General features: G+C 40.8%; 8 protein-coding genes and 3 long non-coding RNA genes across 17 annotated transcripts; 8 read left to right on the plus strand and 3 right to left on the minus strand.

The window, feature by feature from the left end:
- Positions 1-9324: 9324 nt before the first annotated feature.
- Positions 9325-63754, plus strand: MOCS1 (molybdenum cofactor synthesis 1). 2 transcript variants are annotated; one of them, XM_072991456.2, is made up of 11 exons: positions 9325-9620; positions 34431-34563; positions 35294-35461; positions 37649-37813; positions 42028-42089; positions 43248-43359; positions 47288-47403; positions 47948-48058; positions 49164-49284; positions 52064-52111; positions 56627-63754. In XM_072991456.2, the coding sequence occupies exons 1-11, from the start codon at positions 9444-9446 to the stop codon at positions 57508-57510; spliced, it is 2097 nt and encodes a 698-aa protein (XP_072847557.2). In that variant the 5' UTR covers positions 9325-9443; the 3' UTR covers positions 57511-63754. The 2 variants fall into 2 exon arrangements, with proteins under 2 accessions (XP_072847557.2, XP_072847561.1); XM_072991460.2 differs by having other exon boundaries at positions 9327-9620; positions 52064-52126; positions 56627-57269.
- A 5495-nt stretch (positions 63755-69249) lies between these two features.
- DAAM2 (dishevelled associated activator of morphogenesis 2) lies at positions 69250-345517 on the minus strand. Of its 4 annotated transcripts, XM_078383030.1 has the most exons (27): positions 303393-303959; positions 302927-303146; positions 242159-242363; positions 202258-202347; positions 185567-185641; positions 178937-179031; positions 168727-169060; positions 160567-160677; positions 159383-159486; positions 158207-158273; positions 154186-154303; positions 151029-151167; positions 150211-150269; positions 147022-147206; positions 145269-145592; positions 131790-131897; positions 129175-129210; positions 127723-127829; positions 109427-109511; positions 108119-108225; positions 106723-106811; positions 105479-105647; positions 104065-104172; positions 101044-101104; positions 94364-94495; positions 79165-79335; positions 69250-77164 (listed from the first exon to the last, which is right to left on the minus strand). In XM_078383030.1, the coding sequence occupies exons 3-27, from the start codon at positions 242330-242332 to the stop codon at positions 76946-76948; spliced, it is 3267 nt and encodes a 1088-aa protein (XP_078239156.1). In that variant the 5' UTR covers positions 242333-242363; positions 302927-303146; positions 303393-303959; the 3' UTR covers positions 69250-76945. The 4 variants fall into 4 exon arrangements, with proteins under 4 accessions (XP_078239156.1, XP_020640715.3, XP_020640712.3 ...); XM_020785056.3 differs by lacking the exons at positions 302927-303146; positions 303393-303959 and adding an exon at positions 345393-345517; XM_020785053.3 differs by lacking the exon at positions 302927-303146.
- On the plus strand, positions 281892-875699 carry LOC144586395 (uncharacterized). The gene is made up of 2 exons (XM_078384669.1): positions 281892-282075; positions 872238-875699. Exon 2 carries the CDS (start codon positions 872733-872735, stop codon positions 875697-875699), a length of 2967 nt encoding a protein of 988 aa, XP_078240795.1. The 5' UTR covers positions 281892-282075; positions 872238-872732.
- Positions 365067-600760, plus strand: KIF6 (kinesin family member 6). Of its 2 annotated transcripts, XM_072991469.2 has the most exons (22): positions 365067-366432; positions 367959-368068; positions 371838-371912; positions 392052-392199; positions 394024-394133; positions 401636-401765; positions 421497-421703; positions 427772-427915; positions 434432-434518; positions 438784-438887; positions 450158-450263; positions 451802-451943; positions 454302-454481; positions 488087-488195; positions 524924-524979; positions 558668-558718; positions 567760-567841; positions 568561-568696; positions 569745-569839; positions 574482-574571; positions 578596-578702; positions 594692-600760. In XM_072991469.2, the coding sequence occupies exons 1-22, from the start codon at positions 366367-366369 to the stop codon at positions 594706-594708; spliced, it is 2352 nt and encodes a 783-aa protein (XP_072847570.2). In that variant the 5' UTR covers positions 365067-366366; the 3' UTR covers positions 594709-600760. The 2 variants fall into 2 exon arrangements, with proteins under 2 accessions (XP_072847570.2, XP_078239158.1); XM_078383032.1 differs by lacking the exons at positions 524924-524979; positions 567760-567841; positions 568561-568696; ... (2 more) ...; positions 578596-578702; positions 594692-600760 and adding an exon at positions 559018-560673.
- On the minus strand, positions 531498-536349 carry LOC144585831 (uncharacterized). The gene is made up of 2 exons (XM_078383031.1): positions 533637-536349; positions 531498-532898 (listed from the first exon to the last, which is right to left on the minus strand). The coding sequence occupies exons 1-2, from the start codon at positions 535356-535358 to the stop codon at positions 531567-531569; spliced, it is 3054 nt and encodes a 1017-aa protein (XP_078239157.1). The 5' UTR covers positions 535359-536349; the 3' UTR covers positions 531498-531566.
- KCNK16 (potassium two pore domain channel subfamily K member 16) lies at positions 604913-616435 on the plus strand. The gene is made up of 5 exons (XM_020785074.3): positions 604913-605125; positions 610114-610228; positions 610727-610893; positions 612824-612989; positions 615763-616435. Exons 1-5 carry the CDS (start codon positions 604913-604915, stop codon positions 615984-615986), a joined length of 885 nt encoding a protein of 294 aa, XP_020640733.2. The 3' UTR covers positions 615987-616435.
- Positions 623531-677149, plus strand: KCNK17 (potassium two pore domain channel subfamily K member 17). The gene is made up of 5 exons (XM_072991482.2): positions 623531-625544; positions 643828-643939; positions 657740-657906; positions 659837-660005; positions 670100-677149. Exons 1-5 carry the CDS (start codon positions 625284-625286, stop codon positions 670360-670362), a joined length of 972 nt encoding a protein of 323 aa, XP_072847583.2. The 5' UTR covers positions 623531-625283; the 3' UTR covers positions 670363-677149.
- Positions 791772-844047, plus strand: KCNK5 (potassium two pore domain channel subfamily K member 5). 2 transcript variants are annotated; one of them, XM_020785066.3, is made up of 5 exons: positions 791772-792877; positions 833804-833915; positions 835455-835621; positions 837875-838043; positions 839176-844047. In XM_020785066.3, exons 1-5 carry the CDS (start codon positions 792692-792694, stop codon positions 839982-839984), a joined length of 1443 nt encoding a protein of 480 aa, XP_020640725.1. In that variant the 5' UTR covers positions 791772-792691; the 3' UTR covers positions 839985-844047. The 2 variants fall into 2 exon arrangements, with proteins under 2 accessions (XP_020640725.1, XP_078239160.1); XM_078383034.1 differs by lacking the exon at positions 791772-792877 and adding an exon at positions 794421-794540.
- A 34623-nt stretch (positions 875700-910322) lies between the features above and the next one.
- LOC110074678 (uncharacterized) lies at positions 910323-945547 on the plus strand. The gene is made up of 3 exons (XR_013540399.1): positions 910323-913477; positions 938169-938326; positions 942940-945547. It is a non-coding gene; the product is annotated as an uncharacterized LOC110074678 (long non-coding RNA).
- Positions 918204-929426, plus strand: LOC144585834 (uncharacterized). Its single transcript, XR_013540400.1, has 2 exons — positions 918204-927768; positions 927882-929426. It is a non-coding gene; the product is annotated as an uncharacterized LOC144585834 (long non-coding RNA).
- On the minus strand, positions 935818-941554 carry LOC144585835 (uncharacterized). The gene is made up of 2 exons (XR_013540401.1): positions 938790-941554; positions 935818-938667 (listed from the first exon to the last, which is right to left on the minus strand). It is a non-coding gene; the product is annotated as an uncharacterized LOC144585835 (long non-coding RNA).
- Positions 945548-961479: the final 15932 nt, after the last annotated feature.

Below are 961479 nucleotides of genomic sequence, written 5' to 3' on the forward strand. Positions count from 1 at the left end.
GTGGCAAGAATACACAGAGGAATTATACCAGAACGATTTGGATACCCCGGACAATCCAGATAATGTGGTTGCTGACCTTGAGCCAGACATCCTGGAGAGTGAAGTCGAGTGGGCCTTAGAAAGCTTGGCTAACAACAAGGCCAGTGGAGATGATGGCATTCCAGTTGAACTATTTAAAATCTTAAAAGATGACGCTGTTAAGGTGCTACATTAAATATGCCAGCAAGTTTGGAAAACTCAACAGTGGCCAGAGAGAATTAGTGCAGGGAAATCGCCCCCGAGGGAGACCACAGCTTCGATACAAGGATACCTGCAAGCGGGATCTGAAGGCCTTAGGAAAGAAGGCCTTGGAAAAGATCAGTCTACATCCCAATCCCAAAGAAGGGCAGTGCCAAAGAATGCTCCAACTACCATACAATTGCACTCATTTCCCCTGCTAGACGTGGGATAGGAAGCAACAGTTAGAACTGGATATGGAACAACTGATTGGTTCAAAATTGGGAAAGGAGTACGACAAGGCGGTATATTGTCCCCCTGCTTATTCAACTTATATGCAGAATATATCATGTGAAAGGTTGGACTGGAGGAATCCCAAGCCAGAATTAAGATTGCCGGAAGAAATATCAACAACCTCAAATATGCACTCTCCTCTTTCACCCTCATTACAAGGTTCCTTAATTCCTCCTCACTTTCTGCCACCAGCGTGGTATCATCTGCATATTTTGTCGGAGGGAGAATACTATGTCAGTGGTGGATCTATTAGCTCAAAATCCACACTGTGATTCTGGATAGACTCTCTCTGCAAGCACCTGGAGCCTCTTCAGCACAACACGGGCAAGCAGCTTCCCTACAACACTAAGAAGAGAGATGCCACGGTAGTTATTGCAGTTGCCCCTGTCTCCTTTGTTCTTGTACAATGTGACGATGTTTGCATCCTTCATGTCCTGTGGTACTCCACCTTCCCTCCAGCAGAGACAAAAGACTTCATACAGTTTGATGATGATGATCTCCTCACAGCATTTCAGCACTTCAACAGGGATGTTGTCCCTTCCAGGTGCCTTGCCGGAGGCGAGGGAATCCAAGGGCACTCTTATTTCTGCTAAGGTAGGTTCGCTGTCCAGCTCTTCCAAGACAGGCAGGCACTCAATGTTATTTGATGCTTCTTCAGTTACTACATTCTCTCTGGAATATAGCTCGGAGTAGTGCTGTACCCAGAGTTCCATCTGCTGCACTCAGTCCTGGATGATCACACCAGTAGCAGACTTCAAGGGAGCAGATTTCTTCTGCATTGGACCTAAGGCCTGATTGATACCGTCATACATTCCTTTGATGTTACCTGTGTCCGCTGCTATCTGCATCTGACAGCAGAGCCGAAGCCAATAATCATTGGAGCATCTCCTGGCAGCCTGTTGGACTTGGCTACGAGCAGCTCGAAGAGCTTGCAAGTTGTACTCGCTAGGACAGGCATTGTATGCTGCTAGAGCTCTTCTCTTATCCTCAATGGCTGGCATCAACTCCTCCAAATGGGCTTCGAACCAGTCGGCCATTTTTTTTTGTCTTCTTGCTAAAGGTGGACAAGGTGGTGTTGTACACAGCTTTCTTGAAATGTTCCCATCGTTCAGGTGCATTTACATTAGCCGGACCTGGAAGGGTTTCCTTAAATACTTGGGTAAATTCCTTCACTTTTCTTTGATTGTGAGTCTTGCTGATGTCAATACGTGGTCTTCCTTCCTTTTTGTGTAATACAATCTCTTTGTTCGCAGTTTTACTCTACTACAGCCCAGGGAGTGATCAGTATCGCAATCAGCACTCTGATAACTGTGTGTGATCGTAATACTAGGAACGCTAGAATGTCTAGTGAGGATCAAATCAAGCTGATGCCAATGCTTGGATCTTGGATGCCTCCAGGAAACTCTGTGTTGAAGCTTCGTATTAAAGAATGTGTTGCTGACACAAAGACCATAATAACAGCAAAACTCCAGCAAGCGTTGGCCATTTTCGTTCATCTTTCCAATGCCAAAACAGTCTAGACAAGTGGGCCAAGAATTGTGATCAGCACCAACTCTAGCATTAAAGTCTCCAAGAATGAACAGTGCCTCTCTTTCAGGGACTTTTTTGATAGTAGCTGCCAAATCATCATAGAATTTGTCTTTCACTTCTGTAGTGGATGACAGTGTTGGTGCATATGCACTAATGAGGGTTACTGGTCCTGCTGATGAGTGGAGCTGCAGAGACAGGATTCTTTCACTTCCTGCAGAAGGTGGAACAATGCAATAGAAGGGGAAGATATGCAGGCAGTGACAGATTTAATTTCTTGGGCTCCATGATCACTGCAGATGGAGACAGCAGCCACAAAATTAAAAGATGTGCTGTGCAAACTTAATAGGATTCTGGCTGTATTTGACCCTACTAATGCACTTAATGCAGTAGAGTGAACTTATTCAGTCACATACAATAGATTTACTCCACCTTAAAAAAAAAAAAGCTCTCAGGGCAGTTTCTATAATAAAAACAGGGCTATGGAAACATGCTAAAATGTGTTGTTAATATAAAACAGCTATTATATATGTTAATAGCTTTCCTACATCATTCAATTTATGCTGTTCTTTTGGCAGTTTAAAAAATAGAAGTAAAACCATGAGTTATGAAAGTGATTTAGACATAACAATGATCAGCGTTCAAGCAGCACACACGATGGTTAAAGCTGTGAAGATAAGTACTGCCCCAGTACCTCTTTTTTCATTCCTGCTGTGTGCTGCGTATTATAGTCATGGCAGGCCTTGTGGAAAGAACAGAAGGAAATGCAGTAGAAGGAGTGAATTTAGCACTGTAGCAGAAGCAGCTGGGTCCCATCTTACCTATTTAGAGATCAGCAATATCCTGGGCCTATTCAGTTATGCCTTAAGTTTCCTAAAGTTCTATGTTGTCCAAGAGATTGTAATAAATGACTTGTTAATTGAAATAATCAAAAACTTGATGTAAGCACTCACTGTTGGAGTTAAATAACATAGCGCTGATCTTGCTGTGTGTCATTGCTTTGCTCATGTGATAAACAACAGTCTTGAAGAAGGTTTTGACCGAAATTAGAGTAGGTCCATTGAATCAAGAGGGTTTTGGTGAATCAGCTCCCCTGTAAGTTCTGTTAATTCAGATGGGCCTATTTTAACTGCAGTGTACTATGCTAAAGTCAATTGCAGTTAATATAAGCCCATTTGAATCAATCAATCTTATGAAGGAGTTGACTCACTAATTCCCCATTGACTCAATGGCCTACTTTGTTTACTACATTACTACTTAATGACAGGGTTGGCAACTCCTATATGGTTGTCTTTCAAAACCGTTGCTGAATCATTGTTAACAGGTGTGTACATTGCAAGCAAAACACCAGAAACAAATTCAGTTTTGTGGCAGGTATTTTTGTCCCACCGTGCCATGCCAAATAATGACCACTGAGCTATTCAGTAGTTCTATATGGCATAAATTATGGAGCCGTGGTTTGATTTCAGAACTTTTTAGGGGTGGTGCATTTTCACCGATTTCCATGAAACATCATGTAATGCTGAAAGATTGCTACAGTAACTTACCCCCACATAAGACTGATGGTATCATCTGCAGGGATAATTTTTCAGATATTACCTATTTTCTACTTCTGTCCCAAGACTCCCATGGGTCCCACGTAATTAATTTCTTTAGTTAATTATTTCTTTAATAAATTAAATAATTCTTTAATTTCTTTAATTACTTAAAATCACTGCTGACAGGAAGAGGAAGATTTTAAGTACGAAAAATTGCCACCGCCAATAAGGAATTACCCTTCCTGTCCCATGGCTTTCCAATAACGCATTTTATGACCCAGGAGTCTCAGGAGCAATTGGGGAGAAATTGGAAATGTTCTTCTAGAAAACCAACCTGAGTGTTGATGCCTTCAATCACATGTGGCATAACTTTCACCACAGGATTTCATCCATATTGTGGTGGAAATCCTATATTTAAGGCTCTACATGCATACTGGAATTTATTCCATTTCCCCCCTAAATGGCCAGTTTGAGATTAGGGACAGAGTATCCTGGTAGGTTGAAGTCTTCTTAAAGTGGCTTTTGTGGGTGCATTTCCCTTTGTCTCTACCTTGGGAGCATGGGCCAGAGGAACAAGTGGGAAACCTGCAATGGAAATGGGACAATTGTGTCTCATCCAGAAAGAGTATTTTCAAAAGTGTATTTCACATCCTCATGTTAGGTCTCCAAGACAGGAATAGGATGTCAGATGAATACTTCAAATGCTCCATCAAACAACTGGTGCTCACCTGCGCTGTCATTGCATATTCTCATTCTCCTGTCTCCATCCTTTGCATTTGCAGGGTTTAGTGTGTGAGCAAGTGTAACCTAGTACAAGTAAAGGGGGAAATATCTCTTTGTCCCTCTGTCCAGCATGAACTCTGTGAGGATTTGTTTCGTTTAGTCATTTCCGACTCTTCGTGACCCCATGGACCAGAGCACACCAGGCCCTCCTATCTTCCACTGCCTCCTAGAGTTGTGTCAAATTCATTCTGGTAGCTTCGATGACACTGTCCAACCATCTCGTCCTCTGTCATCCACTTCTCCTCTTGCCTTCACACTTTCCCAACATCAGGGGCTTTTCCAGGGAGTTTTCTCTTCTCATGAGATGGCCAAAGTATTGGCGCCTCAGCTTCAGGATCTGTCCTTCCAGTGAGTACTCAGGCTTGATTTCCTTTAGAATTGATAGGTTTGTTCTCCTTGCAGTCCAGGGAACTCTCAAGAGTCTCCTCCAGCACCACAATTCAAAAGCATCAATTCTTCAACGGTCAGCTTTCTTTATGGTCCAGCTCTCACTTCCATACCTTACTACAGGAAAAACCATAGCTTTGACTATGCGGACTTTTGTTGGCAAAATGATGCCTCTGCTTTTTAAAATGCTGTCTAGGTTTGTCATCGCTTTCTTCCCAAGAAGCAGGTGTCTTTTAATTTTGTGGCTGCTGTCTCCATCTGCAGTGATCATGGAGCCCAAGAAAGTAAAATCTGCCACTGCCTCCATCTCTTCCCCTTCTATTTGCCAGGAGGTGATGGGACCAGTGGCCATGATATTAGCTGAGCATAGCCTAAGCCAGAAATTTCACAGCAGCACCTTTGCCCTAATGGACCAGTCACCAAGAACAACACATTGTAACACCCCTGATTAAGATTAAAAGTAAGCAAAAGCTAACCAGTGATTAAGACCTCAAAGCAGAAGTTCTGACTTGTTGGCATCCTTGGTGTGTGGCTGGATTATACTAACAGCTGATCCAAGAACAAAATCAATACCACTCACTCCAACCAGTGTTCTATTTTTATCTCCTTCCTTTCCTGCTTCAAACTACATATCAGCAGCACTCTGAAGCTGTTCAGTGCCATGTGAAAAACACATGATTAAAGGGAAATTTAGTGTGACAACCCTATGGCTAACAAAACACTGAAGAGCTCCTTCAAGAGCAAGGACACTTTGTGCTTCCGAATAACACACTTCTGTTTTTTTCAGCTGACTGATTGAAAAAAAAAAAGAAAATACAGCACCCTTTCCCTCTTCACAGCTGTAAAAAATAAAACATTTGAATGTCATTTATGTAAAATTCTTACATTTGACAAGGTGCTGTATTCATAGCATTAATTTATTGTGCTTTTATTTTTGCTGTTATGTCTCATTCTTCTCTACTTATGGCGACACCCCTGAATGAGCAATCTTCAAAATGTCCTGTTCTCAACTGCCCTGTTCATCTCTTACAAATTCAAGCCTGCGGGTAAATTTAGGGAGTCAATCAATCTCGTGTTTGGTCTTCCTGTTTTCCTGCTGCTTTCAACCTTTCTCCACATTATTGTCTTTTCCAGAGAATCCTGATTTCTCATGATGTTCCCAAAGTAGGGCAGCCTCAGTTTCAACATTTTTGCCTCCAGTTCAGGTTTGATTTGATCTAAGATCCACTTGTTCATCTTTCTGGCAGTCCAGGGTATCTATAAAGTTCTCCTCCAGCACTACATCTCAAAGGATTTTTTTTTCTTGTCCAGCTTTCACACCTATACAAACAAACTAAAAATTGCAAAGGAACTGTTAACTCATTATTTTTTTAAAGGTTCTCATTTTCTTGTTTTTAAGTATTGCAGAGTGTGAGCTCTGGAATTGCTCCAGTGAGGCTAAGTAGGAATAAGAAGGTATAAGACCCTTGTCCAGCAGGCAGGGGGAAAGCAGTCACAAAAGCAACAAAATCAGGAAGCGGGACAGGGGACAGATTGCATTTGTCTTCAGTGTGAAAGGGTTTGTCACTCTTGTATTAGCATTCTCAGCCACACTAGATGCTGTTCTAAGTCCTCCATCCAGAGCACGTTACCATATTTATTTATTTATTTATTTGATTTTTACCCCGCCCCTCTAGACCACGTCTACTCTTTCAAGACTGAAGGATGCCTAACTAAAAAGAATTTAGTCTAAATTGTTTTTACACAGAAGTGGACAATTTTTTTTCATTCTATATAACATTCACATTTTTTTTTCAAAAGCACATTTGTTCCCTACAGATGTTTTCTTGCATTGTTCCACACACAAACAAAATTGCACACATTTTGCAACCAAATTGCACACGTTCTCCAACCCAACCCTGATCCATGCCCAGATTGTACCTTTTTGTTCCAGAAGTTGATCTACAACTTTTGCAGTCAGGCTGGAGTGAATCTCCAACAGATGGAAAGTTGCTTTAAGGAAGAAGGCTCCAGGCAAAGCAACCCTTTCCAGTATGGTCAGATGTGTACCTTTCTTGCTGTCTGATTGCACCCTGAGTGTCTAGCTCTTAAAGAAGTGGAGATTCAAGGCAAATGGAGTCAGCGTTTTTAGCTCCTGGGTTTAGTTGGGTTGGAGTTTTCCTACAGTAATGTGAGTCTTTTGAAAAGAGTTTTCCTTCAATTTTAAATAACTTCCCTAATGTAAGGAAATTTTTTGCAAGTTTCCCCCCTTTCCCTAATATATCCTTATACACTATCCCTAACATATCTATTTTTGTATGCATTTTTTCTGGAGAATTGTGTTTAAATTCATAAACATACAAAAATCTTAAAAATAATTCTGTTCACACTCACATATTAAAGCAAGAAGTGTAAATTAGGGTTTGCTGCTTTATCATAAGAGCCAGATGAATTTCATCACACCTCTTTCACATTACTTGAGAGGACTGAAATGATAGTAGCAGCTCTTTCTGTGCTTTGCCCAGTGGCTGTTTTGATGCATTTCATACACTATAAAAAAGCCATGTGGTCCTTGTACAGTATCCAGAAACACCATGTCCAACATTATGCTCAGTGCCGAATTTGCAATTCAGACAATTATCCAGCTTGTTTTTACTGCTAGCAAAGGCAAGCACACTGTCTCCCCAGGCAGTCTTTCCCCCTGCGGATCTACAGGTAAAATGTACATTTCTCCTGCCCATTTGCCATTGGCAGCTTCATTGCGTTCTCTGCTAACTGGGTCTAGATCTGGTCCTGTCCTCTCTAGATCAACGTACAAGTAACCACTTTTAACAACCTATACTTTCCACAAAATAAATGCCACAAATCTATTACTACCTGAATTAAGGATCACTGAATAATCAGATGAAATGCTGCAACATAGCAAGCTGGGGCCAATATTTTTTTTAAAAAAAAAAGCTTTGAAGACCAGTTGTGCATTGTAAAAAAAACATTTGACAAAGGTCTGAAGTACAAGTAATCGTTGAACAGTTTTAAAATTCAATTCTTCAAAAAATAAACAAAAAACCCAGCTTTTGTGAATGTGGTATATTGTGCTTCTGTATCCACAATTCAAAATGCTACAGGAATGATACTTCTGCACAATATCTTGGCCACATTGGCAGCAGGAAAAAGGATGCCAAGTTTTACATAGCAAACTTGCCAGCATCCTGACAAAATTGCCTCCCCGGTTCTCTGGGCATTAGCCACTGAACAGTTAAGATTGAGCAAAGAGGTTTCTGTGTTTTTTACCACTAAGGAAAATGACAGAGATTGTACTTTTCCTCTTTTCATCCACCTTTTTATTATTTATGCAGTTTATTTCATTGTATGGGTATACTGTGTATATACTTACAATGACAATAAATTATATTATTATTTGGCATAAGTCTTCACGAACTACAGCCTTTTTGCAATGGTATATAGCCACACAATTGCCAAAAGGATGACAGTTTAAATGACAGCAATTAAAATGCAATTAATAGTTGTTAAAAATAATTTGAAGTCTCCTGTGTGGTTATGGACAACATGAGGGAATAGGATTCAGGAGACCCTGGTACAAACAAACCCGTTTGGTCATGTAAAATCACTGGGGGTTGCAGGATGTGTGGGGCAATGATAAAACAAGTCTTAAAAATCTCACTTTAGGGTCGCTGTGAGTCAGATGCAACTTGACATCATAGCATGAGATAGATATGTTCCAGAAGGCTTTTAATTGAAATAACATCAACTGTGGGTCCTGATGGCAATTTTAATTGTATTTTAATCATTTTATCTTTTATTGTATTTTAATTGAATTTTAATTCTTGTAAGCCGCCCAGAGACCTTTGGGTAGAGTGGGTGGTATATAAGTTAAATAAAATAAAATAAAATAATAAATAAATAAATAGACAGGTTCATTAGGAGGTGGTGAGATCATGGTAGTTATTGCTTATCACCAGGAATGGGCCTTTAGACTTTGAAAAACGAACAAAAACAAACTCAAGTGGGCAAACAAACCAGAGACTTTAAAGATAACGATAAATGATCTGAGGACATGCACAGGCGATTCCATGCTTAGACCACTTAAAACCACAAACATAAGCTAGCTTGCAAACCCATAATAGATCTTTATCAAGCTGGATACGACAAAACTGGGCGGGTGGAGGGCAGAAAAAACACAGAAATTCCAAAAGTCGTGGCTGATCACGGACGCCACACTGCTTAAAAGCAACGGCCAAAACGGGAGTTGCAAACCGGATCAGAGGTGGCAATTCTCCGATTTCACCTCTGAGGGCATACATGAGGGAAGGCCCCTCCCAATCTTGTTAGGACAAGAACTGCCAGTCATCTATAACGCCCCTTTCCCAGAAAACGCAAGTTAACTGTTAACCCAGTTCTCCCTTCCCAAGAGTCATACATTAACCCCGGGCTTCATCATCCCCCCCCCCTAAGCCAGCGCAAGGCGTCCGAGACAAGCAAACAGGTCAGCCTCAGATCTGGCGGGAGTGCTCTTGGCTGACTACAACTCCCGGCATGCCGAGCGGTGGGGCCTGCCGGTGCTGGAACTCTATTGGCTCCTGCTTCGCCGCCCTCTCGGTTCATGTTCCTCTGGAGAGTCCTGGTGGTGTTTGCTTGGCGGCCGAGGCGGTCGAAAGTGGCGGCGAGAAGCGGCCGGCGCGGCTCCCCTTCTCCGGTCTCATGGCAGCCGTGGGCTCCGCTATCACCGCGGCTTGGCGCGGGCGCCGGGGTTTGCTCCTGAGAGGGGCCTTCCGAGCCCCGCCTGGCAGGGGTTGTCGCTCCGGGGGGCCGGCGAGGCAGCAGCAGCAGCCGCTGTCGCAGCCCCAGCTGCCCGCGCTTGAAGTTCCCTCGGCGCAGGTGAGGCGAAGGGGGAAAGAAGGACCCCGGGGGGGTTCAGCGGTGGGCTCTCTAGGGCAGGCGGGCGGGCTAGGACTACCAAGGGAGCAAGTTTGCAGGACTTCGCGGGAGAGGGCAACCTCCCAGAGGTTCCTGAGATTTGCTTGGGAGTCAGCCGTGCCCAGGATCGGGCGGCAGACTGTCGTGCAAGCGAGCGTGTTTGGGACAGTTTAAGTGTGCAGGGCAACGGAGTGAACAGCTTCTGATCACGGAGGGTCATTGTGGGAGGTACCCTAGGATTCAAGTTTTATTCTTATTTACCGTGGCATAGCAGAATGCAGCATGGTTGGGTAGGACTTGGCAAAGACCATGCAAAATACTGTATGTATAAAATGCAAAATTCCAGGAAATTTAAAACAACACACCATAGGAATAGTGAGTAACTAGTGAAATAAATTCTGTATGAGCGGTTGCTAGAGCGACTAAACCTAAGGCCTGGATTTGAAATCATTTCACCATTGAATGGCAGTGCCCTCAAGATGGTGTAATTCTTTCAGGGAGCCAGGGAACCTTATAAGGGGGGGGGGGGCAACTCCATCGCTCTGTGATGTAAAATTTGTGGGATTTACCTACAGTCACAATTATGATTGAAGTGGATCTAGCAGATCTGGGAAGAGGTGGAAAAAATAGCCGTTTGATCTATCTGTATGAACCTAATTCTGGGCTAGATAATACTTTTATTGAATTACTCAAAAGTTTTACAAACAAGGCCAGCTTTCTAGTGCTCCAGAAGTATTAGTTAAGTGTCCTTATTCTTGTTCCACTCATGTATTTTGCACATAGTCAGGGGTGCTTTCTCCTTAATTCTGCCTGAGTAGCTAATCCTTCACATTTAGAGTAGATTTAGAGAATGGCCAGACTCAAGACTCTTCTTGGGTTAGCTGTCCTGGTTGAGAGTAGATGGAAAGATTAAAAAGAAGTATTCAAGGCAACCAGCTGCTTGTCATGTTATTGACAAAATAACCCTTTTTTTAGTCTGTTTCAGTATGTGGCATTTTAAAGACTTTATTTAAGTGTGAGCTTCTGTGGGTTGGAGTTCAGTTCCTTAAGTAGAACTCAGAGAAAATGGATTGTTCAAAAAGACTTCCTTAGATCCCACTGGCCATTCTAATGTTCTCTTCTTGGGCAAGGGGATAGAGCAGGCCATGGCTTCTCAGCTCCAGGGGTTCCTGCATGACACAGACAATCTTCTAGATCCATTTCAATCACTTGTGGGACACAGACTGCTTTGGTGGGACGACCTACACCGGGAACTGGTCAGGGGGGAATGTTTTCCTGTTGGTTCTGCTGGACCTCTCAGTGGCTTTCAGTGCCATCAGCCTTTGTATCTTTCTGGGCCATCTCTCTGGGATGGGACTTGGAAACACTGTGTTAGTGTTTCCTTGGGCAGAATTCAGAGAAAATAAATTGTAATCCACAGACACTCAAACTGAATCTGATCTCTTAGTTTTAAAGTCAGTTGAGATGCTGTCAGTATATACATATGGAAGATTTTCAAAAATGTTGGCTAGTTTCACTAAATGAAATTGGAGTGTGTTATAATTGTTTAGCTCACATTTCTGTGTGAGGATACAGATATTCAAGGCTGAGGTAGAGCTCTTTGTGTTTTGGGGACACTAAGGGCAGTTTATTACTTTTTCTAACTATGAGAAGTTCTAGGATAGATACTGCAGTTTGTCACAGTTGAAGTAAAGCAAGGAACAAAGCATAGCGATAGTTGTAATATATTGTAAGGTAACCTTTGTTCACACATACCAACATCTTGTTTTTCAACTTACATTTTGGCCTGGATCTTCTTTTTGAAGTGAAGCTTGTTGACAGGACTGCTGTTGCCCAGCTTCTAATCTTTCCAGAATTGTGCTATTGAAACATTAATTGCACAAGGAATAAAGCTATCGGGGATATATATTTCATCTATATAATATCATATTATAGAAATATAATATTTCTAGCCCACCTTTGTCCCTAAGAAGGACCCAAAGTGTCTTACATCATTAAAAGACAATATCTAAAGCTAAAAATAGTAAGTATACGAATAACAAAAGGAATCAAACAAAAATTGCACTACAAATGGTGACCAAAAGCAACACCAAAGATGTAGTCAAACCAGGAAGGTACATCAATCTATTTAAAAACTCAGTTCAGGCAGCCAGTCACTAAACGAAAGTTTGCTTGAAGAGAAAGGCATTTGCTTGTGAAGAATAGCCAGGATGGGACCAGCCTGGCATCCTGTAGGAGGGAGTTCCAAAGTCTGGGAACAACAGTAGAGAAGGCCCTCTCCTGTGTCACCATCAAACACACCTGTGAAGGTGGTGGGACCAAGAGAAAAGCCTCCCCTGATGATTTTAACACCTGAGCAAGCTCATAAAGGGAGGTGTGATCCTTGATATAGCTTGGAGCCAAGCAGTTTAAGGCTTTATAGGCTATATACCAGCACTTTGAATTGTGCCAGAAAATGGATCATCAGCCAGTGGAACTGCTATGATGGAATGTTATGTCATCACTGTGAACAGCCCCAGTTAGCAATTTGGCTGCTGCATTTTTGACCCACTCAAGTTTTTGGACACTTTCCAAAGGCAGCCACACATAGAATATGTTACAGTAATCCAGCCAGGATTTAACTAAGACATGTGTCACTGTGGCCAAATCAGACCTCTCTATGAATGGGTACAGCTGGCACATTAATTTTAATTGTACAAATGCACTCCTGGCCACTGGCCAAATCCGGGGCATTCAGGCTCAGAGACATATCTAGGAGCACCTCCAAGCTATGCACCTGTGTTTTCAGAGGGAGTGTAACTCCATCTAACACAGGCTGCATCCCTATTCCTTGATCTGCCTTTCAACTTCCTAGGAGTACCTGTCTTGTCTGCATTATATTTCATTTTATGCAGCCTCATAGCCGTCCTACTCAACCAAGCATGGGTCCCATATTATTCTGTGGCTGGGGAACACCGTAAGATATTTATCCCATAAGATTACCTTTATAATTTAGAAGTTGCAAGACACTGGAGGGCTTTTATTCTGGCCTGTTTCAATGCTCTACATTCAGGCATATCAGAGAGAAGATCTTCGTGTATCCCTTATGACCATTGTTTTTGCCCCTCCCAGTCTGGCATGGTGGAAACTGTGGAACATGGCCTGTTGTATAGCACATTTTATAAAAATTCACACAATCTACTTATTTCCCCAATAAATTTTGTATCTCTTTTCTTCTCTGTGATTCCTCAAGTGAAATTACAGCTAAAGTTGTAAAATTATGTGCAGTGGCTTGTACAATAAGAGAACAGATGACTCAGTTATTCCAGTAATCAGATTAGGAACTCACACTTAATTGTAATCTGAATTTTAGTCTGCTTTGTATCGATTGCAAATGCTATATGCTTTATTATTGTATAGCTAACATGCCTGAACAATGGCTGTAATAATAAAAAAGTTACAGTTTTTCTGTAAAAAAGAGATTTCCTTCTTTATAGCATATCTGACATATAAACAAGAATTGCAATCTTCCCTGCCATGTTTGCCCCCTTTGTATTGGTAATGTCAATGCAGACAAAGTGCAACATATACAGATAGAATTTTGCAGGCTTAATGTTGTCAGTCTACTGGTTTAAAACTAACCGCGTGAAAGTCTGGGAATGATCCTTACTGATATGCAGTGGGACTGATTGGTGGATATCCTCCCCACTGTAAACAAGTGCTACATACGTGGAGGAGGCCTCTCTAAAAGTCCTGTTCCAGTGACATTTGATCCCACACAAGTTGTGTCATATCAGTCATTCCAGATCAGTGTTTCAGCCTAATCCTCGTGCTGGAAAGAACTGCAGCCAGTGGGAGTCTGGGGTATATGACTAGATTTTCCAGTTGTTGCTGATTTCTGGGTACAGATTTATTTAAAATATTTTTAACCTGTCTTTTGCCTTAAAAAAAGACCCGAGGCAGCTTACAACAATTAAAAAATAGTATTTATACTAAAAGGATCAATGGATACAAAATATACCAAAAAAATATAAGCAACACCAAACCACATTGAATTCAGTAAGGTACCAGCAATCCATTTTAAAAACTCCAGTCTGCAGCCATTTGTTCAGGGAAAGCCTGCCTGAGAAGAAAGGTCTTCGCCTGCTTGTGGAAGGACAGTAAAGGTGCAGCCAGACTAGCCTCCTGTGGCAGGGAGTTTCAGAATCTGGGAGCAGCAACAGAGAAGGCCCTCTCTTGTTTCCCCTCCAAACGCACCCGTGGCCAACTATAAATATTATCACAAAGTACTGTAGCTAATGAAGGAATATGAGATGGCTGTATTTTCTGGTGTTCTGGGTGGGAATGGACACTTGCCTCACAGGGAGCTAATTATTTTTTTGGTAGGTGCAGTGTTACTTAGTACCCCATTGGAAATCCCCTGATGAGTCCGTAAGAAGACAACTTGGTAGAGAAGGGAAAACTGTGCTGTCTGAGAAATTAATATGTAATCTGAGACTAGCAAGCGGTGTAGAGAATTAGGATATTTTTTTGCTAATTTTAGTCTTGCTTTATTATATTTGCAACTTGCAGGTAATAACTCTTCAGCATAGCCTAAAGGTAAAGGTTCCCCTTGGCATTTTTAATCCAGTCATGTCCGACTCTAGGGGGCTGTGCTCATCCCATTTTCAAGCCGTAGAGCCAGTGCTTGTCCGAAGAGTTTCCGTTGTCACATGGCCAGCATGACTAGGGAATGCCTTTTTACCTTCCCACCGAGATGGTACCTATTTATCTATTCACATTTGCCTGCTTTCGAACTGCTAGGTTGGCAAGGAGCTGGGACAAAGCGATGGGAGCTCACTCTGTCGCATGGATCCAATCTTATGACTGCTGGTCTTCTGACCTTGCAGCACAGGCTTCTGCGGTTTAGCCCGCAGCGCCACCACGTCCCTTTTCAGCATATCCTAGCTGAGGAATTTTTCAAGTTCTGGAAAACTCCTTTTTGGCATCAGGCATAGTAAGAGTAGTTGGGATGCACATATTTAGCTGCTAATTCCCTGTTTGGAAATCATTTTGAATAAGCTTTTGTTCCATCCTCCCGCCATCCCTTAGTACTCCTCATGTAACTTGACTCATTATTCTTTTTCCTTATTCTTCTGTTCCATTACAGGTGTTTTATTTTTAATGGGGGGAAACTTTTTTAATGTAAGCATTAACTGCTGTATATTCTTTTTAAGGCAAGAGGTGTAAAATTTGTAAAATACTTTCTTGCAGCAAGTTGAAAGGCACAATGTTATATCTTCTTGCAACAAATTAAAGATACTGTGCTACCTTTTGCACAGAAAGTGGAGTCCCTTTTGCTTGTTCTAACAGTCTGACTTTCTGTAGTTACTGCTGGACACCATGCTGGAAACAAACAGCTCTAAACAACAACAGTTTAAATGTATATGAAACAAGAGGGGTTGTTTAATGTTCTTTACCTCTGTGCATCTACATACATATGTGCATGAACACATATACGTGCATGTACACATAAATACTGACTGGCTTCATAAATTCTTTGTTCTAGCAGAGGGCAGTAATACCTATAGCTTGATGCCCTCATGGGGACTAGTCTCTTCTTGACTTGTAGACCTTGAGCTGCTTTTAAATCAGTGTTGATTTGTAAAAATCCTTCTGCCTTTTTTATTTTGTAAGCCAATCTTTATTACCATATAGATATTTGGCCTTCAAAATCAATTAGTAGGCTACTGAATCAGTAGCCAAAGCCAAGCTCTAATTGCTCAAATGGAAAGAGAATATCTTGAACTGCTGAATGTGCTGTCATGAAAGTGACCCCTGAATTTGGACTTTGCTCCTTCGCCCTTGGACACAGAAAAGTTATGGACACAGAAAAGTTTTTGCTAATGTAATCTGGATCTCATCCAGAAAAAAAAAGATTTCCAGTGTAGTTCTCTAGCATGATCAGCAAAAAATCAAGTCTTTGCAAGTTAAAGACGGTAAGATTGTGCAAATAGGATGTGGCTTAATTTCAAATGTCTGCCGCATTGTTTGAAAAACAACAAAGTAAACTAACTGCAGTAAGCATGACAGTTGGTGTGAGTACAAAAGCTGCTCCTTTTGTTCACCTGTACTGGGGCTACCAGAATCAGAAGACAAGAGTTGCCGCCTTTCAGCATTTGCTATAAGATGTACAACCAGTTGCTTTTATTCACTCCTTGGGCAGCATTGTCAGTGGAATGGTAGTGGAACCATATCTAAAAAGGTAGTCTCATTGTACAGAGGGGCAATACAGAGATCCATTGTGCTGCCTTTCACTCTTCACATGGGGACCAGTTGGGGTTTCATAGATATGCTGCTCGTTGGCAAGTGAGTCTCACATGAGTTACTACGGACAAATGGGGTTTAAAAAGCTGCAAGCTTCTGGACACAATCCTGAGTTAGGAAAGTATTGAGATGAATAGAGACCACAAATTTTCAGTCTTGATAGTCAACTTGTATTTGGAGTTCGGAGACTGTCAGACAATACTGTATATTATATAGGCTTTCTCTCAGTAGGCATTTTCCTGGTTTTGCATAAATGTCTGTATATCATTGTTGCCTCAAAACTGTTTTAGAAGATCAGATTACAGCTAATCTATCTGAAAGGGGGGAAAAGGCTCCTGGGATAATTACAGTGCCAGAATGTGGGATAATTACAGTGCCAGAATGTGGAACCAGCAGATGTTCAGAGATAGAAGAGAATAATTTCTGTTTGTTTTTCATTGGTTTCTCTTGCATCCTTACCATTCTGATGATACGGTGTTTTCTTGACCTCTCGGTAAATCTGCAAAGCTAGGGCCTGGTGCTCTATATCTTTTCCCTACAATTGAGTATCTTGTTGATGACACAACAGATAAGTAAAATGTGATTTTTAAAAACACTTCTTATTGGAAGGCTTCATTGTCCAAGGTGGGGGAACACTTTATCGGAAAATGGTGACTTACCCTCTACCCCTACTTGTTCCACAAGCCACTGACAACTGTCACGAATTAAAACAGTATTGTTAAACAGGTTATGTGCTTAAACAGGTTAAGGTGTTGCTTAAGATGCCAGTATCACAAGTGTTCCTTGTAGTGGCAGAGGTGTGTCCACAAGTCTCCTCCAGAGTAAATTGACAAAAGGAAGGCAGGAATTTTTCTTCTTCCACTTTTTTCCATTATTCTTTTCTAATTGACATTCAGCTAGAGAACACTGAACATGCTCGGGCTTTGCAAGGCTGAGAGGTTTAGAGTTTGGTTCCTCCCCACACACTTTCTTTTGGGTCTTTTAATTTGTTTTGCTTTCATTAATATGCTAGAGTTCACCCAAGGGCACTGAAAGCCACATGATTGTTTTACACTGACCTCATTTGGCTCCAGTTCTGTTGATTCACAACCATTTGAGTTTGCTATTAATGAGTAAGAATTTAGATTTTTTTCAAAGTGGAACCTAGGTATTAAGATTACACTGATGAAGAGTGGAAAAACCAGTATGTTTGGAAGAGAAAGCACACAGAAAAACATAATAAACAGGTATATGGTGGGATCCCCCATATTTGTGGAGGATTGGTTCCAGCCCCCCCTGCAGATGCCAGAAACTATGGATACTGTAATAGTGAACCATATATGTAGCATGATCTCTGGCTCCCTCTAGTGAGCACTTCTGGAGATTATACCATGGATATGTATATTTCCAGATTTTTTCTTTTAATATTTTTAATGTTTTCGGACCATGATAAGTGAAACCGAGGATATTGGTCCTGCAGATACAGGGGTTCTACTGTAGTTTAGACTGCCTGTTTAGGGAAAAGTAAAATATATCTATAAACATTTGAGTCTTATTACTGCAAAGGTGAATAAAAGCAAAGGTGAATAACATTCAGGTTTGAATGGCTTTAAAATTGTAGCAGTTATCTGAATGATGATGCAACAGATTTTCTCATTTTTATTAAGAAAATTGTTTTAACAGATCCTTATGAGTCATTTTGGATTTGTTTCAGTCATTAAATATCAACAGATTTCATTTTGAGTTACAATTACAATTGTAGATTGCAAAAGCTTAATTATCTGGGAGTGTTAACATTTATAAAAATGTAATTATGTGCCTAGATGATACATATGTTTCTCAATACTTTGTTGCAGTTTCACTTTGAAGAATGTATATGGATCTTAAAATGATGTGTGAAGCTGTTTCTAATCTTTTAGAGAATTCTTCAGTTTTTTAGTTGGGTTTTCCAATGTTTTGTGTTTATGCATCAGAATCATGTTCATTAATTTATATATTTATGGATGAGTGAGAATCCTTTAAACAGGCCATTTTATTCAATTATTCATTTACTCATTGCCCTTATAGTTCACTTTTTATCCTACAAGCTTAGGGTTCTTCTCCTCCCTAGTTTATCATCACAATGTGGTAGGTCAGGCTGAGAGAGTATGGCTTGCCCCATAGCCACTCAGTGAATTTTTGGTTTTGTTGACTTGAACTCAGCTATTTCAAAGCCACATCTTATGCTCTAACTACTATACACTCCCCAATTAATTACAAAGCTTGCTTTTTAAAACTCCCTAGAACAAAATCCTATTGCTTAGTGTAGTAAATGGCAGTAGAGTAGGCTCATTGAGTCAACTCCTTCATAAGTTCAGTTGCTTCAAATTGGCCTACTTTACTATCCTAAAAACATCAACATAAAAAAAAACAACTAAGATCATAGCCACTGGTCCCACCACCTCCTAGCAAATAGAAGGGGAAGATATGGAGGCAGTGACTGATTTTACTTTCTTGGGCTCCATGATCACTGCAGATGGAGACAGCAGCCACGAAATTAAAAGATGCCTGCTTCTTGGGAGGAAAGTGATGACAAACCTAGACAGCATCTTGCCGACAAAGGTCCACTTAGTCAAAGCTATGGTTTTCCCAGTAGCAATGTGTGGAAGTGAGAAGGCTGACCGCCAAAGAATTGATGCTTTTGAACTGTGGTGCTGGAGGAGACTCTTGAGAGTCCCCTGGACTGCAAAGAGAACAAACCCATCCATTTTGAAGGAAATCAACCCTGAGTGCTCACTGGAAGGACAGATCCTGAAGCTGAGGCTCCAATACTTTGGCCATTTCAAGAGAAGAGAAGACTCCCTGGAAAAGACCCTGTTGTTAGGAAAGTGTGAAAGCAGGAGGAGAAGGGGACGAGAGAGGACAAGATGGTTGGACAGTGTCATCGAAGCGACCAACATGATTTCGACCCAACTCCGGGAGGCAGTGGAATACAGGAGGGCCTGGCATGGTCTGGTCCATGGGGTCACAAAGAGTCGGACATGACTTAACAACTAAATAACAACAACTGTCCTAAAGCTTCTAAGCATAGTCAACTAAACCGGAGTAGGGCCATTTGAACCAGTGGAATTTATGGACAAGTCAACTGCTCTGTAAATTCCATTCCAAATCCCCTATTCTAGCACAGTTTACTGTGCTAAACAACAAGATTTTGGCCATTGCATCTATCATACAGTCTAATTAAACATCTTAGAAATAACTTCCTTTCCTCATGGGCCTTACTGAGAAACAGAGTTGACACTTTTTTGGAGCTATTACTTTCTGTAAAAATAGAAATTTACATGTGGAATATTCCTAGCTGACACAAAATATAGTCATTGCATCACATCTCATATGTCTTTGTATATAGGTAGAAAACAGGTCTTGGTTCTAGTACTTAATTTGTATAGATTTGTGATAGACAGTCTTTATACGCAGTCATTTATGTCCATGACAACTATCTTAACTGGAATGTCTGAATTTACTTTACTTTTATTGGATTTTTACCCCGCCCCCTAGACAAAGTCTACTCGTGGTGGCTTACATACATAAAACATAGCAAAACAACATCCTAAAAACATTTAAAACATCATTTTTTTAACTATTATATAAATTCTTGCCAAGATGGAATGATTAAAAGAAAAAGTAAAGGTCAGTTTAATTGACTGGAGGGAAGGCCTGCCTGAAAAGCCATGTTTTTGAATGGCTTTTAAAAACACCCAGTGAGGGTGCCAGACGAATTTCTGTTGGGAGGCGGTTCCAGAGGCGAGTCGCCACTGCTGAGAAGGCCTGGTTTCTTGTTCTTTCTTTCTGGGCCTCTCTTGGTGTTAGGTCTCTCAGCCGTCCCTGCTGGCTATGTCGGGTGATTCGGGTAGAACTAGGTGGGAGAAGATGCTCTGTCAGATAGCGAGGTCCCAAACAGTTTAGGGCTTTATACGTCATCATTAGTACTTTGAAGTACTTTGCGGAAACGAATGGGCAGCCAATGCAGAGCAGCCAGGGGAGATATGCTGATATTTCCTCACCCCACTAAGGAGCCTAGCTGCCGCATTCTGAACTATTTGAACTTTCCTCATCAACCTCAAAGGCAGCCCCACGTAGAGTGGTGAGGGCTCCCCCATCAAGATGCGGTCGCAGCTGGGCAATCCGCCATAGATGGAAGTACGCGGAGTGGGCCACGGACGCCACCTGGGTTTCCATGGTAAGCACCGAGTCCAGATGTATCCCCAAGCTGCGAACTTCACTCTTTGTGGCAAGGGTCATCCCTCCAAAGGAGAGGGAATCACCTAAACCGCTGATGGAGGAACCACCCACCCTCAAGACCTCCGTCGTGTCCGGGTTCAGCCTCAACCCATTCAGCTGCATCCATTGCAGTACAGTCTCCAGGCAGTGCTGGATGGACAGAACGGCATCCACTGAAATAGGTGAAAAGGAGATGTAAAGCTGCGTGTCATCAGCGTACTGGTGGCACGAAGCCCCACACCCCCTGATGACCCCTCCCAGCGGGCCTCATATAGATATTAAACAGCATTGAGGAGATGATCGACCCCTGCGGAACCCCACAATTGAGGCTCCACGGGGCCGAAACACTCTCCCCAAGCTGCACTCTCTGGGGACGGTCCTCCAAGAAGGATCGGAACCAGGCAAGCACCAGGCCACCAATTCCCAACTCGGAGAGCCTCCTCAGGAGGATACTGTGGTTGATGGTATCGAAGGCGGCTGAGATATCGAGGAGGACCAACAAGGACACATTGCCCCCGTCAGCCTCCCTCAGCAGGTCATCCAGCAGTGCAGTCAGTGGCGTCTCTGTGCCGTAGCGCGGCCTGAAGCCCGACTGAAATGGATCCAGGGCATTGGTTTCGTCCAAAAGCGTCTGAAGTTGGTCTGCCACCACGCTCTCCACCACTTTGCTCAAGAAAGAAACATTGGTGGCGGGCCTATAATTTCCAATATCATCCTCCGCCAAATTTGGTTTCTTCCTAATGGGCCTAATGGAGAGACCCATTAATTATTATTTATTATTTATTTAATTTATATGCCGCCCACTCTACCCAAAGGTCCCTGGGCGGCTCACAACAATTAAAATTCAATGCAATAAAATAAAATAATTAAAATACAGTTAAAATACAATTAAAATACAATTAAAAATACAATTAAAATTGCCATCATTAAGACCCACAGTTATTGTTATTTCAATTAAAAGCCTTCTGGAACAGGAAGGTTTTGACCTGGCGTCGAAATATCATCAGTGTCGGCGCCAGGCGAATTTCAGTTGGGAGGGCGTTCCATAGTCTGGGGGCAGCTGCCGAGAAGGCCCTTTGTCTACAAGCCATCCCTCTTACCTCCTTGAGGGATGGCTCTTTCAAAAGGGCCCCCTGGCTAGATCTTAACAGCCGGGTAGGCTCATATGGAAGGAGGCGGTCCTTCAAGTATCCAGGGCCCAAGCCGTTTAGGGCTTTATATGTCAAAACAAGCACTTTGAATTGGGCCCGGACAGCAACTGGTAACCAGTGTAAATTATACAGAATCGGCTTGATGTGCTCTCTGGCGGCCCCACCACTCACCAGCCGCGCAGCTCGATTCTGGACCAGTTGCAGTCGCCGGACCGTCTTCAAAGGCAGCCCCACGTAGAGCGCATTGCAATAATCAATACGAGATGTTACCAGTGCATGTGTAACTGTCATGAGACTCCGCTCGTCCAGGTAGGGCCGTAGCTGGTATAGTTTCCGCAGCTGGAGGAAGGCGCCCCTGGCCACCGAGTCCACCTGGGCTTCCAGTGTTAGACTGGGGTCCAGGAGCACCCCCAAGCTGCGGACCCTGTCCCTTAGGGGGAGTGTAACCCCATTCAGGACAGGGAAGTGGCCCTCCAACCTGTCCGGCGAAGCACCCACTAACAGCACTTCCGTCTTGTCTGGATTGAGTTTCAATTTATTAACCCTCATCCAGTCCATTATCAGGTCCAGACACGAGTTCAGCACAGAAACCGCCTCACCTGGATTGGTGGAAAACGAGAGGTAGAGCTGAGTGTCGTCAGCATATTGCTGACTCCTCAGCCCAAACCTCCTGATGACCTCTCCCAGCGGTTTCATGTAGATGTTAAACAGCATGGGGGACAGTATCGAGCCCTGAGGAACCCCATGACATAACTGCCATGGGGCAGAGCAACTGTCCCCCAGCACCACCCTCTGGATACGGTCAGCTAGGAAGGAGCGGAACCACCGTAAAACAGTGCCCCCAACTCCTAACCCAGCCAGCCTATCCAGAAGGACACCATGGTCGATGGTGTCGAAAGCCGCTGAGAGGTCCAGGAGTATCAACAGGGTCACACTCCCCCTGTCTCTCTCCCGGCAAAGGTCATCATACAGGGCGACCAAGGCTGTCTCTGTACTAAAACCCGGCCTGAAACCCGATTGAAATGGATCCAGAAAATCCGTTTCATCCAGCAGCGCCTGGAGTTGCCCGGCCACAACCCGCTCCAACACCTTGGCCAAATAAGGGAGGTTCGCCACTGGTCGGTAGTTAATCACCAGCCTTGGATCCAGGTTAGGCTTTTTAAGGAGTGGTCGAATTACCGCCTCTTTCAAGGCGGTAGGGACCACTCCCTCTCTCAGAGAGGCGTTCACGGCCTCCTGGACCCAAGTGCGAACCCCCCTGGCAGATCTTCCAATTAGCCAAGATGGGCAAGGGTCGAGCGGCGTGGTGGTAGAACGGACAGATCCAAGTACCCTGTCCACATCCTCGGGTCTCAACAATTGAAACTCATCCATTAAAGTTTGACCTAAGCATGGCCCACTGGACACATCTTCCGATTTTGCAGTAACAGTGGAGTCCAGCCCACTGCGAATCTGAGCGATTTTTTCCTCAAAATGAATAGCAAACTCATCACAGCGAGCTGATGAGCAGTCCGGGACCTCCACCGGGTTTCCCGGTTGAAGAAGATCCCGGACCACCCGAAACAGCTCTGCTGGACGACATTCTGAGGAAGCAATACGGCTGGAGAAATATTGCCGTTTCGCCAGCCATATTGCCACGAAATAGGCCCGATAATGGGCTCTAAGTCGTGTTCGATCGGATTCCCAGCGGGACTTCCTCCACCTGCGCTCCAGCCGTCTCCCCTCTTGCTTCATCGCCCGCAGTTCAGAAGTATACCAGGGAGCTGTCTGGGCTCGGCGAGCAGGGAGAGGGCGCTTAGGCGCAATCGTGTCAACCGCCCGGGTCATCTCCCTATTCCATAGGGTGACCTGAGCTTCGACAGGAGCGCCAACCATATCAGACGGATACTCCCCCAGAGCATTCAGGAAACCATCCGGATCCATTAGTCTCCGGGGGCGGATCATCTTAATCGATCCCCCACCCTTGCAGAGGGAAGAAGAAGCTAATAGACTAAATTTGACCAGGAAGTGGTCTGACCATGACAATGGGGTCACGACCAGCCCCTCCACATCCAAACCACCACCTTCCAGTCCCGTTGTGAAAACCAGGTCCAAGGTGTGGCCCTTCTCATGTGTCGGGCCGATGACACATTGAGACAGCCCCATGGTTGTCATGGCGGCCATGAAGTCCTGAGCTGCCCCAGTCAAGGCAGCCTCAGCATGGATGTTGAGGTCCCCCAGCACCAGCAGCCTGGGAGTCCTCAACACCAGGTCCGAGACTGCCTCCGTCAGCTCAGGTAGGGAGACTGTTGGTACGCAGCAGGGTGGGCGGTACACCAACAGAATCCCTAATCTGTCTCGTGAGCCCAACACACAATACAGGCCCTCAAGACCTCCTCTCAAAGGGATAGGAAGCCTGGTCAAGGAGATAGAACTCCTATAGACTATAGCAACTCCCCCTCCCCGACCCTCTGAGCGACACTGGTGCTGGACTGAGTACCCAGGAGGACACAGCTGGGAGAGGGGGACACCACCTTCCTCTCCCACCCAGGTCTCAGTAATGCACGCCAGGTCAGCCCCCTCATCCAGAATTACATCATGGATGAGGGCAGTTTTGTTTTGTACTGACCTGGCGTTCATCAGCAGCACTGTGTGGCTCGAGGGTTTGCTGATATTTATTGCATGGCCCACTCCATTGTTAGAGGCCTGGCTGCTTTGATTAGCCAGGCCGGGCAATGGTCAAGGGAGATCTTAACTAGAATGTCTGAGTTTGTGTTACTGTTTCTCATTACATCCAAACTCTGGGAATGTGGTTAGTTGAAAAGGTACTTTGTTAAAACAATTCAGAATCAACCTGAAGTTTTAGATCTAGGCTTGACCTAAAGCCACCAGAAACTTAAGAAGAGCACAGGTTTTTTTTAATTTCAAACATAAAAGGGAAGTATAGTTTATTTAAAAGCTGAAGTGAAGGCTTCCAATCTCCTTTCTGCTGCCAGTGGAGAGGAGAGCATACAAAAGGATGAATGTACCAAGGTTTCATGTCAAACCTAAACTGCATGTGTTACTGATTTTTTTAAAACACCCCCTCCCTTTTCATGACATACTGAGGCTCCTAGGTGTTTCTGAAAAGTGTTTTGATGGATATCTGCAGCATTGCTATTTTGTGGTTTGAGGTTGAAACTAGACTGAAGTGTTGACCTTTCAGCTCTCCAGTTAAAAAGATTTCCTTTGTTAACTGCCTTTGGCAAGCTGATTGCTGTCCTGTTGTCAAAGTGAAGAACCACCAGAGCCCAAGGTGAAAGATTATATCTGTGTGAACTCTCAGAATCTCCAGATAATCCGGTTTAGAAAGCCGGTTCACCAGCCATGAGCATTTCTGGGGACTTACTCCTTCTCGTGGTGCAGTGGTTAAAATTGCTGTACTGCAGCCAAAACTGTGCTCACAACCTTGGGTTCAATCCCAGGTAGCCGGCTCAAGGTTGACTCAGCCTTCTGCCCTTCTGAGCTCAGTAAAATGAGTACCCAGCTTGCTGGGGTGTGTGTGCAATGTGTAGCCTGCATAATTTTTTAAAGATGATCTTAGTGTTTACAACCATGACCCTCAAATTTTGCAAACAGCTGTTAATAGGAGAGAAAAATAGAAAATAATACTTTTTCTTAAGCTTCATTTATTCAGAAGTAGAATAAATTGAAGGCTTCAATGGTGAATCCTTAGAGCAAGATTTTTTTCCCCAAGTATGACTGTTAAATAACATGGTTTTGTTATGGAGGGTAGTTCCTTGCCAGTCGATTCTGCTAGGTGAGCAAAAGAAGTAAAAGCTGACTTCTTACAGAATTGCAGTATTATATTTTAACCTAATAGAACATGTTATGGCTAGAGATGGGCGTATTCATATTCGTATAACGTGTCCACTCACAGTTGCACTGCTGCCGCTGGCTCCACAGAAGCTTCCTATCGCACCGTTCTCCACAATGGATTAGTCACTCTCAGAGGCTTGTCATCCCGCCTCCTGCCAGGAGTGGGTAATCGATTATGGACAACGCAACACAAATACCTCCATCTCTAGTTATGGCTTAATCAAATGCATGAAACTACTGATTAGGTATATGATCATCAATAATTATTCTGGAACATTTATGGTATTAGTTGTACATACCATCTTTGGGTAGAGTAGGCAGCATATAAGTTAAACAAACAAACAAACAAACAAACAAACATATCTATGACTGTTTCTTGTAGGGATGGGCAACCTGTGACCATCCAAATGCTTTTGAGCTCCAGCTCGCATCAACCCCAGCATGGGTTGGTCCATGGTCACAGATGGATTATAATTAAGTAGTAGGATACATATTTTGCATGCAGTAATTTCTGGTTCATTGCCTGGCATCTCTTGTTAAAAGGATCTGGTAGCAGGTGATGGGAGAGCTTGAACCAGTCTGAATTCTAGACTAGCCTGCTAGAGGGTACTACCATGGGAATCGTAATCCAGGAATATTAGGTGGGCCAGAGGTTTTCTGCATCTGGGCTAGAAAGTACCATGGGAAATTGATAAAGAGACAAAGCTGTGCAGCCTGCCCCATCTCTCTCAGAATATTTTTTTAATCAGAGCAATGTTACTTTTGATGTCAGAAATGGATTACTTCCCCTGTGTTCAGTTTGGATTGGCTTGAAAAATCATTTACAGAACACTCAGAAATAGCCGAGTCCCAACCGGTCCCTCATTATTTTCCCTTTAAACCCTGCTTTAAGAGAGTCTTTGACAGCAAGCAGGCATAAAGAGCTGGTTAAGGAATGGGTATTTTCCTTCCAGCAACCTCTTTCCCTTTACAGTGGTGCCTCGCTAGACGATGATAATCCATTCCACTGAAATAGCTGTTTAGCAAAATTATTGTCTAGCGAAAAGCATTTCCCCATTGGAATGCATTGAAACCTGTTTAATGCGTTCCAATGGGGAAGAGTCATTGTCTAGCGAAGATCGGCCATAGGAAAGCCACTTTGTGAACCGCCGATCAGCTGTTTAAATCTCTGTCTTGCAAAGCTTAGGTCCCGAAAACACCTGTTTTGCGAGCGCAGCTATCAAAATCATCGTCTTTTGCGAGCGCAGCTGTCAAAATTGTCGTCTAGCGAAAATCGGTTTGCGAAGCAGGGACCAAACATTGTCCAGCGAAATTCCCCCATAGGAATCACTGTTTTGCAAATCACTATAGCGATCGCAAAAAGTCAATGTCTAGCAAAAAAACTGTCATGCGGGGTAACTGTCTAGCGAGGCACCACTGTACAGTCCATTGAAGGCTTGGCCAGCGTTTTGTTTTCTGTGTGAACTGTACTTAAGTATAGCAATTCATCTCATTTGCCTCTTAGTGATCAAACCAAATATGTGTAGTAATATGGAAGAATCCATAAAATTGTATTATTTGGAGAAATAGGTGTAATAACATTAAAAATAGATCTTCAATCAACTAATCAACTGTTTGGAAGTAATGACCTTTCAGCAGGCCCTTTTCTTGTGACATATCTTAACTTCTTTTGCTGTATCCAGTGGCATCACATGAAGGACCTGGCTAATAAATCAGCAACAGGTCACTTTGCTAGTTCACTTTGACCTTTGGTGTTCTCCATCAATTTTAATATGTAACTGAACAAATATTTCCCATAGTAACATGTACACTATCACGCTAGATTTATTGGCCAACTTAGTAGCAAATAAATGGTAGCCTTTCTCATAGCAAGAACTGGTTGGAACAGTAATATGAGAATTCTTACATTTTAGAGAGCAAACACCTTGATGGAATGAGTATGACACCTGTCGCTTAAGGTGACTAAAGTAGGTATAGATATTCTAAAATAATGATAATGATACTGTAGTCACTGAAAAACTTCTAGTTGTAGATTCATTGTCTTTGGCTTGATCCTCACTACTAAGAGAAGTTGATTGATTACATTAAAATAGCAGGGACTTTGGGCTGAAGTAATTATGTCACATGGAAATTCAATGAGTTAGACTCAGGAAAGAAATTTGTAGTCATATGTTTGAAGGGTTGTCGCAGAGAAGAGAGCAAAGACTTATTGTAGACTGCTTCAGTGGACAGGGGCAGATTTAATGGCATGTTGGAATAGCTGTATCTGAGCTGAACTTGGTAGATGTCTTGATAATAAAGGTGATTGATGATTTAGCAAATTACCTAGAAGGGTGGTAGACTTTCCCTTTCAGGCAATCATCAAGCAGAGATAAGAAAGCCATCTGTGGAAGATACTATAGTTATGGCTTTCCTGCACTAAGTAGGAGATTAAACAAAATTGCATACATGTAAGGGAAAGTTCAGTTTACATTTTAATAACACAGCTAATTTTGCACTTTCCAAATAGATATGCAAACAAGGTAGCCTTTGAACTTTTCAGAAAATTTAACTAAAGAACTGTGCAAACAGCATTATATTAAGGTAAATGGCTTGTCCAAACATGTGCATTAGGGAAACTGTGTGTGTGTGTGTGTGTGTGTGTGTGTGTGTATGAAATATATATACCAGTTTTCAGGTGGAGTTTTGCAAATTTCTGGAGACATTGAATGGGATAAAGTAGGATGGTGAGACTGAGAAGCTGAAACTGACAGATCTATCCGTCCTACTTATAAGTACCTACATTATTTCATTATTACTTTCTGTCATGTCCCTTTTTTTCCTTTAATCTGTATTTCTAATTTATTTTCTGCTTTCCAGGGGAAAGTTGATCTGACAATAGAAATAAGCTTGCCTGTTCTTTCTTGAGCCACATTCCCGTGCAGACCTAAATGGAAGAGACAGGCCTGACTTGAAGGCTGCATCCGTGCTTGAAAAGCTATCACACGTTTCTCCTGTCTTTGGCGAAAGTAACCCATTGTTTTAAGTTGGGGGTTTGCACATATTTGAGCACATAGATTGGCAGTTCATAGTGCTCCACGATGGCAGCTTCCATCAGCCCTCATTCAACCCTCCAACAGCTAGGCTACCACTGATGGTTATTGCAGTTAAGCAACATATGGAGAGTCATAAGTTACTTTCCCTGCTGTTCAACCTTAGTGCTAAATAAGTGCCTCATATTGCAATACTTTTAAATGTGGAGTTGACAATAGCCTCAGTTGTTCACATTCAGATCTTCCTTTAAGAATGCCCGTAGCTATAATTACCATGGTATAGGTATAGCCAATATCAGTGCAAAGTTAGCTAAAAGCAAAAATTCACAAAAGCTTATTTGCAACACATCCTTAAAGTTGTAGGCACAAGATGGGCAGAAGTTAGATAGAGATCTACAAGTAGACTCTGGCATGTTTTGAAATGGATGAACAAGAAATTCTGATTCCAGTTCTTTAAGAGTGGAAATTGCAAGTGACTCCCGCTCAGTCAGCTCTGCTGCTGAAATGAAGAAAGCTGCGTTGAATGAGAGAGCAAACAGGAGCAGATTTTCATGCAGAAAAATGAGTTCACTTTGAATCCTCAAATAAACTCCTTGGCTCAGACTTCTTCAATTCAAAGTGTTCTTGGCTGTGGCCTCTTGGCAAAACAAAACAAAACAAAAGTAGAAGCTGCAAGCTTGAAAGCTGCTTCCTCCTGATGACTAACTGTTCACTTCCAAGTTTCCTTATGTTAAGACCCAACATCGCCAGATAAAAGGCATTGCTTAGAAAAGTTGGTTTTTGAAACAGCAAGATACAGAATCGCCTAGTCAGTGTAACTATTAGTCAACCATTTACCTGAGCTTAGAAACATTACTTTTTGGGCCACAACTCTGGGGTTTCCCCATGTTGATTGGGGGAATTTGGGGAGTTGAAGTCTTAAAGGGGAAATTTTCCAACTTTCGTGAAAGCTTTTCTGTTGTATGACTGGGGAAGGGTCTCTCCCTGAGACTGGAGAGCCATCTCCAGGCTGTAGAGAGACAATGCCGGGCTTCATTAACCAGTATTCATGAACAGTAAGCTTACTTAAACCAGCACACAATCTTGAAGATATTTAAGCTGTAGACTTACCCAACCGTATGTTTATTTCATGTTTTGATTCTAGCACTTGTTCAATTAATTTTAAATGCTGTTTAAAAGAGTGTTGCTGTGTAAATGCTTCGTTTCTCTGGAATTTGTTTGTCTGAAGTAGCCTGTACTAGAGAAAAGGTAAAACTATTGCACAGTAATCCAAAAGGAGTTTATATAAAGATTAATGCAGGATTTTAATTGCTTTTCTAAGCATGTTGCAGTACGTCAGTCAGTGCCATCAAATCAAAATGGCCACATTCATTAACACCCCACGATTCCCTTTTGCTCTTCATGGTCTGACAGCTGATGTGTTTCCTTTTTTGAATACTGATGCCCTTTGGAGAAGAGATGAATCTTCTTACAGTTCAGGGGGAATACATAAAAAGATCTAGCAAATGACTGAGAATATTGCTGAAGTCGGATGTTTCTGGTCAAACATGGTCTAATTCTCTCCTAACATTTTAATTCATTTTTTAATTTTTCTTGTATTTTATGCATGTCCATAATTTTAAATTGTGCAGTGCTCAGATACAAAGAAAGAAAGAATATTAATTTGTTGAAATGTCTTTGCTTTTATCTAGGAATCTGAAATATTTCAAGTATTTCTAAATACAGCACTGTGGAATGTCTAAACAATCAAGTGATTAATCACGCTTGCTGGTATCAGTTGTGAGAACTGGAACCTGTAAGAAAGTTTTGCAGTGTAGCATACTCCAGCATTCCAGAGAAGTAGAAAAACAAGGGAAGACAGCAGTCTCATAATAGCAGAGGACCAAAATATTTAAAGTATTTAATTGTAATAAGGAGAAAATGTATGCAAACCCAGCTTGTAGAGGACTTTCTCACAGTTCAATGCAACATTTTGGGATTTATACTGAGCATGTCTCCATATTATACTCTTAGTAATTTTACATTTTGATAAAGCCTTTTGCTTCTGGACTTGAACAAAGTGTCTACTTTTATATTAATCTGCTATAACTGCACTTCAAATACAATCAAATAAATTTATTGTCATTGTAAGTGTATACAGTGGTGCCTCGCATAACGATTTTAATTGGTTCCAAAAAAAAACGTTATGTGAAACATCGTTATGCGAAACACCATTTTCCATAGGAATGCATTGGAAACCGGTTAATCCGTTCCAATAGGCACGGATTGCCGTCCTTAAGCGAAAAAACCCATAGGAAACATCGTTAAACGATACAATGTTTCATCCATTGGAATGTATTGTAGCTGACTCAATACATTTCAATGGCTTTGCGAAGTCAATTTTTGCAAAATTAAGTGTGTCATAAAAGGGTCAAAAATGGTTTAAAATGCTTGGATTAGCTTCTGCACCCTCTAAAACGGATGCAAAAGTTAATTTGGCTTTGATCTGACTTTTCGTTAATTAATGGTGATTTTTTTTCCCCCAACTTTTGACAGCTGTCAAAATCTGACAGCACCATTATTTCCTATGGGGGAAGAAAAAATTCACAAAAAATTAATGAAGACTCAGCAACTGTTCTAAATTCTTGGGTTTGTTAGAGGACCCCCTAAGTCGTGTGCAAACCTGATTTGGCTTTGATCTGAACTTTCGTTAATTTATGGCGAATTGTTTTCTCCCCCATAGGAAAGCATGGAGCTGTCAGATTTTGACAGGTCCATTGGTTCCTATGGGCCGGAAAAAAAAATTAACCATAAATTAACTAAAAGTCAGATCAAAGCCAAATCAGGTTTGCACATGACTTAGGGGGTCCTCTAACGAATCCAAGCATTTAGAACCGTTTTTGACCCTTCTAAGACACTTTTTTAATTGAAAAAAAAACATCGTTAAGTGAAGCAGGGGACCTAAAATCGCATTCGTTATGCGAAGCATGGTCCCAAACTTCGCTAAGCGAAAATCGCCCATAGGAAACATCGTTATACGGTGCATATTATTTTCTAAAAAAAACACATCGTTATGCGAATTAATCGCTAAACGAGCCAATCGTTAAGCGAGGCACCACTGTACATAGTTTACCCATACAACAAAATTCCAGAGACCAGACCCACATGCACACACATTCTGCTTTGTAAGTCTTTTCACCTTTAATAGAGTTGTCTTATAGTAATTTGGTTCTTTTTTCAGTAAGATATTCCATTTCATTTTCCATCCTCTCTTGTCCCTATCCCACTGGAAATGCATATTCTTACCATTTTAGAGGTGAAGTTTGCCACATGTCAGTTGGACCCTTGCCCTTCCTGGCTCATAAAAGCTGCCATAAAGGGACTGCCCAAATGGGTAGAAGGAGTGATGACTGCCTTGTTGTAGCAGGACAGGATCACTGCATGTTTAAAGGAGTCAGAAGTAAGAACATGGTATTGAATAATTACTGGCCATTCTAATGTTCTGTTCTTGAGCAAGAGGATAGAGTGGGTCATGGCTTCTCAGCTCCAGGGGTTCCTTCATGACACAGACAATCTAGATACTTTTTAATCTGGTGCCAGGGTCTGGTTGTGAGACAGAGACTGCTTTGGTTGCGTTGGTGGGAGGACCTACACCACGAACTGGTCAGGGGGAGTGTGTTCCTTTTGGTTTTGCTGGACCTCTCAGTGGCTTTCAGTGCCATCAACCACTGCATCTTTCTGGGCCATCTCTCTGGGATGGGATTCGGAAACACTGTGTTAGTGTTTCCTCGGACAGAACTCAGAGAAAATAAATTGTAATCCACAGGCGCTCAAACTGAAACAGATCTCTTAGTTTTAAAGCCAATTGAGTTGCTGTCATCCCAGAGGGACATGGTGGTGCTGGAGGTTAAACCGCAGAAGTCTCTGTGCTGCAGATCGAATCCATGTGACAGAGTGAGCTCCCCTTGCTTGTCCCAGCTCCTGCCAACCTAGCAGTTCGAAAGCATGCAAATGTGAATAGAAAAATAGGTACCACCTTGGTGGGAAGGTAGCGGTGTTCTGTGTCTAGTTGCGCTGGCCCCGTGACCACGTAAGCTGTCTTCGGACAAATGCTGGCTCTACGGCTTGGAAATGGGGATGAGCACTGCCCCGTAGAGCCAGACAAGACTGGACTAAATGTCAAGGGGAACCTTTACCTTACCTTAAGAGATGCTGTCAGTATATTTGTATGGATGATTGTTGAAAATGTTTGTCATTTTCACTAAGTGAAATTGTTTAGCTCACATTTCTGTGTAAGGAGATAGACATTCAAGGCTGAGCTAGAGCTCTCTCTGTTTTTTGGACACTGAGTACAGTTTATTAATTTTTCTAACTACTGATGAGAAGACTCAGCGAAACCTGCTCAGCATTTTTCATCTAGTGTGCCAGCTGTGCCCATTCCTGGAGGGGTCCAATCCGGCCTTGGTTACACATGCCTTAGTTACATCCTGGCTGGATTAGTGTAACACATTCTATGCGGGCCAGCCTCTGGTAAGTGTCTGGAAACTTATATTGCTAACTGGGACTGGCCCTGGACATCACATAATGTGTAACTATGGCCCCTGTTTATCCTTTGTTGATGGAAGAGTTTCAGTTTCAGCAACCTGATGATATGGACAGAACCCTTGGAGAGATGAAAGCTATCGCATGTCTGTTGGACCCTTGCCCTTCCTGGCTTCTAAAAGCTACCAGAAAGGGACTGGTTGAATGGGTAAGAGGAGTGGTGAAAGCTTCATTGGAGGAGAGAACTCTGAAGGTGGTGCTGGGGGAATCCTGTTCAACACCCTGGTCACCGGCCTCTAGATGGAACCACTGGAAGAAGTTGTCTGGACTTTGGTGGTTCACTGCCACCAGTATGCAGATGACTCACAAGTCTTTCTCTCCTTTCCATCTAAATCTGAGGATGTTGTTTTGGCTCTAGGTTAATGTTTGGTGTCATTTAATACACTGGGTGAAGGCAAATAAAACTCCCTCTGAAAACACAGGTGAGCAGCTTGGGGGTACATCCTGATTAATCTCTGGGCATGGATGCCCAGGTTTTGGCGACCGTGAGAAATGCCTTTGCGCAGTTTAAATCAGTGTGCCACATGTCTTCGTTACATCCCAGCTGGATTACTGTAACATGCTATACATGAGGTTGCCTCTGGAAAGCATTTTGAAACTTCAGCGGATCCAAAATGCCACAGCCAGATTGCTAACTGGGGTTGGTCACAGCAGCTCCACTGACTGCTGATCCATTCGTAGGAAAAATCCAAAGTACTGGTTTTAACCTGTTCTTGTTTAGTTGCTTAATCGTGTCCAACTCTTTGTGACCATAGACTAGAGCACACCAGGCCCTTCTATCTACCACTGCCTCCCGTAGTTGTGTCAATTTCATGTTGGTTGCTTCTTTATGGTCCAGCTCTCACTTCCATACATCACTACAGGAAAACCATAGCTTTAACTATTCCGACTTTTGTTGGCAAGGTGATGTGTCTGCTTTTTAAGATGCTGTCAAGGTTTGTCATTGCTTTCCTCCCAAGAAGCAGGTGTCTTTTAATTTCGTTGCTGCTGTCACCATCTGCAGTGATCATGGAGCCCAAGAAAGTAAAATCTGTCACTGCCTCCATCTCTTCCCGTTCTATTTGCCAGGAGGTGATGGGACCAGTGGGCATGATCTTAGTTTTTTTGATGTTGAGCTTCAGACCATTTTTTGCACTCTCCTCTATCACCCTCATTACGAGGTTCTTTAATTCCTCCTCACTTTCTGCCATCAGAGTGGTATCATCTGCATATCTGAGGTTGTTGATATTTCTTCCGGCAATCTTAATTCCAGTTTGGGATTCCTTCAGTCCGGGCTTTCGCATGATGTATTCTGCATATAAGTTAAATAAGACGGGGGACAATATACAACCTAGAAAGCCCTAAACGGCTTGTGTCCAAGCTATTTTAAGGACCATATCTCCCTTTCTGAGCCTACCCACATGTTAAGATAATCAGGGTAGGCCTTTGACCACCTACCCACAGAGATCTCATTGTTGCCAGATTCTGGAACTCTCTCCCACAAGAGGCTAGTATTGTATAGAGTGTCCTGATTCTGAAAAGTGCCAGGGGCAAACTTCAGCATTAGAAAAATCTAAGCTAAAAATTGCCTGATTTTACTTCTGTTTTTCACCCAAATGAAATCCTACCCCATTATACTTAAGATTGAAAATGTTTTTGTAATGCAGGAGATTACAAACCCAAGAAGAAGAGGATTCCTGGCTGAACACGCTGCTCCTTTCTCTGCCTTCTTAACGGATAGCTTTGGTCGCCAGCATAACTACTTGAGGATCTCCCTGACTGAGAAGTGCAACCTCAGATGTAAGTCAGTTTTGAATAGGATCATGTTAGTAAAGCCCAAAGATGTGTTCTTGTGCTGTATCATTACTGGATGCCTTAAACATAGCGTAACTCTTCTGAGGCCTGATTGATACATTGCTATAGCAATGTGGCTGCCACATCAAAAGTGGTTTAGTTTGATCAGAGACCAGTTACAGTAGTTGATACATGGAAGGGACAATTGGAGTGAACAGTGAGGCCAAAGCTGTTCCAGTGCTGCCCTTCCTGTGGGTTTTTCCAATCATAGAACATATATCTGTGTGTGATACACTATAAAGTAGAGAGCTGGTCCCCTAAATGTGTATGGCTATTCTGTATGACTTGCTTTTGTGTGGAAATGATTTTTCATTAGTAGGCACATCAGTATAGTAACTCATAAACGGTAGGGTCAAGGATTGGGATATTAAATTGAGAAGGAAGGCAAGTTGAACTGCTTTCTGTGATTCATTGGTTTTCCTTTGTTTACATACTCTCTAGGAAACAAATTTGTGGTAACTCAAAATCATTTCCCCCTTCTTGAAAGATACTGTATTAATGGAAATAACATAAAACTTCATTGTACAAAATATTTCTATGGTAATTTTATATACAATAAAATAACCTTATTTTAGTAAGCAAATTATGTATTCAGATTTATTTTGTAACAAACTATTCTGAAGAAAGATGTGGATCACTGAGGTCATGTTGTAATCATATTTATTGCATCTTTCAGGTCAGTACTGTATGCCAGAGGAAGGGGTTCAGCTAACTCCCAAATCTGAACTGCTGACTACACAGGAGGTCATCACTCTTGCCAAGCTCTTTGTACAGGAGGGTGTGGACAAGATACGACTGACTGGGGGAGAGCCTCTCATCCGTCCTGATGTAGTGGATATCATAGGTATTCTCCTCTTATATGCTTATGATAGCCATGTTGGTTACATCATCTAGCAGAGTGGTCCCCAACCTTGGGCCTCCAGATGTTCTTGGACTTCAACTCCCAGAAATCCAGGCCAGCAGAGGTGTTGCTGAAGGATTCTGGGAATTGTAGTCCAAGAACATCTGGAGGCCCATGGTTGGGGACCACTGCGCGGCTAGCATACAAAGCTTATTATGCAGCAGCGTGGCGTGTTGAAGCAGGCTGCCTATGATAATTTGAGAATTCAGACAATGTTGCACGTGTGCTTGTGACACGTCCTCAGTGATAATATAAGTGAAACAATGTACTGACCCTGGTGATTAAAGATTTCATGTTTTTTTATCTTTTCTCTGCTGTTATATCTTAATAATACTGATGTTAATGTAATGCTTAAACTAATGCTGATAAAGTATTTCTAGCCCCTTTGGTTCTGGTTGCGACGGAACCCTGCGTGATGGGGTGGAGTTGCACACATGAGGGGTGGGGCTAAAATTAAAGGGGACGTTGCTGATACCTTTCAAATTTTTTGCATTTGCATATTTCATGCACAGTACGTTAGCATTTGATGGACCTTATTATACCTAATTAGCTCTCGCACAACATTTCTACTCTAACAGATTACTACACTTCAGTAACTTTTATATATGCTATATTTCACATTGTGTCCCACGTTCTTTCATAGGTATAATGTCTGTTTAGGAAGGAGTATATAACCAAGATGTTCTTTAAGTGGCCATCTATGGATTCACCCAACCTCCCCTCTGACTGTCATGCTATTCACAGTTGTCTTTTCTGGCAGCGGAGAGAGGGAACTGAGGAGCAACTGTTGGGTGGATGAACATATTGGCTAAGGGGAAGGGTCAAGCTCTAGAATGTCCCCGAGAGTGTTTGCACTGATGCGGAAGTACCCGTGTGTGTGAACTCACAGATGACTAGTTGAAGAACCACAGCTACAAGTTAAAAAAAATCAGGAAAGGTTGTGTCGTTCCCCCCTCCCCCACGAAAAAAAAATACAGATGCAAGAGCAGGTGATCCCTTTATTGGACTGCTTGGCAGTTCTTTGTTTAAAGAGTTGGGAGATAAATTCCCAACTGCTGCCTGGCATGGAGTTTGAAACCACCACCACCCACAAACCATTTGCAAATTGCCTCTGAACTCACCTTAAGAAAAGTCACTTGGGATGAGCAACAGCCATGCAATTTTGGGGCTCTAATATATAATTTTCTAAATGACCTACGTGATCTCGGTGCACAGCTTGATGACAATGAGTTGTCACTGAAAGCTAGCTGCCTGCTTGATTAAGTAAACTATCCTTTTTCAGTGGCTGCTTACCCTTTGTATTGGCAGCTTGTGAAACATAAAGCCGTGTTTTACACAAGACCTTGTTTGTGCTCTTTTCTACACAGGTATAGCTGTAAAAAGTGTGAAAGCAATGTGTTTGATATTGGCAGGGATTACAGCTTAGTACCAGGGCACGCAGAAAGTCCCATTTTCATGGCATTTCCAGCTAAAAGGATCAGGTACAGGTTCAGAGAAAAACACCTGCCTGAAATCCTAAAGGACCCAGTTATAATGGATATTTTCTAAGTACACAAATAGTTTGACTTAGTAAATACGGTGCTCCCTTCCCCCCAATGAATTACAGTGCCTAAGTGTCAGTTTGAACCATGTTCCTGGGGTCCTAGTCCACTACACCACACTGGCTTTCCACTTGGTATAAGGAGCACCCTAGGTTTTCTTCCAAGGTTGGTCAATAAGAGGGAATGGTTTTCAATCTTTAGTCCTAAATTTTGTATTTTTGTTATGAGAATTCCTTACCATTGACTGGGGCATCTGAGAACTAAAATCTATAGCACCTGGAGAAGCAAATGTTGGGAGTCCCAGATTTTGAGGAAGGAAAGGTTTGAAGAAGATAGTGGTGTTTTGGGGGAAGCCTCATTAGAACCTTAGAGGCTCATTTAAGATCATGCTGTCTGAAGGGCTTACATAGTGCTTTACATATGTGTTATGTTGAATTTATGTAATTTAAACACATGTCCATTTTCACCCATCCCTCAGCTGCTGCTTTTGTCTTCCGATTCATTCGCTGTTTTTATTGGTTAATCTTAATCCCCTTTAAGATTTAGACATTTCTGTTAATATCCTTTTCTCTCCATTGTTTTTCCCCAGCTGAGATGCGCGAACTAAAAGGGTTGCAAACCATTGCTGTCACTACTAATGGCATCAACTTAGCTAGACTGTTGCCCCGGCTGAAGGAGGCAGGCCTAAATGCCATTAACATCAGCTTGGACACATTGGTTCCAGCGAAATTTGAATTCATCGTCCGTCGTAAAGGTACAGCTGGACGTGTGGCTTATTTTTTTTAATTATGTATTTAGAGTTTTCATTATTCTATGGAGACCAGTGCTGATTTAGAAGTCTGTATGCATCATCCATAATTGAGCCTATTATTTCTTTATCTTTCAATAGTAGAATTCTTTTTAATTACAGATTTCTATACAGTATGTACAGAAGAATAAGGATGACTTAAACCTAGGAGCACTCTGTATTTTTGTGATGGTGTAATTATTGATAAATTGTTTAACATGTGAAGCATGCTGATCTGTGAAGCCTTACCATTTATAAAACACAACCCGGCAAATGTGAAGGCAAAGAAAAGACGTTTGCAAAGACATAAGCTTTACTCAGTTCTGTAGTCTGGAATAATAAGTATGGTTACAGAGGAAAAGGTAGCACTTTGTTCACATGGTCAGCATTGTGCCTGAAGGCTCCTCATATGTAGACTCTGCATATGAGCAACCCAAATTTTCCAGAATTCTTGCTCAGAACTTTGACAGAAGCAACAACCTCTCCATTTCAGTCTTGTCACTGCTTCCACAAGCAAAGTGACAAGGAAGGGATGTTGCTGCCTTCTCCCCTGTAGCCATATTGATGATTCCTGATTTCCGAATCACTGACTGGTGCTTTAGTAAAGAATGAACTGTGGGAGATCAGATTCACAGTGTGTGTGGTGTAGGAAACTGACCATTATGAAAAGCTTTCCTGAAAACGACTTAATTTTTTTTTCTTTTAAAAAGGGAAATCTATGGGAGTTAGTGTGACAAAGAGAGCCAGAGATACTTCTGCTTAAGAGGGCCTGTAGGCTGAGGAAAGAAGGGCAAGAAAGATTCACAAGGAGCTCAGAATTAATGAACTCCCACTGTGAAGAGAATAGTAGCAGAACAGGAGACACATAGAGATTGAAAGGGAGGAACTCTGTAGTGATAATCACAAAAATCACTGAATTGATGTAAAATCAAGGGCCTGATTTTAAATTCTGTTTTAATAATGATAGATATTCTAAACTCTTTTAAATAACGAAGGAAGCCCATATGGTTGGATCATTTGGATTATTTTCAATGTCCAAGAGCAGTTTTGCAGAAAATGTAATTATTGTTCTTAGAAATACATTATAGCCTCCAAAATCTAGTTTTTCTCATATGAATGATTTTCAGACACTAGTGAAATAAAAGCAGATAGATTGTTACTACCACAGGAAGTATTCATGTTTCAGTTCCTAAAAATATTGAGGGAAATATCTGCAAAGGTATTCTGGAATCCAAAAGAGCTTTTAAAGATCTCCCCCTCACACACACACACACACCCTGAAATGTCTGCAGATCAGTGAACCATTGAATGACTCCATATGATCTGAAGTTGTCATTTCTGTTCTGCAGTTTTTAGACTATGTACAATCTATTTTCCCCACCAGTTCTCCAGAATTTCAAATATCTCAAAATTCCTTCAAATATTTCAAATTTTCTGATGAATACTAAGCATTAGTAGCACAGAATCCTATTGGAGATTTATGGCTGCAGAGGTGTAATTGTATAAACCACAGCAGTGAATCACTGCTAATTAGCAAAATACTGCTCATATTCCTTGTCACATTCCAGCCATATGACTTGACAAATGACCAGGAATGCAAGTAGAAGCAATAATTTGTCACTCTGATTCATGCAGTTACACTGGTTTAAGTAGGATTCTGACATATGGTTTAACTAGCATGCCTATATGAGGTTTAATTTGAACTGTTATTTTCAGATGAGAATCAAGAGAAGAATGTGTTGTATTTTTTTTTAAAAAAAAACACTAAATAATCCAATTCAAATTTAAAAAAAATGATTTAAAAAATTACTATTATTTTTTAAGATAATCTTCCCAATTCTGTTTTGGCCAGAACAATTGCTGAATCCTATTGGATATTGGTGGAACATAAAGCAACTCCGGCCTGCTAGCATGGGATCTCACACTTGTACAAGTGGTGTTTTGACATACACAGAGGCGGCTTTTGTTGCTTACAACCCAGTTCTTTATATGCCTGACAAAGTGGACTATAGTCCCAAAAGGATTGTGCCAAATGAAACAAGTTAGACTTTCAGGTGCTGCAAAATTCTTTGTTGTTTTTAAATATATAGAGATTGTTGAAAATGCCTCCTAACCACACACACTTTTGCTGGGGGTGGGGGAGCAGCCTTGCAGAAGCAGGGTAGAAGTATTCAGCTTCACACTAGTCTACATGGTGCATACACTTTCCTGTGCTAATTTAATGGGGATTTTTAATAAGAGTTTACTGATACAGGTATAAAAGTTTTTTTTCTTGCATGTTGCTTTTGGTAGCAAAGATCAAATGATGATTTTAAAGTTTTAGGCTGCATAACAGGTGGCATGAAAACAATTAATATTGCTTAAAATAGAAAACGGTACATGTCTTGGAAGTTGAAACTGTATTTTTGGAAGCAAGCTGGGCTTCATTTTGAGGAAATGCCCATCTGTAGGCACTAGATGGTGCCAGAGTATCTGAAATCAAATACATGTTTGGAGAGGGGCAAAAACAGCCAATAAAAAAGTCTTGTACTGTAATCAGTTCAAGATGTTTGCACATTTCCTTTGTTATATTTAGTTGTTTCTAAATATGGATTGTGTTCTGTATGGGAATCTCTAATCAGACAGAGAGACCAGTCCTTTTCAGAGGGACTACATTTGGATAAGGCATCACATTTTGAAGAAGCTATTGTGTTCACATATAGACCTGGTACAACTAATGTAATTTTCTGTAGCTCCACAGTAATACAATCAATCCAGTTTAGTATCCTGGAAGTTCAGTATAATGCTTCACTGGACATATGACCAACTTTGGGGTCAATTCATCATGATCTGATCAGTTAGATTCAGTTCTGCTAGAATTAAGTAGATAAGACCCCATATTTTCTCTATTAAGCTTTTTCTATTACAGACAAACCGCACCCACAGTTACAAGGTGTGGTCATGGCCACAAGCACAGATGGCTTTGAAAAGGTTTAAATAAATGAATTCCCATGGCTACTGTCCTGCTGGCTGGAAGATTCTGGGAGCTATGGATCATACTGTTCTTATTTATATACTATAGTTCTTACTCTTTTTGCTCTGAGCAAGAGTGTTGTCTTGGAAGGCCAATTAAGGCTTGGATTTATTTTCTGCAGAGATACGAGCAGTGTTGCAGAGATAAATTTGGAAAGTGCTGGTGCTTATAATATCAGTTCTTATAGTTAGCCCTCTCCCCAGAAGCAGAGTGTAAAAATACAGGCAGGTGGGTCAATCCATATCAGTAAAAGAGCAGCAGATCCATTGAAAGGTAATGACTATTAATTAGCTATCGAGAACATTCCTTCCCTAGATACTTTGCGTTACAACAGGGATACTTCCATAAATGGCAGATCCATTTCTCTTCCAGTTTCTATGAAGGTTGCTGCTGAGCTCAGAGGGAACAGGGGAACCGAGTTATGGTCATAATTTATGCTACTTGTGGCTTCAGTCTTGTGACTCTACTCCACTGCAGAGTATGATCCATCCAAGCTGAATGCAACCTCTATGCAAATCTTCCATAAATTACTATTAAGAGAACAATCTGATTCAAATGTTGTATGCACATTTGTGAGCCCCAGTATGTTTGACCTAGGCCCATTCTTGCATTTTAATTGCTATTTTCTCAGTTTTATCGTCAGTCTTTTCTTTTGGACCTTCCAGGCCTTTCCATGCATATCTGCATATCTGTTTTGGAGTGTTTGCTGTTTTAGAGTATTTATCAACATATGCTATACTCTCAGTTGCCATGTTTAGTCTGCAAGCACAGTTTTCCAGAGTAAACCTTGCAGTTGACATCAGAGGTTTTCAGAGGAACAGGATAAAAAAGTAACAAGTGACATCAAGCACTTGTTGTGGCATTTCAAGTAATTTCTTTGAACCACATACAGTGGTGCCTCGCTTGACGATGTTAATCCATTCCAGCTAAATTGCTGTTAAACAAAATCATCGCTTTACGATGTTTTCGCTTAACAGCGATTTTCCTAGAACGGATTATCGTCGTTAAGCGAGGCACCACTGTACATCTACTCAGACATAAGCCGTGCAGAAAGTTAATGTATATATCAAGTTCTGTTCAAGCTTTTTTAAAAAAGAAACCCTTCTTACATTTTAAAGCTCAGTTTTTATTCATTGTGTGTTACATTTGATCACTGTTTATATTTTAGGTTTTCACAAGGTAATGGAAGGGATTCACAAGGCCCTGGAACTTGGATATGACCCGGTTAAGGTGAGAGTGTTCCATGTTGCAAACTGTGAGCCACAGATTATTTACCAAAGATGCTAAATACATAATTGTCGATCTAGAATTCTTATATTATAAAGCTTTTCTTTTCTTTAACTTCGTCACCATTTCTGAAGCAAAAATAGAAAATAGATGTGAGTATAGAGCAGTGCTTTCTAGCTCGGCTGTCTTGGCCATGAGACTTGAAAAAGATGTCACACACACCCCAAGCTCTTCTGTTTGTTTGTTTTCCCTAACAGACAGATTTGTCTTTGGGCATGACTGTTCCTTTTCTCCCTAATTACGCTGCCACCAGAGGATTTCTTCCTCAATTACCAATTATGAACACAGAATCACTGATGTCAAATCTAATGGTGATGTTTATTTAAAGATTAACAGGTGAAACACACAAAGAAAATCATGGATGGTATTCTAGTTGTAATTCATTAAACTTCTTTTGATTTACACATATGTTGGTTCATTTATATTCAGTTATAAATGGAAATAAACAGTTTATATGTAACTGTTTATTTAATGCTTATAACTTTTACTTCTTTCAGTTCTCTCATACATTAACTTTCCAAGTGTTCTCTTTTAAATCCTATCTTCCTCGTCTATCTATCCCTCTCTATGTATCCTTCTTCTCTCTAACTCTTCCCCATCCTAACTTTTCCTAACTGTCCACCCTAACTGATCTCAACTGTCTTCCTTTTTCCCCCTCTTTCTTGGTTCCACCCTCCTGTCCTATCATTGGCTCCCGCATCAGGGTTCTAACGTAATGGACAGGCGTGACATTTGGACTGTCCATCACAGATGTGTGCAGAGCCTCTGTCTTGATAAATGAATCTGCAATACATTACCAGTGTCCAGGTATTTTATTGCTCTTTAAAGCAGGGATGGGGTATGTGTGGTCCTCCAAATTTTGTTGGGCTATAGGTCCCATCAAACTCAGTCAGCATTGTTAGTGACATGATAGACATTGCAGTCTAGCAGCATATGGAGGGTTGTACATTCCCCATCACTGTTTTAAAGGAAAGTATTTAGGAAAGGACTATCTCAGTGATATACTGCAGCCTTTATCCAGATGTCAAATTGTCCTGTCATGCTGGTGATGTTGCCGTACGCATATTGGCTTCAACCAGCTTCCCTTTGTTCCTCTCTTAGGTAAACTGCGTAGTTATGAGAGGCCTCAATGAGGACGAGCTGGTAGATTTTGTAGCTCTTACAGAGAAGCACCCCCTGGATGTACGCTTCATAGAATACATGCCCTTTGACGGTGAGTAGAAAGTGGTAGTGGGATTTCAGAGATCACATATATGGGAGATACTTTTGATATTCCTGTTTGGAGAGGGACTGGTGAATCTCAGGGGCATTGCCATCACTGGTTCCTGGAAAGTGCTCCATGTATCTCTTAATGATGTCACAGATTTATAGTAGCAAAAATGTAAAGCATATCAAATTTAATTCAACCGAAATTATTCTGTAAATAATTTTTATTCACTTTGCTACTAACCTTATGATTACAAAATAGTTTTTCTTTTGTTTTACAAGCTCTTTCTTCCTTAGTTCTGGGTCTGGGCTGTCTCATTCCCCAGCTGAGACAAGCAAATTGAAAGTGCATACTGTTCATTATGTACAGTGGCCTTGGCATAGGGCTGAAGAGCTCCCACACCTGCAATTTGCATTGAAGAGAAAATGCAGCAGTGGGAATCCCCACTCATGCATATCTCAGATTCATTAGAATCTGAGTTCAGTCCAGGGGTTGCATTCTGTCATGAGGTACATGGAGAGGTATTTGCCTTTTGTAGGCAGAGCCAAGCAATGCATGCAGGTGAGTGGCCTCAATGTCAGTGGTTTGGGGAACTCCTTCTCTTTTGGAAGAGGTGGCTTACCATGAAGAATTTGGTTCACAGTCTGGGGGTCCATCTTGACTCATTGCTTACCATGGAGACCCAGGTAGCGTCCATGGTTTGGTCTGCCCACTTATATCTTTGGCGGATCGCCCGGCTGCATCTCTATCTAGACACGGGGGCGCTCACCACGCTGGTCCATGGACTTGTAGTCTCAAGAAAAGACTACTGTAAAACTCTCTATGTGGGGCTACCTTTGAGACTGATGGGGAAGCTTCACATGGTCTAGAACATGGCAGCCAGGCTATTAACAGGGATATCACCATATTTCCACCACCTTGGCTGCCTTACTCTGGTTACCTATCTGCTTCCGCATTGATTTCAAGGTGTTAACCATTACATATAAAGCCCTTAACGGTTTAGGACCTCGATACCTGGCCGAGCATCTTCTTTTGCCCAGTTCTACCCGTATCACCCGCTCCAGTCAGGCCAGGTAGCTGAGGGGCCTAATGCCAAGAGAGGCCCAGTGGGGAAAAAACTAGAAATCGGGCCCTTCGCCTCTGGAACAACTTACCTGTAGAGATCCACTTGGCTCCCTCGCTGAGGGCCTTCAAGAATAACTTGAAGACATGGCTAATCAGGCAGGCCTTCCCTACAGCCCTTACCTTGCCTGTCTCCCCTTTTGTTTTCTTTTTATCTCCTTCTTTTTCTTCTTTTTTTCCTTTCCCATCTTTGACTAATCTGGATTTTATCTTAGTTTATTTTTATATTATATGTAAACCACCCAGAGTAGACAAGTTCTAGATGGGCAATATATAAATCTAATAAATAACTATCAAATGGACAGGGCCCCTTTATTTTTCCTCTTACACAATTCACAGGCATCTGAACATAAATTCTGTATGAGTAACTTAGTTACTCTTCTGCTTATATCAGAGGTTGAGAATTTTGTGGTCCTGAAGGTGTTGCTGACAGCTCCCATCATTCTTTGCCATTTCCCAAGATGGCTAGATCCTGTGAGAACTGGAGTCTGAGAACAACTGGTGGGTCACAGATTCTGCAGACCTGCATTATATTTTATTAGTAGACACAGCAGTAGAAACATGTTGCATATAAGGGTTGTGCTCACTAGGAACCTTGAGTGGAAAATATTGAAAAATAGAAGATAAAAGGTTGTTTTTCTGTTGGCCTGGTCGTGTTTGGTTTGTAAGTGCCTTGCACTGATTTTAGAATATTCACTAGTTGGATTTGAAATACCCTGATGAATACCCATTCCAACAGAAGTATAAATAGACAAAACTTCATTACAGATCCAGAGTTGGTAACTAGAATGTGTTAAATATTTTATTTGAGAACATTACAGAATTTAATAGTATGGTGGTTGTGACTGCATAATTTGGAATATTCTTTGTGTCTGCATTAGCAGCAGTGAGATTATATATAATTTATCTCGTAGTAGGAGGTAAGTGAATGGGTGACAAAGCTAGTGGCATAGCTAAATGAACCAATACTACTTATAGTTGACTCTCCTGCACTCTAGTTATATTATGTAAGCTAAGTAATTATAGCTTCTACTTGATTTCTTCCTGTGTACTATGTGAATTTAAAAAGCTAAGCTAATTTTCACAAGGCATGTCTCCACTCTCCAGTTAATTAGCTAAATTTAGAGAATAAATTATAGAATTGAAATTCATTAATCAAAATGATTCAAAAATTCCTAAATCAAAAAGGTTTGTTTTGTATTCATTAATACCAAAATGATTAATTCAATGCTAAAACCAAACTTCACATATTAGATCAGTTCTTGATCCTTAAACACAGATGTGAAAGGCAGTTAAAGTATTCAATTTTTGTATTTGCGAAGGCTTTCACGGCTGGGATCTAATGGGCTCTTTGGCCGTGTTCTGAAGGTTGTTCTTCCTACTGTTTTGCCAGTCTCTGTGGCCGGCATCTTCAGAAGACAGCACTCTGTGCTCTGAAGATGACGGGCACAGAGACTGGTGAAACGTTAGGAAGAGCAACCTTCAGAACACGGCCAAAGAGCCCGAAAAACCCACAATAACCACTATTCAGGTTTTTTTCACTCATATTTGAGATTTTAAAGTGGATTTTGACTCCTGTCTTCAGACAAAATCCAATCTTAAAAAAACCTCAAATCCAGAAAATATTCTAACTTCACCAGACAAATGATTAACATTTGGTGCAAAAAGGGTTTGTTAGCCAAATATCAAAGCCATCCAAAGCTACCTGGATTCTTAGCTCCAGAGACTGGGAGGAAAAGAAATAAAGATAAAGCAAAGATATAGGGAACAGATCTCATTAGCTTTTCTACCTTGTCTTCAGTCTGTTCAGAGGTGAGGGTTACAAAGGACAACCCACCCGTCTGAAGTGTCGACCTGTCCTCCGCATCACGTGATTGAGAATATCTCCTTGTACAGCCTTTGCTGTGGCTTTTTTCCCCTTTGTCCTTCCAAAGCTCTCCTACTTTGCATATCTTATCATGGTAACACTTTCCTCATTGCATCATCTTAATCTCAAGGACTCGTCAACTTTCTTCCAGCCATTCTCCATATTACTGTTATGATGTCTCGGTCAGTATGTGTGAAGGAGAAATACTGGCTATCTCTGTATCATTAAAGATGCAGGCCATGAACTACTCGCTCTTGTCTGTGAATACAGGGAAGATCTTTTCTTCTTTAAAGGAAAATATGCTATGCTTCTTAAACACAAGTTCTTGCCCAACTTCGACAGCATTTAGTTCTAAGATGCAAAAGTTTCTGGATGAATATTAGAACATTGAGAAGAACATTTATTTCTGAGGGGCTTTGGCTTCCCTTGTCTCCCAGCCAGCATGACTAGTGAATTCTGGAAATCTATTTCCCCCACATTTTGTGGAGAAGGGATAATGTCAGATGTTGAAATTCTGGGATCTTCCATATGCATCTGCTCAACACTTCATCCCAGATTAGATTAGCTGGTCCGGATAAGCATTTTGTGGCTGCTTTGGGAACAGACCAGCAATGTTTAACTCGTTCAGTACCAGACTGATGTACTATAAGCTCAATTCTTATGTAATTAGGATGGAACATTCATAAGGTACGTTCCTTAGTATTTTACCTGCTGGCTCACAGTGGTTTTAATCTGTTATTTTTCCGTAATATCCTTTGCTCCTTGCAATGCTATTTCTGATACAAATGCCAATTTTGGAGAGGGGACAGATGTTGCTCTGCTAGTATAATTTAATCAGATCACAAAAACATGCCATTGTTGATTGTTAAATTTCTACATTAATCTCATCAGCACCATTGCTGTTAGACTCATTGATCACTAGTACTGGTTTCCCTCTCATTCTAGGCAATAAGTGGAACTTCAAGAAAATGGTGAGCTATAAAGAAATGCTGGATACAATCAAGCAACGATGGCCAGAACTAGAAAAATTACCATGTGAAGAGGCTTCTAGCACAGCAAAGGTAGTTAATAGCGTACTTTACAAACTCCCAAGCCCTGACATATTTATTAGCCTACTGAACCAATGTACAGAAATTACTTTTTTCGGGTGGGTGGGTGGGAATCGAAGCAGTTATAGTTGTTATGGTAGATACGTATACTTGGGTTGCCCACACAAGAGAAATTGTTAAGGGACTTTACATTTTGTGTATACTGCAGAGTTGCATGGCAACTTCTGCAAGGAGCTATTACCATGAAGGCAAGAAGTATTGTGATTCTGATGGCAATCTTTGATTAAGCATAGTGAAAGAGTAATGCAACTATACGAAAGGAACTGTTCATTTTCAGTGTTTTGTATATGCTTACAATGGGTGTTTTTTCATCTCATTTTAACATTTTCCCTGTTTGATACAGGCTGCACATATGGTCTTGACTATTATCTGTTTCCCCTCTTCTAACCCATTTCATTCATTGGGGGAGGCCAAGACTGTTGAAGAATGCCACATATGGATGATAATGTGTTTCTGTCTCACACTACTTTTTCTTTCTTGTTCTATGTCTTGACAGGCATATAAGGTGCCCCATTTTCAGGGAAAAGTCAGCTTCATCACCTCAATGTCTGAGCATTTCTGTGGATCCTGCAATCGACTGAGGATCACAGCAGATGGGAACTTGAAGGTAGTAGCATTGCATTATTCACCAATGGTTGGAGTTTGCTAACGTTTGGTTATATGAGCTGCAGTCAGAGTTGGCTGTGTACCCTGAACAGGTCTAGAAATCACAGGGTGAATGCTATCGGAGCCTGAGCCTTAAATCAAATGACATTATAGCATCCTATGTCTTTTTTCCACTTTTTCTGCTGCTTGAAGGAAAAACTTTGGCTCTTTGCTTGATTTTTGCTATCCCACACAGGTTGCCTTTCCTTCACCTGTCCTTGTCTTTATATATATATATATATAATGCACCTTATTTGGCCTTTGAAAGTAAATTGATGTGAAGCCTGTGAAGATATACATGTAGCTGAGTACTTAGGGATTTGTCAAATCAGGCTTGGGTTGCACAGGTCAAGAAAGTGGTGGCAAGAAGTCGTGGAAGGACGGCAGGTTCTGAAATAGAATGATCACTGCGTGTTTCCTGTGTATTTGAAACCAGTTTCAGTTCAGTATTGACCTTTGTGTTGTAAGCTGCCCAGTGGTGGAAGAAAATATTGTATTGTCCACTGATGCCACATCAGAATGAATGCAGTTGAAGCCTCCCAGCTTATGAAGGGGAAGAAGGTGCTATCTTTTCAAATAAATTCTAGTATGAGCAATCAAACCTCTACATGTTTACCTTCAGAGTTGGTCCATCTTTGTTTTAGGATAACGGAGTGGGATGGAAGAGATGGTGTTGCCTCAGATGTTCTCTCCACACACACCAAAGGTTTTTGGTGCCTAATTGTGCTTTTTGGGGACCATTGCAGTTTTGGAATTTAGAACCTTCCATCCCTAAAGATGAAGTAGGGATTTTTAAAAGGAAATGGGTTTTGGTCCGTAGCAGGTCCTTTGGGGCTGCTTTTGTAAACAGAAGTGAATGGCTGGAAGCAAGCAGCTTGTCAGATTATTATTTGGATTGCAAATTCCATCAGCCTTCTTCATCATAACAAGTTTTAAGGTGGTGGTGGCAATCAGGATCCAGTAAGGTCTGGAGGGCCATATACGTCCCATCCATGATCTGCTACTACTTTGACTGAAACATCTAAGTTAGTAATTCTCTCCTCTGTTTTTCTAAATGTTTGCTTCAGGTGTGCCTTTTTGGAAACTCAGAAGTGTCCTTGAGAGATCATTTAAGGTCTAAAGCCACAGAAGAAGAATTAGTTCAAATAATTGGCAAAGCTGTCGGCAGGAAAAAGAAACAACATGCAGGTATTCTGTTTTGAAGCAATTCAAGTTATCTTGTATGTATCATGCAGTGCCCTGTTCTTTTATTATTATTACAGTGGTGCCCCGCATGACGACGATAATAGCTGTTTAGCGAAATCGTCATCATGCGAAATCAGTTTCCCCATTGGAATGCATTGAAACCCATTTAATGTGTTCCAATGGGGAAAATACCTCGTCGTCCAGCAAAGATCGCTCATAGGGAAGCCATTTTGTGAAGCCCCAATCAGCTGTAAAAATGGCTGCCCTCGCAGCATAGGTCTGGAAAAGACAGGGCAGCCATTTTGCGGAGCCGGAAAAATCGTCATCTTGTGAACAAACGGTTCGTGAAGCACGGACCTAATCGACATCAAGCGAAAATCCCCCATTGGAATAACTGTTTTGCAAATCGCTATAGCAATCTCAAAAGTCATTGTAATGCGGATTCGTCGTTCAGCGGGGTCGTCGTCTTGCGAGTTACCACTGTATTATTTTATTTTTTATTCTTAAAAACTAGGGGAAAGGTAAGGAGTACGAAAGGTAGAGGAGGATATGGGGGGAAAGAGGGGGAAGGAGAACACAAAATGTACTGTCATCCAATCTGTTTGTTCATGTTGCGATATCAAGTCCACTTTTTGCCTTTCTGCAATCCGATTGCCATCCAGGTTTCAACTTACAGTTACATCTTAGTTTAATTCTGTTATTCAAGCACTACCTGGTGATTTAAGTCATTTATATGATAAATCCCATTGTTCAGTTGCCTTTTGTATTGACAGTCTTTCGACACTTCTGATAGAATATTCATTTCTGTCACTTTCCATATCGTCTCAATAAGTTCATATTGTTTTGGTATCTCCTATTTCTTCCAGTTCTTAGCATTAAGAATTCTGGCTGCAGTGACTATATATATAACTAGGTAGTTCTTTATCTTATCTGTAATATCTGGTATAATGCTCAGTAAAAACAGTTCTGGGGTTAGTGGAACATCACAAAGCATTATTTTTTTGTAACAGAGTATGTACTGCTATCCAATACTGTTTCACTACTCTACAAGTACACCACATATGGTAAAAGCTTCCCTCTTGTGCTTCACATTTCCAACAAACATTGGACCCCCTGTATAAATCGTTGACAATTTTTCCAGAGTCATATGCTACCTATAATACGTGTTATATATGTTCTTCCTTGAAATTTACTGATTTTGTGAGCTTTATGTTATTTTTCCATATTGGCAACCATTGATCAATATCAATATTATGTCCTATATTTTTTGCCCACCTAATCATACATTCTTTTACCATCTCATCTTGCATTTTAGTTTCAAGGAAATAATCATACATTTTCTTAATTACTTTATCATTTGAGCCCAGTAGAAGTTTATTGAATATTGTTTGTTCTGCGTAAAACTCCTCTGTTACGACCTAGTTTCCTGTGAGGGAGAACATGGTCGGTCGGACAGAGAATAATTGGAAATCTGAGCACCCCTATGCAGCTGGGTGAGTCCTGGTAACCTCAACCAGGGCGTACAACAAACTTCTTCTTACAAGTCTGCCCTAAAAAGAGACTTGCTGACCTTTAAGAAAGCTCAGCAGGAAGTTACACATGAGCTTTGTAGTCCTAAGATCTACCTGGCTCAGTAATGTAGGACTCAGTAGCTTAATGTGGCTTTGCTTCCCCCTCAGGGTATAGCTAAGACAGCTTCACTGTTCAAGAGACCAACAGATTTTATAATTGATATTTTTATTGAAAAAATATAGATTTACAGAATAACGTCAGTTTGATGCAAAAGCATAGCAAATACACATTTTCAAGGTTTGTTACAAATTACAATTAAGGCAACTAATTCTCTTTTAGTTACAATAGCTCAAGAAACATATAAAAATCTCTAAAAGCTTTCTTAGGGTAGGCAAAAGGCTTAAAGCCCCCCTTCTCTTCTTCCTTAACTCCCTACATCTTCCCAGTCCTTTCCCTGCATGGGGCAGCAGGTAAAAAGACCTAGAAAAATCTATGGTTCCATCCAAAAGGAAAAAATTCTCCCACCCAGATCTACCCAAATTACTCGGCATAGCCAAGAGGGACGGTTGAGGGGCTTAACGCTGAGAGAGTCCCGGAAAGAAAGAACAAGAAACCGGGCCTTCTTGGCAGTGGCCCCTCGACTATGGAAGAGATCTGCCTGGCTCCCTCGCTGGGTGTTTTCAAGAGCCATTTAAAGACTTGGTTCTTCAGGCAGGCCTTCCCTCCTGTCAATTCTTGAATTCTATCTTTTTGTTCTATTGTTCCCCATCTTGATCATACTAAATTATTGTTTAAATGTTTTATGATTGTGATGTTTTTATTGTATTTTAATGATATTTTATGACATTTGTAAGCCGCCCCGAGTGCTGTACACTAGGGGGACGGTATAGAAATACAAACAAACAAACCTTAGAACTGCGGAGCCAGAAGGGACCCTGAGGATCATCAGGTCCAGTCCCTGTCAAGGAGGCACAGTGGACAATCAAAGTCCCAACCTCAGGCTGTGCAACCAGATGCCTAAACCACTGAGCTGTCCAGCAGTTTCTGAGTGTTAAAGTGTTCTAGCATCAAAGCAGGCGTATTAATCAGAAAGAAGGCTGAACCATGATTATGTGATTTAAAAGAAGACCAGTATTTTCTAATATTTTGTTCTGACCAAGGTTCACTCCCTAGATGTTTGGGATGCACACTTTTCTAACATGATTTCTAGATGCTTATGTATCTAGAATGAAGACCCCTAATTTTTGTCTGTTCATTATTTTATTTCCAGGCATGTTCAGCATTTCCCAGATGAAGAACAGGCCAATGATCCTCATTGGTGGGTGACCAATCAGTACGTAATAAACTCTATCGTGATGCTATATTTACAATTGCCCCTCAGGCAAGCATTGAGTTTGAATTATGCAGAGGTGTTTATAGACACTGACAGAAAGCTAAATATTTTTATTCACTAAACGTATTTGCACTTCTAAAGAGGAACAACAGCTACTTCTTTTACAGGCCAGAATCCTGTTTGGGTTTGCACAGTATAAAGCCAAAATTGTGCAACTGGTGTGCACAATTGTTCTAGCTATCTGTTGCACATTCAACCCTATTCATGTTATGTTCTTGGCTGCACTCTTGGCAACACAACAAATAACAGCAAAAACTACATGTAATTTTGCTTAGGCACACAGTATTTTGCGATAGGATTCTGGCCATATATTTTTGAGTGACTGTTTTCCTTTTGGTTTGTTCACATTAGCCTTTCAGTGAATGCACAGTTTACCTGTCCACTCTTATTGAAGCTTATAAGCCACTTTCCTAAGACTAGAAGCTCCCAATCAAAAAGTACAGTACCTTTGTTCTTGCCAACTGGTGCAAAATTGGATGTGTTTGCAGCATTGCTTAGCTAGCATATGAATAATTTGGGAAACAGGGACAATTAACTACCATTGCTTCCACACTATGGAAGAACTATGTTGTAAGCCCGTAACTCTCTCAGTGGCATGCTGTTTAAATAATTAGATACATTTGGGGTTTGCTGGTAATGAAACAAGAGCGGAGGAAGCTAGATGCAAACATGGGATCCCTCCAGACTGGTTACCTGCAGCCTGCTACGTTGCTAAGAACCAGATCAGGTCTGACCAGCAGGCATTCTGTGTCTTGGGAAAACTTACCACTAGCATTCTCTCTACAAACAGTATAGCCTCTGTGACCGATGTTGAGCCAGAAGCCAGCTTGATTATGATACACAGACTAGCATGGATGTATGGAGAGCAGCTTCCTAATTTGGGCTGATTGCATTATTCTAGTCTAGCCAGCTGGCATGTGAACAGGCAGAAAGAAATGGGTGGAGAACCAAGTAGGGATTGAGAGAATGAAGCCTTGATAGCATACTGAATTTGCAATGAATTAGTTGTACAATTCTGCTGTCATAGCATATTGCCATGCTTCGTTTCATTGCTTTCATTTAACAGAGGTTCTCTTTAAATATAGTCTGATCTCAGTGTTTCCTTTGACATGTCCTTTCTGTGTCACTGTGGGAAGCTTGGCAAGATGCAAAAACCTATGTTCTACAATCCAACACCATCAGTTCACAGCATTTTTTGAAAAAAAAATTGCTGTGAACTGGTGGTGTTGAGTTATAGAACATAGGCTCCCACTTAAGATCATTTGTTGAAAAACATTGGCTGTGGACTTGTAGTGTTGGATTATAGAATATAGGCTCCCACTTTGGAATCATAGTCTGACCACTGATAGTGACTTAACTTGTATCCTGTGCTTCTTCCTTTGTCTCTGTTCGTGCAACGTAAGTCATGGAGGTGCCCTCCCCTGCCCATCACAAACTCTAGTTATAAAAAGTACCCATGTCTTAATTCTGTTTTCCTTCCTCACTGCTGACATGTTGATTATATGCAAACAAATCCTGCCCAGGATAACCCTACCACTATATTATATGTTGTGAGCAACTCAAAGAGACTTGCCAGAAGGGGACAGCAGTGGCACACATTGAACTAGAATGTATTGTCCAATGTGTGGCAAAGAGTCCAGTCTAGGTGAGAGGGCTTAATCTGCTCCATGTTTTAACTAAAGTTTAATTCCAGAACTAAAGAGTAAGACAGTTGTTGCCACTTGACAAATTCACTTGGTACTTGGACATAGGTCCTTTCCCTGTGGGAATGTGCAGTGATCCATTGGTGTGTAAGGGGAGGATCTCTAGAAGTTAGGAGTCACACATGTACCCTGTTTTCTCAAAAATAAGACTTAACCTGGAAATAAGCACTAGTATGATTTTTCAGGATGCTTGTAATATAAGCCCTATCCCAAAAATAAGCCCCAGTTAAGTTAAACCCTGCCCTCCACCATTATGAGCAACCAGAAGAAGATGACGTGAGTGTATTTGAATAAATGTAGATTGCAGTACATGAAAAAAATAAAACATCCCCTGAAAATAAGCCCTAATATATTTTTGGAGCAAAAAATTAATAGAAGATTCTGTCTTATTTTCGGGGAAACATGGTGCATCCTTGTAGTTACGAGCCAACCTCTCTCTCTCATTCCCTCCCTCCCTCCCTCTCACCCTCTCTCACTCTCTCTGAAGTTTTAACTGAAGAAGTCTCTATCTGTGGCTTAATGGCCAAAATATGTATTGAAATAAAAAAGTAAACAAAAAAGGGGGGATAGTAGGGACCCTGGTGTGCTAGCAGCCCTCAACACGTAGCAAAATTCTGCCTAGGCTCCGTAGAGCACACAAGGTGAATCCTGAGCCAATTTGTTTTTTCAGAAAGATATTTGAGCCAATGACGGCTGTGTCCACCCAACAGGTCACATGTTGACTGCCCCTGATGAAAGGGAAGGGGACAGGCGCCAGTCACTGAGCTTTGGGTTGAGAACTGTTCTCCTCCCTGCACCTCGCCCCACTTTGTAAGCTCCCCTCCCTTCTGCCTGTGCTGTACCTTCCCTATGGATGTGGCTGAGCCTTGCACAGGTCTGTGTAGACCAGATGAACATGTAAAGGTGTGAGATGCAGTACAGAGGGACAGTTTTTTGGGGGAAGCTGTTCCTAAACAGGGCCCTGCTTGAGGTGCACTTCTTGTCATTTCCATCTCCTGGTGTAGAAATTCAACTGTGTTACATTGAAAATTCACAGAATGTAAAGATCCTCATATACTGGTCTCAGTTGATTTTGTGATTTTGTGAGTCTGTTAAGATCAGAGGAGACTGAGGTGTTTGTGCCTCAATTATAGGAGCTGAAACCAGTGGGGGTCACATTTATGAGAGAGTGCTTCTGTGTCTTCAAAGAAGAGACACTTTCTCCTGTGTTGGAGGTGGGCAAAGTGTGGCCTTCCAGATGTGGTTGGGCTTCAGTTTTCAGGAGGGCCTACCATGCTATGGTCCATGGGGTCACAAAGAGTTGGTCACAACGAAATGACTAAACAACAACAACAAGCTGGGATAGCTAGTATTGACGAACAGTGGGAGTTGAAACCCAACAAATTTGGAGAGGTGCACTTTGCTCATCCAATCCTAAAAGATGAACACATATTGAACCCTTGTAAGAAACCCTCCTAAATTTAGAGCTGGTGAGTGTCTTGAGCTGCATCAGGCTTCACCTCATCTCCTAGCTGCTGGAAATAAAACAGATGGTTCGCTTGGAAGCCCTGAAAAGCGCACAGGGAAACGTCTTAAAGGTACACATCATTAAAGAGAGACTTGGCTACCCCTTTACGTCGTCCTCCCCTTTTCCCTCCCTGGTTCCTAAAGAGAATAGCTTCCATTATGTTTTAACAGTCTCCTTTTGACTTGGTCCTTGGCACTGAACTCTAGAATTGCCACAGCCGAGGGATTAATGAGAAGGGCAGAGAGGTCCTGTTCCCAGTGGACTTGGAGCTTAAGCTGGCAAAGCTCCCAGCCAGAGCAAAGGTAATGCATGTCAGCGAGGCAATCTGAGCTCGGAGCAGCAGCAAAAGCTCCATGCCTGACGTGTCTTGTTGTGAACACAGCAAGAGCTGGCAACAGCAACCAGCAGCTTTTTTGTAGTCACTTAAAGCCGCTGCCTGTTCTTCGTCCAGCTTCTGTGAATAGAAAAATAAATTATTCCCACTTAAAAGCTTTGGCTGTGGTTCCAAATGAGGATGTCAGTGGTGTGGGTACTATAAAGGATTAAGATGGTAATGAAAGTTATTAATACTTATTATTGCATTTACAGCCTAGTTTAATGGGACAGCTCTTTGAAAGACAGTGGAACAGTGCTTTGACAGATGGAGCTTGATGCTGTGGTTATTCCCTTCCTGTACCTTTGAGCATGTCAGGGATGAAGTTCTCAGCACTCCTCTTGGAGCCAGGGCATCGTTCCATATTTCAAGATTTCAGTTAGGATAAAGTACTTCCATTTTATGATAGCCTTAAGATCCATAATGTCATCAGTAGATGAATTGCAATAATGTTTATAGCATTATTCTTCCTGGTTGCTTATAGAACTTGCTTTTCTGGATTGATCTGGGTTTTGAGTCACAGATGCTTAGTCTGCTGTCGGCCTTTGCAAACCTATTGTGAATTCTTCCCCCTGCCCCTTGTCATCTAAGATGGAGAGGTGTGGTTTGAAAAATAATAACAGGGTCCTGTCAGCCAAGTGAATAAGGGCTGAAGGTTCCATAGATCTGAGCAGCTAATGACTGATGAGAGCCAAGTCAAATTTAGAAGTTTTCATTATCCAGAAAGCTGTTGATCTGTTTTGTCCTGCCCCCTTACTTCATATGACTTTATATAGCTCTGAATAAACTCGGTAGTAGCTTTTCTCTTCCAACAAGCTAAACATTTACTTTGGTGTTGTTGTTTTTTGTTCCCCCAGAAACAGCACCAAGGTCATTCCCACTGCTCCAAAATGCCCTGCAGGATCGAGCACATTTAAAGGCTTGGGGCCCTAGACCTGGCCACTGGCTGACTCCGAGAACAAGTTTATCCAAACAGATGGCGAAAACATTTAAGAAAAATGTGTTTACAGGACATCTTGCCTTGCCAGGATTTTGTTCAGCCCGACAGCTTGCAGCAGGAATCCCACAAGCTCAGCTCAGTAGCAGTTGCATTCTCCAAAAGAATTTGAATTCCAGTTTGGAAGCAAAGTGCCTTTGGATAGGAACCCTTTTCTCCAAACAGATTTCGCACAAGATGAGGGGCATTTGCTGTGAGGCGACTGGAAATAAAGCAAAAAGAAGCCCTCTGTCTCTTCCCACCACCAGATTTCTTTGTGCCTCCTCCTCAGATAATCTAACCCACATTGATGAGAAGGGCCGTGCATTGATGGTGGATGTGGGCAGGAAGCCAGACTCTGAACGGACTGCTGTGGCTAGTGCTGTGGTTCGTCTGGGGAAGAAGGCATTTGACTTGGTACAACAGAACCAAATGAAAAAGGGAGATGTGCTGGCCGTTGCCCAGATCGCTGGCATTCAGGGAGCTAAACTGACCAGTCAGCTGATCCCACTGTGCCACAACATCCCATTGAGTCTGGTGGATGTCACTCTGACACTGGATGAGAGGAGACACGCAGTAGTGATCCAGGCTCTGTGCCGCACCCTTGGGAAAACAGGGGTGGAGATGGAAGCCTTGACAGCTGCCAGCCTGGCTGCCTTGACTGTGTATGACATGTGCAAAGCAGTCACTCATGACCTGGTCATCGAAGAGGTGAAACTGCTCAGCAAGGAAGGAGGGCAAAGAGGAACCTTCCGGCGAGGCTAACACAGATCTGAAGGTTTTGATCAACGGATCACCTACACAAAAGTGTCGAAGGCATCTTTGGCCCATGTTTGGGATCAGAGGTGTGGAAAACATCACTAAATTTCTCATTCTTGTTCAGGCAGTTTATTGAGTTTGTTGACCCCTACAGAATTTCTTGTATCTAATGTGAAAGTCTTTTTCAAAACAAGGTTTCTGCAATTATCAGAAAATGTGACTGTGCAAAACTAATGGCCTTTCATTTTGTGAAGTATACACACACAGCAAGAAGACTGACTTTATTTTTAAACTTACAAACAAGCTTCAGTTTTAAATGTCCATTCCACCAGACAGCAGCTCATCTTATTTTGCACCATTTATGCCAAAAATATTTTTGCAAATGCATCCACTGTAATTGACACTAGCTGTCTTGCACAAATGGAGAAAATTCTTGTAGTTTCTCATACACCCTCATGGGAATGATGCAAGTAAGCCTTTATGTCTTTACTTAGAACTGGGGTTCCAACCACTGACAATTACAAGTCCTTTTTCTATTGGGTTGACAACTGTTTAAATAACTTTTCAAACCTGTGTGATGTAGACACGGTGTGAATCATCTCATTTGGCTGCTTGCTGATAGTTTCAAATTCTTACCTTGATAAGGTTCCTCAGGCTTACTGAGCATAGCTGTAATGAGCACTTTAAGTATTCTGGTTTTGTATAGATCTGCCATCTGAATTGTTCACAAACACCTATCTCTTTTCACGGGCATTGAAAGAACCTGCACAACAGAATCCACTGGTTAATTCTGAGATTAAGATGGCAATAATTTCAGTGTGATATGTGAGCTGAACACTGGAAAATATAAACCATGAACTGTTTGACCAATTCCATGACCTCTTGGCCAAATACAATTAAGTGAGAATAGGCTCATTTTTTCCCTTGAAGATGGAAAACAGATGTTTCTCCTTCATGGCCTCTGTGAATGCACACTAATGGGTTAATCTGCGCCTCAGCAGAGCATCTTGGAAGCTTCTATAGCTTTAAGCACTTGGTACCGGGACCTCCCACCTATGCTATATCCCTGCCCCTGTCACCCAGTGCCTCAGTTTCATTTCCTGCCACTGCTGTAGCAACATTGTTTGGAGCTTCTCGTTCCCTACCACTGCAGTCATTCACCATGCCAGGTTGAAGATGCGGTTCCTCCAAGCATGGTACCTGGCACTCTTCAGACCTCTCACTGACCTACCTTCCAAAACTCTTACAATTTCGTAGGAATTGGTGGAGCAACTAACTTGGTGGTCCCTCTGCTCGAATCTTCTTGTGGGCAGGCCCTTCCGCCCTCTTCAGCCATTGATCCAGCTCTGTCCGAGACCTGCTCGGGAAATGTGTGGGTGCTGTAAAATAATCACTCATGGACACAAGAAAAACTTTTGCTTAAGTTCTTTGTTAGTTCTTTCCAGCATGGCCAGGGAAAAGACTGTCTTTCTGTCTCAGCGTCTCTCATCATCTCTGTGTCTCAGCAGCTCTTTTAGTTAGCTAGGAAAAAGACTGTGTCTGACTCTTAGCTTCTCTTTGCAGCGTCTCCTTTGTTCTCTCTCGCTGCATTCCTTCCAGCTCCCCCCAGCCAGCCGTCAGAGATTTATTGCCTCCATAAAACGCCTCTCCTCCAGATTACAGCCTGTTACATAGCTTCTAGGCATACATATACACACCTACTAACCTACATCACACAATACAAGAGGAAATGAGGAAATGTGCTTCTTCCTGTTGCCTCTTCGCTTACAGAGCAGGCTCACATGGCACATAGATATATGGAAAGTACATAGACTAAGGAAAAATACTAGACTAACTAAATATATGCTATCTGTTTTTAGCAGAACCATATCCCAACACAGCTCACCACAGATGCCAGCATGACTGGCTGGGGAGCACACATCTTGGATGTGACAGCAAATGGTCACTGGACTCCAGAAGAAGCCGGCCTTCACATCAGCTTTCTGGAACTCTTGGCAGTCTTCAAGGCTCTTTGGGCGTTCGAGCGTTTTCTCACGGGAAAGGTGGTGCAGCTGGCAACCGACAACACCACGGTGGTGTAATACCTCAACAAGCAAGGGGGCACACACTCCCAATGACTTCTGTATCTCACAGTCCAGGTTTGGGAATGGTGCTATGAACGCCACCTCTTACTGATTGCAGTTCATGTAGCTTCCACCGTCAACCTCCAGGCAGATTGTCGGAGTCGGTCCCAACACTGCACCCACGAGTGGTCTCTGGACGATGCAGTCTTCCACTCCCTTTGCAAGAGGTGGGGCATGCCGTGCATGGATGTGTTTGCTTCTGCCATGAACACCAAATGTGACAGGTACTGCTCCCAGGCAGGAGCAGGGGGCCACTCAGAAGGGGATGCGTTCATGGTCCCTTGGACAGAAGGTCTACTGTACATGTTTCCTCCCATCCCTCTGATCCAGAAGGCAATCATCAAGATCTGGCAGGACCAGACAAATGCCATTCTCATCGCTCCCTGGTGGTCCCATCAGCCCTGGTTTGCCCCTCTACATCAGATGGCCATTGATCATTTTCGATTCCAATTCTTCTTCATTTTCTCTCCCTCCACAATGGCAAGACGCTCCATCTGGATCTGGATTCCCTGCATCTCACAGCTTGGAGGCTGGACCCTTGATAAAGGAGGTCGTTAGCCAGGCTTGTAGACCCTCCACTTTGGCTACCTACACGAGGAAGTGGAAATCTTTCTGCAACTTTGCTGCTGAGCACAATTTACCTGTGTGCCCTACATCACTGGACACTCTCCTGAGGTTTCTCCTCCTCTTTCAGCATGGGTTGTCTCACTCTATGCTTAAAGTCTACATTTCTGCAGTTGTAGCGTACCAGCCCCCTCTTTTGGATGCAGCCAAGTTGTTTCAACATCCAACGCTGAAGCAGTTCCTGAAGGGTCTCTGCAATATGCGCCGAGTCTACAAGCCTCCCATGCCACAGTGGTCTCCCCAGCTTGTCCTCTGTAAGTTGATGTCTCCACCGTTTGAACCTCTGGCTTCCACGTCATTGAGACTACTTACCTTCAAGACGGCCTTCCTCCTCACTGTCACTTCAGCAAGGCATGCGAGTGAACTGATAGTGCTGCGGGCAGACCCACCATTTATTCAGTTTCATCCTGACAAAGTCACTCTGTTTCCAGATGTCTCCTTTCTCCCAAAAATAGCAACATCTTTCCACCTCAATCAGCGGGTGGTCTTGCCTACCTTTTTTTCCCTAATCCTATGACAAATTTGGAAAAATCACTGCGTTCCCTAGATGTCAAGAGAGCCCTGGCCTACTATATCTCCAGGACTCAGTCTTTTTGTTCTTCTCAAAGACTGTGTCATTTCAAGGGCATTCTAAGGGGTCCCTGGTTTCACCTCAGACCTTTTCCAGATGGGTGGGTGGTTACTACAATCAAGCTGGCATATGAGATTTCTCACAAGCGTTTGCCAGCCACTGTTCGGGCTCACTCAACCAGAGCAGTTGCTTCCTCCATGGCGTTCCTCCAAGGAGTTGGTTGACGTCTGCAAAACTGCAACGTGGTCCACATCATTCACCTTTGCAGTGCACTATCACCTCAATGTCTGGGCCAAGGTGAAGGCTGCTATGAGTAGAGCTGTGCTAGCTTCTGTCCTGTTGCGACACCCACCTCCTGGTAGGTCAGCTTGCTAGTCACCAATTAGTGTGCATTCACAGAGGCCACAAAGGAGAAAGAGAAGTTACTTACCTGTAACTCTGATTCTTCGAGTGGCCCTCTGTAAAGTCATACATCTTGCCCTCCTCCCCGCCGTACGTCACGTCTACCTGTTTGATATAGTGTACAGCGGCGGACAGTTCCATGGAACTGAGGCACTGGGTGCCAGGGGCAGGGATATAGCCTAGGTGGGAGGTCCCGGCACCAAGTGCTTAAAGCTATAGTAGCTTCCAAGCTGCTCTGTTCAGGCACAGATTAACCCATTAGTGTGCATTCACAGAAGACCACTCGAAGAACCAGATTTACAGGTAAGTAACTTCTCTTTGTCCGTGGAGCAGACTGATGCTAGATACTGAGAACCCAGTCCTAACTACATGCTGCTTGAGATTCCCAGCAGTGTTGTCTGTGGGACACAATAATTTGCGCAAATAATTGGTGTCAAAATTGTCTGTAGCAAAACTATTTCTCATTCAAGTCTGCCACTTTTCTAGAAAAACAGTCTTCATTTGTCCTTTTGAAACTTAATTTTCGAAAGTGCTAGGCTCATTTCTCCTTTGCAGAATCACTGGATTAGTCTACACACTCCTTTTACTGAAATCACTCCCTTGGAGTACTTTTCAGTCATTACTCCCAAGTCTCTCCAGTCTTAATCTAGTGTGTCTTGAATGTCCTATGTCTGCCATGTGCTTCATACTAGTTTTCATACTGGTAAAGACTCTGTGTAATAAGTGTACTAGAAGAGAAACACAGGGAAACAAAATTACAGTATCTTCAATTTTAATTTTCTTGCAAAATTATGAATTATTCTCATCCTTTTAAAAAAATTTTACAATATACTTGTTGGCTGTTAGGAGCTTTCAGACCATCAGTTAGAGTATTTAAATATGGCCACATTATTTCTTATTGCCTTAAAATTCATTAAGACTACAGGTTAAGGAGGATCTTTCCCTTCTTTGCTACATCTGTTGTGTCTCAAGATTCCCTATGGCCATCCTTTCCCTACCGTCCATCCCCTCTTAATGCATGATGGAAAGAATAATCAGTTTGGTTTCCTTTAGAGGTCTTCTTAAATGTTCAAACTCAAAAGTCAGATTTTACCATCAAAATGTGAGAAATTGCCTTTTTAATTTTTAATGCTGCTTTTACAGGAATTGTCTCTTTGCTTTCATCTCTAATATATGTAGTTCAACCCACAGTTCTTCTGGTTCACAATCAGTTGATTGCAGTAATGCAAATCTGTCCTTTATGTGGACTTTAAATTCATCAGAAAAGTTGTTTAAGTTATATTTTGGCACTAGGATTCTTTTAGTACCCTTCTCCAGCTTTATTCTCATATTGGATATTAACAGTCAGTTGATATATTATGGAGATGTTACTTCTGTGTAGGAAAAAAATAATAATCTCTGAACCAGCATATAGACATAAGATAACTTCATTTGTGTTTCTTGCTCTAGTACCACAATCCCAATGTTGGTGTGCCAAAAAACAAATGTATTAGATAAGGCTTTGTAACATTAGAAATATGATTCTCTATAGTAAAAAGGGTCTGTGTTGCTGCTGTGCAGGAAGGTGGGACTGGCCTTGGGATATCAGGATGGTGCTCAAATCTTCTTAAAGACAGTAATAAAAGAGACATTTCATTGTGGGTTGGATTGCTTGCCTTTTTTGCCATGAGCAGTACTTAGTTTTCAAGTTCAGGTAGATAGTACAGGAAATTTGAGTGTTAACCTTAAGAATCATAATGATCATAGTTCCTGCTTACCAGATATAAATAATAATAACAATAATTGTGTACTGTCAAATTAATTCTGAGTTTCAGTGACTCTTTTGGGCTTTTCTAGGTAGACAGTACTGAGAAGTGGTCTACCATTACCTTCTTCTAAGGGTGCCCTGGGACTGTGAAGCTTGCCCAAGTAGATACAGGCTGGCTCTTCTCCCAGGAAGCAAATTGGGGAATTGAATTTCCAACCTCTGGCTCCGTAGCCAGATGCCTAACTCACTCCTTCTACAAAGGAGTTCCATTAAAGAAACCTATAAAAATGTCTCTCTGGGGCATTTCGTTTCCTTTGTAACTGCACTGACATGATTTCTTTTTAAAGGGCTTAGAAATTACCTCTCTTGCAAAAAAAAGGGGGGGGGGATTAGTAAAGAGGTAGACTCTGAATATGTTGTGTAAATTTCTGAAAAAAATCTTTCTAATAAGTGATTACAGGGTATCTATGTATGAAGCTCTTTGAAAATGAAATTGCTCTTAAGCTTGCACGAAGGTGTATTGGTTGGGCTTCATCTCTACAGGTTTGGTAAATTGCCTTTTGACCTGGGTTTTCTTTCGGGGGGCGGGGAGGGAGTTATTAAAACTGAGCACAATGTAAACAACTCTTAGAACTATGCACATGTTTTCTAGATAATGGCAGAGTTGGGAGAGTATATTGTACACACAGATTTACAGAGATGGCAAATTGAGATCGGCCTGTATTTATACTTGTGTGTGCATGCTCTTCTGTACTTTTAAAAATAAAGAAAAATTGTACCCGGTGTAAATATATTTGGGCTTATTTATTAAAATGGACATTCAGACCTGTCTAGCTTTTTTACAGAAGAAGAACTGACTACATGAGAGGGAAAAAATTGGCAGGTTTCTCTTGAGTGAAATTTCGTTTAGATATTCATCTGTCTGCCTCTGTCTTCAGTTTTGCACTTGCAATCACCATGAATCCAAGTGTAGCTACATATTTGTCTTTAGGGACTGGAGGAGATACACTGGGAGTGAAAGAAAATTTGTTCATCTTGATGGATCAAGTAGTTGCTTGAAGCAACAGTGTAGTAGCAGCATAAGCAGGAACAGAAAGAATGGCTTTTTTCCAGTTAGCAATTATATATTTACATGCCTACCGCTTAGAAACTTCTTTATTGAATTATGTTTATGGAAACATTGAGTGTGTTGGCTGTGAACTTGTGTTTTATTAATTAGAGCAAGAGATGCAGACAAACAAGCTAATGTGTTAAAGCTTAATGTTGAAGCTTAAATCCCAGTGTTCTAATGCTAATGATCATGACTTTTGCTTGTCTCCCTGGTAGTTTCTTATGTACCTTACAGAGTAATATGTTTTCTATGTCTGATGTTTCCTATAATGTGAATATGCCACCAATTCTATTTTAGCAACATGGGGATGGATTCTTGCCATCAAGCAAAACACCAGGAATGTTGGCAAGACTTTGGGTCTGAATCCCAAGTTCAAGTCCTTGGTACCAAGTCCTGTGTCCAAGTTTTTAGTATCAAACCCCAGGTCCCCAGAAAAAAAGGAGGGTGTAGGTGGGTTCCAAGTGGCAAGTCAAGTCTGAGTTATTGGGGGGGGGGGGACATGAGCCAAGTTACTGGTGCAACGAGTCCGGCTTGACATTCCCATGACTTGAGTCTCCATCCCTGCAAAACCCTCCTAGCATATGCCCACATTTGGATTATCCGCAGATACTATAAACACCCTGGTCCAAATCCTGTTGCTTACCATGATAAATTTCACTAGACTAGACCCATTGAATCCATGGGGAATTAGTGAGTCAACTCTTCTGTAAATTCCATGGATTGAATTTGGTCTGTTCACCATGCTAAACATCTGATACCATTAGAGTAAGGCCATTTGAACCAATGGAACTTACAGAGGGGTTAACTCATCAAACCCCCATTGATTCAAAGAGTCAATTTTAAACTAATTTATGGAATTCTAGATTAATCATTAGAATTTAGGAACACCTTTTACAGTAGTTTAAATTACCAAACAATGTGGACATATTGTTGACCCAAACCAGTTTGAATATGCAGTTGAATGCTGCTTTTTGCATGGTTGCCACCTTTTAAAATCATGGACATGCTTAAAGTTCCTTGGAAAGTGTTCCTTCGTTTCCTTTTCTCCAGACTCATATCCTGTATTTTAGGAAAGCAAATTCCCGCTCCTCTTTTTTTAATATATCAAAATGTAAGCTTCACTATTCTGTGTCTCTGCAAGCCAAGGCATGGTACTGAACAGAAATGTTAAAAGTTATTGTAACTGTGTGTGGCATTGGTTGCTGGCAAAGATGGGTTCTGGACAGGAAAGGGGAGGAGAGAGGAGGGGAGGGGAGGGCATCGAAAGGATCCAAGCAATAAACAACTGAGGGAGAGGTGATAACTCTTTCTACCCACAAAGATTCACGTCTCCTATGTTGGCTGACAATTTGAGAGGCTCCATTCTGCTCAACTTTTAGTCCCAAATGTGGTCAATGGAAAAGGCAAATTGCTGCCAGAGCCTCCATATTTCTGGGTTCATAAAAAATTCAGACGAATCTTGATTAGTTCTGCTGGCGGCAAAGGCCTGGGCAAACCTCACAATGGTTTACAAATGTTCTTGATACACACTGAAATGTCTCATTGAGTGATTCCTAGCACATTGTGAACATTGAGAAGAATCTCTGGAACAGATTAAAGGTCTGTGTTGTCCAGGCTTATCCTCCCCATCCTGTTTCTCACACCCAGTGACTTCATAGATGATTTTGTGAGTCTGCAAACCAGACATAAGGTGACATTTTAAATAGCAGGTAGAGGAAGGCAACTGCTGCAGCTGTTTCTTAGAGCACAGGAACAAGAGCTCATAAAGAAGCTGGCATCCTGCTGTGGAGAGACCACTGTACAAGGTGCAGCGGGTTCTGTGGTTTCTAAACTTTCATTCATCCTGACCTAATCTCTGTCGAAGCACTTCTAAGGATCTCCTGGCCTGGTGCTTGCAGCACATTGTACGATGATGGGTGATTCTGATAGGAACACGTGATAGGAAAAGAAAAATGCTTGGGATGAGGTCACGATCAAATTCCTTCTAAGCCTAGCAGTCTGTGGGTCTGTCTCTTCACCATGGGATCCCCATTTGTCTGTCTATAAAATATCTTTTTCTGGGGTGCTAATAGCCATATTGTTTATTTTTAAATGTTGAAAGCAGTCTTGGTATTATCACAGGTTTGGTACCTACAGAGTACACAGAGCAAAAAATTAGCATCTTAAGGACAGATTTTATTTGGCATCAGCTTTCATGAACTTTAGCCCACTTTTTCTGGTGCTTAACATGCACCAGAAGTTATAAACAGGAGTACATATTTTAGATGGATCTCCTTTATTCTTATCTTAATAGCGCTGGACTATGTTCACCATATATATATATACACATTTCATCTGGCATTTTCCCTTTAAGACAACCTTGGTCCATTTTGCTTTTATTTGATTCCCCCACCCCTATGGTTTTCAATTCCCTGTCTGTAGTGTGCCTCATAGACATTTGTTTCCAACGCAAACCTCAAACTAGTTTAAATGGCTGTAATGCCTGACTGAGTTCTCCAGTATCTCCTCCTACATTCCCTACTCAAACCAATCTTGGGAGCAGAGTGTGCTATAATGGAGAACAGATAGGAGCTGGCAATATGCACACATCTTTGTGAATCCAATTAAGGTTAAAAGCTTGGATTTTCTTTCTCCCTTCAGCAATGCTGAGACCACCACTATTGTGGTTGGTGTAAAGTGGCTGAACTCGCTATGGGGGATGTAACTGGCCATGGCTAAAACCCCCGCCTGTTCCATTTGCAGAGCAGCACATCTGGTGAACTAGAAGTCATCCTGAGTGCCATCGTTCTCTTTACTAGCATGCATGTTGGTTGGGAATAGGGAGTGGACCGAAAGCTATTGCTGTCTGCCATTAAAATGAAATTATTCCCTTATAAGAAATTGTGTTACTTTTGCAGTTGCTTAGAATGTTAATCTGTGCATGAATGTCACATTCCTTTTCAAAGTGAAGAAGGTCATACTATATTACAGGAGAAAGGCACATCGGGGAGGGGGGAGAGTAAAACCAAATCCATAGGTAGTTCCAGATTTAACGTTTGGTTTATTTTATTAAATCTGATTAAATTTAACAACTGTCTCATTACAGAATATGAATCTCTGCCTACATCATTGTGGTGATCCAACGTTATGCAATAGATGAAGAACAGAAGCTTCATTTTTTAAGAGTATTCTTATGTCATTCATTGATGAACAGCATTTGTACATCATTCAGTTACTTAATGCTTTCTATTTTGGTTAACAGAAGTTATTGCAAATGTGTTTAAATATAGTGACGTGAAGGCCCAGATAAAAAAACTGGCAACCTCTTATTTTTTTCAGGCCTTTTTTTTTCAGGGCCTTCGCACCTCTCCTTAAGCATTCCAAGCACCAGGACCAGTTTAGTGGATGTAAGGTCTGCTTTGGAGATTGGCACAAGCCACTGGCCTTTGAACAAACAGGTGTTTGGGACTTCCCAGCCCCGCCTCCTCCAGTGGCACCCACTCAAAAATTGCGACCAGAGGAAACAGGGTAGGCAAGCACTGAGCACGGTCTCAGAGTGGGTGCTTGCTGAAGGAGGCGGGTCTGGGAACCGTCAAACACCTGTTCACCCCATGGACGAACCTGCACAAACTGGCAGCTCGTGTCCCTTTCTAGTCTGCTTTCTTAAATTATCCTGAATGACTTGGATGTGTGCTGAATTCATACAAAGGGGTCAGGTTAAAATATCATTTATAGGACTTCAGAAAAGTCATTTTCTGTCCTTCAACCACTATATTTTTTTCCAGCCATGTGAAATACTTTTTTAAGGGAGGTAGCCAGATCTGTGCAAACCATTTCAAACATGGCCACATGAGCATTTTTATGGATGGGAGGTCACCTTAACGGTTTTGAGCTGAAGTGGCACATTATTTTTTAAAAATTCTTGAGTTAAAGGCCTATCCAGTTTGTGGATACTACCAATTCTTCTTGGCCATTATATTTTCCACAGTAAATGGTGAAATGCTGGGGCAAAAAACCCAGAAAGCATTGCCTCAGGGAAAGCTCACTAAAAGGAACCCTTTCAGCTAAAGCCAAAGATATTTATTTTAGTGTGTTCCCCTTAAATAGCCAATCAGATAACTTTCAGAAGTTGCAACCAGGTAATGCTCCCTCCTGACATGTATAAAGGATCAATACTACATTGTCATTAAGCAATGTACTACCTTTGAACTCAGAGGTTTCGTAATGTCATTGTGACTAGCAACTTCCAAAATGGGAAGGTAGAATTGACAACCTCATTTTTTCTCTGGAAAATGCAGCAAGTATTCTACATTATGGAGCCTACCAATCCTGTGTTATTAACTTTCTAGAGTAGTAGGTCAGTGTCATCAAAAGGATTGTTATCCTACCCATTGATTAAGTGGACCTATCCTGCATTTTTCAAATACAAAAACAGCTCTCCAAATATAGGCTTATTTACATATAATGTTGATGCAAATTCAGATAATGGACTAGAATAGTGGTTCCCAAACCTAGGTGTTCTTGGACTGCAACTCCCAGAAGCCTTCTCCACTAACTGGGCTACTTGGGGATTCTGGACATTGTAGCTGAAAAACACACCAGTTACCCAAAGTTGGGAACCACTGGACTAGAATCTTGTCTGGTAGGCTGTGAGTTGCTTTGCCTGGACAGCAGTGGCCATTCAGTGTTCTAATAGTGAACCAACACTATTTCTGTCTTGTTTTATAAACTACCAGTCAATTAATACAACATGCTAAACAGAAAGATTTTTTTGTTAAGGGTTCACTCCAGCTCCAAAATGTGGTGAAATTGCCATGTCAAGGACCACACCTTCACCAGTTATTTAAATAATATTTAAGCTGGCTGTGACAGGGTGAGAGAATGAACTTCTCAGATTTTCATTGCAGTGGAGTACTTGTAAAGGTAGCTTTAGCTGAACAGATTCTCAAGTGGTAACTAATACCATCCATATAGGATAACAGAGCAGGAAGGCATGCTGGGATGTTATCCAAAAGGGAGCTGAAGGTAAAAAAAGGTGAGCATGTATAAAATGGCATCTTCCCACCTTCCCTTGTTTTGAAGTTAGTAACACAAGAGTAACACAGACTTCAGTATGGCAGACAGGAAATGCTCAACTCTTGTCCTAAGCATGAAGGTGCTCTCAGGCAGAATGAAGAATAAAACAATCTGCTAGTAAATAATGGATTTTATTGCTTAAATACACAATGGGTCCCCTAAAAAGAACTGCCTGGGACAAAATAGGGGCAATATATCTTTAATTTGTTTTAGTATTACATTATATTCTTATAAAAAGGTGCAGATAAAAAGGATGCTACACATTTTGTACATTTAATTCATTTATAGTTTTAAACTGACCAACAAATGAGGAGACACCAAAGCATTAGAGGAGCAAGACGGGATTCCCACCCCATTCTTTTGTAGTGGCTGTGGGCAGGGACGTTCCCCAGGCTTTTATACAAGACTATGTGAAGGAGATCAGTTGCCTTTTTAAAAGGGTGGGAAGTTCTTCATTGTAAAAATCTATACTAATGAGAAGAGTAATGACTTATGTTACTGATTTTGAGCACAAGGGATTAGTTAAGCCCAAATAACTTAGCTGGAATTCTAATGTGGCCATAGGCGTGCATTTCAAAGGCCTATTCCGATACTACATTCCTGCATAGAACATGGAGGAAAAACAGAAAATGTAATTCACTACACACACACACACACACACACACACACACAACAACAACAACAACAACAACAACTCACTCTCTCTGGGGTGTTGTTTTATGGTTGGGGAGGAAATATCTTCCACTCAAAATTACTGATGACTCCAAGGCACTGAGAAGTTGCATATATCCTACAAAGTGTGCTAGACTGCCACAGTCTCATGCTTTGGACTCAGATTGTGGCAGAGGTGCCTGAAAGTTCAGCTGACATTGGTAGAAAACATTCGGGGGGAGGGGGATAGAGCCCTTCTGAGCAGGCTAGTATATCCTTCAAGGGAAGCATGGCCCACTCACTGTGTGAAAAAAGAGTAAAAGCAAATATGCCCGAATTTCACTTAGCCTGTCCCAGCAGCTCCAACCACAGCACTCGGCTTGCTCATAATGCCTGGGTGAAGTCTCAATAGTCATGGCTGCAATGCGGTGTATACACAAAAATTAGCAAACTAACATAAGGCAAAATAAATAGAGGTGTGGCATTTACAGGTTTCCCCTAAAACATTCCTAAAACTGTATACTTTTCATTATTAAAACATTTCCTTAAGAAAAAAAAAAAACAACTGCACACATCATGTACATAACAACTGTACAACTGATCTCCTTTTCCCTTCATGAAAATATATCAAGGTATAAACCTTCGGCTATGACTGGACTGCCACTTGGAAAGGAGGACTATCCCAAGAGATGGCCAAGGATGGAGGTTCATGCCAGTTCCCAATGGCACACTCCTCCCCTGCCTGTGCTCCCTGCTCTCGGACACTGGGCACATGAGTGAAGTAGTTCAGCAGGACCTGCAAAAAACAACAACTTCCTAATAAGAAATAGGGCTGGTCACCCTGCTCCAGCTTGGGAAAGGGGTCGGCTCGACTTTCAGAAATTGGAATGCCTTATTCTCGGAAAATGCGCCACTGGTGGGAAGTGGATGCATAATAGAGATCTAACAAAACTGAAGGAGACTTATCAGTCTGACCTAGTCATGTACTGCTACAAGCCAGTGTTAATAGTTATGCATCTAGCAGCACCAAATGTCTGTAATCGTTTATCTATACTGCACAAATTCTTTGTTATTTGCACACTTTGAATAGCTATACCACAATTTTTTTTTCAAAATATTTGGTTCTTGGTTGCAGTTTGTGTATCCACATTAAATAATTGTTGTGCTTCATAACTGTAACGAGAAGTCTGGGTGTTGCATTTGAAAAGATCCACAATCTTGTTACTGTCACTAGAGTAGGTTGAGATGGTTGTGCTTGGGACGGCCAAGGGCAAGCTTAAAAAGATTTGGGTGAAAATAATAAGGGCCACTGTGAAAACCTCAAGGGTGGATTGGTCTGTTTTTGTACAGACAAATTTGCCAATAGAAAACAGAAATGGAAAAGACAGCAACAAAACCAAAGGAGGATGCAGCCTGACATTTTGGAAAGAGAAATTTGTTATTTCAAGAATAACGCTCCTTGGGATTAAAGAAGCTTCCATTTCTTTTAACATTGTGCCAATTTAAGTTCATCCAAACTCACATTCAGTTTTCAAGTACTCGTCTGAGATTTTTATCCCTTTTTAGTGACTCCACTGAAACAGAGAGGGATCATCAACTGCCCTGTCATAATTGAAATTCCTGTTGTCATCTGTCACTGGTTCCTACTGGTGTTCCTGCAAGATGTATAAGAGAGAAGCACAGCTGGTATTTCTCAAATGTAATTTCTCTCTCTCTCTCCTTCAGGCACAAACAAGACTATCTGGGTCTCTCAGCCTGTTCTCAATTTCTCACTCTCAGTACCATGCTAATATTCTGTAGAATGTTTTGCCTTACCTTTCCTGAGAGAGAGAGAAAATAAACTGAGCATAGCATGTTTCAGTCTGTGCCAGTATTGAGGCAGAAATGATGGGCCAATTGTTTCTGAATTTAGGCTGGAAGACATTTGGCATACAGCTTCTCTATTTTAAATGGCACCTGGACAAGTGGGCATGCTCATGCACACTAATGATTTCACCTCTGGCCAGCAACAAGTTGCGGATCATGATCTATTCCAGCCCCTGTGGCATCTACATTTACTAGCACGAACCACTGCTGATGCCTTCCACCACTATAGCTCAAAAAGTGGCATGCATACTCAACAGATTAAGTCAGAGACTAAGCGGGGAATCTGCTCCAAGACTGCGCCCAATGTACACGTTAAGAAGAGACGAGATGCAGCCTTCCTGCAGATTGGGGGAATCACATTTTTGATAGAGATACTTCAGAAATAAGCAGACATTTCAAGAGTTAGACCAGATAGTGCAGATGAGGACAAAGAGCTGTGTGTCAATGTCTTTTGGGGATAATACAAAGAACCCAGTGCTTTAAAAGCTGGGTTGCAAAGAACTCAGTTAAAATATCAGTTTTCCAGAAAGACAGATAAAAGAGCACTTTAGAGTCTGGCTTAACCTAGGAGAAGGGACGTGGTGGTGCTGTGGGTTAAATCGCAGAAGCCTCTGTGCTACAAGGTCAGAAGACCAGCAGTCGTAAGATCGAATCGCTTGTCCCAGCTCCTGCCAACCTAGCAGTTCGAAAGCATGCAAAATGCAAGTAGATAAATAGGTACCACCTCGGTGGGAAGGTAACAGCGTTCTGTGTCTAGTCACGCTGGCCACGTGGCCATGGAAACTGTCTTCGGACAAATGCTGGCTCTAGATCTTGGAGATGGGGATAAGCCCTAGAGTCGAACACTACTGGACTAAATGTCAAGGGGAACCTTTACCTTACAACCTAGGAGACTGTTGGTAGGATTTAATCTGTTTCAGTTCTGTTCCATTTATTTTTAGTTTAATGACTTGTTTTCAAGATTTCTATTCTTTTCTTTCAGTCCACAAGCTTATGTAACTTATGTACACAAATCATACATATCAACAACAATGCCCCAGTGTAATGGGAGAAGTACTAAAAGAAGTTGCCTCAGGAAATGTGTGGACCATGTCAAGATAACTGCAGCCAATTCCATTGTGCTTGTGACTTAATAAGGGAAGGAGAGCTTGCAAATCTTTGCCATATTTACTTGGAAGTTATATTGAAATCAGAGGAAGTCTACCCTTTCTGAAACATGGAGCTCAGATACAACTATTTCCATGGCCTCTGATGGTGTAAAAAAATCCATTATAAATCATGGGAAGTTGATGCTGTTTGTGCAAGTTGGTATTATTTTCCAAATCAAGAAGTGAATCCAATGTGGCCTGTCTTTATTAAGAAAAGAATGACTCCTACCATAAATGTACTTACTTTTTATGCATAACGGCGCAGAACCCATAAAAAACTGACTTTAGGTATAGTATGATGAAAACGAAATAAAAACAACATTGAGTTGTTCCTTCGGAAATAAAATACAAGGGAAGCCACAGAAGAGCCACATAAAATCTTGGAAGACACATTAAGTAGATCTTCAGATTTTTGCACCAATTTGACCGAGATTAAGGGATTATACACTTTGCATACAATTGACAGTACCAAAACTGTGAGGCTTTATTTAGGAGGGATGGGTGGAGAAAATGTAACTTTAGTAGCAGCGTACGCTGATCACATGTCCCTTCCTCCTTTCACCTCATTACAAAGAAAATGTGTCTGAGGCAAGTTTCATTGAATATGAAATCTTTCCAGTGCCTGCCCTAATTCTTTCAACCGCACTTTGCAACCATCTCACATTCCTGTGAGGCCCACCAGTGCTAATGCATGACACAGGGTGAATGATGAGTGGCTTGGGGCCACCATTGTGAATCCCCACAATACAGTGGTGCCTCGCTTAACGATTACCTTGTTAAATGACAAATCCGCTTTACAATGAGGTTTTTGCGATGTTTAGATAGGAAAATTTTGCTTGACGATTATCGGTTCCCTGCTTTGGGAACCAATTTTTTGCTAGACGATGATTCTAAAACAGCTGATCGACGGCTCTAAAATGGCCGCCCGCTGTGCAAAATGGCTCCCCGCTGTGCTTTAGGAAGGATTCCTCGCTTTACAGGCACCGAAAATGGCCGCTCCTATGGAGGATCTTCGCTGGACACTGAGGTATTTAGCCCATTGGAACACATTGAAACGGTTTTCAATGCATTTCAATGGGCTTTTCCGTTTCGCTTGACCAGGATTTCGCTTAACAGCGATTTCAACGGAACGAATTATCCTCGTCAAGCGAGGCACCACTGTAATGTCCTGGTGGCTGACTCTAGGAAAATGAGTAAACTAAGATTTACATTGAGCATATCACAAGGAAACAAGACTCACAAATGGAAACGGGCAATAATGTGTGATAAAGGTAAAAAGCAGCAGAAAAAGGGAAGACCAAACAATAGATTAACTTAATAAAGAAAACCACAATGTTTAGTTTGCAAACCTGGGCAGAGCTGTTAATGATAGGACCATAATTCAGAAGTGATTTGACAAATTACAGAACAGCAACAACCTCCTAGGAAACTTGCTGCAGCAGCAGGCCCCCCAAGGTACTCTGTGGATGCCATCCATGACTTTTGCATGCCATCAAGGCAATTGGCCTATCAGCTAGAATGTGGTCCGCCCCCCCCCCCCAGATACTCTTATGTTGAAGGTCCTATTGAACCTGACGAGAATTCTGCGCTCTCATAACTGGGGTTAAGTTTGCAGTATCAGCAAGAAATGACAGCATGGTTACATCAACATCAATAAGGTGGTTCTCTGTTTTCTCCAAACTGTGAGAAAGAAGATCACAGATGAATTCAAGCCCTTGAATTTTGGGATATCTCTGTATGCAGTCACTTCTTGGGAAATAAGCAAAGGAGTAAGGAAAGGGGGAAACACGTATCTTCTGAAAAAATGATAATGTTGGGATTAGGGGTTTGCAGCTAATTATACTTGCTTGCTTCCCACTATGGCACATATTGCTTCAGTTTAATATGGCTTCTGCAGTGCAACATATATGGCATAATACTACATCTCTACTACAGGGAACAGCGCAGAACTAGAACCAGCATTTACACATTGTTTTAAAAATCTATCATCATCTTGGGGCACAAAACGACACCGGAAATACACATTTGTAAACTTTTAAAAAAAGTTTTAGCAATAAAAATCTTTTTTAAAAAAAACACACAACAAAAACACTTGTCTTTGTTCTCAGGGGGTAGTCTTTGAAATGAGACCTGTGAAGAAAGGAAGTTGTCCTAAGAGGCCGCCCATCCAAGCTCTTACAAGACCAGATCTTCACTGGTCTTCACACAGCAAAACTGCTGGATTCTGGAATGTCAGGAACCTGGCTATTCAAAACTTGGAAACTCAAAATAATGGATACAAAGCTTTGATGTATTTCTCCCCCTTAACCACCAACTAATATCTCAAGTTGCCAGCATTTTATTTAGTCTTCCTATTGTTTTTCTCAACACTGTCTCCTTGCTATAATTTTCTAGCATTGTTTATGCAGAAGACTGTATCCATCATGATCAAAGTGTAGGAATGTTTTTGCTCTATAGATGCAAGATTACGCCTAAAATTAAATAGTATTCTGAGTTCAAGAAAAATAAGCGATTGAAGTGACAACTTGAGCTCCTTCTGGACCCCATGGCATCTCATGGGCTTCCTTAATTGTGTAGAAGCTTCTTTCCCCCCAAATGAGTTTTGAATTATTTGTGCTTCATGCCTATGTCTACCCCTCATCTTTTTCCTGTGTTCTTCTGAGAGAAGATGCTGATCAACTGTTAACTATGGACAGAATTTTTAAAAAGCCCTACTCCATCCTTAGTCTACTGCTGTACTGCTGTAAGACGACAATGAATCAGGAAGGTATTAGTAGAATCCATGTCTGTATGTGTGCTTTTCGGCTGTAAGTGTTCGTTTTCATCACGCAGCAACAAGTTATTTCTAGATTAACCAACTATGATCTCTAGAGCTTTCTTCATGGTGCATTGGGGCAACCTACCCTCAGGTCCACCATACATTTCAGTGTCCTTTGTAGTCTCTCTCCATCACTATGCCCAGGTGGGAAAGTCCCAGCTACTTACTGATACAATGTTTTATTGCCATCATTAGTAATATTCTGCAGCACCTGCTGGGAATGGTTGGGCTTCTGGAAAGGCTGAACTGTTAAAGTGCACACTCCAGTTCATCCCAGCAGAGCTATTCTACCAATAAGTGACTTAATTCTCCCTTTCAGCCCCCAGATAAATGCTCTTTGTCCATTTTTTTTTCTTTAAAAAGTCCCACCTTTACTTGTGCCAACAACCACTTTATTGTGCTACCAAAACTGCACAAATTTATATTTGGAGTTATTTTTATACTGTCCATCCTTTTCTTACTGCACTGCCCAGCAATGACAACTGATCTGGCTTGGATCAATTGTAGTCCCTCTTATAGGGTGCTTCGTACTTTCTCATGACTTGGCACATCCCTGAAAAGTCAGCTCATCCCTGAAGACTCAAATGATTCCTGAAAAATAAAAAGTCAATACGTTTTGCAAACAGTTTATCCAGCTCTCAATCTGAGCAGCTCTATCTACTTCCTCTGACGCAACCTCACTTGCTTTACGTATTGCAGGCCACTAACTGTCCTTGGGATTTATAAAACAAACAAAAACACGTCTTCCCTCATTTCTCAGGCTCCAGTCAATGGCCTTTTGAAAATCTAGCAGAAGAAGAGAACTGCAACACAGTAGAACCGCTCCTTCACTGATGCCTGAAAGCCAAGTGAAACCACAAAGGGGTCAAGATGGAGGAACCAGCTTGAGATATCTTGCATTTTTCTCAGCGAGACAGAGATTCTTTTTATATATAAAATGTACACTTTGGCACAGAGTAAACCACATTCTCTCTCCATCCCTCCCCACCCTGCAGCTGGTCAGTAGAGAAGGCCCAGTGGTTTCCATTGCATCATTAGGACCTGACTGAACTTGCACAGAAAAGGCCAAGAAGCACACGCCAACGTCTTGGTGACAAATCCCTTTGGCTCTAGAGAGGCACTTAAGACAATCGTTCCAGATTACATAAAAAATGGAAGAGAGCAAGACGGGAGGGCATGTTCATCCTCAAACCTGTAAACAAAGCCATGGGCTAGGCAAATCTCTGGGAGAAAACACAACCTAGACTCCATCATCTCCTTTAACTCTTTGTTGTGGCAACAGTCTTTGTGCTGTCGTTTTCCATAAACTCCGCCGTCATCCCTCTTTAATAATTGAGTTTCGTCACTGCCCGTTCCCGGCTTGTCTCCAGATTTTGGTTCCCTGAACGCTTACGGTTTCGCTTAAGCTTCGATAAGTCTTTGTCAAAGACCTCGCCGGACCTCAGTGCTGACACAAGGTCATCAAACTCGCCACCTCCCTCCTCAGAGATGCTGCCAGCTTTCACTTTCTTCTGCCGTCGCTCCTTCTCTCTCTGTTCCTTTAGCTGTTGGGAAATAAATAAACATGCAGGGATTTATACTTAAGGGTAGCTGAAAAATACACTGCTTATGCTCCATTTGTGATACAATCAATCTTCAGTCTTTACAGAGTCACAGTCCTGTGGTGTTTTTGCTTGGACAGACTCCCCTTTAGGATACTGCAACTTGTAGAAGAACTACATACAAATCTCAGAATGCTAAATTTATCCCAATTTAATTTTCAGAGGAACTTTTTTTTAAGGGGCAGGGCAGAAGGAACAAGAAGGGAAGCCTCATGAATGATTTTGGAGCTTCAGGATAGTAAATATTTGAGGCTGGGAGATTTTTGGTAGCCTATCTGGAAAGAGAGAGTCCTTGAGCTTTTGTAAGAAGTCAGAAGTCTTTGATTCCAGCTCCTCTCCCTGTCTCTCTGATTAAGCCTAAACTATCTGAAACAGAGGTTGAGAATATAACATCTCAAGAAGGAGTCTTTTTAAGGTCTCTTGAGATTCTTGGAGGAAGTGCAGGATAATATTTTTAAAGGTATCAAAGACTGCAACTATATTGACCTATAATGCAGAAAATGTTATGAGAGTAGGACGATCTAATTTGCATTTTTTTCTGTTGATGACACAACATAAAAATAAATGTGAATGATTCCAGAGTTTGTCCCTCGTCCCACAACCCATCGTTTCCTATTCTGCTGCTGGGGCTTCATTTTTTAAAAAACTGATCCATTAATATCAGTTCAGATTGTGTGTCATTTGAACCAATACAGAAAAGTGTGATCCTACATGGACTTCGCTCTTCACCAGCCATCCTGCATAGACTTCACTCTTCAGCAGTCACTTACAGGTAGAATAATCCCTTTTCTTTTTTACTTTTTTAAAAACATGACCCCCCCCCCATAAAGAAAAAAGAGAAAATATGAAAGAGAAATAGAGAATGAGAGGAGGAAATGAGAAGCATCCTTCCTGTACGACTTTCCCCTTCTCCTGTGGAACTTCTTGGAAACAGGGCCCTTTTCTCCATCCCAAATCTTTCTGATTCTAAGCTGAGACAAACAGAGTGCTTTTCCAAACACAGGGCTTTTTATTTTAAAGGCAATTCTCATCCTTAGCAATGATTGAAGTGCCATAGCTGTTAGGGTTAAAGAGAAGACAACATAAAAGGAATCAACGGAATGCTGAGGAGCTGTTCTCATGCTTGGGAAAAGCATAAGGTTAAAAAGAGAGGTTAGTTCACATGAGCCCCTGGGGATCCAGGCATCAGAGCTCCAGTAGCAGAAGAAGCAGCAGCACGGGAAGTGAGTCGGATCACTAGAGTTAAAGTAATCGGCTCAACAGAGCCAAAAGGCAGCTTGCTGTGGCAGCATTATTGATGCCAACAATTAAGTAGTGCTGTTCAATAGCTTCACAGAAAGTGCTATCATACAGAAGGTTACAACAAAAAGTCTGTCCCAATGGTGTAGATGGAATCTATAGCTGGATCTTCCATATCTTGACATTTTGGTCTGCAAAAATCTGAAAGTGGTAGTTAAACAAAGAGGATCCAAATTAGCATCACAGGCTGGAGAGATAACAGCCCCCTTCCCTCTGCACCATTTTCTCCAGTGAAAAGTTCCATCTCTCTGCAACTAATATCGGTCAACGTTTAGAGGCAATAACATAAAATTGCTGCTCTGTCTAAAGGTGCCTTGTGGTGTAGTGGCTAACCTGCAGTACTGCAGCCAAAATTCTGCTCATGACCTGGATTCAATCCCAGGTAGCTGGCTTGAAGTTCACTCAGCCTTCCATCTTTCCAAGGTCAGTAAATTGAGTGCCCAGATTGCTGGGAGGAGTGGATGGGCAATGTATAGCATGAATAATTAAATGGTAAACCACCCAGAGAGTGCTTTGTTATAGGGCGGTATATAAGCAGCATGCTAGGTCTCTCTCTCTCTCTCTCTCTCTCTCTCTCTCTCTCGTGTGTGTGTGTGTGTGTGTGTGTGTGTGTGTGTTCTGTAACTGAAATCCCAAGTCCTCACCATAGCTTCCATGCGTGCTCTTCGCTCCTCCTCTTCCTTCTTCTTCCTCATGTTCTCCAGATCTTGTTTAGCTTCCGTAAAGGACTGCAGAAAGGTGTCAAAGATGGCAAAAAATTCATCTGGCTGCATCCGACCCTCACCCTCTCCAAAATGCTTCAGCGCCTTGGCATACTGTTAGGGAAAAGAAAAAAGGTCATTCATTCATTACTTTTGAACAAGGATGTAACTGGAAAGGAAAGGCCATAGATGTGTGTGAAGTGGACTATTAGTTTTCCATACACTGCTTTGGGAACTCATATCACATTCATGTAAGCAATTTATACTGGTTTATCGCTTGTTATCATATCAGTAAAATACAGTAAGAGAATTCAGTGCTCCCTTTCCTTAAGAAGCTTTATTACTGCTAGTAAAAAATCCTAGTCTATAGCACACAGATCAAGGGATTATTTAATGTCATTCCATTTGTCTCCATTTGGAAAAGCTTTTCTCAGATTTGGAGAACTCAGCTAACTATGTTTAGAACAGCTCGTAATTTAAGCACCAAGAGGCCTCCACTGAAATCCTTTCGTGATGAGGCCATTTTGAGCACACTGAACCAATTATATTACACTGGGACTAAATACCTCCCCCCCCCCAGTCCTCCAGTGCCTCTGCTGGATAACCTCTTAATGTAATGTACATGTCAGCCATAACCAGGAGCTACAGTATTTCCTCCTGTGCTAGGAGAAAAAGATCGAAGGGTTCCAAAAAGAATTTGAAATCGCCTTTTCATTTGTTTATAAGAAATCTGACACGAGGCATGAGCTATATGGTTCATTCTCTCTTTCTCCTGACTGCTTTTACACAAAATGATCACCCAGAACTCTGGAACTTCCTGCCTTACACTCAGACCATGTGCTTGAAGGGGGGGGGTGAGAGTGTCCTGCTCCCATGCTAAAAAGAGAGAGTGGAAGCATTAGACGTGGTGTTTATTTTACAAGGGGAATGTGCAGGCCAAAAGGAGCAAAACCACAGGCCTCACTCACAAAACAACCCTGATTTAAATCTGATAAAATGACAGCAATTACTGGCTTTTATTTCTCATCAGTCCTCAAAAACGGGCATATCTGCACCTATAAAATGCCTCTCACATTTTCCTTCTCACAGGCTCAGAACCAACTTTTTCCCTTGTGCAGTTTTAGATTTCTAAGCAAACATTCAGGTTTTGAGCCAAGACCATGTACCTAGTTGAAAACCTGTAAAGGATATTTGCTTTACCAAAGGCAGTGGCTGAATCCTTACAATTTGACCTTCCTGCAGCCCAGCAGAGTTCTAAAGCAGATACCACCCACCACTTGGCACAGCAAAATACAAAGCATATTAGTTCTACCTAACTACAGTAATTAGAGACGGGGGTATTCATATTTGTATACGATTACGAATATCCCCCCACAGGTGCAGATAACAAGAGTCCGCCCCCCTGGAGCCAGACCAACCGCTCACAATTCTGCCGCTGCCGGCGGACTCTGCACTCCCTTCTTATCACTCTGCAGCTCGCGATGGATTAGCCACTCTTCAACCTGGCAGAGAGGGTCATCCTCCCACCTTCTGCCAGGAATATACCAATACTCCCATCTCTAATAGTAATCATGCAGCTAGATCTTCCCTAGCTACTAACTCATCTTTTTCAATTCAATGCCTCCTTAAATGTGAAGCAGCATCTCATGCTGGATAGCAAGCAGAATCCACCTTTCTCTATTAAATAATAATTGCAGAACTTAAACTGTGTAAGAGGGTATGTCCCTTAACTATGTTTTGTAGAGGCCTGTACAATGAGAAACTTGGATTCTCCAGTCACCCAATGGGACCCAAAAGAAGGAAGGTATAAATAATGGCTAAAATCCAGTAGTAAGTCCCAGCTAGAGTAGGTTGACTGAATCAATGGGCATTTGCTGAGTCAACTCCTCTGTACATTCTACTGGTTCAATGGGCCTACTTTAGTTGGGACTTGCTACTGGAGTTCAGCCAATGTATTATTACAGTATATTACTAACAGAAATATCCAACTTTACAAAGTTTAGAATCCTATTAGTTCTCTCCTCCTGAAATTCTTGGTATCATCTCCCTGAGACGAAATATCACCAGGGGATATATAAATGAATGTCAAAAACAAAGCACACAAAAGTCACCTTTGTTTGGATGAAAAGTCTGAAGCATATCTACAGGCCATCCTACTGGCCATGGGGGTCTATGGAAAACTGTGTGTTGTGGTCCCCAAATATCTTCCAAGTGTTGTTTGTAATACTCCCAATGACATTTCACCAAAAGCAGGGCATGATTAGAAGTCTCAGTTTTACTGAATGTGATAATCTTGATAAATATTCCCTGCTGAACTGTTTGAAAGACTCTGATATTTTGGCTTTCAGTTCCTGGCTATCAAGGACATGGGTGTCATGTGGTAAACACCAACATGCTTGTCACAATTTCTTTATAGAAAACACTGTCCTTACAAGTGGCACACTAATCTTATTTGAGGTCATAAACAGTGCAGCTTGAACTGAAATCTCTTTTGCTTTCATGGGTTCCATGCTGCCCTCAGCTCATCCCTGAAATGTTAAGGATTGTGCTTAAGTGATATTGGCCTTAATGCTTAAGGCTCGAGTCCTCTCGTGTAAATGAGCATAGGAGAGTTTTAAACAAAAGAAACTGTTATAGAAGCCACACAGGAACATTACCGCCCATGAGACATCATAATGACTGGGCATGAGCATTCTTGGGGACTGGGTAATATCTGACAAAGTTACACAAAAATAGTAAGAACTTCTCCACTGAGATGTGTAGAACCAGCCACAGCTTACCTTCCTAGAATTTTTGTCCCACAATAGGCTTTACCAACGATAATTTTTAAAGTAGATATAAACCTGAATTTGCATGCTATGTTGAGATATTAATAACTGAATCAATCACCTCACATGTCCTTTCCTTTTCATTTGCATTGGTATATCTTTGATTTTTTTGGCAGCAAGATAGATCTCCAAATATAGAGAAGAGGAAAATTATGGGAAAGAGCACAGTAAGACAATGACAATTATATTCTCCTGCTGCTCAGGATCTGATAAGATGTATTTTAAGAGCGCTGTAAAAGGAAGTGATTCTTCCTTAAGCCTGTCAGTGTTTAAAGGTGGGTTAGATGTAATATAATATCATTCCACTTTGGTTCCAGAAGATCTATGATCACACTATTTCTTTTAAGGCCAATGTAAGTGGACCTAGATGAATTCAATTTCCTAACTTCATGGAAGTTCAATAAATGTTTAAAAATTAAACCTTAGTTTGTGGATTATATCCTCTCTGCAGCCAGTAACTTGAATACTGAGCCATCCACTTTTGGAAGGAAGACTGCTGAACAAATGAATACTCAATGCACACATGAATATTAAACTGCAAAGATATTTGGGTGTTGTTTAGATTTTCCCCCTTGTTTGCATGTGATACTATCTCTTGATGAAGAATGGGATCAGAACCATCATCCCGTAACATTTTTCCAGTATGATATATACTCAAGATCTATGGGAAGCCATCACTTTATACTGGGAACACTAGGATTGGTGGTCATCTCCCTTACCACAAGACTGTGCATCTTAAAGATCTATTGGGAGTTCTTCTTAGGGCACAGTGGTTAAACTGCTGTACTGCAGCCAAAACTGTGCTCGCAACCTGGGATTCAATCCCAGCTAGCCAACAGAGTAGAACTCTGCTGGGCTGCAGGAAGGTCAAATTGTAAGGATTCAGCCACTGCCTTTGGTAAAGCAAATATCCTTTACAGGTTTTCAACTAGGTACGTGGTCTTCGCTCAAAACCTGAATGTTTGCTTAGAAATCTGAAACTGCACAAGGGAAAAATTTGGTGTGGGCCTGTGAGAAGGAAAATGTGAGAGGCATTTTATAGGTGCAGATATGCCCGTTTTTGAGGACTGATGAGAAATAAAAGCCAGTAATTGCTGTCATTTTATCAGATTTAAATCAGGGTTGTTTTGTGAGTGAGGCCTGTGGTTTTGTTCCTTTTGGCCTGCACATTCCCCTTGTAAAATAAACACAACGTCCAATGTTTCTACTCTCTCTTTTTAGCATGGGAGCAGGACACTCTCACCCCCCCCCCTTCAAGCACATGGTCTGAGTGTAAGGCAGGAAGTTCCAGAGTTCTGGGTGATCATTTTGTGTGAAAGCAGTCAGGAGAAAGAGGGAATGAACCATATAGCTCATGCCTCATGTCAGATTTCTTATAAACAAATGAAAAGGCCTTTCCAAATTCTTTTTGGAACCCTTCGATCTTTTTCTCCTAGCACAGGAGGAAATACTGTAGCTCCTGGTTATGGCTGACATGTACATTACATTAAGAGGTTATCCAGCAGAGGCACTGGAGGACTGGGGGGGGGAGGTATTTAGTCCCATTGACAGATTTTACTTTCTTGGGCTCCATGATCACTGCAGATGGAGACAGTAGCCACAAAATTAAAAGATGCCTGCTTCTTGGGAGGAAAGCGATGACAAACCTTGACAGCATCCTAAAAAGCAGAGACATCACCTTGCCAACAAAAGTCCGAATAGTCAAAGCTATGGTTTTTCCTGTTGCGATGTATGGAAGTGAGAGCTGGACCATAAAGAAAGCTGACTGCCGAAGAACTGATGCCTTTGAATTGTGGTGCTGGAGGAGGCTCTTGAGAGTCCCCTGGACTGCAAGGAGAACAAACCTATCAATTCTAAAGGAAATCAAACCAGAGTGCTCACTGGATGGACAGATTCTGAAGTTGAGGCTCCAGTATTTTGGTCATCTCATGAGAAGAGAAGACTCCTTGGAAAAGACCTTGATGCCGGGAAAGTGTGACGGCAAGAGGAGAAGGGGACGACAGAGGATGAGATGGATGGACAGTGTCATCGAAGCAACCAAGATGAATTTGACACAACTACAGGAGGCAGTGGAAGACAGGAGGGCCTGGCATGCTCTGGTCCATGGGGTCACGAAGAGTCAGACACGACTAAACAACTAGACGACAACGAGCCAACTCAAAGTTAATTCAGCCTTCTATCCTTCTGAGGTTGGTGGCATACATTGACTAATTAACATGTAAATTACCCAGCGAGTCCTTTAAGTGCTATGGGGTGGTATATAAGAAGCACACTTTGCTTTGCTTTCTCTCCTTGTTGGCTTCAGCTGAACCTAGCTGTCCAAGTCATCCATCCGTCCATTCATTCATTCATTCATTCATTCATTCATTCATTCATTCATTCATTCATTCATTCATTCATTCATTCATTTATTTAAAAATATTTTTGCCCCTCTTTTCTGTTTGCAATAACCCAAGGTGGCTCTTGCTGCTTTTGACTTAGTAATGAGCTTCTTCTGCACTTGTGGATCCTGGTTCCTATTCTTACAATTTTTCTTCCCTCTCTTACAACTCCTTTCCTTTTATTAGTTCTTTCATCCCAGCTATTCCAGTTCTCCAGCACCCGCAGAGATTCCTTTTCTTTCTGTAAAGATTCTGCCATCAGACTCTAACCCTATGACTCAAAGCACAGCACAGCAATATGGGACATGTCCTACTTTAAGTCTGTAAAACAGAATAGGCAATTATATAAATAAATTATTTTCCCCAACTTATTTCATTTCATCTTATGACATAATAGGCCTGTTTTATGTTCAGTGCCAGAATCCCTCCCACCCTCAGACTTTCCAATGAGTTCCTTTTTCAGCCAAAGCAAATAGTTCAGACAGTTGTTTATTTTGCAAAGTTGTTTCAACACGGATATGGAAAGTGGAACAGCAGCAGACGATCATCACTACTACTGCCAATGAAATTAAGGGGCTGTAGAGAGTCCATTAGCAATGGGGGAAAAAGTGAGGTGAAAGGTGGATATCCTCATTGGAACAAAAGAACAGCGATGGAAACAGCCCCACAATGCTGTTATTCTCTTAATTTCCCACCTCAAAATAATGTACATCATCATCTAAAAAACAAAACAAACATCTGAATATATTGTCATACCCTATTGTATTTGTTATTATTATTCAGGTTTCCTCACTACTGGGGAACAGATTTCAGATGAGATAACTGGGTGCAAGAAGGAGACCCTATAGTTCTACTTTGCACCAGTGGACTGAACCTCTGGATAGCTCGATAGTTTAGGATGCCAGAGGTTGGGAGTTCGATTTCCCACTGTACCTCCTTGACTGGGGCTGGATTTGATCCATAGGGTCCCTTACAGCTTTACAGTTCTAAGATTACGAGGGGTGCTGGTAAGTATTGAGCCTTTCCGCAAAAAAATTGAGCTAGGAAGCTATAAATTGCAGGGTGTATTGGCCAATTTGTCTGTATTCAATGGTGCAAAAATCAACTACCTATGATTTTAACTTATCTTTCATGTTCAGGTCCAAAGTGAACATGGCAGCATCTCCAAAAAAGTTCAATGTGGAAGACCCTAGGACCATAATCAAGTTCCTGTTTCTCCAAGGGAAAGCTGCAAAGCAGATCCATGATGAAATGTCACAAACTATGGCTGACAGTGGCCCTTCATATGCAACAGTTAAACGTTGGGTTGTCAATTTTAAATCTGGCCAAATCAGGCCAAATCCAGTGGAAGGCCTGTTTCTGTCTCTGTGCCTGCAAATGTGAAAGCCATCCATGATATGATCATGGAGGACCGCCGAATATCAGCCAAAAGTATTGCTGTATATCTGAGACTATCCCGTGAGAGAGTTGGTGCCATTATCCACAATGACTTGGAAATGAGAAATCTAGCAGCAAAGTGGATCCCCAAACTTTTGACAACTGAACAAAAGAGGAAATGTGTGGAGTCATTGGTGGCTGTTTTGGAACATTTTGCAAGAAATGAGTCAGATTTCCTGGGCAAACTGGTAACTGGTAATGAGACATGGATCTATTGTTATGATTCTGAGAAAGGAACAGTCTAAAGAATGGAGGCACAGTGGTTCCCCCAGGCCAAAGAAGTTCTGAGTGTAAAAGTTGGTGCAGAAGCAAATGGCAACAGTTTTTTGGGATAAGAAGGGAGTTCTGCTGGTGGACTATCTCCAACAGGGTTCAACCATCAATGCAAAATATTACTGTGCTTTATTGACGAAGTTGAGGCAAAACATCAAGGAAAAACGTCAAGGAAAGCTCTTCAAAGGTGTCATCCTGTTGCATGCCAATGCCTCACCACACAATGCAGCTGAAACAATGGCAAAACTGACCTCCTTATGCTTTCAAGTGATGCGCCATCACCCTATTCTCCCGACCTGGCTCCTTCTGACTATCATCTGTTCCCCAAACTCAAAAAAACATTTAAAGGGACAACAATTTGGGAGTGTTCTGGAGCCAATTAATGCTTCAAATGAGTGGTTACATCAACAGTTGCAAGAATTTTATTTGCAGGGACTTAAGGAGCTGCAGGACAGATGTCGCAAGTGCATTGACTTCCTGGGGGAATATGTAGAATAGTGTGGCAGTTACAGCTTCCTAGCTCAATTTTTTTCTGGGAAGGGCTCAGTACTTATCAGCACCCCCTCGTAAACCAGTTGCTAGGCTACCTTTGCTTGGAGTCTCATGCAGCAAGAAAAATGAATGATAGTTTATAAAAGCCGATTTCTTGTCCATGCAATCAGAGAGATGAGGCAGGCAAGATCTGAAATCTGACCACAATTACTTAAACCTCCTCAAGTAAGTAGCCACCAGAAGAAGGAAGTCACCGTAGACTGAAGGTCAGTTTATGTGAGCAAAGGGTGTTCTGAAATCAGCCTAGTTGCACGGACAGCGGAACTCTTGCCATTCCATGCAGAGAAGTGGTAAAAGCAGACTGGCATGTGATTGTCACTTCAACGCTGGCAATGGGATACAATCTGCACCAAAACTGTGGACTATTTCAAGGGATACAAAGCTGATTAATGCCAGCAGTTCTCTAGTAGCCAAACTTTTAAAAAAGAAGATCTATTTCAGCTTTGATACCATTATGTGTGGGTCTTGTTTCTAACATGCAGAAGAAATAGTTTCAATATATTCTAGCCTCAATCCCTATAGGCCACTTGCAAAATATTCTTGTGGCAGAGACAGCAGTCATGATGAAATGCACACAGAGGGCCTTTTATCTCCACACACTGGGGGTGGGGGAGAAGAAAAAAATGTCTTATAAATGTCACTGTTAGTCCAAAATATAGTAGACTCACTGACTCAATGGGAATTTACTGTTGTAAATTAACACTCATGTAAGTTCCATTAATTCAAAGAGTCTCCCTTATATGGAACCAATGACTGGATTTAGGCCAGGTCTACTTTGGTTGGAACTACCCATTGGATTTAGGCCAAAGAGAGCATGAGAAATAGCTTAAGAACAGAAAATTCCAGTTCCTTGCTCCAACAGGCAGATCACTGCTTGATGAGGAGTAAAAGCTACAAGTTCCTCCAGAAGCTAAAAAGAAATTTGTTCAGCAATAGTCGGTTGTGTCCCTATGAGTAAAGGATACAGAGCAAGATACTGATGGGACATGTTAAAATAATTAGTCATAAATATTTTTCTGGGCAAGAGTGTTCTGTTGGCAAATATGTGTGCAACTATTTTGAGAGATGTTTGGCTTCACTCTTCCAGACACAGGAACCTGGTCTTCCTTCTCATTAATTCTAACTTTGGTGAATGTAATGTCAGAAATAAATTGCATAATGTGATGGAATAGCTATGGCAATACAAAAGGTTGCCCTGTGCTGCACAAACAAAAGTAAATAGAAAGCTCTCATTTGTTGGACTAGATTAATTATCATAAGTCTCTTTATTATGGTGAATGACCAGTAAGTAGTAGGTAAATGTAATGTACAAGATATTGTCCAGACTAGTATAAAATGGCTGAAAAATTGGACAAAATACTATGAGAGCATAATTATTAATAGTTGTATCACTTTGAAGGTTCCAGTTGTGACAACCAATGTATAAACTACAGATTTGATAAAATGATTTCCTGGCAGATTCAGGCTCTCACAGCACAAGATTTTGAGATAAGATCTGAGATAAGGTAGTATACATCTGATTATCCAGGGAATTTTAATTATGAAAGATTCAATACTTTTTGTTTGTATATCATGATAAAAGATACAGATAACAGGAGACACAGGTAACATCAAGGGAATGTATGACGGTATCAAGCAGGCTTTAGGTCCAGTACAGAAGAAATCTGCTCCTTTGAAGACTGCTACAGGCGTGATCATTCAGGACCAAGCATCACAGATGGAACATTCCAGAGAGAATGTAGTAACTGAAGAGGCATTAAATAACATTGAGTCTTGGAAGAGTTGGACAGCAAACCAACTTTAGCAGAAATAAAAGCAAGGCACCTGGGAACGATAACATCCCTGCTGTAAAGAGACCATCACCACTGAGCTGTATGAAATCTTTGGTCTTTGCTGGAGGGAAGTTGGAGTACCACAGGACATGAAAGATGCATACATCATCAAATTGTACAAGAACAAAGGAGACAGGGGCGACTGCAATAACAACCATGGTATCTCTCTTCTCAGTGTTGTAGGGAAGCTGCTTGCCCATGTTGTGCTGAAGAGACTCCAGGTGCTTGCAAACAGAGTCTATCCAGAATCACAGTATGGGTTTCATGCTAATAGATCCACCAGTGACATGGTATTTTCCCTCAGACATTCACAGGAGAAATGTTGGGAATGACAGCCATTCTTTGCGGCCTTCATAGATCTTACAAAGGCCTTTGATTTGGTTTGCAGGGACGGCCTTTTTAAATAGTTCCCAAGATTGGATGTCCACCTCGACTCTTTAACATTATCAGGTCCTTTCATGAGGGAATGAAGGGCACTGTAGTTTTTGATGGCTCAACATCGGATCCCTTTGACATCCAAAGCAGAGTGAAACAGGGCTGTGTCCTTGCGCTGACCCTGTTTGGGATCTTTTTTGCTGTCATGCTGAAGCACACCTTTAGAACTGCAACAGAAGGTGTCCATCTTCGGACTAGATCAGATGGCAGGCTCTTTAATCTCTCTAGATTGAGAGTGAAGACCAAAGTACAGCTGAAATGCATGCAGGATTTCCTCTTCGGCAACAATGTTTTTGCCCATTCTGCTGAAGACCTCCAACAACTCATGAATCATTTTAGCAAGGCCTGCCAAGACTTTGGATTAACAATCAGCCTGAAGAAAACACAAGTCATGGCCCAGGGCGCGGACTAGCCTCCTTCTTTTACCATATCCACACAAGATATGTACAGTGGTGCCTCGCTTAATAATGATAATCCATTCCAGGAAAATCGCTGTTAAGCGAAAACATCGTAAAGTGAAATAAAAAACCCCACTGAAACGCATTGAACCCCATTCAATGCATTCCAATGGGGTTAAAAATTCACCGTCCAGCGAAGATCCTCCATACGGCCATTTTCGCTGCCTGTATAGCGAGGAATCTGTCCCTAAACACAGTGGGGAGCCATTTTAATTACCCGGTGGCCATTTTGAAACCGCCAATCAGCTGTTAGAAAAACAGCGTTTTGTGAAGAATTGGTTCCCGAAGCAGGGAACCGATCATCGCAAAGCAAAATTCCCCTATTTAGACCATCGTTTTGTGATCGCAATTGCGATCACAAAAAGATCGTCGTAAAGCAGATTCATTGTAATGTGGGGCAATTGTAAAGCGGGGCACCACTGTAGGTTGTTCATGACTTTGTGTACTTTGGTTTAACAATTTCTGATACTCTCGGTAGGAGAGGAAGCTGAACACGGTCCATATGCATTGTCTCTGACACCTTTTTGGTATCACCTGGCAGGACAAAGTTCCAAACAGAATAGTCCTAGAACGAGCTAGAATTTTTTTTAGCATGCATACATTACTGAAACAGTGGCATCTTTGTTGGCTCGGGCATGTCATGAGAATGGCTGATGGTCGGATTCCAAAAGATCTCCTGTATGGAAAATTAATGCAGGGAAAGTGCATTACATCACAGCTGTGATACAAGGGTATCTGCAAAAGGGATCTGGAGGCCTTAGGAATGGACCTCAAAAGATGGGAAACCTCAACATCTGAGCATTCAGGCTTTAGGCAGGCGGTGCATCATGGCCTCTCCCATTTTGAAGAGACCCTTGTCCAGCAGGCCAAGGCAATGAGGCAGTCCCAAAATCAGCCAAATCAGGGAGCTTGGGAACAGACTGTATTTGTCTTCAGTGTGGAAGGGATTGTCACTCTTGAATTGGCCTTCTCAGCCACATTAGATGCTATTCGAAGACCTCTATTCAGAGCATATTACAATGGTCTCTCGAGACTGAAGGATGCCTAATCTGATGATAAAAGAGACATAAGCTGTCAATTTTCCAGAATCATAGGGATGCTTGTGTGGAGGAAACTTTCCTTCCAAGAATAAAGGCTCTGTGGTGATGTGAAAAGGAAAGTATATAAAAGTAATTCACTAGTACAAAGTTTAAAAGTGGTCTATCAATTGCAGTGTTGTTTCAAATTGATCCTAAATCATGTTGATGTTCAACATTTAGGATTGTTGTTGTTTAATTGTTAAGTCATGTCCAACTCTTTGTGACCCCATGGACCAGAGCACGCCAGGCCCTCCTGTCTTCCACTGCCTCCTGGAGTTGGGTCACATTCATGTTGGTAGCTTTGGTGACACTGTCCAACCACCTCGTCCTCTGTTGTCCCCTTCTCCTCTTGCCTTCATACTTTCCCAACATCAGGGTCTTTTCCAGGGAGTCTTCTCTTCTCATGAAATGGCCAAAGTATTGGAGCTTCAGCTTCAGGATCTGACATTTAAGATATGCTGCCTTAAAGGTGATATGGCTATTTCCTATCCCAAAGAGATACGGTAACTTGTGGAAAATGCATACCACTGGAGTTTTGTGGACAAAGATTGCTTCCAGGCTGATAAGTAATAATCTTGTAAGGTTAAGGGAGCTAGGCCAGCTGGAAAAAACATGAGCTTCCGCCAGAGATTGAAGGTGGTTAACCAAAACCTATTTTCAACTGCCATGAATCCCATTTCTATTTAGAGAGTCATATTTGCAATGCAACAAGGTAACTGAGGGATAGCTTTGAGGAATGTCAACTGAACCTCTTGCAAGAAGAACAGATAGATTCCAAGATGAACACTATATTGAAGGTGGTTTGACTCCAAACAGCTGGCATATAAAAACACTCTCTGGAGCAAAATAAGTTTGTCAAAGTCACTTTGTAGTATTATATGGTCAACATGCTCCGCATGTGCCTGACAGCTGCCAGTCAGTTGGAAAATGGCATCTAAAAACTTGAAAGTACTCGTTTGATCTTGTGGTCATTTATGGATCACCTATATGGCTTCAGTCTTTTACTAAAGACAAAGACCTTAGTTTTACAGTAATCTGTTTGTAAGCGTTTGTCATGGTAGTAGCAGGAATATGTGCATGTTCAAAGATTCGTGTCAGCTTGTACACATGGCATCACAGGTGCTGTGTGTTCCCTTTCCCTGCCTCCCCGGCCAGTGCCCCACTCACTAGCCAGAGTGCACTCCTCTCCTCCTTGGCTGTTCAGCCAATCCCAGGCAGGAACAGGGGATGGCCTGTCCCACTTCCTAGTTTAAGTGGGTACTCAACCAAGGAGGTCAGCAGGGAAGCTCGTGCTCCTTCTGGGAACTGGCTGAACAGCCAAAGAGGAGGAGGAGAGGAGTGTGTGCTGGCTGGTGAGTTGGAGAATTCACATGGGGAGAAGGTGCCCTACTTACAAACCGTGCCCATCTCTACACTAAATCATCATGCTATATATGCTATAGATCAGGGTCTAAATCACCAATGTGAGGGCACAACCTGGGAGTTCTCTGGCCTGTTTTAAAGCCCGCAGTTAATCACAATATATTTTCTTTCTCATATTATAGAAGAACAGGGCCATGTTCTTAGGGATGAAGAAGAGATAAATTAAAGGAGCATCCATGAATCATCAAGAACTGAACATTCACAGTGCCTCCACTAATGAAGATTTTTAATCTGATTATTAATAGAAAGCAGTCTGCATTGCCATCTGTGATGCACAAAAGAAACAAATATGAGGCTTCAGACCACTGGTCAACCTAGAGCCCTAAGGCTCTTTAAATCTGGTTGTGGAGATTTCTATGTGAGGGATGATGAATTTCCCCCAGTTACCACAGAAAACAACTCAGTCAAGAGGTACCATTCCCACTATAACCAAGCCTTTTCAGAAGATTGTAAATGTTGGCTAACTTCACTTCTCCTTTTGCTTCTTGGTTATATATTTCACTCCCTCAGGCCACAGGGGCCAGACAGAAATAGAAGCAGAAAAACAACTCAAGAACAAAGATCCTGTTAATGAAGAGAAACCAAACAAAAAGTGAAAGGTCTGGGAAGCTACATATGCCACCAGTATCCAAGCCAATTCTGTTTTATCCCCCAGGTTCCAAGACAGACGTCTGATGGCTTGAAATAACAGGCTTGTTATTTTAAGATAAAAGTCATTAATTTTGAGTAAAGCCAGATAAAATACTATGTGTATTTCATTATTATAACATTTCCATTTCCCCATTTAAAAATTAAAATTCCCTTTTTTTCCAGTGACCTTATGGTTTTTATGCTAAGAAGAAAACCATTTTAGCCCTTAGAAACACACACATAAAGGAAAGATGGATATAGCTCTAAAGGTCAGAACTGAGTTGGGGCACAATATTTTCAAACAACCTGACACAGAACAGGAGACCCTGACAGGTGTCATGAAAAAGAGAGGAAGACTGGATTAAACAGTTAGCCTATGTGAAGGTTCAAACTCGGGCCCAAGTAATAGTGTATTTATCAGATAACACCAACAGGGATAAGAAATCTGTCCCACAAATGTCCTTTTAAAACTACCCACAGCTCAGAATAGGTTTTTTTTTCTTCGTCATCATCTCATGATAGAAGTCATTTTCCCACTGGTGTACAGTGAAAATTCAAAAGAATATCAACACAGAATATCCTAAATCCTGGAAGGAGAAAAGCTATCCATCACATCAAGGACAGCTCTTCCATTAGGCAAAGAAAGTCAATGGCCTCAGGCAGCAGATGCGTGAGGACAGTAATGGCAGTCTGCCAGCTGAACAGCTGAACTCTTCAGGTGTTCCCTACTGTTAACAAGCCATGTATAAACTGCAACAGGCATTGTGGTATCCCCTACCCTATTACAAATGCTGAAATAAATTTCACCAGCTCATCTAGCTGGCTTCTGTATACAAGATGTGGGGCTGGTGGGGGCATCGTATGTGGGATGGATGGTAAGGGATATGCCATTTTGCTCAAGGTTGATCCATACAACATCAGATGACACAGGACAAGATTAGCAGGACTGCTCCACATAATGTGTACAACAGTACAGTTTGAAGAAAGGAATCTTGCAGCATATGAATGAGAATCCTTTAGGTCTCTTGGATGTACACAGGCTTCCTCCATATGTTACACTGTCAGAAAAGAGTCACTTCTCTGGTTCTCAAGAGGATCACTGAGCAATGTGGAGTGCAATGTGACACATCCACCAGTGAAAGCATCAAGTCAAATATTTCTGTTACATATCCACAAATGGCCTGCATTCACAACCTCTGAAGTTCAGGACATCTAGCAACTCATATAATATACTATATCTTTTCAAGCTAAGCTACTGTCATAAAAGAGAAAAATGGTTCATGAGTAATATGTACGTGGTACTATTTCCTACACTTATCACGCTAGCAAAGCAGGGCAGATTTGTAATTGTTACACACCCTGTTTGCATTATGACTTCTTCTCTTAAAACCTTCTTATGGCTTCTTATCCTTTGCTTCTAGGTTCCTTCCCCGCCCTTGAGAATGCCGTCTCAGTGCCAACTTCTAGTCAGGAGCAAATAAAATGAGGGTCTACTCTGAAAGCTGATTTATGAATTACCTTTGTGAACATATGAGTTACCTTTGTGAACACAGTGTACAGGTCTTTTTGTGACATGAGTTATCAGCCACCAGGCCACAAAAAAGGGTCTGTTTTGTAGCTGACTTCAATGGCCCTACTTTAGTTGAGATTACTAACTGGATGTAGGCCAATGATATTTTGATCAAAAAAGAGGTCTTCTCAGTGTCCTGTACAGGCTTAAAGCTGTGGGACCCAACCATTCATTACTTTGTGTTATAAGCTACAGGATCACAAGAATACAAATCAGAAAAAAGACTCTTAAGTGTGTTTCCATACCTTATCCTTTGCATCATTCAGAAGATCTTCTAGCTCTGAAAAGCTAAAACTTGCTACAGTGATAAAGTCACTCATGACGGGGACAAACTTGTCCCCTGGTTCCCGTATACGTCTCTTCTGGTAGTCCAGCTCCTAAGAAAAAGAGAAAAATCAGAACAGAAGGCTTGTAGATAGCGGGGAAGTCTCTGGTAGTTTAGTACAGTGGTTCTTAACCTTTGTTACTTGGATGCTTTTGAACTGCAACTCCCAGAAACCCCAGTCAGGACAGCTGGTGGTGAAGGCTTCTGGGAGTTGCAGTCCAAAACTCCTGAGTAACCCAAGGTTAAGAACCAGTAGTTTAGTAAAATTGGTGCAGCCACTTTTGCTAAATTCAAACAACAATATATAGGATGGACAGGTTTGGAAATACCAAGAGTCTGTAATTAAAAACAGTCACTTCTTAAGCATTCCTAGTATCAATGAATGAACCCATTTTTATCTTGAATCTCAAAATAATTGCTGGTGTAAAGTTGGGGTGGGGTAGCTTCTCCACCAGGATCTTTTTTCTTGAACATTAAGAGAAGCTTTGATTTTGCCAAGTTTTAGGATCCTAGTTTTAGAAGTTTACCTACTTTTAGAAGTTTAAGTAGAAACATGTGATCAGTATTCCATTTGTGAACCATTAAACCTAAGAGCAGGAGCATTTGAGAAGATATGGCTGATGTTCCAAACCTTGAAAGTTCAATCTTTCAGTTTTTAAGAAGTTCGTGTACAATCCTCTGACCTGTGGCATGCCAAGGAAAACATGCTCAGTAACAAAGAAAAACTCCATTGTTACATTTTGGCCAGTTAATAGAAAGGTAATGAAATTACGGTGAAGCCAATGGGTATTTATTTTTGATGTTAATGATTTTCTAAAATGAGACTTTTGGGGGGAAAAAGAATCAGGTATCAAAGAAAGAAATGAAGTGTAGCCACTGTGAAGACCAACCACTATCAAAGTCCCTGAAGAGGGAGCATATATTTAACAATGCTTAACTATGCAAAAGGTCCCATGTTTAGTTCCAAATTGGAAGATCTTGTGCAGTGAGGTTAAAAAAACCTAACACAGAAAACAAAACTGGGCAGGGTAGGTCTATAAAACGGCAACATAAGCTCAGAGAGAGAGAGAGAGAGAGAGAGAGAAGGAAAACCAGGTTGCCCACTTGTTCAATCTGATCATGGAAAAGTTGTGTATGCATATTTAGAGAATATGTAAAAGGGCAAGATATCTGGGGCTTTAGAGATTGTGTTCGAATACAGACTGCTGGGCAGTCTGGTGGGTGCTGATGGGATTTGGAATTCCACAACATCTAGAAAAGTTGCAGCCCTAACTTACAGTGAATTAAACATCGGCAGTTCTCCAGGTCTGTCTTAAAGTGAAAGCAGAGAGTGGAGAGAGTGGGAGCTAAGAATGGCCTAGGGGCATACAGAAGCAAAGAGGTACATCAAAATAACCAAGAAATGGAGACACTATAGACCAGTGGTTCTTAACCATTGTTGCTCGGATGCTTTTGAACTGCAACTCCCAGAAACCCCAGTCAGGACAGCTGGTGGTGAAGGCTTCTGGGAGTTGTAGTCCAAAACTCCTGAGTAACCCAAGGTTAAGAACCAGTGCTATAGACAAAGCCCAACCGTAACAATGGCAGAACACAGCCATTATTAAGAAGCAGATCATTTCTCCTCTCTGCTATTCAAGATTACATCATCATCATCATCCCTTAGAACTGCAGAGAGACCCTATGGACCACCAAGTCCAGCCCTTGTCAAGAAAACACAGTGGAATTGAACTCCACAGCCATATGCCTAAACCACTGAACTATCCAGAAGTTCAAATGTTCATGTCCAATTGAACATTTATGTTTTACTTATGTGAAAGGTGGCACATGCAGGGTGACTCCCACCACATTAACATTCCAATCTAAAGTAAATTTCTTCCACTTTCATTTCAGATTTCAACAAAACTGGATAACCCTGTGCTGAGACCCACTGGGCAATGTGTAGCCCGCATAACTGAATTGAATTGTAAATAACTTCAAGCACTACGGGGTGGCATATAAGGAGCACACTTTGCTTTGCTAATGTGACCATTTCAATGCTTCTTTCTCAAGATGCTTGTCAGTGCTTTGAATGACCCCAGGAGGTCAGTCAAGGACAAGATCAAGGATTCCTTGACACCTACAGTACTTCTCTTCAATAAGCTTCACCATTGTTCCATAAGCAAGTCCAAGAATGGGTGCTGCATAGCTTTAACATTTGCTTTAGCCTCTAGATGTTCTGCCACCTTCACACAATTAGTTCACAACTCTGATTTTCTGCAGAGGAAATTAATATGAATATTAATCAGATTTTAGAAAGGCAATGTGAAGGGTGCAAATTTGGAACCTGCAAGTGCTGCCACTGTTTTGAATTTTCTCAATAGGAAGCACAAGCTGCTGTTGCAACTACCTAACAGCCCAGAGCCAGACCCTGAGATCTTCCTACTTATGTAAACATTTCTCGTGCCCTTTCTCTGCAAGATGCAAAGTGCATGTGCACACAACTCCAAAGAGAGAGAGAGAAAACACACACAGAAGAGGTGGCTGATAATTAAGACAGGCGTCAATAACCTGTCTGTCTATTGATTCAAATTAATAAATCAATTAGCAGTCACTCTCATTTGGAACAATTCACTTAGCTCATGTAGTTTGCGAATCGTGCAATTTTGGAAGGAAGGACAACCAGCAAATTGTTATTTTCACAGATGCACAAAAGCTTTACTGGAAGCCCTTGAAAACATCTAGTAATCCATGCTAGTGAGGTGAAGAATGTTGCAATCCCTCATCTTTGCCTGCCAGAAAAACAGCTTTAATTGTGTCAAGGTTTAGGTCAAGGTTGTCTGAAGGACCATAACCTCCTAAACTCTGAGATATTCAGAAGAGTACCTTGTCTCAATCCCAATAGGCATGTTTGGTGGAAAGGTGAAAGGTGGTCCTGGTGGCTTTCCCAGCCTGGGAGGCTCCTTTGAAGCATAGCTCAGTGGGCCTCCTTGTTATTGTCCTTTCCTAGCAGATAAGGTTGTGACACCTGAGAAGCTATGAGAAAGGGGCCTTCCATGAACTAATGTCCTATCAAAAAAGTAGATGGCTTTTAACATTGCTTTATTTAATTCAACCGTTGGCTTATCTAGCTGAATATTATCCAAATAGACTGGCTCTCCAGGCTTCCCAACAGGAGTCTTTTGCAGCCCTACACAAATAACCTCAATTTGGAACTGGAAACTTTTGAATGCTCTCCTACTACTGGGGCTCTTCCACAGGGTCACAATTTCATATCCGCGAATGCTCGTCGGGCATTTTCTTTCTCTTTAGCTTTCCACATTTAGAATGCAAGCTTCTTGGGGCAGCAAGTCCATCTTCTCCTCTGTTCATGTTCCATGTACTCTGGTGGCTTGCTTATACAGTAGGACCTCCGTATCTGCAAGATCAATATCTGCTGAGTCACTTATCTGCTGCTTGAAAATACTGTAACCCCAAAATCAACCTATCCAGGGTGTATTTATCTGCTGGCCACTAGAGACAGCCAGAGAACATGCAATGTATAGCGTTCAATACTTCCACATTTTCTGGCATCCACGGGGGGAGGGGGCTTGGAACCAATCCACTGAAGGTACCGTGATCTTACTGTAATAATGGCTAAAATATGCTTCTAGTTGTATACAATACTACAACTTGCACCAAGACTGTCTGTAATGTTCAGAGCTTAGCAAGAGTTCTTTTTTTAGGATAATGGGATCCAAAAGGAGAGTTTTAGTCTGAAAAAGGACCCTCCTCCCCCAGATCTTAGGCATTAGCCATTTTTCTTCAACCCAGGAAGAACATTCAGGATTAGATTTTTTGACTGCCAAAAAATAAAAATAAAAATAATAAAAAATAAAAATAAAAAATCTCCAGAGTCACCATTACAGATCTTCACAAACCTGAGGCCAATGCTGTTGGCCGGAAAGCAAGTGCCCTGGCAGCCGTTCTCACAAAGAGAAATGACCGTTTACAGCTTTTCCCATTTGATATCCTTTGCTTAGCCGCCTTTGCTCTGTGAAGGTTCTCAAAGCTGGCTTCTCGCGTCTTATTTTTTAAAGTCATGCTGCCAAGCTCTGGGAAGTGAAGGATTACAAGGTGCCTCTGTAAGCAGCTGACCGTGAAGCTATTTTTAGTCCTGTGTTTGTAATAAGGGGCCTTAGAGAACCCTCTCAACTGTCAGGACTGTGACGAGAACAGGCTGGAGCGCAGTCAAGAGTTACACCTTTCTCCCCCCCCCTCCTCTCTCCAGCCCTCCATCCTCCCTGCTCAACAACGATCTTCCATTGTTGCTACACTGCTGCACTTTTCCGTGCCAAAAAGAAAAAAAGAGAGGGAAATGAATGAACAAGATTGGGAGGTGGCGGCTGCCAAGGCTGAAAAAAATGCAATCCTAATAAAGTGAAGTAGAAGAGAGAAGGGCTGGTGTATGAATGAGAAAGAGATCTTACCCAAGAAATGGAAAGATAAGGTAGTGCAAGGACACTGGGCAAACAACCCGCAAGCTGAAACCAAACCAAACCAATGGTTTAGCATTTGACAGCTGCAACCATCTTGTAATTTCTTGCTTGCTGTGAAGCAGCCAAAATAGAGGCACTGGAGTACAGAAAGCTTTCCTGTCATGTGAAACACTGGGCTTGCTACAGAAAGTGGGTGGGGCACCTTGCAAAGGACTAAAGTTAGAACTGCCCGGACACCTCTGATGCCACAAGTTCGTCACTTCGTGGTTTAATATTCTCCAAAGAAAGAGGAAAAGATGCACAATCCTAATACATAACTTCTGCCTACAACCAAGGGCCACATCACACATTACAAGATCTGTAGAGTTTGATCACTGGTGCATTTTGAGTATCACCAAGCCCATATTTGTAACTTTTGATACATATAGTAAAGCTTGAAGTTAACACAATGCTTACTCACTCTCAAGAGCTCAAGGAGACCATGCAGTTCTAGTGTATGCAGAAAAGTAATTAAAATGGAGTAAGAAAAAAATTGAAATGAATGATAACATTTATGCAATGGTCTCACTTGTTGGAATAGTTTCATCTTGTGATGGTGTTTGATACCTTTACCCTAAGATATAATTGCAGCAGTTGTGAATGTCATAATATTGCCCTTCCAAATCACAGATGAGAGGTAACAATACCATGATTTATTAAAAGCCAGTGGCAGAGTCAGAATCAGAACGAGAAAGTGGGTGTGGCTGGCTCTAAACCCCACACTCATCTCTCTCTCACGCACACAAATACACACCAACATGACAAAGTCTTTCTGTTTTGCAAAACCCCATTGGCTCTATTCCTTATAGAATCCATGTGGTTCTGTTCCCATGACTCATTACGGTTCTTTAAAGAAATCAGAGCCCATAAAACAAAGCCTAAAATAGGAGATGTCTTCTACTTTTGAGCTACTCACTAAAAGGTAGGCCTGTAATTCTCTGAATGCTTATTTTCAACAACTAAATACAAAGTACCCTTTCCAATTATTTCATATGCATGGTCTACTAAGCTAGAACATGCTTAAAATGGAGAGGTCTGGAGGATGAGAGGACATCTCATTATGGAGAAGAAAATCTGCTTGCAGAAGAGAATGGAAAAGATCTACCTGAGATCTAACAGACAGTACGGGGCTACATGGCAAGTAGGCTACATGACATCAAGTCCAACCCACTGCTCAAAGCAGGAATCCAAACCAAAGGTGGTCTACTAGATGGTTTGATTTTCTCTTGAATAGCTCTAGAGTGGAGCGCTCGCCACCTCTCAAGGTAATTGATTCTACTGCCACACTGCTCTAACAGTAAATATGTTTTTACTGATAGTCAGCCTAAATCTGGCTTCTTGTCGCTTTAGCCCATTATTACGTGTCCTGCATTCTGGAATGGTCATGAACAGATCCAGTCCTCCCTCTGTACAATGACCTTTCAAGTATTTGAAAAGTGCTATCATATCTCCCATCAGTCTTATTTTCTCAAGGCTAAACATGCCCAGTTCTTTTCAGTTTACTAATGTACTACCCACCTTTCCTTTCCTTTCCTTCTTGTGGAAGTGTAAGTTTGTTTAACTTGTTGGGAAATGGTCTGCATGATGTTGTAAATCACACAATGTGCAAAGAAGCTTTCTGGAACAGTAATGCTCCTGACAGTTTCCGTGCAACTTCATTTTTAATGTTACGTAGTGGCGGGACCGTCCATTTCATGCCTGCCTGCCTGCCTGTTGTCCTTGGCAGCCGTTTTGGCAGGTAGTAAATGCCTTAATGCATCAACGTTACCCCACCTGTGTAGACCTGTCCACATCAAACACCTGCTCAGAAGCCAGATGTTTCATAAAGCATTCACATTTTATAAATGTGGTCAAAGGCCCATTTCCATACTTTCAGTAGCTGACCAAAGAAGATTCTTGTTAACGGGCTCCATCTGTTAATATTGTCAGTCCAACTTGCGCGGGAGACATTTTCAAGAAAAAAGACAGGATGTTTGTGTTTTTAAAGAAGCAAAGCCTTTTTAACAAAGGAAAAAAAGCTCCTTCTACCCTCATCAAAAACATGGCGCCCCAGATGCCAAGTGGACTTTTTAAAAAATGGAACATTTGGAAACCATGACATACTTACAGCTTCAACAGCTTTCAATCCAGCCTTTATATTGTTAACTTCCTTCTCCAGCTCCACCAGGCTGCAAGGAGACACACAGGGAGACACAGCCATTTGAAACAAAAAGGGCAGTGTTAACATGGGAATACAGGAACTGCTGAAACAAGGGGGAAAATTGCTGGTTCATCAAGTCTAAAATCCTACTTCTAGCCCTGGCCCCATACTAGATGCTCAGAACATCTAGGAAGAGGGGTCCATTCTGCTTTGTGCTGCTTTCTAGTAGGATGTTTCAGAGCCATGCCTGTGTGTACCCATATTAAAATATCTTACCATACCCGGAAGAGAACAAGCATTTTACCCTCAGGTATCTGCTGTGTGCAAGCAGGCTGGCAGCCCACTGAACACATTTTGGCATCAAATGCTAGCCATTATTGCCAGCTACTCGATATTTTCCCACTACTGACTGGTGCTGTCAGTCATATCTTATGAATGCTCTTCCCTTGTTTGTTTGTTTAGTCGTTAAGTTGTGTCCGATTCTTTGTGACCCCATGGACCAGAGCATGCCAGGTCCTCCTGTCTTCCACTGCCTCCCGGAATTTGGGTTACATTCCAGGTTCCTGTGCAGTATTTTTCTTTGCAGCATCGGACTTTCATTTCATTTCCACGCACGTCCGCAGCTGAGCGTCCTTTCGGCTTTGGCCCAACCACTTCATTAGCTCTGGAGCTACTTGTACAGTACTTGTCCTCCACTCTTCCTCAGAAGCATGTTGGATGCCTTCAGACCTGAGGGGCCCATCTTCCAGCGTCATATCTTTTAGTCTTTTGTTTCTATTCATGGGGTTTTCTTGGCAAAGATACTGGAATGGATTGCCAGTCCCTGCTCCAGGTGGATCGTGTTTAGTCAGAACTACTCTTCCCTACTGCCTCTGAATTGTTAAAATACTAGTTTTATTATTGTTGGCTGGCATGGGCATCAACTGTGAAATGATAGGGTATGCTACATTTAACTGATCAGCTAATAACTGCCTAGCTTGAAGATAAGAACACAGCAGCAGAATATCAATTTTAGTCAAGTCAGCCACAAACAAGATAGCACAAGATATGTCACTATCCTTGTGATTGTTTCCCATTACTGCAGTCATTTCTGAAAAAAACAACACTTTTTTCCCAACCTCTGGTGTTATCTGGACTATGATTTTTACGTTGTTCTGCTATGTTTCATCCATTTATTTAAAGTATTTCTCTACCTGTGTACAGATCTACACATATGTGTAAGTATACCTAGGAGCAGGTGTCCATGTTTTGTGTTCATGTGTATACTGCTTTGAACAGAGAAAGTACCTTTAGTCTAGTGGTGAGCAATTACATATTTTTCTGCATTCGTTCATTCATTAAGGCCTGCAAACCTACTCTTTAACATAAATCCATGCTTCCTCAGACATATTTCAGAACAAATACCCAATTTCATGCGCATTCTATAAACACACTGATGTGGGTATAAACATAGCTTTCAATTAAGTCGCTTATATTTTTTAAAATAAAAAGGCAAAATAGAATTTAAGAGTGCAATTCTCAGCATGTCTTCTCAGAAGCAAGTGTTACTGCAACCAATGGGATTAACTGCTGGTTAAGAGTGTAGAGGATTCCTGGCTGAGGAAAGTAATCCCCTTCTAAACAGACACAATGAATAAAGGCTAGCAGGAAGAAAACTTTCATAATGTGATAAATGAGCAATAAACAATTATTGGCCTTCCATGCAGTGTTACAGCAATCGAGAGGCCACATGAAATGAGTGCAATGTGACAGCTGGTGCTAGTTAATGCCTGGATGTGTGCATGAACAAAGCTGGAGGGTGCGGCATAAAGTTCAAGGATATGAAGTGTGTTTCCTAGAAGTATTTGTTGTGTAAATTAAGAAAAATCTTCAGACCACATTTTGAGCTTTTTACAGTTCTTTTCTTTTTGAACTCATCCTTGACTTCATACTTGGAGTATCCCTGATGATGAGCTGAGCACCATACAGAATAATTACATCAGCAGCTGCACTCAGGTTTGATGAATGGCCCATTTAACCTAATCTGTCTGTATTTTACAGTGACTAGAATTGAATATTCTAGGGGCCATGCTGAGATTTTTACTTCTTAAAAGATGACCCTCCTAGCAAGGTTTTGTCCACCTTAATCTTCTTCAGCAAAACACATCTCTTTTTTTCATCTTTCCATGTCCACTATTCTTTAAAGTTAGTTTTATTACTGGCTGCCACCCCACTGCCTTACAACTCCTTCCAACGTCGTGTGCTAATTTCACTGGGGACTGTCTAGATGCAGAAATGTGAAACTCTGTAGATGAAATGTCAAAGAAGCTTTCTCTGAGACAATACCAGAATGCATGGCTTAGATAGCCAAAGCTCTAGATGCAATCCTGGCATCTCCAGACAGAGCTGGGAAAGACCACCATTAGTCGGTGCAGACTTAAGAAAGCTCCTTTTGTTTCCTGTGTTCCCCTTATTCACCTGTGCTATTTTTGCCTTGTTTGACCATTTGATCTCTCCATTTCATACAAGGAACCTGGAATTTAGTCATAAAATTCCCTAAAACCTATGACCACAAAAGAAACCATACAAACGGCTATCATTGCATGACTTTTGAAATTTAATTACTGTAATTAATTGGAGAAGGAACATGTGCTATTTAAAATGTGGTGATAGCCAATATGAAGAAGAGAACTATGGGTGGGTGATACAGGTTGAATTAGTTAAGTACCGCTTTGCAGCAAATGTGCAGCCTATATAACCAAACTGTAAACCACCCAGAGGGTGCCTTAAGCACTATGGGGCAGTATATAATCAGCACACTTTGCTTGACTTTGCCTTACAGAAGCTGGACTACGTAACCTTTGGCCAGAATCTGCATGGCTCTTCTTTTGTTCTCTCACACACGTTTATAGCACACCATTCTCTCCACCTGCTATTCAAGAAGACAAATCCAAGTATTATGAATGAATCCCAGTACCATTTGAATTCCAAATTTCCCCTAAAACTTACTTGACTTTTGCTGCTTCTGGAAGATGCTGCAGTTCGGATTGCACCTCTAGGATCTCTAGGTAGTTCTTTTCAAAGATCATAATTAAGTAGTGTAACAGTGTAATGTTCCTAAAGGAAAGAGATAGGAAAGATGGAGAAAAACAAGATGCATCAGTCTGAATGCAGTAGTATATTTGGAGAGACTGGCATGACATCAGCCTATCCAGCTAAAAAAAGGCACATTTTTTCCTGCATAACAAAATAGTATTTCCCATAGCACGGTTTCTTCTCTAGAAGTTGAATAGCTATTTATCATCATCCAATGATCCAACAGCAGACACATCAGTGGACTGAGTACATTATAGTCCTCAGAGAGAAACAATTCAAATGCAGAAGTCACACTTTGGTGCAAGACAAAATCCTTTTCATGTGACCAAGCCATTTTAATGTATATTTCAGTGCTAGAATGAATGTGCCCATCTTTAAAACTTCACTGCCTGGTTCGAGTTCAGAAGGGACATTTTACATTTTTGTGTATGTTTGTTGAAACTTTTTTAAAAATGCATTTCAGAGGTATGGGGTATGTAAGTCTAATTTCCTTTTTCCCCTAAAAGTCATTTTCAGTGTTGTAGGAAAAGGGCAGCACCACCCACAGTGATGCTCAAGGTCTCATAGCACAACTACGAAAGGACACCACATCATGGCACAGCAGTTTTCCAAGTGTACTTCCTTCTGGAGGGAGTAGCACATGACTGCCCTCAAAAGCAGTGGGGTTGGCCAATCCTGTTCCACAAAATGCCCTGGAAGAAGACAATGTTGTGTAGCACCTTTCTGCAGAGATAATGTAGAGCAAATTGGCCCCAAACATTACTGGGGGTGGTGCTGCTTTCTTACTGTGACCAAAAAACAAAAATCAAAAACAAAGTAAAAGAAAAGAAAAAAGCCTCTGCTGTTTGCATTTGGGGTACATTCGCTGCTGCCTGCAAAAAATATATAGAGGTTTTTGTAGGTCTCTTGACTAGAAATGTGACAAATGCTTGCAAAAATATCTCATTTTTGGCAGTTTTCCACGTCTTGCCACACCAAGACTATTGCCTCGGAGTCCCCCTCCTGTCCCATTCCAGCAAGATTTCTTGATTTTCCCATGAGAATGAGGCTCTGGTTTCATTTTTCCTTTTACTTTGTGTTTGTGACCATTGTTCCGCATTGAAAACTGGCAATTTCTCCACAGCTTAACACCCTTTCCAGTAAATCCTTCGCAGGAAAAATGCCACTCTGTGGAAGGACTGTAATAATTCTGTGCCCATTTGTGAATTTTCTACCCTTGTCAAGGGAATCAGGAAAGACTGGTACTCATGTTTTCGTATTTCCTTTTGTGTGAACTGCACTAGGAATTTTTGTTAACTGAAAATAAAATGCTAATAAATAAAGTTACTTGTCTATGCTGGATTTGGTGTCTGCAATTTTGTTCAGGCTGGAGACCTTAAAGCCATATGCATTTCCTCTTTGGCCTTTGTTCATATAATTGCCGAAAGCTAACACAACCTCGAGAAGCTGCTTCAGGCGCTTACTACGGATGAGCTCTTTGGATGCCAAAAGAATAGCTGAAAGAAACAGATGAGAATTATCCTTAGATTCATGCACTGTTATCACTTTCATCAATGGGTGGTAGTGGGGACTATACATGTAAAATATTTATCACATAAGGATGAGCCTTGTGTGATAAATGAAGACGAAAAAACTTAAAATACCCTAAGTGCAAGATGCAGGGTCTCTCTCTCTCTCTCTCTCTCTCTCTCACACACACACACACACACACACACACACACACACACACACACAACTCCTGGAAAGATGTTCCTTGTGCATTTCCATAAAATGCAAAAGGCTGGAAAATGGGATAACTACTGCTTAGTTGCACAAACTAGAAATAGTAGTAGCATTTTTGGAATTGGTTGCTTCTTTCTTTGTTACAAATCAACTTATTCTTTAGTACTTGCTCTGCGGGTATGCTTGGCTTTGTAAAAAGAAGAGGGCATCAATTTTGTACAAACAGTAAAAGTCACAACAGAAAGAAAGCCCAGCTTGGTCCCTTTTGATGTGCCCTCTGACTGTGCCAAGATGACTTATCCTGACCAAAACTGTGGGGCCGTGGTGATCGCTTTCAGCATCCACGCCATGAATAGAAGTCTCATAATGTGCAGCATCCCTTCCCAGTGCCATGTGTCAGAACAAACAGCGTTTGCCTCTGGGGCACTAGGTATGAAAATACACAACCAAATATTTCAGTTTCCATTGTGGGAAGGTGTTCAAGCAAGACGACAGATTTATCGTCATCATAGAACTGTAGGGCTGGAAGGAACCCTACAGATCATCAATTCCAGCCCCTGTCAAGGAGGCGCAGTGGGGAATCAAACTCCCATCCTCTGGCTCCGCAGCCAGATACCTAAACCACCAAATTCTCTAGCAGTTCCTAAAAAGAGAGAGAAATATTTAAAATATAACAATATTTATGTTACATTACGTTAACAATATAATCTGCATTGTCACACATGTTCCTGTGCTTAACAAAGGATAATTGCCTTGAAATAAGGATTTGCTCCATATATTTTTTTTTATTTTTTATTTTTTTGGAGGTTGATAAAAGTGCTATGATCCCTATGAAGGTTTTAGACTTACCTTCCACTTTCGGCTTGGCTTCTGCAAGCCTCTCTGGAAACTTCTTCTTAAAGAATAATGCTTGAAGTCTTTGCTGATAGTGGTCAATCCTGAAGGAAAAGAAACAAAAAACTTTGATTATGTTTCAGTGAGAACCCCGGGAGTAAAAAGAGTTCATTTTTATTCCAAGCCCAAACCCAGAGCCTCATCCTACTCATCCTCAGTGACAGATGGCCTCAGCACGTTACTCTATTTGTTCTTCTGAAAAGTTAGCTTTGCTCTATCACTGCTCTGGCAAAGCTTCATGTAATGTGGACCTTATCCATTGCATACTGAGTTGTGTGACTCAGCTTGCAGCTGACCTCTGTAGTGATTTGTTAACTTGAGTCTATTTGTCTCTAAAAGCTACACTATTTGCATAGCTACACAAGAATATTTTGGCTAATGTTGTTAAGTTTCAGCCCTTGTCGAGCATTTTTAAACAAACACATAATGACTGGGGTGAAACTGTCCAAAAAAGTCTACTGTACATTATCACTGAGGTGCTTTCTTTGTCCCGGCTAATGGAACATATTAGCTCCAACCAAAGAAGTCAACAAAGACATGTTCTGGTTGTCAACAGATTAGCCCCATTCAGAAATGGGAATTCTCAGTATATTAAGGAAATACAAGAGAATAACCCTCAATACACTGTACTTCTCACTTAGTGAGTGAGAAAATACTCTATATTTCACTTGCTTTTTCCCCCCAAATCCTGGAAAGTGAGGGTTAATTTTCAAAGGAAAGTGCAACATCTTAAAAGAGAAATGCTATGTTATATACTGTCAAGTTGGAACCAATTTATAGGAATCCTAACAGGGCTTTCAAGGTAAGTGAGATATTTAAGTAGTGGTTTTACCAGTTCCGGGCTAGGGACGTGGTGGCGCTGCGGGCTAAACCGCAGAAGCCTGTGCTGCAGAGTCAGAAGACCAAGCAGTCATAAGATCAAATCCACGCGACAGAGTGAGCGCCCGTCGCTTGTCCCAGCTCCCGCCATTCTACTGGTTCGAAAGCATACAAATGCGAGTAGATAAATAGGGACCACCTCGGTGGGAAGGTAACAGCATTCCGTGTCTAAGTTGCACTGGCCATGTGACCATGGAAGATTGTCTTCGGACAAAAAAACGCTGGCTCTATGGCTTGGAAACGGGGATGAGCACCGCCCCCTAGAGTCGAACACGACTGGACAAAAATTGTCAAGGGGAACCTTTACCTTTACCTTTTACCAGTTCCACAACTCCAATAAGCTTTGATTGCTGAGTAGGGATTTAAACCCAGAACTCCTGAGTCCTAGTCTATCACTCTGTCCACTACACAGAAGTGTACCATTTCTTCATATTGTCTCTTTCACATGCACATGCACATATACAAACTTTACCTGCTCATTTCATAAAGGAAGCGATCAGCCCGAGCCATGCGGTCAATTTCATGCTTATGCTCTTCCAATAGGTCAATATCACTTTTCTCAGGAACAAACTTTAGGAGCTGAAATCACAGGTGCACAGAAAGCAATTTAAAAACACACAACACAGCATGAAAGAAACAAGGACAAGGAGGCAAGTAATAAAAATGCTACTGTTAAGAAAAAAGTAATGTTCTGAATTTTCCCCTAGGATTATACTGTAATTCCAGAGCAATGCAACTGTGGCTGAACAAGTGACCTTTCTGAAACATCTGGCTGCTTCTCTGCCGATCTTTTCCTCTCTGTGACTTCATTACATACTTTTGATTTCCATCTCGGATTTCCTATTTCTAATAATTATTGGTTGTTTATATGTTGTTGACATTCAGCAAAGAACTCTGTTAAATGCCAGAAGCCCTCCAGGGCATATTGGTACATATGAAGCAGTTCAGAAAACAGAGATAATTTCCTCCATCTTTCAAAAATGTCACAGTGAAAAATATCTGTGTTTTGATCATTCTTCTTCATGAGCTAAACTTAAAAGCCCCTGCATTGAGCAGATTCATTTCCTTCTCCCTCCATCCCTACAGATGTTTAAAACGGCCTAAATTCTGTCACATAGCTATACCTCTCAAAGGCAAATGATATAACTTCACAGCAGCTTCTTGCTCGCAATTAGCAAGACCTCACTTGGATTTTTGAGCATGTACCAACTCACTAGACTAGAATGCACTAAAAATCCATTAACTGCTAGCCACTTCAAGTTACAAAATTTGCCTCCTGCAGGCATAAATGAGCAATTACCTCTTGCAGGCACATTTTCCCCAAATCTAATCCTCCCCAACTTAATGTAATACCTTTCTCCCAGAAACCACAACTCTGTGCCTCCCCTCCATTGCTTCACCACTACTTTCACAATTTTGTCATCTTCATAATAGTTGTCTTGGAAGTTCTGCTTCTGGTGTTGAAAGTAGAGGACACCCCAAGGGCTCTAAGGAAGGTTCAGGTCGGGGCCAGGTGGCAATGTATGCTTGCACTATGCAAATCATGTCATTCACAGGTGTCTGATCACCACATTGTATAACCAAAACATTCATCACCCACAAGCAACATTCATTCTCTAATTAATCTAATCAGGGATTATTTTTTCCTGTGGTTAAAAGTTCAGTAACAGCACCTTGATTAAAGCGTGTTGGCACACCTTCCAAAGTAGCATTAACTCTAATGGCTACTAACTAAATTTGCACTATGATATAGTCAGCAGTTTAGTTTTCCTCCACTCACCTGTTCCAGCATATCTTTTGCCAGATCTTCTTCTTCATCCATTTTCAAGATTGCTTGTCGGATTTCTTCATTTGACAGTTTCAACCTTTAACGACATCAACATTGCTCCATTACTTTGCTGGCACAAATAACTTGAACAAAGCTAGATGTTCTGTCAATATTTTGTTGCAAAAATTAGCACCTCATTCACAGAAATGAACGCAAGTAAAAGCTTGCAGACAACGGCCCATATCCTGTTACTTAGTAAGTCAAAACTAGAGTAGGCCCATTTGAATCAATAGAACTTATAAAGGAGTCAGCTCTCCAAATCTCAATTGACTCTAGTTGCAACTTACTATGCAAAGCAACAGGATTTTGGTCAATATTTCTCCAAACTAAGGCAAAGGTCAGCAATAATGCTTAGAGTAGCAATTCCTCACAGCATTCAGCTTTATGAATGGTATGGCTGCACGCCAACCACATGACTTGCTGAAACCAGCCCAGTTGAGATTGGTCAAATTTAGAGGCAGAGTGATTTGCCACAAATCTGAATGTGATATAGAAATGCAAGCCATCATACCATTCAGCACAGACTACCACTGGAAATCAATAAACTCTGCTGTCATTGGATGGAAGTTACAAGCATAGTGACATTTTCAGAGAAGACTATCCTTGCCAAAGTGTGATGGGGGGGAAGAGGGAGTCTTCTACTGTAATTAAATTAAAATTAATTTTTTAAAAATATGAACTGCTGGTAAAGTTTCTGTATCATGGCAGAATGAAATGTAGTTTGCACAGATAGCTTTCCTTCCTCCAATAATCCGGCTAGCCAAATTTCAGAAGAACATGCACAGGGAGTTTAGTGCAAGGGTGGTTTTACAGTTTAAAGCCTTTCCAAAAAGAGATAATCTATTAATCTACCTTTTGCAAGGCAATTGCCTCAGAAAAGACAGAGAGAACAGAGGCAGTCCTATTTAAGTAACTTCAAAATTTTCTAAGGGAAAGGAGTACTTGTCTCAGTAGAAAGGAAATGATCAAACTTCCCAATGTGGGATTTGTTATCTTACCCTGTATCGATTTTTTTTTTTGTTAGGGCAATTTGCATGAAAGTGGCACATGTTGTACAGTTCCTCCAAGTAAGAAACCCCAGCAATTTAGAAGGTTAGGCGTTCGGGGCTGAGGAGTTTATTATGATTAATAATAAAGTCCTATTTTCATTTTCCATTTAACTGAGACCAAAGTCGCAGTATGTACAAAAGGATGATGAATGGTGCTTGTGAAGCACAGAGTGATATAGCCAGACGTTTCTGGACAGCCAGCTTTTTCCAAACAAGCATTTGACACTATATACCCTCTGATGTTCTGGTGATGCCTCATCAAAACCCTTTTAGCTTTCCTGCCCTTGGGAATGGAACCTGGCAAAAAACCCACCAAACTCAGTCCTGCACTAATATACTTTCACAACTATTCCGTAAAGCACTACGATCTGGAGCCCTGATAACGTCATTCGCTGTGATCAGAGTCTAGAGCAGCAGTCATACAAGCCACTCCATCTCCTTTCCCCCTCCACAAGTGATTTTCTCGTATGAAGAGCTTAGAGATAAATTATTAATTTTCAGTTTTCAGCTGCTTTTTCAGAGACACATGTGCCCCTCCAAATTCAGACTGTTTGTCTGGAAGTGTTCAGATTCTGGTCCACTTCACCGAAGATCCATTCTGGCCTTGTTCCCAAACCTGTCCAAATCAGGCTGATTACATTCTTAGCTGGGAATTTATCCAAATTCAAAGCCCGTTCTCACGGGCTCAAACATGAAGTCACTGGAAAAATGTATACATGGAAGATGAAATTCTCACTAATGGCTCTCCATGTGGAACAGCATTCACACAGTTGCGCTGACTGGATGTGAATTTGGCCAGCATTAGAAAACCTTCAATGGATTTAAACATGAATGCTAATTATGGGAACTTTTTTAAAAATGAAGGAAAAGAACAATTGCAATGTTTGCTGATATGACAGCCATAGAGAAATAACTGTGATGTCTGTATCCTTCTGTATGGTATCACCATTTTGGAATAGTCAGTAAATATATGTCAACCCCTTTCCAGGCAGCAAACAGTACTGCATCTGATATATTCAGTACTGCCCAATTTAATCAGTACCTGCCAATTAAAGTATGGAAATTCATGTTAAAAAAATAATCTTCTCAAATTATGTCCATTCCTTCTAGCTACTGAAAAATCTAAGAAGAAATCTGAGCATTCAACCCACTTCTTCTGAATAGAAAGGATGGATGCAAGGAATGAACTCAGAAGATGATGCATATCTGAGAACCTAAAGCTCCTCTGATTTGCTGTAGCTGCAACACTGAAACACAGGATCCAGCTGTTGGAGAGACTCCACTATTACTCTCATTTCCCTTCATCTAAATATAAATGCACACATTTCATATTGACTGTAAAATGGCTCTGCTTTGTGTATGGAAAAACATAACACTCACCCTTCCAGCTGGCACTAGTTTTAGCAGAGAAGCCAAAAGCGGAACAGACCATGGAGAATGAATTACCTTCTTATGTCTCAAGAGAGGTTCCCTCCAACTCAAATTTTAGAACTACTAAGCAAGACACTTGGAGAAATTTGCACTGCCCCTGGCTACAGGGATGAATCTGGTGGCCTCACACAGTTTTCAGCATCCAAGACCACAGTCTGGCATTTGGTTCCATTATTTTGAACATGATTTAGAATGCCCAAAGGATAAGCAGTAAAATCTACAAAGCTGAAATGTTTGTGTCTCTGAGCCCAGCAACTTAATGAGGAAACATCTGGTTCAAGTGACATGTCCTCCTCCTCCTCCTCCTCCTACAGGGAAGTCCAAGGCCCCATGCTAAGATACAGTCAAGATGGCTACAAGGAAGTCCACACGGAAACACATGAAGCCTGCAGGTATGTCTCAAACATCACTGCAGATCCTATCAGACTGCATTATGCACAGTTGCTGTCAACTCACAGGAACAGCTGAATAATAGGCTGTAAGTTACACCCCCACAGATGTGCTATTTACAGAGTTAGGACCTAGATGAGCAACTGGGTTCAAAGGGCTGTTAATCAAGTATTCTCATTGTGTGAGTGGTTTGCTTTCTTCCCAAGCTTCTGACTAACCATGAAGCAGATCTTAAAATAGCCAACAGTAACATAAAGCAGATGTGATGCTTTTTAAGCAAAAACAGGTGAATTTTGTTGAAGAGAAATCTTAAGCAGATCCCTAAAATTGTTCCACTGAGAGCTGAAGGAAGATGACTACTCAGAGAAGGCAAAGTGCTCATTGCAAGATAGATACCATGTTTAAAACTGATTGTGCCCAGAAGAGAGACACGAAAGTAGTGAAATCCTATTGTTGGATATGCATCACCAATGATTTTCCTACTAATAAAGCCAAATAAAGCCAAATATAGCTTTCTCCCTCTGGCATAACAACTTACAAACTCCAGACTATCTACATAATTCAAGCACCTTGTCTCTGTTTCATACTTGTTTGCAAAAAAAGAAAGAAAAAAGAAAACTTTAGAGTTAAAATGCTGGAGTTATAATGCACATTTCTTCTGATAACAACCAAGCCCAAATGATACAGGTAGATATTTATGGATACCTTCAGTAGAAAATTAGATTTTGGTAAGCCACAATATGCTCCCCAAATCCAAAGGTACCTTTAAGTGTACTTGATGGCAAATGCTGCTCCTTGATCACTTATTTGTTGATTTATGTTATTTATTTATACGTTGCCTCTCTCCCCATAGGGAAACCCAAGGCGGATCCCAGCGATTGAAACAGTACAAAAAGACCAAGTAAAACATACCACACAAAACTATATTAAAAACAATTAAACATTGGTTGAGATTTTAAAAACTTTAATTTTTAAAAAATATATATCTAAATTTCAAATATAGAATGTTACCTAAACCCCCACTCATTACTTAAACAATTGCCTGAAAAGGAATTCTCTGCCTGACAACCGAAGGACAAGAGGGAGGGGGTCCAACCTGACTTCTCAATGCATTCCAATGCCTGAGATGAGTCCCTGAGAAGGCCCTCTCTCATGTCCTCACCAAACAAGCTTGGGAAGGTGGTGGAGATGAGAGATGATCTTAAAAGATGAGTAGTCTCATATGGGGGTGATACAATATTTCAAATAGCCTGAACTCAAGTTGTATAGAACTTTGTGGGTAATAACAACAGTTTGAATTGAGTCCAAAATCAAAATGGGGGCCAATGAAGCTGCTGTAATAAGGGAGTTTACTTGCTCCCTGTAACCAGAGCCAGTCAGCAGTCTGGCTGCAGTGTTCTGAAACAACTGAAGTTTCCAAACATATTTCAAAGGCAATCCCACATAGAACACATCACAGTAATCCAGTTGAAATACAACTAACGCATGGCTCATAGCTAAACTTCAGTTAACTAATGTACTAGGACTCAGTGCCTGGCGGATTACCGTCTGGAGGCCACCAGACAAAGAAGGTATTCTGTAGCTGGTAAAGATAGTAGGTTTAAGAAAGGGGAGAGTAATGTTGTATATGTGCATGTGTGCATACATATGGCTTTGCACAGCTGACCTGCAAGAAGTGCATCTGCATCTGGTGTAGTGCTATTCTGCTGGAATAATTTACACCCCCAGATCTTAATTCTCCTCTCTTCAAGATTCCAGTATCAACTGCCATTGTGTGTCTGTTCACTGAGGCCCCACAGAGGGTTTTTATAGGCAAAGCACTAAATAAATCAACTCTTTCCTGATGTCTAACCTTGGCCAGGTAGATTCCTGAAGATCACAGATGAGAGAGATGGAAACAGTTCTCATTTCACTTCCCCAATGCAATGAACCATGAAGGGCGAACAGATCCAAACTGCCAAGTCAGACCGAAGTGATTCAGCTATTGGCCTGTGATATGAAGGGGCACAATTACCAACTTCATCCCCTTAGGACATATAAATGATCCCCATTGACTCTACAGACTAATTCATCACTAATCTTCTCCAGACACTTCACTGATTTAATGTCAGTAGACTAGACTTCAAGTGGCTTATTGTCTGGCCAAGTTACAGCAGTGGGGGAGTGGGACGGAAGCAGAATAGTGTGCGAGAGAGAGACTCTTAATCAAAATAGGTCTAGGATACATATTCTCTCTCTCTCTCTCTCTCTCTCTCTCTCTGTGTGTGTGTGTGTGTGTGTGTGTGTGTGTGTGTGTGTGTGTACATTCGCATCTATCTTCTTACAGACAGATTTCTCTTATTTTCCCCTTTAGAAATGGTTGCTAGCTTAGTTTATGCCAACACCCAGACACAGACCCAGGAGCTCATCCTTCATCCAACATCTCTCCCCAGAGAGAAGGAGCAACATGCTCCTCTGCTCTGCTGTTAAGGACTCCTAATCTTTCACATAAGAGGTGCTGTCAGGAATGCAGGACAATTTATCCCAAGCCCACATCTTTTGTCAAAACCATCAGGATATTCTCAGAACCACATCAAAGAAATACAGAGAGACAGGGCAATCAATTCTTTTTACCAGCAAAAATGATAGTCAGAATTTATCAGGGTTGAGTAGTCAGGTTGTGGGACTCACTGTCAAATTGGACTTAAGTGACTTGACCTGGAGTTGACTCATTTTTTAGGGGTGTGTGTGTTGTGTTCCAATGACTCGGACACAACTTGCAACTTTAAATCCATCCACCCTGCCTTTTTTCTGGGGGGGGGGAGGGACTTGTTTTCAATAGGAACTCAGACTTGGACTTGGGACTCAGACCCAAAGACTTGCCAGAATCCCCGGAATTCAAAGGACTGTGATCACATAAAATGCCAGTTTTCCAGAAATATTCCTCAATATGTATATATTGTAGGGGTACAGTATACATTAGAGAGAGAGAAAGCAAGGATTCTGAAATTGGCAAGGTGGCAATTAGTGCATGGATGAGGTTCTGCACATGGAAAAGCTTCCCCACTCCTCCTTCCCCCTAAACTTTGTGATGGGAAACTGCATACAAGTTTCTCCCCTGAAGACACAAAAGCACTCCCCTTCACCCTCAAAGGAGAGGAGTATCTTGACAAGTGTACAAGAATTCTGTCACAAAATTCCAAGGTGGGAGGAGGAGGTTTAATCACCATGATCTACTCAGTCTTCAGCCTCTTCTTACATAAAACAGCATAATGGGCCCATAACTGAGATACTGTATAAGAAATCAACAATTCATGTTGTTTCCAGGGATTCTATTCATATCATGGGGAAATGCCACAATTTGAATGCTCCTTCATGTTATATCTTACAAATCCAACACTGTTTAAAAAACAAACATTGTTCCAGAGAAAATGGCAGTGTGCTCCTGTGCTGTAATAGCATCAGATCCTCCCTTCCAAGTATTTTTTAAAAAATAATCTGAATTTTACATGTACATTGTTCTGCAGATGAGTGATAAGCAGTCCATGCACTTTGCAGCCATCCTACTCTAATGTTTCAACTAATTCTAGATTTTATAGGATTATTTATATTTACAATTTAATTAGCGTTTGGTTTCTGAATGTATATTTTTATTATCGGAGGTTTGAGGGTTGCTAATTTTAATTGTGCAAACCGCCCAGTGTAGTGCTTGAACTAATGGGTCAGTGTATAAGGCAGTGGTATATACTGTAAACTGAATGAATGAATAGATAAATAGAAGAAAGAGCCAGTCCTCAAAGCACAGACAAAAATGTGAAGGCTGTGGTTCTCTAAGGTGCAGATGTTTCATATGGTGATTCTTCATGGGAAATTTTAGTGGTGAATCCTGAAGAACATTAATTTAAAAAATATATATTTCTTTAAAAAGTTGTTAGTAATTTCATTTTTTATTTTCTTTGCAGTCATTTCTCTCCTTTGCAATAATTATACATAAAATAGCAATATGTTCAATGTCAGTTTGCTTATAGTACGACTTAGGCAGCATAACATCCATTCACTCCCACAGACTGCTTAAAAACTGTGAAGGAACAGAACAAAGGGCCCTAAATTGCCAATTTAATGCATTCCTAAAGTTCCCAATTTGACATAGTTTGTTTCAACTTAACAGAGAAAAGCAGTCCTGTGGACAAGAGTTTGACAGGCTACAGAACAAGGACCAAAGTGTCCATGGGGCAAGTATCACATGAATCATGCCACAACTATTCAACAAAAACTTCACTATCTCCATCTGTTGAACACTTCCTTGTTTCAGACCACTTATGGGTGACTAAGCAGAGGATCAGAAAGAAAAGATATAGGGTTTTTATAAAGACGACAAAAACATCACTGGAACATAAGTTACCTTGTCATTCCCCTGTTTGGTTTGTGCCTGTAAGAGACACTGAGTAAGAGGAAAACCTCTAGCACATTCCTGTCCTGATTAGTGAGACACCGTGAGCCATATTATTGGCTGCAAATAGGTGGTTACTTGATCTAGGAAACTAAGCACTATGTTATTGTGCTGTGCTGGGAAAGATAAATCTTCTGGAGGAGGAGAAGGGAAGTATCCATGGTTGCCAGTTTTAAGAAGGTATGTATGCTCTTAGGGCAGTGATTGGAAAACGCTCCTGCTGCTACAGTTCTCAAGCCAGCACAGAGAGTGAACATAGTAGTTGTGAGTTCTGGGAACTGTAATCCAAAACTAGAGAGGCCTTCCTCAGCACAGGAGAAACAGGGTACCTTATACACGTACACAGCTTAAATAGGTTATTTCATTATAGGTAGAGTGTAATGCAAGTGTGAATCCTACACTGGTCAGAATCCAAACAGCAACATATATGCTTGGAATAGGTGTCACTGTTTTGAACTATTTGGGCAGTGAAAAAAAAGCAAGATTTATCCAACACCTGCACAACTTCAGGCAAAGCCACTGGTTCAAAGCCTGAATGAAGCCCATGTACCTAATGCTACTGAGCAATCACTTGGAAATGTGACCTGAAACGTGTATGTGAAACCAGGAGTTAACACAAACTATGGACAAAAATACAGATGACATTGACTGCATGTAGATGCAAGGCATACACAGATTTTACTGCTTCTCTTCATAAAAGACCACAAATGTGAATATACAATGCACTAATCTGAAGATATAATGTTACATTGCTTTTTGACACCACAGTTCCCAGAATTTCCCAGCAGACTTCAGGGAGTTGCAGTGTAAGAGTGTAACTTAGTTGTAATATTTATTTATTTATTTATTTATTTATTTATTTATTTATTTATTTATTTATACTTACTTACTTACTTACTTACTTACTTACTTACTTACTTACTTACTTACTTATTGTATTTATACCCCGCTTATCTGGTCAAATGACCACTCTAGGCGGCTACCAACATATATAACCATATATAAAATGTAACAAAATTCTTAAACATTAATATTGGACCATAACAGGGAAAATATCATGTTATCACTCCTTAGGTGGAAGGAATAGGACGCAGCAGTGGCCAGACAACAGAAATCATATTCACTCACTATATATGAAAACACTATATGTATCAAAATAAAAATCTGTTCTTCATGGTTCATATACAAAAACTAGAAGCAACAAATGTGAAATAGGAAATATAAGATTTCTTATAGATTCTTTTGAAATGTGATTATTCCTACTATTATTTCATGAGTTTAAATGTTTAGAAAGAACCAACAATAGTTTCTGGACTTGCTAGAAACAAGTTCCTAGAAACAAAAGTAGCACACAGTTGACCTCAATTTACTGAGATCTGCAGCATACTTGATTAGCACTATCCAGATTTTAAATCTGTGTGCGTGAATAGCCACTTAAGTGCTGGGACTTTATGTAAGAGGTACTGTTATAAGTATGCATGTAGCTTGATAAGTTATTCCTTCCAGCACACACCTGCTATAGAATCCATTATGTTCCTTGAGAGGCTTGCTTCTCAGCTAGTCATTGCAAGGCAGTGCCTCATTTTCACTTATATTTTATTTTCCACTTTCTTTCTATCCTTTGGGTCTTTCTGTCTCCCTCTGACAAAAAACATGGCTTTGTGATATATGAAGAGTTAAGCACAGCACACAGCCTGCTGATAAAGATTTAAGTCAGGATAGCTCCACATGGCATGCTTGATTTAACTAGAGAGATTATTGCACACAGAACTGAAGGTAAAGCTATCCATCAAAAACTTTTTATAATTTATTTATTTAAAAAAAAAACTCTCTCTGCAGATGCCTGCTCCCTCAAGGAATAGAGTTCATGGCCTAGAGCTTTCCAGCGAGCACACATCTTGTATGCAGTGCTGATCTTCCTCAGCTTTTCCTTCTGGAAGAGAGGTTTGTTTGATAGCCTGAATTCTGGTAAAGAGAATAAACACAGGAAGAAAAATGTATCTGAAGTAAAGAAAAAACATTATTCCTGAAAGAAGACCAAAGAGGTAGTTTGGCTTGCTTCAGATTTAAAAGAAACCTCTTTTGGCATAATCACACTATTAACTCTCTTCTAGAGACTAGGCAGCTGAGTTTAGAAAGCATAGGATATTTGGTCTGTGAGGCACAATACAACCAGCCCTCTTGTCCTTGGAACCTGAGGTTGACCTTCACCTACAGTCAGTACCTGGAGTACACACTGTGTAGGTATGTAGTCCTCCCCACTATAGTGAGGAATGAGATGAAAAACTGGCAATACTTTTATTTATTTATTTATTTATTTATTTATTTATTTATTTATTTATTTATTTATTTATTTATTTATTTATTTATTTATTTATTTATTTATTTATTTATTTATTTATTTATTTATTTATTTATTTATTTATAACCTAACACAGCAATCACCCTGAATGTTGGCCAATTGTATTGACATCACTATCCATCTGCTGGGAGCAAGTGGGACTCTGGGGACCACTGTGGTGTGCACCATCCTAAAGAGAGTCTCCCACCCCTTGAGATGGCATGCTTTCAACTATTTCAGTTACATCCCTATTGACAGGTCATTCAAAAAGGGGAACAAAATCATCATGTAAATATATATTGGTAAAGGCTTTTCAAAGAGTCCACATGTACTAATGAAAGAAAAACACCTTCTCTGTTTGTGTCAGAAGCACCAGAGTACAATTAATAAATATATCCCATAATGTTTGCTCAGTAACAGGCAATATCAAGAGCATTGGGGGCAGCTACGATCAAGTCTTCCACAGAGCAAGCTGAGGGGCACAGAGTAGACTGCTGCTGTATGTAGATGGGAAGTTGCCTGTTCCTTGCTGCACTCCAAAAAAACTGTTTCAGCACAAAAGCCCCATTTTCTTAAGTTCGCTTTGCTTTTTGGCTCATTTGGCGAGGGGGATAATTTCGCTAAAGGGTAAAAACACAAAAATCCATGACGTGCAACATGGTGTCATTGTTAAGCTACTAGGAGAAACACAGTATGGAAAACAAGAAATGTAGCTCTAAAGGAAAGCTACAAATTCCGCTCAGCGGCAACACTGGCCAGCAAGTAATCCAATTTTCATCTGTTCTAGTTAATCCCTTCTCCTGTAGTCTCGTTAAAGGAATGGCAGAGAGAAACAGAGATGGTTATTTCCCGCTCCAGCTAGGTTTTGGCTTCTTCAGCCCTATGAAATATGAGCCCTGCCTGACCTTTTCTAAAACAGTGTTAGTAAAACAAAAACATTTCAAGTAGTTTGGGGAGGGGGGGGGAAACCTCTGTACAGCCATTTTATTTTAAAGGGCATGACAGGCCAGTGTAAACAGAGGAGGAATAAACTACAAGATATATGCAAAGTTACAGTCAATTGGAACCAGCTGCTGAGGGGTGAGGGGGGGTGGGACTGGGGCAATCTGAAGGTAAGGGTGGGATGCTCAAGAGTTCATGTGCTGCTCTCCTTTTACATATTTGTATTGTCACAAAGTTGAAGCGGGTGCTCACAATGCAAAGTGTGTTTTGAATGGGGTTTGGGGAAAAGGCAGGTATAAATAATATCCTTCCATTACTCTAGTCCTGAAGTCCTAGTGGCCAACTGAGGGAGGCAAATAAGGAGCAAGAGGAGCCTGGAGATGAGGGACAAAAGCCCCTTATATTATTGTCTGTGTACCATCTTCATTTTGAAGCTGCTTTTGACTGAAACATGGATGAAGGCATTGTCCAATCCCCTACTGCCCCATTTCCTGTATATGCAACTATCTGCTGCATGGATTGGGGGGAGGGGGCTTTACCAGAGCTTGTGCAAGATGACAACCAGCACTGTGCTTGCTTGTACAAGCATAAGGCCCCATTGAAAGAAACAGGTCAGTCTCAGGCTTGCAGAACCACAAACTGATTATAGGAGATGGCAGGAACTCCATGGGTGGAGTATTACACTCCATTCATGATTAACAGATATCGGCCAATGAGACTGAATGAGTGGGATGAGAAGGAACATGAATCTACAACTCACTTGTACTAAAGAACTTTTACCAAGGTGTCTTCTAGTTAGGATCCAGTTAAGTCACCCCAGTGATTTAGAATCTGAGTAGTAACTTTGGTAATCCAGGTCATTTTAAGGAAACCAGTGCATTCATATCACTGTAACATACTCTGTGTAAGGCTGATTTTGAAAAGTGTTCAGAAACTTAGGCTAGCCCGGAGAATGCAGTAAGATAATTGACCAGAGCAAATTACAGAGAACACAAAAGTCCCATGTTATAACAGCCCTGTTAGTTATCAGACCATTTCTAGACACAATTTAAAAAGCTGATTATGAACTATAACTTGCTACATGTCTTGGGTTCAGGCTACTTGAAAGACCCAGTTCTCCCATTAGAGTTTATAAGGGTTCTGAGATCTTCAGGGGAGGGTCTTCTCTCGGCCTTACTAACTCCAAGACAGAGTTTGGACAGACACAAGAGAAGCCTTCTCAGTGGTTGCAGATAGACCCTGAAAACATTCCCTTCAAAGGAAGCAAGGCAGGATTCCTCCCTGATGCCATTCTGCTGGCAGGCAAAGACCTTTCCATTCAAACAAGCATTTGGCAAATGACTGGATGATAGGAAAAGGTCTTCCAATGGCACTGCCTTATACTTTCCGGGTTCCCCTGATGTTTGTTGACTTGTGCTTAAATTAGAAGATTGTTTTTAAATATAATAATCCATTAATCGTATTTTAACTTTATAACATATTAGTTGGAATCCTGTTGCACAAATTCACACATGTAAAGCCATGGACTTTAATCTTTAATCTTTAAACCCAAGGCTTCCTAGGGTTCCCTTTTGACACAGAAGAGTCTTTCGGTGCCTTGGAACCAGGGAAGGGGAGTCTTTAATATCTAAAAATCACTGGTGCCAGTCCTGCACAATAACACATTATGTTAGATTACAAGTAGATATTTCACTGCAACTTAACTAGAGGAAGAAAGGGTCACCACACAGGCCCTCAAGCAGAATGGTTTTCATCATCCTAAGCATAACAGTCAAACCAGGCCACAGAAATGGTGTAGTGAGGGAGAGGTCTGATAAAGCTGAGGTAATGTATCACTTCAATTTAATATAAAAATACACAAATGAAAACTGCAACAAAATATTGCAAGGCACGCTGCAGCCTGTGTTCAGTCCTCATTAGACTGCTTTGTTTCCATCCCCAGGTCATCGTTAAGTCTTCTTTAAAATGATGCCATTGTTCTTCAAATGCTATTGACAGTTTCCTTCTTGGATATGAGTGGTGTCATTTTGGGTATCAAAGAATAAGTACATGGAGAATGAGTTCTCCTTTTGGCCCAAAAGGCAATGCCTCCTTATGCATTCTCCTTTCCCAGAAATAATAATAGGTTTCACCTCCAATCACAACAGACCCTTGCTACAACTGAAGTTAACTTTGTACGTCTGTAGTCCTTGGTCAGCTGCCATCTAAGGGAACTTTTCCACCAAGAAATCTTGAAATCCTAATAAAATTGCGAAGTTTATTCTGTGGCTCAACAATGCCAGAGATATCGGCACAAAATGTTGGTCACAATATTGACTTAGAATAGTGGGCACAAATTTGGCAGAATAATATTAAACTTACAAAATCAGTAAATTTTAAAGAAAAAATATACATGTTGTATAGATGGCATATGACTCCAACTAAATTGTCTAAAACAGTGGTCCCCAACCTTGGGCCTCCAGATGTTCTTGGACTTCAACTCCCAGAAATCCTGCCCAGCAGATGTGGTGTTGAAGGCTTCTGGGAGCTGTAGTCCAAGAACATCTGGAGGCCCAAGGTTGGGGATCACTGGTCTAAAATACACAAGAATACCTCCAACAAATGTTGGAAATGTAAATGCAGGACGGTACATTTTATCATATCTGGTGGACATGTAAGGAAGCAAAAAGTTATTGGAAATTAATACATGAAATGCTACAAAAAATCTTATGTGATACCATTTAAACGGGAACTGTTTTTATTCAAAGTTATGACTGAAATTATAGATAAAGAAATGATATATTTCATAATACATGTAATTATGGCAGAGAGAATACTATATGGAAAATATTGGAAGAAAGAAGGTACCATCTCTGGAGGAACTGATAGAAAAGATACTGGAAGTGGAGATGGATGTACTAACAGAAGCACTAAATGAAAGATCATCTCAAAAAGGACTTAAAAATGGAAACAAGTTTATAACTGGATCCGAAAAATGGACTGGAAAGCATACATAAAAGAAGTATAAGAAGGTCCAAGGAATGGAGAGAGTTGTAAAGATGGATAGTTTGGAAAATTTGTTAGATTGTTTATGTGATTTCCCTTTTCAGCATAACTAAGTAAGTGGATGTAAAAATGCTCTTTCACTCTCTGGAATTTTATCCTTTCCCCAACCTTAATCCTCCCTTCCTTATTCCCTTGTACCCTCACCCCAACCCTTACGCTTATTGAAAATGTATAAACACCATTAAAAAAACAACAATGCCAGAGATAGAGATTATTTAGTTTTTCACTAAACCCAATAAGAGTAAAGTATAAAACTGGCTTATTGCTCACAGTTGTGAGAAACATATTCAAAGTTCAAATATAACATATTATTTAGAGACAGCAGACTTTCTTTATAGACTATTGAAACATCTTTCTTACTCTTTGTGACATAACTATACTTCAGTTTTTCTTTCAGAAATCTGCACTCTATTTACCAGGGGAAATGGGGTAACAGACACCTAGTTGGAGCATGATTAAATTTTTTAAAAATGATTTAAAAAAAATTAAATTGTGATTTAAATAAATTTTATTTATTTATTTATTTATTTATTGGACTTATATACCGCCCGATAGCGCTACAAGCACTCTCCGGGCGGTTTACAATTTTAATTATACAGGCTACACATTGCCCCCCCAGCAAGCTGGGTACTCATTTTACCGACTTCGGAAGGATGGAAGGCTGAGTCAACCTTGAGCCGGCTACCTGGGATTTGAACCCCAGGTCGTGAGCACAGTTTTAGCTGCAGTACAGCGTTTTAACCACTGCGCCACGAGGCTCTGTAATTTTAATTTTTAATCATTGATTTTTATTGATCCTAAGTAGCTTGGCCGCATCTGTCCCCAGTGTTGTGTTGTTGTTCTCCATGTGCGCACATATGAAAAGGAGAACCTCTGTTATGGGAGAGGAACGTGGTCCACTTTCATCTCAAGTGGGAACAGAAGGAGGTGCCACTGATTCCATATGAACTGGGACCCTAGAAAAATCAGTATCCTATCTAGATATGGGCATGAACCACTGGTCTAGTCCTCTAGTCCTAATTCACATGGGGAGGCCCCAAAGATAGCAGAGACTCTCCTCCTTTTCACACTCTTCATGTGCCAGCACTGTACCTCTTTTAAGTTACACTGAGTTACTACTACAGCCATATACTACCTAGGAAATAAGCAGGCTTCTATGACATCTGGCTCTTGACCAGGCTGTTACAGCAAGCACACTTAAATTACTTGTAAAAAAAGAATGTTAATTTTCCATTTTAAGATAGTCACTGTTCTTTCTGGAGGCAGAAAAAAAAATTAGGTTTTAGGATAAGTGGGTACATTGTCCTTATGAGCCAGTTTGAACAAAAAGAGTAAGAAAAAGTTTTTAAACAAATATTGACCAAAATCCACTGAAGCTGTTCCACTAAAAGAAGCTGATTTCAATAACAAAAGGAGCAGAGCAAGGCCTCTGCTCCATTACAGTCTCCAGAGCAATCCCAGAACATGTGTCTGGGAGCTATAAAGCCCTCTGAAGTAGATTTTAGGGGCAGGAGAAGGCAGAGAGGAAACACAGAACCAGGACAGCCTACTCTTTTCTATTTTTTAGTGAACACAGTTGTGAATCAGAATGTACTATGCTGTCTGCCGGTGTTTCCCAACCGTGTGTGTGTGTGTGTGTGTGTGTGTGTGTGTGTGTGTGTGTGTGTGTGTGTGTGTGTGTGTGTGTGTGTGTGTGTGTGTGTGTGTGTGTGTGTGTGTGTGTGTGTGTGTGTGTGTGTGTGTGTGTGTGTGTGTGTGTGTGTGTGTGTGTGTGTGTGTGGGACCCCTCCTTGACCTTTGAGAGTGGAATATTAAAGTTACCATGTATGAGAAATAGGTTCTTTCTAGGAAGAAAGACGCCTTTACTCTCTGAGAAGGGATGACTGTAACCTATTAAAAATGCCTTTTTATGCAAATGTGGTAAGCAAGTTGCACGTTACTTGGCTATTATAAAAGGTAGTTGCAACTCGAAAAAAGTTGGGAACCACTACTGTGTACAAACATGCTTGAATGTTCATTCTCTTACAACTGCGGATAGCTCAGTGTTTAGGTATCTGGCTGCGAAATCAAAGATTGGGAGCCTGATTCCCTACTTTGCCTCTTTGACATGGGCTGGACTTGATGATCCTTTGCAGCTCTGCAGTCCTAAGATTAAAGTTTAGATTGCAGCTTGAAAGTATATTTGTCAGATTTCTGAAGTTTAATAAATTTGTGTTAACTCATAATGTGTTCCCCCCCCCTCAGTCTCTGCGTCCACTACCGTGTTTCTCCGATAAGACCTATCCCGAAAATAAGCCCTCCCCTTACTGTGTAACATTCCTCTAAAATAAGCCCTCCCCCGAAAATAAGCCCTATTGAGATTGATTTTTGCGCCACGCCATCCCATTACCGGGCAGCGAAAGCAGGGCAGGCGGGCGAGGGCAGGCGGGGCGGCGGTGGGCGCGGGCTTGACAAGAAAGGCGCGCCTGGGCGAGAGAAAGCATGGACCGCCGGGGCCAGCCTTCCAGCTCCCGGGAGCAGCAGCAACAGCAGCAGGAGCCGGACGGCTCCACAAGAGGAATTGCCGGCTTCCCATAGTGAACAGGGGCGGCAGGAGATTCCTTCCTCCCCCCCCGCCCACCTCACCCTCTGGTTGGCTTCCAAAGGACCAACAAGGGCGGCGGAGCCTCTTCGCCCCGCCGGTGGTGACCAGTGGGCGGAGAGAAAGGCCGCCGGCCAGTCGGGTGGGTGAAAGATGGGGCTTCCTTTTTGTGACATCACCCTCTCCCCCCTCAGGAAAGCTGCTCCACCCCCTCCCTCATTGCCGAGGTGCCCCCCAGAGTCCCTGGCCCGCAGCTCCCACCCTTCCAACCACCCTCCCGCCGGCGAGGCTGCTTCTGCCGCGGCCGCCCCAAACCGGCGCTTGCCGGCGATGGACTCACCACGAGGAGGCTAGAGACAAGGGTGACGCCTCGGGAGGCCCGGGGGAAGGCAGGCACGGCGGCGACGGCGGCCGGAGCCGCAGGAGCCTCCATGGCTGCCACTGGGGGCTGAGCAAAGGCGTCTCTGGGCAGCGGCAGCCGGAGGCCCCTACCGAGCCATGGGGACCGGGAGCCGAGAGGGGCGTGCCTGACCCACCACCGCCGGGGGAGGAGCTGCTGCCCATCTAGCAGCCCCGCCGTCCCATTGCCGGGCAGCGAAAGGAGGGCAGGCGGGGTGGCAGCAGGTGCAGGCTCGGCAAGAAAGGCGCGCCTGGGCGAGAGAAAGCGCGGACCGGCCGGGCCAGCCTTCCAGCTCCCGGGAGCAGCAGCAACAACAACAGCAGGAGCCGGCCGGCTCCGCAAGAGGAATTGCCGGCTTCCCATAGCGAGCAGGGGCGGCAGGAGATTCCTTCCTCCCCCCGCCCACCTCACCCTCCGGCCGGCTTCCGAAGGACCAACAAGGGCAAGATGAGTGCTGTCAATGTTCATTAAAATAAGCCCTCCCCTGAAAATAAGCCCTCTGGTGTTTTTCTTTCCCCAAAAAATAATAAGACAGTGTCTTATTATCGGAGAAACACGGTACATCTCTGCTAATTAGCCTCAAACATTCTAAAAATAGAGCAAATGGTGTAGCTACTGCATGCAGTTGGGTTCTGGGCCTCTCCTATTGCCAAGCAGCAAAGGGGCAGCTTACAAAACACATGCCAAAGATGCCAGGGCACCATCTGTTTCGAGCATACAGAATTTATGTGCAAATAAACCATTTACACATGATTATTCTTGTTCATTGCTGGAAAAATAATGAGGCAGGGATAAGGAAATTATATCACTCACTGAAATGCCTCTTGATAAAGAAGTAAATAAAGATTCTAATGCACATTTTTATCAGCCAGTTAAAAGGGTATTACAATTCCAGGGAGCACTTGCTTAGAACACAATTAATGCACACAAACCATAGTATCTCAGGACAGAGATTGGTGTAAAATAAAAGCAATGGAAGGAAAAATATCTGCTGCATCCTAACATTTCTAAGTTATCTTATTCAATCATTTTATATCCCCCAAGCAATTTACAATATAAAATGAAGGAAACAATAGAAACATGAAAACACTGCAAATTAAACTAAGCCAGGATCTACTGTAAACTCTTGAACAGAGACACAGGTTTGGCACATATGTGTCTGGTATTTGACAAGTTTCCCCAGTGTGCAATGAAGAGATTTACTGCACTTTAAGATTTCATATGCACATGCCAAATGTGTATTTTGTCATTAAAACCCAGCTTCGCAACCAAAGATTCACGCTGGGATCTGAAGCTATAACCTATAGATCAGTAGGTTGGTCTGAGCTCCCAAAGTTAGCACCCCAGTTACGAACTTCCTAAATAAATCACATTAAATTTCATTAAATAAATCCAAATTACAAAAATCATATCAATAACTATATCAAATTATCAAATAAGGTTCAGGTTGAACCTCCTGCTTTACACTCAAATGAATGAGTCAGTGACAAAAGCAGTGATACATACAAGCAACATGAGAACATTTTAGAGAGCTTCTTGACTAAAAATCCACAGCTTGGCAGCAGGTGAATGACAATTTTCCTTCATCATTTATTCCGAAACCTAATGCCTAAAGTCAAACCAGGTTGAAGCACACTTACTTGGAAAGGAGAATGACACAATTTTGGGCTCTTCGGCCATCAATCACAGAAAGCTCTTTGACTTTCCGACTGGACAGGTACAAATCTTCAGTTGATCCCATTTCCTTCTACAAAGAATTCAAGAAACAAACATCAAAATCAGTGCCATATCATTTTTTTCCCTCCATTTCCTATTTCTGAAAGAGACAGAAGGACGACTAGGTAGCTAGCAATCTGAACCCAAACTGTTGGGTTTGCAAGGAAATCCATCCAGGATGAATGGTTATTCAAGGCACAAAAGGCCAATGCTTAACAGAATATCACAGAAGCACAGAGTAAATGTTTCTTTACTTAGTCACTAATTAGCACAATGGCATATTTCCTTGCAGACAGTGGTGCAACTGCGCACACATCGAAAGTAGTATGCATTGATGAGTGTGTGTATGGTTCTCATCTTACTTCTACCACTATAAACAGGATTGTCAATATTAGCTGAATGGTAAAGGGGAGAGAGAGAGAGAGAGAGAATACCCTCATGCATCGTGGTGCACTTGAATAATTTGTAATTTAAAAGAATATTAATCATCCATTTTAAGATAACCACTTTTCTTTCTGGAGGCTGAAAAAAAATCATTGTGGGTTTTAGGATAGCTGGGTATATTGCCCAAATGAACCTAAAGGACTGAAAAAGTTCCCCAGACAGATATTGGCTGTAGATTCAATGTTGTGGATGCCAACTAGGGAATGAAATAATTTGGTAGCTCCTAACAGCTGAAATGAGTGGAATTTGGGAAATCAACACTCATGCAAATCCCATCCACTGAATGGCTCTATTCTGACTAGCTAGTGGATTTACCCCTAGGTTTCCATGGCAGAAAGAAGCCCTATTCATGCACACATGCGCACGCACACGTGTGCATGCACACACACAAAATTCCAGAATATTCCTGAGTTCTTGCAGGGTGTGCAGAGAGAGGAAATCACATAAATTCCCATCCTCCACTGCTCTGGAAAGACACTTCTGCTAGTGAAACCAAACTGAGAATTCTGAGCTATACAGATAAAATTACCATTCATGAATTACTATTCATGAGCGGCTTTGCAAAATGCCTTCCTTCCTGTCCCATGAGCAAGATGGGGAAATTTACTCTTTCGGACTATAAGCCTTACAATAGCCCAGCAGTTATGGCCACTGGAGTGTGAGGAAAAAGAACTTTTCCCATATCTGCCTTTCTCTTTGTTCCCCAGTGGATTCAGCTACACCAAAGGACAATGACTTTCAATGGCCTCTCCCTGATACAAGGGGACCCTTGTCATCTCCTCCCTGTCCCAGACAGCCCATAGAAATTCAGATTAACAGTCAGGCTTATTCATGCAGTAAACAATTTAGATCTGGATGCTGCTGCTGAGTCTTTGAAGACAAACATTAGAAAGAATGCTTTAAGTAAGATGGTGACAGAGAGTAGTACTCACCTGCTTACAGGAGGAAGGAGGGTTAGTTAGCAGGTCCTACTCAGGCAACAGTCGAAGGCAATAGAGAAGGAGACATGCCAATAGTTAGCCACAGCAGTAAAAAGGTACAGGTTTTATCCAAGCAACAGTATTTGGTTTCCTAAGTAATTAAAATGCTATGCTTGTTAACAAGCCCCTTGATTAAAAGAACCAAAGAGGAAATGCATCAAGGTCTGTTCTCCTCTTCCAGTCTGATAAACAGTCACCACCATCAATAGTGTGATAGGAAATAATGTGCATCTTTTGTGCAAAGATTCTACAGCCGACAATTAGCATTGCTAATGGACTGAAAAGTACATCTTACTGAGTTCAATGGCTGTCATGCATATCTCCTGACACCCTTCTGTACAACTATATAACTGTAACTTATCTCTTAAAGATAAGGAAATGCTATTTTTGAATATCCGTAAACTAATCTGATGTAAATTATATTCCAGGTTAATGACATTACTTCATCCTTACATAATTGCTAGGAAAAGGAGAACAGATGCTTTGTCTTTTCAAGGAAAAAAAGAAGCAATTGTAAGTAAAAGAAAGAGGAAAACAAAATATATTAATCCTATATTAATTCCAACAGGAGAAGGAAATGCTTCATTCATTCTCACTTGTACACACACACACACACACACACTCAAGTCCAAGAACAAAAGAGCAAGGACTTGTTTGGGCATTTGGATTTGGGTATACTTGGCACATTTAAATGTAGAAGTAAAAAAAAAATTCAAGGTATATAAAGAGTTGGCCAAAATATAAAGGTTTGGCTCATACAACTACATTTCAGTGCAATAAACAGAGATATGTACAGTACATGCTTTCCACTGGTACGCTCCTTGCTTCTCCTTCCTTACACACCATACTAAGCGTGCAAGTCTTCCCTGAATCTTAGTTTACCATTAACAACCACATCAGGAATCTATGATTACCAGCTTGAAACAAGCCAATGGCCAAAATCCTGTTGCTTAGTGTAATAAATTGCATTAGAGCAGACCCACTGAACCAAGTAATAGTTAGAGTTGGACCATCTGAATCAATGGAAAACTGAGACACCTAGGAAATATGAGACGAAGCGAGAAGTAGAGTTAATATGTTACTGAAAAAATGACCAAGCTAAATCTTCACTGTGCTTTTTCTGTGTATAAATATTTATGTGGTGTCTTGCCAAGATCAATCAAGTAATATGGTCTTATTCCAATGGGAACTGAGAGATTTTAGTCAGTTCAGTTCTGAATCCAAATGGTAAATGCTTTTGTTGACTCCATGCTGTGGCAGCTAGAATAGCACAAGATGGAAGAGGATTTAACATCAGCGATAGTTTTCATTGTACCCTGTATGCAATATAGGGCTAAAAGGGAAAAACAAGACATGACAGATTCTTCTTAAACTCGTTAAGAAAGGTTTAAGCTCCAGCTTTGGAATGTCGTCTAAATAGCAGAAGATTGCATTAAGACAACTTTGACAGACTATGTTTTCAGAGCACATTTCAGTGACTAGGAAAGTATCAGAAACCAGGGGTAAAGCTCCCTCAGCTTTCTTCCAGCTGAATTTCATTCATCAGAGGCAGACGAAATGCAGGTAATTTGCTTTCCAAGAAAACCAAGGGAAAAAATGTAATAAACAGCCACAGTTAAAATATATTGCTAGTGTTATAATCTGTAACTCGTTGGCTGGAATGAAAAGGCAAGAAAAAGAAAGCAGAGCAGAACAGAGCAAATGAAATGCTTAGCTAATCTAATCTCACTCATCAAAACTCTTCAACTGCTTGGAATATTTTATTCAGGAAAAGTAGGCATGCAGTGGTAAAAAAAATAAATTAAAAATTAACAGCAGTAAATGCAAAAATCAAGAATTTTAGAACTGAAACCAGACAGGTGTACTACCTACAGACACATTTTGTACAAATGGCAAACACAGCTGTAAAACAGACTTGATAGCACAGTTGTTCTGCTTCACTCTGATCTATCTTCACCCTCAGGACTAATGCTAACATCTGGTATGCTTGGGCAGCCACGGAGGCCCTATCACAACACTCGCCCTTTACATATTTTCCCCCGCTCTGGCTCTCTAAACATCAACTGACACATCATCCAGCCACCACTCTAACTTTTCACACAGTCCTGTAGTGATACTATGCCAGTGATGTTGTGGGAAATTAAAACAGAAACTACATCCAGACATCCAGTACTGCTGGGACTATCACACAGGGCTGCCAGATGCCATCAGCAACGGGTGAGAGAACCACCAGACGGCATCTTATCCAAGACCCTCACATCTATAGGACAACTTTGCTTACCTTCAAACTAACGAGATATGAAACAAGTTCCCGCTCCTCTTCCTCATTAGTGTGAATGCTGGCCAAAAGTAACTTATGCCATTAAGATAGGAAATTATACCATTAAGACTGTTAATGCAGGAGGTTAAATTAAAATCTCATAACGGAAGGGATCCTAAAGGAGGACTGGGAAAAAACTGTCAGGCCTGATGATGTCATCAACCTTACATAGGCTGACACTATTTCTGTAGAGAAGGACATGGAGCCCAGATTTCACAGCGATAGGGACAAAAAAGAAATTCCTTACCTGATGTCTTTGATACGCTGAGAACATTTTTTCGAAATCCTCCAAATCCAACATCTTGAAAGCCCTTAAATCATCTATTTCATGCCAGATTGTGCCATGTATCTTCTCCTACATCCCAAAGAGAGAGAGACATATTGTCATTAAGGGTCTTTATCACTGCGTTGAAATGGCAGGTGTACAGTATTTATCTGTGCTCCACCTTTGGCTTCCAAACGTACCTGAAGATCCATTGCTGTAAAAATGCATTTATTCCTAGAGAGCTTTGTTTCCTTCCCCTTTTTTACACTCTACACTCTGCTCTTCAGTGAATGTTCTTTTTAATGCAGCCTGGTTATTTTTACTGAAAGTGCTCCAGAAAGCTTTTTTTAAAGGTACTTGGTAAATATAATTACTGTTGTTGGTCATTTTATGCCAAATAAAGAGGAACTTTAAAATATTAAAAGGAACACTGCATGGGGGGGGGGGAGTTTAGGAAGGACTTACACTGGCAACAATATGAAGACCTTCACAGATTGTGGTGTCTTGTCCAGAAAAAAGGATTATTAAGTAGATGCCTTCAAGATCTGACGTTCCTCAAGTGCACTCATGCAGCAAGGTGTATTACCACCTCATTTCTAAACTAATTAGGAACAGCCCCCATTCCCCACTCACTGTCATTAAAAGGAGCAAGAGAAACTGTGTCATGCTGGAAAAAATAGCCAGAGAACAAGTGAATTGTCAGAGCGAAAAGCAGATCTGGTCTGCAGAGAGGGCAGGAAGAGAAGATTAAAGGAAGGGAAGAAAACTAGAAGAAATCCTGGACAAAAAGTGGAAAAACAGTTGCTCCTACAAAGGTTGCCTTAACTCTTTATGCGTTGGAAAACTATTTACACCTTGTTGGTGTTACATGCCTTCACCAACTTACAGAGACCCTAATAGGGTTTTCAAGGTAAGTTAGATATTTAAGGAGTGGTTTTACCAGTTCCACTCCCCCAGTGAGTTTCCATGGTTGTGTGGGCCTCCCAAATCCTAGTCCATTACTCTGTCCACTAGATTGGCATTTACACCTACTTCCCTTAACAGCGGCTCATTTGGGAAAATGTCATATTGCATCCACAGGATCACATACTGTAACTGAAAGCCACCTCCGCTAACACAATAATACTTTCTTGCACCTAGAAATTTGCCATAGGAGACAGCTTAGTCTTTTGTGTCCTATGCTCAATTCAGACATGCAAGAAACACATTTCAGAAGAACTGAGAACAATTCTACCACCTCACAGATGAGATCTTCTTGAGAAGGACCAAACTAGAGATGGAGGTATTCATATTTGAGAATCCCCACACAGCTGGAGTTAATGAGGGTCCAGCCCCTAGGGCTGGACCATCCACTCACACATCCAGTGGCACCGGTGGCCCCTCTCCTCCTTCCAATTGCTCTAGAGTGCCACTTTGCAGCCTTGCAGGGAGACTCATTCTCCCTTCCTCTCCCAGGAGTGGCTAGATGACTGGGAAGAAAATGGCACTCTGGAGCAATTGGAAGGACGAAGCGGGCCAGTGGCAGATGTGTGAGTGGATGGTCTAGCCCCAGGGGCCGGACCCTCGTTAACTCCATCTGCGTGGGGTTATTACTATTCATATACGAATACCCCCATCTCTAGACCAAACAATTGGAATACACTGTCCAAAACATTATTGTGTAGAAGGCTATGGCAGGGTTTATTTAAGTTCATTTGACCCTCATTATATTATGAAATACTTCAAACCAAAGCACAAATCTGCCACAAACAGTGACAATACTCAGAATTAAAACTAAAGCTCAGTTTAGCTCAATATGTATGAGCCAAAGCAAATCTTAGGCTCATATGGCTGCCCCTCTCTATTCCTTGGAAAAACCAAGAGGAGGACTTTGTAAGTTTACATTTTAGGCATCTTTTACATGTGGCTGTTCATTATATTAAAAACTGGGGAGTGTGATTTACCCTAACCATCATCAGTTTAAACAAGCTGGCCTTGGAAACCACAGTTTTTAAAGTATTTATTATTGTTTTTTCATTGTACATATATCTCACTTTCCCCCTAAAAACTAGTAAACTAGAACTTACCCCCTAAGAACTAGGCACGTATGAAACATTATTTAAACAGGTTGAAAGTAAATTAAACACAAAGTTAAAAATAGAATTAACAGTAACACCATTAAAATTGCAATAATCACAGCAATTCAAGTCATCAAAATAATCAGTAAACATGGTCTAAATGGAAAACATGAAGAGATGTTTGAAGAAGCACCAAAGGGGAGCAAGAATAAAAAGTCAAGCCAACACTGGTGGGAATTCATTGCACACAGGACAATCATCTTAAGTGTCTGGACTTCTAGTTTTACCTCTATACCACCAAATACAGGAGAAGGCTCTCTTTCCTGTGCATGTCAAGTGGGTTTCCACAGATAATGTTACTCCCAAGGACCACCTGTGATTATCTTAATGTGCAAATAGGATTATAATGAGACTTGCTTTGAAGTTGGCTTGTTTTGAAACCACAGTTAATATCAAACCACATTCCTGGCTTTGGATGTAACAATAAGCTGTGCATATGCAAAACCAAAACCATAAACTTCCAAAGCTTTCCTCCCAAGCTGAATGGAAAGAAAGGGTGTGGAATTCCCACGTGTCATGGTAAACGAATCATGGTACTCTTGCTCTGAGATGAGCTTAGAATGAGTAGCTTCCAGCTCCCCCAGACCTTGCCTGCATTGTAAATATTTGCAAAATAAGCTGCAACATATGTGCATTGATGCATACACAGCCACAATAAAAGATTCCCCCCCGCAAAAAAAACAAGAGCCTCCTATTCCTGACCTGATCCTTGAAAAAAAAACTGAAGGGCTCTAACAGACAGTTTCCACAACTGTGGACCAACCAACTTATTGCTCCTTGTCATCACTAAGGAAGACTGAGTATTCTGAAAGAAACAAAGATCTACCAAGTGTATTTGCAAAGACAAATGATTGCTTTAGCTCTATAAACATAGTTATGGTCCCTCATCAGCCATACATGTAAAAAAAAAAAAAAATTAAAACTTTCATGCTTTGTTAAAATGTAAGTTCTGAGTATCATTCACTCTCCTGCCCCCACTTAATGAGAGATTTTTGTTCCAAGTTAATTTTTCTCAAGCTAGTTATCTAGTTTTTCTGCTATGCAAAAGTTTCAGTCTATAACAAAAAAATCAGACCTGTGAACAATGTTTCCCAGGACTCCCCAGAGATTGCCAAAGACATAAAGGGCAGCACACATATTTGGAACGCACACATACAGACAGCCTGAGTACCTCTTTATAAGGAATTAAACTTTTCAAGGAACGTGACTCTTCTATGCACTGTATGATTCGATCACATGTGGATCATTTCCCACTTATACACTTGAAATTACAGTTTGTAAGAGTTCATCTTTTGGACTATAACTTTCAGAATGCCTCAGGCAATATGGCCATTTGGATTTGGAAATATGTTAAGTTTTAAAAAAAGGAGTGAGGGTTGGGATTTTCCAAACTCTACTTTAAATGAAATACAGGACACTGAGAAACAAAACAGGTATGTGAAATGCAAAAGAGTAGGAATTGACAGGATGCCCATTCCCTGGTGTTTATCTCAATGCCTTCTTGCTAATGTCAACCAAAACTAAAAACATGCTGTGCTCAGGGTCTTTACGTAAGAGCTTCACAACAATAACAAAAATCTGAATGAAGTTTGTAAATGTGACAAGGACTGTTATTTAGTCGCCCCCGATTTATATCAGCTTCCTTGGAAGAGGGTGGAGAAGAAACTCACTGCCAGATTTTTCCATTTCAGGATACAAATACTGTATTCTTCCGTGTGAAGAATGTGGAATGAGACAGCCATAGGAAACACAGTCAAATACCATGGACAATGACAGCAGCACCTGAAAGTCTCAAGGGACACATGTTCCCCCATCCTTCCTCTACATGCAAATAAAAAATTTGCATATTGTCTCAAACATCAACCTCTATTGCACTTTTTAAAGGAATGTCTGCTTGTTAAAGAATAAGCCTCTCTGGCTTTTAAGATCTTCTAAGGAGGCCCTTCTCTCATTCCCATCACCTCATTTGGTGAGGACAAAAGAGATACCCTTTTCCACAGTTGCTCCCAAGATGCAGAATGCACTCCTCCAGGAAGCCAGGTTGCCCCCCCCCACAACTTCTTGTCCTACTGACAGATGAAAACCTTCCTTTTTAGGCAGGCTTTTAGATGACTTTGACATCTAAAGGCCGTTATGGGATGTGGCCTATACTGAACTGATTTGGTATGCTTTTAAATGATGGTTTTATTATTCCTACTTCCTTAATTGTTTTTAACACTATACTTCATTGTGTTTTTAATCATGTTTATTATCTTGGTTCCCCTATGGAGAGAAAAATAGCATACTAAATAAATGAACAATGCTATTGGTGTTTGTGTAAGGTTTACAAAACTAGCCATGGCTGTTTTGGGGTAGCTTACAAGGTGCAAGCATACATCTTGGTAGTGCGCCAGGTTGCACATCCAATTGCACAACCAAGATATACCCTGATACCCTGTCAATTAGTTGTAGTTAGCCACATAAGCTTATGCATACCAGCAGGATTTTGATCAACCAACCAATCTAACCCATTCATTATATAAACCACACAAATTCAGAAACAGTTTCTAGGCACAATTTATTATCGTTTTCCTTCATAATTTCTCTCCATTCCTCACTGTGGCAACCTACTCTTTCCAAACAGCTATCTTCAAAATGTTATTCACATAAAGTTAAGATAGGAAACCTACAGCCCATAGCCTCATTCCATGCAAATTAGTTCAGAGTAATTTCATAGCTACTGGCAGAGAGAAAAATAAACAGTAACTATGTGGTCTTGAAAACACCAATCACATTTGCCTCCAGCTTTGTGGGTCAGTGGACTTTCATAGTTAATAGCCTCCTCAACACTGACCTGAAGGTTTCTATTCTTGTTTTGGAGTCCAATCACAGATGGACAAATACGGTCTTACACAGTTCTTGGATTGCACTTGGAGATATATGCATGCATGCATGCATACATACAAGGACTGAAATGTTCTTTTTACAACAAGGGAGACATTATTCGAGAATACTTAGGCATTTCACTTCTGTTTCTTAAAGTTCTAAAGAGCCACTGTGTGGCAGGTGGTAATTAAAGGCTGTTCAGTGCAATATTTATGCCTTCATGTGTTTAGCATCCCGTATGTCCTACAACTAAAAATAACAGAAGTTAAGTTAGTTGAAGGAAATCATTGGGCTGTTGCAGTTTTCTCAGTAAAAACAAGTACAGTCTCCTTGCAGTCTTTTTCCTTTCCTTCTTGAGTGGCCCCAGGGGGGCTAAGGAGATGTAAATCACATTGTCAACAAGAACTGGAAAATATTTCCGTATTTTTAAAAGGAACAATACAGCTGTGTTTTCCTTCTTTGCTCAGAGATGATTACAATAAGAATGCAATCTATATTTTTCCATGGTGAAAAACCAACTTGCCATTACAGTTCTGGGTGAAGTATGCTGCCAGTAGCAGGAAGCACTACGGTCTAATGCACCTCAGTTTATGCCCCGAGATCTCCAGTAACATGCACTGGGATAGATGGACCAAATATCTAACTCAGTGCAAATGATCAAAATTCAAATTAAAAAATCATGAAGGGCACATTACATCATACGTCTGAGAACTATACTTCTACTGTACTATATGGGACAGTAGATGAGAGTGCTAGATTAGAGATCAGAACATCTAAACTCAAATCTCCACTTGAAAACTTAACTCTCTCCGTGACCTTGAGCCAAACGTTCTCTCTCAGTTTCACCTCCCTCACATGACTGGTTGCAAAGATAATGCAAGAAGGAGGACAGCCACATATACCAAGCTGAGCTAATTTTAGGAAAGGTGCAATGTAAATATATTGCTCACAGCAATAAGACAAAAACAGATGTGATTTTTAAACCAAGGTGTTTTAGGTTGGAAATACAGAATTTTCCCTTCATAGAGAAAACAGCAGGTATATATATGTGTGTGTGTGTGTTTCTATACTGACCTACCTACCTACCTGTCCGTCCATCCATCTAGCTACTTATGTATCTACATGTTATCCACCTACCACCAATCTGTGGTACAAAGTGGGAAGGGAAAGCATCACAAAGAGAAAGATTATCTTGATCAAAGATCACTTCCCATATAGGCTTTCTTCTACGGGAATCAAGACATCATTCCCATAGCTGAAACTTCCCAACAAAAAGCAACAAATATTACTACAATCAAGTGCCTTAGAATTTTAAAAATAGAATCAAATCCACCACAAAGCAAGCAACTTGAAAGGCATAAGTGAAGGAAAGTACGACCACTCAAGAGAAAGTTTCTTTTGAGAACAAATTTAAAATGAGAATAAATTTAAAGAAGTCTAAAAAAAATAAACTTGGGCCAGATTCAAATTAATTAGTAAAGGGAGATATAAAGACATAGGTCTTTTAAGTCCATTTTAAAACATATAGACTAGAATCCCATTACTTAATATACATTGGTATAAATCAAGCTGTATAAATTGCAGCACTAAATTGACACTGGTCCAGTGGAAAGGCAAGAGCCAATACAACTGGTTCCAGCGACGCCGCAGGAGTTGCCAGAATGACACGAACTGCCTCCAGGACTCTGGCTCCGGATTTTTCCTCGAGGTTATCCCCTGAAGCCTTTTCCATAAGTGGATACAGCCACAAGGCAGTGGAGGTTTAAAATAGGAGTTTTCCTTCTCCTAGATAGGCTGCCTTCCAGGGCTGACGAGCCCCACCTATCTGGCCTGCTCTCTAATACTGTGGAAATATGATCTGACCTTTAAAAGTATACTCCCCCCCCCCCCCGGCGTATGCAATGTTAATTGGCTTTCCTATTTACCAAATTAGGGTAAAAATTTCAGCGACATGGAGAGGGGGGATTTGCTGCTTGGGTAACAGCCTATCCTCCATATTATTTTACCCAGGCTTCGTGCTCTGGACAGGACACTCCAGCTTCGCATACAGCGTCGAAACAACATGGGAAGTAGCAGTTACTGGTTATAGGTCTTTGCTCAACTGGCATAGAGCATGACACCAGGGGCTACTTCTGATGGTGGGAGAGGTCACTGCACCTCACTAGGTAGATACCGCCCAGCCAATAAGGTGCTACCTCGCCACTGTCTGTTAACTTCACGGTGTGCGTGGGGTTTAGGGTAAAACCCAACAAGCAGATCGATAACCGTGCACCATGCAACAATTGTAAGAAAACTTCTGCCCTAAAGCTGGGCACCTGGAATGTACGGACAATGACCCCTGGCTTTTCTGACTACGGCTTTCCCGACAACCTGCAAGAAATAGACGATGTGCGCAAGACAGCTATCATTGACATGGAACTGAGTAGACTGCAGATGGACATTGTTGCCCTGCAAGAGACAAGATTGCCAGACTCGGGATCTGTCAAAGAAAAAAACTTCTCATTCTTCTGGCAGGGAAAACCATTGAATGAGAGCAGGGAATATGGTGTTGGCGTTGCAGTCAGAAATACTCTTCTGAGATGCATTGTTCCACCTACTGTGGGCAGTGAAAGAATCTTGTCTCTGCAGCTCCACTCATCAGCAGGACCAGTAACCCTCATTAGTGCATATGCACCAAAACTGTCATCCACTACAGAAGTGAAAGATAAACTCTATGACGATCTGGCAGCTACTATCAAAAAAGTTCCTGAAAGAGAGGCACTGTTCATTCTTGGAGACTTTAATGCTAGAGTTGGTGCTGATCACAATTCTTGGCCCACTTGTCTAGGCCGTTTTGGCATTGGAAAGATGAACGAAAATGGCCAACGCTTGCAGGAGTTTTGCTGTTATTATGGTCTTTGTGTCAGCAACACATTCTTTAATATGAAGCTTCAACACAGAGTTTCCTGGAGGCATCCAAGATCCAAGCCTTGGCATCAGCTCGATTTGATCCTCACTAGACGTTCTAGCCTTCCTAGTATTACAATCACACACAGTTATCAGAGTGCTGACTGTGATACTGATCATTCCCTGGTGTGTAGTAGACTAAAACTGCGAACAAAGAGATTTTATCACACGAAAAAGGAAGGAAGACCACATATTGACATCAGCAAGACTTGCGATCAAAGAAAAGTGAAGGAATTTGCCCAAGCACTTGAGGAACCCTTCCAGGTCCGGCTAATGTAAATGCACCTGAACGATGGGAACATTTCAAGAACGCTGTGTACAACACCACCTCGTTCACCTTTGGCAAGAAGACCAGAAAGATGGCTGACTGGTTCGAAGCCCATTTGGAGGAGCTAATGCCAGCCATTGAGGATAAGAGAAGAGCTCTAGCAGCATACAAAGCCTGTCCTAGTGAGTACAACTTGCAAGCTCTTCGAGCTGCTCATAGCCAAGTCCAACAGGCTGCCAGGAGATGCTCCAATGATTATTGGTTCAGCTCTGCTCTCAGATCCAGATAGCAGTGGAGACAGGTAACATCAAAGAACTGTATGACGGTATCAAGCAGGCCTTAGGTCCAATACAGAAGAAATCTGCTCCCTTGAAGTCTGCTACAGGTGTGATCATCCAGGACCAAGCACAGCAGATGGAATGCTGGGTGCAGCACTACTCTGAGCTATATTCCAGAGAGAATGTAGTAACTGAAGAAGCATTAAATAAAATTGAGTGCCTGCCTGTCTTGGAAGAGCTGGACAGCGAACCAACTTTAGTAGAAATAAAAGCGGCCTTGGATTCCCTTGCCTCCAGCAAGGCACCTGGAAGGGACAACAGCCCTGTTGAATTGCTGAAATGCTGTAAGGAGATCATCACCACAGAACTGAAATCTTTTGTCTCTGCTGGAGGGAAGGTGGAGTACCACAGGACATGAAGGATGCAAACATTGTCACATTGTACAAGAACAAAGGAGACAGGGGTGACTGCAATAACTACCGTGGACGCTGCTTGCCCATGTTGTGCTGAAGAAGCTCCAGCTGCTTGCAGACAGAGTCTATCCAGAATCACAGTGTGGATTTCGAGCTAATAGATCCACCATCAACATGGTATTCTCCCTCCGACAGTTGCAGGAGAAATGCAGGGAACAACAACAGCCACTCTTAGTGGCCTTCATAGACCTGAAACAGGGCTGTGTCCTCGCACCAACCCTTTTTGGGATCTTTTTTGCTGTCATGCTGAAGCATGCCTTTGGAACTGCAACAGAAGGTGTCTATCTCCGGACTAGATCAGACGGAAAGCTCTTTAATCTCTCTAGATTGAGAGCAAAGACCAAAGTCCAACTGAAATGCATGCGGGACTTCCTCTTCGCAGATGATGCAGCCATTGTTGCCCACTCTGCTGAAGACCTCCAACAACTCATGAATCGTTTCAGCAAGGCCTGCCAAGACTTTGGACTAACAATCAGCCTGAAGAAAACACAAGTCATGGGCCAGGGTGTGGACTCACCTCCCTCTATTACCATCTCCACACAAGAATTGGAGGTTGTTCATGACTTTGTGTACCTTGGCTCAACCATCTCTGACACCCTCTCTCTAGATATCGAGCTGGATAAATACATTGGCAAAGCAGCTACCATGTTCTCTAGATTCACAAAGAGAATATGGCTCAATAAGAAGCTGACGACATATACCAAGATCCAGGTCTATAGAGCCTGTGTCCTGAGCACACTCCTGTACTGCAGTGAGTCCTGGACCCTTTGTGCATGGCAGGAGAGGAAGCTGAACACCTTCCATATGTGTTGCCTCCGATGGATTTTTGGTATCACCTGACAGGACAAAGCTCCAAATAGAGTAGTCCTAGAACGAGCTGGAATTTTCAGCATGCATACATTACTGAAACAGCGACATCTACATTAGCTTGGGCATGTCGTGAGAATGGCTGATGGTCGGATTCCAAAGGATCTCCTGTATGGAGAATTAGTGCAGGGAAATCGCCCCAAAGGGAGACCACAGCTGCGATACAAGGATATCTGCAAGCAGGATCTGAAGGCCTTAGGAATAGACCTCAACAGATGGGAAACTCTTACATCTGAGTGTTCAGCCTGCAGGTAGGCGTTGCATCACAGCCTCTCCCAATTTGAAGAGACCCTTGTCCAGCAGGCCGAAGCAAAGAGGAAGTCACAAAAGAAGCAAAACCAGGGAGGTGGACAGGGGACAGATTGGATTTGTCTTCAGTGTGGAAGAGATTGTCACTCTCGAATTGGCCTCCTCAGCCACACTAGACGCTGTTCCAAGTCCTCCATACAGAGCATGTTTTCAGATGTCTGGGTTACACACCTACGAAGAGCCACCCCAGGAAAGCTTTCCCCAGGCATCTTCCATAAATCTACTGCTAAAGGGCACTTTCCTGGAGAGATCCATTTTGTAAGTGTATAACTTGGATGTTTGAAACCCAAACTTCAGGACAGCACTCTGTGCTCTGGTCACTCCACTCCACCAGAGCACAGGTTGCTGTCCTCTGAAGATGCCGGCCACAGAGACTGGTGAAACATTAGGAAGAACAACCTTCAGAACATGGCCAAAGAGCCCGAAAAACCCACAACAACCAATAATAAATAAATTGATAGCAAAATATGAACTAGCCTACTCCAAATACGTAATCTAGCCACCTAGCGTGGTCGCAATGACCAGATAGGCGTGGTATAAATAAAATAAAATAAATAAATAGTCATTCCCGCATTTTTTAAACAATGTTGTCACACCCTAACCCTAAACCTAAACTCATTTGCTTTTCCAGCAATGCCTTCAAATGTCATTTTAAAACTTACACTACTTCCCTAGTTTTCACAGACAAAAGTCTGAACTGGAGCTGTATGTCACCTGTATGATCAATACCCCTTCTCCCAATACTGAGAAGCTCACAGCATGCAACAATAACAACAACAATCAACAACAACAAGGATAACAACAATAATAACCTTACAATTTCATTTTACTTTTAACTGATGAACCATCTTAGCAAATGGCAATGCTTTAGAAGCCAAAAACATTAACACAGAACAAATTTTATCACATCTTTCCTCTCAACCCCCAAATAACATATTTCATTTACCTCCTGAATTCCCACCTCACCCCCAGCTTTATTAGCACAGCTGCCTTCACTCTTAATTAGAATGAAGGATGAGACTGTGGCTGTCCTACACTAAACAGAAACACCTGTGTCTTCCTTTGCTTCACATCCTCCCCCCCCCACCTCTCTCTCTCTCTCTCTCTGTCTCTCTGTCTCTCTCTCTCTGTGTTACATCTTTGCTGTGAAGCACTCAGCCCTATGTTCTGAAATGAAAATAAATCCCTCGCTTACATTCTCTCCCACAACCCCACGTGGCTCTGACAGACAGGCACAGGCGGAGCTACAAATATTTCACTTCATCTTATTTTAAAAGAACAGGAGAATATGAGAGAGAGAGAGAGAGAGAGAGAGAGAGAGAGAGAGAGAGCATTCTTGTGGCATTCCAGAGGTCCCAGGACACTCATTCCAAATGCCTGCGCTGAGCCCTGAGTGACTTGGAGCCTAAAAAAGAACTTGGATTTCTAGGCAGTCACCCAAATCCAACACAGACACTACTCTATCTGTATTTTTTAAAAAAACGGGGAAAAAGAGGCCAAAAGAGAAATAGAGATGGTAGAGAATATTGGGTTGGGAGATGCTTGTAGAGTCGGGAGAGAACCAATCTGCTGCGCACCCCCCCCGCCTTATAAAAACCACAAAACAATCTAGATACTCTCCAGAAGAGCGTATTATGAGGATTTTAAGTGGGGGGAAAAGAGGGTACTTGTATTCATACATGATTATGCAATGAATACGATGTTCTCAGTGCTGTATCTCACTATCTGGCACTACTGTAGCCTGAAGGCTTGTGTCACACTCGTCTACATTTGACTACCACAAAAAAGTTCTTCCTCGTGGTATCAGCAACATCTGAAGTTTCTTTCAGATGTTTGACCAGATATGTGTGGATGTGTTTACATGCTAGCTGTAGCCTAGAGACATATCAGTATCATGGGATTTCCACCGAGGGAAGGTTTCGTCCCAGTTTCTTCATCCTATTTCCACAGCAGGGATTGCTTCTCTCTCAATCTTTGTAAAGCTTTTCATGAAAATTATTGCACATTTCTCCTAATGTACTTACTGTTTAGTACATACTTTTCTCTGACAAACACTTTTTGCAAGCAACATCCCCATACATTATGTGCTTTTATACATTATTTTCATCTTGTGTGCGTGCATTTTTGTATAGTATATGTATGCATTTCTGTATGCCCTTTTTAAAATTAATAGTTGATTTCCAAAAGTATAATTATGTTTTTATTTTTTATGTTCTAAATTCTTGTGCAGCAGAGCAAATCTAGTCTCGATGGTATGGTCAATAGGGAAGTAAAGGCAGATACAAATCCTGGCACAAAATGACATTTATTTTATTTAAAATACTTTTACCCTGCCTTTCTCCTTAAAAAGGACCAAAGGCAGCTTACAAAATTGAAAAACAGTATTTAAAGCTAACAACAGTGAGCATACAAATACTAAAAGGAAAAAATGTCCTACTAAAAAAACAGTAAACAAAATCAACACCAAAATGCATTCAAAGCAGTAAGGTACAACAAACCATTTAATAACCACACTCAAGCAGTCAGTCACTAAGGGAAAGTTTGCCTGCTTGTGGAAGGACAGTAAAGATATTCCTAAACAAGTCCAGATGCACCCAGCCTTTAAGGATGAGATTCCTCCACATTCAGAAATTTAAATCTGTTTGTGGGGACTGGTAGAAAGCCCATATTTTGTCCGGACCGGTGACAGAATTGGATTTCCAAATGTTTCCAATTTCCAAATTGATCAGCATCAGTATTAAAGTTGGAATCATCCTCAGACTTTCAACTTTAAAGGCATGTAAGTGTCATGGGACGTGGTGGCGCTGCGGGCTAAACCACAGAAGCCTGTGCTGCAGGGTCAGAAGACCAGCAGTCGTAAGATCGAATCCATGCGACGGAGTGAGCGCCCGTCGCTTGTCCCAGCTCCTGCCAACCTAGTGGTTCAAAAGCATGCAAATGCAAGTAGATCAATAGGGACCACCACACTGGGAAGGTAACAGCATTCCGTGTCTAAGTCGCACTGGCCATGTGACCACGGAAGATTGTCTACGGACAAAACGCTGGCTCTATGGCTTGGAAACGGGGATGAGCACCGACCCCTAGAGTCGAACATGACTGGACAAAAAAATTGTCAAGGGGAACCTTTACCTTTACCTTTTTAAGTGTCATATACATCAATATGTGGCTATGTGCATGCTCACTTACTCCATTTGTGTTATCCAGCCAGCAGGTTGTGGTGGGGTAACCATTCAACAGCAACAGCGATTGTCTTGGATCCAAATTTCACATAAATAACACACGGCACACAAAAAGTGACTCTCTAGCCTTTTGCCGCTGCTTCTAAATAAAAAGCTCACCTCACTCAGTTTGGACCAGTTGAAAGACTTCAGTGGATGGGATGGCTGGGGGATGGATTTCTTCTTAAGGCTGGTCCCACTGCTGCTGAAGGTGTTGATGCAGGAAAGAGGTGGCGGCGCAGTCATGCTGAAGCAGGGTGGTGCTCCAGGGGGAGGAGGAGGCCCTCCAGGTGGAGGGGGCGGAGCTGGCGGAGGGGGGCAGGTGGAGAATGGGAGAGGTGGTGGAGGCGGTGGCAAGGTTTCTGATGGCAGGGAAGAGGACAAGGCAAACGGGCCACCCGGTGGCAGCTGAGGAGGGGCTGTGAAGGAAATGGTGCCCCCTTGCTACAAAAAAGAGAAAAGAATGTTCTAATACTAGATGTATTTACTCCATTTATAAACTATATTACCATGAAAAAAAAAATAGATCTCATGGCAGCTCAGAATAAAATCACTTCCAAATGCCCCTGGTGTTCTTCCCAATAGTGCAATCTCATGGTCATCACAAGGTAGTTTGTAAAGTAGAAGGATTTTAAAAAGAAAAAGAAAAAAAGTGTTGGTGGCTGCTGTTTGTTCCAAGAGCAAAGGCACCCCATTTAGCTTCTGCATTTTTTTTAAACTCCCACTCCTAAAAATGTCTATCATTTTCAGTTCCTTCTCCAGAATTCCTCAAGGCTCTGTGCCAAATATCTATTTGCATATAATTTGTTATCCTTCCAGTATTAACTTCATGAAAGCCAATCTGGTGCAATGGGACAGAGTGTCAGGCTAAGAAAAAAAAACGTGCTGCTTATATACTGCCCAGATAGTGCTTAAAGCACTCTCTGGGCAGTTTACAATTTAATTATGCAGACTACACAGTGTCACAGCTCTCCCAGAAAGCTGGGTACTCAATTTATCAACCTTGGAAGGATGGAAGCTGAGTCAACCTCTAGCTGGTTACCTGGGACTGAACCAGTTAGGGCAACAGTAATCCGCTACTTGATCTTCTCACATACTTTAAAAGCCATGTTATGATCACCATATTCTGGAAGCAATTCAGGGACACTTAACAACAATAATTTGCCTTCTGCAATTTATGTAGGAAATCTTTATCCATTAAAACGTCCATTTGGAGTTGCTATTTACTGCTTGATTTTTACAAAATCAAATTTGATATTCATTGTTATCTTCTTGAAAAAACGGTATTTTGTATCATTTTCCAAATTGCTTCCGAGACTTAGGTTTAAAAGCAGCCTTGAAATATATACACAATATGCATACATGCATGTATATATGTCTGTTACACTTTGGACAGAATCCTGTTGGTTAGATATGCTGGTCTTTGGAGTAGGAGCTTCGTGGTGCAGTGGGTTAAACTGCTGTACTGCAGCCAAAGCTCTGCTCATGATCTGAGTTCAATCCCAGGAAGCTGGTTCAAAGTTGACTCAGCCTTTCATCCTTCTGAGGTTGGTAAAATGAGTACCCAACTTGCGGGGGGGGCAGTGCATAGCCTGCATAATTAATCTATAAAATGCCCAGAGAGTGCCTGAAGCACTACAGGGCATTATCTAAACAGAATAATTTGCTTTGCTTCATATAAAATGAAAACAGTGCAGAAGGGAGGGGAACGGAAGCACTAGGTATATAGCTACTACCTCTGAATTTATAGGATACTTTATGCAACTTCTGATAAGCTAATGGGCACCTACAAACATCTTTTCCTTTCCAAAATAAAGGGAAAGTGCACAGAATTAGAATCTCAGTGTATTTTTTAAGTGGGTTATTCTCCTACCGAGAATTCACTGAGTTGAGATACAAGATCGGTCATTTGGTCTCGAGTATGGCGCAGTTCCAGGGATTCTTTCTGCAACTTGTCCTTCATTTTGTTCAATGTCTTCATCATTTCATCTTTCTCCTGGGTCTTTATTTCGCATTCCCTTTCTTTTCTCTCTAGTCTACTCAACAGTTCAGCGTGTTCTGCAAACAAGAGTGAGGAAAAGACTGAAGTGTGATGGATGAGTGTGGCAATACAGACATCATTATCTCCAGAGGACATGATGGTGAAAACATGTAGGTGCAAAACTCTGAATACTGTAAACTGTATGGGTAGATTTGGAAGAGGTAACATTACAACAAGGACTGGTGAATTAGTATATATGAAAAGATAATCTAGATTAAGAATCAACAGAAATTTTCTGACAGTAAAGTTTCTCAAAATGGGCTGCTTTATGACAAGGCCTCTCAAAAAGATTAATTTAAATTCTAGTTCACTTAGAAGAGGGTAATTGGATCAAATACATATCCTATAGTGAGAATTTACAATGTATAACAGGGTGGGCAACATAACCCACAGCTACCCGGAAATCCCCAAAATTCTACCTCCCACCCAGATGTTAAAACTAAACAAGTCCTCTTTTGCCCTCTAGCAGGTGTATGGGAATTCTGCAAAGCTTTGGGAGCCCCTAGTACCCATGTACACCATCCACAGTTCATAAAATGTTAAAGCAAATATATTCCAGCAAGGGAGTACAAAAGGGTTTTCAAAACCCCCTTAAAAAAAAAAAGAAACAAATTTGGAAGATAGGTTTGTGGGATCAGGAGCAGGCATCCATTCTACATAGATGGCTGTGTGTGACCCCTGAGATTGCTCTCCCCAATTAACAAAATGGGAGTAAGAATGACTATAGAGCACTTCAATCCATGAATTTATGATTAGATCAATTTCTTCCCCTTCTTGGAAGCATTCATTAATAACTCTTATTCAAAACCCAATAAAGATTTAGCAGACCCAAGTTGGTATAGGCCTATTTCATTATCAAATCAAGATGCGAAGATATTCACTGTAATACTTGTGAATAGAATGAATACGTTTATTACAAAATATATTAAATAGGATCAGAATGGGTTTTTAAAGGGCAGACAAATGGAGAATTTAACTCGGAGGGTCTTGAATATTATATATAATATAGAAAAAGATAAATCAAAGGCAGGTATTTTATCACTAGACATATTCAAGGCATTTGATTGTGTAGACTGGCCAATATTAAAGATTTTGTTAAAGGGCTGGGGTTTTGGAAAGAAATTTAGGGGGATAATAGACCAATTATATGTGGTGAATAGCTCTGTAGTAATAGTGAATGATGGGATGACAGAACAGATAGCTCTATGCCAAGGCACCAGACAAAGTTGCCCTCTTTCTCCAGTTCTGTTTTGTTTGATTATTGAAATGTTAGCAAATGTAATAAGGAATGACTATTTAATTGAAGGTATGGGAGGAAATAATAAAATAAAGATTAATTTATTTGCTGATGATTCCTTATTAACAGTGAAAAACCCATTAGAAAGTATAGATAGAATTAAAATTCATTTGGAAAAAATTGGAAAAATAACTGGACTATGTGTAAATTGGCAAAAATCTGAAATATTGTTGTTTAATCATAATAAATGAGAACAAGAAAGGTTTGTTGACAAACTTTAAGATATGTAAATCAGTTAAATACTTAGGTATAGATTTAGTAAAAATATTCAAAAAATGAAGGAATATAATTATAATAAATTAAAGGAAGTAATTAAAAAGAAATTACAGGAATACAGTAACTTTAAACTTTCTTGGTTTGGAAGGATTGCATTGATAAAAATGAAAATTTAACAAAACATATTTTTTTTTATTTAGAATGTTACCAATACAGTTAAACAGAGGAAGATTTGAAATTTTGGCAAAGAATGATTAACAAGTGTTGTAATGAAGGGAAGAGACCTAGAATAAATAAAAAGTATTGGTATATAACAGCAAAAAAGAGTGATATAGGTTTACTAAATATAAAAATTTTTATGTGGCTAATCAGTTGAGGTTTATTGTAGAAATTATATACAACCCAGAAAGGTTAATTTGGTGGGAAATGGAATCATAAGAATTACAGGTATATACTGAAAAATATTTATTTGGTATGGTTAAGAAATGTTAATATGAAAATGTATGTGGAATTATTTAAAGAAAAAAGTGCTTCGATTGAAGATTGGTTGTATAAAATGAGATCGATAGATCAAATGAAACAATTCCTTCAGAATAAGAATATTTCATGTTTGAATTATATACAGTTAGAAAGATGGACTAATGAATGGGTAAAGAAATATAACAAAGGTAGAGAATACACAAAGTATGAACAATTCTTATTATCATATGAAGACATTCAGATGACTGATTCAGTAAAGGGTACAGTGAGTAAAATTTATGGACTTCTTGATTTAGAGGAAGAAAAAAGCAAGAAAAGACTGAAGATAGTGTGGGAACAAGACATTAGAAAAAGAATAAATGAGGAAGAATGGAGGAAGATATGGAAAATGAGGGTTTTAAGATTTATGTCAGTGAGAATAAGGGAAAACTTTTTTAAACTGGGTCTAAGTTTAAAAAGTCCAAAATTTTGGAAACAAAATTTTAAAGAATTAAACGACATATGTGAAAAAGATATAGAATGTAATTCTGAGATTGCTTTGTTATCAATATTTGAGAATGTGGGATATGATGACTAAATAATTGATAACCAATTTATTAACAGTGGCTAGACTGATAATAGCTAGGCAATGGAAATCAAAATCTGAATTTCAAATCAGTGAATGGTATAATAAAATATGCAATAGAGCTATAAATGATAAACTTGTAATTTAAAGGTTAAGAAAGGAGAGTTGAAAAAGAATAATTTTTATGAAATATGGGGCAGATTTTTGGAATATGTTTTAACAAGAGGAAAAGGGAAAGCTCCAAATCAAGAATCAATGCAGTTCTGGAGAAGAGGACAACAGAAGAAGAAGAAGAATATAGACGGAGGAAGAAAAAGATTACAACACCCTATGGTGTTGGGGAGCACGGTTAAATTGTATTTTGGTTTGTGTATTTTATGTTTATGTTTATGCTATATTTATTAAAAAAGGGTTAAAAAGATCAATTTCTTCCGCCTGTACAGAGTAGAAGATAGTTACATACCTTTTCGGAATTTCTCTGCCTGATCTCTCCACTGTTTCACTTCATTCTCATTTACCAACCTGAATGAAGATGAAACCATGTCACATGAGATCCATTCCAATGTAATTAAACACAAATACCCCTATGGGAACAAGAAAAGCCATTTTCTGGGAAATCTTTTTTATACTATTATTAGCCCACTGATGGGAAATTAACATCCTACTGTAAGATGTCACTCCTAATGCAAATTATGCTAGGTGGAAATTTGGCATCTTTTCTTATACTAAGGTTTAATTAATTAATTAATTAATTAATTTACACACACACACACACACACACACACACACACACACACACACACATACACACACACACACACACACAGTCCATCTGGCAGCCAAGGCCACTCTGGACAGTTTTTAACCACTAAATAGAATAACAAAATATAACAACATCAATAAATTAAAAGTGCAAAACAAAATACCATAAAATGCAGTAGGAGACATAGTGGAATACAATACAATACAATACAATACATTTAATAGCATAAAACCATGGTGGTATGTTAAATGTTACATTATCAGAAGCACTGTTGCATCAGGATGTTATTTGTTCTGGAAAGGTCTGTCTAAATAGCCAGGTTTTTAATAACTTTTTAGTGAGGGGGCCAGGTGGACTTTGGGTGTGACCACAGTTGTGGAGCTACTGCCAAGAAGGCCCAATTTCTAGTGGCTGTTTTCTGGTTATCTCCATCTTTATGAAATGTCATACGTAAAGGCAATTTCGTATTTGTCTTATTGCATAACAGGAAGTATACTGTTATTTATTGAATTTCTTACATCTTAATAATGTTCTTAACATTGAAGTTCTCCAAAGCAGCTATATCAGGATCATCCCCTCGCTCATCTTGAAGAACAATTTGCTGCAATATCCTGTCTAACAGCTGCCATTGTTGAAAAGTTCCCCCATTTCGTTTATCTGCAACAACAAATGGCAATAAGAAAAATTAGGGAGTGTCTATACAAAAGCTTTCTTAAAGAACTTACTAAATTCCTGGTACTTTTCTCTGAATGTTAACAATGGGCCCTATTTGACAATGCCATTGCTATTCAGGTTATTTCTTATGGATTTCTTGCCTCCTGTTTGTTTGTTTGTTGTGAGTTGTCAACCTTTTCCCATTCACCAACCATTGATTATTTGGTCAAATTCCCTTAGAACCATTTTGAATAGGATTGCAAGATGAGCATGTATGTTCTTACAAGCAACTAGCAATGAATAACGAGATTTTGGCCAATCAACCAGCCCTTCTGTTATATGCGTGCTTTGCTTCATAAAGGAGACATAGAGTAATTTAGGACAGAGCAGGTTTGCATAGCACAAATTGTGAAAATCTCTTTAAAAAAAGAAAACATTCACTTTCACGTTCTTATGCTGAAGGACAGAACTCTTGTGAAGGTTCAAAAACATTACATTTGATACTCTTTCAAAGTGTCAAAGTAACCTGCTTTGTCAAGAATTCATAATTCAGCATGGAAAAATCATGTCATAGAGGAGAATAAGGATGCAAATGAAGTGGCTCTTCTGCTCGTCCTCTCTACAGAGGATGCAGACCCTCTTGAAAAACATGACTCCATTTAGTTAAAGAACGTATACCAAGGAAAGTTCTGTATATTAGTTACAATTCCATGCTACTGTTCATCACTGATACCATCTTAGTATGCCCAGGGTTTAGGCAAAAGCTAAAAGATCATGTTATCTCTTCCATGCAGTTGGAACACCCAATCGTGCAAGTTCATTGGGGTGCACACTGCCCCCTTCCAGATTGCAAAGCTCTTGGGCAGAGTGGAACAGATGAGGACTGTGGTTTTGGGAGCAGGGGCCACATGAGCATCCTAATTTCTGAATGAGCAGGAGAGTACAAAAGGCTGACAAAGATCAGAACCAGTAGCTAGCATCCTGTCGGTGAGTAAACACTCATTTCTGTGCACAGTTTCTTCTTCCCTATCACTTGTGCAAGGGAAACCACTAACCCTTTCCACAAGCAGAGATCCTCATTGTCATCAATGGGACAATCTCTGGCTTGTATAGCTACAAGCCAGAAATTGCTAGGGCAACCATGAAGTGCTCTGCCAACAAAAACTTTAGCCCGAAAAACCCACAACAACCATTAGATCCCGGCCGTGAAAGCCTTCGCGAATACAAAAACTTTATGATCCTTATTTCCCAAAAGGATCCTAGCCATTTTATTTGGATTACAACTCCCATTGTCCCTTGGCCAGAATGGGAGGGGAATCCTAGTAGTTGTAGCACAAAAAGCAACCTCTCCAAGTTCTGAAGACTGAGAACCTTAGGTCTGTTGCTAAACCTTAATTCTGCCTCTGTGGAAAAGGTGAATGAAGGATATCCTTGCCTAGCACAAGTGATTGAAAGGAAATAATCTACAGATTATCAAATCAAATGGGTTAAAATCCCTGAATTTATATCACATGTCTTGAAGAGAAGCTGCTAATTGGATTTTCCAATTAGGCCTTGAGAGTCTTTATTTATTCATTCCCATGGGATGCCAAGAAAATTAAGTGCTTTATGTGAAATTTCCCCTTGGAGTTTCACTAACTAGTGGCTTAAAAAAACAACACCTTATTCTTCATCAGTTAAAGATGGCACCTGTTTCTCAAACACTGAGCATGTCTATTCTTAGTATCTTTTTCTTTTAATCTTGTAATTTAATCAAGAAGAACTTTGCTTCCAGATGGACAGCATCCATCTATTCTCTTTACATTGCCAGTAAAGAAAAAGAGGCTGTTGTATGTCCAAGGATTTTGAGTGGAAACCAAAAAGCATGTTACAAGAAACCAGCTGTTCAATGGCACAACTCTGTGGAGAGCTCTATGTCAGCTTCCTTGTGTTTGTGGGAAGTCAGTGACACTTCTGATAACTTTCAATACATGGAGAGTGTGCAGCCTTTATAGGCTCTCAGGTCCCTGGAAGGCTGAAACAATTATATGAACTTCTCTTTTAGTGCTGAACAGTAGAAAGGGAAGAACAGATTCTCTCTTTGCCACCTAACAAAGTCAGCTTACTGACTAATATCAGTATTTCAAATTTCCTGTGAGTCACTGGACTACAAGACACTAAGATATATCAAGGAAGTTTTAGGATGGGGACCTTAGCGATATGTCTAGCATACATTAATATAGCACATCAAAGACCAGTATGTATTAACTTATTATACCTTGATTGCTTTAGCATTTCAATTAACCATGCAAACATTTAATTTCTATTCATTTTTGAGCTTTTTAATTGGCTTAGTGCATCATTGGTGCTTTAGTGTGTAAATACTGCTTACTCAGCCAAAGCACTTAAAACCCAATGACAACAACAACAAAAAGTAGTAATTTTGCAGAATGTCAGAATTCTTTCATAATCGCACACAAATTCTTACCTACCAGTTCTAAACATGCTACAGATTTCCCTAGAATATGGAGCTCTGGAAATAGTACAAATTTTCATTTAACAATTAAGTACAGTAAATGAAAAAAAAAAGTCAGTCAAAGATATGTAGAGAGTCCAGCTGCAATTACGGTGTGATAAAACGCAAATGGGGCACTATTCTAATAAAAACGAACTCACATGGATGTGTCCACTGGATACAACCAATGAATATTTTCTTTAAAGATGCACGTAACTCAGACAAGAGCTACAGATAACTGAAAACTACTACTGCACATGACATCCATGTGACAAGTTCTCAAGTGGGAGCATCCTCTGTGCTTAATTTTGCACCAGGGAAGCTGAAATATTCAAGTATAAAATTATTCCCAAATAGCATGAGGGGAAAGGACAGAAAATCTGTGTGTATTGATCATGAGTCTTCATAGAAGAGTTCAAGTTTACAAAGCTGTAGAAAATACTTAAAACAAGTCATACTTCAGTGACCTATGGGGTTTCTCTTTGCTATCACAGTCTCCTAGGCCTCAGAAGGAGTGAAACACTCACAAGGCATTTGCAAGCAGTGCTGGAGAATGGATAGTAAATATGGGTAAGCATCTGTGTGCTTCAGCCTCTTCTTGACCATCTCAAACATCTGTGAGGCACTCTTTGTGTCAATGTGCACCTACAGAAAAATAAAAGAGGAAGAGAAACAACAGAATAAAATGGGATGAGGCATTTCCTAGCTAATAAGATCAGTTATCACACAAAACTTCATACAATTCAACTTGTGAAGGATTAGGCAAAAAAGGGGTAAGAGGAGATGAAGAGATGGATCCCACTGATAAGAATAATAATGTAACTGTCAACAGATGAAAATCTAGGCCTAGCTGGTTTAAAGGTCAAGAAATGTGGGGCTGGTATATATATATATACATACACTCATAACTTGTTGTCTGAAGCACCAAAATATATTTACCAGAGTAAACAAGACGTGACATATCAATCAAGATAGGCAGTATTTTTGTATCAATGGAAGACAACTGTCCAAAAGCCATTCTGCTAGGCCTGGAGTGACTTTACAATCATTTTTCAGTGACAAGATCCCATGTCACCATTCTTGGCTACTTTGAGGGTTGAGATTGCAGCCTTATGGAGGTTTCACTCATAATTGTCAAACAGGTATTAGAAGTGGACTCTTCTTAACTCAAACTTCCTCCATCCTACCTTTATCTGTATGACATAACTGCTTTGCAGCTAACAAAGAGGTAGAGGGCACACATGAAATATTTACAAATGACTTCTGTAATTAAAAACTGGCTATACATTCCAGAAACTGAAACACGGAAAGAACAAATAATGACAAGAATATCTGTACGGAAGAAGGTAGATGTAAAAACAATAATTAAACGGATTAAAGAATTAAAGAGATCTGTATGTATAGAAACATAGGTTGCCTCTTGCCTCCCTCCACAACAGATACTACTCATGTGGAAAGAAGCTATAGTCTTAGGTAAAATGAGTGGTTTTCTATATACAGTGCAGAGCCTGGAAATGTTACTTTTGGGGACTATCTCTCCCAGGATCCCCCAACTAACATGGCCCACTGGCTATGTTGCCTGGAGGATTCTGGAAACTGCAGTCTAAAAATCAAAATTTTCCAAGGTTTGCTTTGTTGTTATCAATTATTGGGCCAAATTCACCAGTGTAATGAAACTGATATAAAATCCTATTGGCAAATCGTCATAATTAAGAAGTCAGTATAATGATAATCATGCGATTTAGCACACAAAAGCAAACGCCTGTGCTCGCTTCTTAACTTGCAGAGGTTCATCAATTAGATTTACATCATTGATGTTGTTGTAAAAACTCAACAGGATTTAGGCTATTAATATTTACCACATTCCTACCCTACCCTTCTAGGTAAGGCTCAAGATAACTAACAATCATTATAAATTTTTTTTAAAAAAAACTCAAATACAAGCTCAGTGATAGGAGCATTAAAACCAAATAAAATGGAAACAATACTAAAAATGATTAAAAACTGTAGGGTTTATAAATAGTCAGATTCATCACAATGAATTAAATATCAATACAAGCTCAGATGAGCTCCTAGTCTCCCAGTAACTTTGTTTAGACTCTCTGTGTTTTCTTCTTAATGCTTTTATTTTAATCTCTGAACCTATCCCCAGATTACTATATTATTATGGATTTTTTTTTCAAATTTCATATTTAATTTAAATTTATTTAGTTATTAATTTTATTTAAAATATTTTATGCCTCCTTTCTCTGAAAGGATCCAAGGTGGCCTACAGTATTAAAAGAAACAAAGTTAAAAGCTAAACAATAACTTATTATGATATTATAAAAGCATTAAATAGATATATAAAACTCAGAAAAAGCGCAATATTAAAAACACAGGTCAAACAACAGAATAAAATAATCTCTTCAAAAAATTCTCCTTGTCAACCAGTCATTTAAAGGAAAGACTGCTGGAAGAGAAAGATCTTTGCTTGTGGAAGGGCAGCAAAGACGGTGGAACTGTGACAGACAAGGCTGTCTCCCATGTCCTCATAAAGGGAGAGATAGTCTTTTAGATAGCTTGGAACCAAGCTATTTAGGGCTTTATAAGTAAAAACTAGCACTTTGAATTGTGCCCAGGAATGGATTGGCAGTCAGTGGAACTGATCTAAAAGGGGAGTTATATGTTCCCTGTAACTAGCTCCATGGAACAGTCTCACTGTGGCATTTTGGAATGAATGAATGAATGAATGAATGAATGAATGAATGAATGAATGAATGAATGAATGAATGAATGAATGAATGAATGTGATCAGGGTGTTTTTTTGTCAGCAAAGGACAAAAGGTATCCCCTCACCACTGCAGGAGTATACCAGATGCCTTGCAGTTGTGGCCAGATATATATTTAATATATATTGTGCTGTATATACTCTCTCTCTCTCTCTCTCTCTGTGTGTGTGTGTGTGTGTGTGTGTGTGTGTGTGTGTGTGTGTGTGTATGTGTGTGTACAACACCAGCAATCATTATGTTAGATTACACAGGGAAGCCACTGAAATCCACAAACACCAGCCCAGCTTCAACAAAAAAAGAAAATCTAAAACTCAACATAGCCTGGCTCCCAGCACTGAGAAATACAGCCTGCAAAAAGCTCAGTGAACTCTACCCAGCCACATGGACCAGTGATCACTGCACACAAAAGACTAGCTAACAACACCCATCAATCACAATGACAGATAATCTCTCCCCTTATCACAACAATACACCCTTAACAAAAAACACCCTGATCACAATAATCACCCAATATCCTGAAAAGAACAAAGGCTGATCCCACAGCTATAAATACTCAACAATCCCACACACTACACCAGAACACAGAGTTCTAGCTCATTGATGTGTTTTATTATTTTGCTGTAAGTCAATCAGAATAGTGCTTTACACTAATGAGGCAGTATACAAATCCAATCCAATCCATCAATGTTTCAGCTGCTTCTGAAAGTAGCAATAAGGTTTATCAGATGAACAATTCTGGTAAGAGGTGGAACGATACAACTACAAGAGGGTATTAACTTTATGTCTTATTTGTTCAAAAGTTTGGACCTTTCAGGATTCTATCTAAAAAGGGCTCTATTGAAGCCTGAAGAGTTAAAAGGGGCAGGCGCTTTCCTCAAAGAACAAGGAGCTGTCCATTGGGACCCTAAAACTAATGGTGCTGAATTTAGCAGCTGCCCTAAAACCTCTCGCAGAGCTGGAATTTATACCATGGAGCCAAGCCAGCAAGAGATGGGAATGGTGCCATTCTAAACACCCAGGTTTAGGAACACCCATTTTTCCCCACAATAGACTGTCTTCCAATTGTGGGTGGACAAACAGCTCAATAAGAAAATGGGAAATAGAAAATAGGCTGATTGTGATGCTGGCAAGTGACAGGCGAACCAATATAGGATTATAAGGAATGGAGCATAGCAACAATCTCATGAGCCAAGCCAGTAATAAAATAAATAAATAAATAAAAAACCTGCCCACTTCAGTACTCTAAGAGTATAAACACCCAGATCAGCCAACTAAGCAACAAACAGATTTAGAGCTAACTAGACCAAGGCAGTCAACATTACATAAAAGTCTAGTGGAGACACCGAGATTCTCTCTATGCTACACAGTTATAGTGGTTTGATTTCACCTGAACTACTATGCCTCCATGGAAACTTGTCTGGCGAAGTTCTTAAAAATTCTCTTCTGTAGTTCAGAGAAGCTCCCTAGCAGAGAATTCTAAGTTCCTCACTAAATGGCAAACCTTAGTATTTTATAGGACAATTAAAATGGAATCAGCTCTCTATAACAGCATAGGGTACACACAATATCAAGATTTAAATGCACTCTATTACTACACTCCTTGCTAATCCTTTTTGTATTATTTGCTATGTAAATAAGAAAGAGAACACAGATTCACTTCTCTTGTGAGAAAACTAGGTCCTTACCTAGAAAAAGAAAATACATGAATCTCTCCTGCACAATCAAAGCACACAGGTTTTCCTTAACAAAAGAAATCTCTCTATAGAAAAATACTTACCACTTCAAACCTCTTTGCAAGTTCTAAGTCATCTTCATTTCTGACCATTTCAAAGAAGTCTAAGTGCCTAGAAGATAGTAAAACAAAAGAAACGCTCTTGTTCACAGAGGTGCAAGATGAATGGGCATTTGGAGTCTATTTTCCATTAAACAGTAAAGTAAAAGGAGGGAAGGCAATACTTTCTACTTAATCCAGCTTACTGATGAGTTTAGTTTAAGCTTCCATTTTCACAACATTTGCCTTCCCACAAAATGAAAATTTAAGTACTTGCTGGATTTAAACCCAACATAGACAATGTAGTATAGAGTGAAATGGTTATTTCAATTACATTAGTACCTTTATTTACTAATTTAATGGGTTCTACGGGACGTTACGTAAACCGAAAAATTCATAAACCGAAACATGGATTGCCATAGGAATGGGGGCGGTGCTATAAACCTCCAGGCACAATGCATCCTGGGGAAACCTTCTTCACAAACTGAAAAGAACGCACCCTCACCCTAATAAACCATGCCATTATTTTCAACGGATTTCCATTCGTAAACTGAAAATTACATTAACCGAGGTATTCGTAAACCAAGGTACTACTGTAGGTTGAAAGATCAACTGAGAAACCATTAGAAGATACAAGAGTTGGCATCAATGGATGATCATCTAAGGAAGAACATATAGATGGGTCAGTACACATAAATACTGCATAGGGCATTTTAGGGGCATTCAACTTGGTATCTTCAAGATGTATGGGACTATATTCTTTGGTAAGGCCATCTAACATAGACAATGGTCAGGGATGGTGCAGGAGTTAAGCTCGAAACATCTGGAAGGCATCAGGCTGCTTATCCTTGGTTATGGATTTCCCGCAATCACACCCAATTACATATGCATCCAAGTCTTGTAGGAGAAAATCTGCAGTTTTTCAACACACATTGATTCTAGCACCTATCAGTAGAGCTCATTGGTGCAGTATCAGAACTAGAATAGATTGTATTGGCTATATAGCCCTACATATGGATTCTCAATTGTGACACTTCTAAAAACCCTAAAACAACTGGACTGGAATAAAATTTGCTCAAATGTGCCTATAACTATTAACTTGTTTCCCAGTCAGGTTGCCTGCCTCTAGCCATCAGTTAAACAACAATCTCCTGCCACACGTTTCCCCAGCACACAGTTTACCTGTCCAGCGTTGCATTTTCATGTCCTCTGAGCTTGTCAATAACAGGCTGTATGCCCAGCATTAAAAATTCATATCGTAAGTGCAGTCGAAATTCCAAATTATCCTAAGAGAAAGAAAAACAGATTGAGCCAGTATGTTTCAAGGACTCCACACCACTGCAGATGAAATGAAAGAGAAGCTGCAGCACAGAGGTGTCACACAGAGCGAGGTCCAGTTCCTAACAATTCTAATTAAGGATTAAGGAGCAAAAGTAGCTGGGACTGAGGATAAAAAACACCATTAAAGACTAAAGGATTAAAGACTAATTGCCTATAAGAACATACCTGATATGTATACATTTATAATTTTGTAATTTTGTTCATTTTTAAGCTTCTGGTGAAGGCCCTGCCGAAGCACGTTAAGCTTTTCACCACGCAGTAAAGATACCATATATTGTTACCTATTCCAGACACCTTGTTTCTCTTTCTATCTTTTGGGTTTTATTGGATATTCGGCTGGCACACTCGCTGGGTGTTTTCAAAAGCCAGCTAAAACCTTGGCTATTCAAGCAGGCCTTCCCCCAAGTCAGTTAAGTGATTCTTATTTTTCTCCCGTTTTGAGCCATGCCATTTTGGTAATGTATTCTTCTAATTAACTGTTTTAATAGTAATTTTTGATTTTATATATTTTATATTGTTCTGTTTTATTTATGTAAACTGCCCTGAGTAGACATGGTCTAGAGGGGCGGTGTAAAAATCAAAGAAAGAAAGAAAGAAAGAAAGAAAGAAAGAAAGAAAGAAAGAAAGAAAGAAAGAAAGAAAGAAAGAAAGAAAGAAAGAAAGAAAGAAAGAAAGAAAGAAAGAAAGAAAGAAAGAAAGAAAGAAAGAAAGAAAGAAAGAAATATGCCAGTTCCCTACAATGCATTTCCTTTACAACTACCAGTGATAAAACTGTTGGGAACAGGGGACAATGAAGTTTAGAAGGATTTGTGGAAAAAAGTTTAACTATTGGGGTGGGCCGATGTATTCATCTTTAACTAGATAGACCTAGCTAGCAGAGTCATTGTTGAGGTATCAGTCCCACAACATCTGGGAAGCCACTGTTTTCCCACTCAGCACTACCTTGTTCATTATATTCCTGCCCTGTACATGAGGAAGGGAAAGAAGAGGCAACGCTGCTATGAGATTCCAAAACATCAACTCACCTCACCAGTACCTGCATTCAAAACAGCATTGATAAAGGACATGATGGCAGTTTTGAGATTCACTTCATCTCGATATCGCCCCATGCTTCGGTCTAGCTCATTGAGTAATGACTGTGAAGCAAAAGATATGAGAAAATAACACCTGCTATGATGTCAGCACTGTCTCTTCCTTATGAAACACATAATTTATTACCCTGAAATGCTTAGAAGAAACTACACAAAAGCAAACAGATAGGTTGGTGAAGTCCACTTTACCAACCCAGTTGTACAGCTCACATGTCTGGAAAATGAATAGGACAGAGGTGGTGCATTCAGTAAAATTCAGAAATATCCTCATTTACCCTTTAAAAACGGCTTTCAGCAATCCTGTATCTCATTATGGTAATCAATATAGCATTTGGTTGCTTGGTGATTCTCTACTTATAATGAGACTCTTTACTCATAAATAAGAAAGAGTTCAATATTCCTTAAATGCATTGTTTAATATATGGTATCAGTACACGAAAAGAGAAACAAAACATATTTTGAAGAAATCAATTGCCTTTAGAGTAGGTAAAAACAACAAATGAATTATGATATTCCATGTTTTAAAAAAAGTTTCTATAAAGCATTCTCAATGGTCTCATTCAGTCTATAAATAAGACTCAAGTCCTTTCTCCAGTCTGGTTACAATGAAACTCAGTTTTTATTTTTCTTTTTAAATTAGCATTATGTCCCAGACTGGACAAACCATGCTTAGTTTTAACTATGGTTTCCTGAAACATAATAACTGCAAATGGTGCCTCATGAAGCTGTCTTGTTTCACTTGGCTGGATCAGATGTAAGGCTAAATCATAGTTTGGCATTATGAAAATGACCTAGTGTTCTCCTTGGCCATCTCAGGCTCATGAATGTCTCTTTTCTCCTTTTCCCCTCGGTCCTGGTTGTGAGAGAAGTTCAGATAATTTCTGTTAAATGCACTGCAATTTGTGTTTCTGATCTTATCCCTGCTGAAAAACACAGCAAATGATCCTGGGGGAGGGTAAACGCGTAACGCTACATTAGAATACAGCTAATACTGTAGGTATTCATTGGTTTAGTTTCAGAGTGGACATGTAAAGGCAAACTATGACTAGTTGAAAATGGAACTGAAAGGAAGAGAATGAATAGCTCAGTGTTACATCTAAGCAAAGCTGATTAAGTTTGCACTTGAGCTAACATTTCAAGTAGAGCAGGGGTCTCAAACATGCAGCCCGGGGGCCATTTGCAGCCCCCCAGATGATAGTTTGTGGCCCTCACCTTGCCTGCCCCCCCAAAGCGCCCACACATCCTCTGCTGTCAAGAGTAAAAAAAAAGCCTTGCCTCGCTCGCCGGCTCTCTCCCAAGACAGCACCTCTTGCACCCTCCATCCAGAACTGCAGCCTGCCAGCCAGCCCACCTGTCTGTCGGCTAAGGAAACTCCTGGGCGGCTTCCTTGGGCTCTTGCTCTGCTTGGCGGAAAATCTGATGCGGCCCAGCCTCACCCAGATTCTGTCTCTAGCGGCCCCCAGGTAAATTGAGTTTAAAACCCCTGAAGTAGAGACTTCAAATTCATACCTCATACACTACATAGCAGACTTGTTTTTTTCCAACACTGAGTGAACAAACTAAGGAAATTTGTACTTGAGGCACAGTGGCCTGTGGCTAGGGATTAACAGTTCTCTCCCACACCAGCATTCTATTCCTTGATTCTTCTGAAAGTTTGCTCTGCACCATGTTGGATTTCTTCTTAAAAGTGATTTAATAAATCAGCTTAATTCTGGAACCAAATTGTGCCATAAGCTCAAGTATCTCACAAGGCTTATTCAGACATTCACCTGAATGAACATCATCTGACTAGGTATGAGGTAAGGGTATGGTCATGTACGTAAGCCCCACCCACATTGCTCCCAGACAGCCAGGAACATTACAGAAGCTGAGCACAAATTCTGATTCATCTACTGGCTAAATCAAGTATCAGTCACATCTAAAGTATACCCATTGAAAGCTATAAATTCCAGTTAGTAGCAACTAGGAAGTCCTACTTAATTTATTCAGGTCTACTCTAACTAGAAATAGGTTGGCTTTAGTCCAATACGTACAACCACATTAGCACTACTTTTTTGCAGTGTTTTACCAATGTGGGTGTAATGGTAATGATGCAATGACAACGTAAAGAAAAAAAATGGAAATGAAAATCCAAATAATGATTCCACTCTAAGAATCACACCAATTATTTGAAAATTCTAAAATATCATCATCATCGTCATCATCTTAGAACTGTGGAAGGGTCCCTATGGATTGTCAAGTACAGTCTCTATAAAGAGTTACAGAGGGCAATCAAACTCCCAGTCTTTGGCTCCACAGCCAGGTACCTAAACTACTGAGCTATCCAGCACTTCACACTAAACCCAAGATAGGCATTACACAAACAAGCCTGAGTATTAGGATCAGAGGCTGTTTTTTCCTGACACCTTTGCCTGCAACTTCTGCAAAGAGGAGACACTACTTTCTCTATGTAAACATGAACTAATAATAGAATTTAAATGCAGACAATTTGAAAAGCACACCTAGTAGCTATCGCATAAAGCAGCAGAGGTTCAAGACAAATTACAACTCTTGTTTGGCATGCCACTAGGTTAAGATTAACACACATCTCAACAAGTTCATTGACCAGCACTGAACTAGTATCTTTTTGAAATCAGACAGTGTTCAGTTGTTTTTGCACTCCAACACACTCCTTATGTTTACAATGAAGTACACTTCATCTCCATAGCAGATTTTCATCTCTAAGCCTGTTCCAAGAACTGTAAATGTTAAGTCCTCTATTCCTCAATAGGCAACCAAGAACAGGACTGAGTTTTGTGTTCCTTGCCATCTGAAACTGCCTCTGACCCAAGGCATTTGGACTACAACCAAATTCAATATTTTCGCACTTGCTACAACCATTTCTTCAAGTTATTATTCTTCCCCCCCCCTTCCCTTCAGGTTTTTTTAAAGGGAAAAAGCACTTCAAAATACAGCAATTTAGATAAAAACAACAGGAGGACTGCAAGTGCCAATTTGATTCCTAGTAACTTTGCAGGCACTGAAAATACAGAATATTTTGGTCTCCTTAAAATTACATGAGGAGAAAGAGGAGGTCTTCTATCTTCCCTCTTGTACTTCTTATTTTATTGAAATTATCAGAGAAACACATGCTTTTCTGTTCTTCCAGACACAATGTGATCTTATTATCTGTCAATGTTACATAAACCGAAACATGCATACTTTTCTTGTGAAAAGGACCAGAATGAAAACAGCTATTTAAAACATGAACATTAGCTTCAATATCATGGATGGGTAAGATCTGGAAAATCAAGACAGAAATTCAGTCAATACAAAGGACTGGGTAAAAAGAAATGGTTAAATATATGTAACTCACAGAATTTGAAGAAACTGCATTACAAAAAGAAAGTGCAGGAGAAGATAATGAAAGAGATAGTAAGAAAAAATTATAAAACGTTATTGGAAGAAGATCATGAGGATATCCTTGAAATATTTTACAAATTGTATGGAAATACAATTTGGGAGAAGAAATAAGTTCCGGAATTTGGGGGAAATATGTGGGATATAGGAATATTAAAATCTATGTCTGTTAAGGATAAAAGACATATAAGTTAGTTTGCAAAAGGTACTTAACTCTGATGAAATTAAATCAAATAGAGATTAATTCTTCCAAGCTCATCTGAAAAGGTAGTCTGAAAGTGGGTACTTATTTGCATATGTGGTGGGAATGTGAGAATATATTGAAATTCTGGCAACTGGTCTTTAAGGAAATAAATGAAGTAACTAAGTTAAATTTAGAGGTATATTGTAAAATAGCATTTTCCCCAATATTTGATCCGGAGAAATGTAATTGGACAACCAAAGAACTAATTTCTAATTTATTAAAAGCACAAAATTATTGTAGCAAAGGACTGGAAAACAACATAAGTTTGGGATATTGCAATTAATGAAAAGCTAATGTATAATATTAAACTTAAGAAGGGGTTCATTAGTAAGAATATATTTATAGATTATATGGGGAGAGTTCATTGATTATGCATTAATAAAGGAGAAGGAACAGACATCTTTCGAAGATGAAATTTTGCAATTTTGCCATTAGAATAAGGCTCCACAAGAGGAGAAAATAATGGTTATAATTCTCAAATGGTCCCATTGGGCTTTGCCTGTTGTTTAATTGTTAAGCCATGTTAGACTCTTCATGACCCCATAGACCAGAGCACTCCAAGCCCTCCTATCTTCCACTGCCTCCCGGAGTTTGGTCAAATTCATGTTGGTAGCTTCGGTGACACTGTCCAACCATCTCGTCCTCTGTCATCCCCTTTGCCTACTCCTGAACTAATGTCATTATTGATCAAGAAGCATGACTAATACTATTGCTAAGGGGTCACATGAGTTTGGAAATTAAATTCCTTGAACCTGAAAAGTACTGAGTTAATTAGCAGTGAGGTAACGGAATGCACAGATCTTCCCTATTTATTGATTTATTGATTTATTGATTTATTGATTTATTGATTTGCATTTTTTGGTCTTTCATTTTGACAGACTGAAACTAGCCATAGCCTCACAATAACTCTCAGAACATCTTAAACCCTCCTTTGTCACATTCACTCTGTTCATCCATAAAGGGAGAGCCCAAATGTTTCTTCTATGAAACCAACCCACAATTTCATCTTCAGTTATAAAAACCAAGACCAAAAGAATGTTCTACTCCACAGTGTCTACTTATCTCTGATATGTCAGCTGAGGCTTTTTAAAAAATAATGTTTACTATTCAGGAAAAAAATGTTAAAAACATTTTTGCTGTTAATGCTAAATATCCATTTGTAGAATCCTGGGCTGAGGGACAATATCCAGGGGGGAGATTAGGGAGGGAATGATGGGAAGACAAATCTGTTGATTAAAATCAGCTTAAATCAGCAAGTTTCAAACTCTGTGGAATATTCCATTCTCTGGCTGAATCTAAATGATATTGTTCAGATGACAGGAGGCATTTCCTCTAAGAACTGTAGCTGGGAATTGAAGGATTTCTATGGTATTTGCAAAGCCTCAGTTGTGCCCATCATATATAAATCTAAGGGTATGAAGTATACTAACTCAGCCACTCAGAAAAGATCCTCTCTCTCTGAATCAAGAATGATTCTAAAGAAGAGCCAAACATTCTCAGATTATTTTTTCTTTATCCTTGAGAAAATGTCCTCAATTTTAATTTTCCTCACTAATCCTCAGAAAAGCACTTTGCATCACTTTCTTTTGTTATCTCTAACATTATTGCTTTTCATAACACAGCTCCTGCCACAAATGCAGTGACCCAGAAAGCTGCTCAGTAGAGGGCATCGTGAAACAATCCCAGTCTTGGGCACACAACCCTTAATGGTCACCTTCCTCCAGTGCCTCTAAATTCTCACTGCCATTGGTCCAAAAACGACTTCTCCTCTTTTTTCCTATCAGTGCTATTACTTGATATTAAAAATTTCCAGAAATTTGGAAGACATGCAGAGAGAAAAACACAACACATTGCTTCAGGGGAAAATTGAGATTTGGGGCATAGTTGACATAAGCAGTACATTAGCAATACAAAATGCTTCAATCATAATTTAGGTAACATATGAAATAGTACTGTTTGGCATATTTATGGAATTTGAACATAAAAAAGCCTTTGTAAATGCAAAGTTGTAGAAGATATACGTATAGTCTTTCACAATGTGCTTTCACTGGAATTCCGAGTAAACAAAACCTTGCCTTAAACAGGGTGGTTTCACTCAATCCAAAAGCAAACATATTTTATCAAGTATTATCAGGCATTGGAGAGAGTGTTTGTGTGTCTATAAACTATCAGCCACCATTCTCTGCTTGCTCTGTGTGTGTGTGTGTGTGTGTGTGTGTGTGTGTGTGTGCCTGCCTGCCTGCCTGCCTGCCTGCCTGCCTGCCTGCCTGCCTGCCTGCCTGCCTGCCTGTCAGTCTGTCCATGCTTTGCTGCTCAAAAGGAATTGACACACCATTTGCATAGACATCTTGCAGAAGTTACGGAGACCTGATGAAAACCCTGTCTCACTCTTCTGCCTCAAACAGAAGAAATGGAGATTGCAAATTCTTCACCCAGGTGCTTCTTTGAGACAAACTAAACCATTCAGAAGGAAAAATCTGATGAGAATCGTTTCCCTATTGTTTTGCTCGACTGGTGAGACCCAGTGAGCAAGCAGGTGATGGCATACATCCTTCCTCTCACTCACTCCTTTCCACCATTCTTGCTTGGGACAGAGTGACAGCATAGTGAACCAGTAGGTTGCAATAGGGAAGAGGAAAAACAAATCCAGGAGGCTGTTTTCTGAGAACCCTTTCTGGGCTGTGGGCTCTTAACAACTGCCTGTCCACATCAACTACTGTCACCAGCCCTGTTGTGGGTGAGACAAAATGTTGGTCAAACCACTAATAGGGTTGGAGCAGCAGGAGGGGAAAGGGAAAGAAGGCTACTTTGCATCGTGTACTGCTGACTAAGTCACACCCCCTAAGAACCGATCCTCCACCAGAAAAATTAAGAGGAAGGATGGGCAAAGTGCCTCAATATACATAGATGTTTATCTACACATAAATCGGGTAGATAACTTTGAGAGGTCATTTGTGCATAGTCTGGTTATTCAGGACACTTTCAGAATCTGCAGGCAAATACAGTAAACACTGGTCAGGCAAACATAAGAGATTCACACAAATTGAAAACTTTCCTTTACAAAATTCTTAACTGCTGAAATCGAGGCCATGTTCCTTAATTTCTTCTGGATTCTCTCTTTCTCAAAACTGCTAGATTTTTAGATCTAAGCTATAATCAGAGCTTGGGGAAGTTGTTTGTTTAGACTACAACTCCCATAAACCTCCACGGGACATGTTAGTTGGGGCATTCTGGGAGTTGTAGCCTGACCAAGTAACCTTTCCAAGCTCTCACTCTCACAACAAACACTAGCATATACAGTTTTTATAATGAGAGAATCAGCCCAGACTGGAATAGTAGAATCTGAAACCTTACATCTGTTATGTCTAACATCAGCACTTCTCATGCCAGGAGTCAAAGACAGAAAGAAAGACTGGAGGCGTCCAAGTTACCTTGGATGAGTTTAACTTTAGCTTCTTGGAAGGAAAATTTTTGGAAATGACAATTCTGGCAGTCAGATGCGAACATCCAAACAGAGAGAGAGAGAGAGAGAAAACTGAAACAGGAGCAAGTCTTCATTGCTTCCAAGAAAGCAAGAAGGCAAAAATCCATATTTAATTCCCTTTTCCCCCCATCCAAAAATATTTGACAAGAGTAATTATTTGTGCATTCCACACATGCATGGATGTGATAGTAAGTTAGTTCCCTTGGGGCTCACAGAAGCTTCTGAAAAATATTAACGGCAACATATCAAAGGTCCAGCTGTATGCCGTATGAGTTGTCCTAGCCTATTTTGCTTCAGAAATTACTGATCATGGTACATACACACTTTCTCAACAACTTCCACCCAATTTTAGATACTGAGACAAACACACTCAGACAAATATAGAAGATAATGCGCACCCTGCGGTACAGACATCCAGAGGGGGCAAAGGTTTTGGATGAGACAACCTCTGTCCTGTTCTGAAATCATTCCTGGCCTTCAGAGTCATTAAGCATATCAAGACAGCAAATTGGGGACATGGGCATTAAAACAGGATGGAATTTTGTCAGGGGCAGGTGCTATCAAAAATCTTATCAAACACACAAGTTCATCCTGAGCCATCTTCACTCAAAACAAAGACAAGCTTCTAACCATCCTCCTCAGACATTACTATTGTGCACAAAGTGATGTGATTCAGTATGCAATAGGTACTGCCTATTAACTTATATCAATCCACCTCCAAACGTTGTACCTTTTGTATAACAGCACAGTAAGATTTCAGCCTACTGAACTGCAAGATAGAGAGGTGAGGAAAAGCAAATACCATTACAAACAAAATTCCCCTACCACTAAAAGACCATCTCTTGTAAATATGTACTAAATATACTGTATCTACCTTAGTCCAGTGTTGCTCATATGTAGAAGAAATAACTATAAGCCCATTCTAAAAATAACATCAGGAACTATTTGCTGGACCTGCCACTTTTACCTGGAATCGTGTTCTCTCTGCTGCGTAGACCTGGTAGTGTTGCATGGCCTGCAGAACTTTTTTGTGTCCTCCTGGCACTAAGCAAACAGCTCCAAGAATTTCAAGCACAGCAATCTTAGTTTTGATATTCTCAGTCCGTAAACTCTGAGAGATTATATTGATGCTTTCAGGATGGGCTAGGACATGCGCTCGTCCTTGAGAGTTATTCATCAGAGCCTTGATGCATCCTATAACGGATGTGTGTATGCGGCTCTCTGAGGTCTCATAGTCCATACTCTTCAGGAAGTTCAGCAAGCAGGTGAGGCCATCCAGCTCGATAAACCGTGTAACGAATCTGAACAGAAACAACAGAAGAAAATAGGATTAAGACAATTTCTACAAGAGGTGGCTGGTTATTTCACGGAACACCTGCTTTCTGGTGGTGTTCTGAAAAACCTGGAAGGACTAAGAAGCAATGAAAACAGCCAGTGATCTTTCCTAACATTTTACCAAAGCTGCGATGAATACATCCATTTTCAGAAGATATTCGTATGTTTCCTACACATCAGGTATGTATGACAGATTTATTGGATTTATGGATTTATTTTCAGAAGTTATTTCAAAGGTTACCTGAAGGACCAACTACATACTTAAGTTAGAAGAGAAGACTGCCTCATCTAGTATGTAAGCCAGAAAATTGCTGCTATTCTCTGGAGGCTCTTTATCAGGAGGTAGATAAATCTTATCTACTGGTGTAGGAGCCAGCAATGAAGGTTAATCAAAGCCTCAGTCATTAGAGGCCATTGCTTTGCATTAAAAATAGAATAATAACCAATGAAGCCTATAATGACCCTCATTTTATAGTTGTAACTCAGGAAAAATGATGCATTATTTCCCCCTGCCCTGACTCTTTCTGAATCATGGGATTCAGTGTACTGTTATATTATTCTATTGTATCTCATAGCACTTTGAATTTCTGATTAAACTACCTGTCTTCTCTGCACTCCAGGCTTCAAAACACAATCATTTTTGCCTTCTTAGATTTCCTTTGCAAAATCAAATATGACAGTCCTGTGGTGCATAACTGTGATTGAAGTACTGTATTATTCTCTACAATAGTTTTATTTCTCTTAGTTGCTTTACTCAGTTTACAACATTGGTCAATTTCAAATGGCTGCCTAACATCCCAAGCAGGGCTGACTAACACAACAATTTGAAGTTTGGTTGTTATGGGTTTTTCACGCTGTTTGGCTGTGTTCTGGAGGTTTTTCTTCCTAGCGTTTTGCCAGTCTCTGTGGCTGGGGTCTTCAAAGGATAGGAGCTAAAACTCTGTGTTCTGGTGTGTGGGATTGTGGAGTATTTGTAGTACTGGGATCAGGTTTTTGTTCTTTTCAGGAGACTGGGTGTTTCCTGTGATCAGGGTGTTTTTTGTTATGGGTGTTTTGTTGTCATAATGGGGCAGATGATCTGTCATTGACACTCATCAATCAAAGTGACAGATTATCTACCACTTATCACAACAAAACACCCATAACAAAAACACCCTGATCACAATAATCACTCAATCTCCTGAAAAGAACAAAAACCTGATCCCACAGCTACAAATATTCAGCAATCTTACACACTACACCAGAACACAGACAGAGTTCTAGCTCTTGGCCTCTGAAGATGCTGGCCACAGAGGCTGTTGATACATTAGGAAGAAAAAACCCAGAACATGGCCAAACAGCCAGAGAAACCCAACAACAACCATTGAATCCTGGCTGTGAAAGCCTTCGAGAACAAATTTGAAATTTATTAGTATACGAGTCTGAAACTGACAAGACTAACAAAAAGATACAGGAATCCTACAGATGATAATTTAGGTTCAAGGAACAGAAGTCTGTCAAACTTAATCTTCTGCGCAAAATTAATGAAAAGGACAAAAGAAAAAGCCTCCTGGGGTATTAAGATCACCATGAGAGGCCTTTCTCTTGGAACAGGTGCTTTTGGTGGGGACACGGCAGTGAGCCTTCTCTGTTGTTGCTCCCAGACTCTACAATTCCCTCCCACAAAGGCCAGGTTGGCTGTTCCTCCACAAGCAGGTGAAAACCTCTGTCTTAAGGCAAGCTTTCCCTGAGTGAATGGTTGCCAAGTGGGATTTTTTAAATGGACTGTTTTGCACTGGGTATTTTGGTTTTGCTTACCTTGGTTTTTTTTTGGGGGGGGGAATAATTCCCTGGTGGACAAAATGTCAAACATCACCAAGATTGAAAATATTGTCAGCTATTTATTATATCCCTAGTCTGCTTACAAGACATTAACATATCATATAGGAAAACTGATTATGGACAATACTACTTGAAGTTGGACAGTGTCATCAAGGCAACCAATATGAATTTGACACAACTCCGGGAGGCAGTGTAAGATAGGAGGGCCTGGCGTGCTCTGGTCCATGGGGTCATGAAGAGTCGGACACAACTGAATGACTAAATGACGACTTAAAGTTATGATTTCTCCGATTCTGATTATACAAGAACACTACTGATTTCTAACTTCCACCTGGTTAGTCCAGAAATAATTTCCCTGTTCATCCAGTCTGTCTTAGGGAAGAGTCACCAAAATGAACCGAACATGTTATCTGTGATTTTGGTGGGTCTACCTTAAAATAGAACAACTACTGCCCTTACTAAGTACAGTGTCCACACATTTTCAGCAAAATTGTTCCTCACGCTGTCATAGCATGTCTCTAGGGTTGCACTACATCTAATTCACATGCAGTTTTGAGAGTTGGCAGAAGCAAATCATAAAATCTTTCATTGCTCTGAACTGCCTTCTTAACATCAGACGTAAATAATATTATTTATAAGCCTTGCTTTAACTCCCAAAACGTAAACACTATATATACCAGAAATATGAAGGCTGCATGTGCTGGATATGGGCTACACATTCTTTATTTTTTTAAAAAAAAAACAATTTAAAACTTTTCTAGAACTTGGACTGGATACACTTATACTAACTCATCATCTCTCTCTTTTTAGGAACTTCGTTCCAATTGGTTTTGTCCAGAAACCAAGAAAAATCAAAACCTTATTGAGTAAAAGAAGGTTCAGTATGAGGTTTGGTGCTTGTTCAAGCTCAAACTTGTCCATGTGCTCAAGCCTTGGGAGTAAACACATAATGCCACAAATGGTTACATAGAAGTGCGTCAAACAGCAGTGATATGCTAATCACTCCTGAGAATAATAGGATTCCTTTCCAACATTAGCTGACGTAAGCAACCAAAGGAACATTAATTTTAAGGGGTTTGCTTTGTTTTTGGCCTTCCACTTCTAGTTATTTTATTTCTTTTCTTTGTGTAAGAATTAAATGCATCTCTGCAGTCTGATGCTGGTGTTCACCTGCATCTATACAGATGTCTATTAGAGACACATTTTCAAATGCCTCCCATGTTTCGGTGTATGGCTGACTATGGTGATCAGAAGTAGTGCTTGTTTACACTGTAACTTACAGATGGGGAATGCATGGTTCTTCAGCTACTCCTCAGCTTCAGCTTTCATCAGCCCTCATCACTGACCATGCTGGTTATGGGAACTATAGGCTGACAAAGTCGGGAGGACCACACATTTTCTAGCTGTTCTTCTGTAACAGTTCTTTATAGATTAAACAGTGTGGGGCCTAACTATGGCACACATGGAATTTGTGGTATGCCTAGGCAGAACAGGATGGAGCTGGACTCACCTATGCCACAGAGCAAGAGTGGGTGAATGTCAAATCTTCTGGTGAAATTCAGCTTTCCTGAGGCCTCAATCCAGCCACAGGAAGTCAAACCCTTTCTTCACAGTACCATCACTGCTGGTTTCTCCATGCCTATATGCATTTCCTCTCCTCACCATTCTAAAAAGCTGAAATGGCACTCAGACTCCATCTTGCAAGATCTAGTTACTGGTCACAAGTGTCTTATGCAGTTAATTTTTGGTCCTATTGCTGTTCTAGGACTGGAAACCCCCCATGAGTATCTCCAATACTGAATCTGGACCTGAAGCTGAAAGTTTCATCACTCTTGTTATGCAGTAGGAACAATATATTGGCTTTTCATGCTAATGCTGCACTGTCAGGATATTACCAGCTTAGGTCTTTGGAAGATAAAGAATATAAAACTTGTTTAGAGCTACACCACTTCAAGCTGAGTGTCAATTCCCAGGACTGTGTGTTTCTTCCTGCATTTTTAAAAATTCCCTCATAAAGAATAGTTTCAAGAGAAAGAGTTTTGGTCCTGTCCCACCACCCACCCACCCTGCCAGCATCTAAAGCAGGGAACGGAGAACTATTTTGTGTGGTGAAGCAGACTCACTTCAGTGGTGCCAGTGGCGGCCAAGTCCATGGGCTCCAGCTTGTGAGAATTACCAAGAACGTACCTTATTGCAACTGAGGAACCAACAGAAACACTGTTGGCTGTTGTGGATTTTCCAGGCTGTTTGGCCTTGTTCTTAAGGTTTTTCTTCCTAACGTTTCACCAGTCTCTGTGGCCGGCATCTTGACAGGACAGGAGTCAGAACTCTGTCTGTGCTCTGGTGCAGTTTGTGGGATACCTCTGAAGATGCCAGATGTGTGAAACGTTAGGAAGAAAACCCTTAATAACACAGCTTAACAGCTCAAAAAACCTACAACAACTGTCGGATCCCACCTGTGAAAGCCTTCGAGAATACATAGAAACACTGTTCTTAACTCCCTCTGGAAGTTTCTGGAAGGGTTGAGTTCCCTGCATTAACCCCCCAGGGTTAAGAGGGTGCCCTGTCAAAGCCACAGGGTGCCCTGAAACTGCTGGCCCCTGAGAGTGGGAAGGGAAGATGAGTCGAAGCCCTCGTCAGAGACTTTTCAAGGATACAGCTGGTGAGGGATACTCAGCTTCTTTTGGAGCCTCTTCTGTTTCTCACGCTGGCACTTTTGTCACTAGCACTACAGCTGGGTCAGAGTAAGAGCCACTAGTCATGCTGGACAATGCAAAGGTCATGCCGAAGGTGCAGTGGGCTCCTGGAGTCCTGCCCCTGAGGTCTCTTGTCCACTGCCCCTTACTCTACCCAATGGGTGGGACTCAGGGACTTCAGCCTGGGGCTCCTCTTCCCAGTAACTCTTAACCTCATCTGAGACACAGAATTGGGCAACTCAAGCCTCAGCAGCTTCTCCCTTCTCTTCCTCTGAAGTCTCCATCTTTCCCTTCATTTCCCTGAAGGAAGCACCAAGTCCTCCTAGTCTTCCTGCTTTAACCCACCCACTGCTTCACCCTCTCCATAGGTGTCCCTCATCAGCCAGTTCCCTTGCCAATACTGGTCCTCCCTCCCCCTTGCCTATTAAGGGCCTGAGAGTGATGGCCTCAGATGGCCTGCTCAGGACACCAACAGTGATCCTATCACACTTACTAAGAGAAGTGATACCACTAGTAAAGAAGGGAAGAGTTGTACAGAAAGTAGGATATCCCCGCCTTGTCTCACAGTCAAAGCAGGATTTCCCAGGGGAAATGAAGACCTTTGGATCAGAAGGCATGCGTACCATTAAAACATGCTGCTCTTCTCCTCCCCATGAAATAAGTTTCATCTACCAGCTACACCAGAGGTTACTGGAAACATGACAAAGCAAACTGGAGATATATTAAAGACTCACTTCCCTGTCCCTAAATATAAAGTCAGATGGAACTACTTCTTGGCAACAAGAAAAACAGCTTCCTTGACACCTTGCCATTTTCTTAAAGCTTTAACAAAAGTTCTCTTGACAGGCTTCTGTTTTGCCCCTTGCAAAGCTCTGCTTTTCCAAGATCTACTGATGACTACCAGGAACAGCAGTACAACTTTCCCATATGTTTCCAGCCCAGTATTTTTTACAGTCACCACTGTTTATGGTTAGAACTTGTAAGGAAAATTTTACTTCCTTCCAATCGTTTCCTTCATTTTATTGTGGGTTTGTCCCTAAGCACTGGGCCAGCTGTTACTACCGAACTCTGTCAAACTGAAGTGCGCTTCCAGATAAAGTGCATCCTATAAAAGATTACTTTGTCGGATCAGGCTGCTGTTCATTGAGGGACACATACAGTTGTTTTTCAGAAAGACACCTCCACATAATACAAGCCTTGATCTTTCATCTTGCCTTTTTTTAACATAAAGAAAATGTAACAAGAGTTTGAATCTTGGTGCATCTCAAACACACTCCATAATCACAGTTTGTCTCCAGTACAAGGGAAGGAGCAGGGCGATCAAGGTGAGCATGTGTCTTTTCACTGAGCACGTCACCTGCATGTGTTTGTTCAATTATATTTAGAAAATTATAAATTTGTAAGGGAAGGGAGGAGGGAGGAAGGAAGGAAACTGGAGTGGAGAGAGAGAAATCCACAGGATATGATTATGGGTGAAGGATATGGTTTAAGTTAATTATATGTCCATTTTTTAAAAAAATCTGATAGCAGTTGCCATTGGCAGAGTAGGTGTTTGCACGTGAGCAAAATCTTTTGACAGTCAAAATCAAGGATGGAGAGTATTTATCTTCCCCTCTCAACTATGAGTATTTTAGATAGAGCAGGCAAATTCCTGTTGGCACTGTTCCACCAGTGTAAGCAGCATTGGGAAGCTAGAAATAATGAATATAAATAAATGTAAAGCTTCTTATCCTCCCAACCCATTCCAGTATCTGAAGTTTCCTAGAGCTCCCTTTTGCCCTAGGGAAGTCTTTAGGATTCGGGACACAGAGATTTTATTAGTAAAAAATGATCACTGGATCATGCTTGATGATTTATTTATTTTATTTTATTACTATTAAAAGCAACACCTCTCATTCTGAAGCTCCCAAAAGCTTGCCCAGGGTGATAGGGAGGCCTAGGTAGCTGAAAGAATAGGAAGCTTTCAGTTAATGAAAATTAACTATTCCCAGTATCCCTATTTGGTTTATACTGGAGCAAATTTATGCAATAGGATTTTGCCCAGCATATGCACCCAGGATACGGGCAAATTCCTCACCAGTTAAGTTCCAAGTCACAGAAATATACTTTAAAAATACATAAGCATATAGAAATGCCAATGATGTTTCTAAATCAAAATGAATATACTGCAGTACATTCAGCCACCACTACACAAGCCCACATTGTCTGACACAAAAAGTACTACCCATATTACATTGCCAACATTAAACTGAAGTCGGCAATTTCTTTCACCTGAATTCATGTCCAAAATCCACCACAGTTGAGACATTCTTTCCGAAATAATGAATGAACAAGCCCCAAATGAACTGAGTGGTGATATTGAAAAATATGATCCTGAGAGGTGGTTTGAATGTGCACATGTGTTTGATCCGCTGTGATTATTCAAAGCCCACCATTTAGGTTTTCGCCGTGCAAAGTCTGTCTCTCTCCCTTCCCCACTTTTGGCAGAGTATGCACAGCCCCAACCATAATCAAGTCAGCAAGCCACATAAACTCTGCACAGTTATTGGCAATGAATAATAATTGGCCATTATTTTTCAAGGATTTATAGGTGAACACACTGTACACAGCTTATTTTATTTATTTATTTATTTATTTGATTTATACCCCGCCTATCTGGACCACTGGACCACTCTTTACAGCTGTAAATATATCCAGTTTAGAACAGACATTAATTGAACATGAGCCTCCTGTCTGCTAGGTGAACTTAAAGGCTTCTAAACCGGCATTATTGTTTAGGAATGGATGGACACGACACAATGTGCTTTCTCCTTCAGATGAGTTTTTTTGAAGACCTCTTTTAGACAGCTGCTCACGAAAAGGATTCAAGATCGCCACGGCCTCCCTGGCTCCGGCCTTTCCATTAAAGAAGGAATTGGCTCACTCATCAGGCATTGGCGTTTGGCCTACTTGGCAACTTCCAAATTGAGTCACTGGAAATTAGTTGAGACATGGGGACTTAACTCAAAATCTGGCTTGATGGTAGGAAAGGAGAAGAAAAAAAGCCCTTAGGGCTGAAGCCAGCGATTTAAGAGCAAAGACTTTATGTGACAGGTTGTGGATGCTGGTGCTGACACTCATTACGGCTGTTATAAACAGAGGAAATAAATGCCTGCTGTAAGGAGTATCTAGCCAAAGTAATGCAAGGCTTGTTTGGAAAAACCTCCCGTTCAGTGGAGATTTCCCATACTCCACTCCCGCAGGCTTCATAAGGAGAGCCTGTTGCATAAGAAAGGGACTTCGACAGGGTGATGCAAGACTGTGGCCACATGCTAACTACAATGGCCCAAGGGAATCAAGCCTGCAACTGGGAGGCATTTTTAATCTCAGACTATACAGCAACAGCAGAGAACAACAATATAAACTGATTAATTTGTATGTATGTATGTATGTATGTATGTATGTATGTATGTATGTATGTATGTATGTATGTATGTATGTATGTATGTATGTATGTATGTATGTATGTATGTATGTATGTATGTATGTATGTATGTATTTACTTACATTATACTGACTCTAATGAGCTCAAGGAGGCACACATTGCTTCCTTGTTCCTAATTTTATCCAGCAAGAATATGTGAATGAATATGGAAAATAAAACATATTGGGAAAATGTAATAAACCTTACAATCCAAAAGAAATGAGATGCCAAAGACCATAGCAGCTAAGAGACATTTTCATCACTTTCCCCTGGATGCAAAGTGATGTTCAAGATTTTGCAAGAAAGTCTTTTATTATATACTTTATTTATTTATTTATTTATTTATTTATTTATTTATTTATTTATTTATTTATTTATTTATTTATTTAGTCTACTCGGGGCGGCTTACATGGATAAAAACACAACAGTATTACATGTATAAAATCATTCGAAATACCGTTATAACAATTAGTTCCAAACAACACAGTACCAAGATGGCATGACTCAAAGAGAAAAGAAAATATATAGAGAGAGAGAAAGAGAGAGAGAGAAATCACTTAATTGACTGGAGGGAAGGCCTGCTTGAATAGCCAAGTTTTTAACTGGCTTTTGAAAACACCCAGCAAGCGTGCCAGCTGAATTTCAGTTGGGAGGGTGTTCCACAGCCGAGGGGCCACCACCGAGACAGCCCGGTTTCTTGTTTTTTTCCTTCTGGGCCTCCCTCGGCATCAGGCCCCTCAGCCGTCCCTGCTGGCTATGACGGGTGATTTGGGTAGATCTAGGTGGAAGAAGATGATCTGCCAAATATTGAGGTCCCAAACTGTTTAGGGCTTTGTATGCAATCATTAGCACTTTTGAAGTCAATGTGGAAATGGATGGGCAACCAGTGCAAGGCAGCCAGAGTGGGGGAGATATGCTGATATTTTCTCACCCCACTAAGAAACCTGGTTGACACATTCTGGACCACCTGAAGTTTCCGCATCAACCTCAAAGGCAGCCGCACGTAGAGTGCATTACAATGGTCTAATCTCGAGATTATGAGCGCGTGGACTAGAGTAGTGAGGGGCCCCCATTAAGATATGCTCGCAGCTCAGCAATCCGCCATAGATGAAAGTAGGTGGAACAGACCACGGACACCATCTGGGTTTCCATGGTAAGCGCCGGGTCCAGATGTATCCCCAAGCTGAGGACCTCACTCTTTGCAGCAAGGTCATCCCCCCCAAAAAGGGAGTCACCTATACAGCTAATGGAAAGACCACCTATCCTCAAGACCTCCATCTTGTCTGGGTTCAGCCTCAACCCATTCAGCTGCATCCATTGCAGTACAGTCTCCAGGCAGTGAGAAATACCAGGTGGTCAAGCAGACAAGAAAAGGTGGAAGCACTTGCAAATACACACTGGTGACCAAAGAACTTAACACCAAAGTGTTTTAAGATACATAAAAGAAACTATACTACCAGTAGAAAACAACAATGACTTGAAATGGCTACTGATGTACTTGAAGGAGGATAGGGTGAAAGTAGGATTACAGCTGTCCATTAAATAGAGAAAAAAATTCTGCAAAACCATCTGTGGTCTGGGTACCTCCCTGTCTTTTTTTGGGGGGGCACTCTTTCCCTAAAGGATGAGGTGAGGTGATTGGGCGTAGACCCAGCACTATCAATGGCATCACATGTAGCATCTGTGGTCTGATCCGTTTATTTCCACCGAAAGCAGATTGCCCAGCTGCATCCCTACCTTGGCACCGGCTCCCTCATCATGCTGGTTCATGAGTTGGTAGTCTCAAGATTAGACTTGGTCATTAATTCATAGGGTCACCATAACTTGTAAATAACTTGACAGAACATGACAACAACAATTACCTCATAGGCTGAGTCCGCAGAGCTGTTTTTAAGTCTTCCACTATTTTATTCCTCATTTCCGTTTCTTCTTCATCAAAAGCATACAAGGTCTGCATCTGTTCGGATGAGGAAAAGAAATAGCAGCAAATTCACTACGAGACAAAACATTAGGGAAATAATGAAGCCACTGAGCAACGCAGAACACATCAACAAGAATTGTATGCCAAACTAAATTAAAGATATATTCGTGCAGCCAGATATGCCTGGCTGCTCACCAGGAAAACAAAATCTCCAGTAACAAAACTGGACAGAAATTGTGTCGAATTAAAGCTGATATTCTAATTACACTTACTAGGTAGATCACCCCCAATGGACTCAACCAGATTTACTTCTGAGTAAACATGCTTAAATTTTCATTGCGAATCTTGGTTTTCACTTGGGGTTTGTTTTGAACGATTATTCCATGATGAAAGCAATGACAAGCTTACAGAAACAACAGTGCTCCATCATTCCAAAGCTCTTATAACAACATTGTAGAAACAACAAAGTCTTTCAGAGGAAATTTCTCTGCTGTGACTCTTTACCCCCACTCCCCCTTCCTCACAAGTACTTCTCTGTCACTTTTTGCCTGACACATGTCAAATCTTCAGGGTGGCCTACTGGCAAGCAGTTGAACCTTCATATGTTATGGCGCTGGCACAGAGAAATGGATTTAATTGCTGTGCGGTGAAATACACTCAGACAGGTACTGATGGAAAACAAGGAAATAATATTTTTTTAATATATTGGGCTATCATCCGCCAGTGGCCAGAAACATAAACTGACGCTCTCAAGCTCATATGATGTTTTCTAAAAGGCTTAAAGGGATTGATTTTGAAAATCTCAGAGGCATATTCCCCAGCATGTGAGATCAGCCCATCTTTCCTTCTCCAGTGGTCCATCAGCTCCTGCTTGTTTGTTCAAACATTGTCTCGGCAAAGCACAGTTATATTAGAATGCATTCAACCTTGACCTGCTTTAAAGGGCAATGGATGAGGGTATGGCTAAGGTAGGTGTGGCAAACGTTTGCCCCACCAGATCTTGATAAACTGTAGATCCCTTGACTTTCCAGCACTTGGGATCCTGGACGGGCTTTTGGGGCATTGTAAGTTGAAAATATCTCAAAGCTCGCAACTGCCCACCCCGTCCTAAGGGTTCTATTAAAACAGGAGGACTATGTACAAATGAAGCACATCCTGAATCCCTACCTTAACAATACAACGTTATAGGAACTGCTAAAATGACTATTAGAAATAGTGACAGGAGACACATTCACAAAACATCTTTATTTTTCAGCAGCTGAGAACCTCTTTTAAAAATAATCTACAACTCAACAAATGTCAAGCAAGAATAATGTTGGAAATGAGTCCATATCTGTCTAGGATAATCCTTCTCGTAAAATGAAAATGAGCCTTTTAAAAGCCACTAAATAATTACAAAAATTAAGTTAAACAGCACCAGCACCTTGTATCACACCCTTCTTTCCAAGATACTTCAGAGAACTAATACATTTTATTTTATCTTACTTATATGCTATATTTGTCTCAGAATTGGGACTATAGGGGTCTTACAAAACAGTTTAAAAACAGAAAAACAATGTCTAACAAAATTAATATGAAAATGTTTGATTCATCATTTTCTAATCATGTTACTGGTGTCTGGTGTCAATAGTGGACTAGATGAGGGTGAACAAACTGAAACTTAATCTAGCAAAGTATTCTTGATCAGTTGAAAGGCAGATTAGGGAATAAGGTTTCAGCCTCTGCCAGGTGAGGTTACAGTCTCCCTGAAAACACAGGTTTGCAGCTTAAGTGTGCTCCTGGATTTGTCCCTGAGCCCGGATGCTCAGATCTTAGCTGTGGCAAGGAATGCATTTGCACAGTTAAAACAACTGCTGCAGTTGTGTCCACTCCTAAAGATGTCCAGTTTGACCATGTTGACAAATGCCTTAGTTACACCTTGTTTGAGTTACTGTAATGTGCTCTACATAGGGTTGACTTTGGAAAGACAGTCCGAAGTGCTGCTGCTAGATTGGTAACCGGATCACATTACACTCTTGTTGCAACTGTTCTGCTGGCTGCAAAATTTGTTTCCAAGCACAATTCAAAGTACTGGTTTTGACCTATAAAGCCCTAAAAAAAGGGGGGGGAGCGTCAAACCTACCGTATTTTTCGCTCCATAAGACGCACCTTTCCATAAGACGCACCAATTTTTTAGGAGAAGAAAACATGAAAATATAATCTGTTTTCTTCGCTCCATAAGACGCACAGACTTTCCACCCCCGTTTTGTGGGGGGAAAGTGTGTCTTATAGTGTGAAAAATACGGTATCTGAAAGATTGCATCTTCCCTTAGGAGCAAATCGGACTTCTCCTTAATCATTTTATTTATTTATTTATTTATTTATAGGACATGAGGGTCTTCTTATTGCCTTCTTTGCTGTCCTTCCACAAGCAGAAAAAGAGCCTTCTCTCCCGCACGCTTTTTCTCAGTAACTGGGCTCCCTAAGACAGGGCTCTTAAAAACAGGGCCGTTTTGTTTTTATTAACTTTTTAAAATGTTCCTTTAGAACAGTTTTTAACTGATTTATCCACTAGTTTTTAATTTGATCTCTGTTTAATTTTTAATATTGGAATAATTCGTTGATTTTTAGTTTCTAATTTCTTTGTTTTAACACTGTAAGCTACCCTGGGCCCTCTTAAAGAGAAAGGTGGGATGTAGACATTTTAAACAAACAAACTGCAATTAAAATTAACACACTTTAAATGGCTTAGTTAAAAATATAATAGGAAGGAAGGAAGGAAGGAAGGAAGGAAGGAAGGAAGGAAGGAAGGAAGGAAGGAAGGAAGGAAGGAAGGAAGGAAGGAAGGAAGGAAGGAAGGAAGGAAGGAAGGAAGGAAGCCATACATTGGCTAAGATCTTATGATCTGAGACTCACAATCATAGGTAAATTCACAAGAACAAAAGAAGTTACCATAAACTGTTGTTCTATCTAGACCAGTAGGGCTGACTCTCACTAGTGGTGGCTCTCTCTGGGCTTTCAGGTGAAGTCTTTTCCTAGTCCTACTTGGAGATGCTGGGGATTGAACCTGGATCTTCTTTACAGAGAACACATGCTTTGCCACTGATTTGTAGTTCCTTCTAAAAGTCCTTTGCAAATAACACATGGAACAACTTTCCCAGCTCAACAGAAAGGGAATCATTTGTGGAAAATAGCGTCCAAGTGACAATGGCTAAACTTCTATCTCTATTAAACAGTGACATTCAGAGCCCAAGATAAGTCTCCTCGCTGTCTAATGTCCCATATATACATTTCTGTTCTGGGCCTTAGAGTACACTGCAGAGTCATCACTTGGATTTGTTGACACCCCATTTTCTTTTAATCTGCTTATATTTTAATATATTTTATCTTTTATCCCTGTGCTTTATAGGAAGAGTAAAGAAGCAAAAATCATTCAAGCAGAGTTCACATCCATCTGTGGGGTGTGTAGAAAGATGTATTTTCTTTTCTGCTCTATAAAGCTGTTGTGCTCCAAGTAAATTATTTCCAAACCACAAAAAAATAAATCTGTAACAGCTGTATTGATGACCTCTGACCCCCTCCCATGCCATACGTTCAAGAAAACCATGGTTCTAAAGAGCTGCTTCAATCACACGTTTGCGAACTCTTCTGTAGTGCAAACATATATCGGAGTGCAAATATTGATATGTTCCCAAAAGCAACATGGTGGGTGTAAAAGTAACTTTTCTTTTTGCTAGTAAAACAGGCAGCGGGTTTATTTTGATTGTTAAGCTTAGACTACCAGATACAAAACCAAGAATGCCTCAAGTGTTCATATGCTTACGTTCCAGGGGGAGAGAGAGAGAAAGAAGCAACAGTTAAGGGAATTATTTTTCATATGTGTATAGATACACCCCTGGTGCCCAGATCCATCCCCCTTGGGGTTATTATGCATGCAGTAGAGATGAGGGGGAAATCTGTTCAGATGAAAAATGTGCACTTCCTGAACCGCCTTTAGCACGTTTTTTAGCAGAAAAATTAGATCAATTAAGTAAAGAAATAAGTAGAGCAAATACATTAACTGATATGAGGCCGTATCTCATTTATCTGAATGTTATGATTCTGGAAGGATAGCTCCAGGAGTTAGGTATCTGGCTGCAGAGCCAGAGATTGGGAGTTTCAAATCCCCAGGCTACATCCCAAAAGAGTAAGCCTATGTGACCTTGGGCAAACTTCCTAGAAAGCCCTGAAAAGGGCCACCACAAGTCAAAATTGACTTCATGGGACACAGTCATTATTATTTATCATTTAGCTGCCCAAAAATGTATGTATGATTTTTGTGGGGGTTTTAATAATTGCAAACTGATGAAGAAACGTGATAAAACAAACCTGACATAAGAAACATGAAGGACAGAATGAAACTAATACATTTGTCCACCTCAAGATGTCCACCAGAAGATGGTTGGGTTCACCACAACTGCTCCTCTTGATTCCAGACCAGAAATGAGCTTCCTCGTTTATAGCTGATTTATGAGGGAATTCATGGAGAGGTGTTACACAAGTTCCCTCTACTGTTACCTTTCATTGTTGTTTTCAAGATTCACCTGATCCACACTATCACTAGTCATGGGAAGCATGAGTATTGATGGTTCAGCCACCAATTTTTCAAAGTGGAGTCAAAAGAGAAAGAAAATGGGTTGGTCTGTTTCGAAATTGCACTTTAGATCTTTCTTGCACCTCTCTCAGTCTCCAACAGTAAGTGGGAGGAGCAATTGAACACCGTCATGGTCACCATTATCAATGACATAAGGTAGTGGGTGTTCTCCTTCTCTTTCCCCCTGCCTGTTTCCAACTGAAACATCTCTGTTCCTACTTCTGGTCTCCATTGATATACCTTCCAATGGAGGTAGTAGTTGACATGATGAGATGTTAACATACTCTTTTCAAATGTTATAATGTTTCAATGTTAAAACATTTGAGTGAGATGAATTGGCCTGGTGTTCAGTAGCTCTACTATCTCCTGGTCAAAGCGAACAAGCCCCCACTGATACCCAGTAAATGCACTACTACAGGGAGAAAGTCTATTGAGGGCTTTACCTCTACCCCCACTGGAGTGTGAAAAACAAATGAGTGGGGAAAAGGGGATTTTTTTTGGTTACGGTATGAGGATCATCAAATGCACAAAGATGAGTAAGGTACCTGTGTATCAGGAGAAAAATAGCACACCATGCAGATGGATACTGTGACATCAGTTGCAAAAATCAATGATAATGAAAGGTGAAAGTGGTGAAAAGGGAAAACGGTAGGTGTGAATTTCCCCAGTGCGCTATCTCTATGCTGTTTTCAGTTACACTGGTGAGGGCACAGCCTTTATTTGTTCTACATTTGAAATGGGGAAAAGTTCAGGCCTTTTGAGGAGGGGGCAGGTTTATTGATACAGTTTAGGGGTGTGAATCTAGATGCTTCTCAGTCCTACAGCTTTCTATGGGATTTTCTGCTTTGTTTCTTCCCGTCCTGGGATTATTTGGCCAGCAAAATGTCTTTAGTCTCTTCCTGTGAAGTCCTTCAAACAATTCCTTGGACACTGCATAGGAATTGATGCAATTCTCTGCAGGATTCGTTGACAGCACCTAGACAAAGCATACCTATTTCTTCCTGCACAAGATTAAGTTTGAAGTACTGCACTTCTTGTGCCTTAAGTATTATCCTGTGCAGGATTTTTGTATCTCTTTGTTGCTTTGTAGCTCTTGCCTGTTTTAGGCTCTTAAACAAGTCTGTCCCAAAGGGCTTGTGTACCATCCCATACAGTGACTAACACAACCATTTAAAACTGAGCAATATTAAGAGTCCGAAACTGGCAACAGAAATAAAGAGACAGACACAGGCAGAACAAGGCTATTAATCTCACACAGGAAATTGGTGGAAATAATGGGATGGAGAGATACCAAAGAACCAGCACTCTGCAATTCCCACCCTCTGTTGCTCTGAAAAAATCTCCCAATCTCTGTGGAGGTCCCACATGAGTTTCCCATCAGGGCATATGATAAACATCACCAGGACTGGGGAGGAAAAAAAACCCTGCTAAGTACTCATTACATCCCTAGTTCAGTTTATAACACCACAAACAGTTTCATAGCCAGATAGACTGAAGTGAGTGGCCAGGAAGTAACCACACGACTGCCAGAACATTAATACATGCTGTGGAATAAAAATCATTTAATTGAATCAAGTATTAGGAAAACAAATGAAATGTATTCTATAGCTTGTCAATGATCCCAGGCCATTTGCCAGAATACCAGAAAGCAGAAACAAATTTTAATTTGCACTAAATTACTCGGTAGTATTGTCGTCATCTCAGAACTGTGGAGCTGGAAGGGACCCTATGAATCATTACATCCAGGCCCTGTCACAGAGGCACAGTGGACAATCCCAACTTCTGGCTCTGCATACTGCCTGCAAATATTTTATTACCTCCCCACTTGCAGAACAGCTCAGAGAATTCTCAAAATTTCAGCATTAATTTAAAAAGGAGTAAGGCTGCTTTATCCCCAACCCCATATCACACCATTTCTCAGGGAACTGGATTTTCTGCTCTGATAAAAGGGTTACATACCGCAGCCATGGAGTTGATGCGGTCTATGTAATAGTCCGGCCAACTGGTAGCAAGTTTATTAGGGTCTTCTTGCTCCTGAAAGAGAAAAATTGAGGAAAATTATATGAAAGAGGCACACCAACTCCAATGTGCCATATTACATGGCCAGAAAACACATAAAATTGCTTATCACAAAAGATTCAATAAGATACTATGCTGTGTGAAAATTGTGCATTGCATCAGTAGAGGGATGGGGTATGTGATGTACTTCAAATCTTGATGGACAACAAAACCCATCAGTCCTAGCACAGCTGACCAACTGGGATGGATGTTTCCTCCATGGAGACTTGGCCTTATAGGCCCCTTCCAACTCTCATTATTCTATACTCTTATAATGGGGCATGAAGCCCCAAAATATCTGCAGGACACAAATTCCCCAGCTTTGTAGCATCTGCAATATCCATTTTCTTCAGATTTATTGCTTCCAACACAAGACATGTCAGTATCAGCTAGCGTTGCGACTGACGAAAACAGACATTTAGGATCAATCCCAAAAGTTGATTTGATAGTTCTTTATTACGTGCAAGTTCTTCTTTTCTTCCACCATGGAATTCAAAGCATTATACAACTGGATTTCCAGGTGGTCTCTCATGAATCTGATCTAGACTCCCTGGTTGGAAGGCATCCTGCCAGTTACCAGCGAAGAGTAAAGGATGAGGAGGAATAATGATGTGAAGTTGTTTCTATGATCAGAGGCAAAAGGAGAGTCTGATCATGATACATATAACTGGAACATGGAATGTGAGAGGAATGGTTCGAGGAAAGCTCCAAATCAGAAAACAAAAACAGAAGATTTAAACATGGTAATAACTTGGGGAGATTTCTATTATAGAAAAAATGGTTTTCAATCTTTGTTCTAGTGCAAATCTAGTACAATAAAGTATTTCACGGAATGAACCTCCCCTATCTATCAGTCTCCTTCTTTCTAGCCTTTTTGTATCTCTGTTGCCTGTCACTCGTGGCAGTTCGAACATGGTAGGAAATAGGTACGGTACATAAGCGCTTTCAAAGGTCTTTACTACCTGCCCTACTTGGACATTATTTATGGTGTTTGAAAGGGACTTTGAAACCATCTAGTTCCATCCTCTTCCACTTGGATATGCACGGTAACAAGGTGAGGGAATTTTGATACTCAGGAGCCTGACTCTGACAGCAGGTCATTCAAGGAAGAATCATCAAAGTTGAAGAACCAGACTAAGATCATCCTTTTTATGAACTAACGGTCATACTAATAGAAGAGGATAGCTCCAATGGAGGATGATGACAGAACAATTCCTGAAAGGGATCTACTGGGCAGCAGCTGTAATGGAAGGGGACATTGGCAGAGGATTTTTCATAGACAAACAGCAGTACTTACTGATATTGTACCCCCAAAAAAGCAACAGTGAACCACTTCTTAATATCTGAATCTTGAAAACCATATGGTGAGATAACACAAAATGAACCAAAAGATAGCAGGGTTTTTTTCCTTTTAATGTTTTTAACATTTTCAGACTGAAGATAAGGGAAACCATGAATACTGATCCCATGCATACAGAAGCCCTTCTGTAATGAATTTAAAAATCTCTAGAAATTAAGGCCAGCAAGTTAATTTTTAATGAATTATTTTCAAGTTCTGGGAAAGCATTATGTTCAGGCAAATATATGTGTGTGGGAACTGAGATAACAAGACAGGTTGTTTAAATGTTCAAATGGACTATTCTGTTTCACTGGTTTTGAATCTTTCTTCCTCTAGATTTTTGGATTTTGGCTTCCAGAAGCCCCAGCCAATACAGCCAATGCTCAAGGACTGTGGGAATTCATGTCTGAAATATCTGCTGGACCAAAGGGTGAGAACTACTATTCTGCATCAACCAGATAATATTCATTTTTGCTACCAGTCATTCTCAAGAGACAAGAATTTCAGATGTACGTATCCGAGTTCCAACTATCCATACTGTATTTGCTATTTGAGACACCCTATTGTTTCTCCCAGCCAGCTGCTTGCTGAAACAATAACAAAATATCAGAATTTGCCTGGAGAGACCCACAAATTACTACTCCCTAGAGAAATGAAGCTCAAACACAAAACTGAGCATTTTTAATACAATTTTCGGAATCCTGATCAGCAAGGAAAATCTTAAGTCAGATGGCTGCAAGACAACTTAGTATGGGTGAAAAAATTCTTTTATGCTCCAGGAGATGTAGAAGGAACATAAGGGTCCTACTCTCCAAAGCCACATAGGCGTGAATATATGGAAACAATTACTCAATAGTATAAGCAGACCATTTATGAAGGAATATATTTAAAAACAGCCCATTTTCAACTCACATTGAATAGAGTAAATATCAAATTGAAAAACAGATGTCAATCTGCGGTATTTTCTAAAAAGCTATCACATTCTTCACCAGAGCAATAGCTCTATAACTACTACAAGAACTACATTCCAACTCTGTGCAACTGCAAGGTAGTCAACATTTGTCTTAGGTATGGAAGCTGACACCATTCCAGCATGGGAATGAAACTTTGAACTAGATTGCTTTGTCTAAAAATGAAGAGTCGACAGAGTCGCTCAAATATGAAGAAAAACCAAACCAACTTGTAAAAGAACAGAAAACAAAAAGTTTTCTTGTAGAATACCCAACCATTAATATACTCTCCATGACTGCTAAGAATAAAAACTTTACCTCATTTCTGCTTTTCTTGAGTGAATGATTAGGGTTAGCCAGATAAAAGTCAGTATCACAAATATGGTACTAAACCAAGCACAGATGGGCATAAGAGGCTCTGGGAGAGCTAACTCAGTGAAGGCTTCAAAAATACTCTCGCTGTTTGTCCCTATCTGTTCCATATTGTGAAAGAACAATAATTTAATATTTGATTGATTGACTGACTGACGAATTGAAGTTCTAGACCACCCGGCTTAGTGAGATATTACATGGGGAAGTTGACATAATTAAGCAAAACATACAAACTAAAGTAATAAAAGAATGCATAGATAATACCACAAAAGGAATAAGTGTTTGCAGCGCACTGCTTCCCACAATGTATGATAAGCACTTCCAAAAGACTATAATTGTGAAATGAGATGGTTCCTAGAGAGAAAAGTTTCCTAGATAGAAAAAGGCAACCAATTGGCTAACAACATTTAGTCTTTCCTTCTAGAAAAAGGGTTGAACGAAAATATTTCCCTAAATTCCATCAAATTTGGTGTCATGGAACAATTATCCACTCATTAAAAAAAAATCAATACCTTGATGGAAGGAGATAAATGATTTCCTCCAATGGAATGAACTGCCCTAACTGATTTTCAGGAGTCAGCAGTAAGGATTTGCACCAATTATTCAAGATAGCATCACATATTTCATTATTTTTGTCCTTGTGAACAATGGGAGAAACAGATCTTTCATAACATCGTTTCCCTTTTCTGTCTCACTTATGTATGTATATATGTCTCAAAATAAATGGACTTTTAACAAGCTCAACTATACCAGGAAGCTAACGTTTTTTGTAAACACATTTACTATTTAAAGTATAAAAACCCACTCTTCAGGCAATATTACAATATTTGTAATATTGAGACTTAAAGATCAATATAAAGCTGTTCAGAGGTCATCACACTAAGCAGAAACTATAGAAATACAGTTGTGCACAGCAGTTAGTTATGCATCAAAATTTCAAATGCAAATTTTTCTCAGTGATTAGGGCCTGCATTACAAATTACATAAGAAGGTGTGATCAAAACCAGTGCAAGCACAGTGAGTGATAATGAACTGCTGCAGCCATGATTGTAAGCTCCCGGCAGTAATAAATTGTAGAACTGCTAAGTGCTCTCTATTTCTACACCTGACCAGGAATCCTACTGGTGACTTTCACTTGTATAAGATAAAGGACAAAAGTCCTGGCAGCAAACTGCTGCTCATTAGTGAGGTGTTGCTTGCATTCCTAGTGGCATTTCCAATCATATGATCTGCACGTGTCAAGGACCACAGCCAGCACCTGGTTAACGAGTGGCACTTTGCCATTTCCTTTACTCAAGTGTAAAACACCCACTGATGCACATTTGTATTAGCTGCCAAACAACAGGGATGACCCTACTTCACATGAGTATCAGCCTTATCTACAAGCCATTGAACCAGTTTGAAAAAGTTACTTTTTGGAAATACGACCCTCAACATCCCCAACCAACATGACTAGGGACCCGAAGACTTGTGGTCCAAAAAAGAACTTTTTCAGGTTATGTAGTAAATTATTTCTAAATCCAGAAAGAGGGAGAAGATGAAATATGACTTTTTGTAGTATAGAGCTTTTCCACAGAAAGCCAAGACTGACTAGGCAGACTAAAAATTCCATCAGGCCACTTTCTGGGAGATCAGCTTTCTCCAAAATACAGTGGCAATATTTAAAATGCAACCCACAGTTATCTCAATTGCTCCTCAAAATTCTTCTTGTCACATTTTCCAAAGCATGTGGGTTGAGAGAAATACACATTCTTTCAACATTAGCCACATATATACTGTACATATGCACACACATCCATGCACGTATGCATAAATTCATTGAGGCCAATGCTTGCTTCACTGAAGAAATTCTGGTTGCTTCAATAGGCACCAAGAAAAAAACAATCTAAAGACATTTTTGCTTTGTTTTCCAGTCAGGGCTACCTAACAGCCAGCGAGGCATCAGAAGACCTGGATGGAGCTAACGTCTGGGTTCATTATATGAAATTTGAAGAGCAGGGTCATATTTTCTTAAACCCAAGCATTTACAGAGACCTCAGACTCTGATTTAAATAAACTGCATAATTGCAATGTTTAAAACAGGCTTAAACTTTACAATAACTGTATCTGGTACAGACCTCCTGTAGGTTTCTGGACCAAATCCCATTTTAGGAAAGTTTAAACTACTGCAAGACTAGAATATACATTTGGAATGTAAAACTTCTCTCATATTCCAGAAAAACCTATTTAAAATTCTTTAAAAGTTGGTTTGTCTTAAGACAGGTAAATACTTTACAAAGGAAACATAACTGCTGCATGTTATACTGGCATTACATTTATCTTCTGTAGCATATATGACGTAACATGCCATTTTCATGAATGTAATTTCATATATGTTTCTGAGAACACTGAACCATTTATAAACACTTCCAAATGGATACATAGTTCACACTGAATGCATATTCTCAGGGAAAACCTAGTACAGAGATAACATTAATGTGTTCCATGGAAAGTGTGGAACTGACCTTAGAGACCACCTCCTCTTACCAGCAGTATCAATCTTCACAATAAGATTCATTCATTAAATAGAAGTAGCGAAGTCAAAGAAAATGGTTATTGAAAACTGATTGTATCTCTGGAACTGATCCACTGGACTTCTCACAAAAGATGATGTTGGGACATTTTCTAGAAGTAATATAACTCTATAAAGAAACAGGAATTTAACCTATGAGAGAAAGGAATGTTTCACCTAAAGGAATGCAGTTTTTTAAAATCTGTTTCTTATTTCTTTTTTTATTGAATGTAAAGAATTGGAGAGCATTCTGAACTTGAGAGGAATGAACTGCTGGAGATGGAAATGTTTGCAAGATTTCTTCTAGTTTTGCGATGTATTTTTCACTATCAACCTTTTTTAAAAAAAATTACAGAATTGTCATTTCGAAGAGAAAGGTTTTTTTCTTATTTATTTATTTATTTATTTATTTATTTATTTATTTATTTATTTATTTATTTATTTATTTATTTATTTATTTATTTATTTATTTGTTTGTTTGTTTGTTTATTTATTTATTTATTTATTTATTTATTTATTTATTTATTTATTTATTTATTTATTTATTTATTTATTTACGCCCAACCTTTCTCTTAAAAAAAGACCCAAGGTGGCTTACATATCCTACCCATTCAAAACGTACATGATGGACAACAGGTTCCTAGATTAATCATCCGGCATAACAAAGAGAACCGTGGTATAGAACCTAGTCTTCTAGTTTTGTACATCGACTTTTTTACACTGGCAAATACTAAACCCACTTTATAAACTAACCACCATTATGGTAAATGAGTTCGCTGATAATCTGTAATGTTTTCCATCTTGGGCCTCATTAGACAAGATGTTGGTTTCATACAAAGATACAATGTACACTTAAAAGAAAATGACTGTTTAGTCTAATGGAAGCTTGCATTTGGCAAATTAGCTTGCTTTTGTTTTTTGTTCAGCTGGGTGACAGTATGGCTTTGTCTGCATATCTGAAACCTCCAACAAGCAGCTCAGAAAGATTTGCATAGCCTGTAGAGATAATGTTGTAAGAGGATGAAATATACATTTGCCTTAATGTAATCTGATCTATTTTTCAGATTGTGTCCAGATTTCTTGTCAAGGAGAGTTCATATATATTGAAAAGATTTTTGTTGTTCCCATCTCTAACAGCAACACCTTTTCTATAATTCTCTCCTCTGACAGACCCTAAGACTCTCCCTTCTTCTATACTACAATTTCTACCATGGTGATAAAGATTCTCCTAATTTCACATCTCCAACTGCCTCAAATATTTAAGTTCAGTTGACTTACTAACACTTCAATCAACTTGTCCAGAACCAGTCCAGACTTTAATTATTCTACTGTCTTTCATTACTAACTTCATTATTCATCTCAACTTTCAGTCCTACAGCCAAATGTGCAGTACCCTCTATAACCTTTGAAACATATGATTTCACTTTTCCACACCTACATGGATATACTTAGATGAAATATAATCTGAGCAATGAAAGACAACTTCCTGGTGAACCTATGTTCTCACTCACACTTAGCTATCAGGTACACCCCGTCTATTTTGCCTATTCAGAATCTGCCTTGTTTTTACTATCCTCCATTCAGTACGCCTAGAGTGGTCTGGTAGTCCAGATAGGCGGGATACAAATCAAATCAAATCAAATCAAATCAAATCAAATCAAATCAAATCAAATCAAATCAAATCAAATAATAAATAAATAAATAAATAAATAAATAAATAAATAAATAAATAAATAAATAAATAAATAAATAAATAAATCAATCAATCAATCAATCAATCAATCAATCAATCAATCAATCAATACATACATACATACATACATACATACATACATACATACATACATACATACATACATACATACATACATACACATGGAAAGGCTGGACAGCCAAGTTTCTACAAATAATTTATTCTCCAAATCTTCCAAACTTCTAGTTACCAATGTGACAAACTGTGGAATCAATCTGATACATGAGGCTGTAGAAGGTGGCAGATACCTGCTGATCATCCTGAAGAAAGATTGAGTAATGATCTGCCTAGCAGGATTACATTGTTATCTCTTTATTCTTGGTAACTACCACCGGAAACTACTGTGTGATTTACTTTAAGAGCCCATTCATACACCAAGGGACAGAACTAATTCTGAGCTTTTTCAGATAGAAACTGGACAAAGAAAATCAGAACAAGGTGTCTGAACATGGCTACTTCTCATGGCAGTATCATGCAGAGGAGCCAGCAAAGTTTAAGTAGAGAGGAACCACATCATCCATTCTAGCCATAAGAATTGCTTACTGCAAACATCACCACCAATGATGCAAGAGTAGCAGGTCTTTGTACCATTCATTAGCCAATCATTGACACAGAGGAGATGGTGCATTGGTCCATCCAGGTCTTCTGTCTGAGAGGGATGAGGTGGCACTGAGACACTGTGACTGGCTTGGACCCATTATTTCAAAAGTCTGGTCTGGATTATTCAGAGAAATTACTCCTGACTGCATATTTTCAGATAACAGAAGGGTTGTTGTTTTTTTAAGAAAAGAAAGAATAAGCGGAAAAACAAGAAATATTTTCTGCCTTTCCCATGGTAAAAAAAGAGAAATTGTTCGGGTTTAAAAAATAAATATATAATTTCAAAGGCCTGACCCCCAGCGACCTCCATTCTTAATATAAACAAATGAGCCAGTATTACATAACGGAAACTGTGAGTTAAGCTGAGAAAGTTAGAAAGTGCAAGACAAAAAACAGAACTCTCGTCTCTTCTGCTGTTCCCCAGAACAGGGCTGACATTTCAGAGCTTTATCTAAGAGTGGATATTCTCCAGTGGAATGTCAGCACTCTGATGGAATTCTGAGAAGGAGCAATCACTGTTCTCTTTATGTCAGCAAGTACAGAGTGAAAAACTGACGAAGGCTGCACCAGGAAAATATCTGTCATATTGTACCCCATTACAAGGGGTGGCCAGGATAAAAAAATCTTGCAAAAATATTGTCGCCTTGCTGGTTGGGATATCCTGGTAGTTATAGTCCAAAAAAAGTAACTTTCCAAACCTCTGGATCACAATGACATAACTTCTGCCTTTGGATCATGGAACAGAAGTACTGACAAGCATGGCAATTACATCTGTGGTCTACAGTACGGTAGCTTGAGAATCACTAACCCAAGCGTTAAAGAGTTTCAGCTTTTTCCAGAACTACCGTTTTGTTTTGTTTTTAACCACTGCCAGACAAATGTCAGATGTGGCAATCTCTGTAATGCTGTTGCCCCATTTTAGTGGATAGGTGTCTCAGTTACAGCCTTCTAAGGCCTAGGGATGGGCATGTGTGAATCACCCACCACTGCTCAAAATAGATGCCTCTTGTTATACTAACACTAGTTTTGTGTCCATTCCTAGATCTTATCCTCTCTAATATCCTGGCGTATCTGCTCCAGTTATTGTCCTGCTTCAATACTCTTAGCTGCCCCAGGACCTTTGGTACCTCAAATGCTTCTCTTCTTTCTCACTTATTGCCCCTTATGTCTACAGAGAAACAAGGAGGTTCGTTTCGCCTTTTGAAGCAGAAGGACCTGGTTTGCTTTCCCCAAGATAATACGGACGAATCAGAACCTAGTTAAGCTTCAGTTAAATTTACGGAAGTAGTAACAATTTTTTGTTTAAACACTGACCGCCTATACAAGGGATGTGAAGAATACTCACAGTTGGCTTGAACTGGCATTTTCATATCTGCAAGGATGCTTTTTGTGCAGGCAACACAGAGTGGGGCAACTTAAATTGAACCAATTCCTTGTCCTTGCTGATGAAGGCTGTCTTAATATGACAAGACACCTCAAAATGGAATTTTCAGAGTTCATGAAAGTTCCCATTCTCACCTCTATGTGGGCATTTTTAATGTAGGTTGCTGTAATTTGGGGAGTCTCTGCACAACATCAGTGTCCTTTGAGAAACATCGCAAACACAGACTGGCAAACAGATGGTTACCAATCACACAAACATCTCCCTGCGATGCTTCTAATCCTCCAGAGTCCCTGCCACAAAGCAGTAGCCACCGTTGATTTAATCTGCCGTTCCCTGTGCTACCTGCACCAAAATCATTCTTGCAAATACAAAACCACCAGTTACCTATGAAATCTCACCATCTGCAGGCAAGGAGGGAAGAATTTGCAATCCCTGTTCTGCACAAGGTGATTTAACAGATGACTTTAAAGTAAGTGAGTGTGCATATATGTGTGTATATATTATAAACACCTCGTATCAGCAGCCTAGAGTGGTTTGCATGTGGTTCCTGCCATATGCACTTTGAAAAAGAGCTATCAAAGTCTCCACTAGATATGACACATCATGACATGTTGATCTTTATGTGAAGGCTGTACAGAAAATAAAGTTAGCAGAACACTGTATGGGAGTGGGCAGATGGTTGCACTCCACAGGTACCAAGGGAGGTCTCTCCATAAGTTACTTTCCCTGGCACTTTTCGGCAAGGATTTTACTGCTCGGAAGAGTGTTAACAGGGAAGTTTGCAATGGCCTTGGATCAGTGGTTGATCACCATGAGATCTGTGCTAACAGGCCTGAGCTCTTTCAGATGGACGGAGTAGACCTCTCCAACAGAGATTTTGAGTTATTTTTGGCAGACCTTTGGGAGGGCCTGCTTCTGGAGCTCATGAGGTTCAATGGCAGGCATGGGCCTTAAGCATAGCTTGCCCCTATGCTGTGGTGAGTAGTGCAGAAAAAACAGGTTTCAGTGAGTCCCGTCACAGCCACAGGTAAGGTATAGCTCATCTGATCTCCTAGCACTGCGGATTGTGCGATTACAGTGCTTGGGTGGGGAGATCCACTGGGGCCGCTCCTGGACCAACAGTCAACAAGAAGGAGGGGACTGGAGGTCCAGGAGTGGTCAAATTTGGACCAGCCAGGTTCTCGCTGTCTTCACGACTGCAAGATCTTGTGGCTCGGGACTTGCCCATAGTTTAGTTAGGGGTCCATTGAGACCCCTCTGCAGAACCTGATTCGACACTACAGCAGGACCCCCCTTTTTTCATCTACACTGAAGATAATTTTGGATATTTAATAAAGTGTGGCCCATGTTTTATTCCATAACAGTTGTCTCGTGTCTTATTCCTGGGTAAGGGGATAATGAATCAATGTATGAAAACACAGATTGTGGAAAAACTACTCATAAAGAAGATCCTTTGACAAACTAGTTGAGAATACACAGGTCACTGTTTAATATATAAAATTAAGGCAGATGCAGGAGAAGTGCTATTTAGAGCAGGAGGAGTCAAACCCCCAATTTAGCATATCCTAAATTTAGCAAATCCACATTTACTCATTGCTGCATGAATATAGAGGAAGACATTGGTCTTCCCACAAGTGGACCACATTCCTAAAAAGACAATGCATTACAAAGTTTCAGGCACTGCCTCCCTCAAACCTCTGTAAACACATGCTGAGAGACCAGATGATGTGACCTTCATCCAATGCATTACATCTTTAAACAAGACCAGATGAAAATGAATGGAAGGTGTTTAAAAAAAACAACCATGGTAGCAGCATTTAAAGAAGGGATTTTAAAGAGGTTTTGGAGACAGTGATGTAGCTATTACTAACACACAAAGCACCAGAATCAGCCAAGATCCCAACATGGTCTCAAATCAAAGCAATACCACCAATCCTAGAAAGGCAGACAAAGATTCAAGATGATATCACTGATGCTTAGGCTTGAAGTCTCATCTATATTCTTAATCCAAAGGCCCTTGTTCCTGAAGGCAGTAATTCTGACACGTTAAATCAATTTATACAGAAGGCTCGAGCCCACAAGGTAAAAGAGACAAGCCACAGACTTGAGATGTCTTTCTTTTTCCCTCCACCAGACAGACACTTGTTAGCTTCAAAAGAAGAAGACACTTTGATGTGGGAGGGGGAGAGGAAAGCCTTAACTTTTAAAGCACTTAACTTTTAAAGATCTCTTCTCTAAATATGGAGGAGAATATTGTTTCTGTTCATTTTTATAAGAATTTACAAAATCCAGCTATTTCTCATATTTGTGATGGAAAGAACTTGAGGTTTAAAAAATTCAGATGGGGGGGGGACTTAACAGTCTTGTCCATCCAGGGCTAGGGTTTTAAACATTTAGCTCTCAGATGCAGAACTGGAACTCTACATGCTCAGCCATGTCAGAGAAAAGTTAGGGTTCCCATTGCTCTTTTTCTGAGACAATCCTAAACTTTAACAGCTATTGACCAGCAAAGGCAAGAAGATTCTCTTTAGGCTGGAAACAGCTGTATTTTAACAGTGTACATGGATATTTTTCTTTCCATCTGTTTTTAAATCATCTATCAATATTTCCACACCAGGATGAAATCTGGGCTTTTCAAAAATGCAAGTGTAAGAGAAAACAGGTGTTTCCATCCCTACATGCCACATGCGGAGCTGTCTTATTGCCACTACAAGGCAATAATAATAATAATAATAATAATAATAATAATAATAATAATAATAATAATAATAATAATAATAATAATAATAATAATAATATACTTTATTGTCATTGTAAGTATATACACAGTATACCATACAACGAAATTCACAGACACCCAGAGACCAGACACATGCACACACATAACATTCCCCAAACACTCCCCACCCACTAGAAGTCCCCCACTAAAAATACAAACATCTACACCTCAGGCCAAGTAACACAGTCCAACTAATTATTCACTACTGGTGGTCTTTAAGCTCATTATTAATTGCAATTATAGCTCTAGGATAAAAACTATTTAGAAAACGTGTGGTCCGAGTCTTAATTGTTCTATATCTTCTGCCAGACGGTAACAGTTCAAAAAAGTTATAAGCAGGATGGGAAGAGTCTCTCAGGATGCTGTGTGACTTCCTCAGACAGCGGGATGTGAAGATGTCATCCAGGGTTGGTAGCTGGAGCCCAATGATATTCTGGGCAATTTTAATGGTTCTCTGTAGAGCTTTTTTGTCCGCTACAGAGCTACTCCCAAACCATGCCAGAATGCCATAGGTTAGAACACTCTCAATGGTGCTACGACAGTATGACAGAAGTAAATGCTGAGATAAATTTAACTTGCCGAGCATTCTCAGGAAATACAGCCTCTTCTGTGCCTTCTTTATTAGCATGTTGGCATTTATAGTCCATGAGAGGTCCTCTGAGATGTAAGTACCCAGAAATTTAAAACTACCAACTCTCTCCACTTCCTCACCGTTTATGTACAGTGGTAAATGTACATTTCTCTTCCTCCTAAAATCAATTATGAGTTCTTTAGTTTTTTTGATGTTAAGTGTGAGATGATTTTCTTTACACCATAGTATCAATCTTTGTACTTCCTTTCTATAAGCAGACTCATTGTTCTTATTTATGAGTCCCACCACTGTCGTATCATCCGCAAATTTAATAACTGCATTGGTGTTAAGAATTCATTAGCATATTTGATAGCCAACTGGAAGGGCAGGACTGCTCGGATAAGGACAAGTTCAAACAGTCCCTAGATGTACATGGAAAAACACTTTCTGCAGCCTAATTTACTGCTTTTGGTTGCAGGTGATGGGGGAGGTTTTCAATATCCAAGTGCTTCTCTTTGGCATGGGAAGACTCTTTACAGAAACAAAAACAGCATATCAAGGAAAAATATGGGCAAAATGTCCCTAGCAAACAACGGTGTTCTTTTACAAAGGAAGTGGGGAACCATGGCTCTCTAGCTGCTTCTGGCCTTCAACTTCCAGCATCCTTATCCAGCCCACCATTTTCAGAGCAAAATATCTGGGGGCGGGGGCAGGGCATGATTGCCCGCCTCTGTTTCATACCATCTCAAGGCCTTCATTGTGGCGCTCAATGCCTAGAAGTTTTCTATCACCTGCCATTGACTTTCAGCTGTGGGAACCATGCTGAAACTTAGCCTCCATGAAGCTGAAATGGACTATTTGGCACAATATTGTGAAGACAGCTTTTAAAATACATTGATTGAGATCACTGATAACAGTACATGAGAAACTCAAAAGCACGACAGCATGAAAACAGTATCAACAGCCACAAAGCTACAGCTGAAAGTTGGCATGGATCCGTTCAAATCTCTAGCAATTATGGGCAGGAGGTGTTGAAATAGTCTTCCAGAGGCCAGTTGTCCCATTATGCCTAATTCTAACCAAGTGACATGCAGACACAGCCTAAATGAAGTCTCCTAAACTTTTTAAAATAAAGCAAAATTCTTAATACTATCTGCCATTATAAAAACAGCCACACCACACTGGTATTATTCATACCATATTATACAAACAGTCATACGATACCGCTATTCTTAGTGCCACTATATTACTAATAACCACATAGTAAGAATAATATACTACTGCTATTACTACAACCACAGCCCCTTCCCTGGTGACTAACAATAAAAGTATGCAGACAATAAGACAGAAGGGAATTCCAGTTTCCTGACTTGCTTCAAAAGAGTGTATGATACCAGCAAACATTTAATAGAGAGCATGCCACATACTTCCTCTGAAGATTATACTTACAAAATAAGAACTGGGCAAGTAAGATTCTGTTGAATCAAGCAAATCTGGGCTATGATCTCCTCCTTGCTTTGATGTACTTCCTTACTGATGAGTGAATGGTAAGCAAAACTGCATGATCTCAGAACTGTCCTCTCATAATCTGCTCGTTAACCTATTAATTTATTGAATGCCTGTAAGTCTTGAAGTGTAAGTTTCAGTTGGCCGATAAGTTTCATAGTATAGCCTAGAAGCCATTTTTGCCTTTAAATCTTGGTGGTTTTAATGTCCTTGGCCCTTCAGGACATTTAGGATATAAGAATACTCCTCCTCCTTTTAAACACTGCAGGGGAGGCAATACAATAAATCCTAGAGGCACATTGAAGAAGGAGCTGGGGTTTCCTATAAAATCTGGTTGACTGATGGAATGAATGCATCATTCTATGTAAATCATGAGTTTAGGTCAACCTATTCCAAGGAAAATGAAAAAATATCAGAGAAGCTTTTGTTTACCTAGGATCTGATCCCACAAGGAATGCCTAAGTAGAAATAGCATAAGCAGGCCCAGAAAATACCACCACCAGCACACAAAATGACAACTTGGAAAAGTTACTTGTTTGACCTGCCAGCAATCATGCTCACCAGGAGCTCTGAGACTTATAGTCCAAAATTAACTTTTATAAACTCTTGTTTTAAAAAAGCTGTAAGCACACATTCTTGCATTCACAAAGAATAAAGATACCACCACAAAGAACAAGAGGCCCACAGACAGTGTAGGTTAACACACTCAGATCAAGAATGACCTTTCCTAATTCCGAAATACTAGTACAACATTTATCATAATACATATAACACACTTTGTTGTCTGAGACCTGTGACCAAGTTAAAAAATCGTGTAAAACCTTACCGTATAAGCAACATTTATATATGACATGTATGAGTTCATGAACAATATGGGAAGCTAAAGCAGTAGTTCAGTTTGAAGAATTGAGCACTGAGGAGAAAGTGTCTATGACCTAGTTGGAAAGAGTGTCTGGAGCACAGTGGAACCTCTACTTACGAACGTCCCTAGCTATGAACAATCCAAGTTATGAACAGCACCGTTTGCAAAAGTTTGCCTCTACTTGCGAATGGAGCTTCAAGATACAAATGGGGGGAAAAAAACTGTGGTGGAGGTGGGGAAAGCACAAAATTTGAACTTTCAGTTGACCGTTGGCCAGCGAAGAGGGTGCTTGTCTGCTACCTCGCTCGTCGAAGAAGTTATCAAGTGGATAGGGAGAGAGTCTTCAGACAGCCTGGTATTGCTTGGTACTGTACTGTACGGACTGGGGTGGTTTTTTTGGCTTTTTTTAATTTTGGATTTTGGATTTTTGACTTTCTTTTTTTAAAAAAAACAGAGACACTGCCTGTTCTGGGTGAGTACACTGTATTTACCATACTGTACAGGGTTTTTTGCAGCTTGGTGAGGGGGTAGGGCTGGCTTGGCTTGGGTTAAAAGGTGCTTTCAAGGTGTTCAGTTTAGAAGCTGTTCCCTCCCTCCTTTCCTGTCCTTTTTTTATCTAGAAGGTGCTTGGCTTGGCTTGGTTTTGTTTAAAAGCTGCTTGTTTTTCAAGGTGTTCTGTTTAAAAGGTGTTCCCTCCCTCCCTCCTTTCCTAACCCCCCCCTTTTTTTTTTACCAAAAAGGTGCTTGGCTTGGCTTGGTTTTGTTTAAAAGCTGCTTGTTTTTTAAGGTGTTCTGTTTAGAAGGTGTTCCCCCCCCCTCCCTCTTTTCCTGCCCCTTTTTTTACCTAAGTTCATCTTAGGTTAAAAGAAGAAGAAAAAATCTCCCCCTAGTGGCAGAGTATGGATTAACCGGCTTTGCATTAGTTCCTATGGGAACTAATGCCTCTACTTGCGAACGGCGCCCTAGATAAGAACAAAAAACAGCTGGAACAGATTAAATGGTTTTCAATGCATTCCTATGGAAAATTTGCTTCTACTTACGAACGTTTCAACAAATGAACGTATTCTGGACAGATTAAGTTCATAAGTAGAGGTTCCACTGTACTGATGATTGTTACAGATAGTATTATAAAGGTGTCATCTATAGTAGTGGTCCCCAACCTTGGGCCTCCAGATGTTCTTGGACTTCGAACCTCAGAAATCCTAGCCAGCAGAGGTGGTAATAAAGGCTTCTGGGAGTTGTAGTCTAAGAACATCTGATCTATAGGGAATTCAGTATGGGTCCTAAATCATAGATGTCCTTGGAATTTTCAGAGACTAGAACAATAGAAAGAGATTTTTAACAGGCAAATTTATATTAGTATCCATGAACAACTGGAATAACAGGGGCCTGTAACCTTAAACTATTGACAGAGGAGGAAAAAAAGGATCATTCTGAGGTGCCACAGCTCCCATCACCCTCAACCAGTAATCATGTTGACTGAGGATGACAGAAGTCATAGTCAAAACCACGTGAAGCACACCATGTTGGGGAAGTTTGCCCTCTGATGACAGCTTGGCTAGGAATTCAGAAATACAATAGCAGTGTAGGCCAAGGAAGCCAAAAAACCTGGAACTGGTGAAAAGCAGGGGCAGGAAGCCCATAAACATCTTTTTGATGGACTGCCAAGAAGGCTTAAATGTTGTGGTTGTGGTTGGGTGTGTTTAAAGCATGAGAAACAAATGAGGAGCTGGGAACACACGTGTCTGTCCTTTCCATTAGATGACCAGTAAGAAAGGTCATGTGAGCCAACGCCTACCCTTTTGACTATGGAATTAAAATGCGGGGGGGGGAGTTCTTCTAGTGCTCAGATCACATGGTTGATTTTGCAAATCACACCTATATACAGAATTTATTACTTAATTCCATTAAACAAAATACAGTACCTTCTTCTTGCTACAGTAAATCTGCCATTTCTTCTCTGGGGGGAGTGCAAACATTGCCTCTCTGTTCTTATCTGTGAGATCCAGTTCATCCTGGAGATGAAAGTGAGAAATAAATAGATAAATAAAATATACAAGTTCATATGTATATACATACATAAAAATAGATAAGACAGACATATACATACATACATACATACATACACACACACACACACACACACACATATACACACACACACACACACACACACACACACACACACACACACACACACACACACACACACACACACTGGAAATAGCAATTCTTATAGAGGATTTTCAGAGTTTTCTTTATCCGTACACATCCCATTAAATAAAGTGAGGGCTTTTTAAAATCTCAAAAGCTTTGTCTTTGCAATGTTCCCAACAAATTCAGTGAAAATCCTGAAAATTGTCCTCTTCTGAGAAGTTCAGCCTACAGATCCTCTCCCCTGTCTCCTCCTTCTGTGTAGGGGAAAAAGTGTAAGTATGTCTCTCACAGTCGTCATGGACACAGGCAAAAGGCTATGACATTTGAAATCCAAATGTGAATTATCTAAGTCAAAAAGAAAGACTAGTCTTTCATTCCTAGTCTAAAAGAAAGGCTCCTGCAGACCTCTAAAAATGTTCTGGAAGAGTGTACATATATTACCTGGTCAATAAATCAGTTAAGTGCCTTATCAAAGAGCAAAATTTCCACCTTCTTTCTTGTAATCATGATGAAGCATACATTTAAATGCAAGGTAGGAAAAATCAAATATTTTAAAAAATCAAATTCATTTAAATCATGATTTAAATAAAAAATCTATATATTGTAATTTCAATTGTCAAAATAAAATCTGATAAAAATAAATAAATCAAGTCCACCCTGGTTAAGTGAGATCTGTGCCCAAGCTTTCCTACTTCTTTTCTACTACTTCTTTTCAGAAATATCTTTAAAGGAATTTAAAGAAATATTTTTTAAGAATCCCTCTTCCCAATTGTAGCTTCTCTCCTGGAACATTTATTTGTTTGTTTGAGTGCCACCTAAGATGCTCTCACCAGACTTCAAATGGGAAGTGCCAGTGCACTAAATCCCATCTGCAACAAAGCTAAACTAAAAATAAGCCATGCTTTAAGAAGGGACAAAAGGGTACAGAAAGTCTCAGAACAAGTCATGGTTCTTAGTGAGACAAGAGGAACATCACAAAGATGGCAGGAAAAATACCAATAATATCAGTGCTGAACTAAGTGCCATATTTTTCCGTGTATAAGATGCCCCCATGTATAAGATCCCACCCCCACTTTTCTAACCCAAAATTAAGAAATCTAACTGGGGCTTAGCAAGTGTAGGGGGAAAGGGATCAAAGTGCTGCAGGATCGCTTTGATCCCTGCTTTCTCCCTTTGTGCTAAGCCTCGTGGGGCTTAGCAAAAGGAGGGGCAAAGGGATCAAAGCAATCCTGCACCTGCATGATCATTTTGATCCCTTTGCCCCTTCTACAGCTAGAGGATTGCTTTGATTCTTTCCTCCCTCCTTTTGTTAAGCCCCATGGGACTCAGCAAGAAGAGGGGAAAGCAGGGATCAAAGCCCTGCAAGAACAATTTGATCCCTGCTTTTCCCTCCACTTGTTTTTGTACTCTCCTCAGCTTACTTCTGTGTATAAGACCCTCAATTTTTAGTTTAAAAATTGTAGACAAAATATAGTCTTATACACGGGAAAATACATCTAAATAAACACAGGCCTTCTCTGGAAGAGTCATTAGTTACTAATGTGCATATCAGCCTAGGTTCAAAAGATTCAAATTTTCAGATTTAGTATTTCAGAATGATATACCTAGATTTCAACTGGTGCTTTTGTTATACTCTATGATTTCTGAGCATATATCTTTACCCTAAGAAGATAACATCTGCATTTCTTTCTAGCCTAAGCAAGAAAGAAAGGCAGATGTTAGTATCTCCACAGAATTGCCAATCCAGAGAGCCAGGTCAAGAGGCAAATTTGTTTAGTGTTGCAGATGTCATATCACTCCTGTCATCTGGAACAGAACTTATCCAAACATCACATTTTTCTCTGAGACAACTGATACAGAAAGAGTCAATGGTTAAAATCCTATTACACATTTATGCCAGCATTAAACAATTGACATACTGTAAATCTCAAGCAGTGAACTGCTGTAAGTAAAGAAATCAGGGTAGGCATTTGCAGGCATGTTCAGAGTCATGCAATGGTGTATAAAAGAATTATACCGACTGTATTATGCTGGTGGGCATAACTAATAGAGTTTTGGCTAAGGCGTATACTGTAAGCCCTAATGGATTTTGTTCTCTCCATTCAAATATTCCCCATTAACTCACACATAGCCTTGTCGTTTTAGAATAAAAAGAAGGAACAATAAAAGTGTGACTCAGAATAACAATTGAGCGCAACACAAACTAAAATCTATAGGCAGTTTCACAGTTCCCTTTCAATCACTGGGCGTTCAACTAGAGAAAAATAAAAGAACTGTGTGGCTTTTATGAACTGTGCCAATGGCTATCCTGTGTAGAGGTTTGCATAAAGGTTCAACAAGGGCATTTCATAAAAACATTTTTTTTAAAGCAGAAGTGGCATAGACCCACCCTTCAATTTCCCAATTTCCTCCCAAATAGGTTTCTCACAAAAACATATAGTCAGATGCACTCCAGGCAAATTATATAGAGGATTTCATTGAGTTGTTTTTTAAAATGTCATTTGTTGAATGCTGCACTGTGTGCCAGTATATAGAGACCATTGCACTTTCTATAGCATTCTTGTTACAGAAAAATCCACTGCTTCCTGGATTGTTCCATTTTCCACCAGCTCAACTGAAATTAGGATGCTGAGGCTCTTTTTAGGAGAAGAGTCCAACAAGGCAGACCCTTGAAAACAGACCAGGAACCTAATATTTCAGTGACACTGTGAGGACTTCCTTGGTATTAAAATAAAGCTGTTCCCCAAAACAAGGACAGTGCCTCTTTAAGGCAGCCTTACAATGGTTCATTTGGAAAACTTTCTGCATCCAGAAAGTTGTGAAAACAGTGAGCTAAAATTGCATACTGAGCCTGGTAGCGGCTGCTGACAGATTTAAAGGCCCACAGAGATTTCAACCACAGAAAGGTACAAAAGAAACACAAACAGTAACAAGGCTAGGCCATTGGCAACAGCACAAGGCAAGAGAAGCCAGAGGACGTCGGGAGGAGACTTCTATATGTGTGTGCGCGCATGCATGTGCGCATGAAGCACTCGAACCATGTGGAAATGTTTAGAGTTTCTAAGCAAGAGGGCAACCAAGCAAAGAAGGCGTTTGATCCTTGCAGTGCAAAATTAGAAAAGTTGTGGCCAGGAACACATTCTTGGTGAAGTGTGTGTGTGTGTGTGTGTGTGTGTGTGTGTGTGTGTGTGTGTGTGTGTGTGTGTGTGTGTGTGTGTGTGTGTGAGAGAGAGAGAGAGAGAGAGAGAGAAGAGAGAGAGAGAGAGAGAGAGAGAGAGAGAGAGAGAGAGAGAGAGAGAGAGCAGAAGGAAGGAAGGAAGGAAGGACAGACGGACGGATGGAACTGCTTGAGGGAAATGCCAAGCCATTTGGTAAAGGCAAGGGGGTAAAACATCATCAGATTTTATTATGTGTACCATAAAAACCTGTAAGAACCTGGTTGGCAGTTACCTGAACAGGAACTTTGTTAGGAAATTCAATGTTACTACTGTCCATGTTTAGAGAGCTTTTATAAATGGCTACCTTTTGTGTAATGGAGAAGAAGCGAATATATCAGGTCAAGAATGAGCAAGTCAGAACTCACGTGTAAGTGCAATTGTCTTCAGCAGTTGAATATATGACCTGAAAATTAATGGTATATTAATCTAGCATCTTCCAAGACCTAAGAAGATGCATGTGATTCAGTTTGCTCAATCCTCTAAAGGCAGATAGTTTTTGACCATCTGATTATACAGTATAGCACTTTTGGAATGTCCTACATAGGAAAGGAGATAATAGAAATACTGAGGCATAAACATTTTTTTCTCTCTTCCATCAACACCTAATCCACCATCCAATCATGGCACACCATAATCATCTCTCAGGACCTATAAACCTACAATGACGGGGTGTACCTAATAGCATAGTCTTTGTTATGCTTCATGTTCTTCATGTTTGGAGTTTACACAACTGAAACCAGCTGGTGAGAATCTGAAAGAAGGCATTCCGCTCACTACTGTCAGGCAGTATAACGAAGAGAACTGGAGAAGCTTGGTGAGATTGCTTTGTACCCTAGGAAGAAACATGAGTAATTGCCAAACTCTCAGGAGGTCTACTTAGGATCTTCCAAATATTAAAGAAACATATATTTCTCATGATTAGCCTATTTCTCCTCCTTCAATGGGAATTCCTTATAAATTCTCTTAGGCATCCATCAGTCTTGAAAGACCATGGTAATGCACTCTGTATGAGTGTCCTCTCCAGAGCACAAAGCCTGGGTAGAATAATATTGAGGATACTCAAGCAGCAAATCCCCCCTCTCCACATTGCTGAAATAGTCCAATGGAAAGGCAAAGGCCAATACAACTGGTTCCAGCGACATCACAGGAACCTTAGAGATTAATACCACAGTAATTAGAGTTGCATGGTTCAAAATTGGGAAAGGAGTACAACAAGGCTGTATATTGTCCCCCTGCTTATTCACCTTATATGCAGAATACATCATGTGGAAGGCTGGACTGGAGGAATCCCAAACCGGAATCAAGATTGCCGGAAGAAATATCAACAACCTCCGATATGCAGATGATACCACTCTGATGGCAAAAAGTGAGGAGGAATTAAGGAACCTTGTAATGAGGCTGAAAGAGGAGAGTGCAAAAATGGTCTGAAGCTCAACATCAGAAAAACTAAGATCATGGCCACTGGTCCCATCACCTCCTGGGAAATTGAAGGGGAAGACATGGAGGCAGTGACAAATTTTACTTTCTTGGGCTCCATGATCACTGCAGATGGAGACAGCAGCCACGAAATTAAAAGACACTTGCTTCTTGGGAGGAAAGCGATGACAAACCTAGACAGCATCCTAAAAAGCAGAGACATCACCTTGCCAACGAACGTCCGCATAGTCAAAGCTATGGTTTTTCCTGTAGTGATGTATGGAAGTGAGAGCTGGACCATAAAGAAAGCTGACCGCCGAAGAATTGATGCTTTTGAATTGTGGTGTTGGAGGAGGCTCTTGAGAGTCCCCTGGACTGCAAGGAGAACAAACCTATCCATTCTAAAGGAAATCAACCCTGAGTGCTCATTGGAAGGACAGATCCTGAAGCTGAGGCTCCAGTACTTTGGCCATCTCATGAGAAGAGAAGACTCCTTGGAAAAGACCTTGATGTTAGGAAAGTGTGAAGGCAAGAGGAGAAGGGGACGACAGAGGATGGGATGGTTGGACAATGTCATCGAAGCTACCAGGATGAATTTGACACAACTCCGGGAGGCAGTGGAAGACAGGAGGGCCTGGCGTGCTCTCGTCCACGGGGTCTCGAAGAGTCGGACACGACTAAACGAAACGAACGAATTAGAGTTGCAGACTCAGCCTTCTAGCGACCAATCTGACCACAGGGCTAAAACAAGAGACACTATTTTCAGTATAGAGCACGTAGAAAAGAAAAATATATTTTGAAAACAGATATTTTTCATCACTTGAGGAAGCATCTCTTCTAAAACTGTACTTAGCATATTGTAGTTTGAATCCACTTTTCTCACACATCCTCCAATGCCTGCTGGACATTCCTGTCCAGGGACAACGTGCTCCATCTGCTGATTTCTGTTCACTGTATTTTCTTGTGTGTCTCCTTTCACTTTCCACAGACCATTCTCCAACAGAAACAGGGCCTATTGGATGAAATCTTGCTGCTTGGCATAGTAAATTGAAACTAGAGTAAGCCAACTGAATCGGTGTAGATTTGGTAAGCCAACATAAATTCTGCTGATTCATTGAGTCTACTTCAGTTGCCACTTATTATGCCCAGCAACAAGATTACAATCACTGTGTGCTGACAATTTTTTAAAAAGGCCAACCCCAACTCCAGCTTGCCATGAACAAGCACAAAAAAATGTGTCAGCACAAAAAAAGCCTAGAAAACTATCTGATTCTTCCATGATATAACTGAATCTAAAGAGCCAGGATGACAGATCTGGGTGGGAGAAGGCATTCTGTAATGATATGATTGCAGTTATCGGTTTAGGATATTTCAGACAAGGTGAAATACATAGAAGTAGAATATCAAGGATAAATCAATGAAGAAATCAGTCTTTATCTAAAGGTCTGATCCAGTTGAATCTAAACCAGATATTTGAAATTTGCTTGCTTAACCAGTACAATGATTTCACTTCACAGCTAAGGTTTTTTGCACGTACAGTGGTGCCTCGAATAGTGATGTTAATGCGTTCCGCAAAAAACATCGCTATTTGATTTCATCGCTATTCAAAACGCGGTTTCCCATTGAACTGCATTGAAAGCTGGCTAATCCGTTCCAATAGGAATGAATTGCCGTCGCTATTCAAAAATCTCCATGGGAAACATCGCTAATCAAAACGCGGTTCCCCACTGAAATGCACTGAAACCTATTCAATGCATCTCAATGGGGGGGAAAATCAACAATAAATTTAAGAAGAGTCAGAACAAAGCCAGCCAGCGAGGGAGCGAGGAAGGAGGAGAAAGCCAGCCAGCCAGCCAGCCCAGAAGGAGCGTTGCGCCCGGCGGGTCCCTTTGTTCTTCTCCTCCCTCGACCCCCAGCACCGCCAGGAGGAGCCGGAGCTGGAGGAGGCCCGGCCGGGGCACTGGGAGATGGGTGGCCGCCGCCGCCCCGGGAGGAGCAAGCTGGCCGAAGTGCCGCTCGCCGCCGGCCCGGGGATCAGCGCCTGCCGCCGCTGTCTTGGAGGAAGACGAGGAGGTGGAGCGGGAGATGGGGAGCCAGGCGCACGGCCGTGCCAGGGCTCTTTCCCTTCCCCCACCGCCACCGCCGCCCTGGGAGGAGCGAGCCGGCCAAAACGCCACTCGCCGCCGGCCTGGGGATGAGCGCCCGTCGCTGCCTCCTCGGAGGAAGAGGAGGAGGTGGAGCGGGAGCCAGGGAGCCAGGCGTACGGCTGTACCAGGGCCCTTTCCCTTCCCCCACCGCCCGTTGACAGGCCCCCTAGCACCACCAGCACTGGGCCCCCACTCGCCCGCCCTCCACAAGCTCTCGGCCCACAGCGACGGCTCCAAGGCCACCAGCCCTCAGCCCCCGGGGGCCGGTGAGTGCAAGAACATTTTTAAAATACTGTACTGTAGCGAACATGAGGCTGTTTAAACTATCACTAATCGAAAATCGCCCATAGGGACCATCGCTAATAGAAGCGCAAAAATGCCCTGAAAAACTAATCGCTATTCGATTTTATCGCTATTTGAGGCACCACTGTATTAAATTTGCTACACTTCTGTTGTGACAGTTTTTCAAGAAGGCAATCACTCTTCTGGATTTAAGACTTCAATCCAAAGACTTCTGCCAATGTGCAGTCTTCTACACACTAGAATTGGCTGCCTGGTTCTCAAGGAAGCTCTTCCAAGAGGCAAATACTACAACAATGTGCTGATTAAAAAGAAATTTGCCAGAATGGCCTCAGGGAGAAGTCTGCAAGAAAAAGTCCTCGAGTTAATGTTCTTAATATTCTGCCTCATTTTCAATTTCCTCATTTTATTTTTATTTTATTTACAGAAGGGAGGACATGGTAAGCAGAAAAATGCTTTCAATCTAACCCAGATTCCTGAAACAAAACGGGAAGGTGGTCTGGATTTAACATGGCTGAAAAAAAATCAGGAGATGAAAGTCAGAAGATGTAGAAATCTATTTATGGGACTTAAAGCTGCATTGTGCCCTTGTGCTCTGGGAAACATTAAACACAAAAGCTGGACTAGATATACTATCTAGCAGTCTCCCCAAACCTCCAGTTTTATATTACAGTTCCCAACATTCCCAGGCATCATGGCATCTATTTGGTGAAAGGTGCTCTTTGGCATGATTTTCTTAGTATGAACACATATGAAGTTTTTAAAAAGATTTCAAATTTAGCAGAATGGGGAAGAAAGTAGAAAATGTATACATCCAATTATGTGTTTTACTAAAGCACAGTGGCCACAGCTGGAACATCTGTCCATTCTTCTGGACCTGACTGGATGTAGAATGAACTGATTGGCTAATCCTGCTGTCAAAGGTTTAGGACCTCGATATCTAGCGGAATGCCTCCTCCCACCTAGATCTACCCGAATCACTTGTTCTAGCCAGGAAGGGTGGCTGAGGGGCCTAACGCCAAGGAAGGCCAGGAGAGAAAGAAACCTGGCCTTCTTGGCAGTGGCCCCTCGCCTTTGGAGCAGTCTGCCACCAGAGATCTGTCTGGCTCCCTCGCTGGGTGTTTTTAAGAGCCAACTTAAGACCTGGCTCTTTAGGCAGGCTTTCCCTCCTGTCATCACTTGATTATTTTTATTTTTCCCCCTCTTGAACCATATTACTATTGTTGCTTTTTTTATATATACACTGTTTTTATTCTACAGTGGAGCCTCGCAAGACAATTGCCACGCAGGACAATTAATCCGCAAGATGATGGATTTTTGCAATTGCTGTTGCGCTTTGCAAGATGGTTTTCACAAGATGGACGATTTCTGCAAGACGATGTTTGGGTCTATGCTTCGCAAGACTTTTTTTTTAGACCAATGCTTTGCAAGACGGGCTTTTTCCCCTCATTGGAACGCATTAAATACATTTAAATGCATTCCAATGGGGAATCGCATTTCGCAAGACGATGTTTTCGCAAGACAGCGATTTTCGCGGAACAAATTAAGATCATCTTGCGAGGCACCACTGTATTTTTATTGTTAGCCACCCAAAGTAGACTTGTGTCTAGATGGGCAGGGTATAGATTTAATAAATAAATAAACAAATCATATAGCAACTTTATCTCTACCTCTCGTCAAAGCTAGTTTGTGTAACACAGAGACCATTAGGGCCCTGTGACAGGTGGAAGCTATATCCCCTCCCCTCTCTGAGGCAGTTTCCAAAATAATAACAACACAGCATTCATGTCTTCATATTTATTTGACTTCTCTATATCAATAGCACAAAGCAGCACAATTAAATCAACTGGCTGATGAGAAAAGAAACTGGAAATGTGAATGATTGAGCTGTGTTGATGTAACAATGAACTTTTTAAAAAAGTTAAAGTGAACGATTTCAGTAGATATTAACTGTGCTCACAACCTGGGGTTCAACCCCAGGTAGCCAACTCAAAGTTGACGCAGCCTTTTATCCTTCTGAGGTCGGTAAAATTAGTACCCAGGTCGCTGTGGGGGAGGGGATGTGTAGCCTGCATAATTAACTTGTAAACCACCCAGAGAGTGCTTTAAGCTCTATGGGGCAGTAAACAAGCAGAAGGCTTTGCTTTTTGTTTTGCTTTTTTTTTTTTTTTGCTTTTTTATATTTTGTTAGCTTTTTATTACATTAACCACTGGTTTTAAATTATCAGAATCAATCAAGATTACTAAAAACGTCGATCCTCCATATTATCCTTTTAAATCCATGTAATACAAACCATTAATTATTAATGTTAAAATAATTTGCATATTGACTTTTAAAGATCCTGGATTAAAATGAAAACAAAGTATAGGTAACATATTATATCTTAGATAATTCTATGCCTGGTTCAAGCTCTCTGGGGTTGGTCTCACCACCTTCACAGATGTGTTTGGTGGGAACACAAGACAGGGCCTTCTCTGGTGCTACTCCTAGACTTTGGAACGCCCTCCCACAGGGAGGACTCATCTTTCTTGTCATTCTGTAAGCAGTCAAAGATTTTTCTCTTCAGGCAAGGTTTCCCTTCAGTGACTGGCTGCCTGAGTGGGATTTTTAAATGGATTTTTATGCCCTACTGCTTTTAATTCATTTTAAGTATTGCTTTTGTTTAGCATTTTTCCAAGAGGTATTTGTTTGATTCTTTTTAGTATTTATATACTTGTTGGTTTTAGTTTTTAATATTGTATTTTAATGACATGAGCCACCTTGGGTCCTTTTCAAGGACAAAGGCGGGGTAAATAAATAAATAAATATCAAATTCAGAAAGTCCACTTTTGCCAATTTATTCCCTGATACAGGGTAACAGTGTGGAATTTTATTCTAGGAATTTTATTAAAAGACAGAAAATGTATTAAAGGGGAGTAATGCATGCGCCACTGGCATTGTTCTTTGAAATGACTACTTTGACATGAATTAGATTGAACTGTGCTCTTCAACAAGGAAGCCAAGAAGAAATATACACCAACTGATGTACTTTCACATTTCTTCTAACAGAAAGCAATACTCTTTTCTACAAAGCAGGAGAGGATTTGTGCCATCTTTGCTTGAGGAACATTTAGGAAATTTTGAGAGACTTCAAGAAAAACATCTAGCACCATCCTTTTCAACACCACCAATAAAGCAAGCCATGGCAAGATCAGCTCCAGAGAGTGACAAGGTTTGTTATTTGCCAGTGTCTCAAAACCAGTAAACGATTCGACATCCAAAGATGCCAGTTTTCACTTTTCCAATGACACCCAGGGTCAAAAGGATGACCACATGGATATTGTCCCATATTTCTCAGATTAAGGCTATTTGTTTATTATTATTTTTTTACAATATGGCTATCTTACATAAAAGTTCTTCTAGGGCAGTTCATGTACAATCAATAAGGGGCAATCCCTTCCTACATTTTTTAAACCATCTAGAATGATATAAGGAAAGAAAAAGAGATTGAGAATTAAAATGAGATGGAGGGATAATACTTTACATCAGTGGTCGGAAACAGGGGTAAATTACCCCAAATTGGGTAAAAGTAAAAATCCTGGGGGTAATGAGCAGAGCGCTAACCCCCTCCCTCCCACCCCCACCCTCTGCAGCCAAACCTCAAATTGTAAGCCACCTCTCCCTGTTACTTCCTGGTTGCAGCAGGGCACTTCTAAATTCATGAGATCAGAGATAAGACTGCTTAATTGGCTACAGCCTCGGAATAGCCCTGAGCAATCAATCAATCCAGGGCTTTGAATGACTGCTTCCTCCGGAAATGAATGCAAGCAAGCAGGAGGCGGGAAACAAGGGGAAGGAAGGTGCGAGAGACCGAGGGCTTCATCAAGCTTATTTAAATGTATGGAGAAAATGGATGGATGGAGGGTGGGTGGACATGTGTGTGTGTGAGAGAGAGAGAGAGACTGACTCAAAACTATGAGAAAAGGAACAGGCAAGGCTTGATTTAAGGCAGGAAAAAAGGGGGAGGGAGGGAGGATGTGTATTTGTGTGTATGTGAGAGAGAGAGAGACTGACTCAAAACTATGAAAAGAACAGGCAAGGCTTGAATTAAGGCAGGAAAAAAGGGTGGTTTCATCAAATACTGTATCATTTCCTTCCTTTCAAATCAAGGGGGTAATGTCGGCTTATATATATATTTTTTGGGGGGGGGGGAAGGTTAAAAAGTTCCTGACCCCTGCTTTACATGAAGCTCCCAATAGTCTGGAGCAGAGATAGTCAATAAGTAAACCAATACTTCCTATATTAAAGATATTCAAGCCATCCTAATTATTTCCATTGTTTTAAGCTGAGAGCAAACCATGTTGTGCTCTTTATTTAGTGACTTGCTCAATTCTCTCCCAGATAACGTGGATTACAACTCCTAGCAGCCCATACAACATGACCAATAGGCACTGGTGATGGGAATTGCAGTCTGGAGACTGCAAGGTCGAGGAAACAAGTACCATATTGCTAATAGCCAACCTATTGTTCCCAACCTACAGCACATCTCCAATCAGCAGTCATGATATCTAAAATGTGTATCGTGGGCATAAGCCAGTGGAAAGGTCTGAGGTGCAAGCCTCTACAGAACAAGTAGAAAATGTGGGTTGTTTTCTTGCACAACTCTCATTAGTTTCAAGGGGGACTTCTCAAAACACTTTTCTGCCAGGTTGCAACCTTTAGTTTTAATTGTCCTTTAAAACTAGACTCCACTGTAGCCTGGTTGTTGTAGTTTCACCCTTGCAGCTTACAGTTACAGTGCTTAGTATTATAATATACCCAATATTCTAATTGAAGCCACATTTTTGTCATTCCTGTCTCCCCTCGGCCCCCCCAGCCAGAGTTATACAGTACTTCATTTTCAAGCCCATGTGAGCTTAAAGGGTGAGGGCTCAGAGGAAGTGTCTTGCATATGAATGTTTTCCATTTTTCCTTCAAAATAGCAACTCGTGTTGTATTTATGTCAACTGGGTGTTCCTGCTTATTCCTAGGTTTTGCTGTTTATAGGTGATTTTGACAAAGCACTTGCTAAAAGTAGCAGCTTACAGGGCCAGTTATTCTGCTTTTAATGAATGGTTTTTATAATTGCATGGTCATTTTCTGGAGCCTAGGTGGTGCTTTGCACAGAGGTTTTTGCACCAACATCCGCACTTTTATAGTCTGTCTCAAACCTGACTGGTTTCAGTTTGCATAGTTCCCCGGATCTTGCTCAAATCCCAACGGGCCACTCCAAAGGTAGAACTGTTATCATGTAGTCTGCATTGTGACTTCATGCGAAAAATATGAATTATATATTTTGTTATATTTGGGTTTTCTCCCTTCTCATGGCAAATTTAAACTTTCATCCTATCAGAAAATGCACACAAAGCATATGTATAACAAAAGCCAACACAGTCTCTTGTTGCATACAAAGAAGAGGTTACTTACCTGTAACCATAGTTCTTCGAGTAAAACTCTGTGAATTCACACGGAAAGGGTTAAGTTCGCGCCTGCGCCGGACTTCTCCGAACATTCTAGAGCTTAGGAGAAAGATTTGAATAATTAGGCGTTGCCCCTATAAAGCCAGCTCCGCCCGCCCAAAGCCTCAGTTCCATTTTATCCGCCAGAGGTAAGCTCGTACATACATAAGCCAATTAAGCAGTGACGGACAGAGGGGAGGCCGGGCGGGGCGTGTGAATTCACAGAGTTTTACTCGAAGAACTATGGTTACAGGTAAGTAACCTCTTCTTCTTCGTCGTAAACTCTGTGAATGCACACGGAAAGGGTGATTAGCAAGCTATCTTACCGGAGGAGGGCCGTCACTGAAGTAACGAGGAAAGGACAGCTCTTCCAAACCTGGCCTCTCGCTTGGCTCGGAGGTCAAGGCTGTAATGTTTTATAAACGTGGAGGCTCTGGACCACGTTGCAGCTCTGCAGATGTCTGTCAAGTCCACCCCCCTTAGTAACGCGGTAGAAGTGGACATCGCTCGAGTGGAGTGGCCCTTGATAGAAGAAGGAAGAATCTTGCCTGCAAGCTCATAGGCAAGGGTAATTGTGGAGACGAGCCAACGCGAAAGAGTCTGAGGCGAGGCGGCGCAACCCTTACGTGGACCGTGGAAACAAATAAAGAGTCTGTTGGACAGACGGAAGTCTTTAGTTCGTGAGGTATAAAAAGCCAATGCTCTTCTCACGTCCAGGCTATGAAGCAGTTTCTCGGCTGGAGTAGACGGGCTAGGAAAAAGCGACGGTAAGACCAGAGGCTGGCTTAAGTGAAACGTAGATGCTACCTTGGGCAGAAAGGTGGTGTCAAGGTACAGTACCACCTTGTCAAGGAAAAATTGAAGATAAGGCGGGTCTGCTCTCAGTGCCGCCAATTCGCCAGCTCGTCTGGCTGAGGTGATAGCGACAAGGAATAAGGTTTTAAACGATAAAAGTTTTAAGTCCGACGCTGCCATCGGCTCGAACGGCGGTCGTGCCAAAGCATGGAGAACGAGGTGAAGCGACCACTGAGGTAGTGGCGATCTAACTGTAGGACGAAGGTTGGAGAGTCCTTTGAGGAAGAGCTTTAGGGTGGGATGTGAGAAAAACCTGGCCGCATGGGACCCACGAGGTTGGTTTGCCACAATGGCCGATATGTAGACTTTAAGAGTAGAAACTGACAGGCCAAGGTCAAAAAGGTATTTCAAGTAATGAAGGAGGTTAGATAGGGAGACCGGAGAAGGTGGAAAGCCCTTGGAGGAAGCATAACTGCAGAAATTCTTCCATTTGTAAGCATACAAAATGTTAGTAGATTGTTTTCTGGCTTTCTCTAGGACGGTGTTGATTATGGAAGAATCCTCCAGGCTGTCAGATGGAGGGACTGGACATCTGGATGATGGAGATTGCCGTTCTCCTGGGTGAGTAGATGAGGGATATTCGGTAGCTCGAAATAGTCGGCTGCCATGCTCTTCAGTGTGGAGAACCACGCTTGGCGCGGCCAAAAAGGTGCGATGAGAATGACGTCCGCTGACATTTGGCGAATGCAGACTATAGTTCGCTGAACCAGAGGGAGTGGGGGAAATGCGTAGAGCAGTGTTTCTTCCCAAGGGACCATTAACGCATCCCCCAGTGAGCCGCGGCCGCGGCCTGCCCTGGAGCAGTATGCGGTGCACTTCGTGTTGGTATCGGTTGCGAACAGGTCGATTAATGGGTGTCCCCATTTGTGGCAGATTTGTAGAAATATTGAGTGGTCGAGCTCCCACTCGTGTGTCTGAGTAGCCCGGCGACTGAGAGCATCGGCCAGTTGGTTGTCGGTAGTCGGGATATAGACTGCCACTGGAAATATGTGATTGCTGTAACAGTATTCCCACAGAAGAATCGCCAGGTAAAGCAGCTGGAGGGACCGGGTGCCTCCCTGCTTGTTTATGTAATGCATCGTGGTCGTATTGTCGGTAACCACTTGAACTGCCTGACCGGAGAGAAACGGAAGAAAAACACGAAGGGCTTTGATGACCGCCCACATTTCCAGCTGGTTGATGTGAAGCTTCCGCTCTGTGCTGGACCAGAGGGCGTTGATCCTGTGGTTGCCGCAATGAGCTCCCCACCCCACGGGGCTGGCATCGGTTGTTATCTGCGCTGTAAGATGTAGCGGTCGAAATGGGCGACCGACGAGAAGGTGTGGGGCAAAAGTCCACCATTGAAGCTGTTGGCAAAGCTCCGGTGTGACCCTGAGGAGGGTGCGTGGGTTGTCGGATAGCGGGTTGAATAATGTGAGGTACCAGGCCTGTAAAGATCTCATTTTCAGTCGAGCATGCTGAAAAGCGGCGGTGGTGGAGGCCATGAGGCCGAGGAGATGTTGTGCATGACGGGCTGACACAGTCCTGTAGGGATGAAACCTGCGAATCGCTCGGCGAATCTTGGAGATGCGCTGAGACGGAAGCGCGATGCGCCCTGTGATGGAGTTGATCGAGGTGCCTATATACTCTATCACCTGTGATGGTTGGAGCTTGGATTTTGATCTGTTCACCTGGAGACCCAGGGACTGCAGGGTTTCTAGGACAAATGCGGTGCTGCGAGCTGAGCTTTCCGGGGAATCTGCCACGATAAGCCAATCGTCTATATAAGGGTAGACGTTGACGTTTTGCGTGCGAAGGTAAGCGGCGATCGGGGCCATGCATTTTGTAAATGTGCGGGGTGTGGTAGATAAACCGAAAGGGAGGGCGGAGAACTGATAGATGGTGTCTAGAAAACAAAAACGCAGAAACTTGCGATGCTGGGGATGAATAGAAATATGAAAATAAGCGTCTTGCAGGTCTATGATGGTGAACCAGTCTCCGCGACGAAGGAGGTGAAGGATGGTTTCCATGGTGACCATGCGGAACTTTCGCACAAGAAGATAACGGTTCAACTTTCGAAGGTCTAGGATGGGGCGAATGCCCCCACCTTTTTTGGGAATTGCGAAATATCTTGAAAAAAACCCGTTCGCGGCGTGGTCTTCGGGAACTGGTTCTATCGCGTGTTTCTGGAGTAAGTTGAAAATCTCCACCTGAAGTTCTGGGCTGAAGCTGGTATGCTTTACGCGACCGAGGGGGGGGAGCTCCAGTAATTCTAGGCGATAACCGGAGCGAACGATGTCCAGCACCCAATTGTCGGATGTGATGGTAGACCAGTTGTTGAGGAAGGGAGCCAGGCGGATGGAAGGAGGGGAACGAATTGGATGGATCGTGGAGTCAAAGATAATTTCTGTTCTTCCTGGCAGGGGGACGGTAAGACTGACGTCGCTGACCCTGAGTCTGAGGGCGGAAAGAGGAAGAGCCAGATGAAGTAGGAGGAACCCGGGACTGTGACTGCTGTTTGAATGAACGGTAAGTTTGTGAGGTGGCAGGTAAGTAGCTTTGAGAGGTATAAGGCTTGCGCCATTGATAAGACTGGACCTTTGGCTGCTGATGAATAGTATAGGATTTCGCTGTCTTTTTCATCTTGTGGAAGCTTTCCATAGATTCGTCAGTCTTTTCGTTGAATACCCCTGTGGCATCAAAGGGGAGGGCCTCGATCCGGTTCTTAGCATCATCACTGATGCCTGAAGAGCGCAGCCAGGCGTGGCGACGCAATGTAATAGCCGAAGTCATGGTTTTGGATGCAATGTCAGCCGAGTGCCTAGAGGCCAACAACTGGTGTTTAGCTACGTTAGTTGCCTCTTCAAATGTATTGAGTAACGGAGTTCTTAGGTCTTCTGGAATTTCGTGGAGGACTGGTAAAACTCTCTCCCAAAGCTGGTGCTGATATGCTGCCATGGCAGCCTGGTAATTAGCCACTCTAATAAGAAAAGATGTGAAGGAGTAGATTTTTCTGCCGAGAACATCCAATTTCCTACCCTCCCTATTGGAGGGAGTGATCTGCGCCGTTGAAGAAGTCCTAGACTGGTTCGATTGAACAATGATAGAGTTGGGCACTGGGTGTTTAGCCAGAAAGTTTGCTTCATCCCCATGTGTTTTATAATAGTTCTCGACTCTACGGGTAACTTGCGTAGAGGTAGCTGGGGTGGCCCAAGATTCCTTGATTGTGGCCAACAAAGATGGTATAAGAGCAATGCTGAGTGGAGGTGCCTTGTCCTTATCCACAATAGCAAACACTAGATCCTCAGTGGCAGGTGGTGACTTTTCAATATCAAGTTTCAAAGCCTTAGCCATTCGTGACACCATCTGAACGTAGGACGAAAAGTCCTCAGAAGATACCGGAGCCTGGATATCAGAGGCTCCAAATTCTGAAGGGGCGCCAGAGATAGACGCGTTGTCAGATTCATCAAAAGGAACGGAAGGAGGTGCTACCGAGGTCGGTGAGGATTCTCTGTCCCCTAGGAGAGACGGGGGGGGGGGCGAAGAAACACGTCTCTTTGCCTGAGTTGTGCTTTTCCCCGATATTAGTCCCGCTGTTGGGGCGGCTAAAGACTGCTTGGCTGATATGTCTACTTTGGCGGCATGTGCCTTGGAGTGGCAATCTTTAGTCTTGTGCATGTCCTTTAAGACCTTGGATCCCTTACGCCCCCGAAGCTTAGGGGGGGAAGGAGAAGGCGAGGAAGAGGACGCATAGACGTAACGCACTCTCTTATGAGAGTGGTAAAAGTCGTCGTCAGAAGGGGACTCCGAGTCAGTGTCCCTCGCCCGGCGCCGGCGATGGCGACTAAGATCAATAATGTAAGAGTCCTCCCGAAGAGCTCTGTCTCTGTGGTGTTTGGGTAGAATGACTATTTCCCTGTGGTGATGCTTGCTGCGGAGCGGAGAAATATGCTTTGTCTTAGCCGCCCGCTTCCGTGGTGGTGAGACTGGAGGAGGAGATTGCGACGCCACTGAGGAAGCCCGCCCGGTAAACACAGGGCTATGAAGGGCAGAACCGACGCTAGATATTGGTATGCCATCTAGCGGGTTGTAACGAGGCGAACGGCTGTGCGCTTGCGCCGTTGCCCGCGGTTGTCGGGGCGGTAGCGAGCCCCCGTCCTCTCCAGTCGAGTCATGGACGCTCTCAACCTCTTCCAAGATGGGGGAAGGGGGAGAGTGAGGGACAGTAGTAACAGGGCCCTGGAGACTCAGCGCCGCCCGAGGTTCGTCCCTCTTAGATTTACTGGTCGGGTTTTCTGCCTTTTTCTTACCAGGCTGTTTGGAAGACTTAGTGGACCTTGAAGAGGATTTAGCCTGGGTAACCTCTTTCACAGCCTTAGAAGTGGTAGCCGGCATATCGGCCGCTGGTAAGGCAACTTCAGACTGTGCGCGTCCCACTTTTCTGGCGGGTTTTCCCGGTTTAGGAGGTGGGGGAGGAGGTGGGTTGGTGGAATCACCCACTCCGGCCTCGGATAGATGGGAGGGAGTTACCTCCATTGCGGCAAACTGCAAACCAAGCCGGCGGCGGCCCACACGAGGCGACAGGACAGCAGTCGTCTCTCTCCTAGAAACGTGGGCGGGAGTTTACGTGCGCTTCACTCACTCGCAGCAACTGCGACTGACGCGAGCCGGGTAAAATATAAACCGCTGAGCGACCCAAACACGGCGACTTATGGTCCCACCAGACACAGCCAAATTAGGGGACCCAAGGGGAACAGAAACTGGGGCGTCTAGGCCAAACTCACGGTGTGGCGAACAAAGCAAAGCGAAAATCCAGGAGAGTAGTCAGAGAACAGTCCGAGGTCGAAAGACGAAGAAATGTCCGAGAGAGGGGCAACGCACAAGAGTAGTCGTATAGGAACGCTGTGGTCAAGCCAGGAAAGACATAAACTAGCAAGGAAACAGGAGCTCTAGTTGAGAAGTTCCGTACGCGAAGGCGATAAAATGGAACTGAGGCTTTAGGCGGGCGGAGCTGGCTTTATAGGGGCAACGCCTAATTATTCAAATCTTTCTCCTAAGCTCTAGAATGTTCGGAGAAGTCCGGCGCAGGCGCGAACTTAACCCTTTCCGTGTGCATTCACAGAGTTTACGACGAAGAATTATACTTTACAGGTTCAGCACACAATGGGACACTGGACAAGAAATTTTAAGAACACCGTTCCAATTCACACTGCTTCCATTCTGAAAACAAACTGGATCTGGCAGATTATGAGCTCTGGGCAGCTCTGGTTGAGTGCTAAAATCTAACACATGCAGTGTTCTTCTGCACATGGCGGCTGCCATATGCTACACACAATGGTCACATGACTTCTGCAGCCTGTAAAAAACTGGCAATCAGCCAGCAGTATGCAAGAGAGTAAAAGCTTTACATGCATGAGCTGACTCCTCACTACAATTAGCACCCCAGCTTCTGTTACCCTGGTTGAAATCCTGTTCACACAGCTACACCTCCAATGGCTTCCAAACAATGAAACAAATTACACCTGATATGCTGGACAAGAGGAAAAGTGGTAAAATTCTGAAAAATCACCCGTCGGTGACATCAGATTTATGTGGGCACAGTGGCGCAAACAAAATTTCAGCTTTTGTGCAGGAGGATTTCTGGAGACTGTTAGCAAACGTTGATTGTGATTTGGCTATCGTCACTGGTGTTACATTAAAAGGTAATGGTTATTTTTACTTCAAACTTAGCTAGCATCAATAGGTTTTTAAGGTATAAGATGTTTCAGGAGTGATTTATCACCAGCACCAGCAGCACTTCCATTCTGGCTTTCTATGACTGAACAAGGATTTGAATCCAGGTCTCCTGAGTCCTAGTTGGGTACACTATCTACCGCACTACACTAGCTCTCAAGTTACTCCTGGCCACAGCTAAGTCTACCTTCAGAATTCCTGGAACTTTCTCTGACTCTCTACATCCTTTTCCACATAGCTGTATTCATTCACTGCAGCCACCACAGAGAGAAGAGGTTTTTAAATAGGAAGGACTAATAGCAGAAAACTGTGCCAACTATCTGATAAGTAAGTGCAGTAGGCACTTGTGAGTTTACGTTTCTTTGTGTAAGGATTCCACCCTCCTTCTTATTTATTTATACAACTGTCTCCACTCCACCTTCACTGCAAACAAATGTTGGCATATGTTTTATACAAACACTGTTCCTTTGGTACATCTTACAATGAACTCAGCACACACAGCCTTCCACCTTGAAGTGAACCACTGGAAATGAAGAGATCATTCCCCAAGCACCCTTTTCTTTGAAGAAATTTATTGAACATGTAGGGAAGGATCACCAAGCATCAGATTATATGGGCTGAAGAACAGAGGCCTCACACTGACCGGCTACCAAGTATTTTAAAAGGTGTATGAATGGACCTTTGCACATGCAACCCAATCTTAATTCTAAGAGCAAGCAGGTCTCAAAAAGAAAAGCAGATGCCCAAACCGAGACCAAACAATTGCATTATATTTCCACTTGCATGGCCAAGTCTGGTGAAATCAACTTTGCAAACGTGTCTGTCATTCTATAAATGAAGAAAAACGGACCACAAAGAAACTCCTCAGTGGGATGGCAGAATGTTGGTTTATACTGATTTTTTTTTAAACTTTTTGGAACATGTCTCCTCTACAGCCTTTTGCATTGCAACTACAAAGATGGGTCTTGAACTCTTCTCACTTGTAATTTATGAGCATCCTTGGGATTAATGAATGCAGACTAAACCAAGTCCTGACATCTTTGGCCTTAGAGAAAGTATAGAACCATGGGGATACAGTGAAGATGATGATCAAGAAGCTTGCACTGTGGTCCTTTCCAAAATAGGGGCCAACCTGGCATAGCTATTATGGTGTTAACATATGGACTGAGTAAGACCACATGGCAAAATAAGCTATTTATACCTCCCTACTGGTCTTTGACCGTAATAAAGCTACTACTACTATTTATACTGCCTGGCAGATGCATTCTTGTATTAGTAACAGGCTTCGGAATATTTCTTTTAAAATGTTTTACACTCCCTACACCCCCCTCTGCAATGAATGCACTGAAGAGTTTATTTTGTGAGTGGACTTGCATCATCCTTGGCATAAAGGAGCGACAGGCACTGTGAATCAGAACTCCACATTGAAAAGAATGTTTTCTCTAATAACACGTAAGTGGTGGGTCTCTCCCCCCAACCCCATCCCACACAGTCAACAGTAAGTGAACCATTTGGAAAGGTGACTTCTGAATTAATTGCCATTAATATTTTAGAGCATATTTGCTCAACCTCTTCCAAATTAAACCACCCAACGTGTAATGAATCTTTTGTTGTTGATGTCATTCTCTCAACTCCCCACTGCAGGGTCTTGCAGTAGGAAGAGACTCAAAGTGAGACAGGAATGATCCATGCATCAGAGAACCTTCAGCAGCTTCTTCTGCACATTCCCTATCAGACAATGTGGGACAACCATCATCTTGGGAGTCATGGGGGGGGCACAAATAATGTCTCTGTCTCCCTGAACTTGCAGAAGCCAACAGCTACAGAAACCAGTGAGCAGCACTTGAGAAATACAGTCAGCTCCTCCAAGAAGGCACAGTTAGCCAACTTCAGGATTCAGTATACAGCTGTAACAACAATCTAGCATCACTGAGGAAAAATTCCCCTCTACCTTGACTTGCTTAGAGAGATTTTAACTAATTTGATCTGCCTTTGCCTTCATTGGACCCCGTCTGGCCCGACCCACTCAGAGAAAACACAGTCTGACTGCTTCCTCTTTCTTGGCATATTTCAAGCCCCAATAGAACAGGATGGTCACAAAGTCATATATAGCCACTGCTTGCTAGACAAGGGTTGGGCAACCATGAATCTGGAGATATGGCTGGATTGCAATTGACTCTTCAGCATTGGTTGCGCTACCTACAGTTAGTGAGAGTTGCACTCTCACATTATGCAGAAAGCCACAGTTGCCTACCCCTATGTTAGAAAATCATTGCATTTCTTTTAATGAGTGCTGTCTCGTTATCTGGGGGCTGTTACTTGGACAAAGCCTCATACAGCAGGTGCAACACAGTGGGGCAAGTTAAGTCTAACACTCTCACCATAATAAACTGAGCCTTCTCACCTTCCCCATTTTATCTCCCTTTCTTTCCCTGCATTTGAGCTTCAGTCATGGTTTGCTTAAAGCAATGGTCCCCTGTTTGGAGTCCCAAGGGGTGTTTTACAGTTCCCATACATAGCTGGATCACTGGTCATGCCAGTTGGGGGACATACTCCTATATCTATGAACCCAGAGTTGTGAACCACTGGTTTAAACCACATTTGCCTATTTAATCTGAACTGGAAAACGAGTTTTCAGTATTGGTTCATTAGCTTAGCTGTGACACCAAAGTCAACCACAGTTCAGAAACTGAGATTAAATCTTATTTACCCTATTTAAAAATTAATTGAGAACTGTGGTTTTAACAAAACATTAGTGAAACATGAAAACCAGTATATTAGGGAAGGAAGGACGGGAAGAAGCTCAGGCTCAATGTTTATTCCTGGTTTGATAAACATTTCAGCTGAATCAGGGGCTAAGACTGGATTAAAACCTTCTTGGGTTCAAACATCAACTCAGTCATAAAGTTACTTAGGTAGAACTGAAGAAGCCAGTATGTTTTCAGTCACAAATACACTGTCAGCATTATATATTGAGACAAAACTCTGTTACTGAACTACAGTACATATGATGCAGCCTAATACTTGCAGTAGACATTTTCATAGGGCATTTTTTAAAATCCGTATTCACACAGAAGCAAAATGTTTTGCTTTGGAATAATGTTCCAAAGATTCTTCACTGCAACAAACTTAAGGGTGCAGGTATTTTTTTAAGTGTGTTGGAAGTTGGCATTTTTAACAACACGTTCTTCACCATGAAAATAGATGCCTCCTAAAATCACTTCCTCCACACTTCATAAAGCCTGTCTGTTCATGTCTTCAAATTCCATGGGGTCTCGACTTATGAACTTAATCCGTATTGGAAGGTGGTTCTTAGGTCGAAAAGTTCTTAGGTCGAATCTGCATTTCCCATAGGAATGCATTGAAAACCATTTAATCTGTATCTGCTCTTTTCCGTCCATAGAAACTAATGGGAAGCTGCTATTCCGCCTTCTGCCACTAGAGGGGGATATTTTTTTCTTTTTTTCCCTTAGGTTCAGGAAAGGAGGAGGAAGGCAGGGAACAGTTTGCAAAGCACTTTAGAAATCTTTTTTTTCAACAAAGCCAATTTTAAATCATGTTTTAAAGCATGTTGTGCTGATTTTTTTCAGCACAAAGACACACAGGCAGGCTTTTTAGGTGCTGAGCAAGCCTCCCCAAGCCTCTTCAGAGCCAGCCCATCAGCTGATAGGCGGGGAGAGGAGGGTGCAGGAGGGGGGGAAATCACAAAATGGCTGCCAGGCTCCCTTCTGGGTGTCGGCTTTTAGCTGTTTCCTGCTCTTTTTCCTGCTGTTTGGGGGCTACCAAGGCCTGGTAAGTGACTTTCTTTTATTTATTTTTAAGTTTCTGACCCTTTTTCCCCCTCCAGAAGCCTCTAAGGGGAGGGCGGGGGCACTTTTTTTCCTGCACGTAACTCGAGGGAAGTTCCTATGTCGAGTCCTTATTTTCCCCTATAGGGCGGGTTCGTAAGTTGAATTGTTCGCAAGTAGGGTCGTTCGTAAGTCGAGACCCCACATTGCATGTGTAGGTTGGTTTTTAGATTCATGGTGATGGAACTGGAGATACTAAATTTCTCCAAAAAGAAAGAAAAGCATGTTTTCGGATGCACCTGCAGTTATAAAGAGCAGTAACAACATAAGATAATGCTTGAGATAATCTATAGATGTACCACTGATTAATTTTGTTTTCTATTGCATCATTGTACAATATCCATTTTCCGTCACCTCAATGGTATTAACCATCATCCAGTTCTCTGAGCAGATTCTCCTTGGCCAAGCCAATTGGAGACATGTCTCTCCCTCCTACTAATGCTGCCTCTCCTCTCCTTTTAGCAGCCTGGCCAAGGAGTATCTACATATGTTCAAGAAGATGACAAGATGATGCTCCTGCAATGTGATAAGCTAGGCTGACTGGTGGAAGGGAGTCAGGGACAAGTTATATCAATTTTTATCTTCTAAGTCAGGGGTCCCCAACCTTGGGCCTCCAGATGTTCTTGGACTTCAACTTCCAGAAACCGTGGTCAGCAGAAGTGTTGGTGAAAGCTTCTTGGAGTTGTAGTCCAAGAACATCTGGAGGCCCAAGGTTGGGGACCACTGTCATAAGTGACAGAAAGAAAGGAATTGCCCAAAATACATCTAAGGCAATCTTACATTTTGACATGGGAGTAGTACAGGGATATTGTAAGGGATGCAATTCTCTCAGCTTCTGAACCAGGGGAGCGAGGCACAGCACCACCTGACCTTGTTAGGTCCCACTCCTTGTCTGATAGGATTCCGAGCATAAGAAGCAGGACTATATTTCACATTCTCCTTCTGGCAGGGGGAGGAGGAGTAAGGTATGGGAAAGGCAACAGGGAGAGAACAACAGAGTGAGTTGTGTGGTCCTTTACACAATCCCAATGTAGAAGCGATACCCTTATTTGACCACAAGAAATCAAGAATTCAACACAAGCCTTTGCAAATAAAATTCACTTCCCAAGGACTAGGGCAAAGAAATTACAAATGAATGCTCCAAAATGGTCATGGCAGAGATCTGTCAGGCATGTTGCTTAATGAACCATCTACAGTTGAACTACTTTTAAGCTCCTCTATTTCAACTGCTGAGTGATGCTTTGGGAGGTTTTAAGTTAAAAACCAACAAGAAAAATATCACCAGAGACACTGTCATCATCAAAAATCATATTTGTGGGAGATATTAGCTCTGCAGAAATATATTGTGCTTTTCTGATACTCTGATAACAAATACTCAGGTTGAAAACTCTGTAGGCGGAGGGGAGAGGCAGCAACAAGTTTACAAACTGAGCTGTGCAGACATCAATTCAACCCCTGCAGTGTGCAAACCAGACCTGAATTCAACATAACCCAAGGTTTCACAATGTCTCAGCAACTCCTATACACTGTACTGTCAACCCTTCCAATGTCCATTCCCTGCAGACTAATGTGAATTCCAGGTTCAGGAAGGAAGAAGGAGAGACCCTGGCTGTATCTAACCTAAACTGACAATGGTGCAACCACCTTCAAGTCCCCAACAAGTCCCCAGATTCATGGGGAGGACTTTTCCAATACAGACACCCTTTCCTGTTCTACACAAATCCTTAGCTGGAGCACAACACACACGTGAATTTAGGTAATATGGAAAGCTGTGTCATGTACTTGACCCAACACAAGCTTCTGGACAACAATATAGCAAAAGAGCATCTGCTGGCTCAGCAGAAATCCCATCTTCCTGCATTTCATTTCCTTTTTCTTCACTTCTCCTCCCCTCACTTCCCTTCTCCCACCTCTTCTTTTTCTTTATTTTCTAAAGCCAGAGCCCTTTGAATGAGCCCCTAAGCAGGGAAGATAGGTGTGGGAAAGGTTATTAGGAAATAGCGGCTACTTTTCCCGCCTTCCCCACCCATGCTTCTTTCCTCTTCAGTCGGCCTGTTCTGTTCTTGTTAATGAGTTCAGAAAAGACTCCCAGCGAATCCACACTTTGGCAGCTCAGCCAAAGGACATCAGCAGGCACACACCTCTCGGATCACTTCCTGCTCAAAACAAAAGTTGGCAGGCTCACACGGGAGAGGGCCAGGGAGGGAGAAGAGAATTACTGCGCCCAAAAGTGAGGGCCCCGTGCCAGAAGCAAGCTGCATTTCCAGGGCAGGGCGTTGGTGTCGTCCTCTCACTTCCTCAGCAGCACAGTCGCTTGCCTGCCTCCTATTTACCAAATGACTTTGCTGAGCAAAAGCTCCGGCCGCAGGACGCAGCCTTGGCTAACCTTTAATTCGCTCTAACGATGTTATGTAAAAGCGCCAGAGGTCAAACTAGAGCCCTGCTAATGAGAATTATTGAAAGTGAATTTAGACAGCCAATCTACACGTGGCACTCCTGTTGCAACACAGCATTGCCAGATGATCCATACTATAAGTTAGGTTCAATATGATGTTTGAAATGCATAACACCTCTACCCTCCAGGGCCTCTGAGAACCAGGAGTTGCATTTTTTGAGCAAAATACACGTACAGTATACACAATGTAAAGAGAATCTGAAGGGGTGGCCAGCTAACATAATGAATTTGTCTCTTTCACCACCACTATGAAGTGGTCCCGTCCAGTTTTGTCACCTCATTCTGTGTTACAGAGGCTGTATATTCCAAGCAAATGTGATAAGGCAGGGATACAGAGAATGATAGGGACCTTTTCCTAGTGTTAAGAACTGTATTTGGCTACTTGTTTTTCTTTCACAATGGTTAAGGCAAAGAAGCCAGAGAAGGGACCCCTATAACCAACACTGGTACATTATTTTAAGGCTTAAAATTAAGTTGGGTGATCTGTAGCTGAATAAGATTCTCTGAAGCCAGGAGAAGAGAATCCCATCTGAATGAGGCAACCAAACCAGCAGGTGGATCCCACAGGATCTTTCTTTCCACAAGTGTGTCTATGAGAAAGAAGCAAGTACAGTGGTACCTCGCCTAACGGGCGCCCCGTTTAACGACAAATCCGCATAGCAAGGAAGATTTTGCGATCGCAAAAGTGATTGCATTGCGATGTTTTAGATAGGAAAAAATCACTTTGCGATGATCGGTACCCTGTTTCGCATACCGATCATCACATAGGGATGATTTTCCAACAGCTGATCGGCAGTTCCAAAATGGCCACCGGGTAAAAAAATGGCCGGCCGCTGCGTTTACACCAGGATTCCTCCCTTACCAGGCAGCGAAAATGGCCGCCATATGGAGGATTTTTGCTTAAAGGTGAGTTTTAAGCCCATAGGAACGCATTGAAGGGGTTTCAATGCATTCTATGGGATTTTAAAAACCGCATAGCAATGAAATTGCTTTGCAGCGATTTTTGCTGCATGCATTATCGTCGCTATACGGGGCACCACTGTAATCTGCTCCAACTATATAATTACATTACCCCAGCTTTGTCCTGAACTATGTATGATACAGCCAGTGGTTACCAAACAGCTACAGGTGCTTCCAAAAGGCACTCCATGGAATAAAATACTCAGAGATCCATCTAAGTACCATGGAAATGCCACCCAGATTCAGCCTTGTTTTAGGGTCAGGTTGCAAAGTGTTGCCTGGAAGATAAGGACAGAGGAGCTATTGTCAGGACAATAATTCACACTCCTCAATTACTAAGGTCTGCTTTAGCTAATGAGCCAATGGCTCTCTGCCAGTTATGTACTTTTCACATTGCAATTTGCTCAACAATTAGAGGAAGTCAGCTTATTGTTCAATAGCAAACAAGGGTGATTAATTGATTAAACAGAGATAACACCATACTCTCCCCCCTCCTCCTCCATCAACCAGTCACATGAGGCTTTTATCATGGGAAAGAATCATTTCCAACTAATTAAATACCTAACTCTTCATATGACAGGAGGGCACAAATCCATTAGATTCCAGCTTACTATAAGAATTGTTAAATAAATATGCAGATCCCTAGCTATGCAGCTCATTAGGCAATTACATGAACCAGAGAATATTTTAAGTTTTAATTCTAGATCAAGTTAAGCCTGAACTCTCTCTAGATGCTTAGCTTAAGCAACTCAACTGAGGCTACTATACCTTGGACATATAATGAAAAGAGAACAGTGGTAGGAAAATACAACAATAGTGAGAAAAGGTGAAGGCAGGAAGAAAAAAGAACTAGTGTCAGACAGACTGGCTCAATAAAGGAAGACACAGACTTTAGTTTGCAAGACCTGACAGCACCTTTTGAACAGCATTTATATGTGTGGTTACTTATGTCAGATGTGACTTGACAGCACATAATGACAATATCCAAATATAATACTGCAGGCTACAGTCAGATTTTAATCAACTACAATTCTAAAAACCATACTGCAGGCCCATGGCACCCATGCCAGATTTTAGGTGATTGTTGCTTGTGAGAATGGCAAGACTTCTATATGTAGTCTTTGAGCCACATAGTGGCTATTTCACACATGCTTCATATTAATATCTAGTAAAAAAAATCAATGCATATGTACCATATTTTTTGCTCCATAAGACGCACTCCCCCCCCCAAAAAAAAAGTGTGGAGGAAGTCTGTGTGTCTTATGGAGCAAAGGTGGCGATTTCGCCCCCACTGGCTCTGTGGGGGGGGGAGCCTCCCAAGGGTCCCAGTGAGCCTTTCAGGACCCTTGCGGGGCTCCACCCCCACCCCCCACGGGACCAGTGGGGGCGAAATCACCAGCTTCCAGGACCTTTTCTGAGCCTTTCAAGCCTCACAAAAGATCCTGGAAGCTGGCGATTTCGCCTGCGCTGGCCCCGTGGGGAGATGGGGGGAGCGTTGCAAGGGTCCGAGTGAGCCTTCCAGGACCCTTGTGATGCTTCCCCCAACCCCCACCCCACAGGGCCAGCGCGGGTGAAATCGCCACCTTCTGGGGCTCTTTTGAGGCTTGGGAAGCTTCAGAAGAATCCCAGAAGGTGGCGATTTCACCCCCTGTGACCCCGGGGGGGGCAGGGTGAGTCTCTAAAGGGTCCTGGGACACACCCTAGGACCCTTTGGAGGCTCACCCTGCCTAGGGTTGCCAGATACATGTGAACGAAAAGGAGGACATAGAAAGCCAAAAAGGAGGACAATGGAGGACATACTGGGGGGGATCTGTGCACGGGGTGGGTTGGGGTTGGGGGGCATGTCACTTTTGGAATAATAATAATAATAATAATAATAATAATAATAATAATAATAATAATAATAATAATAATAATAATAATAATAATAATAATAATAATAATTAAATAAATAAATAAATAAATAAATAAATAAATAAATAAATAAATAAATAAATAAATAAATAAATAAATAAATAATGTCCCATCAATTCAGTTCTGACTTACGGCAACCCTTTCCTGGGTTTCCTAGGTTGAGAATATATAGCAGTAGTGTACCATTTACTTCTGAGGGTAGGGTTGCCAGATACATGTGTACGAAAAGGAGGGCATAGGAAGCCAAAAAGGAGGACAAAGGAGGACATACTGTGGGGGATCTGTGCACGGGGTGGGTTGGGGGGCATGTCATTTTTGGACTTAGGTATTGGGGAGAATAGCTCTTTGATCATGGGGCAATACCATAACCATTCAACCTACTCAGTCTTGATAGGTCAAGACTGGGAAGTTACATTTTTTTGGACTACAAAACTCAGAATCCACTGGCCACTGTGTTTTCGTGTTTTAAAAAATGTTTAAAAATAAAAACAAAACAAAACAAATCTACATATAAACTTACTGGGCTCCCAGGACCAATGGAGACAATCTATTCCTTCCTTTAATGGAGATCCATCCCCCTTGTTTTATTTATTGATTTTTTTTATTTTAATAAAAGCATAATAAAGTGAAATAAAGTTTAAAAAGTTGTGTGACAGATTTGAAACACTTTATAAAAACCAGGAAAAAAAAACAGAAGGCGTGGATTTCTCTCAGCTTGAGAAAAGCAAAGGTGGAGAAAATGGATTTGCAGTCAGACAGATTCACACACAAAGCCATTTTCTCCACCCTTTGCAATTTCTCAAGCTGAGAGAAATCCGCTTGTGTATGTGTGTATGTTCCAGCTCCCACAAGCATAGAGGATAACTCTGCATATACTCCTGGACCTGGAAACACACTCTGCACATGCCCCAGGGTTGTGGGGATCAGGGCAGAAGGGGGAATAAAAGTGCCTCCTGTTCCCCGGCTTTAGGAGGAAGGAGGACCGGACTGGCCCCTATTTCCCTGGCTTTGAACCACCACCACCCCAAACCCCAGAACAGCCTCCCCTCCTGCAGGCAAGCCAGTGCACACTCACTTCACTCCTGTCCATTTCCATCCATCCATCTCTCTCGCTCCTTCCTGCCGTATTCAGCTTCAGGCAGAAGCAGCCATCCACAAGCCAGGGATTGATTGCTCGGGGCTGGAACAGCCCTAAACAATCAAGCCACCTTATCTCCCTCCAATCTCTGGAAGAATGGGAGGTTTTACAAGGGCCTCAACCAAGGAAGTAGCAGGGAGAGGTTTGGCTGCAGGGGGTGGGGGAGACGGAGGGGTGGGGTGAGATACAAAAGCCAGACATTTTGGAGTTTTTTAGTCTTGCCTGCCTGACGGAGGACATGCTCCTGAAAAGGAAGGCATGTCCTCCTTTTGCCGGACATCTGGCAACCCTAACCCTGCCCCCCCGCCAGGCCAGAGGGGGCGAAATCGCCACCTTCTGGGACTCTTTTGAGGCTTGGGAAGCTTCAGAAGAGTCCCAGAAGGTGGCGATTTCACCCCCTCTGACCCCCGGGAGGGCAGGGTGAGTCTCTAAAGGGTCCTAGAACACACCCTAGGACCCTTTGGAGGCTCACCCTGCCCCCCCCCGCCGGGCCAGAGGGGGCGAAATCGCCACCTTCTGTGACTCTTTTGAGGCTTGGAAACCTTCAGAAGAGTCCCTGAAGGTGGTGATTTCACCCCCTCTGGCCACACGGGGGGCAGGGTGACCCTCCAAGGGTCCTGGAACACACCCTAGGACCCTTTGGAGGCTCACCCCACCCCACCCCCCACGGGGCCAGAGGGGGCTAGGGTGTGTTCCATAAGATGGACCTCTCCATAAGGCTCACCAAATTTTTAGGAGAAGAAAACAGATTAATTTTTTCTTGTTTTCTTCTCCTAAAAATTTGGTGCGTCTTATGGAGAGGTGCATCTTATGGAGCGAAAAATATGGTAAATTTTCCCTGCAGAGGGTATACAATAAAATTAATAAAGGACGTGGACCAGCAAGTACATAAATCCTCAGATCCAGTTTGACACCTGGCTGTTAATGACTAGATTCTGCTGGGGCTTTATGACTCAGGAAAATCCACTGGCTCCTTTCCAAATAAGATTGTTGTTCCGCAGCTATACTAAAATCCCCTAGCCATGTCAGCAATAGAGGCTCATTGTTTAGCTCCTTTGCTAGCTAACCGTTACATAATGACACAAAGCTGAACTAGTATTAAGGAGATAGCATCAGTACCATTTTTATCCCCAGTCATCTCATCAGTACCATGAAAGAAAAGGCGTACCTTGGCTATAGATACTTCTTGTAATATCATTCATCTCATGATTACTTCCACATGTGCAGGCGACAGATATACCATGCTAAAATCCTTCTTTAAATGAATATAGTCTGTACACATGTACTGAAGGACAGGAAAAGCACATGAAAAAGGACAACACTATCAGATGCTCCCACAAATATATCTATGTGTCAACCCTCTGATCTTCTCAAGGAAACAGCTTCACAAATCTGTTCTGCTGTCTTGAATGTGCATATTCCTTCTGAAGCCAGGTTGAAGGCTTTCTATTTGTTCTGACATTTTAAATTTGTATTTGTTTGGGAGTTAGTGTTCTTGTTGATACAAATAACTGAAATAGCTCCAAGCCTCTCAGCCTAAATACAGTTCTATGTAGTTATTTGTTACACTTATATGTAATCCTTCCTCCAATGAGCTCAAGAGAAATCAGTCATATACACCTGTTTGCGAAACAGCCAGCTAAAAAGGTATAACAGGCTACCCAGTACATTTTATGCCCAAAGTCAAATGGATAAATAAGGATTTGAACCCAGTTTTCCTAAATCCTAGTCCAATACGATAATCCCTACAGTGTACTGGCTTTGCAGTGTAAGTCTTTTCATTATTTTAGTTTGTATTACCATATTTTACTGTATATACGACCCCCCCAATGTATAAAAGCCCCCCCTAATTTTGACCCTTGATGGAGGCAGAGGAGCAGTTAATGGGCAACTGCTCCTCCACCTCCTGCTGTGTCCACTGCCCGCCAGATTATCCCTCCAGTGCTACTGCTCACGTCCAGCTCACGTTGCTGCTTTGTCCCCTGCCCTAAGGAGATTGTGGGAGGAGGTGATCTGGTGGTGGCAGCAGGAAGAGGTGCCCGAGTACACACAAGTGCTTGTTTGGCTCCACTTCTGTCTCCTCCTGTCTCCACCACAGGAGGGGACAAGGCGGCGACATGAGCTGAGCCCGTCAGTCCCACTGGAGGTGGTGATCGGGTGGGCGGAGGAGGCAGCAACAAGAGGCCCAAGCGTGTGTGACTGCTCCTTCGCCTCCATCTCCTTCTGCTGCTGCCTCGGGGCCACCAGAGGGGACAAACTGTGATCTCTGGAAGAGGAAATTAGGCAGCGGCGGTGGCAAGAGGCACGTGTGCGCGATTGCTTCCTTCCATGTATAAAACGACACTTGATTTTCCCCCTAATTATTTTAGGCAGGCAGGGAGGAAGCAAATATGTACTGATATCCACCTCTGCTTAATCTTGACTAAGTTGATATTTTAGGATTTCCATGCCCACAGTATCAAGCTAAGTGGGGGAAAGTGAGAGGTTTGTTTGTTTTTGTTCTTTTCAAAATTTCCACAAAAAAAGGTGAGTAAAAGGTGAAATCTGCCTCTCTTTGGAACAAGGCTTTAACAGGCTTCCAAATTTCTTGTCCAAGTATGACTCAAAAGACCCTCGCAGGTACCCCTCAGTCTTTCAGTTTACTTCCTATTTTAGCCAATAGTCCCCTCTCACATCTTGAAGAGCTATGGCTTTGACTAATAGCTGGGGAAAGAGCTCCTAACAATTCTGAAATGGGCATATGGTAAGGAAGAAGACTTCCCAGGGTTATATGCTCAATAGGCTCACATTTGTTGTGTATTTTTTTATAAATATGGAAAATACCATATTTTTCTGTGTATAAAATGACACTTTTTCCTAAAATCCTTAGAGGAAAAATTGAGGATCATCTTATACATGTAAGGAGCGAAGAGGCGAAGGAGCAGTCATGCTTGGTCACCTCTTGCGGCTGCCCACTGACTGCCACCGCTGCCTCTACATCACCTCCTCCAGCACCACTTGCAGGCTCCCTTCAGGCAGACGACAAGGCGGTGACGTGAGCTGGAGGTGAGCCCCAGCACTGGTGCTGGAGGAGACGATCAGGCAGCAGCAGTCAATTGGCAGCTGTGAGAGGCGGCTGAGCACAATTGCCTCCACCTCTTGCGGTTGCTCATTGACTGCTGTTGCCGCCACCACCAGATCGCCTCTTCCAACGCCACTTGCGAGCTCCCTCTGGGCAGGGGACAAGGCAGCAATGTGAGATGGAGGTGAGCCCCAGCACTGGTGCTGGAGGCAGCGATGGGGGGGCGGCGGCAGTAGCTGGAGGTGGAGGCACAGCCTCACGGCTGCCCATTGACTTCCTCCGCCTCTGGCAAGGGTCAAAATTGGAGGTCATCTTATGCACTGAGGGGGTCTAACATGGAAAAATATGATAGATATTATTATTATTATTACATTGTATTTCTACTTTCATTTTTTGTATTTTATTTGGCATTTTGTGCGGACCTAGTCCAGAATGATGGCTTATGGGTATTCAGATAATAATAACAGAGGCAATAAAAACATTAAAATAATTGGAAGTATTAAAAGGTGAATGAATGGCATATTAAAACAGCAGGGCTGAGAAAGCTATGACTTTCTAGGTGCTGAAGTTTCAAATCTTAACAGCCCCTACTTGCTTCCAGAGGAGCCCCAGTTCTGATACAAAACAAGACTGGGCAACTTCAGCAAACACCATGACTAATTTGCTGAGGGACCTCCAGAAACCTAAAAGCGGGGATGCTCAGAAATCCATTTCAAGTTCTGGAAATAGGTATATTTTGGTATTAAATGATGCAAAGATATTCTGCAGCCTAGTTGAAAGACCAATCACTTCCTATTTACTGTACAACCAGAAGCAGGAACACTCATTTTAAGGCTGGCAATGAAGGGACTGGAGAGTATGGAGAATTTAGGGCTGCAAAAACATCTGGGGGGGGGCACCTGTACCCTTCTCAAGCCACCTTTTGCCCATCACTGCTACAGAAGACTATTGGGAAGAGCGAGTTCTTAACAATTTTTTAAAAGCATTTCCTTTTCACTGCTATGTATTTCCACTACCCTTTCCTCAGAAGAAACATGGATCTTTCCCTTGAATAGTATGAGATGACAAGAGCAAGTCAGCAAAGAATTGAATCTGAACACAGGCTGACTGGTTTCACTGTCATGATGCCCCTGTGATGTATGTGGATTGGGCAGGGTAAAAAGAGTTGGCATGTTCTCATAGATTCTTCAGCCATTAAATGTGACCTTTCAGGATTTACAATGAAAGTGGCATGTCCCTATGCTTCAGGAAGATGGAGCCAAGGAAAATATTCACAAAGAGTATAACATGGTAAAAACTGAAGCCAAAAACATCTAATTAGTAAAGAATGGGCAGAAGCGGAAAATTCTTCATTCTATCTATGAAGGTCTGCCGCCTTATTTTTAAGAAATCCCAGTCTGATATCATATAATTCTGAATCAACCCATTGAGTGAATCTTCATTAATAGGCCTTTGGAGCAAAATTCAATAGAAATATCTGTATGTTCTACTGTTAGATAGTTAATCATGTCAACAGCCACCAACTTAAAGGGGACATTCCACTCAGCCTTTTATAAGAATGGCCTTTTCCAGGGTTCAAATGGCAATTAAAATACCATCAGATGAAGGTCAGGTTATTTGGAAATATTATGTATACAGCCACCCCCATTACCTATTCTCTCCTTTTGATAGGAGATTACTTTTATTGGGACTTTTATTTCATGGTTCATCATTTTACTATCTGATAGATGGAGTTTCTGAGGCATCACAATACGGATTTAATTAACTGGTTAAATTTAAATCCTTCCTCTAAGGAGCTCACAGCATGATCTCAGTTTTTCCTTACATCAGTGTTGATAAGTTAGGCTGAGAGAGAGTGACAGGCTCATCTTCCCCAAATGAGTTTCATGTCTTGAGTGGGGAAACTCTGTCTCCTCAGTCCTAGTACAATGCTATAACATTTTTGGATGACAGCTCCTATAATCCTGTAATCTCTGACATAGGCCATGCTGCCTGAAGCTTGTGGAGGTTACAATCCAAGACATCTGAGCATCAGGTTGCTTAACCAGTGTACTCTGCCAGGGTTTGGGTTGGTTGGTTTCATCTGATTTTAGAGTAAAATCCTATGCACATTTATATGGGCACAAATTTCACTGTGGAAGTCACTTTGAAGTAAACGCACATACGATTATTCTCTGTCATTGCAGCCAACTTTTTCATGACCAGTGCCTCTGAACATTTTTTTTTCAAATAAATCAAATAATTAAAATTGTACCTCCTTCTCTACTGTAGTTTTTGCTGTGATTCTTTCACAAGACCCTTACTAACTCTAAGTAGAAACTGAAGTTGCTGGTAGTGGCTTTGACCCTTGGCACTCTTATACTCTTTAATTGTGTGCTGTTAAGTCAATTCTGACTTATAGTGACTATTTTCAGGGTTTTCTGAATAGAGAGTACTCATAGAATCACAGAATCGTTGTAGGGTTGGAAGGGACCTTGGAGGTCTTCTAGTCCAACCCCCTGCCCAAGGCAGGAGACCTCATACCATCCCAGACCCCATACCATCCCTGACAGATGACTGTCCAGTCTTTTCTTGAAAACCTCCAGCAATGGGGCACCCACTACATTGGGAGGTAACTGGTTCATCGTTCCCTTCTGGGGGGGGGGGCATTCTGGGACTGTGCAACTTGCCCAAGGCCACACAGACTGGCTCTCCTCAGATGCACAGTGGGGAACTGAATTCCTAACCTTTGAATCTGCAGCCAGATGCCTAACTCACTGAGCTATCCAGCCAACTTATAGTCTTATAAGGAGTTCTTTGTTTAGCAAGTACCCAGAAGGAAATCTTCCAGAGACAGACATTGAATTTATTCAGTGTTTCCAAACAGGCCAATGGAAGCGTGTGACACACAAATACACAAAGTATGACAAATTAATGAAATTCTGCACCTTCTATTTTTATCTATTAATGAACAACTTCATTACTTAATACTAATCCAAGCTGAAAGTTGAAGAACACAAATAAATAATAGTGGACTGGAGGATTCTAATAAAGTCTCAAGCATGACGTTATGCTGCACAAGAGGAAGAGGTAGTTGAAAAAGTACATGTTGCCTAATGTCCCACCCAAGGAAGTCAACTGTAAAAAGAAGGACCAGAAAGGGTGAACATTTACTTTCTAGGCCATGATAGGCTTTAGCTATAGTTCCAAAAATGCTGCTTGTGAAGGATCTAGTATGTATATCACACCAATCATCTATTTATTTTTATTACTCCTCTTTAAATTAAAAAAGGAGCCTACAACTGTAAAGAGAAAAGAACCGTAATGCCAGAAACCAGCAGGAGATAACATCTTAATCTCTCTTCATATTAAGCTTTAAAAGTAACTATTCTCTTGTTACCCATCCTCTCCACACAAGGCTCATGTTGCATTTCTGAGTTGATTGCTGGCTCAAAATGCTTGTTGTTTAATAGCTCGAATCTGTGGTAGATTTTTTATGGACTTTTCAGTCCACTCAGGCAGTAAAACGTGCAGTATCAAAAGAGGCAAAAAAAAAAAAAGCAAATTGTTGCCACAATGTATATATTTGAGCAACCCAGGAAAGAAACAAAAGACAGAACTCCACCCAACAATGGTCTGTTACAACATCTTCACTGGTGACCAAAGGGTCTGGGGATTGGGGGTACAACTCTTTCCCCTCCCTCCCTCCCTGGTGGCTGATGTTAAGAGTTCTTCCAGATTCTCCTCTGTTTCCTGTTCAGTCAATAAATCTGTGCAAAGAAAAACATGTGTTCTTACAATAGCCCTTGTTGCCAGCAGGCACTCAACCAGCTTGGCACATGCTGCACAGACCACCAACTGCAGCAGCACTTCATTACAAGCAATATGCACTGTGCCAGATGGGAACAGAAGAACGGCGAGGTTGCCAGGTCAGCCTGGAACGATGGCTTTGGGCCAGGTTCACCACTGATGGGGTGCAAAACTGCCATCCAGCATCCTCTGAAGTACAGGGAAACCTTCGTTCTTTGTTTCATGGAGTCAGGAGAGAGAGAAGACTTCACCATACCACACTGAACACACCCAATCTCTCTTGATTTCTGAAGCAAAACACTGTTGAGCCTGCTTAATACCTGGATGCGAGACTACCAGGGGATTTTATTTATTTATTTAATTTAATTTATATGCCGCCCACTCTATCCAGAGGGATACCACGGATTTGTAGATAGACAGAATAGGAAGAATCCCACTGAAATCCTGGAGAGCTGCTGGTGGTCACAGTTGACCATACTGGGCTATGGAAACCAAAGATCTGATATAGTATAAGACACCGTCTTGTGTCTGAGTACTTAAAGAGCTAGAGACACTGGCCAATTTATACTCAATCTTCAGAGCTTTCTTAGCAATCGCCAGAACTCTTTGTCGTGCAAAGGTAATACTTGTGGTTGACAACACAGAGACACAAACAGACAAGAAGTGATAAAGCAGGCTCGAATGAATATTTTGCCACATTTTATTCAAGAAACTAAGTCAGGCTACTGGGTGAGGTGGTGCTTGAAATTTAACCTCCCGGTCAAAAATGTATTCATCATCATAATAAATTACCTATCAAAAGTTGATTAAACGTGACTAGTGAGATGAGGGGAGTGGGGAAAACATTTAGTCAAGGCCAGAGTTACATAACCCCATGACACAGTGGTTAAAATGCAGTCAAGCCTAAATTTGTAACTTGAGTTCGAACCCAGCAGATTGAGGTAACTGGCTCAAAGTTGACTCAGCCTTCTATCCTTCTGAGGTCAATAAACTAAGTACCAGGTCTCTGGGGAGCAGTGTTGTCTGTATAATGATGTTGTAAGCCACCCAGAGTGTTGTAAACCATCCAATAGCACTATGAGGCGGTATATAAATTGAAGCAATTATAACAATAATAACAACCATCTGTCAACAAATCATATAAGAAGATACATATGATCAGACATCAATCAATGAGTCAGTAGCAAGAAGGTTGAAAAAAAGGGATAGGTAAGCTAAAGAACCAGGTGATCTAAGAAAATATATGTATCAAGGGCCAAAAAACAAACAAGGGAATAAAAACAAACATGAAACAGAGGATGCTAATCTGCAAAGAGGAACACAATCAGCTGAAAAATGTTGGTGCTGTTTAATCTCCATGATAAGATTACTGTAAATAAAAACTTCGGAATGGCCAACAAGATGTCTATGTGCTGCTGTTCTGTTTGCGATAAGTGAAGGAAAATACTCTGTCATGCAGGTAAGGCTAAAGAAATGAGCAGTTACACCGAAGGCATGGGAATCCATCAGAAGGCATGGGAATCTGTGCTGTGACCAAAAACAAATCTTGGAAAAGTTACCCTTGCAAACTATAGCACCCAGAATTCCACTCACTATGGAATTCTGTAAGCTAAAGTGCAGGGAGAAAAATCTTTCAAGTAAATTCAAGGAAACCATCCTTGTTGCTATCTGGGAATCTGATAAAGCAACCCGATTTTTCTAAGCTGCAAAAAAAAGCACAAAATCTTACAGCAGCACGCTTTCCATACAGAACAGCACTTTCAAAACACGTGCCAGAAATTTGGAGAGGATTAAAAAGATAAAATCAACAGAAGGGGAGGGGGAAGAGTTTCAGCTGGCTTAAAACCAACTATAGAAATAACCAAGATGTTCCCAAGAAAGCAGGTAAAACATCCAAGGGTAATGAATATTTACTGGGGTGATTAGTCTGGATTTCGTTACTGTTTCCCTTCCCTTTAAAAAAACAGATAAGAGCAGTGACACACATTTTAATGCTCAGCACAATGATACGCTCATGGTTTTTACAAACACAAATGCAGTCAAATGCATTATTATCTTTTTGACAAAACAGATGGCAAATACCAAAGGCCAAACTGTAACTGTTGGACATTCTTCACTGGGCCCAGCAACATATTTGTCTCACTGTGGGTTCTCCGTCTGCATCTCAAAAGACTCCTCTGTAAATGCAATAACTTTGTAAAGGTGCACCCACACAATATTAGGTTCCAGAGTAGAACTGCTAGTATACAATATTTGCCACTTGTCTTCAAACATTTCTAGGTCATTGATTTACACTGGGCAGTTTAGAGACTGAACCTTTCTAATTCAATTAACATCTCAGCTCAGTCAATCAATACCCATGCAGCCTGCTTTACTGTACTTTGCTATCTACAAAGTAGAAGTCACTGCAATGGGCAAGCCAAGCCCAGGAGGCAAATTCTGTTGCCTACAAGCCTGGCTTCCATTCCCAAATGCCACTGCCCATAAACACTCACAGCTTCTTTCCATTTGGATATTGCTCAGATTACAATAGTTTCCAAGAGACTCTTCACACTTGACTCTTTTCCCTACACAGAAAGCAGCACAGAAAAACCTGAAAACAAGAACTAATAAAAGCATCCCCTGAGAAGTGGGGCTAAAGTGTTTACTATTCCACAAATATACAGATCAGAAAGAATTTCCATACACAGCATGTGGATCTGAATCCTAACAATGTATGACAACAAAACTGACACAGTCAGTCTTCAATTAGACTTGGATTACTACCTATTTCTACTCCATGTCACATTCACATATTTTTTCCACCCACAAGGTTGTTTCACTCCATTTTCACATTAATCCATAAGTTTAAAAATATCATCTGAACTATTTAACTAACATCAGATGTGCTATTTCTTTAAGCACACATATCTGAAATGCACATTTTGATACATTTAAACTAGGAAGAATTGTCCTGCAACATGTGGAAAATCAGGAAAACTAACAGATAGCCAAGTATTAATCCACATATTAACCTGAAATATGTAGATCACGTGTTTTCATACCAGGATTCACAAAGATATATTTCCTGAACTTTCCCAGTTTTAAAAATCCCAGTTTTAAAGTTTCCTCAACTTTCTCTGTGAGTAAAGTTACGATAATCTGAGCTCAATCTAGCCAGAAAGATTCTGTGAGTAAAAATTTTAGAAGAGCTTGGGAAAGCGAAGGTATTCTAATTTCTTCAAGCTCTTGAGTTTTGCCCCTGAAAGGCCCCAAAATATTAAAAAGTGGAGTTTAAGATTTTAACACAGTAATGGAAGATCTCAAAACTAAGTCCAACAACCACTGAGACAGACATGTTTTAGCCACCACAAAGCAAGGGGGGGGAAGAGAACTCACCACAAGCTCAGAGAACCTTGCATTGAGTTCTTCTGCTGGTGGAATTGGCACAGAGAATTCCAAGAACTGCAGGGGGTTATTGTCCTTGAGGTTGATTTCAGGTAGGTCACTTCCCCCAAAGCAGCAAAGAAACCCCAAAGCATGACGATTCCTTTTTCGGGGAGCCATTGTCATTGTGATATTGCTGTTATCTAATTATCATGATCTGAAAAACAAAGTAGGAGAGAGAATATTTAAAATAAGACCAAGAAACCAAACAATATTTGCTGTGAATGATACAATTTAATAAAATAACAACTCTTAAACTATAGGAACTGAGCAATTTTTTTAAAAAAATTGATGTAGCACATAAGTATTCTATTAAAATGGACTGTGTCAAAGAGCTATTAACCTCTTGTTCAGGAAGCTTTTCCTTATATTTGATGGATCGTGTAAAAAAAAGAAGTACTGAGCATCATTTTATATTCCCAGAATCTGTTTTGTTTCTTTTAAGTACAATTTTAATCATCTTGATCAAAGAAATACTGTAACAAAACCCCATTTGTTAGAACCAATACATAACTAAAATGTGGTAATATTGGATACTTGTGAAAATAAATTTCTTTAAAAGACCAGAGAAGTCTTCTTGCAACAAGTTTGCACACTTTCATTTCTAACTATATACAGTACTTTACAAGGGGAATATGCATTTGCAGTGCTGATTTCAATTAACCACAATTTAGCATTGAATGTTTACACTAAAAAAACTGTAGTTAATCAGCTGAAACAAACTACTTCATAACTACATTTTCATGTTGGATTTCATCAAATAATCAGTCACAGTTAAGACTAATCACAGCCTGTCATGTTTCTATTGTAACACTTAATCATGGTTAGTCTAAAACAGAAGTGAAAGCTTCTGAACTTCCAGTTGCATACCAGGAGCAAGGACAAGAGGAGTACTCAAGCCCCAAGCTAACTATAGTTTGTTCCAATGAAGACAAACCATAAATTTTCATTATATCTGAATGAAATCTATGATTTGTACCACTGTCTTTGCTTAACAACCTGATCATGCTGGACAGCTAGGAAAACTCTAAAGACAGTGTGATGAAATGCATTCCAGCACTTCACTTGGACACAGACTTGTATCTCAGTTCAGACATGTATCAACTTTGGATGGGCTCAGTACAAATCACTCATTTAATATTACACTTGTTATATTGCAAATAGCTGGCTAGACAGCTCACTGGTTTAGGCATCTTGTTACAGAGGCAGAAGCTGGGAAATCAGAGAATCATAGAAAAGTGAAGTTGAAAGGGGCCTACAAGGCCATCAAGTCCAATCCCCTGCTCAATGCAGGAATACAATCGAAGCATATCTGCCAGGTGCTTATCCAAGTTTTTCTTGAATACCTCCAGTGTTGGAACAGTCACCAACTCCCGAGGCAACTGGTTCCACTGTCATACTGCTCTAACAGGAAGTATTTTCCTGGCATTCAACCAAAATCTGGCTTCCTTTAACTTGAGCCCATTATTGTGTGTCCTGCACTCTGGGATGATCGAGAACAGATCTTGCCCCTCTTCTGTATGATAGCCTTTCAAATACAGTATTTGAAAAGTGCTATCATATCACCTCTTAGTCTTCTTTTCTCAAGGCTAAACATGCCCAATTCTTTCAGCCTTTCCTCATAAGGCTTGGTTTCCAGCCCCCTGATCATCCTTGTCACCCTCCTCTGAACTTGTTTCAATTTGTTAGTACCCTTCTTGAAGTGTGGCATCCAGAACTGGACACAATACTCAAGATGAGGCCTAAACAGTGCTGCATAGAGTGGGAGTAGCATCTCATGGGATTTGGAAGCTATACTTCTATTAATGCAGCCTAAAACAGCATTTGCCTTTTTTTGTAGCCATATCACATTGTTGGCTCATATTTAGCTTGTGATCCATGACAATTCCAAGATCCTTCTCGCTTGTAGTTTTGCTGAGCCAGGTATACCCCACCTTGTAACTGTGCAATTGGTTTTTTTTCCCCGAGGTGCAGTACTTTGCACTTATCCCTGTTGAATTTCATTCTGTTGCTTTCGGCCCAGTGCTCCATCCTATCAAGCTTCATTTTGAATTTTGGCTCTGTCTTCTGGGGTATTAGCTATTCTGCCCAATTTGGTATCACCTGCAAATTTGACAAGCATTCCCTCATCTAACTCATTAATAAAGATATTGAAGAGCACCAGGCCCTGGACTGAGCCTTGGGGTACCCCACTTGTTACCTCCTCTCAGTTAGATAAGGACCCATTAATCATCATCCTCTGAGTACGATTCTGTAGCCAATTATGTATCCACCTGACACTTGATTTATCCAGCCCACACCTAGTTGGGGAGCAAGAGTGGAAATTCACTTCTCCACTGTGCCTCTTGTGTAGAGATGTAAAATTTCCGCAAATTCTGAAGCCATATATAACAGCTTTGGGGGAAAACTGGGGGGGGGGACCATCCCCAATATTCTGGGTTTTTTTCCAGGCCTTTTCATCTCTGCTCCAGGTAGAACAGTCAACCTGTGTGGCCGTGGGCAAGCTGCACAGTCCCAGGTCACCCTCAGTAAATGGTACACCACTGCTATATATTCTCAACCTAGGAAACCCAGGAAAGGATTGCCATAAGTCAGAACTGAATTGATGGGACATGATTGATTGATGATTGATGATGATGATTATTATTATTATTATTATTGTTATTATTATTGTTATTGTTATTGTTATTATTATTATTATTATTATACTGAAAATAGATAAGCTAACTTTCTTATTGAAAAACATGTGGCTGGGACAAAGAATATAAAGCACAAAAGATATTCAGAGTAAGTTGTAAGATGAGATTTCCATTTTTAACCCCTTCACCCTTTTTTTGATTTTTTAAAGCATGCTGCTGCATTTCCTATCAAGGAGGTAACCAAGTACTGTAGACTTTTTGCAGGCCTCCATACAAGTGCAGTGATTATCTGCACCCATTTAAGAGAGTAGGGGACCAGATGAGTAGCACTGCTTCCACATTAGCATACCGTATAAGAGTATGATGCAATATGTGAATTTTAGGCATATGAAAAACACCAGCTATATTTCTCACTCTTGTTGATTTAGGCAGGCTCAACATGATGAGACACATCAATTATGAATTTTCAAGTACTCCTGCACATGAGAGGCTAGGAATGTTAGAGGAGTAAGCTCTTTTTTATCATTAGATCATGAAATTTGCTGAAAACATATTTGTGTAAAATTTGTGTCCTCTCCTTTTCAAAAGCAAAACACACACAGGGAAAGCACAGGGGAGATGGGTGAGAAATGCAGACAACTTATCCAATCTTCCAATTCTTAAAAGCCTATGAAAGAAACTAGCAACTACCATAGTTTTGTTCATGGTTTTTCCACACTAGCATGAAGTCCAGATTATTCATTCTGCATTATTTGCATAAAAATTCTTCTCCGAAGTCCAAAACTTCTTATTGAGTGCATCAGACTATACTCCAGTCTTTTACAAATTAGTAGAGTTTCTTCTTGTCATGCAAAAGAAAAGGATAAGCAAGAATCTACATCTCTAAGGGAATTGCACCAGTAGCTAAACTTTACAAATGCACTGAAGTGACACTCTCTCATAAAAAGCATACCTCTATTATAGAAAAAGTCATTACATCCTCCTCTTTCTCCAGGTCAAAGAGTAATTCAAGCCAGAGAAGAGGTTCTATTGACTGATTCACTCAATGAGTGCTGGAGAGTAAGTACAGTGGTGTCTCGCTTAACAATTACCTCGTTAAATAATGAAACCGCTTGACGAAGTTTTTGCGATCGCAAAACGATATTTTAATGGTAAAATTCGTTTAACAATGATAGGTTCCCTGCTTCGGGAACCGATTTTTCGCTAAATGACGATTTTGAAACAGCTGATCGGTAGCTCTAAAATGGCCGCCCACAGTGCAAAATGGCTTCCTGCTGTGTTTTCAGGATGGATTCCTTGCTTTACAGGCACTGAAAATGGCCGCCCTATGGAGGATCTTCACTGGACGCTGAGGTATTTAGCCCATTGGAACGCATTGAGCCAGTTTCAATACATTTCAATGGGCTTTTTCGTTTTGCTTGACGAGGATTTCGCTTAACAGCGATTTCAACGGAATGAATTATCCTCGTCAAGCGAGGCACCACTGTACCACTGGCAGGCCCAGTGATCTTCCTATTCTCCTGGTGTTTGCATATTGATATAGCAGTGTCCCAAGCACCGGTGTTTTCTGCTTGTTGTTGTTGTTTAGTCGTTTAGTCGTGTCCGACTCTTGGTGACCCCATGGACCAGAGCATGCCAGGCTCTCCTGTCTTCCACTGCCTCCCAGAGTTTGGTTAAATTCATTTTGGCTGCTTCGATGACACTGTCCAACCATCTCATCCTCTGCCATCCCCTTCTCAAGGTGTTTGCTGCTACCAAATTCCAAACATCAAAGAAGGTGGGGAGGGATATGGGAAAACAGGAAGACCTCCCTTCCTTCAGATCACTACTGCTGAAACAGTCACAACAGCATAAACCAGGTAATGGAGATGGGGTAGATAATGTCCTGGTGGCACAATCAGGGACAAGATAGGCACAAATTAGATTCAGAATTGAGCAAGAAGTGCTCGTTTTCTCTGGGGGGATTTGGGGGGGGGGAATAGTTCACTTCATTTGCTGACCTGGAGTCCAAATTGAACTAGAACTCAGGTATTTTCCTCACACGTCACAAAAAATGAAAGGCAGCTCTAGTCAAATAAGCAACATGTAAACAAACACTCGAAAGACGCAATGCTACATAAATTAATGAAAAGAGCTTTCTTAGTTGCAGCACCTCAGTTGTGGAACACTTCCCTTGAAGAGGCCAGAGTGGTGCCGACACTGGTTTTGTTTCAGTGCCAAGTTAAACATGGCTCTCTGAGTGATAATTTCACAAGCTGGACTGCAGGCCACTTTTTTTTTCACTGAACTGTTTAAAATTGTTTAAACAATTCTAACCATAATAAAATAATAAAAATAATAAATTATATTTTTTTCCACAAAATGAATGATGCAAAATAAAAACTTATCACCTCAAGTTGCACCCAACAACTCCAGAACTGTCCATCAGTGTCACTGGTGTCACAAAAGGATGGTCCCCTGGAATCTAACATTAGTATGGAAAGTAATGATCTGAATTATTTATGCTAAGAAGTAAATCAGGTCGTATACCTACATCTGTTGACACACACACACACACACACACACAAATGCAAAGAGGTATCAAAACTTTCCTTCCTTGCAGTCTATCAGTGACCCAACTTCATTCACTCCTCATGAATCAATTGTATCAGCTTAATAAACAATTAGCATCCTTCTATCCACTCGGGTTCTGTCAGCTGCTTTTCAACCTCCTGCCTAAATAAATTCCAGGCACGCATTCTTAATGTAACCCAGTTTATTCAGAATCAACACCTTGCCAATTCCAAATAAGCTGTCACTGAGACACTACCTGGAATGCCTGTGTCCTTCATGTTCCCAGATTCCCCCTGCTACCCTGGGGTCTTCTGCTCAGAGACAGAAAAGTTATTTTTAAGATGATGCGCTGATGCCATCCATTACAAATCAATGGAAGAATGATGTTCTGGGACCCAGACCATCTTCCTACCACTGCTCAATTACTGATGGTTTCAGCCTGTCCTTACATTCATTCTTCTTAAAAGCAATTTCCTGGGCTCAGCTTTAGTCATACCATACATCTTGCTTCACATCAAGGTAACCCTGAGTCTCCACTTATAGCCATAAAGGAGGTCCCGTGCCATCTGTTGGTTGGTCATGGAAAACAGGCCACCAGTTACGGAAGCTTCTTCAGTACCTGAGGGTACAAAAAGCCCTGGGAGCCCCCTGTATAAGGTTGGACAGAGATCTTCACTATCAAACACATTATATTCAATCTGCAATTTAGTGTATAATTGAAAGGACTTGGAGAGAAAGAGGTTGGTCTACAGGCAGAGAAGGGACGAAGAGAAGGGAGGCCCTGAATCTCCGCACACGACATCAACAGTGAGCTGTACATCCAAACAGGAAGTCTCCTGCCAGGAGTTTGAAAGAAAGGATCTGTAGAGTCCACACAAAGCTGCATATTTTGCCCTTTTAAGGGACTTGTTGTTTGACAGCTTGGAGGTTTATTTGTATTATCCCCACCTCCACCAGGGCTTCATCCTTTTCCATTTAATTTGTAGAATAAACCATATTTTGAGAGTAAATAATTAAAGTGTTCTTTCAAAAGTTCTGGCTTCTCTGGGCACAAGGGACAAGGAGAGGGCAGGTGAACAGAGTCACTCAACGCCGCATCAACAGCAGCACAGCTGAGTTTTTTCAGGCAGGGTGCCGCTCTTGGTTCACCCTAACCTGCCCTGGGACACACTGTCTTGCTTATTCACCTGAACAAGGGCTGCCTTGTACTCTAGCAGGGGCCCAGCACATGGGCTAGAAAACATGGCTTCACCGTGGCAACAGCAGAACGAACATACCACACCGACTTAACTGCACCCCAGGGAAGACCAAGCATGCCACTCTAACTGCTAAACGCTGGGTACTTCATCAACCTGGCTCAGCTTCTCCAGACCATCGCTGCAACTCAACTCACTTCATGCTTCTTTTCCCTATGCATGATTTTGCAGTGGGCTGGAAAGAAAGAAAATGTAAGGGGCGCCCAGCTTTTCTGAATATTTCTATGAAATTGTAGTTAGTGTGCACAGATTTAACAGTGGCTTTCAAGACACATTCTTAGCAATGTAGGAACTGCAGTGCAAAAGGTCAGAAGCCAGTTTAGTGTGGGATCTTGCATCTCCAAGCAGCCCACACAGAAGCAAGCCATAATGCCTCTGTTATAGTCATGTAATTGTGTGAGATGTGTAAATTGGAGAGCAAGAGTGGAAATAAAGAATAATCTCTTGCCAGCTGAAGCTGGCAATGAGTTTTCTGCCATCCTACATTCTCACCAGACATTTTCAAAAAGGAATATATATATCCTGCACTTTTAAAACTTTTAGAAAACTGTGGAAATGGTCAGAACCAGAACCATCAGTCAGAACTGACATGACAGTTAAATCCAGGTTATATACTAGCTTTCCAAAACCTAATGCCCACCTAATGTTATGAACTTCAGTTCCCATCTCCCTGTAGACAATATGACCAATGTTCACGAGTCTTGGGATTTGTAATCCAAGATATGTTTTGTTCACTAAGTTGAGGAAGGTAGGTTTTTCTTTTAACTTAACACACTACCCATAAGAAAGCAACCTGCTAATGTTTTCAGACATTCAGTTTCAATGCAATTACAGTATGAATTAGTTCCAAGGTACAAATTGCAACTATGGAAAATGAATAAACATTTTCTTTGCTTCTTACTTCTGCCTTCCTGAAGGAACAACCATTCTTCCACTCACTTTGAGGCTTCCATTTGTGCAAGATAACAGAAGTTGTGGGGTGGGGAAATAAGATTGAATCTTGTTCTAAAAAACATAGATATTTCTATTTCTACTCTACCTTTAAGGATTAACATAGTACCCAAAGTGGGCAAGTTACATGTCACAATTTGCAAAACAGGGATTCTAGGTGGAAAAATAAAAATACATGGTTTTCAGACATTCTGATTTAACATAGATGCCAGATGGATGATGAATATGGATAACCCCAACTGTGAATTAGCAAACTTAGCAGTCTTTTGATCACACTGAGAAACCCTACATAAAATAACATTGGTTCTGTGCACAGAATGATATCTCACAAATCTTTGTTGCTCACGAACTGAGTGGGGTGGGATGCCTTACTCTGAAATCTAGGGGTGAACCAGGGCCACTGCCATCACTACCCAACTCACAAGTGGCCTTCGCCAGTTATGCAGTGCTTCTGGTAAAGCTTCCAAGAGTTACACCTGGTGATATGAAAAATCTCCAGGCAGATAATTGTTCCAAAGTACAGTTTCATCCAAATTGTGACATTAGTGCCACTGGGAAGCAAGAAAGCCAGTTTTCCACTCACTGTCCCAAGCAACTGCAAAACAAAGCTATATCTGGCCTGTATCTTACAGTGCCAGCCTCCTCTCCACTCTGTCTCCCCCCCCCCCAAAAAAAGCACCATCAATGGATAGCCTATTTCTTCCCAAATCAAACTGGCATTGCCAATCCTGAGATGGTGGAGATGACAGGTTGTTCAAGACTCAAACATAGACCTAAGCCCTCATTCCCTATTTGGTGGATTGGCGCATAACATTCTGTCAGCCCTATGAGGTTTCCCCAAGACATCCATGCCTAAATGAAGGAGCCATGGAAGCTACTAGGAAATCCTGCAGCCTTCCTTCAACTTAACTTCAGTGATTTTACGGCTAGCTGTTGGGGAAAGTCTACAGCGCTCACACAAGTAGCACGATTATCCCCAAAGTAAAGCAGTAAAATCTTTATAGTATCCTTCTCTGTTACATAATCTATATTTAGAAACACTAACATTTTCCAGCACCCAGCCCACCACCAATCAGTACTCACTATGAAGGGAAAACTCTAACCTCTTGGCTGTTGTAAAGTGTAGGAATATAAGTGTGTCTGGAGGTTTTAAAAATACAGACCACTGGAGAAATCACAGGGTAGAGTACGTTACTGAAAATTTATTGACTCAGACAAGATGTGTAGGATTGCAGAGCTCATAATACATAGTTCTTCCCACACTGCAATACAAGCACACTCATGTGAGCATGTGTTATGCACACACACACACACACACACACACACACCGACTGGCAAGTTATGATACAGATCATGAAAACATATGAATGAGTGCATAAACAGAGAGGAGAGCAGTAGACAATATAGGAGGTTGGAATGCAATACAGTTGTGTGTCCTAAAAATGTAAGTAGAAAAAGAAACCTTACTACATCTAATAACTTATTTATTTATTTAAAACTTTTATGTTGTTGTTGTTTAGTCGTATAAAACTTTTATAGTCCACCCTATATCACAGGATTTTGGCCTGGGTTACAGAGCTGTATAAATTTTAAAACACAAGGTACTTTAAAACAATTTAAAATCTAACAATTTAAAATACAAAATGAAACTATTCAAAACATTAAAACCAGATCACTAAAACCTGTGCAGGCCACAATCCTCAACCCCCAAGGGTTCTAATAAATATGTATGTCTTAACTTGATGCCAAAATGATGCAGATGTTGGTGCCAATCAAGTGACCAAAGGGAGAGCCTTCCATAGCTCAGGTGCTACACCAGAGGGGGGAAAAACCATAATGAACTGTTCTCAGTGGTGGGACACAGAGGAGGGCCTCCCCAGCAGCTCTTAGTGACTGGGCAGGTTTGTATAAGGAGAAGCATTCCTTCAAATATCAAAGTCTCAATCTGTTTATAGCTTTGTAAATCATCATCAACACATTGAATTCAGATCACATGCCTATTGGCAGTGAGTGCAGATCCTTCAGAACTGGTGTTATATGGATTATGAAAAATGTTCCAGTTAGCAGTCTAGCTGCTGTGTACTGCAATTGCTGCAATACCCATGTCATCTTCAAGAGTAGCGCTAGGTACAGTACACTGCAGTAGTCTTTACAAGGCATAGACTACTGTGATCAGGTTATCCCTGTCCAGGAATACAGTAGTTATAGCTGCCGGACCAACTGAACTTTGCCCTGGGAACTCCAAGCCACTGAATTAATATTAGCCTCCGGTTAAAAAAATGACACTAGGAGTACCCTCAGACTACGCATTTGCTCCTTCAGAGGGAGTACAACTGCATCCAAAACAAATCTTCTACACAATTCCCAGACCTGGGAATCACCAATGCAATTTTGCATGGCAATATTTTTAATAATTCTTGATTTTAATAAGGGGTTCTCTACTGTATAATTTGTTCAGATACATGATTGATCAGTTACATTTACAACCAATCTTTCCTCCAATGAGCTCAGTGTACTCAGCTCTCATCTTCCCCACTTTCTCCTCACAGCAACATACCATGAGACATTGCTTGATTCAGAGGGGATAAAAAATCCCAATTCCAACTGTTGTTCTAAACTGGCTTCCACCAGCTAGTGGGCTTATTTGCTGCCCCACAGCAAATCATTATTATGAATGATACCTAAAGCGCAGGACTCTGCCACTGGGTCCAAGCCACACCCTACTCTGAAGCCTGGACAATCAGCAAACACAATATAGTGAGCAATAATGAGTAGAAGTTGAAAAGGAGTGAGAGAGATAACTGATGTTTGCAGTAATCTAACCAAGAAGTTACCAGGTATGAAATCAGGAACTGTCTGCCTGCCCCTATGGGAAGAAAGTTTTCTAATAGAGTGGTGCCTCGCTTGACGAGGATAATCCGTTCCAGCGAAATCGCTGTAGAGTGAAATCCTTGTCAAGTGAAATAAAAAAGCCCATTGAAATGCACTGAAAACCGGTTCAATGCGTTCCAATGGGCTAAATACCTCAGCGTCCAGCGAAGACACTCCATAGGGCAGCCATTTTCCATGCCTATGCAGTGAAAAATTCCTTCCTGAGCACAGCGGGGAGCCATTTTGAGCAGCCGGTGGCCATTTTGAAAACCCGATGATCAGCTGTTTTGATCGTCATAATGCGAGGAATCGGTTCCCGAAGTAGGGAACTGATCCTCGTAAAGCAGTTTTAGCCCATTAAAACATGGTTTTGCAATCGCAAAAAATTCATCGTGAAGCCAATTCGTCATCAAGTGGGGTAAGCGTTAAGTGGGGCACCACTGTACCATGATACATTAATCCTATTACTAACCAACAACTACCCAAAATACTTGAACATAAACATCAAATCATCTTCTCTATTCTCTAAGGAGCAATGGGTTTTCAGCCAAACATGTTTCAACACTCTGATCCCCTTTCGCCCAAGTTTGCAAATAACGCATTACAAGAAAACAATATTTTCTGTAATACGTTATTTCGGGAGGTAAGATGAGCATACCAATATTCTTTTGCAACATAATGTACCAACTGCTAGTACAGTTCTTATCTCCATGTCCTTTGTTCATTATTTTCCCTTATTACATAACTAATCCCACCACTTAATTCTTCAGTCTAAATATTACAAATACAGTATTTTATGCACCCTAAACAAGAACTGCTTCTAGTTCTATTTTGGAAAGCCTTAGGGCCAGTTTTTTTGGCCACAGCATCCATTACAGAAAGTATCAGGCCCAGAAATAGCCAAAATGGCCAGGCAACCACCACCCCTGAAAATGGTTTTAGAGAGCATTTATGCCTTTCTGAGACTATTTTTGCACATTTATGTAAATGTGCCATTTAAGACTATGATAATTGGTATCTTGCTGCACGGCCTACTAATAGCAGGAGCACTGGGAACCTTGCTTGACTCTTTGTGACTAGTCAGCCGATATTTTGCCTTTGATTTGTGTGTGCTTAGTTTCACAAAGAAGAAGGGACACACTGGAGCGATTTTGTGCACGTTGCACAAACAAAACCTGTGTCTCAGTCTCATGCAAGAGGTAAGATTTCTTGAGGAGGCTTGAGAATCCTCAACAGGCTGCCTATCACAAGCACCAGTGAAATTTCTCCACATTCCTCTTGAAATAATTACCGTATTTTTCGCTCCATAAGACGCACCTTTCCATAAGACGCACCAATTTTTTAGGAGAAGAAAACAGGAAAATATAATCTGTTTTCTTCGCTCCATAAGACGCACAGACTTTCCACACCCGTGTTTTGTGGGAAAAAAGTGAGTCTTATGGTGCAAAAAATACAGTAATCGGCATGTCCTCCAGATACAGTTTATGTTACGCACAACCTTCTTCTGAAATGTTCTAGGCTTTACAGTCTTCATGTTTTTTTTTACAAGCATACAACAGTTCCCTGAACTGTCTTGAAGCAGTCATTCAAGATTTTCCACCCTTCCTTAGCCTGTTATTTCCCATTCAGTCAATGCAAAGGACTGGCTTAGGTCAGGCACTGAGGCCTGGATCTCTGCCCGAGATCTAATTATAACAATGTCCTCTTCCTCTGACAGAGAGTACGTGTTCATTTCTAATCCGCTTGGCCCAGTGACCAAGCACAGCTACCTTAATGCAGCTCCCCAAAGCCTCATCAGATGGTTTTAGCTACCTCCAGAGATTCACGCTGCACCCTCGCTGGGTACTTTTAAGAACCAACAAAAAACGTGGATGTATAGAGGCCTTCCCTTCCAGTTAATTCCTGTCCTCTTTCCTTTTTTATTTTTTATTTTTCTCTTTATTTGATTTAGTTTGTATTTTTCCCATCTTGCAGAACCATTTAATTAATTAATTGTTATAAATTTTTCTTGAACTTGTTATCCTTTATGTTGTAAGCCGCCTAGAGTGGTCGAAATGACTAGATAGGCGGGGTATCAATCAATCAATCAATCAATCAATCAATCAATCAATCAATCAAATGTCATCAATTCCTTGCCCACAAGAATAGGGAATTCTCCCCCCTAGGTATCTACAGAGTCAAGAAAGCAGAACTAGGTAACAAATATATGTTACCTTTTCCACAACGAATATTGTGTCCACTGGAGATCCTCTACTAAAACCTTTTGCAGTTCAGAGTACTTGAACCATTCAAACAGCACTTGTGCAAAAGTGGCTCATCACCATAGCTCTCTTTGGGGTTTACTCTCACTGCTGGAAGGGACATGAGACGTGCTCTAAATTTAAAGCTGAGTTAACATTAATCCTGTATTCTCAGGGCCCTTTTATATGAGAGAAGTAGATGGTACTGATCTCTAGCAGAATTATTTGCACAGCACAGCACCAAACTAACCTTCCCAGGATTCTTTAATACCAGGTAATTACAATTCAGATAGTACAGAGTTGGTAGAGCGTCACACAGAATTCCTCTGGAACTGTATTCTATTTGTCCATTAACCTTGGATGAGTGTATCCTGAAATCACTGGGTAAATACGACCTGTTGTCCTTAAGGTTAGAAAAAGGCTCAGGATACCTGCAAAAAATGAGTTTCTTAACTCAAAATAAGTGTGAAAAAATGAACTAGGTCATCTTGGGTATGTAGGGGAGTTTAAAAAGAGATTTAAAATGCATGCTTGAGAGGCACATCAAACTATTATTGATACCGAACATTTAAGGCTGCCAAAAGTTGGCCCACAAAGGAAAGCCAAAAGATCCACCCTCAGAACAGCAATAAACCCATATGATTCAGAGAGAGATGGCATTTAGATATACAAGAACACAAGAAGAGAAATACAAAGTAACTTAATTTAAAATTAGTAATTTTTAGTGAAGAAACCACGAGCTAAGACTCCTTCCAAAATTCTTTGATCAAATATCCTAATGGTTTAGGATTACATAAAGTAAATATACAGAATATTCTTCTTGTCCACCAACAAGGATGGCAAAGAACTTCCTGACACTCTCAAAATAACATTCTTATATCAGCAAGTACAAAAGTTTGCACAAAACTGCACTATTCATGCTACTGTCTTAATTGTACAAATTATGCAACTCCGGATGATTAGTGCTATCTTTAAGAATTTGGTTGTGATTCTTTATCTCCCACCTTTCTTAATTATCAGCCAGTACCTCTATGCATTCTGTATATGCATGCCCATATGTATATGTGCATGCTTTGCTTGTCAAACAGAAGTTTTGTGCACAGGCATTTTCTACAAATTACAAAAATATTTATTTAAAAAAAACTCTCCTTGCCTTGCTCTCTACTAAAGACTAAGGTATTCCACAGGGTTTTCAAATTTCTCATCAAGTTGTCTCATCATATTAAGTCCAGCCTAAATCAATAATTGGGCATTTAGAAAGCATTTGTCTCATTCCAACACAATACAAATGCTTTCTGGGCTTGCTTATGAACCCTTTTTCAGAATTCTTAATACAGGACAGAAAGCATAAGAAGGATGCATTTAATCAAACGTTCTGGATATAAGAGTAGGGGATACCTTTATCAGTCCACAAAAAAACCCCCCAACAAACAGCTATGTAGCTTTTGTGGATAAAATTAAACTTTTTCAGACTTATACACCAACATCTTTCAAGTAGTGCAGAAAAATTGTAAATAAGAGTCCAAACAATTCATGACGGATGTCTGTGCCACATTTGCTTGAGGTGAGTTCAAAAGAAGGTTGCAAACAAGCAAGCAAAATCCACAAAAGCTTACTGTTTTGTTTTGTTTTTTGTGGTCTAATAAAGGCATTTCCTACTGTTGCATTTGTGTAAACTTGAAGACCACACTAACTTTTCCTGATCTAGTCCATGAAGATTTTAAATTCAATTTATAGAAAATGCAAATACTTTGTGAAATAAATCTCTGCTCTCTTTAACTCCTCACATAAGATATATCTAGATGAAGAAAGAGGGTTCCACCCTATGATACACTATTTTGATCAACTCATAATACTCAACTTTTATAAAATGTAGGTTTTTAAAATTCTTTGGTACAAACTGGTTAAGTCAGATAATAAACCGGACATTCTTAAATCAGTCCTTCATATTTCTGCTGTTCCCAAAGATATAAACAGCACCAAGGTCTGAGAAGTTCACAAACCCTATAGTTTGTTCAGCAACCTTACAGTACAATTCTCTCCAGAATTAATGTTCAATGAGTTCAATGGGATTTACTCCAACATATGTGTATATGAGCGCAACCTGCACAAGATCCTGGTGTCACTCAAAGCTTCTAATCACAGATGCATGCATTGTAATCAAGCATCTTTCTGCCATCAAACTCCACACAATAGTGAACACTTCAAAGTTGGAAGCTTCTGTATAGGAACAAGTGAGGAATTAAGCCATCCCAAAGCATACATTATTCCATTAGGATAGGTTACATTTCTCATGGAGGCTCTACACAGCCCTTCTTTGCACACATGCATATACTGTACAGGATGCCAAGGAAAATACATAGGACTAAATGGTGTGACTATTTGGTTTTGTCATTTGCTGTTTTCCATGTTTGTTTTCAAATAGTGCCCTGAAGCTACAAACCAAAAGGAGGTATCCCCACCATATATACTTTGATTTTTCCCATTCAGTGAACAATGCCACATAAACTTAAAAGTGCTACATGATGTTGGTGATGGTGATGTTTTTAAAAGTTCAGCTGATCAAATACAGGCACCCAGACTGAAACTCAGCCAGGACAGTGGGCTCACACCCCAACAATGACGTGATTGTAAGAGACCTATATTAGCAGCATCCTCCACAAGTTCAACATAAAGTCAGTTTACATAAAGGTTGGAGGAAATGGGTGGCTTTATGCTTTCTGAAAGAAAGGAATTTATATGAGTGTTTTCACGGTCACATACACAGAGCTATTAATTTAGAGAGCAAGCGCCCATTGCAGGTGGATGCTTGTTCTCCTTGCAGGGCCTCTATGACCGAATGGGCAAAGGGAACAGAAAAACAAATAGAGGGAAGGAACCCCCTGCAGATTCTACAGAGGCTGTCTTCTGGCCAACCCAAACCTAAGCTGAAAGGTCTCAGCAGTCAAGACACTGTAGACATTCTCCGCAGAGTCAAATGGTCTTTGACAGGGAGCACCAAAACGATAGCTAGGGGTGGGGTGAGGAGAGACATAAATTGCAGCAGAGTTGACATAGAGATATAAAAAGCACTACAGATTAGTTAGTTACTAGCCATTCACTGTTTTGCCACTTGGGTAAAAGGTGCCATAAAGGTGCCACCGAATTATAAGAATGCTAGCAGTTAATATTGAGCAAGGACTCAGAAAATGGAGAGTCAGTTCTCCACATGGCCTTGAAATTCATCTTGAGCCCATCATGCTTTCCCAATCAGCCCCATCTCACATGGCTGTTGCAACAATAAGTATGAGGGGCAGCTGTATCATCTATGTCACCAGGAGCTAATTGAAGAAATGTGATATAGAAATGTTCCAAACAAATAAATATGCATGTATATGAGGGATGACAAGTACTCAAAATATTTCTTGTTCTCGTTTTTTGTCTGAATTGTCATCATGGCAAAACTCCCCACTGAGACTTCCCTTGCCTCGGGCAGAATTCCTGGCTTCTCACGAACATGAGGAAACAGTTTTGCTTTTATTTATTTTTGCCCATTCTGCGCAGGAAGCCGTCAAATTCTGTGCAGTTTAATGCCCTTTCTGGTGAGTCCTGCACAGAAAAGATGCCATTCTGTTCAAGAATTAAAACAATCCTACACAGTTTGTGAAACCAGCCTCCCAAGGAGCTGCATGCTTAAATTCTGAAGACCAATCGCCAAACAAAGCAAGCTAATGTATATAATCTCAGAAGTGAGAGAAGTTTGTCCTGTGAGACTTAAACACCCACATTAGTTAAGACAGGTTATATCTAGCAGCCATTTTTGGAGTAAGTTAACTATTTCTGGTAAGTTATGTATTAGTAATTATCAGCTCTGTTCCTCATGCTATAAAATCTCCCTTTCAACAGTATTACCACTGGCTGTTGTTGATACAGACAGAAATGTCAAAGATTTAATGTTGTGGGCAAGCTAGAAGAATTTTTTTAAAAAAAAAAATTCCAGATCTTATTTCTATATATCCAGCAGAAAAGAAACATCCCAGGTTTCAGCACAGCTTAATAACAGAGGAAACTGGCAACTTTCAGGACTCACAAACTGGAACCAACTTTGCATTCCCTTTGCAAATTGCACTATTAAGGAAAGGTTGAGCACAGTATTTCATTGTACTGTTTTTATTTTCATTCATCATTTTGAATGAGGGATCATCTGGGTCCAATGACCCTGAAACCTCAGTATTACGCAAACAAATGTGGACTTTGAGCCAGTGATTTGGTATAAATGTTTGAACTTTTAATCTAAATAGAATTGCTTGCTGGCAGGAGTCCTGCCCAACAGATTTGGGCTTTTTGGGTGTATGTATGTATATGAATCTGTTTCAAAGTCAAATCATATTATGTAACACAAATTTGCAAGGTGAAAACTTTTAGCTTGCTTTCATTTCAGGTTCTTTCAAATAAGCCCCTCTTTCTGTTATGGTCATTTCCATAAACCTGATAGTTTGGATTCTTATGCTTCAGTCTTCCTATTTTAGTTTCTGACACTAGTGTCAATTGGGTTGTACAGAACCCTCAAAAGTAGTCCAAAAAATCAGGGACAAGGCAACAGACAATAATCTACTGGAAAAGAAGACAACAACAGTATATGAGAACAAAAATCAATCATCCACAGAAGTATGGAGGCACTAAGAGTACTTTAAAGTTTACATTTATCATCACATCACCATTTCATGTTTAATGCAGGATAAATCATGCAAAAGGCAGGGCTGGATGAATCCCAAACTGGAATTAAGATTGCAGGAAGAAATATCAACAACCTCAGATATGCAGATGATACCACTCTGATGGCAGAAAGTGAGGGGGAATTAAAGAACCTCTTAATGAGGACGAAAGAGTGCAAAAATGATCTGAAGCTCAACATTAAAAAAACTAAGATCGTGGCCACTGGTCCCATCACCTCCTGGCAAACAGAAGGGGAAGATATGGAGGCAGTGACAGATTTTACCTTCTCGGGCTCCATGATCACTGCAGATGGTGACAGCAGCCAAAAAATTAAAAGTCACCTGCTTCTTGGGAAGGAAAGCAATGACAAACCTAGACAACATCTTAAAAAGCAGAGACATCACCTTGCCAACAAAAGTCCGAATAGTCAAAGCTATTGTTTTTCCAGTAGTGATGTATGGAAGTGAGAGCTGGACCACAAAGAAGGCTGACCGCCAAAGGATTGATGCTTTTGAATTGTGGTGCTGGAGGAGACTCTTGAGAGTCCCCTGGATTGCAAAGACAACGAACCTATCCATTTGGAAGGAAATCAGCCCTGAGTACTCACTGGAAGGACAGATCCTGAAGCTGAGGCTCCAATACTTTAGCCAACTAATGAGAAGAGAAGACTCCCTGGAAAAGACCCTGATGTTGGGAAAGTGTGAAGGCAAGAGGAGAAGGGGACGACAGAGAATGAGATGGTTGGACAGTGTCCCCAAAGCTACCAACATGAATTTGACCCAAGTGCAGGAGGCAGTGGAAGACAGGAGGGCCTGGCGTGCTCTGGTCCATGGGGTCACGAAGATTCAGACATGACTTAATGACTAAAAAACAACAACATAATACATACAAATTAAAGCAGTGGCTTTACTTCTGAATGCAGTCTTCTAGAACAATGGTTCCCAACCTTGGGTCCCCAGATGTTCTTGGTCTAATACTCCCATATGTCTTCACTGCTTGCTATTCTGCCAGAATCTCTTAGAGATGTAGTCCAAGAACATCTGGGGACCCAAGATTGGAAATCAAAGCACTAAAGTCATATCAAAAAATGATTCTCCAGACTAATTCTAAGATGTTCCATTAAAATGATGTGCAGCATAACCCCTAATGAACAGGATGAGGGGCCCAGATGGCTGCTGTAGTCTCTATTAATTAAAGAGTCCTGACTCTTCTCTTTAATTGGAGAAGAGCCAGCCTTGGTGACACTTGGCTGGCAATGACCTCTCTCCAACTCTTTAAACTATCTTCTTGCCCAAAGAAAGACATTTGTCCAAATCAGAACACATTGAAGGAATGGATGTTGAGCTCAAGTTACTAAATGTCTGAACATACCAAAGCCATTTATCATAGAGGATGGAGCAGAGGACAAGGAGGAAAATATCTGTTTTTTGACCAAAAATTTGTTGGTCTTGTTGTTAACCCTCCCTGGTCAGGAGAGAAACAGACGGTCAACTAGCTTATGGTACAAACCAGGAAATGGCCTTATGCCTTTGCAATCAAGATCTTCAAATATTTATTTAGGCTTAAGGAAGCCTCAGGGGAAATGTTCTTAATTTTCTTACCACTACACGAAAGGCCTTTAGGTTGATGATGACTGAAGAACATTTTTTCCCATAAGAAGTTAACGTCTGTAGGCAAAGTATAACAAAAGTATATGGGGCACCTCCCACACATAGCTCTTTCAGTTCCTGATTTTTCTGTTGAGTTTTTCCAGCCAATTTTTTTACAGTACATTCCTGGAGATTCTATGGCAAATTAGATCTGTTGTATATTTCCCTTGGAGTCAGCACGTTATAGTAGTTGCAGAACAAGAAACAAGGAGGGACAAGTTAGATACAATTGCTTTTAATCCTAAAAGAAACACCAGGACTAATGCAATATTTTTTTCATACAGTCACAGCAGTATATTGCCATACATTTGTTGGTGACTTGAAGCTTGAAGCACTGCAATGCACTCCATACAAAATTGCTGTTGTCAACAGCCCAGTCAGTGTGCAAAAGATAGCACACACCAACCCTCCTCCATTAAACATGAATTAGAAACGGATGCAGATATGACGTGCAAATAATCCTGCAATAATATATTGAAATAAGTTGTGAATGTTATATTTAGCAAGGCACACTGATTAGGGGATGGTGTTGTGTACAGTGGAATATCTCCTGCTCCTCATTTCTCACTTCAGCATCACATGGAATTTCCCACAACATCAATGCACAATGTGGCCTTCATTCAAATGCCACAAGCAGCTTACATGTGCATATTATCTAGACTACTTGCACCTTCAAATGCAATGGACTGTGTTGCTTCTGGCTATATGACTGAAAAAGCTCAGTGAGTTGGGTCTCAGGCTCTGGAGCCAGAGGCTGAGAGTTTGATTTCCCACTGTGCCTTTCATGAGAAGAGCTAGCCTGTGCTGCACTTGACAAGCTGCACAATCCCAGAATTCCACCAGAAGATGAAACAGGAAAAATTCTAGTACTGTACACCTAGAAAATCCTGGTAATGTCACCATAAGTCATAATCAAATTGAGGGCATGTAATTTTTAACTTATCACTTGAGTCATAATGATAGCTACAGAAAAAAATGGTTATGATAGTAGAAGAGTTACATAACATGGAAAAATAAAGCAACATTTCCATATAATAGCAGTATCTGGTGCGTTTTTCAAACCTTACTTTGTTAAGCAGAACTTCTCTAGTTAGTAAAGAATGAACTATGCTTCCCCATATTCAAACAATGGGTAAGTCAGTATAAGTGTAATACATCTCAGCAAAAACATCAGAAGCATATCTTACTGTCATTTGTAGGTGTGTGTTTCGGACACGTAATTAGGCATATATAAAAGATATCTCATGTAAGAGACGAAGCAACATTGTTGTGATAGATAATACTCATGCAACTGAAGCTGGTACACTTGCCTGTTGCAACATGAGAAAGGGTTTTAAAAGGCACTATGTTTACCAATTTTTGTATGTTTCTCACACAAATATTTTAGATTTTAGACATTCAAGTGTTCTTCATTACTAAGAAATTAGCAATAAATCACAGGGATGTGGACTGTTTCCAGGTTTTCTAGCCATCTAATCCAAGCTCATCTCAACTCAGTCATGAGAGTTTAAATGGGGTTAAGGGAAAAAGTTGTACAGGAAAAGGACACAGGAATGCCTCAAGAGAGTTGACAATAGTGTCTCCCAATCTGTGACCTCAGAACACTTTTCGGGTCCAGTATTTAGAAACCAGATGTATCCAATGTTGATGTGAAAAATGCAGTGACAGAAACAGGGAGGGTATCCACCCTTCCCAGCGTCCAAGCCTTGGCGACCAAAAACAGTGCTTTCTGCAGAGCTCTTAAAAAGCTTGCTGTACGAAAGACAAGGAATGGATTTCCTGTTTAGTGGCATTTACCTCGCTAAATATATAACAGTTTATGTAAAGCTGATTCCACAGGCATACTAGGCAAGAGGAAGCCACAACCAGTCCAATAAAGGACTTCTTTCTGTCTTTCCAAGAGGCTAAAGCTGTCTCCTAAAGACCATCCCATCACAAAGCTTGTTCTAATCCAGAGCAGAGGAAGATTCTATTAAAATCCTGACTAACAATATGGCTGCTAAAGGTGTTCTCAAAAGCAGATTAAGCACACACCTTCTAGCCTCTGGTTCTGTAGGCAGTCAAATTAGCACAAGTAAAATTGAGCAAATGCTTTCAAGGGTTCATGCACAGAAGTGCTTCAAACACCTGGACTCACCTCTGGCATTCAAAACCAGTAGATGGGACGCATTTAGCCTGAACTTAAGCAAGATGCTTTTTCCTCACCATTAAGCAGCAGCTCCAACTTGTTCAAAGGCATCTTGGGAGAAATGGCAACAGAGCAGTCAAGGCCTACCTTGCTATTCAGAAGGAGAGCTATGATGAAATGAGGCTAGTTAGACCACAGAAAGTCAGAATGGTTACATCTATCATACACTGTTTTCTGTATACCACATCAGAGGTGTTCTGATATGTCTTCAGCAGGCTACACGACCAGTCCTTTAAAAGCTAATATCTTGAGCATTATCAGTGGCACAAACATTCAAAATTCCTCGCCATTTCCTGTGCCTCAAAATTAGCATCCCAAAGATGTCCTGTTTACATTGTAGTGATATGATGGAAATAAACATCATGAAGCTGGGATATTCATCAACAAAACCTAAATACAGGATGTTGAATAAATTCCTTTTTTTCCCTTCTTATCTTCTTTTAAATCATATTTCTATATTTACAAAGTCTCACTAGCATGAGGCCAGTAACAGTGTACTTAAAACCTTACGTGATGAGGCTGGTTAAATTCGCTTCCTCGGTGAATTTACTTCCAAACATGGGGGGAAAAAACACAGTTGACCCAACTGGTTGTCAGTTTAAAAAGAAATCACAACCACCTGATTTCAGCTGTAATGAATCTAATCAACTGCACTTAGAAGGGTGGTAATTACAAACACTTTAGTATCAACTAGGAGAGGGCAACTTGTGGCAAACAACACTGATGATGGCAATATTTTGCATGCTTCAGTACTAGAACCACCTGAATACAAAAGCTGTCTAACTACAAGGTGCCATCTCAAGCCTTATTCTCGCATTTTTAAAGTGTGGCCAGGCATGCTGGGAGATTCAGGCAGGTGTAGTAAAGTAATGTTTGCAAAGCTAAATGGTAACACCAGCCATTCTGCCACATAATGTACCTAGAATCCAAGTTTTGAGGAAAGTACAGCAACTGCAACTTGCCACATTAGGCACACAAGTGTATTGATCATAACAGATATAACCATATGCAAAAATAGATGCAACGTTCATTTTAATCCATGCCTTTGTAATGAATGGTAGCATAGGAATTTCTGGCACATTGCCCATGTGCTAGGTTTTCTCTGCGTCTGTCAGTCAACAGCATGTCATTTAACAACACAGACTATATTAGGAGTAAGAAAGATACTGCAAAGCAAGTGTTCTTCTTCTGTAAGAAAGTGTCACACTTAACCTAAACCACATATAACAATACAGTACCTAGAAAGAAGTTCCTGCTGTCATGCCACAGATGTTTGTGATCAACGGAGGGCATGTATTTCAGATCTTACAGCCCATGCTGTGATTCACGCTACAGCTGGCAATAATCAACATCTGTCAAATGCCTTTAACAGAATGACTAGGAAAGCAAAGCCATGGAAAATGGGGTTCATCTTCTCTCAGCTTTAAAACAAAGCCTCCCTCCCAAGGAATCCTGGGAAGTGTAGTTTGGGGATCAGCTGGCTGGAAATTTAGGCAGAAATTGCTAAGGCCTAAGATCACAAAGACTCCTGGGAAGAAACCATGATGTGGGCCTAACTTTCAGTCATATGACACTAGGAAGATGTTGTTGCCAAAAACTGCACAACTGCTCTTCAGAGGGAGGAGGGCTTTCCAATCCAATGATTTTAAATTAATTCCTAATTATAACACTTACAGAGCTAAGGTTAAAATAATGGAGAATTGAGAGCTCTCATTTAGGAAGACAGCCAGTGCAAGTGCCATTTCTAGACATCCATGCAACTAACAAGCATTCATTTTTATAAAGTGACAGAAAACTGGATATGAAATAACTAGTTAACAGTTTTCCTGATTGCAAAATATTCTCCACAAAACATTTTGCTTCTGTTTTTTCATTTGCTTGCCTAATGGAAGGGGATTTGGTGGGGTTGAGAGAAAAATGGCCTAAATGGATCAAGCAGATACATAGCACTGAGGCACTAAAAATGCATGAGTCTTTCTTCTCAAGCTACTAAAGAAATGACAATTCAGCTGGTCCCTCAAATTCCACAAAGCCAATCAAGATAACTGCAGCACAGGTACCATGCTTTTAATCTGGTTTTGAATTGTATCTTTAAGTAAAATGTTACAATTGTTGGCTAACAAGAGAGCTATTTCTTGGTGGAATTACAGGCTGTAAAGGTAATAAACAAATACAGTGGTGCCTCGCATAACGTTTGCTTCGTTTAACGTTTTTTTCGCTTAACGTTTATTTTTTCAGAGTCAGATTGTGCTTCGTATAACGTTTTTCCCTATGGGCGATTTTCGCATAGCGTTTTTGGGACCATGCTTCGCTTAACGTTTTTTGTTTTAGGTCCCCTGCTTCACTTAACGATGTTCATTTTTTCAATTACAAAAGTGTCTTAACATGTTGAAAAACAGTTTTAAATGCTTGGAATCATTAGTGCACCTTCTAAAATGTGTGCATACTTAATTTGGCGTTGATCTGACTTTTCGTTATTTTTTTGTGAATTTTTTTTTTTGGCCCATAGGAACCAATGGACCTGTCAAAATCTGACAGCTCCATGCTTTCCTATGGGGGAGAAAACAATTTACAAAAAATTAACGAAAGTTCAGATCAACGCCAAATCAGGTTTGCACACAACTTAGGGGGTCCTCTAACGAACCCAAGAATTTAGAACAGTTGCTGAGTCTTCATTAATTTTTTGTGAATTTTTTCTTCCCCCATAGGAAATAATGGAGCTGTCAGATTTTGACAGCTGTCAAAAGTTGGGGGGAAAAAATTCACCATTAATTAACGAAAAGTCAGATCAAAGCCAAATTAACTTTTGCATCCGTTTTAGAGGGTGCAGAAGCTAATCCAAGCATTTAAAACCATTTTTGACCCTTTTATGACACACTTAATTTTGCAAAAATTGACTTCGCAAAGCCCTTGAAATGTATTGAGTCAGCTACAATACATTCCAATGGAGGATACATTGTATCGTTTAACGATGTTTCCTATGGGTTTTTTCGCTTAAGGACGGCAATCCGTGCCTATTGGAACGGATTAACCAGTTTCCAATGCATCTCTATGGGAAATGGTGTTTCGCATAAAGTTTTTTTCGCATAAGGTTTTTTTTTTTTTGGAACCAATTAAAAACGTTATGCGAGGCACCACTGTAAATATATTCATGGGCATTTCCAGAAAGAGCGGATTAGGCATTACATTTTATTAGGCATTACATTTAATAATAAAATACTTGACCTTACAGTTGACCTGGTTATTCTCTATTTGATTAATCCAAACAGAGAGGAAGAGAGTTGAAACTTGCAACCACAGAGCTTTGCCCAACTTCCAGCAGCTGCTGTAACCAAAAGCAATCTGTGTTCAAATCTTGACTTTGCCAGCATTTTGCCAGCAAAAAGTCAAATTAGCGTTTAGGATGGAACATTCTTTCATGGAAGAAGCAACAGTTCCAGTTCTGGCAATTGAGCCTCTGATAAATGGTTAATAAATGAAAATAATAATAATTAGCTTTGTTTGTGCCACACTGCAGAAAGAGAGCAGGAAAAGGTCATTATGATCTATGGTCTCCAAACATGGGTGGGGCAGCAGACTAATCTAGAGAAAATGTGGACATAATTTTATGCAAAAAAAATTGTATGTAAGAAAAGGCCTTGTACAAGCCCTCTGCCTAGAAATGAGAGCACAACTGAGTAAGTCTACCTCAGAAATGTCATGGCTTAAAAAAAAAAAGACCCAGCTCTCAAACACTAAAAATACGGTTTTTAGAAAACTGTATGTATTGTCCTACCATATACTGTATATCAACAAATCTGCCTTACTTGAAAAGTAGCACCACCATTGCGATTCAAGATCTCATGAATGAATGTAAGTCAAGCTAGATATTGCATGCAGACCCATGCTGCTTCCCCCATCCCCATTTTTTGGAAGGGAGAGGAAAGGAAAGGAAGAATTAAAAAGTCTTAGTGAATTGCTAACATGAGTTAAGAAAGGATGAGTGAGGAATGGCTGTTTTTCTCCTTCTCCTCCTTTTTGCATCTACTAGAATTGGCCTTCCCATGCTTGCCATACCTTTTCCCCTGCAGAAGGGAAAGTAGCTGGAGGGAGGGATTTTGTGCATCCAAATTGCAGGAAATGAATGAACTAAGGTAGAAATGAAGAACATGCAGTCCTCAAGATTCCAACTTCCATCATCCCTCACTACTGGTTATATGCAGGAAACACATGTATGTGGAAATGTGTTTCTGTTTTTCACCATACTATTGAAAAAAGCAAACAGAAAACAGAAATAAACCAAATGCATCACACACATTTTGAACATATGATGTTGTCTTTTACGTGGTTCTATCAGGTAGATTTCAGAGATATTCAACAAATGGCTTCCTTCAGACAAAGCATGGATTCTATCACTTAGCTGTGGCCAAATTGGACTCTGATCATGCTTTCATCTTCCTTTCTCAATAGATCCTACCTACCTCCAACAGTGCCATTAGAAAAACTCTAACTAGATTATGATCTGCTAAGAAGACCCATCTAGAACAATATGCTCCAGACCCAAGCTTTCAAAAGTGTTGTGGGTAGAATTTAATCCACTCTTCTCCATCTACACTTGTATTAACCAAGATATTAAGCTATCTTTTCTGTGCTGTTTTAAAATACCTCTAGTTGCTGAAATCAGAAAATAATTATTGTGTTTCTCAGGAGCAGAATAGCTCCAGAAACATTTTCAAGTTCTCCACCATACTAGGGCATGTGAAAAAATCCACTAGGGCTGAAATACAGTGTATTATGGCGACATTGAATGTCAGACACAAATCCTGCCCTCAGATGTCCTCTTTCATAAGGAAAACACAAATTAGAACCTAATTCTTCAGAGTCATGGATTTTTGCCTTATCAAGTTCTGGAAGAGTCCTGGTTTATCTCTATGTACAGAACAGAAGCATCTCTCCCAGCTGTCTCAATTCTTTATTTGTTTATGTGTTTATTTTGAACACATCATTTATACAGTTCACAGACAGCTGTCTCCATTGTTCACATTCTTTTTCTTGTTTTACTTGAGGATTAATTGCAGAAAAAAATCACTACCATGGTCCCTGGTGAATAGTATTAATATGGCACTTGCATAGCATCGATATGGAGTTATATATATATAACTATATATATAGTTACAAAAGAATAACAAAAAGAATACAAAAGCTCTACGTGGGGCTGCCTTTGAGGCTGATGCGGAAACTTCAGGTGGTGCAGAATGCGGCGGCCAGACTCCTTACTGGAGTGAGAAAATGCCAACACATTTCTCCAACTCTGGCCGCACTGCATTGGCTGCACATTCGTTTCCATGTCGACTTCAAAGTCTTAACGCTTACTTATAAGGCCCTAAACGGTTTAGGACCTTGATATTTGGCAGAACACCTGCTCCCACCAAGGTCTACCCGGATCACCCATGCGAGTCAGGAGGTGAGGCTGAGGAGCCTGATGCTGAGAGAGACCCGGAAGGAGAAGACACGAAACCGGGCCTTCTCGGCGGTGGCTCCTCACCTATGGAACAACCTCCCTCCGGAGATTCGCACAGCACCTACGCTGGGAATCTTTAAAACCCAATTAAAAACATGGTTATACATCCAGGCCTTCCCTCCAGTCAATACCTGATTTCTTTCTATTTTCCTTTATTTTTTTCTTCTACTTTATTACAATTGTTATGAACGACTATGCACATTCTTGAGTTTATTGTTTTATCCTACAGTTGTAAGCCGCCTAGAGTGGACGAGTAGTCCAGATAGGCAGGGTATAAATCCAATAAATAAATAAATAAATAAATAAATAATAAACTAATGCTTTGCTCATTCATATCACAATTTTGCAACCACTCCTGGAGAAAAGCAACCTATGTACAATCATTTTTAAGTTAAGATAATTTTTAATATTTAGCTGCTTTTAATTATTCAATTTTATTTTAATTAATGTAGTTCAATTCATATCACAATTTTGCAACCACTCTTGGAGAAAAGCAACCTATGTACAACCATATTTAAGTTAAGATAATTTTTAATATTTAACTGCTTTTAATTATTCAATTTTATTTTAATTAATGTCATTTAATTATTTATTATTAACGTTTAAATTCTACTCTTAATATTGTGAGCCACCTTGGGTCCCCTTATCTGAAGAAAGGCAGCTTATAAATAATACTAATACTAATCATCATCATCACTGAAGCATCTCACTTGTGGGTAACACACACTTCAGTGGTCCCCGTAGTCATTGGGTCTTTGGGAACAATATCAAGAAATTTCATGCGGTATTATAAGCAGTAGTAGATCTCAGAAATCACACCATGAGAGCTACAAAAACAGCAATATTAGGAACAGCATACATTCTGTGCCAATACTTAACAGATACTTAGGTTTGGGGGTAAGACTTCTTTCTATCTGTTATACAATACCAGTCAATGTTTTTATAATTTTCATTGACTGTGCCTGATATTTTTGTAATTATAATAACAATAACATTCTACAAAGACAAACAGTATTTCATATGTGCAGAGGTAAACTCAATCTCATCTCCTTTAACACACACATCAGCATGTTGTAAGAACAGAGTAGGAAGGTAAACAGTGCCTGAAAGTAGGCATGATATATGGCTTTGAAATAAATAGTGAATACACAGATGTTAACAATCTATTCATGAGTCCACTTGTTATTTTTGTTCCAAATTTTAAAAATCCTGAGTATACACTGAAAACTCCCCAAACCCCTGCACTGAATTATCTCCAGGCTTTATTTCCAACTGCTTTACATTTACAATTAACATATGTAATGAAGCCCCAATGGCTCTTTTATGAGAGTAACTTATTGTGAATCATTTTGGCACGCATGATTGCCTGTGTTGAAGTAAATTGTGTCTGTCAAGTTGGTCAAGTACTGGATGCCAGGATCATGGTTTCAGATTTCAGGATACCCAGCAATCTGAATTTTTAAAAAATCTACTGATCTGTAACTATGCCACTTTGAAATACATTAAAAAATTAAAGTAAATATTTAAAGATTGTATTTACAGAATCCTTCATATTCATAAATACACATGTGGAATCTCATGACTATTTTTTTAATAGATAGAGTGGAAAAATACAAATTAGCTGGCTTGACAGCTCAGTGGTTTAGACATTTGGCCGTGGAGCCAGAGATCAGCAGTTTGATTCTCATTGTGCCTTGTAAGGGAAGGGCCAGCCTGTGTAGCCATAAGCAAGCTGCACAGTCCCAGGGTGGTCTCAGAAGAAAGGAATGGTAAACAACGTCTGAGATTCCCTATCTAGAAAACTCTGGCAAGGCTCACCATACGTCAGAATTGACCTGACAGCATGTAATTGTGATGATGATGATCTAAGTTACACAATGTTAGATGGTAGCAAAGACAAGGTGTAATATTCAAACGATACATACATCTACTTCTACATGTATGTAGATGAAAAGTATCCAGGCATTTGGAGATCAAGTTATGGATCACAACTGCCACTAGGCCAGTTTGCCATTTCATAAATTGATTGCCACGTTGGCTGTGGCTAGTCAAAAAAACTTGTATTTCCTTGAAGACTAATGGAGGTAAAATAAATTTAACATGCCTAAGAGCTTAAACCCAAGGCATCAGCGATCTCTGTGCTTCAAAACACAGAATGTTTTGAATCAAGCTTTCAACTCCAGGATGCACTTCACAGAATGTAAACAGTTGAGGGCAAGTCTCTTGGCAAGAAACTGAATAGAAGGCAAAGGCAGGATCCAAAGGATTTGGAGGAAAGTATTGAATTCAAAATATTTTCTCTTGATTCATCTCCGATGGTTAATTGTCTCTACCGAGCAAATATGCCTTCAAGTAAGGAAACACCATTAACCTAACTGCCACGCACAGCCACACAAAGCAATTCTACTGGGCACACATCATAGCCCTATCAGTTGCATATTTCATATACTGTAATACTATCTGTGTTTAATCTGTCTTTAGCTTCTGCAGTTACTGGAATTCTTGATAACTTGGGACAGATCTGGTCTTTGTCCATATGTGGAAAAAGGCTGGTTGTGGCCAGCCATTGGTCATGCTGCTGAATTTGTTTGGAAAAGGTATTTCTGATGGAAGCAACTGTATCATCTTTTGTATCATTACAATCGCCAGTCAAAGTCTGCTCACCAACAATAAAAGTGCCTCTGTAGGATCATGTTCTTCTATCACTAAGAAACCGTGCTTGAACAGCATATCAGATGTACATTGACCCTAAATATACTCTCTCTCTGTGGCGCTTAGTTTCAACAGTTGCTTAGCTTGAAGGGATTAGTTTGCCTTTGAACCCAATCTCATCCATTGTAATCACATTACCATAGCAACACTTTCCTGCAATTGCCCAAACATGAACCACCCAAGGTGGGGCCACAATGAGCTTGCTCTGCATATATATAGACAAACAAACCTGTATTCATCATTGGCCATAAGTGCTCCATCTCTGTGGCAATGTGTTGTACATTGGTGCCTCAATTTACGACCATAATCTGTTCCAGAAGATGGGCGTAACTCGAAATGGTCATAAGTCGAAAGCACCATTTCACATAGGAATGCATTGAAATGCCATTAATCCGTTCCAGCAGGGGAAAAAAAACACTGCAAGCCCCATAAAAACGCGCTGGGGCTGAAAAATAAACACACCAAAACAAAAAACATAGCCAGCCCCAGCGGAATGCTACGGGTCTGGGGAAAAACACAAAAACACTCGCTGTAAAATTAAGTAAATGTACTTATTCAGGAGCAGAAAGCAGCTCCAGGCAGTCCGAAGCCTCCTCCGACGCACTCACTCTAACCATTGGGGCAAAAGATCTACAAAGAAGCAGCCTCTTTGCCTACCAATGGTTAGCAAATTTGAATCCCCCGCCTTTTTTCCCTGCCTTTTTCCTGTCGCAATTCGAAGCTCTGGCCGCAATTCGAAGCAAAATTTTGAGGCCGGAGCTGGTCACAACTCAAAATGGTTGTAAGTCGGGACGTTCATAAGTCAAGGCACCACTGTAATGTCAGCATTAAAAAGTGTAGCAACACACAATCAATACAAATGATACTCCCCTCACTGGGAGTCCAGCTCTGAAACCTAAGTAGTGGAAGGCATCCCATGTCAGGAAAATGTGTTATATCTCTTTACTGTTCAAACTGGTTCCTAGCAGACAGACTGAACTTCACTCTCCACTTATCCATCTCTCTGATTCTCGGGAGATGCCAATGGAAAACTGGAGAGAAAACAGTTCTCACAATGATTTTTTTGAAAGGAAAGATCTCTTGTCCAAAAATTCACACTTAACATAATTTTCACTTTTTTAAAACTGTCTTTAAATAAACTGTTTTGAAAAGTGACCACTGGACATTGCATGATATTCTTACCTACACTATAATAGTATGCACTTCTACAGATGGCACTACACCCCTGTAAAGCTGGCAAAAATGTCAGAGGGTAGCAGCAAGATTTGTTGGAAATGTAAAAAAAAGTAGGAACATTATCATATGTGGTGGACATGTGAAAAAGCCAAGGGTTATTGGTCACAGCTGTGGGAAATAATAAAAGGAGTCACTCAACGGAAATTAAATTTTAAACCTGAAATAGCACTACTAAATATTATGCCAGAAATTACTGATAAGAAAATTAAATATTGTTTAATGTATATATTTATAGCAGCTAGGTTACTCTGGGCCCAAAAATGGAAAAGTGAAGGCATACCTACGATGGAGGAGTTCCTGAAGAAGCTGTTGGATATTGCAGAACTAGATACACTCTCAGAAGCACTAGGAGAACAACCAAAGGAACTTAATATATGTTTGGGCCCAGGGATGGATCAAAGCTTAGGGTAAAATTATTTATGTGTTGTTTTTTTCCAATGCTCTCTGGAAACTTTGGAAATTTGGGACTTAATGAGGTTGGAATCTCTCTCCTCAAAAGGGGGAGGGAGACATTTTTTTTCTTAATTCTTTTTCTTTTATCTTATACTGTATTTTGTTTGTAGTTGGTAGATTTGTATGTTCAAAATAATAGTATCCATTTCTGTTACTTTGGAGTTAGAGGCTTAATCCAAATGCTAATCCTAACCGGAACACAGCCAATAAATGAATAGGACTTGTTAAATTAACACTTACGTAAGTCCTATTGACTCAACAGGTTTACACTAGTTCAGACAAACAAGTGGATTTAATCTTTAATGTTTTAAAACTTTTAATATAGCTGTGGTATTTTCATAATCCACACAATGTTTTTTGCCCTACTTTTATTAAAGGGATGATTTCTCTCTAACTTCTACACACATTTCCACCCTAATATTCCTTTGTAGCAAAACAGCCTAAGTACAGCATTTTGAAAAACAGTTAACAAACATATTTTTAAATGTGTTTGACAGTTTCACCACATTTTCTCACACGATTAAGACTTTTTAAATGCCTCAACCTGGTCAGCCAAGTACTAGCGCAAACAAGTTTTGCTCTGAAGGACCTCTCAATGTCATTTTAAATGTAAAAGCAGGAAAAGAAACATGTAACTCAAAATGTTGCTGCTGCTGTCATGAAAAACTAGGAGGCTATAATGTATTCTTTCTTTCTTGGTTGGGAACATCCCTAGCTTTGTGTCTTCAAGCGCATGATAATCATATGCACTTGAATTCTGAAGCCAATGTACAAAACAAACACCTTCACTTAATACTTCAGAAGGACCTCATGCCTGGTATATTTGAACAGTGCAAGCTCAACAAGATGGTAGATTAGTTTCCCCCTGTCACTCTTTTCGATCTCTCAGCAATGTTACACTGTCCTTGTTTGTCACTGTCAGATCATTGAGCTGCAGAGTTCATCAAATCCAATAAGACAGTGAGGGACACCCTTCTTCCACCTTAAGAGCCATTCATGGTCTCTGCTCTCGACAAGTTGAATCTGGACATTCTGCTTCTGCTGCAATCCCAAGAGAAACCCACTATACTTCCTACAGGACTGAGACAGCATCTTTCCTCAAGGGTGGAGGAGTATAAGTGGAAACAGCATCATAGTGACTGGATCAAAGATACAAAGGAAAGACACCATGGTGCAAGGTCTGAGAGTCATATTCCTCAATCACCACCTGCTACACCAGCCCTGATATAAAACCATAAAACAGGCATATAAGTGTGATGCATCACTGGTCCCTAAGGCTGTCATATGAACATATTTGCCATTCACCTGCCAGTATGTGGACCTGCAAAGCAAGTAAGAGCAGCAGGATCTAACATCCAATTACTTATTGCAGGAACTCCCTAATTCCTTTGCTGTTCCTTTCCACACTGGCTCAGGTCAGTCTGGAGACTGGTTATTACTTCCTATTGAGTGGCATTCTCAGTGCCTCATATTATCTTGGACTGGAAAATCAGGACAACACTGAGCTTCTTACATTATTGGAGCTACTCAACATTACCAAAGTTGGGTAGGACCAATCCACAGAAAAGCAGTATTTCATGCTTTCATGTTGCTTCAATGATAATGAATTCCACCCAAGAAAGAATTTGGAAAAGTTACTTTTTCAGACCACTCTTCCTGACATTTCTCAGCTGGGGTGGCTGGAGAAATCTGGAAAGCTGTAGTTCAAAAGGAGCTTTTAAAAGTTTTTCAAAGGTTGCATCATTAGCAAAAGCATGTGTAAGATGAGGCAAGTCTAGTGCCCAGAAGCTTCTACTTCAATCTGTACTGGGTTTTTTTCCCCTAGTAAAAATCTTCACATTACAGTGGGGTCTCTACTTAAGAACTTAATCCGTATTGGAAGGTGGTTCTCAAGTTGAAAAGTTCTTATGTTGAATCTGCATTTCACATAGGAATGCATTGAATACCATTTAATCCGTATCTGCTCTTTTCCGTCCATAGAAACTACAGTGGAACCTCTACTTAAGAACTTAATCCATTTTGGAATGGTGTTCTTCAGTTGAAACGTTCTTAAGTTGAAGCAAAATCTCCCATAGGAATGGACTGAAAACCAATTAATCCGTTCTGGCTGTTGTTTTTTTGTTGTTGTTGTTGTTGTTATGTAGAGGTGCGTTCGTACATTGAAGCATTAGTTCCCATAGGAACTAATGCAAAGCTGGTTAATACGTACTCTACCACTAGGGGGAGAATTTTTTTTAACCTAAGATGACCTTAAAAAAAGAGCAGGAAAGGTTTTTTTTCCTGTTCTTATCTTGGATTTCTGTTCTCAAGTAGAAGGGAAATTTAGCAAATGGAGCTGTTCTTAAGTTGGATTGTTCTTAAATAGAGACGTTCTTAAGTAGAGACCCCACTGTACAGGGCAGGAGATTTGCAGTCAATTCAGAAAAAGAAGTTGGGCAGGGATGAGACAGAAGATAATTACTTGGTGGGGGAAGGGGAAGGAGTCGCCTACTATGCTTTCTGTGGCAAGTTATGTGAATTGGTGTTTGTGGCTGAGGCCCCACCTTTCCATTTGGCCAAATACATTTATTTTGTACCTCATCACTGTGCCATCTGTGAAATGGAGCAGAAGACTTTTGGTTGTTTTCATTGTCGTCGTTGGTTTTGTTTTTTGCTCAGACCTCACGGACTTAAGATCCTGGATCTTTTTTTTTTCTGCCTCACTACTCAGCTCTCTAAGGAAATGAGTGTTTTCTGATTCATCACACTCAACATGGTAGCCTCTCCATGAATGGGGCAGCATCCCCTCTGTGGCACCCAATTTGTAACAGGGCCCCACAATGGCCCCTCTTGAAATTCCACATATGTTCACCATCCTCATAAGGTCGTTGACCTTTGGACAAAAGAGCTAATACATGATAGGTCCAAAAGAACAAATTTATGATGGATCCAAGCACAATGAAGGAAAATCCCCAGATTCATCCATATGGGCTCTCACATACAGAGGAATGGAAAAATAAATTTGTTGGATTTGACATTTCAACCAAAGTAGTTCAATCAAAGTAGTGCACCTTCTGAGACTCATTGTAAAAAGAAACACACTTCCACTCAAGCAGTCACACATCTGGGATGCTTAAGAAAGCATTTGCGTCAAATAAAGTGAACAAAAATATCTAGGCACATTTTAAAATGGCTAAAATACACATCACTGGGGATATACAGAGACCCGCACAAGCGAGGGAGAGGGGGATGTATAAAATGTGCAAAATGTGTCATTGTCGTCATTCTTTAGTCGTTTACTCGTGTCCGACTCTTCGTGACCCCATGGACCAGAGAACACCAGGCCCTCCTATCTTCCACTGCGTCCCAGAGTTGTGTCAAATTCATGTTGGTTGCTTCGATTACACTGCCCAACCATCTCGTCCTCTGTTGTCCCCTTCTCCTCTTGCCTTCACCCTTTCCAAACATCAGGGTCTTTTCCAGGGAGTCTTCTCTTCTCATGAGATGGCCAAAGTAATGGAGCCTCAGCTTCAGGATCTGTTCTTCCAGTGAGCACTCAGGGTTGATTTCCTTTAGGATTGATAGGTTTGTTCTCCTTGCAGTCCAGGGGACTCTCAAGAGCCTCCTCCAGCACCACAATTCAAAGGCATCAATTCTTCGGCGGCCAGCTTTCTTTATGGTCCGGCTCCCACTTCCATACATCACTACAGGAAAAACCATAGCTTTGACTATCCGGACTTTTGTTGGCAAGGTGATGTCTCTGCTTTTTAAGATGCTGTCAAGGTTTGTCATTGCTTTCCTCCCAAGAAGCAGGTGTCTTTTAATTTCGTGGCTGCTGTCTCCATCTGCAGTGATCATGGAGCCCAAGAAAATAAAATCTGTCACTGCCTCCATATCTTCCCCTTCTATTTCACAGGTGGTGATGGGACCAGTGGCCATGATCTTATTTTTTTTGATGTTGAGTTTCAGACTGTTTTTTGCACTCTCCTCTTTCACCCTCATTACAAGGTTCTTTAATTCCTCCTCACTTTCTGCCATCAGAGTGGTATCATCTGCATATCGGAAGTTGGTGATATTTCTTCCAGCAATCTTAATTCCGGCTTGGGATTCCTCCAGTCCAGCCTTTTGTATGATGTATTCTGGATATACGTTAAATAACCCGGGGGACAATATACAGCCTTGTCAAACTCCTTTCCCAATTTTGAACCAATCAGTTGTTCCATATCCAGTTCTAACTGTTGCTTCTTGCCCACATACAAATTTCTCATAAGATGGATAAGGTGGTCAGGCACTCCCATTTCTTTAAGGACTTGCCATAGTTTGCTGTGGTCCACACAGTCAAAGGCTTTTTGCATACTCAATGAAGGAGAAGTAGATGTTTTTATGGAACTCTCTGGCTTTCTCTATAATCCAGCGCATGTTAGCAATTTGGTCTGTAGTTCCTCTGCCCCTTCGAAATCCAGCAAAATGTGTAGGCTGGTGCAAACAAATGGGTACAAATTCAAATGCGGCAAATCTTCATTCTCTTGCAATCAGGTACAAAACAAGTATGAGAGGGAAGTTCAGATGGCATTCAAAGAGGCACGAGAAAAACAATATGGAGAGAATTTCATATCGCTCTGCATATATTACTAAAAGATTAGGGAAAGCTTTTCATAATTCAATGAAGGGGCAATTAATCTGCATTAAATGATGTTTTTTAAAAAGGAGCATCCTGATAGTATAAACCCTCTGTGCTGTAGATCACTGCTGTGCTCCCCATAGCATTCTTTGGTATTAAATACAGTATTGAAAACTCAGGAACAATATCAGATGCACCAATAAGTCAAATGTTTGTGGGTTAAGGGAGTGGAAAATTGAGAAAAAAAAATAAAAATTGGGCATTGGTGACAGGAAGCACCGCTGCTGCTTCAGAGCTCTGGCAGTGCAGGCATTACCCTAGCTTTGCCTCTGTAGCTTGGCCCTTGTTTCTGAGCCTCGTTTTTTGCAAGGCTCGCTCTTTAAATTGCCCCCAGACGCATAGCAATGCCAGGCCTGACCGCAGAAAGAAAAAGAAGAAAACTACAAATGGAAACCAGACAGGGGTTAAGGAAACCACAGGTAAGAACAATGTATTTGGCTGTACAAATAAGTAAAATACAACCTCTCCAGAAATGTTCCGGATTACCCAGTGTAATAAAGCTTCCCTCAGTGAGGAAAACAGAGCAGTCACTGCTAGTGAACCAGGAGCTTGCAGTTGCTGTGTTATTAACTCAGTGCAAATGCTAGGAAAACTCTGCTCTTCATAACCATATAAAGTCAAACCAAATTGTTCATGCAGCCAGGCATTTCAATATATGCATTTGCATGAGTTCACTTCATAAAACAGGATAGGAAATAGGAAGGAAAAAGAATAGAGTTAATTATACAGTACATACAGAGAGAGAAGCACACACATAACATTTTTAAAAACTACATTGGGTTTTGCACATCAATGCTCATTCTCTCTCAGTAAAACCAGGAAGGAGGGAGCATCAAGATTTTGAGCCATTTAATGAAAATATTGTTCTTGACCCATCCACAAAGCTGCATGAGCCTCTCATAGAATCAGGGTCCATAAAAAGTTGAAACATCTGGCAAAAGTTTCATCATACTGTCCTCAGCTTTATTTCTGCACCATGACAGTACTGTTTCTTTCTATTTCTTCCAGTCAAGGAAGGAGCATATTAAAGTTACAGTGCAGATAGAGATGTATAGTAACGGAAGAATATACAGATATATTTACAAGTGCATCCTAACTGTGTGTGTATGTATAGGTGGAGAGAACAGGGAGAGCCATTTACCATGCTAAATACATTTGTGTTGAATAGATCAAGAACACAGCTGGGCTTTTGAGCTTAACTGGGACACAAAAGAACTTTGAAACTCTGTGTGTAACTAGATGGTGACATTAGCAATAAGGTACCTAAAATATATTACCTCTACCCTCTACTTGGGAAATGAATACATAATTAATCCTTCCCTATCTTGAAAATAATTACATCATAGTAAATAAGTTATAGGGATGTGGTGGCGCTGTGGGTTAAACTGAAGAAGCTGCTGTGCTGCAAGGTCGGAAGACCAGCAGACGCAAGATCAAATCCACGCGACACAGTGAGCTCCCATCGCTTGTTCCAGCTCATGCCACCCTAGCAGTTCGAAAGAATGCAAATATGAGTAGATAAATAGGTACCACCATGGTGGGAAGGTAACAGCATTCTATGTCTAGTTGCGCTGGCCACATGACCACAGAAAGTGTCTTCGGACAAACACTGGCTCTATGGCTTGGAAACGGGGATGAGCACCCCCCCCCCAGAGTCAGACACGGCTGGACTAAATGTCAAGGGGAACCTTTACCTTTACCTAAATAAGTTATACATTTGCTATAGTCTATGAGCTCCCTAACATAGAGAGCAAGACTGAAAGAGAAATATTCCAATGGTCCACTGAAAAAGGAACTAAAATTCTTAAATCATTAGCACCTTTTCTCCCAATTGGAACTGAATGCAGAAAACAGGAATACGTAGTTAAGACGCAGGATATCAAAGTTTAGATTAATATCACATAATCCTATTGAGTTTTTAATGCTGGCATAACATTTCACTGCCAAGATATACAAGTGTAATTAATAATGGCTACTGTCCAGCAACATAAATTACTTTACTTTTTCTCAACTAGGAAAAAAGGCACAATACAAAAATGCCCATTTTCATATTTTACAATGACAGCCATTAACCTACACAGTATGCAACATGAGAGTATGTCATACAAGCAAATCATAAAATAAAATGCCCATTTAACAGAAAGTGGCAGTCAAAATATCTCCCATGATCAGCACACCTCATACATGAACATCAGTAAGCACAAGGACCATATTCACCCTTTTATATAATTGCTGTCATATTTTTTAAAGTAATGTGGCAGAGTATCGATGAAAATGCTTGCTTCTACCACACTTCCTGTGCACACCTCCTCTGTACTTTGTTTAATGTTTAAGTGTTATACACTGTGCAAAACAAACATTAAACAAAGTACAGAGAAGCATTTTCATCTGCATTCTGCCACATTACTTTTCTGTGACAGAATGAGGCACTTTAACATCTAGCAGAGTGAAGTCACAGCCATATAGCTGTCATGAGCTAGCCTTAATCATGGATTGTTGAACTTTCTGAATAAATCTCATGATAATTTGTCCCCATCAAGCTTATTGAGACCTATGCCCCTAACTCATGACCCTTGTGTGAATGTGGTTTCGAAGTACCAGAAAGTAGAAATCCTGGCTGAAATCCTGTTGCTAAACACAGTAAATCAAACTAGAGTAGGCCCATTAAATCAGTGGGGATTTGGTGAGGCAGTTCCTCCACAATAGGTAAAAGCAAAAAACAAATAAAAAGTAAAAAAGGACAAAAACATGGTGGCACCTTAAAGACTAAACTTTATCTTTTTTAAAAATATGAATTTTCACGGACAAGTCCATTTCATCAGATATAAGAGAAAGAGATTCAACATGGAAAATATTTATACATGGTATCAAAATATAGATATCAAATACAGAGACAGTAGTTGGCTGGTGGGAAAATCAGATGGTGTATAACATTGTGGTGACATCTTTAAAATATGCAGGTCTTTCATTGAAGCTTGTGCTGTAAAGAATGTGAGAACCTCTGTCATAAAATGACAAGGGTAGAGTAACATGAATCTTAATTAGATTGGCTATTTCCCCTACAAGCTTTCCTTTGTAATCAGTTGCAACAGTGTGTGAATTACCCTGGACAATGGGTGACCACAAGAGCAGAGTCAAGAATCTGTTTTACCTATGAAGTTCTACCGATGGATCTGTTAAACTTCCATTGATTTATATGGCTATATTCTACAATGCTAAAGTAAGTCTCAATGAGAGTAGGCTCATTTGAATCATAGGAACTTGCACAGGTGTTGGCTTACATTGGTGCAACTTATTATGCTAAGGAACAGGGTTTCAGCCGCTCTCTCACTGACAGAGGGCTGCAAGGAGGAGAAACATGGCATTGGGCAAGGAGTGCAGAACAGACTTTCCTTACAACATGGAGAAGAAAAGGAATGCTCTGACTCATCCTGGGGCTTTTTTGTCTTCAACTACGTACATTTCTCACTGTGGCATCTGAGCATCAACCTCACTTTTCTGATCTGCAAGTAGCAGCAGCCACAGCATAAAACCAAAAAGAAAATGATACGTTTTATGGTAATTAGACAGGCTGAAATGTAGACTCAAGCAAGTGAAAAATCACATATTTCCCCTTTGGTCATTGTTTAAACAAGAATGACAGAAGCACATAGGAATGCGAGTTATTGGATGGAACCAATAAAATAACTCCAGGTCACGTCTTCAAAGTTTACAGTTGGTCTCCCTGGAGTGCCCAGCTAGCAGTTGCTGTGAGAAGTGTTTTTTTGAACCATATATAAATACCTAATCAAAGAAAATCGGTAGGTTGCATCGTACACATTGGATCATATACTCGTGCTGACGGGATCAGAGACAAAACCCACAATTTCAGAAGCATTATGCTGATCTGAAAATCCATGTCCCAACAGCTTTAAAATATCACGACACTCAAGAGATCCTCGTGTCCTTGAAAAATATGTGTTTTCCTGACCTGTCTTTGCTGAGGGGAGACAAAAAGGAATATTGACAAGGCCAGATGAATTTTTGTTATATGCAAGTTCCACTTGGGATTAAGTCATCATAAGATTCAAAGTCCCACCTGTCACATACAGCACTGATGGTACCTGTCTGTCATGGGTTTGGAGGGAAAGTTCCATCCTATGGGGAGTGGAAGGCGGGACATCAGGGGGAGGAGCTGTACTGTATATATATTTGGAGCTTGTGTGGAGAAGTTAGGAGAAGCTGGAGTGGGAGTCTGTGTGTCAGACTGAGTACAACTGTGTGTCAGTTAGTACATACCTGATAGGTTCAGGTTTCTTTATAGGTAGCCAGAACTGATAGGTTCAGGGTCTGTGCTTTATTTTAAAGTGTTCTGTGGGAACTAATTTGTTGTATGTATATGGTTGGGACTATGCCACGTTACATTATCTTGTTTACCTGATCATTTTATTTACCCTGTTTGTCTTTTCAAATAAACCTTGTTCTTTTGGTTATTCAAATCCATTCCTGGTCTGTGTGACTCCTTATAGGGAATGGGTTGGTGGCAGCTTAATTAAAGTGTGATATACTCCAGTAGGTCTGGGGTTGTCACACCACCCTTCTATTTGTTTACACTGATTGGGAATATGAGATAATAAAGAAAAGCAGGCTACCACAGACAGTGTGATTTTTGCTGTGTGTGGAGTAATTATGACCTGTTGCTCTCATGACGCACATCTTAAGAGAGGAGGTCCCTAGTCTTTTCACACAATAGAAACCAATAGTAAAGACTGGAAGTGTCCCATAGTATTTTAGACTATAGGTGGGATGCCACGTTTTTGAATGTTCTAGTTTTATTTTGTTTTTAATTAGCAAAGTAGGAAAATGTCAAACATGAGTGGGTGTAACATCTGTGGGCATGGCCAGCCTCCGGCACTGTCGAGCTGGCTATGGCCGGGTTCTCTGGCACAAACTTCATGGGATCAATTTTAGGGTGTAAACATATAGGAGCTCTATTTAGAGTTGTACTACAGCTTTGCAGAATCCCTGCAGCCTTGGAGGAAGCAGGCTGAGGGACATACTCCAGTCCTTGGGCACCCTCTCCGTCAGTGAGATCTTCACTGAGGGTCTCCACAGTTCAGGTCCATCAATATGAGACTTTGCCCAGCTCAAAGAGGGTTCGCATTGTGCTTGATATGGATCCCAGCTGTCCAGCTATTCCATTCCACACACACACCCCGGTCCTTGCCTTTCCAGGGTGATGACTGGGGGAAGGCTCCGCCATCAGTCAGCAGTGGTTCTTTGGGTGAAGGAACATTATGTGGCCCTCCTGGCTCCCTTGGGCAGCAGCAGCTCCTCCCAGGCATCAAAGAGGCAGCCGATCCTCATTAGGCTGCTGCACCTTCCCCAAGCTGCCTGCTCTCCCTCTTTCCCTGTGCCTTAGCCTTTTCCCCTGGCTGAGCAATTTCAGCCACCTTAAAGGGGCCCAACAGCTTGCCATGAGCAAGACGGCTACCTGGCATGCTCAGCCCATCACAACATCTTGCACATGTTCCTCACTCCAGTTAAGATTTCCTTTCAAGACTGCAACTACGGTGGAAGAAGTACGCCTCTGCTCCAAAGTGATTCTCAGATTCTTCTGTATTTCCTCTGCCTATTCAAGCTTCCTCTACTAGGTACCAGGTGTTGGTGTCAGTCTGATTTCAATAAGATACTAGTTAAATGGGACTTTGTTTAAAGGACAGTTTAAGATTAGTTAAATGTCAACATAGAATTGTTTCTGTTCACATTTAGCTAGAGATCCTTTTAAGAGAGGAATACACTCTATTTTATTTTTCTGCATTTTTATCTTTATGCCTTGCTGAAAGTTAGGAACAGGGCAAAAATGAGACATGTCCTTCTTCCCAAGTAAGAACTAAAAAGCATACCTAGCAATATACTACTGCAGGATGAATGGCACTTCCAGATAAAGTCTGTCTCTTGTAGCTGAGATCAACTGGCTGTTTGTAGAGTCCATAACGAAGCAGAGCCCACAAACTCCCATCAGCCTTGGCCTGCAAAAGCATGATGGATATGTCAGGGACTGCACTCCAGCAACATCAGAAGGGCCAGACTTTACCCTTTTCTGACATACTAGTAGAAAACACCCATTGAAGCACTGGGAGTGACATTGCATTATTTAGAGTCTACCAGAACATTAAATAAAGCCTGCTGCATGATCATCCTCCTGTGTAAAACAGAGATGTAGAACTTCAGGTTTGCATTCCAAAGCTTCCACAAGCTCAGGGACATCCTATTCTCTTCTAGGACAGAAATGCTCTGGTCGCATACAAGTATATTTCCATCATGTACACAGCACGTCCCATAGCATGCACGGCACTGGAACTCCCAGATTGCAGCCCCAATGCGTAAGGAGCTACGTGAAAGAACAGAATGCACCAAACAACATTCTTAAGAAACAGAACAAGTAACAAGGCTTATCATCATATCTACATCATAAAAAACCCTACTCAGCTACCTCAAATGGCCCATAACAAAGAATGTTGTTCCTGGCAACCCTGTTCTGAATCTCCTGTTCACATACGTACTATGCACTGAGCAAATCCAAAGGAAATGACCAGATTTCACAGCTTTGCATGAAACATTAATGGCCACATTTCACAACAGATTGGAATGGCTAATTCAGTACAATCAAACGAAAAAGGGGGAGAGGACAGGCAGAATAAAAAAATACAGACTGATGCCCAACTTTAGAAACTTCATTTAATACAAAGTATGCTCCACATGGTATTTACTGAGCCATGGCAAGCAGGGATGCATTAGCCATGTCCCCCACACACACTCCTGCTGCAAGGAGGAGATGAGAAACACTACTTCCTCCGTACACATATTTGAACTAACAATAGTTTGTTGTTACCTCCATAACAGCAACTGTGGTGAATGTAAACCACAGCATACCGAAATTCATTAGGATCAGAAACTATGATTTTTCATGTTTGCTTCTTCCAGTAAATTACTTTTCAAGCTGCCCATGGCTTGTTGTCACATAACGCAACAAACTGTCGTCAATTTAAACTCAGGAACAAAAACTTCAAATATCCTTCCTGCAACCACAAAAGAGCCTGAGTGTTGTCCAAATGTGCACAAGCTTGATCCCAGCCTCATTTGTGTCAAGCAAAGTGATGGTTTCACATAGCAGCTGAAATCCTGTTGTGTAAATCTGTTGGTGTCATCGGTAATGGAGATATTTTGGAAAATTAATATTTTTGGTAATTAAAGAATTCCATCTCCCATCCTGCAACCCCCCCCCATTGACCCTCCAACAATGAAAGTGATTGTATGGGAGCCCCAGGACCTTTGGGGGAGAAAGCTAGAATGTTTAAGGTAAATGCTTAAAGTGACTTCATCTACAGTACCTTACATGGCAACAGGATTTCAGCCAGAGTCGAAAAACAGCTGAACCATTCCTACCTCTGTCATCTCAGTATCTACCAGGAACAGGGGCTGTAGGCTATACTTTCTCTCCAGAGACAAATACATAACAATATACTCTCCAGATATAGTTCTACATCCTCTACAGGCCAGGTGGCAGTAACAGCTTGATGCCTGGCTTCAACGGGTGTGCAAGTTCTGCCCCTCTTGAAGTAGGAAGATCTGGCTAAAATGATTCCTGGGTTATTGTAATGTGGCCTATAAGATGTAGAGTGCAAATAGTTTAGAAACTGCAGCTAGTGCAAAAATGCAATGACTAGACTTTGCCACCTCTTTCATGGTCCCATAATTTATTCTCATCAATAGAGAACTTGTTATATCCACCATCCTTTAGCTAGCAGCACCCTGATTATGAAAGCGCCTCCCAAATGTGACAACAATTTCTTTCTCCTTGGCCTTTAGTTGGGTATTGCAGATTTTTCTGTTCCTTCTGGCCTTTAATGCTTTAAAATATTTCAATTTTTTTTCAGTTTTAGAGCTGCTTTCAAATTTCGTTGTTGAGGGGGCACTTATGTTTTGTACTGACAAAACTTTCCATGAGCAGTTTTAATGATATTTGTGATATAAGTCTTCCCAGGTGTCTGGCAGAAAGAGAACAAAAGTTTTAAGATGTAAAAAATAAAGGAAACATGGCAACGAAGAGTAGGACATTGATAATTGCCATGACCAACAAAGAATGAGCAAAGGATGATGGAGTAAGAATCCAGGGAGGCTCAGTGGTCTATCAAGGAATATGGTTTTCCTATCAAGGAGTATGGAAAGTTTTGTAAGTCATTTCCTCTTTGGCTATTTCTTTTCACACAAATATTGGCACGTTGCAGCGGGATGCAGTCATAGGCCAATCCAGAACACAGCTTTTGATTCATTTTCTACAGTGGCAAGGCATCAAAAATATGCTTAGACCATAAAAAGCCAGGCACCCAGAGAGGAACATAAATGCCTAATGTGGGGTGAACATCCTCCAAGAGAAATCTTGGAAATCCATGGTCCCGTGAACTCCAACAGATCAAAACCACAATGAGGTAATTTGTTAACTGTGGAAGAAGACAGCTTTTGGCGGGCTTTCATCTCATTTGCCTCTGCTGTATTAATAACCTGGGACTTTTGAAATTCATAATGCAATCCAGTTGTTATCTGATAAAAACAGAAACAGATTATACACATTTCATTGTATATGACAGTATTAACTGAAGCTTTGAAGCAACGCTGTGGGTCTTGGATGGATCCCCTGTGTTCTTAAGCTACTGGCTGCACAGATTGGAAGCAAACACAGCCCCCTTCCCATGATAATACATCTTGTTTCACTGGCATAAATTATTTTCTGGAGTCTTCTAATAAAAATTAAGACTGTAGGGGCCATCTATTAAAATGAAGACTAAGTAACTACAGCCACAAATCCTCTGTTGGTTAAAAGCCACTTTCAATCATGTGCCTTAAAATAAATCTGAAATAATTACGAGCAATCCTCCCATCACCAGTGCATACACACTTATTTTTAAAATATGATACTTCAGAGGTTGTTCCCCCCTATTCTCTTTAGCTAAGTCAGAAATACATCCATGTCATGAGGTAAACCAGCTTGCTTTACTGGGCAGTCGATGAAATAGTTTGAAATACCTTTATGAGCCCAAACATTTGTTACCAGTCAATATCTGTTCTTTGCCCAACAGTAAATTAGTACTGTCACTCTAATTCTTAGTGGTCATAAAGTAACTTACGAAACAAAACAGATCAAAGCCACAATAACCTTAGCAGGTCCAGGCCTACATCCAATTTCTAGTCCCAATTGGAGTAAACCCATCAAATCAATTGCTGAAAGTCAATACATGTGTATCCCACTGATTCAATGGTCCACTCAAGTTGGGATAAGCAATTTGACCGCAATGGACCATCATGAGGAACATAACTGCATGTCAAAAGAACACAATTGTGGGCAATATTTGACAGTTCTTCATTTGAAGAGCTGGGAGGAAAATTCTAGGTAAATGCTATCTGGTGTGAAGTATGCCCCCCCCCCCAAAAAAAGCCATTTGTAGGCAGCATTTGAACTGACCTTAAGAAGCAGGCCTGGCACAGAAATCTGCCATGAATTTTTGCAACTATTGTATACTTTTTTTTCCTGCACTATCTACAAAATCTGATGCACAACCTGAAGATGAATCATCATAGAAAGCTAGCTGTTTGTTAATTTTTAGACGTCTTACAAATGTCTTGCTTGCTTTTGCATTTACAGTGGTGCCTTGACTTACGACTGTCCCGACTTACGACCAATTCGAGCTACGACCAGCTCCGGCTGCAAAATTTTGCTTTGACTTGTGACCGGATCTTTGAGTTACGATCAGAAAAAAAGGGAAGGAAAGGCAGGGAATTCAAATGTACTAACCGCTGGTCGGTGAAGAGGCTGCTTCATTGTAGCTCTTTCGCACCAACGGTTTGAGAGTGTGTGTTGGAGGAGGCTTCACACTGCCTGGTGCTGCTTTCTGCTTCTGAGTGAGTACGTACAGGGTTTTGCAGGGTGGGTTTGGGCTGGGGGAGTTATGTTTCTGTGCTGTGATTTTTTGTGTGTTTTTGGTGATTTTTTTTTTCCTGGCCCCAGCGGGTTCTGACGGGGCTTGCTGAGTTGTAGGTTATTTTGGTGGGGTTTTTTTCCGGCCCTAGTGCATTCCGACGGGGCTTGCCGAGTTGTGGTTTTTCTGTGGGGTTTTTTGGTGATTTTTTTTTCCAGCCCCAGTGTGTTCCGATGGGGCTTCCAGTGTTGTTTTGTTTTTTGGTGTGTGCTTTTTTCAGCCCCAGCATGTTACGATGGGGCTTGAAGTGTTGTTTTTTGGGTTTTGGTGTGGTTTTTCTCTCGGCCCGAATGCGTTCCAATGGGGCTTGCAGTGTTTTTGGGGTTTCAATTAATTCCTGTGGGAAAAGGTGCTTTAACTTGTGACCAATTCAAGTTACAACCATTTTCTGGAACGGATTAAATTTGTAAGTCAAGGCACCACTGTATATTATTTTAAGTACCATGTGGCTTTTTTATTTAGCAACTTATAAAAGCTCAGAGAACTCAAAGTCACATTTTGAAATTATGCTTGCTTTTCGGGAAGAAGAACTGATTCTTCTTTAAAAGACCATTCATTATCCATGTGCGCATCTACCATTACACTGCTCACTCCTCCTCCTCACCATTCCAGACTCAATCCCCTCCTGTCAACAGAATGCAAGATTACAAGTGATTTTTGCCACTCAAAAACATTCATGGAGGCAAATCCAGGGAGTCTCTATCTCCATCTTTCAAAACATTTAGAAAACATCCTTATGCTGAGGAGAATCATCTCTGCCCTATTCTTTCTTCATGCCTTGGTGGAACAAAGTCTCACTGAAAAGCAAGAGTGCAGATAAGAACACATGGACGAATTGGATGCTTTGGGAGCTGGGGAAGAAAAGCTGAGCAAAGATAACCAGAGCAGGATTGAACACTGACTCCAGGATGCAGGAGATTTTCATTCACTGGATACATTTGTGAAAAGGAACGATGCACACCCTCTGAAGGCCCATTGTTGAAATTCGGATCTTGGAAAACATTCAAGCTTGCCACCTTCTAGGATCAGCCTTGGCTAGAGTGCAAAGCTTCCCTGTGCCTCCTGAATTCTCAGTGATGTGCTTATTAATGTGCTTTGAAATGCACTGATTTGACTTTTACCAAAAAGTTGGAGATGTGATATTTTGGGGTTTGTGCATAAAACAACAGAAAAATGCACTCAACCCAAAGGAAGTGAATAATAAGGTTGAGTGCCTTGTTATTTTGCCATCTGTTGATTCAGTAAGTATTATAATAATTACAAAGAAACAGACATCTTCACACATTGTTAGTGGCTATTGCCATGATACAAATATTTTTGTGCATTGATTTAGCACTGTTGCTTTTCAAATGCTGGGATTAGTTAATTAATTAGCTAGTTTATTTATTTACCAACCCATATACCAAGCACTACACCAGGTGGTTTACACAAAATTAAAACATACAATACCCCACAATAACAAAAATATATTCAAAGAAAATGTAGCAACACAACAGATAATGATTATAACCATAAAAATTAATAACTCCATAAAAATTTAGAATTAATTTTTAAAAGTTTTTTGTTGACAGCATCCCAGTGATTCGGTTATTAAAGGCATCTTTAAATAATTCCACCCTTACCATCTTTCTGCACAAAAGAAGGGAAGGAGCATGTTGTGTCTCAGTCAGCATTTTATTCCAGAGACTAGGTGCCACAACTGAAAAAAGCACAATTCCTTGTGCTCACCTTTTTTGGCCTTCCTTGGTGTAGCAACTTTTAATAACTTCATAAATATTTAAATGCCTCATCATTATATAAATGTTTATATAGAAGGCAGCCCATCTAGGAGAAGGAAAACTCTGATTGCAAACCTCCACTGCCTTGTGGCTATATCCACTCATGGAAAAGGCTTCAGGAGATAACCTCGAGGCAAAATCCGGAGCTGGAGTCCTGAAGGCAGCTCGTGTCATTCTGCCAACTCCTGCGACATTGCTGGAACCAGTTGTATTGGCTCTTGCCTTTCCATTGGACCATTTCAGCAATGTGGAGAGGGGGGATCTGCTGCTTGGGTAACAGCTTATCCTCCATATTACTTTACCCGGGCTTCATGCTCTGGAGAGGACACTCCTCGATTCAGAGCATGTTACCATAGTCTCTAGACTGAAGGATGCCTATGCGATGATGTGACTACAAACTGGTTTAAAACCTTGGCAAAAGCCTAGAAAGGATCCAGGAATCCTTGCGTCCTTTCTGCTGAAGCCCATTTTTCTGCAGGCCCACCTACACCTATGTTCAGATTGTATAAGCAAATCAGTGGTGGCCAATCTGAAGGGTCACCTGGAAGCTGTAGTTCGTGCAGTCTATCTCTGCCAAATTCTATTACACATTTCCAGATTTTGGAAGCATGGATGCATGCTATCAGACTACAAGGCTGAATCCCTGGCTTTCTATGAGTCCTGCTGCACCTTATCTGAACTGACAGAGGAGCAGAATTTCCTTCTCTGTAAGCTTTTGGTGTGCAGTGCGTTATCCACTGGGACATCAACTGTGGAGCAAAAGATTCCACTTGCCTGGAACTCTGTTATTTCCTTTCGTTTGTGGCAGAGCCAGATTTAAATGAGCACATAATTTGATGAAAGGAAGCATCATTCCAGGCAACGTCAAGCTTCAAGCAAGATGGGGAGGAGAGTTCCACTTAAGTTTCCCTATTCCTTCTTTTTCAGAGCATGAAGAAAAGGAAGTCGAGAGACAGAAAAGGCAGAAGACCAAGAGCTACCCCAGAATGAAAGGAAAACACAGAAAGGCTTGTTCGACTTTGGCGGATTGAAAGTGCTACTCCTTTCCTTTTCAAGGCTCCCTTGTGCTCTCAGATACTTCTTGTGAATTGGAAAGCTTTGCGGGAGTTCCCACAAAAAGTAGACCAGTTCCCCATTCATCCAAATGAAGGGAAAAAAAAGCAAAACCCTGGCTTGCCAGGGAACACAGTGAGAAAAATATAAATATAACATAAATGTGGCAAAGAGCACTATATCCTCCAGTCCTATGCTGCCTTTGAGTCAATCAACAAGGGCAATATGCCTCCATTCAGAAATGGATCATCCTGGTAGCTATTCCTGATGCTGAGACCAGAATAAGAAATTACTGCTCCTTTTTCTCTGATCCTGACCCCTGCACAGAAGCCCACATTCGGTTCATAGGCAACCGTTGACTCTATGAGCCTGTCCACACTGGCATATAGTTATGGTATACAGTTCCCTGATAGCACTTTTTGGCCTAGGGGTACAAATACCTTGTGTCTCTACTTAAAACAATCCATACTTCCCCTTTAAGAGCTGGCCCATATCTTTCTGGTCCACAGCTCAGCCATTCAGTCTTTTTGGGATGATTCATTGAGATGCAAAACAGCTCTTTTTTCTGCCTTCACAGATAGGAAGAGTTAAAATAGATTGCACTGAAGATAAGGACCTGTTAAGCACTAGCCAGATTGCACCAAATTTCACAGTACAGACAGGCTACATGACTTGGGCTCAAGTGCAAAACAGAAGACACCAGGAACAGGGTCTCATATGACCTCTGGAGAATTACGAGAATACAATTCATTAATAGAACACAGATTTTTAAAAATTACTGGGAATAACTTCCCATAGTCAGCTCTGGCCTCATGATGGAACTTGCTCTAACTTCTGACTTTTCTATCCAAAGAATTTGAAGCCAACTAAAAGCTATTGGGTCTGAAAAAGTAAAACGACGACGACGACAACTCAGATACTCTTGGCTTACCCCTGCTTTCTTCCCAGCCCTTCTATGCCTGAGGCTATTTACAGCCTAATAAAATACAATAACAAAAGGTCTTAGTGATAATGAAGAGGAATGTGCTCACTGTCCTTTCCATTATTTGTTCCTTTCAGTTACAAGATCAGGAGTGTAGCTGTGAACAAATCATAGTGGGGAAAGTACAGAATACACATTCTGGAATCTCTTGTTCATGTAGACAGGGACATTGTCTCATCAAACATAAACTCTCTGAGTAATCTTGCAGATCTATAAGACTCTCTACCGTGGCATTTACAACCAGACTGTAGCTCATAGCAATATGCATACATTTGGCATCCAAAAGGTCTTCAGCTCAAAAGCCAGCATCTCCCAGCAAGTCTAGCAAAAATCCCTGTCTGAAATTTTAGATAGTACAAAAGCACCCTCAGACAACAAGAGAGACAGCACCTGAAATTAACACCTAATCTTTTTAAATTTAAATTCATCAGCAGCTCAAGAGGTAAACTTTAAGCCAGACACATCTATACTATCAACAGCTGTATTATTCCTAAATTGGACTTAGCACAAAATAAGTATGCCCATTGCAAACACTAGTTTGTTTATCAGGACAATGTTTACCCTGCATTTAAAAAAATCACTGCACATAGCTATAAATTAACTAAAGCACATAAAATATACAATGTAGTTTTAACTTTATAATCTGTTTCATATTAAATGCACAGATAGTTTGGGTGGATCTTGTTCATGACAATCATAACGTAAACTATCAAACAAAGGCCCACAATGGACACCTTTGGCCTCCAAGGTAATTTACAGATTCAAGTCAGAAGCAAAGTCTTGTCTTTATTAATTACAGGAGAGCCAATATATTCCGCAGAATCCAGAATAATGTGCTTTGCATTCAAAACAGAGTTGAGCACATTTGTGTTTTCATACTACAACTCTTAGAATTCCTTAAGCAGCATAGACAATGGCTATGCTGCCTGGGGAATTATGGGAGTTAGAGTCCAAAATCAACTACCTGCACATTCCTAACCCAAAATGCTATGGGTGCCCTCCCTTGCATCTCCAGGTGCAACAAAAGAAGACTGCCGCCTGAGACTTCCCATCACAAAGAAGCACCCAGGTCCTTAGTTTAAGGCAGAGTTGGGGCCTGGCAAAAGAGCCTTCTCCACCTTTTTGATCCTAAGGTTTATATAAAGCTAAAGCACTTTGCCCTTGACCAAATGTAAATTATTTCTTAGAAAGGATTCTGTTCAAACATGACTTTTGTAGGTTCTGTCTGAAAGCAGTACACTCTTTGACTTTCTCCCCAAACAAATAAAAGCATCAAAGCAGTTGAGATTAATAAGGAATAGGAAGAGAACTCAGTATAACAACACTGTAAACAGTTTATAAACATAAAATATAATGAAGACAGCAATTATCACCTTCCTTCTCTTGACTCAACTGTTCACCTTAAGTAACATTAATTCTCTCCCCCTCCCATCTCTTTTAAAGTTACCCCTGTCACCTATGAAGCCATACTTCCTCCCATTCCAGCTGGAGGACTGTTTTTTTTAATCTTATGGCATGCATTTCCCAGCACAACCCTAATTCTCACTCCAGGAGGCTATAAACTCTTGGAAGATCTGTCTTCCCCTCCTAACACATACACAGAAGTTTGGTTTTTCCCCTCAACTTACATCTTCAACATTTCACAATTTAACTTCTCTTCATCAAACTACTAAGTTCACACAAGTCTCCCTATCCTAGCAGTTTCCTCCTCACAAACTCTAAATATGAGGAGAGTGAGGAAGTGGTGGGTGATATTCTGAAAAGGAATCTCTTTCTCTAGCCATGGAAACTCCAGAAGCTGGATGAGAGCCTCCATGGAGAGAGGCAGTTCTTCTCTTCAGAGTGCTGTCCCTGGCAATCTGCTCCCTTGACTGGATACAATTACTCATATCCTGTGATGACCAGGCAAGTGTAAATTACGAAGCTGCACCATGGTAATGCCACAATGGTTGTGGAAACAGTTTATAGGCAGTGGGAAAGACAGTAGGTCTAGGGAAGATATTTAGAGATGGGGAAATTGCTGTGTTTGACCAACAAACATTTGAAAAACAGCTGTCCCCGAGACATGCTACTAAGAACTTAACACTGGAGCCTAGACATCATTACACAGGGTTGCAAACCATCAAAAAAGGAGAAAGCATAAGGCAAAAGAGAACAAAATATTCCTGAAGGATTTCAACCAGAGATCTTCTATATCTGCCAACTATGTAGGTACTGAAGCATAACAATCAAGAAATCAGGAAGGGTAAGGTGTCACAAAGAAGAAACCAGTTTGATCAGCCTTATTTTCCATTCTAATCAAAAATCTAGGATGACATCGTAAAACTCCATCTTTAAAAGTATAACCTGTCACTGCAGTTTTCATGCGTCAAAGATTAGAGCATCAATTTGTTTTCACTCTCTGTAGCACAAACATGAGGCTATCCCTTTTGCTGTGAATATACAGATCAGAAAGCTCCACACCTGTGTTACACATTTCCTTTTCACACACTTCAGTCAGCAACTTTCCTAAGAGATTGAGACCAGCCTGCTGTCTGATCTATCCTAGATCACAGCATATCAAACCAAACATTTTCAGATCCAAGGCAGACAAAAGCTCAGAAAGCTAAGTCTCTGCACTGTCATTTTCTACATGTACTATTTATCTGTACAAATAACACAACTCCATTAAAACTACAATATTCATATGCCTTGGATCTGAAAATATTGATTGTCTATGCAAGAATTATCCATCCAGTATCTTATAAACTATTTGGACCAATGTATTTTGGAAGGCTTTCACGGATGGGATCTAATAGTTGTTGTGGGTTTTTCGGGCTCTTTGGCCATGTTCTGAAGGTTGTTCTTCCTAACGTTTTGCCAGTCTCTGCGGCCGGCATCTTTAGAGGACAATCTGGCTGGTGCTTATAAAACACAAGAGTGCTGTCCTCTGAAGATGCCGGCCACAGAGACTGGCAAAACGTTAGGAAGAACAAACTTCGGAACACGGCCAAAGAGCCTGAAAAACCCACAACAACTATTTGGACCAGTGCTTTACTGCTACTCTCATCTAGACAGTAAACTACTGACTCAACTGCTAAATGATAAACCAACATGTATTTCAATTCCATTAAGCCAACGGCTGTACTCTAAGAAGGTCTAGCAATACAGTACTTCCTTTAGGGTCTCATAATCCCATGCTGCATTTCAGAATTTAGATTAAAATATATCCGGACTGAGGGCAGAAAATTCCCTCTATAATTGTTTTCTGATGTACTAATCCCATAAGCTATACAAGATTGCCATATTTACAACAGTAAATACAGTACAGTGGAAGAAAGAGGAAAATGAACCAGGTGGGTGCAGGAAGGATCACAGTAACTGTTGTTGGTTCACTGTATATGTTGTCTGGCATTTACACAGATGACTATTAGACCCAAAATTACCAGTGCTAACACTCTTTGTTAGAATACATGTTGGGCGAGGGGAAACAAATGATATAATAGCACAGATGTTTGGTGACAGATTGGAGAGAGGCTGAACAAATCAATGGTGCTGCCAAGCAATGAGTGCCAGCAATGAGCCAGGGACCCCAGGTTAAGAAGACCAATGGCTCCACTGCCTAGGACTTTCATGCCCCAAACCCATGAACCCAGACCAATGCAGGTGGCTCCTGAACACGTCTGGCACTGGGACAAGAGCTCCATCGTTGTCCAACAATGTACCCAGGATGAGCTCTTGGAGAGAGAGAAAGGAGTACCAAGCTTCACACCAACCTATCCCTTTAAGCCTTCCCACCATGTAGGAAGTGTGGAGCCAGAGGGGGAAACTTAGAAATATGAAAGCCTCAGCTGGTCTCAGCCTTTACCAAAACAGGGTATTTACTGTGCTTTCTTGCTTTACTGCAGTGCCACTTTGTCCCCAGGGGATCTTGCCTCCTGCCAAAACAGGACAAATGAATAAAATAGCAAACGTGCATAGATTTGCACACATTGCTGAAACATCTTGCATAAAGTGTGGCAATGATCAAGGCAGGCCATGCTCAACACTAATAGAGAAGATCTTCAGTACTCTGAATAGGAATGATCAAGAGCAAGAGAATATATTTTCTCCCTGTCGTTCAATTTACTCCCTGAAAGATGCCGGAACCGTGAATGAATTGACAATTACACTACGTAACAGAAGCAGTTTCACATAAACTGAGCATAAGGGCGCCATTTTATGGCCTTTTCAGAAACAAGGAAAAAGCCCTGCTTTCCATCTACATTTTGGGAACTGCTCTGCAATAGAGATTTGGTGCAGCTCATCAAATCCAATCTCAGTTTATTGGTCTTATCACATTGCTAAAAAAATGTTTTGCTTCCCTACTAGCAGATCAAACTGATCCTTTTAAATGTTTCCATCAAAATTCACTTACAGGCTAAGAGTTCATCCTCTGCCAGTTCATGCTCTTTGGGCACTTCTTAAGCTTTAAGTCAAACATATGCTTTAAAAACCTGGAGGAGAAACAACTTATTTTCCCCTTTCCCTCCCAGTTCTGTGTAAGATTCTGGCAGCAGATTTTCTCCAAGGGAGGGCAGCCAACAGAGATTTGATGCAAATATATACAGCATTTGTAAAACTGCCTCTATCAGGGATCTAGAGGTTTATTTTTTTAATTAACTGAAAATGATAACACAAGAGCATTTCCATTTAGTGAGTGCTCCAGCTTCATCAACTGCTGGAAAAATTCCATTCCAAGAGCCGTAGTTAACGTGCTTTCAGCAGATTTTTTAAAATAAACACAGCCATACGATCATGCTGCTAAGTAGCCAGTTCTAGGTAAAGTTACCAGCCGCAGAGTTATATACACTTAGGCACACCCGCTGAATTTTGCTACACGGTACCCACATTGTATATTTGTGAAGCCACAAAATGCTGGGTTCAAGCCGTGCCTCTGACACCAGCAGGGAAACCATCAAAACAAGGAGAAGTTTATTCCAGCCTGTTCTTTGCCCACCTTCCTCAGCATGGTTATTGCATTAGGCAGAACTAATTATAGCAGAAGACATCGTGCAGGGACTGGACAACCTTTCCACCACCTACACCTCTCAGGGCTGCCAAAGACCAAATGTGAGACACCAGAGGGAAAGGCCAGGAAGCATGAAAATGATGCATGATGAATGGCTTTGGCATGGATTTAATTTCCTATAAGCTCCCCTTTACAAGTCAGCAGTTCTGCTATAGCCACCTTCAATAATAAAAAACAGGCCATCAAGGCAGGAAGGTACATCTGAGCTGGAAATGTCAACGCTACTCCTCCCAAAGGGAGGCCAAAGGAGTCCATTAATAGAGCTGTCCTAAATCTATTGGCAAAATCTACAGATCTGGCTAAGACCTCTGAGCCCTCAGAGCATCCAGAACCCACTGAACTCATCTGATTTGGGAAGCTAAGTAGTGTTGGTCCTGATTAACACTTGGATGGAATGCCACCAGGGAAAACTGGGGAGGAGCCACAGTTCGATGATCAAGCATGGCCCAGATTCAAACTCCAGCAGTTTCAGGGAGGACTTGGAAGAAAATGATGCTTGAAATTCTAAACAGCTGCTGTGAGTCAGAATTGGCGTTACTGGGCTTGATGGATTAATACTCAAACGGTATGACCACTGTGACAAACCCAGACCTACTGGGATATGCCACAGTTTCACTAAGCTGCCACCAACCATTCCCTATAAGAAGTCACACAGACCAGGGATGGATTTTTAAACAAATAAAGGAATAAGGTTTATTTAAACAACACACAGGGAAAAATAAAAGGATCAAGTGAATAAGATACAGTAACGTGGCTTAGTCTCAATCATGCATACACACAGTTTGGTTCACACAGAACACTTAACTTGAAGCACAGACCCTGAACCTATCAGTTCTGGCTAACCATACAGACACCTGAACCTATCAGGTTGGTACTGACTGACACACAGTAGTACCCTGTCTGACACACAGACTCCCACTCAAGCTTCTTCTCTCAGCTCTTCTCTAGCTTCTCCTTCAGCTCTTCCTCAACTCTCCACACATATATACAGTACAGCCCCTCCTCCTGATGTCCCGCCTTCCACTCCCCATAGGATGGAACTTTCCCTCCAAACCCATGACAGACAGGTAACATCAGTGCTGTATGTAACAACCACCTTGTTCACTTTTTTGCTATGTGAATTTCTCTACAGGATCATATAATTAATATCTTGAATGCCCATGAGAATGTTTTGGTCAAAGAGCTATTCTGATGTCTTCTAGGGCCTGAATCATAAAACCAAAATAACTAAAGTTCTGGATGAGTATGAAAAAGCATGATGCTTATCGGTCACAGTAGAACTTCAGATGATTTTACAAGGGACACACTTCAGCCATTGTTTAAACTGCTTGTCTTCAAGGGATTACTCAACCACAGTAGACTTATTGATTGATTGATTGATTGATTGATTGATTGTATTTATACCCCACCTATCTAGTCATTTCGACCACTCTAGGCGGCTTACAACATAAAGGATAACAAGTTCAAGAAAAATGTATAACAATTAATTAATTAAATGGTTCTGCAAGATGGGAAAAATACAAAATATATCAAATAAAGAGAAAAATAATAAAAAAGGAAAGAGGACAGGAATTAACTGGAAGGGAAGGCCTGCCTATACATCCACGTTTTTAGTTGGTTCTTAAAAGTACCCAGTGAGGGTGCAGCGTGAATCTCCGGAGGTAGGTTATTCCAGAAGCGAGGAGCCACCGCCGAGAAGCCCAGTTTCTAGTTCTTTCCTTCCGGGCCTCCCTCGGCGTCAGGCTCCTCAGCCTCGCCTCCTGGCTCATGCGGGTGACACGGGTAGAACTAGTTGGGAGTAAGCATTCCACCAAGACTTGCATTATTTGCATTCATGACTAGTTTAATATTTTTATTGTATCAAATTCACATGTTTCTACAGCAAAGGAAAATCACATCTGTGCCTAGGAAAACACTTAAAAGTTATGCCAGTCTAGGACAAATATGGTTAGTGACTACTAATAACGTCTATATTTATTATGACAGTTGTTTACAGAACCAAAAACCTCTATCATGTACTCAAAGAAAATGAGAGATTCCCCCACGCTTACATGAATATCATGTAGTGAGGAAATTTTGAATCAATGTGCATCATGCTGAATCTGGAATAACTGGAGGAATATATTGCATTGTGGCCACAGCCTCAGTTTCCAATACTGCCACATGAAATGGCAGACTTTCCTTGCAAAATCTTACCTAGACCTCGTTTCTTCACTTGAGATCTTCTCCATACTCATCATTGATCATTAGAGTGTGATAATAGAGAGGGGCCCTTAGTTGTGATGTTTCTCAAATATACCTTTTCAGTACAAGCAGATATTTTGTTAATTTACATATTAGATTTGGCCAGGCATCCTAGCAAGTTTTATAGTTGGTTTGAGTGTTCTTTGCAGATTCTAATGGTTTTGCTTCTAGGTCTCCAACTAGAGGCTATTTTTAATTATTATTATTTTTATGCTGCACATGTTTCTGAAATTATATATCACACCTAGTATGGAAGACTAGTGTATGAAACTGACTAAATACACAAACATGGCATTTTGGAATGTTGCAGCAAGACTAGCCAACAGTAATCTATTATCAATTTCAGACTGGAAATTGGTGGCTTGCACCAGTGACTCCATAGAACTGAACAAATGCAAAATAATAATTTTTTAAAAAAAATCTACAAATCTACAAATGTAATACTAAAGTGCTGAACTTTTATTACATGGTCTGGAACATAGCCAATCAGGAAACAGAAGACTGCAGTCATTGTGTTTGCTAAGCTGAAAACAGTATTGAAGAACTAGGTTGTAATTTTGTACACATACCATACTAACCAGCATGCAAGGGCAGAAAACAGGTGGAGGGGTTTGAAAAGTAGGTCATTTGGAATGAGCCCTTCTCAAGGCAGAAGATCAACAACTTCTTATGTATACTCTGCAATGGACAAACAGTATCAGCAGGAGAGATGTTTCTTCAAAGATTTCTGAGGATTTGGTTTATGTTGTCAAAGAAACAGCACCAAGGAAAAATGCTGCTAGAAGCTGAGGAACATCGGGGGTGTGGGGGAATCCCAAACCAAAGCAGGAGACAATAATACACTTTTACTAAAGCAGATAAAGCTAGATTTCTTGTAGAGGAATAGCTCTCAGTCATTGGTTCCCCCAGATGTTTTGGACTTCTTCTCCCAGAAAGAAGCTCCAGCCAGCATGGCCAGTGATCAGAATTGTACTGTAAAGTTCCAAATACCTAGAAGATCAAAAGGTTGAGAGCCACTACTCTAGAGCTGAGCTACTGTGGCTTTCTAAGTACTGCTAGACTATAACTCCACCTGATCCTTCAGCTGCAGAGAACTCATATTTTTAAAGGTAGTACAGCTCACAGTAGGTCCTCCACTGCAAAATATACCAAGTCTTACAATCACAGTTCAGCTCATCAGCCACTGACATATTTACATTGCATCTTATGTTTTCAAGGAAGATACTGGAGCGGCCTTAGAATGATCAAGGAAGAAAGGGTTGCTATTGATACTTTGTCTCCCTGGTACTCACAGTCTCTAGAGAAACAAATTATAGGCAAGGGGTAGTGAAACCAGGGCTCACAGGGCATCACTCACCACTCCCTGAGACTTCTCTATTCACACTCTGAGTTTAGCTTCAGTCTTCACAGTAGATAGGAAAGAAAGAGATTCTCCCAGGAAAAGTCTATTGTTGTATGTTATCTCTGTTGCAATGCAAGTTAGAGAGTGGGTTGGTCTTGTATGAGCAATTAAGAAGCATTGACGTTATAAAACACAGGCAGCCAGTGTGATGTAGTGGATGGAACAACACAAGAGTAATCAGAAGACTTGGGTGGTTTAAGTCTCACACACCCTGGAAATTCAATCATTCCTTGAATATCTCACATACCTTCAAAACTCTATCAGGGGCATCATAAATCAATTGTGGCATGATGGCCCTTAACATCAGCAGCTTTAGAGAAGACCTGTTCCTCATTTGTCAAGTCTCCTTTTTTGCACTCTTTGGGAGGGGGCTGGAGAAGAGGATTGTCACATTGAGCACCTGCACTTCCACATTTATAACAATGCCACTTAATAAGAATAATAATCCAGGGCTCTTCATATTGCCACATCTAGAGGCAAAAAATAATTTACATTCTTCTTTTTTATAGAAGAATCATAAGAGCAAACATCTACCATAGACAGAGAAGAATCTCAAAGGAGCTAGCTGGAAAAGTACTAAATTGTAAATGCCATGGGACTGAACGAACACACAACATGGTGACAACCAGTTTTCAACCAGAATTAAAAGCAACCTACTCCATCTGTCATCAGTGGGACACCAAATCCTCTCCCAGCTTTGTAACATACAAGTTATAGAGATTGGTACACATAGGAAAAATTATTACTGCAAGCATCTACAACAGCCCAGCTGAACGTCTTCCAGAAATCTGAATTTCTATAGACTGTATCAAATCCTGATGATCTCTATGAGGTTTGTAACTCAGCTGTCCCTTTTCTGTAATGGATGAAGCAACTGCATTGATACTCCAGAGACACTTAACCTTGCTTCTTTCCCTTTGACAGCTCCAGTGAATTCCCACCTACAGTGATAGCAGATAGGTATTCCAGTTCTCAGTGGGACCCACAGCCATCTTCACCTGCTCACACTCAAGGCGATCGATTGTAAATATTACTATTCCTATATAAACAAAGCACAAACTCAAATAGAATGCTGCAGCATCAGTGAAAAAAAGGAAGACGGACAAAACTATCTTATTCTGCACTTGATGCATTTGGTACAAATAACTATCAAGACCATAGCTGCAAAAGAGGGTGTACCATGCATGCCTGACTCCCCATTCCAATCCTGTTTTCAAGATGTTACATTCACCTCCTAGAGTCTATCTTTGGGGATTCAACAACTTCTAGTTTTAGATTTGACAGCATAAGTTCCAATGCATTATGCATATGACAACACAAAATAGCTGCTTTTACTTGCTGTGTTTCTCCTCATGGGAGATAAAGTTCAATTCCCTGTAAATAAATATTTGGTGAAGTAATTTAAAAAATCCCCAGATTTAAAAACACCAACAATAATGTGCAGAGATCAAAGAACTATGAATCTACCAGGAAGGGTGGGAAATTGGGGGGGGGGGGGAGAGAATGGGATACTTCTAGATTTTTTTGTAACAGAACAACAACATAATAGTAATCAATAATCATGTGTCATCAAGTCAGTTTTGATTGGTGAAGACCCTTCTCAGATTTTCCAGGTAGATAATACTAAGAAATGGTTTTCCAGTCCCTTCTTCTTCTTCTGGGGTGCCTTGGGATCATGCAACTTGCCCAAGGCCACATAGACTAGCTCCACTCATGGGAGGCACAGTGGGGAATTGAACTCCCAACCTTGGGCTCCCAGAGACCTAAACCACTGAGCTAGCCAGACAACTTATAAAACAACACAGCATTTTGTACACCTTCTGGAAACAATTCCCCCCCCCCCCCGATTTATCAACAACCCATTCACAGACACAACACTATGCAGTCCAGAACAGAAAACAACATTTCACTTCACGTATTGATATGCCACTCTTTGATCTTCCCATAGTGCCTTTTAAAAGCTCCATAAATGGCTGCTTTTTAATTAATCAATTAAGTGATCAATTTCAGAGAGGTGACTCTCAAGTCTGTTTCAGCAGCAACAACAAAAATATTGTGGTATCACTAACACTCATAAACACATTTTACAGTGTGGCCTTTCCTAGATGTCAGGCTACTTCTTCAGATACATCAGCAAAATCTCCCAACCCCAAACATTCACATGACAAGGCTACCCATACGCTCAAGCTCATGAATGGGTTGCCTTCTCAATGGTGCTGGACTGCAGAACTTGCTGTGCTGCTGATGAATCACTCTCTGCTACCAGTTTATCACCACTGAACTACTGTACTGTATTCTCTTTTGAGTTCTACCAACTCCTCTGGCCGATTATCTCCAGGCGTCGCAACAGCGCCCTCTGTCGATAGATGCAGGGACCGCACCAAGCCAGTTTCCTGCCCCACGAGTGCCGCAGCTCCTCTACCTATTCTAATTGCAGTCACCGATTAATATTTAGATAATCTGAAGGTCACCGTAGTATCACCTTCAAAAATGCTCTTTTTAACGCTGGAAGTACAATTTCGCATTTAAGTGAAATCCCTTGAGGCAAGGTAATCACGTTTTGGTTGGCGATCCTAAATGCAGGCAACACACCTGGGGAGCACCTCGCCAAAAAGCTCCAGGAGACTTACTCCCGCGTAGAAATGCGCCAGACTGCAAGAAGCAACAAGTCTCCTTTCTAGCCCAGGATTTCCAAGACGCACGTAAAGGTTTCTTTTCTTTTCTTTTTTTCCCTCCCCCTCTCTTTTTTCCTTACCCGCTTCTCTGTGCTCGCTAAACCAACTCTTGGCTTGCTTGCGTTTCCTAGTTCCTTCTGCAAAGGGGGAAAGGAGAAAAGGGCTTTTTAACTAACTCAGGAAGGGGGGGTACCAAAAAAGAAAAAGAAAGAAAGAAAAAAGGGGAAAAAAGAGACTTCTCTCCGTTCTGTTTTCCCAGCTGTTCTGCTGAGGGAGTCCAAAACAAGAGAAGGGTCAGCCTGCAAAAAAAATGTTAAAAATAAAGAGCTTTAAAAACAGCCGCTCGAGGAGGAGGAGGAGGAGATGACTTTCGTTTGACTTACCAAAGCTCCTCCAGCAGTTTTTCCTCTCTCGCACGCTCTTTTTTTTCCCCTCTGTCTCTCTCTCCTTTCTCTCTTTTTATCTCCCGATTTCCTTTTTCCAATTGCTGAGCTCACCGGATAGGAACGGCCATCCCATGTTAGCCTGCCAGCCGCCCCCTTTCCCGCACGGTCGGTCGGACGGACGGACACGCGTGCGCGCACACACGGAGAGAGAGGGTGACCTCCACGCGGGAAGTGGGGGCGCAGCCGAGCCAAGTCGGGCGGCCGGCGGGACCGCGCTCCTGGGGGCAGGAGGAGCTCCGCCACTGCCTCCCTCGGCCCGGCAGCGGCCGGTTGACGAGGCGGCGAGGCTGGCCTCGGCTACTGCGCTACCCGACCTTAAAGGGACACGCGCCCTCCCGCCGAGCCGGAGCAGCCGGGCTCCCCCTGACTCGGGACGCCGCCACCCAGGAGGGCGAACGTGCTGGCTCTGCGCGGAGGATCGCACGACCCCTGGCTCCTTGCTTGCGAAATCGGCCTCCGGAGCTTGGGCGGCCGAGCCCCTTCGGCTGCAGCTTTATCACAGCCCCTCTCATAGACCGAGTGGTGAGGAGAGATATCATAAAGCTTGCATGGGGGGGGGGGGGAGGGCGGCAAAGCTCCAGGGGGAATCCAAAAATACACGCAACTTGCTTCCTTGATCCCTGTCCCCCAACCCATTCTAGCAATTCTTTCTCTCCACCACGAAAGTTTCAGGGGGTGAGGGATTTTGGGAGATATAGATTCCCTCCCCCTCTCCAAGCTCCGTTAATGAGATTTAATTGCCCGTTCGGAACCAATATTAATAACCACGTGTCTTCAAGTCAATTCTGACTTATGGCAATCCTTTTCTCAAGAGTTTTCCAGGCAGAGAAGACCCTGCCCTTACTGACCGTTCCCTCCTTCTGGGGGCATCCTGGGACTGTGCAGTTTGCCCAAGGTTACACGGGCTGGCTTTTCTTACAGAAGAAGGCACAGTGGGGAATTGCACTCCTCACCTTCAACCACTGAGCTTATCTAGCCAGCTCCCTTATTCCAAAATACTTGGCATAACATCAGGGCAAGGGCCGTGTTTTCTGGAGATCTGTGGAGGGACTGGCAGAAACGTCACCCACATTACCATAAGAATTGCAGCTAAGTTCAGAAGAATCAGGAAACTACTAGAAGGGGAGTGGCAGGTAACATCATGGTAATATACTCGATAACCAGGTTTCAGGGTCGGACTCTACCACACCACTAGATATGAAAAAAAAAGTTTTTAGGCTTTCAGTTTGGCATGGAGAAAATGAACAGAAAGAGGATTTTCCTCTGTTTTTTAATATTAAGATGAAAATCCAGTGGAGTTTAACTATAAGAAGTTCACAACAAAACAATGGAAGCACCTTTTCTTTCACGAAGTTAAACTCCAGAGTATTCTTCCACATGAATCATGCTGGCCACCAACTGAGATGGTTCAAAAAGAAAGAAAGAAACCCAGATTAGACAAATCCATGGAAGATAAAGACTCTAAGAAGCTACTAATCATGAAGGCAATCTATTACTTCCAGCATTAGAGGTGACATGCTGGTAGACAATAGGAAAAGAGGATGGATTGCCCACTTATCACACTTGTAAGCTGCATAAAAGCAACCAGTTGATCACTGTGGGAAATGCAGTTCTTTGGGCTTTGGGTCTGAACCAGCGGGGCTTGTCTCATAGCACAGAACACACCCTCCCAACAGCCCCTTGTCCTCTGGAGGACACATGGATCCAGAATGTCCTCTCTACAGTCCCAGGGCAACTGAGGGTCAAGACCTACATTAGCAAGAGCAAGACATTAGAACAGGCAGTTACTTAAGTGCTGAATGTTTTTGTTTGTCACAGGAAGAGATTTTCATACTTCCCCTGGTCTGCAAATTCGCTTGCCTTGTTTTGCCATTGGTCTTCTGAAGGTAAACATCTGCAAATTGTTTGTATCTCAGATACAAAGCAAGAAAATGTAGCTCTGCAATCCACATGAAAAGCAAAAGTCAGGGTTGAGTAATAACTTTGCTGCCATGTGCTGTCAAGTCAGACCAACATATACTGACCCTAATAGGGCTTTCAAGGTAAGTAAGATATTTAAGGGTTTACCAGTTCCATACCCCCAGGGAATTTCCATGGCTGAGAGGGATTTGAACCCAGGCCTCCTGAGTCCTAGCCCATCCACTACACACTGGGTACCACACTGCAGTAACATGATATGAACAAGGCAAGCTTTAGAGTTCCCCAAAACATATGGCCTGATGTTCTTTTCCTGAACTCCAAGATTGTATACCATCTCTGCCTGATGAAGAGTTCTGGAGAACTCAAAGCCCAACCTTGTCTGCACCTTTTAAGGGATCCAGTAAAATCTTTAATCCAGAAAGGAGAAAGGTCTCACAGAATCACACCTCTGGAACACGAATGTGATTTTAGCATTTCAATATGCGTCATTTGGAACATATACTTTGGTCCTAACAGTGGAAGCACTGTTATTTCTGGCAGAATTTGCAAAAATTCCTATTTTGTACTACAACTCCCTTATCTCCTCCCCAACAAGAGAAATAAACCTGCTTCAAGCTTTGGGGTGTGACAGGCAAGCTCCCTGCAACTGCTTCCTCCTTGCCTGAGATCAGGCCTCTTCAGCCCTTTGTTTTGATCGTTCTGGGACTCAAGTGCAGTTGGTCCTCTGGGCCAGGAGAAGGATGTGCTTTCCTGCCACTTCTGCAATCCCACACCAAGATGCTTTCTGCAAGTCTCTTCATGCATCACAATCTAAGCTTGTCCAGTCATTCTCTGTCAGGCCTTTAACAGCTGCATGCCAGTTAGAAAGATAATGCATTACGTTTCCCACAGTTTATTCTTACTCATTTGGACCACTGATGCCTGATTTTTCCCATAACAAATTCAGAGAAGCAGCCTTGGGTTTTCCCTTCCCCACTTTATACTTGTAAACAACCCTGTGAGGTGGGTTGGGCTGAGACCATGGATGTGGCCAAAGATCACCCAGTGAGTTTCACAGTCAAGGAGGAATTCAAACCCAGTCCTCTTGAGTCCACTCTAAACACTTACACCACACTGTCTCTTGTATGGAGTCTCTCTGAAGGAGAGGGTGCCCTCATTTTAACCTCTGCCTGCCACACCTAAGGCACGAGAGACTCTTCTCAAGACACAGAGAGCCCTGTCTCATACCTGACAGCCCTGTTTGTCTTGAGTCTTCCGTAACCAATATGTGGCTATCTCGCCGCTAGATGCTTGCAATATGTTTATAGGGAGGGAGATTGATTGATTGATTGATTGATAAATAGATAAATAGATAGGCGGACAGGCAGATAATCAAACTTCTAAATTGTTGTCCTCATGCATGTCAGGGTTTTGGACATCATTGTACAAGCTGGCTGTATTTGGAAGAGCGAGGGCAATATGCAGTAAAGTGGCATTAGAGTCAATTGGGGAAAAATTGGCCAGATTTGTTCATTTTGCTGTACATGATGTCATTCAGCCTGGGGAAAAGTGCCAAGCCAACCTATAGTCATAAATGTGCCTACGAACTGGGAGTCAAAGTGTTTATTAGAGATTAACATCGTGCCTTGTTCCTCTCATATAGAACTTAGTTATGATGCTGTGCAAATACATTTTTTAAAAAAATCCGCAGGTGTATCTGGAGGCCATAATTCAGGGCAGAAATCAATAGTGTTACTTTGTCGGCTACAGCTTCCAGAATCCCACAGTCAAGGTAGTCACTGACCACCGCCCACCCTGGCTGTGAGATTCTGGAAGTTTTAGTCCAAGACAAGCAAAGTTTCTCATCTCTGACTGGAAATGGAATTGCAAAAGCTATGAGAAGTGGAAGTGCATAGCGATGCAGCTAAGGTAATTATTTTTTTTCTTAGTGGGTGCTTCTGGGGCCATATTTCACTATGGAGGTAGTAAACATGCCGGCTGTTGGATTTCAGAAGTAGTAGTCTAAAAAATTAACTTCTCCCATATTTTCTTCCATAATAGCCCACATGTGTTTCATAGAGAGAGAGAAAAAAACTTTTAAATCTTCTGCTTCTGAAAAGGATATCAGCACATCAAGTAACAAGAGGTCAGCCTGAAAGCTGCCCCACTAGCCTTGAGCTGTGTGGACCGAAGTTCTGAGCTGGTATAAGACAACATCTTGCATTTTATATGGTCCTCTTTTTCTGTTTTTCTATCCCATCCCCTCCAGTACTTTCCAGAGACAACATTCTCCCACTTCCACCCAACATCTTTTCTTAATCCAGATTTTAATGTTAGAATGCCTAGAAGGCTTAAGGGTACTTCCAGATGGATGACTCTTAGTGCTACCAATTAAATCACATTGTGCAGCTATTCCATCTCTCCCTCCTTTTTTGTGGTAAGAGAGAAGATGCAAGAAGCACTGGGAAGACATGGGTGGGTTATATATGTAAGATAATGATGCCGTCTGCTTCCAAACCCCATAAAATTCTTCTAAGAGACAGTAAAAGCCATGCCTGAAAGCACCATTGGAGCAAGTTACAGCATTTTGGTACTAAAACGGTAACATACAGTCAATGACACAAGATGAAAAGTCCTGCCCTTCTTCCATGAACTCTGTTCAACAAGGAAAGAGCCCTGCTGAAGCAGATCAAAAGCCCGAACTAGCTCAAGGTTTTGTTCACTCTGCAACCAACCAGTTGCCCGTGGAAGTGTTTTCCAATCTTGGACCCCCAGATGTTCTTGGGCTAAAATTTCCAGAGACCTTCACCACTGGTTGTGCTGGACAGGATTTCTGGGAGCTATAGTTTAAGAACATCTAGGGACACAAGGCTGGGAACCACTGGCTTACAAGAAGCTCAGCTGCAGGACACAAGTGCAACCATGCTCCCAGCACACTCAGAGGAAGCCCAGGGAGGACTCCATACTTACCTCCAAAGTGTCTGCAACCCAAGGATCCAATCCAATGCAAAGGAATTTTGACAACTGCAGCTTCTCATCCAGCCCTCTAGGGAAAAAAATATTCCTCAGACAAGCTCTTGCTTCCCTTCTCACTCCTGAGTTCACAACTACACTCTTGTGCTGTTGCAACAAAGGAGAAGTTTCAGCACTCTCTGAAGTGCTCAACAAAAGATATATGGATACTAGAAGCTGAACCTGGTGAGTCATGAAGAATTTTCTTCTCACTTTCTGCAAACCCCAGCAGACAAACAGCTGAAGTAGCAGAATTCAAGCTTTTCCTGCTTTGAAAAAGGTAAAGGAAAGGCAAACTTTGACATTCTCAGAGCTTTTCCCATTTAGGAGAAAAAAAAAAGGTAGAAAAGTATCCTCTCATTACCCAGCAAGGTTTCTGCTGGCTCCTGAAGGGGAAAAGAAAGAGATATAGCGCCTGTCTTCCCACTCAACAGCTGCAGTTGTTTTCCTTGTTGCAGACGAAAAGGAAATAGTCAGCAGACTGGCACTGATGTGGTTGAAAACCACTGGCATAGATGGATGCCCAACTAACCACTGGAAAGGTGCATCTTGACAAAGTTAGTGGCAATGGTGCCAACCACAATATGAAGAACTGATGGTTCTTCTAAAGTACCATATTCTGCGTAACCACAGTAACTCAACATCATATTTCTCTACTCCCAGGCATGCCTACAAAGCTGCAGTACTAAAAACAAGGGCTCATCCCAAGGTTTCATGGGTGCTTCTTCCAGATATGAGCCTTCTGAGACCTGGGGGAGACATCTGTCACATGTGCGACTGCGTAGAGTTTCAAAAATTGCAAAGATCGCCAAACTCTTGGAAGATAGTTGTTGTAGGTTTTTCAGGCCCTTTGGCTGTGTTCTGAAGATGCCAGCCACAGAGACTGGTGAAACGTTAGGAAGAAAAACTTCCAGAACATGGCCAAGCAGCCTGAAAAACCTACAACAACCATCGGATCCCGGCCATGAAAGCCTTCAAGAGTAGACCTTTGGTCTAGATGGGAAGGGTAGAAATCCAATTAAATAGATATATAAATAATTAGGAGATACTCAGATGAGTGCTGTTCCAGTAAGGGATTAATTAATTGATTGAATTAATTGAGTAAATGTGTAAAACCTACTGTTTGAAAGCAACAGTAATCTTTTTGTTTTTAAATACCACATGTCTCAGCACAAAAAATTGTTGTGCAAGAAAACAGAGAGAGTGCCTTCTTAAAATATGAACTGATTTGCAGTTGTATGCTCTCAATAGAATTCCATCTTATGGCAACCCTTTCCAAGATTTTTTTTTTAGTTCTGAAATAGTATATGATTCATTTCTTCAGGGGGTGGTTTGGGATTGTGTGTCTTGCTCCAGGCTATATAGGTTGGCTCTTCTCCCTGGAGACACAGGGGGAATTAACCTCCAAACTCTGACTTGATAGCCAAATACCTAACTCACTGATCTATCCAACCAGCTGATTAATTCGAACACCCTTTTAATTAATCCACAGATTTCATATTAATTAATCAACATGTATACTTCTTGGGCATTTTCACCTTGTTTAAATTAGTAGTTATTTGAAAAATGCTTTTCTAAAGATTCAATTCTATGAGATTTTGCAAAATCTTAATGCACTATTCTATAATGATTAATTGCCACCTGCATTTTGGACCAGTTTTGACTGATGCATAGTGTCTGTCTTACAAGCTGGTTGATGACTAAGCTAATATGGGGCATTTTTTAACATCTAGGTATCAACTATGTGGACAAAGGTCTGCATAATCAGGTATGGTTTTTCCAGTAGCAATGTATGGAAGTGAGAGCTGGACCATAAAGAAGGGTGACCGCTGAAGAATTGATGCTTTTGAATTCTTGTGCTGGAGGAGACTCTTGAGAGTCCCTGGACTGCAAGGAGAACAAACGTATCAATTCTAAAGTAAATCAACCCTGAGTGCTCACTGGAAGGACAGAGAGTAAAGCTGAGGCTCCAGTACTTCATGAGAAGAGAAGACTCCCTGGAAAAGACCCTGATGTTTGGAAAGTGTGAAGGCAAGAGGAGAAGGGGACGACAGAGGCCAAGATGGTTGGACAGTGTCATTGAAGCTACCAAAATGAATTTGACAAAACTCCATGAGGCAGTGGAAGACAGGAGGGCCTGGCGTGCTCTGTTCCATGGAGCCACAAAGAGTGGGACATGACTTAATGACTAAACAACAACAAATCAGCTACAGATGCCTAAAGAAGCCACATCTATTGATGTCCCAATTTGGAAATATATACAAGGTGTTTAACTGTACTTAGATTTGTAGGACCATTCTCTGTACATAGAATTAAGTACTTATATACATCTCTGAACCAGCAGGGTATGTAAGAATTAAAGAATGCAAGACTAAGTTTCTTTTTTAAAAGCTTTTTAGCAATATACTTTATATGTAAACAATCTAAATTTCAGAGACTCTTAAATAGTTGCTTTGTGTTTCTCATTCCCTGCAATCTAAAATTCAGAGGGTTTTTTTTTTAAGGCAGTGCAATATTTTTTATGGAAGACAAGTTTCAAAAAAGAGATTGAAGTGAACTAGCTCCATAAAGTTACTGAGGAAATTTCGTGTCTCTATTTCAAAGGCAGGGGTGGGGGTGGAGAAACCCTAAGAGCAAAGCAGAACATTTGAAAAAGCAAGATTATGCCATAAAAGGGAATTGTTTTCTACATGAGTGTTCTGCGAAAGCTTCTGTATCAGCCTTTGGTAATCTAAATCATTTGTTAGATCAGTTGTCAAAACAAAGGAATGTGAGTATTGTTAAGCTGAGGACAAAGGTACCTATTGTGTATGGAGTTTCTGTGCCAGGCTGCCTGCTCCCTCTGACGAAGAAGTTAAACACCATGTTGTATGGAAGGGGACTGGGCTGTGAGCAACAGCAACTTTGTACTGAGGGGGTATGTGTGTCTTACATCTCATGTCCACATCTTCTCTTTAATCCCTGCTCTGATGTGACAAGCTGAAACCTTCACTTCACTGAAACCAGCTAAACTGGACCTCAGAACTGTGCCCAGCAAATCCTGGGATCTGGTACACATCATGCTGGGTTTTGATCTGGGTTCATCTCATATTAGTCATTGAGTTCACTTAAGGGCCCGTCAACACCGGGAAATTTGATCTGATCCGGTCCATGCTTAAAAGGTTCTTAAGTGTGATGTGTTTTAACTCTCACTTGAACAATCCATCTGGCTACACTGGAGATCATGCTACAGGTCCTCTTCTCCTCTCCTGTGCTACAGATCCATTCAAAGCAAGGTTTACCCAGTTTATTCACCAGCAAGAAGGCAGCCACAATAACAGCCAATGAGAGCTGCAGCATGAGGGAAGAACATTGGGGTGAAGATAGGGGAAACAGAAGAGAGGCAATCCCCACTTTTTCCAGCTTTTCTCCTCAGCTGGGGTTCTGCTAGGGTTGTGCTGCCTTATGAGGGTGGAGCCCAAGGAGTAAACATAGACCCCTTCCCTGCCTTTACTCTCAAACCTCACTTGGGGGACTGGAGGGGACTTCTTTTTTGTTTGTTTGTTTATTAAAAGAGTAAGTGGCATATCAAAATGGCAATGCATCAACCTGGCATGGTTTTGTTGCATGGCTCTGCATTGGTTAAAAGAAGGTTAATTTAGAGGAGGGGGTTTCTCCACCTTCCCTTTTAATGTTTTTGTTCAGTTGTCAAGTCGTGTCCAACTCTTCGTGACCCCATGGACATCTCGTCCTCTGTCGTCCACTTCTCCTTCTGCCTTCACACTTTCCCAACATCAGAGTCTTTTCCAAAGAGTCTTCTCTCCTCATGAGATGGCCAAAGTACTGGAGCCTCAGCTTCAGGATTTATCCTTCCAGTGAGCACTCAGGGCTGATTTCCTTCAGAACAGATAGGTTTGTTGTCCTTGCAGTCCAGGGTACTCTCAAGAGTCTCCTCCAGCACTGCAATTCAAAAGCATAACTTCTTCGGCCGTCAGCCTTCTTTATGGTCTAGCTCACACTTCCATACATCGCTACTGGAAAAACCATAGCTTTGACTAGTTGGGACTTTTGTTGGCAAGGTAATGTCTCTGCTTTTTAAGATGCTGTCTACATTTGTCACAGGCTTTCTCCATAATCCAGCGCATGTTAGCAATTTGGTCTCTAGTTCCTCTGCCCCTTCGAAATTCAGCTTGTACTTCTGGGAGTTCTCGGTCCACACACTGCTGAAGTCTACCTTGTAGGATTTTGAGCATAACCTTGCTAGTGGGTGAAATGAGTGTTAATGTTACAGCCCACATAATACATCACAGGCTTGTTTACTCAGTTACCACCACCCCCAGTGCTATTTTGATGTAAGTAACCACCTACAAAGGCTAAATAAAGAGCTATTTTTCATCTCAAAAAAACTTGCCAAAAAGTTTGCATGTTCTAGCTCTGTGCCAGTTTGGTGCGGGAGAGCTCTTAAAGGAGAAGGATAGCTCATTCTAAAAGAAACACAAGCAGACAAGATTTTTTTAATTGTGCCAAAGAATTCCATCAATGTTCCATATATCATAACAATATTTTACCTAACATATTGTTTTTATTTTAATAACAACCTCTCTCCCTCCTCTTCTATCAGAGGTTGGGAGTCATCATGGCTATCCTGATATTGGATGTGGCAGCTCTAAACCATGCACGCTGCAACTGTCATTTTTTGGTTGCTCACGTTTTTCCTGATTATCATGGATGTATGTCAATTCCTGAATAGGATCACAGTATTTTAGTACACATGTTGAAGCAGGACATATATTGAAGATAGTACACATGTTGAAACTGAGGCATACCTCAGTTTATGAAATTAATCTGTCATCTGGGACATTATGTAATGCAGAAATTACGTAAACTGGAACGCGAATTGCCATAGCAACAGGGTGGTGCTAGAAACATCCAGGTGTGATGCATCCTTTTCATACAGCAAAAAAAATCCGGTAAAAAAATGTAAACTGGGGCATTATTTCGTATGGATTTTGGATCGTAAAGTGACAATTACGTAAACTGAGGCGTACGTAAACCAAGGTACACCTGTAATCTGTTTTGTTCCTTACAATATTGATACTAGTGCTGCTTTGCGAGGATTCCCATATGTACTAATTAATTTGGATGTGGTGTTGGCAACTATATATTCCTTTTCACAAAACCGTATTATTCACTCTCCAAAATTCATTCCATTTACCTGAAAAATCTTCACAGGCTCCTTTCTCTGTCTTATCATTTAAATCTCCTATTATGAAATTGAGGTGTTTTATTATTGTAATATGTTTTACAATAGCTTTGACTTCTTCATAAAGTTTTTTTCTGTGCTTCCTTCATTTTTATCAGCAATTAGGGCACATAACTTGCATGTTGTTGATGTCTGTAGCACTTCTCTTTCATTAAAGTAGCATTACCCAGTCAGAATATGGAATGAGTTTGAAACAGCTGCAATTACATTTTTGTTGCAATTATTAGTGCACCATAATAATATTGCACATTATTACAACCCAAATAAAACACAGGATGCCTGGTATCTATTTGTACTCAGCTGGTTCCTGGCCAATAACTCTAAGTATCTGAATGATCATCCTTTTCATTTCTTTTATTTATTGTGGATTTTTGCTGCTTCAACGTATTTCGTACATTCCAGGTTTGTAAGCTAACTTTCAGCCCAAAGATTCTTAGCAACCTCTGGATATCTAAAGCCTTCCTGGGACTGAGGCCTTTTTACATTTCTGTCTACCCAATAAGAGTGCAGTTGGAAGATGTAATTTGGTGATTTCCCATTGCATTCTATACCTCAGTGCTATGGCCAGTTGCATTGACTACCAAAGGCCAGCCAGCATCATTTGCCTTTGACCTGGTACATACTCATGTTGATGTTATTCAAGGTCAGGTGGAATTTAGAAGCAATTTAGTTCCTCAGGGCTACACAGACCTGCCAGTCAAGCATTTCTGCCTTAAGCCACTAGCTTTTTCAGGGGTGAAATTAATTTGTTGTTGTTGTTGTTTAAGTCGTTAAGTTCTGTCCGACTCATCGTGACCCCATGGACCAAAGCACGCCAGACCCTCCTGTCTTCCACTGCCTCCAGAAGTTTGGTCAGAGAAATTAATTTTAGTAATGCATTATGTCACCTGTCAATTTTCCATTGCTTTTTGGATCCTTTAAAAAAACGCTGAAACAAAAGAACAGGTTAAGTGGAAAAGAATAACAATGTTATTAATTGCTACACTATTTGCAAAAGAACCATTAACTGTGCCTTTGTTACTTCACCCAGAAGTACAGACAACTTTGTTACTTGTGACAGGTCACTTCTAATTTCTAATCATGAATAACTAACTGCTTAAATGTTTTAGCACCGTCAATGTATTGCTGTACAAACCATAAAGAAATCTTTTGATTTCACTTCAAAAGGTTTTGTGAAACATTGTTAGAGTACCATCAGATAGACAGAGCAAAGTGGGAAAACTTGTTTCCTTTTTAGCTACCTTCCACAATGATGAACACTAGCAGTTCCTCAGTATAGAGAAAGGATAAAATTCAGCAGGGTCCACCTTTCTTCTTGGACTCATTATGGAAATGTGTAATTGAAGAACATTTCTTGTGATTATATAGTGATTATGTTCTGTCTTTCATATACATCACTATAGCAATAATGTCAACACAGAACAAACATGTATTTTAAACAAAGGAATTTGTGGGTTTGGCTTGCTCACAGAATATGCATGCTCAATTATTTTATTATAACAGGAGCTCTTAATATGTAGAATTACTGAGGTAGCCAGAAACACAAGTGTCCATAAATGTAACTCCTCAAAAAGTTCCGTGCTACATTTTGAGAACTGTTCCTCTACACCTATTATCCGTATTTATAATAAGTCTGGCTGCATAGCTCAGTGTTTTAAGCAACTGGCTGTGGAGCAGCAACAGCAGCAGCAGCAGCAGCAGCAGCAGCAGCACCACCACCACCACCACCACTACTACTACTACTACTAGTAGTAGTAGTAGTAGTAGTAGTAGTAATAGTAGTAGTCCGTTAGTCCGTTAGTTCGTTAGTTTTATTTGTATGCCACATTTCTCCAAACAAGGGGCCCAAAGTGGCTCACATGAAAATTTACACAATTAAAAAACACAGTAAGTTAAATATTAAAAGATAAATTAAACAATATATAATTTAAAATTAAATTAAAACATTAAAACATGGAAATATTAAAATTATTTGCTGAAATGGGGTTCAGGGATTCAGTTGTAATTGTTAAAAGCCTGCCTGAAGAGATGAGTCTTTAGCTTTTTTTCAGAAGGATAAAAAAGTAAGGGGCCATCCTGATCTCCTGAGGGAGAGTGTTCCTTAGCCTGGGAGCTACCACTGAGAAGGCCCTCTCTCATGTCTCCATCAGCTGTGCTTGTGCTGGCAATGGGACCGAGAGGAGGGCCTCCTCTGCTGATATTAATAGCCAAGAAGGAGCATATAGGGAGATACGGTCCTTCAAGTAGCCTGCACCCAAGCTGCATTGGGCTTTATAGGTAATGACCAGCACTTTAATTGGGTGTGGAAATGGACTGGTAGCCAGTGCAGTTCTTGTAACAGGTGCGTTATATGCTCCCTGTAGCTGGCTCCAGTCAGTAGTCATTTCTGCAGAGTTTTGCACCAGTTGAAGTTTCCGAACCATCTTCAAAGGCAGCCTTATATAGAGCGTGTTACAGCAATCCAAATGAGATGTAACTAAGTCATGTGTCACTGTAGCCAGATCTGACATCTCAAGAACTGGGGGCAGCTGGCTTACTAACTTTAGCTGTGCAAATGCATTCCTGGCCACCGCCGAGACCTGGGCACCCAAGCTTAGGGATGAATCCAGGAGTACACTCAAGCTGCGGACCTGAGTTTTCAGGGAGTGTAACCCCATCCAGCAGAGGTAGTTTCTTTATTCCCTCATCTGCCTTCCAACTAACCAGGAGCACTTCTGTCTCTTCTGGATTAAGTTTCAGTTTGTTTGCCCTCATTCAGCCAGGCCTGAAACCAGATTGAAATGGGGCTAGATAATCCACTTCCTCCAGGAATCCCTGGAGTGGAGAAACCACCACACACTCCAGTACCTTGCCCAGGAATGGGATGTTTGAGACTGGCCAGTAGTTATCCAGTACACTGGGATCCAGGATGGGCTTCTTCAATAGTGGTATTATAATTGCTTCCTTTAATCAAGCAGGGATCCTACACTGGTTCAAGGAAGCATTTATCACTCCCTGTACCCAATCAGCCATTCCTTCTCTCCCTGCTTTTATGAGCCAGGAAGGGTAAGGGTGCAGCACACTTGTGGTGGCATTCAGCTCTCCAAGAATCCTGTCCACATCATCAGGCTGCACCAACTGAAAAATATCAATTAGAACAGGACAAGCTGGGGCCAAAGTTATATCCACTGGGTCTGTATCAATTAACGCATCCAGGTCAGAGCCTTATCTGCAAAATGATGTGCAAATTCCTCATAGCAGGTTGTGGAGTGGTCAATATTTTGTTCTTTTGGTGGGGCTTGTACTAAGCCCCTGACCACTCAAAACAACTCCGCTGGATGACTTTGTGCAGATGCAATAACAGCAGCAGAGAACTTTTTCTTTGCTGCAGCCACTGCCACAAAGTAGGCCTTAAAATGGGCTTTAGCCCGTGTTCGGTTGGATTCACTCTGAGTTTTCCGCCATCACTGCTCTTTTCTCCATCCCACTCGTTTCATCACTGCCAGCTCCCTGGTGAACCAGGGGGGCTTACCTGGCTCTATTTTGTGGGAGAGGATGCTTAGGAGCAATTGTATCCACCACCCTGGCCATTTCCCCATTCCAGACATCAGCTAGAGCTTTGACAGGATCGTCTGCCAAAGCAACAGAAAACTCCCCAAGAGCTGTCAGAAAACCACTTGGATCCATCAGTCTCCTAGTGCAGACCATCCTAATAGGTCCTCCACCCCTGCAGAAATCAAGAGTTCCAGTACGTCTAAACCTCACCAGGTAGTGATCTGACCATGACAACAGAGAGCTCCTCCACACCTAGATCACCATCATCCTGCCCAGCATGAAAAGCAAGGTCCAGAGTGTGCCCTGCTGTATGTGTGGGGCCAGAAACCACTTGGGACAGACCCATGGTTGTTACAGAGGACAAGAAGTCCTGAGCTCTCCTAATGAGTTGGTCTCAGCGTGGACATTGAAGTCCCCCAATACTATCAGCCTAGAGGACTCTAGCACCTCCAACTCAGTCAGCTCAAGAAGGGAGACTGTTGAGCAGCAGGGTGGACGGTACACCAACAGAATCCCTATTCTGTCCTGGGTGCCCACCTTTAAGTATACACACTCGAACCCAGAAAGCTGGGGGACAAGACACCTGGTGAGGGGGATGGAAGCACAACAGGGCAGTTCAATTCCCCTCTGTGCCTCCTGAGAGTAGAGCCATCCAGTATAGCCATAGACAAGCTGCGCAGTCCCGGTAAAACCACTTCTGAGTATTCCCTGCCTGGTAAACCCTGAAAAGGGTTGCCAGAGAATATTCCTTCTCTCTCAGCAGTAAAAATATATAAATAACAAAGAAAGTAAACAGCAACACGCTCCTCTTCCATGACACCACAAATCTGCTACCCGAAGTGATTGCCCCATTCTGTCCAACAGAAGGGCCAGCTTACAACTAATGTTACCAGTCACTCAGTATTTCCAAGACAGGCTCAAAGCAGCATTTGTTTCCCTCACATAATGGTACCATGACGCCAAGGCCACCCGGTGAGCGTAATTATGACCAAGTGTGGATTTGAATCACATTCAAACCCAAATCCAGAGTCACCACAACAGTGGGAAACACTGTGGCTAGAGAGTGGATGAAAACACATGTCCCATTTCTAGAGCGCTTTGCTCTCTCACATCGCTGGATCACATCTGACAATTTTCTCTGTTTCCTTTGCTCTTCAATTTTTAAAGCAATCAGGCTTGTCTGTTCTTCTTCTTTAATGTCACTGGATGTTTCATTTTCCAGAGCCTTCCAGTACCACAGATCATTACAGAAGTAAAATACCATCACAGTGGAATATTCCTTATTACTGAAATCTGGATTAAGCAAGCAATTCCATGTCCAACCTGGCTCAGTATTGCTTCCTCTTCTTTAATCAGTTTACATTCATTTCCAGTGTATCTGTTCCCATTTAGTGAGTTATTCCCAAATCCTCTCATTTCTGAAGCTGACAACTGGAACTGAAGCAAAGACAGAAAAGAAGGACCCAACTCCAACATGAGGATGGAGAGACGTGTACACTCCTTTGGGTGCCATATCTGGCCATGAGACATTTTGTTACCTGATGCAGACTACAAAAGGCCTACCCCTGTAGGTTCAGATTCGCATGATACCACAGGCTCATCAGATTCTTTGGTAAATGATGATAGATAGATAGATAGATAGATAGATAGATAGATAGATAGATAGATAGATAGATAGACAGACAGACAGACAGACAGACAGACAGACAGACAGACAGACAGACAGACAGACAGACAGACAGACAGATAGATAGATAGATAGATAGATAGATAGATAGATAGATAGATAGATAGATAGATAGATAGATAGATAGATAGATAGATAGATAGATAGAAACCCAAAATATATTTTAAAAATTTATTTATCTCATTTACATTCCATCTTTCTTCCAATAGAGGAACCCTAGGTTACTTATTAAAATGTGTTTTTTTAAATAACAGATTTTTTAAAATTTTATGGTATTTCTTTCATTTCAATGTATGCTACCTTTCTGCCATTAGCATAAATAGCACAATATAAAATGCTACTATAGATTAAAAATAAAACATAAAATTCAATGAAACATATAATAAAAACCGTTAAAAGTAACAACAATAGAGCAGGCAGATACAAAATAAAAATAAAATATAAAGAAGGCAAAAACATTGTGTCATTTTAAAAATTAGCTGCTATATTTTAATGTGAGCTTTTGTGGACAAGTCCACTCGCTCAGACATAAGAGGAAGTGGACTTGCCCACAATATCTCACATTAAAATATAGCAGTTAGTCTTTAAGGTGCCACAATGTTTTTGGCCTTCTTTATTTTTTCATGCGTCTTTTGTTTTTACCCGATATGGCAGCACAGACTAACATGGCTACCTCTTCTAAAACTACTACAGTAATAGACCACTAACAAGGCAATTATAAAAAGCCTTTTAAAAAGTATGTTAACATTTAAAAGTGCAATATCCCCCATTAAATCTCCTTCATGAAAGGGCTGCCAGAAGACTTTTTGCAAATGGTGCTTATGGCATTACAATTCTGAAGCGTTAAGACAGGGTGTAGCAGCTCTTCCACCTTTTCCATTCTGCCACCAGACCTCTTTTCTCATTCACTGTAAAGCCATAGAATTTGGGAGAGGAGGAGCAAGTGCATCAAGACAGGCTGGGATACAAACAGGGGAAACCACCCAGAATAGTGTCCTGGCACTAATGGGACGGTATATAGATGAAATGAAATAAAATAAAGTATAAATAAAATAAAAATAAATAAGAAATAATGAATGAATGAAAGAAAGAAAGAACAATAGTTGCATCCCCTCCCTCCCCACTCTGCCATGTGCATTTAGAAGTACACACACATGTCTGAGGGAGAGGCTGGTGATAGTCTTAATCTTGGGTTCAGTGAACCAGGAAATTCTTCATTGAAATAAATGGCTGTTGCAGATGGTGGATGCCAATGAAGCATGGCTGCAATAGTTTTCTGATAGATCACATCATTTGTCAAGGCAGTTTTAGTGTACTGGGAACAGGCAATGCACTTCTTCAAAAAGACATTAAACGACTTATAGCGATAAATGCAGGACCTGCAACAAACTGTTGCAGTGTGGAATGCTTCTTTTCTGAGTTTCTGCAAGCTTGCCATTCCCTGCTTGAGACTACTTTGTTCTATTTTCCCACTTCAGAATTATGTTGGGCACAGAGTGTGCTGAGTCTCAGTAGATTGTTATATAAATAGAAATACTCCAGTGCCACCACTGCCACTGCCAGCACTCACCAGCTGACTTCTCTGTTGGCATATTCACATGGAACCTATAACAAAATGTTGATGTGCATCCACATCCCCAAGAGCGTTCCTATTCCAGGCTCCTGAATGGGTGGGAAAAGGGCTTGCAGGATCCTCAGGGTGGAGTGTTTAATATGGCGTAAGAAAAGAAAGGACAACATTTCTCTCCCTTGTTGTTGCCTTCGCTTGCTGTGCTATATAATACAGGGTGCCGGCAGCTCCAATATGTATATATCATAATGCTCCTCCTGTCCTGGTCCACAAGCTGCCTCTCCATCCTGTTAACTCACATAAGTACAGTGGTGCCTCGATTTAATACCATAATCCATTCCAGAAGATGGACGTAACTCGAAATGGTCGCAAATCAAAGTACCATGGAATACATTGGAGTGGGATTAAATCCTTTCCAGCAGCGGAAAAAAAAATCACACAACCCCCCCCCCGAGTCAGCCCCATCGCAATGCAAGAGGCTGAAAAACAAAGCAAAAAAGCACTCCAACACACACAGTCAGCTCCATCGGAAAACACACAAAAAAAAACCCACACGGCACAGAAACATAACCCCCTAAACCCAAACCCATGCTGCAAAACAAAGTAAATGTACTTACAAGCAGAAAGCAGCATCAGGCAGTCCCAATCCTCCTCCAATGCACACTCTCTAACCGTTGGGGTGAAAGAGCTACAAAGAAGCTCTTCCCCGATCAATGGTCAGCCATCTAATTTGAATTCCCTGCCTTTTTTCTTTGCCTCTTTTGATCGCAACGAGAAGCTCCAGCTGCAAGTCGAAGCAAAATTTTGCGGCCGGAGCTGGTTGCAACTCGAAATGGTCGTATGTCAGGACGGTTGTAAGTCGCTGAAATCCTGTTGTTTAACACAGAAAGTCATGCTAGTGTAGACTTACTGAATCAACATGGATTTGGTGAATCAACTCCTCCATAAGTTCAGTTGATTCAAATACGCCTGTTTTAATTCGACTTACTATGATACTGATTACTTGTAGATTTTCTGTTTGCCATCACCTGGTTTTCTTTGGTTTATTCAATGGTTGCTGTATTAATTATATGCTGTGTCTGTTTCTCACTATATTTTTGATTTTTTTAAACTTTATATTTACTCAGCTCTGGATACAAACTGCCCAGAATAGCGTTTGTTACTAATCGGTGTGGTATATAAGTAAAACAAACAAACAAACAAAAGGAAGCTGTAACTGGAGGAGGACTATTTGAATCAGTTCAATTTACGGAGGAGCTGGGTCACCCAATCCCCACTGATTCAGGACTTATTCTAGTGAATCTTACTACACTCTACAACAGGACTTCAGCCACTCTGTCTTAATTCTTCTAAGAATGGCTTAGTCTCAGGTTTCATGGACAAATGCACAGAAGGCCCATTCAGGCATTATTTTCCTCCACGTAATTAGAATCATATGAGTAAGCATGGAAACAAGTGCACTAGCTCCTATTTAATTGTATACAAGTGCAATTGTTTGAAGAGAAGAGCCTGTTCTACTCATCTAGACTTCTCACATTATTAAGAAGCTTGGGAAACCATCTCTTACTTATCAACATCTAAAAGGCCATTCTCAATGGGCCTTCCGGGTTCTGAGACTCCCTAGCAAAAAAAAAAAAGTTTGTGGTGAAGTGGCTAGACCAGGATTCAGAACACTTGGGTTCAAATCCCCACTTGGGTATGGAAACAGGAAGTGATAAATATCTCATTAACCTTGAAAGCCCTTTTCATGACACATTACGTGATATGTTCTGTCAAAGAAATACATATACATAGTACAGAAACAATATCTAATTCGTTCATTGCTGTCTCCGTGTTTTTCATGCCTATGTACCCATGGAATGGGGTGAATGGGACCCCACACAATAAAGGGAATTGCACAGAAGAGCAAGGTACATTTAAATGATCTTTGCTGGTAATACAAAATCATTTCAAGTGATTGGGGGGGATTATTAAGGAAGGATTATTAAGAGCTCCAAAACAATCTCTTAGAATGGGGGAATGGATTTTAAAATGGCAAATAAATTTCATTGTAAACAAATGTAAAGTAAAATATAGATAAGTCAAAGAATTATATAGTTATATACATAGTTACGGCAGCTAGAATTTTATATGCTAAAAATTGGAAAAGATCAACGGTACCGAAACAAGAAGATCTTATTGAAAAGATACGGGAAATAGCCGAAATGGACATTTTATCAGAAGTCATGAAGGACTATCCCTTGCAAAAGGCAACAGAAAGATGGGATCTATTTAACAAGTGGACAGAATCAACAGGCAGCTTGTGAACAGTACATATTGAAAGGAGAACTGAATCTAGAAGGCAGAAAAGAGTAAATAGAATAATTTAAAATCTTGATATGGCAATAGGTACAGAATGGATGAAAGTATGTTATTGTCTCCCCTCTTCCTCATCAATCCCAATTCCCTTTTCCTTTTTGTTATCCCTTATAAAAAATAAAAAATACAAAACCAAAAAAAAAAAAAATGTAAAGTGATACATGTTTTGGGGGGAAATTTCTAAACTTCTTAGCCTAATTAGCTCTGAACTGGCAGCAACTAACTAACCAAGAGGTCTTGGTCAATTACAATGTGATGCATAGTAGTTCAATAAAAGTTTCCATCAGGATAGTCATATTCTGAATGTCTAAGCTGCTTTCCACCTTTTTAAAAATTACAGTTACCCTCCATCACTACTATTGCTCCGCGTGTCTGGTCCTATTTGTTCTGATTCTTTGGATTCTGCTTTTCTTTGTGTCCTTTTCTAGCCCTCTTGAGCCTCCAGTTTTCCTATCTACTCATATTTACTGCTGTCCTTTCTCCCTCTCCCTCTCTTGACAGTCAGTCAACCTAATGAGACATCACGGGGCAGGTTTGCAGTGCAACCAATTTAGCTTCTTATATATGTATTCCCAGCATTTATCCTTTGTCTTTAAAACCAGGCCAGGATTGGATAGACTTTGAAAGGTAGAACATCTTCTCAAAGAGGATTATCCTCTGCCAGCTCTTCAGTATAACAGTGGTTCGCAACCTTAGGTCCCCAGATGTTCTTGGACTAAAACTCCCAGAAGCCTTAATCACTTCCTGTAGTGGCCGGGATTTCTGGGAGCTATAGTCCAGTAACATCTGGGGACCCAAGGTTGGGAACCACTAAGCTATAATAATAATAATAATAATAATAATAATAATAATAATAATAATAATAATAATAATAATAATAATAATAATAATAATAACAACAACAACAACAAAAACAAAAACAAAAACAAAAACACCACCATCACCACCACCACCACCACCACCACAACAACAACAACAACTGTGTGCTGTCAAGTCAGTTATGACTTATGGCAACCCTCTTCAGGGTTCTCCAGGCAGAGAATACTCAGGCGTCCCCTTCTTCTGGGGGTGGCCCTAGGACTGTGCAGTTTGTTCAAGGCCACACAGGCTGGCTCTACTCACAGGCATCCCAATGGGGAATCATCCAGATGTCTAACTTGCTCAGCTATAAGACTGCCATAGAAGAGGACATGTGGCCGTTACAACCTGCAGTCTAAAAGACCACGCTGTCCAAGGTTTCACCACACCGATAGAAAATTTGCCACTTCTGTTGCACATTAAAAACGTCTCGCTGGCCCTTTCTTTGCCGACAGAGGAAGAAGACAAAAAGGATGACAGATGGCAGGGGAACCAAGAAGAGGACTGTAGGAGAAGAGGGGCGTTGCCTGTTCATCTTGGATGACAATGAAAATAAAACCACCCATGAAATTGTTCACACATTGCCCTAATCCTGTTCAGATACTGCAGTAGTTCTTAACGTGGGCGATAATGCCCCCCAGGGGGCGATTTCATTTTTCAGGGGGGCGGTAGAATGAAAAGGGGCGCCGTGGGGGCGCTGGAGCAGAAGGGGGGCGGTAGGGGGCACTGGAGCAAGCCACACCTGTGAAGATGGCTGCAGCCTTTTTACAGTGTGCATGAATATATATTTTCCTCCAATTTTAATTTAGTTTCAGACTTTTTGTCTTAAAATTTTTAGTTCCAGCATTTGTTTTTATGCCCTTTTTATATTTCTTTTTGTGTCTTAAAATTCACTTGCAACTAAATCATTAAATGTTACTTTTTTGGGGGGGGCATTTCATTTTCTTGGAATTTAATTTTGTTTTCAGGGGTCATTGGATTTAAGTGTCTTAAATAAATAAATAAATAAATAAATAAATAAATAAATAAATAAATAAATAAATAAATAAATAAATAAATAAGATATCATCACCGCGGGGAGGGGGGCGATGAGAACTTCCTCAATGGCTCAAGAGGGCGTTTCTTTCAAAAAGGTTAAGAACCACTGAGATACTGTACTTGTCTAGTTATGCCGATATTCTGTTACCAGTTCTGAAATACAAAATTGCCCCATAACCCTTTGATGTACAGTCCTCGACAGCCTGCTCTAATGACATTTTTGATGCAGGCCTGCTACATTGTATTCCTTTGACAGTATTATTTTGGCTAGATTGTGTACATCTATTACTCCAGAATGACCCAGAATCAGTGCCGCAAATCATTTTTCTAGTGGAGAGCTATTTTTATTTTGAGAAGAAACCCAAACAACCCTGCTCTGAGACATTCCCCAATGAGATTGCTGTCCTTGGGGTGGGGGGAGCAAAACCACAAAACCCCACTAGGTGTTGTCTTCTTTCAAATATTTAAGTAAACTCTGGGAAAAGTCAAAAAGAATTTCTTTCTTTATGCATTTCTTCACATATTCCAAAAATAATCAGTTTATCATGAAACAAAGTGCCAGCTTTTCACAACAGTTCCACTTCCTTTTAAGCACTTAAATGAGCATCACATTTTCTAAAGCCTTCACTGCTCTGTCCAGCAAATATGATTTTCCATAGACCTGATATTTTTGGTAAATGGGTTCTCTATGAAAATCTGTCCAATAGAGCTTGATTCTTTCATCTTTAGCGTTTCCTGTCACTGCCAATAACTCGAAACTGCTTAAGACATGATAATGACCATATAATTTTTCAATCATCCTTATTTTGGAATGTTTTTGTTGTTATTCTTAATTTTTTCAAAAAAACTCCCAGCTCCATTATGAGAAATGCAAGTGATAGGGGAATATATCACTTGAAAAACAAGTAACAGAATTATTGTTCTAGACCCATGGTCTTTACACATGTAAAATCTGTTGTCAGAGATTTTTCTTTGGGCACAGCACTTCTCATTTACCACCCCAAAATCATTTTAAGTTGAAGGGAATGTGTGATAACTCTGTATGTATTTTTACATTTATTTTTGCAAGCACTATACATTTCTTTCTACATCAAGGTGGCATACTCAGCAAAATACTAATAGGGTATTTACATCTTCCCTCAACGTAGTGCCTTACTTGAGTGTTGGGCTATCCCTCCATGCATCCCCAGCCTGCGTGAATGCCTGGTGGATGCCACATGGGAGAGAGACTGATTTATGAGATATTCCAAATACATGGACGTCTGTGCAGAAACCCACTCTTCTCTTGGGCAGTAGCCAACTTCCGAGTAGTAGTATCTCCCAAGCAGTGATCGCTGCCAACAGTAACATAGTGCTTATGTGACATAGGATCAGTTAGCACACTGAAAGAGGAGAGGAGCCAGTAGTTAACTCACAGTTGTTCTTGTTGTTTTAATTCCAGGTGTAGGGAAATATCACATGAGACAAACAAAAGAATAATTTTGGCCGTTTCCTGTTCCTGTGGGAAATACAGGGAAGCAAGCAAGTGAAAGTCCTCTCCTTGATGCAGCCTGCTGCCGTCATCAGACATCATAGAGAACCCAACAATAATCTCAGTTTGTACAAGGTCCTGTAATAACCTGGAAAGCCATAACATTAGGAAGAAGTTTCTAATGGTGAGAATCATTTGACAATGGTATCACTGCCTGGGAGACTGATGGACTCTCTTTCACTGGAGATTTTTAAGTAGCGGTTAGATGGCCACCTGTCAGGAATTGTGGATTCCTCCTTTGCCAGGGAGTTGGACCCTTGAGGTCCCTTCCAGCTCTATGATTCTACAAACTTGGGTTCTTAAGCCAACAGCCAGCATGGAAGGAAATTATCTCTGGGATTGTGAAGCTTATCCAAGGCAGGTGCATAAACTTATCAGCTCTTTATGCTCCAGGTGATCTTGACTGACCTGTCCCCTGGGAAACACAGTGGCAATTTGAACTCCAAGCCCCTGGATCCACCCTCAGATGTACCACAGAGCTATACCAGTTTACTATACATTAGCACAGGGGCAGAAAAGTACCTCCATTTAACCAATTGTCGAAGTGTTGTATGGGAACCACTCAGATATATTATGAAGCCTCTGAGAAAGGTTTCCCTTGATTTTACCACAGGGAAAATGTATTGTCTAAAAGCACCTTCATGGCCAGTTTTACCAACTACTGGTTTAGCCCCAATAATAGAAGTGTAACCCTCCTTAAGTGTTGAGCTACAGCTCCCATCCGAATGTGGGCAAGGTTTATCAGAACAGTTTGGGGAAAAAACCAACAATCCCAGTGGCTATGTTGTCTGGGGAAATCTGGAATTTGTAGTTCATAAGGAAGTTTCTAAGCTCTGGGGATTCTGGGAAATACAGTACAGCATTTGAAGAAATATAGGTTCCCAACCCCTTCACTACAAACATTAGGTAAGTTAGATATAACAAAATAATGCTGTGCTTTAGTAAACAGGGGCCTTGGGATATGGTGGCGCTGTGGGCTAAACCGTAGAAGCCTGTGCTGCAGGGTCAGAAGACCAAGCAGTCGTAAGATCGAATCCACGCGATGGAGTGAGCGCCCGTCGCTTGTCCCAGCTCCCGCCAACCTAGCGGTTCGAAAGCATGCAAATGCAAGTAGATAAACAGGGACCACCTCGGTGGGAAGGTAACGGCGTTCCGTGTCTAAGTCGCACTGGCCATGTGACCACAGAAGATTGTCTTCGGACAAACGCTGGCTCTATGGCTTGGAAACGGGGATGAGCACTGCCCCCTAGAGTCGAACACGACTGGACAAAAATTGTCAAGGGGAACCTTTACTTTTACCTTAGTAAACAGTGAGGGAATAAAGCATAATAAAGCACTGCAAACATCTTTACTTGCCTAGCTGTAGAAGCTGATCTACCTGAGGTTGGAGTGGCTCATGAGTGCATTGTTTGAAACCACTGCAAACAATGAATTTAGAATATTTGCCAGAAGAAAAATATCAGTTTTCTCTGCTTAAAATAAATGTTTGCATGCTAGACACATTTTCATTTTTCTTTCTTACTTTGTTCCTTCCTTTCTTCCTTTCACATTTAAAAAGAGAGGATGAAAAGGAAGAAAACCTTTAAGGCAAATCAGGGGGAGGAAAATTATGAATTGTTTTCCATCCTTCTATGACAGCAGTGGCTTATTTATAGCTGAAAACCAGAGGACAGTCCTCACGTGGCTATTGAAAATGAAAACAGTATGTTGAATTTTGTTTTGTTTTGCCTTTGAGCTTTTTCAGTTAAAAATCTCACTCTGCATTCACTAAACCCTTGTTATTGTAAACAGAGCCACATTTCATGTTGCTAGAGTTGGGGTTATGTAAATTCCAAGCATTTTAAAGGAGAGGGCCTGTACACTTTGTGTCTGGCTTCAGAGAAGTTCACAAAAACAGTTATGGACAACTTCTTGAGGTGAAGGGAAGGTGGTCAAATAAACTAAAAACAGATGGGAGGCATGGCACAAAACTCAGCCTGAAGGAACCTTTTTGTTGCTTGGTGCTGAAGGAACACAAGGCTTGCTAACATTTGCCTCCACATTTCTCTTTATAATGCACTTTTCATCAAGAAAGCTAAATCTGAACTGGAACAAAACCCTTTTGAGATGTTCAGATAAATACATCCTTTCTATTATCATTTTGTTGTTCCCATTTATATACGGGAACACCTGAGGTGAGGTGGGGGAAGGTTACTTCCAAACCTGAAAATTCAAAAACTCTGGCCAGGGTCACATGAAGGGAATGTTCTCCAGTTATCTCCCAGTTAGTTCATTGCTCCCCCCCCTGTCACATGACACAGAGACAAGATCAAGACATTTTCCTAGCCAGCGGTATTTCCCCACTGTCAGGAAGATTGTGCTATTTTGTACCTTTGTTGTACCAGAGCCTTCCTTACCAGGGCTGCTTGTGTGCACGACCTGCCCCTGCTTCTTTTCAGAATCAAAACCAGGAAAGAGGCCCTCATTACTGAAGTGTACACATTATTATTTTTTTTTAATTCTGCCTGATACATCAATAAGTTGGTAAAAGTATGTCACGGGGGGGGGGGGCAGCACCATTACATTACTAGCAAGTAATATTTTTTAAAAAAATTCTATGGGAAGATACATTGAAATGTTGATATGCCAATGTCACTGGATGGGGTGTGTGATTGCCAGTACTGCAGCATGAATATACCATGTCCATTGCGTGCAATGCATTTCTGCAGGAGGAGCCAGTTTAGGGATTACGGATGAGATGTTTTTATTTCTTCTACTACTACAAACCTCTTAATTATCTATTCTGAGAGTTCTGCTTGGCAGACAGACATGGCTCCTAAATGCGGCTCACCTGGGAAAAAGGCCTCAACCGAAAGTCTTTGAGGCTTAGCCAGGCCTACTTCTGCCTAGCTTGGTGTTCGGAAAGAAAGCTCCCAGCTAGTACTAGGGAGGAACAGGAAGCTTAGGTGGAGCTAGGCCTAGCTTCCAGTTGAGGTTTTTCTCCCAGATAAGTTACATTTGTCTACTTTCTGTCAGACAGAACTCCCAAAATAGAGAATTATGGAATCTGTAGTCCAATAAATATATTAAAAATCTCATCCCTAATTAGGCCCATTCTACATGGAGCATGTGTTCCCATCCCCAACTTTCTGTGGCTTGGGGCTGAAGGAACAAGGGCTTGCTCAGATTTACCTCCAAATTTCATCTTATTATGCACTTTCCTTCAATAAAACAAATTTTCCTTTCTGCAGTCCCTATTATTTTTGAAAAATGAAAAGAGAAAATGTGGGGTGCAGTGGAGAAAGCTAATGTCATTAAAACATCTTTTAAAAGTAGTGTTAAAAAACCACTTCCTTACAGGATCTTCTCTATTAGAGACATTTTTTGAGTGTTAATTGAAAGCTTCCAACATGAACAGCAATCAAGAAGTGCTAAACTCCTCTCCTGGTACAAACTAGTATTAAAAATAAACCATGCTTTCAAAAGGAATAATCAGCAGTGGGAAATCATGGGGAAAAACACTGAATAAAGTGAGACAGAGAACACCATATGGTTGGCAGGAAAAATACTGATAATATCAGTGAGGAAGCCATAAATGATCTGTCTGGAACAATGCTCTTAGATTTTGTATCCTGATAGATTTTTGCAGGCCCAAACAAATATCATTGAACCGGCTCATAAACGGATAGAGAAAAAACTAGTTAGGAAGATGAACAGAGTGAATAATTAACTGAGTCAGAAATCAGCTCCACTGGCCAAAATTCTGTGCTTTATTTATGTCTGCAGAAGGGAAAACATGTATGTAAATTACTGAGGCTTCTTGCTGGTGACCAGTAAGTCCCTGCTTGGATTTTCGAAGCAGTCCAGTCAGTTGGCACAGGCCTAAAAATCCAAATGGGGACTTAGTGCCATGGAAAAGCTGCTGCAATTTCTCCTGTTTGCCTCTCATGGGATTTAGGTCATCGTTTAATTCTGTACTGAATCGGTATTGCTAATAATCCTGCTTCCAACTGATAGCAGACCATCTTGTAAACAACCGAGCAGGATTCAGGTTTCTTACTTGAATTTTGGTCCAATGAAATTATTGGGACATGTCAGTCCATCAGTTCATTATTCTTGTTTTTTAGCAGGTACTGAAATGAGTTGCTGAAAGCTATATCACTCACTTGAAAGAAAATAGAACTGAACTCAGTATGATTTATTAACCCATTATTTAAAAGATGTTTTACAATTTTAGGGATATTTTAAACAACATGTTGCCACTACAAATAAATCTGTATTGTACAAATATTTGTACCTTAACTCCTGTAGTCTAGAATTTTGATGTTGGGTTAATTCTGGTTCATCCCCCTTGCTTTACAAGATAATATAAATTAAAAAAACACAAAACATTGGTGCCCTGCTTTGACAGGATTAGAATCCATATGGAGCACGGCACCATATAGGACAAGGGACGAATAAGGTAAGGAAAGAGTAAAACCTAAGAAGCTCCCTTATATGCAGCTGTAGCTCTCCAGGGAGTGAGTCTGAGAACTCTGTTTTAGGTGGTGGAGTGTTTTTAGTACTGATTGTGTTTACCATTTTAAATAATAATAGTGCTTGTTTAATTATTTTTAAATATACTTACTTTTTAAGCTTTTAAATATTGTGTTTTTAATTATGTACTTTCAAGGAGAAAAGAAGGGTAAAATATTTTAGATATATAAACAAGTAAGTTGGAAGGAGTAGCCCCAATTTACTATTTCACTGTACAGTACTGTATCTCTCAGCCACCTGCTTCAGCATGGATGCAGCAATTCTACTACTTACCACCAATCTAGAGTCCTAACACTTAATCATTTAATACTTGGCCTTCCTGGCTATTAGTCAGGATCAATTTGGAAGTGCAGACACTCACCATGACAGTCCACACAGCCAGCATCCCTCATAAGGAGAGTCCAAAAATACAGGTAGCTGGATTAGTCCATAGCAACAAATGAAGAGTGTACCTATTGGTAAATTAACAGCTCTTAATTTGGGAGTCTGAGTAAGATGTTGGAGATAAGGATGGATTCGAAACTTATGTGTGTGTGCATGTGCGTGTGTGCGCACATGCTTATATATTTTGCATGTGGAAAGCAAACGGCACAAAATTCAGTTGTTTTTAGCTGGGAATTAATGAGTCCCTGCTGGGATTTTCAAGCACAGACGAAACCAGTGCGCACATATGCCCCTCTGAAGTATGTCACAGCAGTGACTTATTAATGTGACCATCCAGAAACAACTGAATGTTATGCTTTTTGCCCTTAAATGTGTGTGACAAAGCAACAGGGATTCAGTCACTGATTTTCTGCATACATTCCAAACTGAGCCCTGGCTTGTTGTTGCTGCTGTTTTCAACAGAAACAACCTACATCATCTTGATAAATATCTTAGGCAGTACAATAGGCAGGCAGAGTGCAAATGCTTTAACTCTGATGGTCTGTTGTACCATACATCACAGTGTCATTCTCCGCTCTCTTACTGGAATTCAATGGAAGCATGGTGTTATAATGCTTCTGATCTTTTCTATAGGGGACCTAGGTGGTAAGGCTGAAGGACTTCTGTTTTACCTTGTGTAATTGCTGGGGTAAGTTTGATTTAAAAGAGTTGTCAGCATGCACAGGGTACATGAGTATCTCTGCTCTTTGCCTGTCACAGAAACTGATACAGAAATAGGATGAAAGAAACATATGTTTGAGAAGACAGGAAGCTAAATAGAGATTCATCCATCACTAGCTAGGAGTGTTTTTCACTGCCTCAGGATGTCTCACCAGTAGAGAAGGGAGTGAACCAGGAAAATGACAGTTCGTGATGGCATGTCACCATTCAAGAACCATGAACTTTCACACATTTAGGATTTCTGGGAGCAGTAGAACAGCCCGCACACAAGTCAGAGATGTATTATCACAGTGAATCTAAAAAGTACTTTCCTGGGGATATACCTTGGATGTCCCAAATCCAATCACCAAATGAGGATGGGTAAGAAAGTCAGTTGAAGACTTGCTGAGAGTTTGGCATCTCTAACTACTGCTCCCAGAAGCCCCAAATTGCAGGAACCACAAAACATATGAATTGTCAACGCCAATAATAGTTCACTATTTTGTTTCTTTCTAGGCAGGCATGTTTCCACAAAGTACCTGAAATGAACCAAAAAATGGACCCAATTTGTGGTTTGGTTTGGTTTTTGCTTTGTGGTTCGCTTCATGCTCATCTCTACTCACCAGGTATGATAATATCTACAGACCTTACCTCAGTACCCTATCTGTTTGTCTGCAGACTAGACTTTTGTAACGTTTTATGCATCATCCCACATTTATCTGCTTTTAAATGTTTTTAGTCAAATCTGCTTTGTGCTGGGTCTGAGCAGTTGGGTAAAGTTCTAAACTGCTCCTCTTGTTAGTATTGTAACTGGATTGTTTTTCCCCCTTCATACTGATATATCTAACTTTGTTTATATTTTTAATCACGTTTTCTAAATGACAAGAGCTTTGCCCTGAAAGAAGGCATAATAAGTATAAGAATAAAGCAAAAACAAAACAAACCATGGGCGTAAGGAAACACAATTACATGTACTTTGGCCTTCCTTCAACTGTAGAATGAGAACTGAAGGGTTAAGCCCAAGGTTTTACAGCAAAGGTGTTTTTTGAGGTCATATTTGAAGGAAATATGTCCATAAAAATAGAACCATAAAATACACCAAGGACCATATTCTATTCGTGTAGGCTTGATGTCAAAGCCCTAGATGATCCTGTTCTGAAAAGCTAAGGTTAGGCTTTGAACTTCTCCCTTTAGTGTCACATTTCAGATCCTTTGCGTTGGAGCCAGGGAAATTCAGTATGTCTGACCTTAGGGCAGTAAAATATGGAAAAAGAGCAAAGAGGACATGATTGTATCTCAGCAGGAGAACACCCTACATTGGCAAGCCTCTAGAATAGTTATTACTTCCTCCATTCTTAACAGTACTGCAGTGAAGCAGAAGGGAATGAAAGCATATCCCAGTCAACTAGCATTTTTTTAGCAGTGCAGCTCACTTTTAATTGGCTCCAGCTGCAAGTGCTAACAGTTTTTTTCCCCTTGCTGTTGCTTTGAATGATGATGCACCTGATTTCAATAGAATAGGAAGACAAAGAGATGTTCCCTGTCTGGAGTGGAATTGTGTTTTGGACTGGCTGAATGCAAGCAAAGTATCCACTGTCTACCATGATTCATCAGCCTTGAATCAATGAGAAAGGAAGCAACGGTAACAGACAACACTGCATCCTGCACCTGGAATCCTTGAACAGGAGATTTCACATAGCACACAATTCACGTACGAAATGACAAAAGGAGAAAACAGCAATTACACCACCCACCATACATGGACTGAAATCCTCTTGTGCAAAATACAGTCATAATAGCTGATGACATAATCAATCATGGACATTAATCTTTAATGTAAAGTTTCATATTCTTCGCCACCACATTCAGATTCCAAGCATCTCTGGGGGTCTCTTTCAACCTTCAGAAGCCTTTGGGAGCCTCAGGACAATGGGGAGGTAGAGATTATAACATACAAAAATGGTTGCTAGCAGTGATTACAGGGGGGGATTCCAAAGTATCCTAAAGGTTTCCTCAGGTTAAAAGGGATCCTTAGGGAACCTCAGAACCTGGTCATGGAGTGGGAGAACAGGAATGTTTATATCATAGATTGGTTTAAGTCTCTGATAATATAATGAGCATTGACAAAAGGCTTTCAGCCATCATCTTTTTCAATAGCCATCTAGCAACAGAAATTATGCCAGGAAAGAACAGGACCGGCGTGAGTTGGCTTCCACTTCAACCTCAAACCTAACAGCCCAATACTAATGTTCACCCAAAGCTTACTAATTCCTGCCCCACACGGACATCTAAATCCATTGTCAATAACTCACCCCTTGATGGGAAAATCCCTGTAATCACTCGATGTATGCATAATTCAGGTCATGTCCGTTGACTACTACATGATGGGGAGGATAGTTTAATACACTGTATGTGAAACCATGGCGAGCAAAGTGTGGTCTTCCAGATGTCTTCATAGTGCAAGTCTCATGAATTTTAGCCAGCAAAGCCAGTAGTGATGCATAATGGAAGCCAGTATCCAGATGTCAGCATCTGGGAGACTAAATTTTGCTCACCCTTGATGGAATGTAAAGCAGGGAATAGTGAACTCTCCCCCCCCCCCGACTTCACTTCAGCCATTTTTCTCTTGGATTGATGGAAATGACTTCCATTCCCAAAGTCGCATGCAAAACAAAATTGCTGAAGAAGAAACATGTTTTGCTTGATGCAGAAGGGAGGAGGTTTCTAGCCTGCATTTTAAATACACACTCATTTACTTTAAATCTGACCCATCACATATAACTTGTCTCTACCCTGCTGCCCATAATGGTTTGCTAGGAAGTCACATTGCCTATGCTGGTTCACATCAGGTTTTTGAGAGTTGAATCTATCTCTTAGGTCCAAATCTATTGATACATAATTTAAATAATTCACCCTTTCCCTGTTTGATTATGTTTCATACATATATTTCGTCATGCTCAGCTGCTCCAATTTGGCTTCCTCATGATATTCATAAAAGAAAACAGCAGTCAGCACAAAGTGTACAGTATACCCATTCATCACAGATGTGTCCTCAGTGCAAGTCTTTAAAATAAAATTATCTGGCTACTGGCCTCAAAGAGGCTAAAGGATTTCTCATCAGACTTTGTATACATTTATCTGCTTAGGAACTTATAGACCATACAGGCAGTTTACAAACAACTAAAAGCATCTTCTCTCTTTGCAAACCAAGATAGGCAGCAGAGAACAGAAGAGGTATGATGGTGAAGGAAAACACACAGAGTTTACTATTAAAAATGAGATCTAAAAGGCAGTAAAATAATATAGGAAGCACTAGAAAAGATCTGACTAATAGCTATTTCAAACAGTCTTGGAAATGCTTCACTGACTCTGATACATGTCGCTTGCCTTTGAGTCATCTTGGGACACGGCTAGGAAAAAAGAAAAGAAGATGTTGAACAAAAACAAATGTCAACTTCAAAGCTGGTGTTGGCTTGCCGGCAGGATTATTACTTTAAGGCTAACAAATGGGGAAAGTAAGCAAGTAAGCAAAAGACTGCTTATGTGATGCCAGTGTGCAACAGAGATCCAGATACTGCTCTAGTCTTTATGCTCCCCCCTTTTCTTCCCCCTCAACATCCTGTTATACCCACTCTTTGATCATTCCTCTCATCTCAGGAAAAACCTCTTTTGCTTATTCTTTTTATCCCTAAAAAGCTTTGGAGAAAATTTTGGAGAAAACTAGGAGTCCTCTGAGATCTAAGTGCTTCTATTAAATCCCTCACCCCCAACCCAGGATCAGAAGATCATGGAGCGCCTTGTCTCTTTAACATCAAATATAAACAGAAGGGGTCAACAGATGTTCAGAGGCCTCAAGCAGTAAGACCCTGTTCTCATTTTACTTCTTGCTGCAGCAGAGTCACCCTGTAGGAATTTTACAATGATAGTTTCACTTCGGAATTGTTTGATTGTCAGGTACCCTCAAGCAGTGAGTGAGATGGTGTTTACCAGCCCAGGAGGACTTCTGGTTTGCAGAATATAATCTCACAGATTTGTAACACATTTGCTTCTGCTTCATCTGATACTTTCATAATAAAAATGTATGCCATTCCTTCACATACTGTTTTGCTCAAAGGCAAGTGGTTTCTCCCATGGAATATAACTGTGGCTTGATTTCTTTCCTTTTCCATCCTTCCATTTAGAACCATAGAAGGAGCTACTTTTTTCTCTCTATTGTGACACCAAAATATTTAGAGTGGTTAAAACAAAAAAATGTGTTCCAAAATACTATTTTCAAACAAAGAGGAATGGGCAGTAAAATGGTAAATGAGATTCAGCGTAAGCAAACTTAGGACCTGTTTGGACAAACTGAACAGCTTAGATTGATGTGGGTTGGGCTGTGATCCTTTTCCCCATTTACTCCAGATTTATCAATACACGATTCCATACCAGGAGTCAGTTTTCCTTTTATCTAGACTGAATCTAGACTCCAATTTAATCTAGATTTCCACACTACTAAGATGTCCCCTTTCTTATTCCTCTCCCTGTATTTCTATGTAGTAACAGCAGAGGTGTATAGGCAGTGGGAAAGAACAGGGATGGATGATGGCAGAGGGTGCTTCTGCCATCTCCAGCACCAAGGGAGTTTCTACCAGTACTGTGGCCAACAGAAACAAAAGCTAAAGAGAGAGAGCCTAGCAAGATGCTGAAAGTGAGCTGGGATCACCAGAGAGAGCGGCAGTCAAATTTAGACCAGGAGGAGAAGATTTCATAGACAGTTCCCCAGAACAGCTTCTGGCCACAGTGACAGCAGAGTTCACTTCAGAGGGATTCAGGATGTGTCATCTTCAACTATATCCTGGTGCTCAGGTAACTGACCAGAAATGAAAACTTCAAGAGATGCTAGTGTAAGTCAGTAAGAGAGAGATCACATATCTATTTTTAAAGGTTCAAGAGTAGCAGGTAAAGGCCTGTGTTCAAGCCAGTAATTTATCAGTGAATCTAGGGTCAGAGGAAAAACTTCAGGTTCTATCCTCTCTGTCACTCTAAAAGAAGTAACAAAGGTTGACAGAAGGGAAACTGGCACATGAATTTTACTTAGGGGAGTGAACTTTGTTGAGGATATAACAATTTTCTTAAAGTGGCAGTACTTCACTTATCAATCTCATCTTACCTTGTTTGGTTTCTTCCCAATAATATTTCAAGGTTGTTTGCCCTCTTGTTACTGATGGTGTGTTCATTGGAAGGTGTTATCCAAATTGTATGGTGACAAAGAAACTTAGGGAATGGATAATATGGGTGGATTTGCCGCTAGATGGTTCATCTTTTCAGAAAACATGGTAGGTTACAAACTTATAGATTCTTTGCATTTTTGCCACATTTGATGTCCTAGCAGTGAGTACAAAAACCCATTACCAATTCCCATCCCCACCCCCCTTTTGGTGACACCAATGGACTAAAAAAGATCAGTTTTCTAGACCAGTTCTTGAATTTTTGTGTGAAACTAGAAATAAGTGCAGCTCTTGTGAAAAAGGTGCAATGGGATTTTATTGGCAAGAACCCACTAACCTCCTTGATACTGCCATACTCTGGGACCAAGAGAAGTTTCTGAAGCCCTTAAAATTTCTCACAGTGTAGTTAAGACATTCATCAAATCATGCCATGGGTACCTGTATTTACCTAAATACAAATACTGCCATAAAAATATAACCACATATAAAGCTTCTAATTTTCTGTGAAAAAGTTTTAAGTGAAAGTAAACCTGCTTTATGATATAGCAGTATATTCAGCAAAATAGAGATGAAATACAGAGATTCCTCATATTGTAATGGTGCACTGCTTACATCTAACCTACCCTAAGTTTTTTTTAATGAGAATGTCTATTCCATTAGCATAACCAAAAAACAATATGCCTGCTTGTGTGTGTATGTTCGTGCTTGTGCGGACAGACACACAGATGAGAAAATATGCTTTTTTTCTGAATTATCTCTGAGGTATTACAGACACTGGAGCCATATTTGGGGGAAATATCATTATCATTATCCATGTATGTGTGTGTACATGTGCGCTTGTTAATCTTTATATATATCTTTATATACCATATATATGCAGCCACTCAGCTATGACCGATGTGAACATGAACAGAAAGATGAGCCTTAACCAGGGAATCACACAAATCTATCTTCGAGATCTCTCTTTTACCACAAAACGCTAAGTATGGATAGCTAAACAATATGCACTGACTGGTGGGTGCTAAGAATAAGAAATTGCACAAATGAGTTATCTCCTGTCCCATCCCTGTCTCTGTGAAATTCTTCTTTGGTACCATTATGCTACATCTGGTAAGGATGCCAGTATGCTGATGTATGCTGACTCACACTGAGGCATCGCCATGATGTTCTGAGCAGTTTGCAACACAAGACAGTGTTAGCATTCAGCACAATCATGAGGTTGGCCTGATAGAGTTTTAATTTTTTTTTATTTTTTCAGTTCAACAAATCATTGGCTTTTATTTCCAAGAATAGAGAGTGTCCTAATGTTGTGAATAGTTCTCCCAACAAAGCTGAACTGTTGGGAAAGCAGGATATTAATCCCAAGAGAAGAGGAAATACCATTACTATATAAGTTCACCATATATCCTATAGATGTTTATGGTAAAGGAGCTTTCTTTAGCTTTCTTTTTAAAAAGAGAGAGAACAGACTGATTCACTACATAACTGCCTTACAGAATTTGCTGCCAAACAATACGATGAAGGAAAGAGAAGATTATCAAAGACTACTACACATGACAGTATAGTATCAGATGGATTATGTTACTGAATATGAGATGGTGGTGAAAAACAACAGAACAAGAGACTATTTGTATTCAAATCTTGCTTGTGGTCTTCCTAGAGTCATCTAGTTGACCACTCCAAAAAAAAAAAAAAAAAAAAAAAAGATGTTGCACTACATAAGCCTTTGTCCCGATCCACTAGGACTTTTCTTTGCTTTTCAGATTATAAAAATTGAAATATTCCAAAGTGGTATTTGCAGTTGTTCAGATCCCACAAGGTACTAGAAACCAGAAGCAATTTAACTTTAGCCAGTGGCATCAGAATGGAGATGGAGCCAGCCAGTTTGGCATAATTAGAGTATTAGATCTGTAGCTGGACCGCCAGGTTTGAAAACTCTGCACAGACATGAAAGTTGCTGTGTTAATTAAATCAGTTACCCTCTCACTCTAACCTACCATACAAGGTTACAATGAATGGTAATATGCAGTAGGACTGCCATATCCATGGAATCATTACCCCCAGTTTCACTTATTGATTGCATGAAATATGGAATTTAAAAATGAAACAGAAATAAGTGTTTCTGAGAAGTATTACCAGAACTGCCACTGGAGTGGGCCAGTCAGTGGTGCTTTCCCTCATCTGGGTCTTATATTAGGAGGGAGGGAGAAGAGAAGGTAGATTAGGGTGTCCTGGGTTTGGTGCCCAGTGCTTGTTTCTTTACAGAAGTGGGTGCGGAAGTGAGAGGGAGGAAGCAAGGCTGCCTGGCTCTCTCACTCGCTGCTATTGGGAGTGCCTGTCATGGAGGAGCTGTGTTGGGAATGGCATCCAGCTGTAGGAACAATAGTTTTAGGGTGAGAGGTGTAATGGTAGCAACTTGGAGAAGAGGGAACCAGGAACATCCTTCAGCAGCACCCGCAGAAGGTATTTGGTCTTAGGGATTTGAGCTGCCTCCAGACCTTCCCTCCCTTCACCTCAGTCCTGGCCTTGCTCTCAGAGTCCTTTTGCCTCTCAGAATTAGAGAAAGATGAAGGAAATGCAGGTCGGCTGGCAGATGTACTGAAGGGGTGCCTAGCAAATAACCAGCCACAGGATAAGGAAGACAGTTCAAGCAAGGGGCTGCCCAAAGGCTCGAGTTGCTTTGGGACCTTGGCCACTAGAGAGTTTGCTATGATCTGCAGTTTTCAGCAACTGGTGGGGGGGGGCATCAATCCCCTGTGGATACTTCAGTTCTAATGCCCTTAAGAATGAGTAAAAGGAAAATTAGATACAGGAAAATAGATATTATGTGAACTCTAAAATAATTAACTTACAAGAACTGGATTCAAGGATATCAATGAAAGAGGCAATTTAAGCAGATATATTCATTTTAGAAATATGATGGAAAACATATTACAACCACATGAAGTATCTCATGTGATTTAAAGAAAAAGACACTCTGGCATTGTTGTTGTTTTCTGAGTTTGCAGTTTGGGAACATGTTGTTCTAGTTTTGATGGGTCATCTCTCCATAGTAGTGACCTAGGTTTCAGAACTCACACCAATGCAAGGTCTGAGAACAACAGTTCATACTTGTCCTCCTAATAATCAACAACTTGAATATGTAGCTGCCCTGAAATGACTTTACATTTTTCTGGAACACTCTGGAAGTCATCCAGTAATCATGGTCAGCAGATCAATAGCGTTTTGGCACATCTGGAAGAACTGAGGCCATGCAAATCCAGCAGGATCTCACTCGCTACTTAAACAATAACAAGATTAGAAATGAGACAGCTATACTCTGTGTTGCCTAGCATGAGTCAATTGTTTTTGTGGGAAATATCTTACCCCTTATTATAATAGCTATGCTTCAGAAATGCTCTGGGCAAAATGGTCTCCAGGTGTGGTACCAGCAAAAATGAGTACACAAGTGTTATTAAGTGATTTAACTGCCTCTGCAAGACTGAGTGATACACAAGGAAGCTATTTCAAAAACTTCAACACTGGTAACGTGTTTGAGGACAAACAGCTCCATAAAACAAACAGGTGCTACATTGACAATAAAGAATACTGTAACCACAGAAATCTTCATTCTCCACTTAAAGACTGATGTTACCACATAAATAAGCACCAGTGGTTGCTTCTGCGGAGGAGTCTTGATCCAGCAGGGGATTATAATATTATAACCAATGCATGGACCCATCAAGGGCATGTAAATATTAGGGTCATATATTGGGAAGTGTGTTTACACATTGGGAAAATATTTACATTCAACTTGTCCAAAAATAGAATTTACAGCTATAATTTCATTCCCCACATTGATCCAAGTAGGCTATCTTGACACCGTGTAGTAGCCAGCTGAGGATTCTTCAAGACTCCCCACATGCCTGCTTCAAATAATATCACCTCCAGGGAACGCCTTTCCTATTCTGTCCCACACTGATTGAGTGAAATGTTTCTGTTTTTAACTGGCATAGTTTCTTTTTCTGTACCTAGTACACGGAGGAAGCCCAAAAGGATTGGCTGACAGATTAAAAATAATCAGCACACGCATTCAATCAAACAAACCCATTCAATTTTAATATGTCATGCAAAGAGGCAACAGTTACAATATTCTTTTTAAAATTTGCATATTTACAGAAAGTTTGCAAAATCTCTCATAGACTGATTAAAAACAGAATTTTACTATCTCTTATGCTGCCAGCATCACTCATAATTAAAAATCAGGGACTCTATAACAGTGGGCTGACCACAGAAAAATCCTCTCTCATGAATGTCTACATGGCAGGTGTTGCATCATCCTTTACACTAAGAGATATGAAGTGTTGCTCTTTGAGACCAAATATCCCAAAATAACCCAGCTAGAGATGGCACCAAATAAAATAAAAGAATGTCCATCTGTAGTTGATACCATGTAGAGCACAATAACAGTTGCATATTCCTGGGATTTTTGTTTTGTTTTGTTTTGTTCTGTTTTGTTTTGACTTGACAGGATCTCCTACAGTCACATACTTCCTCAGTCCCTCTGAACTTAGGCACAACCCTCAAAACAGAGGGCAGGAATTTCCACAACAATATACTATTGGGAACGATCCCTATTTGTAATGCAGCATATATCATGGTGTTGTTGCTTAGTCGTTGTGTCCGACTCTTCGTGACCCCATGGACCAGAGCATACCAGGCCCACCATCATGAGTGAGCCTTAATTGGGATGGCAATGAAGAACCATGAGCTTTACAAAAGATCCATGCTTGGTGGAGACCAGAATTGTTACAACTCTTTCATTGAAATGAATCAACATGGCTGCCTCCATTTTTAGACTCTCAAAAGCTCAATTTTCAGACTCTCAAACATGGAGGTGAGCTTGTGGGAACCAATGCAATGAGTATCAGTTCTTTAAAATCTTACAATATACTACTGGTTGTTCCATAATTTATGGGCTCACATATGGGCAGAGGATCACAGCACACCTAATCTGCATGTTTGAATTGCAGAGGGCAATTCAAACATGCCCCAACCATACAAGAAATATTTGATAGAAATTTCATCACTATATAAATAATCACATTATAGGATTTCTGAACATCTGCAGTAACTGCCAACAAGACCAAATGATTAAACTATACTGACAGTCTATACACTACAAATTTCTTGTGGCGGGACATACCTTAATCTTCTTTTAAATATCTATTGCATTAGTTTAATTTAAATTAAATTTAACTGTGTTTTGATTACATTATGTTTTTAATGTTATTGTCATTGTTATGAACCACCCACAGTGACCATCAGTCAGATGGGCAGTATACAAATAAAATAAATAAATATATTTCTGATGCAGTTGAAACGTGATTTGCTATTTCTCATTTTTGAAATTTGTTGAAAATGAGACAATGTTTCAGTGCTTTGTGTCCCTTGTGAGTTCCTTCCAGTTTACTCAAACTGGTGAACAGCACTGTTGCAAAGATGTGATCTTTGTGCTGCCAGCACAAAGGTTGTGGGAAAGCATCAATTCAGCGAGGAAACATTCTTACAAAATGTGTTTGTAATACAATCTAAGTAATTCTCTGTTCTTGTGTAGGTGAGAGAACACTAAAGGAGTGGTATATAAATCAAATAAAGAAAGAAATATTGCACCTGATAGTCTTCTTGTGTTCTTGCAGTACAATCTCATTTGAGCTAAGGCTAAACACCATGATCTTCTAGTTTATGGCCAAGGCTGAGCCCAGTGGTTCTTCCATTACATACTCATTCTTTGCACATGAGTAAGTTGGGAAAGTTACTTTTTTTCAGTAAAACTCCCAAAATCTCCTAGCCAGATGAGCACTCTGGAATCTCTGCCCCAAAAAGTAACAGTGCTGAAGTTCTGTGTGTGCATACTCCCTCTCTGTTTCTTCTGCTGTCCCTGGCCACACCAACTCACTTTTCAGAATTTTATTATACAGTAACTAACCCTCTGGTTTTACATCTTTGTTAATTCATTATATATTAGGGTACCAATGTATTTCCACGCCATTGTTCAATGAGAAGTCTCCCACTCAGTCCCAAAACTGAAACCATGTATTTTGATGGCGTCAAAAAGCAGAACAAAAAAGCAACACAAAAATATTGGATGGCTTTTTTTTTTTTTTTTTTTTTGGTAAATACACAGTTGGCATTTAACCATGTTGCATCCCAGGTTAGGAAGATTTCTCTTTGAGATACCAACCAGCCCAGCACAGTTCTCTGACATCAGTGAGACTAGCATACTAATTGTAGGGTTTGTTGTGCCATACTGTTGTGTAAATTCAAAGTATTTATATAGTGCTAAGCAACATGTTTGGACCGCAGTGCACAAGAACAATCTCTCTCTCTCTCTCTCTCTCTCTCTCTCTCTCTCTCTCTCTCTCTCTCACACACACACACACACACACACACACACACACACACACACACACACACACACACACACATACGTTCAGCACATGCAAGCTCACATGGCAAGTTATCTGAAATTAGCCCTTTGACATCTGTCCATTAAAGCCTCAGCCAAATTCATTAGGCATTGGGTTGCACACCACCCATGCTAGCATAGAAGGAGATTACAGCAACTCCTTCACTTACAATCACTTGCATAAATCCTGTAGAAGCAACTATTTCTTCCAGGCGAGAAGAACTTCCATCCAATCCTGGTCTCATGCTTTTGGCAGCTGATACCCACACTTGTAAAACAAAATATTTGAAAGCTTGCAGGGTAATAGAAGCATCAGACACCCTTTTTGTTTGTCAGTATGTGGAGTACTATGACCAGCATTGCTGACCCCTGAAAGAATGTGTCCTTTTTAAAAAAAAATCCATTTTCTAACTCCATTCTTTCCTTTTTTAGCTGGCTCATGTGTTGGTTTTGTACATCAAGTAGTCACTTCAGACAACCTAAGATTATGGAACATCAGATGCCACAGAAAGGAGAGAATTGTGTGGGGAAGAAGCAAAAGATAAAGAACTCCATCCATAAAATATTGAAAATATTTCACTGAAATAATGAAAATCATCAAAGCTATTTCACCTGTAGAAGAACTGTCCATGTCCTCCTATATATAAATCACATTCCCTGATGTTGTTCTCCTTCCCATGACTACATTGACAATGTAATAAGCATATATTTGTTCTTCCTTTCTAAGAATTAATCAGCCTATAATACCTCCATTATTGTCTTGCTTTTAATCTCACTTGCCACAGGAATGGAAAGATTAATCCAATTTAAAGGGCTGTGAGTTGCCCTCCTGTGTCAGGGAGACGTGACAAACAGCAGGATTCTCTTTTCTTAACAGTCTTGTTTATGTCATTATTTTATTAACTACTTACTACATTTGTCTTAAATCACCTGTGTTCTAATATGAGCACTGTAACACAACTCATGGGGGCTTCTTGCACATGGTGATATGGAGCTCTGTTACGAATCATTTTATATTGTTGCACTTCTGGTATGCCTTATGGAAATAAAATTGAACTGAACAGTGCCTTAAATACTCTACAGAAAGCAGAGAAGCAGAAAAATCATGTTACTTCACTGAGCTAACTTTGCCCTTTTAAACTCTAAATCCTTAATCTCTTAATTTATTTGGGCAAAAGGACATCCGCGCTTCCCAATTATTTCCTGACGGTTCTTCCTCACTTGCTTTCCTCAGAGAAAACCGGTTAAAATTCTCAAGCAGCTCAGAAAACCCCAAAGACACAAGATGATCGGGAAAGAGACCCAGAGGGCTAAGAAGTTTGGGCAACTTTGTTTAAAAAAAATTAAAAATAAATAAATAAATGAAACCAAGGCGCGTAGACTCTCTCCAGGCCCGCCGCCCGCAGCTTTCGGAGCCTGGCACAAGACAAACTTCCCGGGCCCATTGCTAGGACACCAGGAGCCGGCCTTTCACCTCAGAGAGGGCTCTGCGAGGGCGCCAAAAGAGGGGACCACGAGACGGTCCGCGCGTCGCAGCTAAGCGCCGGAGTCGCGTTGGGCTCCTCTGCTTGGCGGCGGGCACGTTCGGGGAAGAAGCCGCGGCTGCGCCCAGCCCCGGACGAGCCCTTCCTGTGGCGGGCTGGGGAAGGGCAAGCCGCCCTAGTATGAGCCTTGCCCCTGTTGGCAGCGCCCAGGGGAGGCTGTATGCCCAAACAGGGGCGACATGAGCCCCGTCATTTAGGCGTCGCCTTGGCACCGTCTCCCCTGCATCTCTCTCTCTCTCTTGCTCTCCCTCAGACATGCACGCCCAAGTACGCAGCAACCCGGGGAGGCTGCTCGCTGTCAGCTTCTGGGCGCCCATTTGCCAGGCTCTCCTCACCCGGGTCCCAAGCCGAGCCCCTCCCCTCTCCCACACGAGTCTCGCACCCTCGGAGAGAGAGACGCGCACTTACCTTGGCCGTTTCCCCCTCTTTCCCCCTCCCTCCGGGCAGGGAGGAGAAGAGCTGCTGCGCCAGCCCGGCTCAGGACGCCCGCCTTCGTCCCACCCACCCTCCGCCCCGCTGCCAGTGGCGCCTTGCCACCGCCCTGCCTCCTCCTCCTCCCTCCCTCCCTCCCCCGCAGCCGGTCAACCGGCCGGCCGGCCAGCCCCGCAGTCCCCGCGCCCAGCCGCGCTGCTGCCTTCTCCCCGCTGCCCCCAGCCCGGCTCTGGGGCCGATTTCACTTTCGGGCCGGCCTCCCTCTTCCGAGAGGCCGTGGCGTCAGGCAGCCCTCACCCGATCTTTATTTGCAACTAGAGGTTCCCCCTAGGTAGGGTTTCCTGCGGGGCCTTGGGGGGGGGGTTGTCGTCTGTACTCGGCATTGACTTGACGGCAGGTCGCTAGTACGATTATCAGGTTGTTAGGTGAGAAAAGGCTTTAGGAAGGAGCAGGTTGGGATACTTCCCTGCTTGGAAACGTTACTCTGACGAGGTGTCCGAGCTCAAAATGCCCTTAGCACGTGCAGTTCCCGGATTCGAGGACTTGTCCTCTGCAAAAGTAACTTTTCCAAACGCTGTTCGGATTGCAGTAGGGAGCTCCTGCTTTTTTTTTCTTCTGGATTCTGTGAATACCTCCCCGGAGGTGGATTGGGCCCTACTAATAAAAAGGATTTAGTGCCTCCACCATCTGTCATGTGCAGCTGCTGCTCACGTTGGGGTCTGTTGATGTTCACAAAAAGGGGTGTCTTTAACACGCCACACCCTGTGCTGCTGGAATACCCCGGTGTTGCTTCTGAAGGTCAGGGTTAGGGTTAAATGAAAATGATTAAATCCACTTCATTGTGATGTCCTCATATACAGTACAGCCAAATTTGTACTGCTTCCAAAAAGTCTGTCCCTGAGCTTACAAGCAAGTCCAGGTTCCCCAGCTTCACCAGTTCGGAAGACAAAGTAGCCTGTGTTGCTGAACTGTTGTGACTTCGCAAATTAATTAGTTTTGATCCTGATGCTTCCCTAGAATTTTGTTAATTGTGAATCTTTCCTTTTTAGTGTTAGGAAACTCTTGGAGGCTTCTACTTTGCTCAGGAAAACACCCAAATAGTTATACTAATGTGGAGAGACACAGTGTGGTGTAATGGACAGAATGTAAGACTGGAATGTAGGAGGCCTGGGTTCAAATCCTCACTCAGCTACGAAAACCCATGAGGAAGGGGCGAGCCATGGTAAGCTACTTTTTGAAAATCTCGCATACTTATTACTGTCTCTAGAAGCCAGAAGCCATTTCACAGTACATACCACAGTATTAATACACAATGCATGTAAAAGACAGAAATAGTTTGGCTGGCTGTTCACAAACTTGTCTGGTTGCAGAGCAGAACTCTTGGTTCTGTGAGAGTCCTGGCCTGAAAATTCTCTGTGTATGCACAGTGACGTAAACACTATAAACATTTCAGATTTGGAAATATGCTTGAGGACAGAGAGAAGAATTCCAATCATTCTCTGTTCTGGAACCTCTTCCTCATAACAGCCCTGTAAAGTTATTTCCCTTAATAAAGTGCCTGAAAGAAACGCACCTGCCCTGTTCCTCCAACAGTTTATTATTCAGATAGCAATGAATCTCAGCTCAACTTGACATGGAAAAAGGCAGGGTTCCTCTTCTCTTCCTCTTACCTCCACAAGAACACTGCAAGAATGAAAGCACACATAACTTGCTGAGACGCAATGAGAGTTGAAAGCCATTTCCTTCAAAGTGTTTTCTTGTTGCTTTAGATGCAGGTGCCTCTGGCCTCCAACAACTGTGGCAACAAATGTAGTAGGCAATAACTGTTTCTTTCCACAGCATACTTTACCAGAAATAGAGATTAGAATTAGTCCTCGAATTGGAGATGGAAATTCTTTAATATGAGCATTTGGGAGTCACAGGAGGAACCTCTGTCCCCTCTGGGGTTATGCACATTACCTTGCTTTCTTTGGTGATTGGTCTTCAAGACATAAGCACAGGATTCCTTTGAAGTCTGATCTCGCAAACCTGAGAAGACTGTCTCAATCACTTTCTGCAACGTTAATGCACTTTTTGCTCTAATTGCAGACTGTAGAAATTATCTCTTTCCAAACCCTGTTTATATATAAGCAGACTGTCTATAATGTCTTTCTAGCCCTTGTGATTTTCTGGCTAACTGCTTTGCCCTCCAATAACAATTCACATCAAACATAGTATTGTACTGACTGAGCTCCAACTCTCGTGTTTTTGTTATGTTGCAGTACGAAAAATCTTATATGCATGAAGAAGCTCTTGGTTTCTCACACATACATGAAATTTCACCTGTCTGGTAACAGAACCCAAATATGGCAAAAGTTAACTAAAGTATCCATAATTTTAAATGGACTGGATTCCAACATCCTGCTATGAAACAGTGCAACTGAAGGAGTAGCAATTACCCACTTTGAAAGTTTAGAGTAGGTGGGGCTAAAAATAACAACATAAGAATAATAGGCTATAATCTCTCCCTCTTATATATAAACAGGGTTTAGAAAGAGATAATTTCTACAGTGGTTCAGAATTATGTATATCCTTGCTTCATAAGAATAGCTTTGACCCCTGTCCATGCTATGAAATTCAGTGCAATCCAGCTGGTTCTTACAAGATCCTTATCTTCCATGCAGTCTCTTCCAGCTCTCAGTACCCCTCCCTGGAGGCAGAACACAGAGCTACTTTGCATCACAATGAATCATCCCAAAAAAGATTGAATGCCCTGTACCAGAAAGATATGGGCCAACTCTTAAAGAGAAAGGATGGATCATCTGAAGTAGAAATATGTGTGGACAAGGTCTTTTTTTCTGCGCCAGACAGTGCTATCAGGGAACCATATGCCATAACTGCTGTATATGCCAATGAGGTCAGGCTCTTAGGCCTCTTCTGCAGTCAAGCCCGTGTAATTGCCCACAGATAGTCTGAGGTGAGCATTTAGATTAGATTAGGCATCCTTCAGTCTCGAGAGACTATAGTAGAGGTCTTGGAACAGTGTCTAGTGTGGCTGAGAAGGCCAATTTGAGAGTGACAGTCCCTTCCAATCTGTCCCCTGTCCAGCTCCCTGATTTTGCTGGTTTCAGGACTGCCTCTTTGCGTCGGCCTGCTGAACAAGTGTCTCTTCAAATAGGGAGAGGCTATGATGCACCACCTGCCTCCAGGCCGAACGCTCAGATGTCAAGGTTTCCCATCTGTTGAGGTTCATTCCTAAGGCCTTCAGATCCCACTTGCAGATATCCTTGTATGCAGCTGTGGTCTCTCTCTGAGGTGTTTCCCCTTCACTAATTCTCCATACAGGAGAATTAGTTTTGCCAATTTGCTGTCATCAAGATTCAGGATAAAATTATTTATTATCTGAGACATTCAATTTATATTTTAATAAATGGCCATGATTAAAGAACAGGTTGTCACCTTCTTTGCTCTTCTGGGCTGTTCACTGACAGGAAATGAAATCTCTCCCTTTCCTACAGAAGACAGAGCTGCCACTTAAATGTATCGACATATACTGTGATTAGTTTTCTGCGGCCTGTTCTTCAATGGTCTTCCTTGGGAAAGTATGCAGAAAATTCTGTTGATCAAAAATATAATTATAGACTAGTGTGATAAGAGACCAAATCTTTGATCTTATGACACAAATAGTTTACCATTTTCATGGATTCAAGGTTTGGTTCAATGCAATGTTTTGGCTTTGATCTTTGAAGCTCTGTGTGATTGGGATACGTATGGGATTGCCTTCTTTTGAACAAACTGGATGGCACAGTTTGGCCACTTAGAACAGGCCCTGATTTGAAGTACATTTGACAGACAGGCACAGAGACTTTGCCACTCTTTGCCCTGGAAACTTGGGTTTCTTCCTCACTTTATGCTTTCAGCCATCAGATAACTCAGAAGCAATACTGAATAGTCTTGTATTTCAGTAGTGCACTGTCTAAAAATGAGATATCTTTTTCATAGATTTATTATTGCTTTTGTGGTATCCATGCCTTTAGTGCTTAGGTTGATTCATTGATACTGTGTTTATGTTACTTGTTCGCCATGTCAAGGAATCCATTAAGGATGGGAAAGTGGTGTATAAATACTTCCACAAGAATTAAAGATAAATGCCTGTGTGTGTATTCTGTCACCCCCATCAAGGAGAAAGGAGGCAAGGAGTGCTTCCTCCAACGTAGGCTCCATGAATTCCAGAGACTCCGAAGGTCGAACCAGACTTCATTGGGGCGGAGACACTGGATTTAGCAGTAGTATGTGTGTCCCAGTCCTGTGTGAGCTCAGAGCTATCCTTGAGTTCCAGCAGTTCCTGTGACCTCTTATTCTCCCCACTCTTCTGTCTGAATGGGAGCTTGCATTAGCCCCTCTCTGTCCAATATTCATAGTCGGGCTGGGGCTGACCTCTCTGGGCTTGCACCAGCAACCTGATGTCCCTCAGTGAGGGTCAGTAATTTCAAGCTGTTGCAATTCTTCTCACTCCTGACACATTCAGCATCCTTTCTGGGTTAGCATTGGTTTCCCAATGCAGTCTAGCTGCCATTGTTGTAGCCATGGTAGAAGAAAGATGGCCCTAGAGTGGCCATAGAAGGGACCTCTATGGCCCCTTCCTGGGGCAAACCTGAGCAACCCTCCCATCAACAGGTCTTGGATGAGGAAGAGTTGAGGCTGCTCTTTGCATGCCTCCAGTCATCTTCTGACTAAAACAAAAAACAAAACAAAACAAAAAAACCCTACTTCTCTCTCTTCCCTCCACCACCCAGCTGTATCTGTGTCTTCTCCCTGCAATTGGTGTTTCTTCCCTTTGCTTCTGTCCAAGGATCTTCTCCCACCTTCTGCGGCTTTGGTTTATCCTACTGCCAGGTCTGAGGATAGTCCTCTGGGGTGCACAGGGACAAGGCACACAGCTTTCCAGTGATGGCTGAGGCATCCCCCTTACACTCTTATATGTTTGTTTCAGTTGCTGATGGCATCTACAATCTTGATTGGTATGGAACTGTTCAACAATGCAGAAGCAGCTTTGGTATCATTTGTTCCAATGACACATGCGGTCTGGGCAAATTAGAAATTTCTTTCCTGGCCTTTTCGGACCAAATAACACTGGCCAGTGTCCAATTCTTAGTTCCAACTGGAGTAAACACAGTGGATCAATGGGACTTGCATCACTCTTGATTTGCCATTCAGCGTCTGATTCTGAATCAGTCTATTCTTAGGTGGGGCTAGCAATCAGATATTGGCTGTTGATGGGGAAAGAAGCCACATAATTTGCACTCTGCCTGGCTTTTCTTGATAGATGCAGTCAGTACAGAGTTGGCTTTATATCTCCCAAACAGCTTAATATATGAGCCAGCCCACAGCCAAATCAAAGAAGGGTATCACAGTATCTAAACATATCTCTTGAGTTGGCTGTAGACAGCCATTGTTGTGACAAAGGACGTATTCCAAGGACAGCAATCCTGTATAAGCCAATCAGATCTGAGTCTGATTTTTGCCTGCGGAGGAGACTATCTGTGAATAAAAGGAAGGCATAAATATAGTTTTCAAGTTGTGGTTGTACTTAAAATACTGGTCTCCAGAAAGGGACCTTCCTTTCTTTTTCTGGGGCATAACACTAAAATGGAACATTCTCAATACAGTATTTATAAGCCAGCTGAACACAAGGAATCCTCAGAACTAGTTCTATAAAAACAGACATCATCAAGATGTAGAAATATCTACATCTTAGATATTTCTATACCTTTGAAGTATTAAAGGAAACAAGCACTAATACAGTGCATTACACACCATAAATAATGGGAATGCTTTGTCTTTCTATTGTAGGAGTGAACTCCTGCAGATTATATGTACATTTTGTTCCCCAGTTTGTTATCCCTGCTTTGGGACTTTAGAGACCAGATGCTGATGACTGCTGCAAAATGCATGTAGGATACCCAGGATCAGATTAATTATTACCTCCTGATAAACCAAGAGGACATGCACCAATTATCTGCAGAGCACAGTGGAGATGACCAGATTTAATTCATGGTGGCAATTCTCCAATGCAAAGAAGGCACCAGCTTCAACTAACTATGAGGTTACTAAAGTCTGATCCACAAGTTAAATTGATGACCTCATTGTTACTGATGGGGAAAACGGGGTGGATACTGAACAGAGTTGTTCCCTTCTTGCAAGCAGCAAGCAAAGCAAAGCAAAGCGTGCTGCTTATATACCGCCCCATAGTGCTTCAAGCACTCTCTGAGCGGTTTACAAGTTAATTATGCAGGCTACACATTGTCCCCCCCCCCCTCCGCGAGCTGGGTACTCATTTTACCGACCTCGGAAGGATAGAAGGCTGAGTCAACCTTGAGCCGCCTACCTGGGATTGAACCCCAGGTCGTGAGCACAGTTTTGGCTGCAGTACAGCAGTTTAACCACTGCACCATGAGGCTGCAGCAACCATGTAATTGCAGCCAGCTCACGCTTCATCAGATGACATGTCTACACAGAACATTTCTCTGCGATCTTTTATTTGTTACAAGTTGCCAATCCTTGCTGATTCTGCTTCAGACAAAATTAGACCATTGGCTAATGGTCTTTCCTTTTTCAGTGGAAGGTCTTCTGAACTTGAAGATTAGTATTGGTGTAGCATCCAGTATGTTGATTTATTTAAAGCCTTGGCTGAGGGCTGCCAAAAGAAGCCCAGTTATATCATTTTGGCTGTTAATTTATTTTCCATTCACAGGATGCATGGTTAACATTGATTCATTTGCCCCGGCAATCTGTTTATTTCCTCCTTGCTAGGAGGGTGGTTTTTAATTGCACTGATGATGTATTGCTTCATTCCTTATCATTTCAGCATGATTTATTTCCTTTTTAAGGGGTCAGGTTTTCATGGCTGCTGCGCTTGTACCCGTTATTTGTTATTTTTAAAAGGGATATTGGTAAATTGCTAGTAGCTGCTAGTAGCAATGTAATGAATACATTGCTCAGAAGGAAACAGCCTCCCTCCTCTTGTGGGAAAGAAAGGGACATTTCCTACTTTGAATTTTAAAGAAAGGGCATAGAATGTCTCCTCTCTCTCTCTTTGAACCCTGCTGTTTTAAAACCTACTCCTCCCGATGCTGTGCAAAAGGGAAAAGAAAAATGAAAGCCAAGAACTGAGAGGGAGAGGTATGCAGGGAAATAAAGAAAAGGCAATGAGTGAGTAAAAGAAAGAAGGAAAAAGAGGAGCAGTAGAGAAGGCTCCTATTGCTCTAACGATATATTACCTTTGTTAATTAAAAAAATTATGGGGGGCTCATTGCCCTGAAACACAGTAGAGAAAATGAATCAGTCTGAAAGCCTGAAGGCAGCGGATTAGAGTGGAGGTAGGCAGGTGGTTTCAACTAAAGATTCATTAACACAAACATCAGTGGATAACAAGTTCATTAAAGAAAATGCACCAAAAATGGTGTCTACGAAGAATATTGAATATTTCAATGAGTACATTGAAACAGATGGAAACGGCTGTGTAAACTGCCAAATCCCAATTGTTCTGTCACAAGAGAATTTTACAGTTCAAAAATTTATTCTGATGAGGATATACATGACTAACAATAAGAATCGGTTGTGTTATGTCCACTTCCTAAAAAGGAAATGAAGCCACAAAACCTACAGCCAACATGACAGTCATACCGTAGTAGATATCCCTTGTCTGGTATGCTGCCTGCAGCAGCAGTTAAATACCTGGCAATGCAAAGCAGACAGAATAGAAAACATAATGCACCTGGAGAGCTTTGAGTGGAAAATTTACAAGTGATGCATGGTGGTGATGGAGGTAGAAAGCCCGTTAAGTCCCCTTGCCAGGTCAATTTATACCTTGAAGCAAAAAACTCCAGATGATAGATATCTTGGTCTAGCTACATAACTTACTGTTGTGTGTCATCCAGTTTGGAAGCCTACCAGCTTCGACTCAGAGTCTAAATATCCCAAAATACTGTACTTCTGAAAATATTTTTTCTTTGCACGCAGGTGTTGAGGCTATTGCTATATCTTCATACATATTAAACAACACATTTCTTACGGAAGGCAAGAAATTGTGTCAGCCAAGTAGTGATGATCCTAATGTCCTTTTGAGAGATGAAGGCATGGGAATTATCAGGAACTGGTACTTTAGGTCTAGGTATAACATCAAGAGACTCAGAAGGCTGTATGGGAGAAATCAACATGGCTTGGAGAACGTTTTCCCAAAACTCTCTGTGTTAGAGAGTAAAGCAAAGCAATTTAAGGGAAGGAGGGAGACTAACTCATCCTAAGGATAAGGAATGCACTGTCACAGAGACAGGAATGAGGAAATGAGATAGCTGGGAGATAGATAACAAATAAAAAGCAACTTGTTGTGTGACACCTTTAATAGTAACAACAAGCTGTCAAGTCAATTCTGCTTTATGGTGACCTTTTCCAAGGTTTTCTAGACAGAAAATATTTAGAAGTGGTTTACCATTCCCTTCTTCTGGGGGCATTCTAAGACTGTACAGCTTGCCCAAGGCTCCACAGGCTGGTCCTACTCACAGGAGGCACAGTGGAGAATTGAACTGCCAACCTCTGGTTCTACAGCCAGATACCTAAATTGTTAAATCTACAGTATCACAAACTTTCAGGGATTGCAATTCACTTTTTCAGATCCATGGAGCAGAGGTTCAGGGGAAATTACAGCGGTCACGGTTGGACGTGGGATGCTGACCAAGAAGCCAGAGGGAAGTCATTACAGAAAGTATTGACAGGGGCACTTATTGGGCATTTAAAAAAATATAACATTGATGATAACTATCTTATACAGAGCAGAGGAAAAGAGAAGGGGGTAGGTTTGAAGATACCTTTTCTATATACATAACAATTTTCAGGAAGAGGGTTTCACTCTTCAACACGTACTCCTGAAAGTTCAAACACTGATAAATATGAGTTTCTTGCTGCATAACAGAAGAAGCCCAAAGAGAGGTTTGTAAACCCCAGCAATCAGATTTGTAAGCTCCTGTTTGCCTTCCAATGACTAATTAGAGAACACAACTAAATGCAAGATACAGGGGCAAGAAACAAATGGTTTTCTTCTGTTGAGGGAGTACTGTTTCTAAATATGTGTAAACATATCCTTTAGCTTGACCCTAAATCAACTGAGGTTGAGAGGTTCAGCAGGATATACCTACTGAGGACGTACCAGCAGTTGAGGCAAATGGCAAGCAGAGTGTGGGGAAATTGTTGCAGTTAGCAGACAAGGGGAAAAGCAAGCCCCACTGCTGTTGAAAAGAGAGAAGTGGCTGGATTTAGGAACATTTTTTGGCAGGACAGAAGGCTGCTGGTGGTATCCTGGCACTTTCCTGAATAAAACAATAATCTGGGGACGTGATGTCTCCCAGCCATGATGGAAAAGCTTCTTGCCATACAATAATCAGCTTCAGCTGTCAGCAGCAGTTCAGAATGCTATGGAGAGTAATTCCTTTCCCAATTCTGTGCCTCCCCCATGGTAGCAATCTGTCTTCTGAACTTTCCATGCTGTTTCTCTTCCTGTTTCCTTTCCCCCTCAGATGGCCAGACAGTAAGCAAAAGAACAAGACTGGAGCACGGCTGGCTCTCTCATTCAAAAAGTTGCTGCTTTGAGGGCCAGCTCTGGAATGACATAAGTGTATTCACGTAATTCAAAATGGTGGATGGATAAGAAAACACTTGCAATACTGTGAATTACATGAGGCTGCTGTCCTCTAAATCAGTTCTACTGAACTCCATAGGACTTAGTCAGACACAGAATTGCATTGTAAATAATAGAATCTGCAGGAAATTTACTTGCCTTCCATTATATGTATCATAATATAATGATGCTTCTCTACAATTCAAATGTCTTCTCAATTTATACAATTCAAATGTCTTCTCAATTTATCTATAAAGATTTATGTAATCTTTGGGTAAATAACTACACAGAACTTGTACTCACAGCTTTCTGAGTTTCAGTGTTACTTTGTTAAGTATGATGGATCATGTAATTTAAGGTTTGCGTTAGGAGTATGCAGAGGCTCCCCAACTCATTTTGTATTCAAATACAATGCCTCGCAAGACGAATACCTCATGCAATGAAAACCTCACAAGATGAAAGTGTTTTGCAATTTTTTTTGGTGACTCACAAGACAAATTTTTCTATGTCCATGTTTTGCAAGACGAATAGGAACACATTAATTAAATTTCAGTGCATTCCTATGGGAAACCACGCTTCGCAAGATGAAATTTTTGCAATACGAAACAACTCGTGGAACGAATTATTTTCATCTTGCGAGGCATAACTGTAAAATTGGGGTTGACTACTGTGTAGGAGATATTCTAAGGTGCTCCATCACCAGGTCCATGACATTGTCCCTGCATTACTGGATCTCTATTTAAAAAATTATCACAAATGGCCTGCATGGTCTTTCAGGGTTCTGGCCCTTTTCTTTGGGATGGGATTTGGAAGCACTGTTTTATAGTGGTTCCTCTCTTTCCTGGAGGAGAGATCTCAGAAGATGGTGCTTGGGGATTCCTGTTTGTCATCCTGACTGCTCGCCTGCATGGTCCCTCATGGTTCTGTTTTTTCTCCTATGTTATTTGACATCTACATGAAACTGCTGGAAGAGATTGTCCGGAGTTTTAGGGTTTGGTGTCACCAGTATGCAGATGACACTCATCTCTATCTCTCCTTGCCATCTAAATCTGAGGAAACTGTTTCAACTTTACATCAGTGTCTGGTGTCAGTAATAAAACTGGATTATGATGAATACATTGAAACTTAATCCAGACAAGACAGAAGTGCTCCTGGAGAGTCAAAAGGCAGATCAATGAACAGGGATGCATTCTGTGCTGGATGGGGTTACACTCCCTCTGAAAACACAGGTGCACAACTTGGAGGTGCTCCTGGATTGGTCTCTGAGTCTGGATGCCCAGGTTTTGGTACCGTCCAGGTGTGCATTTGCACAATTAAAAGTAGTACCTTCTCACTCTCACCTGGGCTCTCCCTGCTGCCAGGGTATCTATGAGGTCCCAGGGTGTGCCTCATGGGACCAAGGTAGATGGCCTGCTAGAGACAGATAGAGCATCTCTTCAAAGTTTCCCATCCTCTTGACAGTTATGCCAGGATAATTTCCTCTTAAACTGCTGTTCTTCCCATTAAACCTTTTTGTACCACTTAGGGTAGTTATTTACCCAAAGATCACATAAATCAAACACCAGTGAGTTTTCTTAACCCTCTTATAGTTTTACTTTTAGCATTTTGCTTTACTTTATAGTCTGTTCTTGATGATGTTTGAATCTTTCACAAATACCATTTAAAACATTGACACAATACTAAAAAATTGAGTGCATCATAATTATGTTACTTATACATTTGAAATTTTATGTTGTTTGTTAATAATAATAAAAAGTAAGAATTGAACAGAATTCCTATAAAACTGTGAATTTTAAAGAATTGGATTCTCAATTATTTGGGAACAGATATTACACTCTCCCCCCCCCCCATTTTTTCTTGTGAAACCAGAAAAAGTGGAAACTATTTGCTAGAAGTAAAGGCTACAGTTAAATACAGACTGTAAGCTTTGAGACAGACATAGTGGTACATGTAATTTTCTTAACCTACATTAAGTAATGTAGAACAAAACAATCAACAGTACAGTTGCTTCTGCTGTAACAATTTTGACAGAAGTTTCCATCTTTGATTTTAACACAGAATACACACTCTGTTTCTGAATCTCCGCATTCCAATGTTCTCTATGTTATCCATGCATTTTCCCCTCAGTTTGACTTGTCAAAAACTGAGGGACCAACTGCAGTGTCAGATGCCAGCATGGTTAGGTTTCCAGGGCTTCATGTCTTCAGTCAGACGCTCCATCGTTGCTGGTTCTATCCCTTCTAATGGGATTTTTGAAATTCTAGGTTCCTGTGGAGTCATGAAAACCTCTCTCAGCCTGACCTACTTCACAGAATTGTTGTGAGGAGAAAGTTGTGGTGAGGAGAATTTTATATTCATTTGAGCTTGTTGAAGGAAAGACAGGGGGGGAAATGCAACTAATGAAGGGATGTCTGTACAAGTATGGCTGTAGAAATCTGAAACATCATTCACAATTCAAATAGAAACCCAAAAGAGTTCATACCACTGAATATGATCCAGATGACAGTTTTACTCAGTGGAGGCCCTCAGCTATACATGTAAAATACCATTGAATTTTGAGGTATTACATAATGTACACAGATGTGTGAATCAGTCTTTAGAGCACTACAGTAATTAAAACAGTGACAGTGAGATGCTAGTATTTGGAAGAAACAGTGATATGGATAAGGCATTTAATCACCTTCAACAGGCACAGACAACTAATCAGCACCTTGTGAATAAAATTTCTTGTTGGTTTTATATGTACACTGAGTAGGTAAGTTTTCTTTACTCTGAAATCCTATTCTATAATCCAGTCAATCATCAAACAGTTGTTCTGAAGAATGAGATAATTTAACGCAGTCTTATGTTTCATATCCCATTCTTGGCTAGTTTTCTAAACTACATTTTTGCCCGTACTGGTTAGCCTTTTCCAAATATGGGTTCACTTCCCCACTATCTCTTCTGGAAGAAAAGCTAGCCTGTGTAGCCTTGGGCAAACTGCATAGTCCCAGGTTGCCCCCTCCCCAGAAGAAGGGAACAGTAAATAACTTCTCACTAATCTCTATTTAGAAAACGGTGAAAAGGGTCACTATAAGTCAGAACTAACTTGACACCACATGATTATTATTAGCAGAATATGTTCTAGATGGGCGGTATATAAGTAGAGATGTTCTGGATGGGCAGCAGATAAGTCTAATAAAATAAATAAATAGAATAAATATTCACTTACAAGACGTTTTAAAAACCATTAAACAATGATACATATAAAATAATATATGATTAATTATATATTAAAAGAAATTCATAATTTTAGACCAAAATCATCCTATATCAATTGCACTGAATGACCCCACTGAATAGACAGGACATGCCACTCACCCTTTGTGAATATGCTTCAAGAGTACAAAAGGTGTTCTATGCAACAGAAAATGCCTAGTGTTGCCAGTTAAAGGCATTGTGCACTTACTGCATTTTTTCTTCTCAATGAATAGTTTTTACAGTACAAAAAAAGTGGGGGAGAGTAAGTTTAGTGTTTGCAATGGAAGATATTGTCATCTGGACCCTCAGTAAAATTCTGTATTTGTAGCAGAGCGATTGTGCAACATAAATAAATAAAATTCAAATTCAAATGGAAGTGTGATAAGACTGAATACGTTATAATATTCAGAGTTACTTTACACTGTAAGTTAAAACTTAAGAAATCTAAAAACTGTTATGTAAAAAAGTTGCCATGCCAGAATATACAAAGCTTCTTTGGGAAATCATCACTCCTTCATGAAGGAAAAATTGTTTGACAAACCTCTAAATTATTTCCCTGGGAATTTTTTTCCGGCTCAAATGTGTTTATTCCTTTGCCTCCTGCTGGCTCATGCTTGCGTTTATTGCCCATTAATATCCAGTGAACACAACAGTTTATTTGATTCCTTTATGAACTGTAGATGTATTAACATTTTGACTCCATATAACATCAACAGGATAGGAAAAGGAGAATATGGCAAGAAGCCCAGGAAAAAGCAATCTGAGTAAGATTGGGAGTTGGACACAAAGACAATAAGCCTCCAAACCAGTCTTCATTAAATAGTTTTATATCCATTGGAGAAAGAATGATGTAATTTATGCCATGTGTAGAATTATGAATCTTAACAGGAATATTATATCAAACCATATAAATCTATGGTGTGACACATTCAGATTTGTGCATGCAGATTTGTCTGGAATGAATCAGGATAAAATATGAAAAGTACATTAAAAGACAATTAAAATGGCATTTCATGATGATGAAAGACAGAATTAAAAAAAACTTGTAAAAGATTTTTTTAAATGAGGGTAGGTAGTTAACTTATTCTAAATGATGAGTAATTCCTAGTGATTAATCTGCTGTTTACCAGAAACAAAATCTGTGGAATTATAAGTACTCGGATGTACAATCCTGTACAGTATTTAAGGGTCTGGTTTATTATAAATGTTCGTATTCAGGGGAATGTCCCACATATCTTAGTTAATGGCTATCAGTTCGCAAATAAAGAACATTTTTTTAAAAAAACCCAACAAACCTTGTTTTAAGAAAATATCACAATATTTACACATATTACATATAGGTTGAAATCCTGTTGCTTAGCAATAGGTCACAACTAGAGTAGGTCCATTGAATCAGTGGGGATTTGGTGAGACAACTCCTCTCTACATTCCATTGATTCAAGTTGCGATCTACTATGCTAAGCAAGAGGATTTCATACTGCAAAAGTCATAGTGTGTGTAATTAATATACATTAATTTAGCAACATCCACACGTTTTGTCCTAAATAGGTTTGAATAAAATCAAAAGTGAAAAAAATTGACTAATAGTTTTCTCCCTCTATAGCAGCTAATCTGTAAGTGGATTTAGATGGTCAGTAGCGGTTATTTGGAAACCTTGACTATGCACTTGAGTGTGTTTTTGTCACCACATCCTGGAAATCTGAGAAAGATGAAAGAACAAAACCTGAGCTTCAGACCATCTTTCTAGATGATAATGATCTACTGCACTACATGGCATCTAGAAATCTGTTTGATTCAAAGGAAAAGCAGCAGATGCAGCTCTGTAAAAAAAGTATTTTTCTTGTTGTTGTTGCTTTTTAAAATAAGTGACTTACCTGACACCTTAGGCTCTGCAGCACTTATTTAAAGTCATTTGTTTAAAAATTCTCAGAACATTTATATGTTGCCATTTTTTACTTGAGTGTTTTATGGATACTGTATATGTTAAACATTATTATCATAGACATATTTCAGTAATAATAACAGCTGTTGCTTGGCTTTCAAATATGTACAATAATTTGATAGAAAAAATGAAATTGTCAAAATCTAAACATGCAACGAACTGTCAAATTCATCCACTAAATGTTTAAATATATGGCTTTCAATGCCTACGGATTTATCTCTACCTGTGATACTTAATTAGGACTACCAACTCTTTTTTTCTGAAAGCCTCATTGTTAAGACCTACGTGACAAGCAAGACACATGGTAAGTCTAGGAATAGCTGTTCTTATTGAAATTCAGCAGGTAGGTTTTTCTCCTCCTGTTCAAGAACATTTAGAATAAAATTGGCCTTTGGGTTATTTGCCACTTTCTGACCAGGTTTTCGTTCGTTAGATCTACAAGAACATAGCATACCTTCGATACTAAAACTATCCAACTAATTACATGAAGTGATTGTATGTGATGGTGAGGAATACAATTATTGTTTTCTAAGAGTGGGACAACTGACTTTTCTGTCTTCCTACAAATTGCCTTAGAAATAAGATTTAACAACAACAATAAGGGAGCTACATGCTAGTAAAATAACAAGATCCTTAACAAACCAAGATTCCAATCAGTTAATGAACTGCTCAGATATCCAGCAGTTAATCCTACTGGAGCAACAGAAACATTTATGGTTATTTCTTCAAGTTATGAAGAACCGAGTTAACATTTGTCTTCTCTCCCTTTTCCCACATCATCATTCCATGGTTTATGACTATGTTTATTCCAAATATGTTACAGCAAAGGTGAAATAAAAACAACAGGGTGCTAATTTGTTTTTATAAAAAACCATATTGAGCACGGTCAGGCTCACATTTTAAAATTACTTAATTCATAGCAACATCACAACTAGAGGAATAAAAGAGTGTCTTACTGCTACTCTGATTTGAAACTAATTCAACGAGAAATAAGCACTATCTTGTTGGAGAAAGGATGCTAAATCTGGTCAAAATCTTGTTAAGTAAATTACACCTACTTAAAGAAAAGAAGGAGGTTGCCAGTAATTAAGGAGCTCCTGTTTCAGTCTGTGGGATTACCCAACTCACCAGCAATGATTAATTGCCAGCAAATCAGTGAAGCCCTGAGATGAAAGCAGAAGCTCTTCAACTAACAGTAATTTCCCCTGCCTGGCATTATTTGGTCAACAGGATACTGGACATCTTGAGGTAATACTAATAACATAAGTATCTGTAACAATGTAGATGGTGGATTTGATAACTTCAGACTATGTTGCTGATGTGTGCCATCAAGTCACCTCTGATTTATGGTGATCCTATAAAGACGGAACCTCCAAAATGTACTACTATTAACAGTCCTGCATAGCTCTTACAAAATCAAGGTGGTGGCCTCCTTTATGGATAAATTCTATCTTATATTTGGTCTATCTCTTTTCCTGCTGTCTTTTCCTAGCATTACTGCCTTTTCCAACAAGACTTGTCTTCTTCCTCATCGTTTAGTCGTTTAGTCATGTCCGACTCTTCGTGACCCCATGGACCAGAGCACACCAGGCCCTCCTATCTTCCACTGCCTCCTGGAGTTGTGTCAAATTCATATTGGTATCTTTCATGACACTGTCCAACCATCTCATCCTCTGTCGTCCCCTTCTCCTCTTGCCTTCACAACCTTGCTAGCGTGTGAAATGAGTGCAATTGTACGGTAGTTGGAGCATTCTTTGGCACTGCCCTTCTTTGGGATTGGGATGTAGACTGATCTTTTCCAGTCCTCTGGCCACTGTTGAGTTTTCCAAACTTGCTGGCATATTGAATGTAGCACCTTAACAGCATCATCTTTTAAGATTTTAAATAGTTCAAAGGGAATGCCATCACCTCCACTGGCCTTGTGGTTAGCCATGCTTTCTAAGGCCCACTTGACTTCACTCTCCAGGATGTCTGGCTCAAGGTCAGCAACTACATTATCTGGGTTGTCCGGGATATCCATGTTAGGTACCTCCCATTTTTGTCCTTTATCATGTCCATCTTTGCATAAAATGTTCCTCTAATATCTCCAATTTTCCTGAACAGATCTCTGGTTTTTCTGTTTCTGTTATTTTCCTCTATTTCTTTGCATTGTTCATTTAAGAAGGCCCTCTTGTCTCTCCTTGCTATTCTTTGGAAGTCTGCATTCAATTTTCTGTAACTTTCCCTATCTCCCTTACATTTTGTTTCCCTTCTCTTCTCTGCTATTTCTAAGGCCTTGTTGGACAGCCACTTTGCTTTTTTGCATTTCCTTCTCTTTGGGATGGTTTTTGTTGCTGCCTCCTCTACAATGTTGCGAGCCTCTATCCAAAGTTCTTCAGGCACTCTGTCCACCAAATCTAGTTCCTTAAATCTGTTCTTTACTTCCACTGTGTATTCATAAGGGATTTGGTTTAATTATACCTGACTAGCCCAGTGTTTTTTTCCTACTCTCTTATTTATTTTATTTATATCCCGCCTATCTGGTCGGTTTAGTTTAAGCTTGAATTTTGCTATGAGAAGCTGATGATCAGAGCCACAATTAGCTCCAGGTCTTGTTTTTGCTGACTGTATAGAGCTTCTCCATCTTTGTCTTCTTATGATGTACCAAAAGTATGAGTCTCGGTTTCATCACTTTTGCTTCCAAGAAAGCTTAGACTTGATTTGAGCTAAGACACATTTGTTTGTCCTTCTGGCAGTCCAAGGTATCTGCAAAGCTCTCCTCCAGCACCATACTGTAAATGAATCAGTTTTGTTTCTATCTGCTTTCTTCATTGTCCAGCATTCACATCTGTTCACAGTAAACAGAAAAACAACAGTGTGTATGATCTTGACCCTGGTCCAGTAACATATCCTTGTACTGGATGATATTTTCTTCATGAGAGGATTTTTCTTCAAAGAAATCTGTCATCCTTAATTTTCTTCTGTATATTTCAATAGATTGTTTTCACCTTCTCTTTGTTTTATCCTGGTCAGACAATATGCTATCCTCTTGGTCTTTCAGCATCCCTATTCCATGTTTCCTGGATCTTATAGAAGAGATCTCTTGCATTTCTTTTCTTGTTCTCTTCTATTTGTTTGCACTGACTATTGCAATAATGCTCTTTGTGATAGTCACTGAAAAGTTACATTCAAGATTCTGACCCTATTTCTGCCACTTTTTACTTTGGCTTTTTGCCTGTCTTTAACAATTTAAGGCTTTTCTTCCATCATCCATCTAGGGGGCTTTTCTTTTGACTAATGGAATTGTCTTTTTGTATTCTTTCCGGATAATATCTTTGGTTTCAATCTACATTTCTTCTGGTTCACAGTCAACTGAGTTTAGGAATGTAAATCTGTTCTTTAGATGGACATTAAATTCATTAGAAATGTTTACATTATATTTTGGCACTATGATTTTTTCGCGTTTTTAGCCTGACTATATATTATGTATATTATATTAACAATTCCTAGTCAGTATCACAATCTGCTTCTTGGCAGACAGAATGCAGCTTTTCCATCTACTACTTTCAATTTTGTAGTGCATCTGATTTCTACATTGGCCATCTGGTGATGTTCACATGTACAGTCATCTGGTTCATTGCCTGAAACATGTATTTTCAGCAATCAGATTGTTGGCTTCACAGAATTCTACAAGTTACTCCCCATGCTTTTGCATCCTTGTGCCTTTATATTTTGGAATGCAGCTCCCATTACTGGGATGGATGGGTTTGATAAGAGTTTTAGTTCAAACCTTCTGAAAGGCACTGCATTTTCTATCAAGGAGGACTAGTAGGGAGGGAGGGAATGGCTGGGAACAACCCTCAGATTCCTAACCACACAGATGTAAAGAAGGAAGAAATAGTATCTTCGCACTGGTTCATCTAAGAGACAATAAGTTGTGTTATTTATGCAATATATACAGAGACATATGAACTCATTGGAAAAAGTGAAGGATGTAAGTGTGAATAATAGGGTAGAGCACATATATGGATGAGAGTGTGTGGATGAACATACACAAACATCTTAGGCATCCTTCAGTCTCGAGAGACTACGGTAACGTTCTTGGTATCGAGGACTTGGAACAGCATCTAGTGTGGCTGAAAAGGCCAATTCGAGAGTGACAATCCCTTCCACACTGAAGAGAAATACAATCTGTACCCTGTCAAGCTCCCTGATTTTGCTGCTTCTGGGACTGTCTCTTTGCCTCGGCCTGCTGGACAAGGGCCTCTTCAAATTGGGAGAGGCTGTGATGCACCGCCTGCCTCCAGGCTGAACGGTCAGATGTCAAGGTTTCCAGTCTGTTGAGGTCCACTCCTAAGGCCTTCAGATCCCGCTTGCAGATATCCTTGTATCGCAGCTGTGGTCTCCCTCTGGGGCGATTTCCCTGTACTAATTCTCCATACAGGAGATCTTTTGGAATCCGACCATCAGCCATTCTCACAACATGCCCAAGCCAACGTAGATGTTGCTGTTTCAGTAATGTATACATGTTGAAAATTCCAGCTAGATCTAGGATATACACAAACATACAAATCAGTTAAATATGTCTACCATCTATCTATGTATTCGCATATGCAATTTATATAAACAGAAAATAAGTACTAAAGAACACTTCATTTACAGCTTTTTGTGATCCTTTTGTGGGATACGGTTAATCATTCTCTCTCTCTCACACACACACACACACACACACAGTGATTTACAAACATAATTAACCAAATTATTTCAGATTCTGCCTTCTTTCTGGCAAGCTGTAAATTCTGTTGTCTTAGGGTGCAATGCTCTACATACTTACCTGGGAAGAAGTTCTATTAAAAACAACTGGAATTGATCCTGAATAGTCATACATACTGTGTTTGTATACTCATATACAAATATCTTAGTAGACAGATGGGTAGTATATAATTTGAATAAATAATAATAATAACATCTGCTGGCTACTGAAGCACACCAAAGAAGTTCAGGAGATTAGTCTATGCATTATAGACTGCAGCAAAACCGTTGACTGTAGATCATGACAAACTACGGATTTTTCTGAAAGAAATGGATGTGCCTCAGCACTTGATTGTCCTGATGTATAACTTGTATTGTGGACAAGAAGCTACCATTAGGATAGAACGTGGAGCTACCATTAGGATAAAATGTGGAGAAACATAATAGTGTTATATAAGGAAAGGTGTCAGACAAGAAAGCTAGACTAGATTCCAGTGAAGGAAGTGAAAATTGGTGGAAGAAACATAAGCAATTTAAGATATGCAGATGATACCATCTTATTGTCAGAAAGCAGCAATGACTTGAAACAACTGTTAGGGAAAGACATAGAAGAAAGTGTCAAAGGACTGCACCTGAACATAGAGAAGACAAAAATCATGATGACTGAATAACTACACAACTTCAATGGTGGCAATGAAGAAATTAAAATAGTTAGAAAATTTGTATACCTTGGTTTAATCATCAGTCCAAATGGAGACTGCAGCCAAGAATTCAAAAGAGTGAGACTAGGAAGGGCAGCAATGAAGGAAGTAGAAAAGGTCACAAAGTGTAAGTAAGGATGTGTCACTGGAGACCAAGACCATCCACGCTCTTGTATTCCTGATCACCATGTATGGGTGTGAAAGCTGGACAGTCAGGCAAGCTGACGGGGGGGGGGAATGATTAATTTGAAGTGTGGTGCTGGAGAAGATATTGGGGTTACTCTGGGCTACCAGAAAGGCAAGTGAGTCCTAGATCAAATCAAGCCTGAAATATTTCTGGAGGCAAAAATGATGAAAGGGTGCAGCTGTCCGACTTGAGTCACCTAATGAGAATGCAAGATTCTCTGGAACAGACAATAATGCTGAGAAAAGTCGAAGGCAACAGGAAAAAAAGGAAGACCAAATAGGAAAAGAGGCACCACAGTCTAAGCGACAATAACACGCTACCCGCCACCATAACAACCCATCTTCACCTTCCGCATCCGCTCCGCCGTCGAGGCTTTCCAATGCCCGGCGCCGTGGCGCAAAGCACACTGGGTAGTGTCCCTTGGTTACCGTTGCTATGAAGGGCCTAGCGCCCCCTCAGCGGTCTCACGCCGGGAGAAACTAATATAGTACAGCGTGATGGTGAAGCAAACGATCCAGATATATGCGAGGGTAAAGCCCCTCGGCAGGAAACAGCCGCCGGGGGTAGGTGCAGGAGGAAAAAAAAACACGACGTAAGGCAAAGTAATGTTGCGAAGAATAAAAAGTAGGGTGAAAGACCGAAGCCATAAGCAACGCGCTGTGTCACCAAGAGAAGGAACCGTGAGCCGCAGGACGGAGTTTGACGAGAGTGTCGTTGGGAAAACTTTTTCGTAATTTTGGCGGCGGTGGGGTGGGGTGGGGTGGGGGAGAGCAGGGCGAGTTGGCTGAACTGTGATACGCGTGAAGTTGTGCAGTACTTCACGAACATAGAAAACGGCACCGGGAGGCAGGATTGGTCTGGGTCGTGGCTTTCGCGTGATTGGTGAAATTATCCTGAAATTTTCGTTCCCGCACTCACAGTCATGCATTCTGTATATATAAATGTGTGGCTAAATATTCTGCGCCTGAAGAAGCGAGTAGTAATCCAGGAGAGCCTAGCTCGAAATAACCAGTTGATGTTTTTGCCCGGTTTTTGTTCTACACCTCCAAATTCTGATGATAAGCACTAATCGCAGAACTCATCTCTAATAACTTCTTTCTTCTTAGAAGAAGCTTTCAGAGGGAAGTCAGCTTTTATAGGAGGATAGCACAACCCATTTTCATCGTCATGATTGTTAGATATATGTAAATTAGTATAGGATGCTTCTTCCCAGTCACTTGTTCTGAGGGAATGAAATAATCTTCTGTGTTAAAGTACTGTAGCTTTTTTAAAAGAACAGCAAACTAAGGAAATTGTAGTGAACAATATAGCAAAGACTAGTAAGTTTATTAATGTGTCACAAAAAAGTTTCTCTCTCTGAAAAAACAGCTTAGAATAATAATCTTAGATCTGCACAGCTGTGGATCATAGGGTCCAGCCCCTGTCAAGGAGATAGTGCGGAATTGAACTCCCTATCTAGATACCTAAACAAGCAGCTATGATTTTGAAAATTGTTACAATCAGATCATATGTTTGCTTACATTGTATTTAACAGTTGCATTGCAGACGACATAGAAGGTAACTCCTTGCAGCTACCTACATAGTTGCATCCATCTTGATGACATCAATCTGTCATTCACATCGTCTTTTCCTGGGAGATTTTTCCAAGTCCTGTATTTTGACTATGAGGACTAATGGATCTGTTAAGACTGCATCTTGTTTATACTATTTGGAAGTACCTACCATTGTTGATATGCATAGGTTGCACAGATGGTTCAGAGTGTGCTTTAATCAACTTATGGGGATTCCCAGATTCTTCCATTGCACTGTAAATAAAAACTAAATGTATATATGTTCTTCAAACAGAGATTTTCCTAATTTCAGCTTATTTTTCCCAAACTGATACAGATGTAACTTCTTCTTGATATAATTTTATAAAAATATTATGCAGTAAATTATATATTTTCATTATCAAAATTATTATGTTGGAACTTTTTTGCTACTCTTTTAGCATGATTATAGTTTATGCTTTATTTGCTAATAAATATGTTGGAATAATTTTACTGGTGTGATACATTTTAGAGACCAAACTGTGTGTATATATTTGTAGATCTATTCAGTAGATGAAGATGAGACATCCGGATTCAATTTGGAAATTATTGTGCCGCATGATTTGGCAGATGGGTTTGTCAATAATAAAAGAGAAAGCTACAAATTCAAGTAAGTTAATTTTTCTTAGTTTATTTTAGGAATTTTATGTTTAAACATTTCAAATGGAAAAAAAGAGACATCTAATAATCATGCATCATGTCAACACATGGATATTCCAGTAGCTTTTCCCCTCCCATATCAATGGCATTTTAAGTTATTTTATACACTCTTCAAAGTACCATTGTCTTTTCTAGTTATGACCCAGTCCTGCTTATGAAAAAGCATAAAATCATAAAACAATGTGTGTTCAGTAAAGATGATGTTTGTAAACATATTCTTTACAGCAAGAAATTGATGTATACTGGCACTTTTCCCATCTTGATAATGTTCAAATTGCAAAATGGTGAGAGAGGCCTCACTGTTAAATTGCTGCATGATTGAAATCACAGAACAATAGTGTTGTGTTGGAAGGGACCATAATAGTAATGTTCTCCAACTCTGTACTGATGAAGAAAATTTGTTAACATCCCAGAAATCAGAAGCCTCTAGCTAAGGAGAATGCAACACCTTTTTAGGCAGTGAGCTCACTGTCAAAAAACTTGTTATCTGCAAGAAATTTTGGCATAGAAAAATTACTTTTGAGGATTATGGAATCTCCAAGCCAGCATGCTGACTGGAGTCCAGAAAGGTAATTTTTCCAAGGTTTTTTATTAACATTGAGTTGAAATTGCCCATCTTATGATTTCAGTGTTCTATTTTAGTCCCCGTCCTCTGAAGCAATGTAAAAATATGATTATATTCCCTGTACATGACAGCTATTGTAGGTAGAGATTGCTACTACAACAACAACAACAACAACAACAACAACAACAACAACAACAACAATAATAATACTGTGATGTCACATCAATTCTGACTTTTTGTTTCCAGGGTTTTCTAGGTAGCAAATACTAAGTACCATTCCCTGGGACTGTGCAGCTTGCCCAAGGCCACATTGGCTGGTTCTTCTGGGATGCAGAGTGGGGAAATGGACTCCCAGCCTCTGACTCCACAGTCAGATGCCCATCCCACTGAGCTATCCAGCCAGTGAGGGATATTATACAGCCAGAATTTTTTTAAAAAAAGTCTTATCCAGGTTAAATACACTCATCTGCTTCTACCTTTCTGCAAAGAATGTGTTCTTCAGGCTTCAAATCATTCTTCTTCCCATCCTTTGAATATATTCTAAATGTTGCTTTATATTTTCAAACTTTGTCCCATACTTGAGTGTCCTTTAATATTTCACCAGCTTAAAGATATGCATATATAATTCTTTTATGCTTGTTAATATTTATCATAGAGTTTCATTATGGAACTTCAGCTACATGGATTTTCAAAGTAAAATAATATATGCCAAAGTAACTCCTTCAGATCTCAAACTCAGAGTTTTCATTCTGTTGTCTTTGCTTTCATGGGCTTCTCTGTTAGTATTTTGTACCTTTGTTCATAAGGCAGCATTGATGGAGGGGGAAAAGACTCAGAGAAGATTTATTTATAGCCAGATCCAATACATCCTTCCTTGGAACTAAGGGTCTATCCAGGCCAGGCAATTAGAAGTGACAGCTTGTGCAATCCCTGTATTTGTTCTTCATAGTTCATAACAGTACCATTTGCTTTGCACATCCACACATCTAAGGTATTTTATTCCAGGACTTTATGGTGTCCCTTGTTTATACAGAGATTCAAAACAGCTACATTTTCTCATAACACTCCACTCCCCTGTTCTCCTTTTCCAGTGTCTCTACCCTATTTTCTTACCTTTTGTTCCTTCTCCCTCCTTATTTGTTGTGTCTTTTTGCTGCTGCAGGGATTGTGAAATAAAAGTTTTGAGAATAATCAATATTTTTTGTTCTGTATCTCTTTACAGCAGTTTCTTTTATGATATTTTCAACAATAAGATTAGCACTGAAATGATTAATTCTTTGTTGTTTGTAAGATTACTTGCAATGGAAAGCAAATTCAACAGTTTAATAAAAAATCAAACCCTATCACTTTCATCCTGTTCTGTTGTTAGACAAACTTGTTTTCATTCCACACAAACTTGTTCAATAGCTTTTTGAGATAAAGGACCCAGTGTGTGATGACAAAAACATTACTAAATAAAACACAAATGCAAAAAAAGGCAATAGACCACTAAAAAAATCATCGTACTATAATGGATCAGTAAGAATAAAGAGTTAAGTATGACGCTCCATTTTCCTTGCTGTTTAGCTTTAATCTTATTTCAAAATAATTTTAAAACTTAGAATAAAAATATGTATTGCTTCCAGAGACAGCCCCAGTGGGAGGCAAGAGAAGGTTAGACATCCACCCACCTCATATCACTTGAGACATAATAAACTAAACATTGATGAAAAGCCTGCTGTGTCAAAAGTTTGCTGTGTCAGCACTGTAGAATACTGATACAAAACAGCACACTACATACATAATGCTAGCAAAATAAAAAACAAAAACAACACAGCCCAGGCTGGAAAAAAAGAATGGAAAGTCATACAGTGGGGTCTCTACTTAAGAACGTCTCTACTTAAGAACAATCCAACTTCAGAACAGCTCCATTTGCTAAATTTTGCTTCTACTTGAGAACAGAAATCCAAGATAAGAACAGGAAAAAAAAACCTTTCCTGCTCTTTTTTTAACCTTAGGTCATCTTAGGTTAAAAAAAAAATTCTCCCCCTAGTGGTAGAGTACGTATCAACCAGCTTTGCATTAGTTCCTATGGGAACTAATGCTTCAATGTATGAACATACCTCTACATAACAAAAAAACAGCCAGAACGGATTAATTGGTTTTCAGTCCATTCCTATGGGAAATTTTGCTTCAACTTAAGAACGTTTCAACTTAAGAACACCATTCCAAAATGGATTAAGTTCTTAAGTAGAGGTTTCACTGTAGTTTCTATGGATGGAAAAGAGCAGATACGGATTAAATGGTTTTCAATGCATTCCTATGGGAAATGTAGATTCAACATAAGAACTTTTCAACTTGAGAACCACCTTCCAATACGGATTAAGTTCTTAAGTAGAGACCCCACTGTAGAATCATAGAATAGTGAAGCTGGAAGGGGCCTATAAGGCCCCTGCTCGGTGCAGGATATCTGCCAGGTGATTGTCTTAAGTTTTTCTTGAATGCCTCCAGTCCTGGAGCACTCACTACCTCTTGAGGTAATTGGTTCCACTATCTTACTGCTCTAAAGTTAGGAAGTTTTTTAAAAAATATTCAATCAGTTCAATGTTCTGTGCAGCAGTAGTCTCCTACCAGGAGTTTCCTTATCCCGCTATAGCTGTAATTACTTTGAAACACAGAATGTAATAGCATTTCAACATGCTACCAAATTATGCAGACAATTGAATTTGGGCAAAATTCTTTTGACATACTAGAATTTCTAATAACTACTTTAATAATTTCCTTTCTGCTCTAGAAAAGAACCTGAAAATAATCTGCACTGTTTATATGTTCTGTTTGTTTCTAGGGTTGCGTATACAAGTTCCTGTGTGGGACTATTTGGAAACGCTGATCCCCACGACACTACTTAAATACAGTTTACATCTTCTAAGCAGTATCATTTTATCAGAGGATTTTATTGTACAGATTTTGTCAAAGCAGTAGTGTTTCTAGTCTTTTGTGGATTCAATAGTACAACAGTGTAGTGTGGTAAAGGCTACAGGGAAAACATTGTGCTAGGTTATGCAAGTCCAGTGATGTAAACATTGACTTAGTTACAAACAGGAAAAAGGGAGGGAGAAAAAATAATCAAGTAGTGTTTAAAAATTCTGTATAACTATTTGTTGATACCTTGCAGATTTCAAAAAGTTTTTGATCAGGAGTCAAAACAAGATGAAATTTTTGAAGCCATTGCCAAACCAGTTGCAGAATGGTAAGTCTAAGTCTTTCAAATGATCGATCAACAGGGTAGAGTTGTCAATCAAATTAGTTTATGATTATCTCCTGTATTGCTGTTTTTAAAAAGTGGATGATACATTCTTTGGATGTTTTTTATACAGTGGTGCCTTGCAAGACGAGCACTTCGTTTAACGAAGAAATCGCATAACGAAGAAGTTTTTGCGATCTCAAAAGCGATCACAAAATGATGTTTCCTATGGGGTTTTTTCGCTTTGCGATGATCGGTTACCTGCTTCGCTAACCGACTATCGCAAAACGAAGATTTTCGTACAGCTGATTGGCAGTTTCAAAATGGCCGCCGGGTAAAAAAAATGGCCGCCCGCTGTTTTCTGGGACAGATTCCTCGCTGCATGGGCAGCAAAAATGGCCATGCTATGGAGGATCTTCATTGGATGGTGAGTTTCAAGCCCATAGGAATGCATTAATCGGGTTTTAATACATTTCTATGGGCCTTTAAAAATCGTTTTACGATGTTTCGTACTAAAGCGATTTCGCTAGAACGAATTGACATCGTAATGCGAGGCACCACTGTTTAAGACAGGTAGGTTTTTTGATCTAAATGTTACTGGATAAGTGGAAAATAAGAATTTTCAAGATAGATATGTAGAATGTTGTGATTCTTTAGATGAAAGCATCTTAATTACAGATATGTTCTATTTGTTTATATATTTAGCTGATTGGATAGCTAAGTGAGTATCTGGCTGCAGAGCCAAAAGTTGAGAGTTCAGTTTCCCACTATGCATTCCAGAAGAGCTGGTGTGTGTGGCCTTGGGCAAACTGCACAGTCCCAGGATGCACCCAGAAGAAGGGAATGGTAAACCACCTCTGAGTACTGTACTCTCTGAAAAGGGTCACCGTAAGTCAGAATTGACTTGATTGCATATATTATTAAATATATCACACAATGATAGGTATTACACTGAAATGGAATTCCCATATTCAGTATCTTCCCTGAGTGCCAAATCTTTAGCACAGGGATAGATCATCCATCAATTTCAGGTTCTGCTTGTAAACTTTGTGGCTAGTCAGAGGCAAGATGCAGAACTTGATGGAATTTGGTCTGATTCCACAGGTCAGTTCCTTGTTGTTTTGTAACACTTGCTCTATGTTATTGTGTCCTGTCTATCTTTGTGACTTGGATTTCATGGGTTACGTGGGGTATATTAGCACCTATCAATTATGGCTTGAATAACATTTGTGGCAGAATAAATGGAGATTGGTAGTAGAATTCAGAAAGAATAGAATTGATGTTAGAGAGTTAACCCCATCTTTGAATGTATCTTGGGGGGAGCGTTTCTCTGAAAGTAAAAAAGTAACATAGCAAGAATAGGCTGGGCTAGAAGATTTCTTCCTAACTGTGCTATTGTTTTTCAAAACTTTGCAGATTTCTTTTTTTTTAAAATGTGAACAAGCATCCCACCTGTGTCTCGAAATGGTGCAGCCCACTTTGTTTCAGGATTCTGCCATCTTTTTTTTCTATATATACCAGTGCTAATTTTGCTATTGTTGGACAAGTTACCTTCTTATTTCTAGTCCCACCAACCAATAAAGAGTAGAATATGACATGATTGTAGGGGGACATTGTCAAATATTAACTTCATTTCAGAATTGCATGCTGGACTTTCCAAATGGTGTGAAAGCTGGACTTTCCAAATGGTGTGAAATGGCTATAGCCCTCTTTTTTTGAGTTTCTAACTTGAATTCATATGGATGGAATAATCTCTATTTCCATATGCTCATTAAATTGGAATAATCACAGATTTAATAATTATAGATGCCAAGTTTAAATCAATTAAATCACATACAAATCTGATTAAATATCTTAGAAACAACTTAGGGAGCTAATAGCTTTGAAGGGGCATTTTGGTTTAATTTTTTCCCTCAATACAAGAGTATAGCGTGCTAGCAAGAAAATACACTTCTTAATACTTTCCTAATCCTGGCCAAGTTATTTTTATCATGTTAACAGCAGCAGCAGCAACAACAAGTTTTTGGTTAAAACTGTTGCCAGCTATCTTCTCAGCAGTGGGAGCAAGTGATGGAGGAAGTGGTGGGAACAACAGCAAGGACTGAGAGGGGTATATGTTATCCATTCTTGTACCAAGCAAAATGACTGACTGAGGTGTCTATAGAGTTGCAACTTTAAATTAACCATTACACAAGTCGATTCTGCTGTTAGCAACTTGTGCCCACTTGTTTCATTCTGTTTTATAACTTCATTGTCTGTCTGAGCAGTTAGTGAGTTCTGAGGAACAGAATGTGAACAGAAAGCTCTCCATGAAATGGGTTTACTATTTGAATGTTAACTATAAATATTAAAATATGTTAGCATCGAAAAATAAAATATGTGCTCTGTGTAGTGCTGCCTCTGGAATGAGAGAAACTTCAGCGGGTCTGAAACACATCAGTTGGATTACAAACTGGAGCTGGTCACAGGGATCACAAAAGCCTCCTATTACAGCAGCTCCACCAGCTGCCAGTCCATTTCCAGGGATAATTCAAACTACTGGTCTTAAGAGTTCTCAATGTTTTGAGTCCAGGAGATCTCAAGGACCACGTCTCCCATGATGAACCTGCCTGGGTGTTAAAATAATCAGGAGAGACCTTTCTTTCAGTCCCACTTTCACAGGTGCATTTGGTGGGGACACAGGAGAGGGCCTTCTGTGTTGCTGCTTCCATACTGTGGAACTCCCTCCCACAGGAGGCCAGGCTGGCCCCATGTTTGCTGTCTTTCTGCAAGCAGACAGAGGCCTTTCTCTTCAGGAAAGCATTACCTTAATTACTGGCTGCCCGAGTGTGTTTCTTAAATGGATTCTTGTTCCTTACTGCCCTGAATGTGTTTTCATGTTGCTTCTGTTTACCATCCTTTACTCTGGTATTTGCTAGTTCCTTTTTAGTATTTGTACACTTATTCATTTTAGCTTTAAATATTATCTTTCAATGATGTTAACCACCTTGGGTCCTTCATAAGGAGAAAGATATGGTAGAAATGTTATAAATTAATAACTGAATAAGGATGAAAGCAGATTGTGCTCATAATATTCTGCAGACCATCAGGGATTGCCATGCTCATCAGTGAAAATTTCCGGCTTGTGAAGGTGTGCTACTTGCTGTTTAGCCTGACTTGAACAAATGTTTAGGAATTTTCCTCATATTGTTTTAAATACTTTTAAAAAACTAAAACATGATCCTGCTCATAGCACTCTGAAGTTTTTTTTTAAAACCATGCCCTTAAAACACTCCTGGGAGTGCCTATAGGACATTCTCAACATAGTCCCATGAGAATTCCATGGTGTTGTTGAACTGGAAATCTGCAGGGAGTCTTTAAACACTATGAGTTCATATTAGGCTTTTTAAAGTTTGAAAAATAAACAAACAAACCTCAGCCACTACATATGATAAGCAGCACCTTTTGACATTTTCAATTCTTATCCTATACAAAAGCAACAGGAAATTGCCCCTGACCTCAAGGACAGATATATACATATGTGAATGTGGATGGTGATTTTCTGCCTAGCTAAAGGTTATACAGGGCTCACATTATCCCTCATTCATTCATCTCTTTCTGCCCAAATGCCATTTTGGCACTAAAGTAAAGCAGTAATAACAAAATAAAGTTAAAAGGAGGACCAGAGGGAGATATGGGAGATATTCATGTGAAAGGAATACTCTGAAAAAAGAGTTCCATTGTGCTCCATGAGAATCTTCAACATTTGTGTACAGTAATAAGAATTAGTAATGCGATGCCTCGGAGTTGACTTTGATAGCAACCTTTTCTATGATTTTCTTAGTATGGAGTACTCAGAAGTGGTGTACCATTCCCTTCTTTTGGTACCTTGAGACTGTGCAGCTTGCCTCCAGTGTTGCTGGCACTTCTCCCTTAAAACACAGTGGGGAATCGTACTCCCAGACTCTGGCTCTGTGACCAAATACTGAACTGACTGAGCCAATGCTAAGTAAATTAAGCCTTGTGAGATAATTGCATCTGAATCTACTTTAATTTTTACTGACACTGTTAGATTTTTAAAATCTGTTCTTTGTGTCCTTATTTGGGAACATAAAGGTTTTGCTTTTCTGTATTTTTCCAAATATGGCCTCACACACTTCCCAAAGAAACAACAAGATTATTGATTGACAGTTTAATTAACAGGCAGCAAAAGGCATTTTTGTGATGTTTATGTTCCTTGTAAAGTATGTTGCTGGTTGTTTTTGAGCTTCAGTGCTTGTTCCAAATAGTTAAGTAACAGGGTTTATTCTGTTTTCATTTATAAAACTTCAGGATGTTTTGACTTGCTGGTAATTGTAGTTTTATTGCAACATACCTCATTATTTAAATTTTGCTTTGTAAGTATAGTTAAAAACACTTCTTATGAAAATTTTGTATTTATTGCCAATATATTCAGATTTTGGTGTTGCTCACTAAATACTGATTTGGCTGCCTCTAATCTCTATTTGAGTATGCCAACATTCCTTTAGCATTTGTTAAAATTAGATTAATTGTTACTATTTTGGTATCATGTTATTCTTTATAATGAGATTGTTTCTGTTATCTTTAAAAAACATATAAAGAATGCAATGACAATTTGGCAGATCAATTTTTTTGGAAGCAGAACTGTACATGTTTTTGGAGAAAAAAGAACACCAGAGAGTGAAGGAGAGGCTTTGCTCACCAGTTTCCAGGAACGTTACACAGCAGAATTTCTTTAATAGCATTCCGAATCTGTTTGTCATATGATCCCTTGGAAACTAAATAGAATATTACTGCAGAATAAATTCAGAACAATGTCAAAATGATAGAAAATAGGACATATATTATGCTAATTAGATGTTTCCATTGACTTGCTGCCAGGATAAAGAGCTGGATCATTTCTTTTCCCACTTTGGCCTTCCTTTGAGCTTTTTCCCTTGTTGCACTATTCTGTTTGTTCCAATGTTTGCTTCAATCCCATCCATTCCTTGTTGTAGAGAAGGTATACTGAATTTATTGAGACTTAGACTGTAACTGCACTGGAAAGCTGTTGGCTTTGCTGCAGTTTGGTTCACACCCTGTATTACCGCATTTTTCTGTGTAAAAGACTATACTTTTTCCTAAAATCATTGGAGGAAAATTTGAGGGTTGTCTTTTACACGGAAGTAAGCCGAGGAAAAAACTGCACGGTAGCAAAACTGCCTACCCTGTGCTCATCAGTGGGGTTTGGAGGCACCTCCGTGCCGGGACCCACCCCCTCAGTTTTTGCTTCTGTTGCTGTTGCTGCTTCACAGATCTGATGCAGCGGGTGCTGTTCCTCCTCGCCTGCAAGCGGATCCGAAGTGGGGTGTGCATGCACACCATGGGGCTTAGGAAATGGAGGGGTAAATCAGCAATGATAGGGCTGCAGGATTAAAGGGCTGCGATCCTTCAGCCCTTTCATCACTGCTTTACCTCTCTATTTCCTAAGCCTCGAATGAGGGATAAAGCAGAGATGAAAGGGCTGCAGGACGGCAGTCCCATTGATCCTGCAGCCCTTTCATCGCTGCTTTACCCCTCCATTTCCTACCCCTCCACTTATTAAGGTCGCTGCTTTCCCCCTCCACTTCCGCAGCTCTTTGATCGTGCTTTCGCAGGGCTTAGGAAAGGGGACAGGGAAAGCAGCGATCAAATTTTCTTATTTGGGGTTGGAAAAGTGGGGGCCATCTTATGCATTGGTCGTCTTATATACGGAAAAATACAGTACATTTGAAATAGTAATCAGTGCTTACACAGGGGCTGTGGATTGATTCAGGAGTTTATTGTTTATATTGGATGTCATTGAAGTTAGATTCCAGCCTTCAACCCTCCCTTCTTTTCTTTCTTTCTCTGGTCCCCCCTCTGCTAATCCTGTTATTTAAGTAACTAAGTAATTAACTGCACTAAGAGTTTGCATCCTAACAAAATGGCATTTCCACATGCGGACAGGATTCAGGACTACCAACTAATCCCCAACATTAAAATCACAATACTTCACTTTTGCATGTCTCCCCCACCCCTGAGACTGAACATAATGCCCCACTGCCTATATCACTGAAGTACTGCCTATAGGCATGCCCTGTCTTTGCAAGACTATGTCACAAGTAACGTTGTGATAGATTGGTGAAAAAGCCCAATTCAGTTTGTTCCAACCTGAAAAACTAGAAGCCCTCTAGCAACAGAGGAGAAAAAAGTGGCTTTGGGAGCAGAAAGGGATGAATGAATTTGAATCAGCAATAGTTGTCATGTGGTCAGTAAAAACACTTGGAATTCATTTTATGAGTGGGACAAATCCCATATTTGAGCATGTATTTACACTAGAGCCCCTTATATTGGTTTTCCAATCTTCTTACTGCCCTGAATCACACGGACTCCTTAGCTTCAGTTGAAATACTGCTTTTCACAGCTAGAAGTTTTCTCAGTTTTCTCAGGCTTTGCAACATTCATCTTATTTCAGTAGTAAAGGGAGAAAGTTCTTGGTCTTCCACTCTCTTGCTGGAGTTGTATGAGCTAACCAATGATAGTCAGGTCTGTTTTTAGAAGCTGATATATTCTGTAATAAAAAAAGTCAAGGATCATGATGGCATTTTGTCATGTAAATTCCACCTCTCCTGACATGTCTAGATCTCAAATAAATCCTCCTTATAGTTATAAAATGTGAGGATTTAAAAAATGAATAAAATCATATATAAACTTGATTATGGATAAAATGTGGCAGTGTTGCTAGAGTCTGCATAAAAGCACGTTGTGTTGGACCTGGCCCATGACTACACTTCTAAAAACAACAACATCTTCTAATGCTAAGAATTCTATTGGTGTAAGGTTTGTGAAACTTGATATGACTAATTGTAGTTAATTAACAACATGCTATGGTGCTTCTTGGTTGCATGTTTGCGTACATACCCAATTGTGCAATGAAGATGTGCCCTGCTACTTTGTTGCCATGACTTGTGTAACCTTTACATAAACACCAGTGGGATGCTGACCAGTATTTTTTATTGTAACCCAGTTAAAAAACAACACTACCATTCCAATAAGCTATGGTCTCTTGAAGCAGAAACCTGTTAAAACAGCTCCCATTTTTTCCACCTTTTATAGTGCTGTGCTTGAGAAGAGATATGCTTATTCAGCAGATATGTTTTTGTGCTGAGTTCCCCCGAAAATCAGACAGGGTCTTATATTACTTTTTCCTCCAAAATTGCATTAGGGCTTATTTTCAGAGGATGTCTTATTTTTCTCATGTATAACAATCTACATTTATTTAAATACAGTCATGCCATCATCTTCTGGTTGTGGCACAATTGTGAAGGGCAGGGTTTCAATTAAGGGGTTTATTTTTGGAGTAGAGCTTATATTACGAGCATCCTGAAAAATCATCCTAGGGCTAATTTTCAGGTTAGGTCTTATTTTCGGGGAAACAGGGTATGATGTGTGAACTTGAATGCTATGTAGAGTCGTTATCTCTAAATCAAGATGAAATTATAGCTTTCAGTCCTGATAGGTAGCGCAGTTCAGACATTGCAGGCGTCCTTTCATCCTAGCTATATGAAAAGATGAGCTGAAGGAAATGGATAGAAGGCACACTCTATAATTGCTGCTTTCCTCCATTCTAGAGCATTAGTGTTACATGTAAAATAGGCTATTGCATGAGTGTATGGGTATCCCATACTCAGATAAGTTGGTACCTTGGTATTCAGCAGTGTTAGAAGAAGAATCGTTTTGATGGTGCTAACTAAATGAATTACTGGTTAAATTTCTCTTACTTGGTTGTGCTACATATAGAAAATTTCTTTCTTCTAAGGTGCATAATGGTAGAAATATTGCTACTATTACATTTTCGTTAACCAAAATATAACTCCCAGCAGTTTTCTACGTAAAGAGAACTCAGAAGTGGTCTGTCATTCCCTTCTTCTTAAGCACCCTGGGATTGTGCAGTTGGCCCAAAGCCACACAGGCTGGCTCTTCTGCTAGGACACACATGGAGAATCAAACTCCCAACTTCCAGCTCTCCAGCCAGATATCTAACTAACTGAGCTATCAAGCCAGCTACAGTTTTATTTATTTATTTATTTATTTATTTATTTATTTATTTATTTATTTCTTTCTTTCTTTCTTTCTTTCTTTCTTTCTTTCTTTCTTTCTTTCTTTCTTTCTTTCTTTCTTTCTTTCTTTCTTTCACTTATATGCTGCCCAGAGTAACTACGACTAAAAAGCCGGGTTAAAACTATAGTTTCAGACGGATTTGTTATTGCACTTCTGCCTATTTTTTCCATTGTTAATGCTGATGCGTGTATTAAATGAACTTTGGAATATAATTGGAAGTCATATTATCAACCACCAAGACTACTGGTCAGATGAACAGCATAAAAATTAAACAGACAGACAGACAGACAGACAGACAGACAGACAGACAGACAGACAGATAGATAGATAGATAGATAGATAGATAGATAGATAGATAGATAGATAGATAGATAGATAGATAGATAGATAGATAGATAGAGAATCATGTATTGGGACATGAGAAAGGCATGAGCCTACAGTATGCTCCTGTTTTCTCAATTATTGGGAATATGACAGTCCTAAATATATTATTCTTAGAACAGACAATGTGTTTTGTACTGAGCATTTACACTTAATGAAAAGCAGATTTACATATTTTGGATATTCAAATATTTTATCAATTTGTTGCTTTTATTATGCAAGTTGTGTAAGAGAATATGTGTCATTCTTTGTTGCTTTCCCCCCACAAAGAGCAGCTATTGCCCATTATTCTTTGTTCATTGTCCCAGCCATTCAGCTGTGGTGTAGCATATCACATTTTCCATCCTCTTGAGCTTGTTTTGTGACTCAATTGAGTTCAGCTGTAGCATGTTTATTCTGGACATGTAGGTGCTTTTTGCTAGTACAGTAGGTTGCTGGGCAATTTAACTGGCAGACAGAATGGTTTCCAGCACTGTGACTGTATGAAAAAAAAGGCTAAGGCCTATTTATCCTACCTGAATATTGAAAGAAAGATACTGTCTGTTTTCCAGTTATAGATCATTTAATGCTTCTGCTATTTTGTACTGCAATTTTTTTGGAGCAAGAATAATCATTTAGCTTTATGTTTATCCAGCATGTGGAACAGCATGTCCCTAACCTAGCTTATACTCTGTTTCATGCATTCTAACCAGAAGTTGTATTATTCAAATAATCAGAGTTTTATATTATTTAAATTTTACTTAAAATAGTGCAGAACCAGAAAAACCAAAGAATAATTGTCTTCCCTAGAAATTAGCTTAAAATGCAAATGCGGGATATCCTTCTTGTTAAATCTTGGGTCCTTAGTACTTCTGGGATCATCAGCTCTCCACAATCCAATTTTTAAATATTTGGGGTGGGGACTTGATACAGAAAGCCCCCTTACGCTCTTGAGGGGGCTTTGGGGCACCTTTGTCATATTTTGGTTGGTCCAAGCACTCCTGGGGGCCTTTCCTATCCCATCTCATTTTTAATGGGATCCTTCAAATGGCTTCCCCCTCATTCTTCCCTCCAACCATTGGCTGTAGGAAGATCACAATACTGCTTTATGATGATGACCCGGTTTTGCTATCTCTGAGCAAAATTGGTCTTAAAAGAATGCTGTCCAAATTTGGGCAGCTCTGTAAACAGGAATGGCTAGCAATCAACTACTGTACAACAAAACAAAGACTGGATATAGAGCCCCTAAGCAAAACTGGTCACTGGATGAGCATGCTATTGAGCAGGTACACTCATTTAAATATTTGGGCCTGCAGTTTTATGAGAATCATGGAGATAGCATTTAAATTTATTTTATTTATTTTATTTATTTTATTTATTTATTCAATTTTTACCCCACCCCTCTAGACAGCGTCTACTCGGGGCGGCTTACATAGGTTAAAACACATCAAAATAACATATATAAAAATACAATTCTTACCACCATCTTATTGAGCACCAGATCAATAGGGCAATTTAAAAGATTGTTTTATGGCAGAGGAGGCCAGCTGATAAATCCTGTTCTCAAGGTGTTTGTTGTCAAAATTCTAGCACAAATACTCTATGGGACAGAACTATGGGGAGAGACAGTCAAGCGCAAATTGGAAATCCTGGAGAATAAATTCATGAGGCTGATACTGGGGCTCCCCCCAGGAACTCCCTTGGCTCATCTCAGAGCTGAGTTAGGCCTATCCTCAATTTCCGCTAGAATCAATCTGGTTTATTTTAGTTATTGGCATAGACTGAACAGCTTGGAGGAGTCCTCCCTGACAAAGTGCTGCTGGCTAGAACAACTAAAGTGCGTGGATGGGCACAACAGTGTCACAAAAAATTAAAGGTTTGCAATTTTCTGATATAAATGGTCCTTAGTTTAAGCTCCTGTGACCTTAGGAACTGGATCTTTGACCTCGATGCCAGTCAGGATAGGGTGGCTATTGTTGGGTCTCATTTTTCTACCTGGTACCCCCCACCTAAAGGTGAACCACACAAAATCAAAATATTTTGAGTCACTGACTTTTCCCCAGATTCGTAAAGCTTTTACAGAACTTAGATTTGGACAGATGGCCTCAGCATACCTTGAAGGGAGATATAAAGGAATTCCAGTTGAGGAATGAAAATGTGTTTTTGGCTGCAACCAGACTGAGTATTTAACTCACTACTTACTGTTTTGTACTCTCTATAAAAATCCTAGAGAAAGTTTTCTGGCACCGATCATTCAGATGTATCTTAATTGTACCACCACTGAAACAGTAGTTGGATTGCTTGTTGTTACACAGTTGTACATTACATATGCTGTAGCACAATTTGCACAGGCAGCTAAGAAGCTGAGATTTTGATTTGTCAAGGATCATAATGCCACATAAATGCTGAATACAGTGGACTGACATATGTCAGACAATATTCTTAGATGTATTCGCGAAGGCTTTCACGGCCAGGATCTAATGGTTGTTGTGGGTTTTTCGGGCTCTTTGGCCGTGTTCTGAAGGTTGTTCTTTCTAACGTTTCACCAGTCTCTGTGGCCGGCATCTTCAGAGGACAGCACTGCAGTTCGAAAGCATATAAAAATGTGAGTAGGTAAATGGGTACCACCTCAGTGGGAAGGTAACAGCATTCCGTGTCTAGTCACGCTGGCCACGGAAACTGTCTTCGGACAAACACTGGTTCTATGGCTTGGAAATGGAGATGAGCACCGCACCTTAGAGTTGGACACGATTGTACTAAATGTCAAGGGGAAGCTTTACTTTTACCTAGTCAGTACAGTCATATTGTCCGAATATGCAGTGCAGTTTTTAATCACAGTATAGTTTCTGGCTGTAGTGTTGTAGAAGATGACATGACTGTATTTGAATAAATGTAGATTGTTGTACATGAAAAAAAAATAAGACATCCCCTGAAAATAAGTCCTAATGCATTTTTGGAGCAAAAATTAATATAAGACCCTGTCTTATTTTTGTGGAAACACGGTACCTGCAGTTGTGCAGCAAGAAGCCATGCATGCATCTACTTTCTTAGACAAGGCAACTTGAATTGCCTTCATAACTCATACAGGAACTAGTCTGAGAAGAGTAGGAGGGCTAATCACTGAACCCCTGACTGTCCTTCTACAATCCTGCAGTGCTTAACCTCCTCCATACCCCCACACCCTCATGATAGCTTTGCAAAGTGGGCATAAAGATGGTAGAATGTCAAGAATGAAATGAGGCCACAAGACATAGCAAAATCAACACATGTGAATTATGCTGAATGAAAATAGATTCTGCATCTCTATCTGGATTCATCACTACTGTTGCTTCACTCCTTGCTCTTTCATGCCTGCTTGCATGAAATTCTGTTGACAGGCATTGTTAGATTCATTATCTGATTACATAAGAATCATATGTGGTTGCGGAGGATGAAGTTATCAGTGGTTGTTAGATACACAATAATGGCTGTCTGTACTCCCTCTGCTAAAAAAAAGACATACCTGCTGGCCACTATAGATAAAAGATGCTGAACTAAATAAGTCTTTGGTCTGATCCAGCATGGGTCTTCATATGTTTTTAAGTGGAGGGTTCCCAAACTGCATTTTGTAATTTAACTACCAAATGAGAGAGAAAAAATTATATCTTTGTGGAGGTGGAAGCATGAGGACTTCTGTTTTATAAAGCTGCATCTCCTGTTGGTAACTGCTTCTAGGAAACATAAAATGTTCTGGAATGTAATATATCTAGAGCTGCCAAATCAATCTCTTTTCTCCAGGAGTCAGTAGGAAACACCCTAAGGCTAGCACTGGGCAACAGGAACAAAAAAAAGGTTGAGAAACAGCAATGTGTTGAAAGGAATCATCTTTCTTGATCTTTTTATATCCCATGGTTGACATGCTAAATAGTGGTGAAACTCTATAACAGGCAAGCATGCATCACATCCTTATTCTTATTAGTGTAGGTGGCTGGACACAGAGGACTGTAGTTTCTATTTACAGCATGGTGGGGGAAGAAAATAATGCCATTTTGAATGCCACTTTGACATGATTATAGGGTTTTTATTTAGAATGGTTTGTCTTTTTTCCGACCTTTAAAAATCTTGCTAAAAGTGAAGTGTCATGTGTGTTGGAATCGAAGTGTCCTCTTAAAAGAGGATGAAGTTATGAAGCCATAGATTTGAACATGTGTGAAAGATTTGTTTTCTCTTTTTCAAACTTCTGTCATAGTGAATACTATCTTTTAAGATTTAGGTTGACACAAATTGCTGATTTCCTAACTGTTAAAGTTACTTATACATTATATTGAGAGCCAGTGTAGCATAGTGAATAGAGTGATGGGATTAGGACTTAGGAGAACTGGATTCAAATCCCATCTTGGCCATGGAAACTCATTGGGGGATGGCAAAACTACAGTGGTGCTTCACATTACGACGTTAATTCGTTCCAGCGAAATCGCTGTAGAACGAAAACGTAAAGCAAAAATAAAAAAGCCATTGAAACGTTTTAAAACCTGGTTAATGCGTTCCAATCGGCTAAGAACTCACCGTCCAGCAAAGATCCTCCATGGGGCGGCCATTTTCAGGTGCCTGTGCAGTGAAAAATGTCTCCTAAACACAGTGGGGAGCCATTTTGAGCACCCAGTGGCCATTTTGAAAACCTGACGATCAGCTGTTTTGATAGTCAGGAAGCAAAAATCTTTTCCCGAAACAGGGAACCGATCATCGCACAGCGAAATTCCCCCATTCAAAACGTTGTTTTGAGATTGCTTTTGCAATCACAAAAACCTTATCATAATGCGGATTCGTTGTTAAACGGAGCACCTGTCTTGCGAGGCACCACTCTACTTGCTAAGTATTTCAAATATTTAAAAAACCTGTAAGTTAGATGTGAGTTGACAGCATATAACACAATACATGATAATGGTAAAACAACACATTTTTCAAACTACTTTGTAACCAAATCTCCCTCCTTCACATTTTACATTGACAACTTCCTGCATTTTACTACTATAGTTAAACAAACTCAAACTTTCATGCCAGTTTTTATCAATGTCTATAGAAATGATGTGTCAAATGTATTTCTGCACTAAAAAAAAACACAGTACTGCTCCATGGATATAATAGGTGAGATATCTTTATGAATTGAACAGTATTGTGCTAAGTAGGTTTTATGGTATAAATTTGGCAAGGGCACAAGATGTAATATTGAGATATTGTGTTTGTTTTAATTAAACAGGGACGTGGTGGCGCTGTGGGCTAAACCGCAGAAGCCTGTGCTGCAGGGTCAGAAGACCAGCAGTTGTAAGTTCGAATCCACGCGACGGAATGAGCACCCGTCGCCTGTCCCAGCTCCCGCCAACCTAGCGGTTCGAAAGCATGTAAATGCGAGTAGATAAATAGGTACCATCTTGGTGGGAAGGTAAACAGCGTTCCGTGTCTAAATCACACTGGCCATGTGACCACGGAAAGATTGTCTTTGGACAAACGCTGGCTCTATGGCTTGAAGAGCGGGATGAGCGCCGCCCCCTAGAGTTGGACACGACTGGACAAAAATTGTCAAGGGGAATCTTTTTAATTAAACAATCTTTCATCTATACTTAAAATTAAAAAAATGTTTTAAATTGGAAATTTTTTTGAAATCAAAACTGTCTTTGAACATATCTGTCTGGATACTTAAATTTGAGTGTAAATTACTTTTTTTTTTGTCTAAAGCATGTATACTTGAGAGTTGAACTTGCCAGCATTACACTAAAATCATTATAGACCCAAAGGGCTTCTAGAGGGATCTAAAGTGTGGATTAAATGAAAGTGCATTGTAATAAGGAAATAATATAGGGTTATAATGATAACACGTGTCTTGCAATTTATTTGTAGTACAAAGCTTTAAAAATGTAGACGTGATTGGGGGAAAAGCATGCATCTTTTTTTGTATTCAAGCTGTACTGACCATTGCTTCAACCTGAGGTTTGTCACAGATTTCAGGTAGTGAAAGGTATAGCATCTTGCATTTTTATTTCAGTATTATACTGCAGAATTCCCTCTTGAGAGAGGTTAGATTATAAATTATAAAGCATTTTATATAGCTGGGTAATATATTATTTTGTTTGATCTGTTTTAATACCTATTTACTTGTGAATTTATTTTAACAATTTTGATATTCTAATATTGACTCTTACAGTCTCATTGTTAGTTCAATCTTTCTAACTACCTTTGGTTTCCCTTTGAAGACAGAAAGGAGGCAAATAAATGATTTTATAAATATTAGGGGTTCTCACCATGAAACTACATGAAGCTGGGAATTTGATGGTTGCGAACATACTGTATTTTTATTGAACAGTTCTCAGTTTTTATGTACTTTTTCTCTGTAGAACCACAGAAAACAGAAACAGTTACCACATTAGAACTAGAAATGTAAAATATCTGAAAATCCTCATTATTTTTTTCTGGAAAAAAGTTTTTCCCCTGTTTTATTTCTGAAAAAAATGGACACTTTTGGAACATTTACATCCCTAACTTAGAACCCCCAGCAGCATCCTAGCTTGACACATATGTATAATAATAATAATTTATTGTCATTGTAAGTATATATACAGTATACCCATACAACGAAATTCACAGACACCCAGAGACCAGACACATGCACACACATAAAATTCCCCAAACACTCCCCACCCACTAAAAAATCCCCCACTAAAAATACAAACATCTACACCGCAGGCCACGTAACACAGTCCAACTAATTATTCACTACTGGTGGTCTTTAAGCTCATTATTAATTGCAATTATAGCTCTGGGATAAAAACTATTGAGAAAACGTGTGGTCCGAGTCTTAATTGTTTTATATCTTCTGCCAGATGGTAACAGTTCAAAAAAGTTATAAGCAGGATGGGAAGAGTCTCTCAGGATGCTGTGTGACTTCCTTAGACAGCGGGATGTGAAGATGTCATCCAGGGTTGGTAGCTGGAGCCCAATGATATTCTGGGCAATTTTAATGGTTCTCTGTAGAGCTTTTTTGTCCGCTACAGAGCTACTCCGAAACCATGCCAGAATGCCATAGGTTAGGACACTCTCAATGGTGCTACGACAGTATGACAGAAGTAAATGCTGAGATAAATTTAACTTGCCGAGCATTCTCAGGAAATACAGCCTCTTCTGTGCCTTTTTCATTAGCACGTCGGCATTTATAGTCCATGAGAGGTCCTCTGAGATGTAAGTACCCAGAAATTTAAAACTACCAACTCTCTCCACTTCCTCACCGTTTATGTACAGTGGTAAATGTACATTTCTCTTCCTCCTAAAATCAATTATGAGTTCTTTAGTTTTTTTGATGTTAAGTTTGAGATGATTTTCTTTACACCAAAGTATCAACCTTTGTACTTCCTTTCTATAAGCAGACTCATTGTTCTTATTTATGAGCCCCACCACTGTCGTATCATCCGCAAATTTAATGAAAAATTGACACTTACTTACTTATTACATTTTTACCATCCCATAGTCAACAGTCACACTCTGGACTGTGTACAAAAAGCCACAATATCAAACAACAACAATAATAAAAGGGACAAATATTAGTGAACAGAAAAGATATACTTATAGAAAGATGATACAATTACAGGAAATGGTACCTGGTACTGTATATATTTTTGCATTTTACAGCTTCTTTCTGTGGAACACAATAATTTTTTTAGAGCTTCTCGTTGTTGTGTGGAACTTACACCAGGAATGACAAATTATTTTATTGTTAAAACAATTCTAAAGTATTGCTGGAAACAGAATATTGAATGTATTGAATGCTTCTGTATCCAAAAGCTAATATGAAATGTTTATGTTAAGAACAAGTTATTTCTGTCCTCACAAAGTAATCACCAGGGTACACTTTTACTTTGGTTCAGACTGGTTTTTGGTTGAAGCTAAACCTTTAATCTATAGTAAAATTGCATGAAGTATGTGAAACCAAGTCTCAGCATTCAGATCTGTAATGAGAGAAAATGAGGATTAGTCATTTTTAATAGCCACACAGGAGGGACGGTAGATTCTGTAGTGTAATCTCACTAATTGGTCTACTGTAGACATACAGTAATACAGTTTAATATAACAGCAAGTTACACTTCATACAGAATGCTTTCTATCCCAGAGCTTGAAATGATAGTTTGGAAAATCAGCTTGTATTAATATTGAAAAATGAAAATGTTTTAACTAATTACAGTAAGTCAATTTTATGAATGCATTAATTAAAATGGAGAAGGTATGTGTCATATTCCTATCCCAAAGGGAAATTGTTTTAATGAACATGAAAATGAGGAACAAAACTTCTCTTGATGCAAGTGGCACTTTTTTCATTTTGCAAAAACTGTACTATAAAACTGGCCAGAAAGACCTGTATTCAGAATGTAGGAGCATAGCTGTCTGTATTGGCCAACTCAGTGGCAGACCAGCACAGTTTCTACAGTAAGAACATTTTCACCAATATTTTCAGGGGTGTTTTTTTCCTTTGTTCCAAGAGGCAGTTTTGACATGGGCAGTTCAATGGGCCTTTAACAATTGGCTACAATAAATCTTCTCTGTACTAGAGAGGCTGCTGACTTGCAATACTTCTTTGAATAACTTTACTTTCCAAAAGTATTCATGGGAGACTGAAGCTACTACAGTACTTCTTTTAAGCATTGCCCAAAACTGAAAATAAGTTTTAGACAGTGGTTTTGAACTGACTTGGGCACAATAAGAGTTAGCCTGGGTGACCTTAGTAGCTGGCTTGAGTGGGATAGGAAGATCTCTGAAGTCAATTTGTTTAGGTTAATTGTTTCACTTAGAAATAGTTCTTATAATGGTTTGCTACAGAATGAATATAGTTGCCTGGTCTTTTTATAGAATCCTAGGGTGTTGATAGGTTTAAACTATAAGTTTTAAAAGGTCTGAGAAAAGCTGTAGGTTCTTGGATTTTAAAGGTTGAAGCCATCAGATGAATTATTTCCATGCTTTGCTCTGTTTTATCAGCTATAATATGGCACTTTTCAACTGTAAGGCAAAATAATAATGAATAGCCTTTTTTGAAACCTCATTGAAAACTATTATACAACTTAGATTAATACTACTGTATATTGCCTTGCCATTGACTTGAGGATAGTGTAATGATCAGGGTGCTGGGCTTGGAAAATGGAGATCTGAGATGAAGTCCTGAGCTGTGGAGAAGGACTCTACAAGATGAAGAGATTTCTTGGGAGACTGTGATTTCCTTGAGAGGAAGTAGTTGAGTGCCATGTGATACTGCAGCAAGTAAGGTTTGCCATTTGTCTCTTTTTAAATTTAAACTCTTAGAATTCTCCAGTAATTCCCAAGGCAGAGGTCTGGGGCTTCCATCTAGTCCATAAACACACCTGCAGACACGTTCATTTCACTCACCTGAAGAAGGCTGAGGCCTCTGTCTAGGTCAGTGGTCGGGGAACAGGGGTAAATTACCCCAAATGGGGTAAAGGTGAAAATCCTGGGGGTAATGAGCAGAGTGCTACCCCCTCCCTCCCACCCCCACCCTCTGTAGCCAAATCTCAAATTGTAAGCCACCTCTCCCTGTTACTTCCTTGGTTGCAGCAGGGCACTTGTAAATCCTCTGTTCTTTCAGAGATCGGAGATAAGCCTGTTTGATTGGTTACAGGTGTGGATTAGCCCCAGGCAGTCAGTCAATCCGGGGGCTTGTGAATGACTGCTTCCTCCGGAAATGACTGCAAACAAGCAGGAGGAGGGAAAGGATCAAGTTAACAAGGGAAGGAGGGAAGGAAGGTGTGAGAGACCGAGGGCTTCATTAAGCTTATTTAAATGTATGTAGAAAAGGGAGGGAGGGTGTATGGATGTGTATGTCTCTCTGTGTGTGTGTGTCTGTGTATGTGTGTGTGTGAGAGAGAGAGAGTGAGAGAGACTGACTCAAAACTATGAAAAAGAACAGGCAAGCAAAAGAGAAAGCTCAAATTAAGGCTTTCCTTCCAAGAAGCAGGCGTCTTTGAATTTCATGGCTGCTGTGACTCTCTGCAGTGATCATGGAGCCCAAGAAAGTAAAATCGGTCACTGCCTCCACATCTTCCCCTTCTATTTGCCAGGAGGTGATGGGACCAGTGGACATGATCTTAGTTGTTTTGATGTTGAGCTTCAGACCATTTTTGCGCTCTCCTCTTTCACCCTCATTGAGAGGTTCTTTAAGTCCTCCTCATTTTCTGCCATGCTTTTGTGTAGTCAATGAAGCAGAAGTAGATTTTTTCTGGAACTCTCTGGCTTTCTCCATAATCCAGTGCATGTTAGCAATTTGGTCTCTAGTTCTTCTGCCCCTTCAAAATCCAGCTTGTACTTCTGGGAGTTCTTGGTCCACATACTGCTGAAGCCTATCTTGGAGGATTTTGAGCATAACCTTGCTAGCGTGTGAAATGAGTGCAATTGTACGGTAGTTGGAGCATTCTTTTGCACTTCCCTTCTTTGGGATTGGGATGTAGACTGATCTTTTCCAATCCTCTGGCCACTACTGAGTTTTCCATTGATGATGATTAAAAAAAAGCACACTGGTCATGTGATACTGGGTCATGGCACCAGGGTGGGTGACATGACCTTTAGCCTGGTTTGTTCCTTTTTGCACACCACACATAGAATGATTAAAGTGGTATGGGAAAGCCCCCCCCGTCAATTCTGTGTTGGCTGTTTCTAGCAAGCACATCATTGCTAGCACCACTCACTGATGATGATTAAATCCTCTGCGAGCTAGCAAAAATTTAATGCAACTTGCTAGGCATGTTGGACACCTTACTACTCCCTATACCACACCTTGGCTGGAGTGTAATGTGTTCAAGCAAAAATAGTGTACATCTTTATCAAATTTGGTGCATCCTGCTAGTTCGGTACACAGCCTGTGTAGATTCAATAATATTTTTAATTCAAATAATGTATGGTTTCCTTCCTTTTGAATCAAGGGGGTAATGTCGGCGTATATAAATTTTTTGGAGAGTAAAAGGTAAAAGTTTCCTGACTCCTGGTCTAGGTTGTCTAGGTCTTATTTCCTGTCACAGTGCTTCTTGGATGTTGCTCCAGTTCTTCCTGGAGGTGATAGTCTGCTTTTGATGCTCTATAGAGAACACCTCGTGAACTAACGCCATCCCCTAGACTGTGTTAGTAGTATAATGTGCCATCACATAGCACATAATCTAACACACTCTTTGGGTTGGTGTTAGTTTAAGTGGAACTCTCAGTAAAACATACAGTAAAAGGCAAGAGACTACCACTTCAAGGAAGCATTGCAGTCAAGTTGATTCCAAATTCTGGCCACCTCAGCTGGGTTTCCAAAGGACCGTGCTCATTCCCATTTCCAAGCCATAGAGCCAGTGTTTGCCCATAGACAGTTTCCGTGGTCACATGGCCGACATGACTAGACATGGAACGCTGTTACCTTGCCACCATGGTGGTACCTATTTATCTACTCACATTTACATGCTTTTGAACTGCTAGGTTGGCAGGAGCTGGGACAAGCGACAGGAGCTCACTCCTTCATGTGGATTTGAGCTTTCAACTACTGGTCTTCCAACCTTGCAGCACAGAGGCTTCTGCGGTTTAACATGCAATGCCACCACATCACCTTTCTATACAAATACTATAACTCAATTAATAATAAATAATTTATTTCCCTATATACAGTGCTCTAGCAGGCTATAATGGCACTATATTTGCCTATGGACAGACAGGAAGTGGTAAAACATTCACTATCACTGGAGGAGCTGAACGTTACAGTGACCGGGGCATTATTCCACGGACATTATCTTACATCTTTGAGCAGTTGCAAAAGGTACAGGCCATTTGATCTTTTTTTTAAATTTTGAAAACAGTTCATTAACTAGTATAGTTGAGTATGCATAGATGGTTTGAATTAAATGTCCCAAAGAAAGGATATCTGCAAAAATGAGCTGGACCTATGAAGGCTTATGTCATAATAAATGCGTCAGTCTTCAAGGGGGCACACACTGCCTGAAACCCATGGATGTAGCTGGTAATGTCACCAACTACAGCCAAGCCATGGCCATTTTGGGACAATTAAAAACTTCTTAATTCAACACGCACACACACACGCACACACACATACACACATAGTTCTAAGAATCTCTAAGGATTTAAAGTCTGAAAATCACCACCACCAATCATAGGATTGGCAGTGGTGGCAATTTTCAGTCTTTAAACTCTTCTCTACACCATTCTGAGGCTCCCAAACATTTCCCCAGAATGAAGGGTATTCTTAGGGATTCCTAGAAACCGAGGTGGGGGGAGCTAGAAAGTTTTAATCTCCAGTAGTATGATCAGGGCTGTTGCAAGATGTACGTTGTATAACAAGATTTCAGCCATTAAGTTCATTTGTGCCTTGGTACAATGTACTAAGCATAAGTATCTTCATGTACTTTCACTCATGTTTGCATTTGTTCATGAAGGGCTGCAAGCATTAATGTGTTTATAGGTAAAATGCTTATCCAACTATACATTGGATTTTATCATCTCAATTCTAAGATATACTGCATCAATTTTGTGCAAGTCTATAGCATTGAAATGGTTAGTATTGCATACATTCTGACAAAAAAAGGAACGGAAGCCTCTTGCACTCAAAATAAACATGTCAGTGAATAATGCTGATTGCAGTTTTGGGTTCTTCATAAATCTGGAACATTTTGGAAGGAAAGACTGTTACTTGGTGCAAGAGGGTCAGAGGTGTAGTGCTGTGTGCTTAGGTGACCTGACCATCTGTATTGAGCAAGGCAGGTATAGATAATAAGAGCTATTTAACTGTGAAAGCGGCTGATTCCGGAGGCTACAATCTCTCCTGTGTTCTGAGATGTTTAAATAAAGTTTGAATGGCCATTTGTCAAAGGTGCTTTAGAAGTGAAAGCCTTTCAGTGGTAGGGGATTGGATGTGATGACTCTTGGTTTGCTTCCAACAGTTCTCTAGTTTTAAGGATATGATAAGATCGTAAAGCAAAACTACAACTGGAAACATAGCCAGCAGACAAAACCAGAATTTAAAGTCAGAAAAAGTAGAGTTGCCATAAGCTTAAGAGTTGTTAAATTGTGGCACATCTGACAGATACAGAAATAAGACATCAAAGAATAGAGGAAATGAGTAAATGGGATATCAAGAGTTGAAAGGTAATTATGTAACAGCAGAACAAAACTGGTATGACCAAGACAGAAAACTAAAAAGGCAAATTTTCTAGCATGCTCAGGATAATATTATAAAGGGAGCCACTTGATAGACAGGTTCTGATAAAAGTAAATCTGGTCTATATGGTTGATGCTAACTTAACTATTCTCACAGTGCATCTGAGTAACTTAGTGACCTCAATAGGGCTTTCAAGGTAATAAGTGGTTCTACCAGTTCCACTATCCAGTGAGTTTCCATGGCCAAGTGGGGATTCAGTCCCTGGTCTTGACAGTTGTAGTCCATCACTTTCTCCACTATACAACACTGGTCATGGACATATTGTGGCCATGACCATTTTGATTGCTTCATTACAAGGCATACATCCTGAGATGCAGTTGGGGTTTTGAGTAATGGCTCCTATTAGCAAAAGTTTGTACTTATATCTTTTGATTTTGAATGCACTCTTTTTGTTTTCATCCAATTCAGGATAGCAGCAAAGTATACACAACACATATCTCCTATTTAGAAATTTACAATGAATGTGGTTATGATCTTCTGGATGCACGACATGAAGCCTCCAGATTAGAAGATTTGCCGTGAGTAACATTTTGTTAAAGTACAAGTATTGTTACTGCTTCAGAATCCCATCCTTCTTTAGATATTTTATTCCAATCTCTTCCAAACTGTTTATCTTCAAATTTATAGGATTACAGCTCCCAGAAACCCTCAGAGGCCACAACATCTTTGAGCAAGAGACTGGGAGAAAGTGCTTTAACTACAATACTTGTTTTACCTAATACAGTTGTGCCCCACAAGACGATGTTAATTCGTTCGGCGAAAATCACTGTCTTGTGAAAACATCGTCTTGCGAAATGCGATTCCCCATTGGAATGCATTGAAATCCGTTTAATGCATTCCTATGGGGAAAAATCATCGTCGTTTTGCAAAGATTGCCCATAGAGAAACCGTTTTGCGAAGCACGGATCACCTGTAAAAATCGTTGTCTTGCAAAAAATGGTCCCAAAAACACCCGTTTTGCGAGTCACGGAGTCAGCTGTCAAAATCGTTATCTTGCGAAAATTGGTCCCCCCCCCCCAAAAAAAAACCTGTCTTACGAAGCACGGTCTGAAACATTGTCCACCGAACATCACCCATAGGAAACACCATTTTGCGAAGCGCTATAGCGAACACAAAAACTTATCGTCTAGCAAATTAACTGTTTTGTGAGGTAATCGTCTAGCGGGGCACCACTGTAGATTTATTAATGTGTTGTATTTCCTATACTTTCTGCACAGTAAGGGTAGAATTTTGTTAGTATTTACATAAGGTTAGCGCAACTTGCTATAGCTAATTGAGAAATGTGCTGGGGCACATCACAGTTTTGCAGTTGAGATCAGTAGCGGATGTGGTAGCCCGGTTAGTTCCCGAGGCTTCTAAATTCAATCTTCATGGCTTCTGTGAATCACACTCTGGGTGATCCACGCATGCTCAGAGCCTCATCAGAATATTTTAGAGCTTCTGCAGTCAGAAAAGATACATTAATACAAGCCCCTCCCCCTTAGTATATGTATCTTGGCACCAAGGCTCTCCCTTCAGTTTCTCTTCAACTGCTGCATTGAGAGCCTCGCTTCTAGCTTCTGTAACTTTTTCTCTGGAAAAAAAAGATAAAAGAAAAGAAAACCCTTTATTTTAATCTTATTTCTTTATCAAACTATTTCCTTTGGGCTTGGGGCCAAAGCTCCTCCCCGTCTTCTCTTCAATTCATGGCCTCTTCAGGCCTTTTAAAACCACGCACGGCCTGTAATAATAAGATCTCTTTTTCCAATGGCCATGCTAAGTGTCTTTTTTGTCTTAGAGAGGTTCATCAAACCTATTCCTGCCCCCACTATAAGAACTTCAGGTCTGGGGTGCTACACAGTCACCTTTCCAGGCTTAAACTTCAACTTTGGGAACAATCCCTCCAGCCAGACAAACCAGTGGCACAACCAACGTGCAGGTCTGTGCCTCACGCCAGAGTCATGGACAAGGCCATTTCCAAAGTGGTAAATCGACCATCCTCTCCCATTCCAAAGAACAAAGGGCCCCTTCAACATCGACTTCCACCTTATCTCCTGCCACTTGGCCTCACCAAACAGTTGATGTCGACTGCCTCGGCATTGAAACCTCCAGTCACCAAATGGAAGATGTGGACCAACCAGCCTTCGGAGGCTGATCCTCGTCCACTGAAAAAGGCCAAGTCCTTGAAGTCAAAGCCCTCCAAGGCTATTTCCACGCCAATTTTGCAGCCACCTCCTTAGTCAGAAGACCTTGTCTGCATTGGATTACTCTCCAATGATGAGGTTCCTCCAGCCCATCAGCCGTCACCTCATCCCTCCCAGTCCCCTGATTGAGATCAGTGCATTGACTGACTGGCTGCTTCTCCACTGACCAGTCCTCCATAGTTCTCCAGATCCCCTAGTGGGTCCTCTGAGGCTGTTTCACCTGTCCATGACACTGCTGCAGAACTTGAGACTGTGCTTTATTCTGCCCCTGTTGGCCTACCACCTTTGCCTCCAGAGCACAAACATTTCTTTATTTAACTTATTTATTTATTTAACTTACATGCCGCTCACTCTACCCAAAGGTTTCTGGGCGGCTTACAACAATTAAAATGCAATAAAAAAGATAAAACAATTAAAATACGATTAAAATATATACTCTAAAAATTGCCATCAGGACCCACAGTTGATATTACTTCAATTAAAAGCCTTCTGGAACAGGAAGGTGGCACCAAAATGTCATCAGCGTCGGCATCAAACAAATCTCAATTGGGAGGGCGTTCCATAGTCTGGGGGGAGCTGCCGAAAAGGACCTTTGTCTACAAGCCATCCCTCTTGCCTCCTTGAGGGACAGCTCTTTCAAAAGGGCCCCCTAGCTAGATCTTAACTGCCATGTAGGTTCATAAGGAAGGAGGCGGTCCTTCAGGTATCCAAGGCCCAAGCTGTTTATGGCTTTATATGTCAGAGCAAGCACTTTGAATTGGGCCTGGGCAGCAACTGGTAGCCAATGTAATTTAAACAGCATCGGCTTGATATGTCCCCTAGCAGCCCCACCACTCACCAACCATGCAGCTCGATTCTGGACCAGTTGCAGTCGCCGGACCGTCTTCAAAAGCAGCCCCATGTAGAGTGCATTGCAGTAATCTATGCGAGATGTTACCAGTGTGTGTGTAACTGTCATGAGACTCCGCTTGTCCATGTAGGAGCGTAGCTGGTATAATTTCTGCAGCTGAAGGAAGGCACCCCTGACCACCGGGTCCACCTGGGCTTCCAGAGTTAGACTGGGGTCCAGGAGAACCCCCAGGCTGCGGACCCTGTCCCTTAGGGGGAGTGTAATCCCATTCAGGGCAGGGAAATGGTCCTCCAACCTGTCCGGCGAAGCACCCATTAACAGCACTTCCATCTTGTCTGGATTGAGTTTCAATTTATTAACCGTCATCCAGTCCATTATCAAGTCCAGACATGAGTTCAACGCAGAAACCGCCTCACCTGGATTGGTTTAAAACGAGAGGTAGAGCTGAGTGTCGTCAGCATATTGCTGTCTCCTCAGCCCAAACCTCCTGATGACCTCTCCCAGCAGTTCCATATACAGTTGTGTTCAAAATTATTCAACCCCCAATGCTGTAAAGGCGTTTAGGGACTATAGTGTACATTTGGAATTGTATTCAGAATGAAATCCTACAAGGACGTTTTAAAGAACCAAATGCAACTAAAATAACATCAATTGTTTATGTAATGCAGTAGTAAATGTTTCTTTTGTGGTTTCTTCATTGCCACAATTATTCAACCCCTTAAAGACTACCACTCTGAAGAAGAGAGGTTCATTCAGGTGTTTTCGATCAGGTATTGAAAACACCTGTGGATGTCACCGAGCACCAATCAAGCATAATAAGCACCAATTAGGCAGCTTTAAAATGACTGTGGTACTCAGCTCCTTCTAGACATTTACTGGTGTGGTTACAAACATGGTGAAGTCAAGAGAATGGTCCAGGAAGACAAGAGAAGAGGTGATTTGTCTTCACAGGAAGGGCAATGGCTATAAGAAGATTGCAAAGAAGTGAAACATACCAAGAGACACCATAGGAAGCATCATTCGCAAATTCAAGGCAAAGGGCACTGTTGAAATGCTACCTGGTCGTGGAAGAAAGAAGATGCTGACTTCGACTGCTGTGCGCTACCTAAAGCGTAGAGTGGTGAAAAGTCCCCGTGTGACTGCTGAGGAACTGAAAAAAGATTTGTCAGATGTGGGTATAGAAGTTTCAGCTCAGACAATAAGGCGCACACTGCGTAATGAAGGTCTCCATGCCAGAACCCTCAGGCGCACCCCCTTGCTGTCTCCCAAGAATAAGAAGAGTCGACTGCAGTATGCCAAAAGTCATGTGGGCAAACCACAAAAGTTGTGGGATAGTGTTCTGTGGACTGATGAAACAAAATTAGAACTGTTTGGGCCCATGGATCAACGCTATGTTTGGAGGAGGAAGAACAAGGCATATGACGAAAAGAACACCTTGCCTACTGTGAAGCATGGCGGAGGGTCAATAATGCTTTGGGGCTGTTTTGCTTCTGCAGGTACAGGGAAGCTTCAGTGTGTACAAGGTACCATGAATTCTCTTCAGTACCAGGAGATATTGGATGAAAATGTGATGCAGTCCGTCACACACCTGAGGCTTGGGAGATGTTGGACCTTTCAACAGGACAATGATCCCAAGCATATCTCCAAGTCCACTAGAGCATGGTTGCAGAGGAAAGGCTGGAACATTTTGGAGTGGCCATCGCAGTCACCATACTTAAATCCGATTGAGAACCTCTGGTGGGACTTAAAGAAAGCAGTTGCAGTGCGTAAGCCTAAGAATTTGACTGAACTGGAGGCTTTTGCCCATGAAAAATGGGCGAAGATACCCGTAGATCACTGCAAGACACTTGTGTCAAGCTATGCTTCACGGTTAAAAGCTGTTATAACTGTAAAAGGATGTTGTACTAAGTACGAAGATTGAATGTCACTTGGGGGTTGAATAAAAACGAATAATGATGTGAGCACAGAAAAGACATTTGTGGTTATTTCATTATAAACTTAAGGTTATATTTCTCTGACCTACAAGTGCCTCTTTCATGTAAATGTAAGCAAGATGACTGAATGATCAAAATCAATGTCAAAATGGCCAAAACATTCAATTTCAGTGGGGGTTGAATAATTTTGAACACAACTGTAGATGTTAAACAGCATGGGGGACAGTATTGAGCCCTGGGACAGAGCAACTGTCTCCCAGCACCACCCGGTGGACACGGTCAGCTAGGAAGGAGGAGAACCACTGTAAAGGGTGCCTCCCAACTCCCAACCCAGCCAGCCTGGACAAGAAGGCAAGTGGCACCATCACTGAGAAGCCTTTTACCCTGATCAGTGCCCTGCTGAGATGCCTGTCAAGTTCTATCAGCCAGTAACTTTTCCAGTGTCAGCGGCATCCGAGGATCTTGTAGAGCACAATGGAAACTTTGGTGTTGAAGTGATCACACCTCCAGTGTCACCTGGACTTAACTGATGCCTCATATCCATTGGTGCCAAAAAAGCCTAGGCAATTTGACAGATATTCCTCGGCCCCAGCCACTTTCTTGGTGCCAATAAGCTGCCGTATTATTTTCCTCTGCAGTTGGATGACCTCAGCTGTTCATCCTGCTCGGCATCACCAGAGTCCATCTACTCTACAGTAATCCAATGCGGTCTGTCGGAGCTCTTACCAACTTGCTAGCCCCTTCAATATCAACACCAGGCTCCAGAAGCTCCATATGGAGCCTGATTCCATGTCAGCCTCGTTGACAGTCCTCGATATTGGCCTTTACCATGAGAGTCGCCAACTATCAAGGGGCGATGAGCACCTACCAACACTTCTTATGGGACAATATGTCTACCCTGATTGAGGCACTGCCTGATGATAAAAGGGTTCTGGCACAAACTTTTCATCAAGAAGGCCTCTCAGTGGCTAAACAACAAATGTTGGCAGCATGCCACACTGTCGATGCCACATCTAAGTCTATAGTGACCTATGTAGCACTTCACTGTTTCTCCCGGCTTAGGACAGTTGGCCTTGCAGAGGATGCCTGCGCCCATATCGAAGAACTCTCCTTCAATGGCATTGACCTTTTCAGTGCTGAAACAGATGACATTCTTTAGAATGTACAAAAGAAATGAACAACTGCCAGGCACTGGGGAGTTTACACCAAATACCAACAGCACCCACAATACAAACCGTAGTGTCATTTCTACACCTCCTATCAGAGGTTTCAATACGAACCTCAGAGGCAAACAACCAATTCTCCTTGCTACAAACAGCAGATGTACCACAGCAAGACCCAGCAGCAAACCACACTCAGACACCACGACCATAAATTTAAGCATCAGGTTTTACATCAAATCGGCCAAGATCTTGCTACTACCTCTCACCCCTCCCCCTGCTCTTTGGAGCCACCTGCATGGAAAAACCTCTCCACAGATGGCTGGGTCCTCTCTATCATAGAACAAGGGTACTGCATAGAATTCCACCAGCTTCCTCCAGAATTGCACACCTCCGTCACTAACTCTGCAAAACGAAATACAATCCTTATTACTCAAAGACACCATAGAACCTGTACCACTGCAACATACAGACACAGGTTTTCTTTCTCATTATTTCACTGTCCCCACTTAGGTCTTTTTTTACCTACGTACTTCTCCGGCCGCAAAGTTTCTCTTCGACTTGCGGCCAGAGAATCGACCTACGGACCAGAAGGTGGAGGCGGGGAAAGTGCCAAATTCAAATTTGGCGCTTTCCCCACCTCCCCCTTCCAGTCCGTAGGCCGTAGGTCGTGCCTCTGGATGCCTTCCAGGGCTTCTCCACTGCCATGGGAGGCATCTCGGAGGTCCCACCACCACCGATACTGCTTCAGAGCCACTATTAGCGGCGGGGGGGGGGAACCTCCAAGATGACTCCCATGGCGGCGGAGAAGCCCTGGAAGGTATCCGGAGGTCCCTTGCCGCTGCTGCTGCTGCTGGGAGCCGAGCTGCACCGGGCGATCCCGGCCATGCTCGGACTCCTGGACTGTCCAGGAGTCCGCGCATGGCAAGGATCGCCTGGCGCGGCTTGGCTCCCAGCAGCGGCAGTGGCGGCGGGGGACCTCCGGATGCCTTCCAGAGAAGCCCTGGAAGGCATCTGGAGGTCCCCCCAGCCGCCGCCACTGCTGCTGGGAGCCTTCGGAGCTCTCAAAGGGCTTTCCACCCAACATCGGAGGAAGCCCTTTGAGAGCTCCGAAGGCAAAAAGGCAGGGAGAAAGGGCTGGACATTCGAATTAGCCAGCAGCTGGGCCTTCTCGGTTGTGGTCCTGTCTCTGTGAGACTCACTTCTATGCAAGGTCTGCCAGGCTCCCTCCCTCCACACCTTTTGCAAGTCAGCTAAGACTGACCTATTAAAAGAAGGCTTCAGTTGTATCCTTCCCCTTTGTTAGTTTCTGTTGATTCTCCATTTATACCATCTACTTCAACTGTCACCTCATGGCTTTTTTTGTCCTTTTAAAAATCATTTTAAATATAAAGTTATAGATTGCAGTTGGGGTGGCGGCGGCTGTGTTTTAATGTGTTTTAAACAGCCTTCGGCAATGATTTTTCACTGGATGGGCAGTATAGAATAATAGATTCATAGAAAAGTGAAGTTGGAAGGGATCTACAAGGCCATCAAGTCCAACCTGGAGAAAACAAATGAACAAACAAATACTCCATTCTTGGTTCCTCCATAGTTCTGCTGTTCTCACTGCATCAGTTAAAATATATAAATAAATATATAATGTATGCTATACTTTTTGTATGTTAAATTTTATACTGCAAGTCTTAGTGGGTGTGTTTGCTGGCAATAGCCAGAACTGTTTAACCTACATACTCTTTCAAAGAATGAGCTTGTAAAAAATGCCAGTTTGAAAAGTCTGTATATCTAAGTATTCATAAAATTTATTCTGGTTAATGAATTAAGCCCTTACTGTAGGATTGTAGGCAAAATACCAAAGTTAAATTTAACCCAGGCTTTTTTTTTCTCACATAGGAAAATAACAATAATGGAAGATCCTGATCAGAACATTCATCTGAAACATCTCTCTTTGCAACAAGCAACCAATGAGGAGGAAGCACTGAACCTTCTTTTTTTAGGTGACACAAACAGAATGATTGCAGAGGTAGGAATTTTTGGTTGGTAATATCCAAAGTTTCCTTTAGCTTTTAAGCAGCAGAATGCTTACATTTACTGTTAGAACAGTTGTCTGAAGTAATGTAATATTTCTACCTTGATGATAAATGTTCATTCTCAAATTAGCAATTGCTTTTGTTTTTCATTTACAGTGATTTTCAACTGTATTTTGTTTGTTGTATTCGCGAAGGCTTTCACGGCCGGGATCTAATGGTTGTTGTGGGTTTTTCGGGCTTCTTGGCCGTGTTCTGAAGGTGGTTATTCCTAACGTTTCGCCACTCTCTGTGGCCGGCATCTTCAGAGGACAGCACAGTTTGCTGTCCTCTGAAGATGCCGGCCACAGAGACTGGCGAAACGTTAGGAAGAACCACCTTTAGAACACGGCCAAGAAGCCCGAAAAACCCAAAACAACCATTGTATTTTGTTTCTCCCAGTGTATTGCTCGTAGGATGAATGTTTCAGATGTTTTATTTTTCTCTGAGAGAAAATATCCAAAGCAAATGAAGTTATATGCATGACAGGGAATGAGGCAACAGATTTGCCAGTGAATTCTGATCTACAGTATCTAGATGACTATGCTGGATCCATGAGTTAGTTAGCTAGTTAACTAGTTAGTTAGCTAGTTAGCTAGTTAGCTAGTTAGTTTATTTAACTTATATGCCGCCCACACTACCCAAAAGTCTCTGGGCAGCCTACAGCAATTTAAATGCAATAAAAAAGACATGTTCACAATTCAGTACACCAAGTGCAACATGTTCTGCTCTTGAGTAGGGAGAGACACAGCCTCGCTAGGAGACACCTTCATGGTAGTCTGTGAAGACTGTCTTCTTTACTTGTTCCCACCCATTCCACTGATTCAGTGGACGTTGGTCAGGGCTCATCAGCTACGGGCCAGGGCGATTCTAGTGGCCCCATGGTGGCCTCAGCAACCATGGTTTACAACACTGAGGTCCATGGCAGTCGAGTTCTTCAGATTACCTTCTCATCTGCATCTTCTCATGCAAGATGCAGGCAACATCTGCCATCCAGACCTAGAATCACGCCACCTTCCAGCTTGGAGAATTCTCCCAAGATAGCAGAAGGCTATCCCTTCCACCAAGCTGTTATACTCCTACAAATGGAATAATTTCTACAAATTTATTACGTCTAGAGATCTGTCGCCTATTCCTGTATCCTTGAATACTCTGCTCATTTTGCTCCATCACCTATTTGATCAGGGCTTAACACTTTCTACTCTTAAAGTTTATATATCAGCTATCGTAACTTATCAACCGGCAAGTTCAAAGGCATCACGTTTGTTTTCACATCTGATCCTGAAGATGTTTTTAAGGGGCTTATGCAATATCTGCCCACCTGCTTGACCCCCATTACCGCAGTGGTCCTTGAAAGTCATTTTACAAGCTCTTACTCATCCTCTGTTCGAGCCAATGGCTTTGTCACATCTTTGATTCATCTCCTTCAAAACTTTGTTCTTGGTAGTAATAACTTTTGCGAAGAGAGTGAGTGAATTGGCTTCACTTTGGCCGATGCGCCTTATCTACAGTTCTACCTGGACAAGATAATCTTGTATCCTGACATCTCTTTCCTTCCCAAAGTTGTTTCAAGTTTTCACGTTAATCAACGTTTGATTTTCCCAGTGTTATTCCCTAATCCTTCTTCAGACATTGAGTGCATGCTCCATTCCTTAGATGTTCATTGTGCATTAGGGTTTTACACAACCAGGACTAAGGACTTTCGCACGTCTTCCAGATTATTTGTATGCTTCCATGGCCCTGGTAAAGGCTCTCCTGCCTCCTCTCAGACGATTTCTAGGTGGATTGTGTCTGCTATTTCTTTGGCCTATGAACTGCCTGGCAAAGTTACACCAGAGGCATTAAAGGCACACTTTACGAGAGCTGTGGCTACTTCAACTGCCCTATTGCGTGGAGTTGATGTGTCAGATATTTGCCGAGCAGCCACATGGTCCACACCATCCACCTTTGTGACGCACTACCGTCTGGACCTCAGGGCCAAGAAGGAAGCAAGTTTTGGAAGTGCTGTGTTGACTTTCTTATTGGCGTGACAGCCCTCCTTCTGGTAAGTGAGCTTGCTAGTCACCCAATTGTGTGCATTCACAGAGGCCACAAGGAAGAAAGAAAGGTTACTTACCTGTAACCATGGTTCTTTGAGTGGTCCTCTGTGAATCCACATATCCCGCCCAGCCTCCCCGCTGTCCGTCACTTGGTTCTTGAACTTGTTACGGTCAGAGCCTTGACAGCAGCGGACATTTTGGAACTGAGGTATTACAGGAGGACGGAGCATGCGATATGGGGCAACATACAATTAATTAAGTTTTTTAAGCTCTAGAATATTTCAAAGAGTCCTGCACAGGCGCAGTCTAAACCCAATTGTGTGGATTCACAGAGGACCACTTGAAGAACCATGGTTACAGGTAAGTAACCTTTCTACCTATGCACAACAAGGCGTGGCATGACTAATTACAGCAGAAACCCTAATTCGCAGCCATCAGTTGTTGCAGTGATGTTATTTTACCTATATATGCATAAGTTGTGCTGTGACCTACATAATTTCCTGCAGTTATAGTACAGGTTGATCTGAAGTTGTTGGGTTTTGTTTGTTTGTTTGTTTTTTGCTGATCACATGACACAAAGACTGATTTCAATCAGTCTGGCCTTTTTTGCTTCCAACACGGCTTTTTTCCTTCCACTGTTGGGGACTTCTAATTTTTTTCAAGCTGGAACAATTCAGACAGACTTCTTCCTGTATGGTTAGTTGATTTGTACATTTACAGACTGGAGTGTCTGTGGGTGGTGTTTCAGTGACATAAGTAGTTGGGGTGTGATGCTCAAGACCATGGAATACCTGCCTCTGCATTCTTCCTCTGCAACCGTCCTCTGATTATTATTATTTTTTCATATATGAGATTAATGCTAGATCATCTTGTCATCTTATCACTAGTACTGATATACTAGTTTAGTGCTAGGTCACCTCCGGATGAGATTTTTTTTAAAAAAATTACAAATAAAAAGAGAAATAATTCAAATGAAATAAAAGATATTCCTGTGGTATGCAATATTTGCAACAAGTGTGAACAATGAACTCCTCAATCAATCTGCCATCCCTATGTGATCACTGTTGCTATCAATAGCAACATGCCTCTTCAGACAAAATGGTAATACACTGACTTAAAGCTAATTTAAATGTTAGCCACATCGAATGTTTGTGGAAATATCATAAAGAAGGCCTGTCTAGGGAGAGCATTCTGTAAGAGGCGGGTCACAACTATAAAGCCCTCTCCTTTTCACGACCTTCTGAGTCTGTTTCAGGCAAAGTATTTAGAGGCAAGTCTCAGACAATGACATCAGGATGACCTGGCAGATTTATTCCTGCCTTCTTTTCGTACAGGTAAGCAATATTGTGCACATAAGGTTTTTAAATGCAGCTCTCTATCCTTCATGTTCCTTAACAATCAATATACAAAAGCCTACTACGTAATTTTGAACATGGGTAGTGTGGGCGGCATATAAATTGAATGAATGAATGAATGAATGAATGAATGAATGAATGAATGAATGAATGAATGAATGAATAAATAAATAAATAAATAAATAAATAAATAAATAAATAAATAAATAAATAAATAAATAAATAAATAAATAAATAAATAAATAAATAGCTGTTTTGTCTACTAGCTAGCCATGAACCTAACTTACACAAATTATCTAATACCATTTTAAAGCCATCCAGTGTTGTGGCTATCACTATCTTTTAATAGTGAAATTCATAGTTTAGCTGTGCTCCTTTACTTGCCTTTTTTTTCCTGAGGTGAAAAGTCATAAGCCTTTTGTTGTGGAGGAGGTGCATCAGTTCCTTCATAATTTTTAGGGATGTAAATATTCTCTTGTTTCATTCTCACAAGTTATGACAAGGAGCTACTATGGTCTTCTGCTTACCTTCAAGAACGTAGGAAAATTTGCATTGGATCTTGATACTATTCTTGCAGTAGCAAAAGTGTACTCATAGTTGAAGAAGCATCTCTAATAAGAACAGAGAATATAACTTTTTTGAGGGCTGCAAATTAAGAAAGTTGTACAAATAATAACAATAATATTTCAGTGGAAAGAACACAGATTCTGCAGAATGATGTTGGCTTCTGCATTGATGCATGGGTAGGGATCCTGTCAAACAGGATTCCTTCCCATAAAGTCCCACAGGGACAATAACACAAGGTGTTCTGCTTGTGCAGGCATTGTCCTTAGGTAAGCAAAGATTGCTGTTACAAATAGTTGGTGTGTGTTTGTGCAAGGAATTCCTGTATATGAAGTGTGTACTTAGGTTTGATTTGTTCTGGGTTTTTTTTCAGGGGGGCGAGGTTGTCCCTCATTTGTTTTCAGGTCTTTTGGTACTGGGTCTTTGCTTAAACTTGGAAGGGACTGGCTATTAGGGTTCTTTCATTTTCTTTTTCCTCGTTTTTGTTCTATCTCAACCAAAGGCCTTAAAGAACCCTTAAAATATTACAAAACAGGATCAAATGTGGTCTGTTCAAAATTCCTAACAAACTCTTCAAAGTAAGTTCAGAAACCTTCAATTTATGAATGTGGGATATTGTGTTTCTGTACCTACAACTCAAAAACCCAGGAAATAACCCACTATTGCTGCACAATAATGTGCCAGAAGGAAAAAGGATGCCAAGCTTTAGGGAAGCCTGAATGTTGAAAAACCCACCTTTGCCCAAATTGGCTATCCACTTTTGTCCAAGCTGTTTATCTTAGATAATTCAAGTGTTCAGTGAAAAGGCCTCTTAAGTCTTAACTAAACTCTGTGTTCCTAAGAATAATAATTTAAAAACATAAATAAGAGTTTTTTAACATAGGTTTTTCCTCACATACATTAGCCTGAAAGTCTCCTCCCTGCTGGATATTGTCTTTCACAATCACTATAAATATACAGTGGTGCCTCAACTTACGAATGTCCCAACTTATGACCATTTCGAGTTACGACCAGCTCTGGCCGCAAAATTTTGCTTTGACTTGCGGCCAGAGCTTCCAGTTACGAACAGAAGAAGGCAGGGAAAAAAGGCAGAAATTCAAATTGCTGACTGTTGGTAGGCGAACAGGCTGCTTCTTTGTAGCTCTTTTGCCCCAATGGTTAGAGTGAGTGCAATCAGAGGAGGCTTTGGGCTGCCTGGTAAGGTAAGGTGCCGCTTTCTGCTTTCTAAAAACTGTTCTGGGTGGGTTTTGCAGCGTGGTTTTGGGCTGGGTGGTGACATTATGTTTCTATGCGGTCTTGGGGGGTTTGTTTGTTTGTTTTTCCCCATTTCTGATGTGTCTTGGGGAGTTTGTTTGCTTTTTGCTTTGCCTTTTTGCATTTCCAATAGGTCTTGCATGCTTTGCTTGCTTTTCTCCCCCTCCCCTTTGGCTGGAATGGATTAATCAAGCTTCCGATGGGTCTTGCAGTGTGGTTTTTTTTCTGTGATTTTTTCCTTCTGCTGGAACTGATTAATTGCATTTCAGTGCATTGCTTTGGGAAATGGTGCTTCAACTTACGACCATTTCAAATTATGACCGGAGTTCCGGAACTAATTAAGTTCGTAAGTTGAGGCACCACTGTAAGAATAATAATTGCTGTCAAGCTGATTTTCTCATTTCCATCTCCTTCCACAAATCTGCCTTTTCTCCTATCTGCAATGCAACTTCTAAACCTGCATTTCAGTGTGTGGACCTGTCATGCTGTACAATGCTGTAAAACTAGCACGACATAGAAAATGCATATACAGTGGTGCCTCACATAGTGATCGCTCCGTTTAACGAAGAAATCGCTTTGCGACGATGTTTTTGCAATCGCAAAAGCGATCGCTTTGCGGTGTTCCCTATGGGGAAAATTCGCTTTGCGATGATCGCAGGGAAGCGATTATCGCAAAGCCCCCATTTTCGCACAGCTGATCAGCGGTTCCAAAATGGCTACTGGGTAAACAAAATGGCCCCCCGCTGTGTTGTCTTGCTTTAGAGGCACCGAAAATGGCCACCCCTATGGAAGATTTTCGCTTAAGGTTAGTTTTTAAGCCCATAGGAACACATTAGTGGCATTTTAATGCGTTTCTATGGGCTTTTTAATATCGCTTAGTGATGAAATCGCTTAGCAGCGATTTTTGCTGCACGGATTAACATTGCTAAGCGAGGCACCACTGTATTGTTCTTTAATGTCCATTTGACTTGGTTGATTTTTTAGGAAATTATCTCTGTACATGAGTGTATTACCACACATGAATAAGTAATTGCACAGATTAGATGTCATAATTATTTGTGCTACAGGCTGTTTCTCTAGTATAATATATAAATGGCATCAGTAATTTGAAGATGCCCTTAAATATAAAAATGATAATAAATCAAAATTAATCCAGTATTCCTTTAGATTAATGAAAAAGTTAAGTGCTTGTGTATATCGTGGGCAAATGATGCTGAGGTTTGCCAAACCCAGGTTGGATGATAATGTGAGAACACATTGGACTTTATCTTTATACACTTCTAGTTCTGTAAGGATGTCACTATATGAAGATGGTAAATGAGATAAATAGTGTGTTAATACTCAAGGAAGAGTAGAGCAAGAGAAAATGTTCATATTAGGTTTATATTCTGTGTTTTGAATATGAGTGCAATGGCATCTTCATGACTTATTTAGAAAGATGCAGAAAATGCTTCTCAATCAACAGGAGGTATTCTCAAAGAATCTGAAACATTTCTGTTCTGCATTGAAAGTTGCTCCTTGCCTTAAATCTCTAAGGTGACTTTAGGGCAGTGAAATAACATTTTAAATGGCAAATTATCAAACTCAAAGCCAAAGGATTTCTGATTTCTGGCACCTGGAAAGGAAGAATTTCTGGCATAGTCAAAGCACTTATTTTATGTAAAATTTTATGGTCTGAATTTTTAAGAATATGCATGTTAACACTAGACCTGCATATCTGGTTATGCTATCACCCAGAAAAGAAGAAAAAAACATTGATTTTAACCTATTATTATTCTATTTATTTCTGAAGAAATCGTGAACTCTATGAATGGCTTACTAATCACTTTTTAAAATTAGGTTACTAACGTCCATTAATGGAGACAACTTCAGAAGCTGCTATGGTAACAACAAAACATCTGCAAAACAAAACATGACTATGTTGGGTGTACATAGTCATGTTCTTATGGTTTATTTTCATGTCCTTTCAGGAGAGCCAACATTTTCAGGAAAAGTTATTAAGAATGGTTCATGTTTTTAAATCTGGAAAACTAGGAGCAATTTCAAAACTGCAGCTAACCTTAGAACTTTCTTGAAGTTAATAGTAAGAGTTACATGCCAATTAATGATTCTGAATAAATATTACTTAAAGCAGATCTTTTTGTAATCAAGAAAGTTAGCTTTTTAAAACATTTTGTTCACAGAAAAGCATATATTGAGGCATACATATACATTAGAATTCAAACCTTCATCATCATCATCATCATCATCATCATCATCATCATCATCATCATCATCATCATCATCATCATCTATGCCCAGTAATTCCCTTTTTAAAAAGAAGCTTTTGTGGTGTTGTCATGCTAGCATACTTAAGTCTGGCATGACTCAAATAAGCATAATGTTGTAACTTGTGTGTATGAGGTAAAAATCTGTGTGGTGCCAAGTTTCTGTCTCATGCACACAAGTTACAACATAGTTGTAACCTGCTGTTCTCACAAGTTTAAAAGTATTTTCTGTGTTCTTATAGAGGAGCTTCGGATGTGATGGCTCTCTAACACATATATTATTCATTACATGTATATTACCGTAATTACCCTGACAACTCTGCTCAGGAATCCATTATTGTAGTAATTATCTTGCTATATCTGCTCAAGAATCCATTTTGTTTCAAAAGGCACAGCCTGAAAAACTGCCACAAGCAGTTAGGGTTGTGGAATGTGACAGAGGTATAAAAGTGGAGCAAATATGGGAGCACCACCATCTTGCTCTTTATCTACGGCTACCTCTACCATGATGCCTCACCAAGGGTCTTCCTGAAGCCAGTGCTCAAAGTTCCCCTTGGTAAAGAATTTCAGCTCCTCCACTGCATCTCCCTAGGTTTCTTCTCCATCCAAGGTAGCCTCACAGTCTTCTGTAGTCCCTAAGGAGGCTGTCCCTTCCTGCCCTCTCTTGCTGGCCCCCAGTTACTGTACTGCAGCCAAAACTGTGCTCACGACCTGGGGTTCAATCCCAGGTAGCGGCTCAAGGTTGACTCAGCCTTCTGGTCTTCTGAGGTCGGTAAAATGAGTACCCAACTCACTGGGGGGGGGCAATGTGTAGCCTGCATAATTAACTTGTAAACCACCCAGAGAGTGCTTGAAGTGCTATGGGGTGGTATATAAGCAGCACGCTTTGCTTTTGCTTTTTGCTTTGCTTTTACCCCCCTCCCCGCCTCTCCCACATGTTCTCTCAAGCTGGATCTTACTGCCAGGTACTCAGCAGCTCTGCTCTCCTTCCACCAAGCCCTCCTGAGGTCCACTGTTGCCTGCAATTTGGGGGTGTCTGAAAGGAGCTGTGTGAGGGCTTAGGACCTGCCTGAGGTGCTGACAGTGACCCCCTCACAAATGTATATTGACTTCCCCAAATCTTTGGATAAAGTGCCATCTGATATTCTGATTAACAAGCTAACTAAGTATGTATTTGCTATATAACAACTACCAGATGGGTCCACAGTTGGTTACAGAAACATAATCAGAGAGTGCTTATCAATGGTTCCTTCTCCAACTGGAAGGAGGTAACAAGTGGGGTGCAACTTCTGTTCGGTTTTGGCCCCAGTGCGCTTCAACATTTTTATTAATGGCATGGATGAGAGGGTGCAGGGAATGCTTTTCAAATTTATTTATTTATTTATTTTATTTATTTACAATATTTTTTAGCCGCACCATTGCCAGTGGCTTTTGTGAATAACACAAAATTGGGAGGAATAGCTAATACTTTGGAAGACAAAAACAAAATGCAAATAGATCTTGATAGGCTCAAGCACTGGGCTGAAAACAACAGCATGACATTTAACATGGATAAGTGCATAGTTCTACACCTAGGGGGAAATCAAACACACATTTACAAAATGGAGGATACTTGGTTCAGTAATACTATGAGTGAGAAAAATCTTTGGATTATTGTATATCAAAAGTTGAATATGAGCCAACAGTGGAATGTGGCTATGAAGAAGGCAGATGCTATTGCTAGTTCAATTCAGCATTGGTTAGGCCTTATCTTGAGTACTGTGTCCAGATTTGGACACCACAGTTTAAGAAAGATTCAGACAGATTCAGAGGAGGCCAGGGGACTGGAAATCATGAGGGGAGACAGAAAGATCTGGGAATGTTTAGCCTTGAGAAAAGAAGACAGGGGAGATAAGATAGAACTCTTAAGATACTTGAAAGGTTGTCATACAAAGGAGGGACTAGCTCTGTTCTTAGTTATTCCTGAATGTGAGATATATAATAATTGGCTCAGATTACAGGAAACCAGATTTCATTTAAATATCAGAAAAAAACATTCTAATGATTCGAGTAGTACAACAATGGAACAAATTACCTTGGGTTGTGGTATGTTCTTCAGCACTGGAAGCATTCAGAAGAAAACTAAACAGCTGTTGATCAGATATACAGTGGGGTCTCTACTTAAGAACGTCCCTGCTTAAGAACAATCCAACTTAAGAACAGCTCCATTTGCTAAATTTTGCTTCTACTTGAGAACAGAAATCCAAGATAAGAACAGGAAAAAAAACCTTTCCTGCTCTTTTTTTAACCTTAGGTCACCTTAGGTTAAAAAAAAAATTCTCCCCCTAGTGGTAGAGTACATATTAACCAGCTTTGCATTAGTTCCTATGGGAACTAATGCTTCAATGTACGAACGCACCTCTGCATAACAAAAAAAACAACCAGAATGGATTAATTGGTTTTCAGTCCATTCCTGTGGGAAATTTTGCTTCAACTTAAGAACGTTTCAACTTAAGAACACCATTCCAAAACGGATTAAGTTCTTAAGTAGAGGTTCCACTGTAGTTTCTATGGACGGAAAAGAGCAGATACGGATTAAATGGTTTTCAGTGCATTCCTATGGGAAATGCAGATTCAACATAAGAACTTTTCAACTTGAGAACCACCTTCCAATACGGATTAAGTTCTTAAGTAGAGACCCCACTGTAATTTGATCTTGGTTTCTGCATTGAGCAGAGGATTTGACCTGATGGTCTTATTAGGCACCTTCCAACTCCATTTTATGATTTCTGTTATTCTATGAGTCCTGTATAACTCCATAAATTCAGCTAAAATAAAATTATTAGAGGCAAGAAGCTGTCCTGAACTTTCTATTCAACCTTTAAACCAAATCTGATTGAGCTTCCACTGAATATAAGTCCAATTGGCATGATAACATAGGAATGTGTCACTTGCACAAAAATTTCCATTGTGCAAGCAATAATCTTCACTTTTTAAAAGCCTTCTCAAACTATGCAACTTTAACACTTGATCCAGTGCCGAGATTTCCCACTCAGCAGAAGCACAATAGGACACAAGCCCAAATCTTCTTTCTTTTATTTTGACCCATTTTGGTTCCAGCATCAGAACATGAAGGTTTTTATATCCATTGTTTCAAACCTCATAGCTGCCTTAGGTTTTGAATGATTATTCTTTTTTGCTTCACTAGCAATCACATTGGTGTGTCTTAGCCCTGAGAATGAACTCAGGCTGCAGTGAGCTTTTACTGTTGTTTCTCATGACTCATTCCTAACAGAATTATTGGTCTATCTGTTGCCCATCAACTGGTTTAGTGGGTCAGTGTTTTCCCTCATATTTACCCATCTGACTGTGTCATTGTTGGCATTTGCCTACAAATCTTCTACTCTCAGAAGGAATGTATTATAGCTCTCACTTCAGTTTCCGTATTGCTACCATATCCAAATCTTTTTGGATAAAACATTTATCTGGCTGTCCTTTAATAACTTGACCCACAAGACTGCTATAGAATCTATGTCCTCACATTTTTCCTACCCCCCCATTTTAGAGGCAGCTATTTCCTATTCAAGTAAAAATGGGAAATTGGTTAGAAAATAGCAAAACACTGAAGTAAAAATGAAATTACATTGCAAATATTTGTTTGGAAACGAGAGAGTAAATTAGCCAAGCATTGGCGTGTGTACATTGTGGGTCTTCTGATGTATTCAATTTTTGTTGTATTAATGCAATAGAAAAACATGACTCTGAAGGAAAATAATTGACGTTGTATTGTGCTCTTGTTTGGCAGACCTCGTGTGTCAATTTTTTGGTGAGAGAGAAGTGCCATAGGTGCTTATGCCAGCTGCTTAGTGATATATCCCTTACCCCTTACATCACTGCAACCAGAAGAAACATGAGGAGATTTTTATGCAAAAGGTTTTTGTCCCACCTTTATACAGATTAGAAAAAGCTATCATTGGGTCTAGATGTCCTTGCTAGTTTGTAAGCCTTGCCAACTCTGCTTGAACCTTGCACCAGAATTGGGCTATTCAAGAACAAATCCACCATATGTGAACAAATTCCCAGTACTCCCACATACCTCCCAGCATGAGCTTGTGGTTTTCCTAGGTATACATACTAGCTTAACAGAGGTTAAATTCCACCTGTAGATGATTTTGAGTGTTATATTTGTTGATACCAATTTAAATGGTTTCTGTTTCAATAAACTGGCCTATACTTCCCTAAGTAAGCTGCATTGCAAATCTTTCTCCCATATGTGTTGCAACTTTGTCTTAAGACTGTTTGGCTATTTCCAGTAAATTTCTGCATTTCATTTTTAAATTATGGGTATTAATAAAATTTTCAAACACTGTGAACAATTTCATTGCTTGCCTTTTGACTGTCCAAATGTTTATAAAATCAAGAATCCAATGTAAATGAGACAGCAAAGCTGCCACATGGAGCCATTACTGTTTAATTTCTTACCAAGTAATCGTTGGAGGAATTTAGAATTTGATTATTTCATTTTTAATGCAGAGAGGTTTAATGAGATCTGCCAATCTCATTCCTTCTGCTGGAAAAAAAGAACATGAGTCTGCAGACTTTTTGGTTAAAGAAATTAAAAAAAATTATTTATTGTTCATGGCTTTGTTGTTTTATATATACGGTTTTAACTATATCTCTACACTATCACCAGGGAGCAGAAGCGAGAGGACAGGTGGCCAACAAAGGAATCAAGAGGAAGGAAGGGGCGGTCTCAAAGACTCTGAGGCATGGGAAGGAATACCTAAGTTTAGTGACAGATAGAGAGCATACGTTTCATAGACAGCAAGTATTACAGCTCTGAATGTCATCGTCATCATCATCTTTGAATTACAGAGCTGGAAGGGATAACTGGGTCCAGCCCTTGTTAAAAGAGAATCATTCAGGACTATATTTTTCCAATAGTTAATTGTCTCTTTTTCAGGAAGAAATAATTTAGTGTGTGAAACCCAGTCTCTTTCCTGCGTTTAAATTGCAATAAATTATATGGGTGGTAGAACAACATACTGTATGTATAACAGGGAACATTGAGAAAATTGTGTTGCCAAGTATTTATCCCTTCCCCCCCCCCCAAAAAAAATTGAGTCTGGAAGTTGAGTCATGGCAACTGGACTTCTTTCTTGTTAGATTGAAACATTTCACTATTCATCCAAGTATCCAAGTAGCTTCTTCAGTCTGTGGAGAGTTGGTAGGAGATCCTTGATATATCCTCCATATTGGGTTCACTTCCTCCTGGTCGGAATAGGCTCATTAGAAGGACAAAGAACTGGGGATGAGGGATAATGCTTCTGCAGTCCTTCTCCACCCATTGGCATAGGTCGTTAACAGTGGTCTTTCTGGTGGGTGTGGTCCTGATCTTTCTGGGGATGGATGAAAGGGCAGCATGATAAATAGGAGACAGATTGTATCTAAGGCCTCCACCCCATTGAGTGAGGGATTTTCTATATGCACATGTATGGCCTCCCTGACCCTCTGTCAAACCACCTATCTTCCCGGTCCAAAATGAGTACATCTTGGTCATCAAATGAGTGTCCTTTGTCCTTCAAATGAAGGAACACTGTTGATTGTAGTCCTCAGCCGCTGCCCCTCCTGTGTTGGGCCATTCTCCTGTTTAGTGGCTCCTTGGTTTCTCCTATGAAGAGCTCTGAACACTCTTCTCTGCATTAAACTGCATATACTATATTGATCCTATTGTGTTTTGGTGTCCAGTCTTTTGGGTGGACAAGTCTCTGCCTTAGTGTGGGTTTGAAGTGCACGGGTGTGTGGTGTTTACCAAAAATTCTTTTGAGCTTCTAACAAGCCTATTCAGACCAGAGAGAAGTGAAAAAACACTTTCTTGTTTTGTCATTTCTGGTTGTCCAGTGATTCCAATGTATTGTCACTTCTGATGTCTGATTTTGTATCCATACTTTTGCCCATTCCTATGTTAGCTGATCATTGTCTTTTTGTCTATTACCTTTGCCCTCACTAGGCCTTGGCCTTCACCACCATGGGGGTATGTATAAGTATAGAACACATTGTATTTGCACCTCTTGGCTGAAATCCTGTTCTTTAGCATAAGAAAATTCATAACCTTTTAGTCTGTTTTAATTGACATATAGTACCCCCACTGCAGTTCTGATGGCAGGGGAGAGCACACTAATTCAGTGTATATTTGCTTGCCCCCGTGAATTGCAACTGCTAATCGAAGCAGCCAGGCCTACAACAACTGAATGGGCCACAGCAATAATTAATTGGTCTCTCCAGGAGGGAAAGTTTCCCCTTGTCCTCAAGGGGACACTCATTAAGCCCATAAGGAAGAAACCAAGTTTGGCGGCAGACAACATTGGCAATTATAGACCCATTACCAATGTTTCTTTCCTTAGTAAAGTGGTAGAGAGGGTGGTGGCTGACCAGCTTCAGGCTCTTTTGGATGAAACCAATGCCCTGGATCCATTCCGGTTGGGCTTCAGGCTGTGCCACGGTACAGAAACGGCATTAGTCACCCTGTGTGATGACCTGCTGAGGGAGGTGGACAGGGGCAAAATGTCTTTGTTGGTCCTCCTCGATATCTCAGCCGTCTTCGATGCCGTCAACCACAGTATCCTCCTGGGGAGGCTCTCCAAGCTGGGAATCGGTGGTCTGGCACTTACCTGGCTCCAATCCTTGAAGGACCGTCCCCAGAGAGTACAGCTTGGGGAGAGTGTTTCGGCTCCGTGGAATCTTAACTGTGGGGTCCCACAGGGCTCAATTATCTCCCCAATGCTGTTTAATATCTACGCGAGGCCGCTGGGTGAGGCCATCAGGGAGTGTGGGGCTTCGTGCCATCAGTACGCTGATGACACCCAGCTCTACATCTCCTTTTCTCCAACCAAAGTGGATGCTATTCTGTCCCTTCAGCACTGCCTGGATGCTTTACTGCAGTGGATGCAGGAGAATAGACTGAAGCTGAACCCAGACAGGACGGAGGTCCTGAGGGTGGACCCCCCCCATCGGTGGTTTGGGAAATTCCCTCTCTTTTGGGGAAGTGACTCTCACCGCGAAGAGTGAGGTTTGCAGCTTGGGGGGTCCATCTGTATCCGTTGCTCACCATGGAAACCCAGGTGGCATCAGTGGTCCACTCCGCCTATTTCCATCATTGGTGGATTGCCCAGCTGCGTCCCTATCTTGATGTTGCAGCGCTCACCACTCTGGTCCATGTGCTTCTAATCTGCAGATTAGACTAGTGTAATGCACTCTACATGGGGCTACCTTTGAAATTGATGTGGAAGCTTCAAGTGGTGCAGAATGCAGCAGCCAGACTTCTCAGTGGGATGAGAAAATATTAGCATATATACCCCACTCTGGTTGCCTTGCATTGGCTGCCCGTTCATTTCCGCATTGATTTCAAAGTATTAATGATGACATATAAAGCCCTAAACAGTTTAGGACCTCAATATCTAGTGGAAAGCCTCCTCCCACCTAGATCTATCTGAACCACTCGTTCTAGCCAAGAAGGGTGGCTGAGGGGCCTAACTCCTAGAGAGGCCCGGAGAGAAAGAACAAGAAATCGGGCCTTCTCGGCGGTGGCACTTTGCCTTTGGAACAGTCTGCCCCCGGAGATCTGTCTGGCTCCCTCGCTGGATGTTTTTAAGAGTAAACTTAAGACCTGGCTCTTTAGGCAGGCTTTCCCTCCTGTCATCACTTTAATATTGTTATTTTCCCCCATCTTGAACAATATTGTTACTGTTGTTTTTATTTTACTATATTGTTTTTATTCCATTTTTAATTCCGTTTTACATGAGATATCAAGAACTCTAACCCAGATGAAGAATGCATCACATATTCTGAGAATACATAATGTACCAGAAACTCAAACTGAAGTCCTCTTAGAAGTGACAACCAATTTATTATCAGACTGGGCAGACTGTGAGAAGGATGAAATTAAGTGGAATATAGATGCGGCCAGAAGAACCTCCTCAGTATTTATTTTAAAAAATCATCTCCCAAGATAAATCCAAATTAGATTCATTAAAACCACATATAGATTCAAAATTCTGAAAGCAACGCAAGACAAGCAAAGAGAAGGAAGGAATCTGAAGACACTGAAACATATCCCTTGGGAAATGAGAAATAAAAGGAAAAGTATATGAGACTTAATATGAAAAATATTGATCTGTAATGTATCTGTTCAAATCCACCTCCTCCGAGGGTACCCCATCCCAGCTGTCCCTTAGCTCACTGGTTCTTAACCTTGGGTTACTCAGGAGTTTTGGACTGCAACTCCCAGAAGCCTTCACCACCAACTGTGCTGGCTGGGGTTTCTGAGAGTTGCAGTTCAAAAATATCCGAGTAACAAAGGTTAAGAACCACTGCTTTAGCTTACCCTACCTTTATAAAGAAAATAAAAAATATTTTTAAAAAGAATATTCCAGAGCTTAAGCACATGGTACCGGAATCTCTACCCTTAACCCCACCCCGGCACTGAGTGCTTCAGTTCCGTAAAACAGTCCACTGCTGCCCAGCATGCAAAAGGCATACGTGACGGACAGAGGGGAGGATGGGCAGGAAGTGTGAATTCACAGATGGCCACTCAAAAAACCAGAGTTACATGTAAGTAACCTCTTTTCTTTCTTTGTGGTCTCTGTAAATGTACACTAATGGGTGACTAACAAGCTGACTTACCCGGGAGAGGGACGTCACGAGAGCACAGATGTCAGAACAGCATGACCCACAGAGGCTTCAGCCTTGGCCCAAACGTCAAGTCGATAGTGGGTTTCAAAGGTTGATGATGTAGTCTATGTGGCTGCTTTGCAGATGTCAGACAGGTCCACACCTCTTAGGAATGCTATGGAGAAGGCCGTAGCCCTCGTCGAGTGGGCCCTCATGGTGTGTGGTAAAGGCATCTGGGCAAGATGGTACATCATTTGAATAGTTGAAATGATCCATCCAGAGATCGTCTGCAATGCCGATACCCTGGAATGACCTTGATAGCTGACAAACAACCTCTTTAAAGTGTGGAAGGATGAGGAGCAAGAGACGTGGTAGGAGAGTGCCCACCTTACGTCCAAGGAGTGCAAAGAATGTTCAAGACGGGCTTCACCCTTTCTCTGTCTGGACCCGTGGAGCCCTTTGATGCTTTTGTATATATGTCCACCAAATGGTGGATTTGATAAGCTTTGCATTAGATCTTCAGAAACGGAATGCCCCATCCTCCCCTTTGAGAAGGTTGATAACACTTTTGCTGCTCTGGGATTTTTATTAAAGATAAATACTGTACTTCCATATTTCTGTGCCAAGTTTGTAACACAGTGTCTTGCATTTTCGGTGGGAGAACATTAAAAAGAAAAGTGAACTGGGGAAGAAGCATTATCTTAACTGCAAAAATAGAGCTTTTCCAATTTTTCATTTCTGATACCATGAGTCGCCAAACATTTTGATAATTATATCTAAATAATCAGTTGCGGCTTTTAATAACAAAGACCTTTAGACATCTGAAACCTTTATTGGTAAGGAGAATGTGCAGTTTCTTAGAAAGGGAGAGTTGGCAATTAGGTGGTACATTATAGCCCATTAAATCGGATTTACCAAAATTAACTGACAATCTGGCACCATAGTGAAATCTTCTAATTCCTTTAATACATGGGATACCACCTCTGTATAATTACTTAACCCTAAAACCTTGTTATCCACAGACAGGCTGATGAGATGAGTTGATCCTGCAACACTCTTGAATAGCTGCATTTGCCCTCATATGAGCCACCAACAACTTTACTACCAATGTGAACAACATGGATGATAGTGGACATTCTTGTTTAGTTCCCCAAAATATAGAGAATTCCATAGAATCCATAGTGAGTCCAACTGAGATAACATTGGGGAATAAACTCATCACATGACAGATATAAATTTAGGGCTGAATCCCCCAAGTTTTAGTGAATTAATTTAAAATGTCCAATTTATGCTGTCAAATGCTTTGTACAAATCTAAGACCACTAAAGCCAATGGATAATTTGTTTTGTTTTTGCTGTAGTTGATTCCAAATAACCATCTTATTGGATCAGAAATATATCAGCCTGGCATGAAGCCAAACTGGTCACTGTATGTGTTTCATCCTCAATATTTTTAGGCCATTAGTCAAAACAGCAGTAAAGATTTAATAGTTACAGCTTATATGAGTTCACCTGTAGGGGTTCTTTCATGGTTTCAAGAGTCCTATTCTTCAGGAATGTTAACAGGTCTCAAAGAGTTGGCATCCATCCAAGATAAATTATTCTCTAAGGAGACAAGCACTGACAAACCCTAGAGTTCAGTTGCTTTTGAAGGAACAGGAAAATAACATATGACAATTTTTTCCTGTGTGCAGATCTGGACTAGTCTTATATATGGCATATTGGTCCTCTATGGCTAGTGTTTTTCAAGAAGAAACTGAAAGAAAAGTGAAAATTAAACTGGGAATGTGATTAATGTTTGTTCCAATTTCCACAGAGAAGTGCCTTATTTTTTCTATGTTCTGAATGTTATAAATGTGTATATAATATTTGTTAGCCACGTAGTGCTTGTGGCTACTTTGAGCTGTCATAATGCCCAAACACCAGAAGATTAGTGTGTGGCATCACTTCAGTAGACACACTGTAGGAAGAAAAACAATTGGTGAATGTAAATATTGTGAGGAGGAGTATTTTAACAATGCAAGAAGAATGAAGAAGCATCTAACATGTAGGAACTGTCCTGAACAACAACAACAACAACAACAAAAATACAATACACCTAAAAAAAGGTACTATGAAAAGGTGGTAGAACATCATCTGAGAAAATCTACCTCAGGAATCCTATGTAAATAAATAAATTAGTATCTTAAACAATTCTGAAGATCAGCAGAATTGTTTTAATATTTTTTAAATAGTGGAACTTTAAGGGCATAAAGCATTTTAAGGCAACTCTCTGAGTCTGGCTGTTTAACTCATTTGCAAAAAAAGAGAGTCTATTTAAATATCCTGTTTGCACTAAAAACATTCCTATGGTGTGCTGCAGTAATTTTTAAAAAATATTCCTAAGATATTCAGAGAATTGGAAGAAAATTTAACTGAGCTTTTGCTTCACCTCTATGCAAAAAAGACAGTAAAACAAATGTTTACTAATTGCTTTTGACTTCTGCTGTCATCTAGTTCCTCTTGCAGCAAAGCTTTTGGATCCTCAAGAGAGAGGGCAACATCTAACAGAAAAAGAATTATCTTCCGCATTCAATACAATTATGGATGTAGTTAAGAACATATCTGAGTCTGATACTTACACAGTAGCTGTTATGATTGACCTGCAGAACACTATAGAAACAAAATAATTTGGAGCAAAGACATTGTTGGGCAACCAGCAGAGAATTTGTCTCCTTTCATGTGGTGGAAAGAGTACTGCAACACCTGGCTGTTGTACAAAATTGCCATAAGGATTCTAAGCGTTCCACCAACAGCAGCTTCTTGTAAAAGGAAATGGATGATTTTCAGTTCAATAAATAAAAAAAAGAGGAATAGACTAACAATGACCACACTACTAGACTTGTTTCTATTTCTAAAAATTGCTTGCTTCTAAATTAAGCACAAATACAAGTAATCAAGACTAAATATAATGCCTGTGGCCACAGACGTGGATCATCCTTTAGTGAAATGTAGCATTCAGCTTGTGGCAAAGAATCAGATTTTTTTTCAGCTTGAAATAAAAATTAGTGCAGAGTAAGTGAGTGAAGCTGCAGATACTGTGGTTACACATCGGAAAAAGAAAGTTAAACGGTTGATATAAGATGTATCAGGTACAGCTGTCTTTAGGTATGTATTCTAAAAAATATTCTCTCAGGTGTAGACTAGCATATATTTTTGTTAAATATATGCTAGTCTTTACATTATTACAAATATTCCAATCAAATAATTTGTATATAAAACTTTGTATATGTTTTAATATATAATTTAAACCAAACATCCTAAATCAGATGACATTTTAAAGCAACCATTCTCAATGGGTGTTATATGGCCACGTGGGAGGCCCTGACATATTTAAAGGGAGCTACAAACTGGAAACAGTTCTTCACATACCATCTTATAAAGCTTGTTATGCAACATATACAATCCTGGTTGGGCATATATGACTTTCATATTGTCTTTATGGCCGTGCCAAAAGAATAGTTGAAAATGGCTGTTTTTAGAGCATGGGATATGAACTTTATGAAATTGTTTCCTTCACAGACTCCAATGAATCAAGCTTCTACTCGTTCACATTGCATTTTCACCATTCACATTTCAAGCAAAGAACCAGGATCTGCAACAATCAGACGCTCCAAACTACATTTAGTTGATCTGGCTGGTTCAGAACGTGTTGGAAAGACTGGAGTTGGAGGTCAGCTGCTTACAGAGGCCAAATATATCAATCTGTCACTACATTACTTGGAACAGGTATAGTTGACCAAGTCCAGTTCTTCACTTTGGTATGACACTTTATTATAATATTTGGCATCTTGGCTCTTGAATTCAGAGAAGGGATATAAGATAACAAAGCCTTCAAGAATTAGGTCTGAACTAATTTTTTGTTAATTGATACAAAGTGGTCTCACAGCAACTCCATGTGAAAATGTGCATGAGATTTTATTTTCAAGAACCCTCAGGCTGGTTTAATAACCTACTTGAATGGCTCTTCCAAACTAGCAAGACCAAGTATGGTTCTCTTTAAACAATGAAGTTAGGGTTTAGCTGAAATTCTATGTGTTATTCTCGAACAAAACTTCAACTATATTTCAACATTGTTATGTAATGTATATTTTTATGTCAACATATTTGATTCTAATATTTTCCTTTTATGTTGTGTCCTGCATTTTTTTCATGAAAGTCTCTAGACTGAAACACAGCAAAGCTGTATTAAAAACTCTTACATAAGTTGTTACTATTATGCTTATCCCTGCTGTTTTCGTGAAATGTTTAATAATCTTAAAGAACATTAGCCATTTCTCCAACAATGCTGTTTAAAAAAGAGAGCAGCACACCTGCTGGAGAAAAGATTTTTAAAACTGTTTTGCTGCAGAGAGTTGTTTTCATAGCCTAGTAAATTTTAAAAGTGGTGGCAGACTTTTGTTGATTTGGAGTGCTCAGTGATTTTTTCCAGAAGTATATTTAAATCACATTTAAGTCGCCATCTCTGAGTACACATCAGCCAATTAGATAAACATTCAAAGAGAAAGACAATTACAAAATCAATTTACAGTGTGGTTTGTTTTCCTATGTGTGTCACACTGTTTCTTCTTTTGGAATATAAGGATATTTAAAATGAACATTTAGGTCTTCCATAAATGAGAAATCTTTGGAAATATTTACTTCAGTTCTGTGTGTCTAAACTGTTGCTCTTGGACTGACCAGATCTTGAGTAAACAGTACACTTTCAGTGGTTAGATATCATGCCTTCTGAGGCATGATGGACTGGATGATGACAACAAAGTTAAGATAGAACAATGTAGGTGACCTTATGGCAGCTGGACATGTCATATTCCTGTATTTGAATGATTCAATATTTATAGTCCTTTCAGAGGAATTTTTTCTGGTCACAATGAAAACTATTATGAAACTCTTGCAGATGTTGGTCTTGACTCCAAATGAAGGAACCAACCATATTTGGCAGATCGCCTCCTCCCACCCAGATCTACCCGAGTCACCCGTCATAACCAACAGGGATGGCTGAGGGGACTGACGCCGAGGGAGGCCCGGAAGGAGAAAACAAGAAACCGGGCCTTCTCGGCGGTTGCCCCTCGGCTGTGGAACACACTCCCCACTGAAATCCGGCTGGCACCCTCGCTGGGGGTTTCCAAAAGCCAATTAAAAACGTGGTTGTTTAAACAGGCCTACCCCCCAGTCAATTAAGTCATTTTCCTTTTCTCTTTCTCTTTTTTTTGTATACCACCACCTTGGAAACCTTTTGTTTAGTACTAATTTAGTATAAATGCATTTTATATATTTTTTAACTTGTTTTAACTGATGTAAGCCGCCCCGAGTAGACGTTGTCTAGAGGGGTGGGGTAAAAATTGAATAAATAAATAAATAAAATAAATTTTCTTGATTTAAGAAAAAAGTATTGATTTAAGGCCATGCTAATCTTTTCTGTATCATTCTAATTTTAGTATATACAGTTCCACAGGTTTTATAATTGTTAAAGTATATTTGCCACTGTACAAAGGAAGTACTATGAAATTAATGATCACCAGTTTTGATGTAGGCCAAATAATATGGTTGATAAAATTCAGTGAGTGCTGAGTCTCAACATTATTGAACTTCCATTAGCAATACTCTGCTTCAGAGCACTAAAACTGCCATTTTGACATTATTAGGACTGATAGACACCACGTATCTTGCAAACATTTCAACATTTTGGTTGAAGAAATTCAGTTTGGTTTTCTTCTATGTTTGATTATGACTTCAGAATTTATGTTCCAGAATCAAAGGCAGCCCTTTTTTCATGATGTTTACATGTTTATATCATGGAGTGTGAAATGGACATTTAATTCTTATTAGTTATTATACAGTATATCACAGAAGTGAGTACACCCCCTCACATTTCGTAAATATTTTAGTATATCTTTCCATGTGGCAACTCTGAAGAAATGACACTTGGCTATAATGTAAAGCAGTGAGTATGCAACTTATATAACAGTATAAATGTGCTGTCCCCTCAAAATAACGCAACACAGTCATTAATGTCTAAACAACTGGCAACAAAAGTGAGTACACCTGTAAGTGACAATGTCCAAATTGGGCCCAAGTAGCCGTTTTCCCTCCTTAGTGTCATGAGACCCGTTAGTGTCACAAGTCTCAGGTGTGGAGGGGGAGCAGGTGTTATCACTTTCACTCTCTCAGATTAGTCACTGGAAGTTCTTTGTGACCTCTGTGAATCACACCCTCGGTGATTTGCGCCTGCATGGAACCTCATCAGAAGATTCTAGAGCTTCTGTGGTAGCAATAAACACAATAGAATATGCCCCTCCCCACCCGTATAAGTACCTTGGCACCAAGTGTCCCCTTTCAGTTGTATCAACTGCCGCTTAAGAGTAAGCAAACAGTGGTATGACAGAGGGGAGGACGGGCAGGATGTGTAAATCACAGAGGTCCACTCGAACAATTACAATTACAGGTGGGTAACCTGTTGTTCTTCTTCGTGGCCTCTGTGAATCACACCCTGGGTGACTAATAAGCTGTCTTACCCGGAGGCAGGATGTCACGCCAAGGTAGAGGCTAGAATGCCGCATTGGACTTTTGCTGGAGGTCGAGTCCATAATGGCAGATAAACGTGGACGGCTGTGCCCAAGTGGTAGAGGTGCAGACGTCCAGAAAAGGTACACCGCAGAGAAAGGCTGTAGAGGCTGCCACTGCCCTGGTGGAATGAGGGCAAACCACTCTAGGGGCTGGTTGTCAAGCAAGTTGATAAGCCAAATGAATGTCATTCCACATAGCACTTCATGGTAATGAACTCTCTGAGGATATGAAAAAATGAATTATTGCTCTACGTAAAGATGGCCTAGGCTATAAGAAGATTGCAAAACCCTGAAACTGAGCTGCAGCACGGTGGCCAAGACCATACAGTGGTTTAACAGGACAGGTTCCACTCAGAACAGGCCTGGCCATGGTTGAGTGCCCATGCTCAGCATCATATCCAGAGGCTGGCTTTGGGAAATAGATGTATGAGTGCTGCCAGCATTGCTGCAGAGGTTTAAAGGGTGGTGGTGGGGGTCAGCCTGTCAGTGCTCAGACCATACGCCACACACTGCATCAAATTGTTCTCTAGGGCTATCATCCCAGAAGGAAGTCTCCTCTAAAGATGATGCACAAGAAAGCCTGCATCCAGTTTGCTGCAGACAGGCAGACTAATGACATGGATTTCTGGAACCATGTCCTGTGGTCCAATGAGACCAAGATAAACTTACTTGGTTCAGATAGTGTCAAGCATGTGTGGCAGCAACTAGGTTAGGAGTACAAAGACAAGAATGTCTTGGCTACAGTCAAGCCTGGTGGTGGGAGTGTCATGGTCTGGGGCTGCATTAGTGCTGCTAGCACTGGGGAGCTACAGTTCATTGAGTGAACATGAATGCCAACATGTACTGTGACATACTGAAGCAGAGCATGATCCTCTCTCTTTGGAGACTGGGCAGTATTCCAACATGATAACAATCCCAAACATACCTCCAAAGTGACCATTGCCTTGCTAAAGAAGCTGAGGGTAAAGGTGATGGACTGGCCAAGCATGTCTCCAGACCTAAACCCTATTGAGCTTCTGTGGGGCATCCTGAAACGGAAGGTGGAGGTGTGCAAGGTCTCTAACATCCACCAGCTCTGTGATGTCATCATGGATGAGTGGAAGAGGACACCAGTGTCAAGCTGTGAAGCTCTGGTGAACTTTATGCCCAGGAGGGTTAAGGCAGTGCTGGAAAATAACGGTGGTCACACAAAATATTGACACTTTGTGCCCAATTTGGACATTGTCACTTAGGGGTGTACTCACTTTTTCTGCCAGCGGTGTGTTGTGTTATTTGAGGGGACAGCACATTTATACTGTTATACAAACTGTATCCTCACTGCTTTACATTGTAGCGAAGTGTCATTTCTTCAGAGTTATCACATGAAAAGATATACTAAAATATTTAAGAAATGTGAAGGGGTGTACTCACTTCTGTGATATACTGTATGTATAGTTTCTGATCCATCTATACATAATTTACACTTATTGAATGAGAGTTTGGCACAAGATTCAGTAAATGTGTACTGAGAAGCACACTGAAGGAAATAAAACATAGCTACAGTATATTCCAAGGAACACTGATCTTGGAAAGTACTCTAAAGCAGGCTTGTCCAACCTTGGCCCTCCAGATGTTCTTGGACTTCAGCTCCCAGAAGCCTTCAGCACCACCTCTGCTAGCCAGGATTTCTGGGAGTTGAAGTCCAAGAACATCTGGAGGGCCAAGGTTGGACAAGCCTGCTCTAAAGCATTAAAAGCAAATTGAATATACTTTGTACAATATTTCTTTTTTTTAAATGTCCTTACATCCTGCTTTGTATTTACATCAATCCTCATAAATAAATGATTCTGCCTATTTTTGATACTACGCATTCAAACAAAGGGGCTTTATGCTTCTTCTCAGATAACAACTTTGAGAATCACAAGTCTTCTTCTGCTATCCGTCATGAAGTCACAGTGCCAATTGGTATTCAAACTGCTTTTACATGAGCTCAAGCATCTTCAGCAGCAGTGGTTAAAGGGATCTTGGTGTCAACTTCAAACTTCCATATGGTCCTCTTTTCTGATCTTCTCAAGCATCATGTAGTAGACATCCTGCCAATAAAGAAACTGATAAAGAAACTACTTGTCCAAGCATTGGACCAGTAGTAATGTCCATTGCTTGAGCTACTTCTTTTAGAACTCGGTACTGTACTGAGTGTAGTGTATACACTAGCCACAAAAGAGAAAGGTTATTTAGTATCCTTTAGATCAGTTGTATGCCTCTGTAGCACTGGGAAGGAACCAAGGCAGCTGAGATCCTACATGTTTGGCAAAAGCAAGAGAAAAAGCTATTTATTCTTTTCCATAGTCTATCTCATAGGTGGGTATCAGGTGACCCATGGTCTGCATGTGATCTGGGATGTTTCTGACCTCTTCATTTTGAGTTTGACTTCTGATCACTTATAGTTTTGGGGGGAAAAGGTGAAGTCATATATTTTCCAGGGATGCAGCCTCTGTCAGGTCCCTGGGGGCAATGTTGGATCCTGCACTCAACAGACAACATGCTCTTTTTCTACCCTATCTGTTCATATATTTCATTTGTGTATCTTTACAAAGAACTATTTAAAGAATGGTATGTAAGTACAGGTATTTACTGACAGATATATTTTATGGTAATGTTACTATTCCATGATATCTCTTCTGATACAAGGAGGAGGAGGTGATAATTGATAAAACAGTTTATAATAGAGCCTTGATGCATATGTTAGAATGCATCCATCTTAAGTACTTGCTAGCAGAGTTAATTCTGAAGATCAAAGAGCTAAAGCAACACATATCTAAATCGCATTGACTGAACAGGTCTGCTGAAGTTGGGATTAAAATGGACTTTATCTATAGTGGCTGAACTTCTGTTGGCTAACTTGAGCCCCTGGAGTGGTGATGACAACACCAGAAGGGAGAGATGTTCTGCAATTAAAAATATCTTCCTTCTCTTCCATGGCTTTTCAGATTCGTGAATAATTGATTGATCCTGTGGAAGCTATGACAGCCATGGGACAGGAGTAGGACTTTAATTATGGAAAATCTCTCCCTGCTAGTTATGTAATACGAATAGGATTTTAGCCTGTGTGTTGTATGTTTTAACGTGTGCCATGATTATAAACAATTATTTTAAAATAATGCTTCTAATGTTAGAAGGACTTGCTCAAATACTCAAAAGCAAAATAATAAAGAGCTCAATAAATATTTTCAATTGCTATTCTTATTGCAGGTAATCATTGCTCTGTCAGAGAAAAACAGGTCTCATATTCCCTACAGGAACTCAATGATGACCTCGGTGTTAAGGGACAGTCTAGGAGGAAACTGTATGACCACAATGATTGCAACACTCTCAATAGAAAAAAGGAACATAGATGTATGTTTTTCTCCTTTCTCATTATAATTTGCTTCCCACAATGTAATTTTTTTAGTGTATCCACTTACTTTCATCCTGTGTTTCAATGTGTAACACTGATGCTATTGTTGCATAAAACCCTAGATTGTGAGGCATATCAGAGGAACTCATAATCCTATTTATGAACCTTACATATTGATACTGTACATTTTTGGACTTGACTGCCAATCAGCTCACTTGCCTCTGCCGTTCTTTTTGAACATTATGCATGTATTTTTCAGTTTTCCTCTTTCACCGTTTTGAAGGTCAGGATGTGGGAGAGGAGGAGCAGAAATACCATACTTCTTCTTCATGGCCTCTGTGAATCACACTGTGGGAGATCTGTGCATGCACAGAGCCTTGTCGGAATATTCTAGAGCTTCTGTGGTAGCAAAAAGATACATTAGTGCAGACCCTCCCCTCTGGTATATGTACCTTGGTGCCAAGGCTCTCCCTTCAGTTTCTTTTCAAACGCCACATTAAGAGCCTCGATCTATAGCTTCTTTGAGTTTTTTTCTGAAAATGAAAGAAAGTTATTGTGGCATTCGCCCTTGTGACCCCTGCCTGTCTTTCCCTCACAAAGGCTCACGTTGCATTTTCCTCTTCCTGCCACCAGTGGATTATCTCATCCCACAATATAAATGATGTTTGTCTGAACACTTGACTTGTGAACATAAAGAGAACTTATTTATTGAAGTGAAGCTGATTGGATAAGAACAGATGTTTCTCAGATAAACATTATACACAAGCAAATCATCAACAGTTCTCTCAGTACATTCTTCTTTTCTCTTACTATATCATTACCACCTTCTCTACCTATTTTCAAACCAGCTTTCTATCTCTCAGTATCTGTTCCCCCCCTCTGACTAACCAGACCTGTCTCACTCCTCCTTCTCCTGCCAAACCTCATATAGCTGCTTACTCTGCCTCTCCAGTCCTCTCATAGGCTCATGCAAATCAGCTCATGAATATGAATGGCATGAGTGACATGGGTGATCGTCACAGTTACTTACCCTTCCCCCCCCCCCCCGGCCTCAGCGTGCTCCAGTGGGGCTTGCTGTGTTGTTGTTTTTGTGTGATTTTTTTTCAGCCCCAGCGTGTTCCAATGGGGCTTGCTTTGTTTTTTTGTGTGTATGTGATATTTTTCAGCCCCAGTGCGTTCTGTGTTATTTTGTTTTTTGGTGTTTTTTTTTTTCCAGCCCCAGGGCGTTCCAATGGGCTTGCTCTGTTTGGGGTTTTGTATTTATTTATTTTTTTGGCAATTTTTTCCCCAGCCCTGCGTTCCGATGGGGCTTGCTGTGTTGTTGTTGTTGTTTTTGTCATTCCCCCTCCCCGACTCAGTGCATTCTGATGGGGCTTGCTGTGGTGTTGCAGTTTTTTTGTGATTTTTTTGCCCCAGTACATTCCAATGGGGCATACTCTGTTTGGGTTTTTGTTGTTGTTGTTGTTTTTTCAGTTTTTATTTCAGCCCCAGCATGTTCCGATGGGACTTGCTCTGTTTGGGGGTATAGTTTTTGGCAATTTCTTTCGGCTCCAGCACATTCCAATGGGGCTTCTTGTGGGGTTTTTTTGTGATTTTTTTCCCGCCCCAGCGTGTTCTGATGGGACTTGCTGTGGTGTTGCGGGTTTTTTGGTGATTTTTATTCCCGGCTGAAACAGATTAATGGGGTTTCAGTGAATTCCTGTGGGAAATGGTGCTTCGACCTATGACCAATTCAAGTTACTACCATCTTCTGGAACAGATTAAGTTCATAAGTCGAGGCATCACTGTACTTTGAAAACCAACCTTTCAACGTCAATGTCAATTGATAGTTGATCAACTCATGGCACAATGTTGAACTGTCTGATCACGGTTCCAGACCTCAAACACCATCAGTACTTTTAACATCACCAGACTCCAACCTAGCAGAGACGGACCCTCTGTCACTGGCAGAAGATTTTCAAACCTATGCTCGACTAATGGTTAGTATGGCCAAATCCCTCGACCTACAAATCCACAGACCTACTACTGAGCCAGCAGATCATCTAAGGACACTACCACACTGGTCCTTATCTCCATGCTCCCATCTCTCCTTAGCACAACTAGGCATTCCTGGACCAAACCAGCCTCATCACACACCGTGTTGAAGCACATCAACAACCTCTATCAAGTGCATGATCCTGATGCAATATTTTGCAAAAGCAGCTGGCTCCTAATTCCATCTTTATTGAGGCTTCACAATCTTGCTCTTGACATTGACTGGTTCTGATACCACCCAATAAAGATAGCAGGTGCATTAACTCTATGGGCAGATGGCTATATTCTTCTGCTGCTTCTACTATGGGCATTGCCAACTGTCAAGGAGCTATGGGTGCCTACCAACACTTTCTTTGGGACAATATGTCTACATTTATTGATATACTCCCCAAAGAAAAAAGGGTCTTAGCACAAACTGTTCAACAAGAAGGTCTCTGTAGCCAAACAACAGTTGCTGTTTGCTAGACACCCTTGTCGATGCCATGTCAAAATCTATGGCTACCTCTGTAGCACTCCACCAATTCTCCTGGCTTAGAACCGCGGGTCTCACAGAGGATGCCTGTGTGTGTATTGAAGACCTCCCCTTCGATGGAGTTGGCCTCTTCAATTCTGAGACAGATGACATTCTCGAGAGCATCCAGAAAAAGAGGACAGCTGTCATGCATTGGAACGTCTATCCCAGATATCAACAAAATTCAGTGGTGCCGCCCTTACACCTCTTATAAAAAAATCCAACAAGAACCGCAGAGGCAAACATCTTATGTGCCTTACTATAAACAACAACCTTACTGAGTCAAACCTCGACAGCAAACCACAACCAGGCACAATGACTGGAAACCTAAACATCAGGTTTGACATCCAACTGTCCGAGATCCCAATACAACCTCTCACTTCTCCCTCTGCCCTCTGGAAGCACTTACCTGCATGGAAATACATCACCACTGATGCTTGGGTCCTCTCCATCATAAGACATGGGTGCTACATAGAATTCCACCAGCTTACTCCACCATCACACACCATCACACCTCTGTCACAAACTCTACAGGGTGAAGTACAGTCGTTATTACTCAAAGACTCCATAGAACCAATACCATTATGCTATACAGTCCAAGGTTTCTTCTCTCATTATTTCACTATCCCCCAAAAAGACAGAGGCCTCCACCCTATTCTTGATCTCAGAGAATTAAACCAATATATCACTACTACCAAATTCCGCATGGTTACCCTCAATTCCATCCTCCCCCTACTCTGCAAAAAAGACTGGTTCACAGCTATAGACCTCAGAGACGCCTACTTTCATGTCTCTATCCATCTCACAGACCCTGCCTATGCTTCCAACTCAGAACTGGAGCCTACCAATTCAAAAGGCTTCCATTCGGTCTCGTGACAGCTCCCCGGATTTTCACCAAATGCATGTCTCCTGTGGTGGCATACCTCAGGCTTCACAAAATTCACATCTTTTCGTACATCGACAACTGGCTTCTCATAGCGCACGCCTGTCATAAAGCACAGTGAGACATTGGATTCACTTTGTCTCTCCTATAAGATCTCGGCCTTGCAGTAAACCTCCAGAAATCCAAGTTGAAGCCTACAAGGCTACTCCATTATATAGGAGCAGTTACAGACTCAAAACACGCTTGAGCATTTCTCCCAACAGACAAACATCTCAATTTAACTTCTTCACTCCGTGCCTTCACTCCTCATGCACTTTTATCTGCGTTAACAGTCCAACGAGTCTTAGGCACTATGGCCTCAATGACTGCTGTAGTCCAGCATGTTCACCTCAAAATGAGATCACTTCAAGCATGGTTCCTGGCCTTATTCAACGTGCTGACAGACCCACCACCTACTCTGCTGCAAGTCACTCCAGAACTCGCCTCTCAGCTTTCATAGTGGCGCTCCGCTCAAAACCTGATGATGGGATGACCTTTCCCACAACCCCGTCCACAAATACAGGTTACCACAGATGCCAGCCTTGCCCACTAGGATGCCTACTGCCGATTCCTACAAATTTATACCCAGTGGTTACAAAGAGAAAGGTTGCTCCACATCAACAAGCTAGAACTCTTAGCAGTAATAAAAGCCTGCAAGAACCATTTTATTGGCAAAATAATCCAAATAGCCACAGACAACACCATCACGATGTACTATATTCTCAAACAAGGGGGCGCTCACTCCCCAAGTCTTCTATATCTCACTGTCGACCTGTGGGAATGGTGCCTCTCCCATCACATTTGTCTCGCTGCAATACCTATAGCCAGTCAGGACAACAATTTGGCAAATTTGTTCAGTCGCAAAGAATCTCAAGCCCATGAGTGGGAACTAGGTCAGAGTCTTTTTCTTTCCCTGTGCACATCCTGGGGCACACTCACCATCAACCTCTTTGCCGCCTGAACAAACCAGAAGTGCAAACATTACTGTTCCCACACAAGAGTTGAAAAGAAGTCCTGCAGCAATGCATTTGTCAGCCGTTGGCCCAGATCACTCACTTACCTTTTTCTACCATTCCCACTTCTCCACAAGGTCATAGTCCACCTGCAACAAGACAAGCCCAACGTTGTTCTAATAGCTCTGCAGTGGCCCCAACATCCATCTAATATCTGTCTACTATCTAGCCTGCTTATCAGCTCACTCGTGTTCCAACGCCACATAGTATCCACCCTTATTCCACCAGGGTGTTGGTGACATCTACAGTGCGCCTCTGCCACATGGTCACAGCTGTCCATATTTATCAATCACTATCGATTGGACATTCAGCAGAAATCTGATGCTGCTTTTGGGCATGCTGTATTATTATCTACCTTGGCGTGACACCCTCCTCCGTGTAACGTAGCTTGATAGTCACCCACAGTGTGATTCACAGAGACCATGAAGAAGAACGACAGGATACCTACCTGTAATTGTAGTTCTTCGAGTGGACCTCGGTGATTCACACATCTCGACCTGGCCTCCCCACTGTCACACTCTTTTCTTTATGTGACGGTTGACCTAACTGAAGGGAGAGCCTTGGCACAAAGTTGCATATACCAGGGGGGAGAGGTCTGCATTAATATATCTTTTTGCTACTGCAGAAGCTCTAGAATATTTTGATGAGGCTCCACGCATGTGTGGATCACCCACAGTGTGAATCACAGAAGTCCACTCGAACAACTACAATTATAGGTAGGCAACCTGTCATTGTCCAGGATTTGATCCCACCTCTGATAATGAATGTTAACACCTACAAAAAACCCTGCTACAACCTTTTTTCATCTGGAGGCAACAGGGAGGAGGAAATTATTTATCCCCAAGCCACATTCAAAGGTAAGATTCTGAGTATCTCTGCAGGCATTGTAGCATATTGCCAGGAATATATAGGCTACAGCAAAGAAATTTACATCATCTAACATAGACAAAAAACAATTAAAACAAATTTAAACAATTTTAGGCCATTGATCAAGATTAATTTTGTTTTTCAACTAACAGGCTGAAGTTCTGTTGCTTTGTGTAGTCAGTTGCACTATACTAAGGCCATTGAATCAGTGATTTGATGAGTCTGCTCCTCTGTGAATTCCATTGATTGATATTGGCCTATTCTAGTTGTGACTTGGTACAGTACACTAATGTTAGTTGCATCTAGAGTAGGCTCATTTGAATCAATGAAACTTACACAGGAGTTGACTCACCGGATCCCCACGGATTTTGGGGCCTATTGTAGTGTGACTTACTATGCTAAGCAACAGAATTTCAGCCTTGATGTTGAAAAAGCTGTAGTTGTGCTTTTTTTTTTAGCTTGCCTCCTAGATAGATCACCAACTAGCTTTACTAAATTGTCTGTAATTAAAAAACACAGATAAACATTTTCAAGCATATACCAAGGTTATGTCATTTCATGCTTGCAAGTAACTGATGGCCTACTTATGGAAGTTTTTACACTTTCCCTAAGCTCCACCCATACGGCCAGCAGTCAAGAATTATACAAGCTATAGTTCAGATCTTCTGGAAGGTGCCAGGTAGCTTACCCTGACTTAGATTGAAAATGTATGCATTATGGAATGAAAGTTTGTTAGTAGAAAGAAAATTTCTGCATCCAGTTCCTTCTGTCTTTTTTCCTCTTAAAATTTAATTCCTTAAATGCATAAGAAAGACATTTTTCCTTCTCTTTTTCCAGACCCACAATAGTAGCAAATATGAAGCAGAGAAATGCATGATAATATTGCATTTTGGGACCTAAACATCATGGAGAAAAGAAGGGGAACAGGTTACGGGGCTACATGTTCGGTTAGCACACTGTGCTTTCTGTATGATGTAATTCCACTCTCAGTTTAGATCTAGTAGACAAAGGAGAAAATGTAAATTGTTTATCTTCCAGTGTAAAGTTCATTTGGAATTAATGTAATTGGCCATATAGCAAGGCTGTTGTGTAGTATAAAATGGTTTCTTTAGTTTATTCACACATATCTACAATATGGTTGCATTTTAAAAACTTATTTTTTATTTAGGAATCTATATCAACTTGTAGATTTGCTCAGAGAGTTGCCCTTATTAAGAATGAAGCTATTCTGAATGAAGAAATTGACCCCAGACTGGTAAGGACTTTTAATGATTGTCTATAGGAAATATGACAGCTATTTGCATTTAAAAATAATAGTTGGCAATATCTCAGATATATGGTAGTAGAAACCAAAGTTCTTTGTCCTTGTTTTAGAAGAGGTAGCCATGTTTCAAGTAATCTGAAAACATTGCTTTCAGACATACTTATTCATCCAACTATCCCATTTAAAATACCTTCATTTTGTACACAGCAATAATCTTTACCAATGTTAAATTCTATCCTCCAGTCTGTCTATAGCCCCATGGTTATTTACTCAAATCACAGTTGTTGTTGTTGTTGTTGTTGTTGTTGTTGTTGTTGTTGTTGTTGTTGTTGTTGTTGTTGTTGTTGTTGTTGTTGTTGTTGTAAGGAAAAAGAGCATAATGCTGTACCCCTACCTGATGGTTGTTGCATCTCTGAAACATCATCTCCTCAGTCATCTCATATTTCCTCAGTGTTTCAGTCTTTTCACCAATATCCATATGTCACATCTTGTTCCATCTCAGAACATCACTTTCGTTGAAGCTAGATTGATATACAATGCAAGGCTTTATAAGGAACTTTCCTATCAATATCATATCTGGACAGACTGACTTAGATATAGAAGATTATTAAGACTGGTGTGTTACATAGATCAGACTAGGAATTTTCCAAACACTGGACTGCAGCTCTTTCCTGCACTAGCTAATCTATCAGTGTTGCAGTTCAACAATATTTAGAGAGCCAAAAGGTTCCCACCTCTACTGTTGTTAAATTGGCTTGTAGTACTGTATGCAAGTTGGCTCAGCCAGAAGTAAGTTCCATTGCATTCAGTTGAACCTAGCTTCTAGATAGGTATCTTTAGGATTTCAGCCTCATAAAATAAAGATATTAAAAGCATAATGAGAATGATCCAGAACTATATATGCACAGAAAACCAGTGTCTTTGAGTTATAATTTATAGTTACACAGCAAGAATGGACATTGGCACCAGGTGTTCCATGTTAACTTGCCAAATTGTATATATATCTGATAGCAGTTTGCAGAGGGGTAGCTGTATTAGCTCCTTCATGGATTGCTGCCTTGTCATGGTGAAGTGGCTTGAGTAACTCAGAGAAGCTATGGGCTATGCCGTGCAGGGACACCCAAGACGGACAGGACATAGTGGAGAGTTCCGACTAAACGCAATCCACCTGGAGTAGGAAATGGCAATGCCACTCCAGTATCTTTGCCAAGAATGCCCCATGATCAGAAACAAAAGGCTAAAAGATATGACACTGGAAGATGGGCCCCTCAGGTCGAAAGGCGTCCAACATGCTACCGAGGAAGAGCTGAGGACAAGTACAAGTAGCTCCAGAGCTAATGAAGTGGTTGTGCCAAAGCCGAAAGGATGCTCAGCTGTGGACGTGCCTGGAAGTGAAAGGACAGTCCGATGCTGCAAAGAAAAATACTGCATAGGAACCTGGAATATAAGATCTATGAACCTTGGGAAGCTGGAGGTGGTCAAACAGGAGATAACAAGAATAAACATCGACATCCTGGACATCAGTGAACTAAAATGGACAGGAATGGGCGAATTCAGCTCAGATGATTATCATGTTCTACTATTGTGGGCAAGAATCCCGTAGAAGGAATGGAGTAGCCCTCATAGTCAACAAAAGAGTGGGAAAAGCTGTAATGGGATACAATCTCAAAAATGATAGAATGATGTCAATATGAATCCAAGGCAGACCTTTCAACATCACAAAAATCCAAGTTTATGCACCAACCACCATTGCTGAGGAGACTGAAATTGAACAATTTTATGAAGATTTACAACACCTTCTAGAACTGACACCAAAGAAAGATGTTCTTCTCATTCTAGGGGACTGGAATGCTAAAATAGGGAGCCAAGAGATAAAAGGAACAAGAGGGAAGTTTGGCCTTGGAGTTCAGAATGAAGCAGGGCAAAGGCTAATAGAGTTTTGTCAAGAGAACAAGCTGGTCATCACAAACACTCTTTTCCAACAACACAAATGATGACTCTATACATGGAAATCCCCAGATGGGCAATATTGAAATCAGATTGATTATATTCTCTGCAGCCAAAGATGGAGAAGCTCTATAAGTCAGCAAAAACAAGACCTGGAGCTGATTGTGGCTCTGATCATCAGCTTTTCATAGCAAAATTCGAGCTTGAACTGAAGAGAGTAGGAAAAACCACTGGACTAGTCAGGTATAATCTAAACCAAATCAATACACAGAGGAGGTGAAGAACAGATTTAAGGAACTAGATTTGGTGGACAGAGTGCCTGAAGAACTATGGATGGACGCTTGAAACATTGTTCAGGAGGCAGCAACCAAAACCATCCCAAAGGACAAAAATGGGAGGGACCTAACAGAAGCAGAAAACACCAAGAAGATGTCAAGAATACTCAGAGGAATTATACCAGAAAGATCTGGATATCCTGGACAACCCAGATAGTGTGGTTGCAGACCTTGAGCCAGACATCCTGGAGAGTGAAGTCAAGTGGGATTTAGAAAGCTTGGCTAACAACAAGGCCAGTGGAGGTGATTCCAGTTGAACTATTTAAAATCTTAAATGATGACACTGTTAAGGTGCTACATTCAATATGCCAGCAAGTTTGGAAAACTCAACAGTGGCCAGAGGACTGGAAAAGATCAGTCTACAGCCCAATCCCAAAGAAAGGCAGTGCCAAAGAATGCTCCAACTACCGTACAATTGCACTCATTTCACATGCTAGCAAGGTTATGCTCAAAATCCTCCAAGGTAGGCTTCAGCGGTATGTGGACTGAGAACTCCCAGAAGTACAAGCTGGATTATGAAGAGGCAGAGGAACTAGAGACCAAACTGCTAACATGCGCAGGATTATGGAGAAAGCCAGAGAGTTCCAGAAAAATATCTATTTCTGCTTCATTGACTATGCAAAAGCCTTTGACTGGGTGGACCACAGCACGTCCTTAAAGAAATGGGAATGCCTGACCACCGTATCTATCTCCTGAGAAACCTATATGTGGGACAGGAAGCAACAGTTAGAACTGGATATGGAACAACTGATTGGTTCAAAATTGGGAAAGGAGTACGACAAGGCTGTATATTGTCTCCCAGCTTATTTAACTTATATGCAGAATACATAATGCGGAAGGCTGGACTGGAGGAATCGCAAGCCGGAATTAAGATTGCCGGAAGAAATATCAACAACCTCCGATATGCAGATGATACCACTCTGATGGCAGAAAGTGAGGAGGAATTAAAGAACCTTGTAATGAGGGTGAAAGAAGAGAGTGCAAAAAACGGTCTGAAACTCAACATCAAAAAAACTAAGATAATGGCCACTGGTCCCATCACTTCCTGGGAAATAGAAGGGGAAGATATGGAGGCAGTGACAGATTTTATTTTCTTGGGCTCCATGATCACTGTAGATAGTGACCGTAGTCACGAAATTAAAAGACACCTGCTTCTTGGGAGGAAAGCGATGACAAACCTTGACAGCATCTTAAAAAGCAATCACCTTGCCAACAAAAGTCTGAATAGTGAAAGCTATGGTTTTTCCTGTCGTAATGGAAGTGAGAGCTTGGACCATAAAGAAAGAATTGATGCCTTTGAATTGTGGTGCTGGGGGAGGATCTTGAGAGTCCCCCGGACTGCAAGGAGAACAAACCTATAAATTCTGAAGGAAATCAACCCTGAGTGCTCACTGGAAGGACAGATCCTGAAGCTGAGGCTCCAGTACTTTGGCCATCTCATGAGAAGAGAAGACTCATTGGAAAAGATCTTGATGTTAGGAAAGTGTAAGGGCAAAAGGAGAAGGGGATGACAGAGGATGAGGTGGCTGGACATTGTCTGCGAAGCAACCAACATGTATTTGACACAACTCCAGGAGGCAGTGGAAGATAGGAGGGCCTGGCGTGCTCTGGTCCATGGGGTCATGAAGAGTCAGACACGACTAAACGACTAAACGAACGAAGCTGTGTTAGACTTGTGGTACCACAGATACAAGATTTACTGTATTTGTTGTGATTTTTCATACCCCCAACAAATGCAACAGAAAACGTTTGACAGAATCATGTGGTATTTGATTGTTCCAAAGTATATAATTTAATTTAAAATATTTTATAATTTTGTGAAAATAAGTTATGGATTTTGACAACATATAAAATTAGAAAGTGTACAAGACCAGAGAAGAACTCCAGCAAAACTCCAGGTTATGCCATTGTTATCAGTCAATAAGTGACACCACTGTTATCATTCAATAAGTGAGACCATTTTAATTTTTGCAGATAATATCACGACTTAAGAAGGAAATCCAGGAGCTGAAAGATGAATTGGCCATTGTGACTGGGGAACAAAGATCAGAAGAACTTGCAGAAGAAGAACTGCTACAGTAATGTTTGGAATTCTTTCTTTTTTTAAAAAAAAAATTGTTACTCGTATCTATTTGCATAACAACAATCAGGAAAGTTAGAAGCTGTCTTATCCAGTCAGATTGTTGCACCATCCAGCTCACTACTAGCAACTCTTCTCTTACTTGCTTTAGATTCTTTCTTTAATCTAATTGAAGATCATTGATATTGCCTGGTGGTTTTTCATACAAATACTAACCAAGCCCAATCATACCTAGCTGTCAAAACCAGAGAATGTTGGGTATATTCAGGGTGGTATAGTATATTTCAGTTCATTTCTTGGCATAGTGATTTGAACTGCAAGTATATTCTACAGATTTTATTAAAACGTGTTTCAAGTAAAATATATTTTCACTTGTTAGTACGTGTTCACTTGTTATTGTTATTATGTGCTGTCAAATTAGAACCAATTTATAGCTATCCTAACAGGGCTTTCAAAGTAAATGAGATATTTAAGAAGTGGTTTTACCAGTTCCGCTCCCCCTGTGCATTTCCATGGCTGAGTAGGGATTCAGACTCTGGTCTCCAGAGTTCTAGTCGGTCAGTCTATCCACTATAACACACTGGGTATCACACTTTAGTTAGCATTGGTTTAAAGTGACTTTTGAGGCTCTTTGTATAACACCAAGGAACTTTTTAGTATCAATTATTCTAAGACTAAAGTGTTGGTTTTCATTAGGAGGAAGATTATTTAGGAACCCTCACATCTAATAATTTGTTTTCCATGACAGAAGAAAAGTGGGATATAAATGAGCTTTGAAAATCAAGATCCGGACTGGAACAGAAACAAAATAACTGAAGGAGAAACAATTGTTTATTCTGTCAAAATATCTGCAATCACAGGATTCTCTATCTTAGTTCATAACTGAATGATGCATACTGATTTTCCCCTTAAAATTTCCAGGAAGCGTATAAAATAAGTTTTTAGGGTGTTTTCACACAGATTGCTTGAAGCAGCTCTTCCTTCATTTGAATGTGTATGAGAATGTAAAACTTGGTCAAAATACTGATTTGCTCTCTTGCTTTTCTTTCACAAGAATAATATATGTAAACCAAGCGGGACTCAAAAGAAACCCTCTACCTCACATATACGAAAGTCCTTTATCTTCACCCATTGTTCAGTAAAGCTTCATGTTTTACTGCATTATTCTTTATTGTCAGTCTGAATTTTTCTCATTTATTCCTATCTTGTTTAAAAAGTAGTGATCTAAAGGGACACAGTATGCTAGCTCAGACATAGCCTATGGTAAATACAGGAGTAGAATGTATTTTGCATTGTGTTACATTGCCTGGTATCATTCAGGCAACCAAAATATTGTTTGTCTAAATTGCAAAAGGATTTCATGTGCTTAGGCTAGGGAACTAAATTAAATTTAGACCTAAACATATTCAGAACTTGATCCAAGAGACAGGATCTTGTAAGAAGCTGACATATGTACACTGTCAAGTGGTCTAAGAGCCAAGCTAAGTCTGCTGCTTGAAATTTAGTGCTGAATCAGGAAGCCAAGATCTCACGTGGAAAACCAGTGAGAATGAGGCAAAAAATCAAGGTCAAGTGGTCACCATGGAAGGCAGCCAGAAGAAACAAGAATAAATCATGTAAATAGGAGGAGTGGAATCAAATGCAATATTTGAGTCCACGGCCCATAGGAAAGCAATCTAACTACATCTTTGTTTATTCAGCTATTTGCTCACAAACATGAGGTGACAGCAAAATGATGATTTAGAATTACAGTATATGACAATTGCTGGTTTGTTCTTATCAGCTTCAGATGTCTGTGAGATACAACTTTAACCTAGTGTGGAGTATGTATTCTTTGTTAAATCTCAAATGTTAAAATACTCTCTGCTTGAATTTGTTAGTACAAAGTAGTTTGAAAGAAAAACTTAAGCTAAGTTCAATTACTTTGTATCGACTTTCTTAACATCCATTTGAAATAAATCTTTCTGTAGTTGACACAATAGATTTAACATGAAGTAAATTGGAAAATACAAACACTGTAGCAGACTATTTTGTTTTTACAATTATCCAGTAACAAAACTATAATTTCATATTTTAATATTTCTGAAAGCCACACACAAATTCTAGGAAAAACAGAACTAAATTAAACAATTATTTGAGGAAAATGTAAATATCTTCAAAGAAACGTGTGAAGAAAAAACCAGTTGTGTCAAAATTGTGATAATGACTTTTGTTTTTGAAATGCATGCACATGGATTGCAGGTTGGCATGTATTTTATGTAATTTTACATAATTAAAACATTTGCTCCTTTTGTTTACTTAAAAAACCTTGAAAAATAATTTAGTCACTGAAGAAAAGTTTATGAATTAATAACTAGATTTCAAATACTTTAGTGACTAAAAAGTTTATAAACTAATTTCCAGTTTCTAACTGCTGTATTTACTTAATGCTGTTGTTATGTTAAGTGCTATCAAGCTGGATCCTAAAAAATAAGACCTAACTTGAAAATAAGCCCTAGTATGATTTTTCAGGATGCTCGTAATATAAGCCTACCCCAAAAATAAGCCCCAGTTAAGTGAAACCCTGCCCTCCATCATTGTTTAGCAACCAGAAGATGACATTATTGTATTTGAATAAACGTAGATTGGTGTACATAAAAAAATTAAAACATCTTCTGAAAATAAGCCCTAATGCATTTTTAGAGCAAAATTTAATATAAGACCCTGTGTTATTTTTGGGGAAACATGATAACAGGACTTTCAAGGTAAGTGAGACATTTCAGGAGTGGTTTTACTATTTCCACAAACACCCCCAGTGAGTTTCTGTGGCTGAGTGGGGATATGAACCCAGGTGTCCTGAATCCTAAGTTCATCACTTTGTCTGATACATCACACTGGATTTACCGCTGTTAGTTTTCCTTCATACATAGGTGATTTGTAAAAGTTCATTTAGTAAATGCTGTTAGTATCTGTGCACATTTGAGAAAATGCAGATTTTCTCCACTAAAGAAGATTGTACTGTATATTTAGAGGCTTCTGTATTACAGGGTTTTAATTTTGGATCTAAATGGAATCATTTTCCATTTACATTTTATGAGACATATGCCAGAAATAAAAGGGAGAGGCTTTCTTTTGTTTGGACAGAGTTGGTATAAGTTCATCTGCCAGATGAGCTCCCTAGCAACTTGAGTTTGCTGAGAAAGTCAGGATTTCAAATCAAAATTACTCTGTTCCATAGCACCCCCGCTTCTACAACTCCTGCCAATTGGAACTCTTTAAGGCACAGATTGGAAGTGCTGGCTTACCACTTTAGTTTATTAATATCTTTACCTTACTAGTTGTACATTGTTGAATGAATTTAGAAATAACCATATGAATCCACAAGTTCACAAATCTCCTATAAGTATTAAACTTTAAACTAAAGCAGAGGAAGTTGAATCTGAAAACATATTTAGGAGGGCACAGTACTAATATTTAAAGGTCAGTTTTGTTTTAGATTTGCTCAGATTGCTTCCATCAGTGTCTCTGGGGTTGGCCTTAATTATAGCTTTTATTGTTTACCAAATCATTCACCATCCTTGATATTTTTAATGCTACCATTTCTAGAAGCATTTCAGATGTGTACTTTGTACTAGTACGGGTAAATAAAATGTCCCAGAACAATTCCACTTAGAATTACAAACAATAGTATTCACCCCCACTTCTCCTTTGTTAGAGTCAGTAGTTATATACTACAAAGCAGTAAAACCAGACACATTTCTGTTCTGGCAAGGCTTTAGGTGATTTAAAGGTAAATACAGTATTTCAGATACAGTATTTAAATTGACAGCAATGGTATCTATGAAGTGTTATAATTTATAGTTTTTATTTTAAATATTTTAACTTAAGTCTCAGCGTTAAGCTGCTATATACTGCCATGTAGAAAAGAATCGTCATACCAGATTAATATGTTCCATACATCTCATCCTTGTCAGTATCCTGACAGCTTAGAAATGTTAACTAGTGTATTCCATAGAATCATAGGATAATGGAGTTGGAAGGGACCTATAAAGACATCAAGTCCAACCCCCGGCTCAGTACAGGAATCCAATTTGAAATACAGGCGTACCTTGGTTTACAAAATTAATGCATCCTCCGAGATGTTACGTCATGCAAAAATTTCATAAACCAATACATGGATTGCAATAGGAACAGGGGTGGCGCTAGAAACCTCCAGGCGCAATGCATCTTGGGGAAACCCTTTCGTACAGAGGGAGGGAAAGAAAAAGAACGTAAACGGGGGCATTATTTTCTATGGATTTCGGTTCATAAACAAAAAATTATGTAAACCGAGGCTTTCGTAAAGAAAGGTACCTCTGTAGATCTGGCCGATCGTTGTCCAATTTTCTCTTACATGCTTCCAGAGTTGGAGTGCTTGCCACCTCATGAGATAACTGGTTCCATAACCATACTGCCCTAACAGTTAGGACGTTTTCCCTGATATTCAAGCAAAATTTGGCTTCCTGTAATTTGAGCCCATTATTACATGTCCTGCATTTTCTTATTTATGAAAAAATTTCAAGTCTTTGAAAAATGCTATCATACCTTCCTGGGACAAATTACAGTTATCATTGATGGGAAGAATAACAACCATTAAAATGAATGTTCTACCTAAATTTTTATTTCTATTTCAGACAATTTCCATAATATTAAAACAGTTCTTTTTTCAAGACCTTAATAAAATAATTATGAGATTTGTGTGGCAAGATAAAAACCAGGAATCAAAATTAAAGCATGCCAAACAGAGAGTAGGTTTTGATCTTCCAGATTGGGTTTTGTATTACAGATTCTGTGTATTAGACTGGATAAAGGAATGGATAACCTTGGAAAATGATAGACTACTCAATTTGGAAGGACATGATTTGCAGTTTGGTTGGCATGCTTTTCTATGTTATCAAAAAAAAAAGAGCAGAAACATTTCAATTCACATACGATAAGAAGAGCTCTATTAGGAACTTGAAAAAAGATTATTCAACAAGTTTACCAAAAAACACCAGTATGTGTATCACCATAGAGGCCTTAACACAACCTAATCTTATGACAGAAGCGAAGCTTCTAAGATTTATTTTAAAAGGCCTGTGAGTTAGGTTCTAAAGAAGAGTTAGAGACACAAAACATATACAGTGGTACCTCGCATAGCGAGGTTAATCCGTTCCGGATTAACCTTCGCTATAGCGAAACATCGCTGAACGGGACAGGGAAAGCCATTGGAACGCATTAAACATCGTTTAATGCGTTCCAAAAGGCTCCTTTACTCACCGTTCAGCGAGGTTTCCTATGGCCGGCAGCCATTTTCGTGCCCTCGTTAAGCGAGGGGAGGGCGCGAAAACGCTGCGCGCGGCCATTTTGAGGCTTACGGCAGCCATTTTGTCCGCCAAACAGCTGATCGTCGGAGCTTCGTTTTGTGAAGATCGGTAAGCGAAACGCTTACCGATCTTCGCAAAGCGAATTTCTCCCTATCTGAAGCTTGTTGAGCGATCGCATTAGCTATCCAAAAAAACGGATCGCTATGCGATTTCATCGTTATACGGTGCGCTCGTTAAGCGAGGCACCACTGTATATAGACTGGTGGTCCAGAGCACAGGTGGAATCTGGGTACAGAAAAGACAAAATAGAGGGTTTCTACGCAGAACAAACGATATTTGATAAACTTCTGTTAGGCTCAAAAGATAAAATAATTAAGAAAATGTATAATTATTTGTTAGAAATTAAAATGCAAGATGAGATGGTTAAAGAATTTATGATTATGTGTGCACAAAATATAGGACATAATATTGATATTGATCAATGGTTGCAAATATGGCAAAATAATAAAAAGCTTACAAAATCAGTTAATTTCAAGAAGAACATATACAAGATGTTTTACAGGTGACATATGATTCTGGAAAAATTGGCAAAGATTTATACAAATGTGTCAAATGTTTGTTGGAAGTGTGAAGCACACGAGGGAAACTTTTATCATATGTGGTGGACTTGCAGAGTAGCGAAACAATATTGGATAAGAGTGCATACTTTGTTACAAAAATATTGCTTTGTAAAGTCCCATAAATTCCAGAACTGTTTCTATTGATTATGATACTAGACAACATAGATAAGACAAAGAAGTGTTTAGTTATATATATAGTCACTGCAGCCAGAATTCTTTATGCTAAAAATTAGAAAAGACCGGTGTGGCGATCTCCTCTGAAGCCCCTATTCGCCCAGGCCTTCACGAGGTTCTCGCCCTTCTTCTTTCTTCACTGCCACCAGGTATTGCTGCTTCAATACCAGTCAATCAAGGAGACATGTGTGCTTTTAAAACTTAAGTTATTTATTAGATCAGGGAAGCTCATATAGGATTATTACTCAATAGGTAAATCACAGGTTACTAATTACTTGTGTCTAAGTCAATTCTACTTTAACTTTAAAACTCTATTAACTCTCTGTTCCATTCAGCGTTCTTACAGGCCTCTAACTCACTCTAAGTTCACTTTTAAGTTTCACACTATCTCTCACTCACAGAATCTCTCCTCCTACTCCATACACCAGTCTTTATATCCAGCCCCCTCCCCCCTTGGCACCGCCTTCCATCCACTCATTGGCTCCTTCCCCACTGCTCAGCTGTGATGGACAAGTGATCGCTACATACCTCCCTCCTTAAAAAGTTGTTTCATGGGGTTAAAGCTATAGTGCTTTACCCTCATGAACAACGAGGAGCTTTACAGTAATAAATCATCCAGTACACAACATTGCAATCAAAACTTACCACCTTTGAACATAAGTAATAATTAAACATCTTATATGCATGCTATACATTACCTTTGTAATTCCGTTACTAGTTCAATTACATTCCTCACCACTTCAATCATCTGCCTATGTGCTTACCCAACAACACATAACACTTTTAATATTTACATACATTTTTCCACTAGAACACACAGCAGATAACAATTAACGAGGTGCAATTCAATGTTTTAACACTTTCATCATTTTACCAAAGTCCATCCTCTTCGTCTTCAGCCTTCGGCGCTCCTCAACAGGGCATCAGCCACAACATTTTGAGTCCCTTTTGTCCCAATTTTAAAATTTCTCTGTCCAAAATTTATGACACATAAGTTCACTCTCACCACCACGTTCTTGTCCTCTTCAAGAGTCCAAAACTGTGGTCATGGAGGAGTGGTAGTGCTCATAAAGGAAATGTCCTACCCTCCGGTATGCCTTGAGATGTGGTGAAGTCCATCTCCCTCTGCACCTTCACGATACTCACGACTTGCAGACAGCTGGGGTCCCTCGCCAACCTGCAGCTTCCCTCTCTGGAACAGCCTCAGATGAAGGATCTTACAGTCACCCACCTGGCTCAACATGGCTCCTGTCTCGAACCCGGAACTCTCCACAATGGTGACGCCTCTCCAGCACTTGGAACCTCTCCGTACGTGGTCAGCCACCGGCACAGTCTTCCATCTCTCTTTCCGCCATGATATTTTAGCTGCTCTACAGAGTTTCACCTCTCCCTCTGGAGCTGCTACAGTGATGCTCTTGGTTAAACCCTTTAGGTAGGGCCTAGCAAGATTGAGCCTAACTCACAATCCTTTTGCACTTTGCATCGCTAGCATGGTTAGGCTACGCCTCAACCTATTCAGCTTTTGATAGGTCACCCCTCTGCCTTCCCAATATGACCATGCATGTTTTCGCAGGGCCTTTCTCTTTCTCTTATCTCAAACAAACTTTGCTTTCTGGCCCTAAAGTTTGGATAGATTCTATAAGGTGTAACCGCCTGTGGGCGTGCATCCCCGGTGTCAAACCTGTGCACTACACTCTTGGCTACTTCGGGCTTGTTGGAGAAAACCTGCTTGTACATCATAGGCACATCTCTAGCTTTTCTTTGTTGTTCTGGGGAAACTGAGGGACTGATGTGGTCCTCTTCTGGGGTGTATTTGAGTTCGCCCCTTCCTCCCCATAAGTTAACTCGGGGTTTTCACTGTCTGCTGCTTTCAATGACAGCAAGGCAACATCTCCTTTTCCATATAAGGGCTTGATTATGTTACCCTGGTCCACCATCCTGCTTGCCTTTCCCTCTAACAGATTGATGTAATCTCCCTCGTTCACTCGGGAGGTTGCTTGCATTATCTTGGAAGGGAAATAGGCTCCTAAAAACTTGACAAGCTCAGAAGCAAACTTCCCACTACCAATTTGCCTCAGCAGAGCATCTACAATGTTCTGAGCCTCACTATTTTTCTGTGGAACTGCTTTGGGATAACGTGTTGCGCAAACAATGATATTCAGACTGGATTTGTTTCCCTCAGGGAAACTCTGGGCAACAGTCCAACTATGTCTAAACCACTGCGTTGGACTGAGTTCGAAATGGCAGGTAAAGGACATAGCTTGGTGTCAGTTTTATCACTGCAATCCCCTTGACTCTGACCTCCTTCACGCCTCTGGTCAGATTCTTTTAACTGCTCCTCCCTTTCAAACCAGTGAAAGTTTTGTACTAAACTCTGGTCAGTGTTTGTCATGTCCATATGAGCTGCAATGGTACCCATGTGCCCCTGCTCCTTTATCCCCTCTTGATATTTGAGAGAAACAATCATTTGCTTGAGGTGAGTCTCCGCTCCCCCACTGGGATTCGCACAGGCCTCCTTGTCCAAAAGGTCTTTTCCTAGGAAGAACCTTCCAGGACTTTCAGGGGTCAACTGCCCTTCACCAACTTTCTCAAAACAATGATCCAACATGGGATCTGCTTTTTGTTCCCTTTTATGTACTTTCTAAGTGAACCTTAACCGGTATTAATTCAGATCTAGAATCCTCTCCTCCCACCAACTCTGTATACATTTCTAAGTCAATTCTACTTTAACTTTAAAACTCTATTAACTCTCTGTTCCATTCAGCGTTCTTACAGGCCTCTAACTCACTCTAAGTTCACTTTTAAGTTTCACACTATCTCTCACTCACAGAATCTCTCCTCCTACTCCATACACCAGCCTTTATATCCAGCCCCCTCCCCCCTTGGCACCGCCTTCCGTCCATTCATTGGCTCCTTCCCCACTGCTCAGCTGCTCAGTCACCAGATAGTGTTTGAGTAACATAGATTTAAAGTAGGATGTAAATGTGAGTTAAAATCTGGAGGGCAGCGAATAGTAGAAAAGCGGAAAGTTTGAATTTTGATATTGGTAAACAGAATATCATGGGCATTTTGTCAAAAACATTGCCGAAGTCAAGATATATTACATCTACAGTATTCCCATCATCTACTGGGGAGGTTCCCTGATCAAAAAATGAGATCAGATTCTGTGTTGGCTTCCATTGTTTTCAAGATGCTTGCAAAGTAAGTGCTTTATAATCTGCATTAGAATTTCCCTGACTGGTCACTAGTTGCCAGGATCCTTATTTTTGCCCTTTTTAACATAAGGACAATGTTAGCCCTTCTCCAATCATCTGGCACTTCATCCATCCTCCATGATTTCAAGAAAATAATAGACAATGGTTCTTAGAGTTCATCAGCCAGTTCCTTCCATACTCTTGAATGCACTTCATCCGGCCTTGAGGATTCGAACTCATTCAAAGTAATAAGGTATTACTTCCATCTGAAGCTGCACTCCTGTCCCTTCCACTTGTACTTCATGTCTGCCTGAAAGGTCATTTACTTTCTTTTGGGGAAAGTCTGAGCTAAAATAGGAACTGAGCACTTCTGTCTTTTTGATGTTGTCTGTTATCATTTTTCCAACTCCATTGAGTAGTTGAACCACTACAGTGGAGCCTCGCATCATGACGTTAATTTGTTCCAGCGAAATCACTGTAGAACGAAAATGTCGTGATGCAGTTTTAAAAAGCCCATAGAAATGCATTAAAACCAGATGAATGCGTTCCTAGGGGCTTCAAACTCACCGTCCAGTGAAGAACCTCCATAGCACGGCCATCCATCTGAAAACACAGCGGGCGGCCATTTTGTTTACCCGGCGGCCATTTTGAAACCACCAATCAGCTGTTAAAAATCGCTTTGCGATGATCGGTTCCCGAAGCAGGGAACCGATCATCGCAAAGTGAAATTCCCCCATAGAGAACATAATTTTGCCATCGCTTTTGCGATCGCAAAAAGTTCGTCGTGATGCGATTTTGTCATCAAACAGAGCGTCCGTCTTACGGGGCACCACTGTATTTCTTTTCTTTGTCTTTTACTACCTGAAGAATGATTTTTGTTGCTTTTAGCGTCTTTTGCTAAGTTTAGATCATTCTCAGCTTTTGCCTTCGTAACGCCATCCCTGCAGTTCTTTGCTACTTGTCTGTACTCTTCTGCAGTGGCCTTCCTTCCTTCCACATCCTAAATGTATCTTTTTTGTGTTCAGATGCTCTCTGAGCTATTTTTGAAGCCACATTAGTCTTTTTCTGCTGTCTTCCATCTTTTTTTTCCTTCTTAGAATTGTCCCTTTAGAATTTCTTTTTGAAGAAATTCCAACACTCTTGGACTCCTTTTTCTGTTAGGATCTCCTGCCATCAAACCTTACTTATCATTGTTCTAAGTTTTTTTAAAAATTGGCATGTGTATGTGCAGGTGGCCACACATACACGTGTACACGTTCCTGTTCCTTTGGCCCTCAAATATGCTGAAAATATCCAGTGTGGCCCTCATGGTCAAAAGTTTGGTGACCTCTCCTTTAGAAGATAAAAATATAATGTTGGTTAAATTACTCATAACCACAAACACATACATAACAACTCCTCTGTTGGTTTTTTTTTAATGCCAAATGCAGACTAGAATGTGTCTTCAGTCTATATTCTATTTTATTTTTAATAGAGAATATTGATAAGGGCTTAATTGTTGCACTCAAACGCTGGAACTCTGGCTTGAGGAAGCTAGGTTAACTCCATTTGCTCCTAGGCAAAAATCTTTTCATTTAGTTACTCTTTGGCAGATGTCATTGCTTGCTGCAGAAGAAAGGGAGGGAGAGAAAAGGTTAGTAGAGGCCTTCTTTTGAGGTCAGCCAATTTGCAGAGTATCTTGAAATGTCATTTCTCAAAACACCATGCAAACTGCATGGCATTGCCTTTCCCTGGCTTTTCATTTCTCTTTGTGGACTTTTGAAGCATTTTGCTTGAGGAAGAGATCTGTGATTTTGAAAGCTTGCATATTCATTTTGCTGATTTTGGCTTTTCTACTAAAGTATACATTTTGGGATCAACAGTGGCTGATATTTATGTTTCACATTTGCTTTTATCTTCTGAAAATACATGCTTTCTTTAAAAGGTTGTTTATTATCTTTTATTGTGTGTATTCAGGATAGATGACCAGATTAAAAATTTTTTAGAAGATACAGATCCTGAGAACATACTTGAAGTTGGAGCTGATATGCGAAAGATCAAATACTGTTTCATCCATTTAAAGGTATGCTTCACTGGCTTTTGTTTGCAGGAGTGAGGAAGTTCTCAGCAAAATAACAAATATGCCATGTGTTTTGATTTACTCAACATTCCTGAGAGAGAGAGGAAGAGGAAATGGCAGGTCCTAGATCAGAAATGCGTGAAACCAAACAACTTAAGCAGTAAATAAGTTGTGCATTTTTGCCAGGAGAAAGGGATGGGTGCTTTTTTAAAAAATTCTGTATTGTAATAATGAACAAACATTCTTAATTTTATTAACAGAAGCTGGATGCTTTTAATATCCCTGTTTTGATAAAATGTAACTTGTTAAACTGGGAATGAATATCATGTCCACATTGTCTTCCTCAACCCTTATCTTGCACATTAGATTTAGTAGCACTTTTCCATTATACGATAAACAGGGGACCGTGGTTTAATGTCTGTTTATTTACTGGGATCTGAAATGATGATTTAATTGATGATTTCAATAAAGTAAGACTGAACTGCTGAATTTGGTGGACTTGAGAAAAAGCAATGAAAATTATTTTGTCTTAAAAAAGGATGGGATATACAAGAGATTAATGAAGGAAACATGATGTTGTAATGTGATGTTGGATTGTAGTTATCGAGGAAAGAAAGGTGGAGGAATGTTTGAGAAGGAGCTTCAAGTAGAAGGAGATGTAGCTTAACAAGAAAGCTAACAAAGAATCAAGTGGATAATGTTAAAGAGGAAAATGCTTGATGATTTTGATTTGCAACTAGGGGCCACTGCCTAAACTTAGGTGAGCCATACCAAGTAGCACTGCCAAATTTCATGCTTCAGCTGAAGGTGGGTTTCAGGTTTGCAAGACTACTGATTTAAGAGAAGACTTGAACATTTAAGTAGTTATCCAACATATGCACCTGCAAATGTTGGTCTGCAACTCCAATCATGTCTCTCCAATATATATACTGGCTAGGGTTGATAGGAGCTGCAGTCCAAGAACATCTGGAACACAAATCTTCTGACTAAGGTGTTGATAACAAAGTAGCTTCTGTGAAACAGAGAACAAGGAGGAAATAAGCTAATATGATGCTGGATATCTGGCTAGAGGTTTAAGACAAAGATAAAGCAAAGCGTGATGAAAGAAACAGGCTTAAGAAGGTTTAGGAATGTCAAGGAAAAGCTTATGAAGAAGAGTAACATGATCAAAACAAAAAAGGACCTGGCATTAACAGAAGCACTCTGATTCACTAGAGCAGTGGTCCCCAACTTTGGACCTCTAGATGTTCTTTGATTTCAGCTCCCAGAAATCCTGGCCAGCAGAGGTGATGGTGAAGGCTTCTGGGAGTTGTAGTCCAAGGGCATCTGGAGGCCCAAGTTTGGGGATCACTGCCCTAGAGGAAAGATGTAAGGCAAGCCAGAGACCTATTTGGGAATTGACTAGAGTGGTACCAAATATTGTCCACCTCAGCTAAAGACTGCTGATGAATCTCCTTCTTATTGGAAAACCAAGAAATGGAAGAAGAATAACAGCTTGTTGTATTAAAAGATCCCATGATTGTCTTTATTGTGTCTAATAGAGATTAGTTACTGAAGCAAAGCATCCTGATAGCCATCTGCTTGCACCAGACATTCCTGGAAACAAACATGTTAATAGCTCAACTGGAGATGGAGAATTAAAGAAGTTGAAGGATCTTCTGCAGCAACGAGACAATGAAATCAGTATCCTTAAAAAAAAATTCTTATGATCCTAGTTTATTAAGAAATTCTTTGATTTTTTATCCAGTAAAGGATATCTATCTAATAACATTAAAACAACGTCTAGAATCATATGGTACATTCCAAATAAAAGTGGTTAGGCTTTGAATTGTCATAGCGCTCTTGTTTGGCTGAAATCTTCTTAGTTAAGACCACAGTCTTAACTCCAATGGTATAACTTTCAGCAAGGAATTACCCCAAGAAGTCAGATAGCCTTCTTATCTGTTGTTACACATGGATAGGAAATGCTTACCCTGACTTAATTGACTTTTGAAAATTTGCTGCTTAAAATTAGGCCAATTGAACATTATTCCAGCAAGTGTAACTAGCAGGATTCCAGCCAATGAAGGGCATTTGTTGTTGTTACTTAGTCGTTTAGTCATGTCCAACTCTTCGTGACCCCATGAACCAGAGCATGCGTCAGCTTCAGGATCTGTTCTTCCAATGAGCACTCAGGGTTGATTTCCTTCAAAATGAATATATTTGTTCTCCTTGCAGTCCAGCCATTTATGATAAAGCAACAATTCAAAAGCATAAATTCTTCGGTGGCCAGCCCTCTTTATAGTCCAGGTCTGACTATGAAGAATATTATGAAATCTTAAAAGCGTAACAAATTGTATTTGGGATATGTTTCTGTGGACAGGGGCCCACTCCACCAGAAGCACCTGTTTAAATGTTCTTTTAAAGTCTACAAAACTATTTGTATTGCTGCACTAGACTATTAATTCTGGACACAACACTTCAATAAGGATGCTGACAGAATAAGTTCAGAGGAGAGCAACAAGGTGATCAGGGGGCTGGAAACAATGCCCTGTGAGGAAAGACTGAAAGAACTGAGTATGTTTAGCCTTGAGAAAAGAAGACAGAGGGGTAATAGGATAACACTTCAAATACTTGAAAGGCTGTGATACAGAGGAGGGGCAGGATCTGTTCTCTGTCATCTCAGAGTGCAGATCACACAACAATGGGCTCAAGTTACAGGAAGCCAGATTTCAGTTGAATATCAGGGAAATCATCCTGTTAGAGCAGTAAGACAGTGGAACCAGTTACCTCAAGAGGTGGTGAGTGCTCCAACACTGGAGGCATTCAACAGATACTTAGAGAACCACCTGGCAGATATCCTTTGATTTGTATTCCTGCATTGAGCAGGGGGTTGGATTTGATGGCCTCATAAGCCCCTTCCAACTTCAGTGTTCTATGATTAACATGGCTACCAGTCCCAAAAACTTTAATGCTAATTGTAATGGTAGGCTTTAACTTAAATATTTGCTGCACATTTCTTTCGAGCTCCAATGTCCCTTGTTATCCCCTGGTTCTATAAAGTACTGGTCTAATCTCTTGAATGTAGGAGTTTTGTGCTTTGTTTTATTCTGACAGAGATCCAGATTTCTGGAAATCTTATGTGAAGTAGAATGTTTTTTCTTATGGTAATGGAAAGTAATGCTGCTATATAAAGAACTATTTTAAACTGTATAAAAAGTTGAATTTCCTGCAGTTTTTATTATTAAGCCAATGAAATGTTGCTGGACTGTTTATTTACAGTAAATAAAATTTATATTGAATAAGATTTTATACTGTAAAAAGTTTTTTCAGATGGCTGCTCATGGTATTCATTCACATAAATTATACATATACAACTTATAATATTTTTGGGAAATAATATTTTAGGTGTATAACTTTAAGCACATTCTTTTTCTTCAATGTCTATAGACCAGACCAAAAAACAAGTTGGTGATTTATACATGGATATGTTAAATTGCATAACTCACCATGGTACTAGCTGTGGAGGTGCCAGTTGCATTACCAGGCCCACATTCTTCGAGCAATTGGGCATATGCCGTATACAACAACTGGCGCCTCCTTAATTAGCAGCAGTTCACCATGGGAATTTAACTGATGCACACCTAAATCACAAATACGATTCTAGCCATTTATGATAAGTACAGTCGTTTCAGATATTAACCCCAGATACCCTAGCTTACAACATCATGTTTTTGACCCATGAATAATTTTGTAAGTTGCTTAGCTGCTCTCTTAAATGTTAGTATTTCTGGGTGATACACAGTATTACACTCAGTCCATATTCTACATGTATGGAATATGGTATCTGCCACAAATATTCTGGAGCTTGTTAGCCAGCAGCTAAAAATATAACTGATCTTGTCTAGTAAGACAGCTAAATGCTACATGACCTGAGCTGTTTGAAAGAAAAATAAATATACGATTAATTTATATGTGTATGGATAAATTTTCTTTTTATGTAATCAACAGATTTATACTCTGGGTTAAATATTGAGAATTTTTCCTTAAAAAGAACATTAGGCATTTTAGTAAATATGTTAAAAAAGGAAAAAAAGAAAGTACAAGATACACTTCTGCAACTCACTGTTTCATCCAAGGAGATATCAGATTCAGAAAGTTCTCTTTCAAAAAATATGGAAAATGAACAGATAATTGATGTTCCTTCACAAAGTAAATCTGGTTTTCTTCCCAAGAGCACAGGTTAGTGATTTTATTGTATTGTCAGGTACTGAAATGAGTACTTGAATACTTTCTGTTCTTAATGAATTGCCTAGCATCATTTTGTTGTTATGTGCTGTCAAGTCAGAACTGACTTTGTGGACCCAACAGGGTTTTCAAGGTAAGTGAGGTATTTAAGGAGTGGTTTTACTACTACCACCTCCACTGAGTTTCCATGGCCAAGCAGGGGAATTGAACCCTGGTATCTTGAGTCCCTCCTTCACAGATTGCTACCTTGTTGTGGCGAAGCGGCTTGAGTAATTCAGAGAAGCTATTGGCTATGCCGTGCAGGGATACCCAAGACGGACAGGTCATAGTGGAGAGTTCTGACTAAACACGATCAACCAGGAGCAGGAACTGGCAAGCCACTCCAGTATCTTTGCCAAGAAATCTCCAGGGACAGAAACAAAAGGCTAAAAGATATGACGCTGGAAGATGAGCCCCTCAGGTTGGAAGGCGTCCAACATGCTACTGCGGAAGAGTGGAGGACAAGTATAAGTAGCTCCAGAGCTAAGGAAGTGTTTGGGCCAAAGCCGAAAGGATGCTCAGCTGCGGACGCACCTGGAAGTGAAAGGAAAGTCCGATGTTGCAAAGAAAAATACTGCATAGGAACCTGGAATGTAAGATCTATGAACCTTGGTAAGCTGGATGTGGTCAAACAGGAGATGGCAAGAATAAACATTGACATCCTGGGTGTCAGTGAACAAAATGGACAGGAATGGGTGAATTCAATTCAGACAATTACCATATCTGCTATTGGGGGCAAGAATCCCATAGAAGAAATCAAGTAGCCCTCATAGTCAACAAAGGAGTGGGAAAAGCTGTATTAGGATACAATCTCAAAAATGATAGAATGATTTCAATACGAATCCAAGACAGACCTTTCAACATCACAGTAATCCAAGTTTATGCACCAACCACCGATGCTGAAGAGACTGAAATTGACCAATTCTATGAAGACTTACAACATCGTCTAGAACTTACACCAATGAAAGATGTTCTTCTCATTATAGGGAATTGGAATCAAGAGATAAAAGGAACAACAAGCTTGGCCTTGGAGTTCAAAACAAAGCAGGGCAAAGGCTAATCAAGTTTTGTCAAGAGAACAAGCTGGTCATCACAAACACTCTTTTCCAACAACACAGGAGGCGACTCTACATGTGTACATGGCTACAAAGCAGATAGAATGGTACAGTCATAGCTTCAGAAGAATTAGTTTAAATGTTGGATAAATATTATGGGCAACACAATTAATAATGGGAATTACAAAATACTTGTCTGAATTTGGTTTTCCCTCTTACCCGTTGTATATATTTCTGTATGATATGTGGAATTATTCTTAGAAGGGAATGTATAGAATTACTATGAAAAATACTGAGTTGTAATGCGTACGTTCAAATCCATCCCCTCCAAAGGTATATTTACCCCAATTACCCCCAACCCTGCCCTGCCTTTATAAAGAGGAAAATTTAAAAATATTTTTTAAAAAAGACGACTCTACACATGGACATCACCAGATGGGCAATACCGAAATCAGATTGATTATATCCTCTGCAGCCAAAGATAGAGAGGCTCTATACAGCCAGCAAAAACAAGACCTGGAGCTGATTGTGACTCTGATCATAACAAAACTCAAGCTTAAACTGAAGAAAGTTGGAAAAACCACTGGGCTATTCAGGTATAATCTAAACCAAATCCTTTATGAATACACAGTGGAAGTGAAGAACAGATTTAAGCAACTAGATTTGGTGGACAGAGTGCCTGAAGAATATGGCTGGAGTCCCATAACACAGGAGGCAACAACAAAAACCATCCCAAAGAAAAGGAAAGGCAAGAAAGCAACGTGGCTGTCCAACAAGGCTTTACAAATAACAGAGAAGAGAAGGGAAACAAAATGCAAGGGAGACAGGGAAAGTTACAGAAAATTGAATGCAGACTTCCAAAGAATGGCAAGGAAAGACAAGAATGAACAGTGCAAAGATATAGAGGAAAAGAATAGAAAGGGAAAAATCAGAGATCTGGTCAAGAAAATTGGAGATATCAAAAGAACATTTTGTGCAAAGATGGACATGATAAAGGACAAAAATGGTAGGGACCTTGCAGAAGATATGAAGAAGACGTGGCAAGAATAGACAGAGGAATTATACCAGAAATATCTGGATATCCCAGATAGTGTGGTTGTTGACCTTGAACCAGACATTCTGAAGAGTGAAGTCAAGTGGGCCTTAGAAAGCCTGGCTAACAACAAGGCCAGTGGAGGTGATGACATTCCAGTGGAACTATTTAAAATCTTAAAAGTTGACGCTGTTAAGGTGCTACATTCAATATGCCAGCAAGTTTGGAAAACTCAACAGTGGCCAGAGGACTGGAAAAGATCAGTTTACATCCCATTCCCAAAGAAGGGCAGCACCAAAGAATGCTCCAACTACCATACATTTGCACTCATTTCACACACTAGCAAGGTTATCCTCAAAATCCTCCAAAGTAGGCTTCAACAGTATGTGGACCGAGAACTCCCAAAAGTACAAGCTGGATTTCGAAGGGGCAGGGGAACTAGAGACCAAATTGCTAACATGTGCTGGATTATGGAGAAAGCCAAAGAGTTCCAGAAAAACATCTACTTCTGCTTCATTGACTATGCAAAAGCCTTTGACTGGGTGGACCACAGCAAACTATGGCAAGTCCTTAAAGAAATGGGAGTGCCTGATCACCTGGTCTACCTCCTGAGAAATCTATATGTGGGACAGGAAACAACAGTTAGAACTGGATGTGGAACACCTGATTGGCTAAAAATTGGGAAAGGAGTACAAATTGGGAAAGGAGTACAAGCCTGTATATTTCTCCCTGCTCATTTAACTTATATGCAGAATACATCTGCGAAAGGCAGGACTGGATGAATCCCATGCCGGATTTAAGGTTGCCGGAAGAAATATCAACAACCTCCGATATGCAGATGATACCACTCTGATGACAGTAAGTAAGGAGAAGAAGCCTGCTTCTTGGTAGGAAAGCGATAACAAAGCTAGACAACATCTTAAAAAGCAGAGACCTCACCTTGCTGACAAAGGTCCACATAGTCAAAGCTATGATATTTCCAGTAGCCATGTATAGAAGTGAGAGCAGAACCATAAAGAAGGCTGACCGCTGAAGAATTGATGCTTTTGAATTGTGGTGCTGGAGGAGACCCTTGAGAGTCCCCTGGACTGCAAGGAGAACAAATGTATCCATTTTGAAGGAAATCAACCCTGAGTGCTCACTGGATGGACAGATCCTGAAGCTGACGCATGCTCTGATTCATGGGGTCACGAACTAATGACTAAGTAACAACACGACTAAAGGCTAAAATACTTTTGCCATCACATGAGAAGACTCCCTGGAAAAGACCCTGATGTTGTTAAAGTGTGAAAGCAAAAGGAGAAGGGGATGATGGAGGACGAGATGGATGGACAGTTTCATTGAAGCTATCAACATGAATTTGTCCCAACTCCGGGAGGCAGTGGAAGACAGGAGGGCCTGGTGTGCTCTGGTCCATGCGGTCATGAAGAGTCGGAAACAACTTAACGACTAAACAACAACATATTGAGTCCAAATCTATTACTCTACCCACTACACCACACTGGGTACCCAGGATCACTTTAGGGAATGTATTTACAATGTTTACAACTAGACAGAGGTTGGAAATAGTGCTCTGCATCAGTTCTATGCTGGGTTGCTTCCACTTGATACAGCACCACTCTCTTCCTTACTTAGGTGGAAAGTTTCCTAGCAATCAGACTTGCAAATTAACTATGCTTATCCTCTATCAACCAATCACAGAATGAAGCACACTAAATGCAAATTGTGTCTATGAGAAAGCTCACATAATATGATGTATTTCACCACTAAAGCGAGGACCTCTGTAATGGGCAGACATAACATCACATGTCCGTCACAGCTGGGCAGTGAGTCATCAGCCTATGGTGTGACGGAGGGTGGAACTTAAGGGGAGGAGCTAGTATAAAAAGGGGGGTGAAGAGTGTGTGAGGGGAGATTGGAGATGAGAGTCTGAGCTGAGAGTTTAAAGTGATTAGTAGTTAGAGTGAGTGAGTGAGCCTGTCAGTGGAGAAATAGTCTGTGTGAGCCAGCGTTTATTAACAGTGATTGTTTAATTGATTCTTCACCAGTGATTTACCATTTTTATTTTTGTAATCAATAAACCAGATTTTGTTTTGAAAAGTTACACTTGTCCTTTTATGATTTTTAAGGATAAGTTAGTGGCAGCAGTTTTAAAGTGAAGTAGCAACCACTCTGTGAAGTGCGAGTGTGGCTGTTACAACCTCTTTTAAAGTTGTGCAAAATGTACAATCTAGTTTGACCCTTGGGAAAAAGCTTATGGTTCATAAAGGAAAAAGTTAATTTAAAAAGTAATATAAGTTGAGCAAGTTTTGTCTGCCTATAATGATACAAATATTTCTTCTTAACAAGTAACAAACTGTCAAATGCCCTTTTTAGGTTAATGTAGATTATTTCTTGAATATTTTTACATTGTAGATAATTGGTTTGCTAGAGAATTTTCTTAATGTAAACACACTGAAATAATCCTTAGACTAGAGAGCTTTGGAGAAGGAGAAAGTTCTGAAAAGCCTTCTTTCTTTTATGTAAATAATGAGAAAACCTGCATACTAAAGGGCAGTGCTAAAAAAAATAAAGATCATGTTGTTCCCTTTGAAATAGAATTGGTTTTAGTGTGTTTGTTCTGGTTAAGCATGTGTTCAAAATAGTCACCTGGAAATACTCAGTTCTCTAGAATCCAATTCTCTGTATGACTCACTGTATCCTTTAACCATTTGAGATTTGAGCATATGAAAGGATCACAGTAAATGCCGAAAGTCATCTGAGATGGAAATTTTCATTAAAATAATCTGCATGATCAAAATGCTTTTGTGATTAATTACTTAGACAAGTAAATAAAGTGTTATATTCAGCCTATTAGCAATTTACTGGCTTAAATCCAAAAGAAGCATAGAACATACAGAAGATAGGATCTAACAGTTCTTCTGACCCTCCTTTCATTTCCAGACCCAGTATACTAGATGTGGATAACATGACAGGTTCCCTGATCTTAAGAAGCAGTTTTTCAGGAAGTTTCTGGTGTGAGTGGGTTGGAAAGTTTTGTAGTTCTATTCACAGTTTGCTGGATCCAAGCAAATGTCATTTTCTTTAAAAAGAAATTCCTATATATAATTACACAATACAGTCTGAAATTTCAACTGAAATATCAGCCAACTCCATAAATACCAGTCAACTCCATAACTATTAGTATCATTCTAAACTCATACTATAGTATGGATGATTTCTGTGCACAAATGCGAAAGCTGGGCCATCAAGAAAAAGTCAATTTGAAATGTTACGTTGAAGATCTTTGCAGATCAAGCCTGGACTCTTTCCAGAAGCTAAACTGAGGCTATTGAAATGTGTTCCTATTATGGGAAGACAAGACTCAATGGAAAAGATAATAATGCTGGAAAAAGTTAAGGCAGCAGGAAAGATTGAACATGAGATGGATTGACTTAATAAAGGAAGCCACAGCCTTGAGTTTTCAGGGATTAAACAAGGCATCCTTCAAATCTGAAGGCCCTGGAGCAGTTTGCAAAAGAAGAGTGGTCCAAAATTCCAGTAGAGAGGTGTAAGAAACTCATTCATGGTTACTGGAAGCTATTGATTTTAGTTAGTGTTTTTCCAAAGGGGGTGCTACCAAATATTAAGTTAAGGGTGCCAATAATTTTGACCTGTGCATTTTTGGGTTTCTGTGTGGGATTGTTTCAGATTTGACTTTTCTTCTCTGTTTTTGTGTGTGTGTGTGTGTTTGTGTGTTGTTCCAACACAAACCAAAGAAATGAACATGTGAGTACCAAAACATTTGCAACTGCAACAATTTTCTGAGAGAATAGTTGCATTTTCTGACAGAATTGCAAGGGTTCCAATAGTTTTGGCCATGACTGTATAAGTTATATATTTTTATTACTTTTAATATATTAATATATTTCAAAGCTCTTCATATCATGTCTGTATATATGGTACTATGCCAGACAATGAAGAATATGATTTCTGATAAAAAAAGGAATCCTTTCTTGTTTGATTAACCACATTCACACAGACTTTCTTTGTCTTTTTCACTTGCACTAGCAAAATACTTGATCTATAGGAATTGCAAGTTGTGTCTTTTCAATTTCTTCCTATATTGTGCAAATATCACATTCTGTTATGAGCTCAGTCACCAAAGATGCCATTAATATAATTGGCAAGAAAGAAGAATTAGAGCTAGCCTATAATATCTGCTACTGATGCAAAGAAACATGAAATATGTGATAGTCAAGAGAATAAATTCTAGGACATTTGGTAAGAAGTAAATTTATTTAATGTTGAACAATCAATCAGTTGATCTAAAATTCTTTAATTAGCTGCCAACTTTTTAAAAAATCCAACTGGTATGGAAATACATATTCCTTATCTGTAATTCCCCATTGTGGAAAAAATCCATTTTTTTTATAATGGTATCACATGGAAAATATGATATAAGCCTTCCTTAGTTTCTAAATCAAAGTACTGTATAGCATTCACTATAAGTCAGAATTGACTTGATGGCACAAAATAATAATTATTATAACATTGCGGCAAACCTATTGACATCAACTTAGCCAAATCTACAAAATAATAAATCATTTTACTTCATTCTTTTGATTACTGTCGGAAAAGATGAAATGGTATGTAGGAAACACTATCTTCACCATGAATGGTCTTTGGCCATAGTGACAGTGAATGGCTATGGAATTCTACAATATCTTCACCATGAATGATCTTTGGCCATAGTCAGGGCTTGAAAAATGTTAGAATGTCTCACCAGTCAGTCAAAAATTTCACCAGTCAGCATGACCGGACTATAATCTTGCAATTTATGTTAACAAATTTAAACTAGGCACTTGTTCACTTTTATTTCTACATAACAATGGGTAAAAACCCAAAATAAATTGTATTACGTACATGGTATTCACCTATGTCTTCTTAGTAGAAAATGCACTGCTGTCAGAGGTGTTGCACTTGTGTCCTTGACCATGCCTGGTAGTTTTAGCAATGAAGTACCATTTATCAATGGTTTTAGTAGGGATAAACTTCGGCAGTGGAGGTCCATTTAGATTCACCATCATAAGGTCATCTAAGTTGTCAGTCTCTAAACACTATCTGAATTTATTTTTGAGCAGATTCATCTGGCTGAAACCCCTTTCACAGCTAACTGTAGAAACTGGCAGAACAGAGGCAATTTTAAGGAGCTTAACAGGAAACCTACCCCCGTGGTGGTTCATTGCCTTTTCCAGTAAATCCACTGATGACAGACTTTTTGCATGTATTTTGAATTCATACAATTCATCCAGGGCTTTCTGAATTATGTCGTCTTTGCCTTTGTGTTGCAAAAGGTCTTTGTAATGAGATACAAGTTATTTATTTATTTATTTAACTTATATGCTGCCCACTCTACCCAAAGGTCTCTGGGCGGCTTACAGCATTTAAAATACAATAAAAAGGCAATGAATCACCACGGGGGGTAGGTGCCCCTGACTCCCAACCCAATCAGTCTATCCAGAAGGACACCAAGGTCAATGGTGTCGAAAGCCGCTGAGAGGTCCAGGAGTATCAACAGGGTCACACTCCCCCGGTCTGTCTCCTGGCAAAGGTCATTGTATAGGGCGACCAAAGCAGTCTCCGTACCAAAACCAGGCCTGAAGCCTGATTGAAATGGATCGAGAAAATCCATTTCATCCAGCAGTGCCTGGAGTTGCCCGGCCACAACCCGCTCCAACACCTCCAACCAAATATTTGATTGTTGACAAGCTTGAGTTCTAGTAACTAGCACTCAGGCAGTTACTGGAGCCAACAGCACCTATTAGGGCTAATGTGTATCCTCCAACCTACTGATATAGGTCTCTAACCATAATGGGTCATCAGCCACTGCACTGCCACACAAGGAGTTCAAGCAGCACTGCAACATCTAAGCATTCCTCGCTTTCCTCAGCACTTTCACCTGTTAGTAGTTCTTCTGGACTAGTAGCTGTGACTTACATTTTACAAAGTTCAGTGCCTGGTATCAGGCATTGATTTTTGGGAAATACAACTTGGCAATTTCCATCCCTTCTTTGAATTCTGTCCAGAAACAGGGTTTGGAGTGACTGCCAAAGGAAATGCTACTCTGGGGTTGATTTACAGTGGCTGATGGCAGGAGTGGCGGGTGGAAGGGCAGGTTGTTGCCAGACTAGTGGGTGGATAGTTTCTGCAGTAAGTCAGAGACCCACACAAGCCTGTTGTTAACCCTGATAATTTATTAGTCTGTTTCGCAAAATCTAGAGAAGGATTTCCATTCTACTTTTCTTGCTGTGTTACCAATTTTTGTACATAGTTTTCACCAGAAACTCAACTTGATTGTTATTCATTGCTTTGGGAATGTAGTGTAAACACACCAAGTGCATAGCTGTCATGTACAAGTTGTGCAAAACCATAGTTGCTCATGTGGATCCCTGTTCATTGCAAAGCAGCATAAGTAGGAGCAGAAAAGGGGTCAGATATTGTGCTTCAAAAGTTCACTGTGCTAGAGAGGAATCCTCCAACAGTGTAAGTTGTTGGATAGAAAACAAAGTAGATGCAAAACTGTCATGACAAACTTTAAAACCAGAAGTGGAATGTAAAGAGTCCCTTTGGGGGATATAAATGCTTGTTGGAATATGGAAATGTTGGAGAAGGATGTTGGAGCTGGGCTTTTCCAGGCAGACATCCTTTTGTCTTTAAGTAGACAAAATTTAATTAAATAGATTCTGGTGCAGAATTGTTTGCAGCTGTGGCCTCTACTTCTGGATGCTGCATATTGAAATACTGTAGGATAGTATGACAAGTAGTCTCCATAATGTATCATAACTTCTTATCTTACCAGAAATAGGCAACTTAAAAGTATCAGAGAACTATGCAGGTGTTTGGGAATAATTACTGTATTTTATTCGTAGAGTCTAGAAGCTTATGCTTTGGTTAAAAAAATGGCTGTAAATGTTTTTCCGTGAACAATAGAGACTTCATTCATGTATAAAGACATTTATAAAGGTGCCTTTAAATTTTCTTAAGTTCTGCCAAAACACTCCTAAGTGCAATTTTTTCTTTTCCCCAAAATATGCCTATACATAGACTAATAAGGAAACCAAACTGGTATTTCATGTATGCTCTACATTGGAGTGGGTAACTTTGCCTGTATACCCTCCAGATGGATGTTATAGCAGAAAGCAATATTTTGGATTGAGGGGGGGATGTATTTTTTGCAGTAAAAAGGAATGGAGAATTTTGCTTCCAGAAACCAATTTCTCACTGTTGTGAAGAAAAAAGCTGCCCCCTATTTGAGTGTGAATCTCTATTCTAGGGGTACAGTCACCCAATACTTGGCAAGACATTTCTGTATGGAAGTTTAGGATTTTGAGCACCCATCCCACTATGTGACCAATGCCATTCTCATATTTTTGCTTTGTACAGAAGAAGAACCTTGGAATAAACTGTTCATGTGATAGATGTTCAGTTACATATTAAGATTTAAAGGGAGAGGTACACAGTCCTAATGAGTTTATTTAATGACCGAAAACCAGATTTTGAAAATTAGAATTCTAAAACTGTTCTGTCCAGCTCATTAGAAGAAAATCAGAATGTAGAGAAAGGTTTCAGTCAGAAAAATTCGATTGAACTAAAATTAGAACGCATTTTAGGTCTTGCTTCAAGTAGTTGGGCAGCAAAGAAGCTGTTCTCTTCCATCTCTTTTACAATGGCATAGTACTGTGTGGTGGAATTATTTCTGCTTGCTAAGGGATAGTATATTCTTGAGAGTTAGAGTTCTGAGCAAGTGTCTTGGGAAAACCACTGTACTGAATTCGTAATTCTTTGCTTATAAAATCATTCCCACTCAGTTACTTTCTTTATCAAGGATAGATTCTGGTGAGACGACTGTGGCGTCCACCCTCGTGCCCCTTTTGCTTGACTTTCAAGCCTCAGAGCACACGAAGGCAAACTCTCTCCTCTTTAACACTGCTGCCACCAGGTGATCCCTAAATCACCATTAGAAAGATTCTCAGAAAGATTCAGGTCCACTCTTCAAGTTCTTTTAAATAAAACTTTGGTTTATTGATTACAGAGATTGATTCATAAATATCTTTAGTAGCTAATCACACCTCAGAATTTCCCAAACTACACACTCTATTACTTTCTCTGACTTTTCTCTACTGCGTGACTGACTCTGACGTAATATTTCTCTTACTTACTCAATCTACCCCTTGACTCTCTGACTCCACCTCTTATAGCATCTCTCTCGGCTCTGCCTCTCAGCAACATTAATATGCATGAATCATTCCATTACATAACAAACATGAACCATTACATAATATAACATGAACCATAGATCTAATAAATAGAGAACGCTACAACGGCTAATCCCAAATGGTTACTGTGCTTTTGTGCATCTTATGGTCATGAAACAGCTACATCCAGTCTTAGGAATGGAGCATCTGCCTACAGTGATGAATGATTTGATTTTCTTTCAGTTAGACTACTGTAATGTTCTCTGTATCAAATTTCTCTGGAAAACTTCAGCTAATGCAACATGCAGTGGGTATGCAATTGTCTACTGTGCATCTGGGGCACTTCATCTCTCTGTCTGAACCAACCACATTGGTTTCTAATTTATTTATAGTTCCAATTCAGTGCTCTTTTTTAACCTATAAAGGCCAAATTGGCATCAGATAGGGATATCTGAGGCTGGCTTGGTGGACACATGTCACAGGGCTATTACTGTAGCTATGCAGATTTTTCTGCATGAACGTCTTGATAGTTTTATTTTTTCCTAAGGGAAGCCACATTGCTTCTGTCCCTACAGAGTTGTGTTTTTTGTTTTTGTTTTTATGGTGCATCTCTTTGTTGGGGATGGGCAGAAAAGCAGTGCATAAATAATTCTAGTAAATAAATGAATATATTTCTTAGAAATCTATAAATTAGTATCGTAGAGATTTTCTGTTTTTGAAAGATCAGTATGATTTTAGGAAGTATCCGTGTAAGTCAGTTTACTTTTGAGGTCTGTGGGAAATATAACGAGTTTAATAGTCTTACGTATCTAAATAGTTGTAGCTTGAGAAATTGGTATGATGGGTTTGTACCAGGAAATTATTCCTGCTTTTGTCGGAGGGATCCTGAAATAACCCATAATCTCTCTCAATGCCCCCACCTACCCATTTGTCCATGTCACAAATCACACCATTCTAGAGAGTGATACAGGAGTTGGAGAGAGAGAGAATTAAGCCCCCATTTGGGAACTGTGAGTGCTCAGTTTCTGGGACTGTACACATCCACTTCTGTCATATCATTTTGATATTAATCAGGAGGAGTGGCATTTGTGCAAAAGATCCTGAATGTTGTATACTGTAGAGTCTGAAGCTCGTTTATGTATAAAAATAGGATCCATTTTCCATAGCAGTCCTTCACTTTGTTGGCAACAGAATCAAATGCTGGTAGGGTTGCAATGCACAGAAGGTTTGAATTGATGTTCTGTTTGTCTTTTTGGCCACTGTGTCCATTGCTTTTATTATCTGTAAATTATAGTATGCTTACAAACACAATGATTGTACCACTTCTTAGTACAGAAACATGTTTATTTACACCCCCACTCAAAGCACATCTTCTATTACAATACAGTAATAACTTTAAGTTTCAGATGTGAGCATTAATTCTATCTGACTTTTTCATTATGCACATGTACTAGTACTGTGGCACTTTGGCACTGACATGTTAAATATGTGATACTGGCATGGCATTTGAGCCATGCTAGCACAGTACAATCTTTGCAATATTTGCTGTAATCGCTGTACTATTGTAAGAACTCAAATTATGGCACACTGATCATTGGATCAGATTTTTCAACTTTTACTGTTTCTCATGCAAATTTTGAAGAAGCAGTTTTGAATTACACACTGGAAAAGGGTATACTGAAACAGCATTTGTACAACTAGCAGTTCCTGTTGCCTATTCACTAACAGAATATACTCCAAGTATCATACGTTTCCATGAAATAAATGTCATGAACAGTATAAGGAAAAGAGGATAAATCAGGACCACATTTCCAGACTCATTAAGTGACAGTAGTTGTTCAGAACACTGAGATTTTTAAATTAGATTAAAGCTCTGATTTTAAGCCTCAAAGGATTTGAATGTTTTAAAATCTAGATTAATTGCTTCAATCCGCTTTAATGGCCATACATTCTTGTATAATGAGAAATTGTACATAAGGGGAATAATCAAGCATGGTTAATCAAATGCCATGAATATTTGTGGAAGTTTCATTGAATTTCACAAAATATTTCTTCTTTCAACCAGCCTGGCAATATAAGGAATGTTAAGTATACTCGAAAGTCTTTTTTCCTAAGCTAAACAATTAGTGAAAAAAATTCCCATTCATGTGATGGATTTTTCCTAAATGACATGAGTCACATAGAATGAAATTCACTTCTTAATTAAAACCTTGAGCATGCCTAGGCATCAGTAAAGTTTTAATAAAGTATTAGAGGAAATTAAAGTCATAGAATCATAGAATCACAGAGTTGGAAGTGACCACAGGGGCCATCGAGTCCAACCCCCTGCCACGCAGGAACTCCATCAAACAACTTCTGACAGATGGCCATCCAGCCTCTGCTTAAAAAACTCCAAAAAGGAGACTCCACCACACTCTGAGGCAGCATATTCCACTGCCGACCAGCTCTGTCTGCCAGGAAGTTCTTCCTAAGACCCAGGCGGAAACTCTTTTCCTGTAGTTTGAAACCATTGTTCCTTCTCTTAGTGTCCGGAGCCTTGGAAAACAAACCTGTCCCTTCTTCAACATGCCATCCCTTCAAATATTTAAACATGGCTATCATGTCCCCTCTTAACCTTCTTTTTGTAAGGCTAAACATTCCGAGCTCCCTAAGCCACTCCTCATAGGACATAGCTTCCAGACCTTTGATCATTTTGGTCGCCCTCCTCGGGACACGTTCCAGGTTGTCAACATCCTTCCTGAATTGAGGTGCCCTGAACTGGAGACAATACTCCAGGTGAGGTCTGACCAAAGCAGAATAGAGTGGTACTATAACTACTCTTGATCTAGACACTATACGAGGGGGTGCTGATAAGTATTGAGCTTTTACCAGAAAATTTGAGCTAGGAAGCTATAAATTGCAGGGTGTATTGGCCAATTTGTCTGTATTCAATGGTGCAAAAATCAACTACCTATGATTTTTAACTTATCTTTCATGTTCAGGTCCAAAGTGACCATGGCAGCACCTCCAGAAAAATTCAATGTGGAAGAGCATAGGACCATACTCAAGTTCCTGTTTCTCCAAAGGAAAGGTGCAAAGCAGATCCATGATGAAATGTCACAAACTATGGGTGATAGTGGCCCTTCATATGATTCATATGGGTTGTCAATTTTAAAACTGGCCATTTTGGTGTTGAAAGTGAGAAACCCAGTGGAAGGCCTGTCTCTGTCTCTGTGCCTGCAAATGTGAAAGCCATCCATGACATGATCATGGAGGACTGCCGAATATCAACCAAAAGTATTGCTATATATCTGAGAATATCACATGGGAGAGTTGGTGCCCTTATCCACAACAACTTGGAAATGAGAAAGCTGGCAGCAAAGTGCATCCCCAAACTTTTGACAACTGAACAAAAGAGGAAACGTGTGGAGTCATCAGTGGCTGTTTTGAAACATTTTGCAACAAATGAGTCAGATTTCCTGGGCAAACTGGTAACTGGTGTTGAGACATGGATCTACTGTTATGATCCTGAGACAAAGGAACAGCCTAAGGAATGGAAGGACAGTGGTTCCCCCAGGTCAAAGTGCAAAGGTCAGTGCAGAAGCAAATGGCAACAGTTTTTTTGGGATAAGTAGGGAGTTCTGCTGGTGGTCTACCTCCAACAAGGTTCAACAATCAATGCAAAATATTATTTATTTTATTTATTTATTTATTTATTTATTTAACTTATATGCTGCCCACACTACCCAAATGTCTCTGAGCTTTATGGACGAAGTCGAGGCAAAACATCAAGGAAACCGTCGAGGAAAAGTCTCCAAAGATATCATCCTGTTTCATTACAATGCCTCGTCACACACTGCAGATGAAACAATGGCAAAGCTGACGTCCTTAGGCTTTCAAGTGATGCCCCATCCACCCTATTCTCCTGACCTGGCTCCTTCTGACTATCATCTGTTCCCCAAAGTCAAAAAACACCTAAAGGGACAATGATTTGGGAGTGTTCTGGAGGAAACTAATGCTGCAAATGAGTGGTTACACCAGCAGTCAGAAGAATTTTATTTTCAGGGACTTAAGAAGAAAAAAGAAAGAAAGCTGACCACCAAAAAATTGATGCTTTTACATTGTGGTGCTGGAGAAGGCTCTTGAGAGTCCCATGGACTGCAAGGAGAACAAACCTTTCCATTCTGAAGGAAATCAACCCTGAGTGCTCACTGGAAGGACAGATCCTGAAGCTGAGGCTCCAATACTTTGGCCATCTGATGAAAAGAGAAGACTCCCTGGAAAAGCCCCTGATGTTAGGAAAGTGTGAAGGCAAGAGGAGAAGGGGATGACAGAGGACGAGATGGTTGGACAGTGTCATCAAAGCGACCAACATGATTTTGACCCAACTCCAGGAGGCAGTGGAAGACAGGAGGGCCTGGCATGCTCTGGTCTGTGGGGTCACAAAGAGTCGGACACAACTAAATGAGTAAACAATAAAGAAACTGCAGGACAGATGTTGCAAGCACATTAACTTCCTGGGGGAATATGTCAAATAGTGTGGCAGTTACATCTTCCTAGCACATTTTTTTCTGGGAAAGGCTCAGTACTTATCAGCACCCCTCGTACTCCTTTTGATGCCACCAAGAATTGCATTGGCTTTCTTGGCAGCTGCATCACACTGCTGATTCATGTTCAATTTGTGGTCTACCAAGACTCCTAAATCCCTTTCACAGGTACTATTGTCTAGCCAGGAGTCTTCCATCCTACAGTATATCTGTGCAGTTCATTTTTTCTGCCTAGGTGCAGGACCTTACATTTCTCCTTGTTGAAATTCATTTTGTTTTGGCCCAGGACTCTAATCTGTCAAGGTCATTTTGAATTTTGATCCTGTCCTCTGGGGAATTAGGAACCCCTCCCAATTTGATATCAGCTGCATATTTAATCAGCATACTCTCTATTCCTTCATCCAAATCATTGATAAAGATGTTGAATAGCACAGAGCTCAGAACAGACCCCTGAGGCACCCCACTAGTAACCTCTCTCCAGGATGAAGAGAAGCCATTGGTGAGCCCCCTTTGGGTTCAGTCAATGAACCAATTACAAATCCACTGAACAGTAGCACTGTCTAGCTCACATTTTACTAGTTTCCTTGTAAGAATATCATGGGGAACTTTGTCAAAGGCCTGACTGAAATCAGGATATGCTACATCTACAGCATTCCCTTCATCTATCAAGCCTTTAATTCTTTTAAAAAAAGAGATCAGATTATTCTGGGATGACTTGTTCTTGAGAAACCCGTGTTGACTTTTAGTGATGACAGCATTGCTTTTTAAGTAATAACAAACTGACTGTTTAATGATTTGGTCTAGAATTTTTCTGGGAATTGATGTCAGGCTGACAGGGTGATAAATATTTGGCTTTTCTTTTTTCCCTTTTTGAAGATAGGGACAATATTTTCCCTCCTCCAGTCTGCGGGGACTTCTCCTATTCTCCAAGAATTCTCAAATATTATTGCCGATGGTTCTGAAATTACTTCTGCCAGTTCTTTTAACATCCTTGGATGTAATTCATCTGGCCCTGGAGACTTGAATTTATTTAGAGTAGCCAGGTATTCCTGAACTACTTCTCTATCTATTCTGTGTTGCATTTCCCTCACTACATCACCTGCTCTTCGCCCATCAGGTTGAGCACTATTTTCTTTTTTGGAGAAAACGCAGGCAAAGAAGGTGTTGAGAAATTCAGCCTTTTCCCTGTCCGTTAGTAGTTGGCCATCTTCTCTACACAGCGACCCTATCATTTCCTTGTTTTTCCTTTTACTGCAGGCATAACTAAAAAAGCCCTTTTTGTTGTTTTTAATCTGTCTGGCAAGCCTGAGTTCATTCTGCGCTTTTGCTTTTCTGGCCTTCCCCCTACATATACTGGCTATTTGCTTGTATTCCTCTTTGGTGTTTTCCCCATTTTTCCATTTCTTCTACATGTTTTTTTAACACTTAGTTCAGTTGAAAGTTCTTTAATCAACCATTCTGGTTTCTTTGGACATCTCCTGTTTTTCCTTCTTATTGGAACAGTTTTAGATTGTGTCTTTAGTATCTGCCTTTTAAGAAATTCCCATCCATCCTGAACTCCCTTCTCTTTCAGTATCTTTGTTCTTGGAATTACAGCCGGTAATTCCCTAGGTTTACTGAAATTGGCCTTCTTCAAGTCTAGAATGCATCTTTGGCTGCACTTGGCTTCCCCCTCCCCGTACAGGGAATACGTATAACAAATTCCAAGAGAATATGGTCACTCACGTAAGGATCACACCACTTCGACCCCATTAACAATGTCATCCCTGTTGGTTAAGATCAGATCTAAAATAGCTGATCCCCTTGCCTCTTCCACCTTCTGGACCATGAAATTGTATGCAAGGCAAGTGAGGAATTTGCTGGGCCTTATGTTCTTAGCAGAGTTGGACTGCCAACATATAGTTGAAATCTCCCATTACTACTGCATCCTTCCCTTTTGAATGTGTGGCCATCTGCACCAGGAAGGCATCATCATCCAGCTCCTTGGGCTGGCTTGGGGGTCTGTAGTATATCCCCATAATGACATTCCGCTTGTTTCTCTTCCCCTTAATTCTTACCCAGATGCTCTCAACCTGACTTCCTGGATTTAAGTCCTGGATCTCTTCACAAGTATAAGCATCCTTAACATATAGAGCTACTCCTCATCCTTTCTTGCTAGGTCTATCTCTCCAAAATAGTTCCTACCCCCCAATAACTACATTCCAGTCATGGGTTTCATTCCACCAGGTTTCAGTGATACCTATTATAGCATATTTATTTTGCTATATTAAGAGTTCCAGTTCATCTTGTTTATTTACCATGCTATGTGCATTTGTGTAGAGACTTTTAGGACCATGTGTGTTTTTCTTCCCCTTTTTTAGTTCTGTAGACCTACTTGCCCTGCTGGGCTTTCCTCGCCAGCACTTGCTGAATTTCTGCACTGAAAACTGTTGTCTTCCTCCCCACCAGAACTCAGTCTAAAGTTCTCCTGATCAGATTTGTGAGCAAAAACATTACTGCCAACAGCTGTGAGGTGCACCCCAGCCCCTGCCAAAAGATGATCTTCATGAAATAGCAGACCGTGGTCCAAGAAGCCAAATTGTTCCTCACGGCACCGTCTGTGGAGCCAGTTGTTCACATTCTTCTTCTCTCCCTTTGTGGGCCATGTCCTTCAACAGGGAGGAGAGATGAGATTACAACCTGTGCACCCAGGTCCTTCAACTTCCTACCCATATCCTCATAATCCTTTGTGATGTCCTAAAAGCTATGCCTCACAGTGTCATTGGTTCCCACATGAACCAAAAGGAAGGGGTAAGAGTCAGTGGGATTAATGAATCTTGTCAGTCTCTCTGTTACATCACGAATTTTGGCTCCAGGGATATGTTACGTTCCTGGGGGTTTCAACAGCAAAGTCCAATAAGCCAGTCCAATATCAGAAGTTCAGAGAATGCAGAGCTGATATCAAAATGCCAAAGCCAAATCACAAACCGTAATCCAAGGTCAGGGTCCAAAGCCAAATCACATAACGTAGTCCAGGGTCAGAGTCCAAAGCCAAGGGTCGAGAGAACAAGGTTCAAGGTAGTCAGGAGCATGGATGCAAGCCAGAGATTTGACTTGTTGCTTCCACGAGCTTCCCAGCCGTCTGGGAGCAAAACAGTCATTGAACTGCTGGAAGTCTTTCATCCTGTCAATACTCAGGACTAGCTGACCTGATGTTTCTATGGGCAGCATTCAGGCACTCCTCTGACCTTTGTGTCATAAGTCTTTGCCAAAGTCTAGCCCTTACCCCGGCTACTGGGGAGGAGAATCTGGTGGCAATTCAGCTATCTGTGCTTCTAATCGCTTAGCATTCTCCTCAGCTGTAGTTAACCTCTCAGGCTCCAGATCTTCGGCTGAACTCATGACAGGAGATAGCACACCTCACAATTCATCACAAAGTCACTAGTTTTGGATATTTTTCTCTTCAAATACTTTATCAAATGCCACAGCTATAGTGCATGAACTGTTTTAAATAATGACATAATATCTCAGGTGAGTTTATTTCAAAAGAAATACATTATCTTGACTTTAACATATCACCTCCAAGTTTATACTATACCACTTCCCATGACCCCGGTGACATGAAGATGTAACTATAAAACTGAGGTGTCCTACAGTTTTTCCTGATGAAGTACTTTTGAAATATTGAAAAACACTGAAATTGCAAGATATGACTCTGAACAATGTTTTTGAAGACCAAGTTAAACTAAGTTTTTAGATGGTCTTTAGGATTGCTTAATTTGCAAACTCGCTTTATGCTAAAAATAGTTACAATGCTGTTTCCTGGAACCAGAAGTATGGCAAATGAGTTAGCATATAATAACTTTTCAGTTTCAGATATGACTCTGAGAATCACCCCTAAGGCTTTTTTCAGCCATTAAAAGCACCATATTTTTTCACTACAGTGAATGTACATATAATGTTATAAAAAGTGAAATTTCAGGGTTGCCTGAGCAACTTCCAGTTGTGCAACAGGACTTCCTCCTCCCTTTTTCTCTCTGCAACTCCCATTACCTCTGTATATGCTCCTTTCAAAGCAGATTTTGAGGGTTGTTGTGGGCTTTACTGTTTATGATTATACTTCAGTTCTCATCAACAGTTTGCAGTGTTAATTGAATGCTTTCAGACATCGGCTTCACAATTTTACCAAATTACTTTTACATAATCTTTGCCATGTAAATATGAAACACGTATTCTGTTTCATATAAATATTAAATATTGGGAAAGTGTTAGAAAACCTATGCTGACATGGAGGAGAACTATCCCTTGCATATAAATTAGGATGTGTTAGGTGTTATTGAATCTTTTGAAAAAGCATTGGGTCTGTTGAAAATTTCAGCCACTGAGTCAGTCTGACCTTTTAAATATTTAATGTTTAATGTGTAATTGTTAGCTATGTAATTGTTTAATTATTATTTTATTTTATGATGTTTATATGTTGCTTTCGTTTTATATTTGTAGTATTGTTTTACTGTTTGATTATGTTGTGAACTGCCCAGAGTTGCCTCAGGCTGGATGGGCAGTATAGAAATCAAATGAATTAATTGATTTAATGTGATGCCCCACATTAATGGATATGGGGTATCACTTCTATATCCACAATTCAGTATGACAGGAAGTGGCTTAACTTTGCCCTGCAATACGTGCCTGTTTTGTTAGCAGGAGGGGAAAAAAGGACTCCAATCTTTCAGTAGCAAAATCCAGCCTGAATGTTGACAACACCAATGTCAGCAGTCATGGTGCTCTACAGAATCCCTGCTTGTGCTAAAAGTAGTGGTTCTCAGTCCTGGGTAACTCACGTGTTCTTGGACTGCAGCTCTCAGAAACCCTAGCCAGCACAGCTAATGGTGAAGACTTCTGGAAGTTGCAGTCCAAGAACACCTGGCCTACCTGCGGTTGGGAACCACTATGTTAAAGGGCAGGTAGAGACCCTTGTGACAGAACTTTCTGGTTTCAAATCACTGTTAGATACATTCAGAGTGGATGTTCTTTGCAAAATAATGCCTGCTATAGCTTTATTTGAATCTTTGAGAGAGAAATGAAATGGCTTAATTTAGGATGCTTTAAATTAAAGCATCAAGACTGCTTCCTTCCTTTCTGAACTGCCATTTCCTGCTGCGTGCCAAAATATAGTATCAGTATTTTTTTTTTCCATTGCTGGCCTCCTCTTTGTGGCCTTCAACCTACTTTTGAAACACTGGCAGTGCCTGAGAATAAAATATGAGAAGCATCAACAATCAAATTCAACTCATATCGATGGTATGAATCCATAAAGCCCAGAGGCTGAAATCTCAAATCAAAGCCACTGTTTTCCATACATGACTGCAGTCAGATGAAGGGCTAGTTCATGCATGATTGACCATCTTGATGAAAGGGCCACTTTTTAATCACTACCAGCAAAATCTTCATCAGAACTTCTGATAATTCAGATGTGCATACTTCTACAGAGGATTTCTTCTTAGCATTCAGATTTCTTTCTGACCCAACCAATAAATATTTGGAGAACATTTGAAGAACAGTCATGACAATTTCTTTGTGTTTGGGTGAGAAGTAGTTAATTGATGAAAAAAGGAGTTAGGTTCTGGAATTTTGCCCTGCTTATTGCCTCTTGGTGGATGGCAGTAATCACAAGAGAGGATCTAAAAGGCCAACCTGATTGGTGATGGTGGCCTAAGTATCATACATGCTCAATTCATGGACAAATACAGATGGTTAACATTTTAAATTCACTAGACACTTACCTTAGAGTAAGTGTCTCTGATCCTATAGGGTTTCCTTCTGAGTAGGCACACACAGAATGCAATGCAGCTTGTTTTTAGCAATATGTGTTCACCCTGAGGGAAGAATGTTGATTGCTTCTGGATTCAGAAACATCAAGAATCCTTTTGGATATTCTATCCAAGTGATTCAGCCTTCTGAAATACTGTATTCATAAGCAAGTCTCACCAATTTGAATGACACCTATCCCTGTGATAGGAATGCAGTCCCAACATACTTTCTTGCTTAAATGTAGCCCCCATTCACCTTAGTAAAACTGCTGAGTTCATAGGTGCAAGATTGCAGGCTAATCTCACCTCATGGAAATACTGGTCTGAATAGGCTTGTTAGATGGACAAGGGATTTTCACTCACCCCCCAGTCCTTTGTCCATCTAATGAGCCTATTCAGACCAGGGGGAAGTGAAACAAATATAGAGAATATATCAGAGGTCTCCTACCAACATTCCTCAGACTGAAGAAGCTACTTGGATGAGTAGTGAAATGTTTCAACCTAATAAGAAAGAAGTTCAGTTCACATTGGTGTTTAAAGCCCACCAGATTTCTGGATGCGTTGTTTGAAATAGTGTGAATCATAAGGCAAGAAAACTGTCTTCAGAATTTAGAATCCATTTATTTTGGACACTTCATCAAACACTCTTCATTTAAAAGAAGATTCTTACCAGGGAAGATGACTGTCATCAAAACATGAAGCTATCTTAAAAGTACTTGTCCAGTCATCTCCAAATTTGGCAGAGTCCATACTGTCTACAGTTTTGATTGAAGAGCCTATTCAAAAGTTACAACATTTTGCTTGGACTGTCTCTTGCTATCATTAATGGCTTATGGCTTTCTCAAGTTTTGACTGGTCATTCAATATCAGAGGTACAGTCCTGTGCACCTCTAATTTCCTGAAATTTTATGTGTCTTTGAAAAGAAAAATTGGAGTAGGGGATACTTCATCGTAATTCTATATATTTTGATCTCTGAGATCTTGATTAACAATAAAATACTCTTTTAGGATGACATTACCGTAGGGTTTCACTAAGTTAGTAGCTTTGCCCTTGACCAACAAAAACTGCTGTATACTGAGATGGCTTGTGTTTAAAATATCTCCCATGTTGAAGTAGCTCTTCAGCTCTCACTGCAATTTTAAATCATCATGGATTCTTAAGATACTTCTTTTAAAGCTGTTGCTTATATCCCCGTTTCCTGTTGCCATTCAATATTTTCATTATATCCTTCTGCAAATTTGACTATGATATTAGTATCTACTGCAGATAGTTTTCCCTGTTCCGACCAGCCCTGCTTTCTTGGCAAAAAATAGTTTTTAAAGAAGTGAATGGAAAACACAGATTTTGTCTTTAGATAATTTAGATAAAACAGATGTCACAAACCAAAATTAGAAGGAAAAAGGGAATAGAAAATAGATTTTTCTAAACCACATATGCAGCTATAACAACATTTCTTTAACACTAGTGGATATACAGCATCTTTAAAAATGAAATATTCCTTTCTCGGTGTAGTTTATGGTGTTACTAACAACATAAATGTTGTTTCTGCACAAAAGTATATGTAGAGTCATCTGTCTTTACAGGAGAATTTTCCATATGTCTCATCCAATATGTCATCACTTCATTGATACAGGCAGTCATTTTTTTCAAAGTTTTTAAATCTACAATTTCATCCAGCCTTTTCTTTTTACAAGGATAATTATGGGGAAACAATAATTCAGTTTTATATGTTTGTCATTTTCTTAAAAGCTCTGTTTTATACTGAAAATCTGGATAATGGTTGAAATCCTGTTGTGAAGGGTCTGCCAGCGCAACAGGAATGATATCACTGGCAGTGGCAGATTGCCACTCATTAAGTGCTTTGTTTTGTGACTTTGAAATATGTGCAGCTTCATTGCATTGTGAATGAACAGTTTAAACCCCCAAATCACAAAAGGCAGCCTTTAATCAGTGGCAGACTGTCACTATGGATGACACCATTCCTGTTGTGCAAGCAGAAATGCGCAACAGGATTTTGGCCAGTATATGATGGAATTATGAAATATTTCCTATTTTTTTCCATTATTTCTTTTGCATTGTAGAATCATAATTTTAAATGGGATTGTATTATGGAATCATCAGTTAAAATATATTGGCTAAATTAATATGAATCCTACCTAGGGCAGACTTGTTAGAGCTGATTTGTTAATTAAAATTAGTTAATTTAGGGGAAAAACAAGCTCCCAGTCCCGTAATTCAGCACTGGGCTGAAAACAAAAGAAGGAAATTTAACATGGATAAGTGCAAAGCTCTATATCTAGGGCAGTGGTTCCCAAATTCAGGTTCCCCTGAATGGCAGTGACAGCCGTGGCACAGGAAGAGCAGCAAGGGGTGCTCTATGGAACAGGAAACAAAGAAGCGGGAAAGAGCTGGAGCTAGCTAGAAGAGCAGCAGAAGCAACCACCGCCATGAGCTCAGCGAAAAAAGCAAAGAAATGCTTCCACATTGCTCCTGGCTGGTTGGTCAGAACCCCAGGGAGTCGGGCACCATGAGGGGTGGTGTGTGTGCTGCAGCACACAGTTTGGGAAGCTCAGACCTAGGGGTGGGGTGGGGAAACAAATGCACAGTTAAAAGATGGGGGATACTTGGGTCAACAATACCGTGTTTCCCCGAAAATAAGACAGGGTCTTATATTAATTTTTGCTCCAAAAATGCACTAGGGCTTATTTTCAGGTAATGTTTTAATTTTTTTAATGTACAACAATCTACATTTATTCAAATTCATTCATGTCATCATCTTCTGGTTGCTGCACAATGGTGATGGGCTTTCACTTAACTGGGGCTTATTTTGGGGGTAGGACTTATATTATGGACATCCTGGAAATCATACTAGGGCTTATTTTCAGGTTAGGTCTTATTTTCAGGGAAACAGGGTACTATGAGTGACAAAGATCTTGTAATTTTTTGTAGATCAAAAGCTGAATATGAGCCAACAGTGTGATATGGCTACAAAAAAGACAAATGCAGTTTTAGGATCCATGAATGGAATTATCATCTCTCCAAATCCCATGAGGTACTAGTTCCCTCCATTCAGCACTCGTTAGGCCTCATCTAGAGTACTGTGTTCAGTTCTGGATACTGCACTTTAAGAAGGATGCCAACAAACTGGAACAAATTAAGAGGAGGGAAACAATGATCAAGGGACTGGAAACCAAGTCACATGAGGAAAGTGTTGAAGAACTGGGCATGTTTAGCCTTGAGAAAAAGAAGACTGAGTGGAGATATCATAACACTTTTCAAATACTTGAAAGGTATACAGAGTAGGGAGAGGATCTGTTCTCCGTCATCCCAGAGTGCTGGACACATAATAGAGGGCTCAAGCTAAAGGAAGCCAGATTTAGGCTGAATATCAGGAAGAACTTCATTCTGTTAGAGCAGTATGGCAATGGAAGCAATTACCTTGGGAAGTGGTGAGCACTCCAACAGTGGAGGCATTCAAAAGAAAATTGGACAACCATCTGTCAGATCTGCTTAGATTTGGATTCCTGCATTGAGCAGGGGGTTGAATTTGATGGCCTTATAAGCCTCTTCTAACTCTATGATGCAATGATTCTAACAATGTTTGTACATTATTAAACCCAGAAGACGACTCATTGTATACTGACAAAGATGCATAAAGGAGATTTATATCTCTAAAAGGCCTACTATTGGGGTGGGCAATGTGCAGCATGGAATTTTTGGGGTCCTATGATCTCAAACTCTCCTGGTTGAAAAAAAATGGTTCCAAAGTGTATTTCCTGTTCCTGGAATCCTCCACAAGGAGCTGCTCCACTTTCTAAGTATCTTCCCACAAACAAAACCAGAAATGTTTCTTCTTGCCTTCCTTCCCCCTTCCTTTAAGGCATTTTATTGGTGTGGAACAACCAAAGTGAGTCTTGGAGATAAGAACTTGCCCACAAAATGTGTCAGAAAAAGAAATCAGATAAAAGATCACCATAGGGATCACTCAAGCACCAGTATTCAATTAACATTCCTAGTAGAACAGCTATTTAAGGTTTGCTGTCTCAGTCAAAATACTATTTCACAGATTCTCTGGAACAGCTTAAAGATGGTGTTAATTTGCACATGTCGCCATTAATATAAGCATTCTAATGCAGTGACTAGTTCTGTCTGTAAATATACCCTATGCCAACCTTGGATAACCCAGGTGTTCTTGGACTGCAATTCCCAGAAGCCTTCACAACCAGCTGTGCTGGCCAGAGGTCCTGGGAACTGCAGTCCAAGAACACCTGGGTTACTCAAGGTTAGGAACCACTGTCCTAAGCAATTGATTTAGTTTTTTTAGTACAGCCATAACACAGCTGTTGTTATTATATGCTGTCAAGTTCGAACCGTATTATAGCAACCCTGGTACTCCTCTGTGATTTTTCTCCCGGAGGAGAACAAGAGAATCAAAACTGAACCCTAGAGAAGAAAAAGATTTATTAGTAAGTATTCTTAGTTTAAAAAATGAACAGTATTAGCTTATAAGTTATATTTATATAACTTAGAAATTATATAGAAAAATGTGAATTTGAAGACAAATGGGTACTTCACATTTATTCAGATGTGGTGGTACTATTGGGTGGAGCTCACAAAGTTTTTGTGGCTTTGCAGATTTTACTTGGTATCCACTCCCATTAGTCTCTGCCAAGCCTGCCATGCTTCAGTCCAGTTCACTTTCCCCCTGAACCTACTAATTTAGGGACTTTCTTTTAAAGTATGTGTAGATTTGTATACATATAATGAAGTTATGGCTGGAAAGTATTCCGTGGTCTAGAATTATCAGTCTTACACATATTTACACAAAAGTAGCTTCCTGTGTGATCACTATAGCTTATTCCCAGGAATCTAGTCACAGGTTTATTATGGCTAAAGGCTGAAATCCCATTTTTACTTTTGAAAGCATAGCAATTACTAAATTTAGCAGGACTTAAAGAGGAGTGCCAAGGAGATATCTAGGATTGTGTTGCAAGATTATAATTTGATTGTTAGATAAAACCAGAAGATGTTCCACTGCTTGAGGTGTTGGTGGGGAAAGCACCACTGTTTTACTTTGTTTCATATGAATTTCCTTTGTTCTCAGTTGGATGAGAATGTTTTTGGAAGGGCAATGCCAGTCACAAAACCATGTGATGACCTCTTGCACAATTCCTGTCTCTGAGTAAGGGTCCCTTAGGAAAGAGGCCTTGAACCTCTGCAGGTGTCTGGAGAGCTGTATTGATGAATTTTATAATCAGTCCTTGCTTTCTAAGTAATAATTCTACCAGCCTCTCACTGTGACTGTGTGTCCTCAGGGTGAGAAAGCAGACAGATGAACTGCTTCAGAGCACCAATCTTTCTCATTCTGAAGGGGTTCTTTCAGAGCTGGAGATTAGATGAAGTCCTGGAAGTCTCACCAAACTGTTTTACTGTTACATTTGCTGCAGCAGGATGGGCTGGGCTCCGGAGAACAGTTGCTGTGATGCCTTTATCAGACATAGGTGGCAACACTCCCTGCCTCTAATGGTAGTTTAATTATTTTGATGATCGTGACATCTACACTTCCTGTATCTCACCATTGCTTGTGCATTGCTCTCCCTCCATCTCCCTATATAAAAATAGAGAAGAAATAGATAGAAGATTACTATTTAGTGTATTCTCGAAGGCTTTGATGGCCAGGATCCGATGGTTGTTGTGAGTTTGCCCGGGTTATCACAACAATACATGCACAACAAAAAACACGCTGATCACCATAATCACCCAATCTCCTGAAAATGACAAAAACTGATCCCACAGCTATAAATAGTCAACTATCCAACAAACTGCACCAGAGCACAGACACAGTTCTGACTCCTGTCCTCTGAAGATGCCAGCCACAGAAACTGGCAAAACGTTAAGAAGAAAAACCTTAAGAACACGGCCAAACAGCCCGGAAAACCCACAACAACCATTACTATTTAGCTTGATAGCCATCATCAATCAGCTTTCCCTTCAGATTATAAATTATAAAGAGAATTCTCTTCCTGGGAAACCTTGAAAAGAGTCACCGTAAGTCACAATTGACTTTACAGCACATGCTTATAATTTTATAGTTATTTAGTTATAAGATAGAGGTTGAAATCCAGAAGTGTAACTTGTGCCACGTAAGGCTGATGATATTGTAAATCTCAGCAGTTTTTTAGGGAGATCGAACATATGTGATTGCCTCCTCTGGATGTTCCAAGGCTTCATTGGGGTCCCCTTTATCATGAGGAATCCATTGGGGCTATGGGACAGAGAGAAATCTAATTTCCTAAAATTACTGCTGATTTTACCATTAGTGGCCCACAGTCTCCCTATGAAGATGGGATCCCAACAGAGCCTTGGGACCTTTGAGGGGGAGGATTAGAAATGTTTAATTTTCCAAAAAATAGTTGTGACGTAAGTTACACAGGTAGACTTCAGCCAGAGTTACCATTTTGCAGTTGGAATGCTACCAAACAACATTTGGCAACTTAATGTGAAAATCATCTAAACCAGTTTTTGCCCTTACTTTTGATTTCTGAAATGTCATTGTATGTGTTGCTGATGTATATTTGTTAGTAAAACTTTTCCATTGGCAGGGAGAAGATTTCCAACATAAGGGGCAGTTGGAACAATTTGTAAGTAAGACTTTGTACAGGAATCCATAGTTTTGCTAGATCCTGCCGATGTTTTGGAAGAATTAAGAAAGAAGTTGTTAATCAAGCTGCAAGGATTTTGCAAGCTGTGGGTAGTAGGAAAGCAGGCACAAAATCATGTGTGGGAGGAATCTGTTTCAAAGTTGTATAAATCTTTGTTATTAACTAAAACAAAGTTCATCAGCAAGGGAATAATCTCTTTCTACCAGCTCATCAAGTTTCCCACATTTCTTGGCATTTCCTTGTGTTGTGCTGACTCTGCTATATGTTTCTTCCAGTCTCTCCATCACTATCCTTAATATGTAGAATAAGTCTACAAAATGTCTTGCACTTGCAGTCTGTCTAGACACTTATTTCCTATGCTTCTGATTTGTCTTTCCCTGATTTGATGTTCATTTCCCAGCTCCCCATAGTTCTCTTTGCTTGCTTTTTTCAAAATTCAAGTCTTCCAATGCATTTCTCCTGAAATTTGCTTTGATGAAAGATCACTCAATTGAAGGAATGGTCTCCCCTTCTCTGCAAGCCATTTTCATTGTGGTTTAGATTATTGTACAACAGTTTTCTATTAATATTCAACGTTAAAACGATAACAAGGTCACCTACTGAGTTTTCATGACTCAGTAAAAACTAGAACCAAGATCCCCTAAATGTCTGGAAGAGATTCTTACCCCATATCGTATTGGTGTGTATTTTAGAAGTAAATAAACCTTAAGCATATTTATATACAGGTAAGCCCCATCATGTTCAATATGATTCAGTGTTCTAATAAGAGTGATGAGTGCAAACTCAGGGATGTGTCAACTGCTGGAGTTGTCATGTGTGCAGAATCCAGGATGGTCCCAACCTCTCCTCTTTGTTGCACTCCCATCACTTTGAGCTGGCGCCGAAATGTCATCAGCGTCGGCGCCAGACGAATCTCAGTTGGGAGGGCATTCCATAGTCTGAGGGGAGCTGCGGAAAAGGCCCTTTGTCTACAAACCCTCCCTCTTATCTCCTTAAGGGACAGCTCTTTCAAAAGGGCCCCCTGGTTAGATCTTAACTGCTGGGTAGGTTCATATGGAAGGAGGTGGTCCTTCAGGTATCCAGGGCCCAAGCTTTATACGTCAAAACAAGCACTTTGAATTGGGCTCGGGCAGCAACTGGTAGCCAATGTAACATAAACAGATATGTTCCCTAGCAGCTCCACTACTCACCAACCATGCAGCTCGATTCTGGACCAGCTGCAGTCGCCGGACCATCTTCAAAGGCAGTCCCACATAGAGTGCATTGCAGTAATCTATGCGAGATGTTACCAGTGCGTGTGTAACTGTCTGAGACTCCGCTTGTCCAGGTAGGGCCGTAGCTGGTATAATTTCTGCAGCTGAAGGAAGGCGCCTCTGGCCACTGAGTCCACCTGGGCTTCCAGAATTAGACTGGGGTCCAGGAGCACCCCCAGGCTGCGGACCCTATCCCTTACGGGGAGTGTAACCCCATTCAGGGCAGGGAAATGGCCCTCCAACCTGTCTGGTGAAGCACCCACTAACAGCACTTCCATCTTGTCTGGATTGAGTTTCAATTTATTAACCCTCATCCAGTCCATTTTCAGGTCCAGACACGAGTTCAGCACAGAAACCGCCTCACCTGGATTGGTGGAAAATGAGAGGTAGAGCTGAGTATCATCAGCATATTGCTGACTTCTCAGCCCAAACCTCCTGATGACCTCTCCCAGAGGTTTCATGTAGATGTTAAACAGTATGGGGGACAGTATTGAGCCCTGAGGAACCCCATGACATAAACACCATGGGGCAGAGCAACTGTCCCCCAGCACCACCCTCTGGATACGGACAGCCAGGAAGGAGCGGAACCACTGCAAAGCAGTGCCCCCAACTCCCAACCCAGCCAGCCTATCCAGAAGAACACCATGTTGTCGAAAGCCGCTGAGAGGTCCAGGAGTATCAACAGGGTCACACTCCCCCTGTCTCTTTACTTTCCTGTGACCAATCATAAAACAGAGTGTGCTGAATACAGGATATGTAAGTGGGGAAATCAAATAATATGACAAAGAGATACAGTGGTATCTCGCAAGATGAATGCCTCGCACAACGAAAAACTCGCAAAATGAAAGCATTTTGCAATGTTTTTGGTGACTCACTAGATGTGTCTTACTGCGAGTTTTTCGTCTTGCGAAGCACTGTTTCCCATTGGAATGCATTGAAATTTAATTAATTCATTCCTATGGGCAAAAAAAGTCAGAAAAAGTCAATTACCAGGTAGGCCAAGCCCCACTCCTTGGTAGTGTCTGTGACAATGGATGTTTGAATCCGGAACAGTGGGACTCAAACATCCAAGGGAGGAGCTCGAACTCTTTGGTCTGAAGCCCCATGCACACCCCCTCCGCCCACTGCATTCATCTTCCTCCACCTCTTTGGCGCGTGTGGGGCTTCTCCTCCGGATGTTTGAGTCCGGCCAGCAGAATGAGTGACTCACCTCTGCACCAGGGCATTGCTTGTTTCCTGGCTGGCTAGGCCTCGCCACCACCACGGGGTGAGGATGGTCCGGGCTACCTTTTGCCTCCTCGGGGGATCCCCGCGGGCAGGAGGCATGCAGCCCGCAAGCCACCGTCACAGCGGCAGTGGCTTGGCCAAGCCGGAAGGCCTGATCCACCGCAGGGGACTCCATGTCCTCCTCCTCCTCCCCCTAACATGATGATCCCCTGGGCAGGTCCCCGTGGAGCCCAGCATCGCTCACCTGGAGCAGCTCCATGCAAAATGGGTGAGCAAGCAAGCAAGCGGGCGAGCCACCAGCTCCTCCTGCAAGGAAGGGTAACAGGAGCCCTCGCTCCGTGGCTGCCTCTGGGTGGCCCTTGTCCCACTGCTCCCTCCCTGCAGCCGCCGGTGCTGCCATGCAGCCGGGACTGGCTTGACAACACTTGCAAGGCAGCGACGGTGGCGAGGACTTCCTTCTCCTTAGAGCGCATTCCCGCACTGCTGCTGCCGGCATTCCGGGCTGTTGTTACAGATGCTCCTTGGTCTCTGGGGCTACCAAGGCACCGTGAAGACTGGGGCTCGGCCGACCTGCGGCTCAGCCGACCTGGTAAGTGACTTTGTTCTGACTTTTTTCACCCATAAGAACGCATTAATTATACAGTGGTGCCTCGCATAGCGAGGTTAATCCATTCCGGATTAACTTTCGCTATGCTGAAGCATCGTTGAACGGGGCAGGGAATTCCATTGGAATGCATGAAACATGGTTTAATGTGTTCCAAATGGGCAGAATACTCACCGTTCAGCGATGCTTCTTAATGGCCGGCAGTCATTTTCGCGCCCTCCCCTCGCTTAACGAGGGTGCAAAAACGCTGTGCGCGGCCATTTTGGGCCATTTCCGGGCTTCCGGCGGCCATTTTGTCCGCCTAACAGCTGATCATCGGGCTTCGTTTTGCGAAGATCGGTAAGCGAAACGCTTACCGGTCTTCGCAAAGCGAATTTTGCCCTATTAAAAAAACGTTGAGCGATCGCATTAGCGATCCCAAAAAAGGGATCGCTATGTGATTTCGTCGTTGTACGGTGCGCTCGTTAAGCGAGGCACCACTGTATTTCAATGCATTCCTATGGGAAACCGCGCTTCGCAAGACGAAAAACTCACAAGACGACACATCTCGTGGAATGAATTACTTTCGTCTTGCAAGGCACCACTGTATGTTCCACCACTTGAAGGAGCACAAATTAAACATCAACTAGACGTATGATCTCACTGGTTTGCACTGGGTACTTTTCACTATGTGTTTAATATGTGCCATCAAGTTGAAACCAACTTATAGTGACCGTAATAAGGCTTTCAAGGTAAATGAGATATTTGAGGAATCTCTTCACTAGTTTTACACAAACACACACACACACACATTTTATCCACTACACCACACTGTATATCAGCTTATCACCAAGGATGGGATTTTTAGATTGTTTTAGACTACAAGTCCTTTAATTCTCCATTCTGGTAGTTCAGTCTGACTGACAAACAGCTGACAGACACATAAATGGACCTGACCTGGGAGAAAGATGTAAACTGGAAGGCTGAGTCCTACCTAGGTCAAGCTCCTCCCAGGTTTCCTGTTTTGCCCCAGTGCTAACTGGGAGCTTTCTTTTTTGAACAGGAAGCTAGCAGACTTTGCAACTAGAGTAGGTGCATTTTGATCAATGGAACTTACAGACGAGTTGAGTCACCGAATCTCCACTGATTCAGTGGGCCTGCTTTAGTGTAACTTGCTGCGGTAAGCAACAAGATTTCAGATAAGTTGAAAGCATTTGTCTCCCTCCCCAAAAGAAAGGAAAGTTGCTGTTCATGTTATCGCTTTGATTAAGCTGATCATGATGGGAAGAAGAGTTCAACAATTCAGCATGTAAAAGTCATTGGCTATTTTGGGAGTAGAATGAAACAAGAATGTTCCATTTTTCAGTTAGCATCAAGTACAATCTCTCTGCTCTTTCCCCTCCAGCTCATTTGGCCTACATAGATGTGGATACTATAATGAGTTTTTGCCTCTTGGTTTCTTGGTTCTTATTTTAGAAGGGTGGAGTGTTACTGCATGCTTTTTGCCATTCAGTCATTCCATGTGGGGCTGTTCTTTCACTCACCCAGCCCATTCATGTTATTGGTATCATGAGTTCATATTATCCAGCTAGATGCAGCACAACATTTGCAAGAATGTTTGCAGTAAAAAGTTAGTAGTTCATATTCATCCATTTCCCTTGTGGGTAACTGGATTGCATTTCCCCTCCCTTTTTTTTTAATTTTGCGCTTAAGTATGTAATTGATCTTTCTAACATCAGTGATGATGTTCATCAAAATCCTCATGTGTTAACATATCAAAATAGAAGATGTAGTGGTTTTAGCAGCATGATAATCAGTAAAGTTCAGATGTACTTTTAAAATATTTTTCTCATCATTATGAGTTTTGCATGTAGGGAATGGGTTAGCAGCAACAGATTTCAAGCTTCCCTTTTTCCTTTAGAATCGTTTTGACATTGGTTGATACACTAAAAAAAATCCCTGAACATCTCCAATGGAACATTCTGGAATATGGTAGTATTCTTAACAAGTCGAATGCCAGTTAGCCTATTCATGCTTCCTAAGAGGGGAACCTAGTCACATGACCAACGAACCCCTGGGGCTGCATATTCTGTGGGAAGTCTAATATAGTACTGGTGAACACAATGACTTTCAGGAGTAATTGCCAAGCATCAGGGTGTCATTAGTTTAGGGACTGTAGCCGGTTTCCACAACATCCCAGTTTTAATCTTTACCATCTCCAAATTAAAAAGTTAGATAGGAAGTGATATGAAACATTGTTCCCTTAGTCAGTTGGAGTAGAGAGAACTGGACTGCATAGACAAAGGGTATAATATTTAGAGGGTAACTTTTTCAAGGAGCACAAGGCTTCCTCAGAACACAATTTCAAAGTGAATAGACTGTCAAGAGTCAGAAATGTATTGCTCTCCAGATGTTGTGCTGCAACTTACAGGTCAGTAGGGGTGAAAATCGAAAGCAGTTCTTGTGTAGCTGCTGTATCTTTTACCGAGGCCAACTTCTGGATTTTCAGCAACATAGTGTTTTGTAAAACTTTGGAGCTAAAGCTCATCAGGTGTATAGATCCCGTGAACTGAAAATAATTTGTGTGTAACCATTTCTGCCCAAAACGATAACTGTTTATTAATCTAATTACTATGCACTGTATCTGAAATTGAAATGTTAAGTACTGTAAAAGAGAAGCAAAAGGAAAGAATAAGCAGTTTTTGCTTGAGAATACTAATGGTTTGAATATGTTTCCACTGCTTTGATTTTAACACTCTGGTTTTAATTAAGGCAATACAGTATTAATAGCTTTTTTAATAACAAACATGCAAAGAATCTGGATATGTAGATGTTTAAATGACACGAAACAAAATTGAATCTGTCATTTTAACCATACCACACAGTCTATAAATGGCATTTTGGTTTCCACAGAAAATGAAATCTGGTATTTTATTATAAAAGTGGTTGCTGTATTTGTTCCAAAGAAGACTGAAAGGATCCAGGATGTTTCAGACACATTCATTGGGTCATCTATGTTAATAAATTAGCAGGCTTTTCTGTTCCATATAGTTTTTGCTGTTGTAATTTGTGACTTTTCAGGTTATGTAAAAACTGATTGATTTGGTGTTTGTGGAAAATTATTATAAAGTAGTAAAATGAAGAGTAAATTGTGCTATTTCTGTAAATAATTCAGTTCTTGTCTATTCTCTGAGCAGGGGTCAGAGGAGAAATGTCACTTGGACGCCAAGAAGCCTTTGAAATTTTCAGGAGAGATTATGCTGATAGCATAACCATTGAAGACAATAAGCAGCTCCTTAAACAAAGGTAAGATTTACAATGACCCATAAAAATCCAGGAACACAGTGCAAGCAGAAATATGATGTTGGCGAGTATACAGAAACCATTTAAGAAATATTTAGATTTAAGCATATAAATAGGCTGAATATGAGTTATTATGCGAGGAAATGCATGTGCATGATTGGATACAAGGTTAGATCTTGAGTACTGTATCCAGTTCTGGATAACATTGTTTAAGAAAGATATTGTCAAGTTGGAAGGCTCCACAGAAGGGTGGCAGAGATAGTAAAAACTTTGAAAACCAGTTCCCATGAAGAACAGTTTCAAGAGCTGGGTATGTTTGTTCTGGCAAAGAGAAAATTTAAAGCTACTATGATTGCCATCTTCAGATATCTGTAGAGCTAATCACATGGAAGATGGAACAAGTGTATTTTCTGCACTTCCAGTGGCTTGGGTCAAAACCATTGTAGTCAAATTACAGGAAACAAGATTCTGACTAAGAACTTTATGACAGTAAAATATATTCAATCGGGGGATGGATTACCTCAGTGTGTTATGTGTTCTGTGCCATCAAGTTGAAACAAACTTAAAAAGACCCCAATATGCTTTCAAGGAGAATTAGATATTTAAAGAATGGTTTTACCACTTCCAGTCTCCCATTGAGAGGCCAAGTGGGGATTCAAACTCTCTTCTTCAGAGTCCTAGTCTGTCACTTTGTCTATTATATCACACTGGGAATCCTCAGTAACGTAGTGAAATCTCATTTGCTGAAGAATTTTAAACAGATATTGAATGGACATTTATTGAACATGTTGTAGCTATGGATTTCCTACATGGGTGGAGGGCTGGATGAGACAATCCTCAAGGTCACTTATAAATTTACAGTTTCATGATTCCATGACCGTAATTTCAATACATAGGAAATTAGTAAGATAAAGCTCCACAGTACAAATCTTTCCTAACCTTGATGAAATTAGAGATTGGCAGTACATGTGTTTGGGTTGCATATTTAAATATTTTAATTACATTGATCCTTCAAGATTGGGTAAATGAAAAGTCTAAACAAATGTATACACTATTAATTCATATAGAACTTTAAATACGCTAGATGCTGTACAGAAGTTCTTTTCAAACTAGTTGGGAGAAAAGCAGCCTGTAAATAAAATAAAATAAAACAAACAAACATATAAAACAATTAAACAGATCAGAAAACAATTCAACAAATAGCAGATTAAAAAGTAGTTGATCAAAATAGTTCAAAATGAATCTAAAGCTGCATTTTTAAAACAACAACAAAACCACAAGAGTTCTCTTTCTAAAACCCTCTCTTAGGCAATCAGTTCCTGAGGAAAAAAAGCCTGCCTGAAGAGAAAGGTCTTTGCCTTCTTGCAGAAGGGCACTCAATAGGGGTTCAGCATTGCCTCCTGTGAATGGGACTTGCACAGGTTGAGAGCAGCAACAAAGAATGTCCTTTCTCATCTGCTCACCAACCACATTTGTGAGGGTGATGAGACAGAGAAGAAGATTCCCTTCAAGTTACTTAAAAACCCAGGCAGACTAACAAAAGTATATGTGGTCTTTCAAATAGCTGAGACCCGAATCATTTAGGGCTTTATAGATCAAAAAGACGACTTTGAATTGTGCGCCAAAATGAACCAGCAGTTGGAGCTGCTGTATCGGGAGTCATGTGATAAATGTAACCAGCTCCAGTTAACAATCTGGCTGTTGCATTGTGAACCCGCTAAAGTTTCCAAACACTTTCCAAAGGCAAGCACGTGTAGAATATGTCATTGTAATCCAAGCAGGAAAAAGGCAAAGACAACAGCTTCAAAGCTCAATAACTCTTCAAATCTATTTATTTATGGAATTAACAAGGATGCCCTGGTTCAAAATTGGGAAAGGAGTACGACCAAGCTGTATATTGTCTCCCTGCTTATTTAACTTATATGCAGAATACATCATGCGAAAGGCAGGACTGGATGAATCCCAAGCTGGATTTAAGATTGCCGGAAGAAATATCAACAACCTCAGATATGCAGATGATACCACTCTGATGGCAGAAAGTGAGGAGGAATTAAAGAACCTCTTAATGAGGGTGAAAGAGGAGAGCGCAAAAGATGGTCTGAAGCTCAACATCAAAAAAACTAAGATCATGGCCACGGGTCCCATCACCTTCTGGCAAATTGAAGTGGAAGATATGGAGGCAGTGACAGATTTTACTTTCTTAGGCTCCATGATCACTGCAGATGGTGACAATAGCCATGAAATTAAAAGACTCCTGCTTCTTGGGAGGAAAGTGATGACAAATCTAGACAACATCTTAAAAAGCAGAGATATCACCTTGCCGACAAAGGTCCGCATAGTCAAAGCTATGGTTTTTCCAGTAGCAATGTATGGAAGTGAGAACTGGACGATAAAGAGAGCTGACGCTGAAGAATTGATGCTTTTGAATTGTGGTTCTTGAGAGGCCCCTGGAATGCAAGGAGATCAAATTTATCCATTCTGAAGAAAATCAACCCTGAGTGCTCACTGGAAAGACAGATCCGGAAGCTGAGGTTCCAATACTCTGGCCATCTCATGAGAAGAGAAGACTCCCTGGAAAAGACCCTGATGTTGGGAAAGTGTGAAGGCAAGAGGAGAAGGAGACGAGAGAGGACAAGATAGTTGGACAGTGTCACTGAAGCTGCCAATATGAGTTGGACCTAACTCCGGGAGGTAGTGGAAGACAGGAGGGCCTGGCGTGCTCTGGTCCATGGGGTCACGAAGAGTCGGACATGACTTAACGACTAAACAACAAAAACAAAGATGCCCAGTGTGGTCTAGTGGATAGAGTAATGGACTAGGTCTCAGGGTCTGAATACCTGTTCAGTCATTGAAATTCACCAGGGGAGTGGAACTTCTAAACCACTCCCTAAATATCTCACTTACCTTGAAAGCCCTATTAAGGTATCTCTAAGTCGGTTCTAACTTGACACATTACAATAACAGATTTATTGAATTTATTAATTATATAGAACATCAAGGCAGCTAGGCAATCATGATAAAAATCTATACAGTAAAAATCCAAAGTATCTTTCATTAGCAGTGGTTTAGAAACAAAGAGCAAACCATGCTGCTTATATTTCTTCCCCCTCTCCAGCTCTTAAAACTCTGGGTGGTTTACAATTTAATTATGCAGCTACACATTGCCCCTCTCCCCAGTGAACTGGGTATGCATTTTACCAACATCAAAAGTGACAGGTCTCAAAGTCAACCCATGGAATTGTTCATCGCAATTCAGTGTATAAGTTGTTACAGGATCAGATTTGGGCAAGCAACATGTAACAAAGGAACACAGCTGAGTTAATTGAAGCAGCTGTGGGACAACCAAGTTGATTGGTTCATCCAAGAATAAAGCTAGCCAAGCTTGCAGACACAAACTGTTGGGTAGTTTGGATAGTTGGATAGTTTGGGTGGTTGGTTGTTGTGTTGCTGGTGATCGTGTTGCTGAGAGCTGTATTTACTGCATCGCTGGATGAAGACTTGCCATATTGCAAGGAGAAGATCCTGGAAGAAGACTATCTCTGTGGTGAGAGGAGAAGACTTCGTGGATGCAGGACTATTTATATTGGTAACAATCTGTGGTTACTGAAAACTGTAATTTACCATTGCTAACTGAAGAACTACTGTGTATGACCAGGACTGTATAAAGACCAAGAGAAGCTGTATTTACCCCTGTATATATGGACTATATTGTAAATAATACTTTCAACACTACAACAGTGTCTGTTTTGGTTTCATCTCTGGGCAGTTCACTTCACCATTACGCCCCCTGGCGTAGTCTGGTAACGCAGCACCTCTGTCAATTGGTTATGGGCCCAGACAGCGCACCAGACTGCATCCAGGTATAAATTTAAGAAGTTATTGAAGAAACTGCTGACCAGAGAGAGCCAAGTAGTGTGGTCTACAGTCTGTGGTGAAAGATGGCCAATGAAATGTCTATGGCTGGACTGTGCATAAAAAAGTTGAATGGGGAAAATTATGCAACTTGGCAGCAGAAGGTTCAGTTGCTATTACAAAAGGAAGCATTATGGGACATTGTAGAAAATCCCCCAGCAGTCCTAAATGAGAGGAAAAAGAAACTAAATGCAAAAGCTCTGGCTATTATTGGGTTAACTCTAGAAGACCGTCTTCTTATCCACCTGAGAGGCCAAAACTCAGCAAAGAAGGCATGGGAGGATTTAAGGAGACTCTTCGTAAGAGATAACGTTGGAAGCCAGATTCAAATTGCCAGAAAACTTTTCCGAACTAGACTGCAAGCTGGAGGGTGTATGCTTCAACATTTAGAGGCAATGAAGTCAATGTTGATGGATTTACGAGAAAAGAACATCACATTTACAGAAATACAAGAAGCATTTATTATCCTGTCTTCATTAGATGAGTCATATGATCAGCTGGTGACCAATTTAGAAATTCTTCCTCAAGCAGAGCTAACAGTAATTAATATAACTAGCAAACTGTTGGAAGAGGAACAAAAGAGAAAAGATAACAAACAGCTCCGAGACTCCAAACTCACTAATCACCGTGATAAGCTGAAGGAAAGTGAGGAGGAGGGGGACACAGCTGCAAGCATTCATTCTGGAAAACGCTGTTTTTCCTGTGGCTCAAGGAAACATCTGATGAAAGACTGTAAATTTAAGAAAGGAAAAGAAAAACAAACCAGACGCAAGAGAGAAACACTAAGCCTGACTGAGGAAATTTATAACTCTGAACAGGAAGAAGAGTGGATTGTCGACTCTGGAGCAACTGCCAGCATGTGTAAGAGTAAACAGCTAATATTTAACTACCAACCTGTATCCAACCAACAAGTATGCTTAGCAAATGGTGTTAGTGCTAAGGTACTGGGAAAAGGTAAAGTGAAATTGCCTTATATTGCTAGACCAATAGATGTTTTACATGTTCCAAATTTGAAGCATAATTTACTTTCTGTGAGTTCATTAGCAAAGAATGGGTTTGTTAGCACTTTCTATGAGGAGAAATGTATAATAACTAGCAAGAACAATGAAAAATTGAATTGCTATGCTAGAAATAATTTATATAGACTAAACTGCACTAAGGCTAACAATGTCTATGAAAACAAATGTATACACAAAGATTGTATTCATTTATGGCATCAAAGACTAGGACATGCAAACTACAAAACATTGAGAAAAACAATTGAAAACTCAGTAGGAGTTAATTTAAAGCAATGCAATGAATATGTGAATTGTCAAGCTTGCCGATTAGCCAAGAGTAAGAAAGCTCCTATAATGAAACATAGTGATGTACAAGTGAAAAATATATTAGATTTGGTGTCAGTTGATGTTATTGGACCCAAAAGTGCATCATTAGGAGGAGCCAGATACATTCTTTCTATCCAAGACCAAAAGTCCAGGTTTGGATATTGCTATCTCATGAGAGATAAAAGTGCTGTACATGTAGAGTTTGAAAGATGGCTCAAATTTGTAGAGCGTAAAACAGGGAAAAAGGTTAAAGTGGTACAAACTGACAATGGAACAGAGTTTACAAATGCCAAATTTCAAGCAATATTAAAGAAAAATGGTATTACTCACAGGAGAGCCGCTCCCTATACACCTACTCAGAATGCCTTTATTGAAAGAAGGGGCCAAACTCTGCAGAATATGGCTGAGGCAATGATTAGGGGGAGTAATCTATCAGAGAAATATTGGGGGGAAGCTACACTTTGTGCGAATTTTTATATTAATATTCTTTGGCACAGTGGGATAAACAACATACCCTACACAGTTTGGACTGGGAGAAAACCAAATTTAAAATTTTTACACGTATTTGGATCTCCTGCTTGGGTTCACATCCCAAAAGAAATAAGGAGAAAGGGAGAGAAGAAAGCCAGGTTGATGTATTTCCTTGGATACCAACAAAATAGGAGAGCATTTAGGTTTGGGTTGCCAAATACCAACAAACTTGTAATAAGTAGCAGTGCTTCATTCAATGAGCACAGTAACTGGGACAAAATATGTAAACCCCCAGAAACAATAATTAAATTGCATGAAAGGAATGAAAGTAGTGAAGATAGTGCAGATGATAGTGACTCTCAACCAGAGCAAGAAATTAAGAGAGAGGTAGAACCTGAGGAAATGCAATCAGACAAAGAAGTTCCATCCAACTCAGAAAGGAGGGAAACTCTCGAGGAGGACAGAGAATTACCTAGGAGGTCTAGCAGAGAGAGAAAAACTCCTGACAGGTACAAGCCTGAGACCTATTATTGTCTCAATGTGGCTGAGCCAGAGACATATGATGACATATGTAATATGCCTGAGCAAGAACAAATAAAATGGAAAGAGGCAATGGAGGAGGAGTTAAATTCATTAAAACAACTGAAAGTTTATGAGGAGGTGAAACTGCCTGAAAAATCAAAAATAATTGGTTCCAGATGGGTATTTAAAAGGAAGGTGGATGCCGATGGTAATGTGAGGTATAGAGCAAGGTTAGTGGCAAAAGGGTATGCACAAACTTCAAACGACTATGATCAAGTTTTTGCACCGGCTCTAAGACCAGAGACATTGAGATTTGCTTTAACCTATGCAGCTAAGCATAATCTCATAACCAGGCATGTTGATATAGAAACAGCCTATTTATATGCTGACTTGAAACACACAATTTATATGGAAATTCCACCAGGTATAGAAAGTGAAGGTAAATGCTGGATATTGAAAAAAAGTCTATATGGTCTCAGACAAAGTGGCCATGAATGGAACCAACATTTAACCAAAACTTTAAAAGATAATGGTTTTGTGCAAGGAAAGGCTGACCCTTGTTTATTTATAAATGAGAGAACACAAGCTATAATATTAGTATTTGTGGATGATTTAGCCATATTCACCAAAGATAAGAAAGAGGCTGAAGAAATAATCCAAATGTTAAAGAAACACTACAAGTTGAGAGATTTGGGAGAAATAAGTAACTACTTGGGAGTAGAGATAGAAAGAAGTAAGAAAGGATTTAAAATAGCCCAAAAGAGTAAAATATTAAAACTCCTAAAACAATATAAGATGGAGGATTGTAAAGGTGCAGCAACTCCAATGAACATAGAGTTTGAGAAAGAAGATATTAGTGGCCCGGAATGTGATATTGATGTATATAGATCACTGATAGGCAGCTTACTATATTTGAGTAGATGGTCAAGGCCAGACATCTCTATAGCTGTAAATCTGCTATCAAGGAATGTGAGTAAGCCGAATGAAAGGCACATGTAATCAGCAAAAAGAGTACTTAGGTATTTAAAGGAGGCACAAAATAAAAAGCTAAATTTAGAACCAGTGGGAGAACTGGCTATTACTGCTTATGCTGATGCAAATTATGGTAGTGATTTAATAACCCGAAGATCAACATCAGGCATGACTGTGCATTTGGGAGAAAGTTTGATAAGCTGGAAGACAGCTAGACAGAAATTTATATCGTTGTCTTCTGCCGAATCTGAGTATGCAGCATTATCTGAATTGTGTACAGATCTAGTTTTCTATAAACAATTAGCACAAGATCTGGGTGTGAATATAAAATCACAAATAAAGGTTTTTGAAGATAATCAAGCTGTTATACAGATGGCAAACTCACCAAATGTAAAAAGCAGATCTAAACACACAGATATCAGGTACCAAAATGTAAAGCAAAGTATAGAAAATGGTTTAATTGAACTGGTATACTGTGGAACTGAAAATAATAAAGCTGATTGTTTAACAAAAGTATTGGGGCCAACTAAACATAATAAAGCATGTGACATGTTGGGAATGGTATAATGTATACATGTGAATGTAAAAGGAACTCTGTATATGTTCAAGGCAATGTATAATGTATGTAACAGAATTGCTATAAACAATTGGAGGAGATTGACAGGTCTCAAAGTCAACCCATGGAATTGTTCATCGCAATTCAGTGTATAAGTTGTTACAGGATCAGATTTGGGCAAGCAACATGTAACAAAGGAACACAGCTGAGTTAATTGAAGCAGCTGTGGGACAACCAAGTTGATTGGTTCATCCAAGAATAAAGCTAGCCAAGCTTGCAGACACAAACTGTTGGGTAGTTTGGATAGTTGGATAGTTTGGGTGGTTGGTTGTTGTGTTGCTGGTGATCGTGTTGCTGAGAGCTGTATTTACTGCATCGCTGGATGAAGACTTGCCATATTGCAAGGAGAAGATCCTGGAAGAAGACTATCTCTGTGGTGAGAGGAGAAGACTTCGTGGATGCAGGACTATTTATATTGGTAACAATCTGTGGTTACTGAAAACTGTAATTTACCATTGCTAACTGAAGAACTACTGTGTATGACCAGGACTGTATAAAGACCAAGAGAAGCTGTATTTACCCCTGTATATATGGACTATATTGTAAATAATACTTTCAACACTACAACAGTGTCTGTTTTGGTTTCATCTCTGGGCAGTTCACTTCACCATTACGCCCCCTGGCGTAGTCTGGTAACGCAGCACCTCTGTCAAAAAGGATGGAAGGCTGAGTCAAACTTGAGCTGGCTGCCTGAACCTGTCAGGATCGAACTCAGATCATGAGCAGAGTCTTGACTACAGTATTGCAGTTTAATCACTATGCCACAAAACCCCTATCTAAAGTGAATGTGTACTCATTCAAAAGATAGTTTAGGTGAATGTATACCTAAGGAGCATCATTTTAACCTATTGCTAGATAGCAGGGTGAGAAAAAAATCAGTCAAATCTCCCGGAGTGAAAAAGTATCAGCATTAAGAGGGATTGGTTCTTAGGTTCATATCCAAAATATGGTGGTCCTCAACTGGTCCCAAATTAACCTATATGTAGCTGTTTTGTGGGTTATACTTTGAAACATGAGTACAATTTTAAATAGCTTTAAACTTTTTTTGTGACTTTAAATTCCTGTATTCCTGTATAACGAAAGAACATGAGTCACCACCAAACACGTTCAGCTTTTAACTACCATTTACACCTTCTACGGTAATTTTCTGTTTCAGAACATACTAGATTGTCTCCACATGTTTTCTGATTTTGTAGAGGCCATATTTTCTACTATGATGTTTGGTGTGGCTATAGTTTGTCACATGATAATCATGTATGACGTATAGCCATTTCATATAATGTGCATGCTTTAATACATAAAGGTAGCTGAAAAGCTTGTAATTTCTGCAGCTAGAACAGATTCTTGGGCATATTTTATCAAGAAAAGAGAAATACTGATCTTGTTCTTTTCAGATAGCTTCTGATAAGAGGAGTGGAAGCAGATGGTCTCCATTGTTTAGAAAGGGAGTTAGGAGGATTTTTCTCACTCTCCCTAATTTTTTGTAGATGTTGGTGTTCTACCAAGTGTATTTTACTTCTTTCAAATAAGGCAACATAATGCTAAGTACATGACATTCTGAAAAGGTAGTTCTAGCGTTCAGCCCTGCCGTCACCTGTCCGTCACAGCTGAGCAGTGGAAAAGGAGCCAATGAGGGAACGGAAGGTGGTCCTAAAGGGGGAGGTGCTGCGATATAAAGGGGAGTGCATGGAGTATGTGAGGGAGATTTGTGAGTCTGTGGACCTGTGAGCCAGAAAGTCAGTGAGAGTAGGGTTCTATGTGTTAGCAACTTGTGATCTACCTATTTTATTTTACTGATCTAATAAACAAGTTTAAGTTTCAAAGTAACATTGGTCTCACTGAGTAATTGGTACTGAAATTGAAATACTGGTGGCAGCAACGGAGAAGAAGAGTGAGCACCTCCTGGAGACCTGAGATAATAGGGGCTCCAGCACGCTCGCTACAGTAGTTACTTGCTACTAATATACCCGAACAACTGCAACTAGTGAGAGATCTGGTTGGCAGATAATGGTAGATGGTAGGATGTATCAAGAAACTGGAGGATCATGGTTTTGGTTGCCATTTTACAATACAGGCCTTGTAGTTCATGCCTGGGATGAGCTGACCAGGAGAAGATGGAGAAAGTGCCAACTGTTAATTAGTAGGCAGCAACTACCTGCACTTTATTTCTGTGAGAATGGAAGTTCCAAGGCCAGAACTCACTCTTTGCTACAGAGTTAATTAGTAAGAATGGTTTCAGCCCAAGTGATAGTGTGTGTGTGGGGAGAGCTACTCTCTTATTTGAGAAAGTTCAGGGGAATTTATGCCTGACTGACAGATCTCCATGAAGGTCTAAAACCTGGAATGTTCCATATAAAATGGGGAGAGAAGTTGCTTAGCTTAGTTTAGCTATCTCTTGGGAGAACATTATGCTCATCTGCTGCCTTGTTATCTGATTTGCCTCAATCATGTATTGGGAGCCTGTGTATTTTGTGGGTACTTTAGATATTCTCTTACCTTGCAGGTTTCATGTGAGAGTCAAAGCACTTAACCTTCTTGATTTTTGGTAACTCCTGGAACACTGCGGAGGCAAAGTGAATTAAGGTGTTAGCAGGGTACTGGACAGGAAAATTTTACCCAGCCATCAGCACTTGTGTCTTTCCTGGATCTCACCAACACCAGGAAAGTGGGCAGTGTGGCTTAGTGGTTAGAAAGGGCCTCTATGATCTGGTATAATCTTGATGGGAGGAATATACTATAATTCCTCATAGATATGTGTATTTTGGCTTGCCTTCCTTGTGAAGGTACTGTGGCGTCCACCCTCGTGCCCCTTTGCTTGACCTTCAAGCCCCAGAGCACACGAAGGCAAACACTCTCTTCCTTACACTTGCTGCCACCAGGTGATCTCTAAATCACCATTTACTTCAGAAAGATTCAGCTCCACACTTCAAGTTCTTTAACATAAAACTTTGGTTTATTGATTACAGAGATTCATAAATATCTTCAGTAGCTAATCACTCCTAAATTTCCCAAACTACACACTCTATTACTCTGTCTGGCTTTTATCTCCTGCCTGACTCTTACATTTCTCTAACTGATTTAAACTCTTAATCTTCACTGACTTGAACTTTCTTAATCTCACACTCTGACTGAAATATTGACTCAGGCTCTGCTTCTTATAGTATCTGTCTCGGCTCCGCCTTTCAGCAACATAAATATTCAAAAATCATTACATTATACAACAAGAACCATAGATCAACTAAATAGAGAACGCTACAGGTACCTTAGTATATAACTTTACAGGAACAAAATGCAGAGACAAGACACTGGCAAAGTTAAATGCATGGTCCAGGAGGATCAGAATTCATTAACAAAGTGACATCAATACCATATTTATATTCTGACAGAGTGCTACTGCTCAACTGACATATGCTACTGGAAAAGGCATAACTTTTCCCCTGGCTTCCCAAGTGAACTTGTTTCCTTTTTGTACACAATCCTTCTGAATGAATCTTCTGTTTAGCTTTTTTCTAAATATATTTTGTTATAAAATGTGCATTAAAAATTCTAATGTTTTTTTTAAAATAGTATCATCATTGAGTTTTTAAATGTTATGTCACATAACAAGAATGAAAAAAAAAACACAACCCTTCCAGCTCCAGGTTATTTGAGTTGACAATTGCATTGGAAAATTTGGAGAAGTGCAAAATCCAAAGGATTTTGGTTGATTCAATCTGTACATATTCTAAGAGATGCAAGTCAGGTTCACATTGGTAATACACATAATTCAGACTTCTCAAACATCTGAAACTTGATATTATCTTGAGAAGAACATTTGCTCTTCATATATTAAAATTTGATAAAATGATTCTTTTCATTTTAGTGATTATTTTCACTAATTCAGCAAATATTATCAGGTGAATTTTTATTATTATTCCTAAACTCTGCCATCTTGTAATGAAAGATTTTTAGAATAACCTTTTACTTTTCAAAACAGCAACTTTTTTTTCAAAGTTAGTGCTTGCAACAGTTTTCTTTTGAAAATATGTTACCATCTTACTTCTCACCTTCTTTATATTTTTGGCTTATAAAACTAATTTTCCATACCCATATACAGGAAACAATATGACAGTGAAGTCATTTCTATCTAAATATTCAGTACAGTGGTGCCTCACTTAGCGATCGCTCCGTTGAGCAATGAAATCGCTTAGCGATGGACTTTTGGCCATCACTGGAGCGATCGCTTAGCGATGTCCTCTATGGCTAAAATTCACTTTGCGATGATCGCGAGGAAGCGATCATGGCAAAGCAAACTTTTTAAAACAGCTGATCGGCTGTTCCAAAATGACCGCCGCAAAAATAAAATGGCGGCCGCTGTTTTGCCTCGCTGTAGAGGCACCCAAAATGGCCACCACTATGGAGGAATTTCGCTTTAATGTAAGTTTTTAGCCCATAGGAACGTATTAAACACGTTTTAATACGTTCCTATGGGCTTTTTTAAATCGCTTAGCGATTAAATCACTTAGCAATGTTTTTTCCGAAACAGATTAACATCGCTAAGTGTGGCACCACTGTATTAGCACTTCAAGAAACATGACTCCTTGAGATGGAAAACATAGTGGTGCCAGGTTTTAAAACATGGGTAAAAATGGCACAGAAAGTAAACAGGAAAGGTAGAGCCATAGGAGGTTTAGCAATTCTACTAAAGCAAGATCTAGGTTAGGAAAGGTAGTATGGCTGAGACAACAACATCTGACAATAATGTGCTGATAGTTATGATCAAGACTTAATACTTGATGTTAATGTTGGTAAATGTGCATATTCTGCCCATCTCGTCCCAGTACTATACACCCAATATCTGGTTGCAATTTGAACTTTTGTTAAAAGATCTTAGTATAAGGTTTCCCAATGCAATGACTATATTACTGGGTGATTTTAATGCAAGAATTGGGAATGATTTGTTCAAGGTTGCAGAGAAATGTGGGATTTTTTATGATGACTGTTGATTTGAATTATTAGAACTCTCAGGATGTAAAGAAAAATTATGCTGGTACAAATCTGTTTAGGCTAACTAACTTATATGTTTGACCTTCATATACTTATTTTTCCCAATGTTCATGGAGTGTGCTAGATCAGTGGTCCCCAACCTTGGGCCTCCAGATGTTCTTGGACTCCAACTCCCAGAAGCCTTCACCATCACCTCTGCTGGCCAGGATTTCTGGGAGTTGAAGTCCAAGAACATCTGGAGGCCCAAGGTTGGGGACCACTGTGCTAGATTATGTGTGTGTCCCAAGAGGAAAAGTTCATCTATTTTCTGGCATAATCCTACACCCTATGGTGAACAGTGACCATCAACCAATACCACTGGAAACAATAGCTAAAACTGACCAGAGGAAAGTAAGCCTACAATATCAATGGCTAGCCCAAAATAAAAATACAAAGTGGTGAGGAGACTGAGATGGCAAAAAGTGGAAGTTAATACAATTACAGAATTCCAATATTCTATTTATTATTCAAATTTAAGTAATACAATTCTAGCCCCTGATAATAACATAGATACAGTTACAGAAGCATATTATGGAATCTGTGAAAATATGGGACCTTTCTTAATAACAGATACAAAACTAAAGCAGACAGAAAACACAAGGTCCCACAAGATTTGACAGGGAATTTAGATTTCTGAGAAAGTAAGTGAGGAGACAGATGAGGAAAGTTCAATTAGTGTATGACCAAAAGACACACAATACCATGGTAAAGCTTAGACGTGAATATAAACAATTACAGTAAAGAAAAAACAATATCAGAAACATATATGGGCAGAGCTAGAATCAGCTGCAGCCGGGTTAGATGTAACTTATTTTTGGCACTTAGTGGCTGATAGGATCAATGACGCAAAGTCTGTTATGGATGTTCCTATCCCAGCTGTTGCTTGGGAAATACATTATAGGGAATTGTTTAAGGACAAGAATGATGTAAATCAGATTGACAAACTCCCAGGGATTCAGGACACAAGCCTAATACCTCAGTGGCCACATGGAACAGCACAGGAGATAAAATGGCTTATTCAGTCTCTGAGGAACAATAAAGCCCCTGGGAAGGATTTTCTAACCTGCGAATTATTTAAAAGTAATTTAGATTGGTGGGCCTCCATATTGTCTGGGCTATTTACACGCATAAATAAGACTGGTTGTATTCCAAAAGACTAGAACGCAAGTTTCATCATTCCTCTATTTAGGAAAGGTAATACTCAATATCCCAACAATTACAGGCCTATTAGCATTGATATCCCAGCAAGAATTTATGTGAGACATCTTTTACATAAATTAGAGGACTGGGAAGAGGAAATTTCCATCTTTGTTGAACAGTTGGGCTTTAGGAAGGGACGTTCTACCCCTGTCAATTGTTATATATTACAACATCTTATAAACATATACAGTGGTGCCCCGCAAGACGATGTTAATCCGTTCCATGAAAATCGCTGTTTTGTGAAAACATCATCTTGCGAAATGCGGTTCCCCATTGGAATGCATTGAAATCCATTGAATGTGTTCCAATGGGGAAAAATCATCGTCGTTTTGCGAAAATTGCCAATAGGAAAACCGTTTTGCGAAGCGCAGATCAGCTGTCAAAATTGCTGTCTTGCGAAAAATGGTCCCGAAAACACCCATTTTGCGAGTTGCGGACCTAGCTGTCAAAATTGTCATCTTGTGAAAAACGGTCCCGAAAAAAAAAGTCCTGCAAAGCACGGACTAAAACATCGTCCAGCAAAAAATGCCCATAGGAAACACCGTTTTGTGAAGCGCTGTAGAGATCACAAAAACTCATCGTCGAGCGAATAAACTGTTTTCCGAGGTAAACGTCTAGTGGGGCACCACTGAATACCATTAAGGGTGGACAGTTATTTGCAGCTTTTATCGATTTAACCGCAGCGTTCGATTATATAAATAGAGATTGCCTCTGTGAAAAATTGGCTATGAGAGATATAAATCCAAGATTATTACTATTGTTAAAAGCACTGTATACAGAAACTAATCTGAAGGTGAGAACAAGTTTGAATTTTATGCTTACAGACTCTGTTCCAACATAAAGAGGTGTCCGCCAAGGCTGCATTCTATCCCTGTTCTTATTTAACTTCTATATCAATGATGTGGTGCCGTTTATATACACAATCAGAGTTATCATATGCCTAAGATAATAAATAGAGAAGTAAATACATTATTATATGCTGACAATGTGATATTATTATCAACAACTCAAGTGGGTATGAGGAGACGTTTGAAACAGTTTGATATATATTGTCAAGAAAATAATTTATGCATTATCAATAATAAATCTAAGGTGGTTCTATTTGGCAAAAAAAAAAAGAAAAACTCACAAATGGTGTATAAATTTCAAAGAGTTACAACAGATTAAATGTTACTGCTATATGGGCATTAACTTTCCAGCAACAGGATCTTGGGCACTGCATATAAAGAAAAATATATTAAAAGTATGGGCCAGTTTGCAGCCATTAAGAAACTTTCAAGTTATAGTTATCCAGGTACTTTAAACCCAATTAAATTTTTTTAAAGCTAAGATATATCCTATGTTAGAGATAAAAGGTATAACAGGGAAGTTTGGCCTTGGAGTTCAGAAAGAAGCAGGGCAAAGGCTAAAAGAATTTTGTCAAGAGAACAAGCTGGTCATCACAAACACTCTTTTCCAACAACATGAGAGGCGACTCTATACATGGAAATCACCAGATGGGCAATACCGAAATCAGATTGATTATATTCTCTGCAGCCAAAGATGGAGAAGCTCTATACAGTCAGCAAAAACAAGACCTGGAGCTGATTGTGACTCTGATCATAACAAAACTCAAGCTTAAACTGAAGAAAGTTGGAAAAACCACTGGGCTAGTCAGGTATAATCTAAACCAAATCCTTTATGAATACACAGTGGAAGTGAAGAACAGATTTAAGCAACTAGATTTGGTGGACAGAGTGCCTGAAGAACTTTGGATAGAGGCTTGTAACATTGTACAGGAGGCAGCAACAAAAACCATCCCAAAGAAAAGGAAATGCAAGAAAGCAAAGTGGCTGTCCAACGAGGCCTTACAAATAGCAGAGAAGAGAAGGGAAGCTAAATGCAAGGGAGATAGGGAAAGTTACAGAAAATTGAATGCAGACTTCCAAAGAATAGCAAGGAGAGACAAGAGGGCCTTCTTAAATGAACAATGCAAAGAAATAGAGGAAAATAACAGAAAAGGAAAAACCAGAGATCTGTTCAGGAAAATTGGAGATATTAGAGGAACCTTTTGTGCAAAGATGAACATGATAAAGGACAAAAATGGGAGGGACCTAACAGAAGCAGAAGACATCAAGAAGAGGTGGCAAGAATACACAGAGGAATTATATCAGAAAGAGTTGGACATCCCGGACAACCCAGACAATGTAGTTGCTGACCTACAGCCAGACATCCTGGAGAGTGAGGTCAAGTGGGCCTTAGAAAGCCTGGCTAACAATAAGGCCAGTGGAGGTGATGACATTCCAGTTGAACTATTTAAAATCTTAAAAGATGATGCTGTTAAGGTACTGCATTCAATATGCCAGCAAGTTTGGAAAACGCAACAGTGGCCAGAGGATTGGAAAAGATCAGTCTACATCCCAATCCCAAAGAAAGGCAGTGCCAAAGAATGCTCCAACTACCGTACGATTGCACTCATTTCACACGCTAGCAAGGTTATGCTCAAAATCCTAAAAGGTAGGCTTCAGCAGTATGTGGACCGAGAACTCCCAGAAGTACAAGTTGGATTCCGAAGGGGCAGAGGAACTCGAGACCAAATTGCTAACATGAGCTGGATTATGGAGAAAGCCAGAGAGTTCCAGAAAAATATCTACTTCTGCTTCATTAACTATGCAAAAGCCTTTGACTGTGTGGACCACAGCAAACTATGGCAAGTCCTTAAAGAAATGGGAGTGCCTGACCACCTTATCCGTCTCCTGAGAAACCTATATGTAGGACAGGAAGCAACAGTTAGAACTGGATATGGAACAACTGATCGGTTCAAAATTGGGAAAGGAGTACGACAAGGCTGTATATTGTCCCCCGGCTTATTTAACTTATATGCAGAATACATCATGCGGAAGGCTGGACTGGTGGAATCCCAAACTGGAATTAAGATTGCCGGAAGAAATATCAACAATCTCAGATATGCACATGATACCACTCTGCTGGCAGAAAGTGAGGAGGAATTAAAGAACCTTGTAATGAGGGTGAAAGAGGAGAGTGCAAAAAACGGTCTGAAACTCAACATCAAAAAAACTAAGATAATGGCCACTGGTCCCATCACCTCCTGGGAAATAGAAGGGGAAGATATGGAGGCAGTGACAGATTTTTCTTTCTTGGGCTCCATGATCACTGCAGATGGAGACAGCAGCCATGAAATTAAAAGACGCCTGCTTCTGGGGAGGAAAGCGATGACAAACCTTGACAGCATCTTAAAAAGCAGAGACATCACCTTGCCAACAAAAGTCCGAATAGTCAAAGCTATGGTTTTTCCTGTCGTGATGTATGGATGTGAGAGCTGGACCATAAAGAAAGCAGACTGCCGAAGAATTGATGCCTTTGAATTGTGGTGCTGGAGGAGGCTCTTGAGAGTCCCCTGGACTGCAAGGAGAACAAACCTATCAATTTTAAAGGAAATCAACCCTGAGTGCTCACTGGAAGGAAAGATCCTGAAGCTGAGGCTCCAGTACTTTGGCCATCTGATGAGAAGAGAAGACTCCTTGGAAAAGACCTTGATATTAGGAAAGTGTGACGGCAAGAGGAGAAGGGTACGACCGAGGATGAGATGGCTGGACAGTGTCTGCGAAGCAACCAACATGAAATTGGCAGACCTCCGGGAGGCAGTGGAAGACAGGAGGGCCTGGCGTGCTCTGGTCCATGGGGTCACAAAGAGTCGGACACGACTAAACGACGAAACAACAACAATTTATGGTGCAGAAATATGGGGCTTTGCAAACATTAAGGAAACTGAACAAGTTCAAACACGATTTTTTTCAGGTCATCCTGGGAGTTTCAAATTCTACCCTAGCTTATTTAGTTAGAGCAGAACTTGGTACAAAAATGATTTCGGGCCTAATAACTGTAAGAATGGTCAAGTATTGGTGCAGAACAAGTAGCTTAATGGAAGAAAGATTGCCCAAAATTTGTTTGGAGGAGCAAAGGTCATATAGTCATGGATATTCATGGGTGCAAAAACTGTTTAAGCTTTTTTCCAAAATTTGGTTTTACAGGATAGGCTTTAAACCCAATGAGGAAAGATACAATTCATATAATTAAGCAAAGGATTTCTGATGTAGGAGCTCAGACCGCTGTAACAGCTGTTGCATCCACAGAACCTACAAAATGACTGGCCAATGCAAAAACTATTGCACCAATTTGAACATTATTTAACAGTCCCTATGAAAATGCAATATAGAAAAGCTTATGCACTCTTAGGATTTGAACAAATGAATACAATGATGAAATGGGGCAGGTTTCAAAGTATCCCTTTAGATCAGGGGTCTCAAACACACGGCCTGCCAAATGATAGCTTGTGACCACTGCCTTGCCTGCCCCCCCAAAGCACCCATGCGTCCTCTCCTGTCAAGAGTCAAAAAAAGCCTCGCTTCACTCGCCGGCTCTCTCCCAAGACAGTGTCTCTTGCATCCTCCATCCAGAACTGCAGCCTGCCAGCCAGTGTGCATGATGTTAATGGTCCGAGCCAGAAAGTGAAGTATATGTAGGCATTCAAATTTGACTTTTGCATCAAATCATCCATAGGCTAGAATGCTAAAACCTTTTAGAAAGTAAGCCCAATTGAACAGAGTTGAAAAGTTCTAAGTAAATGTATGTAGGAGGGCATTGATCATCATAATATATTTTCGTGTTTATGGATATTGCTATATATGGTATAATGCTAACAAGGACAAAAATCTACAGCAGAACACATTAGCAAACAAGGCTTGAAACTCCACATACATCACACTTGTTCAAAACAAACTCTTCTTAAATCTACTCTGTAATTTGGAACATAGCTGCTGAACCACCATTTGTGCAGAAACTCAATGACCCAGCCACTGTTGAAATTGCTAAGTAAGAATTATATATACAACATATTTCAAAGTTAACATAATTTCCCCTGAATCTAAAACTTTCATATGTCAGTATTATTAGATCAGTAAGATTGTCGTACTTTTCATTCCATGCATAACATTTGGTTAACAATAATTTTTATTTCACATATTTTCTTTACTTTGGTTTCTCCCATCCTCTTTTTTAGGTGGGTTCTTCCATAGACCACTAAAGCAATTCATGTTTTGAAACTTGGAGAAATCTGTATAGCTGCTTTTTATAGATTTCCTTCTGTTACTTTGTGGTAGCATGGCACTGCCCACCATTCCCAACCACACTGGCATTACCTCCTCTGGCACCTTATCTTCGTACTAGTTCACTTCAAAATTGCTTCCAACTTGTCAGTATCCTTAATCATAAAATAATAGCATTGGCAAGGATCAAAAAGGCACCCGACCTCGTCTTCTGCCATAAAATTTCATCTTTCTACCAACACCTCCCACAATCAGCTTGCATCATCCAGACCACAGTCGACCACAAGTAAATACGCTGCAGAAGGTGCCAAACAGAAGCCATCATTACTTTGTGAGTGTATGAAGTAGACAAAATCTTATGCTAAAATAAACCTTCTGTTTGAAATCTTGTCATCTAAGCTGTTTCCAAGCTCAACAAACTCTACATGGTAGATATATTGGTCTGCTAAAGAAAAAAAAACAAGAAAGTGGGTATGGCAAAGATATTTTTATGGCATGAACTCTGTCTAGAGAGGACTGTAACCTGAAGTATTACATGGCTGCTAAATGATGATTGAGGAGGAGGGTCTCCGTTTCCCATGCCCTTTCTAACCAGTGTAGCATCACAGTAGCAATTATGAAGATGCAAGTGAATAAATTTTAACTTGGATTGTGTGTATACCGTCTACTGAGATTCAATCTGAAACACTTTTCTTATTGATTTCTTTGGGCCAATTTATAGTCTGTCTGATTCAGTTGGTACATGAATATTTGAAAGTATTTGGATTTTACCAAATAGTGAAAAAATTATGCAAACAGCGACAGGCATAAAAAAGGACTAGAGTACAAAGCATATATTCCTAAAGCTGTTGTGATCTGCCCTACTCAATTCCTGCACAGTAGCACAATTTCACACGTACAGGCAACCAGTCAATTGGATTGAGATCTGCAGCAAGCTAAAAGAAAAGAAATGACAATTCTGTAGTGCACAAGCACCCATACTTTCCATGCCCAAATTACAGTCCCTAGATCAGATATTTTTTCACAAGGAATACAGAGGTACCAGAAAGGTACAAGGGCATCTCTGTATTAAAAATTTGAGAGAGGGCATTTATTTATTTATTTATTTATTTATTTATTTATTTATTTATTTATTTATTTATTTTATTTATATCCCGCCTATCTAGCCACTTAAGACCACTCTAGGCTGAAGAATGGAAGAAGGAAAAAGGAGTTTAAGCATACTTACTGCTGCCATAATCCATAATGAACTGGATATGAGCTTCTATTAATGTGTTTGGTGTGAAATACTGAGATCTCTGACTATAAATATTCCATGCCAAAACTGGATGATCTTAGATAATCTTCATATTGCATTGGCTCTTTATTCTTGAGCTTGGTTTTGGTGCACTTGCTGTATTGATTTTGTGTTGGGAAGCTAGGCATATAGATACAGTATATGGCTCACTGATGGCACGGTTTGGATTGGGGGGGGGGAAGATCTTGTCTGCTAGTATTTCTATTTAAAACATTCCATCCTTCCCCTTTAAGAGCTGTTGTGCACCATTCTGGCCCAGCAGTAGGTTTTGTTTTTTTGTTTGTTTGTTTTTGCATGCTTGTTGTTTAGCTGGTTTAGCTGTGTGGTAGCACCTTCCTGCAGCTGCAGATTCTGAGGGAGAATCTGAGAGAGAAAGTGGAAGGAGAATGAGGGGAGGGATGCAGGGAGTGGGGAAAGGAGAAAACGGAATTGGCACTCTGGGGGAAGTGCTTAATTAAGAGCTAATTGGGCTGCAGAGGTTTGTTTGCTGTTTGGACAAGAGGAGAATACCAAATGGCATATAGCTTCTCCCCCCAATCTGAATAGACCATTTGTAGCCTGATCCACTCCACACCCAAAACAGCCAGTCTGGACAGGCCCGTAGTTCTACAGTTTACAAGGAGTCACTTTGATTCTATTAAACCAACTGAAGAAATAAAGGATTTTAAAACATAGTTTGACTGTTACCAGCACATCTGCTGTGTTTATATCAGAAGCAGAATGTTTGGGAACCACCCCATTAAGACCCAATTATCCATGTTTATGGGGGAGCATGAAGAAATAAGGGTGTGGAGACATAAATACCAGCTGCTTATATTTCCAAAGGAAAAGTGACTAATTGAAAAGACACACCGGATCATGTCTCTCATGTGGAAATAAGAGGCACAATCCAGGCGTGTCTTTTCTTTGTTCCACTGCTAGTTTTCTTAGACAAAAATGGAACTTGTGGCTTTTGTCAGTAGCTTCCCTTAGAGAAAATCTTGCCTAGATAAACAGTAATTCCCAAATCTCTGCTAACAAGGACATTTATACACATCTGAGTCAAGCATTCAAGATTTCAAGACAGAGATATTGTCTTGGCCACTAAAACCATAAGAGAATGAGTAATTCCCTTGCTGAATTCCTCAGTTTATTCTGTTCTATACAGTCGTGGCCAAAAATATTGACACCCTTGCGACCCTTCTCTCAGAAAATTGTTGCAGTTGCAAATGTTTTGGTACTCAATATATTTGCGAAGGCTTTCACGGCCGGGATCTAAACCCACAACAAACATTTTGGTACTCACATGGTCATTTATTTGGTTTGCATTGGAACAACAACAAAAAAGAAGAAAAGTCAAATTTGATACAATCCCATACAGAAACCCAAAAATGCACGAGCCAAAATTATTGGCACCCTGTCTAAATTGTAAGAAATAATTGCTTTTAATTTGTATTTAGACATACCTGTCGCAAGTAAGAAGTGTGTTGATGTTTAGTTGTTTAGTCATGTCCGAATCTTTGTTACCCCATGAACCAGAGCACACCAGGCCCTCTTGTCTTCCACTGCCTCCCGGAGTTGAGTCAAATTCATATTGGTAGCTTTGATGACACTGCCCAACCATCTCATCCTCTGTTGTCCCCTTCTCCTCTTGCCTTCACACTTTCCCAACATCAGGGTCTTTTCCAGGGAGTCTTCTCTTCTCATGAGATGGCCTGAGTATTGGAGCCTCAGCTTCAGGATCTGTCCTCCCAGTGAGCACTCAGGGTTGATTTCCATTAGAATGGATAGGTTTGTTCTCCTTGCAGTCCAGGGGACTCTCAGGAGCCTCCTCCAGCACCACAATTCAAAAGCATCAATTCTTTGGTGGTCAGCTTTCTTTATGGTCCAGCTCTCACTTCCATATATCACTACAAGAGCAAAATTACTGAAAAATTACAATGAAGAGTTGTTTGAATGGTGATACTGAACCCAGATTAACTTTCCAACAAATTCAAGCTGATCTGCAGACACAGGGTACAACAGTGTCAGCTTGGACGCTAAGGTAGGAGACCTAGGAGGACACCACTACTGGCCCAAAGGCGTAAAAGAAGCAAGACTGGAGTATGCCAAAACTTATGTGACAAAACCACAATCCTTCTTGGAGAACGTACTGTGGACAGGTGAGACAAAAGTAGAGCTCTTTGGTCAAGGACATCATGGCATGATTTACAGAAAAAGAAATGAGGCATTCAAAGGAAAGAACACAGTTGCTACAGTCAAACTTGATGGAGGTTCAAAGATGTTTTGGGGTTGCTTTGCTGCTTCTGTCACTGGATGCCTTGACTTTTTGAACAGTATCATGAAATCTAATGATTGCCAAAGAATTTTGGGGTGCAACGTAGTGGCCAGTGTCAGAAAGCTGTGTCTCCACCCAAAGTAATGGGTCTTCCACCAGGACAATGTCCTGAAACACACTTCAAAAAGCACTAAGAAATGGTTACAAACAAAGTGCTGGAGAGTTCTGAAATGGCCAGCAATGAGCCCAGATCTGAATCCCATAGAACACCTGTGGAGAGATCTCAAAACAACAGTTGGGAGAAGGCATTCTTCAAATCTGAAGGCCCTGGAGCAGTTTACAAAAGAAGAGTGGTCCAAAATTCCAGTAGCAATGTGTAAGAAACTCATTCATGGTTACAGGAAGCGATTGATTTCAGTTAGTGTTTTTCCAAAGGGGGTGCTACCAAATATTAAGTTAAGGGTGCCAATAATATTGGCCAGTACATTTTTTGGGTTTCTGTGTGGGATTATATCAAATTTGACTTCGTCTGTTTTTTTGTGTTGTTCCAACACAAACCAAAGAAATGAATATGTGAGTACCAAAACATTTGCAACTGCAGCAATTTTCTGAGAGAATGGTTGCATTTTCTGACAGAATCACAAGGGTGCCAATACTTTTGGCCATGACTGTACTAAATTTAGCACAGATAACATTACTGTTCTTCTTTGTGGTCTCTGTGAATGCACACAACTGGGTTCAGACTGCGCCTGCGCAGGACTCCTCGGATTTTTTTAGAGCTTTTAGAGAACAAGATTAGTTGTAAGTTGCCGCTACAGCACATGCTCCACCCGCCTCAACCTTCAGTTCCATTTTTACCGCCTTGGCGATAGGAACTTATCATGCTAGAGCTTACTTTTTCTACTTTTGGGATCATATACCTTGGATTTTTCAGACTGTTTGAATATGATATTGCTTGCTCCTCTCATTAGTGTTGCCCTTCGTACTTTGGCTTGGATTTTGGAATGTTTTATTGATTTTCCTGAACGGCCTTTTCCCGGCCTTTTACTGGACTGATATTTTCCTTTGACCATCAGACTGTTCTCGTTTCTCCCTTTTGGATTGTGGACTGTCTCCTATTTTTTTTCACTTGGATTACGATCTTTGCATTGTTCCTGACCTTCCTTCAGCCTCTGATTTAAACTTGACAACCCGGACAGCCTCGCCACACTCCTTCCTGTGAATCTGTTGTTTTTCTTAATAGCTTTCCACTTTATGACCCCTTTGGGTCCCTTTAGAAGGTGTGCCTCGTGTACCCGCAAACTCCCTTTTTTTGGACGGTCATGAGCGCTGCCTTTTTTTGTTTAGGCGAAGGTCATCAACCCCATTCTTGCAGGCATTGTAAAAATCTGAATAAGCCTGCCCTTAAAGGGATTTTTTAAAAGATTTAAGCTTTTCCTGTGGGATAAAACGCTGTTGGTGTCGAAACCCAACACAATGGAAACTACCTCTAATCCTTCTGCATCTCCCTGGCCCGAGGGTTCAGCCGCCTCCCCACCGCCCCTACTGGCATTGAAACGTTTGGGAAAAACATCAGAAAAGTCAGCCCCTTCAGGCTCGAAAAAATCCCTTACCTCGACGTTGTCTGGCTCTCAGAAGAACGAGCTGAAAAAGAAGAAATCGCTGGTTAAAGACAAGCCTGACAAGCAAGCGACTAAGAAAGATCGGCACCGAGATATTCCTCCTGTCTTGGCCTCCTTCCCATCTCCTATTCTGGAGGACTCTTCTGGGGACCAGGAATCTCCCTCTGAGAACACCGTTCTTTTGCCGCATTGACAGGAACAAGCGTCAGCACCTACACCAAGCCATTTGCCTTCGCCTAGCCAGCTACAGGACATTGTCCGTTCTAGCCCGGCCTCTGCCCATTACAGCCCTGTTTCTACCGGGTGGGCATCACCCATTTGTCCATCTCCTTCGGTCTCATTGGGACAGGAATCTCCTCTCCACAAGAGAACAGCTAAGAGGAAGCATGTCTCCCCTGATCGACGCCAGCACTCTCATCGGGATGTGGTTATTCTCCCACGTTCTTCTCAACGCCAATCAAAGTCTTCGTACAACAACCCTATCTACGTCGCTGTCAATCAGAAACAATCCCAGTGTGGACATTGAGAGGAGGACTACTATTCTGAGGCATATTCTGACAACAAGAATGCCGATAGACATAAGAAGATTCACTGTGTCTATGCCTCGACGTCGTCCTCTTCATCTCCCTCTCCACCCAGGCGTTGACGTCAAAGATCTCCTGACGCCGAAGCCACGGCCTCTTGGCATGTTAGATGTCATGATGCTGATAAGAGGGCTGATAGACAACCCACTTCACATGCCAAAGCCTCCGCTGTTGCCTTGACATCTTCCAAACCATGGGACACTTCACAATCTTCACTACATCTGACTAAGCATCCAGCTCATAAACACAAGTTGAGACAAGCACCTCCATCTCCTCCTCCCTCAGACCAAGAAGACTCGTTTTCACCAGTGCCATCAGAACAAGAGCAGGAGTTCTTTTCTGAAGGTTCAGAAGAGACTCCAGTTGATGGCAGAACCCCTGAATCTGACGCTGGGGACCCCCATCCATCGTCACCTTCGGAGGACTTTTCTTCCTATGCATAAATGGTCTCCAGAATGGCCTAGTCTCTAAAAACCAAGTCTCCTAAAGAGAACTTAGTCCTCGGGGATATTCTACAAGAGTGGGCTTCTCCACTAAGCCTAGCCTTTATCCCTGCTCTTATGGAGCTGGTTAAGGAATCATGGTCCTTACCTCCTGCATCAGCACAAATTACCCACAGGATAGATAACCATTATCGGATGCATGGTGAAGAGACTGATTTTCTTCTAAAATATCCGGTTCCCAATTCAATTATCATTCAGTCCAACATTTCAAAGTCAGGAGGGAAAGCAAAGGTTATACCGACTAATAGAGAAGGGCGTAAACTGGACATCCTGGGCCAGAGACTGTATTCTTTTGCCACCTTCTTACTTCTTTTGGCTAATTATCTGGCAGCCATGGGGGCCTACCAGAAACAACTTTGGGCTAGGGTACTTCTTGCCCTTGAGTCAGCTCCAGAGGATATTAGGACAGTCCTCCTCGATACCTATTCTGAAGCCCTCACGGTGGCTAAACATCAGCAATTGGCCTCACGGCACTCAGCAGATGTGGCATCCAAATCCATTACTTTGGCTATTGGGTTGTGGAGGCATGCTTGGTTAAGGTCTTCAGGCATTACAGAAGACGCTAAATCACATATCGAAGACTTTCCCTTTGATGCCACTGGATTATTTAATTAGAAAACCGATGATAAAATGGAAAATCTGCATAAAATTAAGAAGACTAAGTCTTATACCATCCATCAACAACCTATCAAAAGTATCAATGGCATAAGCCTTATAGTCAACAATTCCAACAATCATCTTTGTAGTCTTGCCGATCTTTTAAACAGCAAGGGACTCCCAGATCTTCACAGACATCTTTAGCTGCTGCTCCTTCCGTTCCCAGGCCTCCTCACAGTGGCGTCCAACTTACCGTCCACCTGCCAGAAAAACAAAACAGTACCTTTGACTGAAACATTCCTGCACGGACACGCCTCACTCCCTTTCTCCAAAATTGGCTATTGATCACAAACGACACATGGGTTTTAAGCATAATTCAATCCGGCTATCGACTAGAGTTTATAAGCTATCCACCCTTAGGGCACATCAAGTTCACATCATTTGCGCTGGCCCTGGAAGAAGAGGTTGCTTCTTTAATTCAGAAATAAGCCATTCAAAAAGTACCAGCTCAAGACATACAAAACAGCTTCTACAGTGGACCCTTGACTTACAGACGGCTTGATTTACAGACTTTTTGAGTTACAGACTTCTCTGGCCGCAAAATTTAGGTTTGACTTGCAGCCTGAGAATTGACTTACAGACCAGAAAAAAAACAAAATGGAACAAAAACAGCCTGTTACGGGATTAATCGGTTTTCAATGCACTGTAGGTCAATGGAGACTTGACCTACAGACTTTTTGACTTGAGAACCACCTTCCAATACAGATTAAGTTCTCAAGTCAAGACCCCACTGTACTCCCGTTACTTCGCAGTTCCAAAAAAGATGGCGGCATCAGGCCCATCCTAGATCTAAGGACTCTGAATACTTACCTCCAACCTCACCGATTTTGCATGGTCACTCTAGAATCCATCGTCCACCTACTATGACGAGGAGATCAGTTCACGGTAGTAGATCTACAAGATGACTGTTTTCCTATCTCCATTCACCAACATTATCGAAAATACCTTTGTTTTTTCTTTATCAATACTGCCTTTCAATTTTGCACCCTTCCATTTGGACTGTACACCATTCCTCGTACATTCACGAAATGTATGGCCCCCGTAGCAGCATACCTTCGTCTAAACGGTATATCAATTTTCCCTTACATAGACGATTGGTTGATTGTAGCCGGTTCTCATCAACAAGCCGCTCAAGACACCAAGTTCGTCTTACAAACTCTGACAGATCAAGGTGTTCAAGTAAACATTAAAAAGTCTCATCTAGTTCCAACACAAGTGATTGACTACATAGGAGCACACCTTGATTCTGTCAATGGGCACATTTTTCTACCACAAGAACACATTCGAAAGCTGTGCCATGCAATCCACCCCTTTCATCCATTTGCCAAAGTCTCGACACGTCACACCGAGCATCTTCTTGGGCTGATGGTGTCAGCAACATCAGCACTTCCAGGTGCTTGTCTAAAGATGAGGTCATTACAAGCCTGGTTCCTATCCCACTTTGACCCCATAACAGACAACCCAAACAAATGCCTCCGGATTACACAGGAACTATCAAAGCAGCTCAAGTGGTGGACCTTCCTCCGACACCTTCACATGGGATGACCATTTTGTCCTTTGCGACTCATGGTGCAAGTTACCACAGATGCCAGCCCCACAGGATGGGGAGCTCATTGCAGCGATGACAGGCTACATGCTCTGTGGTCTACACAGGAAAGTCGCCTCCACATAAATCATCTAGAAATGTGGGTGTTGATAAAAGCCTTTCGTGCCTTTGCCCCACTTCTACAGGGTTGTGGTGTCCAAGTAGTCATGGACAACACCATGTAAACAAACAAGGGGCACCCTTTCCTTGTCTCTTCTTTACCTGATAATTCACCTGTGGGAATGGTGCTGCGACCATCACATTTCCTGTAGCTATTCATGTCTCCACAAAAGAAAACGAACTGGCAGACAGACTGCGCTGTCTCACTATACAAATTCACAAATGGGAGCTTCAAAATGATTTGCAAACAGTGGGGGGTATCTGACAATAGACATGTTTGTGATGCCTCTCAACACAAAGTGCAGCATGTTCTGTTCTCGAGCAGGCAGAGGTCACACATCACTGGGAGATGCGTTCATGGTCCGGTGAACAACCATCCTCATCTACAGTACCTCTTCCCGCCAATTCTACTCATTCAGAAGACTTTGGTCAAAATACGGCAGGTACAGGCCAATGCCATATTGTTAGTACCGTGGTGACCGCGTCAGCTGTGGTTTACCACGCTTACAGCAGTGGCGTCGGACTTCATGTGCCTACCATTTCTACCACATCTGCTCACCCAGGATGCTGGCAATATTCACCACCCAGATCTACAATCACTCCATCTGACAGTGTGGAAAATTCTGTCTTAATTCAGGAGGTCCTTAATCAAGGGAGGAAACCCTCTACTAAACTCCTCTATTCATATAAATGGAATAACTTTCTGCGATTTGCTCAAGCTAGAAACCTGCAATCATTACCTGTTTCTCTGAATACTTTGCTCACTTACTTGCGCTATCTATTTGATCAAGATTTAGCCCTGTCTACTTTGAAAGTTTATACTTCAGCAATCGTCTCCTTTCAGCCCCATGATTCTTAATCAGCCCGCTTATTTTCTCACCCAACTCTTAAATCCTTTCTGAAAAGTCTTTGGAACCTTCAACCACCTGTTAAACCTCCTTTGCCTCAATGGTCCCTGAAGCTGGTGCTGCTGGCTCTCACATACCGCCCTTTTGAGCCAATGGCCACTTCTGACATTCGGCTTTTTTTTAAGGCGCTATTCTTAGTGGCAGTCATTTCAGCAAGACAAGCTAGTGAACTTGCAGCGCTGCAATCCAATATGCCTTACCTGCAGTTTTTCCGGGATAAAGTCGTACTCTACCCTGATATATCATTTCTTCCAAAAGTTGTATCCAGTTTCCACCTCAATCAACCTATAACATTACCAACTTTATTTCCCAATCCATCCTCAGCGGCGGAGCGCATGCTCCACTCACTAGATGTACGTAGAGCCTTGGCGTACTATACAACCAGGACTAAAGACTATCACAAATCTCCCAAATGATTTTTATGCTTCCATGGCCTGCATAAAGGTTCTCCCGCTTCTCCTTCCACAGTTTCCAGATAGATTGTCTCCACTACCTCCTTAGCACATGAGCTCCAACTGGATTGAAAGCTCATTCCACTAGAGCTATGGCCATGTCCACAGTGCTGTTGCAGGGCATTGATGTTCTGGACATTTGCAGGACAGCAACTTGGTCTACTGCATCCACCTTTGTCACACATTACCGGTTGGACCTCAGGACCAAGAAGAAAGCCAGTTTTGGGAGAGCTGTCCTGACATCGGTGTTGGAGTGATGGCCCTCCTTCCAGTAAGTGAGCTTGCTAGTCACCCAGTTGTGTGCATTCACAGAGACCACGAAGAAGAAAGAGAGGTTACTTACCTGTAACTATGGTTCTTCAAGTGGTCCTCTGTGAATTCATACATCCCGCCCAGCCTCCCAACTATCTGTCACTGTTCTTCATTTACATGAAATCTACAGTCAACCCTCGACTTACGAACAGCCCTAGTTACGAACATTTCAAACAAGTCGATGCCAATGGAGCGATCGGCGCCTTCAGAGCTCTCAAAGGGCTTCCTCCAATGTTGGGGGGAAAGCCGTTTGAGACTTCCAAGGCCAAAAAGGCAGGGCAAAATGGCTGGAAATTCGAATTTCCCGCCCTTTCCCCCTGCCTTTTTAGCCTTCTTTGGAATATATTGAAGGACATGTCTCAGATATCTGTGCAAATTTATGTTTAGTAGAAACTACTGTGTTTTCCCAAAAATAAGACAGGGTCTTATATTAATTTTTGCTCCAGAAACGCATTAGGGCTTATTTTCAGGGGATGTTTTATTTATTTCATGTACAACAATCTACATTTATTCAAATACCATCATGTCATCTTCTTCTGGTTGCTTCACAATGCTGCACAATAGTGGAGGGCGGGGTTTCACTTAATTGGGGCTTATTTGGGGGGGAGGGCTTATGTTATATTATATTATATTATATTATATTATATTATATTATATTATATTATATTATATTATATTATATTATATTATATTATATTATATTATTATATACTGAGATTCATCTGGCGCCGACGCTGATGACATTTCAGTGCCAGGTCAAAACCTTCCTGTTCCAGAAGGCTTTTAACTGAAATAATATCAGCTGTGGGTCTGATGGCAATTTTTAGAATATATATTTTAATTGCATTTTAATTATTTTGCCCTTTTATTTTGCCTTTTTATTGTATTTTAAATGCTGTAGGCCGCCCAGAGACCTTCGGGTAGTGTGGGCGGCATATAAGTTAAATGAATGAATGAATGAATGAATGAATGAATGAATGAATGAATGAATGAATGAATGAATGAATAAATAAATAAATAAATAAATAAATAAATAAATAAATAAATAAATAAATAAATAAATAAAGAGCATCCTGAAATATCATACTATGGCTTATTTTCAGGTTAGGTCTTATTTTGGGGGGAAAGGGTCTTGGTAATTCCAAGATAACCTGGATTTAGGTAATATTAGATTTGCTAGATTTTCATGGTAGTGAGTCTCTACTGGCTTCATCTTTGTTCATTTATGAAACATCAAGATTCCTTTCTCTGGACCCTGAAAGCAGAAAGGTGAAAAATGTTTTTGAATATTATAATACCATATGCTTTAGTGATCTCTGTTTATAACTCTTTAGACTAGTATTATTTAGTATTATTTACAACTTGGTAAATCACATTTATCTGTTGTCTTTTACCTTTTCATTGAATTTATAAATTAAAAGATGATAACATAAGTTGCTGCTTTCTTGCCGGGAGGTAAAATTCAAAATTGGGAGGATGCATTGCAGACAAGATACACATGTGTAAGCACAAAAAAACCAATATGTACAGATGCTTATTAATCAGTTGATAAAATGAACACACACATTCAGACAACAAACCAAATACTCATTTCATTACTGAATACTCTGTAGACTGAATCTTTGTCTTCAATCTAATATCAATTAAAACAAAAGGGCTATTCCTATTTAGACATATTTTGAGAAGGCCTAACTCAGATCTTCCAATGAACTGTTTCAAAATCAGGTGCAATGTTCTTTTTCTTGTACTTTGCTAATGAATTCTGATACTCCTAGACCAGTGCTGGTGAACCTTTTTCGACTCGTGTTCCCAAATTGGGGGGAAAAAGTACAGTGGTGCCCCGCATAACGAGCGATTTGTTTAACAATGAATTCGCATAGCAATGTGTTTTTTGCGGTCGCAAAAGCGATCGCATTACGATGTTCCTAATTGTAAAACATCACTTTGCGAAAAGCTTACCGATTTTCGCATAGTGATGTTTTTTTAACTGCTGATCGGCAGTTCCAAAATGGCCGCCGGGTAAAGAAAATGGCTACCCGCTGTGTTTTCGCGCCCTTTCCTCGCTTACCGGGCAGCGAAAATGGTGGCTGCATGGAGGATTTCCGCATAACGGTGAGTTTTTTGCCCATGGGAACGCATTAAACGTGTTTTAATGCGTTCCTATGGGCTTTTTTGCCCCGCATAGCGACGACTCCACATAGCGATGATTTTTTCGGAATGGATTATCGTCGCTATGCGGGGCACCACTGTAGTGTGCAGCAGTGGCAGCGGAACTGGAAGTGGTGGCGGCAGAACTGGAAGTGTTGGTGGATGGGGGAATCCCGGCACGGAGGTGCCTCGAGACCCCACTCGACCCCCAGAGGACTCTCCACAATCCACCGCTCTGCTCTTCCCAGACTCTGTAGCCCCTCCAATACAAGCCAGTACGGTCACCTTCCATTCCCAGCCAAGTTTATTCAGGAAGATGACCTCCCATCCCACCCTGTGTGTGTGTGTGTGTGTGTGTGTGTGTGTGTGTGTGTGTGTGTGTGTGTGTGTGTGTGTGACACACAGAAAGAGACCCTTCTTCCTTCCCGTCCCGCCTCACCTCGGGGCTCCATGGTGGCGGGATCTCAATGAGGCAAAAGGCGAGTCCAATTATTAGGCGCAGTGCTGGCCCCAACGGGGCAGACAAGCAGGAAGGGAGAGCTGGCAGAATGGAGGAAAATGGTCGTGAAGGTGGCGATGGCAGTGGCAGCAGCAGAGGCACCGACAGCAGCAGCGCTTAGGCTCCAGGGAGCTCATTCTGGATGGGCCAGGCTGCCCGGCTGGCTCTTCCTCTTCTACAGCAGGAGGGCAGGAAGGAGAAAGGAAAAAGGAAGGCCCGGCCACCCCCTCAGCTGATCAAGAGGAGGCAGAACCGGGAGTGGTGGTGGAGGGAGGGAATCCCGACATGGAGGTAACCTTGAGACCCCACTCTGGATCCGCTGCCAGCACGAGCTGCTCCAGTTCCGCCTGATGAAGTGCCAGCACAGCGGCTGCAGCCGCCTTCTCAGGTTTGACTGTGCAGGGGGGGAGAGTAGTGATCTGGTGACCTATGGCTCGTGTGCCGGCAGAAAGGGCTCTGTATGCCAGCTGTGGCACAGGTGCCATAGGTTTGCCATCCCTGTCCTAGACCATGCATTTAATTTTGCAGTACAAAAGTATGTGTGCTATGTGCTCTACAACACCATACTGCATGGACAGTTATTGGTTATGAGGCATGTGAGGGTTTCTCGGTCCAAGAAGTCCCTGTCTAGCCACTGAGCAGGAAGGCTGCTGTTTGTCCCAGGGTGGGTGAACCCAGGAGTTATAGTGAAGACTTTGGAACCAGCCTGACATGCCTCCTAACACCTCAGCCTTCCCATAATTGGCAGAACTTCCAAAAATCCACAAGACTTAGGACCAACACCCCCACCTTGCAAGGTGGACTACCACCACACCCAGAAAAATATCAAGGTTCGCAGCCTGGGGGTACACCTGGACCCGAAGCTCACCATGGAAACCGAGGTGGCGTCGGTAGTTCGCACTGCCTTTTTCCACCTTTGGCGGATTGCCCGGCTGCAACCCTACCTTGACATAGGGGCACTCACTACCTTGGTACATGCGCTCGTAATCTCAAGATTAGACCACTGTAACACACTCTACATGGGGCTGCCTTTGAGGCTGATGTGGAAACTTCAAGTGGTGCAGAATGCAGCGGCCAGACTCCTTACTGGAGTGAGAAAACACCAACATATTTCTCCTATTCTGGCCATGCTGCACTGGCTGCCCATCCATTTCCGCATTGAATTCAAAGTTCTAATGCTTACCTATAAGGCCCTAAACGGTTTAGGACCTCGATACTTGGTGGAGCGCCTGCTCCCACCAAGATCTACTCGGATAACCCGCATGAGTCAGGAGGTGAGGCTGAGGAGCCTGACGCTGAAGGAGGCCCAGAGGGAAAAGACTCTAAGCCAGGCCTTCTCGGCGGTGGCTCCTCGCCTTTGGAACAACCTTCCTCCGGAGATTCGCGAGGCCCCTACACTGGGTACCTTCAAATGCCAGCTGAAAACATGGATGTACATCCAGGCCTTCCCTCCTGTCAACTACTGATTTCTTTTGCTTTGCTATTTATTATTTATTTATTCCTGCACTATTTGTTATTGTTGTATGCTAATGTTTTTATGTTTTTTAATTGTTTTGATATTCTGTAAGCCGCCCAGAGTAGTAGAATATACCAGATGGGCGGGATATAAATCGAATGATTGAATGAATGAATGAATGAATGAATGAATGAATGAATGAATGAATGAATAAATAAATAAATAAATAAATAAATAAATAAATAAATAAGTCTTTGTAGCTGATCAAAGCAAGACCTAGTGTTGATACCACAAACCCTCTATGCCAAAAACCCAGATGTTTAAGAGAGATTTGTTTTACATTTATATTATAGTTTAAAAGGGAAAAGATTTTCAAAAGGTTTCAAAAAGCATATGTAGTACACAGTTGAAATCAAGCTATGGCAATCAAGAGAATACACACAAAAATAACAAAGCTAAACTAATCTACTTAATACTCACACATTAGCATAGAGTCCTCATAGTTCTGAGGCATACACAAGACACATTCTTCCAGGCACAACATAGGACAGCAAGTGAGAATAGCATCTCCTGAGAGGTAAGCTGAGCCAAATAAAGTAACTTGTGAACCCCCTTTAACATATTTAACATCCCATTCTAGATCCTCCCATATGGTCTGCCAATCAAGTTTGAAGTCCCTTGAATGTTCACAGAGACAAGAGTACTTTCTGCTCCACTCTCTTCACCCATCTGAAATCATCTCCTAAACAGTGCAGTAGCATGGAACAAATAACTTGGCCTTGAAGGTCTCTCTCGCAAAAGATAAACTTCAGGTGTTACTCCCTCCTTGTTACTGGGCAGATACTGGCTGTCACATTGTCAACCAGGTTTTCCTGGGTACCCACAGGGAAGCCTGATTTTCAAGATACATTCCATGTTCCCCCAATTTTGCGTTTTTTTTTTTCTTCATGTTTTGGAAGTGCTCTTCCATCAGCTTTAACCTTTACTAAGAAAAAAGTTCTCTATTTAGGGACTGTGAACTGTTTTAAATAAGTACATTCATTGCTGTAAAAATAGTGACAGATCTTCAGGAAACCAGTATTTTTCTAGGGCATATGCCAGGGTCACATGGAGAATGAATAACTGCTCTTCAGTCATACGACCAACTAGTTCCATAACCTGATAGTTGGGAGCAAGTCTGTTTAGTAACTGATGACTGTTGCCTTGGAGATACTGTATGTTTGAGACCTCTGAAGTTATCAAAGCATGAGTGACAACTGAAATATTTTTTTTCTCGGCAAACAGCTACCCTTTCCCCCAAAAAATAAAACAGGGTCTTATATTAGTTTTTGCTCCAAAAAACGCTTTAAGGCTTATTTTCAGGGGATGTTTTATTTTTTTCACATACAACAATCTACATTTATTCGAATATAGTCATATCATCATCTTCTGGTTGCTGCACAATGGTGGAGGGCGGGGTTTCACTTAACTAGGGATTATTTTTGGGGTAGGGCTTTGTGATGTTCACCTTTTGTGGCACCTACGTGTTGTGCCCTCACAAAGGCTCCAGTTGTGTTTTCTTCTCACTGCCACCAGTGGGTTACCTGAATCCACAATATAAATGACGTTTGTCAAAACATTTGTCTTGTGAATGCAAACAAAACTTATTTATTGAAGTGAAGCCAATTTAATAATCACAGAAGTTCTTCAGATGAACAGTGTACACAATCAAATCATTAACAGGTCTCAATACATACTTTTCTCTTGCCATATAATGACCACCTTCTCTATCTATTTATCTTAACAAGTTTTATCTCTATTAGTATCTGTTCCTTCTCTCTCTGACTAAGCAGTCTCTTCTCTCTCTCTCTCTCTCTCTCTCTCTTTCTCTCTCTCTGTATTTCTATATTTCTTTCTGACTATCTGACTCACTCCTGCCATACCTTCATATAGCAGCTGACTCCACCCCTCCAATCCTCTCATAGGCTCATGAAAATTAGATCATGACTATGAGTGGCATGAGTGACGTATGGCGATCGTCACAAGCTTATATTACGAGCATCCTGAAAAATCCTACTAGAGCTTATTTTCAGGTTAGGTCTTATTTTCAGGGAAACAGGATCATACAATCTAGTTAGTTAAACTTTAGGACAAAACTATTTTCTATCTACACAGTTGTAACTTATGTCAATTTCCAAACTGAAATATTTAATAAACCATAGAAATTTAGTGTCCATTTAGACAGATGAGTTATAAAAACAATAATTTTCTGTTGCTAGTACATTAGTTTGGCTAGACCACTAGGGTTAACACCAATAATCATGCAAAACAAGCTAGAGGGTGCAGTACATGTATGTTTACCACACAGTCTTGAAACTGGAGTGGGCAGAAGAAAAAAGGACAAAGGGAGGAAGCACACAGCATTGAGTTTGACAGCATCGAAAATTTAAATGAAGGAAGTTTCGAAAGTAAAATTAAGATTTGCCCCCTTCATGAATAACTCTTGTTGATTAGTATAACAAGAAATGTTTAAAGGATGGTATCAAGTCATTATGGAGTTAAAAAAATATTTGTGTATCAAAATAGGAACTGCAGGGAACTTGAATTTATCTCTGCCTACATATTATTTGTGCTTGTCAATCAGTAGCTGAGATTCAGTTTGATTTAATAAGTAAGTCAAAAAAGTAAAAAAGACAGTTGATGTATACAATTAATAATGCTGTTTTTAACCTATAAAGCCCTAAAACTGCTTGGGTCCAAGCTATCTCCAGGACCACATCTCCCTTTATGAGATTGCCTGGGTGTTAAAATCATAATTTCTTTCAGTCCCAATGTGCATTTGGTGAGGCCAGCAAAGAGCACCTTTTCTGTTGCTGTTTCCAGACTCTGCAACTCCCTCCAACAGGAGGACAGGCTGGTTCTATCTTTGCTGTTCTTCTGCAAACAAGTGAAGATCATTCTGTTCAGCAGGCTTTCCCTTAATTAAAGCTGAGTAGGGTTTTTAAATGATGCTTGTGCCTTACTGGTATGAATGTTTTTTTGATATTGCTTTTGTTTACTGTCTTAATATGGTATCTGTTTGACTCCTTTTAAGGAGAAAGGCGGGGGAAAATATTATATATTATTAAATTTATAGAGTGTCATGTATCATCAGTTCTACTTTTTTTTGTAATGTAACTGAAACTTCTCTATTCTTATTGTTAGGTTTGCTGAGGCAAAATCTTTGGGAGAAAAAGTAAATGATATAAGAAATAAAATCAGTAAGTAGAGCAATGCATATTTCATAGTCATTATTAGAATATCTAAATTTATAAATTACAATAGTTAAATCATAATAAACCATCTTTAATCATATCTCATTAAAGAATTTTAACTAATTCTAGTCTGCTGTCTGTTACAACTACTTACCAGTCATGATAAATGTTTAGCCCTATTATGACTTACCGTATTTTTCACTCCATAAGATGCATTTCCCTCCCCAAAAAACGTTAGGGGAAAAGTGTGTGCATCTTATGGAGCAAATACTGTAAAAATGGTGCAATTTGTGGACATTAACAGATCCTCCCAGAGCCCATGCCGATGTCATACGCGGCTGGATTCTGTACTCCTCTTCCCCCACCAGTCTTTTTTTACCCTCCTGACCCCAACCCAAACCCGACAGCACACCCTGGGAATCTTCTTTGGCTTCCTACCACCAGCAACAAAAGCTTGACTGCGCAGGGAAAGAGGCGAGCTCCACTTCCCATCTTCCACACAGCCGCCTCTGGCTTCCACCTCTCATGCCTGCTGCCAATATTGGTTCATTCAGCACCAGGCCGAGCCCCCACTGCCACCATCACCACCATGCTGCCCATCTCCCCTTCTGGGGCAGGGCCTAGGAGCGCTTTTGAACCACGTGCAGCCAACTGACGAGTTCCATACTGATGATGAGCTGGCTGGGGTGGTAAGGGAGCTGGTGGCTCACTACCCCTGATGCCTTAGCAGTTGCAGGCGCATGTGTGAAGACACAGCATACCATTCTCTGAAAGGGGACAGAGTTTTACTTCCGGCACTCTTTCCAGGAACCATTTCTTGTACTGCACTTGTTCATAATCTTTTTCCCTGTTTACCTCCTCTAAAAATTAGGTGCGTCTTATGGAGTGAAAAATATGGTATTTTGTTCTGGGTTTCTATTCGTTTGTTTTTTTTAATATGATACATTATATTAAAGACAAAATGAGGCAATGCAGGCTTTTTGTTGGAAGGATATTGAAAAATTCTTGGGTCAGAGTGGCAAAATTGATTTTGTGTAAATTACAAGTCTGATCATAGGACATTCTTGGCAAAGATACTGGAGTGGCATTGCCAGTTCCTACTCCAGGTGGACTGCGTTTAGTCAGAACTCTCCACTATGTCCTGTCCGTCTTGGGTGTCCCTGCACGGCATAGCCCATAGCGTTTCTGAGTTACTCAAGCCCCTTCGCCACGACAAGGCAGCAATTCATGAAGGGGATTCAGAGCAAGGTTATGCTCAAAATCCTCCAAGGTAGGCTTCAACAATATGTGGACCGAGAACTCCCAGAAGTACAAGCTGGATTCCGAAGAGGCAGAGGCACTCGAGACCAAATTGCTAACTTGCACTGGATTATGGAGAAAGCCAGAGAGTTCCAGAAAAATATCTACTTCTGCTTCATTGATTATGCAAAAGCCTTTGACTGTGTGGACCACAACAAACTATGGCAAGTTCTTAAAGAAATGGGAGTGCCTGACCACCTTATCTATCTACTGAGAAACCTATATGTGGGACAGGAAGCAACAGTTAGAACTGGACATGGAAAAACTGATTGGTTCAAAATTGGGAAAGGAGTACGACAAGGCTGTATATTGTCCCCCAGTTTATTCAACTTATATGCAGAATACATCATGCGGAAGGCTGGACTGGGGGAATCCCAAACTGGAATTAAGATTGCCGGAAGAAATATCAACAACCTCAGATATGCAGATGACACCACTCTGATGGCAGAAAGTGAGGAGGAATTAAAGAACCTTGTAATGAGAGTGGAAGAGGAGAGTGCAAAAAACGGTCTGAAACTCAACATCAAAAAAATTAAGATTATGGCCACTGGTCCCATCACCTCCTGGCAAATAGAAGGGGAAGATATGGAGGCAGTGGCAGATTTTATTTTCCTGGGCTCCATGATCACTGCAGATGGAGACAGCAGCCACGAAATTAAAAGACGCATGCTTCTTGGGAGGAAAGCGATGACAAATCTTGACAGCATCTTAAAAAGCAGGGACATCACCTTGCCAACAAAAGTCCGAATAGTCAAAGCTATGGTTTTTCCTGTCGTGATGTATGGAAGTGAGAGCTGGACCATAAAGAAAGCAGACCGCCGAAGAATTGATGCCTTTGAATTGTGGTGCTGGAGGAGACTCTTGAGAATCCCCTGGACTGCAAGGAGAACAAACCTATCAATTCTAAAGGAAATCAACCCTGAGTGCTCACTGGAAGGACAGATCCTGAAGCTGAGGCTCCAGTACTTTGGCCATCTAATGAGAAGAAAAGACTCCCTGGAAAAGACCCTGATGTTGGGAAAGTGTGATGGCAAGAGGAGAAGGGGACGACCGAGGATGAGATGGCTGGACAGTGTCTGCGAAGCAACCAAGATGAATTTGACACAACTCCGGGAGGCAGTAGAAGATAGGCGGGCCTGGCGTGCTCTGGTCCATGGGGTCACGAAGAGTCGGACACGACTAAACGACTAAACGAAACGAAAATTACAAGTCATAGAAGGTATCAACGGATGCCTTTAACAGTAATTATGTGCCATCAAGTCTCATAGCATGTATTGAAATGTTTAAATATTCCACTTCTTGTTTTGTATTTTTCAAATTTCATTCATATTTCTCACATTTAGTATTCCAATTATATGTGTAGCACAGCACTAGCCTTTGTCCTCTGTGCAGAACTATGTTTGTAGAAAACCTCCAAGGTCCCTTCCAACTCTACATGGATTCTATGATCTCTGCCCATATCACCTTCTACTACTAATGCTGCTCAGTAACTGAAATTCAAGAATCTCTCCATCCCCAACAATTGGAACTATCAATTCTCTTTTGCTGATGTAACTGTTAATTCCCAAAAATAATGTATGATTCTTAGTCTAGTGTCTCAACTTAACTTTTTTGTCTTACGTAACTCTGCTGGGAGCCGACATTCAGTCTCTTGATCATATTGCGCTCAGCTTCCCTAGTACACTAATCTATTTATCACATTTTGGTCTTCAATGAAGCGGGTGGGTCTGGTTTACCTATATTACTTTATTGTCATTATTTTGTTTATTGTTACTTTATATTCAGTGGGATGTGGTAGCGCTGCAGGTTAAACCGCAGAAGCCTCTGTGCTGCAAGGTCAGAAGACCACCAGCCATAAGATCAAATCCATGCGACGGAGTGAGCTCCCGTCGCTTGTCCCAGCTCCTGCCAACCTAGCAGTTTGAAAGCATGTAAATGCAAGTAGATGAATAGGTACCACGATGGTGGGAAGGTAATGGCATTCCGTGTCTAGTCACGCTGGCCACGTGACCACGGAAATTGTCTATGGACAAATGCTGGAGACGGGGATGAGCACCTCGCCCTAGAGTTGGACACGACTGGACTAAATCTCAAGGAGAACCTTTACCTTCACCGTTACTTTATATTCTGTGCTTTTAATCTGAACACTACCCAAAGAATTTTAGGCTTTATAAAGATATACACAAATTTTATTCCAGAATGACTAAATTAGGATTTCTGTTTACATATTTTCAGCATTTCTGGAATATTTATTTCTTGTCAGTATTTTAGTAATAATTAACAAAGTACTCCAGGCCTTTTTTTCATGAAAACCATCTAGTGCTTATATGTATTATTTCTGTCTACTTTAAAGTTTTCTCCTTATATTTTATACTGATTTTGCTGAGATGTGCTTCTCCTTTTCATACCTAAGCTACACCTCTTCTCCTTGTCTTCTTGCCTTCACATTGACCTTATACACTATTAGACTGAAATTCATTCCCTTCTCTGGTAACTACACTTTAAAAGGGTGTATTTCCATGAAAATAATCTCATCTTCCGGTTCTATCTTCAATACACCACCAAGAAGATAACATGTAATCTCAGATAACTGAAGTACAGTTTCCCATACCTATGTCACAATTTACAGTGTGAAGATTCAGACTCATAACTACTCGTTTTGGTATTTGGGGCAAGCTGCACAAAATGTGCCCCCCCATCAACTTTCTAATTCATAATGTGAAATTTTACAAGAAGTAATTAAAGCATTGAATACCTCATCAATATTTCCCACCCTCTCAGAGATTAGCAATACTGTCAGAGTTACAAAATAAATTAGAAAAGTGTGTGTAATAAGTTGACCTTCTTTTCTACTGTTCAGCCAAGATGGCTGGTCTTCATCGACCAGGATAGACTGGCCCTCCACCTCTACAGTCTCAGCCAGAACCTGGTCTATTGAGCCCTTGGTAAATCTGCCCTCTGATGTCTCAGCAGAGACTACTATATGTACTGACTGCCTTTCTTCCTATCCCCTGGGGGCCGAGCTTACTCCCCTGTAGCCCATTGTGGTAGACCAATTGGTGGAGGTTATAAATTTGGCACCATAGGACAAAGCCCTAATTGCTCTGTGTAGATTTTGCAATGTAGTGTGGAATTTTCTTTGTCAGTTCGAAAAGAAAATGAACAGAATCCTCAGTACTTTCTAGAAATATATTGCTAGAATTGGAGAGTTCTCTCTAAAGCAGTGTGAAAAAGCAGTGTATTTGATGGATGAAGAAAGTAAGAAAGTTTTTTAAAAGCAAGTATTCAATCAAAAGTAAGCATACCTAAGACCCATGGATGTCAGTGGAGAATGTGATGCACATTCTTAGTAAAAACAGCAGAAGTTATATGCTTAATACTATATTTCTATAATGTATTTCATAAGCTCAGTTTCTGTTCATTCTATTAATTGTGGCACTGTACAACTATTTGTAAACCTTCAAGTTCTAGAAAGGTTTCTCTTCCCTTTATTGTTCAGTTCAAGCCAGAAAAATATACTGTTTAGACAATAGAAGCATTATTTAACTTACAGTGACTTGTTTGTAGTATGATTACTCTGAGCATCATTCGTTATGTCATGCATGGTAGCTAACAGACTTCTTCTGAAAACCCAGATTGCAGGAATTATAGCCATCTGTGGCCTGCGGCTATATATTCAGTTTACTTTCATTGTTGTTTTGGTTTTCTTCAAGTATTCATGGTTGTCCCTATGTGCACAATTAAAGCCAGATCATGTCAGTATCACTTTCTATTTTTCCAGCCAATACTTAATAACATGAAACTCCCCACAACAAAGGTCAATGAGAGACCTTTTGGTAAACCACTTGATGCAGTGTAGATTCCATTTCACCCTTCTTTGTGTTTTGTAGTGGTAGTGACAGATAGCAGTTGGTTCTAGCTTGGACTTTTTTCATATGTATTGTCATTGCAGTTGTCCATTGGGGACACTACTGTTTTGAAACAAAGAACTGCAAAATATTGGAACCACATTCCAAGTGAACTAAAAAGCTGAAATCATAGAGTAGAGCCACTGAACCAGTGGGGATTTGCTGAGTCAGGAGGAGGGGTTTAGATTCATTAGGCACTTGAACGAACACGGAACCAGACTGCTGGGGCATAACATTAAAAAGGTGGCAGAGCAGCTTTTAAACTGAATCTTGGATGAAAGCCGACAGGAGCTGAGTGGCATCCAGTTTGGGACTTCTCATCCCTGTGGAATGAGGGTGGAGAGGGTAGATAACCACAAAATGATGACAGTGTAGGAATTAGGACTGGGAGTGTAATGGGATGTGATAGTTGGCCCACTAGAATGAGAAGCTGTGGAAAAAAGGAAACAAACAAGGAACTCTTCCTGGGGGACCCCATACGCAGGTGCTTTTATGCAAATGCTTGAAGTGTCCGAGCAAAGATGGCAGAGCTGGAACATTTGGTGGCTAGGGATAACATTGATATAGTGGCTGTGACAAACCCAGACCTACTGGGATCTATCACACAGTTACTAAGCTGCCACCAACCATTCCCTATAATAAGTCACACAGACCAGGGATGGATTTTTAAACAACAAAAAGAATAAAGTTTATTTTAAATACACACAGGGAAAAATAAGCAATCAGGTGAATAAAATAAAGTAACGTGGCTTATTTTCACACACACCAGCATACAGTTTGGTTCACCTAGAACCTTTAACTTAAAGCACAGACCCTGAACCCATCAGTTCTGGCTAACCAACAGACCCCTGAACCTTTCAGGTTGGTACTCTGACACACAGTAGTACCCTGTCAGACACACAGACTCCCACAACAGCTTCTTCTTCCCCAGCTGCTGCTTCGTCCCTCCCAGTGTCTCACAGTCTGTCTCAGCATCTCCTCTTCACCACACAGGCATCACATATATATACAGTACAGCCCCTCCTCCTGATGTCCCGCCTTCCACTCCCCATAGGATGGAACTTTCCCTCCAAACCCATGACAGACAGGTAACATCAGTGCTGTTATGTAACACCTCCCCTCTTTATAAGTTGTTTTGTAGGGGGAAAGCTAACGTGCTTTTCACCAAAAAAACAACCTGTATAAAATACACAACAACAGTTATACATACCATATTATACTTACTCATACTTCCATTCTAAGTTAACCATAGCAATTATGCATTTAAACATTTACCATATGCATTACATCAATTTTACCTTTATTAATACAAACCAATTTAAAACCAGGTACATTTTAACTTTTTGTCTTCATTATATACACATAGTCCATGTTCTTTCGCCGTCTTCAATCTTCAGGTCTTCTTGATAAGGCGTCAGCAACACAGTTCACTGACCCTCTGACCACCTTCACTTCAAAGTCATAGTCCTGTAAGTTCAAAGCCCACCTCATAAGTTTGCTATTGTGGGTTTTCATTGTCTTTAACCATTGCAATGGTGAATGGTCAGTACACAGAACAAAATGTCTTCCCCAGATGTAAGGCTTGGCCTTCTGGATCGCGTAGACTATGGCCAAACACTCCTTCTCCACGGTTGCCAAATGTCTCTCACCTTTTTGAAGTTTCCTACTCAGGTAGGACACTGGATGCTGGTCACCATTCTCATCCTCCTGGCACAGAACTGCTCCTACCCCGCTGTTAGACGCATTGGTGTAGATGATGAACTCCCGGTCGAAGTCTGGAGCACGCAGGACAGGATAGTTGATTAACGCCTCCTTCAACCTCTGGAACGCCGCCTCACAGTCGCTGGTCCACGGGATGCGGTCATCAGCCTTCTTCCTCGTCAGATCGGTCAGCGGAGCCGCAATCTCGCTAAACCTCGGGATGAACTTTCTGTAGTAGCCCACCAACCCAAGAAATGATTTGACTTTTTTCTTGGTGTTGGGTCTAGGCCAATCACGAACTGCTTCTATTTTGGCCTCTAGGGGTTTTATCACTCCTCCCCCTACCATGTGACCTAAGTATTTTATTTCTGGGCTACCCAGCTGACACTTGCTGGCCTTTACTGTTAGCCCTGCTGCACTTAACCTCTGCAGCACTAACTCCAGGTGTATCAGGTGATCTTCCCAGGTATTACTGAAGATCCCTATGTCGTCAATGTAGGCCACTGTAAAGTCACTGAGCCCTGCCAAGGTCTGGTCCATCAGCCTTTGGAATGTGGCTGGTGCATTTCTGAGACCAAAGCTCAGGACTCGAAACTCATAGAGACCAAAAGGGCTGCAAAAGGCAGTTTTTTCTTGATCCCTGGGATCAATTCTTAATTGCCAATATCCCTTTACCAGGTCCAATGATGAGATGAACCGACAACCCCCTATGGTTTCAATCAGGTTGTCTAGCCTGGGCATTGGGTAGGCATCAGGAGTGGTTACACGGTTTAATTTCCTGTAATCGACACAAAACCTAATGCTCCCATCAGGCTTGTCCACAAGGACTATCGGAGAGGACCAAGGACTAGAAGAGGGGACGATTATGTTCTCCCTCAGCATCTCGTCCAGCTCCTTCCGCACCTTGTCCCTATAGGGTCCCGTTACTCGGTATGGGGATACTGCCTGCGGGGGTGCATCCCCTGTGTGGATCCGATGCATCACTCCCTTCACTATCCCCGGCTTGTTGGAAAACACCTGCTGATATTTACTAAGCAGCATTTTTAGTTCTTGCTGCTGGTCTTGGGTGAGTGCAGGACTGATCTTTACCTCCTCTGGGTTGTATTTTACCTCCCCTCTACCCTCCCAGAAGGGCAATTCAGCTTCCTCACTCTCAGCTGCTTTTATAGCAAATAGAACCCTCTGTTCCCCTCTGTAGTAGGGTTTTAGGGCATTCACATGAACCACCCTCCTTGCTTGGTTCTCCTCCTGCTCTATTAGGTAATTCAGGTCTGACATCTTGGAAATGACCCTATATGGTCCTGCCCATTTGAGCTGCAGTTTGTTCTCTCTGCAGGGCCTAAGCCAAAGCACTTCCTCCCCTGGGTCAAAGTGCCTCTCTCTAGCTTTGTGGTCATACCATGTTTTCTGTCTGACCTTCTGAGCTTGCAGGTTTTCTGCTGCCAGCTCTAGATTTCTCCTTAGGTCGTTCATCAAGGTGTCTATGTATGTCCCAACGTCTTGTGGGTCATCCTGGGTGATCTGCTCCCAAATTTGTTTGATCAAATCAAGGGGCCCTTTCACCCCTAAGTGTGCAGCAAACATGTCAGAGTGACCCCTTTGTAAGATCATGGGGCGATACTTTTCAGGTACCACCAGCTGACTTCTGATCCCATCTCCCCCTTTTGAGATATTCCTCAGGGTTTCTCTATATAAAATCCCCTTTTTCTCCAGAAATCTCACTGGGGTTTCAGGTGTTAGCTGGGCGTCAGTCACCTGTTCAAAGCACTTTTGGAGAGTGGCGTCTGCCTTTTGCTCCTGTCCAAATCTGCTGTCTGTGGTTAAGGTTTCCACCACAGCTTCTGAACTCCCCCCTGCTTCCGCCTCTGGCTCATCATTACCCCCCTGAACTGTCCCCGTGGTGGCTTGTGAGCGTGTAATCACTAGCACCCTTTTCACATGTTCAGCCAGGTCATTTCCCACGAGCACGGCTGCTGGCAGAGTAGATGAAATCGCTATCCGCCAATCTCCCCTCCAGCCTTGAAAGTTGACAGGTACCTCTGCTACTGGCAGAGAGATTACCTGCCCCTCAATACCTGCTACCTTTATGCTCTCATTTGGGATTATAAACTCCCGGGGAATGATATCGGGATGGCACAGGGTTACCTGGGAACAAGTGTCCCGCAGCCCCCTATACTGACGGTCAAGTATTCCTACGTCCACCCCGGCTGTCTCAAACAACTGAGAATCTGTTTTTATCAGCAAGCAGCGCTTTACCTCCACAAGAGGACCATTTTCCTCAGCCTGCTCAGCATAGGTAGCTGTTCCAGACTGAGTAGCCATGGCAACAGGCTCCCTCTGTGACACTGAGCCTTGCTCTTGCTGGACACAGAACACAGCTTTTGGCTTGGTCCCACTAGAATTCTGAGGCACCATTCCTTTTAGCTGCTTCAATTTCTCACACTCTGAGATCAGATGACCCTTTCCCTGACAGAAATAGCATTTTCTGGTGTATTTTGATTCTCTCTCCTCTTGTTTGGGTTTTCCCTCCAAATTCTGAGGGCTTGGTTTCATGCCTGAGGGCTTCCCTTCACCATGGGCCCCTCCCCCTTGCTGGCTTTTCCCTGGTCCCTGAGAGTACTTGCTGTAGGTTTCTTTGGGTTTACCTACAGATTTCCCCTCACCCAAGGGCTTTCTTATTTGGGAGATAAAATCCGCGATTTCTGCGGCTGCTGCCACAGATTTCGGTTTCCTTTCCCTCACCTGGAATTTCAATTCCCCATGCAGAACTGAATAGAACTGTTCCAGGGCTATCAAGTCTTTAAGCTGTTCATAGGTCTCTGTTCCCTCCTGCGACAGCCATTTCTCAAGCAGCCTCACCAATTGGGCCCCCACTTGGGTAAAAGTCTGTTCTGGCTTCTTGGTGAGGGACCTGAACCTTTGTCTCAGCTGCTCTGCATTTATCCCATGTCTTGCAAACACCAGTTTTTTAAACTCTGCGAAATCTTTCATCCGTTCCTCAGGCATCTCGGCATAAACCTCAGCCAGGCTACCACTGATTAAAGACCGCATGATGGTCATCTTCTCAGTTTCCCTCACTGAGAAGTCCACAAACGCTCTTTCCACTAAGGAAAAGAACACCTCGGGACAATCTCCCTTGTGGTACACAGGGAATTTCTTCAGGTCAGCCTTAGACAGTTGGCCCCCCTCAGAATCCCTATTATTATTATTGTTCTGGTTCATCAGTTCCAATCTCTTTAATTCAAACGCCATTCTCTCTCTCTCTAATTCAAATTGCCGCTGTTTCTCTCTTTCCCTTTCCTCCATTTCCCTCACCCTCAGTTCATGCTGTTGGGCTATGAGTATTTTTCTGAGTTCTGGGTCTTGCTCTCCTGTGCTGTCACCTTGCACTGAGCCAAATTCATCCTCAGAACCTTGGTCAATCTGGGGGTCTTTCACTTCACTCATGTCTGCTATCTTGCTTCGAGTCAAGGGCATAATCCCCCCTCAGAACAGGCTGCTTTAAAAAGTCAAGCCTCAAAATAAAACGACCACTTTTTTCCTTTTTGCCTCAGAACCAGCTCTCCCTAGAGATTGCTGCTGTTCCTCAGCACTTAAATTGCAACAGTATCGAGTCAGAGCCTACCCCCCTCTGCTGGGCCTCTCAGCTGGCAAGCTAGCTCGCTGTTGCTACGCAGTTTTGCCTCAGCGTTTTCCCGCCAAAATCAGGCTGCCTCAGAGCACCTTAATCTAAGTCTCCCCAGTTGGCACGTTCTTCTACTAGTGCACCTCCCCGTGAGGTACACCTAGAAGATTACCTACGCGCCTCAGACTGTCCCTGACTGGACCCCCCTTGCTCTGGGCACACCTGCCAAGGCTTTGCTGGACCACTGGACAACTGGACCAGTCGTATCCCACACGCTGGACACCAATCAATGTGACAAACCCAGACCTACTGGGATCTATCACACAGTTACTAAGCTGCCACCAACCATTCCCTATAATAAGTCACACAGACCAGGGATGGATTTTTAAACAACAAAAAGAATAAAGTTTATTTTAAATACACACAGGGAAAAATAAGCAATCAGGTGAATAAAATAAAGTAACGTGGCTTATTTTCACACACACCAGCATACAGTTTGGTTCACCTAGAACCTTTAACTTAAAGCACAGACCCTGAACCCATCAGTTCTGGCTAACCAACAGACCCCTGAACCTTTCAGGTTGGTACTCTGACACACAGTAGTACCCTGTCAGACACACAGACTCCCACAACAGCTTCTTCTTCCCCAGCTGCTGCTTCGTCCCTCCCAGTGTCTCACAGTCTGTCTCAGCATCTCCTCTTCACCACACAGGCATCACATATTTATACAGTACAGCCCCTCCTCCTGATGTCCCGCCTTCCACTCCCCATAGGATGGAACTTTCCCTCCAAACCCATGACAGACAGGTAACATCAGTGCTGTTATGTAACAGTGGCCTTAACAGAAACCTGGTGGAATTCGGAGAACCAGTGGGTTACTGTAATCCCAGGCTATAAACTCTATAGGAGGGATAGGGAGGGGCGTGTTGGAGGTGGGGTGGCCATCTATGTCAAAGAAGGGGTAGAATCCAGCAGAATGCCAATGGACTGTGAGTTAAACTACCAGGCCCAAGGAACAATGTGATAGTGGGGGTCCTCCAGATCAAAAACGTGAGGGGGGCCTTGAAATGAGGAGAAAAATCAGGGAGGTGTCCAAGAGGGACAGGATTGTAATCAAGAGGGACTTCGGTTATCTTCACATTGACTGGGTCAGTGCGTACTCGGGTCAAGAAGGAGAGACCGGGGTTCTTGACATGCTAAATGACTGGGCCTTGAGCAACTTGTCATGGAGTCCACCAAAGTACAGGTGTGGTACTCAGGACCTATTGTGTGGTACTCAGGACCTGGTTAGGGATGTGGATGTCACTGAGCCACTAGGGAATAGTGACCATGCTGCAATCTCTTTCGCTATGTATGTTGGGGGCAGAGTGTCAAGCAAATCTGACACAAAAACCCTTGATTTCCTAAGGGTCGACTTCCCTTAGATGAGGAAACTAGTTAGAAAGAAGTTGAAAGGGAAGGTAATAAGAATCCAGTCTCTCCAGAGTGCATGGAGCCTGTTTAAAACAACAGTAATAGAGGCCCAGCGAAAGTGTATACTGCAAAGAAAGAAGAGCTCAACTAAGTCCAAGAGGATTCCGGCATGGTTAACGAGCAGAGTTAGAGAGGCTTTGAAGGGCAAGGAGGGATCCTTCCATAAATGGAAATCCTTCCCAAATGAGGAAAATAAAAAAGAACACGAAATCTGGCAAAAGAAATGTAAGAAAATGATATGGAAGGCAAAGGAAGACTTTGAGGAACGTGTGGCCAGCAATATAAAGGGGAATAATTAAGCTTCTTTAATATGTTAGAAGCAGGAAGCCTGTCAGAGAAGCAACTGGTCCTCTGGATGGTGAGAAAAAGAAAGGGAGACTTTGAGATTGCAGAAAAATTAAAGGAGTTCTTCGCATCTATCTTCACGACAGAAGACCTTTGGCAAATTCTGCTGCCCAAATGGCCCCTGCTGACTAATGAATTAAATTAGATACAGGTTAAAAGAGAGGGTGTTTTAGATTTAATCTATAAATTGAAGATCAATAAGTCACTGGGCCCAGATGGCATCCACCCAAGGGTCATTAAGTAACTGAGAACTGAAGTTGCTGATCTCTTAACTAAAATATACAACTTGTTCCTTAAAATGTCCACAGTGCTAGAGGACTGGAGGATAGCACATGTCACACCAATCTTTAAAAAGGGAAGGATAGGGGACTCAGGAAACTACAGGCCAGTTAGCCTAATGTCTGTTCCAGGGAAGATGGTGGAAAGCCTCATCCAAGATAAAATCTTAAAACACATGGAAGAGCAAGCCTTGCTGAGGGCAGGCAATGGTCAAGGGAATGCCCCCTTCCCCACTCATCCAAGTCTCAGTTATTCATGTCAGGTCTGCATCCATCTCCAGGATAAGGTCTTGGATAATCTGGGATTTATTGGATACAGACCTGGTGTTCAGCAACACCAGATTTAGAGTGGAGGGAGGGCTGGTCTGACTTCCTCAAGTCTGAAGTTGGTCACAGTGTCAGAACAGTGAATAGCCTTCAGTGGGCCTGCTCTAGTGCCATTAAAATTTAGCCATGGTGGCACTTGTGAATCTGCAGTGGCTTTCATAATGATGTCTTTGCTGCTGGGTACTTCTGTAGCTTCACAAACAGAAAACATTATAGAATTCACAGGCATTAAAACTGATAGTCAGTTGGAGTTGTAAGAACTACTATGACACAAGTCCTTTTAATTTTTATTTACTGTTCCACCACAGTTTAGAAGTAAACTAAACAACTAATGCAACTTTTAAGCCCTTATATACATTAAAATTCACATTCCAGACTCGTCCACGTTGACACCCTTTCATACTTTGTGACTGTGCCACTGGGCTGTGTGAGTCATGGTGGTGTTTGCCTAGGACAATTGTTGTGTTGTGTTGTTGGCGGTTGCTTTGGTGAGTGGTTGTATCTGTGTGCCAGGCAGCCAGTGCCTGGTTGGCTGGCTGCTTCCTTGTCCTTGTTTTTGTGTTGAGCAGCTGTCCATGCCCAAAGGGTATATTGAGAAAGAAAATGCCAAAGAGTCAATTAGAACTGGGCCAACTCTGTAGCCATGTAATTTTAAATGTTTGTTGGGAGTGGATGGGAAACTAAAGAATGAATTGGAATACAGTATGATGAAGAAGAGGAAGTCTGTGTGGCTGCATGAAATTCTGAACAAGAGTATTACACTACTTATTGAAGGTTCTCCTTGCCACTCTTCCATTCAGATCTTTTCTAAGATACTTTGGGCACGGTTGAATTGAAAAATAGGTTTTCAATAAATAAAATAAATGATTATAGTAAATATCAGAACTTTATGCTATGCTCCTTCTTTCTTACTTCTGAGTGATAAGAATGCTTCATTCCCTCTTTTAAATATATTATTTGCAATCATGTCACATTAGCTGGCTGGAGAACTGAGCAGTATAGGTATCAGACTGCAGAGCCAGAGGTTGGGATTTTGATTCCCTAATATACTTCCAGGGAGAAGAGAGAGCCTGAGGCTCCCAAAGACTTCCTCGGGGCAAAAGGAAGCCCTTGGGGAATCTCAGAACTTCAAGGGAGATGTAAAGTTTTGATTAATTTAAATTATTTCCAGTACCCGGATCCAGTTTGTGCCAACATAACTACAAAACCAGGATTTTGCTAATTAAATTTTAAATCTTAAAACAAAATTAGATCAGTTTTAAAACACAGTTTAAAATAGTTAAAATAACAGTAGTAATTTGTATTTTAAACAGAAAGTGACCTAACTGTTTAACACAACTCCTAAGCACAGAGTCACAGAGATTTTGTCTGAATAGAATTGTCTTTGTCTAATGGTAGAAAGTCAACAGGGAAGCAGCCAGTCTAGCCTCTGTTGGCAGGAAGTTGAGAGCAGCTGTTCAGAATGCCCTTAAATATTTAAACATTTGGACTGCATATCTGCTCCCAGATATCCCCTTAAACCTTTAGATAGAAGTGAAAAGAAAAAGAAATAACTGTTTGCACAACTTCAGAATTTATGTCTAATCCATGTCTCCACTAGTTAGATGAGGATAAGGATCAATTCCTTACCCTCATATTCCTGGAGGAATCCCAAGCCAGAATTAAGATTGCCAGAAGAAATATCAACAACCTCTGATATGCAGATGATACCACTCTGATGGCAGAAAGTGAGGAGGAATTAAGGAACCTTATAATGAGGGTGAAAGAGCAGAGTGCAAAAAAAAAAAAAAAAAAGGTCTGAAGCTCAACATCAAAAAAACCCTAAGATCATGGCCACTGGTCCCATCACCTCCTGGCAAATAAAAGGAGAAGAGATGGAGGCAGTGACAGATTTTACTTTCTTGGGCTCCATGATCACTGCAGATGGAGACAGCAGCCACGAAATTAAAAGATGCCTGCTTCTTGGGAGGAAAGCGATGACAAACCTCGACAGCATCTTAAAAAGCAGAGACATCACCTTGTCAACAAAAGTCTGAATAGTCAAAGCTAAGGTTTTTCCTGTGGTGATGTATGAAAGTGAGAGCTGGACCATAAAGAAAGCTGACCACCAAAGAATTGATGCTTTTGAATTGTGATGCTGGAGGAGACTCTTGATAGTTCCCTGGACTGCAAAGAGAACAAACCTATCCGTTCTGAAGGAAATCAACCCTGAGTGCTCACTGGAAGGACAGATCCTGAAGCTGAGGTGCCAATACTTTGGCCATCTAATGAGAAGAGAAGACTCCCTGGAAAAGTCCTTGATGGTAGGAAAGTGTGAAGGCAAGAGGAGAAGAGGACGACAGAGGACGAGGTGGTTGGGCAGTGTCATCAAAGCTACCAACATGAATTTGACCATACTCTGGGAGGCAATGGAAGACAGGCGGGCCTGGTGTGCTCTGGTCCATGGGGTCATGAAGAGTCGGACACGACTTAATGACTAAACAACAACAACGAAGGATCAATTATTTTTCCATGAGTGAAATCATCTGAATGGTACAGGAAGCAGCTTCACTCAAGTACTTCCTATTTGTTGAGTCAGTCATGTAGTTGTGTTTTCCTGATGGCAGCTGCTCTACTATCTAGTCTTACTGACTTGAGTTAAAAGATATTTAATTAACACATTTTCTTATTTTTAATTAGATTCTGTTTCTCCTTCATTACATGGGGAGTTCAACTTGAATTATAATCTCCCTTCCAAAATAAATGACTGGCATTAATCATTAATTCAAAAACTGGAACACAACAACTGGATTTAATTAATATGTTGCTACTTAGAAAACAATAAGGTTATTAAATTATAGGAATTAATTTCCTAATCTTCCATAATAGAGAATTATTTTTATTTCCTAGTAATAAAAAAATGGAAAAAATAGGAAGAATAGAAAAAAACATTTTCCCTGTAAGTTTCTTAAATACAGCAGCTGTTTTTCATTTTATTGACCAGAGGCAATCCTCTCATAAATTACAGTTGTTATCTGAACAGCCCTTAACATGAGGAAGTCCTTTGCGGACAGAGAGAGATTGTGTTGACATATTTTCTAGGTACTTCCATATGGGTATTCTGAACTATGATGATGGTGATTGAGGTGTATATTGATGAAAAGATGAAGGGTCAGAAGAAGTTCAATTACTGTATTCAAGAAATCCTATAAATATGTTATCCACTGATCAACACCAGTGGTTCCCAACCTTGGGTAACCCTTATGTTCTTAGATTGCAGAAGCCTTCCCCACTTGCTATGCTGGCTGAGGTTTCTGGGAGCTGCAGTCCAAGAACATCTGGGATACCCTAAGTTGGGAAACACTGATCCAAACCTCCACTAGATGGAGGAGTATGAGGCTTTTGAACAGAATGAATTCTGTAGGTCACGACAATGTTTAGGAAGCATTTTTTCTAAATATAACCTGTGAACACACCAAGGCAGAACTCACAAAACTGTTGCAGTATTATCAATGTACCCTCTAACTTTCAGCTCCGCTGGGCAGGGCTCCACTTGCACACAACTTTGCCCCTGTGTGTGCACGTGACTCTGCCCCTCACAGGGTTCCATCGTGATTGGAACCTGATACAATCACTGTGCAGAGGAGGAAGACAGCTGTGCACAGGAAGGCCGAGGCACACGTGCACACGCATGCGCGCACCCAGCTTAGAAAGAACCGTGAATATGATACAAAGTCTGGTGTTTAAACTTTAATTCGTATGGAATTAGCATTGTCATCATATGTCATTAGCACTGTTATAGTTCTGTCTAGATTCATTAGGAAATGTATCTATAACATTATAAATTCTTATGGTCTATAAACGACAGTGAAAGTTGGGTCAAGTCAATTTTTAAAATTTCACTTTTATGCTATATAAGAAGTTACGAAAGACTACATCATTATGTGCTTTGTGCTACATCAGCAGTTATAACATCTACAAGCAGAGTCAGTTGACGTTGAAACCTCTCCAGTTGTTAGGCTTCATGTGGAATATAACTGGTTTTGAAGCACACAATTTTTAGAGTTCATTAGAATGGTTAAAACACGGGATTCATTACTCATAAGTAATATAGAAGAACAGCTAGGTGATGAAAAAGACCATCAAAAAGGTTAACTGAATATAATGGTGTGGGTGGGTGTATGTGTGTGTATTATGTCAGCCGATCTAAGATATGAGTCTAACTGCATTGAAAATAGAGAGAAAGGCCAATATCCAGATGACATTATTTGCACATGTAAAGGCATTTTCAGAACTTTTCACATTTTCTGGGCTGCCCTGCACCTTAGAAAGGAAGTGATATAAGTGACTGATACTACAGTAATTCCTTCTCTGTCTACAGTATATGGTTTGTTTTCATGCTGAGAATTGTAAAGAAAGCAGCTCTCTCTTTTCTGCTATTCTTTGAAAATAATCAAATGATAAAATGCAAACAGAAATTAATTATATCTTGAGACATCTGGAGCCAGTAAGACTAGTCTGCATCATCATTTTGAATATGTAATTAACTTAAAGGACAGTGAACCCTTAGCCATATGGGATTTTGTTTTCTGTTGTTTTTGTTATTCTTTTTGAACTGTAGTATTGGCCAACTCTTAATTTGAAGACTAACAAATGTGATAAACAACTAGGGACAATGTCCAGATCCTCTAACCTAATACATTTATTGCTGTTAGTTATGTGTCCAAGCACTTGGATGAAAGTGCTTGTCTTATAGTATGTGTATCCATTATTTTAGTAAACCAGATCATACAGTGTTGAAGTACATTATTTGCCAGAAAATGATAGATTTTGGACTAGACAACCTTTTCAAAGTTTTAAGTGGGTGGTAACAGAATATGTGAGGTTCTGAAGCTTGGTTAGAAGAATCAGTAAAAATGCAAGTAATAGCTACTCAGGGATCAGGACTTGACTTGGAAATATCTTAGCTGAATAAAGTCAGTATACGTACATTAGAATTTGGACAGGCCCTCTAGTTGGATCTGAATGCCTTGGGACCACTGCTTGTTTACACTGAAGAATCTGAATGTAGAATACCAAGTAATGTCACTACTATATTCCATGTTGCAGCTTCATGCAGAGTAAGGGGAGGGAGTGTCACTCTTCTGACTTTTTTGGTAAAGGGGTTAATAATAGTTCGTCCTTCCGCACCTCTTACTTGGCTGGTTGCAGAGGTATTTGTTCTTTTGCCTATAATTCTACCAGGCCAACACTTTGCCCCTTGACCCTTATGCCACAGATCAGGCCACTTAAGTTTTCCTTTCTTCAATTCCACCGAACTCTGTTTATTAATGTGTCCTGGCATTGCCACTCGCTAGCCTTGCCCAACAGGTTAATTTTCAGCTTGGTGTGGCACACTGCTCTGCTTCCTTTGTCCACTGCTGAGGCACATGTTCATTATAGCTCTCTTGCCTCTAGACATGGATTTAGAGATGGGAAGAAAAAGATTATGAAGTGAAAAGAATGAAAAGAGTGAAAAGAATGTCAAGACTTCTTTCTCTTGTGTAGCCTGGCCTCATACATGCAAGAACAAGAGATGATCTGTGAAGGAAAAAGAAGTTACAGTGGGGTCTTGACTTGAGAACTTAATCCATATTGGAAGGCGGTTCTCAAGTCAAAAAGTCTGTAGGCCGTCTCCATTGACCTACAGTGCATTGAAAACCGATTAATCCCATAACAGGCTGTTTTTGTTCCATTTTGGTTTTTTTCTGGTCTGTAAGTCAATTCTCAGGCTGCAAGTCAAACCTAAATTTTGTGGCCAGAGAAGTCTGTAAGTCAAGCCGTCTGTAAGTCAAGCCGTCTGTAAGTCAAGGGGCCACTGTACTCTCTTTTCTGTGCAGTGATTGGCCTTGTTAATGTGTGATGAGTGCACAAATTAAAGTGGCAATGCCTAGGTGGCTACAATGCTTGTACTACCACTTTTTGGTCTTTATGGATTTTCCAGTGCTTTCACACTCCCTAAGCAACCAGACTCACAGTATGACCAAGTTATTTTTTGGATCAGTGACAATTTAGCACAAGGGCATATGAGAAATGTGACTGGATTTTATCAGCATTTGAACAAAGTTTGTTCTTTAAAAGAACAATGAGTGGTGGCTAAGAGTGTTGAAAATGGAGAAGAATACAAACAACAGTTGCCCTTGTAGACAGAATCTTTCCTTCTGTAAATGTTATTGCAGACTACAGTGAGTATTCTGCTTGTTTTGGAAAGCTACTGGTCCTAGAAGGTAAGAGGCAGAATAGATAAGATACATTGATACATCTTGTAAAATAATTCATATTTGAGCAGGACTGGGCTACAGCAGTACGCAGAGTGAGGCAAATGCATTAGGAAACAGATTTTGTCTGTCATAAGACAGGTTCAATTTTTTTTACTGCCAGACCAGTTCTGCTTCAGATAACAAAATAATTTTAAGGTCTTTTGGAAGCCAAATATGCCCCTTTGCTGTTATGTAATAGTATAACATTTCTGCCCTCTGTAAGGATGGAAATATGTATTAAGGTTTTTCTTAATACTGTACTAAGCTTCTTAGGCCATTGGTCTTCAGTCAGCATGTTAATGGAATTCAATATAGCACCACTGAGAAGATATTACCCTTGAATTCAGTGGGGCTCGTTCCCAGCAAAGAAGCTATAAAATTGAATATTACTGCATCTACTATGACAAAAATATTCTGTTAGGATACTGCTGTTTATTCCAACTGAAGCTGAGAACTACCTTCTTTATCTTACCTTAATCTTTATCTTTTTTTCAAATCTGGTGACTCCCATTTCATAGATTGGGAAACCTATGCCTACAATAGGGTTGAGCATCTTAAATACTTTTGCAAAGTGCAAACTGAAACACAGTTCAGTGCCCCCACAAAATTGAAGTCACCAGTTTCACATGGGAGACTCCACATGTACATGTTACATTACCTTATTAACTAAAATAACATTTTGTGCTTAATTATATCAGTTAAACATGTTTAAATTCCTGTTTTGAAGTTGTAGCAGTTGGTAATGACTCTAGCATTGGAAATTATTAGCAAGGCCAGCTGGTTCCATGCTGTCTTTCAGTGTAATCCCAATCTACTATAGCCAGAAGTGCCAGACATACAGTAGTTCTGTTGTAATGGCCATGTTAGTCTACCTGTCACAAGCAGATATAGTGGCAAATCATTTGGGTTTCTTTCCATTCCAAAGGGTCTTTCTTTATCAGAAGGTTTTGCTGATGGAAGGACTCTTTCCACAAATGAGGGGAAACTTTATCATTGTGGTCACTTTTGTCTAGTTCTGCAGCACATTTTCTTTGCACACAAAGGAGATTGGTGCAGGTTTAACTTCTGCAGATGTGAAACAATTCCTGGTTCAGTTTTCATTCTTTCTTGTCTGTCACAATGCAAAGTCAGAAACATTATACTGTAATGGAATGTTATAAATTTCCCTGAGACTGAACACATGAATGGAGATCTTCAGTGTTCCTTTTTCCTCTTCAAAAGTCACCTTATGCCTTCTAAGGGGAATTTTTTTCATATTTTGAGGGACAATATCTAGAGCTCTGGTGGGGAGGCTTTTCAGTTTAAAAAAACCCACCAATTTTGGTTAAAACTATTTTTCACTTAATAAAATTTGTTACAGCCAGATTTATAATAAAGAACCAACACAGACTTTAACACGGATTTTTAAAGCATATGTCACCAGGCTTACAGTGATTTACTTTCAAGACATGGTGTTGCCCTGTAGAAAGTTCATGGTAGAAGCAATATTTGAACCACAGACTGCCTCAGTCTCTAAACCATGACACTTCCTCAGAGCAACTTTAGTGAGGCTGTGGAAGGGACAAAGAACTAATTGAAAAGTGTCTGAGAGAAAAGAATCAAAACAGGAACTGATTTTTTTTTTAAGTTTTTGATTGGAGGTGGTTGGGAGCCCTGTGACACCTCAGTTCAAAAAACGTTATTCCTGGATTCCAGGAGCTGAAAAAATGTTCTGAAAATATAAATAAAACAAAGTTATTTTTTTTAAAAAAATCTTGGTTATAGATATGGTCACAGGAAACTTTGTGGGGTCTGTGGAACTCAACAGCAGCCTTGGGAGCCATATGTAACACAGAATCTTCGCTTTGTTCACCCCTCCACTCCACCAACAGTTCAATGTTCCACCCCATTCCTGGTAACAGGTTCCATCTGGAATCTTATCATAATATAATATTAATCATTAAGGGCTAAAAAACAAACTCCCAGTGGCCCAGGTAAGAAAATTATCAGTCATGGTGATCACCTCTTCAAAGGAGCTATTGATTTTGTATTCCTTCTGAATAGACAGAAATATTTTGAACAGCAACTTAATGCTGTTATGTTTCCTACCAGTTGCTAATTAGGAACACAGAATGTCAAAAGTCATTCATATATTTAAATCAATATCTGGTTAGCAGAGTTCCAACAGAAAAGGGACTTGTCTTTTTGATTCCTCTCATTTTAATCTTCACTATTTCTTCATGTTATAAAGGTAAAGGTAAAGGTTCCCCTTGACAATTTTTGTCCAGTCGTGTCATGTTATGCCTTCCGTCAAAAGTCTGAACAATACTTTTGTTAGTTTCATCTCTTTTCCATACCTTGGAGGATGGTACGTATATCCAGAAATTGAGGCCAAAACCAGCAGATTTATCACAGTCTTAATGACAGCTAGCTGCATGTTGAACAAATTCCTGAATTCCCCAAAGCTCCTTCTTCTTTAGCCAGAACATGTGGAGCTGCAGTATTCAACATTTTATTGGCACTGTTATCTTCAAATGAAGAATGATTCTTTCAGGAAAAAAATGAATTGGTATCAACTGTGGGAATATTTTTAGCAACTTGTTTGGTGAGCCTTCAGAATGTATAATTTTAAGAGTAATGTTAGCCAAGTTCTAACTTCAGTTTTATCCAGACTTCACTTAAAAGTTACCTTGTCCACACATCAAATTATTGGGATAAAAAGGTGTATTGCTGTAAGAATATGTGGATGCTTCATTGTTTCTTGGCTGAACATTTGTGTTCTTAGAAATTATAGAACTGGCAGTACAAAATGTTTATACCTCTCTATTTTTAGATGAAAAGAACTGTGTATGCAGCAGTGCTGAAATAATTTTCTAATTTTATTAGTAAATATAATATCTTTTCAGGGGTCATATCATTCATATTAGTTCACACTCTGTCTCTGCTAACATATATACTAGTTTGTATGATCCGTTCTGAAATGGCGGCAATAGAAATAATAAGCTGATTGTTTGGTCACCTACGCCAATAATTTTGTGCTGCAGCACAAACAATACTTCATTACATTATGGTGACAATGGAGCATTGTCCTTGAAGGGCAATGTGATATTGCAGTCATGTGACTTTGCAGATGTTAACCCTGCTTATTTTCTCTCTTGTGGTCCTGTATAACCACATGGTTGTATAACTGCATGCATCTGTACCCTAAAAAAGATTGTTCCGATTTTTGCTGCATAGCTAACAACTGTATAACACAAGAGTAGAATAGAACCCTAGGGAGGTATGCTGGTTAGCATCCTGTGTGTAAAAGTGCTTCTTGAGATGCATACTAGCCAGAAATCTAACCTTTAGGCTGATTTTGTGGCTGAGCATTATATTTAAAGAGAACATTATTCTGCCTTGTCTGTAATCAGCTTCTGACGGTGCCTGTTATAAATACAAATATGGGAACAATTAAATGCAGAAATTAACATTAAGCATATGACTAATCATTAAGATCATAATGAGGGCATGCATATGGATAGGTCCCCCTATCCATATGCATGCACTCTAAGCTGCACTCAAAGATTTACCTACAACTAGATTTATCACAGACAGGATATTCTGTGAGAGAGATAAGTAACAAAAACATTAACTGTTTGGCTGGAAATGACCCTCAGCTTTCAACTGAGTGTGGAGTTTGCAGAGTTGGGGCTTAGCCCTTTAGCAATAACAATTCAGAAAAACATTTATTGAATAGTTGTGGGTTTTTCAGACTCTTTAGCCGTGTTCTGAAATTTGTTCTTCCTAACATTTCACCAGTCTTTGTGGCCGGCATCTTCAGAGGACAGGAATCAGAACTCTGTCTGTGTTCTGGTGCAGTTTGTTTGGATAGTTTAGTATTTATAGCTGTGGATCACTTTTGTCCTTTTCAGGAGATGGGTGATTGTGGTGATCAGCGTCTTCTTGGTTGTGGGTATATTGTTGTGATAAGAGGGAGAGATTATCTGTCACTGTGATTGATGGGCATCATTAGCGGGTCTTTTGTGCACAGTTATCTCCGGTCCTTGTAACTGGGTAGAGTTGGTTGACCTTTTGCAGGCTGTATTTTTCAGTGCTGGGAGTCAGGCTTTGTTGAGTTTTAAATTTTCTTCTTTTTTGGAAAAAAAAGTGGTACTGGGAGAAAAGAAGAAAGTTTAAAACACCAAAGGGTAATGTTTGGTGCAGAGGACAATTTTCCTTCCCCAAATGTAGGGCTTCACTTTTTGCAGCATCCATACAGTAGATAAGCAGGCCCTCTCAATGGCAGACAAATGTCTCTCACCAGGTTGGAGCTTCCTGCTGATGAAAGTCACTGGATGTAGACCTCCACTGGTCATCCGCTTGGCATAGCACAACTCCCAGTCCCAGGTTTGATGTATCCGTATATATGATGAACTCCCAGTCGAAGTCCAGTGCAACAAGGACAGGTCTTGAAGTCTGAGCTGGCACTCTGATGTCCACTTGATGTCCTTGCCTCTCCTTTTCTGGGTGAAGCCTGATTTCTTTTTGACTTGTGGCTTTGCTTTCTCAACTGGGAAAATGGTAGGCAGTTTCTTCCTCTCCTCCAGAGCAGCTATGACTCCGTTCTTCCTCAAAATCTTATTGCTTTTAATAATAATAATAATAATATAATTTATTGTCATTGTAAGTAGATACACAGTATACCCATACAACGAAATTTTGTCTTCACCCTCACCAATAAACTCACCCACAGGTACTTTAGTAGCAAAACTCTTCATATGTGGGGAACCACTATCCCGGGTCACCTCAAGATTCACAGGCAAGCTTCTTTTAAGTACAATTTGTTGGATTGGCTTATTTCAGATGTATTGAGATTTCCATCATCTGGCTCTATTCCTTTAATCTCTGGTTTCTCAGGGCGGGGTTTGTTCTGCCAGATTCTCAGGACTTTTGCAGCTGCATGGGGAGCTTTCTTAATACTAGTATCCCTTCAACTTTCCAGGGCTGCTGCAACAAATCCTTAGGTCCTGACCCTGCCAACCGCAATTCACTCCCCTCTATGGGTCTCATCATCACCACTATGTCCTTGGGACAGAATGCTCTTTCCTGGGCTTTTTCATCATACCAGCCCCTCTGCTTTACATGAGCACTCCTCAAGTTCTGGCCTGCTATCTCTAAGGACTTTTGCAGACCCACATGTTGGCAAGGGTTCAAGATCCCTGGCAATGAGCATAGCTTCGCCTTCATCTTGTCATTCCCAGCACCACTCATTTGGCACGTATCACATGTCTGGCAATATTGTTTCACTTGCTTCCCCATTCCAGGCCAATAAAAGTTCTGTGCCAATTTTTGCTTGGTGCAAGAGATTCCCATGTGTGCCCCAAATACACCTCTGTGTGCTTTTTCTATAATCTTTAATCTGTATTTAACAGGGACAATTAGCTGTTTGTGGGGTCATCCCCACATGAGGTGCCATTGAAACCTCTCTATATAATAAATCTTTTTCCACACAACACCTCTCTGGGTGTTCAGGGGTCAGTGGAATGACTCTAATGGGTAACCACTTCTTACGACAAATACTAACCCCTACTAGCTAGGAATACCTTTAAACTCAAGCCCATTCAAGTTTTCACTGGATTGTTTCTTAACCCAGCACTGTGCCACCAATTTGTCACAATTCCACGTGGCCCCTATTTGTTCCACTAAACAAAGGAGCTCACGCTACATGTCCCTCAGCTGCCAACAATACTTATTATTAATGATAGATGTCCAGTCCACATGTCATTTTAAAAGAACCAAATAGAAATTGTTTATTGATACAGGTGTTTACAGAACAAGCAATGTTGTTAACTCTTAAACAAACATTCTTCTTTATCCACCCTCAACCACCATTCTCCCACCCAAACTTCACAACTCTGTCAACTCTCCAACTAACACTCTAATTCTCCATCTCAAAACCCTATCTAAATGTTATCCATGTCAATCTAAACTCCTGCTGCTGCTGAGTCTCTTATACCTTGTGACTCCAGCCCTCCAGCACTCCCATTTTGTTGTTGTTTAGTCATTAAGTCGTGTCCGACTCTTAGTGACCCCATGGACCAGAGCACGCCAGGCCCTCCTGTCTTCCAGTGCCTCCCAGAGTTGGGTCAAATTCATGTTGGTCACTTTGACGACACTGTCCAACCATCTCATCCTCTGTCATCCCCTTCTTCTCTCGCTTTCACTCTTTCCCAACATCAGGGTTCTTTCCATGGAGATTTCTCTTATGATATGGCCAAAGTATTGAAGCCTCAGCTTCAGTATCTGTCCTTCCAGTGAGCATTCACGGTTGATTTCCTTCAAAATGGGTAGGTTTGATCTCCTTGCAGTCCAGGGAACTCCCAAGCGTTTCCTCAAGCAGCACAATTGAAAAGCATCAATTCTTCGGCGGTCAGCCTTCTTTACAGTCCAGCTCTCACTTCCATACATTGCTACTGGAAAACCCATAGCTTTGATGATGCAGATCTTTGTCGGCAAGGTGATGTCTCTGCTTTTTAAGATGCTGTCTAGGTTTGTCATCACTTTCCTCCCAAGAAGCAGGTGTCATTAAATTTCATGGCTGTTGTCACCATCTGCAGTGATCACGAAGCCCAAGAAGGTAAAATCTGTCACTGCCTCCATATCTTCCCCTTCTATTTGCCAGGAAGTGATGCGACCAGTGGCCATGATCTTAGGTTTGTTTTTTGTTTGTTTGTTTTTTGATGTTGAGCTTCAGACCATTTTTGCACTCTCCCCTTTCACCCTCATTAAGAGGTACTTTAATTCCTCCTCACATTCTTCCATCAGAATGGTATCATCCGCATATCTGAGGTTGTTGATATTTATTCCAGCAATCTTAATTCCGGTTTGGGATTCATCCAGTCCAGCCTTTCACATGATGTATTGGTCTATTCAAATAGCATATGAATATTTATGAACTGGGCAAATGCCACATTGACCATGGCACCATATTCTATATGGAGAGGCATCCCAATCAAAGTTAGAAAGTGAAGGTAACTTTGTCAACAGTAGGAATAGCAACAGGAGAGTAGTGGCAGGATTATGTGCAAACCAAACACTGTCCTAATCATGTCATTGCACCTACCAGTACATTCCCTAATCATAGACATTTCTGCAGTCATTTCAGACAGTTCCTAGCTGACCATTTTGAAATTCAGCTACTTCCATTCAGTTTTATTAAACAGTTAAAACTTTTAATGACTCTTCAGAAAAGAAAATAGTTTAAACCAGCACATGTTCTCTTTCTGCCATTTCTTCACAGCCATAAGGGCAAGAAACTCCTTTGTTAAAATAAAAGCTGAGATTGTTCAGTTCTGTAAATAATATCAAGGTTGGTGATCGAATATGCACAGGCTAGTGTGTGTTCCTGATAGAAAGGGATAAATGCAGGACTAGAATGAGGGTGCAATATGTGTGCCCATCACACCAAATTAGAAGTAAAGTCCTTCCCCTGTACCTCTAATTTAATAGTAAGTGCCAGACCAAGAGCAGAAGTGTCTGTGCCAAAGCAATAATTGAGTCAGTACTGTGTTGTTATAATCCACAATGTTTAAAGTTTGTCCAGAAATGTTAATCTCTCTGATCTGCTTCCAATGCAATCAATACATAAAATAATTATAACAGTAAAATCATCCATCAATAATGACACATGATTTCCTTCTTTTGTCTCATTATCAGCAAAAAGCAGAAAAAATATTTTGTAGAGCCTTTCATTTAATTTAATTTAAATAGCCAAGAAGGGGTTATACTTGTAGAAATAGTTCAGTCATAATCTCTTATATGGCCTTAGCCAAAAAGCCTTAAGAGCTACTGCAAGATATAGCATGGTGATTTATACATAGGTATAGTTCTGTTTTTTGTATTAATAAAATGTTCCATGATTTAATCATAATACATTCCTTATAGGACAAAATATTATTTATTTTATTATTTATTTATTTATTTGATTTATATCCTGCCCATCTGGTCTGGTCAACCACTCTGGGCGGCTTCCAATAAGGTGTATACGAAAACATAAGAATTTTACAAACAGTCCATAACACATACAATAATAAAACAAATAATAAATGAAAGAAAGAATTAAATATTGACAGGATTTTTTATCTTTGCATATTTTCAGTATAATATGGATCATATTTATTTATTTGCATAAAGTATTTTTTACCTTACTGTTGTAAGAGGTTCCCTAGAAACTTGTGTAACATTCATGATAGAGCCCCTACCTGCAGGTCCACGATCAAAAAGATGAAATACAAAAGGGAAATGGTGTAATGAGTAAAGGAAAAGCAAACTCTGGCACTTTTGCCAAGTTACAAAGCTGTTTTAACAACTACCTTGAATAGGAATACAATTGAGGCAAGTCAGTGTTTTGCTTGTCTGCTTGATGTGAGGAAGCAGCTGGAAAAAATAAAGTATATGATCTTAATGTTTGCACTAGACCTGGCATTAATGGATTCTGCCCTGATTCCTCTAAAACATTTCTCCCAGTAGTCTTGACTTTGTTTTCACCTCATTCCTATTGTCTTATCCCATTATTGTCTCTTTTCTCTAAGCTCTTCTCTTTCTTTCCCTTTCTATTTCCATCCCACCCTCCCCAACAAATACCTTCCTTTATCACAGTACAGCCCTTCCACCTTCTTTATTCCTAATTGGCTGGTGTTGACATATGCAGGTATGCTCTGTTTCTGGACTTCAATTACCAAAATTTTCTAAGAATTCCAGGAATTAGCAGCCCAGAAACCTAAATCACCACAGCTGCAGGTTTTGGCACCCTTCCCAAGAGAAGGGCTCTCACATGATTTCACCTGCATCATCAGTGTCTCCATCTTTCCTATTTCCGGGCTTGCCGTTGTTCATTTGTAAGAAGAAAAGGGAGGAAGCTGCTGTAGTGCTTCCCGAGAGTCTTAATCTCGCTGCCCTTTAGGCCCTATAGAGGGTGCCTTACAAAGAACTATAATTCCCAGGAAACACTACAACTCCTCTCCTTTTTTTAAACAAATCAACCACAGAGAAGCAGAAGAAGTCCATGGTACAGGCAAAATCTGTTGAAAGCCAGGGGTGGTGGTGGCTGAGGTATGCTGAGTTGGGTTTCTGGACTTCGTTCTAGAATTAATGGAGAATTCAGGGAATTAAAGTATCAAAATATGAGAGATGACAGTTCTATTGATGTATACTCCACTCTTATGTTGGCTCTTCACACCCCTACTGCAATCTAGTCATTGGGGGGCAGAATCTTGCAAAACACAGCTGAACACATGATTGTTTGGCCCACAACGTCTAATTCTGCAGGCCAGATCATCCCAACCTGTCCCTTTTTTCTTTGTTCTAAGAAGGTTACATAATTTATACAGAAATGACCAGAGCTGACTAACAGCAGACCTTGCTCTTGTGACACTGGCACTTTTGTGACATAACTGACCATTGGTGCCACCATGATGGCAAACCAGGTAAATTCCTTCTATAGTCAGGAGTCTGATAGAATCACTACTGCAAGATTTCTCTTGAGGGGCAGGAAAAGTCAAACAAAGCTAACACATGCAACATACAAGTTAAAATCTCATCATGGAAGAACAGGCATAAGTAGTTTTGGAAGGGAAAACATTACTTTGGACAGAAAATGTTCTCAAACATTCTATCATTTATTTATTTATTTATTTATTTATTTATTTATTTATTTATTTATTTATTTATTTATTTATTTATTTATTTATTTATTTATATCTTATATGCCACCCACTCTACCCAAAGGTCTCTGGGCGGCTTACAACAATTAAAATTCAATAAAAATACAATAAAAGATAAAGATTAAAATACAATTAAAATTGCCTTCAGAACCCACAGTTGATGTTATTTCAGTTAAAAGCCTTCTGGAACAGGAAGGTTTTGACCTGGTGCAGAAATGTCATCAATGTCAGCGCCAGACGAATTTCAGTTGGGAGGGCATTCCATAGTCTGGGGTCAGCTGCCGAAAAGGCCCTTTGTCTACAAGCCATCCCTCTTACCTCCTTGAGGGATGGCTCTTTCAAAAGGGCCCCCTAGCTAGATCTTAACTCCGGGTAGGCTCATATGGAAGGAAGCGGTCCCTCAGGTATCCAGGGCCCAAGCCATTTAGGGCTTTATATGTCAAAACAAGCACTTTGAATTGGGCCCAGGCAGCAACTGGTAACCAATGTAACTTAAACAGAATCAGCTTGATGTGTTCTCTAGCGGCCCCACCACTCACCAGCCACGCAACTCGATTCTGGACCAGTTGCAGTCGCCGGACCATTTTCAAAGGCAGCCCCACGTAGAGCGCATTGCAATAATCTATACGAGATGTTACCAGTGCGTGTGTAACTGTCATGAGACTCCACCCGTTCATGTAGGGCCGTAGCTGGTACAATTTCCGCAGCTGAAGGAAGGCGCCCCTGGCCACCGACTCCACCTGGAAAGTGAGCTTTAACTGACTCTTATTCTTAATTGAACTGGTACTGAAAACAGCAACACACATGAGTTTGAGCATGTTTTTTCTAGCATGCCTCTGCACAGAGCATCTGTTTTTATTTGTATGATACCATAGTATTAATAGTATCAGACACAGAGAAAGGCAGAAAAATGTTGTATGTAAATAATTTTTTGAATATCAATTTTATAGCCTAAGCTAGAAAGCTGCTATCATAATCAGCTTCCATGCTGTCTTTTCCCCCACTGAATACTTTGTCTGTCCTGAAACTTTATCAAGCTGTGATTTCAATGAGAGGGTATAGGAAGGCGCACTCTAAGCCATGCTATGTTCCGACTCAGCTCTGGTGCTAATTTGCTATGCCAACCTTAAACACTTATGAAAGATTTCAAACCATGAATCAGCATACTTACCTCAGTTTCAAGATGATGAATAGCCCTTTTTCCAGTGGCTAAAGCCTCATTAATCTCAAAAGGAAAATTACTTTTTCAGAATACTATCTTGATCAGCAAAATTTTGCTTTGGAACTCTTCCCTAATGGAAAGGTCTAAATAATAAATAAAGCCAATGGGGTTAGTGACATTATTTGAACCGTGACTTCAGTGAAATGGTATAGGAGAAGGCACTGTAATTCTAATTTCAGTGCTTGGATTTAGGGCAGATGTTAATAGCATTCAGGATTAGGGATGTAATGAGTACAGTACTCTGAATGTTTTTGATCCTGGAAGTTCCACTCAGCCATGGAAGCTCACTGAGGGAGTGGAACTAATACACTTACCTTGAAAGCGCTATTAGGATTGCTATAAGTCAGTTCCGACTTATAACAACAATGGCAACAATAATTTGAAAAGCTGTGTATAGGAGATGTGTATCAAACTATATAAGATTATGCTTTCATATCCTTCTGTGCTTGAGAACTACCTCTTCATTTTCAGAACAGTAATGTATTTCTTAACAGTACAATTATTTCTCACTGGCTCAGTTTTAACCATCCTTTCACATCCTGCTGTGAAATCATTATGGTGATCCCATATTCCCTTGAACTCAATAGATTCTCAAACTGCTTCTCATTTTGGCTTCCTTTCTTCCTCTTCTTTATACATGGGTTCTGATGAAGTTATTCCCATGTGTACATTATTTTAAAATATGTTCAAATTTATACAATACATAAAATAAAGATACGTTCCAGCCAAATATTTCTTTAAAGAAGTGCAGCCATAGTGAAAACTTATCCTGGAATCTTTTGTGCTCTCACATTTATCATGAAGTTTCCCCAGGAAGCTAGGAAACAGTGTAGCTCTTCCAGCACTAACAAAAATTGATTTAAAGTGGAATCACCAAGGTCTGTTTTTGACCCCTTATAATTGTACCTTATCCAGCAAGGATCCAGTGTAGAGTGCAAGTATATAGGCACCCATCATATATACTTTTTTGAAATACAATTTCTTATTGCTTTTATGACGTGTAAACTTACTGAAGTTTAGTTTAGTTCTCTCCCTTAATAAGGAATTCATTTTTTACTAGAAATTATACAATCATTATGGCAGTAATTAGTATAATAAATCAGGTGTAATTCAGTGAGTTGGAGTGCCTGGCTACAGAGCCAGGAGCTGGGATTTTGAATATCCACTGTGCATTCTGGGAGCGGGATCAGTCAAGATCACCCGGAACCTGTGTGCTGATGGGGTGATGTGCCTTGACAGTGGTGTGGCTTTGGATCAGTTACATGGTTTGATAGCATCAATAAAAAGAACAACTAGTAAGCTACTTTTGAATATTTTATACCTACAAACCCCTCAAAGGTTCACCATAACTCTGAATGGACTGGATGGCAATTAATTTAAATCAGATATTAAATTAAAGTTTAAAAATAACTGATGGATAATGAAGAGACATAAATTAAAATTGGCATGTAAAAACATGGGAATATATTTAAAGATAATCAAATGTTCAAATGGAATGGGGGGAGATCTGAATTTCACATAGTCTCCACATGCTGCAGGAGTGCAGGAAGTTTCAACAGGCTCCTCGTCAGGCCAGGTTCACATGAAAGCAGGAGGGGAAGGATCGTAGCTAAGTGGCAAAAATACAAGCTTTACATGTAGAAGATTCCAGGTTCAGTTTACAGTTAAAAGGAGCAGATAGCAGGTGATGGGAAGTAACTTTCCTGGAGACACCAGAGAGATGCAGCTAGCACTTAAAATACGGGTCTAAATGGACACATTGATCTGGTGCAAGGTTTCCTATCTTTCTATAAAGTAATGCCTCCAGTTTATGATTCATATGTAGCTCTCCCAATTTTGACTGCTATGAACAAAGGAGAGAAATCAGTGTAGATACATTTGTAGAAAAATACTTCAAAATAAAATGCCTTTCTTCTCCATGATCATCTATGATGCACATAGCTAAATTTTGCACCTGTGAAGACCAGCCCTTCAGGACATTCCAGGGCTTTTAAGCCTGATGACGAGCTCCCTTCTTTCGTCTCTTCTGCGCATGCTCCCAGATCCATCTCATAGTTCCCCCAGGCCTTTTGTCCACCACAAGTAGCAGCACCAAAAAAAGGGTGCTCCAGAGGTTTAAAAACAGTTTTCTCTTCAAACAACTTTTTTTCATTTTAGTACTTCTCTTATCACTTCTTCATGTATGCCCCAATATTTTGTTTTCATCTTTCCCTTGTCAATCACCTTTTTTAAAAAATGCTACTATGATCACATTTTTTCCTTGCCCTTTTCCCTGTTATTGTTTATCGCTGCCTCTGTCTTGCTTAAAAGGTGTTCTGGGTGTAAGGTCAAAATACCACACATGGACCAACACACCAAATTCAGCTTCATAAGCATCCTTATCAGGAGTGGGTTGGAAATCTCTCCTAGACACCTTTCATTTTCTCCATCCTATATTGTTAAAAGATGCTGATCTGTCTGTCATGGAGCTCCTATGCCTACACCGCAAGCATCTTGTCTCTGAATTTTCTAGTTCTGACCTAGTAATGTATCTAAGCCAATATCTGATCGATATACCTCCTTCTCCCATGTAATCCCCTCCAAATCCCATGACCTTAAAATTTGAATTATTGAACAATCTGTGAAAAATCTGGGGCCTATTACACTTCATTAGTGATCCTTGATTCTGATGAGTACATTTGGGATTCCATCTATGGATTTCCTATTTCAGGTTATTTGAAGAGTCCTCTGATTAGTTTCTCTCTCCCACCTTTGTATCCACACCAAATTCTTGATAAAGCTTTTTAATTTGGAATCTGGGGTTTGACCATATACTTTAACATTTTTTCCTTGTATGCCTGACTCCACTTTTATACTATATTCTTTGACTAAGAGAATAAGCAGGCTGTGCAGCTCGTGTATATAAATGATCTGATCCATAGCTGTATTAAGCATGGAAGTTTTAGAACATCTGTCCTAACTACCCTCCTCTCCTATTCTCAGAATACTGAAATGTTTAGAGATTTTTTTTAAAAAAAAAATGCTGGATTAGTAGTAGCTGTTTCCCGTCAGTAGTTTTATGAAGCCTGTTTTTCTTCCACTCCACTTGGCTATCAGAGTTTCATGATATATATATTTAACAGTATCAGATTATATTTCTATGGGAGTGATTGTACTGCTATATTAGGACTCTATTGCAGAGCAATGTGTTACATAAAGTAATGCTTTGAGCCATATCATTCATTTCTTGTAGCACTGGCAGTGTCCAGATAAAGAACAAAGAGACTTGTGGCATGAGATGCATCTGCAGAAGTGGGCTGCCGTCTGCAATAGCTCATGCCAAATAAAACATGTTAGTATTCAAGATGCTGTAAGAGGCAGCAAAACCAGCACACAAAACTTGGCTTCTGAAAAGATAAGGACATAAGATTTAGGAGATCTCTTTCCTAGCGATGCAAGGTATATTCCTGTGCTGTCTGCACAATGTAAGGAAAACTAGAAAAACATAAAAAGTTTAAATATTGATGGTTGAGGTGCTGAAAAATCTTTAATCCATTTTATTTTACCTTTGCACAGACAGCTTGAAAGAAGAGATAATGCAACGTCACATGCAAAGAGCAGCTCAAGGTGGGTATAAGACAGTAGTACTCTTTACCTCTATGCAAAAGTGCCCATGTGTTATCAAAAGTCTTCTTGATGTTCATTATGCTCCCTGCCCAATATATTTCAAACAGTACTATATACATTTCCCTCATTTTACTGAAGAATCATATGATGGAACAACAATAAAAACAAGTTTATTACCATTGTTAGTGATAGCTACTGAAGATTTAGCCCTTTTGATTTACTAGGCATACACTATTCCACTACTTGATGGAATAATCCTTTGATCTATTTTGATTTATGCCTGGGTTTGTTTTATTTAGCAGTTGTCCTGGGATGAACTGTGACATCAGAGCCTGTGAACAGATAGAAGAACATATGCACTGCACATGTTTCCAGATATCTCTGGAAAAGCTGATGAACCTTCTCAAATGTATAAGTAGTCTTCATTCTTCACAGATGCTAATGTGTGAAAGGCTGTATTAAATATTAATTCATTTGCTTTGAACAAATAGATGATCATGGATTCCAGTTCAGTGGCACTGAAAATGACAACACAGCAATTTCTAATATTTTTCATATATCATAATAATATCAGATTATTGATTGTTTTGCTAAATCACAAAGAAAGATTGAGAACCGTGTTTGTGGATTGAGAATATTTTTTTCTTCTTTATTGTATCTTCTTCGACAGAGACACCTGTGAGCTTTCCTAGAAGCTATTTCTGTAACCATAAATACATCAGGACATTCAGGGAAGCAAACCGATTGATAGCAAAATTAATTAAGATTTCTTCTGTTTCAAATCTTGGTTTAAACAGCTGCCTTTGATCTAAAATGGCCATCTCTGTGGACATAATATCACTTACACTTTGAATAATGATCTGTTTCCCTGTTGGACTTCTAGAAATGTACATTTCTAATATAAGATAACCTTCATAGAAGACAGACTTTCATTTTTTTCTTGCCACATCAACATATACAGAAAGTTCAGGATTCTCAATGACATGCTGTCAATAGTTCAAGGAGTAATTGCATCCCAGCAGATAAGATATGCTAGGAAAAGGAAAAGTAATGTGGACCCATTGTTAAGCATAAGAACTAGCTCTGAATTATATCAAAATTCACATGTAAAAACTCATAAGGCCCCTTGTATTGGGTTGCTGTAATAGCCCACATTGCTTGTGCACCCATGGTGAAACAAAAAACAAACAAAAAATTCTAAGAACCATGATGTGTCTTTAAAAACTGCTGGGACCAGGGAGAAGCAATGTAATTGTCAGTCCAGGTTCCAGCATAATGAATAACCCAGTTAGAGTGGTTCTTTTCCTAGAGTAAGTAATAGACATACTACTAGATGCAGGCATGTGCTGTAGCAAGCCTTGTCTAAGCAGAGGTCATTTTTCTGTCTGTGAAAAAAGGAAAAAATGCCTTACTTGCCATTTGCGCTTTTCATAAATGCTTGTATTTTATAGGCAAAATCCTGTTGTGTAAAGTTGCACTGTGCAAACAGGATCTGGCATCAGTAATATTTAATTTATAACTAATTTTAAAGATTCCTATTCCCCTGCCCACCACTTCCAAGGTCTAGGACTCCTGGCAGCAGCAATCCAGCAGCAATTTTTGACTATTAAAAGCTCCCCTCCCTCATCTGGACAATCCCAATTGCTTCCCCAGGGCAAAAGGGATCCCTAGAGAGTCTTGGAACCTGAAACCAGTTCAATTCATTTAGATTAAGTATTACTAGCACTGGATCCAATTTATGTTTCATAACTTTACCCCAGGAGGATTTTGCCCTACATACACTATATCTGTATAGATGAATTGGTTGACTGGCTAATTAAGTATATGATAGTCAATCATCATTTGTTATTATCTATGTGTTGCCTAATCTGTATTGAGTGCTGTATAACAAACAAATAAACCATGGATCTTGACCACAGGTAACGTGGAGGGAAGGGGGAACCTTACAGAAGCTGGGAGATAGTCTAACCAAGTCAACATGAGATTTGGACTGATAGAGAGATTGAACTGAAATGCAGTAAAATTTCAAATTGTAAAAGAAACAGATACTGTAGATCTGATATAATTGCCAGTTAACCTATTCATAGAGCATGGGGCTCCCTTACCCAAAATTTCCAAATGCCCCTGTTTGGTTATGAAATACCTATCCCAAAGGATGATCAGTTCCAAGAAAAAGAGAAGACAAAGTGAAAATTACAGAAAAGCACTGTCTTCTGCCTTTTACATTTGAGATAATGATCTGACATTTTGGCAGACATAGCTGTTAAGACAACAAGAAATATTAGTAAGAGCAGAGAGGTAAACGAGAGAATGGAAAGATACAGCTGGATATTGTCAGTACAAAAGTGGTATTACAAGCCAGCAGAAGAAATCAAATTTGTAAGAAGCAGCACATAAGTATTCAAAGTTTTTAAAATTAGGTATTATAACAGATCATTCAGTTAAACATTCCAGCCTTCCTGATGCCCACTCAATTTTCCTCATTCCTTCAACTTATATATGAATGAACATTCAGGGCTTTATTGCCTAGCTATATAAAATGCTTGTTATTTGATTGATTATCTCCCTTTCTCCCAAAGAATTTTCAACTCTTTATTCTTGGGCAACTTAGATATAAGATGCGTTGTGATGATGACATCTCTATTGCATGCTTCCTAGTTCTGCCTATCAGATCTAGGGGTAGAACAAGTTACAAACCTAGTTACTTATGTATATTGACTATCAATATATTATCTCTATCAGCTGATTATCTACGTCTGCCAATCACAGCTACACAAATATGTCTAAGAGGTTGTCTGATCACAACCCTGGTTTCCGCTAAAATACAAAAAGGACCATGCTTCCCCAGACAGTTCACTTTTTTCCAATTTCTTCAGTGATTTGGATTTCCTGTTCTTTCTCCTTGCTTGGCAGATTTCTCACATACTGATATCAGGTGGTTTTCATGTAAATTCAGAATATTTATGATTTATGGTTAATGCTATTGCTGTTTGAACTGTTTAAATCCACACTAAAATTATTCGCCACAGGCAACATAGTATGAAAATTTAACATGCATCCAATTTCTCATGGCATTTGATGTTCTTAATGTTGCTTCAGTGCAACAGTGCTTTCTGGTGTTTTTAATACAATTGAAAAAACAACTCACATCTATCTGTCAATTTCTTCACAGCAACCATGTTGTGCTTTTGAACTCATTTACTAGAGTGACCTCTAGTGGTATTTCTTCATTTAAAACACATAAGAAACTTCATTTTTCAGATGTTTCCCTGAGTGCAGAGTAAAACACTTGGCTTTAATAGTTTTTTTTTTAAATTCTGAGACTAAAAGGTGGTTGATCAAGTGATATTTGTTAAAAGCATACATTTTTCATTGATCTTGGAACAAGATTTTGGTACCAGCTCTGGAAGAAAGCCTCAAAAACATTCCAGGAATATTTGCCTAGGGGAATTTTGACTGATTTATATCTTCTGGGGTTCACATTTCTTCAGTGCCATGGTGAAAGATTTTATTGGCAGAGAATCTGCAAAAATGGCAAGGAACATAAGGAAAAAATAAATAGGCATAAAAAGCAAATTTTACTCATTAAAATTATGCTTGTGTATTGAGCCTGTGCTGAAGACATTTCTGCATGATCCAGTTAGGCAAAAGAAACAACATTGTATGTTCACAGGTGCAGGCAAAGGTAAATATATATCATAATTATTTTCACTTGGCTATGCAGAAATTGCTGAGTTTTTGTCATGGCAAACATGTCCTTCAATTTGAGAGCATTAATGCATTTGAGACAACTTGTACTTTTTAACAGTGATATATAAGCAGTGAATTAAAAACAGTGTTACTTCACCATCGTCATCCTCATGTGCCATCAAGTTAGATTTATGATGTCCCTTTTCAGAGTTTTAGAGGTAGACAATACTTAGAAGTGGTTTACCATTCCGTTCTTTTGGGGAAGCCCTGGGACTGTGCAGCTTGCCCAAGGCCACACAGGCTGGCTATACTGAGGTTTTAATCAATACCGTATTTTTCCTTGTATAAGACTATACTTTTGTCTAAAATCTTTAGACTAAAAATTGAGGGTCGTCTTATATATGGAAGTAAGCTGAGAAGAAAACAAAAAACAAGTGGAGGGGAAAGCAGGGATCAAAGCGATCCAGCAGCACTTTGATCCCTTTCCCCCTACACTTGCTAAGCCCCACTTAGATTTCTTAATTTTGGATTAGAAAAGTGGGGCGTCATATACATGGGGTGTCTTATACACAAGAAAATACGGTAATTGCTTCTAATACAAAGTTAATCTTGAAATATATATATAATTCCTGCCTACAAACCACAATTCTCAAGACATTTTATAATACATTTAAAACAGTAATTGAAGTACACCTGTTTCTTTTTGAACAATCTATAGCTTCTCATGATCCACCTAGTCAAAGGCTTTGTTGTAGTCTATGAAGCATTGATTGATCTTCTGAAATGCCTTGGTATACTCCAGTAGTCAACATATGTTTGCAATACGATCTCTAATGCTCTTCTTTTTCAGAATCCAGCTTGAATATCAGACTCTCCTTGGGGTCTCATTTCTTGGGGACTGAAATGTATATTGAATGTTTCCAATCTATAGGTCATTGTTTTGTTTTCCACATTTGTTGACATATTCCTATTATGTTTTTTCACTTTATGTAGCATGTAATAGTTCTAGCGGTGTGCCATCTAGTTCTGGTGATTTATTTCTTCCAAATGATTTGAAATGAGTTTTTACTTCATTTTCTAAAATTGCAAGTTCTTCATCATAGGAGACTTCTTCAAAGGAATTTCTCATCCTCATATCTCTTGTGTGTAGCTCTTCATTATATTGCTTCCACCTTCTCTTTATTTTGCTTTGACAAACAGATATTTTATAGAGATATCTGGGCAGAATAACAGTTTATACATTATTATTAACAGAGGTGGGCTATTTGCATTCCTATCCCTGAGGATATGAATATGAATATGAATACTCGTGGCAGCACCACAGGTGCTGTGGAGGTCCATTCCTTCCTTCCAGAACTGGCTGGTCCACTCTGCATTTGGCATTCAGTGTTTGGCTCTGTCATCATTGTTTTCTTGCCAATCGCAGAAGGAACCTGGCCAGCTCTTTTCCACCTCCCCACACAGCCAACCACTCCAGTGCAGAGGTGGGACAGGGACTGTCCCTGTTCAGCTGCGTGGGGAGGTGGAGAAGAGTCAGCTGAGCTCCTTCTGCGATTGGTGCAATGACAATAATGACAGAACCAAGGGCTATGTGCCAAATAGTGAGTGGACTGGCTGGTTCTGGAGGGAGGGAATGGACCTCTGAGGTACCTGTGATGCTGCTATTCATATTTGTATATCCAGGTATATGAATACGAATAGCCCATCTGTAGTTATTAAACATTTTGTAGACACATCCACCTGGAATGTCTGTGTAATATTACTGCACTACATGTTTACCATATGTGTAACCTCTCCACATAGAAATTTCATTTTTCAGATCTCCTAGCCAATAGCCCTTGAATGGATTATCTTTTCTGTATGAACCATTTTTAAGGCGTCTTAAGGTGATTGCTATTAATGTTACAATGTTTGATTCCATACACCAACTGTATGAAATGCTTCCAAGTGTTTCTTCTGAAATTTCTTCCTATGAATTTAAGTCATTAGATGACCCCAAGGTTTGTTTTACTATTTTACTTTTTACTTTTTTTGTTTTTTAGACAGAAATACCAGACAGCCACTTATGAGTTGGCAAGGGGGATGGATGATAAGATAACACATACCTCATGGCATGTGCTCATTGTTTTGTGTCAGTCATGTGAAATGTTCATATATTGCAGTCATGAATTCACAATGAGTTCCTCTAGTCCATATCATTTATATGCTGACAAGTATATTCACTTCTAAGCCCTAGTTATGGCCTTCACCACACAATTCGTACATTAGTTCACATGCAGACTTAGGAATAGAAGATTGTCTGAGAAAAACTTCACCTGTCAGAAAGTCAAGAGATAAATTGTTACATGGTGGCCAACTCATCTTAGTTAAAACCAATAACAAGCAGTAGTAAGCAGCCTGAATCTTCAAACATTTCTCAAACAGCAATTTGCTCATGTTCCATTGAACTACTATCATTGTTGCTTCTTAAATATAGTTGAAAGACACTTTATTTATTATATTGGAGCAGACAACTACACATGTACTTTGGGCAAGTACTGTCTTGACATGTTGATGTCCAATTCTCCTTAGTTAAGAGCTCATGCTAAGAAATATGGGAATTTGTAAATATGAAGCCAGCCTGGGTGGGCAAACAGTCAGAGTGCAAAAGTACTTTATACAATCTATGGACCATGAAGTCTTTAATAGATGGATAAGAAAACTAAATGGAGCAAGTAGAAATAATGACCATCTCTTTGAAAAGGTCCGAGAGTTTCTTTTAGAAGCTTTATAGTCTCTTCCCATATGCTGTCCAGATATTTTGGAGTACAATTGCCATCATCCCTAACTAACATCAGGAATGATAGGGGGATGTTAGCAAAACATTTGGATGGCATCCAGGTGGGAAAGATTGCTTTCTATATTTAGCATAGTCATAATCCCCAGAATCAGGATCGTCCAGGAAGCTCTTGACTGAGTCAAATTCTAGTCATGAACAAAAAGAACTAGATTTTAGGGTGTAATAAAAGCTGTAAAAGAAGGAGAAACAAGTAAGAATTTATATATGTTCAAAGAAGACAATATTGGAATTATAAGTAAGGTATGCTTCTAATCTGTACTGTACTCACTACCAGGCAAATAAGGAATTAAACATAGGCAGCAATAAACACTTGCACTAAACTGCTTTCAATGGGATTATAAATGGTTCAATCTTTGATTGAGCTGTTGGGTGCTATAAGTAGAGGTTAATGACTATAGCCAGCATGCTGACAGGTAAATAAGGAGTCACTATTGCCCTTATGGTTTGCTCAAATTCCCTGGAGCAATGTAAATTAGTGGCAGGTTTAATTATAATTTATTTTCTTGGCTAAAATAGCAATGAAGATGGCAGCAGATCTCTATTAGGCAATATATTTTTGTCCCATTTTTAGTTTATATGAAAATCCCAAATTATGTTTTACATTAATATTTAAGTAAAAACTATAGTTTTGGTGTTATCTTTGCCATCAAATAGCTTCATGTTTCCAAGCATTCCTGAATTCCATTTTTTAAGCAGGTGAAGAGTCAGAAAGTTTAATACTGTCACTTGCCGCTTTGCTTGTTGTGGGATTCTTTGTTGGGTAGAATCTCACCAAAAGCAATATACAGTGGTGCCTCATATAACGAGTGCACCGTTGAACGATGAATCCACATTGCGATGCGGATTTCCCCATCGCTAAAGCGAGGGCACGCTCGCATTACGATGGGGGAACAGCTGTTCTGCGGCTCCAAAATGGCTGCCGGAACACAAAAAATGGCCGCTGGTAAACCCAAGATGGCCGCCGGAACAAAAAAATGGCCGCCGGAACACCCAAGATGGCCGCCGGAACAAAAAATGGCCGCTGGCACACCCAAGATGGCCGCCAGAACACAAAAAATGGGCACCGGTACACCCAAAATGGCCACTGGGACACTCAAAATGGCCGCCGGTACACCCAAGATGGCTGCCGGAACAAGGGAAAACATCAGAGAACGGTGAGTTTTGGGCCCATTTGGAACGCATTAAACCCCCCAATTGGGGGTTTTGATCCGTTTTACGATGTTTTCCCATAGCGAAGGTTAATCCGGAATGGATTAACCTCACTATGCGGGGCACCACTGTATAGCAATATACCAGTAACAGCAACAGCATATATCAAAAATATAATACAAAAATGGAAAACATAGCAACAAAATATCAATACACACCAGATCAACCATGGCCTGGCAGCAGGTACAACCAAAGAAGAGATGGTGCCTCGCATAGCGACGATAATCGGTGCAGCAAAAATCGCTGCAAAGCAATTTCGTCGCTATGCGATTTTAAAAAGCCCATAGGAATGCATTGAAACCCCTTCAATGCGTACCTATGGGCTTCAGACTCACCTTTAAGCAAAAATCCTCCATACGGCGGCCATTTTCGCTGCCCGGTAAGCGAGGAATCCGTCCCAGAAAACAGCAGGCGGCCATTTTTTTTACCCGGTGGCCATTTTGGAACCGCCAATCAGCTGTTAAAAATCATCGCTTTGCAATGATCAGTAAGCAAGACAGGGTACCGATCATCGCAAAGCGACTTTTCCCCATGGGGGAAAAAAAGTTAACCGCTATGCGATTTCATCGTTAAACAGGGCGCCCATTAAGTGAGGCACCACTGTATTTGTCTCCTAGAGATCTTCAAGAAGGAGCTCAATCAAATGTCTCTAGAGAGGAAACTAACAACTGGTGGGAGATGTAAGAGAAGCAACAAAATATGACAATATTGAACATCTAGAGCACTGTGAGGGACATATGCACCCCACAGAGGATGGTATTTTCAAAGTTTGCTTATGCTGATCCATGACATACTGAAGAACAAAAGCCAAGTTACATTCATTGTATAATCACATTTAACATGTTTAGTGGTATATGTGTGCTTAAATAGCCATGACGGTACCTTGGCATTGTGCAGTGCAGAGAGAAGAGGTTGCTCGCTCCTGTTAGGACTGCAACACAGGGGAAATGGGCTCAGCCTCCCTGTTGTCACAGCCCTGAAACTGATTCTTCCCTTCAGTGGCACTTGTAGGTTTTATTGACATTTTTTAAAGAATACCAGGATACGAACATGATCATGCATTTAATGTAAAGTGTATGTTGCCCTCATGGAGCATATCTCTAAGACAGTAAAATTGGCACTTAGAATTTTTCAGAGGAAAGAAGCTTTAAATTCCTAGGGCAAGCTCAGAATGAATATTCCTTTGGCAGAGACAGGGCTCCCAAAATGAAAAACTCCAGTAACAACCCATTCAATTATACTTTTAGTGTGTAGCCTTCCTTTGGCCCTGCATTTTATAACAATTACCAATTATCTCTTGCAGCTGTTGTCAGTCCTCGAGAAATGAATGAACATGATCCAATAGAGGAAGCACTTCGGGCACAAATTGAAAAAGAGAAGATAAGGTTGTTGTAGCATGATTATGTTTTTAAAATGTTGACAATATGTGTTGTGTATGTTATTAAGGATTAAGTTACTTGTATATGTTTCATATACGCTATTAAGTTGGCTGGAGTTCATTGTCTGTGGGCTTTGCATCAACAGTAGGAAGAGTTAAATCTAGTTAGTTAGTCAAACAAATTGTTCTGACAGCTTGTAAATTTCTGCATCTCTCTTGATTTGGATCATTTTGTATATGGGGAGAAGTATATCTGTTTCTGGCCAGTTGGCAACAGATGGATAAATGAAACAGGCAAATCAGAGAGCAATCTTTCAGAAAGGGGCTTACCATGTAAATGCCAAATTAAATTATTTGTTGCCAGAACAAAAAAGCAATCATTAATGGCAAAAAATTGGTAGATGGGCAGGCAATTAACAGCACCATGCTTGGTTACATCATAGCAGGTTATATATGATATTTTTGATATCTTAACTTGTTTAATTAAAAATTTTTCTGATTAACAGTCTACCTCCTCTCACTTCAAGTCATATCTCCCAAATATTTTTGTAGTCTCATTTCCCCCCTCAATTTAAAGCAATTAGTAGAGCGTATGATTTTCACTGATGTACCAAGTATTACATATATTTTATATAGGGGAACTGGGATAATACAGTTCCACACTAGTCCTGGCAGTATTTCTAGAACTGTTAGTCTACAATGAATATTCTCTTTTGTTTTCTACAGTTATAAAACAATGTTTACTCGCCTGAAAGGACTGAAGATAGAAATTGAACACTTGCAGCTACTTATGGAAAAGGCAAAAGTGAAGTTGCAAAAGGACTTTGAAGTTTGGTGGTCTGAGGAGACAGGAAATCTGCAGGTAGGACAACATTTTCATCATCAAAAACATGCTGCTTATATACCACCCCATACAGCTTAAAGCACTCTCTGGGCAATTTGCAGCTTAATTATGAAGGCTACATGTTGGTTCCCCCCACCCATGAGCTGGGTTCTCAATTTTATAGACCGGAGAAGGATGGAAGGCTGAGCGAACCTCGAGCCAGCTATCTGGGATTCAACCTGGGCCGTGAGCAGAGTTTTGGCTGCAGTACTCATATCTTCACAATTTAAAACAAAATTTGTATTAGTTGAAAACATAATTGAACTATCTGGAGGAGGGTGAATTTGTACCAGGTTTTTTAATGCCGTCCTGTATTGTAAGTACAAGGGAAGCAGCTGCTAAACGTAATCAAGGATTTCAGTTGTCTGAATCTTAACCTATGTAACATTCTAAGACCTTCCAGTGATTCTGATTAGCCAATAACTACTGATCTATTTTGAAAGCCTGAAACCTGAGTTTGACATTTTAAAAATCATCAATATTTATCCGTAACACTTCTAAGTATGATCACAGAAAGGGATGTGGTGGCACTGCAGGTTAAACCACAGAAGGCTCTGTGCTGCAAGGTCAGAAGACCAGCAGTCATAAGACTGAATCCACGCAATGGAGTGAGCTCCCATCGCTTGTCCCAGCTCCTGCCAACCTAGCAGTTTGAAAGCATGCAAATGGAAGTAGATAAATAGGTACCACCACGGTGGGAAGATAACAGCGTTCCATGTCTAGTCGCGCTGGCCACGTGACCACAGAAACTGTCTTCGGACAAACGCTGGCTATACAGCTTGGAAATGGGGATGAGCACCGCGCCCTATAGTCGGACACGACTGGACATTTGTAAAGGGGAACCTTTACCTTTGATCACAGAATAAGAGAAAAGATGCTACAGAAATCTATACATTGGTCTTTAATATTAGTGTTAACAGTACGAGATTATGAAAGCACTCTGCATTTGACCCTTATGAAAAGAAGGATTCGTTTGTCATTTTCCATTTTTCACTATTTTTATCCTACCTGTCCAATGTTTCTTTAGAGCCAGGAAGAAAGGCCAGATTTGCATAATTCACGTGGTGTCTCAAAGACTCCTCCTCTTTTTCCTGAAGCTCAGCCAATTCCATGTGGTACCAGGTAAGATGGGTATCCTATTGCAAATGTGTAATCAGCAAATACCTTTTTAATGGTCCTGAGATATTTAAGTGTTTGTGGAAGTTTTTTTACATAACATGGTGGGGCATATTGTACATATATCTGTTCAGATGATACTTGCACAGATAGAATCGCCGTTCGCAGGGGGGAAGCAATTAGCCTCTCCCATCTTGGTATCTTGCATTCATTTATTCATTCATTTATAGACTGCCCTACTTAGTGCAAAGTATTACTCAGGGCAATTAACAATGAAGATATACACTATAACTACAAAATTAATTTAAAAGGCTTGGATATAACAGAAACAACTAATAATAGTGGTAGGGTGAAATAAAACCAAATTCCCACTGTTATCTCCGGGAAGGATGTCATCAAACACTTCCCTATTTAGTATATATGTTTCAAATCTCAGAATAAGCTTGCACAAGCCAATTCAGAAAAGCTGTGATGCAAAGGCTCTTGAATGGAAACTGTTTGTTGTCTTTGAAGTAAACATGGAAATACTTTTTAGGTAAAAGAACTCAAGTACATATACAAAATGCCTGGGGCAATAGTGGAAGACTCAGATTACTTTTCTGATATCATAGTTGTATGGAATCAGGTATTAGGCATGTTCTTTTATAGCTATAATTTTAGCTTTCTGTAAGAACTGACCCTTTGTTTGGCAAATGAATGCATGGGGAAGGCCCTCCCTAGTTGATATTGGTCCTCATTCTTGGCTTCTAGGCTTCTAGATAGCCTAAATTATGATTATGAGCCATCTAGAAGATAAAATGGTAAGAGCATTAATAGTATATAATATTGTGTGTAGAGGAGAGAAAAACAGAAGTGTTCTTTTTTTATCTTCACATATCTGATATAATCTGTGCTATTATACTTTTAATGACCCTTTTAAGTTTTCTGTGGAGCTTTTTCCTTTCAGATATTCAAAGTTCCTCAGTGTGTTAAGTCTGTTAAACACATTTTATGCAGCTATGTTCTCTGTGTGATGCAAATAGAATTTGTAATGGAGCTCATAACATTGTAAGAAAGCAGCAAACTTTGTATCCCACTGTGCTGAAAATTTATGCTTGAAACCTGTCTGAGGTATTAATATTTCAGAGGAACAGTTTCTAGTTTCCTACACTAAAGAATATAAAGTTACAAACCCATTATTTCCCAAGGCTTGCACTGAACCTGAATGACACATCAGCCTCAGTTCATTCCTGCAACTGCACAGGATTATATATTTTATATGTTGCGTCAGCTCCATTCCCCTAGAGCACAAAAACCTCTTTGTTAATAAATCCACTCCAAAGCAAAGTGGCAATTTACTCAGAGAAAGGGATCTAAACATCACCTTCCATCAGTTAACAAACACTAACTGTGAAAATTGACATAAAATATATGGAATATATCAGTACGAGTATACTTAAAAGTCATTTGTTAGAAGCAGTTTAGATAGTATTTTTTAAGTCAATATGACAGCTAAAATGTTGTGGGCCTGATATAACAAACATAAAAATACATTGTGAACATAATAATGAGGACATTGTAGTTATTAGAGCAATGTATCTATTAATTGCTGTTTGCAATGTAATATGGTTAATACATTTTTCAGGAGCCAGGCTGTGTTTTAATGTATTTTAGAAACTAAGGGTATTAGTGGGTGGTTGCAGTTTTAGCCATTCTAAATTTCTGTAAAATGTGGTCAATATTTTCTTAGCTTGGTGTATATAGTCTTTATTATTGTGGTTTGTGGCAGAATGTGACACTTGGAAATATTTGAATAACAACAGCAGTGTTCCAAGAAACACAACAAGAGCACATCAGATGTTTTCCAGATAGCCCTTCATATCTGATATCCTTCCTCAAAGACTTCTGACACTAACAAGCTGTTTCTTAAAATTTGGGAAAATGTAAAGAGAAACTATGTTCCCCTGTCCATGTTTTTTTAAGAGTTTCTTTTAAAAACAAACATAGAAATGAGGAATTCTTCAAACCACCTAATAAACATGGTAGATAATGGATTTGTCTGTTACCTGATCAACATGGCTGCTCTGATCTGTATGACTGAAAGGACAAAGGTTTGTTGGCCTAGGGCTGAGCAGGGCTGAGCTGCCTGACTTGTTAACCATAATGAAACACACTGAGACATTTCCAGAAGGAAAGGACACAACTTCATTGGTTACAGCAGCAGTTTGCTAGCTCAGCATTGGAGTTGTATCCAGTGTATCGAGAGATCTGAATGCCTCTCAATGCTTCCCCACCCATCAGTGGTCTGGTGAGGGTCACTATGAAGGGTGATAGTCCATGGAGACCATGTGGATGTATGTGGCTTCCTGCCACCTGGGAACAGTGGTGGACCTATGGCCCCCAAGCTAGACCAAACCATGCCATGTCCCTTAATGTCCTACGCCCACAGGACTTGCCTGCAACCTGGGTCCAGCCCAGTACCCCAAATTGTCAGAGAAAGTTGTCTCATCATGAATATGCTAGAATAAATGCCACAGTAAAGAAAACTTGTCCCATATCCACAACACCCAACAACTCAATTTCACCAAACTATTAACAATAAAACAGGAGGAGAGGAGAGAATGCCAATAAGTGGCAAATTGGCTGGGGAGCCATTGCAGCTCCTGTTTTAAGCCAAAGGAGCAGACTGGAGTGAAGAGGTTCTATGCTCTTGGAGTGGGTGGGGGAATTTGAAAACCATGGCTGACCAATGGGAGGCCGCCATGTCACCAGCATCTTCCCACACCTCAGTGAGCTGCGCAGTTGGTGCCATTTGGCTCCATTAGTCCTCTGGGCCAGTGCTTTGGACACAAATGGATGACCCAGTAAATCAGTCCCTTTAGACTTAAAGAACAATGACAGCCATGATTTCATTCAGTTCACAAACAACAACCCAAAGGGCAAAACACAGGGTTACTTTGACATTATATCTTCTTCTTGGTTCATCTTAGTGCCTGTTTGGAACATTTAAAAAAAACTGTTTAGGTCAGACTCAAAGCTTGTCTAGTCCAGGAACATGTATTTGCTTGAATAAAACAGAAACAAAATGAAATGATTAATGAACTTGAAAAAGAAGATTAATGAACTTACTGCAGAAGTTGTACCTGTAAACTGGAATAACTGGATTCAAAATGGACCAATGTAGCTGTCTGTGTTCGGCAGTTCAAATATAGTAGGCCAGTACAGTTTCTCTCAAAAGAAACATTTTTCTTTTTTTCATGTTCATTAAACCTTTCATTTGTGTGTTTTTATTCAAACAGTCAGTTTTGCAGCTACCTATGTGATGGTCAGTTGTGTTAATACAGATATTTACAAAATATTATGAAAGCCTTCTGCAAAGCATACTAATATTTCATGTTTGTAGAACCAAAGGATCTATATGTGGTCTACTATTAAGAAATATTGCCCAGTTTTGTAGAGTTGTGATTTACACACTATCAGGAAACTATGCAAGAAATGTTTCAGACAAGCTTATTATAGTGCCTTATCTTTACATTTATTCCCATGAATAATACTATATATTTATTGTTAACTATTCACTGTTTTATTGCAATAGTTTCTTTGGGAACTGGTCATACTATTGAAGTATCTAATAAAGATTATTGTCATTTTTATCCTTACTAGATTAAGATACAAACAATACTGTATGTGATAGTCCATAGAACTCTTGTTTGAGCCTACCTCTAAACTAATTGAATTTTCTAAAAAGCTAATTAAGATGTTACTTGTTGAATGTGGGTAAGGATGAATCTTCAAATTTACCTTAGAATGTGTGAAAGCATATTCTTGAAAGCAATATAATGCAGGTAATTGACAGTCACATTCAAAAATGCATTCCATTGGTCCTGTGAATATACATCCAGTTACACCTACTATTGATGCAGTAAATGATATTTCTATGGAATTGTACAAGTAGTCTCCATGCTTATCTACTTCTATGTCTGTCTGACCTGAACTGATAAGTTGAAGAACATGAAACTTAGGCACCTGAAACTTGGTGTTTATATTAAAATGATCCTAAAGTGTGCATCTTAGAGCTGTTTTTTCCTATGGAATTTAAGTGTGTCCATGTTTTTATAGCTGCCATACTATCACCAACAACAACTTTATAACTTTACAGTTGCTATTGTCTGAAATCAAAAAGAAGTAGTCCAAGAAGCAGAGTTACAGGACTATTACCGTACTTCTCAGAGGCAGCCCCAGTTACAACCATGGCAGGGGCAGACTAATCCAAGGGCAACAGGGTTCACCGCTGCCGTGAGTTTGCCTAAAAGTCTCAGCAGACACAACTTTGATATCTGCATAACTTTGTTTGAAGGCTTTGATGTGCCAAACTAAGGAACCCTGTGAAGCCAGATACATTCACTAGTGGCAAGCAAAGAAATGAAAAATAGGTGTGTATGGGGGAGTTGAAGGTAAAAGTTTGAGATATTTCAAAGACACAGTTAAGATTTCAATAGACTTCAAATATCTTGTTGCCAAATCCTAAAATAAGTATTGTTTGTATTCTTATTCCTAAATGAATATATTTCATCATTTCATTGCTTTCCAGGAATTAAAAAAAGCAATTGTGAAATAAAACACTGCTGCAGCAGTCTGATATGAATTAAAATATTCATCTGCTTTCCAGAGTTCCAAATAACAGTAGAGCCAGCTTCAGTGAAGAGTCTTCTGTAAAAAGCAGTGCAAGCAGACTCAATAATTCAGCTTCAAAGGCAAGGTATGTAGTAATTCCATGGGTTTTGTTTGTTTGTTTATTGTTTTTAGAAAAAATATCCCTAAAATGTTTCATACATGGTATTTTACTCTGGTAAGATTGGCAAAAATGTCAGAAGGGATCAGTAATGTTTGTTGGATATGTAAAAAAAAATCCAGGGACTTTTTATCGTATGTGGTGGTCATGCAGAAAAAAAAATTGGTTACAGGTTTGGGAAATGTCACAAGAGATTGTTCAGCAAAAATTAAGTTTTAAAACTGAAATGTTACTGTTGAATATAATACCAGAAATTATTGATAAGAAAACAAAATATAGTCTACTGTATATATTTACTGCAGCTAGGTTACTCTGGGCCCAAAAATGGAAGAATGGAGAGACAGCAACGATGGAAGAGCTATGAAAGAAATTACTGGACACTACAGAACTAGATATGCTTTCAGAGACACTATAGGATCAAACAACCTTGTAAAGGAAAGCTGGAAGCTGACATATAACTGGGCCCAGAAAAAGACAAGAACCTAGGGGAAGAATTTGTTTATAGTCAATCAGTGCTCACTGGAATCCTTTGATGATGTTTAGATGACCAGATAATGGCAAAATTTCTGGTCTATGGGGGTAGTATGGATGTTTAGTTTTGATGTTTTTTGTTATTATTGTTAGCTTTCTAGTGTTTTTTTTGTTTTGTATGCTGGGTATGTATGAATAAAATAAATACAGTGAGGTCTTGACTTGAGAACTTAATCCGTACTGGAAGGCGGTTCTCAAGTCAAAAAGCCTGTAAGTCAAGTCTCCATTGACCTACAGTGCATTGAAAACCGATTAATCCCGTAACAGGCCGTTTTTGTTCCATTTTGGTTTTTTTCTGGTCTGTAAATCAAATCTCAGTCTACAAGTCAAATCTAAATTTTGTAGCCAGAGAAGTCTGTAACTCAAAAAGTCTGTAAGTCAAGCCGTCTGTAAGTCAAGGGTCCACTGTAAATAAATAAATAAATAAATAAATAAATAAATAAATAAATAAATAATAATAAGAAGAAGAAGTAGCAGCAGCAGCAGCAGCAGCAGCAGCAGCAGCAGCAGCAGCAGCAGTAGTAGTAGTAGTAAAGCAAAGCAAAGCATCCTGCTTCTATACCACCCCATAGCGCTTCAAGCACTCTCTGGGTGGTTTACAAGTTAATTATGCAGGCTACACATTGCCCCCCCCAGCAAGCTGGGTACTCATTTTACCGACCTCGAAAGGATAGAAGGCTGCGTCAACCTTGAGCCGGCTACCTGGGATTTGAACCCCAGGTCGTGAGCACAGTTTTAGCTGCAGTACAGCGGTTTAACCACAGTAGTAGTAGTAGTAGTAGTAGTAGTAGTAGTAGTAGTAGTAGTAGTAGTAGTAGTAGTAGTAGTAGTAGTAGTAGTTTTTAAAGACTCAGACTTGGTACCAAGGACTCAGACTTGGAACTTGAACCCAAAGACTTCCCAACATCCCTGAAATTAACCCTGAGTTCAATGTCAGCTATGATGGACCACCACACTCAAACTACCAAAGAGTACAACAAACTTCTACATTGCTCAGATGTCATTGTTTTGAATGTTTTACTTTTAACCCCAATAGTGACTGTAAATGTTGGCTGTATAAAGAAGCAGAGAAATGGTGGGCCATATTATCTGTGGCTGGAAGAAGATTGAACAAACAAATTATTTGGAAAGACATAATAAAGTTGTCACAGTGGTACTTATGAATATATACTGTATAAGAAATATAGCATACCAGTGACCAAAAACTTGTGGGATCACAAAACTGTAAACATTAGTGAAAATTGAATAGTCAAAATACTGTTGGAACTTCTGCATTCAAACTGATAAACCTCTAGTTCACAGTATGCCTGATTTGATAGTTATTGAAAGGAAATGGGTCTGGATAGCAGATGAAGCAATACCTGGGGTTGCTAGAATCGGAGATAGTGAATTTGAAAAGACTGCCAGATACAAAGACCAATAGATTGAGCAATTATATATTTTTAAAAAGTATACAAAAACTATTACATTTGTAATTATTTTATTTATTTGTTTGTTTGTTTGTTTGTTTGCTCGTTCGTTCGTTCGTTTGTTTGTTTGTTTATTTATTTATTTATTTATTTATTTATTTATTTATTTATTTATTTATTTATTTATTTATTTATTTATTTATTTATTTAACTTATATGCCGCCCACACTACCTGAAGGTCTCTGGGCGGCTTACAATATTTAAAATAAAATAAAAGGGCAAAATAAAAGGGCAAAATAATTAAAATGCAATTAAAAATATATACTCTAAAAATTGCCATCAGACCCACAGCTGATATTATTTCAATTAAAAGCCTTTTGGAACAGGAAGGTTTTGACCTGGTGCTGAAATGTCATCAGCGTCAGCGCCAGACGAATCTCAGTCGGGAGGGCATTCCATAGTCTGGGGGCAGCTGCTAATTGGTGCTTTAGGTGCAATACCAAGATACCTAGTAAACCATCTTTGTACTCTAGGTGTAAGTGAGATTCAGGATACACCAATTACAGGATACAGCACATATTTTAAGGAAATGCTTATGAATATTCTAGGTCTTTGGAAATGACCTGATATTCAAGGAGCTAAATCCAGCTAATATATGGTGGGCTGTGTGTAATTGAAATAATAGCCATAATTATAATAGCTACAGCTACCAGAGCCATGATCTCAATTAAAAACGTGAAATGTTGGAGGAAGTCTTAATATTCTCTCTGTCTTGTAATTAAAAATAATTTCCATTGTTAGTGGTGGTAGATAATTGGAGCTTGGGGGGGGGGGATTAGCTGCAGAAAGGATTGAATGAAACAATTCCTCCCTGGGCTTTGTACTCCTGATTTGGATTAGGACCCCATATTACTTCTTTTTCTTAAAAACTCAAATGTCCTACTATAAGTACATTAAAAGAAGAGGGAATGTGTTTCATATAATATTCACTTTGACCCTCAGAATGCCTGCAGTGTACAGTTCAACCCTTAGAATGACTATCTTTAAAGATTTTAGAGTTGTTGCTCTAAAAGAAAAACAACTAAGAAAATTTCTGGTGCACCTGCATTTCTTATCACAAACACTTATAACTTCTTCGGTTTGAGGGCTTTATGATTCTAAAACACTTTGCACATTATGTCATTTCTTGCCATTACTCTTTGAGGTTGACGGTACCCAAAGCCAGTGGCATTTAAACTGATTTTCTCTTTGGGTACCGTCAACCTCAAAGGGCAATTGCAAGAAATGACATAATGTGCAAAGTGTAGGCCAGAAACTTGAAGTTGTGGAAGCAGTAGTGGTTGTTTGATAAGGTAGCTATTACATATCTAGTCACAAAAGTTTTGTGTTTCATCATGTGACTGGCATTTCCAGTTTTGGGTCTGTACTTGGTAGCTTCCAATAGGTAAAGGTTCCCCTTGACATTTAGTCCAGTCATGTCCAACTCTAGGGTGCGGTGCTCATCCCATTTCCAAGCCATAGAGCCAGTATTTGTCCATAGACAGTTTCCGTGGTCATGTGGCCAGCATGACTAGACACGGAACACCGTTACCTTCCCACCGAGGTGGTCCCTATTTATCTACTCGCATTTGCATGCTTTCGAACCACTAGGTTGGCGGGAGCTGGGACAAGCGACAGGCGCTCACTCTGTCACATGGATTCAATCTTACGACTGCTGGGCTTCTGACCTTGCAGAACAGAGGCTTCTGTGGTTTAACCTGCAGCGCCACCACGACCCTTAAGTTTCCAGCAGGATACTGGAAAGTGTAACATCACTGTATGTTGATTCTGCAACCATAAGGCACTAGATACTTGTCATGTATAACCTCATTCATTTCCATAAATCTGTCCAAAAGTCCAGGATATGTCTTGGTGAAACAAAGAAAGGTAATGCCTTACTGCTGCTGAAGGGTAGGCTAATATCCCAACAATGGAAAGTTTTTGTCAGAAAAATGTAAATGAAATCAAAGTAATAACTCATATGAAAGATTAAATTTACTTGGTTATTGCAGGATCTCATCAAGTCCAAGTTCATCCATACCCTTCACTGGAGACCATCAAACTGATGCTGATATTCTAGCTTTCATCAGAGCGAGACAAAATCTGCTGCAGAAAAAAGGTAAACCTTGCTTAATGCACTATTGGGTCAAGTTGCAATCTATGTTATAGCACTATAATTTCTTTACTGTATTTACTTGCATATTTAAAACATTTATAGCCTTGTCTTGCAGATATACAAGCATTATTTAGCCTCATGCTGATTTATAGCAAGGAATCAAAGCACTTCATTTCATAAATGTGGACCATTTTCACATTCATTCATGTTAAAATATCTGTATTGTCCTATTTATTGTTCTTAAGTATACTGTTATGCTAACCTCTTGAAGGACTGAAATGACTTTATATACCAATGTTTTAAAGGGTTGGAAATTTTTCTTGTTAACTCAAAGGGCATGCAGTGTAAAACTGTCTCATGATATTTCAACTTGAAGTCATTTTCCATTTTACTTTCATATCACATAGAGTCACTGTCACACCTCCTTTCCATGGTTATTTCCATACTTCTTCAATGTTCCTGAGACTTTGCCCTCTTTTTTTGAATCAGCTAGAATTATAATTGAAAGGGCCATTCAAATGCCCTTCCTCATGGCCAAAGTCCTTCTTAAGGATTATGTTGGAGGCAAGATTCACAAAAATCCTTGGAACCATTAATTGAAAGATTCCCACTTACTAGCTCTTTTTTATTGTTATTTGCATAGCATAGTGTCAACATCAGTTATCCAGTCTCATAAATGGCCTTTGAATAGCTTCAGAAGGTCTGCTGGACCAATGATGACATCTTGTGTGTGCATGTGTTTTGTTTGCTTTTTTAACTGGATGCAGTTTTGGGTATCTCAATTTCCTTCATAGAGGTGTAGATTCATCTGGGTGGAACTGTATCACAGAAGGCACTCTTGCTTACCTTCAAACTCTTGGGACAAATGATTCCCAGTATTGGGATCCTTTGAACAACCGCATGGCAGAAGATTCATGTTGCTCCTATAGTAGAAGATCACAGCTACCTATTACAGTAGTTCATACTTATCCTCTTCTCTTGAGTGTGATTATGACTGTCACCAGGTATGGCTATTGGCTTTCCTGATTCACAAGACTCCATGGATCTGACTAGATGAACTCCAATCATCCACAATAACTACACATTTCTTTTAGTCACTGTGACAAACCCAGACCTACTGGGATATGCCACAGTTTCACTAAGCTGCCACCAACCATTCCCTGTAAGGAGTCACACAGACCAGGAATGGATTTTTAACAAAATAAAGAAATAAGGTTTATTTAAACAACACACAGGGAAAATAAAATGATCAGGTGAATAAGATACAGTAACGTGGCTTAGTCTCAATCATACATACACACAGTTTGGTTCACACAGAACACTTAACTTGAAGCACAGACCCTGAACCTATCAGTTCTGGCTAACCATACAGACACCTGAACCTATCAGGTTGGTACTGACTGACACACAGTAGTACCCTGTCTGACACACAGACTCCCCACTCAAGCTTCTTCTCTCAGCTCTTCTTCAGCTCTCCTTCTCCACACAAACTCCACATATATATACAGTACAGCCCCTCCTCCTGATGTCCCGCCTTCCACTCCCCATAGGATGGAACTTTCCCTCCAAACCCATGACAGACAGGTAACATCAGTGCTGTATGTAAAACCTCCCCTCTTTATAAGTTGTTTTGTAGGGGGAAAGCTAAGGTGCTTTTCACCAAAAAACAACCTGGACCCAAAACAAACAAAACAGTCATATAATAACATACAATACCATACTTACTTATACTTACACTCTATTAGGCATTTAAACATTTACCATTAACAATACATCAAGTTACCTTTATTCATACAAACCAACATGTTTAATAAACAGACACATTTGACTTTTTGTCATCAAAATATATACATAGTCCATGTTTCTTTCGCCGTCTTCATTCTTCAGGTCTTCTTGACAAGGCGTCAGCAACACAGTTCACTGACCCTCTGACCACCTTCACTTCAAAGTCATAGTCTTGCAGGTTTAAAGCCCACCTCATAAGTTTACTATTGTGGGTTTTCATTGTCTTTAACCATTGCAGTGGTGAATGGTCAGTGCACAGAATAAAATGTCTTCCCCAGATGTAAGGCTTGGCCTTCTGGATCGCGTAGACTATGGCCAGGCACTCCTTTTCCACGGTTGCCAAATGTCTCTCACCTTTCTGGAGTTTCCTACTCAGGTAGGACACTGGATGCTGGTCACCATTTTCATCCTCCTGGCAAAGAACTGCTCCTACCCCGCTGTTAGACGCATCGGTGTAGATGATGAACTCCCGGTCGAAGTCTGGAGCACGCAGCACTGGATAGTTGATGAGCGCCTGCTTCAACCTCTGGAACGCCTCCTCACAGTCGCTGGTCCACGGGATGCGGTCATCAGCCTTCTTCCTCGTCAGATCGGTCAGCAGAGCCGCAATCTCGCTAAACCTCGGGATGAACTTTCTGTAGTAGCCCACCAACCCAAGAAATGATTTGACTTTTTTCTTGGTGTTGGGTCTGGGCCAATCACGAACTGCTTCTATCTTGGCCTCGAGGGGTTTTATCACTCCTCCCCCTACTATGTGACCCCAGTATTTTATTTCTGGGCTACCCAGCTGCAGTTTGTTCTCTTTGCAGAGCCTAGGCCAAAGCACTTCCTCCCCTGGGTTAAAGTGCCTCTCCCTGCCTTCCTGGTCATCCCAAGCTTTCTTTCTGACCTTTTGAGCTTGCAGGGTCTCTGCTGCTAGCTCTAGGTTTCTCTTTAGGTCATTCCTTAAAGAGTCTATGTATGTCACAACATCTTGTGGGTCATCCTGGGTGATCTGCTCCCAATCTTGCTTGATTAAATCAAGTGGCCCTTTCACCCTTCTCCCAAATAAAAGTTCAAACGGACTGAACCCGGTACTGGCTTGTGGCACTGATCGATAAGCAAACAAAAGGGATTGCAGCTTCTGGTCCCAATTGTTTGGATTCTCTGCCAAGTAAGCCCTAATCATGCGCATCAGAGTCCCATTGAACTTCTCCGTTAACCCATTACTTTCAGGGTGATAGGCAGTGGTTTCCTTGTGCTTAATTCCACAGATTTGCCATAACCGTTTCATGAGCTTCGATGTGAACGATGCGCCCAAATCTGTGATTATTTCTGAGGCAAATCCCATCCTGGACATATACCCCACCAAGGCATCTGCCACTGTGTTAGTTTCAATGTTAGTTAAGGGAATGGCTTCAGGGTACCTCGTGGCATGGTCCACAATGGTGAGAATGAACCTGTTCCCCCTCTTTGTGGCCTTGGGCAAAGGTCCCACAATATCCACCCCTATGCATTTGAACGGAGTGTCAATCACAGGCAAAGGGCACAACTTTGCTTTGGTCCTGTCGCGGCTATTCCCCTGCCTTTGACACACATCACATTGTTTACAGAACTCCCTGATCTGCTTCCCTATGTCAGGCCAGTAAAAATTCTGTGTGATTCTCTGCTGTGTTTTGTTCACCCCTAAGTGCGCAGCAAACATGTCAGAGTGCCCCCTTTGTAAGATCATGGGGCGATACTTTTCAGGTACCACTAGCTGACTTCGGATCCCATCTCCCCCTTTTGAGATATTCCTCAGGGTCTCTCTATACAAAATCCCCTTTTTCTCTAGAAATCTCACTGGGGTTTCAGGTGTTAGCTGGGCGTCAGTCACCTGTTCAAAACACTTTTGGAGAGTGGTGTCTGCCTTTTGCTCTTGGCCAAATCGGCTGTCTGTGGTTAAGGTTTCCACCACAGCTTCTGAACTCCCCTCTGCTTCCGTCTCTGGCTCATCATTACCCCCCTGAACTGTCCCCGTGGTGGCTTGTGAACGTGTAATCACTAGCACCCGTTTCACATGTTCAGTCAGGTCATTTCCCACGAGCACGGCTGCTGGCAGAGTCGATGAAATCGCTAGCCGCCAAACTCCCCTCCAGCCTTGAAAGTTCACAGGTACCTCCGCTACTGGCAGTGAGATCACCTGTCCCTCAATCCCTGCCACCTTCATGCTCTCATTTGGGATTATATATTCCCTAGGAATAATATCTGGATGGCACAGGGTCACCTGGGAACAAGTGTCCCTCAACCCCCGATACTGATGGTCAAGTATTCCTACGTCCACCCCTGCTGTTTCAAACAACTGAGAATCTGTTCTCACGAGCAAGCAGCGCTTGACCTCCACAAGAGGACCATTTTCCTCAGCCTGATCAGCAGATGTAACTGTTCCAGATTGAGTAGCCATGGCAACAGGCTCCCTCAGTGACAAGGAGCTTTGCTCTTTCTGGACACAGAACACAGCTTTTGGCTTGGTTCCACTCGAATCCTGAGGCACAATTCCTTTTAGCTGCTTTAATTTCTCACACTCTGAGATTAGATGGCCCTTTCCCTGACAGAAATAACATTTTCTGCTATATTTTGGGTCTTTCTCATCTTGTTTTGGTTTTCCCTCCAAAATCTGAGGTCTTGGTTTCATGTCTGAGGGCTTCCCTTCACCATGGGCCCCTCCCCCTTGCTGGTTTCTTCCTGGTCCCTGAGAGTACTTGCTGTAGGTTTCTTTAGGTTTCCCCATCGATTTCCCCTCACCCAAGGGCTTTCTTATTTGGGAAATAAAATCTGCGATCTCGGCTGCTTCTGCCACAGATTTCGGTTTCCTTTCCCTCACCTGGAATTTCAGTTCCCCATGCAGGACTGAATAGAACTGTTCCAGCGCTATCAAGTCTTTGAGCTGCTGAAAGGTCTCTGTCCCCTCCTGAGATAGCCATTTCTCTAGCAGCCTCACCAATTGGGCCCCCACTTGGGTAAAAGTCTGCTCTGGTTTCTTGGTGATTGACCTGAATCTTTGCCTCAGCTGTTCCGCATTTATCCCATGTCTGGCAAACACCAGTTTTTTAAACTCTGCAAAATCTTTCATCAGTTCCTCTGGCATCTCTGAATAGACTTCGGCCAGGCTGCCACTGATTAAAGATCGCATGATGGTCATCTTCTCAGTTTCCCTTACTGAGAAGTCCACAAACGCTCTTTCCACTAGGGAAAAGAACACCTCAGGGCAATCTCCCTTGTGGTACACAGGGAATTTCTTCAGGTCAGCTTTAGACAATTGGCCTCCCTCAGAATCCCTATTGTTATTATTGTTCTGATTCATCAGTTCCAATTTTCTTAACTCAAACGCCATTTTCTCTCTCTCCAATCTTTCTGCTCTTTCCATTCTCTCTCTTTCTAACTCAAATTGCCTTTGTTTTTCTCTTTCCCTTTCCTCCATTTTTTCTCTCTCTAATCTTTCCTCTCTTTCCATTCTCTCTATTTCAAATTGCCTCATCCTCAGTTCATGCTGTTGGACTATGAGCATTTTCCTGAGTTCTGGGTTCTGTTCTCCCGTGCTCTCATCCTGCACTGAGCCAAATTCATCCTCAGAACCTTGGTCTACCTGGGGGTCTTTCACTTCACCCATTTCTGCCATTTGGCTTCGAGTCAAGGGCATAATCCCCCCCCAGAACAGGCTGCTTTCAAAAGTCAAGCCTCAAAATAAAGCGACCACCTTTTTTTCTTTTCTTTTGCCTCAGAACCAGCTTTCTATAGATTGCTGCTGTTCTTCAGCACTAACTTGCAACAGTTGCGAGCCAGAGTCTACCCCTCTCTGCTAGGCCTCGCAGCAGACAAGCCAGATCACTGCTATTTCACTCAGCTTTGCCTCAGCTTTTTTCCCGCCAAAACAAGTTGCCTCAGAGCTCCCTAATCTAGTCCCCAGTTGGCACGTTCTTCCACTAGCGCACCTCCCCGTGAGGTACACCTAGAAGATTACCTACGTGCCTCAGATTGTCCCTGACTAGACCCCCCTTGCTCTGGGCACACTTGCCAAGGCTTTGCTGTACCACTGGACAACTGGACCAGTCGTATCCCACACGCTGGACACCAATCAATGTGACAAACCCAGACCTACTGGGATATGCCACAGTTTCACTAAACTGCCACCAACCATTCCCTGTAAGGAGTCACACAGACCAGGAATGGATTTTTAACAAAATAAAGGAATAAGGTTTATTTAAACAACACACAGGGAAAATAAAATGATCAGGTGAATAAGATACAGTAACGTGGCTTAGTCTCAATCATACATACACACAGTTTGGTTCACACAGAACACTTAACTTGAAGCACAGACCCTGAACCTATCAGTTCTGGCTAACCATACAGACACCTGAACCTATCAGGTTGGTACTGACTGACACACAGTAGTACCCTGTCTGACACACAGACTCCCCACTCAAGCTTCTTCTCTCAGCTCTTCTTCAGCTCTCCTTCTCCACACAAACTCCACATATATATACAGTACAGCCCCTCCTCCTGATGTCCCGCCTTCCACTCCCCATAGGATGGAACTTTCCCTCCAAACCCATGACAGACAGGTAACATCAGTGCTGTATGTAACAGTGACCTCATCTTTATTGGTGCAGTTGCCTCTAGAAGTCACACAGCCAGCAGCTTCAGCTTCCTGCTTAGGTGGTGAGCCAACCACCAAGGTTCCTGCTAAGGTGGGCATGTGCACTTGTGTGCACAAGTCCACTTCCGTCCATGCAGCTCTCTTCCTTCTCTGCACAGTGATCATGTTAGGTTCCAGTCATGACAAAACCCAGCTTGCGGGGGTGGGTCAGGATGGAGTTGCATGTGCACGCAGGGGCGAAGCTGCGCAAGAGAGAGGCAGAGCCCCACCCAGTAGAGCTGAAAATTAGAGGGTACATTGCTCTTTTGCATGGCTCGTGTACCAAATCCTATCTTCATCTCAACAGTACAGCCAGAAGTCCTGTGTAATATAATTGCACCTTCCTCAGTACTATTATCTACATTGGTACAGTTACACCATGTATAGAAACACAATGGTATCATCTTAGTTCCTTTGTAGGCCCAGGAAGGTTCTCAATCATGTGACAGTGAAGACTGTCTGACAGATTATCTTTATCTTGTTGCCATTCCTTTGTCTTCAGTTGATCCTTAAGTGGGTAATCAGGATTTTTCATCCTCCTTGGAATATATTTGTCTGTTAATAGAGCAGGTGCTGATAATGACTCCCCCTTTAGGCCTTGAGTGTCTGTCACTGAAGATTCCTAATAAAGTCTGGATTTTTTTTCAGACAGTCCAGTATGTTCACATTGTTTCAATTGTACTCCCTGTGCTCCCAGCCATCCTGCAGTCAGCCAGTCTGTGGGCAGAAGCCTTGTAAATGTCACTGACATCTAAAAGAAACTGAAAAAATATTATGTGCGCAAGAGGAAGAGTACAGATTCTGTTTCCAATATTCTATACATAATTCCATCCTTAATAGAAGTATCGAAGTAATGATAATGGACAGCAGTGTCCCTGTAAACAGAGTTTGATGTTACAGAAAGGAAGGTATATTCCACTTGAGCCTTCAGTCTCATTTCTGATTGCCCATCCTTGCATGATATCAGCAGTGCCCCTGGAAGAAAGTTGGTATATTTGTCCAACATCTGCTGGACAGTAAATTAGAACTGTCTAAAGTATTCCTAGAGAGGCCCTTGAAATAGATAAACACCAGCCTTAAGGAACGTGGATGACTGTCACTTGAATATTATGACTAGTACAACAGCTCATCACTGACACACTTGCCTCCAGCCGACCTCATTCTAAAGGCACATTCTTGTATAGGGATCTTCCTTTTCTAGGGTTGGTCTTTTAAGCAAGATAATGTTGGATCGTGACTGTAATACCAAAGAGAAAGGAAAAATTTGAATAATAATAATTTTCACAAAACCTGATGGGGAAAAGAAGAAACAATCAGCATGTTTGAATGCACAACTGCTATTCCAAGACTTAAGAAAGTATGAGGATATTTTCCAGGTTTTCTAAAACAAAATAATTAAAGGTTTATCCACTCAGAATACATTTCTCTATACTTTTCTACATCTTATGGTGATCTGTTAAAGTACTTAAAAATGAAGCTTTTCTCATATACAGTGGTGCCTCGCTTAACGAGCGCACCGTTTAACGAAGAATCCGTATAGCGATCCCTTTTTGGGGATCGCTATACGGATCAGCCCCAATCGCCGCACTCGCTTTGCGACGATTGGGGCCTCCGGCGGCCATTTTGGAGCCGCCGATCAGCTGATCGGCGGCTCCAAAATGGCCGCCGGAGCGAAAACATCGCTGGAGGGGTAAGTTTCCACGCTTATTGGAACGCATTAAACTAAGTTTAATGCGTTCCAATAGGCTTTGCTTACCCGCACAGCGATGTTTTCGTATAGCGAAGGTTAATCCGGAACGGATTAACCTCGCTATACGGGGCACCACTGTAATTGCCATTCCTAATTTGCAGAGTGTTCTGTGAGATAAACCACTATCTTTCATTTGCAGCCCTTCCAGATTTTCTTCCATCTTTTTCTCAAAAATCAGAAAAAAAGAATATCTGTGCTTTGTATTCTGTCTCGTATGCTAAGAACTGTCCATCTGGAAGTATTCATGGTAGTCTTCTTACCCAATCGCACATGATCCCAGTATCAAGATTACATGGACTCAGCCTGGTGCAATATCCTTCCTCAGTCTCCAGTACTTCACCATCAATATGAACTACATAACTACATCACTGCCTACATGACTAGGAGTCATATGTGTCATTTAATCATTGTAAGAAAGAAAAAGACAGATTATATGAGGATTCAAGTCTTCAAAAAACCCTCCAGCTTATGAAAGTGGGATATTGTGTTGCTGTACCCACAATTCAGAAAGCCAGGAAATGGCCCAATTTGCTGCACAATATTGTACCTGCATTGACTGCAGTAAAAAGAATGCCAAGCTTCACATAGCAAAGGGCAGCCTGCATGTTGAAAAATCCAATGGCTGCAGCCAAGATAATCTACAGCAGTGATCCCCAACTTTGGGCTTCCAGTTGTTCTTTGACTTCAACTCCCAGAAATCCTGGCCGGCAGAGGTAGTGTTGAAGGCTTCTGGGAGTTGTAGTCCCCAACATCTGGAGGACCAAGCTTGGGGACCACTGGTCTACAGGATATTCTCTTTTGCTCTCACTACCATACACAAAGTGACACCACACAAGGGAAAATCTCAGAAGCTGACTTCTGTTTTTTAATCAAGTAACCACTTCTCATTTGAACACAAAGCAATTATCAGGGCTGATTTTCAACAAGTGTGAATGGTAATGATTTTCAACATTAATTTTTAAAAAAAGTTGGGGTGCCTGCATTTTTATAATTGCCTTATGGAATGCTTATAGAATCAGTCGAGATGGAGAGCGCAGGATCTTTTGCACTTGTAACACCTGTGCCATTTTTGTTTTCTTGCCAAATGAGGTGTCCGGGTACATATGCTCTAAGTGTATATTGGTGGTCCTCTTGGAAGACAAGATCCAGCACCTGGATGCCTGTGCTTCTAATCTTTGCACTATTAGGGAGCAGCTCAGGTAGGTGAGGCTCATCAGCCTTGGAAAGCAGCCCATCTAGGAGAAGGAAAACTCTGAATTCAAACCTCCACTGCCTTATCCACTGATGTAAAAGGCTTCAGGAGTTGACCTTGAGGCAAAATCTGGAGCCTGAGTCCCGGAAGCAGTTCATGTCTTTCTGGCAATTCCTGCAAGGTCTCTGGAACCAGTTGTATTGGCTCTTGCATATCCATTAGACTATTTCAGCAACATGGAGAGATACAGTGGACACACGTAACATCAAGGGAATTTATGATGGTATTAGGCTTTAAGTCCAATACAGAATAAATCTGCTCCCTTGAAGTCTGCTACAGGCATGATCATCCAGGACCAAGCACAGCAGATGGACCGCTGGGTGCAGCAGTACTCTGAGCTATATTCCATAGAATATGTAGTAACCGAAGAGGCACTAAATAACATCGAGTGCCTGCCTGTCTTGGAAGAGCTGGACCGCAAACCAGCTTTAGCAGAAATAAAAGAGGCCTTGGATTCCCTCACCTCCAGCAAGGCACCTGAGAAGGATAACATCCCTGCTGAAATAGATCATCACCACCGAGCTGTATTAAGTCTTTTGTCTTTGCTGGAGGGAAGGTGGAGTACCACAGGACATGAAGGATGCAAACATCATCACATTGTATAAGAACAAAGGAGACAGGGGTGACTGCAATAACTACCATGGCATCTCTCTTCTCAGTGTTGTAGGGAAGCTGCTTGCCCATGTTGTGCTGAAGAGACTCCAGGTGCTTGCAGGCAAAGTCTATCCAGAATCACAATGTGGATTTTGAGCTAATAGATCCACCACTGAAATGCTATTTTCCCTCAGACAGTTTCAGGAGAAATGCAGGGAACAACGACATCCACTCTTTATGGCCTTCATAGATCTTACAAAGGCCTTTGATTTGGTTAGCAAGGATGGCCTTTTTAAAATACTTCCCAAGATTGGATGTCCATCTCGGCTCCTTAATATCATCAGGTCCTTTCATGAGGAAACAAAGGGCACTGTAGTTTTTGATGGCTCAACATCAGATCCCTTTGACATCTGAAGCAGAGTGAAACAGGGCTGTGTCCTCGCGTTGACCATGTTTGAGATCTTTTTTGCTGTCATGCGGAAGCACACCTTTGGAATGGCAACAGAAGGTGTCTGTCTCCAGATGGAAAGCTCCTTAATCTCACTAGATTGAGAGCAAAGACCAAAGTCCATCTGAAATGCATGCAGGACTTCCTCTTTGGTGACAGTGTTGTTGCCCATTCTGCTGAAGACCTCCAAAACCTCATGAATCACTTTAGCAAGGCCTGCCAAGACTTTGGATCAACAATCAGCCTGAAGAAAACTCAAGTCATGGGCCAGGGTGTGGACGCACCTCCCTCTATTACCATCTCTACACAAGAACTGGAGGTTTGATTCAACGATCTCTGACACACTCTCTCTAGATGTCGAGCTGGATAAATGCACTGGCAAAGCAGCTACCATGTCCTCTAGACTCACAAAGATAGTATGGCTTAATAAGAAGCTGATGGCATATACCAAGATGCAGATCTATAGAGGCTGTGTCCTGAGTACACTCCTGTAACTGCAGTGAGTCCTGGACCCTTTGTGCACGGCACCCCAGAGGGAGACCACAGCTGCAATGCAAGGATATCTGCAAGTGGAATTTGAAGGCATTAGGAATGGACCTCAACAGATGGGAAACCTTGACACCTGAGCATTCAGCCTGGAGGTATCATGGCCTCTCCCATTTTGAAGAGACCCTTGTCCAGTAGGCCAAAGCAAAGACGCAATCCCGAAACCAGCAAGATCAGGGAGCTTGACAGGGGATAGATTGTATTTGGATTCAGTGTGGAGGGGGTTGTCATTCTCGAGTTAGCCTTCTCAGCCACACTAGACGCTGCTCCAAGTCCTCCATTCAGAGTACGTTACCATAGTCTCTCGAGACTGAAGGATGCCTAATCTATGGAATGCCGATTTGCTCTGTTACACAATATCTATTCCTGTACTCTTGTGTAGCAATAATAGCTTACCTGTTTGCTATATTTTATGCAGGGCTTACCTGCATAAACATTTGCACAAGTAGACTACAGTTGATGTTAAACATTCTTCAGTTAGAGAAAGGGATGCCTGACTCTGGGCTCATTTCCCAAATTTCATCATAGGCTATACACTAGTATACTTGGGTAATAAGCCCTAAAATCATAAATGTTATTCCATTTCTTTCTGTTAGGAAGGTAGCTAAAAATGGCAATAGGTAGAATAAATTTAATATTGAATAGACAATGGTGACACCTAAAGGTAACAAGGAAGTAATTAATCTATGCAAAGAAAAATGAGAGGTTGTTGTAACTGTGGGTCTGTAGGGACAGGAAGAAATTAAACAAAGCGCATGAAAGCTTCTGTGGTTAGTGAAGCAATCGCTTTCCATCACCATTCAAGTGCTGATGACAGCATACTCAGCAAGTTATCAGCACCTGCCAGATGGTGTTAGCATTATCCCATAGTGGAGCTTGGTCTATCTCGTTGGTTATCAGCTATAATTGTTGGGCATAAACGCAGAGGCTGCAAAACCAGCCACCTTCCACCATCCAGAGCAAACATTCTACACACTTAAGCTTTGAGTTGTCATATGTCTCAGTTTAGTAAGCCCTTTATCAAGCTCTTGTTCAAGATACAGTTATGTTAAATTGTATGTTACTTCATACTATGGGAAAAAATAATATGAATTTAAGATAGATTCTTTCGGATTTTAAATCACCTCATTTATATCTGATGAAAGGGCACATTTTGACAAAAACATACTTTATTTTAAATTTGTAATCTACTTTCATTGCATCATTATAACCTGATCAAGAGGCTGGAAGATATTCATAGTAAAAAGAGGAAAAACTCACAAAGATTACTCATTTTTTAAAAAAATATCTGCTGTGGCTATTTCTAAGTCAGTTTCAGTAACTCTGCAAGGCAGATGATGGCTGGACAAAGAATTTGACTTGCCAAGACTTATGCCATCATCTAAAAACCAATTCTTTCATTTGCTTTGTGGCTAAACAAAACAGCAAATAATGTTATATCTTAATTATAATTTTATTTTTTATTTCATTTTTATGCCGCTTTTCTCTAATAAAGGGCCTTGAGACAGCTCAGAATAATTAAAATGTGAATAAGGATAAAAACACAAGAAAAATAAAAGAAATTATTCACTTTAGTACAACTGTATAAAAGTTCATCATCTAAAAACATTAAAAGAAACTGTAAAAAAACAGTATGTCAAAGAAGTATGAAATGGTATAAAGGCATCCTGTTTAAGTGGGGAAATAAAATTCTGAATTACACTGAAATTCCAACAAGAGCCCACCTATGGCATTCTCAAAACATGATTTCTTTACAGTAGACTCTGAAAGAAAAAGGACAAGAGTGGCTGTTTGAATATAGTCCGTTCAGTCATGCTTAACTATGAGATTGGAACTTCCTAAATGATATTCTGTTGACCTTAATGCATTAAAAGTGATCATGTAGACTACACATGCTATATTGAATCAGTAAGAATAGGGTAAATTGTGTGCAATCCAGTAAAAAGGAACATCAGTTTCCTAAACTGAAAAGACAATAGTTCGGGAATGCATAATGTAATTGCAGTAATGTAATGGAAAAATTCTCACTATAACCAGTTCAAGCTGGAAATCTGCTAGGCGTAAATTGCTGATTATTCCTATTTAAGCCTCTCTGCTGTTCAAACAAAACTTAATTAAAATAGGACTAATATATAACCATGTGGTCACCATGTGGTAATCATACTTCCTTAACATATTTTGCTTTCCCCATATATTAATCTTCATAGGCTTCACTGTAGACAATTTACTGACAAGTATGTGTTCTTCTGAGTGTGTTACATTTTTTCTGTACAATTCACATAGTACTGTTACACTTTATCAAATCATTTTTTTTTCAGGACAGAGAAAACTAAATAATCAGAAGGACTTTAACTAAGAAGTTGTAAATTCAATGGTCTTCCAATATTTTCCTGTTGCTCTTTCTGAAATTAGCAGGCCCACATCTCTGGCCATCTGGAGCATACATACTTCTGCAAAATTCTTAAACTGTATATGATTGCCCAAAATAAAAAAGAAAGCATAGGAAGTTGATAACTGAACAACATAGAAGAATAAACAGATATACAATGTGGTCAGCAGAAACATTTTAATAAATATTCTTGACTCTGTATCACTTGGTTGTGCCCAGTAACTGTTTTCCCCAACAGAGAAAGGTGCTCATTCATTCCCTTTCCAAGACACTGAACATTGAGCCATGATGATACATGCCTTGGTTTATCTCACATCTGGATTATTGCAGCATAATCTACTAGGCTGCCTTGAGAGTATCTAGAAACTACAATGCCCCATAATACAGTACTTTGTCGTATAAGGAGTATGCAATTTCCTCAGTGAAATACCTGCATTGTCTTCCCGTGTGATTCTGTAGAAAATTCAAGGTGCCAAAAATGTCTTGTAAATGACTTGAGACAGAGAAATGTGAAGTACAGACGTCTGTCATATATGGTTGCCTGCTGTATAGCCCAGGTGGCAGTAGGTTTCTTTGGATTCAAGAGACAATGAACACATTGTGGGGGAAGGGTTACAAAACTTTATTTAAAAGACACTGAAGCAGGCAGGATCACAATAATGATGTAGGAAAAATCACTAAGAAAACCATACAGATTATCGTGCAATAGCAGCAGTGTACCACAAATATGATAGCAGCAGCAATATGATGCAAATAATAGAAGCAACAATAGAACAGATAGCATTGAATGTCATCAAAGACCAATGCTAATGCAGCAAAGTAAATAAGATATGACCTGCACTCTTTCTGCTTGCCACTATGAAACCGTAATTGTGATTCCTTCCAAGTGAATATAGATAAATGTACAGCACCAACCCAGGAATGACCTGTACTGAAACTTATTACATAAAGTTTGTAAGGATCATATATGTTTTCTGTAGTTAGCTCTGCACTAGAGATGTAGGTACTCATATTCGTATACAAATATCCCCCCCACAGGTGCAGATAACGAGGTTCCGGCTCCCTGGGGCCAGACCGACCACTCATGATTTTGCTGCTGCCGCAAGCTCCACAGAGCCTTCCTATCGCTCCATTGCTCACAGTAGATTAGCCAGTCCTGGCAGAAGGCAGGATAACGCACCTTTCTGCCAGGTCACAGAGTGGCTAATCTATCGCGAGCAACAGAGAGAGAAGAAGGCTCTGTGGAGCTCACAGCAGCGGCAAAATTGTGAATGGTCGGTCTGGCCCCAGGGGGCTGGATCCTCATTATCTGCACCTGTGGGGGGATATTTGTATTAGTATATTCGACCCATCTCTACCCTGCACTAAAATCAAAATAAATTGCAGTGTATTCCTCCTTAACTGGCACAATGACAAGGAGTGTTTTGAAGTATTTGCATAATGTAGTCGCGAAGGCTTTCATGGCCGGGATCTAATAGTAGTTGTGGGTTTTTTGGGCTCTTTGGCCATGTTCTAAAGGTTGTTTTTCCTAACATTTCACCAGTCTCTGTGGCCGGCATTTTCAGAGGACAGCACTCAGTGCTCTCTCTGCCCTCTGAAGATGCCGGCCACAGAGACTGGCGAAACGTCAGGAAGAACAACCTTCAGAACACGGCCAAAGAGCCCGAAAAACCCACAACAACTATTTGCAGTGTTTTCCTTCTACTAATGAGCTGAGGGATATTAACTTATATTCCTAAAAGCAGGTGTCAGATTCTAGACCTTGGCTTAACTTTCTTCTAAGTGTGTGTACTGGCAGCAGGAATGAACACATCATTTCCCAGATACTCATCTGTCAGGTCAGGGCAGAAGGGATGAGAATAGAGCTGTAAATAGATTCAGCTCCTAGAACAGATTCTAAGGAGACCTGAGTAAAGATAGAATCTTATGGACACAGGCAACCTTGAGCAAAGAGGAAGCCTCGTAAATACCACTGTACATCATCAATACAACAAATGTTGCCCATTATGATAATATATCTGCCTACTGAGATTATCATTGACAGCCCTCCTCAATGTTTCAGCTTGCTCCAGTAATATAAATACCAGAGATGGCCTTTTATTGTAGTTGCACTGCTACGCCTAGAGTTTTGAACTCCTTTTCAAGAGAAACCTGTCTGCAAGCCACAAGCTGATTTCTAAAAACTTCTTTTCAGAGTGGTGAACTGTCAGTCCCAGATTCAAATGCTGGAAGCCCCTTCTCTACCTCAGAGAAGTCTGCAGGAAATTTCCATCTCAGGCCCTTTTTCTGATGTGGGAAGTAAGAAAATTTGGGGGGAGGCCTTCTCTGTCTCCTGATTGGTAGAGCTTTCATGGCCCAGAACCTAAACTCTGCACTAACACATTAAAAATGGCATTACTTATTCAAGATAGCAAGATCCTTGCAATAGAAACTTCTTCAAATAAGGGGGCTAGATATCTATTGCCCAGAAAATCCAAGATTAAATCTTCCTTACCTTAAAACTATGTTTGTATTTGTTAATGCTGACAACTGTATTAATGCCTGACAACAGCTTTTTCTTCTTTCTTTCAGGATTGGGGAACAAATGATTTTTTTCACAAAGCAAGCCATCCTTTCAAAATTAAAACTAACTATGCAGAGTAAATACAGCAGATCTTTGAACAGCAGCTGAATTTACATGAAATGAACAATTGTTCTCTTGAAGAGGAATGGCATTCAACCTGGGTTTTCATTATCTTTGTATTTTTGCTTTAACCAACAAAACGAAAATATGACAAGAAGCGTTAATATGCATAGTGCAAATTTTGTGGCTGTTTTACTTGGCTTGTAAATGTTATGATTCAGTGCTAATATAGTTTCCCAAGTACAGTGGTGCCTCTACTTATGAACTTAATCCGCCCAGAAGTTCTTAAGTCAAAACATTCATAAATTGAATCAGTATTTCCCATAGGAATGCATTGAAAACCAATTAATCTTTTCCGGCTGTTTTTTGTTTGTATGTAGAGGTGCCGTTTGTAAGTCGACGGTTAATCCGTCCTCTACTACTAGGGGGAGATTTTTTTAACCAAAGATAACTTAGGTTAAAAAAAGAGCAGGAAAGGAGGTAGGGAACAATGGGGAACAATTTTACACCAACACATTTTAAACCAAATACCTTTTAAACAAAACGAAGCACCTTTTAAACAAAACACATTTTAAACCAAACCAAGCACCTGGGGAGCATAGAGAGAGAGAAAGAAGACAATTGGGGGGGGGAGACTTGAGTCTAAACTCCATTTTAGAGCAAACCTGCCAGCACAGACCCTTGCAGAAAGGGTCTGCAAGACCCATCAGAGCATAGAAACATAACCCTGCCACCTAGCCCAAACCCAAGCTGCAAGGGAAGCATGCAGTAATGATTGCAAATGCACAGAAACCAAACGGAGCAGATCAGAAATGCACAGAGAACAAAGGGACAAGGTCGGAAATGCACAGAAATCAAAGGAAAAAGCAAGGGAAGTATGCAGGAACCATTGCAAAAACAAACGGAGCAGATCAGAAATGCAAAGAGAACAAAGCAAACAGCATGCAAGACACATAAAAAATAGGGGGAGGACCCAAAAAGCAACCAAACCCCCAAGACCCATTGGAAATGGGGGAAAAACACTCCAAAAAGCAACCAACCCTACCATCGGAAATTGGGGGAACAAAAAAACAAACAAACCCCCAAGACCCATCACAGCACAGAAACATAAGCCCCCCCAGCCGAAAACCACGCTGCAAAAATACCCAGAATGATTTTTTTAAAAGTATAAAACAGCACCTTACCTTAGCAGGCAGCCTCCTCGGGTCCCACACTCTAACTGCTAGGGTGAAAGAGCTACAAAGAAGCAGCCTCGTCACCACCTACAGTTAGCTATTTGAATTTCCAGCCCTTTTCCCCTGCCTTTTTTGTGTTCGTAAGTGGAAGCTCCATTCACAAGTAGAAGCAAAATTTTGCGACCAGAGCTGTTCATAAGTCGAAATGTTTGTATGTAGGGGTGTTCGTAAATAGAGGCACCACTGTATTAACACAAGCAGGAGAAAGGATAGTTTGGATGAGGATATTCCTGTTTACTCGAAAGAGTCAAGAAAAGTAGCTGGAGGCTCATGAGCATTCTCTACCTGCAGCTAAGAGCCATGCAGTATGTAGTACAGTAGCCATGCCAGCATTTGCTGGAAAAGGTAAACCACTTGAAGCTTTCTCTCAACTGAAGTCTAAAGGTCATGACCGTTTGTAATTTGACTCCATTTCCTCTGATCCCAGAGCTGCCCAGTCTATATTCAGGGCTAGTTCTTGGTCCCTTTAAATTAAAGTTACAGACTGTTCCAGCCCCTTCCATTAGTCCAGCATATTCTGGTGACATTAATGGTGAAGCTACATGGCCAGTAATCCTATCATCTCCTCCTGAGGATAAACCATAGTACTGGGTTCATGAGGGAATAATTAACATACGGTAGTTGCTGTGAGATAGGGGCAAAACTATTCAATAAATGTATTCTCGAAGGCTTTCATGGCCAGGATCCAATGGTTGTTGTAGGTTTTTCAGGTTATTTGGCTGTGTTCTTAAGGTTTTTCTTCCTAATGTTTCACCAGTCTCTGGCATCTCTTGTCCTCTGTAGATGCCAGCCACAGAGACTGGCAAAACGTTAGGAAGAAAAACCTTAAGAGCACGGCCAAACAACCCGAAAAACCTACAACAACCATGTTCACATATTCTTTTTCTGCTATTGTGAGAGTTAGGCCAGTAATTTGTCTCCTGATCTAAATGGTTACCAGTTCAGATTTGAGAAAAGGACAACATTTATAAATTATTTTCCACCAAATTCATTTTAAGTTTCTGTTAATTATATTAAGTGGATATTAATAGAATATGCCACACAGCTGCAGTCCTGGGGCTTGTATTTGCTATAGTTGTCCATATTGTCACATTCCCTTCTTGTACTAGAAGATACAAAGAGTTTTTTTGAGTTGTAAAATACTGGTTTGTCCATGGAGTCTGACGTTCTAACATATCTGAAGTTATTCTTGATCAATAATCACTGAATCCACCTGCTGTCATTTTAGGTATTCCTGCAAGATTCCTGAGAGTCCTAGTCTATGTTTCTTTACTCAGAAGTAAGTCCTACTTGTGCAGATAAAAGGGCATTCTCTGTGTTAAGTATGTAAAAACTTTAGTAATACAGCATGGGCCTGTGCATGTTAAGGCAGCAATATGCCCCTCTCTGTTTAATAAGGTTTATTCCAGGTAAATGTGCATAGGATTCTCATTCTAATGTGGTATACAGAAACACATTACATTATTGTCACACTCAGTGGAATAATGACTCCATGCTTAATAAGCAGAAGGTACTGTTCTAAACATAGGTTTATGTTTGTATTTCAACCTGCTTAATCGCCAATGGAAAAGTTTTCCATTATAAATAATCTTTCATGCATCCTGAATACTAACCACGGCAATGATATAAAACCAAAAGCTGTATAAACTTGTCAATATAGTAAATACTATTTCCAGCCAGAGCAATTTACTCTTACTCCAATTGCTTTGTTTGTAGAGAAGCCCAGGGTGAGAAGACATAAAAGTGCTGAGATGAACAACAATTACCTAAGGAACTACAATCACTTCTCTCACTTCAAGATTTATATTAATTCAGTTCTTCAAAAAAATCTCTGGTTTATGAATTTTGGATACTGTGCTTTTGTATCCACAATTCAAAAGACCAGGAAATGGCCTGATATTGATGCACAATGTCGTGCCAATGTTGTAAAAAGATGCCAGGCTTTACATAGCAAAGAGCAGCCTGAATGTTGATGACACCTATGTTAGCAGTCAAGATGGTCTATGATACCCCTTTGTGCTCACCACCATTTCTTCTAGGCAATTTGTTATCTAGAGAACTTTTTGAAAAACAATCCAGACAGTTGCTTTGTATTAGGGTGAGAAGTGGTTAACCTATGTAAAAAAGGAGTCAGGTTATGGGAACAGCAATAACTTGTGGAGAAATAATGAAGTCAAGTCAAATGAGTGCAGTAAATTAACCCATACAAACATAAGTACATAACCATAGACTAACAAATCCAGTTTATTAAGATAGTTTTAAAGGACTCAAGCTAGTATGTCTGATGTGTCTTCTGGTTATTTCTTGCAATGGCTAAATAAAATGAGCTGCTCAGAAAGCAGTTGGTATGTTTAGACACCATTAAACACCTTTAAAAGCAAATTTGTGTAATTAATCTTTAAATATACACAAAGGCTTTATTTCTCAACATTTATAGACATAAATACATATACAAATATATACATACTACCTTACAGAAATTCAAATGCATTATCCATATGTAAACATGGATGTATTTTAAACTTCTAGTACACAATAAATAATCCAAGTTTCTGGGGGGGGGTGTTGTTTGTTTGTCTCCCCCTCCCCCCCGGTTACACACTACGGTATTGCTGTCTCTGGTTCAAATAGAATAGCTCAGAAGTGCATCCCTATGAAGTTTATCAATTAAATTTCTTATATATGGTCAATGTTTCTGTGCAATTAGATACATCTGCCAATTATATTAAGGTTTGTTTAAACCATGCATACACAGTCTTACAAAAACTATACAATCATAAGATTAAAACTACTTAGCTCAGTTCAAGCAGCTTTTCCTTCTGGCCAAGGGGCAGGCAGGGTTAAATTGACACATAGTTGGCTTTAAGGATGTAACAAATACTTGTGACATTTTCATCTTTGATGAAAAATGGCATTGAATAAATGTCTAACTGCTGCAGTGTTTTTCACTTCAATCAAGTGAAATCCAAGTTTTTTTACACAAGAATTTATTTTTGCACAAAAAGCACTTCCATAAGGTTTTTTTTTTGAAGAAAAATAGTAAAAATTGCAAAACCCCAATAAACTCATTGATTCATCTGTAAAAACTAAACAAGTGAAGATTTTATCTCTGTGGACTCTTCCTCTCTCTGATATCTGACATGATCTGAAAATTTTCACTTTTAGATGCTTTTTGAAAACTCAGTCTGTTTTACCAGACTTTCATATATCATTCCACCTTCTCTTTCATAATCATTCTAAATAATTTTGTACTGTTTATGTTTTATGCATTATTATTGTTGTGTATCATTTATGTGATACTGGAAGATTGCAAAGTAGTATGCAACAACTATAATAGTTATGAATTTATAAGAATTCCTAAACACAGCATTCACAGCAGAATCAAAGAAAATGAGAGAGGATTTCAAAATACTGAAATACTGGACAACACCAGCAATCATTATGTTAGACTGCACAGGGAAGCCATTGAAATCCACAAACACCAGCAGAGCTTCAACCAAAAAGAAGAAAATTTAAAACTCAACAAAGCCTGCCTCCCAGCACTGAACAATACAGCGTGCAAAAGGTCAATGAACTCTACCCAGCCATAAGGACCAGTGATCACTGCACACAAAAAAACCAGCTAATGACACCCATTAATCACAGTGATATATCATCTCTCCCCCCTTATCACAACAATACACCCACAACAAAAACACGCTGATCTCCACAATCACCCAATTTTCTGAAAAGGACAAAAGCTGATCCCACATCTATAAATGCTCAAATATCCAACAAACTGCAACAGAGTACAGACAGAGTTCTGACTCCTATCCTCTGAAGATGCCAGCAACAGAAACTGGTAAAATGTTAGGAAGAAAAACCTTAAGAACATGGCAAAACAGCCCAGAAAAACCACAACAACCATCTGATCCTGGCCATGAAAGCCTTTGAGAATACAATTCATGAATGAATCAGATTGAATTGCTCATACTTGAAATTATGTATTTCAATACGGAAAAGTCTTTCTCTACTGGGCGCAACTATAATGTGCATTTAGAGGTGTGGTCCTAGTTTTGGTTATTGACATAAATCCTGATATCCTTCAAGAAATAATCATTTAATTGTAGTCAATGTGGTGTTTCATATGCTTCCTTTGTGAAGTCATATTTATTATAAAGCTACAACAAAGTTGTTCTATAGTTAAAACTAGAGCAAAACTGTTTTATGTGCATCTTAAACCCTTTGATTACAAACAAAATATATAAGTATATATAATGCATATATATTATGTACATAAGATATATACAAGAACATATATGACAGTATATAAGCAGTTGTGTTTTGTTTTAGAAGAGTGTACTAGTTGCTATTTCACAATAGATTAGGCTGGTTTTATGCAAATTAGCATTCACTGACTATGTTGGACTGTAACTTCCACATCACGGGCATTCTGATTGTGGATTATGGGAACTCTGTAATACAACACATTTGGAGCATGACAGTTTAGGAATGGCTGGATTAATTTAAGTTTCAGAATGCCCTGGCATGTCAACAATTTGTAGATAAAATGTTTTCATTAATTAGCTGGAACTTGACTTTGTCTTTTGGGCTGTAACCTCATATCTACTTGTCTTGGTGTAAGCCCTGCTAAAATCAATGAAACATTTTCTGACTAGATGTGTATAGGATTGCATGGTTAATTTAACTCTTGAGCCATTCAGCTTAAATGCTCTCTGTTTTTCCTATCTTGCATGGACAATTGATTCATTTAAAATAAATAATTCTGCTTTTTTTCTGTCATGCATGGGCAATTGATTCATTTAGAATAAATATGTCTCCTTGTCCTCTTTCTGCTGAAACCTGACTATTAAGCCATCTCCGGACATCTCTTAAACAGGAGTCTTGAATGTGTGTGTGTGTTTTAAGGAAAGTGTGTTATATTTTATTTTCCATTAATTGATTTGTGGCATCTGCTATTTTGACATGCTTTTAACACTACGGTTTATTCCTGCCATTAGAGATAACAGTCCTATCAAAAGTCTTTAGAAATCATTGTGTTTTGCCTTGCCAAATGTATTTGTTTTCACACTGACAAGCAGCCTCTGGTTTTAGGTATGAAAAGTTTCAGTTATGCTACATTCGTTCCACAAGAGTCTTTGACATTGAATTTAGAAAATTATGCTTATTATTTAGACTAAGCAGATAAAGGCCAGTCTGATATATTTCTAGCTAAATCAGCAGCAAGAAACATTTGCCCTCCAGATGCTGGAAAACAAATCCCATCAGCCCTAGCTACAATAACCAATGTTGAGAGATAACAAAAATTGCAGTCTAGCAACATCTGGAGAAACCCACATTCCCCATCAGACTCAAAGCTCTGTTGTTGTCTATTCTCTTGATCTCATGGCCCTCCTATTTTTCTTTAATTTCTATTTAATTATCTATTTATTATTTGATAGTAAAAAAAAATGCTGCCATATCAACAGTGACAAGCCCAATGCCAGTAGCAGGCCCGGCAGCAGTGATTTTTGGTGATTAAACTCTCTCTCTCTCTCTCTCTCTCTCTCTCTCTCTCTCTCTCTCTCTCTCTCTCTCTCTCTCTCTCTCTCTTTCTGATTTGAGGCTCTCAAAGGTTTCCTCAGGTCAAAATGAAACAGTAGCTAGTCTCATAATCTGAAGGGGGAGAAATCTTTCAATTAAATTAAATTCAACATTACAATTGTGGGCTGATGATATTATCCCAGTTATGTGGCATAAAGTCATGATAACAGGATTTCAGCCATTAACCTCTAATGTTCAGATTATCTCAGGACTAGATTGTGGAGAGCAGTTTATAGTAGGCAGAGAACCAGGAGCCGCAGAATGCAACCCAGAAGTCAGGAACAAAATATAAACTAGCAGGCAGGCTCAGTGAGAAGTCAGGACCACGGAGCAAGTGAGGAACCAAGGCTAAAGGAAAATCAAAAGTTATAGCTCCATATCAGAGCTCAGGAAGTATGCAGGAAAGGCTTAACTGGAACAAATCGGAAAGCTTTTTCATATTTCTTTGGGAGTATCCAATCAACAGCTTGAGTGGACACGGCCATTCCAAGGTCTATGGATGCCTTAATTTCAGGTGAAATTACACTGCCCTACCTTGTTACTATAATTTTGGGGAGAGACCAGATGCCATCATTTTTCAATTTACAACTCTCCCATGCAGTCCTACCCTTAACCCTTCTGTCTTCTTTCCTCTCACAGATGATTTATTAAGAAAAGGCTGGAATAGCTCTCAGTGTCTTTTAAGTGATGCACAGGACCAGATGGCATGACCTGTAGTATATAAAACCTTATGCCAAACAAAAATTGCTAGCCATCAATGTGCTAGTGGACTCCTGTTTAAAAGAATACTGCTTTAAATCCAATTAGAAAAATTGTCTGCGACTTAAGACATCAGTGGTATTTGTAGGATAAGGGCTAGGAAGGTTACATCTAGACAGGATCAAGTTCAGGACTGGAAGAAAACAAAGTAGGGTTGTGATGGGAAAAAAAAACAGGAATGGATCCAGAAACACTGAAACAGATTCTTAAGGAACAGGCAAGCAACGTAAGACTAGGTCAGGATTTTAGAGCAATACTACGTCAGGAATAGGTTTGCCAAAGCGGGGGTGGGAGGAGATGATAGGGGAGCCAAGCATGTATGTAAAGGAAGATTGGGCTTTAAGATTATCTCATTGTACTGAGATAAACACAACCAGGCTCCTCATAATGTCATTCTGTTTCCTTTCTGTAGAGGCCACTAATGCAACCAATTCAGTCATTCCAAAGAAATTGAGTTAGAGTCAAGAATGCCTGAAGAGTTTCTTCCTCTAACCTTTCAGCTTGGTCACTGCCATAAGAATGAATTCTTAAAAGTCTCCCATTGAATAGTGATGATCATTAACATATGACATGAGAGAGATTCATGTAACCACTACCCAAACATGTGCATGGGATGTTTGTCTATGTGGAGGCAGAGGGAGAGAGATCCAAGAAGATGGGGAGGGCACAGGATTCCTTCTACAACAGATCATGGCCAAGCCCCCCAGACTCCACTTGCAGAATGGAAAATCTTCTGTAGTGTGTGCAGCTGCAGAAAATGTGTCAATTAATTTGTTCAGGGCATTCTGTTATTTTGTTTTTCTTTAAATAAATTTACTTGGAAATTTCAGTTGTAACAACAACAAAGAAAAAAAATAACGGAAAAGACTCTTGTGTAACAACAACAAACACAACACAGGGTTCCAATGAAACTAAAGTTGCATGCAACCTGCAGAAGGAAAAACATGGTCCATTTCAGAAAGGTGAAGCCTTGTTGACTTAAAGTGCTGATGGAAGTTGAGCACTCCTACCTCAAACTTAATAGCTCACTCTTCCCCAGCCTTGGATCTTCCAGGTGTTTTGACCTACCACACCTGTTATACTCAATCAGCATGTCCAGTTGTCAGCAGTAATAGAAGTTCAAGACATGCGCAGAGGCTGCAGTAGATCAAGGAGGCATGGAAACAAACAGCTGTATATGCAAAGCATGTGCTGTGTCACTGATTTGTTGGCTGTAGCCCAAGATTAAGTAGTGTGATGCTTTACTAAAAAGAATACTATGACAAATAAGCAAATCTACTTCAATAGCAGGTGAGGCCTTGCTTTGAAAGGTGACACAGTAATTATTATGTAAACATGCTTCAATGGCAGAACATGGAACTAGTTTAGAAACTCAACCAAACACTTTGGACATACTACTGTTGGATATTTATGTGCTTACAAGAGAAACTGCAGAAGTAGACATGGCTAATTAATGAAATACTGCTTCCATCTTGCTTGTATGCCTGGTTGCATTTGCAATCAAATATTTGGCACCTCATCAATTAGCTGTGGATACGTCTATAATTCCTTTTGTGCACATGTAAATGTCCAATAGAATTTGGGCCTCTTTTTTTTTTAACCCCCAATACTTATCATGTACTTTTGGCAAATAAAACACTTTGACACATTAAATTAGTACTCTGCTCCTTTCTTTCAGTGAAAACCATTGCAGCCTACAAAGAAAATCTGTGATATCGTCTTAGCAAATAATGGATCTTTTTCATCTTTTAGACAGAGTAATACTATTGACAAGGAAAAGTAAACGTTGCAAATTGAAAAAAGGCTCTGAAATATATAGAATACATCCAGAAAGACAGAAAAAATGGGCAGTGAACTTTTTGTGTCTATTTTCTAATTAATAAGTAGGCTAAATATAGGATTCTTTCAAACATCTTCATGTTTTGCAAAATGGGGTTCTCTTCACCCCCCTGCGCTATAGACCACAGCTACTGAAGGAGGACATGCAATTGGCAAAGTCCAGTAAAAAGTCACAACTAGGGTAGACCCATTGAATCAGTGGAAATTTGCTGATTCAGTCTTAGTTCCATTGATTCAATGGGCTTCCTCTAGTTGTGACTTACTACTGGGTTTAGCCAATATTTGCCATGGGAAATCACCCTAACTAGAGTGATATAGTAAGTAGCTCCTAGCTGTGTCTGGCTGCTGAAGCCATGTGCTGAGCATCACCGCTGCCCCCATTTATCACAGGTGATGCCACTGACTTGTGTAATTATAGGTAAGTTTATCCATCCAGAAAACACCAGTATCTGCTGCAGGAGTACTTTAAAACAATTGCCTCACGCACTGTCACCTAAAACTATCTCTATATGACAAACTGCTACATCAAGTACTATAGTAGGTAGTTGACCATGAAAAGATAGAGTGGTGTGGGTGAAATCTGTTTGCATTAGCCTCATGTTGTCCAGACCTGGTGCTCATAAAGCTGTTTAAACAGAATCTTACCAGCATGAACTGAAAATATGACAGTGTGATCTTTTCATGCCTCTTAAAACAGGAATATTAACCCAGTGAGCACTCAACTAGGTCAGGCTCGGTCTTCCACCAGCAGCCATGCCGCACCTTACAGTGTGCAACAGGCAGCTCAGCTGGACTTTGATACTGGTGCTGGGGTATGTCTTTTACCTCCTTCTGGGGGCTACAGTGTTTCAGCTGCTGGAAAAGCAGGCAGAAAGCAAAACTCGGGACCAGTTCCAACTGGAGAAGCTCAAGTTTTTGCAAAACTACACATGCTTGGATCGGCAAGCCCTGGAGCAGTTTGTGCAGGTAAGAACAGGAATCAGGCTCCATTGTCCACTCAAGAGGTAGCTTTGCGAGGATTATGCAACTTAATATGGAGGACAGACACATAACTGATATGAAGAGAATCCTGGCTTGGGGCAGGGGGTTGGTCTTGATCTTCCAGCTCATGGGTGCTAGCTGCCATTATTCTAAAAAAGGCTTGAACCAGAGCCAACAGAAAAGCCCAGAAGGTTCTAATAGTAATGCACTGATGAGTTCTTCCTGAATAACAGTGCCTCTTGGAGTTATTTTCTCTCCGCTTCCTTGCGTTTTTCCAAGGCAATCTAATGCCTTCTTGTCTATTTTGTCTGTATCCTGTCTTTCGCCCTTGCAGTGCTCAAAGCAACATAAACATACTCTTGGAGAACAGGTTCCACTAAAAACAGCATAAATTACAATATTAAAATAATATTAAATAATCAGATTCAGAAAAATACACAATGACCACAGATTATAACTATTTAATACCATTTTAAAAACAATAGCAAAACAACACCTGCTATTAAACAGACCTGATAGCACTCCTGTTTCACATGTTTATTCCATTACAACAAATTTTGTTGCAAAACAGGTTTTTAGTTAACACAAAAGCTTGTCATCATAATCTATTTATTCAGCAGTACAGGCACATTGGTATATTCACTGCTTGATTAATATTGTAGTTTCCCCAGGGTATTTTCTTGCTAGTGCTAGAGAAGTGGATAGCTCAGTGGTGTATGTATCTGGCTATGGAGCCAGAGGTTGGCAGTTTGATTCTGTGCTGTACCTTCAGGAAGAAGGGCCAGCCTGTGTAGCCCTGGGCAAGGTGCATAGTCCCAGGATGCCCACAGTAGAAGGGAATGGTACGCCACTTCTAAGTACTCTTTACCTAGAAAATCCTGGAAATGTTCACCATAAGTCAGAATTTACTTGACTTCTTCTTCAATACAAGACACAGTCTTTGACTGGTATTATAAAACAACTATAAGTTTTAACCAAAATCCTGATTATCAGTTATTATTAAGTATCAGATGTTGTTGTTTTGTTCTTATTATATTCTCTTGCTCAGATAATGTATTTCTTTCCTCTTCCATAAATGTCAGCCTGCTACTGGAAAATACAGTCATTGTTATTTTGATAGCTATATATTCCCATTCAGAAATTCAGATAACATCTATACTGAACATATGGAGACAGTGAGCACCCGATTATTTCCTTATATGTTTCCAGGCCCTCCACATATAGAGGACAACTTTCTGAATAACCTCCTTTATTCTTGGAGGCACTCTACCAAATTGGAACAGTGGAAAATCTGTGTTTGAAATCCTGCAGGAACCCTCCATGGATAAAGGAAGACCTCACCTTCAGAAATTTAAATTTATGCTATTCTTTCCCAGTTTGTAGGGGGTCTAATGGAAGTGATGACAGAAGAAAAGGTTCAGAGTGCTCCTCATCAAGTGTTTATCATGCACAATTTCTGAAAGTTTGAATAGGGCAACTATCATGTTCATATTCCCACTTTAATATAAATTGCCTGGAAAACTCAGGTAATTTATATTTAAAACACTGTGTTTAACTAGAATTTTTGGATCACAGCAAACTATGGCAAGTCCTTAAAGAAATGGGAGTGCCTGACCACCTTATATATCTCCTGAGAAACCTATACGTGGGACAGGAAACAACAGATATGGATATGGAAACACAGATTGGTTCAAAATTGGGAATGGAGTACGACAAGGCTGTATATTGTCCCCCGGCTTATTTAACTTATATGCAGAATACATCATGTGAAAGCCTGGACTGGAGGAATCCCAAGTCAGAATCAAGATTGCTGGAAGAAATATCAACAACCTCAGATATGCAGATGATACCACTCTGATGGCAGAAAGTGAGGAGGAATTAAAGAACCTCTTGATGAGGGTGAAAGAGGAGAGCACCAAAAATTTGATGTTGAAGCTCAACATTAAAAAAAAACTAAGATCATGGCCACTGGTCCCATCACCTCCTCGTAAATAGAAGGGGAAGAGATGGGGGCAGTGACAGATTTTACTTTCCTGGGCTCCATGATCATTGCAGATGGAGACAGCAGCCACGAAATTAAAAGATGCCTGCTTCTTGGGAGGAAAGCGATGACAAACCTCAACAGCATCTTTAAAAGCAGAGACATCACCTTGCCGACAAAGGTCTGCATAGTCAAAACTATGGTTTTTCCAGTAGTGATGTATGGAAGCGAGATCTGGACCATAAAGAAAGCTCACCGCTGAAGAATCAATGCTTCTGAATTGTGGTCCTGGAGAAGGCTCTTGAGAGTCCCCTGGACTGCAAGGAGAACAAACCTATCCATTATAAAGGAAATCAACCCTGAGCGCTTACTGGAAGGGCAGGTCCTGAAGCCGAGGCTCCAATACTTTGGCTATCTCATGAAAAGAGAAGACTCCTTGGAAAAGACCCTGATGTTGGGAAAGTGTGAAGGCAAGAGGAGAAGGGGATGACAGAGGATGAGATGGATGGACAGTGTCACCGAAGCAACCAACATGAATCTGACACAACTCCGGGAGGCAGTGGAAGACAGGAGGGCCTGGTGTGCTCTGGTCCATGGGGTCACGAAGAATCAGACATGACTAAATGACTAAACAACAACAAAAAGGTAAAGGTTCCCCTTGACATTTAGTCCAGTCGTGTCCGTCTCTAGGGCATGGTGCTCATCCCCATTTCCAAGTCATAGAGCCAGCATTTGTCCGAAGACAGTTTCCATGGTCACATGGCCAGCGCAACTAGACATGGAACACCATGTCCCCTAGAATTTTCTATTACTCACCGTTATTTCAAACCAATGGTTTTGCACTGAAAGCATTAATCCAGATGATAAACTGGCATTTTTTCCCATTAACACTACATTTTTTTATTTTTTTATTTTGCACAAAGGCAAATGTATACCTTTGGCTCAGAAAGCTCATCAGCAAGTTTACAGTGCAATGCCTCTGGACAGGAAGGATTACCCAGCTGCACGCCATTGCCCAAGGGACACCCACGTGTACTTGCAGTGATTTCCACTGTTTGGGAAGGCTTATTCTATGTCCCCTTGCCAAATGGATGAATGCTGAAGAAGTTCTCTCACCAGACAAGATTCTGGCTGGACCATCTGCAAGTTACTTAACAGACTTCAAAGCAAAAGAGGAAGATCCAAGAATAATCACATAAAATGGAGCTACTTGGGATACCGGATAAATTTTCTGTAATTGTAGAAAAATTCAATCGGTGCAATGTTTATATGCATGCAATTTATATGCATGCCGCCTAGAGTAGTCCACCACGACTAGATAGGCGGGATATAAATTAAATAAATAATAATAATAATAATAATTTATGCCCCACCATGGGGCATATGCCTACAAGAAAAGATCTAGTAAACAGCTGTGATAATGCTATTGAAGCAGCCTGCTTGTGGTCAAAAAAATAATCATTTTGACATTAACATTTATTTTGACATTATCTATATTTCATATATATATCCACAGTTTTAAATTGTGCAATGTTCTGATACAAATAAAGAAAGAAGAAGCCTCAGGAAGAAGGAGTATTTTCTCCTCTGCTACATAACAACAGCATCAGTTAAGGCAGGATATTTGCAGTGCTGACATCGAATAGCAAACTCAAGGCAGGTCACAAGGATTAAATGTGTTTTCCCTACTGCTGTACATACTGGGGAAAACACTAGAGGGCACTAACATTTCAGCTACAACATTAAGAGCCTCTGAATTATCTCTCACTTATCAGCAGCAACTATCTACAGCTCTATTATGGACGAATCATACAGTTGGAAGGTACCTTGAAAATTGTCTAGCTCACCCACAGAGTGCAAGCCTCAGCTACAGCTTCCTCGACAGACAGGGATCCTATTTCTCTTTTGCTGACTCCTGGAAAGAAGAACCCCATCCCATCCCCAGGCGTTTGGTTCCAATGACAAACATGCTCAGTGGCTGGGAATTTCATCAACTGATTAATCAAATTTTGATTCTCTGAAGTTTCCACCTTCTCATTATCGCCGTACCTTCTGGAACAACAAAGAACAGCTCTGCTGCTCACAATAACCCTTCAAATACTTGATGATCACTATCTCATTTCTCTTACCTTGAAAATTACCTTGAAAACCTTGTTAGAGATCTTGTAAGTCGGTTCCAACTTGACTGCATGTAACAACATACGTATTTCAGTCCAAACTACAATAGAATGCTGGATTATGCATTCCAAACAAAGAGAAAACAAAGCCTCAAAAAAGGGGGGGGGGCAAACACCTTTAAATTAACCGTGAACTCAACCAATGCATGCATCTATACCTTATTTACCTATTAAGAGTAATCTCATACAGAACACACCCGTTTGCTCATCCTGTTCTCTATCTTTCCAGTTGCTCACTCAACAAAACAGAGAGCATTATTACACACATATCCTGTGTCTAGTTGTGGGCACTATCATGGCTCTTCCAAAGATTTCAAAGACCAGGCAAAGTTGTATGGCAGAATAAGATTGTTCAGACAGTCTCAACCCAAGTTGGAATATAGTATAGCTTTATAGATCATAACCAACATTTGGAATTGTGCCTGGAGATAGCCCCATAATGAGTGAAGTTCTTGGAAATTCCTTATGACCATCCCCAGTCAACAGTATGGCCAGCATTCTGGACCACATAAAGTCTCTGAACATTTTCCAGAGTCAGTCCACGCCATATGTTACACTAGTCCATACATACACATGGTCACGTAGGCATGTGTAAGCCTGACCAGATCGCACATCGTGAGGAACAACTGCACATAAATGCACCAGCCTTAATTTGCAAACACACTCTTAGCCCCTGCTGGAACCCAGGCATTAAAATTTAGGGCAAAATCCATCTGTGCAGTTACACTGTGAACCGAAATCTTCAAAGTTGAGTGCAACTCCCTCCAATCCACATGGAATCCCTTCTTTCCCTTCTACAAATGTTCCTGTTTCAGATCATTATGGAAGCCTGGGAGAAAGGTGTCAATCCTGAAGGAAACTCAACAAACCCCAGCAACTGGGACTTTAGCAATAGCTTCTTCTTTGCTGGGACAGTTGTCACCACCATAGGTAAGGTGAATTGTTTTTTAATTTCTTTCTGGGACTTTTTCCTTTTTTTTAAAGTTTCCATGACATTTTGATAGAGAGCTAAATCATGTTTGATTGATAGTACAAAGAAGGCCTAGCAAATCTGTCAGAACCATTTGAAATGTCAAAAGATATATTTAAAATGCCATGTATTCTACCAACACCCATTTATACAAATAACTTTTCCATGAGTAATTATCTACCTCTAGAGAGAAGATCGTGTAAGTTTTGATATTTTTTTTTTACTTTTTTTTTACATGCCCACAGAAGTCTGAAATTGTTGAGTGACAGATGAACAGGAGTGTTAAACTTTGCCTGCATTGTAACCCTTACCAATGGCATGTCTTAGAACCCAAATATAGGCAGTAATTCTCAGATACAGATGATCTTTTGTCTTTAAAATGATTATTTACAGGAGAAATGTAAATGCTGAACACCTTCAAAAGATTGTGATACTTCACCCCCTTACTTTCCTTAAAGGTTATGGAAACCTGGCCCCCAGCACAGTGTCTGGACAAGTATTCTGTGTATTTTATGCCTTGTTTGGGGTGCCTCTTAATCTGGCATTTCTCAATCAGCTGGGGAAAGGCCTTAGCGCTCACCTGATCAATCTTGAGAGATGGTTCCACAAGCCAGGCCGAGCCCAGGTACAGTTCTTCAATTGTCATTTATCAGTGTTTCCATTGCTTTTTAAAAAGTGACTTTCATCTACTGTCTTGTGGCTAATGGCAGAACCCTGGGTTCCTGCCAATGAATGTGACTTCTGAGTCCAGACATGTTCATCATCAGCTGGTTTTGAACCTTGACAGGACAGATAATAGTAGTATAAGGGTCACCTAAAAGGGAAAGGAATATCTCAGAGATAATGTATTTCAATGGAAATCAGGCAGCACTCAGTGGGGGCAACTCAAACCGACCAGCCAATAATTTGACGTTGGTTGTTGTTGCAAGTGTGTCAAGCAAGAAATGTGGCCAGTGGATGGGAGGGATCTATGTGGAGTCCCTCTGGATTTCTCAAAGCCTTCTCCTGCTGATTCATTAAACTGTACTTCCCTATCTAATATGCTTTCTAGGTTTACTGACATAAGGCAGAAGGAAAGACACTTTGGGAAATTCTCACAAACAGGTTTTTCTTCATATTTTATTTTGATTTAGTAGAGGAAAGGCTCAACTAGACAGGATTTCTGGGAACTACAGATTGCAAATACTTCTTGGTTGCCTCCTAGCAAGGATGCCCAGATGCAAAAGAAGACAGGGCTCCTGTGCTTTTAACAATTGCACAGAAAAAGGTATTTTCAGCAGGTGTAACTTGTTTGACAATTCCCAATTCTGAACAACTATTACAGCTGCAAGAGCTTTTTCTCTTTTGCTTCTGGTTCTTCTACTTCCAGAACACAAGTGCTATCCACAGTACCATAAAACTGCACACGCATGTTATTGGTACTGGTTGGATGGTGGATCAAAGTTTTGTTCACCAAGTCACTCTTTGTATCTCCATACCTTTTACTTTATTTAATTGCAGTCAGTCTTCCTGTTCGGTTAAAACCTTGTCTGTTGCCAAAAACCTTGTATCTTTACTTCCTTTCATTATTGCTTGAATTCTATTTTCCACCCTACCAGAAAACCTCCTTCTCCCTCCCCTGCCCCACCCTGCCCCCTTTATTCACTGATCTCACATTTGTTTCAGTGACACATTCTGGCTTCAAGCTTTTTCTCTGTTGCTTTGGTGTGTAGTGTGATCCAGACTGCACATGGCTTGGCTAGTGTTCCAGGAGTATGTGGATGACTACATATCATCATAATTTAGTACTGTAGCACTTCCACAGTATAATGGGATGAAGAAAGAAGAAGGGAAATTCTAGAAACCTCAACATTTGGGCTGATTAATCTTTTCTGAGCTAATGTGCTTGAGACTGTCCTAATTTAAACAAAATCCACACATCTAAGTATCAGTTCATTCAAAGAAACCAGGATTCTTTTTGTTTCACCCTCTCCCTCTTGTTCTGTGAGGGTCCCTCTACTTTAAGCCTGAAATATAAAGCTTACATAGGAGCTGTATGGCCATGCCTAGAATTTGAGACTCTCCACAGAGACTTTGTTACATGTCCTGCCATCCAAAAAGGAATAGTTAGTTTGGTACAAGAAGACAGGGCTTTCTTTGTAATCATACTTGCATTGAAGAACTTTTTCCCAAACAAAACTAGGCTATTTTCCTCTTTGTTAGTCTTCTGATAGGTAGCTAAAACACTTTCTGTCCCATATGAATTTTGGCTTATAACATTTAATTTTAAATTAGTTTTCAATCTTTTTTAAAAATCAAAGTTGCTCCAGGATCCCTGGTGGTCAGAAAGGCTATTAAATATTTTAAATAAATCAATATTACAACCACCAGTAACTTATATCGAGTTCTGCTACATGCAAGTGGTTTTCAAATGTTTTCACTCGGAGATTGCAATGTTCGGTGGATTTTAAGCAGTATAAATATGACATCAGCCTGGATGTAATCAGTCTGATCAAGACATGTTAGGCATAAACACTGTGGTACTGAAATGTCACTTTCCTCCCATCCTTTCTCAGATTATCCAGGCTCTGGCGATGGCATTGTTTCTGCTGGTTGGGACTTTGCTTTTTCTGGTTTTCCCTCCAATGATCTTCAGTTATGTGGAAGGCTGGAGTTATGGGGAAGGTTTCTACTTCACCTTCATCACCCTCAGCACCATTGGATTTGGAGACTATGTAGTAGGTAATGGAAAAAAATGGTGGTGACTTATTCTGACTCTTGAGAACAGGGTGTCAGTGTTGATTACAAGACGATCTACTGAAACCTTTGAAAATTATCGAAGAGTAATCAATGCATGGTTATGTGTATTTTCTCCACTGACACTGCCTATGTGTCAGTTCCATACAAAATTATTCATCCATTCAGCCATCCACTTAATAATCATCTGTGCTATGTGCAAAGGATTAGTAGTTTCTAGAAAAAGACACCAGTCTGAAACTCGCGCTTTCTTAAAGTACATCTAACAAAATGAATGCTATGAAGATAATTTTTAGTAGCAACCATTACTTGTGATTCTATTTATCATGACAAGGATTGAGGATCTTTCTAGTTCCAACATTACCCAGCCAGACCTAGATGCTTCTGGGACAGTAATGATAATGAATGCCTCTCTGTTAAGCCTGTGATGTGCACAGTCGGTGAATCCAAACTCCTCAAGCCATGCAAAATATGGGCTGCTAATCATCTTCTCCCATCTATACAAGATGAGAGTGTTGGCTGAAATCCTGTCATTTTAACTTATACTAGTCAAAGTGGTAAAATCAGCCCAGCCACAGAAATATTCAGGAATCAAAGTGTCCCTCCGCCCCACAGCTCCAACGTATTCCTCACGGTGGGGTGGGGTGGGGTGGGGGGGAAGGGAAGGTGAGGAATTAGAAATTTTTAATTTCAAAAAAATTGCGAGTTAAAGCAATGGAATTTCAGCCACTGCATGAAAGGTACACTGAGGAAAGATGTACAAAACTCTGTCCTATAAAGCTGTTTGCAACATGAAAAAGTGCCTTACAAACCCATGTTCATAGGCTGCAAAAGAAAAATAGGAAATGAATTTGCTACAGACAAAGGAATGTGGGGTTTTTTTCTACTTCTTACCCAGAAATAAACCAAAATGCTGCTTCCTTGTTCCTCATTTTATCTGTTTTGAAGATAAAGGAATGTGTTCTGAAATTGGAATTGCTTTTTTTCCCCCAAGTAAAACAAGCTCGTATTTGAAATTCTGGTATTCCAATTCACATTGATTTTTGCAATCTGAAACTTCAAAGCCTATAATATTACAAATAAAACCCCATCACAAGGCAACTCATTCTAGATAGTCTTCATGATTCTCCTTTTTTAAAGTTCTGTTTCTTGCATTTATGTGCTCTATTAGCACTGAACCAGCACTCTTTAACACCATGTGGTAGCTCTGCCTGAAAGCTGTTGCCAACATGAACAGACATCTCAGGGCTAGACAGAAACAATCCTGCAGGCATGCCTGTAATTTCCTTTTCCAAATTTTAGCCAGGAACCACACTGAGATGATGCACACACTATGTTGCTGTCTTGGTCCATCAGTTGAAAGACCATATCTCATGGGGAAAAACATGTGCTTTGTGTGCAGATCACTTATACACAATTTTCTATTAGAAAGATTAGAGAACATGTGATGATCAACTGTGCTGGAGGCCCTAGGCAGTCACTGCTAATCACAGTGGATGACGATGAGCTAGATAAACAAATTGTCTAAGGAGGCAATAGGCGCCTTCTTCTGTTATATCATTACAGAAACAAAGCTCAGGGACCTTGAACTGCTAGCTATGCCAAGGGGCAGTTCCATGGGGATCCTGCTTGTTCTGGCAGTGGCCGCTGATGAAAAGAGACAGCCATCGGAGAAAGCTGACAGAAGTTGAAGGCCGGGGTGCCTAACCTATAGTCCCAGGGATAAATTCAGCTCCCAGTAGCTTAACTATGCCCATTCCTATGCTGTATGCAGCTCTCACAGCCCAGATCATCATCCCTTCAGCTACTACTGAATCCCCTTTGCCACCAACTTCCCACCTCTTTCTTCCTAGTAACAAGAAATTCTTACAAGGGAAGGAATGATCCCCACACAGAACTCTCTTTTCTCACTAACGAAAGTTGTCTGTCTGCAGGCACTCATGTGCCTGTGTGTATGCAGGCACGCAGGCCTCAAAAGTATCAGATGAGTCCTTCAAGGTCAAAATGCTTGTGCATGCATATTGTGATGCATGGTAAGCGGTGAAGATTCTTAACTCCAGAGAGAACAGGGAAGGCTGAGGAGGATGGCCAATGATATAATAGTCTTTGCTCTTGAGAAACTAGAAGAGATTTGACCTTGCAAGCTGTGGGCCTAATATATCCCTGGATTTTAGCTCAAACTGCATATTTTGCAAAATCCCTGTCATATCTAAGTTGCAGGCAAATGCATAATGGAAATAGGAAGAAGTGTGATGCCCCAAAGGCTAAGATATTTGTTACCATATGTGTTTTCATGAACTACAGCACACTTCATGAGATGTAGGTGGAATATCTACTCATCATCTTCCTTAGTTTTAATCAATGACCAAAATCCTTTTGGTGTGAAGTTATGCCTTGCAAACCAGTCCTGCACTGGTAATATTTAATTAAAATTAATTGAAAACTTCCTATTTTCCTACTCTTCTTCAGGTTCCAAGGCTGAGGTTCAGACAGCCTTTAACAGCTAAAAATCAAAAACTTCTCAAAGACGTTCCCAAGGAAAAAGAGAACCCTAAGGAGCCTTGGAACCTGTTTTCAATTAATTTTAATTAAATATTACTGGTGATGGATCCAATTTGCAGTTTTCAAACAACAGGATTTTGCCCATTGTGTGGTCATGTGAAATGAGGAAGTGGGTGCATGCGTGAGTGTGTACATGTGTGCATAGGTAAACTATGTCTAACATGTAGGTTTTCTTGTGATTTCTCTTCTCCTCTAGGCACAGATCCCAATAAACATTATATCTCAGTGTATAGAAGTCTGGCGGCAATTTGGATTATTTTTGGTCTAGCTTGGCTTGCTCTGATCTTCAACCTGGGTGCAAACATTATGGAGAAATTTCTACAGCTGAACTGGCATAAACCTGGCCCAAGCTCCATGGAAGCAGCCATCGCCAAATCAGAGGATATCCCTGATCCACATAGGATCCATATCCCTAGCTGAGAGTCAACTGTGGATAGGCCATTCAAAAAGAGAAGAACGTCTGTGTCCTTTATCTTATACTGTATTTGTAAAATAAGGTTTGGGGGTATGACTGTAACTGTATCAAACACATAATGGTGTGTAATTTTATAAGTGAAAGATGTCCTCCCCCTCAAAAGGAACAAAATGTTTTGTGTTTGTATTGCAAACAGCAAAATGAAGCCTTGGGGAGAAAATGGACTGTGTACTTGCCACATGTTTTTCACAAAACCAATTCCTTGACTACATACAACTTCTATCTTGTCTCATATGGACCAATTTGAATTTCAGCTGCTGGCTGCCACTGTCTCCATCAGGAGTGAAATAGCTGGCATTGACAAGTTTCCTGCATATCATTTCCTAAGGATTAGTCTTTCCTCTAGAGTGATATGAAGTGAAGGAATACGCACTTCTGTCTGATTCCATCTTTCCTAAAGCAAACTGAAGAAACTTCTTAATAAGCTTTCATCTTTGTGAAAGAGCAAGGTTTCTGTGGCCTTCGTTCCAACCATGAAAGAAGTTACATACTGTACTGGTTATCACTCCAAACTCCTGGATTTCAACAAGGAATGAACTAATTTATTTTTCCACCATTAGACCTAGAAGTATGAAAGGATTTGCTCCAGTGGCTTCATATCCAGTACCAGGCACAATTCAAAATGCTAGTTTTAACTATAAAGCCCTAAACAACTTGAATCCAAGCTATCTGAAGGATCCCTTTATGAACCTACCTAGGTGTTATCAGGGAGGCCTTTCTCATGGTCCCGTCACCTTCACAGGCATGCTTGGTGGGGACACAGGAGAGGACCTTCTCTGTTATGGCACCCAGACTCTGGAACTCCTCCCACAGGAGGCCAGGCTGGCCCCATCTTTGCTGTCTTTCCATAAATAGACAAAGACTTTTCTCTTCAGACAGGCCTTCTCTTCGTGACTGGCTCTCTGAGAGGAGCTTTTAAATAGAGCGTTATACCTTGTTGCTTTGAATCTGGTTTTGGTATTGAGTTTGTTTACTTCTTAGCATGGTATGTCTTTGATTCTTTTCTAATATTTGTATACTAACTGTTTATAGCTTTTTAATATTGTCTTTTAATGATGTAAACCATTGTGGGTCCTTTTAAGTGAAAAAGGCAGGGTAAAAATATTAAATTAATACAAATTAAATAGTCTTCATTCTATAGCAGAATAGATATAAGATTCCAATTGCATTTTGAAAACCATGGCATTGCCAGGTAATCCATGCCCTAGATACACTAGCAACTTCACAAGCTGAAGGTATGGAATGGGGGCAGTTAAGTGTAAGCTTAAAATTCACTCCTTTGACACCTTCCTAAGAAATCTTGCTAAAACTATCCAAGATGAAAAAGGCTCCAATTTAATATTCTCTGCATCTCCCCTCTTTTCCACTGTAGCTCTTGGATAATTATTAAAATAATTAGTAAAACAATGTAAAACAAAGTGTCTCAGAACCATAGCTTGTAAGCGATAGCTCATAAGTAGAGATGGAATTATTCGTATTCATATAAGAATACAAATATCCCTGCACAGCTGGACTTAACAAGGGGGCCGGCCCATCCACTCATGTGTCCAGTGGCAGCGGCAGCCTCACTCTTCCTTCCAATTGCTCCCGGAGCTCTGCTCTGCTTGGTTAGTGACTCAGCAACCATACAGGGAGACTCATTCTCCCTCCCGCTATACAAATACCCCCATCTCTACCTGTAAGCCCCTTCTAATAATCTTAGAATAGCACAGCTGGAGGGTTCCCTCTGGGTCATCGAGTCCAGCAGGGAACTGAATTTCCAAACTTTGGCTTTGTAGCCAGATGTCTAAACCACCAAGCTGTCTGCTGATAATTGTTCTTCAGTGTTAATTTTGAGGTTTTAAACTTAGAGGCACATGACTCTGACTTCTAAACTTGCCACTTCCTTACATGGAGCTTAGACTGACAAGGCTAGCCAGACACTATCAATAAATACTATTAGATGTTTGTTTGTTTGTTTGGCTTTTACCTTGCCCATCTAGAATCAAATGAATCTACTCTTGGCAGCTTACAGTCCAAGCAATATAAAATAAGAATTAAAACATGTGATGCTCCCGGCCCTCTATGGATCAATAAGCATTCGGTTAGAAAGTTCAACAGGCACTTATCTACCACCTTTGTGCTGGATCGAGTCCTTAGACCTCAGCAGTGTGTAGCATAAGCCCTTCGAATAAGTCTGACCTAAAAAGAACACTTTGAACTTACTTAGTACTTTGTAAGTACAGGCACACGGGCTTTGTGATTCCTTAGAACTCACAACAGCTCAGTGAGTGTGAACAGGTTCGTCTTCAGCCGGAGGCGCACCTTGATTTTGGGAGGGAAGGAGGAGCGGAGGCGGTTCAGATCTTTTAACACAAGCTTCTTTATTTTTTGAACAGTTCAATTCAACGGTATCAAAAGGATCCAACAAACTTAATTCTGGTAGAACTTTATAAGTCTTAACTCTAACATCAGGGGTCTTCCAATCACTCCTTATAGAGGGGCCAGACCAAAGCGCTCCCTGTCCGTCATAGGTCTCAAAGGGGTGCTCCTCATGGCACAAACCATCCCCCAACATGGGTGATGAGCCCAGTCCCCTTCGGGTGGTTGCTGGAGAAAAGAGGGACTGGGACGGATCACCCTCTGTCCCCCACACTGATTGCGAGGGAAAACGACTACCATCCATTCTAGGGGATCTAATTCCCTCCCTTTCACGTCGCCCAGGCTAGGTTTGGGTAACAGACCTCCTCCCAGTTGTAGATTTGGAAAGTCCTTTAGAAGGCCTGTGGAGTCTTCTAAGGCACGCATGGGCTCGGTTTGCACCCCGCGACTCTTTCTTCCCAACAATGCTTCGTCCGTTGTCAAATTGAAAATCCGCGCGCTTTCCCCCTCTTTTATATCCTCCCATAATATGAGATCTAACTCCTCCCCTTCGTCATCCACTAGATACACCTCTGAGGCTGTTGTGGGTTTAACCTTTTCCTGTTCTATCTCTATGAGTATTCCCTCTGAATATCCACTCTCTTCCACTGGTGTTGCGAGGTAGAGGACGGCACACTGCTCTTCTGTCCTTCACAATGAGGTAGGACTCTTAAATGATAGCTAGTTTGTGACCCACTCCACTTCTGGATTTAGCCAGACCCTGCTGTTCAAGAGACCAGTCCTCAATAAGGATTGTTAAAAATAGAGTTTCATTGGAAATCAGTTTATATTGCAAAAGCATTAGCATTCAAGAACATATTCAAAGATCATTGCAGTTAAATAACTATTTCCCCTTTAAAATAGCAAACTACTAAACTAATCTAGGCTAGGCTATAGTGGGCTATGGTAGGCTAGCCCCACCTCCTTCTTTCTCCTTTGCTTACATCCTCTCTCCTTCAAGCTACATGCTCATACCATCATCATGGAATGAAATCCATTATCAGAACAACACATGAACCATTGAATACAATTCACATAACCCATCTTCCATTTTCTACTTTTCCAAACTCCTCCCTTCCCTATGGCCTTTCTGGCTGTTAACCAATTAAGCTTTAGGGGGTCGCACCACCTCTCTTCTTCCCTCATTCCCGTGAGAGTCCAGGTTTGTTTGTCTTCTGTAGCCAGCTTGGAATGTTGAGTCTCCCGGGCCTCTTAATTTGGCCTTCAAGTTATCTGGATGCTTGGCTGCAACAGTCTCCAGGAAAACACACTTAATGGCACTTAGAAAAACACATTCCAAAGTCCCTCAAATCATCTTCACACAGAACTAATCTGACTCCATTTTACATTTCTCTGACTACATATCCCATCATCATGACACACTTCTGACCACATATCCCATGATCATGACACGCCTCCCTTTAAAGTTCAAAAATAGAGACTGATTTTTAGTCTACATTTTTGTCTAAACAATGCTAAATTGGGTTACATAGTTTTGGCCTAGTAATTTCACTAATGCTATGTTAAAGTTACACAATAAAATAAATGCAAAAAAAATTTTAATTATGCATTCTAATTAGCAAAGCATGGAGGTACAAAATAATTCTAATAGCAGCATTTGAATACAAAACTCAGGTTTAAGCAATTCTAGGAATCCGAAAAATAGAAAACAGTCATGTTAGTAGCAAAACAGAATAACACTCTGGTTATGCTCAGGAATAACAGAAATGACTTCTTCAACCATCTGTCACATCTGAAATTCCACAATGCATCCTGGGCAGGCTGTCTGCAATGACATGCAGCTTCCCAGGAAGGCGTTGAACCTTAAAACCACAATCTTGCTGTATTTTAAATCCTCTCATCTTGGGAACATGACACCTTTCTCCCGGAAACTGCCATTTCTCTGAATCCTCCTGGTTTTCTGGAAGCACCCCCCCCCCCCCAGGCCTTCAGTAAACTGATGCTCATTCAGCTTCCGCTGATGGAACGGGATCACTTTCTCAATGGGTTGCTTGAAAAACAGGTCACAGTAGGACACCCTAGAGCAATCTTTGGGGGGATGATTTTCTTCACACAAAAATGCCTCAGAGAGAGTTCAGGTGGCCGACCAGTCTGTTGGGAAATGTCTTTCAGTCTGGAATTTGTCATCCTCAGAGAAGGGAGAAGTGGCACAGAAGTGACTCCTAATTGAGCCACAGCCTCGAGGGGCACTCCTAAAAACTCGGACACACTTGCTTCACTCCTTCCTTACCTCTTACAGTCAAGGAGTGTGTCTTATGAGGAAGTGAGTAAAAGAGAGAAGATTGGATCAGATTATGTGTGTGAGAATGGGATGTGTGTATGCATGTACAATACCTGAGTGGGGGCCTGAGAAACATGCCAGGGGCTAGGCAGCAATGGAGTTGCCCTATCCACAGCTCCCTTGTGGCTTACATTGTGCTTGCCCAGATCAAACTGCGCACTTCAATCAAAGTTCTCCAACCTTTAAATGACACCAATACTTTCTTCTTCTCCTGTAGCATGTTAAAGGATCTTAGAAAGCATGAAAATATTGAGTCAAGTCCATGGTAAATGGAAGCTACTATTACAGTGTTTTTCTCCCAGACATACAGTTTCTTCAGGCACAATCAAACCTGTAAAAAACATTCATGTTCACTTCCAGATGATTAATTAAAAAACAGAAACATATTGATTTGCAAAAATGCAAAATGAGATAAACCTGCTCTAGGACAATCAGAAATTTCTCATCAGGAGCTCTGCTTCTAATAACATGCTAACTGCATTGTCTTGTTCAGGACTATGTTGTATAGTTCAAGACACTGTATTTGCAGTTCCAGTTTCTACAAGAAACTGCTTTCAGGCTGTAATAAAATTGTTCTAATGTGTACTCTTTAATAAAAATGGCTTACTACTTTTCATCCTACATCTCTTCCTGCACCTTAGTGTCAGCCACTCAACAGCATGCTCTTCTAGCATGCCTGTGAACAAACACAAGACTATTTGTGGCGTTTACCCTGTAGCCCCTACCCAAACACAGAGCTCACAAGGCGAGCTCGCCTCTGACACGCTGCCACCAGTTGATCTCTTTATCAACTGATTTTAATTATAAAAGACAAAGGTCCATCCAGAATGACTTTTTAACAGAACAGGTTTATTGATTACATGTGGTTTCCAGGATAATTCTTAAGCACATTCTTTAAGTTTCACCAAGCTTCACTGTTTTACCTTCTATATTAACACAGGTTACGCTCTGACTAATCACAACCTAGGTAAAGGTTCACCTTGACAATTTTTTTGTCCAGTCGTGTTTGACTCTAGGGGGCGGTGCTCATCCCCGTATCCAAGCCATAGATCCAGCATTTGTCCCAAGACAATCTTCCGTGGTCACGTGGCCAGTGTGACTTAGACACGGAATGCCGTATTCTTCCCACCAAGGCGGTCCCTATTTATCTACTTGCATTTGAATGCTTTCGAACCGCTAGGTTGGCGGGAGCTGGGACAAGTGATGGGCGCTCACTCCATCACGTGGATTCGATCTTACAGCTGCAGATCTACAAACCTTACAGCACAGAGGCTTCTGCGGTTTAATCCACAGCTCCACCATGTCCCTAATCACAACCTAATCACTCCTTAAACACTCTCAGCCTCCAAACCCCAAACTGTCTTCTTCTCTAACTCTCTCTCTCTCTCTGACTCTGACTGACTGATTCCCCGGCTCCGCCTCACAACCATATTAACATACAACTAATGAATAATGCATAGCTTACAATGCATAACTTAGGGTCAACGCCACACTAATGCTTTTTGCTTCTTCTGCAGCATGCCTTAAAGATATTGGCTAAAATCCAATCTGAATCGTTTGGGATCTGGTTAGTCAACTCCTCTGTAAGTTCCATTCACTCAACAGATCTACACTAGTTGCGACTTACTAACAAATAATATACAGTACATGAGTCAGCAAAGTGCAGAATATCCCTTTTCAAATGACCATTTCAAAGAGACACATGTATTATACTTTGGAGGAAAATGGCATTGGCTTTTAGTAATCCAACCCTAATTTTTCTTGAGTCTTGCTAATGGACTCACCTTTATCATCTGAAATTGCCAAACTGCTCATAAAAGTGGCCTAAACTAGATTTATATGTACATAGAAAGTTATGAACTGCTCTTCTACTGTATGCCAGGGCTCCTATTGGGAATAACCTCAATTGAACATCATTACTATGTCATGCAAAACCATGGCTGATGAGAAGCCCCTTTATGTGATAAGTACATGTTGAAATTCAAGGGCCAGAATCCTCTGACTTATGCCCACCAGCAAGTAAGTCCTACGGTGTAAATTTCATCAGTGAACTGCCTCTAGAGGGAGATTTTATTGACTTTGTGTCAACAAAGTCAATAAAAGTCAAAGGGGAAGGGGTTTTGTGCACCTTCACAAGAAACGGAACAGTTCTGGGAAGAGAATGGAGATCTGTAAATGGAGTCAAAATTGGTCATATCTCCAGATGGTCCCAGTGGAGGGAAGCACAATATTGCTGTATTATGTGGTGTTGGGTTTGTTTGCTTAGTTATGTCTTCTTCTTCTGGTCTTTTTTTAGTTAAGAAGCTGACTAAAGATGCCTAGTGTGGAGTAGTGGATCGTGTGACAAATTAGGGCTCAGAAAACCTGAGTTCCAATCCCCATTTAGCCATGGAAATTGACTGGCTGTCTCTCTTCTCCAGACTTCTCCATCAGTCTTCTCACCAAGATTCATTTTCTATTTTCAAGATCTTTAATACTGCACCCAGAACCAAACAAATAGCTATAAGATTGTTCTGGCTTGACTTATCTTCAGCATGCCTATACTATAGGTATTGAGATCTGTTAATATATTAATATAGAGAGGATTACAAATATGGGTTCCCAGTGTGGTATAGTGCACTGGTTCTTAACCTTGGGTTACTTAGGAGTTTTGGACTGCAGCTCCCAGAAGCCTTCACCATTAACTGTGCTGGCTGGGGTTTCTGGGACTTGCAGTTCAAAAACATCCGAGTAACAAAGGTTAAGAACCTAGGGTATAGTGGACAGAACAATGAACTAAGTCTCTGGAGAAGAGGGTTTGAATTCCTGTTTAGCCATGGAAACTCATTGGGAAGTGGAATTGGTAAAACCACTCTTTAACTATCTCACTCACTTTGAAAGTCCTATTAGGGTAGCTGTAAGTTGGTTCTGACTTTAAATATATAAGCATAAATTATATAAAAACTAACTACAACAAACTAACTCCCTCATTGCAAGTAACAAGGCTGGCGGAAGAATAAATGTTGCTCAGTGTGATATGCATCCCTCCTCTTCTTCCTCTCTCTGTTAATTGGGGAGAACTTCTTCAAAAGCTGCTCTAAAAAGTTCTTTTGAGATGCTTTTTAAAGGCACAAGGGGAGGCACCTGATAACGCATTCCACAGCAGGCTGTGGCTTAGAGTTTGTTTTCCAGGCCTGTTGAGGTCTTAACACCAGCAGGCCTGCAATCCGTGAGGACTGGGTCAGACAGGCAGACAAACCTTGCAGAAGATGTTCAGACAAGCAGGGAGGTCGTAAGCCCTGCATAACACAGAACAGCATGATAGCAGGTAAGACGGAACAGGAAGCTGGCCTTTGAATTATTGCAAACCAGGTCCTTAATTTGGGGCAGAAGAAACATATGCTTTGCCATTGCAACTCGTGGCAATTCATCACAGTGATTTATGTTGTTTGGCTTATTCCTATGTGTCGGTATTTGTATGTGTTGTACACACGCACACACAAGGATCCTGAAACAGACATACACAGGTAGAAAAGCATTCACACATGTGCACACAGAGAGTTCTGCCACTGAAGAGAGCCAGTTGCAGGATGGCAGGGAAGGGGTTGTTGTTTAGTCGTTAAGTCATGTCCAACTCTTCGTGGCCCCATGGACCAGAGCCCGCCAGGCCCTCTGGTCTTCCACTGCCCCCCCCCCCGGAGTCTGGAGGAGGGGGCCCTGCCTCAATTCTCCTGAGGCAGAAGCTGCCACTGCCGGCCACTGCTGAACACCGAGAAGAGGCCGTGGGCATCTTCAGAAGGTGCGGCTGCCTCCAACTTCTGCTTTGCAGGTCCTTGTGCCAAATTAGTCCAGCAAGGGTTTATTTATTTAAAATATTCTCACCTCGCCTTTCTCCTCAGAAGAGGACCCAAGGCGGCTAACTGGATGGAATAGGTGCACCCACACCCTTTTCAAATGCATGCTTCCGCATCCCCTCAGATTCATTTCTCTCTCTCTCTCTCTCTCTCTCTCTCTCTCTCTCTCTCTCTCTCACACACACACACACACACACACACACACACACACACACACGTGTAAGTACAACTGAACCTAGAGCCCGTCAAGTCACGACTAGAAAAGGAAAACCCGGAGTTGCCTGCCCTGCCCAAAATTACGTGGTTTACTTAGTGATGGGAAAACAAGGTTTGCCGTACAACCCACGGCGAGTTCCCTCCTGGGTTTTGGCTTTCACTGCTCGTGTGAATTTAAAGCCTGAACCCCAAACCGGGTCTCAGAAATCTGACCCAGGATGGAGAGCCGTTTAAAACAGGGAAGGCAAATCGGCCGGCGCTACACGGCTCGCCTCAAGGGCAAGGCGAGGGCTACTTAAACCCGCCCAAAGAAAGGTGCAGAGAGGAGCGAGCCGCCGCCGCCGCCGTCCCTGTGAGGGAGGAAAGACGACGCCTGGGCCCGGCCGGCAACCAGCCACCCCCGCGGCCGCCCCTCGTTCTCCGCCTCCGCCCGGCGCCCCGCGCCGCCGCCGCCTCCCGCTCCGCCCGCCGGGCCGCCAGAGCCGCTCGCGATGTGTAGCGGCGAGAGCAAGGAGGCGCCCCCGCCGCCGCCGCCGGAGTCCCGCTCGACGCCCCGGCGGGCCTGTCCGCTTCCTGCCACGGCGCTGCTGCTCCTCGCCTACTTCGTCTACCTGCTGCTGGGCAGCCTCGCCTTCTGGGCGCTCGAATCGCCCGTGGAGCAAGACTCGGCCAACCGGCTGCTGCAGGAGAAGTGGGACCTGCTGGAGAACTACACGTGCCTCGAGCGGGAGGCCCTCGAGCGGCTAGCGAAGGTAGTCCCCGGACGAGGCGGGCCCGCCTTCTCGGGGAGGCGGTGGGGGGGCAAGAGTGGGGGGCGCGACCCTCTTGGTGGTCAAGGGGGAGGTGAACCCCCCACCTCGGAAGGGGAAGGGGATGCCCTTGGAGAAGGGCCTGGGGTATCCCAGGACGGAAGGAGGGAGCCTTCCTCGCCATGCCGTTCTTCACACACGCTCTTTAGGCCGGCATCCAACTTTTGAGAGAAGGGCACTCTGTGCAAGCCCAGGAGACCTCTTTTCATCCCACGTTCTAAGGTTGGGCCATCCTTGGGTGCACAGACAGTCTTGGGGAGGCGTTACAGAGAGCCCTGTCTGGAAATAAATAAGCACTCTGGGAGAAATGACCAGCTTGCTGAGGTCTGGGTGTCTTGCTCAGTATTATTAAGATGACTGGGCAGGGACTTGGAGTGGAAGGAAAGGTGGAAAAACCATATCCAGGTAGTAGAAAAGAAGGAAAACTTAAAACATTTTGATCTCAGCCCCTTTGTGAGTATTTCAGACTTAGCTGAACGCATAGCAGTGCCAGGATACTTTAGATATGAGGAATTCTACAGAAAGATGGTTGTTCTGGGTTTTTCGGGCTCTTTGGCCTGTTCCGAAGGTTGTTCTTCCTGACGTTTCGCCAGTCTCTGTGGCCGGCATCTTCAGGGGACAGCTAAACGTTAGGAAGAACAACTTTCAGAACATGGCCAAAGAGCCCAAAAAATCCAGAACAACCATTAGATCCCGGCCGTGAAAGCCTTCGCGAATCTACAGAAAGAGTTCTACAATCTTGAATACAGTAGTTGGGAGTTCAGTTCCCCACTGGACCTCCCTGTCAGGGGCTAGACTTGATGATCCATAGGGTCATCAAGTCTAGCTTTCCTGCTCTGCAGTTCTAAGATGACGACGACAACAACAACAATGATTGCGTATGCAACTCCTGGTTTTGCTGATGTAGACCAATACTGAGCAGAAAGTCCACTGTCCTGTTCCTAGTAAAGTACTTAGAACCAGCTGGTTGTTCTGATCCCTGTAAAGAAAAGAAAGTTTAGTTGGAATTTGGTCCTGCCCCGCTAAACATTTCTTAAGCAGTTGCACATTTTCAAGAATTGCAGTACAGTATCTGGAACTAAAGAAAAGTTGTTGTATGTTTAAAGTTTTGAGAGCAGCTTGCAGCAGAAAGAGTAATAATTGCACATAACATCTAAACTGTAATAGGGATTGCCTTGAGGGGGGGAGGGGGTAATTGTGACGCTCCAGATGCAGTTAGACTCCAGCTTCCATCAGCAGCAGCCAGTGTGGAGAATGATAAGAGAAGGCTTGCCCTTCCAAAATCCTAAATGTATTTATTATTTCAGCATACACAGCGATCTGTACTCTGTGTTGCAGTGGCATACACTGTAAGTGGGAATTATGCTAACATACTGCTGTGCAGCACAACTTACACATCCGTTCAATTTCTCCCCAAAGGAAAATTCCTGCAGGCATGATTGTTAGCACCTTCTCTTGCTGAGATTCTTGTCAAGAGCAGAGGTTAACTAGACCTTATATTGTGAGCTACCTTTTACTTCCTTAAACCAGTAACACATCTTCAGGAATAGTGGTGGCTTTTGCCCATTGTAGCTGGTGGAAAGGAAGGTTCTGCAGCCAATATTTGGGATAACTGTGATGACATCTTTTGCTGACATTCAGCAGCTGGAGTCAGGGGAGTGGCCTAGACCCTCTCCTACCAGTACAGGAGACAGGCAGGAGAAGACTGGCAGGGATAATTTGAGACTGAGTGGGGCAATGCCCCATTGGCCTTAATTCACTGCTCAGGAATTAAAGTATGAGAGTCACTGGAGGCCGGCAACTTTGATTTTGCAGGGCTAGGAAATCTATTGTAGGGTTTCATACAGACTTTTATAAGTACTATCCAAGGTTCTGAATGCCATTCTCAAAATGGATCCAACATCTTGGATAGCTCCTTTAAACGTTGGAGTAAAGCCTGGAGGAGATCCATTGTCCCTACCAAATCTAATCATTAGCCCCCACTGATCCAAGTAGCACAGAGTATGCTGTCTTGACCTTCAATTTAGAAAACATATTGTTGGTTAAAGGGAGCGATGATGTAAATGGTGAGTAGTTGCATACTGGGCCTGAAGCAAGCTCACATCTTCCTGTAAGGAAAGACTAGAGAGTAGGATGGGATCCCCAGTCACATTAAAATTTGCTTTGATTAGTTTGCCAGTGGAGTGCATTGTCAGTCTCCAGTTCAAATGTTGAATCTGCCATGGATGTATTAGATCAGTGGTTCTTAACCCTTTTGAAAGAAACGCCCCCTTGAGCCATTGAGGAAGTTATCATCGCCCCCCTCCCCACGGTGATGATATCTATCTATCTATCTATCTATCTATCTATCTATCTATCTATCTATCTATCTATCTATCTATCTATCTATCTATCTATCTATCTATCTATCTATCTATCTATCTATCTATCTATCTATCTATCTATCTATCTATCTATCTATCTATCTATCTATCTATCTATCTATCTATCTATCTATTTATGACACTTAAATCCAATGACCCCTGAAAACAAAATTCAATTCCAAGAAAATGAAATGCCCCCAAAAAGTAACGTTTAATGATTTAGTTGCAAGCGAATTTTAAGACACAAAAAGAAATATAAAAAGGGCATAAAAACAAACCACAATGCAGGAACTAAAAATTTCAAGATGAAAACTCTGAAACTAAATTAAGATTGGAGGAAAATATATATTCATGCACACTGTAAAAAGGCTGCAGCCATCTTAACAGGTTTGGCTTGCTCCAGCGCCCCCCCTACCGCCCCCCTTCTGCTCCAGCGCCCCCACACCGCCCCTTTTCGTTCTACCGCCCCCCTGAAAAATGAAATCGCCCCCTGAGGGGCATTATCGCCCACGTTAAGAACCACTGTATTAGATCACCTTCAGCAGATTACGGTGTTTCAGCCAACAGTGTTCTTTGATTTTTCTTTTTTCTCACATGGAAAATCCCAATAGTGCTGTCTCTTCATGGTAATGTGGATCTAGTCAACCACAAAATATTTGTTTGTTTGTTTGTTTGTTTGTTTGTTTGTTTGTTTGTTTGTTTGTTTGTTTTTGCTTGCTTGCTTGCTTGCTTGCTCACTCGCTCGCTCTTATACCACCCCTGCTTTTGTTTGTAAATATAATTTATAAAATGAAAGTTAAACAAAATAATGTATTCCCAAAGACTTTCACAGCCAGGATCTGATAATTATTGTGGGTTTTTCAGGCTCTTTGGCCGTGTTCTGAAAGTTGGTCTTCCTAACATTTCGCCAGTCTCTGTGGCTGGCATCTTCAGAGGACAGGAGTCAGAACTCTGTCTATGCTCTGGTGCAGTTTGTTTGGATAGTTGAGCATTTATATCTCTGGGATCGGCTTTTGTCCTTTCCAGGAAATTCTTCCAGTTTTTCTTCACCATGGTTCCAACCACGGTGAAGAAAAACCATGGTAAAGAACAAATGGAAGAATTTCTAAAGCATCTCAATAGCATCCACCCAAATATACAATTCAACATGGAAAAAGAAATAGAGGGCCAACTCCCTTTCTTAGATGCCATGGTCCTACGCAAAACTGACCTCCAGTTGGGACACAAGGTCTACAGAAAACACACCCACACAGTCTGGTACCTACACAAAAACTCCAAGAACCACCCACACCAAAAAAAAGAGACATAATGAAAACGCTGGTAGGCCATGCAAATTGGAACTCTGAAGCTCAATTTCTCAGCACCAAACTCAATCATCTGAATTGGGCCCTTCAGGCAAATGGCTACTCCAAAAATGAAATCACAAGAGCCATCAAACTGAGAAAACAACACCAAACTGAAGAGGAAAAACAGCCACCCACAAATAAAGATTTTCTGCCATACATCAAAGGTCTCACGGACCGCATGTGGAAACTTTTGAAAAAAAAACGCAACCTACAAACAGTATTTAGGCCCTCCACAAAAATACAAGAAATGTTATGGTCAGCAAAGGACAAAAGAGACCCCCTCATCACTGCAGGAGTATACTGAATATCTTGCAATTATGTCCAGGTATATATTGGAACCACAAAACGCAGCATCCACACCAGAAACAAAGAACATGAGCGATACTGCAGACTAAAGCAACTGGAAAAATCAGCAGTAAAGCTGGACATGAAATTCTATTTCAGAATAGTGAAGTACTGGACAACACCAGCAATCATTATGTTAGACTGCACAGGGAAGCCATTGAAATCCACAAACACCAGCAGAGCTTCAACAAAAAAGAAGAAAGTTTAAAAAGAAAGCCTGGCTCCCAGCACTGAAAAAATACAGCCTGCAAAAGGTCAATGAACTCTACCCAGCCACAAGGACCAGTGATCACTGCACACAAAAGACCAGCTAACAACACTCATCAATCACAGTGACAGATAATCTGTCCCTCTTATCACAACAGTACACCCACAAAAAAAGAACCCGATGATCACCACAATCACCCATTTCCTGCAAAGGATAAAAGCTGATCCAACAGCTATAAATACTCAGCTATCCAAACAAACTGCACTAAAGCATACATAGAGTTCTGACTCCTGTCCTCTGAAGATGCGGGACAGAGAGACTGGTGAAACGTTAGGAAAAACAACCTTCAGAACACAGCCAAAGAGCCCAAAAAACCCACAATAAACAAAATAAGTTTGCAGAATGATAGATCCCTGCTGTAGGGCTTAGCCTTACTGGTGATTCTTACTTTTTAATCATAGTTGAGTTCTGCGCTCAAAAATCCAGCAGGACAGCTCTCAGCTCTAAAGCAGAGGCTGCTCATTATCATTCATAACCATGAACATCTAATAAGTGGTCATAATATATGCATCTTCCTATGACATGTAACACTTGTATGGCTGTAGTTTATGGGAAAGGGAAAAATTACTTTTTGCTGTAACAGGTGCTACTTTGAACATCTCCACACAGCCAAATAGTTGACAATTGGATGTTACATTTAAAATGCTGCAGGGAAAGCCCTTAGAAATTCCTGAACAGGAAGAAACTTGCTTGACAGATCATTTAAATCACTCCATGAGATGTAGTTTTATATGCAGTTGTAGAATTACAGGTGAAAAGAAAAAGTAAAAAAGAAAAAGAAGACAAAAACATTATGGCACCTATGAAATGTAGACTGGCATGGTAATTTTTTATTTGTGTACTGGGCTTAACTGCAAAGTAGACAACATGTGGAAGAGGCAAGGGATCACTCATCCTAGGATCTATGTTGAAGTGTAGCACATCTCAGTAGGATCCTAAGAGGTATTCCTCAATCTTTTACCAAAGCATTTTTTTCAGGAAATTCTCCAATGAAAGTGCCAAGGATTGAACAGGGAGCCTTCCACATGTAGCTGCTGGTGTGATGCAGAAGATGGGTAGAAAAACAAGACAGCGGCCCCTGTCCTGTTGACTTCCTTTCTGGTTCCAAAGCAAGACAATCTAGGTTATTCTCTATCTTTGTGTGCCACATTTCACTGGGTGCACTCTGTCCTGTAGGCTTTGTTTGTACCTTCTTAAAGCCTATTTGACAGAATCCTGTTGCTGTTTATGTAAGCTTTGCTTAACTTACAATGGGAAATTGCTGGGGTGTTGAGAAATATCTCAATCATCTACCCGGTCATGTGCCCAACTGTGCAACTTAGATGTGCCATCATGCTTAATCAGCAGGTTGATTAGTTGCAAAAAGTTAGTTGCCAAAGTTATGCAAAGTTTACATGGACACAAATAATATTGTGGTCCCTATAAATAATAATGTTATTCAAATTAGTTTAAGCTTCAGAAACTGCATTTAATGGACACTTACTAACATTTAATGGACACTGATATCAGGGGCCATTTTAACTGTTATAAAGAAAGTTTCCAATTGTCTCTGGAGGTTGGAACACAGATAAATGTGTTCATATAGTGTTCTTATAGTGTTCTGTCTTAATATCTTAAATAGCAGAAGTCATCTTTTGGATGACTGGTTGGACAGTTCAGTTATTTAGGTTATCTAGCTGCAGAGCCAGAGGGTGGGAGTTTGATTCCCCACTGTGCCTTCTGTGAATACAGTCAACCTGTGTGGCCTTGGGCAAGCTGCACAGTCCAAAGATGTCCCCAGAAAAAGACTACTTCTGAGTATTCTCTACCTGGAAAACCCTTAAAAGGGTCACCATAAGTGAAAATTGACTTGATGGCCATGATGATGATGATATTGCTTATCTCTAGGACAGCCACCCCAATCTACAACTACCAACAAGCAGTGGGGAAAAAGTAAAGATGCAGCCGATGGACATTTAGCCTGCTGTTTGGTCTGCTACAGGGACAGGTTGGTTCACTCCTTTTTCTAGTGATCACACGATATAATCACTAGAGTGAGGCATATCGTACCCAGAGCATTCCTGCAGACACATTTCTGAGTACCTGTCAGGGGCTTCTACTTTTTCAGTGCAGGTAGAATTGCTCTGGTTTGGTCTGTTTTCATCATGTGTGACTGTTGGAAACAGCTCATATGGGAGTCTTCTGGATGTCAAGGCTCCTTCTGGTTGAAATCTCTGATATGTGAAGGACTGTGTGCAGCCAAATCTGTGGATTTGGCTGCAGGCAATTTCTCAATTGGCCCTTTAAGACAAAGCAAAGATTTTTTAATAAGTGATGCAGCACATCAGTGATGATCTACTATTGTCTTTAAAAAAATTCAATTCCACCTCTCCACTGATGAGCAGAGGAAGGATTCAATTTGCCAATATTCTGAAATGGCTTACTTATCAAGTCACTTCAAAATATCAGAAATTTAAACTGGATAAAATAGGGTTACTTGTGCTCCAATATGTCATTTGGATGCAAGATCACACTAAATGGCATATCATACCTTTAATCAACCCCAGGCAACCCTGTCTAGCTGACACCAGCCCATGTAGGCAAGCCCCCTCAGAATGTATTTCTGCAATACTGCAAAAATCAAAGCCCAAACGGTATACTGTATCTGCATTTATTTATTTTAAGTATTTCTATGCTGCTTTTCAGCCATAGCATCTCCTAAAGTGGTTTGCAAAATATTGAAATGAAAATGTCAATAAGGGCCTCACTGAAGAATGTGAGGACTCTGAACATACATTCAGGTATCCCCTCAATGATGACAGTGCCCCGTTGGCTGATTCTACTTCAGACGCATTACTAGTTTGCTAGTAGATGCACCCTAGCCACCACCCACAACAAAAAAGAGACATAATCAAAAACTGGTAGACCGACCGTGCAAATTGGAACTGTGAAACTCAATTTCTCAGGATCGAACTAAACCATCTGAATTGGGCCCTACAGGCAAATACCTATTCCAAGAAGGTAATCGCAAGAGCCATCAAACCATGAAAACAACACCAAATTGAAGAGGAAAAACAGCCACCCACAAATAAAGTATTTCTGCCATACATCAAAGGGGTCACGGACCGCATGGGGAAACTTTTGAAAAAACACAACCTACAAACAGTATTCAGGCCCACCACAAAAATACAAGAAATGTTACGGTCAGCAAAGGACAAAAGGGACCCCCTCACCACTGCAGGAGTATACCGGATACCTTGCAGTTGTGTCCAGGTATATATTGGAACCACAAAATGCAACATTCACACCAGAATCAAAGAATGTGAGAGACACTGCAGACCAAAACAACCAGAAAAAATCGGCAGTAGCTGAACATGCCCTAAAACAAGCTGGGCATGAAATTCTATTTCAGAATAGTGAAGTACTGGACAACACCAGCAATCATTATCTTAGACTGCACAAGGAAGTCATTGAAATCCACAAACACCAGCAGAGCTTCAACAAAAAAGAAGAAAGTTTAAAATGCAACAAAGCCTGGCTCCTAGCACTGAAAAATACAGCCTGCAAAAAGTCAACCAGCTCTACCCAGCCACAAGGACCAGTGATCACTGCACACAAAAGATCAGCTAACGACACCTATCAATCACAGTGACAGATCATATCTCCCCCTTATCACAACAATACACCCACAACAAAAACACGCTGATCACCATAATCACCCAATCTCCTGAAAAGGACAAAAGTTGATCCCACAGCTATAAATGCTCAAATATCCGACAAACTGCAACAGAGCATAGACCGAGTTCTGACTCCTATCCTCTGAAGATGCTGACCACAGAGACCGATGAAACATTAGGAAGAAAAACCCTAAGAACATGTCCAAACAGCCCAGAAAACCCACAATAACCACTGGAAAATCTTCCTTTCACCCTCTACTAGACACGTTTTAAAAAGCTGGTGTGTGGAGTCCTGGAACAAAAAGCATGTCAGAATTGCCCCCACACTCCTAAGAAAGCAACTTTCTGGGCCCCAAATGGAAGTCCTGAAGTCAGAAGTGCTGGGGGCCCTTTGAAGCCCACAAACCACATGTTGTTCACCTGTGATGAAGACTGGCCAGTGAGCCAGAAATTCTCAGAATTCTAGTTTATTGTTCCATGCAAATGTTGCCGGTGTGATTGACAGGGCAACCTGTGTATGTCTGCTCAGAAGGAAGCGTATAACTTTCTAAAGGGCTTACTCTACGAAGTTATTGCAACTAACTTAGTTTACTTAGACTAAAGATGGCAGCTTCAGTCATGTGGGAGTGTTGCAGATTGACGAAGTCCAGCTTACAGAAACTGCTCAGTTTGTGGTCTACATCTGTCCTTTCCCAGGCTGCCAGGGAAGGGTCAAAAATGGCCACTTGCCACCTTCAGGGAACTCCCCAGGAAGCAGTCATGTTTCTGCTCCAGGAAGCATTGAAGGCAAGCAAAGAATGAGGGAGGGTTGATTAGATACACTTATCACTCAACACCTCTGCTACAAACAAATATATCATGTCATAAATTCATTGCTCATAATAGCCTAGCTTTAACTCTTGACCAAGATGATTTGGGGGAGTTTTTTCCCCTTTCTCTTTGTCAGCTCTGCAAAGCTCAGCCAAATGAGGAATTCTTTGGGACTAAAAAGCTAACCTGTTTGTGATATTTTATTAAATATTTATCCTGATAGACCACTCTGATGCAGTACATACAGTGTCAGACGCAGACTCAGAAGAGTTGGGTTAAGATCCCTCCTTAGTGAGGAAAGCTCACTGACAGGTGTGTGTATATGCCATTAGTAAAACCATGCCTTAAATATCTCATGTATTTTGAAAATGATGTTAAAGTTGCTGTAAATCAACTCAATTGACAATAGAAAATAACACAAGACTTGTTTTTGGATTTCATAAATAGATGCACAGACATAGTAGCTCAATTTCCTGCAAAACCATGCTTTGCCTTACCCTCATGTCAAGGGCTGTGACATTTCAGAGACTTGAGAAAGGGGGAAAGGAGACTCTTGTGGCATTGCTTGGTTTTCTAGTTCCCATCATCCTGAATCCCTTAACAATCTATCCCTCCTCTTCTGATCATTCTCTCCCTTCCTTTTCCTTGTGCAGTTTCTGATTCCCACCCCCCACCCCCAGAAACTTTTCTATGTTTCCCCTTTGCTTTCCTAAGTTTGGTGCTGTCACTGTTGCTTTCACCCTGAGAGAAGGGAGAGGATTCAGAGGCACCCCAGAGTGTCAGGCTCAGCAAGAAGCTCATAGATTGCGACAAAGGAGAAATGAGAAGCTTTTGAAAAGAAGGAGGAAGGGAAAACTGTTCTTGAGGAAGGGAGAGGAGGAAACGGAAGCACTCCAGCACAAGCACCAGAGGGAAGTGGGAGCTCTGTTTCAAAAAGGAAGAAACAAGTTGTACTGCTGGAAGATGAGGAAGTGTGGACAGAGATGGTGTAAGGGAAGGAAGGAGGAGCAGAGAGGGGACCTACTGTGACAGGACATGATATGGATGCAGAAGCAGCACTTGGCTCTGTAAAGAGGAGGTGAAAGGGGAGGTTTGTTTGCTTTTCAAGGCTTGCACTGTTCCTGCCCTGACTGGATTTTTCAAGTTGTGGACCAATTGGAGGGCAAGAGCTCCAGCGTGGACCATCCACCCTAATCCAGAATTCTAGCCATGCTAGGCAGGATCCCGAATGTGGGAACAGGATCAGAGTGCTCAGCCCCTATTGTATGATCTATCACTGCAGTTCTAGCAAGTGGGGCATGGCCATGGCTAGCTAAGCTGCTGGAAGTCTAGTCTCTATGCCCATGTGGGGACCAAGACATGGAATGGGCTTGTGTCCATGTGATGTCCCAATTCCTGTTATGGTGGTATTCCTAGAAAGCATGCTAGAGGAATTGTTCATCAGGTTGGCAAATGTGCTGCCTGATGTTCTATATTCTTGCCCCACATGGTCCAAGGGCTATAGTATAAGTAATTAATAAAGTTGGAAACCTTTTACTTTCCAAATTCTGTGTGTTGTGTTTAATTTCTCTTTCGAGGAGGGAGAGGGCTCACTGTTATATGCTAGGAGCACAACCTGTAACTGAAGGAATTATGCAAGTGATTGTTGCCTGTCGGAAGCTTTGAATAGAATAGAAACATGACTGCTTCTATCCAGTTCACACTATCCAACCTCATTGCATTTTCAGCTGCAAAAATAGCTTACATATGACAGTGGATTTAAATTAGGAAAAAGAAAAAAAATGCAAGGATCTGTGTTTTCTAAGTGTGTTGCATGTACTTTCACATCTTCAGCTTTTAAAGTTCAAGGATGTTTTGAACCTTGTTTGTGTGGTCTTGCAAGTCTGATTCCTCTCCCCCACTATCAGTGTGGGAGAGAAGGCTTTTAGAGTTACAGTTTCTCTGATAAGGAGCCAATTAGGGCAGATAATCTTTTACCTATGTACCTGAAAAATCATTTGAAGATTAATATTCCCCTCTACTGTATTAATTATTTCTTATCTGGGTCAATAAAGTAAAGAAATAAGAAATTTCATTTGGAAAGTGCAAGGTTCAAATTACTTCAAAACAGCTACCATCATCTCATTTAATCCTTCTCCACCAACACCCCCTCTTCAACTGGCACTCAGTTCTAAGTGTTCCTATTAAACTTTGGTTTCAGGTGTAATTCAGGTGCACTTCCATTCACAGAAGTAAATGTCTCTGAGGTCAATGAGGTTTTCTCCTTGTTCAATACATTGTTCAGTACATTGAACTGTAGCATTTAGAAAATTAAAGTATTAACAGAAATAAGAGTCACCACGTGCGAACAGAGAAAGAGGTTGCTACATATTTTTAAGGTGAATTTATATGTGCCAAAACCAGTTTATACTATACCAAGGTAGCTAGTTTTTCAAGTAGATGCCTATTACAGTCACAGGTGGATTTAGTGTTGTATTACAGATGGAAGGAAATTGTTATCAGAAATGACTTCTGAAAACAAGCATCCTGTAATTGAGCCAGATATTTATCACATGAACTTTAACATGATAAATAAATTATATCAGAATGTGTATGTAGTTCCCGAAACCAGAAGATGCTACAAAGGAAAGCAAAACATTGTGTTCGCCCATTACAAATTTTGCATCATATCTTTTCATAGATATATAGATATATATTTAAAATAGATTTCAGAAGTGTTATGTTTAGGGAAAAAGTTTTAACAGAACAATTTTTCTATGTGATAAAACTTGGTGTAGAAGAAATCCGCGGTGAATCCCATGGTTAAACTACACAACACATAACTGCCACTTTGTCCTGTATTTATGATTTTCTGTCTAATAATAATTCAAAGAGCTTCTGTGTCAGGTTGATATAGAAATTAATTAATTAATTAGTTAATTAACTTTATTCATTGAATTTGTATCCTGCCCATCTAGTGCAACCCAGTCCTCTGAATGGCTTGCAGAAAAAAAACATTGAAGACAGTATTAAACCTGAAATAATGCTTAAGATAAAAATAACAATAACAAAATAACAAACATCATAAACTAGTAACACATAAGAACAACAACTCCCCAAAGATGGCAACAATAAATCAATTGGAATTTACACAAAATGGGTCAAAACAACTCAGAAATAAGAGAAATTCCCCAAACATCGCTGTTTCTAAGATGTAAAGGTTTGTTGGAAAGAATATGAATGAGGAGGCATTCTTACCTTTACACTTTACAGATTGGTTTGTTTTTGTGGAGGTTTTGTTGTTGTTTGTTTAGTATTAAGCTCCACTTGCCCATTCAGAGATTCCCAAAGGCTTATCCAGCACAAAAAGCAGCTCTAAGGAGGCTTAGAACCTGAAAGAGGAATAGGAAACTTTCCATTAGTTTGAATTAAATATTTCCAGTGACCTATCCAGGTTATGCCAATGTAAATTTAACACCAACAGGATTTTGCTCATTGTGTTACTTTGTAAAAATTGCATTATGGTTTCTCCCTTACCCCTTGAAAAAAAAAACAGTACATGTAACATTGTCTTTAATACACTAGGCAGAATCCTGTTGGTGTTCATGCGTGATTTGCATAACTTCTGTGGCTGATTGGCAAGTGTGTGTCTTGTTTGTTTGCCTGTGATGTGCCCACAGAAAATGCTCCCCAGTCAGTGAGTCACAATTAGGAGTGTCAATTGACACAAATCTTGTGTGAATCCCAATAGGATTCTAGCCAGTGTTTCCAGGTTTCCTCTATAGTCTGTGGAACCCAGGCACCATCCTCTGAGACTCTTTGGACTGGAAAAACTGAGAGTAAACCTGAAACCACAAATACTAAAAGAGAAGACACTATAATAAAACGGAAGGATCCACACTATTAAAACCTGCTGAGAGACCTGACAAGATTAGTGTAGTCAATTGCTCCATTTTAAGCTGAAGATAAATACTGTCCTCAATAGTTATCCTTTTGCTTTAAAATAGTAGGAGAAGGGATTACATATATGTGACATATACATGCCTAAATTGGCCCTGGTTTACAATGCCTGTTTGTGTGTGCTTTTCAACCCACACAATCTGATACTGCGATAATATTTTATGAATCCTTGGTTTGTATTAGGGCTAGGAAGTTATTTTCTTTCTTTCTTTCTCGGAACTACAATGCAAATGAGTGGACAACCTCACTATGCAGACCCACAGATTATGTGTCCTCTTTTTTTTTGATTCCCTGAATGGGAAATGTATTGCCACACATCCTGTGTGTGTACTGTAATGTCATGTTGTTATCATAAAAGCAAGGTACAGCTAGTAAGTATTCAGGAAGATCATAAACACTGCCCAGCTCAGAAGATACTGTCAGAGCATATCGATGCCTGGAATAAGATTATACAAATCAGCATCTGTAAATTTCTAAATTTGTTTCTGGAGTGGAATGATCATGCAGGCTAAAAGGAATTGAAGCACCTGCAGGGCATGGAGGGGGATAAGAAAGCTATTGTATAAGGCAGAGGTCATCAACCCCTGGTCCGCGGCCCATTGCCGGTCTGTGGCTTAAGCCCAACTGGGCCGCCAAGACAGACCTCCCACCCCACCCCCGCACTCACTCAGCCCCGCAAACATTGTTTGTGCCTGCATGCATGCTCATGCACCTGCGCAAACAGCGATGTGACCTCCCAGAGCCCAGCTGGAAAGCTAGCAGCGCAGAGGGACCCAATGGCTGAAGCCAGAAGCCTGGGAAAATCAGATGGCCTCCCCATGGGGCCTAGAAGCAGCATTAAGAGGCCAAGCAGAGGTCAGCAAACGGAAGCCATAACAGGAGGCAAGTAAAACTAATGAGAGGAATCAATCTGAAACCAATGTGCTACATTAATCCAGAGTCAAGCCAGACCAGCTGCTACAGCAAGGAAGCAGAGAGATTCCAAGAGGCATAGTCAAACAAAGCAGGGGAGTCACAGTCAGGATACAAGGGTAGAGCAGGCATGATTTGGAGTTCCAAAATTACAATGACTGGAATCCTGCTCATTAGCATAGTAAGTTGCAACTGGAGTAGGTCCATTGTTTCTATGGATCTTATGGAGGAGTTCACTCACCAAATCCGCACTGATTCGTTGAACCTATTCTAGTTGTGACTTAGAATTTCAGCCACTGCTTATATGCTTTTACCTATGTAGGATTATTGTCAGGGTATATGGGTCATGGAAATAAAGAAATAATTTGCTTAATAAAATTTAAGTAGGTTCCTAATTTTTGAGAAGGAAGGGAGAAAGGTTCTAATACTCTTACCTCTTTGAGTTACAATTGTCAGTTTTGCACTCCAAAATCTATGGAACAAATTCAGTGTTGCATGATATCCAAATTCCCTGATTTTAATTAAAAGCTACACAGGAGACTGTCAGGGAAGCAGCTTTTTCAACTTAGCCTTTTCATCATTTGTCTCCTGAGAATTCTAAATACAGTGGTGCCTCACTTAACGAGCACACCGTATAACGACGAAATAGCATAGCGATCTCTTTTTTGAGATCGCTAATGCGATTGCTTACCGATGACCTCTATGGCCAAAACTCGCATTGCGAAGATTGGTAAGCGTTTCACTTACCGATCTTTGCATTGCGACGCCGGGAAATCAGCTGTTGAGCGGCTCCAAAATGGCCGCCGGATGACTCAAAATGGCCGCCACAACCATTTTCGCGCCCTGCCCTCGCTTACCGAGGGCGCGAAAATGGCAGCGCTATGAGGAAACTTCGCTTAACGGTGAGTATAGAAGCCATTGGAATGCATTAAACTAAGTTTAATGCATTCCAATGGCATTTTGCATCCCGTTTAGCGATGTTTTCTCGTATGCGGGGCACCACTGTACTGTCTCCCAGCTTTTCTACTCATAGGAAAATATAATGTGTTGATACACTGGATGGTGTATTCTGACAGCATCAGTCTACAAAAGTAACTTTTCCCATCTCAGGGGAGGAAGTCATGGATACAATGAGCAGAAAACCCACATTGTTATTGATACATTGATACATGTTATTTGTGGATTATAAATTAAACCTGACCTCCAGATGCCCCAAAAGAAAGATGAAATGACGTACAATAATCTCATTGCAAGAACAAAGTTGTCACACACCTCTTCTTTAGGACATCTAGTCCTTTCCTTGCAAGCAACAAATAGATTTAACTGTCCTAATAATTAATGATAATTACAGCCCTGCTCAGTTGCTCTGTCATTTTGGATCATCAGCGTGATTGCAAGGGAGAAGCTGTCCCCACCTCTCATCATTTTGCTCATGCAAGGATTAACATGTCTGGAGATGAGAGGTTCCTGCTTGTGTAAAGGTCCCACTTGTGAACAAAAACCTTGGAAAATCTGAGTTATAGCTTGTGAGTTGGGTCTACACCTTTATAATGGCTGAATAAGGCTTACAGAGTCCCCCTTTTCCTTTCTCTTGTCTCTTCTGGAAATTAACATCTGACCTGTCATTTTGAAATCTGAAGCCCCATTGACTGGTTCAAGTTAACAAGCAGCACAACTCCTTAGATTTAACTGACTGAGAGACCCATGTGAAAATTCAGTCTTTCTCATTCCCGGGTTATTTGGCAAAAGTTAATTGTGTGTAGTGAGGGGAACAGTCCTATAATATCTCATTTCTCCATGACAAAATTATGTTGGAACTTTGGCATTGTTCTACATTGAAAGGCAGGATGTCAATTTATATAATAAAATAATAAATATAACTCATTCCCTTCACCCCATTTTGAAGACTACTGCAACATATGTGAGATTTCCATATATGTTGCTGTAAGCCCTCATCTCAAGAATTTGTAATTAAAAGACAGGAAGCTGTGTGAAAAGAAAGTCCTGGAAAACAGCAGCCAGGTAGAAAATTCATGGCAGTGTGGGGAAGCAGTTTGGATGAAGCTGGCTTTGAAAGGAAATATGATTAGAGAAGAAAACCTTGTGTGGTTCCTTTCTTGTCCCTGTGTTGAGTGGGGCACCCCATTATGGCTTCTTTCCATGAAAGGGACAAAACCATGGAGGAATTGTTACACATTTCTTCTGTTTCATGCCATGCTCACTTCCCATCATTTCTGTCCTCACTAGGAGGACATTTGACATGAGAGAAGCCCCTGGGTACCCTAAAATCACCATGTTCATTTAATATAATCAATTTTAACAAAATAAAATAAAAGCTCTGGTTTATGAATCTGTACTTCTGTATCCACAATTCTAAATGCCAGGACATGGCCAAATATTACTGGACGATATCATGTCCATGTTGCCAGCAGGAAAAAGGCCTGAATGTTAACAACACCAATGGTAACAGTCAAGATAGTCTACAATACACCCTCTTGTGCTCACTACTATTCACTAAGAGACAAAAAGCAAGCCAAAGTTCAAGAACAGGGGTCTCCAAACTATGGCCCATAGGCCACATCCAGCTCGCCTTGCCTTTTTATGTGGCCCAGCGGGCGAGTGGGCGAGAGTGCATGTGTGCGTGCAGGGCTGTGCGTATGTGTCTTCCTTCAGCCCTCAAAAATGTGGAGCATATAGGATGTGGCCCTCCCACTGAAAAGTTTGGAGACCCCTGTTCTAGAACACAAGTGATTTTTCATCATTTAACCACTTCTCACGCAAACACAACAAAATTGTCAGGGCTGTTTTCAACAAGTGTGAATGGTAGTGAGCAGAAGAGGGTATCCTGTAGAGCATCCTGACTACTATCATTGATGTTTCAGCATTCAGTTGACCCTATCCCATGAAAAGCTTATAATTCTTTTGACTGTGCTGCCCCTGTTTTTAAATTGCCTTGTAGAATGTTGATTTGTTCTCCTGCACAATAACATAGCTGCAGTGCCATGCAGTTATAATCCACCATTCCTCCAAAGAGTTCAAGATGCAGTATACTTAGTTCTTTCCCAACCCCATCCTACTGTATCCTTAAAAAAGCCCCGTAAAGTAAGTTATATTAAGAGAAAATGATTATCCCAAATATCTTAACTTTGTGTCTTAACTTGGCCTTTTCATTATCCTGAAATGTGAGCGAATGCAGAAGGGAGAAGGAAAGCATACAGCTTACTTTCACAAAATGAGAGAAATATTTTATCCTTATGTATGACTAGTTGGAGGGACATGGTGGCGCTGTGGGCTAAACCACAGAAGCCTGTGCTGCAGGGTCAGAAGACCAGCAGTCATAAGATTGAATCCACACAACGGTGTGAGTTCCTGTCGCTTTGTCCCAGCTCCTTGCCAACCTAGCAGTTCGAAAGCATGTAAATGCGAGTAGATAAATAGGTACCATCTTGGTGGGAAGGTAAAACGGCGTTCCCTAGTCATGCTGGCCACGTGACAACGGAAACTGTCTTCGGACAGACGCTGGCTCTATGGCTTGAAAAGCGGGATGAGCACCGCCCCCTATAGTCGGACATGACTGGACTAAAAATGTCACGGGGAACCTTTACCTTTACCTATGACTAGCAGTTACAGTTTTCAATGAGCATGTTTTGTTAACATGGTTTGTAAATATTACATTGGAAATTCTGAGTTTAGAATAGGGAACGTGTGCCTCCCAGATGTTAATAAATTATCACTCCTGTAATCCTTTACCACTGGCTAGGAGTGATGGCAAATGGAGTCCCACAACATTCGGGGAACCACAGGTTGCATAGTCCTGTTAGAAATCGCTTAAACCTCAACTACCTTAGGAGTATCTTGTCTTCCTACATCATCATGACTGTGCATTGAGATTACTGGATGAGACTCTGGTTTGAGTTCATTTAGTAAAATATGTGCCTTATGAAAAGAGAAACCTTTTTGGTGCTTTTGGCAGCACCCCAATCCTTAAGATAGTGGTGTGGGTTCAATACTATATTTGTCTAGGAGCCAGGTGGGTATATTTTTATTTTTCTGGATGTTTAAATTGCTCTTTTAAACTGTGGGATGGTGTAAACTAGCGAATGAATCATTTTAATCCCCATGAATTTTGTATTTAGGGACTGATATTTTACGGTATTGTTTTACAGTTCTTTTCTCCATCCCATCGAAGCTCAGTTGATGCATTCTCATTTAAAGCTGCTGCTACTTCTATTAATCACTACAACACTCATAGCTTGACTTGTGTTCAATATTTAAAGAACGTAAAGTTGTAGGTGTTAATCTAATTGCTAGTATCAACTAGAGTAGTCCCTTTGAGTCAATTGCTGAATAAAAAGTTAACACTTACCTAGATCTCATTGATTCAATACATCTATTCTTGCTGGGAACAGCAATTGCGTGTTGTCATGCCACTAAACACGTAACCCTGGTTCTTCAGAAGCAGATGTTGGCATGTTCAGTAACATAGTTACTCATTAGGAAAGTGTGTACTAGGTTCTGGATCTTAGCTATCCTGCAGACAGAAATTTTCACCCTTATTCTTCCTCATCTCCTCTGCTCTTTTTGCAGGGCATCATCCAGGCCTACAAGAGTGGACTATACGTTAAAGGAAATACAACTCTTGGCAGATGGGACTTTGTTGGCTCTTTCTTCTTCTCTGTTTCTGCAGTAACAACAATTGGTAGGAGTTATTCTGTGTCATTCCCTTGTAGAAAGAAGGAGGAAGCACAAGGACTTAATGTTGGCATAAATTTTATCTGTAAACAAAATGTGAAGAAGTTTTTTTTATAAATGCTGCAGAATGATTCCCACCTTTTACTCCATGTTCTGTGGATGATGTATCCCATTGTTTGCTTCAATGCCATGTGTATTTCTTCCAGATATTATTAATTATTATTAATTATTATTAATTATTAATTATTGTTGTTGTTGTTGTTGTTATTATATTGCTGACATTTGCCACATCAAGTGCAGGAAATTTTAAAGAGAGGGGATACATGGATTCCACAGTAGATCCTGATGTCAGGGGATGGGATGAAACTACGTGAGTATCTAGTTTCCCAAACTGTGAGGCACATTACTATAAGGCGTTTGAAGAAGGAAGGGAAATTTAACAAACTTTACTTTATTAATCCATAGTACCTTTGTGGTAGAAATAGATCCTCAGCTATCTCATTATTCTAACCTGATAGAAGGAAGGGGACCAGATAAAATTAAAGGACATGATAATTCTGTAGATTTTTGAGGGGCAGACAGAACGGATAACAGAAGCATTATGATCCAAACTCGCATTAATGAATTGCTTGCTGACATTGTTTCTTATTTTTTATTCTAATGTCCATCTATGTACTAGTTTACCATTGGATATCAGTGTTGTCTGAGGTTAAACTATGTTACCACAAGAGGCAGAAAACCTTTTTATCTCTGACTTCTGGCTTAAGGCATTCTCATACTTGAGGTCACTATACCTTCTAAAAATGTGCTGTATTAATCCATAGTAGGTTTGTGGCAATGATATATCCATATAATAATGCCTTGACAGCCCCTCATGGCTTGTTTATGGAAGATCTGTGGAAATCTTTGGAGTATTTTAATTCATTTTTTCAGTTTTCATTTTCCTTTATTTTCTTGAGATTTTTAGTCCTCCTGGTTGTATAGCTGTGCTTTTTCAAATACCTTTATCAATTTGCATGTTATAGGACATCTTATAGACAGTCTTTGTATATTTTTAGTGGCCCTAAGGAGTCTTTTTAATAGCAGTGGGGTGGAATGTAGATGCCATAAATAAACTAACCATCTCTATTTATTACTAAAATGCTGCAGGCCTTGGTTCTCAACTGTTCTCGCTGACGTTCTTTCCCTCGCCTGTTGTTTTTGTAAATACTGTTTTAATAGCCTTAATGTGGGTCACAGAGGGCTAGTCACTTACTGAAATGATTGCCTGGGGTGGTGATGTATAACTGCATGACAGTAGTCTCCTTTCATGTTTTATTTTCCTTCCCTTTTTAGATGTAAATATATGCACATGCACACTCAAACCAAACTCAGATGTTGTGATTCACTAATGACCATGCACTAGGATCGTAAATGCCCTGTTGACCTATAGAAAAAAACAACCCTGTTTGGTTTATGGGAAAACACCACTTGACTTCATAGCAGTCTTTCTCATGTGATCTTGAGCACATCACTCCTATTTTAAATCTGGGCATGTGGACTATAAAGAAAGGAAGCCTAGTATAACAGCAGCATAGTGTAAGCACAGCACAGCAGTGTGTGATCCCCAGATGGTGTTGTATTATGTCTTCCATCAGCTCTGTCCAAAGCAGTCAGCTGCAAGAGATGGTGGGAGTAGCAATCCAACAAGATCCCATGAGCCCAAGATGGCCTCTCTCTTCTCCAAAGCTAGAGCACATAATATTCTCCAGCCTATGTGCACATCCGGTTGCTAGCTTCCTCTTTATCATGTGCTGGGCCACCAAGGGAAACTGTGGCGTAGCTCAGGGTGTGATCACTCAGCGAAACAGGTTGCAATTTGGACCACTTGTGGAATGGTCTGGTGTGATCTGTTTCCCTGCAATCATACAACACATGGGGAGATGTACTCCAGCTTGACCCTGATCCATGCCCAGGCTGGACCTTTTAGTCCAGCTTTAGGGATTCTACTTTTTGGAACTCAGCTGGAGCAATGACCCAGCAGAAATGTCATGAAGGGACATTGCTTCCATTAAAGTGACTTTTTCCAGTGTAATTAGGTGTGAACCTTTGCAGCTGTCTTCAGACTCAGAAATATGCAGAGCTTGGAAAAGTTACTTGAACTACAACTTCCAGATTTCCCCAACCAGCATAGCCAATGATCATGCTGGTGGTGTTCTTCAGGACACTGAAATCCAAAAATCACCTTTTCCAAGCTCTGAAAATATAGACAGCCACGCAGAGTATGTATACAAAAGGTAGGAGAAGCTGCTGATGTAAAAGTCTTGCTTGTGCTCTTGATAGTTTGCAGAAGAGTCACAAGATGGCAGTACCACCTCATTCTACACCTGAGATTCTGCAGGTGTGTGATATTGAAATGGAACTGGTTTGATTCTGAAATTGACAAGATGGCTTTGAAACTGCCTGATAGAGATTTGAAAATGTAAACAGAACGAATAAACACCGTTTGTGCTTGATGGTGCCACCCTTGACACTTGCCCTGGCAAGACTCCACGCAGTGCAGCAGCAGAAATGATATTAAATGGAATTGTTTTGTCAATGTGGACATAACTTGCCACCACAACTCTGAGAACTTGCTAGCCAGCTTGTGACAGGGGTTCTCCGAAATGTTTCATGGATCCAAGGATCTCAGTCCAGTTAACAACTACATGAGTAGCACTCACTTCATTGGCAACTGTCAGTGTAACTCAGATGTGAGTCTTGAATATAGATGTACTCTTTGCATTGTGGCATTGCTTTGTGCAGAATGATAATACTAGAGGGCATTATTTGACTGTACGTATATTTTACAGAAAGTAATGAATGTAATGCCAACCAGTCAAGTGTAGTGGACAGAGTGATGACTACAACTCAGGAGGCCTGGGTTTGAATCTCCACTTAGTCATGGAAACTGTTTGGCAGAGTAGAACTGATAAAGCCACTCTTTAAATATCTCACTTACCTTTACAGCCCTATTAGCATCTTTATAAGTTGGTCCTAATTTGATGGGACATATCAACAAGAATAATGAATGTAACAGCATCTCCTTTAAAAAGGTGATTTACAGTATTGTTTCTTTATCCTTCAGTTTGAGCTATGAATGAAAATATGAGAGGAGTGAAGGGGAAGGGTTAAAAGAAGGATAATGTTTCATTCCTTCCCATGGCTTTCTACAACCACTCTTTAAAATATTCTATAGGATGTATTCCTGCATTCAGGGATGTTTGTGCTTTATTTATAATAAAAAAAACCAACATTGGTATGCAAACAGGTTGGAGCTTGAACCATGACTTTCTGTTATGTCTACTGTATTCATCTGATTTTGTTACTTGACACTAGATGGCAATGCAGGGTAAATGCTATTGAAAGAATCAGGTGCCTCATCATCTTCATCACCTAATTATGTCCTTTTTACCATGAGTATTCCTTTCTGAAGAAATAGAAAATTGACATAGGTGTATAAAACGCTGCTCCCAGTGCTTCCTATGCTGAACTTAAAATAAGGCTAAAACTAATGGTGCTTCAGGGTTTTCCATTTTCCATTTCAGATTGGGGTGGGGAGGATGTATTTCAATTCTTAAATGCAATGCTTTTTTTTAAATACCAGAAAACCTGAGGTCCTGCCTAGGTGCAATTTTCTGGAAGTTTACCTTGCCACATTCATCATATGATACTTTCCAACGAAGTACAGCAAATGGGCTCCATGAGCAAACCTCACAGTAATCCATCCAATGCTGAGCTGCCTACTAATTTGGGTACAAATAGATATAAGTGTATATTGATGGAGAATGGGTTGACTCTATCTGAGCCTTTTGTGGAGAAACCTTCAAACTTCCTTTCGGAGTTCAGAAATCTTTGGAAATATACAGCTGAATGCAGCTCTTCTACTATCAGGAGATTAATAGTCTGGCAGTTTATTCTCCTTCTCAACACATTTTCCCTTCATGTTGCCGGGTGGGGGGGGGGCAAAGGAAGGGGTGGAGAGAGAAAGAGTGCATAAAGAGACCGAGCCAAGACTAAGGATATCTCTGAGCTATTGCTTCTCTTTGCAGTTTGCTTAGCGTATGCCATGCTGGCAGGAATGATAGGAGGTAAAGTTTTATTTGTTCTTATAACAATACAGTATGTTCAGAAAAAGAGCCAACACACAATGTACTGTCGATGATGTGATATGTGCATGTGCTCTATGGTGTTTTATAGGCCTATAGCTAGTACAAAGATGATATAGAGAGCTCTTGTTCATGTAACTTAGAACAGCTCATTGCATTTCCTCTATAAATATCCCTTAAAGGTAGGCACATATTGTATTTCCAGTATTACTTAAGTGTAGTTGAATTCTGTCAGCTAGTTGTACTGGTGTTAAGTGCAATGGAGCAAATTGTAGCTCCTAATTGCCACTAGTACTTAAGTTGCTGCTTCTGTGCCTTGTCTTGTGCCAGTCACAGAGCTGGTGTCCAACAAAGGATACAAGTGGCGACTGGTTAACTAGCCGCAATTTGCTGCTACAATTCATCCTACTGCACTTGCACCAATTGTGAGGAAATTGGATATTTGGGGGAAAACGTTGTATGGAAAATACGAATTTTACTGGTGGTTAATAGGAACTGAGGCAAATGTCGAGAACCAAATGGAAGGCAGCTGATATTTCTCACTTCTGCCTTCCCCATCTACACATTTCAATGTCTTTTGCTGAGAAACTATTCCAGAGAATATCAGGCAAAAACAAACAAAAAATAAAAATGTATTCTCGAAAAAATAAAAACCTTCTATATTTTAATGTGAGCTGATAGATAATGTTAATAACATTAAAATATAGCAGTGAGTCTTTGAGGTGCCACAACATCTTTGTCTTCTTTATTTTTTTTAATTTTAAATTTGTTTTTGCCTGATATGCTAGCACAGTCTAACACAGCTGCCTCTTCTAAAACTATTCCAGAGAAGGAGCTATTGCTCTTGTGTTATCTTATATCATAAATACTACAAAGGGTTCATGCTTTTATGTTTCTCCACATTTCAAAGGATTTTATCTAATGGATGTCCAGCATTGCAAAGAAGTTCCCTTCTGTGCCTCAGGGGATAGAGATTAGAACCTGAGAAGGAGAGCCATTCTGCCAGTTTATTTAGGAAGATGCCCGTTGTCTTGATAATAGATGAAAGGGATTATCAGGGATCAAAAGTAATTGTTACTGGATGCATGCCATCCAAACTGGCCCTTAAGGTGTATAAAGTAAAGTCTGCAGGGACAGTTTCTCTGAGACTTGGAGGAACAGACCCTCTGCCTCCACTTGAGTCACAAGTCGACCTCGTCCACAGTAGCTTGCTTTCTGCTTAGTGTTATAGGCTAGAGAGACTTTTTTTAATTTTCAAAGTGTGAACGTCCTTTGGGAATTGTCTCTTGACTGTATTTTTGGCTCCATTCTACTCAGAAACCCATTTTGAGTAACTGAGTGGGATTTCCACATTTTTTTTTGTAACGTTTTCTTTTTCTTTCAATAAAATATACACAATCCTTTGTAGCTGTTGATTGGATTTTGGAGTGCAGAGGACATCTGGGTGCTGGATACAGTGCCTTGGGCTTGCTGTGCTACCAATAGTCTGGTAAATAGGTGTGTGTTTGTGGCAGTGCTACGTTTTGAGTTAAACTCCCTGGAGGCACAGGCAGCCTAGGGAGAGAATGGGAACTGGGACTGAAAAAGTGGTTTCCAGTTAAACTCAACAGAGTGCCAACCCTTACTGCTGCCTTGGGTTCCCACATCTCAAGACATAGAAGGGTACGTGGCTGAGAGGCTATGAGAAGGGGCTGAACCCTAGTATTGTGGTGCCAGTGTAACTAACTGATAGGATTCTGGCCAAAGAGGTTATTGACTGCTTTTAGCCAGAGGTTCTCAATCAGTGGTACATATACCAGTAGTATAGGTGGGACATGGGGATTTCATAACAAGTGCTAAGAATTTACTCTCCTTCAGTCCCATGTCTTCAAGGGTAATGCACCATCTTCTGCTGGCCCTTACTACCACTGATTCTTTTTGACAAGTAGCTTGGGATACTCTTGAGTTTTTCCTAAATGCACACCATTATTTTATTCTATAAATGAAAATGGAAATAGAAATAGAATAACAATTTGCCAGCAAACCTGTAAACTTCCTCAGGAAAAAAAAATCAACCTTTTGTTTCTGTCTACTGTGACCAATAATTTGTTTGTTTTTAATGAAGTGATTGGTGAGATATAAGATATAAGAAGTTTGGAACCACTGGCTTAAACCACCCAATGGTATTATGTATGCTTTCACAAGTACCAGTAGATGCACCCCCTTTGCAGACAGGAGTCTTATTATGGGATGTAGATGGTAGAAGAAGAGAGAACTGGCTTTTAGCAATAAAGGTGGAAGCCCCTTAAAATTCTTCAAGTTGCATGGCTATGTTGAGTCACCAGTGAGAATGTGGGCTGCTGAGCTAAAGAATTCAAGGATTCAGTACATTAGGCTAATCAGAAAGGCACAGAAAAAATGTGCAGAAGCACAAACAACTGTGTACACTTTTGAGAGAATAATCTACCTTGAATGAGATGTAAAAAAGTAAACAAGATAGAAGAAAGAAGGAGAAAAGGCTGGATCTCAACTAGAGATGGGCATGAACTGCTGGCCTGGCAGTTCAGCTGACAGTTGTGCAGCTGATCCACAGTTTGACAACCTGCCCCTTCTGGCAGGCACCCACTCAGGGGCAGCTCCTTGGCTTCTCTGCCCCACCTCCACCATGTGCTGCCTCCAAGTGGGCACCTGCTAGAGAGTGCAGGGTGCTGAACAGCAGATCAGCTGTGTGGCCATTGGCCATTTGTAATCTTAACCCCATGCTTGCATGTTGTCACATGAGGTCATACAGCAGAGTTGCCATAGGCAGAGAGCTGAGTCTCATCAGACAATAATGGTCATAGATTCCACCTGGTATGCTCTGTAGCAGGCTTGTCCAACTTGTGGCCCAGGTCGACTTGTAATGTGGCCCAGTGCAATTTTTTATTTTTAAATAAATTCCAAAGTTTCAAGTTACACTGCTGGCGCTTGCAGCTGGAATGCAGCCGGGGCACATCACAACGGTGGGGGGGGGAGAGGGAAGGAAGGAGCGGGAGGGGAGGGGAGAGGGGGGCTGTGTGACTGCATTGTGCTGTCCCTGTCAATAGGTGGACCCCCTCCCGGCCCCATAAAGCCACTGGAGTCAAAGCTGGCAGTCTCTGCTGTCTGAGATCGCAGCTGCCAGTAAGCGCCCTTGGAGCAGGGCTGCGGAGGATGGCTAGGGCTGCCCCCCCATGCAGCCCAAACCAAATTTATGTGCGGCCCAAACCAAATTTTCATCTTCTAATGTGGCCCAGGGAAGGTGAAAGGTTTATTTATTTTATTTATTTATTTATTTGATTTATATCCCACTCATCTGGTAAATCTATACCATTGGACACCCCTGCTCTATAGATTCAATCACTGCTGGATTTACCCTTTCATGGTGCACTGGATCAATGTAATAGATAAGTAAGAAAGCACTGACCAAGTGAATACTAAATATTTGTTCCTTTTTAATAATGACCATGGGGGGAAATTCCACAGGGATAGTTTGGCTATACAGTATTTACTTAGTGGGTCATCATGACCGATTGCAGATTCCAGATCTACTGTGTAAATACTTAATTCTTTTCTCCCAGAACCAGGTAACACCTTGAGTTCATTTTATGAGAGAACAGGCTATGGGAAACAAAGAGTGTAAAATCCCATTTAAATGGACCTCTTCCTCTTAGCAAAGAAACAGGTTTTCTTGTGCAAATATGTTTCTTGAAATAGTCACTACACCTTTCTCCAAGTTTACCCTTTTATCACTTCATATGGTATTGATACTTACTATAATATCAGTGCTTCTCTGCCATTCGACTCCCTCCCCCCCCCCCAATGTAGAATCTGTTCAGTATGTGGACCTTGACTGCTTGGGCCCTCCTCCCACAGACTCTGCAATTCCATTGCCTTTCTGATACATTTTTTTGCCAACAGCATGCACATATCTTGTTTTGTCCCTTGTATCCAAGCCAAGGCCAGTCATAAAGAAGAAGAATAATCCTAACTCAAGTGGGACATGCTGTGATGAGGGGTGAGGGGACAGAAAGTTGGAGTAAGGCGATTGGAGGACAGGACTGTGTATGCCATGTACCCTGCCCTGTTTGTGTATGCACACCATGTAATCTTCCACCATAAGCTTGTCAAAACTGTTGAAAGACATTGCTCTTGGCAAGTGCTTGGAAAGTCAGATTTGGTTACCCATCCAGTCAAGTACTCTGGCAGGTGGCAGGGAAATAATCACCTTGTTCTTTATCCCATACAGGCTGGCTTTTTGCCTGCCACCATGCATGAGTATTCCTCCTTTCCTTCCTTATTCTTTCACATCCCTCTCTTTGCTTCCAGACTCTGCCTTTTCTACCTATTCCTTCTTAGCCCAGTTCTTAACCAAGTATCTTCTTGCAACACGTCTTTCCTTGATTCCCTGATACGAAGTTCCATTATTTCACAAGTGAGGAGAGAGATTCATGTGGTGTGGCAGCAGGGGAGCGGGGAGGAACCACACTTTTCCAGGCTTTGTTTCAGAGACAGAGGGAGGCCTGGGATCCTGTGAATCTGCAGCTTGTCCCAAGCATGTTGTTAGGCATGTTGTTCTCCGGCATTCAAGTTCCAGGATCAGAGCAGTGCTGCAGATGTTTCCAAAGACTCATTGAGGAAGTGTGCAAAGCTGGGTTTCCCTTTTTAAGAATTATGACTATTGTTAGCCTTTATATCTTTCTTTCCTTGCCTCCTTCCTAGCACCATTTTATTCCCACAGTAAGTCTCTCAGGCTGAGACTTGCCGAAATTTGCCCAGTACCTTTCCCAGCTGATGGGGAGAGGATTTTAACTCAGTTTCTTAAGTCCTAGTCCTGCTTTCTTACCATACTGTGTCTCAGGAAGCATTTCTTCCCCTCCCCGCCCATCTTTAAAGAATGAGACACAAAACCCCTTATTTCTCCTGGGACACCTTCTTGGGGGCGTGAAATTTCAATTGTTGGATATATAAAGTCATAAGTATCAGGGATATGTAGCTGTTAAATATCTAGATTTGGATATACGTGTAGAGTTATCAGAGCAATGACTCACTAAGTAGCATTAATGATAAAACAAGAGAAGCTAATAAACATCCTGTGAAATAAATCAATTGAGGTTATAGTGACAGACAGAGTTTTGAAACAGTGATTTCTGGATTACAGCTTGCAGAATTCCTGAGCCAGCAGGCTATGCAGGCTGGAATCCTAGGAGTTGTATTCCAAAAAAGTAACATTTTTAAGCTCTGATGGCAGAAGAGAACTGAACACCTTGTTAAAGTAATATTTCAGTATTTTCATAACCATTGGCAGGGCCTATTTAAGAAGGAATTATGGCATTTCTGCTTTCAACAGGCTTCTTTTCACCAGTACAGAAGTAAAAAAAAATTATTACCTTGAAAGAGGCCAACTACCTAATCTATTTAGGACCAACTTTTTAAAAAAAAAAGAATTCCAGACTAGATCATCAGTTTTGCATAAATATGTTCCACTACTCTCTTTCCACAGTTGCACCTTCAAATCCCTGCCTTGTTTTCATAACATCTGATAACGAGGGGAAAGTCTAGCCATTTCATATCATTGCAATCTCCAGTCTGACTGACTGATCAAATGGGTATTTGAAGTGCCATTGGGTTAAACTGATCTGTGCTGAGGGATTTTCTGGACATCCCCTATGCATCATCTCTTTACACCCAGAAGTTGCTTTTAAAACATTCTGTTTTTAATAGCCTGTGTCCCTTTCCCACATAATCCTGTTTTAGAATGGCTTCTGTTTGTGTATTGTGGGCTGATGTCATAATTTGTTTTTTTAGTACAGGGCTGGCCATCTTCACCCCTTATGCTAACAAATGTGTGTGCCAATATAAACGAAGTTGATCAAAGAAAACCTTATTTGTAGTGTGGTCGCACTGACCTTCTGAGTTTTGTTCTTTCAGAAAACTCCATGCCACTCATTTAATGTTATTTCAGTTTTAATGTTAAACTGGAATCATACCTGATCTATATGTTAACGAGGTAGAAAAGCTAGCTGTCCTATGGGTAAGACAGTCTTCCTCTCCTTCTTCTCCCCCCCCCCTTCTCCATATATTGCTGCATGCTCCACCACTCCCTGTCAGGATTAGGGTGGTGGGACCAGTGTCTCCAGCAGTGACTTCCATAGGCTCAGGAATCGAATCAAGGTGCAAAGTGGGATTTACTGCAAGTGTAGTTGTTTCCAAAACAGGGTTCACATCACTCTCCCTTGGTTACTTCTCTTCACTAACCTGGAAGTTTTTGTGTCTTTCTGACAATCCTTCATTGACTACAATGGGGCTGGCACTGTCCAGAATCTTGCAGTCCATGCTGGATGGTTCATTTTCTCTCTCCCCCACCCCAAGGACTGTTTGTACCAGTGGGCCGCTGTGCCTAACCTTTTAACACTGGAGTTTTGTGCACTGCTTCTGTGTTTGGGGTCAGATGATTCATGGAGTGCACTTACCTGGTAGAGGCTGGGAGGTTATGAGCTTGAAACCCCAGCCTTTTTCCTAGCTGTGGAGGGGCCTCAGCACAGGCAAGATGCCAGTTCAGGGTCCACGGTAAGGGCATAGTGGAAGACCCCTTTCCAAGCAAATCCTCCTCCTGCTCCTCTACTGTCACCTCCTCCTCCTCCATCCTGGCTCCCTTCTGCCCAGTCTTCTCTGAGTTTCCACAATCCTCCCCTCCCTGTTGCTCTCCTTCCACCTTTCTTCCGACCAGCTGGATGAAGAGCTCCGTCCACATCCTGCCAACCTGAACGTCCTCATTTGCCAGCTGCCCCTTCCAGCCCAGAGTCAGCTGACTGGCCTCTTTTCCTGCCACGGGACCAATTACATAATAGAATGGAAATAAGTGGAGAATTGCACTTTTGCATGTTCTCCTGAATTTTTATAAAGATCTCCCACACTTAAAATTTTCCACAGGCAGTGAGGTGCAGAGAAATATTCACTCATTCTTGTAGAATTTTTAAATGGGTGGCGGAAATGAACCATTTGTGTTTCCAATTTTGATGATGTCCAGAATGAAAAGAAGAGGCCTCTGGAAAGCCAAAATTAGAGGAGTTACTTAAAGGCACACTAATAATTAGTCTGCTACCCTGATGCCAAATACAGTGTTATTATGGAGGAACCCAAGAAATGTAGAATAGGGTATCACATTGTAACTCTGAAAATGTATTATGGCAGTGTTTGGGACTGACAGAACTAAACAGTTTGCTCTTCACGGAAATAGTGCTTCTTGCCGGTAATTATTATGGATATCTTTGAAAGCTGAGGTGGAGGCCTTCCCTTTCCCCTTACAGTTTTCTTTCAGAGTTGAGTGCTGTTTCCCCTCACTGGTTATAGTGAACATCGGGGGGGGTGGGATATAGAGGGGAAAGGAAGCAGCTGCATTGGCAGGTACATTGTATACTGATTTTTACAATTGGGCCCAGTTACTCTTCCATTCCATAATTAACAGCAAAGGTAACATGGATTTTAGTGGAAGGCATCAGTAAAATCTAATATGGGTTTACAGTGGAATGTAGAGTGTGATGTAACATGCAGGTGGTAACACTGCATTAAATGTATCCCTAATCTAGACTGCTAGCTACTGGCACTCAACCTTGTGCAGCAGGGCATGTCTTGGCCATGATGGCATTCACTATGTTGCTTATCTTGTTGAATAAACATGCATAGATATATATTGTCAGGTACAAAGCCATGGTGATGTGCTACTTGCTAAAATCCAGTATCTGACAAATGAGAAAGAGCTTTTTTTAAAAAAAAAATAACTGTGCATGGGAAAAAAAAGTAATTTAATAAAAGTAATAAAAAGGGTTTACACTGTAAAGTAGAACCCATTCTCTGTACAAGATTGTGGTTGCTCATTCTGCTGCCCTCTTTTCCAGTTCTGTGGAACAAAGGCATGGTAAGAGGTATGATTGTAGAACAGTACAGACAAGGGTGTGTTCACATGTAGAGTTAGACCTGGGGTAGACAACTTGTGGTCTTGCAGATATTTTTAGATGGCATGTCCCAGCATTTCCCATAATTAGTTATGTAGCAACCATAGTTCTGTTAGGCAACGGCCTTGGACCCATTCCAACCCCCTCCTCTCTGGCATGGCTGGAAGGAAGAATGTGGAACTGTAATTTGTTCTGATCTTAGAGCCCACGCAAACTGTGGTTAGTCTTACCTATGCCTAGTGGAATTATACCAATTCCAAACCATTATTTACAAAGCTGGCTTTGTCTTCACAAAGCATATTCGAAATTAACCAACACTTGAGGTTCAGATGAAATGTTGAATTGTGGGAAGTCTAAAATAAAATGTGGGATATATGCTATGAGGTAAGGGCAGTAGATATCATTTAAATGGAGTTGTGTGTGTGTGTGTGTATGTGCGCCATCAATTCAGTGTTGACTTATAATGACTCTTTCCATGGATTTCTAAGTAGAGAATATTGAGTAGTTCACCATTCCCTTCTTTTAGGAGTGCCCTGGGACTATGCAGCTTGTTCAAGGCTACACAGGCCAGCTCTTTTTTTGAGCTACTAAATTTCAAACGGTTTTCATAGATTTTAATTGCTGCTTTTATTATTACTGATATTGTTCTGTTCAATAGCACCTGTTTTTCCACCTCCCCTTCATTGTAGTAGTAGTACGTATTATGGTTGTAAATTGTTGATGAAATGTTTGTACATAATTCCTAAATTTGATTCCTCAAGAGTAAGTTTTATCAATATTTCAGTGGTGCTTCATTCCCAGTACATAATGTTTATAATTCAGTTGTAGTTCACATTGACAGTTTGTTTTAATATACATGATATGCCCATACTTAATAGATTTATAGTCAGATATAAAGTTCCCTGGTGTGCTCTGGTCCATGGGGTCACGAAGAGTCGGACATGACTAAATGACTAAACAGCAACATAACGTTGTTACCTTTAATATGAAGAATCTGTCTTCCCTCCCCCTTTTTTTTAATTCTCTTACCCCACCCCACCCAGAATTTCTTCTGGTGTCTGCTAATCTGGTATCTTGGCTTTCAGTGGACCATAGAATCCCAGGCTAAGATCCTGTTCTGTCAAACTGCTAACACAATGGCTCGTTGAATGAGCAGTGTGACATCTAATAGTACCTTGTGCCAGCCTAAGTCAAACTTTTTCAATTGGGAATCAGTGCTTGCATAATAATAATGCTTCATTCATGGCATTGTCCCTCACTGCTCCTGTGGAGGGGCTTTTTGCTCAGTGGAGTCTCAATGGGACCCCCTTCCAATGAACCAGAAAATTGGAAGGAGCTAGTCCAACTCCTTGTTGATGTAGGAAGCCTACAACTGTAGCATCTATGACAGATAGATGCTACAGTTGTTTAAAAACCTCTGGTGAAGAGAATCTACCATGTTCCAACATTTTCTGTTCTGCTGTAAACAGTTCTTAACCATCAGGAAATTCTTCCAAGTGTTTAATCAGTATTGTTTTCCAGCTTATAGCTGACATGACGGGCAAACATTAAACAAACATTCTCTCACAGGAGAGAGAGTCACAAATAAGTGCCTTAAGTGTTATAGAAAATCCATGTGAACCATATGTCAAGTATGCTCAGCTTCTGACTTTCTTTTGATAACATGGAGGCAGATTCAGGTTATTACAGCCACCTAATTATGATCGTTTCTTGTTATATTGCTTACAGGCTATGGCAACTTGAGTCCCACCACAGAAGTTGCACAAATCCTCTGCATCTTTTTTGCCCTTTTTGGGATCCCCTTAAATGTCATCCTCCTGAACAGAATAGGACAGCTGATGCTGTCTGGTGTTCAACAATGTGCCTTCCACCTGAGTGAGAAGTTCCACTGGAAGGTAAGCATCCATTATAGGATGGGTAAATTGTCTTAATGCAAGAACACAAGCTGATTTGTCTGCTTTGACTTAGATTTGTTCCTGGCTCATCAGCTAGCCCCATGTTTTAATAAATATGGACAAAATCCTGTTGCATTTTTATGCTAAACTAATTCAGTGAATGTATTCTCGAAGGCTTCAAGATTCAATGAGTTTAAATTTCAGCCACAAATTGTTACAAGGTAATAAGTCAGTGAAGACATTTGTTATTGTGTATCAAGTTATATCACATGGTGTGCAATAACAAACATATACTCTGCTTAAATTCTAGCAACTTGCCACCAAGATTTATGTTGATTGTGTTACATCAGTGAATCCACCTAACAGGGTTCTAGTCACACCTTCATATCTTGTTGGTTTTCTAAGCTTTCAGATCAGAGATTATATACATTGTATGATTTTTTTAAAGAAACATCTACCGCACAATTAACATTATATGAATGTGAGTGCATTACTAGGACTGATATACCAGCATAGGAACGGATGCTAGTACAGCTGATGTGTTATTACTACAAATACTGTAATAGTGACTTTTGCCTTTTTTAAATCAGCTGCACAAGTTATGCTAATTTGCTTATCATTGAAACAGCATCTTCCATACAAAAGAGGGAGATATTGGCAGCCTCAGGGAAGCCCCGAGGTTTCAGTAGTACAGAAAAATTATTGAGGAGGGGCATCTGACATGTGGGAGAGCACCCCCCAAAACAGCACAGTGTGTTTTCCACATGCTGAATGGCCACAAAATACAGATGAAATGTTGGGGCATGCAAAATGGGAAAAGACTCTATTGAACTATGAGGCTAGTAAAAGAAAATGCTCACAGGTTGGTAAAGGAATTTTTCTTTCCATAGTAGGAGATTGAGGCCTAAAAGAAATTTTAAAAAAATAAACACCAGAAGGGCCCACTTGACATGGAGATGGGAAATTGGATCTTCATGGGAATATTGTATCTTCAATAAATGAGTCACAGGGTAACTAGTAAAGGCCAAAGCCACAGATTTAAAAGGGCTTGGACGGTTTCTATAACACCAGAAAACCTACCCACCAACCCTCTCTGTAAATCAACTTCTGCAGTTCATGTTCCTATGCACCACAAGCAAAGGTCATATCCAATGCAGCCAGGTGCTTATGTAACAAAAAAATGGCCTGATGGTGGGCTGTACTGACCACTGGAACCAGGCTTCCCAAACTTGAGCCAACAGATGGTGTTGGCCTGCAGTGCAAGTTTGGGAATGCTGGTTTAGAAGGACCATCTGAAGCATACCTCCTTGCAGAATTTCTGTGCTTGTAGCAAAAGCATGCAACCATGTTTTTATGTGTTTTACCACATTCATGAAGATTATATTTCTGTGTTTTTGGTGGGGGCGGGAATGTAAGTTGAGATTCTTCTGTCTCCAGATGCTGAGAAACATGATGCTATGTAGACACCCCAGATAGAAAACTAACTGAAATGCCATCCGTGGACTCTTGGAATTATGAATATACATTTTCTTGCTTTATTTAATTGTTACATTTATATCCCACTTTTCCAAAAAAAGAGTTTGAGGCAGGATGCATAGCTATTCTGATCCCCACTTTATTCTAACAACAGCAGTCCTCTTAGGTAGGTCAGGCTAAGAGAGACTGACTGGCCTAAGGTCGCCCAGTGAGTTTCATGGGTTAATCAGAAGTAGGATCCGTCAATGTCCTAGTCCAGTACCCTCGCCAGTACACCTCTGATCTGGGACCATTAAGTTTTCCCCATGTGTTTATTCATTTATTTCTGCTGTATAGAATCATTCTGTTTTTCCTGCAAGCTTAGCAGTCACCAGGCCTAGCATTTACTGTCATAAGAGATGCAAGAGTTAGTATTCACCTATCTGTATTTCCCCCCCCACCCCTTATTTCTTAGAGAGGTGCAAATGTCTTGACACGGACCTGTGCTCTTGTTGCTGGCCTCTTACTGTTTCTTTTGCTACCTCCTCTGCTGTTCACTGCCATAGAAGGCTGGACCTATGAAGAAGGATTCTACTATTCCTTCATTACTCTTAGCACAATAGGCTTTGGAGATTATGTAATTGGTAAGTATTTATTATTCATTTATTATCTATTTGAAGGATCATATAAGGGTACTCGACTTTTAAGATCTTCTGGGAAGGCTCTTCTTTTGGTTCCATCACTTTCCCAAGGTCTTTTCGTGAGGACATGAGAGAAGTCTTCTCAGTAGTTGCTCCCAGACTTTGGAATGCACTGCCCTGAGTACCATGCTGGCCTCCTGCCTCTTGTCCTTCCATTGTCAGGTAAAGACCTTCCTCTTCAGCCAGGCTTTTATGCAATAAGTGAGGGTCTATGGGAGGCTCCATATATGAAATTTAGATATTTTATAATGTTTATTAAGATGTTATTAAAATTGCTTTTAATCTTGATCTGTGTTTGTTTTCTTTAATATATAGTTTTTTACAGTAGTTTAATTTGTTGTTGTTGTTTAGTCATTTAGTCATGTCCAACTCTTCGTGACCCCATGGACCAGAGCACGCCAGGCCCTCCTGTCTTCCACTGCCTCCTAGAGTTGGGTTAATTTCATGTTGGTCACTTCAATGACACTGTCCAACCATCTCGTCCTCTGTCATCCCCTTCTCCTCTTGCCTCCACATTTTCCCAACATCAGGGTCTTTTCCAGGTAGTCTTCACTTCTCATGAGATGGCCAAAGTATTGGAGCCGCAGCTTCAGGATCTGTCCTTCCAATGAGCACTTAGGCTTGATTTCCTTTAGAATGGATAGGTTTGTTCTCCTTGCAGTCCAGGGGACCCTCAAGAGCCTCCTCCAACACCACAATTCAAAAGCATCAATTCTTTGGTGGTCAGATTTCTTTATGGTCTAGCTCTCACTTCCGTACATCACTACAGGGAAAACCATAGCTTTGACTATTCAGACTTTTGTTGGCAAGGTGATGTCTCTGCTTTTTAAGATGCTATCGAGGTTCCTTTCCTCTCAAGAGGCAGGTGTCTTTTAAATTTGGGGCTGATGTCACCATCTGCAGTGATCATGGAGCCCAAGAAAATAAAATCTGTCACTGCCTCCATATCTTCCCCTTCTATTTCCCAGGAGGTGGTGGAACCAGTGGCCATGATCTTAGTTTTTTTGATGTTGAGCTTCAGACCATTTTTGCACTCTCCTCTTTCACCCTCATTACAAGGTTCCTTAATTCCTCCTCACTTTCTGCCATCAGAGTGGTATCATCTGCATATCGGAGGTTGTTGATATTTCTTCCGGTAATCTTAATTCCGGTTTGGGATTCCTCCAGTCCAGCCTTTCGCATGATGTATTCTGCATATAAGTTGAATAAGCAGCCTTGCCGTACTCCTTTCCCAATTTTGAACCAATCACTGTTTCCATATCCAGTTCTAACTGTATTATTATTACAGTTGTGCCCCACATAGCGACGTTAATCCGTTCCAGGATTAACGTTGCTACCCGGATTCTTCTCTATGCGGGGCGGGGACCCATAGGAACGCATTAAACTCCGTTTAATGCGTTCCTATTAGGGAAAAACTTACCGGTAAGCGAAGAATCCCCCATCCGGTCGCCATTTTTGCCGCCTTGGTAAGCGAGGTGCGAAAACGCTGCGGGCAGCCATTTCCCCCCAGCTGGGCGGTGCTGGCTTCCACAAAGCGATTTTTCCCCATAGGAAACATTGCAATGCGATCGTCGTTAAACGGGGCACTCGTTATACGAGGCACCACTGTAGTATTATTATTATTATTATTATTATTATTATTATTATTATTATTATTATTATTATTATTATTATTATTATTGTGAGCTGCCTCACAACAAACCTACTGTAAATCCCTTTTTCTCCCTGATTTGGATAAAACCAGTAAGTTTATTTAGTTTGGTACTTTTTGTGCTGGAGGGGAGCTTTGTATGTACCCTAGACTTCTAGAAAGCAAACAAGAGGGCCCTAGAGCAGATCAAGCCTGAACTCTCTCTCTCTAAAAGCAAAAATGCTAAAACTGAGTCTGTGGAACTTTGGGTGCAATGTGAGAATATATGATATGGAAGAGACAATAATGCTGGATAAAGTTGAAGGCAGCAGGAAAAGAGGAAGACCAAATATGAGATTGATTCTGTAAAGGAATCAAAGTCTTGCATTTACAAGAGTTGGTAATGATAGGACATTGTGGAGGTCACTCATTCATAGGGACAACATAAGTTGGAGGTGACTTCACTGCACATAACAACAATATCAATGTTTCTTTGTTTTTCCCAATTAGAGTTTCTGCATATGTCGTAACTGGGGACAAAAAGAGTTTCAGTGTATTCTTGTAGGCTTTCACGGCCCGGATCTGGTGGTTGTTGTAGGTTTTTCAGGCTGTTTGGCCGTGTTCTGAAGGCTCAGAACATGGCCAAACAGCCCGAAAAACCTACAACAACCATCAAAAAGAGTTTCCTTTTCAGATGCATGCCCAATAATGACAACAAATTTAAGGCTAGTGTAAGCACACAGGCATCTTCTTCAGTATCAGCTAGAAGAGACAATCCTTCTTGATTGTGAAGACCTCTTTGCCTCCAACTCTCAGGGACTTGTTGACATAAACTTAGTCTGCGGGAGAACAAGTCTCACTTCACTTTCACAAACAGTTTTATTGCCCTCCAGTTTTATTGCCTTTTTCACTGCAGGAAGGTTGGTTTTGTGTCAACAAGAATGTAATTAATCATTTGTCAGGTAGGGAAAAATTTAAAACAATTGCTGTGTGAGGTGTTTCTCACACAGTCTTTTGTGTGTATCATTCACTTGTCTGCACATCCAAATAGAGATTAGCTGCTCTTTACCTGGTGAATTGAATTAAGAAAGACATCCATGCACTGTACCTCAAATGGACTGTTGCATTTATTCTGGGGAAATAGCCATTTGAGCATAGATGAAGGAAAAAGAAAAGCAGAATATTTCATACCAGCTGGTTACTGTAATTAAGTTCCAATTTTTGATTCAGGCAAATTTTGCATCTGGACCACAGTTTACATAGATAATTTCACTCTTCTGAAAAAATGAGATCTAAGACCAGCTGTATTATAAGACAATCTGGATGGTTTCAGTTTATCTGAGTGAAGCTAGTGCTTCCTCTTCCTTTAGATTGACTCCTTAGCTTACTAAAATGACCTTGCCAGTGGATCAATTCTTCCTGGTAGGATATAATTTTAAATTATGGGGCTGACAGAGGTGCTGCGTTACCAGACTACGCCAGGGGGCGTAATGGTGAAGTAAACTGCCCAGAGATTAAACCAAACAGACACTGTTGTAGTGTTGAAAGTATTATTTACATTAAAGTCCATATATACAGGGGTAAATACAGCTTCTCTTGGTCTTTTATACAGTCCTGGTCATTCACAGTAGTTCTTCAGTATGCAATGGTAAATTACAGTTTTCAGTAACTAAATATTGTTACCAATGTAAATAGTCCTGCATCCACAAAGTCTTCTCCTCTCACCACGGAGATAGTCTTCCTCCAGGATCTTCTCCTTGCAATATGGCAAGTCTTCATTCAACGATGCAGAATATACAGCTCTCAGCAACAAGATCACCAGCAACACAACAATACAACCACTACCCAACAACCCAAACTACCCAACAGTTTGTCTCTGTAAGCTTGGCTAGTTTTATCCTTGGTTGTACCAATCAAATTGGTTGTCACACAGCTGCCTCAATTAACTCAGCTGTGTTCCTTTGTAACATGTTGCTCTCTAAATCCTGATCCTGTTACAACTTATACACTGAATTGCAATGAACAATTCCCTAGGTTGACTTTGAGACCTGTCAATCTCCTCCAATTGTTTATAGCAATTCTGTTACATACATTATACATTGCTTTGAACATATACAGAGTTCTTTTTACATTCACATGCATTATATCATTCCCAACATTTCACATGCTTTATTATGTTTAGTTGGCCCCAATACTTTTGTTAAACAATCAGCTTTATTGTTTTCTGTTCCACAGTATACCAGTTCAATTAAACCATTTTCTATGCTTTGCTTTACATTCTGGTATCTGATATCTGTGTGTTTAGATCTGCCTCTTATATTTGGTGAGTTTGCCATCTGTATGGCAGCTTGATTATCTTCAAAAACCTTTATTTGAGATTTTATATTCAATCCCAGATCTTGTGCCAATTGTTTATAGAATACTAGATCTGTACACAATTCAGATAATGCTGCATACTCAGATTCGGCAGAAGACAACGATATAAATTTCTGTCTAGCTGTCTTCCAGCTTATCAAACTTTCTCCCAAATGTACAGTCATGCCTGATGTTGATCTTCGGGTTGTTAAATCACTACCATAATTTGCATCGGCATAAGCAGTAATAGATAGTTCTCCCACTGGTTCTAAATTTAGCTTTTTATTTTGTGCCTCCTTTAAATACCTAAGTACTCTTTTTGCTGATTGCATGTGCCTTTCATTCGGCTTCCTCACATTCCTAGATAGCAGATTTACAGCTATAGAGATGTCTGGCCTTGACCATCTGCTCAAATATAGTAAGCTGCCTACCAGTGATCTATATACATCAATATCACAATCCGGGCCATTCATATCTTCTTTCTCGAACTCTATGTTCATAGGAGTTGCTGCTCCTTTACAATCCTCCATCTTATATTGTTTTAGGAGTTTTAATATTTTGCTCTTTTGTGCTATTTTAAATCCTTTCTCACTTCTTTCTATTTCTACTCCCAAGTAGTTACTTATTTCTCCCAAATCTCTCAATTTGTAGTGTTTCTTTAACATTTGAATTATTTCTTCAGCCTCTTTCTTATCTTTGGTGAATATGGCTAAATCGTCCACAAACACTAATATTATAGCTTGTGTTCTCTCATTTATAAATAAACAAGGGTCAGCCTTTCCTTGCACAAAACCATTGTCCTTTAAAGTTTTAGTTAAATGTTGGTTCCATTCATGGCCACTTTGTCTGAGACCATATAGACTTTTTTTCAATATCCAGCATTTACCTTCATTTTCAATTCCTGGTGGAATTTCCATATAAATTGTGTGTTTCAAGTCAGCATATAAATAGGCTGTTTCTATATCAACATGCCTGGTCATGAGATTATGCTTGGCTGCATAGGTTAAAGCAAATCTCAATGTCTCTGGTCTTAGAGCCGGTGCAAAAACTTGATCATAGTCGTTTGAAGTTTGTGCATACCCTTTTGCCACTAACCTTGCTCTATACCTTACATTACCATCGGCATCCACCTTCCTTTTAAATACCCATCTGGAACCAATTACTTTTGATTTTTCAGGCAGTTTTACCTCCTCATAAACTTTCAGTTGTTTTAATGAATTTAACTCCTTGTCCATTGCCTCTTTCCATTTTATTTGTTCCTTCTCAGGCATATTACATATGTCATTATATGTCTCTGGTTCAGCCACATTGAGACAGTAATAGGTCTCAGGCTTGTATCTGTCTGGAGTTTTTCTCTCTCTGCTAGACCTCCTAGGTAATTCTCTGTCCTCCTCGAGAGTTTCCCTCCTTTCTGAGTTGGATGGAATTTCTTTATCAGTTTGCATTTCCTCAGGTTCTACTTCTCTTTTAATCTCTTGCTCTGTTTGAGAGTCACTTTCATCTGCACTATCATCACTACTGTCATTCCTTTCAGGCAATTTAATTATTGTTTCTGGGGGTTTACATATTTTGTCCCAGTTACTGTGCTCATTAAAAGAAGCACTGCTACTTATTACAAGTTTGTTGGTATTTGGCAACCCAAACCTAAATGCTCTCCTATTTTGTTGGTATCCAAGGAAAATACATCAACCTGGCTTTCTTCTCTCCCTTTCTTCTTATTTCTTTTGGGATGTGAACCCATGCAGGAGATCCAAATACATGTAAAAATTTTAAATTTGGTTTTCTCCCAGTCCAAACTGTGTAGGGTATATTGTTTATTCCACTGTGCCAAAGAATATTAATATAAAAATTCGCACAAAGTGTAGCTTCCCCCCAATATTTCTCTGATAGATTACTCCCCCTAATCATTGCCTCAGCCATATTCTGCAGAGTTTGGCCCCTTCTTTCAATAAAGGCATTCTGAGTAGGTGTATAGGGAGCGGCTCTCCTGTGAGTAATACCATTTTTCTTTAATATTGCTTGAAATTTGGCATTGGTAAACTCTGTTCCATTGTCAGTTTGTACCACCTTAACCTTTTTCCCTGTTTTGCGCTCTACAAATTTGAGCCATTTTTCAAACTCTACATGTACTGCACTTTTATCTTTCATGAGATAGCAGTATCCAAACCTGGACTTTTGGTCTTGGATAGAGAGAATGTATCTGGCTCCTCCTAATGATGCACTTTTGGGTCCAATAACATCAACTGACACCAAATCTAATATATTTTTCACTTGTACATCACTATGTTTCATTACAGGAGCTTTCTTACTCTTGGCTAATTGGCAAGCTTGACAATTCACATATTCATTGCATTGCTTTAAATTAACTCCTACTGAGTTTTCAATTGTTTTTCTCAGTGTTTTGTAGTTTGCATGTCCTAGCCTTTGATGCCATAAATGAATACAATCTTTGTGTATACATTTGTTTTCATAGACATTGTTAGCCTTAGTACAGTTTAGTCTATATAAATTATTTCTGGCATAGCAATTCAATTTTTCATTGTTCTTGCTAGTTATTACACATTTCTCCTCATAGAAAGTGCTAACAAACCCATTCTTTGCTAATGAACTCACAGAAAGTAAATTATGCTTCAAATTTGGAACATGTAAAACATCTATTGGTCTAGCAATATAAGGCAATTTCACTTTACCTTTTCCCAGTACCTTAGCACTAACACCATTTGCTAAGCATACTTGTTGGTTGGATACAGGTTGGTAGTTAAATATTAACTGTTTACTCTTACACATGCTGGCAGTTGCTCCAGAGTCGACAATCCACTCTTCTCCCTGTTCAGAGTTATAAATCTCCTCAGTCAGGCTTAGTGTTTCTCTCTTGCGTCTGGTTTGTTTTTCTTTTCCTTTCTTAAATTTACAGTCTTTCATCAGATGTTTTCTTGAGCCACAGGAAAAACAGCGTTTTCCAGAATGAATGCTTGCAGCTGTGTCCCCCTCCTCCTCACTTTCTTTCAGCTTATCACGGTGATTAGTGAGTTTGGAGTCTCGGAGCTGTTTGTTATCTTTTCTCTTCTGTTCTTCTTCCAACAGTTTGCTTGTTATATTAATTACTGTTAGCTCTGCTTGAGGAAGAATTTCTAAATTGGTCACCAGCTGATCATATGACTCATCTAATGAAGACAGGATAATAAATGCTTCTTGTATTTCTGTAAATGTGATGTTCTTTTCTCGTAAATCCATCAACATTGACTTCATTGCCTCTAAATGTTGAAGCATACACCCTCCAGCTTTCAGTCTAGTTCGAAAAAGTTTTCTGGCAATTTGAATCTGGCTTCCAACGTTATCTCTTACGAAGAGTCTCCTTAAATCCTCCCATGCCTTCTTTGCTGAGTTTTGGCCTCTCAGGTGGATAAGAAGACGGTCTTCTAGAGTTAACCCAATAATAGCCAGAGCTTTAAAATTTAGTGCTCTTTTTTCTTCATCTAGGACTGCTGGGGGATTTTCCACAATGTCCCACAAGGCTTCCTTTTGCAATAGCAACTGAACCTTCTGCTGCCAAGTTGCATAATTCTCCCCATTCAACTTTTTTATGCACAGTCCAGCCATAGACATTTCGTTGGCCATTTTTACCACAGACTGTAGCCACACACTACTTGGCTCTCTCTGTTCAGCAGTTTCTTCAATAACTTCTTAAATTTATACCTGGATGCAGTCTGGTGCGCTGTCTGGGCCCATAACCAATTGACAGAGGTGCTGCGTTACCAGACTACGCCAGGGGGCGTAATGGTGAAGTAAACTGCCCAGAGATTAAACCAAACAGACACTGTTGTAGTGTTGAAAGTATTATTTACATTAAAGTCCATATATACAGGGGTAAATACAGCTTCTCTTGGTCTTTTATACAGTCCTGGTCATTCACAGTAGTTCTTCAGTATGCAATGGTAAATTACAGTTTTCAGTAACTAAATATTGTTACCAATGTAAATAGTCCTGCATCCACGAAGTCTTCTCCTCTCACCACGGAGATAGTCTTCCTCCAGGATCTTCTCCTTGCAATATGGCAAGTCTTCATTCAACGATGCAGAATATACAGCTCTCAGCAACAAGATCACCAGCAACACAACAATACAACCACTACCCAACAACCCAAACTACCCAACAGTTTGTCTCTGTAAGCTTGGCTAGTTTTATCCTTGGTTGTACCAATCAAATTGGTTGTCACACAGCTGCCTCAATTAACTCAGCTGTGTTCCTTTGTAACATGTTGCTCTCTAAATCCTGATCCTGTTACAACTTATACACTGAATTGCAATGAACAATTCCCTAGGTTGACTTTGAGACCTGTCAGGGGCCAAGTAGGAAGCAGGTATTAATATCCCAAAGTTTTGTTCTTGTTTTGTTTTTGATTAGAACGTCCAGAATCCTCCTACCATCATGGCCATTGGCATGGTATTCTGGCTGCTGTAGTCCAAGAAAGTTAACTTTTTCAAGTTCTGTATTAACCTAACAAAATATGTTAACACTAGATATAGCTCTGAGTTTTTGTTGCATTTGCAATATGAGCAAGGCAGTGTGATAGATGAAATTCTGACCTTGAATTAGAAGAGCTTGGTTAAATTCTAGTTCATGGAATTGCTTAGCAGCCACAATCCCAGTCTCATAATGGATAGAGTACGAGGACTAAATATGAAAGCCTACACATTTATGAGAACTAGTAAGCAAAAACACATCATAAACGTAAAGCATTCTGGAACTAGTGTGTCATACTCTAAAGCAGGATGTTAGAGTGTGTGTAATCTTTCATCAGTTGGTCTCATCATCCCAGCTATCATTGCCTGAAATCAGAGGTTACAAGACTGGCAACCCAACAATCCATGCAGGGCCATTGCTTCCTACTCTACTTTGAAGAAAGAAATCAGGTTGGAGCTACAAGGGATAGATTCAAGAGTGATTGTAATTAGCTAGAGCAGTGATCCCCAACCTTGGGCCTCCAGATGCTCTTGGACTTTAACTCCCAGAAATCTGGGCCAGCAGAGGTGGTGGTGAGGGCTTCTGGAAGTTGTATTCCAAAAACATCTCGAGGCCCAAGGTTGGGGACCACTGAGCTAGAGTCACCATGGACTTATCTTCATATCTCGACCCTGTGGCATCTCTAATTGGATCCCTTATACATTCATTTCAAAAAAATTCATTTTCTTCTTTGGAAGAAGAAGAGAAGTGGGTAGATTATCTCTTTTTAACTTAGCCTTTAAAATTGAATCTGTGGTCTTTTAAAATGTTTGGCTTAGAATTTTTGTTACTGTATTAACATTTGATGGTGTCGTTTTATTGTTATACTGTTGTGTACCGTGTTTTCCCGAAAATAAGACAGGGTCTTATATTAATTTTTGCTCCAAAAAACACATTAGGGCTTATTTTCAGAGAATGCTGTTTTAATGTACAACAATCTACATTTATGCAAATACAGTCATGTCCTCTTCTTCTGGTTGCTGCACAATGGCGGAGAACGGAGTTTCACTTAAATGAGGCTTGTTTTTGGGGTAGGGCTTATATTACGAGCATTCTGAAAAATCATAGTAGGGCTTATTTTCATGGTAGGTCTTATTTTTGGGGAAACGGTATTACTTTGGTGGTGTTCAGAAAGGCAATAGGGAAATACAGCAGATTTTTAAAATAGTATTGTTGACAATGGCAAAGTCTGATGGGGATTTCAGAAGGATATTTATGGGCAAATGACTTATCCGTTATAGCCACGTCTCATAGCTGAAGTTCACTTGTTCACAGTTTATTTGTACAACAAATTGTTGAATAATTACATCACCATTCAGAGTGTTCCTTGGGTTGGTCTCTGACCTGGGCAATGTCCTACCCACTCTCAGATTCTCCAGACAGTTTGCAGCTTAGGTATTAATTTTCTGTGTCATCAAAGTATCCTAGCAACAGCCTAAATCCTGTTTGCTTCAGTACAAAATGCTTAGTATCAGATTTCTAATTTGATAAGATTTGCCTCTCAACAGCTTTCTACTCCACACCTATAAATGGCTTGATCTTTCCACAGGCATGAATCCTGAACGCAGTTACCCAGCCTGGTACAAGAATGTGGTGTCTCTCTGGATTCTCTTTGGGATGGCCTGGCTAGCCCTGATCATCAACCTTTGTATCAGCTTGCTGGAGAACTCCAGTAGCCTCTGCCAGAGTTGCAAAAGGAATCACAGAGAGGTGGAAGAGGACTTAATAAATGGCAACCAAGATGGCAGTTTGGGTCCTGAAGATGTACAGGAAAAGAGCCTGAAAGACACCAAGCTGGGAGGGCTAGCTTGAGCTGCATAGACACTTTGTTCCCATTGAAGTGCTTTCATTTTTGCAGGAAGGAAACATCTGATCAGAGAATCCACCACTGGAGTGCCATGTTGTGACACTAACAGAAGTGTCACCATCTGGAAGCAAACGTCACTTAAAACACAAGCCCCTGTGAAAACTGAGAAGTTTGCTCCTTGACCTAGCTGAAGACTGCTTTGTACATTTTGCCTTCCTGCACAATATGGTTGCTCCTTAAGAGGAATAAAGGAACATGTGCCATATGCTGCATACTCACCAGCACGGTTGATCTCACAAACATAAGAGCCAAAAAAAATATTTACAGCAATGCGATACAGCCATGCAAAGAATATGTGTCTGGCAATGCTGCTCAAGAGTATGGGATACCTTCGTTTGACTGAGAATACCTCCTAATCAGTGAGACACAAGGATTAAAACCATTATGCATCAAGGCATAATGCAGCTCACACAGGGTGTTTACCTGATAATCTGAGACTCTAACTGTTTCTAGGATTGTTATATTACTGAGTACTAGAGGTTCAAGTGTCCAGCGAGTACAATACCTGGAATGGATTTCTAGAAAATATGTTGCTCGTTCTGCATATTCAAAAGGAAGTTAGCTATTTGAGAGGTGAAAGTGGAGAGGACCTAGACAAAATTTCTCTTTTGAATTAAAACTCCCAGAACCTTTTAGCCAGTGTGTCCAGAATAGAATTTTTCCAAGATGAGGCTGGGATTTTCTTTGGTTAGGAACTTATTGGCTGTTATTCTTAGCAGCAACTAATAGCAGTTGGTGAAATAACAGTAGGGAGCTTGAACAAATTGCATTTTCAAGTTGTTTATAGGATATTAGGATATTTTTGCTCCAAGCAATTACCATATCTTTTTTTTTTTTTAGAAGCAGAGTAAAAATTTTAATTTTTAGAAATTTGCCTTTTATTTTTCACATTACAGTTTGGGACAATGTGTGGTTCCTGGTTCTACCTGGACAAAACGTTAAAAGAGAATTTTGTAACCTTAGCTAAAGAAAAGGATAAACTTTCAACAGACTCACTAGTCATGACATAAATTGTGGCTTTTAAAAAAAAAAATGAAAGTTCCACCTGGGAGGGTTGATAAGAAAGAAATTAAACCTTTTTTCACCTGCTGGGGCTCCCCAAGCAAGAGGGTTGTGGCAAAATATTTCTTGTTGATTACTTATGTATCCAAAGAGAGCTTTCTCACTTCTCCTGACCAGCTTTACTTTCACCATAGCTGGCATACTGAGGAAAACTTTGATCTGACTGGGAAGGGAAGTTATATCCCAACTGAGAGTAGGACTCCGACTATAACGACGATGACAACAACAAGAAATTTCACACAGTACTATAAGCAGTTGCAGATCTCAGAAATAACGCCATCAGAGCTACAAAAAACGGCAATATTAGGAACAGCATAGTAGTATGCCAATATTTAACAGATACTTAGATTTTTGGTTAAAACTTGTATCTGTTAGATAATACCAGTTAATGTTTTTATAGTTTTGATTGTGCTTAGTGTTTTTTAATAATAATAATAATAATAATGTTTGTGGGATTTGCGGATCCAAACGGATAGACACCTTGAACATAACACACCAGGCACAGTAGTAATTAGAGATGAGGCTATTCATATTCGTTTACAAATATGAATACCCCCGCACAGGTGGACATAAAGAGCATCCAGCCCTTTGGGGCTGGACCATCCACTCACCTTCTGCTGTTAACAGGAGCTCTGCAATCCTTTCCTGTCACTCCAGAGTTTGCAGTCTGAGAGCCACTCTTCGACCTTGCAACAAGTCTCGTCCTCCCACCTCCTGCAGACCGTGAGCTCTGGAGCGATAGGAAAGTACTGCAGAGCTTGCAGCAACAGCAGAAGGTGAGTGGACGATCCGTCCCAGGGGGCTTGACCCTCATTATGTCCACCTGTGTGGCGGCATTCATATACGAATGTGAATACCCCCCATCTCTAGTAGCAATTGAACAAAGAAATGTCTGGATAATTGACATTGCAATTCCAGGGAATGCCAGAGTTAAAAATAAAGAATTGGAAAAACTAACAAAATACAGAGACCTGGCAATCAAAACATCTCGCTTGTGGATGAAACACACTTCAGTAGTCCCCGTAATCATTGGGGCTTTGGGAACGATATCCAGAAATTTTACACAGTACTATAAGCAGTTACAGATATCAGAAATAACACCATCGGACCTACAAAAAACAGCAATATTAGGAAGAGCATACATACTGCACAGATATTTAACTGATACTTCAGTTGTTGGTTAAAACTTGTACCTGTTACATAATACCAGTCAATGTTTCTCTAAGTTTGATTTGACTGAGCCTAGTGGTTTTTAATAATAATAATAATAATAATAATAATAATAATAATAATAATAATAATAATAATAATAATAATAATAATAATAATAATAATAATAATAATAATAAACTTAGAACTGCAGAGCTGGTGTCAGGAAGCCATGCCGGAACCCTGCAACCTTGGTGCAGGCAGGATTGTCCCCATCTCTCTGGGAAGAACTGCTCTAAGGTTTGCAGGACTGGGCTTTTTCCCCACAGATGTTGACCATCTCCTCAGGAGTGGCACCTGTGAAAGTTGAGGATTGGACTATATAAGAACAAGCCTTCCGATGAAGGTCTCCAGCTGTGTTGTTATTCCTGCCTTGCCTCTCTTTGCATCCCTGGATCCTGTGGCCTTGATATAGTTCCTTCTGGCTTTGACCCCTGGAGTGTCTGGCCATGATTTGCATTATCCTTTTATTTGGCTGCTGTTTGGACTCAAACCATAGCTGGTCTTGATGTGGGCTGTGGGGTTGATTCTACCTTGTTCCTGTGGTCTTGCTCTGGACTGGGTCCTGGTGCCTCTTCTGCTTAACCCTGACAGCTGGAAGGGACCCTATGGATCATTGAGCCCAGCCCCTGTCAAGAAGATACAGTGGGGGGGGATTGAACTTGTAACCTCTAGCTCTGCACCCAGAGACCTAAAGCACTGAGCAATCAGAGAAACAATTAAAGTGTGTTTAACAGAACATGTTCACAAACACTTCTTTGGTTTTTCCTGTGTGAAGGTCTGATTGTCATCCAGGTGGAGGGGGGATATTAAGGGTGGGATGTACTGTATGTGTGCTCCCATTTCTTCAGCCCAGTCTACTTTCATGGTATAATTCTGATTGTGACTGATTTCAATGAACACAATGTGCTTTTAGAGCAGAAAGCTGTCAATCAGGGGTCCTTTACTCTGGCGACTGAAGTCTTTCAATATAATCACCCTGTTTTGACTTGCGTCTAGGAGCAAACTGATAACCAGTGTAAATGCTGAAAGACAAGTGGGATCTCGTTCTATACCCAGGCACCCACTAACATACAGTATGTGTCATAGCATACTGGAGGAACTGAAGTTTCCCAACACTCCTAAAGGGGAAACCTGCATAGACCACATTGCAGTAATCCAATATAGATGTCACAAAGGCATGCACTACCATTGTCACATGTCCACCTAAAGCCTATGTTATATAAAGACAGTTATGTCCATCATCACAGTGTATTAAGTATGCTCTGAGCATGCAGAAGCAAATAAGCACACATGCAGAGCTGAGTCCAGCATACAAGCAGAGTCCTATCTGCAGCCTGCACACCTGTTTCTTCAAGGGTAGTACTGTTCTATCCAAAATATACTGCACAGAATGCTTGCATGTGAGTGTTTTCCTATGAATATCCAGAGCCTTGGCAGGGGTGGATGTGGGTGGGTTAAGAGCCTTGATAATCAAGAGGAGTGGGCAAATATTCAGCAAGGAAATGTGCACATTGTATTACTTGGTTTTAACTAGGCTCCAAGGACTGCTGGTTTTGTTTTCTTTCTTAATTTCCAAAGAAACTGCACCTCAAAGGCAGAGTCGCCTACTGAGATAGAGAATTGATAATAGCCCAGGTAACATCACCACATCATCATTCCACATCATATTGTTTAATTTGCCTTTTAATATTTAACTTACTGTGTTTTTAATTTTTATGTTGTGAGCCACTTTCCGTCCCTTGTTGGGATAAATGTGGAATATTGGCATATAAATAATAATAATTCCCAGAACCATTTATGGCCCAAGTGCATGAGTTGCTGAGGATTTGCTTCCATGATGAGTTTCTCTTATAAGTTAAAGAAAATAGAAATGTGACTTCTTGAACCATTTCATAGAAGATATTCTAAATAATACAGTGCCCTTCGTAAAATATTTGTTAGCCCTGATCCAGCCCATTGTGATAACAGAGGAAAGGGCTAAAGAATATATTTGCTGAACCACACATGTTAATCTGAGCAAACACTTGAATATCGCCGCAAGATTATCCCAATGAATTCAAAGGAAGGAAGGGATAGCCCACCCGTTTGTTTATCTCCACTGCCTCATTTGTAGATATCAGAATCCTCTAAGCATACAATTTCAATCTTTAGGAGCACTCGTTGAAATCTTGTTGTGCAACTCTATCTGCACAATAGGAATGATGTTCCTTCTTCAATTTCAGAATGCACATGGCTAACACATAGTGCAGTGAGGTCATATGCACCTTGAAGTTGCAAAATAAAGCCTTTAATTTGTGGCAATCTGCTGCTGCTGCTACTGCTGACATCATTCCTCTTGTGCAGAGAGATGTTACCCAACAGGATTTTGGCCCATACTAAGAGCACTGGGAGGGTTACCTCATTGTCTTTACTGAAGAAGATCCATGTGGGGGGGGGCAGAAGGAAGAGGAAATATAGGTCTGAGCTGAGGGAACCCTTGGGAAAAGCAGCTACCTTGGCCTTGGGACAGCAGGCTTTCAACTCTTCCCAGGGTCCAGCTCCAGTGATTCTGGGAGGAAACCTGGATTCTTCACAAGTATTAGCTAGAGGTAGACCATGGATCAAGTGGTGAGGGATGTATCACCCCAAAATTTCAGAGAGCACCCCATGCTCCAGCCACAAGCTACTTATGATAGCAATTGGTTCATCAGTAATGGCCTACAGAGGCAGGAATTTCCAAAGATCCCATGATCATGTTGGCTTTCTGGGTACTGTATATCCTGCAAGTTTCCTAATGTGTCCAGGCTTTGTAGCAGGAAGAGACAGCCACAGGAAAAGGAGATCTGTAACATAGAGAAAGCATCAACAATCACAGAATAGTTATCTTCCAAAATATGGAAGGTTATCTGTTCAAGGGTGTCTAAAGAAAAACATACCCACATTGTGCTTGACTTGGATTCCTCCACACTCTGCAGTGGAAAATTACAGGAGATATTTTAAGGTCTTTAAAAGTTTTCATCTGAGGTTATGTATGTGGTTTTGTATAAAGAACCATGCAATTAGGGTTTTTTTAAAAATCATGTTTATTGACGATTCAACACTAAACAAATAGTTCACACCCTGTAAAAATATATATATATAGATTCAAAACAAATGACTCAACATTATGTTGTTGTTGTTTAGTCGTTTAGTCGTGTCCGACATAAGAAGGTTCAAATCATTGTTTCCTGCTATTTAGATACTCTTTTTGATTGCACAACAGCACCTGGTAATGGTGTAAGACATGGCACTGGGACTGCCATCATTGATCTGCCCTTGTACTTCTAACTTTTCAGACATGTTTCTGTAACCCAGTTGTCTTTCTATTAGCTGCATTTTCTGCAAAGCACCTTGCTAGAACAAAACTCTGCAGTGCAGACGGATGTTAGTTGGGGCTCTAAGCAGCTAGCTGTTCCTCTTCCAAAACCGCTTCTTTCTGCACCTTTTCCATTCTGTTCCTCTGATCTAACAGTTCATTGCCATTCTGCACCACTGAGTGTGCTCAGTCATCACTGGGCTGTTTTACCTATCCTCCATTAGGTTTTTGCTGTAAAGAGGGGTGCATTTGGGGGTTTTGTTTTGTTTTTGGTAATTCTGGAAACCTTGGGTTTCTTTTATTCCCTCTGATGCGTGGATGATGATATTTTAGCTTCATAATGATCCATACTTGGAAACTGAATTCTCTGTTTAGACATGGTAATGTTTCCCTGTAAGCCAAGCTTGAAACAACTGCTATATTGGCCCTTCCCTTCCCTTACCATATAACAGTCATTTATCTAATCATTATGCACATCATCATGAAACAGAATGAATGAAACAGGACCTGAATTTGCTCATTTTTCTTCGGTATTTTCCCTTTGGTATCACTGATTCGGTTTTTATTATTGTAACTGCCCTGAGTGCTTTGAATGTAGAAAAGAAATAATCTTGTGCCATATTTTAATGCTTGGCAGATTTCATCACCAAGAGGCATGCAGTTTCAATAAGTCTTGTCAGATCAGCCAAAGACATTTTGCTGCATTTGAAGTGGAGCACTCATATGTCCAGGTGCACAGAGTCCTCAAAGCAAGCCAAGTTATTTTAGGACATGAGAAAAAAATCTTCCCAAGTACTTCTTCCAATACCTGGCAGTAAATATGCAATAAAAATGAAGTAAATAAATTACCGGTTTGTTGCCCTTTCAGGATACTCCAGTAGAGATTGGCTGAAGAGGCCACTATACTCTCTGCACAACAGTAGGACTGGCCCTGATCCTGTTTTAAACTGCATAGGTTTAATGTTACCAGTATTTCTTGCATTTTGCAAGCATTACCTTATTTTAATAATTGGAAGGGAAAAATCCATTTGTGAATTGTCTTGCTGAACTATTTTTCTTTCTGTTCTGTCCACAAGGCTTTATATTAATTGTTTACTTACAATAAAAAATAATTGTACCTCTAACTTGTTTCTCCAGAGCAAGTGGTTTATAGCTCAGTGGTTTAGGTATTTGGTTGTGGGGCCAGAGGTTGGGAGTTTGATTCCCTACTGTGCCTCCTAGACAGTGGCTAGAGTCGATGATCCATAGGGTCCCTTCCAACTCTCATGATGACGATACATTGCTAGACAATCTTGGTTTTAGTCAGCATACAAAAGCCAGCAAACAGTATGCCCACATACTGGTGTCTTCTGTTCAGACCACATCTGTCTTGGAGCTCAGAAGAGTTACTTTTTTGGACTACAGAATATTCCAGTGAACATGGCATTCAGTCTTGTAGCGTAGTGTTTAAAGTGTTGGAATCGAACTCAAGAGCCCAGGGTTTGAATCCCGACTCAGCCATGAAACCCACTAGGTGATCTTGGGATTGCCATACACGCTCAGCCTGACTTACTTTGCAGCATTGATGTGAAGATAAAGTGGAGATGAAGAGAGCAACGCAGGCCTCTTGGAGCTCAGTGGAGGAAACGTGAGGTACAAACGTAACAAATTTCCCAAACTCTGCTCCAGCTATAAGAACACCATCCAAAAATAACCTGCAAGATTATAAGCTTATTTGATATGATTCTTCATTTATGACCCCAATTTAGAATGCCTGCTTTATTCTACAGATGTAAACACCAGGACTTGGGCTAGAGTGGCCTTGGCTGCCAGATGGGCGGTATATAAATCGAATAAATAAATATTAAATAAATAGCCTTCTGCATTCCACAGCTATTTTTTAATCATGTGCCATCAAGTGAATTCTGACTTATGGTGACCCTTTTCAGGGTTTTTCAGGTACAGAATTCACAGAAGTTGTTTACCATTTCCTTCTTCTGGGAAGTGCCCTGGGACTCTGCAGCTTGCCCAAGGCCACACAGGCTGGCTCTTCCTCCTGGAGGAACTGTGGAGAATCAAACTCCCAGCCTCTCGCTCCGCAGCCAGATACCTAAACCACTGAGCTATCCAGACAGTTTTCACAGTGCAAATATGTTTGGTCACTAGAGCATTCTGCCTACTCTGCACCTATACATAACACAGGAACCTTTGGGTGGGGAGGCAGAAAAATCTTCCCAGACATGTCCCTGAACTGTCCCTTGGTTCATTACATTGGGCAGTGCATGCATGTTTAGGTTTTAGATTCAGTTACAATCCTGACCTCAAGATTAATACTCAATATTATTTTTAGAACTAAAACATAATTCAGTTCATTTACTCATGCCCACGCCTTTGCATTTGAACTTACAGTCCTGCTGCTGCTCTTTTTCCTAACCATCTCATTTAGGATATTTTCACAGCTTGGAAGACTTCTTGCAGCCAGAATGAATAAACAGAGTGTCATCCAAACATGAGCTTAAACCAATAAACCTTAGATTAAGGGAATTTTCCAAAATTTAGTAACCCATTAAGAAAATTCATACAACAAAAAGAGGGACTGTGTTCAGAGGGACTGTGTTGCAGGTGGCAAGGGATGGTCAGAGGTGTTGTGTAAAGGGAACACAGTGGAGCACAACTCTTAAGTCTTTCCCCTCACCCACAGAGAAGGAATGATTTTAGCATCTACATCTTAGGTCCCCAGATATTTCTTTGCACATCTCATGCTGCAAGGTGAGGGGGGAAGAAAAAGCCCCCACAAAAGCTTTCTCTCCATTGGATGAGATCGTAAGAGGCTTAAGCGCTGTTTGAATTTTTGAAAAAGTTTATATCTTGCTTTGAAACCTTGTATTTTATACAACAACAAAAACGGATTTTTGCACAAAAATAAAGGTTTTGTGCGAATTCAAACCCTTTTGTGTGAGAAAACAAAGTTTGGGGTTTTTTTTAAATGATGATGATGGGGGCAAAGCCCCTTTTTCCACTGAGGACAAAAAAGATTCACCGTATTCATCACTTCCTCGCTAAAGGGCTTTTAGGGGTGCGTGTGTGATTCTGAAACAGTTAGTTTCCTAATAAAGGACAGTCTTACGGAAACTATACACTTTTTTAAAAAAGTGATTGAGATACTAAACTGGAAACACTTTTGTAAGACTGCTTTCATTTCTATCTGAAAAGGCCAGTCTGTTTCAGTTTGGGTAGAACCTGGTCGAGGGGCAAGGGAGGATCTAATTTCTTTTCCACCTATGTAAGTACTGAGAGAGGTTCCATTCAGAATGCTCCTCAAAATAGGAGATAATCTATGCTGGTTCCCCGCTTCCCTTGCAGACACCCAGCCCCACTTCAGCCACTCTTCTGACAGGCCCTCCAACTCACATGTTTCCCAGTTCAGCCAGTGGAAGAGCTCCACTGGATCAAACATCTGCTGCTAATGAGAGGAGTCCTTCAATCCAGATGAGTCCTAGACCTGCACCCACATATTTTACGAATGAAACCTATGGGGAAGCAAACAACTTAAGTCAGTGGTTCCCAGTTTTGGGTCCTCAGATGTTCTTGGACTTAAACTCCCAAAAGCCTTCGCCACCAGCTCTGCTGGCCAGGATTTATTGGAGTTGCAGTCTGAAAACATGTGGGGACTCAAGATTGGAAACAACCGCCTTAAGAAAAAAGCTTCCCTGAGAACACAGCTATGGATCTTCCTTGGGGCTGTGGCATAACATCTGTCATGATCATCACCTGCACTTCAAAATATACTGAGGTCAGTTCCAGCATAAGACACTGTGAAGAGAGAATTATGTAACCCCTGGTTATTTAGTGGTCAAGTGAAGCAGAGCTTCTCCAAGAGAAGCAGCAAATGTCAGCCAGGATGTCAAAGGAATAAACCTAATATTTTGCATACCAGAGTTCATTTCCAAAATGGTCTCAGACAGAGCTGTTTGCCTACCATAATTTAACGGACACAGAATCCATTATCTAATATGGAGCCTCCGCCAATAAAAATCCCAGCTTTCTTTCCTCACCTTGGCCAAGAAGCAATAGTATCTCTGCAGAAGGCTAAAGAAAGCACAGCCTTACATTCTTCATTCAGTACCAAAAGTTCCCAAGGTAGACAATCTGATTAAGAAACATGAGAAGGAAAATCCTGGAAGAGGCACTTCTTGCCTAGTGGGTACAGCGTCCAGAATCCTCCACCACAGACTCTCCCAGCTTATCAAGAAAAAAAGAAGCTCTAGGGAGAAGGTTCGGGAGGATGGTCTTTTATTGTATAACTCCAAGAATTCCCCCAAGCCAACATGACTATTGGTTGTGCTGGTTGAGGAGTTTGGGGAGTTGCAGTCAACAAAAGTAACTTGACCAAGCTTTGAGAAGAATATACTAAGTTTTGCTACTGTGAAACTACTGTTCATAAACATAACACAGCTTGTTCAACTGCACTAAGTGAATTGAAGTGGGTACAATTATTAGCAGAGCCAGTTCCAGCCAGGCCTTGTAAAGGCATTTTTACTGCCTCTTGCAAACGAAATTGAGAAAGAGCTCAGATATTGCTTGAATGGAGCCAGATTGACCTGTCCCCATGCCCACACCCATAGATGTTTATCTTTTTCTACAGAAAACTGTTAGAGGAACCAATAGGAACCAAAGCTTACAGTGTAATCTCCTCTCTCAAGCAAACTACGGAATTCATGTGATCAAACAGAAGAGCTCAGAGCTTAATGAACTTGAGCCTTTGTTGAGACGTGCAGAAATGTGCGAGACTGGCGTGGTGCCCTGTCAGTACACAATTGTTGACCTATGAGCTGAGATACACTGCTCACTTTATAAGGGGAGGGACAACAAATGGGTGCAAAGGAATATACTTTGCATGCATACGTTTCCAACTTCAGTCAAACCAATTGAATGAATCTCAGATAGGAGGCATAGGGGGAAAACTCTTCATCTGATTCAGATTCAGAGCTACCAACGAATCAACAGAACATGGCATTAAGTAAGATGTTCAAGTTTAACAGGAGATAATTCTGTCCATTGCCAGTGCATGAGTCCAAGCACCATATTTAAAAACAGAAAACAAAAATGATGGGAAAGCTGAATGTAAATCAAAATTGCTAAGGTAACTCTAAAGGTAATTTGGTGGAGGTTTCGATATATCCTGTATTTTCTTCACATTTACAGTGGACCCTCGACTTATGGAATTAATCCGTATTGGAACGGCGGCTGCAGGTCAAAAAGTCTGTAGGTCGAGGCTCCGTTGACCTACAATGCATTGAAAACCGGTTAATCTGTAACTGGCCATTTTTGTTCCATTTTTCCCCCCCAGTCAGTAGGTCGATTCTCTGGCTAAAAGTCCAACCAAAATTTTGCGGCCAGAGAAGTCTGTAACTCGAAAAGTCTGTAAGTGGCGCCGTCTGTAAGTCGAGGGTCCACTGTAAATCAAACAGCATTTGAGGTGCATTTGGCCTGGACATCTGGAACATTCTGGGTACATAGGTGGCTGGATGGAAGGGTCAGCGGAGTCAAAAGAAAACTGGAAAGAATGTCATTCATAAACAGTTAAGTAGTTAACTTAAGTAGTTAATATGGCAACAACTGAATAGCGAAATGCACAAAGAATATGTAAATGTCATCCTTAAAAATTGAGACAAATGTATTAAGAACATGAAGAAATATTCTTGCACACCCTTATTACAGGCTACAATAAGCAGTGTTTTCTCTAGTGCACAGCAATATTTACAAACAAACCCATCAGATGCTAGCTTCCTACTTAAATGACTGAGAATGGTTCACATTACTTCCTCAGGCAAGTTTAATTCAAAGTTAACAAATGAGGCTTAAGTCTTTACAAAACTCTTCCCCCACACACACACACACACTCACCACCTACCCCCTCTCTGCCCCAAAATAGCTCTCACTTTTTAAAGACATTTCAATGATATTCTTATAACTTTATTTAATCTGGCTGGTCTGGACTGCTCTCTGTTTGTTTTCCACTGATTTGGAAATCTTTCAAATGTACCAAATGCTTTTACCATTTGAAGACACATCAAATTCATCTGATAACGTCTTATCTCAGTTGCCTTGCAACACAGTGCTGTTTTTGGAGGGTACTTAGATAAGGTGATTCCTGCATTCTTGAGATGGTATAATCAAGGAGAAGTTAGAATCCCATGTTGACTATAAATAGCTGTAAAAAAATTGCACCCAACTGGAGATGTTTTCAAACACCACTGTAACATTTTCCCCACTAAAACTACTGTCTGTTCAGGATATTGTTTGTTTTAGATTACAACAATGCTTGGATGTTACCTTGGGATGGATGTGGTTTGTTCTTTTGTTGTGTTCCTTTATAGAAATGAATCGAAACTAAGAGCAGATCCAGAGTGGCCATTTTGGCTGCAGGGTGGATTGGGCTACAAGGATTTTGGTGGAAGGGGGGGAGTAGTGATGTACCATTTAGCACACTCCTCCTGTCCCCAGAACAAATGACCCCTTGTAGCCCAATCAGCTGTCAAAGGAGAAATCACAAATAAGGAGGGGAAGGGAGAAAAGAAGCAACTCATTCAGATCTCAGAAAAGTTAAGCTGTGTGGGGTCATCAGGGGGTGTGGAGCATCATGCCATCAGTATGCTGATGACACTCAGGTCTACAGTAGACCTGGTCTAGAGGGGCGGGGTAAAAATCAAATAAATAAATAAATAAATAAATAAATCTCCTTCTTTCCAACCATAGAAGATGCTGTTCTGTCCCTGCAGTGCTGTCTGGGGTCTGTACTGCAATGGATGCAGGAAAAAATGGGCTGAGGCTGAACCCGGACAAGACGGAGGTCCTGAGGGTGGGTGGACCCACTGTCAGTGATTTGGGAAACTCCGTCTCTTTTGTGGGGGTGACTCTCACTGCTAAGAATGAGGTTCGCAGCTTGGGGATACATCTGGACCCGGCGCTCACCATGGAAATCAGTGGTCCGTACCACCTATTTCCATCTTTGGCGGATTGCCCAGCTGTGTCCCTTTCTTGACATTGGTGTACTCACCACCTTGGTCCATGCGCTTGTAATCTCCAGATTAGACCACTGTAATGCGCTCTACGTGGTGCTACCTTTGAGATTAATGCGGAAACGCCAAATGGTGCAGAATGCAGCAGCCAGACTTCTTAGTGGGGTGAAGAAACATCAACATATTACTCCCACTCTGCCTGCATTGCATTTGCTGCGCATTCAATTCCGCGTTGATTTCAAAGTTCTAATGATCACATACAAAGCCCTAAACGGTTTAGGACCTCAATACTTGGCAGAATGCCTCCTCCCACCTAGATCTACTCATATCACCTGATCTAGCCAGGAGGGGCGACTGAGGAGCCTAACGCCGAGAGAGGCCCGGAAAGAAAAAAACAAGACAACGGGCCTTCTCGGCAGTGGCTCCCAGGCTTTGGAACATGCTCGCTCCCCCAGATTCATCTTGACCCCTCACTGGGCATTTTCAAAAAACAACTCAAGACCTGGTTATATAGACAGGCCTTCCCTCCAGACTCTATGTGATTCTCTCTCTTTCTTTATCTATTCTGTTTTGTGTTAATGTAGAAAACCGTTACTTTATATTAATTGTTTTTATTACGCGGTTGTGAGCCGCCCAGAGTAGACTAATGTCTAAATGGGCAGCATATAAGCACCAGCGTGCAGAGGAAGCCAGGGACCATTGGCCGGCCACAGCCACTGGGTGAGAGGCAGTGGACTGTGGTTGGGCCCCTGCTGGATGCCAGCCCTCTTTCCCAGGAGAGCTGCTTGGCCCCCTCCGTGTCTGCAGGACCAGGCCCTGCTGCTCCAGGCTGCCTCATTCCCCTTCAACACCAGCCACCTGGCCTAGGGAGAGAGCTTTTATCTGGAGCTGCCTTTGGGACCTGACCAGACCAGCGTGCAGAGGAAGCCAGGGACCATCGGCCAGCCACAGCCACTGGGTGAGAGGCAGTGGACTGTGGTTGGGCCCCTGCTGGATGCCAGCCCTCTTTCCCAGGAGAGCTGCTTGGCCCCCTCCGTGTCTGCAGGACCAGGCCCTGCTGCTCCAGGCTGCCTCATTCCCCTTCAACACCAGCCACCTGGCCTAGGGAGAGAGCTTTTATCTGGAGCTGCCTTTGGGACCTGACCAGACCAGCGTGCAGAGGAAGCCAGGGACCATCGGCCAGCCACAGCCACTGGGTGAGAGGCAGTGGACTGTGGTTGGGCCCTTGCTGGATGCCAGCTCTCTTTCCCAGGAGAGCTGCTTGGCCCCCTCTGTGTCTGCAGGACCAGGCCCTGCTGCTCCAGGCTGCCTCATTCCCCTTCAACACCAACCACCTGGCCTAGGGAGAGAGCTTTTAGCCGGAGCTGCCTTTTGGACCTGACCAGACCAGCGTGCAGAGGAAGCCAGGGACCATCAGCCGGCCACAGCCACTGGGTGAGAGGCAGTGGACTGTGGTTGGGCCCCTGCTGGATGCCAGCCCTCTTTCCCAGGAGAGCTGCTTGGCCCCCTCCGTGTCTGCAGGACCAGGCCCTGCTGCTCCAGGCTGCCTCATTCCCCTTCAACACCAGCCACCTGGCCTAGGGAGAGAGCTTTTATCCGGAGCTGCCTTTGGGACCTGACCAGACCAGCGTGCAGAGGAAGCCAGGGACCATCGGCCGGCCACAGCCACTGGGTGAGAGGCAGTGGACTGTGGTTGGGCCCCTGCTGGATGCCAGCCCTCTTTCCCAGGAGAGCTGCTTGGCCCTCTCTGTGTCTGCAGGACCAGGCCCTGCTGCTCCAGACTGCCTCATTCATCTCAACATGAGCCATATGACTTGGGGGGGGGGGGAGAGAAGGGGCTTTAGAAATGTTTTATTTTATATATGTTTTAAATGTTTTAAAATTGTTATTAATTGCCATCAATTAAGAAGAGACCCACAGCGGATCTAATGGAACAGGAAGGGGGGAGGGTGTTGGAGGGGGCAGCCATTGAGGTGGTGCTGGGTAGGGGAAGGAATGGCGGTGGGGGTAGAACATGCCGCGTAGGAGAAGAGAGGTTAGATATCTTACATCTATCCCCTCTTCTAGTCCTACCTCCAACCAGATGGTATCAGGCGACCATATCAGCAAACCCTCGGGCCACACGGTGCTGTTAATGAACGCCAGGTCAGTACAAAATAAAACTGCCCTCATCCATGATGTAATTCTGGATGAGGGTGCCGACCTGGCGTGCATTACTGAGACCTGGGTGGGAGAGGAGGGTGGTGTTCCCCTCTCCCAGCTGTGTCCGCCTGGGTACTCAGTCCAGCACCAAGGTTACTCGGAGGGTCAGGGAGGGGGAGTTGCTATAGTCTATAGGAGTTCTATCTCTTTGACCAGGCTTCCTGTCCCTTTGAGAGGAGGTCTCGAGGGCCTGTATTGTGTGTTGGGCTCGCGAGTCAGGTTAGGGATTCTGTTGGTGTACCGCCCACCCTGCTGCGTACCAACAGTCTCCCTGCCTGAGCTGACGGAGGTAGTCTCAGACCTGGTGTTGAGGACTCCCAGGCTGTTGGTGCTGGGGGACCTCAACATTCATGCTGAGGCTCCCTTGACTGGGGTGGCTCAGAACTTCATGGCCACCATGACAACCATGGGGCTGTCTCAATGTGTCATCAGCCCAACGCATGAGAAAGGCCATACCTTGGACCTGGTTTTCTCAACGGGACTGGAAGATGGTGGTTTGGATGTGGAGGGGTTGGTTGTGACCCCATTGTCATGGTGAGACCACTTCCTGGTCAAGTTTAGTCTATTAGCTTCTTCTTCCCTCTGCAAGGGTGGGGGATCTATTAAGATGATCCGCCCTCAGAGACTAATGGATCCAGATGGATTCCTGAATGCTCTGGGGGATTATCCATCTGATATGGTCGGCACTCCTGTCGAAGCTCAGGTCACCCTATGGAATAAGGAGATGACCCGGGCTGTTGACATGATTGCGCCTAAGCGCCCTCTCCCTGCTCGCCGAGCCCAGACAGCCCCTTGGTATACTTCTGAACTGTGGGCGATGAAGCGAGAGGGGAGACGGCTGGAGCGCAGGTGGAGGAAATCGCGCTGGGAGTCTGACCGAACACGACTTAGAGCCCATTATCAGGCCTATTTCGTGGCAATACGGCTGGCAAAATGGCAATATTTCTCCAGCCGTATTGCTTCCTCAGAATGTCGCCCAGCCAAGCTGTTTCGGGTGGTCCAGGATCTTCTTCAACCGGGAAATCCGGTGGAGGTCCTGGACTGCTCATCAGCTCGCTGTGATGAGTTTGCCATCCATTTTGAGGGAAAAAATCGCTCAGATTCGCAGTGGGTTGGACTCCACAGTTACTGCAGAATCAGAGGATGTGTCCAGCGCACCGTGCTTTGGTCAGGTATTAATGGATGAGTTTCAATTGTTGAGACCTGAGGATGTGGACAGGGTGCTTGGATCTGTCCGTTCTACCACAACTCCGCTCGACCCTTGCCCATCCTGGCTAATTAGAAGATCAGCCAGGAGGGTTCGCACCTGGGTCCAGGAGGCCGTGAATGCCTCTTTGAGAGAGGGAGTGGTCCCTACCACCTTGAAAGAGGCGGTAAATTGACCACTCCTTAAAAAGCCAAACCTGGACCCAAGGCTGGTGGCTAACTACCGACCAGTAGCGAACCCCCCTTATTTGGGCAAAGTGTTGGAGCGGGTTGTGGCTGGGCATCTCCAGGCACTGCTGGATGAAACGGATTTTCTGGATCCATTTCAATCAGGTTTCAGGCCGGGTTTTGGTACAGAGACTGCCTTGGTCGCCCTGTATAATGACCTTTGCCGGGAGAGAGACTGGGGGAGTGTGACCCTGTTGATACTCCTGGACCTCTCAGCGGCTTTCGACACCATCGACCATGGTGTCCTTCTGGATAGGCTGGCTGGGTTGGGAGTTGGGGACACTGTTTTATGGTGGTTCCGCTCCTTCCTGGCTGACCATGTCCAGAGGGTGGTGCTGGGGGACAGTTGCTCTGCCGCATGGCATTCATGTCATGGGGTTCCTCAGGGCTCGATACTGTCCCCCATGCTGTTTAACATCTACATGAAACCGCTGGGAGAGGTCATCAGGAGGTTTGGGCTGAGGAGTCAGCAATATGCTGACGACACTCAGCTCTACCTCTCATTTTCCACCAATCCAGGTGAGGCGGTTTCTGTGCTGTACTCGTGTCTGGACCTGATAATGGACTGGATGAGGGTCAATAAATTGAAACTCAATCCAGACAAGACGGAAGTGCTGTTAGTGGGTGCTTCGCCAGACAGGCTGGAGGGCCATCTCCCTGCCCTGAATGGGGTTACACTCCCCCTAAGGGACAGAGTCATCATCCTGGGGGTGCTCCTGGACCCCAGGCTAACACTGGAAGCCCAGGTGGACTCGGTGGGCAGGGGCGCCTTCCTCCAGCTGCGGAAACTATACCAGCTACGGCCCTACCTGGACGAGCGGAGTCTCATGACAGTTACACATGCACTGGTAACATCCCGTATAGATTACTGCAATGCGCTTTACGTGGGGCTGCCTTTGAAGACGGTCCGGCGACTGCAACTGGTTCAGAATCGAGCGGCGCAGCTGGTGAGTGGTGTGGCCGCCAGGGAACATATCAAGCCGATTCTGTATAAGTTACATTGGCTACCAGTTGCTGCCCGGGCCCAATTCAAAGTGCTTGTTTTGACGTATAAAGCCCTAAACGGCTTGGGCCCTGGATACCTGAAGGACCGCCTCCTTCCATATGAGCCTACCCGGCAGTTAAGATCTATCCAGGGGCCCCTTTTGAAAGAGCCGTCCCTCAAGGAGGTAAGAGGGACGGCTTGCAGACAAAGGGCCTTTTCGGCAGCTGCCCCCAGATTATGGAATGTCCTCCCAACTGAGATTCGTCTGGCGCCGACACTGATGACATTTCGGCACCAGGTCAAAACCTTCCTGTTCCAGAAGGCTTTTAACTGAAATAATATTAGCTGTGGGTCTGATGGCAATTTTATATATATATTAATTGTATTTTAATTGTACATATCTTTATTGTATTTTAAATGCTGTAAGCCGCCCAGAGACCTTTGGGTAGTGTGGGCGGCATATAAATTAAATAAATAAATAAATAAATAAATAAATAAATACAACAACTCTCAGAGCTTCCCCATCCCGACACAGATAGCATGATGAGCACAACTGTAGAGCCTAGAGACTGAGCAAAAGGTAGAGTATCACAGAGCTTTCATTGTGTCAGAGACTGCACACACTTTCCGCATCTTGTGCTCTTAAGGGTTCATCCTTAAGAAAGTTTCATTATGTTTCAGCACATCAACACAGCATTGCCTGAATTCTTGGTGCGTCACTCTACTACTGGGGAGCTGGACTACATTAGACTGTGAGAGATGCTGTCCAAGCCTGGAATGCTCTCACTGACATAGAGATATGAAAGCCAAATGTTGGCTCGGGATAAAAGCAAACTGAATTCCTAGATGGGATCAATGCCCTTCCCATCTGAAATGGCATGCAAGGTGATTTTCACATTCATTTGCATATCGTCCAACATTTTGCAAGTGGTGCCACTGTAGATACATGACTTCTTGACAGTCATGCCAATAATTACTGCCTAGGTACCCTGTATCACCACATGCTATTGAAAGGATGTTTTCCTGCTGGATATAGAAACTCCTTCACTTTGTAATAATAGCCGACCTTCTACTGTTATAATAAGTTGACATACTTTTCTATTTCACATTGGATCTGACTATAACTGCTACAGAATATGTGTGTGTGTGTGTGTGTACTTATTAGCAGCATGTGGATTCATGCCAGAGTGTGTGCATTTACATGTATTTGCACTGGGGTTCAGATGCATTTGAGTTCCACTGAGATCATTTGAACTGGGGAAATGGTGGTTCATGGTGTGTCACTATTCACAAAATATAAACCACATTTTCAGATGAAAAGCACCATATTGTGCTTCATGTGATTCAGGCTTTTCAGGAGTACTAGAACAACTTCCTGGGATGTGGTGGCACTGCGGGCTAAACCGCAGAAGCCTGTGCTGCAGGGTCAGAAGACCAAGCAGTCATAAGATCGAATCCACACGACGGAGTGAGCGCCCGTCGCTTGTCCCAGCTCCCGCCAACCTTGCGGTTCGAAAGCATGCAAATGCAAGTAGATAAATAGGGACCACCTCGGTGGGAAGGTAACAGCGTTCCGTGTCTAAGTCGCACTGGCCATGTGACCACGGAAGATTGTCTTCAGACAAAAAAATGCTGGCTCTATGGCTTGGAAACAGGGATGATCACCGCCCCCTAGAGTCGAACACGACTGGACAAATATTGTCAAGGGGAACCTTTACCTTTATCTAGAACAACTTCTGCGTGAGTTAGAGATGCACAATTCACAGTGTGCCCTCCGCTGACTCTCCCCTCTCCCCCCCCCCGAAGTTTAGCAAATATTGGAATTGCAACATCAGTGATATAGGCCCCCTCCCTGCAAGCAGATCCATCCCCAGGAAAGTACTCTTTAGCAGCTGGCTTGGGGAAAATTAAATGAGTGGAACTTGAGACAGGGTGTTGCTCATCATGGGGTGGACTGGGGAGGGAACAGAAAGAGGACAGACGTGGGAAGAGGATTAGTGAGCTAAATATCTTCTTCTCACGCTGGCTGCTGCAAAAGTGAAACCACCAGGTGAGCTGCCCAGGGTTTGGCTCCTATAACCATCTCCTCTCAGAGAGTAGACACGGAGCTCGTGGTTGGCAGAATGATCTGACAATCAGACCTTTTATTTATTTATTTATTTATTTCTAAAGAATGAAAAGTTTTCTCTAGTACTGATTGAGTGGCACCAAGCTGTCTGGCCAGGGTCGATGCTCCCAAAAATGAAGTGGATGAATTGCCACTTTTTGGCTTGTGTTTCATTTCATGCCTATCTCTACTCATTTTGCATCTAGAAGCTCAGAGTATCAGGAGCCAAAACCTGATGGCTATGTATACATCAGTAGTGTACATTATGTCTTCACTATTTTCTTTTAATGCAAATGGAGTCTTTATTCATCTCAGAGTGTTGCTCAGTTCTTGGACATATACAAAACATAGGCAAAAAAACCCAAACCCTGGGGATGACCAAGTGTACTCACAATGCTTTTCCACACCAGGGTGGCTCCTTCTACACCCCCGCCCTGCAAATGGAATAAGAAGAAGTAACAAACTTGTTGGTACATGTTCAAATACTTTTGAAAGCCAGCACCCACTTTGTCAAAATGGTCACCAAGGCGGAAATCTGTCTCTCTCCTCAGCATATGGGGTTGGGGGAGAGAATTGTTCTCTTTGGTTACAGTATGAGGCCAAAAAACTTCAACAATGGAAACAATGAAAATGAAACTTTGATCCCTGTTAATTATCAAATGGAAGGTGAAGGCCTGATAGTCCTTGTATGGCTACAAGAAATCAAAACACAGTGCATTTTCAATGGCAGTGGAAAGTATGGCAAAATGGTATTGTTCATCGTCATCTGATGCATGTTTATTATCAGTGGCAATTTCAGGGATGCTGAAAGTCCAAAAAATAAGTGGATAGAAAACAGTATTTGTCATATTGTTTTCATACACTCTCCCCTCCTTTCTCTTAAAAAGAGCCATTTGAGAATTTTAAGAATTAAATGTTTCCTTAATACAAATCTGCTTCCTCTGTTGATCTTCTTTGTTGCCATGTAAGTTTTTCTGGCGGTATTTTAGCTGAAAGCATAAGAACATGGAGGTACAGCTGCCCTGAAGTCTTGAAGAGTTGGACTTTAGGAGGAATGTCCTTTGTATTCATGAGAACTCAGCAATGTTGAGACAACATTGCCTTACCCTCCTGTGTGCAACCGTGCATGCACACATGAACACAAGCATAAATCATCTTTTAGGAAAATGTAAACCTTTAAATCTAAACAAAAGCACAACTGACAAATGCTTTCAAATGGGTCACACCAAGATATTTTGCTACCTGGGGCAGAGGACAAATTAGCAGACATCCCTTGTAAAGAGAAGAATCTTATGTTGACCTTAATAGCCAAATACTGTACTTTCAGTGCAACTGAAGACAGTGACTTCAGTTCAGGCGACCTGGCATATACAGTTATACTATATAGCACCTCACCAACTATCTAGCATCTTGACCCTGAGGTGTCCACTTCCTCATGGTAGGGACAGTCGTATTCTCCAGTTTTCTTCTCCTGAAAATTAAGATCTTTTCTTAATTTTTCAGTGGCAGGATTCTGAGCCTTTATTCTATTTCATATCTTCTGTGGGGTTTTTTTGCCCTGCACATTTTACCCATTTCTATGCATTAAAATCTGTTGAATGTGGGTGCAGATTATATTGTAAGTAAAGCAAATATTAATAACGACACCACAAGTCTTAGTATTGGTCCTAATAAATACTACAACAATACAATGAAATTGCTTACTCCCCACAAAAGTGCTAAGCCAGTTTTGCCAGTTTTGCCTTGCTCAGAGACTCACAAAATGAGTTCAAGAGCACTCCAAGAACTACTTCGCAGAAATGCTAATAGTCAACACATAACGTGCTATGGATGAGTTATCTGCCTTGCAGCACATGCCTTCCATATGACCTGATAACAAGTCTCTTCGCAGTTAACATTTTTAATCATTGACAGCACAATATCCCAGTAGTTTCACACATTTGTTTTTCATAGGTAACACTGCTTTTCCTGCACAATAGACTTTGAGGGGGAAAAGTTGGTTTCAGCCTTAGCTGAACATGATGAAAGATATGGAGTGACATTGGACATTTGGTGTCAATTATGTCTCTTGAAGTGTGTGTGTGTGTGTGTGTGTGTGTGTGTGTGTGTGTGTGTGTGTGTGTGTGTGTGAGAGAGAGAGAGAGAGAGAGAGAGAGAGAGAGAGAGAGAGAACTAGCCTTCCTCCACCTATTCAATTTCTCCTCAGTGCCCCTTCACAGTACAGGTTTCCACTTAATCTGGTAGACACACTTCTAGGAACCCCAGATAGGGTCAAATTTCAGATGAAAAGATTAGATTACAGAAGAGACAATGGAATCTGAGATAAATTCTTAGAGAGAAAACCAATGATACAGAAAAAGAGGAGTTAGTAGTGGTTCTGAAGTTTCCATAGAGGTATAAAGAGTGAACCAGAGTTCTATTATTAAAAGTCTAGAGATCCTGAAACTTGCAAATATGTCCTTCAAATCCAAACAGTGTGAGTAATGGTCCTATATTTTGCTCACTGATACACTATGGATTTCAGCACCAGTAAACAATGGTATAATAGAGGTGCAATTTCTAATGATACTAAATGATTCCAAGCAATTCATGTTTTGCCTATATAATTATCTAGACCACTTTTCTATAGTACTACACTGGTAACAAAAAACATTTCACATGAGACATGTGGGATTTGTCCAATTCTTCTAAAACAACACCACTGTGGAGTAGAGCTCATAAAATGAACCAGGAACTTGAATGAGATCCAAAATACTGAGGGAAAATAATTCATGTTTCCTCATTCCTCTCAAGTCACAACACTTAATTTCCCCCCTAATTATGTGGCTTTATGGAACAAGCAACATTTAATCCCCCGAATTCCCATGACACACAGATTTCTTAAGAAGAAATGTGGTTGAAAAGGTCCAAAGGTCCAAAGCAATAATTAGAAACTCATCACAATGACTACATGAATAAATATAACCCTTTGTTGTTGAATGGGGTTGCTCAAACCAGAATTACATCAGAAAAGTAGATGATTTAAAATGCCACATCATTTTTAATTGAGTTTTCCTAGTCAATCTCTGAAGGATTTTTTTTAAGTCAACAGAAGCACACGTAATTTTCTAAGGAAAAATGTAAGTTACATGAGGGTAAACCTATTCCATTCCTCAACATTTATTTTTTGCAACACCAGCTTCACCATTCTGTGGATTACTCTGATTTTTTCCAAAATGCTTAATGGTAATTACAGATGGGCACGAGTTGCCACTTCAGTGGTTCATGCCAGTTCATCCCTTGGACAAACAGGTATTCAGTGATTCCCAGCCCTGCCTCCTCCTGAGGTTAGCAAGAGATGCTAAAAACAACAAAAAAGCATTTTTCAGGGATGTGCAAAACAGAAGACAGAGAAAAAACATAGTTGTTCAACTATTCAATGGGGATGGGGGAAAAGGTAACAGGTGACAAAGACAAGGCAGAAGTGCTCAATTCCTACTTAGCTCAGTGTTTCCCAAAAGAAAGTCTTTGACCCTCCAGGCAAATGTGAAGTACATGTGTAGATGACAGGATTTCTGCTTAAGATTGATAAACAAATAGCCAATGAATACTTTATTACTTGGAACAAGTTTACATTTCCAGGACCCAATGAACTGCAGCCAAGAAACTGGCTTAAAAACTCTGAGAGCCACTGTTTATGATTTTCTTGAAATTATGGAGAATGGATGAAGTGCTGGATGACTGGAGGAGGGCTAACATCCCAATCTTTAGAAAGGGCAAAAAGGAGGAACCTGGGAACTACAGACCAGTCAGCCTTACATCAGACCTAGGTAAAATTCTGCAGCAGATTATAATGTGGTGACTCTGCAAGCACCATTAAAACAATGCAGTAATAACTAGAAGCCAGCATGGATTTGTCAAGAACAAATCCTGCCAAACTAATCTTATCTCTCTTTTTTTGGATCAAGTAACCTCCCTGGTGGATGGTGGGAATGTTGTAGATGTAATATATCTTGATTTCAGCAAAGCATTTGACAACAAGGAGACAACAAATGGGAGACAACAAGTGGGCTACCACAAGGCTCAGTCCTGGGCCCAATGCTCTCTAACATTTTTATTAATGATTTGGATGAGAGAGTCCAGAAAATGTTTATTAGATTTTGGATGACAAAAAATGTGTGGAAGACATGAACACAATTCAAAAAGATTTTGATAGGCTTCAGCACTGAGATGAAATCAACAGAATAACATGTAACAAGGGTAACTGCAAACTTCTACACCTAGCCAAAACAAACAAACAAACAAACAAACAAATGCACAAATGAAGAATACTTGGCTCAGTGATACTATGAGTGAAAAGGGTCTTGGAATTGTTGTACATCACAAGCTGATTGTGGCGTTCACACCTTGTGGCCCCCTGCCTGGCTCCCCAAACACAGAGCACACGAAGGCAAACCAATACTCCTTTTCACACGCTGCCACCAGTTGATCACTAAATCAACACACTTTACTTATGGAAGGATGAAGATGAAGGTCCAAACCTCACTGTCTTTTAAATAAAACAAGTTTATTGGTTACAGATGTTTTGATTATAAATCATAGGTAACTTCTACAGGTTTATTAATCATCAATCTCAACCTTCTATTTGTCATAACAGTTCTTATTCACTCTTCACTCTAATCACACCTCAGATCTCCCAAATACCACACTCTATCTCCTTCTCCACTCTCTACTCTGACTCTGACTGACTCACTCTCACTCTCTGACTCCCTCTTTTACATATCTCTCGGCTCCACCTCTCAGCAACATTAGACTGCTACACGAATACTCATGACTTCTTAACATAATAAGGGTGAACACTACACTGATCTACAGCAGACCGACTTGGCTGCAAAAAAGGCCAATGCTATTTCAGCAGAAGTATAGCCTCTAAATCTAGTGAGGTACTAGTTCCCCTCTATTCAGCACTGGTTTGGCCTTATTTAGAGTACTGTGTTCAGTTCTAGACACCACAATTTAAGAAGGATACCAATAAACTGGTACAAGTTTAGAGGAGGGCAACAAGAATGATCAGAGGACTGGAAACTAAGTTGTATGAGGGAAGACTAGGAGAACTGGGCTTGAGAAAAAAATGACCAAGGGGAGATACAATAGCACTTTTCAAATACTTGAAAGATAATCATACAGAGAAGGGGCAGGATCTGTTCACATTCATGCTAGAGTGCAGGACATGTAATAATGGACACAAGATATAGGAAACCAGATTTTTTTTACATCAGGAAAAATGTTACAACTGTTAGAGCAATGCAACAATGGAACCAGTTACCTCAGGAAATGGTGAGCGCTCCATTACTGGAGGCATCCAAGAGAAAATTAGAGAACCATCTGTTAGATATGTTTTTATTTTGATTCCTGTATTAAGCATTATAGGCCCCTTTCAACTCCATTATTCTCTGATTCTAGGTCAATATTGGACCAATATGAGCAGAAAGCAATTTAGGACGTATACATAACAGTCATTTAAAACAGGTGTCTATGATGCTTCCCGTTTAGCTGTACAATTACCAAATGTTTAGTTCACAAGCAGAAGTTCCAGAGGCTACTATTACTGCTTCACACTATGAACAATGTGGCCCAGTTTCCCCAACCATCACCCATGCTCAATTAATGATTAAACTGGGTTCTTCCACTCTAAATGGTGACAGACTCATAATTAGTAGGCACGTTTGCTAGCAAAGCAAGATGCGACTTGGACAGCTTTATTACCTGGAACGCGGCCAGGCAGAAATTATGTTAGAATCTATTCTGTGCCAACCCAAGCTATTCTGATGCCTGGGGTAAATAATATCTTATCTTCCCTTTTCATTCAATATGAAATAGTCATCTTGAACTGCAGCTGGCAACAAAATAAGGATCTCACTCATACTGGGCACATCACATTAGTTTATGAGGTACCAGATAGGCAGTGTGGCACTGACTGTCCTCTCTCCTTCAAGAAAGGGAGATGGTCCAGGGACTCAAGAGGAATGTTCCCAGAATCTCTCAGCCAGTATGGCCCCTGGCCCATTGCCCTCAAAGTAGCACTAGACCTGGATCTGCTAATAAAGCTGTGGGATAGGTCGATGGTTTAGGTCTGTAGCTGCAGAGCCAGAGACTATAAGTTCGATTCTCTGCTTTGTTTCCTTGGCAGGGGCTGGACCCAATGATCCATAAGGTCCCTTCCAGCTCTGCAGTTCTAAGATTATGTCTTTGAGTAACTCTCAGTAGAAGTTCAAGAATTTCTGTTTCCCATTGTTTTAATTCTGTACTTAAATATATGTATATATAACCATATACACATACTCACAAGTTGCCATTTTCAACTGGGTATATGCACATTCTTCCTGCCATTCTTCACGTAAATGCTTGTTAGTATTTCTCTCTGATCCTCATGTCTAATGGCCTATGTGAACAACAGGTTGGAAAATTATTCATAGTCTGAAATGAAGCAGGGGTGTTTGTTAGACAGAGCAGGGCTGTCAGTGAGAAATAACAAGGCCATATGGCATGAGAGCAAGATAAGTGATGCTTCTTTTCTTTGTCAAAACCTGTTACAGAGTTTTATATTTTGGTTAAATACCTCTAGCTGGTCAGCAGAGGTGAAGGGATCCACAGAGTAGAATTAGCTTCAAGTTCCCAAAGTAGTCTGCTCCTTTTTCTCATCAATCATTCTGAGACATTACTAGGAGAAAGAAAAAATGTTTCCTTATTTATTGTGAACAGATAACAGCAAAACTAAGACTCATGAGTGCTCTCAGCAACAGGCCTCAACAGACTGACTGTTTCTCACAAACTACAGAGAAGTAGAAAAAGGCTCAGAGTGGAGAGGCAGGGCTCTCTTTGAATCAGAGGTAGGGAAGGAACTCTTTTTGGTGCTGTTAGTGATTGATAGAGTAGTCACTGAGCCCATAAAAGTCCCTCCCAGACACAACCACTAGAGGCAGCATGTGAGGTTGCAAAAACCTCCAACAAAAACAGTGGCAGGCTGTGTAAATAGAGTGTCCTTTATGAAGCACAACACAGACACATAGCAAGAACAGAGGGTCTGGCTGGTCATTAAAAAAGGCTCAAACAGCCCATCCTATGCTTCTGATACCAAAAGCTCAGCATAACAAGGCTACTGAGGCTTCGAGTAATTTGTACATATTTTATGCAAAGAGTTTATCTGTAGAACCAGAAAATATTTCTTCCTCTTGCATTGTAAGGAGAGAGAAAAATTGCCACTCCTGATCCTCACCTGCGAAGACAAGGAAGCAAGGATTTACAACAGAACCACAAGAATATGGGATAGTAGTGTGTGAGCTGAGGTCTCTGCTTTAACCAAACGTATACCTGACATTTTGACATGTTTGAATTTGGGTGTGCCTATGTTTGTCCAAATGTCAAATGCCGATGGTGGAGAGGATAGAAATGAAGTGAGGTGATGGTCTATGTACTGACAAACATGTTTTCCAAGGATTAGTCATGGGTTTTAAAATGTATGTTGAGAAATAATATTATTAGCTACGTCAAAGAGGTGTGTGTGGTTATGCACACTTTGCTGAAAATATAAATATAACAAAAAATGTGTGTGGTTTGGTTTTGAATGGACAGATGGATAGAGGCATCTAATATTCAAAAGTACAGTCGTGCCTTGCTTTACGATTGCCCCGTATAATGACGAATCCGCATAATGATGCCTTTTTTGCAATCGCAAAACAATGCTTCCTATGGGCAAAATCCGCTGTGTGGTGATCGGTTCCTTGCTTCGGGAACTGATTTTTCGCATTAAGACGATCAGCAAACAGCTGATTGTTGGGTTCCAAAATGGCCACCGGCTGAAGAAAATGGTCCCCCGCTGTTTTCTAGGATGGATTCCTCACTAGACAGGCACTGAAAATGGCCGCCATATGGAGGATCTTCGCTGGAGTGTGAGTTTTTAGCCCATTGGAATGCATTAACCGGGTTTTAATGTGTTTCAATGGGTTTCTTATTTTCGCTTTACGATGTTTTCGCTCTACAGCGATTTTGCTGGAACAAATTAACATCGTTAAGTGAGGCACCACTGTAAAACAGCAGATCTCTACTGGTCTGGCACTACCACAAGGCAGAGCGAGGCACTTGCTTCAAATAGCAGATGATTAGTAGGGCAGAGGCTCCAATACTTTGGCCATCTCATGAGAAGACTCCCTGGAAAAGACGCTGATGTTGTGAAAGTGTGAAGGCAGGAAAAAAAGGGCACGACAGAGGATGAGATGGTTGGACAGTGTCATTGAAGCTACCAACATGAATTTAACCCAACCCCAGGAGGCAGTGGAGGACAGGAGGGCCTGACATGCTCTGGTCCATGGGGTCACAAAGAGTCGGACACGACTAAACGACTAAACAACAACAACACAAGTAGGGCAGAGGAGGCAGCAGCTGCAGCTCCTAACTTTTGGGATCTAGCTAAACACTTTGCTCCTTACATGGGACTTGGATTCAAGATAGCCTTCCCTGCACCCTCTAAGAACTCTGCTGCCAGCCACTGTTGAAACAAAATGCAGCTGCCAATTTAATCCGCTTCTGTAAGTAAAACAGGGGGAGTACCATCTTGTCCTTGGCTTCAGAAAACGGAACATCCTGTCTTGGATTTGCAGCAGGAATCCTATTACACACTTACGCCAAGGTAACTGCAATGGGGCAGAAGAGGCAGTTAAGAAGTTGGCACTGGATTCTTTTGTCATGTACCAAGTACAAAACTGCTGTGTGACAAGAAAAACAAGTGCTGGTGTCTTCACTGGCAACAATTCACCACTGAACGCTACATTCTTGGAATTACGTCGTTTAGTCGTTTAGTCGTGTCCGACTCTTCGTGACCCCATGGACCAGAGCACGCCAGTCCCTCCTATCTTCCACTGCCTCCCGTAGTTGTGTCAAATTCATGTTGGTTGCTTCGCATTGCTGCCTTGTCGTGGTGAAGGGGCTTGAGTAACTCAGAGAAGCAATGGGCTATACCGTGCAGGGACACCCAAGATGGACAGGTGATAATGGAGAGTTCCAACTAAATGCAGTCCACCTGGAGTAGGAATTGGCAATGCCACTCCAGTATCTTTGCCAAGAACGCCCCATGATCAGAAACAAAAGGCTAAAAGATATGATGCTGGAAGATGGGCCCCTCAGGTCGAAAGGCGTCCAACATGCTACTGAGGAAGAGCGGAGGACAAGTACAAGTAGCTCCAGAGCTAATGAAGTGGTTGTGCCAAAGCCAAAAGGATGCTCAGCTGTGGACGTGCCTGGAAGTGAAAGGAAAGTCCAATGCTGCAAAGAAAAATACTGCATAGGAACCTGGAATGTAAGATCTATGAAACTCGGGAAGCTGGAGGTGGTCAAATAGGAGATGGCAAGAATAAACATTGACATCCTGGGCATCAGTAAACTAAAATGGACAGGAATGGGCGAATTCAGCTCAGATAATTATCATATCTTGGAGTTACACCATTGGGTATATATAACAGGGTTCTGGCCTACTTTTGAGAAGGGTAGCAAAACACAAACAGGGCCAAAACTTTAATTTTCTTAAACTTCAAACAGAGTTCTAAAGCCTGGAAAAACACTTACAATTGTAACAACTGTATTTTACTTTTTCATTTTAAGACTAACTAGATTAGTTCTTTTTTTTAAATCTAATTACTTTTGAAAAATCAACTGAGTGGTACAAGTCATTGTTCTGTGATTCAGAACACATACTCTTTCTGCTCATTCCACTGTTGCCTCAACAACAACAACAACAACAACAAGAGAAGGTGTCAGAAAATGACAAAGTCAAAATCTTGTGCGAGTTCCGGATACAAACTCATAGACATCTTGAACATAACACAGCAGACACAGTAGTAGCAGAATGAAGAAATGTCTGGATAATTGACATTGCAATTCCAGGGAATGTCAGAGTTGAAAATAAAAATTTGGAAAAACTAACAAAATACAGAGATCTGACAATTGAAACATCTCACTTGTGGAGGAACGCACTTCAGTGGTCCCTGTCGTCATTGGGGATTTGGGAACAATTTCTAGAAATTTCACACATAAGCAGTTGCAGATCTCAGAAATAACACCTTCAGATATTTAACAGACACTTGGGTTTTTCTCAAAACCTGAATCTGCATAATACCAGTCAATGTTTTTATAATTTTGATTGGCTGTGTTGGGTATAATAACAATAGCAATAGCAATAGCAATAGCAATAGCAATAGCAATAGCAATAGCAATAGCAATAGCAATAATAATAATAATAATAATAATAATAATAATAATAATAATAATAATAATAATAATAATAATAATAATAATAATAATAATAATAATAATAATAATAATAATAATAATAATACAGTGGTGCCTCGTATAACGAGTGCCCCGTTTAACGACGAATCCGCATAGTGATGCGGATTTTGCGATCACAAAAGCGATTGCATTGCAATGTTTCCTATGGGGAAAAATCGCTTTGTGGAAGCCAGCACCGCCCAGCTGGGGGGAAATGGCTGCCCGCAGCGTTTTTGCGCCTCGCTTACCAAGGCGGCAAAAATGGCGGCCGGATGGGGGATTCTTCGCTTACCGGTAAGTTTTTCCCTAATAGGAACGCATTAAACGGAGTTTAATGCGTTCCTATGGGTCCCCGCCCCGCATAGAGAAGAATCCGGGTAGCAACGTTAATCCTGGAACGGATTAACGTCGCTATGTGGGGCACAACTGTAATAATAATACAGTTAGAACTGGATATGGAAACAGTGATTGGTTCAAAATTGGGAAAGGAAAGTAAATTCTGACTTATGGTGACCCTTTTCAGTGATTTCCAGGTAGAGTGTACTCAGAGGTGGTTTACTCATCCCCTTCTTCTGGAAGCATCCTGGGACTGTGCAGCTTGCCCAAGGCCACCCAGGCTCGCTGTACTTGTAGGAAGCACAGTGGGGGAAAGAACTCCCAAGCTCTGGCTCTACAGCCAGATACATAAACTACTGATACATCCAACCAGCTGTTGCCTCAATAATAATACAGTGGTGCCTCGCTTAATGATTACCTTGTTAAACGAAGAAAACGCTTGATGATGAGGTTTTTGCTATAGCTTTTGGCACCAAAAATGGCCGCCCCTATGGAGGATCTTTGCTGGACGCTGAGGTATTTAGCCCATTGGAACGCACTGAACTGGTTTCAATGCATTTCAATTGGCTTTTTCGTTTCGCTTGATGAGGATTTCGCTTAACAGCGATTTCAACGGAATGAATTATCCTTGTCAAGCGAGGCACCACTGTAATCATGTGCCATCAAGTCAATTCTGGCTTATTGTGACCTTTTTTGAGGTTTTCCAGGTATATAATAGAAGTGGTTTATGATTCCCTTCTTCTGCAAATGCCTTAGTGCAGAGTGAGCCAAGCTCAGGTGTGTGCGAGGCAAAACGGAGGATTGAAGCATAATCAAGATTGAAGCTGGTATAAAAGCACTTCATTGGTGACCATATTATTCACTATGTCTATCTGCATTATTTTTACTTTCTCATACCTGGAGTTAAATGCCTTGGATGCTGAGATGATATTACATGTAGCTCTTCATGCTCCCGTCGTCCTGCTTCTTTGACTTCACACTCATCAGAACCTCACTAAAATATTTTCCGGATGTATGTGCAAAATGGAGAGATGGACAGTGGAGGGACAGGAAAGTTGGCTATCAAAGCAGTCTGCAGAGCAAAAGGAAAGATGGGCTAAGCTGCTTACGTAAGAGCAGGCTATGGTTGGACTCACTATTGGCTGCTTTTGAAACTTCTGGACCTTTGCAAATGCTCCTCAGTGCTGCTTTCTAACTCCGAGAATGAGGTCCAAAGGATATAAGATGGCTGCTTTGTTAAAGCTGTGCTTCATTATGATGAAAAGAATATTATTATTTTTTGTGCTATGAGGGTTTCAGAGTGCTGCAAGTATTTCTTCTTCTTCTTCTTCTTCTTCTTCTTCTTCTTCTTCTTCTTCTTCTTGGGGGGGTTTGATTTGTCTTTGTGAGGTAATCTTGGGCTTTATTTACAAGCTGAATGCACAGCTAGAGGTGGTTTAATTGAATGTTTCTCTAGAGCAGTGGTTCCCAACCTTGGGTAACCCAGGCATTCTTGGACTACAATGGACAGCACAGCTAGTGTTTAAGGCTTCTGGGAGTTGCAGTCCAAAAAAACACCTGGGTCACTCAAGGCTGGGAATCACTGCTCTAGAGGGATAATGTTTTATCATGTCTTAATTGTAAAGTTGGCATCTTATCTAGTTCTTCCTTGAATTATGTGGACATAGTGAAATGTATATGAAAATAATTACTTTCATCAAGTTGATCCAACTTAACTTTTCCAGGTTCTTTTAGGTATACAACACTCAGAAATGATCTACCCTTCCCTTCTTCTGCAGGTGCTCTAGGAGGGTACACATGGCCTGAGGCTGCTCAGGTTAGCTCTTCTCTCCATGTTACAGTAGCGAAACAAACTCCAACCTCAGACTCTCCAGCTCCAGTTCACTGAGCTATCAAGCCAGAAATGTACATTAGACTGCTTTTGGAAAAAAATAACGAAACAAAAGTCAAGAATCTCTTTACCAAACAAAGTATATCAATGTATTTTTTCTTTTTCCCAAAGTGAGAACCTATCTTTTGTAGGAGAATGAGTTGGATTACAAACTTGCTCAGCTGAGCAGCCAAAACCCAAGGATCATGAATAGAACCTTGTCTTTAGAGGAAGCAGAATGAAAAAATGCTACTTTACAGACGTCTCCCTGTGACAACACTGACTAGTGTGTCAAAGTTTATAAAGAGGGCAAAAACAGGCAGGGATGATAGAACAGGAAAGGAGAAGGCTGCAGCGAAATATCAGGTTTGCCCAATCCATCCTGAATGTTACCAGCTGCCACTGTCGAGAGTTTAGTCACTGTTTGGAAATATAACTTCTTATATAAGTGCCAAGTATTGTTACTGTGAAATAGTGTTTTCCATGAGGCATGCAGTGGCTTTATAACAACAAGCTAAATTTATCCCTATGGTAGCTGCATTTTACTGAATTTATCCCAGTTATGTCTGAATGTTTCCAAACGTACAGAAGTCTGGAATGTCACTGGGCTGGCAAGGAAGTAATGATTTTTTAATATATGAAATATGATATTTCCCCAACATAATTCATGTATTGGATCTCTGCCCAGCTCTTCTTATCTTGCAACTTTAACTTTTCATTACATCAGTAAATAGAGCTCTTAACTGTAAATGTAGCGAGTGCCTCAAACCACTTAAAACGACTCTAACCTCAAAAGATTCTATGACGTCCTCCTTTGATGGCTCACATATCCAAAGATCTTTCCACTGTGAAATTCATGATGTGGTTATAAACAAGGATGGGAATTAACACCGTGGTGTTTTTTTAAAAAAATCCTCCTCCACCACACTATTTGGGAAATGACAAATGTCTAAGAATCACTGAACTGCTGATGGTGATCCTGGCAAGTGCATTACAAATATTGTTGAGATTAGGGAGCCTGGTGCAAAGTATTCTACCCATTTCATTGAAAAAAAAGTTTGAAGAGAGTATTCCAGAGGGCATGGAATCATTAAGAGGTGCCAGTGGACAATATGAAGCCAGTAGCAGCCCTTGGTATACCAGGATTGGATCCCCTTCATCAGATTGGCATCTGTCCCACTGTTTGGTGCACTGCAGGGGCAGGATGATTCACTCTTTTTTCCAGCAATCAAACAATATCATTGTTAGAGTAGACCAATTTGCCCCTAGAGTACCTGTACCTACACTGTTCTGAGCCCACTTTAGGGGCTTTTACTTGTTTGGTGCAAGTTTGTATGCTCTACTTTGGTCCATTCCCAGCTTGTGTGATCACTGGGAACAAGCCTTGCAGCTGTCAGAGCTGCCAAAACTCCTTCTGCTCTTAATGTCTAGTGAATCAGCTTTAAAAGAAAGCCACTTCAGGATATTGGCAAATAAAACACTTTCCCCGCTCTTCTATGGAGGGAAAATGGAAGTGAAATTAATATGGGGGCTCCTTTTTTGCCTCTGCTAGATCGTTGCCAATGTGCTGAGTCACGTAGATTCAATTTTAAAGATATTTTTCTTTTTCTTTGTGTGAAGTATCAACTGAAACCGTGGCTTCAAGGCAATTTCTCAACTGGTACTACACACAAAGAAAAGAAAAATATTTTTTTTAATTTAATCTAAGTGATTCAGCACACTAGCAATGGTCTAGCAGAGGCAAAATAATAATAATAATTATACTTTCACTTCTGCTGCCACTCTGTAGAGAAGTAGGGGAAGTGATTTTCCCTTTGTTGATTTGTTGATACCTTGAAGTGGCTCATTTAGCCATTCACAATACCAGAAATTGGGGCACCTGAGATCAGCATCCCATTTGGATACAAGGATTGCACCAAATGGCATATCGTTCTTTCCCCCAACCTCAAGTGACTTTATTTACATTGCATCAACTGCATGAAAAGGACCAGTGAGATTGCACCCTCAGGGTCAGATTGCTTGAGAATGCAGGTGGTGCTATCCATCTGTTGAAGCTGTAGAAGCTAAAACATCTTGTTGAGGTGCCATTCCTTGGATGAGACTCCTCTTCTGGAGTTGGATAGTTCTGAGGTCTAATTTTCTTCCCTTAAATCTCCAAGGGTCCACATAGCCTGCCAAAAATGTGATTAAACAAACAAACAAACAAAATGGGTGGAAGTCCATTTTGGAAGATCTGCTTTGTTTTGGGTGTTAAAATCCTGGTAGGGGGCCACAACGTAGTCAAATAGTGAATTGCTTTATCTTTTTTTTTTTTTTTTTTAAGTAGAAAACAATTTCTGGTGGTAGAACCTATGAATCTGATCTTGCTGGGGACTACAAAGCCAGCTGTGGGGGCCCTGGCAGCCCCAGGTCTACACTTTCCCCATCCCCGGTTCATTTAGACAGCAAGTTTCTCTTGAAACTTAAGAGGCCCATGGCACAGTGGTTGCTGTACTGCAGCCAAAACTGTGCTCACGACCCAGGGTTCAATCCCAGGTAGCTGGCTCAAGGTTGACTCAGCCTTCTATCCTTCTGAGGTCGGTAAAATGAGTAAAATGGTGGAAAGGGGGGGGGAATGTGTAGCCTGCATAATTAACTTGTAAACTGCCCAGAGAGTGCTTGAAGTGCTATGGGGCGGTACATAAGCATCACACTTTGCTTTGCTTTGAAGGTTTTAAGTAGAGGGTTTTTTTCCCCAGTCATCTTACCAGTTGCCTCAGAGGATTTTTTTTTCTAGCCACCTTACCAGTTACCTCAGAGATTGAACAGGACTAAACCTTCTACACACAGTTTGTACCGGTTACTGGATTATAGTCCTTCTGATTCCTTTCTTGAATGTCCTCAAATGGAGATGAACAGAAGTGGATGGTTAAAATATACAGTCTCCATTGTGCATCATGGAAAATACATCATACAGCTTTTAAAGAGATGAAATATTTAGATATAAAACCTACTCATTTCCTATCTCCACCACAATAGATCCTTAATAATCACAGTATTAGCCCAATGTAATTAAATACTGTACTAATATCAGAAAAATCCATATCTCAGGAGGCTGATAAAAGTTGTCATAGTTTCTTTTAATCTTTTATTTGCTTATCAATATGAATCAAAGTACACTCAATGTCTTTTTAAAAAGGCATGGAGCATTTAAGCATTGTAATATTTGGCATGAACAAACCACAGAGGAACAGGACATTTGTAGTTATATCATCACAAGATACTTTACTTTGGAAACAACAAACTGAAAAAATGGTGTCCCTCTAATAGTGAGGTGCATTATCAGTTGAAGTCTATAACTTAAAACCTAGAAAACCTATCATCAAAAGTACCATTCAAATCTATATTTCAGTTGCAGATTCTAACAAAGAAGATATTGAAAAGTTTTATACAATTTTACAGGAGAAAACTGGTCATACTCCAAAATAGGATGTGTAGTAATCACAGGTAACTGAAATAAAGCAGAATAATTAAAAACCCTTGAAGACTTTGGCCTAAGAAAAATTAAGCAGAAGAGCAACTTGAAGAATTCTGTGAAGTCAATCATTTATTGAAAATACATGCTGCAGACAAGCTAACAAAAAATGTAGGTATGGATGTCACCATGTGGCCAATACAGACATGAAATAAAATATATAATTGGAAGCAGAAGATGGAGAAGCTCTATCTTCTCTGCAAAAACATGATTTGGAGCAGATTATGATATATTCATATAAAACAAAATAAAGCTGAAGAACGCTAAAAGAATCATAGTGCCAAAATATAATTTAAACAACATTTCTGAAGAATTTAAAGACAATGTAAAGAACAGATTTGCTGTACTAAATGTGGCTGACTGTGAACCAGGATAAGTGCCAACGGGATATGTTATTAGGGAAGAATGCAAAAACACTCCCTGTAGTTTTTTTTTAAGCCTCAATTGAGATAACTGATGAAACTTGTAAAATTCAACAATGAGATACAAGAAACAAAAGTAGAAGTTGACAGAAATAATGTCAGAATCCAAATGCAGCTTTTCAGCAACTGTCATATAGAGCCAAAAACCCCGTTGTAAGGACCATTGCAAAGAAATAGATGGGATCATGATAAACAGCAACAAAATAAATGTAATTCTTCTGTAAGAGCCAAGAAATTGAATGGAAATTTAAGATATTATTTGGGATATTGAGAGATCAGCAGAATCAAAATAAAATAAAGGATGATGGAAATAATATGCTGAAAAACTGTACAGGAAAGAAGCAAGGATGATGGATTTTTTTCCAACAAGATCTTGAGATAAAGAATCTGCAATTTTAGAAAGTGAAGAAAAGCTGAAAAATATCACCATGAATCAATGAGATATAAAGAGAATTATTTCAAGTTACAGAGATCGGATCTATGGCTGGTTTTGAAGCTCCTGGCAATGTGGAAACACAACAGTAGCTCACAGGTTGGAAACATCCAATCTATATTCTAAAACTGAAAAAAAGAAGAAAACTCAAAGAAAACTCAATTAGTTATAGGACCATCATATTAATTTCCCATTATGAATTTCCAGCTTTATGAATAGTATGTACCATGAGCAAGACAATTAAGTGGGTTCTAGATCAAATTAAGCTTGTATTTTCTGAAGGTAACATTACTAAACTGAGGCTATCATGGTTTGAACATACCATGAGAAGACAAGACTTGCCTGAAAAGATAAGGATGTTAGAAAAAATGGAAGGCAGTAGGGATAGAGAAAGAAGATGAATGAATGAACCCATGGCTTTTAGACCTTATTAGCGCAGTCATGGATAATCAAAGATCATTTGGAGGCCAAGAATTCATAGGGTCATTGTAAGACAAAAATGACTTGATTTCACGTAACAAGATTGAAACATGATGCTGACAGTAAGACTGCCTATAAAGTGGGGTCTCTACTTAAGAACGTCCCTACTTAAGAACAATCCAACTTAAGAACAGCTCCATTTGCTAAATTTTGATTCTACTTGAGAACAAAAATCCAAGATAAGAACAGGAAAAAAAACCTTTCCTGCTCTTTTTTTAACCTTAGGTCATCTTAGGTTAAAAAAAAAAATTCTCCCCCTAGTGGTATTAACCAGCTTTGCATTAGTTCCTATGGGAACTAATGCTTCAATGTACGAACGTACCTCTACATAACAAAAAAACAGCCAGAACGGATTAATTGGTTTTCAGTCTATTCCTATGGGAAATTTTGCTTCAACTTAAGAACGTTTCAACTTAAGAACACCATTCCAAAACGGATTAAGTTCTTAAGTAGAGGTTCCACTGTATAGCTTTAGCAGAACATAGCGGTGGATTTCATTGATCTGAGTACAAGGCATTTTTAGAAGAAATTTTAAATACCACTTCACAGAGACTTCTTTTCCTGGGAAATTAGCTTAATCAGGCAAACACATCTATAAATCTTATAAATTAAAGTCAGCACAAAAGAAAATAACAAAATTCTTCCATCTTGAAGACATTTCTCAACACTCATGCTCCCTGACTCAGTCATAGTCTTAAAACTTAAGAGAAGATTTCTCTCTCTCTCTCTCTCTCTCTCTCTCTCTCTCTCTCTATCTATCTCTCTCTCTCTCTCTCTATCTCCCTCCCTCCCTCCCTCTCCCCCCCTTTTTTTGCTCTATGTCATATGGAATCAAAAGCATTGTATTTCTGATGTGCTGCCAGCCAAGATCTCCTTCAGCACTTTTGATTGGCTAACTTTCACGTAGGTCAGTGACCTTATCAGCACTGATTCTCTGTCTCAACTCTTTCTTGGCATTGTTTCAGTTTCAGGTTTCAAGGCGGGCTTTATAAAATTATAGTGCAGGACAATAACATTGTAATATGGAAGACTGTGATGCAAGGTAATTGCCAGGCATAAAACTGCTAGCCTGCCATTATCATAGGAGCATCCTGCATGAAGCAAGTTTCATAAACCCATCTCGTTAGGCTGCCATATATGTTAGCTGTACATTGCAATAATGATTGCATCAGCTGGAATAACATCAGGCAGAAAGTCAGAATCTAGGTCAGTAGATGATGGAAGTGAAGGCTCAGTGGAGGATATGACCTTGTTTTAAAATATTGCAGGTACATCTCTCTCACAGACTTACATACACACACCACTTACATGCTTGCCTAAACATACATGCATAGGTATGTGGCTGATGGTTGTGCTGATATACAGGAGTTGCATTCAAACCTGCCCTCTTACCACCACTTGAATGATAGTGGTGGTTGTGACAAGAAATGAAGGGTGAGACAGAGAAGCAATAGTTCCCCCAAAGAACAAGGCTCGTGGGAAGCATGTGTCAGTTTTAAAATACAATCACATGTAAGATTAAAGGAATTTTTGGCAATTGCTTCTCCTGCTGCTTCTATTCTTGCTGCTGCTATTGTACCACAGTAGTTCAGCAACAAATTCAGACACATGGCAAGAGAGGAGGCTCCTGGCGAAAACTGGCAGTGCATCTTCATGGAAGTTGCCCAACTCTGCTCTAGGGCTACCTTCAGCTCTCTCCATCACTTTCCTTTGATCAGAACGGTCTAAAAACCATCACCCCTGGCAGAAGTGTTATTATACTTTATATGATTTATATTTATATATGAAGTTTTATTATATTTTCTGATATTTTTATATGTGTAAGCCGCCCCGAGTAGATGCTGTCTAGGTGGGCGGGGTAGAAATCAAACTAATAAATAGATAGATAGATAGATAGATAGATAGATAGATAGATAGATAGATAGATAGATAGATAGATAGATAGATAGATAGATAGATAGATAGATAGATAGATAGATAGATAGAGAAGGAAGGAAGGAAGGAAGGAAGGAAGGAAGGAAGGAAGGAAGGAAGGAAGGAAGGAAGGAAGGAAGGAAGGAAGGAAGGAAGGAAGGAAGGAAGGAAGGAAGGAAGGAAGGAAGAAAGAAAGAAGGAAAGAAAGAAAGAAAGAAAGAAAGAAAGAAAGAAAGAAAGAAAGAAAGAAAGAAAGAAAGAAAGAAAGAAAGAAAGAAAGAAAGAAAGAAAGAAAGAAAGAAGCCAGGAGGCAACCTGATCACCTAAAAGGGCTGCTTCGATGCACAGTAGCATCTTTACTCTGAGCTGGTCATTGAGGTCATCTGAAGTTCCTCCTAACAGTAAGGATGTGGAACCTAGGGCAATAGTTGCCCTTTCCCAGCACCAATTATATGGTAATTTTCACATACATTTTAACTGCCAGTTTTTGCTGAGATGTAGAGTATAAATATACTCAATTAAAAACCAAGTACATTCTAGCACCTCCCTCCCCCATGCAAAACTAATCAGTGTGTGTGCAGAGTCTGGCCCCAGCAGCAGAGTGAGGGAGAAACCTCGCATCTAGCAACTTCATGAGCGTATTGGCAAAGTTAAAGAGGGAAAAAGGGGCAGGTAATATTGTGGCACTTTGAAACAGCTTTGTTTCAATGTGGGTTTTTGTAGAACAAAACCTACTTCTTCAGACCCTATGTCCTCTATATTTATACATATCCCCATGGGTGTCCGTAAGGAGCTTAAGGGAGGTTATTCTATCACCACCACTGGAATCCTAAATTTGGTATTTCTTTAAATGCACACAGTAATATATTACATTTTTGTCAATAATCCATGGCTATCATGAATAGACTTTTCCTTCTCCCTCAGCGGATGCCCTTGCATATCCTCAGGGGTGGAGTAGTGGTCATGAAGTTACAGACAAAAGACAAAGTGGCCATGTTCCTTCTTAGAAAGAATCCAGCCTGTCCATTACCTTTTTGCTTGGTTCACATACTAGAGAGTTCCCCAGTGAAGGAAGGGAAGAGCAGTCCTTAGGCTTTGGAGTCCTTTTTGTTTATTTTGTTTATTGAGCTCCTCAGATTCAGGGAAGGAGACTGGCCCCACAAAAAAAAATTTGAGCATAATGCTTCCCAAATCAACTAAAACAACAGAATTATACAGTTGGCATAGACCTCAAATTCCCAGGCATCTACCGATATAGGAAAAGCGCGACCACAGCTGCTCTGCAAGGTGGCTATCCAGTTTTTGCAATGCATAAAAACTGGTAAGGAACAGTAATCTGTTCTATTGTCAGATGACTACTTTCATAAGATGATATTTCTTACATCAAAATTACCAAGCTACATGCAACACACACACACACGCACACGCACACACGCACACACACACACACAAACACACAGAGAGAGAGAGAGAGAGAGAGAGAGAGAGAGAGAGAGAGAGAAAACAACCCTCCCTCCCCTTCTCAATTATTTTCAAGTAAATTGCATATGGTAGCTCTAAACCTATTCTTGCAATGATACCACCAATGAATGCCACTGTGAATTGTCATGGTGCTTGTTTCACATACATTCCAGTTTTCCACTGCTATTTCATCCCCTAGTTGAACTCCAGTAATAACTCACAACTAAAGTAAGGCCATTGAATAAATGGGGTCTTAGTAAGTCAAGTCCTCTGCATGCTCCACTGATTCGATGGGCCTACTCTACTAGCAACTTGCTACTGGATTTCAGCCACTGTTGACAGTCTCCCCAATCCCACATCCAAGTCCATATGAACTTCATCCTCACCTGTAGTTTAAGGTGCCACAAAACCTTTTCTTGAAGAAAGCCAATGTTTGCCTTCCCTACCCTAGATAAAAAGATAATTGCTAAATCTGACCTGAACATAATTGATTCTCTCTGCATAATTACAACTAACCATGTTGGTGAAAACTGTTATCGTTGTCGTCATCTTAGAGCTGCATGAATCGCATGCTGTGAAGTCTTACTGTTTTTACTGACACTCTGGAGTGCGGTTTGGGATACAGATCACATGACAAATGCAAGAACAATATACTGTACATTTTCCTCTGTCTTTTCAAGGCCTCTGAGGAGTACATTGCGTCACAAGAGGGAACGGGTTATTAACATAGGGCTGGGAGGCTACACTTAAAAAGAAAAAGCTGGGATAAAATTAAAAAGGGGGAAAGCTGAATTACATCTTGAGCTATAATTATTCATTCTGTGTGAGTGGATGGAATCATTATGTATTGCAGCAAATAAGGTCACAGAAGATGTTAGTCGTGTGGTTGCTTTTTTCTCTAGTCAGCTGCAGCATAGAGCAGCCCCCCTTGAAGGATGGGAAGCGATCTGAGAGGGGCAATCTGCCCATGTGCTCCCTGTCTGGATTATTCCCCTTGGCTGCTATTTGTATCAGGAATGAAATTATGATATGAATACATTCCAGAATATATGAACATAGTATGAGGGATGCTATGAATTACACAAACGCAGCACTATGAACCAAGACATTATTTATTTGGCAGGCAGGAAGAATTCTGAGAAAGGCTTTCAGCTGAAAGAAACATAATCAAATTTTCAAAACCCCTCTGGTTTATGATTGTGGGATTGTTTCTAAATCTATGATTCAAAATGCCAGGTAATGGCCCAATGTTGCCTTGCAATATCATGCCTGCATTGCCAGCAGGAAAAAGGATGCCAAGCTTTACACAGCAAAGGGCAGCCTGAATGCTGCCAAGACCAATGGCAGTCAAGTTGGTCTACATACAGGATAGCCTCTTGTGCTCACAACCATTCACAAAGTGACACCAAGCAAGGGAAAATTCCAGAACCTGAGTCCTTTTTTTTCCACTTCTCACCCAAACACAAAGCAAATGACAGGGAGGTTTTTCAACAAGTTATTTAGCTGCATATTTACTTGGTTGGGACGTGGTAGGGACATGGTGGTGCTGTGGGCTAAACCGCAGAAGCCTGTGCTGCAGGGTCAGAAGACCAGCAGTCGTAAGATCAAATCCATGTGACGGAGTGAGCTCCCATTGCTTGTCCCAGCTCCTGCCAACCTAGTGGTTCGAAAGCATGCAAATGCAAGTAGATAAATAGGGACCACCTCAGTGGGAATGTAACAGTGTTCCGTGTCTAAGTCGCACTGGCTATGTGACCACGGAAGATTGTCTTCGGACAGAATGGCTTGGAAATGGGGATGAGCACCGCCCCCTAGAGTTGAACACAACTGGACAAAAATTATCAAGGGGAACCTTTACCTTTACCTTTTTACTTGGTTGGAGACACTTAAGCCCATGGTAAGTCTCTCTTGCCCATCCATGGCAGGGAAACTCATTACCACCGGCAAGAAGTTTGGACAATGGCTATAGAATACTTCAGTGAGCTTGTGCAGCCCTATTTTATGAACAATTTCTTATATGAAATAAGCATTATTAAGGTCCTGTATCTTCTAGAACAGGCCAAATCAAGATAAAGAAAAAGCCTATAGCAGGAATCATTTCCTTTTGCCTTTTTAAAAAGAACCACCAAACTTGCCGAGAGCTGCCAAAAAAAAGGCAGCCCATTTGTCGAGAGGGGTAGGAATTGTTTTTAAAATAAGAAATTAAATCCTTTAAATCACTTGTTCAACTTCCTCCAAATCTGGCATAATATAAGCCCATATTGTCAAAGCTCGCTTTGCCAAATATGGTCCTGATTAAAAAAAAAATACCAAAAAACCCATAACTTGAAAACCCTTTGCCCGAACTTTCCCGAACTTGGCAAAGATCAAGGGCCAACTGCCTGCTTACATTTCTGCCAAAAATGTGGTGCTGATCCAAAGTCTCATTTCAAAGTTATGTTTTTGTCTGGGTTGCTATTTTAAATTACCTTTTAGAATGTTGCTTTGATCTGCTGCACAATTACATTGCTGCACTATTATGCAGTTATAATGTAAATCCCTTTCCTGGAAAAACCACATTACTTGGACTCCGTATTAAATGTTCACTGTTAGTCAGGGCTACAGGCTGGATGTAGTTTCACCCACAAAGGGATATGTTGTCATTGCTTCTTTGAAACATGTTTTGTCCATGATAATGAAGGGTCTGGCCTGACTCATAGACTTCTGGTCTTCAGTCTGCCTATGCTTCTCACTTTGTTCCCACAGGGATAACCATGTTCCTCTGTTGAAGAAAAATATCAAAGGGGCAAGTTGAATCTATCAGATTACAAGATTAACTATTTTGTGCATGTCCATGAAAGCCCATGCTATAATAGATCTGTTAGTCTTAAATGTGCTGCACAGTTATTTGCTATTTTACTCATGTTAGGTAGAACAGCTCTTTGCTACTTTTTTCAAGGTCTAGGGAGCATGGATGATCTAAACTTGCTGGTAACCTGTAAAAAGCAAGTGGTGCGAGAAATACATTTAAAAATGGCAGTGTAGAAGGTAGATTTCAGTGTCTCGGAATTTGGTTGAATCAGCAATGGGACTGTATCCATGCAATAAAAATCAGAACAGAGATGGCCAGGAGCAACTTCCTTAAGATGAAAAACCTAATAAGCACCCAAAACTTGGCACTGAGACATTAGAACTTTTCAGGTAACAGTCACCAGGTTTCAGACTCTCTCAACTAAGTACCCTCTCAGAGACCTACTCCTTTTTCAGTAAATCCTAATCAAAGTCTTAGTTGGTGTCAGGCACTTACATTTCCCGTGGTGCTCCAAAGCATCTGGCAGTGCTCCAGAGCACTGAAGGATATGCAAATACTTAGTGGAAGATTATTTTACCCTGGAAACCATCCCTCTTCACAACTATTCAGGTCCTATAATAAAGGGTGCCATCTAAAAGTACAGTTTCCCTTATTACAAGAAGCATACACTCAATATTATACTGTATATACAAATACGTACTGTACATCGACAGATGGCACAGATTTACACCCAAAACTATTTTATAACTATGGTATGTAGTTTTGAGTTTACTTTTTTTTTTCAGTGCAGAGGAAGCTTGAGTTTATGTATATTTGCTAGTAATAGTATATCAACTAGTGTTCACACGGATTGTAATGTTACCTTTCACCTAAAGAACACGTGTTCTTAAGCTCTTGGCAATGGCATAGATGTGTCACCCCACATAAGATGGAAGCAAGGGTACTTCTCCTGAAGTCAGGACCCTCCCAGGTCACCCTTTACTGGGTCTGTCAGGTTTCTTTGTCCATCTTCTCCCCCAATGTCTCTTCAGACTGGCAAAGTCCTTCAAAACTGCCCTTCCTTTGCATTTCAAAAGGATATTTTCTCCTCACCTGAACCCACCTTCCTCTTCGGGTGGCGGATGAATCTTGTCCGATCTTGTGCTCCATTCAAGACAAAGAGAGCCAGCTGGCCCTCTTGCTTGCTTGCTTACCTTCTTGCCTGATTAGTATGGCTAGGGTGCTGCCTGACTTTCTGTGCCCCAGTCTTTGCACACACATGCAAGGTGTTAACTAAAATCCAGGAAAAGAGCCATCCTGCATCTCCCTCATTGAGCTGATTGGACAATTTTCCTTCTCTCCTTCTTCCTCATCCAACTCTCTCTCTCTCTCTCTCACTCTCTCTCTCTGTGTGTGTGTGTGTGTGTGTGTGTGTGTGTGTGTGTGTGTGTTGCAGTGTCCTATGACTGATCCTGAAGGAGAAGGGGACAGGGCAGTGTAGTAGCCTCTGCATTTGACAAGCTGTGCAAGATGGGGGCGGGGTGTTCTCTGGATGGCAGCTTCTCCTTTCCCTTTCAATGGATTCTTGCCTCCCCCAGCTAGTAGCAGGTAAGTCATAATGTGGAGTCTGTGATTGTGTGTGCATGCATGTTCAGGAAGGCGAGAGAAAGAGAGAGAATATATAAGTCTTATGGACAGACCCTGCACTTCTTAAATGTGGAACTACACTACTAGCTCCTAGATGGTGATGGGAGTGGGAAGGAAATAGAAATATAGGTAAGCATTGTTTTTCTAAACCACCTCATTGTGGTTCTTTACTTTCTGCATTGCCTGACAGCCGATTTATTGTCTCTACAGAGTACATACCACAGTTATCTGTCTCCAGCCAACTGACAGCATATCCTACGATGATGGTACAACCGAGGGGGAGGAGATATTCCACAGAGCAAAGCCACATGAGAAGTGAGTTTTCCCTTTGATTGGCTGCCAGGATTTTAGTTCTTCAGCTACCAATCTGAACACCAAAAAGTGCAACAATCACATCCTGAAAGCCTGACATAATGGTCAGAATTCCCCACAGCCAAGCAAGTTTCCCATCTATGGCATCACAGTGGTTTCTGAATCACTCTCGACAGCCAGCCCAAAAGCCAGCCTTAAATCAATACATGTGCATTGCTGTAAAGCACCCCCCCAAAATAAAAAAATAATTAAAAAAGTAAAAAAATAAAAAGTCCAGGGTTTGGGAGTGGCGAGGCTGTATCCACTACCATGCTAAGAGGAGGTGCTGCGGGATCACAATCACTGTGCATGTGTAGGATTTGCACGTTATTTCAATCGGCTAGTTTTCACCTGGATTTTAGTCACATCACTTGCAACTTGTTTTAGATCACAGAATCACAGATTCATTGTAGGGACCTTGGAGGTCTTCTTGTCTAACCCCCTGCCCCAAGGCAGGAGACCTCAAACCATCCTGGACCTCATACCATCCTGGACAGATGGCTGTCCAAACATTTTTGAAAACCTCCAGTGATGGGGCACCCACAACACTGGAAGGCAAGCTTAATGCTTCTCACCGTCAGGAAATTCTTCCTTATTTCCAAGTTGGATCTCCCTCTGACGTGTTTCCACCCATTGGTTCTTGTCCTACCCTTAGGCGCAATGGAGAATAAATCGATGCCCTTTTCCCTGTGGCAACCCTTCAGATGTTGGAAGACTACTATCATGTCTCCTCTCAGTCTTCTCTTTGTTAAACTAAACATACCTAGATCTTTTAGCCATTGTTCCTAGGATTTAGCCACCAGTCCCCTTATCATCTTTCTTGTTCTTCTCTGCATCCCTTCCAGAGTCTCAGCATCTTTTTTGTATTGTGGTGACCAGAACTGGACACAGCACTCCAAGTCTGGCCTCACTAGTGCAGTATAGAGTGGTACTATCACTTACCATGGTCTTGATGCTATCCCCCTGTTGATGCAACCTAGGACTGTGTTGGCTTTCTTGGCAGCTGCAGCACTCTGCTGACTCAGCCTTAGGCAGTGGTCCACCAGGACCCCTAAATCCCTCTCACAGGCACTACTGTCAAGCCAGGTACCACCTATCCTCTACCTGTGCATCTGGTTTCTCCTGCCTAAGTGCAGGATCTTACTTTTCCAGCCACTGAACTGCATCTTATTGGATAGGGTCCAATGTTCAAGTCCTTCTGAATGTTGAGTCTTTCTTCCAAAGTATTAGCAATTCCCCCCCCCCCAGCTTTCTGTCATCAGCAAATTTGATGAGTGCTCCTTCAGTCTCCTCATCCAGGTCATCTATGAAGATGTTAAAGAGCAGTGGGTCCAAGACAGAACATTAGGGACCCCACTGCACACTTCCCTCCACCTAGATGTAGTTCCACTGAGGACCACACGTTGAGTGCGGTTGGTCAGCCAGCTGCAAATCCATCTGGTAGTTGTGCTGTCTATTCCACTTTGTTCTATCTTACACAGAAGTAGGTTATGGTCTACCTTATCAAGTGCCTTACTGAAGTCTAAATATACTATATCCACTGCATTTCCTTGGTCCACTAATTAGTCACTTTATCAAAGAAGTCAATAAGATTAACAAACCCATGCTGACTTTTAGTAATCACCTTGTTATTTTCTAGGTGCTCACAAATCTGCTGCTTGATTATAATTTTTTTCCAGGATTTTCCCAGGTACTGCTGTCAAGCTGATTGGTCTGTAGTTTCCTGGATCCACTTTTTTTACTTTTTTGAAGATTGGAACCACATCAGCTCTTTTCCAGTCCTGTGGTAGTTTGCCCTTGCTCCAGGACCTCTGAAAGATTTCAATCCGTGGTTCTGAGATCACATCTGCCAGTTCTTTTAGTACCTTGGAGTGTAAGCCATCATCAGCTAACCCAGATTTCAAGGCTTTGCTTTTGATTTTATTTCATCTTAAGTCTTTATAGAATAGAGATGTAAGACAGAACATACAGTCATTGTTTAGGGCAATTGTTTTTGCAAGAATCCAGCTTCTTAGCGTGATTAACTAATATGCGAAGTCACCCAGAGTTTGACAGAGTCTTAGAGATATATAAATAAAGATGGTTCCTCTCTTAGTTCATGGGTGAAGATTGCAGTTGTGAGAAAACTGGTCCTGAGCTGATTGCTTTCCATGCAATGTTTTCATTGCAAGGAAAACAACGGATCCACAGGAACATATATTGGTAGCGGATTATGGGATCTGTAGTCCATAAAAGGGTGGAAGAGTCTGCTATTATGCATCTTATTAGACATCTACAACAACAACAACAACAACAACAACAACAACAACAACAACAACAACAACAACAACAACAACAACAACAATAATAATAATAATAATAATAATAATAATAATAATAATAATAATAATAATAATAATAATAATAATAATAATAATAATAATAATAGTGCAATGGCATTTTGGATCTTAAATTTCTGGGAAACGGTTTCACACAGTGAACTACCTTGTTTCTTCCCAGCCTTCTAAAATTTGTTCTGGCATTCCCTTGCATTTTCTCCTACAAATGAGTGTCTGACTGACAGGGAAAGATCCTGTGGTAGCCTCATGACTCTGCAAGAACTGATATCAGAAAGCCACCTTCATCTCATATGAATAGAAACAGAAGCTCTGGGGTAAGGCAAAATATTATCGGTCAAAATCCTATTGTTGATTGTGTAAGAATCATATAACCTGGCACCACTAATCACAGATAACTGACAGGGTGTACGTGTGTGGGAATCTCGGTTGTGCTCCTGATCACATGCCTGACTAAGCAGTCTAGATTCCCCTCAGCACCTTATCAATTAGCTGTTCCCAGAATTCTCGATGAGGAAATTCCCAGCAAAATTTTGGGGTTGCAGTGCAACAAAAATAAAAGTCCAATGCATGCTTACAATATGCTATCCAGCCTCAAATTTTCAGCCTTGCTGGACGGGGCTCTGATTCTCTTCTCTCTTGTGACTTCACCCCTGCATGTTCCCACAACTCTGATGCCCCCCCCATCCCCCCACATGCAGGTTTCCGTCAGGACTGGAATCTAACGCGATCATTGGGTGGAGGAAAAAGAGAGCTGCTCGCAGGGAGGCAGAGATGCGCACACATGCTTAGCTTAGAGGGAACCTTGCTCATTGGTAATATCCCAGACTACTGTAAAGCACCCTTTGTAGGGCTTGTGAATTATAAAGCTTGTGTAAACCACCCAATGTAGTGCTTGCTCTACCGGGACAATATATAAATCAAGTCAAATCAGTAAGTGTGAGTGCCACCCTGCTCACTACATATCTGCTGACCACAGCCAAAATATCCATGGGTTCCTAGTAAAGTTAACAATCCAGAAAATATGTGGGCTCTAAATCAGTCTTCAGCTAACAGTAGAAAACCAATTGGTTCTATGTAATCTGAGATGACATCTGGACCTTCAAACTGGCTCTACAAGTTTTTCAGTCTTCTTGGGATTTTGCTTCACAGATCCTAAAGCCTCAGGATCAAGCCAGGATAATATTTAGACTTTTCCACCTTCCTCCACAACCTGTGCAGTGCCTACCCTGAAGAAGAGTCCAGCAGGAATGGAAAATTCCCATTTCTTAAAACTGAAGTGAAGTAAAAATGGTCCTTTGCTTTTGGGCTTTATATGTGTGTTATACTTCTACAAAGCTACCGACATGAATTTGACCCTACTCTGGGAGGCAGTGGAAGACAAGAGGACCTGGCGTGCTCTGGTCCATGGGGTCTCGAAGAGTTGGACATGACTTAACGACTAAACAACAATAATACTTCTTCCCCCCCACACACACCTCAACCTTTGCTTACCCAGTCTCTGTGGCATTTCAAGGGCCCTGCCATGTGACATCACAAGGATCTACTCAATATTCTCAGGCACTGACCTGGAAATTTCAGGGAAATGGCTACTGTTGACCCGGCAACAGTGCCTCTCTGTGATATTTTAGTAGTCCAACAATAAAGATATTACCCAACCCCTTTCCTTTTAAAAAAAAAATAGGCCATAGTATAGTAAGCAGTACCTGCCCCTCATGGCTTCAGCATGAGAGAAATCTATAGGAAAGGTAGTCAGAGAGCTGCATCCTCATTGTCATTTAGTTGTTTAGTCATGTCCGACTCTTCGTGACTCCATGAACCAGAGCACGGGAAGCCCTCCTATCTTCCACTGTCTCCCGGAGTTGTGTAAAATTCATGTGGTTGCTTCGATGACACTGTCCAACCATCTCATCCTCTGTCATCCCCTTCTCCTTTTGCCTTCACACTTTCCTAACATCAAGGTCTTTTCCAAGGAGTATTCTCTTCTCATGAGACGGCCAAAGTATTGGAGCCTCAGCTTCAGGATCTGTCCTTCCAGTGAGCACTCAAGATTGATTTCATTCAGAATGCATAGGTTTGATCTCCTTGCAGTCCAGGGGACTCTCAAGAGTCTCCTCCAGCATCACAATCCAAAAGCATCAATTCTTCGACGGTCTGCTTTCTTTATGGTCCAGCTCTCACTTCTATACATCACTACAGGGAAAACCATAGCTTTGATTATGCAGACTTTTGTCGGCAAGGTGATGTCTCTGCTTTTTAAGATGCTGTCGAGGTTTGTCATCGCTTTCCTCCCAAGAAGCAGGCGTCTTTTAATTTCATGGCTGCTGTCTCCATCTGCAGTGATCATGGAGCCCAAGAAAGTAAAATCTGTCACTGCCTCCATATCTTCCCCTTCAATTTCCCAGGAGGTGATGGGACCAGTGGCCATGATCTTAGTTTTTTTGATGTTGAGTTTCAGGCCTTTTTTGCACTCTCTTCTTTCACCCTCATTACAAGGTTCCTTAATTCCTCCTCACTTTCTGCCATCAGTGTGGTATCATTTGCATATCAGAGGTTGTTGATATTTCTTCCGGCAATCTTAATTCCGGTTTGGGATTCATCCAGTCTAGCCTTTCACATTCTGTATTCTGCATATAAGTTGAATAAGCAGGGGGACAATATAGAGCCTTGTTGTACTCCTTTCTCAATTTTGAACCAATCAGTTGTTCCATATCCAGTTCTAACTGTTGCTTCCTGTCCCACATATAGGTTTCTCAGGAGACAGATAAGGTGGTCAGGCACTCCCATTTCTTTAAGGACTGCCATAGATCTTACATTCCAGGTTCCTATGCAGTATTTTTTCTTTGCAGCATCGGACTTTCCTCTCACTTCAAGGCGCGTCCGCAGCTGAGCGTCCTTTTGGCTTTGGCCCAACCACTTCATTAGCTCTGGAGCTACTTGTACTTGTCCTCTGCTCTTCCTCAGTAGTATGTTGGACGCCTTCCGACCTGAGGGTCCCATCTTCCAGCATCATATCTTTTAGCCTTTTGTTTCTGATCATGGGGCATTCTTGGCAAAGATACTGGAGTGGCATTGCCAATTCCTACCCCAGGTGGACTGCATTTAGTCAGAACTCTCCACTATGACCTGTCCATCTTGGGTGGCCCTGCACGGCATAGCCCATAGCTTCTCTGAGTTACTCAAGCCCCTTCGCCACGACAAGGCAGCAACCCGTGAAGGGGAGAGAGCTGCATAGGCCCTTCTAAACCAAGAGAGATACCTTGAACAAGATGCCCGATGGAGATACCTGGCCACTGAAAACATTAATGTTGAGGTGGAGGGTCCCACAGGCATAGACCTGTTCCTTGTTCAATTATCATGTGTACAGGAATGCATCTATGCTCCACTGAAATGCAAGCATATAAGCACAAAATGTATTTATGCATAAAAAGAGGCAATTAATTGTTTCCTTCTGTCAATCCAATAAAATTGAAGGAAAGATGTTTCCACAGAAATGTAAGACACATGTATAATGAACATATACATGTGTTGTATTTCACCTGGGCCACACAGATAGTTAGGGATATGGGTGCATAGTCCTGCCATACATGCAAACCACAAACCCATTAATGGTTATGCATTCCAAATAATTTTCCTCTCTGCATAAACCTTTTCCTGTGGATCTCGCTGCAGACAATTCAAAATGATACAAAAATGTAAGGAAGTAAAATGTAGTCCTCCAACTGTGCTAATGGTTTTGCTGGCTTTTCATAATGAGACACCACTTGAGTTAATTAACACTACTTATCACATATCTCATGATTCTTTGAGTTAATTAACACTTCTGTTCTTCCTTCCCCTCTCTACTAAATTACAATGAGGGCAAGCTGACCTCCCACTTGTTAAAATCTCCTGACCCGAGGAGAGCTGGCTGGCCTGCCTTGTTGCCTTTGAACAGAGAATGAGATTGCAGATCTCATTTTGGGAGAAAAGAACTGGCATGCTCCCTACAGTTGTGTTTGAACAAAATTTTACATTGCCTATAAAACGTTCTTTTAAATCGCTACTTTGAATCTGCCTCAAGTTGCCTGTACAGTAGAATCACTTGTGTCATCAGCTGCTGACCAGGTAAGCAGATACATCTACAATGGACAATGTGACTGAGGTGGTGAGTACACTGTCAAGCCCAGTTGGGGCAATTCAACTTTGCTGCAGCTTGATACGCAGCCTATTTTCTGCTTCTGTTTGGAATAAGTGATCACACAGAGACTGTGGATTGTTTTGGTGCCAGTGTCTACACTGACTCCTCCATCCAACGTGGTTCAATCTGCACAGTAGCCCAAAGCTCCCCCTTCCTTCTTCAATTATACCCTCTCCCATTCCTCAGCTTTTCTTTTATGGTTCATCGTGGAGCTGGTGGACTCTTCAAAGCTTTGCATGGCATGAGGGAAACAGGATAGTTTTCCAAAGTTCTTCATAATGTACAAACATACACATACAAACTGTGGAAACATAGTCTGCTTCATCAGAGTTGTTTCTATTTATTTTTGATTTTCATCTCTTTTTTTTCCAACAAGGCAGAGGAGATCAAGCACAAAACTAGACTCAGGAGAAAAAAAATGTGGGGGTAGGTGTTCCCATTGTCCAAAATATCACACCTAGTTTAGTATGCCACCAGAATGCCACCCACAGTCATGGCCCCATCATTTTGGAGAACAAACCAAGTGATCACATGGGGAAAACACCATTTGAATTGCTCCAGCATGAAAAAAAGGAAATGCCTCCAGTGGCAGGGAAGAAAACTCTGCATCTGAAGCAAAAAAGGCCTGGGCTAAGTCACTTGGACTCTGTGTTGTGTGATCAGGCTAGGTAGTAAATCAAATGCAATGTTAGATACCTAAGTAGCACCAAGCCTCATGTTTTTTATTCCATAAAGTTCTATTCTTTGGACAACACTCTTTTACCTTATACACACATGCCACATGAGGCAGTACGTAGTTTCCCTATTCAAGAACACATTATTCATAGTTGAACATTTTGTCCAAAAGCTTTAAAGTTTGCTGAATTGCAAAATACCTGTGCAGCTCTGATGATATAAAAGGAACCAGTTAGAATGTTAGCCTGTAAAAATACTTGCCTGTTTAGGTAGAAAAATTATTAGCATAGCATGCTTGTTATCTAACACTGGGCTTGATTCCAGGAAGGGATAAAGCCAGGGAGGTCATCTTCATTCTTTTCAGTTCTGCCAAATAAACAGCATTCCTCATTCCTTGTTCTTACCGTTTGGAAGTGGGGTGATCTGGTTTTCCTCCTTGTTGTGATATTTCCCACACCCTTCAGTGATCAGCAAAGGAAGCAAAGATTAGTCCATCAATGCCTCAAAAAGGAATGACAGAGTAGACTATACCACTTGAGATAGCCAGTAAGACAATGAATACTGCTCCACATTAAAAGAAAATGTAAAGAAATATTGAAACACTTCTAGTCTCCTTCACTAAGAGGCAAATTTTGTTAAGTTGGAGAGCATGCAAAAATGAGATGCCCCCCTGGTTACAGCAGGAAGTGGTACAGCCACCTAAAAACTCCCTCTTTCTGTAAGTCTGACAACTGAATGTTGGCAAGCTCACTCATCTCTAGAAATAAAGTCACCATTCTTCTGGCAACAGCAATTCTGACCTTCAAATGCCAGTCAGATTCCAACTGGGTTGTTTAATGCAGTGAGACGTGTAGGTGAGATAGATTTGCTCTGCCATATGGAACTCAGTCCTCAACAACTATCTTTCCACATAATTGTTCTAGCATGTTGTGATTGTTTGCAATGATACTAGAATCACAGTGCTTAACGATGATAATCCGTTCCAGGAAAATCGCTGTTAAGCGAAAACATCGTAAAGCGAAAATGAAAACCCTATTGAAACGCATTGAAATGTGTCCAATGCATTCCAATGGGGTAAAAACTCACTGTCCAGCAAAGATCCTACATACGGCGGCCATTTTCGCTACCTGTATAGTAAGGAATCCGTCCCTAAACACAGCGGGGAGCCATTTTAATCACCCGGTGGCCATTTTGAAACCGCTGATCAGCTGTTCTAAAAATGTCATTTTGCGAAGAATCAGTTCCTGAAGCAAGGAACTGATCATCGCAAAGTGAAATTCCCCCATTCAGACCATCGTTTTCCGATCGCAATTGCGATTGCAAAAAGATTATTGTTAAGCGGATTCATCGTAATGCAGGGCAATCATAAAGTGAGGCACCTCTGTACTCTACTCCCTAAGCTTTGGTCCTCAGATTGTTACAACCATTGGGGTCAGGAGGCCCCAGGAAACTGAATTAGCTTCTGGTGACTAATTTAGACATCCCGCCAATCTAAGGCAGCGAGGTTGTTCAGGCTTCACCTTCATGCCAGTTGCAGGGAAATATGTTTGTTTAATGGATGTCTTTCTTCCTTCTGTATGTGAGAAGATGTATAGGAGTTGAACAACCCATAATCAAGAAAGGAGGGGAGATCTGGCCTCCCCGCCTAGAGGAGGCCATACTGGCAGCTGATCTCTCTAGTCTACATTTGCTGTCCTGGCACGTTTATTTACTTTGTTGGAGAAAATCAACTAAATGCACAAAGTAAACTGGAGGTGTAAAATTTGCAGAAATTTTGAATTAGTGAGCATGTGTGTGTGTGTGTGTGTGTTTTAAATCTCATTTTATATTTATATGTCATATTTTTTTTAAACAAAGAGTTTTTTCTTAGTTGATCCAGGTCCACTTGAAGTTTTCTATGATAGTTAAACCACTGCTGTTTTTATACAAAATGCTTAATTATTCCAGGCAATTTCTGGGCAAGAGCCCACCTATATGTCAAATTGCTACAATTCTCATAGGGATTACAGGTAACCTCCTTTGTCATTAACACCACCCTCTTCCCTGCCTTTTAAAGAAAATTGTAAGTGACATTGTGCCAAGTTCAGTAGACTGCGGCATGCCAGTATAGCAGAAACATTCCCCTCAAGTAAGCACTTTGTGTGCTGTTTCATTCTTTTTTTCAATGCTGTGTCCTTGCCAAAGTTTTGTTTTAGAAAAGATGCCGCCAACATCCACATCTGTCTAGGACACATCCCCCATTGCCCATTGGACAGATATGGGGGAATCACACAAACCAGAAACTCCTCCCTCAAATATTGTCTTTTACTGATGTAAGCCGCCTTGGGTTCCTTAAAGGCAGGTTAAAAATATTTAAAATAATAAATAAATACAGTACCCATGAAAAAGAGCAAGCTTACTCACGATTAGTTGTACATCATGTAATGAATTAAAAATGCATCAAATTTAATCATGCCGAATCCAGCAGACACTGTGGGGTAAATTGCTGTGTAGTTGCACACTTAGTTACTGTGCAGATGTTAACTATTTTCTGTATTTATACATTTTAAAAGTATAAAAGTCTTAGTTTTATAAAAGAAACACTGATTATATTTTGTAGTAACAACAAAGCTGCAATCTTCTACATCCTCTGCTCATTAAGCACATGCATTTTAGTTTTTGCCAGCTGAGCAGTAAGGAAAAAATGAAAACAGAAACCAAAAATTTCATAATAAACAATAAGATACGTGTTCTATTTGGACAGAAAGAGTGTTGTGTAGTGTAATTAGAAATGGTCTCCACTCCACCAAAGTAGAACAAAGGTCACCAGAGGATTCCAACAATCCACAAACGGAAAGGTTTAATTGACTCCTGGAGGGCAGACACAGAGTAAGGCTTGTGTGCACATCCTCATTTCCACCATCCATTTCACCTTTTTAATGCTATAAGTCATAATGCATGAAGCTGATTATATTTAAATTACAGAATTCACCACTGTGAGATATAGCCAAGATGACTACCACCTTGGATCATGCTGAAGAACAATTAGGTAAGTTCAGGATGGATAAGGAGGATATCAAGGGCTAGTAGTCCTTCTGACTCTATTTTATCTCCATTTCCAGAGGCATGCATGCTTCTTTGACCCAGTTGCTGAGAACAGGAGTGGGAAGATGCTGGAGCACCTGCTTGTTGGCTTCTCACAGTCATCCAGCTTACCATTCTGGAACCAGAAGCCTTGATTAGATGGATCTTTGGTCTGATCCAGCTCAGTTCTTCTGACGTTCTTAATATTGTGGCTGTGAGTGTCTTTACTTACAAGTGAGTTCTTTTGAAGCAGATGGAATTTTACTAATTATTTTATTTTCTGTCCATATTTGTCAGTAGTACTCCATTTGATGGAAGGATCCCCAGTTTTCAAAACAAAATTAATCTCTTCAGCTATTAGCAATATAACCTTTAGCTTTATCCATGCGGACCACCGACAGTTGTGCAGAAGAAAGGATAAGGGTGCTGAAATCATTGTGAACGATAATCTGGATGGGTCAATTTTAACTTAGTTGCAACACAGAAATTTTTCTGCTGGCCTTCATTTACAAGTTGCTCAACAAGTGACTAATCGTGGTGCATCCCAGAAGAGGGATGTGACTTTGAACTTATGGAAAAATGCTTTGGAAAGAGAACAATATGATTTGGATTTTGGGTGGAAAACACATTAGGTGAAGAGAAGTAGTGCAAAACTCAAGGCTGAACTGTTGTTGCCAGATGCTACTTACTGACACAGTGCCTTGAGTCTCTGAAGTGGTTTTGGCAGCCTTGATATGTCTCTGTTAAGAGTCACAATATTGTGGCATAGGAATAAATTATTGTTTTTTCAATCCATAGCAAAGGAATGAGACTTAAGGAAGATACACTGAGTATACAGTTCATCAAAATTACTATTTATAACGAATTATCTTTAAAGATAATTACTCTTGTTACTGTTACTGTTTATTCTGTTTATATCCCACTATCATAAGAGCCCAGGGCAGCTAATATGAATAGAACAAATGCATGAGCAATCAGATGTGGACATTCAGTAACCTGTAGATAAAGCTCTGCCCATGAATATACTTTAGGCTGAATAAATAACACGAACTGCGTTCTGCACGATTGCCCTTCTGTTCCCAACATATGCTTAAATTTCTGAGCCGTACCTCTGCCTCCATCATGGTTACTGTCTGTAATGTGAAAGCAAGGCAACAATATAACAAGACAGAGCATATCTTTTCTCCATTAAATTGTCTAATCCCATTTTCAAGGCATCTAAACTAGACACCATCACTACATTCAGTGGCAGTGAACCTTACCTGTTACATACACTATAGTAAGTATTTACTTGTGTGTGTGTGTGTGTGTGTGTGTGTGTGTGTGTGTGTGTGTGTGTGTGAGAGAGAGAGAGAGAGAGAGAGAGAGAGAGAGAGCATAATGCTCTGGTGTAGAATACCCTTTTTCAGTAGCCCAGACAGGCATCAATGCCCTCTTCCTGTATCCCATTGGCCCTCCCCAGCTTCCCAGTTTCTTCAACATCCCTCTGATCGATCAATGTTCTGTTGACTCTGAACATGTGGAGAGCAGTGTTATTCTTTCCCCTTCTTTTATGTTCTTTTTTCTTTTAAAAATACATATACTTCTGCAACTGTGTCTTTCCTCTAGACCTGCTGTTACCGTCCCTCCTCATATGACTTTGTGGCTATCCTGGTATTCATATGCAGAGGAGATGGATGTTATTATGAGTCTAGAAGATAATTGACAATCTATAGATATGGAGATCACAAATACCTGCCATTCCCACAAGTGTTTGCACCTTCAGACCCTTATAGTCCCCAGAGTTTAGATTCTTTGCATAATAATCCACAAGTTCATTTCCCAGCACCATCTTCCTCTCTGATATGACAATGGTGATGACAGGGACCTCAGGTAAATCTATATTTTTAATACCATTAATATACACATTTATGGCCTGTCTATCTTCTTGCATGCTTCAGGTGGCATACATGGGGGATCTCCAGGAAGTCTCACATCCAGTTGTTCTGACAAGATCCAAAACCTCCTTAATTTCAGGCTAGTTGCATCCCATGCCCTCAGAAAACATGACATTTATTTATGTCACCCCACACACATTTTGCCATTTTGCCAGTGGACTGAAAGTAGTTTGTTGTTTAAAATGGCCAAGAAATCTCCAACCTTCCACAAGTTTTTGGACTGTAAGCCCCATTGTCTCAGATAACTGGCCATGGTGATGATGGACATTAACGTCCAAAACCTCTGGAGAGACACATTTCCCTTTCTGTATTGTGCAAGATTGGCTTATAATTTATTAAAAACAACACAAAAGTGTGTGGGGGGAGAGTAAGTAAACTGAGCTATTGTGGCCAGAGAATATAGCTCAAGAGACCGTCTGCAAGAACCATTAAAGATTTCTAGATACTGCTAGGAGGGAAAGCTGAACAGTCAAGTAGATGTTGATGACTCTCCTTGACCATATGTTGCCTATAATCTTGCTTTGCTTTCCTCTCCAGAGACCTAAAATAAGTGAGGGGAAACCTGTCTTTTCTTTTCCCCTCTTTGTAGATATCTGTTGTGCCAGCACTTGCATGGCTTTTACTAAAGCATACAGGATATAAGCATTTGTGGCCTGCAAGAGAACTCATTCCACTGCAAGTGAAACATTCCTGATATCTTTTGTTTACCTCATTCACGAAGGAGATTGTCTATGATGATTCACGTCTAAGCTAGATTACTAACATCATAGCACCGGTGAATACCAGCTATAAAGACTCAACAACAGGGCTCCAAAGGTGAAAATATGTTGATCGTTTTCTCAGCAGGTGGCTTAGGGTCACTAGCTCATGTATTGTGCTAGACATATAATAGCTTCCCTCTGTATATCGAGCATGGGCTGACTCCATATAAACAACTCTTGTTAAACTGGTTGTTACTGTTCTGATTATCAGTTCAAGCAAAGTACAGTTTTGAAAGGCAAGAGAAAATAAAGCAGACTGTAGTGGCTCTGTTAGAACTCCTATAATTCTTTTTAATATCCAAAACTTCTACAGCACTAACTGAAATACCAAAAGAGGGTGTGGGGAACAAAGGTCTGAAGGTGCTAAAGAATACAGACTACGTATTGTAATTTAATAAACACTGAATTCCTGCTGGAGTTGATGTTAACTTCTCTTCTATTTCTAAACATGTAATCAGTGAAATGGTTATGGAGGTTAACAACCACAGTGGGTCCAAGTGTTATCTTTTTTTAGGGAATAAAAATAATAATCTGCCTGTTTTGGTATATTGCCTGCTTCTCAAAGAAGCCATAATCAAAATTATGCCCAAAGGGTGTAGCTGCTTGCTAGGACCACTGAAAAAGGAGTTGTCCACACTGCAACACATTGCTGCAGATCCTACTATCAAAACCTCTAAGGAAGCTATGACAGAAGAACAAGAACATGGAGAAGTAAAGAAAGGCATGTTGTTATGTGCCATCAAGTCACCTCTGATTTATAGGAACCCGATGAATGAGAAACCCCCAAAATGTCCAGTCCTCAACATGTCCCCTGCTCAGCTCTTGTAAACGTAAGCCTGTGGCTTCCTTTAGGGAATCAATCCACCTTGTATTTGGTCTTCCTGTTTTTGTTTGTTTGCTTGCTTGCTTGCTTGCTTGCTTGCTTGCTTGCTTGTTTTTTGCTGCCTTCCACTTTTTCCAACGTTATTGCCTTTTCCAGAGAATCCTGCCTTCTCATGATGTGCCCAGAGCAGAACAGCCTCAGCTTCAACATTTTTGCCTCCACAATAGTTCAGGCTTGATTTGATCGAAGACTCACGTATTTGCCTTTCTTGCAGTCCAGGCTACCTGCAAAGATTTCTTCCACATTTCAAACAAATCAGTCATTTTCCTGTCAGCTTCCAATTTACAGTAAAGCTTTCTTCATAGTACATGTGCTGTGAATTAACTTGGCAACTGGCGAAGTTAATTACATCACTGACTTTGCATAGCTACCTAGAAATTCCTTCATAATATTTTTCCCTTTTAGCAGTTTGAGAGACTCTATTGGTAGGTAGGGGACAAGCCAGGTGGAGAGCAATATTCTGAAAAAGACACTGTCTGCTGTGCACAGAGGCTCTCTCCACAATTAAAAGTCCTTATCTTTCATGATTCTTCAGGGTTTTGTATCGCATGGAAAGCTACTAAACATAGTGAGGACTATTACTGTCCATGTGAAGAGAGTAATAGCTAGCTCACACTTTTTCCTCATACTTTCAGACAGACTATGTTTTCAGCTCCTGAGCAGTGTTTATATGTCGCAGTGAAGGCCTTGGAACTTATTCCCAGATGCCATGAGATAGTACCCTTAATATTGAACTGATGTCTGATTTCATTCATTTCTACTAAGGAATAAAAATGTTTTAATCAATTCTCTCACTGTATAATACATCTCTAACACAGCAACCTTTAAGCATTTTCATGGCTTTAGAGTAACAAGCGGGAATGTCACCTACAGGAATGTTAACTGTCACCAGGAAAGAGAGAAGAACAGTGATGCATGATTCTAACTATAATGCAAAAAGCCTTCTGAAAGTCTCTGAAGGAGACTGAAGCAATAAACACCCCTGGAAATATTCAGAAGAGCACAAAGTGTACCAGAAGTACTGTGGAGAGCAACAAAGAGATCCAGAAATGAATGTACATTGACAAACTTAGCTAAAGTTCTCTGGCAATACAAAGATAGGCTCAGAAAATGCAGAGGAATCAGCAGAAGATGGGACTTCAAAAACCTTAACTTGACTGATCAGGCCTAGTTATTCTACCGCTCTAAAATTAATGAATGGTGACTAATTAATCTTGTCAAAAATATATTCCTGTATCACAAACTACAAAGTTCTTGACTGCAGAAAGTTGAATTTTTTGCTAAAAGCAAAAAACAATTAATAAAACATTAATTGGACAGGGTTAATTGTTTAACCAATAAATTTGTGCCACTTGATGGAAATAGAAATTTAAGACAGTTTATCTGTCTTCCCACCCCCATTTAACAATGTGATTAATATTAAGAAGTGAACTGTCCTTCTGGCAAAACCATGTGAAGGTCATGATAATTTAGGTGAAGAAAGAGCGCAGGCACACACTTCCTCACTTACTTCAGTGAGATCCTCCAGACAAAAGTCTGGGTCCTTGGGTACAAAATGTTGTCCATCTTGTTCCATACACCCACAGGTCTGTTTTTAATTACAATACCATTAAAAGAAACCTTTTTATTTTAAGATCTTGTGCTAAGAGTTTTCTGAGTTCACTCAGGCATTGAAATGCCCGGGGATTGCAGTTCTCTTTCTGCATGTAACAGACAAACGATTCAGACAATATCAGTATGGTAACAGTGTTCTCTGCCATGATTAATTCCAGATTGAGTGCCCCCTTCAACCCGAGTGTAATAAGGCAGGAGGCAAGAGGCAAGGCGGAACATGCTTCGAAGGTGTGCACACATATATCTCATCCTCCCTTTCTTCACCAGTTCAAGTAATCACATATTGAATTAATGTGTTGGGACTCAAAAAATTTAAAGTAGTTACAGGTTGTGGGGTTGTGGGGGGACTCCAGGCATGAATAGATGTGAATCAGCCTCCCTCAAACTTGCAGTATTTGCCTCAGTTTTTGGTAATGTTATCACCCTTTGAGATGGCATGCACAGTCTTTCCACAGCCCAAAGAAGAAAGCAGATGGACTGGAAAAAAGAAGAGGAACAATCCAGAGATTCTCTGTCTTTTTCATACATGCTACCCTTTTTTGTTTCACTGAGTTAATTGTGTCTTTGTTCTGGCAATTTCCGCAATGGCCCACTATACATTTTCTCTCCGTATGCATTTCTTCAAAACTCAGTAGATAGATATATAGAGCAAACAGAAAAGATATAGCACTCCTCATTTCGAATTTTAAATAAAGGCCACAAACATTTCACACTTCTACTTAGTCAAAACAAGGGATAAAGTAGGTGTTCCCCTTGATTGCTTTCTCTCTCACATACACACATGTACTCATGCACGCTTTCCAGAAGAGTGTACAAATGGAGAAATCAGCGGGCAGTCCAAAGGCTGCAAAATCTGCACGGCGGGAGGACTGCCAAACAACTGGGGTCACTCAACCATCTTTAAACTCCTCTCAAAATAAGTCATTTGTCATCTTTTCTTTCTCAAAATCAGCAAGGAAAATCTCCCTATCCTGCGTTAATTTGTTAAGCAATCAGTTGACCTATTTGCCAAGCATAGCCCGTAGCACCTATTCCCCTAACTCTGCTTATTTCTGCCTGCAATGACAGAGTGCAGTCTGTCTCATCCTGAATTCTGGGCCACAGCTGTCCAGAGCAATTGTTCCCAACCTTGGGTCCAGATGTTCTTGGACTGCAACTCCCAGAAATCCTGGCTAGCACAGCTAGAGGTGAAGGCTTCTGGGAGTTTTAGTCCATGAATATCTGGGGATCCAAGGCTGGGAACCACTGATCTAGAGTAACACAATATACCACCTGGAGGTAACAGATGTGGGAAGGAGCCACTGTTTCCCCCCTCTAATCTTCCTTTAAAACAAAAATTTAAAAGGTGGGATAAGGAGATACCTAAATATTTCTTTCAGCACTGGACAGGGAAAATGTACAGCTTCCAAAGAAGAAGAAGAACAGCCATTTTTAAAACCCTACACATTTGTTTTATTGTGCAACAGTGTTAATAGGAATAGCCTAAACAGCATTTCCATAGGAATTATGTTTTGACTGCAACAGTCCTGGTACACACCTGAAGCCCTTGAGTGGGACTGGGATTTATCTGAAGCAGACCAGGGCAAGTCCTGCAGCAGAATATTGGATCTGTATTTGCCATGGCATGAAAACAGCGAGTAAACTATTTTGTGTGTAGCTGGTAGTTAATATTTCTGTTTCACCTACTGGAAGCAGCACAAATAAGACAAGATCTGTAAAGACCTCGAGGTGCAATTAAGACAACAGAAGTTCCCATTAGTAGCAATGTTACATAACATACCATTATTTTTATTACTCTAAAAAACTGGCCTCAATTTAGAGTGAGACAGCCTAACCCTGATTTTCAAAGCATGAGACAGATCCTTTTGAGGCAGAATATTCCCCAGGGATCCCAGCGAATAGGGAGACAGAGATAGGCCAAGCAAGAACCTTTTTATTTCTCATGTTTTTAGCTTACACAGGCCATCCTATGTTATTGGGGATTAAAAATTAGGGGATGTCAACCTAGGACTTTGGGATTTTATTGGGGACATCCCTGCTTTTTCTGCCCAGAACTGGCTATTATTCCAGAGTGTTGATGAGCAGTTAGAACAGGTCCTACTGTAATTAAGTAATATATAATATATATTCTTTTGCAGGCGGTCCTGAGCAAAGATGAAGAGTCAGCATTTGGGGCAAGGAAAAAGAAGCCTGTGGTGTTGGAGGAGGCTCTTGAGAGTCCCCTGGACTGCAAGGAGAACAAGCCTATCCATTCTAAAGGAAATCAGACCACTGGAAGGACAGATCCTGAAGCTGAGGCTCCAATACTTTGGTCATCTCATGAGAAGAGAAGACTCCCTGGAAAAGACGCTGATGTTGGGAAAGTGTGAGGGCAAGAGGAAAAGGGGACGACAGAGGATGAGATGGTTGGACAGTGTCATCGAAGCGACCAACATGAATCTGACCCAACTCCAGGAGGCAGTGGAAGACAGGAGGGCCTGGCGTGCTCTGATCCATGGGGTCACAAAGAGTCGGACACGACTAAATGACTAAACAACAACAACAACAAAAGAAGCCTGTGCTGCAGGGTCAGAAGACCAGCAGTCGTAAGATCGAATCCACGCAACAGAGTGAGCTCCCGTCACTTTGTCCCAGCTCCTCGCCAACCTAACAGTTCGAAAGCATGCAAGTGCGAGTAGCTAAATAGGTGCCATCTTGGTGGGAAGGTAAAACGGCGTTCCCTAGTCTTGCTGGCCACGTGGCAATGGAAACTGTCTTCGGACAAGCGCTGGCTCTATGGGTTGAAAACGGGATGAGCACCATCCCCTAGAGTTGGACACGACTGGACTAAAAATGTCAAGGGGAACCTTTACCTTTACTAAAAAAACACAAACAATATGGTTTTTCAGGAGTATTTACTGTTAAATTTTCAGGTGTCATGCAAATGGCAACAGAAGTACAGCATAGTTTTGAACAGTTTGGTTGGGTTTGTTTCCAGGGTATCCATTGGTCCATTGCCAGAAGGAAAAGACAGTCGGTTACAGCAATTGAAAGAAGGCTGGAAGAAAAGGCAGTTTGTTAAGTCAACGCCCTGAAGTCACTCTGTCTCCTTTCCTTCTTGTGACAGTGCTTCATTTATGGAGTATACCATTACTTAGTCTGAGTCCACACACAGTAAAGACAGTCTCACTTCTGTTCTTCCCTCTAGAGAGAGAATGTTGTGACACGACAACTATGCTTTGTCCACCAGGATAACTTTAGTGCAGCTGGAGCTATTTGGCTACATTTGGAGACAGAGTGGCTGGATCAACATTTGCAGGAGAGATGCAAACAGGGCAAATGAGAAGGTTGGAAAGCAGGGTCCCTCACTGCTGCTAGCATTCCTACGAGGCGGACCACAATGAGAAGTCTGAGAAGTCTCTCCTGAGTATAGCCACTGTGGTAGAACCAAAAACTGCAACAGTTTTCTGGATGCCACCATTAGAGTGGCCATATTAAATGAGCACAAGGCTCCTGTGCCTTTTGTCAGCTTCGTGCTGCAATAATACGCAAAGCTATCTGATTGAAGACACACGCACTCTTCTTCTGTAACAAGACATGTGTATTATACAAATATATACAAATATACAAACTGGCAGCACTTCGGCGTAGCAGGCAATCAACTTACAAACTGGCATAGAGGATAGCAGCAAGTGAAAGAAGGAGAAGATACATTCATGTTCACTCTGTTCACTTATATACAGATACACAGCTCCTTCTGTCCAATCACAGGATGCATTACATCATCTTCTCCATGTGGGTGTCTCCTCTTCTCCAGACATTGCACCATCTCTTCCTCAGTCACAGTGACTCAGCAGTCACACAGCTGTACATTATGGCAGCTCATTAATGTTCCCTTTAATACATGTTCAGGCCTATAAAATTACAATATCCTGACACCTTTAGCAGCTATCAAGAAATGGCTTAATAAGCAAGACACTTCAGGATATGGTCTAATACTTCCTCTGCTCCTCAGTAGAGGGGCAAGGGAAGTGATTATTTTTCTTTTTAGATAATACTAGACCACCACTGATGTGCTGATGATGTGCTATTTAAAAAAAATCTTTGCCTTGTGTGAAGGGCCAGTCAAGAATCTGTCTGCAGATAAATCTGGAAACTCCAACCTGAAGGAGTCAAACCAAATAGGGTCACTTGAGTTCCAACATTTGGATGTGAAGATTGCACCTAATGGCATATCACATGTCAAAATGACCCTAAGCAACCCTATTAAGTTCAAACCAGCCCACTCCAAAAGAACCTATATAGACAAGTCTTTGTTTAAGGTAAAGGTAAAGTTTACCCTTGACAAATGTCCAGTCATGTCCAACTCTAGGAGGCAGTGCTCATCCCCTCCCCATTTCCAAGCCGTAGAGCCAGCATTTGTCCGTAGACAGTTTTTGTGGTCACGTGGCCAGCGTGAGTAGACACGGAACGCCGTTACCTTCCCACCGTGGTGGTACCTATTTATCTATTCACATTTTTACATGCTTTTGAACTGCTAGGTTGGCAAGAGCTGGGAAAAGTAATGGGAGCTCACTCCGCCGCATGGATTCAAACTGCTGATCTTTCAACCTTGCAGCCCAGAGGCTTTGCAGTTTAACCTGCAGCATCACTACGTCCTTAAATCTTTGTTTAACAAAGGCCAAATACTCACTCTTGTCTCTTGACCTCTAGCAGACTCTGGGTGTAGCAAAAGCAGGTGAGTCCAGATGTATTTCCTTTGTGCAGGATGTCTATACTTGTGAGCTGAGATTCTTTGCTGGGGTAAAGGTAAAGGTTCCCCTTGACAATTTTTGTCTAGTCGTGTTCGACTCTAGGGGGCGGTGCTCATCCCCCTTTCCAAGCCATAGAGCCAGCGTTTTGTCTGAAGACAATCTTCCGTGGTCACATGGCCAGTGCGACTTAGACATGGAACACTGTTACCTTCCCACCAAGGTGGTCCCTATTTATCTACTTGCATTTACATGCTTTCGAACCGCTAGGTTGGCGGGAGCTGGGACAACTGACAGGTGCTCACTCCATTGCATGGATTCAATCTTACAACTGCTGGTCTTCTGGTCTTTGCTGGGGTATCCATGCCTAATAGTTCACTAATTGCATTATCCACATTCTGGAGGCAGACTCCATTAAATACAACTCTTTAGAAGGATACTTCCTGACATTTCTGTGCTTTAAGGTTTATTTGATAAAGCAGAAAGCCCTTGGTTTTCCAGTTTTCTGGTTAATTTTTTTTCCTGTTCTGGGACTGTGGCATCCCTTAATCTCCTCTCCAAGCAGGTGTCCAGTTTAACCAGTATCTCTGTACGGTACATGAACATAAACATATAGGTCTTGCCAGAGACAAAGCAGACAATATTGCTATCTCTAGCATTGCAGTAACCTCTTCCTAGAAAGAAAGGAAATGGAAATGGACTATAGGAGTGGCTATTTAATGTTGGCTGAGTCTTTTCTCTCTAGGGTTACCACTAATGTAACCCAGTTCCCCCTCCCACTTCCAGGAACAAACATCACCCTGGACTTCAGCTATCTACCTAGGTGTAGCAGTGGCAGAGTTAAACCTATCCCAGATCTCACATGGGGGTCAGGGCCAGCATAATTTCCCCATTAGAAATTGTATGTCACAAACCGCATCAGGAATATTTTAATTAATAGTAGTGCCCTGGGCATCTGTCCAGGTTGCCAGGCTTCTAACACTAGACTATATCTCACCAGTCTCATTTCCTTGGGCTGTTGTAGCTGGACAGAACATGTGCCCAAGACAGAAACCTAAATAGCTGCCTTAGGTTTCAAAAAAGGATGTTGTAATCATAAATCAATTTCACCGTTTTACAGGCTCTGCATTTTCAGTCTTATCTGAATTCTGTGATGGTCTTTTGATTTATTTCCTCCCTCTTGCAAAGGAGTAAATTCCTTCCAGTCATAGTTCCTTCTTGATGGGCACTTTCCAGCAGTCTTCCTCCTTTCTGTGCCATCTGAATCCGAGAGACTACAATTTAAGGGATGACGGGGGCTGTAGTCCAATCTTCCTGAAGGCTGCCCAGTTAAGGATGTCTGTTTTATGTCATTCAAAGGGACCCACCCATTTCAATATTTTTAATGCCGGTTTTAAAATGAACACAAGCACAAAAAGTGGAGACTTTTTTTTAAACTTCCCTCCTCAGTTGTGCTAACTTAAATTTAGCTGAACCTCTCACAAGACATCATGACGGCTCTGTTCGGTTGGCCAGAGGGTGGCAACATTCTTCTTGTACAAGACATCAACATGTCTTCTACTAGAAGAATGTACAAAATACTTTGAGGGAACATTATTTTCCCCCAGAGTCCTGTCCAAAATGAAACCTAGCGAAAGTTACTTTTTTGACAACAAAAGGGAGGTATGAGTCCAATACAGAAGCATTTCCGATCTCTGGGCTGGAGTCAGAAGGAGGGGAAGTAGTCTTTGGGCTTTGATGTTTACTAACGTCAGACCCGGATATTGGTTAACTGCTAGAAGGCAGTTTTACAGGTTAGACTACTTAAATAACATGATTAGGAATCTTGCCTAAGGGGAGAAAAGCACAACTTATGTAGCCACTGTAAATAATAAAAAGGTTTCCTGTGAATAACTGGTTGCCTTTTATTTTGCAAGAATCCCATTTGCTGAATTCAAGAAAGTGAATGTAAGCTATCAAAGTGTGCAATAAACACTGATTTACTAGAAGGTCCCGAAAGATTAAGATACATGTATATTGGAGTTCTTGTTCAGCTAGTGTAGCCTTTCACAAGGTCAGCCTGGAAAACTAAGTGATTAGGGCTGAGAACAAAACTCAGTGTTGTCTTTGTTACAAACGGGCACAGATGCACCTCTGTGTGTGTGTGTGTGTGTGTGTGTGTGTGTGTCTGTCTGTCTGTCTGTCTGTCTGTCTGTCTCTGTGTGTGTGTGTGTGTGTGTGTGTGTGCACATACGCACGGACACATACACACACTTTCCTTGTTGAATTAAATCAGGGTGGCCCACTTTTGTGCATCACTTCCAGCTGCAGATCCATTTGGGGGCTGCATCCCCTCTCCCATACCACTGTAATTTAGCCCTGAAGTTTCAGGGGACAAAAGTATTTTACATTTAAATCAAGGGACATCTTGTTTTAAAGAAGAATCACATTTCCTGGAGGCTTCAAGGACTGCAATTCTCATTCTTTTCCATAAAAACCCCAAAAAACAGAATATGTGTCAGCATCATTGAGGATGTGGTGGTGCTGTGGATTAAACCGCAGAAGCCTCTGTGCTGCAAGGTCAGAAGACCAGCAGTCATAAGATCAAATCCATGTGATGGAGTGAGCTCCCATCACTCCTGCCAACCTAGCAGTTAGAAAGCATGTAAAAATGCAAGTAGATAAATAGGTACCATCACGGTGGGGAGGTAACTGTGTTACATGTCTAGTCATGCTGGCCACGTGACCATGGAAACTGTCGATGGACAAACGCTGGCTCTATGGCTTGGAAACGGGGATGAGCACCGTGCCCTAGAGTCGGACACGACTGGACTAAATGTCAAGGAAAATCTTTACCTTTACTTTACTATCATTGAGGAGGTTCTCGGTCCCTAAAAATGAGTAGAGGACTTCCATCATGCTTTGTGCTTCTCATCCCTAAATTAAATATTTGGGTCTTGAGAGTGTTAAGAAATATTTGAAGGTGGGCCACAACCCAGCACAACATATTTCCCCTCTCATTTTGACATCTAGCTCTGCCAGTTTGTGTATATGACTAAAACTACTGACAAAGTCTGACAGACATTTATTTAATGGATGTGAAGATGAATTTCAGAATAATCCCAGATGCAAAGATTTCCTAAAGTATTTAGCATCCAGTCTCTAAGAAACCATAAAGCAAGAGTACAACATAGTTCCCTGCTCATCGTTTAGTCATGTCTGACTCTTTGTGACCCCATGAACCAGAGCACGCCAGGCCCTCCTATCTTCCACTGCCTCCCAGAGTTGTGTCAAATTCATGTTGGTTGCTTCGATGACACTGTCCTCTATTATTTCTAATTCACCCTTTGCCGTTTTGCTTAAAAAATAGCAATTATGGGGAGAAAAACAGGAATCTGACTATATATATCATTTAGGTTCATCCTATAACTATTCATCTTCTCGCTTACTTTTGACATGTAGTTTTGCTGTTTCCTGTTTCCTAAACAGCATTTTGTATACCACTTTGAACTAATATTATGGTAGAAAAATCAGATGTAAATAGTATACCTAATACTGAACTATGACCTTCACAATCATTCAGAAAGACTATACACGTTAAACTTGATAGATGGAAACAAGGGTGACTATATTGGAGTTTGTATTAAAGTGTGCCAAAGAAGGTATATTTCCCAGTCTTGGATGGGAAGAAACCATTTATGGTTGAATTTAATGAGATTTCTGCTTTTGTTTTGTTCATTGTAGGGATCTAAGAAGATCCCTGCTGATCAGCCCCAACGATCCTTCCAAGCCAACATCTTACTTCCTGTACTAGTTTGAAAATCCTTTGCCTTTGAAAAGCCTATAAGCAGAGCGGACAGGCAAAGGCTCTCACTGCTTGCTATCCCCCAGGATGTACCCCCCAGTATCATGCTGCTTCTGGAGATCCCATGTATCTGTCATGGGAACAGCCATCAATCTCTGCAATGAATGTGCTTAGATCCCCTTTTAAAGCATCTCATTGAGCAGTCATTGGCACATCATGTACTAACAAGACATAAATCAACTGTGCATTGTGTGAAGAAGTCAAATCATCTAATACCAAGGCAGGAAACATGTGTCCCTCCACAGATATTTGTTGGACTACAGCTCTTATCATCCTTCACCATTGACTATACTGTCCAATGGAGTGACAGCCCCAATTCTCCTAATTAGGCAGAATGGAGCAGCTGCCCTGAGAGCAAATGATGGGGAGTGAGGATCGGAAGCAAAATTTGAGAGGAGAGAGCTATGTGGACCATAGAGTTACTCTGATCGGCTTCTCTACATCAAATGGAAAGGGGCACCACTAGAGATGGGAACAAACCGAACTACAATCCAGAAAAGCTGATGAATCAGGCTGGTTTGTGGTTCAGTTCATGACACATTTGGGGGGTCCCATTTTGTTAAAGCAAAATGGATCCCCGCCCAACCCCTTCCCACTGCCCGCTGCGCTTCCCTCCTTGGTCCTGCTGCTTCCATTGCTGCTGCCATTGTCAGAGACAATGGCCTGGCTTCCTTTCTAGGATCTGGGCCTGCTGCCTGTGTACATGCGTCTGCCTCTTCCCAGCTGATCAGGGAGATCAGATCAGGCACATGCACAGAGGCAATGCCCAGGCTCCTTGCAGAGAAGCCAATTGCTGCCTTCTGTGCATGCATCCGCCTCCCAGCTGATCAGGGCAGTGGTGCAGCAGTGGTGTGGCATGACAGGAGCAGGTAGCCCTCCCTCACTGGACATGAACCGAAAAACAAACTGCCATTTAATTTGGTTAGCTCATGGTGGTTTGTGGTGGTTCATAGTGGTTCGTGGTTAACTATAAATAACAAACTGTTACGAACCATCATTTTTTTCAGGTTTGTGCCCATCTCTAGGCATCACCTCCTAGTTTCTCTGATGGAACTAAATTTCTTGGGCCAGTCCTGCAGTCAAACAGCATCAAACAGCCCTGTCTAATTCCAACCATTAGGTTGCAAATATATGGAAGGCAGATGACTAAGTACATTGCGAGTCAAAATGCATGGGATTGCACTACATATTTATACAGATAAAACAAAGCCTAGACTCTCCACATTAGATGTGCATTCATGTGATGGCTATTTTTGTCAGTGTTCAGGAGAACGCTGCACCCTGAAGGCATTGCTACTCAGATCTTATCTCTGCTAATTAGGCTACAGTTCCTTGACAATGCCCGACTTCTTCACAAGATGAAGTGTACACGTCACTCACAGTACATGTGACAGTGTATTCTTTGTCATGACTTGTTCATTTAGAAAGCCAAATCTACGCATCTTCTTTGCCATGTCCTTTGTGCGAGACAATGGCTTCTTCTCTTGCCTCATGACACACTCCCTGCTCCATGCTCCTTTCCCATTAACTGTGATGTCACTCCGCTACAAGAAAAGAGTCACTGAAGAAAACAAAGGGAGGGAGATGACACTTTGTAGGTGACATTACTAATATGTTTATGGGGTTGGTTTCAAAAAGGAAAATGTTATCAAGAGGCACTTGTGGATTAAATGGAACCACAGCTGAGTTGCATCTTTGCATCACACATGAAAATTACAGTATTGTTGACTTTTTCATGGTTCAGGGAGATTTTAAACTAATTTATGCCATTATAAAAATACGCTGCAAGCACTGAAAATGAAAATATGCATTATCTTACTTGTGAATACATTGCTTGTCCACTAGGAATGCTCAATTTTTATTTTATTAGTGCTGGCTTTTCAAATATTACAAGAAATGTAGACATTCTCCCTCAAAGAAGCAAAGCAAAACAAATTGTGCTGCTTATATATTATCCCATTGTGCTTAAAGCACTCCCTGGCTGTTTAGAATTGAATTATACAGGCTACACACTGCTCCCCCGCCCAGCGAGCTGAATATTCAATTTACCACCCTTGGAAGGGTGAGAGGTTTGGTCAACCTTGAGCTGATGCCTGAGCCTGTCAGTATCAAACTCAGGTCATGAGCAGAGTCTTGACTGCAATACTGCAGATTAGCCACTGTGCTATGAGGTTTCTTGCTAAAAGAAGTATTACCATTGCAGCGGGGGCGGAATTCCCCCAGTGCTCAAAACTTAGGGACCTTTTTGAGAATATGTGGTTTTCTACACAAGCTGATGGTTCCATTGTAATTCCTAATGCTGTGTAGGCTGTCAAAGTGTAATTGCAGTCAGTTGAATAACTATATTGTCAGTAGCATTATTGACAGTATATTTATTTATTTAAAATATTGTTACTCCATTTTCCCCCTCAAAAAAAGGACACTAGGCAGATTACGCAATTAAAAACATAATATTAATAGTTGAAAACAGTAAAAGCTTGCCTGAAGAGAAATAACAGCTAAGATGAGGCCAGCTTGGCCTCCTGTGGGAGGGAGTTCCAGAGTTTGGGACCAGCAACAGAGAAGGCCGTCTCCTGTGTGCCCACCATACACACTTGTGAGGTTGGTGGGACCAAGAGAAAGGCCTCCCAGGATGATCTTAACACCCAACGATACTCATAAAGACAGATGTGATCTTTGAGATAGGTTTGAGCCAAGCAGTTTAGTGATTAATAGATTAAAACCAGCACTTTGAACTGATCCTAGAAACAGATCAGCAGCCAGTGGAGCTGCTGTAACAGGGAGGATTTGTGATTCCTGTAACCAAACCCAGTTAACAATATGGCTGCTGCATTTTGGACCCACTGACATTTCTGAACACTTTCCAGAGGCAGCCCCACATACAGGGCATTACAATAATCCATCTGGGATGTAACTAAGACATGTGTCACTGTGGCCAGATCAGAACTCTCCAAAACTAGGCACAGCTGGCCCACTAGTTTTAAAAACACTCTTGGCCACTCTTGAAAGCTGGGCATCCAGGCTCAGAGATGAATCCAGGAGCATGCCCAAGGTGTGCACCTGTGTTTTCAGAGGGAGTGTAACCCTATTCAACACAGGCCACATCCCTTTTTCTTGACCTGCCTTTCAGCTAAACAGAAGTACCTCTGTCTTGTCTGGGTTAAGGCTGAGTTTACTCCACCTCATCCAGTCAGTTGCTGACATCGAACACTGATCTAGAACTGAAACCGCTTCCTTGGATTTAATGTAGATGTTAAATAGCATAGGGGACAACACAAAAGGATCCCAAAGGCCAACAGCCAAGGTGTCAAACAGGAGTCCCCCAGCACCACCTTCTGGGTTCTGCCCTCCAGGAGGGCATCCAATTCACAGCTCTCCAATTTATCATTCCTTTCAGCAGTGCCATTAAAATCTGGGGAGAAAATCTGTCAAAAGGGGGGAATTCAAACAGTCATTGGAGTGGGTCCACTAGAAGAAGGATCAGAGGAAGTACAGTTCCTCGTATTATTTTAACACAACTGTCAGAAAAGAAGTATTGTTGTTTCACTGCTTTGTAATTCCAGGGAAGAGAAGTATTGTTGAATTTCATCCTGGTTAAATGGACCAATGCTTGCTTTTAATAGATTTACTCTTGCAGGGGAGGGAAAAAAAGGGTCTCTGTCTTTTTACCACATAAATGGGCTCCTTTCCAAGTAAGTTTTAGTTATATAGCAAAACAGCAGCGAGATATACAGAATTAAAAACAGTCAATCACTCATCAAACAGGAAAGGCATTTTATGTTTTTGGATGAAACATATAATTAGCTATTTATTAGCGTGCGCTGACCTCTCTGTTACCCAGATGGCGGTCACTAGGAAACAGACCCGCATGCCAGGGATGGTGCATTCCACCCATAGTGAGGAATGTGGTTGGCAGTGGAAACTTTGCACCACACTGTATTTTATTCATTAATGGTTCTTCAATTCTTTTTTGTTTATCTTCTTTTTCTTTCCTTCTTTTTTCCAAAACAAGAGTTACAGAAGCTGTTGAGCAGATGGTCCCATTACTAGTCAGAGCTGGTGCATATGTTCCTTTTTCCAGGACTGGGCTGACTATTCTAGCATTATTTATCTGCATTTGTAACACTCTAAGGAGAACACCCTCAGGGCTAAGTTAGATCTGACAGGGCAATGTCATCTCGGTACCGACTTCAATTATGCTTAAAATCAGTTAGGCTTGCACATAAAGAGGTTGGTTTGTGACTTTACAATAAGGAAACTTCTTGCAGGGGGTGACAGTGGGCGGATTCATTTTCTTTGCTTTGTATGTGGATATTTTATCCAGATAGAAGATAATATGAAAAATGCTTAAGTTTACTCAATATCCCCCTTTCTTTCTCCCCCACCTCTTTATGGTCATGTCTTTTGGATAGGAGACAATCTAAGAAAAACAGCAGGTACATTCAGCACCTGTTTACAAGAAAGGTTCTCACAATCTCATCTGAAAAATTGAAATACACAGAGAAAAAGACAGATAGCTGCACTGTGAGGGGGGTGCTCTTGTCATCCCTGGTGGCATTGGCACACTGTCTTCATGTCCTGCATGAGGACCATGAGCTAGGCCCAGCAACAGAGCCAGCAAGAGATGCAGGCAAGGAAAACAATCATTTGGGAAGTAGTGGAGATAAGGAAGGACAGATCCTGAAGCTGAGGCTCCAGTACTTTGGCCATCTCATGAGAAGAGAAGACTCCTTGGAAAAGATCTTGATGTTATGAAAGTGTGACGGCAAGAGGAGAAGGGGACGACAGAGGATGAGGTGGTTGGACAGTGTCATTGAAGTAACCAACATGAATTTGACACAGCTACGGGAGGCAGTGGAAGACAGGAGGGCCTGGCATGCTCTGGTCCATGGGGTCATGAAGAGTCAGACATGACTAAACAATGACGACAGAGATGAGGAACTCCTGAAGCATGGGGAGTGACAGGAAAGAGCAGAGCCTCTTTTTTTTTACACATAATGTTTGTTTATAAGATAGTGCAGAAAATCCACATGCCCTCCCTCCCCTCTCTTTTCCCCTGTCTCACTCACACACTTTTGCAACTATGAGAGATAGGCATGCCTCCTGTCACAGGGGCCTGGCCCCTGATTTGCTCCTGAAATAGCAGGGAATGGGAAGCTGCCAGACTGGCAGTCCTCCTTATGTATGATTATTCTCAGGATCTACCTCAGTTGATTATTTGTAAAGCTTTCAGCATTGGTCGCACACTGATATTGTAACAAAGAAATCATGTACTTAAATATTGAATTTTAAACCATGACACAAAATATTTTTCATGATGCAACTGACATTTCCTTGCTGTGGGATGAGCTGAAGAGCTAGTAGGAAAGACAATCTTAAGACAGGGACTAAGGATTGGGGCTAAGACTGTGCAGCCTTTGGCTCTCCACAACCACAACTCCACCTGTGCCTATGTTGGTTAGGACTGATGGGAGTAGCAGCCCAACAGTATCTGAAGGGCCAGAAGTTACCCTGAGGAAAGCTATCTATTTGTAGTGCTCTACCCAGAGTTCACCCTACTGTAAAGGGGCATCTAGAGTCCTACGTAGGTGCTCTTCAATCTGTTCAGAGCTGGTGTCAATTCTATTTGAATTGGGGGGGAATTGGATTTAGCTTTGAATCAAGGATGGTCATGATTCACCCCAGAAACATCGGATCCAAGGTTAATCTGGAATAGAGGATATAAAATTATGTCCAAAGGTGAGAAATGCATAATTGAACATTAGGACTAAAAAAATAGAATTAGATGAGTTATTAATTTGTTGCTGACAGTGATCTCCCTGCTGACAGTGATCTTTCTTGAAATAAAACATCACAGCTCTTTAATTGGTGACTATAATTATCTTGGTCGAGATCAAGTTCTGATAGTACTCACTTTTACCTTCTTTACATTATAATTAGATTTTGTGTTCTTTGTCACTCTACTTTATTTGTTGCATTTAATCATTGTTTTTTTTTTCTTCCTGGTTGCTGATTTCCTAAGATTCGAAACAATTTGATTCATCTCTGCTTTTATTTGCATTGCATATTCCTGCCAATGTGTCTGAACTTTATTTGCCATACATTTTCTCTCCAGCCCTGTTGTGATCAATATGGATTTTGATTGGTGGCTCCCAAACTGGGCACTGCAGTGATCTGGGGTGCTGCAAACATCCTCTCATCATTCGCCACCTTTTCCCTCTCCTGAGCAGGTGGATCTCCCTGCCCATTGTGCCTAACTCCCCTGCCTGTGCTGTATCTTTTTCCTCTCTCCCCAACTGTCTCTGGGAGCCCTGAATTTAAGCTCCCTCTTTGTCTTTTAACTCACTTATTGAGGCTTCATGTATTCTGGGAGAATTTGGCCACAGGTACCTCAAAGCGCCTTTGAAGCATCTTTAAACTGGGGAGGTAATTTACACTTCAGGCAGGACTGGCTACCTCTGCGTATTAGCACATCAGTGGAGGTCGCTTTGACTTGTGAATTGCCTTCACTTTCCTTTATTGCATGGCATCTAGTCCATCTCCCTGGATCTGTGATTTCCTGATAACCTATCTGTGTGTGACTTTTACGGCCATCTAGCCCTGGCACCCCCCTCCCTCAGCAAGTGCACCCAAAGCTTGTATCATGACAGGACTGCTGGGAGGGAGGAGAGGAGTGACTGCACAACTGCACTGGGTGGGGCAGCCTGTGTGCCTGAAAGCATTTTGAACCCTCTAAAAATTTTTCACCCACCACCACTGTGCTCCCAACACACACACACAGTGCGCCACTGTTCCTGAGGCAGGAAGAATAACTGTTATTCTATGAAAACATATGCCTCTAAAGTGTGTTGTCATGGATAGAGTGACAGACTAAAACTCAGGAGATGTGGGTTCAAATCCCTTCTCAGCAAAGAGAATTCCATGGTGGGTGGTGACATTGGTAAAACCAGTCCTTAAATATCAATCCCTGAAAACCCTGTAAGGGTCATTATGAGTCAGATGCAACTTAAAAGGCCATAAAACATATATCTTTTTTTTTTTTAAAGTAGTAGTAGAGATTAGAAGTTGTTCTCATTCTATAGACTAGGAGGGAAAAATTTAATTCCCACCTTTACCATTCTCAGATTAGTTTTGTTAAGTGATAATTTTGAGAGCTGCAGATCAACTGAGGGCTCTATCAGATGGGGATTTGTCCTATTGTTTGCTGTGCTGTCGGGGCAGGTTGGTATTTTCTCTTTTTTTCCAAAGACCGCATTACCTGATCACTAGAGTGAACCAATGCTCCCCCACAAAGCCCCTACTTGCAGCTTTTTGAGCCCATGTCAAAGTATTCTACTTTTTTGGTGTGGGTAGTTGCACTCTAGTTTAGTCCATTCCCAACAAAGTAAATTGGGAACAAAGTAAACTGAGACTTGTGGGTTTCAAGGCCCTTTCCAGTGTCAATTTATGGTATCATGAAATGGTTTAATAAGTGGACTACTTCAGGATTATCAGCAAATTCAACACTTCCTCTAGGGGTAGGGGAGGGGTAGGGGAAGTGATTTTTTTTACTCTGCTAGATCATTGATGATGTGCAGAATCACTTAGATTAATTAAAAAACATTGTTTCCCTTTGTTCAAAGTGACAATTGAAACCGTGGTTGCAGGCAGTTCTTAAACTGACACTACAAACAAGGCAAAGAAAATACTTTTAAATTTTAATCTAAGTGATTCAGCACATCAGCGATTATCTAGCAGAGTTTTTTAAAAAATTAATTTCACTTTCCCTGCCTCCCCACAGAAGAGCAGAGAAAGTGTTCAATTTCCTGAGATCCTGAAGTAACATGTTTATTAAGCCACTTCACAAGACTGGAAATAGGGTTGCTTGAGGCTGATATGCCATTTGGATGCAAGGATCACATAAAATGGCACATCGTTCCACCCCCTGACCTCAAGTGATCCTATTTAGACTGCACCAGTGCACACCAAAAATGGCCAGTGCGGCCACACCCTTCTGAGTAGTGCTTTGCCCAACCCTATTCTCTGGGATCCACACAGATTTTACACACTAACCTATCATGTAAATTCCACACAGAACATGGCAGTGTTAAATCTGTCTTTTCACTTGTTCCCCAGATTATCTCTAATTGTTTCATTAGAGTATGCCTCTTTTAATGTCATATGCCATGGAAGGCTATGTTTTCTTTCTTGAAAATATGTTTGGCATCCAAGGTCTCATCTCAACAAATTCCTGTGACTATTAGAGGCTTTCTTTTCCTAAAGCTCGCACTTCTGTATTAAAAGGAAAATACAAAATTAAAATAAAAAATAAAAAATCCTAAATCTCTTTAGGAGTGAGACATTTCTGTTACTGAAAATCCTGTACATGCAGACATTACAGTCAGACTCTTAGATCATCCTCTCAGCAAGCAGCCTTCCAAGACAAGATAAATCATACCTGTTTTAATATTCATTTTGGTTGCCATGAGAAGAATGTCAACATACAAATTGCTATGGCTTGCTTAAATCACCCCTTAGCCTTTAATCCAGGGAATTATTTATTTTGTAAAATTCAAAAAATACTTTAAAAAAATAGGTGAATCTTTACAGGAACCAGGATGATAAGTGATTTGAATAGACATTCTCCTTGCAGCTGCCACAGCTACTGCAGTCTAACTGCTAACACCAGTTAGCATTAATCACACCTGGATAGACTCCAGGCATTGCATGATTCATGGACTTTGATTCAGAGATCTGCTGCAATGCTCCTATTCAGTACTGATAGACTCAGGAATGTAATTTATTATGTTCTGCTTGTTCCATATGGAAAAAGAGAAAACCTCCCCTGTGACAGATCAGCTTTGCCATCATCTTCTTAGGCTTGGCTGTGAAAGGCTACTCATCAGGGAGATGAGATTGCATGGAAACAATGTAGTTTTTACACTCATGGGACATAAGCAATCAACCTACGCTTGACCTGATAACCGTAGTTCAAGCAACGTTTTTTTCTCCTCTTCACAGGACTCCAAGAAATGCAAAAGCATCCAGTGTTCCTCCTGAACAGGCATCTGAGGTCAGATGGGTGTAAGAATTCCAGAATGCTGTCAAAAACCCAAGCAAGAGAGATGCTGACAAAAAGAGATGCTGCTCATTTGCAAAGCTGAGTTTATGAAAGCGATACCTTTTCCTTTATTTACCTTCTTACAAATTCCAGTTACATTATTATCATTTTTACCTTTCGCCACTCCCATCTTTCATGTCCGAGGGTAGATTATTATTGCTCCAGGTTTTGAAACTGACCATCACTAATGTGAGATAAATAAATGTTAGCTGATGTCAGACAGTAAGCAGGAGATTAAAGTGACTAACCAGTGCTTGGAAAAGTTATTTTCCAAACTAACAGCAACTCTAGTTGGTTGGAGGTTTTTGTTACATGCATTTTACAATAGGTATATTGGGACATCTATCAAGGCCCAGTAATAATTCTAATAATTTTCCCTTTTTCCTTTGGGAGAAACCCACAGTAAGTCTTCCAAAGAATTCCCTTCACATGATCCCCAGATCTACTCCAGGAGCTCCTCTGAGCCTTTAAAGCTGATTATGGGGACATACAGCAGGCTTCAAGAGGAACTGAAATCCATTATGTCAATACTGCAGATGGGGATATTTGTATTCATATACAAATACATCTCTGGTCAATACCATCTGTTCTTCTTTTGGACAGATAATTGGGATTTACATGAATACATGTAATTCTTAGTAGTAATGCAAAATGAACTGGTGCATCCTTCTATTCCTACCAGGCTGCATGCTTCTTGGTTATTGATTTGGTATATATATTATGTGTTTCCTTTATGATAATTTAAAAAATGAATTATTTGAATAATAGAAGTCCCCCCCCACGGATTACTCAAAATAATATTTTACTATTACATAGTATAATCATTATTGTTAGTGATGAAACTACAGTAAGCTACAGCCAATATGAGCCACTGTAATCACATCTGACTAGCCGCCTAGAGTGGTCCTATGTGATTCAGATAGGCGGGATATAAATTAAATAAATAAATAAAATAAATAAACGAAAAGCAGTTTTTAATTGTTGCCCATAACTGATAGTTTTCTTATTTATGCTATACTGAGAGAATCCCATACAGTTTTGCTGTTTTTTGTCACCTTTCCCCTAAAACACACTTTGAAAACTGCCCAACTTGAATAAACTTTTGTAAGAGAAATGTCTTGATCCAAGATATTGATCTACTTTGTGAGATTATTCTTGTAGGCATCCTTCTGCCTCGATACACTATGGTAACGTGTTCTGAATAGAGGTCTTGGAACAGCATCTAGTGTAGCTGAGAAGGCCAATTCAAGACTGACAATCCCTTCCAAGCTGAAGACAAATACAATCTGTCCACTGTCCAGCTCCCTGATTTTGCTGGTTTTGGGACTGCCTTTTTGTCTTGGCCTGCTGAACAGGTATCTCGTCAAAATGGGAGAGGCCATGCTGCACCGCCTGCCTCCAGGCTGAACGCTCAGATGTCAAGGTTTCCCATCTGTTGAGCTCCATTCCTAAGGACTTCAGATTCCACTTGCAGATATCCTTGTATTGCAGCTGTGGCCTCCCTCTGGGGCGCTTTCTCTCCATACAGGAGACCTTTTGGAATCTGACCATCAGCCATTCTCACAACATGTCCAAGCCAACATAGGCATTGCTGTTTCTGTAATGTATACATGCTAAAAATTCCCCAAAGATCAGAAAATAGTACCCCTGCACAGACATAAGAGGAGTTTTGAATTTTTTTTTCATTATGAAAATTGGAGAGTGAAGGTGTGCTGATACGCACTCAGTGAACTCTTCTAAGGGATAAGTTGAAGGTGGGGGAGGCCTACTTTGATCAAGTGCTGCCTGTTTTAAGCCCCATCCCGAACATTATGGCCTTCCTACTGCAGTAGCAGTGCCTATCTATCTATCTATCTATCTATCTATCTATCTATCTATCTATCTATCTATCTATCTATCTATCTATCTATCTATCTATCTATCTATCTATCTATCTATCTATCTATCTATCTATCTATCTATCTATCTATCTATCCATCCATCCATCCATCCATCCATCCATCCATCCATCCATCCATCCATCCATCCATCCATCCATCCATCCATCCATCCATCCATCATAAGTAGCCCCCTGGCATCATGCTCTATGCCAATCGAGCAAAGACTTATAACCAGTAACTGCTACTTCCTGTGTTATTTCGACTCTGTATGCGAAGCTGGAGTGTCCTCTCCAGAGCAGGAAGACTGGGTAAAATAAGATGCAGCATAGATTGTTGCTCAAGCAGAAAATCCCCCCTCTCCACATCACTGAAGTAGTCCAATGGAAAAACAAGAGCCAATACAACTGGTTCCAGCAACATTACAGGAGTTGCCACAGCATGATTGTTGTTGTTTACTCGTTAAGTCGTGTCCGACTCTTTGTGACCCCATGGACTAGAGCACACCAGACCCTCCTGTCTTCCACTGCCTCCCAGAGGCAGTGAAGGCTTTAAATCAGAGTTTTCCTTCTCCTAGATGGGCTGCCTTCAAGGCTAATGAATCCCACCTACCCAAGTGCATAGATTACTATGCTTTTCAGACATGGAAAGGAGTATAGAAGAGGTGGAAAAGGAAAGGGGGAGGAAAGGATTTTGGAAGGGGTGGAGAAAGAAAGGGGTGAGATTATTCTAAAGATGTGTGAACATAAGTAAAAGATGAGCAATTCTGCATACAATTAGGAACACTGCCAATACATTGCCAATAAAAACAGAAGCAGATGACATTTATTTTACACAATCAGTGCAAATATCATCCCAGCTTCTCTATTATTTTGCCACATTTCTTTCTCCAACCAGAAAGGAATCTTATGTTTCAATATAGGGCAATGGGGTAGGCAGTGGAGATGCTGAATGACTGGCAATCTTGGGAGAGATTTTGCAAGCCACACCACTAGAGATGGAATCTGAAACTCACACCTCTGATTTGAGTCTCTGATCTCAGACACTGTTTTGAAATTTACTTTTAACAATGGAATCAGGCATGCATACCTGATTATGATTTTTGGAACTTCTTTTTGTTTCTTAACTATGTTTTTTTTTCTTAGCTGGTTTGATAGCTGAATGGTTTGATAGCTCAATGGTTTAGGTATGTGGCTGCGGAGCCAGAAGTTGTGAGTTTGATCTCGCACTGTGCCTTCTGTGTGTACAGCCAGCCTGTGTGGCCTTGGGCAAACTGTATAGTCCCAGTATGCCTCTAGAAGAAGGAAACGGGAAACCACTTCTGAGTATCCTTTACCTTGAAAGCCCTGAAAAGGGGATTGCCATAAATCAGAATTGGCTTGACGGCACATACTTATTATTATTACAGTATATGTTTTTTATGTATCAACCATAGCTCTAATGCCCAGCCTAATAAAAACCTCTAGGTGAAAGATAGCTTTATGTTTGTGATTTTTCAGTGATCTAAGAAAGGTATCACCCACCCTTGCTTTTGTGTATAAGGGCCACACAGCTGCTGCTTCTTGTTCTTGTTGCTAATCTTAGGCTGTAACTCTTTAATTTCCTTTTTCTGAGTAATAACTAGAGTAGTTTCTTTTAATTCCTTCATTTTAAAATCCTCCAAATATTACAAGCTTCTATCAAAATAAAAAGTTCTGTCACCTCTTATCTTCCCCATTGTAACAGCAACACCCACAGTAGAGCATAAATCATACAAGAAAAATATAAGCCATCATTTGAGCTGTGTTATTCCTTCTTCCCTGTTTAGTGAGCCTGCTCCTATGTAAGTATAAAAGTAACTAGAAGTTACAGTTACGCAAGAAAAAGGAACCGTGTCACTATGTGTTAAGGTGAAAACACAATTTAACTTAGTTAAAACTTCGTTATTAGATGTAAGAGTTTATTTTGAATAAGTAGTTTTTTGTAACTAGTTACGTCTGTTGTGTTTTAGAGTTTAGAGCTCCAGTACCTGCAAATTTCTGTCTAATTTTCAATCTTTTTCTTGTTTTCCTTCGTCAAAGCAAGCAATGCAGTTACTGGAAAAGCATAGTGAAAGTTTCGTATCTTCCAAGGCTGTGGTCATGTTCCCTCAAGCCCTGCACAATCGCATGCAATGGTCTGTTGCACAAATTATTCAGAATTTCCCAAACTTACATATACAGTACCTCTTTGCACCCACAGAAGCTGTTACCTCAAACTGTCAACCTTTGCTCACCCAACAGCAAGTTAGAAGATCATGTGCAACAGTAATGGATAATATTATGCTCTGCTGGCATGGAACAGAATTCCAGCCCTTGAGTTTTCAGGTTAAAGGTTAAGGGCTGTTCCTGTTTCAAAGTATACCCCCTGCAACATTTTAACCACTGTAGGACACAACTGCACTCTCCTCATTTACTCCATCTTTTCAAAAACACTGTCAAACGTGATGTGACATGGGAGTTCTGTAGGCTGTGAAACTTTTTCTCTTGGGATCTGTGGTGCCCACTTCCTCCTCTCCAGCTCGGCAAAATCTTCTTTGTTTCAACTTCTTGCATGTGTTTTTTGAAGAACTGGTGCAAAGGGATATGCTCTGCCCCCCTTGAACAAGCAGAAGTGTTGCTGCTTTAAATGGGGTGATGTCTGGCTCACATCAAGGCATGCTGGAGATCACACAGCGAACCACAGCTGCAGGGCTTATGTGCTATGATCCCAATCAGAACTCTGCTTGGCGCACACTAGTCGTAAGCTCCTACTGCCTAATGTTTCTGTGGATATGGTGCATACATCTAGTATGTAGATGATAATACTGCATTTTCTATAGAAACAGATAACAGCTCATCTGCATAAATATTGTCTTTGTGAACATTCATAAGACCTCAACATCTGTTCATTAGGATTTGATTGATTGATTGATTGATTGATTGATTGATTGATTGATTGATTGATTGATTGATTGATTGATTGATTGATTGATTGATTGATTGCATATTTCTCAGTCAATACACATACAGTCCAAAAGGCCTTAGGGAATGCACATGTATTTTATCAGAATTTGGGATAGATTTTGGGCAATATGGAAAACTGCCCAGAGTGGTCCTGGCTGCCAGATGGATGGCATAGAAATCAAATAAATAAATGAAATGAAATTGCTTGACACTTTGGGCTCATTCTCCAGGCAATATATGTAATTTGCAATGGATCCTGAATCATTCTACAGATTATTCTATGTTGTTCTGGGAGCTACATAATCTATAAGATATATCAATGAATGTGCATAAATTTGCAGCATAAAGTACATTAATTTATTTTCTGTTCTATATGCTTACTCTCCAAGAAATCTGCTCTGCATTTCTGCCTCTGGTTGCTACACTATTTTCAAGACTTCAGGACTGAACATAGTATGTGTGCATACATGTGTGTGTGTGTGCGCACGTACACATGCGTACTCGCATGTGCATGTTAGATGCCACCAAGTCATATCTAGCTTATAGCCACCCTGCTAGGATATTCAAGGCATGTGAACTATTTAAGGAATGGTTTTACGAGTGCCAACCCCCATGAGTTTCCATGACCAAGCAAGGAATTAAAACCCAGGTCTCCCGAGTTCTGATCCACCACTCTATCCACTACATTACACATAGACCAGAGAAAAATAATTCAAGATGTGGAAGTACAGGCTAAATGCATAACGATATTAAAGAATGTGAATTCATTCCCCAGACAATGTTACCACATTTCTGAAATTCCACAGATTTCCATTTCAAAACTGAAAATAGAAACGGGCAAAACATTACAGTTCTATTGTTTACAACCTTAAAGACATTATGAAATACTCCAATAAATATGGTAAAAAATATGTTTTTCCAGATGTTAGTGGCACTGAGAATGTTTTAAAGCTATTGCTTCAGATTTGCGACAGGATATTAAATATCTGACAATGTGTATGAATTGTTACTGCTTATACTGTATTCATAAACAATTTAGTGGACAGTATAATAGGATTTTGGGTGGTTGGGTGGGAAGGAGCTGGCTTAAAGAAACAATATACATATATTAACACTGTAATGTCTAATTTTAACAGTTATAAATATAATATTAATATAATTGTAAGGCTGAACATACATTATGTATGAGGACAGTACTGAAATGGTACTCCCAATATGGCATTTAATTTTTTGTGGTAAGTTCTTAGTATTTGTTCCAACAAATTAAGTTTCTGTGACACATTCACACTTATATTTGCTTGTGGAATGATATGTTTCACAGTGGTACCATGGCCATCCTTAGCCGTCAGATAGCAATTGAAGCTTTGCTGTTTCTCTTGGGGTGTCACTTCATTCAACAGGTGCTACTTATTTAACCACTAACATATTTAGCTTTCTCTCTTTGGCATCTAGCTGGCAGTATATTCCCTTTTCAACTGATGTGAGGACAGGAATAATATTTATTGACCACTTTCACCTCAGAAAACATCTAATAATGAAATCTTACTGTGTTACCATAACCTAAGAGAACTGTAGATTTAAAGAATGTGTTGATCTTTTCAACCTGCTTGTCTAAGTCTGTTCATGCAGAGATCCTATTTTTCTTAATTTCTCTTCTTATTACAAACTTTACTTGTGACAGTGTATTCTTGTCCTACTTCCATATTAGGCCCACACAAACAGCATATACTGACAGATGTGTTTCAAACATCTCTGGACACTCCCACATTCCTTTTGATAAAACCTGGCAGTTTGCAACTTAATTCATGAAGCTTAGTCATAAATGCGATTTCCTCGTTTTTATTGTTATCCGTTGGAGACTATACATGCTGACAGCAGCATGTATATATTGCACTTTGTCTGAATGTATTTTGGAGATTACTCAGAGAAAGTACAGGGCCCTGTTTACACAGGCATATTCCCCAGTCTTGATTGTGGTGCACATTTGCCAGTCAGGTGAGAGTACTTGCTCCTTCTCTCTGTCTCTGTCTCTGTCTCTGTCTCTGTCTCTGTCTCTGTCTCTCTCTCTCTCTCTCTCTCTCTCTCTCTCTCTCACACACACACACACACACACACACACACACACACATGTGGGCAACTATAATAGACATATAGATGTGTGTGCATGCTGGTTGTATCTTTAGGACCATAAAATCTAAAAGTGTACATATCAGAGTTATTTTTTAAATTAATTTATTTCATCAAGTGAGGTTTTAACTCTTCCTTCCTTATTTTTATACTGGAAAATATATAGATAGGTTTGGTTCTTGGCTACCATGTAGTGATATAATGAAAATTATAAATTCATATGACCAGCAGCAATACATAAATAGACAACTCCATATCAAGTACCCACACAGCACAGATTGAAAGCATCTGTTTGTACCATGAAGCAGCAAGTCCATGGGGCTGGACATGCAAGAGGTTAAATGTTGACTCATGAAAGATTTAAACAGCATGTAATCTTGTTGCACTCCAGGAGTTGATAGATTCTTCTGAAGTACAAACTGGAACAAAGTAGTCCTGTACAACCTGCTTTTAACTTGTGTCATACTTTATTACGGCACTAGTTGTACCTGTCCTGCAGTTGAGAATCAGGAAGTACAGTATTTGGACTCTGTAGAAGACATAACTTCAAAAATGCTACTTTCACACAAGCATCTAAGCCACATTTCTTGAGCATGGGATTTTATTAACTCCTTAAAAAAACAGTTCCAACACACCCCTGTTTCTAATGTGTGGTTGTTGTTTTTTTTTTCTGTTTCTAGTTTATTTCATTTCAGATAGACTAATGGAGGCAGAGAAGAGAAATGGGGCCAATGGAACAAAGTTGAAAGCACTGAACAATTTATATGTTGTAGATATATTTAAATAATGTATATTGATGCCAATTTCAAGGCTCAAGACAACTGGAGATGGAAGACTTCTGCATCACTTGTTCAATATATTATAACCTGGCATGCAATAGTTTCAGGGAGGGAAGGGTGAAACCAGATAACTAATAGAGAGTGTCTATCCCAGTTTAGGCACTCTATGGCATCTAGGACTCCTCCCTGCTCCTTTGTCTTATCACTCCCTCCCTTCTTCCTTGTGTTGCGTCCTGCAAGGTGCTTCAGATGGAGGTGTGTGTTTTCCCTCCTTCCTAGAGGTTGCTTCATCTGCAAAACCTCACCTGAAGGACAATAAATTAATTACTTGAACTTAAGTTGAACCTCCATGCATTTGTAGGGATTTAATCTGCTTTTCTGTGGGGAAAAAATAAACCTTGCTTTTGATCTTACCAAAGACTGAATGAGCAACTTTCTGCCATTCGCTGCCACTACATAATATTAGCTTTAATCAGCCAGCCATATGGGACAGCTGCTGCCTATGACTAGTAACTCTGCTACTTTTCACAAAACGCTGTATCTTTAATATCACTGTCATCCCAATCATTCACTATTTATAAAGTGCTTAATCTAATATCTGCTAGATTCAGTGGAGAAAAAATGTGAAAGCATTGTTCTTAGCCACCTACTCATGCTCCGAATCATGTCATCCTGTGCAAGGGCACAGTCTGAACTTGGGTTTAATGAGTGCCCATTTCAATGTTGCTGGATTTTTAAGGCAGATTGGGCAACTTTGCAGTTTCCAGGGACTGCACTGAAACCCCTAGGAACTCACTGGGGATGAGACCACTGCCAAAACTGTTGCTGCCCCATTTACCATCCAATTTTGGCAGCCACTTTGGTGGCACATTAGAAAACAAGGTCCGGGAGTCAGGATTGGAGGAAGATCATAAGCAATGCCACACAACAGAAGAAAGGGACAAGGAAATGCAAAAAAAAAAAAAAAAAAGAATGATAATTTTGCAATGGATTGTGTTGCATTCCGGAGCAGGGATAAAAAGAAGGGGATACAATTTTTTGTGGTCTTTTGATCCTGGTGCTATCAATTTGGTGCTTTTAGTAGCGGCAGCAGTAGGACCACAGTTGGGAGAAACAAAAAAATGGCCTGAGAGAGGGGCATACATGTATGCCTCCACTGAAGCCAATGGGAGTTTTCATTGCTTTAAAATCCTGAACATGTTTTGCTTTCTCTATTGTTCCTTTTCCAATGTATTGTGGCTTTTGCCTTACATTATGCAGTTCCTCAGTGATGTTTGTCTGAATATCCTGGCCTTACACTTGCTGTTCCACCTACCTTTCAGGGCAGTCATCTCACAATGCCTAGAATGCGCTGAGCTGTTCCAGATAAACTGAGCCTTTTCCATTCCTCATTTGTCCTGATTTAGTAGGTAATTCCTCTTTAGGGCCCTAGGAGACTGGAAATGCATGTATTTTTGCAAGCAAGACTGCATTTTAGGGTCATAGAAAGAAGCACGTAACTGAAGAACAGTGTGTGTGACAATGGAGAATCCCATTGATTTGGAACAGCCAGGCTTACTGTGACATTATACCAGAGAAAGCAGCGATAAACCCAGTGGTTGAAGACCTGGGCATACTATCTCACAGGAAGAGCTCTGTCCATGAAGGAGGAGTTAGGGAGGAAAATCCTTGCTTTCCGTAGCTTCTACTATGTGTTTTATTTCAGACCTCTTCTTCCAACCGCCCAGCCAACTCCTTCATTTACAAATTTGTTGTTTAGTCGTTAAGTCATGTCCGACTCTTTGTGATGCCATGGACCAGAGCACGCCAGGTTAAGCAATTATTTAAGCAATAGTGTAATACACATTAGTTAAGCAATACTGTAACCCAAGAGCTACAGATTTAAAACATGGTACGTGATTGTGCGCTCAAAAGTCCCCACATTAGCAAACTGCATGACTCACTCAATTGGGCCATTCAGGTGAAAAGGCATTGCAAAGGCATTGTTTAACTGGTCAGTTCAGATTGTGGAAGAAATGCTGGAAGGTTAATTTTCTTTTGTTGTTCCCTTTGAACTGCTGGAAAATAACCAGTCAAACAGGCCAGGATTCAATTGTGGTGCTTCATTTGTTTGTTTGTTTAATATCTCTATTCCTATACCTTTCTCTCTTGCGGAACACACAGCAGCTTATAAGATCAGTTTTTTAAAAAAACTACAGACCTAGCTAAAAATCACAATGTAAATGTCCTTTTTATATTTACAAATTGTCATTTATTGTAGATTTACTATTATAAATGGCAATAGTAAAACAGTATTTTAAAAGCCTTTAAATATTATAGCAATATTTTGGAATAAAGCCATGAAAAATAATTATGTTATTGCTATGTATATTAGATGTTCTATAAAACAGGGCTGGCTGGGAACTCCAACTCCGGGGGAGATCCGAATCCAGATTTTAGTGTGCATTTTACAGGAGTCATCCAGAGTACTGGGCCTATTTTGAGTATAAGGCTCAGCACCGCGGATAGCTTCTGTAAAGTACAGAGTAAAGCCCCAAATTGATTTATAGCACTGCCAACATTAGAGTCACCAGCCACCGTTGTCATGGTGAGATATAAAGTATTTAGACAGAAAAAGCAGCTATGTGGTCCATAGAAATAAAGTTTAGAGCTGTGTAATGCCTTTCTGTGCTCACCAGCAACTTGTAAATAAAGCTTTTTTTTCAGAGAGAGGAGAGACTATAAATTGGTAGGTTTGACACCCAGGCTCATGCAGAATCTGCAAAAACCCATCTAACCTTGCTGGAATGTTTCCTGCAAGTACCATGAGTATTATAACTGCCCCAGTTCTGGACTATTTGTCTTAAATTTGGATTTTATACCATCCTGACCCGTTGAAGAGTTCTGCTTATAAGCTCAGATTATATGCAACTCTTCAAAGACAGAATGAAGACATTGGCCAAACCCAGAACAGTTGTTTCTAGGGCGTGTGGAGATTTCTAAAAACAAACAATACTTTGCATCTTAGCAAACTTTGCGTAATTTGCTTATGATCCAAGAGTCAATAGATGGCCATTATGCCCTGCCAGAATTCAAGGTCAAGTCATCATCCTCAGGCAATCTAAATTCCTTCTTTGGTACCAGTGAGGTGCAGCACCTTCCCTACCTCTCCTAGCCAAATACATACCACATTTTTGCAATGAAACTGTCACATGCTTGTGCTCAGTAAAGTTAACAGGGGACCATGTTTCCATACCATGCCTTTTATTCCAAAATACACAAAGGATGATTATTGTCCTTTGTCTTAGGTAGCTCAAGCTCCACAGTACTTCCAACAGCAAACATGGAAACTCTGTGCCAATTTCTGCTGCTTCTGGTAGTCGTAAACAAAACAGAGTTGCTTGGCAGAGAATGTAACAAGGTAGCCTAATTTGCAAAGTATTTACGAGAAATAACAAAAAGAGCTCTAAAGGATCTTTGCAAACGGGATAAGTAAAATGGAAAATGTGGTTCATTTGTGTAAGGAGGCATAGTGAGGTGAAATATTCCTACCTTCATGTAGACCAGTGGTTCCCAAGCTTGGACCGCAATTCCCAGAAGCCTTCACCACCAGCTGTGCTGGCCAGGGTTTCTGGGAGTTGCAGTCCAAGAACACCTGGATTACCCAAGGTTGGGAACCACTGATCTTGAGCCTGCTGGTGTCTGTGCTGACAGTGACTGGACAGAAAAGGGATTGCGGTGTTACAGTGATTCATTCAATTCAAATATTGACCCAATGTGGTAGCTGTTTAAAAAAAAAAAAAGACAAATTCTGTGTTTGAAATCATTAGGGAAAAGCTCTTAAAAAACATGTAATGGCTTTTTAAAAAAAATGTGATTACTTTACAGAAATACATTGTACGATCCAATTCGCAATACTGTGTATATAAAAATAAAGCCCTATTCAGAAGCTGATTATTTGCTGTAGGTTTCAATAGCTGGTGGGGATTGTTACCTAGGGCCTGTCTTGAAGGTACCTAAATGTTAGAAACAGAGGGCTCAAAACAGGAACATGTCAGAAAAGAGGCCAAGAAGATGGCTTGGATGGATGCCTGACTTACATATTGGAAGGATAATCTAATTGTATAATGGGATGCAGGAAACCTTCATTGTGCTTACAAAACTTCTTTGGGCCCAAAGCAATAGGCCAGTATGGGAAATGGATGCATAATGTGTTTGCTCCTGGAAATGGTTATGGTATGAGCCTGAGATGTTTCTTATACAGAGATTTGGTGCCAAGTTCACATCAATCCCTGAAAACAACAAAAAAACCTGTTTCCACAGGTTGTGACCCCAAACATGTTGTGTACCTACGAAGAATTATCTCTTGGTTGGCAAGTGGGGAAGAAGGGGCCAGAAGGAACAAAGCAGGAGACTTCGGCCTTACCAGTTTTCTTCTGTAACAGACTAATGGGATCCCTTCTTGGAAAACTGTAAAGATTAAACTCCACACACCCCACAACAGTCTGGACCACACTTAAATATCATAGCACCACCACACTAACTTGAAAAGAGAAACAAAAGGGAAGAGGGAGAAAGACAGACCACAACATCCTAAAAGTAAACCTTAGAGGAATGTCGGCATTCATACGTACATGCATGTACACTCACTCGTCCTGGTAGGGTAACAGCTACGTTTTTTGAAAAGAAGAAAAAGGAAAAAGACAATCCGACAACACAAAGCCCAGGAAATACACTACACTAACAGAAGTACCTCACTTTTCAATGCCACTACATCCCAGTCAGCTCACTCAGAGATCCTCTCCAATATCTCAGCAACTGGATTGTGCAGGACAGGTCTTGGGTTTCACTGGGGTGTGAAACTTTCAACCTCTGCCTTTGGTTCAAATTCAGCATCTTCCTTATATAGCACTGATACATTATATTCCCTATAAACCCACTTTCACTCACATCAAATCTTTCTGCTGGGGTTACGATGAGGGATCTGGGAGCTGTGGGTGCTCCTGGCACTTTGTTCCATTTTCATGGCTCGTGCGTTCCAGCCTTAGCCAAATACAGTAAATGGCCCTATAAAATACCATGTGTGTCTCTTGCCATGGCTAGGATTGTAAAATGGTATTGTAGGGATTTTAAAAAGGATATTGAAGGCTTGGAAAGTACATGAAAAGTCAACCAAATTTTTCATTAGGAAGCAATAGCTCTCTGAGGAAAGGTTGAAGCACTGGAGGTTTTCAATTTAGAAAAAAAAATCTAAGTGGGGAAAACATAATGGAGTTTTATAAAATCAATTATAATGAGGTTAAAGTGGACAGAAATAAGTTCTTAAGGTTAGATCCAAGAGTCATTGATAAATGGTGATAGATACGGAACAAAGACAAGGAAGAAGTGCTCCATAAATGTGTCATCAGACTGCCTTTGAGTATGCTGTATCTGGAAGGCTACAGTTTGCTTATCTCTGCTCTATAAGCTACACTGGTTATTATGTGTTGTCAAGTGGGAATCAACTTACAGTTGCCCTATAAGTAGTAACTGAGACATGTGAGGAGTGGTTTCATGTGTACTGTACCACACCCCCAATGAGCTTCCACAGCTGAACAGAGATTCAAATCCAGGCCTCCTGAGTCCTAGTCTGTCACTCCATCCATTGCACCATACTGGTTACCATAGCTATGCAACACCGATCTAAATCAGTTGTTTCGGGGGAAGGCTTTGTGCTACTGCTACAGTGGCCTTTTGGAGGTCATGAAGAGGAATTCTTAGCATGATTTCTCACCACCACGAAAATAATTACACACACAAACTTCTGAAATGCTTCAAAGATGTGCAAAGGAGACTCAGAAGTTATACTATACCATTATTGCAACAAGAGGTCCCAAAGCAAAATAAAGCACTGAATCTATATGCCAGCCTTATTTTAAACTGCAGAGAGGAAATCAAAACTTTTTTCCCTTCCTTTTTAGTGTAAGAATCTTACTTATTCTTTATGAGGGAATTTGTTACAGATATTCCGGTAAGTGGAATAGAAGACATCATCTTTTGAAAAAGTCTGGGCATTCACAATTTAGTACTGTCAATAACACCTTCCTAATCCTACTTGTTTTTGCAGGATTTCCCCCTCTGCCAATTGCTTTTGATTGCTTCCGTACATAGACTTTCCCATGTTGCTCACAGGTATGCTAAAGCTCTACCCCACCCAAGGCACCCGCTGGGTGTTTGCTGAACACATGCTTACATGCCGATACTTCATAATTGTTCTTGTTGGCATTAGAGATTATGCCCTTGCAAAGCAGGAAACAATAGAAACCCAAGGGTGCATCATCCTAACACAATTTGCCCTAGGTTAATTTAATTTTCTAACCTCTATACAGTATATGACCTGTGCACGTGCACTCTGCAATGTCCCAGGAACATTTTATGATGTGTTCTTAACTGGGGCTGCAAGACTTGAAATTGCCCAGCATGGAAAAACGCTCAAGGGCTTTCCTTCTGGAGATATTTGGGTAGAATGCGGGCAACAGCACTAATGGAAAATTTGACTTCTCACCTTAGACTGCTTAGAAGAGAAATAAAAGATAATTTTGTTATAATTTGGTGCTATTTGCTAGTTTTTGGTTTGGAATTGAATAGAGAGGATGATATTTTTAGTAGTCAGCTGGAATATTGGTCTGTTGTCTTTTTAGTTTAATAGAATGAACATATAGCATTAAGGGATTATAGGGATGGATTGTATTATTTGTACTGATAAATATATTGCTGAGTATGTGTTTGTACTGGCAATTAGGTTATAAATAAAATAAAAACTTGCATTTAAAATGCAACATTTTATGAAATTGTCATATTACAGTACATGCAACCATTTTACTCCACTAAAAACCCCTCAAAATGGATTTTTAGCTGGGTTTGTGTTTCTATGTTTTTCTCCTTCAGATTTACTCCACTTTGTTTATACATATAATACTATTCATACCTATAGGCTCACCAATCAAATAGCACACTTTGTAGGTCAGAATCCTACAGCATAAATCACAACAGCTAATTGCCAGTAGTTAACAAAACAATTGTTGCATTTCTTATTGCACACCATTTGGATGGCTTGGTGTGTGGTGAGGACTGCAAGCTTCGGCTTCTCTTCTAGTAGCAATTCATTACTGAGTATTTCACTTTTTTAACTTATGCTGCCATACGTAATAAGAGGGTTCTGGATGTAATCCCTTGATCACATTAACTCAAAAGTCACAAAATGTGTCTGGGTTCAAACTAGGAAATTTGAAAAGCACCCCAGATTCTGGGAGAAACTCAAATCCATGTGTAAATCAAATCAAGTCTTCAGATAATCAGATATGATTTGAAATGTAGGCTTGGGGAAGGAAGAGTGGCGGCAGGGGGAGCTTTGTAATTACAACATCTCAAAGCATGACTCCTAAAGAAACTGGAAGTTTTGATTGATTGATTGATTGATTGGTTGGTTGGTTGGTTGGTTGGTTGGTTGGTTGGTTGGTTGGTTGGTTGGTTGGTTGGTTGGTTGGTTGGTTGGTTGGTTGGTTGATTCATTGATTGATTCATTGATTGATTCATTGATTGATTGTCCCCCCTTTCTTCCAGTGAACTCAAAGTGAGATGCGCAGCCCTTGCCATCCTAGATTTAGCCTTACAACAATCCTGTGAAGCAAGTTGGACTGAGAAACTGTGACTGGTTCAAAGTCACCCAACACCTTCTATAACTGCTGGCAGATAAGTACTGTACCCCCGTTTCCTAAGTCTGATCTCATGTCCAATATGACAGTCCCTGCAGCTCATTGGCTATCTTTTGTTTGATTAGAATCTCACTAATGGAGATCTCTGCTCATGGCCAACAATGTTATCTTTACTTTCGTAATGGTTTTCAAAGACAACTCTGTTTGTTTGCAGAAGCAAAAATAACAAAGAGTCCTGGGACACCTTAAAGCCTCATCAGTTTATTATGGCATGAGCTTTTATGGACTGTGGAGCACTCCATCAGCTACATCTTACTTTTTACTAGATTTCCTTTTGGGTAACTCAAGCCTACATTTCATATCATAATTTTCCTAAGTTGCTTTTCATTTTGCAAATAGTTGCTTGGTGTATGGATGTACTGACCGCTGAAAGGGATGCTGTTTGGTGAATGGGGATGACCGCTGAAGTGGGGGTGGGGATTACTGAATGTCTTCCTCCAAACCAAGAAAATCCATAGCATGTGTGTTCTGGTATTCTGAAGGAAGGAAATTATAGCTGACAGCATTATACAAACCCAAGGTGAGATAATGTGGACAGTGGGGAAAAACAGCAGGCTGAGGGGCAGGCCAGACTGCTTAAACCCTAGAAATTGCAGAGGGATTCACTCTGAAAAGTGTGCAAACACTGGCATTTGTCCACTGCAGGTAAGTCTTGCTGGTTCCAGTAAGATTAACGTATAGGCAGCTGTGTTTAGACATGCATGTTTAATTATCAGGAATTCAATCCTGGCTGCAATTAAGCATGAAAAAGTCTGCTAGGAGAAAGGAAAGAGATGAGGTAGAAAGAAAGAAAGAAGCAAGGAAAGCTGTGCTGGCAATGGCACTAAGTAGAAATATGACAATTTGGTAGAACCTCTAGCTATTAATTACGTAATTGATCAATTCATTAACTATGTGCTGTCAAGTCGATCCCCTAAGGCAAAATGCAGAATCAAGCTCTTAGCTCTTGGCATGATCTAACTCACAGAGCTATCCAGCCAGCTCCTCTAGCTGCATTCTGGCATGATGCCTGAAAGAAGTAGGCTAACATAAGTAAAAGTTATGGGATTACATATTCCACCCTTGATAACTCCAATCTCCCCATGCTGGAAGTAGAAGAAAATCACCTGATCATGCATAAAAGCCCCTGCCCAATAGGGAAACCTGTTTTACCAGGGTTCTCAATAAAAATCGGGAACCCTGTTAAAGCAGGTTAAATTCATGTTAAGGTGAATGTAAGTGGCGAAGTCCCAGGGAAGTCAGGGACCTGGGAAACAGAGCTGACATTTGCTAGAAGATTTGGGGGTTGGGATGGTGTAGAGCTGACATGTATAGTCTCATCCCTCTTACACATATGAGTCTCCACTGATGAGCCTTAAGACCTTAACAGGGCACATGGAGTATCTCTTTCTGTTGAACCACTATATCAGTGCCATCAAAACAGGGAATAAACATTATGACTTAGGCCCAATTAAATTATTGGTACATCTAATCCTACTCTGCAGAGCTTGGGAAAGTTCTCCCTTTTTTGGGCTACAATTCCAAGAATCTCCAGCAAGCATGGTCAGTTGGCTGCAGAATTGTGAGATGTGTAGTTCATGAACCTTTCCCAGCTCTGCTACTGAATCTTTGAAGTCTTACCAAAGGGCTTTTAATAATATGATGCCAAGCACTGTATGTGAAGCATGTACTGTACTCTACTAGTGAGTCAGAGGCAGTGCAGACCAAAAGGGCACCAAAAATTTCAAAGTAGACATGAACTGGTGTGCAACAGGAAATACCACAGCCAACTTGTTAACCAACCAGGGCCAGCCGTTTCAATCAGTTGCAGATTGCCACTGAGATTTACGCTAACAGACTTAGACCGGCATAAATAATCAAGAAAATTCTGGTCAAGGCGATTTATTTTATGGGTCTTAGGAGCAGAGTTCAAGAAGAGCTTCAAAAAAGAAAGAAGAATCAAACAGAAAATAGGTAGGGTTGGATGCTGACATATTACATAAAATTAGCACAGTAAAATTATGAAATGTATTGAATGAGAATATTATTGCAGAAGAAATGAGGGAGATTGGGCATTGTCAACATCCTTCAAGCAATTATTCTCTCCGAGCAATGCCTCCAACTGTTTCCTGGAAAGGGCGTCAGAATAATGTGTCATGTAAGGAGGAAGAAAAGAAAATGAAAACAAAATTGAAATGGAACCTGTATGATCTCTTTGAAAAAGAAGAATTAAATTATATGTAGACTGACCCCTTGGAAAGAAGAAATTGGGGGGGGGGCAGGATTTTTAAGAATATATATTTGTAGCAGAAAGAAATTAGCAACTTGCACTGCAGAAATTTAGAGATATTGAACATTCAGTTTGAAGTGGCTTTTAATTTGAACCTTTAAAGGCTTTGGAAAACACAGGAGAACGTGTACTTCCATTTCAGAGCTGTTCTCGTGTCTTCTGAATGGCATCTCATAAATTACATAAACAGCATAATGGTGGTTAGTTGAACTTAAAAACCTGGAGTTCTAAGACTGTACTCCTATTGTTTATATCCAGTGTGGGTGTTTTTTTGTGCAGTTGTAAACAGACCATCCCACTGAAAGCATGGGGTAAAAAAAACAGCTGAGTTTTTGTTCTCTTCTATCTGAAGAGCTATCGTTCTTCTCATATGATGGACCTTGAGAGGGACATGTACCTTCAGAAACAACCAGCGCCCTTCAAATTCTTATCTAAAGGAATCCCACAAGAAACCTTGGAGCTCTTACAAAAATTTGGGCTGTCTGTTGTTTATCAGTTTTGCAAGGCCGTTAGTCTTGGACGATTGAGCCTTCCTGTGAATGACCAGCTCCCTCCCTTTTCTATTTCAATTCTTTTTTACAGAAGAGGGAAACTTTATTCCACAGAATTTCAAGGAAACATATTAACTAAAGTGCTAGCTACAGTTTAGCTTATGATTAGCCACCAAACTTTAAAATCAATGCCTGGTTATGTCAAGAAGACGTAACGTCCACAGCAAACAGTTGACCCAGTAGATAGATTAAGAAATGCATTCCTTTATACAATGCCTAGGTTATTGTATAACCTCAAGCATTAATTAATTCTGGACATATTTGTGTAATAGTAATAAACATCATTTTATCATTTTTTAGCATTAATCTGTCTGGTGAAAACCACCTTTCTAAATTCAGTCACATATCCTTGAGTACTGAGGATACACAAACTATATTGTTTATATTTCATTTATTTAAAATGTATAAATCAGACATCACAGATGTATCTGGAGTCCAAAATCCAGATTCCTTTTATAGCATTGGATCAAATAGTACTTCATGGTTTATTGCTCCTTACTGTGGGAGGAGTATAAGATTTTGGGATACTGCATGGTCTTGTAAGAACAGACCACTTTGGGCTGCCTGGTGCCTTTCTACACAACCAGCATATCAGGAGCTTCTTGTCCTGTGCCCTTGACATATTACAAGAATACTACTGCACCCACGTGGTGACAGACTTGCAGCCCAAATCCAGAACTGATATGTGCAGAATGCATAAAAGATGTCATTCAATTGTATTGATGTCAGCCTCCTGGAAGAATCTGTATGGCAAGAAAGAAAAGTTTTCTCATAAGTTTGCAATTCTAAACTCACTTACATGGAATTTCCTTGCATGTATATTCCAGGATTGCCCTGTAAGATGGTGAGCCATGATGTATGAATTAATTAGTTATACGTCATCAAGTGAGAATTGACTTACAAAGGCTTTAATAGGGCCTCCAAGGTAAGTGAGATATTTAAGGAGTGATTTTATGCCAGTTCCACTCCACCAGTGATTTTCTATGGCTGGTCTCCAGTGTCCTAATCCATCATTTTATCTGCTACACTGTGCTGAGTATCATGTATTTAATACAGCTGGAAAAAGAGCAGTCCAAAATCTTTTATATATATATAATTTATTAATATAATTTATTAATTTTATATATATATAATTTATTAATAGAAATAAAGGCAAAGAAAGGGAGGTAACAAAATCAGAAATTGAGTATTTTTTTTCATTATAGGATCTTTACACTCAAGATTTAGTGCAGCCTTATTTCTTGTTGGAAGCAATTTAATTTTTGATGCAATTTATGGTTAGGATAATTAGCATACTTCAATTTTAGCTACATATTTTATTTATCGCTTTTCTTATAAACAATGCAATGAACAAGTTTTGTTTTCAGTAAAACAAAAGACCCTCATGATATATCAGAGTAAAGAATATTAACAAGTGCTGTTGATTACCTTAAGGACTAGTATCTTTTTTCATATATCTATTACACATTTCTCCCAGTCAGGTTCTGGGATTACATGTAGTAACAAGATAACTCTGGGTACTTTTTCCCCTTCCTTGATCATGTATTGACTTCTAAACAAATACATTAGGAAATTATAATTCCACTTGATGCACTTCCTAATCTGATAATCTGACATGACAATCTGTTTGTGTCACAGTTTAAAAGACAGGTTGACATGAGAATGGGGAAGGGAACAACTTCCCAATTAGTGAATGACAGCTGAATGACAACAGCCACAGCAGAAGCAGCAATGTTTTGGATGCTTTTTTAATTAGGGATTATCAATTTCCAGGTTGTAACTGTGATAATTTCTGCAGCAAAAATAATAGTATATTATGGTACCTTAAAGTTGTTGTTTCAACTTACATACTTTCCCGTACAATATACTACCCTATAGTGCTAATTTACAATGTAATTGTACAAACAGTACTTTGCCTCTGCCCCCATGAGCTGGGTATTCATTTTACCAACCTCAAAGGGACAGAAGGTTGAGTCAACCTTGAGCCAGCTATCTGAATTCATCAGGATCAAATTCAGGTTGTGATCAGACTTGACTACATACAGTACACTGCAGTTTAACCACTGTGCACTGGGACTTTTCCCTTTTCTTCGAAGTAAAACTTGCTTGTTGGGAGGAAGTTCTACTTTGCATAAGAGTCTGTGGGCTGTCGCCCACTTCATCAGATCCATAGAGTGTCCAAAAGGAAATCTGATTGGTCTAAAGCCAACCCTAAAAAGAATCAGCAAATCTTATACCGTCAAATGCCTAGGAATTAGTTGGAATATAAGGGAGCCTTTTGACAAAAAGCCTCTTTCTTCTATGCTAAGACAATATAGGGCAACCTATAGCCCTAGACCTGTAGCCAAGGACTCTTTGAGACCATTCTAATGCACTGTTTGTCTGTATGACCAGAAAAGTTCAAAGCTGTTCACAGCTAAATCCCCACAATTAATAAACTATAAGTACCAAAGCGTGCTGCTTATATATACCGCTCCATAGTGCTTCAAGCACTCTCTGGGCGGTTTACAAGTTAATTATGCAGGCTACACATTGACCCCCCCCCCCCCAGCAAGCTGGGTACTCATTTTACCGACCTCAGAAGGATAGAAGGCTGAGTCAACCTTGAGCCGGCTACCTGGGATTTGAACCCCAGGTCGTGAGCACAGTTTTGGCTGCAGTACAGCGCTTTAACCACTGCGCCACAAGGCTCAGTCGTACAGACCATGCAGACTGAATAAAATATAACCCTTCCTCCATATGCTGTTCCAAAGCTGAACATAATAAAGAGTCAACAAACCTCCCTTTCAAAAAAGCAACTGGCAGCCCAGAGTTATCCATGCATACTTGGAAGTCACATTGTGTTTAAGAGGACTCACTGCCAGATAAATGTGGGAGGACTGAACCTGCAAAAGCTTTTCTGAAAGAACAGCCTTAACAATGCAATGGAAAGACTAGGAATTTGGAATGAGCTTAAATACCAAGGGTATTTAATTCCACAAAGCAGTGGGTGTTGACACTACTAGGAATTCTTTAGTATACCTCATCACTTTCAGGCATTGGGAAACACAAGACAAAGGAGACATTCCCTGATACGCTCGCTGCTGAGCAGAATGTCCAAGTCATTCATTGGCTTAGATCCAAGCAAGAAGACGGATGCTTTAGGCAGTAAAATCAGATCACAAATTTTAAATTAAGCTTTAAAAATTTTTTTTTAAAAGCAGTTTGTATGTAACTGTGTTTCTCTAAAAGCCACCAATGACGATTTATTGTAAAAGTTTTACAAAATGGGACACAGGGAAAACACGCAGGTATTCCTAAGTCTTTGTGCACACATCATCATCAAACATCTGGTCCTTGGGCCATATTTTGGAGAGATACACCCATGGGATCCTCCTTCTTCAGTGGGCAAGGAAATAACTACTTTTCAAAGGTGCCAAGACACACTGTTCAAGGGGAACAGGGATTACAAAAGACCAACAGCTGATCTAATAAGGATGGGCAGAAGATTAACTACTCTGCCCATTTTGTAAGTGAAATAATGCTCAAAAACTGAGCTTGTGTGGAATGCCATTGTGTTATGAAATGAAAAAAATGAGGAACAAAATCTACCTGATGCATTATTAATTGAAAGTGAAAATGGTCATAAACATTGTAGGCTCTCTAGAAATGGCAAAAAAGGCATGCTGAAACTAGGCTTTTCCAGACCATAAAAACAATGGAAAATCGTGCAGTACCTCAAAGATTAACAAATTTATTGTGGTATAAGTGTTCACAGACTATAGTCTATTTCAGAAATAAATTCATTGTTCTAAGATGGAGGGATATATAGGCATGCTTGAGTGTGGAGGGTGTGAAGATAGTATGCTGTTGTGGTCAGGAGAAGGTATTCACCATTTCCCCAGCTCAGGCTGTATTGCTATTCACTTACCTGAGACTGAGTCCCACTGAAGTCATGTTGGAGGGGTTGTGACTCAGGGGTGAAGCACATGCTTTGCATGCAAAAGGTCCCTGATGCTATCCTTCACCTTTTCAAGTAGTGCTAAAAAATCCTACCTGAAACACTGCAGAACAGTTGGTGGTGAACTATTGTTGACTATACTGAGCTAAGTGGACCAAGATCCTGATTCAAGATAGCTTCCTGTGTTCCTTTCTTAGTATTGTGGTTAGTGTGTTCATTAACAGGTTGTACTATTAGTGCATTCACAGGAGGTGATATGAGAGTTATCTTCATACATCTGAAAGGCTGCAAGATGGACAGATGGAGTAACCCTGTTTCTCTGTACTCTAGTAATAAGTCTGTTCTCCAAAGTTCACTGCTGACAGGTTGCATCCATTGCATGGGTGTAGGGACAATATACTTGTGGAATTGGAGATAGCCAGCATATTATTCCAGCACAAAACAGAACGTTGTCTGGAAATTCCCAGATTAAGGGCAAGTTTTACCTGCAACATAGAGTCCTAAAATAAGACCTGTATCCTATAGATGTCCTCAAGGCAATACACAGTATTAAGTTTCAGTTTCCCATCTTGGTAAAGATTTATGATTTATAATAAAGCAGAATGAATGGTTCCACTGACTTGTAATATTTGTTCATGTTTATGCATACAGGGGGGTAAACCCTTTTCAGTTGTGAGCACATTTTGATTACATTTGTTCTTGCACAGCAATGATGAACAAAGGAATCATTTCACTGGAACTCATGTCACCAGATTCACTGTTTAACAATGAAGATGCTTGTTGTTTTCCACTCAATTTTTGTTCTATTTTGAGGCATTATTTTTGGCAAATCCAGGAATGCCATTGCTTTAAACAGTACTTGAAAGCCTTGAACTATGATAACAGCATATAAGTCAGTTGCCCTTTGTAATATTCTGCATTCTCTGTACGTTTTGGGTGGAAAATAATGTACAGCATTCAGAATTTTTTTTTGCCAAAATATAATTATCTTTCTTTTCTGAACCTAGAGCAAATTTTCTAGAGGATATGCCAAATAATTATTTTCAAATAAAACCATCTATACGTTGTCTGATGTTAATCAAGCTGTAAAAGATAAGAGCAGCAAGATTTGCAGAAGCTGAGGAGACATTTTGTAAAGAATCATATGGTTAACTGACAGGATTTGACTTATTTTTTTAAAAAAGGTTTAATTTGTATGGACTTTGTTTTTAACCCAATAGTCCATGGATGGATGTATTTGTGTGTATATTTTTCAACTTGTTAGCACTATGTTCTTGTTATCACTCTGCTGGTGCACGTATTTCTTTTTACAATATATTTATGTTTTAACAGTAACTCTAGTCGTGGCTGAATGGCCAAGAAGTGAGCCAAAATACAATTATCAGTCATTAATCACCAGATGAATTATATCGCAGTCACGCAATCCAAAATTCTTCTCAACAAAAGAATACTAGCAAAATATGCAGATAACATTTTTAAAGCAGGGTGTTGTAGTGTATATTGGCAATATCATTTTTGTAAAAATTGAGTTGGAGTCCAAGACTTCAGTTGCTCGTGCCAATAAATGAGACAAGGCCTGCCTGAATGGAAACACTTCACTTCCAAAAACAAGAGTTTCCGCGAATGGGATCTGCTTGGATGTCTTGTCTTTTGACCTCTACAACTTCCCCCCGGATACTTTATATATATCTAGTATCCAGGGGAGATACATTAATTAGTGGCAATTTGCTGCTGGAAAACTCAATTTCACTTTTATTAGCTTAACTATGCAGCAGGATTTTAGCTGTGATTTATTAACTTATCTGATGTACATTCATGCCCTTCTTTATAAAATATCATTTAGATACAGCAATTGAATACATATCGTACTCATGGTTGATTGTTCAATTGGACATGGATGGCTCAATAGTCTAGATATCCAGCTGTGAAGCCAGAGGATGGGAGTTCAATATCCATAATATCCACCGTACCTCCTTGAGAGGGGCTGGAGTTGATGCTCTGTAGAGTTCGTTCCAGCTTCGCAGTTAGAATAAGAAGAGAATTATATTCTGATTTTTGTTTGTTTGCTATGCCAGCAAGTTCCTTCAATAATTGTGAGTGACCATGATCCAGCCAGGGTTAAATACAGTTAAATGTCAGGCTTAAATCTCTGCCAGGTACATGCAACTTGCTGTCACAAAGTGTTCAACATGGTGCCAGTGTCATTATTTTTATACAACAAATAAACTGACATTCTGTATGATATAACTCTTCATAATGATTCCAACATTCAATGGAAACCAGTAAAGTTTTTTCCAATTTACCATGAATATCCCTGCCACCTATGAATTTCACGGAGTGTAACTGTGAAATGATGGCCACAGTATGAATTAGAGTACAAGTGGGTCCCAGGAAAATTTAAGAGCAAATTAAAATTCATGGAATACATTAGTGTCAAAGACTATTTACTGAAATGATCACAGTATGCCAGCTTTATCTTAAAACATCAGACTCCTGGAAGTAATCAACTATAATAGACTGAATTCATGTAACACCTTTGTACTTGGGTGTTAGCCATCACAAGGGTAAATAATGACCTCATGATGCTTCTAGGTTGACATCAGAACATTGTTTACAAACTCCCTAGGCCAGCATAGCAGACAGGCGTGCAGTGTCTTCATGAAAAAATAATCTGAATACCATTGAAAATTTTAATAGAAACTACTCCCATTCATTTTTTTTTGCTGCCATTTCACCTGGTCTAAGTAGTAGCTGTGCTCCTTGTTACTGGCATTAATAATTTATCACACTGAAAAACACACAAAAACCTCCAGAGTGAGGTCAGAAACATTTGCTTCACTCTGAATTGACTTTATGTCACTGGGATGTCATCATGTACAGTAATGTCATCCTGAAACAACCAGAAAGAAGGGAATGTTTCCTGCTTTCAACTGGAGACTTTTCAAAGGGCAGCTACTGCTCTCCCAAGCAACCAGCCATGTAAGAACTATTACAGTACTAACAGCAAGGTATGATATGGAATACATACATTTATGGAATAAAATGGCACCCACTTTGTTAGTAACAGCTGACCAGACCTGCCATTGACAACCCATTTGCCCAATGATGCACCATTCTCCCTAGCTGCTATGCAGGAGTAAACATTGGGCTATCAGTAAGTGAGACCCATGTGGGCATCAACAACCCAGTGGAATCCCTTTTATCTGGGACTAAGGCAGGAACAGAGCATGTTATGAGGGTCTGGCACTTTTCTAAAATTCTTCTGTTGTCAACAGGGATTCAAAACAGAGGGTATTTTTCTTAGGTAGATGCTAGAAATCCTATTATTTCCAGGCAAGTTCCAGACACTGTAATTGACCAATCAGAAACAGTGGTTTCCCAGATGTTTTCGTTTCGTTTAGTCGTTTAGTCGTGTCCGACTCTTCGTGACCCCACGGACCAGAGCACGCCAGGCCCTCCTATCTTCTACTGCCTCCCGGAGTTGTGTGAAATTCATGTTGGTTGCTTCGCAGACACTGTCCAGCCATCTCATCCTCGGCCGTCCCCTTCTCCTCTTGCCATCACACTTTCCCAACATCAGGGGCTTTTCCAGGGAGTCTTTTCTTCTCATGAGATGGCCAAAGTACTCGAACCTCAGCTTCAGCATCTGTCCTTCCAGTGAGCACTCAGGGTTGATTTCCTTTAGAATTGATAGGTTTGTTCTCCTTGCAGTCCAGGGGATTCTCAAGAGTCTCCTCCAGCACCACAATTCAAAGGCATCAATTCTTCGGCGGTCTGCTTTCTTTATGGTCCAGCTCTCACTTCCATACATCACGACAGGAAAGACCATAGCTTTGACTATTCGGACTTTTGTTGGCAAGGTGATGTCTCTGCTTTTTAAGATGCTGTCAAGATTTGTCATCGCTTTCCTCCCAAGAAGCAGGCGTCTTTTAATTTCGTGGCTGCTGTCTCCATCTGCAGTGATCATGGAGCCCAGGAAAATAAAATCTGTCACTGCCTCCATATCTTCCCCTTCTATTTCCCAGGAGGTGATGGGACCAGTGGCCATGATCTTAGTTTTTTTTATGTTGAGTTTCAGACCGTTTTTTGCACTCTCCTCTTTCACCCTCATTACAAGGTTCTTTAATTCCTCTTCACTTTCTGCCATCAGAGTGGTGTCATCTGCATATCGGAGGTTGTTGATATTTCTTCCGGCAATCTTAATTCCGGCTTGGGATTCCTCCAGTCCAGCCTTCCGCATGATGTATTCTGCATATAAGTTGAATAAGCTGGGGGACAATATACAGCCTTGTCGTACTCCTTTCCCAATTTTGAACCAATCAGTTGTTCCATGTCCAGTTCTAACTCTAATTAAGGTAGCCAATCTGTCTTGTGGAATGAACTTCATATAATGTGCACCAGATCAAAGAAACTCAGAGCAAAGACCATTTTTGTGCAGCAATATCATCCCCCCCCCCCCACACACACACACAAAGAAGTGATTTTAAAGTAACAGCCAGCAGATAAAATCCAGCCAGGTGTGCTGTTCTGAAATGAGTAAGCCAGGGAGCACAAAGCCACTAAATAAATGTTAATTAATGAGGTGGGAGGTGAGGTGGGTGAAATTCTTGAAGGACTTTCTCTTGGCATAGAAATAGCATAGATGAAGGTCTTTATCAGTGATTGTGCCTGATTATGAAGAGAACCACCTCCACCTGGTAGCATAATTCACCTGGCTGGAAGTGCCCTCCTTATCCATGTTTTTCTTTTCTTTTTGCTGCTTGGTCTGTAGAGTTTTAAAAGTAGATTATAGTTCTTACTTGTCGGGAGTTATGGGTGGCTGTTACTGCCCGTGATGCATTTTTACATCTGCTTGGAGTTCCGGCTTTTACCAGCTGTTGCTAATTTTCTACTGTTAACTGTATTTTCATTTAATGGCTTCTGTGCTTTTATGAGTCCTCGTCAATACCACTCTGTAACAGAATATCATCATGAAATATTTTACACAAAACCAATTATTAATCCTCTTGTTTTCAAAGATAAAATGTGGATAAATATGAAGAGCTGGATTGTTTGTCAATAATTACATTGAAACAAACATCTGAATTCAGGTCAAAGAACAATATCTATGCCATGTCGTCATCATTCTACTTTATCTCTGCAAAATTCTAAAACTCCCAGATATAAATTGTTACATTATGCAGAACTCAGAATATGTAGTGCCTCTGGAGAGCAAGGAGATGGGGAACAGTTGACAAGATGGGAGGAGGGCCCATTGGTGACATTAAAGGAGGCTGGGGACAGAAAATTGGAGTCTTCTGTTGGAATAACAGCAATCCTGCATGCATTAACACTGGGGGATCAGTGGGAGAGGGCTAAACATCCTAATTTGATTGCCCTTTGCATTATTTTGGGAGGCTTTGATGTCAAGAAAGGGGTCAGTGGAGGAAGAGGAGACCTGGGAATCCATGGTAATGGAGCTGGAACCCATCCTCAGCACAATCAGAGAACTGGCTTGAGAGCAGGGTGTTGACCCCTGGCAAGAGCCCCTGAGCAGTTTCCTGGTGGCCAGGGGCTGAGGCCAGGGGAAAGGGGATGCTCACTATTCCAGCACTCAAGAAGGCTTGGGCCCCACCATTCTTAGTGCCCCAAACACTCAGTGGGTCCTGCGGCACCACTCCCACTCAGCTAAGTCAGTCGCAGTGCAAACACCGTGCAAGAAAAGGAGGCTTGCTGAAGGGCAGGAGGTCAGCCGATATTTTCCAGCCACTTCCACTGACCCTTGCTGAAAGGTTCCAAGACTGGTCCTGGACTGGGCTTGTTTACTGCAAGGACTTCACTGACCACAGTGACAGGAATTGAAGACTAGGAGCAAAATGACTGTCTCCAGGGGGCTAGTGCAGGAAACTCAGTCCCCTGGACTGCGGGACAGCGATGACAAGGAACCGCTGTGGAAAGTACCTGATCCAATAAAAAGCAAGCTCACCAGTAACCTAGAGCTGATGGAGTTACTGATGGAAGCCCTCAAGGTTGCTGGTTCCAATGGAGACCGGGGCAGCAGGCCTCGCAGGGAAAAATAAATAGTGTTCTTATTAAGTGGCAACAACACTGCTATTGTGACCTGTCTTAGATGTGGCTGCAACCTGTTTGGTGTGGTGCTTCAGAATCTACCACTGGAAGCTCGGTATGAAACAATATGAAACAAAATTATTTGTGTATCACAGGATCTCAGATTTCATTCCACCACCATCATAAATGCTTCTCGGAAACCTGGATCAATTCAGCTTTCATCAGCATCAGTACCCTCTGACACTTTGAATTACAGAGACCTGTGAAGCCTTCAAATTTTTCACCATTAATTATGTCTTAAGCAGTTGCTTATGCAGACTTCCTTTGCTATCTTTTCCACTTACTTAACCTAGAACAATTTATCTGACATTATTTATTAGTTCATGCATTTGATCTAGGAAACATCTGTACAGCAAATGAGTCTTTATGATGTATAGCACAGTTGAAAGATATTTCCTTTCTGGACTGGACTGTTTGAAACAACTGATGAGCGGTTCAAATAGCCCAAAGATTGATAATTGCAGAATTTTTCACAATAGTATTATCTGCTTCTCCTCACAGTATTTTTAAAATTAAGTTTATTTTTAGCCATGTAAATGAAACATTTCAGTCTTTTTCATTAACTGAACTAACAGGAAAAGCTGTGGGGCCCATGTGACAGGTGCTGAGAGTGAACAATAAAGGCACTGTTTAGACAGAGAGGGTGAGAAAGTGTCACGAAGTGGAAAAGGAGGATAAAAAAAGAGGGAATCATTTATGCAGTCAAGAGAGGCATTTTAAATCAGCAGACATAATGAGAGGTGCCAGCTATGGAAAAGCAATTAAGGAAAAACACAAACTTTAAGAGCATGGAATAAAAGTATCCATGGCTTAGACAAATTCTTTCTTACTATATGCACCAAGGGTGCAGCAGTTGATATATACATTTATCTATTACTGTAATTCATTCTGCAGTAGACAAGAGAGTCTGAAGTGAAATTTCTGAACAAAAAGGGATTGTTGATATAATCACAAGGTAACTCTTGCTCCTGAATGAGAAGAGCTTGTTTTCCATTAAATTATTTTTTCTCATCTGCTGTAAGTACTCTGGGTTAGCTCTTCAAACACACACACACACACACACACACACACACACACACACACATGAATACAATATGGCAATAATAATGCTTGTTGCAGTTTTGTAAGAGATTCCTGCTAACAGCTGTTGATGGCCATCTGTAGAAGAAGCACAAAGACAAACAGAATATATTTCCACCAAAAATCAGTGCTTTCATGTTTCCTATATGGCAGTGGTCCTTAACCTTGGGTTACTCAAGTATTTTTGGACTGCAACTCCCAGAAGCCTTCATTTCTGGGAGTTGCAGTTCAAAAACACCTGAATAACCCAACGTTAAGAACCACTGCTATATGGTATACAAGCTGATATCTTCTGTTCAGTCCTCCATCCCCCCATTGTAGTCACTTCAACAGAGTCTCAGGGGAGTCAGCAAACTGGCAAGTCTATTGATATTTCATGTATTTTCTAAGGAGAATCTGGAAGGTTACTTTTTGGACTACAGTTCCCAGAATCACTTAGCAAACATGTCCAGTAGTTATGCTGGCTGGAGAATTCTGGCAGATGTAGTTGAAAAAGGATTTCCCCCCCCCCAACTCTGTCCTCAAGCCAATTGTTTCAGAACTCTCATGATTTAACAGATGTGCCCCACTGCTTTTTCTAAACAACTAGCATGAGGTTTCTGTCTTGTGATGAAATCCATTTCTACTATTTATTCACAATTACTTATTATTGTACTCTAATAGGAGTATTACAAACACTCCAACAGAGCCAAGTAATACATCTTAAGAAATGAACATCACAAAAACATAAGAAATGTTGAGCTTACTCCGATGAAAGAGTCAGGTCAATACAGTATTCTGACAGAAGCTCATTTTCCAGTAGCTTCTACTTTAAAAGAGTCAGTTAAAAAGCAGCCAATATGGATTTTTTTCTCAATTATATAGTCTACTGGTCTGAGGGTCTCCATTACTTTTAATGCCGTGTAATTGCTATTTGCAATATTACATAAATGGAACAATATATGAACAATCAAATTAATAAAGCAGTTATTTTCCAGACCGCCAATAAAATGTCAGGCCAAAAAAATGCCACCATGTAGCAGTGAGTTTCACTGGGCAATATATAAGATTATGTAGATTAACTGTTTAAAAATTGTATGTCTAATTAAATTTAATGGAAGGTTGAATCTGCCTATTGCAATAGATTCCCATGAGAAATAAGACTCTAAGTAATTAATTCACTGGTAAGATTAAATCCATGGGAACATCTTTTGCAAAGCTTGCAATTTTTAAAACATAGGCAAGTAGCTGTTAATTTTAGTGATGAATATGGGAATTGTAAATGATTGCCATCTTTCCAAGTTGTAATAGACAGAAAATCACACATAGGACAAAATGAACGTACATATACATATTAGAGCCGCATGAATAAATATTCACCAATTCTAGGGAAGCTGTCTTGACTCTAAACCAGTGCTTGGCATCAGTAATGGACTGGATGAGGGCAAACAAACTGAAACTTAATCCAGACATGACAGAGGTGCTCCTGGTTAGTCGGAAGGCAGATGAAGGAATAGGGATACTACCTGTGCTGGATGGGATTACACTCCACCTGAAAACTCAGGTCCGCAGATTGGGTGTACTCCTGGATTCATCCCTAAGCTTGGATGCCCAGGTCTCGGCAGTGGCCAGGAGTGAATTTGCACAGCTAAAGCTGGTGCACCAGCTGCGCCAGTTCCTTGAGATGTCAGATTTGGCTACAGAGACACATACCTTAGTTACATTTTGTCTGGATTATTGCAATGTGGGGCTGCCTTTGAAGATGGTTCGGAGACTTCAGCTGGTGCAAAACTCTGCAGACTACTGACTGGAGCCGGCTACAGGGAGCATATAAGGCGCCTGTTACAAGAACTGCACTGGCTACCAGTCCGTTTCCGGGCCCAATTCAAAGTGCTGTTCATTATCTATAAAGCCCTATACAGCTTGGGTCCAGGCTGCCTGAAGGACCGTATCGCTCTATATGCGCCTTCCCAGTGATTAAGATCAGCAGAGGAGGCCCTCCTCTCGGTCCCATTGCCGGCACAAGCACAGCTGATGGGGACACGGGAGAGGGCCTTCTCGGTGGTAGCTCCCAGGCTAAGGAACGCTCTCCCTCGGGAGATCAGGATGGCCCCTTCCCTTTTATCCTTTCAAAAAAAGCAAAAGACCCATCTCTTCAGGCAGACTTTTAACAATTATAACTGAATCCCTGAACCCCATTTTAACAGATAATTTTAATCTTTTTTATGTTTTCATGTTTTAATCTTTTAATTGTACTTTAAATCATACATTGTTTAGTTTATCTTTTAATATTTAACTTATCATCATTTTAAATTGTGTGAATTTTAATGTTGTGAGCCAATTTGGGCCCTTGTTGGGAGAAATGTGGCATATAAATAAAAAAAAGGTAAAGGTTCCCCTTGACAATTTTTGTCCAGTCGTGTCCGACCCTAGGGGGCGGCGCTCATCCCGCTCTTCAAGCCATAGAGACAGCGTTTGTCCGAAGACAATCTTTCCGTGGTCACATGGCCAGTGTGATTTAGACACGGAACGCTGTTTACCTTCCCACCGAGATGGTACCTATTTATCTACTCGCATTTGCATGCTTTCGAACCGCTAGGTTGGCGGGAGCTGGGACAAGCAACGGGCGCTCACTCCGTCGCGTGGATTCGATCTTACGACTGCTTGGTCTTCTGACCCTGCAGCACAGGCTTCTGCGGTTTAGCCCACAGCGCCACCACGTCCCTTGTATATAAATAAAACTAATAATAATAATATTCAAAGGATATCTTCATTTCACATATATTTCATTCTGGATTCTACTCCTTGCCAAGGGGCCCAGTATTGTCTTGGGTTAAAGATAAGGACTTACGTCTACACAGAAGTGTTCAAAATGCCCCTCTCATACTAAACCATCCACAGCAGGGATAACTTAATCACAAGTAAAACCCATATGGAGGAGCATCAATTTGGAGGAGGAGAACCTCCCTTCTAGTTGGGATCTGAAAGCCTAACTGGAACACAAGTGAAATTGACAAAGACAGGGACAAGAAGTTGCTAAATGAGAAACCTCCTGCCTTTCTCACTGTAGGTCTCTGAGCCATTGTCTCCTCCCTTTTGTTCTAGGAGGAGAGGGGAGCAGGAAATAAATATATTAGGAGAAAACTGGTTGTTGCTTTTTTCAAGGTTTTGGAAAAATGACATTGCTTGTTGAGATCAGATTAGCTGCTCCACAAAGTTAGCTATACTGAACAGAAGACCCCCACTCCCCATTTGCTAGAGAATCACCTGTGCTCCATGTTGGGATAACACTTCCACAGCTAATATCACAGCTGATGTCATGGGAATTCTAACTGTACACATCCCTCAGGAACCAGGCTTTGTCGGGGAAAAAGAACTGCTGGAGAATATAACAGTCTTTCATGTAACCTAAAATTGGGTTTCAGTGGGAGAAGGAAGCTTTCACAAACTAAGGTGACTGTCTTCTGCCTTTAACTAATTGGCAAAGTTATTTTTCCTGGCTTGCTTCTCCCATCTTTCTATTTGTTTGTTTTGCTTCTGTTTTTTGCTTGTTCTCCCCTCTTCTTCTCTGCTCCTGACCTCCAACCATGTGAGTGTATGGCGAACTCAGTCTCCCACATGAGATTTCAAATTCCTAATTTTTTTCCTTGCTTTTATACTTCTGACTGAAAATCAGGAATGCAACTGTAAGTAAATATACTTTTTCTACTTTGAATGTTTTTAGAGTAGTTTTTATTGTGCTAAGTGCTAGTTACTGTGAAATGGGTGCATGCTAAGAACTTTTGCGACTTCACTTGCACACATTTTTCTGCTGCCGTTGCTGCCATTGCTTTGTTTTATCTTTTATTTTGTACAGGAAAGAAATTGAATTATCAAATTCTGACAACAAAAACATACATTGCTAATATGTCTGGAGGGAGCCAGGCTGCTCAGAAAAGTTCCCAGGTGATGGAAAAGAATCATGATATGTAAAGGAAGTGGGATTGATTTGAATCTCTAGTAACAGCACACTAATATTCTAAATTGACCTGAATCAATGAGTGACCTTACTCATAAGTAAACCAGGAATCCAAATACTTGTGTGGGCCCTTCTCACAGAAGATATGAATGTAAGGATCACTCAACTGAAAGACTAAATAGATCACACTGAAGATAAGAACATTTTAAGTGTGAACCAGACCACTCCAGATTTCCCCATCTGGACAGGCCCTTTGACCAGGGAGAGGTCACAATGCATATTTTGTTCTCCTAAATCTCAGGTCAGGGAAGAGAACTAGAATTGCTATTTGTTGCTGTATCCTATTGTTCCCAGAAGTGTCTAGTTGAATCATTTTTCCTTCCATGTACTTCAAAGGTTTAACCATTATGCAAGACTGAAACAAATAATGAAAGCTTCCTGCACAGGTGTCATGTGCAGCTAGCAGTTATGGCTGTGTGGGTAACTCTAATTTCATAATTGTGGCGGATACACTGGATTACCTGAAAGGTATTTGTTACTCAACAAAGATGAGAAGGCAGCTGCTACATCATAAGGTTTATATAATAATAATTCTTTATTGGCTTCTATATATTGGGAAAGCACCTTGCATGAAATCACCATTGTTAAATGATATGATAATCTGTATTGATTTGTTAAACTATGCATTGACAGGGTGCTAAGACTGATGAGAATAAATGCAGGACTTCAGTGAAACTGCAGATTTAGCATACTGTATGTGCAGAAAACTGATAGTTACATTCTTTTTTCCTTTATTTTTCAAAGCAGAGAAAGACCTTCATCCTTTGCACATACTGTACAAATTCAGAGCATGCTTATTAGAAATGGAAGCATAGAATTCTATGTTTGGGCTTTAATCAAAAGAAAATCTGGACAGACTTAAAGCCAAGAATGATGAAACAAAATCTCTATTTTATTTTAATAATGGCTGTAAAAACTTTGACTCTCCAGACGTTTTGCCATTTCAAGCAGCTGCTACTAGCATAGCCAACGATAAGGGATTCTGGAAGATGTAGGGAAAATTTTTGGAGAGTGAAAGCTCTGTTTTTATTTATTTATTTATTTATTTATTTATTTATTTATTTATTTATTTATTTATTTATTTATTTATTTATTTATTTATTTATTTATTTATTTATTTATTTATACAAACCTATATGCTGCCCACACTACCCAAAGATCTCTGGGAGGCTTACAACAATTAAAATACAATTAAAATATAAGACAATTAAAATACAATTAAAATACAGTGGTGCCCCGCACAGCGAGGTTAATCCGTTCCGGATTAACCTTCGCTGTGGGAAACATCACACTACGGAACAGAAAAAGACATTGGAACACATTAAACAGCGTTTAATGCGTTCCAATGCCATAGAATACTTACCGTTGTGCAATGTTTCCCAGGGGCCGGCAGCCATTTTCGCGCCCTCCCCTCGCACAACGAGGGCACCAAAATGGCTGCCATCAGCTGTCCGGCGGGTCAAAAATGGCCGCCGGAACAGCCGAAAGGGGCCGGGGTGCAGCGTTTTCGCGCCCTTGGTAAGCAAGGGGAGCGCGCGAAAACGCTGCCGGAAGCCCCGAAATTTTGAAGCCGCGGAACAGCTGATCGGCGGGTCGCAAAGCGAAGGTCAGTAAGCAAGCAGCTTACCGACCTTCGTTCTGCGATTTCCCGCCTATACGGGCACAGTTTTGCGATCGCAAATGCGATCGCAAAAACGGCCTCGTAGAGCGAAGTCATCGCTCTACGAGGCGCCCGTTGTGCGAGGCACCACTGTATATACTCTAAAAATTGCCATCAGGGCCCACAGTTGATATTATTTCAATTAAAAGCCTTCTGGAACAGGAAGATTTTGACCTGGTGCCGAAATGTCATCAGCGTCAGTGCCAGACTAGTCTCAATTGGGAGAGCGTTCCATAGTCTGGGGTCAGCTGCCAAAAAGCACCTTTGTCTACAAGCCATCCCTCTTACCTCCTTGAGGGACGGCTCTTTCAAAAGGGCCCCCTGGCTAGATCTTAACTGCCGGGTAGGTTCATATGGAAGGAGGCGGTCCTTCAGGTATCCAGGGCCCAAGCCGTTTAAAGATTTATATGTCAAAACAAGCGCTTTGAATTGGGCCCGGGCAGCAACTGGTAGCCAATGTAATTTAAACAGAATCGGCTTGATTTATTTATTTATTTATTTATTTGATGTGTTCCCTAGCAGTCCCACCACTCACCATCTGTGCAGCTCGACTCTGGACCAGTTGCAGTCGACCGATTGTCTTCAAAGGCAGCCCCATGTAGAGTGCATTGCAGTAATCTATGCAAGATGTTACCAGTATGTGAGTAACTTTTAGTTGATTTGGAACTGAAAGGAACAGGAAGAAGATGGCCAGAAGTTCTGCTGAATTTATGCAAGTGGAAAGGTAAGGAACAAGAGTCTCTCCAGACATTTTGCATGACAGCTCCCATAATTTGGAAACCAGGCATGTTTCCAAATGTTGGGAGATGCAGACCAAAAATGAATGGCCCATAAGAGATGCCCTTCGGTTACACTGGATTCAAAAATTACAAAGTCAAATAAGTTTATATATTGTTCTTCCTCAGCAAAAGCATGGATGTATTTATAAGGCATGCCCCCCAAAAAAGACTAGACAACATCAGTAGCATGATGTGAAAGGTGAAAGGTGAAAGGTGACATGAAAATACAATAAATTAAATAAGTAAAATCAAAGCAATATTTTGCAGGCCAGAGAACATGAGCTTGCCTGTGTTCTTTTCCTTATTTTTATAGAGCTTCCTCTTCTGTAGGATTAAATCCTTGGACAGAATGTACAGCTACTGCTTCCAAAGAGGCGGTAAATCTATGCAAATTTACTTAACCGTATAATAACCAGCCAGCCTGTCCTTTAAGAGGCTCTATTATAGTTCTTCTATGCTGCAAAGAAGGTACCTGCGGAACCAAAATACAAAGGATGCGCAGTGACTGACACTAGCCTATTTGGGAATGAAGATTACAGAGGAGACTTAGATACACAAGACTTAAGTACTCAAAAAAGGCCAGTGATTTAACTACTGGGACCTGCCAACCCATTTAATTTAAACATCAAAAGTGTGCCCTGCCCTCTTGGGAAGGTTTGGAAGGAACATAGTGTCTTGCAAGGTTGCAAGTGACTCCTAGGAATTTAGGACACTGCCTGGGTGTGCATTTGCTGGGAAGTATTTGCTATTCTTCAACACACACAAACTGTCAGAAACAACTAACTATATTACAAGACATTTATAATGGCTTGAGCAGCCTGCTGATAAGTAGTACCACAGGTTTCCACTGCTAACAACAAAATGTATCTTTCATGAGGTTTCACTGGTAGTAAGACATTTCACACATCAAAAAGCATAGCCGTCTATAGTTTCTATAGAACTGTGAGTATATTGAGCAACTGGGGCTGTAGGCATGTAATGCTGTCAAAAAACAAATAAACAATTGTGCTAATTAGTCACCTCTAGCCTCCATTCAATGTATTCCTTGGTAGTTTTCTAACAAGGCTGCTCAAGTGCAGCCACAACAACTAGAACAAACTCTGTATACAAAACTCTGCATACAAAATATTCAGAGCAGCCATTCTTTCATTTGAAGAATTGTGCTTGGACAAAGGAAAACTTATGAAAATAAAAACTAGCTAGTCTGTGTATCTGTGTATGTACAGTACTGTACCTGTATGTGAACGGTCCCCTCAAATGTCCCAGCCAAGCGTATATCTGTCCCTTTGCTTCTCTTCTCAAGTTTCACCACTCTCAGTCATTTGAAGATTTCCTACGGCCTTAAATGACCCTATCTTTTCTCTCTCTCAGTTCTCCTTATGATTGGAACTCCCTCTCAAAAACAAAAACAAGGCATGCATAACACACATCTCTCTCTCTAAATCTTTCTCTCTTCTTTTAAAATGTTCTGTACAGTTTGCCTTTTCAATAAAGCATTTCATGAAAACAGCCACGCTGCTGGGTATGATGGTATAGAAGTTACAGGCCAGAAAAGGAACTTTTCCAGTCACTAGAAAAAAACACCCATCATTCCCATGCCCAGATAATATCCATCATTTCCTGTGCCCTATCTGAAGGATCATATCACCTCATATGAGCTTTTAAGATCTTCTGGGGAGGCCCTTCTCTTGGTTCCACCACTTTCCAAGGCTCATTTGGTGAAGACACAAAAGAGGGCCTTCTCAATGGCTGCTTCTAAGATCTGGAATACACTGGCCCAAGAAGTCAGGTTGGCCCCCTCCCTCTTGTCCTTCCATCATCAGGCAGACCTTTCTATTCAGGTAGGCTTTTAAGCAGCAAGTTATCTCAGGAATACTGGTTTTTAACTTACAGATTTGTAAACTGTTTTAAAACTTGATTTTTAAAAATGTGATATTTATATACGTAGTGTTTATAAATCTGTTGTTTTATCTGTCGTGAGTCACCTCAGATGAACAGGTGTTCAGTGCTTCCCAGCTCCACCTCCTCTGGCAGGCACCCGCTCAAAGGCAGCATCCAGAGGAGGTGGGGCAGGAAAGCCAGAGCACTGCCTCTGAGTGAGCACCTGGAGAAGGTGGGGTTGGGAACCGCCGAACACCTGTTCATCAGAAGGATACACTGGCATGAACCACCAAAGTAGTGGTTTGTGCCCATCTCTAACAGAAATGTTGTTCCCCCCCCCCCGCCACCTATTTTATAAGGCACCATGAGCAATGAACTAAAATAAATGTGTGCATAGAAGGTATACTTCTACACATGTATGTATGTATGTTTTATTTGCTGGACCACATTGCTTTCTGAGCTGCTGCATAGGATAAGCCATCCAATTTCCATTTGGAGGGGGGGTTGTTTTTTTGTTTGGTCAACAGTTAATGTACATACTCTGTTTATCTGGCTATTAGAAACAATGAATTCATCAACTAATTCATTTCCTGGTCAAGTCGCCTTGCAAGAGGTGATTTGTTCTTCTTTTTCTACAAACTTTGGATCAGAATTGATTTTTTTCTCATAATTTCATGTCAGTTGTACACAGTGTTTTATATACAATGTAATATTTATGTACCACTCCCTTACAATGAGTACAGGCAACATACAAAGGAACAGATGGAAGAGAAGAATCATAGAATCATAGAATCGTTGTAGGGTTGGAAGGGACCCTGGAGGTCTTCTAATCCAACCCCCTGCCCAAGGCTGGAAACCTGATACCATCCTGGACATCATACCATCCCGGACAGATGACTTCCAATCTTTTCTTGAAAACCTCTAGCTGTGGGTCACCCACAACGTTGGGAGGCAAGCTGTTCCACTGCTTAATGGTTCTCACCGTCAGGAAATTTCTCCTTATTTCCAGGCTGGATCTCCCTCTGACAAGTTGCCACCCATTGGTTCATGTCCTACCCTCAGGTGCAGTGGAGAATAAATTGATGCCCTCTTCCCTGGGGCAATACTGGAAGACCATCATGTCTCCCCTCAGTCTTCTTTTTTTAAAGCTTAACATACCTAGTTTTTTTAGTCATTCTTCCTAGGATTTAGCCGCCAGTCCCCTTATCATCTTTCTTGTTCTTCTCTGCATCCCTTCCAGAGTCTCGGCATCTTTTTTGTATTGTGGTGACTAGAACTGGACACAGCACTCCAAGTCTGGCCTCACTAGTGCAGTATAGAGTGGTACTATCACTTACCATGGTCTTGATGCTATCCCCCTGTTGATGCATATTTTAACTTTTTTTTTGTAGTGTTGTCCAGTTTTACCTTGGGGAAGAGCACCTCATTTCGTTGCACCCACTTGTGAGCGCAATGACAAATAAATTTCTTATGTCTTATGTCTTATGCAGCCTAGGACTGTGTTGGCTTTCTTGGCAGCTGCAGCACTCTACTGACTCGTCCTTAGGCAGTGGTCCACCAGGACCCCTAAATCCCTCTCACAGGCACTACTGTCAAGCCAGGTACCACCTATCCTCTACCTGTGCATCTGGTTTCTCCTGCCTACGTGCAGGACCTTACTTTTCCCACCACTGAACTGCATCATAATGGATAGGGCCCAATGTTCAAGTCTGTCTAGATCCTTCTGAATGTTGAGTCTATCTTCCAAAATATTAGCAATTCCCCCCAGCTTTGTGTCATCAGCAAATTTGATGAATGCTCCTTCAATCCCCTCATTCAGGTCATTTATGAAGATGTTGAAGAGCAATGGGTCCAAAACAGAACCTGAGGGACCCCATTGCACACTTCCCTCCACACAGATGTAGTTCCATTGAGAACCACACGTTGAGTATGGTTGGTCAGCCAGCTGCAAATCCATCTGGTAGTTGTGCTGTCTAAGAAATGCCATAATTTTCTCACACCAATTGTTAAACTAAGGTTGGGCTGGATATTTATGTACACTTAAATAGTTATAAACAATTTTTAAAAATTATAAACCATTTTTGGAAAACTACCTTGTATGAAGTAGCACTACTGCCCTTCCACTTCTGTATTTTCTCTGTTGACTGCCAATGTTATCCTGAGTCCTTAGCCCTTCCTGGAGTAATAACAATTTAAATCTGGGACTTTCTGCATGCAAAACATGTATAACTCAGCCACAGTACTATCTACATCTGAAAAAGCATGCATAGATTTGTAAAGTACTAGTTCTGCAGAGTTTATACAAAGGGAAATCAACGTTATTACAACCCCCACTCTATGCATATTTGTTTATAAGAAAAAATAAATTAAAAAGCACCTCATGTCCTCTGGATCCCTACTGTATAAGAAATCCAGAATCAGAGAAACACAGACAGGTAGCAGTGTGGAAGAGTTAAGCTAGAGCCTATGAGGGAAATGATCAGAAATAAGTATGGATTAATATTTGTTTTACATTTCTCTATCGCTTTCCTACAGTAAATTATGCTTAAATATTTAAGTGGGGATATGAGAAGTTTTTTTATTCTCTCATACAGAATGGTGGTATGTTTTTTCTTCTGCTCCTTCCTTTATTTCTTCTTGTTTCTACTCAAGACTGGACAACATTGTAGCTATCTTGACTTTGAACACAGCAGCTCTGAGTGATGATGTGTTGCATCCAAACCAGTCTTCCAGGTTTTTCAGCCATTATTCTCCATGCTGTACTTATTCTCCAATGCAATTTATCCCAAAAAGGGTTCAGTTAGTAATGCATTTACAAAGTAGATGCAACCTTAGGAGATATCATTAGCAAGATTCAGCCTACGAGTAAAAATTACAAGGTATCAGTGAAACTTTATTTGAAATCGCCATGCATTTCAAAGGGAGCTAAATCTAATATTAGCCCTTGTTAAACTGGACTCAGGGAAATCAATGGGATATTGTTTACAACTGTTAGTCTACTTATTTTGTTGTATCTAGAACAAACTTCGGACTTGCAATGGGTGAATCCCAAATTCTATTGGATTGCAAATTTTGGTTGTGATGACTCTAGTTTTGTACTTTATATCATGTTTATCAGGTGATATATTTGCAAAGTTGGTTTATGAATCCCTGAACCTGTGATAACATTACAAGAAAGAGTAGCAGGGCAGACGTGTTATTCACAAAGCACTTCCGCATCTGGGCCATGCAGTGGGTGAAAAGGGAGTTTTGTGGTTAATTGAATTGCACAATCTGAACTGCCTGGGTTGTAATCCCCTAAACTGCCTTGGGCCCTGAGCCACCTTGGGTTTTTTCAAGGCGAAAGGTGAGGTAATTTTTTAAAATGTAAATAGATAAATTAAAAATATGCTGCTGTAACTTTACAAAGACAACCAGGACTTTAGCTAGTGTGTTTAAAGACAGTACAGTGTCATTGAGAGCAAATATAGAGTGGTAGTGTAGTGTAAGATTAGGATTCAGAAGACTTGTGTTCAAATCCCTGCACAGCAATGAAAACTCATGGAGAGGGTGGCAATGGCAATCCACTCTTTGAACATTTCATATACTTCAAAAATTTCAGATCATCATGAGTCAGAAATAACTTCATGACACATTTAAGAAGAGAACCCTTAAGTCAGACAGAAAGAAATGAGTGGCAGGGCTAAACAGGCTGAAAATGATTTAAAATATACAAGGGCTTGTCTAGGCATTAGGCTTCCAAACTATACATATGGGTAAGTCCCTAAAAGTTCTGTAACTCAGAAATGGCAGGAAAATACTGAAGAGAAAAGATACACAATCAGTGATCAGAGATGCTTCTTTTATTTCAGCAATGGTTCTCTCACACACATTGTGGTGTCTGCAGAGCCATGGCTTTGCTCCAGGATGCCAAAATTTGGTGAGCTGACTGGACGTGGTTAAAAAAAAATGAATGGCAACATCTCTTAAAACTACACACTTTCAGGGAAACTCTCCATAGGGGTGGCCTGAATTCTTCATGTGTTAGGAAACAAAGTGCCCACCTTTCCAACATACTTTTATTGTGGCATTCACTCTTCACCCCACAAACTATAAAGAAAGAGAATACTACAGCATCCTGTCCATCCTGTTCTATCAGGCAATGACCTAGACTGAATGCCAAATGAAGCCACACATGCTTCTTGCATCCCATGCCCAAAGAGGAAGGGGGGGGGAATTGCAGCAGCAGTGGTCCAACGGGGCAAACCTGCCACCACTAAGAAAGAAGAGGAGGAGCGTCAAGGTGGAGTTTGTGGGAGGAAATACTGTTTGTCCCAAACTGATCGCTACGGGCCTGGAATGCCCACACTGATCCTTGCCCTAAGCTACCATTTAGAACACAAGGCATAAGCACTGGGATCACCTGTCTCACGTGCATTTTAGATCAGTGCACTGAACATCAGAAACCTGACCAATGAAAGCATTTTGCCTCTTCAAGGGACTTCATTTCCTGTGTATACCAGAGTCTCTTGTGCAAAGACATCTGAGTCATGAAACTCTCTGATCTTCCTCTCAGTTGACTTCCTGTCCCTGAAAATACTCACCACCCAAGCTCACTTGGTCATCCTCTCACTTGGTAGAGCTGCAGAGAATTGCTCACACTGTGCCCAGTTCCTCCACCATACTGGGCGGGGAAACCTCAAGTGCATATATTAGTGGAGCACCTGCTCTTGAAAGCAGCTGCTTGGTCATCACACTTGCTTTCTTCTGCTGCTCTCCCTTTCCAGAGACACAGCAAGAGACTGGATGTGATGGATTCAATCCCCTTTAAGTCATTAAAGGAAAAAGGGTGGGTGAAGCACACTGAACTTTTCGGGGGGGGGGGGAGGGAAAGCAAGTGGCCAAAGCCTGTAGCTAATTCTTGCACCTGATTACTCAACCCAATCCTCTAAGTAAAAGAGTGAGTGCATAATAATGTGGATGCAATGCTGCCCTCTTTAGCTCGTAGAAAACTCTCACCCAGCCCAACTTGCACTGCTGGCCCCCTGGAAAGGGTCAGTAAGTGAGGCAGCTGTGCGTAACACAAGGAGGCCTTCGTAAGGGCCAGCAAACAAGCAGGGACAGTAATTTCCTTGGTCTGTCGAAAGCCACCAGACCAAATTTTATTTATTTTTTTAATCAGTCTTATGTGAATATCATCCTTTCCTGTCCCCACTGGAGCTCAAAGCGGTCGCCACAAGAAAACTGAATTCGCCAAATACTGTACAAGTAAAAACACAAGTAAACGAAGGGCCAGTCTCTTCCAGCTATGGCCCAGTTTAGACGCCGAAAGTTTTGCCGGAACAAAAAACGGAGGGGGGGGGGGGCGGGGAGATCAGCTCAGTGGGGCACAGGCCGGGAACAGCCACCAAGAAAGCCGTCTCCTTTGAGACTCCCGAACCAAACCGTGTTTCTTAAGAGCAGCAAGATGACAAAAGGGGCTTTTCTTGAAGCGTTTTCTAATCCTTGTGGGGCTCACGCGCCTCTCCTGCCCTTCCTGGCGTGAGGGGCAAAAGGGGCCTTCCAAAGGCATGTCGGGAGAGCCCACCCATAACGGAGGAACGAGCCTGCCCAGTGCTGATAATCCGCCTGGCTGGGGATAGACCGCAGGAAGAGTCGGCTCCGCTTTACCGGAGGGCGTCTGCATTTTTTTTCAGTTCTAAGGGCGCGAAGCTTTCCCTCAGGCCGTAGTGAGAACCCAGGCATGCTAGTGAGTGTGTGAGTGCGCGCGCATGTAATACACAGGACTCCTTACGTACATTTCCACCCAGGTCAAGGTAAGAGCAAGCACCTCCACTAAACCGCCTCACAGTTCACCCCGCCCAGGCGGTGGCAACAGGCAGCCCTGACTCTCCCACACGCTGGCACACAGCGGGGCGGGCGTTCCGCTCCTAAATAGCGTTGCGCGCACTCGGGGCTGCGGTGCCGTCCCGAGACGGTCGCAGAGCACGGGCTGAAAGGAGGAAGAAAAGAGCGGGCGCTCCGCGACGTGGCGCCGAAGGTGGCCCCTTGCGCCGGCAAGCGAGCTGAGCAGCTTGCCAGGCGAGGACCGCGCGCGCCACATGGAGGAGCAGATGGACTGAACGAGTCTCGTTTCGTCTCTGAGGCGGGAAAAAACGAGAGCGCTCCGCTTAACTGCTGCCGCCGCCGCCACCACCACCACCTGAAAAACGCTCCGCATGCGCTGCTGGGTGAGGCGAGTGGGGGAGCACAAGGGCACCAAATTCAAACCGTGGAAGGCGAAAGGAAAGGAGGGAACGCCAGCTCGAGGAGAAGCCACAAGGAGGTGGAGACGACGGCGGTGGGAGGAGAGCAAAAGTGCGAAGAAAATAAAAATACGGGCCCCCCGGGGAGGAGAGGGAGGAGGAAGGGGTGGGAAGCAGAGGCAGGGGAAGAAGGAAAGCTAGGGAGCGAGGGAAGGTCCCTGCCATTCTCTCCAGAGGGAGCTCGTGGCTCTTCCGTGCTGCCTTCGCTTCTGAGTCTCCCGCCCAGGCGCATCCCCAAACCCAGCTCCCACCTTTCACTGTAGCTGAGCGTCCCCCACTGGGCACCGCCATGGTAGACAGGGGTCCCCTGCTGACGTCCGCCATCATCTTCTACCTATCCATCGGGGCAGCTATCTTTGAAGTCTTGGAGGAGCCTTACTGGCGAGCCGCGTCGGAGGGCTACAAGCAGAAGAAGACGAAGCTCCTCGAGGAATTTCCCTGCCTGGGCCAGGAAGGGCTGGATAAAATCCTGCAGGTGAGTTGGACAAAGGGGAGACTCCTCCTCCCCCTCCTTCTGAGGTGGCTGCGCCTCCCCCGCAAGGAAGGCAGCAGAGAAGCTGAGCCGGGGAAGATGGTTTGTTTGCCCTTCCAGAAATCAGGGGCACATCTGACCCCCCCCCCCAACAGAGGGTTTCAGAAGGAATGGAATATGTTCATTATCAGCCTAAGAAAATGCTGCCTTGGCAAGTGTCATGTTCCCCACGTCAGGAGGGAACACCTCGCCCCCCCCTTCTCCCTCACAAACCGTACACAATTGTAGTGTTTCTCCTTATTTTGGGAAGTGGTGGCAGTCAAACCTTTGAATGAAAATGCTGCGAATTGTTGGGCCCTGACGGTGCATTTTAGCCCTCTTCCTCCTCCCTCATAGAATTGCACAAAGCTAACAGTGCATGAAGAAAATATAAAGTCGTTCACCACCCAAAGAATTCTAACTCTGAGAGTATATGTTTGCAAAACAATTGTTCCTTGTGGCAGAAAAATACAAATTTTCCCACAAAGCTCAACTGAAGAACAATTGTAATTCATTTTTCACAGTTCTCCTCTCTACCTGTATTTGAAGGGATGTAATGTTTGTCTTCCAAATACTGTACTGCTGTAAGAAATTGATTTTCCCCAGGAGCATGCACGCTGCATGGGTTTACTCTGTCTTCATACTGTAAAGTTGATAACATTCTGCTAGTGACTCTTATATGGTTTTTCCAGGGCGCAGGGCCCATACATTGTTTTATATCAGCAACAGGTGTTTTAATTCCCATTGTGCCTTTTCAAATGCTGTGCAGATGTACTAGTAAAACTTTAAAATGTGAGCAGGTGTAGACAGAAGGTAGGAGATTAGTGAAAGGGAACAAATATAATGAGGGGGATGGGCTAACTTTATGAAATGTCCTGACAACAGAAAAAAATATTTCCCCTTTATTATTATAGCAACAACTTTGAGGAAAAGGCATGAGGGCTAATGAGCAAATCACCTGTTTCAAAGTTTTATGCTAGCTATCCCTGCAAGTGCTTCCTGACTGTTTAGGGGTAATGGAACTTACAGGTTTCTTAGCTAGACTTCTTTTGTGTCTTTGTTTTGAATTCTCACTATGGGTACCCTGATACATCTAAATGTGAATAGAAAGATTCCAGTCCTCAAAGAACTCATCGTAAAAGACCCTCATTGATTGAGCTGCATGAGAAACCGGAAACAAAGGATGATGCTGAATAGTTGCTGCTCTTGATCCTTTTCTTTGTCTGCCTGTCTATTTTTATGTGCTTGGTGAGCTCCATTAAGTGGAAAGTTTGCTTGGCACTTTTGTTAAGCTCTGGCTTGCACAGAGTGTGAGGTCAGAGAGTAAAACAGAAAACTGCGAAATTCTTGCTGTGATGACTGAGTGAAGACTCAGGATGAGTCTTCAGAGCACTTGGTACTGTAATCTGTTGTATTTAGCACAGGAAATGTTTTCAGTTTGGTGGTAGTAGAGCCCAGTGGCACCTTTTAAACATCTGACATACAGTGTGGCATATGATTTTGTGAACATGTCAGGCATGTGAAATAGTTTCTTCAGTTTTTGAATTGTGAGCTGCTAAGGCAGGGATCTCAGCTTTTGTATTCTGTGAATGGAAACCATGGAAACTAATGATGGTAGATAAATATGGTAAGTGGCATGTGTGTGTGCATGTATTAACATGCATAATTATATAGGGGGAAATGGTGAACACTAGGGTTAAAAGGCCACATTCAAGTGTTAAAGTGCAAGTTTTGTGAAAAACATCATATTGGAATGCTTTGGCCATCTTTGGCCATGTGTGTGGGTAAATAATGTTGCCTTTTTCTTAATCCATATTGGCTTCAGCTTTCTGAAGCTAACATGATTGTAGAGAAGCTTTCTGATGTGCTGGACTATGGTTCCCATTATCCTCAACCAATATGCTGACTGGTCGTGGTGGGAGTTGCAGTTAGACATATTTGAAGGGCAGAAAGTTGAGGAAGGTACCTGCAGAGGATCCTGAGATAAGGATCAGTTCATGTAACCAATACTGCCTGCCTTGGGCGTTCTACTGCTCAATTCTCTGCAACTCCTGGTTGTTGCTGTTTTTAAAAGGATACTTGGAATGGATTCCCAGTTTGTAACAAGTCTTACTTTATTTCAGTGGTTCTGCACCATCTTGGACTGTCATTAGATTTAGCCATTTGCTTTCACTGTATTTGTACGATGTTAATCTTGAATGCCCCCCATTCGAGAGGGGGAAACTGAGAGAGTTGTGTCCAAAGGTCTCTAATGCTAGAGCTGACCATTGATGTAACATTGCATAATCTGGGTGACTTCAGCTAATCATGCCTAACTGTGAATATGAAAAATTCCCTTTTTAATGCAGTGAGTTGGTTAGGTGATCTTGTGCCTCTAAATTTTCACTATCAGTTTTCCAGGGTTCTGTCAATTTATTCACGAAGGCTTTCACGGCTGGGATCTGATGTTGTTGTGGGTTTTTCGGGCTCTTTGGCTGTGTTCTCAAAGTTGTTCTTCCTAACATTTCGCCAGTCTCTGTGGCCGGCATCTTCAGAGGACAGCCGAAAAACCCACAGCAACCAGTTCTGTCAATTGATTGATAACCCTCCTTCTGTTTTCTTCCTCTGTGAATGATATTGTCTTAAACAACAGCTCATTAAGGAGCACTACTCTGCTTGTTCTTTGTGAACTTGTATTTTCTTGCCCTACACCCACCACATGGGAGCACACTTGACAAACATCCAATGACAAGCTTCTAGATTTAAACTCAGCCACCTGCACTCTCCAGTGAAGTTATTTGTGCACACAGGGAAGAACCATACACAAGTGGCTTTTTTCAAAGTTGTGAGAAAAGCTTCTTGCATGACTCAAGAGGCAAACTGATGACATTTTACTTTTAAAATTAAGTGTAAGAGTAAACTATCCCCTCACATTTGGAGAGAAAAGTCAACTTTTTTTTTGCATTTCCCTCTTATTTCAATTGTAGTTTCAGAGACAGCTACTTGAAATATACGAAGAACCACTGCTCACCCCCAGAGTGCAGTTTCAGAACTCTCTTAGGAGACCTGCTGCTGTTGATGTGCATTCTGTAGCATTGCAAAAAGTTTTTGATTTAGACAGCTATCAGTTTTCTGTTAGAAGGGTCACTGTTTTCCTTATCTCTGTGTCTTAGAACAGTCTATGACTGTTAGCCCTCTGTGGTCATGGTGTTACAAGCATGCATTGCATTTCACACAGAGCATCATTTCATTTGTTTACTGTTAGTGAAGGGTTTGGACATTTCCCGTTACAGTGGCTAGAATTTCCTTCTTCTTTTTCTTCAGCAGAATTCCGAAATGCAGCTGGTACAAGTGTCTCTCTGTTCTTGTCTGCAAAAGTTGAGTCACTCCCATACTTGGATTCCTTCATTAATTTCCATATGCAATTTAAAACACAGTTTGCTGTTTCTTTGCACAACTGTACTCTGTCTTACATTATTTGTCTCCCTTTGCTTCTGGTTCAATTTAGGCTTATAGCAGGTTTCTATTCCTTGTATCCTGTTAGGTGTTTGGGAGTTTTGCTTCTCCACTTGCTGTTCTATTTTTCTGATAATGAAAGTTGCTAAATGTACATGGGTTGTAATCTTATGCATGCTTGCATGGAAATAAACTCCACTATACCCAGTCGGACTGACACCTAAATAAATATGCATGGAATATGGTCTAGCAGAACAATAATTTTGAAAATCCATTGGGTTTTGTGTGCAGGTTTATAGCAATAACAAATATGATCCTCAACTCTACTTTCCAGAATTCATGCAAGGCAAGTGTTATAAAATACCCCATTTAAGAGAGATAATTTCCACCATGGCAACATCTTGGGGCTGTTCCCTTCCTCTCCTGCTGGAATGATTCTGTGTTATGATAGTGCTGTGGGACTAGGATGTGAGTACTGAGAAATGTGGTTTACTGACTCTTTGCACAGAATTCAAACCTGTATCACATCATTATACTCAAGAATACCCTAATAGTTCATAGTGTTGAGGGACATTTAGGAGACTTCAGTCAGAGTTAGAAGATTCTCTGTTGCAAGTTTCTAATGTAGGATTTTGCTCAAAACCAACCTGCAATCCTTTGTGATAGAAGATATAATTCACAGTGGATGGTATGTTTCTTCTTTTAGATTATGTTTCCATTGCTTCTGTAATAGTTATAGTAGATGGCTCTACTATTATGCAAAACAGATATTTCAAGTATCAGATGCTAACAGCAAGGAGTAAGGATAATATTTTGGAGGACAGCGTTATGTGAGATTCATCACACCCTATGCCCTCTAAATTGTCCTGCTGTGGCAGAAAGTGCTGTTCTGCCCCCTGTGTTTAACTTACAGATTGACTGCTAGTTTAGTTGGCTCTTATGCCTGAAAAGATCAAGAGGAACCACCTTGTTCTTTGCCTAAGGCAGCAAAATGCTCTGGATCAGCCTTGAACTGATGATTTGTCAGATTCAGGATACCTATTGGCCCAATGGAGTAATAGTGGGAACAATTATTTTTAGTTGGGAATGTGTCCCAGGCAGCCTTGATTCATTGGTTCTCTAGCACTACTCTTTGCTAGAAAGAGGAGACTTTAAACTAACCACAGTTTCTTGTGATATCCACAATCTGGCAACAGCTTTTTGAGACTTTCTTTAAATGTTAAACTTTAGTTAGTGTGGGGAAAAACAGGATCTAAGCCTCAGTTTGATACTGGTTTATTCTTGGTGATTAAGCTGACAGCAGTTCTGAGATACTGTACATTATGAGGAAAGAAATTGAAGCAAAAGTTGCTATTTCTTTGTGAACAGAGAGAGCGAGAGAGTGAGAGAGCAGGAGGGGGTATATGAGCACAATTTTGTGCTCTTTGCAGCTTATTCACATTGTGGAAATCCACTGTTGCCCATTACATCTGAACCTTATTAGATTATCGGATGTTGGCTCTGTACATCTTGTACATTGCCTCAGGCAGCAAAATGTTCTGGAGCATCCTAGAATAATGATTTTGCCAGGTTCGGAGCACATACTGGCCCAATAGAGAAATTACAGGAAACAGTTATTTTATCTTGGGAATACTGTATGTCACAGAGAGCCTTAACTTTGCCCTCTAGCAATATCATTTGCACCTGTGAAGAGGAGATTTGAAACTAACTACAGTTTCTTGTGATATCTACACTCTGGTAATGGTGAGTGTGGGAAGGACCCTGTAGCTTCGTCTCAGTGTCCCCTAAGAGAATGAATTTCTGTTTAATAGCTGTAATGAGGAGGAACTGTACTCTGAATTAAACAGAATAAAATATACTGATCTGAACAAATGTAGCAGCTACACACAAGATTCTCCCTTTTAATTTATCTGGCTTGTTCATTTCATTGTGAAGGTATTGTAGTTGTAAGAATGGCTGGCTGTTGCCTTTGTGAATCTGTGTACTTCCTCTGTGTAAGACTGCATTTGTCGATCAGATGTATGGTGTCAATTTAGAAAATGAGCTTTTTAAACATTACCCAAGTTCAGTGAGGGTTACTTTAAAATATATTTGCCAAAGATTTCAATGTATGCCTTGGCATCTTTGAAAATGCTATGTGCATGTAGTGTGAGACAGAAATTGGTAAGTTAGTGGGCCTTCTACTTTGTTTAGACATATTTATTCTAACAAATTAGAAGATTGTACAGCAGAGGGCAAAGATGTAGCTAGAGAAGTTCAATAGTTTCTATACCTGCCTAAGAACCTGCCTAGCTTCAGTTATGCATAATGATGGTTAAAGGAAGCTAAATATATTGGCCTTAAATGTAGGATTTTCATGTTTCTATTTCATTTTTTTGCTTCAGACCAAACACCATAAGAATTTTGGTTTGTATACATCATTTTTATATATAGTATGGATAGTTTTTTTTTAAAAAAAGTCAGTGCTGTTAAAGTTTCCTTTCAGTGCCAAGTAAAAAAAAAAGAGAAGTTGAAAATGTGGTTTGTTATACTTCTTGTAACTATTGCAAATATAACAGGGCCACACCTCTTAGTGGTAAAATGTTACAGACTTCATTGCACAGCGTATCAAGTCATAAAAATTTCCAGTTTGTGGCTGCTTCTGTTTCCTGCAACAACTGTCTGAAGACTTTCTCTTCCTTTACTTTTTTTTTTAGCCTTTAAGAATAGGGCTGGGGGACCTGTGAACTTTCAGATGTTGCTGAACTCAGATTTCCATAATCTCAAATAACTGGCCATGATAAGTACATATGCTGGGAACTGGGGTCCAGCAAATCATAAGGGCGACAGACAGACTCTCCCTTCCACAGGGCTATACAGTATACTGTTTTCACTATACCTGAGTCACACAGTTACCTTTTGAAACAGGCCTAAGAAATATTTTGTGTGTGTGTTCAGGTGTGGGCTTGGGATAAGAACATAATTACAGAGGTATAAAGGTGTGTGTGTTTGTGTGTGTGTGTGTGTGTGTGTGTGTGTGTGTGAGAGAGAGAGAGAGAGAGAGAGAGAGAGAGAGAGAGAATAGTGGTGTTGAAAGGTCTTGAAACTATGTTTTGTAGGGCTTAAATATATGAAAAGGAAAAACAAAATACAGTAGCTTATTCATCTTGTTAGTGTTTTATAGCATCATCATAATGGCTGCTGCCATTTGTGCTATTTTTTCCAACAAGGCAGCCTTTTGAACCCTGAATGGAAGCTAATTTGTTGATGGAGACAATGGCCCCACACCCAAACTTACCCAGAAACCTAGCATTCTAAGAGTCCTTAGTGCAAAGGTTTGACGCAGTGTCTGTTAATAACATTCAGCCAAACATGCTTCCAGAGCTGCTGTGACTGGAAGATCTTATCAGGATTTTCTGGTGGTGCCTGAGAGTGGTTCAAAGGTTCATGGGCATACTCAAGGGACTATGAGACAGGTAGTTCTAAGACATTCCCTTGATAGATCCTAATAGGCAGAAAGGCTACATGTCCCATGCTCCTTTGAAACACCCATGGACCCACTCCTGGGCACCACCAAGACCAGTTTTGCTTTGCTTGAGTGTTCAATATAATGGTACAGGCCCACATGAAAGTGAGAAAAGCTGCTCTTTAAACTACTGTTCTTGAACTGCAAGAATTCCAGAATTCTTCCTGGAGGAAATGCAGGCAAACTCTAGGAGACGCAGTCCAAAAGAAATGAAAATCTTGTCCCTAATTGCCAGTCACAAATACTCTGTAAATGCCTTTAGCCGAATATGATTACAGAGAGTTCTTCGGACTTTTGCAACTCCTGTGAAAGATATGAGTATATAAGGGGGCTTATACATATTTACACTCCACCACCTGATCAAATGTACATATGTTGCACAAATGCCTAAACAAGGCTCAGGTGTTGTGGACTGCAACTCTCTTCATTTCTAACTACAGTGGGGTCTTGACTTGAGAACTTAATCCGTATTGGAAGGCGGTTCTCAAGTCAAAAAGTTCTCAGGTCAAATCTGCATTTCCCATAGGAATGCATTGAAAACCATTTGATCCGTATCTGCTCTTTTCCGTCCATAGAAACTAATGGGAAGCTGCTATTCTGCCTTCGACCACTAGAGGGGGATATTTTGTTTCTTTTTTTTCTTAGGTCAAGAAAGGTTCAGGGAAGACAGGGAAAATACAGTCCAGGCAGTACCAGGCAGTCCGAAGACTGTCTCCCAATCCACTCTCTAAACGCTGGGAGGAGTGAGGAAGCAGACAGGGACCCTTTTCACTGGCCAACTGTTAAGAGCCTCGTGGCGCAGTGGTTAAAACGCTGTACTGCAGCTAAAACTGTGCTCACAACCTGGGGTTCAAATCCCAGGTAGCCAGCTCAAGGTTGACTCAGCCTTCCATCCTTCCGAGGTCGGTAAAATGAGTACCCAGCTTGCTGGGGGGGCAATGTGTAGCCTGTATAATTAAAAATGTAAACCGCCCGGAGAGTGCTTGTAGCGCTATGGGGCGGTATATAAGTCCAATAAATAAATAAATAAATAAATAAATAAATAAATAAATAAATAAATAACCGAAAGTTCAAATTTTGCACTTTCCCTGCCTCCCACGTGGTTTTTTTCAGTTCTTAACTCAAATCTAAGTATGTAAGTCAAGTCAATATTTTCCTATGAGAGTGGTTCTTAAGTCAAAATGTTCTTAACTCAAGCCGTTCTTAAGTCAAGACCCCACTGTATCATCTGAGCTTGCAGATGCTATGGAAAGTACTCCAAAATATCTGGAAGGGATTACAGCGCGGGAGACCTGTGTATATATTTGCTCCCCTTCAACAGAAATTTTGCTGATCTACTCCTATCCTGTTTCAAAGCCTTTCGGGCACAGCCCCTCTGCCTAAACATATTTCTGTTTCTGTGCATTTCCACACTGAAAATATCAGCATCTGAGGAAAACGTTAGTCCATAATACATCTGGTAATCTGTAGGAAGCTAGCTTTGTTGAGGGCAGATTAGTGTACAGTGGTGCCTCGCTTAACGACATTAATTCGTTCCAGTGAAATCGCTGTAGAGCGAAAACGTCGTAAAGCGAAAATAAAAAAAACATTGAGAAACATTAAAACCTGGTCAGTGCATTCCAGTGGGCTAAAAACTCACCGTCCAGCGAAGATCCTCCATACGGCGGCCATTTTCGGTGCCTGTATAGTGAGGAATCCGTCCCTAACCACAGCGGGGAGCCATTTTGAGCACCCAGCAGCCATTTTGAAAACCCGACAATCAGCTGTTTTGATCGTCGTAATGCGAAGAATCGGTTCCCGAAGCAGGGAACCGATCTTCGCAAAGCAAAAAAAAAAACCATTTTAAACATCACCGTAAAGCAGATTCAACGTAATGCGGGGTAATCGTTAAGCGGGGCACGACTATCATGGTATTCAGAAGAGGGGATGAAGCTGCTCTACAACTCTTTAGCTTCCATTGTACGTAGCTGTAATCTGACCTCTCCCAGCCTGATACTGTCCAAATATGTTGAATTGCCACTCACAGCTGGATAGCAATTATGAGAATTGTAATGAAATACATTTGGAGAAAACTCACTTAAATGAAGGCTTCTGTGAACTGTCCACCTCTTACTTGTTCGTGTATTGTCATACATGGTTGTTATATGTGAAGTGGAAATGAAAGGCAACCCTAAGTGTTGTTGTTGTTTAGTCGTTAAGTTGTGTCTGACTCTTTGCGACCCCATGGACCAGAGCACACCAGGCCCTCCCGTCTTCCACTGCCTCCCGGAGCTGGGTTAAATTCATGTTGGTAGCTTCGATGACACTGTCCAACCATCTCGTCCGCTGTTGTCCCCTTCTCCTCTTGCCTTCACACTTTCCCAATATCAGGGGCTTTTCCAGGGAGTTTCTCTTCTCACGAGATGGCCAAAGTATTGGAGCCTCAGCCACAGGATCTGTCCTTCCAGTGAGCACTCAGGGTTGATTTCCTTCAAAATAGATGGGTTTGTTCTCTACCCTAAATAGTGGTACTGTAAATACTATTCATCATCATTGCAAGTGAGCTAATTGGGTCTGTTAAATCTTATAAATTTTAAATCCCGATCCCTGAGGATAGAAGTCTTTCATGTAATTTAACTTGCATGTCATACTTCCACCTAGATTTGGTTCACTGATGACACTGGAAAGGTACATGGGATAACTGCATTGCATGAAGATAGATTCACTTCTGCTGCTCAGTTCAACATTGTTTAATTCTTAGCATATGTCAAATAGTATTACACTTTGCAAACATCAAACGAGGCAGTAATTTTCTACATACTCTGCTGGATGGTTAAACTGAGACGATAATGTTTTTGCTTTCTTCATGATAGGGTTCTGTTACCAGAAAAAAATGGAATTGGTTGAGAATAGGCTTTCTTTCTTAGTGGCTTAATTGTTCAGCTGGTAATAATACTAATAGCTAAATGGATCACCAGAAAGATGAACAATGGATCTAATATAAAATCAAACATAAACTTTCTCTGGAAGCAAAAAAAGACAAAGTTGTGGCTGTCCTACTTTGGGCACATCATGAGAAGAGACAACTCACTGAAAGAGTCAATGATGCTAGGAAAAGTTGAAGGAAGCAGAAAAAGAGGAAGATCAATTATGAGATGTATTAACTTCATAATGGAAGCCACAGCCTTGAGTGTGCAAGAGCTGAGCCAGGGCATTTGCTGGTCATTCATTGATTGGGTCACCATAAGTGGGAGGTGACTTGATGGCACATAACTACAATAACAAATGGGAAGAGAGATGTGTTTAAACTGTGAGCAGGATGCTAAATTGTGTTTTATACGAGTCATAAATAGCTACAATAAGGTGCATGCACACTCAAATACCTTATATTATTAAGAGATTATTGATACCAGATTCTAGGCAGAGAATCGAGACAACTGTGCACTTTACCCTACATGTGTTAGGAACTTGATCTCACAAGGAACATACTTTGCGCTGCAGCAACATTGGTCTGCTGTATAATTCCCTGTTGTTTGTGTCTTGCACACTTTAGATGTTGTCACACCTTGTCTGTTTCCCCTTATTTTGTATTTTGAAAAAGGAAAGGGTGTGTCTGGCACATAACAAGTGATTTTTCAACATCATATATGGTGCTAAATCCATTAAATATCTAAAATACATCAACGTGGCAGCTAAACTCAAATCATTAAGGTTATCTTTAACACTTAAATTGTTGACATAGTGGAAAGAAGAAAGCATACATGCACCCTATAGTAAACTCTCTAAGAAGTTAAGATGAGAAGTTTTTCCCTACCTACATTTATAGCAAAAAACTATAAACTGACTATCTTTGCTCAAGGGGTTGTCTACCATGCTGGGAAAGATAATTTGTATTTACTGGGTTTGAATAAGATGACCCATAATGAGGAGCATTATCAGGAGTGAATGGATGGCTAGAATAGTAGGGTTGTTGACACTGCATGAAATGAAGGGGTGGACATCATGTCACAGTAGAACTTAGTCACTACTGTTTCTACAGAGGCTGTAGTTTACTCTGACATACGGTTTACTCCCTGCTCTTCAAACTGGATCCTTGACATTGGTCTAAAATAACCTTTTAGCACAGTTGCTTCATTTAGAAGATACATGGGATATTTGAAATCATTTTTCATAGTTATGATGCTGCTTTTAATTATAGTCACTGAATGTGTTTATTCACATCTTCAAAGCTTCTTTTTCTAACACTTTATAACTGCTTTGGAAGAAATTTGAATTCATTAAGGATCAGCTAGGTAGGAGAACAAGAATCTGATTGTTTGCCATCTTTCATGTCTGCCAGTTAGATAGGGGGTATTTGTATTAGTTCCCTTCACAGATTGCTGCCTTGTCGTGGCAAAGGGGTTTGAGTAACTCAGAGAAGCTATGGGCTATGCCATGCAGGGACACCCAAGACGGACAAATCATAGTGGAGAGTTCTGACTAAATGTGATCCACTTGGAGCAGGACCTGGCAAGCCACTCGAGTATCTTTGCTAAGAAAATTCCATGGACAGAAACAAAAGGCTAAAACGCTGGAAGATGAACCCCTCAGGTAGGAAGGCATCCAACATGCTACTGAGGAAGAGCGGAGGACAAGTACACGTAGCTCCAGAGCTAATGAAGTGGTTGGGCCAAAGCCGAAAGGATGCTCAACTGCTGACGCACCTGGAAGTGAAAGGAAAGTCTGATGCTGCAAAGAAAAATACTGTATAGGAACCTGGAATGTAAGATCTATGAACCTTGGGAAGCTGGATGTGGTCAAACAGAAGATGGCAAGAATAAACATTGACATCGTGGGTGTCAGTGATCTAAAATGGATGGGAAATCCAAATCCCTTATGAATAAACAGTGGAAGTGATGAAGATTTAAGGAACTAGATTTGGAGGACAGAGTGCCTAAAGAACTATGGATGGAAGCTCATAACATTGTACAGTGATGCCTCGCTTAGCGATGCTAATTCGTTCCGAAAAAATTGCTGCTAAATCGCTGGAGAGTGAAGTCAAGTGGGCCTTAGAAAGCATAGCTAACAACAAGGCCGGTGGAGGTTATGACATTCCAGTCGAACTATCTTAAAATATGACGTTGTTAAGTTGGTACACTCAATATGCCAGCAAATTTGGAAAACTCAGCAGTGGCCAGGGGATTGGAAAAGATCAGTCTACATCCCAATCCCAAAGAAGGGCAGTGCCAAAGAATGCTCCAGCTACCGTACAATTGCACTCATTTCACACGCTAGCAAGGTTATGCTCAAAATCCTACAAGGTAGGCTTCAGCAGCATGTGGACCGAGAACTCCCAGAAGAACAAGCTGGATTTTGAAGGGGCAGAGGAACTAGAGACCAAACTGCCAACATGCGCTGGATTATGGAGAAAGCCAGAGAGTTCCAGAAAAACATCTACTTCTGCTTCATTGACTATGCAAAAGCCTTTGACTGTGTGGACCACAGCAAACAATGATAAATTCTTAAAGAAATGGGAGTGCCTGACCACCTGATCTATCTCCTGAGAAATCTATACGTGGGACAGGAAGCAACAGTTTGAACTGAATATGGAACAACTGATTGGTTCAAAATTGGGAAAGGAGTATGACAAGGTTGTATATTGTCTCCTTGCTTATTTAACTTATATGCAGAATACATCATGCGAAAGGCAGGACTGGATGAATCCCTAGCCGGAATTAAGATTGCCAGAAGACGTATCGACAACCTCAGATATGCAGATGATATCACTCTGATGGCAGAAAATGAGGAGGAATTAAAGAACCTCTTAATGAGGGTGAAAGAGGAGAGTGCAAAAAACGATCTGAAGCTCAACATCAAAAAAACTAAGATCATGGCCACTGGTCCCATCACCTCCTGGCAAATAGAAGGGGGAGATATGGAGGCAGTGACAAATTTTACTTTTTTGGACTCCATGATCACTGCAGCCACAAAATTATAAGACGACTGCTTCTTGGGAGGAAAGCGATGACAAATCTTGACAGCATCTTAAAAAGCAGAGACATCACCTTGCCAACAAAGGTCCACATAGTCAAAGCTATGGTTTTCCCTGTAGTGATGTACAGAAGTGAGAGCTGGACCATAAAGAAAGCTGGCAGCCAAAGAATTGATGCTTTTGAATTTTGGTGCTGGGGGAGACTCTTGAGAGTCCCCTGGACTGAAAGGAGATCAAACCTATGCATTCTGAATGAAATCAACCTTGAGTGCTCACTGAGGGACAGATCCTGAAGTTGAGGCTCCAGTACTCTGGCCAACTCATGAGAAGACTCTCTGGAAAAGACCCTGATGTTGGGAAAGTGTGAAGGCAAGAGGAGAAGGGGACGACAGAGATGAGATGGTTGGACAGTGTCATTGAAGCTACCAACATGAATTTGACCAAACTCTGGGAGGCAGTGGAATGCAGGAAGGCCTAGTGTGCTCTGGTCCATGGGGTCATGAAGAGTTGATCAGGACTTAATGACTAAACAACAACAAAAATTTATATTCATATACAAATAAATAAATAAATAAATAAATAAATAAATAAATAAATAATATCCCCACTCAGCTGGACTTAACAAAGGTCTCTTGGCTAGCCACTCCTGGCAATGGGAGAAAGAACGAGTCTCCCTTATATTGGCACTGGGGTTAGGGTGTGATTCCTAAAATAATCATTGATACCATGACAAATACACAGTTTGATTTTTTCTTTACTTACAATGAATTGTCTTTTTTGAGTTACTGTTCCAGTTTTTGAGATGCCAAAGCATAGTACACCGCACATAAACAGCATTTATATTGTTGCTGTGTAAATTATGTTCTTTTCTCAGCTGTGATTGGATTTCTTGCTGAATGCCATGAACAGCCAATTTCCCATCACTCCCCTCAGTGCACATGCCATTCGTGACTTGAACATCAAGATCCTGCCTCTAAGGAGAGAGATGGGTTCTGAAAGAGTCCAAGGTGTAATGGGGAAATGGCTTATACAACATGCGCTGATGCAAGTGGCCATCTTCAGCCACTCTCTTAGTTTTCTCCATGTAGTTTGCTTCCTTCCTCTCTAATGTATGGACCATCTGGCCTTGACATCGCTGGGAACATGACCTTGTGGATCTTCATAAATTCTGCCTAAGCTCTTTTCATGTATGAAAGAAGCTACGGTTGACCTGGGACTTCTTCAATCCTGATTCAATATGTTAGGACATAACAAGATTTCCTGTGTGCCACCTGAGCCTGAGCTACTTAAAGTTTTCAGTGTAGTACTGTAGAGTCCTTTGAGTGGTCTTGTAAATTTCTGTTGCTGAAATCACTTCAATAAAAACAACTTCAGTACTTTTTTAGTGGGCTTATTTCCCCAGAAATGGGAGTAACTTACATTTTTTATTCTTTTTGATGTGATATCACAGATTTCCTCCACAGGTGCTGCTTTCACCTCTAGGGAGAAAACATTACTATATTATTGTAGTACCCCTGGCTTCAGTTCCTGCCAGTTGCATATTATGATAAATTGTTGAGAAGATGAGCAGGTTGTTTCAGACAGTGAATTAAGGACAATGGCTCTCTTGACCTTTCAAGATAGACATTAATTGTCCCATTTGGGTAGAGGAGGCGCAGGGGAGTGAAAGCAGCTGCAGCAGGTCTGAAATTAAATCTAAATGGGAACAACAAGTTTGTGGCTTCTTACAAAGAACAGGATGTTATCTTTGCCAGAGAGATCTCTTGCCTCACCCTTGATTTGCTTCTGGTACTTTAAAAGAAAAGAGCTCAAAGATCTGTGTAAATGTCTATTAAGTATGCTGTAAGTATCTCACATTCTCATTTTGGAAATGAAACAGTATAATTCTTCAGTTTAAAACTGGGTTGCTTTTTTTCAGATGCAGAAAGACTTGACAGGCATCCTGTAATCTGCTATTTCTGCTATCTGGACTTTGTTGTCCATAGCCTTACAATGATTTTCTTGTGCAAAATTTTCCAAAACTTCCAAGAAGGTTTCTACACATAATTCCACATTTTAAAAAACATTACACAAGAAAAGCAGTGCTAAGCAGTAATACATCTTTTTTCAAATTAAGATGTAAAGCCAGAGTCTAATCCATGTTAACAGTAGTAATTCATGAAATGTTTAGGGAGTATCCAAGCTTTAATTTTATAGACATCTTAAGAATGCATATCCAGGACCTTCTCCAATATGGACAGCTGCTTACTTGGACAGAAGTCTCAACAGCTGCTTTCCGTTTTGCAAACAGTGAGCATGGAGATGATTAAATTTCAGACTTTATGATGCAACAACAATTGCAGCTGCACTTGTTTCACAAGGGTGTTTCGTTTTGAGTAGTTCCTGAAAATGCAAACTTGGCTTAAAGAGGAAAGTTTGTCATAAAAGTTTTCCAGTGGTGTTGAAGATAGGTTAATAAGCTTTAATTCATGCATATGTGTGCATTCTAAATTTGTGTATTGTGTCATCAATTTGATTCAGAGCTACGGCAACTCTAGTAGAGTTTCTGAGTTATTTAAGATATTCAAGGAATGGTTATCCTTTCTCACTGTGGTGAATTTACATGGCTGAGCAGAGATTTGAACCCATGGTTGAACAGAGATTTGAATCCTGAGTCCTAGTCCAACATTCATTCATTCATTCATTCATTCATTCATTCATTCTGCTCAACTATTAGCAAATCTTCTACTCCAGCAGCAAACACGACCAAACATGACAATAATAGAAAGCAATAAAAACATTGGAAAGGAAAATTCCAAATCCCAGGGCCATGATAGATGAGAACCAATGGAATGGGGGGGAAATTCAGTACATTACACTGTACTGACTTTCTTTTGTGCTAAGTAGACATGATTAAAATGGGATGGGGAGAGAAGAAACTTTCCTATTTTTCATGTGAATGTTTTTTTGTCCCCCCCCCCAATCACCTATGAGAGCTGTTTGTACTGGTATGGTCTACCATGCAAATCATATTAAGTATAGCACAAAATAGCACCCATTAATCTGAAGCCTAAAATTCAAAAATGGAGAAATTGGTGGATAGCTCAGGGTTTAGGTCTCTGACTGAAGAACCAAAGGTTAGGAGTTTAATTCCCCACTGGATTTGATGATCCATAAAATACCTTCCATCTCTGCAGTTTTGAGATTATGATGATGATTAAATGCATCATGTGCTGTCATAACCTCAGGGTCATTGTTCTTGTGCCTACATGCATACAAGCAACAAGCAAAACTCACTGTGGGAACTTGTCTAACAGTGTTTTTAAACTCTTTTGAGAACCTTCTTCAGTTCTCTAAGCAAAGAGTCGAAATTCATAAAGGATATGGCTATCAATGGCTTGACAGATCTCTACTGATTCCAGAATCAGAGACATGTTACTGCTAGTCTCTAGGAAGAACTACTCTGTTCATGTCTTGCTTGTGATCTTCCTTGGGCATCTGGTTGGCCATTGTGGGAAACAGGATACTGGGTTGCAGCATGACTTTTATTATATTTGCCTGTATTGGATTAATGTTTCCCTTAAATTTCCTTCTATACATATAGAATGCAGTTACAGGAAAGATGGGGCTGTCTTCTCTGACTTCTCTGATACTTGTAATAACCATGTCATATGATCTTAACACTCAACATTCACCTTGCTCCCATCTTTTCTCAAGTTCACTGACTAGGAGTTCTAAATCTAGTTCAGTAAAATGGGTGGTGAGAACATAATGAACTATTGATTGTACACCTAACATGTTGCTCACATGATCAAATCTATTAAGGCTTAATAGATTTAGTATTCTATCTTGTTGGTGGTAGGCCTCTTCCTGCAGAGATGTGATCTTTCACTTCGGCAGATGGTACAGTGGTGCCTCGCAAGACGATGTTAATTCGTTCCGTGAAAATCGCTGTTAAGCGAAAACATCGTCTTGCGAAACACGTTTTCCCATTGAAATGCATTGAAAACCTGATAATGGGTTCCAATGGGAACAGATTGTCATCGTAAAGCGAAAATTCCCATAGGAAACATCGTTAAGCAAGACACGGTTCCCAAGCGAAGACAGCGGTCTAACGAAACAGAGACCATTAAAAGACTCGTATAGTGAAGCAAGACCAAGCTGTCAAAAACAACGTAAAGCGAAAAACAGGGACCTAAAATTTAATCGCCTTGAGAGGCAAGGTCCCTAACATCGTAAAGCGAAAATCGGCCATAGGAAACATAGTTAAATGAAGCGCAAGATTGCTCTGAAAACCTCATTGTAAAGCAAATTCGTCGTTAAACAAAGCAATCGTCTAGCGAGGCACCACTGTATTTGCAAGAGCTAAAGAAAAGTAATAGCATTAGGTAACATCCATATGAATTTAGCCCCAGCTACTCTCCAGGATGGTTAATCGCAGTACGTCTGATAGCATCAATTAATTCTGTGATGTGAGGAAATTTAATTGCCAATAAAAATCAGTAATGGCATCTCATTGGCTTCAAATAGGCTAACCGCAAAAAAAATTTTTTTCCTGTTCATGGCTACCTGACTTCACGGCTTCACAGGTTGCCAGCCAGCACCATTCCCAGCACATCTGAAAGCAGTGTTAGGTAATAGCCAAGAACTGTGTGGAGTGGATTGTATGGAATAATCAAAGGTTTCTTCAGTTGACTTACTAAAGACATCTTACAGGAGGCCCCTGGCTCCTTACAAAGAAAAATGTTGGCATTAAGTGGTAGTACTGTAGTAAAACAATTACTAAAAATGTTGTTGCTTAGGAATTACTGTCCAATGAAATGAATTTTTTAATTACTGAACATCCCATCAAAATAAAAGATTTTTTAGTGTTTGAAGGTAAATGGTACAAAACTAAGAAGATAACTTTAAATGTATTATTTTGTGTACATTCAATTTCTGTGCCTCTTTTTAAAAAATCTTAGATTGAAAACTAAGGCAGAGTCAGTCTTCACCCACAGGTGCTTTAAAAGCTATTATATTTGTTATTATATTTGTTTTTCAAACAGAAGTTTCTTTTTTATTCATATGTTCTAAACTGGCTATAAGTAGTCTGGTGTCTTTTTTATTTTAACTTACCAGGTTTTAAATACTTAGCATAATTATCTTGTTATAGTGGAGGTGAGGAGCAACATGTATGCCTAGAAAGCAGAAACAAACCTTTCAACTTTTCCTTGAAATTAAGAGGTACTACTTGGTTTTTTCTGTATTTTTACCCCTTTTTTCTCTGATGAGCCCAGCACCATCCATCTGATGCAAAACTCCTCTCTGTTTAATCTCAGCTTAAATCAGTGACAAAATATGTGAATTTCCATATTTTTAAAAACCTCCTCTTGACACATGGTTTACCGTATTACTTTGTTGGAGGGGTGGGCTTAACACTTTCCACTTACAGTCCCTGGCTGGAAGCTTTGAGCTGTTTTCGGATCATCACCATCACTCAAGAGGCAAACCACAGCAGAGAAGTAGGATTTCTTTATCTGTGAAACCCCAAAAATCTTGGTTTATTTTGCAACTAACAGTGATCAATTGGGATGGAACATTTGCCCTATTTGGAACTGCCTTTAAACTCTTAACTACCATTCAATTACTGGGTTTGGAAGTTGTCCTTGCTTTTCTCATACTTGTTTAAATAAGCCAACAATAATTGGTGAAATGCAGATATGAACGTGCTTTTGCTTGCTACAGAAATTTCATTTTATCATTTTGGCTACTGGATTATGTATGTTATTATCCTGTATTTTGGCACATGCCTCTTGATAGCATTTGCAGTTTGGGTAGCTGCATCATAAAATCTATGATTTTGCTTTCCTATTCATAAAAGAAAGCATGTGATATCTGCCATTTTTCTGTTCATCTTCAGGTCTCTGAATCCCTGGTAGCAATTTTAGGAGAGATTTGGAGAAGAAGATTCAGAGAGTACGGAGGGGGCAGGAGAGTGAACTCCATTTTGTGAACATTAACTTTTTTCTGTTCACAGATGGAAAAGCAGGATCCTATCCAATGGAACAGCATCAAGCTGTTTTGTTTTCTTCCAAATATTGTTCAGATTCACACAGTGATGCTCTCAATATAGGTTGTGTGTTGGGATGGATGTTCACACGTACACACATAGCAATCCTGCATGTGTCCCTTCATAACTAAATCCCACTGACCCCACAAGGAGACTTGATGTGCATAGGACTGCTAGTATCACATAAACTTTGGCATTTGAAGGCTGAGTAAGATTTCAAAAATAAAACGAAATGGCCTGACTGTTGCACTAAAACTGAAATTTAGTAGATTACATGCTAATGTTTCTGAAAACCACAGGATGAGGGGGCCCTCCATTTCTTTACTCTTCAGTGTTTACTGGATCTTAGAACCAAGATAAAACAGGAAATAGTCTTAACCTTACTGTACACAAAATCAGATTTAACAAACTGTAAAACACTTAAAAGATTAATGCTCAAACAGAAATAGGAAAAGGGACAGCAAGAATTCAGGCATTGGTTTTCAAGCAACCAACTTCTTTCTCAGTAAAAAAAAGATTTTATTCTCCCTGTGTTCACTGACAGCAGATCTGAAATAGTCAAAATATTAGGACTGCTAAGTAGCATCGCTTAAACTTAATGTGCTTAATATCAGTCAAGCTAGTTTGTTTTTTCCGTATAAACTGGAGCATTATTGGACTTTTATGATTGCAAACAGTGGCATCTGTCAGAAAGCAGGATGGATGCTTGTAAACAGACAGCACACATTCTGTTTTCCCTGGAGCCTTTTTCACATTAGGCCCTGTTCAGTTTAGAGGATGCAGAGGGTGAGAAGAAGGGGATATCTCATTGCATGAACATAACACTGCTTGTATTTCAGATGCATCACTAAACGATAAGCTTTAATTTTATTTGTATTTTACACAATACAAATATAGTTAACCACACTACATGGAGCATAACACATGACTCATCTCTATAGTATTGTTCAGTGGGAAGGCTTCTGTCTAAGCTCCTTGAGGAGAATAGTGAGAACTTGGCACTTCAGTTACTGAAAATTTAGATAAGAAGGAAAGCTTTAACAGTTCTCACACTGATCTGGGTACTGTAGATGACACTGAAGCCTCGGAGGGGCTGCATATAAGATAGCAAGTTCAATGTTCAGTTTTACAATCTTCAATCTCTTATATATGTACTGTATGTTCAAACAACCAAGGTGTAGATAATGAAGGTTCTCCTGTGTGTATTAGCTAAGCTGGCTGTGTACAGAGAGAACATTTGACAGCAAGTCTTATTTATCAGGGATTAAGATATGTTTGCTGAGGGATAGAGGAGATTGCAATTCATGTTGTTTAAAGGAGCACTTAGGGCTGATGCTTACCTATTTGGGTACAGAAATCCACAAACACATATACATACTCCAGCAAGTGTGAAGATTGTAGGTATAGAACTAGGTATGCCTTGCTACAACCTTTGTCCAACACACCAGAAGCACCCTCTGAAGTAGTGCTATGAAAGGACTGGAGTCTCACTGCTCAAATTAGTTTGTTCATTGATTCATAAAATTTATTCCTACCCTTTAGATCAATTAAAATTCTCCAGAGGCTCACAATTAAGGGGAAAAAACAAGCAACACATCAAATTATGCAGTCTGATACGATGCAAGAGCATAAAATATACCTGTAATTGTTTGTATATATGGACTCAAATGGGCTAAATGTAGCTTTGCACTGCAGTTACAATACTGCAGTGCTGACATTCTGTTTGCTCCACACTGTTTCTGGTACATGGCTATACAAGCTAGCACTGTCAAGGAGATGATGTTTTTCGGGTAATCCCATTCTCCATGCTTTTTCTTAACCAACTATGTCAGCTGAAAATTGCTCTAAACACAATTACCCAATGACTTCTCTAAAACAGGAATACCTCATCTGCTGGTGCATCAAATAGTGACTAATTATTGATTTGGCAACACCCAAATGTTTGATTGTTTCAACATTTCTCCTTTTTTAATTACATGGGATGTTTAGGTTTTTTTGCTCTATTTTGATCTATGGAGAGTGTAACTTGATGTCGTTCCACTGAAAAGATGAGCTGATTGTCTTATTTATTTTTTATTTTATTTTATTTTATTTTATTATACCCTGCCTATCTGGTCAAAATGACCACTCTGAAAATAAAAAGACTATAGATTTGGTGTCTATACCTACAGTGGAGGAGATAATTAATTGCTTTAATTACGATATGCTTCATTTTAATTCCTTGCTGAAGTTGGATGCTTGGGGTCTATTTGTTAGACAGGTAGCCCAGTCCTACACATGTTTATTTAGACATGGATCCACTGGCATCTCAGAGGCTTATTCCCAGATCAGTGTGCATAGGACTACAACCCTGCATAAAATTTTTGCTTGTGTTTAAAACTATATGGCACATTGCCAGAAGGACATTAAGGTATGTATGAGGCGCACCTCTTTGGAAGTGTTTTTCACAAAAGAGAAGCTACAATTGAAAAGGCCTTCTTCTCATCATCAAACTGCAGAGCTGGAAGAGACCCCCATGGATCTTCAAATCCAGCCAATGTCAGGGAGTCACAGTGAGGGATTAAACTCTCAACCTCTGGCTTCACATCCAGATACCTAAGTTTCTGAGCTATCCAGTAATTCTCTCTGGTAAATACCTGCCTCGTTTCAGGTGTTGAGTATATCTGTAAAGGGACCTACAGTGAAAAACTTAGTGGTCATCCAAGGGAAACTATAATATTGGTAGAATTTGAAATTTGCTTAAAAGTAAGATCCTGAATAAAGATCTACTCAAAAATATAGACTGAAGCACTTTTGGAAGATTTTGAATTATCTGAATGTAATAATATCAAATGTTTCCCAGTTCCATCTCTTTTGTTTGAAGAATACAAACTAGTGCAGCAGAGAATAATATGTCTCTGTGATCAGTTGTAGGTACCCAGGGTATTGTAGCCAATAGAATGGTGGATTTGAACTCTGGAGATCAGTTTTAATCCTCAATTGGCTATGGAAACTTGCTAGGGGAGTGGAACCACTCCTTAAATATCTTACTGACCTTGAAAACCCTATTAGGGTTGCTATAAGTTGGTTCCAACATAATGGCACATAACTATGATAAACCTACAGTCAAAAAGGAAATGAAAATGAATTTTGTTAAATGAAGAAAGATGGAAAGAGAAAACTACAAAAGATATGATATTGCAAATATTTTTTGTGGTATTAAGCTTCATGCAAAGTATTGAATACTGAGGTTTGCATAGTAAATGTTAGGAAACTTGCCTTCCAGTGCCTGTTGCAACTTTGGTTTCTTCCATTTATGATTATTGAAGTGTTTTGAAGTTTAATGGAAAAGGGCAGACCCAAGGAGGAAGGTTTGTCCTTTGAGATAACATCATCCCACAAGAGAGAAGGTTGTCCTGTCACATCACTAGTTTTTCATTCCCAGGATATTTTTCCATTTCCTCTAAAATGTTGAGTTCTTGTTCTCGATGCCAAATGAAAAGTGCACTGAAACAAGAAAAGTATACACTAGTGCCTTAGGAGGAATCTTGTCCTCAGGCAGACTTTCTATGTTTGGTCAATTACTCTATTTTTCCATGCACGAGTTGTAAACATCATATTCTAGAAAAGTTTGTCAGCTGTTTAGGACTCAGATGATCCAAACAAACAAAGATATTGATGACTGAAATGGAAGACGTGCGGAAGGGGTATCGTTCATTTGTACTTTTTAATGTACATGCTTTTACTTCAAGAGATAATATGAAAAATACCAATATTGGTATCAATTCTTGGTAATTGGAAGGTTTACTTTCATGATAATTTTTAAAATCTCTGGATTTGGTTGGATAACATGGTAAGCAAGGGGGAGCAGCAACAAAGTTCTGGTAAACCACAGCAAGGGTCCATGATTTTGTTAGCTGCACATTTTCTCTCTCTCCAAGTAGAAGCAATTGGATATGTTTAGATTGGAAGAGAGGAAATTGAAGAGTGATGTGATAGCTATCTTCAAACATGTCAAAGCGCTGTCCCAGGGAGGATTGAACAAGTCTGTTGCTTCAGAGGACAAGACCAGAACCACTGCTTTCAAATTACAAGCATGGGGTTTCCAACATCAAGAACAACCTCCTGGCAATAAGAGCTGCTAGAAATGGATTATCTCAGAAAGTGGTAGACTCATCATTGTAGGAATTTAAGCAGAAGACAGGTAGTAATCTGCCAATTTCCTGCATTGGCAGTGGTTAGACTACATCATTCTTTGCATCCTGTTTTGACTGTACAATTCTATATTTCTACCTGGAGAATCCAGGAATTGAACATGGGTCAATTTTATGCCAAGCATATGCTCTACCATTAAGTTATGGTTCTTCTCTAGCATGTTTTTAAGTAGTTTTTGCTACTGACACTTTAAAGGGCAAAATCAAACAGTGTAGCAAACAGGCAAAAGATACATTTTTAAAAATGCATGTCCCTTTGCTTCCTAGTTAGGGAATAATTTAGACCAGAAGAGATGACCCTTTAAAAATGCAGATGGCAGTTTCGGGGGTGTGGGTGGGGTGGAGAATAGGGATCCATAAGTTTATCATACAATGATAAAAACAGTGCTTTATTGTTCTTCACAAAATCAGCGTGCTAAAGCAATTATCAGCACAACGATTCTCTTCAAGGATTATTGTAATTTATTAACCAGAAGTAGCTTCTGATTTGGAGAAGAGAGATATAAAGCAAGCATGGCATATAGGGCTATAATCTGTCTCTCCCCCCCCCCCCAGGTTATTGCTTGCTGCAACATCATGCAATTAGATCAAAAGTTCAAGGATGACAGTGTTTTGTTAAGGGTGTGATCTGGCAATCTGTGATTCCTGGTAACTTTCCACTGGGGGGGGGGGGGTAATATGAATGCACTATAAAGTGAAAGACTGGAAAGAAAAAGTACCCATTTTATAAATGTCATAGTAGTCTTCCGTGTATTGACAATGTATAAGTAGCCATTGTTGTTGCTGCTGCTTAAGGAAACATGCATAACCTTTCTCTTTGATGATAGGTTCATGTGAATATGCATGTGCTGACCTGTACCATTAACTTGTCACAGAAAACTAAGTACCCTCTAAGCCATGTGGGCAGATAGCACTTCATTGGGCACAGCACAGCGAACCCATTGTTTCTGCCAATTGACTTCTGGTTGCAGCTGGAACTCCACATGCAGGGGGAAAATGTGTCACACAGCACTTCAGAAAATTAGAAGGAATGATGAATCTATGAACCTAATTAGTATTATTTGTCTAGAGAAATATATTGGTACTGAGGTAGCATGAGTTTAGCTAATAAATAACTATTTAGTTGAGCCAATATTAATTGCTCTACATCATTTTCTTTTTGTTTTGGATTTTTTGTTTGTTTTGTTTTACAGTGTAAATTGTGTTTACAGTTAGTTAGTTGTTTAATATACCACTTTTCTCCCCATGTGGGTTCAAGCCAGTTAAAACAAAATAGTAGTCATAATTTAAAACACCATAAAGTATAATATCAGAGACTAATTAATCATATAACAATATTAAAAACACTTTAAAATCTTCCTGAATTCATTAAAGCAGCATTCCTAATAGCTCCATTTGTCTAAATCACTTAAAAGCCTTCCCGGGACAAGAAGGAAGGAGTCAATGTGACTTGACATGTCACGATCTAAGAGTAGCCCCTGAAAAGGCCTTCTTGCTGTCCTTCAGTTAAGTAATTGTGTAAACTTCCAAGTCGTTTCTCTCTTTTCTTCATCTTTTAAAAAATATTATTCAGTTTTATAGATCAGATAACAAAACAAGTCCATTGCATGGAGAGAAGGGCCTCCTCAGGAGATTTTTAGGGGAAGTTATACAGTCCCAAGCCCTATACCTCTTTATAGATCATAACCAGCACTTGAACTGAGACTAGGAATGAACTGGCAGCTAGTAAAGCTGTTGTAATATGGGAGTTATCGGCTCCCTCTAATCAGCCCAATTCATTTTGAACCAGCCAAACTTTCAAAACACTCTTATGTCATCCACATAGAGCATGTAGCAATAAGTAACTAACGTGTGGCACTGTTGTCAGATTAGACATGTCAAGGAAAGGATGGAGCCAGTAAATTAGAGTCAAATCCAAGAGTGCATTCAAGCTGCAAACCTGATTTTTCATCCATCTCACCAAGTTTCATTTATCCCTATCAAGTTGTATTTACCTGAGATTTCTAGTTCTTGTTTTCCCCCCATACTTCTGGCATTTGTATATAGACATTGGAGATTGTGTGTTTTGTAGCCTGCTTTCCTCTGTACATTTTTATGAAGACTGTTAGTGGACTCCATTACAGCTGCTCACTCTGCTCCTCTTATTGTGCATAAGCCTTCATATGACTTTGCCTCTGAGTTTGCATCTCCTTCCCCCTTCCACTTCATTTTAAGGCCCTTCTGATTAAGTTCACTTTGCTACGGCCAAACACATTCTTCCCAGTCCTTGTGAGCTGCAAACCATCACTTGCCAGCAGTCCATCTTCCAGTAAGCATCACCCTTCGTCCCAAAATCCGAATCCCTCATGTTGGCACCACCACTGTAGTCAGTCATTCACATGGAACATTTTCCTTTCCCTTTCTATTCTGAGTACTGAACAAGAAGACTATCTGGGTTCCAAATACTTTGCCTTTCATTCCCTGAGCTTCCAGGTCTGAAGTGATTTCTTCGTAGTTCCTCTTGTCTTTGTCCTTTGTTCCCATGGATGAGAAGAAAAGGATATAGGCATCTAGGAGTTTTATGAGTGATGGCAATCCTTCCATCACATTCCTAATCTGTGCTCCAGGGAGACAGCATACAATCAGTTTCAATCCCCGCAGTAAGAAGTCTACTACAACTGCTCTTCTTTTTGTAGGGCATGGGTTCATTGAATCTGCGTGGTTCATTTTCGGGCTCTCTGGTGACCTCCCCTGGGGTCTCCTGTATGACTTCTTCTGTATGCTGTCTGCCAGACTTCTGTTGAAGAATCCAAAAGTAGTTTTGCAGTTCCACTGATGAAAAATGTTGCCTCTTTTGCTCCTGACTTCCATGGTGCTTCCTCCACTTTGTTTATTCTGTTGTCAGTATTCTCCTCCTCTACTTTGTCTTCTTGTTCTTCCACCTACAGTGCCCCCCTTGGCTGTGGCTGCTTGAGAGTTCTGTCTTTGCATTCTTCATCTTCTCTTCTGGTCGTAAGTGTGGCCACTCACTGCTCCAGTTCTTTCACTGTCTCTTCCAGCAGTGCTACCAGTTGGTATGTTGTGTTGTTCTTAGGCATGAAGACAAATATTGCACACACTTTGCAAGTCATCACCACTGAAACATCTCTTCCCTCTGTAATCCCTATTCCATTTTTATTTTTTTCCCTGTTCCCTTTTTACTTTTTTCTGTTTGTCTATGAGTGCCTTTTTCTTTGTTTTATCTGCCTTGAAGGATGCTGGGAAAGTCTACTAATGTATAGCTCTCTGCCTTTGTCTTGTTGGTCTCCTCTTTTCTTTTATCTCTCCCTACAGTAGACTCTTTCCTCACTGCCCCTCCCCCATCAAACTCCTGTTGGCTCACCTTGTTTGCCCACCCTAGTCTCGTTTCCTGGGGTCTGTTTCTATTTTATCCTTTTGCTGTGCTTGTTAGGAGTCAGCAAAAGAAAGTACTGATATCAGGTACCAGTCTAGAACCAGAATAGCTTCCTTGGAATCCAGTGGAAAGAAGAGATAGATGTGGGTGCCATCACCACACTGGTGACAATAAACCTCCAAAATCCTCAGTACCTCTCTCACTGACTTTATGTAGATATTAACTACTATGGGGGACAGAACTGTCCTATACGGGGACCCCATAGGGGGTCAATGGGCAGAGTGTCAAACAGGATTCCCACCAGCTCCACCTTCTCAATGTGGCCCTGCAAGAGAAAATGAAACAATTGTAAAGCAGTACCTCCAGGACCCATCCCAGAAAGACAGCTCAGAACACAACCATGTTCGATGGCATTGGAAGTCACTGAGAAACAACAGGGCACCCTCCCCCCTGTGTAGTTCCCAGCATGTTAGCTCCCATGACCAGGTCTAAAGCTAGACTGAAATGAATCTAGATAATCTGTTTCATCAAGGAGATGAAAAGCTACTACATGCTACAGTATCTTGCTCAAAAGTGGAAGTTTGGAGACAGACCAATAGTTGTCCAGTACAATGGGATTTAAAAGAGCTGTTTGTAATAGTGATCTTACTGTTGTCTCTTTTAGGCATGTTAGTACCCTGCCTTTCTACAGGCATCCAACACTGTCCATATCCACTGAGCCACTCTGCCTAAGGTGCTTTTATTAGCCAAGAAAAGCAAGGGTCCAGCACACATGGGGTAGCTCCCACTCTCTAAAGATCTTGTCCACATCTGAATGCACAAACAAAGACAAATTCATTATTTTAGGAGAAAGAGATGGCAAAGTTAAATGCATAGAATTGGTATCAATTGCAGCATCTAAGTCTGGAGGTAGGCAACTTAGTTTGCAACATGTTATACAGAATCTTCACAGTGGAGTTCCCAAAGGAAAACTACATGCTAAGGGTTCTCAAAGATTTGGGTAACGGGCTTAAGCTCAGCTCCTACTTTTTTAAGTTTTATGTACATCATCTAAAGCTTGTTGTCATATTCATTTTAATATGTTGCTGAAACATTGACCTCTAGCTGTATTACTTATCCCAGTCAGATACTGTCTGATTCTTTTCTTTGGAGCTTGAGTGATTCTAGGATTCATTGCAATAAAAAGTCTTCAGGTTCCCCCATACTGCATGTTGCAGAGTTGACTAGTTAGGATCTTTTTATTTTTCTATATATAAAGTACAGAGCAATAGGGCATGCTGTGAAATGTGCTGTCTTCTCTCACACATGCACTACATACTTATTTAAAATACTAGAGGATTCCTAATCCACTGTCAAACCAGGCAGTAGATGATAAAATACTAAAATCTGGGATGCTATTCTCCCATCCCTCCAGGGTATATCAGAAGTAAAGCCATGCCTGCTGTGTGTGGTTCTGTTACATAACAAGCAAGACACCGAACTATTTACTTGCATACTTTGGATTTCAGACTTTTGCCACAACCTCTGGGCACTATGTTAGGTAAGAAACTGAAGTTAGCTCAGATGCCAGTCCAGGTTGCTGGCACAATGAAATTACAAATAACAGAGGAAGAGAATAAATGAGACATCATGCCTTGAAGCTTCAAAATATCTGAATGTTCAACAGTACTGTTATATAAATGTTAAGAGAACAGTGAGAGAGAGAGAGAGAGAGAGGAGAAAGCTGCTGTAGCAACTTATGATTAGGTTCTCCCAACCTTTTTTCTATTAAAGAAAGATTAGTTGTATGGGACCTTCCTCTGCAGAGGTGGTATTGCTCTGAATACAGTGGACCCTCTACTTAAGGAATTAATCCGTATTGGAATGGTGGCTGCAAGTCAAAAAGTCTGTAAGTCGAATCTCCATTGACCTACAATGCACTGAAAACCGATTAATCCCATAACCAGTGGTTTTTATTCTATTTTTATTCCATTTTGGTTTTTTTCTGGTCTGTAAGTCGATTCTCTGGCTGCAAGTCGAATCTAAATTTTGCAGCCAGAGAAGTCTGTAACTCGAAAAGTCTGTAAGTCAAGCCGTCTGTAAGTCGAGGGTCCACTGTACCTAACGCTGGGGGAGAGAGAAGTGCGGGATAACTTTTCTTTCCTTACCCTACCGCATACACCTACTGGAAAAATCTGAATATTTGTTTTTGAGAACAGTATGCTGCAGAGCTTGGGGAAGTTACTGTTTGGGACTCCAAAAATATTTCTACAGTACTCCCCAAAGAAAAACAGTCCCCAAGTTCTGTAATGTTAGACTACATAGACTCTTCATCTCATCTTGCAAGGTCTCTTTTGCATATTTTATTACTTCTGAACTGAAAATTATATCTACTTGTTTAGTAAGCTTTTGTACATTAACGTTTAGCCCAATGCATGCTATGAAATGTCCTTATTCTGTCCTTATTCAGAAGTATGCACAACTGATTTCAACTAGATTTGGTCCCAGATAAGTAAACTGTGTGTTCTGAAAAACAGCTTTCATTTATTCCCGTGATGTCTTTTATTCCACAGTGATGTCATTTACTCTTTTACTGCCAGAATTTTAATTTAATTTTTAGCATAACCAGACTCACCAAATAATTCACTGTGCTGCATAAACTTCTTCAACTGCACCTGTACAACAGGCAAAAGTTTGTGCTTCAGTGGAGATGTCGCAACACCACTGTGAACTTTGCTGCTGTTCTTTGGCAAGATAACTGCAAGTCAAAACAATTGCTGAAATGATTAAACAGTATCTGCTAGCAACAATCAGTTCTTTACAATAGGACTTAAGTAAGACCTGAGCAAATTTAAACAGTTATCTCAGAATGTGAATTTGTATTGATATCTGTACAGTGAGTACTCTCCCCTTTCTTTTCAAGGGTGGAGCAGCAAAAATGGCAGTGTTTTATATATGACATATAAGCATTTTGTCTTTGCAAACCCCAGTATATAGAACTGGTGTTCTAGCAGTGTTCCTACCTCTTAGGGTAGTTCCTGGATGCCACTCTTGGTACTTCAGAGAAAAGAAGTCCCATCACTGTTTGTCTCTTTGCTCCTCATCTCCATGTACGCACCTAAAATTGTATCCACTTTAATTCACCGTGTACTGTTCTGCATATGAACCAGAAAGAGAATTGTATTTTTAATCCCAGTAATAACTACTCTTCTGTGAAACTCTTGTAACAAACTAAGAGAGAAACTTACTTTTTTGGTGGGAGATTTGCAGAACATTCGTTATTTCTGGGATTAGAAATACAGTTTACACCAGCCAGGGCCAGATCTGAATAAGAAACAAAATATTGCTTGTTATTTCTATTAGTGTGTTAAAAACTTATATTTGGGTCCCCCTATCAGGAGAAAGGTGGCCTATAAATAAAACAAACATCTAAAATAAAATATTTTGAATAACTAAGTCTATATGTTTGGTTGTTCTTATGTGCTGTCAACTTGCTTCTGACTTAGGCTAATTTTCTGAATTTGTGATCTCCCCAAAGTTCCCACTTATATCTTGCAAACTCAAACCTCTGGCTTCCTTCATGGACTCCATACGTCTAGAGATAAACTTTATTTTGTGTGTTTTTTAACAGACATTTCATGCCCTACATTAGTGTCCATGCCCTTTTTTTGACTTATTAGTAGAGTATATGATAGCCATTTTGGAGGACTAGTGTAGCAAGAGATTGGAAATTCATGAGAGTTAGAACTTGGTTGTACACATAGCCTCTAAACTTATTGCTTAATCATTTCCAGAGTGGGTAGCAGGCTATTGATTTACTGGTACAACTGGATTAAAACTCTCAGCTAATACAGGTTACTGGTGACCCCATGGTTATGGGTGGTAAGGTATGCAGAGAGATTCATATTCTACAGAATAGCCCAAGGGTATGACAAAGAGATCTTCAACATTTATGATGCCAGATTTAACTTAGACATTTTTATTTGGAACAAGCAGGCATCGTATCATGCTAAAGAGTACATATGTTGAAATGGTCTGTGTATCCAACTAGTTTTCATCTCACTGTATCTGTGAGGTTTGACTTTACTTTTTCTTTTCTTTTCTTTTCTTGATTAATGATCCACTTTCCCTTAATGCAAGCGCAAATGAATACAGATGCTGACTCAACATCCTGAACCTTTTGCCCCAGCCCCCTTCTAATTTTGTTTTTCTATAAAGGTCAGTTAAATGAAAGTGTAAAATTCCCACAGGTTGCAAAAAACTCTCTAGAGTGTTCCCTGCCAGCTTGAAACAATGTAGTTCACCTGTTTGTTTTTCTCTCCATCCCAAAGGTCATTGTCCATTCTCAGAAAAGCCAAGTAGGAAGTTGGAACTTCAAATATCATCATGAAGTGGGGAGTAAGAGGGAAGCAGGGAATAATTTATCAGCCATCCTAAGTAAATTTTTTAGAGTCCCAGAGAGACTGTCTTGCTAAATGCCTTAGGCAGCTTACAAGGGCTGCTGGCTCGCCTGGCCACTAGCTCTTGACCCTGGGCATGTGCCAGCATGTTTTCAAACAGCTGGGGTCTTAGAGGCCAAGTGAACATTCATAACATTGCCATTTATGTCAGAGATGAGAAACTGGGATGAGGAGTAATCAAAGGTCTCTATGTTCATTATTTAGATATACTCTAGGGCAGTCCAAATTCCTGGAAATATGTTTGGTAACAGATAATTGAACACACATCTGGCCTCCTTGAAACATGTTCGTATAAGTAGCAGTACATTTATCCTTTTATTTATGTATGTTCTAGTGAAATGGCTATGCTGATTGAGGGATTATGGAGCATTGTAGTAAGGGATGAGATTTTTGGATTTTCTGATCAACAAATAAATCAGAGTATGCTGTTTATATACTACCCCATGGTGCTTAAACATTGAACTATGGATGGAGGACCGTAACACTGTACAGGAGGGAGCAACAAAACCATCCCAAAGAAAAGGAAATGCAAGAAAGCAAAGTGGTTGTCCAACGAGGCCTTACAAATAGCAGAGAAGAGAAGGGAAACAAAATGCAAGGGAGATGGGGAAAGTTATAGAAAATGGAATGCAGACTTCCAAAGAATAGCAAGGAGAGACAAGAGGGCCTTCTTAAATGAACAGTGCAAAGAAACAGAGGAAAATAATAGAAAGGGAAAAGCCAGATATCTGTTCAAGAAAATTGGAGATATTAAAGGAAAGTTTTGTGCAAAGGTGAACATGATAAAGGACAAAAATGGTAGGGACCTAACAGAAGCAGAAGACATCAAGAAGAAGTGGCAAGAATACATAGAGGAAATATACCAGAAAGATCAGGATGTCCCAGACAACCCAGATAGTGTGGTTGCTGACCTTGAGCCAGACATCCTGGAGAGTGAAGTCAAGTGGGCCTTAGAAAGGACAGCTAACAACATGGCCAGTGGAGGTGATGGCATTCCCGTTGAACTACTTCAAATCTTAAAAGATGATGCTGTGAAGGTGCTATTCTCAATACGCCAGCAAGTTTGGAAAACTCAGCAGTGGCCAGGGGATTAGAAAAGATCAGGCTGTATATTGTCTCCCTGCTTATTTAACTTATATGTATAATACATCATGCGAAAAGCAGGACTGGATGAATCCCTAGCCAGAATTAAGATTGCCGGAAGAAATATCAACAACCTCCGATATGCAGATGATACCACTCTGATGGCAGAAAGGTTGGAGAAATTAAAGAACCTCTTGATGAGGGTGAAAGAGGAGAGCACCAAAAATGGTCTGAAGCTCAGCATCAAAAAAACTAAGATCATGGCCACTGGTCCCATCACCCCCTGGCAAACAGAAGGGGAAGATATTGAGGCAGTGACAGATTTTACTTTCTTGGGCTCCATGATCACTGCAGATGGTGACAGCAGCCACAAAATTTAAAGACACCTACTTCTTGGGAGGAAAGCGATGACAAACCTAGACAACATCTTAAAAAGCAGAAGTGGCAAGAGACATCACCTTGCCGACAAAGGTCTGCATAGTCAAAGCTATAGTTTTTACAGTAGCGATGTATGGAAGTGAGAGCTGGACCACAAAGAAAGCTGACCACCGAAGAATTGATACTTTTGAATTGTGGTGCTGGAGGAGACTCTTGAGAGTCCCCTGGACTGCAAGGAGATCAAACCTATGCATTCTGAATGAAGTCAATCTTGAATGCTCACTGGAGGGACAGATCCTGAAGCTGAGGCTCCACTACTTTGGCCATCTCATGAGAAGAGAAGACTCCCTGGAAAAGACCCTGATGTTGGGAAAGTGTGAAGGCAAGAGGAGAAGGGGACGACGGGACGAGATGGATGGACAGTGTCATCGAAGCGACCAACATGAATTTGAACGAACTCCAGGAGGCAGTGGAAGACAAGAGGGCTTGGCATGCTCTGGTCCATGGGGTCAGGAAGAGTGAGACATGACTTAACGGCTAAACAACAATAAAGTGCTTAAAGCTCTCTTTGAGTGGTTTACTATTTAATTATGCATGCTACACATTGAAACACATACCCCAGGAAGTTGGGTACTCAATTTACCAACCTTGGAAGGATGGAAGACTCAGTCAACCTTGAGCCAGCTACCGGAGCCCATGATTGAATTTACATAGTGAGCAAAGTCTTCACTGCAGTTTAAGTACTGTGCCATGAAGTTCACAATACCACAATTCTCCATTCTGGGAGTTCTAGTTAACTTACAGGCACCTTGGAAATATATGAATCTGATGCATTTACACCCAATTTAGCCATTTATTCCATGTGCATTCTGTCCAGATATTTGCAAGATGTCTGTAAGTTAACTAAAACTCCCAAAATGGAGAATCATATGTATAAAATCTGAAAATCTCATCCTTGGTTGGATATAGTAAAACTGAGGATGAACATGGTGATGATGATGTCAACAACATTTCCAAGCTTTGTGTGTTTACTAGTCTTGTGCCTTTTTGTCATTTCTTCTAGCTCTGTCTCTTAATACTTTATTCTAGTGTCTTCTGGTATTCTTATTGGGACAAAATGTAACATTCACAACATTTCCATATGTTAACTTATTTGCAGACATGGCAGAAGCCTCTCTCTTGGCACAACTTGTAGGTAGACAAGTGTCTGTCTTGGTGGTGAGACATATTACTCTGATCTTATGTTGAACCACGAAAACATGTTTTATCCAACTGTGGGTTCTTAATTCTTGTCTGCTGACTTGATCTCTCTTCTCATCTCCAGAAGGTTTGTAATGTAATCAAAGGCAGGACTGCAGTGAAGATGGCTAGAGGGCTTGCTGTCCCCTGCTATTTTAGTCTGTTGCTGCTGGCTTCTGTTAAAATAAAGGCTTTAAAATCAGCTAGAAGATGAACTATGACTGAAAGTTTCATCACATTATACACTCAAACACCAAGCTTCTAGGCTGTTGTCATTGGGTAAATCATTGATATTGCTGCGTTCTTGGAATTAGGTAACAGATATACATTTCCGTATCCTAAACAAATTACGTAAGAGTTTTGTGAGCAATTTACTATTGTTAAAATCAGAAATGTTCAAACAAATAAGGCAAGTTCCGAAGTTTAGGGACATCTAAGTCTTTTAAAAAGGTGGGCACATAATTAGGAAATGACCTTTGAGAACAGGTTGTTTCATTTTAAATCTGAGGGAAGGTGAATATTGATTGAGGGTATATTCTCTTCCCATGCCGAATTTTTCTGAATATGATGATTCCTCCAAGCCATTGCAAACTAAATGTGCAAGCAAAGTTGTCATGTTTCTTGGATATGCATAAGGCTGTTGGGACATTTTGAGATGTCAGCACATGTGTGCTGTCAATAAAATATAAGCTGAGAAGGCTGTCTGTGACAATGGAGGGTTACCTTCCAGACTATGAGCTACTTTGAGAACAGAGAAAAGGATTATTCTTGGAAGTAATTTTCTTTGTTTAGTGACTTGTAATGTAAAAATTCCATCATTTATAGCATATATATAGGAAAGAAAAGGAAGAAGGAAGAAAAGCAGATGTGCAAATAAGTCACACTTAAGACAGTCAAGTGTAGTCTAGATCAAGTTCTTGGATTACACCAAGAAAAGCCAGTGAGACCCAAGGATCACCCCTGTTTATGTATAATTCTTCAACTAGTCTTACTTGTGCTTTGTACTTTAACTGACTTCAGCTAAGAAATAATGCCATTAATAGTACAAATCAATATATTATCCAATACCTGGTTACTTCGGATTAATGGAAAAGCTCTGTTGAGCTCAGTAGGACATCTCAGACTTGTATAAGATTGCACAGTTAAAATAGTGTTACTCTGATATAAGTATGTAGTGAATTCTGAATGTCCAGAATGTCTCTTTTGCCAGACAACTTAACCATTTAATCTAAAACTATGCTTTATAACAGTCTGTGTCTCCCAGTTCAGAAATGCAATCTCCAAAAGAGACATGCAAATCTTTTCAAAAGATTTGAAATCAGTTTTGCTTTTCTTACAACTAAAAATTTTGTGCATCATGTACTGAAACTTGGGAAAGTCATCAGAGGCCAGATAACATTGTTTTGTAGTTCAGTCTTGGTGTGCTAGGCACATATGGCATGGCCTCTTTTACCAGGGACTTGCTTGTGGTACTTCTTCACCCCTTTAAAAAATCCAGATTGGGACAGTGTGTATTATAGGTAAGAAACAGGCAGCATGATATAAATGATGCAGCTGTAATTCAGTTCCTTTGGTCTGTCAATTTGTGTAATGATGGGGGGGGTGGTTTCTGAGGCCATGCAGAGCACCTTTTCTAAAGTGGAATCATGATTGCTAATTGCCAACAGCAGAGATATTATTAGCTCTGGACCAGAAGTCTAGAAGACAGTTGCCCAAGGGCCTTTAAACACCATCAGGTACACTTTGAGAGAGGACAGCTCATCAGTGGCAGTAAGGGCACTGCTCAACAAAGCATTTTCTGAGCCTTCAACTGGCATGCCCTCCCATCACTTTATTTCCAGAAGTGTGTTGAATGACACCCTTGGTTGCTTCCAACTTGCAGGCACTTCAGTAAACATCAGACCTACTGCCATTTAACATTTTTTTTGCAAGTAAAAATACAAAAGAGAAAGACTATATAGCTGTTTTTTAAAAATAAGAAGAGCTCTCCTCTCTCCTTGTGATTTTGATCCATTTACACATACACACTTTTTGCCAGTGCAACTCAGTGGCAGAAGAATCATCCCCATCTTGCTGGCTAGGAGAAATAACAGGTTTCCATCATCCTTGCTTACAAAGATGATTGCTACAAGGAAGGCTTTACATTCCTATTATATGGCATCAATCTGAAGAAAGAATGGCTTTGAACAGTTCCAGAGAAAAACATACAAAGAGAGATCTGGGACAGGTTTATTTTAATTCCTCAAAAGCATATTTACCATAACAGTATTCACAGGAAAACATTAAATACAGCTCAGTCTGAACATTGCACCGCTTTTACCCGCAGTGATTTGAAATTGTCCTGCTTTACTTACTCTTAAACTAGTGTGATCATTATTTTTGCTTTTCTTCCCACTTGTGTTGGCATGTAAACAGCTTTTTGCCAAAGGGTACAACAGGTCTTAACATCATACCTGGCAAAACCTGTTGCCCCTGTAACATAACAGGTTTTATATGCCTCTCATAACTATCTGCTATATCTGAGTTGATTAGATTTGTGACTGCACAAACATACCTTGAGATAATTCTGTGCTAGTTAAGTTTGTTGTGGCAGTGGTATAATCTAGTTTCTAGGACTTTGGTTATAGCTGCTATTTTATCAGGAAGTAGCATGCTGAAATAATTAAGGGGAGTAGGCAAGATTTCAGTTCTTTGATGGGACCAAAGCCTCTGTTTCAAGCAGCCCTCTAGAGAAGCTGGGAAATTTTAGGTTTCTTATTGAAGCCTCACCTTAAGCTGTTGAGAGCATATTCTGTATTTTGCAAAGTTGTCTTTCTCCCCACTCTTGTGCATTGTGCATGCTTACATGCTAATCCTGCATAATATTAGATGCATCGTAAGTTATTTACTTCCATGGGTTTCAGAATTTCTGCTGTACCTACTTTTTTACCTACTTGCTGAAATTGGCTACCTACTTTTTAAATATATCCCATGAATAGTAATAATTTCTGATACTGTGATTTTGTTACTGTTTAAATCTATACTATGATTTTGTTACTGTTTAAATCTCATGTTAATGAGATTACAAATGCAATGTCTGTTTCAAGGTTGTTCAAGTGTCCTAAGGCAATTGGTACACGATTAACCCAGCTAAGCAGGATTTTATTCTTGGAAAAGATTCCTCTTAGACTGTATTCTTACAGTTAAAATTTATTTATTTAAACTTAACTCCCATTTCCTTAAAGGCTTAGGGTGGATATGAGTAATTATAGTCATGGAACTAAGAACCCTGTGATTTTACTGTTGAATTACAATATTGTGCAGCTTTAAACGTGCTGAAGAAATTCTCATAACCATTTGCTGGGAAACATAGTTATTTTGCTTTTTGTTCTTATAGTAGTCAGTCATCCAAGGAATTCCAATTACTTCACAAATCTATAACTTGGAGTGTTTTGCTGTAGATAGCAAAATGTGACTTACAGTCCTACACAAAGAGCTATGAAGAAGCTACCCAGAGAACCAGACGAATTTAAGGTGTCATATAAATGAAAGCAAACCTGCATGCATTGAGAAAAAAAACCACTGCAGATTTGCATAGTTCAGTTCAAATGCAAAGTCTGCAAGAAAAACAAAACTTGCAACTAGATGAAAACTTGAAGATTAAATAATTACATAGAAGAAATTCTTATGTCTATTAACATGATCACGGATTATTTTGGAGGGCAGTTGGGAAGTTTCAGGTCATGAAGACTGAAAAAAGGTGTGGGAAACTCTGGACATATTAGTGAAATATAGACTTTGTAAAAAAAAACAATAGGAAAATGTGTGTTCTGTTCCATGCTTCTTCAATGTCCAGAAGAGTCCTAAATTTTTATAGCTAGATTGTGTATTTTGAAAAGAACCCTATTGCTTCAGTTCCATGTTGAGATTTATTACAGCCAAAAGACATGATGAAAAGAATGAAAGCAGTGTCAGGCAAGGCCACAGCTCATCTTAGGTAGAAAGCATGCCAATGGGGACAGGAGGGAGATGTAGCTTTGGCAGAGGAACAACTATGAGTGTAAACTTGTGAAATGTTGATACAGCAACAAGAAGAGTTGGCCTTATAACTTTCTCAGGATATGAACTAAAATGATACACTCTTCCTCTCCATATGCTGAGTTATGCTTCTCAGCACTTTACCCAGAAACACAAGCACTTCAAGACTCTGCCAGCTGTTTTGCATACACAGAGCAAACCCATTTGGATTACGTATTGCCCATACCATTAATTTTAGTGGTGCTTGCTTATACTTAATGACAGTTATAGAAATGACCAAATACCTAGAAATTTCCAGTGGCTTATCTAAAATGGAAATTTCACCATGTGAACTAGAAAAAAAAAATCTTTGAACTATGACCACTGTGCTGCAGACTGAAGTCTTTAATTGACTAGTAGAGCATCCTGTGATCCAAGCAAGAGAGCTGCTTCATTTGAAAAAGGTAGGGCATGGCTAAATTCCTTTGCTTGACCATAAGCCACTGCTTGTCTAATGAAGTTACTTGTATAACGTCTTGCCTGTTGAGCTGATCAAGAAGTTGCAATAAATCATGTTGGGGTTTATTTGTATTCACGAAGGCTTTCATGGCCGGGATCTAATGGTTGTTGTGGGTTTTTCGGGCTCTTTGGCCGTGTTCTGAAGGTTCTTCCTAACGTTTCACCGGTCTCTGTGGCCGGCATCTTCAGAGGACAGCACTCTGTGCTCTGGTGTAGTTGGCTTGGACCAGAGCACAGAGTGCTGTCCTCTGAAGATGCCGGCCACAGAGACCGGCGAAACGTTAGGAAGAACCTTCAGAACACGGCCAAAGAGCCCGAAAAACCCACAACAACCATTGGGGTTTATTTAATGGCAGGAATAGCTTGCAGCAAGCATCAGACTGCCATATTCTCCCTCTCTCTCAGTTTTCCTGTACATTCTTAAGAACTGCAGCTTATAGTTTTATTCAAAGTCAGACTATGGTTAACTATAGTGTATTTGAAGCAGGACAACTTCAGACCATAGACTATACAGCTGAAATATTTCAACAAACCACTATTAATTTTAACCATAGTTTACAGAATTTGGACAAGATACTACACTGTAGTTTGACTTCAAGAAAAGGTTTAAACATTGGCTAGCTTACTACTGTTTGGTTTATTGTGTTGTTGTTTGGTCATTAAGTCGTGTCCGACTCTTCGTGACCCCATGGACCAGAGCACGCCAGGCCCTCCTGTCTTCCACTGCCTCCCGGAGTTGGGTCAAATTCATGTTTGGTAGCTTTGATGACACTGTCCATCCATCTTGTCCTCTGTTGTCCCCTTCTCCTCTTGCCTTCACATTTGGTTTATCATAGTGATGTGGTAAAATCTGTCCAGTAAGGCAGAGTCACTTTAGTAAGTGCAGGTGAAAAAAGGTGGGAATTGGGGTGTACAATATTATTTGCTGAGGGAGTTAAGGTCATTAAATGTAAGTTACTTCAAGAACTGATTGATAGAAAGAGAGAGAATGAAGTTGTTATATATTTTCCTGGAAACATTTTGCCCAGTTTACAAATGCAAAGAGCTGTGTGAATTAGAAGTTGGGTAGAAGGTATTCTGTGTATCAGCCCAACTATGCAAAGTAGTTGTGTCAGTGCTCTGCTAACTTTGATCCCACTAGTACAAACATTATTTTTGTTCTGGTAGTTTTTAAAAAAACCACCATAAAGCAAATACATCATTTTTAGTTTTTTTTAATAGATTGATTTGATTTGTATACCACCCATCTGCAAACAGCCTTCCTTCAATCACGAGGCTTAGCTTCCTACAGTCAGGAGACTTAGCTTCCTCCAATCATGGGCCTTGTGGAACTGACATCAGTTGATGCTGAATAAACCAACTGGAACACACCTCGTTGGAGGTGGAGCATGTGGGCTGTGCTCAGAAGCAAGAGGGACTGGTCCAAGCGTTCTGACCCCAGAGGCTGAATAAAGTGATATTCTCAAAGCTAATTGTGAAGCATAATATGACAGTACTGGTATATAAATGTTAACTAATTACTAAATAAAAATGCATTGTTTTAAGTTTACAATTTTGATTTCTTAATTTGCGGTTAGAAAAGTGGGGGGCATCTAATACATGGGAGCGTCTTCTACACATTCAGTTTTGCACGGAATCTTTTCCTATTTGCATGAACAGTTTTGTGAAGTCTCCAGACATCAGATGTTTATAAAAGTTAGAGAAACATAACTGTTTTCCCCTTTCCATCCTTGCATGAAGATTGATGTCTCTTCTTGTCTCTTTCTCTGGAATTGTTGCTTAACATATGGGGAGGTGTGGCAGTTGCTGTGTTGCCACAGACAATGCTTGAAATATATCTACAGGAGTGGCTGTTCTGTGAGATTGATATTTCAATATGCAAGTGATATAAGTTTGAGGCTCCTCTCACTTGTATGACTCTGTATGTAAAAGTAAACAACTTTGTGGTATGTAACAAAATTGTGTGTTGGTGCTCTGGCTGTAATTAATGCATTGTTTTGCTGAGATTAATATATGCAAACTATAATGGACTAGAAAATGCTATAAACAAATATTTTATGTTCAAATTAAAGAGGGGAAAAAATAAAATATTTCTTTGCACTCAATAGCCTTTGTCAGAACCAAAGGCCACTTCAAGTCACACTGTTAGCTCTAACAGCATGAAATTCACTTAGAAAACGAAGCAAATAAAAATAAACTGAAAAGTCCCATTTCTTGTAGGCCTGCCCAAGCACAGCAAGTATATAAGCACTCCACTGTGCTTGTACTGTTTTTCTTTCGGCAGTCTTTCCAAAATACTCCATTTGCCATGTTAATGATCTGGCCTTGCCTGGACAGAACATGTTGTTGTTTTTTTAAAAAGCAACAACAAACTATCCTCAAATCCAGTTTAACACTTATTGTGTTTGGAAGCTGTTCTTTTATGACTGACCAGTCTAAAACAGAAGATAGCTTTTAACTTCTGGACAGCCTCTCTTTTACTCAGGTGCTGCCAAGGTCCACTGGAATTCTGAAAAATACTGTCTGCTGGGAACCAATGCATTTTCTTAATGATTTAAAATTACTTCATTGTTGCAAAGATGGTTACGTATGACAAAGAGAAAAAAAAGTATTTCCTTTATTCTTTCTGAATAGTCATGTGGACATGTGACTCTTGTACTATATTTTTAGCTAGCATTTTGAATGACCTCTGATGATGATGATGATGATGATGATGATTTTATTTTATTTTATTTTATTATTATTATAGGTGGTATCAGAGGCTGCTGGACAAGGGGTTTCTATTGATGCCAATGATACTTTCAACTACTGGAACTGGCCTAATGCAGTCATCTTTGCTGCTACTGTGATTACAACTATTGGTGAGTATTTAGCAAACTGAGGTCCAAAGTATATATAACCCTCTGCTAGAAGATGGAGTTATTTAAGTGCCAATTATGACAACATGAGTTTTTCTCACCTCCCACAATTTGCAAATCAGCTTGCTTTGCTTTGTGATTCGTCTTCTGAATATAAGCATGTTTTTCATTGCCAGTCTGATTTTTTTCAGACACCCAAGACTGCCTTGGTCATATTTCTTGAAACTGTGACTGCAGCTGCTAATAAGATTCTTTCATATATTTGGCACAGAGACCCTAAGATGTTCTCCTGCCTAAAGGTCTAGTGAGCAACACATTTTGAGGACATTTGTTCTGTTGTAAACTGAATCAAGTGGTAGACACACGCATAGGTGCAGGCATAGTTAGCTTTAGATGCATTTTGTGGGAGACAGGTGAAGCAAAATCAGATAAATAAATAAACGGGCAAGAATATTTTTGTTCAGTTTACAGTATTTAAAAAAAAATAGGTAGAAGACAACGTACCTAGAGCAGTCAGTACCATCTCAAAAATTATCAAAAGAGATCCTTTGTATTTATTTTTTAAAAAAAAAAAGGCAGAAGGGGACTATCATTTAAACAAATTTCAACAAAGTTGCTGGGGAGATTTGGGGGATGTGATTATCAAGGGTAATAAAAGTAAAATAAATGGAATGAAATAAAACTTGATAGAGTTGTGTACTTTATTCAAGAAGGTTGAGATTGGGGCTGTTAGATATGTTCCACCACTTGTCTGATGCTGCATGGCCCTTGAATCTTTGAGACCTGGTTTTATGAGGACCTGTGTTCTTACGTCTTTTCAAATAAGGTGTGTTTACACATCTTAATACCACCAATATAATGTAAGAACGGTTGTCTTCCAACACAAGAAGAGGGAGGGACAATAGCTTTCTGGAAATTTTACTAAAGATCTGCCAGCCAGACACTTTCAAATTGTCAAAGCTTTCAGGATGAGAAATGTAATTTGCTTTAGATCTGGAGTTTGTGATCTGTATCTATTACTTTAAATTTTAATCTTAGGATTGTTAGCCCTGCTAATCTTTTCTCTAGTTAAAATGCTCTGTGTGTTCTTGGTACTGTAGATACAAGCTAAGTAGTCAGGTGTGGCACTAGGGGCTAGCAAAGTGTAGCTCACCCCAATACCCCCGTAATTCTCCTCAAAAGAACATTTTGCATCCTAGAATGGCAGATTGCACCCCTAGAAGCCTCTGTGTAATTTGATTTGCTGTTTGTATATTGATCCTCACCCCACCTCCAGCTTGTTTTAGGCCAAAAAAGGGAAATGGATATGACGTGACTATATACGGTCTAATTTTTAAAAAGGTAGTTTTTGGCTTTTTGAAAAGGTAGGGATGTGAAATGACATTACTATGGCAATTTGTGCCACAGGGTGGTGTGTTTAATACTATCATGGATGAACAAATTCACAAGCTCCAGATAATAGACAAGGCATTGTAGTTGTTTTCAGGTGTTATTCTCTTGAAACTGACATGGGTGATTTCTAACAGAGTTTTCTTTTTCCAGGATATGGAAATGTTGCTCCAAAGACATCAGCCGGACGGCTTTTCTGTATATTTTATGGACTATTTGGTGTTCCTCTTTGCCTAACATGGATCAGTGCTTTGGGGAAGTTTTTTGGTGGACGTGCCAAGAGACTGGGCCAGTTTCTAACAAAAAGAGGAGTAAGCCTGGTATGAAATGAATTCCTTCTTAATTTACTGCAGGGGGGATACATATAACTTCAAGAAATTCAAAAAATTCAAACTTTCAGCTATTCAAGGAAACGTTCCCTTATTTATTTTTGAACTTTGAACTGGCTTATTATCAGCTTCAAATTTGATAAATGCTCATAGTGTTCCACTCCTATGCAGATCAGACCCACTGAACTGAATGGGACTTACTATAAATTACGAACCTATATCCCATTCATTTTAGTGGGTCTGCCTTGCACTGGACTAATAGTTGGGTTAGCCCCAAATTATGATCTACATATAGTATAAATTAGAATCAGACCGAATTTAAAACTAATTTGAGGTACTCATACAGGTTTCAAAAAAGTTCTACTTAATACTTATATAAATATTAACAATGCCATTCTGACTTATGGCAATCTTCCCAGGGTTTTCTAAAAAGCAAAGTGGGAGGCATATATACTGCCCCATAGTGCTTAAACCACTCTCTGGGTGGTTTACAATTTGACTATACAGGCTACACATTGCCCCCCCCCCCCGAAGCTGGGTACTCAAGTTTACCAACCTCAGAAGGATGGAAGGTTGTGTCAGCCTCAAGATGTACCTGAGCCTGTTGGGATCAAACTCAGGTCATGAGCAGAGTCTTAACTTCAATACTGCCATTTAACCACTGCACTATGAGGCTCCTTCTAGATATAAAGTGTTCAAAAGTGGATTACCAGTCCCTTGTTCTGGAGATGTTCTGAGACTGATAAGCTTCAGGATCAAACAAGTGACAAGTCATGTAATGCCATCAGCCATACACACTCTGGTTGATCCTGGCTTGACACTCTCTTAGCATGATGAGAATTCAAACTCCTGCCTTGGTGCTGCAGCTCACTAAGTTATACCGTTTTGCCTATATAAAATTTATCTACAATTTACATATCACAAATAAGAAATAATTATAGATTGGGAATGTATGCGAGGCATTTCCCCCCCCCCCAATACTTCCAGAACCTTGCTGTTGTTCCCCTGTGAACTCTTGCCTTTCTGCCTGATCAGTTTTATTTTCCCTGTAACTTCCTGCTGGCTAAAATGGAAGATGGTGGTTACATATCCAAATCTTAGAAACTGTTCACATCCAATTTTATTGTTGTACAAACCTAAACATACACTAACTTATCTAATTTTATTTTTAGATTTTTTTTGTAGTAAAGTTACAAATGAATTTTTTAGAGAATGTGTGTGGGGTGAGGTTTTTGTATGAAAGGTAACAGAGGAGAAGAGATGGAGTCCGTTTGAGTTTTTCTTCATTAAAAAAAACCTCACAGGTTTCAGCCAATAGATTACTTGTGGCCTCCTTGCTGGGTTTGATTTGATGTTTTCAGTTCATTTGATTTTATGTGAAAGAAAGAAACAAAGGTGGACAATTCTGAAAGTTAGAAATAACCATGTGTGTAGACAGAAATGTTATTTCTCAATATAACTCTGATCTAGAGTTATATTTGGTGTAAGAGTGTGGGGGAGTGTGGCGTTTGGTCCAAGTCCCCCGTGGTTATCTTCCAACCACTGAGCACATGAAGGCAAACCAAATTCCTCTTCACATGCTGCCACCAGCTGATCACTAAATCAACATACTTTTCTTAAGAAAGATGAAGGTCCACTGTATTTTAAAATAAAACAGGTTTATTGATTACAGATATTTTGATTATCATTCATAAGTATCTTCTTCAGGTTTCTCAATCATCAATAACAATCTTCTATTTGATCTTACAGTTACTATTAACTCTTCTGACTAACCACACCTCAGATCTCCCAAATATCTCTCTATCTCTCCTGACTCCACATTCTGACTCTGACTCTCTCCCACTCTGACTGACTGTTCACTCTCAGGCTCTGCCTTTTTTACCTCTCTCTCGGTTCTGCCTCTCAAGAACATTATCCTACAACATGAATAATGCATGACTATTTAACATAATAAAGGTGAACGCCACAGGAAGTTCCGCACAATAGCTTCACCAAGCAAAAATAACATGGTAAAATCCACCACAGGGAGCTTTTATGTGGAAACATAAAGTTAAGGCCAAGAAATAGCAGAAAATGTTATAACTTCCATTTACCCATTTATTTCCTTCCGCTATGCTAGAATTTTTTTTTCACATTCTTACAAAGTGAACTACTGTCTTGCTTTAAAAAAGAGGTCACAAATCCAGTAAAAGATACCTGTTTGATTGATGCTTTTCTTTCCCTCTCCCTCTTATTCTCTTGCAGAGAAAGGCACAAATTACGTGCACAGCTATTTTCATCATATGGGGAGTCCTTGTTCACCTAGTCCTTCCTCCTTTTGTGTTTATGGTGACTGAAGGCTGGGATTATATTGAAGGGCTCTACTTCTCCTTCATCACCATTTCCACCATTGGATTTGGAGACTTTGTAGCTGGTAAGTAACAGCTCTGCCGTCTCAGCAGCTGGTAATACAGTGGTACCTCGCTAGATGACAACCCTGCTGTATGACGAAACCGCACAACAATGACTTTTTGCGATCGCTATAGCGATTTGCAAAACAGTCATTCCTATGGGGGGAATTCCGCTTGACGACGATTTGGTCCGTGCTTCGCGGACCGTTTATTCGCAAGACAACGATCTTTACAGCTGATCGTCGGGTTCCTAAAATGGCTGCCCTGTGTTTTCCGGACCCATGCTTCGCAGGGCAGCCATTTTAACAGCTGATCGGCGCTTGGAAAATGGCTTCCATATGGGCGATCTTTGCTGGACGACGAGGTAATTTCCCCATTGGAACGCATTAAATGGTTTTCAGTGCATTCCAATGGGGAAAGGCTTTTCGCATGACGATGATTTTGCTTAACAGCGATTTTCCTGGAACGGATTATTGTCATCATGCGGGGCACCACTGTATTAATCTTTTGCCACGTTTCATAGCAAGGCCCTCCCCCAAATGTTGTACATCCAGTATAAATGGCCACTGCTACAAGGAGCAACAATAACAGATACTCACTATACCGGTCCCTGTACTAAATGAATACTATTTGAAAAAAAAATAAGCAAAAAAATGGCTAGAGATAGAATGACCATGAAGCTAATGAAATTTAGTGTTCTGCTCCATCTTGCAGTAATCTTAAATGGGCAGGCAGCACACCATGTAATAGATACTACATCTGGGCACCTGTTGACTGCTAAACCTGTTCCGCTATCTTTAAAGCACAGTCATATCTATCCTCTGGGTCTTTTCTGTTCAGAGTAACAAAATCTGTCTCTGATTATCATTATAATTGGACTACTGCTTGATCACATTTTAAAATTTCCAGAACACCCGGATACTTATTGTTGGTATCTCATATCAGACACACATGCTGATCCTTACACAACATGCTGCAAATGAAATATTAATGTAGATTTTCTGAAATAAACTTGGTCTGTAGTCTTTGCTCCAATCTGAACTATAACAAAATGTTAAGCTGATAAACTTTCCCACAGCACTGATATGTTTTAATATCTAGGGCATGCATACATATCCAAATGTAGCCCTATAATCTTCTATGTTTTTCTTCCAGGTGTGAATCCAAACATGGATTACCATTCCCTCTACAGGTACTTTGTGGAGCTATGGATCTATTTGGGCCTAGCCTGGCTTTCCCTGTTTGTCAACTGGAAGGTCAGCATGTTTGTAGAGGTTCACAAAGCAATCAAGAAGCGGAGAAAAAAAAGAAAGGAGTCCTTTGAAAACCACCCTCCTCCCAAAAAAGCACTTCAGATATCGAACCACAAAGATGTGAACATTTTCAGCTTCCTTTCTAAGAAGGAAGAGACTTACAATGATCTCATCAAGCAGATTGGAAAGAAGGCTCTGAAAACAGGCAGTGACAAAATCTTAAACTCAGAGCAAGGCAAGCCAAACTTGCAGCATTCTGGCAAAGAACTGCAGGTGATATACTCAAGGAACCATTTGTTTGACTATGGCGAGGTTTCCCTTGGACTCCAAAATTATCATGTTATGAAGCACCTGGCAGACAAACGTGTTGGTGATAGCTCAATTGAGGGCAATGTATTTGTAAACCAGCTGGACCGGATCAGTGAGGAAGAAGGGGAAGCATGGGACTCCAGAGACTATCGACCCCTTATATTTGAGAATGCTAATATAACATTTGTAAATGAGGATGAGGATATTTCAGATGATGAAGAAACTTCCAAATCCTCTATGGACGACAATCTTCCAGAGGAACCTGAAAGCCCCCAAAAACTGGTGAAATTTCCATCTTCTGATGAATCTACCTTCACCAGTAATGAACTGGAGATATCTGTGCCTTATGAGCAGCTAATGAATGATTACAACACAGTAAATACTGCAAATGCAGAGACTTGAAGAAAGGTATATTATGCTAATGGTTTCTAGAGGATCATTTAATGCAGATTTTGAGCAGATAAATGTAAGCGAGGAAAGGAGGAACTTCAGAACTGCCATTTTCCACTGTTGTCTTCAGTCTGCAAACTGAACACATTCAATGCCTGGATGTTGTAGGCAATTGTGTTACTTAGTTTTACTTACTGTGAAGTAACAGTTCTTAACAAACTGAGGGTTTCTTTGGGGGAGTTAGAGGTTGTTGAAATCAGGAAGAAAAGCCTAGAATTACAGGTCTGATTCAGTATTGGTTTCTTTTAATTTTTTAAATTTTTTTTAATGAAGTTCTGTGATTGCAGTCAAGATGGTTTGAGTTGATTGCAGGACATGGCTGGTTACTGCACTGATCCTTCACATCTGAAGAACTGAACTGAAACCATGCTAAGGTGCAGAGAAGAAAATGTTAGTGGGTTTACCATGGTCACATAGTGAAGCTCTCTTTTCATTCTTATAAGGGATGCTTTGAGCTGAGAATGCTAAGTATTTTGAACATCAGAATTGAACTGTGTTGTCAATACTGGTTAGGGGACTTGAAAATTATCTGCTCAAGTTATACCAGCTCTATTTAGCTGCGGGCTGAAAGTTCTTGAACAAAAACCCAGAACACAGAACTGATTTTTTTTTATCAGTGTACCTTTTGTTACACAAACATACACAGACAAAAACAATTTTAAATTTAATTTTAAATATTTTGATGATTATGAAGAGCACACCTGTTTAACACCCAAAATTCAGTAATGCAGAATACTGCAAGATGATGTGGAGGATAGATTTTAAAATGAAGAAAAGCACACTAACAACCTTGTGGTCTGTTCTGGAAGTATCTTTCCACTGTCCAGACTCTCGATGAAATACTTGAATACATTTCATGTGCAGAAGAAGTCTCTAAGTAATGCTGCCCTTTTGAATGGCAGTGTGTTTCAAGATAGCAAAACAGCATGAATGAGTGTTCATCTTGAAGGATCCCAAAGCTGCTTTGTTCCTTCTTATATTTTGTGGCTCTACTAAATACTAGAGTCTTCTTCTAGAAATTCTCTAGTTTTCCACTCCAGTTGGTACTCTCAGTAGTTAATACTATTTGGGTACGATCGCAAGCTTTTCTATACATTTCTGCTGCAGGTATTTTAAATGCCTTTCTAAGTAAAATGAAAATATTATTTTTACTAAACTCCTATGTGGACATGTGAAGAATGTGAGAAGGCTTACAAAAACAGCAGACTTCAGATATCAAAGTGAGGAGCTTCAACTAACATGAGGGTTTGCATTAGCAAACATATTGACTCCATGGTTGATGTTAGTCTTACGAAGCAACAAAGTACTTATGCTTTTAAGCTGTTGGGAGTATAGCAGTAACATTGAACAAAGGATTCTAGCAGCATAAACTTTTGCTGCTAGATTCTTTGTGAATCTTTAATGGTATCTTGCACTTCCTGTTGTTTCGATCTGAAATGGAAGAATCTGTGGGCACTGAATGCGTGGGGGTGGGGGATTACGCTATAGCATGGTTAAGAAAAGTTAAATGGAATTTTTCAATACTAATCTTGAATGATTAGGTATTCTCAAAATTGCTCAGTGACTACTGCTTGGTGGGAGTGGTAGTACACTGTTCCCTTCATTAAAACTTCTCTTTATCAATCATACACTCTTATTAGAAACTCTTTTGAAGGTTAGCTTGAAGGCATTTGTTGTAAAAGATGGTCTTTCTTCATTTCTGGCTTGAAATTTGTATTGTTTGTGCAAAAACGTTTGCAAGCAAACCCAATTGAAAAAAAAGTCAATGATGTTTTATTATATTTTTCTTGAAGGGATGTTACAACTTTATAAGATTTTATACTATTAGCAAGTATGTGTTATGACTTTAGCCATGGCTGAGAGCCCAGGAGGCCACTGATCTTTCTTGTGTAGATTAGATGGCTCACGAAAAAGTGAAGATGACTTCATGAAGATGCTGCTATCTTCTGGTGTGTCTTCCATGAATAAATGGTTAAAAGCTTTCTAGCCACACTAAAAGAGAAGTAAAAATGAGGCACAACATGAATGTTTGATTCCTCTTCTGTTTCAAGTATGGCATAGGATCAGTAAAGAGATTGTGTGTGAGTTTCTCAATACATTGTTGCATTGCCTAGCTCAAGTGCTGGATTGCACAGATTGGCAGATATGACTTAAAACTGAGTACCCTCTTTGTTAAACCTCATATTTCAGTCAACATGTGAGAATTAGCTCATGTGACCTATCAAAAATACAGCTTTGGTGCTGCTTTTTAGACAAGAGTGTTTCAAACCTTCGTAAGGGATTGGTCCTGTTCTTGGTCCATAAATTCTTCTCAAGAAAACAAGGTCATATGTTCCTTGATGTACGTTGATGCAAATTTCACAAATATAAGCACAAGCTATAGTGTTTTCTGGTTTTCATACTCTACCCGGTTCTTAGAGAAAGTCCTACTAAAATTGGGGAAGACTTATTTACATAAGTACTAATAGAATTTCTGAATTCTGAACAGTTGTACCACAAGGTGTTACCTTTTATGCTTGAGAGAACTTTACACAGTGTTCATTAAATAATGGAGCCATCTTAGAGAACTCTCTGCCTTAGCACCCTACAGATCAAAGATATTGTCTTCCTTGTGTTGAGGGAAGCTTCAGTCCTCAGTAAACATTTTCTCAGACTTTTAAGTCTAGTGGGGTAAGTACTGTACTGAAAGTAAACCTAGATTGCTGCAGAGGTTTCACCAGCATGTGAAGTGCCTTTGACTAGTTTGCCTTCTCAGTTACACATTGGGAGGTATTTGTATAATATGAAACAGAACTGGTTTGGGGACCACTTGTCTTTACTTTTAAAAATGTTTAGAAAATTGCAGAGTAATAATCTCTACTCTGTATTCAAGTTAAACAATTTAGTTGCCGGGGGGCAGGGAGAGATGGCTGCTGATTTCCAAAAGGACCACATCACCAAAAGTACTTGCATGTTTTAGAGAAAAAGGAAGTATTCTCTAACCAATATCTACAAGAATGTAGATCATAAAAAAATTAGTAATGCTGCTTTTCCTTGCTTCTTGGTGGCCCACCCAGTTTATTGAATCACAAAAACCTAGCATACTGCTAGTGGCTGCTGAACTTTAGGCTGTTGCTGGGGGAAAATATAATTCCAAGAATTGGACCAAAAATTCAAACAGCTTGACTTCTTTTCACTCAGTAGAATGCAGAATTCTCATATGACCATAATTAGCCAGACATGAGGCCATTCCAAGGGCTCAGACTGTATATTCAGAAATCTTACAGTAAGGTTATGATCAGATAGGAATTTACTCTTGAAAATACAGGGCTGGTCTCACCATACACCTACAATTTTGCTGCTTGATTTCTGTGTATATTCAGTACAAAACTGATCCACAAATATTTATTTTCTGCAGTGAGATTATGAAGAAATATATAATTCCACCTTTCCTTTTAAAACAAGATACTCGGTTAATTTGGCACAGTTATGAAACCCGTATAGTGGTCCAAAACTATTCAATCGGATTTTTAAAAGTGCCTTCTTACTATGGAGCTATTATTCACACAAATGCTGGCAATGGATGTTCCAAAATATTAAACAAAAACCTTAATTTACTGTCGTGTCATTATCCTGAATAGTGTTTGACTCATCCTGCTAGTTTATTGGAATCATACAGATTAAACTACACCAGCATCTTTTCTGAAAGTAGAAGCAAAAGAGCAATACATGACTCTGTTGATCTTAAAAAGTTGCCTAGCATCTTGATTCATCTTTAGTTTTCATGCCTTCTGTGCTGCACTGAACTTTTAAAACGAGGGTGGCTGTCTTTCATATGGTTCCTGAAGTATGTACAGTCTGGATGATCTCATCTCTGCCACTCCATCATGGGACAGATAGAACTGTTCTTTTGTTGTTATTGTTGTTCTTGACTTGCGTCACTGGAATCACTGTATGTAAATATTACTTTGTAAAATGTAATTTATTTCAACTTTTTTTCCCAATAAAAAAGTGGACTTTTTTTAACAAAACAGAAGTTTTGTTTCTTATTCTTAGTGGAAACTGAAAGACTGAAGGTAAACACTGGGCTGATCTAATTACTTGTTTTATTGAGCAGCTGCAAAGATTCTGTGCTCAAAAGGAGACAGAACCCAATAAAGTGGGCTAGCTCTTGGCACAGATGTTCATGGTTAAAACAAAAAGGGAGATCAGAGAGATCAGAAAGCATCTCCAGACTGGCAGAATGGATAGTAAAAATTTGCAGCCATTCAATAAAGATAAACATAGAGTGATACATTATGAACAGTGAAGCTAAATTCTTGCTTCATATGTATATGCATGCACAGTGAAAGATACAGGCTAGATTACAACCCAAACCATTCAGTACACCTAAAAGTACTTTTCAGATAGAATATATTTCAACTATGAAATTTGGTAGAATAAGGCATAGTAATGACTGTCAACTTGAATGGCTTAAAAGGGGGGTCAGGCAAAATATAAGACTATCAACATGTCATGGAGTCTATATATTACTTCCAGTGCCAGAAGCATGCCTCTAAACATCAATTGTTGGATAATCCATGTTGGAGGGTGCTGTTAAAATCACATATGTGGCAGTCTGATTGCTAACAAGAACAAAAATCTTAACCTAAAGAGACTTTTGGTCTGAATTAGCTGGATTGTTCTTAAAGTATCTGTTTATTCTGTATAAGAAGCTATGCATACTTTGTGTAGATGGACCTACTGGGTTTCTTTAGAATCTACACTAATGGATAACATCCGTGAGAATCTGAAGTGTTAACAAGTTTGTTCTACCATAGAGGGACAGAATTTTTAAAGCAAATTGTTCATTCTGCTATTTTTTTTTTCTGAAACAAACGAAGTCTTGTTTCTTGCCTCTCTGCAGTGATGGAAAAAGTTGCAACCACCACTTTGCATAATGCACAATCTTGAATAAGCAGCACACTTTGAATCTGCAGCAACATTAATGTGGATATTATAAGCTTCATTATCATGTAAACCCTAATTGCATTTTTAGGAGGAGGATTATTTATTCATTTATTTGTATCATTTGTTGCCTGCCTTTTCCTTGGTGAAAGGCCCCAAGGCAGCTCACTATGTTAGAACGGGTAAAACTAAAAACAGAATAAATTACTGATTTTAAAATAATTAAACATGACAAATTAAAAATCCTTTAAGTAATTTTAAAACATGTCAAAAGAGTATAAAATCCAACTTTAAAAGGGGAAAGAGTAGCATCCAAGATCAGTTATAGTTACTCAAAATTATTTGAAGCCTGCTTGAAGAAGTGGGTGGAATGTCAGTGGAAGGACAAAAGGGAGGGAGCCAACCTGACCTTCCAAGGTAGAGCATTCCATTAGCTGGGAGCAGCCACAGAGAAGGTCCTCTCTCATGTCCCCATCAAATGTTCCTGCAGTGGCAATGGGATTGGGAGAAGGGCTTCCTCTGCAGGTCTTAAGGTCCTGGAAGGTTCATATGGGCAGATACTGTCCTTCAGATAGCCTGGCACCAAACCATGCCGTGCTTTATATGTGACAACCAGCACTTTGAATTAGGCCTGGGGTGCAGTTCTTGTAGCAGGGGCATTATCTGTCCCTATAACTTCCCCCAGTCAGCAGTCTGGCAGCAGCATTTTGAACCATCTGAAGTTTCTAAACTGATTTCAAAGGCAGCCCCATGTAGAACACATTACAAAAATCCAAGCAGGATGTAACTCAGGCATGTGCCACTGTAGTCAAATAAGATTTCTCAAGAAACGCATGCAGCTGGCACAACAGTTTTAACTGTGCAAATCTAATCTGGGCCTCCACTGAAATTTGGGCGACCAGGCTTAGGGATGAATCCAGGAATACATTCAAGCTGTAGATCTGAGTTTTCAAGGGGAGTGTAACCCCATCCAGCAGAGGCTGCATCCCTATTCCATCATTTGCCTTTCAACTGACAAGGAGCACCTCCATCTTGTCTGGATACAGTTTCAAATTTTTTGCTCTCATCCAACCTATCACTGGTATCAGGCATCAGTTTAGAACTAAGAGAGTTTCTTGGAAAAAGAGGGAAAGGGCTTGTGTCATTAGCATACAGTTGATACTGAACCCCAAAACTCCAGGCAGTCTCCCCCAGTGGTTTCATGTATATGTTAAATAGCATGGGGGACAAAACAGAACTCCGGGGGACGTCATAGGCTGATGTCCAGGACGTGGAACAGAATCCTTCAGCAACACCTTCAGAGTTCTTCCCTCTAGGAAGGATCAAAACCATCATAAAGCAATGCCTCCCAGTCCCATCCTAGAGAGTCAACTCAGAAGGATACCACAGTCAATGGTTTCAAAAGTCATTAAGAGGTCCAGCAGAGATGCATTCCTTCTGTTCACTTCCTGACATCGATCATCCAACAAAGTGAGAAACGCTGTCTCTGTTCCATTGCCAGGCCTGAAGCCAGATTGAAATGGGTCTAGAGACAATCCACATTCATCTAGGAATCCTTGGAGCTGAGAAGCCACCATATACTCTAGTATCTTGACCAGAAATTATTTAAGACTGGCTGATGATTGTTCAGTAAAGTGAGCCTCCTTTAAGCATGCTGGCACCCTGCCTTGATACAAGGCAGCATCCATTACTCCTCATGGCCAGTCCCGCTCTGGCTGCTTTTAAAAGTCAGGAAAGACAAGGAGCCAACACACAAGTGATGGCTTTCACCTCTTCTTCAAGAATCCTATCCACAGCTTCAGGCTGCACCAGTTGCAATGTATCTGTTCTAACAGGTCAAGCAGAGGACAAAGTTACATCCACAGGATCTGCATCAACTACCACATACAGGTCAAAATGAATAGGGTATGCATTGAGTTCCTGGCCACTTGAAATAACCCCATTGCATGACTCTGTACAGATACAATGGTGGTTCCTTCTGCTGAAGTGTAAACAAACATATTTCCAAATACCTCACCTTTGTGGCACTTGTGGAGAAATGGGGGTGATGGAACAATGTTGCAAACATATGAAAATGTGAGAGGTGGTGTCATTTAGCAAGTTAACTTAAACAGACGAGTATTAAGTCTTATCCTGTTCAGTAGCTTTAACCTCAACACAGGAGTGCATGCAGAAGACATCACACCTTTTCCTTAAAAATAAAAAAAATAAAAAAATAAAAAATGATGATTTTAAATGCTTAACTGAAAGATGCCCTGCTCGATGTAACATCAAATCAAGAAATGCCCCAATCCTCACATGACTCACATCCGATATGCAATACAGGTCATAAATATGCAAATATTCAATATGCAACACTGGGGAAGAAGAGCCAATGCGACCTTATTATGCTATACTAATTACTTTTTATCTTGTTTGGACACCTTTCCAATACCAGAAAGCCTTTGCCTGAGGCTGTTTCTACCATGCTGCTTATTTCAGTTGTACAGCAGTAGCACAACTGCACTCACATGGTGCATTACAATACCACCTACAGTACATGTTCCACAACTACTAGTGATATAAATGTAGTTTTGAAGTGGTATCCATGTCAGTCAGTTCAAGCATATGTGATAAGAGCTCTGGAACGACTGGAAGGGAGAGTGGAACTGGCAGCAGCAGTGGACACACAAGTGGACAGTCCAGTCCCAGGGCACCAGACCCTTGTTACACCCATCTCTAGTCTTAAGTCATTACTAGGAGTGAAATGTGGCATTGACTAGCACAATTTGTGACCAGACATTGTCTCTCTATCTTGAGGCCATGTATAAATGTTTGCCATTTCTTTTTTTTATGTCTGAGGACTTGATCCATGAAAGGTCACATTAAAATATAGCAATTAGTCTTCAAGGTGCCATCATGTTTTTGTCTTCTTCATCGTCTTTTTCTTTCTTTCTTGTCTGATAGAGTCACACAGACTGAAACTTGGGGGTTGTTCTGTGATGGACAGCACTCAGAACACTCCTGTCAGTCAGATCAGAGCTCTGATGTGGGAGCCAATGACATGACAGGAGGGGCGGAACCAGGGAAATAAAAGGAGACAGAAAAAGAACAGTTTAGGCAATTAGGGCCCTGGTTGTGTTAGAGAGAAGAGTAACAGAGAGATAAAGAAAGAGATTGAAAAGATAGGAATAGGATAAGCCTGGGAAAGTTTATGGGGTTAAGATTGGAAAGAGTTAAAAGTGCTAAGAAATGAATAAATAGTTGCATATATAAATACCTTGATTAAAGTGAATCTACATAAGCAAACTTATATGTAATCAAAGCAACGTTTATTGAATGAATAATAAAAGACCATCCATGATTTACTTTATATGATTTACCTACAAACACATAAATAAACATTGTTATATTGTATAACACTGATCTAATAGTCATATTTGGTACAGAGAGGAACATATCCTCTGGTGGCAGTGAAAAAGGGAGAAAAGTACATTTCATGCCTGAAAGGGAACCTGGGTGTGTAGAAAAACAAACAGGGGGACTAGGGGTGTGTGACATGTTCCTATTAAAATGAAGGCAATTGACTAAAAAGCTAATTACTCATTGTGGCAACAACAAACGTTTCAGTCATGTCACTGGCTCATTTTGATTTTGATTAAAAATAACATATATGTGTCTTTGTTCAAACTGTGCCTGTGAAATACTGTATTCTGTTCCCTTAAAATCACCCATTTGTTACATGTATTCCTTTGCTGCTAATGAACAAAATCAAGCTTTTCATTAAACAGCCTTTGTCCTTATCTTATCTGTACAAATTACAAATTACAAAATACAGTAGTTTCTGGGTGTATAAGGAAACAAGGCCTTCTAATGATGGATAAGAAGAAATCAACTGTATTTTTGTGAGTTAGATATGTATTAATCATAATGGCCACCAGCCTTTTTCTTTTGAACCATGTACACAACAGTCCATTCTATGCATGGTTCCCTCATTTCACACTGCTTGTGCTGTTGGAATATCTCAAGATATAACATTCTACCCACTGTGGGTTAATATCTTTAAAGACCTCACCTTTACCTTATTGATTATGGCTCTATAAAGCTTTGTCTCTCTCCCTCCCCTTCACCCTTTGATGGTGCTGACTGACTAATCTCAATAATATATGATACTGTCGTGCCCTGCTTAATGATTACCCTGCATTACAACGAATCCGCTTCACGACGATGTTTTTGTGATTGCAATTGCGACCGCAAAATGATGGTCTAAATGGGGTTTTTTCGCTTTGCAAAGATCGGTTCCCTGCTTCAGGAACCGATTCTTCACATTACAACGATCAAAACAGCTGATCGTTGGGTTTTCAAAATGGCCACCGGGTGCTCAAAATGGCTCCCCGCTGTGCTTAGGGACAGATTCCTTGCTATACAGGCACTGAAAATGGCCACCATATGGAGGATCTTCACTGGACTGTGAGTTTTTAGTCCATTGGAATGCAATAACGGAGTTTTAATGTGTTTCAATGGGCTTTTTAATTTCGCTTTACGACATTTTCGCTCTACAGCGGTTTTGCTGGAACGAATTAACTCCGTTAAGCAAGGCACCACTGTATTATATTCTTGTATAGAAGACCATGAGACTCTATTAGTAACCATATATAAAACAGCTAAAGGACTACACGGTGCTCTAAAAAGAAAATACTTCACTAGATCAAGTAAGAATGTAATATTTTGAAGGAAAGATTATGAGAATGAAAGACAGAACTAGCACTGATGAGCATTTGGATGAAATGTTGAAACTTGTCTCAGAGCTTCAATCTGCAGGGGCAGAAATATCTGATTCTGAGTTCCATACTTGTATGTTATATGTTACATAATCTTTTGCAAATCAGAAAGCCATGTTCAAATGTACTGCAAAGGTGGATCTGAATTATATAATTGCCTACCTGAGAGACTCTGGACTTAAAAGGGCAATAGATAACATGCCTGAAAAAAATGCCTGTATTAAGAATGAGACCTGAACCTAAAGAAAGGTGATGTTACATATGTTCAAAGGTTGGACACATTGCCAAATGTTGCAGATTTAAAGATGCAGGAGCTCAAATACCCAGAGGTGCAAGTGTTTGTATTGAAAGAGCAGCCCCTAGTGCCTGAGGACATTTTAGCAGTCATGAACATTTCAGACCACCACGAGGCAGATGAAGTATAAAATACAAGCAAAGATTCAATGATGACAAAAATGCTCATAATAATAACCAGGTGTTCCAAACATCTGATTACCAAGTTGTGAATGGCAAGAGACATTTCCTTCTTGATAGTGGCAGTTTCATACATTTTTGTCGAGTTCGAGAAAGCTTCAGTCAACTTGATACAGAGAACAGACCAAAGATATTACAAGCAAACCAGCAAATATTAAATGTGCTTGGAACTGGAACAGTACCTTTAAAGGTTCTCACTTCTAAAAATGAGGTGGTGAACCTTACATTAACAAACGTTGCTTTTGTCCCTGAAGCCTCAGATAATTTACTTGGCACTAAAAGGATTGTAAAGAATGGTTATATTGTAATACTTAAAGGTGACTCAGGAAAAGTTATCAATGACAGAACTGGTCTAGTACTTAAGGTTGATGAAAATGATGGTTTCCATTATATAGTTAATGTTAGTGAAGATTTAAATACTGTAGTAGATGAAGGAAGATCTATATGTCAAACTAGGCAAGATACTTGTGATAATGAAACTTGTCTTTATTCATGGCATGTAAAACTGGCACAAAGAAACATGCAAAGTATTGAAAAATTATTGACAGAATGTGGAACTGATGCTTCTAAATGTGATAAGTCAAAAGAAAAATGTGAAATTTATATACAGTGGGGTCTTGACTTAAGAACGGCCTGAGCTAAGAACATTTTGACTTAAGAACCACTGTCATAGGAAAATATTGACTTGACTTACATACTTAGATTTGAGTTAAGAACTGAAAAAAACACCACGTGGGAGGCAGGGAAAATGCAAAATTTGAACTTTCAGTTAACTGTTGGCCAGTGAAAAGGGTGCCTGTCTGCTTCCTCACTCCTCCCAGCATTTAGAGAGTGGATTGGGAGACAGTCTTCGGACTGCCTGGTACTGCACTGCCTGGACTGTATTTTCCCTGCCTTCCCTGAACCTTTCTTGACCTAAGAAAAAAAAGAAACAAAATATCTCCCTCTAGTGGTCAAAGGCAAAATAGCAGCTTCCCATTAGTTTCTATGGACGGAAAAGAGCAGATACGGATCAAATGGTTTTCAATGCATTCCTATGGGAAATGCAGATTTGACCTGAGAACTTTTTGACTTGAGAACCGCCTTCCAATACGGATTAAGTTCTCAAGTCAAGACCCCACTGTAAAAGCAAAGGGAACTGCTCCCAGTTATACAGGACAGAATAATATACAGCATTAAAGAGTTTCTAGAAGAGGTCTATTTAGATTTAGTGGGTCCCATGCCATTATCCGCAGGCAAAAATAGTTATTTTCTTACCTTCACTGAATCTAAAAGTAAATATACTTATGTATACATACTAAAAAGTAAAGGTGAGACTCTTGAGAAGTTCAAATGCTATGTAGCTGCAATTAAAAATAGATTTGGCAAAGCACCCTTAGCATTACATACTGATGGGGGTGGAAAATATAGTAATGCAAATTTCAGGAGATTTTTGGAACAGGAACGTATAGAACATAAAGTAAACATATCCCACTCCCCACAACAAAATGGATGTTCTGAAAAACTGAACCATTCATTGCAGGAGATGTCTAGATCTATGCTAATACAAGCTGGATTACCAAATTCTTTGTGGGCTAAAGCAGTAGTAACAACAATTTATATGCATAATAGAGTTCCTAGCAGAGTAACAGGTAAAATACATTTCGAATTATGGTTTGGAAATAGACCTGGTTTAAAGCATATACAGTGGTACCTCACAATACGAACGCCTCGCGCCACGAAAAACTTGCAAGACGAAAGTGTCTTGTGATTTTTCCATGACTCGCAAAACTGCTTTTCCCATGGCCATGCTTCACAAGATGATTATTTTTCATCTTGCAGTCATTTTCGCAAGATGGCAATCGTCTTGCGAGGCATCTCATAGGAATGCATTGAAGGCAATTTCAATGCATTCCTATGGGAAACCACGCTTCGCAAAACAAATGTTTTCACAGTACAAAAAGACTCGAAGAACGAATTGTTTTCATCTTGCGTGGCACCACTGTAAAAGTTTTTGGTGATGAAGCATATACACATGTCCCAAAAGAAAGGAGAGGGAAACTTGATTCTCGAGCTGAAATTGGAATTATTGTTGGTTACCCCATTGGAGGGAAAGGGTACAGAATCTGGAACCCTGAAACTTCTGAGATTTAATGTTGTAATGTTGTATATGTAGATGAAAAACGTATAAAGCAACAGAGAAATGAATCTATAGTGGCATCTGATCTACAGAATACAGAGACTTTTACAAAAATTGGTCAAGAATTGGTCAAGATGGACCTGCTGGTCAACTGGCAGTTCCATCTTCTGAAGATGTTATCAGAACAGAAGGGGAAGCAGAAACCGGACCAAGGGAAACAGAAATAACAACCTCTGTAAGGATTAATAAAAGCAAACCTCCAGAAAGATATGGATTCTGTGAAAACCTGCATATAATAAACGAACCAGCAAACTGGAAAGAGATCAGTAAATTACACATTTCAGAGAGAAATCGAAAGAAACCATGGAAGAAGAATATCAATCTCTACAGGAGAAGCAAGTTTGGACTCTCACAGATCTACCTCCTGATAGACAAGCTATTGGAAGTAAATTGGTTTGCAACTGGTCCAGAATCGAGCTGCGCGGCTGGTGAGTGGTGGAGCCGCTAGAGAGCACATCAAGCCGATTCTGTTTAATTTACATTGGTTACCAGTTGCTGCCCAGGCCCAATTCAAAGTGCTTGTTTTGACATATAAAGACCTAAACGGCTTGGGCCCTGGATACTTGAAGGATCGCCTCCTTCCATATGAGCCTACCCGGCAGTTAAGATCTAGCCAGTGGGCCCTTTTGAAAGAGCCATCCCTCAAAGAGGTAAGAGGGATGGCTTGTAGACAAAGGGCCTTCTCGGCAGCTGCCCCCAGAGTATGCAACGCCCTCCCAACTGAAATTTGTCTGGCGCCGACGCTGATGACATTTCGGCGCCAGGTCAAAACCTTCCTGTTCCAGAAGGCTTTTAACTGAAATAACATCAACTGTGGGTTCTGATGGCAATTTTAATTGTATTTTAATCTTTATCTTTTATTGTATTTTTATTGAATTTTAATTGTTGTAAGCCACCCAGAGACCTTTGGGTAGAGTGGGTGGCATATAAGATATAAATAAATAAATAAATAAATAAATAAATAAATAAATAAATAAATAAATAAATAAATAAATAAATAAATAAAATCCAGAAGACAGTGTGGATAGTATAAGGCATGTCTGGTTGCAAAAGGTTTTTCCCAGAAATATGGAGTTGACTATTTTGATACATTTGCACCAGTAATCAACTATACAGCACTCAGGACACTTCTTAGTGTAGCAAGTTCAAGAAATATGTTCGTGGAACATCTAGATGTTAAAACAGCATTCCTTAATGGAGACCTTTCAGAAGAAATTTATATGGAGCAACCTGAAGGATTTCAAGAAATAGGACAAGAAAATCTTGTTTGTAAACTTAACAAGAGTGTGTATGCCCTTAAACAATCAGCCAAATGTTGGTATGATAAATTAACAAATCTCCTACATTGCCAAGGATTTAAGGAAGGGAAGGCTGATCCTTGTCTATATATAAGACTTAAGGATGGACAGTACCAATATATTCTAACATATGTAGATAATTTATTAATATGCTGCCAACATAAAGAAGACATTAAAGAGAGAGCTGATAATTTGAGAATTTAAATAGAGATTATACAACTAGGAGAACTAAAACAATATCTTGGAATGGAAGTTGAAAGACTCAATGATGGAAGTTTTCTTTTAAGCCAGAAATGAAAAATCATGGATCTCATTGAACCAATTGGCATGAAAAACTGTAAAACAGTGAGTACTCCACTAGAACCAGCCTATTTGAAAGTGAAAGACGGACAGCCACTTAAAAATAACAGTGAATATCAAGAAGCTATAGGCAAGGTCCTTTATTTAAATAAAACTGCAAGGCCTGATATTACAGCAGCTGTTAATATTTTAAGCAGAAAAGTGAGCTGACAGAACCATCATGACTGGAGAGCCATAAAGAGAGTGGCAAGATATTTGAAAGGAACAAAAGATTTAAAATTAAAGATATCACCTTGTGAAAAACCTAGATTAATTGGATATATGGATGCTAGTTGGGGAGAAAAATCAACAGATTATAAATCAACCAACAGATACCTGTTTTATTATGGAAATAATCTTATTGACTGGACTAGTAGAAAGCAAACTATCGTGGCCCAATCTTCAGCAGAGGCAGAATGTATATTTTATTTATTTATTTATTTATTTATTTATTTATTTATTTATTTATTTATTTATTTATTTATTTATTTATTTATTTATTTAACTTATATGCCGCCCACTCTACCCAAAGGTCCCTGGGTGGCTTAAAACAATATCAGCAACAACTTCTTGTAATGAGTTGGAATGGATCTTTAATCTCTTAAGGCAGTGGTCTCCAAACTCGGGCCTCCAGATGTTTTTGGACTTCAACTCCCAGAAATCCTCGCCAGAAGAGGTTGTGGTGAAGGCTTCTGGGAGTTGAAGTCCAAGAACATCTGGAGGCCCAAGGTTGGGGACCATTGTCTTAAGGGATTTTGAGATTGATGAACCTATACCCATAATGATGTTTGAGGACAATCAAGCTTGTATTACAATATGTAAATCAGAAAGTACAAAAGCCAGAAGCAGAGCAATAGGACTAAAATGTCAGCTTGTGAAGGATTTATACTAGAAGGGATTTATTGATATCAAATATTGCCCTACTAATGAAATGGTGGCGAATATTTTGACAAAACCACTGATGAAAGAGAAATTTGTATATCTTCATGAAATGTTAAATATGCTTGATGTAAATAACAACAGAATTGATAATGGTTGATATTATTATGTAGCCCAAATGTATTCATGTTACATCTTGAGATGTTGGAATATCACAAGATATAACATTCTACCCACTGTGGGTTAATATCTTTAAAGATCTCAGCTGTACTTTACAATCAATAAGGCTCTATACAGCGTTGTCTCTCTCCCTCCCCTTCACCCTTCGATGGTGCTGACTGAAAGAGCAAGACAGAGACTGTGTATGCTTGCCTGAGTTTGTGGGCATTGCCTGAGTTGCCACCGCCTTTAATTCCCTTTCCTGTTTGGTATGTTTTATAATGTAGTTTTACTACTTTTATTATTTTCTTAGGATATCCTGTTTACCCTTTTCCTAAGAGAGCTAGATAAAGATTATTATTTATATTTTGTCTCAGTGTCTCAAACCGTTTTTCCAACATGTGCAAAGAGGGATTCACGAATCCAGCCACAAGGAGAAGTCAGGAGTAGAAGACTCCATGGACTCAGCTCGCTTTACACACTTAAACATGTAAGCATCCTTCAGTCTTGAGAGACTATAGTAATGTGCTCTGAATATAGGACTTGGAACAATGTCTGGTGTGGCTGAGAAGGCCAATTAGAGACTGGCACTCCCTTCCACACTGAAGACAAATACAATCTGTCCCCTGTCCAGCTCCCTGATTTTACTGGTTTCATGACTGCCTCTTTGCCTCGGCCTGCTGTACAAATGTCTCCTCAAATTGGGAGAGGCCATGCTGTACCACCTGCCTCCAGACTGAGTGCTCAGATGTCAAGGTTTCCCATCTGTTGAGCTCCATTCCTAAGGCCTTCAGATTCCACTCGCAGATATCCTTGTATCACAGCTGTGGTCTCCCTCTGGGGCGCTTTCCTTACACTAATTCTCCATACAGGTGATCTTTCGGAATCCGACTGTCAGCATTCTCACGACTCAAAAATATCTATGCATGAAAACCACTACATGGATGCTTTTTCTTTCCTGATGGAGAAGATTAGATGAATACTCCCATTAATACAGTGATCACTGCAACTGTTTCAAGGAATAAGCCATATTGTAACAGCCTGCTATCTAAAAAAAGCACAGCATGAGGAAAATGCTTCCATTGTCAATCCCTCTTCATAATATATGTCCAGCCTAATGGAGTAAAAACAGGTTATATTTCTCTCCTTTTCAGTAACTGTTTGGGGGAGAACATCTCTTGAATTATTACCACTTATGGGAAAGGCAGGGGTAAGTGTGATGAATGATGTCATACAAAGAATGATGTTCCTACAAGTAAGCCATCTATCCTTATTGGTCTGTTTATATCTACATGTGACTCCCTCCAGCACTAGTACAATTTATTTATTTTAAATATATATTTTTACCCCATCTTTCTCTTTAAAAAGGACCCAAGGCAGCTTACATCTTAAAATGAAAATATTTAGCGCTAACAACAGTATGTATACAAATATCACACTAAAAATATGGTAAACAAAACAACACAAAAAGCACATTCAAAGCAGTAAGGCACAACAATCCACTTAAAAATCCCACTCAGGGATACAAAGAACAACTACACAGAGAAAGCATAAACTCAAGTCTCAGAGCTGCCCCCCCTTCACAGTAAATAGCACTTTATCAGTTAAAAATTACACTGGAAGCATTTTAAGTAGAAAAAGAAATTGTATCTTTACTTACAGGTGCAAATGCAATAAAAATAAATTAAAAACTCAAATGCATCAATTAAGCTATTCAAGCAATACACAATCAGCATAAAAGAACGAGTCAACTTAAAAATAGCACAGCAACTACTGTAGTTAAAACAGATAGAAGCCATAGCAGAATAAAAAATGGCCTTTTTAAATTTGAAAAAGAAAAAAAAGTGTGCTTTTTTTGGACCAAACCAACCTCCTTTGGAAGGTCTGCAACCTGGGTTTCACCACCAAAGGGCACATTTGTCATTGATGGTGGCCAAGAGTTCCCATCAAGCTTACCTCTGAAGGCTAGAGCGGACAGGTCTCAAAGCACTGGATGGAGTACAAGGGGGCTGACTGTTATGCTTCATGAAGTCTCTGGGCAAGGAATCAAATCTCAGAGCAAATACTGTACTGCTGGAGGAAGAAAATGTCTGATTTTGTGGTCCAAAATCTGCCTGGATGCCCATTACTTCTCCAGCCCCAAATGAAGCTAGGGTTTACTGGCTCAGTGCAATTATGTTTGTATCTGTGTTGAACACATAATTATTCAGGAGGTAGTGCAGAAAATTCCATACTGTCTGTTCTTTCTCTCACACACATGAACACATTACTTTGCAACCAGTAGACATGGATTCATCTGCTGTGATATCAGAAGGGCCCCTTGCCTGACAAGGGGCTGCTGTGAGTCTTCCCCAAGCCCATCTCAGGTTTTAGCCTTGAAATCTCAGGGAATCGAAAGCAGCTGCCCTGGCAACTCTAGCAGTGTAGCACAGAACAGGACTTCTGATGTCCACTGGAGTGAGTGAGAGTGTCATCCTGCAGGAGGAGGCTGTTCTTCAAAAAACTGATTTTTAACTATTCAGGGTAAGGAAATTCATACATAAACAGCTATTCATAGCAGCCATGGAGAAAACACACCTGAAACAGCAAGAGGAGGGCTCAGAGTTCAGAAAGGATAATAAAGACTTTGTGGGATGCACTTAGAAATGCTGTGCAAGTTCCAGCAAATAAAGACACTTTCCCCAATGTGCCTTGTAGAACAGCCAGCCTGTGTAGCCTTGGGCAAGCTACATGGTTCCAAAGCGTGTGCATGCACACGCACACGCACACAGAGAGAGGGGGGGGGAAGAAGAAGAAGAAGAAGAAGAAGGAAATAGTAAACCACTTCTAAGTACTCTTATATACTGGAAACCCTAGAAAGAATTGACAGAAGCAGAAATGACTAGACAGTGTGTCATAAATTAATTAATCATTTAATTAAACTCCATCCTACACTATACGTCCTACGGGCCCACAGTTCTTACAAATTTTCCTTCTTTCTTCCTGACACCCAGCTTAACCTTCTACCACTTCTGGTTGTAACAATCAAAGCTACAACGATCAAAAACACTTGTGTGTTTTTTTAATAACTATGGCACACAGTGGCGAAACTTGATAACTCCTATTTGATTAAGTTCACTGTATTAGTCTCTATTCCCCTCTCCCTCCATTGCTCTTCATTGTAAAAAAATCATACCAAAACATTCAGTCTACAGGCCTTAAAATGACTGTCTAGGTATGCCAGAGCTATTGAAGTGTGTGAACTCTAAAACAGATCTATTCTAAGGTTTCAGCAACATCCAGAAACTGTAGCTCAAGAGTCTGCACCATATACCATTTTGGGCTGTGATAGGGGTGGTGGTGGAATCCATCCTTTTGCAATCTAAATAAAACTGATGCCTTCCCAAAGTATAGTAATTACCACAGCTATTGCCACAGTTCTTCTTCATGGATTGCTGCCTTGTCGTGGCGAAGGGGCTTGAGTAACTCAGAGAAATTATGGGCTATGCCGTGCAGGGACACCCAAGACGGACAGGACATAGTGGAGAGTTCCGACTAAACGCAATCCACCTGGAGTAGGAAATGGCAAGCCACTCCAGTATCTTTGCCAAGAACGCCCCATGATCAGAAACAAAAGGCTAAAAGATATGACGCTGGAAGATGGGCCCCTCAGGTCGGAAGGCGCCCAACATGCTACTGAGGAAGAGCGGAGGACAAGTACAAGTAGCTCCAGAGCTAATGAAGTGGTTGGGCCAAAGCCGAAAGGACGCTCAGCTGTGGACGTGCCTGGAAGTGAAAGGAAAATCCAATGCTGCAAAGAAAAATACTGCATAGGAACCTGGAATGTAAGATCTATGAACATTGGGAAGCTGGAGGTGGTCAAACAGGAGATGGCAAGAATAAACATCGACATCCTGGGCATCAGTGAACTAAAATGGACAGGAATGGGCGAATTCAGTTCAGATGAGCATCATATCTACTATTGTGGACAAGAATCCCGTAGAAGGAATGGAGTAGCCGTCATAGTCAACAAAAGAGTGGGAAAAGCTGTAATGGGATACAATCTCAAAAATGATAGAATGATGTCAATACGAATCCAAGGCAGACCTTTCAACATCACAATAATCCAAGTTTATGCACCAACCAGCATTGCTGAGGAGACTGAAATCGAACAATTCTATGAAGATTTACAACACCTTCTAGAACTGACACCAAAGAAAGATGTTCTTCTCATTCTAGGGGACTGGAATGCTAAAGTAGGGAGCCAAGAGATAAAAGGAACAACAGGGAAGTTTGGCCTTGGAGTTCAGAACGAAGCAGGACAAAGGCTAATAGAGTTTTGTCAAGAGAATAAGCTGGTCATCACAAACACTCTTTTCCAACAACACAAGAGGCGACTCTATACATGGAAATCACCAGATGGGCAATATCGAAATCAGATTGATTATATTCTCTGCAGCCAAAGATGGAGAAGCTGTATACAGTCAGCAAAAACAAGACCTGGAGCTGACTGCGGTTCTGATCATCAGCTTCTCATAGCAAAATTCAAGCTTAGACTGAAGAGATTAGGAAAAACCACTGGGCCACTCAGGTATAATCTAAACCAAATCCCTTATGAATACACAGTGGAAGTAAAGAACAGATTTAAGGAACTAGATTTGGTGGACAGAGTGCCTGAAGAACTTTGGATAGAGGCTCGTAACATTGTCCAGGAGGCAGCAACGAAAACCATCCCAAAGAAAAGGAAATGCAAGAAAGCAAAGTGGCTGTCCAACGAGGCCTTAGAAATAGCAGAGAGGAGAAGGGAAGCAAAATGCAAGGGAGATAGGGAAAGTTACAGAAACTTGAATTCAGACTTCCAAAGAATAGCAAGGAGAGACAAGAGGGCCTTCTTAAATGAACAATGCAAAGAAATAGAGGAAGATAACAGAAAAGGAAAGACCAGAGATCTGTTCAGGAAAATTGGACATATTAGAGGAACATTTTGCGCAAAGATGAACATGATAAAAGACAAAAATGGGAGGGACCTAACAGAAGCAGAAGACGTCAAGAAGAGGTGGCAAGAATACACGGAGGAATTATATCAGAAAGATGTGGATATCCCGGACAACCCAGACAATGTAGTTGCTGACCTTGAGCCAGACATCCTGGAGAGCGAAGTCAAGTGGGCCTTAGAAAGCCTGGCTAACAACAAGGCCAGTGGAGGTGATGGCATTCCAGTTGAACTATTTAAAATCTTGAAAGATGATGCTGTTAAGGTGCTACATTCAATATGCCAGCAAGTTTGGAAAACTCAACAGTGGCCAGAGGATTGGAAAAGATCAGTCTACATCCCAATCCCAAAGAAAGGCAGTGCCAAAGAATGCTCCAACTACCGTACAATTGCACTCATTTCGCACGCTAGCAAGGTTATGCTCAAAATCCTACAAGGTAGGCTTCAGCAGTATGTGGACCGAGAACTCCCAGAAGTACAAGCTGGATTCCGAAGAGGCAGAGGAACTCGAGACCAAATTGCTAACTTGCGCTGGATTATGGAGAAAGCCAGAGAGTTCCAGAAAAATATCTACTTCTGCTTCATTGACTATGCGAAAGCCTTTGACTGTGTGGACCACAGCAAACTATGGCAAGTTCTTAAAGAAATGGGAGTGCCTGACCACTTTATCTGTCTCCTGAGAAACCTATATGTGGGACAGGAAGCAACAGTTAGAACTGGTCATGGAACAACTGAGTGGTTCAAAATTGGGAAAGGAGTACGGCAAGGCTGTATATTGTCCCCCAGCTTATTTAACTTATATGCAGAATACATCATGCGGAAGGCTGGACTGGAAGAAACCCAAGCCGGAATTAAGATTGCCGGAAGAAATATCAACAACCTCCGATATGCAGATGATACCACTCTGATGGCAGAAAGTGAGGAGGAATTAAAGAACCTTGTAATGAGAGTGAAAGAGGAGAGTGCAAAAAACGGTCTGAAACTCAACATCAAAAAAACTAAGATCATGGCCACTGGTCCCATCACCTCCTGGGAAACAGAAGGGGAAGATATGGAGGCAGTGTCAAATTTTATCTTTCTGGGCTCCATGATCACTGCAGATGGAGACAGCAGCCCTGAAATTAAAAGGCGCCTTCTTCTTGGGAGGAAAGCGATGACAAATCTGGACAGCATCTTGAAAAGCAGAGACATCACCTTGCCAACAAAAGTCCGAATAGTCAAAGCTATGGTTTTTCCTGTCGTGATGTATGGAAGCGAGAGCTGGACCATAAAGAAAGCAGACCGCCGAAGAATTGATGCCTTTGAATTGTGGTGCTGGAGGAGGCTCTTGAGAATCCCCTGGACTGCAAGGAGAACAAACCTATCAGTTCTAAAGGAAATCAACCCTGAGTGCTCACTGGAAGGACAGATCCTGAAGCTGAGGCTCCAGTACTTTGGCCATCTAATGAGAAGAAAAGACTCCCTGGAAAAGACCCTGATGTTGGGAAAGTGTGATGGCAAGAGGAGAAGGGGACGACCGAGGATGAGATGGCTGGACAGTGTCTGCGAAGCAACCAACATGAACCTGACACAACTCCGGGAGGCAGTAGAAGACAGGAGGGCCTGGCGTGCTCTGGTCCATGGGGTCACGAAGAGTCGGACACGACTAAACGACTAAACACACACATTGCCACAGTTGAGACAGAAATGAAAGGGATATGATGGAACGTTTGGGAGGAGCAGCTGTTATTTACTCCTTCTCAACAGGTATTTTCCTAATTGAGGAAGTGACAGTTGTTCTATACGAAAGAACACAATATCCTTAAAGCAAATGACTAAACAAAAACAAGCCCACAGTATCACTCCAGATGTATCCATCCTGCTAGCATTTGTGTGTTTTTGTTTGTTCAGTCGTTTAGTCGTGTCCGACTCTTCGTGACCCCATGGACCAGAGCACGCCAGGCCCTCCTATCTTCCACTGCCTCCCAGAGTTGTGTCAAATTCATGTTGGTAGCTTTGATGACACTGTCCAACCATCTCATCCTCTGTCGTCCTCTTCTCCTCTTGCCTTCACACTTTCCCAACATCAAAGTCTTTTCCAAGGAGTCTTCTCTTCTCATGAGATGGCCAAAGTACTGGAGCCTCAGCTTCAGGATCTGTCCTTCCAATGAGCACTCGGGGTTGATTTCCTTTAGAATTGATAGGTTTGTTCTCTTTGCAGTCCAGGGAACTCTCAAGAGTCTCCTCCAGCACCCTAATTAAAATTATACACAAATTGTGTATAATTGTCCAAGCTGATGGGAAAGGGACATGTTTTTGAGATTTGACAGTCTAGCAGAAACCATACTTTACAAACGACTACACCAAAAACAAGGTAGCTGTGTCAATCCATTGTAACAAAAGAGAAACCAGAAGTCACAGAACACCTATAAGACTAATTTTTATTTTCTGTAAGTTTTCTTGTATCCTAGCACACAAATCTCAAAAACAGGCTAGGTTTTTAATTGATTGATTCTGTATAAGCTACATCACTTTTTTTCTCTTTGTCTGTGAAATACTTGCACAGGTTAAAATCAATCAAGTATTTTCACGGAAAAAACATTATCCACATACTTACAGCATTAGACATGCTTAATAAATTAAAGGTTAAAAATAGGTAATAAAAATTCTCATGAAGCCTCCCTGCATGGAGCCGCAGTTTCAGGATCTGTCCTTCCAGTGAGCTCTTGGGTCTGATTTCCTTCAAAATGGATAGGTTTGTTCTCTTTGCAGTCCAGGGGACTCTCAAGAGCCTCCTCCAGCACCACAATTCAAAAGTATCAATTCTTCAGCGGTCAGCCTTCTTTATAGTCCAGCTCTCACTTCCATACATCGCTACTGTTAAAACCATAGCTTTGACTATGCAGACCTTTGTCAGCAAGGTGATGTCCCTGCTTTTTAAGATGCTGTCGAGGTTTGTCATCGCTTTCCTCCCAAGAAGCAGGTGTCTTTTAATTTAATGGCTGCTGTCACCATCTGCAGTGATCATGGAGCCCAATAAGGTAAAATCTGTCACTGCCTCCAAATCTTCCCCTTCTATTTGCCAGGTGGTTATGGGGCCAGTGGCCATGATCTTAGGTTTTGTTTTTGTTTTTTTGATGTTGCATTTCAGACCATTTTTTGCACTCTCCTCTTTCACCCTCATTAAGAGGTTCTTTAATTCCTCCTCACTTAATGCCATCAGAGTGCAACAAAATCTTGCTTTTTTGAAGTATTTGTGTCCACTTAAGAAGTAGTTTATAATCCGCAAAACCTCACATTGGAATTCATTTTCTCATTTTAAAGCTAATACAATACTTTCAGTTTTGTTTTTCTTTTGCTGTTGAGTATTTCTGAGCCAGCTTTCTGACCAAAGGAGCCTCCGAGGCAGTATGCAACCTGTCTTCTGAGGAGCAAGTATAAATTAACAACCCCAGGTGCTTCTTGAGATGGTATTTTGCCATGAAGGAGAAGGGATAGATTGGCCCACTCATGCATTACTACAAACACAACCAAATATAGGCAGACAATAGCTCAAGTGGCCCTCTGTATGCTTCCAGAAGAATAAATCAAGGGAGTTATCACTCCTCCTGACACACAATGGTTAGACCATCACTGGTAGAATGCTATGAATCACCACAAGAGGTATAGGCTTTAGTACTTATTTACAAAGATGACACCATGCTGATGGTATACTGTCTGCATATTATGTGCAACTAAATACCATTGACATGATTTCATTTCTAATACTGTATTCACTTTCGCAAATAGCTACTGAAACCCAAGCCTCTCCTGGTGATTCATGGCCAACCACCAATGGCAATCTTACTTCTGTGGATCAGCTACTATGATAACTCTTTTGATTTAATCTCTTGAAAGTGTAGATACGTACATGTTCTTATGTGCTCACATTTCCGGGTGTTCACTCAAATCTATGAGTGGACAGTCTGTCTTTCCTGCTCATGACAAATGGCCACTTTGTGAAGCAATAATGGCTAATAACTGCTCTTCAGTGTGAGGGAACACCAGTGGTATACAGAAAAACAAGCAACAAACACCAATGTGGAAATGTGTTCCTGGCAAATTATCAAGAAATGCATGGCTGTCACAGGCTAAACAAAATGTATGAAATGAAATGAAGCCCGATACAAATGGGGGCATGAGACATGGGGATATTGTGATTTAATAGCCACCACAGGGTTAAAATAATGTATATAATAAGCATGGATCCAAAGGAAATAATGCAGGTCGTTTACTAACAAAGCATTATTATATAAAGTTGTTCCTATAACATTTTAAGTTAATTCCTGACTTAGAATAGGATTTTTGCCCAAATATTGGGTTGGTGGTTTTTGTTTTGATTTGTACATTCTAACTTGGAACAGAGCTTTTGCTTACACACCATATCTATAACCCCAGAGAAGTTAGCAAATGTTCCTTGTGAAATAATACAGCCATGGGGTGTTTGTTTTTTATTGCAAAAAAGAAAGCTTTGATTAGCTTCTTCATTTCATAAATTGAAAAAAGCAGTATTACATAGGCCACTTCGAAGAAACAAACTGACAAAACCAGCAAGACAGCCTCATACCTTATTTCTTTTGGCATGCGAGTCCTTAACTGGGAAGGACGTTGAAAATGCTGTACACGTACTTTTGTTTTAAGGTGTATGGAGCTCATGCACACTGAAGAATACAATATGCTGGCCCACCCCCTCTATGATCTATTTAGTTGTGAAAATGTGACTGATTGCAGAAAGGCCACTATAGCTGAGCAGCCTTGCCATGTGAACGAGACCCCTCCCCCAAGTGTGTGGTGTGTATGCACCTCTCATGGAGAGGTTAACCAGCTTTAGGAGCCTCCATTTCTTCATAAAATTATATTTTTGTGATTAGAGACTGTGGTGATTTCCTTTGAAGCCCCTATTCTCCCAGGCTTTCACAAGGTTCTCGCCTTTCTTCTTACTTCGTTACCACCAGGTATTGCTGCCTCAATACCATTCACTCAAGGAGACGTGTGTACTTTTGAAACTTAACTCATTTATTAGATCAGGGAAGTTAACATCTGATTAATATACAGTAGGTAAATCACAGGTTGCCAATCACTTGTATTAGAATCAATTCTAATTTAACTTTAAAGCTCTATAAACTCCCTGTTCCTTTCAGCGTTCTTACAGATCTCTCTCACACTCTTAGTTCACTCTTAAGTTTCACACTGTCTCTCACTTACAGAATCTCTCTTCATACTCCATACACCAGCCCCCTCCCCCCTTGGTTCCACCTTCTGTCCTCTCATTGGCTCCTACTCCACTGTTCAGCGGTGACGGACAGGTGAGGGCAGGGCTGTTCGCTACAGAGACAACAAAGGGGTGGGCTAATATACCCCCCTGAACATCTGTGGGTTCTGCATATTTTAAAGCACTGCTGAATAGGACTATGGTTTATAAAGTAAACCAGTTGTGATGTGGGCCAAGATATGTTTCTTTTTACTGTCCTACCATATTCATATATAAATAGGGGAAAGAGTGAATCTTCAGTAGTAAACTGGAGTGTGGGTGGGACCATATTGGTCCTTTTGGTGCGGGCTGGTCTAAATAGGTCACTTTGAAGTCAAGAGGAGGGCAGAAGCAGTATGCCATTCGGCACGTTCCTCACATCCAAACAGCATATCTCCTCCCCAGTGGTAATCTCAAGGCTCTCGGGCTTGTTTGGAAGTTGTCGAAAGCAGCTTTTGCCCTGATCTTCCCTTATTCTCTCCTGAGAGCTTCAGGCTAAGGTCCTGTCCCAGCAAAGACGTGTCCCACAGAAGACTTCAATTCAGATTAAACATGCTACAGATACGGTTCTTGCATATTTCCATTGTTAAACAATCGTCCAACTGGGGTTGGGGGGGGAATGGTGTAGTGAGATTTTACTTGGCAATATTTGCCCTGAGATCAGATGAGACTGACTTCTAGTAAACAGGAACCTCAGGCTACTGCTCTCCAAAACGAAATAAGTTTCCTCTCAAAGTAGCAGGGGGACTTTTCTTCAAGGAAGGCAGAGTTGGTGGGAAGAGCATCCATTATCACCTTTTACAAATGGGGAATTCAGGAGCTGACTTTTTCTTTCTTTCTTGCAACTGATGAGGTGAAGGGCTGAGCTGCATTTAGTATAAAATGCAGCCCAATCAGACTGGGGTTTACTGAGGAGTAAGTCTCACTCACTGGTTTGGTCTTGGTCCTACTGAGTGTCACCCCACGTTAATTTAACAGTCTCAAAGGAAAAAGTGTGTTGCTTGCTTCGTTTTAAATTGTTTTGGCGTATGTGAATACCTCTATTGGATTAAATTGTGTCTTGTGCTGTTTGTCAAGTAATGGATGCCAGGACCAAAAGTTTCAAGGTGCAGGAAGCCTTGCAGTTCAATCAGTTTTCTCCCATCTGTAATACTGGCGTAGCAATATGCTAGTTCCAAATAAATTTTTTTTAAAAAGAAAGCCATCATAAGCGGGGAAATGATCCCTCTTTCACAAGTGTGAACTGCTGGTCTTTGTGAATACTTCCAATCAATTTCTCTTGCCTTCATTCCAACACTGAATGCCAACAGACTTTTATGGGCAAGGTGATCAAGCAGGTGGTGGTGGAGCAGCTTCAGATGTACTTAGAGGAGAACTGCCTTGATACATTCCAGTCTGGATTTGGTGTGGTACATAGACTGCACTGGTTGCACTGCACAATAACCTATTAAGGGAGGCCAACAGAGGAAGACATATCCTGTTGTTTATTCTGGATCTCTCAGAGGCTTTTAATACTGTTGATCACATCCTCTTGGACAGGTTCTTGGGAGTCTGGCACTGAGGTGGCTCCAGTCCTTCCTTGGGGGCTGTTTCCAGAGAGAGCAGCTTGGGGATGAGTTGTCAGTCCCTTGTACCATGAATTGTGTGGTGCCCAAGGAGTTGTCCATCTCCTCAATATTCTTTAACATATACTTATCTTAAGCCACTGGAGCAAGTCACCAGGAGATTTGGGGTGCCATTTTACCAGTATACTGGTTATATCCAACTCTCTCTCTCCTTTTCAGCCTCTGCAGTGAATGCTGTCTGAATGCTGGAGTGATGTCTGGCTTTGGTGTTGGAATGAACCAGGGATAACAGGTTCAGGCTGAACCAAGACAAGATGGAGATTCTCCTCCTGGGGATCCCTCTGATAGGCTTGGAGGTATTTTCCCTAGGCTGGATGGTGCAGACCTCCCACATAGGGACTAAATTTGGAACCTGGGAATATTCCTGCTTTGCATTAATGGGGCAGCATACAAACAAACAAACAAACAATACACAAGACACTAACAAGACAGGCAATTAAGTATGAGTAATGATGAAGGGAAGCTATCCTACACAGGATCTTATAGTGGAAGGCTAATTTAAGGGATGCAGAGCAGCCAACAGGGACACAGAACCTGTCTTTGTAGCATCTCAATGCCACTGCTGACCACCTTTTGTATCTGCCACCTAAGACAGATGCCTTAGTCTGCCACAAATGACAGGATGCCCTGCCTACTTTATATTTCAATGCACTGGGCAACCATTCTTGCTCTCACAGGTTTATTCTCCCCCCCCTCCACTGGCCGTAATACAAGAGCAAGGTTATAAATGAGGTTCAGACCGTGTCAATGATAGCTCTACATAGGCATTTGTTTGCACACGCATGGAGCTAAAGTAGAGAGCAAGCCTTGTGTCCCTACCCTAAAACATTCCCAAACATATAACTTTCACTGATGCATCTACTTGTAAAACCTTTGGCTCCAGATAACTTTCTCCCCAGGGTTGCTGGTGAACATGAGAAGTTGCCGTATTCCAATAGCCTATATAGCTCAGGCATAGTCACTCGCAAGGTCCAAGTAGGAATATTTTCCTCACTCTATCAAGAAATGCCAGAGGGTCAACTGTAGACGTGTGCTTGCAAACCACAGGGTCTATGCTGAAGCTTTTGCCCCTTGTGGAAGAACAAACACACATTCTAGATGGGGTTGAATGGAGGAGACCCACAACCATTCTCATGGACCCTTTGATGGTGAGTGCCAGATAGATACCTAATATCTCAATCTAAGTCATAAATCACAGGTCTGTCATACTTGGAGGGGGAAATTTTAATAGCACGTTCAACCCTCTCTTGTGCTCTTGTAATAAGAAACATAAATAAACACATAATCTGAGATGCTTTTTGTGCTATCCTTTGGCTAAGGCAAAGAGACTGAGCCAGAAGGCAGAGGTTGGCAGGGATTCTGAGGTTTTAACCCATTCTCCCTGCACTGTTTCAAAGTTATTTAGTTTGGAAAAAGAACAAAAACAGCCCCTTATTACTGCTGAAACCCTGCCACCATGACAGCTGAAACCCTGCCACCAGCATGTGTGTACATTTACACACACATACCACCTCAACCCCCAGCAAATGAGAGGATTATCCATTTATCTATGACAAAAGGATTCTCCTGCCCAGAATGGTTATCTATTCCCTTTTGCTTCACTGGTTTCCCCCAACTTGGTGGCTTCCAGTTATATTACGCTAGAATTCCTATAAAACCTGGCCATCACAAACATTTTTTTCTCATTTGACACATCTAGAGAGTACCACGTTGGGTAGAGTTCTACTGCATGTACCTTTACTGGTACTGGATCTCTCTCATTATTTATTCTTGTAGAATTCTGTAGACGGCTTCAGCTATCACCTGCAAAAACAAGGCCTTGGCTCAAAATCAGTTCAACAAATAAAAGGTTCTGAATAATCACAATGTGTGGTCATCAGGGTGGCTGCTTGTTGAAGACACAAGGACCCTGGGAAAGAAAACAAAGGTTTTGGACAAAGCAAAGAAGACAATGTGGACTTTATGACAAAGTCTATGAGGAGGAGCCTGTGAGGTGACCGATATAATCTTTCTTCGTAGATTAATCCTGATAAAAAGTAAGGCAACATATGCTGTAAAAATTCCACTCCTGTCGGGAAGTAGTTGTGGTTTGTGCTACAGTTCACGAAGCCTTGAGGAGAACCCAGATACTGTGTCCCAATCGTACTCTAACAAGGCTAAACTAAACTACATCTGTCTCTATTGTTTCATATAATCTCCCTTCCTAATCAGTAAACCCCAGTATATCAATTTCCAACAAAGAAAAGACACCAGGGGTTCTAAGATCTGTTGCAAAACACTTGGAGTGACTTCACACAAGGCTTTTATCTCACCATTGTCTCGCTTCATTCACTGAATTTTACAGGGGTTCCACATATTATCCTCCTCAGTTCATGACCATCCATTATTTTACCTTTGCTTCTTCCCTCCTTTCTCCAGCCAAGATTTCTGAGGTGAAAATCAGGGTTGCAACTAGGTACAGTGGGCACATCCAGAATTTATCAGGGTAAATAAATAAATAAGTAAATAAAATAAAATAAATATTCAGAATTTAAACACCTTACTTGTGCAAGATAGGCCCTGAGCATTTAGATGTTTATGTATTTTAACAGCAAAAGTAAGAATATTTCAAAAAGTATCTTTTGAATAGAGGAAATGACACTACATAGCCATGTCTTTACTAGCACACAGATATTTAAAATCTGAACTCAATGCAGCATTTAACAGTAAAAACAGAAACTTAATTGACTAAGCACAGAATTTTCCTGTCCTCTTTTAAGTTGTATGAGGGGGCCAACGAGTGAATTCCCAGGCATTAGGCTAATTAATGGGAAAACCCATTTTCCCTCTTAGTTTGCTCCCCCCCCCAAAGATAGGAAAATAGTACCCCTGCACATACATAAGAGAAGTTTTGAAATTTTTTTCATTGAGAAAATTGGAGAGTGAAGGTGTGCTGATAAGCACTCAGTGAAGGGATAAGTTGAAGGTGGGGGAGTGCTGCCTGTTTTAAGCCCCATCCCGAACATTATGGCCTTCCTACTGCAGTAGCAGTGCCAGGATGTGTGTTGTAGCCTTAATTTAATTACTCCTAATGTTCTAATTTGTGTGTGTGTGTGTGTGTGTGTGTGTGTGTCTGTCTGTCTGTCTGTCTGTCTGTCTGTCTGTCTGTCTGTCTGTCTGTGTACTTTCAGTGCACCTGCGAGTTAGACTATCTGGTGCTGAGGTCTACTTGGTTGTTTGTGATAACCACTAGGCAACGACAGATTTTCCTGGCTGGAAGTCTTGAAGCAATGGCTCTTTGCATTTTTTCCAAGAATCTCTGTGTTTGTATATATGAAAATGGACTTATGCACTGGTCGCTGAACTGGTCCAAACCTGAATAAAGGCACAGATCAGGACTCTGTACAGGAGATCTTTCGGAATCCAACCATCAGCCATTCTCACGACATGCCCAAGCCAACATAGATGTTGCTGTTTCAGTAATGTATACATACTAAAAATTCCAGCTCGTTCTAGGACTATTCTATTTGGAACTTTGTCCTGCCAGGTGATACCAAAATTGCATTGGAGACAATGCATATAGAATGTGTTCAGCTTCCTCTCCTACCGTGCACAAAGGGTCCAGGATTCACTGCAGTACAGGAGTGTACTCAGGACACAGGCTCTATAGACCTGGATCTTGGTATATGCCATCAGCTACTTATTAAGCCGTACTCTCTTTGCGAGTCTAGAGAACATGGTAACTGCTTTGCCAATGTGTTTATCCAGCTTGACATCTAGAGAGTGCCAGAGATCGTTGAGCTGAGGTACACGAAATCATGAACTACCTCCAATTCTTGTGTGAAGATCGTAATAGAGGGAGGTGAATCCATGCCCTGACCCATGACCGTGTTTTCCTCAGGTTGATTGTTAATCCAAAATCTTGGCAGGCCTTGCTAAAGCAATTAATGAGTTGTGTGGATTCTTTCCCATAGGAGGGCATGATTCATGAGTTGTTGGAGGTCTTCAGCAGAATGGGCAACAACAGTCACATCATCAGCGAAGAGGAAGTCCTGCATGCATTTCAGCTGAACTTTGGTCTTCTCTCTCAATCTAGAGAGATTAAAGAACTTTCCATCTGATCTAATTCGGAGATAGACACCTTATGTTGCAGTTCCAAAAGCGTGCTTCAGCATGACTGCAAAATAGATCCCAAACACAGCCCTGTTTCACTCTGCTTTGGATATCAAAGGGATCTGATGTTGAGCCATCAAAAAGTACAGTGCCCTTCTTTTCCTTATGATGATGTTAAAGAGTCAAGGTGGACATCAAATCTTGGGAAGTATTTTAAAAAGGTCGTCCCTGCTAACCAAATCAAAGGCCTTTGTAAGATCTATAGAGGTCACAAAGACTGGCTGTCGTTGTTCCCTACATTTCTTCTGCAACTGTCTGAGGGAAAATACCATGTCAATGGTGGACCTATTAGCTTGAAATCCACACTGATTCTGGATAGACTCTGTCTGCAAGTACCTGGAGCTTCTTCAGCACAACATGGGCAAGCAGCTTCCTTACAATGCTGAGGAGATGCCACGGTAGTTATTGCAGTTGCCCAATGTGACAATGTTTGCATCCTTCATGTCCTGTGGTACTCCACCTTCCCTCCAGCAAAGACAAAAGATTTCATACATTGAGTGGTGATGATCTCTTTACACCAGTTCAGCACTTCAACAGGGATGGTATCCTTCCCAGGTGCCTTGCCAGAGGCAAGGGAATCCAAGGCCACGTTTATTTCTGAAATTTAAATATTAATTTATACTTGTCTCTTTTTGAAATTTTGGGTGGAATAATAATGACTGCATAGCTACTTTCAACATTATCAGCAGCAGTTTTTTTAATCAAGAGTTTACTAATATAGAAAGAGTACATTAAATGCTCTATTTCCAATTAGCTCAAAGCAAAACGTGTTAAAATGTTACTAGCAGGTCCCAGCAACAACATGTATATTGGGTTAGTTAGAACCATTAGGACCAGAATCTGACTTCAAGAAAAGTCTCACCCATTCAAGCAATTGTGCTTCTGTGAGTGCTTGTTTTTGTTTTGTTCAGTAAGCTGTCCTTTGCATGAGCAGTCACACAGCTGGAGGATATGTGCCCACTTCTAGAACCAATGCATGGCCAGTTGCACAAAAGGGGACATGATTTGCCAATGGCCCTGACAGGATGAAGAGGATTCAGCCCTGCTTCTTTAAGGCTTGCCACTGTTCTTTCAATTTCCCTTCCTTTCTGCTGCTGTAAGAGAACAGGAAAAGTGAGTTGCCTTCAGTAATCAATATATGGTCACTATATTCAGAACTGATGTAACAACAAGATGTGAAGGTGTGGAGAATAAGAGTGTGCCGTCCGCAGAAGTAAAAGTGGAAAAAGAGGATGAAATAAAGAGTCAACGAGATAGTGGCGAAAGTAAAGAAGAAAAGGGAAAGGAAACAGAAGAGAAAGAGGGGGAGGTGAAGATAGAAGTGTGTTTGGCAGATGAAGAGTGGGAGGAGTCTGAAGTGACAGTTGGAGGGGGGTATAAGAACGAGGAGGGGGTGGTGTGGTTCAGTTCAGTGGTGGAGGCTTATGAGAGGAAGAAGAGGGAAGATAGACAGAGAGCTTTTGAAAGGGTTCGCTACCAGGGGTTGTTAAGAGATTTTCCCCATTTAAAGGAAGGTGGCTTGTTACCCGATCCGCCTACTGTGACTGAGACTTTCTTGCGTAAATTAGTAAAAGAGTGGAATGTGATTGTGGCGCCCAGAGAACTAGAGATCCAACGCGAACGAGCCTGGATGACAGCTGAGGAGCACGAAGGTCCCGACGAAAGAGGATGGTACCGACACAAGTGCTGTGGGACCATTTGTGCCATGAGGAGTCTCCCTCCTCCTCAGAAGGAGCCGCGGGGATCTTGTGGGATCCACCGCCTGTAACTCCCTGGGAGTTTGACCAAAGTTTGAATGTTATTGAAAATGGCCTGTTGCCAAGTTTGAAACCGTTAAATCCCTTTAAAGATGTGCAGGTGGGAGAGGAAATGAATAAAAGTTCCAATATTAACGTTACACAGACTCAGTCCAACTTATTTTCCGCCGAAAACAAGGGGCTGCCTGAAGGAAAGGACCGGCTTTCTTGCAGTGGCGCCCAACGTGGGGCAGCCCCTAAGGCGGAGAATGAAGAGGTAGGCGAGTTACGTCGGACTATACAGCATCAAGCGAAATTATTAGAAAATTTAGCCGAGCAACAAACTTTATTAACAAGGCAGTTATGGCAGTTGAATTCAGGAGAGGAAAGGGTTAAGAGCGAGTGGAAAGAGACAAGGAACCCCTGGGTAGCCAACCCAACTCCCATACGGATGCAGAAGATGAGTAATACAGACGACCCTGAGGCTTATTTACACACTTTTGAAAGAGTAGCCACAGCAGCGGGGTGGCCTAAAGAACAGTGGACATTGATTTTGATTCCATGCTTAACAGGAGTATTACAAGAAGTGATTGACACATTGTCTGTTCAAGAAGCCGCACAGTATGAAACAGTAAAAGGCGCCATTTTACAGACTTTGAACTTAACTGAAGAAGCTTATAGAAAAAAGTTCCGGGAGTTGAAATTCAAACCAGGGATGCATCCGCGCCCAATAAGCCAGCGTATGAAAGCCAACGTGATTAGATGGATCAAACCCGAAGATAAAACAAAGGACGAAATTATTGAGACAGTAGTGATGAAACATTTAATTTCTACATTATCTAACAACATGAGGAGCTGGGTTCAAAGAAATAGGCCGAAGAAGTTAGAAGAGGCGATTCACCTCATAGAGAATTATTGCGCGGCAGAAGAAGGAAGTAAAGAGTACACAGGCGGAAACTCCGACAAGGCACGCCCACCCGACAAGATGGCGACCGGAGGCAGCAACACACCACGTGGTCCGATGTCCTTCTCAGCGATCGGCAGAGGCAGACCCGCCAACTTCGAGCCGATGCGGCCTAAGCCAACCCGTCCCATCACATACGACCAGAGGTTGTTCGAGCCAGGCACAGGATTGAAGGAGGGCAAAGATGGCAAGCCCGTGTGTTTCGACTGTGGCCGCCCGGGCCATGTTTGGCGGCAATGCCCCGGGCTGGATTGTTCTTGGGTAGGCCAAAATAACGAACCAGTTAAATTGATGGGGTCCGAAAGAGAAGGTTGGGAGGTGATGGTTTTGGTTAACGGCCAAGAGAAAAGGGCATTAATAGATACTGGATGTAGTAAAACTTTGGTGCGTCATTTAGAAGGAAATGAAGTAGCAGATGAAGTGTCAGTGAGATGTATCCATGGTGATTCGAAAAAATATGCAACGGTCTGGGCTAATGTACAAATTGGGAACGATTGCCGGAGAATGAAAGTGGGGATAGCGCCGGGACTTTCAAGGGAAATGCTGCTGGGACGCGATTGGGAGGGGGCTAGTGAATTGTTAAATAGTAAAGAGGGTTTGGTTGGAGAATGCAAGCTAAATCAAATCGAAACTGATTTTGGAAAAGAAGTTTCTAGGGAACAAACGAGGATGTGGCAACAGGATGATCCTACGCTACAAGAGGTATTAAAGGAAGCACAACCTACAGGGACTATTGTTCAGGGGCAGGAGGGATTTGAATTGGAAGAGGGGTTATTATACCATGTGAATCGGGAAGGTGAAAAACAATTGGTGGTACCAATGAAATGGAGAAAAGATGTGTTAAAGGTAGCCCATGACGTTCCTACTGCAGGTCATTTGGCTAATGAAAAAATGATAGCTCGAATATCTCAGAGGTTTTGGTGGCCGGGAATGCAAAAGGAAATACAACAATTCTGCAGAACTTGTAAAGAATGTCAAATGACCCAAACGAAACCCAGACCAGGAGCCCCTTTGGTGCCCATGCCCCTTGTAGATCATCCCTTTGATAGGATAGGAATTGACATAGTAGGACCCCTTACAAAGTCCGCAGGAGGACACACTCATATTTTAGTGTTAATTGATTATGCAACAAGATATCCAGAAGCTGTACCTTTGAGGTCAACTACAGCCAAAGTAATCGCGAGAGAACTAATGCAGGTGTTTACTCGGTTAGGTTTCCCTAAAGAAATATTAACAGACCAAGGGAGTAATTTTATGAGTTTAACATTGAAAGAAATGTGGAAATTGTTAGATGTAGATCCAGTACATACTTCCGTCTATCATCCTCAAACAAATGGATTGGTGGAGCGATTCAATAAGACCCTGAAAGGGATGTTACGGAAGTTAGTAATGGAAAAGCCTCGCAGATGGCACTTATTAGTGGCTCCTCTCATGTTTGCAGTTAGAGAAGTACCACAAGCATCCACTGGCTTTTCGCCATTTGAGATGATATATGGTTGGAACCCCCGAGGAATTTTGGATTTAATAAAAGAAAAATGGGAGAGTGGGTCAGACAACTCACAAATCACAGTAAAACATGTCCTTGAGATGAGAGAACATTTAAGAAAGGTATCTGAAATATCAAAAGAACATTTAGGACAAGCACAAGCCGGGCAGAAAAGGAGATATGACTTAAGAGTTTCACCTAGATCATTCCAAACTGGTCAAAAAGTGTTGTTATTATTACCCGCCGAAAATGCCAAGTTGTTTGCACGATGGCAAGGGCCATACGAAGTAATTAGACAAGTAGGAAAGGTAGATTATGAAATTAAGACTCCAGATAAGAAAAAGAAGACAGGAATATATCATGTGAACCTTTTAAAAGAGTGGCATGAAAGGGAGGCGTTATGGGCTGAAGATATACAGTTGTGTTCAAAATTATTCAACCCCCACTGAAATTGAATGTTTTGGCCATTTTGACATTGATTTTGATCATTCAGTCATCTTGCTTACATTTACATGAAAGAGGCACTTGTAGGTCAGAGAAATATAACCTTAAGTTTATAATGAAATAACCACAAATGTCTTTTTTGTGCTCACATCATTATTCGTTTTTATTCAACCCCCAAGTGACATTCAATCTTAGTACTTAGTACAACATCCTTTTACAGTTATAACAGCTTTTAAACGTGAAGCATAGCTTGACACAAGTGTCTTGCAGCGATCTACGGGTATCTTCGCCCATTCTTCATGGGCAAAAGCCTCCAGTTCAGTCAAATTCTTAGGCTTGCGCACAGCAACTGCTTTCTTTAAGTCCCACCAGAGGTTCTCAATCGGATTTAAGTCTGGTGACTGCGATGGCCACTCCAAAATGTTCCAGCCTTTCCTCTGCAACCATGCTCTAGTGGACTTGGAGGTATGCTTGGGATCATTGTCCTGTTGAAAGGTCCAACGTCTCCCAAGCCTCAGGTGTGTGACGGACTGCATCACATTTTCATCCAATATCTCCTGGTACTGAAGAGAATTCATGGTACCTTGTACACGCTGAAGCTTCCCTGTACCTGCAGAAGCAAAACAGCCCCAAAGCATTATTGACCCTCCGCCATGCTTCACAGTAGGCAAGGTGTTCTTTTCGTCATATGCCTTGTTCTTCCTCCTCCAAACATAGCGTTGATCCATGGGCCCAAACAGTTCTAATTTTGTTTCATCAGTCCACAGAACACTATCCCACAACTTTTGTGGTTTGCCCACATGACTTTTGGCATACTGCAGTCGACTCTTCTTATTCTTGGGAGACAGCCTGGGGGTTCTGGCATGGAGACCTTCATTACGCAGTGTGCGCCTTATTGTCTGAGCTGAAACATCTATACCCACATCTGACAAATCTTTTTTCAGTTCCTCAGCAGTCACACAGGGACTTTTCACCACTCTACGCTTTAGGTAGCGCACAGCAGTCGAAGTCAGCATCTTCTTTCTTCCACGACCAGGTAGCATTTCAACAGTGCCCTTTGCCTTGAATTTGCGAGTGATGCTTCCTATGGTGTCTCTTGGTATGTTTAACTTCTTTGCAATCTTCTTATAGCCATTGCCCTTCCTGTGAAGACAAATCACCTCTTCTCTTGTCTTCCTGGACCATTCTCTTGACTTCACCATGTTTGTAACCACACCAGTAAATGTCTAGAAGGAGCTGAGTATCACAGTCCTTTTAAAGCTGCCTAATTGGTGCTTATTATGCTTGATTGGTGCTCGGTGACATCCACAGGTGTTTTCAATACCTGATCGAAAACACCTGAATGAACCTCTCTTCTTCAGAGTGGTAGTCTTTAAGGGGTTGAATAATTGTGGCAATGAAGAAACCACAAAAGAAACATTTACTACTGTATTACATAAACAATTGATGTTATTTTAGTTGCATTTGGTTCTTTAAAACGTCCTTGTAGGATTTCATTCTGAATACAATTCCAAATGTACACTATAGTCCCTAAACCCCTTTACAGCATTGGGGGTTGAATAATTTTGAACACAACTGTAGAAGAAGATTTAGGACCTGAATCCTCAGAATATAGAACAGACCAGTCAGAAATCCCTTTAAGGGATTGTTTGAATTCTCAACAAGTGAGACAAATAAGGCAAATTGAGCAAGAATTTAAAGATGTATTTTCTCCCAAACCAGGTATAACACAAATAGTCGAACACCGTATTAACACCAAAGAAGGAGTAGTTATACGTAGTGGAAGTAGGAGCTGGCCGTATCACATGAAAGAAGTAATCAACAAAGAGGTAGAAGAAATGTTAAAGTTAGGAATAATTGAACCTTCACACAGCCTGTGGAGAAGTTACCCTGTGGTAGTGCCTAAACCCGATGGAAAAATCCGGTTATGTATTGATTTCAGAAAATTAAATGAGGTGTCGAAATTTGACGCTTACCCCATGCCCCGCATAGAAGATCTATTAGAGAGACTAGGGGGCGCTATTTATCTTAGTTCATTAGATCTCACTAAAGGTTACTGGCAGATTCCGTTGAGGGCCGAGGATAAGGAAAAAACAGCTTTTGTGACCCCTAAGGGGTTATTTCAATTCCAAAAAATGCCATTCGGGTTGCATGGGGCTGGAGCCACTTTTCAACGATTAATGGACACAGTATTAGAACCAGTAGAAGGATTTGCGGGAGCATATATCGATGACATTCTCATTTTCAGCCCCACGTGGGATGAACATGTAAGACATATAAAGTCAGTATTGAGAGAATTAAGGAAAGCTGGAGTCACTGTAAACCCCTCTAAATGTAAAATAGCTCAAGAGAAAGTGAAGTTTCTGGGTCACGTAGTGAGTAAAGGAGAGATACAACCATCTGAAGAAAAGATTGACAAATTATCGGATTGGCGTATACCTAAAACCAAAAAAGAAGTACAACAATTTTTGGGTTTGGCAGGATATTATAGACAATTCGTGCCTAATTTTTCAGGAATTGCAGCCCCTTTAACTGATCTCACTAAGAAAAAGGTAAAGAAGTATATTAATTGGGGAAGGAAAGAACAAGAAGCTTTTGACAAGCTGCGGTCGATTTTAAATGAATTACCTAAGAGGTATGCACCTGATTTTTCCTTGCCATTTATTGTGCAAACAGATGCATCTGATAGAGGGATAGGAGCAGTTTTGGCGCAAGAAAGACAAGGTATTGAATATCCTGTTATGTATTTAAGTAAAAAACTAACACCTAGAGAACAGATGTATGCAACGATTGAAAAGGAGGCCTTAGCGGCTAAATGGGCCATTACAACTTTGAAATATTATTTATTAGGAATGCCTTTTATATTAGTAACCGACCATGCCCCATTACAATGGTTAAACAGAATGAAGGACGCCAACCCACGGTTGACTCGATGGTATTTGAGCTTACAACCTTTTGCATTCCAAGTGAAATATAAAAAGGGAAGTAACCATGCTAATGCTGATTATTTTTCACGACAGGGTGAAGGGGATGCGCGCGATGACAACAAGCGGACGGCCCACTCCTCCGGGGGGGGGCGTGTGAAGGTGTGGAGAATAAGAGTGTGCCGTCCGCAGAAGTAAAAGTGGAAAAAGAGGATGAAATAAAGAGTCAACGAGATAGTGGCGAAAGTAAAGAAGAAAAGGGAAAGGAAACAGAAGAGAAAGAGGGGGAGGTGAAGATAGAAGTGTGTTTGGCAGATGAAGAGTGGGAGGAGTCTGAAGTGACAGTTGGAGGGGGGTATAAGAACGAGGAGGGGGTGGTGTGGTTCAGTTCAGTGGTGGAGGCTTATGAGAGGAAGAAGAGGGAAGATAGACAGAGAGCTTTTGAAAGGGTTCGCTACCAGGGGTTGTTAAGAGATTTTCCCCATTTAAAGGAAGGTGGCTTGTTACCCGATCCGCCTACTGTGACTGAGACTTTCTTGCGTAAATTAGTAAAAGAGTGGAATGTGATTGTGGCGCCCAGAGAACTAGAGATCCAACGCGAACGAGCCTGGATGACAGCTGAGGAGCACGAAGGTCCCGACGAAAGAGGATGGTACCGACACAAGTGTTGTGGGACCATTTGTGCCATGAGGAGTCTCCCTCCTCCTCAGAAGGAGCCGCGGGGATCTTGTGGGATCCGCCGCCTGTAACTCCCTGGGAGTTTGACCAAAGTTTGAATGTTATTGAAAATGGCCTGTTGCCAAGTTTGAAACCGTTAAATCCCTTTAAAGATGTGCAGGTGGGAGAGGAAATGAATAAAAGTTCCAATATTAACGTTACACAGACTCAGTCCAACTTATTTTCCGCCGAAAACAAGGGGCTGCCTGAAGGAAAGGACCGGCTTTCTTGCACTGATGTAACAACAAGAAAGGTTAAGTCAGGATGGTCACATAGCAGCTTCAGTATGAGAGGGAGTGGGCCTCTTTGTATCAATTGTTGGAATTGTGAGGATGCTCACACACTCATGTTTTGCTTATGGGCTGCCCATAGGAAATGCTTGACCCTTTTGTGAACAGAATGCACATTAGATAGGAGGTTAGCCTGATGCAACAGTTTTTCCTGTTTCTACAATGAAGACCTCTGAATGACAACTGAGAAGTAAACCGTACTGAGTTCAGTAGGGGACCTAACCTTCTGATAACTGTATGTATAGAATTACTGCCTTAATGTTCTTACTTAAGGCAACATGTGAGTGTGTAACTGTCCTGACATTCCTTTCACCAGTTAAGACAATCCTCCAGCATTTCTATAATCATGTGCCATTGGTATTTTAGTAGATTATAAGCCAAAAGGCAAGCTTTGTTCTTTATTAACTTATCTACTGTACAAAGAATTAAGTCTGTCAGGTCCTTTCAAACAATAAATGCTGGTATTATTTATGACGCCTAGAGGCATGTTACTGAATCTGTGAAATCTGAGTATCGTTCATCCCAAATGGTCTTTCAGAAAATGCTTCAGGGTACATTACTTCGCAAAGTAATTATTGGATGTACCAGGAATCCCATGATTTAGCAGAGATTTCTTATGCTAATAAGATGAGCTTGGCTTTTGCTTGTATACATTTGTCCCTGTGGCACAATTATGTCCATGAGTCAAATCAGAGTGCAAAATATTTCTATAGTGAAAACACTGTGAGTTAACCAGAAATTTCATAAAAACCAGATACTGTTACCAATACTTCTTTGAACAGTAGAGAACAGGGCTGCTGATCTGTTTCCAGGCCGAATTCAAGGTGCTGATTCTAATTTGTAAAGCTCTAAAGGGCTTGGGCCCAAGCTATCTCAAGGACCACATCTTTCTTTATGAGCCTGCTCAGGTATTAAGATCATCAGGAGACACCGTTCTATCAGTCCTGCCACCTTCACAAGCGCCAAGCACTTTTAAAATAAACAACACTCAGGAGGCAATCTTTAAGTGTAAAAAAAAGGTTTTAGTATTTTTAACTCACATGAATAGGCACTCAGTAGGTTTCAGGTTTCAGGTTGATACAGAAGGAAAATGGTAAAGGCAAAAGTTTCTTTTCTTAGCCCACGTGGCTAGGAGCATCTCTGGGGTTCAGAGATCCTGCCTGGAGGTCTAGCACCTTGCAAGGTGAAGAAGGATCTGGATCACAAAATGGAAAACCTCATGGTAAAAAGGGGACTGACAAGGGGCTGAGCTTATTTAACCCGGGGAAACAACAAATCCCTCTGACAGGTTAGCATGTAAACAGGCAAAACAAGTTAGTCTGTGATGCAGGCCCCTTCCTCCCACATCTTGAAATTTGCATCTGGATTGCTGATTAGCCAACAGCTTGAAGACTGCCTTTTAATGTTGTAGATCCCCCAGGGTCCTTTTAAGGAGAAAGGCAAAGTAAAAATATTTTAAATGAAATAAAACAAATAAATTTAGGCATTTACAGAAACTTCATATATAGTAATGCCCTAACTTGGTTCACCAAGTGCTGAGGAGACTTTAATGAATTTGAAGAAGTTTTTAAAAATTACTACTGAATGTTCATTGTGTGAACATTAGGGAATAACCACAGGTACTGTACCGTAAGTCACAAACTACAGAAATATAAAGAAGTATAAGAAGTAAAAGTACGAAGGTATTCACAAAACATGGCCTGCCTGATTACTTTTAACTATTATAAATAGGGTAGCTTTAGCCCCATTGCTTTAGATCAGCGGTCAGGGAACAGGGGTAAATTACCCCAAATGGGGTTAAAATGAAAATCCTGGGAGTAATGAGGACGGTTGCAGCAGCATGACCCTCCTCATTAGACCCAGGCATTTTATTTCCGACAATACTGTGTGTAGGCGGGCATTCCATCAGAGAGAGCGCTGGTGAGGAGGCTGCCTTCCTGTCCTGCCTCACCTGAGCTCATGGCAGGTGGACCTGCCAACCCTGCAGTGCCTGGCTCCCTTCGCCAAGGACACACTTTCCCGGTGGTGTGGCAGCTCCAGACTGGCTGCTCGGGCGGCAGCCACAGGTCCCGGGTGAGTACAGAGGTGGGGAGGGGGGATCAGCCACAGACGGTGAGAGTGGAGGGGCGGTGCTGGGAGGGGATGGGGTAATGTTGGTGTATATAAATTGGGGGGGGGGGTAAAAGATAAAAAAGTTCCCTGATCCCTGCTTTAAATGGCCAATTGGAGATGTGTGACACAGCTACAACTTCATTTAGGTATTTTGGGCAGCTACTTACTAAAGGTGATAGAAGTGATAAGAAGGTGGCAGGAAATGTCCAGATAATACAAAGATAATAAGTGATGCTGTAGCGTTCACCCTTATGTTAAGCAGTCATGCATATTCATGTTGCAGGCTAATGTTGCTGAGAGGCGGAGCCGAGAGATATGTAATAATGAGTCAGAGTCAGAGAGAGTCAGTGAGTCAGTTAGTGAGAGAAAGAAGAGAGGGAGAGTGGAGAGATAGAGTGTGGTATTTGGGAGATCTGAGGTGTCATTAGAGTGAAGAGTGAATAAGAACTGTATAACAAATAGAAGATTGAGACTGATGATTAATAAACCTGTGATTAATAATCAAATATCTGTAATCAAGAAACACGTTTTATTTAAAAGGCAGTGAAGTTTGGACCTGCATCTTCATCCTTCCATAAGTAATGTTGATTTAGTGATCAACTGGTGGCAGCGGGTGACAAGGAGTATTGGTTTGCTTTCGTGTGCTCTGTGTTTGGGGAGTCTGGCAGGGGCCAGGAGGGGCGAATGTCACGTATGCTTAGATGGAGAAGGCAGTTTGGCAGAACAGGAGTTAAAAACCCATTGGTCAAAGTCAGCTGTGAAGATCCTGAGATAGGCATGGTCCATGGCAAGGTTACAAAACTACAGTTATCTGTTCTCACTAAAGCTGAAGTACTCAAGTACAGAAGGACAGATTTGGAGGTTAATAATCTATGAGCATATTTCCCCCCATTTCACTTCCTTACAGTCATCATCTACCAATGAGACAGAACAAGCACATGGACCAAGCTGCTATCCATGAATGTCATCCAAAGAATACTTGATATCCTTTAAGGTGCCATGAGGCTCTTGGTTGTTTTTGCTTCCCCCCCCCTCCTGAACTGTTTATTTGCAAGAATAAGCCATTGGAATCTCCCCCAACTGAAAAAGGATCATCATCTCTTCCAACAACTCCATCTCTTTATCTCTTCCATCGTGACTGTCACATAAGAGTCTACTTCATATCTTTGATAATTTAATCCAGTGTACAGCATATATTGATGCAAAATTGTCAGGCTTAATTCTGGTATTATGAATGAAAGGAATTTAGGTAACATGACTAGGATAATGTTTGTAACCGTGGGTAGACAAGTTACTTTTGAGAAAATTAAGTTTAAATGGGCTTGCTGAAGTGCTAAATGTTAGAAATGTGAGAAGCTGTTCCCATACTTGTACAAATGATGACATTCCTGCAGAGGCCAACAGAGATATAGATCGTTCCTTTGTGTTGTGTCTCCTCTGTTGCTTACAGACTGATAACTCGTGAGCCTCGTGGCGCAGTGGTCAAAATGCTGTACTGCAGCTAAAACTGTGTTCACGACCTGGGGTTCAAATCCCAGGTAGCCAGCTCAAGGTTGACTCAGCCTTCCATCCTTCTGAGGTCGGTAAAATGAGTACCCAGCTTGCTGGGGGGGGGGGGGCAATGTGTAGCCTGTATAATTAAATTGTAAACCGCCCGGAGAGTGCTTGTAGTGCTATGGGGCGGTATATAAGTCCAATAAATAAATAAATAAACTCTAGACTCTACAGTGGGGTCTTGACTTGAGAACTTAATCCGTATTGGAAGGCGGTTCTCAAGTCAAAAAGTCTGTAAGTCAAGTTTCCATTGACCTACAGTGCATTGAAAACCGATTAATCCCGTAACAGGCCGTTTTTGTTCCATTTTGGTTTTTTTCTGGTCTGTAAATCAAATCTCAGTCTGCAAGTCAAGCCTAAATTTTGCGGCCAGAGAAGTCTGTAACTCAAAAAGTCTGTAAGTCAAGCCATCCGTAAGTCAAGGGTCCACTGTAGTCATGTAGCCAATGGTGGTAGAACTCTCACCAACCCTAACAAAAACTTCCTCTCCACCAAAAATAATCATATGCTTATTTTTGCACATGCTTGCTTCCATACAGATTAACAGTCATTCTTTCAAGGAGAGGAAAATGGAAATTAGCAAATTCACTCTGGGCAGACAATATATAGCAGATATGGCTTGTTCTTCCTATGTGCCATCAAGCTGCTCCCGTCTTATGGCAAGCCTATGAATTGTGACCTCTGAAAAGCTGTCATCAACAGGCGTTACTTAGATCTTGCAAAGTCAGGGTGTGGCTTCTTTTATACAGTCAATCCATCTCTGATTTGGTCTTCTTTTTTCCTTGTTGCTATCAACTTTTTCTAGTATTATTGCTTTTTCAATGTATCTTGTCTTCTCACTATGTTCCCAGAATACAATAACCTAAGTTTAGTCATGTTTGCTTCTAGGAAGAGTTCCAGCTTGATTTGATCACTCACTTATCTTTATAGTGGCCCACAGTATACCGGGTAGTTCTGGCAGACATAGCAAGTGTTATATTTATATTCTCTAGAATCTCCATAGCTCTGCTCTGGAGAATTAGGGAACAAACGAAGCCAGTAGCAGTTACTTTTGTATTAGTAGTTGATAGGATGGTGATTTTCTAAAAAGGGCAGGTGAGAAGGTGTTCTGCCTTATCAAAATCCAGTAGTGTACTTCCTTGGAACGTAGCTTCCAGAATTCTTGGCTGTTAAGGTCATCTGAATCCAAAAAGGTAGCTTGTCCACGCTCTACCCAAGGCCACAGAGAGAAATATTTCCTAGTCCTGCTACTTAATAATACCATGAATTAACCTTGGCACATTTTGCGAAAGTGGGCCCTGTCAATAAGCAAGCTTAATCACACCAGTCATAATATCAGATCTCTACACCTCAACAAAAAGATTTGTACACATCCCCTGTTATTATGTACAACATAATTTCCAAGTAATTGCCTGGAACTGTTTAGAGAACTTTTAGTGAAACATCAACACAATCTCTGAAGAAGAAACTAAATAGGCACAAATGGAATGCAATAACATGAAATAGGAAAAGATCAGTGTGGTAGCATTTCAGTCATCTTAGACATTCTCTCTTTAACCTTAAGGTCAATACAACAGATAATTGTTGTGATAACTGCAGAACTAGGATTTATTAAAAGGCCACCTAAGAAGATAACAAGAGCTTTGCTGGATCAGACAAATGGATGTTTGGTGAAGTATCCTGTTTCCCACAGGGGCCACCCAGATGCCTATGGGAAGCCTACAAAGAAGGGCCTGTGTGCAATATAGTAATCCCTTTATGGTTTTCCCCAGCAACTGAAATTCAGGGGCACGAAATTCAGTGCTTCAACACTGAAAGGCGTATATAGCCCAAACAGCTATTGACTGCTACTTATCTACCTGTCTTCCATAAGTTTAATCGCTATGTAAGGCTATCCAGGCTGGCAAATATTATGACAGCTTGTGGTAGCCAAGGCCAATGTCCTTCACAGAATCTCTGCCTTGTGTTACACAAGGTGGAGATCACCTTGTTGAAATAAATGGAGTGTTACACTTAAAAAAGGTGGTGGGCACCTCCTTGCAAGAGCTTTGAAAACATAAGTCTGTACAATAGAGTACTGCACTGGGAGAAGGGACAAAAAGGATCCTGGCTCAGTTTTGTACTGTAATTATGCATCATATGGAAAAGAATTTCTTTTGTCCTGAATTTCCTAACATTCATCTTCATTTGAGTACCCAGGTTCTAGTATTACAAGAAAGGGATAAAAATTCAGTCTGTTTCCTCCACATTATAGATTTCCTTCTACTGTACACTACTGTCATAATTATCTTGGATTTGTCTTTTTTCTAAACCATATAGTCCCAAACCTGGTACCCTTTCCACATAGAGTGCCAAGATTATGGTCTGGTCAGAAAGGCCCACACAAACCATTCAGCCACACTACCTAAACTTTTCATGTGTGGGTGATTTCCAGGATGGCCAGATGTGCTGATAGCTGGGGGAAATCTTCCTGCCCAGTACCCCTCCCAACACTTTGAGTTACCTTGACAGCTCAGTGTTCCAAAGACTTCCCAAAGTATTCACAAGGTTGAAAGTTTGAGCCTTACACCAACCCTGCCAGGTAAGGATACCGAAATACCCATTAAATGCAAAATTTTAAAGGGCAACTGAAACCAACATCCCCCCATTTTCCAACGTCTTCACAGAGAAATTGCTTTAGCCTACTAGTTAATTTGTCTTCCCTTTTCTATGCCTTTACAAACCCTAGATTTTTATTTTATTTTTTTAAGTATAGAGACCTGACACATATCATAGTATCCCAACTCTGTTCACTTTCAGATTTCAAGTCAGGCATTATGAGAATGGCAGGTTTGTTTTTGACTTATTTCCTAATGATTCTCATCACGTTGTCTCCAGGTACGGTAGAAACTCTTGTCCCATAAGCAATGCTGGGTGAGTGGGACCTCAGCTGCCAGTCTTGTCAGCTTCTGTTTATAGAAAGAGCACAGGGCCTCATGTTGTCCTTTGCCTCAGGAAGCAAAATATCTTTGACTGCACTGTTCATTTGCCTTGTGTGTTGAGTGACATGACATCATTTTCCTGATTGCAGAACTAAGCACAGGCCCAACGATGGCCACACACTGTTTAGTATAAGGCAGGGGAACATGTGGCCTTCCAAATGTACTTGAATGCAATTCACATCAATTTCAGTCAGGAATTGTGACTAGAGAACGGCAAGTAGTCATTCATCAGCATCGGGAGGCCTGAATGTATTCAGACTAGAGAACCTGCACCCACATCCACGAGTTTCCTGCTCTGAGCTCAGTACTGTAGTTAGTCAGTGGATAGACAGAAAACACAGAATATTGCACCTTTTTTTTTCTTTCTTTTATACACAGTGAGTGTATAAGTGCACGGGGCTTACTTTGTGTCTACAAAGTTCCTGCCAGAAAAAATGTTGATTGCTGGATTAAATGTATTTATTTATTATAGGCTAACCTGGTTGCTCTTTGGAATCTCAAAATTTACAAATATTGAAATCAGTCTGTTTGGGAACTTAGGCCAAAATACACATTGGAAACAAACACAGATAACTGTTTTTTTTTTTAAAAAAGCCCTAGGGAAAAAAAGTTTCCCCATATAATTGATGCCCGCCAAAGCTGAAAACATGTGTTTGCATACATGGTTTAAACAGAGGTGGAGGAAGTTTCATAAGGACAATTTGAAGTGAAGAAATGATAGGTGGGAAAGGCCCAAGTCCTCCCAACCGTATTTCCTCTCTCAATTAAAACAACCAAACAAAAAGGACTATCTGATGGTGTGTAATATGTAGTTTACCCTTGAGTCTCATTGTGTGCGTAACTCTCAGTTTGAAATATAGTGACCTCTACTGGACGACTGAGTAACTACAATTGTAAATCTAAATGAATCTTAGACCATCTAAATGCAGGTAAGGAGCAAGGAAAAAGGTGGTAGACCCATCTTGTGATCCACTTTGCACACCAAGTTGTGCACCTGGCATGTGACCAGAAATGTGAGTTCCAACTTGTAAATTACTAGCAATTTGCTGATGCAAGTTACACTATTACATTTATGCTGGTGTAAATCTCCAATAGGATCTCATCCTGTACACATAAAATATATAATTAAAGTAACATTCTGTGGTTTTGACATGGTGTTCATTCAAAATCACACACCTTGGTGAAAAAAGGGGGGTAGGTTGCAGTTGCTTTTCTCCCCCCCCCCTTTATGATGGTTCTTATTAAACAGACATTTCAAAAACGACTATCTTTGAAAAAGATTAGCAGTATTCTTTGCCTTCCCCATGTAAGCTTGTATGTTTTCTCCATGTTACATGTCATCAGATTACTTCTGATTTATGATAACTCTTAATCTGATACACTTCTTTAGCAAGGCAGTGGTCATTTTGGAGGTGTGTTTGGGGTTGTTATGTTGGAATACTGCCCTGCGGCCCAGTCTCCAAAGGGAAGGGATCATGCTCTGCTTCAGTATGTCACAGTACATGTTGGCATTCATGGTTTCCGTATGAATGAACTGTAGCTCCCTAGTGCCAGCAGCACTCATGTAGCCGTAGACCATGACTTTCCCACCACCATGCTTGACTGTAGGCTCAACACACTTGTCTTTGTACTCCTCACCTGGTTGCTGCCACACACACTTGACACATTCTGAACCAAATAAGTTTATCCTGGTCTCATTGGACCATAGGACATGGTACTAAAAATTCATGTCCTTAGTCTGCTTGTCTGCAGCAAACCGTATGCAGGCTTTCTTGTGCATCATTTTTAGAAGAGGCTTCCTTCTGAGGCAACAGCCCTGGAGACCAATTTGATGCAGTGTGTAGCATATGGTCTGAGCACTGACAGGCTGACCCACACCCCTTCAACCTCTGCAGCAATGTTGGCAGCACTCATATGTCTATTTTCCAAAGCCAACCTCTGGATATGACACTGAGCACAGGCACTCAACTTCTTCGGTTGACCATGGCCAGGCCTGTTCTGAGTGGAACCTGTCCTGTTAAACCAGTGGTCCCCAGCCTTGGGCCTCCAGAGGTTCTTGGACTTCAACTCCCAGAAATCCTGGCTAGCAGAGGTGGTGGTGAAGGCTTCTGGGAGTTGTAGTCCAAGAACATCTGGAGGCTCAAGGTTGGGAACCACTGTGTTAAACCACTGTATAGTCTTGGCCACTGTGCTGCAGCTCAGTTTCAGGGTTTGGACAATATTATAGCCTAGGCCATCTTTATGTAGAGCAACAATTTATTTTTTCAGATCCTCAGATAGTTCATTACCATGAGGTGCCATGTGGAAGTTCCAGTGATCAGTCTGAGAGAGTGAGACTTCACACCTGAGACTTGTGACACTAATGGGTCTCATGAGACCAGGGAGGAAATATGGCTACTTGGGCCCAATTTGGGCATTGTCGCTTAGGGGTATACTCAGTTTTGTTGCTAGCGGTTTAGACATTAATGGATGTGTGTTGTGTTATTTTGAGGGGACAGCACATTTACACTGTTATACAACCTGTATACTCACTACTTTACATTGTAGCCAAGTGTCATTTCTTCAGTGTTGTCACATGAAAAGATATACTAAAATATTTATGAAATGTGAGGGGGTGTACTCACTTCTCTGATACACTGTACATACTATTTAATTTTAGTAATATTATATGTTAATACATAATAAAATAATGCTAATTGGTTCTAATTGTGGAACTCCAGGCGACTAAAACTATTCTTAGCTAAAAGAATATCATGTGGCTCCTTAGGAGTGGCATCTCCCCTCCATTCCCCCCCCCCACACACACACATACACACCACAAACCTAAAAACATAGAGAGTAGCAAATGGTGGATTTCTATAATAATCTACCAGATTTAGAAATCCATGTTTTTTGCACTCTAATGCATCTTCTGGTACTAAATATAAGGTTTGTAGTGACTTGTAATCAGAACCTTGTTTAACAATAAATAAATAACAGTCTCCAGCTAACCAATGCAATTATGGATCTATTACTTTCTTGCATATACAGTACTGATTTGTTAGACCATGGAATTGCTCTGTAACTCCAGAATATTTTTTTTAACGGCCAGATTGTGAGCATCGCAAGGGAAGATAACAAATGACTCAATTTACAGGTGATATAAATCTTCAGACTGCTCTCTACATTTTGTTCTGGCATTTCCATATATATGGTCAACTTTCAGAAGTGCTGATTCACTGGGGTAGCTAAGGAGGGAGTCATCTACATAATTGCTAAAATTTGTACCATATTTTTGCTTTTATTCAGGAAAGAATGTTCCGTTTGGCTCCCACTCATGACGGAAGCTACAAAACTGTACGAACTAAAATAAGGCACCTGGAAATGTGGGCAAAGCCTGGCAGGGTATTTTTAGCTTTGGTTTTACACAGAAACAGTTCATTGCCTGGATTCTTGAGCAGAACCCGTGAACGTCTAGTGAGATAGAGAATGAAAGAAGAAAAGAGTGTTTGCTATGGTGCAACAACTGCTGGGTTGACACACCCACTCATTAGATTCTGCAAGAGGAAGACAGAATCAATGGCCGAATTCCACTTGTAAGCCATAACTAGAGTAGGCCCATTGAATCAATGGGATAAGTGTTGGCTCATCAAACCCACACCAGTTCCAAAGCCCTACTCTAGTTGCAGCTAAGAACTGGCTTTCAGACAATATTTGTCAAATCTTTCTGAAGAAGCATACGTGCAACCAGAGCTTGGAAGTACCAAGTTACAAGCAACTTTATCTGTAATGAGTTACTTTTGTTGGTAACAAAACTAAATTTCAAAAGTAAGGCAAGGTTTGGAAATGAAATCACTTTCCTGATGCAATGGAAAACGTTTTCTATTTTCTTTTATAAAGTTATATTTCAGGTATTTCAGAGGCAATTTGATGGGAATTTTCTGCATTTTATGCCATTCTATAACAATCCTAGGTTTTTCACGAAGGCTTTCACAGCTGGGATCTAATGGTTGTTGTGGGTTTTTCAGGCTCTTTGGCCGTGTTCTGAAGGTTGTTCTTCCTGACGTTTCACCAGTCTCTGTGGCTGACATCTTCAGAGGATTCTGAAGATGCCAGCCACAGAGACCGGCGAAACGTCAGGAAGAACAACCTTCAGAACACGGCCAAAGAGTGCAAAAAACCCACAACAACCAATCCTAAGGTTTCTCCCACAACATAAAAAGTTAAAAGCAATGAATAAGACAAAATGAGCAAAATCTTCTTGGTGCAGTTCTGCCAGTGTAAACTGGACACAGATGACGAAAATAATCAATTTAAATTAATGTGAAGCTCCCTATCCCCCAGTTTCTGCTCCCAGGGCTCTCTAGGGCTCCCCTTCACCCTCTAGAAATCTTTGGGAGCCTTGGGATGGGAGAGGGAACTATACTAGAAGGTGTAGTTTGGTGAAGTACTTAGAATACTCTGCTGTAGTTCCAAGATACATAATAGAGTAGTGGTTCCTAATCTTGACTGACCCAAGTGTTCTTGGAGTGCAGCTCCCAGAAACCCATGCAGCACAGCTGCTGGTGAAGACTTCTGGGGATTGCAGTCCAAAAATACCTGGGTTACCCAATAATTGAAACCATTGCAGTAGAGTCTGGAAGTTGAGTCATAACTGGACCTCTTTCTTATTACGCTGAACTGTTAATGACTGCTAATGACCCATGACAATGGGTGGAGAAGGACTGCAGAAGTGGGATTTTCACTCACCTCCCCATCCTTCATGGATTGCTGCTCCTTCATGGATTGCTGCCTTGTCGTGGCGAAGGGGCTTGAGTAACTCAGAGAAGCTATGGGCTATGCCGTGCAGGGACACCCAAGACGGACAGGACATAGTGGAGAGTTCCGACTAAACACAATCCACCTGGAGTAGGAAATGGCAAGCCACTCCAGTATCTTTGCCAAGAACGCCCCATGATCAGAAACAAAAGGCTAAAAGATATGACGCTGGAAGATGGGCCCCTCAGGTCGGAAGGCGTCCAACATGCTACTGAGGAAGAGTGGAGGACAAGTACAAGTAGCTCCAGAGCTAATGAAGTGGTTGGGCCAAAGCCGAAAGGACGCTCAGCTGTGGACGTGCCTGGAAGTGAAAGGAAAATCCAATGCTGCAAAGAAAAATACTGCATAGGAACCTGGAATGTAAGATCTATGAACGTTGGGAAGCTGGAGGTGGTCAAACAGGAGATGGCAAGAATAAACATCGACATCCTGGGCATCAGTGAACTAAAATGGACAGGAATGGGCGAATTCAGCTCAGATGATTATCATATCTACTATTGTGGGCAAGAACCCCGTAGAAGGAATGGAGTAGCCCTCATAGTCAACAAAAGAGTGGGAAAAGCTGTAATGGGATACAATCTCAAAAATGATAGAATGATGTCAATACGAATCCAAGGCAGACCATTCAACATCACAATAATCCAAGTTTATGCACCAACCAGCATTTCTGAGGAGACTGAAATTGAACAATTCTATGAAGATTTACAACACCTTCTAGAACTGACACCAAAGAAAGATGTTCTTCTCATTCTAGGGGACTGGAATGCTAAAGTAGGGAGCCAAGAGATAAAAGGAACAACAGGGAAGTTTGGCCTTGGAGTTCAGAACGAAGCAGGACAAAGGCTAATAGAATTTTGTCAAGAGAATAAGCTGGTCATCACAAACACTCTTTTCCAACAACACAAGAGGCGACTCTATACATGGAAATCACCAGATGGGCAATATCGAAATCAGATTGATTATATTCTCTGCAGCCAAAGATGGAGAAGCTCTATACAGTCAGCAAAAACAAGACCTGGAGCTGACTGCGGTTCTGATCATCAGCTTCTCATAGCAAAATTCAAGCTTAGACTGAAGAGATTAGGAAAAACCACTGGGCCACTCAGGTATAATCTAAACCAAATCCCTTATGAATACACAGTGGAAGTAAAGAACAGATTTAAGGAACTAGATTTGGTGGACAGAGTGCCTGAAGAACTTTGGATAGAGGCTCGTAACATTGTCCAGGAGGCAGCAACGAAAACCATCCCAAAGAAAAGGAAATGCAAGAAAGCAAAGTGGCTGTCCAACGAGGCCTTAGAAATAGCAGAGAGGAGAAGGGAAGCAAAATGCAAGGGAGATAGGGAAAGTTACAGAAACTTGAATGCAGACTTCCAAAGAATAGCAAGGAGAGACAAGAGGGCCTTCTTAAATGAACAATGCAAAGAAATAGAGGAAGATAACAGAAAAGGAAAGACCAGAGATCTGTTCAGGAAAATTGGACATATTAGAGGAACATTTTGCGCAAAGATGAACATGATAAAAGACAAAAATGGGAGGGACCTAACAGAAGCAGAAGACGTCAAGAAGAGGTGGCAAGAATACACAGAGGAATTATATCAGAAAGATTTGGATATCCCGGACAACCCAGACAATGTACTTGCTGACCTTGAGCCAGACATCCTGGAGAGCGAAGTCAAGTGGGCCTTAGAAAGCCTGGCTAACAACAAGGCCAGTGGAGGTGATGGCATTCCAGTTGAACTATTTAAAATCTTGAAAGGTGATGCTGTTAAGGTGCTACATTCAATATGCCAGCAAGTTTGGAAAACTCAACAGTGGCCAGAGGATTGGAAAAGATCAGTCTACATCCCAATCCCAAAGAAAGGCAGTGCCAAAGAATGCTCCAACTACCGTACAATTGCACTCATTTCGCACGCTAGCAAGGTTATGCTCAAAATCCTACAAGGTAGGCTTCAGCAGTATGTGGACCGAGAACTCCCAGAAGTACAAGCTGGATTCCGAAGAGGCAGAGGAACTCGAGACCAAATTGCTAACTTGCGCTGGATTATGGAGAAAGCCAGAGAGTTCCAGAAAAATATCTACTTCTGCTTCATTGACTATGCGAAAGCCTTTGACTGTGTGGACCACAGCAAACTATGGCAAGTTCTTAAAGAAATGGGAGTGCCTGACCACTTTATCTGTCTCCTGAGAAACTTATATGTGGGACAGGAAGCAACAGTTAGAACTGGTCATGGAACAACTGAGTGGTTCAAAATTGGGAAAGGAGTACGGCAAGGCTGTATATTGTCCCCCAGCTTATTTAACTTATATGCAGAATACATCATGCGGAAGGCTGGACTGGAAGAAACCCAAGCCGGAATTAAGATTGCCGGAAGAAATATCAACAACCTCCGATATGCAGATGATACCACTCTGATGGCAGAAAGTGAGGAGGAATTAAAGAACCTTGTAATGAGAGTGAAAGAGGAGAGTGCAAAAAACGGTCTGAAACTCAACATCAAAAAAACTAAAATCATGGCCACTGGTCCCATCACCTCCTGGGAAATAGAAGGGGAAGATATGGAGGCAGTGTCAAATTTTATCTTCCTGGGCTCCATGATCACTGCAGATGGAGACAGCAGCCCTGAAATTAAAAGGCGCCTTCTTCTTGGGAGGAAAGCGATGACAAATCTTGACAGCACCTTGAAAAGCAGAGACATCACCTTGCCAACAAAAGTCCGAATAGTCAAAGCTATGGTTTTTCCTGTCATGATGTATGGAAGTGAGAGCTGGACCATAAAGAAAGCAGACCGCCGAAGAATTGATGCCTTTAAATTGTGGTGCTGGAGGAGGCTCTTGAGAATCCCCTGGACTGCAAGGAGAACAAACCTATCAGTTCTAAAGGAAATCAACCCTGAATGCTCACTTGAAGGACAGATCCTGAAGCTGAGGCTCCAGTACTTTGGCCATCTCATGAGAAGAAAAGAGTCCTTGGAAAAAACCTTGATGTTAGGAAGGTGTGATGGCAAGAGGAGAAGGGGACGACCGAGGATGAGATGGCTGGACAGTGTCTGCGAAGCAACCAACATGAACCTGACACAACTCCGGGAGGCAGTAGAAGACAGGAGGGCCTGGCGTGCTCTGGTCCATGGGGTCACGAAGAGTCGGACACGACTAAACGACTAAACACACACACCCCATCCTTTGTCCATCTAATGAGCCTATTCAGATCAAGGGAAAGTGAAACCAAAACGGAGGATATATCAAGGGTCTCCTATCAATTCTCCTCAGATTGAAGACGCCTACTTGGATGAGTAGCGAAATGTTTCAACCTAATAAGAAAGCCCAGTTGCCATGACTCCAGATAACCTCACCTGGGTGACTGAGAATCTTCACAGATACACTGCAATAGAGGTCTCTAGCAGAAGAACTTTAGTACCTCACTGAAACACAGATCCTAGAATTCCAATGGTGGAGCGATGGCAATTAAAAGTGGTGTCCAACTGTTCTGTATAGTGCAGGCACATTCCTAGGCTGAGAAATCTTTAATTTTAAGTGCATTATATCAACAACCAGCTGTAGGTCTGGGGTTCTGGTAAAAAAAAGTAGAGAGATGCCGTAAACCGAAATATGGACAGACTGATGAAGACTGTATGAACCAGTTTATGGAACAAAGCTGCCTCTGTTCTGCTTGAGAAACAAAGAAACAGTCTCGAAACAAAGGACTAATAGATACTGAGATTTTCTTAGTCCTGTTTTGTACTTTTTTTTTTTGGCTTAACAAAAAGCTCAGATAGGACCTGAATGAAAAAAGGACACATGTAGGAAGTGGAAAGAAGGCCAAGCCACTAAGGAAAAGTACAGACAAGCAGCAAGGAATTGCAGGGATGACATTAGGAAGCAAAAGGTGAGAATGAGCTGAGGCTAACTAGCAACATTAAAAGCAACAAAAAAAGCATTCTTAGGGTCTGTGCATAGCAAAAGACAAAGAAAAGAAACAATGGCTCACCTACTCAACGGAGATGGAAAAATGACAACAACAAAGAAAAGGCAGAAGTGCTCAATTCCTATTTTAACTCAGTCTTTTCCCAAAGCACAGACTATCACCCTCCAGACAAATGTGAAGTGCAAGTGGATGGGACAGAAGAGAAACTGGAGGTTGATAAACAAAGAGCCAAGGAATAGCCAACAGGCAAATGGCTATTCCAAGAATGAAATCACAAGAGCCATCAAACCAAGAAAACACCAAACTGAAGAGGAAAAGCAGCCCCCACAAATAAAGTATTTCTGCCATACATCAAAGGGGACATGGACCGCATGGGGAAACTTCTGGAAGAATTCAACCTACAAACAATATTCAGGCCCACCCCAAAAATACAACAAAAGTTACGGTCTGCAAAAGACAAAAGGGAGCCACTCACCACTGCAGGAGTATACTGGATACCTTCCAGTTGTGTCCAGGTAGATATTGGAACCACAAAATGCAGCATCCACATCAGAATCAAAGAACATGAGAGACACTGCAGACTGGAAAAATTAGCAGTAGCTGAACATGCCCGGAAACAAGCTAGACATGAAATTCTATTTCAAAACATAGAAGTACTGGACAGCACCAGCAATCATTATGTTAGACTGCACAGGGAAGCCACTGAAATCCACAAACACCAGCAGAGCTTCAACAAAAAAGAAGTTTACAACTCAACAAAGCCTGGCTCCCTGCACTGAAAAATACAGCCTGCAAACGGTCAACAAACTCTAGCTAGCCACAAGGACTGGCAGTCACTGCACACAAAAGACCACCTAAGGACACCCATCAATCACAGTGACAGATCATCTCTGCCCCTTATCACAACAATACACCCACAACAAAAAACATGCTTGTAGCAATCCTCCAGCTCCTGTGTTTTTCTTAACTCCCAGATTTGCCTTTGGGTGCTACTGCCAGTTTCCACCCTTTTTTATATGCTGCCACCAGAGGATTTTCCTCAATCTACCAAATGGTAATAAGGAATCACAGCTGTCACCATTGTTACATAACAGCACTGATGTTACCTGTCTGTCATGGGTTTGGAGGGAAAGTTCCATCCTATGGGGAGTGGAAGGCGGGACATCAGGAGGAGGGGCTGTACTGTATAAATATGTGATGCCTGTGTGGTGAAGAGGAGATGCTGAGACAAACTGTGAGACACTGGGTTGTGACGAAGCAGCAGCTGGGGAAGAAGAAGCTGTTGTGGGAGTCTGGGTGTCTGACAGGGTACTACTGTGTGTCAGAGTACCAACCTGAAAGGTTCAGGGGTCTGTTGGTTAGCCAGAACTGATGGGTTCAGGGTCTGTGCTTTAAGTTAAAGGTTCTAGGTGAACCAAACTGTATGCTTGTGTGTGTGAGAATAAGCCACGTTACTTTATTTTATTCACCTGATTGTTTTATTTACCCTGTTTGTATTTAAAATAAACCTTATTCTTTTATGGTTTAAAAATCCATCCCTGGTCTGTGTGACTTATTATAGGGAATGGTTGGTGGCAGCTTAGTGTAACTGTGTGATAGATCCCAGTAGGTCTGGGTTTGTCACATTGATTGGTGTCCAGCGTGTGGGATACGACTGGTCCAGTTGTCCAGCGGTCCAGCAAAGCCTTGGCAAGTGTGCCCAGAGCAAGGGGGATCTAGTCAGGGACAGTCTGAGGCGCGTAGGTAATCTTCTAGGTGTACCTCACGGGGAGGTGCACTAGTAGAAGAACGTGCCAACTGGGGAGACTTAGATTAAGGTGCTCTGAGGCAGCCTGATTTTGGCGGGAAAACGCTGAGGCAAAACTGCGTAGCAACAGTGAGCTAGCTTGCCAGCTGAGAGGCCCAGCAGAGGGGGGTAGGCTCTGACTCGATACTGTTGCAAATTTAGTGCTGAAGAACAGCAGCAATCTCTAGGAGAGCTGGTTCTGAGGCAAGAAGGAAAAAAAGTGGTCGTTTTATTTTGAGGCTTGACTTTTTAAAGCAGCCTGTTCTGAGGGGGGATTATGCCCTTGACTCGAAGCCAGATAGCAGACATGAGTGAAGTGAAAGACCCCCAGATTGACCAAGGTTCTGAGGATGAATTTGGCTCAGTGCAAGGTGACAGCACAGGAGAGCAGGACCCAGAACTCAGAAAATTGCTCATAGCCCAACAGCATGAACTGAGGATGAGGCAATTGGAAAAAGAAGAAAGATTAGAGAGAGAGAAAATTGCTCTGGAAAAAGAAAGAATGGCGTTTGAATTAAGAAAACTGGAAATGATGAACCAGAACAATAATAACAATAGGGATTCTGAGGGAGGCCAATTGTCTAAGGCTGACCTGAAGAAATTCCCTGTGTACCACAAGGGAGATTGTCCTGAGGTGTTCTTTTCCTTAGTGGAAAGAGCGTTTGTGGACTTCTCAGTGAGGGAAACTGAGAAGATGACCATCATGCGATCTTTAATCAGTGGTAGCCTGGCTGAGGTTTATGCCGAGATGCCTGAGGAATTGATGAAAGATTTTGCAGAGTTTAAAAAACTGGTGTTTGCAAGACATGGGATAAATGCAGAGCAGCTGAGACAAAGGTTCAGGTCCCTCACTAAAAAACCAGAACAGACTTTTACCCAAGTGGGGGCCCAATTGGTGAGGCTGCTTGAGAAATGGCTATCGCAGGAGGGAATAGAGACCTATGAGCAGCTTAAAGACTTGATAGCCCTGGAACAGTTCTATTCAGTCCTGCAGGGGGAATTGAAATTCCAGGTGAGGGAAAGGAAACCGAAATCTGTGGCAGCAGCCGCAGAAATCGCAGATTTTATCTCCCAAATAAGAAAGCCCTTGGGTGAGGGGAAATCTGTAGGTAAACCCAAAGAAACCTACAGCAAGTACTCTCAGGGACCAGGGAAAAGCCAGCAAGGGGGAGGGGCCCATGGTGAAGGGAAGCCCTCAGGCATGAAACCAAGCCCTCAGAATTTGGAGGGAAAACCGAAACCAGAGGAGAGAGAATCCAAATACCCTAGAAAATGCTATTTCTGTCAGGGAAAGGGTCATCTGATCTCAGAATGTGAGAAATTGAAGCAGCTAAAAGGAATGGTGCCTCAGAATTCTAGTGGGACCAAGCCAAAAGCTGTGTTCTGTGTCCAGAAAGAGCAAAGCTCATTGTCACAGAGGGAGCCTGTTGCCATGACTACTCAGTCTGGAACAGCTACCTATGCTGATCAGGCTGAGGAAAATGGTCCTCTTGGGGAGGTAAAGCGCTGCTTGCTGGTAAAAACAGATTCTCAGTTGTTTGAGACAGCCGGGGTGGACGTAGGAATACTTGACCGTCAGTATAGGGGGCTGCGGGACACTTGTTCCCAGGTAACCCTGTGCCATCCAGATATTATTCCTAGGGAGTTTATAATCCCAAATGAGAGCATGAAGGTGGCAGGGATTGAGGGGCAGATAATCTCTCTGCCAGTAGCAGAGGTACCTGTCAACTTTCAAGGCTGGAGGGGAGATTGGCGGATAGCGATTTCATCGACTCTGCCAGCAGCCGTGCTCGTGGGAAATGACCTGGCTGAACATGTGAAACGGGTGCTAGTGATTACACGCTCACAAGCCACCACAGGGACAGTTCAGGGGGGTAATGAGGAGCCAGAGACGGAAGCAGGTGGGGGAAGTTCAGAAGCTGTGGTGGAAACCTTAACCACAGACAGCAGATTTGGACAGGAGCAAAAGGCAGACGCCACTCTCCAAAAGTGTTTTGAACAGGTGACTGACGCCCAGCTAACACCTGAGACCCCAGTGAGATTTCTGGAGAAAAAGGGGATTTTATATAGAGAAACCCTGAGGAATATCTCAAAAGGGGGAGATGGGATCAGAAGTCAGCTGGTGGTACCTGAAAAGTATCGCCCCGTGATCTTACAAAGGGGGCACTCTGACATGTTTGCTGCACACTTAGGAGTGAACAAAACACAGCAGAGAATCACACAGAATTTCTACTGGCCTGACATAGGGAAGCAGATCAGGGAGTTCTGTAAACAATGTGATGTGTGTCAAAGGCAGGGGAATAACCGCGACAGGACTAAAGCAAAGTTGTGCCCTTTGCCTGTGATTGACACTCCGTTCAAATGCATAGGGGTGGATATTGTGGGACCTTTGCCCAAGGCCACAAAGAGGGGGAACAGGTTCATTCTAACAATTGTGGACCATGCCACAAGGTATCCTGAAGCCATACCCTTGACTAACATTGAAACTAACACAGTGGCCGATGCTTTGGTGGGGTATATGTCCAGGATGGGATTTGCCTCAGAGATAATCACAGATTTGGGCGCATCGTTCACATCAAAGCTCATGAAACGCTTATGGCAGATCTGTGGAATTAAGCACAAGGAAACCACTGCTTATCATCCTGAAAGCAATGGGTTAACTGAGAAGTTCAATGGGACTCTAATGCGCATGATTAGGGCTTACTTGGCAGAGAATCCAAACAATTGGGACCAGAAGCTGCAATCCCTTTTGTTTGCTTATCGGTCAGTGCCACAAGCCAGTACCGGGTTTAGTCCATTTGAACTTCTATTTGGGAGACGGGTGAAAGGGCCCCTTGATTTGATCAAACAAAATTGGGAGCAGATCACCCAGGATGACCCACAAGACGTTGTGACTTACATAGACACCTTGATGAACGACCTAAAGAGAAATCTAGAGCTGGCAGCAGAAAACCTGCAAGCTCAGAAGGTCAGACAGAAAACATGGTATGACCACAAAGCTAGAGAGAGGCACTTTGACCCAGGGGAGGAAGTGCTTTGGCTTAGGCCCTGCAGAGAGAATAAACTGCAGCTCAAATGGGCAGGACCATATAGGGTCATTTCCAAAATGTCAGACCTGAACTACCTAATAGAGCAGGAGGAGAACCAAGCAAGGAGGGTGGTTCATGTGAATGCCCTAAAACCCTACTACAGAGGGGAACAGAGGGTTTTATTCGCGATAAAAGCAGCTGAGAGTGAGGAAGCTGAATTACCCTTCTGGGAGGGTAGAGGGGAAGTAAAATACAACCCAGAGGAGGTGAAGATCAGTCCTGCACTCACCCAAGACCAGCAGCAAGAACTAAAAACGCTGCTTAGTAAATATCAACAGGTGTTTTCCAACAAGCCGGGGATAGTGAAGGGAGTGATGCATCGGATCCACACAGGGGATGCACCCCCGCAGGCAGTATCCCCATACCGAGTAACGGGACCCTATAGGGACAAGGTGCGGAAGGAGCTGGACGAAATGCTGAGGGAGAACATAATCGTCCCCTCTTCTAGTCCTTGGTCCTCTCCGATAGTCCTTGTGGACAAGCCTGATGGGAGCATTAGGTTTTGTGTTGATTACAGGAAATTAAACCGTGTAACCACTCCTGATGCCTACCCAATGCCCAGGCTAGACAACCTGATTGAAACCATAGGGGGTTGTCGGTTCATCTCATCATTGGACCTGGTAAAGGGATATTGGCAATTAAGAACTGATCCCAGGGATCAAGAAAAGACTGCCTTTTGCAGCCCTTTTGGTCTCTATGAGTTTCGAGTCCTGAGCTTTGGTCTCAGAAATGCACCAGCCACATTCCAAAGGCTGATGGACCAGACCTTGGCAGGGCTCAGTGACTTTACAGTGGCCTATATTGACGACATAGGGATCTTCAGTAATACCTGGGAAGATCACCTGATACACCTGGAGTTAGTGCTGCAGAGGTTAAGTGCAGCAGGGCTAACAGTAAAGGCCAGCAAGTGTCAGCTGGGTAGCCCAGAAATAAAATACTTGGGTCACATGGTAGGGGGAGGAATGATAAAACCCCTGGAGGCCAAAATAGAAGCAGTTCGTGATTGGCCTAGACCCAACACCAAGAAAAAGGTCAAATCATTTCTTGGGTTGGTGGGCTACTACAGAAAGTTCATCCCGAGGTTTAGCGAGATTGCGGCTCCGCTGACCGATCTGACGAGGAAGAAGGCTGATGACCGCATCCCGTGGACCAGTGACTGTGAGGCGGCGTTCCAGAGGTTGAAGGAGGCGTTAATCAACTATCCTGTCCTGCGTGCTCCAGACTTCGACCGGGAGTTCATCATCTACACCGATGCGTCTAACAGCGGGGTAGGAGCAGTTCTGTGCCAGGAGGATGAGAATGGTGACCAGCATCCAGTGTCCTACCTGAGTAGGAAACTTCAAAAAGGTGAGAGACATTTGGCAACCGTGGAGAAGGAGTGTTTGGCCATAGTCTACGCGATCCAGAAGGCCAAGCCTTACATCTGGGGAAGACATTTTATTCTGTGTACTGACCATTCACCATTGCAATGGTTAAAGACAATGAAAACCCACAATAGCAAACTTATGAGGTGGGCTTTAAACCTACAGGACTATGACTTTGAAGTGAAGGTGGTCAGAGGGTCAGTGAACTGTGTTGCTGACGCCTTATCAAGAAGACCTGAAGACTGAAGACGGCGAAAGAACATGGACTATATGTATATAATGAAAACAAAAAGTTAAAATGTACCTGGTTTTGAATTTGGTTGGTATTAATAAAGGTAAATTGATGTATTGTATCTGGTAAAATGTTTAAATGCATATTTGCTATGGTTAACTTGGAGTGTAAGTATATGTAAGTATTATATGGTATGTATAAATGTTGTTGTGTATTTTATGCAGGTTGTTTTTTTGGTGAAAAGCACTTTTAGCTTTCCCCCTACAAAACAACTTATAAAGAGGGGAGGTGTTACATAACAGCACTGATGTTACCTGTCTGTCATGGGTTTGGAGGGAAAGTTCCATCCTATGGGGAGTGGAAGGCGGGACATCAGGAGGAGGGGCTGTACTGTATAAATATGTGATGCCTGTGTGGTGAAGAGGAGATGCTGAGACAAACTGTGAGACACTGGGTTGTGACGAAGCAGCAGCTGGGGAAGAAGAAGCTGTTGTGGGAGTCTGGGTGTCTGACAGGGTACTACTGTGTGTCAGAGTACCAACCTGAAAGGTTCAGGGGTCTGTTGGTTAGCCAGAACTGATGGGTTCAGGGTCTGTGCTTTAAGTTAAAGGTTCTAGGTGAACCAAACTGTATGCTTGTGTGTGTGAGAATAAGCCACGTTACTTTATTTTATTCACCTGATTGTTTTATTTACCCTGTTTGTATTTAAAATAAACCTTATTCTTTTATGGTTTAAAAATCCATCCCTGGTCTGTGTGACTTATTATAGGGAATGGTTGGTGGCAGCTTAGTGTAACTGTGTGATAGATCCCAGTAGGTCTGGGTTTGTCACAACCATTAACATTGTTTATTTATAGGATAACAGTTCAATAACACATGGAAATCAAAGATGGTTTTATTTTATTCATTCAATATATTTACTTTTGATTTGAGATATGCTTGCTTAGTTTGGTTTTCTTTAATCACAATGTTATTATATTCAACCAGTTTCTTTTATTATAATCACTTTTAATTCCTTCAATTCTCAATCACATAAACTTTCCAAGACTTGTCCTATTCTTATCTCTTTTAATCTCTTTCTCTATCTCTCTATTATTCTTCTAACATGACCATGGCCCTAACTGCCTAAACTGTCAATAACTGTCTTTCTTTCTTTCTCCTTTTATTTCCCTGGTTCCGCCCCTCCTGTCATGTCATAGGCTCCCTCATCCGAGCTCTGACCTGACTGACAGGAGTGTTCTGAGCTGTCCGTCACCATATCGCCATAATCACTCAATCTCCTGAAAAAGGACAAAAAGCTGATCCCACAGCTATAAATACGCAACTATCCAAACAAACTGCACCAGAGCACAGACAGAGTTCTGACTCCTGGCCTCTGAAGATGCCGGCCACAGAGACTGGTGAAACGTTAGGAAGAAAAACCTTCAGAACACAGCCCAAAAAACCCTACAACATCCAGCCAAGGAATACCTTATTACCTGGAATGAGTTCAGTTCTCCAGGGCTGGATGAACTGCATCCAAGAGTATTGAAGGATCAGGCTGAAGAACTCTCAAACCAATTGTCCTTTTTTTAAAAAAAAAATCATAGGAAATGGGTGAGATACCAGGTGATTGGAGGAGGTTGTTCGTATCTTCAAAGAGGGCAAAAAGGGAGGAACCTGGGAACTACATACCAGTCAGGCTGACATCAATCCCAGGGAACATTCTGGAACAGGTGATAAAATGGTCACTCTACAAGCACTTTGAAAACAATGCAGTAATAACCAGAAGCCAACATGGATTTGTCAGGAACAAACCCTGACAAACTAATTTGATCTTGGTTTTTTAGCAGCTAAGCTCCCTAATAGACAATGCTGCGGACATTGTGTATTTTGACCTCAGCAAAGCTTTTGACAAAGTGCCCCATGATATGCTTATTAGCAAGCTAACTGGGTGTGGGCTAGATCAGTGGTTCTTAACCTTTTTGAAAGAAACGCCCCCTTGAGCCATTGAAGAAGTTATCATCGCCCCCTCCCTGAGGTGATATCTTACCTACCTACCTACCTACCTACCTACCTACCTACCTACCTACCTACCTACCTACCTACCTACCTACCTACCTACCTACCTACCTACCTACCTACCTACCTAGTCTCCCTCCCCACCCGGGTGCGAGGCAGCGCTTCACGGGGTGAGGATGAGGACCCAAGAGACCCTTTCCTTCCACCTGATCCACACTCAGTGCTCCCATAAAGGAGAAAGGCGAGATGTGGCAGGTAGAAAGAGCTGGATCATCTGGCGGCAGCAGCAGCACCAGATCTACTGCCAGCACTGCGGCCGCAGTCGCCTTCACAGGTTTGGCTCGCTCCAGTGCCCCCCTACCGCCCCCCTTCTGTTCTTTTGCCCCCACACACCCCCTTTTCGTTCTACCACCCCCCTGAAAAATGAAATCGCCCCCTGGGGGGCATTACTGCCCATGTTAAGAACCACTGGGCTAGATGAACAACTGTCAGGTGGATACACAGTTGGCTATAGAATCATAATCAGAGGGTGATGATTAATGGCTCCTTCTCAAACTGGGAGGTGGTAACTAGTAGGGTACCCCAGGGCTCAGTTCTGCACCCTGTGCTCTTCAACATTTTTATTAATGACTTGGATAAGGGAGTGCAGAAAATGCTAATCATATTTGTGGATCACACAAAATTGGGTGGAATAGCTAACACCCTGGAAGACAGAAACAATATTCGAAATGATCTGAATAGGCTTCAGCACTGGGCTGAAAACAACAGAATTAAATTCAACAGGGATAAATGCAAAGTACTGCACCTAGGAAAAAGAGGCTAAACACACAGTTACAAGATGAGGGATACCTGGCTCAGCAATACTACAAGTAAAAAAGGATCTTGGAATCATTGTACATCACAAGCTGATTATGAGCCCAGAGCGTGATGTGGCTACGAAAAAGGCAAATACTATTTTAAGGTAAAGGTAAAGGTTCCCCTTGACATTTAATCCAGTCATGTCCGACCCTAGGGGGCGGCACTCATCCCCATTTCCAAGCCGTAGAGCCAGCGTTTGTCCGTAGACAGTTTCCATGGTCACGTGGCCAGCATGACTAGACATGGAACGCTGTTACCTTCCCACCGAGATGGTACCTATTTATCTACTTGCATTTTTCCATGTTTTCGAACTGCTAGGTTGGCAGGAGCTGGGAAAATCAATGGGAGCTCACTCCGTCACGTGGATTCGATCTTACGATTGCTGGTCTTCCAACCTTGCAGCACAGAGGCTTCTGAGGCTGCATTAATAGAAGTATAGTCTCCAAATCCTCTGTGATTCCTTGGCACTGGTTAGGCTTTGCTTTCAGTACAGTACTGTGTCTAGTTCTGGTCACCACACTTCAGGAAGGACGCTAACAAATTGAAACAAGTTCAGAGGAGGGTAACAAGGATGATTAGGGGGCTGGAAACCAAGCCTTGTGAGAAAAGACTGAAAGAACTGGGTTCAAGATCAGCTTTTATTTTCTCAGTCCTCTCGCTGATTTTTGCACTCTCTCCTACCTTCTGCCTTCTCAACCTTCATATTTTTGTCCCAATGCTTTATAATTTGGAAAAAAAATCATTCTTCACTTTTCTGCTCTTCTGCAGAAATGATTCCTTTTTTAAGCAGATCAAAGGAACAACTACCTTGTCTTTCCTCTTCTCACTTACTTCACTTGCTATTTCATTCTCATGTAATTTCTTCACCCTGGAGAATTTTTACCCCATGATAGTAGGATAGGCCTGGCACACAGACATGGCCGGTAACTGTTGTAGGCATTCTTAACTTTTCAAGGCTACATCTGGGCACACCAAGTTTAAAAATTGGGGGGGGGGGGAGGATTTTTTTACCCCCAAACAACCTAATTCTGCTCTTGGAAACCTCTAGAAATAGCATTTTTTGTTTTTTGGGAGCCCTGGGGAAGTCTAAAGCCCCCAATCTCAGAATATGGAGGAAACCAACCCAAAACTGGAAGCGTGCAGAGGCGTTTTTCAAAGTTTTAATGGAATTTTCACAGTTTTAAAGTCTGAAAATGGACCAGTGTGCTCTGCAGAATAGAGTACCAAGTCAAGTGGCTGCTAAATTTGCCTAGCATAACTTTGCATGCTTTAAATGTTTTCATATAAAATATTGGCTGTTTACTTTCTTGTATTCATTTAGTTTGTTTCAACGAGGAAATCAAAGTTTGCATTTGATTTCCCTGTTTACTACTTAAAAATGAAAGCAATTGGAAAAGCCGGAACACAGCCAGAGACAGAAATACAAAAGCCAATATACACAAGCTGGAATCTGAGGCACCCACACATCCCTTTTCTACCTGTGCATGATACAGTACCTCTCAAAAGAAAGCTGTCCCCCAACTCCTATACTCACTATGTTTGGGGATGTCATTTCAACTTGCCAAAAGGGATGCCTTTTCCTGGGCTATCCTCCACCAACCAAGGCAAACGGTTCCCTAATACAGTCACCACTGAGGACTGATTTCACACTGCCTTTTTTAAAAAAAGGAAAAAAACAGGACTTTGCTTATTTTGGCCATAGCACTGATCAACATCACTAATGAGTATAATCGCTGGTGACTGCTATTATTAAAAGTAATAAGCAAGGTTTGTAAACCTTGGAAGGATGCAAGGCTGAGCGAACCTTGACCCAGCTACTTGGGATTGAACCTGGGTCGTAAGCAGGCCAAGTACTGCAGTTCAACCACTGTAGCAAAATATATAAAATATGACCATATTTAAATTGTCAGAGATTAACTACGTGGAGTTGTAGCCAATTATTTGGTCCACTACAGGAATGGGCTCGTTCATTCTTAAAGAGAGAGAGAGAGAGAGAGAGAGAGAGAGAGAGAGAGTGCGCGCGCGCTGGTAGGATCACTCTGGCTTGGATCAGTTCCAGCACAGGTGATTGCTGGAACTGATCCAAAGCAAGTCATCCAATTTAAATTTGCTGATATCATGAAGTGGCTTAATAAGTAAGCCATTTCAGAATACTAGCAAATTAATCACTTTCACTGCTCCTTAGCAGTGGATTTTTTTAAAAAAAGACTGTGTAATGCAGTGCATCAGTTATATTAAAATGTTTTTAAAATGTATTTGTTTTGTCTTAAAAGGCTGGACAAAAAACTGCCTGCAATTGAACCCACCGTATGGGCTTCAGCAGCAGAAAGTTTCTCAGCTAGCCCTCTAAGAAAAGGCCTCGGCTGTGAGACTGATTTCTGTGTGAATCGTTGAGCTTAATGAGATCACTCTAATCAAAACCAACCATTCCAAAGTGGCCCACAGGAGCTTACTCCCTGTCACTAACATAGCTGCACCCTAAGTTTCTTCAGCACATGATCAGAGCCTCTCCATACAGAAAACATACAGACAAATTTGCTCATAATTCTACAGTATTCATAAACAGTCTTCCATACATCTGCCTACCTTGACTGCCACTGCTGGTGCACATTTATCCAATCCCTTCACATGCAAACCATAAGCCATATACACAAAACATATATGCTGTGCAAAATTGCCACAGGGATATATCAGCAAAGTGCTGATGTTCATGGGCCCCACATTGTATAGATTTACATCTGTATGTATATATACAGTGGTGCCTCACTAGACAGTTACCCCGCAAAACAGTTTTTTCGCTAGACATTGACTTTTTGCGATCGCTATAGCAGTTCGCAAAACAGTGATTCCTATGGGGGAATTTCACTGGACAATATTTGGTCCCTGCTTCGCAAACCGATTTTCGCTAGACGACGATTTTGACAGCTCCCTCCGTGCTCGCAAACAGGTGTTTTCGGGACCTAAGCTTCGCAAGACAGCTATTTAAACAGCTGATCGGCGGTTCGCAAAGCGGCTTTCCTACGGCCGATCTTCGCTAGGCAATGACGATTCTTCCCCATTTGAACGCATTAAACGGGTTTCAATGCATTCCAATGGGGAAATGCTTTTCGCTAGACGATGATTTCACTAAACAGCTATTTCAGTGGAATGGATTATCATCATCTAGCGAGGCACCACTGTACTCACTAGACAGTAGAGATTTGGCTAGTAGACCTCAGTTCTGGTGAGGCCATTAACCTTGTAGATTGATTGCAAGCCACTCACCATCTCTCAGCTTCAGCCATGGAGTTCTTATGTGTGTAAAATAGATCACACCAGTCTAAGCTTCTGGAGGAAAGGGTAGAATACCAATACGCTTCATAATTACTGGTTTGTTTCACTTGTGACATTTTCAGAACAAAGATGGGAAGTATAACACAAACGATCCTTTGCTTCATTCTGTTCAACACTACTGCACAAGCCATCCCCAATACTGCTAAACTAAAGTGGCACTGATGTAACATGAAACTAGATTTATAAACAGATCCCAACTGTGTAAACATGGAAGCACATCCCTCTGAATTAAAAAAAGGCTTTATTTCAGAAGTCTCCCCAGGACTGTAGCATTTACTGTATGAGGATCTGCAGAGAAGGAGTGTTTAGCAAAGCTGGATAATTGTTTTTGATTTATCACTCCCCTAAACCACCAGCCAACTTGACCAACACAGGATGGAGGATTATGGGAGTGATAGTCCAAAGAAAGGAATATTTACGAGCTCTGGTTTTTAGATGGGAGAGATGGACCTTCGTTAAAACAGCACAGGGTTCCAACCAGGCACAATCTTTTGCAGGATATTATTTTTTATTACAACTTTTCCCTGTTGTTTCCATCCCACAACAAGTACCATTTCACTTCCAACAAGCACGCTGGGTGGGGTGGGGGGGCGGAGACTGTTTCTGATTGTGAATGCCTCCTGTGAGCCCACTTTTTCTCCAGTAGTCACTTACTCCTGGGTCACTTACTCATGGGTGCTTCAGGGAGAATTACTACAGCAAGTTACTGCTTCTGGTTGCAAAGCAATCCTGAACAAAACGTAAGGAACTCAAAATAATAAAAAAAACTCCAAGTGTGCAACACACCAGGTTTAGTACCATCAACCCCTTTCAGCCACAGCTGGGGTAACAATTTATCAGTGCAATAGAGAATTATAAGCAGTTCAACAAACTTGGGTAATTACCGTATTTTACCGTGTATACGACCTCCCCCAATGTATAAAACGCCACCCCTAATTTTGACCCTTGATGGAGGCAGAGGAATAGTTATTGGGCAACTGCTCCTCCACCTCCACTGGGATCACCTCCTCCAGTGCGACTACCGGGGCTCACCTCCAGATCACGTTGCCGCCTTGTCCCCTGCCCTAAGGAGACGATCGCTGGAGGGGGAGATCTGGTGGTGGCAGCAGGAAGAGGTGCCCGAGCACGTGCTTGTTTGCCTCTGCCTCCTCCTGCCTCCACCACCGGGGACAAGGCGGGTGACGTGAGCTGAGCCCCTCAGTCTCAGTGGAGATGGTGATCAGGCAGGCAGGGGAGGCAGCAGCAAGAGGCGCCCGAGTGCATGTGAATGCTCCTTCGCCTCCTCCTGCTGCTGCCTCGGGGCCACCAGAGCGGACAAACTGTGAGTTCTGGAAGAGGCAATTGGGTGGCGGTGGCAAGAGGCGCCCAAGCGTGCGCACGACTGCTTCCTTCCATGTATAAAACACTCAATTTCCCCCTATTTTAGGAAAAAAAGTGTTGTTTTATACATGGAAAATACAGTACTCATTGATCATTTCTTCCCTTTTCAAGGAAATCTATTGTTGTGAGGGTGCCTCCATGTTGACTTTAGCCCACTTGAACACATAGAATCCAGCTCTAGTGGCTTCTAGTTTTAAGTCTGAGTTTGATCCTGTTTTATCCTGAATGGATTTCTAGGAACAATAAACAGGGGTGGGTTTTTTTAAAAACTTTACTATGAGCATTCAGAGTGATTACTCCTAAATTGATAGTCATATACTCACTTTAGGCTGCACTGTGTTAACTTCTACAGATTCCTGCAGAATTATTATTCAAATTGCCCTTCCCACTTTAGGATTTCCACTTAACTCCAGATTACATGCAATTGAAATGTTATTAGTCCTACTGCTGAAGCCATGGCTAGCTTTATCCTTCCATTAATATGTCTGATCCCTTTCAAAAGCTCTCCAACTTCGCAGCCACCACCACATCTTGTGGTAGCAAACTTCATAGTTTCATTGTGATGTGACTTATTTTTGTCCTTCCTGCAGGTGACACTGCTTGGCTCTAGTCAACCCTACCTAAGAGTGGAATTTCTCCAGAACAAGCATAGAATGTTGCATTAAAGAAAAGCTCAGAATAGACATGCTTTATGCTTCTGCTTACGACTTTTGAAAGCAAAAATGAAGCTTCTTACGTTGCTTTTTCTTTGTTGTAGACAAGATAATTGCATAATTGCATGAAAAGATTAAGGAATCTGAAGGCGGTACATGCCAACCCAACTCTGAATCATCTCCTCGTGAAAATGCTCTCCTCAGCCTAAAATACTTCCAATAAAAAAATCTAAATGTAAACTGTGAAACAAATTTGTCCAGAAATTAGTCCAGTCTTTCGCCAGGTTTTGCACTGAAGCCATGCCACTCTGAAACCTTTTACACTTGTTGTGATGAAACATGGGAAGTCAGTTGGCAGTAGTTCAGGGATATACACTGAAGGATATTGCCAAACACGCCTTCGATGCATTGCATAATATGAGAGGTTCTCAACAAGAGCCAGCTTTGAATCTGGGCATGCGCTAAACAATTTACAAAGCTAGGAAGAGAAACGCTATGTGGAAGTTTGAAGAAATAAAACAAATTATTGACTTCATGTAAAGGACGAGGAGAGAAGGAGAAAATATTAATTGTGGGGATAAACAAGATTGTGTCCAGTTACAATCATGCAGGAACTATTTCAGATTAGTACAAAGGAGACAAGAATGGAATAGGAACAATAATGTAGTGCTCTTGATGATGATGATGATGTTATTCTGGAAGGGTTGTCGGTCATCATAACAAGATATGAAATATATCTCTACTGGTCCCATTGGGGAACTGAACCAATATTACTGTAGTTAAGTGATGTGTGTGGGGGGGAGGTTTCTTGTGTTGTTTAGAGTTGTGTTTAACTATTGTATTTTTTCTTATGTTGTGTTTGTATTTGGTAGTTGTGTTAATAAAAACTGCTATATAATACCAGTCTATGTTTTTATAATTTCATTTGACTGTGCCTGGTATTTTTTTTAACAACAACATACCTGTAACTCGCTACTTTTGGGCAACAAGTAATGTAACTAGTATTTAAACATTACTTTTCAAGCACTGAGCATAACACCTAAATTACTTAGGAACAACAGCTATTGCCAAAGCTTACTTTTAAGGTGTTTTGACAGTCATTTTTCAAACTTTGCATCTTTTTCTTGTCAGTTCACGCTACCAAGGGAACTATTCTGTGGTTTTGTATTTCATTCATTCATTCATTCATTCATTCAACTTATATGCTACACACTCTACCCAAAGGTCTTGTCTTTTTATAAACATTTCCAAGAAAACTAGAATGGTATAGCAGAAGATATTCTGAGCTGGCCTCAGAAGACGCAAGTTCAAATTTCCACTAAGCCACAGTATTTCACCGGGAGATGGCAACGGTAAACCACTCCTTGAATTGATCATATACGTTTTTTAAAAAAAACTATTATGGCCACCAGAAATCAGAAGCAACCTGACAGTACAGAACAATTAAAATATTTCCAAGACACAGTATCAGAATTAGCCAACTGGTGGGAACCAGAGATTACAGTATTTCTTTGTATTTTTCTGTCCTCATGGCAACAGCGACACAACAAATTACCTGTGCTAATGCAGCAATCGTCCTGCTAATGGCAACCAGTGTGCTGAGAAGTAATGAGGGACCCCAGTAGTTCCTTTTATAATGTAATGTTTGCACTGAGAAAACATCCTACCTTACACAGTAATCATGAACCCACAAATGGATATAAATGGGGCAGTATTATAAAAGGATGTATGCACTTATTACCATTCGTATTTATATCCCTGTAAACATCTCAAATATGGCTATAAAACTCACTTCTAGTTGAGGAGTGAGATGTCAGTTCCCTACTGTGCCTTGGTAATACACTATTTCAATTGTTCTGGACTCTGCATGCTGTGCAAACAACCATCTTGTGAAGTCATGGGCAAACTAAATAGACCCAGAGTACAACCAGAAGAAGGGGATGGCGAACCACATCCAGGTACAGTACTCAATACCTAGAAATCCCTCAAAAGGGTCACAAATCACATGATGGATGTAATTATTATTATTTATGATTTCAAGATGGGGAAACCTTCCTATTTTACCCATTTAAATTGGGTTTGGCTTAGCTTCTTCTGACAATAAACTCACATGATTTGAAGTAGGAGCTGGTCCATGGTGACATGCTAAGCTTCATGGCCAAGGATGAATTTGGACTGTCACCCATGGTTTCCTTCCAGTTTATGTACTACATCACACAGAGGGAATGCTAACACTTGAAGCCTTCGTTTTGGAGTAGTAGCTCATGTGAGCCACCATAGTCTCTTAATATACTGCATGGAATGGAAAGGGGGGTTCACAGAAGCTCAAGCAAGATGGATTCAGGCCCCAAAAAGCAGTGCTAATATAAGCCATAGATGTCTCAGTGTCCAACAACCTATTCAGGAGAATATATATACCAATTTTCCCTTCCCCAACAACATCTCCTCAGAGATAGATGGCTCAGCTACCAGACTTGCAAACGAAATCACTGTTCACTTTCCAAGGACTAATCACAAAACAAACACACTAAATGCAAGGTGCATAAGTGAGAAAAGTGTGCCACGACAAACAGCCATCGTTCATCACTTGAGGGAGCACTCTTTCTAAAAACATGCTAAATGTATCCTTTATTTTGACCCACAGTTCTACGGTTTTCTCTACTGAACATAGCCCTCCTTGTTTGAATGCACAATTATCTGCTGTACTCATTGAAATGTGAATTGAGATGACCTTCCTATGGAAGTACAAACCCATAAATTAAACTGGTACAGTTTCTATTCTTAGAGATTCTCGGAAAACTAGGCCTGTAACATGGCTCTGTTCTGCTATGGAGTTCAATGTTACACTTGTTTATGCAGAAATAAAACCAGCAACATTACTGTTCCCATTATCAGACTACCAGACTTGCTCTTCTTCTAAGTTTCCATTACTTTACCATCCTTGGAATGATTCAAAAGGATCTTAGATGTTTTTGTAAATGGATCAGTCAAATTCAAGGAGAATATTTCCCATGTCAGAACTTCCATGTGCAGAGACAGTATATGAGATTGAGAGAGAGAAATGCACATGCTGGTCAGAGCAAGAAGAAAATAAACAATATACTGTAGATGACAAATGAGTCTTCATCCTAGTCTATAACTTGTAGTCGCTCATAATTAAAACAAAGAAGTAACAGCAATGCAAAGGTCTATAATTTCCTATCTGCCAGCTGGGTGACTGAGCAAAAACAATGATCAGCCTTAGCCACAGGGTACACTGGTAGCTTGATTGCTCTTATACGCATATCAACAAAACCAGGAAAGTGCTCGCCAAATGAAAATAAATTTGCACAAAATCGGCACACATTAATATTTATACATAGATGCAAACTAAAATACAATTACTGCAATTTGGATAGTAATACAGTACCTACATTCATGTCTGTAAGCAGTTGACCTGATTCTTCTGAAGCCCTGCAGGAGATGTTTTGCTTCCTGAAGAACAGCAAATGGTAATTCTATTCACTTGTGTAGTCATGGGTTTTTAACCACCTGAGACAAATTTTGCATCACAATTGCTATTGATTTGCTGCCATTTCTTCAAAGCCCAAACCTACTGACTAGAGAAGAGCAGCTGTCTCCGTCTGTCTGCCTGATGGTAAGGCCAGCTGTGCTACTCCAAACACGAACTGCCGGTGGGCAGTTTCAGGGCCTCTTCCTTCTGTCCTGAAAATTCTTTACCTTTAAACCAGACTTGGGCTGGAAATGGAGGATGCCTTCAAGTGGATAATTGTCCACCCTTTCAAAGGTAAAAATATTCCACATAAAGTAAGCCACAGGTCTTTTGCTTCTGGACTGGCTCAAGCAATCAGTTAAAAAGAGGAAGAGAAACTGGTGGTGATGGTAGTAGCAGCAACTGTGGCTCTGGATAACAATTCTTTCTCCAGAGGCTATTTAGACAATTCCCCCAAATGCTCACTAGGACCATCCTGCAGCCTTGACTTAGGCAACCTGACTGTTCTTGCTGAATAAAATGGCAGACCTGAGGTAAGAGACTCCAAGAATATTGCAAATTTTCTTTAGCAGGTTGTGTGTGTGTGGAGGAGGGGGGGAAGACAGCATCATTTCCCAACTATTTTTTTAGAACTAATCGACAGCTCAGTTATCAGTGTAATGGTTGATAACTGGAAATCTCTTTCCTATGGTAAGAGCCATTGTAAGAGAACATGTTTTGTATTATGGAGGCATTCTATGAAGTTTTGTGCTAAACTACATTTTTCTGTGCAGTGATTTTAGCCTGAACTGATGTTAGGCCTTCTAGATTGGAAAATCCTTTATCAGCTTTTTCTGACAAACAAGCCAGTGGTGTTTGTAGGATTTTAAAGAGCAGCAAGGAAGCCTCCCACTCTTCCTTTCTGCCTCAGGAGATGGTATAGGATGAGAAGCAGAAACATGGCTGGGGAAGATTTCTTTGTAAGGTGCCTCTTTAGCAGGAAAGGTTTTCAGCTGTTGAACTTTTACCCATTAATAGCAGGGATGGAAAATTGCAAATTCTTCCCCAAAATGCCCATTTCACATCTCTCCTCACTGTGAGACAGAGTGCACCTGGCCTTGAATAGGGTCATGTCTGTGAAACTTGCAGTATGTTTCAAAATCCTGAATATGTTTAAGAAATGTGAATGGCTAAAAATCAGCTTAACTGAAAAATAGGTGCACACATACTTTCATTGGGGAAGATGGTATACACAAAACAGGTAAATTAAGAATTGTGCATAAATAAATGCATACAGTACTTATTTTCCATATGGAAAATGCATTGTGATTACAATACAGAAATGCATTGTGATTACAAATGACGTCTCACAACAGAGAAAGAACTAAGATGCAAAGAAAGAGAAATGAATGCAGGTGCAGTTTGGAGAAACACAATTGAGACAGAGGATCAAATTATATTTGAAGTGCAAATTCTTTGCAGTGAGTATTTTCTCTCTTTAACACTATGATTCCCACAGACATACTAAATTTTCACTCCAATTTCCTGTTGAAGGACTTGGGTTTTTTGTTTTGCCTTGTTCTGCGTTCAAACAGAAACTTGTAGTTTTAAAAAAGGGCCACAGGGGGAAGGTATAAGCATGATGCCTCATTTTCATTGTTTGAGGAGCTGGGGTGTGATATCCAATCAACAGCTTCCTGGGCTTTAATTTGAAAACCACACCACCAGTGCAGCCTGCACCTGTTCTCTAAGAAACAAGTCTGGCACTTAATCTGCCATGATTTTTGGGGACTCAATCTTATGCACTGACAAGAAGACTCTGGTGCATGCTTGAAGAAGTGGGCTTTGATCCACAAAAGCTTGCAGACTGTATTATTTTTAGTGGTCTAATAAAGGCATAACTTGCTCCTGGTTTGTATTGTGTAAGGATCACATGTCTCTCTTTGATTTTTTCAGTACTTTGACATCCTCTTTGTATTTGTACTGATCCCCTATGGGCCCTTATATTTCTGTCTCCCTCTCAACCCCCTTTCTTTGTTCCAAATGTTCTCTAATATCTTTCTTTTCCTTCCCTTCTTTACTTGTCTGTTTGACAGGTCACCTCTTCCTTTGTAAATATATCTCCTTTTTCCTCCTCCTGCCCTGGTGATAAGGATAGGGTCCCATCTCTTTCTCCCTAAATGGGTATCCTCCAGTCCCCCACACTGACATTACTGTATTATGTAGGCTTCCATTTGGGTCCCACTTTCCCAGGAGTAGCAACTCACAGTTTTTCCCTCCTTGGGCTCTTGGCACAGGAAGCCCAGTGAGAGTTTCTTCAGGTGAAAGGGCAGAATGTGAGGGCTGTGGGTCAGAGGATGATGACTTACCAACAGGGGCATTTGTGTCCCTGTTCTGATCACACACTATAAATTGACAAGCTTGTCCCTGTATATCCAGCAGATCTGAAGAGCAGGTCTGACGTTGGCCATCCCAGCTAAAGCAAGAAACCATTCATAGTTCAATAAATTTCTAGAACCCTTTCCATTGCAAACACCACACGGAAAGCTGCTTTTCCTGTTTATTGTGCAGGAAGTTAGAGAGAATTAATTTAACTCCACTACATATTACAGCATGTTCTCAAGCAAGCAAGTGAATTCTTAGTATGCACGTTTTGTATGTGCAGGCACAAATACTTCAGAACAAAATGGCTTCCATTCTATCAACAGGTCCACCACCCATGAGGATTCAATTGCCTGAATATTATTTCCTGATATTGTGCAAGCCTCAGTGGTTCTGAGGGAAGGATTGATTATTTCTTCCTTTGTTGAAATAATGACAGGCTCCTTTCGGAAGCAGCTTGTTGATTTTCTTTCATCTGAGGGGGGATGAGGTGTGAAGTGCCACTTTGCAGTTGGAAGGCTGGTCTTTACCAGAAACAATGTAACTTACTCTTTTTTTTTTCCTGAGGCCACCTTGCTTTGAAACTCCTCAAAATTTCTTAAGCAGAATTCCATCTACAAAACACTTTCAGCTTTCATGGGGCTTAAGAGTAAAACTCAGCTGAACTGAGTAGCTCCAGCAAAGTTAGCATGTGAAGAAGATACAGTACATTGCAACAGTGGCCCCTGGGGCCTAACGGGATAAAAGAGTGTAATATATCTGTAAATATGAAAATATTTTGAAAATACAAATAACATAAGGAATGGTGGTTTGTTATAGTTATGTGATTGGAACTGTATAGTGCAGGGGTATATATGGGTGTGGTGGTAGCAACTATAAAACAAGGCAAGAGAAAAGGACAACAGGATGTTGATTGTCCCAGCAGTAGCTGGGATCTTCATTTCTGAACAAAATGCTTGGGTGAACTAGGCCTAACTTGGCCGCAGAGTTTAAAACTTGGGCCTTTTCAACAGGTGAGTCTGTCAAGTGGAACTTCAAGAATGGAGAATTATGGGCTTTGTAATCTTAAATTTTAAATTTTATCTTCTTGGGCTCCATAATCACTGCAGATGGAGACAGCAGCCCCGAAATTAAAAGACGCCTGCTTCTTGGGAGGAAAGCGATGACAAACCTTGACAGCATCTTAAAAAAGCAGAGATATCACCTTGCCAAGAAAAGTCCGAATAGTCAAAGCTATGGTTTTTCCTGTCGTGATGTATGGAAGTGAGAGCTGGACCATAAAGAAAGCTGACCACCGAAGAATTGATGCCTTTGAATTGTGGTGCTGGAGGAGGCTCTTGAGAGTCCCCTGGCCCGCAAGGAGAACAAACCTATCAATTTTAAAGGAAATCAACCCTGAGTGCTCACTGGAAGGACAGATCCTGAAGCTGAGGCTCCAATACTTTGGCCATCTCATGAGAAGAGAGGACTCCCTGGAAAAGACCTTAATGTTGGGAAAGTTTGAAGGCAAGAGGAGAAGGGGACGACAGAGGATGAGATGGTTGGACAGTGTCACCGAAGCAACCGACATGAATCTGACCCAACTCCGGGAGGCAGTGGAAGACAGGAGGGCCTGGCGTGCTCTGGTCCATGGGGTCACGAAGAGTCGGACACAACTAAACGAAATGAATCTTAAATTTCTGAACAGGACTTCTTCAGTGATCAATTTTCTCCAAGGCACTTGCATGAAGCTTTCAATTTCGTCTTCAGCATCTGCTGTTCAAGCACAAAATTGAATCATGGTTACGCTAAGGTTTTCCCTGAAATCTGACTGATATTGTTAGGTAAGGCTTTGCATTATACTCCTAACTACTTGTGCTATTTCAGCAGGCATGGAACTTTTCTTATGACTCTTTTCATATTGGCAGTTACCTGCCCTTTTACATTTAATCCAGTTGCTTCATTAGGTGACAGCATTACGTATTAGCATTTATCGATTGCTCACTCCCACAGCTGGTTGAGTGCTTTGCAATCTGAGAGTCCCTGCTTTTAGCACTATCCCTTGTTTCTTTTTGGATTGTTTCATCATAGGTAAGGAAGATTCACACTGGTTTACTATTGCTTTCTTCTGCATAGTACTAACAAAAGTGTCACTTCCATTATCTGTGAATGATCCTCTACCAGTGTCACCTTCAACTACTACTACTACTTCTGCCCAGTAGCTGCCATTCAGGAGTTTCTCTGCCCCTCATCACTGTTGAAACTGTCCATTCTCTTCTACTGACACAACTATCACTCCTGAAGATGTTGGATGCATTTTAGTCTGGTGTCTCAGCTTTGACCATTCTGCCATAGGTTGACCCTGCTAGGGGTCTGGATACAGAAATGGGTCCTGTCTTCTGATGGTATTACTCTCAGTTTCTTTGACACACTTAAACATCCTCAGCAAGCTGAGTGTGCATCCAGGATTTACAAAAATACAAATGATAAAACCAAAGCCTACTTTCTTTGTCATTTGGTCAATCTGACCAGATGAGCGGGATATATATATATATATATATAAATAAATAAATAAATAAATAAATATTATTATTATTATTATTATTATTATTATTATTATTATTATTATTATTATTATTATTATTATTATTATTATTATTATTATTATTATTAGGGATTGGTAAGAAAATGTCAGAAAATATGAACAATTCCGATTGTGTCTGTAAAAATGTTAACTGTCCTTAAATGATAACTTTTTAAAGTAATTAGAAAATGCTAATCATTACTCATAAAATGTCATTATTTTGTTTTTACTGCTAACATTGTAACTACTTGTGGTGTTGTTTGTTACACAAAAAATAACCAGATACAGATAGCTATGTTACTTGTAACTTATATGTACTGGCTGTTTATAGTGACCCTTTGATAGGCAAAACAAAACAACCCACAAACAAACCAATTACTTAAAATTCTTCAAGTTAGTAAAATAGAATATATAGAGGCAGCTTCTTCTCATTTTCACCTTAGGCTACGTTAGCAACTGAGCATTTCAGGTGGAATTAGCATGCTTCCAGTCATATTTTACAAGAGCTTCATATTAGGTCGCTGGGTTTTTTAAGACCCATCTAAAAACATGGATGTACTGTATAAGCAGGCCTTCCCTCCAGATAACAATTAATTTTTTCCTTCTTTATCTATTCTTTGTTATTTTTGCCATCTTGAAAAAAATGCTTATTGTTTTTCTTTATTGTTAATTGTTTAATTGTTTATTTTTGCATATTTTTATTTTTTGTTATATGTATTTGTATCTGTATTTTTATCTGTCTGGAAGCCGCCTAGAGTGGTCGTTTTGACCAGATAGCCGGGGTACAGGTAGAATAAATAAATAAAATAAATAGGTCATAATTCAGTTTTTTTTTCAGTTTCCAGTCCAACAGCATCTCATTCCCTGAGATTAAAAGAGGAAAGCTTGAGATCTAGGAGTAAGGCCTTCTTTCTGATGTGACTGAGCAATGGTTGCAAAATACTGACTTGAATCCTGTTGACACAGGTCCATGACATCATCAGCCACCGCCTTTTATCTTTAATTAACAGCTTCCTGTTCTACTCCTCAGGTTCCAAAACTCCTTGGAAATGCCTTTCTCTCTGGGGAAACTTATGGGTGCCTCAGGTAGGCCGGGAAAGCCTTTAATCTCTGAAAAGCACTGAGGCAGCTAATGATGTTACCAACCTTGTACATGCAGGATTCTGGCCACTGTGTGTTTGACAAGGCTGACAATGTGAATTTGAAGGCTAATAACATTTGTATTGTAGCAGCTCTAGAGGATACAAGATAAAAGAAAAGTATGCTTAAGACCTGAATGGACCCTAAAAGCTGAGACTTACGGCCCAAAGTGAGACTTTGAGGTCCGTGTGTGTGTGGTTGTGTGTACGTGTATTTGTATGTTTTTTCTATCCTTTGTGTTGCCTATCATAATTCTAACACTTTCATTTTGACTGTTGTAATGTGCACTGTCTTATAAGCGCACGCACACACACAAACACACACCAGGTTTTCTTTATTGTTGATTTTTTTAATTAGAGCTAAAATGCTTTTCTCATTTAAATTCTAAAATATACAGTATTTTAATGAAATATAGTTAAGGATATGGTACATTATAATGCTAATTGTTTTTAACAAGGAATAATAGGGCTAAAATGCCATTCTGGCTATACTTGTTAATGATATGCTACTGAAATACTGTACTGCTTAAAAGGATTTTATGCTAATTGTTTTTGAAAGGGAAAAATAGCCTTTCTGGTTAGTGCAATTTTCATAATGTGGGGTTTTTTTTTCAATTAATTAAACACTTCTAGTCTGCACTTCCAGCAAAACAAATGTTAAACACTCCATTTCTTATTTAATCCAAAATACATAAATTTTCTTAACAACTGCTTGAAACAGCAATGATTTATTAGTATTAGGAATCCCCCATTTGGAAAAGCTGGTTAGCCCTAGAAAAAGCAGATCAAGGGAAAGGAAATCACACAAGCGTGTACCTTGATTAAAAGGAAATCCTCCAGGTAAATAAGTAAGGATTTGTGTACATTTAGCATTTCTACAGATTTAATTCAGATTAAATCATTAAAACATAAAAGTGCATACAGCAATCAAGATACAAGTTAAAAGAAAGAGAGCCTGTTGTACAGCTAAGCTAACAAGATACAGTGACAGGATATTATTCTGCTTTTTGGCCCCTCCAAACATTGAAGATATATTGAGGATGGAGCAGAATTAAAGTACTTTTCATCAGATCTATTCTGCAGTGTTATTGCAAATATTTAAATTTTCTTACATGTTTAAATAAATCATAATCTATACAGCGGACCCTTGACATACAGACGGCTTGACTTACAGACTTTTTGAATTACAGACTTCTCTGGCCGCAAAATTTAGGTTTGACTTGCAGCCTGAGAATTGACTTACAGACCAGAAAAAAACCAAAATGGAACAAAAACGGCCTGTTACGGGATTAATCGGTTTTCAATGAACTGTAGGTCAATGGAGACTTGGCCTACAGACTTTTTGACTTGAGAACCGCCTTCCAATACGGATTAAGTTCTCAAGTCAAGACCCCACTGTATGTGCCCTTTTCCTTCGTGTCATCCTTGTTTAACAATTGCAATGGGCAAAATGTGCTATTTATGTAAATTGAAAAACCCTGAACGGAGATTTGATCCTGTTGTAGAAGCGCCACCATGATTCATAGAACGCATGCACCCAGCACTATTAAATGTTATATGTATTGTAGAAGGAATTCATATGGGAGGAGTAATAGCTCAGAGCTTAAGAATATGCTTTCCAAGGAGGAGGTCCTGGGTTGGAAAAACCAGGGGCTTTCATAGCTGTGAGCCAGATGAGTGAATGGTCTGATTCAGTATGAAAAACATAAGACTCTATGGAAGCAGCCATGCAATTGGGCATAAATTTCCAAAGCATACAATCAAATTAAGAATAAACACTATTATATCTCATTGCTTTTGATAGGGAAAGCTAAGCACATCCTTAAACCTTCTATTGAAATCATTCCATTCTGGACTTAGGCTCAGAAAGTGGTTCCAGGGACAGGAGCTACTGCAGTCTTAAATTTATGTTGCTTAATTCACCCTTTTCACATTGTATTTCAGGCTTCCGTTCAGAAGGAACTGTTAGTATGGTCCTGATACACCATTCATCAGAATGACTAAGCCACAAAACTGTTTGGCCGTTAGCTGTCAGAACTGATGAACTACACCACTAGCGACAATGGGAGAGAACAGAACCAGTGCTTCCCAAAGCGTGTAATGCTTTCAATGCCAGTTAAAACAAGAGCCCAGCACCTCTTAAGATACAGAGCTTGACTTAAAGGCACATGGAGTGACTTATCAAAATCTCACACACTTCCTCCACTGCCACTAAGCTCAACGCATCAAGTAGGAATTATCTCAGCTTAAATGTAACAACCGTGGTTTAAAGCTCACCCTTGTTATATCTGCTGCTATACTAAACCAAATGAGCAAACAAAGATTAAAGATTTAAAAAAAAAAACAGAAAACAAAACTGGCAACTCCAAGCCATACACATTATAGCACAAAAATTGAAAGTAGCTATCTGGGAGGAAAGGAAACACTCTAAATTTCTATTAAGGCAAAGTTTTTATTAGACCATCTCAAAGGTCACAATCATACTTGGTTCTAATTAAAACTCTCAGTGTTGTGCTTTGCTTTGCACAGCTCAAGTTTCTAGACCGTTAAGCCAGCTCCATAGACAATTTATTTTATTTAGTTAGTTAAAATATTTTTACCCCACCTTTCTTCTTAAAAGGACCCAAGGTAGCTTACATCATTAAAAAGACAATATTTAAAAACTAAAAACAATAAGTATACAAATATTAAACAAGAATTCAACAATTACGTATATTTAAAAGGTAAATAAAATCAACACTAAAAACACATTTAAAGGCAACAGAACAATCCATTTTTAAAAAGCCCATCTAAGACCATCAGTCACTAAGGAAAAGGCTGCCTGAAGTGAAAGGTCTTTGCCTGCTTATGGAAGGACAGCAAAGATGGGGCCAGCCTGGCTTCTTGTGGGGGAGAGTTGCAGAGCCTGGGAGCAGCAGCAGAGAAGGCCATCTCCTGTGTCCCCACAAAGCATACCTGTGAGGGTGGTGGGACTGAGAGAAAGGCCTCCCCTGATTGTCTTAACGCTCAGGCAGGCTCATAGGAGAGGCATTCTTTTGGATAGCTTGAACCCAAGCCATGTAGGGTTTTATAGGTACAATGTATTATTGTACATGTTATACAATGAATAATCTCCCATGAAAGGTGAGCCCCAGCAGGAATGGTGACAAATGGTGTTTGATCTCCTGCCCAGCCACTGAATATGGTTTGTTTCTCTTACCCTCTGGTCTCTGATATCATGTTACCTGGTTAGCCCACTTTTACACTGAATTCCTTTCATGTGTATTTCTGCAGCCAGCTGTCCTAGATGTTCTGACCCATCTCCCAGTCCTTGTTTTCTCTTATCCTAAGGCATTACAAAGGACCATCCACTGATATCAAAGGACCCATCCATTGGTTGTGGCCCTGGAAAATGAGATTGTGTTGGATCTTATTCAACTCTGTAGCTCTGATGTTCAGACCAAATCGTTATGAGCATCCGTTCAAAGTCTGGTTATCTGCTTCATTATCAAACTGGGTCATTGGTAGTCTGTTAAAACTTGGGACAAAATCAGAGGGGGGGGACGATGTTCCAAAAATTCCTTTCCTTTTGAATACATCTGGAATACTTATTCTGGAACAAAGCTTAAAATGCATAAAAACAAAGTTTGTTCATTTTTAAAAAACTTTAATGTGTGAATCTTGCTTTAAATTGCAGGAAAATAATTTAAATTAATTAAGCTTCCCCCCTCTCCTGGCCTCATTTCTAAAGAAATGAGGAAAAAAATGAAATTATTTGCAAATCCTATTAGGAAATAGAATCAAATTTGCCTGTTCTGTAAACTAGATAATGGTGATATGGTAGAAGAAATAAATAGCCAGCATTCATTGCACTATACAGTGGTGCCTCGCTTAATGATTGCCTCGTTAAACGACGAAACCGCTATATGATGACTGTTTTGCAATCGCTTTTACGATCGCAAAATGATGTTTTAATAGGCAAAATTCGCTCCCTGACAATCGGTTCCCTGCTTTGGGAACTGATTTTTCACTAGACAAGGTTTTTAAAACAGCTGATCGGTGGCTTCAAAATAGCCACCCACTGTGTAAAATGGCTCCCCGCTGTGTTTTTGGATGGATTGACCCTATGGAGGATGTTTGCTGGATGGTGAGTTATTCAGCCCATTGGAACACATTGAACGGGTTTTCAATGTGTTTCGATGGGATTTTTTTTATTTCGCTTAATGAGGATTTTGCTCTACAGCGATTTCGCTGGAACAGATTATCCTTGTTAAGCGAGGCACCACTGTACATGATGGGTCTTTAATAGTGATGTATGAAACCCACATCCATTCAAGAAGCAGTATAGTTACGGTAATATGCTCCAGCATTTTCTGTCTTAATGCTGTAGGTGCTCCTAAGTAATCTTAAGGTCAACAGTTACCTGACAAGATATTAAAACTCATGTAATAAACAAAGGATGATCTAGGACAGCTATTCTCAACAGGGAGACTCTGGCACATTTGAAGGGGGGCACTGACTAGGAACAATTCTCCACACACCAACTTACAGATTCGTTATGCAATTTATATAATCCCGATTCAGCCTCTATCTCTTTCATATTGTGTTTATGACACAATATGAAAAAAGAAGGTTGAGAACGGCTGATCTACAGCATAGACAGCCCATAACTGGGCTAGTTCCCCCAAATGTGGGTGTTAGGTGTCCTCCCCATCCCCATCCACAAGCCAACTCATTTTACAGTGCATGGAACCCTCCGAAGGTTGCTACAGAATTAACAAGCAATTCCTTGTCATCTTTCAGCATTAAAGTTATCAGCCAGGGCCACCAAAGCTGTGTTAGTCTCCTAGCTGGATTATATTGATGTTCCTGAAAATGAAACCATCTAAACGTGACTGGGCAATGTCTGCATAATCATGTCTTTCAAAGGGATAGCTGGATAAATCCCCATCTGGTGGCTTCTTGCCTTTCTCCCAGAAAAGCGAGAACTCTACCCAACAGTCCACCAAATTTTTATCTGTTGGCTTCACCTAACCATGATGGTTAGAGATCTAATATAGATAGGCTTCACGTTCTGAAGCAATCCGGCAATATTCCCAAAGGAAACTATCCCAGTTCACTTTCATTTAATGCAGACAGGACTGATGTGTCACATGACTAGCAGCAATATAGACTCAAAAGAAGACTCTAATTAATGGTGCTATGGTAGAACATACTGTAATACCTCTGGGAGGCCGTGTCAGTCCAACCTGGAAAAAACAGACTTGGAGAATAATGAAAGGGCTGTAGATGGTCAGTTATCTATTTTTACTGCTAGAGATGTAGAGATATTTTGGTACTATGTGCCGTTGACTGTTTGCTGTTTCAATTTTGGGAGCAAGCTGTCTTGGTCCAACCAACTGGGAGAAGATGAATATCTGAAAGACACCCCAGAAACTAGTCCATTTCAGACTTCACTGGATGATAGCACCTTACTGTGTGGTTTTTTAAATTTAAAACTACTACTACTACTTTCTCAGAACACCTCCTGTGATTTGGCCTACTCACAATTAACAAAACACTACTTAATTTGTAAAAGTAGAATTGCCAGGGCTCAAACTCTCTAGAAACGGCCCTCTCATATAAAGTCTTTGTGAATCAGGCAAGGTGCACGTGCACTATCATTTGCCACTTCTTCACATGTTTGTGCTGTAACCCATGCGCTGAAAATTGATTCTGGGGCTTCATCTGGGTGAGATGCGATCCATTTTAAGCTTAGCATCAAGCTACGCCTGATGCTTCTTTGGCTGCATGTCTCGGAATGCCTCTGTCTTCTGTCAAGCATGCAGAGACAGCTCTATTAGGTGCTCCAATTAAATGTGCCACTGAGAGTTGTTAAAACCTGTGTGTGAACAAAACCCTTGGCTGTTTTCCATACTGTGCCCACAGCTGGAGCAAGATTACAGTTTTCCATGGGTCTAATCTGGCATTAAGTGAGGGGTGGTGTTAATCCTTCATTGTTTTGAATAATCAAGCACCTCCTGGAGGGGGGAGGATTTCAAAGGCACATAAAGAATTTATAAAACAGCGCTTCAGGACCAGAGAGTGGGAAAATATCACCAGAATCCCAGCAACAGTAAACATTCCACTGGTCTGTTTTCCACAGGGGTTAGCAGCATCACAGTTGGTTGGGAAGCCTCTGATTTGTTCCGCTATGCCTGCTTCTTTGAAGAAACCTCGGTGTCCCGTTCTGTTTATAATGGGGGCTAAAATACAATATTTCAGAGAGGGCGTGATGACAACACTCCAAAAGAATGCATGGAAAGATTTTTAAAGGCCACGTGTACATTTCAGTTGCTTAGACTTAGAGGCAGCGCTACTCCTGTCTTTTGCAAGTTCCAGTCCATTTCAATGGAGGGCTGGGGAAAATGGATGTTTGCTCTTTCTTTATTCTGGTAATTGCTTCAGGTCTGTCACCCAGAGGCAAATAAAAAAGAAGCCCGTAAATAGACACCCTGTTAAGTAAAGTTTAATGTACATAAATTCATATGAATATGCCTGAGAAATCATAGACTACACCTCGCATCACCCCCCCCCCCAATCAGCCCAGGAGCAGTGGGGGGATTGTGAACTGTAATCCAGCATACCTGGTAGAGACCAGGTGTGAGCAATGGGAATTGTGATCCAATGCAGATGAAGGACCCAAAACGGGGAAGACTGTTTTGGAGTGCCACTGTATTTATGTAATGTCCTAGCTCAGCCTGTTGGGATTCATCACCACCCCTCACAAACTGAGTGTGCACCAGAGAATGTAGCCAGTGGTTTCCTGTGGCTGTGCATTTTGTGTGATAATTGGTATTGGGGTTCAAGCAGTTCTACAGAAATGGTTCCTCACTATTGCTCTGCATCTAACTGAAGAAACTGATAAACTACACATAATTTCTGAGTCTCTGTGGAAATGGTTTAAAAACTATAAGTAGAGGGGCATCACTCATTGCTGTTTTATGGCATACTTTAGAAAAAACGAATCTGGTTACTCTTCAGTAAAAATATGATTAAATGCAATTCCTTTCTGAGTCAAGATAATTCAAACTACTAACCTTGTGTGTAGTTTTTACAGTAGATTAATAACATTATCTGAGGATAGAAGTAAACCATTTATTAGCCGTAAGAGTAGCAATAGCTGTGGCTCAGATAATCTGCCCAAATGCTTCTCTGGGTTCAGAGAATTGCAGAGGTGAGGCAAAGATAGGGGTTTTTTTTTTCTGTGATGAAAACATGGCTTTGGAACTCCCTCTCTATGTTACAGCATCACTTGAGCCCGGATAATGGGCTTCTACAAGCTAGGGGTTGATCACTGTATTTAAAAAATGGCCAACTATGTGGAATGTTGGTGTGGTGCGGAAGGACTCTTCTTAAGTTTTTACATAATTTATCTGGTTCCATCAGGACTGCCATTGAAACAGCAGGCTGCCATCATCCTATTTTCCAGAGTTTTTAACTACAACCATTTGAAGAACTTTCTGTATTATTCCTTTAGGTTTATTATGAACCACTACTGGTTCTATAGTTTTCTTTGTAGCGTGGTTCATTTTATGCGTTTTTACAGGAGTTATTATGATTTCCTGACCCTATTTGTATTGTTAGCCGCTGCAAGGATTTAAAAAAAAAAAATTGAAAGACAGAGAATATATGGGCAGCTCAAATTCAATAACCCGTGGCCCTCCACAGCAAACTCTTAATTCCAGCCAGCTCCGGTAACTCTGGCTAATGGTCAGGGATGATGGGAGTTGTAGTTCAAAACCATCTGAAAGGCAACATGTTGCCTTCCCTAAGATTACATTAGCATGAAAAGGTTACATTAGCATCAGGCCACCTGCTATAGAAATAACATGAGGAGGGGGCCAATATTAACAGTAGGAATTATTCTTTCCCTCTACACACAGGTGTGGAGAAACTCCAAAAAGACTTGAATTTTTCTCCTCCCTGCCTTCTGTTGGCACATCACTGCTGCTCTACGGATACTGAGACATGTGGGGACTGTATGTACAGAGCAGAGGCCCTCCTGCCTCCCAGCTTGCACCCTGGGTGTCTTTGGGGGGGGGGATCCTAGATTTATTTCACATTTAATGTACATAGACAGGTTGTGCTGTGCTGTAGTGGTGTGCACACTGTCAGTGCAGATGATGGTAACAAGCCGCTATGCGGCTTTGCCCCTTCATGGTGCAGAGAAAAATGTAGACACTTTGCTGTGCAGCATCCTGACCCTTGAGGATGGAGGGAAACCCATCAGGAGTGGGCTGCTGGATACTGCAAGGGGAAATGCAGGATGATAAAGGGACTCTGTAGTATTCCCCTTTTTTGTGGAAAGCAGCTGGGGGAGGGAACTGGGAGGAATGGACTAAATTGCCTGCCCTATGTGCCTCACTCTTACTCTGACTTGCAGCCTGTCCAAGCATCTTTGGTTGAAATAAAAGCAAATAAAGGAAACATTTAAACATAACATGCAGTTTGAGCTCCAGACAAAAAGAGCTATCCATTTCCAAATGACAGCCCCATACCAGGTAACTGGTCATGCCAACCCATTGCCTTCAAGGTTTTTGCTCTGCATTGCTGTCTGTTTGTTTTTCTGGTTCAGTGATAAACTCTTTGCTCTCTGGCCTTGCTGTGCTAATAGGGAAAACTTTCCATGACTTAACTGTCAGAGAACAGAGACAGGCAGGCCTGGCTGGGACAGCTTTTCCAACCCCACTTTGGATCCTGATGAAAAGAGGGCTGTGCAGAAACTTGTCAACATTCCATACATCCCGTCCATCATCAAGGAAGTCTCGGGTTGTTTTGTTCAGCTGCAGAAGTTGCACTGGGGCGGACAAACAGCTGTGATGCAAGACGTAAAGGAGAGACAATATGTTCTAGCTTTTCTCTAGGACTAGGACACTTCCATCATAATTTAGGACACTTTCAAGAATGTGTGTTCCCTTCCCCGACTTGGTATGCAGTCCTAACTTGTCCAAAGGAGGGGTGAGCAAAGAACAGCCTGCCTGAGGTTGTCAGGTTGCAGCTCCCATGAGCCTTTCCCAGCAAAGCCAATGGTGAGCTTTGCTGGGAGCTGCAGTCCAACAACATTTACATTTTGCCGCTCCTTCTCTTTTTTAAAGCTTCTACCTTAACAGCAGACTTTGTAAACAAAAGGGAAAAAATGTTCTCTCCTGCCTCTGAATTCAAAGAGAACCCCACCTCTTTGCTCAGCCCTTTGCCCCTTTCTTGAGTTTGCTGAAATCTGTTGTTGAAAGTGCTCATGTTGTTAATGTGCTGTTTGATTTGTTCACAACTGTAAGTAAAGAAAAGAGTTTTACTTATTTCTGTTTGGTGCCACTCTGTGAATGGAAGGGAGCAGAAGAGGTATCCTGTAGACCATCTTGACTACTACTTCTACTTCTCTGAGTTAGTTATTGAGACTGTAAGTGCCAGTTAATGAGAAAAAGGGTGGACTACTGTGGAGAATGTGAAGCTACCCTGCTTTGTGAATACTTGCATTTCTACTGTGCAGCTAGAGGAATTTAACTAAATTTCAAAACCATTCAAACAATTTTAAAGTTCTTATCTAAGCATACAACTGTTGAACTGGATTGCTCTAAGTATTAAATCTTGGCCAAAGCTTTCCCTTTTTGTACCTTGCAAAAGTTGGAGAACAATTTCTTGCTGAATTCTAAGGGTCCTTAGGTTAATGGTCCAAGGTTTCAGTACAAGTTAGCAAGAGGCTTTTACCGTTATTACTTTCTAATCTCTGGCACTGCTTTTAAGAGCGCCTTGGTAGAATGCCCCTTCAAACTTAGCTACATCATGATTTTGTGTCAGTCCCTGAATGAAGAGATCAAAGCAGTGGCAAAGTTAGGGTGTGTGAGGGAAGAAAGGTCCAACCCTTGCTTCTTGGAAGTTTTCATCTAGACAAATAAGCTTTCCACATGTGAGCTAAGTGATGGTACAGGACATGTTTCTGAGTAAGGATGCAAAGAACTGGACAGCATAAGGGACAAACTGCTGGCCTAAACACGGTTTCATGAAAAGGCTGTATTCTCTACAAAAAGTACTGACAATTGAACAGGAAACCTAACAAGCTGAGTCTGGTATTAACATTGCTAGGTCTCAGGGGACCAGCTCAATTCACTTTAATTCCCTGAACCTACATGTTTGGGGCCCTGAAGCTTGAACTGTTATGAGAGCCCACTTCACAACCAGCAACAAGATCTGGGTAACTACAGTTATCTTCTTCAATGAGGTTATTGCATGACCCATCACAATTTTTCAAAAAGAAAACATGTGGGCTAAAGTTGCTTCTGGGGCCCCTCCAGGATTAGGGACCCTGAAGTTTAAGGTTCATTCATTTCATAGTAAATCTGACCCTGCTCTTAAGGCAGGTGATGCCATGGAAGGAAGACATTCATCATTCTGTGTCAGGTGCTATAAGCCTTAACATCCATCTCCACCCATTCTCAGACAGCACCAGGGTTTCCTAGCTCAGAATGAATGTGTTTGGGTGCATGCTGTGTTTGCACAACATCAGCGCAGCAAAAGCCAGGAGCGAACATGCATTTGGATCCCTCATGACATTTGGAACAAAAACAGGGAGCAGAGCACTAGTATCATAACTCAGGTGACTTCTTGCTGCCTGGAAAACAAACAAACAAACAAAACCCTCCTGTATTCTATAGGTAAAGATATGAGCCCTAAGAGGAATAGTAGTCATTGCTGAAGCTCCTGGATGCACTTTGTTGCCTTCCTAGCCACCAAAAATGTGGGGTTTTTCCCTCTCTAACTTTGGGTTGCTATCCTAGCTGATTAGTTATTTTTCAAACTAGGCACTGATCCTGTTTACCTGAATTCCACATGTGCTAATTTCCAACATTGGCTGGCCCCAAAGCATTTCTGCCCCTGGGATTCTACCTCCTTGCGTGCCCCTGTTACCTTATAAGGGCCCATCCCCTGGTCCCAGTTCATGCCTTGGTGATACTATCTGGCTTTATGGAACATCCTTTACAAACAGTACTTATTAATTTATTCTTTCCATTCCTGACGCAATCAGTTCAAACTGCAAACTGCAAAAATAGTCTGATTTAAGTCCTTGCTGGTTTGTTTTGTTTTTGTTTTGCTACGTTGCAACTAAAGGAAGTGTTTCCCAAATTGCTACTCTGCATATTGTTTTCCAATACATGGTCTAAAGGTTGAAAGGCTTTTTCTTAAAATGTGCCGGAAAAGTCTTCAGTCACTAAGCTTCCAGCCTTGGCCTGCTTCTGTTAATGCTATAAAATATGCTGGGTTTTGTTTAGGAGGGGAGAAATCTATTTTATCTCACGCTGCTGGCAGACCATTGCTATGCAAGCCTCCCACAGAGTGATCTACAATTTCTCAGTATTTCAGCAATTCTTCATGGTTGTGCTAATTGGCAAGTAGCCGGCTGCCACATTTTAAAGCCTACAAAAAGCAAGGTTTCTTTTCTTTGTTATCTCCAAAGGCTTTCCATATAGCAGTCAAAATAATAAAAATTGTGTGATCTGTTTAGTCTAGACTCGGAAGTATCAGCTTCGTAAGCCTGTGGAGCCTGCATTCTTTGCTACTTTGCCACCATATTAACCAACTGGTAATCACCACGGAACAATAATAGCTGAACAAATCATTTACTTGGTTTGTTTTACAGCAAAAATGACAACAAGCAGTCAGCTGCACTAGCAAAACCTCCATTAGAATAAACAGGACTTATTAGGACTGTGGAATTGTTAGGACCGTGGAATTGTTAGGACCATGGAATAAGCACTTATATGCAGTCATTATTCAGTAGCAAAATCAGGATGAAAACATACGACCCAGATTCCAAGCCCACTGACATCTGACCGTTCAGCCTGGAGGCAGGCGGTGCATCACGGCCTCTCCCAATTTGAAGAGAGCCTTGCCCAGCAGGCCGAGGCAAAGAGGAAGTCACAAAAGCAGCAAAACCAGGGACCCGGACAGGGGACAGACTGGATTTGTCTTCAGTGTGGAAGGGACTGTCACTCTCGAATTGGCCTTCTCAGCCACACTAGGTGCTGTTCCAAGCCCTCCATACAGAGCACGCTACGTTCCTGTCGTCGGGGGAGTCGCTGGTAACATCTGCCGTCCCCAGGCACTGGGTGAGAGACAGTGCCTGGGAGTATTTCTGGCCTGCACTCCCCTGCCCTTCAGGACCGGGACCCTGCTGCTGCGGCTGCTTTGGGCAACCCCACCCCTTCCTCAACACCAGCCACCTGGCTGGGAGGGGAGGGAAGCTGTAAAAGCAAGAAGCCGGTGCCAGGGCCCTCTGAGAGCAACGTTCCTGTCGTCGGGGGAGTCGCTGGTAACATCTGCCGTCCCCAGGCACTGGGTGAGAGACAGTGCCTGGGAGTATTTCTGGCCTGCACTCCCCTGCCCTTCAGGACCGGGACCCTGCTGCTGCTGCTGCTGCTGCTGCTGCTGCTGCTTTGGGCAACCCCACCCCTTCCTCAACACCAGCCACCTGGCTGGGAGGGGAGAAGGGGCATTAGAAGGGTGTGTGGGTTTGTTCTTGTTTGTTTGTTTTAACTGTTAGTATTACTAATTGCCATCAGGTTGCATAGAGACCCACAGTGGACCTGATGGAACAGGAAGGGGGGAGGGCGTTGGAGGGGGCAGCCATTGAGGTGGTGCTGGGTAGGGGAAGGAATGGTGGTGGGGGTAGAACATGCCCGCGTAGGAGAAGAGAGGTTAGATATCTTACATCTATCCCCTCTTCTAGTCCTACCTCCAACCAAATGGTATCAGGCGACCATATCAGCAAACCCTCAAGCCACACGGTGCTGTTGATGAACGCCAGATCAGTACAAAACAAAACTGCCCTCATCCATGATGTAATTCTGGATGAGGGGGCTGACCTGGCGTGCATTACTGAGACCTGGGTGGGAGAGGAAGGTGGTGTCCCGCTCTCCCAGCTGTGTCCTCCTGGGTACTCAGTCCAGCACCAGTGTCGCTCAGAGGGTCGGGGAGGGGGAGTTGCTATAGTCTATAGGAGTTCTATCTCCTTGACCAGGCTTCCTATCCCTTTGAGAGGAGGTCTTGAGGGCCTGTATTGTGTGTTGGGCTCACGAGACAGATTAGGGATTCTGTTGGTGTACCGCCCACCCTGCTGCGTACCAACAGTCTCCCTACCTGAGCTGACGGAGGCAGTCTCAGACCTGGTGTTGAGGACTCCCAGGCTGCTGGTGCTGGGGGACCTCAACATCCATGCTGAGGCTGCCTTGACTGGGGCAGCTCAGGACTTCATGGCCGCCATGACAACCATGGGGCTGTCTCAATGTGTCATCGGCCTGACACATGAGAAGGGCCACACCTTGGACCTGGTTTTCACAACAGGACTGGAAGGTGGTGGTTTGGATGTGGAGGGGCTGGTCGTGACCCCATTGTCATGGTCAGACCACTTCCTGGTCAAATTCAGTCTATTAGCTTCTTCTTCTCTCTGCAAGGGTGGGGGATCGATTAAGATGATCCGCCCCCGGAGACTAATGGATCCGGATGGTTTCCTGAATGCTCTGGGGGATTATCCGTCTGATATGGTTGGCGCTCCTGTCGAAGCTCAGGTCACCCTATGGAATAGGGAGATGACCCGGGCGGTTGACACGATTGCGCCTAAGCACCCTCTCCCTGCTCGCCGAGCCCAGACAGCTCCCTGGTATACTTCTGAACTGCGAGCGATGAAGCAAGAGGGGAGATGGCTAGAGCGCAGGTGGAGGAAGTCCCGCTGGGAATCCGATCGAACACGACTTAGAGCCCATTATTGGGCCTATTTCGTGGCAATACGGCTGGCGAAACGGCAATATTTCTCCAGCCGTATTACTTCCTCAGAATGTCGTCCAGCAGAGCTGTTTCGGGTGGTCCGGGATCTTCTTCAACCGGGAAACCCGGTGGAGGTCCCGGACTGCTCATCAGCTCGCTGTGATGAGTTTGCTATTCATTTTGAGGAAAAAATCGCTCAGATTCGCAGTGGGCTGGACTCCACTGTTACTGCAAAATCGGAAGATGTGTCCAGTGTGCCGTGCTTAGGTCAAACTTTAATGGATGAGTTTCAATTGTTGAGACCCGAGGATGTGGACAGGGTGCTTGGATCTGTCCGTTCTACCACCACGCCGCTCGACCCTTGCCCATCTTGGCTAATTGGAAGATCTGCCAGGGGGGTTCGCACTTGGGTCCAGGAGGCCGTGAACGCCTCTCTGAGAGAGGGAGTGGTCCCTACCGCCTTGAAAGAGGCGGTAATTCGACCACTCCTTAAAAAGCCTAACCTGGACCCAAGGCTGGTGGTCAACTACCGACCAGTGGCGAACCTCCCTTATTTGGGCAAGGTGTTGGAGCGGGTTGTGGCCGGGCAACTCCAGGCGCTGCTGGATGAAACAGATTTTCTGGATCCATTTCAATCGGGTTTCAGGCCGGGTTTTGGTACAGAGACAGCCTTGGTCGCCCTGTATGATGACCTTTGCCGGGAGAGAGACAGGGGGAGTGTGACCCTGTTGATACTCCTGGACCTCTCAGCGGCTTTCGACACCATCGACCATGGTGTCCTTCTGGATAGGCTGGCTGGGTTAGGAGTTGGGGGCACTGTTTTATGGTGGTTCCGCTCCTTCCTAGCTGACCGTATCCAGAGGGTGGTGCTGGGGGACAGTTGCTCTGCCCCATGAGATTTATGTCATGGGGTTCCTCAGGGCTCGATACTGTCCCCTATGCTGTTTAACATCTACATGAAACCGCTGGGAGAGGTCATCAGGAGGTTTGGGCTGAGGAGTCAGCAATATGCTGACGACACTCAGCTCTACCTCTTGTTTTCCACCAATCCAGGTGAGGCGGTTTCTGTGCTGAACTCGTGTCTGGACCTGATAATGGACTGGATGAGGGTTAATAAATTGAAACTCAATCCAGACAAGACGGAAGTGCTGTTAGTGGGTGCTTCGCCGGACAGGTTGGAGGGCCACTTCCCTGTCCTGAATGGGGTTACACTCCCCCTAAGGGACAGGGTCCGCAGCTTGGGGGTGCTCCTGGACCCCAGTCTAACACTGGAAGCCCAGGTGGACTCGGTGGCCAGGGGCGCCTTCCTCCAGCTGCGGAAACTATACCAGCTACGGCCCTACCTGGACGAGCGGAGTCTCATGACAGTTACACATGCACTGGTAACATCTCGTATTGATTATTGCAATGCGCTCTACGTGGGGCTGCCTTTGAAGACGGTCCGGCGACTGCAACTGGTCCAGAATCGAGCTGCGCGGCTGGTGAGTGGTGGGGCCGCCAGAGAGCACATCAAGCCGATTCTGTATAATTTACACTGGTTACCAGTTGCTGTCCGGGCCCAATTCAAAGTGCTTGTTTTGACATATAAAGCCCTAAACGGCTTGGGCCCTGGATACTTGAAGGACCGCCTCCTTCCATATGAGCCTACCAGGCTGTTAAGATCTAGCCAGGGGGCCCTTTTGAAAGAGCCATCCCTCAAGGAGGTAAGAGGGATGGCTTGTAGACAAAGAGCCTTCTCGGCAGCTGCCCCCAGACTATGGAACGCCCTCCCAACTGAAATTCGCCTGGCGCCGACACTGATGATATTTCGGCGCCAGGTCAAAACCTTCCTGTTCCAGAAGGCTTTTAATTGAAATAACATTAACTGTGGGTCTTAATGATGGCAATTTTAATTGTATTTTTAATTGTATTTTAATTGTATTTTAACTGTATTTTAATCATTTTATTTTATTGCATTGAATTTTAATTGTTGTAAGCCCTCCAGAGACCTTTGGGTAGAGTGGGCGGCATATAAATTAAATAAATAAATAAATAAATAAATAAATAAAATAAATAGTCTTTCGAGACTGAAGGATGCCTAACTAAACTAACAAGCCACCCATGCCTCCCCTGCCATGATTAAGCGCATGGACAGTATGGTCTGCCTCATTCACCTGTTGTTTTGGCCTAAAAGCAATTGCACTGATCTAGGCAACTGAATGCTGATATTCCGAAGACAATCTATGTAGATTATCAGTTTAAGCATTCTGCAACCACCTCCTTTCATTTGAAAACATTTACCTAGCCCAGAAGGAATTCTCTCCCTCAAACATTTCTAGAATTTCCCTTAAAGTAATTTGAGACTTCCAGCCCCAGCCCGAAACTGCGAATGGAAAAGCTCTAAGTTGACCTAAGGCAAGCAACATCCTTCTAAACTTCAAGTCCACTGGTAACAGCCCTACTCACTCAGGTGGTTTCCCAGATTAAGTAATGATCCTAACTCTTCTTATAAAAAGCTCATGCAATGTACCACCTGATGCCATTTTACCCCATAAGGGAAGTGTCTTAAAACTACAGAAGAAGAGGACTTTGGTAACAATTTTGTTTGCCGCTTGTCTGTTTGCAGTCAAATAAGTGAGTGAATCAGTTTCTGGTTTTGTGTTTCCTTCTACTCTCCAACCCCCGGAAGACAATTTGGCAGACAAACAGGGCTCCCTGCTCCTTGTTTATATAGACAATTTGTTACTTAAAAGACTATTTATTTCATTGCTTGGAACATATCATAAGGCACATCACAGTTTATTCAACCAGAGGTCTGGGGCATGAGTTACCCATTTAAATGTTAGCCCAAATGCATCTAAATCACTGCTTTGTCTCATCCCCTCTCCACAGTCTCTGAACAAGCCTCCTCCTCATCATCAGATGACATCATGGGAGAAAGAGAGTGTCTGGATTCCTTATATCTCAAGCATTTCCAGATGACAGTGACTATAGTTATGATGGTGACAGAACTTGGAAAAGTTGTGTTTTTAGAATACAACTCCCAAAATCCAAAGAGTTATAATCCTCCCCAAAGTAACTTTCCCAAGTTCTGTGTGATAATTTTTTTTAAAAGGGAGATCAAATTATTCTGAGGGAGTTCTCTCACATTATATTTTGTATAATACATGGTAAGGTAAAGAGGGAAACATTTGACATATGTGCAGATGGGCAAAGTTACTTTTTTTGGACTACAGTTCTCAGAATCTGGCAGCTAGCATAAGAACTGGAAGTAAGAGATTGGGAACTATAGTATAAACAAACAAACAAATAAGCAAACAAATATATATATATTGTTCTATGGAGCAAAATAAGCAAAAAGGTAGGTCTCTGTCCCATGGACGTAAACTTAATCACCTGGGAAGCAGAGATGGGAAGACCAACAAGGCAATAATAATACACCATTAAAAAAAGCAGAAAAAGTTCCAAAAAATCTTGGCTGTAAATACTGTGATAGAAGTTACCAAGTCTTTCTACTGTTGCTGTTCAGTATAACATCTGAAGAGTCCGAACAGAGTTCATTTTCTATTAAGTTGCTTCACATATACAAACTCCCAGGGTTCTGAGCACAACAAGAGAACAACATTGGTTTTCCTTGGGGCAGAAAGTGTGTGGAGAGCATGCTGGTACAAGGAATATGGAATTTTTACAACAACTTCAAATGAGTTGTATGCCCTCACTGACATCAAAGGGTTGGATTCAATATAAACAAGACATGACCGAACTTAATCCAAGCTTTTAATGTCTGATAAGCTTGAACTCATGGGTTTAAAAGGTGGGCACTGCTCAACAGAAAGGAGCATGATCAAGATAGTTTCTTGAGAAATATGCTGTTCTAAAGTTATAGTCTAAAATCAAAATCCACAGTGAGAAAATACATGCATGCACAAGGAATCCTTGCATATTTCATCATTTGAATAAGCATAGTTTATATACTTACTTGAGCATCTTTGACAGTGTGCAGTGTAATGTACTGAGTGTTGGGATAGGACTCAGAAATCCTGAGTTCAAATCCGCGCTGTCTTTGGGAAACTCACTTGGGGAAGCAAATGCTAGCAATGGTAGACCACTCGTTGAATATCTCACATACCTTCAAAATCCTACTATGGTTACCACAAATAGGAAATTACTTGATGGCACATAACAATAACAAATCTCTATTGTGTGCATCAGAGTCTGGATAGTATATATAACTGAGCATTGGCAGAAATGTTATCACCTGTTATAATGACTGTAAGGTAAAAGAGAAAGTTATATCACCAGTACGTGATGTAGTCTAAGATGGGCAGGATGACAAAGGTCAGGAACTGCAAAACAAGTCAGTTTTGGGCTACAGAGAAGCTCACAACACTGCTGAATTCTTTGGTGTGGCAAAAACAGGGGGGCAATTTACTTTCCATAGGGACAGGATTCAAAATAATTTAGAGATTCTGATGAAATGACTGGGTGTAAAATGTGACCACCTTTGTATTTCAACAACAGGGCAGCCATTTCCTTCCTCCTGTAGAATGACTGACGTGATGACATTACCTCTTAAAATCTTTAAGAATTGCCTTCCCCCCCCCCCTCACGCCACCATCAAAAGTACATTTGGTGAGGGCACAAGAGAAGGGGAATTCTTGGTCACTTTTCTCATATTATGGGATCCCCTTTCCTGCTGTCCTTCAGATGGTAGGCAAAGACATCTTTATTGAGTCAGCCTAAATAACTAATGAGGAAGAGCCATTGAAAGTTCACCATTGTATTTCATTTGTGTTGTCTTCATTCAATGACTTTTAAATAATGTTAAAGTGTCTGTTTTAATGTGATTATTTATTTAATAGTGCTTTGATACTCTTAATTTATTGAGATCCATACTGTATGTGGTTCTCTTTTAAATTAAAGTTGTAAGGCACCTTGGGATCCTGTAAGGGGAAAAAGCAGAATACAGTATACATAATGTAAAAGAAAGTTCATAGTAAAGGATTAGTTCTTAGTGAGGCCTAAAATATAATTCAGTTACCTTTAAGCTGGAGGAAATACAGAATGACTTCTGTTTATCTGTGTTTATTACCTACAACTATATAAATGCATGCATGTAAGAGTCTTTTTTTATAATCAATCATTTCTTGCATTTTCTTTATTTAAGGTGAAGAAAAGTGAAGCTGGAACCATACAGCTGCAAAGTGTGTGATCACTCAGTGAACAAAGGGGAAGAAGACTTTCTTCTGCAAGTTTGCTCAATGAAGGATTCTAAAAACCAAGCTGACTGAAGGTTTCTTCAGCAAATAAAGGAAGAATGTAATTGTACAGTATGTTTAACACAAGGATATTTCCATTAATACGTCTCTTCCTTGAACATATATCATTCTAAATGAATGTGTTTATGTGTTCTGCTAACTGTTGCCTAACTATGGCAGCATACTGATATGTACAGAGTTTACAATAACAGGTAAAATGTTTGTTGCTTACCTTACAACAACACTTTCAAATTCCCACGCAACTGGAGTTTTAGGAAGCATCAGCCTCAACACTCACCATACAAAGGGTTTCAGATCTTAATTGCGGGGCCAAATGTTTCCAGCTGTTGTTGTCTTCCATTTTTTTTCCCACAGCATCTTGGCTGAAGTCTGCTCATGATCTCCACTCTGCAACAGTATGAAATATTTGCATAATCATTGTTTATGCTGGCCAGACGCATGTTCCTCAAGCCTTACTCTATTAACTGTTTTCTCTTTTCAAAAAAAAAAAAAAAAAAAAGCTTACTAACCTGTTTATCTTCAAAGGGCTGGAAGATTTTTCCATGTGAAACAGTTTAGGCAATTTCCCCCTCTCTTTTCTCTTTTTTTGGAAATCTTAATACTAAAGCAAACCAAATTCTAGAAATCAGTCTAGTCTATAAACTGCAAAATATCATTCAAACTTCAGTTGATGTACAGAGCTGAGAGAAATTGTTTCTATAGAAACTTTTCATCTTTCGGCTGTTTAACTTATAACGCTGTCTGTCTGCTCATTAATCAACACTCATCTATGCTCAATGAAGGGTTCTAAAATGTTTATATGACTGACTGAAATATTTCCTTTGCAAACCATTCTAATGAGTTATGGGGAACACTGTGACATAATACTTTTTAATCTGGAATGACAACTTGAAAACAACAATTGATTAATTGGAATCAACCTATATCTGGGGTATTTAAGGAAGCTTGATGCAAAAACATATAGTTTTTATAAGTGGCATTTCCAGCAGTAGTATATTATTGTTAGCCATTCCAGTTATAACTGAAAATATTTTAGGGATTTTTTGCTCTTGAATAGGCAATTAAGTTCCACTAGCTTTACAGAAGACCTAGTCCTGATGGACATGAACATTCCTTGACCTGCTTTATTGATTTGAATTCTGGTGTTAGTATGTCAGAATTCTTAAGGCTCAGCGCCACAATCTGAGGTGAGATATAAGCCCTAGTAATGTTCCAGAGGTAAGAAAGGCAAGGATTGGGAGAAAGAAGAATTGTTTCTGAGGAGGTGAAACAGACATTAGGGTAATGCAGCTAAATGGGTCAGGAATACAGTAAATTGGGTAATATGGTGGTTAGATAATGTGGCAACCAGTTGCTGAGGGAAAACTCTGCACTGCAGAAGAAGTGCTCCCAGAAGCTACCATGGTTTCTGCTATTTCCTCTTGGGTTCACACTCCACACGGCTTTATCAACAGCACATATTATATGTGGGAGGTTTTCCAGGCTGCTGGGGATTGCAGTAAACTCACATCTAGTCCATGGGGACCTTTTCTTTAGGCCCTGTGTCATCACTGCCAGGGCTTCTACAACAAGAACGTTTAGAACTCACGGTGCTGGCACTCCACTCTTTGCCTTGATCCAAATGGCATGATGAGCTGAAGTGCATGCACTCACAACCCCTCTCTCACACATCTTCTGCTCTTTCACCTGGCTTTTTGTTGTGCAAGTGCAATACATAAGCAATCATGGCCTTGAGTCAGTGAGGTTTGGCACCAGCTGGGAATGGGTAGAGGTGGGTGCACAGACTTTACAGATACCTCCCACATGAAAATTATTTATCTGCTTTCTCTGGTAGTGCTAGATCTGTCCTTTATTTTTAACCCATCAATTAAAATAGATATCCATCTGCTAAATTGCACAGGATTCTGGCCCAAATGTCTGGCAATCAATGTTAGCTTAACACACCAAAATTTCAAACATTTCTCTGCTCCAGATTGCTTGGGAACAAACTCTTTAATACCTCTACAATTATGATTCAGGGTATCATTTATTTGGCCTTCCCCATTTACAGAATGTTTTGGGTGAATTTCGATTAGATGGCAACTTCAACAAAGTGCACTCCTTGCATGTTTCTTCTTGTGCCATCTTTTCTTCTCCATTTAAAAATCTGCTAAGGAAGAAAGAGTGAATTAACTGCACAGAATCTTTTAATTACTAGTGTTAAGCCTCTGGTCTTGGAGATCTGCCCTCTGAAGGTTGCTCATCCCATTTTAGGACTGGAAACATTCTTAAGCAAGGTGTAAACACAATGGGTTAAACCCAGTTGTTAACCACAACAAGACTGAACCCATTGAATTGGTGTGATCCTCAGAAAAAATATAACTCTCACTGAATCATTGGTTCTGCTTTAGTTGGTATTAATAATGGTATTTAGCATAATGTGAAGAGTTGAAGGCTCTCTAATTCACACTCTGGTCAGCTTTAGATCTCAATCTGAGGTGGAATTACAGCATTCCTGGCAGATAGCCATTTAGTTTCTGCTCAGATGCTTTAGTTGGAGGAGAATCCATCTTGAGATTTTCTTTTCATCCATTAAACCACTGTCACCTTGAGCAAGTTAGGAAGTTTTTTACCTCATGGTTAGTGGAGATCTGTCTCACTCCAGTTTCTATCTACTATTTTTACTTCTGTTGCCTGGAACAACAGAGGACAAATCTGTCCCATCTTCTGCAACAGTCTTCCAGGTATTTGAGCATGATCAGCACATCTGTCATTGACGTTCTGTTCTCCAGATTAAACATACCCAGTTCCTTCAGCTGTCCACATTTCCCACTGTCCTTGACATCCTCCTCTGGACATGCTTCAGCTTCAAGTTGTCTCTATCCTTTAAAAAAAAGTTGTACTCAGAATTGGGCCCAGTACTCCTGATGTGGCCTGATAGAACAGAAGGGAATCTTGATTTATACTGCTCCTTACAAGAAACTCAAGATTTACATGTTTGTGATACTTAGTAGCTATGCCATATGGTCATTGTAATTGTTGTCATCATCATCAAATCAAATTTGACTCATTGCAACCTTTTCCGGGATTTTTGAAGTAGAGAATACTCACATGTGGTTTACCATTCCCTTCTTCTGATGGCATCCTCAGACTGTGCAGCTTGTCCAAGGCCACACACACTGGCTTTCTTCACAGGAGGCACAGTAGGGATTTGAATTTCCAACCTCTCGCTCTGCAGCCAGATACCTAAACCACTGAGCCAGCAGCTGTTCCACTGAGCTATCCAACCAGCTGTTCCATATTGTTCTAGGGCACACATTTTTTACAAATTTAAATATTTATTTTATTTATTTTATTTATTTATTTATTTAATTTATATCCCGCCTATCTAGTCGTGGTGGACTACTCTAGGCGGCCTAGAGTTTACTTTTGGTATAGATTTTGTGTTTTCCTGCCCATATCAGCCTTGACTGAAACAACCACATATATTTCTTGCTCATACAAGATTTGCAAAATATATGATGATTACCTGTACTACCTATATACTTCATCAACGAGACTGGAAACTGTGTTTTGGATTCCCATTTATTACTATGTTATTCTCATTAAGCACTAAATTTTGAACATTTGGGGTAGATGGATGCACAAATATAAGCTAAGCTTTATACATTTTGCTGCCTGAGGCCCAACAGTAAATAGGGCCAACGTCTGGCCAGATTTTTTTTTTTACTCTGTGTTTTTTAATCCCCTAATTTTCTATTAAAAATAATCATCTAGCTTGGTGACAAGTTCTGGAGAACTCAGAAACTCACATAATTTTTCTTGCATTTCAGATGGTCCTGCCCACCTCTCATTTTTACGAGATATGTTATGGGAAGTGTGTTATCAGCTGTCAAATTGTCCTATCCAAGCCTTGCTGAAACAAATGGAATTAGTTTTACCATGACTTCTCAATGTTCCCATTCCTTTGAGCAGGGCTTGGGCAGGAAACTGACAGTGTCCTTTTAAAATAAACAAGCAATAAATTTGATTGCATTATTGTGGGATAATCTAACATGGAGATACAGTACAGGGAAAAGCAAGCTATGTTTAGCACAATCAAAAACATGGTAAGGGGAAGAGTCAAGCAAACTCAAACCCTCTCAAATGTAACAGGGCTTTTTGCATGCACAATCTGATTGCTATCTTTTCTTCACACTTTTAAACAATCCCTGCTAAAACTTGAGTATAAATGATCGTTTCCCTGCAACCTATCCCACATTACTTTTGACCTGACCATTATTCCTGATTAGTTAATTGTGAAAGGATGGGAGGATATTACACACCCACACACTTCTTCCCACTACAGTGTTACTGAGGGAACTTCACAAGAATTTTTTAAAAGAAATTTGATACTATTCTTGCTATCTTAATTTTTAAGAATTGTCTGAATAGGTTTGCAAACCAGTAGTGACAATTAGTGGTCAGACATATTAATGGGAAATTATCCCTGCCTGAACACATATTTGTCTGAATCATGATGAAATAAGCAGGATGCATTTTGCAACAAGCAGGCATAAACTTATTTATTTATTTATTGAGACTGGTCTTAAGCTGGACTGTTGGGTAAAGGGCTTTTAAATCGGTAGTGTTATATTTATATCTTTCATGTTTTAACTGTATTTGTTTTATTTTTGGTAGTGTTGTTCCTTGGCAGAAATGTGGGGCATAAATCCAAGGGGTCCTTAATATCAGCAGTCATTTTTTCTTTAAATGTACTTTCTGATTCTTGCTTTGAAGCATATATGAAAATGCTATATAGTACTCAGGAGGGAATTGTTACATATACTGTAGTTACCCTAGATTGGATCCATTTCCTTGGAAGGTGGTGAGCGCTCCAAGGTTGGAGGTATTCAAGAGAAAATTGGAAAAGCATCTGTCAGATCTGCTTTGACTTGGATTCCTGCCTTGAACAGGAAGTTCAGCTTGAGGGCCTTATAGGCCCCTTCCAACTCAAATATTCTATGGTTCTATAATTCTTCAAGAGAACAACTCTGTGCCTTTCTCCTGGCTACTCAGAAGGCAACTGCACTGCATGAGTAGTTGCAGGATCCTAATCTCAGACTGTTTGGTATTGGGTACTGATTTATAAAGTGTCTAGTGTGTTGTGAGGGAATGACAAGAGTGTCTGACTAGGATTCAGGAGACCTGGGTTGAACTCCCCAGCTCTGCCATGGAAACTCATTGGGTGAATGGAATTGGTACAACCATTCCATAAATCCACCTCTTATCTTGAAAACCCTTTTAAGATCTGTATAAGTCAATTCTGATTTGATGGCACATAAAGAACAAAGGAACTCATTTATAGTTACTTCACAAGAGAGACAGAGAGTGAGAGAGAACAGCAAAGGGTATACCCAGGTAATTCACTCTTTACAAATTATTTGAGAATGTATCATCATCAGATATCCAGTTGCTGGACCCATGACAACAGATCTTTTGAATGAATGAGAGTTGTTAATTCAACCTTGACATCTCACTGATTCAATTGATAATAACAATTGCATTTGGAGAGAACTGTACTTAGCAATTCTGTCAACATCCTTTAAACTTATAGGGTAACTATGAAATACTGAGTTTTAATATGCAAATAGAATTTTTTTCATTTTCCCCAGACTGCAACAGCACTTAGCCAAAAGCATCTCTTACACCATAACTAGCATGGTATATATATATTCAGTTTATGGGAAACAAGTGATTACCAAGAATTAAAGAATATATAGATGAAATCCGGAAATTGAGCTTTGGTAGAAAAATAATTTATTAGGTTCATACAATTACATTAAAGTAATTATTAATTATGTTCAGATGTGATGCATAACTGTTGATAGAAGAGACATGAATTAGTCACATTTATGTATGTTTCAGGCACATGCCTTCTACTGAATTTTGTAATGATTGCTACTTATAGAGAATGTTGCTTTAAAGTTTTATGACTGATGTGTATCAGTTTATTGGGCCATATAAATACGTAGATGGACTTTATCTGAAACATTTGCTAAATCTACATTAGCATTAAAATGAGTACTGTCATAATACTCAGCTTCACTCAGAGTACAAGATATCCACAAAATTTACTAGATGGCATTACTGCCTTTATTACCACTATATTCCTGGCTGATAATAATCACAGCTCAAATGAAAAAGAAATATTAATACCAAGTTACAGGGCATAACTGCTTACCCAGGCACTTGCATCTCAAGTATCAAAGCAAAGCATTTACATCTACCAAAATGTCAGGGCAGGAAATGAAACCCCACACCACGTTGCACCATTGCTGATCCCCATGACAATGACACTGATGATTTTCTAGGTGTTACAGATCACCCTGCCTGTGATGTCTGGCTGTTCTGAAGACCCATCGAACCCAGGTATTTGGGAGGAAGCCAATCCTGAACACCTACACAGAGCAGCAACTGATCTCCACAACGACAGGGTCTGTTCCAGCGTGGTGGAACCAGCAATGTTTAGGCAGACAGATTCACATGGGCCTAGGTTCTGATTCCACACAGAGGAAAAATAGTACGTATATTGTTATGGCAATCTCCCAGATGTTTTACCGTTGACAGCCCGGGCCAGTTCTTGCAAACTCAAGACTGTGTCTTCCCTTAGGGAGTCAACCCACCTCATATTTGGTCTGAACATCTCATTTATGTTTTTACATTCTTTAAAAACAGTTAGCTTTTAAACCGCTTGAAGCATGAATTATAGTGTTCTAAATTAATGGACCTGGGATGCTCTGGTCCATGGGGTCACGAAGAGCTGGACACGACTATAAACAACTAAACAACAAATTCATGAGGGGCATGTCTGCTCTCATGCAAAAAAAAAATCTTCAGTAGCACTAAAAAGTATTTTGGAAGAATATGGTATAAAATTTAAACTACTTCTCCATCTCTAAATAAGTGCATACAATCTAAGTCCAAAGCTGTAATCTCAATAAATGCTTCAAAATGGAAATATACAAAGACTGCATAAAACATACATTAATACACCATTGCCAAATTCTGTCTTCTTTCATTTATGGAGACTTAATTACCATTGATTCCTAAATGCAGCTTTCACTCCTTTGTGTGAATGGACAAGAAATGAGAAATGCAGCTTAACTGTAAATTATGAAAAATGAAGCATTTTATGCCAATAACAATTGGATGAGCAAAGGATAGATTTGGGAAATGGGGAGGGGGTCACATGCCCAAAAGACCCGAGCAACATCCCCGCAAAGCTTTTGTTTTTCAAAGAAGAAAATGATGAAAAAGCCAACCCGTGGGAATATTAAAGGGCTATGCAATTCTGTCAGGAATATTTCTACGGGACCTTGCTGGCTCTCTGGGCAAAAGAAAAGTAATCCTCGTCATGGGAGAATAGAATGTGCCGAGAAAAACAGGACTTGAGTTAGCAGCACACATCGGATGTATTGTATAGCCATAATTTTGGTTCCTATTTGTTTGCATCGTGCAACATTGCTGCTATAAAGAGCCAACCTACTTCATAGAACACCTGTAACCAGAAAAAAAGAATTTCTTAGTTGCTTGCTTGCTTATATTCCACTCCATTTAGTGCTGAGGGAGTGGGATATAAATTGTACTGACTGTGACTTTTTATCACAAAAGTACTATGACTTATTATCACATCCAGAACTTCTTATACCTCATGGAGTTTACAAATTAGAGTTGCTTGGTCATGGGGAGTAAGCACAGGCTTGCTCTACAAGTGTAACTGCTGAGTTATATGAACTACTGGAACCTGGGACACTAACAGTCTTCAATTTCTAATGACAGGCTATGTGTAAATTGAACCTTATTTACAGACAAGTTAAATTCATGGCTTCATCATTTATTTGATTTATATACTGCCCATCGTGTTCTTCCCCTAAGGTTATTAGGTTAAAAGGGGACAACTGAAAATTGACAAGATAATGCCTTCTGTTTTCTCAAAACAGAACCGACCCTGGAAAAGCTAGTCTTTTGGCCTACTCTTTCCATAACACCCCAGTCAGCATGAGGGAATTCTGGGAACTGTAGTTTTAATAGGAATGTTTCATGAAACATGGGCTTCCAAATAAAATATAAACTGCTCATCTAAAAATGTTCCTTGACTTCATTCCTGCAGCATTGTTTCTGAACTATTTTATTTCCACTTATTGTTGATGCATTTCCAGACTTCATTTTAGATGCTGGTTCTTGAATTCCCAATGTCTTAGGATTGGAATCTGCCCTTTCTGCATGTCTCCTGTACCATGATGGTTCCAAAACGGTGACTCCTGGAATCCCTGAACTAGCAGCCACAATACTACTGCTTGTTTAAGCTGTGTAAGTGGTGGTGGTGCAGGTTAAAACACAGAAGCCTCTGGGCTGCAAGGTAGAAGACCAGCAGTCGTAAAATCGAATCCACGCGACGGAGTGAGCGCCCGTCGCTTGTCCCAGCTCCTGCCAACCTAGCAGTTCAAAAGTATGTAAATGTGAGTAGATAAATAGGTACCACCACAGTGGGAAGGTAACAGCATTCCGTGTCTAGCCGTGCTGGCCATGTGACCACGGAAACTGTCTATGAACAAACGCTGGCTCTATGGCTTGGAAACGGGGATGAGCACCACCCCCTAGAGTCAGATACGACTGAACTAAAATGTCAAGGGGAACCTTTGCCTTTACTAAGTGCAATGGGATAAACTGCAGCAGCAATTTAAAGAGTCAGTACTTGTATTACTCAGTGTGTGCCAAGTTATATGACTGGCATCCAACAAGGAATGCAAGCATTGCCTCTTTGCAGTTCACTGATGCCATTTGCATTACTGCACTTAGGCAGGAATATGTAGGCAATAGGATTCTGACCTCTGTGTTACTACTTTTTGACTAATATTTGTGGTACCTCTGATTCCCCATTCCTCAAGAGTGTACATGGACATGAGAAGCATGGCCTTTCTGATATAGTTCCAGCACATCACCTTTGGAATACTTTATTTAAGGGAGCTTTCTTTTGCCTTCATTTTAGCAATCTGGTAAAGCTTTGTTTTTTCAGGAAGACTTAATAGAAGCCTGATAGCTGTTTGAGTTCCCTTGTCTATTGTGATTTTAATGATCACCCTGTTTCTGTTACCTTTACTATATTTGTTTTAAATGATTTTTGTAAGTTGCTATAGGATCTGTTGCTGTTCTCCCTTTGGATCCTTTCACTGGAGGGAAAAGGTAATAGTACTTGTACAAAGGCAAATAAATATATGTTACAAAAATAATTTTCTTGAATTGTAGCCTAAATCAGCAACATTCAGTCTATTGGTCTGGTGGTTTACGATCACCAGAATAGTCTTTTGCACTAGATGATTCTAAAGGCCTGTAGCACCAATATTAGGAAGCAAGTGTTTTTCCTCTCATAGTTCTTTAGATGTCCAAGAGCTTATTACAAACATAAAGTTAATATTAAACACAACAGAAGAAACAAAAGAACATTTGTCAGAAATGTAGGCATACACTGGACAGAGCTAAATAGGGACATGAGAAAAACTGTTCTAGGACACACAATTTAGTCAAATAAAGGTGGCAGTAAGCTGGTAACTTTTCAGGGCCCTCTTGGGTGCTAGTACTGAAGGGGCCAAATGAATATTAATGGAAAGACAGTTCTGCAGATGTAGGTCACCACCAAGAAGTCACTGAAATGTACCATCTAACAATTTTACCATTGGATACACATGTATACACAAAAACAATGGTTCACATTGTCACATTCTCTATATACACTTCTTTTCATAGACAAGCAGAAAAAACATGTGGATAAAAATATGACATTCTGAAGCAATTTTACAATTACACTAGAAACACAAAACTTTGGCATAAATTTCTCTTGCTGTGTTACACCTCTTACTTTTGAGGTAGGAATAAACTACTAGTTCTTTTGTATACTCCAATAATCATGTGTAAGGACTGGAAAGATTGTGCTCTGTTGGTGGGAAAGAAGGGTAGTACCGCATGAGAGTCTGAGAGGGAAAAAGAGAGCCAGTTAAACCATTAAACAGGATGAGGCAGTCTCCTCAAATTGTTGGTATCATGAAAGGACAGCAAATTGTTACTGATTTTCTTATGGTTGCTGACAAAGTACACAGAAGGAGATGTACTTCTGGGCCATCTTGCCTTATGTGCCAAGAATAACTAGGCTGACTTTGGATGCTATGCACCCTGACGTGGGTGAAGAGGGGATTGTGTTTTGGTTCAGGTTAGCAGGTCATCGATAGGTCCAAAACCTGACATCAGAAGGTTGGGTCTGTGATGTCAGAAGAAAATACCAATGTGACGTGACAGAGAAGGATCCGTGTGATGTTACAGGCATGGGGCAAGTAAGGATTGGAATGGAACCAAGCACCACACACATGCAGACACATTTGCACTGAGCTAGTGAGCCCTGGTAACAGTGAGCACTGGGTGCAGATAAGTGCCCAGGCACACCTTGCTCACAAAACCTAAACTTTGTCTGCTCTTAGTGCTGAATGTCTTGAGCTGGCCCTGCAGATGCTAACTTCAGGGCAGGGAGGCAATACACTAAAAACAACAACAATGCAAAGGGATGAATGTGTGACGACCGTACATGGAATTTGGGCAGGTACAGCTTGTTACACAGGAGTTGGAAATCTTACAGTTGCTAGTATTACCTATTTTCTATCACTATAAAAACTACAGAACCTCCAGTACTAATGTGGGAGTCAAAGGCAAGAGTGTGGGATAAAAAATATCAGCACATTTTATCTTAGTGCTGTTACTGCCAGTAACTGAGCTTTAGCAGGAGGATTTTAATTTTTTAGAATTTGAAAAAAAAATCCATGCCAGTGTTATTAATCTACAAAGTGATGGATTCACAAGGAAGAGGGCCAGATTTGGACCCCCCAGGGGTCTGGATTTGACCCCAGAGTCTAACATTTCCAGTTCAGATATGTACTTCATCTTACTTTGCAGAGTGTAATCCTAGAATTATAGGCAGGTAATGTTCTGCTCTTTGAATAGAACTGCATAGTGGTTTCTGATTAGAACAGGCAGCAAAAGCAGCTGACTAAGCTGAGAGTGGGAAGATACATGGACTATCTCTTCCATGATGCCTAGCTCCTTCAGAATTGTGTGTCTGCCCTGAAACTTAAATTGAATGCAGCTTAAAAGAGAGAGTTTTAGCAGCTTGTAGGGCTAAATAGGTCATAATAGATAGGTGCAAAGTGTTCCAAAGCAACTGTTTCTCAGGTTTACTTAACGGCAGTTCAATTTTAACCTTCCCAAACCTTCATGTCTATGCCAGAACACAGATAATTTTATTAGTCTCCCCTTCCCACAATGCTTTGCTCCTGAGAACCTCTTTAGAACCAGGCAGTATTCAAACAGCCGACTGAGAAGTAGTATCCATGCTATGCAGATAATAATTTGGCAAAGGAAGGTGCTATAGTTGACTCAGGCAGCAGGGAGTGAGATGTGGTGCTGGTTCTCCTGCCACTCGCCATTCTCTGCTGCCTGAGATTACTGCTTGCCTCTGGCCAGACCAGGTTTGTATCTGTCTGTTTACTAGAATTTATCCTTTCCTCACATTCGGAAAAAGAGAAAGAGAGAATAAATATAAAATGTGATAAGGTATGTCACAAACCTAAAATATAGATGCAGCTATAAAAGGCATGAAAGTCCTACAACAATAGTGAGAGATTGTGAAATCTTTCTGCTGGGGCTTCCACCAGGCCCACCAGCGGAGCCAATAGCCAATGGCTGAAGGAAGCTGTCATTCAGCAACATTTGGAGAGCCACAGGCTCCTCATCCTAGCAGGTGTGATACAAGTAAATATTACAGAAAAGGAAGAGAGGATGGACAGAGAAATAGATTGGGAAGGGAGGAATATTATTTATAAGGGGAATTAAAAAAACAAATCAGCATTCTTGTTCTAGTAATATTGCAATGGAACATTATAAATTCTCAAATTCTGCACAGTACTTCGAAGAGTTCCAATCGCATCCCACCACTGCCACTTAGTGGACAGATTTGATGGGAAAATGCATTGTTTTAAATGAAGCCGAGAAACTGAGCTTACAAATAAAGGTATGCTTCAAAAGTGGCTGAGTCCAAAATCAGACTGATTTGGACAGGCCTGAAGCAAAGCACGACTTCTACACAGAGGACCAAACTTGAATATTTTGGATGATTTATTAGCAGTTGGGATTTTGATGCTACAGAAATGCTGGCCATGTTTCCAAGAAATGTATAAGCTCTCCATATGAAACATTGGGTGGTGAGGTGAGGGAAAGGAAGAGACAAAGGTGTAACTTTGTGACGGGTGAGTCTAGCTTCTAAGCAATGTATTGGTTTTAGTAGAGCTCTCCTATCTCTTGGTTTTGGCAGCACCATATTGAAGCACACGACTGACCCATTCACTAAAATTCTAGCTCCAGGAAAAGAGGAATGTCTAAAGACACAGATCCAGGGATCCCAGGTAGCAGGGATATTCAGTGTATTCAGGTTGTACTGCTAAATTGGAGCCCTGTGGTTACTCCCATTCTAAAGGAATGCATTGACAGCCAAGTATTTGCTACCACGCCTGGTTAAGGGACTGGTTGTAACTTTTAAAAAAGAATTTAGAGCCCAAATATCTGCAGGAGTCCTTCCATATCAACTTGTCCGTATATCAAGGTGATAATATTTATTTATTTATTTATTTATTTATTTATTTATTTATTTATTTATTTATTTATTTATTTATTTATTTATTTATTTTATACCCCGCCTATCTGCTCGGTGAGGACCACTCTAGGCGGCTAACAACAATAAAATACAATAACAATATAAATAAGCAATTCTAATTAGTAAAAACACTACAATACATTACATAGAGTGCAAAACAGAAAAAGTAAAGAGGGAAGAAGGAGGTCAAGAGGAATATGATGGAAAGGCCTGCCCAAACATCCATGTCTTCAATTGTTTCTTAAAGATACCCAGCGAGGGAGACCCGCGAATCTCAGGAGGGAGATTCTCAGGAGGGAGAGGAAGCCCTTCTCTGTGTGCCTTGTAAAAGTGAAATGGACCTCTAGTCTACAAATGAGAAGGCAGTGCTGCAGGTGTGGAATGCAATACCCTGGGAGGTGTTGTTTTCTTTTTGGCACCAGATCAAAGGGGTTTGTATGGTGCCTGTCAGGTTCTAGAAGCTGTTCAGAAAAGTAACTTGTCCACATTCTGAGGAGGACCAGTGGTTTTTACAAAGTTAGAGGAGGCTCTTCTTAAATTCACAATTTTCTGAATTAATGTCGTGTAAACAGAGTAGTCCATTTTATAACTCATGTAATCCAAGTGATACCATATGGAGAGAAGAAATATCTTTAGAGCCAAATCCTGATCAAACAGTGTAGTAGCGCAACACTGCATGTAGTATTTTTTAGGAGTCAGGGATCATCCTGGTAAGCTCAGGATTTGGAAAGAGGGTCAAGGTGAAGTGAAACTGTTTCCTTCTAAAGCAACTCTGTGGTAAATTCTAGCATCTTTCAGAGCTATGGATTTGCAACCCCATCTGCTGGATTAGGTGAGGAATCACGCATAGAGCATCCTCTTTCACATATGATTCCTTATCTAGCTAGAAATGCATCCAGTGTGGTTCTGCTCCCTAGCACAGCACATGATTTCTAGGGAATTCTAACCTTGTCATTATATTGAAAAGAAATTTGACTTAAGTTCTTTGGCCCATATTCCCATAGAGCACAGTTTGACTCCATTGGCTTTGTAGCCAAGTAAAATATTATTCTGAACAAGATTGCTCTTGCACATCAGCAGTGAAGTAAAACTAATTTGTCTCACAATAACCTCAAAAGATAGGAAACTTCCACTATGTAATAGAGACTACATAGTTATTGCTGAATATGCTTGGGCAAGTATCCTTCCACTAAAGTGTAGTGGTGCCTACTTTCCCCTGCTACAGTCTCATTTAAAACATGCTGGGAGCATGATGCATCTTAAAGATAAAGTTTAAGTTCACTGTTTGGGTTGGTTTAAAGAGATATTTTTAAAAGGGGGGGACATCATTTCAGCAGAAAATTAACTGGTAGCAGCAGGGATGTGGCACAGATTGAAAAATAGGCAGGGGAAACTACATGTGGGAGGCAGCCTACATGCTTCCCATGTTAGTTTATACTCAAGTTTGCTATTAGAGGTTGAACATTTAAATGTTGGTGCTTTGACAACAGCAGGAAGAGCTGGTACTGAAAGATTAAAAAGTGATACCCTAGAAATGTTTGTTGCCGCAAGTCAGAAGTTCATTGCAACTGAGTTGTCCACCATGGACACCGTAAACCAAGTGAAACCTCCTATTTGAAACCTTAAAAAATCAGAAGGCTTGTGAAACATTCTACTCCCACAGTCTAATTTCACACTAAAAATCTAGACTAAGCAGACAGCTGCTCTTGGCTATATAACAAAAGAAACCAACTCTATTTCCTCTGTAAAATTACTTTAAAGATTCAGGAAATGCATGAAATTTGCCACAATTTCACTGTCAAAAAACTTAGAAATGTTCTAGCTATGGAAATAATGTCAGGAACAACTCTACTTGTTCATTCCATCCTCCATTAGTTTAATATTAAGCCTCAGTATAGAACCAATATTGCTTTTAATGCTAACAATTTGTTGTTCTGACTTACAGTAGTGACACTGTATTTCAAGATCTCACTGAATCTGAAACTGCTTTATTCAACTTTTACATTTTATTTATTTCTGTCATTTACATCCTGCCAAATTAGTATATAACACTATTCTGGGTGGTATACACATAAAAACAATAAGGTGACTCAATTCAACAAAATAAAAAACAAACAAACACAATGGCAAAATAAACCAACATTAAAACCTGCTGGTATATATGTGTATATATGTATATGTATATATGTATGTGTGTGTGTGTGTGTACACACACACACACACACACACACACTATATATATATATATATATATATATATATATATATATATATATATATATATATATATATATATATATATATATATATATATATATATATATATATATATATATATATATATATATATATATATATATATATATATATATATATATATATATATATATATATATATATATATATATATATATATATATATATATATATGTATATATATATATATATATGTATATATATATATATATATGTATATGCATGTATGCAGACACACACACACACACAAGGACGTGTATATTGTTTAAAGAATAAAACTGCTTGACTAAACAGGTCAAATGTAATGTTACCCTTGAAAAACAGTAACAGGAGGGATTTAATGTTCAAGCAATGCCAGTTTCTTCTCAATACATAACTAGAATAACCAAAAAATAAAGATGAAGCAGGTCAAACTTACATTGCATTAACCCAGGTCATGAGTACTGAAGTCAGATGTTTTATGGTTGGAGGGGGTTGGGGATATATAGAAGTGGAAGGGTCATAAATTAGTGTTGTAATAGCAGAAACGTAAATATGAGTAATCTATCCTTGTGCAAAATGCTTGCGAGTCATCTCATGCTTTGCATTCATTGTTTTCACTTTGACCAGAACTCTACAAGCGGAGGGCAGCCTACTTCTCACTGTACAGTTTAATAGAACATTGCCACTGTATTCCCTCTATTATTGATAACTGAGATGTACAGCAAAATGTTCCAACATGAACTGCAGTCATTCAGGCTCCTGGGTTCTGCGTTCCACTTCTCTACCAGCATTAGATTTTCCCTTTTTCCACCAGCACTCAGTATTCTATTGCAATTAGTCCATACTAACCTTCATGGTGTCTTTTGGTGTATTTCCCCACTCACCCTGGATTTTCTTCTAAATGTTCTGGGCTGTACTTCTCAAAACCTGGGATTTCCCTTGAGTCTTCTAATATCTTAATCCTGTACTTGATTTCATGCCATTTTGGCTACATTTCCTATAAAGCAAATTTCTTCTAGAGCTGTCAGGTCAAGGGGTCTGATGCCTGACCAGCTTCAGAGACCTCTAGGAATAATCAGAAGCCTGTGTTCATTCCAGCTGGCATTTATCCCATTTAGGGTTAATGTTCACAAGTTTTCCGTGCAGTTTGATTGATATTATTCAGTCAAATCTTGCATTATAGCCCTTCATTGCCTGCACTATATCTTGCCTCAGTATTAGAGCCACTCCATTTCTTTTAATTTCATCATTTCCACAGTGGAACACTTTGTAATTGTCTGACTGAAAATGTTTCAGTCCAGGCCACTTCAGTTCACTGACATCAAGCATTGCAATGTTTATACGTTCCATTTCTTGCTTTACGGTTTCCAGATTACTTTGGTTCATGCTTCTCATGTTTCATGTTCGAATTGTATGTGTTGTACAGCTTCAAACTTTCCTATCACACCTGTGCACATCAGCTACTAGATGTCCTTTCAGCTTTAATCTAGTTGTGCCGTTAGCAACAAGAGGTATTTGTACTTGTCTTTTGCTCTTCCCAATAGCTGATTACTTTCTGTGCTGGGAATCTCATCTTCCAGCATTATCTTTTGTTTCATTTTGGATTGTCTCATCATAGGATTTTCATGGAAAGGGAAGTTCTACAGGGGTTTACCATAGGCACCTACTGCACAGTCCTGAGAAAAGCTAGCATTACTATCACTGCTGTTGCCTCCTCTGCCACTGTTGCCTTCAGCTACTGCTGCTGCCCAGTAGCTGACCAGAAGAGGGTGAATGCATCTGGGACAGAATTCTTGTGTCCTGCAACAAGAGCTCGTTGCCTTTTCTTCCTCCTTTTCTTCCTCCAGAAGCAACAATTTTGATAATAAGCTCTAGAGCCGGGGATGAGAGCCAGCCAGACAAGAAGCAACGCCAGAAACCAGCATCACAGACCCATTGCACCACTGTTGCTGAGCCATGCTAGCTTGCTACAAAAGAGACAAGACAGCAGTGGTAGTGGCAGGCTCTGCAGCAGCAATTTTGTCTATATTTATCTCCAAAACAAAAACAAAAAGGAGGGAGACATGTGGGGATTCGTTTAATATACCAAGGGCGACATTCCTTAAGGAAACTCTTTCAGGAGTTGCATAGCAGGTGTGGGCCAAATTTTATGGTCGCTGGGGCCAGAGCTATCACTAGAACATCCATTTTCTTTCTACCTCTCTTCACCTCTTCTTCTTCTATTTTTTGTTTGTTTTCTGACACAGCATAAAAATGTCAAGCAAACCTAGGAAATCCAAATTGACTTATGATACATGACACATATTGTAATGACATCCAAATTCCATTGGTGCTTGTTGGGAAATTGTATGCTTTTAATTCCTCCTGGATTTCCCAGGAGGTGTTCTCATGCTGCTCCAGGCAAGCCAAAGAGGCTGAATGGAGGGGAGGCAGAATTTGAGGGAGTTGTTTGATTAGATTAGCCTCGAATTCTGGATCGAAAAGGATGTTACGTGTGTCTTGAAGGCAAGTACCCACTACAAATTGTTCCTGAAGATTTGATAAAGAAGTTCCCATGTTGCTAAAAGTGTAGGTGTCTTACTTGACAAATTCCACTCACCGAGGGATCCTTACGGATGATTGACGTGTCTTGGGGCCTGTGCCAGGCGAGATGAGTGCGAATTGTCGAAAGTTGACCTTAGTCCTACTCATCGGGATCCTGAGGATGCGTGCGCGTGCTGTAGCCCTTCCACACCAGGCGTGATGAGTAGGTGGTCTTCAAGAGTGGACCTCAGAGAGGGCACCATTTGTTGGGATCTGCAAGATGAGAGGAAGTAGGGATCTTGCAGATGAAGCCTCAGGGCAGGGATCTTTCTCCTCGACCAGCAAGGGGAAAAAGAAAAAGACACAGGACACTCGGGTGTGGTTTTTCAGGACGGGATCCGGATGAACAAAGACAGCCTGCCGTCAGGCATCTGTCCAAAGGGACTCTCTTGTTCCCCCGCCTCCTCTTCTTTTATTGTTTTCTCCTACCACAGCACTAGTTAATCAATACAGAGGTAACTAATTTCTTGAATACACAACAGAATAACCAGAGTGCTGGTAAACAGAGACAAGTAATTTCCTTGAATACAAAGGCATCAGTAAACAGAGTGGTTGGTAAACAGACAGGCTGGTAAACAGACAGCTAATAGTAAACAGACACAGGTAACTTCAAATACACAGACAATGTAAACATTCCTGAGGTAGACACTTTAACTACATTACCCAGAGACAATAGACAGCAGGTTAATGATCATCCTTACTGGAAACTGACCTGTGCCCAAAACAATTTCTGCTATACACATTGTAAAAGCATACAATTTCCCAACAGGTGCTGACAAGATTTCTTCTTGTTTTTTTCATTACCCTTGTAGAGTCACTGATTTTGAAAATCCAAAGAACAAACACACATCAAACATTTGTAGCAACCAGATTGTGGAGAAAAACTACCCTATAAAAATCCATCAAAAAACAAACAAGGAAGTAAAAATGTTGCAGTAACTGATATTTCTCCAAACAAATGGATGTTTGTCTCTGAGTTTTACAATGTGCATGATTGAACTATTGTTTGGATTTGTATTCTGCAAAATACTTAGCATACATCAGAGATCACCCTCCAGTTCTATTAAGACAATAAAGCTAATTCTGTGCTTACAGTTAATATTATGGCGAATTGAGCTGCATTAAAATATACTGTAATAATAAGAAGGATGATCAGGGGAAAGCATCCCATACTTATTCCCTAATCTGTTCCTACTTTCTCCTTTGGACCCAGTGGAGAAGAATAAATCTGCCACAAACATTTACTGAATTTGGCAGAAAATCTTTTCAGATGGCCATAGTAATGCAATTGAAGTATTTCCCCATCAGAACACTACCTTTTTATTTAGCAGAGCAATGTGATTGTTCCAATTAAACCACCAATCCTAGTAATCGATGCCAAAAGGTCCAAAGAAGAGGAAACGTGCTTCAATAGGACTCTTTCTTCAAGAACACAGGTAACAACTTAAAAACTTTTACTGGATTAAACAGATATGTTTTCAAACAGCTAACCTCACAAAGTGCTGTTCCAAAATCCTAGCATTTTTCAAATATATATTACAGTTTGATTATCACCAATTGTGGATTCAAATGAGACATTATGGGGAACATGTCACTCAGTGGCACATTACTGTACTTAAGACTCTGCTCACAACTTGAGTTTGATCCCACACTCAGGTAGCCAGCTCCAGGATGACTCTGCCTAGTACATAGTATCTCTTGACTTTTTGGGTTTGTTTGTTTTTTTGAACTGGGAGGCTAAATGGAGACCTTCCAAATCTGTTTATACATCCTTCTTCCCACCAGTAATGTCTACACTAAAATTTAATGTTGAAGCTCTGGGAATTTTGTCTCTGGGAAAAGCAACTCACAAGTTCAGGTCAACTTCAATGGCTTTAGAAGTGGGTCTTGCATCTCTACTGAAACTGAGGAAGAACAGTTTGCTTACCTGTAGTAAGTAATGGTCATTGGTGAACTCAAATGTATATGCCTTGCACCCATGAAGTGCACTGTATGGAAACCGGCAAAGAAGAGGAAACTGGCTGAGCCCCTCATACCTGCACTCTGCAGTCAATGTGAATAGTAATTGTACTGGAACATAGCACTTCACTGTGATCCTTTCATTTATTTACTTTTAAGTTCTCTAAAATCCTTATGCAAGCAGCTGAGGGAATAAAAAGAATAGTATGCCCATCTGACTAGGAAGAGGAAGCACCATAGTAATGCGCATCCCTGCAACAGTGCAAACTGCTGGTATGGGCACCTCACTCAATATCAGCCTGCTAGATATAAACAGGTAACACACGGTAAACAAAACCGCTTCTGTAGGGTTTTTTTAACTGAACGGAAAAAACAAAAATAAACAGATGATTCCAGATCAGAAACTGATATATGGACATTATTCCTACTATTACATACAGCTTCATCCACTGAAAGAAAAGCAGTATTCTGAATACTAACATTTACAACTGCTCACAGCATTTTGCTATTTAAATGGTACCAAAATGAAACAAAAATTTTCATATGTTTTCAGAACGTCATAAATTAACAATAACCCAATAGCTTAATAATGCTTGCTTGCTTTACAGTAATAGGTGACCTTTACATTTGCCAACAGTAGTAGGGAAAATATGTCTTTAAATACTTTTTTCATAAAAATGGTTTCAATTGTTTGATGCTTATTTGTTTTTTTAAAAAATACTGTATTGATATATCTAAATTGCTCTTTTGCATGCAAAAAGGTGATATCTATATGATCAGTAGCAGTGATGTATGAAACAATCCCTACACCACAGATATTTTCCAATCAGTGATTCCAGTCCAAACAAGATTAGGGGTTGCTTCAATGTTACCAATAATCCATGCACAAATTAGGCGTGCTAATTATGGCAGATATCAACAAATGGAAGAGAATAGGTCAGCTGTTTACATTGATACCTGGCTTGAGACTGTGTAATCTGAAAAACATCAGCTCATGCCACCTGATCCACCCAAGCCAATCTCCTATGGGTGGTCACTCCAGGGGAGGTAAAGAAGCATCCATGGAGAACTGAAGCTACTCAGTAGTGGCCCCATATGTCTAGAATAGCATTCGTACAGAGATCCGTCAGGCCCTCTTCCTCCCAGGCTTCAAAAAGTTGTTAAGGAAGCCTTCACAGAGATTCTACCACTGCATTAACTAGGAACACACTTTATCTGTTGGCCATCATCAGCGATTTGAGATTTTGTGAATTTGGGTTGTTTGGAATTTGACCAGGGTGGTGGGGAGGTGTATCAGGGTAAGTAGTCAAGTATGATGGTTACTTACATCAGTGGCAGCCATCCAGAGAGTTCTTCACATTAAAACGGGCAGAAAACAAACAAACAAACAATTAGTAGCTTCCTCAATAGCTTTCTACTGATTCCATCTTCCCATAGCAGAAATTTACATATCCTGAGCACATAAGGAAACTCACTTTGAGATGCCCAATATGCATAAAAGAATTTTGAAATGTAAGATACATGAAAGCGTTATTTTAATCTACTTTGAAGTGTTATTTGATAAAGGATAACACGGCAATGTCAGTTCCTTCTTCCAGTTTTCTCTTTGAATGTTCAGAAGAGGAAGGCAAGGCATGAATTTTCCCTTCACACACTGACTTTTCCATTTGTTCTTACAATTCCCACATGTCCATATGGTCATACACAGGTGTAAGTATTATTTTCCATTCTTCATATTTTCCCAAATAGTCAGTTACTTTAAAGTTGCATTTTTGCAAAGTTGCAAATTTTGAACCACCATCAACCTAAAGTTTGGCTTGTCTATGTGATGGCTCCAGTGCTTTCAAAAGAGAAGGGCACTGAGTTCTTCCCAGTCCTCCACTCCTACTTTCGTATTGGCAACCAGAAAAATTCTTGTTATACATGCATCTGGTGATGATTTGTTTATGGATGGTGTAGTGATGCCATCAGACTGGGTGAATCAACATGGATCACTCTGACATACCTATGTGTCAACACATTTTGGGTTGATGCATGGGTTTAGCATCATGCTTCTTCCTCATCATATGCACTGCTGATTCAACAGTCCATGTCATCAGCTATGAAGTATGAATATGCACATGTGAGTATGCCTGATAGATGGACTGGTATAACTACCATTGTGAGATCCCATAAATTTGGCCTTTGCATTGGATTAAAATTCATGGATTTAAAGTTAAAACTTATAAAAGCACAAACCCATCTGTTGTTCTGCATAAGACACACTGAAATGAAAAGAAGCAGGAACAACTTTTCTCTGGCCCTCAATTCTTGGCTAGTTGATCTAGTATCTGACCTTCAGGCTGTTCATGACCATACCTCTTACTTCTGGCCCATGTGTTCATTGGCTTAGTTATTTAAAACCAGACTCTATGGAAGCTTTTTGAAAGCAAGGGTTTAGGACCCAGGCTGGACAAAAGGGCCAACATATCTGAGAATGTGATTCTTCACTGCAATGCCCCTTCAAGATATTTGGCATATCCCAGAGTATGGTGAGGTGGGGATCTCCCAATTTGAGAACTTTTCATTTCACAGAATTTAGAATTCTGTAGTTACCCTAATAGTAATAATAATAATGATGATGACGATGATGAAATACATAAAGAATGAGCAAAAGGTAACCTTCGGGCCATCAAAACCACAAACACAGGGGGAAGAGATAGGAATGTACCAATAAAAGAAATGCTGTTCTACTGTGCTCTACAAATATTATTCTGTTTTGTTCTATTCTATCCCCAAGTCTGAGTCTCTTGATGAAATGCCATTAAATATTGATGAAAATAATTAAAATCATAAAAGTTACTGCAAATATATCCAAGAGTGCAAACATCTTTAGACAGCCTGTATGGGAAATGGAAGAAAAAAGATAGTACAATGAAATAATTTCTGGCAAACTTAACTTTAATATAAAGTTTCCTTTATCACATTAAATCCTATAATAGGCTATCATGTATTCATGTAGTTTCTTATAATAAAAGCTTGTATTGGTGTTTCAATTAGTGAGATAAAAGATGAAAATGACGATAAAGGTAATGATATTTGTTGAGAAATGCAGCTTGCAAAATTACCTGAAAAAGTAATTTTGCAAAGCAGGTAATTAGGGACAGCAAGAAAGGTTAATCAAGCAAAAAATAGGATTCGCCTATCTTTCTTTTGCCTTGTATCACCCCGTATAGCCCACTTTCTAATAGTTTTTGCTTTGAATTATAAACCTACTACTATTTGTACTTTGTGGGACTAAGATAATGTTACACATAGACTACAAATTAAACCTGTATGCATTTTTTCATGTTTCACTCAAGAAAAAGTGTTTTAAGAAGCTTCTGCAATCAGCGTGGGGAAGGACACAGACCCCTTTCTGCATAAACTGCTGGATAGCTCAGTGGGTTGGGAGTTTGATTCTCTGCTTTGCCTCCTTGACAGGAGCTGGACTCAATGATCCATAGGGCCCCTTCCAGCTCTGCAGGTCTAAGATGATGATCTCCTTTCTCTGTTGCACCAACCAAGTAAAGGCAAACCACCAAGTAAAAACAAATATGCATGTAAAATCTTGCCAGGCTGAATGTAAAAAAAACCCGCAAGAGACATAAGAACTGGTGAAATGGCAACATGGCAGAAATTAAATGTAGAACAAAGGGAGGAAAAATTCTCCTTCTGGCAAACTACAC

This window comes from Pogona vitticeps, chromosome 1 (genome assembly GCF_051106095.1).
Source record: "Pogona vitticeps strain Pit_001003342236 chromosome 1, PviZW2.1, whole genome shotgun sequence".
Lineage (NCBI taxonomy): Eukaryota > Metazoa > Chordata > Lepidosauria > Squamata > Agamidae > Pogona > Pogona vitticeps.

Coding starts and splice junctions, on each gene's coding strand:
- MOCS1 (XM_072991456.2), top strand. CDS start 9,444: ATGGCAGCCGTGGGCTCCGCTATCACCGCGGCTTGGCGCGGGCGCCGG. Junction 47,404..47,947: donor AGGCTTCTAGCACAGCAAAG/GTAGTTAATAGC, acceptor ATGTCTTGACAG/GCATATAAGGTGCCCCATTT. Junction 52,112..56,626: donor CAGGCCAATGATCCTCATTG/GTGGGTGACCAA, acceptor TTGTTCCCCCAG/AAACAGCACCAAGGTCATTC.
- DAAM2 (XM_020785056.3), bottom strand. CDS start 242,332: ATGACAATGGCTCCCCGAAAAAGGAATCGTCATGCTTTGGGGTTTCTT. Junction 185,642..202,257: donor TTTACTGTAGCAAGAAGAAG/GTACTGTATTTT, acceptor TTTCTCTTTCAG/GAGCAAGAAGACCCTAATAA. Junction 105,648..106,722: donor AGCCAAGCCGAAAGTGGAAG/GTAAGTCTAAAA, acceptor TGTTTCTTTCAG/CTATTCTTTTGGCATCCAAA.
- KIF6 (XM_072991469.2), top strand. CDS start 366,367: ATGGTGAAGCAAACGATCCAGATATATGCGAGGGTAAAGCCCCTCGGC. Junction 394,134..401,635: donor TCCAGATTAGAAGATTTGCC/GTGAGTAACATT, acceptor TTTCTCACATAG/GAAAATAACAATAATGGAAG. Junction 524,980..558,667: donor TGATATAAGAAATAAAATCA/GTAAGTAGAGCA, acceptor ACCTTTGCACAG/ACAGCTTGAAAGAAGAGATA.
- LOC144585831 (XM_078383031.1), bottom strand. CDS start 535,358: ATGCCCTTGACTCGAAGCAAGATAGCAGACATGAGTGAAGTGAAAGAC. Junction 532,899..533,636: donor TCCAAAAGTGCTTTGAACAG/GTGACTGACGCC, acceptor AAATATCAGCAG/GTGTTTTCCAACAAGCCGGG.
- KCNK16 (XM_020785074.3), top strand. CDS start 604,913: ATGCCGCACCTTACAGTGTGCAACAGGCAGCTCAGCTGGACTTTGATA. Junction 605,126..610,113: donor CCCTGGAGCAGTTTGTGCAG/GTAAGAACAGGA, acceptor TTCCTGTTTCAG/ATCATTATGGAAGCCTGGGA. Junction 612,990..615,762: donor ATTTGGAGACTATGTAGTAG/GTAATGGAAAAA, acceptor CTTCTCCTCTAG/GCACAGATCCCAATAAACAT.
- KCNK17 (XM_072991482.2), top strand. CDS start 625,284: ATGTGTAGCGGCGAGAGCAAGGAGGCGCCCCCGCCGCCGCCGCCGGAG. Junction 625,545..643,827: donor CCCTCGAGCGGCTAGCGAAG/GTAGTCCCCGGA, acceptor CTCTTTTTGCAG/GGCATCATCCAGGCCTACAA. Junction 657,907..659,836: donor GTGAGAAGTTCCACTGGAAG/GTAAGCATCCAT, acceptor CTTATTTCTTAG/AGAGGTGCAAATGTCTTGAC.
- KCNK5 (XM_020785066.3), top strand. CDS start 792,692: ATGGTAGACAGGGGTCCCCTGCTGACGTCCGCCATCATCTTCTACCTA. Junction 792,878..833,803: donor GGCTGGATAAAATCCTGCAG/GTGAGTTGGACA, acceptor TTATTATTATAG/GTGGTATCAGAGGCTGCTGG. Junction 835,622..837,874: donor CAAAAAGAGGAGTAAGCCTG/GTATGAAATGAA, acceptor ATTCTCTTGCAG/AGAAAGGCACAAATTACGTG.
- LOC144586395 (XM_078384669.1), top strand. CDS start 872,733: ATGGTACCGACACAAGTGCTGTGGGACCATTTGTGCCATGAGGAGTCT.